We start from the raw sequence: 1,061,865 nt of genomic DNA on the forward strand, positions 1-1,061,865 counted from the left end.
AGGGATCCGCTTCTTAAGTACCTGCTCCCAGATAACCCATCCCAAGAAACTGTACTCACGACCACAGATGGTTCAAAATGCACTCTAATTCTCTTGCCCTTTCAAGGCTTTTCTTTCTCATGAGTTTGTGCTCTGACATTTCTACCAAGATGCAGTGGTTGGAGATGCTGGCCCTTTAACGGGGGAGCAGGGCAGCGGCTGGGAATCTTAAAGCTGGGGCGGCGAGCCTGCCTGGCCCAGGCTGCCATGGCCACGCTGAGCAGAAAGGACAGCCGCGGTGCTGGGGTGGGTGCTGGCACCCAGGAGGCTGGGAACCCCTCCCTGTGCGCAGACTGAGGCTGGCGGTGACTGTGGGAGCGCTTCTCCTCCAGCTCCTAGCCCTGCCTCTCCTTTCTGCCCCTCTGCAGGACGGCTCCCTGGAGCTGAGGTCGGAGGGGGGTGGAGGGGGTTAGGGCCGTCTGAGAGCCTGGGATTCTGCTCCTTGGAGATCCGGATGGAAGCTTTTCTGACAGCTTTGCTGGGGGGAGACCTTGGTTGTCTCGATGCTAGACCACCCTTTACTAAGGACAGGGGTCTCTGGGTCTCTTCCCTGTCCCAGGTTTACCTTCCAGAGGCTAACAGTGCTCTCTCGCCAGAGGAAACAGCCACAGAGCAAGTCTGCCAGCCCGAAAAGATAAAATGCCTCCAAGGTAATATCACCAAATGGTCTGTGGTATCTGGTAACAAATCCCAGGAGTGCAGCGGCTTGGGGATGTGGTTCAGTGGATAGACATGGGTTTGAGTCGAAGCTGCTGTGAGTAATCCCCAAGCCCTTTTACCTGCTGCTTATCATGAGGGTGACTGAGATCACGCTTATGGGGTCTATTTTCCTCACCTTCAGAGAAAAATGACCAACACCAGCCTGGTACTGTTGTTGTGAGCAATACGCGAACATATGCATGTACAGTCTCCGGCACATGAGGGTTAAATTGCCATGAGTCAGGGCAGCTGGAACTTGGTTGATTAAAGCGGCACAGAAAGGGCTGTCGGGGATGAGCAGGTGGAGAAGCCTGCGGTGGTACTAACGAGGCCATGCAAGAGGGGCTGAGGAAGGTGAAGGCGACTGGCACCTGCCGGGTTCTATTTGCTCCAGTCAGGGGTGGCTGGGGGCGGCCTGGGGTAGTGAGGCTGAGCTGAACTCATACAGCAAGAGGCAATGTTTGAAGATGGTGCTGGAGACGGCTCGTGACCAGAAGTGCTACGAGAAGCGACCTCCCCCGGCCAGGCGCTTCGCAGCTGAGCCTGTTTCACCTCTTCCACAGGCTGCCGCTTAAACCAAGGCTCAGGCAAGCCCCGTGGCCCCTTGGCTCTGGAGGAAGAGCTGGTGTCTGCCTCTCAACTGGAGGAAGAGGACCTGGGTCCAGCTTCAGCGCCAGACGTGGAGGAGGAGGGAGCGGAGGAGGAGGAGGGGGAGCCCGATCTGGGGGACCCAGCTGTCCAGAGCGCGGTCCACGACAGCCAGGTGCGCGGCAGGAGGGTGTGGGGCTGTCCCGAGCGGTCTGCGGCTCACAGGCTGCTGCGCAGCATCTCTCCTCTCTCCACCCCTCTCTAGGTGGGTGAGCACTCTCTACTTCAGGCTTGAGCCCCAGTAGACTCTCACCTCCCTTCCCCCCTTCCGTCTGTCTCCGCTTAGCTTCTCATGCTGCCCTCACCTTGAACGCGGGCCCAGCAGGGCTGCGTCACCCACCCAGGGATGCTGGCTCTGCTCCTGAAATGAGTCACTTTCATTCCAGCTGATGAAATGAGTCGTCTTTGACCTTGGACCCCTGTGTCTTTGCAGTCCCTTGGATTCCGTCAGCATGTGGGGAGGCACAAGGGGTTCCCATGCAGAAATGAAGTTACTCAGACCCTGCTTCAGCTTAACTCCTCAGATGCCAGCTGGCTTCCTTTAGGCAGAAGGAGAGGGGGTCCTGACCCTACTGACTTTGAAATTGAGGGAGGGCCGGGCTGCCTGTATCCTGGGTGTTGGAAATTGTTGGTCCTGCTGCTCACCTCCCCCATTAACACTGGTAGATGTTATCACAGGGACTCATTCCTGCCTGAGTTTTCCTCCCTCCCATTCCAGAAAGGTCTTCTCAGCTCCCCTGGAATCACAGACCCTGGTGTTCTGGGGGTGCCCCCTGCCTCCTTGCACTTCCTGTGGCAGGTGAGTGTCTCCAGTCTCCATGATGCGAGAAAAAGACAGGGTGCTGAGCAGCAGTGTTTGCAGGGTCCCCTTTCTTAACGTTACACTCTGCTCTCGACCTTGCTCTGGGGATGCAGCAAAGTGAGGCAAGGGTATGGACGGGGGGACGCCTGTTGCTCAGAGAAGCTTGGTAGAGGACAGAGTGGGTCCCGGGACAGCTGGCCTTCCTAGAAAAAAGACAAGCAATTCCAGCTTACAGAACATAAATAGCACTGAGCCTCATGCTAGAAAGAGCACATGACCTGGAGTGGAGGGGCTGCCAGAAACCCAGAAGGGAGGAGAGAAGGGAACTGTAGGCTGAGGAGGGCTTCGGAGGAGTCTGAGAAGGGCTGAAGACAAGGTCTGATGACACTCGGGGGGAAAAGAAGAGGAGTTGACCCACGCATGGAGGAAAAAGCGCAGGCTTCCACACTGTCAGGGGCCAAGAGTTACTCCCGAGGGGGTGACAGACCTGCTGGAGACAAGGAGGGGGCCCACAGTCCGGTGTCCTCACGACTGGCTTGCGAGGCCCCAGTGTGGCAGATGTTGGGTGAGGTTCTTCAAGGCAAAGACGGGTGAGACCCTAGGGCAGAAAGGCAGTCAGCAGCAAAGGCAGGATCTGTTGATGGAGACGTGCTTCTCTCAGACCCTGAAATTCCTCTCGCAGACCCCGGACCACCTGGCTCCCCTTCCGTTCCGGCCCTCCCTTCCCAGCGCCGGCTCTGCAGCCCGCCACTTTGGACCTCAACTCCCCGCACCAGACCCGTCGCTTCTCTGCAGCCCGCCCACCTCGTGGCCCCTGAGGCTCAGGTGCTAGACCAGGGCGCCCCTCCCCTGGGGTGCAGCCAGGCTGGGCTACCTCCAGAAGACGGGAGGTAATAGCTGAGGAGGCATGGCTGCCCTTCTACCAGCTGCCGCAGAGAAGCACTTAGAGAAACTCGCTAAGGGACGTGTGAGAGGACATGCAGTCCCTTCCCTCACAGATGAGGAGAGGCAAGCCCAGCGCTGTCTGGAGTCAGCTGGCCCAGGAGAGCTGAGCCTAGGACTCAGAAGTCCTGGTAGCCAGGCCAAGTGGTTTCCATTGTGTCAGGGTTTCCTGCAGCCCCATCTCAGGGACATACATCTTGGAGGGGGTGTGAACTCTGCTGAGCTAGGATAGTGACGCTTCATGTGGCTGACGTTGGGGAGGGTCCTGAGCAGGTCAGCTCCCATAGCTGTCTGGTTGAGGTTCCCAGAGGTGAAAAGGAAGGGGGAGGGTGCTAAGAGCTTGCTCCCACCCAGCCCACGTTTCTTTCTAAGTCTCCGCAGTCATCTGACCCAGCTCCACCCTCAGCACCAGCGGATCTTGAAGCAGCAGCAACAGCAGGGTCGACCACGAAGGTAAAGCCTAGAGGAGAAGCAGGATTGAGTGGAGCCCCCTGCAGGCTGGGTTTTCCCTTGCTGCAAGGCACCTGCCCCAAAGCCCCCCCACTCTCCCCCTGATACCCAGCTCCAGGCTCACTATTCCTTGGGGAGTTCTCTGGGGATGGGGGTAGGCGGGTGGGGTTTAGGTAGGAGGGGAGGTGTAGGTCTAAAGAGCCCTCCTCCTGGCTTGAAGTCCCCCAGCCAAGAAGTGGCCTCAGCAGCCAGACTCCTATGCTGACCTCATGACACAGAAAGAGAAGGACTGGGTGGTAAAAGTGCAGATGGTTCAGCTGCAGAGTGAGAAGCCGCGCCTCGATGACTATTACTACCAGGTGAGTCCCAGGGCCTCTGACCTTGGAGTCAAACAGCCTGACTCCATCGCCCTGAGAGCCTTCCTTCAGCTCACAGCCGCCACATCCCTTCTCGTGGGAGGGACGACTGTGAAAGATGGGGCCATGTTTCTATACTTGACATCCAAACTCCTTCCCTTTCTCCTAAATTTCAGCTGCAGGGGATTATTTGTGGTTCCCTAAGCACTCTGAGATTTTTGTCTCCATCCTTTGACAAGAATTTCTCCTACTCAGTTTGAAAATGACATTCTCATCTTTTGTACACATTGGTTTCTCTTAGAAATGACTTGTTATAAACATTCGTCTACTTACCTTTTACCTTTTTTAAGATCTAAAACACAAGGAATTTTATAGGTAATGGGATTCAATTTCTTGAACAAATGTGGCGGGTTTTTTGACTCCTTTCTGTCTTCTTCCTGTCTACCCTTTGTCCATGAATTCTGGGTTGTCTGGGCTTCCCTTTGGCTCAGACGGTAAAGAATCTGCCTGCAGTGCAGGAGACCCGGGTTTGATACCTGGGTTGGGAAGATCCCGTGGAGAAGTAAATGGCTACCCACTCCAGTATTCTTGCCTGGAGAATTTTATGGACAGAGGAGCCTGGTGGGCTACAGTCCGTGGGGTCACAAAAAGTCGGACATGACTGAGCAAGTAGCACTTTCACTTTCTGGATTGTCTAAATTTTATTTCACTTTCTCTTCAACCGCCTGAGCCCACTAGCAAGGTTCCCACCTTTCTCTCCTTCCTATTGACATTAGATTCTTTCTTTCTTCCCACCACGCTTCAAAACCTCTCTACCTTCCGCCAGAATCAGTTGAATGTGAGCATCTTACACTCTTGACTTTTAGACATTGCTTCTCAGTGAAGGAGCTTTTTCAAACCTTTGTTTAACTCAGTCAGCGGCTTTATTTTAGCTCTGGATTTCACAGTCTTAAGATAGTAGAGCTGCTGTGCCAGCCCACACAAGAGTAGATCTGGCTGAGAGGCCAGTTGACAGCAGTGTCCTCTCTGTCCTTCAGTGGAGAGAGGTGGTCTGTCATGCCATCAGAGAACGCTGATTTGGGACAGAACAGGTAGGACCATCAAATTAAAATGGGGAGGGGGAGGATGGGGTGACCGCGTATAACTTAGAATAAGGAGTGAAGGAAGCCTGCAGACCCTGGGGCACATTTACTTCTGGGCTCTCTGCTTTGCTTCTCTACCTTTCCATCCTAGCTCTTCAAGTCCTTAGGATAGGGGCCCCAGATCAGGTGGCATGGGGCTTAGGGTGCTGAAGATGTTTTATTGTGGCTCTAGAAGAGCCTTACATCCCAGGAGCACTTCTGGAATGAATGCCGTAGACAAGGGTGTACTAAGAGGTCGCACTGGAGAACCCTAACTCTTACGTTTAACCGACGAGTCTGCTGCTGCTGCTGCTAAGTCGCTTCAGTCGTGTTCGACTCTGTGTGACCCCATAGATGGCAGCCCACCAGGCTCCCCCGTCCCTGGGATCCTCCAGGCAAGAACACTGGAGTGGGTTGCCATTTCCTTCTCCAATGCATGAAAGTGAAAAGTGTAAGTGAAGTCGCTCAGTCGTGTCCGACTATTAGCGACCCCATGGACTGCAGCCCACCAGGCTCCTCCGTCCATGGGATTCTCCAGGCAAGAGCACTGGAGTGGGGTGCCACTGCCTTCTCCGAAACAACGACTATACATTTGACTAATCCATGAACTCTCAGGAATATTATCAGAAACTAGAGAAGAAGCAGGCAGATGAAGAGCTGCTTGGGCGAAGAAGCAGGTTTGAGTCTCTCAAGCTGGTCACACCTTACATTCAGAAGGCGGAGGCTTATGAATCAGGTAGGCCCGGGGCTGACCTGCTGGGTTGGGGTGGACATCTGGCTGGACCCAGGTGGAAAGCAGAGGGGCATGCGCCTGTCTGACTCCTTCCGCACAGTGGTTCGAATTGAGGGTTCCCTGGGCCAGGTAGCTGTATCGACGTGTTTTACCCCTCGCCGAGCTATTGATGCTGTGCCCCACGGAACTCAAGAGCAGGTAGGAGTTTATCTTCCTGCAGCCTTTTTCTCTCCCTGTGTTTTGGAGAAAGGTCGTGAGCACTGTCATGCTTGAGTTCAGATTGTGAGCTAAGAGAAAGAGAAGTGATCAGGCTTTGCGATTTAGTCTTTCCAGCTCACGTCCTGGCCTGCCTAGGCAAGGGCTGCTGCTGTTGACAGCCAGGGGCTCTTTCTCTAGGAGACAGCAGCTGCAAGCAGTCAGAGGCTGTGGGTGCTGTACCGGATTGAGAAGGTGAGACCTCAGCCTTAGCAGTGAGTTCCTTGCCTCCCCTAAGAACAGGATATGCTCACACTGGCCCCTTCTCCCTCTCCCCCCCCCCCACCCTCACACTCCCAGATGTTCCTTCAGTTGCTGGAGATAGAGGATGGCCAGCAGGAGGCCCAGCCCCACGACTCAGAGCAGCGGAGCAGCCAGGTTGAGAAGCTTTTCCAGGCCTTAAAGGCCCAGGGGCAGAATAATTTGGAGTGAGTGTGGGACGGTCACACCCCATCCCAGGAGGAGACAGTGGCTTAGCTTCGGCCCCTCCCTTCTCACCCTGGCCCTCTGCTCTAGCCGAGCCCTGTGTTTGCCTGTGTCCCTGCAGGGCGGCGGATGACGGCTTCCTGCAGGCGCTGTCCGTGGGGAAGGGGAAAGCCCTGGTGGCCCGGCTCCTCCCCTTCCTGCCCCGAGATCGAGCTGTCAGCTTGCTGCTGGCCATCACCCGCCACCTGCCCTTCCTGGTCAAGAGGGATGTGGCCGATCAGGTAGTGTGGCATGGAGTGGAGGAGAGGATGGTTTTGTGGATGGGTTAGCAATGCTTATCCCTTCTCCTCCTTCCACTCCTCACCCTCAGAGGAGCCAGAGAAGGTTTCAGGTGGTGAGGGGGACTGACTCTGCCCCCCTCAGGGGAAGGGGTCATAGAGACCGCCACAGGAGCAGCTGATGGTCTTTGATCTTCAGGCACAGTGAAGGAAGGAAAACCCGCGGGCACGTGGTTACACAGGTGTGTGTATGCTCTGGCAGTTAGAGAAGATGGGCACCCCGATAGTGCCAAGCCCCAAGCTCCTTCGCTTAGGTAAGGCAGGCAGGACAAGTGGGTGTCGAAGGGCCGCTGCTAGGGATGAAGACACTCGAGTGGAGATAGGCCTGGTAGGTCTGAGCTGACCAGAAGGGGCTAGAAGCAGGTTGGCAAGAAAAAGACTGGAGGTGAAGTTGTCAAGGAGTCAGAGAGGCCCTTACTGATCTTCCTGCAGGCCCTGCAAATGTTATTTCAACCTCTAAGCAAATGTATCAGGCACTTGACCTTCTGGGAACTCCTCCAAGGACTTCAGGGACTCATGCGGCCACCACCTGGCTCCTCTGAGCGGCCAGTCACTGTGGCGCTTCAGAATCAGGTAACACATGTGGGAGGCTCTGGCCTCTCCACGGGAGGCTCCAGGTGCCAGCTGGCATGGACCCAGGGTGGGGTTGCTTTTTTAACAAGCTCCAGATGATGATGGTGCCTCTAGGTCAGAAGTCACCAAACATTTTTGATAGTGAATCCTTTTACTACAAAGAATATTCGGAACTACACCACCTGTGTGTTTACCAGTCATATAAATGGAACCCTATACTCATATCAGGTGCATAATAAACACGAGGAGAGATCTATACGTGAAGGAGCTCGCACCTTCTAACATTCTGGTGCCTTATCCTGCGAATCCCTTCGGAAGACCTTTACCTCATGCAGTGCCTCTTAAAATGGGCTCCACATCCTACCCGCGTCAGATTCCTGGGTCCTTTCCCAACCTACAGTCTCTGACTCCTCAGGGTAGAGACCACAACTGTGTATTTCATCATCAGCTCCCCAGAGGAATCTTTTGGACAATTCAGAGCAGTGATTTCCTTGGAAAGAGCTCAGAGTTTCTTGGCCAGCCAGGGTAAACTTGATGGGTCTATAGGTGTTGGACTCCATCTGTACCTGTGAACTTGCCCTTTTAGTTGGGAAACGACAGAGCCAGGCAAGCACTGGATGCCTCTGGTAAACTCATTTTCACCCTGGACACTTTGACAATTTATCACTTGCAGTTTGGCATATCTTTGCTCTATGCACTGCTAAGTCATGGGGAGCAGCTGGTGTCTCTGAATTCTTCCCTCAAGGAGCCCAGCAGTGACCATTCAGCTTGGTAAGATCATAAAAACCTTGTAAATACTATTGCAGTACCACTGGGATGTGTGCTAAGTTGCTTCAGTCGTGTCCAACTCTTTGTGACCCTGTGGACTGTATCCTGCCAGACTCCTCTATCCATGAGATTCTCTAGGCGAGACTGCTGGAGTGGGTTGTTGTGCCCTCCTCCAGGGGATCATCCCAACCCAGGGATCGAACCTGCATCTCCTGCATTGGAAGGCAGGTTCTTTACTGCTAGAGCCACCTGGGAATCCCCTGGGATATGTAGGCTAAACCAGAGTAGCTGCTTCCTGAGTGGTTTAATCAAGCACCAGGGAGGAGGGTGGACAGAGAAGAGGCAACTAGCAGAGTTGTAGCTGTTTTGCCTTTTTTTTTTTCTATAGTGCCTAGAGTGCTGTCCCTCATGGGAGGCAATATATAGTGAAGTCGCTCAGTCGTGTTCGACTCTTTGTGACCCCGTGGACTGTAGCCCACCAGGCTCCTCCGTCCATGGGATTTTCCAGGCAAGAATAGAAACAAGCCTTAGAGTATAACAGACCTAGGTGTGAATTCTGCTTCTGTCACTTACCATCAGCATAGCACTGGGGCACATCGTTTCACTTTCTTTAGCCCGCTCCTCCTCTATAAACTGGGGATCGAAGGGTGACAGTACTAGCCAGTTAGAGACCTGAAGGTTAGGCAAGGCAGAAGACGCGTGAAGCACTAAGCATTGCCTGGCACACACCAGACAGGCAAACGTCCTATTTAATTGCTGTTAGGTGCAGAGGGTGGTAAGTGGTGGTAGAAGATAACAAGAAACCTGGGCCCTGAGTCTCTTTCCCGCATAAACACTAAGATGCCGATGTGTTTCTTCTCTGCCCTCCAGGACAGACATGGTGGTTCTCACTGCCTGGGAGATTGCTCAGATGCCTGCAGCCTCTCTGGCAGAACCCCTGGCCGTCCCCAGCAACCTTCTTCCCCTGTTCTGTCACCACGTGGACAGACGATTGGTACAGAAGCTGGAGGCTGGGATGGAGTATGTGACCATGGAAATAAGATCATAGCCCCGGGTTGAAGCCCAACTAGGCTCTATCACTTCTCTACTATGTTTAAACCAAGAGTATGGAGGATAATTTGCTTTTTGAAGTATTTCTAGATGTGGGTACTTACTGAGTAACCAGTCTGCTCCAAGTTAGGGTTGTATGGCCTGTTTCTTCAGCCAAAATTTCCATTTTTTCCCTAGGAACTTTGATTATTTATCACACCAAGATATTTGAGAGTAAGAATTAGTTTGAGAAGATGAACTATTCATTCAAAAAGCATTTGAGGGACAACTCAAATGTAAACAAGAGGTAAACGCACAAAGAACGTGTGGCTCATCTTTGCTCAGAACTTTGCATCTGCTGGACAGAGATACTAACCACATCATACAATGCTTTAAAGGGAAGTTGTTTGGAGTTGATCCCTCTTTTTGTAGGTTTGCTTTGATCTACTGATCAGGTTGTTCCAGAATGCCTATATATGGGGAAAGTTTAGTGATCAGACACTAGCTGTGTATAGGTTTTTGCCCACAAGGATCCAGAGAGTCTGAAGACAATTGTACACCTTGATATATTGGCAAACCTTGGAAACCTTTTCTCATGCTTCAAAAAACTGAACTATGTGCCTAAAAAGGCAGAGCAAAACGAGGTCTAATTAAAAACATACCAGAATGTAGTGCTGCAACTTGTTTGTAAGTCAAGAGATATAATCAAAGTCACTTTCTTTTGTGTGAAGCTTCCCAAGTGTCCTTAATGTAAGGGACAAGTCCTTGTTGTGTTGAACAATAGATTGACTTTGAAAACTGTTCTAGTGTTGCCATTTTTTATAAGTAGCCCTAGCTGAGCTAAGAGGGTTGGATATAAATATCTCCCTTGAGATGTAAAATGTTTGGTCTACTTTGACAAACAGGGTCATTTGCTCACCAACAAACACTAGAGCCCCTTTTTTGAACCAGGCATCATTTTAGGTGGTTGAGAAACAGCAATGACCAAAGAAAAGTCCTTGCTCTTCTGAAGCTCACATTCTGGCTGGACAGGGGCTGACAGAAGGTGCCAAGCAGTAATAAACACTATGGGGGAGACGCAACTGGAGGCTGAGTGACTGGAGTGAAATGGAAACTGTCAATCAGAGGCGGGGGTTAGGCTGGAATCAAAGACGAGTATTCCAGGCAGAGGCAACAGTGAGCACAAAGCCCCTAAAGTGAGGAATTTGGTTGGCTTCGCTGGTGGCTCAGAGGTTAAAGCGTCTGCCTTCAATGCAGGAGACCCGGGTTCAATCCCTGGGTGGGGAAGATCCCCTGGAGAAGGAAATGGCAATCTACTCCAGCATTCTTGCCTGGAGAATCCCATGGACGGAGAAGCCTAGTAGGTTACTGTCCACGGGGTCGCAAAGAGTTGGACACGACTGAGCGACTTCGCCTTCACCTTCACCTTGCAGAAAAGAAAGAAGGCAAATGTGGTGAAGTGTACAGATAAGGGGTGGGGGCGGTGAGGTATGAGAGCAGTAGGCAGGGTATACATCTGTGACCCTTTTTTACAAAATCTGGATTCTCCACTGTGCTAGGAAGTCAGAATTTTGAACAGGGAAGTGACTTTGATTTTGTCACTTTTGTTTTGAGACGATCGTTCTTGACTGCTGATTGCTAGGGGAGCAGGATAGAAAGCAGAGGGGAAAAAGGTTCAGAAGTTTTGTCCCCCCCCCGCCAAAGTTGGAGCAAGAATTAAAGAGCTGTGGGGACAGAAAGAGAAGAGGTTTGAAAGGTTTTGGAAATAAGAGTTGACAGACATTGCTGATGGGCCGCATAAGGGCAGCGGTGAAGAATCCAGGATACCTCTCTGGCGGAGTGGATGGGGGTGCCCTAGAATAATGCGGGGAAAGCAGGAAAGCGCATGTGGGGAGCAATCATCCATATTTCAGACATTCAATGAGTCCTGTTAGAAATCCAAGTAGATGTATCAAGTAGGTAAAGAGCAGTCCGGAGTTGAAGGAAAAGGTCAGGGATAAAGACACCAAAGTGGGAGCTATCATCACACAGAGGTATTACAAGTTAGGAGAAGGGGAAAGATGGTATAGGAAGAAAAGCCAGCCTAGGGGACTGAGGAGGTGTTATCTGTGGGAAAGGACAGGGAGAAAACCAGGGGGATACCAAAGCTGGATAAGAAAGTATTTCAAGGGGGGAGTGTGGAATGAAGAGAGAGAGAAGTAATGGTTGGTTTTGGCATTTCTGCTCGTTGACCTTAAGGGACAGTTGAGGTGGAGATGTTGGCCTGAATAGAAAGGTTGAGGGAAGGAGAGAGGGGTTGACTACAGAAAGAGTCATTTTGGAATCTTCTGGAAGGGAAGCAGAGAAATTTTGACAGTAGGTAGAACTCAGTGTAGGTTAAAAGACTATTTTTAAAGTGATATATATATATATATCTATAAAATAATGAAAGCACACATGTTATCATGAAAGCACTCCTATAAAGGTGTGGGGGAAGGGTAGCCACGGTGGAGAGAAAGCGTTTACAAATTCCTACAACAGGATGAGGATGGGAATCAAAGCACAAACAGGAGTCAGCCTTCGATAGTTGTGTGACCCCACAGACTGTGGAGGAGAAGGTGTTAAGAAAGGCACTGGTACCCTTAAGGAGACTTTTCCAAAATGCCTACTCCCCACCTCTTCTTGCCCCCGCTGCTGTGATCTTGCGTCACATAGTTCTTAAAGGAAAGAGAAGTAGGAAACAGGAGCTCTGCCACTTCCACCCTCTCCCCAGCCTATTATTAATATGATGGTATTATTTGACATCAGCATCAACTCAGCTCTACTACGATGGATTGGTCCAGTCACACTAGCCCAACCCAGGGCCTGTAAGCAGAAGCAGCAGCCCAATAAGCAGTGGAGAAGGAAATGGCAAACCACTTCAGTATTCCTGACTTGAGAACCCCACAAACAGTATGAAAAGGCAAAAAGATAGGACACTTAAAGATGAATTCCCCAGGTTGGTAGGTGCCCAATATGCTACTGGAGATCAGTGGAGAAATAACTCCAGAAAAAAATGAGGCGGAGCCAAAGAAAAACAACACCCAGTTGCGGATGTAACTAGAGATGGAAGTAAAGTCCAATGCTGTAAAGAGAAATATTGCGTTGGAACCTGGAATGTTAGGTCCATGAATCAAGACAAATTGGAAGTGGTCAAACAGGAGATGGCAAGAGTGAACCTCGACATTCTAGGAATCAGCAAACTAAAATGGACTGGAATGGGTGAATTTAACTCAAATGACCATTATATCTACTACTATGGGCAGGAATCACTTAGAAGAAATGGAGTAGCCATCATAGTCAACAAACGAGTCTGAAATGCAGTATTTGGATGCAATCTCAAAAATGACAGAATGTTTGTTTCAGAGGCAAACCATTCACTGTCACAGTAATCCAAGTCTATGCCCTGACCAGTAACGCTGAAGAAGCTGAAGTTGAATGGCTCTATGAAGACATACAAAACCTTCTAGAACCAACATCCAAAAAAGATGTCATTTTCATTATAGGGGACTGGAATGCAAAAGTAGGGAGTCAAGAAATACCTGGAGTAACAGGCAAATTTGGCCTTGGAGTACAGAAGGAAGTAGGGCAAAGGCTAATAGTTCTGCCAAGATAATTCACTGGTCATAGCAAACACCCTCTTCCAACAACACAAGAGAAGACTCTACACATGGACATCACCAGATGGTCAACACCAAAATCAGACTGATTATATTCTTTGCAGCCAAAAATGGAGACGCTCTATACAGTTAGCAAAAACAAGACCAAGAGCTGACTGTGGCTCAGATCATGGGCTCGTTATTGCCAAATTCAGATTGAAATTGAAAAAAGTAGGGAAAACCACTAGACCATTCAGGTATAACCTAAATCAAATCCCTTATGATTATACAGTGGAAGTGACAAATAGATTCAAGGGATTAGATCTGATAGAGTGTCTGATGAACTACAGAGGGAGGTTCATGACATTGTACAGGAGGCAGCGATCAAGACCATCCCCAAAGAAAAGAAAAGCAAAAAGGCAAAATGGTTGTCTGAGGAGGTCTTACAAATAGCTGTGGAAAGAAGAGAGGTGAAAGGCAAAGGAGAAAAGGAAAGATATACCCATTTGAATGCAGCATTCCAAAGAAGAGCAAGGAGAGCTAAGAAAGCCTTCCTCAGAGAGCAATGCAAAGAAAAAGAGGAAAACAATAAAATGGGAAAGTCTAGAGATCTCTTTAAGAAAATCAGAAATACCAAAGGAACATTTCATGCAAAGATGGGCACAATAAAGGACAAAAATGGCATGGACCTAACAGAAGCAGAAGATATTAAGAAGAGGTGGCAAGAATACACAGAAGAACTATACAAAAACAGATCTTCATGACCCATCACCCATGGCGTGATCACCAACCTAGAGCCAGACATCCTAGAATCCAAAGGCAAGTGAGCCTTAGGAAGCATCTCTACAAACAAAGCTAGTGGAGGCGATGGAATTCCAGTTGAGCTATTTCAAATCCTAAAAGATAATGTTGTGAAAGCACTGCACTCAATATGGCAGCAAATTTGGAAAACTCAGCAGTGGCCACAGGACTGGAAAAGGTCAGTTTTCATTTCAATCCCAAAGAAAGGCAATGCCAAAGAATGCTCAAACTACCGCACAATTGCACTCATCTCACACGCTAGTAAAGGAATGTTCAAAATTCTCCAAGCCAGGCTTCAACAGTACCTGACCCGTAAACATCCAGATGTTCAAGCTGGTTTTAGAAAAGGCAGAGGAACCAGAGATCAAATTGCCAACATCCGTTGGATCACAGAAAAAGCAAGAGAGTTCCAGAAAAACATCTATTTGTGCTTTATCGACTATGCCAAAGCCTTTGACTGTGTGCATCAAAATAAACTATGGAGAATTCTGAAAGAGAGGGAAATACCAGACCACCTGACCTGCCTCTTGAGAAACTTGCATGGAGGTCAGGAAGCAAGTTAGAACTGGACATGGAACAACAGACTGGTTCCAAATCAGGAAAGGGGTACATGAAGGATGTATATTGTTACCCTGCTTATTTAACTTATATGTAGAGTACATCATGAGAAAAGCTAGGCTGGATGAAGCACAAGCTGGAATCAAGATTGCTGGGAGAAATCTCAATAACCTCAGACATGCAGATGACACCACCCTTACGGCAGAAAGTGAAGAACTAAAGAGCCTCTTGATGAAAGTGAAAGAGGAGAGTGAAAAAGTTGGCTTGAAACTCAACTTTCAGAAAACTAAGATGGCACTTGGCCCCATCACTTCATGGCAAACAGATGGGGAAATGGTGGAAACAGTGACAGACTTTATTTTGGGAGGCTCCAAAATTACTGCAGATGGTGAGCGCAGCCATAAAACACTCTTGCTTCTTGGAAGAAAAGTTATGACTAACCTAGAGAGCATATTATAAAGCATAGACATTACCTTGCTGAGAAAGGTCCAACTAGTCAAAGCTATGTTTTACCCAGCAGTCATGTATGGATGTGAGAGTTGGACTATAAAGAAAGCTGAGCAACGAAGAATTGATGCTTTTGAACTGTGGTGTTGGAGAAGACAATCTTGAGAGTCCCTTGGACTGCAAGGAGATCCAACCAGTCCAGCCTAAAGGAGATCAGTCCTGAATATTCATTGGAAGGACTGAAGCTGAAGCGGAAACTCCAATACTTCGGCCACCTGATGCAAAGAGCTGACTCATTTGAAAAGACCCTGATGCTGGGAAAGATTGAGGGCAGGAGAAGGGGACGACAGAGGATGAGATGGTTGGATGGCATCACTGACTCGATGGACACGATTTTGGGTAAATTCCGGGAGTTGGAGATGGACAGCGAGGCCTTTCGTGCTGCAGTTCATGCGGTCGCAGAGTCGGACACGACTGAGCGACTGAACTGAGCTGAAGAGGTGGATAGAGAGGCAGGGGCTGGCAGCAGGGGTGAGAGAGCAGAGGGTGACGGGACATTGGAAACAGTTGCCACGTCCGTCTTCGGCCGCTAACTAAAACCCCTAACTTTCTCGCCCCGAAACGAAGACTTGGTATCGCCGGCGTGGGCGGCGCCGGGGGTCACGAGGCGGGTCGGCGCACCGCGCAGGCGCACGACGCGGCGGGAGGCGGGGTCACGAGGCGGGGAGCGGGTCGGCGCACCGCGCAGGCGCACGACGCGGCCGGGATCGAGAGGCGGAGAGCGGGCTGGGCGCAGTGCGCAGGCGCAGGACGCGGCACGCGGGCCGGAAGGGGCGGCGGGCTAGGATGGCTGCGGAGGAGCGGGTGCTGCCCGTCTTGTTGGTGCCGGTCTCCGCCGAGGCCGCAGGGCGGCTGGGGCCCCGGGCGCAGCTGCACGGAGAGCAGGCGGCCCTGGGCAGTCTGACGGCCTCAGGCAGCCTCCGCGTGCTCTCCTTGGCGCCGGGCGGCCGAGGCGGGGGCGACTGCCTCCTGGAAGGCTGTTTTCGGCAGTAAGAGCTGCGGCCGGGCCGGGCGGTGAGGGAGCGCGCCTCTGCTGGCCTGGGGGCGGCGGGAGCGGAGTGACGGCGGAGTGACGGCGGGGCGCCCGCCCAGGGCGGGCCCGGCCCCCCTCAGAGCCGCATGGTGGTCGAGTTCCCCTCTTCCGTTCCCGCTGGGTGGAGACCGCACGCGGGGAGCTGTAGGAGTCCCTGTTTGGGCGCTGAGCTTTTTATTCGTTCGACATAGTTTGATTTCTCGTCACCGTGCTGTACCCCCACGCCCATTTCTTCAGTTAAATCTGTTGAAGAAGCCAGCCGGGGGGCATCGTCTCATTTCCATTGTCCTGTTATTCTAATGCGCGATACAGATAGCTGTTTCCTTCACTTTGGGGCTTCCTCTCCCCGCTCTCTTTTGAAGGATAGAGCCTGCATTTTCTACTCATTAATGTATTTCCTAAGAAATGCTTATGCGCGCTGCACGTTACCTAGGAGTAGTGCCTAAAAGGTGTAGTAAGACAGTTCTTAATACACGTGAGGCTTTTTGGTCGGTAAGACAGAAAAGAAACAATTTCAATCATCTGTAACTCTTACATTTTATATCGTTAAGTTTGAGAGTGCCATCCGAGGCTTTGGACTCTTTAATAAAACGTTTTAGAAATGTTTCTTTACGACTTTAGTAGCCACAGAGTCTTGGAATCTCCAGGTCTTACAACAGTGCCTCACAGTAGAGGTTCGTTTGGTATCTTTATTCCTGGTCTCTAGCTTCTAGGAGAAGGCAATGGCACCCCACTCCAGTACTCTTGCCTGGAAAATCCCATGGATGGAGGAGCCTGGAAGGCTGCAGTCCATGGGGTCGCTGAGGGTCAGACACGACTGAGCGACTTCACTTTCACTTTTCACTTTCATGCATTGGAGAAGGGAATGGCAACCCACTTCAGTGTTCTTGCCTGGAGAATCCCAGGGACGGTGGAGCCTGGTGGGCTGCCGTCTATGGGGCCGCACAGAGTCGGACACGACTGAAGCGACTTAGCAGCAGCAGCAGCAGCTTCCTAGGAAAAGGATTCTCTCTCCTCCTCAAGTTAGTTGATTCAACATTGTTAAGTATCCGTGAACACAGTCCTGTAAAGAGAGGAATGAGTCAGAGATCCCAACAGAAGATAAGGAGAACTGACCTGAAGTAACGGGGTGGGGGGGCGGCTTATGGAAGCTGTTGCGTGAAACTAGTGGGAGGCAGAGCATGGAGGACAACGTTTTAGCTTTTTTTCTAACAATTTAATTTTAATTCGAATAATTCATCGGGTAAAAATAAGGACAGATTTATAGGGTTCAGAATTTGCTTCCTGCTTTTCTACCAATGGCGCTTCCCTGATAGCTCAGTTTGTAAAGAAGCTGCCTGCAGTGCCGGAGAGTCGGACACGACTGAGCGACTTTCTTTTTTCTGCCAATATCGCATGTTGGTAGACTACCGATATACACGGTTTTTGCATATATTGTTGAATCATTGTGCATTCTGTATTCTGTTCACTGAAAAGTCTGTCTTTGCACGTGGCAGTATGGTCCCGTGTGCTAATGATGTTACTTGTTTCACAGTATTTTGCTTTTAAATATATTTTAATTAGACATTTTCAGATTTCAGTGTAAACAGTCATGTATTGGCTGTTTATGAAACATTCTAGGTATAAAGACAAAAGTACAAAATGTCAGTATTTTTTCTCTGACATAACTTATTACTTTGGAAAAAAGCTTTTTTTAAAAAAAAGAAACTCAGCATGGTAGCTTCATCTGCATTGTTTTCGAAATCTGGGCTCTTATTTTTAAATGTAACTATTTAATTTGAAGCTTGCATTAATAGTCTCTTTCCATCCTTGTTAGCCATGTTGGTATGTATACTGCGGTATATATTTTGTAACTGCACCGTCCCATATGGTAGCCATTAGCCACATGTGACTTAAAATTGAAAATTTAGTTCCTCGGTTGCACTCACTGAGCATGTTTCAAGTGCTGAGTAGCCATGTGGCAGTTGGCTACTGTATTGGACCTTGCAGATTCTTAGAACACTTCGGTCTCATGGAGAGTTCTGTTGGACAGAGCTCTTCTGTGATATGCCTCTTTAAAGTCTTCAAAGTCTATAAATGCAATAATCACTTTTTAAAAATGTGATTGAAAGCGTCTATGTTAGCAGAACATATTTTTTGTTTATTGTGAAGACCATCTTCTATAAATAATAGACATTTGGTTATTGAAACTTATCCTTGATCATGACAGTTACTTTAAGCATATCATCAGTCCTCAGGATGAAATGGAATAAGAGCAGTCACCATTTCTTGCTCTTTGCCCCCTCTTCACCACCCATTCCTGTATTCTTGTGTTGCCCTGAAGGATGTTGACGGGAAAGAAGTGAGGAAGGGGAAGGAGAAAGGGAAAAGGGGCTGAAATCTAGAGCAGTTTACATCCCCTTAGGTTGTATATAGAATGAATGTGATTAGGTGAACCAAGAAGTTCTCTACTCTTTCCGCCATTTTACCCTCACCGTTGTGGGTAAGTATTATTGTGGATGTAGAATATAATAATAGTCTAAACTTTTTCCTTAGGTTTGTATGGGAGGATTCTCATCACAGTGGGACACCAAACAACAAGCCCAGACTGGTTGCTCTTACTGAAAATTATGAACTGCTCATCTATGAATTTAATTTGGAAGATGGAAGATGTGATGCAACCGTTTTGTATAGCTATAGTGAGAAGACATTGCAGAAGCTTGTTGAAGATCAAAATATCAGTAAGTATTTGCAGGTAGTCTTTCAGCATGTTTGAATCTGCATAACTATGTAATTGTATGTATTTCAGGAACAGTTCTTATAGAGGTAAAATCAGGGAGGGGTATTTGCCCTGTCTAGTATAGTAGGCACTAGCTACATGAGGCTGTTAAGCTGTTAATGTGGTTAATATGAATTAATATGTCCTTTAAATGTCAAGTACATTCCAGATTTGAAAACTTGGTACTAAAAAAGTAAAATAGCTCATTAATAGTTTTGTATTAGTTACATGTTGATGTACTGAAGATGAGGTAAATAATGTAATGAAATTAGTTTTACCTGTTTCTTTTTTCAGTGCAGTTACTGGAAAATTTTAAATTATTTTTGTGGCTGACGTTATATTTCTCTTGGTTAATCTGCTGATCTAGGCTGGTCACAGAGCTGTTTGCTACATCCTATCTGGAGGGCTTCAGGGAGCAGAAATCAAAGCACTCAGGCATTTATTTTTAAGGCAGTAGCGTTCTTGCCACCCTGCTTATGTTTCTTCCTTTTAAACAAAGAGTCTGTGATGGTTCTTATGGGGCCTCGTGGGTAGGAACCTTTTTTAATCATCCTGTGGGTTTTTAAATCACACTCTGGCCGGAGACAGAAGGCACAGAGAGAGTGTAGGTCATCTTCGCTCATTCCCTCACCTACCTTCCAGCGACCACTTGCTCAGCTGAGTTTGATCAGTAATTGTCTAGAGTTGGACTAAGATAAATGCCGATTCTTTCTTGTTTCATCTGTTTGTGTTACGGCAACAGCACCAAATGTACCAGTTGTAACATTGTGACCAGTGAGTTTGATGTGATATCCTTTTGTTTTATAGGTTTTTCCTTGTTACCTTTGAGGATTCTGTCGTTTCACAACAACACATCATTCTTGTTCATCAACAAATGTGTTGTCCTGCATGTTATGTTTCCTGAAAGAGATGCTGAAATTAGGGTACTCAGCTGTTACACGTTGCCCTTACCTGCGCAGGCAGTGGACGGGATTATTGACACGCAGCTTTGCAGAGGAATTCTCTTTGTTTTGAGTAGTTTAGGCTGGATCTGTATCCTTTTTGGTAAAGATGTTGATGTCGGGGGGAGGAGAATACCTAGGAAAATGAGCCTTTTTAGGCTCATAGGTTTAGGGACTGGGCTATAGGTGGAATGGTTAATTTTTCAGTAAAACTTTCAGAGAAAAAACTGTTCATGAACTTTAGATACTCAACTGCATTGCTCTATATTCCATTCATATATTTTTCAGTTTATAAATATACATTTTTTCATAGTCATAATCATCCAGCTTATCTATATTTTTAAATTGGGTATATTCTGTATTACCCATTTATTTAAAATATTATTTATTAAATATCTGTTTTGTGCTTGTTCCAGGAGGGATTTAGATGACTGCTTATAATGTAATACACACATTTTTGTGTATGAGTATAATCTTATCTCTTTTACTGCCTCTAATGCTTCTGTCATATTAGGAAATCATATTGTTTGCATAACTGTTTTTTTACGTTTGTTTTTGGAAACTGTCACAGATTTGTTTTGTCCTTAGATTCATAGGTCACCAGCAGAATTATATTGAAGATTATTTGAAGAACAACCCTTACAGTAGTGTTTTGGGGACTTTTATTTCATTTTCTTTTCTATTTTACATATATCATTTGTGTGCATGCTTGCTCAGTCATGTCCAACTCTTTGTGACCCTGTGGACTGTAGCCTGCTAGGTTCCTCTGTCCATGGGATTCTCCAGGCAAGAATACTGGAGTGGGTTGCCATTTCCTCCTCCAGGGGATCTTCCTAACCCAGGCATCAAACACATGTCTCCTGCGTTGCAGGCTGATTCTTTACCACTGACCCACCATGGCGGTGACCAAATAGTAGTATTTTATATATATCACAGTCTGTATTAACATTTCTTTTGTAAAAATACAGGTTATTGTATTATAAAAAATGTTACAGAATATTGGATTAACTTCGTTTTTGTTGCCAGGTTACAGAACTGCGCTGTCCGACATGGTAGGCAGTAGGCATATGTGGCTGTTGAACGCTTGAAACTGGCTAGTGTGACTGAGAAACTGAATTCTTAGTTGTATTTAATTACTTGAACGTCTGATACTTGATTCATTTATTGGAGAACTTTAAAGTATGTTTGGAACGACTTGGCTGTTCCAAGTTCTTAAATATAAATTTTTTCAGTCTAAATACAGACCAAATAATTGCAATGAAAATTGTCCCAATTGAGATGTGCTATAAGTATAAAATAACTCAATTTGAACAATTTTGAAGAAATACGTAAAATGTATCAATGTTTATATTAATTACATGTAGAGATAATATTTTGGATATCCTGGGTTAAATAATGTATTAAAATTAGGGTCACTGGTTTCTTTGTACTTTTTCAGTAAGGCCGCTAGAAAATGTACCGTGGCAAACGCGCCTCGTGCTGTTTCTCTTGAACAGCGCCGTGGGAGAGCACTAGTGGAAAGTGTTCGTGATGTCTTGGCGGCTGGCACAGAGTGGAGGCTGAGTGGGCGTTGTTGAAGAGACTGTCGCGTAGTCGCCTGGTCAGCACGATGGGCTCTTTAATGTCCATTCTCCTTCTGTCGTTATAGCTACAAGGTTGGAACGATGAGGTCTATAACTCTGTCCTGTCCTGTGTTTTAAGTGTTTGGGCATACTTAAGACTGACATTGTCTTTAACTCTTAGCTCAAAGACATTTTTGACATTGTGGGTGGCAGACAAGTAGCTCAGGTGGATTTAGCACTCCCTCAGGAAGATGTGTGTAATGAGCAGCAACAGGAGCCAGCCAAGAGCTCTTCGTTTACTTCACTGAAAGTGTCTCAGGACCTGGATGTTGTCGTGGTGGTGGGCTTCCCCAACACTGCAGTTGCTGTTAACTTGACTTTGTACTTCAGGTATGTAGATTACTTCCTTCTCTAATTTGAGGTAAATAATTAGAGCCATAAAGAGGTTAAGAAATGTACTTGTTAGCCTTTTTTTCCCTTTCTTTTAACCGGTTTTTTTCCTCTATCTAGTTGATAACATTCTAGGTACTACATAGTGAGCTTGTTACTATATAAAAATATGTACAGATGACCACTGGCTATTTTTTACTTCTGGATGCATATCCAAGTTTTCATTTTGATTTATATTCACATTATAGACAGCTTATGTCATCATATGTAAAAAGTAACCAATCACAATTTTAAAAACTCTTAGCTATTGTACGTAATCTCCTCACTTCTTTCCAATGCCAGAGTAGAAGAAAAGTGGGATTGACCCTGTTAGGGCTGCATCTTATGTGGCTTGTGGTCCTGGCCGCCTGTGGGGTCCATCTTTTTCCACCTTAGGGTTTCCTAGGGTGTTCCCTGTGGAGGGCCCACACCTGCAGCTTCCTGAATATATTAGTGAAAATTGAGTACTTCTGTGTGTAGCTTTTTGATTTAGAAATTCTAGTTGCTTCTGGTCTTAGGTTGGAAAGGAACCTGTTTGTATCTGACTATGCATACCCATGTACACAGCACCTATTTATTACAACTTGCAAGTAGGCTAATCAACATTTATGACTTTCAGAATTAAGGGACATTTCAAGCCATTAGGATTTTGGGTCATAGCTTAATATGAATGAAACAAACATACCCTTGAGTCATTGGAAATGTACTTCGATGAGTTAATTTCATCCTCACATATCAGCCAGAACTTCTTACTACTGTGATTTTTTTTCACTTGTTTTTAATGGCTTTTTAACATATTTTTTAGGATTTTTAAGCCAGGATGATTATCACATTTTCAGGTTGTATGCTTGTCTATCAGTAGGCCATTTTCACCGACTGAAATACATCTTGTATATGTAGAGTTACCTCCTAATCAGTTTCTTTGGAATACAGTTTAACAGGTGAAGAGGAAGGAAACCCACTTACCTCCCCTGGTCCTTGAGTGCAGGGTTCTGTTCCTCTGGATGTTTTGGCAGTACCCCAAGAGAACCCTGAGGGGCACCAGGCGCATTCCTTGGGGCAGATTCCTTTGAACTCAGCCACTGTAACATCAGCCGGTGAAGAACTTCTGCTCCCTTCCCTATAGCCAGTTTGGGGATCTGTCTTGTCTATCTAAATGAACAATCTATCTCTACTTGTTAACTATCTACGTGAGTGCTCTTTAATTAGTATAACTTCTCGAGGAACTTGACTCTGTATTTTGTAAGTGTACTATGGAATCTCAAAGTATTGTTTCCATTCGGGCCTCCCACTCTAGTTCTTCCCGACCAAATGGAGCATCAGCCTCCCCTTTTCATTTTGTCAGGTCCTGTTCCTGCGCTGAGATCCACCTCTCCGATGAAGTCATTCCTTACTGAAATCCCTTCCACTTGTAAATTTCTGCTCATCTTATAAGTTTTCTTCTCTTTGAACTTTGGCACTTTTTGCTTTGAACTACAGTGTAACACTCAGTCGTATAGTCTTTCACTACTTCTCTAAGTTTTTGTGTTTCCTATAGAGTTTGTAAGCTCGTGTAAGCTCCACGTGATTTGTTTGTTCAATTTGCCGTCAGTAACTTCTTCCTCCAGCTGACCTTAGCTGCGCATTCTCACAGTCATACCCTGGGCTTTGTCAGTATGTGAAACTGTTCCTCCCCTAAACCACTTTTCCACGCATCCCGCTCTGACCGCAACTTGCCAAACTACATCTTGCTTACTCAGGTACCCCCACTTCTCTCATCTGACTTCACTGGAATCTGCATACGCTGACCTCACGAGTGACGGCTGCATCTCCTCTGTCTTCACGTCCCCCTTTTTATAGTGTAGAGTCTGTGACCTGGCATTGGAGTCACTGTTTTGAATGCGCCCTCAACTCTTGATGCTGCTGTGTGATAGCACTTGGTCTAACACGTTCTTTAATCCTGTCTTATTCCCTGCATCCACACAACTGAGCACTTGTGAGGACACCACAGATAAAATCGATGCCACTGAAGCTCACAACTCAGGCCTTACGTGGTCTCTCATGTTGCCTGGCAACTTTACGGTGATTTTCTCCATGAGCCCGTTTTTTTTTTTGCAGCAGTATCTTAAACATCCGTTTTTCTCAAACCTTTATTCATCTCTTTACCCCCAACTGTTCTTGGATGACTTTGCCTCCTACTTTGTAAAGGAAGTAGACCCCATCTTACGGGGTCTCCTTCAGTTTCTCACGTGAAATGTCTCACTTTCTTGCACTTGTCTTCTCCATGTTCTGTCCTGTTACAGGGAAGGGGTTTCCTGCTCCCATGCAGGCCCATCTCTCTGAGTGTGCTCTGAATCCCATTCCTTCCCTCCTCCTCAGGGACCATTTTCTATTTCCTGTCTTTTCTAGATCTCCAGCCTCTTAAGTATTAGATCCATGTCCATCTAATCACCAGGTCCTAGTCATTCTAGCTCTTCAGGGCTTCTTGAATCTTTTCCACTTTTCTTAACTTCTTTGTCCTCACTTACCTGAACTAGCTTACCAGCCTTGTAATTGGTCTCACTGTATCTGTTCTTCCCCCCTCAAACTCACCCTCTATGGAGTAGCCAGAATGATGCTGTTCAAATGCGTATCTTTTCAGAGTGCAGGCAGGTATGAACATGTGGGGACAGAGTATATATATGTATCTTTTGTTGCGGGGGAACTGCTTTCTCCACAGATCATATTTCTTCACTGTCAGCCTGCCTTCTCTAACATCATCTCCTTGGCAAATGCAAGTCACGCTGTTACCTTCAACTTGTTGGAATGGTCAGTAATCTAACTGAGTGCTCAGGGGGTTGTGCACACCCCAGTCTCCCAGAGCCACTCCTCTGAGTCTGCTCATGTGGCTTCTCCGCTTAAAGCCCTTGTCCAGCTTCTTTCCTCCTTCCCCAAGATGAAAGCTAACAGTCCTTCAGTTCAGTTCGGTTCAGTTCCTCAGTCGTGTCCGACTCTCTGTGACCCCATGAATCGCAGCACGCCAGGCCTCCCTGTCCATCACCAGCTCCCGGAGTTCACTCAGACTCACGTCCATCAAGTCGGTGATGCCATCCAGCCATCTCATCCTCGGTCGTCCCCTTCTCCTGCCCCCAATCCCTCCCAGCATTAGAGTCTTTCCCAGTGAGTCAACTCTTTGCATGAGGTGGCCAAAGTACTAAGTTTCAGCTTTAGCATCATTCCTTCCAAAGAATCCTTAGTAGCCCGTAAAGCCTGACCTCATTTGTCTCTTGCAAAGCTCTTCAGCCTCATCTTACACACATTCTGCATCTACACCTGCATTCACTTTGCTTTCTAGCTTTTACGTATTTCCCTGGTCTCAGCCCATGTCTCACTTTGTGGTGGTGGGTGATTAAACCCCTGTAGTTACGTCATCTTTACCTGGTTCAAACCCAGCTGCACTGTTTCTCTGAGCCTTAGTTTCTATAGCTACAGAACTGGCATATATTTACCTCATAGGGTTGTTGAAAAATTCAAATACATTAGTTCAGGTGAAAGTTATTAGCTTCACATCTACAGTGTAGTAGATAATGCATGCTCTTGTCTCTTCATAAAACTTCCCTTAAGGGTAAATTTTTGAATTCCTGTAATTGACATATAATGTTACATTGTCAGCTCCGTATGCATGGCCTGGCTCCCTCAGTGTACCCCCAGCACTGGGGTGAGGCGCCCAGGCCAGGGGAGCCGTCTGTACTGCCTCTGCTCTGCGACGCCTCCACCCTCTTTTCATGTTTAACAGGAGAGGCAATAACATGGATCTGGGTTTGACCATCATTTTTTACCATGATTATTGTTTTCGAAACATAGGCAATACCCAGGACATCTGTTATGTGAAAAAACTCTACAGGACATCCCTATTGAAGGTCCCGAGGGGATAGATGAAGATGATCCTGTTAATTCTGACTACAACATGAAACTGACCAAGTTTTCCTTCCGAATTGATAGGTACAGAAACCTCCTTTTTAGATTTACTTTATTATTCTCATTTGTGTGTGTGTGTGAGGCTGACACCGTACCTTCTCACTTCAGTCTTCACAGAGTAGACACTCGTGTTTCCCTAAGTGCGTCTTTGCTTGCTTCAGTGCCTCACTCACTGCCTTTCACTGTCACAGATGTGAGTTCTGTCCTATCTCCCAGGTCTTGGAAAGCCCAGCTGTCGTCATTGAATGAAACAATACAGAGTTCCAAGCTGGGAGGGTCCTGCTGTGCTCCGTGGTTCCAGGACATTTCGCATCTGGAGTCCCCTGAATCTGGTGACCGCAGTACCAGTGTGTCAGACTGGGCCTTTGCTCCACAGGATGTGATGTGTAGCCCGTGTAATTCTCCACAGAAAGGCCCTGCGAGGACCAGTGACCCAGGACGAGTGTGGAAAAGGATGCGCCTCAGGGAACGGGAGGAGCCCCTTGATCTCACCTGCGTGTCTGTGACAGGCTTCACTGCACTGTTCACTTGGGCAGGGGAAGGCACAGGCTGGACCATTGTCCTGTGGGACTTGGAGACCCAGAGCACGCAGTGTTTTTTGCTGGGCAAAAAGTGTATTCCTGTAGACAGTGGTGGAGTCCAGCAGCTGTGCCTCGTCTTGACAGGTGAGGACGTCTTACCCCAGGTTGGAGCCCGTGCTGAGGGCTGCCCCAATGCCAGTTTCACTTCTTCCTGAGTGGTGGTGGTGCCTGCTCGCACCTCTTAAGCCTAGGCTTTGATGGAGAAAATTCAGTGTTACTCTTAGTCCTGTTGTCCCTGTGTTTGATTTTTAGTTAAGATTAATTCTGCTCAGCTAAATGCTTAGCATACTAAGTCAGAGAGTCTAAGAAAGGTTGGTTTTTAACCTAGCAAGTCTTTCACAGGACTTCAGTCTGTGTAGGCAGAGGTTGCAAGCTGGGTGCTCATGGACCATGTTTGAACTCAGATTTATTTTGGTTGGCCTGTACTACCTAAAATTTAAACAGTTTTTGAAAGTTCAGTTGTGCAGTTGTGTCCGACTCTTTGTGACCCCATGGACTGTAGCCTACCAGGCTCCTCTGTCCACGTGATTTTCCAAGCAAGAGTACTGGAGTGGGTTGCCATTTCCTTTTCCAGAGGATCTTCCCAACCCAAGAATCGAACATGAATATTCCACATTGTAGGCAGACGTTTTACCATCTGAGCCACCAGGAAAGTCCAGACTTTAAAAAAAGATTTTATTTATAAGCATGTAAAATTAGAGGATTTCACACAGTCTGGCATTTTAGTTGTTACTGAAAAAAGATTTGACCCACTGGCCTTCATCCCTCCTCCAGTTTATGGATGGAAGCCAAATTTCAGTGGCCTTAGATGGGCCAGTTCCTTTCAGGTTGTTTATTTTGCTTTGTTTTTGTTTTTTAATTTTTTTTTTTAGGTTACATTTTCTTGTACTTCTCTCCCTACCTGCTTGGCTCCCGTAGGTATTTGGGTATGGCGTGTCAGATGTATGTTGACTGAGCATTTATCCCATAATTTCCTGTAAAGCTACTGAGTGTTCTGATTGAACTGTGTGTTTCTTCTTTAGTATCTCAATTTTGGTAATCATGTATTTCTGTGTATCAGAGCATGCTATTAATTGCTTTATTTTGGTAAAGGTTCCAGGTATTGATTGTGCAAGATACAATTTTTTACATTATACAAAATACAATTATACAGGATACGATTAAGACAGTATTGATTGTGCAAGATTGTACAAAGTAGAGCGGTTTAGTGCTCTTTCTTAGGATGCATTGTTCTTATGAGAATTTGTCTCGTGTTTACTGTTTTGAAAGTTTAAATTATTCTTTGAAAAATTATGATGAATTTATTAATTGAGGTCATTAGTTGCCAGTACCCAGTAAACATTAGTAATTACAGTGCTGAAGTATTGAGTAGTTAGAAATTAATTCCTGTCATAACACGGAAACCTAAGTCCTAACAATTTATTAAAGCTGACTTTTTGTCTTGTAGAAAATGGACTCTCTCTGATTTTGTTTGGTTTGACTCAAGAGGAATTTTTAAATAGGCTGATGATCCACGGAAGTGCCAGCACTGTGGACTCTCTTTGCCATCTCAATGGTTGGGGGCGGTGTTCCATCCCCATACACGCGCTCGAGGTAACAGAATTGAGTGTCTGTAGTATGATGGTGTTCGATTATTTTCTGTTGTTTACTCTTATGTGGCCAAAGAGTTGGGAGATACATGCAACCTAGCAACAAAAGATATGTAGCCTTTACCCATCCATTTGCTCAGTTTTGGCTTTGAAGATAACATAATGAACACTATTTAAGAAATAAATCTGACTGTGGCTCAGATCATGAATGCCTTATTGCCAAATTCAGACTTAAATAGAAGAAAGTAGGGAAAACCATTAGACCATTCAGGTAAGACCTAAATCAAACCCCTTACAGTTATATAGTGGAAGTGACAAATAGATTCAAGGGAGTAGATTTGAAGACGGAGTGCCTGATGAACTGTGGACAGAGGTTCATGATGTTGTACAGGAGGCAGGGATCAAGACCATCCTCAAAAAAAAGAAATGCAAAAGAGCAAAATGGCTGTCTGGGGAGGCCTTACAAATAGCTGTGAAAAGAAGAGAAGTGAAAAGCAAAGGAGAAAAGGAAAGATATACCCATCTGAATGCAGAGTTCCAAAGAAGAGCAAGAAGAGATAAGAAAGCCTTCCTTAGCGGTCAGTGCAAAGAAAAAGAGGAAAACAACAGAATGGGAAAGACTAGAGATCTCTTCAAGAAAATTAGAAATACCAAAGGACCATTTCATGCAAAGATGGGCTCGATAAAGGACAGAAATGGTATGGACCTAACAGAAGCAGAAGATTTTAAGAAGAGGTGGCAAGAATACACAGAAGAACTGTACAAAAAAATCTTCACTACCTAGATAATCAAGATGGTGTGATCACTCACCTAGAGCCAGACATCCTGGAATGTGAAGTCAAGTGGGCCTTAGAAAGCGTCTCTACAAACAAAGCTAGTGGAGGTAATGGAATTCCAGTTCAGCTGTTTCAAATCCCGGTAGATGATGCTGTGAAAGTGCTTCAGTCAATATACCAGCAAATTTGGAAAACTCAGTAATGGCCATAGGACTGGAAAAGGTCAGTTTTCATTCCAGTCCCAAAGAAAGGCAATGCCAAAGAATGCTCAAACTACTGCACAACTGCACTCATCTCACATGCTAGTAAAGTAATGCTCAAAATTTTCCAAGCGAGGCTTCAGCAATATGTGAACTGTCAACTTTGAGATGTTCAAGCTGGTTTTAGAAAAGGCAGAGGAACCAGAGATCAAATTGCCAACATCCACTGGATCATCGAAAAAGCAAGAGAGTTCCAGAAAAACATCCATTTCTGCTTTATTGACTATGCCAAAGCCTTTGACTGTGTGGATCACAATAAACTGTGGAAAATTCTGAAAGAGATGGGAATACCAGACCACCTTCCTCCTGAGAAACCTGTATGCAGGTCAGGAAGCAACAGTTAGAATTGGACATGGAACAATAGACTGGTTCCAGATAGAGAATGGAGTATGTCAAGGCTGTATATTGTCATCCTGCTTATTTAATTTATATGCAGAGTACATCATGAGAAACGCTGGGCTGGAAGAAGCACAAGCTGGAATCAAGATTGCTGGGAGAAATATCAATAACCTCAGATAGGCAGATGACACCACCCTTATGGCAGAAAGTGAAGAAGAACTAAAGAGCCTCTTGATGAAAGTGAAAGAGAGTGAAAATGTTGGCTTAAAACTCACCATTAAGAAAACAAAGATCATGGCATCTGGTCCCATCACTTCATGGGAAACAGTGTCAGACTTTATTTTGGGGGGCTCCAAAATCACTGCAGACAGTGACTGCAACCATGAAATTAAAAGACACTTGCTCCTTGGAGGGAAAGGTATGACCAACCTAGATAGCATATTGAAAAGCAGAGACATTACTTTGCCAACAAAGGTCCGTCTAGTCAAGGCTATGGTTTTTCCAGTAGTTATGTATGGATGTGAGAGTTGGACTGTGAGGAAAGCTGGGAGCCAAAGAATTGATGCTTTTGAACTGTGGTGTTGGAGAAGACTCTTGAGAGTCCCTTGGACTGCAAGAATATCCAACCAGTCCATCCTAAAGGAGCTCAGTCCTGAATATTCATTGGAAGGACTGAAGCTGAAGCGGAAACTCCAATACTTTGGCCACCTGATGCAAAGAACTGACTCATTTGAAAAGACCCTGATGCTGGGAAAAATTGAAGGCGGGAGGAGAAGGTGACGACTGAGGATGAGATGGCTGGATGGCATCACCGACTCAATGGACATGAGTTTGAGTGAACTCCGGGAGTTGGTGATGGACAGGAAGGCCTGGTGTGCTACAGTCCATGGGGTCGCAAAGAGTGGGACATGACTGATCAACTGAATTGAACTGAACTAAAGAAAGAAAAAGTTACAAAAGATGGAGGCAACGATAAGCTAATGAGAATAAATGAAGTGGAAACAAGCCATGGGAAGCTCAAGCAGGAGTGAGCACTCATCCTGCTCTATCTTCCCCACCACTCTTATCGTACCGTTGTAGTGACATCCCTGAATTTATACAGCGGTGCTTAGTTCCCCTACTCCAGTATTCTTGTCTGAGAAAGCCTATGGACAGAGGAGCCTGGTGGGCTACAGTCCATGAAGTTGCAAGGGTCGGACACGACTTTAGGGAGTAAGCAGCAACAATGTAGTTCACCAACACTCTCTGTGCATCCTCTGGATTGTGCTAAAATAACCACAGGTGACCAGTTGGGTAGTTTGTATTCATTTCATTTTACAGATGAAAAACTCAATATGATTGAGTGGTCCCTAGCGGCACTAATAAGGCAGGAGCCAGGATCAAACTCGGGGCACTTTCTACTATACCACATGGAAAGGTTGAAAACTAGAACTTAATAAAGTTACATACCAGACTCGTCTTTTAGTGGCAGCTTTATTGAGATATAATTCACATACCGTAACACTCACCCATCTGTGGGTGGGAGTGTCATTCACTTACGAGTGGTTTCTAGTGTGTTCAGACTTACACAACATCCTCTCTGCTAGTGTTTTCACTGTCTCAATTTTTTCACCCCGGTAGCAGTCACTCCTGACTCTTCATGCACCCTCGTATCCACATGCTGATCTGCTCTGTCTGTGGCCTTCTGTGGCGGCTTCTCTCACTTGGCGTGTGTGCAGAGTCCGTCCACGTGGCGTGTGTCGGGACTTCACTGTCTGTCTGAGCAGCTTTGCGCTCTGTGGGTTTAGCGCCTATTTTCAGTCCATCAGCAGCAGTGGACACTCCGCTGGCTCTCCCTTGCTTGCTGTGAAGAATTCTCCTGTGGACGCGGTGTACCAGGGTTTGTTATCACCGTAGTTTTTCGTGTCTCCTGGGTATACACCTGGCAGTAGAGTTAGCAAGCTATTTAACTTTTTGAAGAACCACCAAGCTGGTTTCCACAGTGGCTGCACTGTTGAACATCCCCAGAGCGAGATAAAGGAGCTCCAGGAGCTCCCAGTCCACTGCTCTGTCCAGTTTTGCTGTATCAGAACCATCCTAATGACGGTGAAGTCAGCATGAAGCGGTGTCTCACTGTGGTTTACACTTGCATCTCCCTAACGACTAATGTGTTGAACGTGTTTTCATGTGCTACTTGGCCGTTTGTACTATATATCTCTTTGGAGAAATGTCTACTTAAATCCTTTGTTCATTCTGTAATTGAGTGATTTGTCTTTATTGTTTTTTCTAAGGGTTCTTTACATAGTCTAGATACTAGACCCTTATGAGATGTATGATCTACAGATATTTTATCCTATTCTGTGGGTTTTACTTCCAGCGTTTTTGATGGTGTCCTTTGAAACACGAGTTTTTAATTTTGATGACGTCAGTTTACCTGTTTTAGGGAGTTTTACTTTTCAGTTACTTGTGCTTTCGGTGTCATACCTTAAGTAACCAGTGCCTGTTCTGTGAGGTCATGGAAATTTACTCTTATAAAGTTATGAGTTTTATTGTGTTAGTTTTTGCATCTGATTCTTCGATGCATTTTGATTAATTTTTATATGTGGTAAGTGGAAAGGACCCAACCTCATTCTTTTGCATATAGATTTTCAGTTACCAGTACCATTTATTGAAAGACTTACCTTTTATGTACTACAAAATAATTATTATAGAGAATTTAAGAATGGGAAAAAAAGAAAATTAGTCTCTTATGAATCTGTTATCCCAAAGTAGTCATGTTTACTGTTGGGATATTTCCTATAGTTATTTTTTCTAAATGTTAATGTTAATAATCAGGTGCTAGCTCATTTTCTTATCTATAGATAAAAACTATTATTTTTTCCATTTTACAGTTGAGGGAACATAGAGGTTAGGAACCCTAATTCAGACGTACTTGGACAGTAACTGGTAGTGGCAGGGTTTGGACCCAAGCAGTGTGACTGCAGAGCGTCTCCCCTCACACAGTGTGTCCATGTGGTCAGTTTGATTAGGTGGTGCTACAGCACTGTTTTGGCCTTAGTCTCCCACAGCACACAAATGAGTGAGTTTGCTGAGACTCAGGTATAGCCTAGTGAACATGTAGTTTTCATAACTGTTCCTGTGAAAGCTGGAGGCGCATTTTCCACTTGTCACAGGGTTCTTCACTTTGATCAGAAGTAGTTAGAATTCTCATACTTTGCTCAGTTCGTCTTAATCTCTTTGAGTCTTTGGGTAATTCAGCTCACTATTTCTCTTCTCAGGTAGGTCTAATCTGGTATTCAGTATGTCCGCTGAGTATCTAGTTTCAACTTTTATTTATTATTTCTAGAATTACTATTTGGTCATTATTTTTAAATGTGTTATTTTGAAACTTCAAATTTATAGAAAAATTGTAAGAGTTATAAAATGAAAATCCATTTACCTCTTTTCCATGGGCAGTCCACTCTAGTATCCTTGCCTGGAGAATCCTGTGGCCGAGGGGCCTGCCAGGCTATGCAGTCCATGGGGTCACCCAGAGTCGGGACAGTGAGCGACTGGCACACAAGTTTGCTGCGGTTGTTCTGACTATATGTTACTTACTTTTGCTGAGCTATTTGAAAGTTGCAAGCTTCATAAGTGTTTGCAGCCGTATTCTCACTTAAGCATACACAGTCTTAGTTTTTCCTTTCAGTGTGTAGTGCGAAGTCAGGGGCTGTTTCCTGTCTCCCTCAGGGAAGTCCCTTTCTTCTTTTCTTTTCCTCTGCACATAACTTTCACCAGTACTTCCCACCCAGCCTGCCTGGCCTCGCACCCAGAACTCAGCCCTTGGATTCTCAGTGTGGTCCCCAGACCAGCAGCATCACATCTTCTGGAGATTTATTAGAGATGCAGATTTTCAGACTCCACCCCAGACTTAGGAAATCAGAATCTCTGGGGACTGGACTCGGCGGCCCGCGTTTGAACAGGCTCTCCAGGTGCTTCTCTGGTGAGGTGCTTTAGCCTTGGCGTGGCAAGCTTCTCTCCAGGGCCAGAGACCCCAGGCAGGTTTCTGTTATAACTACTCAGATGTGCCATTGTAGCCATTGACAGTATGTAAGTGGATGGATGTGGCTGTGTTCCTATAAAACGAAGACAGGCAGGAATTGAATTTGGTTGGTTCGTCCTGTTTTTCAACCCCTTCTTCAGGCCATCAGAAATTTGTTTTTACTTCTGAGGATTTTTCTCACTCTATTTTCAGTTCAGCTGAGCATTTAAAGATACAGACACACACACGCATGCACACACACCATCACTGACCCTTGAGCAGCACGGATTTGAGCTGCACAGGCCCACCTATACCAGGACTTTTTCAGGAGTGAGTACTACAGTACTACACAATCCAAGGCAGGTTGAATACATGGGTGTGAAACCTCTTACTCGGGGAGATGGCTGTAGAGTTAGACATGGGTTTTCCACTGTGTAGGAGGGTCAGCATCCCTAACCCCCGAGTTGTTCAAGGGTCACCTGTATATATAATTTTAAATCTATGATTTTTAAGTGTTCTTGATAGAACAGTTTCCTCATATTCCTAGTTAGAAACAAAAGTCTGCTTTTTCAGTTTAACTTTGTATTAATCTGCCATAATATTTTAATTCAGATAGATTGTAACTTAACTGTGAGGGTGATCCCCAGGTACCTCGCTTGAATGGTTTTAGAACCACAAAGTGGCTGGGAAGACACCCTGGCGGCGGGGTGGGCGGTTTGCTCCAGCACTCTTTTCTGGAGAGCCCCATGGGTTCTCCTGGTAGGCTGTAGCCCATTGGGTTGCAGAGAGTTGGGCACAACTGAAGCGGCTTAGCATTGAGCATGCACAGAGCTAGAAGTGCTTTCTTTCCTAACCTCCTGTTTCTGCTGAAGCAGAGCCTGTTGCTTCGAAAAGTTGAAGAGACTTGCCCTAGATCACACAGTCGTTCTCAGAATCTGCACTAGAACTCAGGTACTCCTGCAAGATAGAGATAGCCTGGCATCTCTGTGTTAGCACATTAAATTATGAAGTTTTAAAAAACAATTTGTATCCCAATTTTTTTTTCCTATTGTAATTTTTTCCTGATCTCCTCCCATTTCAGGCAGGTATAGAAAATCGTCAGCTGGACACAGTAGATTTCTTTTTAAAGAGCAAGGAAAATCTTTTGACTCCATCCGCAAAATCTTCTGTGCCTGATCAGTTTGATCACTTCGCATCCCATTTATATTTAAAACGTAAGTGGAATGAAGGCTTCTACATTTGTATTTATCATTTTTCCTTTTTAATCACTTTCAATTTTTTGTTATGTTTTCTGATGACTTCTTTACTAGCCAAGACTCAGTCATAATGTTTTGTCTACTTTCTGGACCCTTGAGAGAATTGTAAGAATCTGTAAATGCTCTCATTGTACTTTGAATATTAATTATTCATATGCTGTACTGTGCTTTGTATTTTTAGTATGCAAGGAAGAGATGATCCTTGAAACTTCCTTGAAATTTAAGAGCATTTTATTCAAGAGAAAATAAAATTCATCTGTGAAATTGCCCATTCTTGCAGCTGTCTGAGGTATACAGTGACAGTGCAGCTGGCTTAGTTTTCATCCTGACTTTCCTTTTTGCTGCATCACCAATTCTTCTTTTTAAGACTTGGGCTTTCATTTTTAATAAACAGGAGCTCTGCTTTTATTGTTCAGCCAGAAAGTCATTGCAAATCCTCTCTTTGGAGGGATAGGGTAAAAAAATGTATTTTCCCATGTACATAAAGTTTTATAATTTGCTTTCTGTTTTTTCACTTGATAATGTATTACAGACATCTTTCTTGATAACAATAGGTATACCTATTTATGGTGGCACAGAATTTCATTATTTGGGCTGTGCCATAGTTTCCCCAACCAAACTGTTACACATTTAGGTTGATTCTAGTTTTTGCTGTTGTTGGCAATGTGCTATACATGCTGTGTTTGTATAATTTCACATATGTACAATTACTGGGATTGATTGCTACCAGTTTATACTCTTCTTAGTGGAGAAAAGAGCAGCCTACCTTTTCAGTCCGTGTGATGTTGGTTCTCACTTGCAGTGTGAACTGACATTCTCCTGTTTCGAGTGCAGAGCTTGCCCTCCTCCCTCTTGAACTGCTAACGTTTTTATGCGCCACTTTTTTTTTTTAAGTCTGCTTAAATTTACAGAGAAAAGCCTGGTTTGTGGTGTTGAGGGAACTGCAGGAGCAGCTGTGTGGTCATTTCTCCCTTCTGCTGCTCGGTGGTCAGTGCTTACTCCTCCCTCCACTCACGCCTGCACTGCTCTGCCCTAAAAGGTGGGGATGAATCTGGAAATAAGAAGCATAGGGTTAGCTTTTCCTGCTCTCTTGGTAAAAGCCACGTTTCCCATCATTCTCACACAGACGCAGTTCTAGAGGTGGGGCCGATGCTGGAATGAGCAGGCAGCATTTTATTTCCAGCTGGCAAACAGAAGATTCAGGGGCCTCCATCCTTGCCTTCACCTGTATGTTTAAGAGAATGATTTTGGAATCAGCAGATTTACATTCAAATTTGTTCTGTGCCACTCATGCTCAGATTAGCTTGGACAGGTTCCTTATCCTCTTGAAACCTCAGTTTCAAAAAAAAAAAAAAGAAACCTCAGTTTCTTCATCTGTGGAAAGAGGGATATAACACCTACCTCTCTGATCATTAAATGGAATAAGTGAGATAGCATTTATAAAACACCAAGTACAGTATTTAAAATAGAGTAGGTGGTCAGCAAAATCCAAGTTACTAGTAATACCAGTAAATAACGACTAGTGATAAGTAGAGTCCCTGAAGTTTGCAGGTAATAAGACTTCATGAAAGTTTTGTGAGCTTTTTGAGAGTAAGACATTGGTCTTTGTCTTATGTTTTAAGGTATTGGAGCATAGAGTTGTCGGATAGGTTACTTTTATTGGGAGTGTCCTGATGGTCTTCATAGTACTTTCTTTGGTTTTTCCTCAGATGTGGAAGAGCTGACACCAGCATTGGATTTACTTTGCTCAGCAATTAGAGAAAATGATTCTGAAACCCAAAGCAAACACTTTTCAGAACAGTTACTTAACCTTACACTGTCTTTTCTTAACAAACAAATAAAGGAGCTTTTTATTCACATTGAAGGTAAGAAAAGCAGGAAATAAAGGGACAATTACCCTGCCCTCATGTCAGGACAGATATATAAGTGATCCTGTTGCACGAGAGGGCGTAAGCCAGCGGAGTGCCGTTTGCTAAGTTCAGTGTGTGATTGAGTGAGTGAGCTGGCTTCTAATCCTGGAAATTTGGGCAGGAAGAACTAATCATTGTGAAAACGGTGAAGGGGGTTATATTAAAACATGGGGATACTTGTAAATAGGAAAAAAGATCAGTTTTTTTGTTTGATCTGAGAACACTGAATTTGAATTTTGCCATTGTATAAACTTCATTATGGTTATATAGCTCATGGTGAATTATTTCTCTCTCTCTGCTCACATACACACACACACACACACACACACACACTCTGTCTCTCTCTCTGTTTGAAATTGGTACATTGGTGTTTTCCATAGAGCTAGATGAACACCTACAGAAAGGAGTGGACATTTTGACCAGCTACATTGATGAACTTCGAACCTTCATGATAAAGTTTCCCTGGAAGCTAACAGATGCTATAGATGAGCATGACGTAGATGAAAACGTCCCCAAAGTAAAGGAGAGCAGCATATGGGAGAGACTCAGCGTTGAGGTAAATATGAGTAACGATCACTTCTTTTATTTTTGAGATTCAGAGAATCTGAGAAAACCATAGAAATAGAATTTAAAGTCTGTATACTTGTGGTTTGTCCATATTGTAACATGTGATAGTATTGATTTTCCTTTTTTTTTTTTTGGCCACACTTGTAGCATGCAGGATCTTAGTTCCCCACCCCAGGATCAGTCCCGCCCCCTCACCACTCCCCACAGTAAAAGCTCAGAGTCTTGACCTCTGAACCGCCAGGGAAATCCCTAGAATCTGTACATTTGCGATTCAGAGTCTTTGGAAAGGCTTTTACCTTTTATAGATTTGGGGATCTCTGAGTACAACTTCAAATATATGTCTACAAGTTTGATGCATTCAATTCAGAATACAGATAGGCAGCTTCTCCATGTCAAATCTGCCCATTTGGATCCAGTGAGAAATACCCAACCCCAAACCCACCGTGAACTGGCGCTCCTCCAGCGTCTGGGACACGGCGCTTCGGACTCGTCCATTCTGCCTGACTTTGGAGTGAATCACATTGCTGCTGGTGATTCGATCTTAAGAAAGCTATGACATTATATAGTTGGAAGTATATTCAGTTCAATTCCTATCTCAGATTCTAGTTAAGATATTTTGCCAGTTAGGTTTTCTATACTCATCAACTTGGCTTTCTTTTTATAGTAGAAGTTTAGACAACCAACTGTGATGCCCTCTTTTTGACTAGGGACTAGAAGGATGCTTCTAATCTCTTGGAGGATGTTGGCATTGAAAAGACCAAGGCCAGAGTAGCCTAACCCCGATGTCCTCACTGATGGGGCTTGAAAGCACTGCGGTTGAGATGCTGCCAGGCTCGCAGGGCTGCCCCTCTCAGGGAAGAAGGGCGGGGAGGCGCCTGGTGTGACTGCGCTTGCTGTCTCTCAGTCATTCTCTAACCAAAAATTACTTGATTTTCCTTCCACTCTCTTAGGGTTCTCTCTTCTAGTCTCCTTCACTGGTTTCATTTCCTGTTTTTCCCATTTTTAATGTGTTCCAAGGTTTCATCTATGGCCCTCTGCTCTTTTTACTCATTGATTTTTAATTTGGGGGGAGGTTACAGTCCACTTCGATGAAAGTTGTGGAATCTGTCTGCAGAAACATGCATGCCAGTATGTGCGTGTCCTTTCTAAAATATGTGTATCTTCCAAATATATCTGTATGATTTTATCATCCTAGCTTTTAAGACCCTTCAGTGGCTCTGCATAACTTTCAGGATAAAACCTGTGTCACACACACCATGCCGTTGTGATGGAGATTCTGCTTTTCTTTCAGGTCGCTTTTGCTACTCTCTTCAGCTTTTTCTCTAGTTACATTAAGTGCTTTGGAGTTCTCTGAAGGCTTGATACTGTTCCTGGCCCTTATGCCTCTGCATATTAAATATTCTCTGTTTTCGGAAGTTATGTTCTTTTCTCATTAAACATCACACTTACCTGTCTTTAAAGCTTTTACTTCATCGGTCAGCTCTACGAGGAACCCTTTTCTTTTTTACTCACTTCTCTTCTTTAGATGCTCCTCTTCTGAACCCTCCTCTCTGGACCCTGGGAACACCTGTACCATCGCCCTAGCCGTGCAGCGCTGTAGTCTGTGCTCTATTTGCATTTCTTCCATGAGTCTGAAAGCTCCTGGAGGGCAGAGTCTGTATTTTGGTCAATTCATATCCCCTTCCAAGCCCCGCATCTAGTAGTAGATTTTCAGCAAAAGTCTCTTATTGAGGTACTCAGAAAACATATAAGTCCCTTGTTGATAAACATATTAAGGTAAGGAAAAGGAACTCAAAAGGCAGATGTTTTTCTTCCTTTTCCTAGGAAGTTATTGCCAATGCCATTTTAAGCAACAAAATACCAGAGGCACAAACTTTCTTCAGGATTAACAGTCATTCTGCTCAAAGACTTGAGGAGTTGATTAGAATAGGCCTCGATTTGGTCTTTGACAATTTGAAAAAGAACAACATAGAGGAAGCCTCTGAGCTTTTGAAGAATATGGTAAGTGGCACAATTTGTTTGTCTGATCATAAAGTTGCTAATGAAAGAAGTTCTCTTATGTGTTTAATACAGTTTCTGGCTGTTAGGAAAACTGGTTTGTATTTGTAGTCATGTCACAAAACTAAAAAGTGTGTGTAGCTTTTACTGGGAAATCATGACAGTGGTACTGGGAAACCTTCTTTAGTGCTCAGAACTGTCTTGAAGAGATTCTCGGTTAGAATTTCCATCATTTGTTCTCTATTAGATTTGGTACTTTGGTGAGAAGGGGAAACGGTGTTTCTCATAAAAGGTTTCACACGTTTCGGAGCGTGCAGAGGACATCGCTATTTGCTGGGGGACATTCTTCATGTTCTCTCTTACGTCGCCATCGGAGCTTTCAGGCGGTGTACACCTCTGCTTTGTGCTCCATGGTTTTACTTCATTTGAGAAAGGGATGTCCTGGAGATGGGGCTCCTGGACTGCGATGTGGTCCTCATCTGCGTGACTGAGGTCTTGCCCGTGGTAATTTTCTGGACGTTCAGAGGGTGAGGCTGTCAGATTTGCTGTGCGCATTGACGGCTGTCTTCAAGTGAACCATAGTAGCAGAGACCTGCAGTTTTGGTCCTGTGGTAGCCTGGCCTTGCCTTAAATTGTTCCGTGTGCTGCCTTTGCCATTCTGGCAAATCAAATCACCTTAAGGATTTGGAGATGGTCTGTAAATATTATGATAAATGTAGAAAATGCACGTGTACAAGAGCAGGAGAGCTGTGGCATTCTAACAAGGCACATTTCTGCAATAGAGTACCTCTGTATTGACCGTATGTTTAGGTTCAGATAGCTCTGTTACAAAATGTAAGTTTTCTTGATTTTCTGTGTTTACTTCAGGGCTTTAATGTAAAAGACCAGTTGCTCAAGATATGCTTCCATACAACTGATAAAAGTATACGGGACTTTCTGGTAGGTAAAGGTGAGACTAAGTAGTTTACGTTTTCTAGTAAATGTTGGTGAAACTTCAAATTATTTTAACATTCAGCTAATACCTAGTAAAATAAAAGTATGACAACTCCTTGTCTTTATTTAAATGAACATTTTGCCTTTATGTTAAAGGAAGATTTGTGTGAATACATACATTGCCTCAGAAATTCAAAATATAATTCTTAAGTGGCATTTAATCTCATGGAATTTGTTTTGCAAATGTTCTTGATTCTTTGTGATTTTTTTCTTTAATTGCTTTTTGTTCAAGGTTGAAATTTGTAACGAAAAAAATTATTTTTCTGAAAAAGAGAAAAGGACTGTAGAGTTTGTGCATCAAGTTGAGAAGTTTTATTCAGGACATTTACAAGAAAATATACAGATCCGGTCTTTACCCAGGTAGTCTCACTCGCCCCGTTTTTATAACATAGGAAGAATAGATAAGGCTTAGTTTTTAATTGTTATCTTAGACTTCTTATGTGGAATTGACCTCATATGAAAATTAAACTTGTATCATCGAGAAGGGCCTGAGGAATCCCCTGTCATATCAGTGTGTACATATCAGATATATTTTAAGATAATAAATACAAAATTAAGAGTATTGAATTATGTGTTCCCCAAAAGAGTAGAACTTCTTGAGCAGAGAAAAAGGAATGATGCCTTTCCCTCCAAAATTTAAAAATTTCCTATCACGCTTTTAGGTATTGGATAAAGGAACAAGATTTTTCCAAGCACAAGTCTGTTTTGGACTCGTTCCTGAAATATGATCATAAAGATAACAAGCAGGATCATAGAATTGTGTTAAATTGGGCTCAGTGGTGGAATCAGCCAACACAAGAATCCATCCTTCTCCCCCGGATAAATCCAGAAGGCAAGTATGAAAGAGCCTAAAAGAAGGAATGAAGATTAAGTTAGGCATTGGTATTTTAATATTTTGGTGTGTCTTCATTTTCGAATTCGTTTTGGGTAAAAATACTCAGTTGCATTAAAATGCAAGTCTTTATATGGAGAGCTTTTTCTTGTCTTGAGGTTTCTGTAAGGGATTTATAATGTGATTGTGAAAGAGAAAAACCATCTGGTTCAGTGAATATGAAATTTCAAGGCTAAGAATTCTCTTCCTAGCTTCCATGACGTTCTTTGTCTTTCAAAATAGTCTTTGGTTTCTCTTTGTGTAAACTGAGAAGCTGTATCATACCAGGGCTCTGGGGAATAACTTAACAATGGTAAACAGTGGTAGTTCATAGGGTGTCAAATTCACCTTTATTATTACAGCTGAAGTTTCTGTTTATACTAAGGAAAAGAAAAGGGAAAAAGAAGGCTGACAAGATAAATGAAACACACAGGTAATTCCCAAGTTCCATTTAACCACTGTAGTCACGGTAGGCAACATTTAGCTCTTGCTCCTGCTGACCATCAATTAGAAAACAGACAGCATGAAAGAGGGAACTAGGAAAGGAAGCAGAGGGCCTGAGCAGCTCTTCTTTTATGTTAAATGTTTCCCCAGATCGTCATGGTTACTCAATTAGTGTTGGATTCTATGTCAGTAATCATCATCCATTGCTATTTTAAAATGAATTTGGTTCTTGTTTAGGATATAACTCATATTCTCCTAAAGCCCTCTGGAGATACCTCACAGCACGCCATGATTGGCCCAGCATTATCCTGTGGATTGGAGAATTTCAGACCCAGAGCAGTTATGCTTCACTTGAGCAGAATAAATGGCCGCCTCTGACTGTGGATATTGTTGATCAGAATACTTGTTGCAACAACTACATGAGAAATGAAATTTTAGATAAGCTGGCCAGGTATTGGAACTGTTGTTGATGTTTAGTTGCTAAATCGTAGCCAGCTCTTTGTGACCGCACGGACTGTAGCCCATCAGGCTCCTCTGTCCGTGGGACTTCCCAGGCAAGAATACTGGAGTGGGTTGCCATTTCCTTCTCCAGGGGATCTTCCTGACCCAGGGATCGAACTCACATCCCCTGCACTGGCGTGCAGATTCGTAACCACTAGACCACTAGGGAGCTCTCCAGGTAGTTTTTAAAACTTAAGTGTAAAATCATAATGCTTTTAGAAGATAGGGAAGACTGTCTTCATGACCGTGGGATTAGGGGGTGCTTTCTAAGAGGCTTGGCGTGGGACAAAGGGAGATGACACTCCCTGAGACCAGGGGAGCTGGCTGGTAGGACGTGTGTCCTTCAGTGGACAGCGCTGGCCGGCCTGCTGCCACACAGCACAGAGCACGCCGAGGCATCCCCATCCTCCGTTTTCCTTGATTCTTGTCTCCTGGGGGGATCTTCATAGGTCAAGACAAAGCGAAGCAGAAGCCTGAGGGCACAAGACTCTTGTAGACCATCCCACTTAGGTGAGTGAGCCTCTAGGGACACACAGCAGGAGAGTAGAGCTTGGATCTGGCGGGGAAAGATACCAGCACACAGATAGTTCACAAAAGAGGAACCATACGTGACCAATAAACATTTGAGAAGATGCTCCTCCTTATTTATAGTCACAGAAAGGGGAATTTATTTTACAAAAAATCTAGGAACAATGACTGTCAAAGGTAGAATAGAAAAACCAGATGTGGGATAATCATACAGCGGAACAGTGGAAACTACCCAAGTGCACCTGTGACAGTGGAAGCAAGCTACAGCTGTAGGTGTCGGCCTGGCCAAGCCGCACAGTGTTACGTGGGAGGAAGAAGCGACAGTGTGTCCAGGATGTTCCATTCATAGACGTCAAGTTTGAATAGCCAGAGCCAAATATTATTAATACTTCAGGCTACACACATGGGTAGTCAGACTATGTTGGTGAATGAAAGTAGGGAAGCAGTTACCATGGTAACCAGGGTTGGGCAGGAAAGCTCATGTAAGAGGGGAGGAGTGCCCAAGGACTCGCAGGGACGATGCCCAGTAATCGAGGTGGTGGCTGTGTGGTGTTTCTCTAAGCTCCACGTAATGCCTTCTGTGTGTGCTCCTTTAATGGTATGTGTGGACTTTGGTGTCTCAGATGGTAAAGAATCTGCCTGAACGCGAGAGATCCAGGTTCGATCCCTGGGTCAGGAAGATCCCCTGGAGAAGGGAATGACTACCCATTCCAGTATTCTTGCCTGTAGAATTCCATGGACAGAGGAGCCTGGCAGGCTACAGTCCATGGGGTCGCAAAGAGTCAGACACGACTGAGCAACTAAAACTTTGTCTTTCATGATGTATTAACAGTAAACTTATAAAGATATTTAAATGCAAATTTCTGTTCTTTAATAGTTGGTCTGTTTAAGTTACTCTTTATTGTGCTTTAATCTCTTAATGGTTTTGTTTGGATATTTTGGTGAATTCCTCAGTGTGTAAAGCATCTAGCTTCAAAAGCCACAGTGGGTTGTACAGTTCCAATCAAAAACAAACAAATAATTTTGGTTTGTAATTTAGATTAAGTAGTAATTTAAGAAGTAATTTAGTTTCGGGTTTTGAAGTGTTTAAGGTATTGGAGACTGTCATCACTGCCTTAAAATGCTACAGTGCTGCAGAAGCCTTCATTGGAGACCAGCAAAAGACACGTTTCAGAGCATGTCTATGGGCAAGAGTGGCAGTCTTGGTTCGTAAATGCTCGTTTTTAACTAGTTGAGGTTACTTAACAATGGAGATGGTTAGGTCTGCTCTGAATCTAGCAGCTTCTAAACTTGCCGTGTTTTATTTAAACCTTCCCAATAGGAATGGAATTTTTCTTACATCTGAGTTAGAAGATTTTGAACTCTTCCTTGTCAGACTGAACCATGTTGGGGGTGTGATGCAGGACGCCCTCGCTGTTCAAAACTATAGGTCCAAAGAAGGATGGGATTTCCACTCTCGCTTCATTCTCTATTGTTTGGAACACAGTCTTCAGCATCTTCTTTATGTCTATCTTGACCATTACAAGTGAGTACTGAGAACGAAGCCTTCGTGTTCCCTCTTTCCGTATCACATCTGAATATGACTTTTAGGGAAATATTACGCATTCATCTGAGCAATACTGATCTTTTTGAAGTAGTTCCCCCCACTGTAACATTTGGTGACGTCTTTTAGTTTAATACTCCATTCAACTAAATGCTTATCATGTGTTTTTAAATGTTAATTATGTAACATCAATATTAACCTTTTAAATAATTAGATATATTAATTTATTAATATTTATTATTAATATTTAATGCTTTAAAAGTTTAAAGGAGGGAAGATTCTAAAGGTTAACTTGGACTTTCATACCAAACAAATGCTGCAGACTTTGACTTCATAGCCACTGCGAGGTATCTTAGACATGCTCTAAAGTTTATATTTAGGTAGTCAGACATCAGTATGTATACTTACTTAAGATCAGCCGGCGCAGTCGTGTCTGTGGCCAGTGTTGCTTGCTGTTGGGTCAGCAATGACGATGACAGCGATAGTGAGCACTTGCAGTGTGTCTGGCACTGTTCTTAGTGCTTTATGTGCACTAGCTCACTTGACCTTCAGAAACTCCTGTGAGGTGGTTATTCACACCTCCATTTCATAGATGAGGGACCTGAGGCTTTGAGAGGGACCTAGTGCCTTGTTTAAGGTGCACAGCTAGTAAATGCTAAAGTTAGATTTAGTTATATTTGATTCCAGAACCTGCATTCATCTGCGAATGAGAATATTTTTATTTATTTTGTGTAGAATAGGCTAGGAATTCAAGCAAAGGATGTATTTCTTGTTCATATCATTGAGGCCTACTTGAACACAGAAATATTTTCCCAAAAACTACTGGCAAGTGAGGGTTTAAAAGCCACATTGTCAGAGGCCCTGTTACGACCGTTAACTGCTTAGTCCCCTCTCCTCTTAGTTATATGAAAGTTTTCAGTCATCTCTTCAGCTTGAGAAAGAGCTTAAAGCATACAGGTGTTCTGGTAATCTTATACAGCGTTGGTAAAATTTCATCATGGTAGGAAACTTTAAGTGATATTATCTCTGTCTCTCAAATTGTCTCTATTCCCAGATCATATGTAAGGCATATGAAAACCATACTGTAAGACTGGGAGTGTATGGAGTTCTGTTTACTTTTTAAGTGCCGAGTTCGTTTATTGGTTTTTTTTTAATGCTAGATATCACCTGAGCAAACATGGTTGTAATTATCTGTCTTACTGTTTATGTTAATCAGATATTTTGTGTGTTTGTTTTATATACAGACTTAGTCCTTCAAATTGTCCTTTTTTGGGAAAAAAAGAATTACATGAGGCTCACCCTTGGTTTGAATTTTTAGTTCAGTGTCGACAAGTTTCCAGTAATTTAACAGGTATGGGTGTCCAGTGTTAAAACAGAAATTGCTTTAGATAAATAACCAGTCTTTTGAATGGAATTTAAATTGTAAACTCTTTAAATAAGTCATATAACTGTAGACAAATATTTGACCATAATCTAGACTCAAGCTTTATCTAAGAAGCAGGTGATCTATGGTATCTAATTCCTGTTTTAGTTTGCATTTTTATTGCTAATAAATTATATATATTTGTGTGTCAGGCATTTATATTTTCTGCTTTGTAAAAGAGTTATTCTGTCCATTTATCTGTTAGAGTCAGTATCTTGGGCTTCTGTATGAGCTCTTTGTTGAGACATTAACTGTTAGGCTGTTGCCTTTTGCTTATTTCTCCCCTTGTTCATTACTACCTTTCAGTTTTCCTTGTTTCCGTTCCCTGAATGGAAGTTCTTATTGTTATGTAGACATCTATTTTTCTTTCCCTTTGTAATCTGATTTCCTATTGCTTTTACATTTAGAAAGTCCTTACTGTGGGTAGAGCTAAAAATTCATTTTCTTTCTTAGAATTAAATAATTCTTATGTGTGTCTGAGTCACTGAGTCATGTCCTACTCTTTGCATCCCCATGGACTGTGGCCCTCCAGGCTCCTCTGTTTATGGAATTCTCCAGGCAAGAATACTGGCGTGGGTTACCATTTCCTTTTCCAAAGGATCGTCCTAATTCCGGGATTGAATCCGGGTCTCACACGTTGCAGGCGGATTCTCTAGCATATGAGCCGCCCATGGGAAGCCCATGTGATTCTTAGCTTAGTGTTTCTCTCTCAAGGAGAAAAATGCGCTTTCTTATTTTTCAGATCCCAGATTGATCTTCCAGGCTAGCCTTGCAAATGCTCAGATACTGATTCCCAGCAACCAGGCCAGTGTCAGCAGTATGCTGTTGGAAGGACATACCCTCCTGGCCCTTGCTACCACAGTGTATGCCCCTGGGGGCGTCAGCCAGGTATGGACAGCACTTTCACATGTTATGGCACCTAGGACTGATGATGAATTTAGCAGAAATACCTGTGGATCTTCTAGGTCTCAGTTGATTTAAAATGTGACCACGTACCAGCATTTCATTAAAGAGTATGAAACAATAGTGAATTTTTAAGCTTTATGTCATATCCTCTTAAGTTGAAAGGAGACCGATCCAGTCAGCCCTCCATATCCGGGGGTTCTGCATCCACAGGTATGGAGGGGGCGACTGTACTACAGCATTTTATTTGAAGGACTTGAGGTCCTCAGATCTTGGTTATCTGTAAGGGTCTTGAAACCTATCCCCTGTGGATACAAGGGGCAACTGAATGTTGTGTAGAGATTTTTTTTTCCCCCTTTATTTGCTCTCTGATAGCCCAGGTTTGTTTTTAGGATGGACTCAAGATCTAATTGCTCCTTGGAGTAAGTATACTTTGAATCTGTGGCTTGGGAATTATTCTCTATTATTTGACCTCTTTGAGAGCTAAAAAGGAAATCATAATTTTTAGCTACCCTTAAAAACTTTTATGAGGAAACCAGTGAAAATTTGCCCATCTCTGCTTTTTTGAAAGTGTAGCATGGCTGGTTAGAGGGAACTTAAGAATGCTGCTGAACATCTAATCTGTGAGTTCCTTACTGACGCTAGCTTAATTTAATTCCACCTGTTTGAGACGATGCATATATATGATGTATATCTTAACTTCATGGTTACTTACGCCTCTGTTTGTAATCAACCTGTTAGAAATTACTCATAGAATAACTTGAGACCTGAGAGAAAGAACCTAAGAGTCATCTAGTCTAGTAGGTGTTTTTCTTTTAAAATATTTACAATTTAATATCCAACTAAATATTTAATGTTTTAAAATTTTGAATATTGTTGTAACAGAGCCTGTTTGCAAATAGATTTTCCTTATGCAGTTTGAAAGCCACTGGCCTAGCTGAACCTTCTAATTTTGTAGTTGAAGAAACTGAAGCCTGCCTGACCCACAGTGTCCAGCCCAGGGCCACACAGCTAGTTTGTCTTAAGTCAGAGCTAGAGCTGATAGCCTGTTACTCCTTGCATCTTATGAAAAGAGGACTTAAATTTGGAAAAGAGAAAAAACATGATTCTGTTATCACATTATCTGTCTTTTTATTTAGGTTGTTCAGAATGGAGAAACTGAGAACTCTCTGAAGAAAGTAGATCCCCAGCTACTGAAGATGGCATTGACTCCTTACCCAAAGCTTAAAGCTGCTCTGTTCCCACAGTACACCACCCCTAGTATCCTGCCTCCCGACATCACACTCTACCACCTCATTCAGGTATAGCACTGAGACATAGCAGCTAGGGTTCAGCCAGAGTGGAAGAGAGACCATTCTGGGTCTTCCAGGTAAGGTGATGTGTGCGTGCTCAGTCATTTTCGACTGTGACCCCCATGAACTATAACCCACCAGGCTCCTTTGTCCATGGGATTCTCCAGGCAAGAACACTGGAGTGGATTGCCATTCCCTTCTCCAGAGGGTCTTCCCAACCCAGGGATCAAACCTGTGTCTCCTGCATTGGCAGGCAGGTTCTTGACTACTGTAACACCTGGGAAGCCGGAGTCTTCCATGTGTAGGCCATTTAATGTAGAAAATTACTTACACAGAACGATAGCAAAAGGGAGAAGCCAAGTGTGTCATGATGAGACAACCTCAAAATTGATAAAGATGGATGTCATCAACACCCCTAAGGCTGCCGGAAAGTGGTGTTACTGAGCCCACCATGGGAGCCTCTCTGAGAGACACACTCAGAGCCAGGCTGCCTGCTGGGGGCTTGGAAGAGAATGTAGGGCTGGAACCTTGTGCTCCAGAAAACATGGAAGGGGAAAGCATCTCAGTCCCTCCCCTCTTCCCACCTTCACTCTCTCGTGGCCAAATGTGTCTGGCAGCCAAAGCACGGGTGAGCTTGGGAAACGCCGCTGTCCGGTTCAGGGCAGAGCATGGGAAGGGTGGACGTGGGTGGGAGGGTAGACAGGGTCGGCCAGCGTCCTGGTCTGCTCACGGAGAGCTGCTCATGCCACCACTGGTAAACGTCTCTCTCCCCTCAATGAATAGGGCTGTTCGTTTAAGTCACCGTTTTCAGGACAAAGACTTCTTCAAGACCGTGAGAGAGCTACAAACTGTACCCAGAAAAATTGCATATAATTTTGCTTATATTTCAAAGGAATTCACAGGTTCCCTGAAACCTATTGAGGGATCCTCAATTAAGAACACTGTCTTGACAGAAAAGGACAAAATTCTGAAAAGCAGTTATCCTTCAATTTAAAATTTAATCTTTTAAAAAAAAGAACACTTTCTTTTGATCATTTCTCACTTTAGAAGGCTTTTGCTTTTTTTCCTGAGTACAGATATTCTCATAGTGTCTTCAGTTAAACGTAAACCCTATAATCCTATAAAAATATAAAACCTCTTACTCTAATGTGAAAATTTTACAGACCTGTGCTACTAAAAATGTGGTGGTCCCCAGGCATGTGTGAGTCTGCAGACTACTTGTTGCTGATATGTGTCAGCGGGGTGTTTTGGTTTGTTTTTAATGTAGCAAAACTTTCTTGAAGGAAGCAGTCAGCTAGATTTAAATTTATCACAGGCATCTTATCTCATTGAAGAAATGAGATAAATGGGTTACATAGATATAAGTGGATTACATAAAAGCATAAAAAATACATGTTTTACTACGTAAAGTGGGTCCCATCAGCCTAAAACAGAAGTGGTTTCCGGTTGTTGTTTGTTCTGTTTTCAGGTTGAAGCAGTTTGTTAGTCCTGTTGTTGTAGGGAAAGTGTCCCCTCTTCACTAGACCCCAAGATTCTCCCTTCCTCTAAAGTCAGAGTGGCTTTGGAATTCCCCGGTGCTCCAGTGGTTAGGACTTGGCACTTTCACTGCCGTGGCCCAGGTTTAATCCCTCGTTGAGAGCCTTAGAATAAATGAATGAATGAATTGAAGCGTACTCCCATAAGTAATCTCACACACACACACACACACACACACACGCACGCAAATAGAATTAGAGCTGCTCTTTTCCCCGCCATCCAAATCTGGGCCTGATAGCTCTGCTGTCTCCTGCATCGTCCTCTGTCCCCGTCCCGCAGGCTGCTCGCCGTCTGCTCAGCCTTCGGCCCCGCCTTTCAGGCAGCCGGTGCTCCCTGCTCACGGGTCCCCTCTGGCTGGCCTGGCCGTAGTCTGTTTGTCTTTGGTGGTGGTATTGCTGCTTTGGCCATCGCATCGCTTTAGCCCGTGGCCTAGCTGTCTCTTTCCTGACCTGCTGCAGCGCACCTTGTTGTATTTATGGTAGCATTTTCTAGCCGCTTGGTCCTCTTTCCTCTGATTCCAAAGCATTTATAAAGCCCATTTTTATGTTGTAATTGTTGCTGGTTCTAGCAAAAGACAGTAAACTTTGGAGACAAAGTTTGAAATGAAGAGAGTCTTTAAAAGAAACATAGCCAGTTCTGTTTTTATTAAAGTAGAAAAGTGTCTCATACCCTCTTTTTTGTTTGTAGCTGTTTTCAAAGAATTTATATCTAGAAAGATGGGAAGTTTTTAATTGCCGTGGAAAGGGAAGCAGACTGAAAGAGAGAGAGAAGCTCTTTCATGTGATTTAGTTTACTTTAGAATCAGTTAACTTTAACTCTGATTTGACCTCTCCCCTTTTTCAGTTATTGTTGCCCTTTGATCCCAGCAGATTGTTTGGCTGGCAGTCTGCCAACACATTGGCTATAGGAGGTAAGTCATTATGTATTCTTCTTGCTTTAGAAGCGTTTCAGCAGTGTTGACAGTAGAGGATCATTTATGTAAAGCCAATCTAGCTTTCTCATACTTTCTATCTTAAAAATAGAAACTTAAAAAAACTGGTGTGCCTTTTTGTAATTGAAGTATAGCTGATTTGCAACATCATGTTAGTTTCAGGTGTACAGCACTATGATTCAGCTACATCCTCTTTTTCAGACTCTTCTCCCTTATAGGCCATCACAGAATATTCAGTGTGGCGCCCTGTGCTGTGCAGTAGGTCATTGCTGGTTCTCGGTGTTACTTGTAGTAGTGTGTATATGTTAATCCAGCCCGATTCACCCCTCCCTGCCCGCCTCCCTGTTGGTGACTGTAAGTGTGCTTTCTGTGTCTGTCAGTCTCTTTCTGTTTTGTAAATAAGTTCATTTGTATCATTTTTTTAGATTCCACATCTAAGCGATATGCTGTTTGTCTTTGTCTGGCTATATCACTTAGTGTGATAGCCTCTAGGTCCACCCATGTTGCCGCTGCAGATGGCATCATTTCATTATTTTCATGGCTGAGGAGGATTCCGTTGTACGTATATATGTGTGTGTGCATATATGCATATATATATCTCACATCTTCCATTATGTGTGTGCATATGTATATATACACACACATATTTTCTGCTGTGTGAGAGTGTGTATGTGTGTGTGTGTGTATCACGTCGTCGTTATCCGGCCACTTGTTGATGGACATGAAGGGTGCCTCCCTGTTGTAAATAGTGCTGCTGCAGTGGGCGTCAGGGTGCGTGGTCGTCCTGAGTGAGTTCTCTCCAGATACATGCCCAGGAGTAGGGTTACTGGATCTTGTGGTGACTCTGTTTTTAGTTTTCTTAAGTAACCTCCATGCCGTTCTGCATAGTGGCTGTTCAGTTTACATTCTCACCAGCTGTGTAGGCGGGTTCCTTTTTCTCCACACTCTCTCTAGCATTTACTATTTGATGATGGCCTTTCTGACCAGAGTGCCTTGATACCTCATTGTAGTTTTAATGGGAAACATTTTATAGAAAACTGAATTGAAAACATACTTTGAGTTAAAAGTCATGAGGTCACTAGTGCTGTACTTGCTGGAAAATGTAATATAGACTTTCTGCTTACATTTCTCCCTTTCCAGAAATCCTTGTTCACTTGCAATATAGTATTAATATTATAAAGGTTAAAAGCGTAGGTATTTTTAACATCAGACAGGTCTTGGCTCTACCATGTAATAGCTGTATGACCTGGGGCAACTGATTTAACCTCTCGTCAGTTTTCCATGAAATAAGGTAAGTGACAGTGCCTTCCTCACACGTCACGAGACGCGTTTAAAAAGCTCTTAGATGGTAAGCACCAGGTGTGCACACACTACCATCCTCTCTAGACCGTAAACGTTTCCCTCATTTTTTGTGTGCCATCCCTAAACTCTGCTTTTTCTGTTTCTTTTTCACTTACTCATTGTGAGTTAGCTTTTAATATCACATTACCTGTGGTGCCTCTGCCTGTGTTACTGTAAAGTAGGGTTCACATCCGTACTTTTCACATAATACCTACCCTATAAATAGTTACTGATGTACCTGAAATGCATTTTCTAGCATGTCAGGTTTATGAGTTCTAATTTCGGTGTACTGGATTTACCTGGTGCCCAGCACAGCGCTGGGCCTGAGGGGGACATTCAGCTGGTGTTCGCTCAGTGCAGGATGAGGTAGTGTTACTGCATTTTCAAGTGAAAATGTTCATTCTGATCTCAGTGAGGTTCCTGGAGAGTAGGCAGAATCCCCTGTGCGGGTTCCGGTGGCTCCAGCTCCGCCGGTTAGCCGGAGTCCTGACGTCCTGGCGCGTGTGGAGCACTCGACCAGGTGCGCTAGGGGAGCTGGGAGGGAGCTGAAGGCCTGTTCCCTGCCTTGTTTCTAGAAGTTTCAAACATTTTTGAAGAAATAAAGCACAAATTAAGTGAAATAATTCTAATGAAGGTGTAATACCGATGGTTTAAATTGGAGGGCTGTATCTAACTAGAATGCGTGCTTCTCTTTTCATACGGTTTCACCGCGGAAAGTGACCGTAAGGCGGCTGCATGGTAATTTGGCTCTTGCAGCAGGTCAGAGAAAACTTTCCCTTATACAAAACCTCCATACTGGCCCCCCAAACCACTAAAAAAATCAGGGTCTTATTTGAATAAAAACCCAAGTTTGGGGACTTCCCTTGTGGTTCAGTGGTTAAGACTCCACACTTGCGCTGCAAGAGGCACGGGTTCAATCCCTAGTCAGGGAACTAAGATCCCACATGCTGTGCTGTGTGACCAAAAAAAAAAAAGACTCAGATTTGTTCATTTGGCTTTATGTGCACTCTGTAAAGAATGAATGAATGAATGAATGAATGGTTCTACATGCAATTTTAAGTTATCAAAATCAATCTGCTCTTACAAAGAATACAGATAAGACGTGACAGTTTTTTAATCTCGAGGGAGGTGTAATTTTAAGGAATAGCTTTGTGAGATGATGGGCTCCTCTAAAGTCTTCAAATCTTTTTTTAATTAAGAGCCTAGTCAGAATGTAAAAATTTCTTTGGAATTGCATGGGAGGATACAGTTTTACTTCAGCTTTGAACTATGAAAATAAGAGCAGATGCACTGTTTTCCAGAAATGGTTCCTTAACAGTTCAAGATATTTTATCTCCTTTTTAAAATAGGTCTTTAGTGGTTAAGAAGCAATTAAAGATTAGGGCTTGATAGGAACAATTATTTCATATGAACTTTCCACATCCACATATCTTTTGACTTCATATTTCTCTAAAAAGAGAAAAAATGTTTTTTCTGCTTTTTCCATGGGCGCAGGGGAACTTTGAAACACTCTCTGCTGGTCTTAGAAAGATGGTATAATGTAGATAATAAGGTGCTCATGAATACAACAACCGAAACAAAAGTAGCTATAATAAAAGATTATTAGGGTATTAATGTGGAGAGAAGAATATTCTTCTCAGTATTGGAAAAGGTACAATGCATTGGTCTTGGTGAATAGAGGATTCGTATAGATAGGATACGAAGGCGTTCACTGTGTAATGAGCTGTGTGAATGAATTAAAAAGCTCTGTTTGCCGATCATTAACAGATTTTGTAGTTAAAGGGTTATTGCCAGTGTGAACTTAAAGAATCATCAAATACAGAATTGTAGCACCTAAAATAAGAAGTTCAATAGGTTTACAACATAATTTATAGGTTTTTATGTGGCTTCTGAGGTACACATTTTTGTGTAAAATGAGGGCTACTGCTCCACATTAAAATAAAATTATTACATTTTGGTGGTTCAAAGTGATACACAGTGGTACAAAATGATGATAGCGACCAGTTTTCTTTCACCGTTGCCAACTGAAGTTTTCCACATGCCGATCTGAAGTGAATCATGGTGCGGTGCGGAGGATTGACGTTGCTTCACTTTCCCCCAGATGCAGCGAGTCAGCTCCCGCATTTCTCGAGCCCTGACCTGGCTGGTAAATATGCTTTAGTAGAGCGTCTGAATTACGCTTATTATTTACGTCATGGGCGGCCGTCATTTGCGTTTGGTACTTTCCTGGTTCAGGAATTAACCAAGAGCAAGACCCCCAAGCAGCTGTGAGTATTTAAAACATAATAGATACTCTTAAAAGCATATTTGTGTATTTTTGTACATGCGTTTATAAAAACCTACTGGAAATATACCACAGTTGGTCGTTTTATTTTTCATTTGTACTTTTCTGTATACCCTAGGATTCTCGCACTTAGTCTTACTTTGTGAATAGGAAAAAGATTAAAATATATTTTTAAATATCATAAATATATCCTAGAATCATGTCTCTAAAAATTGAACCAGGAGCTTGCCTAATGTTAGCAGTTTCAAAGAGGGAATTCTATAAGATGTCAATTCTGCATTTAAGATCTTGGTCTTTTATAATTCATTTTTGTAAAGAACAGAATTGGGAGGAGTATTTTATATAATCAGCAGCGAAATACAGATTTAGTATGTTGGTTTATTTTATAGGTAACTAATGCATCTTTATGGTAAAATATTCAAGTAAATCAGCAGGGTGAAAAATGAAAAAGTTTTGTCTCTCAGCTTCAATTCTATTGTACATAGTAAAAATAAGCATGGTTACTTTCTTGTGTATCTTTCCTCTGAATTTTTCTGTTCATATAAAAGAACATATGTGAGTCCTTTAAAATGCATGAGCTTTATGATGTCACACTTTAGGTGCCATTAATTTTCTTGGTAGTTTGTGTACATACTTCTAATTAATAAGATCACAGGTTGACAGTCTTTCATAAATTCTATTCCATGTTCCCCTGAATGAAGTTGGAAGCAAAATTACTTGGACTATGAACAGGTGTTTTAGGAAAAGGTGAAATATAAAGGGTTAGGGAGCTATGGAGCCAGAAGACAGCTGAAAGCGCCCAAGAACCTGAATGGATGGAACAAGGCGTGGGAAAGAGCGGGGGCGGGGCGGGGGGGGAGGCACGCAGTCACCGGTACGTCGGGCATCACTGATGCAGTGGCATCTGCTTTTCCTGGTGAGAAAAAAGTTTCACGTGCTGATGTGATTTTTGATTCCTTTCTTTCTCAGGATCCAGCAAGTAGGCAGTGAAGCCTATGGTTTAGGGCTCTCCTGCTTCCACATATCTTCAATAGGAGCCGCCTGTGTATGCTTCTTAGAATTGCTTGGTCTCGACAGCCTCAAGCTCAGAGTTGATATGAAAGTGGCCAATATAATTTTGAACTGCAAGTGTGGAAGTGAAGATGCTCAGTGCAACTCTATCAGAGAGTCTCTAGGTAGAGCACCTTCATGTCGTTCGTTCTGTTTAAAGGACAAGGGACAAATAGGTCTAAAGCATTGAATTGTGAGTGGTTGGGGAACAGTTACCTTCTGTTTCATCCTTTTTCTGCAGAACGTTTGTACTTTATCTCATTTCTTTGGGCCTTTAATGGGTTTCTGAAATGTCTCTGGGCCACACTTTGCTGGTAGAAGTGCCCAGTCCCTGGAATCCCCTGGCAGCCCAGTGGTTGGGGCTGGATTTCCCTGCAGTGGCTCAGGGCTGATCCCTGTGTGAGGAGCTAAGACCCTGCACACCATGCCTTGTGGCCAAGAAAGAGGCAGTGCCCAGTTCCTGGCCGTGCTTTTCTCTTGACCGTGTCGTGCTGTTTAAATTTCTTACAGCTGAAAAGCTGTCTAGACTTGCTGTGGGTGAGAGGGCAGCCACCGAAGAGCTGCTTGTTCTCTTAGAAGAAGGCATGTGGACCGGCATTCAGCGGCAGGAAGCACAGAGGTGTGTGAGCTGCAGCCCCCGCCTCTCTCCCAGGAGACTTGGCCGTTCCAGTCTGCATTTGCCTAGTGTTTCTTCTCTCAGATGCTTTTGCCAGTCCCCCTAGACCTTATCTTCTTCCTCATGTAGCATATTTTAATGCCTCTTGCCATCAGTGAAAGGAGAAGGAAGGTGATGATTCCTTCTTTAGAGAGGGTTCCCGAGAGCTGGAGGGGAGCTTTGCCTTTCCCAGGGCCCTGCTGGTCTGAGACGTCTCCACTGTTAACATGTCAGAATCGGGTGCAGGATGGGTCTCACAAAATTTGACTCCAAGTGATGTCCTTGATTTTTTTTTTTTCTTGCTAATATATATCAACTGATAATGGAAGGTGAGGTGACCATCTTTCCACAAAAACCCCTCTCTTTACACATTGATGTCATGTTTCCTCTCTGCTGTCCACTGGAGCTGACCCTGCCACCCCAGCCCTGAGGGTGCACCCTCCTCCTGTCCCTCCTGTCACTGACCGTGTGCTCAGCAGGTACCCTCCCCTTAGCGAGGAAGTCCAGGTGCCTGTCAGGCCTCCCTCTGACACTCTGAAGGGAGTCATGCAAGGGAATTAGGCACTCAGGTTCTCGAGGGACTGTTTTCTCAGTTCTCCTGAAGACGCTACATTACATAGCTGGTTTGACAGACACTTGGTTGGTACTGGCGTGGGGGCTGGGGGAGGGGAGGAATTTTGCCAGTATGCTGAGAAAGCTGTTGTGCATTATGGATGAAAGTTCTTTTTTCAAAGCCTTCTAGTAAATATTTGGTGTTTGTTGAAAGGCATTTTAGAGAATATACTGTAGTTAAATTTATGTTTTGCTAAGTTTCCAGTTTAAAGCTGTGTTTTAACAAGTTCCTTCCCTCTTACCCCCATATCCACTCCCAATTACAAGGTTATCCAGTGGATCCAGCAGCCAGTGGGCATTAGTGGCACAGTTCTGCAGGCTCCACAATATGAAACCAAGCACATCTTACCTTAGAGAATGTGCCAGAGCAAATGATTGGCTACAGTTTATTATTCACAGCCAGCTCCATAGTCACCACCCAGAGGAGGTAAGCCACCAGTTGTTCCTGGTTATTAAAGAAGAGGAAATGGGAGCACTTCTCAGAAGACAGTGTTCTTTCTGTTGTATGTCATAAGCTTTCGTTTGCTATGGTGGCTATTTTTACTGAGATTTCTGTGGGTTGGCTTCAGACAAAGGACTAGTCATCACTGCTAAAGAGCTGAAGAAGAGTTTGTGTGACTCTAGATTGAGTCTGGAAACTCACTCAGACATAACAAATGACTTTAAAATTGTGTGGTCACTTCTGATATACAACGGTCACTTCCGACAGTTCGGGGTGAGAACGAGCAAGTCTGCCTCTTTGTCCGACGTTTTTAGCTGCAGCTGAAATTGGAGTTTGGTTGTCTTGTTTGATCATCATCTAATATGCTTTTTAGGTGAAATGTCTTCTCCAGCATTTCAGCCCTGTTCTTCAGGACCACTTAAGACTGGCTTTTGAGAACTTGCCCTCAGTGTCCAACTCCAGAATGGACAGTGACCAAGTCTGCAGCACGTCCTCCCAGGAACTCCAGAGACACAAAGAAGAGACGACGAATTTCTTTCAGCTTCTGCTTCAGTGTTCAGAGGTGCCAGGCTCCTGGTGCTGGCTGCTGAGAGAAGCGGTGAGACAGAAGGCCCCAGTCCTTAGTGTCCTGGCCTCGTGTCTCCAGGTGAGACTCTCCAAAAGCCTAAAGTAAGGACTCAGAGGGCTGGAGAAAACGCTGAAAGGAGACAGAGAAGGCTGGCGTCAGGGAGGCTGCGAGGCAAGGGCAGTGAGGCGCCAGCGTGGGCTCGCAGGTCACTGACACCTGTGCTCTCCCGCTTAGGCCCCGGGCCATCTCGTGCGCCTCCCTGTGGCTTAATGTTCAGTAACTTAAGCGGTCAGAGCCTTGGCTCCGGGCTGGCAGTCACAGAGAAGGGTGCCTTGGTGGGCCGACCTCGTCGGTGTCTTGAGCAGGACGGGGGATGCTCGGAACGGTCCCTTGGTCGGCAGGTCCGTGGAGGACAGGCTTGTTTTCTTACACGTAGTGCTTCCCTGACCCCCACGTAGAGCCCCTCAGGCTTTTGGCCTTCTGGTCTACTTTTGCTCTGCAGGGCAGCTTATAATAGTCCCTTGGTTGTTCATTAGAGTTTGTTTCGTGTCGGAAGGCTTTTCAAGTCATCTTAACCAATGTAGTGAGGTGACTTGCTCTCAGCCGGGAACACCCATCTGTGGTTGTAGCGTTGCTGGAAGCTTCCTCAGTCAGGCAGTCCGTGCCTAGTCGTTCTTGCTCTGAAGAGTTTTCTCCGCGGGCAGGATGCCAGTGCTGTCTCTTGCCTCTGTGTCTGGATCATCGCCTCTGTCGAGCCCCGCGTTGCCGCTGAAGCAGGGGGACCCCTTCAGGACTCAGTGGAGGGCCACGTCTGGGGCCTGGAGGACCTCTCCGTCATCTGGAGGACATTGCTGACAAGGCAGAAGATCAGGACTCTGATCAGAGGCTTCCAGCTTTTCTTTAAGGTGATGTTAGTTCATTCCTTTCCTCAGTTTAAAGGCCTTACTCCAGAATATCCACCATTGGCTTTTTCAATTAGTTCTGTCCCTGGGGTTTTCTTTTTTTTTTTTTTCAAGCCAAAAATAGATAATGATACTAGAACTATCACTTGTTTAGCAAAGTGCTTTCTATGTATGATTTTAGTTGATTCTTACAATAATCCTGTGTAAAGTAGTTTTTATAAGGATGTTATGAAGTGATATTATCCTCATTTTAAAGAGTGATATACCAAGGCTCACAGAGCTTAAGAAACATGCCCAGGGTCTCAAAATGCTTCAGTAAATTGTTTACTTATGGTTCAGATCCATACTCTCTAATTCAAAAACTCCTATCCTCCGAACAGAACGCTCCCATCGAAGTGATGGAAGTGTGTTGGCTGATGCCACAGACAGGCGGTAGTTAGCAGGTCAGTGGAGGGCCACGGGGTCTTGGCGGCACCAGCGGAGCATCCGCTGCTCGTGTGTGGTGGACCAGGCACAGGACAGGCAGAAAACGGGCTGCTGAGTAGGTGTGCCTGGCCTGAGGTCTTTTTTCCAGAAGGAAATATAAATTTAATTTCTGTTCTTTTTAACATAGATGATGTCACTTTACTATGAAGCTTTATTAACAGTTTTGTTTTACTATAACCTCTCTTGTATTGGCATTATTCATTGAGAAAACAGTATTAAATTTCAGGATTTTGTAACTTCATTTAAACTCTTCCTCAAAGGATTCCCCACTCCTCTTGATGATGGAGATATATGAACTCTGTATGTTCTTCAAGAATTATAAGGAGGCTGAAGCTAAACTTGTGGAGTTCCAGCAGAGCCTTGAAACTGTAAGTTGGAATTACAGTAATCTTTCTCACTGACCTGAAATTGACTGCAGTGGCCTCTTGTCTGCTCAGAGTCAGGATATGACAACAGTGGAACAGCTGTTAACGTGGCCTGATTCATACTGGACCCTTCGTACCGCTCCAGAGATGGAGAGGCAGGACAGGAGTCGCAGTGACCTTGCTTCTAGCACATCCGTTGCCGTGGATGACAGGGAGGGTTCATCCAGTGTGCTAATGACCTCTGATCAGGATCCTGACGCTGTAGCCAACCTCAGTGGAAAAGGAATTAATGGTGTCTGCTGTGGATGCTACAGAGGAGTGTTGTGGTTACATGGGACGTGTTTTGCCAATCCAAAACCAACTTTGAGCGTGAAGGGGATTTAATACTGCTTTTGTTCACTATGACAGAAAATAATGGCTTTTTCCATCAATACTCGTGGTTTCTGTCCAAATGGTGCTGAACCTTACGTTAATTTCAGGCTTTACCTATTCCGGTGCTTGTTTCAGGCCTGTTCAGCATGTGGAACTGAATAACCCTATGGAAAACAGAGGAACTTAGAAAAAGGAAAAGAAATTCGCCTTACTCCTGCTTGGAGTTTCAGCACTTTCGCCCTCTATCCTAAAAGAGCTCTATGATAAATGAGACAAAACCATATACTGATTTTATCCAACAAATATATCACAATGGAATCTTAGTGTAAGATTTTTCCTCCCAATCACATTCATCTTAACTATAGTGAAACTTTCTTAAAGTTTTATTATTTGAAAGTATTGAATCAGTTATTCAAATACCCCTGAGGCTCCTAAATTATGGGAAATAGAGGCATTCATTTCCTTGGCCTGTCACTGTCCATGACTGGAGCCACACCAGGTCATTCTTTTTTTTTCCTAATTAACTGTGAGAAAACGCATCTAGCATCTTCCATTCTAACTGATTTCAAGTGTGCACTTCAGTGGCACTGACCACATTCACATCATTGTACAGCCATCACAGCCATCCATCCCTGTAGCTTTTTTCACCTTGTAAAACAAATTTTATAGCCATTAAGCAATAATTCCTCAGTCTCCCCTACCACTGGCCCCTGCCAGTCGTTCTGCTTGCTGTTGTCCCGATTTTGACTGAGTCCCTCGTGGCAGTGGAGTCACGCAGTCCTTTCCTTCTTGTGACTTGCTTATTTCACTAAACGTAACATCCTCTGATATCCTCAAGATTCGTCTGTGCTATAGCGTGTGTCAGAATGTCCGTCCTTTTCAGTGCTAAATAATACTCCGTTGTGTTTACATACCAATCTGTTCATCTATCAGCAGACTTTGGGAGCGTCTGTGTTTTAGCTATTGCAAACGATGCTGCCATGACTGTGCTGTACAGATGTCGCGAGACTTTGCTTTCAGTTTGTTTGGGTTTCTACCTAGACGTGTGCTTGCTGGATGATAATAGTGATTCTGTTTCTGATGTTTTGAGAAACTGCCCTGCTATTTCCAATGGCATCCGTACCGCTGCCACCTCAGCACACAGGCTTCCAGCTTTCCACATCCTCTTCAACACTTGTTGGTTTCTGTTTTTTTGATAGTCGTCCTCCTAAGTGGTGTGAGAATGGTATCTCATTGTATTTCTGACTTGCATTTACCTAACGATTAGTGATGCTGAACATCTTTTCATGTGCTTATTGGGCACTTATATGTTTTCTTGGAAGAAACATCTGTTCAAGTCCTGTGCCCACTTTTTTATTCAGTTGTGTTTTGGTTGTTGAGTTTTAGGAATTCTCTACATATTCTGATACTAATCCCGTATCACACATAATGACATGCAGATATGCTCTCCCTTTCTGTGGGCAGCCTTTCTACTCTGTTGACAGTGTCTGTTGATGCACAAAGTTGCTTAAATTTTCTTGAAGTTCAGTTTGCATGTTTTGTGGGGTTCTTTGCTACCTGTGCATATGGTATCTTAGCCAAGAAGTTATTGCCAAATCCAGTGTTGTGAAGCTCTTATGTTTTCTTCTAAGAGTTATAATTTTTTAGCTGTTACATATTTAGGTCCTTGGTCTGTTTTGAGTTAATTTTTGTGTATGTTGGTAGGTAAGGGTCCAACTTCATTGTTTCGCTTGTGGATATCCAGCTTTCCCAACGCCTTTTGTTGAAAAGACTGTTCTTTCCTCATTAAATGGTCTTGGCACCCTTGGCAAATATAACTGGACCGTGTGTGTGAGGGCTTCTTTCTGGACTTTGCATTTTGAATCATTGGCCTGTATGTCTTGTCTTTGGCTATTTCGGTTAGTGTAGTAGTCTTGTAGTACGTTTTGAAATCGAGAAGAGTGCTCTCGTTGTTTTAAAGTTTTTTTTCATGATTGTTTGGGCTATTCAGGGTCCCCTGAGATTATATATAATTTTAGAATTTTCTGTTAAAAAAAATGTCATGGGGATCTTGATAGGAATTACATTGAATTTGTAGATTTGGGGATAGTAATGATATTTTAACTATAGTAGGCCTTCAGTTTATGACCATAGAATGTATTTCCATTTATTTATGTCTTTAAGTACTTTCAGTGGTGTTTTGTAGTTTTCATTGTACAGATCTCTTACCTCATTGTTTAATTCCTGAGTACTTTTATTCTTTGTTTCTGGCTGTGGCATGTGGCATGTGGGGTCTTAGTTCTCTGACAAGGGATTGGACCCACACACTCTACGGTGGAAATCCTAACCACTGGACCAGAAGGGAAGCCCTACTTTTGATGCTATTGGAAATGGAAGCATTTTATAATATCCTTTTCAGACTGCTCATTATTTGTATATAGAAATGCAGTTGATTTTTTGGTGTTGACTTTGTATCCTGCGACTTTGCTCATTTACTATTAAGTTTTATGGTAGTATCTTTAGGATTTTCAATGGAAGATCATACCTGCAAACAGAGATAGTTTTGTTTCTTCTTGTGTGCCTTTTATTTCCTTTTCTTGCCTAAACACTCTGGCTAGGCTTATCGAAATGTGTTGAATCAGTTCAGTTCAGTCGCTCAACCGTGTCTGACTCTTTGCAACCCCATGAATCGCAGCACGCCAGGCCTCCCTGTCCATCACCATCTCCCGGAGTTCACTCAGACTCACGTCCATCAAGTCCGTGATGCCATCCAGCCATCTCATCCTCTATCGTCCCCTTCTCCTCCTGCCCCCAATCCCTCCCAGCATCAGAGTCTTCTCCAATGAGTCAACTCTTTGCAGCAGGTGGCCAAAGGACTGGAGCTTCAGCTTTAGCATCAGTCCTTCCAAGGAAATCACAGGGCTGATCTCCTTCAGAATGGACTGGTTGGATATCCTTGCAGTCCAAGAGACTCTCAAGAGTCTTCTCCAATACCACAGTTCAAAAGCATCAATTCTTTGGCACTCAGCTTTCTTCACAGTCCAACTCTTACATCCATACATGATCATTGGAAAAACCATAGCCTTGACTAGACAGACCTTAGTCGGCAAAGTAATGTCTCTGCTTTTGAATATGCTATCTAGGTTGGTCATAACTTTTCTTCCAAGGAGTAAGCTTCTCAATTTCATGGCTGTGTTGAACAGAAGGGGTGAAAGCAGGCATCCTTGGCTTGTTCCTGATCTTAGAGGAATGCTCTCAGTCTTGCACCACTGAGTATGATGTTTGTTTTGGGTTTTTCACATGAGGTTTTTTTTTTTTTTAAGTTGTATTTATGTGTTTCTGGTTGTGCTAGGTCTTCGGTGCTGCATGTGAGCTTTCTCTAGTTGCGGACAGCAGGGGCTGCTGTCTAGCTGTGGTGTGTGGCTTCTCCTTGCAGGGGACAGGCTCTGGGGCGCACGGGCTTAGTTGCTCTGTGGTGTGTGGGATCTTCCTGGACCAGGGATGGGACCTGTGTCTCTTGCTTTGGCGAGCAGATTCTCAGCCAGTGGGCCACCGGGGAAGCCTCGCGGGAGGCCCTTATTATGTGGAGGGAGTTCCCTTCTGTGCCTAGTTGGCTGAGAGCTTTCTTACCATGCAGTGCTGTTTTATGTTTGTCAGATGCCTTTTCTGCATCAGTTGAGATGATCATGTGCTTTTTTTTCCTTCATTCTGTTTGAAAACTGTGATGTGTACCTTGAATTTTGTACGTTGAACCATTCTTGCACTCCAGAAATAAATTTCATTTGGCTGTGGTATGCAATCCTTTTAATATGCTGCTGAATTCATTTTGCCAGGCTTGTATTAAAGATTTTTGCATCGTTGTTTATAAGGGAGATGGGTCTGTAGTTTTCTTTTAGTGTCTTTATGTCTTTGGTATCAAGTTTATGCAGGTTTCATAGAATAAGTTGAGAAGTGTTTTCTCGGAAAGTTTGAGGAGGATTGGTATCAATTCTTCTTTAAATGTTTGGTAGAATTCACCAGTAAAGCCATCAGGTCCATGACTTTGCTTTGTTAGAAATTGGTTTTGGTTGGGAGTTTTGACTACTTCTTAAATCTTACTAGGAGATTTGGTCAGATTGTCTAATTCTTTGTGATCTAGTCCTGGAAGGTTTTGTGTTTCTAGGAACTTGTCCATTTCATCTCGGTTCTCCAGGTTTTGCTGTGCACTTGTACATGGCACGCTTATAATTCTTTCTGTAGAACAGGCACTAATGTCCCCACTTTCTTTGGTAATTCGAGTCTTCTATCTTTAAAAGTTGCTTAATTTCCATAATTTTGTGAGTGTTCCAGTTTTCCTTCTGTTACTGACTTATACATCATCCCACTGTTGTCAGAGAAGATACTTCATATGATATCTGTCTTTTGAAACCTATTGGGACTTCATTACAGGTTAACATATGTTGTCTCCTGAAAAGTGTGCCATGTGGACTTGAGAAGAATGTGTTCTTGCTGTTGTTCGGTGGAGCACTCTGTGTGCTTCTGTTAGATCTAGTTGGTCTTACGTGAAGTCCTCTGTGTCCTTACTTGTCTGCTGCCAGCTTGTTCTGTTCATTATTGTAAGCAGAGGACAGGCACGCCTTGGAGATACTGCAGGCTGAGTTCCAGACGGCCGCGGTAAAGTGAGTGTAGCACAGCACGTCACGCGGCACTTCTACCTTCTTGTGCGTGTGAAGGTCACGCCTACACTGTGGTGTAGTTTGTTAGTGTGCAGTGGTGTTATGTCTCTCTGCTGGGAAGGTCCCCTGGAGAAGGGAATGGGAGTTAACCCACTCCACTATTCTTGCCTGGAGAATTCCATGGACAGAGGAGCCTGGTGGGCTATAGTCCATGGGGTCACAAAGAGTTGGACATGGCAGAGTGACTAACACTTTCACTACAGTTTCATATATCTTCACAGACCTTAATTTTAAAAGTTTATTGCCAAAATATTCTAACCATTATCTGAGCTTTCAGTGAGTAATAATCCTTTTGTAATAGTAATATCAAAGATTACAGATCACTATAACAAATATTATAATAATTAAAAAGTTTGAAATAGTGTGATAATTACCGAAATGTTACTGGATTAAAAAGTAAGCTAGTGCTTTTGGAAAAATGACGCTGGTAGACTTGCTCAGCTTAGAGTTGCCCTAACCCTTCAGTTTGTAAGACGTGCAGTATCTGCAGAGCCCTGTGAGGCACAGCGCAGGGACAGGAGCGCGCCAGTGCCGGAGCCTCCCCGTAACTGCGGAGCGCTCTGCTCCTCCCTGTGGGTCCGTTAGCCTCTGCTCCGCGCGTTGCGATGGTCTGTCGCTGGGTGTGTGCGTGTTTACAGCTGTGGCGTTTTCCTGCTGTGCGGGTGCCTAGCAGTGTGCGTGGCCCTCTTTTGGTTCTTTGGCCTTTCTAACCACAGTCTGTTTTGCCTGATCTCAGTACAGCCGCCTCTGCTTCCTCTCGGTGGTTTCCTGTTTGCACAGAATACCCTTTTCCATCTTTTCACTTTCAGCCTGTGTCTTTGGACCTCAAATTAGGCTCTTGTAGACAATAGACCGTTTCTGTCCGTTATCGAGCTCATCTTGAAGAGATCTCTAGTCTTTCCCATTCTGTTGTTTTCCTCTTTCTCTTTGCATTGATCCCTGAGGAAGGCTTTCTTATCTCTTCTTGCTATTCTTTGAACTCTGCATTCAGGTGCTTATATCTTTCCTTTGCTCCTTTGCTTTTTGCCTCTCTTCTTTTCACAGCTATTTGTAAGGCCTCCTCAGACAGCCATTTTGCTTTTTTGCTTTTCTTTTCCATGGGGATGGTCTTGTCTCCTGTACAATGTCACAAACCTCCATCCATAGTTCATCAGGCACTCTGTCTATCGAATCTAGTCCCTTAAAACTATTTCTCCCTTCCACTGTATAATCATAAGGGATTTGATTGAGGTCATACCTGAATGGTCTAGCGGTTTTCCCTCCTTTCTTCAATTTGAGTCTGAATTTGGCAATAAGGAGTTCATGATCTGAGCCACAGTTAGCTCCCGGTCTTGTTTTTGCTGACTGTATAGAGCTTCTCCATCTTTGGCTGCAAAAAATATAATCAGTCTGATTTCGGTGCTGACCATCTGGTGATGTCCATGTGTAGAGTCTTCTCTAGTGTTGTTGGAAGAGGGTGTTTACTATGACCAGTGTGTTCTCTTGGGAAAAGTCTATTAGTCTTTGCCCTGCTTCATTCCGTATTCCAAGGCCAAGTTTGCCTGGTACTCCAGATGTTTCTTGACTTCCTACTTTTGCATTCCAGTCCCCTATAATGAAAAGGACATCTTTTGGGGGTGTTCATTCCAAAAGGTCTTGTAGGTTTTCATAGAACCATTCAACTTTTTAGCTTCTTCAAGATTACTGGTTGGGGCATAGGCTTGGATTACCGTGATATTGAATGGTTTGCCTTGGAAACGAACAGAGATCATTCTGTCATTTTTGAGATTGCATCCAAGTACTGCATATTGGACTCTTTTGTTGACCATGATGGCTACTCCATTTCTTCTAAGGGATTCCTGCCCACAGTAGTAGAATAATGGTCATCTGAGTTAAATTCACCCATTCCGGCCCATTTTAGTTCACTGATTCCTAGAATGTCAACATTCATTCTTGCCATCTCCTGTTTGACCACTTCCAATTTGCCTTGATTCATGGACCTGACATTCCAGGTTTCTATGCAGTATTGCTCTTTACAGCATTGAAACTGGACGTGGAACAACAGACTGGCTCCAGATAGGGAAAGGAGCACGTCAGGGCTGTATGTTGTCACCCTGCTTATTTAACTTACATGCAGAGTCCATCATGAGAAACTCTGGGCTGGAAGAAGCACAGGCTGAAATCAAGATTCTTGGGAGAAATATCAATCACCTCAGAGATGCAGATGACACCACCCTTATGGCAGAAAGTGAAGAGGAGCTAAAAAGCCTCTTGATGAAAGTGAAAGAGGAGATGAAAAAGTTGGCCTAAAGCTCAACATTCAGAAAATGAAGATCATGGCATCTGGTCCCATCACTTCATGGGAAATAGATGGAGAAACAGTGGAAACAGTGTCAGATGTTATGTTTTTGGGCTCCAAAATCACTGCAGATGGTGACTGCAGCCATGGAGTTAAAAGATGCTTACTCCTTGGAAGAAAAGTTATGACCAACCTAGATAATATATTCAACAGCGGAGACATTACTTTGCCAACTAAGGTCTGGCTAGTCAAGGCTTTGGTTTTTCCAGTGGTCATGTATGGATGTGAGAGTTGGACTGTGAAGAAAGCTGAGCGCCAAAGAATTGATGCTTTTGAACTGTGGTATTGGAGAAGACTCTTGAGAGTCCCTTGGACTGCAAGGAGAATCCAACCAGCCCATCCTAAAGGAGATCAGCCCTGGATGTTCATTGGAAGGACTGATGGTGAAGCTGAAACTCCAGTACTTGGCCACCTGCTGCAAAGAGTTGACTCATTGGAAAAGACCCTGAAGCTGGGAGGGATTAGGGGCAGGAGGAGAAGGGGACGACCGAGGATGGGATGGCTGGATGGCATCACCAACTCGATGCACATGAGTTTGGGTGAACTCCGAGAGTTGGTGATGGACAGGGAGGCCTGGCGTGCTGCAATTCACGACTCTTTGGGGTCGCAAAGCGTCGGACACGACTGAGCAACTGAAGTGAACTGAATGAGACAACATCAGTTGGATCGCATGTTCTTACCATTCTGCCCCTCTCTGTCTTTGGTGGGCGAGTCTGGTCTGTTAACGTTTGCAGTGATTGCTGATGGCGAGGGGCTCCTGTTGTGCTGCTCGTTTGCCGTGTGCCTCACAGCTTCTGTGTCCCTGGTCTCTGGCATCCGTGTCCTTTTTTGTGTTTAGTTGATTTCTTTGTGTAGTAAAATGTTTAAATTTCTTTCTCATTTCAGTTTGTCTATTCTATAACTGTTTTCTTAGTTGTTAACCATGGGGGTTACACTTAACGTCCCAAAGTTACAACACTGTAACTTGAATTTTATAGAGGTTTAACTTCAGCAGCAGACAGACTGCCACGTCACAGCACTGGCCCCACTCCTGTTGGTTGTTGGTGTCACAAAACTATGTGCCTGGAAACATAAACTATTTGTTTTCAAAGCATCAGTCTCTTAAAGTATAAAGAAAACAAGATTTCGAATTACAGGTCAGAGTTACAGTAACACTAGCTTAAACTAATAACTGTTCTTTTTTCTTAAATGTATTGGTCTTTCAAACTATATAGAAAACAAAAAGCTATTGCTGCAATAATACTGGCTTTATAATTGGCCGTGTATTTACTTTTACTGAGCTCTTTTATTTCTCCACATGGCTTTGAGGTAGTATCTAGTGTCCTTTCATTTTACCTTGCAGGACTCCCTTGAACACCTTCTGCAGTGCAGGCCTAGTAGTCCCAGATTTCCCAGCTTTTCTTTATCTGAGAATATCCTAATTTCTCCGTCACTTCTGAAGGGGAGTTTTGCCAGATACCATACTCTTTTCTCTTTTTTTATCTAAATAAGACATGTAATGTATTTTTAAAATTGATTTATTAATTTATTGTTGTGTTGGTTTCTGCCATACATCTACATCAATCAGCCATAGGTTCAGTTCCCCAACCAGGGATTGAACCCATGTCCCCTGCAGTGGAAATATAAAATCTTAACCACTGCACTGTCCCTTTAATGTCCTAATCTTTAATGTCTGGCTCCCAAGGGAAAAAGCAAAAAAGAAGATGGGGTTGAAAAGAGCACCAGCCTTTTAAATCCCCTGGAAGTCACTTCAGTTGAAGGGAGTAGAGCTTGCAACAATCAGTTCAGTTCAGTCGCTCAGTCGTGTCTGACTCTCTGCGACCCCACGTACCGCAGCACGCCAGGCCTCCCTGTCCATCACCAACTCCCGGAGTCCACCCAAACCCATGTCCATTGAGTCGGTGATGCCATCCAACCATCTCATCCTCTGTCGTCCCCTTCTCCTCCTGCCCTCAATCTTTCCCAGCATCAGGGGCTTTTCAAATGAGTCAGCTCTTCACATCAGTGGCCAAAGTATTGGAGTTTCAGCTTCAGCGTCAGTCCTTCCAATGAAGACCCAGGACTGATTTCCTTTAGGATGGACTGGTTGGATCTCCTTGCAGTCCAAGGGGCTCTCAAGAGTCTTCTCCAACACTACAGCTCAAAAGCATCAATTCTTCGGCGCTGAGCTTTCTTTATTCTCCAACTCTCACATCCACACACGACCACTGGAAAAACCATAGCCTCGACTAGATGGACCTTTGCTGCCAAAGTCATGTTTCTGCTTTTCAACATGCTGGCTATAGGTTGGTCATAACTTTCCTTCCAAGGAGCAAGCGTCTTTTAATTTCATGGCTGCAGTCACCATCAGCAGTGATTTTGGAGCCCAAAAAAATAAAGTCTGACAGTTTCCACTGTTTCTCCATCTATTTCCCATGAAGTGATGGGACCAGATGCCATGATCTTCGTTTTCTGAATGTTGAGCTTTAAGCCAACTCTTTAACTCTCCTCTTGCACTTTCATCAAGAAGCTCTTTAGTTCCTCTTCACTTTCTGCCATAAGGGTGGTGTCATCTGCATATCTGAGGTGACTGATATTTCTCTCGGCAATCTTAATTCTAGCTTGTGCTTCTTCTAGCCCAGCGTTTCTCATGATGTCCTCTGCATAGAAGTTAAATAAGCAGGGTGACAATATACAGCCCTGACGCGCTCCTTTTCCTGTTTGGAACCAGTCTGCCTGCAACAATAGGGGAGGTGAAATATCTGTCATCGTCTGCCTGCCTCTCTATTTGCGCTGTGGTCAGAAGCAGCAAACAGCTCCGATCTTTGAAAGACCCAAGGTTCTTTATGCCACCCCTGCTGTCTCCTCGACACAAGGTGCATGTAAACTGCTCCAGGAATATGTGCAAGCTGCCTTCCAGGTGGCTAGGAGTGAGAAATAGGTAGCTGCCACTGTGCTAAGGACTGAAATGGACCAAAATTATCCGCAGTTCATGTTGCAAGTTTTCCTCTGGAAGTTGTAAGGCTTTGGCAGACCCCAGAGTTCCAAGAGTTCCATGTTGCACCGATTCTGCCAGGTAATTGTCGTCTAGGTGACGAGACAGAATTCTGGTGTTTTAAATCTGCTGTTCTACACACACACATGTACGATTTTTTAAAAAGGAATTTATTTTTTAGAGCAGTTTTGGTTCACAACAGAATTGAAAGGAATGTGCAGAGATTTCCCATGTACCTCCTGCTCCCACACATGCGTGGCCTTCCCTGTTACCTGTACCACTCGCCAGAATGACTTGTTAGCAGGGATAAACCTACGCTGACACACCGTGGTCAGCCCAGTCCATAGTTTGCCTGGGTCACTCTCTGTGCACCTTCTTTGGGCATGTGTTTGGACGAATGTATCGTGACTTAAGTCCATGATCGCAGTGCTGCGCAGCGTGTTCTCACGCCCCAGAAGTCTTCCGTGCTCCCTGCTCATCCCTCCCTACCCCAGTCCCTGAGAGCCACTGTCACGTCTGCTGTCTGCTTGGTTTTGCCTTTTCCACAATATGGTAAATTGTAACCATACAGAATGTAGACTTTGTAGATTGCCTTCTTTCGCTTAGTAACATACATTTAAGTTTCTTTTATGTCTTTTCATGGCTTGATGGATCATTTCTTTTTCGTGTAGAATAATACCACGTGGTGTGGATATACCAGTCCATTCGCCCACTGCAGGACTTCTTGGTTGCTTCCAAGGGTTAGCAGTTACAGCCAGAACAGCTGCTCTAAACACGCATGGGCAGGTTTTCATGTGGACGTGGGTGTTCAACTCGTTTGGGGTCACTAAGGGATGCTCGGTCACGTGGTGAGCACGTGTCTAGCTTTGGGAGAGGCCGCCAAACTGCCTTCCACAGCGGCTGTGCTGTGTTGCGTTCCCACCAGCAGTGGAAGCTCCTGAGGCTCCACGTCCTCACTAACCTCTGGTGTTGGCAGAGCTCCAGACCTTGGCCTTGCTCACAGCTGTGTTGTGGTCTCTCACCGTCGTCTCATTTTGCATTTCCCTGATGACACAGGGTATGGGTCTTTTCCTCATATGCTTATTAGCCATTTGTGTGTGTTTTGGGTCAGGTGTCTATTCAGGTCTTTAGCCTATTTGTTTTAAATAGCGTTGCTTATTTTCTGTTTAGTTTTAAGAGTTCTTTGTGTATTTTGGGTAACAGCACCTTAAAATCAAACGGGTGTGTTGCAGATGTTTTTTCCAGGCTGTGGCTTTTCATCTGATTCTCTTGACACTGTCTTTTGTAGGGCAGAGGTTTGTAATTTTATTGAAATCCAGCTTATCAGTTATTCCTTTCATGGATCATTTCTTCGATATTTTATCCTAAAAAGCGTCACCACACGCAAGGCCAGCTAAGTCTCCTCCCTTGTGAACCCCTAGGGGTTTCCTAGTTTTGCGTTTCACCCTTCGGCCCTCGAGGGTATGCTCTCCCTCTTGCCTGTCTGCTCCTGCCTCGGCCCCTACAAGGCGGAGTGCACCTGCTCCGTCTCTGCCTCAGCGCTTTCCTTCCATACGGTTCTCCCTTTAACCAGTTCCATCGCCTGTCTGCTGTAGACCGTCTTCTTAGAGCAGTAGAGGTAGGGGATCAAGGAAATAACAACTAAGAAGTAATACTCTGATTCAGGCCTAGTGCAGCTGCTGCTTGGGGTCATCTTCCTGTTAACGTTTGTAGCATCTGATTGAAATGACAAAAATTCAGGCTTACTAATTGAGATTCTTCTGTAATGATAGTGTAAACTATAAGCACACCCGTACAACCAGCTCAGAAATGTTAAGCAAGTCTCTTTAAGAGGTCTTCACATGTGAATTTCAAATCTTCTGGACTCCAAGGCAAGCTTAGACCCTCTCTGAAGAAGCTGCCAAGTGAAGCATGTCTGGTTAATTTCACAGTCACTTCCAGGGCTGTAAGTTTGGCGGTCACTGTCTGGGGGGTGTTTGCATTGCTTCACTCCGTTCAATCTCTAGGTCTCTCTCCCTTTTTTACCTTTTACACACACAGCTCTCTACACCAGAATTCCCCACAAAGAGACAAACTACAAAGCTGGCGAAGAGGGCTTTTATTTGCTATACCAGTTACTGCTGTCTGAAAAGGACCTGAAGGAAGCATCCGTCCTCCTTTGTGATGGGAGATGTCTTGGATGGGACCTTGGCTTTTGTAGACATTCTCAAGTTTCGGAGATTTTTTTGATGTGCTGTTCCTGTGAAACCACTTTCCCTACCCCTCTCTTCTTTTTGATAGCTTGAGACAGCAGCCACAAGGGTCCCCGCTGCCATCCCTGCGCCGTGGCTGAAGGAGCACGTGTGTTTCCTTTTGAAGCTTATGCTGCAGCAGTGTGGCACCCAGTATGAGCTGGGGAGGCTTTTACAGCTGTTTGTTGGAATAGAGCATCTCTTCTCTGATGGTAAGACAGTCCTTACATCTAAGTTGCTGCTAGGGAGTTAGCATACTTAATCTTGAACATAGTTTAGGAGAGCATTCAGGAAATTAAGACGCATGTGACCTGAAAGATTATAGGCCAGAGCGCGGTGTGAGGAGGAGGTGACAGGAGACCTCGACCGAGGGCGGAGCGCGCGGCGCAGCGGGGGGTGGGGCGGCCCGGCGCGGCCGTGCGCCGATGCTGAGCGAGCAGCCGGCTCTCCCCGGCTGACGCCGGCTCTCCCCTGTCACTGCTCTTTCTCTGACAAGTGGCCTTAACGTGTCACCGTTTCTCAAGGTCACAAACTTGTTTCAGGAATGCCTAATTCATTTTGAAGGTTTTAAGAGACAAATTGTGCTGATTTTTTGCAGATTCCTCTCGACACTGGCAGTCTCTAAGCTTATTGCTGATTGGATGAAACTAGTATTCCCTTATTTTCTTTCCTCCTTTTTTTGAGAATTTCAAGTTTTTGTTGAGTGGTACTGTTACTCTTTTACACTAGATTCTAGTATTTTTCACTCCCAGGGTTATGTTATCACATTTAAACTCACAGATGTTCAACTGGAAGCTCACATTTGCACAGAACAGTGCTAGAATACCTGGGCTTCATGCCAGTCTTGTAGGCTGTGCAGGCTTGAAGGAAAGAGGGGGTGTTCCCAACATGTATTATACAGGAGCTACTTGTCAATCACTGTGTAGGCCAAGCCGTAGATCCTTTTAGTATATTGTCAGCGGTGTATAGTAACTTTTAAGCTTTTCAGAAATGAATTTCCTGTTTTCTTGCCAAAGTACCATATCTTAAAAGATTACAAAGATTGTCTATGTTGTTAACCATTACCATAATGACTTACTCACCGAATTACATTGTTTTTGTATAATATTTTTATGTGTATACCATGTGTGTGCTTAAGAGGAGAGAAACATGGTTTTTTTTTAACTTAAATTATACGTTGTGCCAGCATAGAAAGCCAGCACACCAGTACTGGTGGTTATTACACAAGGTGTCTCCGTCCCTGGAATTAGCTGCCTCCCAGCGCAGCCCGGCCGGTGGCAGGGGAGCAGGCCCTGTGCAGTGGTTTGCGTGCCCCTCCTTTATCACAGGGCAGACGGGGGCTCTGTGTTACTCTGTCTGAGAGTAGGCACGGACCAAACCACGTAAATGATTGGCAGAGAATTCCTAGGGTTATTCAGGACAAGAATTTCTAGGGCAGATAAATAGCGCATCATTTCACTTACACGTGGCATCTAAAGAGTGAATGGACAAGCAGAACGGGACAGAAGCAGACACACAGGCACCGGGAGCAGAGAGGCAGTTGCCGGAGGGAGGAGGGTGAGGGGCAGGCAGAGTAAGAAGAGGGTCGAGAGGCACGCACCCAGCTACTGAGGAAATGAGCCACAGGAGGCCCTGGACAGCCTGGGGAGTGTGTCGGTAAACGTGGGAAAACTGTGTCTGGTGGCAGATAGTTACTGGATGTGTCGTGGTAATTGTTTGGTAGTGTTCAGAAATGTCAGGGGCTTCCCTGGTGATTCACTGGTAAAGAATCCGCCTGCCAGTGCAGGAGACATGGGTTCGATCCCTGATCCCGGAAGGTCCCACGTGCTGCAGAGCAGCTAAGCCCGTGCGCCACGACTGCTGAGCCTGTGCTCCAGAGCCCGCGTGCCACAGCTTCTGAAGCCCACACACCCCAAAGCATCTGCTCATGTCAGAGAGAAGCCACCTCGGGAAGCCTGCACCCCGCAACCAAGAGAAGGCCCTGCTTGCCACAACGAGAGAAGAGAGCCCACGTGGCCACAGAGACACGGCACAGCCAGAGATAACTAAGCAGAAGAATGTAAACAATCAAGGTTAAAAAATGCCGAACCACTGTGTCGTACACTGAAACTGATGTAAAATTGCACGTCAGTTATCGCTCGATTAAGATTTCCTGGGGCCATCAGGGAGTGCTCAGCTGGGTCTCCTTGGGCTGTGATAGACAGATGTCTGGGAGAGCACGTGGGGCTCCGTTCCGGATGCCGGGGAACCACGTTAGAGTTCTGGCTGTTGTTTAGCTGTCCTGCAGGTTATGTATGTTGATCCACATGATGCTTGGCATAAATGAATGAGTGAACAATCATAAAAAGAAACTTAAGGTAGAAAAGTCTGGAAAAAGATGGAACTGACCTGAAAGGCCAAAGCTTCCCAAAGCTGTTGCATGGGAGGCCAGCAGCTTCCGCCTGGTGTGTAAAGCCAGATGTATAGATGGGGCCCATGTGCTAATCTTTAACAGTGCTTGCTATATAGGAGCTGCCTTGGGCTTCCTCTGCCAGCCAAGCAGAGTAGAGAAATGGGTGGTTGTTTTCCCTTTAAGCACATTGTTAGGTTAAATATACACATTCTTCCCTCATATTTAGTTGCTCTTGAAATGGCCGTATCAGTATTTTGCTTCTGTTTTTTAATGTTTCATTTTGTTTTAATGCTTAACTCTGCTTCTGTTCGGCACAGGCCCAGATGTGAAGAAGCTGTGTGTCCTCCATCAGATTCTGAAGGATACACCCACAGCCATTAACCGTGCGCTCATTACTAGCTACAGCCTTGAGAGTTTCCAGCGTGAATGTAGGTCAGTTTTGGAAAAACTGGAGACAGACGGACACTTTGCTTTGGCCAGGAGGGTAGCAGAACTAGCTGGGCTGCCTGTGGACGACTTGGTGATTGAAGAGGTATCATAGGTCTTTAAGTTAATTAAAAACTGAGCTTTTTGAATCAGCATTGTTTGGAGAATTCATGGAGATATGTGACTTATCAGAGATGATACTTTTTCACTTTTGACACACAGATTACTTTCAGAAATGGATGAGCCTGCAATGCCCATTTTTGAGGAATATTTGCTTTAATATAAAGTTAGCTTACAGGACATGCTTCAACTGTATTGAATAGAATTAAATATAGCGTGGCTTCCTCTTGAACTTCATTCCGTTAGATAAATTTAGAATTGTTTTTCATATTTTACCTTTACAGATAAAACTTCCAGGATCCTCTGTAGCCAAGTCCCATGTTCTCTAGTTTGATGTGGATTCTTACAAGTAGGGAGCAGTAACATTTATGATACTTCTCTATCTAGGAAAAGCTAAGACTTGCTTTGCTCATTTTCACAGATGACACAGGAAATGCAGACCTTAAAGCGCATTGACCAGTGGTCCCTGAAACAAGCACGAATTGACTTCTGGAAAAAATGTCATGAGAATTTTAAGAAAAATTCCATTTCTAGCAGAGCAGCAGCTTCTTTTTTCTCAGCCCAGGCCCTGTGGGCAGGTGAGTGCCCCGCTTCAGGGGGCCCCAGCAGCGCCGAGGAGCGCCACCTGCTGCTCACGCTGGCGGGGCACTGGCTCGCCCGGGAGGACCCAGTGCCTCTGGAGGACCTGGAGGGCCTGGAGAAGCAGGTCTGGCTCTGCCGTGTCGCCCAGCACACCCTCACGGGCAGCCAGGAGGAAGGAGGGCCCAGGGCGCCTCAGCAGGCCTCAGCTGGAGGTGACCTTTCCCTTGATGGCTTAGCCAGTGAGTTTTCGTTCTCTAACTTGGCTGTTCTGAACACATCAAAATACTTAGAACTCACTGGCCTTCCATCCAGAGACATTTGCGACAGTGAACTGAACTGGAAGGAGCAGGCGTCCCTAAACTATTTGATCGGGCGCCTGCTGGATGACGGCTGTGTGCACGAAGCAAGCCGAGCGTGCCGGTATTTCCGTTTCTATCACCAAGACGTTGCCTTGGTGCTGCACTGCAGGGCGCTCGCTTCAGGGGAGGCTAGTGAGGATGACCTGCACCCGGAGATCCTCGCGCTCTTGGGGAGTGCTGAGCTTCCTGAGGAAGAAGAGGGTAAGTGAAGGTCCTGCTGCCGCCTCCTGGGAGGCGCTCTCTCCAGGTAGAAAGAGACTTGACACACCAGTTACACTAAGTTAAGGGTAATCCATAAACTAGATAATTAACTACTCAGTGAGGTAGAAACACCTGTATTTTTAACTAGCTGTGTAGCAAGATTAGAGGGAATTCTGTCTGATTTACAGTTAATTCACTGGAATTTACTCTGTGTAAATAATCATGTTTCCAGTTGTACATGATCATATTTAGAATTATGGTTGATTTTTTACATTAAGCTTAAATTCTGTGATCTTGCTAAACTCACTTACCCTAAGAGTTTTCTTGTAGATTCCTTGGGATTTTCTATGAAGATAGTCATATCTGCAAGTAGAGGTGGTTCTGTTTCCTTCTCTCCAGTCTCTTTCCCTCATTAATTATTCTTCATTTATTGTACTGACAACAGCTTCCATCCTTGCCTTGTTACTGGTCTTAGGGAGGAGGCATTTAGCCTTCATCATTAAGTATTAGGTTAGGATTTTTGAAGATCCCTTTGTCATGTTGAGGAAGTTCTATTCCTAATTTGCTGATAGTTTTTATCATGAATCATTGTTGAATTTTGTCTCTTTTTTCTTCATCCATTGATAAGATTGTACTTTCCTCTTCTCTAGACTAGTAGTACAGTGCGTGTATGTGTGAGAAGTTGCTTGAGTCGTATCCGACTCTTTGCAACCCGAGGGACTACAGCTCACCAAGCTCTTCTGTCCGTGGGGATTCTTCAGGCAAGAATACTGGAGTGAGTTGCCATGTCCTCCTCCAGGGGATCTTCCTGACCCAGGGATTGACACCATGTCTCACACCTCCTGCATTGGCAGGCAGATTCTTTATCACTGGCACCACCTGGGAAGCCCCAGTAATGCAGTAGATTACATTAATTGATTTTTTTAAACACTGAACCAGCTTTTTGTATTCCTAGGAAAAACCTCACTTGGTTATAGTACATCATTCTTTTTGATATACTACTGGAATCAACTTACCTTGTTGAGAACGTTCGCATTTTTGTGCATGAAGAACACTGATCTGTACTCTTATACTCTTTGGTTTTTGTATCAGAGTAATGCCAGTTTCATGAGTTGGAAAGTTTCCCTCCTCTTCTGTTTTCTGGAAAATTTTGTATGGAATTGGTGTTATTTCTTCTTCAAATGTTCAATAGAATGTAGCAGTAAAACCATCTAAACCTGGAGATTTTTTGCTTTGGAAGATTTTAAACTGTAATTTATTTCATAGTTATGTGACTAATCAGGTTATTATTATTATTATTTTTAATCTTGGGTGGGTTTTGGTAGTTTGTGTGTTTTGAGGAAACCTTTTCTTGCCTTTGGGTTATTTTAACAGTTTTTAGTCTTCCATTTTAATTTGGGATTTTGACTACATAGCTTTGCATCTTTTTTTTTTTTTAATTGGTTGCTTTAAGGGTTGCATTAAACACATGTAACTTTTCACAGTCTACTTAAAATCATGTTTTCTCACCTCAACTGAAGGTTAGAAACCTTGTGGGTCATGTCCCTTCTCTCCCTTTATGTCCAAGTTGCCTCATTATGTAACTCCTACATACATTCAAAATTTCATCAAACAGTGCTAAATTTTTTGTTTTCAACTGAAAAATATGTTTTAACAAACTTGAGAGTTTATTATCAGTATATTTACTCAGATATTTAGTCCTTTTTTTTTTTTCCTTCTTCTTAATTTTTTGGCCATACTGCATGGCATATGGGAGCTTAGTTTCCTGACCAGGGATTGAACTCGTGCCCTTCTGCATTGGAAGCGCAGAGCCTTAACTGCTGGGCTGCCGGGGAGGTTCCGATATTCGGTTTCTGTTGCTCCGCCTCCATTTCTGATGCTCTGAGCTTCCTTCCCGTCCCTTTCTCCATCTGTGTGAAGGGCTCCGTAGTGATTCTTTAGAGTCATCTGTTAGAAGCAGATATTTACAGTTCTTGTTGCTCCTCCTTCATTTCTGATGCTCTGAGCTTCCTTCCGTCCCTTTCTCCATCTGTGTGATCGTTAGAAGCAGAGTGCTCCAGTTTTTCACTTCCTCAGTGTGTTGTTCGTCTGGGAATGGCTGTCTTACTCCTTCCATTCCTGAAGGCTGATTTTTTGCTGGGTATAGAACGTTTATTCTTTTCTTTCCACACTTAAAAATGTTCCGCCACTTGCTTTTTGACCCGCATGATATTTGATGAATAATCTGCAGTCTTTTGAATTGTTGTTCCCCTATCGTCACATTTTTCTCTTGTTGCTCTCAAGATTTTTTTTTTTCTGTCTTTTCAGCAGTTTGATTTTTGGCCAGGGGGTGGTGTGGGTTATGCTGTTTGAGCTTCTTAAGCATGTAGGTTTATCAAATTTAGGTAGTTTTCAGACATCGGGGTTTTTTTTGTTTTTTTTGTTTTTTAATTTTTTTCAGCACCATACTCATATTGCTCTCCTCCTGGGACTCCAGTGACATGAATCTTAGAATGTTATTGTCTCAAGTCCCTGAGGCTTTGTTCAGCTTTTTCAATTTTTCTTTCTCTATTCGTCTGTCTTCATTTTCACTGACTCTGGAATTTCTATTCTGTTAGCTTTTATTTCTGTGATTTTTAAGTTTCAGTTCTGAAATTTCCTTTTTATTCCTCATCCCTTTTATTTCTTTTCTAAGACTGTGTTTTTCTGTTTAAGTCGTGAGCGCTCGTAACTGCTCGTTGGGGCGTTTGGAGCAGCGGTTTTGAAGTCTCTTCCAGGAAATTTCAACAGTCATGTCATTTTAGTGCTGAGTTTCAGCATTTCTTTTCTTGCATGAGTTGAGCTTGTCCTGTATCTTTGTATGCTGAATACTTTTGCGTTGTATCTTGGATATTTTGAGTGGTATGTCATGAGATGTTGGATCTTGTTTAAATCCTGTGAAGAATGTTGATATATTTAGAGCAGCCAGTTGAGCTGGCTGCGTTCAGACTACAAGTGCCCACCACTTTGTGTGGGCTGTGGTTCTGACAGCCATTCTCCGTTTCTTTGTGCTGCTGTGCAGACCATCCTGTGTGTGCCAGCCTGTGCCCAGTCTGCAGCCTGAGTAGCGATCTGTCTGTTGACTCACTCCTCTGAGTCTTCGATTGTTGGTCAGGACCAGATCCATAACGCAGAGCCCAGGAATGGATGAGCCCTAATGTTTATGAACAGCTTTATTGTGTTGCTTTCCTAAATCCCTCTCCGGGGCACTTCCTGGTTGCCTGAGGCTTCCCGTTTCAGTCTTTCAGTCTTCCGGCCAAAGCTGGAGCTGCCAGTTGCCCTGTTCTATCATACGATCTCCTGATGGAGTGCGTCTTGGGCCAGCCAACGAGATGATGCAGAGAGAGCAGGGGTCCCTCTGCCTGCTCAGGACCGGAGCGCCTCTGGTCTGAAAAGAAGGTCCCTCTCTGAACTTTGGCTCTTGCCAGCTGCTGCTGCAGCCTGCCCACCACAGTTAAGGTTGCTTAAGAGCAGAGACGAGAGATAATGGGCGCTCCTGGGAGTTCCCGTTCCACTCCGTGAGCCTGTCCTCAAGGACGTCTCCTGAACTGCTCCTTTTCTCTCTGAGCTGCAGTGATGGGTTCTGGGTTTCAGGCAGCACTGCATTCAGTCTGGAGGGTACTAGCAGGGAGACAGTGGAAGTACAGGTTATCTCCAACCCACCTGCTCCTGTTTACTTTCCAGAGTCTTCATAGAGGGCTCCGTGCCCTGGATCTAGGCTTTATGTGGAGTTCAGTGGGAGAGACCTAGAAATGGAAACCCAGATGAAGGGTTTTAAGCAGAAGAATAACATGGTCTGAGTTGCTTTTTATTTTTTTGTGTTTAAAGTATATTTTTTAAACAGTAGTATCTTAAATACAGAAGGATTATATTCTTAATGTAACAAATCACACAATACAGACGTGCGTGAAGTAGAAAAGTAAAAGTTATCCACCCGTTCAGCACCACCCCCACCGACCTCCCCAGGATAACCTCTCGTACTTGCGCGGCGTACGTCGTCCTCTGTGTGTGGGCTTGCACGCGCGCGTGGACATGCATGCTGTCAGTGCAGAGAGATGAGCCTCGTTGTTCTAGTGGCTGCAGAGTACTGTATGAATGTATATGATTTTTTAACGATGATTCACTGATACACACTTAAAATTTTTTAGTTTTGTTTTTGCTATTAGGAACAGTGTCATGTAAATATCCTTTCCTATTTTTTCCCCTAATAGGAAACCCTTTATTAAATTGAAGTTTTATTGTAGGCTGAGCTTTTTTAAATTATTTTTATTTTAAAGAGAAACCAGGAATGGCTTTTACTTTCACTGTGCCTTTAAGATTTCTATCCAGCGGCACCTTGATTTTTTTGATCGGTATTTTATAATGCAGAGGGCACCAGGTTTGCGAGGCTGAACTGGGGGAGCAGGGAGACTGGCAGCAGGGGACAGGGACAGCCTCTTAGATGCATGGGGTGCAGGCTGGACGCCAGGCAGTGACCACAGAGATGTTCCAAGATGCAGTCAGGCAGACCTGTGATGACTTGATAGAAGGGGAAACTGGAAGGGAGTGTGTGTGGGGGAGAGTCTGGCGGGCGTCTTTGATGGTCTCTAGTATGTGTGTGATAAGGCACTGGCAACCCACTCCAGTACTCTTGCCTGGAAAACCCCATGGACGGAGGAGCCTGGTGGGCTGCAGTCCATGGGGTCGCTAAGTTGGACATGACTGAGCGACTTCACGTTCACTTTTCACTTTGCTGCATTGGAGAAGGAAATGGCAACCCACTCCAGGGTTCTTGCCTGGGGAATCCCAGGGACGGGGGAGCCTGGTGGGCTGCCGTCTGTGGGGTCGCACAGAGTCGGACTCGACTGAAGCAACTCAGCAGCAGCAACAGCAGTATGTGTGTTAGGTGGCTTTGAGTCTTTTTTAGCCTCTGAGACCTTCAGAGTATCCTGGGCTGGGATTTCCTGGAAGAGGGCAGTGACAGAAGGGTAAGTGGGGTGTGAGCCCTGTTAGAAGTGGTCCCAGACCCGAGGGAGTCCAAAGGGTGCAGTGAAGGAAGCTGTGAGCAGAGAGGCAGGGTCGTGGGGGCCAAGGAGAGGCCTTGAAAGCCCCCCCACAGACCTCTGTTTGCTTCCAGCTTCCAGTCTGGACAGTCGGTCGTTTGTGATGCTGCCCCCCGCGGATGAAGTGGTGACGAACCTGGAAACTCTGACAAGCAAGTGCCTCCACGGGAAGCACTGCTGCCGGCAGGTGCTCTGTCTCTACGAGCTCGCCAAGGTGCGCGCCAGCGGGGCCTCCACGGGGAGCTGCCTCGGGGGGCCGGGGGGCAGTTGGGACGTTGCCCGGTCAGCTCGTCAGTGATGACCCCGACCTGGAGGGAGCGCTCTTGTCGGTGTGTTGGCCCCTGTAAATCCACCCCCTGAACCATAGAGGGGAGCTCGCCGTGTGGGACAGGGCCCCAAATTTCAAGTTTTTAAAATGAACTTGAGTGTAAAGACGGGAGCCAAAGCAGCCAGCAGCTGTGTCGGCTTTGTGCTGATTGAGGGAGAAAAAGATTCTACCCTCAATGCGGTGGAAGAGCGCGAGAAAGCTAGCCGAGGGTGAAGCCCTGCCTTGGACAGAGCGCAGAGGCGGCTTTGGAAATTCAGATTGCCTGCTGCCATGGGAACAGTAAAGAAGGGCTCCGCCTTTTATTTAGGTTTCATGACACTTGAAAAGCTCAGTGTTCAGTCAGAGAGGGTAAGTCACCTGATGATTTCTGAAGACAAACCTTCTCTTGCTTGGATTCAGCTCATTGGCAAAGTGATAGAAGGGACTCAAAAACCAGGTTTCCTTCTTGCAAGCTTCCTGCTTAGGGTGAGGGATCTTGAAGCTCAGAAAACCACGGCCTCTGTCCCTGTCAGATTCCGGGAAGGGTGGTGGTCTGCTGGCTTCCACTGGCCCCTCGTGATGGCGTGGGTTGCCTCCCTCTCAGGAGCTGGGCTGTTCCTACGCAGACGTCGCTGCCCAGGATGGTGAGGCCGTGCTCCGGGCCATCTTGGCCTCTCAGCAGCCTAATCGATGCAAGCGAGCTCAAGCCTTCATCAGCACCCAGGGCCTCAGGCCAGACACAGTGGCTGCACTTGTGGCTGAAGAGGTGACCCGGGAGCTGCTGACACCGTCGGAGGGAACAGGTGCCCTGCTCCCAGGCCTCCCCGGCCTTCCAGACCACTGTCCAGCTGCGCCAGCAAGGGTTCGACTTTCGTTCATGTGCATCCTGTGTGCTGTCCTGGCAAGGTGCCAGGTTGCACTTGGAAGAGAACACACTGCACTTATTTCCTCCTTTAAAAATATCGATTTACTTGCTTATCTTTGGCCGTGTTGGGTCTGCATTGCTGCATGCGGGCTGCTCGTAGCTGCAGAGCGCGCGGTCTGCTCTAGAAGCGCGGGCTTCTCTTCGTGGTGGCTTTTCTCCTGTTGCGGAGCTTGGGCTTCGGTACCGCTGCACGTGGGCTCCGTAGTTGGAGCTCGTGACTCGGCAGCCGTGGCGCGTACACAGGCTTAGCTGCCCCGTGGCGCGTGGGGTCTCCCAGGACCAGGGCTCAGACCGGCGTCCGCTGCCGTGCGAGGTGGCTTCTTAACCACTGGACACCAGGGGCCCCTGCATTCCTTTGCCCACTGTTGCTTCTTGTTCACCGCTTTAGGGTCGTATTTGGAGTGACGGTGCTTTTCTCTGAGCTGATGAGCCCCTGCTGTCCTGTGCGAGGGCACCTCGCCCGCAGCGCTGGAGGATGGCCGCCCGGGCAGCTCCCTCGGCGTGGCCTCCTGGGCCCAGGCCTGCGCAGTGGCCTCCTGCCCTGGGGCTCCTGTCTTCCTCTGACCTCTCTCACGGTAAAACTAGCGCCTTTCTCCACGTCTTTCTATACAGGACACAGGCAGGTGTTTAGCCCAGCAGAGGAAAGCCAGGTATTTCTTCAGCTGACCGCTTTGTGTCAAGACCCCACCTTGGTGGGCATGAAGTTGTTGGAGAAGATTTCCTCTGTTCCCCACGGGGAGCTATCTTGCAGTAAGTTGCTGGCCATCTTCTCACATGGTTGGGCCCGAGCAGGTCACTGGGAAGCCTTCTGTTGGACCCTTGTTGCCTGTCTGGATCCCTCCTCCTCCACAATTGTTAATAAGTTCTCAGTACAAAGCCATGAGTCCACTGAAGAAAAGCTAGAAAATATGTGTGGAAATGCAGCCCAAAATTTAAAATCACACCAAAAAGTAACCTTTCCCCATTTTGTATATTTAGCTTATTTCATTCTTACATTACCCTGCAAAATGGCTATTATTGTCCCCATTTTAGAAGAAGGAAACTGAAACTTCAGAGAAGTTGATTAATTTATAACTTATTATGTGACATAGCTGGCATCTGAACACTGTGGTTTCAAAGCCCATTTCCGTGCTGTTGGGCTCCTTCAGTAGTGTGTGCCCCTCTCATCTTTTTCTGTGCAAGTCCATAGATGCTCATTTTTTTTAATGGCATTATACTGTGGCTACTACTTATAATTATAAATATGCTATCATTAATATCTTTCCATGACACTGACTATTCTACATAATTTTTTTAACAGTTACACAGTATTTCTCTTACATGTAATTTTAAAAGGTATACCCTGTTACAGGACCTGCAGATTGCTTATAGTAGCTTCTGCAGCTTTAAACACTGACAGACGTGCTCACAGGCAGTCTGTGTGCACATCCATGATTACTTCTATAAGAAAAATTCCTGATTCAGGAGTATGCCCGTTTTTAAAGCTTTCAGTTCAGTCGCTCAGTCATGTCCAGCTCTTTGCGACCCCATGAACTGCAGCATGCCAGGCCTCCCTACCCGTCACCAACTCCCGGAGTTTACTGAAACTCATGTCCATCAAGTCAGTGACGCCATCCAACCATCTCATCCTGTCGTCCCCTTCTCCCCCAATCCCTCCCAGCATCAGGGTCTTTTCTAGTGAGTCAACTCTTTGTATCAGGTGGCCAAAGTATTGGAGTTTCAACTTCAGCATCAGTCCTTCCAGTGAACACCCAGGACTGATCTCCTTTAGGATGGACTGGTTGGATCTCCTTACAGTCCAAGGGACTCTCAAGAGTCTTCTCCAACAACACAGTTCAAAAGCATCATTTCTTCAAATGGCACCCCACTCCAGTACGCTTGCCTGGAAAATCCCACAGACGGAGGAGTCTCGTGGGCTGCAGTCCATGGGGTCACTAAGAGTCGGGCACGACTGAGCGACTTCACTTTCACTTTTCACTTTCATGCACTGGAGAAGGAAATGGCAACCCACTCCAGTGCTCTTGCCTGGAGAATCCCAGGGACAGAGCAGCCTGGTGGGCTGCCGTCTCTGGGGTCGCACAGAGTCAGACACGACTGAAGCGACTTAGCAGCAGCACCTTTCTTTATAATCCAACACTCACACCCATACACAACTACTGGAAAAACCATCGCTTTGACTAGACAGACCTTTGTTGGCAAAGTAATGTCTATACATAAAATATAAAATATATGTATTGCCAGATTTACTTCAGAGAAGAAAAATTCACTTCTCCCTCTTAAGCAGTGTGTGAGAGTATCATTTCCTGGGATGCATTGAAAGGGAAAGTGTTAGTCAGTCAGTCATGTTCGACAGTTGACGAGCACATGGACTGTAGCCCTCCGGGCTCCTCTGTCCACATGATTCTCCAGGCAGGAACACTGGAGTGGGTTGCCACTCCTCCTCCAGGGGATCTTCCCAACCCAAGGATGGAACCTGGGTCTCCTGTATCTTAGGCAGATTCTTTATGTTTGAGCCACCAGGGCACGTTATACTCTGCAAATCTGATAGATGCAAAAAAAAGGCATCTTACTGATGTTTAGTGAACAAGTGAGATTTTAAGAGGTTGAACAGTTTTATTTTTAAAATAACCTTCTGGGAATTCCCTGGCGGACCAGTGAATTTGCTTTCACTGCCATAGGCCCAGGTTCAGTCAGGGAACTAAGATCCTGCAAGCCGTACGGACAGCCAGAAGACAGGGACAGATTCTGCAGCTCCTGCCAGTCCAGTTCAGGAATGTCTGCCGAGCACTGACTGTGTGCCAGTTACTCTAGAAGCCAGGACTGTGGCGGACAAGTCAGACAGCAGCCCTGGAGCTCACAGACGAGGGGTGTCTCACACAGTAAGAGGACCAGTGGCATCAGGAAGGGTTTGGAGAGGAACTGTGCGAACCAGGGCCTGAAGGACTCGGAGTGAGAGGGTCTGGGGAGGCCCCGTGCACTCAGCACAGTGTGGGCCAAGGCTGGGCCCCTCTTCTGGCTTCCAGCACCACGGATAACTCTTCTCTTTCCCTTTCGATTGTGTCCATGGTGACTGTGTGTAGTAGCTTTAAGTTTGCGTCATCAAATCTTAATCGGAAAAGTCCATAGAAGGACCAAGCATCAGAATGCACCTGATTAGGCCCTGACGCCCCGCCGAGCTGCAGAGAGTGCCCTCGGGCTCGGGGTGGCAGGCACTGCACCAGTCTGCGTGCAGGGAGTCTCCATCTGTGGAAAGCTGGGAGCCTCTGTTCTCACTGATGTAGCCTTTCAGAAGTGCTGTCACTATGTGGGGACTGTCTGAGGAGAGTTAACCCTGTGCTATCACTGAGAGAAAACTGACTCCGTCAGGGGGCTGTCCTAGAGCTGGTGCGGCCAGGGATCTCAGGGCCTGGTGAGAGAGCCTTCTCCAGAAGGCCCCGGCACCCTCCGGCCAGACGCAGACTGAGACACCGGGCAGCCGGAGTGGACAGGCCTGTCTTAACGCGTGCCCACCCCACCCAGCCACAGAGCTGCTGATTCTGGCTCATCAGTGCTTCACGCTGACCTGCCACATGGAGGGCATCATGCGCGTCCTGCAGGCCGCCCGGCTGCTCACCGACAACCACTTGGCCCCCAGTGAGGAGTACGGGCTGGTGGTAAGTCACCCCTGACCTTTGTGCCCATCCTGAGATCACCTTTGACAGACAGGTGGGCTGGAGGCCGTCTCAGAGCTGATGTCTCAGGGAATCTGCCCGTCTCGATACCGCTACCTACTTGGTAGCTGGCTGGGCAGCTCAACCTTCTGCTCCAGATTTCTATCAGAATCCAAGAGAGCGCCAAAGGAACAGAAATCAGAGAGGATCCCTGCCGTGCTCCAGGCTGTCGCACCCATTCACCCCACTTTTCCAGAGGGCTAAGACAGCAGTCGTTTTCCCCGCAAAACAAGGCTCAGACCCGCCTCTTATATGTGAATTGAAAGGAGCTGGCAACTCAGGCTTCCCGTACTTCCGCAAATTCTGTAGGCTTGAAGTTGACCCAAGTAGCTGAGCAAGCAGTTGGGTGCTGTAATTAGGAGTGTGGGGACAGAAGGGTGCCTGCCCAGGAGGATGACCCTTCAGCACGCGATGGTCATGTTTAGACAGCAGAGGAGGGGACAGCCAGCGCCTAGCATGTATGAATTCTCCAGAGAAGGCCCCTGTTGGGTACGTGGGGCCGGGACGAGGGGAGGCAGGCGGGAGGAAAGGAGGGGAGCCTGGCAGCCTGGCCATTAACCCTGCTCCCCGCTGGAGCCGGGTATGTGAACGCGCCTAGCCGAGCTGAGGAGGAGGGGGGTCTGGCTCGGAGAACGCCAAGCAGTGCTGACGCAAGCTGCCTTCTCTCCCTGCAGGTGCGTCTCCTCACTGGCATCGGCAGGTACAGTGAGATGACGTACATGCTCGACCTGCTGCACGAGAGGCACTGCTTTGAGATGCTCATGAGGAAGAAGCTGGACCCTGTAGGTGCACAGTGTTTCGGAGCTGCTGCTCTCCTGACCCTTGGGAGTCTCGGGCTTTCTCAGGAGTAATCCCAACCAGGGTGGACTTGCGGGATATGGAAGATGAGAACCAAGGACCTCCCTCAGACATACTCCAAAACCAGTGGCTTGAGGTTCCAGAGCTCCAGCCAGGTCACAGATGTGCTGATAGACGCAGTGATGAAGAGCAAGGCTCCTCACTTCCTGTCCCAAGGCCTGCTTTGGCAGGGGCAAAAGCCCTCCCCGGATTGACCTGCCTGGGCCCTTAGAGTGGAGAGTTTTCACGGGACCATGAAAAAGTGTTCCTAAGAGCTGCTCAGACGTGGGTGCCGAGCTCTGGGCCTAGAAAGCTGTGGAGCTGCTTACAGTGACCAGGAAGGAGGCTGGGAAGCAAAGGCCTGGCTCGCCAGGCCTTGGGCCTCTGGTTCTTGTCTGTCCTTAGACAAGCTGTCTGACACCAGGCTGCATCTGAGAGTCTGTTTCCAAGTCTTTCATGGGCTGAGTATTGTTTCCACCCATTTCACCTCCCTGTGGGGCTTCCCGGGGAGTGCAGTGGCTTAGGACACTGCTTCCGATACAGGGGGCGCAGGTGTGATCCCTGATTAGGGAACGAAGATCCCGCATGCTGTGTAGCAGGGCCACAGAAATTAATGAAAACCTAGGTGCACTTTGTTATCTGAGAACTTGGGCCAGCCAAGCAGGATTGAGAGACATATTTTTCTATATGTTGTGCGGGTAGGAAGTAGCCTGCTTTTCTGAGTTAACAAGCAGCATTCAGAGAAGCAGAAAGGTCTGCTCAGTGGTGTCAGGGCAGACTAGTCCAGTCACAAGGAAAGGAGCAAGGGGTGCCTTTCAGGGCTTGTAGAATTGTTCTGGAGGCGTTTTTGTTTCTGCATTGAAGCATTCTTTTAATAACTTTGTTTCCAATTACGAAAGTAATGCATTTTAAGACATTTGCTTACTTCAGCATATATACTAAGAACCGGAGTCGTACAGAGATGAGCATGACCCCTGCACAAGGGTGACACAGAAATTTGTGAGCATTCCGTATTAAAACAACCACTTGGGAAACAGAGCACGGAAAAAGCCTTGTTGTGTCTAGCTGCTGTAGTCACTGCTAACAGTGTGGTGCCGGCCCTTGGTTTCCACATGCACCCACAAGCATGTACACATGCATGTTTACGTGTGTGTGTACATGTTTACATTTTTTACTAAACTTGTGTCATGCTGAGCAGATAGGGAATAGCCTGCGTTTCTCAGTGTTCAAGTCAACATTGGTTCTAGTGGCTACATTAGCCTTTTGTTGGCCATCTGGATTATTTCTAATTGTTTGCTATCAAGTATCCTTGTTATATCCATCTTTGCCCTTTCCTCTGCTTGCTTCTTGAGGGACAGAACTTAGAGTGGAGTTGTGAAGGCTCATGCACGTGTACACGTTGTTAAGGCTGTTCCTCCGACAGGTCTTGGGGTTCACACTCCGGCCAGCAGGGAGGATGTGCCGTTCGCCTGTATTCAGGGTAGCAGGAACATGCCTTCACTTGGGCCTCTTTTCCTTTTCCGTGGGAGTTTTTGAGGAACTTGCAGAAGCGAAGGACTAGGTCAGCCCTGCCTGCTCTGCAGTGCCTGGCCGAGGCCTCGGTAACCCGGTTTCTCTGGGCAGAGCGGCACCCTGAAGACGGCCCTGCTGGACTACATCAAGCGCTGCCGCCCCGGCGACAGCGAGAAGCACAACATGACCGCGCTGTGCTTCAGCATGCGCCGGGAGATCGGCGAGAACCACGAGGCAGCTGCCTGCATCCAGCTGAAGCTGATCGAGTCTCAGCCCTGGGGTAAGCAGCGGTCGCAGCGGCACCCCCGGGGCAGTGCTGCTGGCCAGGGAAGGGTCTCAGGGCTAAGGACGGCAAGAGACCAGGAGACTGACACCCACCTCAGCTTCTTGACGTTCATCCGGTGGGTCCCAGCGGGGCGGAAAGGAGGCGGAAGGGGGGTCGGAAGGCATTTAGCCCTCTTGTAGCCCGTGCGTCCAGAGGTGTCCTCTGTCAGGAACCACTGTATGCTGCGGCTGTGGGCGCCTGCCAGGACGCTTGAGAGGAGCGGACCAGACAGGGCAGGGGCTCCCACTCTGGCGTGTGCGGAGGGAGGGAGTGCGCGAGGCTCACTTCACCTGAGCGAGACACGGCTGCCTCCCTGTGGGCGCGAGCTGGGCTGAGTCTCTAGCCCACGCTGCTGCCCTGGGCGAGAGCAGCCCGCTCTGGGAGCCACACAGGCACGTCCGCTCCACGCCCTGCAGAGGACCACGTCAAGGATGGGCGGCGACTGAAGCAGCTGCTGCTGAAGGCCCTGACTCTGATGCTGGACGCGGCGGAGAGTTACGCCAAGGTAACCGGGAGCCTTGGTCAGACTGGCCTTGGGGCTTGGTTTTGCAGGAGGAGTGACTTTGTTCCGCTGCTGGAGGGGTCACAGGGGAGACGTCACCAAGTCTATCCGTGCCGACCTCCGCCCTTGCCCCTCAGGACTCCTGCGTGCGCCAGGCCCTGCGCTGTCAGCGGCTCACCAAGTTGATAACGCTGCAGATTCACTTTCTGAACACCGGCCAGAACACAATGCTCATCAACCTGAGTCGCCACAGGCTGATGGACTGTATCACGGCCCTGCCTCGGTTCTACCAGGTGAGCGCAAAGACCCAGCAGGACCGCCGGCCTCGCCTCTCCTGGTGTCCGTCACAGGGCCCAGAGGCTGTGCGGCTTCCCTGGGGGTCTCAGGCCGGCCAGCCCTGCCTTTGCAGCCTGACCCGCCCAGCCGCCTCTGCACAGTGGAGCTTCTCGCCAGCACGTCGTCTGGGCAGAGGCTGGAGACCAGCGAGGCCGCATGCCGTCCCCTTTCTCCGCACTGTTAAGCCTTTGCACTTCAACAGTTGAGGTTCAGGGGAACATCCCTGCTCGTGGTCCCGTGAGCACCTCTGAGCCCGTTTCCAGAATGTGTGCGCTTTCGGGATAGCATAAAAAGCCAGGGCTTCGGGGAGGCCGGTTCCAGCCCTTTAACAAGGAGGGATAGTTATCAGGGAATCAGCCCTTTCACTGAACAGAGCTGAGTGAGAGAAATATTCTTCATCAGCAGTTCTCTTCACTCATTTGTGAAGATCAGAATGGGGTGTCAGGGGAAGGGTAACGTCAAACTTCTCACCAGCCCTGACAGCCAGGCTTGAACGTCATCGGCAGCGGCCACACTCGCTGAGCGCGCAGTGTCGAGCTGCTTTCTAGAATCGTTTGCCTCTAACCGTGTCCTCCTTCCCTTCCTCCCCTCCACCCTTTTCAGGCTTCCATTGTGGCAGAGGCCTATGACTTTATTCCTGACTGGGCTGAAATTCTGTATCAACAAGTGATTCTTAAAGGAGACTTTAATTACTTGGAAGAATTCAAGCAGCAAAGGTTATTAAGACCCAGTATATTTGAAGAGATTTCAATAAAGTAAGTACTAAAATGCCTCTGCTTTGGTGTCAGGCATGGGCTTTAAGAATTTTATAGCTAAGTATAAGTCCACCATGTCTAACCCCTTGGCTTTAGATGGCAAAGAGATGTCAAGAATATCCAGAGGGATAAGATCTTTTACCAGACTGATGCAGAGGCATGAGAACAGCTGGCTTATGATGCTCTGTACCCAAAATGGGAGGAGAGCTACTCAGCTGGCCCGAGGTGCCAAAAACGCTAAACATCAAAAAATCCCTTTGGAGCAGGAAATTAAGGCCGGCGTTAAGATACTCATTTTTAATGAAATTTCATTGTTATCAAGCACTGATAGCGAGGGCTATACTGGTACCCTAATACTAGTCTGATTTCCTAGACTCAAGCACGTTCTTTTCTCTAGGTAATGCTAAGTATCAGAGCTTATAGCCCTCGCTTACAGTATTTTAAACCTGTACATTCTTGCTTCTCTGTTTAGATGTAAACATCATCAGCCTACAGAATTTGTTCTGAAAAACCTGAGGAAGTTCCTCACATGCTGTGAAGACGTCTACCTGTATTACAAGCTGGCGTACGAACACAAGCTTTATGATGTTGTCAATGTGCTTCTGAAGGACCCTCAGACCGGCTGCTGTCTGAAGGACATGCTAGCAGGTTAGAGGGACTCAGGTGACACACGAGGGTGGTTACTGCCAGGGATTCTTAAGTGCCTGTTTCTTGTACTGAAACGAGGTACTTACAGTTTGTGGTCAGCCTGGAGAGAAACACACTGGGGATCTTTGATGTCTGACTGTAAAACACCAGGACTGGCCATACCAGTCCTTTGTGAATAGTGGGCAAGAGAATGAGAAATCTTCACAAGGGAGTTCCTTTTTGAAAATGCTCATGCATCTATTTCATTTTCTATACGTATCATATCTGTGTGTTGGTATTAAGGAAAGAAGTTGCATCTTCCTCAGGATCGTTTCACTTTAGGGGCTGATACAGTATTTAGGAAAGAATAGCTGTGCCTGCAGATTCCAGTTTCAAAGGAATTTAATATTGTTTACACAGTTGAGGAACAGATGATACATTTCCATTTGTTAGAAACTGATCTCTATAATAAAATAGATTTGAAATTCAGTGTATGTCATTGTTACTGCTAAGGAAATCTTAGCCCTTGGCTGCCTTAAAGGAAGCAACCTTTATTGGCTGTAATTATTGCTGAAGAGTCACTGCATTCTGTAAATTCCTCGAGTCATTGGATGGTCCTGTCTCCACTTGGTGGTCTACAGAGCTCTGATTGAAGCTTCTACTCCTATGTAAGAGAAATTTAAAATACTTGCTCTGTCCCTATTTTTGATTCCATGGCAGTTTCCAACAAAGACTCTAACCACAGACTTGGTTAAGTTGATACCAGAATAATAGAGACGATCACCCAGTCTCTGCGTGCAGCCATCACCTGAGTTATGAGCTCAGTTACTCCAAATAAATACTTCTAGGTATTTAATTAGGCCTTAGTATCTAAGCAACCAAATAATTTCTCCAAATAAATACAGAAGCCTGCAGCTCTATACCTTTGTGGCTCTAGAGTGACACTACTAAGGACTTTGCAAATCATTTTTCTCCTAAAACTACGTCTGCTCATCAAGCACTTATAAAGCTTTGTAAGCACATAGAGAACTCAAGTCCCAAGAGCTTTGTTCTATACTCTCCAAAAATATCTCTTGGGAGGTAACACAAAATTTAAGTCCTCACAATAGTGACTTTATTAAATTAGTTGCTTTATAAAACATTGCAGATGTCATAATTGTTAACATAACAATTTACCAAACTGTAGTTAACCAGTGCAGCTTGCTGAGCATGTTTTATAAAGGAAATGCCAAAACCCTGTTAAAAGTTGTTCCACTGCAGCCTTGGAGAACAAAGGAAGATTTGTTTCTCAGACACTTACATCAGGCAAATAAAACAGGTGAGGAGTTCCCTGCCCCCCCCCCCATCTGAAGCTCTCCGTCAGTAGAACAGTCTGATAAATGGCAACTAGACAGTCTGTGCAGTCAAGAGATTCCACAACTTGTAATGCAGCGATGGAGAGGTTTACCTTCTTCAGCTTCAAAGTTGGAGGGTTCTGGTCATTTACTTATCAAACTAGTGCTTTGCAGCCGCCGTGTCTTCACTCTGAGATTAGCAGTCTTCGTCACAATGTATTTTTAATATCCTCACGCTCAATTTTAAGACAAAGCAATTTTAATACTAGGTGGACACCACATGCCCTTGCAGCAGACCGCTTTTCTTGACAAGTTATGAAGTAGTTCAAGGAGGTATGGTTAAGGCTGTATTACTGAATGGTGCTGGTAAATACGACACAATTTTTTTTGTCATGTTGCAACCTTTGTTTCCAATTTAGTGACTGCTGCTATGGAATCAGATAGCAACAATGACAACATTATTAGGTTTGTTTTTTAAAACTATGATTTAGTAGCAACAGAGGTTCCCAATTTTAACCCCTTGGCAACAAGATCCAAGTTCCCTCATTTGCACATTAGCACCTAAGTGTCAAGGGATTAAATAACCAGCACAAAAGATACTGCACTTCTGATTGTAGCATTTGGCAGAACTGAAAGGAAAGGAAGTTGTGCTACATGTTGAAGGGATTGTGGGCAACAGAAAGAAGACACCAGGAGAAGATAAAACGTCACATGAAGTCTTCGTAGTCTTGTGCGTATCCGCCGTCGTAACCGCCATAATCTGCCAGGTCATCTTTCATGGTGGCCTTTAATCCCCCTCCAGGAACCACACCTTTCTTCTTCTTTTTGGCTTTGCTTTGCTGAAGATAAAAGAGTTAAGTCGTAAGACTCTCTCTACTGTGGGATCTTTATTTGGTACAGCAGCCCTCAGAGTCAAAAAAAAGCTCTGGTTCCAGAAAAACCGAGTTCTCTGAGATTCCAGAACTCAGCCAGGGTAATTTCTATTGCTCATTTAGAAAAACATGAATATATCTAGAAACAAAGGATGACCACGGCACTCACGTTCCTGTTCTCTTCCAATATAAATGGCATCGGTGAACTCTTGACTTCTCCTAACGAGCCTTAGTGTCTGTAGCACACATTTCCCACCCAACTCGCTCTCTTACCTTTTCTTGCTTCTGTTTTTCACTGCAGAGCACAGTCAATGAATTGGTAATCTTTTTCAAGTCATCAATTTCCACTAAAAAAATAATAATTTTTAAGAATTTTAGAGAATAAGTAAAAAAGCAAAATACACATTCTTCACAGTGACATGAGAAATCTAATTTGTCCATCATTAACTTCAGCAACTTTGAAAAGGCTGTTACTTTCTCCTAACATGATAGAGAATCTTAAGTCTATGGCTAGGCTCACAAACCAGAACTGTTTAAAATGGCAAACCCAGCAACAAAACTTTATCATGATCTATAATCGCCAAGACACCACCGTTTAACCAGACACTAGAAACATCTACAGCTCACAGTGCTCCCTGCCGTTCTCCCGTATCCAGTCTAAACACACAGAATAACCATGCCTTATGGAAATTACACCCCCTTGGTTTTCAGAGGGGAGTATCTGAATCAATATGGAAGGCCAATGCTTAAACCCACAGACAACTCCCCAACCCCTGAGGTCTCCATTTTCTAGCTCGAGAATGAAAATGAAAATAGATCTCAGAAGTCTATGTGCCTGGCTTAACCAGGAAGTAAACTTGGCCAACGCATCCTTCCACCCCGTTAAAATATAAAGCTGGAAACAGACATGCGTTTTTAGCTACCAAAAAAAGTGTTCAATTTTGGTTAGCACCTCTGAAACAGAAAAAATGGTGTGTACAAAATAAAATGACAACTATGGGCATGTCACCGACCACGTTTAGAACCTTCCACTCAGTAATCGTTTCCCAAAGAAAATCCACTTTAAAATTACTGTGACGAATTTCGTTCTCAGTCTTAAAAACAGCAAATACTAGCAAACCTAGTCCCTTCCACCTTGGTGCTGTACCACCGCTGGGTGTCAACTCCCACACCCCCCTGCCCCTGAAGTACACAACTCTTCTGGAAGCGTGAAACGAAATCCATGGACCCGGAGAATGCATGGCAGCTCTTGCAGCTGGCTTCCTCATTTATAAAGTGAAAAGACACTCGTCTGTGGTCTCAGTTGTAAATTCTGTATGATTTTCCCCAAAAGTTACTTCCTTAGCTCCCTTCAATATAAAATAAGAAGCTAGTCTTTTATTAGCTGTTGTGCCAACAAGCACAGATGGCTCTGTGGGAAGCCACTGTAAAAACACTCGGAAAGCATCCTCAAAAGACCACTCGCTGTGTATTTGCAGAACATCATTCCTAAGCTACCTGCTAAAAAGCAAATCTTCAGTGTATTATAACATCCCCTACTTAAATCCATCCACAGGGGTCAGAGATGAGAATTACTTACATGAAATACAAACGTCTCGAACTAAGGCTTCCAAAAAATTGGCGTAATATAGTGACTTTTCATATTGTGTGATTTTATCTTTGAGTAACTTTCCAAACTCTGTGAAGTCGTCTCTTGAGGATGGGTTCATAGCATCTATTCCACAGACTGTATTATTAACGCCTGTAGGAGAAAGGGGACACACACACTGTCAGAAAGACTTTTTTTAATTTAGAAGTATTTAAATCCAGTATTTCAGTGTCATATCTAAATAACCCTATTATTTCATGCTAAAACAGGTTCTCAACCTGAGTCGACTGAACTCTTCGGACAGAATTCAAGTGGTCTGTACATAATTACTGTATCACAGGCTATTTCACTATTTTGATACCTATTCCAAAATAATAGGTTTCCTTTGTAAGTGAAATCCTCTGTATTTTATGCATTTAGAAACAGTATGTTAAGAAGGGGGCCACAGGCTTCACCTGGCCCAAAGGAGCCCCTGGCACAAAAGGGAAGCTCTAAAAGCAATTGTCCAGCAACAGCCTACAGCAAAGATGGAAGAGAAAGGGAAAAAAGCAGACAAAGGTGGTTCCTGTCAAAGTATGCAACTAACTACAGAAGCTAAGTAGGAGTAAACCCCGTGTTAAATCCCAACAGAAACATCAGTCTAGCTTAAGAGGGTTCCAGGCTATGAGACACGCTGCTTCTGCATGTGTGCCCAGTCGCATCCAACCCTTGCAGCCTCACGGACACAGGGTGTTCCAAGACGACTGGAGTGGGCTGACGTCCCCTGCCCCGGGGGTCTTCCCCACCCAGGGATCAAACCTGCGGCCCTTGCGTCCACGGCACTGGCAGGCCAGTTCTTTTAACCCTAGCGTCACCTATTCCTTAATGACCAGGTAATCACTTGTTAACACCAATCCAGTATTTTAGTATTAGAAACACAACATTAAAATCCTATTAAGCAAATGATACATGTTTTTGCTTTTAATCTATAACTGGTGTCCCATCTTAGAATTTATTACCACATAAACCCTTCTCTTTAACACACACAGGGGTGGCTTTTACCATCCTATGATGACAGGATAACAGGCATGTGCCCTCTGTAATGAGATGAGAGTGGTGGAGACATGTCGAGCACCTGCCAGTATGCAGGAGCAGCCACAGCAACTCAGGCTGCTGAAGACGCACTGAGGAGTCAGCTCACACGGGCCTCCCCGCTGGCGCAGAGGTTAAAGCGTCTGCCTGGAATGCGGGGGACCCAGGTTCGATCCCTGGGTCGGGAAGATCCCCTGGAGAAGGAAATGGCAACCCACTCCAGTACTCTTGCCTGGAGAATCCCATGGAGGGAGAAGCCTGGTAGGCTACTAGTCCATGGGGTCGCAAAGAGTCGGACACAACTGAGCGACTTCACTTTTCAACTTTCCAGTGAAGAGGAGAGAGGTCACTACAGCCAGCCTGCTCGGTCCATTTTAAAGAAGGGACGGGGAGAGAGATCAAGTAACTAGATCCTTCTAGGGTTCATGTCAAGGTTATCTGTCTCAGCAGGATATTCTACTCTGAAAAAGTATCAATTAGCAGAGCAAGTAAATAAAATGAAACTTTTAACTATTTCTCTGACTTTGAATCTTTATCCTCCGTGCCATGTAACTTCCCCGGGGAACTCTCTAAACTTACTGTTGACAGAATCCTGAACATACCTTTTATCTTCTACACTAACGACAGCTGCAGGCATGGGACTCAGGAATGGAAGTCCTCTGAGGGTAGGGCCCAGTGAGAGCCAAGAAGGGGCACAGCCTCAGCCTCACCAAGGCCAGCACGCTCTTGCGTAAACCCTACCAGACTTAAGACAGTGACATGCCTACAGGCAAACGCTTGAATCTCACAAAGTTACAGACTTCACACTTCACCCAAATTTCATCCAGCTGATACATATTCTTAAATCAGCAGTATACTTTATTTGGGTTCAATAACTTACTTTAATCATCTTTTATACAATACTCAAATTAATTTTTCAAAAATCTGAGCATGTGTCTCACTCTACGTCAAGTAACGAATCCTCAAATACAAACGAGAGAGATTAGGAACTGCTTTCTAATAAAACCCAAATCATTATGCTTCTTCAGAAAAGATGTTTGCTGAATGTTCACACTAGTAAAGCCTCCACCGTATTCACTCCAACTCCAACGCGACACTGTTACCGCACCCCCACTTACCAAAAGTTTCTTTTGCTAATTCAAGGTCAGACTCTTCCTGTAATTTCTTAAGCCTCAGTTTATCTGCTAATTGTTCTTCTGGAGTTAGCACTTTAGGTTCTTCAGGTTCTTCTAACTAAAATGAAGTTTGAAAACAGCTGGTTATAACGAACGCAGTACACGTCTGTACTGTATAATTTTTTTTTCTAGACACATAATAGCAAACATTCATAGTGTTTACTGTATTTCTACAGTAAATTCTTTTAGATATCAATGTTATAGGAAAAAAACCTGAGTCACAAATTAAGCAGCCTGCCCATGGTAACAGAAGGTTAACATAGGTAGTAATGTCACAGAGTTGAGATTTGACGACTCGGTTTATTTCATGGTGATTTTTTTTAAATTAAGGAATTGAGACTGCAGGCAAGTTGAAAATAGCTTTCTTATACTCTGGCTAAAACTGTATACTGAAAATCTGTTTTAGAGTTAACTCTGGTAATATTCATCAAGTCTTTAAAGTATTACTATCTGCTTCAATAAAATAACTCCATTTTGAAGGATTCCTCCTAAGAAACCACAGATGCATACAAATGTCTAACCAAAGGGGGTCAGACGGGGTTTTATTCATAATATCAAGCGAATGTGGAGATGATCTAAACGTTCCACAACAGAATGGTTCAAGTATATGGCACATCCATAACAGATACTATGCAGACATACAAAAAAACTTTTTTCAAAGAATTAGAAGAACATTTCCCCCTTATTGATCTTTTTATTCCACTTCTTTGAGAGGACAATTAATAGTCTAATTTATATCCTTTCTATATGCCATAAGTTTCTATAACAAGTATGTTACTAAGAGGAAATACCTTTGACAATATTTATCAAAGTGGGAAAAAGGTGAAGGGAATTTGTGCCATTCACAAATATCCAAGCCTGCGCAGTTTGGAGATTTTAATTCAGAAGGCCACTTCTGAAACAGGTCACATTTTATTTCTCATGGAGAAGATGTTCTAGAAAAAGGCAACTGTCTCAACTGTATTGATGGAACTGAACACCCTTATTTCCTGCATCAAAACTGAGTCTGTTCTAACTCAACACTTCACCTGAGATAAAACCAACGCACTGAGTGTAAGGGTTCTTTACTTTGGAGACTAATCAGGACACAAGTATAATGCTGAATTTCAAAGACCAACTTCTTTGAGCTATAAGAATCCATTCCTTGTTCTGAACATATAGCAGGTAAGTATTTTTAGATACACAAATACAAGATTACGAAGAAGGATCTAAAATGATCCTGACGGGGGGGAAACAGACATTCTCACATATTGTTGGCCATGATAATCTGCTACTAAAAAGGAATCGCAGGAGCTGATTCCAGGCCTAAGAGAGTTTACCAGAGGAGTCTATTGTACCAGAGAACAAGGAACCTTTCACAGACTAGCGGGGCTCTGTGAGACAGAGGAAGACAGGGACAACTTAGAGGGACCCCACTGCCCAACACTGGGGCAATTTAAGCAGGAAAAAAATAATCACTATATCTAAATGAATTCATAAAGACCTCTAAGTCCATAAATTTACTCAAAAAGAAAAAACTGAAACCTACAAAATCCTTCATTTTTCACCACTTAAAGTTACCACACCCCCTCCTTACTCTGAAAATTAGTAATCATACGAATTAAGCTTTTATGGTTTCTAGTACAAACCATATCCAAAGTAACCAAATAGTAAAAAAGGGGGGAAAAGCCAGCCAATAAGAAACTGGAAGTCATAGAATGAAATACCACCATTCTGCCACACCTGCAGAAATACTCAGGCAATGATCACTGACCCTAAAACTAACCCTAAAACTGGATTACCAGAAAAAGAAATCTGTCATTTTACAAGAGAAGGACCAAGCTGTCATCAGCGTAACTCAGTCATCAATTTCAGCATCACTAGTAATAGTACAGACATCATATGACTTCTGATGTGATTGATACAACATGAAGCATACAGCATTATATGTGAAGTATTCCAACCAAAAGTGTTCACTCTAATTCCAATTAGACTTCCAGACACCACTGCCAAGTTACAGGAAACTCAACTACAAGGAAGCAGTAAGACAAACCTAGAGGCTGGGTGCTCTACCGACGCTGCCCTGCTCTCTTCAGCAAGTCTGTCGTTTGAGAGAGAAAGACAGATCCTAGGAGATTTAGAGTACATTAACGACCAAATAAATGCAAGGTGCTTGCCTGAACAAATCATATGCAAGGCTATTTTGGGACAAATAAAGAAATGCACACAACCTGAATATAGATGGTGTTTAAAAAGGGAACATAATTATATGAGAAATCACGTTGCCTTTTCAGAAATGCATACTGAAGTATTTAAAGGAAAAATGCATAGTTTGTTATTTATTGGATTATATTTTAGCAAAAAAAAAACCAAATGAAGCAAGCTGGCAAAATATTAACAACTGGTAAATTTAGATGATTTGTATATGACCCATTATGCTATTTTCTTGAAATTTCTCTTAACAAAAAGTCAAGGGAATTCCCTGGTGGTCCAGTGGTTAGGCACTTTCACTGTGGAGTTGTTTCACCAGGTTAAAAATAAAATAAGAAAGCTTGCTATGATCTATGGTAAGATTTCCATGATTATTAAATAAAGCCAGGGTGAAAACAATAAAAAATGGGTGGAATATGACCATATAGTTGTATACAAATATATAAAGTCACCTTGGAGACATCATAATACACCAATATTTCAGTAAATACTTAAGTAAATATTTAAATAAATACAGTATTTAATATACCAGTGTGTAAGTAAATACACCATATTTACTTACAGGATAAAGGGAAAGAAACAGAACAAATCTTTGAAGAGCTGGGAGCCCCTCTTTAATACCATTTTGATTTCTGAATCATGTCAACGTGTTTTTTATTCAAAAAGTGACTGAACACAAAATTCCTGATCCTGCTCCAAATGATCAAAAACAACATTTATATAGTACATGGCAGAGAAATGGATGCTTTTATATTTACTCAAAATGTACACTGAAGAAAAAAAAAAAAGACTCATCACAGCTAGAGAGAACTGCAAGACACTGATAAAAATCCCTGACTATGGTCGCAAGACAATCCTGAGCGCTTCCAGATGTCTGTGAAAATCTAAAAGGCATTCTAACACATAAAGCTTCTGGGTCTGGTTTTTGCAAAAACCACAAATTCAGTTTGTCTGGGATCCCCTGACCTGACAATATCCATTCACAGCCTTCACAAAGCCCTTTGCACGATCAGGGAGCATTTGCGGCTGCTAAGGCACTGCACCACTACCGACGTGAGGACTGCGTGTTACGGAGAATAAATAGGACTTACTCTCTTTTTAATTTCCTCTTGCCTTTTCTTCTGCTGCCGTTCTTTCTCTTTTATTTTCTCTGCTATTTTTTTCTTCTCTGAAATTTTTACTTCTGAAAGTAAAGAAATGTTTTAATCATGGTTAATCTTAAATACTTTCTAGTTTATGAATGAGACAGACATGATGCTTATACACGTCATGAGATCGACCCTCTCCCAGCTCCACTTTAGATGGCGATACGCTGGCAAGTAAGAACAGAAAAGTTCCGGGACTTCTTTGCTCCTCTCTAATCTAACCCCCAAGATCCAAACACTTCCTTTCATATTTCCCCACAGTCCTTTAGGCAGGACTTAAGACCATTCAACTCTGATGCCTCATCCTCTAACCTGATTACATTTTAAAGAGAGAGAGAGAAGAGATGTAGGGAGAAGAGAACGAAACAGAAGGATGCTTGGTTTCTAAAAATAACCAACATTTCCAATTTTGCAGCATTTTGTTAGTTGTCTTAACATAAGCATCAGAGTAAGATCTAAACCCCAAAACAGGAAGCCCATGGATCACCTGGTTTTACTTCTGCTGCTTCTTTTTTTTCATCATCATCATCATCCCAGTTTTCCTAAACAAGAGAAAACTCCGTTAATGCTTCTTACACGCTTACCTTTCCATGTGACTTTATTATTCTGACACCACGGAAACAAGTTTGCTGGGTTATTTTTTTTTCATCTTTTTTGGTGTTAAATTTATAATTTTGGGAGAACTGATATAATGTTGAACTGCCCTAGCCAAGAAAAAGGGCTATCTTTTCACGTGTTCAAGCCTACCTCTGTATCTTTCGAAGAATTTTTAAAGTTTCTCTTCAAAGATTTTGCATGCTTCTCATTAGGTCTATCCCTAAGTTTTTCGTCTTCCCTGTTGCCACTGAAATATTTTTTTTCCCATTTTATGTCCTCTGACTGGTGGTTTTATCATTTATACAAAAGCTATAGGGTTTTCTATGCTAACTTGATATCCTGCTACCATATAAACGTAAATACATATACGTTGTGCTCAGCCACGTCCGACTCTTTGTGACCCCACGGACTGCAGCCCACCAGGCTCCTCTGTCCATGGAATTTTCCATCAAGAATACTGGAGCGGTTGCCATTTCCTACTCCAGGAGATTTTCCCGACCCAGGGATCAAACTCACGTCTCCTGTGTCTCCTGCATCAGCAGGCAGACAGACGCAACACAGTGCCCGACTCTGAAGCCCAGGCACCTTACCCACTGCGTGTATCACTTCAGTTAGCTCCACCACTGAGTCTCTGTGGGCTTCCAGGTACACTACCGTATCATCTGCAAATGAGACAGCTTTATGCCTCCCTCGCCAATCCGTGCAGCTCCACAGTTCTCTCTCCTATCTAACCACGCTGGCAAAGCCCCTACACAGTGTGGAGGGCAGCGGCAGGCGGCGGGGCCAAGCCCTTGCTCTCTGAACGGGGACGCCTGCAGTGCTCCCTGCGAGGCGCTGTGTGGCCCCCACATTCATGGAGCGCAGTTCAGGCTTTCTTCCGCTGCCCTGAATTCCAAGTCAATTAGAAAGCCTTTTCTCAAAGCAAGGAATTTCCTTCTAGAAGATGTAGGCTTCCATTGTTTCTTCATTTACATCTCTGATCCTTTGGAATTTTTTCTTTTCTATGATGGATCTAAGTACGGATCTAATTGTATCTTTTCCCAAATAGTTACCCAGTTGTCAAAGCACCAGCTATTGAAAAGTCCACCTTTCTAATACTCTATAATAACTATAAATGGAGTATTATCTTTAAAAACTGTGAACCACTATGTTGGTTCCAAATTGGGAAAGGAGGACATCAAGGCTGTATACTGTCACTCTGTTTATTTAACTTATATGCAGTGTACATCACGAGAAATGCCGGACTTGATGAAGCACAAGCTGGAATCAAGACTGCCGGGAGAAATATCAATCACCTCAGATATGCAGATGACACCACCCTTATGGCAGAAAGCGAAGAGAAAGAGCCTCTTGATGAAAGTCAAAGAGGAGAGTGAAAAAGCTGGCTTTAAACTCAACATTCAAAAAACTAAGACCATGGCATCCAGTCCCATCACTTCATGGAAAACAGATGAGGAAACAGTGGAAACAGTGTCATACTTTATTTTCTTGGGCTCCAAAATCACTGCAGACGGTGACTGCAGCCATGAAATTAAAAGACGCTTGCCCCTTGGAAGAAAAGCTATGACCAACTTAGACAGCATATTAAAAAGCAGAAAGATTATTTTCCCAACAAAGGTCTGTCTAGTCAAAGCTATGGTTTTTCCAGTAGTCATGTATGGATGTGAGAGTTGGACCATGAAGAAAGCTGACCACCGAAGAATTGATGCTTTTGAACTGTGGTGTTGGAGGAGACTCTTGAGAGTCCCTTGGACTGCAAGGAGATCCAACCAGTTAATCTTAAAGGAAATCAGTCCTAAATATTCACTGGAAGGATTGAATCTGAAGCTCCTCCAATACTTTGGCCACCTGATGCAAAGAACTGACTCCTTGGAAAAGACCCTGATGCTAGGAAAGACTGACGGCGGGAGGAGAAGGGGACGACAGAGGATGGGATGGTTAGATGGTACCACCGACTAGATGGACCTGAGTTTGAGTAAGCTTCAGGAGTTGGTGATGGACAAGGAATCCTGGCGTGCTGCAGTCCATGGGGTGGTAAAGAGTTGGACGGGACAGAAGTGACTGATACCATACACCTGAAACCTGTAACACTGCAAGTCAACTATGCTTCAGTTTCTTAAAAAGCCCATCCTCGCCCTGGGAGTTTCCACATACTAAGCTTCCTAGGCATCTCTGCTTCCTAGTCTACCCGCTGGCTTGTTGTCTCTTCACGTACCAGTGCGTACTGCTTTAATCAGAGGCTTTACAGTACGTTTCTAATATAAGCTGGGGCTAATCCCCCCTTCTCAGGTTTTTTAGTGTTTTCCTGGCCATTCTTGCACACTGTTTCTCCATATGAACTTTTATATCAACTTGTCTAACTCCACAAAAAAGCTTCTCCATTCACAATTAAAACACAAGACCACCAAGCCAAAACTAACGGTCTCTCCTAAATAATTCACAGTAGCTTTAAACGAAAAACTGAGCTGTGTTTACACTTACCTTCCCAAATGTAGAAGCATCCAACATTCTGGCTAATGGTTCTAATTATTTCAAGCAACATTCCATACAACATAACCCTGGCTAATGAATCAAATCTGTATAAAAATTTAAGCCCAATTTTTAAAAATTAAACTTAAAAAAAAGAAAAAAAAGAGTTCAGCTCGGTACAACAGAAGAGTCAAGAGCTGACCCACAGCCACGCGGAACCAGCTCCCTAACTCGGGCAGGGCGCCTTCAGGTGGCTCTTTTCTAGGCCTAGCACAGGCCCTGAGCGAAACATAAACAGTCATCAAGCCACGTTTAAAGGGGCCGCAGAACTTACAAGGGTTAAGTCTAACAGAGAAAGACACAGCCCTGTGTTTAAATAGGGCTTTCACCTACAGGGAACCTGACCACTGTCTCAACCACCACCCGGCACTCAAGGACGCGCCGTCTGAAGCTGAGCCAGAGGATGACGGACAAGGCAGGAGGCCCTGGCACGGCCGGAGGGGCAGGGCTGACTAACACGCCACAGCCGCGGCAGCAAGCGTCTGGCTTTGTAACGCAGGAGGCCGTAAATCTGAATCAGGCTCGGTGTCTGCAAACTAACCAAGCCTTGACTCTTAATAAAAATCTAAATCCAAAGAAATAAAAAATCTTGCTCACGGCTGCCATGGAGTGGGAAGAACTCGGAATAGAAGCATTTTTATAATCTCTTTACCTTTCCAATTTAACCCATAGTTCACAGTTAACAAACACAATGAAAGCAAACCAGCCAGTCACTGCGTGAACATCTGAGAGTTGGAAATTGGACGGCAAACGTTCCTATCACCCTGCCGGTTTGCTTAAGTGCTTGCGTCAATACAGCACTGTCCAAAAGGAAGCAGAGAGCTAAAACTAAAAGTTGACTACTACTGTAAGTTTTTGGTCATTTTAATCTTCACAGCACATAAGAAAGCTGGGTGTGTGAGTGGTATGCCACTTAGAAGTTTCTTAGATAAAAGAACTATCTGCTTGCTTCTTGGGGATGCTTATAGCTCCCCACTAATTCCAGTGACGGTGACAATGGTGGCAGCAACAGATCGCATCGACTAAGTGCTTACTTTGCACTAAGCGCCACGCAAAGGACTTTATGTTTATTTATTTTTTTTAATTCTTTGGCCATGCTGCACAGTTTGTGGAATTTTAGTTCCCTGACCAGGGACTGAACCTGGGCCCGTGGCAGTGAGTCCTGCCAGGAAAGCCCCCAAAGAACTTTGCATATGGCCACACAGTTAACCCTTGCAAAAGTCCTGCAAGTAAGGTAGTGTTATCCCCACTCACAGAAGGACACCAAGGCCCAGAGATAACTATCACACAGTCTGAATGGGAAAATAATGAAGGAACCTGTTTTGAACAGGACAAAATTTCTTTAAAGTGTCATATTAAACATCATTTCTTACCTGAATCCTGAAGTATACATGTCTGGCAACTAGGTCCCTCCACATCAAAATCTGTTCTTTCAATTAGTCCTGGAATGGAGTCCCCTGGAATTGCAGGGAATCCCATATCAAAGAGAAGGGTTAGGGCACATACTAAGACATGCCCAGCTACAACTATGCCAGATACTAAGACACGCCCAGCTACAACTAGGCCAGATACTCATCTCAAATTGCCTGAGGTGGATTTCTACTAATTTTAACAAATGAGTCTAGCAGCCTCTGGGAGCAGGAGCTCAAGAGGAGCGAGGCATAGCTGAAAATGAGCAGCCCCATCCCAGTAACTCCCACACAGGGAAACAGCACAACACGGTAGGGTTTTTGCTCAGTGCTGGTGTTCCTCAGTTCCCTGCACCAGTAAAACCTCAGCCCCGGGTCACCACTGGTCCAGGGTCGCATCCACCCTGACTCTGCATCCGGCCTCTCCCCGCCCCTGGCTTCCCTTTCGAAGAATGACCTCATTCCAGACGGCGACACGCCGTCCCCTCAGTCCAAGTGTGAGGAGGCCACCTAGACTTTCAGCACAGAAAGGACTGCAGTAGCAGAAACAGTGGTTCCTATCTCTAAGTCCTGGAAACAAGTACGACATGCGCTCCTCAGTTCATGAACAGACCATGAAAGGCACCCTTCGCCCCACAGTGCTGGAAAACAGTCTGCTCCTTTTTTATAGAAGTTACTCCTATACTGAGGATAAGCTCCTCAAGAAGGCAGCACAGTGACGTCAGAAAAAACAGACTGGTCACATTTCCCGAACAAATGTAATCCCCAAAGCAGAAGGCCACGTAGCTTTCCCCATGAACTTACGACAGTTTTTGCATCCTTAGTTATAAAACTAAATGCATAAAAGCAGAATGTTTAAAACTGCCCGATTTTCCATAAACATCAAGACTTTGTAAATGCTGACAATAAATTCAGATAAAATACAAGAAGGGTTCCAAGAGAAACAGCTAAAATTAATGGTTGTTTTTGGTTCAAGAGTTACCTATTAATATCCAATTAAATTTTTAACCAATTATCACTGGTAGTCAATAAATCTTCCAACTACAATATCCAAAAGTATTTATCTCCAGAAGTATTTTCAAGTGTTTAAAGTATTAATATCTCCAGTATTAACCAGGCTCTTCTAAAATGGCCAGCTTTCTCAGAAGAGCAGCTGCTTATAACCTACCTGCTCATCTAAACTTACATTCTACAGATAAACATCCAGGATCACCGGAGCCATTTCTCTTAAAAAGATGGGTGTTTTTCAAGTTTAAAACCTGCGTCCCAACTAAATACAACTAAGAACTGAAAACATAACAGGAAAAATTTAAACCCTGGCTCCTTTCTATTTCTAATAACGCAGCCAGTAGGCGGACAGCCTGTCATTTTATAATGTATACCTACAGAATGTCACGTGCAATGAGAGAACACGCTAAGGGCTGAAAATGCTTTCCAACTCAAGCAAGATATATTTATAGCCCATCCAACAGAAGTGGCTTCACATGAGCAGAAGACTCTCCTGCCCCACAGCAGAAGCCCGGGAACTAACATACGCACCCCTGCTTTTCTTCTTAAGCACAATCGTTTGCTTTAGAGAAAGCATAATCTCTTGAAGCAAGAGAGTCTTTGCTGGGTGTTCTGTGAGCTGTGCCAGTTCTGTGCTGAGAACCCTCAGAACTCTGCAGTGAGCTCCCGCCACGGCTGGGCCTGGCAGCAAAGGGTAGCTTTTAAAATGAGCGCCAATGTTCTTCTGTCACCTCAGTACTCTGCTTGTCTCTGGAAGCCAGGGTATCTGTCTCAATAAATTCTACTTCACTTAATTCATTAAGTTTTTAACACACTACTATGGCTCAGCACTCTGCTGAATTCCATCTCAATACTGACCTGTCTCATATTTGGAAGTGTCATCAATCAATTCTACTTCAAATTCCTGGCTAAGCTAGGTTAAGAACAAGACACTCAACACTAAACAAACAGCCTATTTATTTTCGATGGTCCAGGACAGCAAATATATTAGGTAAATATTTTTCAGCAACAAACGCACTTCCCAACTAAAAACTTACTAGTTTATAAAAAATTGTCAGGGTATTAAAATGATACAACTGATATTTTCTTCAAAATAATCTGGCTGGGTGAGGAGAGCAGTAAGACAGAATATAGAAAATAGAAGGTTGGTCATGGGTTTATTAAGCTTTTCTTTCCACTTCTGTGTATGTTTGGAATTCTTCACGAGACACGCACATGCACACACATACATACACCTTCCAGATATCCATTCCTAGCAAAATGCCCGCCTTCTGAAACTTCCCAACAATCTCCCATGTCTTTGAAATGTAATCCTCTACTTCAGAGTGCTGTTTCCAATGCTTCAAAAATGTCCTTACTCTGGTATATTTAAACTATTAACTGGGATACGATCCTAACAGACAGCTGAATGGGCACAATAAGGCACGCAGTTTTCAACTCATCCAGTTCTCTAGGGTCTTTTAAAGACATTTTGTAATAACATTATGGAAGCAAATGTGTGAGACACTTAATTACAGCCAGAAGTTTTCTCAAAACAAACTATACCCTTTGAATAAATCTAGCTTCTGTCTGTTTTAGTGAAATGATGGGAGTCTAGTAAAATGGAGTAAAAGTTGTATTGTTCCTGCTTGCAGTGGGTAGGTACTCACAGCAAGCAGAAAAAATGATCAACACAGCCTCCACATCATTCCAGAAATGGGGAAGGGGTCCAGAGAGATATATGCCAAGCAAACAATTTCTCCCACTGTCTCCGCACTGATATCAGGATAGGGTAGAGAGGGGAAATAAAGCTACGGTGAGAGGCAAGTACGCTCCCTGGGTCTCACCTTTTAAACTGGTGAGAAGCACAGCCTCCCCACCTCCCCCCGCCACCAGTGAATATGAACAATCCTAATTTCACCTAAATCCACCCCTGCCACTATCAGACAGCTATTTGAAAAGTCAAGGGCAGCAAAATGCTATGTCTGCTGAAAGACATTAACCTGTTGGAGCAAGTTACTGTAACAAAAGACCTTAGTTTTCCTCTCATTTCTCAGGACCTTACAAAGGACATTAAGCCTATACTCTTAAAGGCTAAACACTAGGTGCTGACAGACTGAAGAACTTACTGTTTCTTCCTACCTTACTTTCGAAGGACTTTTCAAAAATTGACATACTGTATTCTTTAAGGACCGTGACTATTTAAACTCATGAAAACTAAACCTTGTTAGCAACTGCTACAAAAGGGTTAGCATTAGAATATTAGAATGCAGAAATTTGGTATTAATGTATTCCTTACTTTTTGAAAGTTCACTTTATGACACTTCACTTTTTTTTAACAACGTACCTTAGTACCTGTATTCGCTAAGTGAAATCCAAAGACAATTTACAATTTTATGACAAGTGAAAATAGCATCTGTTTTTGCACTGAGCTATTACAGTGGCAGTGAGCACCCTAAGCAGCAAGAGTGGCACCATCAAGGCCAAGTTCATTCTCCACCAAGCTCCTCAGAATCTAAGCACCAAGCTGCCACAGCTTTGAACTGTGTCTGTGAGCATCTGGGCATGTGTTAGCAAGATGTGTCCTAAAGTAACTGCTTCTTTCAGCTTAGGAAAAGTTTGACAGGAATGCTCTCGTTTCAGAAAGCAGGGAAAACCTGCTCATTACCATTCAAGGTGACAAATTTCAACTCTAGATTCTGAGCAAGCAAAAACTTGCCTGACAACCGTGGTCATTCCATTCAAAACAAAAAACACACAGTAAACACCCATTGTGGAGAGAACTTACTCCTACTGAGCTAAAGAGAGCACAAAATGTGGCACAAAAATGACCCCAGATACACGATCTAAACAGCCCAAGCATATTTTCCATTAGCCAGAAAAATTAAGACTACATCTAGAAGCAAGAGAGAATTCACATTTACCCAGTGCCTACCAAGTGTCAGACAACTCTGCCTAATGCCTCATATATTATCTCCTTTAAAGTGCAAAATAATGCCTGAGACAGCTTCTGTAATGCTAAGGTTGGGAAATGGGGGAGGGGGGTGATTGAAAAACTGGTTTATGTTCACAAACAGAAATTGTCAAGGCAACAATATGGATCCAGGTCTGTCTGACCCTAAACTGCTAGGAACCAAACTGCTCCACGGACACCTGATCTTGGAAATCTCTGAGGAACTCAGCAGAAACAGAGCTACATCTCAACATGGAAATAAAATGGGCAAGTTCAGCTTTCTGCTACTCAAAGATCAACTTCAAAGTTTAAGTAAAAGAAATAGGCTATTTGTATAAAATAAATTCTGCACTGGAGAGACAAAATAGCCTTTATGTAACATTTGCCTTTAAGTAGGATTTATAACTCCTAAACCTCCAAAATTAGTTCAAGTGGTCAGAATTCTATTTATCAGGATAGACACCATTTAGATACAGTAATTTCAGTCAGGCTTCTCCATATCAGTCTAGACTACTTCATTCAAACTTCATTTTCTGGTAATTCCTGATTCTCTAGTCGCTTCTTCTCACTTATTCCCAATTTTCCTAACAGATGTCTTAACTGTTGGATCTACTATGCATAGAAGTGAAAGGACAAATCTGAACTAAAGGCTCAAAACACAGAATCTGCCACAGTGTAGGGAGGGAACTAATATTGTGCAATGAGGGTGATAACACAATCCATTCCCACGCCTACACAACACGTAAATGAAACAAAAATGTAAATATCTCCACAACAGTGTTGCTTATTAATTAACCCCAAGGTTTGAAAGGGTCACATCATCCCTGAACCTCAGGCTGTTCAAGGACTGGACATCCACCTCATCAGACCAAAGTAAATCTAAACAAAAGCAGTATGGACACAGAGTTCCTAACGATTATCTAGCTTAATTTTTTTTTTTAACTCGAGCAGAAAGATTTGTAGGGTTTGTTATCATGAGCTGGGGGTAGAAGTCAGAAGAATAAACAACTCACTAAATGAATCAAAACCACAGAAAACCATTTTCCAACTCATATTAAATTTTATCTTCATGGAAATAAAGATTTTGAGAACTTCATTAATAAGAATCCTAACATTCTGCACTTGAGAGATTTGTAGCTACTAGAAAAACAAAAACGCAGCAGTCATAATGTCATCTGAAGCCACACGATGAGTCCCCAGGAGGCGTCAAAAGCAAACGAAATATACAAAGCATAGGAAAAACAAAACAAATACCGGGCTCCCGCGCCTTCTCCAACCATGAAATCAGTATTTCCTCAAGGGTTCCCGTGTAGATGAATAACCCACTCTATCAGCGCTCCATTTTCCAAGTCGCTGTGTAGACTAGCCAGGTTTCTGACCACTAAGGTAGCTCTCTCAGGCCTCAGTTCATCCTTCTACCACACGTAGGGAGAGGGGGGTCTAAAAATTATTTCACTTGTGTGTGAGGAAGAAAGGTGGCTGAAACTACACCGCAATATTTCACACATTTAAAAGCTCTAACAAACTCCACCAGCGGGCCTTTGGGGCTGCAGACGAGCTACCAGCCCGAGGGACGCCTGAGCTCCAAAAGGCAAGAGGGTTAGGAAACGCCCCATCTGGGATGAGCCAGGGGCCCCACCTCGCCCTCCCTTTAGGGCTGCAGACGAGCTCCCAGCACGAGGGACGCGTTACGAGACGCCCCATCTGGGAAGAGCCAGGGGCCGCGCTCTCGCCTCCCGGTCTCAGCCCCGCGCAGTGCGCACGTGCGCCGGCCCAGCCGCGGCTGTCACCGCCTGTCGCCGGCTGGCGGCGGGTCCGGGCAGGCGCGGACCCTCTAAGAGGGGCTGGGGCCCGCCACTCGCCCGGCAGGCTCGGCAGACCACGCAGCCCGCCTCCGGCCCTGTGGCCGGCGGACCGGGGGAGCAGGGCACCGCCGGGCCCTGCGCTCGCGTCCCCACACGGCCCGCAGGCCCGGGCGGCGCCCCGGGCCCCGCGTCCGACCTCCCGCCCCGAGGCGGGCACCCCGGCCCACCCGGCGCGGACCCACCTTGACGTCCTCGTCCTCGTCCTCGCCCTCCCAGCGGTCCCCGCCGGCAGCGCCGCCGCCCCCCACCTTCCGCACCGGGTCTTCCACTGCGAACGTGTCCGCGTCTGCGGGAAGAGAGTCGCGTTAATGACAGCCTGGGGCCCGCGCCGGCCGGCCCGACCCCCGAGCTTCCCCTCACCCCAGGAGTCGGAGTCCCCAGCCGCCGCCGCCGCCATATCGAGCCGGGCGTGAGCGTGTGTGCGGGAAGACGGGGGAGTTAGCGCGGCGGAGGTGAGTCACCGGATCCGCGCTCGTCGCCCGCGCGGGGGACGCTGGGACCGCGGCGGACTCCACGCCGAGGCCCCGCCCACTGAGCGGCCGGAAGGGGCGTGGGAGCGGCCGGAAGGGGCGTGGGGAGCGACGGGCGCCCGGGGTCTTCCGCGCTCCGCTCGGTGCCTAAGGGGCCCGGCGGGCCAGTGCGGCAAGGCGGGTGGCGGGAGGGTCGGCCCGCCTCGCGCGCCCCGGGAGGGAACAGGCAGTGCGGGGACCGTGGCGGCACCCTGCCTGGCGCTTGGCTGTCGCCTGCCCTCTCCCTTCCTCCCGGGCCACCCTGCGCCCGACGCAAGCGGCGCGGCGCGCCTCTGCTCGCGTGGACCCCGCCCCCGGGCGCGGGTGACAGCGGCCGAGAGTCAGCACGCCGCGCCCGGCTGTGGGCGGCGGAGTGGCCTCCACGTCCCCGGGGCGCGCGGTCGCTCGCTGGGCGAGATGGGCCTCTGGAACCTGAAGGGCGCAGGGCGCCGGGAGAAGCGAGCGGAGAGCACCGAGTTCCTGGCAGCCTCCCAGCCGAACAGCTCAGATTTAGCTCCCGGCACGTTTGCCGGCAGTGCGTCACGAAGGGATCGAAGGGAACCCCGGGGCCCGAGGACCTTCCCTTCTGTGAGCCCCCTGAACCCAGTACACGATTCATTCTTTCGCGGAATGATTTCGGAACTCAGCTAAACTTATTTGCTCTAGCCTTACCCTCAAGAAGCGCTCAATCAAGCAGCAAAAACAGACGTAAACAGGTTTCGACACAGCGCAATGACTGCAACGAAAAGAAGCGCTGTGAGGTTAAATGCAAAAGGTTAGCGTTAACCGCGGAGGGGAACCGCGGAGGGGAGCGGCAGGGTATTTGAAAGGTTTCCAGAAGGTGAGCGCCGCACTAAGGAGTTTTCAAGACCAAGTGAAATTTGCTCCAGTGCGTTTCAGGTAGAAAGTACACAGGTGGTCCCTGATATGCCTGGCAACTGGAGATAAGCTGAACAGGTAAACTGATTATTATAAAGAGCTTAAAATGGGCTATCAGGGAAGCACAGTAATGCTGAAGAAGCTGAAGTTGAATGGTTCTATGCAGATGACACCACCCTTATGGCAGAAAGGGAAGAGGAACTAAAAAGCCTCTGATGAAAGTGAAAGAGGAGAGTGAAAAAGTTGGCTTAAAGCTCAACATTCAGAAAACGAAGATCATAGCATCTGGTCCCATCACTTCATGGCAAATAGATGGGGAAACAGTGTCAGACTTTATTTTGGGGGGCTTTAAAATCACTGCAGATGGTGATTACAGCCATGAAATTAAAAGACGCTTACTTCTTGGAAGGAAAGTTATGACCAACCTAGACAGCACATTAAAAAGCAGAGACATTACTTTGCCAACAAAGGTCCATCTAGTCAAGGCTATGGTTTTTCCAGTAGTCATGTATGGATGTGAGAGTTGGACTGAAGAAAGCTGAGCGCCAAAGAATTGATGCTTTTGAACTGTGGTGTTGGAGAAGACTCTTGAGAGTCCCTTGGACTGCAAGGAGATCCAACCAGTCCAGTCTAAAGGAGATCAGTCCTGGGTGTTCTGTGGAAGGACTGATGCTAAAGCTGAAACTCCAGTCCTTTGGCCACCTCACCTGAAGAATTGACTCATTGAAAAAGACTCTGATGCTGGGAGGGATTGGGGGCAGGAGGAGAAGGGGATGACAGAGGATGAGATGGCTGGATGGCATCACCAACTCGATGGACATGAGTTTGGGTGAATTGTGGGAGTTGGTGATGGACGGGGAGGCCTGGCATGCTGCAATTCATGGGGTCCCAAAGAGGCAGACACGACTGAGCGACTGAACTGAACTGAACTGATGAAGACCTACAAGACCTAGAACTTAACACCCCAAAAAGATGTGCTTTTCATTCTAGGGAACTGGAATGCAAAAGTAGGAAGTCAAGAAACACCTGAAATAACAGGCAAATTTGACCTTGGAGTACAGGAGGAAGCAGGGCAAAGGCTAACAGTTTTCCCAAGAGAATGCACTGGTTGTAGCAAACACCCTCTTCCAACGACACAAGAGAAGACTATACACGGACATCACCAGATGGTCAACACCGAAATCAGATTGATTATGTTCTTTGGAGCCAAAGATGGGGAAGCTCTATACAGTCAGCAAAAACAAGACCAGGAGCTGACTGTGGCTCAGATCATGAACTCCTTATTGCCAAATTCAGACTTAAATTGAAGAAAACAGGGAAAACCACTAGACCGTTCAGGATTATACAGTGGAAGTGAGAAATAGATTTAAGGGACTAAATCTGATACACAGAGTGCCTGATGAACTATGGGCAGAGGTTCATGACATTGTAGAGGAGACAGGGATCAAGACCATCTCCAAGAAAAAGATGCAAAAAAGCAAAATGGCCCTCTGAGGCCTTACAAATAGCTATGAAAAGAAGAGAAGCAAAAAGCAAAGGAGAAAAGAAAGATATGCCCATTTGAATTCAGAGTTCCAAAGAATAGCAAGGAGAGATAAGAAAGCCTTCCTCAGTGATCAATGCAAAGACATAGAGGAAAACAACAGAATGGGAAAGACTAGAGATCTCTTCAAGAAAATTAGAGATACCAAGGGAACATTTCATGCAAAGATGGGCTCAATAAAGGACAGAAATGGTATGGACCTGACAGAAGCAGAAGATATTAAGAAGAGGTGGCAAGAATACACAGAAGAACTGTACAAAAAAGATGTTCATGACCAAGATAATCACGATGGTGTGATCACTCACCTAAAGCCAGACATCCTGGAACGTGAAGTCAAGTGAGCCTTAGGAAGCATCACTACGAACAAAGCTAGAGGAGGTGATGGAATTCCAGTTGAGCTGTTTCAAATCCTGAAAGATGATGCTGTGAAAGTGCTGCACTCAATATGCCAGCAAAGTTGGAAAACCCAGCAGTGGCCACAGGACTGGAAAAGGTCAGTTTTCATTCCAATCCCAAAGAAAGGCAATGCCAAAGAATGCTCAAAGTACTACACAATTGCACTCATCTCACATGCTAGTAAAGTAATGCTCAAAATTCTCCAAGCCAGGCCTCAACAGTATGTGAACCATGAACTTCCAGATGTTCAAGCTGCTTTTAGAAAAGGCAGAGGAACCAGAGATCAAATTGCCAACATCTGCCATATCATCGAAAAAGCGAGAGTCCCATGAAACATCTATTTCTGCTTTATTGACTTATGCCAAAGCCTTTGTATGGATCAACACAAACTGGAAAATTCTGAAAGAGATGGGAATACCAGACCACCTGACCTGCCTCCTGAGAAATCTGTATGCAGGTCAGGAAGCAACAGTTAGAACTGGACATGGAACAACAGACTGGTTCCAGATAGGAAAAGGAGTACATCAAGACTATATATTTAACTTAATATATTTAAATATAAATATATTAAATAAATAACTTATTAATTAAATAAGTTAACTTATATGCAGAGTACATCATGAGAAACGCTGGGCCGGATGAAGCACAAGCTGGAATCAAGATTGCTGAGAGAAATAGCAGTAACATCAGATATACAGATGATACCTCCCTTATGGCAGAAAACGAAGAAGAACTAAAGAGCCTCTTGATGAAAGTGAAAGAGGAGTGAAAAAGTTGACTTAAAGCTCAGCATTCAGAAAAGTAAGATCATGGCATCCAGTCCCATCACTTCATGGCAAATACATGGGGAAACAGTGGAAACAGCAGCAGTGATTTTTTTTGGCTCCAAAATCATTGCGGGTGGTGACTGCAGCCATTGAATTAAAAGACGCTTACTCCTTGGAAGAAAAGTTATGACCAACCTAGACAGCATATTAAAAAGCACGTGCGTTACTTTGCCAACAAAGGCCCATCGAGTCAAGGCTATGGTTTTTCCAGTAGTCATGCATGAATGTGAGAGTTGGGACCATAAAGAAAACTGAAGGCTGAAGAATTGATGCTTTTGAACTGTGGTGTTGGAGGAGACTCCTGAGAGTCCTTTGGACAGCAAGGAGATCCAACCAGTTCATCCTAAAGGAAGTCAGTCCTGAATATTCATTGAAGGACTGAAGCTCAAGCTCCTCCAATACTTTGACCACCTAATGGAAAGAACTGACTCATTGAAAAATACCTTGATGCTGGGAAAGATTGAAAGCGGGAGGAGAAGGGGACGACAGATGAGATGGTTGGATGGCATCACCGACTCAATGGACGTGAGTTTGAGTAAACTCTGAGAGTTAGTGATGGACAGGGAGGCCTGGCGTGCTGCTGTCCATGGGTTTGCAAAGAGACACCACTGAGTGACTGAACTGAAGATGGGCTAAGCTGCACTCTGCCCTTTTGGCCTTTGGGGTCCACTGCAGGATTTTCAGAGGCATGCAGTTTCAGATATTTTTTGTTTTGTTTTTGCTGTTTCCTCATTTGTTTTGAATATGTCACACCTCCTTGGTACAACATTCAAGTTGTCTAAAGGTATATACAATCATCAGCCATTCTGTTTTCTTCTGGTGGCAACCATTGTTCCCCATTTCCTGTGCATCTTTTAACAGTCTTCCAAAAAATATTCTACAGTCCACTTACTCAAAGTTTGTTCTTGATCAGCAACACCTGAGAGCTCTCTGACCTGGTCCCAGATGACTATGTTAAAGTGTGAGAGGCAGTGCTATGCAGCCTTCCATTTATAAAGATGGATTGGAAGGAGGCAAGACAGAAGGCAAAGACTAGCATGTAAGGTCCCTAAGACACAATCTTTCATTCACAGTTTTATCTCCAGCATTTTGCACAGTATCTAACATAATAAGTAAGTATTTTATGAATTGAGAATACAACCCTATAGTAAGACAATGGCAACTGAGAGGGAGGAACCAATCTGAAAGGTAGTTAACTGTCAGAATCAACAGGATTCAGTGGCTGTGATGATTAATTTTATGTGTCACTTTGACTAGGTACTCAGTTTTTGGTCAAAGACTAGTCTAATTATTGCTGTGAATGTATTTTTTGTTTGTAATTACCTTTCATCAGAATGAGATGGTTGGATGGCATCACTGACTCGCTGGACATGAGTTTGAGCAGGCTCCAGGGGTTGGTGCTGGACAGGGAAGCCTGGGGTGCTGCCGTCCATGGGGTTGCAAATAATTGGACACGACTGGCAAACTGGGCTTAGTGAACCTTTAAATCAACAAACTTTGAGTAAAACGGGCTACCCTCCATAAGGTGGATGGGTTTTATCCAATCAACTGAAGGCACTGAGGAAACACTGAGGAAAAAGGGATTCTGCCTGCAGACGGCATTTGGACTCTTGCAGCATCAGCTCTTCTGGGGTTTCCAGCCTGTGGACCTTCTGTGCAGAACTGAGACTTGCCAGCTCCCACAGTTACATGAGCTAATTTCTCTCCGATTTTTTTTTTTTTTGCCACACCCCACAATTTGCACAATCTTAATTCCCCCGACCAGGGATTGATCTGAGCCCTCAGCAGTGAAAGCTGGGTGTGCTAACCACTGCACCGCCAGGAATTCCCTGTGAGCCAGTTTCTTAAAACTTCTCTCCATAGAGACACGTCCTGTTGGTTCTGTTTCTCTGAATGAGCCCGATTAACACAGTAACAGACTGGATATGGAGGAGGAGGGGACGGAATCAGTAGAGGATGATGCCTTTGGAAACTGGAGGAGTGGACGTGACACCCACCTAGAGGTGCTCAAGTCAAAAGCCTGGGAGCTATCCTTGCATTCCTCCTGCCACGCACCTCTTAAACCCAGCCCGTCACCAAGGTCTGCGATTTGCTTCTGCTATTAATCTTGAGCCCATTTGGCCACCCCTGCGTCTCTTGCTACCACTGTAGCCCGAGCGTTCTCCACGCGCTTCTCCTGCAGTCTGCCTCCAGTGGGCTTTCTGCCTTCTGCTCTTCCCTCTCCACAGCCACTCACTGTATACCAGGCGGTTTATTTTAGAAGTCAAACATCACACCCCTTCCTCCTCATTGAAACCCCTTTAGTGGCTTGGTGTTTGCTTGGGGTTTAAATTCACCTCCTTATGAAGGCCCACAAGGCTCTGCATAGTCTGACTCCTGCCTCCCACCAAGCCCCCTAGGCCATTCTCTCTCACTAACATCATTGCTACTGGCCCTCTGAGGCTACTAAGCCTTTTCCTGTTTTTGGACTTTGTACTTGCTGTATTCTGCCTACAGTGCTTTTCCCACACCTTTATCCAGTTGGCTTTCCCTCCTGCTTCGAAGCTGCGTTACCTTTGCAGAAGGTTCTTCCCTGGCCTCTCTCCAGCAGGGGCCTCCCCAGTTCCTTATCTCGTCCCTCTGCTTTTGCCATAGCAGTTCTCACAGTTTCTAATGATTTTGTTTTCCTGTTTAATATCTGTTTGGAGCACAGGGATCTGGTCTGTGTTCTTTGCTACTGTGTTCACAGTGCCTGGCATGTAGTCAGTGCTCCATAAATGTTTCTGAAAATGCCTGAATGGTGGTTCTCAACATTAAGGAATGAGGATAAGTTTGGGCCACACAGATCTTGACAATCCTTTGAGGCATCCGAGTAGAAATGTGTAGCATACATTTGGAACTGGAACAGTCTGAACCTGTTTTAAGGAGAGAGAAATACTCAGCCATCACCCGGCTGTTTCAGATTATCTCAGCGGAGATGTCAAACACGGGAGCAGAGAAGGCATACTGGATGTCCAGCCTAGTTGAGCTGTCAAACGATTCCATCCACAAGCACCATCTTTCTGGCCGCACAGATTGTAGGGTATTAGTTCCCTGATGAGAAATTGAACTTGAGACCCCTCCAGTGGAAGCTCAGAGTCCTAACCAGGGGACCACTGGGGAATTCCCAGTCTACCACTATCATTTGAATGTAATCACAGAAGACCCCTGGGCCTCCCTGGCGGCTCAACAGTTAAGAATCTGCCTGAGATGCAGGAGACAAGGGTTCGATCCCTGGGGCAAGCAGATCCCCTGGAGGAGGAAATGGCAGCCTACTCCAGTATTCTTGCCTGGAGAATCCCGTGGACAGAGACGCCTGGCGGGCTAGCCCATGGGGTCACAGAAGAGACACGACCGAGCACGGCTGCTGCAGAAGGCCCCAGGCAGGAGCTGCCAGGTGAGCCGTCAGCCCACAGACCTGAGAGAGATCTTAAGCTTCTTAAGTCTTGAAGTAAATATACTGCCGGGAGCCACCGTGGGAGATCCCACCCATGACAAGGTCATGTGCAAGAGAACTGTTAGGCAAGGCTTCAGGACTCGAGGGGCTCCCGAGGCTTTCTCGAGCATCTGCCCCCAAACCAGAATCTGTCTGTTTTACTATTTCATGACTTGCACCAACTCCTCTGAGATTAACAGGGGGCTATCCCCGACCGCCTTTCTCTGGAGAAAGTTAACTTAGAGCTCCAGTTTACAGTCTCCTGCATATAAAAGGAGTGTCTCAGCTCAAACCCCCTCTGTTAGCATTCTAGCTTGCTTGGAAGGTTTCCCCAGACTTTTACAACTACGCATGTGATTGTTTACAGCCCCCCAACTGTGAGAGGCATGGAAAGCCTAAAACATAGAGCCTTTCAAAGAGTTAAAAGCTATTAGAGTAGTGCTGGGGTAGGATTTCATTATTGGGCCAATGCTTGTTGCTAAGTTCCCCTATCTCTTATCCACTCTGCACCTGGGAGTGCATTAGTTAACATAGTTGGAATGTAAGAAAAACAAGTGTAGCCTTGAAATTAACCACATCAGACTTTTGAGCTAATAGGTTTTCTTGTAACTCACTGCACCTTTGCTCCGTGAGAAATGTAACAATACTTCCTGAGGAAATGTAAAAAGAAAAAAACATTTCAAGGGAAAATAAGTTTTCTGGTTGAGCAGCCTTTATCAAAAGAGGGTCATAAAATGTCCACAGGCCTCCGAGGCCAGAAGATAATGTACACAACATTGTCTGTGGGCAAGGTTTGCAGAAAAAATCCTGGTTTCGATAAAGACAAAGCAGACGTAATGTTTGGGCTGACTCTGTATGACTTCGCATCTTTCATTTCCCTCTGTGTACAAGTAAAGGCATAAAAGACCCTTTTGAAAATAAAAACAATGGGCCTCGCTCACCGAAGAAGCTTGGCCACCCTGTGTTTTTCTTTTTTCTTTCTCTCTCTCTTACTCTCTTTTTCAGGCTGATCTCTTGGAGCATAGAGGCTCCCTGCGTTATCTGCCCGCGTTTCTAAGACCTGAACGGGAAGACATTCTGCGTCTTCACTCCCTCTGGAGACCGGGAGGGCACCTGTTGCCTCCGTGAACAGGGCAAACTCGTCTCGGAGTTTTATTGGCTTTCTAGGTAAACCAAGGAATATCAGCCTCTTTCTCTCCTCTATGTTATCTACAATATTCTTTCCTTATCCCTCTCTAAATCACCTGCCAATGCCGCTTTTCGTTCAGACTCCCCTGGATCCTGTGGGGGCTGGACCCCGGCAATACACTTTCCTAGAACTTTAGAATTTGGAACTCAAGACTCTCAGGCCTGGGAGCTGGTGGGAGATGACAAGAGCCTGAAGGAAAGCCCTCCTGCTGAAGCGACGGTTTCCCAAGCCACCTTACTCCCTCGCCTTCCCTTGAGGTCGTTGTCCAGCTCTTCCCTAAACGCCAGGAGGTATTCCAGTATCTTTCCAGTCAATTCCATTATTGCCCTCAGCTAACATTTTCAACAAACGCGTCCTAGTCGTCTCACCTACAGGTGAAAACTCCTGAGAAGCTAGGGTCTGCCGTACTCACGTCTGCCTGGCACATAGTGGGCACTAAACTGGAATGACAGCGTGAATAAATTTCTAGGCATTTTTCTCAGAAATCCACCCATCAGGCCATTGTATTTCTTCAGGAAAGGGAGCCTCAAAAGACAGCTAATAGAGCTGGGTCCCAAAGAAAGCTGCTTTTGTATTATCTTACTAGTCGGCCCACACACTGTAGCATGACCTGAACTAGGAAACAGAAAATAACTGGCTAAAAAGGTGGCAGATTCAATCAAACACACCAAGGTGAAGACTCCGGAAAGCAACACCATTTCTGAAGTGGTAATGTAGTCATCTGTATTAATTTGTTTGAAGATGTTCTAAGACAATGCCTCTTCAATGTTAATAGAAATAAGGTGAGATATAGGGGATAGGAGACCAAAAAAACAAGATTTTCACAGTCTCCAGAAAGAAGGCTAAAGTGTCCTGCAGACTTCTGGCAGATCCCCAGTAGAGATGAAGGTGAGCGCGTACGGTCGCCTTGGCGTTAGCCGTTAGGATTCTCGTTAGTTCTCCCCTTACCAAGCAGCCATCTGATTGTGGTTTAGTTTCATAAGAAGGGAAATGAATGAAAGTGAGCCTAGAAATTTGTGCTCCAAGTTAAAACCATTCATAGGGTCTTCCTGGTAGTCCCAGTGGTTAAGACTCGCTTCTAATGCAGGAGGCTTGGGCTCAATCCCTGGTCAGGGAACTAAGACAACACATGCTGTGTGCCCCACCTTAAGAAAACCTATAAAATACCAACACCACTGATTTGAGGTAGAAACTAATGACTTTCTCCATTTTACCCTTTCCCTGAAGAGCCTTCCCATAACACGAAATCAATGACAGCAGGTCTCCTTTCAACTCCTACACATCTCTTCTGTACTCTTTATAGTGATATAAAACCAGAGTGCCTTTCTATCTGTCATTAACCTGGACAAGCCACACTCCCCCTAGAGCTGTACCAACCTCCAGGCTCAGGCTACCCATTCATGGTGCTAGCACCCAACACATCTTAACCATCTGTTATCACAGGGAAAGGAAACTGGTTGCAGAGAGAATCAGGTCCACACCTGTATTTCTAACTGGCCCCCCGTTCAACCTAGTCCCTATTCGATCGCCAGTGATCTTTCTAGAACAAGCCTGATGCACTCCCTTGCTTAATTTACCCCCACCCAACCAAGCTGGGCTCAACAGTCCATAGACGCTGCACAGATGCTTCAGGCAATCGGAGCCTGACTGCAGACTGTGCTGTTAGCGTCCCCAAGTGTCCTTTCCGTCCCTTTTCTCAACGTCAGTCTCCACTGCCGGGCAGTCACAGCTCGAGAGCAGCGCCAGGCTTGCTTTCTTCTGCCATCCAGAGCCTGGCATAGTGAAGCAGTGTTTTTACATCACTTTAACCGTCACTGGGAAGTCTCGTCAAAGGCACCTTCAAGGGTTGTCATACATCAAATATATTAAAGCTCATTATATGAGCTACTAAAAGCCCTAGTTCATTTGGTTCATAAGAGAATGCCAACTTTGCGTCATTTATATGAGCCTGCTACCCCAATCACTTACCAGATTTCCCAAACCACTTAATAACCACCCTTTAATTTCCACAGCGTCCATCTCTTCTTCCCACTCAGCGTTCCCTCACCAAGCGCATCCGTGACACTCACGGTGGCCTCCCCGGCAGCACCGCTCCCTCTCTTTCCGGACTGCTTCCTGCTCAGCCACCCCACGCCCACAGACTTTTTATTTTTATCGGGGTGTAGCTAACAGTGTTGTTGAGGTTCAGGTGAGCGGCAAAGGGACTAAGCCACATACATACACGTGTCCAACCTGCTCTGTTCCTTGGAGGCCACCCACCCGAAGGGGAAGCAACATGAAGCCTGTGTACTTGTAAACAAGCACTATACAAATGCAAGTTGTGAGATATTATAGTTTCCAGTGGCTGATAAAATATCACCAAAGAAAAGTGCTTCCATAAAAGTTTTATTTATCCCCACAACAACCCTGTGAGGTAGGGTGATCAGGGCATTTGAAGATGAGAAAACTAATTCTACATTACTTGTTCACGGCTATACTGCATAGTAAATATGTAGAAATTAAATCGAGTATTTTAAATGTCCATGATTTATAGTGATTCATGTGGAAAAAGGCAGAGAGAATATTAACTCCCCCCTACCTTAATGCCAAAAGGACACTGCCTTGAAAAATCCCATTTCAAAAGATGAAAGTAGTATTTCATTGCTTATTTCTACAAAGATTTATAAAATAAAAAAATAGTGAAATATTTTACAGTTAATATATATAATGGTCTCATTCAGGGATATGTCCTTCAGCTGTGTATATGATCAACTATTTCAAGCGCTAGAAACACAAACGCTTAAAGTATGAAAGACAATGATAATGAGCAGTAGCCTCAATCTTCTTTATTCCTCCATGTATCCTGAATAAGTTCTGTGAAATCTGGTAAACTCCACCACAAAGAAATATCTGGTAAACTTTATTTTGTTGCCTACTCTCAAACCACTGTCACATTAAGCAGTGATTGCCCAAATCTATTAGAATCATTTGGAGAGCTTTTAAAAAACACGGAAATCTCAGGCCCCACTCTAGACTCAAAGACAATTTTGCAGAGGCTAAGGCCTCAGGAATCTGTATTTTGAAAGCTCCAGAGAGTAACACAAATGAACAATCAGGTTTGGGAACCACTGATGTATTTTAAAATACTAGTATCAAAACCATAAAGTAAGTATAAACCTCTTGCTCTCAACTCCCCTTTTAAAAAATTTCTCAAAATGCATTATAACCCTGGAATTCTGCCTCTGGGCAAGTAATTTTAATTCAAGATACAGAGAAACATTTTATAAAAATGTATCCTAGTGAGTTGAGACGTGGATTCCAATTAAAATTTACGTAGCATTTACATATAAGATACTGAGTTTTGTGGTTCTTATTCTGAAATTTCAAATTCTATTTTATACAGGTTCCTAGTAGGCTTTTAACTCAGGGGAAGACATGAAAAGGAATGACATAATCAAGCACATAAGCACTGAAAAAAATATTATCCTCAAAAACAGCTTCATGAGAGGAATAAGAAAGTGGATGAATGACAACCTAAGACCTTTTGGCCCATACACTTTTGTTCCCAGTCCACTCTTCCCCTATAAGGGGAAATAAAATAAACATTCTTTCCTAGTTGCTTGGCATAGTTATTCGGTGGGTGACTATTAACACTAAGTTATTTAGATACACAAGATTAAAAGAGATAACAAATAAATACCCAGGAAGACAAAGAGAATTCAGGTCAGAAAACCTTAACTAGCTAATGATGTAGTATATAACACCATCATGTTAGTACAATTAAATGAAGGCGTCAGTGTCCTTTACATTTCAGCTTTATGTGATTGACAGAAGACGTGGAAAAGATCTGGTCCTTATGAAGAAGTCTGTGCTTGCTGTAAAGATTTGTAGGAATAATGAAATGCGTTCTTCATTGATGAGATGAAGTCTCTGTTTTTCAGGGAAGTTGACTGAACAAAACAATGAAAAACAGACTTCTTTAGATGGTTAAATGAAAGGAATATCTAATTGAAAAAGTCATTGGCCAAAGATAACCTTTTTTTTAAAAAAAAAAGATTCTATGTTTAACCATCCCCCCCAAAACCCCCCAAACAAACAAACCAGGAAAACCAGAGAAATATTAAAAAAACAATATACACATCCATTTTCACTGACAGTTCCAAGAAAATAGCCATTTATAGAAGTTACAATGCTTTCAACAAATCCCCCTCCAAATTCTGGGACATAAGGTAAAGCCATTGGGTAAATAAATACGCATACTAGCGGATATAAAACGATTTATGCTTTTAAATTGTCAACTTTAAGACCCAAGGAGAAATACGCCGCTATAAATCTGATCAGGGCTACATATATTACATGGCGTTAAAAAACACAACTGATTAAAACATCCTAACGACAATACAAATATTTAAAAGAATGTCTTTGAAAGTCAGACATTTACCACTGGAAATATCACAATTATAATATGCACTTCAGAGCTGTGATGTGTATACAGGTCACCTTTTCTGTGTTATATCAGGTATCCATCTCTCCTGCATTTACTGTGGTCAGTTTCTAAGAGTTCACGTTTCCTGTGTGAACTGAAGGGGCTGGGCACATCAATTCATAAAGACCCCCATTTAACTAAATGGAAATGTGCAAGACGACATCTACCAACAGATAAAGGAAAGAAGGGCTAATAAAACATATTAAGGAGGAAGGAAGCTGGATAACGGTCTCTGACTTATTCTAGATTTTGTATTAATAACAAATTCAAAATGACTCAAATCAAGTAATGAAAAAAATACATTAAACTGATATCAAGAAGTTTTCTCAGGCCATAGAAGATTCTCCCTTAGCTTATTTCTTTACTGAATCTTGGTAGGCTTGATTCATTTGTCAGCTGACTTAAAGGAACTCTCCAGCAGGGGATCAAAAGCAGCTTTACAAATAAAAGGTGGTTAAAGGAGCTTTTAAAGTGCCTATCGGCACAATGGTTTATACAGGTGCTTACCTTTCCCTACTAGTTCTGGGAAAGCCCACAGAGTCTATATATGTACTTAACTGGTAAAGCTTTCAGCAATTATAATGTAAGCTGAAAGTTTAGCCCGTAAATAGGTTTTGCTGTTTGAACATAAAAAGGGAGCAAGGAGAAATGTAACCAGGTTCACAATTTTGAGCAAGAGCATATGTGAAGGTAACATATGTACATTTTATTTCAAGAAAGACAGGAGACAAGCAGCAGAGAGATGCCCAGATGCCCTAAGATAGATACATCCCAAAGATTCTCATCAAAATGAGTCTGTATTGTTTTTTCCTGCAAGCAAAATACCTTTCTTTAAATTAAAAACAAACAAAAAAAACCCCAATATTCTGAATTGCAAATGTTTTTTTTTTTTGCAGAAAATCTGCCATGATTATTTTTTTTTAATGAATAAGGATTTTCCACAAAACAGGCTTGCTCTACATGCTAGATTTTTAAACAGTTCAGTGACACAATATGCTAGCTACATACACAACAGATAATATAGTAAGAAAACACTCAACCTGATGAAAAGTTAAAATCTTCATTAATACACTGAAAATTGACATAACTCATGCCTTTAAAATCAAAAATACAAAAATTAAATGTTTTCCTAAAAAGATTTCCTTATTTTAAGGATTCATTTGAAAATGAAGCTGCATGTCATTTGTACAATAAGTTGTACAAGTAAACAGGTAATATACATAAAAAATTAAGTGACATACTCCTCAATTATCAGTTGTCCACCTTTAATTTCCAATACTGTACTTTCTTAACAAGCATACAAAATATCAAACTTCTCTTTAGAAAAAGTGCCGCTCTTTGACATCCTTACACAAAAACAGTCTGAGCCTGTGGCATGCTACTGCAGTTGAGAGGCAAAGCATCCTAACTTTTACAAATTCTACCTCCATAAAAAGCCTCCCGAGAGAGATTACACGCCACTATAAAAATATCGACCTCTTGTGGTAGCTGCATCAGAGAACCAAGGCTTGAAGACTATTTTCATGCCGCACAGAAAGCCGCTAGGAGAGCATCCTGACTGACTGGCGGCTTGGGGGTCTACTGTGCCACGGGGTTATGCATAGCTACTGCACGGTACCAAGACTGTTACACAGAGTCTGAATTGATTGTAACCGAGAGCATAACAGAGGTACTACCAGCCCATGCAAAGGAACTAAAAATACTGAATCACTGTGCTGAACACTTCATTCCTGGAGAAAACCAAAGGCATCAGCAACCAAATCAAGCCCAACAGGTGACCCAATCCATCCTCCTCAAAGACTGGTGAGCACAGTGAGGTCTGAGGTATACCTTTATCCATCAGGTCTGTGTGCCACTGCGAGATAGTACCACTTGGAACACACGCCATCACAATGGTCTACATCTTTTGAATATTAAGTCATTCATATATTCTTATCTACCCAGTCTCTTGATTTTTGAAAAGATTTCACCTACAGTAGAATATTACAGAAACAAAATATAAATGCATGTTCTCTTTAAATGAAACTTACATGGACTAAAAGTAGAGGATATTTTTTAAACAAATATACAATATGCAGGCAGACAAAGCAGGAAAACGGCCATTCAAATGTATAATAAAAAACTAAAAATCTACTATTTCCAGAAAACTATGAAGCGCCTCAACTAAAAGGAATGCATAATGAAATTCTAATCTATTAATAATACAGGTCAAAAATGTAAAAAGGTTATAAACCTTAACAGGAAAAATAAAACAACTTTTACTGGCCATTCCTGTTGAAATGAGAATTTTAAAGTAACAGAAAAGTGGCTACAAACCCACTTAGAGCACCAAACAGAGAGAAAATAAAAGTCCATTTTCATCTCTGTTATTATCATAAAATCCTGTGTGACTACAGGTCAAACTGCTGGTGGCAGAAACAGAATTCTTTATAAACTGCAGATGTCCTGTACATAAAAAGATTCCACTGGAGTCGCACTAGTTCTAAAGACGCTTCTGTTTTCGCCTACCTACTGTGTGTATTCAATCTGAGAGAAAGCCTCTTTCTGTAACCCTTGATTATTACTGGGCACCAAGATAAGAAAAGCAAGACGGGTACAAAAATGCAAAATTTCAACAGTAATGGCAATGCTTTTGTCTTAGTCCAAAAGGGTCCTGCTTCCTCTCCCCTCCAGCGGTCTGACAAGTCTCTGCACTTAATCGGGGGGCAGCAAGTCATGCAAGCGAAACCGATCTCTGATGTGTGGTCGGACGTCTTCATTCTGTTGGGGACAGACATTTTAAAAGCCACGTAACTTAAAAGCCACGAGCCTCACAGCATCATGAACATTATTACTTTGCAGGGAAACGATGGCTATTTATTGTATAATTTACGTTATTATTTTTGCCAAATACAAAGACACTACATAGAAGTAAACTTAAATTTATATTAAAAAGAAAAGCCTGTCATTAATGTATCAATTTTGTACGAACAGTGATGCAGTAAGAGATCAAACCAAGACAGGTATAGCATTAAGCCACTGAAGTCTACTTTACACAGTAGTTTTCAATTTAGTCCATGGGTATAGCAGGAAAGAGTCCCAGAATAAAATTTCAGTACCATAAGCATTAAGACCTGAACTACAAAACCGATTTCACACAACTAGTTAGTGACTTGCCATAGGAAGTGTGGTGAAATAAAACAATGCATAAAATCTTAAATACTGATAAACATAATATAATTTATAAGGTAGAATATTTTTCAACTTCTGCCCGAATCTCTCACCGAGTTTACTTAAAACATCAGTACAGATAAAACAACTGAAAAGATTGATTTCCATAGAGGTAAAGCAACAGAAACCTAACAAGAAGGTAAATGGGGAGATACACTCACCAGCTCCACTAGCTTCTCCAGAAATGGAATCAATTTTAGTAGCTCATTGTCATTTTTATCCATGAACCAGCTTTCTATAGGGATCCCATTAGATAGCTAGAACGATAAACCAGGAATTAACTCTCCTTCTCATTTACAGTTCGCCTAAGCTGGAAAAGCTATAGAAAGGAATAACAGATTTTGGTATATATTAATCTATTAAGTTCCTTTAAAAAAGGAATGCCATCAGAGTTTATGCCTGTCACATTCTTTGACATCTTAATAGTGCCAGACACAGATGTTAAGGAATAAACTGAACCCTAACTGGTTTCTCAGAGTAATTCTTAGTGTATATAAAGTGACGGTGGAGTCGCTCAGTCGTGTCCGACTCTTCGTGATCCCATGGACTGTAGACCACCAAGCTCCTCTGTCCATGGGATTCTCCAGGCAAGAGTGCTAGAGTGGGTTGCCATTTCCTTCTCCAGGGGATCTTCCCAACCCAGGAATCGAACCCGAGTCTCCCACAATGCAGGCAGACGCTTTACCGTCTGAGCCACCAGGGAAGCCCCCGTCTAGTGTATATAAAACTTAACAAGAAATATTCATTGAAATAAGCTTTGTGTTAACATAACTAACAACATTACTCTTTAGAGAATATCAGTCAGTGCGAGGCATTCTGAATAAAGGAACACTGCCATCTTAGACAGCGAGAAAGCATGTATGCATTCATTGGCTTACTCCCGACAGATTTTACTCCCTAACAAGATGCCCTGAAACAGTAGGAACACAACAAATTGGCTCAATGGTGTTTCGCTGAAATCTAAAATCTACAAACCATATTTGTTTTATAGTAAACATTCTCTAGGATAATATATCTTTTAATATTTACACAGAACACTGTGTTTAAGATGGAGGGTAACTGAAATTATTTTATTTACAAACCAATTCTTAAAAACATTTAAAATGCAAGGAAATGAGAAGCAGTGGCCTACACTGACCATGTCTCAGTGCCATGTGCCGCCCTTCCCCCTGGTATGCATCCTCTCCCGTGTTCTATTGTGGGCTCTCTGGAACACAGAAGCTGAGGGCAAGTCTTGTTCCATCTACACTCAACCCCTTCCCACATCCCAGTTCTGCACTGATTTATTCTGGTGGAAATCTCAGTCGTATTGCATGAACATACTCAATGTAAAATCTATCTTGCAAAGATGGCCCATCTCTGTCTACCTACGTATGTGTCTGTCTGTCTATCTGTGCCGTGCTGCACGGCCTGTGAGAGCCTAGCTCCCTGACCAGGGGTGGAATCCAGGCCCTCAGCAGTGAAAGTGCTGAGTCCTCAACACTCGACTGCCACCAAACTCAACTAGAGTTGAATTTAGATGTCTAAGAAACATTGACAAAGGGTATAAATATGTTGACAAAATAGTCTAAGATTTCAAAATGTCAAATTAAACAGACTAGAAGAACACAGTGTAATTCTCCAGTTTGTTTACAATTACAATTACTGATTTAACAACTGATAAGAAGGCTACTGGGGCTCCCCTAGTTGCCCAGTGGGAAAGAATCTGCCTGCAATGTAGGAGACCTGGGTTCAATCCCTAGGCTGGGAACATCCCCTGGAGGAGGAAATGGCAGCCCACTCCATTATCCTTGCCTGGAAAACTCCATGGACAGAGGAGCCTGGTGGGCTACAGGCAACAGGGCTGCAAGACAGACACGACTCCGCAACTAAACGACAACAAGAAGAAGGAGGAGGATGCTGCCGAGCGGCATGTCCCTTACAGTCGCTTCTGGCGGGAGCCAGCACGAGGAGGCCCGCCCGGGGCAGAGGTCATGAGGGTAAGGGGTCTGACGGGCAAAGGCCAGTCCGGCCGTAAGGGAGCCTCGCTGAATCTGCCCCAAAACCAGAGTCTGCCTGCCTTACTGCACTGTGCTTTTCGCTTACGCTTCTGACATTAACAGGAGCTGTCCCCCCACCACCTTTCTCTGGAAAAAGTTAATTTAGAGCTTTTAGATAATAAGTCTCCCGGGCATAATATGAGTGTTTCAATCCAAAAACCCCTCTGATGGCTTTCTAGCCTGCCTACAGGACTCTTACAGCTGCGCATGTGAGTGTTTGCGGCCTCCCTACCGCGAGAGGCACAGGAAGCTCAAAACATCCTAGGAATGTAGGGGCTTCCGAGGGGTCAAAATCATTAGAACAGGACTGATTAAGGGTTTCATTTGTTGAGCCAATACTTGCTGCCAAGTTTTCATATCTTTTATTTGTTGATATAGTTGGTATATATAAAAAAAAACAAGTAGCAACACAGATGTTTGAGTTAAGTACCTTCTTTGTTAGAACCCACTGCACCTTTGTTCTACAGGGATGTAACTTTAGTGCTTTGAGGGTGATGCAGATTAAAGAAAAACACTTCAGGGGAAATGAGATTAACATTCATCAAGGAAGAGAGCCATAGAGTGTTAACAGGCCTCTTGGCCGGAAGATACTGTCAATCACCTGAGGCCTTTTGTGTCCGGAAAGCCCTGCAGAAGGAAAGCCCGGTGTCGACAAGGGTCAGGACTGCTGCCCCTGCATGACTCCATTATGCAAAACTTCAGGTATGTAAGCACCTTTTAAAAATAAAGTTATGGGGTTTTGCTCAAGCTTGGCCTCCCCCGTGTCGACTCTCTCTCTTTTTCTCCCTCTCCCTCCCTCTCTTTTTCAGGCTGATCCCTTGGAACCGGAGGCTCTCCGTGTCTACTTATTTGCCCGGGCTTCTAAGACCCATGTGAGAGGGAGCCCAAGGCGGGGCACCCTCCGCTATTCAAGCGGGCGCCTGTGGCCCAATGCAGACGGTGCAAGTTTCTTGTCTTGAAACTTTATTAGCTTTCCCTGTAAACCAAGGAATATCAGCCTCTTTTCTCCACTAATTTTCCTACTACACTGTTCTTTCCTAATCTCTCTTTATATTTCTAAATAAATAAGTTTTTCCTCGCCAACTCCGTCCCCACTTTGAATTCCCTGGATCCACCGGGGCTGGACCCCGGCACCCTTCTTAGGGTTTTACTATTTCAAGTTTACATGTATGTTGTACTTCATTTAAAAGAATAATTTCCACAAGGAATATACTAATTTGGCACTTCTAATTCTAAGATGACATTAAACAAGGAAATTCCACCAGTGAAAACCCTGCTGTCCCATCATACTGTTCGGCAGCGTTCGTCTGAGCTTGTTTAGCAGCCTTCTTCCTACCTGATATGCAAAGGCTTGCGGTGAGTTGTCAATTATTATAGTTTTTGAAAGATCTCTTCCAAGGATATTTAAGTCCTTTATATAGTTTCCTTGTACACAAACACAATGTTCACGGAAAAGCCGGTGCCTAAACATAAAAGTAAAAACAAATTAACTAAAAGATAATGTATCTGTAAAAAGCACAAGACATACTGAGACATATATACAGTACACATACCACAGGCTTTCCAGTTTAAGCCTTATCATTTTCTCTCACAAAGGAAATTCAATTACAAGTGTGGGCCTAGGCTTCGGGCTACAGTCTTATAAAAATTCTTAGCAATTATTGAAACCTTACAACCAAATATTACCATGTCTTAAAGAACTTTGGTTTATCCCAAAATGTTATATTTAAATGACAAAGAGGGATGAAAAACTCTGTAAATTGTTTTTGTAATTTATTTACCCAGGAGAGCTCAGTTCAGATGCAGCATCTGGTTGTCATCGAGGTCCTGCTTTTTAACCAATTTTCCAGATGGTTGACTGAGGCACAAGGAGGTCAAGTGACTTGCCCAAGGTCACACAGTAAGTCAGCGGTTAGCCCCACAATGGGACCCAGGGTCCTCCTGGCTCCCAGTCCTTTGCTCTAACCAGAAGGCCACACAGCCTCCCTATCCCTGCACATGCCAGAATAGAAAATGTAAGAAGGAATGCTTCCGTGTTGGCATTAAAAAAAAAAGTTTTTAGTTTCTCTTATAGATTTTGAGGAAAGGTGCAGAGGCCAAAACATTCCATCATTTCAACTTTTCCCAAACACCCGTGCTTTAACTGTGTGTGTGATCATTTGAAAAAACAAGGATTGAATGAAAGGATGAATTCAGATTTAAGTGTTACAAAATTGATCTTTCACCAGTGAAAACTGAAAAACATGACATCATCTTAAAAGGAAAGCTATTAAGGTTTGTAATATTTACATACATGTAGTATTTACATAATCTCTATGTAGCGCTCAGAATGTATCAGCTTCTGAGCATTGCTGATGGCTGGTGCAGACACTGCCTGCATACACTGATAGTTTGGTAGTTTGGCTTCCTTGTGTCTTAATCCCACTATACAACTTTTAAGGAGCTAGGACTTACACATTCATAATATTTTTAATTCTCCAATTCTAAGAAAGGGGCATTTTCTACCAACAAAATCTGTCATAGGTCTAAGAACAACCAGTAACTGGTATTTTAATCAGTGCCAATGGTCATGGAAAAGGGGAAGAATCTTAAAACTAGACAAACCGTAACAGTATAAACAGTTTTTTCCAATGATCATCTACGTCTGAAAGGGTTAAGACAGTCCTACTTTGAAAATATAAGGCTAGACAAAAGAACTTAGGTTCTGGTTGGACCTAAATAAGATCCTACATTTTATCTGTATAAACATCCAGATACAAGGAAATTGGAGGCAGGTACAGTGGGTACCTGCAAGTCACACTGATAACTTCTTCTATAGCAGCAACTCACCAGACACAGGGGACAGCTAGCTGAGTATGTGTATGGAGACTAATGATTACTTTAATTCAATTATAAACTCCTTCCAGTTAGCAGGGATCTGAGCGTTGCTGCTGCTAAGTCGCTTCAGTCGTGTCCGACTCTGTGCGACCCCATAGACGGCAGCCCACCAGGCTCCGGCGTCCCTGGGATTTTCCAGGCAAGAACACTGGAGTGGGTTGCCATTTCCTTCTCCAATGCGTGAAAGTGAAAAGTGTAAGTGAAGTCACTCAGTCGTGTCCGACTCTTAGCGACCCCACGGACTGCAGCCTACCAGGCTCCTCCATCCATGGGATTCTCCAGGCAAGAGTACTGGAGTGGGATGCCACTGCCTTCTCCAATCTGAGGGTTAGTAGTATGTATTTTCAATTTTAAAAAGAAGCTACTTTTGCTAGTCATCGAATGAGCATTCAGACTCGTGGGACTTTCTGGACTGACCTTGACACCAACACAGGTGACGCCCTACAGTGCTCTTGGTGCAGGCAACGCACAGTTCAAGAAGCTTTTCTTGTTTAAAGTTTTTCAAAATACAACTTGATGAAACACAGTTAAACTCCCAAAGGCGCAGGCTTTATAAAACTAGTTTAAAAGAGGGCTTCTAACTTGTAGCATTACAACTGCATGGCTATGATCTGTCCCCTAGCAAAATGAAAGCTCCAAAAGGGAAGGGCGTGTGCTGCTCACCACTGTTCCCCGGAACACTGGAGGTGCTAAACAGAAATCTTCAGAATGAGTGAAGTCATCAGAGCAAGATCACTTGTATGCTTTTTTATCAGGTAAAATGAGCATAAATTATAATATGCTTTTCATTTGTGTGTCTGAAGCTTGTTTATATGGAAGATAAAATGGAAACTGACTAAATGACAAATTTTGGTCCTTTAAATTTTTTTTTTTTTTAGAAAGAGGGAAAAATCTCCTAAATGTGGACATTAGGAAAAGCCTTTCACTATAGTTGAAACCACTCAATAATAAAGGTACTATTAACAGTAGAAATTAAGTTTAGGATTTTCCACTAGGAGAATATGTGAGGAAATATTCAAGAAGATGAGCACCCAGCTCCCCAAGCCTTCAGGAGCCTTTTCCTGCACCTCTCAACTCTTGATCAAAACTCATAGATCAGCTCCTATACTTCAGGGGATGCAGCGAGACTGCTGAGTCTTGGTGTCTCACTTCAGTCGACAGAAGTAATTAAACTAATTTTCAAACTGTCTTAAATTACTGAAAACACCCCCATCTAACCAGTGATACACTGCATCTGCCGGCTTAGGACACACACACAAGGAACTGAGTCCACATCAGAATAACCTGAGCGACTAAACCAACTGCAATTTCCAATTAAACTCATGTAACATTTTCTTTCCATGGAAGATAAATTTGCTCTTGAAAAAAAGCCAAGTTTAATTTGATCTTTTTTGTTAAAATTAACTTTCATTTCTATGTCATTAAAAAGATGACGTAACATGCATTATCTCAGAGGCATTAAGTGAGAACATCACGCACAGTGAGAAACTCCACACACCCCCAGTCCCCCCAGCCCCGAAGTGAGGGTACAGATGTGCAAGTGAATAGACACATTTGATCTTTGCATCCATTAAAGAACGTCTGTCTGGAGTTTAATTAGGAACTCTTAAAGAGTTTGGGGGGGTAAAAAACTAAAAATCACTTATTTTCACCATTTAACACAACAAATCTCTATAAATGCAGCCAACTAAAAATGGCCATCAAAATTAAATAGAATCATGATAATCTCATAGTTCAGTGTGACAGACATTCCCACTATTTCTTAATTGAATTTACCTGACCAGTTGCTTTTTAGGGTCTAGTATGTTCAGTAACTTGTCTGCATACACCTTCTTAGAAGCAGTAAAAAGAATGATCTACAAATTCAGGGGAAAAGAAGTAGTCATTACACATGATCTAAATATGGGCACTGCATTGAATAAAATAAAAATGCTTAAATAATTAACTTAAGTTTGTTCACCTCATACATCTGAGACATTCGTTCCAGGAACTCCCTGAAGAATGGTCTTAATCTCACGTAAACCTGAAAAAAACACGAAGATAATCTTCAGCAAATAAAAATACAAAACAGAAACAACTTATTTATAAGATATGTTCTAACTTCGAATATAATTTAAAAGTTCCTATGAATAAAAAAGTTTACTAAGTACCACTTGACCAAATATATTTCACATACCAAAAATCACTTAAAACAATCTTTTGGTAGGGTAATAATAATTGCTGGTGATCATTTCACTTTTTAATAGTTAAATAGCAGCATATAATAGACCTTTGTGAATGCAATTTTAATGAACAGGTAAACTAAGAATGGCAGGTTGCCCTCTGAGATTCTGATCCACCAATCAGCTCCATCTTCCAGCCAGGTAGCATCCATCCAATCATTAGGCAGGCTGCGTGTCCACCTCTAGCTGACCTGTCTCAATGACCTTCCTCAATGATCACTCAGAATTTCTTCTCACTTGCTTAAGAATACCTTTATTTTCAATTTCTATTAACGTAAATAATGTTTAAGAAGGAGATGTCTGGATTGGTGGGTTTAACTAACAAGAATTTTTCAGAAATCAAGCTTGTTCTACACTTACTGATTCAGATGTGGTATCTAAATTAGCACTGCTGGGCTACTTGAGATTGAAAACATAATAATCAAACACACCAGTTATCAAAACCAACTGACAATATCAGGACAGACTACAGTAAGCAAAGAACTGACTCTAAATACATTACTCTCTTACTTCTGTCTGTCTTTCTGCCTATATTTAACGGAGCTCTTGTAATATTTTCAAGAAGCACAGAAATAGAAGTCATGAGCAACCACTAAAAACTGATTTACAAAAGACTTTAACGCCTTGAAATTATATTTATTTTGTGACAAAAAATTTTTGAGAAGTTTTTACTTCACTCAAAGGTGATTATTAAAGTCAAAAAGCATGAAAAGCAAATACTTAGAGAACATCTGTGCACCAGATTCACTTGATTCAGATTTTTTTTTAAAGTTGTGGTGGCAACAAATTCAAAATTTAGGCTTCATCATATTTGTGTCATCAGTACACATATAAACAAAAATGACCTTTGATAAAAAGCTAGTTCCGTGAATGTCTCAGAGCAGAACAGGGAAATCGGGCAAAGGATTTTAGAAGAAAGGGACTATGTACTAACAATCTTCGTCATTTCTAAAGCCCAAACAGTGTAAGAGAAAGCCAAATACATAGTAAGTATATGATAAAGATCTGTCAAATAAATTGAGTTTAATAATAAACAGATTTAGGCAAATAAGCCTGCCTTAAGCAATATAAACAAAATTGAGAAGGAAAGGCAAGACCACATACTACAGGACAGCTACACACCAGAAGGACAGCCACTGAACTTCCTTAAGAATCGATCACTGTGGAAGACAAATCTCAAACAACTACTGATATGGTAATAACATCACCCTATTCCCACGTACAGGCTAGAATAATAAGTCAAAGTGTGTGTTAGTCACTCAGTAGTGTCTGACCCTTGCGACCCCACGGACGGTAGCCCACCAGCCTCCTCTGTCCGTGGGATTCTGCAGGCAAGAACACTGGAGTGGGCTGCCATTCCCTTCTCCAGGGGACCTTCCCGACCCCAGGACTGAACTCACGTCTACGGCACTGCAGGCAGACTCTTTATAGTCTGAGTTACCAGGGGAGCCCAGCATAACCGAGATTTACTCATTTCTAATCCTGTTATAAGGCAGCTGATCTCAGCAGCTTTGACTAATCAAAAATGAAGTAAGTCACACACTCCCAGCACTAGCAAATAACAAAATCACTAGTATCCAATCCTTGTCCTTTAGGATGAGATACAAAATTTTTAACCACATTTGCGCTTCTAATTAATTTTAACATTTGCATCCTAAAATATTTGGTATAGTTTGGTAGTTTTCAACACACCTTATTTGATAGTCCAAGTAACTGACAGATTTAGATATATTACTACCTTAACTGACAAAATCAATTTATATTCATTATGGAACACTTCAAAATATATTTGTAATGGTTAAGGAAAAAACTATCAATTCAGTCAATACTTTTTTTCAGTCAACCTTATCTCATGGAAGATGATAAGCCATGAACCATCACAGCCCTCTGTCTGCTGCTAAGAAGCAGTTAAATGCATTTAACGACCAAAAATACTTCATTTCTGCATGTGTATAAATGCTTCCATTTGCTTTCAATATCCCTATCACTTGCTCAAACTGTAAATTAAAATAAGCAGGGCCTCTACAATTTGGGGTTTGTCTCCTCTGAAACCTAGAATACTCCCACTGTAGAGGAACACTTCTATTTAAACAACACTATCTAAGCATAATCAGTGGAACACTGTACAGAGGGGACACTTCCCACTTCTCGCACTTCTGGATCAGGTAAAAACTGTGACTTCATTATGATTCTACGACTTTGATTACACTTAAAAATGTAACACACATCTTAAAATCTGACATTACTGTCATAATGCGGCCATTTACTGGGGATGAAAGGCAGCGCTGACATGGGAGAACAGAGCACCAGAGTGTTTTCCTACCAGGAGAACAGAAACTGTTCACTGCAAATGTTCCTACTCTCAGAGCAGGTTCACGATTTGAAACACAGGAAGGTGTTTCAGGATTAAAAGACATAAGCAGAAACTGAGGCGGTTAGGGGAAAAAAGGGTTGAAAGGTACACAGCAACAGCGAGCAGGGATGGGACTGGGACCACGTGAGGGTCTGTCATTTGCTGTAAAGGCAAAATCTCAGAAAGAAAAATAGAAATAGAGTCACAAGGCCAGCAGGATCTAAGTCATCTGGATGGATATACTGAAGCAGAAATATATAGAAGTCAAGAAGCACTAAGCACTGTCCAGCAGGAAATAAGAACAGCTGTAAGGGATGCGCGATACAACGAGACTACCACCGCCTCCTGGGTTAGGCCAGACAGCCAGCCAGGCACATACACACAGACACGCCTCTGCACGCTCCAAAAGTGACCCCACAGATGCCCTTTTCTTCTCCTAACCGTCTCACAACAAAGATTCCCATCCCGCGTTCCTCACTCCCTATTTTCTACATCCTTCCACTACTTAGAATTTAAAAAACCATCCTCCTTTACACCTGCAACTCTTCAGAATCACTTAGTCACCGAATGTAAGACTAGGCCGTAAGTCTCATTTCAGGGTGGTGTATATGTGCTCCTTTAACTACACAGCAATTATTCTAGGTACAGAACAAATAGTGTTAATCACTAAACCAAATATATTTTGAAAAAGTCGAAGTCTTAATGCATAATGCTATAATAATGAGCAATTATTATGTAAAACACCATATACAAACACACGTCTTAAATAAGACTGCCTACTACCCAAAGATGTTCCTGCTGTGAAATGTTTATCATGTAGAACTTCTGTACATCCCATCCTCGGGACTCGATTTACTTTGGAACTGGAGCTTCGTGCCTCTTAACTCCCCTCACTTGTTTCATTATGTGTTCACGCTGTAAACTTTCAAAACAAAATCTACTAGAATAATATCTGTAAAAACAGTGATAGCTAATCTTGTGTAATATATTGTGAACTAATTTTACCAAAACTTAGATGATATGTGACAGTCAGCCTGTACTTTCTTTAGTACTAAGACAAGAGAATGTTCTGTAACTGTGCATATAAGATGCTGCTGCTGCTGAGTCGCTTCAGTCGTGTCCGACTCTGTGCGACCCCATAGACGGCAGCCCACCAGGCTCCCCCGTCCCTGAGATTCTCCAGGCAAGAACACTGGAGTGGGTTGCCATTTCCTTCTCCAGTGCATGAAAGTGAAAAGTGAAAGTGAAGTCGCTCAGTCGTGTCCGACTCCTAGCGACCCCATGGACTGCAGCCCACCAGGCTGCTCCTTCCATGGGATTTTCCAGGCAGGAGTACTGGAGTGGGGTGCCACTGCCTTCTCCTAAGATGATGCTAATAGGTTATAAATGGTTAACAGAACTAGACTTAATAAAAAGTCATTAAAATAGCTATCCAGTTATAAATTGACAATATTTTGTGGACGTCTATCTAAATTCAAATTCATGTCTAGGTATGCAATGTCAGTCATATACACTGATTTCTGTAACTAAACCATTATCTCAGTTACCTAGGTGACCTTATGAGCATGACCAAGAAAGCGAGGGGACACCCAACAATCTCAATTTGCGGCAAAACTAGGAAAAATTCTTACATGCAGATCTTTTTAGGAAAAATACTTCTAGTTTTAAGCACAGATAATATGACCCTAACATATTTTGGAAAAAAAGTCTCTCTTAATATGTTTTCATGAAATCCTTTGAACCTATTGCTACACTGTTGCAAGAAGAAAAAGAAGGGATCACATTTGGTGGCTCTCGCCCACTGCAGAGCGTGGCACCTTTACATTGAAAGATGATTGGTGGGGACTACCTATTTAATCATCACCCACTGAAGAGTGCGGCACCTTTACATTAAAAGATGATTGGTGGGTGCTACTTATTTAATCAGCAGTAAGAATTTAAAACAACAGAAAACCAAGAACACTGAAGAAGGTAAAGAGTATCAACACACATACACCAGCATATACCACAGAGACAGAAGAGGCTCTGACAATGTTTTTAAACCTTCTGTACACCTCAGTTTCTTCATCTATAAAATGGGTATAATAACAGTACCTACATAAGGTTACTGTAGTAAATAAGTTAATACATATAAAGCACCTAGAACACTGCCAGCACATCAAGACCTTCAACAGTAATTATTACTATCCACGTGATTATTTAAAAGTAATCAGCCATAAGGAGAATACCTGGAAAGAGCAGGATTTTATGGGGGTAGGACTGGGCAACCACACTCAAACAGAAAGCTCTATCTTTACTTGAAGAAGAGGTTAAGTAAGTCAACGGATTACCTAATTATTTAACTTGGTTAACACTGTCTTTGCATCAATACCAGATCATAGAGACAAAACCCAAATCTTTTCCATAGAAAGAGGGTTGCTCAGATACAGCCTGTGGAGGCCTCGACTTCATAACCCATGGGCGATTTTACAAGTCATCTTTTGCTTCACACAGTTTCAATAAAAGGCAGATTGCTGCTGGGGATAGTATCTGTAGGTGGATCAGTCTGAGAACGAATAGGTAAATACTGAACCATCATAACCAATACAAATGAAACTCTCAAAACTAAAACCTCCTGTAAAACCTTACACTGTATTAAATAGAAATAAATTTGAAAAGATATTTTCTTATGTAGTCCAAACAGGATAAAATGTTTCATGTATTCACACAGAAGGTATATTAAAAATTAGCAATGAAGCATATTTTTCAAGTCATGGCCATTTATATATATATATACACACACACAATTTTTCAATTTGAGTATGTATGTACACATATTTGTGTATGTGTGTGTATATATATATATAAGGTTTAATGTGTTTCTTAAAATCAAGTTTACTGACTTTAAAAGCAAAAAAAAAAAAAAAAAAAAACACAAAAGCCCACAAAGCCTTCAAAACCAAATTCTAAATTCTTAAAACTCCAATTTAATATGTTTAATAGTCAACTGTCACCTCTCCTAAAGTTGCGAAATATTTTCAGCTACTGAACAAGAATTTTCTGTATATTTTTAAATGAACTACTTCTAATTTTAAGATACATTTATAAGGAATACAAAAGCATGATGAAAAAATTAGTACCAATGACTGACCGTATTTACTAATAAGGATGGTAAAATTATTTTAAATGCTGACTTATAACTCATTACCAAAAATATTATTCCATATCAGATATAAAATATTACTTTCATCCTCCACACTATGCCCATGGCCCCAGGTGTTTTAAGGAACAAGTATACACACTACTCTTAGATAATAAAATTATACTTTATGAATGTCCAAACAAAATGCCTCCTGTTTAGTATCAATTTAAGTCAGAGCGTCAGTGGGGGAAAAGCTTGATTAAGTATCTACTAACAGAACTCTTCATTCAAACAATTGCTTTTTTTCATCAAGCAAAAATGCTGACTTTTCTAGGAAAGACTGCAGAAAAGAGACAGGTGCTGCCGACCTTCTACTTCTATTTTTCTGTAGTATAAAATATTTGAAATCCTTACAAAAATTATCCTAGGCTGTAAGCCTCCCAGAAAACAAACTATAATAACGAGGAAGAGGCTGAGCTTTGCTAAACATGGGGCTTCCCACCCACCTTTCCCCCCACTCTTCCCATTAAAGCAACCTCTACTATTAAAACAAAGCATACTTTAGCAAGTCGCTCCCTACAGGATCCTAACTCTCCTTGAGTGCTTACCACAATCTGATTTCTGGACAGCTGACCCAAAGTTTGTTGATTTTACTGATCTTCAGAAAGCCACTGACTGGCTAAAGTCTTACTGGTGAACAGAGTCAAGAATCAGATGCCCTGCCATACTTTACAGAGTGAGGAGTTGGACAACACAGTTGCGCTTGGTGGCACTGTGGTGAGACATATGAGGCATCTTCTTTTTGTCTTCAATTAGCCACGTTTGGGCTGGGTAGCTCTATTACATCTTCAAAAAACTGAGCTCCAGTTCTTGATGGAGACAGAGGAAGGTCATTGAGGAGGTGGTTCAGCTCAAGAGCTAAGTGAAAAATCTGTCTTTTGATTCAGTCCTGCTTGAGGATAGAAGTCATCTTCTGGATGGAAGAGGGAGTGAGATGACCTAGAGTCTTGAATTGGTGGATCTGCAGGAACAGAAACTAAATACAGTGGAGACCTCTTAACTGAGTAACACCACGAGATGGATTTCCTGACAATGTGTCAATATAAGCTAAGTATAAAAATGAAAACATGTGCATTGGAACTGATCATGCTCTTGTTTTTCCAGATTATCAAATGCATTTGTACCATTCTACGAATAAACATGTTTTCCAGTATCTAACTGTAAACCAATTCATGGAAAAACTACCAATTACGGGAAAAGAAAAAAAACATTCAAACAAAAAGTCTATCGACTTTGCCTTAGTGAATGCCACACCCCCACTTTAAACACTCAGCTACTCTTTCACAAACTATGATCTGTCTGACCTATGCAGTGTCAGTGGTGACATACATCAAAGTTTTCATTTGAGCTGGATCTTTTAGGTTTATCCTCTAGAGAAATGGAAATTCAAATACACTCACGGTACTAAATTGAGGCTTGAATAATCTATCTCTTCATTATTCTAAGTCTTGCATTAACTAAGCTGATCCCTACTTATCAATCAAAAGAAGTAAGCAATCTTTAAACATGGAGTAGTGACCACCTTAAAATTTCCCTCAAACTTTCATCTGCAAAAATCTTAGAAAGTCCATAATCAGGGTATAGTGGATCTAATTCTGAATCTCTCTATATATTAACAAGAATTTTGATCAACATTTGATTACTTACTTCCATTTAGAATTTGAATATGTAAATTTACTGCATATACTCTCGTAATTACTAGACCAAGGGTCAGCAAACTATGGCCTTTGAGCCAAATCCAGATCATCACTTATTTCTGTTAAGTGAAGCTTTACTGGGACGCAGTCAGGCTTGTTCATTCTGTGCTCCTATGACTACTTTCATGCTACAATGGCAGAAAAAGTGGCTGTAACACAGACTGCGACCCTAAAATAATGACAATTGGCCCTTTACAGGAAAAAGTTTGCCAACTCCTGATACAGATAATTATTAAAACATACAGAAGACAAGTTACGTTTTAAATGGTTCTGAAAGAGAACAGCAAGCAGAATTAAAATTAGAGATAGTTCTATCTCAACAAACTTACCATAAAAAGAAAGCAAAAGTAACACAAGTCCCAAGAGGACACTTTACCTGGCTTTGATTCAGATGAAGAATTCTGATCCTATCTTAACATTACCACTTCATTTTAAAGCGTATATGTGAAAATGTTACAGCGCTGACATTTCCAAGAGTATACAGGAAAATGCCATGAAACTGTTCCCGTAAAAATGGTTAATTTTATGTTGTGAATTTAAATCTCAACCAATTGTTCTTTAAGAGTACATACAGTCTTTTACAGATATCTACCTTTAAGTGGGCCACATCACACTGCAGTTGTTAAACACATAAGTCACATCTTACCTAAAAATGTGGCTCCTCCAAACTCTCTTAGGTCATCCCAGACCCTTGTGTCTACTTCTTCTTTGCCAGTAGATGGAGACAACACCACTGAAAGTTTAAAAGACATCATTCCCTGTTTAAAGGGAGCTTGCCGGTCTGAAAACTGGGGGAACCCTAACCCAAGATTTCTGCAAAGTTATTTTTAAAAAGTAGACAGAATGGCTATGCCAACACCAGAAATCTAGCATTAGCCACGGACATCCTCAACAGCTTACTGAGAGGGAACTAAATTCTGCACACCACGTAGTAGCTAAGTCAGATTAAAATGCAGTCATCTCTGTAACTTAGATTCACACTTCCTGCCCATTTTTCCTGACTTGGCCAGGCCATTTAGTCTTCTGTTTTGGAAAGCGGAGCCCGGATATGTCAGGAGGAGCTCTTTGGGCTCCACAGATGTAGACGCAGTGCCTGTGGGGGTCATTTCTAGGCACCATCTGCGCTGCCAAGAGCCTTATTCAAATGAGACAGCTATGCGGACCCACATGAGACAGGAAGGACTTTACACAGAAGAGAACTGAAGAAGAAATGGTGAGAGCAGTAAGAAAAAATTCACCTTTATGGTCAGACTGAAAAGAAATCCTCATGAAAGGAAAGTCAAACTTATCCACTCTCCAAGTTTCTTATTTCACTACTAAAAATTATGGAAACAGACAAACCAACTGTAGGAAATAAATTTTAAACCTGGAAAGCTTAAGAAATCACATTAAAGTAATTCTTTGTATTTTTCAGTAATAGCTTTCTTTTCCAAACTCAAAGCTTGAAAGCCATTGTTTTTAAGGCCAATTTTGAACATAAAAACAAGGTTATCAAGCTAAAAAGAGAGAACATATTGCTACACTATTTATATTTGCCACAAGATTCCTGTCTTTGAAGTACACTGAACAAGAACAACCTATTTGGCAGAAAATGGCTTAAAAGAAAGATTTACCTTAAATAACATCCAGTTATTAAAAGTCTTAAAATTCCTTATTTTTATGTATATTTTGTTCATCCTCTGATCATATATCAGAACTAAAATCAATTTACATAAAGGGGAAATAAATACAGCATCCAGGTTTTACCATACCCACAATTCCTTTCTAGGTTACACTAGAACTGACGATAACTGCTTCAATAAATCCTCTTATGACTAATTACAAGATCAGGTAGGTAAAGTAGATCCTGAATCACAAACTAACTCTAAAATCTTATGATTCCTAAGATCTAATAACTGTCACATGCCGAGAACTCTACGCCAATATCCTGCCTATTAAGAGCGCATAAGCAATCGTGAGCACCTCTCACTGTGCCTCGTAAACGGTGCTGTGACTTAACTCAGTCAGCCCTTGGGTGGGCTTTATCTGACAAGCAACAAGGTTCTGGACCCTCTGCCAGCCTTTCAAGAACTGGGACACAAGGCAATGCTGCTAACAATGCCCAGGGCAGAAAGGCGCTTTGTAGTTCTCAAAATGTATTCACACATATTAATTCAAATTTTATGATAGGAAAATCTCAAACAAAGTAAGAACTATGGTCAACAGATAATTCGCAGTGATATCTGTAACTGATATTTGTATTTTGCACTGTTCCCTGTCCATCAACACAAATGAGGGAGACACGCACTAACTTTTTACAGGAAAAGCAGAGTGCCTAGAGGAACTAGGAGAGCCCTGGGATTCCGAAGAAACGCCCGACTCACTGACCAGGAGAGCCCTGGGATTCCGAAGAAACGCCCGACTCACTGACCAGGAGAGCCCTGGGATTCCGAAGAAACGCCCGACTCACTGACTAGGAGAGCCCTGGAATTCCGAAGAAACCCCCGACTCGCTGACTAGGAGAGCCCTGGGATTCCGAAGAAACGCCCGACTCACTAACTAGGAGAGCTCTGGGATTCCGAAGAAACCCCCGACTCACTGCACTGCAGCCCACAGACACGTCCCTACGGAAGGCCGCGATAGCGACCCACATGGGGGCTTTCTTCGCACGAGCCGTGCTTTGGAAAGCAACGATGCTGCCGGCTGTTGCCCTGGCCAAGCTCCCGGGGACCTAAGATGCCAGTGTTCTGCCTCCACCTGCTGGCAAACAGGTCAGGGACTTAGTACAGATCAGTGGGTAGGAAAAGTCCACGTTTTTCTGGTGACAATGTTTAAATGTAGTCCTTTAGCATGATGCTACCTTGTGTTACTAAATCATTGAAATAGAGATGAAATCCATTGGGAATAAACACCTTAAACTTTAGCCCCGCCCCCCCAAAAAAATACATATATACACACACACATATATATTTACAAAGGATTTCTTGGTTCAGAATATCTAATAGGCCAAAATTCAAGTTAAAAAGGCTTAATTACCTGATAAATGACATCTTGGAAAAGGACTGGAAAAGTAAGTGCTGCGTCTTCCAGCTCATTTAAACTACAGTGTACTAGTGTTTCATCCTTAAAATAAAAAGCACATATTGAACGAACTAAGATACTGAGATATTTCAAATGATAATTATATGTATCCATGATCACCAAAAACGTTTACTGAAGCACCCTTCAGCACATGAGTTTCATAACACCTTCCTGCGTATGCAAGGCACAGCAGTCAGGGGCAGAGCTTTCTAAGTCACTGGTTCTCCGGTGGCGGCCACTAGGACTGCGTGCGCCGTCGGCATTATCCGGGCACTGCCAGTGAGAAATGAGAGCTCGCCAGCTCTTCTGGTAACTCAAATTCAGCAGGGAGCAGAGCACGGAGCTCAGCAGTCTGTGCTCCAGAAAGTCTTTCAGGGTCAGGCGATCGGGCGAGTCTGAGGGTCACTGCTCTCAGTCCTGCAGCTGCCCACTTCTGTTAACCATATATATACTTTCTTCTTCTTAGTTTTACAACTCAGCAATAGAAGTTTAGCATTTAATTATTTAAAAATATATGTCTTTTACTCATATATAGCTCCTTATCTGTAAACTAAATTAGCAGTGAATCAAGACGCATCTCTGATTACCAAACCCTCTTTTCTCACTGTGAGGAAAGGAACGTGAGGATCGTTCATCTAAGGTATGTGCAAGTATCTGCATTTCTCAAATCCTGGAGGAAAAACAAGAAGCCTTCCATTTGCAGAACCGACAACACTTTTATGCTCAAAATGAATTAAAATGAAATACAAATGCTCACACCTTATGATTCCACATGTTACTAGCTGCAGTATTTCTTTGAACCTAAAGGTAAACTCGGTGGAGGCAAAGAGCAAAAAATACTCTAGACATGCCCCATTTTCTTTTAATAGCATATCAGAGTACACAAATTAAGATATTTTCTTAGTACCTTTTAAATCTTAGTATCTTTTTAAAAGGTATTCTCTTTCCTTTAATTGGATCGTAACTAATTCTGCTACTCATCTTCATCTATAACCTACCTAAATTTCAATCATTCTTCTTTATATGCGTCTGTAAAATTACTCATTTATGCTCACTAATTCTTATCTTCCCTTCTCTTTTTACCCTTCATATTGGTTTAAAAATTTTACGGCCAAGCTTGCTATCATGATATCAACTACTAACATAAAAATCTAGCGAAATCTTTTTCAGTTTCTCCACTAACTTGCATATCAAATCTTACTTACTCATAATCAGTTTCAATATTTTTCTTTCTTTTTTCCTACTTAATCCTCTAATACACATTAAATGCTTAGGACTTCTGGATACATAGCTTCTATCTCTTTGGCCAGGCAAAGGCTAAGGTGCTAAACTCTCAGAACTGTCCCTGCTAGTTAAGATTTAAAAGAATAATTTTTCCTAAGATAAGAAACAAATTAATGAGAACTAAACTACATTTCCAATTATAGGTTAGTAGTAACAAAGACTAAAGAGTAAAATGTTTTCCAACATTACATAATGAATTATATTTTTGCTAATATCAAGAAATTGCCGGCAGATATAAATAATGGTGACTATATATTAAATTTGGTTAGGAAAAGGTAAGAGATATTCAGTTTTCAAAGCTCTCTTGGCACCCTAAAATATAAATTTAAAATCACACCAAGAAAGCATATTAAAGGTCTTATTAGTCAACATTAAGTCATGCTTTTGAGAGTCTATTAATAAAGTTATTGGTATGAGATAATATACAAAACAAAAACAAAAACAGGAAAAGGAGTATGGTCTTGCATAAGGTTAACTCATCAAGACCCAGGTCCTCAGGGGACATGACTGTGGATTCCCTAGACTGAATTCTAGGCATGAAATTATAATTAACTGGGAGATTAAGAAACAGAACAGAAGGTATAGGAGTGTTGGAAAAATAATTGAATTTAAATAGCAAAGTAGCAACGGGGTGGGGAGAGAGAAAAAGAAGCTTAATTTATTTTCAAAAGGTACTGGATACCAATGCAATGGGAAGCCCTGGCATTAGATGGTGCTTAAAATAAAAACATTTCAGAACACCTAAGACATGTTATTACAGTAAATGTATGTGTAAGGCAATTCACTCTCTCGTATTCTTTTAGGTATTTGGGGCTAATATTTTTTAAAAAGAATATAACTCCTTCATTTTTCCTAACTCTAGAAAAAACAGACTTACCAAGTCTAAAACTAGGGAGAATTCTGGTGTGCTTCTCGTCTTCAACGGAAGAGCGGGTTTCCTATTCAGTTGCTCTTCTGTCAGTGGCGGAACATGTTTGATGAAATAATAGCTATAAATCAAAGTTTAAGAAAATTTCAACATTTCTATTTTTTGTAAATATAAAACATCTTACTAAACTCAGCCCATCTTTAAGTTTTTAATTAAATAATACATATTTAACCTAGTAAACCAAACTTATAAAACATGTAAGTAAAACTGAAAATTAGTATTTCAGTAACTCAGTAGAAGTATTAATACCTACAGGTAAGATGTTCCTTGCACTATACCATTCAGCCACCCCTGTACACATGTACTTTCTTTCTATCCCAAGAGGGCAAGGGAAAAATAAAAACTCACGGGTCAAATACTTCCCAGTCTTCTTCATAGGTGGCCTCTGCGTGGGCGGATGAATATCCACTATCTGGTGTTACTGGTGCTATTTAATAAAGGGGAAAACAAAATGTTGCTTTTACTCAATGCTTCCATGAAGTATACATATTTACTGCTTTTATTAAGATTGTCCTGAAGCCCTGTGCATTTCTGGTTAAAGACAAGACAGAAATAATTTATAAACAGTATTTAAAAGTAACTTTATTAACACAGAGATCTAACTCTGGATCCAAAGGAAAAAGCTACCATTACAGACAAAGCGGCAAGCTGTACCATGGCTAACAACATTTAAATCCCGGACAACTAAGAGAGGATTTACTGCTCATTATTAGGAAACTACACTCCACAAAACTTCCATTTCTAACTGAATGATGTTTGTATATATAAGAAAACTTCCATGGTGCTCTTATAGCGGTAATACTTCACAAAGCACACTGCGCGTACAGGCAGTCAGTATACACACTGGGGCTTCCCTGGTGGTGCAGGGGTCAGGAATCTGCTTTTCAATGCAGGAAATGCAGGGTCAATCCCTGGTCGGGGACTAACATCTCGCAACCATTAAGCCTGGGTACCGCAACTAAGAACGGACACAACCAAAAATTAAACACTAATATGTGTATGTGTGTGCTGAAAAAAGACTCGAAGGCAGTTTCAACTTAAGATCCATGGACAGTCTCTAAAGAGGCCCACAAACCCCTAAAGACACACAGGACCTCAAGGTTGCCTACGACCTCGAAAGTTAAGAAACGATGCTCTACATAGAAACCAGTGCTTTAGGTGACCCATTATTTCACTTCTCACTCACAGGTAATTTAAAAATAATCAAGAAAAAATTCCATAAAATTCAATCAATTGAGAGAGCTTCAGAGATTATGTTGAGAATTTTCTAATATTTGTAACTTAAATTCAATGAGAGGACAAAGATACCCCACAAACTAAACAGGTAACGTCTCAGAGATGAAAGTTTAAGGTGGGCTAGAGACTGAGTGTGTGTTTCCCCACAATTCCTGCACTGAAATCTAACCCTCAGAGCGATGGTGTCTGGAGACGGAGTCTTTGGGAAGTCATCAGGGCATGAGAGTGGAGCCCTCATCAGTGAGACCAATGGCCTTGAAAAGGGACACCCCAGAGAGCGCACACAGCTTCTGGAAGACGAGGGCACAGCAAGAGACGGCTGTCCACGAACCAGAAAGCAGGTCTCCACCGGGCACTGAGCCTGCTGGGCTCTGGGGCTTAGATTTCCTAAACTCTTGAACTACATTTGTTGCTTATATGTCACCTAGTCCAATGGGAGTCTGTCATTACAACAGCCTGAAAGAACTAACGGGCCGCAGCAGAGACTGCTGTGAGCTGTCCATAGGAAAGGGCTGGTGGTGGTCCAGTCACTTAGCTGTGTGCGACTCTTGCAACCCCAGACTGTATGTAGCCTGCCAGGCTCTCTGTCCATGGGATTCTCCAGGCAAGAACACTGGAGAGGTTGGCGTTTCCTTCTCCAGGGGATCTTCCCGACCTAGGACTCAACCTGGGTCTCTTGCATCTCAGGCAGAGTCTTAACCCACTGAGCTACGAGGGAAGCCCAGGAATGGAATACTGGTGGATAACAGCCTTTCAGGACAAAAAACTTACCTTTTCTTTACTTTTTATTTTACTATTTTCACATATTAACACCTTCTCAGAGTCAATACAGTGTGTATGCTCAATAAATGCCAACAGATGTAAGGCAGAATTTTGTTCATGTCCAACAACTTTATGCCAGTTAACGGTTCATAAGCACAAGGGGACAAAAAGAAAAACACGTCTACCACTTTACTGCTTCAAGTTCTTATTACCCACAGAAAAAGGGGGACAGGAAGTGTTCACAGCATTTGAACACCTCATGCTAGAGCATCTTTCACATTTCATCTCAGTCTCCAAAGCTCCAAATTATTATTGCCATTTTAAAGCTAAGAAAACCACCTCAGAGAGCTCAGGTTATGTAAAGTCACACAGCTACGTAAATGGTGCAGCCAGCCTCCTTCCTCCTTGTTCTCTTTGGCAACCTTCCTGAAGCTGAGGAAAAGCAACACTTCTGTCCCTCATTCTCATCTCTTAACATCAGCAGAACTCTCACTCGTTTTCCTCCCCTGATCCTCCCAGAGGAACTGCAATGTGCCACCTCCACATTTCGCTCATTTATTTGTAACAGCACTCATCACACTGTGTAGTAATTTTTGTGTATACCTGGCTCATCTATTAAATCATATACTCTTCAGGGTCAATGAGCATATCTTATTCATCTTTATAAACAGTGTCCGTCACAAAAAGGTGTTCAATTATGCAAGTGTTCAGTTCAGTTCAGTCGCTCAGTCGTGTCCGACTCTTTGCGACCCCATGAATCGCAGCATGCCAGGCCTCCCTGTCCATCACAAACTCCCGGAGTTCACTCAGACTCACGTCCATCGAGTCCGTGATGCCATCCAGCCATCTCATCCTCGGTCGTCCCCTTCTCCTCCTGCCCCCAATCCCTCCCAGCATCAGAGTCTTTTCCAATGAGTCAACTCTTCCCATGAGGTGGCCAAAGGACAGGAGCTTCAGCTTTAGCATCATTCCTTCTAAAGAAATCCCAGGGCTGATCTCCTTCAGAATGGACGGGTTGGATCTCCTTGCAGTCCAAGGGACTCTCAAGAGTCTTCTCCAACACTACAGTTCAAACGCATCAATTCTTTGGTGCTCAGCTTTCTTCACAGTCCAACTCTCACATCCATACATGACCACAGGAAAAACCATAGCCTTGACTAGACGGACCTTATTCGGCAAAGTAATGTCTCTGCTTTTGAATATACTATCTAGGTTGGTCATAACTTTTCTTCCAAGGAGTAAGCGTCTTTTAATTTCATGGCTGCAGTCACCATCTGCAGTGATTTTGGAGCCCAAAAAAATAAAGTCTGACACTGTTTCCATTGTTTCCCCATCTATTTGCCATGAAGTGATGGGACCGGATGCCATGATCTTCGTTTTCTGAATGTTGAGCTTTAAGCCAACTTTTTCACTCTCCTCTTTCACTTTCATCAAGAGGCTTTTTAGTTCTTCTTCGCTTTCTGCCGTAAGGGTGGTGTCATCTGCATATCTGAGGTGATTGATATTTCTCCTGGCAATCTTGATTCCAGCTTGTGTTTCTTCCAGCCCAGCGTTTCTCATGATGTACTCTGCACAGAAGTTAAATAAGCAGGGTGACAATATACAGCCTTGACGTACTCCTTTTCTTATTTGGAACCAGTCTGTGGTTCCATGTCCAGTTCTAACTGTTGCTTCCTGATCTGCATACAGATTTCTCAAGAGGCAGGTCAGGTGGTCTGGTATTCCCATCTCTGGAAGAATTTTCCACAGTTTACTGTGATCCACACAGTCAAAGGCTTTGGCATAGTCAATAAAGCAGAAATAGATGTTTTTCTGGAACTCTCTTGCTTTTTCTGTGATCCAGCGGATGTTGGCAATTTGATCTCTGGTTCCTCTGCCTTTTCTAAAACCAGCTTGAACATCTGGGAATTCACAGTTCACGGTTCATTGCTGAAGCCTGGCTTGGAGAATTTTGAGCATTATTTTACCAGCGTGTGAGATGAGTGCAATTGTGCGGTAGTTTGAGCATTCTTTGGCATTGCCTTTCTTTGGGATTGGAATGAAAACTGACCTTTTCCAGTCCTGTGGCCACTGCTGAGTTTTCCAAACTTGCTGGCATGTTGAGTGCAGCACTTTCAAGTGTTAGAGGAACAGATAATGAATGAGAAATGGAGTAAATCTCACTTTTCCCCACTAGCGACTAAAGTTTTAGAAATCCCCTCTCTGTCGCCATAGTTGTCAGAAAAAATAAGTACAAAGGTTAATAAAGAACCACAAAAACAGAAAAACATCAAACAAAAATTCAAGAGCCTTGGCTTCAGTCCGTATCTCTCAAGGCTGTAACACGGGGGAAGCAATCAGCATTATTAAAGACAGGTCAACAGTAAGCTCATCTACAAGTCTTATCCACCCAGGAATAAATTATGTGCATAATTCATGCTGACTTGCTCGTTAAACTCAGTATTACTCTTAAGTTAGGTAATAAATGCTGACCTTACATGTTTCTATATTTCTAACTGGCTCAGGGACCTACCAGTTATGGTAGGCCTTTCAAAGGATCCAGATGAGGCTGAGAAGTCTGTATACAGAGAGACCCGAGAACAGGAGTTTCTTCTGTGAGGATGTCATCCGCACATGAAACAAACCTGAAGGTATGAGATTACCTCTACACAGGGACTTCAGATCTTAAGAATGTAAAACTCACACATTTATAATAAATATGCTCATAAATGTAAGCATATTATTTTGTTAGCTGTGTTAAATTTAGATTGGTACAAATAATTAAACTGTTAAGTGTCTAAAATGGTAAAATAACCTTTAAAAAATTCAATTTCAAAATGACTAGATTTGGGAGGAAACACTTTATTTCCAATTTTATTAATTTCAAGGAAGACAGATTTATGCATTTAATCTGCGTATTTAAGAAAAAATATGAAGTACTGCATTTTTACAAACTTGATGAAAACGTGTAAGAAAAAAAATATTTTTCACCTGTAAGGGGTGGTATATCACGATTAACTGTTTCCTCTGCTTCTTCTAAACCATTATTTATGGACGGCCTCACTTGGACGGCCTGATGCGAGTAAGCTGCTCCATTAGCTGATGTAGTGGTGCTGGTAGTGATCTCATCCACCTGCTCCATATCAAGCTGCTTTACTATCTCCTCGGCTTCCACAGCCTGTCCTGGGGAATCGGATCCTGATGTTCCTGAAATTATGATTCAGTGTACATTAATCATCACTTAACAGCTCGCAGTGGGAGAGGAAAGACAGACACAACTTTAAAGCAAGTAATGAATAAGCTATAGAGACATGATGCAGACTAGAGTGAGCACAGACACCACCCCCGAAGGCACCAGGCCTGCTAGGAGGTGAGAAGTCAGCTAATCCAACCACTGGAAACAATCATATAACATAACAGCACACGCTGATCATCACTGCGATGACCATAGTTCAGTTCAGCTCAGTTCAGTTGCTCAGTCGTGTCCGACTCTTTGTGACCCCATGGATCACACCACGCCAGGCCTCCCTGTCCATCACCAACTCCCAGAGTTTACCCAAACTCATGTCCATCGAGTCGGTGATGCCATCCAGCCATCTCATCCTCTGCTGTCCCCTTCTCCTCCTGCCCTCAATCTTTCTCAGCATCAGAGTCTTTTCCAATGAGTCAGCTCTTCACATCAGGTGGCCAAAGTATTGGAGTTTCAGCTTCAACATCAGTCCTTCCAATGAACACCCAGGACTGATTTCCTTTAGGATGGACTGGTTGGATTTCCTCGCAGTCCAAGGGACTCTCAAGAGTCTTCTCCAACAACACAGTGCAAAGGCATCAATTCTTCAGCACACAGCTTTATGGTCCAACTCTCACATCCATACATGACTACTGGAAAAACCATAGCCTTGACTAGATGGATCTTTATCAGCAAAGTAATGTCTCTGCTTTTTAATATGCTATCTAAGGTTAGTCACAGCTTTTCTTCAAAGGAGCAAGCGACTTTTAATTTCATGGCTGCACTCACCATCTGCAGTGACTTTGCAGCCCGCCAAAATAAAGTCTCTCACTGTTCCATTGTTTCCCCATCTATTTGCCATGAAGTGATGGGACCAGATGCCATGATCTTAGTTTTTTGAATGTTGAGTTTTAAGCTAGATGATTGTGTAATCAGCTGATGATCACAGGACAATATATAAATTATCAGATCAACATGTTGTACAACTTGAAATTTTCACAATGTTATATGTCAGATATATTTAATAAAAATAAAAATTCATCAATATTTAGAAAAACTTCCTGGAACAGAAACAAATCCAAGGACACCATTATTCAGTGAGTCTTCACTAGACATTTCAAACAATAAGGAATAAAGACTATTATAAGCTAGAGTGATATTTGTGAACAGTTTTTCTTAAGAGTAGCTTAAGCTATTTCAAATAGCTTAGAAATACCCATTTATAGTTAAATGAATCAATTCAGAACTTTAAAAAATTTTTTATTGAGATATAATTAACTGATTTAATACTTTATATAATGAAATATGATTACCAACTGAGCATTAGCTAAAACCTCTATCCTGCCACATAATTATTTCTTTTCTGTGGTGAGAACATTCAAGATCTAGTCTCTCAGCAACTTTGAAGTATCAATATATACTGCTGACTTCTGAACAACATAGGGGCTGCAGGCAGTGAGCCCTCCGCACCCACAGTTCCAAACCTTCAGATCCAACCAACCAGACTGTGTCCTACTGTAGTGTCTATAATGAAAAGTCCTTGTAGAAGGGGCCCGATACAGTTCAAACCCATGTTGTTCAAGGTCAAGTGTAATCCAGCACTGCTGGCCAGAGAGCTTCTTCTCATTAGTGAGTGTTGTTTATGGAGTGCCTACCACGTGCTGGGCAACATACATACACACACACTTTTCCACTAGCCTCAAACAGCTTCTGATGTTTTTAAACTAGAGATAGTTCTCTAAAAATGAGTCAGCTGTTCCCGTAAGCATAAGAACCTTTTTATTCCAAGATACGGGAACAATTTTCTCAACAAGATTCCACCTCGTTAACAAAGAAGTCAATTTCCTCGTTACATTCAACCATCACCAAGATGAACCTGCTGCCCAATCTTTCTCCCACTATGGACTGACCCCAACTCTCCATTTCTTTCTGGAATCCTCCAAATATCATTTTCAACAACAAAATCAACCTCCAATAACTCTCAACTTTCTCACAGACTATCCCTTCTCCCTCCACTGCCTTAATTTTAACCTCTTTCAAAAAAATGTCTCTCTTCCTATTACCCTTCCCTGAAAGCTGTTTATTGTCTCATTCTTGTTACTCAATCAGAATTCATGCACCTCCATTGCTGCTGCCAGATCACTGGTTTTCCCCTAATGTGTAAAAATGTTTGCTCCTCTGAGGTTGACGTCACCAGACTACACAATTCTTCTCTTATCCCCCATGCTGTCACCTACCACCTACAGCCAGCATCCTCTTAATCACAGAGCAATTTAACACCTAGCTACAAGTTTACTGCTCTATTAAATGCCTATAGAGCTGTTCCTATAGGAGATGTCAGTGACTCATCCAATAACCAGCCGCCAAGGCCTGGCCCTCTTCAGCCCTATCTACACTCATCATGCTCTTTAGTAGTCATTACCATGGGCACAGCCTGGACACTGTCATTGAGAAACCATTCCCCTCTGAAACCTAAAATTCAAATAATTTATCTCCTACAACGACTGCCTAATCTTCTAACTAGCGTCTCTCTCACATATTTCTATTACATGTGATCTTCATGTCTGATAAAAGCCAGTCTCCTTTATCCACACACCTCTCTCACATCCCACCCGCCTCATCTAGTTAGACTTTACGGTGCATCATTTAAACCACTCTCACGCCAGCATCCTCAGTGTCCTTGCTTCCTTGTCTTTCCACTGTCATTCACCATAGAAATCCTTCTTGAATCAATCTATTGGATTTCTCAGGCACTAGACCCAGCCTGGAATAGGCAACAATACAACTATAAATAAACTTTAAAAAGAAATGTCTAGGGTATACTGGGTTAAAGTTAAAGGTAGGGTTTTTGGGGGGGTGGGTTTTTTTCTTTTGGCTGCACCGTGAGGTATGTGGAATTTTAGTTTCCCAACCAGAGATCAAACCCATGTCCTCTGCTTTGGAAGTGTGGAATCATACCACTGGACTGCCAGGGAAGTCCCTAAATGCAGGTTTTTTGTTTTATTTCTAGTCTAAGACTTCACAGTCCTTTAATGTGCTAATACATTTTTCTGCCCATACAGTATCTTGACTTTATAGTGTACCATTGTGCCTTTTAAAAACTGCTTTATCATCCAGAAACATAATTCAAATTAGAATTTAAATAATCAGGCAACAAGTATTTAATGGCTATTTCCCATGAGCCGAATAATACATCAAACAACATAGTAGAGGCGAAAATAAAGACATTTGACCTCTTACCCTCAAATAATTTCAGTAGGAAATTAGATACTAATCATCAGCAAAGACAGGACATCAGAAAATACTAGAAAAATATGTTGAGAAGGCCATTTTTTTGCAAAGGCATTATACAATGGAAATCTTAAATTCATTTGAATTAGGGTAGTTTTACTGAGGATTCTCAGAGGTGGGGAAAAAACCAAGCAAATGATAATAAAAATAAATTGTATTACAAAAAATAACCTGGTCTCAACTCACTTAAAATATTCAACAAATTCTACTTTACTGATCTCTAGAATATAGAAAATGCTTCTCAATTCTCTCCTGTACATACTCTAAAGATGCAAAAATCATTCTAACACATAAAAAATAATACTTTCCCTCCAGCCCTAAGTTTATCATCTAGCTTTTCAGACAGTTAAAGCAGAGTTCATTAACTTACACAAAATTAAACATAACCTACATTTATTTCAGTCACTACAAAAAAAAGTATGTTTTAGAAATTGTATATTTTTAATGAAGCTGAAAACAAACATAAGATGCTAACAAAAATATGCCAAAAAAACCAGACCTTTTAAAAAACCAGGAAAACGATTTTTAAACCCAAATTATGGTTAGTGATTTATATTTACCATTTTTATTTGCTGGTGAAAAAAAGTTGAAGACAGGAGAAAATATGGTCCCCAACAATGTAGTCCTTGGAGGACTGCCAGAGGAAGGGCTATCTTCTAGTTTTCCATTCTGTTTCACATGTTGATTTGTCATTTCATAACTACCAGCTTCTAAGAAAGAAACAAAAGAAAAAGGTTGCAATCTAGAAAACATAATTTTCACAAATGTGTTCTAAACCATTCATTAAGAAACTTTTTCCCTCAAAACAATGAAAATTGATTAACATTAATTTTAAAAATCTTATTGTTTAAAGAAATCTTGAGGTAAGTCACTTGCAAATCAAATGATCTTTATAATAAATTTATTTATAATGCTTTGTAAATGCTAAATTTACTGAGTTTTTACAAAGCAGATTTATATCTGGAATTATATAGTCTGGAAGCCTTAAATTCAACATTGTTTAAAAGAAAATGAAACAAACTCTTTGTAAGTAAAGCAAGCAAGTTACAATATGAAAAACATAAATGTAAAGATTCTGCCTTGGTTTATTTACATTTTGAGATGCTGTCTACTTCACAAAATTTACCCTCTATTTCTATGTCTAACAAATAACAGCTAAAAAATAGAGGCAACCAGTCTTACTGAAGACTATATATACAGGAAAAGACTACATGTATAGCAGCGTCAGACGTCACTTATGGATGCTGCGGCACCACTTCAGAGGGCTCACGGAGAATAACCAGGTGTTTCCCCAAGTTTCTTATAAATAAAATATTTAATAGGTTTTGGGAAAACATAGTTAGAAACGTTTAAATAAATCATCCTCAACCGTCCACAACTTTACCCCATTTCTTTCCTTCTTTCTTTGCTAGAGGTCTGCTAACTTGTCTATCCCTTTCCTCCCTGATGGTCAATTCTAGAGATAAGTCACTGCATTGAGAGGAAAGAAGTTGAGGAAAAAAAATCATATAAAAAAAAGAGGAAAGAGATTGAGGAATGATTATTACTGTTGTGCTTAAAATCGCATCTGTTAAAAGGCAGCACTCCATGCTCTGAAGTGCTGTTCAAGCTTTCTCTGCTTATCCATCTTGTTCTACTCCTTTTTGGTGTTGGTACTGACCCAGAAGAGGGTTTATTAACAGCAACACTACTGGCTTCGGGCTGGATAATTCTTTGTGCACCGCATGACGTTTACCAGTATCCTGACCTTTACCTGCTAGATGCGAGCAGCAACCTCTCCACAGGCTGCGGCAAGACACTGAAAAATACCCACTGGCAGACAGACACCCCTACGTGAGAAACACTGACCCGAGAGCTCCAAGCCGCCTCTGAGCTTTGAAATTTCATAATCCAGAAACAAATTCTTTATACACATTTCAAAAACTTTATTACATTATTCATAATATATTACATATAATAATATATATTACTCATATATATTATCATTCATAATAAAAATTATTACTGCTTTAAGAAATTTCATACATATTTTCTTGCCAAACAGTATAAAGCTGGTTGCTCTGCCTTTAACTGTCACTTTAACTCATCAAAGTATATGTACATTAGGGAGGTAAATTTCAATTTACTTCATGGTATTCATACTTAATACAAAGATTATAAAAAGGCAGAAACTGCTCAAAGTAGATTTTTTTAAAACAGAGGAAAAAACATGTCAAGTGACCTCTGCTTACACCTAATAAAGCGCCAGGTAAACATCAACAAACCTCCATTTACTTGACTTTTCCGTCTTACTCGAGACAGCTGTTTGTTGGGCTTTTCTCCTGCTCTTGGTGTTGATGTGATCAGGTTGTTATCTATATCGCGTTCAATTCTACTCCGTTTTGAAGGATTTTCTCTCTCTTCCTTAAGATATAAGAAGAAAAAGCATGCATTGAACAGAGTCATTCTGCTGAATAGGTTGCATTCTTTTCGCCTTACATTTTTTTTGCCGCTCTGTGCGACTTAGCTCCCCAGTCAGGGGCTGCACCTAGGCCACAGTGATGCAGGCACCAAGTCCTAACCACTAGGCCACCAGGGAATTCTCCACGTTACACACTTTTAAAATGATAAAATATGTTCACTACATTATTTACAATAGCCAATGTTATCTGTTATCAACTGATGGACACTCAGGTTGTGTCCATATCTTGGCTATTATAAATAACGCAGTGAATACAGACGCATGAACACAAACAGTGGAATATTATTCAGCCATAAAAAAGGAACTCCTGTCACTGGTGACAGCAATGGATGAGCCTAAAGGGCATTTCATTAAGTGAAAAAGACAGAGAGAGACTTATACCATATGATCTCACTTACATGCAGAATTAAAAACAACAACAACAAAAAACCCCACCAAGCTCACAGAGGACAGACTGGTGGCTGCCGGAGGCAGGGAGGTGGGGTGAACGAAACGGCTGGTGAGCATTATCGAAAGGCACACAGGGCCACACGACACCGCAGGTCCCGGGGGCACGGCGCGCAGCGCAGCGGCCACGCATACAGTGCCGCACTGCGTGGGTGAGAGTGCCCGTAAGAGTGAACCTTAAAAGGTTTGACACAAGAAAAATCAACAACCAAGAATGGTGGCAGATATTAATTCAACTTACTGTGATGACCGTGTTGCAATGTATACAATACTGAGTCAGGCTATATGCCTGAAACTAATATATGTCGCTTCTCTCAGGTTTTTAAGAAGATAAAATATGTTGTTAATTGCTTTATTCTCTTTTTTTCGTATCAAGGAGAAACAAACAGAAATATCTAACAATAGAAGAAAACACAGAATAAACTCTGGCAAGAGTCATGAAAGCATCCACTGACGTCATCACACGACACAAACACCTCACAGCCACTCAAAAGAGCAGGGGCCGTTTCCTTGAGTGAGCCCGACTGGAATCTGCTGGCATATCACGTATTACCAAAAATGACATAAAAATAACAGGGCCTGTCCACCGCCATCCATCTATGCCAACCTCAATCCTCAAAAGGTCCCAATCAACACTAAGGAGTCTATTCTCTAACGAAGTTCTCTATTAGTTTCCTTACGTAGGGGGCAAATCCACATCGCCAGTTGACACTATTTTGCAATACACAGCTATGATAGTTTGCCTTAAAGATTTTCTGACTTTTACACGTCAGAATGTGAAAGCAATACATGATACTCAGTAGAAACTGTGCTTTGAAGTCTGTTTCTTCCCCAGGCCAGCAATGTGCAGGCACTCCACTCTCACGTGATGCCAGGCTACAGCCAGACACTTGATCACGATCACTCGCAACCATTCTGTATCCATACAGCCATTTTCACTTCCAGTACAGTATTCAATATGTTAAATAAGATATGCAACACTTAAAAAGTGTTCCAAGCATGTTAAAGGTAGGCTAGGATAAGCTATGATGTCAGGTAGGGTAAGTGTATTAAGTGCATTTTCAACTTACAACATTTTCAATTTACAATGGGTTTATCAGGACATAACCCTACCATAAATTAAGGAAGATCTGCATTACTGACTAAAATAGTATACTCCATGCAAGAACCTGGGTTTTTCCATCCGTACCCCCATTTTTTGTCATTAGTACAATTCTTCCAGCCATCTCCTACATGAGCAATTTTCTTACACTTCGGTAATACTGGCCTATAAGTTCTTGCTGTTTCAATACGTGAAATCTTCTGATAAGGATTAGATTTTTCCACAGCAAATAATAATATACTATTGTGCATTTTCTAAAAGTTGAATATTATTTTACTGTCTCTGAAACAAACTTTGGTATTGCAAATAGCCAAAATTATAATTCCACAATTCCCTATCTGGATCAAAATGAAAAAAAGGTAAAACGGCAAATATCACTCAATACAGAACTCTACTTTTCCCACCAGTTTCTCTAATTTTACGTAGGCTCCCCAAGACAAGCTCCTTAGCACAAAATAACGTGTCAGTGATGCACAGTGTGATTCCGCTGCTGCTTACTATTCCCCTGCGCTTAAAAATGACGACCAGGAAGCCTCAAATCCGAAACACTGGATCTTCATCACAAGAAAACTATAGGGGCTCTTTTCATAAAGTCCTCAAGAACAGAAATAATGCTGCAAAGCCTTATTCCACTCACTACTCTAAGCTCCAGCGTTTTCCCGAAGAAGTCTCTTAGTACATCTGCTAAATGTAAATACATACATGCATTCCTGGAAAATTCTCACTCTGCAACCCTAAAAATAACAAGGGTTACAGGGAAAAATGGGTCCACGAGGGTAGAGAAGGGTACATGGGAGGCAGATGAGCCAAAGCTGCTGTAAATCTGTAGCCACAGCACCAAGAAAACCAATGATGGGGACTTCCGGAAATGACCTGGACACCCCAGGTAAGCAGCTAAGAGCAGCTAAAATGCTACCTCAGAGTTTAGTAAAAGGGATTTAAAACAAGTAGAAACAAAGTTTTATGGGAGCCGACAAGTGGAGCTTTAAGGCAGGAAGACTGCAAAAATGGACACGAAAGGAAATGCAAACTGCCCGATGAGAAGAAGAGTCCATGACAGACCAGGGGGTTCCCTCTTCAGGAGGGAGTCCCTGATACAGGTCACTACTTTTATTTTATTTTATTTTTTTTCTTTTTGAGAGTGCTTTATTCAAAAAGATCTAAGTCAGGTGCTTTAAAACATATCAAAATGTTACAGAAATTCACAGTTCCCTACTGAGGACTTGTCAAGTTACATTAAGATATCTAAACACATCAGTTTATAAATTCAGAACCAAACATTGAACCAGGTCATGTACCATTGCTTGAAAAGCAAGTTATGATTAAGAGAAAAGATACTTCACAAAGCTAAATCAAATGGGGAAACCCTTAAGAAACACTAGTAGTTATACACCAGAAACCAGCAGCTTGGAAAACAGGTCTGCGATCTGCTGGGGAGGCTCCACGGGTAAACCGAGTTTCTCCCTTTACAGCTGGTCCATGTCTAGCGCTCGGCTGTAACACAGCGGGAGCTGTAACCTCCCACGACAGGGTTGCTGCTGCTGCTGCTGACTCGCTTCAGTTGTGTCCGACTCTGTGCGACCCCAGAGACGGCAGCCCACTAGGCTCCCCCGTCCCTGGGATTCTCCTGGCAAGAACACTGGAGTGGGTTGCCATTTCCTTCTCCAAGGTCACTACTGTTAAATAAAAACTGTGTGTAGCATAAAATTCTACCACCATTATTAAGGAATCCCTTGTCCAGTTTGGAAAAAATCATATATAAACCAAAACCCACTCATGTTATATTGAAACTATTTCCCTATTTATCAATATATATCAAGATCAACGTGTAAGAGCTAACAGGCATCCTTGGCAGCTCATTGGTAAAAATCCACCTGCAAAGAAGGAGATGAGAGTTTGATCTCTGGGTCAGGAAGATCCCCTGGAGAAGGAAACGGCAACTCACTCCAGTATTCTTGCCTGGGAAATCCCATGGACAGAGGAGCCTGGTGGGCTACAGTCCATGGGGTCGCAAAAGAGCTGGACACGACTGAGCGACTCAACCGCACATGAGCTGACTGTCAGTGTGGAGGCGCCACACACCCAGCAGAGACACTGCACTGTGGCCAGCGGAGGATATATGCAGATACGTTAGCTTACCTCTCTAAAGAGAAACAGAAAACTAGTAAGGCCAGGGATAGACTTCTGCAGTCACAGACAATAATATTCTATTCTTCAGAATAATGCATTTAAATGTCTGATGAAGCTCCAATTCTGAAATCTGTCCTCAAATCCTCATCTTTCTTAAACACTCATGTATATAATTTGGGGACATTTTTGGATATAGGATGAGTTTTAGAAGAGGAACTAGGAAAAATAACATTTCTACATTACTGTACAGGTTATTTAAAATTTTTTTAATAACCCTACAATGTCTTCTCTGGAATCTGCATTTTTCAAAGTTGCCTCTAAGTAAGACACGCTTTTAAGGGTAAAGTCTTGGGAAGGTAGCATTCTAAATCTCTGAATCCCAAAGGAAATACAGAGAACTACAGAAGCAACAAAAACCCAACAGCACATTTATAACGAAACCAGGAAACAAGGTTTCTCCCCCAAACTCCAAGCCGATGAGGACAAACCAGCAGCCGTAATACCGAAGGAATCATCTTTATCAGTGTTGAAGAAAGCAGAGCAATGCAAGACAGAATGGGACCCATCTGAGGCCAGGAGAAGCCAACCCCAAGCTGCTAAGAAGGTAGGTACTCAAAGGAGAGCATGGCAGGCCAATCTGATGGCAGCAGATGAAACAGGGCAGAGGGGCTGCTGCTCAATCCAGTAGCAAAGGGACCCACGGTGGAAATGGTAGCAGTGCGGCTCCCAGGAGCTCTTGGCGCTGACCAGCTACAGCTCCCTTACAGAACAGGGCTGCGTGGGGGGAGCTGCTAGGAATGGAGTCGAAGTTTCCCTGCAGAAAAAGGCACAACAGAAAAGCAAAGGAAAGTTCCAGATGAACAATGAATAGGGACAAAGAAGGCTTCCTAGGTGGCTCAGTGGTAAAGAATCCACCGGCCAAGCAAGAGACTAAGGCTCAATCCCTGGGACGGGAATATCCCCTGGGACAGGAATATCCCCTGGAAAAGGAAATGGAATACCCACTCCAGAATTCTTGCCTGGAGAATTCCATGGACAGAGGAGCCTGGCGCGCTACAGTCCATGGGGTGGCAAAAGAGTCAGACACAACTTATCAACTAAACAAAAATAAAGAGGGATAAACATATAGCAAAAATCAAAAAGCAATCACTGTATTTTTAACACTATTCAAAAACATCAAAATTGATTAGAAAAGATACTCTGAACCATACATTCTAAAAATTTAGAAAAACTCATGTAAGAATGAGAGAAAAGAAAGCACAGATCTCAAATTCCACACAAAATCACTGTAATAAAATGTTGCTTAGTAGCTAAGTCTGTCCCTCTCTTGCAACTCCGTGGACTGTAGCCGCCAGGCTCCTCTGTCCATGCGATGTCCCAGGGAAGAAGACTGGAGTGGGCTCCCATTTCCCTCTCCAGGGACCTTCCCAACCCAGGGATCCAACCTGTGTCTCCTGCATTTGCAGGCAGACTCTTTACCACTGAGCCACCCGGGAAGCCCATAGTGAAACACAGGAGAAGTGAAAGAAAGCGGCTCAGGAAAACAGGTGTGCGAGAGCCCTCCCTGGCTGTCCAGGGGCTAAGACTGCAGGGTTCCACTGCACGGGGTGGGAGTCGATCGCTGGTCAAGAAGCTAAGAGTCCTGTGGTGAAACCCCCCAAAATGCATTAAGAGAACAGACTGAAATTATACCTTTATTTCAAAACTGACAAAAGACATTAAGAAAGTGATATGGCACACACATCAGAGTTAGAAAAGCTCATGAATGAGGAGACAGAACAAAACAGAAATAAAAGAGGAAAACATTCCAGAAATGAAGACTAGGACAGACATGAAAGTTAGTAAATAGGACAGACTGTGTGCCTGGATGAGATTTAGAAGGTCAGACTGGGGGGAGGGGAGTTTAAGACATCAAAATGTAACAGATACTAAGGAAGATCCCACAGACAGAAAGCAGCAGTCCCTGGGCAGGAAACCAAGGCCAAGACCGCGGTGAAAGAACGAGCATCGCAGAGCTCTCCGCACACGCACACCCGAGGGGCCACTCCAGGAGCGCACGCGCCCTGCTTTGTTCTGTGTTTTGGTCTGTGCGACTCAGCTTCACAGTCTTCAAGGCCCACACCAGGGACTGAATCCAGGGCTTCCGACAGGGAGAGCTCACAGTTGTAACCTAACCACTGGCCTGCCAGGGGGCTCTGAGAGTGCACTGTTGGACCACAGCCGCCCACCCAGAAAAACGACAAGACAGACCCTAAACGTGCCAGAATTTAAAGAAAAAAAATTCTTTGGAGAACAAGGAAAAATGTTTGTTTAAAAAGAGAAAATTAGACTATCATCAAACTTTGAAAGCAGTGCATTTAATGCCGGAAGAAAAGGGAATAACACTTTTAAAAATCAAGAGAAACTGTGAGACAAGGATATCATATGCAGTAAAAGTGGTTTTAAAGCACAGAACTCAGAATATTGTTTCTGTGTCTGCTTCATGTGGCATCTGCCAAAAAACGACTACAGACAGCAGCCAGAGGACTGCGGAAAGCACTGAACACACCGAGCACACACAGGCTCCGTGCAAGACGAGCAAGGGTGAGAGGCTGCGAGCGACGGCTACCAGCTCAGGACAGACACACCACAGCGAAGACTGGTAAGAGATATACAGATTTCAAAAACTGCTCACTTTAAAGACATTCTGAGAAAAGCTGACAGAATTCATTTTTAGCTGGTAAGAAATAACAAATGACATTATCTAGGCATAAAAGAACAGAGAAGGCAATGGCACCCCACTCCAGTGCTCTTGCCTGTAAAATCCCACGGATGGAGGAGCCTGGTGGGCTGCAGTCCATGGGATCGCTAAGAGTCGGGCACGACTGAGCGACTTCACTTTCACTTTTCACTTTCATGCACTGGAGAAGGAAATGGCAACCCACTCCAGTGTTCTTGCCTGGAGAATCCCAGGACGGTGGAGCCTGGTGGGCTGCTGTCTATGGGGTCGCACAGAGTTGGACATGACTGACGCGACTTAGCAGCAGCAGGCATAAAAGAAATAATACCAGATGAGATTCTAAATCTGCAATAAGGAATGGATACCACTAAGGCAAACATGAGTAAATTCAAAAGATCTCTGTGTTCAACAGTTCTAATATGTCCTTTCTAGCTGTCTTCAACACTGGTACCTGCTACAACCTCTGCAGCCTCACTATACTCCAGTAAAGCGCTCTGAAGTCTCAGAGTTTCTTCTCTCTCTACATACATATGGAAACACAATAAAGGCGCTCTCACTGTTCTGCTTTGCAATGTTATTGAATTGGGTCTTTAAAACTGACTCTAAAGTTATTTCAGAATTTAGTAATTCTTTAAAAAAATTATAATTTATAATCAAGAACAGATTATTGGATTGAAAAAGGGAGCTGGGTGATCTGTGACTCCAGCCCGCTGCTCCTAGCGATGAGGCTGACATGGAATGCTATAGCTCATGAAAGGGAGAAATGCACTCCAAGGAAACTAGATGCAACTGTAAATTACAGGTGAAAATAAGAGAAAGTTAGCGTCCCTTTGGCTACAACACTGTCTTATGCAACAGAACATGTTCAAAGAGAATTACAGTGCCAATTCAGCTGTCCTGTCATTTGAGAACAATCATTCAGTTTTTAAAAAGGAAACAATACTTTAGATGTACACGAGATCTTTAAAAGCCAAAATAGTTACAGCCTTTCAAGCTTAAATTACAAAACCCAATGAGGTGTCTCAGAAAATAAGTTTGTTATATTGCTTTGGTTGAAACAAGGTATATACTTATGAGAGACTTACAAACTCTTACACAGAGTGCTGAAAACCTACTCAATGAAAGTCAGTAAAAGAAACAAGCAGAGGCTTTCCTGGTGGCCCAGTGACTAAGAGTCCACCTGCCAACGCAGGAAACTGGCTCGATACTGATCCGGGAAGATCCCAGGTGCCGTGGAGCAACTAAGCTCCTCTGCCGCAACGACTGAGCGCTAGAGCCTGTACCGTGCAAGAGAAGCCGCCGCCATGAGAGGCCCAAGGGCGGCAACAGAGCCCGGCCCTCCCGCCACAGCCGGAGGACGCCTGCGCGCAGCGACGGCAGACACAGACAGGCCACCAGGCAAGAAAACAGAAAACAGCAGACGCTTCCACTTTCTAGTGATGAAGCGCATCACCGGAAGCCTTAACGGTAAAAACAGAAGATGAGTTGGCACCGGTGTGTGACTTGCACTCATCTGATACTACTGCTGCTGCTGCTAAGTCGCTTCAGTCGTGTGCGACTCTTAGCGACCCCATGGACTGCAGCCTACCAGGCTCGTCCGTCCATGGGATTTTCCAGGCAAGAGTACTGGAGTGGGGTGCCACTGCCTTCTCCGTATCTGACACTAGCATCAACTAATCGTCAAAGGTCTTCTCCACCATGAATGCAAGGTAACAAACACATGTGAATTAATTTTTTGCATCTCAGTTTATCCTGGAATAACTTGTGTCAATGTCTGTGATGACTATGCAAAATAAAAAAAAGGCTTATGACTGCCACCTTAGCACAAATCAAAACGTGGGCACCCAAGGTTATTGCATTTTTCATAGCCATGCACTCGCACGGGGAAAAAAAGTCAGCTATACTTGAGACCGTCCCTGACGAAGCCATGAAACTAATTATATCTCAGCCCTTAAATAGGTGCTAAATTCTATGTGACAAGATGGGAAGCACACACACAGCGCTTCTGCGGCAGACTGTGCTTCCACAACTGTCTTGAGGAAAAGCATCTGACTGACTGTTGAGTTGTAAGCTGAATTAGATCACTTTTTTGGTCGCTTCTTGGCCTTTTGGCTAAGATCAAGTGTAGATCACTTTTTCTGATAGAAAACTATCTTTACTTGAAGTAGATTATTTTCTGAAAAATGAACAAAGCAACTCAACAAAAACTAATACACTTTTTGTTGCCAACAATAAAATTTGAGCATTCAGATAAAAACTGGGATTTTAGGAACCTTGGACAAGGCATTGTTAATCTCAAGAGGTTCCCAATATTGTTCTATTGAGATCAGTGGGGTTGTTCAGAAATGTGATTTCTAAACATTAAATAAATAATGAGATATGTCAATGTGGACACATATGTGGAAGACTTACATGATAAAGTGAACCATTATTTTCCCAACCAAAAAAACAGTGCCTGATGTTACAAAATCGTATGTAGGTAAAAAGATTCATTCCAAGTGCAGGACAGACCAATAAAAAGATCACTGTAGAGCTTTCAAAGTCAATATTGGAACAAGAACTTAAGATATCACACCACTTGTCAAGTTTTGGTATAAAAGCTGCAATTATCTAAAAAGTATACTAAAAGACTCTTCCGCTTTCTAAATACCTGTGTAATTTCCGTTTTGTGTATCAAAGACAACCACAAGCTACGTTCTGTGAAGCAACCGTTCAAGAGGTCTATAAAGCTTCCTTGCTGGTCTGGCGGTTTAAGAAACCTGCCTTGCAACGTGAGGGGCACGGGTTCGACCCCTGGTTGCAAAGCACCACAGCTGCCGAGCCCGAGCCCTCGAGCCCACAGGCGGCAGCTTCTGAAGCCCTCGAGCCCAGAGCCAATGCTCCTCAGCACGAGAGGCCACTGCAGTGGGAGGCCCACACCCAACTAGAGGGCAGCCCCTTGTCGCAGCCAGAGAGCCCTGCACAGCGACCAAGAGCCAGCACAGCCGGAAATAAACGTGGAGAGAGAGAGAATATCAGAAGAAAAAGAGGGCCATAGAACCGTGCATATTGTCCTGTTTCCCACTAACTCCCTCTTTGTCTTTAGAAAATAGTTAAAATATTAATTGTACCAACATGTAATGGGTTTAGAATTAAAATTTTGATATTTTCAAAATTCCTGTTAGTATCTGAGATACAGATAGATATCACCCCCATAAACAAAAAGTTCTTTAGGGTTTCCAATAATTTATAAGATTGTAAAGGATCCTAAGTTCAAAAAGTTTAAGAACCACTTGCTCAAGAGGTTCACAAGACAAAATGTAAAAAATCACTCCCAACAAATGGGGAGAAAATTTGAGCTGGAAGGGAGAGCTGACAAGTGGCAGTCAAAGGGTACAGAGTTTCTTTAGGAAAGGATATAAATGGTTTAAAATTAACTGTGGTAACGACTGCATAACTCTGTGCATATTCTAAAGGCTACTGAACCTATGTCTTAAATGGGTGAGTTTTAGGCCATGTGAATCACATCTCAATAATGTTACATTATATGTATCTATCATATAATCCAACAATATCAATCTTAGTTATTCACCCAGGTTTAACTTAAACAAATGTCCACACATGGATTCAAAACATAAATATTCATAGCAACTTCATGCACAATAGCCAAAACCCAGAAACAACTCAAGTGGATAACAAATCACGGTATGTGGTGTGTGAGTGCCAAGCCACTTCAGCCGTGCTCGACTCTGCGACCCCATGGACGGCAGCCGGCCAGGGCCCTCTGTCCGCTGTCTTCTCTAGGCAAGAACACTGGAGCGGGTTGCCATGCCCTCCTCCAGGGGATCTTCCCGACCCAGGGACTGAACTTGCGTCTCTTATGTCTCCTGCATTAGCAGGCAGGTTCTTTACCACTAGCACCACCTGGGAAGTCCTGTGATATGTGGTATACTCACACAATGGAATACTGTTTGGGGCACAGGAGAGAGAGGGGATAAATTACAGATACATGCAGTAACACAAATGAATCCAAAAACTTTATGCTGAATGAAGGAAGCAAGACATGTTATATGCATAGGTAACTTTAAAGAAGATTCATACAATCTATAATAACAGAAGGTCAACGGTTGTCTAGGATGATGCTGTGAGATGGTCTGCAATACTCCAAGGATACTTTTTGGTCATGGGTGTATAATTCTGTTAAAATTCATGAAAACATATAATTTAAATCAGTGTGTCTTACTGTGTTTCATTATACCCCATAAAATTAATTGTTAAAAAGTCAACATAGGAGATAAAGTGGAATTCTAAAGATAACTAGCTCATCAAAAAGAAGGCAAGATAAAACAGAGTAAAAAATAACAATGGGATAAATACAGAATAAATTACGAGATGGGAAACTTTAAACTGAACCATATTAATAACGACATTAAATGTAAAAAACAAGCCAATTTAAATACAGATACATACGGTGGGGAAAGGTGTATCAGGCAAATGGTAAGAAAGAAAGCTGTGTGGTTATCAGTATCAGGCTGAGTAAATCTCAAGGCAAATAGTACTACCAGAGATGAGAGACATTTCACAGTAGTAATAACTTATACCCAACAATCACAAACGTGTATGCCCCTAACAAGAGGGCTTCAAAACATACGCAGCAAAAACTGACAGAACTGACAGGAGACGAGTTCATAATTAAGAGATGGAGATTTAAAAGAAGACATAGAGTATTTGAATATTATCAAACTGTCTGATTAACTGATATTTACAGAACTGTACTGATCAATTCCAGAATGTACATATTTTTTTCAAACACATGGGACATTTACCAAAACAGTCCATATGTTAAAAAATATCAAAGGACACCAAAGAAGTGAAGTCACACAGTATATGTTCTTGGGTCACAATAATATTAAATTAGAAATAAGCAATTAAAAGATATCTAATAAATGCCCAAATATCTGATCTGGCAATTAAATAACATATTTCTAAATAATCCATAGACCAAAAGGTAATAAAAATACAGTCAGAATGTATGGGAAAGGAGTACTTTGAAACGCATAGCTTTAAATATGTGAATTAGAAAAAAACTGAAGTGTAGTATTACTGATCTAAGCAAGGGGCTGGGAAACTACAGTACAAACGCCAAGTCTAACACACTGTCTCCGTATGACCAGCAAACCACAAGCAGTTTCTCTACTTCAATACGGTGGTGGGGGAGGCGGGGATGAAACGAATGACACCATTTTATGACGATGACATGAAAATCAAGTGCCAACAGCCAAAGCCGTGCTCATTCCTTTATGCATCGTCTGCAGTGGGAGAGTCGAGTAGTAAAGACTTGCATGTCACTTATCTGAAATATTGACAGAAACAGTCCACTAATTCCTAATCTAAGTTCTCGCTTGTATAAGCTGGAAACGTAAGCGGGAACCAAACATCAAGTAGAAGAAAATATTAAAAAGAACAAGTAGAAATCAAATAGACAGTGGAAAGAAAAGAGAAAATGTACAAAGACAGATGTTGGTTCTTTGAAAAAGTAATAAAACTGAAGAAGCTCCAGCTGCAAAGGGATCAAAACAAAAATAAATTGTTCACATCAGGAGGGAAAAGAAGAACATCATTATAGACCCGACAGAGTTTATTAGTTAGTAGAGAAACACTGCCAAGACTTTACATCTAATAACTGACAACTTCAATGAATAGACAAATTCCTTGAAAAATACGTGACCAAAATTCAAACCGAAAGAGAAAAGCTCAAATTTATAGTAAAAAGCTATCACACAAAGAAATCCAAGTCACATTCCAAAAATCCCTCTCCAGAATTCACCACTGAATTCTACTAATAATTTAAGGCTGAGATAATACTTTGTCACTACAAGCTCTTTCAGGAACAGAGAAGCAGAGGGACAGTTCTTGCGTCAAGATGCCGGCGTAACTCTGACGCCGGCGTAACGAAATCTGACGCCGGCGTAAATCTGACGCCAGCGTAACTCTGATCCCAAAATCTCAAAAGTATCACAAATCCAAACTATAGACCAAACCTTCATGAGCAAGACACAGAAAATCTCTAAGAACAACACCACCACCACACAGCAGCAAATCGTATCCAGCCATACAAGTTTAATTTTCAGCTAAAAAAATTTATGTTCTACTCCACATTAAAAGAGGAATATCTGAAGAACATCTCATTAGATGCAGCAAAGTCTTTGACAAAATCCAATATAATAAAACCTTACAGCAAACCAGGAATAGAAGGGAACTTTCTCAAACTGCCAGAAGATAACTATGGCAGACATTTAGCTACCATCATACCTAATGTAAACAAACTCTGTTCCCCTAAGACCAGTAACAAGACAAATGTTTGCTTTTACTACTTCAACTCAATGTCCTAGAGGCCCTCACCAATGCAATGATGAAGAAAAAGAAATAAAAGGTCTAGAAATCAGAAAAGGAAGCCGTATCTGGTATATGATATGATTATATGTGTATAGAACCCTATGAAATCTTAAAGACTGGAATGATTAAGTAAACCTAGGGATTTCACATAGCACCCCAGTCAGCACAGAAAAATTAATTATATTTATATATATTAGCAACAAACAAAGTAAAAACTTTAAATGTATCATATCATTTAATGCAGCACCATAAAACATCAAATACCTAAGAACGGAACTAATTAGTATGTATAATACCTTCAGATTAGCGCAAAAAAATTAAAAACACTTATATTAACACAGAGATATATCATGATCATGAACTGGCAGGCTCAATACAGTTAAGATGTACAGTCTCACCAAATGATATATACATGTGATATAGTATTATAATCCCAGTAGGTTTTCTTTGGAGAAAGACAAGCTAATTCTAAAACTGACATATGAGAATAAGGGATCTAAAACAGTATTTAAAATGTATCTTTTATCTCAGTGTCTTAAATACAGCGGTGTTGTCTTTTTCAGAATTTGGATAGGGGCTGGCAGCTAGTGTTTATTGAGTATCAGGTACTTTATAACCTTCATTTGGTATTTTATAGATTAAAAAGTTAAAAAACTTAGGCTCAGTGAATTTAGATAACTTACAATGTTAATTATAACAATAGTGGTTATAATAAATAGCTTGTCCAAGATAAAAAAAACTAAAAGCAAGTGTCACAGTCAGTGAACAGTCGCTGTGCACTCCTGTGTGCCCTGTCATTCTTGGCGCTTTCAGAAAACACCTCCTTATAAATGCTCACGCTTTCAAACCACATGGTGCTGCTACTACCATCTCTACATCACAGGTGAGGACACTGAGGCACAGGAGAGGTAAGCAGCTTGGCCAGGGCTATACAGCTGTCAGCAGCAACCCTGGAGCTGAAACTGATGCGCCTGGTCTCTAGAGCCTGCACCCTTGCCTACTAGGCACGACTGCCTCTCCAACGAGGGACAGGCTGGGATCTAATCCAGGTACAATTCGACTCTGTCTCAAAGCGGTCAGATGGTATCTTCATAGCATCACCTACCTTATGTCAGGACTGAAAATTTTCTTGATGAAAGAAAGAAAGGAGTCTTTTTATGCTACTGGCTTGGTCATTTATTTATATTCTATCATCAGCTCAAAGTTGAAGCTTACTCTGTCTGGGGAAAGCCTGCACCCTCGTATTCTTTCATGACTCATCATCCTCTGTCTTCAGTGGCAGAGTACTTCTCTTACTTCCACGAGGGTCCTTTCTAAATCCAAGTTAGTTAGAAAATTTCTTATGTAGCCACTGGCTTCCTTGGTTCCTTTGCCTTCTCTTCTTGGGACCTTTTAAAATTAATGGTGAAACTGGACGTCATGGCCTGGCCTTGCCTTCCCTTCTGAGCGTCCCCCTCCCAGGCGCCTGACGTCGTCTCGCGCCTGGGTCACGACTCTGGCTTTTTGAAGCTCGGTCTCTGCGTATCAGCCAGGCTTTCTGCTCTTCTTTACTGTTCTGATTTCTAGACATGGAACAACACACTAATTCCAAATAGGAAAAGGAGTACATCAAGGCTGTATATTGTCACCCTGCTTATTTAACTTATATGCAAAGTACATCATGAGAAACACTGGGCTGGAGGAAGCACAAGCTGGAATCAAGATTGCTGGGAGAAATATCAATAACCTCAGATATGCAGATGACACCACCCTTATGGTAGAAAGTGAAGAGGAACTAAAAAGCCTCTTGATGAAAGTGAAAGAGGAGAGTGAAAAAGTTGGCTTAAAGCTCAACATTCAGAAAACGAAGATCATGGCAACCAGGCCCAGCACTTCATGGCAAACAGATGGGGAAACAGTGGAAACACTGGCTGATTTTATTTCTGGGGGCTCCAAAATCACTGCAGATGGTGACTGCAGCCATGAAATTAAAAGACGCTTACTCCTTAGAAGGAAAGTTATGACCAACCTAGATAGCATATTCAAAAGCAGAGACATTACTTTGCCAACAAAGGTCCGTCTAGCCAAGGCTATAGTTTTTCCAGTGGTCATGTATGGATGTGAGAGTTGGACTATAAAGAAAGCTGAGCACCAAAGAATTGATGGTTTTGAACTATGATGCTGGAGAAGACTCTTGAGAGTCCCCTGGACTGCAAAGGAGATCCAACCGGTCCATTCTGAAGATCAGTCCTGGGTGTTCATTGGAAGGCAGGAGGAGAAGGGGACGACAGAGGATGAGATGGTTGGATGGCATCACCGACTCAATGGACATGAGTTTGGGTAAATTCCGGAAGTTGGTGATGGACAGGGAGGCCTGGCGTGCTGCAGTCCGTGGGGTCATGAAGAGTCAGACACGACTGAGCAACTGAACTGAACTGAACTTCTAGCTTGGACGACTGCCAGTATTCTTGCCAGTTTAGTATCACTGATCCATTTTTATTAACATTTTGCTAATAAGTTTTAATCTGTATTCTAGCCCTAACTTGATATAAAAGTCATTAGAATACTTGATAATTTAATAAACATATATTGTTCATTTAAGAGGTGTTATTAGTTCACTATTAACATAAATACCCAGTAAAGCATATTAAGAAGAATAATGCATTATTAAGAAGATGGTTTAATAACAATTTAGATAAGAAAGAATTAATAATTAGAAGCCAGTATAAATTTCCCAGGTGGCTCACTGGTAGAAAATCTGCCGGCCAATGTGAGATGCAGGTTCGACCCCTGGGTCGGGATGATCCAGGGAGAAGGAAACGGCAGCTACTCCAGTACTCTTGCCCAGGAAATCCCACTCCAGTACTCTTGCCCAGGAAATCCCACTCCAGTACTCTTGCCCAGGAAATCCCACTCCAGTACTCTTGCCCAGGAAATCCTACTCCAGTATTCTTGCCCAGGAAATCCCATGGGCAGAGGAGTCTGGTGGGCTATAGTCCATGGGGTTGCAAAGAGCCAACACAACTTAGCAAATAAACAACACAACAGCAAAACCTCATTAGCAGTTAAATGACAAAATAATCTTTTAATTTACTTCTAACAAAAGGATAGTAGATGGGAAAAGAAACAGTATACTCTGATTTCAGTAAGGCATTCAAATACTAATTTATCACAAAAATCTTACTGAATATAATAATAAAAGCTGGGATGAATTAAATGAATTTGTAGTTGTGGTGAAAACCTTGCTCAAAAAAATTAATTAATGAATAAGAAATTAGCTTGCAAACAGGTTTTCATTGGCCCCATCCACTAACGGATAGGCATTCATAACAAAATTTTAGTTTTTGGCTTAAAAAAAGTAAGTGACAACCCTGAGTGTTTTCACTGACATGGGAAAAATCTGCCGACCAACAAAGAAAAGCGAACACTACTAAATGGACAGGAAGCAAGCGAGCGTGAGTGGGCAGAAGCCAGAAGACACAGGAAAAACCAACAAGCCTGCTTCCATTTCTGGTTGTTACCTTTCAGGAACAAGGTAACCAAGAAGCAGCTGACCAAGATGCTAACCTGTTATCACATACTGCCACATAATGAAGACGAGCACTATTTAGCCAGGACAGCGATCGAGCACTTGGACTTGCACAAGGGGAAAAAGAACACGTGGGGAAGGAGAGGCAGGCGCACTGTCTTCAGGGTGAAGAAGGGCTTCCCAGTAGTTAGGGTTGCTCAGGAACCAACTCGACACAGTGATGTTCTCATCAGAGGACTAAGGACAACCCAACGGGAATTTAAAGACTCAGGCATTCTTGTTTCTGGAAGGAATTTCATCTTTTTTACACAATACTACTAGAATACTTATAGGTCTATGTAAATTAACTCAAAGAAACTTTAAAAATTATACTTAAAATTAGCAAAGGAAATCTATCATTATGAAACAATAACATTTTACTTTTCTACATACCAAAGTGACAAGTTTACACTATAAGAAACTATCCATAGATAATAATCCGAAGTAAGAACACAACTGCAGTCAACAGTGATAATAAAACCAACACGCAATGGATAATGACACTATTATTTACAGAGCGCACTGAAGCTTCTCACACTGCTTCTCCACCTGTCTGCCATCTGATCTGAAGACAACTCTGAGGCAGACAAGGCAGTTAGCATTAGGCCCATTTTACTGTCTTCTTGGGGCTAAGAGGGGAAAACGGCTTTTCCCAGAATTCAAGCTGGTCCGGAGTATGAAGCATGAACCCAGAGCTCATGCCCCCTGTTAGTGCCCTTTCTCTCTTTTTTTCGCCACACGGCCAATGGGGTCTTAGTTCCCTCACCAGAAACTGAACCCAGGCCCATGGCAGGGGAAGTGCCAAGTCTCAACCATGGACCTCCAGGGAACTCCCCATTCTTTCTTTAGTAACTCTGTTCTCCCTTCAATGAATAAAACATTTTCATTGTACAAGGGTTAGAATTCAGACAGATAAATCATCTTCCTAATTACATAATGTATCAATACTAACAAGAAACTTTAACTTATGTTTGAAATGAATTAAAAAAAAAAGAAATAACTCAAATGACTAAGAAATATTTCTTTTACTTCCCTTAATACTAAGCTGAAAAAACAGAAGGCTAACTGAATCAGTTAAGTAGAATACTGTTTTCTTGACCAACCATTAAATATTTTACACGTAACTACTCAACACTAAAATGCAGACACACTCCGTTAAACGGGGCTCTAGCAATATTAGACCTCTCATCTTCATAAGCTTAAAGCACACAATCTGAGTGCCCTTCTTAGAGGTATACTTAGCAGGTGCAGCCATTACTTTGGGTGTGCTTCCTTTAATAAACTTTTTAATTGAAGACAGCAGGCCGGTCTCACTCTTCGGCGGCTTCTCCCCTCCTGAAGGCAGGCTGTCGTCAACTTCCGAATGTTTCCTCTTGGCTCTGGCAGTGCGTTGCGTTTGGATTTGATTTGATTGCTGAGAAGCTTTCCGTGTTCTCAGCCTCATCTTTTATGGGTGTCACATGTAAAACTATAAAAGAAAAATAATACAGGTTATTAAAATTAAGCCTAGCGTACCCAAAGGTGCCCAGTTTACCTAGGTTTGTGGAATCTTAGTTTCCCTGATGGGGATCAAAAGCAGGCCCTCAGCAGTGACAGTGCAGAGTCCTAACCTCTAGACCACCAGCGAATTCCCAAGAAACTAACTTTTTAATTGAAAGGCATAGTGCTTTGAATTTTATTACATTCTTCCAAATAACCTTCCCACAACTTCTGAAATATTATACCCTGTGATCTAACAGACTGTGCACGTTCCTTTCAGAATGCTACATCGCCTCCAACCTTGTTGACATTACCGTTCATTTAATCACTCATTCAGCAAGTATTTATTGGCTAAGCAAGTGCCTGGTAAAACAAGAGAGAGAAGGTTTTTACCCTCTGGAGATCACAGTGTAGTGGAAAAAACCCTCAAGTCATTGAATGAATTAGTTCCAAGAACACAATTCTAATAATCAACACGTACACAAGTGTGACGAGACCGAGTCAATCATTTTACAGGATTTGATCTCACCATATGTAACGACCCTTTAGAAACCAAACTCATCTGGCTCAAGCTGCCGGAGTAGAGGGATGGTGCTCATCTTCTGCAAGAGCACCAAAACTCCAACTAGCCGCTGAGCCACCAAGGGCAGGAGGGCGCTGGAGCCCACAGAAAAAGACGGCCCGCACCCAAAGGCAAAGACGCCGCCTCAGCGAGACAGTGGGAGGGGCACAGCCGCAGTGAGATCAAGCCCCACGCCCACCGGCTGGTGGCCCACAAACCAGAGCATGACGCCAGAGAAGCTCCCCCACTGTCGCACAGGTCGGGAACCCCACGCCAGGCTCCCCAGCCTGGGGGTCCGACAGAGGGACTGGGAATCCCTAGGGAATCTGGCCTTGCAGGCCAGCGGGATTTGTTTACAGGACTTCCACAGACTAGGGGAAACAGAAACTGCAGTCTTAAGAGGGCACAAACACTCTCGCGCACACCAAGACCCAGAGAAAAGGAGCAGTGAGCCCACAGGAGACTGAGCAGAGACACCAACTGGCGTTGGAGAGCCTCCTGTGGGGGTGGGGGTCGGCAGGGGCTCAGCACAGAGAGGGGGTCCTGGTGGCTGCAGGTGGGGCAGGCCCCCTCAGCGTAAACCCTCTTGGAAGTCTCTCTTAGAAGTCGCCATTGACCCTACCCCAGAGCCTGTAGAACCCAGGGCCAAACGACTACCAGGGAGGGAGTGAAACCTCACCCATCAGCAGATAACTGGGTTAAAGTTTTACTGAGCAAGGCCCTGCCCACCAGGGCAAGACCCAGTTTTTCCCACTACCAGTTCCTACCTCTGCACCTCCTCCATCAGAAGAAGTAAGAACCACAGTCCTACAGTGGCTCAAACAGAAACCACATTATCGAAAATTAATTAAGAAGAAAAAGCAGAAAGTTATGTCCCAGATGAAGGGACAAGATAAAACCCCAGAAAAACAACTAAATGAAGTAGAGATACACAACTTTCCAGAAAAAGAATTCAGAATCATCATAGTGAAGATGATCCAGGATCCTGGGAAAACCAAAGACCTGCGAGAACTAAAGAGCCGAGGCGCACAGTGCACTAAAGAGACAGATGACCAAGGCAGAACAGACAGATGACCTGCAGGACGGGACAGCGGACGCCACTGTCACGAAACGTAACACAGAAAAGAATGGAGAGAAAGGGACACAGCCTAACAGACCTCTAGAACAACGTGGAACACAACACCATTCACGTTACAGGGGTCCCAGAAGGAGAGGACAGAGAGAGAGGACCTGAGAAAACACCTGCAGGGACAATGACTAAAAACTTCCAAGTTCAGGAAGCACAGAGAGTCCCAGGCAGGATAGACCCAAGAAGAGACACACCAAGACGCACAGCAAGCAAACTGACACAAGTTAAAGACAGATAAAATATTAAAAGTAACAATGGGAAAATGACAAGTAACATACAAGGGAACTCCCATCAGGCTATCAGCCGACTTCTCAACAGAAGCTCTACAAGCCGGAAGGGAATGGCGTGATGCGTGTAAAGCGACCAAAGGGAAGAACCCACAGCCAAAAACGCTCTGCCTAGCAAGACTCCGATTTGATGCAGAGAAGTCAAAAGCTTTCCAGTCGAGCAAAAGCTAAGGGAATTCAAATTCAGCACCACCAAACCACCTTTACAGCAAATGCTAAAGGAACTTCTCTAGACAGGAAACGAGAAGGAAAAGGCCTACCTACAGAAAATGAACCCAAAACAATTAAGAAAATGGTAACAGGATCAAATGAACCAACCAAAAGACAGAGGCTGGCCGGGCAGGTGGAAACACGTGCGTGCATGCTCTTCCACTTGCCGCGCCACTCTGCTTGACACCCCCCGCTGTCTGTGATCGTCCTATGCTGTTAGCCATGTTCCCATTACGGCTTGCAGCTGCACTTCCTTCTTTTTTGTCAGGCTGTTGGCTGTGAAAACTGACAAGTGCCCTTCCCGACTGCGACCAGGCAGCCCTTGCTCAGGTGTGGCCACTGCATCGCGACTGGCCAACAGGACTGCAGAGCTCTGGGCCACACAGACCACTCAGGACGCGGTAGGGACGCCTGCAGCCACTTCTAAAATCCAGACGCACATCAGAATTAGCTTGACATTTTCTGAAAAACACAAATGTCCAAGTATCGATTTTTTTCTCCAGAGCTCCAGACATGTTTCTAACGAGCAGTCATGTTTGAAAGCAGCTGGACTACATGACGGTCTTCTGTCCAGCTTGCTTCCCTTTCCCTATCTCATGTTCAGTGCTCCCGTTTCACTGAAGTTCACGTTTTCCAATTTTTCCATCTTTTTTTTTATGTTCTTTCTCAACCTTTATCAAGCGTAGTAGAAAAGCTTTGTACAGATAGATATAAATAATATCTACAACATATGTATTTTAGAAACTTACAAATTTTTGCCTAACTAAAACCTTTATGACGTTTTCGCTCCACTTGTTTGACTTAGTATGAACAGAATGCTAAATTTCTAATTTAGAAAACAGACATGCATCAAGCAACAGAGGTTTATTGTGCAGCACAGGGACTACAGTCAGTACCTAGTGAAGCAAAGTGAGAGCCGCTCAGTCGTGTCCGACTCTTTGCGACCCAATGGACTATACAGTCCATGGAATTCTCCAGGCCAGGATACTGGAGTGGGTAGCCGTTCCCTTCTCCATGGGATCTTCCCAACCCAGAGATTGAACCCAGGTCTCCTGCATTGCAGGCAGATTCTTTACCAGCTGATCCACAAGGGAAGCCCAAGGAGTGGGTAGCCTATCCCTTCTCCAGCAGATCTTCCTGACCCAGGAACTGAACTGGGGTCTCCTGCACTGCAGGCAGATTCTTTACCAACTGAGCCACCAGGAAGCCAACCTTTCAAAATCTCAGGTTATCTCTATTTGCACTTGCATTTCCTAGCCCCTTTCAGTGGTTTTCAGATGGCTACCACTGTTTCAGCATCAAACCCAAACGGAAAACATCCAGACACAGCATTATCCAACAGAACTTTCTGCAACGATGGAAATACTCTGTGTCTGCACTGTCCCATACGCAGCCACCAGACCCGGGTGAAAACCAAGCACTTAACCTGTAATTAGCCTGACTGAGGAACTGAATTTTTAATTTCACTTAATTTTTAAAATTTATTTAATTTTAAATAGCCACCTGTGCTTAGTGGCTATCATATTAGAGACTGCATGTCTAGAGGACAAATCTTAGAATCACCTATAATGGAAAATAATTTCAAAATAATATATATGTATATGTATAACTGAATCACCTAGCTGTGTACCTGAAACTCTAAATCTACTGCGCCTCAGAAAAATATATAAAGGAAAAAGTTCTCATCAGAAAGAAAATAGGAAGGCATCAATCTGAACTCTCTCATTCTCCTGATGAGAAAATTAATGACTGGCAAAGTTGTCCCAAGACTCAGTAGTTGAGAATATTCCCTGAATTAGAATCTGTTAAAGAGACAACTGAGAACAGAATGAAAACTACTAAGAATTAAGAGATGTTACTTCTAATCCTACTTCAATCATCACTAAACTATAGCCCCTTAACTATTTTTTCCCCTGTATAATGAATACATTCATCTTGATGCTCAAAATGAAAATGGACTTAGAAAAGGCTGTAAAGTGCAGAGGACATGCAACTACCCACGGCAGTGAGTGCAGTCCCAGAGAGGTCCGACCCGTTAGGCACGCTGAACTCCTGAAGGTGCAGAAATTCTTGGCAAAGAGTAAGGTCTTACAGACAAATTAGGAAGCTGAAAAAGTGATGTCTTTAATAACCCAACACAATGTCCACAGAAAAAGTTAGGATGCCTCCCTTTTTTAAAATACAGAAAGTGCACACAGGCACACACACAAAATCTATTTCAACCAAGAGCCCAAACGCAAAGGCTTCACCGGAAGAGTACTACACTGTCTTTCCGGATGGCCATTTGCTTTTCATCACCTAACGGTGCTCAGTTTCTGAGCTGTCATCCGCAAATAAAATAAATGTTGCCTTTTTCCCTGAAGAGTCGATGTGAACTTCTAAAGGGATTTACTCAAGGCATGTATTACTTAAAAACTCTATTCACAGTGTACAAACTTTGTTTTAATTTCTTTGTTCTTCAGCACATCACTCCCTAGAAAAGGAAAATTCCCATATAGCAAATGCATAGGGGAATTTTTCACAAAGAAAGTTGTTTGTATTTAAATTTTTTAAATATTTTCAAAAACATCTACAAATGAACCTATCTTAAGTCGAGAATCGTTCAATGAAAATGAAACTCAGACGTCACTGCCGGCCACCATGCTCTCTTGGTTCCGTACCCTCTCTGGCACCGTATAGCAAAGGCAGCCTAAGCCGACGTGGAAATGAACGGACACAGCTGTGTACAAAGCAAACGAACCAGTGTTTAGAAGCAGCCAGTCAGTCCACGGGCAGCAGTCTGCAGACAGTCGCTAAGCGACTTTATAACAGAATTAGACTATCCTAAATTTTTCAGTAACAATGCTTCATGCCAGATGAAAACTGGAATAATATATTTAACATAAAATAATCAAGGGAAAAACATACAAACCAAAGGTTTTATATCCAACAAAAATAACTCGCAAAAATAACGGCTCTGGACAAACTATTACTGAAATGTAAGAATTCGGTGGGTACTGTGCTCAGGGAATCTCTCCTGAAAACTTAAATGAGCACTTCAGAAAACCAAATTGACTGCAGGTATTCCTTTAGAACCAATGGTGACTGTCACACATGAAGCACACAGCTACGGACAGCCATGCAGCATGTGATAGCCATATCCTCTGACGACGGAAATGCGGATTCACTCAGCCATTTAAGGGCGAGGTAGAGACTTCCCGGTGGTCAGGACTCCACACTTCCACTGCCAGGAGCACCGATGCGATGCCCCTGGTAGGGAAACTAGGCTCCCACATGCCACCCGGCACGGCCACGAAAGAAAGGAAGTAGGGAAGAGTGGGGAGAGCACTGCCAAAAAAAAAAAATTATATACTATTTCGGTAACCATACATATTATCTTAAAACCTTCCAGTACTGGTACTGCTCCTGAGACTGCTGTAAGATTAGTTGGTTGATATTTCGGTTTCTAAGCCCACGTCTGTCATCTACCAAGCTCCTGAGAGGCAAGGCACGGCATGGAGCAAAGCAACAGGGACGCAGGACGGAGACCAGGACGCAGCCCCTCAGAGCCTGACCACGGCCAGCGAGGATGCGAACAGACCCTGCCCTCAAAAACCAGCAGTGCCCCTGGACAAACGACAAAGACCACCTCATCAGTTCAGCTCAGTCGCTCAGTCGGGTCTGACCCTCTGCGACCACGTGGACCACAGCACGCCAGGCCTCCCTGTCCATCACCAACTCCCACAGTTCACTCAAACTCATGTCCATCGAGTCGGTGATGCCATCCAACCATCTCATCCTCTGTCATCCTCTTTTCCTCCTGCCTTCAATCTTTCCCAGCATCAGGGTCTTTTCCAATGAGTCAACTCTTCCCATGAGGTGGCCAAAGTATTGGAGTTTTAGCTTCAATATTCAATTCCAATGAACACCCAGGACTCATCTCCTTCAGAATGGACGGGCTGGATCTCCTTGCAGTCCAAGGGACTCTCAAGAGTCTTCTCGAACACCACAGTTCAAAAGCATCAATTCTTTGGTGCTCAGCTTTCTTCACAGTCCAACTCTCACATCCATACATGACCACAGGAAAAACCATAGCCTTGACTAGACAGAACTTTGTTGGCAAAGTAATGTCTCTGCTTTTGAATATGCTGTCCAGGGTGGTCATAATTTTCCTTCCAAGGAGTAACCGTCTTTTAATTTCATGGCTGCAGTCACCATCTGCAGTGATTATGGAGCCCAAAAAAATAAAGTCTGACACTGTTTCCACTGTCTCCCCATCTATTTCCCATGAAGTGATGGAACCAGATGCCATGATCTTCATTTTCTGAATGTTGAGCTTTAAGCCAACTTTTTCACTCTCCTCTTTCACTTTCATCAAGAGGCTCTTTAGGTCTTCTCACTTTCTGCCATAAGGGTGGTGTCATCTGCATATCTGAGGTGACTGATTTTTCTCCCGGCAATCTTGATTCCAGCTTGTGCTTCTTCCAGTCCAGCGTTTCTCATGATGAATTCTGCATAGAAGTTAAATAAGCAGGGTGACAATATACAGCCTTGACGTACTCCTTTTCCTATTTGGAACCAGTCTGTTGTTCCATGTCCAGTTCTAACTGTTGCTTCCTGATCTGCATACAGATTTCTCAAGAGGCAGGTCAGGTGGTCTGGTATTCCCATCTCTTTCCGAATTTTCCAGTTTATTGTGATCCACACAGTCAAAGGCTTTGGCATAGTCAAGAAAGCAGAAATAGATGTTTTTCTGGAACTCTCTTGCTTTTTCCATGATCCAGCAGATGTTGGCAATTTGATCTCTGGTTCCTCTGCCTTTTCTAAACCCAGCTTGAACATCACGAAGGTCACGGTTCACGTATTGCTGAAGCCTGGCTTGGAGAATTTTGAGCGTCACTTTACTAGCGTGTGAGATGAGTGCAATTGTGCGGTAGTTTGAGCATCCTTTGGCACTGCCTTTCTTAGGGATGGGAATGAAAACTGACCTTTTCCAGTCCTGTGGCCACTGCCGAGTTTTCCAAATTTGCTGGCATATAGAGTGCAGCACTTTCACAGCATCATCTACCAGGATTTGAAACAGTTCAACTGGAATTCCATCACCTCCACTAGCTTTGTTCGTAGTGATGCTTCCTAAGGCTCATTTGACTTCACATTCCAGGATGTCTGGCTCTAGGTGAGTGATCACACCATTGTGATTATCTTGGTCGTGAACATCTTTTTTGTACAGTTCTTCTGTGTATTCTTGCCACCTCTTCTTAATATCTTCTGCCTCCGTTAGGTCCATACCATTTCTGTCCTTTATCGAGCCCATTTTTGCATGAAATGTTCCCTTGGTATCTCTAACTTGCTTGAGGAGATCTCTAGTCTTTCCCATTCTGTTGTTTTCCTCTATTTCTTTGCATTGATCGCTGAGGAAGGCTTTCTTATCTCTCCTTGCTATTCTTTAGAACTCTGCATTCAAATGAGCACATCCTTCCTTTTCTCTTTTGCTTTTCGCTTCTCTTCTTTTCACAGCTATTTGTAAGGCCTCCTCAGAGAGCCATTTGGGTTTTGCATTTCTTTGCCCTTGATCCCTGTCTCCTGTACAATGTCACAAACCTCCGTCCATAGTTCATCAGACACTCTATCAGATCTAGTCCCTTAAATCCATTTCTCACTTCCACTGTATAATCATAAAGGATCTGATCCAGGTCATACCTGAATGGTCTAGTGGTTTTCCCTACTTTTCTTCAATTAAAGTCTGAATTTGGCAATAGGGAGTTCATGATCTGAGCCACAGTCAGCTCCCGGTCTTGTTTTTGCTGACTGTATAGAGCTTCTCCATCTTTGGCTTCAAAGAATATAATCAGTCTGATTTCGGTGTTGACCATCTGGTGATGTCCACGTGTAGAGTCTTCTCTTGTGTTGTTGGAAGAGGGTGTTTGCTATGAGAAATGCATTTTCTTGGCAAAACTCTATTAGCCTCTGCCCTGCTTCATTCCGCATTCCAAGGCCAAATTTGCCTGTTACTCCAGGTGTTTCTTGATTTCCTACCTTTGCATTCCAGTCCCCTATAATGAAACAGACATCTTTTTTTGGGTGTTAGTTCTAGAAGGTCTTGTAGGTCTTCATAAAACCGTTCAACTTCAGCTTCTTCATCATTACTGTCAGGGCATAGACTTGGATTATCGTGATATTGAATGGTTTGCCTTGGTAACGAACAGAGATCATTCTGTCGTTTTTGAGATTGTATCCAAGTACTGTATTTCGGACTCTTCTGTCGATTATGATGGCTACTCCATGTCTTCTAAGGGATTCTTTCATACAGTAGTAGACCTGGGGAGTTCATCTTTCACTGTGCTTTCTTTTCGCCTTTTCACACTGTTCATATCATATCACACTGTTCATATCGTATCAGCACTACGGAAATCAACCAAAGGCAAACAACAATCTGAGCACGCTTAAAAAAACGTTCAGCTGTTAGCAAAAACACTGAAGCATCTGCAAACAAACAAAACATTGAGAGCCTGTGTCATTCTTGTTTGGGGCTGCTCCGTTGTACACCCATCTGCAAGCACCCAGGTCTGGCAGGCTGAGATGGCTGGCAGCTCTGAGGCTACCATAAAAACAGGCTCACACGACCGAGAGCAGCTGGACAATGACCACATTCTGGGGCATCGCCAGTGTAAGTGACAATCCTGGTCTACGTGACCATTTCTGTGGCAGAACTAGGAGGGCCGAGACTTCCCCATCCTTGAGCTCTGGGGCTGTTGGGACAACATTCCTGGCGGAGGCAGCACACACGCACAGCAGCAACTACAGAGGCACAAGCTCCCACACTCTCCTGGCCGACTCTGCAGCGGTATCTAAGAACACAGGAGACTCAAAGTGAACCAGTGGGAAATAGGAGCTGGGAAAGACCTGCAAAAGGCCTGCACTTTGAATGTGCGCCCCACACGAATCCACAGGTAAGAAACAGCAGCGCTGCTGCGCAAGATGTCTAGGCGTGGCGCTCGTTCAGTCATTAGCCGACCACAAGGCCATGCAGACACCAGGGTGTGCCCCAAAAGCGCCAAAATTAAAACAAAATTAAAGAAAGAAAACGCAACAAATAACACAACAACAAACTAAGCAAGTCGTCGGCAGCTGTATCCTGAAGGAAGGCACCGTCCGCAGATTTCGCCTATGCGAGTTCCAAAACAACCAACCCTCAGGGAAAAAATTCTGAATCCAGAGTGGCTACATGTTATCTAAGGGACTGGTTTTCAACAAAAAATTATGAGACATGCAACGAAACAGGAAAAATATGGCCCAAACTTGGGGGGGAGGGGAGGGGGAAGCTGTGAGTATGTATCATACGCCAGGCTCACAACAATCCAAGGAGACGAATGGATTGCTCTTTAGTGTATGAAAGACAAAATTCACCCTTGGTCCCTTACTAGTTCAAAATAGCCTCCATTTCAACTGGACATATTTTTTATCTAAAACATACGTTGTTAGAAGTCTTTAAAAGCACAAGAACACGAAAAGAACTCACCTAATTCCTCAGTCCAGAGATGACTGAGATCTGGCTATGCATTACTGGTTGTTTAAAGCATATAAATACTTTAATCGATAGTTAAGAGTTATACTACAGTTATGACCTGACCTGTTTCTTCCCCTTTTATACTCTTGCTCAGTAGCTCAGCAGTGTACAACTCTTTGCAACCCCATGGATTGCAGCCCACCAGGCTCCTCTGTCCATGGAATTTTCCAGACAAGAATACTGGAGTGGGTTGCCATTTCCTCCTCCATTTTATTCTGTTAACTCCCTATTAATATTCTCTGAAAAATCTGAAAACATAATTTTTAATGGCCACATAATATTCCAACATTCAGATAAATGTTCTACAATTTATATGGCCACCGACCTGTCAGAAAATTAAACTGTTCATAATTATGCACTAATATCACTTCGAATGTAATAACCTTATATACAAATTTCAGTCCAAATATCTGATTCTTAATTTCTTAGAAGGGAATTCACTAGGTCAAAAATTGCTAACATTTGGCAGTGCCTCTAGAAATGCTAGACTTCCCTGGTGGCGCAGATGGTGAAGCATCTGCCTACAATTCGGGAGACCCGGGTTTGATCCCTGGGTCGGGAAGATGCCCTGGAGAAGGGAATGGCAACCCACTCCACTACTCTTGCCTGGAAAATATAACAAAGTATTTTTTGGAAAGATGGTTTCAACCAGCAGGATACAAATAATCTGATTAAATAAACATCAGAATTTATTTTTAATTTTCAAAATTTTGGCTAATTCAAAGTAAAAATTATTTTAAATTATAATCATAACTAACAAAACTAAACATTTTAATTCTGTTCATAGGTTACTAACAGTTCACATTTTTTAAAATGCCTATGGAGGCCCTTTTCTCTTTTTTTCCTTGAGAATCTGAAATACTAGGGTTGAAAAGAACTTTGGTTCAACTGTCCCAACCAGAGCAGAAACCTCTAAGGTCGCACTCCTGTCTAAAGGTGATCTAGAATCTGCTAGAATGCTGAGAGAGACAGAGTTTACTGCATAATAATGCAAATATTAAGAAATATTAAATGAACTCTAAACAAAAAATCGTTTTTAAACTGAGCAAATCCTGCAAATATGTACTGTCACTCCCCTCATTTAATAAATGTCTAAGAATTTGACTCTAGCAACTTGGTTAGCCATAATTTTCCCTGTTTTAAACGCAAAGTTTAAAAATTATATAATCTTTTTTAGTTTGCCAATTAAGGCCTAATTTTGAGGAGTTTAGATATTTGCAATATTTTCCCCCAACTCCCCAAAATAACAGAACTGTATTTAATACTTTAAAATAAAGGTTTAAATGTCAATGCTTATCTGAACACAGAAACATAATCCAACCAAATATTACACACAACCAAAGCACTATGTAAAAACTTCTGTGTTGGTTTTCTGGTAGGTTGACTTCGGAAGACCCAACCGTCAACTTTCCAAACATAAAGTAACTGCTTCAGCTACAGAAAAGGTTAAGGTGATATATAATGAATAGCTGTCCTTTAAAAAGTAGTACTCATTATTTCCATTTCACTTTTTTCATTATTTCCATTTTATGACAGAAAGAAAATAAGATGGAGACAATGGCAAAAGTGTGTTACTCTCCAGATAATTTCAATAAAAATAACCAGCAATGTAAAAATAGTCTACCATTAACAAAAATTTTAATTAATTAAAAAATTATCAGATTTTTCAATTTTCTATATCCTGTTTTGTTTTTTACTTCTGCTCTTTTTCTCATAGCTACTCACAATGGGTGATTTTACTGCAAACAAAGGGTTAAGCAGGTGAAGAGAAAGAGGGGTTCTGGGCAAAGCCAAGGGAAACTACAGACGGGGTGCTGACCACAAGATAGTTTTGGGGGAATCAGCGTTTAGGTTAAAAAAAAAGTAAACTAGGGCCAGTTAAGAAGTTAGTCCCTTTCTTTTGTGCCAGTTTAGCCAGTTGGAACCCTTTCCTTTGGTTCAAACCAAAGAGAAGGCAAGGGAGTTATCCCGAGCATCTCGAGGGCAAAGAAGTCGTGCAGTTAACGAACCACAGCTTCCAACAAAGAGAGCTCCTCTGACTAGTAACTGGAGTTTCACCTAAAGATTCATTTTTATGCATTAATAGGGTTCTGCCTACGGAAAGGAAAAAGCTGGGGGAAATGCCACTACCAGTAAGACAAAAACTACAGAATTAAACTTTTCTTGAAGACAGAGAGAGCTGAGGACGCAGGCCAACGAAACAAAGATACAAGACGAGACAGGCCCTTTCTAGGAGACGGGAGGTAAGCACTGGCTTACCTGTGGCAGAGCAAGCAGAGAGACAGTGGTGCCATGAACGCAGGTAAACAGAATTCATCTCGACTGGTAACACAGACTACTGAACGCGAAGTGTAGGCTAGCACTCCCGGGAGCAGCAGGCACACGGGAGCCCACACCTGCCGACAGGCCCTCCGCCACAGACCACCGCCGGCGCTCACCGCGTGGGCACGCGAGGCTGGAGAGAGCGGAGGCCCGGAGCGGCCGGGGCGCCCCACCGGGCCCTCCTTCTCTAAGAACAAACACTGGAGGGCAGGGGCAGTGCCCCGGAGCGCCAGTCCAGCCATCCCCAGGATGGGGCAGAGCGCAAGCAAAGCCCTCTACTGACGCCTCTGCCCGACTGCGGGGCCAGGCCCTGGGGCCCGGATCTCAGACCCCCTAAGGCAGGTTCTTCCACACAAGATGTGTGAAGATGCAAGGCCTAGACTGGCACCCCGCGGCAACAGCGCTGAACGCCCCCGGCTCTGACGCCGGACGTGCAGAGCTTATCCAGGACTGAGACTGGACGAGGACAACGGACTCCCGGACCCCAGCACATGGGAGGCGCCGACTGCACTGACCTCTGGGGAAGGGCAGGGCCACCTCGATTCCAGACAGCCACAGGCACGCAGGGAAAGCCGGACTCTGGGAGTCAACCGGGAAAGCTGAGGAGCACTTTCTCATACCTCCACTTCCAGCCTAAGCACAAAGTAACACTAGAGCACTCTGAAGCCCACCGTGCACTTGAGGCATCCTATGAAACAACAAAGCCAAAACTGAGCCTAATGAGACCCCCTAGACGATGCCACAGGATACGCCATTTGTCAGGTATAAACACTAGTCAGTCTTTACTGTCCTATTTATAATATTCAGAATTCATTAAAATACTGTAAAACACACACTCAAAAAAAAGAAAATACCACCCACTGTCAAAAAGCAACAGAAAATCAATGAAGTTAAAAACAGAAAACTCAGTAAAACCAAAAGTTGGTTTGTTTTTTTAAAAATCAATTGATAAACCTATAGCAAGAATGGGGGAAAAAAGAGAGAACACATAAATTATCAATACTGAGAATAGTTTAGTGAACACTAGTATTCATCTTGCAGCTGTTAACAGAAAAATAATATACTACAACCTTATGCCCACACATTGAACAATTTAGACGAAACGCTCAAACCTCTTAAAAAAAAAAAAAAAGAAAAAGTACCACCAAAGCTCACAGGTAACCTGATCAGCCCATATTTTAAAAAACTGAAATTGCAGAGAAAGTCTCAAACCTAAAAAATTCCAGACCCCGACGGCTCTGACAGGCTGGGACCCAGGACCCTTTCGCTGTAGCACTCCAAAGCTTGCATCTGGACAAACCTCTCTTCCAGCAACAAAATTACAAAGAAACTGTATGGGACTAAAAATAACTGTCTGCATGAGCAGTTGGGGCAAATTCTGGACAAAAGATACAAAGAGACCAAAAAACCCCCAACAGCCACTTTTGAAGAGCCTGGAACAAGAGCAGGGAGTTGGGCAAAGGCAAGGCACTAAACATGCCCTCTGCGCCGAACACCACCTGACGAAGGGGTGGGCAGACCGCCTAGCCACCTCTCTGGCCCTGGACACACCCCTGCACTCACCCCATACAAGGAACAAGTCCGCTTCCCCACAGCGCGCAAGCGGACAGGGGAACCTGTTTCTTGGTCTCACCCTCATCCCTTGCAGCAGGGCCCCAGTAAAGCCTTGTCTGAGTTTCTTATTTGGCCTCTGGCCAATTTCTATCAGTTGGGGAAGGTTAAGAATTCTGGTTGACTTCAAGTTCACTCAAGAATTTTACCAAAAAATTAAAAACAAACAAACAAAAACCCAAACAAACCAATTCCCCCACACTAACCCCGGCAAAACCCAAATCTAAACAAAACTGGTCCAGAGAAGAGAAGGGAACACTTTCCAACTTATTTTAAGAGGCCAACATTTCCTCATCAAAACCAAAGACCATACATATTAATTGGGCCAAGTACTGCCAGAAATTACCTACATAGTATCTGCAATAATCTAACTTCATTACCTACACTTAAAAAAGTTTACACATACATATATAGCCTGATTTTGGTAATTCTACCATTTACATTACAAATTAACCATCCTCTTAAGCTCTTTAGAGTTCCGTTACTAGGTAAGCTCTCTATTATAAGCAATAATGAAATAATACAAGTAAAGACTGGAAGATAAGCTGCTGTTTGGGGTAAGCCGTGCCCAGCTCTGCATGGACTGCAGCACACCAGGCTTCCCTGTCCTTCATCACATCCCGGAGCTTGCTCAAACTCGTGTCCGCTGTGTCGACGATGCCACGCAACCATCTCATCCTCTGTCGTCCCCTTCTCCTCCTGCCCTCGGCCTTTCTCAGCATCAGGGTCTTTTCTAACGAGCCAGCTCTTAGCATCAGCTGGCCAAAGTATTGCAGTTTCAGCATCAGTACTTTCAACGAATATTCCAGGTTGAGTTCCTTTAGGATTGACTGGTTGATCTCCTTGCTGTCCAGGGGACTCTCAAAAGTCTTCTCCAGCATCACAATTCGAAAGCAACAATTCTTCGGCGCTCAGCTTTCTTTATGGTCCAACTCTCAAATCTGTATATGACTACTGGGAAAACCATAGCTTTGACTATACGGACCTTTTTTGGCAAAGTGATATGCTGTCTAGGTTTGTCATAGCTTTCCTTCCAAAGAGCACGTGTCTTTTAATTTCATGGCTGCAGTCACCATCCACAGTGATTCCGGAGCCCAAGAAAATAAAGTCTGTCACTGCTTCCATTTTTTCTCCATCTATTTGCCATGAAGTGATGGGACTAGATACCATGATCTTATTTTTTTGTATGCTGAGTTTCAAGCCAGCTTTTTCACTCTCCTCTTTCAGCCTCATCAAGAGGCTCTTTAGTTCTATTTCACTTTCTGCCATTAGAGTGGTATCATCTGCATATGTGAGGTTTAAGATATTTCTCCCAGTAATCTTGATTCCAGCTTGTGTTTCATCCAGCCCGGAATTTTGTATGATGTACTCTGTATATAAGTTAAATAAACAGGGTGACAATATACAGTCTTGTCATACTCCTTTCCCAACTTTGAACTTGTCTGTTGTTCTATGTCTGATTCTAGGTGTTACTTCTTGACCTGCATATAGGTTTCTCAGAAGACAGACAAGGTGGTCTGGTATTCCCATCTCTTTTAAGAATATTTCACAGTCTGTTGTGATCCACGCAGTCAAAAGTTTTAGCATAGTCAATGAAGCAGAAGTAGATGTTTTTCTAGAATTCTCTTGCTTTCTCTATGACCCAACAAATGTTGGCAATTTGATTTCTGGTTCCTCTGCCTTTTCTAAATCCAGCTTGTACATCTGGAAGTTCTTGGTTCACATAGTGCTGAAGCCTAGCTTGAAGGATTTTGAGCACTACCTCGCTAGTATGTGAAATGAATGCAATTCTACAATAATTTGAACATTCTTTAGCACTGCCTTTCTTTGGGATTGAAACGAAAACTTGACCTTTTCCAATCCCGTGGCCACTGCTGAGTTTCCCAAATCTGCTTGCATGCTGAATGAAGCACTTTAACAGCGTTATCTCGTAGGGTTTTTAGACGAGCAGGTCAGGGAAATACACCGCCACTGGAACAGACACAATCTAAGCAGATTCTGTCACAGAACAAGCACAGCAAGGGGTGGAGCAGCATTCCAAGCTTAAGAATTCATGGCACTAGAAGGAAAAGTATAGAGTAGAAAACATTTCCACTTTTTCAACATTTGAACCAGATCTCATTTCAGGAATAAAAAAGCTGATTGTTCAACAATCAACCGAGGCAATTAAGTCTGCTTTCCAAGTCTCTGCAGTCTTTGGGGGTGGGGGTGGGGGCGCTTCCAAATTGCATCATTAATTCTTTGTCTTCTAGCTTCTCTATCATCTTTAAAATTTCAGACTCTCATCTAAGAGCTTTCGCAAAACTTCCACTCTGTACCTCCAATTCAACTTACCCAAAGCTGAACTCACCTTTCCCATCTCACCCCTATTCCTTCTGTATTTTTGCTACTCTCTTCTTTCTGCTTTTTTCTGCCGCACTGTGTGACATGTGGGATCAAACCCACACCCCCTGCATTGGGAACACGGTCTTTACCACTGGACCGCCAGGGAAGGCCCCCTACTCTGTTCTTGATTACAAGTCACCGGCCTGACCATCAAGCCAGAAGTCACCCTAACGCCTCATCATTCATCCCTCCCTTGTTCCCTACAGTCAGTCACCAAATCCTGACGATTCTACCTCTAAAACGGTTCTGTCTGTCCGCTGTAAATCCATCTTCTGCACTCCACAAACCTGCCTGTTCCTGCCACCACCTCCCTTCCAAACAGAAACGGAACCCTAGCAAAACATGCAGAGCCCTCCGAGATGGGCCTCTCCGAGCCTCTCCGCCGCTGCCCGCTGCCTCCCCCTTTCCAGTCCAGCAAGAGCAGCTTCCTGCCCACGCTGCGACGCCCCGCTTCTCCTTCTCTCCTTGCTTCACCTTCCTTCCTTTCCACTGATTCTTATCCTCGTCACTTACAGCTCAGCCCAAGGATCACACACCCAGCAAGTAACCACCCCCACAGGCCCATGCCTGGATAAACCTGCGACTCTCTCTCCACAGCTCTTAAAAAATCGTATTAAAATAATCTGTTTATACATCTTTAACTGCACTAGATTGTAAGAGTGCTGAAGGCAGAGATCTTATAACTCCAACAAGCTGGCAAACGTAATAGCGCAATCTTTGCTGAACTGAATCGTCATTTTTTTTCATTTCCCTCAAAGAGGCTACAGAATGGAGAAAAAACTGTATCACCAAAACACAAAATCCTCACTGCACTAATCAATTCTTGCTCACAAAAAGAGGTCTACAAATAAAACTAAAAATATTCCTTCCTCATAAGATTTCCTTCCTCTTCACAAAATCCCTGACCCCAAGCAATACTGGATGCCAACAATTATGGTTGCAATTAGTCTTGTGTGAACAAGATTACAATAATGATATGAACATAATCTCAGTTGATAATTTGCTACAGAGGTCTTAACTACACAAATTTCTATCAACAACAAAATAGTATATTGTAGTCGAAGGATTCTTAACAAATTATCTAATGCTAACCTAATGTGCATTCTTTCAAACAAATTTTTGCTGAATAAAAGAAAAGGGAAACAAAAGTGGGCCAAAAGATATAAAAAGAAAACTATTTCAGTGACCACAAATCAAATCTTAAAGGCAACAGTGTGGGTTTCCCCATAAAATATACGTATATGTAAGCTATAAACTGGCTATATAAAGAAACTATAATTGCAAAGTTCTGGAGTAGGCTCCTGAGTGAGTCACTAGAGGAATAGCCCCTGGACTGGGAGGCATCAGTCCTGAATCTACCACGTTAGCTGTAACACCGATTAGACACTGATTAAGACCTGCATTCTAGCAATCATTTCATTTCCTCAACAGCAAAAGAGGTTATTGGACATCATAGCTATGCATTTTACTACATGTAAATTTTACCTTAAAAAAGATCTGTCAAAACAGGAGATGAGTCATTAATTAATCTGAACTGTTTTTATTCTACTATCACATACAACTCATCTAGAAGCACCCTAATTAAGACAAACATTTACTACATGTTAGAAGTCTTCAGATGGTTCACCATAGGGAAGCAAAGACTAGATGACCCCTTTGGTACCCTCTAGTTCTAAATTTCTGTAAGTTTGTTAATTTACGCTCTATTACACACAGCAGCACTACTCAGCTTACACCTGAGAAAGAAAATGCTAAAAAAAAAAAAAAAAAATCACTGCCTTAGTTACACCCCATGACAAAAATATCAGTGTCCGTTTTCACTGTCTCTTCCAGTTGTATCATCTGAAATTAACAGGTTCAGATACTACGACTGTCCACTTTTACTCTCCACTACCTTCCCAAGCCCTTCATTAAAAGATTTTACAGAAGGAAGAGATTTCTTGGTCTCTCCCACTTATCATCCAACAAAAGTCAAAAGTTAACCAGACCAGGAAGATTAAGCAGAGGAGTATTCTATGAGTCATCAACTTCAGGACAGGGAGACTCTTTTCACTGAGCCATTCCCAACAAAGTGTGTGATGAAGTAGTCTTTTTAGGTTATTATTACTCGATATGTAATTTTCTCTGTTTTAAAACATTATAGATTTCTTCAAAAACTACTAAATATAAACATAATAAAAAGCAGAAAAACATGGGGAAATGTACAAAACATAAAGGAGCTGCTGAGTCAGGTTGATGAAATTAAGACTCTTTTAAGTTCTCAATGAACAACCAAAATTTTTAAAAAATGCTTTCTCTAAAACCATGATCAATTTTTCTACAGAAACAAAACATATGGGTTGTCAGATTATTGGTGAGTAAATGCTCCATGAAAATGTAAGCTGATTTTTTTAACATTTATCTATTTGGGGCGGTGTCGGGTGCTCACCGTGGCACACGGGATGTTCTGCCGCTGGATGCAGGCTTCGTTACTGGCGGCGAGTGGGGTCTCAGTTGCCCGACCAGGGATGGAGCCCGAGCCCCTCCGCACTGGAAGGCAGATGCTTAACCACTGGACACCAGGGAAGTTCCCGCCCTGATTTTTTAAAGATGGCATTATTCAGTTTGTTGATCACTAAGGCACAGCCACTAACATATGTGTTTTAAAATACGACTGGGGCTTCCCTGGTGGTACAGTGGATAAGAAGTTGCCTGCCAATGCAGGGGACACAGGTTCGGTCCCTGGTCCGGGAAGGTTTGACATGCCACAGACCAACTAAGCCCACGGGCCACAACTAGGGGACCCATGTGTCGCAGCCACTAAACCCCGGGTGTCCAGAGCCGTGCTCTGCAGCTAGAGACGCCGTCACAGTGAGAAGCCCAGGCACCTCAGCAGCAACTGCAGGGGCCGCAGCACAACCACCAAGACCCAGCACAGCCAAGAAGGCCCAGCGTAACTGAAATAAGTGCCTTTTTACAAACCTGGGGAAAGAGGACCGGCGATGAAAAGGGAAAATGAGTTTTTAAAAAACACTATCTCAGGACCCCAACTTAAAACTTCGTATAGACTCCGCAGAAATACCATTAGGGCAAAAATCAGTATTTGTTATGTACAGAATGAGATAGCATGTACTTCTGCTGAGGACAGACTTGTATTTCTTTCACCTAAGCTTTAAAGGAACAGCAATTTGAAGACTGTTGTAATTTTAACTACCTGCAACATAACTTACACATGTTGTAAAAAGAGCATTCTATTACACAGCATGAAAAGAATCCATACTAATAAAACTTTGCAACAAGATGTGCTATTCTAGAAGAAATGTAAAATTATGAATTCCTAAGAACTGAGTACTACAATACTCATGAGAAAAGCACATGGGAAATCTGTCACTCCAGTCTATTATTTTTCATCATATTTCTATCCTTTCTATAGAATATACATATATTCCAACATATATAATGTTTTAAATTTACTAGAGTTACCTGTATACATGCAAGTTACAATGCACTTACTGGATACATTAACAAAGAAAATTTTGAAGAATAAAAAAGCAAAGACAATTGTGGCAAAATTTTCCTAAAAGTACTCTTTAGGTAGTTCTCACCAAAATTGTGCAAGGGGAGGGATACAACTATTTATACTTTTTAAATAAAAACTTCTATTTAAAGAAAGTTAAATTTATATTCAACTTACTCTCAGGTCAGTAGAAATATGAAACTCTCAGACCACATTAATTTGATAGTAAAAAAAGAATCAATGAGATGTTAGCAAAAATGAAGATTAGTTTTTAACTAAAAATCTTTGAGTACCTGAAATAATTTCCTACTACTCATATTACTACCTACCAAAGAAAAACTAATCCTCATGATTGAGATAAACTGAAGACAAAGTTAAAACTTCCCTGGTGGCTCAGTAAGGAATCCACCTGCCAATGCAGGAGACCTAGGTTCAATTCCTGGTCTGGGAAGACCCTACATGCTGTGGGACAGCTAAGCCCATGGGCCCCAACTACTGAGCCCGTCACCCAAGGGCCCAGGCTCCAGACGAGAGAAGCCCCCACGATGAGAAGCCCATGGACCACAGCTGGAGAGGAGCGCCCGCTCACCCCAGCTAGAAAAAGCCTGCATCTTGCAACAAGGGCAGCACAGTCACAGATAATATACATAATTTTAAAGTTTGAACAAGAGTGAATTTTTATCAAAATTACCAAAGATGAGGTATGATCATAATTCTCTAAGAGAAATATCCTCGTTTGCTACTACTAAAAAGCAGGATAAAACAAAACGAGAAAGACTGAAGGCAGAAGGAGAAGAGGGTGGCAGAGGATGAGATGGTTAGATAGCATCACTGACTCAATGAACGTGAACTTGAGCAAACTCCAGGAGATAGTAAAGGACGAGTGAACACGCCGCGCTGTAATCCACGGACGGGGTCGCCAGAGCGGGACTCGGCTTGGCAACTGAACAACAACAACAAATATCACAAATGAGGGGGAGAAGCATGACAGTTTGCAGTGTGATTATAGTTTTCAAACAATTTTATCAGTACATCAGAAAACTAAAGGATTGTATTTTATAATCACCTTACTTAACAAAATACACTAAAGCAGGTGCTTGTAAGGTCAGTAAGAAGTTAATCATTTTCAATTCAACAGGATAATCATACATATTTGGGGAACATCAGGAAGAAAGCAATTATTACTGAAACACATAATCATAGTTTTCCTCAACTGAAAAGATACTTACTGGTCCTGTGTATTTTTAACAAATATTACACTCTTTTAACAAAATACAGTAACTGGTCAACAGGAGAAACTTAAAATATCATGTTATGATACTAACAGATTCTTAATCTCCCTTTCTTATTTATTTTTAGCAATGGCTCTGCTTTTTTAGTTTTCAATTCCTCCATATAGAAGTATTTAGTCCAAGAAAATCTTCTTCCTAAGCTATATATAAGCCACTATTACTAAATATAATCCCGATTATTTCTGAACTATTCAAACGCCTTCTACTAGCACACTTTTCTGTTGCTTCACTCAAAGTAATAAACACACTTCCTTGTTCTGCAGTTATTATGCTATTCTGAAAACCTGACTGCTAGAACCTCAAGTCAAAGCACAGCTGATGATTCACGTTTTATCTAGATAAACTTCCTTTTCTATAACTTCTCGAAATGAATACAGGAGAGCCTACAATTACCATAAACCATGGGGTCACTAATAGAGTTAAATGGCCTACTGTGACCTTATTTTACAGCTATATTAAAGACTTCTTAATGTAAATATTTCACAACACTGATTTTTTTCCAATAGTATTTTAGTGTTCCCCTCCATTCTTTTCTAAAAATACCGTAATAAACGGGGGACCTGCAGATGAGGTAAATAGAAGGGCCAGCCGAATCTATGATCCATGCTTGTCCTCAAGGTCTCACAGTTCTTCCTGGGACCACTCTTAGTCTCACTCATTACTGTCAGATTCATAAGATTTTCAAAAGACCCCAAGAAGCCCGTGTTCCTCACTATAACCGTACTCCCACCACGCCCTTCTTCCTTAGTGTTCTGACACACCACACCTTTCCTGACCACAGCTCACTTCTATGTTCCATTGCCTCTGAATCCTCGACTGTTGGTGCTATCAGCAAATTTCTTTGATAAACTAATCTGCGCTAATACTGTCAATAAAAGGCAATAGTTTATAAAGCATCTCTTCCAGAGAATTTGTAATTTTAAACAAAACACTGTAGAAAGAATTCCGTAACACAAAGGAGAGACACAGAGTTTGGCATTGGCTATTCTCAAGTTAAAGCACGCAGTCACCCACGGAGTCTAGCTTTGCAAGTAAAAATTAACGTGGGCATAACTCAGTAGTGAATGTATGTCTGGCATGGATATACGTGTCATAGCAAACGTAAACTGGAGACTAAAAGTTGTATGGATTCATCTTAAGTCCCACCTCTGTTAAATCTTCTCATCTTCAAAGAAGAGCAAACGACCCCTGTAGTCAATCCAGCTAAAACGGTCAGGTAAGCACCCAAAAGAATTACTTAGAGCATATCACATACGAGGTCTTCTCAGCACACCTGGTATTTATGACTAAAGTGTCTTTTCTAGTTTATGCATTCGCAACAATTTGGTAAATCACAAGTTTAGTTAGATACGGTTTATTCCCAATTCTGACAAACCACTTTGTTCTTTATCACATTAATCCAAAACTCTATGAATGAGGTAATCTTATACCAGTTCATTCGATCTGCAATTAATCCTACAGTTACAAGCCTAGAGTCTAGAACATCCTTTCTGAACAACAGGTCGAAGGTTTTTTTAAAAACCGGCATTGGATGGATTCTGCTGTATAATAATCTCATGAAGAATCCTCTTGACCTAAAATCTCAAACATGGGATCAGCTAGATGAATTGAGGAAAGATAAAACACCCCTAATTCTGAATTTCTTAACCACGAAAAAAAGAATAGCATTACTAGCTCAGATGGAATGTCCAAGAGACACTATATAGAGTGCTATGAACATTACATTATAAACAAATATTATAAACCGATTCTGTTTGTTTTTTCTATGCAATCCTATTTAGAATTTCTGTACAGTTACAAGTTCACAAAGGTTAAGGACTACACCACTTAAGAACTTTCACAGCCTTTCAACCTATACTGAAAAGATTATTAAAAGAACTGAATGAATGAAGAGCTAGAACAATTTGGAAGAGTTCTTGAAGACAAAGCCTACATACAATGCACACTCACCTATCTGTAAAACGAATTTTATTTAAAACATTAATGCTTTATAAACTACAAAAAAGGTCACTTAAGGGACCAGATAAAATCTACACTAGACCAATACTTTATTTTATATCCTTTTAAGTCACGTATCTGGCCCGACTGTTTAAACAAACCGACTAAACAAGTATCCAATTGCCCTAACCTCCACTTCCCACCCCCTGTTCTTTTTGCTTTGAAGATAAGTATGAAGTTCAACTCAACCCTAAAAGACTGCTTCACCTACGAGCTACATTTTACCTTGACTTTCTTTATGACCTTGGGGAGAAACCTACCAAATGACAATTATGACACTGTTTGTGTGTTCCTGCTTATTAACGAAATTCTAATATGCAAACAACAGTGAAATCTTTTAAACTGAACCTAGAGAGCCGAAAGCCTCTGAGTTACAAATATCAAATGATGTGTAATGTAAAGCACATTTTTAAAACTTAATTTGACTAGTTAAAAAAATTTACAAAGGCCCCAAATTAAACAAGATTGAAAAACAATTCTGAGAAACACCAACAGCCTCTTATTATTTCTCTTTATGGACAACTGATTTGCAATGTGGAAAATAACAAAAAGGAATAAAAGTAGCTTTAACTAGCCATTTCCTTGCTTTGTAAGCATAACAGCTGGACAACAAACAAAAACTTGGCAAAGAACGGGAAGAGGGTATATAAGGAAACCTACAACCTGAAAACTACGAAGATAACCTATCTTTGAAGTCACTGATTGTATACATCTGTTGGGCAGTAATCTTGGTATTGTCTTATTAGCACTGGAAAGGTAAATCCCTGCCTTGGAGGAACAGCTACTAAGTACATCTCAAGATCTTGGTGCAGTTTACGAGCAGTATCTTGGTAGTTTCCCTAAGGTTCTCTAAAGTGCTTAACATCCTTCACACATCCAGCCACCACGAGAGTGAGAAGTAAATAAACACGACTGACTTATGCAACTATTCATCACGGAATTCCAGTCAAGAATGCAAAAGTAAGTATCTACACAGGCATTTACTACCCAAAGAAAGCGGAGAGAGCTACGTACAGGAAGGTTCACCCTTAACTCTGCTACGTACAGGAAGATTCACCCTCAACTGACCACTACAGAAACCAGAGGCCTTCACTCTGATTTTAAAAAGTAACAATGTCAACTCCACATTTTAACAGCAGACAAACAGTGCTTCGTGAAATCTCTTCTTCCAGGTCTTCACAAGGTGAATCTAAAAACTGAGAGCAACGCCCCCTCCAAAAGCACCCTACCGTAAAGAATGAAACAACGAGAACAGCAGACGGGGCCAGGTTCGGTAGGCAGATCCAAGCCGATACCGGGCGGGACCACGGGTCTGGGGACCAGAGACGTGAGATCGGGGTGTGTGTGCGGGGGGAGCAAAGTGAAACCCAAGCCCAGAAGCCACAACACAGGCCGCAGCCTGAGCGCTGAAGCGGGCGGGAAGTGAGCTCCGCTCCGCTCCCGGGGGAGAGCGCAGAGGCGAGCGGCTCCACACGGCGGGCGGACGCGCGCCCACGGGGCATGCCTCCCCAGGCGCCGGAGCCGCCGGCGAGCCCGGGCGCGAAGGGGAGGAGAGCCGGGCAGACGGCCGCGAGGAGGCGGCGGGCGGCGGCAGGCGCGGCGGCGGCGTCCGGGCGAGGGGGGTTACCTGACTGTGACGGCAGAGAAGTGTCCCCGGGCTCCGGCGCCGGCCCCGGCTGCGCAGCGCGTGGTGTCTTTCCCGCTTCGCCCGCAGCAGCAACAGAACCAGCTCCTTCAGCCAGTCGCCATTTCCCGCCTACCGACCTGCGGCACCGCACGGACGGGGACCCGGATGGAACGCGGCCGCCCCGCGCAGGCGCCCTGCCCGCCCGCTCCCCCTCCCGCCGCGACCCCGCGCGGAGGGAGGGAAGGAAGGCGGGCGGCTCCGGCGGCACAGAGACACAGCAGCAGCCGGGGGAGAAAAGAAACACGCCGCGAGACAACGTTCCTTCCGTAAAGCGCGCCGGAGTTCCTGCGGCCGGAAGAAACCCGGGAGCCCGAGCTCCTGACGAAAACAGGCGGCAGGGCCTCGGGGCCGGGTGCAGCCGCAAGGACGAAATCCGCCGGGCCCGCCGGAGCGCGGGATGTTTGAGCGTGAGGGGCCTCCGTAGCGGCGGTCGCAGGGGGAGTAGGGAGCGGAGAGGCGGGCACCCGAGGACGGTTTCCCCCCGCGGCTAACGGAACCGCCTCCGCGCGGCGAGGGGGCGCGCTCGGCCCGGGGGCGGGGCTCGCGCGGCGCCCCCTGGCGGCTGAGGCGCAGGCCCCGCCCGGCGCGCGCGGAGGCGGGGCGCGGACCGCGGCGGCGCCGCGTCCGGCCGCTCCCGGAAGGTGCTCCTTTCCCGCGCGCCGCCTCGAGGGCGCAGCCGGCGCTCGGCGGTCACGTGAGCCCTCGCCTCGCGCGGCGGGCCGTCCTGCTGAAAGGGCTCCTGCTACGGCGGGCCCGGTCAGGGCGCCGACGGACTCGCGGCTGAGCACGGACCCGTGCGGGGGTCCGGTCCCAGTGGGGAGGCGGCACACCAAGCGTGCGGACGGGAGGAGCGTGGTCTGCGCGGAAAGCTGCGGGCCGCTCTCGTTATTCCGTCAAGAAGCGTCCCGTAAACGCTTCATTTGTTAGGACCGTACCAGCCGCCAGGCATGCGACAGCGAAGCAGGCAGGCACTTCGAGAGTTCACCGTCTGTTGAAGAAGCCCGCCAAGGAAACCGAATTGAGACGCGTTGTGAAAAAATGACGGGCGTCCTAAGAGCACCGGGGAGACACGGGGCAGGAGGTCTGGAAAGGCTTCAAGACGACGTCTGAGTGACACGTGAAGAGACGATGTGACGAAGGAAGAATACCTAAGGAAAGGAAACGAGATGGGAAAGTCCAAAGAGGCGGGCGCCTGGAGCTTTGGGGGAGGTGGTTCTGTGCCACAGGGATACGGGAGTTGCCGGAAGATGGTGAAGAGAGTGAGGTGAGAGGCAGGCAGAGAACCTTGTGAATCTGGTTGGTGCTGTTTCAAAGTGTGGAGCAGGTGGGTTGTCTCCTGAAAGCCTTATATTCTATAGATCGTGTCTGTCAGAACTCAGGGTTCATTTGGATCCTAACTCTTCCCGGTACCAGAATGCCCTGAATGCGACGTTTATTGAGAGCGGTGCTATACAGCGTGCAGAACTGGTAATACTTCACAATGTAAGAGTCCTGAGAAACGAACTGAAAATCAGCAAATAGTTGTTGATTATCTAGTGTGTACATGGAAAGCGATAGAATATAAGCAGTTACCCCAATTGGTTAATAAAATATCTATTACACCAAGGTAAAATTGGAAATATTTCTGAAACAATTTCAAGGAGTAATTATTTCAAATCTTCGCTCTTAAAACGTAAATATTGATACAATATGCTATTTACAAAGCCTTGTGTATGCATTTTGATTCTCCCAACAGAGATAGGCAGGTGATATTAGTCCCTCCACTCTTTAGTTGCAAACACTGAAATTCTTTTTAAAGCAAGGAAGAGAAAGGGAAAAACAGACACCAGTCCTCCTCATCGTTACACCGCATCCTGCTGTGTTCTACGGCAGTGTTTCTGCTGTTTAGATGTCAAGGTTAGAAAGGTGGATGGTAGTAAACCTAAATACTTTTGAAGTTTATTCAACAATAAGTTTTATAATTTATTTGTTAACATTAACATTTCAACATCATTTACATACAGTGCTCTCTTTCTACTAGCCCTTTTTCTGGAATATCTAAAGATCAAATGAGATTTATGGTGTTTTCCTTTCTTAAGTGGTATTTGTCAATGTCATTAAGCTTCAGTACCAATACTGTTGAAGATTTTAGAATAAAAGTTTAAAATTTTGCACTTTTAAAAAATGTGAAGTATATTTAGATGCAAAGCCTTAGCCACAGGGGAAAAAATGGAGAAAGCCAGTGGCATGTATACTGTTTAAACTCTTCACAACTATGTTATATGAAAAGATGAATAAACTGCCATGTTCACTAAGTAATCTAATACAAGTATCTTGAATCTTCAGAGCCAGTAGATCCCTTATTCCAGAGTATATGGAATATATATTTACCTTTTAAAAATGTATTTATTTGTTGGGTTGGATTGCATCTTAGTTGCAGCACATGGAATCTTTGTTGCGTCACGCAGGATCTTTCGTTGCTGCGCCAGACTCTCTAGCCTGTGTTGTGGCACGCAGGCTCAGTAGTTGAGGCGCTTGGGCTTAGTTGATCGACGTGCGTGCAGGATCTTTGTTCCTTGACCAGGAATTGAACCCATGTCCCCTGCATAGGTAAGCGGATTCTTAACAGACAAGGTTAAGACTTCCTTGGACCACCAAGGAAGTCTTGAATTATACATTTTAAGCCCCCTTAAGTGTGAGTGTATAACAGTAAATTTTATGATTTCTACTACAAGGAGCTAAAAACTTACGTCCACACAAATACCTGCTCACAAATGTTTATAGTAGCTTTATTCATAATTGCCAAACTTGGGGCAACCAAGATGTCCTTCAATAGGTAAATGTATTAAAAAAAAACTGTGGTACATTCATAAAATGGAATCAAGCCATGAAAAGATGTATGCTTAGTCACTCAGTCTTGTCTGACTCTTTGTGATACCATGCGCTGTAGCCCACTAGGCTCCTCTGGCCATGAGGATTCTCCAGGCTGGAATAATGGAGTGGTTTGCCATGCCCTCCTCCAAGGGATCTTCCCAACCCAGCGATCAAACCCAGGTCTACTGCATTGTAGGTGAATTCTTACCATCTGAGCCACCAGGGAATCCCTGAAAAGGTATCAGTTTAGTTCAGTCACTCAGTCGTGTCCGACTCTCTGTGACCCCATGAACCGCAGCACGCCAGGCCCCCCTGTCCATCACCAACTCCCACAGTTCACTCAAACTCATGTCCAGTGAGTCGGTGATGCCATCCAACCATCTCATCCTCTGTTGTCCCCTTCTCCTCCTGCCCCCAATCTTTCCCAGCATCACGGTCTTTTCAAATGAGTCAGCCCTTCACATCAGGTGGCCAAAGTATTGGAGTTTCAGCTTCAGCATGTGTCCTTCCAATGAACACCCAGGACTGATCTCCATTAGGATGGACTGGTTGGATCTCCTTGCAGTCCAAGGGACTCTCAAGAGTCTTCTCCAAAACCACAGTTCAGAAGCATCAATCCTTCAGCGCTCAGCTTTCTTTATGGTCCAACTCTCACATCCATACATGACCACTGGAAAAACCATAGCCTTGACTAGACGGAACTTTGTTGGCAAAGTAATGTCTCTGCTTTTCAATGTGCTGTTTAGGTTGGTCATAACTTTCCTTCCAAGGAGTAAGCATCTTTTAATTTCATGGCTGCAGTCACCATCTGCAGTGATTTTGGAGCCCAAAAAAATAGTCTGACACTGTTTCCCCATCTATTTGCCATGAAGTGATGGGACCAGATGCCATGATCTTTGTTTTCTGAATGTTGAGCTTTAAGCCAACTTTTTCACTCTCCTCTTTCACTTTCATCAAGAGGCTTTTTACTTCCTCTTCACTTTCTGCCATAAGGGTGGTGTCATCTGCATATCTGAGGTGATTGATATTTCTCCTGGCAATCTTGATTCCAGCTTGTGCTTCTTCCAGTCCAGCGTTTCTCATGATGAATTCTGCATAGAAGTTAAATAAGCGGGGTGACAATATACAGCCTTGACGTACTCCTTTTCCTACTTGGAACCAGTCTGTTGTTCCATGTCCAGTTCTAACTGTTGCTTCCTGATCTGCATACAGATTTCTCAAGAGGCAGGTCAGGTGGTCTGGTATTCCCATCTCTTTCAGAATTTTCCACAGTTTATTGTGATCCACACAGTCAAAGGCTTTGGCATAGTCAATAAAGCAGAAATAGATGTTTTTCTGGAACTTTCTTGCTTTTTTGATGATCCAGTGGATGTACCTGAGAAGGTTTGGGGGAATCTTAATGCATATTACTAAGTTAAACCAATCTGAAAAGGCTATATACTGTATGATTCCAATTATATGACATTATGGAAAACTCAAAACTTTGGAGACAGTAAAAAAAGATATGTGATTTCCAGGAGTTTCGGGGTAAGGGAGGAGGAATAAGTGCAACATAGGGATTTTTAGAGCTGTGGATTTATTCTATATGAGACTACAGTTGTGATTACATATCATTATGTGAAAGTGAAGTCGCTCAGTCGTGTCCGACTCTTTGTGACCCCATGGGCTGTAGCCCACCAGGCTCCTCCGTCCATGGGATTTTCCAGGCAAGAGTACTGGAGTGGGTTGCCATTTCCTTCTCCAGGGGATCTTCCCGACCCCGGGATCGAACCCGGATCTCCCCAGATCTCCCACATTGTAGGCAGATGCTTTACCCTCTGAGCCACTAGGGAAGTCCACATATCATTATACGTTTGTTCAAACTCAGAATGTACAACACAAAGTGCGAATCCTAACATAAACTAAGGACTTTAGTTAAGAATTATGTGTCAGTGTTGGTTTATCAATTGAAACAGTTCTACACTGGTGCAGGATGTTGATGGTGAGGAAAACTCTGTGTGTGTGTGTTTCTGTGTATGTGTGTAGGAATAGGGTATATTGGGTCTCTGCTATGTTCTATTCAACTTTGCTATCGACCTGAAAGTTCCCTAAAAAGTAAAGTCTATTGTAAGTATGCTTGGGCATGAATACATAGATATACTCATTCAACTATAAGTTCTATTAACTCTAAATACCAATCAAATATTTCCAGTGACAATTTAGTGTCCAAATTGAGATGTACTGTATGTATAAAATATACATAGATTTCAGATTTAGTACAAAAGAATATAAAACATCTCAACATTCTCTATTGATTACATGTTGAAATGGTAATATTTTTGACATATTGGTTAAATACCAGAATTTCACATTTGTTTTTTTTTTTTTGACAGCTCCATGCAGCTTGTGGGATCTTAGTTTCCTTACCAGGGATTGAACCGGGCCTTTCGCAGTGAAGGCATGGAGTCCTAACCACTGCCAGGGAACTCCCTCACCTATGTTTTCGAGGAGGCTACTGGGAAATGCTTGAGTTACATAGGGAGCTTGCATTATGTTTCTATCAAGTAGTGCCGCACAGGATATTCACATGGCTTGTTCTGACACCACATCTTCAGAAAGGCCCTCCCTGGTTATCCTATTTGAAATAGCACTCTTCCATCATCATTTATTTATTCAGATCTAGTTTTTCTCATAGCATTTATCCCCGAGTATAGAAAATAATTATTGCTCCCTCTGCCATGCAGGTCCCATGAAGGCGGCAACTGCCGCTGTTGTATCCCTAGTACTCAAAACAGTTCTCTGCTCCGGAAGGAACTGAAAGAATGATCTGTGCTCTTTCATGATGGATTCTTTAGGCTTATGTGTTAGGGAGTGGGGTGGACAGCACCTTGAGGACTTAATAAATATTTGAAGAATGAATTCCAAATTCACATTTCAGGGTCCCAGCATTTCAGCCCTCCTTTTCCAAATACAGAAAACTACATTTGTGTGTCTTCAAGTTCATTCTGCTGCCTCCTCCAGTCTGCTGTTTAACCCGTCCAGTGGATTTTTCATTTCAGTCACTGCACTTTGCAGTTCTGGGATTCTCATTAGGCAATCACTTTACATTACCGTGTTGGTTTCCACCCACGTGAATCAGCCGCAGGTCCAGTGCGTCGTGTTGCCTCCTCCTTGACCTCCCTCCCAGCTCCCAGCCCATCCCAGCCTTCTAGCTGGTCACGGAGTACCGGAGTGAACGCCCTGTGTCATAGAGCAGATTCCCACTGGCTCGCTAATATTACTTTCGGTGATGTGTATGTTTCCATGGTATTCACTGCGTTCATCCCACCGTCCCCTTCTTGCCGTGTCCACAGTCTGGTCTCTATGTCTGCCGTCTCCAACGCTGCCCTGCACGTGGGCTCACCAGTACCATCTTTCTAGATTCCACAGATAGGCGTTAATAAACAGTAGTTTTTCCCTGGCTTCACTCTAATAGGCTCCATCATTAGGTTTCTGTAACTTTTGTTTCTGTGCTAAGATTCTCTGTTCACTCATAGTTTCATTTAATCTCTGAACATGCATTATCAAATAACAGTAAAAGAGGCCATCTTAATTTTTCTAACGATGGATCACAATTTCGTCTTTGTATATCCAGTAATTTTTTAAATTGAATACTGAGTACTGTGTACCTCTTGTAGCGATTCTGAATTCTGTGGTCTCCTGAAGCTTGGTGATTCTTGCTCGAGCCAGCACCAGTTGCTGGATGGTCATCTTAAGCTCGTGTAGGCTTGGCTTTAAGCTTCATTAGCTCAGATCTGTGGAAAGCAGGGCGTTCCATAAGCTCTAACTTGGCAGGACGCAAATCCCCACACTGTGACTCCCCTGCAGTCGTGTCAGAGCACGCTAGGGCCGTCTACAGTAGGGCTCACTCCGGGGCAGGTCTTCACACTCCTGAAGTGCAGTCTTTCTGGTGTTTTAGCTGGATACACTGCTCTTAAGGAGAGTTCCTCCTTCGGAGGCCCAGACACCCAGCGCCCCTCAGCACTGTTTGCTGCCAGCACTGCTTGGCCTGGGTATCTCTGTTCCGTGCTCATCTCTGTCGCAACTGTGTTCGGTTAAGTGGTCCGGTGGTCTTGCAGTGGTTGTATACCGTCCTCAGGCATGGACTTCTGGGGACCCCTGTATGGATTTCTGAGGCCACCTCTCTAAATAGCTTCCTTCTCGGACGCCCCAGCCCACAGATTCCAGCGTCTCAGCTGCTCCCCACGTGATCTCCATCTCGGCTTGCACTCCAGCCTCTTTACACCTCAGGGAGCAGGGTGACTGTGGGGCTCAACTGCTCGAGTTTCTCCTCTGAGAAGTTTCAGTTTTGGGCTACCTGCAAACAGTTGCTTCATGTATCAACATCTTGTCCAATTCTCTAGTTGCTACTAATCCAGGAGGGCTAGTAAGTTACTAAATCACAGCCAGAAGCTGAACGCGGCCTTCCCTCAGTTTCTGATGTGGATCTAAGGAAGGAGGAGCAGCAGCGTCTCGAAGAGCCGCCGACCTGCCGGGAGCCTTGGTCGGAGCTCTGGGGTGGGGAGCTGGCCTGAGAGAAGCACGAGCAAGTGGAGAGCAGCGAGGGCGGGGAAGCAGGGCCGCCAGCGTTCAGTCCCCGCTCAGGCGTCCTCAAGCCCAGGAGGAACTTACCCTGTCTGCATTTGCTTACCTGGACCACGAGATTTCCCCCTTCCCGCCCCGTCATTTTTTCTGGGATAGTTGGTTTTAATTTTCACCTAGAACACTTAGTGAGGGGTATCTTTTAAAAGGAATTAGATGTAGTCCAGTTAGAATTGAATGTTAACATCCCACATGTGATGTTGACTCAATAACCTAAACTTTGAAAATGAATTCATGTCACATTGCCTTTTTGGAGCCGTATGGTAAAATATGTGAAAGAAGTTTCCAAGGTCAGTCATTAAGGAAAGTGACTGTCTGCCTCATACATATGTTTGTTTTTTTAAATTCTCTACCCTCATATTCTCGCAAATTTTATGAGTTCAGTTCAGTCGCTGAGGCGCGTCCGACTCTTTGCGACCCCGTGAACCGCAGCACGCCAGGCCTCCCTGTCCATCACCAGCTCCCGGAGTTCACTCAGGCTCACGTCCATTGCGTCAGTGATGCCACCCAGCCCTCTCATCCTCCGTCGTCCCCTTCTCTAATGAGAAGTCAAAAAGAGCATGGAATCTTAAGACTTTTAAATAAAGGGCTATGTTTGAGAAGTGACTTTACAGTCATATTCATATTTTCTCTGGAACCTTTTTTTTTCATGTATATTTTATATCTGCATTTTCTCTTTATTGGGTCAGTAGCAAATAACCCCGGAGAAGGCAGTGGCACCCACTCCAGCGCTCTTGCCTGGAAAATCCCATGGATGGACTGAGCGACTTCACTTTCACTTTTGACTTTCATGCATTGGAGAAGGAAATGGCAGCCCACTCCAGTGTTCTTGCCTGGAGAATCCCAGGGACGGGGGAGCCTGGTGGGCTGCCGTCGATGGGGTCGCACAGAGTCGGACACGACTGAAGCGACTCAGCAGCAGCAGCAGCAGCAGCAGCTAACCTGAACTTATGCGGTTCTCCCTGTCTTACCCCTTCCATCCTGCTTTTAGCCTCGTTTCTATTATCCTTGCTCATGAGACTCTAGCCTCACAACTGCACTGTTTCAGTTATATGAAAATCTGATTATCTGGAACTTTATAGACCTTGGAACCTTGGAACTTTTTCTTTATGTTGGAATAAATGTGTTGTATATGAATAAGAATCAGAAAAATAGGAAAACAAGTTTAATTTTTAATTTATTAGAACCCAGTAAGTGATGATTTTAAAAGCAGAGTTTCCATCAAATTAACACTGAATTCAGGGCAAAAATACATTTAAAAAACATAAACTGTAAGGCAGAAGTAAAACAGTATAAAACCAGGGTGTCTAACACAGACTGTAGAATGTGAGGACTTGAAGAGATTCACATAGCATTTCATAGCACTAGAATGTTGCTCCAGTCAGAAGTGTTACCAGTTGATCCAAGGTTTCTCAGTTTATAAAACGTCTAGACTGCTAATTGAAGAAATTCTGCTGTGTAAGTAATAGCTACTATAGAACCAAGTGATTGTTTTTATGACAAAGGAACTAAGGCAGGAAATTCATGGTTTTCATTTGTAAATATTTCACAGTATTTAAATATAAAGTGTCACTGGGGATATGTTTTAGGTTCATCTTCCCACCCTAACTTCCAGAAGGGAGACATCACTTCCCTTTAACTCCATTTTAAAAAATGCTGTAAACTATCACTATAGGCCTGACTCTACTCACAGCAAAAGCATGAATTACTTACTTGGATAGGGTAGAAAAAACAATTTTAGTAAATCACTACATCTTTTCTTGGTTGCTAAGTAATTTTAAACAGAGATCTAAGAATTTTTACACCTCCAATAAGTGAACCATCTTTTTTTTAAACCTCTGTAAGTTTGAATTTTGACTAGAACCTGAGTTATAGGGGGGTAAAAGAAAAGCATCTCATGTTCATGTGCAATTAACAGTAGCCCTTCTGAAAAAATAGAGTTAACAAGTTTAAACTTCTCATGATCCAAACCTTTTATTTAGGGGGTGGGGGATAAGATTTAAGAGTGCCTTCAATCAGAAAATAAGGATTAGCTAGCTTACATATTCTACTGAAGGGTGTCAAAAAAGACAAATGCATTTAAAATAATTTTTAAGTCTAGCAAATACGAGGTTTATGGGCTCTTAACTAACATATTAAGTAGATAGAAAGATTCTCCATCTTCATTACAAACTTTTAAGCTATTTTAATAAAATGGCTATAGACCTCACTGTATTTCTGTTTGTCTGTGCATTAATAAAAACCTGTTAAAACTGCTGATTTAATACTTCTGAAAAAGTCTAGTCAAATAAGGTCACTAAAACTACCAGAGAAGCTTTGAAATACCGACTGAAAATTCATTTCAAGGATGATTTAGCCTCTTTCAGAATCTGGCATATAAATCATTAATATCTTCACCAACTTTAACTCTGAAAATATAAAAATTTTAGCCAGTAACAGTTATAGTTAAACAGTATTGATATTATGTGAAAAAATAAAAATAGATCCTCAATCATGCGTTTCACAATTTCATGAAGTAAGGTAAGTATAACTCATCAATACTGTTACATCTTGGCAGGTTTTCTCCGCTCACATCAGGCCTCAGCTGAAAGCTTATCTACCAAACACACCAGCACTCACGTGGGACAGGAACAGGAGGGAGTTCTGCCCGTTGCTGCCCAGTGTTTGCTTCAGGTGCCCCTCTCTCTTATGAAACTATTCTGGGTCTAACTCCTTGAACAGCATGAGAAGAGAGTGGATAGAACAGAACACCCGCTGGGCTAACAAGAGTATGTTCGTGCATAAAACGTTTCTCAGCTGAATAATTGTTCTCACTGTGGCTCTGCTATGCGCAACATATGAACGGGACAACCGCTTTTCCTGTCTGTCTACTTGTGGGAAGATTAGGCTCAATCAAATGTAAAATATACATTAGTTTGCTTTAAATGCAAAGATTAAAGTTTCCCTTACTTTGTTTTTGGCTCAACTGTAACATAAGTCCAGAAGTCTCTGCTTTAATAATACAATATGAAAAGTTCACATATGTACATGGGTACATTCTTTCATTAAAGTGTTTCCTTAAATCTATCTCAATGTATCTTTACAACTGATACAACTGATCTTTACAACAAAAGTCAAAATCGACGAAGTAGAAATGGTTCCATTTTACAGCACTTTAGGTTATCTGAAGTCTTCCTTCACGGCTTAAAGGGCATCGTTGAAACGCTTCCCATAGTCTGCAGGGCCCATTTGAAGCTCTCGCTCTTCATCATCTATAAGGAAAATAATCAGAGATCAAGAATATTAATTTTTAAATCACTTGCAAAAATCCAATCAAATAGTGTATTTTTTTTTCCCTTCAGCCCACATGAGTTTCTATCCCTTATCTTACACCTGCTGTAGATGCTGCTCTGTTTCTTAAGATGCTCCGTTAATGAGTGAAAAGTCTGTGACTGTTTTAGAAGATCACTTAATGTTAACAAATCTTTTGATGATAGAGAAGAAAAAAGCAAAGGAAGGGAAGACAGGAAGGGGAAGAGGAGGGGAGGGGAGAGAGAGAGAGAGGAAGAGAGGAAGGTGCGAGAGGAGACGAGGGCAGCGGAGCCGGACGGCCAGCAAAGCCGTCGGGTCCCAGGGGCGCTGAGGAGCTGGTCCCCTCACGCGCACGCTTGCTTTCTACGTACACGGAAGTCAGTCCTTCAACGCTTTGATGGCAATTGTTCTTTATACATTTTCATGCCTTTAAAAAACAAACATTTTTTCTAATAGTACAATTAATCCATAACCATCATGTAAAAATTAGAAAATAAAAGGAAACTAAAAGTTACTCATAGCCCCCATATTTTAGTGAATTTCTTTGCTCCTCTCCAAATAGCTTACCAGCAACTGCCAAAATGGAGTATATTAACTAAAAAAAACACTTTTCTTGACCCCCCAAAAAAGAGAAAAAAGTGTTATAAAATATAACTAGACACTAACATCCTCAAAGTCACTTTTAGTAGCTATACTAAACGACTTCCTATAGCGCTTCAGAATCTGACTTATTTGGCTTCTGACAGGTTTCTCTGGGTCCCGGGCTATCACCTGTCACTTCACTACTCCCGGCGTAACTACCGAGAACAATCTTCCTTCTAGCTTCATAGTTATTTCTATCTTCAGGTTTTGAAATAAGACTGCTCACAGTATTAAAGTTAGTATTTTAATTAGAGCTTAAGAGGCTCTATATTTTTTAGTACATGGTTTTTAATGACATCTTTTGGCTCCTTCACAGCCTTAAAAATAACTTTCATTACCTTTTGGTTCAGTTACAATGACCCAATAGATTAGTCTTTGACAGACTGAAAGTATTCCTATCATCACTGGGAAATAAAATTTAAAGAAGGTTAGATGTCGGACTCCAAATTCATGTTCACTGTAGCCGTCTCCACTCTTCCTTGTGGCGGACGGGCTCTCTCCTCTCCGCTTCTCCAGGGTGGTCTGCGGCGACGCTCTGCTCAGGAAAGACGCCCTGTGCTGTGGGTGCTGTGTACGTAATGTGCCAAGCAGTGTGCCAAGCAGTGACTGCTCAGTCTCGTCCGACTCTGTGACCCCGTGGACCGCAGACCCCAGGCTCCTCTGTCCGTGGGGTTCTCCAGGCAAGAGTACTGGATGGGTTGCCATCCCTTTCTCCCCAGGTAGTGCATGTACTATGTATTAACCTTCCACAATGACATGTTCTTACTTCTTCTTTACAGTTAGTCGTTAGCAATGCCAAACAACCTTCTCTCACCCTTCAATAACTTTCCTGTTAGATTGACAGAAATTCTCTTTTAGAATTGCAGGTGACCATTCTTCATACTCTAGCAAATTGATCTCATACTTTAAATACTGTAATTCAATAGGAATGATAACCCCAAATCTGTTATTTGCAAAGGCTGAAATTATATCCATAATCACATTTGTATTTTAAAAATATACTAATCATTCTCTTATTAAAGAACTCTTTGTACCCTAAGAAATTATCTTGGTTTTGAAAGAGAAATGATCACAGGTACCTCTGTGGAAAGCTCTCCTTAAGACCCATGTTATGGGAACCCACTGCACGGCTATGAGCACATCTTTCGGGACTTTAGCCACTAGACGAAAACAGTCACCACAGAGCAGTGGGGAAGGCTACTATATAAAGGAGAGCTTCTAGAAAAGTAGCCGGGAATTGTGAAAAGGAAAAATGAGATTGCCTTTGAGACTTGAAAATAAATAATTGTAAAGAGAAAACAAGAGCAAAGTTATGGGAACAGAAAACTGAATTCTAGTCCTGGCTGAGGCACTTAACAAACTTGACCTTATTCCTAAGCCTCTTTAGACTCCTAATTACCTTCTTGGTAGAATAGGGATAACAACTATTTTTCCTACTTCAAAGTATATTCATGCATAGGAAGGCAGTCTTTACTTCTGAAAGTCCTCTGTAAACTTAAGGAGGGATCTGTTGGTTTCACTCATTTATGCTTCACAGCACATTCTAACATGGTGTCTCCACACTGCTGCTCATCGTCTCAGGACTTCCGCCTGCCCTTCTCACACCGAGCCAGCATCTACAGGGACTCGCGCTCACTCCCAGTGGAGCTGCTCTAACCAGAATTCACGTTCTACCAACAACTTCTTTGCATTTATCTATAAATACAACGAAATTACCTAACCAAATCTGATGTAGGAGAACAGCCACTAAATATAATTATATGGACTAATATTTTATTTCATTTTACAAAGCAGCAAATCTGTAAATAACTCAGCAACATAAAATGACTATTAAATATAAAGATACTTATGATTTATCAAATAATTTCTAAACTCGCTCTTGAGTCAAGAAAGGACCACCTCCAAAAGGCAAGCTCTACCAACCAAGAATGCCTTGGGGAAATAAGCAGCGAGGCTCCATTAAAATGTACAGGTGAATACACAGGCTAAAATGCGACTGTCCTGTAAAGCATGCAAACCAGGGGAAAAAATTCTGTAATTGTTTTATTTTTTTTAATTATTTTATTCAACAAACACTTATGTAGTGCTTACAGTGTGAAAGACCCTATTCTAAGTGCTGAATAAATATTTTAATCATGTAATCCACATAACAGTTGCTGAGTTAGGTAACTATATTTATCCCTGTTCTACAGTTGAGGATTCTGGGGCACAGAGGTATAGGTGATTCACACGGTCACAGAGCTAGTAAGTGGTGGAGCTGCGATTCAGAAGCAGTCTGGCTCCAGAATCCAGGGATTTGGGCCCTATGGATTCTGCTCAGTGGTGTGCACTCCGTATCTATTCCACAATATGGAGCTTCTATAGGGTTAGAGAAAAGAGGAAAGGGAATCTGTAACATCCATGTCCTCACTGTAATGAAAATGACGTAGAGCATCCATCCAGCAGGTGCGCAGTGTTTCCGGATTTCATCGCTTAGTTAACTTTTTCATTGTTGTTTCATTGGGAAAAAATGTTTCTAGCAATGTAAATTAAAAAAATTTCTCTCAGTCAGGATGCTTCAGGAAACCAGGAATTAAAAATCAAACCGGGACTGTAAATACAGGAAAAACAGGCTTCCCTTAATTCTGCAGGAAACACTGCCGGCAGTACTGACCCAAAGTACCAACATGCAGCGACAGACATCAGAGAGAGATCTGGGCTGCTTCAGCTCCCTGTTGGCAGTGAAAGTGAAACTCGCTCAGTCTCGTCCGACTCTGCGACCCCCATGGGCTATACAGTCTATAGAATTCTCCAGGCCAGAATGCTGGAGTGGGTAGCCGTTCCCTTCTCCAGGGCATCTTCCCAACCCAGGGATCGAACCCAGGTCTCCTGCATTGCAGGTGGATTCTTTACCAGTTGGGCCACAAGGGAAGCCCAAGAATATTGGGGTGGGTAGCCGTTCCCTTCTCCAGGGCATCTTCCCAACCCAGGGATCAAACCCAGGTCTCCTGCATTACGGGAGGATTCTTTACCAGCTGAGCTAGAGACGCTGTCAAAGCCTGCATTTCATAATTCAGAATTTCAGAGACCAAAGTCAGTGTCCTTAGCTAGAACCTCTGAAGCTAGAACCTCACTCCCACAGGTAGAATCTCTAATACAAGGGACCCAACAACAGCTTGAGAAAAAACAAAACAAACAAAAAACCTGCTCCTAATCCTATGGTGAGTAGAGCGGGCCCCTAATGGGAGAACCGTTCAAGTGCTTCTAAAGCGCAAGCTTCAATTTTTGACATCTCTGCCTGCAGAGTTTCGGTGGTGGCATAAAGTTCCTACTTTCTTTCCAGGGTTTGGGGAAAGATGTTGTTTTAGGCATGCTGAAATAGGAAACACATTTGTCCCTAACACTTGTATATAGTGATTCCACCGTGAATGTGACCACAACATTTTAGAACTGAGAAGGGCCATCTGTTTATTTCAGTTCAACACGCTCACATGCGGACGAAGAAACGGTGGCCGAGTACAGAAGACCCGAAGAGCCACACGCAGCCTGGCTCCCGGCTCCGCGGCCAGTCGCGTTTCCCGTCTACTGCCTGCTTTGGCTTCGCGTGCAACCTGACCCGGGAACCCAACTATTACTTCCACATGGAATCTGCGGATGAATTCTTTTAACTACTGTAATAGTAATCACTGGAAGTACATGTTGTTGATAAGCCAGAGAAGAACCATAATTTTCCCTCCCACGTTTTAGACAGCTAATACTATATCTAGAGAATCTCTGAAACCTATTTAAAGTTATCCGGGTTTCCGGAATATTCCTGTGCAGTCAGCTCACACACACTCCTCCCTCCGCGTTTGCTGGAGCGCTGCTCTGGCATCTTTCCGCCCCTGTGGTGGAGGAGCCCCGGGGAAGCTGCCCTACCCTGCTGCCGCTCTCATCTAGTGAGCCTCAAAACGGGATAAAAAAAGTCAGATGGCAACGCCCTGCTCAGGTAAGACCCACGTGCAGATGAGGAAGCCCCTGGCACTCACCCACCCCCGCCCTCCTGAACTGCGGGCATCCCCGCAGGTCGTGCCCCGTGCGCGCCAGAATCAGGGGCCTTATCTGCCGGTGGAAGGAAAGGCAGGGCTGGCGGAGGGCCGGGGCCCAAGGGGGCAGCGGCCGTGAGGACCAGGGGCGGGAGGGAGGGGAGCGGGCAGGCGCCGGAGACCAAGGCGGCCGCACGGAAGGCAGAAAGGCAGCGAGCGAGGGCCCGCGGCCAGCACCAGGAAGGGCCGTGGGCGCGAAGGCAGCGGACAGGAGAAGCGAGCTCGGGGGTCGCTGAAATAAACGGCGCTAATAAAAACGGCAGAACGGCCCAAGGGGATGGCAGGAGAGCAGAGTGCTTAAAGCTAACCAAGCGAGGCTGTAGGACCGGAAGCTAGTGGGCGGTTGGCCAGTCACAGTCACAGGGGTAAAAGCTCAGGGGGACAGGCGCAAACTGACCAGTTAGCAGCGTTTACCAAGGGTCCTATGGGTGCTAAGGGCTATTGGGGGGGTGTGAAAATGAAGGCAGAAAATGACGCGAACAAACTAGACGGAGAAATAAATGGAAATTCCTGCCTTCCAAGAGCTTACAGGCTAATTGGCGATATGATATGCATGCATGAGAAAACCTTAAGACATCGTTACAATAATTGCAAATAGATATAATCCAAACAGATTACAAAAGCAACGAGAAAGAAACGGTAAGATTTATGAAAAACGGATGATACTAGAAAAATGGATGAGTACAATTTTCTCAATGATACCAAAAAGTGTTTGAGAAGGTCTCATTGATATATCCTTATATAACTATAAATCTCTACTCCCAACAACCATTCTTCTAACACTAGACTGTACTATCAAAGTAATGCCTAGGTGGAAGTCCGCGTCACTAGTTCCCCTTTTTCTATTAAATATGTAACATTCTAGGACAACTCTATTTTCTTGAGTTTTACAGAGATAATTCTTCTCAGGAACCGAAATAAAATTTAATTACTTTTAAAAGAGTTAAGAAAGAAATCAAGACAGGTTACATTGAAAAATACTTCATGCAATGTATTATAAAATTGAATACATCACACATTAACTTCATAATCAATTTTTATAAAGAGAAAAAGCTCCAGAAATACTACTAAATGATAAGCAGGCAGAAAACAGGCCTAAGAACTCGCAATAAGCAGCACACTCGGACATGCATGCATGGGCAGGGTGCGTGCACACGGGCGGACTCTGGACTTGCACTAAGTTAAAATCAGAAGGGACACGGTTAACAGGGGAATGTGTTGAATCTGTGTATTAAACATAAAACAGACAAGTCTTCACAAACTGGTAAGGATAAACTTTAAACCTCTCAGAAAAATTTTAAAAACAGACTTCCTCTGCTGAATCATTAGTGAAATAATCTTATCTTCAGTGTGGAAGAGACCATTCCCTTTGTGGCTGTCTGGTCAAAATCTGTACCTAGAATGATGAAATGTTTTCAGATGACAAAATTGGAAAAGAATTATCTTCTGGGAGTATTTGCCTTAGGCAAAGTCTGGAGCCAGTTTAAACAATTTAGTGCTAAAATTTCTGAAGTGTTTGAGTTTCAAATTAACTAAAGTCACTAAAACATGTAACATAATAACTAAAAATGAAAACAATTAAAATGATCCATTTAAAGATCTGTAAATACCACTACCACAAAATGGTTTTCAAAACAGAATTGAAAAACTGCACAGAATACCTCTCTGTATGAAGATCGTACTGCTAATACGTGGGGAAAATTCTACACAAATTCAACCAAAAAATTTAGGAGGTGGGTTTCACGGTCACGGCATGGAGGCCAGGCCCACGCTCACCTTGGACGTCTTCCTCTCCACCATCACCATCTTCTTCCTCATTGTAAGCCAGCTCAGCCTGCTTGTCTGCCTCATACTCACCTACGTTACCATCATCCCCATTATAATCCGCCAGTTTAGAGCCATGCTGCGGATCAACAGGGGATTCATTCTCATCAAAGAATCGGCCTGTGAAGTAGGCAGAGGGTTAAATCAAGAGTGAAGGGAGAAGAAAAGAAGGGGCCTATACTGGAGGTAGGTCAGAAAGCAGACAAGTGAACCCTGGCAACTTTCAGGACACGGTTATAAAAAAGATACATTTTCTGAAGGTTATCTAAGATAAAAGGAAATAAGAGTGAAGACCGAAAATAATTTTAAGAATTGCCCCTGTGTATTCACTTCGGTACTTGCTACTTAAGGTCTGAATGTTTTCTTAAAGAAAAGGGCACAATTTTCAAAACTGTTTTCCTAATAACCAACAACTTCTCTGATAAAAGTATTTGTCTAACTTAATAGTTTAGGAGAAGAACCAAAAATTTTATGAGTAGACATAATACGTATATGAAACCTGTAGTCATTTACTGTTTTATACAATATTACTTTCCAGGAATAATTTTGATAACTTTTCTTATCAGAATAAATGAGTACCATGTAGGCTTGTAGAAACCATGCAGTTTCTTTTCGGAAAATAAGACAAACTAACATACTGGTGAGCTATCTTAAGTTTCTTCAGCAATAGTGATTCACCATAGCCATGCATTTCCAAGGAGGTACGGCAAAGAGTAAATTGTTAGAATCCCTAGTAGTGTGTGTTTTGAAAAACATCCCAAGTAATTCTGATCTATTCTTTCTCATTTCCCAAACCAGACTTCTGAAAGTCAACGACAGGGAGGCTTAAGAAAGTTGACCTACACAAGGCTATTATCTTGCACACATTCATAGCAACTAGAATCAAGAAGAGCAATAGATATAACATGTACTGTAAAAAGCTATTCAGTAAATGGACATCAAAAATAAAAATGTTACGCAAACTAAGATCTGACTCCCAAACACAAGTTAAACTCTGTTTGACATTAAATTTAAGTAGCATAAAAGTAAATTTTATTCCAATCCCTAAAATATGGATATCATTAACTTACTGATGATTTAAGACTTTTAGAAATTATAAAAACTCTGTGATAGGTTTACAATTTGGGGAATTATATTTTAAAAATTCACACTGCAATGAGACAAACTTCCTCTGCTTGTTAAGTAAGGTTAAGTTCAAAGAGAAAGAATTATGGAGGTATTGGTCAATTGCACAGATGGCTCACCAGGTCATCAGGCCAATATATTTTTAATTGCTGAATAGAGAGTCAATCAGAAAATATCCAAAATACTTAAACAGCTTCTATAACTCAATATCAAAAACACAAACAACCTGATTAAAAAATGGACTGAATAAACACTTTTCCAAAGACATACTGATGGCCAACAGGCACATGAAGAGATGCTCAACAATGCTAATTAGGGAAATGCAAATCAAAACCACAATGAGGTATCATCTCACACTGATCAGAATGGGTATCATAAAAAAGCCTATAAATAATAAAGGCTGGAAAGGGTGTGGTGGAAAAGGGATCCTGGTACACTGCTGATGGGAATGTAAATTGGTGCAGCCGCTATGGAAGTTCCATAAACAACTAAACACAGAACTACCGCATGACCCAGCCATTTCACTCCTGGGCGTGTATCTGAGGAGCATGCAGACACCGAGCCAAGAAGGTGGATGGACCCCCCTGTTCACAGCAGCATTGCTCACAGTAGCCATGCTGTGGGAGCACCCTAATGTCCGTCAGAGGACAGACGGATAAAGAGGATGCGGTGTGTGTGCCTATGAGACATACACTAACTATAAAAAAGAAGGGGCTGTTGCCATTTGCGACAACATGGATGGATCTGGAGGACATTATGCTTCGTGAAGTCAGACAAAGATACATACTCTATGTGATCACTTGTACGTGGAATCTAAAAATCAAAACAAACTAAAGAATATCAGAAAACAGAAAGAGACTCACAGATACAGAGAACAAGTCAGTGCTCACCAGAGGGGAGAGAGGCGGGAAGCACGAGATAGGGGAGCAGGAAGTGCAAACGGTCACGTATAAAGTACGTGAGCCACGAGGACGCACTGCCCAACACGGGAACACAGCCAACACTGTATAGCAATTTTAAGTGGAGTAGAAACTATAAAAATGTTGAGCCACCATGTTGTACATGCGAAAATAATATAATACTGTAACAGCTATACAGCAAATAAAAAATAGTCAAGCAGTTTTTCTTTTAACTAAAAATAGCTAAAGAACAAATCATATTCACATAGGGGTTTTGAGCGGAGCCGTTTACAAGAGGAAACTGAAGTAGAGGGGCTAACAAGAAAGCACAGAGAGTCATCTTAAATCTGTTCCAGAATAGAGCTGGGCATATACAATAAACATGTAAGCTGATAAAAAGAGAGGGAGAGAAAACAAACGGACACACAGGAGTTAAGAAGGAAAAGAGAGCAGCATGAGAAAAGACGCTCTTTGTGAGAAAGACAACCTGCCTTCTGATGGCAGCGATGCAGAAAAGGACAATCTGGTGGCTATGATTCTCTCTCTAATGATAAAGCAAAAGATGCCAACATAAGAAGGGAAAAAGGGATTTACAGAAAACTACCTTTTGTTTTTCTTAATATGTAATATTATGGACAAAATGCCTGGAGCAGCTAAATCATCTTTATGCAATGTGAAATTGCTGTTTTAAATACATAAACATTTTAACCTGGTGGTTACCAAGTGAGTTTCTCAAGGTACACAGTTTCCTCCAAGAAAATAGTTTCATTTTTAATCAGAATTATGAAATAGAGACCAAAAATTAGTCTAATAATGTTACTGCAAGATACAATTAATTTAACTAATATTATCAAACATGGCATATTAATCAAAGAATTGGTCAACCTGTTCCTATTATATTCCAACAGAACAATTTACAAAGTTTCTTCTCTTTTTATTTTAAAGGTGTCTGATGTTCTGACTAGCTTGAATTCAGTCATAAAATGTTCATGCTACAACTACAGTAACACTCAAGAGATAATAAGAAAATCAATAACAAGAATGTATGACCACAATAGCAATTCATGTTGTCATATATGCAGTACGATAAACAACAAGAAAGGAAAAAAAAACAGAGTTAACAACATAAGCTCGCTACTTGCCAGTCAAGTAGGGGACATCAAGCTTCACAGTGAATGAGTATGACTATATACATAAAAGGTATAATGCCGAGCAATGTAAAAATTATGTATTTTTATATATATAAATGTATGTTGCTGCTGCTGCTGCTGCTGCTAAGTCGCGTCAGTCGTGTCCGACTCTGTGCGACCCCACAGACGGCAGCCCACCAGGCTCCCCCGTCCCTGGGATTCTCCAGGCAAGAGCCCTGGAGTGGCCTGCCACTGCCTTCTCCATATAAATGTATAAATTTGTATAAATGTATAAATTATATAATTATCGGGCAACATACTTACAGAAAGTTATACAAGGAGAAATCAGTGTGCGTTACGAGCTGGAAAGGAAGGTTTCAACCACAGGGGCATCGGGTTTCTGCAGTACAATGGCCGTCATGCTCACCTCGAAAGAGGCGAATGCATCACACTCTGACAGCGAAAGACGGGAGCATTCAAATAAGGAAGAATGAGACAGAGTGTTCAGGAGACAGTAGAGAGACTAGTTTGACTGGATTTAAATTATAAAGTAGAAGAAGTTTGGATGAGCAAATTGGGAATAATTATGGAATACCTTTAAAGTCAGAGATTTTAAGAGGCTTCCTATACCTATCTCAGGGTACATTCCAAAGAAAGTCTTGTCTTCAGGACTGGTTCTTGCCTTGATTCGGGGAGACAACTTCTGAGCCCTTGAGCCATGCTATAGCAGTTTGATTGGACAAATTTATCCTAACAAAGTGATTTATGGTGAATGTTTGTTTTTGCTAGGTGGAAATGTTTTTTAAAAATAACTTAACAATAATCTTAAAACGTTTCTTTTTAAAATTTTCATTTTATATGTTTACTGCTGACATATAGAAATGCAATTAACTTTTAACCTCACATCTAATAACTTTGCTAAATATATTTATTTAATAATTTATATACTGTTTTTGATTTTTCTACATATAAAATCATCTTAATATTGGTTTATCAGTTTTACTTCTTCCTTTCTCATCTCTACACTGTTTATTTTCCTTTCTAGTACTTTGTTTTGCTGAGTAGGACCTACTGTGAAAAGCTGGACAGAAGTGATGATAGTGGTTATCCTAGTCTTCTGGATTTCAGAGGAAAGTTTCTGATAATTCACCATTAAGTATGATGTTTGTGACAGGATCTTGGCAGATACTCTATCAGATTAAGGAAATTACCTTCTAATCCTAGTTTGCTTACAGCTTGCTGTTTTTAATAAATACAGGCTGAATTCCGTTAATTCTTTGGCCACTGATGTGAAGAGCTGACTCATTTGAAAAGACCCTGATGCTGGGAAAGATTGAAGGCAGGAGGAGAAGGGGACGACAGAGGATGAGATGGCTGGATGGCATCACCGACTCGATCGACATGAGTCTGAGTGAACTCTGGGAGTTGGTGATGGACAGGGAGGCCTGGCGTGCTACAGTCCATGGGGTCGCAAAGAGTCAGACACGACTGACTGAGCGACTGAACTGAACCGAACTGAATTTCCTCAAATGTTTTCTTTGCATGAATTGAGATAATCATTTGATTTTTCTCATGTCTTTGATGAATGTGGTGAATTATAGTACATAGACTGCTTTTCAAATATTAAATATCCTTGCATTTTGAAAATAAATTCAACATGGGCATTATGTACATAACTTTTATCTATCTCTGGACTTGATTTACTAACATTTTTTCAAGATTTTTTATATCTCTGCTAATAAGAGGGACTGTCCTATAACTTTCTTTTTTCATAGCATCCTTAGTATTGCTAATCAACATATGCTGCTGCTGCTAAGTCGCTTCAGTCGTGTCTGACTCTTCACGACCCCATGGACTGCAGCCCACCCGGCTCCGCCGTCCCTGGGATTCTCCAGGCAGGGTGTTGGAGTGGGAGCCACACATGCCAGCTTCACAGAATGAGCTGGGAAGTGTGTGTGCCTTTGGTTGGATTTCTTCCTTAAATGGAAGAATTCACCAGCAAAACCATTTGGGCATGAAAATTTCATTAAGGGAAAGTTTTAAATTACAGATTCAATATTTCAGAGGGATATGAGACCATTCAGACTTTCCTCATCTTCTTAAGCCAGTGTGTATACAGGTGTTCGTCTAGGCTATCATCCATTTCTCTAAATTTTCAAGCAGTGTTTCAAATATTAATTCATAATCACTAAATGTCCTCTAACATCATTGTCTGCGGGATCTAGGTTAATACATTCTCTCTCACCCCTCATGCTGTTAATCCATCTCTTCCTGTCTCGATCTGTGCCAGGGGTCTTATTTTCACTAGTCTCTTCGTTTTGTGATTTAATTATCAATTTCACATAGTGATCCTGAATTTAGTAATCTAGTTAAACTCTGTTACTTAAAGCAGCATCTCTTTTGGGATGTGGTGAGACTTTTGATTACCTATTCAACTTATTTAATGTTATTGGTTTTTGTTCAGGCTCTTAAATCTTAAGTTAATATTTGTAATCAATTTTCCAGGAAACTACTAATTTGATCTAAGTTTTCAAATTTATTGTCAAAGTGTTAGAATATTGCCTGTCTTCTAAATAGAAGGAAATGCACTAGGGGCATGTGCAAATTCTCTTCTCTCCTAACTATTCCGTGTCTTCCACTGCGCTCGTGACTGCTCTTGTCTTTATTGTTCTCTTCCTTCTGCGGTCTTCAGGTTGCTCAAGGGTCAACCACAGTGTGAGCAGGGAGCGCCTGACTCGATCAAGAGAGTAGGGATATGAAGAAGGGCTTATCAGACAGATGCCAGCAGAGCACAGCTGTCAGGTATGATTAGGAGTCTGCCGGAAAGAGAACAAGACACGGAACTAGTGGAGAATTTTCCCGAAACTTCAAAAGTACTGAGGAGGTAGTGAAACTGATACAGTGGAAAACAGTGACCCTAAGGGTAGGGACCTGAGCAACAGTCCCGGCTGTTCTGCGATTTGCCTCAAGCACATTAAACGCTGGACCTGGTTTTACTTGCCTACAAAATGAGGGAACCACGTAACAGTGGAGTCTCACACCTTAATGTGAAGATAAGTGGGTCCAGGGTCGGGTCTGAGGTCTTTTTAACAGTCACAGCCGATGTGGACAGTTAGTCTAGACTAACTGGGATTATATTACCTCTAATGGTCTGTTGAGAGTCCCTTGGACTGCAAGGAGATCCAGCCAGTCCATCCTAAAGGAGATCAGTCCTGGGTGTTCATTGGAAGGACCAATACTAAAGCTGAAACTCCAATACTTTGGCCACCTCATGCGAAGAGTTGACTCATTGGAAAAGAGTCTGATGCTGGGAGGGATTGGAGGCAGGAGGAGAAGGGGACGACAGAGGATGAGATGGCTGGATGGCATCACGGACTCGACAGACATGAGTCTGAGTGAACTCCGGGAGTTGGTGATGGACAGGGAGGCTTGGTGTGCTGCAATTCATGGGGTCGCAAAGAGTGGGACACGACTGAGCGACTGAAATGAACTGAATGGTCTGTTAGGAAACCGTTCACCAAAACCACCCACCGTGGCCAGGCATGGTAATAACAGCTGGTACGAGCAGTCTCACCAGCAGAAGGCCCAATAACCAAAGACTAACCGGAAGATTTGGGGAGCGGCCAAGAGAAGGGAGGTGACACCTGTTTGTAATATGTCCTGCCAACCTTCCAGAAACCCTCCTGCTAGAAACCAGCTTGACTGAGAGATGCACGCACCATGAGGAGAGGCCCTGAACAGGCCAAATATGGGCATGGGCAAGGTCACTGGCCAGACATAACCAGAGAGCTAACAGTACCACCTAAACCCCGAGACTATGGCCCGCGAGGCAGAGCACTTCTGGGTCCCCTGACCCTGCTGCTCTCGGCTTGAGCTCCCCTTTCCAATAAAGGCTTTTGCTCTGTCAGTACCTGCATCTTCTCAGACCGTTTGTTTCCGAGTGCTAGACACAAGCTCAGGCTTCCCAGGTGGCGCCAGTGGTAAAGAACCTCCCTGCCAAAGCCGGAGACATTAGAGACGCGGGTTTGATCCCTGGGTGGGGAAGCTCCCCTGGAGGAGGCGTGGCAACCCACTCCAGTGTTCTTGCCTGGACAGAAGAGCCTGGGGGGCGGGCCACAAAGAGTCAAGATACGACTGAAGCGACTTAGCCCAGCACAGCTTATTCCAAAGAGATTAAATAATCCACTGGTGGTTAAAAAAAAAGTGAAAATTTAGTAGTGTATATATGGCCAAATAAGATAGATGATTTTCTATAAAAGAAATGAAGAGTCTCATAAGTCAAGATGGATATGCTTGAATATACACAAATAAAAACCTACTGTGTTAAATTCAGCTAAGTTGTAGGATACAAGATCAACAAACAAAAACCAGTCCTAACTGGAGAAGCGTGGAGGAAAGGGAACACTTATGCACTGCTGGGAAGTAAGCCAGTGCTACCACGATGGCTTTAGATGGAAAACGTGATGCAGGTCCCTCAAAAACGTAAAGAAAGAATGTCCTATGACCCAGCAGTTCCATTCTGGGCACTTATCTGAAGAAAACGAGCAGACTAACTTGAAAAGACGCGTGCGCCGCCACGCGACACCAGCACTGTTCACAACAGCCAAGATACGGGGGCAACCTAAGTGTCCACGGGTGAGCGGATGGGCAAGCAGCGTGCGGGCCGTGTGTGTGATGGAACGCTATTTAGCCGTAGAAAGACTGAAGTCTTGTCATCTGCAGCTACATGACTGGACCGTGATGCATTATGCCAAGTGAAACAGCAAGTGCCATATAATCTCTTCTGTGTAGAATCTAAAAAAAAAGAGTGAAACAAACAAACAAAAATAAAACTCGTAATACCAAGGATAGATGGATAGGCGGCAGAGGCTGGGCTGGGGACGTGGGAGAAACGGGCAAAGGCAGGACAAAAGCAAAAGAAAAAATGTATTTGATGTAAAATACTCATACGATTTTTGAATCATATTCAAAATACTGACTTAAGTATGTTTATATATGCTAATATATAGGACATGGGTATATTTTATAGTATATTTAAAAACAATGATTCATACCTATGATTCTCAAAGAGTGAAAATAGAATACATTCTAATCTTTGAAATGAACCCAAATATTAGCATATTCTTAGAAATTTGCATTAAAAATTTTAGAACGAAAAGCCAAGGGAAAAAAAAAATCAGTCATATTTCTGTGCATTAGCAATAAACAATCTGAAAAGAAAATTAGGAGAACAACCTGATTAACAGTAACATAAAAAAGAACACAATGCTTAGGAATAAACTTAACCAAGGAGGCATAAGATTTGTCACTGAAAACTACAAAGATTGCTGAAAAAAATTAAGATGCCCTAAAATAATGGAGAGACATCCCATCTTCATGGATTAATAGACCTAATATTGTTCAGATGACAATCCTCCCCAAAGCAATCTACAGAGTTGATAAATTTCTATTAAAATCCTAACTGTCTCTTTAGTAGAAATAAACAAGCAGATCCTAAAATTCAGATGGAATTGTCAGAGAGTCCAAAAGTCAGAATAATCTTACAATGAAGGGCAAAGTTGGAAAACTCACACTTCCCAATTTCAAAGCTTACTACAAAGTGACAGCAATCAGAACAGTGTGCTGCTGGCATCTGCTACTAGTGGAACAGAACTCAAAGCCCAGAAAAACCCATACACGTGCCATCAACTGGTTTTTGACAAGAATGCCAAGACTGCTCAATGGAGAAAGAAGGTCTCTTCAACAAATAGTGCTGGGACAACTGAACACCCGTATACAGAGTATAACTGGATCCTTACCTCACACCATATATAAATATTAACTTAAAACACATCCAAAAACCTACATATGAAAGCTAAAACTATTATTGTGGTGACCATTTTTCAATGTATACAAATGTCGAATCATTATGTTGTACACCTGAAACTAACAGAATATTGAAGGTCAATTATACCTCAAATTAAAAAAAAAAAGACCAAAAACTATTAAGTCCTTAGAGGAGAACATGACCTTTGATTTGGCCAAGATTTCTTAGACATGACACGAAAAGCATGAACCACAGAAGAGAAACAGGTGGACTGGACTTCATCAAGATTAAACCTTGTGCGTTGTCGGGCTATCAGAGTGTGAGAGACAAACACTAGAATGGACAAAAACATTTGCAAATCATATGTCTGATAAGGATCTAGTATCCAGAAGATAGAAATAATGCTTAAAACTCAACAGCAAAGAAAGCAGCCCAATTTTAAAATAGGCAAAGGACTTGAATAGACATTTCTCCAAAGAGGATACAGAAATGGCCAACAAATACATGTAAAGATGATCACTGTCGCCAGTCATGAGGGAAATGCAAATGAAAGTCGCAATGAGGTACCACGTCACACATGCTAGGACGGCAACGGCGAAAACAGCAATGATGGAAAAAATTAAGTGCTGACAAGGATGTCGAGAAACTGGACCTCTCACGCATTGCTGACGGAACTGTGAAACGGTGCAGCTGCCGTGGAAAATAGTTTTCCTTATAAAGCTAAACACAGAATTACTGATAACCCAGCGATTCTACACCTACGTACATAACAACACTTTAAGAAATGGAAAACGAGTGTTCAACAAAAACTTGTCAATAAATGTTCAGAGCAACACTAGCCACAAGAGCCGAAAAGCGGGAACAATCCCGATGCCCGTCTATGGGTGAGCGGATAAACCAACTGTATTCATGGGACTGGATGATATCCAGCCGGAAGAGGAATAAAGGGCCACAGGGCTGAACCTTGAAAACGTTATGCCAAGAAAAAGAAGCCAGACAGAAAAGGCCACATACTGCGTGACTCCATTTACATGAAATACCCAGAACGGGTGAATCCACAGTCAGAAATAAGGTCAGTCGTTGCCAAGGACTGTGGGTGTCAGCAAACACGGGGTGACTGCCTAATGGGCACAGGGTGCCCTTCTGAATCAATGCGCACTTTCTGGAACTAGAAAGCAGTCGTGATGACTGCACACCTTTACGAATGTGCTGAACACCACTGAACTGTGCACTCTGGTGAATTTTATATGTATTTTACCACAAATTCAAATCTCTAGTGACACTGTGGAACTGTCCTAGAGAACAATCTGACAGTTTGTAACAGGAGCTATAAAGTTAGTCAAGTACTTTGCAAATTCAGTCAGGAGATTATACTTAAAAAAGAACACTCAAAGTAGAAGCAGGAAATAATTTGAAATAAAAGATAATCATAGTCATGACTGCTAACGTAAGACACTGTGAAATAATTTAAACAATCCATTAAAGAGCAGAGCTAGGTGAACTATTCTTATTGCCTAAATACAATGGAATATATGTATATATCTTTATGTGTGTGTGCGTATATATATTTTAATGACAACTACATAACCATTTGATAAGTTAAAACTCATGTAAGAAATAATGTCAAAGTCAACCACAAAACTGCTCACACTGATTTCAACTCTCTCTGTACTCTCTGTACTCTCTGAAAAGAGTTCAGAATAAGATTTTAAAACTCTTTTAAAAAGAGATTGTAGGGAATTCCCTGGCAGTCCAGAGCTTAGGGCTCCGTGCGCCCACCTTGCAGGGGCACGGGCACGGGCGTGGGCTTGGTCCCTGGCCGGCGAGCTAGGAACCTGCACACCACAGGACATGGCCAGGAAAAAACCTGCAGAAAGCAGTGGTTTTCCAGTCACAGCTACCCAAAGACTGGCTGGGAGCTAAAAGAGTGATAACAATTTTTACAGAATAAACTATAAATAGAAGAACATCTTGAGTGATCAAATGAAGACATTTTCTCTTAGGAAGATTCTGGCCTTACCATAAACCTCTCCCTGTTGAGCTAAAAAGTTTTGAAGCCAATCCTCCAACAAGATTTGGAGGAAATATTTTCTCACTGTATTTAAAATGTTAGCCATATCCTTGTACACAAAAACATTTTTTACATAATATTTCAGTCAAGATACATGGATAGGCTTTAAAACATCAAGGAAGGAAAGTCAATTAAACGTAAGTAAACTATATGTTCATATAGATGCAGAAATGTGAATAACTGTCATAAGAGCAATTTTAAAATGTGACACGGTGCAGTTCTCTCCATACGAACAACCTGTGTACGAGTCAACGCCTAAATACTGCTCTGGAGAGCTGCTGCCGTGAAGCCATCCTTAAAGGTAAACAGAGCAAACTGGAGCTCTCAGACAGCCTGTCTATTCAGAAGCTGAAGGGAGGAAGGTTTAAATAGCAGAGGCAGTGAAAAGGACAGTTTAAGAGAGCTGGCCTGTTCCTAATTCTGTCAGCTACCAAAAATTTTTCTTCTACAACTTGAAAATCTACCAATTAGAGAATTATGCAAATAAACAGGTATTTTCCACTTATCATAATCAATATCTCTGAAACAGTTGAGCAGTCAAACCTTATTACCCAGTACTATGACTCTGCTCCATTTTTTTTTCGTTCTCTCCTAAAACCTAAATGAAGCAAATCGCAGCGGGAAGAAATGGAAAAGCAAACAGCGTTGCGCCTTCCACCACACAGCCTCCACTGCTCCCAGAACCCAGTTTCCAAGACTCGAGCTTCCCTCTCTTCTAATCGAAGTTCCATTCACTAGCTTAACAGAATATTATCTTTCCTCACTGCTCAAAAAATGTTTCCTTCATAAGAACTGATAGCATTTTAAAAAATCAACTCACCTAAATTTTTTTTTAATACTGGAGAACAAAAGAAGCCTTTGAATGTGTTCTTTAGAATATGTAAAACCTCCTTTTCTTTAAAATTTCACCACCATCATGCTTTCTCTTTCTATGTGTAGAACTGTACTATGCATTCGTTAGAGATTATCATAATGAAGATACAAGCTGAGCCTTGCAAATCAATACACTTGCAGAAATCCTTTCAGCAGAATACGTATCAACCGCTTCTTACTTTGCCTCAGTTCATGGAAATCGCCAGCTCCATCCTTGGCAGCCTGTTCTAGAGCTCCTGCTTGAATCCTGGGCTCACTCCCCAGGTTAGGGCCTGGAATTAAACGCTGAAGAGGACTGGAAGGGTTCTGCTTTGAAGTTCTAGAGTTTCCATTGTGGTTTATATGAGAATCTAAGGCAAAAATAATCAAATTAAGGTCATATTTTGCAGAAAAATTTCATGAGACCTACTTGGGAAAAGTAAGACACACTGTTATCTGATACTGGGTTAGCAGGTAGGGTTTTTTTTTAAGCTTTATTTTATTTCTTTAATCAAAGCTTATAACCAATGTGATTTTAGTTGTGTGATATTTACTGACCATTCCCAGGGAGGTATATTTATTACTGATTATAAACTTACTCGCCAACAGTATATATGATTTTCCAGTCACTCACTCTCTGAGACCTCATGGACTAATGTAAAGCCAGTGATATCTGCATTTTCCCTCCAAATTCTAAACTGCTGTCAGAAATCGCCCAAATCCATAAGGCTTTCAGAATTTCTATTCTCAAAGCCATTTTCATCTATACAGTGACACAGCTCCTGATTCTTGTTAGTATCTCCTGGATATATCTTTTCTTTCCTTCACTTCTCTTTTTAACTCATCAAAGAATTGATTTAGATCTGTATTACAATGAATTTTATTCATCTCAATTCTCACTTTAGGGGAACATTCCTGTCAAACTGAGTAGGTATTCAGTAGAAAACAGACAGAAAAGTTTAGAGTAGGGAGCTGAATACAGATGGATCTCGTAACCTTGAGGAGGCCTCTGGGAGATGCACTTGAGCACATTCTGAGGAAGGTAAGTGCATACACACCAGCAACACTGAAAGGGAAGGCAGTCCCGAGTGGCAGCACAAGTCGCTCTTCTGCTCTTAACAGTCCCTTAGACAAAGCTAACTTTGTAAAGATTTCTCCCTGAGCTTTTATCAGTCATCTGACAGTACATACTGTTAACTAGAAGCATGAATGGCACTTCACTGCGCTCCTGAATGACAGGTTTCATTCCCTATGTAACAGTACATAGCCAGTACATTGATTTTCAAATGGACTTTTAAGAATAAGACTTCATACCTGGAACCATATTTGGGGAGAGAGGTTGTCCAGTTGGAAGATGGGAGATTACTTGATGACGTTCATATTGAGGGAAGGAAACAGGGGGTTTCTTTAAAGCTAAAAGAAAAAAAAAAAGATCCATATTATTCCCAGTGATATTAGGGTTTATAAAACCAACCACCATGAATCTATTTACACTACATTAATCCTATGACGCTTATTCTAATTTTGTAGTCCTTAAGAGTTGGTATATTAACAATTTATGGTTACTAATTGAAATATTGTACCATCCATAACAGATTTCGGTGATCAATAAATCTGACCAGAATACAAGACAGGAATTCTGTCTTGTTGACCGCTACATTCTCAATACCTAGAATAGTGCCTGGCATGTAACAGGAGCTCAATTAAAATTTGATGAATGAATAAATAAATGAATCTCTTCAGATACACTGAAAACTTGTTGGGATTCTCTTCTCCCATAAGAAATGAAGGCAACAGGCAAACAGGTTAATTATCGCTCACTGCACCACAACCTTGGGCAGCTTAATGTGACAGAAAGGCAGAGAACAAGATGAAAACTCCAGAGAAGGGAAACAGATAAAGAGGGGAGAACTGAAAGTCATCCGTGGACTCCCAGACGTTCAAGCTGGATGTGGAAAAGGCAGAGGAACCAGAGATCAAATTGCCAACATCTGCTGGATCACTGAGAAAGCAAAAGAGCTCCAAAAACCCATCAACGTCTGCTTTATCAATTACACCAAAGCCTTTGACTGTGTGGCTCAAAACAAAGTGTGGAAAATTCTGAAAGAGATGGGAACACCAGACCACCGGACCTGCCTCCTGAGAAACCTGTATGCAGTTCAAGAAGCAACAGTTAGAACTGGACATGGAAAAACAGACTGGTTCCAAATCGACAAAGGAGTACGTCAAGGCTGTATATTGTCACCCTGCTTATTTAGCTTATATGCTGAGTACATCTTGTGAGATGCTGGGCTGGATGAAGCACAAGGTGGAATCAAGATTGCTGGGAGAAATATCAATAACCTCAGATATGCAGATAAGACCACCCTTATAGCAGAAAGTGAAGAAATAAAGAGCCTCTTGATGAAAGTGAAAGAGAGTGAAAAAGTTGGCTTAAAACTCAACATTAAGAAAACTAAGATCATGGCATCTGATCCCATCACTTCATGGAAAATAGATGGGGAAACAGTGGAAATGGTGAAAGACTTTATTTTCTTGGGCTCCAAAATCACTGCAGATGGTGACTGCAACCATGAAATAAAAAAACGGTTGTTCCTTGGAAGAAAAGTTATGACCAACCTAGACAACATATTCTTATGGCAGAAAGTGAAGAGGAGCTAAAAAGCCTCTTGATGAAAGTGAAAGAGGAGAGTGAAAAAGTTGGCTTAAAGCTCAACATTCAGAAAATGAAGATCATGGCATCCAGTCCCATCACTTCATGGCAAATAGATGGGGAAACAGTGGAAACAGTGTCAGACTTTATTTTGGGGGGCTCCAAAATCACTGCAGATGGTGACTGCAGCCATGAAATTAAAAGATGCTTACTCCTTGGAAGAAAAGTTATGACCAACCTAGATAGTATGTTCAAAAGCAGAGACATTACTTTGCCGACTAAGGTCCCTCTAGTCAAGGCTATGGTTTTTCCTGTGGTCATGTATGGATGTGAGAGTTGGACTGTGAAGAAGGCTGAGCGCCGAAGAATTGATGCTTTTGAACTGTGGTGTTGGAGAAGACTCTTGAGTCCCTTGGACTGCAAGGAGATCCAACCACTCCATTCTGAAGGAGATCAGCCCTGGGATTTCTTTGGAAGGAATGATGCTAAAGCCGAAACTCCAGTACTTTGGGCACCTCATGCGAAGAGTTGACTCATTGGAAAAGACTCTGATGCTGGGAGGGATTGGGGACAGGAGGAGAAGGGGACGACCGAGGATGAGATGGCTGGATGGCATCACGGACTCGATGGACGTGAGTCTGAGTGAACTCCGGGAGATGGTGGTGGACAGGGAGGCCTGGCGTGCTGCGATTCATGGGGTCGCAGACTCGGATACAACTGAGCGACTGAACTGAACTGAACTGACTGAGACAACATATTCAAAAGCAGAGACATTACTTTGCCAACAAAGGTCTGTCTAGTTAAAGCTGTGGTTTTTCCAGTGGTCATGTATGGATGTGAGACTTGGACCATAAAGAAGGCTGAGTGCCAAAGAATTGATGCTTTTGAACTGTGGTGTTGGACAAGACTCTTGAGAGTCCCTTGGACTGCAAGGAGATTCAACCAGTCAATCCTAAAGGAAATCAGTCCTGAATATTTATTGGAGGGACTGATGTTGAAGCAGAAACTCCAATACTTTGGCCATCTGATGTGAAGAACTGACTCACTGGAAAAGACACTGATGCTGGGAAAGACTGAATGTGGGAAGGGAAGGGGATGACAGAGGATGAGATGGTTGGATGGCATCACTGACTCAATGGACATGAGTTTGGGTAAACTCCAGGAGCTGGTGATGGTCAGGGAGGCCTGGCGTGCTGCAGTCCATGGGGTCGCAGAGGGTCGGACTCGACTGAGAGACTGAACTGAACTGCTCTGTAAGATACAGTCAGTGGCCCATTTTATTCTTCTAAAACTTTGGTGTGGCAGATACGATGCTTCATGACCCTATTTCATTATATTTTTCCTAGGCATAGCGGAAGATCAGCCTTCCTTATGGATATGGGCCATGAAACTGGGTTCCAGCTATGAGAATGTAAGGGAGACTGAATGTGCCACTTTAAGTGTGCCAATAAAATCTCCTGTGCAAATCAACTACAATCTCTCTTCTCTTCTGCCACGAATTTGGAGGCTACCTATGAAGATGGTGGCATCAAATAATGTAAGAAGACATAGCTTGGAGGAGAGCTGCAAAGAGAGTAATCCAACCCGCATCCAACTGCAAAGTGAACATCTACATAAACAAAACTTTATCGCTTTAAGCAACTGCAATTTGGACATTATTTGTTAATACACCACCGCCTTGTCAATCCCATCTAGTATATTTGGGTTATTTTAATAATCCTCAAAGTTTGTTTCAGTGACTATTTCATCATTTTTTTCATTATTTATTATGTATTTATTATTAAATAGATTTCTAAATTTAAGGGCCCAAGAAGCTTAAAATTCACCCTAATATAGCAACCCATTCAAAGTTACAGAAAGTTGAGGTTTTCTATATCCCACTGGGCGCTTATTTCCTTGTACCTATTCCAAGCTGCAATGCTCAACACCCACATCCGTACAGAAGGCAACTGAATAGCAACAATCAGCCAACATCTTTAAAGAGCAGTACTTTGGAGGCCTAACAACACAATCTTGATTTGCTAACTGACTCTGAGGACACTAAGCATCTAGTAGAAATATTGGAAAGAGGAGTTAGTCACAAATTTGTTGATCACTGTTGGACCCTAGCTGGCCTCAGTACTATATAAACCAAAAGACAAGAGAGGGTACTTTCGAGATTAAACAAGAAGTGATCATACATGTTACATGTTCTTAGTTTATTTAATAATCCCTCCTGCTCAAGAACAAGCTGACTATTTAGAGGAGAAGCTATGCAAATTTAGATAAGTAGAAAAAGCTGGATTAAAAAGAGCCTTTATATATGGATTTGATACCTGGTTGGGCAACTATGCGGCCCAGCCTTTATACAACATCCGGAAGAGTTTAGAACCGACAGACAGGCGTATCTGCTGCTATGTCGGTTCACTTGCACACCACAGCAATAACGTGATCACAGCAATAAAGCGAGTCACAGGCATTTTTTTGGTTTCCTAGGACGTATAAAAGCTATGTTCACATAATACAGTAGTCTATTAAGTGGACAGTTGTGTTATGTCTAAAAAATCAATGTACACACCTTAATTTTAAAACGCTTCATTGCTAAAGAACACTATCCGTTACCTGAGCCTTTAGCAAGTTGTAATCTTTTTGCAGGTGCAGGGTTTGAAATGTTGCAAGAGGTACCAAAAAGCAACACAGAGACACGAAGTGAGCAAAGGCTGTTGGGAAAATGGCACCCACAGACTTGCTTGACGCAGGGTCGCCACAAACATTCAATTTGTAAAAAACACAATCTTGAAGTGCAATAAAGCTAAGCACAATAAAACATGGTATGTCTGTACTAGAAACCACACAGTCATCCCTCAGCATCCGTGGGGGACTAGTTCAGGACACCCCCACCCCATGCTCAAGTCCCTTGGTTCTCTTTATCCACGGTCCTGTATTGGAGGGTTCACACAACCAGAGTGTACACAGTACACAATCCAGGGCAGGGTGGCTCCACTGATGAGGAGTCTGAGGACACAGCTGTGGTAACACGGAGCCTCGTAAGTGTGACACAAATACCACATTTCCATAAAAGTTCAGAAAAGCAGAGAAGCAGGAAGAAATGTAAAATGAGCTGCCACTTAAAGATAAGCATTGCTACCCTTTCAAGATTATCTGCTTTTTCTGTTCATTACACAATATACCTTAAAATTATGATACGATCATATATCCTATTTTATAATTGGGTTTGTTTACTATTTTATACATATTTTTCTGTGCCATCTCAATTTCTTCTATAACATTCCTAAATGGTATCATAGTACTGAATCAAAACTTCCGACTTCATAGCTTTGATTTGAAGATCTGGGTAAAGGACTGCCACAGTGCGTCACAGTGCGGTCTGTGTCAGCTAAGCTAATTGGTGGGCAGAGCTTTTACGACTGAGGAGAGAGTAACGCGTGTTCTGTGAATACGCTGGGTTCCACGCTCTTGCTCTGACTTCTTGTTTACTCTCCTAGAAAAGCTCCTTCAAAAAAAACTCCAGTCTTGCTTGTTTTTTAGGGGAAGGGTGATTTATTTACACCCAAGGCAAGATAGAGGCTTTCCCAGGAGCCAGAACTAATAGCTACAGTTAGTGGTACAAAAAAAAAGTGAAGATATAAACAATCACTAGTGGACCTGGACACTTAAACTAAGACCGCTAATCTTGCTCTGCAATTTTGTACAGAGCTCTTCAGACGCTTTCCTGCACATGTACAAGCATCTGATTTATGCACAAAAATGAGATTCTACTGTACTTGCTCCCTCGTAACCTGCCTTTTTTCATGAAAACAAAAAAAAATCATAGATATATTGGGAATTCCCTGGCAGCCCAGTAGCCAGGACTCCACGCTTTCACTGCCGAGGGCCCAGGTTCAATCCCTGGTTGGGGAACTAAGATCCCACAAGCTACACAGTATGGCCGAAAACAATCATAGTTATACTTCAGTTCAGATCCGTTCAGTCGCTCAGCCGTGTCTGACTCTTGGCGACCCCATGAATCACAGCATGCCAGGCCTCCCTGTCCATCACCAACTCCCGGAGTTCACTCAGACTCACGTCCATTGAGTCCGTGATGCCATCCAGCCATCTCATCCTCTCTCGTCCCCTTCTCCTCCAGCTCCCAATCCCTCCCAGCATCAGGGTCTTTTCCAATGAGTCAACTCTTCACATGAGGTGGCCAAAGTACTGGAGTTTCAGCTTTAGCATCATTCCTCCCAAAGAAATCCCAGGGCTGATCTTCAGAATGGAGTGGCTGGATCTCCTTGCAGTCCAATGGACTCTCAAGAGTCTTCTCCAACACCACAGTTCAAAAGCATCAATTCTTCAGTGCTCAGCTTTCTTCACAGTCCAACTCTCACATCCATACATGACCACAGGAAAAACCATAGCCTTGACTAGACAGACCTTAGTTGGCGAAGTAATGTCTCTCTTTTGGATATGCTATCTAGGTTGGTCACAACTTTTCTTCCAAGGAGTAAGGGTCTTAATTTCATGGCTACAGTCACCATCTGCAGTGATTTTGGAGCCCAGAAAAATAAAGTCTGACACTGTTTCCACTGTTTCCCCATCTATTTCCCATGAAGTGATGGGACCGGATGCCATAGTTACACTTATATGTTAATAAAAACTAGTCAACGTCATTTCTTTTAGGACTATATACCAAATTTTATGGATAGAACACATTTAATGACCTAATAAGCTTCTCTGTAATATTTATATGGTTTTAAATTTATCATGATAAGTAATTTTATGGTGAGCATTCTTGTAACCAGAGAGAGTAAATTCTTAGCTTCCCTGGTGGCTCAGAGGATAAAGCGTCTGCCTGCAATACAGGAGATCCAGGTTCAATCCCTGGATTGGGAAGATCCCCTGGAGAAGGAAATGGCAACTCACTCCAGTATTCTTGCCTGGAAAATCCCATGGATGGAGAAGCCTGGTAGGCTATGGTCCACAAGGTCACAAAGAGTCAGACACGACTGAGTGAATTCACTTTCATTAAGCACTAGGTCAACGACTATGTGTACTTCTTAAAAAAATTAAGAAAAACTAAATAAACATGAGCTTGAAATAAATGTGAGCTAAAGTAAGGGGGAAAAATCAGACACTGAAAGACGCAAAGAATTACATACAATATTAAAGTTACGTTGTATATTACGATCCTTGGAGAAGGGAATGGCTACCCACTCCAGTATTCTGGCCTGGAGAATTCCATGGACTGTATGGTATGGGGTTGCAGAGTTGGACAGGATTGAGCAACTTTTACTTCACTTCATATATTACGGTATATTTTACCCAGGACCTCTCCACTGGGGACCACTAAGAGCCAGGGGAAAATACAGACGGCAACAGAGAACTGCTGCTACCAGGTAAAATCATTACTAACCACTCTGCTAAAATATACATCACTGACAAGACCATTATTATGGAAAATTACTAAAGATAAACAGAAAGCAAAGAGGAACCAAAGAGCCTCTTGATGAAAGTGAAAGAGGAGCGTGGAAAAAGTTGGTTTAACACTCAACATTCAAACAACTAAGATCATGGCATCCGCTCCCATCACTTCGTGGCAGAGAGATGGGGAAACATGGAAATGGTGGCAAACTATTTTTCGGCTGCAAAGTCACTGCAGACGGTGACAGCAGCCTCCATGAAACTACAGACGCTCGCTCGCTGGAAGGAAAGCGAAGACCGACCTACACAGCAAATCCAAAAGCATCACTTTGCCCACAAAGGTCCGTCTAGTCAAGGCTATGGTTTTTCCAGTGGTCATGTGTGGATGTGAGCGTTGGACTGTGAAGAAAGCTGAGCACCAAAGAATTGATGCTTTTGAACTGTGGTGTTGGAGGAGACTCTTGAGAGTCCCTTGGACTGCAAGGAGATCCAACCAGTCCATCCTAAAGGAAATCAGTCCTGAATATTTATTGGAGGGACTGATGCTGAGGCTGAAGCTCTAATACTCTGACCACCTGATTTGAAGAGCTGACTCACTGGTAAAGACCGTGATGCTGGCAAAGACTGAAGGTGGGAGGAGAAGGGGATGACAGAGGGTGAGATGGCTGGATGGCACCACCTATTCAATGGAGATGAGTTTAAGCAAACTCCAGGAGATGAAGGGAGGGGAGCCTGGCGTGCTGCAGTCCATGGGGTCGCAAAGGGTCAGACACAACCGAGCGACTGAACAACACAAGAATGGTAAACTCGTGTAGCCGTGAAGACAGGATATGGAGCCCGGAGCAGACGCTTCTGTCCTGCCACTATGATGCTGGGTTTTGTAGTTTTTTAACAAAGGAGAGCTACTGATTTGGAAATTCAATCATTCAGCAGGAGTTATTTATTAAGTACCTACTATATGCTAGGGCGTCCTGGTGGCTCAGGGGTAAAGAATCCCCTACCAAGGCAGGAGATGCAGGTTCAATCCCTGGGTCAGGAAGATCCCCTGGAGAAGGAAATGGCAGCCCACTCCAGGAATCTTGCCTGGGAAATGCCATGGACAGAGGACCCTGGCGGGCTACAGTCCATGGGGTTGCAGAAGAGCTGGAATGACTTAGCGGTGGACAACAGACCAAGTTATAAAACGACAGATGGATTAATAAGTATCTATAGCATACAGTGCAAATGTCAGAGGGAAAATGTCATGCATGAAGGAAAATAGGGACATGTGATTAAGGGGCACGTAATGATGACCCTATATGCAAGGCAGCAAAAGACACACAGAGGCCAAGAACAGGCTCTCGGACTCTGTGGGAGAAGGCAAGGGTGGGATGATTTGAGAGAAAGCACTGGAACATGTATGCTACCACATGTGAAACCGATGGCCAGTGCAAGTTCGACGCCGGAAGCAGGACGCGCAAAGCTGGTGCTCGGGACAACCCGGAGAGACCGGTGGGGAAGGGGCGGGGAGGGGGCTCAGGATGGAGGGACACGTGCCCCTGCGGGCGAGTCACATCAATGTGTGGCCAAAACCACCACAATGCTGTAGAGTAATTAGCCTCCAATTAAAATAAATAAATAAAATGTTTAAAAAAGAGTAGTGGATGTTCTATTTTAGATGGCTTGGTCAGGGGAGGCCTTTCTGAAGGCCTCTTTGGGCAGAGGTGGGAGGGAAACGTGAAGACTGTCTCAAGCAGAGACCAGCAAGTGCTCAGGTCCTGAGACAGAAGCACGTGCAGCGGCTCTGAGGAGACGCCGGGCCAGCCCCGAGAGGAGAGCGCAGCGGCGCAGGCAGAGAGGGCAGCAGGGCCCGCGTGGAGCCGAGGGACAGGGAGCAAGCGCCAGAGAGGGCCGCAGGGGCCGAGGGCTGGGATGCAGCTGGCAGCTTCAGAGGGAGCAGCAGCAGCCCCCGCCCTCCGACGCTGAGCGTGGGCTGGGCTGTGGTCGCATGTTGCTCTCAGAGCCACGCGAGGAGCTGGTGCCTTTCACAGGCGAGGGACGGAAGCTCAGACAGCAGAGAGAAACATCTCCTACTCGACTTGAAAACTCACAGCAGCCCTTTCTGGAGAGCTGGCTGATGAGCTTACCAAGTAAGTGAAGTCGCTCAGGCGCGTCTGACTCTCTGTGACCCCGTGGACTGGAGCCCACCAGGCTTCTCTGTCCATGGGGTTCTCCAGGCAAGAATCCTGGAGTGGGTTGCCATTTCCTTCTCCAGGCATCGTCCCGACCCAGGGATTGAACCCAGGTCTCCCGCGTTACGGGCAGACACGTTCACCTCTAAGCCACCAGGGAAGCCCAAATAGGAATAGGAAAAAAAAGATTAACAGGAAGTTTAGGGTTAATCCTCCTCACCTCCTCTGCTAGCTCTCAGCTGCAGCCTCTACTCGGAGAATCAACAAGAAATCGGTCTTGCCTTTCACTCTCATTTCCTTATTTCAATGGCAGAGCAACAATCTTTAGAAGGGTCACACTCCTGGTCTCCTGACTGACTGGGCTTCACAGGCCAGTGCCTGTGACTGCGCACAAGGCATGGCACGAGGAGGCAGTCGTGCTCAGCTCCGGCCACACGACAGCTCCACAGCTACCACCCTGACACGCGCGTCCCAGCCGGCTCAGGGGTAAAGAGCCTGCCTGCCAGTGTGGAAGACACGAGCTGGGTCCCTGGGCGGGGAAGGTCCCCTGGAGAAGGAAATGGCCGCCCACTCCAGGATTCTTGCCTGGGAAATCCCACGGACAGAGGAGCCTGGTGGGCTACAGTCCATGGGGTCGTGAAAGAGTCGGACACGACTTGGCAACTTATACCACAGCCCGGATATGCTGAATGCAGGGATGGTCCCCAGGAAGCTGTGTCTATCAATAGCTCCAAAGGCGCTTCTGTTGCACAACTAAGGGAATAAAAGGCAGGACAGAAGGTGTGGGCTCTGGAGCTGGACCAGGGCTCAAGTCACGGCTCTGCGATTTACTCACTAAAAGACTCAAGGGCCTAGTTTCCTAAAGCCCGAGGTTTCAGCTGAAAAAGAGGAAGAATGCTATTTGCCCCACATGATTAAAGTGAAGGATAAGTCAGAATATTTGCTAGTAGATTATGACAGATGCCTGGAAAATAGTAGGCGTTCAACATATACTAAGTATTTAGAGTTGTCAGAGTTAAGCTTTATCATTAAAACGAAAAAAGAATCCGAGATTCAGGTTGAAGGAAACAAAAACATTTAAATGTAAAACTACCAGCCCTAACCAAATTATTGAGCCTCTTGATTACATAGTTTGCTCACACTTAGGAATCCTGATGAATGTTTACTTATAGTATGTTTTTAGAACTTCATGAAACTCTGATCAATAATTACGCATTAAAATAGTAATTCTGAAGCATGAACATTAAATACAAACCAATGATGTAACATCCTTATTTTGTTCTGTGTACATGAACAGATATAACATGCCTGTAACTGCTCAAACATTGGCCAGTGTCTAGTCAAGGCTATGGTTCTTCCTGTGGTCATGCATGGATGTGAGAGTTGGACTGTGAAGAAGGCTGAGCGCCGAAGAATTGATGCTTTTGAACTGTGGTGTTGCAGAAGACTATGAGAGTCCCTTGGACTGCAAGGAGATCTAACTAGTCCATTCTGAAGATCAACCCTGGGATTTCCCTGGAAGGAATGATGCTAAAGCTGAAACTCCAGTCCTTTGGCCACCTCATGCGAAGAGTTGACTCATCGGAAAAGACTCTGATGCTGGGAGGGATTGAGGGCAAGAGGAGAAGGGGACGAGAGAGGATGAGATGGCTGGATGGCATCACTGACACGATGGACATGAGTCTGAGTGAACTCCGGGAGATAGTGATGGACAGGGAGGCTGGGCGTGCTGCGATTCATGGGGTCGCAAAGAGTCGGACATGACTGAGCGACTGAACTGAACTGAACTGAGGCCATCTCAGCCCTCTAAGAAATATATGTACATGTCTACAGAGACTAATAAAATGATGTTCTCATATGGCGCTATAGACCTGGTCTATGAACTGAAATTCTTTCACACTGAAAAATCCACTTATACAACTTGAAAAAGTAATATGAATTTCAATCTCAAAAACGACAAAATGATCTCTCCTCATTTCCAAGGCAAACCATTAAATATCACGATAATCCAAGTCTATGCCCCGACCAGTAACGCTGAAGAAGCTGAAGTTGAACAGCTCTGTGAAGACCTACAAGACCTTCTAGAACTAACACCCAAAAAAGATGTCTGTTTCATTACACGGGACTGGAATGCAAAAGTAGGAAGTCAAGAAACACCTGGAGTAACAGGCAAATTTTGCCTTGGAATGCAGAATGAAGCAGGGCAAAGGCTAATAGAGTTCTGCCAAGAAAATGCATTGCTCATAGCAAACACCCTCTTCCAACAACACAAGAGAAGACTCTACACATGGACATCACCAGATGGTCAACACCGAAATCAGACTGATTATATTCTTTGCAGCCAAAGATAGAGAAGCCCTCTATGGTCAGCAAAAACAAGACCAGGAGCTGACTGTGGCTCAGATCGTGAACTCCTTATCACCAAATTCAGACTTAAATTGAAGAAAGTAGGGAAAACTACTAGACCATTCAGGTATGACCTAAATCAAATCCCTTATGACTATACAGTGGAGGTGAGAAATAGATTTAAGGGACTAGATCCGATAGACAGAGTGCTTGATGAACTGGGGATGGAGGTTCATGACATTGTACAGGAGACAGGAATCAAGATCATCCCCAAGAAAAATAAATGCAGAAAAGCAAAATGACTGTCTGAGGAGGCCTTACAAATAGCTGTGAAAAGAAGTGAAGCAAAAAGCAAAGGAGAAAAAGAAAGATATACCCATATGAATGCCAAGTTCTAAAGAAGAGCAAGAAGAGATAAGAAAGCCTTCCTCAGTAATCAATGCAAAGAAATAGAGGAAAACAACAAAATGGGAAAGACTAGAGATCTCTTCAAGAAAATTAGAGATACCAAGGGAACATTTCATGCAAAGATGGGCTCGATAAAGGACAGAAATGGTATGGACCTAAAAGAAGCAGAAGATATTAAGAAGAGGTGGCAAGAATACACAGAAGAACTGTACAAAAAAGATCTTCACAACCCAGATAATCACGATGGTGTGATCACTCATCTAAAGCCAGACATCCTGGAGTGTGAAGTCAAGTGGGCCTTAGAAAGCATCACTACGAACAAAGCTAGTGGAGGTGATGGAATTCCAGCTGAGCTCTTTCAAATCCTGGAAGATGATGCTGTGAAAGTGCTGCACTCAATATGCTAGCATATTTGGAAAACTTGGCAGTGGCCATAGGACTGGAAAAGGTCAGTTTTCATTCCAATCCCAAAGAAAGGCAATGCCAAAGAATGCTCAAACTACTGCACAATTGCACTCATCTCACACGCTAGTAAAGTGATGCTCAAAATTCTCCAAGCCAGGCTTCAGCAATACGTGAACCGTGAACTTCCTGATGTTCAAGCTGGTTTTAGAAAAGGCAGAGGAACCAGAGATCAAATTGCCAACATCTGCTGGATCATGGAAAAAGCAAGAGAGTTCCAGAAAAACATCTATTTCTGCTTTATTGACTATGCCAAAGCCTTTGACTATGTGGATCACAATAAACTGTGGAAAATTCGGAAAGAGACAGGAATACCAGACCACCTGACCTGCCTCTTGAGAAATCTGTATGCAGGTCAGGAAGCACCAGTTAGAACTGGACATGGAACCACAGACTGGTTCCAAATAGGAAACGGAGTACGTCAAGGCTGTATATTGTCACCGTGCCTGTTTAACTTATATGCAGAGTACATCATGAGAAACGCTGGGCTGGAAAGAGCACAAGCTGGAATCAAGATTGCCGGGAGAAATATCAATCACCTCAGATATGCAGATGACATCACACCACCCTTATGGCAGAAAGTGAAGAAGAACTAAACAGCCTCTTGATGAAAGTGAAAGGAGAGAGTGAAAAAGTTGGCTTAAAGCTCAACATTCAGAAAACGAAGATCATGGCATCTGGTCCCATCACTTCATGGGAAATAGAGAGATGGGGAAACAGTGGAAACAGTGGCTGACTTTATTTTTGGGGGCTCCAAAATCACTGCAGATGGTGATTGCAGCCATGAAATTAAAAGACGCTTACTCCTTGGAAGAAAAGTTACGACCAACCTAGACAGCATATTCAAAAGCAGAGACATTACTTTGCCAACAAAGTTCCATCTAGTCAAGGCTATGGTTTTTCCAGTGGTCATGTATGGATGTGAGAGTTGGACTATAAAGACAGCTGAGTGCAGAAGAATTGATGCTTTTGAACTGTGGTGTTGGAGAAGACTCTTGGGAGTCCCTTGAACTGCGAGGAGATTCAACCAGTCCATGCTAAAGGAGATCAGTCCTGGGTGTTCATTGGAAGGACTGATGTTGAAGCTGAAACTCCAATACTGTGGCCACCTGATGTGAAGTGCTGACTCGCTGGACAAACCTTGATGCTGGGAAAGATTGAGGGCAGGAGGAGAAGGGGACAACAGAGGATGAGATGGTTGGATGGCATCACTGACTCAATGGACGTGGGTTTGGGTGGACTCCGGGAGTTGGTGATAGACAGGGAGGCCTGGTGTGCTGCAGTTCATGGGGTCTCAAAGAGTCGGACACGACTGAGCGACTGAACTGAACTGAATATTAATTTCTGCTGCTACCCATGACATAATAACTAGTATGGGCCTTACCCTCTCTCACATCCTGAACAATTCTTAATATAGTCAAAAGAGATAAGCCTGCTGTTTTCAGGTACTGGACAACCAGCAGTATAAAACCAACCCTTGAAAGAAGGGATATCCATGAGGTGAACAGTCTCAGTAAGTAGAGGAGGCAGACTGGGTTGCTGTGTGGCTGGAGTTTGAAGGGCAAAACACTACAGAGAAAGGAGCGGTGTGCAGTGAGACGGGGACCAAAATCGGCGGGACGCTCCCCTTGGGTCTCTGACCAAGGCCTGGGCTGTGACTACACAGTGTGAGACTCTATCGGACCCAACACACAGCGCCTGCTGCAGGGTTGGGAGCTGAACAAAACTAACAGAGGTCACGGAGTGCTTGGAGTCCCCGGACCTCTGAGCCATCACAGTGCAGGGCCTTCACTGAGCATCCTTCACATTCAAACGAGATGCTACAAGTCCTACTTTAAAAGTGGGGATCACAGCTCAGAGTGAAAAGCCATGTCCTCAAATAACAAGATCAACACTGACCTGCCCTTTTTCTCCTCTCAAATATCACTGTAATGATCGCTCTTTTTTTTAATGCTCTCTTTAATATTCTAAAAATATTTATTTTTTAAGTAGGTATTTCATAAAATTACCTTATGAAATTTTGAAACCAACATTCAAAAGGTTTTCAAAAGCTTATGTAATGGAAAGACGCTTTTCTATCGCTGCCCTCAGTCTTTTTCCGCAGAAACAAAGCCAATGACCAGTTTCGATCAGCACTAACGAATAGGGTTTTCTGCAGTGATGGAAATGCCCCATACCCGCGCTGATACAACAGCCAGGAGCCACGGCGACTGTTAACTACTGGACGCGAAGCCAGCATGACCGAAGGCGTGAGAGACCCAGGAAGTGAAAGCGCAGTTCACTCAGTAAAGTAAGTGAAGTCACTCAGGCGTGTCCGACTCTTTGCGACCCCACACGCTGTAGCCCATCAGGCTTCTACTGTCCATCGGATTCTCCAGGCAAGATTCCTGGAGTTGGTTGCCATTTCTGCCATCTCTTCCGGCAGCTCTTCCCGACCCAGGGATCGAACCCGGGGCTCCCGCATTGCAGGCAGACACTTTCACCTCTGCGCCACCAGGGAAGCCCGTTACTCAGTTTACTGAATTTAAACAGCTACCTGTGATCAGCGGCTAGTGTGTTGGGCAGTGCAGATCTAGAGAATCCCCCGAGCGCAGTCTTCCAGGTTGGCTACACAATACAGTCGCTTATGAAGCGTTTAAACATTCAGAGCCCTAGCTGCATCTCACATCAAATACGCAATAAACATCTCTGAGTGGGACTCAGATATTGGTCTTTTTTTTTTTTTTACCTCACCATGATTCCAGTATATGGCCAAGGTAGAAGCCTTCTGTTCTAGAAAATAACTTATCTTATAAATAGAGTAGCTCTACCTAACATTAGAAAACCAAAAGGAGTTACTTTTCTTTATAAATTATTAAATTAGAAAAGAACTTCCAATTGCTTAGGTACCTAAAAAATCTTTGTATCTTTAAGGAGTTTTCCCCCAAAGTAAATCATTAGAGGCAAGTTTTACTGAGTTTGGGTAAATTTCCAAGTAAGAAATAAGGTTTTCCTCTCTGTTAATATGCATAACATGGAAAAATATTTGCACTGCGTACTGTTCAGGAACTCTTAAGAGTCAGTACGGAAAACACCAACAATCCAATAGAAAAATGGGCAAAAATGATCACCAGGCAAATCACAGAAGGCAACAAAAATGGCCAATACAAATATGAAGAGATGTTTAATGAAATTAATACCAAGGCAAATTTAAGGTATCATTTCAGATTGGCAAAGAGTTTAAAGTATAGCAAACCCAAATATCAGCGAGGATGTGGATAAACAAAACTGTCACATATCACTGGCAGAAATGTGAGCTGGTGTAAGAATGGTAAAGGTGAGGATACCCTGTGACGCGAGTATTTTCTTCTAGGGTCACATCCCCGTGCTGAGCTTTGCAGCCACTGTGCTGGGACCTGTTTACAGATTAACAGACTGCTGAGCTGTTGATCTCAACACTCAGTGACTGGGTAGGGCTCAGGACAGCCAGACCCCCAGGCCTGACCTCTAGACGACAACAGCCTCACCTTTTTATATCCATGTACTAATCAAGCTCTAGAAGCATCCCAGCTCTCATGTGCACAAGGAAACACGCATCCAGGAATGCCCACTGTACTATCTGTTTTAAACAACAAAAAACTGGAAGTGGCCTGTTCATTACACATGAATAGATGAATTATGGTGTATTTATATAGTGAAAGAATTATAACTGTTAAAAAGTCATAGGTATAATACAGGCAAGTCTCAAAAGCAAAATACTGAGGCGAAGAAACAAGCTGCAGAATAAGACACAGTAAGACATCGTTTGCTTCTTTATTACCTCTTGGCTGCACCACGTGGCACGTGGGACCTCAGTTCCCGGACCGGGGGTCGGACCCACGCCCCTGCACTGGGAACATGGGGCCCCGACCGTGGGGTCGTGGGGCCACCGGGCGAGCCCCAGTCATCGCTTAGTTAAGTTCAAGAAGCTGACAAAACAGCACTGTGTAGCTTTACAGATGTTTACAAAGGCCTTAAAGCCTAAAACAAATGTATGAGATTGATATACACCAGTCTCAGCAAGAACTGATGCTTTTGAACTGTGGTGTTGGAGAAGACTCTTGAGAGTCCCTTGGACTGCAAGGAGATCCAACCAGTCCATCCTAAAGGAGATCAGCCCTGGGATTTCTTTGGAGGGAATGATACTAAAGCTGAAACTCCAGTACTTTGGCCACCTCATGTGAAGAGTTGACTCATTGGAAAAGACCCTGATGCTGGGAGGGATTGGGGGCAGGAGGAGAAGGGGACGACCGAGGATGAGATGGCTGGATGGCATCACTGGCTCGATGGACATGAGTCTGAGTGAACTCCAGGAGATGGTGATGGACAGGGAGGCCTGGCATGCTGCGATTCATGGGGTCGCAAAGAGTCGGATGCGCCTGAGCGACTGAACTGAACTGACTGAATCTCAGCATAGTGTATCTTCTATGTATACAGTGTGTCTGGAGAATAGATGTCTGGGAAATAGATATCATAGCGTATCTGGGAAGAAGAGGCAGGATTGGCATCTGGAGGGGACAAAGGGAGGCTTCAATTTATCGGTTATGTCTTTTTCCTTTAACAATAATACCAATAACAGAAATATCTGAAACAAATGTGGCAAGCTGTTACATTATTTTTTTGTTTTTTTTAATTTTTAGACGGCAGTGGATACTTGACTATTCATTATATTACTCTCTATGTTTTTCTATATATTTGGAATGTTTCTAAATCTAAGCTGCAAGACTCCTGTAGAATCTTGTGACTAGCTCCAAACCGACATTAAAAACAAACCAAGCCCATTAAGACCTGGCTCCCTGCCTCTGGAAGCTGAAGCCTCAAGGACCGCACCGACCGCAGGCGCGGGCCGTGCGCCGCGTGGCGGGCCCGGAGCCGCGTCTCAGGCTCAGCAGTGCCCTGCTGTGGTCTCCAGCGCCGTCCTGCATCGTCAACAACACGGCCGTCAGCACGTGGGGCGGCTTAATTCACAAGCATGTGCTCTCTTCTCTGCTTCCTCTGTGGGATTGTTGCTCTGCAGTCACTAGGGAGCCCACATACACACTGGAACTTGTGCTGGTGTATAGAACTATTACATAGATGACTTCAGGGAGAAGAGACAATACTCCATAACAGGAGTGACAGGGAGGTGAGAGCACGCTCCTAATGACATAAGCGGTCGCGGCAGCAGCGGTGGTGGCTGGGGCTGACGGTGCGCAGCGCAGGCCACACACCCGGCGCTGCTCTGGGCGGCTGCTGTTTATTCGCTCAGTCCCATCTGACTCTCCGCAGCCCCCTGGACTGCAGCCGCCAGGCTCCTCTGTCTACGGGATTTCCCAGGCAAAAATACTGGAGTGGACTGCTGTTTCCTTATCCAGGGGATCTTCCCAATCAAGGGACTGAACCTGTGTCTCCTGCCTGGCAGGGGGATTCTTTACCACCAAGCCTCTTGGAGCTTTACATTCAAACCTCACATCCACCCTATGAGGTTGAAACTTACAATCCCATCTCATTGATAAGGATAAGGGCAAATAAATGGTCACATGCCTGTGAAAAGGCAGCGCCAAGGGTCCGAATCCAGCAGTTTGACTCTAGAGACCACTACCCCGCCACTAAGGATATTCTGGAAATTCAACCGCACACATTTATTGGGACCCTGGATGTGCAAGGCATGAGCATACTGCGCACTCAAGGCACGAAGACACAGCACGGCTTTGCTCTGTGTTCGCTCTGACGGACTGTACAGCTCAGAGTTTCTTTTCACCAGTGACTATATTAAAATAGTCTTTACACTCAAAATTCTTCTGTAAAAGCACCAACAGTCCAGAGATTCAAAATTAATCCAGAAGACTTCTGGTTCCTGGGTCTGCATATAAGGAGCTTTTTGCCACTGTATCCTAACAACAAGGAAACAGCTAAAACAGGCTGAAAAATCAACAGCTCTTCTAGGTCCATAAGAGGAAGACACAGAGCAGATTGGTACCATCCTATAAGAGAGACAGACAAATGCAGGGAGTCTCGGCTTACAGGAGAGGCTAATGGACAGAAGCTGCCACAGAAGCCAGGGCGGGGAGCCCTGAGCTGCACCTGGTTAGTTGCCAGAGGCTCAGTGCGGACAGCGCAGAGTTAAAACAGAGGCTCAGTGCGGACAGCTCAGAGTTAAACTCTAGGGGGCCCAGTCACAGAGGGGGCTCCCACAAAGTCAGGGAATTTACTCCAGGAGCTCAAGTAGATTCCCAGGTAAATACTGGAGAAAGCCCCCTGAGGGTTGGGGGAGGGCAAAAGGACACAAAGCTTTCTTTCCCTAGTAAGGTCTACCCTTTGCAGAAACCAGGTAAACAGCGCCTAGCTTGCTAGGGCATTATCAGAGTCTAAGTGGCCTATGGAAGGAAAACACCCAACTCTAGCTCCCTCAAGCCACCCTGTCCCACCTAAGAGGGGAAGGAAAAAACTGAGAAGCACTTGTGAAGTTCAGACTCCAGAGGCACAGGCTCACTGAAAGGCTGAGAGCCAACCGCAGAGCCAGGGAGTGCGTGCCCTCCCCACAGCTCACCACCAGGGAACAGCAGGGGCGCTGCCCCGGTGTGCGCGCCACACCGAGGCATCGAGGAAACCCACAAGGCACACTGAGAGGCACGGACTGCCCTGAAAAGAGAGCGAGCTTCCGAACAGACTCGGCAGGAATGAGGGGCTATCGCCCGGGAACGCAAAAGAACCGCAGCTACGATGCTAAGAACTCTGTCGGATCAAGTAGACAGCACGCAGGAATAGACGGGCAATCGAAGTACAGAGACAGAAACCCTAGAAAGAATAAAAAAGAAATACTAGAGATGGAAAACACTGTAACAGAGGTGAAGAATGCCTCTGACGGGATTAGTAGTAGGCTGGACAAAACTGAGGAAAGGAGCTCTGAGTTAAAGGGTTTATCGACAGCATCCTCAAAAACAGAAAAGCAAAGAGGACAAAGACTAGGAAAAAACAGAACCAAGTACCTAAGACAACCGTAAAAAGGGTAACGTATGTGTAACAAGAATACCAGAAGAAGAGAGAAAAGACCAGAAGAAATATCTGACGTATAATGACAGAATTTCTGCCAAATTAACGTCAAACAAAAAACTACAGATCCAGGAAGCTCAGAGAACACAGAGCAAGATCAATGCCCAAACAAACAAAAAGACTGCTTCACAGCATATCATTTTCAAATTCAGAAAATCAAAGCTAAAGGAAGACTAGTCCACTGGCGCACTGTTGGTGCGAACATAATGTGGCGGTTTCTCAGACACTAAAACCAGAGCCACCGCACGGCCCCGCGCCCACCCCAGGGTGAGCACGCACGCAGCAGCACCACCGTGCGGAAAGATGCGTGCACCCTAGTGTTCTCAGCGGCGTCATTTACAAGTGCCAGGGTATGGGGGCAACCTAAGGGTCCAAAAGCAGCTGAACAGACAAAGATGTGGTGCATGCACACACACGCACACACGCACACGCGCACATGCACACACGCGCACACACACACACACACACACAGAGGAATACTACTCAGCCGTGGAAAAGAGTGAACTTTTGTCATTTGCAGCAACGTGTACGGACTTGGAGGGCATTTTGCTGAATGAAGTGAGGCAGACAGGAAGGTAACGCTGGCGATGTCACTCACATGTGGAGCATAAAAACTACAGCAAGCTAGTGACTGGGACAAAAAGGAAGCAGAGGGGCAGACTCCCGATGAAGAGAGCACCCTAGCGGTCGCCCGTGGGGAGAGCGCAGAAAGGGGGGCATGTAGGGTAGGCGGGAAAAGACCGCTATTTTATGGGACTATATGAAATCATGTGTGTGAAACTTTTGAAAATTGTAAAGCACTATAGAATTTAAAGAACCTTCCATTTAATTTTTAAAAAGTAAGCACAATATCTTTATAATCAACCTAAACCTCAGTGAGTCTAGGACTAGGGTAAGTACGGCAAAAATTCAGAAGAATACACGGTCCTTGCCTTCAATATTTCTTTAACATCGAAGCCAGTGGTTCTAAAACATTAGCAAAGACCAAAATCACCTGGAGAGCTTGTTAAAACGCAGTCCGTTTGGCTATATTCCAAGAATTTCTTACGCTGTCCGTCTGGAACGGGACCTAAGAATATGTGTTTCTGTTAAATAAGTCCCTGGGTAAGGCTGACACTGCTGGTTCAAGAAGCATACTTTAAGAATCACTGGATTACTTCATGGCCTTACAAAAAAACACATGATCATCCTTACTCCTTATTTATGAACTCATGTTCTTGCTCTTGCCCTGAACTTTACTTTGAGGGAATACACTGAACTGGCAACTCAAAAGAATATGGATATGAAAGAATTTGAGAAGATAGGAAAACTATACATGGAAAGGACTAATTGTTTTTGCCTTAAGAGTCAAACATATCTGAACTTTTTCTTGATGACTCAGAGTTATTGCTGATGACAGTTATGCTGTGTTCAAGCTACTTATGTTTACTAAAAGTATAAGTGGTTTATTTCTTTCAGGCTAAATGTTCCTAGATTGCAGCATTGTTGATATTCATTCATTCACTTGGACCTCAGACACTCAGCAATTTCAGCCACAAACAATGAGCTATAACTACAGAAATAATCACGGAGATTGAAAAGGAATGAAAACAGCTAAGAAGAACCAAAGATATGCTTTACTTCCTATTTTTCAGAATAAACTGGAGTCAGCATGGAAGGGTATCTACGATAGCTAAGAGACAAACACAGAAATGGTAAGAAAAACAGGGAGGCATGAAAAAAGCTGCATGGGATTAGGACAGCAGCAGTGATACGGACCGAACAGAGAGAAAGACGCAGACGCGTTAATGAAGACACGTACGCTGAGCAGAAGTGGCCCTAAGAGGGGGGAGAAAGGGAATAAGCTGCTTAAACTGTAGGGTGATTAACTGAAACGACATGCCAAGTCCTAAAAGCCTACATAAGGGTATTATTCTGCCATATCAAAGCATACCGACACCACCACAATCTAGGAACATTCAGCCTGGAAGAAGAAACCACATATACTTAAGCAGCCTGAACATATAGCGGAACTGTCATGAGCAATAACGCTTGAGTCATCAAGAAAAAGTTCAAATATGTTTGACTCTTCAGGCAAAAACAAGTATTTATACACTTCAGCAAAATTTTCCATAAAATTATATCTAAAGCAATTATATTCTGGGAATTAATCCCTGGTGGCTCAGAGGTTAAAGCGTCTGCCTCCAGTGCGGGAGACCTGGGTTCGATCCCTGGGTCAGGAAGATCCCCTGGAGAAGGAAATGGCAACCCACTCCAGTATTCTTGCCTGGAGAATCCCATGGATGGAGGGGCCTGGTAGGCTACAGTCCACGGGGTCGCAAAGAGTCGGACACGACTGAGCGACTTCACCTCACCTCACCTCACCTAGTTAACTGAAAATAGTGGTCCCCAAGATATATATGACTTTTCTCAGGTGTTACTCAAAAAAAAAACAGTCACATGAAAAATAAGATGATTGCTTCAGTTAAAATCTAGTAACTCTTACCAACAGGAACATCTTCAGCTTTTGCAAGGTCATTCTCTTCTATTCCAGGCATGCCTGCATCACCACCTCGTTTGATTTGTTCTGCTCAAGTAACAAAAACATAATTCTGTATTTTTCCTTACATACATTGAAGGAATGTAACAATCAGTTTGTAAAGCAATGGGCTACATCGAATGAGTATCTATAAATCTTGCTTTGGACACAGGTATAACTCTATAGACTTATTATTTTTTTCTTCTCTGTTAAAGGATCCACATTTGAAACAGATACCTACACATAACGGAAGTAAAATCAAACAATATTCTTTACGACCGAAAACGTTCACTTCAAAGTGAGAAGAAGTCAGTTCAGTCTTAACATAAGACAGTAGCAGCACCTTTCCCGTGTGGAGTGTGGCGGCTCGAGGGCTCTCCGCTCTTGCCTGCACCGTCCTCAGCAGCTTCCGGAACGCTTTTAGGCACTGCATGATTGTCCGAATCCAGTTCATTCCCACCTTTTGATTCAAACTTGTGGGCCTCTTGCTGTAAGAGTAAGATTTGCCAACAGTTAAGTATTTTTCAGCTCAAAATGTTAAACTATTGACACAACTAAACATTATTGTGTTAACTAAACATTCTGAAACAATTCATTTTTTTGGAAATACATACCATGGGTCCAAATTCCAAATACTTAATATTCTGAAACAGTTCATTCTATTAACTAAATGTTAATATTTAGTTAATATTAACTAAATATTCTGAAATAGTTCTTTTTTTGACTAAATATTCTGAAATAAACTAAATATCCTGAAATACATACCATGGGTCCAAATTCCAAACACTTAAGAGATATGGGACGTAATATTATTTTTTTGTTCAGTTTTTATACCTAATATGAAGTCAAAGAATAAGTATTTTTTTTAAAGTCTCTAATTACAACAAATGGCCTAAAATGTCAGGCAGAGATAACACCCTTTGGCTATGCTGAGGGAGTGACTGTCAGAAGACAGTCTTGCTGAGCGCTGGCTGCAGAGGCCTGGGGGGAGCATGGGTTCTGGACGGCATGTTTTAACCAAGCAGGAGAGCAGACAGCAGGAGGCTGGCACCCAGGGACCCCCTCAAGTGGGATCGATGGCTATCGACACTCAGGTTCTTCCCCGGGCAGAAACAGCAAGGTGGAAAACAGGCGAACTCTTCCCAGGTGCTCCGCCACTCAAGCACAGGAAGGATGGCAGAACAGTACGCAAGCCAGTGCTCCCTGTAACCTCCCTCACCTGACCATGCCGCCTCCGGGGAACCTTGAATCTTCAGGTTATGATTGCTGCTGCTGCTAAGTCGCTTCAGTCGTGTCCGACTCTGTGCGACCCCACAGATGGCAATCCACCAGGCTCCCCTGTCCCTAGGATTCTACAGGCAAAAACACTGGAGTGGGTTGCCATTTCCTTCTCCAGTGCAGGAAAGTGAAAAGGGAAAGTGAAGTCGACTGCTCAGTCGTGTCCGACTCTTAGCGACCCCATGGACTGCAGCCCACCAGGCTCCTCCGTCCATGGGATTGTCCAGGCAAGAGTACTGGAGTGGAGTGCAGGTTGTGATTAAGCCTGATCCAATCCTGTGGGGCCTAGTTTTCTCTTAACTGGTTGAGCTGTCTCACAGAAAACTGGGAGAGGGACGGATCAAGTACACATGCTTGGGTTGCCATAGTAATATTTAACGCATAATAATATCAACATTAAATGCTTTGCCAACTCTAAAGCACTATGCAGTGTAACCACTGGAAATGTTATAAAAAACAACGGTGCTACGAAATCCACAGGAACTCCAGAAACACAGGAGCCAAGCGGCGAGAACTTGTCACAATGAAGAACGGGCACTTTGACCACCAAGTGTAGGTATTCCGGTGGACCAGGCAATACTCCTGCCATGTCTCACAGTTTGCAACTTGTTTTCAAGCCTGTCCTCTAGTAGAGATAGTGAACAGTTTTAAGGAAAGCAAAATAAAACTGAGGCTTAAAGAAGTTATATAGTTTGTTCAAGATTACAAAGATGGAGACGTGTGGAAAGGGATTCAAACCATCTTTCTTACTCCCACAGGATTTGGGAACTTGATAAGCAATAGCCAATTTTCAGAGCTTAACTGCTGGTGCATGACATGATAAACTGAAATTTCTGAACATATCAGTATAAAGACCAAAGGTGAGAAAATCCATGAGGTACACAACCTAAGCCGTCCTGCATCTCTGTGCATTTTCGCTGTAATGCCACATTATAAGGCAACTTCCATAGTACGTACTCCACAGCTTTATGATATGGATAAAACAAACAAACGAAACTTAAAAGTCAACAAACTACTGGTCCAAAATACTTCTCCATTTAAAACACTTAGCAAAGATATTGTCCTTTGATTCACTATTAACACAACAGTTTTCTGCGAATGGACAATAATAAATACAATTAATAAAACAGGATGGCTTTCTAAGTGTAATATTGTTGATTTGGTAAGGGGGCACCTAGTTCCTTCTTAAATATAGTTTTTACTCTGAAATAATTCAAATTTATAGAAAAGTAATTACCAATCACTCAATTTCCCTTAGTGTCAACATCACATTAGCAAGATACATTTGCAAACCTAAGAAAACAGCATTAGCACATGATTAACTCAACTCCAGCCTTCATTTAGACTTCACTGCTTTTTCCATTAAGGCCTTCTTCTGCCCCAGGACCCAATCCGGGACGCCACGCTGCGTGCACGAATCCACTCACTCGCATTTCACTGCGCCACAGCTCAGCACCAGGCCTTCTTAAGTCTCCTCTGCGCTCAGCTGTGCCCGACTCTTTGCGACCCCAGGGACTGTCCCCTGTAGGCTCCTCTGTCCAGGGGATTTCCCAAGCAAGTACGCTGGAGTCGACTGCCATTTCCTTCTCCAGGGGATCTTCCCAACCCAGGGACAGAGCCTGTGTCTTCCAGGTGTCCTGTGCTGGCAGGAGGGTTCTTCACCACTGAGCCACCTGGGAACCCAAGTCTCCACTGGTCTGTAACAACTAACCTTCCTTTGTGATAGCAGGAAAGCAGTACACAAATGAGTGTGGCTGTGTTCTAATAAACTGTATTTCTAGACACTGAGATTCGAGTCTCTTACAGCTTTCCCATGTCGTAAAACATTCTTTTGATTTTTTAACCATTTTTAAAATGCAATAACCACTTTTTTTGGCTGATGGGCAGTATGGGGGAAAAAGGCAGGAGGTTGCAGTTAGTTTGCTGACCCTTCCTCAGAGTAATTTCTAAGACAGGCATGTACTTGGTTAAGGAAAAAAATCCCTGAACACACCTTATGCTTGTTTCTTATAGCTTATAATGGATTTGTACCTGTGAAAAACAACTCAGATTTCACAGAATTAAGTCATGGTAGCTGAAGAATACAAACTGAGGATGAGGAGCAGAACGAGGCGCTGGTGTGTCATCCTAGAAAGACGTTCTCTTAAGAGAACTTAAGGTTAAGCACCTCTATTTCTCTCCACCTTGTTCCATTTAGGGCAGGATAAGGGCAAAGAACGGGACAGGATATTAGTTAATTAACAATATAAAAATAGGCTAAAATAGAAGAGCAGAAAGAGAGAACCACACTTGCCAGGAGAAAGGAAAAAGCTGACATACTGCTTCTTGGGAGCAGAGAACGAACTTCTCCCATCACTTATACACTGGGCTCGTGACGCCGCGGTTCCAACAGCAAGCCTCTGGTCCTCGTCCTTTTGTGTTCTAAGCTGCTGCTGCTGCTGCTGCTGCTGCTGAGTCGCTTCAGTCGTGTCCAACTCTGTGCGACCCCATAGACGGCAGCCCACCAGGCTCCCCCACCCCTGGGATTCTCTAGGCAAGAATACTGGAGCAGGTTGCCATTTCCTTCTCCAATGCATGAAAATGAAAAGTCAAAGTGAAGTCGCTCAGTCGCGTCCGACTCTTAGCAACCCCATGGACTGCAGCCCACCAGGCTCCTCCGTCCATGGGATTTTCCAGGCAAGAGTGCGGGAGTGGGGTGCCATTGCCTTCTCCATTTCTGTTCTATGAAGTGAAGTGAAGTGAAGTTGCTCAGTCATGTCCAACTCTTTGCAACCTCATAGACTGTAGCGTACCAGGCTCCTCTGTCCATGGGATTTTCCAGGCAACAGTACTGGAGTGGATTGTCATTTCCTTCTCCAGGGGATCTTCCCAACCCAGGGCTCAAACCCGGGTCTCCCGCACTGTAGACAGATGCTCTACCGGCTGGGCCACCAGTTCTGCAGGGTTGCTCAGAGACCTCGCCCAGGTTTCCCTGTTAAGATCTTACAGGAAAAGCGAACAAACTCTCGGCCAAACCACTGCTATGCCCCTCTGCGCATGCAGGGTCCCGGCATTGTCTACTGGCTGCCCCCGGGCCTCAGCCCCACTAAGGCAGCTCACTCATGCCTGCCATCTCCCTGCAACCTACCCCACGTCTCTGCAAGGAAGGCTGCAGACAGACAGCAGCTGTTTCACTTTATGGTTAAAAAAAAGATGCCCTCAATATCATGTTGCAAAATGGTGAAAAAACAGAGCATGGAAACCTGGTTTCCTGAGCTTCTAGTCCTTTAGATGTGAGACCACCAAAGACCAAGGAAAACACTGTTCACTCTTCAACCTCTCTTTACGCTACATCACAAGCCTTTATGCAGACGATAGCTGGGCAGACTAGACTGCGGGCCGTGAAAGGCGAGTGTCGTCAAGACTTGTAAATTTAAAATTCCTTCTGTTTCTAGCAAGACTTCCATAATATTTACCTACTGGAACTGTATGACTTAACAAAAGAATTTGCTATCCCCAAAATATGAAAATAGTGGCTAGCATTTCATTTCTGTATTTCAAGAAAGGAATCAGAAACAACAAAGATTGGTAAGTAAAAGTTTCTCAATTTTTTTTTCCTATTTCTCAAAAGCATAAAATACAAAGTAACTGATTTTTCAGTAACATGATTATCCACTTACAAACTGAGAAATAAACAGCAAAAATTACTTTTAAAAGTCTGGTAAAAGTTATTTAGCTCAAAGTTAGTTTTAAGAGCTGAGGTTTTATTTTTGCAAATGTTTAATTTACTCAGTACTAAAGCCACTGAAGTCATTTTTAGAATTACATAGGCTAAAATACTTAAAAATATGTTTTATGACAAAAATACAAATTTTAACTTCTAAATTATAAGATTTATAACAAGAATATATTTTAAGTATTTTTAAAATTTACCTTTTGTTCCTGCAAAAACTGGGCTGCTAACTTTTTAATATTTTCTTCATGCTGAGCTCTTAACTCCTTGATCTGTTGTCCACACTGAAAACTAAATTAGAAAGTCATTCTTTTAGACTATAATATCTTGGGTAGATTCTCAAAGATGTTTAGAAGTTGAAAACATACATCTGTATGGATAAAGCATTCAGTCAGCAGGAGAGTGGATAGAAGAGGGCAGAGAGCAGACGTGAAGACAGCTCACAGTCAAAATTCTTAAAATACCTGAGTCCTTAATAGAAGATGAAAATATTGATAAAGCTAATTAAAAAAAAATTAGAAAGATGAATTTTTAAAAAGAAATTTTAAGCAGTTGCAGCAGATGAGTCATCAAATAGTATTGAGTTATCCAAAAAGTTCGTTTGCGTTTTTCTGTAAGATGTTATGAAAAACTCGAACTAACTTCTTGGCCAACCCAATACTTTCAACACAATAATAAAAGCCTAAACCATAAAAAGAGCAAGAACAGAAAAAACTAATAAAAAAGACAGAATGCAACCAGCAAGACAAAATGTAAAGGCACAAACAGATAAAATTATGAATTTCAACTGGACAAGCAGGCAAAGAACACAGAAAGATCATTCATGTAAAAAGAAACAACAGATACATAGAAAAATGTTACCTTCCACCATTTAAAATGCAAATTAAGCTTCCTGTATGTATATATAGTACTTTCCTTATTCCTATACTAGTGAAATTAAGTTAGAATTATAAAAGTCAATGTTGGTGGGGCTACAGGGAAACATTTACAGTATAAATTAGTATAGTCATTTTACAAAGCAATCTTTCATATATGTGATAAGACCAATAAAACATTCTATCTCAGAAGTTCTGTATTAGAATATAATCAGTGAAATAAGAAGAAAAAAAAATCCTTTTTGCACAAAGATTTTTCCAGTTGATAATCGTAACAGTGAGAAAAGGAAAACTCCTACAGCGGTCCAGCAATTGGGAAAGAGTAAAAAAGCTCTAGCATACTAATATACTGGACTAATTTATTACCTCTAAGTATGTCAACCTTTAATCCTAAAGATACATGGAAAATTCCTGAACACCATTAGATTAAAACCACGTATGTAGTAGACGCATACTGATAGCTGGCAAGAGTAAGATGTCAGAAATGGACAAACAGTTTAAAATACGGTGAATCAATCTAATTTTTGGTATGCAGACCTAAAAAATACCTTTTACTGTAAAACAGATTTCTTACATGATTTTCTGTCTTACAATGTCTACAATGTCTTACAATGTCTACAAGGGTAGATTCAACATGACTTGTATGAGATATTTTCATGTTCTTCAAGCTATCAAAATAAAAGAAAACAGATTTCACAGACACATACAAAGACAACAGAAAAGGAATTTATTATTGTTTTTTTAGAAAAGGAATTTAAAAGACTTAGTAAAATGAAAGAAGAGAAGAAAAACAGACTCTAGAAAGGAAATGAATTGCCTGAATGTTGGACAAATATTCAAGATTCATAGGTACTTACTGCAGGCAGAATCTTACCTCTCATACTCTAACCTCTTCACAAGGTAAGTATTGTTCTTCCTGTAGTCTTGAAGTTGGTCTTCCTGTCGAAGAAACTCCTGACGAAGCTCAGCGAGTTGCTCTATCCACAGAACGCAAACAAAACAAAGCGCAGGAATGAAGTCTCCTCGCTCTACCACTTCCCGTTAAGAAGGGGTGGGGCTCCTAAACCACATACAGGCCCAATTTATGCACTCATCCTCTCGAGAAGCTAAATTACGTGACTAGTACCATATTTAATTGCCTTTCGTACACATGTATAGACAATAAAATTTATTTTTAAAACAAGACAGCCTCAGTGGCTTTCACATCAATCAGAAATATTTAAAAATTATACATCTTTACCCATTATATAGACCATATGCTAAGCTGTGGAAGCAGACCATGAAGAGCTGCCTCTCTTTCTAACCCTAACTGCTTTAGAAAGTAGGGGGGAAATCATATTTTTTAGATGTGTTGGCTATGGATGCAGAATTCATTTTAAAATCACATTTGATTCCCAACTTAGGGACCAATCTCTTTAGATCTGACTTCCAGTTCTGCTACTGAATTACATCCACATACACCAAGATTCCATTTACAAAGCTTATAATCTCTGGACCAGAGCTAAATGTTTTAGTTGTAATGAATAATATGACATTTCAAACTGGATAGTAAATTAAAAGCTGAGCCAGATGCTCGTTTGTGAACATTTAATCTATAACCACTGGCCTCACGTTTTCTAGAGTTGCTCCATCGAATCCTACAAAAAAAAAATCCAGCCAAGGAAGAGAAAATCTGCCAACAGCCTTATCAGTTAAGCAAAAGCAGTAATTAAGAGAGTCTTGATTTTCATAAATGGGAACAGAGGTCTATTCTATATAAGCAACATCTACTTATTAAGACTAAAATATAATTTCTAACTATAATATGCCAATATTATAACATCTGCTTTTCAAAGAAGGCTTAACAAATTAGTCTTATTACTTTAAAGGCGCCCAGAAATCCTTGTAAGTTTTTAAAAAGCAGATATAAACATAAACTTTTAATATAAATATATCCATGTAAAAAATAAGAATAAAATTACATCAAAATGCTATCAGTGATTAAGCTTAGTGGTGGGATTCTGAGCGCATTTTTTTTCTCTACAACTTTTATTGTGGAATCATAACTACAGTAACAATAACAAATAAAAATGTTCAAGTCACATGAATGCTTGATGAGGTATATAAAGTTTAACAATATGCATGTAATAGCTATTGTATAGGATTAATAATCAAATATGAAATGTAAATGATTTACATAAAATGCTTGTAGTTGATAATTATGCTTGCCTATTCAAGCCACATTTTTTATTATTTTAAAACTTTAATTAAGGTATAACACTATGTGAGTTCACGGCATACATGCTGATTTGATTCACCAACACGCTGTAAAATGACTACCCCATCACATCAGCCAACACCTCCACCGTCTCACATAACTACCATTTTTTGTGTGTGGTGAGAACATTTGGGACCTACTCTTTCAGCAACTTCCAAGTATATAATACAGCGTTGTTACAGCACAATATTGTTAACTGTAATCATCACAGATCACCAAACCTTACTCGTCTTGTAACCAACAGTTTGTACCCTTCAGCCAACACCTCATGTTCCCCACACATCTCCCAAACCCTGGAACCACCATTCTACTCCCTGTCTCTGTGAGTTTAGCCCAAGTCACATTTTAAATTTCTCCACCTGCTCTATTAACTCTACAATATGCAAACATGGTTGATCTCTGTAGTTTCCAGTCACGTCCCCTACCTCAGATAAAAGTAACAAATGAGGCCAGGTATCCATGAAACACATACTCAGCTTGTCACCTGCTCCCTAGTCCCACCTACTAAGAAGCAGAGGGCAAGAGGGAGCAGAACCCTCAGCTACGGATGTTGATTCTAAAGAACAATGAGATCCTGGCAGAAGGCAGTGACAAAAAGTTTCGTAGCTTATAGACAGAGTTAACGAGCAAAGATTCCAGAACTGAAAAGTTACTTCAATTAAAAAAAAAAAGTCAAACCAGAAGGGTAATGGATCTCAACTGCTGATCTACAAGACCCCTTCAGGCTTCTTTTCCCTATACAATAAACTCACTAAACAGCTAAGTTTACCTTCAGAATGAACGTGAGGCATGTATGATTTCTAGATTTGAAATTGCTTCTCTGCTTCCCCAAAATGCTTCTCACTAACAGTATTTGAAATATCTTTATCAGGAAATAAAGTCTTCCATTTTTAAATGGAGATAAAAGGCTTAAAATTCAATTGACAAAAAAAAAAAAAACCAGTATTAATTTCAGTGCATGTAAAGTACCAGGTTCTAAGGGTATGGTTTTTCCAGTGGTCATGTACAGATGTGAGAGCTGGACCATAAAGAAAGCTGAGCGCCAAAGAACTGATGCTTTTAAACTGTGGTGTTGGAGAAGACTCTTGAGAGTCCCTTGGACTGCAAGGAGATCCAACCAGTCCATCCTAAAGGAGATCAGTCCTGGGTGTTCATTGGTAGGACTGATGTGGAAGCTGAAACTCCAATACTTTGGCCACCTGATGCAGAGAGCTGACTCATTTGAAAAGACCCTGATGCTGGGAAACACTGAGGGCAAGAGGAGAAGGGGAAGACAGGATGAGATGGTTGGATGGCATCACCGACTCAGTGGACATGGGTTTGGGTGGACTCTAGGAGCTGGTGATGGACGGGGAGGCCTGGTGTGCTGCAGTTCATGGGATTGCAAAGAGTCGGACACGACTGAGCGACTGAACTGAACTGAACTGAACCCGTCTGAATACAGGGAAAGGAATATAAAGCATGGAGCTGATGGTGCTTTGAATAGTTTAAAATAAAGACTTGAAAGGGGTAACAGTAGAGCTGCCTGGGGGTCTAGTGGTTAGGGTTCTACAGTCTCACTGCTGTGGCCCAGGTTCAGTCCCTGGTCAGGAAACTGATATCACACAAGCCACATGGCAAGGCCAAGGAAGAGCGGGGGTGGGGTGGGGTATAAATAGACCAAAAAGCAAAAGTAAAGATGGAAGTTTTCTGTATCAGTTTTACTTCCAGCTGAGTGCCATGTGTTTTATTTTGAACCCAAAGATACTCTGTCTGGTAGGCTGCTCAAGGTCAGCACAGCAGAATGCTCCGCGTAACTTAAAGAGCGTCAGACCCAAGGCTGACTGTCCAGACGAGCAATAACAGCAACAGCAGCGCGTGCTATAGAGGGCATGGCCATAGTCCCTCAACTTAACTTCAAAAGATTAGGGATATGGTTGAGAAAGGGGTTGCCTAGGATGAGCTTTTAAAGCCAAAAAAAAAACACAACTTACTTTCCAAACATTTTTATTTCAAATTTTCTTTCAGTGATAGGCATAAAAAAGGGTAAGTTATTCTAAATAAATCAATGTACACTAGGATGTTAATTTACTTTCTCAGGCACTAAAAACAACTCCAATCTTTTTATTTCCAAGAAAATATTAATTATCATAAGGGTTTTTTTTAAAAAGAATCTGATGTGTATTAACTCCAATATAACTGACATTAATGGCAATGAAAACAGGCAAATATGGATTATACTGTCAACTTGTCAAGAAGTTAGTTTCAGTAGAAATAGTTCCTAAGGTGCAAAAGTCACATGAATGAAACTCAATCTCACGAGTCCAAAAGTTGCACAGTTATGAGCTCAAATCAAATCTTTTTTCTTCGCTAAAGTCTATCACCTAAATTTCAAAACATCTCAAGACTTACTTCAACTCTGGACACACACAGTGCGGTAAAGATTTTTACTCAGTAACACGGGCTGTCATTTTCTCCGACATATACAAGGAAAGCCCTAGTCCATCACTATTTAGTGAGAAATCGCTCTGATGACAAGCAGAATCATTTGCACAAAGTGCGAGCTGCCAGCAGCACTGGTGGGGTGCCGCCTTCTGCGCCATCCTGCACACGCCTGTGAGCCAAACAGGGGCGAGCGCGGCACAGATGCCACAGAGACAGCCGTGGCCGCCGGGCGAGCTCCTAACAGAAGACCCAAGCGGCTCAAATCCGAGACCGTGCGCCGGGAGTGGCCCCGCGTCTGGGCTGTGAGCCACTGAGGCTGCCCCTAGCGGTTCTGCCTGGTGAGGGCCAAAGCTTGCATGAATTAGCCAGCGCAGGCTGGCTTCCTCAAGGGAGTGTTAACAACACATTACCTAATCCTACAGAGGTTCAAAACGGTTATAAAGAAAAATTTATGAAATCAGAGAGCAAGTACTACCCACATGGATAAATTCAGAGAAACTGCATGCAAAGTTTTAAAATACATAGTGTTGTAATCAGAGGGTGTGAAGGAAAAGAGGGATAGTCCTTAGACCCCAAGCTCCAAAGGCCAGGGATAGCATGAAGTAACGCGAGCAGGGTATAGAGCTTGTTCTAACTATTATTTTTCATAAAAGCTTTAGACATCTCCTATCACCGCACCAACCCCAATATTCACTGGAAGGACTGACGCTGAAGCGCCAATACTTTGGCCACCTGATGTGAAGAGCGGCCTCAGTGGGAAAAGACCCTGATGCTGGGAAAGACTGAAGGCAAGAGGAGAAGAGGGCGGCGGATGGTTAGACAGCATCACCAACTCAACGGACACGGCTTGAGCAAAGCTCCGGGAGGCGGTGGAGGGCAGAGGAGCCCGGCGTGCCGCAGCCCATCGGGTCCTGAGGAGCCACACTCGGCTTAGCGACTGGAGGGCAACAGCCACTTCATCGGAATGAAGCAGACACACTGCTCATCTGTCCAGTCCCCCTCCAGGCTCCCTGATTTCCGTTCCAGGCTTCCTTGGTCCCAGGGAATCTAAACTACTGAGCTTGGGGACCTGCCCAAAGCACTCCCAGAACCGAGTGGACTATTTCAGCAGGCTGGACACAGTACAGAGGGATCGCTCCTAACCCTTTCCCTCGCAAGCTGACAGTCTCCGAAGCGACACCGCAATTTTCTTTAAAGATTCTTTTACCATTTCATTGTATGAAATCTCTCCACAGCACAAGAATAAAATGCAGACCTCAAATTTTAACTTGTACTTATTATATATAAAACAACATTAAAAATTTTTTATTATCTCTTAAGACAAAAGGAAACGTTTTGCCATCAGAGGAGCTTTGTTCAAAACTCTATTTCATTTAGCTGTCTGAGTTGAGGATTTCTTAATTCTTCAGGATTTTAAACATTTAGTGAACTGTAATTTGTAAGTAAGTTTCTTACCCTTTAAATGATGTATGTCTGCCATCTGATATGATATGTTGTTCTGCAGTTTAACCTGAAAAAAAATTGTCTTAATTTTACTAAAGAATAGGTAGTTTTGCTCATATTTACCTTTTCCCCCTCATATTCACTTTGAGCTTGATAATAAGTACAAAAGAAAAATATTTAAGTTACGTATGCCACATTTTCCAAAGAGAATTGTAAGTTCTGATTTTGTAATATTCATTTTAAATTTGCATAAGAATATTCATTTAACTTAATATATAGTGCAACACTGTTTGAAAGTTTGAGGTGAATATTGCTTTTTTGAAAAAAAAAAATCAGATTTTTTTCCAAAATCTTACCAGAAGATTTTCAACTCTATATCAAGAAAAGAATTAATGCCAAGTCGGAAGTACTTATTGTTCATCAAGCTCCCCCAAGAGGACAGATATTATACAGGGCTCTCTGCTGCAGTCGCTGTCCTCTAGAAGCCAGCACACAGGAGGGCCAGGAACTGAAAGCACACCCAGACACGGCTCAGACTAAGCCTTACCTCTTAATTCAAGAATTAAGACAAGGCATGTCCCAGACAGGATATCAAGCAACGAACTACAGTGACTCAGTTCTTGTTTAAACAGGTTTCAGCTAACTGTAAGTCCAACTACAGTATCACTACAAACAGTTCTCTTGTCAATCTTAACAGTGACATTATTTTGAAAGGCATAGATTGATTTACGTTGATCAAATGCAGTACGATGAGTGGCAAATGATTATGCTACATACCACTTAAATCTCTAAAGAAAAAAAATTTTTAATTTTTCATCTTGAAATAATTTTAGGGTCATAGGAAATTGCAAAGATAGTACAGAGAAGTCCCATATACCCTTCACACAATTTCCCCCAGTGGGTACATCACAACTTCAAAACCAGGAAACTGACACTGACCCAACAGGTACAGCTCTACGCTGTCTTATCATACGTATAGATTCGTGGAAACACCACCAGACTCAAGATACAGAACTCTGCTGTCATCACAAATATCTCCCTCATGCTATCCTTTACACTCAAACCTATCCTGCTTCCCCACTATTCCTGATCCCAGGTAACCACCAGTTTGTTCCCCATCTCTGTAATTTTATCACTTCAAGAATGTTGTATAAATATAATCAAGTGGTATGTGACCTTCTGAGGCTCTTTTCAATCTGCAGAATGTGCCTGGGCTTCCTGCCTGCCAGTGCAGGAGACAGAGGAGACGGGGTGGATCCCTGGGCAGGGAAGACCCCTGGAGGAGGAAACGGCAGCCCGCTCCAGTGTTCTTGCCTGGAGGACCCCATGGAAAACCCCATGGACAGAGAAGCCTGGTGGGCTACAGTCTATGGGGTTGCAGAGTCAGACACAACTGAAGCAACTTGGCACACATCAATATTTCACTTCTCTCTATTGCTGAATAATATTCCACGCTTAGTCGCTCAGTCATGTCCGACTCTTCGCAACCCCACAGACTATACAGTCCATGGAAGTCTCCAGCCAGAATACTGGGTTCCCGGGGATCTTCCCAACCCAGGGATCAGACCCACTTCTCCTGCGGCCCCTACACTGCAGGTGGATTCTTTACTGCTGAGCCACCTGGGAGGTCCAAGTATTTACCAGCTGGCCCTTTATAGAAAAAGTTTGCCAACCCCTAGTCCGAACTGACGGGATGAGGACAAGAGACAAATATATGTGGGAGAGATCAAAGGGGAACAACGGATAGTCTGACTGACTGATTAGACTGAGGAGTGAAGAGGGAACCTTTGGGTCACGTCTCAGTTTCTAGACGGAGGGGACTAAGGGGAGTGAGACTGCAGCCCTCCACCTCAGGGAAACACGGGGGGAGCAGGCCTGCAATGGGAGGGAGCCGTGGGGAGACGGCGTTGCTTCAGGTCTGAATCCAGTGAACCTGAGGCACTCGTGACACAGCCAAGAGGAGATCTTTCATAGGGAGCTGGGTCTGGGAGCGTGGAGTTGACCGAAGAGCCACGACCAACCTGGACCGCATATTAAAAAGCAGAGACATCACTCTGTCAACAAAGGTCCGTCTAGTCAAGGCTATGGTTTTTCCTGTGGTCATGTATGGATGTGAGAGTTGGACTGTGAAGAAGGCTGAGTGCTGAAGAATTGATGCTTTTGACCTGTGGTGTTGGAGAAGACTCTTGAGAGTCCCTTGGGCTGCAAGGAGATCCAACCAGTCCATCCTAAAGGAAATCAGTCCTGAATATTCACTGGAAGGACTGATGCTGAAGCTGAAGCTCCAATACTTTGGCCACCTGATGCGAAGAGCTGACTCATTTGAAAAGACCCTGATGCTGGGAAAGATTGAAGGCAGGAGGAGAAGGGGACAACAGAGGATGAGATGGCTGGATGGCATCACCGACTCGATGGACCCGAGTTTGAGTGAACTCCGGGAGTTGGTGATGGACAGGGAGGCCTGGCGTGCTGCAGTCCTTGGGGTCACAGAGATGGACACAGCTGAGTGACTGAACTGAAATGATTTGAGAGTTACTAGCAATTCACTTTTGCTTTTCACTTTCATGCACTGGGGAAGGAAATGGCAACCCACTCCAGTGTTCTTGCCTGGAGAATCCCAGGGACGGGGGAGCCTGGTGGGCTGCCATCCATGGGGTCGCACAGAGTCGGACATGACTGAAGTGACTTAGCAGCAGCAGCAGCAGCATACAAATAGGAGAAGGCAATGGCACCCCACTCCAGTACTCTTGCCTGGAAAATCCCATGGATGGAGGAGCCTGGTGGACTGCAGCCCATGGGGTCGCTAAGAGTCAGACACGACTGAGCAACTTCACTTTCACTTTTCACTTTCATGCATTGGAGAAGGAAATGGCAACCCACTCCAGTGCTCTTGCCTGGAGAATCCCAGGGACGGGGGAGCCTGGTGGGCTGCTGCCTATGGGGTCGCACAGAGTTGGACACGACTGAAGTGACTTAGCAGCAGCAGCAGACAAATGGCAATGGAAACCATGGGAATGAGCTCACTGATGAAAAGCTGCAAGAGACAGCAGGAAAAGCTGACACCAACAGCTGTGTGGTCTGCGATCGAAGGGCTGCTCCCTAACAACTTCTAGTTAGTCTCTGTCTATTTTCTTCCCACTTCTTTTCCAGTAGCCCCCCTCCAATCTGTGATTTTGCTTTCTGTGGTTCCAGTTACCAGCAGTCAACTGTGGCCTGAAAATTGAGGAAAGAAACAATTCTCAAGCTTTAAACTACGTGCTGTTACGAGTAACGTGGTGGAATCCGGGCTGACACGGTCTGTTGCGCCTGGGATCCCTAACCATCATCATCGCCTGCTGCTAACAGCCGACTCACAGCACCACGGCTCGACGAGCCGAGATCACCCAGAGCAAGCGCTCCTCCTCCTGACCTATCGCCAGAAGGCCAAGAGCAGCCTAACGCTGCGCCATTTCCTCACCGCACATCATCACAAGGTGAGTCAGGTGAGAGACATTCTGGGAGGGAGAGAACACATTCATGTAACTCTGATTTCAGGATATTGTTGTAACTGTCCTATTTTATTATTGTTGCTGCTAATTTCTTACTGGCCTAATTTAGAAATTAAACTTTATCATAGGTATGTATGTGTGTACAGCGAAGTTGCTCAGTCGTGTCCGAATCTAGGGGTTTAGGCTACCTGTGGTTTCAGGTATACACGGGCAGTTCTAGGGATACCTTCCCTGTGGATACGCGGGTTACTGTATTTCCATGATGCAGTTTCCTTTTGCATTCTTTACCCCTCCAAAGACCACAGCTATCCCTCATTTTGTTTACAACAAGTTTTCATTTCTTTGGTTTTTTTAATTCATTTTTATGATGCTATTCCGGCTTCTCTGTATTCTCTTTTAAATTGTACTCTTGAAACAGCTAGAGAGATGCTATTTTTGAATACCAGCCTATGAGGGACCTCAGCTTCCTGGACTGTCTCTTTCATATTCTAAAACTCTTAAAAAAATTTTTAATGGAGAAGAGGAAATTCACTCTATAGACTATGAAAGTACTAAAGGATATTATGAGCAGTGCTGCTTTATTCTTATCAGTTTAATTTTCTCGTCAACCTTTTTAATTGAGGATGGAGACGCTGATCCCAACGGCTCATGTATACAGTCCTCTTATTTCAAAAGCTGCTCTGGAACAATTAAAGAGAAAACCACAGCCTGTCTAAATAAAAGCCTTTCTTAATTCAAACAGAATGAACTTATTTCCCACCTCATTCTCTGGCCGGGTAAAGATTTTCCAGTTAGCTTCTCAGACCCCCTCTACGGCACATCTCATGTTCTCCACTGTCCCTCTCGGTCTCTGCAGCAGGATTCCCACGAACGTCTTATCCTCAGCGTTTAGTGCTAGCAGCAGGCACCAGTTCCCAGCTGATCTCACTTTCTGTCCCCGCCAGCTCCACAGCGCTGCTCACCTCGCCTTCCACGTGCCTCTGAGCAGAGCTGCCAAAGGTCCACTCAGAGGCCTCCGGTAGATCATTAGACCCAGAAGCTCTCTCCCTTCTACAGCACTTTTATTTTGTTGTTTAGTTTCAGAGTCTAGATGTCTGCTACTAAATTATCTGTTCGTGTTTTTGACACTGCACTACCACGGGCATCTGATACCTCTTCTCTCCACATACACAACGCAATCCCCCAAATCCTTATGTAGCTCCTGAAACAGTTTGACAAAAAATTCTCCTAACTTTCAGTCTTACCCTTTTTAAGGCAATCTGAATGTGTTCCTTACCTACTATGCACTCACTCCTTTGTTTTTGCAAAATCCGAGTATGCAACCTTGCATTTCTGCCATCCTGGGTCTGCGTAAAGCCTTCTCCCGCTTGGTTTCTGATTTCTAATGTTTCCCTCAGCGTCTTCAACCTGTTTTTCTTTACTGTTCTGCTTTTCATCAATCATTTCTGCGTACAGATAGGTCTCTTCAGTCCTTTAACTTCTTTGGTCTTTAACCCTCTGGGAGCCTTCCCTTCTTTTAATGCTTCCACCACCTCCTCACCTTCAACAGGAAACTGATTATTTCTCCTCATAGTTTTAATTTCCTTGTGTTCCAACAGGAATTTGTTTATCTTTGAAATGACTCTATCAAAACCTCTCAGCTGTTGAGAAATTAATTTGAGTTCTCACCACTGCATGATTGGAAAAAAGGTATTTCCCTTTGCCATATATTCTGTTGACCTGGTGACGCTATAAAATACAGATGGTCCTCTGCACCCACCATTTTATATAAAGAATTTGAGCATCCATCTCTGCACAGGGGCTTCTGGAACCAATCCCTTCGGTACTGTGGGATGACTTTTCTTTCTAAATATATTTTAGACCAGTAACAGTGTCTAAACCTTAAGAAGTATTATTTAATTCTTATTTTATAAATGGATTTTCACTGTCTGGCTTCTTGGGTTCTTTTTGGTTACTTTCAGATTTTTCCCACAACATCGTTATTTACAATATGAAAGAAAGACACCAAATAATCATTTTCTTTTTTAAATTTCTTTGGGGATGAGAGGCAGGTGTGTGTAGACAGACACACGCACACACATGCATTCACAAACGTCTAACTTACACCTGTGGCCAGAGAGGCTCCAACCCAGACTTGACAGCCCCTCCAGACTCCCACAGTGCTCAGAATGCCGGGCAGGCTTCAGGCTCTGCTGGGGAAAGCCTCACATTCCGTCTTTTAAAAACCAAAGCATTCCCTCAGATCACAGGCAGTCCGGTCCCTAACCAGCGTCACTTTGTCTCTTTCTGCCCCCAAGGTTTATCAGAAACGCGCATCCACGAGAACAGAAGCTGTTCCGCGGGGCATCCCCTGCCCATGTCGGGCGCGCGGCCCGACCCCGGTGAACAGCGGCAGTGTCCGCTGGAAGCCTCCTTAGACTTCAGTGTTCCGTTTCTCTGTGCTATTTGCTTTCCTACCCTGAGCTGGACTTCATCCCCACTTGTATAATTCTAATTATCCTTCAGTACTTCTGAACGCCCTCGTTTATTTCCCTTTGTTATCAGCTTCACTGCCTTGGTTAGGCTTCGCGGCACCTCTCTCCTCCTGTAGAACTGGTGTGTCTGGCATCTGGAGTGCACTTACAAATCGGTCGTTTCTCCATGCTCCCTTTGGCCTTTTCCATGTTAATCTCTCAAAATGTGTTTAGGATTCTTCCTAAGACTTTTTTCCCCTTCTTCTTCTGAGGCATGTGTTCTTTATCTCTTTTTCCAGTAAGAATTATCTTCTCCTATTTTCTTATAGCATTTCTTGCTCACCCCAGCTACTCCATCCATTTCCCTCTAATCTTTCTTCCTCTAATCCCTAAAGCTTAATCTTTATATCTCTACCATCTCCTGCTGAAGCTCTCTTAATGCCTCCCCACCCCACACGGCCACTCTGGATGAATTCTGGCAGCTGTTAACAGCTCACCTGCTCTGCTTTTCTTTTCATTCTGGGGCCTTGAAAATGGCTCAGCTGTGCCTGCTTCACTCTCATTATGACCTGTTCTCAGGCAAATCAGCTCAACTATATGACCACTGATCCCAAAGGCTACAGACAAGCGGCTTTTTAGAGATGTCATTTCTGGCTCCTTTTCCTTCACACTGGAACCATTTTTCCTGATTATATCTCATACTCAGATGATTTCTAGAAACAATTCTATCTTCAGTATTATAACTGCCAAACCTGACTGATGCTCACAATCTCCTGGGGAGCTTTAAGAAATACATACCCTTGCCTCCCCTCCCCTACTCCACTCCCCCCTCCCCACCTCCGGTCTGACTCAGCAGCCTGGGGATGGGCCCCAGAGTCTTTTTTTTTTTTTTTTAAAGCTAAAGTGATTCTGATAAATAACCATATTCAGCAGTTACTCATCTACTGTATGTCTTTGACTGGCACCTATAGGAACTGGATCAAAATGGACAATTAATAATAATAAGTACTAAACACTTATTCTGTGCCAGGCCTTGTGCCAAGCTAAATGCAACAATACAAGTATTACTGCGGTTAGTCCTCTGAGGTGGGTTCTGCACGTCACAGATGCATCACACGACTACAGAAGGTTCTGAGCATTCTTCCTCGTGGTCCCAAACCAAAGCCTGTGCTCGTGACCAGCACACCTGCACCAGATCGACAGTTAGTAGGGACCTATAACCTTTCAATTTCTTATTCCTCATACACTGCACACATATAATCCAGTCAACATTCCAAACACACCTGCAACTTTTATTGATACTTGATCTGTTAAAGAATGAATCTCTCATGAAGCAAGTTTTAGTTTAAGCTATACTCAGTTACATTTTTGAAGAGAATAAGATAAGCAAGGTCTTTGGTCTTGGTTGGCTATAATGAATCATTACAAAGGTTTTTATTTACTCATTCATTTTTTGATAAGTCATTGATAAACCATTTACTGAGCATCCACTATGTGCTAGGCCTGAGGATATGAAGGATTTGGTTTTGGTCACAAAGAATCATTGAAGTTTGTTTATTCATTCGTTCTGTCAGGCAGTCTTAAGGAAAGCATTAACTGAATACCTAATAAGTGAACGACACTGTAGAAGGCCTAGAAATTTAGCAATATACAAGAAACAGGAGAGAGGTCTGGATAAAGGATAAACATTTTGGAGTCATCAGCATAACTGAAGTTTTCTGCACAGACATGAGTACTTCAGAAAAGGACAGAGTAAGAGAAGAGGATCTCAAATATAAAACTATGACCTTTAATACTTAACAGGAGAGAAGCCAGCAAAGGAGACTAAGAGCCGAGGCGAGGAAAACAGGACCGCCCGCGCCACGCAGGGCAAGAGCGCAGCGCTGGGCGAAGACGCCGAGATGTTAGGAGCAGGAGGAGAAAAGTGCAGATGTGAGCAGAGACGATCTTCTGTTCAAGAAGCGTGACTGGGGAGGGGAGGAAAGACTCAAGTGTGTTTTAAGTGCCGAGGAACAAGAACAGATAAAGGGGTTGAGCGTGACAGGGAGACTGGACCAGTAACAGAAAAGGGTCTTCGACAAATGTAGAGGAGACTGGATCCCTGGAGCAGGCGGAGAGGCTGGTCCTCTTTTATTCTAACAGGAGGAAAGGCATGTGGGTGGAGATGGAGGTGCGCCTGCAGATTTGTTAGTGCCGTAGCTCCTGTTCAGTTCTTGGTCGAGCAGGAAACAAGATTATCTGTTGAGGTCAAGGAGAAGAGCAATTTAAAGAGACTCAGGGTCTGAGGAGGGCAGAAGTTGGAAAGCTGTTGGAATGAGTGGGTTGACTAGAGATACATAATTTGTAAGGTGCTGCTGAAAACCCACCTGAGGCAGCTGATTAAATTTCTGTAAGTACCAGTCTGGTTATAAGAATTTCTCCAGCTGCGCTTGAAATAGACATGTAAAAGAAAAATGGCAAGACACTAAAACAGTAGACCATGGAATCTCAGCTGCATAGAGGGGAAAGGAAAGAGTAAACAAGCATCCTGGAAAGGGAGGGAAAAGGATCAGCACTCTGGGTGAAACTGAAAAACAAGGATCGTTTGTTTGGCAGTTCTAATCTTTTTTTTTAATATATTCTCCCAAGAATACACACGTTTGAAGTTTCTAAACTTTCGAGGATTTGAAATCTTAGGTCAGGTTCATGCTAGAATGAAATAATGGTCAGGCTGTCTGTGCTCACTGCTGCTGCTGCTGCTGCTGGGGCGCTTCGTAGTGAAGGGCAAGGTTTCTAACTCTCACCCCAGGTACTCTGTAGGACTGCTCCTCCCCGATTCTTTCGAAACTGGGTTAGGAGGGGGACAACGAGGGCGTTCCTGGAGGCTCAGACAGTAAAGAACCTGCCACAAGGCAGAGATCCGGGTTTGATCCCTGGGTCGGGAAGATCCTCTGAAGAAGTGGATGTCAACCCACTCCAGTATTCTCGACTGGAGAAGTCCGCGGACAGAGGAGCCTGGCGGGCTGCAGTCCACGGGTCGCAAAGAGTCGGGCACAACTGAGCCTGCAAGCATAATGAAATGTGAGGAAACGACAGGAATCGCTTCCAGGCATAAGTAATCACAGGCAGCACAATTCACCACCCATTTTTACCAAAGCCACCACGTTTCAGACGGCGGGCTGCTCGACACCGGGCAATGCCTCCAATCGACCCACAAAGGGCACGCTGAATATCAATTTTAAGCCACATCAGAGGGTGCCAAGGGCTTCCCAGGGAGCGCCAGCGGTAAAGAACCCACCTGTGAAAGCAGGAGGCATAAGGGACACTAGTCCATCCCTGGTCGGGAAGATCCCCTGGAGAAGGGCATGGCAACCCACTCCAGTGTTCTTTCTGGAGAATCCCACGGACAGAGGAGCCTGGCAGCTGCCATCCATGGTCGGACACGACTGAGCACCAGAGGGTGCAGATGAAGGACTAAGAGAGGGAAGGAGAGGATGAGAGGTGGGCAAGGAATACAAGGCCGATCCGGAAGGGAAAGCAAGGCAGCCCACACTGGAAAGCAGGAGAGCTAAAGTCTCCTTCTTAACGTCGAGCCCATCAGGCATTTCCATTTGCACATTTCACTAATCCCTGAAACTTGAATATAAAAAAAAAAGTGAGAGGTTTCTCCACAAGTTAGCGCCCTTCCTCAACCTTCCCATTCCTTTCAGGGGCTTCTTCGTCCTTTGGCTTTCCTGCCTCTTATCTCTTCTCATCCTGCTCACCAGTCCATCAGTGCCTGCACCTATATGACACAAGCTGGCACCAAGTGTGGGGGTTCCCTGATGGTCCCCTGGTTAAGATTCACTGCTTTCACTGCCATGGGCCCATGTTCGATCCCTGGTCGGGGAACTAAGACTCCATAAGCTGTGTGGCATGGCCAAACATAATAAATTAAATAAATAAAAATTATCAGCAAGTCCTGCCAGTTCTTCTGCACTGTCCCTCAGATCTGACCCTTAACTTACTCTATGCTCACACCAACCACCTACAGGGACCGTTTTCACGCAGCTGTCCTAGAACGTAAGCTCAACATTATTACCGCATACATAAAGGAAGATATCTCATCTATCGTTTGTCTCTTCCCAATTTTATTTCCTAACAGTAGCGAGAAACATCTTTGGAAAAACTGTATTTTCCACTAAGTCTTTCCACTAGTCAGGGCCCAACAGCAGAACACTTTCACCCCTAGTGCGCAGAATATAAGCCTCTGACACTGAAGACCCAGCGCCTTCCACAAAGTGGGCACCACTCTCTCTATCCAGCTATCAGAAATGGTCTCTTTGACATGGTCAAGTTAGTCCTAACCATCTATAATGACTCGATTCCTCTTTCCTATGTCCGTTCATATCAGCAGATGGTAGTAATGGGGGTCAGGAGAACTGTCTGGGCTCTGGATATATGGATTGTGAAGCTAAGCGAACAGAATTTGCTGATGAGCTGGAAGTAGGGATGAGAAAGAAGGAGTCAAGAACAACTCCAAAGTTTGCGGCCTGATAAAGGGAGGGGTCACCACCAACTTCTTCAGGAATGGCTGTGAGTAGACGTTCTAGGATTGGGGAAATACCAGGGGTTTGGCTTTGGACAGGTTAAGTCCAAAACCCCAGTTGCCGTTCAAGAGAAAATGAGTAGGGAGTTCAAGATGATATCAAGGGATATCTAGAGATATCAAGCCTAGAATTCAGGAGAACAGTTTGCGGTCATTTAGTTGCTAAGTAGTGTTCAACAGCTTGCAACCCCACAGACTGCAGCATACCAGGCTTCCCTGTCCCTCACGAGTTCCTGGAGTTTGCTCAAACTCATGACTCATTTGCTGATGTCATTCAACCATCTCATTCTCTATTGCCCCCTTCTCTTCCTGCCTGCAATTGTTCCCAGCATCAGGGTCTTTTCAAATCAATCAGCTCATTGTACCAGGGGGCCAAACTACTGGAGCTTCAGCATTAGTCCTTCCAATGAATATTCAGGACTGATTTCCTTTAGGATGGACTGGTTGGATCTCCTCAGAGTTCAAGGGACTTTCAAGAGTCTTCTCCAGCACCACAGTTCGAAAGCATCAATTCTTCGGCGCTCAGCCTTCTTTGAATAGAGAGTATATAGGTAGTATTCAAGTAAGAGTCAGTAGGAGCTCTCCAGGAGACTGACTATAGATAAGGAAGGCGTCCCAGGACTAAGTCTTGGGGCATTTCCCTTGAGGAGAAAAAGGAAAAAAAAAAAAGAGAGAGAGAGAAGGAATGGATAAAATGCAGAAGAAAAGCTTGATTTCCTAAAAGCCTAATTCAAGGAAGAGGAGGAGGGAGTGGCCAACTTATCAAATGCTGTTTATAGGTAAGTAAGGTGATGTCTCAAAATGACAGAATGATCTCTGTTCGTCTCCAAGGCAAACCATTCAATATCACAGTAATCCAAGTCCATGCCCCAACCAGTAACGCTAAAGAAGCTGAAGTTGAATGGTTCTATGAAGACCTATAAGACCTTCTGGAACTAACACCCAAAAGAGATGTCCTTTTCATTATACGGGTCTGGAATGCAAAAGTAGGAAGTCAAGAAACACCTGGAGTAACAGGCAAATTTGGCCTTGGAATGTGGAATGAAGCAGGGCAAAGACTAATAGACTTTTGCCAAGAAAATGCACCGGTCATAGCAAAAACCCTCTTCCAACAACACAAGAGATGACTCTACACATGGACATCACCAGATGGTCAACACCGAAATCAGACTGATTATATTCTTTGCAGCCAAAGATGGAGAAGCTCTACACAGTCAGCAAAAACAAGACCAGGAGCTGACTGTGGCTCAGATCATGAACTCCTTATTACCAAATTCAGACTCAAACTGAAGAAAATAGGGAAAACCACTAGACCATTCAGGTATGACCTCAATCAAATCCCTTATGATTATACAACAGAAGTGAGAAATAGATTTAAGGGCCTAGATCTGATAGATAGAGTGCCTGATGAACTATGGAATGAGGTTCATGACATTGTACAGGAGACAGGGATCAAGATCATCCCCATGGAAAAGAAATGCAAAAAAGCAAAACGGCTGTCTGGGGAGGGCTTACAAATAGCTGTGAAAAGAAGAGAGGCAAAAAGCAAAGGAGAAAAGGAAAGATATAAGCATCTGAATGCAGAGTTCCAAAGAATAGCAAGGAGAGATAAGAAAGCCTTCCTCAGCAATCAATGCAAAGAAAAAGAGGAAAACAACAGAATGGGAAAGACTAGAGATCTCTTCAAGAAAATTAGAGATACCAAGGGAACATTTCATGCAAAGATGGGCTCGATAAAGGACAGAAATGGTCTGGACCTAACAGAAGCAGAAGATATTAAGAAGAGGTGGCAAGAATACACAGAAGAACTGTACAAAAAAGATCTTCACGACCCAGATAATCACGATGGTGTGATCACTCATCTAAAGCCAGACATCCTGGAATGTGAAGTCAAGTGGGCCTTAGAAAGCATCACTACGAACAAAGCTAGTGGAGGTGATGGAATTCTAGTTGAGCTCTTTCAAATCCTGGAAGATGATGCTGTGAAAGGGCTGCACTCAATATGCCAGCAAATTTGGAAAACTCGGCAGTGGCCACAGGACTGGAAAAGGTCAGTTTTCATTCCAATCCCAAAGAAAGGCAATGTCAAAGAATGCTCAAACTACCGCACAATTGCACTCATCTCACATGCTAGTGAAGTAATGCTCAAAATTCTCCAAGCCAGGCTTCAGCAATACGTGAACCGTGGACTCCCTGATGTTCAAGGTGGATTTAGAAAAGGCAGAGGAACCAGAGATCAAATTGCCAACATCCGCTGGATCATGGAAAAAGCAAGAGAGTTCCAGAAAAACATCTATTTCTGCTTTACTGACTATGCCAAAGCCTTTGATTGTGTGGATCACAATAAACTGTGGAAAATTCGGAAAGAGATGGGAATACCAGACCACCTGACCTGCCTCTTGAGAAATCTGTATGCAGATCAGGAAGCAACAGTTAGACCTGGACATGGAACAACAGACTGGTTCCAAGTAGGAAAAGGAGTACGTCAAGGCTGTATATTGTCACCCCGCTTATTTAACTTCTATGCAGAATTCATCATGAGAAACGGTGGGCTGGAAGAAGCACAAGCTGGAATCAAGACTGCCAGGAGAAATATCAATCACCTCAGATATGCAGATGACACCACCCTTATGGCAGAAAGTGAAGAGGAACTAAAAAGCCTCTTGATGAAAGTGAAAGGGGAGAGTGAAAAAGTTGGCTTAAAGCTCAACATTCAGAAAATGAAGATCATGGCATCCGGTCCCATCACTTCATAGAAAATAGATGGGGAAACAGTGGAGACAGTGTCAGACTTTATTTTTTGGGGCTCGAAAATCACTGCAGATGGTAATTGCAGCCATGAAATTAAAAGACGCTTACTCCTTGGAAGAAAAGTTATGACCAACCTAGACAGCATATTCAAAAGCAGAGACATTACTTTGCCAACTAAGGTCCGTCTAGTTAAGGCTATGGTTTTTCCAGTGGTCATGTATGGATGTGAGAGTTGGGCTGTGAAGAAGGCTCAGCACCAAAGAATTGATGCTTTTGAACTGTGGTGTTGGAGAAGACTCTTGAGAGTCCCTTGGACTGCAAGGAGATCCAACCCGTCCATTCTGAAAGAGATCAGCCCTGGGTGTTCTTTGGAGGGAATGATGCTAAAGCTGAAACTCCCGTACTCTGGCCACCTCATGGGAAGAGTTAACTCACTGGAGATACTCTGATGCTGGGAGGGATTGGAGGCAGGAGGAGAAGGGGACGACCGAGGATGAGATGGCTGGATGGCATCACGGACTTGATGGACGTGAGTCTGAGTGAACTCCGGGAGATGGTGATGGACAGGGAGGCCTGGCGTGCTGCAGTTCATGGCGTCACAAAGAGTTGGACATGACTGAGCGACTGAACTGAACTGAAGGTGATGAGTATGAATTAACAAGTGGAGTAAACAGCACTGAAATCGTTGGAACCTTGAAAAGGACACTGGTGTGATGGCAGAGGCAAAAACCTGATAAGAAAGGATTTAAGGGGAATATATCTAGGCTGTCTCCAGCATAGGCTACCATAGGAATTCACTTTCAACAGTAATCCTTCTACTTAGCAGGAGGCCAATAGGGCTTTAGCTCACTCTCTGTGAAAGTTATCTCAGTTACACTCATTATTTTCAAGTAAAAAAAATTGATCACAGTTAGTCCTTGGTCCTCTGGCATGGATTTTTCCAGAAATAACTGTCTTAGAAAGCTCACTTCAGTTCTTAGCACCTAGAGTGAGTACATCCTCAGTTTTCTAAGGTTTCAATTTAATAGAATTTTGTTCTATTAATGAAGGGAATTTTCTCTACTGCAATTAAATGTGATTTAATTTTATGCCACTACAAGAGGTTTTATATTAAAATTTCTTCTCATATTAAAAAAAGCTCATTTTCAGCTACAGGCTGGGAAGAAGGGAAACGGAATGTTGTGGAGTAGGCTCAGCGTCTCAGGTCTATGCGATGAGAACGCTCTAGGGATCTGCTGCACAACGTGCAGCTGAGAGTGAGAGTCGCTCAGTCGTGTCCAACTCTTCGCAGCCCCAAGGACTGTGACCTGCCAGGGCTCTGTCCACGGGATTTCCCAGGCAAGAGTGTTGGGCAGCCACTCCTTTCTCCAGGGGACCTTCCCAACCCAGGGACTGGACCCACATCTCGTGCATTGCCGGGGGATTCTTTACCATCTGAGCCACCAGCTAACATGACTATTCAAAATGATTAAGATGTAAGTTTAATTAAATATGATTAAAAATGATTAAGATGTAAATTTTACATTATGTGGGGTTTTCAAATCACAAGTAAAAAAATTATTTTACAGACATCACATCCTGCTGGCAAATAAATCTATAATAATAAATAACTGGAGGCACGGCAGATAGCCTAACAATATTTGAGTAAAACATGTTTTGTTTGTGGGAGGGGCACCATTTAAGGAAGTAAAATGTTAAGAAACGTTCTCACTAAGCTGTAGTTTCCTGTTTTCCCTCCAGTTAAGGTAGGAGATCCCGTGCAGCATTAGCGCAGCACGAGCTACAGGAAGGCGCCATTTGTAAGCCGATTACGCACAAGCACAAAGCTGCCGTGCAGAACTCGGTACAAGGGTTTCTATTCATATTCTTTAGTCATATAGTCTGTCAAGGTTTTCCCAGTCTTTTTACTTGGTTCTCTAGTAACTCTCTCTCATCCCTTGATTTTAGCTGCTCTTCTCTGGATCTTTCTTAAAACTTAAAGTAACAGCAGCAAGAACAGAGAATAATAGATCTGAAAGGCTGATCGATTTTATATTTATCATGAAACTGTAAGGCAGATAGGGCTTGCACTTCCCATTTTATAAGGAAAGCTAAACTTTTTAAAAGGGATTTTCCTCTGATCTCATACCAAATGTTAAATCTAAAACCTAGGTCTTCTGATTTCTAATGCAGTATTTTTTCCACTATACCACAGTTACTTTCTCAGGTGAAGGGTAATAAACAGCAGAGAATAAGACATTAGTTTTGCAACTGGTCATATTTAATCTTTTTAATGAATGATCTAGAAAACGTTCACAGAGCAAAAGAATGAAGTTGGACCCTTACCCTGCACGATACAGGAAGATTAATTCAAATGGATCAAAAACCTAAATTTAAGAGCTAAAGCTATAAACCTCTTAGGAGAAAACATAGGGGAAAAGCTTTATGACCTTTGATTTGGTAACAATTTTTTAAATATGACTCAAAAAGCACAGGCAACAAAAGAAATAAATAAAATTACACTTTATTAAAGTTTAAAACTGCAATGGCAACCACTCCAGTGTTCTTGCCTGGAGAACCCCAGGGATGGGGGAGCCTCGTGGGCTGCTGTCTATGGGGTCGCACAGAGTCGGACGCGACTGAAGCGACTCAGCAGCAGCAGCAGCAGCAGCCCTTCACTGTCGGGACTCTCTGCAGCACAGAGCACCTTCCATTCCCGGCTCCACACCTAAACCCATTACCCCTCCCCAGCCATCAATACTAACGAAAATGCCCTGGAGGCTGGTAAGCACAGAATTAAGCAATGTGCTTAGTTGAAGACACCATTATCCTCCAACTGTACTACTGAAAAAAAAAATTTTTAATAAAAACCTATATTTATTTTTCCTATATCTACTTTTTCGCCTCTCTAATCACTTCTCTATTCTGCAGCCAGAGGTTTTAAGCTCAATCTACCAAAGTAACACCTCTATTTAAAGTCCTCCCATGTTTCCAGTCGGAGAAGGCAATGGCACCCCACTCCAGTACTCTTGCCTGGAAAATCCCACGGACAGAGGAGCCTGGTGGGCTGCAGTCCATGGGGTTGCTAAGAGTCGGGCACGACTGAGCGACTTCACTTTCACTTTTCACTTTCATGCACTGGAGAAGGAAATGGCAACCCACTCAGTGTTCTTGCCTGGAGAATCCCAGGGACAGGGAGCCTGGTGGGCTGCCATCTATGGGGTCACACAGAGTCGGACACGACTGAAGCGACTCAGCAGCAGCAGCAGCAAGTTTCCAATTGTAGGAGAATGGCATTTAGTCTGTTGCCACTAAATGTCATGTCAGCTGTGGGGTTTTGAGAGAGACCTCTGATGAATATGAGGAAGTTTCCTTCTATTGCTATTTTGCTGAGTTTTTACCATGAATGCGTGTTCAACTTTGCTAAATACTCTCTCTGCAAGGATATTCAATCTCACGACTTCTATTTAACATTGTACTGGAGGTCCTAGCCAGCACAGTATGGGGAAGAAAAATAAAAAACAACCAACTGGAAAGGGGGGGAAACTGTCTTTATTTGCAGATGACATGACCTTGTCCAGAAATTTTAAAGAATCTAACTGAAAAACTACTACTACTGAGTCCTCACGGCTTTTTGTCAAATCCTTCAGAATTCCTTAGACGCCGTCAGTGCTAGAACTAAGTCCTACAGCAGGGAAGCAACCAATATACAAAAATTAACAGCACCATTTATACACCTGAAAAGAAGACGCGGAAATGGGACAAGCACAATTCCATTTGTTATAGCATCAAATACATGAAATACTTGGGGATAAATGTGATAAACTATGTGCGTCTTGAACACTTGAAAAGTGTAAAATGTGCTGCAAGAATACAGAGAAGATCAAAAGCACAGAGACACTCCGAGCTCGTGGACTGTGACAATCAACACGGCGAAGGTTCCGTTTACTCCAAATCGATTCGCAGAGACTGATTATGGGTTGGTGTATTCCCCAAAAGGTTATGTTTAAGTCCTAACAGCCGCCGCCCCCCGTGCTGTGACTGTGACCTTACCTGGAAATCGTGTCCCTGCAGATGTAATCACGTTAAGATCAAGTCATACTGAATTAGGGTAGGCCTTACTCCAATATAGGCTTCCCAGGCGGTGCTAATGATAAAGACTGCCTGCTAATGCGGGAGACATAAGAAACGAGGGTTCATTTCCTGGGTCATGAAGACCCCCCAGAGGAGGGCACGGCAGCCCACTCCAGTGCTCCTGCCTGGAGAATCCCATGGACGGAGGAGCCTGGCGGCCACAGTCCATGGGGTCGCAGAGTCGGACACAACCAACCAAAGTGGCCCAGCACGGAGCACACACAGTGCGACCCTCGATTAGAGCAGCGTGACTAGTCCTTGTGAGAAAATAAAGCAGAGTCAGGGAAGAGGCCTCCAGTGACGAGACGGAGACGCGGGCATGCCGGAGACGGCCGTGGGAGACGGCGACAGAGACTGCAGCCGCGCCGCCCGAGGCCGGAGAGCGCCTGAGGCCGCCGGGGCCAGACGGCTCTCCCCAGAGGCTCCGGCGGAGGCGCGGTCCCGCCAGAGCCTGGGTTCCGGCGCCTGCTCTCCGGAACCACGAGACCAGCAAGCTCCGTTGCTCTGAGCCATCCAGGGTGTGGCCCTTCCTTACAGCAGCCCTAAGAAGCCAATGCACACGGCGGACACGCGGACGTTACTTGATTTGTTGGCAAGATAACTGTTTTTATATCTTAATAGATAATTTCGCTCTCTCTCTATAATTTTATATAATTTGAAACTACATAGATATAGGTACACAATGTGTGGCAATGCAGTTTAGTGGAAAGGATTGATGGAATCAAGCAGATCTGAGTTTAGGATTCTGCCATTTTCTCACCTAAGCCTGTTTCTTCAACCATAAAATGAGAAGAATTCATGGAAACACATAAAAGCCTGTCCACTACAGACTGGCATCTCATAATGTTAGTTCCTTTATTTCCTGTACTGGAAGCATTAACCTTGAAGGGTTTTTTTTCTTTTGCTGTGCCACGTGGCTTGTGGGGTCTTAGCTCCCCATGCAGGGACGGAACCCGTGTTCTCTTCAGCAGAAGCGTGGAGACCTAACAACAGGGATGTCTCTGATCTTACATTAAAACCCTAACATTTTAATTGACAAAAATATATTGATCACACAATGTACTCTGTACTACAGAGATCTTAGACACATGTCCCCGCATTTCTTTCATCTTCCTTTCTTATTTCCTTATTTCTCTGCTTCTTCTTGCTCCCACGATAAGGGTCAGAGTAATCTCAGGAGGGTCCATGAAGATCATAAAACTGATTTTTGAAAAATGTTGGTTACAATCTAAACAGAGAAAAACCTAAAAGAACATTCAAGGAGATTCCTTCCACCCACTCTGAGAGGAAAGAAACAATTCATATAATGTGGTGATGCGTATATGTCCTCTGATACAACAGGAGATACTTGAACTGTAACTTGATTAAGCAAGGAACGATGTTTGTGAATGAAGACCAAAGGTTTCCGCATTTTGGCTTCCTCGTAAGAGAACTGATGTTCCGTTTGACTGAAGTCTGTGTTCCTCTTGGCACAGGCAAGGCACGCAGTAATTTTAGTTTCTCACGATGCTTTACATTTCTCTTAACGTGTTTCCCTTTTGCTGTTCAACCTCAGTGATTTCCACTACTCTGCCTTCCCACTCACAGATCCGTTCCTTTGTATCATCTAATCTACTGCTGATTCCCTCTAGTGTGTTTTTCATTTCAGTTATTGTATTCTTCATCTGGTTCTTTTTTTACATTTTCTCACTCTTTGTTAAAAACTTCTAACTTCTCACTCTCCTCATTCAATCTTCTCCCGAGTTCTCTGAACGTCTTTACACTCATTACTTTGAACCCTCTACTGGGCAGGTGGCCCATCTCCACTTCACTGAACTCTTTCGGGGTTTTATCTTGCTCCTTCATTTGGAAGACACTCGTCTGTTGCCTCATTTTGCCTAATTTACTGTTTTTATTACTAAGTATCTGGTAGGTTGGTTTCATTTCCCAACCTTGGAAAAGCGGGCTTCTGGAGATTTCCTCTGCATCCCAGCAGGACACTGCCCTCTGGTCATCAGAGCCACGTGCTCGAGGGGAGCCCCCTGTCCGGGCCACGCGGGTCGTGGTGGTGGTCTACTGGGGGCCGTCTGACAGGTGCAGCTGGCCCCAGTTCCATTGGTTGCCAGGCCGTTCCTTGTGTGGAGGCTGCTGGCCCCTGTTTGGTGAGGCTGAGGGCCCTGGGACCCGAGGGCTGGTGCTGGCCTACTGCTGGGTGGGGCTGGACACCGGGGTAGCTAGTTAAGGGGCTGAAGGTGGTGCTGGCCTGCTGGGAGGTGAATCTGGGTCCCAAGAGGTCCCCGGGGCTGCTGATAACCTGCTGGTAGGCTGAGCAGGGTTCCCGGGGTCTCTGACTGTAGGGCCTGGGGGTCTTAGGGCTGGTGGTGGCCTGATGCTCAGCAGGGATGGGGCCCCGGGACTGGTACTGGCCTGATGGTAGGTGGGCTGGGTCCTGGTACAGGGGGCTGCACTGATACAATTCTCTATCTGATACATCTATTCTAAATATGTCTTCCAACCCATGACTTGCTTTTTCTTTCTTTTTTTTAAATACTGCCTTTTGAAAAACAAAGCTTTTAATTTCGATAGTCAAATTTATCTATTTTTCTCTTTATGGTTCATGCTTTTTATGCCCTCAAAAACCCACACAAATCCAAAGTCACAAATATTTTCTCCTGTGTTGTCGTCTAGAAGATTTATGGCTTTACCTTTTACGTTTAGGTCCATGATCCAAGTTAATTTTATTTGTTTATGTTCTGAAGTAGCACAAGTTACGTAACACCACCACCCACCCCACCACCATAAAGATATCCAGTTGCTTTAATATCTTTTGTTGAAAAAGACTTCCCTTTCCTCATTAAACTGCCTTGGCACTTTTGCCAAAAACTAATCAACCATATATCTGTGGGTCCATCTGTGTACTCTGCCCCATCCCAGTGATTTATATGCCCATTCTTTCCAATAACTCTGCAGTCTTGATCACTGTATCTATACAGTATTACATTACCATATAACAAGCCTTGAAATCAGGGAGTATAAGCTCTCCTACTTTGTTCTTGGAAAAATTGTTTTGACTATTCTAGGTTATTTGTATTTCCATACATTCCGGTATCAGCTTGTCAGTTTCTACAAAAATAATAAAATAACCTTCAAAAGGCTGCCAGAGTTTTTAGTGAATCTAATATTAGTTTCCTAGAGCCACTGTCGCAAAGCGCCAGCATTCCTGCCTGGGGACCCGGAGGTCAGAGGAGCCTGGGGGCTGCAGCCCTATAGTCCACAGTCCTGAACACCAACAAAACAAGCCACAAGGCCAGTGACTGAACAACCAGAAATACCCTCCCAGCTCTGCAGCGTGCAAGTCCGACACTGAGCTATCTGCAGGGCCGTGCTCTCTATCTGAAGGCCCTAAAGGAGGGCTCTCCTCGGCCCTCTCCTTAGCTTCTCGTTCTCGTGGCTGCTGACGATCCTTGGCATTCCTTGGCTTATAAACGCATCACTCCAGTCACGGCATCCATCTCCATGTGGCCTTCTTTCCTGTGTCTCTCTATGTATCCAAATTTCCTCTTCTTATAAGGACATAAGAAGCTGAATTAGAGTCCACTCTAATCCTATAACCCGTAACACTTTGTATCAGCACTAATGACTATCAAGAACTCATTGGAAAAAATTTTAAATATGGTTCTTCCTCAAGTAACTTAAAAATTTTGTTGAGAAGACAAAGTTAACATTTAGGAAGCTATCAGTGAAAAATGAAAAAATAATTTAGAGTGCTTCAAACAATAAATGTTAACTGTGCATAAAAAAAGCACACGCCAGGTCAGAAGTCAGAGGGCTTCAGGGTCGATGTACCAAAAGGCTGGTGGAACAGAGAAGAGGCAAGAGGCTAAGCGTCAGATAACAGGGACAGAAGCAGGAACTGACCTGACACAGAAGGGCAGGCGAGGAGACGAAGGTCAGCAAAGCAGCGCCTCTGGAGCAGCCCGGCCAGGAGACAGCAGGACGGAGTCCACGGAGGCCTCCGTGAAGGCCGGACAGCAGAGTTCTGATTCGACACGTGAGCGACACAGGTGCCCCGGAAGCCAGGCGGGAGGCAGAGCTGGTGTGCTCAGCGGGCAGGGCACACTGAGAGAAGCAGAGCTGGGGAGGAGGCGAGTGAGGGGCTCCGGCTTCCTGCCCAATCAGTCCTCTACTCTGCAACCAGGGTGAGGTTTGAGAAAATTCAGTTTGACCAGGAAACTCCTCTGCATGTTGAAGCACTGAGTCTGAGATGCTCAAGGAATCAAAGATGATACCAAAATGTCTGACCCCAGTCTCAATAATGGCTGCAGGAGCATTACAGGGACCAGGAAGGCAGGAAAGGGATACAGCCTGGAAAGGAGGCAAGAGCTCTGTATGGATTATGAATAAGTTGAGGTGGCAATTAAATGACAGCTAGAATTTGGCCAGGTTATGACGGGGAGGGCAAAGGCAGGAATATGCACGTGCAGTGTTAGAAAACCTGCACAAGGCTGCTCTCCACACTGCAGAGGCGGGCGTCAGTGCGGGAGGGGACGGCACCCCGCTCCAGTATCGTCTGGGAAACGCTACGGCGGAGGAGCCTGGTGGACCACGGTCCCTGGGGCCAGAGTCAGACACTCTGTGACTAAATAACAAAAAAAGGGCAGGTGCTGGGGAGTCAGCGGAGCCAGGCCTAAGAGGAGTCAACCAGGCCCGCTTAGAAAAGGACCAGGAAAGCTGGCAAGGGTGGAGTCAGGCAGCCGGGGCGAAGGGCAAGGCAGGCCAGCTAAGCTGGGACCGGACCTTAAACACCACAGACGGAACCCATCCTGGAAAGAAGGCCGGCCAGAGATTAGGAAGCAGTTGTGGAATAACAGCTTAATAGCTGACACATCATTTACTAGACAGTTCTTTTTTTTTTTTAACACTATGGTATGTTCAAAGCATATAAATGAATTTATCCATTGCAACTTCACAAGAATGAGAGAGATGACTATTACTGTCCTCAGTTTACAGATGCGGAACGGAGGCGCAGAGAAGTTAAGCGGCTTGCCCAAGGCTCCACTTGCATTAAATGGCAGAGCCAGGACTTGAGATCATGGTGAGTGCAAGTCGCTCAGCCGTGTCCGACTCTTTGCGACCCCAGGGACTGGACAGTCCGTGGAATTCTCCAGGCCAGAATACTGGAGTGGGCAGCCTTTCCCTTCTCCAGGGGATCTCCCCCACCCAGGAATCAAACCGGGGTCTCTGGGCATTGCAGGCGGATTCTTTACCAGCTGAGCCGTCAGGGAAGCTCTGAGATCATGGTGGTGAACGCTTACTCCGTGCCGTGGTTTTACATATTTGCATTTGGTATGTATATGAGCACTGTGTACATACACACACTATGAGGCTGTTTTGGGGGGAAAAAAAGCAATATGTTTCCCACCCCCCTTTCTGGCACACGATCTGTTCTCTGTTCAAGCAAACACACGCACCGCCCCAAGGAGGATTACGGTCGGTAAAGGGAAAAGAGGGCAGTCATTTTTGGCTTCAAACCTCAAAACTGATTCTTTTTTTTAATCCATTTGTAACAAAAAAACAGTTTAGGGAAAGACTTTATTCAAACAGCTCTAATTTATCAAGCACTTGCCTGGGCCCACCATAACTGGTACAAGATACAGGCAGGAAGAGTGCAAGTTAGGACAGGAGAAACAACCCCACCCAGGAAACGGGAGAGAGGGTCTTCCCCACAGGAGGAGGAAAGAAAGGGCAGCGAGTGTGTCAGATTCCCTCTTGGCACGGGCTGACTGTGTTCCTGCAAACCCACACACTGACGTCTCAACACCCAGTACCTCAGAATGTGACCTATTTGGAAACAAGGTCTTTAAAGAGGTAAGTAAGTTAAAAGGTGGAGAAGGCGATGGCACCCCACTCCAGCACTCTTGCCTGGGAAATCCCACGGACGGAGGAGCCTGGTGGGCTGCCGGCCATGGGGTCGCTGAGAGTAGGACACAACTGAGCGACCTCACTTTGACTTCTCACTTTCCTGCATTGGAGAAGGAAATGGCACCCCACTCCAGTGTTCTTGCCTGGAGAATCCCAGGGACGGGGGAGCGTGGAGGGCTGCCGTCTATGGGGCCGCACAGAGTCGGACACGACTGACGCGACTCAGCAGCAGCAGCAGGTTAGAATGAGGGCACTGGGGTGGCACCCTAGTCCAACACGACGGGCGCCTTATAAGAGGAGGAGGAGCCCAGAGATGCAGGCGCACAGGAGGGGAGCACGTGGCGAGAGGGGAGGGGAGCACGCGGCGAGAGGGGAGGGGGAGGCCCGCCGCCAGCAAGCAGAGGCCAGCCTGCCGCACGCCCGCCTCGGACTCCGCACTCCAGGCCCGGCGGGACACGGGCTCCCGCTGTGTTTAGCCAGCCAGTCTGTGGGGTTTGTATGGCAGCTGTAGACAGCTAACACCCCCCTCTAGACTGAAACCCGCTGGGGAGAGAGGTCTAGAAAAAAAAAAAAAAAAACAAGGTAAATATGGGGGGAATCCCAGAGAAGTGGAGCTTGTTTCTCACTTCCAAGGACAATTTCAGGCTCCCTTAAAGAATTTCTGTGTTCTTACGCTTGTTGGAGGGAAGGGGCAGTGAGGGAGTTTGGGAAGGACACGCACACACTGCTATATCTGAAGCGGAGAACCAGCAAGGACCCGCTGCAGAGCCCAGGGGACTCTGCTCAGCGCTCTGTGACGGCCTGGACGGGAGGGAGGCTGGAGGAAGAACAGACACACGCACCCGCATGGCTGAGTCCCTTTACCGTTCACCCGAAACATTACAACACTGTTAATCGGCTATACCCCAGGGCAAAATCAGAAGTTCAAAGTGTAGGAAAAAAAGAGGATTTCTCTGTTCTAACAGCCCAGGTAACACACTGAAACTGGGAGGACAGAATAATGAATTGGAAGACATCCAATGTCACCGTCCTGATATCTGTGGAGCAGGGATTTCAGGATTTCCAAAGGTAGTCTGACAGCAGCAATGAGTATACCTCACACCTAGACTTTGGTCTCTAACACCATTTTCCAATCAAAGGAGCTAGGGCTCTGTGGAGAAGGATTCTAGGACTGGGGCAGGAAGTACACAAGAAAGTCAGAGCATGTTGTAGTGACAGAAACGAAGGAAGGGGTTTGTGACAATGATGGGGTATTATGCCCCGAGGTAAAGGAAAGAGCTCCCGATGGCCAAAGCCGAAACGATGTGAGCAACTGCATAAGCAGAGTAGCAGGGGTTATAAAGTATAAAATGGATGTCCCTGAGCTCATCCTGACATAAGTAACTGAGCAATAAGTAAGGGAGAAAAGACTACGGTCATGCAGAAAAACTGCAAGTAATTTACATAGACTCTCTGCCCTTAAGAAGACAGAACAGCTCCCAAGTCATGAAGCACTGGCTGTACATGGCGACCTCCTTTCAAAAGGGTGCAGCACGGAGAAGGAAGGAAAAACTGCTTTCTTTCCCTTTACGGCAACTTTGCAGTGAAGAGGCCTGACACACACTGCCTCAAGCCAGGCGATCCAGGTCAGCACTGAGTGGGACGTCACATCCAGGTCAGCACTGAGTGGGACGTCACATCCAGGTCAGCACTGAGTGGGACGCCACATCCAGGTCAGCACTGAGTGGGACGCCACATCCAGGTCAGCACTGAGTGGGACGCCACATCCAGGTCAGCACTGAGTGGGACGCCACATCCAGGTCAGCACTGAGTGGGACGCCACATCCAGGTCAGCACTGAGTGGGACGCCACATCCAGGTCAGCACTGAGTGGGACGCCACATCCAGGTCAGCACTGAGTGGGACGCCACATCCAGGTCAGCACTGAGTGGGACGCCACATCCAGGTCAGCACTGAGTGGGACGCCACATCCAGGTCAGCACTGAGTGGGACGCCACATCCAGGTCAGCACTGAGTGGGACGCCACATCCAGGTCAGCACTGAGTGGGACGCCACATCCAGGTCAGCACTGAGTGGGACGCCACATCCAGGTCAGCACTGAGTGGGACGCCACATCCAGGTCAGCACTGAGTGGGACGCCACATCCAGGTCAGCACTGAGTGGGACGCCACATCCAGGTCAGCACTGAGTGGGACGCCACATCCAGGTCAGCACTGAGTGGGACGCCACATCCAGGTCAGCACTGAGTGGGACGCCACATCCAGGTCAGCACTGAGTGGGACGCCACATCCAGGTCAGCACTGAGTGGGACGCCACATCCAGGTCAGCACTGAGTGGGACGCCACATCCAGGTCAGCACTGAGTGGGACGCCACTTTGAGAGACGCTCTGATATGATAACAAAGGCGCTTTCCCCGGCAGTCTTCCTCCCCCAAACCATGACCTGAGTCTAATCCTGAGAAAAGCATCAAACAAATGCCAACAGAGTGTCATTCTACAAAACACCTGACCAGTAATCCTCAAAACCGCCAAGACCAGGGCTTCCCTGGGAGCTCAGTGGGAAGGCCGCCGCCTGCCAATGCAGGAGACAGAGGTCTGCTCCCTGACCCGGGAAGATCCCACGCGCTAAGCCTGAGCTCTGGAGCCTGGGAGCCACACCCGCTGCGCCCACGCGCTGCGCCCACTGGGGCCACACCCGCTGAGCCCAGGCTCCACAGTAAGAGAAGCCGCTGCAAGGAGAAGCCCGCGCGCTGCAGCCGGAGAGACGCCATGCAGCAGCGGAGACCCAGCACAGCCGGAAACAATCGGTGAAAGTCACGGAAAAAAGCAACACTGTCGAGGTCATCAAAAGCAAAGTCTGAAAAAACGGTCACGACTACAAGAAGCCCACAGGGACGTGACAGCTAGCTGCAACGTGGAGCCTTAGACGCGACCCTGGAGCAGAGGAAGGGCATTGGGGAAGAACTGAGAAAACAGACTGTGGGCTTCAGTCATTATTAATGCACCAATTGTGGGTGTTCACTCGGTTGTGTCCAACTCTTTCCCGCCCCACGGACTGCAGCACACCGGGCTCCCCTGTCCTTCACCATCTCCTAGAGTTTACGCAAACTCATGTCCATTGAACAGGTGATGCCATCCAACCATCTCATCCTCTGTCGTCCCCTTCTCCTCCCGCCTGCAATATTTCCCAGCATCAGAGTCTTTTCCAGTGAGTCAGCTCTTCAAATCAGGTGGTCAAAGTATTAGAGCTTCAGCCTCAGCATCAGTCCTTCCAATTCAGGACTGATTTCCTTTAGGATTGACTGATTTGATCTCCTTGCTGTCCAAGGGACTCTGAAGAGTCTTCTCTAGCACCACAGTTCAAAAGCATCAATTCTTCAGCGGTCAGCCTTCTTTATGGTCCAACTCTCACATCCATACATGACTACTGAAAAAACCATAGCTTTGACTAGATGGACCTTTGTCAGCAAAGTGATGCCTCTGCTTTTTAATATGCTGTCTAGGTTTCTCATAGCTTTTCTTCCAAGGAGCAAGCGTCTTTTAATTTCATGGCTGCAGTCTCTGTCTGCAGTGATTTTGGAGCCCAAGAAAATAAAGTCTGTCACTGTTTCCATTGTTTCCCCATCTATTTCCCATGAAGTGATGGGACCTGATACCATGATTTTTTAATGCATCAGTAGGGGTTGATTAGTTATGACAAATGTGCTATTTAATAACAGGAAAAACTAGGTGTGGGGCATGAAGAAACTGTCTGTACTATCTTTGCAATAATCCCATAGATCTTAAATGTTCTAAAATAACTTTTTTTTAAAAAAAAGGGTAACTTGAACAATCAATAACCTCAGATACGTAGATGACACCACCCTTATGGCAGAAAGCAAAGAAGAACTAAAGAGCTTCTTGATGAAAGTGAAAGAGGAGAGTGAAGAAAATGGCTTAAAGCCCATCACTTCATGGCAAATAGATGGGGAAATAATGGAAACAGTGAGAGACTTTATTTTTGGGGGCTCCAAAATCACTGCAGATAGTGACTGCAGCCATCAAATTAAAAGACGCTTGCTCCTTGGAAGAAAAGCTGTGAGAAACCTAAACAGCATATTAAAAAGCAGAGACATTACTTTCCCAACAAAGGTCCATCTAGTCAAAGCTATGGTTTTTCCAGTGGTCATGTATGGATGTGAGAGTTGGACTATAAAGAAAGCTGAGCGCCGAAGAATTGATGCTTTTGAACTGTGGAGTTGGAGAAGATTCTTGAGAGTCCCTTGGACTGCAAGGGGATCCAACCAGTCCATCCTAAAGGAGATCAATCCTGAATATTCATTGGAAGGACTGATGTTGAAGCTGAAACTCCAATACCTTGGCCACCTGATTTGAAGAACCAACTCATTTGGAAAAGACCTTGATGCTGGGAAAGATTGAAGGCAGGAGGAGAAGGGGATGACAGAGGCTGAGATGGTTGGATGGCATCACCAGCTGGATGGACATGAGTTTGAGTAAGCTCCAGGAGTTGGTGATGGACAGGGAGGCCTGGCGTGCTGCAGTGCATGGGGTCGTAGGGAGTCGAACACGACTGAGCGACTGAACTGAACTGAACTTGAAAAAGGGCTGCCTTACCAAACTCCCTACACACATATCAATACCTAAGGCAGCTATCTTATCAGGGCAAAGGGAGTTTGGCTGGGAACATCCAAGGAGTGGGCAAGGGTATACAGGGAGGCGATGCCACCTAAGGACCCCGATCTCCAAAAGACTGTGAAGCAAGTACCGACTGAGTCAGGCCTCCAAACACCACTACTGATCTTAAGACAAAGTCCCTTGAGGAACCTCAAACCACATGCAGATTTGAGGCCACTGCCCACACCGCCCTGGGGATACAGAAGAGTCTACCTACATCTCAGACGCGGCTGTGACGATGAGAATGTTAACAGTCAGGACGCCTTAGTTAGGCCGTAACTAAGGGACTCTCGCGAGACTGGCTTTCACAATAGGGATCCTAACCTTGCCTACCTTTGGCTGTGCTGGGCCTGCAGTGCCGCCCTGGCTCTTCTCTAGTTGCGGCGGCGGGGGCTACTTGCCCGCGGCAGCCCGCGGGCTTCTCCCTGTGCCGGCCTCTCCTGCTGCAGAGCGCAGGCGCTGGGTGCGCCCAGAGGTCTCGGCAGCCGCAGCCCGTGGTCTCGGGAGCTGCCCCTCCTGAGCTCCAGAAGACAGGCTCAGTGGTCGTGGCTGCACGGGCTTAGTTTCTCCAAAGTATGTGGGGTGTTCCCGGGTCATGGACTGAACCCCCTGTCTCCTGCATTGGCAGGCACACTGTCTACCCCTGAGGCACCAGGGAGGCAGGGAAGCCCCAGGAATGTTTCTTTATTTCACATAACAACTGCCAATATACTATTGTAACACTCCATTCTGCCAACTTCAGGGCCTCAGCCATTCCTTAGCTAACTTTTCTGGCGCTCTAGCTACCCTGATTCCAGGTATCATGTAGTGGAGCAATGACATCTGGCAGAAGAGACCGACCGCTTCTTCAAGCGTGACTCTCTGAAGAGTACTGCTCAGGTACTTTGTAGAATGTCCCTGAATGTGAGTTCGTCCGATGCTTTCTAATAATTAGACTGGAGATTTTTGATTTGGGGGAAGAGTATCACTGCGGTGCAAGACTCTTAAGGAGCAAAGAAGCTTCCCCTCAAAATTCACTAGCCAGCCCCTTCCTAAACTAAGCACTGGGAATAATGAAATTACCATAATCAGTTCGGACCAATCAGGACACAATCCTGAGTCATCAGGAAGGATATATACCAAACCAAGGGGCACAAATGACCACTGAAAAACGTGAAAGGCAGAGAGAGCCTTTACTTTAAAGAGACTACACTAACATGAATAAACATTAAAACAAGTCTAGTTTAAAAAGGAAGACACTTTTAATTGCCAGTTTACTTGTTTCTCCAACATTATCACCATCCAGAAGGATTTTAGATCATTTACACATGATAAATCTCTCTTCTCAGCTCTCGAGGGAGTAGCAGGAATGAAGGAAACACCTCTAAAAGACAGATCCCATCTACAGCTCATCTAGATCCCTAGGGCAACATTTCTCAAACCAGTGTGCTTTGCTACCTTCTTCTGTACCACGGAAACAAGCAGGCCATAAAAATGGTAATCTGTGATCAAATTAACTGATAGAGACTAAGGCAAACAAAATCAAACAGGCTTCTTTACTAACACATCTCTCAGAGCCTTTCAGTTCAGTTCAGTTCAGTCGCTCAGTCGTGTCCGACTCTTTGCGACCCCATGAATCGCAGCACGCCAGGCCTCCCTGTCCATCACCATCTCCCGGAGTCAGAGCCTTTATATGCTAGCAAGATTATAAATTTGAAGAGGAGGATATACTACTTACACTGTTTAACATTTTCCTCCAAAAAAGAAGGTTTTCGTTTTTTGTCCTGACCATCTATGAGCAATTTCTAGAACAGTATTCTGTTTAACACCACCTTGAGAAATACTGCTGTAAGGGGAAAACAAAGACTCAAGAATACAGTTTTTTATTATTAGACAGTTGTGGTGGGGGGAGGAATCAGCAAAAAATAAGTATGCTGAAGAAGGTAGGAAGCAAATTCAGAGAATTCAGTGATAAAGAAGCGAGAAAGCAGATAGTTCCCAAAATGTTAGAGACAGTCGTTATTGAGAAATTAAACAGAATGAGAATAAAAATGCTTTTCGATTTGACCAGGAAGACTGCCATTTGTAACCTTTAAGAAAATGGCTTCAGAAAAGAGGAGGCAAGAAGGACGGTATACAGAGTGAAAAAATATTAGGACGGGGATGGAAAAAGAAACGCATGAAGCATCTACAGACCGTCAGTAACGAGAGTTTGGCAGCGAAAGTAAAAACAAAGACATTGGTTGATTGGGAGAACGGAGTCTATGGAAGAATACAAAAATTTTAGAACAGCTAACACCTACGTATGGTTGAAGATGAAAGTGAAAACCTACGGAAAGAAACTGATAATCACAGTCCAGTACACGGAAGAAATGGAATCCAGAGTATAAATCACTAGAAAAGACTTATCTTTCTTTCCAGATTGTAGAGAATTTGAATAGTAATGCCTAACCATTCAAGTCTGAAGATCTCCTTTTAATACTCCAAAATTTCATGGATATCTGTTTATTCCACCCCAGAGAACTTTTCAGTCTAGAGAGTGCGGTATGTAGTGTAAGTTTCCTGATCTCTTGCTCCTCTCAGAAGCTATGCTATGGTGAAGGGCAGGCTACTGAAAAGCACTTAGCTCAATGCTTTTGTGCCTCAACCCTCATGAAATAAGAAGCAAAGCAGTGGTTGGTGACAATAAGGAAACTGGGAGCTCAGGAGATTTTAACTTATAACGATTAACGATAAATAATTGACATACAAAATAAAAACTTATAACAGGAACACACGCCGACACACAAATCACTGTGGAGATGACCAAAAGAGGCTCCAGAAAGAAAGGGATCTATTACACGCATCCCATCCAGAAGTTTCCACAGGTCTGGTATATCAACAAAAATTGCGTAGGTCATAAGTCAATAATATAGTTCCCAATATGCTGGTGAGAACAAAGACCACTCAGCATCGGTCTAGTTACAGTCTAGCTTTAAACTTTCACTATTTAAACTTAGTATGACTTTCCAACACGAACCCTAAAAGTTAAGCATACAAAACTGTATTTTTATTTCCTTTCAAGATCAATTAGGACAATGACACGAGATGCTGTTGCTTAGAATGTTATTTTTAGAGTCTATCTTTTGGGTTACTTTCACTAACAATTCAAGCTGAGTACATAATTTTGGATTGTCTATGTCCAAGTCACAAATGCGGCTCATATATGGCTCCACAGCCCACCTATAAAAATATTTTGATCACAAAAAAAGGCAGTAATTCTGATGCTTTAACTCCTTAATACTTAGCCCTACAGAGATTTAAGAGAAGTTAGACTGCTTAAAAAATATATGGTGATCGCCATAAGTAGATGGGTTAGAGGAGGCCACATTCTTTAAATAAAGAAATTAATAATGATCAGTGAGCATGGAATAAGGGATAGGGCAACAACACTCACACCAAATCCGGCAGTCTCCAGCCCTGTGTATGTAGACGTAAGGCGGCCGGCCACATGGACCGGCCAGATCACCACCACTGCCAGCTCAGCAGCCCGGCTCGGGGAAAAGGCGGCATCCACGGAGAGGCCACCCTTGAGAACCAAACACAGTTTCGTCTGGCAGGGACCGGAAAACGTGGCCGTGGCGAACCAGTTACAGTCTGACAGAAACAGGGCTGCCAGCGGCAAGGGGAGCCTCCAAGGCCGCGACTCCGGAAGGCAGAGGCAGCCACGGCCGCGCAAACACCCCCGCCACGGAGCTGAAGGAAACTATGGGGGCTGGCGGAGGCGGCTTCGTGCTTACCTTGTCATCCTCGCATCTCTTCCCCAGGCCCTCCCGGGCCTGCAGCCGGCTGCTAAGGCGGCCGTAATCGGCCTCCTTCTGGTCAATCTGTCTCTTGTGCGAGTCCACCAAGAGCAGGAGGTCCGAATTGCGCTTCTCCAGGCGCCCGCGGGCCACCTCGGTGCGCTGGACCCGGCCCTGCAGCTCCGCCACCTCCTCCTGCAGCAGGACGTGGCGTGAGGAGATGCTCCAGTAATTGAAGGCGAGCACCGCGATCACCACCAGCAGGACCGCCAGAACCAGGGACGGCAGGCGGCCGGCCCGCCGGTTGGCCCCGAAGCCCACCATGGGGCCGAAGCAGGCCGCGCCCGAGAGCCTCGGCGCCGACACCTGCGGGCAGAAGCTCAGGCCGCGGCGGAGGAGCTGCCCGGGGGACGCGGCCCCAGGGCCGGCCGACGCGCCCGCCCGCGAGCCGGAGAAGGGGGCGGGGCCGCCAGCCGCAGGCCCCTCCCCGCCCCCCCCCTCAAAGGCGGCCGCGGCGCGTTCCCTCGGCTTTCCTCCAGACCCTGCACCGGCGGGGCGGAACCCGGAGACCCCGGCGCCCGCACCGCAGGCCGGACGCCTCAGGGTTAGGGGGCGGGGAAAGAAGCCGGAAGGGGTGGGCTTAATGCTGGCCCCGCCCACCGGCTGGTCCGGGTCTCCAAGGGAGCCATTTCCTAGTTTCCGTCGACGCCTCCTCTTCTCGCGAGAAACTGGGCGTCTCTCGCTGCTCGCAGTCTTGTCTCGCGAGGGTCATCTCGGTGGACTGGCGTGGTCGTTTGGGTTGTCTGGGTGAGCTTTTGGACGTGAACCGGAATCCCCTCGGCTTCTACCTGGTCGGTACCCTTGACCCACGGTCGAGGCCCTCCGAGTTTTTGCTTTTGAGGACGTCTGAGGCTGCGACCGCTGTGTAGGGAAAACTGAGGGGACCTGCGGGCAGAAGGGGCGACAAGAAGGATCTTGCACTTGCTTCAGTAGATTTTCTCGCTCGTGCCGACGTTGTGAAGAGAAAACAACCACAAAAAGAAAACGACCATGAAATAGCAGTGTCCCCAATCTTACGGAGATAAGAAGAGCTAGAACTAAGCTTCATGACTGAAAGGGGTGGTGCCAGCCTGGTTTCCAAGGTTACTGCTTTCACACTGAGGGAAAGAACTTCAGAAAGGGTGAGCTTTTAGAAACTGTTCGTCAAGTCGCTGCTACTTTTGCCTCGAGCTAGGCTTCCAAGTAAAAAGTCCAGAAGCTGCTGGCAATGAATAATAACTCTCGCTGTTACTGATAGCAAGCACATTCTAGGAGAGAAATTATAGCTCTCTCACAGATTGTTTCTGCATGCTTTGTTGTCGTTTAGTCGCCAATTCATGTCCCATTCTTTGGGACCCCATGGACTGTAGCCCTCCAGGCTCCTCTGTCCATGGAATTTTCCAGGCAAGAATATTGGGAGTGGGTTGCCATCTCGTTCTGCAGGGAACCTTCCTGACCCAGGGATTGAACCAGTATCCCCTGCGTTGGCAGACAGACGCTTTACCATTTGAGTCACAAGGGAAACCCTTTTCTGTGTTATCCTCTCAGCAGCACAGTTTTAGGGATGAGGAATCGAAACCACAAAGATGTCCCAGAAACTTTCTCCAAGTACCGTGCCTTGAGCCAGAATTAGGCTTGAATTCGGATCATTGGTGTCTAATATCACTGCTCTTTCCTTTATAATAGGCTTCCAGGCTACTGTTGCTGTATGTTCAGCATTAATTAAAGTGATGCAGAACAAGCCCCTACTTTTTGTTTTTTCCTGCATATTTATGCATGAAAGTTTTAAGTTATTGGCTCTAACCTGCTTAAGGAAAAGGTGGTGCTGATTTATTTTTTTCAGACCTCAGGATGCTTCCCTGGTGACTCAGAGGTTAAAGAATTTGCCTCTAATGCGGGAGACCTGGGTTCGATCCCTGGGTTGGGAAGATCCCCTGGGGAAGGAAATGGCAACCCACTCCAGTATTCTTGCCTGAAGAATCCCATGGACAGAGAAGCCTGGTGGGCTACAGTCCATGGGGTCGCAGAGAGTCAGACACAACTGAGCGACTTATCTTTCACTTTCAGGATCAAGAACATACATGAGCATGCTGCTAAGTCGCTTCAGTCGTGTCCGACTCTGTGCAACCCCATAGACGGCAGCCCGCCAGGCTCCTCCGTTCCTGGGATTCTCCAGGCAAGAACACTGGAGTGGGTTGCATTTCCTTCTCCAGTGCATGAAAGTGAAAAGTGAAAGCGAAGTCGCTCAGTCGTGTCCGACTCTTAGTGACCCCATGGACTGTGGCCTACCAGGCTCCTCCATCCATGGGATTTTCCAGGCAAGAGTACTGGAGTGCGGTGCCATTGCCTTTTCCGATACATGAGCATTAAACCGCCCATAGCAAAAACTTTGGTATTTTCATTGAGATCAGAGTGGTATGATTCTGAGACAGGAAGACTTATCATAGAATTATTCTGTGCTTTCTATCCATTTAAAAAATAAAGTTACCTGCCTAATAGTTCTAGAGTAGACTGGAAAAACTTTTGAACCATCAGAGAGTGATGATTTCTCTCCCAGTTCAGTTCAGTCGCTCAGTCGTGTCCGACTCTTTGTGACCCCGTGAATCGCAGCACACCAGGTCTCCCTGTCCATCACCATCTCCCGGAGTTCACTCAGACTCACGTCCATCGAGTCCGTGATGCCATCCAGCCATCTCATCCTCGGTCGTCCCCTTCTCCTCCTGCCCCCAATCCCTCCCAGCATCAGAGTCTTTTCCAATGAGGCAACTCTTCGCATGAGGTGGCCAAAGGACTGGAGCTTCAGCTTTAGCATCATTCCTTCCAAAGAACACCCAGGGTTGATCTCCTTCAGAATGGACTGTGTGGATCTCCCTGCAGTCCAAGGGACCCTCAAGAGTCTTCTCCAACACCACAGTTCAAAAGCATCAATTCTTCGGCGCTTAGCCTTCTTCACAGTCTAACTCTCACATCCATACATGACCGCAGGAAAAACCATAGCCTTGACTAGACGGACCTTAGTCGGCAAAGTAATGTCTCTGCTTTTGAATATACTATCTAGGTTGGTCATAACTTTTCTTCCAAGGAGTAAGCGTCTTTTAATTTCATGGCTGCAATCACCACCTGCAGTGATTTTGGAGCCCCCCAAAATAAAGTCTGACTGTCTCCACTGTTTCCCCATCTGTTTGCCATGAAGTGATGGGACCGGATGACATGATCCTCGTTTTCTGAATGTTGAGCTTTAAGCCAACTTTTTCACTCTCCTCTTTCACTTTCATCAAGAGGCTTTTTAGCTCCTCTTCACTTTCTGCCATAAGGGTGGTGTCATCTGCATATCTGAGGTGATTGATATTTCTCCTGGCAATCTTGATTCCAGCTTGTGTTTCTTCCAGTCCAGCATTTCTCATGATGTCCTCTGCATAGAAGTTAAATAAGCAGAGTAACAATATACAGCCTTGACGTACTCCTTTTCCTATTTGGAACCAGTCTGTGGTTCCATGTCCAGGTCAAACTGGTACTTCCTGACCTGCATACAGATTTCTCAAGAGGCAGGTCAGGTGCTCTGGTATTCCCATCTCTTTCCGAATTTTCCACAGTTTATTGTGATCCACACAGTCAAAGGCTTTGGCATAGTCAGTAAAGCAGAAATAGATGTTTTTCTGGAACTCTCTTGCTTTTTCCATGATCCAGAGGATGTTGGCAATTTGATCTCTGGTTCCTCTGTCTTTTCTAAGACCAGCTTGAACATCAGGGAGTTCACGGTTCACGTATTGCTGAAGCCTGGCTTGGAGAATTTTGAGCATTACTTTACTAGCATGTGAGATGAGTGCAATTGTGTGGTAGTTTGAGCATTCTTTGGCATTGCCTTTCTTTGGGATTGGAATGAAAACGGACCTTTTCCAGTCCTGTGGCCACTGCTGAGTTTTCCAAATTTGCTGGCATATTGAGTGCAGCACTTTCACAGCATCACCTTTCAGGATTTGAAGCAGCTCAACTGGAATTCTATCACCTCCACTAGCTTTGTTCGTAGTGATGCTTTCTAAGGCCCACTTGACTTCACATTCCAAGATGTCTGGCTCTAGATTAGTGATCACATCATCATGATTATCTGGGTCGTGAAGATCTTTTTTGTACAGTTCTTCCGTATATTCTTGCCACTCTCCCAGAGATACAAAAACTAAAAACACCAAAATTATTAATATTTATTTCACATCAAGCTTGAGTCCTTTGCTCTGGTTTCATAAGATCCAAGAAAGGATAACCTCAAAGGACAACCATTCTTTGGCAAAAAAAGAAAGCAAGACAAAAATGGGAAATCCGAGCATTCTGTGAGGAGCGTTGGGCCTGAGACGGGTCTGTTTATTCAGTCCCGGTTCTTTCTCACTACTTGAGACTCACCCGGGAGAAATATGAGTGGGCAAGTGGCATCAACATTGGGACCTACAGATCAAGATTCCTCCCAGCTGGATGAACCTGTGGTTCAGCCCAGTGTTGAGCAACCTGAACAAGAGGAACCACCAGCTGAGATTCAGGATATCACACCTAGAAAGGAGGAGCTCCATGGAGGGGATCCAGTGAATCGTGATGAAGAGGAGAAGGATGCCTCTGAAGATTCTGGCCTGGAAGCTGGTCTCCAAGAATTGTCTGTGGCAAAGACTGGGGGTGAAGGTGGAGATGGTCCTGATGTCAGGGAGGAGTTTGCATCAAATATGGAGCCTGTTGAAATGCCAGAAGCAGGTGAAGGGCAACCATTTGCTTGAAAGAAGATAAACTGAAACCATCTATGCTGTTTTTCTCTTGTGTATTTGACTGTTAAAGTTCTGTCAATAAAGTTTAGTTTTCTACTGGCAAAAAAAAAAAAAAAGGGAAATCCTTGATTATAATGGATTCACCTATCCTTTCCTCAATTGCGTATTGGCCTTGCTTTGCTTAGCCTAGCAATTGAAAATTAATATGTAAAGTGATGTTAACTGCTTAAGATGTTACTCTTTCTTTATAGAAAGTGTTTTCATTTTTATATGAGATTCTGGCATGTAAAAGAATGTTACTACTTTCACTTTCACATATATTTTTTCATCAGGTGCTTAACTCTTTTCTAAATGTGGAAGTAACTTGCCCAGAGTCTTACATCTCCTAAGTGGCAGGGCTGAACCTGGAAAACCAATCCTCTTTCCACCCATCCCCCAGGGAAAAAAACTTTTCTTTAATAATCTGCTTTGATGGTTACCTCTTCAAGCTCTTCTCCCTATTAAAGAGCCCAAACCAGATGTCATCAAGACAGTGTATAAGTGTTGTATTGAGTGCTTTCCAGGTGGCTCAGTGATAGAAATCCTTGTACACTGCAGGAGATCAAGGTTGGATCCCTGGGTCAGGCAGATGCCCTGAAGAAGAAAATGGTAACCGAGTCCGATATTCTTGCCTGGAGAATTACATGGACAGAGGAGCCTGGCAGGCTACAGTCTATGGGGTTGCAAACAAATACATGTGACAAAGTGGCTCTTGCTACGGGAATCGCTTGGCTCCCAGGAGGAAGGAAGGCTGTTTCATGTTCCCTCTTTTGCCTTGTCTCACGGCCAAGCCATTCATCTTCAAAAGCAGGAGCTTCCCTGAAACTAGAGCTCTCAGGTCAGTCGTTACGTTTCTCCAAATAAGCTCATGAAGTTAGTCCTGTAAAGGCTTCTGTGTACTTTTGGGATCCTCTAGGTAGTCTTGGCCACAACTGGGACTGTTTGAAATTCTACCGAGACTGAGGCAACCCCTCCTAGAAGGGTGCCCTGATTTGCAGCCTTTTGGGAGCCCCAGATACAGGGGCACAGTAAGAGGACAGGAGGCAGCTGAAGTTTTCACACCCAAATCTGCACCCTTCGGACACAAGTCTGGCACGTCTTGCAGAGCACCACATGCGGCACTTCTGCCCATTTCTCTCGCTTTCTACAAAACTGGTCTAGTTGTAAAACAGTGTCATAATTAAGGCCCTTCAACCGGCCAGTGTCCCCCATCTTTCAAAGGATACTGTGGCCATTCAGTGTCACAGAAGAAGATCAGGCGTGTCTTTTTAGATTCTGGGGATCAGAATTGTCCCAGTTTTTTAAAATACATTTTAAAGGAGTGGTTCTAGAACTGTTAGCTCCCGTCTGTGAGAGAAAGAAAAGTGGCACCCACAGCCATGGCTTCTGTCCACCGCAGCGTCCCTCCCTGCTCTAGATGGGGATCTAGACAGACTCTCCTCCGAAGCTTTCCTTCCCTGGTCGGACTTAGTCTGTCCCTTACCAACGCGGGTGCCGTACGCGTCCCTCCCGGTTCTACCACCGAGGCGGGGTGGCGATGCACCAGGGTAGACCTGGTAGCATCCCAGGCTGATTTCTAGCTCCTTAGCACAGAGACCTTTGTTCGATTTGTCCTTTTCTCTGATGCCGCCCAGGGCGGAGCAGAGGAGCTTTCCTGTGCCAAGCCAGGGCTTCCAGGGGAAGCGCCCATCTTACGTGTGCCTGCGCACACTCCTGAGCACAGGCCTGACTGCAGGAGCAGTGGTGAGTCATAAAGGGGTCAGCTGCAACCAAGGTGTCCCTTCTGAGCGTCACCACGCCAGTATAAGCCATCGCAAAAGAGACGGTGAGGGGCTGGCCAGTGAGGAAGAAAGCGGTTCTGTCCTGAAGTTACTAGGGCCAGTCCTCGCAGTTCACTCCCACAGATTCCGCAGAAAGAACATCTGAGGAGCGGGGACAACAGCCACTGCGGAGCCGCCTCTGGTCCACGGGGCCGGTGCTGCAAAGGGAGAAGCCTGCTGTGCTTCCCGGCAAGCGGCGACCCGAGCGCCTCTCTCTGAGCTAGAGCTCCATCTAGCTTCCGGCTCCTAGCAAGGCTCTGTACTTCCTGACTGCCAATCCGAGTTTGGGACCTAAGTAGCAGTACAGCAACAGCACAGACCACAGGTCCCTTGGAAGCCTCTGATGTGACAGTTTAGGTTAGCAGTTCTGAGTCTTTCAGGAAAAGAAAACAAGAAAAAGTATAAGGAAGCAAAAACAAGCGTATAAACAGGGTAATCATAAGGTTTCTCTCCTAGGGTCACGTGCAAGTTAAATGAGTTAATGCATCCGTGCTTAGAACAGGCACTTAGCACATGTTCAATAAATGCAGCCACTACTGTGCTCACTTTGGCAACACACAGACTAGAACTGGAGCAATGCAGAGATTAGCCTGGCCTCTGTGCAAGAATGACATGGAAATTCGTGAACCATTCCGTACTTTTTTGTAGAGACATGGATGGACCTAGAGAGAGACTGAAGTAAGAAACAGGAAAACAAATACCATACATGAATGCATCTATGAGGAAGCTAGAAAAATGGTATAGATGATCTTATTTGCAAAGCAGAAGTAGAGACACAGACATAGAGAACAAATGGATGGATCTCACAAGGGAAAGGAGGGGTGGGAGCAATCAGGAGACCGGGATTGGCATACGTACATTATTCACAGTAGAGCACAGGGAGCTCTACTTGATACTCTGGTGACTTAAAAGCAAGGGAAGTCAAAAAAGGGGATGTATGTATGTGTATAGCTAGTTAACTGCTGTACAGTAGAAACTAACAGCCTTGCAGAGCAATTATAACCGAAGAGCAATTGATAAGAACGATGTCGCCGCTGCTGTTGCTATTGCTGTAGCGGTAGTTTTCAGTTTGTGGCGGAAATGGATCTATTTGTTCACTGATGTTTGTCTATATTTTGAATAAATAATTTCTGCATAATCTCGCCACTTTTTTTAAAAAGTCTGAGGTGCTATGGTGATGAATAAAATAGAAACTTACTTAGGGACAGGATGGGACACGTGCACCCACGGCCGATTCATGTGAGTGCATGGCAGAAACCACCACAATATTGCAAAGTAATTAGCCTCCAATTAGAATTTTCTAAAAACTTATGAAAATTACTAGTGATTTATAACCTTTTCCACTATATATTTTCTTAATCGGTGAACACTAAACATACAGTTACTGTCACATGAGTATAAACTATCTGTACAGTTTCTGACATCATGAAAGATGTTCTTAGAGTTAAAATATTGGTAAACTTAAACCTAAAGGGCAGTGGTTTTAGTAAGACTGCAACCCAGCATCTCCAGCCTTTCCAGCCCCCTTTCTTCCCTATACCCGATGCCCTAGCTCCAAGGACGCCCTTTTTCTCAGGCTCTGTTATGTTTCTGGCCCTTTGTTTGACTATTTCCTACCGGAATGCTTCCCCAACTTACTTGCTTTTTCATTACCATTTATTGACAAACTTCTCCATTATTAATAATAGTAATACAAATCTCTCAGACACCCATATGATCATAATTACATTATTACTATAATTGTTGATTGAGAAAATACTCACTTGAAAATTTTATTATGAAGTGAGTAATCTAAATGAAAATAATTTTTTATTGAAGTATAGTTGATTCATAACATTGTGTTAGTTTAAGGTATTTCAAATCCTGAAAGATGATGCTGTGAAAGTGCTGCACTCAATATACCAGCAAGTTTGGAAAACTCAGCAGTGGCCAAAGGACGGGAAAAGGTCAGCTTTCATTCCAATCCCAAAGAAAAGCAATGCCAAAGAATGCTCAAACTACCGCACAATTGCACTCATCTCACACGCTAGTAAACTAATGCTTAAAATTCTCCAAGCCAGGCTTCAGCAATACGTGAACTGTGAACTTCCAGATGTTCAAGCTGGTTTCAGAAAAGACAGAGGAACCAGAGATCAAATTGTCAGCATCCTCTGGATCATGGAAAAAGCAAGAGAGTTCCAGAAAAACATCTATTTCTGCTTTATTGACTATGCCAAAGCCTTTGACTGGGTAGATCACAATAAACTGTGGAAAATTCGGAAAGAGATGGGAATACCAGACCACCCGAGCTGCCTCTTGAGAAACCTGTATGCAGATCAGGAAGCAACAGTTAGACCTGGACATGGAACAACAGACTGGTTCCAAGTAGGAAAAGGAGTACGTCAACACTGTATATTGTCACCCTGCTTATTTAACATATGCAGAGTACATCATGAGAAACGCTGGACTGGAAGAAACACAAGCTGGAATCAAGATTGCCAGGAGAAATATCAATCACCTCAGATATGCAGATGACACCACCCTTATGGCAGAAAGTGAAGAGCAACTAAAAAGCCTCTTGATGAAAGTGAAAGAGGAGAGTGAAAAAGTTGGCTTAAAGCTCAGCATTCAGAAAACTAAGATCATGGCATCCGGTCCCATCACTTCATGGGAAATAGATGGGGAAACAGTGGAGACTGTGTCAGACTTTAGTTTTGGGGGCTGCAAAATCACTGCAGATGGTAACTGCAGCCATGAAATTAAAAGATGCTTACTCCTTGGAAGGAAAGTTATGACCAACCTAGACAGCATATTGAAAAGCAGAGACATTACTTTGCCAACAAAGGTCCATCTAGTTAAGGCTATGGTTTTTCCAGTGGTCATGTATGGATGTGAGAGTTGGACTATGAAGAAAGCTGAGCACCGAAGAATTGATGCGTTTGAACTGTGGTGTTGGAGAAGACTCTTGAGAGTCCCTTGGACTGCAAGGAGATCCAACCAGTCCATCCTAAAGTAGACCAGTCCTGGGTGTTCTTTGGAAGGACTGATGCTGAGGCTGAAACCCCAGTCCTTTGGCCACCTCATGCGAAGAGCTCACTCACTGGAAAAGACCCTGATGCTGGGAGGGATTGGGGGCAGGAGGAGAAGGGGACGACAGAGGATGAGATGGGTGGATGGCATCACTGACTCGATGGACGTGAGTTTGAGTGAACTCCGGGAGTTGGTGATGGACAGGGAGGCCTGGTGTGCTGCGATTCATGGGGTCACAAAGAGTCGGACACGACTGAGCAACTGAACTGAACTGAAGGTATACAGCAACGTGATTCAGTTATATGTATTTTTCAGATTATGTTATAGGTTATTACAAGATATTGAATGTAATTCCCTGTGTTATACAGTAAATCCTTGTTGCTTATCTATTTGATGTATAGAAGTTTGTATCAATTAATCCCATGCTCCTAATTTGTTTCTCCTTCCCTCTCCCTTTGGTAACCATAGTTTGCTTTCTGTGTCTATGAGTCTGTTTGTTTTGTATATAGATTCATTTGTATTATTTTTTAGACTCCATGTATAAATGATATCACATAGCATTTGTCTGACTTACTTCACTATAATATTCCCTAGCTCCATCCATGTCTCTGCAAATGGCAATATTTCATTTTTTATGCTGAGTAATATTCCATTGTATATATGCACATATATTCATACCAGGGGCTTCCCAGGTGGCGCTAATAGTAAAGAACTCACTTGCCAATGCAGGAGACATAAGAGACACGGGTTTGATCCCCAGGTTTGGAAGATCCCCTGGAAGAGGGCATGGCAACGCACTCCAGTATTTTCGCCTGGAGAATGTCATGGACAGAGGAGCCTGGCGGGCTCCAGTCCATGGGGTTACAAAGAATCAGACATGACTTACCTAGTGCCTGGAACAGCGGCCAGGGTGCGCAGTGTCCACTTGTCCCCCGCTCGCTTTGGCCCCACAGCAGCAGAGGGCCACCATGGGCCTGGCATGTGTGCTAAGTCATTTCTGACTCTTTGCAACCCCATGGACCATAGCCCTCTAGGCTCCTCTGTCCATGGGATTCTCCAGGAAAGAATACTGGAGTGGGTCACCATGCTTTCCTCCAGGGAATCCTGACCCAGGGATCGAACCCACGCCTCCTGTGTCTCCTGCAATGGCAGGCGGGTTCTTTACCACTAGCGCCATGTGGGAGGCCCGGCAGAACTTGTCGAAGCCCGGAGCAAGGGACCTGGGAGGAAGTACCACACTAGCTGGCTGGATCCTTGGGTTTGCTGAGAAAAGGCGAGAATGCAGTCTATTCCTTTCTGTAGAGCCTTTATAGTTCCACTTTTAGTTGAAGCATAGCACACACGGGAAAATGCACCTACGTGTACAGCTTAATGAACTTTCATAAGATGAACAGACCCGTGGGACCAGCATCCTGGTCAAGACACAGAGTATTACCAGCATCCCAGAACCTCCCCTGCCGTGCCCTTCCAGTCATCCCCTCCACGGCCCCCAGGAGAGTCACCAGTCCCGTGGCTTCTAAACCCACAGACTGCTCTTGCCTGTTCTTCATGCGTGCTCACCATGTGGATCATACAGTCTGTGTCTTTTAAGGCTGCGTGCCTTTGCTCACCAGCAGCGGGCTCATTCTCACTGAGATGTGGCACACTGCTTGTTCAGTCGCTCAGGCGTGTCCGACCCTCTGCGACCCCATGGACTGCAGCACGCCCGGCCTCCCTGTCCATCACCAACTCCCGGGGTTCACTCAAACTCGTGTCCATCAAGTCGGTGATGCCATCCAACCATCTCATCCTCTGTCGTCCCCTTCTCCTCCTGCCTCCAATCCCTCCCAGCATCAGGGTCTTTTCCAATGAGTCAGCTCTTCGCATGAGGTGGCCAAAGGACTGGGGTTTCAGCCTCAGCATCAGTCCTTCCAAAGAACACCCAGGGCTGGTCTACTTTAGGATGGACTGGTTGGATCTCCTTGCAGTCCAAGGGACTCTCAAGAGTCTTCTCCAACACACAGTTCAAAAGCATCAATTCTTCTGCACTCAGCTTTCTTCATAGTCCAACTCTCACATCCATACATGACCACAGGAAAAACCATAGCCTTAACTAGACGGACCTTTGTTGGAAAAGTAACGTCTCTGCTTTTGAATATGCTATCTAGGTTGGTCATAACTTTTCTTCCAAGGAGTAACCGTCTTTTAATTTCATGGCTGCAGTCACCATCTGCAGTGATTTTGGAGCCCCCCAAAATAAAGTCTGACACTGTTTCCCCTGTTTCCCCATCTATTTCCCATGAAGTGATGGGACCAGATGCCATGATCTTAGTTTTCTGAATGTTGAGCTTTAAGCCAGCTTTTTCACTCCCCTCACCTCATTGCTTTTATCTCACACTATTGCTGACGGACGTCGGAATCCTTTCCAGCATAGGGTTTTTGCAGATGGCGCCATGGAGAACACTGCAGTGTGTGCGTGTTGGGCGTACACGTCCTGGTGCTGTTCGGCGCACACCTACAATTGTAGGAAATATACTTGCTCAGCTTCAGGAGATGCTGCCAAGCAGCGGAGATCTGACCAGGGTCAACAGAAATGGATGAGGCCAGGCCAAGACATTCAGGCAAAGCTTTATGGGGGTTCCCGTGGTTGCAGGAGGGAGTGAAGACAAGTAACAGGTCCCTTTGCTTGCTCCCTGAGGCCGAGTGAGCTGGTTCCTCGTATGGGGTGAGGTGGGGGTGTGTCCAGGGATCAGCAGGACGGTGGCTTCCTTGTTTTGCCCACCTCTTTATGGTGTTGAATGCAGGGGGCATGTGAAGTACCCTGCTTTTGCTCCCGACACAAAGTTTTTGCTCCCAGCTCTTCAGAAGTGGCAGTTGGGTTTTTCATCTTTTTTAAATTTTTTGCCCAGAATTTGTCCCCGCTGCTCATGCACGCAGTGGTGTTTAGCCCCGTGTAGTTTCCCTGCATCTGGGTGCTTGAGGAGACGTCCGTCCAGGCGCAAGCAGCGCAGCACTCCAGCACAGGGCCCCGGGTCCCAGCCTGTCTCGGTTTTACTGATTGACATTCCCCCCAGGGGCGTGTGAGTTCCTGGTTGCTCCGTATCCTCTTCGACACTTAGTATTGCCTGCCTTTTTCATTCCAGCCTTTCCAGTGGCATCAAATGGTGACTTTAATTTGCATTGTCGTGATGAGTAATGCAAATGAGTGCCTTTTTTTTTTTTTTCCTTTTTTTGCCCATTTGGGTATCCTTTCTGGGAAACAGACGGTTCACATTTTTTGTCTGGGCAGGTTCTTAACTGAGCAGGCTCGTGAAGCCTTGACTCCCTCCAAAAAGACAGTTTTAGAGGAAGATCGCCCCGCCATGCCTACCACGTGCAGGCCACATTCTCCTCTGGGGACAGCCAGCCCATCTCTGGAATGGGAAGTCCTTTGGTTCTGGAGGCAAACAAACGGTTTAAATCCCACTCCTGCCTCTGACCAGTGCCATGACCCTGGGCTTGGTTTTGCCATGGATTAGATGGCAGTAATCATACCTCAAGGAGATATTACCTCAAGTAATCTCCTCAAGGAGAACTCCCTGAGTCCTTTCCTATATGTAAATTACCCAACACACAGGGCTTCAGAAAGTAGGGGTTGGAGTTAGACTCATTCAGCAAATCTTGTGAGGACATTTAAAATTATTGTACAGGGATTTCCCTGGGGGTCCAGTGGGTCCAATGTAGGGGGTACAGGTCCAATCCCCACTCAGAGAATTAAAATCCCACATGCCACATGGCATGGCCAATAAAATAAAATAGGGAACAGAAGCGGCCTCCCTGGGGCTCAGGAGGTAAAGAACCGCCTGCAATGCGGGAGACCTGGGTTAGATCCCTGGGTTGGGAAGATCCTCTGAAAAAGAGAACGGCTGTCCACTCTGGCATTCTTGCCTGGAGAAGCCCATGGACAGAGGAGCCTGGCGGGCTACAGCCCATGAGGTCGCACAGAGTCGGACACGACTGAGCGACTAACACGATTTCAAGGCACAGAAGAAATACTTAATGATATTAAAAGAAGTTTGGGATGTATCACTAAAGGAACATTACTAGGTAAGAAAATAGTAGTCTCAGCATATTCTCCTTTTTAAAGACAATAAGAGAAAGAACTGGAAGGAAACACATCATGTTCATCACAGTTATCTCCACTGACAAGATTGTGGGTGATTTTCTTTTCTATGCTTTCCTTAATATGCTAAAAATTATGCAATAAACAAGTATCAATCTGGAACTGGAGGAAAAGCAAACAAGAAAAGTTATGTTTCCCAAAAAAGGCTATTTCCTTTAAAAAGATCACCCCAAAGAAAACCATAATTGTACTCTTGGAGAAATCATCACGGTGACAAACCTCCTAAATGCCCGGCTTGCTCTGTCACCATGTGGACGTTTCTTCTTGCAGCAGAATTCATCAGTTAATATTTTCTGAATGCTTATTATATGCCAGACTCTCTGTGTTAAGAAATTTATGTGTGGACTCATCTGTACTTCATACAAGAAGCGAGTAAGGCTCAGAGAGAGGGAGGGACTCTCCCAGGGTCACACAACTGGTGTGTGGAGGGGTCATGCCTCAGACAGGTGACCCCTGAGTCCCTCTCAGGTCACCGCTGGGCTGTGCGCACGCTCCCTCCCCCTGCCCCCCGCCCCGCCACACGGGTCCACCACCACCTCGGGCACCTTCCTCCTTGGGGATGGAGTCGTGAGGCAGATGCGGGCCTCTGCAGGGAGAGTCTGGGACTGGCTCCCACTCTGACTGCCTGGAACTCATTACTCCAAAGCCTGCAGTGGCTGCCAGTGCCACAGACTTTCCAAAGGGGGACAAGGACACCCCCTACTGCCGAAAGCCCAAGGAAGCTGGCTGCGTGGCTCAAGCGAGCCCAGCGTACTCCAAAAGTAATTTAGAGTGAGTGGAAGGGAATTCAGCCAGCCTGGAGCCTCCCAGCCCCTAGCCACCCCTTTCTGACCTCTGAAGCCTGTTTCCAGAGCAAACTGGATGACTACCATAAATCACGAGGTAAATAAATGCACACAAAGCTCCTCTGTTTCCTTTTCAATTAAGCGAATTTCTAAGGGCTGGTGTTTTGGTTTTGTTCACCTCAACTGCCGGTCATAGCGAGTCCCTGCGCCGTCGCCGTCAGTAACGGCACGTGCACGGCGCCCTTTTGGGGGGGCTGTGGACACGTGAGGCAGGGGCGCTCGGGTCTGCCCTCTCGGGCTCCATCTAAGGTCATAACAGCCTTTTCTTTGCAGAGAGGAACGAAATGAGTCCTCTGGGTCCTTTTACCCAAAGAGCAATGTTTTCCTTTTATTTGAATTTAATAACAAGAGAGACAAAAAAGGAAAAAGCAAAAGCCTTCAAACATTCCTAATTTGATTTAAACCCTTGGGAGATATAGTCCCAAGCTGGAGAGCTCTCGCTGGCCCACAGAAACAGCTACTTTCCTCGTGGGGGATCTGCCACACGTGGCGGCTAACGTGGGCCCAGCACCTCACCTCCAGCAGCTCCATGGACAAGGTTCTGTGGTTACTTTCTAGCAGGGGAGGCTTAGAGAGGTCAGACGGTCTGCCCCCAGAAGTGGCCAGTAACGAGCAGCGCTGTTCCCCCGGCCCCCCTCCCCCAGGCTCCAGTGGGTGGAGGTCAACCAGGTGAAGCTGCTGTTTGCTGGCCCATCATGTCAGAGGAGGGCTGGGGTCCACTGTTGCATGCTGACTCTAAAGCAAGCTTCCAGTGCTCACACCTGAACCCCTCTACCGTGGCGTGGGTCTGGGCCATGTGACTTGCGTTGCTAGTGGGATGTCAGGAGTGTGAAGCAAGCAGAGGCTGGACATGTGCTTGTGCGTTAGGGTTTGTTCTCCTGGAGTGTTTCCCACGGAGGCCTGAGCTGCTCTGAAAGAATTCTGGCCTCCACTGCTGGAGAGGCTTCCTAGAGAGAGGGATGCAAGGCTGGCCCCAGCCATGTCAGTGGACGGTCCAGACGTGTGCGGGAGATACCAGCTTGGTGGGCTAGCCCAGGAGACACCACGTGCAGCCGAGGAACCACGCCGCTGAGCCCAGCCTCAGTGTAGATTATGGGAATGACGGTTGAAACCACCAAGTTTGGGGGTGCTTTCATAGGCAACAATAGATTCTGTTGGCCCACAAACAGCAACAGAGGACAGATAGGTCCAGAAACAATGAACATTGTCCCCCTTTAGTATTTTAATCTGTATTGCTCACGGTTCCACCATAACCAGAAACATCTTTCTTATTGTGAAATTTTGCTGGGACTTAGGTTGGAGAAAACATCTGTTTTCCAGCTGGTGCTGAAACTTTTGGAGCCTCAAGTGTCACTCCTGGCATATAGTGTAGGGAAGACCAGTCCACGTGGGGAGACGCGGTCTCAATCAAAACTGAACTAAAATGCAGCATAATCTGGGGAAACTTCTCCCACGAGGGAAACCCTTATCATCAGAGGCCATGGGGGTTCTTTCTCCCCGTGGATCTGTGGGCCCCGAGCAGAGCTGCGTGGTACGAGACTTCGCACCTGAGTCTGGTCCAAGGCATCAGCTCCTTCTAGAAAGTCAAGCAGTGACCAAGGAGAATCTCCTTCTGCTCTGACTTTCTGTCTCCCGGTTAGAAGCTGGGAATCTTGAGAGTTCCTGGGAACGGACATGGCTGGCATTTCCAGGGAATTCTTTTTTAACACCCAGCACCACTAACCCTACTCACGATGGACATATTTCTGACGTTTGGTTTCTTCTGTAGAACCAAACTCCCTACAGCAGAGGTTTCAGGTGGCCGGCGAAGGCCACTGTGCGGTCCCTGAATGGGCCACCGAGGACCCGAGGCAAGGACACAGAGGAACAGGGGAGAGACCCCCGCTGCCTGGAAGGGGCAGGGCCAGCATCAGGACCACCGCGCAGCCGGCCCAGGGCTGCTCCTGGCGCTGCTCTGGGATGGCAGCTGTCTGCAGCCAGCTCCCCCCTACGCTATCCCCTCATGTCTCAGTTTCTAAAGAGAGACTCCTGACACTTCAGGAGCTTCGCTCGTGCCCTTGGCCTGGCCTGGAACGTCCTCCCTGCCTCCCTCCGAAGGCCCTTCTGTTCCTCAGAACGGGTTCGGAATCTCCTGCCTCCACGAAGCATCCGCAGGCTCTCACTGCCTGCTGCTGGGCTGCCTTGCCGCCAAAGCGTTCTGCAAGCCGCCGGTTTCGGCCGGATGTTCTACTTGCCTCTGAATCCTGCTTTTCTCTCCCAGGGAGACCGCCGAGCTCCGAGGGGGCAAGACTACACTTTAGGACTCTTCCACCGGCCCGAAGTGCTTATCACAGCCCAAGCACACAGCACACACCAAACGCACTTGTGAGAAACTGGAATCAACAGGCCGGACTTTCTGTCTACACGTGACTTCCCTTACGTAGATCTGGGTCCTAGAAAGCAGAGATTCTGTGTTTTCTTCTTTATAGCCCCTTCTCACCACTGCTATAGACATACTGTCTTACACAGGTTTTTTGGTGAACGAATACATACTGTAAATTTAAAAATAGTCTCAAAGCTCCAGGAAATTACGCTCCAAAAGTAATTCTACAAATTGACTTCTTATACCCTGGAAAGAGGTGTCAATGTGTCAGCAAAATTTAGGGCTAGATAGCTACACTGTGTTGGCCTCCAAGGCACAGCCCATGTCTTCCTCATATAATTAGACCATATGCCTAGCATAGCATCTGGCACAAAAGTGAGAGTTGATAGGTGTTTGTTGAATGACTGATGCAGAATGGATGGAAGTAGAATTCAAGAGCAGTGTCCGTAGTGAAGTTTCTGTATAAGCTTGATTTCCCACAATTCTTTTCATCTATAGAGAAGAACCCAATGGAATTCCAAATCACCAGAGTTGTTTTCAACTCTAACCTCCCAGATAGAAGATCATGTAAACCCCATTGCCATTTTCATGAAGAATTTGAGATTTTATAAAATCTCTAACAAAATATAAAAAATACTGCCTTGGAAGGTGGTGGTGTTCAGTTGCTCAGTAGTGTCCGACTCTTTGCGAGTCGGACTCAGCATACCAGGCCTTCCTGTCCATCACCAACTCCCAGAGTTTACTCAAACTCATGTTCATTGAGTCGGTGATGCCATCCAACCATCTCATCCTCTGTCGTCCCCTTCTCCTCCTGCCTTCAGGGTCCAGCATCAGGGTCTTTTCAAATGAGTTGGCTCTTTGCATTATGTGGCCAAAGTATTGGAGCTTCAGCTTCAGCACCAGTCCTTCCAAAGACTATTCAGGGTTGATTTCCTTTAGAATTGACTGGTTGGATCTCCTTGCAGTCCAAGGGACTCTCAAGAGTCTCCAGCACCACAGTTCGAAAGCATCAGTTCTTCAGTGCTCACCCTTCTTTATGGTCCAGCTCTCACATCCGTCCATGACTAGTGGGAAAACCGTAGCCTTGACTAGACAGACCTTTGTCGGCAAAGTGATGTAGAGACGTATTTAAGCTTACAGCAGGTACTTTAACAGCTGTAGGAACAGCATGCTGTGAGCACACAGAGGAGAGAACAGTCAGCCCCTGTGGGCTGGGGTGGGGTGCTGGGAGGGTCAGGTGAGGCTGGTCTCCACACCCTGGTTGAAGACACAGGAGCTTAACGTGGCTGCTTTGGCAGGTCAAGCCCGTGTTTGCCTGCTGGACTGAGACAGCCCGCCTGGACCTGGCAGGCCTGACTTCTTAGCCAAACAGCCAATGTACCAGCTAAGGCCCTGACGTCTATGGTTCCCTGAGGTCCCTGTTGGGGGGCGGGGGGCGGTTAGCACCTCGGCCAGGCACTTAGCAAAGTGTCCTCTTATAAGAGAAACATTCAGCAATCACGTGGGAACAGTGGCCGGATCCCTGCGATAACCGACGTCACTTCACATCTGGAGAGCGAATGGCGTTGACCCAAACCCAGTGGAATGAGGCATCCCACAAGAGTCGGTCAGCCCTCACCCCCGTTATTGGTCTATAAGGCAGCAGGTGCAAGCTCAATATTGTGAGCTGTAGCCAGGAGACCCAAACCTGAGGGTCACTGCCTGTCCTTTTTTATGTATTGTTTTAACATAGATTCCAGTGGATCTGGGTAATTCCTATAACAACGTTACTTTCCTAGCCTGGGGACAGATGAGTGCAGAGAATTAGAAATCCTGCCCTGTGCAATGCATGCTGGGAGCGTGCCGAGCACTCAAATGCCACGGGCCAAGCACGCTGGCGGGCCAAGCACGCTGGGAGGGAGAGAAGGCCAGGAACCACACCCTGCAGGTGCATTCCTTCAGAGGCAGGGGCCAAACAGAGCTCAAAGTACATGCCCATTGACTGCTGCCAAAGAGATGCCCTCAGTATACCATCCAGAGACCGTCCAGCCATAAAATAAACGACAGCAGCAGCGGTCGCACAGAGGAGACCGCCGTGGGCCAGGCTCTGTGCCAGGCCACCTACCCTCATTGGCTTGTGACCGTTGGTGCCGCTTCACAGAGAAGACAATCCCACTACAAACAAGGAAACGGGCTCAGAGCGATCAAAGGAGTCACCTGAAGTCCCAGAAATAGGAAGTGGAGGCACACGGATCCAAAGCAAGCCTAACTTCGTGCCTGTCTGATCGATATCTGCTTCCCTGACCTACGCATCTGCGTGCCCACCTCCCACCCATCCACGCATCTACCTGCTCATCGTCTGTCCCGTGGTGGTAATAGGGGTCACATCCTCAGAGGCTCAGGAACGGCAACAACCTTCTCCCTCTTCCCCACAAGGTGACTCTGGGGTCAGAGTTCAAACATGTTTCTTTGTGGACTTATCCCTGAACTCAGGCCTCTCAGGACCTGCAGTGAACTCACTGCTGAGTGGTCCGGGTGCTCTGCTGCCTAGCAAGGTCTTACCCTAGAAATGAGGTAGGATGGGACCCAACCAGTGAGCCGTGGCCAGACTCCAAGAAGCCACCTTTCTGTGACTTTCTGTGAGAGCTCTCTTTTCTCTTTAATGAATAACAAACCATCAAATCCACAAATATCATTCCCCAGCATGGAATATATGGGGCGGGGGGATGGACAATCAATTCCTAGCAGAATCTGACATACTCAAAGCCCCAGGACACATATGTCTCATCCATGCCTATCACAGATGATTGAAATTCTACCGTTAGAGAGTCATTCCTCTGCTTTACCTTCTGCAAATATAACCTTCAGATGTGTTTAAAGAGTGGGTGGGATAATAATGGCATATGGCAGCACTGTCTGTAATAAAACACTTTTGAAACAAGAGAGGATGATTAAATACATGGAGGACTGGTTAAACAGAGGAATAGCTAAACAAATCTGCAACAATTAAAAGAATGAGCCTCCTGATGTTGAAGCTGAAACTCCAATACTTTGGCCACCTGATGCGGAGAGCTGATTCATGTGAAAAGACCCTGATGTTGGGAAAGATTGAGGGCAGGAGTAGAAGGGGACAACAGAGGATGAGACGGTTGGATGGCATCACCGACTCAATGGACATGAGTGTGAGTGAACTCCGGAGCTGGTGATGGACAGGGAGGTCTGGCGTACTGCAGTTCATGGGGTCGCAAAGAGCCGGACACGACTGAGCGACTGAACTGAACTGAACTCTATACACAATGAAACAATCTCCCAAAGCTGTAAAATGAACGAGGCAAGGTGAAGAATTCCATGTTGGATAACACCCATACAATAGGTCAGTTCAAATCCATGAAGACCAGCTCGGGAAGGATGGAGGCCTTTGGTATCAGCGGTGGCTGCAGAGAGGAAAATCGGGTGCCTGGGGGCCTGAGAGGGATCAGTGGCTGCCACACACATTTTTGTGAATGGCGCCCTCTGGAGTTGTGCCATGAGGCGGTCCTGGTGGAATAAGGGCTCTGCAACCTTGACTAGCACAGCACGTATTATGTAATAGAAAATGAAATTTAAATTTAAACATATGTTAGGAAGGTAGAATGAGGTCATTATGATAAAATACGTTGTTCCTTATACTTCTGAGGATTTGGGTCATTTATTTTTTTCATTCATTCAGGAAATACTGATTTAGTCCCAACCAGTGGGGTATGCTGAGTACACAGAGGTGAGTAAAGGAGATCTGACGCCTATGTGGAAGGCACGTATGCCTGGGGGGTGCATATCATCAGCTGTCACTCACTGAGCGCCTGCTGGGAGCCCAGGGCCCAAGCAACAGGACTGTGGTGCAGAGCACAGTTTCGGGGCCGCCCGTCTGGATGCGAAGCCTGCCTCGACTCTTAACGGGGGATCATTAACCCTTCGTGCCTGTTTTCTCATCTGTAAACAGGGACTAATAACAGTTTGTTCCTCACTGAGCTGTGGTAAGGATGAAATTAGCTGACACTTGTGAGGTTCTTAGAACAGTTCCTGGCTGGGCTCACCGTGCGGGCTGGTGTGTGTTTCTTACTCCCCGCCCAGCCCAGCATGCTTCAGATACAGCGGGAATGAGACAGCCCCAGCCCACGCGCACAGAGGGTTTACCATCCCTGGAGGCAGACAGCAAACACATAATTACCATTGTGTCTATCTCCCAGGGAGAGACAGAAAAATAAATAGGCAACCATCACCCCTCGTGCTGAGCACTCCTGGGCCAGAGGACAGCAGGTGGAGGAGGAAAGACGCTGAGCCTAAAGGCAGAGTCGGGTCTCAGGAGCAGCAGGTGGGGAGAAGGGTGCTCCAGGCCAGCTGAGCGAAGGCAGGCAGGCCCGCGGAGGGAACGAGCTTCCGGGTCAGAGTGGGCGACGCAAGGGAGGGTGAGCTGGGGGCAGGGAGCGCAAGCAGAGGCCGGCTCGGGAAGGGACCTGGGTTCATCCCCAGAGCAACGGGAACCCACAGAGGCGTTCAGCAACTCGGGAAGACTTGCCCTTTACGAAGACGGCGCTGACCGCAGGCAGCACATGGCCTGCAGGGCGGGCAAAGTTGGAAGCAGGCAGACGAGAGAGGCCGCCAGGTCAGAGAGGAGCGTCTAGAAAGTCTCCCTCCCAGAAGAGAACCTGCAGGGGAGAGACTGCCTAACCCTCCGCGGGCCTGCCGGCCAGCCCGTGCTCCGTGGAGGCCGCTGCTGTGAAGAGGGGAGGGGCCGCACGCACAGGAGAGGCTTTCCGTGTCCCTTCAGCTCTGCCAGGACAGGCCCCTGGGTCTGCGTCTCTCCTTGCTGGATCTCCAGTGCCAGCAGCAGAGCCTGGCACGCTGTCAGGCAGGAGACAAGCCACGCGGCTCAGCAGCCAGACACGCGAGCACTTCAAGGAGCGATTTGCCGCCACGAAGTTCAAGGAGGGTAAATCCTTCCCGGGCGGTCCGGTCGTCAAGAATCTGCCTTCCGATGCAGGGGACGCCGGTTCGATCCCGGGTCAGGGAACTAAGATCCCACAGGCTGCAGTTACTGAGCCTGCGCTCGGGACCCGGTGCACCGCAGCTGGAGAAGGCTCTCGCTGAAACTAGAGGCCTGCTTGCCATAGCAGAGTCCCAGCACAGCCAAAGAGAAGACAGGGAGGATGCGTCCAAAAGGCACCCGTCAGAGTTTGTAACTACCACCCCAACGATGTTGTCACAGCTCTGTCAGCCAGCAAGCTCAGGGAGCATCACGTACATACAGGCTGTACTTAGGGCCTGACCTTGAGCGGCACAAACACAGTAGAAGACAGCCCATTTCCTTGATGTTCTCAGGCTAGTCAGGAAGATCTCGTTATTCACAACATAGGCAGTTCACAGTATTACAAACTACATTTCTGGTTTCGGGAGCTCTCCCCTGGATCACTTCCCTAGAGTCTTATATCTTGATAATGAAAGCATGGGATAAATAGGTTTACAGGCCTTGTCTTCACTCATTAATTCTTGAGGTGGGAGTTGCTCAGTGTTTGCCAAGAGAGTTGCTTAAATACAACTGCAAGTTTGCAAAATAGATGTTGCCATAAGGAAGAAGGCATCCTAGCTGTATAAATATTTCATAAAAATTTTTCATTACAGTAGCAAAGACAAAAGATTGGAGAAATGCTGGCAGTCAAAATTAGTATTGTCTAATAGGTCAGAGGATGAGATGGCTGGATGGCATCACTGACTCGATGGACGTGAGTCTGAGTGAACTCCGGGAGTTGGTGATGGACGGGGAGGCCTGGCGTGCTGCGATTCATGGGGTCGCAAAGAGTCGGACACGACTGAGCGACTGAACTGAACTGAACTGAACTGAATAGGTCAGATACGAGTACACCCAATATGCAAAGGACTGTTAATAACAACAAGTATTGATACTTTGAGCCAAAGTAGCGGTCCCGTTTACTTCTTCCTCCTAAACGATTCTGTGCCAAAGGCATCAGGTGGAGCAGAGAGGTGGGCATTCACGGTGGGGCTGGAGGGCAGGCCATGGAGGCCCAAAGCGGGGTTGGAGCCCCAGGGACACGGAGGGCGTGTGCTGCCACCCACTGACCAGGGTGAGGGGCAGACTCCTCAGAGGGCTGAGGAACGGCCGCCTGGCACGTGGCATCAGAGGGTAAGGAGCGTCTCTGCGTGTGTGTACACAGGCTGGTGTATCCTCCTTAGCTTTGCCTGGGAGCAGCGACATCTCAATAGGAATGAGCACACCTGCTGTCCAGACCTTCCATTTCCATTAAAATGTGCGACTTCCCTTGTGGCTCAGTAGCTAAGAGTCTGCCTGCCAATCCTGGGGACACGGGCTCGAGCCCCCGTCTGGGAAGCTTCCGCACACCCGCTGAAGCCCACATACCCTACAGCCCGCAGCTCTCAGGTACTGCAGCCCGTGTGCCCAGAGCCTGTGCTCCGCAACCAGAGGAGCTCTGCAGCGGGGAGCAGAGAGCTCTCTAGGAGGCCTGCTCTTCGCAGCGACGGAGAGGCCGCTCGGCGCAGCGAGGACCGGCACAGCCAGCATGAGCAGAGCCAGCTGCGCGCAGGCCAGAACGGGGCCCCCTGAAGGAGGCCGCCACCATCTCCAGCACCTCCACCTTCTCAGTCCAGTTCAGTTCAGTCACTCAGTCGTGTCCGACTCTTTGCGGCCCCATGGACTGCAGCACACCAGGCCTCCCTGCCCATCACCAACTCCTGGAGTTTACACAAACTCATGCCCATTGAGTCAGTGATGCCATCCAGCCATCTCATCCTCTGTCGTCCCCTTCTTCTCCCACCTTCAATCTTTCCCAGCATCAGGGTCTTTTCAAATGAGTCAGCTCTTTGCATCAGGTGGCCAAAGAATTGGAGTTTCAGCTTCAGCATCAGTCCTTCCAATGAACACCCAGGATTGATCTCCTTTAGGATGGACTGGTTGGATCTCCTTGCAGTCCAAGGGACTCTCAAGAGTCTTCTCCAGCACCACAGTTCAAAAGCATCAATTCTTCGGGGCTCAGCCTTCTTCAGGCCAACTCTCACATCTGTACGTGACCACTGGAGAAACCATAGCCTTGACTAGATGGACCTTTGTTGGAGAAGTGATATCTCTGCTTTTTAATATGTTATCTAGATTTATCATAGCTTTTCTTCCAAGAAGCTAGCGTCTTTTAATTTCATGACTCCAGTCACCACCGGCAGTGATTCTGCAGCCCTAGAATATAAAATCTGCTATTGTTTCCACTTTTTCCCCATTGTCAATTTCTATTGACTGAGAAAGGCCAAGAACTCTGGTTGGTAACATAGAGGTGGGGGTACGGGGGAATGGGGAATTAGTGCTTAATGGGGACGGATTTTAAGACAGGGATGCAGAAAAAGACCTGGAGGGGGATGGTGGGCATGGCTGTGCAACGTGTGTGTATGCTCACTGTTACTGAACTGCACACTTAAAACTGGTTAAGATGGTAAGTTTTGTGTTATACATATATTTTACCACAATAAAAATTTTAAATTAAAAAGGAAACCAATTGTTAAGTTACATTCACTTTAAATGTTTAGTTTCAAACTGTTGGTGGGAAAAGTGATGCCAGCATTTATGCGTGTCTTGAAGTAAAAGTCAAACAGTCTCTAACTCAGGCTTCCTGTTCCAGCACCATAGAAAGAGTCTGATCTCAGAAAGGAAGGTTTCCGTGTTTGTTTCACATGGCCAGACATCAAGTTTATGACTCTGTGAAAATTTGGGAAAACTCTTTCTGCCAAACCTGACTGTGAATGTCCATTCTTAGAGAGTTTTAGAAGATTTGAGAGCCTTGTTCTTCAAAGCAAATCTGCTTGTAGTTACTAAGCCAAATAAAGCAATCCAACCCAGTGGCAGAACTCCAAGGTATGACAGTGCTGTGGGTGAGAAAAGCAAGCCCGTCTGTTTCATAGTTTGCTTGGCCTGAAAAACTAGAGCACGCATGTTTGCCTGTTTAGTTCAGAGATTCTGCAGTGCGCAGTCACACCAAATTCCTTAGCCACGAAACACGTCACAGGGGACCCAGAGGCAGTTACATGCGTGATGTTACGAACAGCAAGTGTGGACCCACATGATTTCACAGATGAGTCCTAGGGATAAACCAGGAAGTTGCTTTAATATCTGGCTACACTTTCACCGCACAGCTCCACCAGTGGCATGACCTACAAGCCTACTTCAAGGTCACCACTCGCTAGCTGGAGGAGCAGAAGGCTCCGTGCACGCCCAGCTCTGGGGGAAGGACTGGCCGAGTGATAATGACCTGATGCTCTGCCTCCATCCACAGAAGGCATGCTGAGCTAAACAGCCAAGCTGTTCGATTCACTGGGGCTCAGCCTCTTCACGTCAAGCCCCAGATATGCCAGGACAGACACTGCTTTAGAGCCTTCCGCTGCTGCAATTCTCTCCTTGTTCTGTCTGGCCGCCCCGCATGGCACGTGGGATCTTAGTTCCCTGAGCAGGGATCGAGCCTGTGCTCCCTGCTCCGCGAGCACAGAGTCCCAGTCGCTGGACGGCCAGGAAGTCCCCCAGTGCGACGACCGTCATAATCTGTAGCTACCTAGGCAGCAATTCGTGAGTTGATAGTGGTATGACTATCAAGTTTTCTAAATTCCTTTGTTAAGAGTATGTGTGTGTTTCTTTGAAAGAAAAATTAATTGAATGACTCGTCTCAGAAGTACACTTTGGTCCAGAACTATCCTCACGCTGCCCTGCAGGATGTATGCCATCTGACAGTGTAAATGCATGGAAACAAACGTAAAAGAGCCCTGCGGCAAAAGTAAACACGACGGGACAAATATAACGTGTGTCCTTTAAACTTCATCCTCTTATGCCAGCTCCAATATAAGACAGTTCGGTTTAAAGGGCATGTGTACATATGGGTTATATTTCAAAAGATGCATAACTGATCTAAATCCAAACAAAAACAAGCTGTATTCCAAAAGGATCGTTTACATGAATCTGCAGGCAGCGATGGGCTTCCCGCGTGCTCAGCGGTGAAGAAGCGCCGGCAGCGCAGGAGCCGCAGGAGACTGGGGTCAGATCCTTGGGTTGGGAAGGTCCCCTGGAGGAGGGGATGGCAACCTTCTCCAGTATTCTCGCCTGGAGAACCCCATGGACAGAGGAATCTGTGGGCTACAGTCCACGGGAGTGCAAAGAGTTGGACACGACTGAAGCAACCTGGTAAGTACTTCACAGACAGCGATGCCGAGGTGGTCAGAGGACGCTACGGGATGGCTCAACCAGATGCTTCAAAGGGCGTTTCAGCACATCCAGAGACAGCTGAGCCTGGGCAGCGTCTGAACTGCCCGGGGGAGGGTTCACGGGCTGAAGGCACGACCTGTGACGTCAGTACTCCCTCCCCGCTTTGCTTTCTGGTTGAGATCCTCTGAGATTTCATTTTCTGAGTACTCCTGGCCACCAAATGTCTGGGATTCAATCCCAGTTGTAAAAGCTCTTTATTACCATTGCATAAAACCAGGCACTGTTCCCCGCCCCATCAGTGGGCACGGGAACCTTGGCAGTGTTACTTTAGAGGTCACTATTCGCCCAGAGTATAGTTTAGAAGCCATGATTGGCTCCAGGAGTTGGTGATGGACAGGGAAGCCTGGTATGCCGCAGTCCACGGGGTCCCAAAGAGTCCCACACAACTGAGGGACTGGACTGAACTGACCAATTGGCCCAGAGTGCATCCCAGGTGGCAGAGTTGGTAAAGAATCTGCCTGCCGATGCAGGATGCATGGGTTCGATCCCTGTGGCCGGAAGATCCCCTGGAGCAGGAAATGGCAACCCACTCCAGTATGCTTGCCCAGAGAATCCCATGGACAGAGGACCCTGGTGGGCTACAATCCATGGGTTTGCAAAGAGTCGGACACAACTGAGCACCTGAGCGCGCACAGCTGGCCCAGATAAAAGCCAGGGCTCCATTAGAAGTCTCGGGCAGACTCAGAGGGAGGCCCCTGGGCGCCCTTGGAGGGCGGTGTGCAGTCAATCATGGGGAGATGCTGGAAGCCTCCCGGGGCCACCCTAACGCAGCGTCTGCCCTTGGCCACAAGGGTGGCGGGCGGAACCGCTCCTTCAGGTTCCTGCTCCGAGCTGCCGCCGGAACACAGAGAGGCCGTCGGCGGTGTTTCCACGGGAACGCTGTGGCGTGTGCTTGTCTATTTCTGTGAAACCTGTCACCATGGCACCTACTCGATCTGAAAAACACGGGCTAAAACCAGAACATACAGGAAAGCCGGGAGTCACCTCCCTGCAGTCCCCTTCTCCCGCAGCTGCTCAGCGGACCTTTCGCTTCCCAGTTTCCACGCTGGACGTGGCCTTTAAAAGATAGAAGGCTTGCTGTCCATCTGCGTTGTCTTGGGGGTAATGTGTCCCGAGGTCCCAGGAAGTTTGCTCTCTACTTGCTGCAGATGTGAAATCCCTGGGGAGGAGGGAGCCCAGCCAGGAAACCAGTCGTCTGGGGCTTGTTCAGGTCTTGGGGGAGGGGGGAGGTGCCGCCAGTTCACACGGGGGAGCCAGAAAAGGACTGTGGTCACTCCCGCAACAGGGGTCAGGCATTCTCCTGGCATTCTCTTGGGGAGGGACCCACAAGGCCTCAGAGCTCCGCGGAAGGTCACCCCTCGTCGAAGTCGCTGCAGCCGCGTCCAGCTCTTCACCACCCGGTGGACTGGGGCCCGCCAGGCTCCTCTGTCCGTGGGATTCTCCAGGCGAGAACACTGGCGTGTGCTGCTGGGCCCTCCTCCAGGCGATCTCCCCCGCCCGGGGCTGGAACCCGCGTCTGTGACGCCTCCTGCCTCGGCCGGCCAGCGCTTCAGCACTAGCGCCACCCGAGAAGCCCCTTCTCAGCCGAGCGTCTATTCCAGTCTCTGGATTCAGACAGAACCTGGGTTTAGATTCCAACTCAGTCACGTGCCAGGTGAGATCCACGGCGCCCTCCCAGAGGTCGCTGTCCCTGCCTGTAGAAAGGGCCCGGGGGCAAGCGGTGCCCTCGGCGCTCAGGCGGGCTCTGGCTTGACCCATCGCGGAACGCTGACGGCAGAGCAGAGCCCTCCCAGCTGCCGGAGGGCGGGGTGCGACAGGGCCCCGTTCCGCAGCCGCCCAGCCTCCTGACACCGCGGTGGCCGCGGGCACGGCCGGTGTAGCTGAGAACAGGCTCCTGCTCCCAGACAGGCTCCCCACGCGGAGAGGCCGTCACCCTGGGGACTGCTGACCCAGGACAGCGGACTTCTCCGGAGCTGGGGAAATTCCAGCGAGGTGCCCTGTTTGTACGGCTGGGGCCCTCCAGGCTGCCCACTGCCACCCCCAGCGGAGCGACTCAGGTCCGGCCTCCGCTTCCCTCCCGCCCCGCCTGCCACTGGGGCGCAGCCTCCTGTCCCCGGGGATTCGGGGGGCACTGAAGGAGAAAGGGCCTCCTACCCAGAGTCACACACAGGGCTCCCTGCTCGTCTAATCTGCACACTGAACGTGTTCAGGAGGAGTCACTACTGGTTAATGAGAAAAGGGTTAGCCTTTATCACGGAAGGAAGGGCCCACTCCCTGAACTTGCTGGTGTGCGCGGCAGTTAGACCCCGGCCCAGGCAGGCCGGCCCCACAGGCTGGCACAGCCCCCCGCAGGCCCCGGCAGCCCCCTGGGGCCGCTTCGCCCCAAAGGCTCCAGTCCTCGCGGCTCCCCAGGGACAGCTGTCCCCCCGACAGGCCTGGGGCCTCGCTCTCAGCCACAGCTTCCTCCATCCAAAAGCAGTTTCCCAGCTTTGTGGCGTCTCCCCGACAAACTCCATGTGTCACGAGCTCCCAGTGGGGAGCCGTGTGCTTCCGAGGAACCGGTCCCTCCTCAAAGGTGGAGGGAACAGTGACCTAAGCTAAGCCAGTCTCATAATCCCGTCTTCTGTGTTCATGTGACCCAGCTTGGTCCAATCAGAACGGCTCCTGGGCACTTCCTGAGGAAGAGAAGGTCCTGTCCTGGAAGCTGCGCCTCCAGCCGCCTGACTGTCAGAAGCAAAGCCGGCCTGAGCGCACAGCCTCAGTCGTGCCCGACTCTGCGGCCTCATGACTGTAGCCCATCAGGCTCGCCAGAAGACTGGAGTGGGTAGCCATGCCCTCCTCCAGGGGATCGTCCCAACCAGGGACTGAACCCACGCCTCCCTTTACCATCTGAGCCACTAGGGAAGCCCACAGAGACAGCCTACAGATGGCCAACTTTTATTTGTCAGCCGCACCTTAACCAGGGTGAAGAGGGAAAGCAGGTCAAGTATTGCACATTTGAAACAAGTGGGGTGGGAAGCAGCCTGCAGGTGAAACTTCCACAGAGAGAAAGCTGCAGAAAGCACAGCCAGGAGCTCTGTTGCCCTGACGGGAGCCTCCCCAGTCGGCCCTGCCTCCGGGTGACTTTGTTTTTCGAGTCAATCCATTTCATTTGTGTTTAAACCAGTTTCAGTTGGATTTCCTATAACATGAGGATTAAAAAACAAATTCCTGGAACATTACTTCCTCTCTACTAGTTTCAGACCCTTCACTTCATTCAGAGCCAATTCCAAAGTTAGGTCTTGATGGAAGTTCGCCTAATTCTATTTCATCCTTTATCTCCAGCCCGTGTGCACTGTTTATGAAGTGGTGATCATATATATGCCCCTAACTATAAACTCCTTTGAGACTGGTAGTGTCTCCACTTTTCCAAAGAGGAAGCTGAGGTCCAGAAAGGTGTGAAATCATTTTCTCTGAGGCAACACATTCAGTAGTGGATAATAAGATCAGGACCAGGAATGATATCAACTCTGTATGGTCTATAAACTACTAGTACGTTCTGGGTTCTTTTTCTAAACAGTCAATTCTTCAGTACCCCAGCTGGGTTATAAATTTCTGAAGTCCAAGGCTATTTTTCCTTCTCTTGTAGTCACTTGCAACGTGTTTGTTACCAAACGGTCAGGGAGCCTCCTGCAGCCTGGAACACACTTGGCTCAGGGGCCTGACAATACCCGGAGGTCTGCTGAGTACTTAAAAAAGCACGGGGCACTGAGCTAAGGGCGTGACGTATGTAATCTCATTTTTTTAAACGGGTCATTGTATTTACGTTATTCTTGGACCCATAGGCAAGTGGCCTTTGGCCAAGGCCTGTGAGTGGAGCCTGTTAGGATTGGAATAGAGTCTCTATTCCGAGGGACAGACACAGAGGGCAGGGTCCCTGGCAGGGGCAGAGGCGAGGCAGGAAGGCCAAGGACTCTGGCGTCGACTCCTGGTTCTACTTCTTGTGATCTGAGTAGTGTTAGGCAAGTTACTTTGTGTCTTGGGCTTCTGTTTTGTCACTTGTCAAATGAAGATATAGCCCCGACACCTCTCTGCGTTGTTGGAAGATTGAATCGCATCAAATGCCCAGCACGATGGTTGGCACAGTTTTGCTTTTTCCCTATTATGTTGCTTCTCGCTCAGCACTTTCAGCCACCTGCCCCAGCCCATCCCCACCCCAGCTCTGAGGACGGTGGCCAACCCCACCCAGGAGCCAAAGAGATAAAGAAATTCAAGAGAACGCTGGCCTCCAGGGGTGTGGGGGGGAAGTTTCCATCCCATTCTTTGCCAAACACAGATCTGCTGCTAGAAAGCGAGAGCACGCCCAGGAATGGCTGTAGCCCAGGCTGCTTGGTTCCATTGCGAATTCACTGTGGTTAGATTGCAGCGAAGGCATTTCCCTTCTGTCTCTGCCTAGTGAGCCACGGGAGAAGGCAATGGCACCCCACTCCAGTGTTCTTGCCTGGAGAATCCCAGGGACGGGGGAGCCTGGTGGGCTGCAGTCCATGGGGTCGCTCGGAGTCGGACACGACTGAAGCGACTCAGCAGCAGCAGCAGCAGCCGTGAGCCGCAAGCAGTTCCAGAGCTGCCTCAGTATTTGCTGGGGGGCTCGGCACACATTTTCAGTGAAGACATGCGATCGCCCTTCAGAGCAGCCAGGCTCCCCTCGGATTGGAGCGTCGTCACGTAGCCAGTGTCTGCTCGCTCGGGCTGCTTCTCAGCAGCGGTGACTCACACCTCTCCAGGTGAGCTTGAGGGAGCAGTGCTTCCCTCAAGGGAAGAGATTCCTTTCCATTTTATCCCCTTCTCATCTCCTCTTTTACCCAAAGAATAGGGGTGGGCCTGCGTCTCTATTCACCCGAGAATGCCACTTCCCATGTTGAGCAGTTAGGTCCTCCCCTGGAAGCAGATCAGTTCCTGCTTCTGGGAAGCAGTGCTCTCAAAGTGCAGATGTTGGGACACCGACCGGTGTCAGCAGCCTGGAGTGCACGCGAACGTCTAGCTCCATAGTTTTCCTCTGAATCAGGCTCCCTGTGAAGGACGGAGAACCTTTGCTTTTTTCAGTCACTAGGTCGTGTCTGACGCTTTGTGACTGCGTGGACTGCAGCACACCAGGCCTCCCTGCCCATCACCAGCTCCTGGAGTTCACTCAAACTCAGGGCCATCGAGTCGGTGATGCCATCCAGCCATCGCATGCTCTGTTGCTGCCTTCTCCTCCCGCCTTCAATCTTTCCCAGCATCAGGGTCTTTTCCAGTGAGTTGGTTCCTTGGATCAGGTGGCCAAAGTATTGGAGCTTTAGTGTCAACCAGCTCTTCCAAAGAATATTCAGGGTTGCTTTTGTTTAAGATTAACTGGTTTAATCTCCTTGCTACCCAAAGGATGCTCAAGAGTCTTCCCCAGCACCCCAGTTCAAAAGCAGTTCTTCGGAGCTCAGCCTTCCTTACGGTGACTACTGTGAGCCCTAGGTAGCAGTTAAGAGCATGGGTTTCAGCCTCAGATACATGGACTAGCTCTGAGCTGCAGCTCTACCGCCTGCTGACTGTGCGCCTGGGCAGAGTGGTCAGCCTCGCTGGGCCTCAGTTTCATCACCTGTACAAAGGGAATGCGTGATAGTCAAAAGACATGGAGCTCATGTGGTTGTTATAAGGGTGAGATGAAATAACATATTTAGCAATAATTGGCATATAGGATAGGAAATATTCACTATGTGATAACTCTTCAAAAATTCTTAGGACCCTGTGAAACATGATAAACTTACATCACAACCAGTGTTAGGGTCTCTGCTTGTGCTTTCTATTGGTGCAAGTTTTGAAAGGTCTACAGATCAGCAACCAGACCTGACGGTGTTCACTGTGAGCTGTGAGATTGCCACCAGGACTCTCCTCTGAGCCTCGGCAACGGGACAGCCAGGAGGGGGCAGCAAAGGAGAGCCAGAGGTGGACTCCGTAGCCCTTAGAATCACGGTGTCTGCGTCAGGGGCGTTTACCCGGCATGTCCAGGCTGGTACTAACTTCAACAGAGACTAAGTCCGGAAGATGCAGTCCAGCAATACTGATCACGTGCTGAGTGAGGGTATGTTAGCCCCGTGGGTGGTGGTTGTCTATCTGACTCCTGGTTTTCATAGACTGTTTACTTTAGGCAGTCACACAAGCATGCCTTTATTGTAGAAAACAACAAAACTTAATTGCAATGTAGATATTAGGAGATAGTATAAACCAAGGTTGGCAAATATTTTGGTATAGCCTGTGAGTTAAGAATGGTTTTCGTATTTTTCAATTCAGTTCAGTCGCTCAATCGTGTCCAACTCTTTGCGACCCCATGGACGGCAGCACGCCAGGCCTCCCTGTCCATCACCAACTCCGGAGTTTACTCAAACTCATGTCCTTTGAGTCAGTGATGCCACCCAGCCATCTCATCCTCTGTCACCCCCTTCTCCTCTTGCCTTCAATCTTTCCCAACATCTCCCAACGTCTACATTTTTAAACGTTGTTAAAAAGAAGGAGGGGGGAGGGGAAAGAATCACAAAGTGCTAGCTAATTTTATGCATCAACTTGGCGCAGTCACACAGTACCGAGACAGTGGGCTAGACATTATTTCCGGGTGTGCCTGTGAGGGCGTTTCCAGGTGAGATTAGTGAACTGCACACTGAGTGAAGCAGGCTGCCGTCCCCAGTGTGAAAGAGCATCGCGCAGTCCACTGACGGCCTGAACAGGGCGGACAGGCAGAGGCAGGCAGGCTCTGCTCTCTGCCCAGCCGCCTGAGCTGGGGCTGTGCTCTTCTCCTGGCCTCTGGCAAGGACCTGCCCATCAGCGTTCCTGGTTCTCAAGCCTGCAGACTTGGGCTGGGACCACCCCACGGGCTTTCCTGGGCCTCCAGCTCACTGACAGCAAATCGGTACTGCCCCGCCTCCACCGTCCCACGAGTCAGCTCCACGTGTCTGTGCGTGTGTATCCCCTGGAGAAGGAAATGGCAGCCCACTCCAGTGTTCTTGCCTGGAGAATCCCATGGACAGAGAAGCCTGGCGGGCTACAGTCCACGGGGTCGCAAGAGTCGGACACGACTGAGCGACTGAACCACCACATATACACACATGTGTGTAGATTTCCTGTTGGTTTTGTTTCTCTGGAGAATCGTGACTAATACAGAGACGCACATGTTGCCCAAAGCCTACAGTATTTACTATCATCCTGTACATAAAAGTTTGCTGAGCTCTCATCAAGCCTGCTCAGGAGCTGGCTACTCAGCACATGGTCTGAATATAATTCAAAATCATGGTCCATCAAAATGCAAATCCTCATATGCTGCTGACGTGTTCCCAAGCTGACAAAAGTCACCAATTACTATACTTACTTAGACAGGAAACAAAGTCTATCAGGGTCAAAGAAACCCTCAGGACAAAACAGGATAGGGAAGTGCCAGGCCAATCTAACTCGTGAACAAAGACGCCGAACCCCAGGCAGAATGCGAGCAGGCTAAGTCCAGTGGTGCACCCAAATCGCCGCGCCGCATGTCACGACCAAGCTGGGGCGACGCCAGGAGCGCACGGTTGGCTTAGGGTTAGAAGAGTGGTTAATAGAATTCATCATATTACCAGATTGAAGCCAAAACATGCAACACCTCAATAACATTAGAAAAAAAAAGTATTTATCGTCCATTAAAAATTTAAAGAACTCAGTTACTCTAAACTAGAGCTTGATAAAGAGCATCTGGCAAGAAAAGGCAGGCAGGACGGAACCTTGCATCACACTTAACGGTGAAGCGTCGAAAGCACTCCCTTTAAGAGCTGAGACAAGACTCGAGAGGTCCCATTAACACCACATTATATCAGCCTGTGTAGCAAAACAAGGAAAAGAAAGCCAATGAAAATGTGTAAGGATTAGACAGGAAGGGAAAAACGTGCAGCTCTTGTGATTGTCAGCGTGGAAAAACCCAACGTTATTTGGAAATAAATTATTAAAATTAGAGAATTCAAGAAATGTTCTAGGTATTAATACAAAAACCACTGTGAAAAGTAAATTGTATTTCTATTCACCAGTAACTGCTAAAAACATAATTTTAAAAGATAACCCCTATAATAGCATGCTGTGTGCTGTGTCTAGTGGCTCAGTCGTGTCCAACTCCGTGTGACCCCTGGACTGTAGCCCGCCAGGCTCCTCTGTCCCTGGGGATTCTCCAGGCAGGAACACTGCAGTGGGTTGCCACGCCCTCCACCAGGGGATCTTCCTGATGAATTTGTGTCTCCTGAATCTCAGGCAGATTCTTCCTGGCCCAGGGATTGAACCCAGGTCTCCTGCATTGCAGACAGATTCTTTACCGTCTGAGCCACCAGGGAAGCCCAAGAATACTGGCGTGAATAGCCCATCTCTTCTCCAGGGGAACTTTCTGACTCAGGAATCAAACTGGGGTCCCCTGGATTGTAGGCAGATTCTTTACCCGCTGAGCTACCAGGGACGCCCATATTTGCATGAACAAATATCAGATATCCAGGAGTAACCCAACAAAACATGTGAAAGCCTTTTCTAGAGAAAAACTTTGCTGCAAGTTTTTAAAAAAAGACAAACAAATGTTCATGACAGGAAGATTGATCCTGTGAATACATCATTTCTCTCCAAACTGAAGTATATATTTTAGGCAATTCCAATCAGACTCCTAACAAGATTTTTTAAAAGGAACTCAACAAGCTGATTATTTGAAAGAGCAAAGATCCGAGAAACGCCAAGTCACATTTAAAGAAAAACAACAGACGCGCACGCGTGTGTGGGGTTTGGGGGGTGGGGCAGGGGACATTTCCTTTCCCAGATATCAAAACATATTCTATTACCATAGTAACTAAGATTGGACAAACTCCCCAAACCCAACAACAACAAAAACCAACAAGCACAATTAGATAATGGGCAAATGACTTGAATGGACACTTCCCTGAAGAAGATGCACAAATGGTTGGTAAGTACGTGAAAAGATGCTCAATATCACTGGTCATTACAGCAGTGCAAATAAAACCACAGTGAGACAAGACTTCATGCCTAGTAGGACGGCTATTATTTTTTTGAAAAGGAAAAAGAAACACCAGATATATAACAAGCATTGACAAAGACATGGAGAAACTGAACCTATGTTCCTTGGTGGTGGGAACGTAAAATGGTGTAACTTCTGTGAAAATAGTATAATAGTTTCTAAAAATTAGACACTGAACTACTGAATATGCACCCCAAAAGAGTGAAAAGCAGAAACTCAAACAGATATTGGTGGATCCACGCTTACAGCAGCTTTATTCACAGAAGGTGGAAGCAAACCAAATGTCTATCAATTGATGTTGTTCTGTCCCTAAGCGGTGTCGACTCTGTGCAACCCCTTCGTCTGCAGCACGCCAGGCCCCCCTGTCCTTCACCATCTCCCACAGCTCACTCAAACTCATGTCCATCGAGTCAGTGATGCCATCCAACCATCCCATCCTCTGTCATCCCCTTCTCCTCCTGCCTTCAATCTTTCCCAGCATCAGGGTCTTTTTCTATGAGTCAGCTCTTCTCATCAGGTGGCCAAAGTATTGGAGCTTCAGCTTCAGCACCAGTCCTTCCAAAGAATATTCAGGGTTGACTTATTTTAAGATTGACTGACTTGATATTGCAAGGGACTCCCAAGAGTCTTCTCCAGCACCACAATTTGAAAGCATCACTTCTTCCGTGCTTAGCCTTCTTTATGAGCCAACTCTCACATCCATACATGACTACTGAAAAACTATAGCTTTGACTATATGGACCTTAGTTGGCAAAGTGATATCTCTACTTTTTAATATGCTGTCTAGGGTTGTCATAGCTTTTCTTCCAAGGAGTAAGTATCTTTTAATTTTGTGACTGCAGTCACCATCCGCAATGATTTTGGAGCCCAAGAAGATAAAATCTGTCACTGTTCCCACTTTTTCTCCATCTGTGTGCCAGGAGGTGATGGGACTGGATGCCATGATCTTAGTTTTTTGAATACTGAGTTTTAAGCCAGCCTTTTCACTCTCCTCTTTCACCTTCATCAAAAGGCTGTTTAGTTGCTCTTCGCTTTCTGAATAAGAAATATGTGGTGCACAATGGTGCTTCCCCAGCGGCTCAGCAGGTAAAGAATCTGCCTGCGATGTAAGAGACTCAGGAGACATGAGTTTGGTCCCTGGGTCGGGAAGATCCCTTGGCAGAGGAAAATGGCAACCCACTCCAAAATCCTTCCCTGAAAAATCCCATGGACAGAAGAGTCTGGTGGACTCCAGTCCAAAAGATCACAGAGTTGGAGACGACTTAGCAACTGCTCATGCATATAATGTAACATTACTGAGCTTTAAAAAGAAATTCTGACAGGTGTTGCATCATAAATGAACCTTGAAGATATTATGCTAAGGCAATAGAAAGTGAAAGCGAAAGTGACGTCGCTCAGTCGTGTCCGACTCTTTGCGAGCACATGGACTATAGCCTACTAGGCTCCTCCATCCACGGGATTTTCCAGGCAAGAGTACTGGAGTGGGGTGCCGTTTCCTTCTCCAGGAGATCTTCCCAATCCAGGGATTTAACCCAGATCTCCCACATTGTAGGCAGACGCTTTACCGTCTGAGCCACCAGGGGCGTTAAGTGCAATAAGCCAGACACAAAAGGACAAATACAATGCGATGCCACTTAAATGAAGTACCTGGACCAGTCCCATCTGTAGGGGCAGAAGTAGAATGCTGGGGGGGTTCCCCTGATGGCCAGGTGGCTACGAATCTGTGCTCCCAATGAAGAGGGCCCAGGTTGAACCCCTGGGTCAGGGAACTAGATGCCACACACCACAGCTGCAGATTCTGCATGCTGCAACTGGGAGGACCCACACGCCGTAGCTAAAAGATAGGCCCGCATGTCGCAACCAAGACCCGACGCAGCCAAATACATGATGAATGCTTTAAAAATTCTTCAGTAGAACGGTGGTTAGCAGGGCCTAGACGGAGGGAAGAATGAGGTGCTATTATTTAAAAGGACAAGGTTTCAATTTGGGATGCTGAAAAAGTTCCGGGAATGGATGGTGGCGAGGGTTATGCAACACTGTGAACGTACTCACTGCCACTGAGGTGAGCTCTTAAGCACAGTTAAGATGCTGAATTGTATGCGCTGTGTCTTCAGCCGCAATAGAGCAGATTGAGTGACAGGACAGCAGGAATGAGCAGGCTTATCCGTAGGACAGCACAGACGGTGTGTGTGTGTGTGTGTGTGTGTGAGTGTGTGTGTGCATGTGTGGGAGTGTGCATGTGTGTGAGTGTGTGCGTGTGTGCGCACGCGCGTGCGTGCGTGTGTATGTTGTGTGTGTGCGTGTGTGTGTCTGTGTGAGTGTGAGAGTGTGTGTGAGTGTGTCTGTGTGTCTGTGTGTGTGTGCATGTGTGAGTGTGTGTGTGCGTGCGTGTGAGTGTGAGTGTGTGTGTGTGTGGCTGTGTGACTGTGTGTGTGTGTGAGTGTGTGTGTGCGTGCGTGTGTGTGTGTACACACGTGCGCTCAGTCATGTCTGACTCTCTGTAACCGCATGGACTGCAGCCCGCCAGGCTCCCCCGTCCCTGGGATTCTCCAGGCGAGAACACTGGAGGGGGCTGCCATGTCCTTCTCCAGGGGGTCTTCCTAACGAACCTATGTCTCCGGTGTCTCCTGAACTGCAGGTGAATCTTCACCCATGAGCCATGGGAGAAGCCCTCAGATTAGCAGGACTCAAATGTGATCTGAACAGTTCAGTTCAGTTCAGTTGCTCAGTCGTGTCCGACTCTTTGCGACCCCATGAATCGCAGCACGCCAGGCCTCCCTGTCCATCACCAACTCCTGGAGATCACTCAGACTCACGTCCATCGAGTCCGTGATGCCATCCAGCCATCTCATCCTCTGTCATCCCCTTCTCCTCCTGCCCCCAGTCCCTCCCAGCATCAGAGTCTTTTCCAATGAGGCAACTCTTCGCATGAAGTGGCCAAAGTACTGGAGCTTCAGCTTTAGCATCATTCCTTCCAAAGAAATCCCAGGGCTGATCTCCTTCAGAATGGACTGGTTGGATCTCCTTGTAGTCCAAGGGACTCTCAAGAGTCTTCTCCAACACCACAGTTCAAAAGCATCGATTCTTCGGTGCTCAGCCTTCTTCACAGTCCAACTCTCACATCCATACATGACCACAGGAAAAACCATAGTCTTGACTAGACGGACCTTAGACGGCAAAGTAATGTCTCTGCTTTTGAATATGCTATCTAGGTTGGTCATAACTTTTCTTCCAAGGAGTAAGCGTCTTTTAATTTCATGGCTGCAGTCACCATCTGCAGTGATTTTGGAGCCCCTCAAAATAAAGTCTGACACTGTTTCTACTGTTTCCCCATCTGTTTGCCATGAAGTGATGGGACCGGATAACATGATCCTCGTTTTCTGAATGTTGAGCTTTAAGCCAACTTTTTCGCTCTCCTTTTTCACTTTCATCAAGAGGCTTTTTAGTTCCTCTTCACTTTCTGCCATAAGGGTGGTGTCATCTGCATATCTGAGGTGATTGATATTTCTCCTGGCAATCTTGATTCCAGCTTGTGTTTCTTCCAGTCCAGTGTTTCTCATGATGAATTCTGCATAGAAGTTAAATAAGCAGGGTGACAATATACAGCCTTGACACGCTCCTTTTCCTATTTGGAACCAGTCTGTTGTTCCATGTCCAGTTCTAACTGTCGCTTCCTGACCTGCATACAGGTTTCTCAGGAGGCAGGTGGTCTGTACACTGGTCACCATTTCTGGATTCCTTGTCATGGGCCCATGATCAGCACAGAAGTGGACAGCAAGTGTTTAGAAACTTTTGTAACAATTCTACAAAGTGAGTTTATGCCTATTGAATCTAATAATAAATGAGGCCTTTGTTTTGTGCGTATTTTCAATTTTATCTTTTATTGATGCTCTTGAACTGTGGTGTTGGAGAAGACTCTTGAGGGTCCCTTGGACTGCAGGGAGATCCAACCAGTCCATTCTGAAGGAGATCAGCCCTGGGTGTTCATTGGAAGGACTGATGCTAAAGCTGAGGCTCCAGTACTTTGGCCACCTCATGAGAAGAGTTGCCTCATTGGAAAAGACTCTGATGCTGGGAGGGACTGGGGGCAGGAGGAGAAGGGGATGACCGAGGATGAGGTGGCTGGATGGCATCACGGACTCGATGGACGTGAGTCTGAGTGAACTCCGGGAGATGGTGATGGACAGGGAGGCCTGACATGCTCCGATTCATGGGGTCGCAAAGAGTCGGACACGACTGAGCGACTGAACTGAACTGAACTGAATTAATTTTTATTATATCTACAAGAACATTGATCTGCAATGGATTAGAGGAAACACGAGTTCAGCTCAGCGGGGAAACGCTCGGATCAGAGCTCGCAGTCTGACAGAGGCGCTGCCGGTGAGTGAGGGGAGAGATGAAGGTGGAGGCCAACCATCCTACAACAGCCCTAGGAATCCAATCCAGGCAGATTAGACGCTTAGACATGAAAACCTAAATGCTACATATAAAGAATAAAATGCGAAAATTTTTAGAACACATGAAGAATTATCTTTATGACCTCAAGTTGAGAAAATTTTCTTTGACAAGGTACATTTGACATGAAAATTAAGAACTTCTATTGAAAAGTCACCATAAATGCAAAGACAATCCCAAACTGCAGTAAATCTCTGAACATATGGAGCTCCGTTACGAGACTTCCCTGGCGGAGCAGTGGGTAAGAATCCCACAGCCAGTGCCGGGCAAGCGGGTGTGATCCCTGGTTTGGGAAGATCACACCTGCCGAGGAGCGACTACGCCTGTGGGCCACACCGATGGAGCCCGAGAGATGTGGCTTTTGAAGCCTGCTCGCCGAGAGCCCGTTCTCCGCAGTGAGAGAAGCTCCCGCGACGAGCAGCCTGCGCGCCGCAACTGGAGGAAGCCTGGGTGCACCAACGAAGACCCAGCACGGATGAAAATAAATCAACTTTTTGAAAAAGCAGATGATCCTTATAAAAAAAAAAAAACTAATACAGGGTTAGAATCCAGACTATATAAGTAGTTCTTATGAATCAACAGAAAAATACCAACAGCTCATTAGAAAATAGAGGGAAAGACCTAAACAGGCATTTCATAGTGGAGGTAAAAAACCAGGTCTGTAAACAAGAGAAGATTCTTCAATAGTTATCAAGTAAATGCAGTCGTAACTGTGATGAGACACAGACCATCCCTATTGGAATGACAAGAATTAAAGCTGACAAGAACGAGACCAACCGGACGCTATCATCGACTGCTCGTGGGAATGTAGATGGTGATGGTGACTTTGGGAAGATAACGGGCAGAGCGGAAGGTGGGAGCACGTTTGAACAGGGTCCCACTCAGGCGTGCACTCTGAGGAGTGGAATGAATGCGCGCGGCGTGGGCTGATGATAGCGGCAGCGACGAGGGAACTGCAGCTGCTCACATCAACAGAGGTGAATCTCAAAAGCATGACGTCGAATAGAAGAAGGCACAGAATAGATGTTATATTCTTAAATACAGCATTAAAAATAGGTGTCTGTATTCTGCCAAATCAAACACTACACTGCTTAGAGATTTCAGCGTGTTTGTGTGCATGCATGTGCGCGTGTGTGTGTGTTTGCAGAGAAACTCTAAAGAAAAGCTCGTGATGATGAACACAGAACTCTAGTCTCCCGCTGACTGAAGGACACGTGACCGGGGAGGAGCGTTCAGAGGTTTCTAAGGAACCGACACCCGTTCTACGTCTTACCCTCTGTGGTGGGATACAGGTGTTTCTTTTTCTGTTCTTAAGCCGACCATACGGTTTATGTGTATGTGTGATACATTGCACAATTTCTAAAAAATCAAAAGAAAGGATAAAAAGCTTCTCCGTGATGGCTGAGAACGGGTCAAAATGAGAACGGGTCAAAATGAGAACGGGGCTGAATCCCCTGAGGCTGAAGGCAAAGGTGAGGCAGGCTGCGAGGTCCTGACTAACAGGGAAATGCCGATCAGGAGCCCATGCAGAGACCTGCCCCTCCACACTGATTTGTGTCTCCCCAGAACTTTCTGCCTTTCAGAATCTACCTTTCCCCCATCTCGGAGGGGCTGGCCTCCCTGCGGCATCACCAGCCACGTCAACTGTGGGCCTCAGGCACACACAATTAACTGTGACTCAGGCCAGCTAATTGGAGTGTTTCTAGTTGTCTGGCCTCAGCAGCTAATTACAGGGATTAGCAGAGGTCGAAAGCCAGCCCCAGTCAGAGCCATTCCTGCCCTTCGGCTGGAACAACCAGGAGAGAAGTGGTTCTACTACATGTGAATGGATGCACGGTCCGCCCAGGCCCCGTGAAAATCAGCTTGAAAATAGAGCCGCGCTGAGAGCAAAGCAGAAAGGAGGACTGTGCGTAGTCGCTCAGTCGTGTCCGACTCTTTGCGACCCCCTGGGCTGTAGCCCACCAGGCTCCTCAGTCCGTGGGATTCTCCAGACAAGAACACTGGAGTGGGTTGCCATTCCCTTCTCCAGGGGATCTTCCAGTCCCAGCAATCGAAGCCAGGTCTCCTGCCTCGCAGGCAGATTCTCCACCATCTGAGATACCAGGCAAGCCCAAAAGGAGGGCTAGAGGATCACAGAGGACAGAGAGAGGGGATGAGGGAGAGAGACAAGTCCGCCCTGAGTGTCTGCATCTAGCCGTTCCCGATTCCCATTAAGGAGAGAGTTGCACATCCAAGCACAATCTAACGGGTCCTGAGCAGCACAGACTTCTGTACCAGGAGCAGGGTTTTGGAAATTGGCTGTATTGGGGTGGAGAGCGGGGCAGTGTTAGCCACCCCTCTGACCAGGACATCAGCTGCATCTGTAAAGTGAAGCAAAGTCGGTAAACTCTCTCCAGTTGAATCTGGTGAGGTTGGAAATTTAGAGGACCTGTTTTCTTTCCTTTCCTAAAGTCAGGTTACTGGAGTGTGTTGGCAATTTCTCCAACCTATAGTGAGGTTCTATAAGAAAAGATACAGCCGGACCTTTCTGAAAGTGGGGAAAGGGAAAACCAAAGCCTCTTTCTGCTTGGGGCCAGAAATTCAACTGAGCTGAGGGTCAGAAAATAACTTTTTTTAGGATTGCAACAGTCGGGTTCCTGCCCTAGGCTGATGCTGGTGCAAGCACAGGCTGGAGAAGGGAAACAGAGGGGCTGGGAGCGGAGCCTGGGGGCTTCTCCCTCCAGCTGCCCTGCAGGCACTCCCTGCCCACAGGAAGCACCTTTTGCCCCGGCGGCCCAGCCTGAGGGCACGGGGACTCCCTAGCCCAGCCCAGCGTGTCCAGGGCAGAGGCCAAGCGGACGAAGTCGGAAGGAGAGCTGGGCAAGGCAGGGCACAGAGGCGACTGTCAGCAGACGGACGTGGTGAGGTCAGGCTCCCCGTTCCAGAGCGCGGCCCGTCTGGGCTCTAGCTCTGGGTGCAGCTCGCGAAATCATCAGGACACTAACTTCCCAGCAATTGTCTAAGAGCTCAGAGAGCCAAACTGCCAGAGACATCTCAGTCTTGCAACCACGGCACGAGACTGCTCAACCACTGGAGCCAGACCCAGACTTCTGGACTGACGTCCTCAGACAGTGAGTGGCCTGCTAGAGTATACAGTTTCCAGAAAGGACGTTCTCTCTGATGCACCAAGGAGGGCCGTGGATGCAGGAGAGTCTCCCAGCGACAGAGCCCCAGGCGGCCCTGGTGGACGGAGGAGCTCGTGCGTTTCAGGAGATCTGCTGCGGCTCCCGGCCGGCGCTCTTCCGCAGGACACTGGGGGCTGCCTGCAGGGTGCCGGGTCCCCTTCCCCTCTTTACTAAAAGCAGGTGGTTTTTATTCCAGGTATGTTACTTTCCTCCGCTATTAAATGCCGAGGGTGTTTAAAAGGATCATTTAGCTGTCAGTCAACAGACTATGAAGAGCAGTACTCAGACCTGATCCAGAAGATGGTATATCCGCTGGCTTGCCTTTTATGTGAGCAACCTACTCCCTGATGGGGACGGGGTGGGGTGCACTTCTGAAACTGTTCGTATGGGAAAAGGGTGTGATGGATGCTGGCCAGTCAAGGAGCAGAGCCGAGCGGACATCTATCACTCCTGCCCTGTAGAGGCTGTTTATGCCTCTGTGTGTGTGTGCCTAGTCGCTCAGTCACGCCCGACTCTGTGCAGCCCCGTGGACGGTAGCCCGCCAGGCTCCTCTGTCCATGGAATCCTCCAGGCAAGACTGCTGGAGTGGGTTGCACGCCCTCCTCCAGGGAAGTATGCCTCGACTCCTCTCCAAAGATTTGTTCACGTCCTAACAACCAGTACTTGCGAATGTGATCCTATTTGGAAAAAGGATCTTTACAGATGTAGTTAAGCAAAGGATCTCAAGATGAGATCATTATGGATTAATCCACTGGGTCCTGAATCCAATGACAGGTATGCTTCTAAGAGGAGACGAAAGAACAGGAGAATCACAGAAGGGATGGTCGTGCGGAGATGGACGCAGGGATTGGAGCGATGCGGCAGGAAGCCAAGCGCGGCCTGGGGCCAAAGACGCTGGAGGCTCCGCGGCGGCTCAGCAGGAAAGAGCCCTCCTGCCAGGGCAGGAGATGCCAGTCTGCCCCTGGGTCAGGAGGTCCCCCAGAGGAGGGCATGGCAACCCACTTCAGCATTCTTTCCTGGGAAATGCCATGGACAGAGGAGCCTGGGGTGGGGGGGGCCGCGGGTTGTACAGTCCATGGGTCACAAAGAGTCAGACACGACCTAGCCAGTAAAGACGGAGAAGGAAATGGCAACCCGCTCCAGTACTCTCGCCTGGAAAACCCCATGGGTGGGGGAGCCTGGTGGGCCGCAGTCCATGGGGTCGCGAAGAGTCGGACACAACTGAGCGACTTCACTTTCCCTTTTCACTTCCATGCACTGGAGAAAGAAATGGCAACCCACTCCAGTGCTCTTGCCTGGAGAATCCCAGGGACGGGGGAGCCTGGTGGGCTGCTGCTATGGGGTTGCAGAGTCGGACACGACTGCAGCGACTCAGCAGCAGCAGCAACGAGTAACGAACACCAACAAAGGAGCTGGAAGAGGCGAGGCGGAGTCACGCCCTCCGGCTTCAGAAGGAGTGTGGCGCTGCCGATGCCTCGATTTAGAACTTCTGCCCTTCAGGACTGTGAGAGGGTGCGTTTCTGCTGTTTTTAGCCGCCCCTTTGGTGGTGAAGTGTGGCAACAGCTGGACGAGGCCGACACAAGCCCAGAGGCTCGAGGCTGCCTCTGATCAGTGGTGCTGTCAACCACCACCTCACACCCAGGCGGCCAACCAAGATGCCCCAGCGCCACGATCGGAGCGTTTGGTTTGAGATGGTCTCTACAATGGACTGAATGTTTCTGTGTCCCCAAAATTGATATATTGAAATCCTAACCCTAATGTGATGCTGTTAGAAGGCAGGGCCTCGGGGAGGGGATTTGGGCGTGAGAGTGGAGCCCTCATGAATCAGTCAGCGCCCTGATAAGACCCTAGAGAACTCTCCTTCCCCTTCTGTCATGTGAGGACGTAGCGATAAGACAGCCATTTACAAACTGGGAGCTGGGCTTTCATCAGACACCAAGTCTGCTGGCGCCTCGATCGGGGACTTCCCCGTCTCCAGAACTGTGAGGAGTAAATGTTCACTGCTTAAGCCACCTCGTCTGCGCTATTTTTGCTTTAGTGGATCCGACAGACTGAGACAGTCCCAGGAGAGAGCTGGCTCGTGCAAGAGCCAGCCCAGAAGGAGGCAGACTCAGGGATGCAAGGGAGAGCCGGGCCCCAGGGATGTCCGCTCCGGACCCACGAAGAGCCGTGTTTAAACACAGGTCTCCCTCTAGGCCTCCGCGTCAGCACATCCATCTCTTCTGCAGAAGTCAGTCTGAGTCCGAGTTGTCACTTGCGAACCTCCCAGGTCCCGACGCGCACACTGTCAGGTATCGGGTCCCAGCAGACACTCTCAGCCAGGGCGAAGCCCAGGCTCGGAGGAGAACCAGAGATGCCGGAGGTGATGGGGTGAGGCTTCTCAGGGTCTGGGCCACTGGACCTGCCTCGGTCCACCGAGCTGGACAGACAGCCAGTTGCCTTATTGGACATGACTCAGCACTGCAGAGTGTATTGGGAAGCAAGCGCATTTCAAGGACAGTAAGTAACATTGCGTCGTATTAGTAACAAACAAGGCCATCTTCTGCAAAACGTGAAGCTTGCTTCTGCTTGACCACAGCATCAGAGTGAGTTGCAGCCAGCCCTGCTGGGACACAGCGGGTTCCCTGGCCGACCTCCCTCGCCTTCCGGCCACACTTTGGCCAGCCTCAGGATGCTCCTGGCTGACAAAAGCCAGGCTGTTGGTGGAAACTCAAATCTGCCTCAAATCAATACACAGCTACCCACACCGGGACCCCAGTTCCAACCTTGGGCCTTGAGTCCCGCTGTATGTGAACCCTGAGTCAAATGCAATCCCATGCGAGTGCGGGACCCGAGCCCAGAGGAAGCAGCTGTGAGAAGGGCCCGTGGCGCGTCCCTCTGCTCGACCCCCGGGAGCGTGTCAGTCAGGGCTGCTGTCTGTCCTGGGTCAGCTGGCTGTGCCGTTCCCGAACGTCTGATTATTAAAGGCAAACGATGCCTCTATTTAAAAATCAGACACACTCAGGAGAGTTGTTACAAGGCACCTCCACTTAATGTGTTGGGCTTTATGAGTAAGAGTTAAAGGTTTCTGAAAACATGGTGGGTTGGGACTTCCCTGACAGTCCAGCGGCTGGGAAGCTGCCTCCAGGGCAGGGGCGTGGGTCTGATCCCTGGCTGGGGAAGTGAGCCCCCGTGCCGCAGGGTAACAAGTCACAGAGGCTGAGTCCGGGGGCCTCACCGGGAGAGAAGCCCGCCCACAGAAGACCCAGAGAGCCGCAACTACGGCAGGACGCAGCCATAAACGGTTTCATTAATTTTTTAAAAAGATGGGTTTCTCTGGCCATTTATAGAGCACCTTCTGTGTGCTGGCAACACGCTTAAGCCTCGCAACTGCCAGTGTGGAGAGAGGTTCGCGACAACTCTGATGACAGGGCCAGGCAGTTATGGTCTGGAGGTGCCGCACGAGCTGCTCTGACAGCTGGGAGTTAGCCCCAGGCGGGAGGGCGGAGGGGGCACCGAAGCAACTCCCTGTCCGAGCGTTTGGGGGGCACTGAGGAGCGGGAGGGGGCCCTGAGCAGACAGCCCTGGCGGGACGGCCCAGGGAGCCTGCTCGGAACCTCCGCCCTAAACCCCTGGATGAAGCTCGCGCTCTCCAGCCATCGCAGCACCCTTCCCGACCCGCTTCTTGTCTGCCCTGCCAGCTTCTCTCCACGTTCACTCCCCGGGTGCCCGCCACTCAGGCTGCGGCTGCCACGCCTCGGACACACCTCTGCTCCCAGAAAGAGGGGGTCAGAGCACGGAGCAGAAGCGCCGTCTGGACCTGGAGTGTGGCTCTCTCTAGTGACTTCAGTCTGGGCAGTGATCCTGAGAACAGAAGGCAGGCTGCAGCGGGCGGTGGAGGGCTGGCCAACCAGCCAGGCAGCGCAGGTGATTCTTTCAGGAAGGTTCGCCACGACGGGCTAGAGAAAGGGAAACTGCAGAGAGGTTAGAAGTCTGGGATCAAGAACGGGGTATTTTTCAGGCTGGAGAGACTGAACATGCACCGGTGAGAAGCCTTGGTGGAGAAGAGGCTGGGGGTGGGAGAGAAACGGCTGGAGGCTCCAGGGGTGCAAGGGGAGGAGGCCGTGGGCTGGGGCACAGCCCTCACTTGGCGCTGGGGGAGGAGAGGACGAGCAGGAGATGCGTTGGAGCAGGAGGACTTCGAGAGAGTTTCCTGGGGCCTTAATTCTGCTCAGTCTTATCAACGGACAAGACGGGTTCTCCGACAATGGCAGTGAGTGAAATGGAAGCTCAGAAGGGCTGGGGGGCCGCCCTGGTGCCTCAGTGGTGAAGAGCCTGCCTACCAGCGCTGGAGCCTCGGGATCGATCCCCAGGCCGGGAGGCACCCACGTGCTCGGAGCTGCCGAGCCCACCCCGGGTCATGACTACTGAGTCTGTGCTGTGCGGCCGGGAGCCACGCCCGCTGAGGCCTGAGCGCCCCAGAGCCCGTGCTCCACAGTCAGAGAAGCCGCTGGAACGAGAGGCCCTCAGCCACAAGTGATCGCCCTTGCCGAAGCTGGAGAAAAGCCGAGCAGCAACAAAGACCCAGAGCAACAGCAACGAATAAATAAATACGTTTAGAAGACTATTCTAAAGACGAAGAAGCATTGATGGGGGGCTTCCCTGGTCCAGCGGCTAAGACTCAAAGCTCCCAGTGCAGGGGGCCTGGGTTTGATCCCTGGCCGGGGAACTGGAGCCTGCATGCTGCAACGGAGCTACCCCACGGCAACATCCAGAGAGCCCAAGGGCCCCAGGCACCGCGGCCAGCACCGGCCAGGCACCAGCCAGACAGGTAAACAGCAAGCAAATCCTAAAAAGGAGAAGGGTTAATGAAAGAGGGACAGTCAGGAGGAGATGCCAGCGGCCACGGACAGGGAAGGACCTAGGGATATCTGGAAGGGGTTCCTTGAGGCCCAGGGAGGGAATAGCCCAGAAGATCATGGTCGGGCAGTTTCACCAGCAGCAGTCGGCACCCCAGTCAGCACCCCGGGAAGCAGCTCGGCAGAAACGTCCTGGGAGTGGGGTCCGGCCGGGCGGAAGGACGAGTGGACAAGAGTGGTCAGAGAGCGATGCAGGCTAGAGACAGACGCCAACCGCCAAAGTCAAGCGGGCTGACCCCCGAGGCAGCGGCAGTCGTCCGTCCAGGCCTTCAGCAGAGGGAGCGCGGTCTCCTCCGTGCAGACCAGACACTCTCCAACAAGAAAGGGCCGGGGGCAAACAGCGTATCGATGGAGAAGCAGATTTTTAGACTCAGACAGATGTGGGTCTTTACTATTTCTCTCTCTGAGCTCAACACTTTTGTCTGTGAAGGATGAAATCCTTTATATTAATCCTTTGCAGAGATTGGAAGGATTAAACACAATGATTAGTGAAAGTGGCTCAGCTGTGTCCAACTCTTCATGACTCCACGGACTACACAGTCCATGGAATTCTCCAGGCCAGAATACTGGAGTGAGTAGCCTTTCCCTTCTCCAGGGGATCTTCCCAACCCAGGGATTGAACCCTGGTCTTCCACGTTGCAGGCAGATTCTTTACCAGCTTAGCCACCGGGGACACCCTGAATAATTCTTAGGCTGTAAACTCCAATAGCTGCCTTACTGTTTACTGTTCCAACTTCTGCTTCTCGTAGGTGCCCGGCACATAGTAGGCCCTCAACAAATACAAATTTCCTTCTTCATCTCTTAGGCAAAACTCATCATTGCACCTCCTCCGGCCCTGGAGTAAGCTCCCCTGAGACAACTGGCCTTCCCTTCCTTGACCCGTCCAATCTCAGTTGCTCGCAGTAACGAGAACGGGATGTTGACCCACACTTCCTTTCATCAGGCCTCGTTGTTCCCTAACTTTGACGTCAGGGAAGCGTACATCGTGACGGTTGAACTCTAGGATCACTTAGGACCATGGCTGCCCACCCATCCACCCGACAAGAGACCTGGCTCCTTTGTTCAGCTCTGTGGGCTCACAGATGATTCCTGATGTGGTGGGAAAATGGTTCATCCGTCGACGCATGAAAAGATGGACTCCTGGGGAACGGAAGGCTTACAGGCACCCTTCCTTACCAGCCACCAGAGACTCGAGATCCAAGGGATAGTGACTCTCTAGGGAAAAGGGAGTATGGAACTTACTTAGCATATTGAGGAAGATTTCAAAAACTCCAGAAAAAACATTTAAAACAGAGCCCAGTGCCACTCTCGCTGGGAGATTTGGGCAGCGAAGGAACAGGCTGTTGCCCAATTCAGGGGTCAGTCGGTCTGACCAGCCTGCTGGACAGCAACTCACTGTCAACAGAGGTGTTTATCTGGAATATGGAGCCAAGAGCCACCCCTGAATTTTGCTCAAGAAGAAACTCAAGAGTAAAGCAGGCATCCAGTAGATAAGATACAGGGCACCGATAGGCTGAGAAATGGGCAGAGAAGACGCCAATGACTTCAAATTCAGAGCATGCATCTCTGGCAACACGGCACAGAGGTGGTGAGCTGCTCCCAAGGTCCACTCTCCCTTTCTTCCTTTTAATAAGAGAGTAAGCTTTAGTTGAGCATATTTAGTTGGCCCAGAACTCACCTGCAACTTCCAGGGCCAAGTTCTGGACAATGGGAGGACATGAACCTCTGAGTAACGGCCTTTAGAAGGGGGTTGGGAGTTTCCTGGTGGTCCAGTGGATGGGACTCCCCAACTTCACGGCTGTGGGCGCAGGTTCAACCCCTGGTCAGGGAACTAGGATCCCGCATGCCGGCAGCATGGCCAGAATAAATAAGTCAATTAAATAAATAACCAAAGTAATTATTAAAAAAGAGAAGGGGGCTGTTGGCTGTCCACCACCTTTCCTCCTCTTTCTCTAGGCGGGAGCAGGAGGGGGACGTGAAGCTGAGCCAGCTTTGGGGGTGCAGGAGAGGGCTTCGTGGGGGATAGGGAACAACGCGATGGAAGCCTGGGCTCCTGAATGACCCTGCGGAGCAGAGCTGTTCACCTGTTCTGGACTGACTAGCCTCCTCTAAGCTATGAGGTGAAGGAGAAATACATTTCTATCCTTTAAGGGGTCTTTTTGTTACAACTTAGCCTGTACTCCAAATAATATGGAGCATTTCCCAAAGGAACAGATAGCGATCATTCTGTACTGATAGTAATACTTACTGGGGGCTTCCCTGATGGCTTAGCAGGTAAAGAATCTGCCTGCAATATAGGAGCCTCAGGAGACGCAGGTTCGATCCCTGGGCCAGGAAGATCCCCTGGAGAAGGGAATACAGCCCACTTCGGTATTCTTGCCTGGCGAATCCCATGGAGATAGGAGCCTGGCGGGCTGCAGTCCTCGGAGTCGCAAAGACCGAGCAGCGGGCACACACGCTTACTGAAAGCTCACTGTGCGCCAGGCACTGGTCTAAGTACTTCCCATGTGTTATCACAGTTAGTCCACACGACGCTCCCTGGATGAGAGCTATTATCATCTTACAGGAAAGAAAGCGCAGGTAGGCTGAGCACTGTGTCCAGAGCCTTGTGGCTGCTGAGCGGCTGGAACAGCAGTCGGACACGCGCTCTGGATGGAGGCCAGAGCCTCGCAGCCATGCTTCTCATGAGTCCACACGGAGGGCTCAGCTTAGGGCTCCAGAGAACTGTGCCCACATTTCTTCAAAATCACCGCAGGACCAAGGGAAGTCATTAGCTTCTTGGCTAGCTGATTTCTCCAAGGGAGTGCAGGAAGGAGACCCCAGCTACCTGACCTCACGCAGCTGCTGGGAAAATAAAATGAATTCACATGGGTTCAAGAAACGCTGTGCAAGCTATAAACTGTGGGATAAAGGAAATATCGCCTTAAGGCAGGCTGGGAAACCCTTAAAACCAAAATAAGAAAATGCACTGAAAAAAAATTTTTTAATGCAAATACCATCTAGCAATTTGGCAGATTGCCTGGAAAGGCTGCAAACTCTGTTCAGGAGAAAGGTACATTTGGCTTTGTGCAGCTGTCATCCTCAGATGAAAGAGGGGGAGATTAGCTGAAGTTAAGAGAAAGCTGGCATACCCGTGTGCCTGGCATGTGCGTGCATGAACAGACACACACACACACACAGACACGCACACACACTCACAGGCTCTCGACAGAAGAGAACCACCATTATCAAGGGCAGGAGCAGCCGCGATCTGCGCTGTCTATGGGGAGCGGGCGCGGAAGCTGGGGCGTGGGGTGGGGAAGGCAGAATGCTGGCAGCGTGAGCGGGGAACTGCGGGGAACTGCGGTGAACAGGCAGCTCCGGCTTCCGCAGCCCAGCTGCAGCGGAGCTGGCGTCTCAGAACGCTCAGGGTCACGTGTGACATTCTTCCATTTTCTAAAGATGCTCAGGTTTACAAATAAAACACGCCATGGGCCAGCCACTGATGTCCCGGGACCAAGCCCTGCGGCGGGAAGTCGCATCTGACAGGTTGAGATGTTTCACTCTGTACAAGCCTCAGTCTGCCCTTTAGCCAACCCCCCGCCCGGGGCCCCTGCCTCTTCCTTCTGCCCCAGTTCGCCCCACCCTCGGGGAGCCCGCCTCCCCTCTGCTCTCTGCTCTTGGAGCGTGCCCTCCCTTCCTTTCCCTTGTACCCGGTTATCTTGAAAATAGCTTCCCTCCTCTGCCTGCCAATCAACGCCAGCGTTCTTTCTGCCAACATTATCTCAACCTGCGACCTGCCCCCAGCACGTGACCGCTTTGGCCCGCCACCTAGGGTGGGCTGCACAGGTGGTGCTACGGGGGCTCTCCGCAGGCACAGGCTCTGTCCCTGGCGCTCGGGCCCAACACGTGCTCGTGGCCCCGTGGGGACCCCGCCAAGGGCGCGGCCGGGATGGGGCTCCGGCTCCAGCCGAGCAGAGGGGCAGCTGGCTCCCGCCCGTCTGCTTGCTCTCCCAAAGGGCCCTGCCCGCGCCCCGCGGGCGCCCAGGAAGCCTGCCGCTGACTGCCCCGTCTGCCGCACCCCCTGCCACCCCCGGCCCCGCCCTGGGACCGTGACCGTTAACTTCGCGCCTCATCACCAGCCTGTGGCCCGAAGGCCAGCAGTGACCCCGACAGGCTTCAGTCTGTGCTCTCACGGGACCGGGGGTCCTCCTGGCCCTGACCTGACTGGGGGGACGGGGGCCCCCAGGTCCGTCAGGCATCAGGAGCCACCTGCCGGGGGCGGCGGAGCCCAGCTTTCCAGAGAAGAACAGATTGGGGTCCCCCCGGAGGACTTTCAGGGAATTCTGCGCCCTGCTGATCGGCTTTGCTCGGGGCAGGCCCTGCAGACCCTCGGCTCCCGGTGGTGGCGGTGGGCGTGCGGACGTCGCCTGGGGCTGCGCAGTGTCCCGCGCCCCCCGACCTCCTGTTTGCTTGGCGCGGCTGGACGAGGGCTACCAACAGATCTTCTCTTTGTTTCCACTCACTTGCAAACTGTATGCTTCCCTCAGAAAAGGCACAAAGGCCCCCTTTCTTCGGCTTGCCCGTGCCACGGGCTGTTCTGCAGGGCTGGGGTCGGAAGCCCAGGCCAGCCCCAGCACAGACCACCAATGAGCAGCCTCTGCTCGGGGCTGGGCGCCCCCGGTGGCCCCCCAGGCGGGCAGCCAGCCCCGGGTCTTAAAGTCTCAGAGCCCGCAGTTGCTGGGTGGGTGCTGCAGGCTTGGGTCCAGTTTCCCTGGAGGAGTTAGCCTGCCCTCCCTGGAAACAGGGACACACAGTGGAGCTCCAGGGAGCTTTGACAAATTCTGATGCTCCAGAAATCCTTGTTTCTTTACTTGAAATATAATTGATATTACCACATTGTGTTAGTTTCAGGCATACTGCAGAGTGATTCAGTTACATATGTATATATTTTTAGATTATTTTCCAGTACAGTTATTACAAGATATCGACTACAGCTTCCTGTGCGCACGGTGAACCCTTGCTGCTCGCCTCTTCCGCGCATGGCAGCTTGTGTCCGTTAGCCCCATGCTCCTCGCTCTCCGTCTCCTTCCCTCCCCTTTGGTAACCGTCTGTGAGTCTGTCTCTGTTCTGTATGTAGATTCTTTTGTGTTACTTTCATGGATTCCACACGCAAGTGGTGTCATAGTATTTGTCTTCCTCACTCACTTCGTGGTCGTATTTACTTCACTGTCTGACTTACTTTGCCCAGTCTGATAATCTCTAGGCCCACCCACATTGCTAAAAACGGCAATATTTCAGTCCTTCTGCGGCTGAGCGACATTCCACTGTATGTATGTGCCCCATCTTCTTAAGCCAGTCGCCTGCTGATGGCCCCAGAGATTCTGATGTAATTCATCTGGGAGTGCAAGATGGGCACCAAGGATTTTCAGAACCGCCCAGGAGAATCTAACATGCGGCTGGCTTGGGGAATCACCATCCGTGCTTCTGAGATGTCAGTGAGAATCACCCGGGGACCCTGTGAAAATGCAGGCTCTGATCCAGAAGTCTGGGCTGGGGCTTGACATTTCTATCAAGCTCCCAGGAGATGCGGTTGCTTCTGGTCCATGGACCTCATGGATTAGCCTGGACCACATGGAATAGCCTAGACCACACGGAATAGCCTGGACTTCATGGAATAGCCTGGACCTCATGGAATAGCCTGGACCTCACAGAATGGCCTGGACCTCGTAGAATAGCCTGGACCGTGGAATGGCCTGGACCACGGAATGGCCTGGACCATGCGGAATGGCCTGGACCGCACGGAATGGCCTGGACCTCGAGGAACGGCCTAGACCTCGAGGAACGGCCTGGACCGAGTGGAATGGCCTACACCTCACGGAACGGCCTGGACCATGCGGAATGGCCTGGACCTCATGGAATAGCCTGGACCTCACGGAATGGCCTGGACCTTGTGGAATAGCCTGGACTGTGGAATGGCCTGGACCACGGAATGGCCTAGACCTCGAGGAACGGCCTGGACCGAGTGGAATGGCCTAGACCTCGCGGAACGGCCTGGACCATGCGGAATGGCCTGGACCGCGCGGAATAGCCTGGACCTCACGGAATGGCCTGGACCATGCGGAATGGCCTGGACCGCGCGGAATAGCCTGGGTGGCGGTTGGGTCTGCATCCTGCCACCCCTGCTTGGAGGCCTTGGTGAGTTTCTCTCCAGGCCTGTCTCGCTGTCACTCACCTTGGTCAGCCGCTGTGAGGACTGATGAGAGCAGAAGCCTGAAGCCAGAGCCGCACTCAGAAAGTGTGCTGCAGACGGCGGCTCCTGTGGTTTTCCAGTAGAGGCCTTCTGCAAGGGAAGGACAGGATCTCTTTCTTCCGATCTGCCTGTTTCCTACTTCAAAGCCATCAGGACTTCTCTTTTGCCCCAGGATGAAGCCCAAACACCATACAAGGACCCTCCCCAAATGGCCCTGGCCCACACCTGTGGCTTCACTTTTCCTGCCTTTCAGGAGTCTCAGCATCCCCACCTCCAACCACAGGTCACCCAGCTAAGCCCACTGCAGCGCTTCTCTTCCGGGTGCAGGCCTGGCCCCTCTGCCGCCCTCCCCTTGGCACAGGTGTGACTTCCTCCACAGACTTTCCCGAGTACAGGTGGAGGGCCCCCTCTGTGTCCCCCAGACCACCATGCTTTTCCTCACCAAACCCTCAACCCTTGGGTGCTGTCAGGAGGAAGAAGTTTTTTAAATATCTTTTTTTTTGAAGCAGACCATTTTTAAAGACTTTATTGAATCTGTTACAATACCGTTTCTGTTTTCTGTTCTGTTTTTTGGCCATGAGGCATGTGGGATCCTAGTTCCTGGATCAGGAATCAAGCCCACATCTCCTGTACTGGAAGCTGAAGGCTTAACCACTGGGCCCCAGAGAAGTCCCAGTGGTGATTTAGGTACTTGTCTCTCGCCTCTAGGGGCTGAAAGTTCAGGGAGGGCTGAGCCCACTGCTGTGTTCAATAATGTTGAGATGAGTATGAATGAGTGAATGAGCTTAAAGGAAAAGTCTCTTTTACTACAGAGTCGGAAGCCCTGCGTCATGCAGCCCCATCCATCCAGGGTGCGGTCTCCCACCAGCTCTGCAAAGGTCCATCCGTGACCAAGAGCTATCCACGCTTTCCCCCTGCCAGCCCCTAGCTTACCTACCCCAGCCCTGGTCCAGGCTACCCTGTTTGATATCCTAGTTCCAGAGAAAAAAATAAAGGAAATCAAAGGTGTTGTTCAATGGGTCATAAGTCACAGAGGAGGTCCCGTCTACAATGTTAAAGGTTATTAGACAAAAGTCACTGGAAACAACCTGTGTCCAACAACAGACGAACGGGCACAGAACAAGCTGCATCAACGTCAGTAGAATCCTATTCTGCCATAAAAAGAAATGACATTCTGACACGGGCCAGTGTGGACGAAGCTTGAGCGCACTGTGCTGTGAGAAATAAGCCAATTGCAAAAGGACAGCTCTTGTCTGATTCTGCTTGCATGAGACACCTCGAATCAGTGAATTCATAGAGACGGCAGGATAGCAGACACCAGGGGCTGGGGCCGAGAAGAACGGGAGACACCGTCCAGTGGATACGGAGCTTCTATTCAGGATGAAGAGAACATCTAGGGGACGTCCCCGATGGTCCGGTAGTTAAGGCTTTGCTTTCGAAGCAGAGGGTGCAGGTTTGATCCCTGGCTGGGGAGCCAAGATCCCACATGCCTCATGGTGAAAAATCCAAAAATAAAGCAAGCAATATTGAAACAAATTCAATACAGACTTTAAAAATGGTCCCCAACAACAAAACAGAAAACATTCTGGGGACTTTCTTGGTGGTCCAGTGGCTAAGACTCTGAATTTCCAATGTAGGACGCCTGGGTTTAATTCCCAGTCAGGAAACCAGATTCCATATGCTACAACTAACACCCTGCACAAATAAAATAAACACTTAACCAAAACAAAAATGTTCTGGAAAGGGATAGTGGTGAAGAAGTGACAAAGTTCCATAGTAGTTTTCCCCGTGGTCGTGTGTGGATGTGAGAGCTGGACCATAAAGAAAGCTGAGCGCCAAAGAACTGATGCTTTTGAGCTGTGGTGTTGGAGAAGACTCTTGAGAGTCCCTTGGACTGCAAGGAGATCCAACCAGTCCATCCTAAAGGAAATCAGTCCTGGAAGGACTGATGCTGAAGCTGAAGCTTCAGTACTTTGGCCACCTGATGCAAAGAACAGACTCCTTGGAAAAGACTCTGATGCTGGGAAAGACTGAAGGCAGGAGGAGAAGGGGATGACAGAGGATGAGATGGTTGGATGGCATCGTGACTCTGTGGACATGAGTTTGAGCAAGCTTTGGGAGTTGGTGATGGACAGGGAGGCCTGCCATGCTGAAGTCCATCGAGTCACAAAGAGTCAGACACAACTTAGCAGCTGAACAACAGCAAAGGGGTGACGGTTGATCAACGTTATGAATAAGCTTAATGCCGATGCATTTCACCCTGAAAAACGGCTAACTTGGTACATTTTAGACCATGTCTTTTTTATCATAGGCACACACACAAACTACTGGAGACTTTATCTGTGGCAACACCCTAACCTACACCCCAAAGGGGATGATGTTCATAAAGAAGCAGAGATTCAGGGCCAGAAACACATCCTGGCCTTTTCATTTTCCTGGAGGCTTAAGGCTGACATACAGAGCTCCAGAAGGTTAAACTGTGTGGATGACCAGAGGGGCAAGGAATGCCAGATATTTGCAGCTGGTTTTCAGTGGGTGAGATCCAAGGCAAAACTGCTAAAGGAGAGAAATATTACAGTATTCAGAGCATGCTTTGGAAAAGAAGCAATTGCTTGTGTCAAAAGAATTTAGAAGTATAATCAGCTATTGTTTGCAATTGCTTAGCTAAAATGAGGCCTTCTCAAAAAAAAATTTTTTTTTTAACCTAGGTAACTATTGTATGCCAGGTAATTGTAGCTATTTAAAAGTTAATGGCAAAAAAAAAAGTTAAGTAAAGGGAAGGCAACTGAAGGGATTCAGTGGGTGATCAAAATTGGAATTTAAGATGCTTTTCCTAAAGAGACACCTCAACCTGAATGAGATGTGAAGCTTCCAGAAATGACTGCCTCTGAGAGAGGCAAGGCTGAGGGATTAGGCCTCTGGTTGGAATCAAGATTTCAGCAAATCACTGAAGAGAGATCAAAGCCATTTTCTGTTTTCGTTCCATCTAGCTGGAGTCTCCAGGCCCTGCCTGGAAGGAGAAATTAGCAGCCAGCCTCCTCAGCATCGGGAGCTTCCTTGGTGGCTCAGCTGGTAAAGAATCTGCCCACAATGTTAGAGACCTAGGTTCGATCCCTGGGTTGGGAAGATTCCCTGGAGAAGGGACTGGGTTCCCACTCCAGTATTCTGCCCTGGAGAACTCCTTGGACTATATAGTCCATGGGGTCACAAAGAGTCCTACATGACCGAGCAATTTTCACTTTCATCCTTAGCATCATTTTGCTTGTTTTCACACCAGCACAAGAAAGTTTAAGTCAGGGCAGGAAAAATGCAGGGGTTTGTGTGCTGGGTGCATAAAGGTAGCAGGGAAGGACCTGGATTCTGGCTTCCTGTTCAGACGGGGTGTCCATCCAGCCCTCCGCCTTTTCAGGGGTCACACACCTTCCCCTTTCTGCAAAGTGCGCTTGCACCGCTGACCTTCTCCAGCCTGCTCCCGTCTCGCCAAAGGAAAGGAGGGAGGCAAGGTCACTGAGCAGTACAACCGGACCCGAGCCCTGGGGGTGAAGCCCCCAGAGCGCGGCAGCCGCATGAAGGCAGCCAGGCCTTAGACCCCCCGAGGGTCCCGGAGGCACCGAGCGACAGCCTTCATCCTCTCCCTCATCTTCAGACCTCAGATCAAGCTTCGTTTGCTCCAGACGTCACCCTGACCCCCCAGGCCAAGCCAGCACCCCGTTATAAATTCTCAAAGCTGCCAAGCTTTCCCTGCAAAGCACATGTTACTTGAGGGAAGTCTAAATCCACGAGATTATTTGACTGTCTGACTCTGCCACTAGACATCAGGCTGCGTGAGAGCAGCAGATATGCCCGTCTGCCTGCTGCCGTGTGGCCCGTGCCTAACAGAGTGACTGGCACGTCGAATAGCAGGTGCTCAGGAAATTCTTGAATGAATGAATCGAGGGAACTAGAGGTGATGCGAAGGGACTTCTGAAATAGTTCACTGAGGTCCTGAGAATCAAACCTGCTCCAGTGTTTATTCCACAGTATCCCACAGGTATGTTAATAATAGAAACCATTTCCAACCATACTGGTCATTATAGTAACCATTTACTGAGCTCCTACTGTATGCCATGTACATGGCTTCTGTAATTCAGGGGGCTGTCTCATTTGACGCAGACAGCTGTGCCTGAAGTAGACGCTACTGTCATTCCCATACCAAGGAGGAAAGTGAAGCTCTGAGGGGTGGGCTAAGGGTCTTGCCTGTGGCCATACAGACAGCAAGTGCCAGAGCAGGGATAAAACTGCATTTCATCCTTATGGAAACTCCAGGGGGAACTGAGGCTCAGAGAAGGAAGTGACCCGCAGGAAGTGACACAGCCAGGAAGCCGCAGAGTCGGGCTCCAAATCCGGCTCTGATTCCAAAAGGCCGCTCTCTTCAAGGCTTAATGACAATTTGACTTTTGGAAAGTGATTGAATGAAGTTCAGGTGACTGAGCCAGCAGGGTGTGAATCAAAATGAGAGATCCGATTCCCGAACAGGAGCTAGAACTTCCCGCTGAGGGGGCGGGCGCCCCCACGCCAGCTCGGTGTCCCCCGCACCTCCCCGCTGCCTCTGTCTCGGGAAGTGACCTGTCCTGCAGCCACCACCCCAGGCTGAGCATCTAGGGCCGGAGCCTAGGCAGCGAACCTGCACTTTCCGCGCTGGCCTCGCGGCCTGCTCCCCGTCTCCCTCGGCTCGCCTCCAGCTCCTCTCCGTCTGCCTGGCTCTTTCACAGCAGGTGGTTCAGATGATAAAGCGTCTGCCTGCAGTGCGGGAGACCTGGGTCTGATCCCTGGGTCAGGAAGATCCCCTGAAGGAGGAAATGGCAACCCACTCGAGTATTCTCGCCTGGAGAATCCCATGGACAGAGGAACCTGGCAGGCTACAGTCCGTGGGGTCACAGAGTCGGACACGACTGAGGACTAAGCGGCTAACGCTCTCACTTCCATCACCATCTGATGTTCCATTCAGTTTATTTCTCTCCAGTTATTGCGCTAGAATCTAAGCTTCATAAGAGCAGGGCCTGATGTCTGTTTGTCCGTGGCCAAGTTCCAGAGCCTGGTGCGTGGCACAGACTTGACTCACATTGGTACAATTGAATCACTCCAGTCTAACTCTCTTGTACATCCTCACTATATAAAGCAAGTAAATGAAGTTTTCTATTTAGGATGAAACAATCATATACATTCAAATTTATATAATTACTGAGAAAGGCAGTCAGAGGAAATATTTGTTTGGCTTGAACATAAAAATTTGAAAACTGGTATTATTGATACTTGTGGGCATCAGATGGCACCTTGCAGTATCTTTATTTCACTTTATATTTGCATTTTCTGTGATTCTACAAACTCAAGAGAATCTAGATTCATTAAGATAAGCCGTTGGTATCTGTAACTATTTAAAAAAGACACCCAGCCATTAAATGAGTGAATTATATGTTCAATAAGCTGTTAAACAAACTGAAACAAAATAGTTCTTCTTGCAAGTCTTATTTAGATAAATGGAGCTTTCCTTTGTTAAAAGAAATGGAAGGAGATGCTTCATCACAGCCTGGACAAAAAAAATCTATCAACCTGAATGAAAGCTTTACATATTGATATTACCATTTTAAAATTTTAATTATAATTTAAAATACACTTCAGAATAGAAACTTGAATATTGAAACATTACACTGTACACTTGAAACTAATATAATCTTATATGCCAGTTATATCTAAATTTTTAAGAAAGGAATCCTTTCTTGCACCATAAATCCCCAGTCTTGGTATGGTGCCTGTCGCACAGTTCATCCTCAGACTGTGGTCTTTTGTTTGTTTGCTTTGCTTAAAAGTTAAAAAAAAATGCAATTTTTATGACTTAGAGTCATAAGTAAAAATAGTAATAGCTATCATGAATTAAACTCTCTGTTGTGCATGTATTTGGATTTCCTCATTTAGCTATTACAACTCTGAGCAAGAAAGTGCTATTTTTATCAGCCCCATTTGACTGAAGAAGAAACTGAGGCTGCCAAAGAATAGAAAAGAAATTGTTACTGTGGACCCTAGTTGGAAGGCTGAGAGCTGGCACTCCCGTTAGACAAGACTCCAGAGTCAGCTTGGCCATGATCTGAGCTGCTGGGTGAAGAAAGGCCAGGACTGAGTCAGAAAGTGAGGCTGGGGCGTTAGTGGCCCACAGCACAGGGGCAAAGCAAGAGCGAAAGGAGTCTGGGAGCCCAGAGGACCCCGTGTGATCGGCCCGCAAGACAGCCTCTCACACGCGGCATCACGGGAGCCCTTGGCGACTTTGACAAGAAGAGGCCTCGAGCAGGTTTCTCAAGTGCTGCACACGGACGCCGTGGCTACACAGTTCTGTGTTGCAGGGGGCTGCCCCAGGCCCCGCAGAATATTCTGGAGCAGCCTCGGCCCCCATCTGCTAGACGCCCCCTCCCCTGGGTAGTGACGACCAAAAAGGTTTCCAAACGTGCTCCTGGCTGGGAACTCCTGCTCTGAGAGTGGTGGGGGCAGAAGGCGTTGAAGTAATTAGAGGAGATAATGGGAGGGGAGGGGGGTGATAGCTAGAGTGGGGTGGGGGCTGCAGGTGGTGCGCAGGGCCAGGGAGACGCTTGCTGCTTTAAAACTCATATCTATATATATGGGATACAGCTGTATCTATAACGTACGCGTTCGTGAACGCTAAGTCACTTCAGTCATGTCTGACTCTGTGACCCTATGGACCATAGCCCACCAGTCTCCTCTGTCCACAGAATTCTCTAGGCAGGAATCCTGGAGTGCACTGCCATGCCCTCCTCCAGGGATCTTCCCGACCCAGGGATCGAACTCACACCTCCTAAGTCTCCCACACTGGCAGGTGGATTCCTTACCACCTGGGAAGTCCCATATTAATGTTTGTATAAATATACATTCATATGCAAACACACACATACATACATATATAAGGAAGTTAAACTCATTATGTATGCATGCGTGTGTATATATATTTCTGTATATACATATGCATATATAGATATATATAGGTTGATGGCATGGATCCAGGAGAGTGAAAATCTCCTCGTAGATGAAGGAGAGAGACAGAGAGAAACAGTAGATGTGATTTTCTGGGACAAACATAAAAGGAATAGGATCCAGATCACAAGCTGCAGGGTTTGCCTTGGAAAGGAGTAGAGATGCTCCAGCGTTCGGAGCAGACAGAGGCCTGCTGCCCAAGCAGCCGTAGGAAGGTGTGTGGATCTGGGGGGGCAGAGGATGAGGGGAGCAGCTCAAGGGAGGCGGGGAGCGTGCTGGGCGCGGTGTGAGCCCTTCTGCAGTCTGAGGCCAGGAATCTGAGATGAAGCCAGGCCGCATGGTGTCAGGATTTTCTGCAGAAGTCGTCTGTTGGGGACAGCATGGAGCAGCGGGCGCACAAACGGGGTGGCTCTTCCTCCACGGCAGGGACGGCTGGGGGTGTCTGTGCACCTTCAGACCAAGAGCTTGGGCGCAGAGAAGTGGTCTATTCTGGCTTGATTCAAGAGTGCGTCAAGGGGCCAACTTTACGATTCGCGTGGCGTTTGGAGCCTCCCTAAGGTCTTAGGGCGTTATTGCCTTGCCAGAGGGTGGGTGGTTTTCAACATCCTGGTGGAAATGTTGTATCATTGTGACATGTGATATGAACATCAGAAACATTGACTTTCGGGGGATCCCAGGGTGACAGCTGACCAAGCTACTGCCAAGAGGCAGCCTAACATTTAACGAGGTTCTCAAATGTGAGTGTGCGTCGGAAACTCTGCGAGGGCTTTGAACTAGACGGCTGGGGACTTCCCTGGTGGCCCAGTGGTCAGGACTCCCCATTCCCTGTGCAGGGGACCCGGGTTCGATCCCTGGTCAGGGAACCAGTTCCCACAAGCTGCAGTTGAGGATCCTGTGTCCCGCAGCTAAGACCAGGGCAGCCAAATAAACAGTTAAACGAGATTTTAAAAACCCACAGATTACTGGGCCCACCTCCAGAGCTTCTGATTCCCTAGGCCCAGGGAGCTTGCATTTCTGAGCTGCCAGCCGATGCGGAGACTGCTGGTGTCAGCACCACACTTTGTGCCCGCTGGGCTTCCCCGTGGCTCAGCGGTAAAGAAGCCACCTGCCAATGCAGGAGACTCAGATGTGGGCTCAAACCCTGGGGGAAGATTCCCCTGGAGAAGGAGGTGGCGACCCACTCGTGTTCTTGCCTGGAGCATCCCAAGGACGCAGGAGCCTACGGTCCCTAGGGCCGCAGAGTCGGACAGGACTGAGCGCACGCACACACTAGTGGAAGAAGACAGGCGTTGGTGTTAAACCTTTGCGTTAAATCCTGGCCCCATCCCGCTGTGGAAGCCTGGGCAGGTTACGCCGCTGCTCACGTGTGAAGTGGGAACTGTGCTGCACACACTGAGAGCTTGTTTTGAAAACAGGAGAGAAATCACGTCAAGTCCAAGGCTCCAAGGAGGCCCTCGGGAAAGGCAAGTGGCAGCTACTTTTTTATCAGCCTTCTGACACACCTCCACAACACATCAGACACCCAAGACAAGCAGAGACTGGGCCTCAGGAGTCGGAGAAGGTGACTGAATCGGTAATCTCTCCACCCTCTCTTCCTCCTCTTCTGAAAATCCAGGCACCAAAATAACCCCAAACACCCACCAATGACTCCCAGGGATGACATTTCCAAGTGGAGGAGATGACTGATCACTTTCACATTCTGTAATATTTTAAGTACATTATCTTTAAAATCTAGGTCAAGTGGGGAATGAACTCGGGCTGATATAATGCTAGAGCTGAGAAGAGACTTCCAGACCGTCTCCTTTCCAGGCAAAGGTGAGGAACCCGAGTCCCTTCAGAGAGGAGTGCAAGCCGCGGCTGCGCCCGAGGCCGGTGGGCTGCGCGGCGCCCTGGGCTCGTCTCTGTGGCCTGAGCCCCCGGGAGAAGAGGGCAGAAGGCAGCAGTAAGACCCCGGCTCACACAGCCCGAACGCCGGGAGAGTCTTACACTTATCAGGGAAGAATGTGTGTTAAAGTAAATCTCGAAATACTGAGCCACACCCCATCGCCCCCTCCTCAGTTCATTTTTCTCTTCCGGGGTGAGAAGGCAGATCAGGCCCTTTGCCGTAATGCCCTGCTGGGGGCTGTGCTCACCTTTGCCGCTGTGTGCGGGCTCTCTAGACGTGGTTCTCTGCAGCATGTGGGCTCTTAGTTCCCCAACCAGGGATCGAACCCGTGTCCCCTGCATTGGAAGGTGGATTCTTAGCCACTGGACCACCAGGGATGCCCCCTACTCCCCATTTTCTTTCATTCTCCTCATTACACCCCACATGCAGAAGGCACTTGTTTGGGGCCCACGATAGAACAGACGACTTTTACTTTTATTAAACTTAAAAAGATGAATAAGCCAAAAACCTGTTTGCATTAAATTTTGTCTTATTCCGTTTTCTCTGATCCCAAACAGCCAGTATTTTCAGAAACCTGTTATTTACCAACATTCTTGAATTGCTGCTGTGGTTACAGAGATGGCTCTCTGCTGTCCATCAGCGAGCTCATACTGAGCACACCGAGTGCCCGGGGCCACCGGGCCACATGGGCCGTTCGATGACCACAAGCTGGGTGCTCTCCCTGCCCTGGAGAATGTCCAAGCTGCCTTCTAAGTAATTACGTTTTTTCAGCAAGAGGACAGGCATAGTAAGACAGGCTGGAGCTGGCTCGTTCAAGCTTACAGGAACTGACTGATCGGTTTTCAGGGATTTTGTGTGCCAGTGGCTAAACACCGCCATTATTAAAAGTAAATTATATATATATATGTCCCACTATTTCTGTATCCATTCGTCTGTCGGTGGACGTCTAGGTTGCTTCCGTGTCCTAGCTATTGTAAAGCGTGCTGCAGTGAACACTGGGAGGGGGGATTCCGGAGCAAGGGGCGTCTGTATACCTGAGGCTGATTGTGTTGATGTGCGGCAGAGGCTGACACACTACGGTAGAGCAACTGTCCTCTGGTAATTGTATTTTGTTCTATACATCTAAATATTGTACAGCTATAATCTTCAAAAAATAAAATTACATATGCTTACAATCAAATTACATCAAGGACAAAGGTGGTACATAGTCAAACTTCATCCCTTCCTCATCGTTTTATGATGAAGACATCTACAGGTGTGAGGCTGTTTCTTTTTTAGGTTAACACATGAGACCAGAAATTGTGAGTTAATCTCGGATTGTTTCACGGGCAGCATGCTCTGTGCCAGTCCAGAAATGTATCCAATTTTCGGAGGATGAGCTCAGTAAAATAGTCACTTGACCATTGCTGCTGCTGCTGCTGCTGCTAAGTCGAATCAGTGGTGTCCGACTCTGTGCAACCCCCATAGACGGAAGCCCACCAGGCTCCTCTGTCCCTGGGATTCTCCAGGCCTTTCCCTTCCCAGTGGGCCAGCTGGTTTCCCAGAAGGAGCAAGGAGGCAAAGTCTACCCGGTAAGCGGAGCTGTCATCAGAGCCGGCCCCAGGCTGAAGCTGTGAGCTGTGATCCTGTGGCTGAAGAATTCAGAGACAGCCAGAGGGAGTGCCCACCCCAACAGAGCCCTCAGGGTGGAGACCCAGAGCTTTCCGAGGGCAGAGAGGATTCCCAGGGGGGCTGTGCTCAGTCCCCAGGCACTTCTGAGAAAGCCCCACTGCGGGAGCACAGCCTGGACGCTGACCGGCGGTCCCAGGGCGCGAGGGGCTCGCGCTTCAGGTTCCAACAGTGCGCTGCTGCACTGCTTCCGCGGGCCCCTCGGGCCGTTTAGCTGGAAGGCGTGGTGAAGACCGCACCGCCTCCCGGTGTGCTCGCCTCCCGCCTATCACCAAGCGGTAACGGATTGGATTTGTAGGTGCGTAGAGAGAACACAGGCCTCCCAGGCCGCACTGCTGGTAAAGAACCCGCCTGTCAGGTTCGATCCGGGACCAGGAAGGCGCCCTGGAGGAGGAAAAGGCAGCCCACTCCAGTGTTCTTGCCTGGAGAATCCCTTGGACAGAGGAGCCTGGCGGCTACAGTCTACAGGGGCACAAAGAGTTGGACACGACTGAGGCAACTTAGCACGCACCAGCATATAGAGCATCTGAATCCCCATCCTGTCTCCGAGTTACGACATTCTCTCCGGATGGCACAGGTGAGGCTCCTGTGGGGCGGGCCTGAGTGGAGCAGAAGGACAGCCGTGCCTGTGGACACAGTGGCTCGGGTCAGGGTCTCAGGGCAGCAGGACTTTAGTTTGGGAGGCAGAACCGGATCCTGCCTCCGTGGGCCACTGGGACCCGAGGTTTGGGCTGCAGAGGCAGTGACTGTTCTAGGTTGTGAAGATAAGAGGGCGTGGGGCTTGCCTGGTGGTCCACTGGCTAAGAGTCTGCACCCCACCTCAGGGGGCCCAGGTTCGACCCCTGGTCAGGGAACTGGATCCTGCATAACACACTGAAGACCCAGTCCAGACAAATGAAAAATGAATAGGCAAATATTAAGAAAAAAAGAGAAGAGGGTATGTCTGGGGGAAACACGGCCCAGATGAGAGGCTGGGGAGGGCAGTGTGAATAAATGGGGTGGGGGTCCCACTGATGAGATCCAGAAAGGAAAGGGCCCAGCATGTGAGGAAATATCGGGGCGCGTTTGTCCCCCCCCACCCCGCCCTGGTCCCTTCAGCCCTCAGTTTCTGCCATCTCCACACCTGCCCCTCCCACTCTACGAATAACTGCCAGGCTTTGTTCTTTGCCTTTATTCCCCAGCTGCTGCCATATTTCTGAACTGAATAAAGCCTCTCTTTTGAAATCGACAAAAGAAATTGATTGAACCTTGTGTATTTTTGATGAAAGGCTTGATTTCATTAGGAAAAGAAAGATACTCCCTGGAGAAAGAAAGAGCGTGGAGTTTGTCTAACAGTCCATTATCTTCATGCAGAGAGAGGGGCTGCGAGCCCACTCTTGCCTTGTCCCAGGGATGGGAGGCTAGGCGTGCTCAGCCCACATGACCTTGAGAAGCAGCCCACCTCCTCCTCTCCCTGCAGGAAACAGCATTTCCCACCTGGGGATGGGACTTGAGTTTTGAGTCAAGGGGGGGAGGGGAGGGGGAGGGAAGGGGAGGGGGGAGGGGGAGAGGGGAGGGGGAGGGGGAGGGGGAGAGGGGAGGGGAGGGGGGAGGGGAGAGGGGAGGGGGGAGGGGGAAAGGGGACGGGGAGGGGAGGGGAGGAGGGAGGGGAGGGGGAGGGGAGGGGGAGGGGATGGGGAGGGGGAGAGGGGAGGGGGAGGGGAGGGGGAGAGGGGAGGGGGAGGGGAGGGGGAGGGGGGAAGGTGACTTGAGTTTTGTGAGACGAGAGGTGACCAGCGATGGAGGCTCAGAGTGAGTGGGTCTCATTCACTGCAACTTGTGGTGGGTGCTTTCACAAAGTTACACATCCTTGATATCACGCCCGGATGACAGCCCAGTCCCCTGAGATCACGGCTTGAGCTCTCACGACCAGCCTGAAGAAATTCCAAAGCACTCTCAACTGTGTCTGCAAGCTTCCAAACGGCTCTTTCCAAATGGTCACCCCCGTGTCTGGGATCCTGGTCATGGGCTGTTGTTGCTATTTTTTTAAATTGTAGTGAAGGTGGCTCAGCAGTAAAGAATCCACCTGCCCGTGCAGGAGACGTGGGTTCAATCCCTGGGCTGGGAAGATCCCCTGGAGAAGGAAATGGCAGCCCACTCCAGTGTTCATCATGGGAAGTTCCATGGACAGAGGATCCTGGCTACAGTCCCTAGGGTTGCAAAGAGTCAGAAATGACTCAGTGGCTAAACAACAACATACTCATAACATGAACTTTGCCTTCTGAAAGTTTGTAACTTCAGTGCCATTAAGCATACGCACAGCGTTGCACGGCCACCAGCATTGTCCAGTTCCAGAACTCGTCATCACTCCAGATGAAAACGTGGATATTAAGAAGCACTCCACGTACCCACTGCTAAATATAAAACAAGTAAACACCAAGGACCTCATGTCTAGCGTAGGCAACTCTACCCAACGACTTGAAATAACCTATCCTGGAAAAGAATCTGAGAAAGAGTAGATATGTGTGTATAACCAAATCACTTTGCTGTGCACTTGAAACTAACCCAGCATTATAAATCAACTATACTCCAACCAAAAAGCACTTCCGTCCCCTCCTTGTAGCACCCGGCCAACACTGATCCGCGTCCTGTCTCTGGAGACGCGCCTCCCCTGGCTATTCCGTGTGAGCGGGAGTGCGCGCTGCGGCCTTCGGGCCTGGCTTATTTTGCTCAGCCTGCTACTGCAAGGCCCCTCCTGTTGCAGCATGCCCTTCCTTTTTATGGCTGAGTAATCTTCCATTGCACAGAGAGAGCACATTTTGTTTATGGGCAGTTGCTGCTTTAAATTTCATCTACCCAAATGCAAAGCTTGGCCTCTTTCCGCATTTCCAAACAACCCCACTCACAGTCTCCTAGAGGGACTGATGCTGGTTCACAGCATTCGGTGAAGGTTAAATCACGCACAGTAGATAAAGTGACCAAAGGCGCCCAGCAATTAGTGCTCGATCGCATGTTATTAACACTGTCGTCATCCCAGCAATTAGTGCTCGATCGCATGGTATTAACACTGTCGTCATCCCAGCAATTAGTGCTCGATCGCATGGTATTAACACTGTCGTCATCCCAGCAATTAGTGCTCGATCGCATGGTATTAACACTGTCGTCATCCCAGCAATTAGTGCTCGATCGCATGTTATTAACACTGTCGTCATCCCAGCAACTAGTGCTCGATCGCATGTTATTAACACTGTCATCCCAGCAACTAGTGCTCGATCGCATGTTATTAACACTATCGTCATCCCAGCAACTAGTGCTCGATCGCATGTTATTAACACTATCGTCATCCCAGCAACTAGTGCTCGATCGCATGTTATTAACACTATCGTCATCCCAGCAACTAGTGCTCGATCGCATGTTATTAACACTATCGTCATCCCAGCAACTAGTGCTCGATCACATGTTATTAACACTATCGTCATCCCAGCAATTAGTGCTCAATCGCATGTTATTAATACTATCATCATGACAATACCAACTCCTCTAACCTCTTGCCTGTTGTATCCAGCCATTTGTTTTACAAAATACCTTAAAGGCAATCAGGGCTTCACAGCAGCACAGAGAAGATGCCTGGGTTAGGTACTTGCAAGGACTGTGTAGAACGCATACCCCAGAGGTTCCCAGCCTGGGTGCCAGGAAGCCGTGGGGTCTCTGCCATAGAGTCACAGCCAGGAGCTCCTGCACTGTATCTGCCGCAAGCATTCCCCAGCACCCAGTGGCCACTCACTCTCCCGAACATGTAGGCATGGCTGATTCTCAAATGTGTGCAGTTGTTGGAATGAACAAAAGGTTCAGTTCAGTTCAGTTCAGTCTTCAGTCGTGTCTGACTCTTTGCGACCCCATGGACCGCAGCACACCAGACCTCCCTGTCCATCACCAGATCCTGAAGTTTACTCAAACTCATGTCCATTGAGTCGGTGATGCCACCCAACCATCTCATCCTCTGTCATCCCCTTTTCCTCCCGTCTTCAATCTTTCCCAGAATAAGAGTCTTTCCAAATGAGTCAGCTCTTCACATCAGGTGGCCAAACTATTGGAGTTCCAGCCTCAGCGTCAGTCTTTCCAATGGATATTCAGGACTGATTTCCTTTAGGATGGACTGGTTGGATCTCTTTCCAGTCCAGGGGATTCTCAAGAGTCTTCTCCAACACCACAGTTCAAGAGCATCAATTCTTTGGTGCTCAGCTTTCTTTATAGTCCAACTCTCACATCTATAGTTGACTACTGGAAAAACCATAGCTTTGACTAGACAGACATTTGTTGGAAAAGTAATGTCTCTGCTTTTTAATATGCTGTCTAGGTTGGTCATAACTTTTCTTCCAAGGAGCAAGCGTCTTTTAATTTCATGGCTCCAGTCACCATCTGGGATATGAACGCACAGAGGCAGTTTCTGTCACTGAGAAACTCCTGGATCTGGGAGGCTTAGACCTGTGGGCAGTGTAATCGTAAAGAGTGTGTCCACACCAGGCTTCCCTGGTGGTCCAGTGGCTGAGCCTGCTTTGCAGTGTAGGGGACACTGGTTCGATCCCTGGTCCTGGAAGATCCCACATGCAGTGGAGCCACTAAGCCCGTGTGCCAGAACTCCTGAGCCTGGGCACTGCAGCAAGAGGAGCCGTCGGGAGACGAGCCCACACTGCGGCTGGAGTAGCTCCCGCTGGCCACAGCCAGGGCAAGCCCTCGGGCAGCAACAAGACCCCACTGCAGCCAAAACTGGCTAAATAATTAAAATTATCTTTAAAACGTGTCCACATGAAATTGATCGTTAAGTTAGTCATATGGATAATAAATGAAATCCAGGCGGACAGAAGTCCTCAGGAAGGCTTCAAGGAAGAGTCTGCCTTGAAGGACAGCAAGTCAGGCATGGGGCAGGGGACTCCAGGCAGGCAGAGGCAGGAATGAATGAGGAGAGCAGGATGATGGCCACCAACCTGCCTGGCAGCCAGGGCGCAGGTCTCCCGCATTGCAGGTGGGCTCTCTACCAGCTGAGCCACAAGGGAAGCCTCGGGAGACGTGGAGGTCGGTCAGAGGACAGTGCGCCGGAGTCGCAAGGGTGCCTGATGGGGCCGAAGCCACTCAGGCTTCCGAGCAGAAGAGGGTTGGATGAAAGCTGTGTCCCAGGAAACTCAGCCTGGCTGAGGCCAGAGAGCCTGGAGCCCGGGGACGCGAGGGCATTTATTCCACACTGCAGTCACTACGGGGACCCCACCAAGGACGGAGCAGAGGCCTCAGCTGAGAGTGGTCTCTCACGGCAGAAGCTGGGGTCTTTATCTTCTGCCCTGGAAGTGCAAATCTGAATGGTCCAGGTAGGCTGTGGACCTTTGCCAAGTTGCCAGAGCTTTTTGCATGACTTCCAGGTTCAGGAAAAGGCCTCTGCCCTCTGGAAATGGGCAAGTGGACTGGAAATTTACCAAGCCGGTTTAACAGACATCTTCCCACGCTCCATGCTGCCTAAAGCAAAAGCCCTTTGCGCGGTAAAGTCCGCACTGGCCCCACCTTCCTCCCAGGCTTGCTGAGGGTTAGGGTAGAAGACTAAGATGCTGGCTCGCTTAGCGAAGCCAGAGTCACTGGTGTAATTACGCAGAGGACGCAGCCGCCGGGCTCACCTGGACCAGGCCCTGACAGCTCACCCTCCGTGGCTCTGGAGGACGGGTGCACACCCCCAGCGCACACACTTCCTGGGATTCTGGTGAGGACAGCCTGGCTCCATGAGGAGGGCATGGGCGCCTCCCGGGATCTCGTCCCCGAGGCTGACCTGGGCGATTCCCCAGTGACAGCAGACGTGGTCTCGGGGCTGAGTCACACATCCCAGCTCCCGCGGACTCTCTGCAGTCGACAGGCCTCCCAGTGGCCCCCTGTCTCCTAATTAGGACGGACCTCCCCTAGAGCCCAGGCAGGAGCCGCCGCCCGGCCTTCCGGACCTCCTCGCCACCCTCGGCTCGGACGAGAAGTCAGAGCTGATGGTCCAAGGAACTGGGAGGCGAGGTATCAGAACGGCGAGGCAGGTGGTGGCCCAGGAGACGCAGCGTCTGAAACAGAGGGCCGAGGCTTGGGGAGGACAGCGTGGTCTCTGCCGGCTCCTGCCCCTCAGCATCTGCGGTCACGGGAACTGGGGGCCAGAGGGAGTGAGTGGTCTTTCCCGGGACCCACGGCTCGGGCAGAACCAGTCTAGGGCCCGATCTGTGAGGTCCCCTACCCCCACAAGCGATTTCAGAAGGCGCTGGACGTAGAGCTTCCCTCTCCAAGCTGAGTGAGCGCGGTGCGCAGCAGGGAGGGAGGAAGAGCCTCTGGGGGCCCCCATCTCCACGGCCCCCCTGCACCCCCACGGGGACTCCCAGCTTCACACAGAGTCCCCGGGTTACACCTGTCATCCCCCTCAGTTCCCACGATAGGGTGTCATTCACCGGGGGAGGGCAGTCCTGGAAATGAGGGGTTCGGAGGGTGGGGGTCCCAGAGTGCTCGAGGCCTTGGATGAGGAGCCCCCTGCCTGGGTGTGTGCTCACATGCGCCCGTCTGCATCCACGGGGCTGGGCTCTGGGGGCCGAGGTCCACTGTGACCACGGTGACCCTGTGGAGCGGGCCTGCCCCCCATCCCTGGCGGCCCTCCCCTGCACGCTGGAGGCGCGGTCTGCCTTGGAGGGGCCCTGCCCCAAATGCCCACGTGCCCCGAGGCGCTGCCTGCCGGCCGCTGAGGGGGCACAAGCCCCTGGGGCTCCAGCTCCCCTGGTTTTCTCTGGAACTGCAGAGTCACCGCGGCTCCCAGGGACCCGCAAGGCGCTGGGGTTGTGGGCTTGTTGTGGAAGGAGACGCCCCCGAAGGGAAGAAATGTCCCTAAAAGCAGTGGGCTGGGGCTCAGAAGGAGACCAGACTGTCATTTTATGAAGCGCCTGTCCACCCAACGGGGTTGCAAAGAGTCGGACACGACTGAGCGACTGAACTGAACCAAACCCCACCCAAGTCAGTTGGAACACAACGCCCAGACTGTGTTTCTGCACTTTCCGGGATCTTTCGCTGTGAATTCCTCGTGGGCAGGGCCCCTGCTTTCTGCTTTGCTGGAGCCCTGGGCCTGGGGGCAGCACTCGGCACACACGCACAGCTCTCGGTCGTTGCTAGCAGCTCCCGGCAGGGCCTGGCCTCCCTGGCCTCCTGCTCGCCGTCTCCTCCCAGGCCCCTCGTTTGCCCAGCTCCTCCTCGTCCTTGGAAGCCACTCGGCGGTCCCCTCTACCCAGGTCGCCCCCTTGGACCACCGGGCTGGGTCAGAGGCTCCGCCCGAGCTGGCAGGAGGCGCGGGCCTCACTGTGGGTACAGGTCCCCCCACACTGGGCAGAGGCCGTCTGCAGGCCAGCACAGATCAATAAACACTTTCTGAATGGATGAAGATGATTTTGTAAGCAACGTTCCAGGCACAGATCAGATGAATGAGACACCAACCAAGTCCCTTGAACTTCTTTGTGGTGAAAAGGACCCGTGAAAAGGACTCAGGTAACAAGACCGGCTTGGATTGACACTGTCGCAAATTGCTGGAGCCCCTCAGCGCCTCTGACTTTCAAAGATGGGCTCCCAGGAACTGCAGCCTCCTCTTGGTACGGCCCTGCGCTGGACTGGACCCTGGGACCAATCCTGCCCCTGGTCACTGGTCACGGGGAACTGAAGGAGGCCTAGGGTCATGACTTGTTTAAAAAATGTTTCCTGAGGGGGACTTCCCTGGTGACCCAGTGGTTGAAAACCCGCTTTGCAATGCTGGGGACATGGGTTCAGGGATCTAAGCTCTCACAGGCCACGGAGAACGCAGCCCAGGCGCTGCAGCCCCCGAGCCTGCACTGCGCCGCTGGGGCGTCCACAGGGCGCACGGAAGACCCCGCGCGCGGCAGCTGACGCCCAGCGCGGCCCAGTAGAGGCTGCAAGATGTTCACCGCGTTTCACAGGCTGAATGTCCGCGCCCTACCTCACCCCCGGATTCACAAGCTGGAGACGGTGCCGCGGGGAAATGACCAGGAGCGTGGGCCCCTGGTCTGACGGGATGAGCGTGCTCGCAAGAAGAGCGCTTGCCGCCTCTCTCCAGCATGAGGGACGCAGCAGACAGCGGCCGCCGCCAGCCAGGACGGGAGCCCCCGCCCAGTCCCAGGCCTGCCGGCCCGCTGGCCTCAGACATCGAGCTTCCGAACGGCGAGAAAAGAAGCGCCCGGGTGTTTGGGCCGCACCGCATGGCAGGGAGCTCTCAGCTCCGCAGCGGAGGACGCAGCCGGTGCCGTGCACCGGAAGGAAGCGCGGGCTCGGAGCCACCCCCGGGCCCGCCAGGGGAGCCCCAGAGGAGAAGCCTCTACCGTCTAAGCCAACTAGCGCGGCGCCCCGCTGCGGCGGCCTGGCGGGCTGGACTCGGAGCGCCCTGCCCTCCTGCGCCCCGCAGTCTGATGGGAGTCTGAGCCCGAGCGAAGGAACGGCCCGTCAGGGCTGCCGACACGCTCCACGCGGCTCCAGGGGTGGGCAGTTCGCTCTGCGGAAGAGGAGGAAGGTGGGCCGGCGCCGCGGGAGCGGCCTTTGGCCGGCCCGTGGAGAGGGCTGGGAGGTCGGGACGGCGCGTCCACGCGCGAGACACAGAGGAGGGCGAGCCGTGGCCCGTCTGGGAGGAAGAGCAGCTCACGCCTCTCTCGACTTTCAAAGGCCGCGCCCTCACCTCCTCGATACACAGAATCTCGGGCCCTCCCTGCATAGTCCTTGATAGGAAAAATGGAGTTTTTTGAGTACGGAACAGAGCGAAGCTGGTGGGAAAACCATTGCTTTGCTTTCAGTCTGCGCTTGCCCACTCTCACCCCCAATTCCAAGGCAACTCCAGGGGCGCCCCTTCTCTTCCACCCCACGGGCAATCAGCCCGGGGATTTGCAGGGAGGGGAATGAGGGTGGGTTATAAACGGGGGAGCGGCAGGGTGCGGCGCGGGAGGGACCCCTGGCCGCAGCCAGCCGCGGGGATCCGGCCGTTGTCTCAGGAGCCGAACGCTGGGGCCGCGGCGAGGGAGGGCGGAGGGGCAGCGGTGGTTACAGCCGGGGACGAAGGGAGGGCGAGGGCGGCGGGCTCGGCCCTGAGGGCTGAGGGGCGCAGGGCTCGGTGCTCGGCCAGCACGTGTCTCCAGCTCCCTGCGGACGTGGGTGGCAGACCACGGGCCTGCGGGCGGTGAAGGCGTGAACGTGCTCGGGGTGGCCCATGAAGGAGGCCCTCTCCCCTGTCCTGCTCCTCACACGGAGGTTTGGTCGAAAGCGGGGACGGGACGTGCAAGGCCTGCAGATTTTTCCAAATAAGCACAACCCGTCCCTCTAACCGACCCACTGAAGGCCTGTGCTGGGGACAGAGAAGCCTATACCGAACACGAGCTTCCCTCAGAGATAAAAAACAGGAGAAAAGCGCTAGGAGAAGCGATTCCACACTAGCAGCCGAGGCTGCCCTTGGACGGCTGGAAACGCGCTCATTTCCCCCTCTCCTTATTACTCTCTGTACTCGCCAGCGCTCTTCAGAGAACTCGCTTTACTTTGAAGACCAAAACCAAAAGCCCCAGAGGCTGAAAAGCCCAGAACTTCAGTGTGGCCCGGTTCTCGCTTGTTTGGGACTGTCACACCCTCCGGGGTGTAGGTGGCCTCCTTTCCTAACAACTGCTACTCAGATCCTAGCTGCTGAGGTCAATCTGGTGTTTTCAAAGAGAGCATCTGTGTCTTGGCAGAAAGGCACACTGACCAGTTTAGGGAAAGAAAGGATGAAAAGGATTGTCGGAGAAAAGGACTCGGAGGAAGAGACCCCCGGGGCTGGTGCGGGGGCTGGTGGGAGACAGGGCAAGCTGTTTCATTCTCCCCACTGGGGCCTCACCATAAAAAGCTAGGCTCTAAAACACTTGTTTTCATGTTCAGGATAAAAGCAGACAACCAAGTCCCTTGACAGTACATGTAGGTCAGCATTATGAAATTCAGTTTTCAAAAGGAACTGAATTTAATTGCTCATTAGCATATCCTTAAAGTAGCTTTTATTGACATTGATATTACCTTTAAAATTAATTAAAATAGCTCAGTGTTTCAAGGCTCGTCAATGTTTACTGTAACCAGAAAGGCACTAGAAACAGGCTCTGTTTGGCAGGATGTTATGAAAAAGAGGTTTATTTCACTCTGCCATCTGTAATTTCCCAGCTCCGGGGGGGGGGGGTCACCCTGGCCCTGTGGCCCAGCGCGTGACTTCCTCCCTGCCTGCAGCCTTGCTGGCTCCAGGCTTCTGCAAAGCTTCAGGCTACTCTGCTGCTCCCCTGCTTTTCCCTCAGCGCTGCCTTTCCCTGGAGTGCCTCCTCCATCCCTTGCCTCCTCATCTTTCAATCCTAACCCACGTGTCGCCCTCCCTACCCCTCCCCGTGCAGGGGAGTGCATCAGGTTCTAACCCTAAAAAGGCTGACTGCCAAAGAACTGATGCTTTCAAACTGTGTGCTGCAGAAAACTCTTGAGAGTCCCTTGGACAGCAGGGAGATCAAACCACTCCATCCTAAAGGGAATCAACCCTGAATATTCATTGGAAGGACTGATGCCGAAGCTCCAATACTTTGGCACTGGAAGAGCTGATTCATTGGAAAAGCCTCTGATGCTGGGAAAGATTGAAGGCAGGAGGAGAAGGGGACAACAGAGGATGAGATGGTTGGGTGGCATCATTGACTCGATGGACATGAGTTTGAGTAAACTCCGGGAGTTGCTGATGGACAGGGAGGCCTGGCATGCCTCCCTGCATCCATGGGTCGCAAAGAGTCAGACACGACTGAGCGACTAAGCACGGCACAGCAGTCACTTTTATTTTCTATCCAACTGGCCTGCCAGTATTCCTTGGACATTTTCTGGTCGCTCCTGACAGGTCTTATGAAAAGTAGAACAAGCAGGAATCCGGAAGGTCTGGGTCCAAATGTGGATCCCTTCACTTTACAGTCTTGTGCTTTTGGGCAACTGATTTAATCTCTCTGGCTCAATTTCCCTAGCTGGATGTAAACTGGTTTTCAAGTCTCAACACGCTACGGGCAGAGACGGAGTCACCAGTTTCCCTAGTGTTCGTCCCTACCTTCTCATACAGGGCCCTTGTTGTTGTTGCTGTTCAATCACTAAGTTGTGTCTGACTCTCTGCGACCCCATGGACTGCAGCACGCCAGGCCTCCCTGTCCATCACCAACTCCCGGAGTCCACCCAAACTCGTGTCCATTGAGTCGGTGATGCCATCCAGCCATCTCATCGTCTACCGTCCCCTTCTCCTCCTGCCTTCAATCTTTCCCAGCATCAGGGTCTTTTCCAGTCAGTTGGCTTTTTGCATCAGGTGGCCAAAGTATTTCCTATCAAAACTTCCCTCAGCAGCTTCTGGGGTCATGCTGCCCCCCCCCGCCCCCATCCCCCGCCCGTCCCCTGCCATCTCGCCTCTCGCTAATGTCCTGGGTCCAGATCCCACCTGTGATCAGAGCAGTTTGGTCAGTCGTCTGGATGACTTGGGAGGAAGATTGTGTTGTCCCGTCCACAGTTCAGTGTTAGCAAAGCGCCAAAGCCGTCCACGTCTGGCCCCATACGGAAGAGTGTTTCTGGTAAAACGAGTCCTCTCGCCTCCACCCTGTAGAGTTCAGGGAGGACATCACTGGGGGCTGAGCCAGAAAACGCCTCAAGGCTCTAGCCAGGAGACCAGCGCCAGAACTGCTCAGCTTCTCGGATGACCCTGACATTCTTCTCAGGGAAATCTCTCTGTGCCTGGCTGGGCTGCTGCTTCTCCTGGGATCTGCACTCCCGGAGGCTCTTTAGCTGGCCCTGAAACCAGTCCTCTGTTGAGACGATCCAGCCCATTAACTCTGATTTGCGCTAAGACTGTCTCCCTGCCCTGGCCCCACACAAGTCCCAGGGTCAAGAATAAAAGCAGTGACTCAACTCAACTTTTGTTTGCATTAAAGGACATCTTAAACTCTAGCTCACAGAACCCGGCTTCCACTGACACATACAGCTGAGTTCCTCCCGGATCTCTTTGCATGGTGACCTGGTTCTTCTCACGCGAAATGACAGTCATGAACGGGGACAACATCCCCACACGTAGCCTTCTTGGAAAACACGCACCAGTGGCTTCTGGGATTTTCCCAAGTGCGGGTGTGCGAGGGTTAGGCAGTGTCTGTGGCATCCACTTCCCCTCGAAGGTGGCAGCTGTGTCTGCCGCTGTGAACAGCTGGCCCTGCTCAGCTGTGCTGCAAGGTTGTCATGCTCGCATCTGGCTCTGCCCCGGGAGAAGGGGGTTCGCCCGCGGTCCAGGTTAGTACCACCACGTCTGCGCCGTTACCATCCCCCAGTGCGGATCACTCTGCAAATACACTCATAGCTGCTGCACAACCCTACGCCATAAAACGTGATTTATTTAACCATTCTATTGTTAAGCAAATACGTCATTTTCAAAGGGTTTGCTCTTATAAAAATTGCTTCCATCGTATTTGCACAGGAACCTTTGAACCATTCAGTGTGAAATGTACACAGGAATCAGGAAACAGTGACGAAGCCGACCCTGCCTGGGGAGGAGGCCGTAACCCCTCACCCGAAAGAAACTCAGAGGTCCCTGCTCTTCTGGCGGCTCAGTTGAATTAGAACTCGGTGTAAGCTTAACGCCACAGCTCTCCATCAGCTTCCCAATTAATTTATTCAGAAAGACTCAAGAAGCGATTTCATCCATAAAGAAAAGCACACAAGACAAGCTCCTCGAAGGTAAAAGCACAACAGAGTTATGAAAGGACCAACAAAACATTTGGAAGATAAAAAAATTACAGCACTCTGTCTGAAAGTAGAACCAAAAAGCAAATAAATTTTTTAAAAGTAGAAAATAAGATGTAGAAAATAGAGAAGTTTTAACATCCAATTAATAGTAGACAGAGAAAGAGGGAGGAAGACGTATCAGTGGAGAGGACAGTGTCAGAGAAATCCCACGCGAGTTGTGCAGCACTGAGGGTCACACAGTTCCAGACAGTGCGTCCACTGAGGGGTAAACGCAGAGTTTGAAAAAAAGACCCACCCAATCACATAATCTGACTTTAAATACCGAAGAAAAAGAGAACAATTTTAAAAATTTGCAATTAAAAAAAGTAATTGATAGAGCAGTGAAAATAAGAATGAAAATAAGACAGACTTCTCATTGGCAGCACTGAGTGTTGGAAGGTAAGAGTGTGGGGGGTTCCCTGGCGGCCCATGGTATGACTCCACGCTTCCACTGTCGAGCGTCTGGGTTCAAACCCTGGCTGGGGAACTAGGGTCCCATAAGCCACACAGCTGAGGGCAAAAAGAACGAAAGAGGCAAGAGTGTGGTGCCTTCAGTAATCTGGAAGAAAATGATTTTCTACCCACAGTGTTGTCCCGGCCAAACTGACATCCCAGTGGGAGCGCAGAATGAAGATCTTTTGGGACAAACAGGGCCCAGAAAATTGACCCCTCACGCCTCATTTCTTAGGAAGGTACAGGAAAATGAGCTGCAGGAAAAGAAAGGCATCGTCTAAGAAATGGGAGAACGTGGGTCTTGGAAAGCCTGGAAACCCATGCAGGCAGCCTTGGAGGGAAGTCCCCTCTCACCAGCCGCGCCGTCTGCTGCAGGATGACGTCCAGCCTCAGAGGGGAGGGCTTAAAAGCTCAACAGAATACCTGCTTAGATGCAATCGCTGGGGGGAAAATGAGCCATGGCAAAGAAAACTGTAACGAGGTGAAAGAGAGGCAAATAGGAAATTCAGGGGAAGAAACTGCATCATAAAAGCAAGGGCAAGCTTCATAAACATTCTGCTTCTTCAGAGAACAATATGTACTGAGTTGCAATGTAAATGCTATTAAGTGGTTTTCATTTTTTTTACGATTGGTTTGTGGGAGAGTCGGTTGTAATTAAGAGTAGAATGTATCTGTTCTTATCCTTAAAACTGTAAATGGCAGAAGTTGGGAGGTAGATGTGGAAGTGAAGTGTAGAGATGCTGTGACCTTCATCTTAGAAAGTGAGCAGTCAGGAGACACAGCCCTCGTTAATGGGGCAGGAAATAGAGGCCTAACACTGTAACACAGGTAACCTGCAGAAAAACAAAGGAGTCACATAATGGTATAAAGAGAAGGGGCGTCCTGGTGAAAATGATCTGCTGCTGCTGCTGCTAAGTCGCTTCAGTCGTGTCCGACTCTGAGTGACCCCGTAGACGGCAGCCCACCAGGCTCCCCCGTCCCTGGGGTTCTCCAGGCAAGAACACTGGAGTGGGTTGCCATTTCCTTCCTCAGTGCATGAAAGTGAAAAGTGAGAGTGAAGTCGCTCAGTTGTGTCCGACTCTTTGCGACCCCATGGACTGCAACCTACCAGGCTCCTCCGTCCATGCGATTTTTCAAGCAAGAGTACTGGAGTGGGGTGCCATTGCCTTCTCCGGAAAATGACCTAAATCTGTATTTACCATAAGAAAAAAAAAAATGAAACCAGTCATAGTGACACAAGCGCATTGTTTTCAGCTATAGAGCTAACCCCAGAAGAATTCTCTAAAAGAGCTGAGATGATTGTCTCAGGGATGGAACTAGGGGAAAAAGACTGGGCGGGGCGGGGTGCTTTCCAGTTCCTGTCTACCTGGCCTCCCGCCACGGTGCTTTCCTACCCTCCACCCTGTGTGTTCCTGAGCCTCCCCCTTCACCTCCAGCTTCCTGACTCAGACTTGTCTATTTATCCATGTAAAACCAAAGTTTTGTTTGTTGTTTTCAAGTCAACTGGGGCAAAAGGCATAATCTGATCCAATGCCTCCACAAACATCTAATCCAAAACTGGAGTCTTCGGCCATCGTACAAAATGGTCCGTTTCTCACAGCTCATGGGGGGCTCCCAGAGGTCCTCTGGGCTCTGCAGGTGCAAAGAAAGGCCCTGCATCAGCGTGAGCACGGCACGGGGACGGGGAGGGGGGGGTGGGGGGGTGGCTGAGGGAGGGGACTCTGGCTCTGTATGTCTGGCCTGGAGAGAGACACGCACTGCTTTTCTTGGTTTTGCTTTCTCTTTTTAACAGGAAGTATAGCTGCTCTGGGCTCCCCGGGCGGCTCAGCGGCAGGGAATCCCTCTGCCGATGCAGGACATGCAGGTTCGATCCCTGCGTCGGGAAGATCCTCTGGAGGAGGAAATGGTAACCCGCTCCGGTATTCTTGTGCGGAAAATTCCATGGACAGAGGAGCCTGGCGGGCTACAGTCCACGGGGTCACAAAGAGTCAAGTTTGACTGAGCGTGCACACAGACACACGCAGAGCTCCCTTGCGATGTTGTGTTGGTTTCGGCTGTACAGCGAACTGCATCAGCTGCAAGTATGTACATATACATCCCTTTCCCCTTGGACCTCTCCCCCACCCCGCACCCCCGACTCCATCCACCCAGGCCCCCGCTGAGCACCAGCTGAGCTCCCGGCAGGTTCCGAGCGATGTTCTGCACGAGGCACTGCACACCGGTTTCTCTCTCACTGGGTAACAGAGGACCACAGACCTGCGGCAGTTACGCTCTCACGGCTCTGCTGGGCAGCACCTGCAGACCACACGTGTTAGCGCCTCACAAGGCTGGAATCAAGCAGGGCTTCTGCTCGGGCGCTCTTGGCCCTGCAGGCCAAGCTGGGCTTCTGCCCAGGTGCTCCGGCAAAACACCTACTCCAGAGTTCATTCACGCCATGGGCGGAGCTCGGGTCCTTGCAGCCCTAGGGCCAAGGGCCTGCTTTTCCTGGTCGTGGTTGGCGAGGGTTGCTATCAGCTCTGAGAGGCTGGCTCAAGGCAGGGCCTTTTCAGGTGCCCCCTCCATCTTAAAGCCAGCGTCAGGGTATCTATTGGCATTGAAGCCTTTCCATGCTTTGAATCTTGTCTCTTCTGCTACCAGTTAGAGAACACTCCCAGCATTTCCGTGCTCACACCACTAGGTTAGGCCCACCCTGCTCATCTCCCAGAGTTAAAGTCGACTGCTTCATAACTGTGATCACACCTGTGAACCCTCTCTTGCCGTGTAACATACCCTAACCACAGGGGTCACAGCCGAGGACGAAGGCCACGGGGCGGCTCTACTGTTCCACCACACTACTCGGGAGTGACTGCTGCTTTTATACGTCACGTGTTTTCTGATAAAAATAATGCAAAAGTACAAAGAGGAAGTTTTTTTTTTTTAAAAAAAAACATGCCCCAAATCTCACTTCCTAGAAACAGCCATCAGCATTTGGAACATATTATGTCAACAGGTCTGTGTGCTCAGAAATGGAGGAGCAAGAACAGGCAGCGGCGGGGTTTTATCCTGCAAATTACTTTTAAGTAAGATGATGAAAATTAATTTTCTAAAAAAATACCCTGAAATAAAATTGAAGGAATTGCTGAGCTTCGGCTAAATGTTTCTGTACCACAAACATTCTTGCCGTATCCCCGTGAAAGATGATAAGAAACATTAATATAAGAATCACCAAGAAGTTGGAATCATGCTTGCTTGAAAGGCTCCAATTCACGCATTCCATTTTTCAGAGTGACTATTTCCTTGCCACTACAGATGAGCGAACTTGCATACTTCCAAGTTCTCCCACTGCCTTTTGTCCCAACACCCACATTTTTGTTAGGTACATAGTTATTTTTACTCTGTAGAGTTTGGAAAATTTACATTTTTCTCTTAACCTTCAACCCCATAGCTGTTGAAACAACTCCACATTTGAAACCATTCAAAACTCATCTTCAGCAGTTTTTCTCTATCCTCAGTTCTCGATTTGCTTTGATTGATTTTTCAGTTAACTGGGTTTGAGTATAAAGAACTTTGAAGAATGTGCAAAGCCCGAGTTTTTAATGTGCAAGAATGACTGCCAATAGCCTTTATACTTAAAGGATGACTTGGCAGAATAGAAAATTCGCCAGCCACATCCTTACGCTCTTGGCTTTTGCAGGCTTGCTGTTATTCCACAGGTGTTCCTTCTGGCGCGTGCGGCCGCTGATCACCCGGTGACACAGCGTGCGGTGTCTACGCGCTGACTCAGTTATTTCTTCCAGTTAAACTTCTCCTCTTGCTCCATTTACCCTGAGTGCTTCTCCAGGCACGCCAGCTATTCACAGACGGGGTCTCCTGTTCCCTTTCTGTGACTATCTCGGTTCTGAACAATGTGAAGCATTTCTCTGTCCCTTCTTCAGACCGTTCTACTGTGTTTCACTTGTTCATTTTATTTTCGGTTGATTCCACGCTTTTCTTTCTTGAGTTCTGCCACTTGGCTTTATCCTCTTTTGTTGCTATAGAATTCCTTATTTGTACCTCAGAACCTCCTCTTTGAGACTTCTAAAAAATTCTGTAATTTCTCCAGTGAGATGGAGAATTACTTGCTAAAGAAGAGCACGGGACAGTAAAGAATCTGCCTGCAATGTGGGAAACGCAGGTTCAATCCCTGTGTTGGGAAGATCCCCGGAGAAGGAAATGGTTACCCACTCCGGTATTCTTGCCTGGGAAATTCTGTGGACAGAGCAGCCTGGTGGCTGCAGTCCATGGGGTCACGAAGGGCGGGACACGACCGAGCGACCAGCGCTTCTCAAGAGCACGGGAAGAGGAAGAAGGCGGCCGTAGAGACGTCGGTAGCTTTACTTGGTGTGACTCCAAGTCTGTTCGTCTCCTATCCATAAAGAATGTCTCTTGGGTTCTCAGGTTTGGGTGCTGAAGAGTTTCCTGAGACCCTCAGCAGGGCCCTCTTCATCCAGACTCTCGGCAACGAGCTAGCAATTCCCCCTCCACTGGCTTCACCTTCTGGCCCCCAGGAGATTTCTTTGGCTTGGAGGCCAGGTCACATATAATAGAAATAAGTAAGTGTCACCCTGTTCTTCCTTAATGTCGACCTTCTATGCTATCATCCTGTTTTTGCTTCTGTAAGAACACTACCTGTTTATTCTGGGGCCCCTGGATCTTGTTGAAAGAAAAGAAAGGAAGGGAAGTCGCTCAGTCATGTCCAACTCTTTGCGACCCCATGGACTATAGCCTACCAGGCTCCTCTGTCCACTGGATCTTGTTACTCAAATCTAAGTTGCAGTCATTTGGGTACCATTTCTCAATTTTCGCCTCATCTTCATATCACCTCTGTTACAATAAACAATCTTTTTTGAACCAATTCCCAATTCTCACTTATTTAAAATGGAAGCATGTCATCACCATGAATGAAAAGCCAGTATCACTGGCTGTAAATAGGGAGTAACTATTTCAGGGCAGTGAAAACACAGCACAGACAGCAAGTTCTAGCCAGATACCCTTGTCTGAGGTCTGTGTTTTTCTAGTCAGAAAGAGAGATTAGTAAAATGAGAAATAAGTTAAAGGCCATTGGCATCAAATCAAGACTGTCTTCTTGATGTAATCACAAATGAAACCTAGCTCCAAATGGACTGCCTTTCATTACACTATTTGATGTAATTAAATGACTCTCCATGTATCACCTAGACTTACCTCCTGTTCCCCCGGGAACAGAAGATCCCCCCGGCCTTTGGGAAATCCCACTCCAATTCAAGGATCAATGATTTGGTCCCTTGGGAGTATGACACCAACACCTAAGAAAATGTGTTTCCGGCTCAAGGCTGGAGGCAGTGTACGTTGGCTCTCCACATTTCAGCAATTTCAGTGCAGAATTTTAGTGTTTGGCAGGCACACTTCACGGTTTGTGGTTTGAGGTTTTGAGAGTTTCTTTGCTTCATTAAAAGTGGGGCTTTTTCTGTGTTTTTGCTTTGCTTTGCTGTTCGTTGCTTCCGGATTTGGGGGTGTGTGTATGAGCAGGAAGGGAGTGAAATGTCTTGGCTAACTTTAACTGGATCTGTTTGTGACGTGCATGCCTCTACGGCCTCTCCCAGCTGTGCGCGGGTTGGCACAGGCCCACACAGTTGGATCTCAGACTCGATCCTCAGATTCAGTCAAGGCCTCCGTAGTGGCCTCATTCGGAGGGCTCGCACCCCATCACAGGGTTTCCTTCCTAGCTGTGAACTCCAGGTGTGTGTGGCTTCCCAACCTCCTCGCTGAGAACAGCGGCAACATATCCATTCCAGCGGTGGATGGCTGACTTCTGAGAGTATGAATGTCAGACTGCCTGACTCTGTCGGCCTCTGCGCCTACAGAGAGCCCCTTAAATGTCCTGAGTCTATGTCACACAGGGAGGTTCTGACAGAGCCAAAGACAGAATCGAGATGATGACAACGTCACTTTTTGTTTTTGTAAAGAGGTTCTTCCCAGGTGGTGCAGTGGTTAAGAATCCACCTGCCCACGCAGGAGGTCCAAGAGACGTGGGTTTGATTACTGGGTTGGGAAGATCCCCTGGAGAAGGAAATTGCAACCCTCTCTAGTGTTCTTGCCTGGAAGCGTCCACGGACAGCGGAACCTGGCGGGGTACAGCCCGTGGGGTCATAAAGGGCGTGAGGTGGTGAGATTGGAGAGTCCCAGTTCTTACAAAGTCAAAGATGAAGCAGCTCACACTGCGTGAAAATGGGCTCGCTGAGTCTTGAGGCCTTACACAAGCCAGGCTCTCCGCCGCCGCTGCGCTCAGTCCTCCCGAGCCCCGTCTAAGGGTAAGAGGCCCACACGGCAGGATGCCACGGACGCAGGCCCACAAGACAACAGGCTGAGCGGGGAGCCCCATTCCAGCACCGAGTACCAGCAAGCCTGGTGGAAGGCCATTCCTAGGGGGAACAATCCTATTTCCAAGCTTACGCCTCTGTCACTCTTCCCAGCCTTGGCAGAGACTTGACTTTCTCCCGGATGCCCTGTCCTTCCCAGCCCTGTCATGCACGGACCTGCTTTCCCTACCTGTCCATCTCTCAGGGCAGGAGGGAGGGCTGCACCCAGAGCCCTGTCCACCATCTGACTCCTCCTCAACATGCTTCCTCCTGTGACCCCAACCATCCGCCCACTGTGTGTACGCTTAGTCGCTCAGCTGTGTGACTCTGCGACCCTATGGATTGTAGCCCGCCAGGCTCCTCTGTCTGTGGGATTCTCCAGGCAAGAACACTGGAGCGGGCTGCCACATCCCCCCCCAGGGCATCCTCCCCACCCTGGGATCGAACCCGACTCTCCTGTGCCTCCTGCATCAGCCGCCTGTGAACCCTCTCGCGTCGCTGCCTCATCAGGGGAGCCCCGCCCACCCACTTCATTCGGCGTTTTCAACCCCTGATTTCCACCTTTCCTTCCTACTCTATCTGGCATCATCGCTACCTCTGAAAAGTTGCCATTGTTTCCAAACTTCGACTTGTTCTTACTTACCATCCTCTGCCCTAATGGCTGCACGTTAGAGTTGCACATTGCAAAATTGGTTCTACATTATAATCAATTGGGAGCTTATAAAAGAATAATAGTAAAGTCCAGGCTTCAGAGCAACTAACGCACACTTCCCAGGGATGGAAATGCATATATATATATTTTAAGTATGCCAGCTGACTCCAGTGTGCAGCCAAGCCTGGGAAGGGCTGTCTCGCTCGGCCCCGTCAGCTCCGGCTGCTGGTCTCCAGCCCGGGCTCCCAGGTGAGCAGTTCAGGGCTGGCTGCACTGCCCTCTCAACCAGGTTGTCGCCCAGCTGCCCGTCTCCAAACCCTGCCTGAGCCGCCTGGGCTAGTCAGCGATCACCCAAGCTGTCCCACGGCATCTATTTTCTACAGTGACTGTTCCAAACTGTTTCCACTATCCTTAAATCCCAAATCCATCTCATCCCATCTCCCCGGCCCCTCAGCACAGGGCTGGACTGTCTGAATTGTCTGTCGGAAATTTTTGCTACATGTGTGCACGATTGTATAGTTTTTAGCTATTTACAGGCGGGATCAGCTCACAGAGCCTATTCCTGCTTTACTGAGATTATATCCACAATTAGCGAGCCTTTTTATACCTACTCTTTATTTTTAAAAATTTATTTATTTTTAATTGAAAGATAACTGCTTTATGGAATTTTGCTGTCTTCTGCCAAACGTCAACATGAATCGGCCACAGTGTGCCTACTCTTTAGAGGCATGCTTCCTGCTCTCTCTCTCATTCACTTAACAAACATTCACTGAAAGCCTCTGTTGGGCTCAGCCAATGTGAGATGCCAGGGATGCTGAGATGAGAGGACCGAGATGCCCTCAGGTCCACAAGCTGGTCCAGGCCTGCCTCTAGCCCCACTCCCCTCTGCCTGCCACCGTGAAAGACGTGTCACCTCCTCCCATCAAAGGCGACCCTCGCAGACAGCTCAGGCTCCAAACCCCGTCCACTCTCAGAGAGATTTTCTTCATTGGTTCTCCAACCTCTCCTCCGTCCGAGGCCAGTGGCGGCCGGGAGGAGATACCCCACGTCCGTGGTCAGGGGCGGCCGGCAGAAGCCACCTCATGCCCGAGGCCAGGGGCAGTGACCCTGAGGAGCCACCCCGAGCCCGAGGCCAGAGCCGGCGGCCGGGAGGAGCCACCCGAGGAGCGGTGGCTGCGCAGCCACGGGAGGGCCCAGGGGAGCCATCCCACGTTGAAGGTCAGGAAGGGCGGCAGTGAGGAGATACCCCTCACCCAAGGTAAGGAGCGGCGGCTGTGCTTGGCTGGAGCAGCCGTGAAGAGATACCCCACGCCAAGGTAAGAGAAACCCAAGTAAGATGGTAGGTGTCGCAAGAGGGCAGACACACTGAAACCATACTCACAGAAAACTAGTCAATCTAATCACAGTAGGACCACAGCCTTGTCTAACTCAGTGAAACCAAGCCATGCCTGCGGGGCAACCCAAGACGGGTGGGTCATGGTGGAGAGGTCTGACAGAATGTGGTCCTCTGGAGAAGGGAATGGCAAGCCTCTTCAGTATTCTTGCCTTGAGAACCCCGAAAAGGCAAAATGATAGGATACCAAAAAAGGAACTCCCCAGGTCATTAGGTGCCCAATACGCTACTGGAGATCAGTGGGGAACTAACTCCAGAAACAATGAAGGGATGGAGCCAAAGCAAAAACAATACCCAGTTGTGGGTGTGACTGGTGATTGCAATATTGCATAGGAACCTGGAATGTCAGGTCCATGAATCAAGGCAAATTGGAAGTGGTCAAACAAGAGATGGCAAGGGTGAATGTCGACATTCACGAACTAAATCAGCGAACTAAAATGGACTGGAATGGGTGAATTTAACTCAGATGACCATTATATCTACTACTGCGGGCAGGAATCCCTCAGAAGAAATGGAGTAGCCATCATGGTCAATAAAAGAGTCTGAAATGCAGTATTTGGATGCAATCTCAAAAACAACAGAATGATTTCTGTTCGTCTCCAAGGCAAACCATTCAATATCACAGTAATCCAAGTCCATGCCCCAACCAGTAACACTGAAGAAGCTGAAGTTGAACAGTTTTATGAAGACTTACAAGACCTTTTAGAACTAACACCCAAAAAAGATGTCCTTTTCATTATAGGGGTCTGGAATGCAAAAGTAGGAAGTCAAGAAACACCTGGAGTAACAGGCAAATTTGGCCTTGGAATGTGGAATGAAGCAGGGCAAAGGCTAATAGAGTTTTGCCAAGAAAATGCACTGGTCATAGCAAACATCCTCTTCCAACAACACAAGAGAAGACTCTACACATGGACATCACCAGATGGTCGACACCAAAATCAGATTGATTATATTCTCTGCAGCCAAAATGGAGAAGCTCTATATAGTCAACAAAAACAAGACCAGGAGCTGACTGTGGCTCAGATCATGAACTCCTTATTATCTAATTCAGACTTAAATTGAAGAAAACAGGGAAAACCGCTAGACCATTCAGGTATGACCTAAATCAAATCCCTTATGATTATACAGTGGAAGTGAGAAATAGATTTAAGGGCCTAGATCTGATAGACAGAGTGCCTGATGAACTACAGAATGAGGTTCGTGACACTGTACAGGAGACAGGGATCAAGACCATCCCCATGGAAAAGAAATGCAAAAAAGCAAAATGGCTGTCTGGGGAGGCCTTACAAATAGCTGTGAAAAGAAGAGAAGCAAAAAGCAAAGGAGAAAAGGAAAAATATAAGCATCTGAATGCAGAGTTCCAGAGAATAGCAAGAAGAGATAAGAAAGCCTTCTTCAGTGGTCAATGCAAAGAAATAGAGAAAAACAACAGAATGGGAAAGACTAGAGATCTCTTCAAGAAAATTAGAGATACCAAGGGAACATTTCATGCAAAGATGGGCTCGATAAAGGACAGAAATGGTCTGGACCTAACAGAAGCAGAAGATATTAAGAAGAGTGGCAAGAATACACGGAAGAACTGTACAAAAAAGAGCTTCACGACCCAGATAATCATGATGATGTGATCACTAATCTAGAGCCAGACATCCTGGAATGTGAAGTCAAGTGGGCCTTAGAAAGCATCACTATGAACAAAGCTAGTGGAGGTGATGGAATTCCAGTTGAGCTGCTTCAAATCCTGAGAGATGATGCTGTGAAAGGGCTGCATTCAATATGCCAGCAAATTTGGAAAACTCAGCAGTGGCCACAGGACTGGAAAAGGTCAGTTTTCATTCCAATTCCAAAGAAAGGCAATGCCAAAGAATGCTCAAACTACCACACAATTGCACTCATCTCACATGCTAGTAAAGTAATGCTCAAAATTCTCCAAGCCAGGCTTCAGCAATATGTGAACTGTGGACTCCCTAATGTTCAAGCTGGTTTTAGAAAAGGCAGAGGAACCAGAGATCAAATTGCTAACATCTGCTGGATCATGGAAAAAGCAAGAGAGTTCCAGAAAAACATCTATTTCTGCTTTATTGACTATGCCAAAGCCTTTGTGTGGATCACAATAAACTGTGGAAAATTCTGAAAGAGATGGGAATACCAGACCACTTGACCTGCCCTTTGAGAAATCTGTATGCAGGTCAGGAAGCAGCAGTTAGAACTGGACATTGAACAACAGACTGGTTCCAAATAGGAAAAGGAGGAGTCCGTCAAGGCTGTATATTGTCACCCTGCTTATTTAACTTCTATGCAGAGTACATCATGAGAAACGCTGGACTGGAAGAAACACAAGCTGGAATCAAGATTGCCGGGAGAAATATCAATCACCTCAGATATGCAGATGACACCACCCTTATGGCAGAAAGTGAAGAGGAACTAAAAAGCCTCTTGATGAAAGTGAAAGAGGAGAGTGAAAAAGTTGGCTTAAAGCTCAACATTCAGAAAACGAAGATCATGGCATCCGGTCCCATCACTTCATGGGAAATAGATGGGGAAACAGTAGAAACAGTGGCTGACTTTATTTTTTTGGGCTGCAAAATCACTGCAGATGGTGACTGCAGCCATGAAACTAAAAGACGCTTACTTCTTGGAAGAAAAGTTATGAGCAACCTAGATAGTATATTCAAAAGCAGAGACATTACTTTGCTGACTAAGGTCCGTCTAGTCAAGGCTATGGTTTTTCCAGTGGTCATGTATGGATGTGAGAGTTGGACTGTGAAGAAGGCTGAGCGCCGAAGAATTGATGCTTTTGAACTGTGGTGTTGGAGAAGACTCTTGAGAGTCCCTTGGACTGCAAGGAGATCCAGCCTGTCCATACTAAAGGAGATCAGCCCTGGGATTTCTTTGGAAGGAATGATGCTAAAGCTGAAACTCCAATACTTTGGCCACTTCATGCGAAGAGTTGACTCATTGGAAAAGACTCTGATGCTGGGAGGGATTGGGGGCAGGAGAAGGGGACGACCGAGGATGAGATGGCTGGATGGCATCACCGACTCGATGGACGTGAGTCGGAGTGAACTCCGGGAGTTTGTGATGGACAGGGAGGCCTGGCGTGCTGCGATTCATGGGATCGCAAAGAGTCGGACACGACTGAGCGACTGAACTAAACTGAACTGAACTGATCCTCTCCTCCATGAACATCACACCACCATGCAAACATGTTCCAGCACTTTTCATCTTAAAATACAACTGAATAGAAAATTAACAATAGAAATATCATAGTCATAATTGCTGTAAGCAATGTCTACCAAAAGATGCTAAAATCAGTGGGCAGAGGTTTAAAGAGAAACTGGGTATTTGCATAGTCTAAAAGGGTCTCACTCGCCTTCCCAATATTTATTAATTACAACGGGAAAAGAACGACTTCAGAGGAATCTGGCAAACACCACCCTTAACCCCGTGTTCAAGGGTGGCACCACAAGCAATAATAAGATGAAGTTCTTGTACCCCTGATTGCGCTTCCTTGGTGGCTCAGATGGTAAAGAATCTGTCAGCAATGCAGGAAACTCAAGTCCAATCCCTGGGTACCCCTGATATGATGAATTGACACAGCATGTTCCATCTTGGTGGGACTCTTGCCAAAAATGTGCAACAGCAATTCAACTATAAAGAAAACATCAGATAAATCCAAACGGAAGGTCATACTGCAAAAGTAAGTAACCAGTAGTTTTCAAAACAGTCAAGGTCATGAAAGGCAAGAAAAGACTAAAGAGTCCCATGGACAGCAAGGAGATCCAGCCAGTCCATCCTAAAGGAAATCAGTCCTGAATGTTCATTGGAAGGACCAATTCTGAAGCTGAAACTCCAATACTTTGGCCACTTGATGCGAAGAACTGACTCACTGGAAAAGACCCTGATGCTGGGAAAGACTGAAGGTGGGAGGAAAAGTGGATGACAGAGGATGAGATGGCTGGATGGCATCACTGACTTAATGGACATGAGCTTGAGTAAACTCCGGGAGTTGGTGGTGGACAGGGAGGCTTGGCGTGCTATTGTCCATGGGGTCGCAGAGAGCCGGACACGGCTGAGCGACTGAACTGAACTGACCAGAGTGGAGACTAATGGGTCAGGGTTAGTGTAGGAAAGTGGACTGGCTTCTGGCCCACTGACATTTAAATCTCACACAATCTCCCTATATCATGGCAGTCCCTTCTTATTTTAATCCCTTTTCAATCATTAACAAACATGGAAACCATTTTTATGAAAGAAGTGAAATCTGTAGTGTCTATAGTGTATTCAGCAATATTGTACCAATGTTGATTTCTCAGTTTTGATGACTGGATTATAGTATGCAACATATTAACCTCAGGAAAACCTAGGCGGAGGATATGTGGAAACTTTGTAATATATTTACTTTTTTGCAAAGAAGTGACAGTGAAAGTCGCTCAGTAGTGTCCGACTCTTTGTGACCCCATGGACTATACAGTCCGTGGAATTCTCCAGGCCAGAACACTGGAGTGCTGTTCCATTCTCCAGGGGACCTTCCACCCCAGGGATTGAGCCCAGGTGTCCTGCACTGCAGGCCCCCGAGAATAACTGGCGTGGGCAGCCTATCCCTTCTCCAGTGGATCTTCCTGACAAGTGATCTGCAATGATCTGCAATGATCTGAAACTAAAAAGTAAAAAAAACACAGATGAACTCCCTGGGTGCCTCCAGCTAGGGCCTTCCTTCCTTATTCCCTTCAGAAGCAGATTCCTGGAGAAACACGTTCGTCCGCAGTTTCTGCTCCTTTTCCTCCCACCTGCTTTACCAAAACTGCATAGGAAATTGTCACCAGTGGCACTCAAGGGGCACATTTATGAAATCTTCCCCAGATTTTGTCTTATGTGACCGCTCAGGGCATGGAACCCACGTGACCACTTCCTCCTTCTTGAAACACCTTGGCTTCCAAGATAGAAAACTTTCCGGATTTTTCTTCTGCACTTCCGACTCGCCCTTTTCAACGTCATTGTTGAAATTCCTAGACTTCAGTCCTGGGCTCCTCTTCTCTTCCCTTCACATTCTCTCCCCCTTAATCTTATTGATGCCTCTGGCCTCAAATACCATCTATAGGCCAGTGATTCCTAAATTCCTACCTCTGCCCTAGACCTCTCTGCAGAGATCCAGACTCATACAGACACATAGCTACATACTACAGGCACTGAATGTCTCAAAATTAAACTTTTTTAAAATTAGAATTCTTTCTTTTTTAAATTGTGGTAAAATGCACCTGACATAAAATTTACATTCTAACTACTTTAGGCGTACAGTTCAGTTGCATTAAGTTCGTCCACACTGTCGTGTGACCATCCCTACCACCCGTCTCCAGAACTCTTTTCATCTTACAAGACTGAAGCTCTGTACCCATCCAACAGTAACGTCCTACTCCTCTCACACCTGCCTGTAACCCCTAGTCCACTTCCTGTCTCAGTACTTCAGATAAGCACAGTCATACAGAATTTGTTCTTTTGTGGCTGGCTTACTTCACTTAGCATAATATCTTCAGGGTTCATACATGTTGTAGCGTGTGTCAGAATTTCCTTATTTTTCATTCAGTTCAGTTCAGTTCAGTCACTCAGCCGTGTCTGACTCCTTGTGATCCCATGAATCCCAGCACGCCAGGCCTCCCTGTCCATCACCAACTCCCGGAGTTCACTCAGACTCATGTCTATCGAATCGGTGATGCCATCCAGCCATCTCATCCTGGGTCGTCCCCTTCTCCTCCTGCCCCCAATCCCTCCCAGCATCAGAGTCTTTTCCAATGAGTCAACTCTTTGCATGAGGTGGCCAAAGTACTGGAGTTTCAGCTTTAGCATCAGTCCTTCCAATGAACACCCAGGACTGATCTTAACTAATTTTTCTTTGCAGTATGGTTGCTTTCTAAATTAAACTCAGTATCCCTCTGTGCTGTGCCCTTCCTTCAGTTCACCCCTTCATTACACAGTGCCACCTTTCTCTCCCATCCACGCAGTTGCACCTGCTAGAAACTTTGGTGTCATTTCAGACATCCCTTCTACCCTCGTCAATGAAATCAACCCTCCATGAAGTCTAAGATATGCATCTGGACGCCTTCCCCTTCTTTTCCCTATCTATAGCACCGGCTGTCACCTTGCACCCTGACTACTGTGATAACTTCCTAACTGGTCTCCCTGTATCCCTCCTGCTCCCTCCAGCCCACTCTCCAAATACGAACCGCACAGTTCCTTGTGGAAATACTTCGTCAACTCCATCATTCCCCCTTTTGACTTCACATAGGAAAAACTCCCAAACTATTAATAGGCTTGCCACGGACTTAACCACCAAGTCTCTTTCTGCCTCCCTCACCCCATCTCCTGCTCACCCTGTTAAGGGAGCCCCATCTGCGTTCTCTCAAGCTCTAGAACACAAATGCTCCTTGCAAGTCTCAGAGCTTGCATTTGCATCTTCCTTCGAATCCTCTCCCCGCAGCGATTCCCTTCTGCAATCGTCAGGGTAGGCTGGCTTCTGCTTTGGTAGCAAACAACCCCATCATCTCAATAGGTGGTGCCTGAAAAGATTTCCTCATTGCTCACATCTCAGTCTGATGGAGGTCAGGACGGCTCTTCTTCACATGGAGACGCGGGTTCGGGGCTGGTCTAAACTGTGGAATGCCCACAATTCAGATGCTGTGTAAAGAGAACAGAGCGTGGATGACTATAGATGGGGCCAGGCCTGGAATGGCACATCACACCTGCCCACACCCCACTGGCAGGATCATAGGCACATGACCCCAGCCTAGCTGCAAAGGGAAAAATGCATTTTTCCTGTGTGTCCAGGAAGAGGAAATGAGATTGGTGAGCATCAGGCCAGGCTCTGCCACATCCTGGTTAAAATCTACTCATCTTTAAAGAATCAGTTTAAAAGATACTTCCTTATACAGGCCTCCAAGCTCCAAGCTCCTCTAACTTAAATAGGTCCCCCCAGTGTACCCTATTGTGGCACGCTACAGTTTTCCTTTATAGCATGATTGAGTTGGGAAGTTTACACCCCTCTATGTGGGTATTCCGTGCTCCTTTCCATTCTGAGACTCTCTGCTCCATAAGAGCAGAGACTGCATCTGCCTGGCTCCCCTTGCGTCTCTAGCCTCCATCACAGAACTTGGTTTGTAATTGGCATAAAAGTTGCTGAGTGAACAAATGAACACTTGCACACAGTCATTTCCTGGCTCCAAAGAGCATACTACTTGTGGAAGAGAAAGACGAGTAAGTAGACAGTCCCGGTTTAGTGGGAGGAGTGTTCCATGCAGGTGAGCCCAGGAGCTGAGGGAGCCACCCGAACGAGCCCCTGTGGCGTCTTGGCTTCTTCCGGTGGCACTTTAAGCCAGGAGTCTGCAAACTATGGCCTGCAGGCAAATCTGATTTCCTATTTTTTTTTTAATGGCCCAAGAGCCAAGAATTATTTTTATATTTTTGGATGTTTGAAAAGAATTAAAAGAATATATAATCATGTGAAAATTGTGTTAGATTTAATTAGTGTCCATAAAGTTTTATTGGAACACAGTCACATCCACTAGTGTGCTTGTTTATGCTGCTTTCACACTGAAAGAGCAGAGATGAACAGCTGTGAAAGAGACTGCGCCAGCAAAGCCCAACATAACCACCTACCACCTGGCTCTTCATAGAAAAAGTTTGCTGGCCTCCCCCTAACCCAATCCTGCTTGGTTTAAACGTCCACTTTTATGTGAACCCTATCTAGGTGTCCATCTTTAATTCCCTCCTTTTCCCATTCTCACGCCCACGGCCGGAAATCCTGGTAAGCTCTAACCTTGCCGCAGTATTCTTGCTGTGCCACATTTCTCCTCCTCCCTCAGGCTGTCTTCTCACTACGACCGAAGCTAACATCCAAGAGAAGAGCTCTGACATCACAGGTAGTCTTTGGGGCTCCTCATCCTGTCCTAAACAAAATGTGCACTGCCTAGTATTGTAGTCAAGATTCTCCCTTATTGTGCCAAGGCTTATCTTTTCAACTATGTTCCTAACATCATATCTCCACCCAGCATTAGCAATCATAACTCACCCTTGTCTTCTCTACTTCCAAGCCTAGCTCACAGTTACTATCTCTGTATGAAATATCTGCAGCTGGTGCTTCTATTTCATCCATCCTTTAAGTCGGTTATCTCAAGTGCCTCAGTGCCCTAAAACCCTTCCTCAGTTCCTCTACTGAGAACAATTATTGGCATCTGTGCAATTCTCTAGGGTTGTATAACTGTTTTATTTCAAATCCTGCTTTAAAGTTTCCTGTGTATACACAAAGATTGTTTCTCATGTTCTACTGAAAGCTGCTAAGGGACAGGATTTATATTCTATCTTATTAATTTACGTAGTCATTTGGTGCCTGAAAAGAAAAAGTATTAGTTGCTCAGTCGTGTTGGGGACTCTGTGCAACCCCACGGCTGTGGCCCGCCAGATTCCTCTGTCCACGGCATTCCCATGCAGGAATACTGGAGTGGGTTGCCATGCTCTTCTCCCAGGGGATCCTGCTGACCCAGGGAATGAACCCAGGTCTCTTGCATAGCAGACAGATTCTTTACCGTCTGAACCAGTACAAAATGAAAATGTTTATCCACTGCAAAAGTCCTCAAGGAGAGCTGGGATTGTGAATTTTTGAAATGTCTAAGAACTACCTGTACTCAAGCACGAACTCCACTTTACTTTGTTCAGAACTTACTAGGACGAGCAACATCCTTTAGAGACACACCGTGGCCCAGCGGGCGCAAACCTTGGAATGCTTGAGGCCTTGAGGTTCGAACACCTGCAAACACGTGCGAGAGAAGCGCTTTCTTCCAGGCTCCTCCTCTGTCCATGGTGATTGGCGGACCAAACTGTCCAATCAGCCCTCCCCGCCTCTTTCAGCAACAGCCAATCACAGGCCCCGAGCGCCTCCAGACTACTAGTCTGTTTACTAACAGATCGGGGCTGGGGGATAAGGGGCGTGGCCGTCCTGGGAATGTCGGGGACGGGAAGGCTCCGACTGCGCGTGCGCAGCAGCGCGGGTGGGCGGAGCAAAAGCCGGCCTCACCAATCGGATCGCACGCGCTCCTCCCTCGCCTGCCGCCCGCGAGCAACAACAGTTCCAGCCGCGGGGCGGGGCCGCTCGCCTCGCGTCAGACGGCGCTGCCCAACGGGGCCCGGCGCTGGCGGCGGCGCGCGCCCCGCGCCCAATCGGCGACGGCGACTCGCAAGGCCGCCGACCCTGCTGGCTGTGGGCGGGGCGGCTCCGGGGGAGGCGGGGAGCGGGGCGGAGTGGCTGCGCGGTGCTAGCGGCGCCCGCCGAGGGGAGGCGGCGGGAGCGGGAAAGCGGCCGCGCCCCGGCTCCGGGGGCCGCGGCGGGAGCTGAGGCGCCGGGCGTCCCGGCGCAGCCCGCGCGCTCGGGCGAGGGGAAGATGGAGGAGAAGGGCGGCAGCGGCGGGGACGCCGGCGGAGAGCAGCTCCGCGTCGTCAAGCACGAGCTGCGGACGGGTGAGCGGCCCGCCCCCTGCCGGCCGGGCCCGGCGCGGGGCGGCGCGGGGCGGGGCGGGGGGCCCGGGCGGGGGTCCGGGGGGCCCGGGGCTTCCGGGCAGGCGCGGCGCGCCGGCCTGGGCCCGCGGCGCTGACTGGCCCGGGAGTGCTCGCGCCCCGTCCCGCCCGGGGACGCACCTGCCCCTCGCGCGTCTGGGAGGCGCGCCTTTCTCGCTGCCGGGGGAGCGACGCTTCGCTCGGAGCGCGGCTCCCCCGCTCTCGCCTCCCTGGAGGGGCGCCTGAGGTGCCGGCGTCCTGGGCACGGGGAAGGGGCGGCTGTGCCCCGGCCGCGTGCAGTCCAGCCGCAGCGCTGCAGGCACTGAGGGCTTTACGAGCCAGCACAGTGAAGTACCCAACTTGGCCTGGAATCTCTGTCAAAGGTCTCTTGAGGAGGCTCAGTAAATTCAAAGCTCCGGGTAAAACCGGCTGATTAGCCCCCTTACGGCGCTCACGCGCTGATTTTGGGGTCTCTCCAGTCGACTCAGGCTTTATACTTACTTTATTCCTTGTGGGTCTGGGTTGTTCCTTACGGGAAACGCTTCTTCCGACTAATCGGTGTAGATTGGGTTTATATTTGTGGAGTCCAGCCCCCTGTTAGAGATCCTTTTTCATTTCTGAACAGATAATACATTTTAACGCGTTGTTCATTATTTACTATTAAATATTTCTGTGAGTGTTGAGAATTTCGATTCAGCTTCTTTGGCATCTTGGGATACTCTTTTATTGTGTGGGGACAGAGCTTACGTAGCAGGTTTCAGGTGTGTGCCTAGCACACCTTGGTATAGTTCTGAACAGATTGCAAAGTTATATCTGTCGCTTGTTCTTTTAGTTTTTGTGATTGCTGGTTAGCATTCCATTGAGCGCCAGTGTGGTGACTTAAGAGGGATGTCAAATGCATGCTTACTTATTTCAACATTAACATTGGCTTAAAACAATTTTTTTTTTTGTCAATATGAGTTTGTTATGTATCTTGAGCCAGTTACTCCATAATTTTTTGGAGTTCCTAATGTAACTTGTGTGGGCTTGTGTGGTTTTCCTGTCTCGGTTTAATAGACAACTGATGTTTTCACAGGGCTATTCAATACTTTATTCCATAAGCTTTTTACTTTATTCTTTTCTATTAACGTCTGATTTGTGCCAGGCTCAGTGTCAGGCGCTTTCTGGTGTGGAGATTTTGAATTTCTTTTTCTTTTCTTGCGTAACGATTCACTGATTCATACATGTAGCCTCGTGCTGTGCAGCAGAAGCTGCTTGCGGCCCTGTGTCCTCCTGGCCGTGTGGCCACGGTGCGATAAGCAGCTTTTTGCTGACTGGCCAAGGAGCAACCTGCTTGATTAGTAGTCGACCAACTGCTCGGTTTCTGGGTTTTGCAAACAATGCTAGTTTTGTAGAAAACAATGAGTACTGCTTTATTTTCCCTCCTCTACTAACTCTGAATCATCAGCTTCAAGCTTGCATTTTTAGAGGTTTTTCTGATAGCTGGTGAAATTGTACTGAATTCATTAGGACTGTTAACTGTCAAAGGAACAGAACAGTCACTTTGATTTATTGCTGAACATTGAAACAACTGACCAGATACAGTGGTCAAAAACACTTAAAATGCAGCTGGAGAGGTTCAGTCATCCTCAGGCAGCCGGGCTCCTGTCAGCACACGTGGCGGTAAGAGGCGCTGCAGTAACTCGATCTGACGTGGTCCCTGGCTTCTCAAGATGTGGACAAGCATGTAGTCATCCCAGGTCGGCAGCCGGTGACTCCTCGGCTGTGCTCGACACTGCGCTGTCTGCTGTAGGATGAACAGAAAGGCCACACACGTTACATGGGAAGGTACGGAAGGGGTCCCAGTGGTGTGGGCCGAGCAGCACAGCAGGCCTGGGTGTGGAAGTGAGGCCGGCCCTCTGGGACCCCGTGGCTACCACCAGGCTCCTCTGTCCATGGGATTGTCCAGGCGAGAATACTGAGAGCGGGTTGCCATTTCCTCCTCCAGGGGGTCTTTGTGATCCAGGGATCAAGCTCAAGTCTCTGGCGACTCCTGAACTGCAGGCAGATTCTGGACTTTGTTCTAAAGCCGAGCTCTGCCCATTACTAGCTGTGTAGACTTGGGGAGGTCGCTTCACTCTTTCAGACTCACTCATCTCACCTGCAGAATAGAAAACTGAAGGAGACTCTGTTGGAAAAGTGCTAAGCAGTTTGCTTGGCACATAATGGGCTCTCAGGAGCTGTTGGTTCGTGTAGGTCCGAAGATCACCCAATAACAGCGTCTTTCCTTGGAGCGTGCGGGTTGCTCAAGTTCAGGGTCCTCATTCGGCGCCCGCCCTGTGCTGTGCTGCTCGGCTGTCATCTCTTTCCGTGTATGTCTTGCCTTCTGAAGCCGAGTGTAAACCCCCGCGATCCCCACTGCTTGGCAGTCTGTGTGTGTCTCTTCAACGACGTTTAACACACAGAGCTGTAATAGTTAACTTGTCTGTGCTGGACTGTAAGGTGCTACCATGTCCTTTATCCATTTTCAGCCCCTGGCATATAGTAAGTACTCAAATGTTGGGTGAATTCACTGAATGCATGAAAATCCAGGACAAAATCTGTTTATTGTAGTCCCAGTATCTTGTAGATGTTAGGTGGTTGGTTAATGGATGCCAGCAACAATGAAAGCTAAAAATGAAGAGAAAGGGATTGATTAGATCAGTTAAATGCACATTTCCTGACACTCTGTTTTCTAGGCTAAATGGTACTAATGACACACAAAAATGAGAAGGGATCTTGGCCTCTGCTGGTCGGGGAGGAGGCGGGTAAACCAGTAGTTAGCGTATATTGTCACACTGTAAGAGAAGGGTGCACAGAGCATAAAGATAGCAAAGACGAAGGTTAGGGCTTTTAGGTTTCAAATAATCAAATCTAACTGTCGGACAACAGCAGCAAAACAGGGATTATTATTGGAAGGATATTGGGTTATCTCATTTGTTCCGTATTTCGTTACCGCTCATGTACTGAGTTCCACGTTGTATACTGGGGTTACAGGACACGTGTGGTCTCCCCCTGAAACGACAGGGTTGCGTCAGACATCGCTGGAGGCAGGGACTGGTGCGTCTCTGTTGTCTCCATCCTGAGTCTTCGCTTGTCTCTGTAACGGCCCCCTTCACTGCTGCTCGCCTTTTTCCACGTGGGCAGGAGCTCAGCTGTTGACGGACTCTAAGCTTTAGGTCTTACAGCTCTGGGTACTGGATCAGGTTCAGGCGTGCACATCTTGGGGAAGGACTTTAGTAGCCTGGCTTTGGTCAGCTCAGGCCAGGGAGTGGCGTCCTGTCCCGCTAGCATGAGAGCTACCCCGGGGAACACACGGACGGGGGTGAGACTAAACTCCTACAAGAGGACGGACTGGTGGGTACACTTTTCCGTAGATGTCCGCCATTAGGAGAGAGAGCCTCACGCTGAGGAGAAGGTCAGGAAAGGGGTATTAGTTATCTCTTGCTGTGCAATAAATGATCCCCAAACTTAGTGACTTAAAGCACCGTGGTTCCTGCGGCTCAGGAATTCGGGAGCTGCTTAGCCTGGTGTTGTTGACTCAGGGTCTCTCACGGGGTTGTAGTCAAGGTTTTGGCCAGGACCGCGTTGACTTGTCTGGGGCAGGAGATGCCCTTTCAAGGCAGCTCACTCGCATGTTGTGGGCAGGACGCTTCAGGTCCTCAGTCTGTGGCCCTCTCCTCGTGGCTGCCTGCGTGTCCTGCTGGCGTGACAGCTGGCTCCCCTGGGACAGGAAGAGCGGTGTGGACGGTGCAGTGCTTCCCTGTTGTTGTTAAACAGCTTTTTTTGAGATACAATTTACATACTATGAAGTCTACTTGTTTTTAGCATACAATTCAATCATTTTAAGTATATTTATAGTTATACAACCACCACAATCTAATTTTAGAACTTTCCATCACTCTAAAGAGAAACTTCTTACCCTTTTTTCGGTCACTCCACATTCTCACTGCGCATTCCTCAGTCCTGGGCATCTGCTAAGTCTGCTTTTTGTCCGTGTATTTGCCCAGGAACATGTTACATTCCGGAACTTCATAAACTGTGATCTTTTTCATTTTAAATGTGTTCTTGCTTACGTCTGCCTGTGTGGGTCTCGGCAGCTGCTGCCTCTCTCTAGTCGCAGAGAGCATGGCTTCTGGTCATAGAGCTCCGGTTCTGGGAACGCGGGCTCAGAGGCTGCGGCTCCCAGGCTCTAAAGGACAAGCTCAGGGGTTGTGGCAGATGGGTTTGTTGCCTCGTGGCTACAGGACCTTCCTGGACCAGGGATCGAGCCGTGTCCTCTGCGCTGGCAGGCAGAGTCTTTGCCACTGGGTCGCCAGGGAAGCCCGGTGTGTGATCTTTCATGACTGGTTTCTTTCACTAAACGTGATGTTTTCCAGATCCATCAGTTTCTAGTGTGTGTCAGCACTTCATTTTGTAAATTGACAGATAATGTTCCATTGTATGGATATACCCTGTATGTTTGTCCATTCATCAGTCGACATTTGGGTTGTTCCAACCTTTTGGCCATTGTGAATGCTGCTGCTGTGTGCATTTGTGTGCAGGGTTTTGTGTGGACCCGAGTGTTCTTTTTTCTCGGGTAGATGTTAAGAGTACACTTACTGGATCACGTGGTGAGTCTGTGTCAGCCTTTCAGGTTTTCAGTGTGGCAGCACTGCTGTCTAGTCCTGCCAGCAGGGTGCACAGGTGTTCTTGCCTGGAGAGTCCCAGGCCCGGGGGCGCCGCACCTGTGGGGTCGCGCAGAGTCGGACACGACTGAAGCGGCTCAGCAGCAACACTGCTGTCTAGCCCGCCAGCAGGGTGCACAGGTTCCGGTTTCTCCATGTCCTTGCCGTCACTTGTTTTTCTTTTTGCTTATAGCCATTCTCGTGAGTATGAAGCGGTGTCTCCCTGTAGTTTTGATTTGTGTTTCCTAATGACCAATGACGTTAGGCATCGTTTCATGTGCTCATGAGTGCTCTGTATATGTTTGGAGAGATGTCTGTCCAGATCCTTTGCCCATTTTTAAATTGGTTAATTTATTATTGAGATATGAATTCTCTATGTTTTGTAGACATAGATCCCTTATTAGTATAGTTTGAAATATTTTCTCCCAGTTTATAGGAGAAAATTGTCTTTTTTTTTGGTGATAACCTTAGAAGAAGTGCAGTCTCTTAATTTTGGTGAAATCAACTTTTTCACTTTGTTTCTTGAGCTTTTGGTGTTGTATCTAAAAACTCTTTGACTAATTTAAGGTTACAAAGGGTCTTTATGATTTTAGCTATTACGTTTAGATTTTTGCTCTATTTGTTGAAAGGCTGTTCTTTCCCATTTTATTTTCTCGGCACCCTTGTCAAAAATTAATCAACTGTCAATGTATGGATTTCGTTTTGGACTCTCCATTCAGATCAGATGATTGTTTGTATCTTCTTAAGCCATCACCACACTGTCTTGACGACTATAACTGTTTGGTAAGTTTTGAAATTGAAAATGGTCAGTTTTCCAACCTTGTTCTTTTTCAGAATTATTTCGGCTATTTTGGGTCCCTTGAGTTTCCATATGAATTTTAGAACTAGCTTGTGAGTTTCCATAAAGAAGCCAACAGTAATTCTGGTAGGGATTGCCTGGAACCTGTAGATCAGTTTTGGGAGTATTGCTGCTTTAGCCAGAGAAGGCAATGGCACCCCACTCCAGTACTCTGGCTTGGAAAATCCCATGGATGGAGGAGCCTGGTGGGCTGCGGTCCATGGGGTCGCTAAGAGTCGGACACGACTGAGTGACTTCACTTTCACTTTTCACTTTCATGCGTTGGAGAAGGAAATGGCAACCCACTCCAGTGTTCTTGCCTGGAGAATCCCAGGGACGGGGGAGCCTGGTGGGCTGCCATCTATGGGGTCGCACAGAGTCGGACATGACTGCAGAGACTTAGCTGCAGCAGCAGCCACCTTAGCATATTAAATCTTGTGATCCATGAACATGAAATGTTTTTCCATTCATTTACATCTTCTTTCATTGTTTTTTTTTAACAACATTTTGTAGTTTTCAGAATGTATATTTACACTTTTGTTAAATTCATTCCCACATACTTTATTTTTTTTGGTGCTACTTTGAAAATTATTTCCTTAGTTTAAGTTTTGGATTGTTCACTGAAAACATATACAGCTTATTTTTATTAGTCTTGTATCCTGCAGCCCTGCTAAACTAGAATATTAGCTTTGGTCTTTCAGCGTTAAGTGTGAAGTTAGCTGTGGTATTTTCATAGATGCTTTTTGTCAGATTGAGGAAATTTTCTTCTCTTCCTGGTTTGGGTGTGTGTTTCCTCTTTCCCAAGGTAGCTTTAAAACAAATTTCTTTTTTAATGAATTTTTATTGGAGTGTAGTTGCTTTACAGTGTTGTGTGTTTGGGTATTTTTAATCATGAAAAGGCATCTTTTTTTGCATTTATGGAGATAATCATGTGTTTTTATTTTGTTTTATTGATGAGGTGTATTATATTAATTTTGGGGTGTTAAGCCAACCTTGTATTCCTGGGATAAATCCCACTTGGGTAATGTGTATACTTCTTTTTATGTACCACACTGGATTCAGTTTGCTAGTGTTTTGTAGAGGGTTTTTGTGTCTATATTCACAAGAGGTATTTGTCTCTGTGTGTGTGTGAGAGGGAGAGAGAGCGGACAGTGTCTCTTTGGTTTCCCCAAAATGTGTTTGATTGATTTCTTCCACCCATTAAAGATTTTAGCCATTTGGTTGCTGCCATTCTTGCTTAGAGCCTCTGAGTAAAGGCGAAGAGAGGTCGAGTAAAGGTGTTCTGTGGAATTTCTGTGGCAACCTTGGTATAGACAAAAGTCAGGAGTGGTGATTTACTTTAAAAGATAATTCTGTTTTGCCAGAGGACCCATGATTGAATCCCATTGAAAAATAATTATCTGATGCTCTTTAAATATGATTCCATTTATAATGATTTAATTTATACTTAGCTTTTTAGGAACATAATGCTTATCTACAGCAAGATGCTTTGGCTGACTGTCTTGGTTATCTGTGAGAACAGTGCGGCTCTCCTTTCTGTATCACGCGTGTGTAGACATATACTGTGTCTGTGTGTCCATACGTTTTTTATAGTGCTTCCCCCACTTTGTTTTTTAGCTTCCTCACCTTAAAATGGGCAGGCATAACTTGTGCTCTATCTTTAGCTTTATAGGGATTCATTGGGAAGGTCAAAAGCATAAATAGGATATTGATAGTACCTGATTCCCTGGAGCTTAGACCTTAAAAGAAAATCTGTTCTTAAGTTTCTATCACAAGTTTTAGAGATTAAGAAAATGATCTATTTGGGCAAAGGAAGTGGAATCTCAGCCCTTAAGTCTGGGGGGATTCCAGTGTATTTTGTATTTGCGGTCCATAGTCAGGGAAAACCTTCTTAGGTGGCAAGTCAGCTGTTGTGTAAGACCTGCCATTAATCTCTACACTGCAAAGCAGAAAAGAATCCTGAAACCTCAGATTCCTGGAGACACAAGTGATCTGGTGGGCAGGATTGAATTCCTCCCCTGAAAAAGAAGCTGATGCTTGGTGAAAATTCCTCCGGGGACATCTGGCATAGTAACATCATGTGTTGACTGAAGCGTCACAATTAAACACGCTTTTGAGAGATGTCAACCCCAAGCTGCAGTGGGAGGGAGGCGTTGGCGCAGCTTTCTCCTTGGAGCTCCTGGACCGATTTCCAGGCCTCGGGGTGCCTCAGGGGTGGGAGCGCCCCTGCCGTGCTCCTGTTCCAGGGAAGGTGATTGAGTCTGAAGGAGAAGCCTGCCCTCGCTGTGTTTGTCTGCCGCAGCGCCCCTCCGGGTTCAGCTGCAGCTGTTCTCCCAGAAGTCACGGACGTTCTCTGGGCTTTGCACTACCCAGAGTTGTGAGTGAGCTGGCGCGCTCACTTTTTTTAATACTCAGTAGGCGTCCTGCCCTGTGGCAGCTGGAGTTACGCAGGTAAAGTTCCCAGATTTTAGCCCAGGACTCGGAACTGCGACTTTTAAATTTCACACTCAGGTTTTGGTGTGGGTGTGTCTCTTTTTATATAATTAGTGTGTTCCTGACAAAAAATTGTGTAAATAATATTTTTATGTATCAAATTCTTTGGAAGATAGGTGAACTTAGTATTTAAAATAATTCTGTGATTAACTCTGGAAGTTAAAGAAAAAACTTTTGAGTTTTCCACTTGTGGCTTTACTGTACCTATGTAAATTTGGTCTTACAATGTTATTTTTCTGACACCATCCCTACAATGTGTAAATTGCCAGTATCTGCAGACAAGTAAATTGATGGGGTCTTGTGTGGTAGACTGAATTAATACACCTCCTCCCCTAACCTGTAAATATGTTTCCTCACACGGCAGACCTTGCATACTTAAGGGTGGGGAGTTATGACATGGGCGCAGTGTAAGCAGAGGTCCTTGCAGGAGGGAAGTAGGTGGACCCCAGAGGACGTGTTAGGAGAGGGGAAACAGACGGCGAGAAGGAGGTGCGACAGTGGCAGCAGGAGTTGGGGCGACGCCCCTGCTGGAGAGGGGCCCAGGAGCAGCGGCGCGGACGGCGGAGGACCGCCAGGCCCCTGGCCTGCCCAAGAGGAGGGCAGCGCTCTGTCACTTGGCTGCTCTGTGGAACCAGCTTGAGACTTCTGGGCTCTAGAACTGTAATAAGCCACATTTATGTTGTTCATAAACCATGAAGTTTATGTAATCTTTCACAGCAGCAATAGGAAACCAACACATCTTGCTTAAGACTGGACGAGCCAGGAGATGATTGTGCCCCAGGCTTGGGCAACTGCATAGGGTACCAGTGGGAGGCAGTCAGTCATTTAAACAACCAACCATTCAGTAGAAATTGGTAACAAATGTCTACTTCTTAGAAGAAATAGGATGGTGTCCCCTCTAGGGAATCCCCAAGAAGATGTTCCTTTCTGATCTTAGTACCCAGCCTGGCTGAGCGGCTGTGGCCAGCGGTTCTGGTTTGCATAGGAGTGCTGTGAAGTGGACCCCCCGGGGCAGGCCTCTTATCAAGTTGGTGGCTAGGAAGCTCCACGTCTCAGGGCCACATCACATACAGCTGTGACCTAGTGTGCATCTTCAGGCCTTTTCCTGGCGTCATCTTCTGCCCTCAATCTTTATTCCTTCCTTACACTTTAGTTAATTTCGATAACTGTCCTAAGTCTTTTGTAGACCAGAGCAGGAATTAGGTAAATATTTCATTAAATCAGTGCATTTATATACAAAGCATGAATAATATGGACAACATGGAAAGACGTGTGACTTTCTATCTAGGATTTTGTTTCTTAAATCTTTGTTGTGGTGTTCGTGCCATTTTAATCTTTCTCCTAAGAAGGAAAAAGTAGGTCTCTGATCAATTAATGGCATTTTAGAGTTTTTAAAAAGTATGTATTGAGAAATCAGTAAAATTGAGGCGTACTTTAAAAAACAAATCTTACTGGCAAAATGATGGAGGTTGTACACAGGGCTCTCTTTTCTATGTTAGTGGAATATCCCCTCAGTCATGGGAAAATTCAGGCCACTGAGGCAGTCTGTCCTCTAACCACATCAATACTGGATTGGAATGACATGTTTTTCCTACAGAAAAAAACTATTTGAAACATGTAATAAGGAAATGTTGTAATTCTTGCCTAAATGAACGATGTTGCAGTGAAAGGGTGTGAACCCTGAATCTCAGCAGTAGATTTGCGTTCGCCCTTTCCACGTGAATGTGCCCGTTTTTCCTTTATACCAGTGTCCTTTGTTTGTAAAGAAACATCATAACTGGCTAGAGTAGGACAGATCTAACGGTACACACAAATCAAACACGTAACCCTGATGTGATTTCGTCGTGTATAAATCGGGCAAAACAGCCACAGTTTTATTCATCCATTAAGGACTTGTTGATTCTTGTGTGTCTGGCACCGTAACAGGTGCTGGATTTTTGCAGGGAACAAATTAGGCACGGCTCCTCCCCTTGTCGAACACGTCTAAGAGAAAGACCTTCCCTTGTAACCGTACAGTTGACCGTAGGGTTGCAGTTGTGATAAGCCGTGAGGTCGTGCCGACGCCGGGAGAGGTGAGGGTGGCCGGCCTCCGGAGGAGGGGGGCGTGTCCGGCCGGCCCTGCTGCCGCGGGGCGCCGCGCGGCGGGCGGGCAGCGAGGCGCTCCTGCCAGAGGCGGCGGCAGCTGGTCCCGGCGCAGGGGGGCCTGCAGCCCGGGGACCGGCGGAAGGCCTTTGTGGCCCGAGCTCGCGCCCGAGCGGGAGGGCTGCAGGGACGCTCGGAGAAGGCGGCCGAGCTGGTGCGTGGGCGCTGTGGGTGGTTCAGGCGTCACCCTGAGTGCAGGGTGCAGCTGCTGAAGGATTTTTCGGAGAGTAGTTTTGCACTGTTAAAAAAATGGCTTCCTCATGTGAGGAACATGGTAGGAAAGTGTCTGAGGGGAGACCGCTTCGGAGGCTTTTGCGGAAGTTAGGTGCAAATACAAGTTGGGATTGGGTAATGATTAGAAATTAAGAATTGTGAAAGTACTTGAGATATATTTAGCAGAATATAACAGCGGAACTTGGTGTGGTAGTGATATGAGATTTTCAGGCTGGAACAAACATGTTTGAAGGTACGGTTTGTTCGGATGGTATATTAATTTTCAGTTGCTGCATGACAAATCACCACAAACTTAGTGGCTTGTAACAGCACTTGTTCATTAGCTTACAGTTCGGTAGGCCCGCGGCTGACGTCAAGATGGTGGGCCGATGGGACTTCCTGGTGATGCAGGGGGCTCAGGTCCAGTCCCTGGTTCAGGGGCTGAGATCCCACAGGCCTCGCTGCCCAAAATACCAAAGCAGAACAGAAGCAATAGTGTAACGGATTCAGTAACGACTTCAAAAATGGTCCACATCAGAAATCGTAAAAGAAGAAGATGGTAGCCAGCCGGAGTTCTTGTCTGGAGGCTCTGGGAGGAAATGTGCTTGGAAGCTCGTTGCCGTGGCCAGCAGACTTTCCTGACATCTGCAGTCTGCGGCCGCAGCGTCCTCAGTGGCGCCAGTGGGGCCTCTGTCGGCCGCAGAGGCCGCCTGCACCCACTCACCCGGCCCCCCGCCTTCAGGCCTCGGAGCTGGCGACAGGCTTCCCCGGCTCTGGCGCGCTGACGTCCAGGTCTTCTGTCATCGCTAGGCTTTGTGTAATTAGGTCAGACCTGCCTGAACCATCTTCCCATCGTGAGATCAGCTGATTTGGGACCTTAAGTGCATGAGCAGCGAAATCCCTGTCTCCCAAGAATGGCGTCTCCTCGTGCTCAGGCGCTCAGTGGAGGGGCCGCACAGAGGCTACGGAGGCCACCTGACGGAGGGACGCCGCATTGGGATTCTTCCTTAGAGCTCACAGAAGGTGAGCCAGGGGTGATGCCCGTGGGGTGGGCAGAAAGGATAGAACCCAGATGTTTACAGATCAAAGCTTGAGATGCCTCTGAGATACTCTAGTAGACACGCGTGGTGATAGCAGTTGTGGGTAATGAAAGCTTGCTGTGTGCTGCCGACCTGGTACTTTTATCAACTCATTTAGTCCACGCAGTAACCTTATGAAGTCAGTACCTTTTTTATTATTCCCATTTTACAGATGGGAAACTGAGTCTTAGAGAGCTCATCGACTTGCTCAGAGTTACCCAGGAAGTAAATGGGAAAATTAGTTTTGGAACCTGAGTGGTCTGGCCCCCCCCCCCGCCCCCCACCCCTCGCTCACCTAAACTGTTGTGCTTTCATTCATCAGTGGGATGTGGGCCTGGAGCTCAGTGAAGGTGTCTGGGCTGCAGGTGAAAATTCTAGCGTCATTGGCCTGTAGATGGCTTTGGAAACCCAGTTGTGGATGAGATCATCTCAGGAAAGCTTGTAGAATGGAGAGAAGAGAGGGGACTCAGAGCTGAGCCTTGAAGAACTCTAGAATTTAGACGATGTGTAGGAAAGGAGTAGCTAGGAAGGAATGCAAAGGAGGAACGGCCGGGAGCGGGTCGGGGTGGGAGAGACCTCGGCGAGCTCTGATGCTGGGGAAGGCAAGGAGAGAAGGTGCTTCGAGGGGCCTGTCAGAGCCGACTGATGACCTTATCGAGAGCAGTTTCAGTGGAGGTTTGAGGGGGAGGCCAGATTGCAATGGACTGAGGAGTGGAAGGAAGTGAATGCTTGGAAAAGTTATTTTTCTGCATGTACAACACTGCTTTGTTCATTGATTTAACTTGCATTTGGCAGTGCTGGCCGGGCTCTAGAGCATGGGCTCAGCAGCTGTGAGGCACAGGCTCCATTTCTCCGCCACACATGGGCTCTGCCCAGGCCGGGGGCACACCTGTGTCCCCTGCATTGGCACGCGGATTCTTATCCGCTGTGCCGCCAGGGAAGTCTGCAAGTGGAAATGGAAGAGAGTCTTGGCTCCAGAGGGGATTAGAGAGAGAGACTTAGCCAGAGGAGAATGTGGGGTTCCGCTAGGGCAGGGGCAGCTTTTTTTTTGTTATTTTAAGAGAAGTGATGCTAGAATACGTTTAGTGTGAATCCATTATAGGGAGAGGGAGGGAGAAAGAGAAAGAGAGCTATTGAAAATGCACAAAAAGAGGGGATAACTGAAGGCGTGATAAGAGAAGGCCCATTACTTCTCTTTTTTTTTTTGATAACAATTTCTTTCTTTTTTGGCGATGCTGGGTCTCAGTTGCAGCACACAGAGCCTTCGGTTTCCATATGTGGGCTCTAGTTCCCTGACCAGGGATCGACCCTGTGCCCCCTGCTCTGGGAGCACAGAGTCTTAGCCACGGAGCCACCAGGGAAGCGCCCTCGTCGCTTCTGTTATGATGAGAAGCGGGAACGGATCAGATTCTTTTGTAGATTTGGTGGCAGGAAGATATGGGAGTTTACAGGCCGTGCTTTTTTCCCCCCCTTCTCTATGAGTTGTGAAGAAGGGCAGTTCTTTATTCAAGAGGAGAAAAATAGTTTTATTATTTTAAAAATTGTTCTTCTGGTCTTTAAAAATTCTTAGATATGGAGGAACACGCAAAAGGTAGACAGAACTCACACTCTTCAGACGAAAGTTTATAGGAGAGCTTTGTGGAAGGGCACACAGAGAGGCTTTGGAGCAGCCACTGACACGCTCCTGCGCTCTCCACAGAGGTCATTCCCTGGACGTGGTTTCTGGGTCATGCCAAAATTCTTCGTAAGCTTAATGTTCTTTTTCTTATTTCTGAAGTGTTATATTTAGTTCCGTTCTTCTGAGTTAAATCTGTTTGGTACGTGTATTGGGGGGAAAGGCTGCTTGTTACTTCTTTACAAGCCTTTGTTTTCGTATTGACTCAGTTTTCACATTGGCTCCGTCACGTGATTCCAGGATCAGCTGGATAAGTAAACACTGCTGTTTTAGACACTGAGCGCACAGTGAGTCTTAAGGGTAAGTGACCCCGGCAATAAGAGGAAAGTGGGCAGCGCTGTTTTAAAGTACACAGATATTAAATATAACTTGGTTCTGCCTCCAGCAGAATGTCGTCCAGAGGGATGGTTTGAGGCCCAACCACAAATCTAAACAGCTTCAGAACAGCTTACCACCTGGCACTTAAAAGGAACCGAGTGTGCTGGCTGTTCAGCTTAGCCGCCCGCTCTCACGTCGTCCCCAGGATCAGACTACTCGACTCTGCAGACGAAGGCTCAGCATGTTTAGGTTTCAGAGTTTTGGATGCGCTGGGCGCCCCCAGAATTAGAGTTCACCTTGTAAACTGCTGTATAAATAATTTATTTCCCCTTGACAAAAAGGAAAAAAAAAGAACCGAAATAGCAGAGAACGAGTTTTTTCTCACTGCATACAATTGTCACCTTTTGACTGAAGCTAAATTAGTCCAAGAAGCTTATGTGTTTGCAGCGTTGAGTAAGAAAAGGCAAGGCTTTACAGGAAAAGTTCTTTTACAACTTCGTTGGTCTGGTCGCAGTAAAATAGATGCTAAATCTGTGCTTCTCAGTTGGTGGATCAAGAACAGACCCAGGCGCATTAAATAAGCGTGACTGAGTCATGTGGCGCTCTCACACCTCTGTGTGAGATATTCCATTTCCGCAGAGAACTTGCCCCATTTTCTCCACTTTCCCTGGTCCTCAGGCTCCTCTTCCCACATAGCTGAATCGTCTTATCAGGGGGAAAAAAATTCCTCTGTGGCCCTCTAGTTTTTTCTGTCTTTCCCTTTCCCACCAGAGGTTGAAGGAGCAGTTTATACCAGCTGTTGCTGTGGCTTCATCTCCTGTTTAGTCTTTGATGCCCCCCAGAGCGTGTTCTCTGGAGTGACTCATGTCCCCCTGTTCTCATCTGGGAAGAGCCTCCATTTAATCCTCCTCGGCCCCATTAGGGCCGGCGGCGCGCGAGTGTGGGCTTGGTGTGGCCTTGCTCTCCCCGGGCCGCCCGTCCCTGACCGCCTTGCCGCCCTCTCCCCTTGGCCTCCTCTGCTTGCCCTTTAAATGTTGGTAATCTGCCGTCAGCCCTCTTTCCTCTTAACTCTGCATGGTCTTTCCGGGAAATCAAGTATCACGCCTTGAACTACCATCCGAGTCTCTCTCTTCCGCTTGGATCTCTTTCTGGGGTTCCTTACCAGTTACTCTCAACTACCTGCCGAGCAGGAGGCAGCTGGGTAGCCCTCGGGGCCCACTCATGCTCAGCTTGAAGGCTGCCTCTTCCTCCAGCTAGCCGTGGGCTCAGTCGCCTGGCAGCGGTGAGTGTGTTCGTGTTCCTGAGGTGGTGAGCGTGTCTGTGTCCCCATGGTGGTAAGCGTGTCCGTGTCCCCGTGGTGGTGAGCGTGTCCATGTCCCCGTGGTGGTGAGCGTGTCAGGACAGTCGGCTTGCCTTGTCCTGCCCCTTCCCAGTCTCAGCCTCTTGGGTCCGTTTTTTCTCCTTCCGATGTCGTGGCCTGTTTACACGTCCTTTGCGGATGCTCTCCTTTCGGGAGGTGCTTAGGGTCCGACACCCCCTCCAGTGCTCTTGCCTGGAGAATCCCAGGGACGGGGGAGCCTGGTGGGCTGCCGTTTATGGGGTGGCACAGAGTCGGACACGACTGAAGCGACTTAGCAGCAGCAGCAGGGTCAGACAAGCGCACCTGTTGTGTTGGGGTGTGTGTGTCTGTGTGTCTAGCCAGCCATCCATCTACCTACCTGTTCATCCGTCCATCCGCCCACCCAGTCCCCGAATGGTAAAGGTAAGTGCTCAGCTCAGCTCTAGTCGGTGGTGGAGCTGGAGTTCTGAGTCCATCTGAAGCCAGAGCAGGTCTCTTCTCCCTTGATGTACCGCCTTTCCCCTCTGAAGATGCCGTCAGCTCGTCTCAGGGGGCTTGTCCGGCCTTGTCCTCCGGGAGCTGGCCCCCCTGCCAGCTCGCAGAGGTCGTTGAGAGACCCCCGTCTACGGTGTGCTGGGAGCGCGCCCGGCCCTTAGAGAGACCCCCGTCTGCAGGGTGCCGGGCGCGCGCCCGGCCCTTAGAGAGACCCCCGTCTGCAGGGTGCCGGGCGCGCGCCCGGCCCTTAGAGAGACCCCCGTCTGCAGGGTGCCGGGCGCGCGCCCGGCCCTTAGAGAGACCCCCGTCTGCAGGGTGCCGGGCGCGCGCCCGGCCCTTAGAGAGACCCCCGTCTGCAGGGTGCCGGGCGCGCGCCCGGCCCTTAGAGAGACCCCCGTCTGCAGGGTGCCGGGCGCGCGCCCGGCCCTTAGAGAGACCCCCGTCTGCAGGGTGCCGGGCGCGCGCCCGGCCCTTAGAGAGACCCCCGTCTGCAGGGTGCCGGGCGCGCGCCCGGCCCTTAGAGAGACCCCCGTCTGCAGGGTGCCGGGCGCGCGCCCGGCCCTTAGAGAGACCCCCGTCTGCCGGGTGCCGGGCGCGCGCCCCCCTGCAGTGAGCCCCCCTTCCCCTGTCCCTCAGTCTGGGGGCGCTCCCCTCATGGTCTTTTACGGAAAGTGTTTCCTTTTTGCTGTTTGTCTGAGTTCGGTCGCCTCTTGGTGCCTTGGGTCCTTTTTTGGTTGTCTGTTTGCTCATCTCTGGTCTTAGTTTTGTGTTTCTGCTTCTGGACTTTGTTTTTTCCCCTCGTCTCTCGAGCACTTGTGTGAAGGTTTTAATTAGGTTTGGAGTGTTGTGTCGCTGTTTTCTTCAGCTTTTGGCTTTCCTTTTGGAGGGGGACGGGTTCGTCAGTGGCAGTGCTTTTATTAGCAGTTTCTGATTTTGTTTTAAACAGTAGTTTTCTGTGTCCGTGGCCTGCTTTCTGTGTTTGTGCGTATCCATTCACCCCTTCTTGGAGAATTCCGCAGTGCCGTCCTCCGCGCTTGTTGGGAGGTGCTGGGGCGGGGAGGGCCTGTTCTCTGCTGGGACGCTCGCCTTCCCTCCTCTCGGCCCTTGCCCTTGGCTGCCAGTTTCCTAGGCACCTCCCCTTCCCCAGCTGGTCTGCCTCAGGAGCTGTGCGTGCCTGGTTTTGGTCGGATCCACTGGCTCTCGAGCCTCTTTCCGAGCCGGCCCTTTCAAGTACCGAGTCCTGACTGTGTGCAGTACTCCAGCCTTATCCTTGGGCCTTTCTGGGCACGATTCTGCTCTGTCTACCCTCTGCCCTTTCTCAGCGGCTCTCAAGTGTCCCTCCCTACCTCTGAACCTGCAGAGTCTCTGTGGGGTGGGTCTGGTTTTCAGCCGCAGGCCACTGGAAGCTTGTAGAATTCTGCCTCCTGGTACTGCTCCAGGCGTGGGTCATGTATGGTTTCCCTGCGTCTTTGCTGATTTTATGGTGTTGTGTATTCTGTCTGTTTCCTATTGTGGACCTGGTTTAAAGTCTTTGTTGACTTCGTTACAGTGTTGCTTCCCTTTTGTGTCTTGGCGTTTTGGCTGCCAGACCTGTGGGCTCCTAGCTCCACAGCCAAGGATCGAACCAGCACCGCTTGCGCTGGAAGGCCTAGTCTTAGCCGCTGCACTGCGCAGGAAGGCCCTATTTTGTCTTTTTTGTTCATTTACTTTTGAGGGTGAATGAGGAAATTTGAAATCTGGGGCCTTCATTGTCCCCTAAACCCAGAAGTTCCTCCGTTCTTTAGGCTCAGCTCAGGCTCCACCGCCGTCTCTTCTCTAAAGCTCCCGGTCCGCGTGCTCGGCACTCGCTGCTTCCTTGCGGTCCTGACCTTTTGCCTCTCTCTGATTGCATGTGCTTTACTGCACTGGAATGAGATGCTTGTCTCCCCTCCCCCGTCAAATTGTGAATGTCTCTTCACGGCAAATTTTGTGTTTCTTTTTTGCGATCCATAGTGGCACCCACTAACTGGATTGATTTACTTAGAATTTCGAAGCACAGTCAGTGGATGAAAGTCAGCTCTATCCACTGTGAATAATGTGACTATTTTTGGATCATAGTGACCTTCAGTTTTAAAAGAAGAAAAAAACTATGAGTAATGATCAGGTTTATGTTATGATCAGTTCAGTCGCTCAGTCGTGTCCGACTCTTTGTGACCCCATGGACTACAACTCGCCAGGCCTCCCTGTCCATCACCAGCTTCCAGAGGTTGCTCACACTCACGTGCATCGAGTCAGTGATGGCATCCTACCTTCTCGTCCTCTGTCGTCATAACTCTAAAGCTGAAGATAATAAGATTACCGCCTTTTCCCACAGAGCTTAGAATGTTAATTGATTGACTTTTGCAAATAGAAATATCTTTAATAAATACCTTTTTTAATATTGCTGAATAGTTAAAATTCTAGAATCTGAAATGATTCATGGTTTCTTTTTTTTTTTGAAAGAATATCTGTGAAAAGATTCTGCAAAATTACTGGGTTTAAAATTTTTTTAATTTATGAAACTATGATAGTACATTTATAGGAGGCTTGGAAAATACAGAACAAGATTCCATATAGTTCAACTATATATTACAATTATTTCTTTAAGTTTGTAAGTTAAGATTTTTAGTTGGAGTTTCAATATCAAACTCTGAAAAATTAGTAGAATGAATATACAGAGAAGTAGAAGAATACAGTTGACCCCAAGTTACAGTTTTTAATGGATCATTTTAAGGTTCAAGTGACTTTCTACCTTTTTGCTATACAAGATGTGTTTAGGTGCCATGTGGCTGAACTTCCACATACCAGTGGAAAAGACAAAATTGGATTCTTACGTGCACAGTGCTCAGTTACCTGATTGAGTTTGGAAACAGGAGTGCCAAAATTCATCTTCTGCTCAGTTTTTGCTAGTTTTTAGCACCGTATAAAGATCTTGCTTTTGCTTAAAAAGATTTGTTTATTTTTAATTGAGGGATAATTTCTCTGTGCTTTTTTTGAATTGGCTTTGAAATAAAGAATTTGACACTATGGGTGTACATCCTTAAGAAAACTAGCTATGTGAAAATGAAGACCCTTTACCTAATAGTTAAGTATTTTATTGATACAAATTTGTTCTTTTTTCTTGCCCAGCTGTAAACATTTTTATGATGAGGGCTGTTTCTTCTCAGACCAAGAGATCCACTTAACCCATTTGTTCTACATTTGGTATTATGATTATTAGATACAAAAATCAAGTAAGATTTTGAAGATTAAAAAAGAGATCTATAGGACTGCATTGTAGGAATTCCAAACAACCCGTCTCATTCAGAATTCCCTATAGAGAGGTGTTGTTGTAAACAGGCATCAGTCAGCATAGGACTGCATCAGTTCACTCATGTACAGGTCAGAAGGGAAATTTGCCTCTCTAGATGAGTTTGTTCAGAAAATGGATTTGTTATTTTTTATATTCTGAAACTAAAAAGGAAAAAAGACAGAGGGAACATAATGGATAGTCATCTGATACTTGTGTGCCATAAGGAATAGTATTCTTTCCAGTGTTTTTCTAATCGCAAGATCATTTTCTTCAGTTCTTCTAATGGTGTGGTAATTCTTGAATTGTGCTAGTCTGTATTTTGACTGTGTATTTGCTCTTTTCAAAAGGAACGGTATACAAGCCACATGGCACTCGAGCTACGGAGGAATTTCTTTGGAAGCACTCTGGTTGCAGGTGGACGTTACAAGAAGACATTTGACCCTACTTTTCTCAGCAGTGTTCCCTGTAAGCCATTCCGAAGGTTGTGAGCACAGATGCGGAGGACAGACCAGTGGTTCCCAGTGAAGAGAGGGACGGGGAGGGGCAGGAGACGGGCATCAGCTTAAGAGGTACAAACTGCTGTGTGTAAAATAAATGAGCTGCGGGGACGTATTGTGCAGCACAGGAAACTATTGACAGTGTTTAATAATAAGTGTATGTGGAGTATAATCTAGAAAATTTTAGAATCACTGTGTTGTGCACTCTAAATCAATTATGCCTTAATTTAAAAACGTAAATAAATAAGTATCCATCTTATTAAAACCTTTTTAAAGATTCGTGAGCGGACCACTTCGATCCTGAGGCTGGTCCTGAGGCTTCTGTGCTCTGACTCAGCTGCGGTCGCTGGGTGGCGTGAGTTTGGTGGGTGCTCTTCCTGTGCGCTCTGCTAAACCGCCAGCGACCCTGTGTGTGCCGCAGCCTGAGAGGAGACCAGGGTCCGGGGCTTCGCGCCGCTTCACCCGGCTTGCAAGTGGCAAAACCGGGTGTGAACCTAGATGTTTGCACTCCAGCAGCTGCCCTGCCTACACCTTTGTTTCTTTGTGACTGATTTTTCATGCGGCCTGAGCAGAACGTGCCTTGATGTACTCGTTTCTTTATTTCCCGTTGCGGGGGTGGAGGGACGAGGGTGATGACGGTGAGGGTTGCTTTCAGGAACTGTCCGATTCTGTAGTTGTTAGAGAGGCCAGCTTTAAAAGACGGGTCTTTCTGGTGTGTGTGCAGAGCAGACCCCCGTGAACCTGCCCGCTGGGGCTGTCTGATCTCACTGTTTTGTGATGTTGGGCTCGTACCTGCTTTTCTTTTTCTACTGCGTGTATTGTCTGTTTGCTTGCCGGCTTAGCTGTGCCAGGTCTTAGCTGAGGCGCGAGGGATCTATGTCCTCCTCCGGGCGTGAAGGGTCTTCAGTGCCACGTGCGGGGCTTCCGCCTGGCCGCACACACTCTGGCACGCGGCGTGTTGGCGCTCCTGCCCCACCGGGACCGCACTCCGGCTCCCGACCCCGGGAGCGTGGGGCTCAGCCCCTCGACCACTAGGAAGCCCCCATGTCCGTCTTTTTCTAGAAGTTGTTACTAGTTCAGTTGAAACCTTATGTAACCATTATCCTGAATGCAGTTTTTGTCATCCCAGTTGTGGTTTTATACTTTTACAACATAAGCATATGTGCGTAAGTCACAGCACGTGATGATACTTTGCGTGTCTTTATCTTTACGTGTGTGTGTGCGCTCTGTCTCTGTCGTGATCCCACTTTACGATCCCACGGGCCATAGCCCACCAGGCTCCTCTGTCCATGGGATTTTCCCAGCAAGAATACTGGAGTGGGCTGCCATTTCCTCCTCCAGGGATCTCTTTACGTAAATACGACATCATGTAATATACATGTCCTTAGTAAACACATGCAGGCCTGTTACGTGTCTCCTTCACTGCTGCATGAAAAGTGTGCGCTGTTTGCTTGGCCGTCTGTAACTCCTGTCAGTTTAGCTTTGTTACTCCTCGGTGTTCCCTTGTATGACTGTATCATAGTTTCCTATCATTGTCCTGTGAATGGATGCTCAGGGCTTTATTTTCCGTCGTGCAGGGGTGCTGTGTGTGGCATGTTCACACACCCACTCCCGCGTGTGCAGGAGTCTCTCTATAGTGTATACCTAGGGTTAGAGTCGCCGCTCTGTGGGTGTGCACAGCTTTCATTTCACTCAGTGTTGCCAAACTGCTCTCCAGACCGACTGCTGGCTCACATTCCCACCAGCAGGCACGAGAGCTCACCTCGCAGGTTGCCTCTCGGCTTCACATCTGTAAGCTGATCTGATGGGGTGAGGCCGTCTCTTTTTGCAGTGTCATTTCCCTGAACACTGATAGGCCTGATAGGGCTCTTGAAAAATGTAAATAAAAATGAGGCAAAACAAAAACAGGGAAGATTTGTCGACCATTTGGGTTCCCTCTTTTGTGAAACTACCCTGTCATTTGCCCCTCACTTACTTTTTTTTCAATTCGGTTGCTTTTCTTTGTTTGAAAGGAGCCCATTCCTGTGATTACACGCCCTGTGTCCCTAACTTCTTAGACAGTATTTTGGATATAATTTAGCCCTTTTAAAAATGCCTGTGAACAACATTACTGTGCTGTCTAGATGGCAGTGCGGAAGGTGTGTGAGACTGCTGGTGATCGGTCCTCAGTGGCTGGACTGCTGTGCCTTTTAGAATTGTTGTTTACTTCCGAAAGTACTTCCCTGTTCTCCTCGCTTCTTCTCTTCCCTCGTCTCCCTCTCGGTGCTCCCGGCGCCTCTTGCGGCTTCTCTGCTGTCTGGTTTTAGATAAAATGATCTGGGTGAGGCTCCCAGAATTGTGTGTCTCATGGGGAGTGGATGTGCTGTGACGAGCTGCTTTCCTCAGATCTGGGGAGCCCCCGAGGTTAATCCCAGTTGTATGTGGACTTGGACTTGGACTTGGACCCTGGGTGAGCGCATTTGCTGAACAGTGACTTCTGGGTTAGTGTGAGCATGGCTCCATCCCAGCAGAAATGATGAGCGTTTGAGACTGGCAGGTATTACTGTAAATCCACGTGAAAATTATCTTTTAAAATTCTAGATTACAACTTTTCAAGAGTAAAATTTTTTTTCTCTTTTGGGTTTCTCAGTGTTGCTAGAACATGAAATCTTTCAGACATTTATGTGTTTGATCGGGCCTCCGCTGTGCTTAACATTGCTTGTTAACTTTTTAATGTTCCCACTGGCTAATCTGAAACATTCTTTTATCCCCCTGTTGCTTTGGCATTAAAATTCTGTGAGGACAGAGATTCTGTCTGTTCTTCACAACTGTATCTGGTCACTTAGAGTATCTGGAACGTGATAGATGCTCGGATATTTGAGGGAATGCACAGTGGAGTGAATTCCAGTGTCCTTACTTTTTTAGTAACAGCCCAGTTAGTTGCCTTAAAAAGATTAATAAGACTATTTTATATTTGTTTCAGTTACTTTCTTTCTGCCTCAAATTATCTACCTGTTTTTCTGTCTTGTCTGTTTTTTTTGTACTGTGTTAAAGGGTGACTCTGATCCAGAGTGTACCCCATGTGGTGAAAACAATTATTTAAACTGTGGAATAGACTAGAAAATTAAAAAGTGTATGTAAAGTGTCAGGAATAATGCTGCAACAGTCATCTGAGAATCTCTGTCTTTCTATCACAGATATTGGGTTGGCCAAAAAGTCTGTTTGGGTTTTCATAAGATGTTGCAGAAAAACCTGAAGAAACGTTTTGGCCAACTCAATGCAGTATCTTCCCCAAGGTCACAAGCCTGGTAGCTTATGTGGTTGAGGTTAGAAAATAGGTCTTTTTAGCTCAGGAGCACTTGCTTTACTTGAAAACTCTCTGTACTGTCCCCCCATGTTTGCTTGTAGCTTCTCTCTTTAGCTTGAAGTAGCTGATGTACACTGTTGTGTTAGATTCGGGTGGACAGCATAGTGCTTCAGTGATTTCTACAGTTTGTGTTCCTATACGGGTGACTGACTCCGAGATGCTAGGACATCATTCCCTGTGCTCTGTCCTTCTGAGTCTAAGGCATTTCAGTCGTGCCGGACTCTGTGCGGCCCCGTGGACCGCAGCCCAGCAGGCTCCCCCGCCGCCGGGGCTCTCCAGGCAGGAGCCCTGAGCGGGGGCCGCTGCCCCGGCCTTGCTGCCCGTCTGCTTCACACACAGTAGTTGTGTCTGTCACTGTCGGTGGCGTTTAGTCAGTCACTAAGCACGTCTGACTCTTCGAGACCTCCTGGACTGTAGCCCACAGCTCCTCTGACCACGGGGTGTCCAGGCAAGGATTCTGGAGGGGTTGCCATGTCCTTCCCCAGGGCGCCTTCCTGACCCAGGGCTCAAGTCTGGGTCTCCCTCATTGGCAGGCGGATTTTTTGCTGCTGAGCCACCAGGGAAGCCTGTATCAGTTAATCCCATACCCTTAATTTGTCCCTCCTTCCTTCCCTCGCTCCTTCGGTGGCGACGAGTTCGTTTTCCGCATCTGCAGAGTGTGTTTCTGTTTTGTGTGGTAGTGTTTTAATGTGGAAGGGACATTTTTGTGAAAACTCGCTCAGTTTTGCAGGGCCCGTGGCAGCCAGCGGAAGCCGTCCTGTGTGTTTCGGCTGGACGTAATCTCTCCTTCCTCTGACGGCCCCACATTTTGACGGCAGTGCGTTTTACTGGGTGTTTTGGTTCTTCTTTGGCAAAGTTTACTCTGTTAGATAGTAAGCTTTGGGGGAGCTGTTGTCTCCGTCTTGGTTTCCTAGTGCCTATCATAATTAGCATGAGAAGACTGGTTCCCAAGTCCTCTTATAATAACTGGTGAGAGAAGACTCAGCGTCAGTGGTTTCAGAAAAGAAGGTGGAGGAGACAGCATGTAGCGAGAGCTCCCTGCGCCCCGGGGCGTCCAGGCTCCTGCTGGCTGCTCGGCAGGCCTCAGCCTGTGACCTCTGGCCTCACTGCTGACAGCTGACATCGACTGTCCAGACTCAGACAGGAATGTGGGGCAAGAGGGAAGGACGTTCTGTCTGCGAGGTGTTTGCTTCCTGTGTAGGATTTGAAATCCTCCTCAGGAGACATTGTTTTATGTTTCATCCTTCTGCAAGGGCAGCTGTGAAACTGGATATGTATTCTCAGCCTCTCAAGGCAAGGGAAATGGTGATTGAGAACGGCGGTGAGTGACCTGTATGTAGCATCTGCCATAAAGAGGACTTGATCAACACTCTATTTATTTAAAAAACTTTATCAAAAGTGATCCACGCATGTGCTTAGAGAGCACTGTGAAGCACGGTCCGCGGCCTGGCCCTCGCCTGCCGCTCCATCTCTGCTTTCTGCTTTCTTCTGTTATAGCATGGTCCGCCAAAATGACACTGCACAGCTCTTCAGTCAGCAGTTTTAGAACTCCTTTATTTATTTGTTCATCTGTTTAACAGGCTTCCCTGGTGGCTCAGGTGGTAAAGAATCTGCCTGCAGTGAAGGAGACCCGCATTCTGTCCCTGGGTCAGGAAGATCCCCTGGATAAGGAAATGACAGCCCCCTCCAGTATTCTTACCTAAAGAATCCCGTGGACAGAGGAGCCTGGTGGGCTAGTCCGTAGGTTAGCAAAGAGTCAGACCCGGCTAAGCGATGTACACTTTCCCTCCCACTTAATGAAGTCACAGTTCTGGCTGAACCCATATGCAGTCTTTAGTTGCTGTCTAAACAGTCATAGCTGAGCCAAGAATTTGTTTCCTTCTCTGTGTAATTTTTTTCCCCAGAGTTAACTTACCCAGTCTTTGCATTCAGTTACTTTTCTTTGAGTCCCTAAGTGCCCCACCTGTTTTAGCAGCTCTGTGAATCCCTTTTCTGTGTGAGTTTCTGTGGATGAGACAACCCTTCTTCCTGGAGCCCTTCCTGCTGGGCCCTCTGTCCTCAGCCGTGTGGACTAGTGACTCTGAGCTGCTGTGTGATTGTCGCTGTGGGACTTCCCTTCACCGGCATCTCGAGAATGATGTGCTTAGTCCTGTTTTCCCCCCAGATCTTGTGGCTTCACCTTAAAGATTTTTTTGATCTTCAGACGTCTTGATTGTGTTCTCGTATGTGTGACAACGTTACTAGTTTACCTTACGGTTTGGGAGCATCTTTTTATTTCGGAAGGCCAGGATGTAGGCGCGTTTTCCCTGCCGTGCGTTTGGGATCCGCAGGTGGTTTCTTCCCAGTGGCTCACGACGGCAGCGAGTGCACTGTGCCCTTACTGTCTGTGTCACTGTTGCTTACTTGCTGAGTCGTGTCTGACTCTTTCGAGACTCCATGGACTGTAGCCTGCCAGGCTCCTCTGACCATGGAATTCTCCTGGCAGGAATACTGGAGTGGGCTGCCCCTTCCTTCTCCAGGGAATGCTTGTGACCCTGCATTGCGGGTGGATTCTTTACCGCCGAGCCACCCCAGGGAAGCCCTGTGTGGCATCACCCTGAGTGGTACACGTTCATTGTCTTGTTTGGTCTGTACGATATTTCGTTTGGACCAAACACTGCGTTTCCTAAGGATTCTGAATTTTTTACCTCTCTTCATCCCCAGAGCAGATCCTGTAGGGCCAGTACTGTTAATGTCCTCACTTTACAGACGGCGGTACAGGGGTACAGAGAGGGAAGTTAGGCAGCTTGTCTGAGAATGCACAGCTGGAGATGGTGCCCGAACCCTAACCTACACAGTGAAGTTCTAGGTCACTGCTGTTCTAGATAGCTCTACGCAGTGCCTACGTGTAATTAGAACTGGTTAGATATTTGTAGAATAAACATTTTAAAGTATACTCTGGGTTTTCATTTTTTTAATTAAAATGTATTTTAAAAGATATACTTTCTTGCTTAGCTGTTGACTACTTCTTTTCTTTGTGAAATTTTAATATTTTTTATTTTCCCATTTTTTCAGAGTCAATTTCAATATAATAAAGGAGGACAGCTTCATGAAGTGGAAACCTACTTTTTAAAAGCTAGTATGTTTTCACCCACATTTTAATGGTTATAGAAAATGGAAGGCAATAATAAAGCAAATAATGGGAAGGCAAAATTGAATTTTTAATGTCATTTCCCATGAGGAACATATGGGTGTCCAATTTTTTATTCTTGTAATATTCCTTTAAAAGGTCCTCTTACAGGCATACAACAAAGAACAAGTAAGTCTTTTCTATGGTTAATCTTTCACTATGGATGTCCTTGAATTTTTTAAAAATTGTCAGTACACTTGTCAGTGTACTGTTGTTCAGATACTGTAGCTACTTTAAAACTTGCCTTTTTATCTTCCAGGTGTATAAGCCAAGTTAGAGAACTATGGCAAGTACAAATTAAATAAATGCCCTGCTCTGTATTCACCACCCCATCAGCTGTGCTGATGTTTTCGTGCTAAGTAAGAAGGTAAATTAACAACATCTAAATATATATTTGGACTTCCCTGATGGCTCAGCCTTGTAAAAAGTCCACCTGCAGTGCGGGAGACCTGACTCACAGGAACACCTGAGTCTGTAAACCAAGCCCAAGTGCGCACATACTTGTTGCTCCTTTTATTAAAATCCAGGCTTTCCTGGTGGCTTAGACGGTAATCTGCCTGCAGTGTGTGAGACCAGATTTGATCCCTGGGTCAGGAAGACCCACTGGAAAAGGGAATGGCTACCCACCCCAGTATTTTTGCCTGAAGAATTCCATGGACAGAGGAGCGTGATGGGCTACAGTCCATGGGGTCGCAAAGAGTCAAACATGATTGACTGACTTAATACTTTCACTTACTAAAATCTGGGGAGATTCTGTTCATAAAGATATTAATGGACACAGTCATCTTCCATAATTTAAAGTCGGCAATAACTTGCTTTGGCCACAGCTAAATTTGTTTGATGAGAGCTCTAATTAAGGCATTTTCAGTTCAGTTTAGTTCAGTCGCTCAGTCATGTCTGACTCTTTGTGACCCCGTGGACTGCAGCACGCCGGGCCTCCCTGTCCATCACCAACAGACGCACGTCCATTGAGTCCGTGATGCCATCCAGCCATCTCATCCTCTGTCGTCCCCTTCTCCTCCTGCCCCCAATCCCTCCCAGCATCAGAGTCTTTTCCAGTGAGTCAACTCTTCGCATCAGGTGGCCAAAGGTGGCCAAAGGACTGGAGTTTCAGCTTTAGCATCATTCCTTCCAAAGAACACCCAGGGCTGATCTCCTTCAGAATGGACTGGTTGGATCTCCTTGCAGTCCAGGGGACTCTCAAGAGTCTTCTCCAACACCACGGCTCAAAAGCATCAATTCTTCGGTGCTCAGCTTTCTTCACAGTCCAACTCTCACATCCAGTTGCTGTCATTTAGCCAACTAAAATATTGCATATATTTGACAGGTCTTATTTGGATTTACTACATGTCGTTTGAATTTCTTAGAATGTGATTTCTTTGATTTTAATATTGAGTCAGTCTAGTTTTCACATGCTAAGAAGCACATTTGCTTATTGCAGTTAGCAGAAATATTTAGAAATATTTTAGGTTTAAGATGAAGCTTCTGTTATACAGATTTCTGGTTCTCCTCTGGCACAAGGTAGGTCCATTTGTGCTTGGGTAGAATCATTTGACTAGTTTTGGCCAACAAAATTGATCAGCGGTTCTGTGTAAGGCATTTAACTTGTGCATTTAACTGCCAGTGTGACGCCCTTCTAACACCTTACCCCATTGCTTCCTCAGCTCTTGGTGCTTTAGGCAGCGGCTTCTCTGTGATGCTGGGCACCGTGGTGAAGAAGACGTGGAACAGAACCCTGGGCGACCACAGTGGCCATGCGGGATGAGAGAGAGACTCTTGCTTTCAGCCACTAGGGTGATACGTTGCTGTGATAAAACTTAGATGATTGAGTGATGAAATTTACTTTAGGGAAAGTCTTATATGAGACCTCTGAAAATTTTAAGACTGTGAAGCAGCAAATAATCCATCACTTTTTAAGATGGAAAGGGTAGTGGCATTTAACTTTCCATTGCCGGTCAGGTGGAGCTGGGGTTGAAGGGTTTTAAACTTAGGTAACATCCTCTGAGAGACTTGCAGACCAAGCTGGAAACTGTTTGCCTTGAGGATTTTTTGTTGTTATTTTTGGAAACTCCAGAAATGATACTTTAACAGTGAACAAGAATAGATATTCTCTGTCTGGTAGTGACAGTTGCCTGATTCCAAATCTCCATATACCACGGCCACCCCCCCCAACCCCTGCCAACCCCCACATCAGTAAGAAGCTCAAATAAAACCACCTGTGACTGCACCTCCAACTTTGCTGGGAGATGGAGAAGCCGTCATCTTCAGGTTACGGCACAGTCGGGTGGGAAAAGGCAGCGAGTCCCCGTGGAGGTCCTGTTGCCGCAGTCCCGTGGGGGATGGAGTGGGGGAAGGCCGTCTTGAGAGGCTCTTGAAAGAGAAAGACAGCGGCACAGAAAGCAGGCAAAACACAGGCGAAAGGTAACCTCAGAAAGAGAAGGCGTCAGCAGCACGCTCAGAAATGCTGCTCCCCACCCGGACTTGGTAGGCCCTGGCTCTGGCTTAGGAGAAGGGCTTGAAAGTGAGCAGGATCAGAAGGGCAGTGGTGAAGAAGCTTTGCTTCTAGAGGAGAGTAAATGCGGAAAGGTTAGTCGCCTGGGGAATGTGGCCGGTGAAGAGAAAAGAAGCGGAGAAAGTTACAGGCCTCGCAGAAGCAGAAGTCGCCCGCAGTCCCTCCCCGTCGTCTGTGAAGCAAGGTGGCCCTCCCTAAACTGATGGAGAAAGCCCGTGCCTCAAATACACAGGAGCAGGAAAGAGGAATACAGAGCTTCTATGAAAATAAAGCAAAACGCAAATTACATGTTCCAGGTGGTGCAGAGTCTCCCTGCCTCCACATTATGCAGAAGAGAACCTGGAAAGAGCACTCCCAGCTGAGGCACTGTCTTTAGAAAAGCACCAGGGGCCGTCCCTGCTGGTCCAGCGGCTAACATTCCTGCTTCCACTGCAGGGGGCTAGCTTCAGCCCTCGATTGGGGGAACTAAGATCCCACATGCCCCACAGCACAGCCAAAAAAAAAAAAAAGCCTTGGTAATGTTGAAAAAATACCTTGAATCAAATATTCAAAAATTAAGAAAGAAATGGACCAGAAAACAGAAGGAAGCGCAGTGAGAGTTGATTGAACTCAAGGGGGAAAATGAAGAAAAAGACAGACTCATGTCAGAAATGAAGACTAAATAACCAAGTCCTGAAGGGAGAATAGATCAAAATGAAAATCTAACAAGTATTAAAGAAAAGCAAGGAAGCAACGTTTTCAAGTTAGATACAGCAAGAAAAAGAGGCCTGAGAGAGAGTAGTTGAAGTGAAAGACAAAGTTGTAACGTGTACAGCTGGCGTTCTTACAGATAAAACTAACTCATCTAAGAAATGCAATTCCAAAAATAAAAGAAGACTTGAGTCTACACATGGAAATGACCGCTGGGTACTGGGAAAAGCTAATCAGCTCTGAGACATATCTCTTACACTTTAAAGATGCATGCTCAGAGCTTCAGCCCAAAAGATGAACTAAATCGTACAATGGTAGGAATATTAGCTGAGGTCAGACTTCTCAAAAGTGGCATGAAGGCAACACTGGAGCAGTTTTTTTTTACTTTTAAAGGAGCTTAAGGAAAGAAGGTGTGAATCAAGAATTACATTCAGCTTTAAGATTAAAACTATAAAGAAGTTTTGAGTTTTTAAGAACTCAGAAAGTACCTTACATAGGGAGTCTTCCTGAGGAATGTGCTGGACAGTGAGTTCATCTAAAGAGGTGGAAAAAGCTCTTGACTAATGAGCACTCACTGTTCAGTTACAGAGCTGAGACTGAGTCAAAGAGGGGAGCCACAGATAGGACGGCTCGAGAGCCTTGAACCCTATTGTCTGTGTAACTGCTTGTAATCTCTGCTGCACAAGCAGGCTTAGGCCGTAAGCGTGTATACGCGCGTGCTCCCAGTTTTGGATTCCGTTTCAGCTTTACCTGAGGTCACAGGAGAAATGCAGTTCTTTGAGCTGTAGCAGAACTCAGAACCCCTCACACCGTGGACACGTTCACCAGTGAGCTGTAGCACATGGAAGCGGAGCTCAGAACCCCTCACACCATGGAAGTGTTTGCCAATCCCAACCTTTACTTCCGGTCGTAAAAGGTGCTAGGAAATTGGTCTAGGACCTGATTCCTTAAATCCTTAGCCTCTTTTCTGCTTCAGCCGCCACCAGGATCCTGTAGTTGCTGACATCCTGATATTTACTGGAGGACACAGGGAGCTGAGTTCACAGGTTGTTTGAGGACAGGTGGCTTAGTGACGGCATGGCAGTCATCTGGGGACATGGGCATTACAGATGCGCTTCACATTCCGTCTGTCCAACACTGTGACATTTGGGCTTCATCCTTCAGAGTTAGATCGTTACTCTTGTACTTCCTGTAAATTGACTGTATGCTTTTTGGTTGATTTGTGGTGACTTAAACTAGCTTTTGAACTGTGGTGTTCGAGAAGACTCATGAGAGTCCCTTGGACTGCAAGGAGATCCAACCAGTCCATCCTGAAGGAAATCAGTCCTGGGTGTTCTTTGGAAGGACTGATGCCAAAGCTGAAACTCGCCGTACTTTGGCCACTTAATGCGAAGAACAGAGGTCACAGAAGTCTTTACTTGAGGTCACAGTAAAAATACAGTTCTTTGAGCTGTAGCTGCTGCTGCTGCTGCTGCTGCTAAGTCACATCAGTCGTGTCCGACTCTGTGCAACCCCATAGACGGCAGCCCACCAGGCTCCCCCGTCCCTGGGATTCTCCAGGCAAGAATACTGGAGTGGGGTGCCATTTCCTTCTCCAATGCATGAAAGTGAAAAGTCAAAGTGAAGTCGCTCAGTCATGTCCGACTCTTAGCGACCTCATGGACTGCAGCCTACCAGGTTCCTCCATCCATGGGATTTTCCAGGCAAGAGTACTGGAGTGTGGTGCCGTTGCTCAGAACCCCTCACACCATGGACACGTTCACCAGTGAGCTGTAGCACCGAGGAGCAGAACTCAGAACCCCTCACACCATGGACACGTTCACCAATGAGCTGTAGCACACGGAAGCGGAGCTCAGAACCCCTCACACCATGGAAATGTTTGCCAATCCCAGCCTTTACTTCCGGTCGTAAAAGACCCTGATGCTGGGAAAGATTGAAGGCAGGAGGAGAAGGGGACAACAGAGGATAAAATGGCTGGATGGCATCACTGACTCAGTGGACATGAGTTTGAGCAAGCTTCGGGACTTGGTGATGGACAGGGAGGCCTGGCGTGCTTCGGTTCATGGGGTCGCACAGAGTCGGACACGACTGAGCCACTGAACTGACTGACTGAAGCTAGTAAATAAGAAATAAGCTCAAATAATTTCACGTACAAATAATTCTTGCAGGCAGAGATTGTAAGGAATGGTCATACACCAGTTGAATGAAGAATCCCTGACAATATTTTGAAACACATGTCACAAATGTGTAAAACATGTCGTTGTACAGTATAAGTTCTTACACAGTGCAAGTATTTGCATAGCAGATTTAAGTATGTGTGTGTATATCTATCTGTATAAAATGACATGAGCATTTATTTCCTGGTTCTGCCCATGGGAGAGCCTAGAAGGCAAGATTGGCCAGTAGCAGTGAGCACAGCTGACACCCAGTCTTGGTTTCTGATGCCGTTTGCACTAAAAGGAGTCAAGGCTTCTTCAGAGAAAGCGAGGAAGTGCTTGGAAAGGAAGGAAGGAAAAGGAAGGAGTTGAGTCTGAAGGGTAGAGAAGCCAGCTTGCAGCTGTTTCCACTGACCAAATACGGGTCAGCAGGCAAGGATGAATTTTAAGTCATTGAAAAACCAGTAATCCATGAAGAGTCTGGTGATAGATAGGACGAAGGGAGGATTCTTCTCAGTCTGGTGCTGACTGATAAGTGTGGAAGGAGTGGAAGGGTGAAAAATTATTATTTTGTAATGATGATAGTATGCAGGTCAGGAAGCAACATGAGAACTGGACATGGAACAACAGACTGGTTCCAGATAGGAAAAGGAGTGCGTCAAGGCTGTATATTGTCACCCTGCTTATTTAACTTCTATGCAAAGTACATCATGAGAAATGCTGGGCTGGAAGAAGCACAAGCTGGAATCAAGATTGCCGGGAGAAATATCAATAACCTCAGGTATGCAGATGACACCACCCTTATGGCAGAAAGTGAAGAAGAACTAAAAAGCCTCTTGATGAAAGTGAAAGAGGAGAGTGAAAAAGTTGGCTTAAAGCTCAACATTCAGAAAACGAAGATCATGGCACCCGGTTCCATCATTTCATGGCAAATAGATGGGGAAACAGTGGAAACAGTGTCAGACTTTATTTTTTTGGGCTCCAAAATCACTGCAGATGGTGACTGCAGCCATGAAATTAAAAGACGCTTGCTCATTGGAAGAAAAGCTAAGACCAACCTAGACAGCATATTAAAAAGCAGAAACATTACTTTGCCAACAAAGGTCCGTCTAGTCAAGGCCTTGGTTTTTCCAGTGGTCATGTATGGATGTGAGAGTTGGCCTGAAGAAGGCTGAGCCCCGAAGAATTGATGCTTTTGAACTGTGGTGCTGGAGAAGACTCTTGAGAGTCCCTTGGACTGCAAGGAGATCCAACCAGTCCATTCTAAAGGAGATCAGTCCTGGGTGTTCATCGGAGGGACTGATGTTGAAGCAGAAACCCCAGTACTTTGGCCACCTGATGCAAAGAGCTGACTCACTTGAAAAGACCCTGATGCTGGGAAAGATTGAGGGCAGCAGGAGAAGGGGATGATAGAGCATGAGATGGATGGCATCACCGACTTGATGGACGTGTGTTTGAGTGAACTCCGGGAGTTGGTGATGGACAGGAAGGCCTGGTGTGCTGCCGTCATGGGGTCTCAAAGAGCAGACATGACTGAGCAGCTGAGCTGAGCTGAACCGAGGGCACCTTAATGGCCCCAACTGTTGCCTGCATGATGGAGAAGCTGGACAGCTCTTTGACTAAGTGAGCAGACAGACGTCGCCAGTGAGCAACCGGCCGACCTCGCACGCTTCTGGTCGTGGTGCCTGAGAAGCACACGCGATCTGAGTAGGGTTCTGGCCATCACACAGAACTTGAATCACGAGGAAATGTCAGTCAGACAGAAAGTTCTATTTAAACAAGCACCTCTGTTCTTCAAAAAATGTCAGTTATAAAAGACAAAGGTTGAGGACATCTTCAAGATTAAATGAGATTAAACAGATAAATACAACATGTGATTGTATACTGGACTTTGTATGCAAGAAATAAATGCCGTTAAAGGATGTGTTAGGGTTCTCCAAAAAACAGAGCCAACGGAATATGTATACACAGAGAAAGAGATTCTTCATAAGTAATTGGCTCATGTGACGTGGAGGCCAATCCGGAGTCTGCAGCCTAGGCCAGCAGGCTTGAAATCCAGAAGAGGCTCTGTTCCCATCAGAGAATTCTCTCTTCCTTACGGGAGGCTGGTCTTTTTTGTTCTGTTTGGGCTTTCAGTTGATTGAATAAGACCCATCCACGTTATGGAGGGCAGTCTGCTTTACTCAAAACCCATGGATTTAAATGTTAATCAAAAACATCATCATAGAGACACCCAGAATAACATCTAAATGGCCAAATATCTGGACATCAGTATGCATCTCCTTAAACCATACTTAAACCCCAGATAAAAACAATAGCAAGGTCATACTTGCAGCTACTACTTTCCACTGTCCTGTGTACAATGCAAAACACATTCAGCCTTTCCTCAGAAGAGGAATCGAAGTCCCCGCGTGGTGGTTATTCTGCTCCTTGTCATCCTGTAACCTAAATACTGTGAAATAAATTTAATACATCACGTTACACAAAGGGGTTAAGAGAGGGAAGAGAATAAAGATGCTTGTTTTATACACACGCTCTTCCCCACAAACATACTATTAATAAGGTAAGAAAACAAGGAAGAAACAGCGCGTTACTAATCACAGAGCAGAGCGAGGCTGGCGAGCACAGCCTTCGCGTGTGCAGTGGTCGCGTGGCCTCATCGCCGCTGCCGCCATTAGTGTCCCAGGAAGGCGCCGCAGCGCTCCGTGGCTGGCTGCATGGCCCGGAGCCGTCGGTAGAGAGGCCTGAGCCTCGCCTTCTCTGTCTGCCGGTCTTAGGGGGCTCCCCGCGGGCCAGCGCTGCAGGCTGAGAGAGGGCGGTGGAGCAGGAGGGGCTCGGGCGTGCGAGCCACCTCTGCACAGAGCGTAGCGGTGCCTTCAGCACCTGCTCAGTCCCAGGCGCACGCTTGTCACTTTCTTCTGATGATGGAGTGCTGCTGTGCGCTCGTACCTTTATGGAGAGCAAGCTGCTTTACCCAGAGTTCACCGATTTAAATAGTAATCTTATCCCACAGCACCATCACAGAAAGACTTGGAATAGTGTTTGACTTAATATCTGGGCACTCTGTGGTCCAGGCAAGTTGACGCGTAAAATTAGCCATCACAAAGGACATCAAACGGTTGACACATCAGAACAGGGACCACGCGTCCATGCTCAGTCACCCAGTCGTGTCTGACTCTATGACCCCATGGACTGACTGCAGCCCGACAGGCGCCCCTGTTCGCGGGATTCTCCAGGCAAGGATACTGGGATGGGGAGCCATTTCCTGCTCCAGGGCATCTTCCCGACCCAGGGGTTGAGCCCGCGTCTCCGGCATTAGCAGGTGTCCCTCAGCCCTGAGCCATCTGGAAGCCCAAAGGGACCGTAGCTCATTTCATCAAATAGTATCAAGCTTTCTGAATTTGGTAGCTGTACTGAGGTCACTTAACAGGACTCTTAGGGAAAGCATTCTGAACTACTAGGGTTTCCCTGGGTGCTCAGGCAGTGGAGAGTCTGCCTGCAGTGCGGGAGACCTGGATTTTATCCTTGGGTTTGGAAGAGCCCTTGGAGGAGGGCATGGCAACCCGCTCCAGTGTTCTTGCTTGGAGAATCCGGTGGACAGCGGAGCCTGGTGGGCCACAGCCCATGGGGTCACAAAGAGCTGGACATGAGTGAGTGACTAACACTTACACTTTTCATTCTGAACTACTCAAACGTAGGGTGCACGCTGTGTGCAGACGACTCTGAAGTAGATCATACAAGAATAAGGGGTGTGTGTGTGTGTGTGTGTGTGTGTGTGTGAATGTGAATGTATGGGTGAGACAGGAGACAGATGTGGCAGAATGTTAAAGATGAGTGATTATGAATATGGGAGTTGGCTGTTTCTGCAGCTTTGGATTTTGAAGCCACTTTAAAGTAAAAAGAAAAATGTAAATGATAGGGTACGTTATTAAGAGGCCAGACAGTCTGTACCTTTTTCATGGCAACACAATTATGCTCAGACCCTTGTCATAACTGCTCAACTTGGCGTCAGGAAAATGGGATACACACCTCATCCTTGAGACAAAAAGAGGGGGTACGGGGCGCACCTGCTCTCGAGATTTGGTGTCTGTGAGTCCCTCTAGAGCTGCCCGGGACCTTTCTTCCAAATCACAGATGTGGGGTCGGAGCGTGGCTGCTTTGAAGAAAACAGTGAAAGCTGAAATGGAGGGAGGCTGGGCCAAGGCAGGATGACTTTAGCTTCTTTGATCTCCAGCGTTCGTGGCATTAAATTATATAGTTCACCATGAATTAAAATCAGCGTTTTTAGAAGGTGGGATTGTGCTTGAAAAACGAGTTGGCGGCAACCCTGTGAAAGTCTATAGCTGCGAGCAGATTCCTGCCGTCTGATGCGTGGCTCTCCGCTGCCGCAATTTGAGTGCTGATGAAAACGAGATTGGTACTCTCAGCAGCATGTAGTCTGGAAAACAGAAAAAGGAAAGGGTGTTGATAAAGTCCTTTCTCACAACAGAGTTAAATGCAGGGGTGACAGTAGACTTCGCCAAAGATGGAGAAGCTCTAACCGTCAGCAGAAACAAGACCCGGAGCCGACTGTGGCTCAGATCACGAGCTCCTTATCGCCAAGTTCAGACTGAAATTGAAGACAGTAGGGGAAACCACTAGATCATTCAGGTAGAACCCGAATCAAATCCCTTATGATTATACAGTGGAAGTGAGAAATAGATTCAGGGGATTAGGTCTGATAGACAGAGTGCCTGAATAACTATGGACGGAGGTTCGTGACATTGTACAGGAGGCAGGGATCAAGACCATCCCCAAGAAAAAGAAATGCAAAAAGGGAAAATGGCTGTCTGGGGAGGCCTTACAAATAGCTGAGAAAAGAAGAGAAGCTAAAGGCAAAGGAGAAAAGGAAAGATATACCCATTTGAATGCGGAGTTTCAGAGAATAGCAAGGAGAGATAAAAAAGCCTTCCTCAGTGATCAGTACAGAGAAATAGAGGAAAACAACAGAATGGGAAACACTAGAGATCTCTTCAAGAAAATTAGAGATACCAAGGGAACATTTCATGCAAAGATGGGCTCGATAAAGGACAGAAATGGTCTGGACCTAACAGAAGCAGAAGATATTAAGAAGAGGTGGCAAGAATACACAGGAGAACTGTACAAAAAAGATCTTCATGACCCAGATAATCATGATGGTGTGATCACTCACCTAGAGCCAGACATCCTGGAATGTGAAGTCAGGTGGGCCTTAGGAAGGATCACTACGAACAAAGCTAGTGGAGGTGATGGAATTCCTGTTGAGCTGTTTCAAATCCTGAAAGATGATGCTGTGAAAGTGCTGCACTCTATATGCCAGCAAATTTTGAAAACTCAGCAGTGGCCACAGGACTGGAAAAGGTCAGTTTTCATTCCAATTCCAAAGAAAGGCAATGCCAAAGAATGTTCAAACTACCGCACAATTGCACTCATCTCACACGCTAGTAAAGTAATGCTCAAAATTCTCCAAGCCAGGCTTCAGCAATAGGTGAACTGTGAACTTCCAGATGTTCAAGCTGGTTTTAGAAAAGGCAGAGGAACCAGAGATCAAATTGCCAACATCTGTTGGATCATCAGAAAAGCAAGAGAATTCCAGAAAAACATCAATTTCTGCTTTATTGACTATGCCAAAGCCTTTGACTGTGTGGATCACAATAAACTCTGGAAAATTCTTGAAGTGATGGGAACACCAGACCACCTGACCTGCCTTCTGAGAAACCTGTATGCAGGTCAGGAAGCAGCAGTTAGAACTGGACATGGAACAACAGACTGGTTCCAAATAGGAAAAGGAGTACGTCAAGGCTGTATATTGTCACCCTACTTATTTAACTTCTATGCAGAGTACATCATGAGAAATGCTGGGCTGGAAGAAGCACAAGCTGAAATCAAGATTGCTGGGAGAAATATCAATAATTTCAGATATGCAGATGATACCACCCTTAATGGCAGAAAGTGAAGAAGAACTAAAGAGCTTCTTGATGAAAGTGAAAGAGGAGAGTGAAAAAGTTGGCTTAAAGCTCAACATTCAGAAAACGAAGATCATGGCATCTGGTCCCATCACTTCATGGCAAATAGGTGGGGTAACAGTGGCAGACTTTATTTGGTTCCAAATATTTGGTTCCAGCTTATTGGTTCCAAAATCACTGCAGATGGTGACTGTAGCCATGAAATTAAAAGACGCTTACTCGTTGGAAGGAAAATTATGACCAACCTAGACAGCATATTAAAAAGCAGAGATGTTACTTTGTCAACAAAGGTCCGTCTAGTCAAGGCCATGGTTTTTCCAGTGGTCATGTATGGATGTGAGAGTTGGACTATAAAGAAAGCTGAGTGCCGAAGAATTGATGCTTTTGAACTGTGGTGCTGGAGAAGACTCTTGAGAGTCCCTTGGACTGCAAGGAGATCCAACCAGTCCATCCTGAAGGAAATCAGTCCTGGGTGTTCTTTGGAAGGACTGATACTAAAGCTGAAACTCCAGTACTTTGGCCACCTGATGCAAGGAGCTGACTCATTTGAAAGACCCTGATGCTGGGAAAGATTGAAGGTGGGAGGAGAAGGGGACGACCGAGGATGAGATGGCTGGATGGCATCGCCGACTCAGTGGACGTGGGTTTGGGTGGACTCCGGGAGCTGGCGATGGACAGGGAGGCCTGGCGTGCTGCGGTGCTTGGGGTCTGCAGGTCCCCCGGCGGGCCGTGTTCTCCGCCTTCGGGCAGGCTGTGCGCCGCGCTCCGTGCCCGGCCCCCGCGGACGCTGAGCGGCCGGCGCTCCGTCGCGCGCCTCTGCCTGCCCCTTACTGCTCTGCTGTTGCCGGCACCCTGGGCTCCGCCTGCCCGAGTGGCCGCCCTGGACCCCGTGCCCCTTGATTTCAGAGTGGGCGTGCTCGCCGGGGCGTCATGCAGGATTGGCTCCAAGGAAGCCTTCAGAGTGTTTCTTCAGTTAGCAGACTGGGAGGTCCCCTGGAGGAGGGCATGGCAACCCGCTCCAGTGTTCTTGCCTGAAGAATCCCAGGGACAGAACAGCCTGGCACGGGGTCACAAAGAGCCGGACACGACTGAAGCGACTTAGGCCGCACGCTCTCTCAGAGACCGGCGCCTACAGGACAGCCTGTGAATAAGCAGGAGGAGCCAGGCCTTATGGCCGCAGCGGGCACCGGCGCCCCTGGCATGGCAGCGAGTGCCCTGAGGTCACCTTCCGCTCGGGCCCCCCAGGGCTGTGAGTCCGGGTGTTACCCGGCACTGAGGGGCTCAGAGTGGAGGAAGCTGCTTGGTAAGAAACAAGGGACCAGATCTGCTGCTTTTGTTCCTGATGAGGAAGGAGGGAGAAAAGGAGGGAAGTGAGAGAGCTGATGTGAGACCAGGGGATGGGTGAGGTGACGGCCTCCCGAGGGGTGGAGCGAGGGATCGAGGGTGTTCCCGGTTCCAGTTCCCTGCCTGGTGCTGCCGTGCTTGCTGCCCTCTGGCTTCCCCGAAGTCTTCGCTCAAGTCTCTTGCGCTAAGGAAGGCTTTTTCTGTGTGTTTGGGTTTTGCTTTTGTCTTTCATTCCCTGATGGCTCAGACGGTAAAGTGTCTGCCCACCATGCGGGAGACCTGGCTTCAATCCCTGGGTCAGGAAGATCTGGAGAAGGAAATGGCAACCTACTCCCATATTCTTGCCTGGAGAATCCCATGGATGGAGGAGCCTGGTGGGCTACAGTCCACGGGGTCGCAAAGAGTCGGACACGACTGAGCCACTTCACTTTCACCTTTGTCTTTCATCAAGTGCAGAGAAGGACCCAAACCTTGCTTGGTTGGTTGCAGTACAGAACCGCAGTGACCCTCAGTGGCTTGGTGGGAGCTGAGGGTGTCTGCTGAGGACCTCACGGAGCCCTGGGCTGGGGGGTGTCTGACTGGCACAGGTTGAGGGTCTGCAGGACTCGAGCCTGTCAGTCTAGATTCTCAGGAGCTGACAGGCCTCTGCTGGTAACGGGGATCCGCCCTATCAGCAAAAGAGCAGAATTGAACACAAAGTGTGGCTAGCTAGGGTTAGGGTGTGGGATTTCAGCCGTCCCGTCCCTGAGCCTTTCTCTGTCACAGCTCCTAACAAAAGAAAAGTTTTAAAAAGAGGAAGGTGCCCACAATGTTGTGGTGTGATCTTGCTCACACCGGCACTTGGAAATTGGAGGTTAATGTTGATGTCTTTACTACTGAAGGTGCTGGAAAGGGGAAGCTGAAACTAATTATTGAGGAATAGGGAATTTGGGCCAGGTCTGAAATTCTTTTCTTTACCCAAAACAGGAACTTTTTCATTAACTTGTTAGTTTTTGTTTCCCCATTTTTTTTTTAATTGATGAGTTAATGTCTCAAGGAAAAAAAAATCAGTTAAGTATCTGAAAATTGGCAAAATTTATGTTGACCGTGCTTAAGTTGTAGAAGTTGATGTTATTCTGTAAATCACAGATTTATAATAAGTTACAGCTTCATTATTTGTTTCATCTGCAATAGACTGGACGTCTCTCTGCTTCCTTTTGGATTCACAACTCAACCTCAACTAAGTGTTGCTTTTTGTAATGGTTCTCCTTTTCTTCTGAAATGAGAAAAAGTCAGAAAACCACTGACAGGGGTCTGCTGCTGAGTCTTGTACGTATGGCTGTTAATTAAGTGTTCCTTGCTGGTGGCAGGTAGGGTTCAGGGTGGATCGTCACCGCTGCTCTGTCTTCTCTTCATTCTTCGATTTCGTGCATCTCGTTGTAGTCTCCATCACAGAAGACTGATGCAAACCCCGGTGCCATTTCACCCGCTTACAGTGGGCGACACAAATCACCAAGTGCGTGACATACCTCTGTGTCCTTCATTAGTGCGTTTTTGTTTTGCGGTAAAGGTATCAAGTGAAGATTGGTTTGCTTGCGGGAGCATGGAATTAGGAGAAAAGGGGAATGGTTGTGTGTTCTGATAGCTGGACGGAACAGCGCGAGAGCGCAGCACAGCCACCTGAGGATAGGGGTGTCCCTCCTGGGAGCCGGGGTCCCAAGCGGTCGGCGAGGCTGCTCGCGGGGGTGTGCTGCGGCCCCGCCCGGCCTGGCCCCGGCCTCGGTGCTCTTTCTGCCCAGCCCCCCGTGCGCTCGGCCTTTGCTGTCCTCCTTTCACGCTGTAGCTCTTCCGACTGCCGTGTGCTGGCTTCAGCTGTGCCAACTGTTGTGCCGCCCCAGGGACTGCAGCTTGCCAGGCGCTGCCCGTGGCATCTTCCCAGCAAGCACACTGGGCCGGGCTGCCGACCCGGGGACTGAGCCTGCCTCTCTCACCTCTCCTGCGTTGCAGGTGGACTCTTGCCTCTGAGCCAGGGGAAGAAGCCTGCGGATCCTCTCCTCTGCTGTAGGCCTCACTCCGCTGTCCGCTGTGCGTTTTAGCTGATTTCCGAGGCGTTTGACGCGTTTCGGGCACTGCTTCTCTGGCGGAGGCCGTTTGCGCCCGTTAGAAAGGCTGCGCAGAACCCTTTTTCCAGCCGCAGCGCCTTGACGTGCCCTTGTCTTCACCTCTGCCCTTCAGTCCTTCTCTCTGGCCCTTTCTGACCAGCATCCCGTTGTTTATCACTTTCTGAGGGATCTGCTCCCTAAAACACCCCCCAGCCTTTCTCGTGTTCCCTTTGTCCATGGGCTTTCTCATTCATCTGCCTTCCAAGCTGGAAAAAAGTTTCATGGGATTCTTTCCCATTTCCTCAGTTCCTTCCCTTTAATCTCCAGTTCTTGAATAAAACTACCTGTATCCATTACTTTTCAGAATATTATTTTGTTTCTCCACCCCCACCTTTGTACTTTGACCTCCCTGTGTAGTTTGGAGGCTCGATTTATTTAATTTACTCATACAACTTTCATTGATTCATACAGCGGCAACTCAGGATCACAGGGAAGAGATTCGTTGGGCTGGGTATTTGGGATGTGGGAGGTGCCGAGAAGCGTGGAACTTTCTAGAACTCTCAGGGAAGATGCCGTCCCAGCCTCTGTGTGTGTGCTTCAACCCAGAAGCTCTCTGACCCCCAGGCCCTGTCGTTTAGGGGTCTTCGGGGATGTTTCTTCACAGGCGTGCTGGATTGAATAATGGCCGCTGGTGATTAACTCACTGTCCAGCCCCTCTTTCCGCCCCTGGGGTGGGAAGGCGGAGGGTGGGTCCAGAGTCCCTGGTGTCTGGCACCGCCCCCTCCCTCAGTAACTGACAAGACTCTTATCACTCTCAGGAGCTTCCTAAGCTTTTAGGACTAAGACCAGATATATATATTTATCAGTGTGTCACAGAGTGACTGCCCTGGTGGTCAGTTTCCAGCTGACATTTGTCTTCCCTTGGATTCTACACATTATTCGTTTTCTAGCCCTTTCTCTCCTTGCGTCCTAACTCTTGGTCGTCATCAAGACTTCCCTCTTTTTGTGATCTCCTGAAGGGTTTTCTTCTTAAACCTTTAGCCCTTGTCCCCTTCTAAAAACCTTGGGCGTTGTAGGGGAGGAAAGAAAAATGCTTTTTTCTTTAGTCTTCTGAATTCTCAACTTGTATTCCTGTAACAGAAGACAGTTAACAACAGAGAAGCATACAAATTGATTTCATGTAAGTTTTATGTTACTTGGTGGCCTTCACGAGGAAATAAAGACTTAGAGAAATGGTTAAACCTGAGCTTTTTAATGTTAGGTTTAATGAAAAATGGAACCTCATGGGAAAAGGGTGTGGGTCGTGAACTGGGGGAAGCTTGGCAGATCTGTTTGTTCCAATTCCTCTGCGTGTCCCTGGCTCGAAAGGGAAGGATGCTCCTTTCCTCTGGGTGTGCGGGGAGGGCGCCTTGGCACAGGAGGGGCTGTGGCTGACTTCAGGGGAAGGTCAGAGAGTCCTTGCTTGCGCTGTTTCTCAGATCCTTTCAGCTTAAAATACTCACTCTACCAAGGTACTGTGCTTTGGGGCAGCATGTCCTGAACCCCATCCACGTGCGGTCTATGCGGAGCTGCACTTCCTTGCCGAGAGCTCCCCGCATGATAGCCCTTGGGATGGCGTGCCGCCACTTCAGAATCAGTGCTGAAGCCCCAAGCCTCCCCTCCAGCTTTCCCTTCCAGCTTCCCCTTTCAGCAAGACGCTGTCAGCAGCTGCCATTCGCCACGGTTTCCTGTGCTCCAGATGTGGGGTCGCTGGGGGGAGATGGGGTGGCTCAGTCAGCTCATCTCAAAGTGGGGGTCCTGTCCTGTGTACACACGCACGCACGCACGCACGCACACACACACACACAGATGGCGTGGCTCAGTCAGCTCATCCGAAAGTGGGGGTCCTGTCCTGTGTACACACACACGCACGCACGCACGCACACACACACACACAGATGGCGTGGCTCAGTCAGCTCATCCGAAAGTGGGGGTCCTGTCCTGTGTACACACACACGCACGCACGCACGCACACACACACACACACACACAGATGGCGCGGCTCAGTCAGCTCATCCGAAAGTGGGGGTCCTGTCCTGTGTACACGCACGCACGCACGCACACATGCACAAACACAGATGGCGCGGCTCAGTCAGCTCATCCGAAAGTGGGGGTCCTGTCCTGGTTGCTTCTGTAGTTTCAGCTTCCAAGTCAGGTGTTCAGCAGATGCTTCCTGCAGTATTTCAGTGATTCTACACACACACACACACACACACACACACTCACACTCACACTCACACACACACACAGACACAGCATACTTGTGCTTGACTGTGCCGGGTCTCCCTTGCTGCGGCTTCTCTCTAGTTTCGGCGTGTGAGCGTCTCGCTGCTCTGGTCTGTCCGGTTGTGCTCCACGAGCACAGGGGCCCGGGGGCTTCGGGAGCTGTGGCTCCCGGGCTGGGCTGCTCTGCGGCAGGGGCGATCCCAGACCGGGAGTTGAACCCGCATCTCCTGCGCTGGCAGGCGGGTGCTTGGCCGCTGAGCCGCCAGGGAAGCCCTGTCTCGGTGAGTCTTGGGTTCGCTGTTCCCCTTCCTTTCAGGTTCTGTCCGTGCTTGGACTAGGTCCTCTCAGCACTCATCTAGTCTGTCGCAGCGGCCTCCCAGCTTTTCGGACTCGTTCCCCTTGCTGTATCCACACGGCAGCATGCTGCTGCTGGGGTAATTCTCCTGAAGCCATACTCCAGTCTCGTCAGGAGCTGCTGTTACTTACGGATTCAGTAGTTTTGATTCAGTTGAAACTAGTCTGGCATTCTAGGTTTGGAGTCAGCACGTTTCTTGTACCTATTTTATGCCATGCTTTTACTGGGTTTCCCGCATGTTTCTTGTAGCTAATATTCTCTGGTGGGAAAATACTTACTCCTACTTATGCTTTCGTTCCATCCCTTCTTCTGGTCCGGAATCTCCCAGCCATTCTCTCGTCTTGGCTAGTTTAAATCCTGTACTTGTTGGCTACAGACCTAACACTTGGTTCAGGTATTAGGAGGCACTTGGTAAATGTTTCTTAAATGAGTGAATCAGTTCAGTTCAGTCGCTCAGTCGTGTCCAACTCTTTGTGACCCCATGAATTGCAGCACACCAGGCCTCCCCGTCTATCACCAACTCCCAGAGTTCGCTCAGACTCACTTCCATCAAGTCAGTGATGCCATCTAGCCGTCTCATCCTCGAGGACGAGTAGTGCTCAATAAGGCTGTCTGGTAGCCTCACATGATGCTGATATTCCCTTTAATGTCCACAGACTCCGTAGTCTGTTCTATTAAACTCCATTTTCAGAGCTTATTGCAAATTTAATAAGTAACTAATTCACTGAATAAAATCTAGTATATGAGTGCCTTAGTCATATACCAAGAAACCTACTTGAAATGGCTTCAGAAGCATTATCCTCTTTATTTCTACTTTAATTGTAAAAGTGCTGTTAAATTAAGCCGTTCATGTTAGCATAAGTGAATCATTGGATCTAATAAAATGATTTCAGCACATCCTCTGTGCAATTACATGTGTGCAGCTTAGCAGAAACTATGGCAACAGAATAAAATGTGGTGTTACTGATTCTTTCCCTCCGTGAGAGTGGGATGTTCCAAGTTAAATATCTCACAATCTAAAAAATATATATATATAGACTATGTGCTTTACAAATTACATTTGATAATAGAATTGCCTAGAAAGTTAAGAAGCATTTATCAATCGTTTGTTTGTGGCTAAAATCCTAGAAAAACATGCCAAAGGTTAACGATAGTCATCTTTGAGTGGTGGGGCTGTGAAGATTTTCAGGGTCTCTTTAGAAAGCCTGTTTAAACTATTTGTCCTCTTAAATTTTGAACATGGATTGTTTTATAGTAAAAAACAAAAATGCTCTTTGAATTTGGGAGAAAAGACAATGATCTTTTTAGTCTAAATTTATTATTTTAAAAGTTTTGTCAGTCATGTTTTCCCACCGTGCACACATCTACATTAATATTATAGGAGAAGCTGGAGGGATCCACTTACAGCGTAAAGAATCAAGTATTTTATAGTCATTGTATAATACAAGATTTTTCCTTTAAGAAGTGTTCATCAGACTTTTCTAAAGAGAGTTTTTGTATTAAGTGAAATTTATTAGAGTTGCAGCAAATATATTTTTGACAGATCCATTGACTTCTTGTAAAGGGTTTAGTTAAGTTCAGTCTTAAAAGTGACTTCCTAACCAGTAAGAGTACAGCATAGGATGGCGACACTGGTCAAGAAGGGAAGGGCTCTCCCTATAAATCGCTAGGCCGTCTTCGCTGTGTCCTGCAGGGCCTTTCGTTGTGGCGCAGATCCCTTGGCTGTGGCACAGGCAGGTGGGCTCTTCGTCCCCCGCCGGGACTGAGCCTGTGTCCCCTGCATTCATAAGGCAGATTCTTAGCCCCTGAGCCTCCAGGGAAGTCCCAGGAAGGGAAGGATATTCAGTGGGAGAGTTCCTAATATTTTAATAAGAAAAAAAATTAGTTAAAATTGCTTTGTGAAGCATTAAAATTATTCACACCTGTCCTTTCTAAATGATTGATATTGTATTAATGTAAAAAATCTTCCAATTCTTTTGATGAGCGGAGACTACCTAAACTAATTAATAAAAGAGATAGGCCTAAAGTAGGCCTTGAAAGTTTAGGGATGTTTATTGTTTTAGTTGACTTTTGCTAATATTTAATAACTCATATGATGTGGGCATCAAAATGGACTGCAAGGAGATCAAACCAGTCAATCCTAAAGGAAACCAGTCCTGAATATTCATTGGAAGGATTGATGCTGAAGCTGAAACTCCAATACTTTCGGCCACCTGCTGAGAAGAACTGACTCCTTGGAAAAGATCCTGATGCTGGGAAAGATTGAAGGCAGGAGGAGAAGGGGACGACAGAGGATGAGATGTTTGGATGGCATCACTGACTCGATGGACATGAGTTTGAGCAGGCTCCGGGAGTTGGTGATGGACAGGGAGGCCTAGCGTGCTGCGGTTCATGGGGTCACAGAGTCAGACACGACTGAGAGACTGAACTGAGCTGAATGAGCAATGATACGATCATACTGTGTACCAACTAAGTAGCTCTAGATGACATTTTTAAAGTTTGTTGATATTGTTTGTTATTTTAGGTATTTGTGAAGAGTTTCCATAGGCATTGTTTCTGTGGGAGTTCATTCTTTTATATAGGATTCAGGAGCTGAGGATGAGATTTTGGTGCAATTAAGCTGTTATAGCTGGAAATCCAGAAGTGCCCAAAGTCTGCGCAGTCATATTACTCTTATTCCTCAAGAGTCATGAGGGAACTGTCTGCAAGGAACAGTAGCTGGTGGGACTCTGCACCGCATTGTCTGTAAAAGCTGAGCAAGCTGCCGATAGGCCAGTGCAGAGCTCTTAAAGCGGCATCGGCGCATGTAGTTTACCTAAGTGAGAACTCCTACGTCCCTCCCAAACCTGTCTAATCATAATCTTGGGACCAGCATGTTGAGCTGTGTGAGCCTGCAGGTTAGAAAGAACACACAATGAGTGAACACTAGGTCCCAAGGGAACCTCCACATCCACTTATTAACCATTATATACAGTGAAAGGAGGCATGCAAGAGAATGGCCTTCTCAAGAGGTCAGGCCAGGCCAGAAGTTTGAGCCAAAAAAGAAAAAGAACAGGCCGTGGGTGGAGACTGTTCTCAACACAGAGACTCCGCTTGCTACTGACTGTCCCCAGTCAGAGTTTTAGACTCTTCAGCAATGAGTAACTTCTTTTTATCTTTGGGAAGAGCTAGACAGAGAGTCGGGCAGAAGCATGCCTGGCGCAGGTGGAGGAGCTCCCGCAGCCGCAGGAAGAGCCGTCTCCTTCCGTACGTGAGGACAGGCAGCGGACACTTCTGTCTCTCAGGCACAGGTCTGCTTCTGGTCGCGTCTGGTCCCAGACATCCAGGCGGCTGCAGATCACCTGACATGTCACTGTGGACTTTGCTGAGGCAGGTAGAGGACTCTGAAGCACAGGCTCCTTTAAGGGGCTGCTGTGCAGTGTGCCTCTAGGATGAAGTAAAACGCGTAAATAGTTAAGTCTTGTTCTAATGACGTTAGTAGCATTGCTGGGAAGGTTGAGCTCTTGCTCTTAGGTTGACAGTTTAATTAAGAGAGATGTAGTTTATTTTTAGACTTTCATGCTCAAAGACTTCTGATTACAATGAAAAATAATGCCGGAGAAATGAGAACCATTTAAACTCTTAGACTCAATGCTTGGATATCTGTTTGTCATTGCTTGGGTTCTTATAGCATCGTATTTTTGTTTGCTTTTATGTGTTTTGTCATTAACACAATGAAAAAAATCTTTTTAATTAACAGTATTCCCCAACGCCTAAACGTGATAGAGTCCCCTGCAGATTTGCTTCCATGTGTGTGTCTAGCAGATATGATGTAAAAGAAAGAATCATAAGGATATTAAGTTCATGATCCCTGAGATGGGCCTACATTGTATCACCTTTAAGATTTTATTTGCTCTTTGAAGTTTATTTCCAGGGGTAGTAGTTGAAGTGAAAAGCAGAAACTGCTATTTTATTTGAATGTTGACTTAGGAAGACCATTACTTCTTGTAATATCAAAATAAGACCACCTTCTAGAGAATTACTTTGTAGAAAGTAACTGTGAACACTGGACTTAATAGAAGAAAGCAATGTTTAAGGCCCTTGAGAGTGGACAGAAGCAGGCCCTCAGGGAGAGCGCACGGCGGGAGGAGGCGGGGAAGGCCGCATCGCCGTTTCACTAAGTTTAGCTTCAGGGTGAGCACAGGTCATGTTCTTTGGACTCTGATGAAGAAACAATGGTTTCTGGTCAGAGAAACTGGGAAACCAAGGTCAGAGAACCTTGGCCACTGATGATAGTGGAGGAATCCCTAAAAGAAAGAGGAGCCTCAGAGGAGGGAGAGTCCTCAAATTTTGTGTGCGAAAATTTGTGCATTTACTTCTGAACCATGCATGAAAACGACAGTCTCAGAACAGCTTGACTTAAAAAACAAATCTGAAGTGGCCTAGAGCTGCCTTCTAAGAAACTGATTTGTAATTCAAGTCAGTCCAGGCAAAACCAAGATATTTGCTGGCTAAAACAAAAGAAACTCTTGCTGGGGAGAAATAACAATCTTAGAGTTTTCACTAGTTAGCATTTAAGGGTTAATGTTGAGAGTACAATAAAAAATTATCCTACATAGGAGGATCAAGGAAATGGAACATCTCCCAGGAGGAAATAAAAACAACTGAATTCCAGCCTGAGATGCACGAGATACTGGCAGTAGCAGACAAGAATTTTAAAACGTCTCTTAAAATATCCTCAGTGAAATAAAGCAGCATGTTCTCTGCGAGTGAAAAAATAAAAAATCTTATCTGATAAACAGAAACAATGAAAAAGAACCACATGGAATTTCTAGAAATGATAAATACAATGTCTGAAATGTAAAAATCTGTCGGATGGGTTTAGCAGTTGAATAGAAATGTTGGAAGGAAATGTAAGTGGGCTCGAAGGTAGAACAGTGGGGATTAACGTGAAGTGCAGAGAAAACACTAGGAGAAAATGAATAGAGTCTCAGGGACCTCTCAGTGTCAAACAATCAAACGTGCGTGCGGTTGGAGTCTTAAGAAAGTGAGGAGAGAGGGAATGGGATAAAACAAACATTTGAAAAATTAAGGCCAAAGCTTCTCAAATTGGATGAAAACCAGAAACTCAGAGATCTAAGAGACTTGGTAAGTGCCAGGCCAGATGACCCCAAAGAAGGCCGTAGCCTGTCTGGAAGCAACCTGAATGTCCATCAGCGGGAGAGTGGACAAAGAGGGTCCACCGTATTTACAGTGGGGTGTTGCTCAGTCATGAGAAAGAGTGGAATAAAGCCACTTGCAGCAACGTGATGGACCTAGAGGTGTTTTCAGGCAGAGAAGTACAAATATTATATCACTTGTATGTGAAATCTAAGACAAGGGTACAAATAAAGTTATTTATACAACAGAAACAGTTATAGGTGTAGAAAGAAATCTTATGGTTACTAGGGGCAAGAGGGGGAGGGATAAATGGGGAGATCGGGATTGGCATACACAGACCACTGTATGTAAAATGGATAACTGATAAGGACCTGTCGGTTAGCACAGGGAACTCTGCTCAGTGCTCTGTAATGACCGATACGGGAAAAGAATCTTAGAAAAGGGCTCGGCTCAGTTCAGTCGCTCAGTCAGGTCCGACTCTGTGTGACCCCATGGACTGCAGCGCGCCAGGCTTTCCTGTCCATCACCAACTCCCGGAGCTTTGTCAAACTCATGTCCATCACGTCAGTGACGCCATCCAACCTTCTCATCCTCTGTCGTCCCCTTCTCCTCCCACCTTCAGTCTTTCCCAGCATCAGGGTCTTTTCCAATGAGTCAGTTCTTCGCATCAGGTGGACAAAGTATTGGAGCTTCAGCATCAGTCCTTCTAATGAGTATTCAGGACTAATTTCCTGGAGGATGGACTGGTTGGATCTCCTTGCTGTCCACAGGACTTAAGAGTCTTCTCCAACACCACAGTTCAAAAGCATCAATTCTTCGGCTGTCAGCTTTTTTTACAGTCCAGCTCTCACATTCATACATGACTACTGGAAAAACCATAGCTTTGACTAGAAGATGGACCTTTGTTGGCAAAGTAATGTCTCTGCTTTTTAATATGCTGTCTAGGTTGGTCTTAGCTTTTCTTCCAAGAAGCAAGCATCTTTTAATTTCATGGCTGCAGTCACCATCTGCAGGGATTTTGGAGCACAAAAAAATAAAGTCTCTCACTGTTTCCATTGTTTCCCCATCTGCTTGCTAACAAGTGATGGGGCCGGATGCCATGATCTTAGTTTTTATGTTGTGATTTAAGCCAACTTTTTCACTCTCTTCTTTCACTTTCATGAAGAGCCTCTTTAGTTCTTCTTCACTTTCTGCCATAAGGGTGGCGTCATCTGCATATCTGAGGTTATTGCTATTTCTTCCAGCAGTCTTGATTCCAGCTTGTGCTTCTTCCAGCCCAGTGTTTCTCATGATGTACTCTGCCTATAAGTTAAATAAGCCGGGTGACAATATACAGCCTTGACGTACTCCTTTCCCAATTTGGAAGCAGTCCATTGTTCCATGTCCACTTCTATCTGTTGTTTCTTGACCTGCATACAGATTTCTCAGGAGGTAGAAAAGAGTAGATACATGTATTTGTGTATCTGATTCACTGTTGGGTACAGCAGAAAGTAGCACAGCATTGCGAATCAGCTGTACGCCAATAAAAATTAAAGTAACGAGAAGAAAAGGACACAGCATGGCAGCACTGTTGAAAGCCAGAGGTAAGCACTGTCGAGAGCAGCGAGGGAAAAATCGCACGTTTCAGGCAGAGGAGCGATGACCCATGTGACGACTCACTTTTACTCTATAAACCAGGAGAGTGGAAGGACTGTTTAAAGTGCTGGAAGCAAAGGGAAAAGAGCCTGCCATGCAGAGTTCTCTATCAGAGGGAAATACCCGCCAGGATGAGGGTGATTCTGATGGTGAGGGCACCACCTTGTGAGCACACTGAAAGTCACTGGATTATATTCTTGAAAAGGGTGAATTTATGACATGTTAATTATGTCTCAATAAAAATTTAAACCAAGGTAAAAGAATGTCTTTTTCAGATAAAGTAAAACTCAGAAAATTCATCACTGGCCCTACAAGAAATGGCAAAGGATGTTCTTCAAGGCTGAAGAAAAGTGGTACCAGATAGAATTTTGAATCCTTGAAAAAGAAACGTCATCAGAAACTATAAGTATCTGGAGAAGTGCAGAAGTCTCTCGTTATTCTTTATTTCTTTACAAATTATATAAGCAAAACTCAGAACATTGTGAAGTTTATAACACGCGTGGAAGATATTATAGATCCATATAATGTGTAGTGGCTATAGCAGGAAGGATGCTGTATTTCATGTGAAGTGGCACTGTTTCCAGTTGTCAGAGAAGTGTGAATAGTCGGAGGGGTGCATATTGTACTCCTCAGAGCAGCGACTGCACAAATAGTGCAGAGAAGGGAAGGTGAGATGTGAGTGTGGAAATGGAAATGAAATTCTAAAAAAATTCAAATAATTTTTCAAAAGTCAGGAAAACACAAAAATGGAACCGTACAACAGAAGTGACAAGTTAAAAATTAATAATAAAGTGATAGAACCAAACCCAACCATATCAATAATTATATTAGATTGCTAATAGATTAAACTATTAACCCAGTAGTTTAGCTGAAAATAAGTGTTATAGATTAAACACTCTAGTTAAAATCCTAGCAGGCTTTTTGGGGTAGAAATTGAAACCCTAATTCTAAAATTTATAAGAGAACACAGGACGATCTTGAAAATTGCCTGATTCAAGTCTCATGGTAACTGAGGCAACGAGCCTCTAGCATAAGACTGCACATAGAGTGCTGGAGCAGAATAGGGTCCTGAAATAAATCCACACTTAAACGGCAAATTGATTTTTGACAAATGTACCAACATAAATCAATAGTAACAAAAAAAAAAGGTGTTTTTTTTTTTTAATGGTACCAGAACAACTAGATATCTATATGAGAAAAAAATGAATCTTGAACTTTACCTCACATTAACAAGAAAATTAACTCAAATTGGATCATAGACCTAAATGTAAGAGCTAGAACTATTAAATTTCCAGAAGAACATTTTAAAGAACATCTTTGTGACACTGAGTAGGCAGAGATGTTTTAGAATCCAGGAAGCATAGACTATAAAAGAAAAAATTTACAACTTCAAAAATTTTAAAATTCACTCTTCAAAAGACACAGTTAAATAAAAAGCCAAACTATAGAATGGAGAATACCTTTGCAAAACATGTGTCTGTCAAAGCAGTTTTATTTAAAATATGTAAAGAACTCTTACAACTCAACAGTTAGACAAATAGTGCTACAAAAAATGGGCAAAAGATGTGGACAATTCACAAACACAAAAATATAAATGACCAGTATATTCATGAAGAGATATTCAACATGTCATGAAGAAAATGCAATTTAAAAGTATGTTGAGAGTGTGGAAAATTTGAAAAAAATCAGTGTTAACAGCAACAACAAAAACCCTCCTGATACTAACAAGCAGTTACAGTTTTATTACAGTTTTAGGACACAGGATTAATATACAAAAGTCATCTGCTTTCTACCAGCAATAAACACGTCGGATTTGAAATTTAAAACAATACCATTTAAATTTGCACACACACCCCCCCAAAATGAAATACTTAGGTATAAATCTAACAAAGCATGTATGAGATCTGTGTGAGGAAAACGGCACAGCTCTGTTGAAGGTACCGAAGAAGAGCTGGACAGATGGAGAGATGGTCTGTGCTCATGGATAGTAAGACTCAGTATTGGTGAGATGTCAGGTCTTCCCGACTTGGTCTACAGATTCAGCGCAGTTGCTATCAAAATGCAAATACACATTATTTTGTGTGGATCAACAAGCTGACTCTAAAGCTTCCGTGGTCAGGCACAAGGCCCAGAATGGCCAGCACGGTGTTAAAGGAGAAGGACGGTCGAGAGACTGGCACCACACTGCTCTCAGACTCACGGTCAGGCTTACAGTCAGCAAGACAGCGTGTCACTGAGGATGGAGTCGGCAGATAGAGCAGGGGAGCAGGCTGGAGAGCCCAGAAGTGGACCTAGACCGATAGAGTCAGGGGTCTGCGACAGCGGGGCAAAGCCAGCACGGTGGAGCAGTCATGGTCCTGGCAGCAGGTGGTGCTGGAGCAGCCGGCCACCCCCATGGGAGAGCCGGATCTGGTGAGCTAGCTTGCATCCTCCACGAAAGTTAGCTCTCAGTGTGTCACAGACCTCAGAGTAAAACACGAAACTTTCCAGTCCTAGAAGATAGCAGAGAGACAGCCTAGATGGCCTCGGGTGTGGTGATGGCTTTTAAGGTGCGACCCCAAAGGCATGATCCGTGAGAGCAAGAATTGACAAGCTAGACGTTATTGAAATTGTTAAAATTCAAAAATTCTGCTTTGCAAAAGTCAGTGTCAGGAGATTGAGAAGACAAGTCACACACTGGAAGAAAATAAATAGAAAAGATATCTGATAAGTGACTTTTCTGAAATATACAGAAGCTTCTCACAACTCAATAAGAAAATAACCTGATTTTTAACAGTGGGCCAGTAACCTTGACAGACATTGCACTGATGAAAATACACCCGTGGCAAATAAGCGTATGAAAAGTTATGTGTCATCAAGGAAATGCCGGTTAAAACAACAGTGAGATGGCCATTGGACAAGTAGAATGACCAAACCTCAGAGCACCAAGGAAACCAAATGTTAGTGAAGACGTGGAGAAACAGGGACTCTCATCTGCTGTTGGCGTGCATGCAGAGTTGCTGCAGCAACTTGGGAAGACTGTCTGGGCGTTACCTTTGATACGAAACACGCGTCTTCCCCGTGGGGCGTGCCGTCTCCTGCCGAGGGCGGTGTTTCTCGGGTGACCGTGGCGTTGCTGATGGAGCTGCTTGCTCTCTAGCTTCACGTCGGCTCGTTGTAGCAGACGGAAGCACCTACGCTTGTTGTAGGGTGTATTCACCTGTGTCAGCCTCGTGGTCTGAAGCGTTGGCTGTAAAACAGATTCTTCACTAAACCGAGTCTTTTGTCACTAAAGTGTTCTGAAGTGAGTACCTTGGTGTTCAAAAGAAACACTCATTAAAGCAGCTTTTCATCTTCTGCGATCTACTCTTTAAACCTTTCAGCCCCTGTGGTTACTGACTGCATGTGCCAGGCCTCTGGAAATGAAGTGTGTTACACTGAACCACCTTGATGGGGGTCCCTGTCCATACATCAGAGTGAGAGTGTTAGTCACTCAGTCGTGTCTGACTTTTCGTGACCCCGTGGGGTGTAGTCTGCCAGGCTCCTCTGCCCACGGGATTCTCCAGGCGAGAATATTGGGGTGGGTTGCCATTCTCTTCTCCAGGGGATCTTCCCGACCCAGGGATTGAATCCAGGTCTCCTGCATTGCAGGCAGATTCTTTACCATCCGAACCACTGGGGTTGTCCGTACATAGGGCTTGTTTTTCAGAGAACAGTGTTTAGGGTAGCAGAATGATAAGCCTGTCCAGGCATGTCGTAAAGCCCTTGTAAAAGTAACGCGAGCGAGTATTGTGAACGGAAATGTGATGCTCAAGTCACAGTCTGCTTTAAAGTTGTAACAAATTCAGATGAATTAAAAAAAAAGAAAGCTTGAAGGTAAGCTTAAGTGTGACCCAGCAGTTGTGCTCTTAGGTATTTACCCGAAGGAGCTGAAGTCTGATGTCTACACAGAAGCCTGCACAGAGGATGTTCGGGACAGAACCTACTCTGAATGATGCTACGCACTGCAGTGGCGGGTGCATTTGTCCAAAGCCTCGGAACGAAGATACACCAAGAGTGAGCCCCAGTGTAAGCTGTGAACGTTGGGTAAAAACTCTATTGCAGTCACATCTGCTTGGGCCCCAGTGGAGGTTAAGACAGGGCAGAGTAAAGCGTTTTGATGGGCTTGCTCTCTGGCCGTTACAGGGAATCCTTGACCTGGGTGAGCTCCACTGGGCCACGGGGACTCTCTCTAAAGCAGATGCTCCCTCTAAGCTTGTTCACTGGAATCTGAGCATTCTCAGTTAAGGACAGGCCAGGAAAGATAAATTCCAGAGAAACTTAAGGTGGATAAAGTGTGTTGTTATAAGCCTAGGGCTAAATGCTTTTCAAGCCCAGCATTGTTGAGTTTTTCTAGATCCTGGGGTTTGAAGTGTGAGGGAGGGAAGACCTTCTCCCAAGTTCCACCTTAGCTCACCAGGCACACAAAGAGTAAATAAACTTGTCAGCAACTAAGGCCAGGAGAGGAGATTCTGAAGAGAATTCTGAAAAGAAGAAAGCAGAGCTGACTGACCTCACCTCGTGGGGAACCTGGACCCCAGCGACCACTCAGGCACAGAGGCGTCCTGCTGCCCACTCATCGTGAGCTCTGCCAGTTCCCTTTCCCCCAGGACTGGAGACTGGGGAAGCCTTGAGCCCTCTTTGCAGGCAAAGTTTAATCTGTGTCAGGAACCAAAGAATAGAGATAGTGGATTATGAGTGAAAACAGGCCTCATAGGCCATCTGAGCTGCGTTGTGAGAGACGAGGGCTTCCTGGATGGCACGCTTTGTAGTCAGTTCAGTTCAGTCACTCAGTCGTGTCCGACTCTTTGTGACCCCATGAATCGCAGCACGCCAGGCCTCCCTGTCCATCACCATCCCCCGGAGTTCACTCAGACTCACGTCCATCGAGTCCATGATGCCATCCAGCCATCTCATCCTCTATCGTCCCCTTCTCCTCCTGCCCTCAATCCCTCCCAGCATCAGAGTCTTTTCCAATGAATCAACTCTTCACATGAGGTGGCCAAAGTACTGGAGCTTCAGCTTCAGCATCATTCCTTCCAAAGAAATCCCAGGGCTGATCTCCTTCAGAATGGACTGGTTGGATCTCCTTGCAGTCAAGTGACTTTCAAGAGTCTTTTCCAACACCACAGTTCAAAACCATCAATTCTTAAGCACTCAGCCTTCTTCACAGTCCAACTCTCACATCCATACATGACCACAGGAAAAACCATAGCCTTGACCAGACGGACCTTAGTCGGCAAAGTAATGTCTCTGCTTTTGAATATGCTATCTAGGTTGGTCATAACTTTTCTTCCAAGGAGTAAGCGTCTTTTAATTTCATGGCGGCAGTCACCATCTGCAGTGATTTTGGAGCCCAAAAAATAAAGTCTGACGCTGTTTCCACTGTTTCCCCATCTATTTCCCATGAAGTGATGGGACCGGATGCCATGATCTTTGTTTTCTGAATGTTGAGCTTTAAGCCAACTTTTTCACTCTCCTCTTTCACTTTCATCAAGAGGCTTTTTAGCTCCTCTTCACTTTCTGCCATAAGGGTGGTGTCATCTGCATATCTGAGGTTATTGATATTTGTCCCAGCAATCTTGATTCCACCTTGTGCTTCTTCCAGCCCAGTGTTTCTCATGATGGACTCTGCATATAAGAACCAAGTGTAATTAATCTATGACCTCTTGCTGATTTCCTATGAGAAAAATTCTGTGGTTAGTGAAAAAAAGGCTGAAGTGACTGTGTATCAGAAGAGTTCCTTATCTCCCTTAGTCCAGCTGCAAATACAGATATGGGAGAAATAGTATATGTTTTGCAGGAAGGGGGACCCCTTCCAGGGCCCGAAACTGGGCTCCTGTCTAACACTCGAAAATGAGTTGTCTGAGGAGACACATGTGCTGACCGTGCAAGGAATTCTATTGGGAGAGGGGCACCCGGGTGGAGGGCAGAGGGTGAGGGGCCCCGGGAGGACCGCTCTGCCACATGGCTTGCAGGTTTTATGGTGATGGGGTTAGTTTCAGGGTGGTCTTCAGCCAGTCATTCTGACTCAGAGTCCTTCCTGGTGGTGCACACCTTGTTCAGCCGAGATGGAGGCCAGGGAGAAGGATTCTGGGAGGTGGTCGGACATGTGGTGTCTCCTTTTCACCTTTGCCGAACTCTCCCGGTTGGTGGTGGCTTAATAGCTCTGTGTTCCTTACCAGGACCTCCTGTTGTAAAACAACTCATGCAGACGGTTACTTTGGTGCCTGTCCGGGTGGGCGGTTCCGGTCGGTGTGCTTCCCCTAACATATGGACAGTGCTTTCGGAAAGCTGGGCCGTCACACATCTTGTAAATAAAAGATGATGCCTAATAGAATCGGGAGTAGTAACTTCTAATATGTGACTCGTTAATGTCTTCAACTTCAGAATTTTTTAATAAAATAACAGAACTTAGCATTCAGTTACAGCAATAAATAACAGAAGTTTTATTGTTCATTTAGAGCCAGCTCATTATTGCAGAAGTGATGGTTTCCTGTGAGCTTGCTTTTTCTATAGTCTGTGTGACATACTGCAGGAGGGTATGCTGTTTTATTGTATTGATGTTAAGATACTACCTTGGGTTTTCATGTTAGACTCATGCTGAAGCCAGTGTCAACTTGAGGCATGGACCACGTACACTGGTTTGTTCTCACTATGAAAGTATGCGTTAATAGTCAAACTCTTAGGAACCGAAAATGGGATGGTGGTTTCTGGAAGTTTGGAAGAGAGGGCGAAGAGTCATTGTTCAATGAAATTTGTTTTGCACAGTGAAAAAATTGTAGAGCTCTGTTGTGAACCATGTGCCTAGAGTTAACAGAATAGTACTGTGTTATATGCTTGAAACGGAGAAGGCAATGGCACCCCACTCCAGTACTCTTGCCTGGAAAATCCCATGGATGGAAGAGCCTGGTGGGCTGCAGTCCATGGGGTCACTAAGAGTCGGACACGACTGAGCGACTTCACTTTCACTTTCACGGACCTGAATTGTCGGAGAAGGAAATGGCAACCCACTCCAGTGTTCTTGCCTGGAGAATCCCAGGGACGGGGGAGCCTGGTGGGCTGCCGTCTATGGGGTCACACAGAGTCAGACACGACTGAAGTGACTTAGCAGTAGAATATGCTTAAAAATGGTTAACATGGTAAATTTTGTTCTGTGGTTAATTGTGACCACAATTTAAAATATTTTTTTAAGTTAATGCATTTAGTTAAACTTTGGAAAGATGCTGAAATTGCTTTTCCCTCTGAAACTTTAAATTCTAGTTAAAAGTTCTTAGTCTAATTTTTTTAAAAAATTATGGTACCAAAAGTGAAAGTGAAAGTTGTTCAGTCATGTCCCCAACTCTTTGTGACCCCATGGACTGTAGTCCATGGATTCTCCAGGCCAGAATACTGGAGTGGGAGCCTTCCCCTTCTCCAGGGAGATCTTCCCAACCCAGGGATTGAACCCAGGTCTCCTGCATTGCAGGCGAATTCTTTATCAGCTGAGCCACCAGGGAAGTCCAGTAGTCCAAAGCATAAATTTATTTACAAACACTAATAGTCTTAGTTGAACACAGCAAATACTGTGTGAATTAAGCTCACAGAATCATCACAAGGCCCTATTTTTACCATTTGCCGTTTTATTATGAACATTTTCAAATATAATGCAGAGAATTTGAAAGAATTGTATGTTGAATGCCCGTTCACTCACTATCGAGATTCTGCAGTTAGCATCGGTCGTACCTTCTTTCTCACACATGTGCGTGCTCAGTCAGTCCCTGTGGACTGTACCCCACGAGGCTCCTTGGTCCATGGGACTCCCCAGGCGAGAACACTGGAGTGGGTTGCCGTGCCCTCCACCAGGGGGTCTTCCTGACCCAGGAATCAAACCCGCAGCTCCTGCATTGCAGGTGATTCTCTGTCATTGAGCCACTGGTAAGCCCTTCTTTATCACGTGTCTGTCCATACCTGTGTTCTCCCGTCAATCCATCTCTTTGAAACACGTTTGAACATAAACTGCAGGCACCAGTGTGCTTTGAGGGCAGCATTTTTATTCCCCATTTCACACTAGAGGGATCTGAAGCACAGAAAAGTCAAGCAGTCTGTTGAGGATGACAGAGCTTTTAAGCAGTAGAACTAGGGTTTGAACTAAGCCGTTCTTAATCATGTCTTTCTGATCTGCTGGCTCACACAGTATGGATCGGCATTACCATAAAGAGTCGCTTGTGGTCCAGTGAATTTGACAGATGTAAGTGTCTCAGTCTTGAAGCTCCAGATGTGTATTTTCACGGTGTAGTGTCTATGAGGTTCGGCATTAAAGAAACTTGTGAAACTTTAAGCTGACTGTTTCCAGATTCATTTCAGCCTGAGCACTCTTCCCCACCTTCCCCCAACATCACACTTCTTAACTTCTCGTAGAGTGGGGCCAGAATTCCGTGGGGTACACTGGAAGATACTCATTGTAAGGTATCCTCATTTCGTTTATTCCAGAATGTGTTTTTGAAGAGGTTTTGGTTTTCGGCATAGCTCTAGAATTTTGGACTGGCGGAGGTCTTGGGCTTCACTGAGATCAGCGCTTGCGCGTCAGGGCCGAGGGAGCTGGGGCCCAGCGTGGTCAGGCGCTGGTGCGGGCTGCTCGTGCACTTGGGGCAGAAGTGGGCGTGGAGCACAGTCTGCGGCCTTGGAGGGGCTCTTACAGACAGTAAATGTTTGTTGAATAAATGAATGCATCTTCTGAATCTGTCCAGTTTTCTTTCTGTGTATCTGTCTACATATTAGAATTTGTGTTCATTTTCAGTTTATTTGGTTAGTAGAAAGTCATATAGCACTTTATGGTTGACCTTCGATACAAATGATATATAGTAACAAAATTCTAAAAAAAAGTTGTAATATATGAGGTACAGAAAATTACATGAGCATAGCTGTGCTGTTTAACAAATAGTGATCAAGTGAACCCTTATTTAACGTTCCAAGAAATGAAACACTGCGGTCCATGAGAGGCCCCAGGGACTGTCTCCTGTTACTCATCCCCTTAATTGTTTATTTTTTCTGTTTCTTTTTTTAGCTAATTTAACAGGACATGCAGAGAAGGTGGGGATTGAGAATTTTGAGCTCCTGAAGGTCTTAGGAACTGGAGGTAAGTCTTTAAGTTAATTCTTTCTTTTAAGAGAAAAAAAAAAGCACTTGATACCCCTATGACAAAGGATTGGCATCTCCAATACAGAAATCATTAAAATTTTAAAACAATAAGGAATCCGTTAGGAGAACTGTCAGAGAATGTGAACAGAGCATTTCTAGAAGAAATACATGGTATAGATGACCTTATTTGCAAAACAGAAATAGAGATGTTCTCAGATGTAGAGAACAAATGTATGGACGCCGAAGGGGGAAAGACGGCGTGGTGAGATGCGTTGGGATTGACAAGTGTACACCGTTGGTACTGTGCGTAGAACGGGTGACTCCTACACAGCAGCCTGCTGTGTAGCTGAGGGAACCTGCACAGTGCTCTGTGGTGACCGAGAGGGGAAGGGGCTCCAGAGAAGAGGGGATGTGTGTACACACATGCCTGATTCACTTTACAATAGAAACTAAACTGAAAAAGAGAAGAAATATAAAAGGCATAATTTAAAAGAATTGGTAAGGATCAAGAAAAAAAATCTCTCTTACCCTGCTTTTGGGAGTGTAGATGAATTCAATTTTTACATGAGACATAATGTTTTATAAAACCACTAACATTTATGGAGAGTTTGTTACCTGCCAAGTTCTCTGTGAGTATGGTTTATACTGATTGCTTCATTCAGTCCCCACTCAACTTTATTCATAGCCCATGGTCATCACTTTTAAAAGTGAAAAACTCAAGACTCTTCAGAAACCTAACAATATGAATTTGCTTAAATGACCATGTAACTGTATGTTCTGTTATCTGTACAATAGGATTGAAGTGATCTGCATTTACTAAAGTTTTGAAAGCTCTCCATAATATAGTAAATTCGAAAAAAGCCTGCAAAAGAGAGTGTACAGTATACCATTTCCGTAACATAAAAACTGTGTGACTAAATATCTACATGTGAATGTATAGGAAAGTTTCTGATCCGTGCATCAGGATAAGAGTGTGGCTCTCCCTGGGTGGGAGATGGCTCTTGGTTTTCTGATTTCTGCTTCCTTCTGCCTTCAGGATGTTTACTATCACTGTCCTTGCTTATCTGAAGTCAGGGCCTCGTGGGCATGTGACTTGTGCAGGTGCAGAGATCCCCACACTAGAAGAGCCTCATGTTTGATTTCATGCTCTACCCCTCTGAAATTCTAAATAACTTGTGAACAAGGCGCCCCACATTTTCATTTTGCAGTGAACCTGCTCATTGCATGGCATGTAAATTCGTCTAATCAGAGTCCCAGAAGGAGCAAATAGAGGGGGCAAAGGTAAATATCCAGAGAGGTGACAGCTGAGCGTTCTCCAGGATTGATCAAATATGTGAATTTGTAAATTTAGGAAACAGAAAATCTCAGACAAGTGTTCCTGTGAAGGGATTCTTACACAGATACATGAGAGGAACTGATGAGCACCGGAGACAGAGAGACCCCCTAAGAGCTGCCAGGGAGAGACTGCCTTTTGGAGAAACAGCGAATAGATGAGCAAAGGACTTCCCAGCAGCGACCACGCGAATACCACAGCCGTGTGGAAGAATGTCCAAACAGTCCCCAGAGTAATAACTGTCAGTTCAGAACTGGGTTCCCCCCCAAAGCTGTTTTATGGAAGGAAGGGCAAAATAGACATTTTCAGACTTAAGAAAGCTGAGTGTGTTTTCTCTTGATCCAATGCATCCTCGCTAAAAGATACAATTTTAGGGAGAAGGAAAGTGATCTCAGGAGAGATTCTGAGATGCAAAAACTGTTGGTGAATCAAGATCTAAACAGTGTTGACTGTGTAAAACCGTGGTCGGAATGTCTGGATTTGTGGGGTTAACAACCGGAAAACTGAAATGTTGGACAGAGATGGCACATAATTTGGGAAGCGTTAGGAATTTAGTGGTCTGAGGTAGTGTTTCTCCAATGTTTACATGCACATGAGTCTTGAAATGTGTAAAACACCAAATTGATTGAAAAAAGAATAGAAAGCCTGAATAGTCCTTTAATCCCTAAAGAAACTGGTCAGTGAGTAAAAATCTTCCTGCTGGGAAAACACTTGGCACAGTTTTTATATTTGTTTGTTCACTTCTGTGTGGCTGCTCTGGGTCTTCACTGCCCTCTGCAGTTAGGCAGCAGGCGGGCCCCTCTCTGGCTGCAGGCCGTTGGCCTCCTGTTGCCGAGTGCAGGCTCTGGTGCTGAAGCTCAGTGGTGGAGTGCACAGGCCAGGTTGCTCTGTGGCGCATGGGACTCTTCCCAGACCAGGAGTGGACCCCCGTCCCCAGCACCGGCTGGCAGACCCTTAGCCACTGGACCATCAGGGAGTCACTTGGTGGTTTCCAGAGTGAGTTCTGCCAAGCACTCAAGGCACAGATAATGCTGACCTTTCACAAACTCAGAGAACAGAAACAATGGAATTATTTCTTCCAGCTTGTTGTATAAGGCTAGCATTACCTTGATTCCAAAAACACATGAGTATGAGGGAGAAAAATTATAGGCCAGATTTTAAAACAAACTTTGGATGGATTTTCTATCAACATATTTAGCGCTTTGTCTCATTATTTACCTCGGTTTTTTGGAGCAGCTTGACCGTAGACAGGTCTCTAAGATAATTCTGCAAAGGTGAGACAAGAGTTTAGGGCAGGGCTTTGCCTGTGCTTCTGAATGACGCTTCTTCCTGTTCCTGGGCTGTGTCACCCACGCTCCTGCTCTTCCTTTTCGTCAGCTGACCGAATCCTGCTCTTGGGAGATGGAATCACTGCAAGGTGTCATTGTAGGTATTTCTGTATTTAAAATCACAGTTTTGATGACTAAATGGAGTAGGTGGAAACTTTTATTATGATTATAATAAAATCTCAATTTTTATTCAAAAATTTTACCACTGATCTTTCAGTTTCATTACCTTTTTAAGATAATTTTCCCCCAGAACTACTTAGGATAATAGAAAAGCCTCATCAGATGCTTTTAATGTGTCCTGTCAAGGCTTTCTTTGGCACTGGAACCGAGAACTCTTCTGATGATTTAATTTTGTGTACTTTGAACCAGAAAAAATTCTGTTCCTTCAGTATCTTGAAGACTTCGTGGAATATTGGAAAATGAAATATTTACTTTTTGATAGCATATTTAAATACATGTGATATTTATGGGGAAAAAAAAAAACCCTTTTACTCAGAGTATTGATTTCTGTTTTCAGCTATCTTATTTCTTTTAATCTGTTGCTAATCTGCTAGTGGCTTTCCTAAGCTAGAAACTTGCAAATAATACTTGACCCTTCTCTATTTTGACTTTTTTATTTCTTATTTCTCACAAAAACCCTGTGGTTTTTCTTCCAACATGACCCTTGGATTTGCCCTTTGTGTTCTCAGTGCCCTGACTTGTATCACCTTATACATGGATTGTTGGTGAGGTTTGTTTTTTTTAAACTGGACTTTCTGCAAGTTCTCTCTCCCATTTCATGCATTTCATACGTATCCTGTTGTAATAATATGCGGCCTCATTGGAATTCAGCATTATTGTGCTATTCTTCTGCTTCAGAACTTTTAGTGCCTTTTTTCTAGTTAATTCTTCACATCCAGATTCTTGCTTAGCTCTGCTTTCCCCTGTCTTTTTCTCCAGTTACCTCAATATTCCACCTGCTCACAGTCTGGTTGGTTTTCACTCCCCTACGGTTATGTGTCTTTTCTGTTCCCTGAGGCCCCGCGTTATCTCCTTCCCCACCTTCAAACTTTTTCTCTTTCCCACCCGTGCAGATCCTGCGCAGTTGCTTCCTTCTCTGAACTGCGGCCCTGGAAGTCCTTGGTAGGGAGCAGGGCCCTGAGCGGCTCTCTGCGCTTCGTTCACAGCGGTAGGGAACAGGGCCCTGAGCGGCTCTCTGCACTTCGTTCACAGCGGTAGGGAACAGGGCCCTGAGCGGCTCTCTGCACTTCGTTCACAGCGGTAGGGATCAGGGCCCTGAGTGGGATTTTCGGCATTTTCGTTCACAGCGGCTATTTTTCTTCTGGATTGTGGACTCTGAAGGTCTTCGTTGTCTGTGTCTCCAACCCTGTTGCCCTGCTCCCTCCCCACGGCCGGTAACTGTGGAGCTTAGCAATAGGCTAGTAATTCTGCAGTTCATGTGTGTGTTTCTAGGGTCCTCTGGAGATTGACACTTCCAGATGCAGGAAGTATCTTTGTTTCATGATGAAATTTTGGACTGTTTGTGGGAGTAGTGATGCAGTTTTTCTTTTTACCTTTTCTGTTGCCTTCCTTTTGACCATTGTGCTTCACCCAAGTATAGAAAAAAATCTGTAAATGGACTCAGATGACCATTACATCTACTAATGCGGGCAGGAATACCCCAGAAGAAATGGAGTAGCCATCATGGTCAACAAAAGAGTCCGAAATGCAGTACTTGGATGCAATCTCAAAAACAACAGAATGATCTCTGTTCGTCTCCAAGGCAAACCATTCAATATCACAGTAATCCAAGTCTATGCCCCAACCAGTAACGCTGAAGAAGCTGAAGTTGAACGGTTCTATGAAGACCTACAAGACCTTTTAGAACTAACACCCAAAAAAGATGTCCTTTTCATTATAGGGGTCTGGAATGCAAAAGTAGGAAGTCAAGAAACACCTGGAGTAACAGGCAAATTTGGCCTTGGAATACAGAATGAAGCAGGGCAAAGGCTAATAGAGTTTTGCCAAGAAAATGCACTGGTCATAGCAAACACCCTCTTCCAACAACACAAGAGAAGACTCTACACTTGGACATCACCAGATGGTCAACACTGAAATCAGATTGATTATATTCTTTGCAGCCAAAATGGAGAAGCTCTATATAGTCAACAAAAACAAGACCAGGAGCTGACTGTGGCTCAGATCATGAACTCCTTATTGCCAAATTCAGACTTAAATTGAAGAAAGGAGGGAAAACCGCTAGACCATTGAGGTATGAGCTAAATCAAATCCCTTATGATTATAGAGTGGAAGTGAGAAATTGATTTAAGGGCCTAGATCTGATAGACAGAGTGCCTGATGAACTATGGAATGATGTTCATGACATTGTATAGGAGACAGGGATCAAGACCATCCCCATGGAAAAGAAATGCAAAAAAGCAAAATGGCTGTCTGAGGAGGCCTTACAAACAGCTGTGAAAAGAAGAGAAGTGAAAAGCAAAGGAGAAAAGGAAAAATAAAAGCATCTGAATGTAGAATTCCAAAGAAAAGCAAGGAGAGATAAGAAAGCCTTCTTCAGCAATCAGTGCAAAGAAATAGAGGAAAAGAACAGAATGGGAAAGACTAGAGATCTCTTCAAGAAAATTAGAGACACCAAGAGAACATTTCTTGCAGAGATAGGCTTGATAAAGGACAGAAATGATATGGACCTAACGGAAGCAGAAGATATTAAGAAGAGGTGGCAAGAATACACGGAAGAACTGTACAAAAAAGATCTTCACGACCCAGGTAATCATGATGATATGATCACTAGAGCCAGACATCCTGGAATGTGAAATCAAGTGGGCCTTAGAAGGCATCACTACGAACAAAGCTAGTGGAGGTGATGGAATTCCAGTTGAGCTGTTTCAAATCCTGGTAGATGATGCTGTGAAAGTGCTGCACTCAATATGCCAGCAAGTTTGGAAAACTCAGCAGTGGCCACAGGACTGGAAAAGGTCAGTTTTCATTCTAATTCCAAAGGCAATGCCAAAGCATGCTCAAACTACCACACAATTGCACTGCTCTCACATGCTAGTGAAGTAATGCTTAAAATTCTCCAAGCCAGACTTTAGCAATACGTGAACCGTGAACTCCCTGATGTTCCAGCTGGTTTTAGAAAAGGCAGAGGAACCAGAGATCAAATTGCCAACATCCACTGCGTCATGGAAAAAGCAAGAGAGTTCCAGAATAACATCTATTTCTGCTTTATTGACTATGCCAAAGCCTTTGACTGTGTGGATCACAATAAACTGTGGAAAATTCTGAAAGAGATGGGAATACCAGACCACCTGACCTGCCTCTTGAGAAACCTGTATGCAGATCAGGAAGCAACAGTTAGAACTGGACATGGAACAACAGACTGGTTCCAAATAGGAAAAGGAGTACGTCAAGGCTGTATATTGTCACCCTGCTTATTTAACTTCTATGCAGAGTACGTCATGAGAAATGCTGGACTGGAAGAAGCACAAGCTGGAATCAAGATTGCCGGGAGAAATATCAGTCACCTCAGATATGCAGATGACACCACCCTTATGGCAGAAAATGAAGAGGAACTAAAAAGCCTCTTGATGAAAGTGAAAGAGGAAAGTGAAAAAGTTGGCTTAAAGCTCAACATTCAGAAAACAAAGACCATGGCATCTGGTCCCATCACTTCATGGGAAATAGATGGGGAAACAGTGGAAACAGTGTCAGACTTTATGTTTTTGGGCTGCAAAATCACTGCAGATGGTGACTGCAGCCATGAAATTAAAAGACGATTACTCCTTGGAAGAAAAGTTATGACCAACCTAGAGCGTATATTCAAAAGCAGAGACATTACCCTGCCGACTAAGGTCCGTCTAGTCAAGGCTATGGTTTTTCCTGTGGTCATGTATGGATGTGAGAGTTGGACTGTGAAGAAGGCTGAGCGCTAAAGAATTGATGCGTTTGAACTGTGGTGTTGGAGAAGACTCTTGAGAGTCCCTTGGACTGCAAGGAGATCCAACCAGTCCATTCTAAAGGAGATCAGCCCTGGGATTTCTTTGGAAGGAATGATGCTGAAGCTGAAACTCCAGTACTTTGGCCACCTCATGTGAAGAGTTAACTCATTGGAAAAGACTCTGATACTGGGAGGGATTGGGGGCAGGAGGAGAAGGGGATGACCGAGGATGAGATGGCTGGATGGCATCATGGACTCGATGGACATGAGTCTCAGTCAACTCTGGGAGCTGGTGATGGACAGGGAGGCCTGGCGTGCTGCGATTCATGGGGTCGCAGAGAGTCGGACACAACTGTGCGACTGAACTGAACTGAACTGAACTGTGCATTGTTAGCCGTTCTGGTGTTTAATGAAGTGGAGCATGTATTCTTTTTGAATTTTCCTTATTCATCATGGTTGATCTGTATTTCAGAGATTTTTTTGTCATTATGGCAAAAAAAGGGTAAATTTTGTCATGGAACTATAAGGGGTTCATTTGAGTTGATTTCTAATTGTGGTGCTTTCATAGTTGTGAGGTACTTGGCCATCAACGATGACTTGGAAGACTCAGGTTTGAATCTTGACCTCACCGTTGCCTACTTGTGTTCCTTGGGTAAATTACCTGAACTCTGTGAGCGTAAGTCCCTATTGGCCAAAGTTAATGGTACCTATCCCACGATGTTGTTACAGCATCAATGAGATAATCGATATGAATCGCCAATTGCTAGATAACTGCCAGTTATTATTTATTCAACGGGATTCTACTGTAAAGCTGTACCCTAAATTAGAAATGCAATTATTTAGGACTTCTTCGTAAGGACAGATTATTAGTTCTTTCTTGTAGTCACTTTGTTAGCATATCTGGGAGTAATTCCAACTAAAGTTATATTTCTAATACTAAAAATCTAACAACAAACATTTCATAAGTGTTATTGGTAGCTGACATCCTGTCAGCATTTCTAAGGGTTGATTTGTGTACTGTGTGTGCGCGTGCTTAGTTGCTTAGTCATGTCCGACTCTTTGAGCCCCATGAACTGTAGCCCACCAGGCTCCTCTGTTCATAGAATTTTCCAGCAAGAATGCTGAAGTAGAGTGCCATTTCTTACTCCAGGGAATCTTCTCAACCCAGGGGTTGAACCCACGTTTCTTGTGTCTCCTTAAAAATAACATGCCAAATGAAGACTGTGTTTCTTTGTTTTCTTCTTTAGCTTTTCAAGCGTCCTAGGTTTTGAACAGCCTTCTGTGTGTTAGGCTAACAGTCTTACGCTGAAATATGCATGCGTGTTCAGTTGCTCAGTCGTGTCTGACTCCTGGCGACCCCATCAACTGTGGCCAACTGGGCTCCTCTGCCCAGGGAGTTTTCCAGGCAAGAATACTGGAGCGGTTGGCACTTCATACTCCACGGGATCTTCCTGACCCAGGGATCGAACCTGAGTCTCTTTCATCTCCTGGATTGGCAGGCAGATTCTTTGCACTGCACTACCTGGGAAGCCCCCAGATATGCATAAAATGAGTAATGAAACATCTAGATTGCCTGATACCTAGTACATGCTAGATAAACTATATATGCATCTGAAAGGGAAAGAAGCCTAGAGTTTAAAAGAGCTCGTATAGTGTATTATCAGGGTCTCAGGTCATTAGCTTGATACATAAGTGATCGTCATCTCTTAACAAATACTTCATCGTGAAACCAAAATATGTCCAGCGGTAAATAGGGACATGTAGCCACCAAAAGATCTTAAGTTTCAGGCTGTGCCTTCCTGGTCTTTCTCTGAGTACAGCCAGTCTTCTTTCCTAAGTGTAAGTGTGGTCACGTCCCTTTCATATTCACAGCCGTTCACGTCATTCCCATTGCTCTGGGGGCTCATTCATTCACATGCATTTGTTGAGAGGCAGGTGCTGTGTTGGGTGCGGGGAAAAGAGTGGTGAGCATGTTTGAAACTGGAGTGTGACTGCTCTATAATGTCGGCAGTTTCTGCTGTACAGCAGAGGAAATCAGCCGTGTGTATACACATATCCCCTCCCTCTTGAGCCTCCCCAGTGAGCACTTTTTAAAAAAGATATATTACGCACAGACTTGCAAGTTGAAAAATGTGATCTTCATTTAATGTTTGTTTCTGGGTTTTAATCTTCAAATGAGTGCTGATTGAGTATAGAGATTCAAAATGCCTTGCCTCCAGTAATATCTAATGAGCAGCACCCATGTCTGTCTTCCTCAGTCCCTGGTGCCCTCCTAAGAAGGTTGCTTTTTTCTTTTACTCTTTCTTTTCTGGAGGTGACGGGCGGGGTGGCCATGTAATCAGCATGTCCTACAGGCTGTCCTGAGGGAGCCGCCCAGTGGAGGGACGGCCGTGCGCTCCTGGCAGCCGTCAGTGCCGTCCTCGGATGTTCATGCTGCTGGTTCTTTGCTCTTTGGTGTCAGACTCTGGGCTTGCCAGGTGGCTCGGTGGTAAAGGATCTGCCTCCCAGTGCAGACGTGGCGATCCCTGGGTAGGGAAGATCCCCTGGAGAGGGAAATGGCAACCGAGTCCAGTGCTCTTCCCTGGGAAATCCCATGGACAGAGGAGCCTGGCGGGCTACAGTCTATGGTGTTGCAAAAGAGTCCGACACGACTTCGCAACTAAAACAACAAACAAAACCCAGACTCCATGAAAGTCATCCCTAACAGGACAGCCTTGTAAAATATATAGACATTTATATTTTTTTACTGCAGACTTTTCAGAAACACTTCTCATTTATTACATAAGACGACCTTTCTTTTTCTTCTGGATAATCTGCCACTGGATGGTGCTAGGAATTGCACCAGGCGGCTTGAAGACACAGCTACTTTTTGGCCTTATGATGCAAGGGAAAAACGCTTGATTGAGTCATGTACAGACTGTTTCAAAAATGATGACTTAGTCATTGTGTAGGGAACAAGTATAAGAAGGGTTGGGAAGTGCTTGCAAACGAGACTCTCAACCAGGCTGAACATTCTTGCAAACGAGATGTTCTGCCCAGTCAGTGTAGGGAACTAGGTATAAGGAAGGTTGAGAAGTGCTTGCAAATGAGACTCTCAACCAGGCTGAACATTCTTGCAAACGAGATGTTCAGCTAAGAATCCTCTGTTTGTTCCCGTGGGAAAAGAACATTTCTTGCACGCAAGGATGTTTCTCTGATTCCTCAAAAGGAACAGACCCAGGGATAAGACGGATTCTAAGTTGATAAGGAAGTTCCCCAAAACAAAGTCTTAGCTGCAGTAAATAAGTTAAGGTAAAGGTCATCGCGCCCCGCGCCTGCGCGCTGTAGAGTCGCTGAATTATGGTGTTTGGCAACTTGCCCTGTAGATTGTTGTGCAGAAGATATAGAGTAAAGCAGCTGTAAGAAGCAAGGGGTAAAATACACAGATTCAAACCCCTCTGCAGTGTTGGTGTTCATTCCGTCGCCAGCATCATCGTTTGTCGTTTAATTCCCTTTAGGTGTTTGGAAAGTATTATATCAAAATAGTGCTTCTAAAAGCCTGTATTCGTTAAATTGTCAAAACCGTCATCTTAAAACGTTCATAGTTTTGCACCTGTGTGTGCCCACTGTTCTTTACGTTTCAGTGTGAGCCTGCAGTGCTGAAGGAAGTCTTAGGGGTTCAATATTTGTGGTGTTTAATTCTAGAATCAAAAGATAACTCCACTTAAGGGTGTTGGTTGACATCACCTCCCTAGTGTAGATACAGTCTAACTCCTCGCTGATGCTGTCCTAGGGCACATTTGCTGGAATGGAGTGTGCTTGACTTCCGCAGGAATGCTCAGAGAAGAGTGAGGGTGGCAGGGCAGAGGAGGAGCCTCAGCAGCATGTGGCCGAGGCTCGGGTCTGGGTTCAGCCTGAACCTGGGAAGTTTTGGCGCAAGAGAGAGGAGGCAAGCGTTTTAAACCCAAACAGCTCATCTGTTGTGATTTCCTGTATTTTCCTTTTAGTGGGTCCTTTGGTAATCACCTTCCACGGGTGATCAGTTCTAGTCTAGTCTCTCCGTGGAATGTGGCTTCCTTTGCAGCTTTTTCTCCTTTCCTGATGGGTCTTTGGTTTTCCAGCCATTTGGGACCAGGGATACGAAATGCCATGTGGTTTACACGGGTCATCCGTGGGAGACAGTCGGGAGATGGCCATGCCGCGTGCTCACTGCAGTTGTTAGGGGACTGGTGCCCGTGGTGTTGAGTGCTTTCTCTGAAATTAAAAAGTGCTGATCTGGCAGGTGCCATGCACTCAGTCGTTAATTATTCAAGCTGACCCAGTGTGCATAAGTGGGACCCACAGTAGTCATTCCTGAAACTATTTTTTATCATCAACTTTCTCACACATTAAATCTCTTTTTTAAAGAAGCTGACACCATCCATGAGAAAATGCATTGGTTTTGTGGTCTCGATTTCAGCTGAGCAACTGTGTTTGACCATTTAAAGTAATCCACTAAATGAGTCACATTTGACCCTGGTTAGTTTAAAAAATTAATTGGATTATATGTAGAATGCTGATGCTTTTATTGTCTTCCAGGTCGTTGGTGGTGTATATCTTCTAGAGAGGATATACAGGTTTATACCTAAAACAAATAGCCTGTCTCAGTCTCTTGCATAAAAAACTACTGCCTATGGTTTCATGTGCTTTTACTGTGTCTCATGTTTGCTTTTAGCGTCTGTCTATGTATGAGGCGTGGTTTGGGTTCATAGCTCTTTGTATGTTAGAGGAATCTATCTCCTGTTTGCCTTTAGCGTCTGTCTATGTATGAGGCATGTTTTGGGTTCATAGCACTTTGTATGTTAGAAGAATCTGTCTCCTGTTTGCCTTTAGTATCTGCTTATGTATGAAGTGTGTTTTGCGTTCATAGCTCTTTGTATGTTAGAGGAATCTATCTCATGTTTGCCTAGCGTCTGTCTATGTATGAGGCATGTTTTGGGTTCATAGCGTGTTCTGGGCTCACAGCTCTTTGTTTGTTAGAAGAATCTATTTTAATCTGTCTATCTTCATTAATCTTAGGTGTTTTGTTTTTATTTTAAAAATCCTGGCAATAGTGACTAACTTTAAAAATGACTGAATTAAATGGCTCAAATTCTCTGTTTCTATTTTAAAATTATGTTGAAATACTAAGTTTTATAGTTGCAATATTAAGTTTTATATAGTTACGTATTTTTTAAGATTTGGAATTTAGTGTGCAAATAAGGTATCTGTTCTATAAAGGAATTTAGGAATCAGTGCTTCTGTTTGATAAATATGTAAAATCAAGTGCATTTTATTTTAAATGTATCTTAAAATGTACCAATTTTCAAATAGAGATTTAAGGGCATTTTCAAAGATACAATAAAAAAATAAGGAACTTTAAAAGAAAGATGAAAATAGAGCAAAAGTCAGATAACAGGAAAGTGAAATAGATGGTGTAGAAATCTGGGCTGAGACAGTCATTGTAATTGCGTCTTAAGTTTAACCCTGAGGTTACTAAGAGATGGATAGAAAGGGAAGATTCTTTGGCCTACATAATTTGCCTTTTTTTTTTTTTTAAAGGAAAAGCATATAAGTTCGTCTAGAGCTGTAGCTTTCAAGGTTTTTGGACCATTATGCATAGGGCAAAATAGGTGTATTTTTGTGTGGCAGTTCAGTATGTGTGTTTATGTATGTATGTAGAAACAGAAACAGCGTGTACAGACACACAGGCCTTTCCCACTAACATTTGTGTAGTGCTTGTTACCTGCCAGGCCTTCCTTTGAATCTTACTTTAATTTCTTACGTCCCCAGACCATATGGTGTAAGAACTGTTCCTGTCCCTAATGACGAAATTGAGGCACAGCTGTGTTGCCTGTTGTGCCCAGGGATACACAGTCTGTGCTTCCCTGAGGGCTCAGACTGTAAAGAGTCTGCCTGCAGTGCAAGAGACCTGGGTTCACTCCCCGGATTGGGAAGGTCCCCTGGAGAAGGGCATGACTACCCACTCTAGTATTCTTTCCTGGAATATTCCATGGACAGAGGAGCCTGGCGGGCTATAGACCATGGGGTTGCAAAGAGTCAGACATGACTTAGCGAATAAACTTTCACTTTCTTTCACACAGTTACTGAACAGCATATCTAGGAATCAAAGCTGGGCAGTCAGGCATCAGAGCCTTATGTTCTTAACCATTGTTCTGCGCTGCCCTCCTTTCCCTCTCGTGTGCTTAGACTTGTTTACATTCACGTGTACCCACCCATGTATGCGTAACACAGTAACCTCAGATGCGCAGATGACACCACCCTTATGGCAGAAAGTGAAGAAGAACTAAAGAGCCTCCTGATGAAAGTGAAAGAGGAGAGTGAAAAAGTTGGCTTAAAGCTCAACCTTCAGAAAACAAAGATCATGGCATCTGGTCCCATCACTTCATGGCAAATAGATGGGGAAACAATGGAAACAGTGTCAGACTTTATTTTCTTGGGGCTCCAAAATCACTGCAGATGGTGACTGCAGCCTTAAAATTAAGACATTTACTCCTTGAAAGAAAAGCTATGACCAACCTAGACAGCATATTAAAAAGCAGAGACATTACTTTACTGACAAAGGTCCATCTATTCAGAGCTTTGGTTTTTCCAGTAGTCATGTATGGATGTGAGAGTTGGACTATAACGAAAGCTGAGCACTGAAGAATTGATGCTTTTGAACTGTGGTGTTGGAGGAGACTCTTGAGAGTCCCTGGACTGCAAAGAGATCAAACCGGTCAATCCTAAAAGAAATCAGTCCTGAATATTTATTGGAGGGACTGATGCTGAGGCTGAAGCGCTAATACTTTGGCCACCTGATGCGAAAAACTGACTCACTGGAAAAGACCCTGATGCTGGGAAAGATCGAAGGCAGGAGGAAAAGGGGACGACAGAGGATGAGATGGTTGGATGGCATCACTGGCTGGATGGACCTGAGTTTGAGTAAACTCCAGGAGTTGGTGATGGACAGGGAGGCCTGGCGTGCTGCAGTCCATGGGGTCGCAAAGAGTCAGACACAACTGAGCGACTGAAATGAACTGATACCTCCACATGTTCATGAAATACTTTTTAGTATATTCAGTTCTTTTTTGAGTACTTTTGTTCCAAAATGCCCATTGAACCCAATAAATTGGTATCGTTACCCACTAACAAGTCATAGCCCACAGTTGAAAAAAAGCTGGTCTAGAGAGACTGGAGTGGGGAAGGCAGGTGGATTGGCTGCCAGTGTCTGGGAGAGGCAGAAATCTTTTCTCCAGCTAAATCATACATGAGGAAGGGATGTGGCCAGGCACTGTAACCAGTTCTTATGTAGTTGAGGCAGGTTTACAAAGCAGTGGCCAGAGAGAGAGGACACCATGTTAAGATACTTTCCTTTCCACAGTGTTGGCAGCTAAGTTTCCTGAGCTAGTGTCCCTAGGAAATGTTGTCAGGCGTCATACATAATCCCACGTTAAAAGGGTTGGGGATTTCCCTGGTGGCTCAGACGGTAAAGAAAGTGAAAGTGAAGTGAAAGTCGCTCAGTTGTGTCCAGCTCTTTGCAGCCCCATGGACTATGCAGTCCATGGGATTCTCCAGGCCAGAACACTGGAGTGGGTAGCCTTTCCCTTCTCCAGGGGATCTTCCCCACCCAGGGATTGAACCCAGGTCTCCCGCATCACAGGCGGATTCTTTACCAGCTGAGCCACAGACGGTAAAGAATCTGCCTGCAATTGAGGAGACCCACTTTCTATCCCTGAGTCGGGAAGATCCCCTAGAGGAGGGCATGGCAACCCACTCCAGTATTCTTGCCTGGAGAATCCCATGGAGTCGCCGGGCAGGCTACAGTCTGCAGGGTTGCAAAGAGTCAGATTTGACTGAGTGAGTAACACTGCTTTCTTTCCTAAAAGCGATTTCTGCATGAAAGCCCACTGTTCCCGCTCAAGGGGAAAGGGTCGGCGCGCTCGCTCTGCAGTGGATTGGCATTGTTAGTTTCTCTTCCTAAGGACTTCCTCCACCTTGAAGTCAGGCTTGTCAGCGGAGAAGGGTATTTGGCTGTATGCTACAGAGGTCTTGCTTTGTTTGCTCTCTATTTTTGTTTTTCACGCATTCAACTTTGAGTTTCCCCAGTGTACCAGCTCCAGAGTTCGCTAAGATACAGAGTGAGTGAGACCAGGAGTGAGTGAGACCAGGCGTGGCCTGTGGGTGTGTGGGGTTTGCGGCCCAGCGAAAGCTGCGCAGTGAGGCAGCCACACAGCTGAGTGAGAGCTCGTTTCTGACCGTTTCTGTGACAGTGCTAGCAGAGTGTGGGATTGGAGGAGCTGTGCTGGTCTGGGGAGTCGGGAGAGGCTGTCACGTCTGAAGGAGTGAGTAGATGGTGGTGAGAAGTGGAGCGAGGGGGCGGAGGCGTGTGGAGCGAGGGGGAGGAGGCGCGTAGTTTAGGCTGCAGCAAGGACTCTCACTATCTGAGGAGTCGTGGGAAGCCAAGTGTTTTGAGCCAGAAGGGTCATTTTTTTAGCAGCGATTTAGATGACAACACAAAAGGCATGTTTACTAGATGAGGATGCGTGCAGACTGAGAGGAGGAGTCAGCATGGTTGCTGGTGAAGTCACCGTCAGCAAGACTCCAGTGTTCTGGAAGGGGGAGGGGGTGAACTCCAGCGACACTGACTGTGATCGCCGAGTTGGTGGGATCTCTCTGCGATTACATCACTGGTACTTGGCGGTTAATCAGAAAAAGCTTGTTCAAGTGGAAAATCGTTTTAAAAGGATATATAAATATGTAGTTTGAACATACTACTTTTCACTTCAAACATATAAATACATATTCATTTTGCGTGCAGGCACAAGAATCTTTGAAAATAAGTTCTTCAACAATGGTTTGCATAAACCACACTTCTAACGCATCATCTACAATCACGTTTCCAGTTCTTTAAAGTGAAGTGAGAACCAGATACATTTGAAGTAATCTGGGTAAAATTTTTCCCTTAGCCTTCTACAGCTGCTTCACCCACGCCTACGTTTTTGACGGTCTTGGTGTTTGTTTTTCTCCCCCAGGTGTCTTGCTTTTTGTAGCTCTTTGAAAGCTCGTAACCTCAGTTTTCTCTTTCCTTTCACATTTACATTTCCTTGGCTTATGCATACGTAACTAAATTATGTAAGAGCAACATACACGGCAGGCACACGCCAGCCAGGCAGTGCGCGCCAGCGGCTCGCGGGAGGCAGAGCAGCACAGGCGGCAGCAGCGCACGCAGGGCTGGCCGGGGCGTCGGGCTGCAGGGCTGTCTCTCGGGTGGAGAGGCGAGTGCCCCTAGTGTCGGGAGCGTGCAGGTGGGAGTCCCCAGGAGCGCTTCTGCAGTATTTATACATTTTACAGCAATAGTTCCAGTACAGAAGTTACAAGATTGGAATAAACCCCAAGTGTGGCATGACTGGAAAGCCAGAGTGTACCATGTATAGGGTTTAAAGCAGCATTAATAAAAGTTTGAGTGGCAGAAAACGGTGCTCTCACAGAGTGTCAGCATTTGGATCCCAGGGGGAACAGTGTTCTGGGTGAGCAGGGGACTGAAGGAGTTAATCCAGGGGCCGTCTAGTTCTTAACCGTTTTCTCCAGAACAGTGCATGTAAACGTAGACAGATTCTCCTTGCATTTAATCATACGGCTTTGTAAGCTGATCGCATCTGCAGTCGGACCGTAAAAATGTTTTTTTTTTTTTTTTAACAAATTGATCACATTTTAATGCCAATACTTCCTGAAAAATTTTAATGAATTCAGATGTTACAAATAAAGTGAAGAGATCTGTTTAATTGTGCTCAAGATAAATCTCAGCAAGAACGCTGCTTTTGTCTAGCTTGAAAAAGTTGTTGAAGCTGCACAGCAGCTTCCGCTGTGACAGCACGCAGGGCACCTTGCCTGAAACCATCGGCCTGCTTTAACTTCTCTGTGTCACGACTCAGGCCAAAAGCCTGGTTCGTCATGACCACTGCGGCCGATGGGGTCAGAGTCTCACCTGTGGAACAGCAGGCTGAAACCTGGGCCGAGGAGCTAGACGTTTCCCCTTGATGCTGCGCTTAGCTCAGCTTACATGACTTCCTTCATCATCGAGCCGTGGAGACCACTGTCAACAAGGTTTGCAACACTGCACTGTCTGTGTCTGGTAGAATAGGATGCTGAATCCATATTTCAGTTTGAGCAGAAATGACCTTCATAATGTATCTGTAGTTTGCCCCCAACCTATGGAACTCCTCCTCCAGCTTGGAAGAAGCTTATGTGGTTGTCTGGATGCAGGCTTCTCCTTGGAAACAGCCACCATACCCTGTCGGTGTGGGAGCACACAGCAATGTCTGTCGAACCTTAAAATGAAAGGTGCACCTCGTTCATGTGGTCAGGCGTCTGTCAAGCACAGGCAGGAATTAATTCTGACTATGCAGCGTGAGACTGAACCCAGGGCCCCAGCAGTGAAGTCGCAAAGCCCTAACCGCTGGCCCACTAGGAGCCCCGCTCCTCGCTGCCCTTCGGTTCTGAATGCAGTCAGTTGGTGTAGTCACTCAGTCACTAGACTCCTTGCAGGCCCTGTGGACGGTGGCCCGCCAGGCTCCTCTGTCCTGGGATTCTCCAGGCAGGAGTGCTGGAGTGGGCAGCCATTCTTCTCCAGGGGATCTTCCCAGCCCAGGGATGGAACCCAGCTCTCCCACGTACCTACTGAGCCACCAGGGAAGGCCTTTTGGAGTTTGCCTTCCCTCAGTCGCTCAGATGGTAAAGCGTCTGCTTACAATGCGGGAGACCCGGGTTCAATCCCTGGGTGGGGAAGATCCCTGGAGAAGGAAATGGCAACCCCCTCCAGTAGTCTCGTCTGGAAAATCCCATGGACTGAGGAGCCTGATAGGCTACAGTCCATGGGGTCGTGAAGAGTCGGACACGACTGAGCGACTTCACTTCACTTCCCTCAGTCTAATGAGCAGAGCTTCAGCGTCTCACCAAGCGCTGCTAGACTTGATCTCTGGAAAACCTCTGAACTCCGTGTCTTCTTGTGCTGACGTTGTTGACAGAGTATCTTGGAAAGGCCCTTTCTCCGGAGAAACTGGTAAGATCAGACCGCTGCACAGGCCTCTGTGAAGCTTGCTGGCAGTGCACCTGAAGCCATTTCATGCTGGTGCAGAGACTAGTTATGCTGAAGCCTGAAGCTTTGTCTCTCGGCCCAAGCTGCAGATCCCAGCTGCGCTGCCAAGCATCTGTTGTAGGGCTCCATCTGAGCACAAGTACTATTGCTGACCTTTTTTGGCCAGAAGAGTTTTCGCCATTGGTTGCTTTTTATATTTTCCAAAAGATGCTTTCAGAATAGGCTCTACCACCATCAGCACACAGCGAGCGAAAGCCAGGAGTTGGCTTCACTGCAGGGCAGTTATTCATCTCACTGGAAACTAAAAGGAAGTGAGACTACCACCAAGTTCAGTTGCAGTGGCCCCTCTTAAAACACTGGAAGACACGTAGGCGGTTCTGGACTGGATGGCACTCTTCCGCGGGAGGACCCCTTCCTCCCTTGCTCGGCACTAACCTGCAGACCCGCTCAGTCCGGGCAGGTGGCTTCCTCAGGGTCCCTCCAGCAGTGGAGGTTTTCTTCCTCCTTTGCAAAGTGATCAGCAGCCTTATGGCAGCTTCAGAAAGCAGGGCGGTTTGGAGGCAACTCTGTTTTTCTTAAGCAGCCTACTCAAAAATAAGATCTTCTTTGGCTGAAATACTTGTTGTTTGAAACGTTGTAAGGCACTTCTTGAATTTTATTGCTGTAAGCATCTATTGGCACGTACCGTGTGATAGAAGTACCATAGCTTCAGTTAATCGTGGCAGTTATAAAAGTAAAAACTGAAGACTTGTGAGCATCAGCATACTTTTTTCCCCTGACAGTTTCCTGATAGATTAAAAATAATGCTGATGGCAGGCTATGTCTCACTTATTGGAAACCTTCTGGTCACCGTCACATGGCAGGAGGGTGACTGTCTGTTATTTGGCCACGCAGTGTGTGACATGGCATTAAGGGCGATTGTATGTTATTTGCCCACCTACATTAGCGTCCGATGCTGTCTCACTTTTATTTGAAGTGAAATATGACATTGTTTAAAGGAACAAAAAAAAAATCAAAGAAAAATTGTTTGCACATTCGCAGTGCACCTCAAGGGAGCCTCCTAGTGGCACAAACTCTTCACCTCACTTACTTTTAGATGGCTTAGCGAGCAAGGACGTTTTGCTTAGATGAGATGGTGTGACTGTATTTTTAAATATTTAAAAGATTATTTTCTAGAAGATGACTAATATTCTGTTTTGTAAGTCCAGAAGGTATACGGACTGACTGATGAATAGTGTAGAAAGACCCGGTTCCACTCAAGGTAAGGCACGTCTTTGAATATTGAGATCCCCCATCCACAAGATGGCCTACTTTACAAAGCTTCCTCCGCTTGGAGGCGTTGGTGCTGTGTCTTTGCCATCAGGAAAACAGCTGACCTGTATCGTGACTTCTGTCTAGTGTCTGGTTCCTCATTTCTTTGTCTGTGAGCTCATTCACTTTAGGGAGGTGCTGGAGCGCTGCTGGGAGTCGGGTCTTAGGAGTCACGCCAGAGGGGCGGCTGTGACCTTGAGCCAGGGGCCCAGTTCTCCGTGCTCCATTTCCTCACCTGTAAAGTGGGGGTCACCCCCACCCCCTCGTGGGGGTGCTGTAGGAGTCTCAGGGTTTGTCTTTGAAGACCAGACCCTCTAAAGTGGGGGTCACCCCTCACCCCCTCTCGGGGTGCTGTGGGAGCCTCAGGGTTTGTCTCTGAGGAGCAGGCCCTCAGCAGGCCGGCGCTCACACCCTGCGTCTGTCTGCCGTGTGGGCGGCACCTGGGCTGCAGGACGTGCGTGAGCACTGGGAAGGGCTCCATGGCCATCTTCCTGTGATGCTGTGGAAAGAGTTTCCTTGTTGGAGAAGACAGACGGGCAGCCGTTTCTCAGGACCATGAGAGTCTGGAGACAGGAATCTCAGGACAGACATTTCGGGCGGCGCCTTGTGTGTGTGGGGAACACGGAGACCTGGTCCTTGTGGAGGGCTTGACTTCCTTCCATAAGTTTCTGTAGCTTATTCCATGGAAGGTGTAGTAAGGACTCCTTGTTAGAATATTCTCCAGCTTGATTTCACTGCTTCTGAATAGATTGTTAGGTTCTAACAATCCTTTGACTTTTTTTTTTTTTTTGGTTCACCTCTGCCTTACTAAACTCTTAATTTGTAATCATTTTATTTTCGATACAAGACACAACCCATTTGTTAACTTTTTCTACAGTCCAGAGTATGTTCAGTATGTTTACGTATAGAATCCACACCATCCAATTTCTAGTACTCATGAAGAATGTCTCTTTCTAAAAAGAAATCACTGCGGCTAATTGTGTAGTCCTTGGAGTCACACGGCTTCCATTTGAATCAGTTCTGCCACTTTTTACCCAAGTACTCTGGCCACTTCCTTTCGGTGATTCCATCTTGCACTCCCATGTGGGGTTACTGACAGTGCCAGCCTCACTGGCTGCTGAGCAGCGAGCGAGTGGCTGTGTGGAGTGTGTTTATCACAGAGCCTGCATCGCCTGGTCCTCGCTGACCGTTCTCCCTCGCTTCTCAGGGACGTTACCACCATTCTCTGTCCATTGGGTATCACGAGTCAGCACTCACTGACTTCCTCACGTCCTGAACCGAGCAGCGTCTATGGCGTAAGAGCCCATCCCTTGCTGCTGCTGCTCAGTGCTCAGTCGTGTCCAGCTCTTTGTGACCCATGGGCTGCAGCACGCCAGGCCTCCCTGTCCTTCATCTCCCAGAGCTTGCTCAGACTCATGTCCATTGAGTTGGTGATGCCATCCAACTATCTCATTCCCTGTCGTCCCCTTCTCCTGCATCAGGAGTCTTTCCCAGCATCAGGGTCTTTTTCAATGAATTGACTCTAAGCATCAAGTGGCTAAAGCATTGGAGCCTCAGCTTCAGCATCAGTCCTTCCAATGAATATTTAGGCCCTTCCCTTAAAACTGCCTTATTTGTGGGTAGGTTAGAACAGGATTACATGCTAAACACTATTGAGGTGTGGACAGAGTCTGAGGAAGCACGGATCTGGATCAGAACTCAGACCAGCTCCAGAATGGTCTTAATGAAAGCCCTTCAGAAGTGGGACTGGGCTCAACCATCCCAGGAGGTGTTTGCATTTTGAGAAGGGAAGAGACTTTATACCCTGTAGGGGTGAACTGGGGACCTACTCCTTCCCTTTATCAGTTTTTTTGTCTGCCTTCCTCCTCCTCCTTCCTCCCGCCTCTTCCTGGCCTTTCCCTGCTTCTCTAGGTGAATAAGCACAGATGTCTGCTCTGGGCACAGTATCCAGTTTGGCCGCAATGCCTCCACATAGAGCGGAGTAGCCCTGCACACAGGATTTTCCCAGCTGAGCCCAAACTTAGGGAACACGTGGCAAGGTTCACCTACTAACTTTTCAACTGCCGACCAGAGCTGTCAAGGGGATTCTGTTGGTATTGCTTGCTATTTAGAGTCTTTCAATGGCACCCCACTCCAGTACTCTTGCCTGGGAAATCCCATGGATGGAGGAGTCTGGTGGGCTGCAGTCCATGGGGTCGCACAAAAGTCACACATGACTGAGCGACTTCACTTTCACTTTTCACTTTCATGCGTTGGAGAAGGAAATGGCAACCCACTCCAGTGTTCTTGCCTGGAGAATCCCAGGGACGGAGGAGCCTGGTAGGCTGCAGTCCATGAGGTCGTGAAGAGTCGGACACGACTGAGGGACTTCATTTCACTTTCACTTTCACAGGCTTCCCTGGTGGCTCAGACGGTAAAGAATCTGCCTGCAACGCAGGAGAGACACACCCAGGTTCGACCCCTGGCTCAGGAATCTGAGGGTCTCTTTTGTTTGTACCAGGTTGGACCCCTGGCTCAGGAATCTGAGGGTCTCTTTTGTTTGTACCAGGTTCGACCCCTGGCTCAGGAATCTGAGGGTCTCTTCTGTTTGTGCAGATCAGCTCATGCTGCTTTAGACTTTTTAAGGTGAGCATAGGTGATTCATGTATGTATGCGCCTTTTTTTTTTAGATTCTCATTAAGAACTATTTATATTTGCTTACAGTAGTAGCAAAATCTAGAGGTTTTATGTGACCTCTAACATGTCCTGGTTGTTCAGAATTGGACTGTGGTTAATTGGCCGTGATAACAGTAGTTACCTACAGCTAATGGCACCCCACTCCTGTACTCTTGCCTGGAAAATCCCATGGATGGAGGAGCCTGGTGGGCTGCAGTCCATGGGGTCGCTGAGAGTCGGACACGACTGAGCCACTTCCCTTTCACTTTTCAGTTTCATGCGTTGGAGAAGGAAATGGCAACCCACTCCAGTGTTCTTGCCTGGAGAGTCCCAGGGACGGGAGCCTGGTGGGCTGCCCTCTGTGGGGTCGCACAGAGTCGGACACGACTGAAGCGACTCAACAGCAGCAAGCATACTGAGGTGAGAACAGGAAAAGGGCGAAAGCCTTCCTTGTCAGCAGTGGTGAGATACCTGCATTTGCGGGTTAGACCTAGAGAGATGTCTGGCATAAACTCGAAGAAATGTGTAAAAGAACCATCAGAAACGGTCCTAAGGGTCCTTTTTCATTCAGAGAATGTTCCTTTGTGCACTGTTAACCTTCAGTCTGCACTCAGTCACCTCTCTGCCTGGGTAGCCTTTTAATAACTCTTCCGACTTTTCCTTTCCGCTCCAGCTTACGGAAAGGTGTTCCTCGTGCGTAAGGTAAGCGGCCACGACGCTGGGAAGCTGTACGCCATGAAGGTTCTGAAGAAGGCCTCCATAGTGCAGAAGGCCAAGAGCGCGGAGCACACGCGGGCGGAGCGGCAGGTGCTGGAGCACGTCCGGCAGTCGCCCTTCCTGGTGACGCTGCACTACGCCTTCCAGACGGAGAGCAAGCTCCACCTCATCCTGGGTGAGTGCCGCCCGCGGCGCCTCCCGCTCGCCAGCTCGCCCGGGCCTTGAGGGCGGCCCGCCCCGAGGGTGGCGCACTGCAGGCTGAGAAGGGTGGAGTCTCGGGACTTCCTGGTGGTCCAGTGGCTGAGCCTCTGCCTTCCAAACAGGGAGTGAGGGTTTGGCCCCTGCTCGGGGGACTGAGACCCCACGTGCCTCACGGCCAAAAAGATAAGAGCGTGAGCAACAGGAGCGACGTGGTGGCGCGCTCAGCGCAAGCTTTAAACGGGCCCACTTCAAAGCACACGGCCCTCCAAAACGAAAGGAGAGACGAGGTCTTTTGATTTCCGTTCTTCTTCCCGTGGTGGCGTTTCCTTGAACGTCCGGAATTGCTCTGGATTTGGGACCTCCGGGCCTGAAGAAATTCGTGGGCCTCTTTTTCATGCTCCTTTTTAAGCTTGAACACGGGAGTCATTTGCGTGGCTGCTTCCCTGGGCGGTAAATCCCATTCAGATGTGAGGAGCTGAGTGGGAAAGTGGGCCACAGTTCTCAGGAACACACAGGTGAGATCCCCACGAGTCAGTCAGCTCTCTGCTCACGCCCGCTCCCACCCACAGACGCTGTCTGAATCCTTTCCTTCATGGACCGCAGCCCTCCAGGCTCCTCTGTCTGTGGAACTTTCCAGGCAAGAATACTGGAGTGGGTTGCCATTCCCTTCTCCAGGAGATCTTCCCAACCAGGGGATCAAACCCTGGTCTCCTGCACTGCAGGGAACCCCTGTCGGACAGAGCTGGACTGCTGTGAGCATGTGGACCCGAAATGTCCTCTGTGCAGGTGTGAAGTCTGGCCAGGTTTCTTTTCAGGACAGTCGTGGCGTCCTCTCTTCCTGCTGGGAGTAAACGGCAGTGCTCCTAGTGTCACTCTCCTCCATCCCAGAATCTGTCTTCTGCTACGGCTGCGGTCCCACCCTGTGAGGACTCGCACTTACGCACTGCCGTACCCTGGTGCTGGCCTCCTGTGGGGACTGAGTGAGGCGGGATTTCACACGCGTGCTCTGTGAGCGTAGCTGGCTCTCTCGTCCCTTCGGTGTGCGGGCCCTCTGCTCGGTGCTGTCCTAGTTACCACTAACCCCCACAGCAGCGCTGCCTCTCGTCAGAGGTGCTGCGGTGCTGGGAGCTGCATTTCCTGCAGCCACTTACCTTGTCTAAGCTTGAGAATAAAGATCGGAACTCAGATCTGAACCGTGTCGTCTGTCCAGCAGTGCCCCTTGTTTTCTCCGATTACTAGTGGTACAAACAGACTTTTCAAATGCTCTCATTTTGAAAATTATACTTTTACTAATGCTGCCTATAATTGCATTCCTTTCTTGAGGCCCAGTTTGCAGTGCTTGGCATGCCCTAACCATCCCAAATCTTCTGTACCCGCTAGCGACAGTCTCCCTGTCCGGCCAGGGTCCCGACTCCAGCGACCATCTGCCTGGTGTCTCAGGCCTTTACTCTCCTGTGTGTATCTGTTCAGCTTTGCTGTTTACTGATTTCTAAATGCAATTCCTTCTGTATTTTTCCCAGTAGCATGTAATGGACAGGGCATCGTAATACAATGGCTTCAAGATCTTTAGCATCGGAGCCCTTCCCTCAAGTGCAAACACAAGCCTTCAGTTGGAGGGCAGACAGAAGTGAGGAGCGCTGCTTGAGTCTGAGCTTCAGGACACCGAGCCCTACCGTGTGTTTCTGGTCCTCCCCCAGTCTCAGTAGCCACGGGAAGACTCGCTGTAAATGATTCTCTTGTTCAGTGAACAAGCTTTTTCAATAAACTGGCTCATGCCAGTTAGATCAGATGCCTGAGCTCATACAACCAGCGCAAGCCCCGAGGGAGAGCCGGCCTCCTGGGCTCTGCGCCCGCTGCCCGCCCGCCGCCTCTCCTCTGTTCCCTGACCGTGCTGTGCTCCAAGTTGTCTGTTGTAAATAGTGCAGTTTTTATAAATAGCGCTTTTAACCTCAAAGTAGATGAGTGGCCTATTTTGGTTTTAATTTTTCTGTTGCTTCTTTGTTACTTTTGCTCTTTGTCAGCGGCCCACAAATAAACAGAGAGCCCCGAACGAGAATGCCCTTCTCTTCTGGCAGCTCGGGTAGAACGCAGCCGGGACCGTGGACTTGTCCCTCGTGGGCGAGGCAGGCAGTGCGTTCAGAAAGCCTGCCCTCCGCCTGCTCTCCCCTCAGACGCCTTTCCTCCCACCCTCTGTGTGCATGTTTGTAGTTGCTGTTTGGCTTTAAAGACAGAGCTTTTCAGAAGTCTCGAATGGGGCTCCACTGAACTGGCTCTGTGCTTCTGGTTCTGTTACCTGTTTCGTGCTTGCAGCGCATGCCAGGCCGGCCCTCCAGTGCGGCCGCAGCCTGCCAGGGCCGTCAGGACAAAACGTAAGACCGGGTGGCTCACTGAGCAGAAGGGTCTTCCTTCTCGCTTCTGGTGCCTGGACATCCAGCCGCACGGCGCCAGTGGGAGTTCGCTGTGCGGGCCGTGAGCGAGGGCCTGGCCCAGCCTCGCCCCGGCTCGCGGAGGCCCCTCTGACCGCCCCTGCACGTGGCTGACCCTCTGCAGCCACGCCTCGAGTGCTGCTGCTTGCGTGCAGATCTTCTCTTCTGGGGAGGACACGAGTCAGACTGGATTAGCGCTTCCCCTAGTGGCCTCATTTTAATAACTAATTACCTCCTTAAAAGGCCTGACTACCAACACAGTCACCTTCTGAGGTACTGGTGCTAAGACTTCAATATGCGAATTTGGGGGAGACCGTTTCAGCCCATAACTGTCTTTAAAGGTGTATTGATTAACTTTATCTAGGTTTTGTGTACTGTTAGAGATTAATGGCAAGAGTTCACATGTCAAGCAAGCTTTTCAGGGATCCAGCTGGCTGACCTTTGTTCTGATGAATAAACAAACATTATAGACCCTTTAAAAACTTCGTTTTCACTACAGAAGCAGATACATGCATGTAGAAGCTGTGGCAGAGCAAAAACAAGAAAACACTCTCAGGACCCAGAGTTTACTTCATGGCACCTCTCTCTGTTGTTACCTTAGTATATTCTTCCAGATCTTTTTGTGTGTCTGCACGCAGGTGTGTATACTTTTTTAAGATGAAATTGTCCTGTACAAAGGATTGGTAACCAGCTTTTTTTTCTTTTGATAGATGAATGATATCTGTTTTTCCTGGTTAGTAAATTTTCATTTCACTTAATATCTGGTGATACTCATTGTCTGTTGCCGCATAACTCTAAAATTTCATTGCTTAAACAATGACGTGTTCTCTCGTGATGCTCTGGGTTGGCTGGACTTGCTCATGTGGTAGAGCGTGGAGGGCTGGCTGGGCTTGAGGGCTGAGCTGGTGTCATTCCCGTGTCTGAAAGTTGCTGCTGCTCTGGCTGAGACCCTCTCTTCCTCTGCACATGGCTCTCATCCCGCAGAGCAGCAGGTCAGCTTCTTCCCATCGTGGCCGCCGCGGGGCAGCTTGTGCAGACAGCCAGGAGGGCGAAGGGAGGGGCTGCAAGGCGCCCTGAGGCCCTGAAGCTCACACAGCCTCACTTGCAGCACAGACCAGCCCGGGGCGAATGAGTAGGGAAGCAGACTCGGCTTCTCACCATGCCTTTTCTTTAAATAATATTTCCTTATTCCTGATGTTCAAGCTGGTTTTAGAAAAGGCAGAGGAACCAGAGATCAAATTGCCAACATCCACTGCATCATGGAAAAAGCAAGAGAGTTCCAGAAAAACATCTATTTCTGCTTCATTGACTATGCCAAAGCCTTTGACTGTGTGGATCACAATAAACTGTGGAAAATTCTGAAAGAGATGGGAATACCAGACCACCTGACCTGCCTCTGGAGAAATCTGTATGCAGATCAGGAAGCAACAGTTAGAACTGGACATGGAACAACAGACTGGTTCCAAATAGGAAAAGGAGTACGTCAAGGCTGTTTATTGTCACCCTGCTTATTTAACTTCTATTCAGAGTCTATCATGAGAAACGCTGAGCTGGAAGAAGCACAAGCTGGAATCAAGATTGTTGGGAGAAATATCAGTAACCTCAGATATGCAGATGACACTACCCCTATGGCAGAAAGTGAAGAGGAACTAAAAAGCCTCTTGATGAAAGTGAAAGAGGAGAGTGAAAAAGTTGGCTTAAAGCTCAACATTCAGAAAATGAAGATCATGGCATCCGGTCCCATCACTTAGGGAAATAGATGGGGAAACAGTGGAGACAGTGTCAGACTCTATTTTTTTGGGCTCCAAAATCACTGCAGATGGTGACTGCAGCCATGAAATTAAAAGACGCTTACTCCTTGGAAGAAAAGTTATGACCAACCTAGACAGCATATTCAAAAGCAGAGACATTACTTTGCCGACTAAGGTCCGTCTAGTCAAGGCTATGGTTTTTCCAGTGGTTGTGTATGGATGTGAGAGTTGGACTGTGAAGAAGGCTGAGTGCTGAAGAATTGATGGTTTTGAACTGTGGTGCTGGAGAAGACTCTTGAAAGTCCCTTGGACTGCAAGGAGATCCAACCAGGCAGTTCTGAAGGAGATCAGCCCTGGGTATTCTTTGGAAGGAATGATGCTGAAGCTGAAACTCCAGTACTTTGGCCACCTCATGTGAAGAGTGGACTCATTGGCAAAGACTCTGGTGCTGGAAGGGATTGGGGGCAAGAGGAGAAGGGGACGACCGAGGATGAGATGGCTGGATGGCATCACTGACTCGATGGACGTGAGTCTGAGTGAACTCCGGGAGTTTGTGATGGACAGGGAGGCCTGGCGTGCTGTGGTTCATGGGGTCGCAAAGAGTCGGACACGACTGAGCGACTGAACTGAACACACACATAGATAATTGACATACAACATTATGTATTATAATTGGCATACAGTATTACTGTAAATTAACTTCAGATGATTTGATATTTGTATGTATTGCAGAACAGTCGCCGCAGTAAGTCTGGTTAACACCCATCGCCACCCATAGTTATAGAATTATTTGTTGTTACTGTGGTGAGAACTTTGAAGGTCTACTCTTCTGGGAACTTTCAAGTATGCAGCCCAGTGCTGCTCACTGTCGCCACTGTGCCGTGCATTGCTTTCCCGTAACCGGTCTATTTTTGCCTGGAGGCTTGGCCTTTGACTGCCTTCGCCCGTCTCACCCACGCCCCCGGCTCCCACCTCTGGCAGCTGTCAGCCTGCCTTTTCTCGTTTCTTCCTTTTAGATTCCTCATGTGAGTGAGATCATATGGTACTTGTCTCTGTTTGCCTGATTTCACTTAGCGTAATGCCCTCAAGATTCATCCATGATGTCGTAGGTGGCAAGATTTCATCTTTATGGCCAGATGATATTCCATTTTATGTACGTGTAGAAATGCACGCAGGCGCGCGCACACACACAAACTACATTGTCTCTGTTTGGTCGTTCATTCGTTAGTGGGCATTTAGGGTGTGTCTCTATGTCCCGTTGTAAGCAACACTGCGATGAGCATGAGGGCGCACGTGTCTTTTCAAGGTAGTGCTTTTGTTTTCTTCAGAGGAACATTCAGAAGCGGGGTTGCAGGATCATATGGTGGCTCCATTTTTAATTTTTTTGAGGAACCTCCATACTGTTTTGCATCGTGGCTGCACCAATTTACATTCGCATGAACTGTGCACAAGGGTTCCCTTCTCTCCACATCCTCAGTCGACTTTGCTTCGTAATGTGGCGACTGCAAAGAATTTGTGGCCATCTTACCACACAAGTTTGTATTCACATTTCACTCACTGTCCCATAAAAGCCTTTGCAGCTGGTTTGTTCAAACCAGGAGCACTCTCTTGGCTGTCTGCTTGAAGACTCTCAACGTGGAGTGCTCCCTTTTTTATATCCTTGGTTTACTGATCTGAAAACAAGTAGTGACTTTAGCTTATTCCTCTGCCGAATTCCAGTATTTGAGAAATCGGAGCTCAAGTCTTGATAAGTGGACATTAGATATGTTTACTGGAACCCACCATATCACAGTGCAGAAACCGACGATCTGGTTGTTAGTGATGCTCAGACTAAATTACAGAGGTGATCATCCGATCTGTTTATGATAGAGTTATGATTTTTTTCCCTTAGAAGTGAAAGTAATCTGTGATGTTTTGATACTTTGTGGTTTTAACATTTAACACTTTGTAATTCATTGCTTAAATCAACTGTTTCATTGTGAGTTACAGAATTGTTTGTTGTTGTGATGAGAATGTTAAAGGCTTACTCTCTCAGAAACTTTCAGATGTGCAATCCAGTGTTACTAACTGCAGCCACCCTGCCGTACATGACATCCCCATGGCTGACTTGTTCTGTAATTGGAGTTTGAACCTTTTAACTAAAGGGTGATTTTCTAAACCTGTCATTTCTTCTGCGTCTGTTAGTTGGCATTCTTCTGAAAAAGTATGGCTTTGTCTCATCCACTGTAATTTTTTGTTTACCCTGAGATCCTGAGATATAGTTTCTAATGGAAAGACCAGATGCGGTCCCTTTAATTGCCAGTATTCCAAGAAAGAAGTGGAAGAGCGTTCAGATGGTGCTGTGTTTCAGGATCCCTGATAGTCAGTTGTCTTAAGCCATAACCAGAGGCGGCCTGCTCTGGACACTGCCTGGCCTTTCTTGTTTCCACTTCGCAGTGTGTCCTGGGGCTCACTCTGCATCAGTTTGTAGAGCTCTCACCCATTCTTTCTTGTTCCTGCACAGGTTTCCATTCCACTCCATAACACACCCAGTCAGTCCTCTAGGGAGGATCCTCGGGTTGTCTCCAGTCTTACCCTTTGATCCAGAGTACACAACTCGTACATGTCATTTCCCACTTGCGAAGGAAAAAAGTAGCCTTAATTCATGGGAAGAGGGTGCTCGGTCTATATTTTTGCATCTTCAGTTTCACATATACCTTTCCACCGGGGTTTTGCCATTTACACCCCCACTAGAACTGTGTTAGAGTGCCTGTTTCTCCACAAAGCATAGTCTCAAACTTCTGGATATTTATCTGTCTCATAGATAGGTGGTGTCTCAGTGTAGGGTTAATTTAAACTTTTTTAGTGGGGTTGAATATATTTTTGTATGTTTAAAAGGTCATTAGTCTTTTTCTGCAAATTGTCTGTCTGTGCCCTTTGCCCATTTGTTTTCATCTCAGTTTTCTAGGAGCTTTTAGGTTAATCATTTTAATAGTCATAGTAAATCCTTCCCTGTTTTCCACTTTTCTTTTGACTTTATGATGTTTTACCATGTAAAACTTAATTAAATTTATATGGAATAGAATTTGTTTAAAAAGATCTTTATGGCTTAGGGAGTTTAAGTCAGAGTCAGAAAGATTGCAGATTCCCGAGGCTATAAGGAATTCGCCAGCGTTTTTCCAGTGCTTGCATGGTTTTATTTTTTGCATGGAGAACATCCCAACACCGTATACTAAAAAGTCCAGGTTTACACTGACTTGAGGTGCTGCCTTTTACGAATCTTAAATTCTCGTACGTCTCCATGTCTTTCCTGACTGACTGGCCTGTTTTGTTGAGTCATAGGCCATCACCATACCGTTTCAGTTCATCCAAGCTTTGCAGCATGGTTTAGTACTCAGAAAGTCTAGGCCCCCTTGTCTTTCATTTCTATTATTTTTCAGAGTTTTTGGGGTTCCGTCATGTTTGTTTACTTCGGATGTGAACTTCTGAATCAAATTGTCTAGTTTTGGAGGGGGACTTGTTCGGGTGTTTTTAATTGCCGTTGGTCTTAAATTTTTAAAAAGTAATTTCGGGAGACCTGGTATTTGCATGATGCGGTTATTCCTGTCCAGGAGCATGCTGTGTCTCCTCCTGGGTTGAAGTCTGCTTCTCTCGTTTTCTCGTCTCCACGTCTCCCAAGTCGGCCTTAGCAGTCGGTCCGCTGTTGCTGCTGTCGGGAGGGTCCTTCTTCCCGCGGAGCCTCTGCTGTTAGTTTCCGTGCACCTGTTGCCCTCTTGGTGTCAGCTGTCTTTGTGCCCGTGCTGTCTCTCAGCCTGCGTGCCAGCGTGCCGTTGGCGAGTGTGCACTTTCTTAGGCTGGAAGTTTTGCTGAGGGAGTGGGTCGTGGAGATTCACAGGCATCCTTTCTGCTCTTCACGGTGTTTTGGGAGCACACATGGAAATCCAGGGCCAAGTCGCCATCACGCTTCTTCTGGGGTTCCTGGCTCACTGGGGATTACCAGGCTTGTTCCTTTGGATGAACGTTGCCTGCGGGCACAGGCGTCTCCACGCGCCGAGCTTACCGCCCGCGGGCACAGGCGTCTCTACGCCCGGGCTTACCGCCGTCTTGGGCGCTTGCAGCTGCCGCCCCGTCTGTCTCTGCAGGCGCCGCGCGGTCGCCCCCGGAGTGCGCTCTGCTGCGTGTGACGGCCTCCGCCCATTTGTGTCCGCCGGCTGCCCTCTAAGTTAGGGGTCAGCGGCAGTGCGCTCAGTTTGGTCTCTGGACTGTAATTTGTTGACCCCTGCAGTGAACACATCTAAGTCGCATCTGTGTTTTTCTTTAAATTCTACGTCGTGAACGTCAGGCTTTGTTTTAATTTATATCTAATGGCATCATACAGATTGGTGGATTTTTTAAAAAATATTTTTCTAGCCTCTCCAAATCTTACAACATGGAGCCCATTCCTCTTTTTATAACTTTTTCTTTATATCTCTCTGCCTGGTTACAGCAAGAAATATAAACATAGTTTCATCTGTTCTCTTTCTCTCTCTTAAAACTCATATTCATTTTAGCTGTCAGTGGGAGGGGATTCTATGTAGAAAATAATCTGGGAAAACAATTTTCCTTTGTCAGTTAGTTATAATTTTGTCAAAATAGCAGCTGATCTGCGACTATGTAACCTGCCAGATTGATCAGCCGCGTTCACAAGACACTGAAGAGGCAAATCGCGAAGGCCCTTGTAAAGGTGGCGCTGGAGCAGTCTCAGCAAGGAACGCCCCCGCCTGCCTTCCAGACAGTTCTGCCATGCGAGTCACCCTCAGCAAGAGCGCAAAGGCTTAAGACATTGAAGTTTCACTTTTGAGTATTAACTTCATCTCAGAGATTGCAGGGGTGAGGATGCTTGCTGAGACGGTGACAGTAAGAATGGTCTGTGATCCAGCTACATCGCAAGCGAGACAGACTGCAGCTGAAGGAGCTCCCTCAGTAGATACGACTGACGCATAGCACTGGGCCTCATTCAGAACTTTATAGTGATTCTGATGCCCCGGAGTGCGTTTGCAAGAGGTACCGTCAGAATGTTGAGCTAAAACCGGAAGGAAAATTGAGATGACTCCGGCATGACATTGAAAAGAAATTGCCTTCAGGTGTGTGTGATACATGGCGTGACGCCTGCTCCTGAGATTCAGGAGTGAAAGGAGCAGTCAGGCACCGTTCAGGGGAGGAAGCGCAGGGGGAGTGCAGACCGGACGCGAGGGGTCCAGGAGGAGGACGAGAAGCTGTGTGAAGGAAGAATAAGACGGAGAGCAGGACCTGGCTGGGGATGAGGAGGTCCTGAATGATGGGAGTGGCAGAATAATGGCAGTTAGCTCTTTGGAAGTCGCTACCATAAGAAATACAAACCAGAGAAGTTCTGAAGAGGGTTTGAGATGAAAAGGCTAGATGACTGGAGATGGGTCAGAATGTTACTAGATTTAAGTAGGTGTTTGGAGGCTGAGAGTGAAGCAGAGAAACTTTCTTTGGATGCAGGAGACCCAGGAGTCAGCCCTTCTTTCTGTCGGTTCACTGGCCACTTCCTCTCCTGCCGGCAGATTTCCATGCCTCTGTGTGAACTCGGCGGAGCCTTGGAAAGCGGGCCAGGTCCTTCTGTGGCTGCCCTGCGTCCTCAGTGGAGAGTGACACCCTGCGTCCTCAGTGGAGAATGATGCCCTGCGTCCCCAGTGGAGAGTGACGCCCTGCGTCCCCAGTGGAGAGTGACACCCTGCGTCCTCAGTGGAGAATGATGCCCTGCGTCCCCAGTGGAGAGTGACGCCGTCGGGTGGTGTCTGCAGTTTTCAGTGACACTCCAAGGCTCAGGGTCTCCGCTGGACCCCGGTTTCTCCATCTGTTAACAGAACATGTGTATCTCTGACAGGACTTCCCTGTCGGTCTGGGGGCCAAGAGTCTGCCTGCCCGTGCAGGGGACGGGTGCATCCCTGGTTCAGGAAGATTCCCCACGCCACAGCCACGTGGCCCTCGTGCCATATCCACTGACCCCAAGTGGTGCAACCACTGAGGCTTGAGCCTGGGGCCTGCGGGCCGCAGCAGCAGGGTCCCCCATTCACCACAGCTAAGACTCAGAGCAGCCAAAAATAAACACATTAAAATAAATACGTTAAAAAAGAACCACGGCCAGTGGAGAGGTTCGGCGTGAAGTCGGGTTAGATGCGCGGCCGGAACCATCCCCAGCTAGCTGACAGTGTGTCTTTCTTCTCAACAGAGTGAGTGTTTCCGTGTTCTTAATGCCCTAATACAGTGATGCTAATAGTGTGATCAGGAAAAGTTGTTGCAAATAGTTAGAGGTGACTTCGAACAGCTAATTGTTTTGTTTTGAAATGTAAATAATATGTACTTTAAAATCAATAATTTTGATTGAAACAGATGTTGTTTGTCCTAATGTTAATTCCATAAGATATGTTTGCCTTAGTCCCTTGGACTGCAAAGAGATCAAACCAGTCCATCCTAAAGGAAATCAGTGCTAAATATTCATTGGAAGGACTGATGCTGAAGCTGAAGCTCCAACACTTTGGCCCTTGATTCGAAGAACTGACTCATTGGAGAAGACCCTGATGCTGGTAAAGATTGAAGGCAGAAGCAGAAGGAGACAACAGAGGATGAGATGGTTCAGTGGTATCACCTACTCAATGGACATGAGTTTGAGCAAGCTCTGGCAGTTGGTGAAAAACAGGGAAGCCTGGTATGCTGCAGTCCGTGGGGTCTCAAACAGTTGGACGTGACTGAGCAACTGAACTGAACAGATATCTGACATGTTATGTTAGTTTAAAGTACCCAATCTGCTATTAGGATATAGGGCTTCCCAGGTGGTGCTAATGGTAAAGAACCCGCCTGCCAATGCAGAAGACATAAGAGACACGGGTTTAATGTCGGGAAGACCCCCTGGAGGAGGGCGTGGCCCCCCGCTCCAGGACTCTTGCCTGGAGAATCCCATGGACAGAGGAGCCTGGCGGGCTACAGTCCATGGGGTCACATAGAGTCAGATACAACTCAGCAGCCAGGCACGCATGCCCGCGGGGCAGGCCATACAGGGTCTTCAGACACCAGACCCAAAAGGACTCGGATTTAAGTTTCAGCTTCATCTCTTAATAACTGTGAGAGCTTGAGCAAGTCACTTGGTTACAAGCATGATCTACAAATTACTAATGTATCTCTTGGCCTCTTCCGCATAGCAGACTACCGCACGTTAAATGGTGTTGACGCTGGGCTGGGCCGCTGAGGTGTTTGCTGGGCCATCTCGCTTTGCTCTCCTTGCAGTATCCTTTCTCTTGGTTTGCAAACTGAAAAGTGTCCGTTTACTTTAGTGACGTAAGGTTGTTCTAAGCCCTAGACTCCGCTGCTGTGCGGTGGAAGCTGCACTGTTCGGAAGTGAGTGGAGGCTCTGTTAGGCAGGATGACAGCCATCCCAAGACGCCGAGAGTCTCTTCTTCAGAACTTGTGAGCATGTTGGGTTACATGCCAAACACATTAAGAGAAGTAAGGGTGCAGATGGAATTAAAGTTATTAGTCAGCTGACCTTAGAATAGGGAGATTATCCTGGATCGCCTGGGCGGGCCCAGTATAAGCACAGGGCCCATGAAAGTGGGGAGGAAGGGAGGAGAGAGTCAGGTGGAGTGCGCCTGCAGGAGGGTCAGAGTGATGCGGGGTGAGACGCGATTCAGCTGCCTTGCTTGCTCGGGCGATGGAGGGAAGGGGTGGCACACGGGCCACCTCTTCAGTGCTGGAAAAGGCAAGGAAGCAGACCCCCCTGAACTCCCCAGAATAAACACAGCTCTGCAAGCGCCTTGATCTAGCCCAGTGATGCCCACACCAGACTTCTAACCTACAACATAAAACAATACATGTGTCTTATTTTAGGCCCCAAGACTAGTAATTCGTTATAGCTGCAGTGGGAGGAGAACAGAGAGTGAGCAAGGAGCGAGCCAGACATGTGGACCACTCTCTAAGGAGCTTGTGCCGGGAGAGGGGAGGAAGAAGAAAGAGAAGGCGGGCGTGCGGGATTCAGGGAGGGTGCTCGTGTTTTAGAGTGGGTGAGATTTTGTGACGTTGAACTTTCACATTAGTTGTGTGATGTCTGTGTGATTTTTATGCTTCTTAAAAACACACTCCAGCTACTGTCACATAAAAGTCTTTAAAGGCGATTTATTTGCATTTGAATAAAAGCAGGCTATCTCTGCAATCTTAAACCTCGAGGCTTGCACTAAAACATCAATTATTTAAGAGAACTTCTCTTTTGCTTAATACTGACTAAAACTAATTAGACCCTGTGGTACTTTCTAGAAATACACGTTAGACATTTATAAGCTTTGAAATTACGATTACATTGAGAGAACAGATGTCAGGACACCATGTATTTGAATTTTATTTTAAAATTATTATAATTAAATATGTCATTGTTTTTTAGTTCTATAAATTGTAACTTATGTCTGTAAATAGTAGCAGTAGTTAATAGTCATTTTTAAAAAAATGCTCACTGTATGTTTGGCCCAAGTTTCAATAGCTCATTTAATCCCCATGACAGTCTTATATATGATGGAATTATTTGTATTCATATTTTATAGATACAGAGTATGAGCCATTCTACATATAAAGATCATCACTTAGCAACTACAAATGAATTGAAATATAATCATTTCCATATAGGAAGTTCCCTGTAGTTTAATCAAGGAACCAGTAGTCTGTACAAGCATCATATGAGGTATTCCATTGTATGGGCTGTAAGTGAATCTCAGTATGATTTTAAGTTGGCAAATGTTTTATAAAAGTCACCTTGATGAAATGTGCCTCGCTGCTCCAGAGAACATATCATACTTACTCACTGGTTTATTTATAATTACTGTCACGAAGACATGCTGTTGATGGTCCCCTTCTTTTCTTCTGTTACGAACAGAATGTATTTTGAGACTTATTCTGAACATTTCCAGGAGGGAAGAGATCAGAATTTAAAGAGAGATTCATCAGGAAAGGTGTTTTTACCATATGATTGTTGCTGTTTAGTTGCTAAGTCATGTCTCTCTTTTGGGACCCGATGGACTGTAAGCCCGCCAGACTCCTCTGTCCGCGGTATTTCCCAGGCAGGAATGCTGGAGTGGGTTGCCATTTCCTTCTCTAGGGGATCTTCCCAACCCAGGGATCGAATCTGAGTCTCTGGTATCTCCTGTGTTGGCAGGTGGATTCTTTGTCCTTGAGCCACCAGGGAAGCCCTGTAAAGTTACTGTCGGTTCCATTTTCCTTTTCAGGACAGTGGTCCTGTCCACTGGCCCATCTAAATGGCGGTTTTTAGCTATTACAATATGTAGCTCTTTCTTTCTTTCTACTGTTCCTGTTAATAAACTCAAGATGAAAAATCTACCCTCGTTCTCCTGTGTGGCTACAGCAGCCGGTAAGCAGAGCATCGCATGTTCATTCAGTTCACGCAACCGGTATTAATGAGTGCTTGACATTTGCTGGTGTGCGGCCCTGTGCCTGGCAGCGGGAAAATTGCCCTGGGACTCTGACCTGTCTCGTTGATACTAGGTTGCAGCGTTGGTTTCTGTCAGGATACATTGAAATTGGCTTCTGGAATGAAGAGTGAGACATCTGGTTAGAGGAGTGTGACTCTGTGTGTGGACTGTGCTCTCTGTGAAGCTTAAGTTTGCATGAGTCTACTCTTGTAGAGGCTTTGGCGGTTTTGGGTTTATTTTAATATCTTTAGGATTTTAGAATTATTCTTCCCCTACTCCAGCCTCATTCTCCCCCTCATCTTCCTCTGCTGACCCCTCCATTGTGCTCTATGAATAATCCCGTGTGCACAAGCTCCCTAAATCTTAACTAAGTGTGCCTTACTTATCTAAAATCAAGCCTCCTGTCCTTGGAGGATGGTACTTCTCCAGCAGGCCCTTTCACAGAAGACCACCCACTGCCCCGTTCTAGTCCTTAATACTCAACAAAGTGACGATGGCCAGGCACCATTTAGAAGCTAACTGGCGCCTGGATGTGCGCCTGCCTTTCCCAGTGATTAGCCATCAGGGTTAGCTGTTCTTTCCTCCAGTTTCCTTCCATCCTCTCCAGCTTTAGTAACCATGTTGATAGCCAGTTCCACACCATGCCAGAGCTCCTTCTAGCGAACATGCTAGTTTTTGTCTGTGCTGGTCTTTCGCGCACGCTTGAGTAGCGGCTCACGGGCTCAGTTGCCCCACGGCATGTGGGATCTTTCCGGACCAGGGATTGAACCAGTGTCCCTTGCGATGCAAGGTGGATTCTTAACCGCTAGAAGCCTAACCATACATTGGGCCGTATCAGTCAAACCAGCCCCTGCTAAGACCTCAGAGTCCGGTGTCTTCCTTGGCCGCAGCCCTGCATTCCTCTCTTCTCACACTCCCTGAGTCTGTTCTCCAGGTCTCACGGACTCTGCCTCTCCCTGAGTCTTCCTGCCCGTTTCCCGGCGCTGCCTTTGGGTGGTGGGTGCGTTCCTCACTGGCCTGAGATCTGCCTGGTCTGGCACACCGGCGTCGCTTGCTGAGTTAACCTTCCTCCTCGCCTGACGTGGAAGTTGCTTTTATTACTCTGCAGATTTTTTCCCAGTACCAGCTTTCTAAGCTTTCCTCGTGTGTCTCCAAAATGTGTCAGAGGGGCCTGGCATGAACTTCGTGCTGGAGTCGGGGGTCCGCTGGGGTCACGTGCCTCTCCTGTGAGTTTCCTCGCCTCTCCCGCCTCCCAGCCCTGCAGCCCCTGCCGCCACCCCCCTGTTGACGGACGCCGACAGGGATTGGGCTGCCTGCTGCAGACGCTCAGGTTTTCTTCCCCTCTCCTTTCTTCTGCACCTTAAGGACTTCTGTATCTTGGAGTATGCCTGTCAAATTGGTAGAAATTAAAAATAATGGTAATATCAAGAGTTGGTGAGGGACTTCCCTCGTGGTCCAGTGGTTAGGACGCCACGCTTCCAGTGCAGGGGACGTGGGCTCGATCCTCGGTCAGGGAACTAAGATCCTACATGCCACGCAGCCAAAAGTAATAATAAAATAGTGTTTGAATTTTCTTTTTTAAATAAGTGTCAGTTTTAACAAAAAGAGTTGACGAGAACTTTGTTTTCTGAGGCATCCATTCAGTGTTGGTGGGGAATATAAATAACCTTTCTGAGGAAAATACCTGTAACAATTGACAGCTATTATTAAAATTAAAGGGTGCGTATGTTTTGACTTAGGGTCGGAGCCTATAGCGCTCTGACATCTAATGTGCATGTGATCGGAAGCCAGGTCCTGGGCTGCGGAAGAGCAGTGACGAAGAGCACTAGCGGGGCAAGTGGCAGACTTTGATTTAGAGAGTATAGATAACAGTGTTTCTATCATTAAGTTTCTGATATTGATAATTGTCCTGTGGCTGTATGAAGGAGTGTTCTTTCCTTCTTTTTTTTTTAAGTATTTGCACACTGACGGACTTAGGAGCTTGACATCTCCAGCTTATTCTCAGTTGGTTCAGGGGCATCATGTGCACACATGAAAGCACTCAGAGAATACTAACGCAAATGCACAAAACGTCAATGATTGATGAATTTGCAAAATGGATGTATAGGGATTCCTTTTGCTGTTCTTGCAAGTATTTTTTGTAAGTTTGAAATTGTATCAAAATATTAAAAAAATAAAACCCACAGGGAAGGCATTATGGTCTAGGAAAAGCGTTATAAACCAGGCCAAGATATAATGGACAGTCTTTACCAGCCTTCCTTGACCAAGAATGCAATTCCAAGTTTCCTGCCACTCTCCCTTATGATGTAAGCCTGTGGAGCAAGATTAGAGAATAATGTTTCCAAAACAGTGTTATCCAAGTTTATAGCTTTGTTTGCTGCAAAGTTTGCTCTTTGTCTCAAGTCACTGCAGTATAACGGGAAAGGTGTATGGGTCACCTTCACTGTCCTGTGCATATTATTTCTCAGAGTTGAACAGATGGTGAGATTTGGGCTGCACACAGTTGGAGGTTCTACCCTTTGGCAAGAACCTAGAGTGTAGCTCTTTGTTGCCAAATTCAGATCCATCTGCTTTAACTGGCAAATGAGTTGAGATGGTAACTGCAGGCAGGAAGGCCGAGGACTTTTTTGGAGAAAACAGGCCTGGGTCCAGTCCTGCCACTGCTGCTGCTGAGTCGCGTCAGTCATGTCCGACTCTGTGCGACCCCAGAGACGGCAGCCCACCAGGCTCCCCCGTCCCTGGGATCCTCCAGGCAAGAACACTGGAGTGGGTTGCCATTTCCTTCTCCAATGCAGGAAAGTGAAAAGTGAAAGTGAAGTCGCGCAGTCTTGTCCGACTCTTAGCGACCCCATGGACTGCAGCCTGCCACGCTCCTCCATCCATGGGATTTTCTAGGCAGAAGTACTGGAGTGGGTTGCCTTTCCTTCTTCGGGGTCTGGTCCTACAAGATAGAAATTGACTTTCTTTTTTAAAAACTTATTTATTTATTTATTTATCTTTTATTAGTTTTTTATTTTTTTAACTTAAAAATCTTTAATTCTTACATGCGTTCCCAAACATGAACCCCCCTCCCACCTCCCTCCCCATAACATCTCTGTGGGTCATCCCCATGCACCAGCCCCAAGCATGCTGTATCCTGCGTCAGACATAGACTGGCGATTCAATTCTTACATGATAGTATACATGATAGAATGCCATTCTCCCAAATCATCCCACCCTCTCCCTCTCCCTGTGAGTCCAAAAGTCCGTTATACACATCTGTGTCTTTTTTCCTGTCTTGCATACAGGGTCGTCATTGCCATCTTTCTAAATTCCATATATATGTGTTAGTATACTGTATTGGTGTTTTTCTTTCTGGCTTACTTCACTCTGTATAATCGGCTCCAGTTTCATCCATCTCATCAGAAGTGATTCAAATGAATTCTTTTTAACAGCTGAGTAATACTCCATTGTGTATATGTACCACAGCTTTCTTATCCGTTCATCTGCTGATGGACATCTAGGTTGTTTCCATGTCCTGGCTATTATATACAGTGCTGCAATGAACATTGGGGTACATGTGTCTCTTTCAATTCTGGTTTCCTCGGTGTGTATGCCCAGCAGTGGGATTGCTGGGTCATAAGGCAGCTCTATTTGCAATTTTTTAAGGAATCTCCACACTGTTCTCCATAGTGGCTGTACTAGTTTGCATTCCCACCAACAGTGTAAGAGGGTTCCCTTTTCTCCACACCCTCTCCAGCATTTATTGCTTGCAGATTTTTGGATCGCAGCCATTCTGACTGGTGTGAAGTGGTACCTCATTGTGGTACCTCATTGTGGTTTTGATTTGCATTTCTCTGATAATGCGTGATGTTGAGCATCTTTTCATGTGTTTGTTAGCCATCCGTATGTCTTCTTTGGAGAAATGTCTATTTAGTTCTTTGGCCCATTTTTTGATTGGGTCGTTTATTTTTCTGGAATTGAGCTGCATAAGTTGCTTGTATATTTTTGCCTGACTTCAGGCTCTACTACAAAGCCACAGTCATCAAAACAGTATGGTACTGGCACAAAGACAGACATATAGATCAATGGAACAAAATAGAAAGCCCAGAGATAAATCCACACACATATGGACACCTTATCTTTGACAAAGGAGGCAAGAATATACAATGGAGTAAAGACAATCTCCTTAACAAATGGTGCTGGGAAAACTGGTCAACCACTTGTAAAAGAATGAAACTAGATCACTTTCTAACACCACACACAAAAATAAACTCAAAATGGATTAAAGATCTAAATGTAAGACCAGAAACTATAAAACTCCTAGAGGAGAACATAGGCAAAACACTCTCAGACATAAATCACAGCAGGATCCTCTATGATCCACCTCCCAGAATTCTGGAAATAAAAGCAAAAATAAACAAATGGGATCTAATTAAAATTAAAAGCTTCTGCAAAACAAAGGAAAATATAAGCAAGGTGAAAAGACAGCCTTCTGAATGGGAGAAAATAATAGCAAATGAAGCAACTGACAAAGAAATTGACTTTCTTAAGTTCTGTGTCCGGAGAAGGCAATGGCACCCCACTCCAGTACTCTTGCCTGGAGAATCCCACGGACAGAGGAGCCTGGTGGGCTGCAGTCCATGGGGTCGCTAAGAGTCGGACACGACTGCCCAACTTCCCTTTCACTTTTCACTTTCATGCACTGGAGAAGGAAATTGCAACCCACTCCAGTGTTCTTGCCTGGAGAATCCCAGGGACGGGGGAGCCTGGTGGGCTGCCGTCTCTGGGGTCGCACAGAGTCAGACACGACTGAAGCGACTTAGCAGCAGCAGCAGCAAGTTCTGTGTCAGAAGTATGTCAGTGATAATCTTAGCTTGGCACATTCTCAAAAAAAGTTGAAAGTCATTGTTTACTGTGGCCATTGAAAAGCAGTCTTACTACAGACTCCTGGGAATGTCTCCTTTTGAGTACTGTGACATTCTCATGAGCCCTCCAGAATTTAACCATGAAAAGCATGTAAAATGGAGAAATTTTATGACCAAATATATAGAATTATGGGACCCCAAACCTTTTAGATATCTGAAGGACAGAATAGGTGATTTAAGACCGTTTTTCTGACAGTAATTAGCAATACCAGTTGGGAATTCCAGGAGGGAAAAGGGCAGCTCTATGTAGCATTGTAAAAAAATTCCTGTTTTTAGATGTAGAGAATAGACTTACGGACATGGAGAGAGGGGAGGAGAGGGCGAGACGCATGGAGAGTAACATGGAAACTTACGTGACCGTGTGCAAAGCAGATAGTCAACGGGGTGTGCTGCACGGCTCAGGGAACTCAAACAGGGGCCATGCACCAACCTAGAGGGGTGGGAGGGGGATTCAAAAGGGAGGGGATACAGGTAAATTGATGGCTGAGTCACGTTGAGGGTTGACAGGAAACAGCAAAATTCTGTGAGGCAACTATCCTTCAATTAAAAAATAAATAAAATTTAAAAAATTCCTGTTTTTAGAGTTAGACTGCCTATGTTCATAATCCTTATTCTTTCACTTAAAAGATTATGCAGCTCTGGGTAATTTTTTTAACCTCTCTGAGTTTCACTGTTTTCTAGAGATTAATTCACTTTCTCTGGGAGTTATGCTAGTATTTAATAGCGCCAGCTTCATAGCATTGTTTTTGAGTATCAGATTTGTTATCGTATCTGAATAGAACAGGCACATTGAAAGTGCCCAGAATCTCTAGTTGTTACTAGGTCGTTGTCTAGCCTTAAAAGCAGTGAGCTGTGTTAAGATACAGATCTTAAAGGAAGTCAGCCGAAACTCTGTTTTACATCACTTTCGTTCTTACCTGCCGGGAACCCTTCCCCGCTCACCATGACTGGCCGGGGTTACTAAGGCACTGCTTCCACACAGACAGCAGTGGCCAGCGCTGTAGATGGAGCCAGCACCGCTCGGTCCATTTTCATCGTTTGTCCACGGAGGCAGACAGCCTCGGAGCATCAGCAGAAACCGGGCATTCTCGTGCTGCTTGCTCCCATGAAGAGGGGAAAGCTGTCGCGTTGGCTTAAACAGCAACCAGCCGTCACGCTTGCAGTTCGTTGTGGGAGAAATTGGCGGACACTTGAGAAATCTAATTTCTAGAATTCTAATGTATGTGTAATTTTTGAAAGAAAAGTTATTCACGGTAGATAAGTTGGCATGGACCAAGGCCCCCCAGGCAGAGTCGGCCTTAAACAACTCCGATAGGAGACAGGTTCCACTCAGGTGCTTTATTCCATTTGAGCTTTTCAGTACTTTTTTTTTTTTTTTTATGGAGGAATGTAATTTATGCCCAGTTGGCAAGGGGTGGGAGTGGAGGAGAGGAATGGGGGGCTCCTTGAGTTATAAAGCTGAGAAGAATCTTCCTCTCAGATGCCAGTAACAATTTGGGTTTTCATGATATCTCTGTATTCCCGCCACTGCTGACTCTCCCAGAATCTGCCTGCATTCCTGATTCCACTGTTCTAAGAGAATAAAAACTTCATAATTCAATTCAATCTAATAATAATCCTTGTAGTCTTTTCTAAAGTTTGTTTTATATGTTGTCTCACTGCCTGGCTAAGCTGTTTTTAGTCTCAAGAGCAAGCGTCAGCATTCCCCTCTCCAGAGTTGCTGGCTCTCTGGATAAACGCAGAGGTGTAAAGACATCAGAGTGCAGTTCCAGCACACTCTCAGAAGTCAGAAATCTTGCTGACAACAAAGACCCGTGCTCCATTTCACTTTTGTAAGCTCTGAACCTCATCAGTCCAATTCCAAGTACAAGAAGCTCCAGGACAGCTAATGCCAAGCAAGGCTAGAAGTCAGGGATAAGAGGTCTGAACGCTCAGAAACAGTGATGCTGGGCGTCTGCGCTGCGATGATGCGGTGCTTGTTTGCTGCTGGCGAGCTGGAGGACGCTCCTCTCAGATGTGTCCCTTGTGCCAGCAGTCCACGTTTTGGTTTGTTTTTAAATAAACTTGATTGGTGTGTTTCCATTCAGATTTAGAATGCTGTCTTAAGAGTGATGTTCTGAGAACTGTTCTGGCTGGCAACTCCCTGTAGAATCTAATAGAACAGGTGGCCCCTCCCTTCTCAGCAGGATGCACACATGCTCACAGATGCTTGAAAAACTGCGCATAATTTCAGGGCATTTACGAGGAGCCTCCTCTTGATGATCTGAAATTTACCTTTCTCTTCGGCAACCCACTCCAGTATTCTTGTCTGGAGAATGCTATCGGACAGAGGAGGCTGACAGGCTACGTACACTCCATGGGGTTACAAGAGTCTGACACGATGGGGTGGCTAAGCCACCACCTTCCTGAAAGGATTTCAGAAGGGCTCTCTTGTCCCTTTTCACAGTCTGACAACGTGTGATTCGAGATGGTGATGATGGTAAGTACCGTTTACTGAGCTTTCACTATTGGTTAGACACCTGTGTGTCCTCCTTGCTGGAAGTGAACTCTGAATTGCCGCATTCACATCTGCCCTTGCTGCAGGCTTGGCACTCAGCTGAGGGTCCGTCCCCGCCTTCCCTGTGCTCTGGGCGGGCTGGGCCCTGACCACCACTGCTGCCGCCCTTCTCCCAGGCTCCGTCACCTCTCCTTGTTTATTGCAGGTGGCCTCCCTACTTCCACTCTTACTGTTCTCAACAAAGAGCCAGTCATTGGTCTATCAAAACGGAAACCTTGTCATACCGCTGTTGTGCTCAGAATCTTCCCGAGGCTTCTTATGTCATTCAGAGTAAAAGACGAAATCCTTAAAATGACCAGAGCCTCTGTGCTGTCCAGTGCCAAGAGAAGGCCATAGAAAAAGTAAAGAGAACTGAAAAATGATAAATTGGAAAGCTAAAATGGCAGACTATAGATATGTACTTACTGTCTTTCCTTTCAGCCTCTTTGAAAAGCATAAAACTATATCTGGTTATAATTATAATGTATTATTGAGGTTGTAACATATAGTTGTACTATATATAACAATAATGTCTCAAACAGGAGGAAGAGAGAGTAGGCCTGTGTGGGAGTAATGTTTGTGTATATCACTGGAATTAAGTCGGTATGAATCTCACACTGTTTGTGATAATATATGGTAAGCCATAGAGTAACCACTAAGAAAATAACTTTCTAAAATGTTTACTTAATGAAAAAGCAGTAAGGAGGAATAAAGGAACAAAGATATAAAATATATAGAAAATAAAAAAGTAAAATAGCAGACGTGAGAAGAACAGTACAGAAAAGATCTGAATGACCCATGAGGGTGTGATTACTCACCTAGAGCCAGACATCCTGGAGTGCGAAGTCAAGTGGGCCTTAGGAAGCATCACTCCGAACACAGCTTAATGGAGGTGATGGAATTGCAGCTGAGCTGTTTTAAATCCTGAAAGATGATGCACTTAAGTGCTGCACTCAATATGCCAGCAAATCTGGGAAACTCAGCAGCGGCCACAGGGCTGGAAAAGGTCCGTTTTCATCCAATCCCAAAGAAAGGCAATGCCAAAGAGTGCTCAAACTACCACACAATTGCGCTCATCTCATAGGCTAGCAAAGTAATGCTCAAAACTCTCCAAACTAGACTTCAACAGTACATGAGCTGAGAACTTCCAGATGTTCAAGCTGGATTCAGAAAAGGCAGAGGAACCAGAGATCAAATTGCCAACATCCACTGGATCATTGGAAAAGCAAGAGAGTTCCAGAAAAACATTTATTTCTGCTTCATTGACTACTCTAATGCCTTTGACTGTGTGGATCGCAACAAATTGGAAAAATCCTTCAAGAGATGGGAAATACCAGACCACCTTACCTGCCTCCTGAGAAACCTGTATGCAGGTCAAGAAGCAATAGTTAGAACTGGATATGGAACAACAAACTGGTTCCAAATTGGGAAAGGAGTACGTCAAGGCTGTATGTTGTCACCCTGTTTTTTTAAATTACATGCAGAGTACATCATGCAAAATGCTGGGCTGGAAAAAGTAGAAGCTGAAATCATGATTGCCAGGAGAGATACCAGTAACCTCAGATATGCAGATGACACCACCCTTACAGCAGAAAGTGAAGAGGAACTAAGCCTCTTGATGACAGTGAAAGAGGAGAGTGAAAAAGCTGGCCTTAAAACTCAGCATTCCAAAAACTAAGATCATGACATCCGTTCCCATCATTTCATGGCAGATAGATGGGGAAACAGTGGCAATGGTGAGAGACTTTATTTTCTTGGGCTTCAAAATTACTGCAGATGGTGACTGCGGCCATGAAATTAAAAGAAGCTTGACCCTTGGCAGAAAAGCTATGACAAACCTAGAGAGCGTGTTAAGAAGCAGAGACATTACTTTGCCAACAAAGGTCAGTATAGTCAGAACTATGGTTCTCCCAGTGAAAGTGAAATGAAAGTCGCTCAGTCATGTCCAGCTCTTTGCTGTATAGTCCATGGACTTCTCCAGGCCAGAATACTGGGGTGGGTAGCCATTCCCTTCTCCAGGGGATCTTCCCAACCCAGGGATTGAACCCAGGTCTCCCGAATCATGGTGGGATTCTTGACCAGCTGACCCACAAGGTGACCCACAAGGGAAGGCCTCGTGGCTCATACTGGCTTTTCCAGTAGTGACGCATGGATGTGAGAGCTGGACCATAAAGAAGGCTGAGTGTCAAAGAATTGATGCGTTTGAACTGTGATATTGGAGAAGACTCTTGAGAGTCCCTTGGACTGCAAGGAGATCCAACCAGTCAGTCCTAAAGGTAATCAAGCCTGAATATTTATTGGAAGAATTGATGAAGGTGAAGCTCCAGTGCTTTGGCCTCTTGATTCGAAGAGCCAACTCATTAGAAAAGACCCTGATGGTGGCAAGATTGAAGGCAGGAGGAGAAGGGGATGACAGAGGATGAGATGGTTGGATGGCATCACCGATTCGATGGACGCGAGTTTGGGTGAACTCTGGGAGTTGGTGAAGGGCAGCGAAGCCTGACATGCTGCAGTCCACGGAGCTGCAAAGAGGCGGACACGACTGAGTGAGTGGACGACAGCAAGTCCAGCTGTGCCAGTGGCGACACTCAGTGTGAATGGGTTAGTAGGTGCAGCCAAAGACGAGAGATTGTCAGAGGAGGGGAAAGACTCAACCGCGTACTGTCTGTAGTGTATACACAGTAGGTTCAGAGGCGTGTTGCTGTTCAGTTGCTCAGTTGTGTCCAACTCTTTGCAACCCCATGGACTGTAGCCTACCAGGCTCTTCTGTCCATGGGATTTTCCAGGCGAGAGTACTGGAGTGGGCTACCATTGCCTTAAGATGGCAGTACTCCCCAAATTAATCTGTAGTTTTAGCAAACCTCTCTCAAAATCCCAGCTTATTTTCTTACGAAAATTGACAGTCATTCTAAATTATGTCTGGTAAAATCAAGGAACCTTAGAACAGCTAAAACAGTTTTGGAAAGGAAGAGTTAAATAGCAAGACTAACACTTTTAAAACTTGCTACAAAGCTACAATAATCAAGAAAGTGTGGCACTGTAATAAAGATAGACATAGAAATGAGAGAAGTGAGAGTCTAGAAATAGGTCCTCACGTGTATGGCCAGTTTTTTGGCAGGGATGCCAGTGAGGAAAGGAAAGTCTTAAACTATCGGTGCTGGGACAGCTGGATAACCGTATGCAAACATGTGCAGCACGTCCGCAGTGAGCCCTGGAAAGATACCGAATCATATTTTATTCAGGAAAATGCAAAACCATGATGACACACCACGACACACCAAACAGACCTACCCTAACCCACAGCACATCAAAGCGTAACTCAGAAAGGGCCAGAGGCGAAAAGTGAGAACTGAGCCTGTAAGTCTCTTAGAGGAAAACATAGGGGTACATTTTTTGACATTGGTTTTGGCAGTGATTTCTTAAATGTGACATCGAAAGCAAAAGCAGCTAAAGAAAAACAGATAAACTGGGGTTTCTGGGAGGGAGTGAGTAAAAATATTTTAAATTTGAATCTATAGTGATGGTTGCACCAGTCTTCATATGTGAAAAACCACTGAATCTTACACTTCAAACTGGTGGATTTCACAGTATGTGAATTATACTTCAGTCAAAATAGAAAAAACCAAAAGGGGCAAAGAAAAAAACCCTTAACAGATGTTTCACAAAGGAAGGTATAGGAAAAAAAAAAAAAAAAGGTATAGAAATATCCAGTAAGCCAGGGAAAGATACTAAATAATGTTGTCATTCAAGAAAATGCAAATTAAAACCACAGTGACACACTGCGACCCACCAAACAGACCTACTAGGGTTATAACGACCGAGGGTACTGGACGCTTACCTTACAGAGACTCCCGCTAACCTTACGTCCCTGCGGTGGATGAGGGCGTCTGTTCCATAGCGAGGGTCCAGACGTCATAGCTGCTGCTGTTTGTTGTTGCTAACCTCGCGTCCCTCGCATCCCTGCCGTGGAAGAGGGCGTCTGTTCCGTAGCGAGGGTCCAGACGTCATAGCTGCTGCTGCTGTAGCCTGTTGGCTGCCTCTCTACCTGCCTTCCCGGTGCTGAAGTCTGGACCGCCGGGTAGAGTTGGTGGTTCACCTTCTGCAGTGTGCAGCCCTGGGCCTGCAGAGGACGCATGTGTTAGGAACGCAAGTCTGCTCCCTGGGCTACTGGCCTGCTCCACAAGTAGAAAGCTGCTCAGTGCTGTTTCAGGGTTGTCCTCTTAGATCTGTAGTTAGTTCTTCTCAGTCTCCCCAGTAAATGAAAGAAAAGCACTTTTTTTGTGCTCTGAGCAACAGTAACCTGTAGTAGTTCTGATTCCCGTTTTGTTAAGAACTGGCACCGAGAGAGGCTTCCTCTGCTCAGGTCAGGACACAGCGGAGCCGTGGTCTGTGTGTTAGTCACTCGGTTGTGTCTGACTCTGTGACCTGGTTCAGGTCTCTTGACTATAAAGCCTGAGTTCTTTGGATTAGATCAGGTTGCCTCAAAGACAGGAGTACACTGGATATTTTTTTCCCCCACAACCCACTTGCCTTTGAGTTTCAGAGTGATGTTTTCAGACTCCAGTATTTATTCCAGTCTAAAGGGTTTGTGTTCAGTTAATAAAGCACTAAGCATCTGTTGAGTGCATACTTGTTGGGTCTTTTAAGATGAATACATCGATCATGACTTTAAAAGGCTCAGAATGTAGCAGAGAAAGAAAGTATGCAGATATTTTTCGTGCAGCAAGATAATTGATGTTGTGTAAGTCTTGATAAGTACAGTGGGTGCCATAGGAGGAACTAATCCCCTCTGCTTGAGAGGCGATTGAAGAGAGAAATGAGTAGGACATTCACGGATGCGTAGGAGTTCCGTCATTCGGTCAGCTAACCTATGAACACCTACTTCTGGGCCGTGACAATTTAAATAAGTAACTACTTAGAGGCAGAAAATATTCATTGTTAGTTTGCAGGAATGCTGTGTTCCTTTACACCTTTTTAATAATTAGTTTGTGTTAGGATATAATTAAGTGCAGAAATCGGAAGTATCTGGCAAAATACAGAAGTCTTAGAAGGGCAGTGCTTTTTGCTCTCTTGTGCTTTGTAAAATACGTTGCAACGCAAGTAGCTTTTAGAGCCCTTTCATTCTGTGGAATCTGCTGTTTGGAATTTAAAGTTAAATGGGCAAGATAAAAATTTGTGAGTTTGTGAAGATTTTCCTTTGGTCTTTGATCAGATTGTGGTAAACTTGACAGACAACTACCCCTGGGACGTGTGCTTTTCTCAGCCCTGTCCTTTCGGCATTTGTAGCCCACGCCTGCAGCTATTTTCCGGGTGTACGTTGTTTCTCGCACACAGATGCTGTCCAGGGTGGTGGTTACTTTCTGATCAGACCGTTAGCGCTGTGTCAGCAAATGGCGCCTTAGACCGATCATGAACTCTGCTGTGGCTTGTTACTATTCCGCTCCTTGTTTACTTTTCACTGTAGCTTTTCTGTCTCTTATTTCATTATTCCTCGTGGGATAAAAAGGGCAAATTGAAAGGGAAATGGGCATCTTTTCATTTCAGGTTTTGATTCAGCTGTGTACTCCTGCTTTTACTTTTGAGTTACACGGCACAATAAGAAGGCTACCTGCTACTTAATACACAGTTTTGGAAGGACTTTCCAGACAATTCTGAAAAACAGGGAATCTGCTTTAAAAAAGTGACTGGCCATTACGACAAAGCAGTGGCTGCGATTTCTGTTTGTCTTGCTCCGTTGATCGAACTTTAGTTGCTGTGGTTGGTGATTTGGTACTCTACAGAAAGCTAGGGTTGCATGGTGATGGCACAGGTTTCTGATATGCTGCATTGGGGAAAATTATTTAAATATATGCAGATTTCACATAATAGTTTTAATAACAGTATTCTATGCTAATTCATTTGATTGCATTTTAGGGTAGTCATTAACTTATAAAACTGTATTTATATAAATTTAGTAATATTTTCTATATGAAACTATATACTAAGAATTCTGCCAAAGTAATATGTTAAAATTAGTGCCTTATGGTTAATCCAAAGTGATTAAAAGGAAATACTTCCTTTAGTTTATGAATACAAGTCAAAGACAGAAAAACTATATTTCGTTTTTAGATTATATAAATGGTGGAGAGCTTTTTACTCATCTTTCTCAGAGAGAGCGCTTCTCAGAGCACGAGGTGCAGATCTATGCTGGAGAGATCGTGCTTGCCCTCGGACACCTCCACAAGGTAAGACGCTCCACTTCCGGGGTTTGCCTTGAAAAACCTGGCGACCGAGCTGATGGTGGGGTGAAGAGCGCTGATGTGCTGGCACGGCGTCGTCCCCGGGGAGATGGTGGAGGCGCACTCTGCAGACCGCAGGCAGGCTCAGTCTCACCCTTCCCTCTTTAAACGGCTGTCTTTCCTTTTGTAGTTCCTGGGACGCAGATCAAAAAAGCAGAACCTGAGCACTTTTTTTTTGGTTTTGTTCACGAAAAATCCTAATGCTTATTACCCAGTATCATTAGAATTTTTAAAAAATTGTCCTTAAAGTAACCTTCAAGATTAGACCACAAGTCTTAGTATGTGCTTCCTTAATTGTGGCTTACTGCGCTGCAGACTCTGCCCGTATTTCTTCAGGGCACGTTTCCCTGTTAGCGAGACAACTGAAAGAAGCACTTACCTACAGACCCAGCTATCGCACTGCCGGCTGTGGCCCGCCTTCCCGTTTGTTTTGCCCCGAGTCCTCCCATGCTCCCCTCCATCCCTCCCACTCCATGACCTTCATTGACAGAAGCTCAGTTACTAAAAACTTTAAGTGGTATTCATGTATGTATGTGAGTTTGAATTCTATAAAATCAGCTTAAACTTTAAAAAAATATTATTTCAGATACTGTTAATCTTGATCCAAGATATTTTGACTAAAAACTTTTTTTTAAGGAGGACACATTATTGTAGAAGCAAACAGTCATTATGTGGATTAGGTTTGTGTGTTGCCTAAGAAATAGAAAGTACTAGAACATTTTTTATCATGATTGTGTGAGACCACAAGGAGCATGACCTGAATCACTACATTTGGATGATATGAGTACGTCATAAAGTCACTGTTTTTCCTTGTTATATGCTCATGTTCTAAACTAGATTACAGATAAAAAGAGATGAAAGAGCTGATTATGCAGCACAGAAAAGAATGGAGAGAAATGAGGGGAAAAGATGAAGCTTTTAAAGGGGCAGGGAGATTGGGATTGCAGGATGGAAGCAGCGGATGGGAGAGGCTGTGAGGAAAGATGAGAAGATACGGGAAGGGAAGGATGGAGAGATGGTGAGTCTGGGCCAGGCAGAAGCACGACCGGGCAGGGAGGTGGGGACAGGGTCGGAACAGGAGGCCTAAGCGGAGTGAAGGGGAGGGTGACGAACAGGAAGGAAAGGGAAAGTGGCTCTGGGGCGTGCAGGGCTGCAGGGCCTTAAAGCAAGGGGGGCCTCGGGTGGGAGCTTAAGTGCTCAGCTGCAGGGTGGGAAGAGGCATCCGTGTTCCTTCTGATAGAATCCATGGTGTGGAGGTGAGCTTTATGCCTTTAGTTACTTCTGTGGGATATATACACACACACATGTTATTATATATATATGTATATATATAATACATGCATCAGATTGGGCCTAGGAATAGGCTGAAAAAGCTTTGTTTTATGCTTAGAGGAATCAGATGTAATTTTTATAACATAAAAATGATGGTGGAAATCACCATAAATAGAAGCGTAAACACAAAATGCAAAGCTCCAACAGATAAGCTAGTAAATTCAGGTTTTAATTTGTATGAAAGCTGTTAATTCTGTTTATTAAAGGGAAAATCCATCAACTTTCATTATTGTTAAAACAGGGTAATCAGAAACAGAGAGGTAGTGAATATGAGGATGCCAGATGTAAACGTGATTGATGTGAAAAGTGTGTACAGATTAGATCTTCGTTCAGTTTCTCTTACTCTTACCTTGAAAAAGAGAAATACAAGGGAATAGAGCACAAAGCCAGAAATGTTAATTTTGGTGTGCTCATTTTGAATTTCTCAGGAGGGACAAAAACGGGGAGTTTTCTTGGAACTGATGTGGTAAAGCAGGTGCTAAATGACTTATTCCTAAAATCTTTTCCAAAGAGGCTGTTTGGAAAAAAAGCCATCCCAGTTGCTGGGCGCTTGTGGGCTGCAAGCCAGATGTCCCTTCAGCAGACAGTGCGCTCACGGCCGTCACGCCTCCCAGTATGGGGGGAAGGGGTCTTGAAAGAAAATGTCTAGTGTGTTTCCTTGTATAATCTTTTCAATTTTAAGAAAGCATCAAGAGTCTTCTTTTTTCGTATACTTGGTGTTGATGAAAGCACACAGTCTTAAGTTTGCTAATGCTCAGTATAAAAAGTTTAAAAACATTCAGTCCAGGCTGACAGGACAGGAAACAGGGAGTTCATATTTGTCAAGCACTGCTTGTCTAACTTGGGCAGATTTATTTATGTCATATAATTAAGATGTTTTACAATAAAACTTCCATACAAAACAAAATGGAGGGATAGGTAGAAAAGTACAGTGTGATTATAGGTGCTCTATGGGAAAAAAAAAAAGGCCAGTGCAGGAACTGGTTAGCCAGGAAGGCCTTCGTGAAGCCGTTAAGAAAGGATGACCATGAATTGGCTAAGAAAGCCCCTGAAGATCCTCTGAAGGGAGGGTGAACTCCGTCACGGAGAGTAACCCAGGAAGGAGCAGCCGTCAAAGCAGAGCCCAGAGAAGCTAGGCCGACAGAAGGGCCCCTCCTCACGGGGAGCGTGGCTCCAGAGGCCCCAGGAGCCCAGCAGATCAGCAGGGGCGGCACCCTGAGCAGGGGAATGCCATTTTGGTTTGTCTTCAAGGTTCATAATAAAGACTTTCCTAATTTACTTGTTGGAAATTGTTATTTTAAAATGCATCTTTGTTTGTTTTTACAGTTGGGGATTATATACCGTGACATTAAGCTTGAGAATATTCTGCTTGATTCTGATGGCCACGTGATGCTGACGGATTTTGGTCTGAGTAAGGAGTTTGTGGCTGACGAAGTGAGTATCGCATTTTAATCGGAAGCTAGTAAAGCAGAGCGTAAGCAGCGGCGAGAATTAGCTGTAGAAGGAGCATTGAATGGGATGGTGCGAGGCCAATTGTGGACTTTGGTACAAGTTTGCCCAGAGGGACGTTCTGACATGAATGACTGTAAGGGTTTTAGTCTGAAACCACCATGAAAGGACCCTGTTAGAAGTGACCCTTCCGTGGACGCGTCAGAATTACAAGGCCAAGTTACACACTTAACTTTCTCCGTAAAATATGACTGGAATTTTTAAATAACGCTTTGGGCCTTTCAGGAGAATTATAGCTTAGACAATAGCCAATGAAACTCACAGAACGGGGGCTTCCTGGGTGGCCCAGGCGTGAAGACCCCTGCTTCCAGTGCAGGGGTGCAGCTCTGTCCCTGCGTGGGGAGCTGAGATGCGCGTGCCCCCAGTGTGGCCAAAACCAAAGGGCTACAGAGCAGAGCACACACAGTTTACGCTACACGTACAAAGTGGGACATGTCATTATGGCCCTTTAAGCTCATTTGACAAAAATAGCAAGGATCTACTTATTAGACCTAAGTTTTTAATAAACTTGTTGTGGTTTTTTGCTCATACAAATTAAAATGTAATAACTGATACACAGATTTTAAATATGGAGGACTCTGCATTTTCAGTATTGATTAAAACTTATTATCACAGATTTATTTACTAACATTTAAAATTGTACATTTTTAGTTGTAATTAAATAATATGTAGCAATTATAAATTAAAAGCATGTTTTATACTACTAGTCTTTCAAGAGAGCTAAGTAAACTTGAATGCAAAACTTTGTTATAATATATACACAATTACAGTAAAATTTTTGTAGTAAAGGACTTTGTTGTTGTGAAACACATCTTGGATTCTAGATTAGGTGTATCCATTTCTGATTGTTTACTTTTTAGAATATTTCCAAAACAGTCTTAGGTAAACTAGATAAGTACTAGAAGTATGAAAACAAAGGATCCCAGTTTTTTTTAATCATATCTATCTCATTCAGTCACTTGTGAATACATTTTTCTTGACCTCCTCTATTGTGCTAGGTATTGGGTAATACAGTGACAGATTAGGGGAAATGGTCTCCACCTTCACGAGCCTGAGGATATAACAATATATGAGTTATCTTTAATAGGAAAATCATAGTTATAAAGCAGATGAGATGAACTTTTGAGGAATTTACTTCAAAGTTTGGTTTTTCAAACTTTTCTTCTTTGTTTAAAAATTTAGTAGCAACTTAAAAAATGTGACAGGTGAAATACGTTCATGGCTGTTTCCTCACTAAACCTGCTGCTGCTGCTGCTAAGTCGCTTCAGTCATGTCCGACTCTGTGCGACCCCATAGACGGCAGCCACCAGGCTCCCCTACAAGGAGAAGAAAAGGAGTGAAATAGGCGTGCACGCAGAAGGGGGAGAGGATCCCCGAGATGAAAACCTGACGACCAGCGGTGCTTTCAGGGAAAGGTCCACCTCGAAAGGGGGAAATCTTGAGGAAAAAACAAACAAACCAACCAAGAACCTCAGTCAAGTCCTGGTAGGAGGCCAGAAGGGGGAGTTTCAAAGACCGAGAGGAAGGAGGAGATGTGTCTGTTTTCTTAGCAAGAACTCAGCCAGTGAAAGGCTCGTGATCCAGCCAGTGAAAAGCTATGGACACTGGGTTCGCCTGGCCCTCAAAACTGCCTTTTCCCTCAATGAACACGGGCTGTTCTACACTCTGCCTGAGGATTTTCTTGTGGCTCACAATAGGTATGGGTCCCACATTGCAGTTCTTTGTTGATTCCCAATAAACCCTCTTTTGTAGAAGAAGAAAAAAATGTGGGCGGTGGTGGGAGGGAAACAGCAAGCAGATTCTGGGAAGTGGACGGCAGAGACACTAGTCGCCGTCACCTTCCACCTCTGAAGCGTCTGAGTCCTAAGCCAGTGACAAGGAGAAGCCCCAAAGCAGGCTGATCTGCACCTCTCACCCCCAGAAAGGCTCAAGGATTAGTCCTCATCCCAGGCGTGCAGGACACAAGAGAATCTCTTGGAAGTCTATGTAAGACACAGATGCCTCCCCTGCCAGACCCCGTGTCTGCACTGCCGCGCAGGAAGTCTTGCTCTCCTGACGCTCGTGGAGAGCTGCGGAGGCTAAACAGGCAGACTGGACTTGGGGCGAGGGCCGCAGGGGAGGGCGAGGACACCGGCGGCGCCAGGAGGCAGCTGGAGGACGGACCCTCACCGTGGGACTGCCGAGGCCTCTGCTGCCCCCGCACTCAGAGACAAGAGTGGGCAGGACTCCCCTGAGAACAGCAGTCTGCAGGTGCTGGCGCCTGGGGCTCTGCCCGTGAGGTGGTCCGGCCAGACCTCCCGAGTGACACCTGAGGCTCGACCACAGCCTCGGCCACAGAAGCGTGTTTGGGGCGGTGTCGCACTTTGTCCTTCGTTTTGGTCTCCGTGTTTGTCTTCGTGTGCTCTGTCCTACCGTATTTCCAGAAACACTCTGAGAAGGGCTCTGGTGACTTCCGTAGACCACCAGAGGGTCCTGGCGTGTGAAAATGGAGGACCTGCCTCTGCCCCCACAGAGAGACCTGGTGATCACTCTTTCCTCTGTCCGTGGAACCGTTCACATATTCACTCATTCTCTCCGTCTGTTTGTCGAGAGCCTTCTACCTGCCAGTCTTCAGGCTAGGTCCTGGTGATACGACGATGAGAGAATCGCTGAGGGAACCCTGTGTTTCTGGACGTGTGCTTCTGTGTTTCTGGTCGTTTGGCAGATGGCAGAGACAGACTTTGGCCCTTTTTGTTAGAAACCAAAGCAAAAATAAATAAAAATCAAGCATGATCAGAGGTACTGGGCTTTAATACAAATGAGTCAGAGCTGCTGAGTGACTGAATCAGCTGTGTCACTTTTCACAGGGGAGGCTATGCTTTTTCCTGGACATGTCAGCAGCTACTCCTCAAGGGAATGAGGGGAATTCTTACTGGATGCCAGTGTTTGAACCTTTTGTTTAGATCCAAAAATGAAAAAATTCAATCTGGAGTGGAGAAGTGGTTCATGGATTCTCTGGTTATTCACCAAATGCAACCTAGCTGCATTTTGTGTAGCTATGTCTTAGTGTCATACGTGACCAAACCTGACGGTTCCACCTCACCTTTCCCCTCAGACGACCAGCTCACTCTTGCTCTTAGCTGAAGAGGACGATACCACTGTGCTAGGCTTTGGGTTTAATTCTCAGGGCTCAAGGAGGAAGCTTCTTTTTCTGAGTCCCCTAAACCTCAATCGAATGAGCCTACTAAAACTCGATCTGATGAGCCTGTTCTCCTGATTCTGCCTGCATCTGCTCATCAGGTTTCCCTGCCTGGCCTCTTGCACCTCGACAGTACTCCCACCCAGCGACTTCTGTTTCGGTTAGCTAGCATTCCTCTTTGGCCTCATGTGCCAGCCTGACGTGTCAGAGTGCCGTCTTCCTTGGAAGGAGCTGCTGCATGTGTTGCTCTGCGGCCTCCTTGGTTTCCAGCGTAAGCTTCGCTTTGAAGGGTTTCCTCCGTGGTCGCCGCCTTTCAGAGAGAGGTAATGCATCTTTGTCTCTGGCTGGCCCCTCTCCTTTTCTACCTTTTTCTTCTTCCACTTGGATGGTTCCTGTCACCATTTTAGCCTAGTCTCTCTTGTCTTAAATTTTTTAGAAGGGAGAGGTGAGTGAGTGGATGGACTGAGTGGGAAACAGCGAACAGTCTCAGAATCCCATATTCCCTTTCAGCTCTGGTCTTGTGTTCTCCTTTGTAAGTATTTGTACAAATGCCTGCCTGTCACTCACTCCCTAACCTACTCCAGTGAGACTCGCACGTCCCACCAGTTGACTGGGCCTGTTCTTGCCACGGCCGGTGCTGACTTCCACTCTGGGCATTGTCGAGTCCTCCGCTGACTTGACTGTCTTGGGGTGTGGAGCTGGAGGTCGCCCCTCAGCCTGGCTGCTGTGGCTCGCGCTCCCCGCCTTGCTTCCTCAGTATGCATGACCTGCGCTGGTGCGCCTCCCCGACTCTCTCCTAGATTGCATAAGCTCAGCATTTCTAAACCTGAATCACCATTCCCCCACCCAAACCCACTTCTCTTAGTTTATCACAGTTTCGTGTATTACAAATTCTGCTTTCGCTGAACCTAGGAAATGTATTTTTCTATTTAATTTTCAGGATTTTACTTTGTTTGTTTGACAAGTCTTTTTTATTTTTTTATTTATTTTGATTGGAAGACAATTGCTTTACAAAATTGTGTTGGTTTCTGCCATACATCAGCATGAGTCAGCCGTAGGAACCCTCACGTCCCTCCCTCTGGTACCTCCCTCCCACATGTTTGAAGCTTCTGTTTGTTGCTGGCTGCACCGTGTGGCGTGGGGGCTCTTAGTTCCTCGACCAGGGATTGAACTCACGCCCTCTGCAGTGGTAGCACCGAGTCTTAAACGCTGGACTGCTGGGGAAATCCTTGTGTGTTTATTAATTTACTATTCAACAAATATTTGGTGAGTACTACTGTGTGCCAGGTATTGTGCTGGACTCTAGAAGTACTGCTGCTGCTAAGTCGCTTCAGTCGTGTCCAACTCTGTGCGACCCCATAGACGGCAGCCCACCAGGCTCCTCTGTCCATGGGATTTTCTAGGCAAGAGTACTAGAAGTACAGTAGTGAACATAACAAATTTCTGCCCTCGTGAGCCTCGATTTTAGAGGTATTCATCACTACGTCATATAATTTCTAGATCGCAGCTTGCTAACTAAATTGTATAGTGGATAAAATTGGTTTATTTTAGAAGCCTTAATAATATTTCATATGATAATGAACAATTATGAATTTGGTTCTTTTACTGATATGTTTTGTCAACACAGAATTTGAAATTCTGAAAAGAAAAAAAAAGACATTTCTAAATATCTGCACACTAATCTATGCTCATCACAGGATTTTACGGAGGCAGTTCAGCAAGCCTTTCCCAGATCCCACTATGGGTCAGTCTGCAATGAACGTATGGTTTTTAACATTGAAGACAGGAAAGGAGTACGTCAAGGCTGTATATCGTCACCCTGCTTATTTAACTTATATGCAGAGTGCATCATGAGAAACGCTGGGCTGGAAGAAGCACAAGCTGGAATCAAGATTGCCAGGAAAAATATCAATAGCCTCAGATATGCAGATGACACCACCCTTATGGCAGAAAGTGAAGAGGAACTAAAAAGCCTCTTGATGAAAGTGAAAAAGTTGGCTTAAAGCTCAACATTCAGAAAACGAAGATTATGGCATCCAATCCCATCACTTCATGGGAAATAGATGGGGAAACAGTGGAAACAGTGTCAGACTTTATTTCTGGGGGCTCCAAAATCACTGCAGATGGTGACTGCAGCCATTAAATTAAAAGACGCTTACTCCTTGGAAGGAAAGTTATGACCAACCTAGATAGCATATTCAAAAGCAGAGACATTACTTTGCCAACAAAGGTCCGTCTAGTCAAGGCTATGGTTTTTCCTGTGGTCATGTATGGATGTGAGAGTTGGACTGTGAAGAAAGCTGAGCGATGAAGAATTGATGTTTTTGAACTGTGGTGTTGGAGAAGACTCTTGAGAGTCCCTTGGACTGCAAGGAGATCAACCCTGGGTGTTCTTTGGAAGGAATGATGCTAAAGCTGAAACTCCAGTACTTTGGCCACCTCATGTGAAGAGCTGACTCATTGGAAACGACTCTGATGCTGGGAGGGATTGGGGGCAGGAGGAGAAGGGGAGGACCGAGGATGAGATGGCTGGATGGCATCACGGACTCGATGGACGCGAGTCTGGGTGAGCTCTGGGAGATGGTGATGGACAGGGAGGCCTGGCGTGCTGCAATTCATTGGGCCTCAAAGAGTCGGACACGACTGCGCGACTGAGCTGAACTGAGCTCTTAAAAAGCTTTGTTGGTTTTTTGTTGTTTTTCTGTCTCGCTTTTTTCTGCTTCAGTCTCTGCCATTGTTTCCTCCTTCTGCTGACTTTTGGTTCAGTGGGTTCTTTTCCTAGTTCCTTTGGGTTAAAGTTAGGCGGATGATTTCCTTGAATCTTTCAAAAGGAAACCTATTCCTGTCTCAGTGCACTAAGATATTATCTTTTGTTTTCTTCAAATTGAAATGTTTAATTTATTAGGAATTAATTTTTATGTACTCTTGAGGTAGGGATCTTATTCTTATCTCTTTTTATATAGATAACCCAGTTGACTGAACTGTTCATCCAATAGCTAATCCCTTTCCTGCTGATTGGAAATGCCAGTTTTGTCATATGCCGGATTCCTGGGCATGCCTGTGAGTCTGTTTCTAGGCTAATTAAAATTCCATTTGTCTGCTTGCCTCTGCCTGAGTCAAAACCAAAAAATCTGAAGGACCATAGCTTTATGGTTCATCTTTAACCTGGGCAGGTGAGATCTTTCTTCTCTTTACGCTTACCCTGTGTTTCTCTGTTTCTTATTCCTAACTTCCCTCCTCCCTCACCGCTGTCTTCTCCATTCTTGGTCTTTTGTTCCTCCATGTGAGCTAAACTTATAAATTAATTTGGAGAAAACTGTGATCTTTGGATATCAAATCTTCCAATATGAATTTGCATAAATATTCATCTTTTCCCATTTATTTCATTATTTTTCTTTCAGTAATATTTTCTGATTCTGTGATAAATTTATACATGTATTAGATTTTCTATTTTAAAAAATTAGTTTATTTAGTTTATTTGGAGGCTAATTGCTTTACAATATTGTAGTGGTTTTTGCCATACATTCCATGAGTCAGCTGTGGGTGTATATGTGTTCTCCATCCTGAACACCCCTCCCCCCTCCCTCCCCATCCCACCTCCCAGGGTCATCCCAGTGCACCAGCCCCAAGCACCCTGTCTCATGCATCAAACCTGGACTGGCGATCTGTTTCACATATGATAATACACATGTTTCAACACTGCCCTCTCAAATCATCCCACCTTTGCCCTCTCCCTCAGAGTCCAAAAGTCTGTTGTTTACATTTGTGTCTATATTGCTGTCTCGCATACAGGGTCATCATTACCATCTTTCTAAATTCCATATATATGCGTTAGTATACTGTATTGGTGTTTTTCTTTCTGACTTACTCCACTCTGTATAATCGGCTCCAGTTTCATCCATCTCATCAGAACTGATCCAAATGCATTCTTTTTAATGGCTGAGTAATACTCCATTGTGTATATGTACCACAGCTTTCTTATCCATTCATCTGCTGATGGACATCTAGGTTGTTTCTATGTCCTGGCTATTATAAACAGTGCTGTGATGAACATTGGAGTACAAGTGTCTCTTTCAGTTCTGGTTTCCTCGGTGTGTATGCCCAGCAGTGGGATTGCTGGGTCAAAAGGCAGTTCTATTTCCAGTTTTTTAAGGATTCTCCTCACTGTTCTGCATAGTGGCTGTACTAGTTTGCATTCCTACCAACAGTGTAAGAGGGTTCCCTTTTCTCCATACCCTCTCTAGCATTTATTGTTTGTAGACTTTTTGATAGCAGCCATTCTGACCGGCGTGAGATGGTACGTCATTGCAGTTTTGATTTGCATTTCTCTGATAATCAGTGATGTTGAGCATCTTTTCATGTGTTTCTTAGCTATCTGTATGTTTTCTTTGGAGAAATGTCTGTTTAGTTCTTTGGCCCATTTTTTTTGACTGGGTCGTTTATTTTTCTGGAATTGAGCTGTAGGAGCTGCTTGTATATTTTTGAGATTAATTCTTTATCAGTTGCTTCGTTTGCTATTATTTTCTCCCATTCTGAAGGCTGGCTTTTCACCTTGCTTAGAGTTTCCTTCCTTGTGCAAAAGCTTTTAAGTTTAATTAGGTCCCATTTGTTTATTTTTGCTTTTATTTCCATTACTCTGGGAGGTGGGTCATAGAGGATCCTGCTGTGATTTATGTCTGAGAGTGTTTTGCCTATGTTTTCCTCCAGGAGTTTTATAGTTTCTGGTTTTACATTTAGATCTTTAATCCATTTTGAGTTTATTTTTGTGTATGGTGTTAGAAAGTGTTCTAGTTTCATTCTTTTACAAGTGGTTGACCAGTTTTCCCAGCACCACTTGTTAAGGAGATTGTCTTTTCTCCATTGTATATTCTTGCCTCCTTTGTCAAAGATGAGGTATCCATATGTGTGTGGATTTATCTCCGGGCTTTCTATTTTGTTCCATTGATCTATATTTCTGTCTTTGTGCCAGTACCATACTGTTTTGATGACTGTGGCTTTGTAGTGGAGCCTGAAGTCAGGCAGGTAGATTCCTCCAGCTCCATTCTTCTTTCTCAAGATTGCTTTGGCTATTCGAGGTTTTTTGTATTTCCATACAAATTGTGAAATTATTTGTTCTAGTTCTGTGAAAAATACCGCTGGTAGCTTGATAGGGATTGCATTGAATCTATAGATTGCTTTGGGTAGTATACTCATTTTCATTATATTGATTCTTCCAATCCATGAACATGGTATATTTCTCCATCTATTTGTGTCCTCTTTGATTTCTTTCATCAATGTTTTATAGTTTTCTATATATAGGTCTTTTGTTTTTTCAGGTAGATTTATTCCTAAGTATTTTATTCTTTTCATTGCAGTGGCAAAAGGAATTGTTTCCTCAATTTCTTTTTCTGTTTTCTCATTGTTAGTGTATAGGAATGCAAGGGATTTCTGTGTGTTAATTTTATATCCTGCAACTTTACTATATTCACTGATTAGCTCTAGTAGTTTTCTGGTGGAGTCTAGGGTTTTCTATGTAGAGGATCATGCCATCTGCCAACAGTGAGAGTTTACCTCTTCTTTTCCAATCTGGATTCCTTTTATTTCTTTTTCTGCTCTGATTGCTGTGGCCAAAACTTCCAGAACTGTGTTGAATAGTAGTGGTGAGAGTGGGCACCCTGTCTTGTTCCTACTTTAGGGGAAATGCTTTCAGTTTTTCACCATTGAGGATAATGTTTGCTGTGGGTTTATCATATATAGCTTTTATTATGTTGAGGTGTGTTCCTTCTATTCCTGTTTTCTGGAGGGTTTTTATCATAAATGGATATTGAATTTTGTCAAAGGCCTTCTCTACATCTATTGAGATAACCATATGATTTTTATCTTTCAATTTGTTAATGTGGTGTATCACATTGATTGATTTGTGGATATTGAAGAATCCTTGCATCCCTGGGATAAAGCCCACCTGGTCATGATGTATGATCTTTTTAATATGTTGTTGGATTCTGATTGCTAGAATTTTGTTGAGGATTTTTGCATCTATGTTCATCAGTGATATTGGCCTGTAGTTTTCTTTTTTTGTGACATCTTTGTCAGGTTTTGGTATTAGGGTGATGGTGGCCTCATAGAATAAGTTTGGAAGTTTACCTTCCTCTGCAATTTTCTGGAAGAGTTTGAGTAGGATAGGTGTTAGCTCTTCTTTAAATTTTTGGTAGAATCCAGCTGTGAAGCCGTCTGGTCCTGGGCTTTTGTTTGCTGGAAGGTTTATGATTATAGTTTTAATTTCCGTGCTTGTGATTGGCTTGTTAAGATTTTCTGTTTCTTCCTGGTTCAGTTTTGGAAAGTTGTACTTTTCTAAGAATTTGTCCATTTCTTCCAAGTTGTCCATTTTATTGTCAATGTCCTATAGATATCAATCAGGTCTAACTAGCCCATTGTCTCCTTTAAGGTCTGTGTTTCCTTGGTAACTTTCTGCTCAGCTGATCTGTCCATAGGTGGGAGTGGGCTGTCCACGTCGCCCGCTCTTGCTGTGTTGCTGTTAATTCCCCTCGTGCTTGTTAGCGTTTGTCTTACACACTGCAGTGCTCCTACGTTCAGTCCAGTCGTTCAGTCGTGTCCGACTCTCTGCGACCCCATGAATTGCAGCACACCAGGCCTCCCTGTCCATCACCAACTCCTGGAGTTCACCCAAACTCACGTCCGTCGAGTCAGTGATGCCATCCAGACATCTCATCCTCGGTCGTCCCCTTCTCCTCCTGCCCCCAATCCCTCCCAGCATCAGAGTCTTTTCCAATGAGTCAACTCTTCACATGAGGTGGCCAAAGTACTGGAGTTTCAGCTTCAGCATCATTCCTTCCAAAGAAATCCCAGGGCTGATCTCCTTTAGGATGGACTGGTTGGATCTCCTTGCAGTCCAAGGGACTCTCAAGAGTCTTCTCCAACACCACAGTTCAAACGCATCAATTCTTCGGCACTCAGCCTTCTTCACAGACCAACTCTCACACCCATACATGACCACAGGAAAAACCATAGCCTTGACTAGATAGACCTTTGTTGACAAAGTAATATCTCTGCTTTTCAATATGCTATCTAGGTTGGTCATAACTTTCCTTCTGAGGAGTAAGCATCTTTTAATTTCATGCCTGCAGTCACCATCTGCAGTGATTTTGGAGCCCCCCAAAATAAAGTCTGACGCTGTTTCCACTGTTTACCCATCTATCTGCCATGAAGTGACAGGACCAGATGCCATGATCTTCGTTTTCTGAATGTTGAGCTTTAAGCCAACTTTTTTTCTCTCCTCTTTCACTTTCATCAACAGGCCTTTTTAGTTCCTCTTCACTTTCTGCCATAAGGGTGGTGTCATCTGCATCACCTCTATATCTGAGGTTATTGACATTTCTCCCAGCAATCTTGATTCCAGCTTGGTGCTTCTTCCAGCCCATCGTTTCTCACGATGTACTCTGCATGGAAGTTAAATAAGCAGGGTGACAATATACAGCCTTGACGTACTCCTTTTCCTATTTGGAACCAGTCTGTTGTTCCATGTCCAGTTCTAACTGTTGCTTCCTGACCTGCATATAGGTTTCTCAAGAGGCAGGTCACGTGTGTATATATTTATAATTATTATATCTTCTTCTTGGACTATGTAGTGAACTGCTTTTTCTCTTTTCACTGCCTTTATCTTAAAATCTGTTTTATCTGATGTGAGTATTGCTGCTCCTGCTTTCTTTTGGTCCCGATTTGCATGGAATGTCTTCTTCCAGCCCTTCACCTTCAGTCTGTATGTGTCCCTTGGTTTGAGGTTGGTCTCTGGTAGATAACATGTAGAGGGGTCTTGTGTTTGTATCCATTCAGCCAGTCTTTGTCTTTTGGTTGGGGCATTCAACCCATTTACGTTTAAGGTAATTATTGATAAGTATCCCGTTGCCGCTTACTTTGTTGCTTTGAGTTTGAGTTTATACACCTTTTCTTTGTTTCCTGTCTAGAGAAGATCGTATAGTGTTTGTTGAAGAGCTGGTTTCGTGGTGCTGAATTCTCTCAGCTTTTGCTTGTCTGTAAAGCTTTTAATTTCTCCTTCATATTTGAATGAGATCCTTGCTGGGTACGATAATCTGGGTTGTAGGTTTTTCTCTTTGATCACTTTAAGTATGTCCTGCCATTCCCTTCTGGCCTGAAGAGTTTCTATTAAAGATCAACTTTCCTTACGGGAATCCCCTTGTGTGTTATTTGTTGTTTTTCCCTTGCTGCTTTTAATATTTGTACTTTGTGTTTGATCTTCGTTAATTTGATTGATATATGTCTTGGGGTGTTTCGCCTTGGGTTTATCCTGTTTGGGACTCTCTGGGTTTCTTGGACTTGAGTGGCTATTTCCTTCCCCATTTTAGGGAAATAAAACTGAATTTTGAGGAACAGCTTTAGATGTTTCTCCTAAGTTACAATAGATAGCATTTTTACTATTCATTGTGCTTTTTTCCTTGGGCCATGAATTTTTTAGAAATGGGTTCTTAAGTTTTCATGTGTATAGAATTTTTGAGTTTTCTTTTTGTAAATGATTTTTAGTTTTATTGCTTTCTGTTAGGACAAGAAAACATATATGGCTTTATTTCTGTGGTTTTTGAGATTTGCTTTGTTACCTATTATTTGCTTAATTTCTGTAAATTTGCCTCAGATACCTGTAAAGACTATGTGGTCATTCTCTCAAGTGTTAGATGTCAGGTTTTATTTGTTTTCATGAATGTCGTGCTTATCTTCCATAGCTTCACCAGTTATCTTACTGCTTGGTCAGTCAGCTATGAAAGAGATGTGTTACAGTGCCCACCGTGATTGTGAATCTGTCCATCTCCTCTTGGAGCTCTCACCATTTTCGTTTTGTGTAATTTAAGTCACTTCAGAATTTTTTGAGTAGAGTATATTAGTCTTGGATTAGTGTTATTTCCTAGTGAAATATTCCTTTTATTATTATGTAGAATGCTAAGTGTGTGCTAAGTCACTTCAGTCGTGTCCGACTCTCTGTGACCCCGTGGACTGTAGCCCGCCAGGCTCCTCTGTCCATGGGATTCTCCAGTTAAGAGTCGTGGAGTGGGCTGCCGTGCCCTCCTCCAGGGGAGCTCCCTGACCCAGGGGTCAAGCCGGCGTCTCTTCTGTCTCCAGCACTGGTAGGCGTGCTCTTCACCACCAGTGCCCCCAGGGAAGCCCATCGTTCTACAGTGACTGTGCCTAATTTTAATAATTTTTTAGCCTTAAAGCTAATTCTGCTGCTATTGATAAGGACACTCCGGCTTTCTGTTGGTCAGTATTGGTCTGATGTATCTTTTTCCATCTCTTTACTTTCCGTATCTCTTTGCTATTATGTTCCGTATGTGTCTTTTGTAAATAATATGTAACTGGATTTTGTTTTTGATCCGGAGAGTTTCTGTCTTTTAAGTGGTGACTTAAATCTGTAATTACGAGTGCTGATACAGTTCTATTTCTCTTTTCTTGCTGTGTATGTCTATCATAATTTCTCTTTACTTTTTTCCCTTCTTCCCTGTCTTCTATTTAAATGATTTAGATTTCTTCATTTCATTTTTCCAGTGGTCTAAGAGTTATATATATTTTATATCTATTCTTTGAGGGGTTATTACCCAGAAATTTTTAATTTACACAGGAGTACCTTGGAGATACCTTGGGTTCATTGCAGACCACCACAACAATGTCAGCCACGTGAGCGTTTTGGTTTCCTAGCGCACATAAAGGTTATATCTACATTTCACTGCAGTCTGGCAAGGGTGCTACAAATACCATTATGCCTAAAAAAGGTACATATCTTTATTTAAAAATACTTTATTGTTAAAAACGCGAACCGCTGCTTAAGCCCCCAGTGAACTGTAGTCTCATAGCTGGTAGAGGATCTTGCCTCAGTGTTGACGGCCGCTCACTGATCAGCGTGCTGTTTGCTGGAGTCGGGCTTCCTGTGTGTCTTAGTGAGAGAGCAGTGAAGTTTGTTGCAGCAGTTGACCTTGCATTTCACAGATGATTTCTCTGTAACATGCAGTGCTGTTCAGTAGCGTTTTACCCAGAATAAAACTACTTTCAAAACTGAAAACCTCTCAAATCCTGCAAGGAGACCCAACCAGTCCATCCTGAAGGAGATTAGTCCTGGGTGTTCATTGGAAGGACTGATGGTGAAGCTGAAACTCCAATACTTTGGTCATCTGATAGGAAGAACTGACTCATTGGAAAAGACCCTGACGCTGGGCAAGACTGAGGGCAGGAGGAGAAGGGGACGACAGAGGATAAGATGGTTGGATGGCATCACTGACTCAATGGACATGGGTTTGGGTGGACTCCAGGAGTTAAAGATGGACAGGGAGGCCTGGCGTGCCTCGGTTCATGGGGTCGCAAAGAGTCGGACATGACTGAGCGACTGAACTGAACTAACATTCTAAATCTTTTATTGTTATTTCAACAATATTCACAGATCTTCTCCAGGAGTAGATTTCAAGAAACCACCTTCTTTGCCTGTCTACTAAGAAACAACTCATCACGTGTTAAAATATAAAACTGCAGCAGTTTAGTCACGTCTTCTTCCCAACAGAAGGCTGTTCTGTCCACACTGGAAATTTCTTGGTTTTGTAGACACCTGCATTATTATGTAAGCTAGATCTTCAGGGTAACCTGCTGCAGCTTTTGTATCCACACTTGCTGCGACAGCTTCTTTCCTTAAACCTCCTGAGCCAGCCGTTGCTAGCTTCACCTTTCTTTTGCAGCTTCCTTGCCTCTCTCAGGGCGTCATAGAATTGAGGAGTTAGGGGTTGGCTGTGGATTAGACTTTGGCTTTAGAGAGTGTTGTGTGTAGCTGGTCTGATTTATCCGGACCTCTGAAACTTTCTCTATATCATCAATAAGACTATCTCGCTTTCTTATCATTTGTGTGTTCCCTGGAGCAGCACTCTTAATTTCCTTCAAGAACTTTTCCTTTGCATTCACAACTTGGCTAACTATTTCATGCAAGAGGCCTGTGTTTTGACCTTCTAGGCCTTTGACATGCCTTCTTTGCTGAGCTTAATTATTTCTAGCTTTTCATTTAAAATGAGAGCCTCAAGTCGTTTCCTTTCACTTGAACCCTTAGAGGACACTGCACAATTACTAATTGGCCTAATTTCAATATTGTTGTGTCTCAGGGAATGAGGGGTCTGAGATAAAGATGAGAGTTGGGGGAACAGCCATTTGGTGGCAGGTCGCATATAACATTTATTGATTAAGTTTGCTGTTTTATATGGGCCCAGTTCTTGGCACCCCAAAACAATTACAAGAGTAACATCAAAGATCACTGATCACAGTCTACCATAAGAAACGTAACAATAATGAAAAAGTTGGAAATACTGCAAGAATTAACAAACTGTGACCCAGAGACAGAAAGTGAGCCAATTGCTGTTGGAAAAACGAGGCCAACTGCCTGGCTTGTCTGGGGTAGCACAGGCTTCAGCCTGTAAGAAGCCCAGTGTCTCTGAGAAACGGTAAAGCAGGCACAGTGAAGGCAAGCATGCCTGTGCGCCGGCCGCATGGAGCCTGAAGCGGCCGTTGTATCTGTGTGGTCACGACCATCACCGGAGTGCTGGAACGCTGTGGCCCCAGCTGTCCAGATGGGTTCTCTGACTGTTACTCACTGGCGAAGGCAGGGGCAGCCACTCCAGTGCTCTTGCCTGGGAAATCCCAGGGACGGAGGAGCCTCATGGGCTGCAGTCCATGGGGTCGCTAAGAGTCAGACACGACTGAGCGACTTCACTTTGACTTTTCTCTTCATGCACTGGAGAAGGAAATGGCACCCCACTGCAGTGTTCTTGCCTGGAGAATCCCAGGGACGGGGGAGCCTGGTGGGCTGCCGTCTCTGGGGTCGCACAGAGTCGGACACGACTGCAGCGACTCAGCAGCAGCATTGTTGCTTGCTGCTCTAAAGTCTCTCCTGTGTCATATTTCCCCAGGCTCATCATCTCCCTGTGCTAAGAATTATCATTTGTGCAGGTATTATTTTCATTTTCTAAATTCAAACCGTGTGTAGGTTTTCCCAGTGTTTCACCCATTGTTTCTGCTCACTGTCGCTTCTTACATTCTACTCTTCTTGTGAGTTCCGTTTAGTTCTGACGCCCACCCTTAAATGTCTTTTTAACAAGGATGGCTAAATAGTGAACTCGCCTTTGTCTTGCTGCTGCTGCTAAGTTGGTTCAATCAAAATGGCTTTATTTTGCCCTGCATATTGAGTGGTAATTTAGCTGGATGGTTTCTGTTTTGGGTATCTTTTTATTGTAAAATAAAATACATACCAAAAAAACAAAAGCCTAGCTTGGTGAACTATCATTGTTACTATGAGGCTGGTGAACTATCAGTGTTCCTATGAGGCAAACCCTCGCATAACCGCCGCTCACGCACTTGCCGCCCGTGTATCTGTTCTTATTCAGTCTGCTTGGGGCTCTTGGAACATTCAGGACGATTTTCTCAAACATGTCTGTACCTACAGCTCTCTTTCATTTTGTCTACTCTGTTTCATCTATTTTTACTGTATTTTTCAACTGTGCAATCTACTGCATTAGCTTTCCACATGTTGCTAGTTTTTTCTATGCTTCTGTGTTGTTTTACAGATATTTTCCTTTCCTATGTCGTTCATCTTTCACAACATGACTGGGGTTTTCTAGATGATTATTCTAGTGTTTCGAGTAATCCTCCTGTTTTATTTACGCAGTGTAGCAGTTCATGATTTGTAGCTTTGAGACATTCCAGGGCTTTATTTGTGTGAATCCCGAGGCAGCCAAGTTGTGGGGACTCCTCTGGCTCGGTTGTGTTTTCTAGAGCATCGCCACCTAGGGCCAGATTGCGCACTTTCTTGCCCTCAATTCAGCTCAGTCGCATCTGACTCTTCGTGACCCCGTGGACTGCAGCCCACCAGGCCTCCCTGTCCATCGCCAACTCTCAGAGTTTACTCAAACTTAGGTCCATTCAGTCAGTGATGCCATCCAGTCATCTCATCCTCTGTTGTCCCCTTCTCCTCCCACCTTCAATCTTTCCCAGCATCAGGGTCTTTTCTAATGAGTCAGTTCTTTGCATCAGGTGGCCAAAGTATTGGAGTTTCAGCTTCAGCATCAGTCCTTCCAGTGAACACCCAGGACTGATCTCCTTTAGGATGGACTGGTTGCATCTCCTTGCCGTCCAAGGGACTCTCAAGAGTCTCCTCCAACACCTCAGTTCAAAAGCGTCAATTCTTCTGCACTCAGCTTTCTTTATGGTCCAACTCTCACATGACCACTGGAAAAACCATAGCCTTGACTAGATGGACCTTTGTTGGCAAAGTAATGTCTCTGTTTTTTAATATGCTGTCTAGGTTGGTCATAACTTTCCTTCCAAGGAAATTTCATGGCTGCAGTCACCATCTGCAGTGATTTTGGAGCCCAAATAAACAAAGTCTCTCACCATTTCTGTTGTTTCCCCATCTATTTCCCATAGAGTGATGGGACCAGATGCCATTATCTCAGTTTTCTTAATGCTGAGTTTTAAGCCAACTTTTTCACTCTCCTCTTTCACTTTCATCAAGAGGCTCTTTAGTTCTTCTTCGCTTTCTGCCATAAGGGTGGTGTCATCTGCATATCTGAGGTTTTTGATATTTCTCCTGGCAGTCTTGATTCCAGCTTGTGCTTCATCCAGCCTGGACTTTCACATGATGTACTCTGCATATAAGTTAAATAAGCAGGGTGACAATATACAGCCTTGACATACTCCTTTCCCTATTTGGAACCAGTCTGTTGTTCCATGTCCAGTTCTAACTGTTGCTTCCTGACCTGCATACAGATTCCTCAGGAGGCAGGTCAGGTGGTCTGGTATTCTCATCTCTTTAAGAATTTGCCACAGTTTGTTGTGGTCCACACAGTCAAAGGCTTTGGCATAGTCAATAAACCAGAAGTAGATTTTTTTTTTGGAACTCTCTTGCTTTTTTGATGATCCAGCGGATGTTGGCAATTTGATCTCTGGTTCTTCTGCATTTCTAAATCCATCTTGAACATCTGGAAGTTCTCGGTTCATGTACTGTTGAAGCCTGGCTTGGAGAATTTTGAGCATTACTTTAGTAGCGTGTGAGATGAGTGCAATTGTTCAGTAGTTTGAGCATTCTTTGGCATTGCCTTTCTTTGGGATTGAAATGAAAACTGACCTTTTCCAGTCCTGTGGCCACTGCTGAGTTTTCCAAATTTGCTGGCATATTCAGTGCAGCACTTTCACAGCATCATCTTCCAGGATTTGAAAGAGCTCAAGTGGAATTCCATCACCTCCACTAGCTTTGTTCGTAGTGATGCTTTCTAAGGCCCACTTGACTTCACATTCCAGGATGTCTGGCTCTAGGTGAGTGATCACACCATCGTGGTTATCTGGGTCATGAAGCTCTTTTTTGTACAGTTCTTCTGTGTATTCTTGCCACCTTTTCTTAATATCTTCTGCTTCTGTTAAGTCCATACCATTTCTGTCTTTTATCGAGCCCATCTTTGCATGAAATGTTCCTTGGTAGCTCTGATTGTCTTGAAGGGATCTCTAGTCTTCCCCATTCTGTTGTTTTCCTCTATTTCTTTGCACTGGTCACAGAGGAAGGCTTTCTTATCTCTCCTTGCTATTTGGAACTCGGCATTCAAATGGAAATCGCTTTCCTTTTCTCCTTTGCTTTTTGCTTCTCTTCTCTTCACAGGTATTTGTAAGGCCTTCTCAGACAACCATTTTGTCTTCTTGCATTTCTTTTTCTTGGGGATGGTCTTGATTCCTGCCTCCTGTATAATGTCATCAACCGCTGTCCATAGTTCTTCAGGCACTCTGTCTATCACATCTAATCCCTTGAATCTATTTCCCGTTCTAGCAGGAAAGAATAAATATAGGTCCCAAATCTATAAGAAGCACAAGCCTCGGGATTTCAGCAGAAGAACGCTTATTTGTTTGTTTTTAAACTTAGGGCTCAGACAGAAACAAACCTGTGCTGCTGGATGAATTTATTTTTTGCAGACTTTGCTTTCACTGAGGTTTCAGCTTCTTAAATTCCAAGGTTTACACAGGAGTGGCAGTCGCAGTCCATCTCATCTGAGCCGACAGCCTCCTCTTTTGTCCGAGCGAAAGTGCTGAAGTTCAGGCTTCTGACTGTGGAGGTCTGGAATGCTGCCCGTCCCTCTCTTTGCTGCTGCACCCACCTCCTGCGCTGCCCTTGGCCCTCGGCACCCGCTCCGTGGCTGGCACCGGGGCATCCCCTGTCTGTCTTGTGAGCAGAGACTTGGAGGATTAGCAATGCCGTGTTTCTTCTTAAAAGTATGAAATTTCTACATATACTCCTTGTGAGGAGATGTATCGAAATTCAGATGGGAAAAAAGAGCATGGGGGAATAAGATTTTCTCTGGTAACTGTATATTTAACTCACGAATTTATCTGTTATAAGCAGATAAGATCAAGATAAAACATTGGCAAATAAAAACTAGGCAGGATTTCATCTAGTGTTTACTGAGAAGCACCTGAGAATCTGACAGTTGAGTCCTTGAGAAGGAAACCAGGCCTCTGCCCAGTGTCATCTGATCCTTCTCTCAGGCACAATGAAGCCTCCTTGATCAGCTGTTACTTAAACCCCACACCGCTCCGTGATACGTGCCAGCGTGGTGCACACTGCTTGGCATTCTCACATCAGGTAAACTCTCCTGCACCGTCTGAACCCTGCAGTAACTTTCATACTGATGTTGCTTGTAAAGTAACGTGAACTTACAGGCTGATTGCCTGTCTCCTTGAGAAAAATGTTAATTTTAAGTGAATAAACAGTAATCTTAATACAGTTTAGCTATACTATCCTAGCCTTTTTATAACATAGTTCACAACATATCACCTTGAAATCTTTTTGCCCCTACCAGAAATGTTCCCCTATCACATTCCATCAGTTTAGTTTCTGGGCATAGTGATCTGAAAGGCATTCAGCATGCACTCTGGATAATAAGCACCTTCCTAGGTAGATAAAGACAAATCAAAAGTAAAATTGGGGCTTTTTTTTTTTTTAACGATAAAGATAAGTCTTAGGAAATACAGACTGACACATTAGAAGCTTGAACCTGGAGGGAGTAAGACTTCCATTTGGAACAGAGAAAGAGAAAACAGATGCAGAATTGCAAGGGCTATAAATGGCAATGTTTCAAAGGAGCAGAGAGGCTTCAGAAATGTTTTATCTTTGTTTACTGTTATTCCTCAGGGACTGGAAGTTCTCATTACTTGAGCTTAATTTTTCTATCTCTTAGAATTTATATAAAATAAATAATTATCTCAATTATTTATTAGTGTAGACACTACCTACATCCCCCACCCCCTCAAAAATAGCTAAAGTGAATTTTGAAAGAGCTCAGAAATCTAATGAAGAAGATAGAAGAAATACCTTTGAGGGTTTTTGTGGTTCTGAGGTTCCTGTATGTCAAGACCCTGGAGAACTGAGCTACATTATGGCACAGTTCTCATTGTGAACAGACATGGAAAGAAAACAGACATGAAAAGTGGCGGTGGCTCTCAGGGCTTTCCCACAGCGATCGTAAGATCCACATGCGTCACACTCATTTCACGTGAAGCGATGAATAGCTAGCATTTGCAGAAGAGTGCAGGTTCTGTGACTTCTAAGTTGTAAGCTGTAAACATTGTCGCGCACTTAAGATGCACGTGACTCCAGAGTGGCTTGTAGCTAGCATTTGCAGAAGAGTGCAGGTTTCTGTGACTTGGAAGTTGTAAGATGTAAACATTGTTGTGCACTTAAGATGCACGTGACTCCAGAGTGGCTTTTGTGACATGACTCTCGCCATCTAGTCCCTCAGCTGTGACCCACTCTTGTGACCCCGTGGCCTGTACCTCACAGGCTCTTCTGTCCATGGGATTTCCCAGGCAAGAATACTGGAGTGGGTTGCCATTTCCTTCTCCAGGGGATCTTCCCAGCCCAGGGATTGAACCCACATTGCCTGCATTGGCACTCGGGCTCTTTACCAGGGAGCCACCAGAGAAACCCATATATATATGAATGTACATGCTTTGCTGTGCGCCTGAAACACTGCAGATCGACTAACTTCAATTTAAAACGTAATTAATTAAACACTTTACTGGAATTTGCAAAACAAGAGATGAGATTAAATGATAAATACTCTGACTTAGCAATTTTTACTTGTTTTTGTCAGCTATATAACGATTTTTGCTTAATATTCCCAAAAGGGCTATTGCATGATAAATAATATATTGCCTATTTGATAGTATGTTGGTGTATAAATGTGTATTTCTATTGTATAAATATCTGCAGCCTCAGCGATACGAAGGACGCCACTCTAATGGCCAGAAGCAAAAAGGAGCTGAAGAGCCTCTTGATGAGGGTGAAAGAGGAGAGTGAGCAGGCTGACAAAACTCAGCATTCAGAACCCTAAGATCATAGCACCCGGTCCCATTACTTCATGGCAAATAGAAGGGGAAAAAGTGGGAGTGGTGATAGATTTTCCCTTCTTGGGCTCCAGAATCACTGCAGATGGTGACCGCAGTCATGAAATTAGAGGATGCTTGCTTCTTGGGAGGAAAGCTATGACCAACCGAGACAGCACAGTAAGAAGGAGAGATACCAGTTTGCTGACAAAGGTCCATCAGCCAAAGCTGTGGTTTCCCAGTAGTCACGTGCAGACGAGAGAGCTGGACCATAAAGAAGACTGAGTGCCAACGCGTTGATGTTTCTGGACTGTGGTGCTGGAGAAGGCTCTTCACAGTCCCTTGGACAGCAAGGAGATCAAGCCGGTCAATCCGAAAGGAAATCCACCCTGAATTTTCATTGGAAGAGCAGATGCTGAAGCTGAAACTCCAGTACTTTGACCAGCTGATGCAAAGAGCTGACTCATCGGAAAAGACCCTGATGCTGGGAAAGGCTGAAGGCAGGAGGAGAAGGGGGTGACAGAGGATGCGATGGATGGATGGCGTCACCAGTGCAGTGGACGTGAACTTGGGCAGACTCCAGGAGATAGTGAGGGATAGGGAGGTCTGGCGTGCTGCAGTCCGTGGAGTTGCAAAGAGTCGGACGTGCAAAGAGTCGGATGTGCCTGAGCCACTGAACAACGAAAACTATCAATAGAAACACGATGTATTTATTTTTATGAAGTTGGGGTTTTTTTAAAAAGTAATTTTGTAGTATTTGTTTTTTAATAATTCAGTGACGAGATGAATGCCTCCTAATGCATACTTTCTTCAGTCTAAGCATATCTAACAAACTGTTTCCAATTATTTATCACTTTCTATACTCAAATTTATATGAAATCAGTTTTGTTTAGCTTTAATCTTTCTAGTAGTTTGTTATGAAATTAGTATTTGGTACTGAAGTGATGAAGCAGAGAGATAATGACATTTGATGTCTGGTTTATATTAGCTGTTCAGTGAGATTCTGCCAGCTAACAAGAAAATTTTCTCCACATCTAAGTGTAACTGAATTATTTCTTTTAGTTTCTTGGGGAATAGTAATCTTTCAGTATATGTATTACATAAAAAGAAATGAGTCACAAACCATATAAAATTACACAATTATTTCTATTTATATAAAATTATTGACCTATATGTATCATAACCAAGTAGTTTCAATATATTTGTTATCACGGTCTAAATAAATTCATCACAGTCATTATCTCTGAGCTTAATTGTTCAGCCAATAAAATCGGGAATTTCTGTCACTTCTGTGTTGGAGCTTCCCAGATGACTCAGTAGTAAACAGCCCGCCTGCGATGCAGGAGGCGCAGGTTCAGTCCCTGGGTCAGGAAAATCCCCTGGAGAAGGAAACGGCAGCCCACTCCAGTACTCTTGCCTGGGAAGTCCCATGGACGGAGCACCTGGTGGGCTACAGTCCCTGGGCTCGCAAAGAGCTGGACACGACTCAGCAAGTAAACCACAGAGCCATTTCCGTGACGTTGCTGGGGTCGTGTTCTTTACATTTAAAATTGGTAAGTAGGAAGAATTTTTAACGGAACCTTGCTGGTGGTAGAAAAATGGAGTGTAAATTGGAAGACTTTCTCTAAAATAGTTTTGTAATGTATTTTAATGACACCCACCTGTAACCCAGGTAGCAACAGTTAGAACTGGACATGGAACATCAGACTGGTTCCAGATTGGGAAAGGAGTATGTCAAGGCTGTATACTGCCACCCTACTTATTTAACCTACATGCAGAGTACATCATGAGAAACGCTGGGCTGGAAGAAACACAAGCTGGAATCAAAATTGCCGGGAAAAATATCAATAACCTCATATATCATTATGGCAGAAAGTGAAGAACTAAAGAGCCTCTTGACGAAAGTGAAAGAGGAGAATGAAAAAGTTGGCTTAAAGCTCAACATTCAGAAAACAAAGATCATGGCATCCTGTCCCATTGCTTCATGGCAAATAGATGGGGAAACATTGGAAGCAGTGGCTGACTTTATTTTGGGGGGCTACAAAATCACTGCAGATGGTGACTGCAGCCATGAAATTAAAAGACGCTTGCTCCTTGGAAGAAAAGTTAGGACCAACCTAGACAGCATATTAAAAAGCAGAGACATTACTTTGCCAACAAAGGTCCATCTAGTCAAAGCTATGGTTTTTCCAGTAGTCATGTATGGATGTGAAAGTTGGACTGTAAAGAAAGCTGAGCACCGAAGAATTGATGCTTTTGAACAGAGGTGTTGGAGAAGACTCTTGAGAGTCCTTTGGACTGCAAGGAGATCCAACTAGTCCATCCTAAAGGAAATCAGTCCTGAATATTCATTGGAAGGACTGATGTTGAAGCTGAAACTCCCAGTACTTTGGCCACCTGATGCAAAGAACTGACTCATTAGAAAAGACCCTGCTGCTGGGAAAGACTGAGGGCAGGAGGAGAAGGGGACGACAGAGGATGAGATGGTTGGATGGGATCACCGACTCAATGGACATGAGTTTGAGTAAACTCCAGGAGTTGGTGATGGATAGGTAGGCCTGCGGAGAAGGCAATGGCAACCCACTCGAGTACTCTTGCCTGGAAGATCCCATGGACGGTGGGGCCTGGTGGGCTGCAGTCCATGGGGTGGTAAAGAGTCTGACACGACTGAGTGACTGAACTGAACTGAACTGCCTTTAAAATTTCAGATGTAGCCAAATGAATGTATATTATTAAAGAAGAATTATTTTTCCCCTATTTAATATATCTGCATAAAAATTCAGATATTTTTCTTCTTTATTACACTGTGATATGATGCAATTGGTCATTTTTTTTAATTACTTGATTTTTTAAAGTATATTTTCAAGTTGATATATTAAATTAGCCCTTTTCGAAGTAGTACAAAAGAGAAACAACTGCCTTTAAGAGACAACATTCTTTTAGGACATCTCTGCTCATCAGCACTGAGCCCACTGGTGGCAGTGCCAGACTGGAGCGTGATGATGAGGCCAGAAAGTGTCTTCACACCCTTTTCCGTCTTCGGGTCCCGTTTTTCCTTCTTAGCATTCGATCTCCCTTTTCCCTTAAGTGGTTTTCCAGTCTTGCTGATCTGGAAATAAAGTCATTCACACTAAAAGTTTGGTGTTAGTGGTGAAGAATCAGCCTTCCAATGTAGGAGACGTAAGAGACATGGGTTCAATCCCTGGGTCAGGAAGATCCCCTGGAGGAGGAAATGGCAAACCACTCCAGTATCCTTGCCTGGAGAATCCCATGGACAGAGGAGCCTGGCGGGCTGTAGTCCACACAGTCGCAAAGAGTCGGACGTGACAGCGTCTGAGCGTATAGCTACGTCCATACAGTGCCCCTTCTAGGGTTTTTGTCTTCTTACAGGAACAGTTGTAAAAAATAAGTGATTGGAGTATATACATGTACAGAAAAGAAGAGGGAATGAATGGCTTCATGGATGGATGGATTAGTGAATGATTGCAGGGTTTCAGGGTTTAAAAGGTTTACCCTTTGGTTCTGTACCGCTAGGGTGGCCAAAACGTTTGTTTGGATTTTTCTGTAAGAGAGTAACCCAAAAACCTGAGCGAGCTTTTTGGCCAGCCCAGCATACAGATGTGTAGACACTGGTTTGTCCCGATGAGACGAGTCTGCCAGGGAGATTCTGCCATTACTTTGCTACTGTGGTGTATCTTGACATTGCCATGTGGTGTTAACTCTTTTTGTCAGTTTTCATACCGGCTTAAAATTAAATCTCTTTTTGTTTGTTTGATTGTTTCAAGGATGAAAGAGCATATTCCTTTTGTGGAACCATTGAATACATGGCGCCAGATATTGTCAGAGGGGGAGACTCAGGACATGACAAGGTAGGTTCTGTTTTTGACACTTCTGATGTACCTCCATAAAATGTAGAAGAATCCTACTTAGACTCTTACTAGACCCACTCCCACACCAGACGTCTTCAACTGACAAGTTTAGGACTAGCAGTAAGAAGGTCTTACCAGATCCAAGCCCACAATATAGTCTTAAGATAACAAGTACATAAGGCCCTGATAAGGCCAGTGAGTGGGGCGCTGTCCCTTCGGATCTCTCTGTCAGAGGCTTTCTCTGTCCTTCTTATACTTCAGGAAACCTCTGCTAGACACACACACACAAAGAATCCTACTTAGTAACTTAGGCTCTTCTGGTGTTTCCTTTTTTTTCCCCTTTCCTTTGCATACATAAGCATATTATGATATCTAGTATTTTGGAAGAAAAAGATAATAGAAAGTTTAAGACATTCTAGATTTCCGTTTTTTTCCAAGTTTTGTTGATGAGGATAATTTTTTTGTTTTAGAGAGTAATACTCTTGTTAAGGGAAACCACAAAATCGACTGATTCTTGAAATAATATTTTTTCTGTTATTTCCATTGTGTCATGTCTTGAGCAAAGCATCAGTTGTAACCCTGATTAAAACAAAAATCACTTTGGTTTCATGTGATCTGGCCTTTTAGGACACAGCTGAGCCACAGTGCAGTACAGAGGGGTCATGGACGCCCAAACAGTTTATCCTGTTCCCGCTGGAGTCATGCAGCTCTGCATTCAGGATGGTCTAAGTTTGTTTTCCTAAGCCCTCTAAGAAAAAGCTTGGTTTTTTTTTACTCTCCTCGCCTCCCTTTGAATGTGCAGAGTGAAAAGTGTAGATGAGGCATTCTGAGTAGTTTTAAAATCTAGGTCAGATATTTTTTTCTTCCTATAATGGCAAAGCACTCCAGCATTTTGCCTGAAAAGTCTCATGGGCAGAGGAGCCTGGCAGGCTGCAGTCCAGAGGGTCACAAAGAGTTGGACACGAATAAGCACAAAGTCTTGGATTAAAGGGTACAGATTTGTTAGATTTGTTCAGTTCCTTCTTAACACTTTTGCTTTATTAGTAACATTCTGAAAATAAAGAACTCGGCCTTTTTCACTCCTCGTCTCCCCATCTTCCTCATCCCCTTTCAAAATCTCACATATACGGTGGGAATGTCTTAAGGGTGGGGAGAATCAGCAGTCACCTTGCTAATGACCAGTCGTGTATTTAAGAGCCCTTAAGGGTTCTTCAGGTTTGTGTGGTGTTGGCTTTAGTCCACGACTGGGAGTCTGGTGACGGATCTGCATAGTTTGCGAGCGCGGTTCGCAGCCAGCGTTCTGTGGATCCTGACTCAGATGGCAGTAAAACTCCTTGTCTAAAGGAGAAACAACTGAGGTTTGGTTTAGACGTTATTGTTACATGTTTCCTTTAACGTAACTCTGGGCTCACCAACTTTGCATCATCTCTCTGAAACCTTGGCCCTGAAATTTGGGAGCAGAGGGTTTAAAATTTTAGCTACAGCTAATTTCTCACTGGTGTCAGCTCATGTATTCAGCAGTTATTGAACTTGATTCGCCTAATTGTCAAAGAACTAATTTTCAATATATCAGGATTCTTTGAATTTAGTAAATATATATATAAATGGCTATATGTAAATTAAATATATAATTCGCTATGCTCTCAGTTAACTGGTTTTATAAATTGTTTTCTAAAGTAGACCACATTTTATATTATTTTCAGCCTTTTCATTCCTCCCACACACTAAAGACTGTTAGATTTACGTGATGTGTCCCATAAGAGGAACTGATTTAGGTGGTTATGTAAAAGTAACTCCTTTTGATGGGTTATTTTTCATTTTCATTCTTTGGCTTTAAAAAATTTCATATTTATCAGAACTGAATAATCAACAAAAATGCTGATTAATACTTTTTTGCTCTATTGTTGTAAGTCAGTTTTGCTTAGTTAAAATTTTAAAACTTCACTTTTAAGAAAATTTTTGAGGGAGACGAAGAGGGCAGATTGGGAGTTTGGGGTTAGCAGATGCAAACTGTCACATCTAGACTGGATAAAAGCAAAGTCCTTCTGCACAGCACGGGGAGCTGCGTTCAGTACGTGGGGTAGATCGCGATGGAAAAGGAGACTGAAGAGAGTGGGGGTGTGTGGGGGGGTGTGTGGGTGTGGGTGTGTGTGGGTGTGTGTGTGTGTGTGTAAAACTGAGTCACTATATAGCTTTATTTTGTTCATTTTTCATTTTTTATAAGATAATTAATTAATAGTCTAGAAAATGAAATGTCTTTTATTTTATAGGCAGTTGACTGGTGGAGTTTAGGTGTTCTAATGTATGAATTACTAACTGGAGCATCTCCGTTCACTGTTGATGGCGAGAAGAACTCCCAAGCTGAGATATCGAGGTAAGACCTGACAAAATAAAATAAATGTGTTGTTTTCTCAAAGGACCTGATCAAATTTCTGCAATCTGGCTGATACAAAAAATAATTTTTTTAATGGCGTAGACAAAAATGGGGTAAACAGTAAACTGCCAGTTATATTCCCATAGGATGCAGCTTTATAGCCTTCATATCTCTTCATGCTTCAGATGCTCAGTTAGACCTCACTTTTCATACTGTTGTAACTTCGTCTCCAAAGCATTTACCGTATTGTCTTAAGGAAAAAAAGAAAGTGAAGTCACTCAGTCGGGTCCAACTCTTTGCGACCCCATGGACTGTAGCCTACCAGGCTCCTCCGTCCATGGTATTCTCCAGGCAAGAGGACTGGAGTGGGTTGCCATTTCCTGCTGCAGGGGATGGAAGCCGGGTCTCCCACGTTGCAGGCAGACGCTTTACCCGCGGAGCTACCCGGGAACACAGCCTGTGTTTACTTGCTGGGTGCTTTTTCCCAGTGTATACATCATGTAAGTTCTTTGTGACCTCAACATAAAGAAACAGGAGTTATTTTTCAGATCATGGGTGTAAGCCCAGGAGAAACAGATACCCTGAGGTCACCGTCGTGTAGGCTCTCGCAGCCTTATTCTGTTCCGTTCCTGCGGAGCAGTCCCCACAGGGCAGCGCTGCGTCTTTGCTTGTGTTATCTGACGAGTGTGTGTCTCCCACTGGGCTGTGAGCTCCGAGAGCCCGGCGACCCTGGCTTTGGTCCTCACCATGGTGCGCTTGCAGGGCTCACCACGCAGAGTTCAGTGAATGTTTTCGGAATGAAGTGAGCTGATGAACAAGTGAACGAAGCATGATGAAGCAGTATACTGATTGCTCGTTATGTTTGTCCAGTTTTTACTTGAATTTTGTAACTTTGAGAACAGATTTGATGTTAACCATTGAGACTTGCACCGATTACCAAGATGGAATAATAGGGACCAGGTTTACTTCCGTTCCTGAAACAGTTTTTAAAATGGGCAAAAATATATGAAACAACAGTATTGAAGACTTTGAACATCCAGCAGTGAAGCCCAGTGAACGCTGAGAGACGGGAAATAAACGAGGGGAGCCCCTTGACTGCCGAGCTTAGGCCTCCAGAGAGGATGCAGGCTGCATTTCTGGGGGGAAGTGCCACGGGGCTGCGATGGAGACGACGACGCAGCGAGGCGGAGACGATGCCGCAGCGAGGCCGGCGAGGCTGGGGTCCGCAGAGCAGTGCTGGAGAGGAGGAGGCTGGAGAAGTCCGGAGCTCTGTGAGGGGAACCCTTCAAGGATTAGCTGGTTAAGCACTGATAAGGATGTGTAGGAGGAAATTACTCAATCTACTTACCTAAGATGTTATTTCTCTCCAAATTGATCTAACAAGAGTCAGCACAATTAGAATCCCAACAGTCTTTTTTGTTTTTCGTTGAAATTGACAACTTGGGTCTAAATGCATAGGCCTAGCAGAGCCCAATCACCTTTGAAAGAGTAGACCAAATTTGATTTTTAGACTTATAAGCTACAGCTACTAAGACACTGTCGTGTTTATATCAAGGTAGACAAGTCACTGATGAAGTAAAATAGAGTCCAGAAATAGAACCACACGAACTTAGGCAACTGACTTTTTCTTTTATGAAGTTCAGTGTCAGTTTGGTGAAGAAAAGATAGACATTAGATAAACAAAAGATCATTTGTTTTCAACAAATGATGCTGGAACCATTGGCTATTATATGGGGAAAAAATGAACTCTGCTAAATACTGTTTGCTATAGGAAAATTTTAAATGGATCACAGGCCTAAAAATCTAAAAATTATAAAAACTTCTGAAAAAAATTTTTGTGGCCTTGGGTTAGGCAAAGGCACAAAATGTGCGATCTGTAAAAGCAAACATTGATAAATTAGATTTTATCAAAATTAAGAGCTTCTGCTCTTCCAATGAAACTTTCAAGAGGCTGGAAAGACAAACCACAGACTGTGATAGGATTACACATTATGTCTGTTGATAAAGAGCTGGTATCCAGGATACATAAAGAACTCTCAAAACTCAAGGGGAAAAAACCCTCCATTTTTTTTTAAAAAAGGGCAAAAGATTTGAACAGTTCGCCAAAGAAGATACATGAGTAGCAGAAGAGCACATCATTAGTGACCAACATCATTAGAAGTGACCAACATCGTCAGTCTTCTGGGAAATGCACATCCAGCCTCAGTGAGGTAGCTCTGTATGCTCCCCGGAATGACTTAACAATAAAGCGGCTGACCGTATTAGGGCCTCCAGGGAAAGAGTACCAGCGGGACACACACACATAAATAAGGCGTTAGCTCACCCGGTTATGTCAGCCGAGAGGCCCGTTACCTCCCTCTGAAAGCTGTGAGAGCTGCAGCAAGTCTAGTCCAGTCCCGACAGTCTTCAAGCAAAAGGAGCCAGTGGTGTGAATCGCAGGAAACCAGTGTCCCAGGTTGAGCAGGCACGCCAGAAGGGCCAGACCCTCTTCTCCGCTTTTCTTTCTGTTCAGGCACCTGTGTAATTGGCTGGGCCACCATATTGGGAAGGAGATTCAAATACCAGTCTCATCCAGACATACTTTCTCAGACACACCCAGAAATAATGTTTACTCTCAACCAGTGACCCAGTCACGTGACACTTTAAGTTAACCATCACAAGCCCGTCCCCATCACCTTGACCGCCATTTCCATCTCCTTAAACTATATTTGATCTCTAAATAAAGATAATAACAAGATTGCAGTTCCACCTAACATAATACAGCTCTACTGCCAACCGGTTAACCCCTTCCCCAGAAGAGAACGTAAAGTCCTTGAGTGGTTTGGTGATGCTCGCTCTTCCCTTTGAAATCCCATGACGTAAATACTAGAGTATAAATTTAAGATACTTAGATACTGTGGTACAGAGTCAGCGGATCTCATTGTATAGATGAAGGAATAAGGCGGGGGGAAAACAAACACCTATTTATACACACACATAGTCGTAACAAAACAGGGAAGAAACACTCCTGTCAGTAATGTCACCAGTCTGTAGAGTCTGTGTATCCTGGGGTCATAGCTGGTATCTGTAACTGCCGTCTCCCACCACCCACTTTGCATTCCCTTTGCGTTCAGCAAGTTCCTCAGATTGTGGGGTGACCGCAGCCTTCATTCCCAAAGAGTCTGGGCTGTTAGTAGTCCTGGCTGCGCTGAGCGGCGGTTGTTTTCAGTGGACCGTCACAGGCATGGTGATAGCAACAGTGGCCTGATGGGCCTCCTGTATCCGGGCGTGCCCTTCCTGGCCTCCCGTGTGGAGTAGCGGTCCAGCGGCCCGTGGTAGCAAGGCCGTTCATCCCAGCCGCTGTCACGGCCCCTGCCGCCTCTGCTTCAGAGGCGTGAGGAAGCGGCTCAGTGGCCATCTTAATTTCCAGTTCAGTGGAGTCACTGTTAAATCTCTTGGAGGAAGCATCACTTCCCCTGGAGCTAAGACCTTTAGGCCAGCAGAGCATAAAGGCCTGGGAACAGAAAGCAGACATTCTGCTAGTGAGTCACTGTGGGTAAGGTAAGCGGCCCCACTCCCACGTCTGCTGCTTGATTTCTGGACCCGTGAATCCTGGCTATGAGAGAAACGGCACCATGTGCTGGATGGCGATTCTGGGGTTTTCGCCTTCTGGAGACACTTGCCACCCTAACTTGCACGGTAACTGAATCTTCAAATGCTCATTCCACCGTGATAGCAAGCCAGCTGCCTCAGAAGCCTGCGGAACATGGTTGAGACCAGTGAATTCCGTGAGCGTGGTCTGTTGCTGCACTTTTCTTTGCTGTGAAGTGAGTTCCGTGATCATAAACAGAGCTCTCCAGACACCATGGCAGTGCGCAGGGGCTGTCTGAGCCTGTGGGTCACAGTTTCGGCAGAACTATTGCCCGTAGGAGAAGTCCGTATCCATAGTGCCTGCTCTAGTCAGAGTGGAAATCTGCCTCTTTTACGGTGACAGCAATCCGGTGCGATCAGCCTTCCCCCGGAGGCTGGCTGCTGGCCCCGGGAGCTGGCCCAGGCAAGGTGCGCAGTGCTGGGCTCCAGGCAGCGGCCTGAAGCCCGATGAGCCTCGGGGAGTGGGGATCCTGCTGCTGAGTCCAGACCTCAGCTCCAGCCTCGCCTCCACGGTCCCCGTGCCTGTGAGTCCACTGGCTGACAACGGGGTTCGCTGGAGAGAGGCCAGCATATGCATTTGACTGGTAAAATCCTGAGCTGCTCAGGTCACCCTGCAGTGACCACTCACATAGTACACAAATACCTCCCATTTTTGCCCAGAGAGGTCTGTCAACAAAGCTTTCCCCCACACACCTTTGTCAAGTAGATTTCCTTGTCACCAACTTTCCATTCATATTCCTTCCTAGTCCCTGCCCAGCCAAATTGCTGGCCACAGCCCATTAATGACTGTAAAGTTTCATGTCTGCCGATTGTCCTTGCAGGCGCAGTGAATGACTAGGTGCACTGCTCAGCGTTCCGCCCACTGGGAGGGTTTGCTCTCACCTTGCACATCGTGCAGAGCTGTTTGTGGGCCAAGCCTGAGTCTTCTGCCCCTCTCAGCCACGGCAGGGTCTCCCGGTGTGGCCATCCATAGATGCAGACTGGTGGAGAGAGGACGGCAGAGCCGGGAAGGGGTCCGTGAGCATTCAGGCCGCTTCTCCACGCAGCGCGTGGCATCTTCAGTGCCTGCGCAGTCCAGCCTCGTGTTTGCTGTTTCCACTTGATGGTGGAGTATTGCTGTGCGCTCCGAACTCTACAGCTTGATGGACCAGATAAGTGGGCATCTCGGGTGGCGTGCAACTTGGGGGCCCAGAGTTAAATGTTCAGGCCAAGTAGTGGACTAAGAGCTCTTTCTCAAAAGAGGAGTGGTTATCCTCAGACGATGGCAGGGATTTGCTCCAAAATCCTTAGTGCCCTAGTTCACCACTCAGGGCTGGCAAAGGCCCCAAACAGCACCTGTCTGCCACTTGCAGCGCGCCTGGATCTGCTGAATCAGAGGACCCAAGTGAGAGAGCAGCCTCCCAGTGGCCTGGACCTGCTCTTCTTCTGGACTCCACTCGACAGCAGCTTTTCAAGTCGCTTGGTAAACTGCCCGGAGTAACACACCCAGCGATGAATATGCCGCTTCCCACATCCTGAGGCCCGCCGGGCATCGTGCCCCTTGTTTTGGTGGTGGGAGAGGCCAGCTGCACCAACACCCCCTTCACCTTGGCAAAGCTGTCTTGAGGTGCCTTGCACCGCTGGACTCCTAGAAACCCACCAGGGCGGAGGCCCCTGGATTTGAGGCAGATCCATCCCCACCCTGTGTCACACAGGGCCTCACCAGTAAGTCTCGAGACATCGCTACTTCTTGCTCACCAGGCCCAGTCAGCCTAAAGCCACCGATGCAACGGGCCAGCGTGGTTGTCTGTGAAGAAGAAAGGCAATCAAGAGCTTTGTGGACTGAATTACGACATAGGGCTGGAGAACGGATAACTCTGGAGGCAGGACGGTGAGGGTACATGGCTGGCTTTCCCAGCCAAGAGGAGCGCCTTTTGGAGGGACTGATGGACAGAGTGGAGAAAAACCAGAGCTTGTATTTATTTACTCAAGTAATGAAACCACGTCTGGTCCAGCAGCTGCACCCAGAGCTCCCGCCTGGCTAAATCTAGAACGATCCGCTGTCTTCTGCTCGGGCCAGGCGGGCAAGCTCACGGGCGCTGCGCACAGCTTCCCACCACTTTCTCATCCTTGCTGGTGGCGCGAGCCTCAGCAGCCCCGGAGGTCCCGCGCCGCTTTCTGACTCGCCGTTTCCCCTGGCGGAGGCGGTTCCGATGGCCTCCGCTTGGCCCTTACCGCAGGAGCCGCCCTCACTCGGATCGGGGCGCCGGTGCGGGCTCCTGCCAGCTGCCGAGTGTCTGTCCCAGCTACGCGTCCGACCCTGGGGCGGGAATCCCAGGACGAGGTCAGGGACGGCTGCATCCACTGTGGAGATGGACCTGCGCTAGAACTGGTCCATTCTGAAGGAGATCAGCCCTGGGATTTCTTTGGAAGGAATGATGCTAAAGCTGAAGCTCCAGTCCTTTGGCCACCTCATGCGAAGAGTTGACTCATTGGCAAAGACCCTGATGCTGGGAGGGATTGGGGGCAGGAGGAGAAGGGGACGACAGAGGATGAGATGGCTGGATGGCATCATGGACTCGATGGACATGAGTCTGGGTGAACTCCGGGAGTTGGTGATGGACAGGGAGGCCTGGCGTGCTGCGATTCATGGGGTCGCAAATAGTCGGACACGACTGAGCGACTGAACTGAACTGAACTGAAAGCCCCTCTCTGGCCGATGGGTCTCCGGGAATTCATGTCGGTTTAGGGCCAGAGGCCAGAGGCCCGGGAAGGTCCGACGTTCCCCTTTCCCCTGGGAGCGGTTACTCTGCTGAAAGGCTAGAGGTCCCTCTGGGGAGGGCTGGGAGGAAGACACACAGTCAGCTCTCAGGGTCCCTCTGCGGGGACCCACTCTCCCCTCTACTCAAGAGGCTGTGGGCGTGTAAACTGGCTCCAGTGCAGGAATTGACGGAGGGGCTGGACGGGGGAGGGTGGGAGCGGCATCAGGGACACAGGAGCCTCGGAGGTGATGGGGGCGGCCGTGCCCTGGGCGATGCGGGTGTGCTCACAGCTGTGTGTGTGTGTGTGTGTGTGTGCGCTCGCGTGTGCGTGTGTGTGAGTGATGGGGGCGGCTGTGCCCTGGGCAGTGCGGGTGGGCTCACAGCTCTGTGTGTGTGTGTGTGTGATGGGGGCGGCCGTGTCCTGGGCGGTGCGGGTGGGCTCACAGCTCTGTGTGTGTGTGTCTCTTTGTGTGTGACTGCAGTTATCAGATTGTGCACTTTACATGCTGAGTTTATTGTACCTCAATTTTACTTCAGCAAAACTGCTAAATTTTTTAGAATGTGCCTTTTATAGGATAGATTAAGAATTAAATAATTTTTCACTATTCTGGCTTATTTAATATCAGAACTAAGTGATGAGAAATATTTCTTGTTAAAATCAAATTTAAATCGTGCCTATTATTAAAATCCTCAACATGACTTTGTTTATTTTAAATGTGTTTTTGGACAGTTTGAGAATGCCTCCGAAGTATAGGAAACCTTGACCACAGTCTTGAGAATTTCGGCCCTGTGCAAGGCCATACCCGTCGTGGTCGTGAACGAAAGGGTGCAGCTAACCTGACAGCGTCTACTAGTGGCCCCTCTGACTGGCGCCCACTTTGGTTCCACGCACACAGTCAGTCTTCCCTCTTTGCTTCCACGCACACAGTCAGTCTTCCTTCACAGGTTTCGTTCCCACCACAGCTCTGCCTCTAAAGAGACAGCGTGTTGCTGGTCTCTATGGCAGGAGTGTTCTGAGCCAGATGATGTTCAAATTTAAATTGTTTTTATTGCCGTTAGATCAGTTAGTTGGCGTTCTGATTGTAGCAAGAGAAAGAGTCTGAATCAGGTTATCTAAAATCTTAAAACTAGAGTAGATTTCTCAAGAATTTAAATAGGATTCCTTCCCTTTAATCCATTAATTATTCACTTTGTCTTATTAATAATTTCATTTAAAGCTTGGTGCTAACCTGTGATCCATGGGGTTTTGGTTTTGTTCCATTACTATACCTTTACAAAGAGTGTAAGAGCTGAATTACCGTACATTACTTTTTCCTCCCAAGATAACCATTCTGACTGTCTTTCCTGGTGTAAATCTTTCATAAATAGTCTACTCTTTACAAAATATGCACCACTCAGATAAGCGTGTCGTTGCCTTGTCTCCAGATGCTTGGTTGGCCAGTGCTTTTTCTGATCGTTGAACGCCTCCATCCCTTACTTACTGCTCTCTTCCCCCATCTCTGCATGCTTCCTTCAGTTTTTATTTGAGATGCGTCAAAATAGTGTATTATCCAAATTATCTGTTTGCCTGTTGTTATCTACAGGTAGCCTAAAGTCAAAACAGATGTGTTTTTCTCGTTACCAGATTGCAAACTATGATAAGGATTTAGAATGAGGTGAGCGCTTTCTCCCTGGTATAGGAATCCCTTCACCAGTTACCCAGATGGTCATCTCTTTTCTGTCTGAGCCATCAGTGAACAGATAACACTGTTGTATAAGATATTTTCAAGGAATCCCCTTCCATTTTTTAACTTTAGCAGGTAGAATTTTTCCCTCCTTAAAAAGAAGTTGAAATTAGCTTCCTCTAACCTCTGCACGTTGGAGAAGGCAGTGGCACCCCACTCCAGTACTCTTACCTGGAGAATCCCGTGGACAGAGGAGCCTGGTGGGCTGCAGTCCATGGGGTCGCGAAGAGTCGGACACGACTGAGCGACTTCACTTTCACTTTTCACTTGCATGCATCGGAGAAGGAAATGGCAACCCACTCCAGTGTTCTTGCCTGGAGAATCCCAGGGACGGGGGAGCCTGGTGGGCTGCCGTCTCTGGGGTCGCACAGAGTCGGACACGACTGCAGCGACTCAGCAGCAGCAGCAGCCTCTGCACGTAAATCCTAGTCCTGGGCCCCGTGCACTAAAGAACAGAGTAATTCTGTAGTTTCTTCCAGACCTTGCGTTAGGCCTCGGACGCTAGTTTTATGTAGGGTGGGTCTTGTTCTCTTAACTGTTCATGTGAATCATTTCTAGCTGCTTCACCCCTCGGTACCGTTAGAGTAAAAGTTAAGCTTCCAGCGCCCAGATCTGCATGCCTGCTCTGGCTTTCCTGTGTGTCTGCTCTGCTTTCTGCTTCACACCTGCAGCATGTGCTTTTCTGACACGTGTGTTTCCCTCCGCTTTCACTGCTTCTATGTGGCGCCTCCTCATCCGGGCGTGTGTTGCTGCCCCACGGGTGCCCTCAGCCACCGTCTCCTGGCAGTTTTCCTGCCTCCCCTGCAAGAGGGAGCCCCTCGCTTGCCTGGAGCTGCGTAGGTCAGGATAGTTAGGCCTCCTCTCACCTGGGCACCAGGCCGTGGCGTTCTCTCGGCAGCTCTTCTGTCGTCTCCGGCAGTATTGTTTCTGTCTCACTCTCTCTGACTTGGACATTTACAAACTATACGCCGGGAGATGTTTATGTGGTTTTTTATTATCCGTCAGTAAAGTCTTTTATTCATGTTTCATTGTGCTGTTACAAGCATATTTTTATATAAATTCAGGTCTAAGGGTTATCAGAATCATGGTTTAAACAGGCTCTAGTTGTGTTGTTTAAGTCAGGGGATGGCAAACTATAGCCTGCAGGTCAGATCCATCCAGCTCCCTGCTTTTGTGTGGCCTGGGAGCTAAGAAAAAGTGAGAAGGTGAGCAATACTTTGTGCCATGTGAAAATGATGTGGAGTCCGAGTTTGGTGTCTATCAGGAAAGCTTTATTGCAGCACGGCTCGGGCGTCCGCTTGTGTGTCCTGTCTGGCTGCCTCTGTGCTGGAGCAGCACTGAAGAGCTGCCCCGGAAGCCCTGCAGCTTCCAGAGCTGGAAGGATGCGCTGTCTGGCCTTGTTATTACTCGGCACCCCACTCCAGTGCTCTTGCCTGGAAAATCCCGTGGACAGAGGAGCCTGTAGGCTGCAGTCCATGGGGTTGCTGAGGGTCAGACATGACTGAGTGACCTCACTTTCACTTTTCACTTTCATGCATTGGAGAAGGAAATGGCAACCCACTCCAGTGTTCTTGCCTGGAGAATCCCAGGGATGGGGGAGCCTGGTGGGCTGCCGTCTGTGGGGTCGCACAGTCGGACACGACTGAAGCAACTTAGCAGCAACAGCAACCCATTGCTCAGTAACAAATGACCTCAAAACTAGTGGCTTAAGACAGCAAACGTTTATAACCTCAGGGTTTCTGTGGATCAGGAATCTGGGCACAGCTTAGCTGAGTCCTGCACGTCGGGGTCACTCGCAGGCTGCAGTTGGAGTGTTGGCTGGGCTCTCAGTGTCTCAGGGCTCACCCGGGGAAGGGTCTGCTTCCAGGCACAGGTGGTGGTTCCCGGATTCGGCTCCTCTGGGTGGTAGGACTGTGAGCCTCAGCTCCTTGTGGTGGGGCCCCTGCAGCCCGGCAGCTTCTTCATCAAAGCAGCGGAGAGTCTGCTGGGAGGCGGGTGTTCTGTTGCCTGATGCGGAGTGCACCATCTTCCCATCTTTGCTATACATTTGTGGTTATAACAAAGCCGCCAGGTCCAGCCCTCATGAGGCTGTGGATACATGAAGAAGAGCGATTGTCGGGATCTTGGGCGTCTCTCCGCCGTGTGCCTTTCACAAAAAAGTTTGAAGATCCCTGGTTTAGGTGAAAATTTATTTGTCTTTCCAATGAGTGTTGGCGCCTGGGCAAGGGCACCAGCCAAAGAATCTCATCTTGTTTTTCTTTTTCTTTTTCTTTTTTTTTTTTTAGCATTTGTTCATTTGTTTATTTGGCTGCACCGAGTCTTGGCTGCTGTACATGGGGCCTTCAGTCTTTATCGTGGAATACGGGGCCTGTGGTTGCAGCGGGTGGGGTCTTTTTTTTCTTTTCAGTTGTGACATGTGAACCCTTAGATGCAGCATGTGCAGTCTAGTTCCCTGACCAGGGACGGAACCCGGGCCCCTGCATTGAGAGCCCCAGGGAAGTCCTGCATGTGTTATTCTTAATTATCCAGCAGACGTGGCCTCTGGAGATACAGGGTAGGAGGGTCAAGAAAGAACTCCGTAACAGGCAGAAGCAAGTGGTGGTGTGGGACGGTCCCCCCAGGGCAGCCAGCTCCGCGGCCCCGAGAAGGCGTGCTCCTGTGGAGTCGTGGGCTGAGGGCCCCCGAGGCCAGCCCCGTGCCCAGTCACCTGCGCCATGTCCTTGGGTCCTTATAGCCCTGAAAGGTAGGTCGCAGCACGTGCTGTCTACAGGCAGGTGAGAGACCGGAAGTGGCGATATGCTCCCTGAGGCTGTGTTCTTTCGTGGTGAGGCAGATGCTTATTTCAGGTGAAGGATTGGGAAGGGCTGGCCTGTAGACAGCAGTAGGATTGATTTCATTCATCTCTGGAGTGTTCAGTGAGTGATTTTTCACTCCTGAGAGGAAAAGAAATAGAAGGATATAGTTGTTGCCCTGAGAAAACTTACATGTTATTTGGGAAGATATGGAATAATTAGATGAAAGTTGATAATGGAAGACAGTGTTGACTGGGGGCCGAATGGAAGAGGAGTGCTGTGGGAATCCAGGGGGCACAGGGCCTGGGGGTTTGGGAGCATCAGGGATGCCCTGATCGAGCTGCAGGGTGGCCTGAAGCGTGGGTGAGGGGACAAGCCAGAGCCTGGAGGCCCGGTGGAGTCCTCGCCAGCCTGTGGACGGCTGTCTGCAAGCCCGTGACCTTGTAAATGAAGGTCGTTTTATTATTCCTCATCTGAAAGGAGTGTTCACTGCAGTGCGCAGCGTGCCTGAGGAGAAACAGTGATGAGAACGCCCAGAGACGAGCACGGCTGAAGCGCCTCCTGTCCACCTCCTTCGCCTGAGTGAGGCTGTGCTCGCGCTGGAAATGCGACTTCCCGTTTCGCAGTTTTTGTGTACGTTTCTGAGCATTGTCTACTGACAGGCTCTTTGTGAGCATGATCTTGCACTGGCTGTGTGTCATTCCGTTGCGTAGACGCTTTACTGGTCCGCTCCTGTTGAACAGCAATTTAGAGTGAGTGGAGTGCAGCGAAGTCTTTCTAACTCAGGCAGGCACGTAAGTGATTCTGTCATTTTGGGACCACTGGGGAACCAGAAGGTGAAAGTCAGCAATGACGTGGGGAAGACTGAGCTTATAGACAGCAAACAGATAATCAAGCTGTCTCCTGCCTTCTGCAGAACAGTTGAAAGGTTATCTGCAAGCCTGGCTCAAGTGGTAAAGAGCCAGGCTTGATCCTGGTTTGGGAAGATTCCCCTTGAGGAGGAGATGGCAGCCCACTCCAGTATTCTTGCCTGGGAAATCCCATGGACAGAGGAGGCCGGCGGGCTACAGCCCATGGGGTCGCAGAGAGTTGGACTTGACTATGCACACGCGCACTGATTGAGACTGAGGAAGAAAGCTCCTGGTTTAGTAAGTGGAGAACAGTTAGACGTCTGTTGCTGCAGTGAACGTTTGTGCAGGACTTGTTTTGGGCCAGAGCAGGGCTCTTGGCTCCACAGAATAAAGGAGGGAGCAAGACTGCTTTTTGTAGAGAGAGACACTGCTACTCCCGCTGAACTTACATGTTATTTGGAAGAGAGAACTGATAGGTAAACATGTGATAGTCTGCCAATTCTGTGAAGAAAGATGAAGGGAAAGTTAGAGTGTGGGAAAAGCAGCAGTCTTATGGATGTGGGCGGTGGGGGGATGGGGGCCATGGGGCCGATGGGGGCGGTGCGATGGGGCCGATGGGGGCGGTGGGGGCCATGGGGCCGATGGGGGCGGTGGGGGGATTGGGGCGATGGGGAGATGGGGCGATGGGCGTGAGCACAAACCACTGTCCTGCAGGCCACTGAAAACTTGTCATTGGGATAGCTCTTGGCTGTCACGGTTTAGTAGACAGAACACACGCAAGCTCCCTGGCTTTACTGCTTCCGTCACGCTTTATTACGGGAAGTTTCAGATATTTGCTGCGGTGGACACCCACATACTGCCCTGATTCTACCATGAATTCTTTCCATCCTCGCTTGCTACATAGCTGCCCGCCTCTCCCTCCATCACAGGTGTAATTTTAATCTTGATGTCCTCACTCTTTACTCCATTAATTCTTCGGCTGATTGGTTATGGATCTTTTTTACCATAGGGGCTTTTAGAAACTTAAACGTCCGTAATTGGAACAAATTTTATATTCGTTTCTATATTATAGATTTTTATGTTACTTCATTTGGTGTTTACATGTAATTTCTTGATCCACTGGAGTTTACAAGGCAAGGCCCTGGCCTTGTTCATCTCCTTCCCAGAAAGCTGGCTCCCTGGGGTGCGTGCCACGTCATGCCCGCCTTTCCTGTGTTGGCTGGTCGTTTTTTAAAAACAAGTAAGAAAGAAAAACAATGTGACTTTTTGTTTATGCCTGTTTTTCCAGTGGCATCTTCTGTTCACTCGATATGGCTGTTAATTTATTCTACCACGGTTTCATTTTCACAGTTCCATAATACATTTTCACATGTAGTTAGGCAAATTCTCACACTATTTCTCAAATTTTTCTTAGCTGTGTTATCACTTATTGTTGCAAATGAATATTAATACTATCCAGACTCTAAAATATCTGGTTGAAATTCCAAGTCCTAGGTCTCTCTTTCCTTTCCTCTTTCACCGTTCCTTTTGATGGGACCGTTGCCTGGACGGAGCGATAGCACACTGCGCCTGGAGCGTCTGACGTGCTTTGTTGGCTCAGAGCCGGTTCTGGTTTTTCCAGAGGGCTCGGGTTCATTTAGAAGCAAGAGAAAACAGCCCTGGGCTGTCGACCAGTTGGGACGCCCCAGGACCGGTGTGCCTGCACCAGTGAGGTGGGTGCAGATCGGGTCCCGGGGGTAACTCCACAGCAACCACACACCTCATGCTTCACGTCCGTCTTGACCTGAGCACTCCAGGGAAGCTGTGTTAGAGGAAGGCAAGTCCGAGGTCACCCTGCCACAGGTGGAGGGTGGAGCCTGCCGTCTCCTTCCCGGCCCGCCCCCATTTCTGGCCGTCTCCAGGCCCTCACAGCGTCCCCGCCTCGCTGAGGAGCCCGTCCCACTGCGCTTCCCGCACGAGTGGTCCTCCGCCGCCTCCAGGGAGGCCCCCGCTGTCCCCGCTCCTCACCCGGCGGGTTGCCGACCTGCTGCCCTCACTGGGGAAAGATGGCTGTGTGTTCTGCCTGTTGCCCGTCAGCTCTGCCTTCGGCAGGAGTTCCTGCAGACCTCTGCTCGTTTCCTCCCGATCTGATGCCCTTCTCACCCCGTCTAGCCTGCCCCTTCCCTGCATGTGGCCCCCGGCCCACCCATCTCAGTTGCACACCGTGCTGTTTTTGTGTCCAGACCGCTGCCCTGAAGTGTGCACACGCCTCCTGCTGCTCCCCACAGGCTGGGCATCTCGGTGGGGCCGTGCCTGTCGTCAGGGCTCACTCCCCTCTCGCCAGCCCTCTTTCCCTGTGAACCCAGCACGGTCAGCAAAACCGACCATTCCTTCCCCCAGCACCTGGCATGGAGCAGACTTCCAGTAAATGTGGGTGACTCCAGCATAAGAAGTGCTAGTGCAGAGTCAGGACCCTCAGGAGGAGTCTGCAAGGCGCTTCCTGCTGCACCTGGTTCACTCTTCAGCAGGGAATCCGGAGCCTCGTCCATCCACACGAGAAGCTTGTGGCTGCAGAAGGAAGGTGGAGACGTGGGCAGGCTGGGCTTGCCTTCCCTGAGGGACGGGGTGCCCACGCCGTATGTCCTTCGAGGGGACCCTCTCTCATGCTGCGGCCCTGATGGGCAGGGGGCCATAAGAAGAGGGGGTGCTGCTGTGCTTCTTAAATTTTTATTTGTGTGGCTGTGTCAGGTCTCGGTTGCAGCTTGCAGGCTCTCTTTGTTGCAGCCAGCAGGCCGAGTCATTGCTCCGCACTGTGTGGGATCTTACTTCCCTGACCAGAGATCAAACCTGCACCCCTGTGTTAAGAGCACCCGTAACCACTGGGCCCCAGGGAACCCCTCTGCTGCGCTCTGCGTGTTCGTGTCTCGCTGCTTCTTTCAGTGATATTTTAGGGTCCCAGGATGGAGTGTTAGATGTAGAGTGAGCTTTGAAATGAACAGCGCTGCTGGAATGCTCAGTTGGAAGTGACCGTCTCACCGTCACTCCCCGAGCTGCAGGCCGCCCGTTTCTCGGGGTTCCTTAGGTGAGGGAGGGGGCAGGGAGGAGCTCGCGTCTGTCTGGCGTCTGCCGGGGCTGCGCCAAACACCACGCGCTAGGTGCGCACTCGTGTCGGCAGTGATGCCCGTTTTAGGTAGGTCCTGCTGTCGAGAAAACTGTTGTGGAAGCTCTGGTATGAGGACACTGATGAGCTGTTCCAAGGTCACACAGCCAGTGCTTGAACCTGACCCAGACGGGCTCCAGAATTCTTGCTTGTATTGCACTGTAGCTGTCTCTTAATTATCTTTTTGTTCCAAAACAGTGTTACTATTCTGATGCACAGCAGGGGATCTTTTTCCAGCCCAAATAACTGAGAAACTGTTTATCTCCACATATACTGCGTTAAGCTTCCTAATTGCCATCAACCCCTCCCATTATATTTTTCTCATTTAACTGTTGCTTCGGCTCTTAAGAGGGACAGAGGGACACTCGGATCGGATTGGTTTCTTCTGTGACCTTAGAAGAATTTAAAATATGATCATGTTAATTTATTCAGTTGGCCGTACTGTCGGTGACGAGCAGAGCCCACTCTGTCCTGCAGCACCACGTGCCTTCCGGGGCTCCCTGGTCTGTTTCATCGTCGCCGATCATGAGGAGGATGCTCTCGTCCGTGAAGAGCCCCCAGCTCTGATGCCCCTTTTCAGACACTGAGGCCGAGCCTCCTTCAGGTGGCTCTGCTCCCCGTCTGGGGCCCCTGCCCTCCGCATCCCGCTGGCACCTTCTGTTCACTGGCACACGGGGCAGGGGAAGCAAGACGGGGTGGTTGGGGTTTCACTTGTCCTTGCAAACCTGAGTGCCAATTTTCTCTGCTCTGAAATTTATTAAAGTTGCTTCCATTGTGAAAGCTTTCATCATAGAGTCTAGTCCATAGATAGGAGAGCTAACCGAATTCCAAGCCTTTTTTATTTTCCCCCTAATTAAATATTTGAATAGTAGTTTCCCATTATGGACTTACTTTGTGGCTCAGACGGTAAAGAATCTGCCTACATTGCAGGAGACCCAGATTCAGTCCCTGAATCAGGAAGATCCCCTGGAGAACGGATTGGCTACCCACTCACATATTCTTGCCTGGAGATCCCATGGACAGAGGAGCCTGGTGGGCTACAGTCCATGGTGTCCCAAAGAGCTGGACACAGCTGAGCAACTAACACTTCCCATTAGCACTGACATACTGGAAAATAATCCAGTACTTTTTGTTTCTGCTTCTTTGTTTCAGAAATTTGATTTCATAGTATCTCAATTTAAATATTTTCATCTCCATTTTTCACATATAGTTAAATTTCAGAGTGTGTCACACCATAATTCTTTCTGCAAAGAACATGGTCACTATAACTTCACCCTCTGTTTGTTTTAACAGCAAGTTTTATCTGCCTACAGGAGAATATTAAAGAGCGAGCCTCCATATCCCCAGGAAATGAGCGCTGTGGCCAAAGACCTGATCCAGCGTCTCCTGATGAAAGATCCCAAGAAAAGACTGGGCTGGGGTCCGCGTGACGCAGATGAGATCAGAGAGCATCCCTTCTTCCAGGTGAAGCACGCTGAGCAGGTGGCTTCCATGCCCCACTGTTTCCAGGGCCCTGGGCGTTCTTGGTGAGATGCATGACCGCAGGCATTTCAGGGTCATTTTCTCTCTGCTTCCATGTGTCATCCCTGTTTAATATGACAGAGCCCTTTAAGAAGGGTTAGGATTCTACTTGTAAGGACCTCTGCAGTCTTTTTTTCTCTTTAAATGGAGTGAGAATGGGGAGGACCCTAATAACAGTTGGTTTCCTACATGTTAATTGATTAGCGTTTCTAAGTGTTGGTGTCCACCTGTGATCTGGAAACGGAGGCATCCAGACTGAGGAGACTTGCACCGAACTTTTCAGCCTCAGTTCATGAGCTGTCACTGCCACTGTGTATGCTTTTTAGACAGTCGTTTCCTCTCTCCTCTCCCAGGAGAGATCTGGGGCCAGCTTTTTAGACAGTCATTTCATCTCTTCTTTCCCAGGAGAGATCTGAGGCCATTCAAGATCGGCCTCCTTCTCAGCTGACTGTCCGTAATGTGTGAAGAATTATTCAGTAATTTTCATTGTACTTGAGACAGTGCTCTTCTTATTCTGCAAAAGCCTGATGAGCCCACTCTGCAGAGCCCCAACATGTCTGCTCACCCTAGTTTGCTCAGTGTAGTCAAAAAAAACAAACCATAGTTTTTGATAACTGGGAAAAAATAGACTGAGTTGGCTAGTTATTTCAATCTAAATAGTCAGTCTGAAATATAATGACCTTGATTTCTAAAACTCTTAGTGTATGATTTTAAATAATTTAATACTATCAAGAAACATGACCTAAATGTTTATATTTAGAGGGACCATCAGAGTTTTATTTTGCAAACTGAGCGTTCACATTATCACGAAAATAAATGAAAATATACCAAAACAAACTAAGTAAACTTTCATGCTTAATAGAGAAAAACATAGTAATTGAAAATAAGAATCTTATATGTGAGAAAAAGGACACATTTATTTCAGTTTTAGCCTTTTTAGAAAGTATTACTGTACTTCTTTCAGAGGTTCAGTAGCATAGTGAGAAATACATTTAGAATAAAATTCTCAATATGTACATTTCTTAGATTAAAAGGTTAACATTTGAACAAACTATTTCAGATATCTTGTTCAGAAATTTGGCTCAAAAATTAACAACAAACTGTGGAAAATTCTTAAAGAGATGGAAATACCAGACCACCTGACCTGCCTCCTGAGAAACCTGTATGCAGGTCAAGAGGCACAGATAGAACCAGACATAGAACAATGGACCTGTTCAAAATTTGGAAAGGAGTACGTCAAGACTGTGTATTGTCACACTTCTTGTTTAACTTCTGTGCAGAGTACATCAGGCGAAATGCTTGGCTGGGTAAAGCTCAAGCTGGAATCAAGATTGCCGGGAGAGATATCAATAACCTCAGAAATGCAGATGATACCACCTTATGACAGAAAGCAAAGAGGAACTAAAGATGAAGGTGAAAAAGGAGAGTGAAAAAACTGGCTTAAAAAATAAGATCATGGACTCTGGTCCCATCACTGCCTGGCAGATAGATGGGGAAACAATGGAAACAGTATTTTCTTGGGCTCCAAAATCACTGCAGATGGTGACTGCAGCCAGGAAATAAAAAGACGCTTGCTCCTTGGAAGAAAAGCTATGACTAACCTAGATAGCATATTAAAAAGCAGAGGTAGCGCTTTGCCAGGAAAGGTCTATCTAGTCAAAGCTATGGTTTTTCCAGTGGTCATGTATGGCTGTGAGAGCTGGACTATAAAGAAAGCTGAGTGCCAAAGAATTGATGCTTTTGAACTGTGGTGTTGGAGAAGACTTTTGGGAGTCCCTTGGACTGCAAGGAGATCCAACCAGTCCATCCTAAAGGAAATCAACTCTGAATATTCATTGGAAGGACTGATATTGAAGCTCCTATACTTTGGCCACCTGATGCGAAGAACTGACTCATTGGAAAAAACCCTGGTGCTGGGAAAGATTGCCATTTGGATGGCATCACCGACTCAATGGACCTGAATTTGAGCAAACTCCAGGAGACAGTGAAGGACAGGGAAGCCTTGTGCGCTGCAGTACCTGGGGTCGTGAAGAGTCAGACACAACTGAGCCACTGAACAACTCAAGCAAAATAGCCCAAGTCATATTTTCCGGGAATCTTTTCCTCCACAGTTCCCTGTACTTAAGAATATTTCAATATAGCTTTCATATTTGAGCAATTTTCTATTGCTTAGAGTAGTAATTTTAGGTTATTTGATTGCCTTGACTTTGTAAATGACAGGGACACTTCTGCTGCTGCTGCTGAGTCGCTTCAGTCATGTCCGACTCTGTGTGACCCCACAGACAGCCCACCAGGCTCCCCCATCCCTGGGATTCTCCAGGCAAGAACACTGGAGTGGGTTGCCATTTCCTTCTCCAGTGCATGAAAGTGAAAAGTGAAAGTGAAGTCGCTCAGTCGTGTCTGACCCTTAGCAACCCCACGGACTGCAGCCTGCCAGGCTCCTCTGTCCATGGGAGTTGCCAGGCAAGAGTACTGGAGTGGGGTGCCATTGCCTTCTCCAAGGGACACTTCAGGAAAGACCAAAATTCTACTTGCAAAGGCCCAAATGGAGTGGAGGTGGAGAGGATTGTAATAGCATTCAACTTTCTACATAATAAATGTTGTCCTGCTAAGAACAGATGTCTTTAAGTTACCCCTTTACTCGAGAAGCTCCTCTTAATCCACGTGCAGTAGCCAAGCGCAGACCATGTGCTCGTAATGGAGAGCATTGCAGCCGCAGGGAGCGGGGAGCACGAGCTGCAAGCCAAGAGGCGGCCCTTCCGCCAGCAGATGTCTCGGTGAGAGGGTCCTTCTGCTTCCCAGGCTCCAGCTTCCATCTGGATCAAATGAAGAGGATGAGCTGAATGACCTTTGAAACCCCTTCCAGCTGGGAAGTTTGAAGATCTGTAATTTAGTGATTGTGCCTCCATCGCCTCCACAAGAGGGCACAATAAAAACATTTTATGTTGACTTTACTTCCTGAATGTCATCACGAAGAGCAAGTTCCATGTTTTACTGTCCCCGAGATCAGCATGCAGCTTACAGTGGGCAGGATTTTGCTATTCTAGTTGGTCATGCCTTTTCTGTCTAATGGTGTGTAAAGTAAGGGCGTATCTTACTGTCAAGGATGACATCTTAGATTCTAGGAGAAATCCATTGATATTATATGTCTGTAATACAAATCCATTGAGACTATATATATACACTGTGGATTCAGCTCAATAAGTATTATATATTATATATGTAATACAAATCCATTGATACTATATATATATATACTGTGGGATTCAGTTCAGTATTATATATTATATATCTGTAATACAAATCCATTGAGACTATATATATATACTATATATATATATATACTGTGGGATTCAGTTCAGTATCATATATTATATATTTGTAATACAAATCCATTGATATATATATATATACTATATATATACACTGTGGGATTCAGTTCAGTAAGTATTATATATTATATATTTGTAATACAAATCCATTGATACTATATATATATACTGTATATACTGTGGGATTCAGTTCAGTAAGTATTATACATTATATATCTGTAATACAAATCCATTGATACTTTATATATACACTGTGGGATTCAGCTCAGTAAGTATTATATATTATATATTTGTAATACAAATCCATTGAGACTATATATATATATATCTACACTGTGGGATTCAGTTCAGTATTATATATTATATATCTGTAATACAAATCCAGTGATACTATATATCTCTCTATATATACTGTGGGACTCAGCTCAGCAAGTTTTATCAGAGACTGTTTTACGTGACAGAACAACAACAAAGACGAGCAGAGGGTGGGGTTTGGATCATGTAAGAGAGCAGTTTATCAGACAGTTGGTGACTGACATGGGTGGGAAGGAGGCCTGGATTATGCCCTGAGGCCGTGTTGAAGCCCCTGAATACAGTTGAATGGGAAAAGAAGGGTTACATCAGTCAGACTTACAGACAGGAACCAATGTGTGGATTAGAGTTTCTTTTCTGATCTGTCTAGATGGCCAGGAGGAAAGCTAGTTAACACTGCCTCTTGAAAATAGGGCTGTGCCTCTAGAGTTAATAGTCACATCCATTTTAAAGCCCTTTATTACAGGCTAGGTTTTGTTTTGGTTTGGTTTGGCTTAAATGCCTTTCTCCGGGCACATGACAATAACTCTTGATGTCCCCAGGGTGAACTGGGGTGTCCTGGTGCCCCCTAGTGGCCAGGACGAGACCCCCACGGCAGTGGGATGGAAAGCCGTATCACCTTCCAGTCCCGGCATCAGCTGGAGCTGTAAACTGCAGTCAAAAAGCAACTGAGCTAGTCAGCACCGTAACTGAATCAGTCAGCCTTGAGACATCCAAATGTTTTATAACGATAATATAAAAATTTCCACAAACTGATCACATGTATGAAACCACCCCCCAAAAAAAAACATGCTCCTGTTTGTAAAGAAGAAATTGTTTTTAATTGTTGGTTGGAAATATGTGCTTTACTCTCTATTGCTCCATGAAAATTACCTACCTTTGTTATTTTTCAAAAATGTATTTCAACTTTGTTGATTTCTACTTTGTACCAATTTTCTTTCTGTTTTAGAAAATAAACTGGGATGATTTAGCTGCCAAAAAAGTGCCCGCACCTTTTAAGCCAGTCATCCGAGATGAATTAGATGTGAGTAACTTTGCAGAAGAATTCACAGAAATGGACCCCACCTACTCTCCTGCAGCTCTGCCCCAGAGCTCCGAGAGGCTGTTCCAGGTAATCACGAAGGGCGCACCATGCTGCTTGGCCACAGGTGCTTTCAAAGAAAAGATTGATGTTCTCATATGAAATCTTTTTGGCCTTGAAAAACAGGACTCTGATTTCCGTAAAGTGATTAAATGCAGAGATATGGCAGATTGTTAACTGGAGCTTGTGGTTTGTGAAATAGCAGGCGTCATCTCTGTGTGTCATCTTTTAAGAGCTCTCTTTACATGTCTGATTAGTTTTGGCTGCGCTGCACAGCACGTGGGATCTTAGTTCCCACACCCCCTGCACTGGAGTCTTAACTGGACCACTGAGGAAATCTTCTGTGTGTTTATTTTTTATGTAAATAACTGTTAGACTTAACACCTGAAGTTTTATTTCTGTTCAGGCTCTTTTGTAGAAAATGCAGTACTTTACCTCTGTTCAAAGTATTCTTAATATTGTGTAAACAGTGTTGTCTGATGTTTTTATCTTCAGTGAATAATCTGAACTGTTTCCCAACTCTTGAAAAAGATTTAGAAAGGATTTTACACTCAGGAAAGCATCTTTACTCAGACTTAAGATAAAATATTCCTACTATTAAATGCACTGTAGCTTCATTTCTCTGACCCCCAGAAACACCCCAGTAAGTAAGGTTTACCTGTCTCTGGACATAGGCTTGCCCTTGGCTGGGCGCATAGCAGGTGGAAGGAATGTTTCTTGAGGGTTCTCGTTTGAACAGATTATCATCCATCATTATATAGATGGTCCCCAGTTCACAGTGGTTCAGCTGAGGATTTTTTGACTTCATGGTGGTGCAAAAGTGACCCACATTTGATACAAAGCGCACTTTGAAGTTTGCTCTTTTCTGGAATGTGGGTGCGCAGTGGGATCTGTTCTTAGTGCTGGGGGCTGTGGTGAGCCCTCGTTCCCAGGTGGCCACACGGTCCTGCAGCGACCAGCCAGTGCAGCAAGCGTCCAGTGACACGGCGCCCTGTGAGCAGCGAGCGTCCAGTGACACGGCGCCCTGTGAGCCGCGAGTGTGGCCAGTGACACGGCGCCCTGTGAGCAGCGAGTGTGGCCAGTGACACGGCACCCTGTGAGCAGCCAGCGTCCAGTGACACAGCACCCTGTGAGCAGCCAGCGTCCAGTGACATGGCGCCCTGTGAGCGGCCAGTGCAGCTGCTCCGGACACACAGCCTTGTGTTTCACACTCAGCGCAGCAGTCAGTAGCTGACATGATCAGGCAGCACTTACTGCAAAGCAGACTCTGTGTTCGACGATTTTACCCAACTGGGTTCCGTGAGTGTTCTGAGCACCGCTAAAGTAGGCCAGCCTAAGCTGTGACGTTAGGTGGGTTAGGTGTGTCAAATGCATTTTCAACTTGTTCTAATTTCAATGTATGGCGAGTTTATCAGGACAGAATCCCCGTGTGAGGCATGGAGGATCTGAGCCACTTTCGGTTCAGCACATCATTCTGCCGTTTGATTTTATTGCTTTTCAATTTCACTGGTGGCTCAGCAGGTAAAGAATCCGCCTGCAGTCCAGGAGATACAGGAGATGACACGAGGAGAGGGTTCGATCCCTGGGTCAGGAGGGTCCGCTGGAGAAGGAATGGCAGCCCACCCCAGTATTCCTGCCTGGAGAATTCCATGGACAGGGGAGCCAGTTGCTGACTTAGAAGCTGACTGGAATGAAACTTGCTGTTTTGCTAGTTTGAAAACCAGTAGCATTTCAGTCACATTTAGTTCCTTAACTATACCTTTTTTGAGAAATTGGTTGTTTAGAAGCAAATTTTTATCAGCAGTGCAAAAGAATTATAGCTATAGGGAAGTATTTTTCTGCCTTTCATTTTGAATCGGTTGAGTTCTGCCAGAAGATGGCATTATCGCCTTCTGAAAAGCATTATTCTCTTGATTTGAAATGACCTTGTGTTTTGGATTGCAAATAAAGTAAAACTAGGTTTGTCTTAACAAAAATCTGAACATTTTCCACTGGCCCTGCCCCATGGCGTGTGGGGCCTTGGTTCCTCAGCCAGTGGTGGAACCCACGGCCTTGGCCCTGAAAGCGTCGAGTCAGAGGAGAGAAATGACTGCTTCCTTTTCTTTTTAAGGGCTATTCCTTCGTCGCCCCTTCCATCCTCTTCAAGCGTAACGCGGCCGTCGTGGACCCGCTCCAGTTCCACGTGGGGGTGGACCGCCCCGGGGCGACGCACGTCGCGAGGAGCGCGATGCTGAAGGTACGGCCGCGCGGTGGTCGCCTGAGCGCTCGCGGTTTAAATGCCAGCGCTCGGCGCCGTTCTCAAGTCCCGTGAATCTGGAATAGACTTTCCATTTGACTCAAACCTAATTTTAAAAAGTGAATAAATGGAAATAGCGATATTTGCCCCAGAAAATTACCAACGTCCATTTGAAGGAGCAGGGAGCTCCTGTTTTACAGCAGTAGAAAATGGTGCGTTTAAATAAGTGATAGAGATGCTAGAAACGAGCTAATGATGGATTTTTTAAAGATTATGAATGTAGTCCAGCCCTGCTTACTGCATTTATAACGTTCTGTTACTCAGCAGTTCTATCTGTCCCTGTGTATGACTGACATTTTCTTAAGTTAAATGGTGTTGGTTTCTCCCCAGGACTCTCCATTCTACCAACACTACGACCTAGATCTGGAGGACACACCGCTGGGAGAAGGGAGCTTCTCAATCTGTCGGAAGTGCATACACAGGGAGAGCAGCCAGGCATTCGCAGTCAAAATAATCAGCAGAAGGTGCGCCCTTTTCTCATAAGCTCGTCCAGTCGGTGGATTCTCTAAGATCTTCATTGAAAAGGAAAGTAACAGCATGTTCTAAGCTTTTTAGCCAGGGTTTTAGCCGTTGAGCTCATCAGTCGATCCACTGTACTTCCAGCTCTGAGACAGTAACCCACTTTAGACAGAAATCATAGTGCGATCTGCTTTTGAGGTTATTGGGAGAAGCCTTTCCGGCGGCGGTGTTATTTAAGCAGACTTGCTTAGTGAGTTCAGCAGCTGTTGCCAGTCCTATTAGGTGTTATATTTGAAATATTTCTTCTGAAATTATTACTATTTACCAATCCACAAGTAGCTTTGAGAACTAGTTGTTTTGGTGACTGTTACCTCCATGATGGTCTATTCTTATGACCAAATTGTCAGGCACATAGGGCATCCATTTCTTCATATGATTAAGCACTTTCCTGACTCGGAAATAATCGTTTTTCTCAAGAATAATGCTTCACTTGTTCTGGTGGGTGTATGAGTCACTGCTTTCATGAAAGCCTCCTTCTGATACTTTGACACTCACATTGTGAATATGCTGTAAGTAAAAACAAAATTAGGGCTGGGGCTGTGCTCCCAACAGCTTGGTGAAGAAGAGTGTGGACACTGACCGCTTCATATTTCAGGATGGAAGCCAGCACTCAGAGAGAGGTGACAGCGCTGCGACTCTGCGAAGGACACCCCAATATCGTGAGATTGCACGAGGTTTTCCATGACCAGGTAGCCCGCTTTTTCTGTGTGCTCTGCGCCCGAATTCGCAGGCAGCGCCGCCTTTTCGCCGCTTTCTCAGTGCTTCTGGCACAGAGCCAGGGATGTGGGCCGCGGCGCAGCCGCTCGAGAGGTGAAGACCCCTCTGCACACACTCACCACTCAGCAGTCAGCGCCGCCTCCGCTTCTCTCAGTCGTGGCCGTGCAGGGCGTGGGCAAGGGCAAGCCCCGCCCCCTGCGCTCCCTGTGGTCCGGCTGCCGCCCCTCCAGCTCGTCCCTGCGGCCTCTCAGCTCAAGTTATACTCGCCTTCAGCCTGATGCTGTGAGTCTGAGAGTGGAGCTGAGCCTGAAGCCTCGTTGTTGTTGTTTTTGTTTAGTTGCTAAGTTGTGTCTGACTCTTTTGTGACCCCGTGGACTGTAGCCTCTCTGTCCATGGAATTCCCCAGGCACGAATACTGGAGTGGGTAGCCATGCTCTTCTCAGGGGATCTTCCTGACACCGGGATCAAACCCGGGTCTCCTGCATTGGCAGGCGGTTCTTGACACTGAGCCGGCGGGGAAGCCTCATTAGTGCAAGGCAAAGAGCAGACAGGAACAGGAGAGCACGGATGCGCCCCTCCCTCCTCTCATTCGAGGGGCTCACACTCCCCGCCGCTCTCCCCTCGCCAGTCCCGCTTTCCGTCAGGACCCTCACTCAGGGCTGTCACTTTGGACACGGGAGGGACGCTGCTGTGCCAGGTCCATGCCCCCTCCCCCTCTGCAAACATCACTCCAATACAGTCGTCTCTCCTCTGGGACTGGGCAGGGTGGCCCAGTTGCACGCAGGACGGCATGCCAGGCAGCAGAGCCAAAACCAGCCCTGGGTGTGGTTGGCCCCGACTTTGCCAGTGAAGAAATTGAGGTTCAGAAGGGTCAGGAGGGTTTTCCCACAGTGGGGGAAAAAAAGAATCTTGAGACTTATCCAGCCAAAGTCACATAGCAAGTCAGTGAAAATCCCGCTGGAGAGCCGGTCTCTGGTTCCGGGCTCCCTCCAGTGAGCTGCTCGGACATGCACGCCGGCGGGAAGCCGTGGCCCAGCCCTCTGCCACACGGAACTCCCCGGAGCGCCGAGGGCCCGCAGGACCCACGGCAGAGAGCCGGGTGGCGGAGGAGCAGCGTCGCCGCGATGGCTGCTGCCTGTTGCCGTGTGCCCTGCCTGGCCCAGGCACTGTAGCTCTCATTCTGAGCGCGTCGTCTTACTCAGTCCTTACTGTGACTCTGAAGTGGGAAAAGCAAAACTCACAGAAGGTAGGTAATCGGGTTTCCCCGTCTCTGAGTGGTATTTCTGGGATCTGAACTGACACAGTCCAGCTTCAAAGCAAGCGTTTGATTGCTGTGTCCCCTGCCTCAGGGGAGGCGGATGCACTGACTGGTTTTCCTGTCGCGTGAGTGAGCACCCAAAAAATGACACTGTCTGCTTGCTGCCTGGTGCTTCTAATCAGAAAAGGAAGACCTCTGAAACAAGGAGTGGGGGAACTGGTCTCCCCTGCTCCTTCGCAGCCTCCCCTCTGGAGGTGAGTCCCTGTGCCCTAGGAGTGCTTAGGAGGAGACCGGACGGCTTCCTGTTGGAGACGATTCGCACGTCCGGAGAGGGCTTTGGTGGATGACCTTGACACGCCCCTCCATGGTTGCAGCTGTGCTCTGGGCTACTCCCCCACCCCCCACCCCCCCCCCCCCCGCAAGACTTTGGATCCCTGGCCCTCAGGCCACCATCACATCCCGGGAATTACACCCCTAGTATTTATGTGACGAATTAACTTTATCATCTGCTGCTGTTATATTCAAGAGTTACTAGAATAGACACCATCGCATGGGGAACTCTCCTGGCGTGCAGTGGTTGGGACCCCACCTTCCAGTGGTTCGGTCTCTGGTTGGGGCGCTAAGATCCCACTGCTCAGAGCAGCTGGGCCCGCGTGCTGCCGCGAGAGAGGCCTCCGCACCCAGGCGGACGCCGCCGCGTGCCGTGCTCTGCACGCCAGCATAGGTGCGCGTTGCTCTCGGGCGCGGCCGCTGTTCTTGGGCTGCTGCTTCCCCGTAATGGTGACGCGGTTGCCTACCTCAGGCCACATCCAGCAGTCTGCTTTCCATCTCAAGATCCTTAATCACATCTGAGAAATCCCTTCGTCATGCAAGGTAGCGTCTTTAGGTTCTGGGGGTTAGGATGTAGATATCTTCGAAGGCTACCATAGACACGTTTTCCACCATTATCTACATTTTTATTGGTAAGGGTGCTAAAGTTCATGGGGGTAAAGTAACATCCACTGGGTCGTAAGTAAGTCGCAGAAATGGCGTCCGGATGCAGGCTCGACTCTGAAGCCTGTCTCTTGAATCACTCTAGCTACTGCCTCTCGTCTGTTGGAAGCTTGCTGGCACACACTTGTAGCATTTAGCTTTGACCTAATTTGGCTGATGTAGAAATTCAAGTTAGCAGGTCTCTAGTAGCCTGGGAGCAATTCTCTTTTTTTTAAAAAGGGTTATTCACCTTCTAGAATATGCCCATTGTGTGCAGGATAATGTATTTATAACCATCTGTTTTATGACGCAGTTTTTCCAGACTTTGCTAATTCAAAGGGAAGCTTGCTTTTTGTTTGTTGAGTGACATGGGTGTGATAAGGCATAGTATTTGAATCTGATTATTGATAACTTTTTTAAACCATTTGTGTTCATTGGAGAGCAGATATAATTCCTTTGTTTTTCAATAGCTTCTATGTTATTTTCTTTATGGGAATATATGCAAAATATAATAAGTATGTAACTTTTGATACTATTTAATTAAGATAATGCCTTTGGGATCAAAAGCAATTTTGTCTTTAAAAAGCCCATAGTGAGTTATGGGTGTTTGCTGTGGGAATTAACAAGAACCTGAAACTAATCTGTTGAGCCCTAAGAGAAGATTTAGAGTGACATCATCCAATAATGCCTTTTTTCAAAAGGTAAATTTGCCGTTAAATGTGGGTGTCAGGCCTCTGTGGGCAGCATGTTCCATCAGTAATCGTCTATATTATTTAAAGCGGCCAGTTTCACATAATTATCAGTACGAGGTCACACTTTAAAAAGAAACATATGTAAACTCGATAGAGGGTTGGAATGCAGTTCAGCTGAAAGAATTCATCAAGGAAAGGAGACGTAAGGATTTCACTGCAGTGCTTGAAACTTTCCATTACCGAAATAGAACTCTAAAAAAGACACATTATCCTTCAGCTCTTTCCTCTAAAATGCAAGGATCACCACTGATTATTTTATCAAGGGACTATTTAAATTTATCGGGTACAGTTCATAGTCAAATGTTTTATGCGTTGATCAGCCTCTCCTCTTCTTCAATAAGGCCCTCCGCGTTGCTGTTGTTTCTTTTCTAGCTTCACACATTCCTAGTGATGGAACTTCTTAACGGGGGAGAGCTGTTTGAACGCATTAAGAGAAAGAAACATTTCAGTGAGACAGAAGCCAGCTACATCATGCGGAAGCTGGTTTCAGCTGTAAGCCACATGCATGACGTCGGAGTGGTCCACAGAGATCTGAAGCCCGAGGTATAAAATAATTTGTCTCAGTCTAGCATCATTATTAAATGTCCCCTAGACACGTGTGGGCTTTTTTTTGAGGGGGGGTTGGTTTTTTATTTTCAGGGCTTTTTTTTCTAAATAGATACTTGCAAATACCATGTTTCTTGGATTTTTTTCCTTATCTATTTCAGTCTAAAATAAATCTGTCTTTTCTTTTTTTGCCAGCTGATCATCTCGAGGTTATATTTGTAAGTGTGAGAGCCTTTTATGGAAGAAATACTTTATGCAACAGTTGTGGACTAAAAATAGCAATGGAAATTTTTGTAGCAGAAAATAATATCCCTCCTATATGTATACCATTTTAGAGGGATTTTTTTTTAATGGTGTATTTTGAAAGCTTATCTTTCACTTTCATAATCAAATTGATTAGCTCATGAATAGGAACATATATAATCCTGTTTGGAATATGTAAAGCATTGTCTTGGTTTAATTAGTTATGTGATCTTTACATGTGCTTTCCTCTGCTCATGTACTGCAGTATTTATAGAACTGTAGAGCAGTGCAGAAGTAGCAGCTTTTCATATATTTTTTCCTTTCTAAAGGTTAAGAAGGTTCTAACTCTAGAATAATCCCTTTTTAGTATCAGAAATATGAAAATTCTTCCCTTTTAGAAAATCATCAAAATAATAATGCAAATTTAAAAACCCAGTACTTTATAAAAGGATAACAATGGATCATCCTTTACCATAGGCAAAATTACATACATTTACTCTCTAAAATAGAATTTCAGTTTTAATTGCTATGTGAGTGTAATGCATTTTCAAGTATATTTAACATAAAATTTAGTGTTTATTTTTGTGTTAGACTACAAAAAAAAAAATCTCTCAAAAAGCACCATTTATGCCTTTTGGTCAAGTACCTTAGGTTACTGGTAGGAAGAGGATGTTTTGAAAATGGAATTCTCTGTCTTTGGACATAACTGACTGATTCCTAAAGGAGTTAAACGTCTGTGTACTTTCTATTATTGTTATTCCCATTACTCGTGATTAATCAAAAGCGCATTGTGTTTTATGAGCTGGCAGCTCTGATAGCTGCCCCTCTGCTTTCCGCATCACAGTTCTCACTCTCCCACGCAACGCCCGCTGAAAGTATGGCGCTCCGCACATTGGAGAGTAGCTGTCTATTTTTAAATGTGAACACATACCACTTAAATGCTTTTTTTGATAGACAAGGAACAAGCATGTAATTTTTTTAATTGAAAAGATCTGTTCCATGACTGTCTAGAATTCATTTTCACATGTTTTATTCTTTGATAACTGGCCATCTGTCCCTTCATGGGTCTCAAATGATGCAACTGTCCTCTCCAACAGAATTTAAATTTGTGTTCCGAGTTTACTGGTTAAAAAAACACTCACATAGCTTTGTTCTTATCTGTTAAAAAGATTTTGATTCAAGTAGGCATTTGAAAAGAACTGTCTCGTTATGTGGGACATCCTGCTACTGTGACAGTCCTAAGCCCGCGTGTTCTGGAGACAGGGATGCGCCCTGGCACTAGCGCTCCCATTGTGGGTGGCTTTCGCTTTGACTTTTAAGTGGCTGATTATATTATTTTCAAGCTAAAAGTTTAATCCCTTTCACCCTGACAGCATTTTAAGATCTGTTTATGTCTCTTTTGATAGATATTTATGTGGTATTCATATTCTACACAGGCAAGATAATTTCTAGGTGGTGAGAATCAAATAAATTTAGAAGCTGGCTGACATTCTTTAGTAGGCTGCTTTGTATTTTTCAAGCTGATGCCCATGTTCTTGCAAGATTGAGAAATTTTATCGAATTAGTTCCTGGCACAGCTTGAGACAAGGATGTAAGTGGTTTGAGTGGTGACTTCCTGCCACTCCTGACCATGTGCGCCCAGCTCCACTTTGAGAATTGGGAGAGGAGTGAAGAGGGGAATGCCACACCTCCTCCGTTTCAAGATCTGGGAACAAGGCAGTCCTTAGGCGGTCCTGGTATAGGAGACACTGAAGTCCTTTCCAGAGACTTGCAGGCTCAGTGGGGACAGGCTGGCTGTGCTGCAGCCCAGTGCCTCCTGCCACAGGGGAGCCCAGGGCCGTCTTCCAGGCCCTCTCCAGGTTCTCCTGCCTGAACTCCAGCATGACTGCAGCCGTGGCGAGGCCTTCCATTGAATTACACTCACATTTAAATTCCATCAGAAATTCAGGGTTAAGCATTTAGTATGATAGAAAATTTAAGAAACCCTTTCAGCTAATTTTTTTTAGCTGAAAAAATTCATTCATTTTTAACTTTTGAAAGGGGGCCTAGAAGATTTTTCTTATTTATATCAGTAAAGCCTTCTATGATATATTTTCTTTCACTTTGAATAATATTAAAAGCAAATGATGTTCTAGAGCTGGGGGAATAATTTAATGATCAAAAAGGCATACTAGATTTTGTTAGGATGGCTAAAGACAGTATAATCAGCTTCATTTACCATGGGTACTAGTTTGATGTATTAATGAAAATGATGATTTGCACACCAGTACAGTTAGATTGTTTAAACAAGTGATAAATACGAGAGTAATCAGGGACTACTCCGGCAGCCCAGTGCCTAAGAGGGGGCCTCCCAGTGCAGGCGCACGGGTTCGATCCCTGTTGAGGAACTAAGATCTTGCAGGCTGCATGGTGCAGATAAAAACAAAGCAAAGAATCAGTAAAACCTTACGATTGAGAAGGCTTGGAAAATGATCCAAAATAATATTTTCTGGGTAATAGAGGGATAATCTCCATAAGCATTAAAAAATGTTCAAGTATTAACTGTTTTGGAAAAAATATTTCTGAAATGCATGGCTCCACCATACATTCTTTAATAGGTTTTACTAAATACTGTTAACTGTTTTGCTAGATATTATATAACTATTTCATTTGACTTCATTCAACAGACAAATATTTACCAAACCACCTGCTACATGAGAAAGTCATGAGTAAGATAGATGCAAGTGTTGGCCTCGTGGGATTGTGGTCTAAGAGGTTGAACTAATGGTGCAGAGCTGACAAATGTCAGAAAAGAACAGTAAACGCTAGAAGGAAACACAGTAGTGCCCACCTTCAGTTTGGTGACATCTCTAAAGTAGGGTTAGAGGCCTGAGAGCCGGGCTGGAAGGGAGGTTGGTGGGAGGCGTAGAAGACAGACACAGCAAAAGACGAAGAAGGCGCGTGACCCCATCGGGAGTGTCTCTTGCGCCCTTGTCAACTCGAGGTGGTCCCGAAAGCTGGAGCAGAGAGCAGCGGATGCTGGGGTCCCGCTCGCAGCCTCCGCGTCAGACCTCTGTGTCTGAGTCCAGTGTAAATGTTGGTAGATAACCTTGCAAAATGCCTCTCCAGGGCCCCTGACATTTTAATGAGAAACTTTGTGTCTTGCAGAATTTACTGTTCACTGATGAAAATGACAATTTGGAAATTAAAGTCATTGATTTCGGGTTTGCACGCTTGAAGCCCCCTGATAATCAGCCTCTGAAGACGCCCTGTTTCACTCTTCACTATGCTGCCCCAGAGCTCTTGAATCACAGCGGCTATGATGAGTCCTGTGACCTCTGGAGCTTGGGTGTCATTTTGGTGAGTTCGTATCAGCCACGCCGGCCAGCCCAGTCCGCTCTCTGTCCTCTGCGTCTCTCCGTTTGCTGTCTTCTTTTTTTCTGGAATATAACTGCTCTGCAGCGTCATGCTAGTTCCCGCCATACAGTGAGGTGGATCAGCTACATGTGCGCACACGTCACCCCTCCCTCTCACACCCCCATCCCACCCTCTAGGCTTTTCTCAAATTCATGAAAAAAATGGCAAATTGGTTTCTTTTCTGTACAAACGGTAAAAGGCCCGACTGAAGACTATTTCCCTTTCTTAAAGTTTATAGTGGAGAAAATGTAGGAATTTTTATTTTGGTTTATTAGTAATATTTAAGGCAACTGTGTTTTATGTGAATTACAGTTATATATATGTATTTTTAAAGAAGCAATAGTCTCCTCATAAGCTCTGCATATTGATACAATATGAAACTAGCAAACTGACTCATTAATGAAAAAATATTTAAAAGTATATTCATTCTCTGAGATTTTCAACCTAGAAAGCAATTGAGGGATATCACTTAGGATAAATTAACAAATTAATAAATAAAATTTAAAATATTTATAGTAACTTATAGTAATCATGGTAAGCATGCTTTTCACGAAATCTCCTTGGCAGCCAGGATCAGAAACAGAACATGAGCTAGGAAAATCTCAGCATGGTTTTTTTTCTCTCAAAGTAGCTTGTTTTTTTTTCTGCATACAATTTGTAATGCATAATCATAGGGAGAAGTTTTCAGACAACAGAGAAAGATACAGGGAACGAGGTGGAATCGCTGGTGGTCCCCTGGTCCAGGGATGGTGTTGCCTAAGCTCTTCCCCTCCACCCACCCCGCCCCCATATCATGTGTACTGCGTATCTTTCTGCACGGTCTCCTATGTGTTTGTATCTATATTCAGGTTTTTTAAACAGATGAGATTATGTGATACGTAGTTTGAGTCTCCAGAGTTTAACATTTCTTTACTAATGAGCAGTTAGCATTTCTTAGCCTCTCACTAATTAGAAGCTACACAAATGAAGATTTTTGATATATGTACTTGCGTTGATCTCACTATTTCCTTAGACTAGACTCCTAGGAGAAGGGTATATACGTCCTTATTTTTACATACATGCCTGTAGTTCCTTCTAGAAGCTTTCCAGATCATGTTCTCATCAGCTGTAAGTGAATACATTGGATGCTATCGATTTCAATCTAAATTAGTTCCTGTGGTTCTTAGGATTCGCATGCATTTTCCTTGACGAGCATCCAGTGTGTGCATCCTTTCATGTATTTGAACATTTTAATCTTCTCTTTTATGAATTGCTGTTTATGAGCTCTACCTGCTTTCCCATGGGAAAATCTTTCATATTGAAACTTACAGCTCTGTTAAGGATTTTAATCCTTTGTCACACATTAACATTAGAAATGTTTTTTTCTGGTTTGTCATTTTTTTGAAAACTTTGTTCACAGTTAGATGAGGTTTTAATTTTGTTTTTAGAGAGATTTAAATAAAGAAACTTTTTATTTTTATGTTTTAATGGAGAAATTAAAAAAATTTTATGTTACAACATAAAAATCAAAAAACATATCTATTAAACCCGTCTAAAAGCAAAATTCAAGTATGTTGGGCTTCCCAGGTGGCACTCGTGGTAAAGAACCCCCCTGCCAGTACAAGAGACATAAGAGACGGCGGGTTCAGTCCCCGGGTGGGAAGGTCGCCTGGAAGAGGGCAGGGCAGCCCACTCCAGTGTTCTTGCCTGGAGACTCCCAAGGACAGAGGAGCCTGGCGGGCTACCGCCCATGTGGTCACTGGGGCAGCCGCGACTGAAGGGCCTTCACGCGAGATACGTCAGCCTTTCCCTTTCTGGCTTTCTGGCTTTGATGTCAGCTTGGCAGTCCGCCCCCAGCCCAGGGTCGTGGCATGCTCTCTCAGACCTGCCGCTGGGGCTCTTCTCTCTCCAGGCCCGCGCGCTCCATCTGGGGTTTATTTTGGCGGCAGTTTGTTCGCCCCCAGTGGCAGCCACTTGTCCTTGCAGGATGGTTCTTTTATTTTTAAGCTAAAGGTTTTTATTTTAGCAGTTTTAAGTCATCATTTATAATTTGAAAATCGAATTACATATTTATGAGTATGATTTTTAAATAAGAAACAGCTAACTTCTGTAGATTTGAGTTTTGTTCAACTTAAACTGATTACAGTAGCACTCTCCTAAAAAATTCATCTAAATAAAAAAGAGCCTTTCTTTTTTAGAGATAATACAAGATTACCCCCTTGTAAAGAGCCTTTACTTAAATACAGGCCAAATGTAATTATCATGCTTTTTAAGGTTTTAAAAGGCATTCTTAGACATGCAGACAGGTATTTTAGAGCCTCCAAATGCCTTGTCTATGGAAATAACCTTGTATAATGGCATGGAGAGAAGCCAGGCTTCTCTCTAGATGTAATTGTCAACTCTTAAACAGGAGCACGAAACAACAGATTAAACGATACCACCAGTGTATAATCAGAATGTCCACACTGCGGGAATTCTACAGGACAAACAACGCAGTTACTTCAGCAAAGCTGCAAGAAAAACGAGGCTGGGGCCCCAGAGATTAAAAGACGCTTAAGAAACGATATTCGCGTTTCTTGAATTCATTGTACTTCAGTTCAAACAAATCCTAATTTTAATTCTGTTTGTTAAATTCAAACTCTGTCATACAGACGTGGTTATAAACAGTGTGTATAGCAACCCACTCCAGTATTCTTGCCTGGAAAATCCCATGCATGGAGAAGCCTGGTAGGCTACAGTCCATGGGGTCGAAAAGAGTCGGACACGACTGAGCGACTTCCCTTCACTTCATAATACAATTGGGGAAATTTGATTATTGACCGGATATTGGATGATACAAAGGCATTACTGCTAATGGTTTTTAAGTGCAATCATAGGCTGTGGTTGTGGGATTTTAAAAACCCTTGCCTTTTAGAGACACAAAGTGAAATACTGGGTTGGCCAGAAATTTCATTTGAGCTTTTCCGTTACAGCTCATGGAAAACCCTAACGAAGTTTTTGGCCACTCAGTACTTAACTTATGAAAAGCTAAGTTAGCCCCTGCGTTAAACTGTCCAGGAAAAAAAAGAATGCCTTGTAAACTTTTCCATATAAATGAGTGCTTCTCACCAGAGGATCTAGATTTGAGCTATCCCATAGTAGGCACAAAATTTATTTGGAGTTGTTTGCCTTAGAAATCTGTGCCCCTTTGACATGTTGCCTGCGATGAACACGAATATGGACGCTTTAATGTGAAGATAATTCACATCATCGTCACTGGGTAAGCAGACACTTGAGAAAGATGCATCACGTCACACACGTGGCTTTGATTACAACTCAGTATACCCCATGGGTGAGCAGTTCACTGGAAACATTCAGGACTCCGATTAAAACAGAGCTTACACGGTGATCAGTCCGCTCAGGATCACCGTGACGAAATCCCACAGACTGGGCGACTTGAACAACAGAAATGTATCTCACAGTTCTGGAGGCCGGGAGGCCCAGTGCCAGGGTGCCAGCCGGTTGGTATCTGGTGAGGGCTCTCCCCTGTGGTTGCAGACAGCCGCCTGTTCACGGCGACCTCACGTGGCCTCTCCTCGCACGAGCTCAGAGAGAGAGCGGGCAGCTCCCTGGCGTCTCTGTGAGGCCACCCTCATGGGTGAAGCCCCCGTGTCCCCATCACCTTTACCTCCACAAAGGTCCTGTCCTCAAGTCAGCCATGCTGGGGTGGTGTGACTTCTCAGTACATGAATTTTTAAGGCACACAGTAATTCAGAGCTTAACAGACAGTGTTTAGAAAATGTAGCATAGGATTATATGCTATTCCACAGGTATATATAGCATACCCATGGGATGGAATATAATAACAGTTAAAACATACTTCTCCCAAGTGTTTTATTCGAGATTTCATATTTTTTCACTTTATTCAGGATTTCTTATTTTTTCACTTTCTTCTCAAAATTTTATTTTGAAAATTTCAGACCTAGAGAAAATTTGGGAGAATAACACAGTGAACATTTAGCATGTTGCCCCATTTGCTTTTGCTTTCTCCCCAGTTCCACACACACACAGACATACACACACACACAATCTTTATGTGTATAGATACTTTCTTATCACAACCTTTGCCAACAGTTTGCAGACACAGAATTATTCTTAACAGAAGTTGATTCCTGGATAATCAACTAAATTCTAAGATCCTGGAGTTGAGAGGAGCCTGAAGTTGTCTAATTCTAACTCTTCCAGAAAAGGGGTCTTTCCATAAAGTGCCCATCACCACTCTCCTTTAAACATTTCCAAAGATGGTGAATTCATCTTTCCACCCAACAGCTTGATGAATTACTACACAGCAGAGCAAGAAAACTCTAATATAAAGGATATTTTTTTATATTTAGTCATAAATGTATGTGTTAGGAAGTGGGGTAAGATTAAGAAGGGGAGCAGATTTTCCAAAACTGTTTGGCAGTATCTGTGAACACACAGACCAGATGACCCGGCAGTTTCCGTCTCAGGGATGCAGCCGACAGGAATGTCTGCTGCACCAGAGGAGCTGTGCTCGGAGACGCACGCAGAGCAGCGGAAAGCACTCCAGCCGACTGCTCTCACTGGCCCCAGGCATCCTTGCCGGGATGTTCAGTCTTGAGTTTCAGATGAGTGTTGCCGTGGCGCTAATGTCCCCGTCAGGCCTGATGCCCCACCGGCCCACCCTAGTTCCGCGTCTTCAGGATCCCTTCTGTTCTGTGTCTCTGGCCCCTCCTGGGCTGTTTCAGCCAGGGCCTGCAGTTCCTCTGGGATATGCACTTTCCCCTGTTAATGATTAGATCAGCCCTTTTTTATTCCTATCCTGAATATAGCTATAAAAATGGTTTGAAATCTTGATATCATAATAAGCCATTTCTTTTTATATACGAGTCTGAAGTGGATTGGTTGTTTCGGTGATGGAAGTCATGTGATCGTTTAAACTTAGTGATGATAATTGTAGTCTTTGGGAAATCACGCTGATGAAGTTAGGGATGACATCACCAGAGCGGCTTTGACGGCGACTTTGGCAGACAGTCCGTTTCGCTCTTTTCTCTCGATAGTATACGATGCTATCGGGGCAAGTTCCGTTTCAGTCTCATGATAAAAGCCTGACGTGCACCAGCGCAGTGGAGATCGTGAAGAGAATTAAAAAGGGAGACTTCTCCTTCGAAGGAGGGGCCTGGAAGAGCGTATCCCAAGAGGCTAAAGACTTGATCCAAGGTAAGGATCTAATGAAAAATTTTACATGATGTGTAGCGATTGAAGTGGAGCCATACCCGTGATACATATATTTGTTTGTGAATTATTCAAGAATCCCTGTGTGTTTAAGGGTTCAGGCTCTGTTCAGCTTCAGCTTCATGTCTGGATACCCTCAGTTGGCAATCTCATCCACGTTCACAATCACACCTTCAAAGAGAACCGCTTTCTCTTTCCCCTCCTTTCCCCTAGGCACGTGCGTGCTCCTCTCTCCCACTTGTTTCCGTGGCCAAGACCCTGGACCCCCACCACCTTCCTCGCCTCCCACAGCCAGGCCCTGGGTGCTGGGGTTCAGCCTCACTGCCAGCCACCCTCTCCCCATCCCCATGGCTCTCATCTGAGGTCTGGTCACAGCTCTCTCCTAAAATCCACAACATGCTTTCAACTTACCTACTTGCCCTGGCTTTATGTGTCTGTCGTCCGTCGGCTCAGTGACCTTCCTAATACCCAAATGCACTCATGCCTTTTCTCTGTTGGCAGCTCTTCAGGGAAGGCCAGTGAGCTGTAGGTCAGACCCCCTAAGTGGAGCCTTCACGGCCTGGCTCTGCCTTCCTCTGTTTCCTGGCGCCCTCGCTCCAGCAGCTGCTGCTGCTCTGTCGTGTCCCGCTCTCCTAGACCCCGGGGACCGCAGCACACCAGGCCTCCCTGTCCATCACCATCTCCCAGAGTTTGCCCAAACCCGTGTCCATTGAGTCGGGGATGCCATCCAACCATCTCGTCCTCTGTCGTCCCCTTCTCCTCCTGCCTTCAATCTTTCCCAGCATCAGGGTCTTTTCCAGTGAGTCGGCTCTTCGCATCAGGTGGCCAGAGTACTGGAGCTTCAGCCTCAGCATCAGTCCTTCCAGTGAACACTCGGGGTTGATCTCCTTTAGGATGGACGGGTGCTGTGGGATACCTGCATTTCCCACCAGGTGGCCAGAGTGCTGGAGCTTCAGGCTCAGCGTCAGTCCTCGCAGTGAGCACCCGGGGTTGGTTTCCATTAGGCTGGACGGCGCTGTGGGGTACCTGCATTTCCCATCGCCCTTCCAGTGAATGCTCAGGGTTGGTCATCAGGCTGGACGGCGCTGTGGGGTACCTGCATTTCCCATCGCCCTTCCAGTGAATGCTCAGGGTTGGTCATCAGGCTGGACGGCGCTGTGGGGTACCTGCATTTCCCATCGCCCTTCCAGTGAATGCTCAGGGTTGGTCATCAGGCTGGACGGCGCTGTGGGATGCCTGCACTCTTCAGATGTGCTGCGTTTTTAGATTCTGCTCACCTTTACTCGTGCTCGCCCTAATCCTGGGGCTCACTGTGTCGTCGAGCCCTGCTCACCCCCAGGACCCATCTCCTGGAAGCCCCCAGGGTGCCCACCCCCCAGGGGGGAGCCCTGCCCGGAGCCTTCGGTGCACGTGTCCTCAGTCGGGGTAAGGCCTCGCGCACAGCTCCTCCCGGGGTCCATCTGCACGCTCCCTGACCAGCGGAAGATGTTTGTGCGTCCAGTAGATCTCGGCGCTCTCCGTTTGGAGGGGCCTTTCCTGGCCCCTGGTGGGAGTTCTTGCTTCAAGTGGTGGTTTTCCCCAGACTGGAAAGCCCCACGAGCCCGCAGCCTCCTGGAAACAGGCTGCTGTGGGCTTTATTGTGAGCAGCCAGCGCTCACCAGGGAATCTCAGTGTGGATGAAAGTGGAGGTAATTATCCTTGTAGGAGGTTGACGCCATATCGAAACCATCATGTCTTGTGAACATAATTGAGAATCTCTGAGGTTGATTTTAAACTATGTTTGAAATGACAGCTCATGAAATAAAAATATCTTATTTATTCCCACAGGACTTCTCACAGTCGATCCAAACAAAAGGCTTAAAATGCCTGACTTGAGATACAGTGAATGGCTTCAAGATGGCAGTCAGCTGTCCTCGAATCCTCTGATGACTCCGGACATTCTGGGCTCTTCAGGAGCTGCGGTGCACACGTGTGTGAAAGCCACCTTCCACGTGAGGCTCTGGCTCTGTGCTCCCGGGCGGTCTGAGAGGGGCTGGATGTCGTTGCTCTGTGACCTCAGAGGCTCACGCTCAGGCAGACAGGCTTTAAACGAGTGCTTTTAATTTCAGATACGCTCCCTTCATGACACACAGGGCTTCCCTGGTGGCTCAGAGGATAAAGCGTCTGCCTGCAGTGCAGGAGACCTGGGTTCGATCCCTGGGTTGGGAAGATCCCCTGGAGAAGGAAGTGGCAACCCACTCCAGTATTCTTGCCTGGAGAATCCCACGGACGGAGGAGCCTGGCGGGCTACAGTCCACAGGGTCGCAAAGCGTCGGACACGACTGAGCGACTTCACTTTCACTTTCACTTTCATGACATAAACACATTTCTAAACAGAAAGGGCATAGGGACCAGAGTCACCACAAACCCACAAAATATTTATTTGAGTTTTTCAGTCGCTAAGGAAAGCACTATGCATATTATTAGAGCTTTTTCAAATATGTTATTTTGTTGAAGGTTAGTTGATTTTACGATGTTAATTTCTGCTGTACGGCAGACTGATTCAGTTATACTTACATATAAATACATACTCTACATTTGTTTGCACATTCTTTTCTATTATGGTCTATCACAGGATATTGAATATAGTTTCCTGAGCTGTACAGTAGGAGCTTGTTGTTTATTGAATTCTGTATGTATAGTAGTTTGCGTCTGATAAACCAAGACTCCAGTCCATCCCTACCCCTCCCTCCTTCCCTCTTGGCTACCGTAAGTCTGTACTAGCACTTTTTCTCTCAAATAAGCTGAGTCACTGTCCGTGGAAACTATAAATCAGCATTAGAAATTAAGGCACGTGCAAAAGTCCGTCCCTTCAACATTCATTTTGTGCATAACTTTATTGTTCTAGAACCTAAGGGATAAGAAGTAAGCTAATTAGTATTAAGTAACTATTGTATACTTGAAAGGCTGAGGCTTCACAGTAATAAGTGTAGATTCTGGCACACCCGTGCCGAACAGATGCAAGTCCATTAAGGTGGTTGTGTGAGGAGCAGGGGAGTCGGAGAAGCACCATTGCTTCTGAGAGGGTAGCTGAGGAAGGAGACAGGACAGCGTCTTCTCTCGGCTGCAGAAGTGGGTTGGAGAAGCTAACGGACTGGGGTCTGGGGCGGCATGAGGAGGCTGACTGCAGGCGTTTGCAGATGCTCCAGACCTTCTCAGTGGCGTGTGAGGCAGGGTTGGCACCTCAGCAGTGCCTACGCCCGAATCTGAGAAAAGCAGAGACGGGCTGCTGCGAGGAGGAAGCCAGGCTGAGGTCTGTGGAGCTCATCTCTGCGTATTACTGTGTCCAGCACGTACCCAGACTGCACTGACGTGGGCGTGGAGGTCAAGGGCTCTGTGCTGGGACTTAAAGCTCAGGATGAGTGAGGTTAATGGGGGGAAGGGAGTGAGATTGCTAACATTCTCCAGGAATTTCCAGTCAGTCGGTGGTTCCTGTAATTGAGAGGGAGCTCCCCCTCTTCAAAAGATTGACTAGAATTGGGACTCCTGGACAGCCTTGCTGGCGGGTTTCAAGAGGGCCGCAGAGACCCTCCCCCGGCGACTTCTGTGCCCTCCTGGCGTCTCAGAGGCGGTGGTCGGAGGGCCATGTTCCTAGGCTTCCCTTGTGGCTCACCTCATGCTCAGTAACGAGTCCGCCCACAACCCGGGAGACCTGGATTCCACCTCTGGGTTGGGAAGATCCCCTGGAGAAGGGAAAGGCCACTCACTCCAGGATTCTGGCCTGGAGAAGTCCATGGGCCGTGTAGTCCACGGGGCCGCAAAGAGCCACACACAGTGGAGCGACCTTGGCTCTCACACTCCCAGGACGAGCTGGAGCTGCGGGTGCCAGCCTCACACTGTCTGCCGGCCGTAGCTGCGAGGGAGACTGCGGTCCTGTCGCTTTGGGGGCGGTTCCCCCATATTTTTCCATCCCTTCTTATCCAGTCTCCCGGTCGCGTCCACCTCTTTGTGACTGTGTAAACTGCACCCCCCCAGGCCTCCCTGTCCTCCACTGTCTTCCAGAGTTAGCTCAAACTCATGTCTATTGTGGAGAAGGAAATGGCAACCCACTCCAGGGTTCTTGCCTGGAGAATCCCAGGGACAGGGGAGCCTGGTGGGCTGCTGTCTATGGGGTCGCACAGAGTCGGACACGACTGATGCGACTTAGCAGCAGCAGCAGCCTGTCCACTGAGTTGGTGATGCCCTCCAGCCATCTCATCCTCTGTCGCCCCCTTCTCCTCCTGCCTTCAGTCTTTCCCAGCATCAGGGTCTTTTCCAGGGAGTCAGCCCTTCACATCAGGTGGCCAAAGCATCAGCATCAGTCCCTCCAGTGAGTGTTGAGGGTTGATTTCCTTCAGGATGGACTGGTTTGATCTTGCTGTTCTCCCCTAGGCCTTCAACAAATACAAGAGAGAGGGGTTCTGCCTTCAGAACGTGGATAAGGCCCCTCTGGCAAAGAGGCGGAGGATGAAGAAGACCAGCACCAGCACGGAGACGCGCAGCAGCTCCAGCGAGAGCTCGCGCTCCTCGTCTTCCCACTCCCACGGCAAGAGCACGCCCACGAGGGCGCTGCAGCCCGGCAACCCCGCCGAGGGCGGCGCCCCCGAGAGCCTCTTCCAGTTCTCGGACTGAGAGCCCGGGGGCCTGGGAACCGAGCCGGCTCCGCTGTGCCTTCAGCGCCCTCGGCCTGCCTGGAGGCCAGGCTGTGTCTGAGAAGCTGCATCCCGCTGATCCCGTTGGCATCTGCCCCGCAGGGAATTTTTCCAGGAAAACCCAACTGGTTATCCTCATCCAGAAGCACCGGGCAGAGAATGGGACTGTGAGCAGAGCACACAGGATGCTGTTAGTGACCTGGATGACGCCCGCATGACTGTTCCTGAGAGGGCACAGGTGTCTGTCCATCTGAGTGGGGGCCGGTGAGGTTTGAGCCGCTGACAGTAAGTCACAGGGTCGTCAGAGGTCCGCCAGCAAGAGTCCCTAGGACTGTGATGATAGCTGTTGCTTCACCTTGTGGGTATTGCGGGTTTTTAAGCGAGATGCATCCTTTGAACAGTGATTTATCAGCAAAAAAAAAGAAAAGGTCTAACTGTTTTCCAAAAGATTCTGTCAAGAATTTTATGTGTGGTGTATACTTATTTCTTGAGAGAGGATTTTAACTTATTGTTTTTGTTTTATGGTTACCTATGATGATAACCTACTGTTATTAATCTTTTTCTAAAAACTAAATAAAAGGCATACGAAGGCCCCATGCTGCGTATCAGGGGCCTCTCTGAGATGCATGCTAAGCTACGTATGGTTTTAGTTTTGCACTGCTCTTTCCTGGCAGTTTGTTTTCATGGTTACTGCAGAATATTAAGGTACATGTCTCTGTTTTAAGTAATATTGCACTTTATTAAAAAACATGAATAAAGCAAGCTGTTTTATAAGGTGCACTCTTTAGAGCATATGTACGGTATTCTTGCCCTTTTTTTTCCGCATTATCCACTTTAAATTTGCCCTCACATCCCCCTTCTGCTTAGGATGCAGCGTGGAAGGGGCTGTGTTGCATGGCGTAAGCACTGGCCACTGAGGCGCTGCTGTGAGGAACCCTAGACGGAAGCCCCATTAGACACTGTGCTCGTGGGTACACTGTGCTGTGCTGCAGTGAGGCTTTTCCTCCTGTAGTCAGATACTATGTACGTAATATTTTAGAATCATATCTATGACTTGTTTGGAAGTTTTTCTGTTTAATTTTAAAACCAGAAAGCATATTTTATAAACTTATGCAGAGCACTTGTATAGCTCAAAAGTTCTGAGTTCATAGCCGAGAGCAAGCGCTGTGTGCTGAAGACATTTCACTGAATGATCGCTGCATTTTGGAATATGGTTAATTCACTCGCTATGCAAAAGAAGAGGTGGCAGGATTTGTGTGTTGTATTTTTTTTAAGCCATCACACAAAATGTCAGGACTGAGAAAAGTGATTTTTTGCTATGTTTACAGGAATCATGTTTAAAAAGGTAATGCCCAATATGTTTATGTTATCAGTTTTGTTAACAATAACCTCTTGAGCATTAGTTTGGAATTGGGCATGGTATTTATTTATTCCTTTCTTGAGATAATAGCAGCATTAATTTCAACCAGTTATGAATACTAAAACTATTGCGCTCTATGTAATAGTAGCATATTTATTACTGAACCAATGTATATATTAATAGCACAGGCAACAAAAATGGCAAATATTAAACTATTTTCAAAATGTATTATCCTGTCCACATTTTTGTTCACAGTGATTATCGGAGATACCTTTTATACTTTTCAGTGGCCCAAATGGCTGCATAATTCTCAAGTCAATGAAAATTTTGTGCCTCTAGCTTTTGGTCCTTCTCAGTAAAGGTGGCAAATCTGAGGAGCATTATCACCGAACTCAGGCTAATTCACGGACTGTGATTCCATCAGGCACAGAGTTAAAATAACCAAGAAAATGTCCATTTATACCTATAGTAAGATCGACTATATCTAGAAATGTGTGAGTTAGCGCCATACGTTTTAAAAACTGTGCATTCTAGGAGAAAATACGAATAAAGTGTAAACTATGGAGGCTTTGTTGCAAAGGAAGGATGATCCAGAAGGGTAGTCGGCACATCCTCGTGATTGATGGCATCGGTGGTGCAGTGTGAGTTCTGGAAATTCGTGGGTTCCCCCTACGTTTATTACCTTTGCCACTTCTGCGGGACTTGACAAAATGAAACGGTAAAATGGTGGGCAGCACACGAGGAAGGAAAGAGAAAGCCGGTTTATCAGCTGCTGGGCTTTCCTTCATAACCTTGAGTGGCCTTGCGGAGCGCTCGGAGCAGGGCCCACAGGGCCTGCCCCCCCTCATGCTGCAGGCCGTCGGTGTCTGTGAATGGCGCTGTAAAATTCATGAAACTCTGATGTAGTCACATCAAAAAACCTAAAAAATACTTCATACGAAAACGTTAAATGAAAAGACTCCTCTTTGGAGAAGAATAGAAGTAGTTTTAAGACAGACGAACATGAACGTTAAATCCTCTGTGCAGTAGTTTTGGGGACAGAGCCGAATCACCGCTCCCCTTCCTCCTCCCTTGGCTACGCCGTCGGTTTTCATGGCATGATGCCTCTGGTTCCTGGGTCTGTAACTGCCCGTGGCTGAGAGGCAGGCATGAGTGGCTCCTGGGTCTGTAACTGCCCGTGGCTGAGAGGCAGGAATGAGACAGCGGGAGCAGCAGAGGAAAGACACGCTGCAAAGCTGGCCTCTAACTGTTGCGCCGGACCCGGTGCTGAGTGAGGGAAATCAGCTGCTTTAAAATTCATCAGTTCTTCCAACCCTTTATAGAATAATAAGCCACTGAACCACTGGAACAGAAAATCAAGTCTCCAGAGTTAATTTCAATATTCTGGTCTCTCTCGGAATTGCAGGTTCACTTACCCGTGAGAGACCACCTTCTATTAATTTTTTTGTACTACTGCTGATTTCTTAAATATCTGTGGTATGCTGAGAACTTAAATAACTGTGTAAATGGCTTTGTATAAGGCAAGTTATTAAAAGAAAAAACAACACTAGGGTAGCTGTGACTTTTTTTTAATAAGAGAATTCCTTTTGTATCTCAGTTTTTTTAAGTATGTTCTCAAATACTTTATACAAGTATACAGTTTGTCTACTTACTTACCTTACCCTCATTCCAAGTACCTGTTATTGTCATATATGTGAAGAACGGGGTACCAAAATGGTGAAAATGTCTACATTGTTGACCTTGTAAGTGTGTGAGACCACCTGATTACTTTGTGTGTTCTCCTAATATCAGTAATAACACGATTTGGTGATTGTGCGATCATGCTTTTAATATTAAGATCTAAGTAAATAAGTTAAATTCAGATACGCTGCTTACACCACAGCAGTATAATTATAGGTGATTTACTGTAATATAGTGAAATATCTTTAAACTGTTGAGTTTTGGACCCTCAAATATCTTACACTAGAACATCCCAATTTCTGGCCTTTAATTTATTTACACCATGCAAGAGTCAACCTTTATTTAATACCTTTATCTGGCATGAAAATGTTATGTGGCAGGCTTTAATAAAATTCAGAATTTAAATTCAAGTTATTGGCAAACTCAAAGAAAGTAAAAGTGGTCATAGAATAACAGATGCAGGGAAGTTTTTAAGTAAGGTCTATCCAAAGAAAGTAGCTGCTTCGGCGGCATAAAGGTTTTATTTGCTGTCATGTTAAGTAACTCCAAATTGTGATCTTTCTTAGAGAGAATGTTTTCCTAAAAGGTAGTTATTTAAATTTCTTTTATATGGGGGAAAAGTGTATTTTCAAGGAGGCAGCATTTTTCATCTTAAGAACATTTGCTTCATCTCATTTCTTGGCTTTGAGCTTTCAAGATGTTTCTCCTGAGCCCCTTTCTTTGTGTGTCCAGCTCCCTGTTATGTAATTAGGTGACTAATGCTTTCATTCCCCAAGGCTGTTGTCCCCTTTTTAGCTCATGAATCTGTGAATTAAGCAGGTATCTGTATTTTATATTCACCTACTATTAGACCAAAGGTAAAGTGGTTCCCCGGTCTGTCTCGGCTTCACATTAGCGCAGAACAGGCTCCCCCATTGTCAGCCAGTTCCTCTCCCTCACTCCTGCGCACGCGGCGAAAGCCGAGCTGTCTGTATCTAGAAGGAGACTTGAATTAAAAGGCAGGAATCTTGGTGTTTATTCATCAGGCATAATTTTCCTGGTGTATTTCTGCCGGAATAGGTAGGAGGACATTGTGTGCATTTCTCTACTTACTAATGCAGTACTGCGTCGGCTGTCGTAAGGAGCTGGACACTTCAGATCGGTCAAGTAGTGTTTAATGCAGCAGGTTTTCCCCAGAGCATAGGAAACTGGGATAATTCTTAGCTTTATGTGGTTTCCGTTAGTCTTTAACGTTGTATGACATTGTTAATTTATACAGTTTTATAAAATTTGTCTCTTCACTTAAAAAATTAAAATTCCATTTTCATTCTTGTTCCTTTCCGTACAAACAAGAACAGTTTTGATCGTTCAGGATTTGAAGTCCTGCTATGTAGAAAAAGAAGAATAAAACAAAAGAACAACCCTCCAAAACGTCGTGACTTAGAAAAGGAAATTTAAGTTGTATGCACAGAATGGTACAGGTTTATTTCCTGGCATTTCTGCTTGTAGCTAGTTTGGAAAATCATTGTTGCTCATGTGGTATTTGTTTTAAAATTCAGTATGGTTGAGGAACTTGGCATTCTTCACTGCGGGTTTTTTTCTGGCTTTGTAAGAGCCTGATCGTGTAACTGGGTGCTGTTGGGTTGGGATGGTGTGTGATGATAACCCTCGTTAAACACCTGCTGCCATGGAGACGTCTGACCCTTCGTGGCGGCTTACTCAGGTCCTGCAGTGCTACCCTGTCTGCTTAGATCACAGGCACTGTGAAAGTGAAAGGTGCTCAGTCGTGTCCCACTCTTTGCAACCCTATGGATATACAGTGCTTGGGGTTCTCCAGGCCAGGACACTGGAGTGGGTAGCTCTTCCCATCTCCAAGGGATCTCCCCAACCCAGGGATCGAATCTGTACTGCAGGTGGATTCTTTACCAGCTGAGCCACCAGGGAAGCCCAAGAATACGGGAGTGGGTAGCCTATCCCTTCTCCAGCGGATCTTCCCGACCCAGGGATCGAACCGGGGCCTCCTGCATTACAGGCGGATTCTTTGCCAGCTGAGATACAATGGAAGCCCCAAATATTGGTAAAAGGAAAGGGTAATGCATAATAATTCTCATACTTCTGATGGCTGAGAAGAGGAATATAGAGGTGCTATATCACATATAAAGTTACTGCTTTAGTCTTAAAATTTTGAAAAATACCATTAAAAACTTGATTGCATGAATTTTAAAAAAGAGGAAACCACATTTACTCATACATAAAGGAATTTTGTAAAAGCTGGCATTTTAATTTATAATTTGTATCAGTTCAGTTCAGTCGCTCAGTTGTGTCCGACTCTGTGACCCCATGAATTGCAGCACGCCAGGCCTCCCTGTCCATCACCAACTCCCGGAGTTCACTCAAGTTCACATCCATCGAGTCCGTGATGCCATCCAGCCATCTCATCCTCTGTCGTCCCCTTCTCCTCCTGCCCCCAATCCCTCCCAGCATCAGAGTCTTTTCCAATGAGTCAACTCTTCGCATGAGGTGGCCAAAGTACTGGAGTTTCAGCTTCAGCATCATTCCTTTCAAAGAACACCCAGGGCTGATCTCCTTTAGAATGGACTGGTTGGATCTCCTTGCAGTCCAAGGGACTCTCAAGTACCACAGTTCAAAAGCATCAATTCTTCAGCACTCAGCTTTCTTCACAGTCCAACTCTCATATCCATACATGACCACTGGAAAAACCATAGCCTTGACTAGACACACCTTTGTTGACAAAGTAATGTCTCTGCTTTTGAATATGCTTTCTAGGTTGGTCATAACCCTCCTTCCAAGGAGCAAGCGTCTTTTAATTGTATACTTCTGCCTAAAATGGTAATGGCACCCCACTCCAGTACTCTTGCCTGGAAAATCCCATGCACGGAGGAGCCTGGAAGGCTGCAGTCCATGGGGTCACTAGGAGTCGGACACGACTGAAGTGACTTCACTTTCCCTTTTCACTTTCCTGCATTGGAGAAGGAAATGGCAACCCACTCCAGTGTTCTTGCCTGGAGAGTCCCAGGGACGGGGAAGCCTGGTGGGCTGCCGTCGATGGGGTCGCACAGAGTCGGACGTGACTGAGGTGACTCAGCAGCAGCAGCAGCTTGACATGGTAGTGCATCTTTAGGTGTGCAACTGAACACTTGTTGAAAATAAGCTAAGCTGCAGTAAGCTATGTAACTATGTAAATTCTTCCACCACTTTACATAAAGATAAGACTTTTTCTCCCTAGAAAGTAAATGGAAGAAAGAGATGAACCATTTTCCCCTCAGTTCTATGTGGACACCTGAGAGTAAAAGTGTCGCCAAGCCGCAGCTCAAAGGGCGGCCGTCCGCGTCCACCGCGGCCTCTGCCGTCTTCATTCGCCGCAGCGCTGGTGCTTCTCTTGCACTGGGTTGTTTTCTGGTTTCGTGACTACGGATACACATTACTGTATCCCTGCACTGGTATTTATTTTCTTAGGCTCCAAAATCACTGCAGATGGTGACTGCAGCCGTGAAATTAAAAGACGCTTGCTCCTTGGAAGAAAAGCTATGATCAACCTAGACAGCATTTATTAATAAAGCAGAGACATTACTTTGATGACAAAGGTCCATCTAGTCAAGGCTATGGTTTTTCCAATGGTCATGTATGGATGTGAGTTGGACTTAACTGAGCACCAAAGAATTTATGCTTTTGAATGGTGGTGTTAGAGAAAACTCTTGAGAGTCCCTTGGACAGCAAGAAGATCAAACCAGTCCATCCTAAAGGAGATCAGTCCTGAATATTCATTAGAAGGACTGATGCTGAAGCTGAAGCTCCAGGATTTTGGCCACCTGATGCGAAGAACCGACTCATTGGAAAAGACCCTGATGCCGGGAAAGACTGAAGGCAGAAGGAGAAGCGGATGACAGAGGATGAGATGGTTGGATGGCGTCACTGACCCGATGGACATGAGTCTGAGCAAGCTCCGGGAGTTGGTGATGGACAGGGAGGCCTGGAGTGCTGCAGTCGATGGGGTCGCAGAGAGTTGGACACGACTGAGCTGAACTGCACTCATCTCACACGCTAGTAAAGTAATGCTCAAAATTCTCCAAGCCAGGCTTCAACAGTATGTTAATCATGAACTTCCAGATGTTCAAGCTGGATTTAGAAAAGGCAGAGGAACCAGAGATCAAATTGCCAACATCCGCTGGATTGTCAAAAAAACAAGAGAGTTCCAGAAAAATATCTACTTCTGCTTTATTGACTATGCCAAAGCCTTTGATTGTCTGGACCACAACAAACTCTGGAAAACTCTGAGAGATGATGGGAATACCAGATCACCTGACCTGCCTCTTGAGAAACCTGTATGCAGGTCAGGAAGCAACAGTTACAACAGGCATGGAACAACAGACTGGTTCCAAATAGGAAAAGGAGTCCGTCAAGGCTATATATTGTCACCCCGCTTATTTAACTTATATGCAGAGTACATCATGAGAAACGCTGGGCTGAATGAAGCACAGGCTGGAATCAAGATTGCCGGGAGAAATATCAATCACCTCAGATATGCAGATGACACCACCCTTATGGCAGAAAATGAAGAGGAACTAAAGAGCCTCTTGATGAAAGTGAAAGAGGAGAGTTAAAAATCTGGCTTAAAACTCAACATTCAGAAAATGAAGATCATGGCATCCTGTCCCATCACTTCATGGCAAATAGATGGGGAAACTGGAAATACAGACTTTATTGTGGGGGGCTCTAAAATCACTGCAGGTGTTGACTGCAGCCGTGAAATTAAAAGACACTAGCTCCTTGGAAGGAGATTTATGACCAACCTAGACAGCATATTAAAAAGCAGAGACCTTACTTTGCTAGCAAAGGTCCATCTAGTCAAAGCTATGGTTTTTCCAGTAGTCATGTTTGGATGTGAGAGTTGAACTGTAAAGAAAGATGAGCACCGAAGAACGGATGCTTTTGAACTGTGGTGTTGGAGAAGACTCTTGAGAGACTATTTCTTAATATGTTTTGACTAGCATTTATAGGTCATAATTAAGATCACAGATATAAAGCCTTGATTGGGGCAGAGAAGTAAATTTGGGGATGGAAATCGTACAGGAATAAGGAAATGATGATGCCCTGTGAGCAAGTGCGCAGCCGTACAACTCTGCGATGCGAACGTTTGGTGTGGATGTGGAGAGCGCTACTGCATAGCAGAGCTCTCGGTATTTCAGTGACCGTATGGATAAACACCTTTTAATAATTCTGTCTACTGTGTGGATAAACTCAGTAAACATGTTATGTACAGGCTTTGTAAGGTGGCTGTCTTCCTTTCAGGGGCCTGTTGATAACTTTTTGCTCTGTTTCCCTACTTCCGTCCTTCCAGACTTTTCCTCCTGCCTTTTGCTCAGACCCCTGGCATTCTGTGGCCAAAAGGATCAGTCACACTGGGGCCCTAACTCTGCATGAGCAGTGATCATGGTTTTCACATCTTTGAATGCAGTGTCCTGGAACACCCTTCAGTCTCTTTGTTAGCGGTTTGGAGATTGCCTCTTGTTAAGCGCCTGTTCAGGTTGCTTGTCCGTATTTAGCGGGTTGTCTGTCTTTTTCCTGCTGATTTGCTGGGATTCTTTACATTTTAGTGATGGTGAGGTTTTAGTGATATATTATTATAAATATCTTCTCTTTGGTTGGCTTTTCCACTTTCCAGATGGTGGCCTTTGGTGATCAGAAAGTACTAATTTTTATGAGGTCCAGTATACCAATCTTTTCTCTTATGGTTAATGATTTTTGTGTCCTGTTTAATAAAGCTTTACACCAATCTTATGAAAATATTCTTAAATTTTTTTGAAAGCTTGTTTCACCACTCACACTGGGCGCACAGTTAACCTCGTGCCGGCGTTTGCATGTGGTGTGAGGACGCAGCCAAAGTGACTTATTTCTGTGAGCGTCTTCCCTTGGCCAACACCCTGAGCAGCTCGGTGCGCTGCGGCTGGAGTTGTGAAGTCTTCGCATGTGAGAATGTAGGGCTTCTGACACCTCTGATCTTCCCGATGCTCTTGGCTGCTCTTGACCCTTTGAATTTTCAGCCACATCTTAGTAACAGTGTCTGTTTCCCTAAGGGACCATGTAGATGACCCTAGGGTCTAACTGATACTGCATTGAAAACATAGATCAATTTCAGGAGAACTTATATCTTCTCAATTTCGAGTTTAATCCATAAACACGGTATGTCCCTCTACTTACTTGCCTTCTTGAATTTGGCTCGGCAATATTTTAAGATTTACATGTACAGGTTAGATTTATTTCTAGCTTTTTTTTAAATTTCTAGATGTTGGTTTGGTGTTTGTATTTTATTATCTAATTCTTTTTGTTAGCATATAGAAATAAAATTAATTTTTGCATTGTCTTTGCATCCAGCAACCTCACTAAATGCACTTCATAATTCTGTAGATTTTTTTGTATCTTTTCATGTGCATATACCACCGTATCTATTATTTATGGAAGATGTGTTGTATATATACGTGGAGAGACACTGGGGTGGGTGGTCCTCCTCCAGGGAACCGCCCCACCCCAGGGGTCCGACCTGCGTGTGCCACGCGGGCAGGCGGGCTGCTCTCTGCCCGGCTTTGCTTCCTTTGTGAATTTTCAGTTTCTCCAGAGAAGGCAGAATGAGCAGGAGCTCACCCCCGTGTGCTTCCTTCTTTTAGGGGCCGCAGCTCCTCAGGGTCTGCCTGCACTGGTTTGGTCCTTGAGGTCCGTAAGCAGGTTCCATGCATTTTGTCGGGCTCTCACGCTCTTTTCACTGGGGAGTTAGTCCCAGTCTCAGGCTGCTCCGCTGCGGCCGAAGCAGAGGTTGGGTGACCGTCATCCGAATCACTGCTGTCGCTTCCTCGCAGCGGCTCCTGGCAGTGAGGACTCGGTCGTCACAGGCTCACCTGTGTTCATTTTTCCCTTCATGCACGAGACAGTTTTTGAGCTCCTGCTCCAGGCCAGGTACTATTTTAGAAACAGGTAATAGAAGAGTAAACTAGATAAGATTTCTGCCTCTTGTTTTAAATAAAGGCTACTTAATGGCTTCTGTGTCATGCCTGTACTAATTAAAGACTTTGCTCACATGTAGGTGAGAGAAAGATAGACTAAGATCTTTTGGATGACAGCACCTTCCCATTTTATAGGAATGTTTTTAGCCCTTTAAAAAGTCCTGCTGAGACTGATTGAGCTCACAGTGCACACGCGATGCGCCACTGATGCTCCGCCCCTGCACAGGTCGGGCATCATGCGTGGTTCTCTACCTGTGAGTTCACATCGTGCAGACAAACATGTGCGGAACTCAATTTGAAACATGGTTATACGAGAGTTTGAGCTGAAGCTCCAGGAACTGACTTACGGAGAACAAATTTAACTCTGAGATTAAATCTTTCCCTGAGTGTCACCGTGCGTCTGATGAAGGACGAGCCGCCTGTCGTTCCTCACTTCAGTTTTCACACGCGGCAGAGCACTCGCTAAACGCTCCGAGAGCCTGGGAGGCGGCGTGGTGTTCTCACTCTTGCAGAACAGCCTCGGTGTCACTGAGGAGGCCTAACCTGGGCACGCAGCACCGTTAGGATATTGCGGTCAAGTGAAAAGGTCGCTCCTCTGTCCTTTGCTGTTCTTTCCCACTTCGGAGATTCTACCTAATGGATTATTTTCTATCCCAAAGCCACGTTCCAGAGACGACCCTTTGTACCTCCAACTGCAGTCCATGTTCACGGGATCAGAGGCAGTCGGAGAGCTGGAGCATCGTCACACAGAGGAGCTCTAGAAACCGAAGTGCGGTCAGGGGCAGGCCAGGCATCCTCAGCAGCTTGGCTTGGTGACCGTGGAATGACCGCCCTTTTGGAATGGTCTAAGAACCGCCAGCGAAGAGGACGAGCAGCCTGGGTCCCTTTGCTGTTCATCTGAAACGACCGCAGCACTGTTGATCCGCTGTGCGTGCCCGGTCCCTCAGGCGCATCCGACTCTGTGACCTGGGGACATAGCCCGCTAGGCCCCTCTGTCCGTGGGGTTCTCCAGGCAAGAGCCCTGCAGTGGGTGGCCAGGCCCTCCTCCAGGGGGTCTTCCCCACCCAGGGCTCGAGCCCTCGTCTCATGTCTCCCGCACTGGCAGGCGGGTTCTTTACCACTAGCGCCACCTGGGAAGCCCCAGTTCCCCAGTATAAAATAAAAAGGTTTTAAAAAAAAGTAGAAGCCAGACACAAGAAGCCACATGTTGTATAATCCCAATTATATGAAATGTTCCAATAGGCACATCCATAGACACAGAAGTAGGTCAGCGGTTCCCGGGGATGGCGGGGTGGGAAACGGGAGTGACTGCCTGTGTGTGGGCGATAAGGTCTGGGGATGGTGAGAACGCTTGGAATTAGACAGTCATAATGGCTGCGCACGGTTGTGACTATACTAAAGGCCACCGGGTTGTCCGCTTAGCACATTGTTGACTGGAGATGTGTGATGACCACAGGCATTAGTTTCTGCAAAACTCCCTCAGTCAATAATGTGTTCAAATGGTGAATTTTATGTTCTGTGAATGTTATCTTAATTTTTTCAAAATCACATACACCTAAAAACTACCAGCTGGAGAGGAAATAGTTACTTTGAAGAAGCCAGCTCTATCACCTTGCTATTCAGAGAATACCCTTCCCAGCTGTCCTTATCTCAGCAGCAACTCGATTTGAAACACAGTCGATACTGGGTGGAAAGCCTCTTGGAACAGAACTTAAGTTCTTGGGTTCAAAGTGAATGTGTTTCTTGCGGCAAACCTCAAAAACCCAGCCTAACAGAGGGCACCTCCTTCGGACCGTGTTTTCCCAGCGTTGGGTGGTGGTGGATGGATACCGACGCGCCCTATGTTTTACCAGCAATTACATACAGCTTCTCGTTACCGTACTTTTATCTGCTCTGAGGGTCAGTCCCTCACTTTTGGCCTCGTCATAAGGGGGCCACCAGCCCCGTGTTTTACATACATTTTCCTTTGGTGAATGCTTTTCTCAAATATCTAATCCTACTTACATTAGCTTTCTCTCAGAAGCAGATTCACCTGTGCAGCAAAGTATTTTCTTGAATCATAAAGTCATTTGGAGCAGTCGTTTTTTTCTCAAACACAATTCCACTGAAGCGCCAGAAACTCATGCTACTCAAGACTGCCTTTTTACTGAGAGTACAGTTGGCCCTTGAGTAGCACTGGTTTGAACTGCGCGGGTCCACTTATATGTGGGTTTTTCCAATAGTAAACCCTCAGGGCTTCCCTTGTGGCTCAGCTGGTAAAGCATCTGCCTGCAGTGCAGGAGACCTGGGTTCAGTCTCTGGGTTGGGAAGATCCCCTGGAGAAGGGAACGGCTACCCACTCCAGTATCCTGGCCTGGAGAATTCCATGGACTGCATAGTCCATGGGGTCACAGAGTCAGACACGGCTGAGCGGCTTTCACTCTCACACGTTACGGTACTGTGCTGTCCTGGTTGCCTAAATCAGGATACGAAAGGTCTTCCTCTAGAGGAGGGCCGGCCAGCAGTTACACGCAGGCTTTTGTCTGCATGGAGCGTTGGCACCCTTAAACGCCCTGTGCAAAGGTCTACTGTGGTCAGAGGTTATGCTGTCTCAACTCGACTGTATGCATTTCAAATATATGTAACCTTAATTATTTATACTCATAAAATGCAAAGATTTTATCAACATGAGAGTGAACCTTTTTATTCACCAATTGAGATAGCACAAGAAACTTTTCTTTTGTCCGAGCAAAGATATGAACTATTTTGAAGAAAATTAATTCAACTTTAAAAGTGTCAAAATGCTTTTATAGCAAATGCAAATAAAGGTGTTTCAAACCGCAAATTGTTCTACATAAAATCTTCATGGGAAGAATATATATTGCAGCACAATAAAGTCGTACTTTTTATAAACTTTGGTGAATGTTTTGAAAGTATTTTTAAATGGTACATTAAAATTTTTTTCTTGAAGTATTTTTAATGTATTAGAATAAAGCACACCTATAATGTAGTACGTATAGTATAACTATTTTATCATTAACTGCATATATGTTTTAAAAGTGGGCTGGGAAGATAAAAATTATTTGTAATAAGTACACTTATTTTACTGAGTAATTCTGTCTTTTAGATATTTGAGTAAAGTCTACTGGCAAGGTAGTCCGGATTTTTTTTAATTTTTGCTGCCCTTGCTTTTGGGACTCTTATTGGCTTTCTAATGTCAGAAAAACCCTACTCCCCTAACAATTCAGGAAAGGTTTTCTCATGGTGAACACATACAGTGGAAAGCTCGAGTCTTCCAAAACTCTAATTGGTGTTTAAATTGACTCGTTTGAGCATATGTATGTTGCTGCTGCTGCTGCTGCTGCTAAGTCGCTTCAGTCGTGTCCAACTCCGTGCGACCCCGTAGACAGCAGCCCACCAGGCTCGCGTCCCTGGGACTCTCCAGGCAAGAACACTGGAGGGGGTTGCCATTTCCTTCTCCAGCGCATGCAAGTGAAGGCGCTCAGTCGTGTCCGACTCTTCACGACCCCGTGGACTGCAGCCCACCAGGCTCCTCCGTCCATGGGATTTTCCAGACGAGTGCTGGAGTGGGGTGCCATTGCCTTCTCCGATGTGCACGTTATGAAAGCTAGAAAGGAACCTGTTTGTGACTCTTCTTAACGTATAATCGTTCAGTCCAGTCCAGTCCAGCTGCTCGTTCGTGTCCGGCTCTGCGACCCCATGAACTGCAGAATCTCCCTTATGTGGGCTCTTTAAGTTAGTTTCTGCAGTGGTTTTATGTTGATTTTTCAAACATTAGCAGATCATGGCGGCTGTAGTAACGGGTTTTGTTTTAAATCTGGTAGCATATTTAGGGATCATTAAACTATAAATTACAATGTCAACTCTTCATACTTACATTATAATTACTTAAAATTAGTCTGCATTAATAGTCTAAATAAATAGTTTGGAGGGAAAAAATACTATTGTCTAGTTACTTAACAATTCACTTGTCGCTGGTTACTGAATAGTTCAGTGAAATATATTTGGGGCTTGTAACACCTAATTAGTAAGACTCGTTCCTTAAACGGAGTGCTTTGCTGGGATCCTAGCCTATACCTAAGTACTCTGATACCAGTGATCAAAGCAACCATCAAATATGAGGTATCTGTGCAGCGTTTGTTTCTTAGTAAATGAAAGAGAAGGCTATACATATAGTTAAAACTACTAATACCAGCTTGGTTTCCTAAGAACTGATATAGGGACTTCATGGTGGTCCAGTGGTTAAAAGTCTGCCTAGCGATGCCGAGGACACGGCTTTGATCCCTGGTCAGGGAACTAAGATCCCACGTGGGGCGATTAAGCCCGTGTCCTGCAAATAAACAGCCTGCACGCCACAACCAAGACCCGATGCAGCCAAGTAAAGAGACGAAAGTAGACATTAAAAAAAGAGCTAAGCAGAGCTGTAGCCGGTGGCGACATTCTAGATCTGGGGTTATTTGAACTCAGCTTTAAAGACGGCTAGAGTTTGGATTTAATACAACGACTTCAGAGTCCTAAACTTTGGTGTTTAAAACACCCAGAGATAGGTATTTATTTTTTGAAGATTAGGTAAAGAATACATTTTATTTACTTGGTTGATTTTTATCTAGACTTTATAAATGTGGTTTTTTTTGTTTGTTTTTTTGTGTCTTTTTTTAGCTATTTCATTGGTGCATTCATGGGGAATTTTAGTTTGGTTAGTCAACTCTTTCCACTGAGTTTTGGGTATTTGAATTTTTAAAAAAAAATTTTTGGTTGGTTGGTTGGTTGGTTCGGGGGTTTCTTGTGGGTGAGGGGATAACCTAAGGAGTTTCTGCAGCAGAAATATCGTGAAACTATACATGTCCCTTATAAAGTTGTGGCGTTTAGAGGAGTTTCTCAAAGCCTATGTTGGGAGGTAGGCAAATTGAGCAGCATCATAGTGAATTCTTTTTTCCACAGTGAATTCATCTCATGTATAGAAAGACAAGCATATTCGGCAGTTTTTGCTAATATTCTGGGGTTCTTTTCATTGTCACTCTTTTGCAAACTTAATAATGTTCCTTTCTGATAAGAGGCTGGCTGGAATTTATTTGTATTTGAAGAATATTTTTAATGTGGAGAATATAAAAGCTGCACATATGCCTCTCGTACGGCGACTCTAAATCATCATTGCTCCATCACCAACCATACTACCAGCTTGCAAATACATAGTTTTTCATTAAACTTAGCACTTTACATTGAGCATTTTAAAATCTTATTTGGGCAGATTTCATATGATGGGAGTAATACATAAACATTTTTTCCTTTTAAGGTATTTAGACATTGGAAATTAATGGTTTGCTCATGAGCCATAGATTTAAGGAACCATTGTAGATGAAATTTCCATACTTTTTTTGTAGATGAATTGCTTAGGTATAATACTATATTTCTATATTCTAGGACTCTTACCAAATAATAATTATTTCTTAATATTGACCAACATGTTATTAAATTAGCTCTTTTTGTTCCAAAGAGCTCTGAGGTGATTAGGAACACTGTGCTGAAGTTGGATGCAAAGTTGACTATTTTTCACTGAGCCTCTTGGGAGAACCAAAGTCTCAGGAAGCCGTGAGTAATGACGCATAAAGCCCATGTGTCGCTTGGTCAGGGCCCCGGCTTTGTTTCCTAGTGTTCGGTTTTTAATAAATACGCTTATCAGCATCTTAAGCACGTTTGTCCTTTAAAGGAAGCAGGGTTACCAGAAAAGAGCTCAGTTTCTCTTTTTCTTTCTCTCTTTCCTGAACTGTTGGCTTTAACCGAAGAGTGAAATGTATTACATTTGACTCTCCATGAGTATTGCTGATGAGTTTGCAAAAAACAGGTGGGAAGGCAATTAAGTACTGTATTTCCAGATGGCCAGACCCTCAGCCCCTGTGTGCCTCCTCCTCCTCCTCCTGTGAAATGAGGAAGACTATACTTTCCTCCCCTGCCTCAGCAGCCCAGTGAAAGGTCAGTCAAAGTAGAGGAAAACTCTCTAAGGTGCGTTGATCCCAAAGATGGACAGAATATGGGCGTAGCTGTTATTTAATAATGACTTTGTTGCGCAGCAATTTAGTCGTGTCTTTGCTTGATTCTGTATAGTGAATATCAGCATTTGAAGTGGAAATTGATAATAGGGAGTTTTTTAATTACATAGATTTTTAATACTTAAGGTCATCAAATAGTATTGGGGGGAAATTTTGAGTGTATACCATAGATCTAAGTGTGGGTTTAGAACGTAAGACTACACCCAGCTAATTTGTAGACTGCCTTGCTATTTGAGTTGGCTTGGTTATTTCAGAGGCCTGCACAGTTGGTCAGGTCAAAGCATCATCATGGCAGTATTTTTAGCATGTCCCAGAACCTCAGAATCTAGGAACCTTGGCGCTCATCCGGGGCAGTTTCCTGCTGGAAGCCGCTTCTTCCTGGTGACCTCGCCGCTGCGTGCTGGCGCAGCCTCTTCCTGAAAATGGTTTGGGGCAGGAGGGCTCTGCTGACTCCTCGCTGCTTCGATGTGCCCCTTTCGTCCAAGACTTTCCTAAAACTTTGGGACTAGTCACGTGTTACAGTTCAGTGCGAGCATTCACAGTTTCGTATTGAACACCGTCCTTATTTAAAGGGCCTGGGTTGGCATCATTTTCTGGGTTTTGTTTCATCTCTGTTTTCTCCGTGGTTTTCCCCATTGTTTTCGACCTGGTTTCATCGTTGACTGGGTGGTTTTCGCCATTTTCTTAATAATTTGACCATATATCCTTCCCCTTTTATTTGTATCTTCTTCCACTTGGCGTTTATGGTGAGCAAGGAGGGAAGGGATGTCTGGCTTACCCCTGACTTCTGTCCTTGGCTTCCTGTGGCCGTTGAGTTGATAAGCACCTCTTATTTTAAAAGGTCCTTCAAAACTAGAAGCCGTGCCTTTCAGGGCAGTGCCTGGGAAGCAGCGTCAGGCACTCTGGGGAAGGGGAGCTGAGCGGACCTCAGAGTAGACTGTGCCAGCGCCCTGCAGCCGGGGCTCCTCCAGAGCGCGCTTCCAAAGACAGGAGAGGCGTGGCGCCCCGGGGTGGCGCCAGCTGCCAGGTAGGGCAGCCTGAGACGGTGTGTCCATCTTGCCTCAGCAGGTCAGGTTTAGGACATACCTAGTTCTGGTATTTAAACCCTCCCGTTTGCGCGTCTTTGGGGAATGGCCGCACCTTGGCTTTGCTCTCTGGACCAAATGTGCGTCCGTAAGTAAATCGCTTCAGTCCTGTCTTTTCATTTGGTTTCGCTTCTCTGCTCCTCTCTCTCCTTTCACACTCCCCTCCTCTCCCCCGCGGGACCCCTCTGCTTTGTCCCCACTTTCTGAAGGAAGCTGTGCTTGCCCTTTCTGGCCTCCAGGTCACCACCTCACCAGCCTCGGGCTCCAGACCCTCTACAGAGCTTATCAGTGGGTGGCCGCCAAGTTAACTCTTTTAGACACTTTTAAACAACTTTTGCCGTCCAGTCACATCAGCTATGCAGCAGTCTAAGGTGGCCCTTCAGGCAGAAGAATCGCCAGCCAGAGGGTGCGCTTCTAAAATAAAAGACCTGTAGTTAATTACCTCCTTCAAAAAAACTTCTCTTTTCCGACATATGGGGGCATGTTCATCCCTGGTCAGAACTTTGTTTGCAATTTCAAAATGGTTGCTTCTGAAGGTGTCTTGCAACCTTTTGTTGCTGGCTCTGTCCGCTGCCTGATAAGCAGTGGCTGAGTCACCCTCCCCTGAACGCAGAGGAGGGGCTGCTGCGCTCAGACCCCAGGCAGCACGCAGCCTCTCCAGCTGGAGCCAGCGACTCATTCATCATCAGAGGGGAGCTGCTCTGTTCGCAGATGCCTGCTTGTATTTCCTTTGCTGGGTCCTTGCCGCGGTCTGCTTGCCCTGATGAGGCTATTTACCTGCATCTCTCTTTCTCTCTCTCTCTCTCTCTCACCTTTATCCCAATTTTCCAATGTTAAAAATTCCTATTTTACGCTGCTGCTGCTGCTAAGTCATTTCAGTCCTGTCCGACTCTGCACAACCCCATAGACGGCAGCCCACCAGGCTCCCCCATCCCTGGGATTCTCCAGGCAAGAGTACCGGAGTGGGGTGCCGTTGCCTTCTCCGCTATTTTCTGCTAGAAAGAAGCAAAAAGTCCTTTTACGTGAAATCTGTAAATAAATAGGGTTTGCTTTGGGACTAGATAATTTCTTCTTTGGGTTGTAAACCTCAATTTGGATGGCAATTAGAATGGGTTTTTAACTTCTTTGAAAAAGCCCTTCCAGGGCAAACCTTTGACAGAGTTACTTAAGTGGCACGCAATTACAATTTTATTTGCATGATTTTTTTCCCTAAGACTCTAGAAGAACTTAAGACATTCTGACGAGGCAAGAAATAAAATTCTCCTCACATCGAGGATCGGTGTCTCTCTCATTTCTGCCTTTCTGCCGTTTTTCGTTGGCTTTATTAGTATTATTCTAGGGTTAGTCCTCCCCAAAGGGAGTGGCTGGAGGTCTCCCACGCTAAGTATGTAGAAGCTTTTCTATAGCTGTTTCCCTGAATCCCATATAATACTTCATGGTAGGACTTTTTAGATTAATTCTCGCTGGGCTAGAATCTTCAAGTATTAATTTATAATGAGCTTGGCCTCTTCTAGGATTAGAAGATCTGAGCATTAGTTTCTTTTGTTGCTATAAATATTCATAGTCATTTGAATGTTATTTGAATGCTTTATAACAGTGATAACTGGTATTGCTATTGATTAAAGGTAAAATATAAGGAGTTAAGAATTTATATACTAAGACCTATTGACTGAGAATTCTCAGAATCCCATACTGCTTGCTTAAGAGGGATGTGCTTTTTTTAACCCCCTGGTCTCTCACTTCGTCTCCCCTTTGTTCAGGCAGGTCTGAATGAGTTGTCGCTGGAAGACACACAGGAATCAAAATTGAGCACAGCGTGGAAATATGGCATCGTCTTGCCTTGGGAGTTCAGCCTCAAAGTGTTTATATGTGGGTTTTGTTTTTAACAAAGCAGTAAGGGCTTACTTTCTGTCAATTTGTGTGTGTGTAAAGATGTATTTGTTCAACTTTAAGAAAAAAGTAAGCCTGTGAGTGTGTGAACAGCGGATTCCGGTTTTGGGTGTGCGGGGTGGCTGGGGCAGACCGCGTGGTTCATACAGTGTGCTGGTTTGAGAACGGGCTGTTAAAGCAGCCCCGCAGTGGCTGGCGGTAGTTCTCGTCGCAGGGGAGCGACTCGGGTGGGCTTGCTGGGCCCAGAGCATCTGCGGGTGAGGCGCTGCGGGTGTTCCGTGAGTGGCAGTCGCTGTCCCGGGCTCGGGGAGAAGGCCGGTCTCTGCGCAGGGTCCAGGCAGGATGGGCCCCCGCCGTGGTGCTAAGCGAGTGCGCGGGAAGGGCGCTCCCCGGGGAGCCCCACAGCGCGAGGGGCTGCCCCAGCTGGGCAGCGCGGAAGCCGCGCTGGGCCCGGGGTTCCAGGGCAGCTTCTGAGCGTGGGCCGTTCCGTCCTCGTCCTGCTGCTCACCCTGCGGTAGGACAGTGGTCACGCCCAGGCTCAGGATGGGGCTTCCCTGGTGGCTCAGACGGTAAAGAATCCACCTCTAACGCCGGAGACCTGGGTTTGATCCCTGGTTTTGGAAGATCCCCTGGAGAGGGGAACAGCTACCCACCCAGTATTCTGAGCAGGAGAATCCCATGAACAGAGGAGCCTGGTGGGCTATAGTCCCTGGGGTCACAGAGAGTCAGACACGACTGAATGACTTTCACTTTCAGAATATGGTGCCTTATGCGGCAAAAGGAAGCTTCCTGGTCTTGAAATGGAGAGCAACCTGGATGATCCAGGTGGGCCTGATGTCACCACAAGGGTCCCCATGGGAGAGGCAGGAGGGCAGAGAGCAGAGGAGCCCTATCCTGCTGGCTCTGAAGAGAAGGGGCCCACAGGCCTAAGGGCACGGGTGGTCCCAGGACAAGGAAAGGGATGCTCCCCAAGAAGAACCAGCCCTGATGACACGGACTTAGACCAGCGAGGTCGACTTTGGACTTCAGGACCCCCGCTTAGCAGGATGAGACCCCCCTAGAACGTGGCAGCCAAGAGCACAGGGGCCCCTCTCTCCCGGCTCCAGAGGCTGTTTTCCCAGGAGACGCAGGGAGGCAGCCTTTCTCCACCCGCGCCAGCTCCCTGTTGCCGAGGCCGCGTTGTGGGCACGTGCCGATGTGAGCTGGGGCTTGGCCCCCCTTGAGCCCCTGCTTGTGCGGGGGTGGCTCCGCTGCAGTCCTGGGGCACGAGAACTTCAGGCCTGGTCTTGCCGGATGCCTGCAGCCGAGTTCCCTGCAGCCGAGTTCCCTGCTGCAGAGGCTCGGAGGCCTGCGCCCCGCACCCCCTACCCCACTGAGCCCCAGAGCCGGACCTCACTCTGAAGGAGGCCCGCCGTGGTCCCCAACCCCGGGCAGAACTAGGTTCGCGCTCGCCTGGGACCAGGGGGTTTAGGGATGTAAGGGCTGAGAGAAGAGGGCGCAGGGCTTCTTTTTGAGGTGGTGAAAGTGTTCTGTGATTGCCTGTGGTGACAGTTGTCCATACCTGTGCTTTCACTGAAAGCCTGAGTTGTATGCCTTCAGCGGGTGAACTGTGTGATCTGTGAATTGTATCTCAATAAATCTGTTTTAAAAAGAACCAACGGAAATTAACCTTGTGTTTCTTTGAGCCGCCGTGTCCGTGACGGCTGTCGCGGCAGCAGCTGGAGTGGCTCCTCGGGCCACGCGGTCTCGCGGTGGCCTCCCTGCTGTCTCCATGCTGAGTGCAAGCTCTCCCAGCGTCGGCCTCCTGGCTCCTGGGTGCTGCACAGCCTCTTGGAGGGGCGTCTTTTTCCTTAGCTTGGGTGAGACAAGCTTCCTTTACACCGAATGAACAGAGCACACAGGACAAAGCCGGGCAGCACCCCCAGAGATGCCCAAGCTCTTCCCCTTCCCACCAGCCTCCTGGAAGGGCTCAGCCTGGGACAAGGCCTGGAGGCTTTTCTCAGGACATTCCGCTCTTGAACTCAGCCAGCTAAAACCAAAATTTACAAGTGAAATCAAGGTGTCCTCAGCTTAAAAGCCTGGGTTCTTTTTAGGCCCAAGAGTAAAGCTTCATTTGTTTACAGTTGATTTTTTGATTCCCTGCAGCTGGGCTGTGTCCAGTATAGTATTTGTTTGTAATTTGCATCAAGTTGAAAACTGCAGGAACTTTTTCCTAAGGTTTTGTTTTAAACTGGGTGCAGAAAAAATTAAAAAAGAGCTGTAGAGAAGGAAGGTTCTTATCAGTGTTCCCGACTCGGGGCCCCGCTCTTTCCGTACCTTAATCCTTTTTTATTTCTTGGAGATAAACCGCAGCCCACCCTCCTGCTCTGAGCCCAGTTCTCCATTCCTATCTCCTGCTCCTTCATCTGGGCACTGACCCCCTCACCAAATGGAAGCAGCTTCCTTTCATCACAAAGAATCACTAGCGAGCAGAGAGTGGTGAAAGCTTCCACTGCCGGAGGGGCATTAAAAATAGCTTTATATTATACGAGATAATATAAACAGGATTCCGTGTTTCAGGAAGATCCCCTGGACAAGGAAATGGCAACCCACTCCAGTATTCTTGCTGGGAAAATTTCATAGACAGAGGAGCCTGGCAGTTATAGTCCAAGGGGGTGCAAAGAGCCAGACACGGCTGAGCACACGCACACACACGTGAACAGGATCGCGCGGTGAGGGCTGGTCTCAGCACACTTCCCTCGTTGACCAGTTCTCCCAAAACTAGATTGCGCTACACATGCTGTGTGTGTGTCTGTGTCTCTGTGTGCGTGTGTAAGTGTGTACATGTGTGTATTTGTGTGAGTGCATGTGTGTGTGCGTTGTGTGCACGTGTGTGTCTGTATGTGTGTGTGTGCATGTGTGTATCTGTGTGTGCGTGTGTGCGCGCGCGTGTGTGTGTGCATGTGTGTATCTGTGCATGTGTGTCTGCATGTGTGCGTGCATGCATGCGTGTGTGTGCGTTGTATGTGCGCATGTGTGTGTGCATTGTGTGCGTGCACGCATGTGTGTATGTGAGCATGTCTCTGTGCATGCGTGTGTATCTGTGTGTGTGCGTGTCTGTATGTGTGCGTGCGTGCATGTGTGTCTGCGTGCATATGTGTGTGTCTGTAAGCGTGTGTACATGCGTGTGTGCATTTTGTGCACACGTGTGTCTGTATGGGCACGTGCATGTGTGTGCGCACGTGTGTGCGCACATGTGTGTCTGTGTGTGTCTATGTGTTTCCTTGGTCAGCTCTGCTTTGTGTTCTCAATCTGAGGAAGACAAGGTTCTGAAATCTCAGAGCCAGCCCCGGGGTTAATAACTAACCTAGGCATGTGATTGGCTGTTTATAAGACAAAGAAGAAGTAATCCCCAGGTGAGTGATGCCAAAGGCTGGGGACTAAGCTGCCAGGAAGCGCTGCGGGGCAAAGGGGAGCCCTGAGGCCACCTGACGACCCAGACAGCGGCTCAGGCTGGCTGCCGTCCTCTTCTGCGCGATCACTTCCCAGAAGGTTTGACTGCAGACGATCCTGAGCCAAAGCAGGGGCCAAGTCAGGTTTATTATTATCTCACGTAGTGTTCTTGCCTGGAGAATCCCGGGGACGGGGGAGCCTGGCGGGCTGCCGTCTCTGGGGTCGCACAGAGTCGGATGCGACTCAGCAGCAGCAGCAGCAGCAGCATGTTTGCAAGATAATAATGTATGTCAGGCACCCATGGGCTTCCCAGGTGGACTTTGCCTGATGTTACAGGAGACGCAAGAGGTGTAGGTTCGATCCCTGGGTCAGGAAGATCCCCTGAAGGAGGAAATGGCAACCCACTCCAGTATTCTTGCCTGGAGAATCCCATGGACAGACAAAGAGTTGGAAATGACTTATCAACTGAGCTCACAGCACAAAAGCATCCATGGATGTTTCTAGTAAGCGTGTTTATTCCGTCAGACTTTCATCTCACGGGTGATACAGCAAAAGCAGCAGCCGCTTCTCCCAGGTTGTACCTTGTGGTGCTTGGAGGCTGCAGCTCGCTGCAGCTCGGCTGCTGCGGAACCCACAGGAAACCCCTCTGAGGGCCTCCCCTGGGCCCCTCTGCTGAACGGCGTGGTCTGACCACAAGTGGCTAAAAGGCAAGCAAATAAATGGACGGGCCAGCCTGGCAGGAAAACAGCCTGTGGTGGGCGGTCTGGAGACGATCTGTGCCCCCAAATCCCACCCTCTCAGCATGTTTGCTGTGGCCCCTCAGCCCTGCCCGTGTTCCGAGCGCTGCAAGGCCGACACTGTCCAGGCCTCAGCTTCCTCTCCTGCAAATGAGTGTGACGCTAAGATTATCCTTTCATCACAGAAGACTGGGGACAGTTCTTTATGCTGTAAAGTCTATACACAATATCTGATGCAGTTGGGGTGCTCAAAAATTATGGCAGTTCTTAGCAGACGGTGACCACTGAAGGAGAGGCTGGGCCGACAGTGTGCCACGCTCTTGAGGAGGAGTCTAAAGAGGGAAGAGCCAGCGTGACCTGAAGTCCGGGCAGGGTGGCGCTGGCGGAGGTCTGGGCAAAGCGGAAGCTTGTGGGCCTGGGCGATATGCCGCCAATAGTTATAATTAGGGTGAAAAGGGGGCTCAGCGGGCTGAAGCCAGGATTCCAAGGCCACACAGGCCTCCCCGTTGATCTTGCAACCGGGGCCCCGCTTTGGATGCAGAAAGATGCAATGATCAGATCGTGATTGTTAGCGACCTCCTAGGCCCAGAGCAGCTCTGCGGTGTCTTACCAGATCCAGCACAGAAGCTGTGCTTCACTGTGACCCAACAGACTGGTGTTGATCTCAGCTAGGGAGCAAGTGGCAAAGCTCTGCTTTAGCGTTTGGGGCTCTTTAAGCAGGAGGCTGCAGGGGTGTTTCTGAAGTTTTCTTTCTGGAGTTTAGTGGCAGCACACAGGCGCTCACTGTGGCATTCCCAGTGCCTTTTTGCATGTCAGAAATATTCCTTAGTGACTTTTTAAAGAACGGCATAGACCTAGTCCCACCAGCAGAGTACAGTCCGTTCTTACTTAAAGACATATCTGCACTGCAGTTGCTGGCATCTTGCTTTGCTTCTTTGCTTTCAGTTTGTACTGGAGCATGCTTGGTTTACAAGGCCGTGTTAGTTTCTGCTGTACAACAAAATGAACCAGCTACACATACGTCTACGAACACAGGTGAACACACACGTGCACAAACTCTGGTGTTTCCACAAATACACACGCGTCTACCTATTTCCCTGCTGCTGCTGAGTCGCTTCAGTCGCGTCCGACTCTGTGCGACCCCATAGACGGCAGCCCACCAGGCTCCCCCGTCCCTGGGATTCTCCAGGCAAGAACACTGGAGTGGGTTGCCATTTCCTTCTCCAATGCAGGAAAGTGAAAAGTGAAAGTGAAGTCGCTCAGTCGTGTCCAACTCTTAGCAACCCCATGGACTGTAGCCCACCAGGTTCCTCTGTCCAAGGATTTTCCAGGCAGAAATACTGGAGTAGGGTGCCATTTCCTTCTCCAAGGGATCTTCCCGACTCAGGGATTGAACCCGGGCCCCCTGCATTACAGGCAGATTCTTTACTGTCTAAGCCACTAGGGAAAGCCAGATACGCATAAATCCACTATCTTTCAGATTCTTTTCCCATATAGGTCATTACAGAGTATTGAGTTCCCTGTGAAAGTTGCTCAGTCGTGCCCGACCCTTTGCAACCCCATGGACCATACAGTCTATGGAATTCTCCAGGCCAGAATACTGGAGCGGGGAGCCATTCCCTTCTCCAGAGGATCTTCCCAACCCAGGGATTGAACCCAGGCCTCCCGCATTCCAGGCGGATTCTTTACCAGCTGAGCCACAGGGAAGCCCCTGTGCTATACAGTAGGTCCTTATTAGTTATTATACGTTTATAGCGGTGTGCGTGGGTGTACTGCAGTGTGCATGGGTATACAGCGGTGTGCGTGGGTATACCGCAGTGTGCGTGGGTGTACCTCGGCGTGCGTGGGTATACCTCGGCGTGCGTGGGTATACCTCGGCGTGCGTGGGTATACCTCGGCGTGCATGGGTATACGACAGTATGCATCGGTATATATAGGTATATAGCGGTATGGGTGGGTATACCGCGGTGTGCGTGGGTGTACCGTGGTGTGCATGGATATACCATGGTGTGCATGGGTGTACCACGGTATGGAAGGGTAGACCGCGGTGTGCGTGGGTATACAGCAGTATGCATCAGTATATATAGGTATATAGCAGTATGGGTGGGTATATTGCGGTGTGCGTGGGTATACCGTGGTATGGAAGGGTATACCACAGTATGGGTGGGTATACCGCAGTGTGCGTGGGTATACAGCAGTATGGGTGCGTGTACCGCAGTGTGTGTGGGTATACCGCGGTGTCCATGGGTATACTGCGGTATGCATGGGTATATAGCGGTATGCGTGGGTATACAGCGGCATGCATGGGTATACAGTGGCGTGCGTGGGTATACAGAGGTATGGGTGGGTATACAGTGGTATGTGTGGGTATACAGTGGTATGAATGGGTATACCATGGTATGCGTGGGTATACAGCGGCGTGCGTGGGTATACAGCGGCATGCGTGGGTATACAGCAGCGTGCGTGGGTATACAGCGGCGTGTGTGGGTATACAGCGGCGTGCGTGGGTATACCGCAGTATGGGTGGGTATACCGCGGCATGCATGGGTATACAGTGGCATGCGTGGGTATGTAGCGGTATGCATGGGTATACAGCGGTATGAGTGGGTATACCGCGGTACGCGTGGGTATACAGCGGCATGCGTGGGTATACAGCGGCGTGCGTGGGTATACAGCGGTATGCGTGGGTATACCGCGGCATGCGTGGGTATACAGTGGCGTGCGTGGGTATACCGCAGTATGCATGGGTATACAGTGGCATGCGTGGGTATGCAGTGGTATGTGTGTGTATACAGCGGCATGCATGGGTATACAGCAGCATGCGTGGGTATATATAGGCATACAGTGGTGTGCGTGGCTATACTAGGTATATAGTGGTATGCATATGTCAGTCCCATCTCCCGGTTTATCTCTCCCGTGAGTCCAATCCGGATGTCATAGCCAGGCAGAAAGGGACAGAGCTGCCGTGAGAAGAGCCCTAGGACAGCAGACAGGCTTGCCCGTGCTTCCTTAGAACTAGATTCAAAATGTTCCCTGAACAACTGGTAAGGCAGACAGACAGTCTGCCCTGAGCATGACGGAGGTGAGTGGAGGCCCCCAGGATGGCGTTGTTACCCCAGACCCCAACGGGGAGTGAGCAGCGGGCACTGAGTTCGTTGAGGAGCTGTGTGCCCTCACGCGGGCCAGCAGGCCTCTGGGGGTTGGGGGCTTGCAGCCGTGACCTGCAGCCTGAGTGCGTCCCCAGGCCCCTCTGAGCAGGGAGTCCCACCGTGGGGGCGGCCCTGCTAACGTGCGGGGAGGAGGGGAGAGCAGATCTTTGTGAAGCGCCTCCTTCGTCCTGAGGGAAAGCGGCAAGGAGTAAGGCTATCAAGCTGGCTTTGTCTTCTGAAGCTCCCTTTTACTTCCCGCACCTTCGCCCCACCCCACCCCCGGTTGGGTGACCGTCTATGGTGGTGCAGAGTGACCGTCAAGACGCTGCATCCAACAGTGAGGGCCTTATTCTGAGAAGAGATTGGAAAAGGCCCATAGACACCAGATATTAGTTTCCATCCTTGAGAAAGAGAGGGATGCAAGCAGCAGCAAGGTCGCGCTGGCTCTTCAGTCCACTGACGCTCACACCCACGGGCCTTTGCCTTCCCAGCTTGAAAGAACATGACTCACTGCCTCAGAGGTCTCATCCCTTCTCCCAGCCATCCCTGCTCCCTACTTCCGGAGCAGTGATTACGTAGCTGCTGTAATTAGGAGCACTTTCAGGCTCCCTGAGAAGTCCTCTTCCAGGAGACCCAGCTTCACAGGAGCAAGCTGATCCGCTCAACGTGGGCCATGTGTGAGCTAACAAGTTTTCCTACTTTCTCTGTGAAATCAAGGCCACTGCTTGAACTTATAAACGCAGTCTGCCTCTTACATGTGAAATAGCTAAAACTCAGACTACTGTCAGGAACATGAGAGGATAATCGGCAAACTCCTGAGTCATCCTGCAGTTTTACGGCTTTCGTTTCAAAGGCGCTTAGAAAAAAACGAACACACACGTCAAGCAAAGGAACAATACCCTGTTCCTGATGACGGTCCTTCGATAAATGAATGTTTCCTGAGGTTTGAAGCTGGGGTCTGAGCTTCTCTGTGATGTCATGGAGGCAGACAGCCCCTCCATGTGAAACCTACCAGACGACAGGGGAGGCTCCGAGTCACAGTGCAGCTGAGTTTCTGGACACTGTGCAGCTGGCTGCTGAGCAGAAGGGGGTGTCTGGACCCTCCTACTCTGAGGTACTTTGGGGTCAGGAAATATTTACAAGGAAACTGAGGCTCAGAAAGATTAATTGACTTACCGCGGTCTGGTAGAAAGGCGCTCAGAGCCAGCACCACCCTGGACATCATGCTGTTGATGATGATGTTCGGGGTTTTGTTTAGAAATTTTCTTAAGAGACAGAAAAAGACAGACCTCATTCTCAGCCTTGTATACAGACATCCCAAAGGAATACGCCACAGAGAGGAGCATGGGTGACTTAGAGCTCAGCTTCTGGACGAGGGGTGGCCCGGCGCTGATTCTGTCTGTTAACAGGTCCCTGCGGCGCATCCTCTGGCCCCGTGCAGCTGGACCATGCTTGTCAGGAGGAGGCTCTGCAGCTTTCCTGCGTTGGGACAGGCAGACAGAAGCCTGGATGAAAGTGGTAATTCTGCCTCCCGGCCAGCCCAGAAACAGCCCTGTGTGCTCTGGGGTCCTGGGTCTCCGGCCACAGAAGGCCAGATGAGGACGCCTCCAGGAGCCCAGGAAGCTTGGGACGCAGAGCAGGCTTCAACGCTCCCCTGCTTGTAAGGGAATGAGGGAGCCTGAGCTGCAGTCTCTGCGCAAGGAGCACCGACATGCTTGCGGAGGGGGCAGCCGGGCCTACAGGTTCTCCGGGCGGTGTCGGCTCCTGGGTGAGGGCCTGGGCTCCAGCTGGGCTCGTAGTCAGCTGCGCGTAAGCAGTGGAATGAGAACACCCCCTCACACGGCACACGGAAACGAGCAGAGCGGTTTAAAGGCCAGATGGAGACATGGCACCAAATAACTCCTAGAAGAGAGAGAGCATAGGTGGAAAACATGACGGGACATAAATTCTGGCCATATTTTCTTAGGTCAGTCTCCCAAAGCAAAGATAAAACAAATGGGACTCAATCAAACTTGCAAGCTTTTGCACAGCAAAGGAAACCATTGGGGAAAAAATAGAAAACTGAAAAAAGGCAACCAACAGAATGTGAGAAAATACTTGCAAATGATGTGACTGACAAGGACTTAATCTCCAAGCAGCTCATACAATGCTACAAAAAAATAAAAAATTTTAAAATGGGCAGACTTTAATAGCCATTTCTTGAAAGAGGATATATAGATGACCAGAAGACACAGAAGATGCTCAACATCACTAATTATTAGAGAAATGCAATCAAAAATACAACGAGGTACCGCCTCACACCAGTCAGAATGGCCATCATTAAAAAGTCTACAGATAACAAGTGCTGGAGAAGCTGTGGAGGAAGCGAACCCCTCCTGCACTGTTGGTGGGAACGAAGTTGGCGCACCCACTACGTGAAACAGCACGGAGGCGCCTCGGAAAACGCGCAGCAGAATTTCCGTCTGGTCTAGCACCCCACTGCTGGGCATGTATCAGGACAAAGTTCTAACCCAAGAAGGCCCACGCACCCCTATGCTCCTCAGAGCACTATCCTCAGCAGCTTGGAAGAGTCTAATGGAAATGACCTACATGTTTGTTGACGGATGAATGGATGAAAGAGATGTGTCACACATGTGAAACTCAGCCAGAAAAAGGAATAAAACAACGCCGTGTGCAGCCACATGGATGGAGCTCGAGGTTATCGACCTAAGTGAAGCGAGTCAGAGAGAAATGCTGCGTGGCGTCACTTACACGCAGAATCTAAGCCACAGCAGGAAAGAACCTGTTTATGGGGCAGAGTCGGCGCCACTGTGAGGAGACTGCTGGTTGCCAAGGTGAGGGGCACGGGGGAGGGTCGGGCTGGTTGGTTGGGATGAAGCTGGTGTATCCTGCGTGGATGGGTGAACAGCAGGGTCCTCCTGTACAGCACGGGAAACTATGTTCAATATCCTGTGATAAACCGTAATCGAAAAGAACATGAGGAGGAACATACTTCTGTCTAACTGAACCACTTTTCCATATAGTAGTAAGTAACACAACAGTGTAATTCAACCACGTATCCATCAGAAATAAATTTAAAAAGAATAATCACAATAAAAAAGCCGCATGTGTGTACAATGGAATATTACTCAGCGTGAAGGAGAATAAAATATCATTTACAACAGATGAACCCGTAGAATGCCATGCTGAGTGAAATAAATCGGACACAGAGAAATACTACATGATACCCATGATACCCCTTACACTTGGCACCCCACTGCAGCACTCTCGCCTAGAAAATTCCATGGATGGAGGAGCCCGGAGGGCTACAGGCCATGGGGTCAGAAAGAGTCGGACACGACTGAGCGACTTCACACGTGGAATCTAAAAAATAATACAAAGGAATCTATATGCAAAACAGAAAGAGACTTGCAAAGACAGAAAACAAAATTATGGTTGTCGAAGGGAAAGGGAGGTGGGGAGACAAATTAGGAGTATGGGATTAACAGATACAAGCTACCACACCTCAAACAGATAAGCAGCCAGGATTTACTGCACACCGCAGGGAATTACATCTAGTGTCTTGTAATAACCCACAATGGAATACAATCTGCAAAGAAAAAAAACCCCTGAATCATTATGCTGTACCCCTGAAACGAACGTGATCGAAAGAAAGAAGGAAAAGAAATGAAGGAAAGCCATCCTCAGGTAAACGACACGTCGGGTGAAGGGCTTAACTTTGGGGCTCTTGGGGCTTGAAGCAGGAGCGCCCTGAGGCTCCCAAGAAGCTGCCCTTGCAGACCTCGGAAAGCCTGACCGCCCCTCCTGACCCACCCTCTGCTTCCACGAAGGAACAGCCCAGCGTTCTTGAGCGAAAAGCTCAGAAAGCAGCACAGGAAAGCAGCCAGACTCGCAGGAAGCCCTCCAGGCCGTGGCTGTGATCCCCGCTGACGCTGTGCGGGGCTCTGACCTGCTCGCGACCCTTGCCTCCGCCGCGGAGACCCGCCTGAAGGCCCACGCGCGGCCCCCTTCCTGCTCCGGGGCCTTTCCTCCACCTGGGCACCGCCCTCCAGCGCCGCCAGGACCCGCCCTCCTGTGGGCAGCTTCATCCCTCCGTCCTGATCTTCGTCAGAAGCCGCAGAGCCCAGCCCTGGCTTATTTAGGCAGAAATGGAATTAATATCTGGTGGCTCGCCATCTCGGGGGGGTGCAGACCAGGCTGGGAAGCGGGGCCCTAGCAGCAGAGGCTGGCAGTCCTCCCCAGGACCCTTCTGGCAAGGGGGCGGCGTGGCTGCGCCGCTGGCTGTGGGCGCCCGGGGACCTGCCCCCCACCGCTGCCGGGGCAACCTGGCCGAGTCAGGACGCCCCCTGAGCTCCGCGGGGCGTCCGCCGGCAGAGCTGAGTTACCCGCTTCACTGCAGTCACAGGCGAGTCTGGCACCATGAGCGCCTGGCCATCTTCAGCCTCGCCAGCGGGAGGACGGTTCCTCCTCACGGTGGGGGGTGGTCCCCAATACAGGAACGCACAGAAAGGTCCAGGAGGCCCCAAGGCAGGCAGGCAGAGTAGCAGTTCCGCCCCCAGGAGCAAGGGCAGCTGGTCATTCTCTCCTCTGCTCCCTGCCTTCTCCGACCAGCACCATCTCTGAGTTTGATAACAGTCACTCAGGCAAAGTACTGATGAGAACTGTTTTCTTATGATGAGAACTTTTAAGATTTACTCTCCTAGCCACTTGCAAATACACGAACAATATTAACCGCAGTCACCGTATCATACATTACATCCCATGGCTTACTTATCTTATAACTGGAAATTTATCTCAAACCCCTTCCCTGGGTCACCCAATCCCCAGCCCTGCAACCACCCATCTGTTTACGAGCTTTGTTTTGTTTTAGAGTCCACGCGGTAGTGAGATCATCATATGGTATTTATCTTTCTGTGTCTGACATTTCATTTAGCATAACGCCCTCAAGGCATATCCACGTTGTTGCAAATGGCAAAATTTCATAATTTTTTATGGCTGAGTAATATATATATTATATAACACACATATATCTTGCATTTTAGAATTTTCGTTTTCCACTTGTCTGTGTGCGGACACTTAAGCTGTTTCCATGTCTTGGTTATTATTGAAAATAAAGCTGCAGTGAACATGCGGTGCATATATCCTTTGTAATTAGTGTTTCCATTTTCTTCAGATAAATGCCCAGGAGTGGGGTTACTGGAGCGTATCATGGTGAAATGGTATCATCTTTCTTACAAAAGAAATCTGGGTTGGGCGAGGACCACGGCAGCATCTGTCACGCTCCTTCAGTGACAGGAGCATTCAGACCATCCATTGCCTCCACAGTTCGTCAGAAAATAAAGTAACTTCCTAGAATAGACAGTGCTCTCAGCGCCTTTTTACTGATCACAGACTATTCTGGGCAGTAGTTTGAAAATGAAACTGATTTATTAAAAGCTTACAAGAGGAGGAAGAAAGGCCTGAGGTTGGCTGCCTTGCTGCGGGAGAGCCCTGGGCTGTGACCCAAGGTCGTGAGAGTGAGTCTCCTGCAGCAGTGGCCCGCAAGCTCAGGGCTCACATAACCCTGGGCAGGTCACTGAGGCTGCTTCCCTGCCTGTAAAACAAGGTGGAATCCCTCAAGAGCACTTGGTGGCAAATCTGAGGAATCCACATGCGTTAGCCGGGAGGATTTCATAGCAAAACAGAGCCACACTCTGTTATCAGAGAATTCAAGCTGGGGACTCTCCCGCTCCCTGAGGGCTGGAAGGCAGCAAGGCCCCAGGCGCGCTGTGCACGTGACCCTCTCTTTAGCTCACAGAGCCCCTGAGCCGGAGTTACGTCTGAGAGGGAGGCCGGGGCGGGGAGTGCAGGGCGGGAGGGCCTCGGGGATGTTCCCTCCCCGCCTCCCATCCCGGGACCTGTGTCTGCCTCACTCCTTCTGCTGCAGGCCGGCTTCCTCTGCTCCCCAGGCCGTGGGGCAGGACAAGGCTGCCCTGGGTACCAAGCTCCCCCTCAGCATGTGGTCACGCACAGAAGCCATCTCAGCCAGTTCTAGGACAAGACTGTTACCGGCGCATCTCCGGTCCCGTCACTCAGAGCTGAAGGCACTGGAGCTGCGAGGAGCCCAGCAGTTTCAGGGTGAGAGCAGGGGAGGCGTTCCAGAATTATCTCCCCCAGAAGGACCGGACCACGGCCTGCCTAGCCCTAACGTCCTGAGACCGTGCGAGTGAGTGGATTGTAGAGCGGCTCTCCAGATTGTTCTGAGACCATCTCGAGGGTCATGATGAGCTGACTAAAGTCAGTTCTCAGGGAGGGAACATCTATACACCTAATTCATGTTGATGCATAGCAGAAATCAAACCGGTATTGTAAAGCAATTATCCTTCAATTAAAAATAGATAATTTTTTAAAAATTAGGTAAAGAGTTTTAAAAAAAGAAATCATAGTAGTGAATCAGTTCTCAGACTTGAGGGTGCATCATAACCGCTGGGAGGACTTGTTAAAACACGGATGTCGTCGTTAAGTTGCTCAGTCACGTCCAACCCGTTCGACCCTGTGGACTGTAGCCCACCAGGCTCTGCCCATGGGATCCTCCAGACAAGAGCACTGGAATTCCCTTCTCCAGGGCATCTTCCCGACCCAGGGACTGAACCTATGTGTCCTGCATCGCAGGCGGATTCTTTACCACTGAGCCACCTGGGAAGCCGCAAAACACAGATGACCAGACCCCAACTCAGAGTTTCTGATTCAGTGGGTCTGGAGGGCACAGTCTGAGAATCTGCACTTGTAACAAGCTCTGAAGATACTTTCAATGTCTGGTTCCCAAAGTGGGGTCCACACTGCTGGCCCCGCCTGTTTCTTCAACCTGCAGGTTCCAGAGTCAGAAGGGCCCCGGGGTGGGGCGCGTGTGTGCACGGCCGTTTGAGAAATGTCTTTGTTCCCGACCTTGAGTCTCACCATGGGGAAATAAAAGGTGACCAGCTGAAACTGTCAGTCACGCAGTCGTGTCTGACTCTTTTGTGATCCGATGGACTGTAGCGCCCCAGGCTCCTCTATCCATGGGGTTCTCCAGGCAAGAGTGCTGGAGTGGGTTGGTCTTTTCTTCTCCAGGGAATCTTCCCCAGAAATTGAACCCAGGTCTCCTGCATTGCAGGCAGATGTTTTATCAACTGAGCTACAAGGGAAGCCCCAAGAATAATCCTGGAGGGGGTTGCCATTCTCTTCTCCAGGGGATCTTCCCCACCCAGGGATCGAACCCAGGTCTCCTGCATTGCAGGCAGATTCTTTACTGTCTGAGCCACGAGGGAAGCCCAAGGATGTATGCTCAGTGTTATTAAACGGTTAAAGTGGTTAATTAATCATTGTATTTGGATTAAAGCAAAACAAACTTGCCACTTTCACTAAAGCAAAGGCGGTTAACCTCAGGATGGTAAATCCAGCCTTTGGGGTGGGTGAAAACTCTTCTTTTCTGGGCATTTTCATTTCTCCCTTCTGGTTGAGGCGGACTGAGCGCGAGGTTCACTAGGAACTAAAGGCTGGACGAGGGTTGCGGGCCGGGGTTAGATTGCCTCCAGCCGCCCAGCCCCGAGGTCCGCCCAGCCCGGGGGCCGCCAATGAGGAGCCGAGGGGCTGCGTGACGTCACCGGGAGGCCCTCTCATTGGCTGCCGCTGCGGCGCGGGCGCACCCTCATTAGCGCTCGGGGGCTGAGCGGCTTGAGCCCTCACCCCGGCCCGCGGCTCCTCTGCCTGCAGCGGCGCTCCCCGAAGGGAAGTCCTGCTTTCTGACAAAGCGCTGCTTTTCGGCGCTGACCTTTGACTGCTGCGCTACTGCTGTTCAGCTGGTGTCTTCAGCCTTTCCTGGATACCTGACCGGTCACTCATTGCCCGTTTACTTTAATCATGTCTTTTAACGAGTTTTGTCTTGCTTCCCGGCGGATGAATTTCTCAAGCCGGAATTTACTGTGGCGTGCTCGTGATCATCTGTCCCACACTGAACCTGGGAATTAACAAGCTGGTGCCCAGAGAGGGGATATGAGAAGGTCACACAGCCGCTTAGTTGCAGAGACGCAAGTCAGATTCAGGCTCTTACCTCCAACTGCAGGCTTGCAACCCCCCACCCGGCCCCCACAGCCACCTCTGCCGCCGCAGAGCGCGGAGCAGCGACGCAGTCCAGGAACCTCACCTACGGGGGATCCACATACCAATAAGGGATGACCCGGGTTTCCTCACGTTGCAGCAACTGCTTAAGTCTTCCTTTGATAGGATGGACTCATGGATGGCAGAGCAGGGCGCTCGTGTTGCAAATGAAGAAATTGATGGGGATTTGATCATAAGCCAGTTGGTGGTGCATAGAGGCATGAGCCCCAAACTCTGCAAGGAATGGCAAGCCCACGAGCCCCCAGGGAAGGGCCGGTGTCGTGAGCGTCCCTTCGGTACTGGAAGCAACTGATGTGGGAGCAAGGAGACAGTGCAGAGTGTGTGTCTGCTTCTCGGCTGCCCAGCGGTTCAGAGAGCGCGAGCGGGCAGTCCTGTCCTGTCCGGCTCTTTGTGACCCCACGGACTATGGTCCACCGGGCTCCTCTGTCCATGGGATTCTCAGGGCAGGAATGCTGCAGTGGGCTGCCACTTTCTGCTCCAGGGGATCTTCCCGACTCAGGGATGGAACCTTCATCTCCTGCCCGTGTCTCCTGCAGTGGTGGGTGGATTCTTAACCACTTGAGCCACCTGGGACGACAGCCAGCAGTTCAGATGAGCCCGCGTCCCCAGCCTCTCTGACCAACAGGCGCTTTGCTACAGGGAAAGGGGACCAAGCCGTGGACGTTTTTCCTCTGACATTGAGGGTGTTCCAGAGCTTGATGTGTCTGAATGCCATGACCCTCTCTTGAGTCAAGGATCTTTGGAAACTCGGGGCCACTCTGTTAGCTGGGGAGACTTGGCAAAGCGGGCTGGACCTGAAACCCTTTTTCAAGACTTGCTCCCTCCATGACTCCGTGAAACCTGACCCCCAGCCCCCCACTCCCCCAGGGTGGGTCAGAGGCTCTCCCAGCCCCCGGTGCTCATCTGAGTCCAGCTGTGCCGCTACCATTCACTTCTTTGTCCCTTTTCTCAGCTGATTATGAGCTCCTGAGGGATGGCGCCGGACGTCGTATTACAGTTCTGTGTCCTCAGGGTCTAACACTGTCTGATACATGGCAGGCGCTCAATAAACGTTGAACTGAACTGTGGAAACCTCGCATGCTAGTGGCCTTGTGCAGGAGACGACCGCTTGCAATTCCCAACAGAAATGGATTTTGTGTCTGTGAGACTCATTCGCACAGAATGAGAATTCTCATTCTTTTTTATTAGTAAGGCGTCTGAAATGAAAACTTCACAACTGTTTGCTAATACAACTCCATAAAAACAACCAAGATCCCTTGTGCTTAACCAAATTCCTGATCACCCTTTAAAACTCCAAAAGTGTGAACCAAGTGCATTATTCAGATCAAACCACTCCATGTGTTTCCTTCTCTTCCCGGTCGGCTAGGAAGCTCAAAAATCATCCTAGTCACACTCTTAAGAACAGCCTCCTCCCTGGTGATGGGACGGTGTTCTCCCCTCTATCTGTGAAGTTTCTGCTCTTGCTTTGCTGTCCATTTAGACACACAGGTGGGTATTTTACCGTAAGCAGACTCTGCCTTTCCGGAAGAAGTTAGGACGGGTGATGCACAGGGTAACAGGAGAGTCCCCAGAACTCTGTGGGAAAAACACTCAGGAAGATAAGCAGTTTCCATCATACAGACTAAACCGAAAACCAGCTTGATCTATATGGTGCCCAAAGCCTCGGCAAGGTCATCATGAATGGAAATGAACGGTTGCAGAGCAGGCCCGGCCTTATCCAGGGCAGGCCTGTGTGTCTCTGTGACACGTGGTGGTCTCAGCCCTGGAGGTGGCTCAGGAATGGGACGAGAAGACGCGGAGCTTTTCCAGGGTTTGGACAGTGACCTTCTTGAGGCTTTCCTCTTTCTCTTCCAAGTCCATTCTCACCAAGCAACCACTTCCACTTTACAAGCATCGTGGCCCTGGGACTGGGTCCCTGGGTAAGGGACGCTGGGGGATGGTTTCCATTCTAAACGGAAGTTGGCATGAAGTGTAAGCAAGGGCCTCTGTGGGCTTAATGAGTAGGAGTAAGTGGGAGGCGCCTTAGAGCACCTGCTCTTTCTGGACTTGCAAAGCTGAAGGCCAGGCGGGTGTGTGGTCGGCACCCTTGCCCCACGCTGTGCTGGGTCCCTCCTCCAGCAGCCGGCCAGCCTCTTTCAGCTGGCTGCTCCTCTCAGACGGCCACACGGTTCACAGGAAACACCGGCTCCCATGCCTGCAGCTGAGCTGCTCAGCGAGGAGCCCGCCGGCTTGTTCCTGCAGTGAGACTACGGCTCCGGGCGGCAGCAGGCAGCCCTTGGGGAGAGAGTCGGAGGTCCCCGGGTACTGTGAGGCGGTGGGGGAGAGGCGAAGAACCATTTTGGGTCACCCTCAGAAGCCCTGCTCCAAACAGCGGCCATGATGCAGCTTTTTTAAACAGCAGCCTCGTTCATAAAAGCAAACCTGAGCCCTGGAAGTATGACTAACCCAGAGGATGGGTAATACTCCACGCCACGGAGCATCACACACTACAGAGAAGCAAGGAGCCACAGCGGTGCTCGCCAAGGACAGAGCCAGGCGCGCAGTGAGCAACAAAGCAAGTCGCAGGACACGACACCGCTTCAGAAAGCGTGAAACTGCGCACTCACGCCCCAGGGGCGGCAGGAAGCTACTTCAGAGACAAAATAAGGGTGTGATAAACACGACAGTCTGAAGAAGGAAATGGCAACCCACCCCAGTATTCTTGCCTGGAGAATCCCGTGGACAGAGGAGTCTGGCGGGCTACAGTCCATGGGATTGCAAGAGTCGGACCTAGCGACTGAAGCACCAACACAAAAGTCAGCCAAAATAAGGGTGTAATGAGCACAAAAAGCAACCAAAATAAGGCTGTAATAAAAGCGAAAGTCGGGCTCGTGGTTAACTCTAAGATGGTCAGGTGGATCCCTGGGGTCCACTTTATTATTTTATTATACAGGCGCCTCTTGATTACCTGTGTCTTTGCGGGAGTCAAAAACCTCACAATTAAAGGCGTTCAGAGGCTGAGCACGGCCCTGCGGCGTGGTTTCCCGTCGGTCACAAACGTTGCCAGAGTGCCCGTCTGCAGGGCCAGCAGGTCGTGGCTCCCGCCCCGGGCTCAGGCAGGTCAAAGGTCAGCAGGGATTGTCCTGGAGGTCCCCTGAGCCCCCTCTCATTTCCGGGTTTCGCTCTCCCCCTAACCCTGCCCCCACGCTTCAGCGAGCTGCCTGCCTCCAGCCCCACCGCCTTGCTTTTCCGCACTCAGCCCCTCCACACAGATTTGCTGAGCACCCACCCTGTGCTGGGGCTGCGGCAGCGAACAAGACCACACGAAGGTCCCTGCCCTCCTGGAGCTGACGTTCTCGGGCCAGGCCTGAAACTCTCACTCTCACTCGAGTCCCCGGAGGCCCCACACTCCCCAGCCTGCCCTCTCTCTCCAGCCCTCCCCTCTCTGCTCACTTCTTACCCTATTCTAGTCGTAGGGGTGTGTGGGGGTTTAATTGAAAGGTAGTTTATTTGCCCTATTCTCGTTCTCAAAGCCACTGCCAGGCCTTGAGGCTGGATTCAACCTACGGGCTGGGATATTTTTCACTTCCTTGTCTAACCTGTAGTATCAATGCCTGGCTAAAACGATGTTGGCTTAATTACTATTATGAGCACAAGAGACTTCCTACTCCTGAGGTTACCTGAGTGCTGCCTGCAGGTAAACTCACCTGGAAAACTGTTTTTGGATATTCTCCTTCTCTGACCACCTGTGTGTCTCACCAGGTGAGCCCAGACAATGAAGGTGAAAGGCGCTCAGTCATGCCCGACTCTTTGTGCCCCATGGACTGTACAGTCCATGGGATTCTCCAGGCCAGAATACTGGAGTGGGTGGCCTTTCCCTTCTCCAGGAGATCTTTCCAACCCAGGGATTGAACCCAGGTCTCCTGCATTGCAGGTGGACTCTTTACCAGCTGAGCCACCAGGGAAGCCCCCGTTCATTGTTAACTTCATTCGAAAGCTCCTCCCCTGTGCCAGAGCCGATGCTGGGTGCAAAGGGAACAGAGACACGGAATGACAGGCCACACATACTGCGCTCTTGCTGACTCGGTGGACATGAGTCTGAGCTCCGGAGTTGGTGATGGACAGGGGGCCTGGGGTGCTGCCGTCCACGGGTCGCAAAGAGTCGGACACGACAGAGCGACTGAAGCGAACTTACGTTCGGTCAGCCCCCTTCTAAGGCTTCACGTGTGCTTCCTCTTTAAGTCTCCGTTAGCTCTGTGAAGCAGGCAGCGCAGCTGGGGAACTGCCAGCACGGAAGGCACGGAGTGAGCGAATGCTCCCCGGCAGCACACACTGAGTCAGGGGTCAAGCTCCACGCTGCCTTCACGAAGACACAGGCCTCGTCTTGGAACTTACCAGCTGGTCGGAGGGCACACAGGGGTGATGCGGAGAACCGACCGACCACCGGGGCAACCGGGGCGGGTCCACACTGGTCGTGATGTGAGAGCGTGGCTGTCAGAAGCCCCGTCACAGCACCGGTCATGGGTTGAGCAACCCTGACCCTTGGCCTGGGTCTCAGACAACGTGCAGGAGTTCCCCTCCTGGACAGAGGAGCTGGGACGTCCTGTGCCTCCAGGGAAGCAAAGCTCCAGCTTGGCTCCGGAGAGAAGGTGGGGGCCGGGGGCGATGTGGCGGGGAAGACCACCTGGGGGGTGCCTGCGGCTTCCTCCTGGTGGGACTAAAGCATCAGGGCCCCAGAGGGACCCCTGCTGAAACCCGGACATTCCAGCTCCCCTTCCGTGTGCTGCCCACGGCGACTGCAGCACCTCAGAGGTCCTTGGAGGTACCTGAGTTTCAGCTGGTCACATCAGAAGGCATTTCCTGATCTTCCTTCCTCATATCGGAGAAGGCAATGGCAACCCACTCCAGTACTCTTGCCTGGAGAATCCCAGGGACAGAGGACCTGGTGGGCTGCCGTCTGTGGGGTTGCATAGAGTCGGACATGACTGATGCGACTTAGCCAAGAGCAGCAGCAGCTTCCTCACATCTTTTTTTAAAAAAAATACTTGTTTTTGGCCGAGGTGGGTCTCAGTTGTGGTACTCAGGATCTTTGCTGCTGCACGCGGCCCTTCTAACTGCAGCCTGTGGGCCTCACGGCCCCGAGATGACGTGGAATCTTAGTGCCCTGACCGGGGATTGAACCCACAGCTCCTGCGCTGAAAAGTGGTTGCTTAACCACTAGACCACCACCTGGGGAGACCCTGTTCCTCACCTCTTCATGGCTGAGTTTCAGCTTCATCACTGGTTACCTGGGCTCGGTATCTTTTTTCCCCGAAGAACAGCCCCATGGCTGCTGAGGGGTGAGAGGAACCTGCAGGTGAGCTAGAGGGAGGCTCCCCGAGGAGAGGTGAGGTCAGCCGCTGCTCCTCATAGCTGGCATTCCAGACGTCAGCTCCACCCTCAGACCCAGCACCCAGAATGTAACCCTCTCGGCGCCCCGTTCACCAGCCTGGCCCACGCAGCACCGTCTCCTGCCCAGACTACTGTGTCCTCAGTCCTGTGGCCACAGGGATGCCCCTAAGATGCAGGTCGTGTTGTGACTGCTGCTGCTGCTGCTGCTTCAGTCGTGTCTGACTCTGCGACCCCACAGACGGCAGTCCACCAGGCTCCTCCCTCCGTGGGGTTCTCCAGGCAAGAGTACTGGAGTGGGTCGCCATTTCCTTCTCCAATGCGTGCATGCATGCTAAGTCACTTCAGTCGTTTCTGACTCTGTGTGACCCCATGGACAGCAGCCCACCAGGCTCCTCTGTCCACGGGATTCTCTAGGCGAGAACACTGGAGTGGGTTGCCACTCTTTCGTTAAAAGTCCTGCACGGAGGCCCCATTTAACCAGAGGAAAAGCCAAAGTCTCCATAGTGGTCCGGAGGCCCAACGTGAGCTACGACTCCAACTCCTATCTCTGAGTTCTCCAAACCCCAACCCATTAAGCAAGCCCCAGACCTCTCTGCTCAGACACTTCTCCCCAAGATACTCTTATCACCTGCTTCAGACCTTGGCCCAATGCCACTTCATCAAAGCCACCATCCCGTTTAAAATCACAACACCCGCCGCCTGCTCAGGTCTTTATTCTCATTGGACTCTGCTCTGTTTCTTCACTACTTTGCCAACAAAGGTCCGTCTAGTCAAGGCTATGGTTTTTCCAGTGGTCATGCATGGATGTGAGAGCTGGACTGTAAAGAAAGCTGAGCGCCGAAGAATTGATGGTTTTGAACTGTGTGTTGGAGGAGACTCTTGAGAGTCCTTTGGACTGCAAGGAGATCCAACCAGTCCATCCTAAAGGAAATCAGTCCTGGGTGTTCATTGGAGGGACTGATGTTGAAGCTGAAACTACCGCACTTTGGCCACCTGATGAGAACCGACTCACTGAAAAAGACCCAGATGCTGGGAAAGATTGGTGGCAGGAGGAGAAGGGGACGACAGAGGATGAGATGGCTGGATGGCATCACTGACTCAATGGACATCAGTTTGAGTAAACTGTGGGAGTTGATGATGGACAGGGAGGCCTGGCATGCTGCAGTCTGTGAGGTCGGAAAGAGTCAGATACGCCTGAGAGACTGAACGACTGTTTCTTCAACTAACCACTTTTATCTTCTAACTTCCCACTTTATTTTGCTTATTTAGCCCCCTGCCGGAATGTAACCAAGGAAGGTGTTCTGTTCGCTTTCTTAAGCGATCACTCCACAGTCATCGGATAGCTGAAGGAAGGCACATTTGGACACCTGCCCTCAGCTCAACTGCGGGAGACGGTGGACAGCGTGCTGCAGGCCATGGGGTCGCAAAGAGTCGGACGGGGCTGAGCGACTGCACAACCACCACCTCAGCTCTGAGCCTGCAGGGTCGGGACGAGGAAACCCCACTGGTGATCCTGCTCGGAGGACAAGGGACCGGGCGTCTGGGCTGGCGGTCCTTGCCGGGCTCAGTCCAGCTCGACAGCAGAGTTTTATGGGGCCCCGGGCAGCTGCGGGGCCTGGACGCGTCTCCACCCGCCTGGGACCAGGTGCCGGGAGGCCTCCGGGCGCAGAAGGGGCCTGCTCGGGGGCAGGAGCGCCGCCAGGCCCGGAGAGCCGGCCCCCCAAACCTGAGAGCCAGGGCACGCTCGGGCAGGCTCCCCCTCGCGCCCGCGCCCCAGTCCCGCCCGCTCCGTGACCTTCGCCAGGGTCACCGCGCCCGCGGGTGTGCAGGACCGCCGCCCTCGCTGCCTCCGCAGGCCCTGCGCCGCCCTCCCGGGTCTCGGGCCCCGCCCGGCCCCGCCCGGCCCCGCGGTCGCCCCGATCCGGGCCGCAGCCCCCCGGCCTCCCGCAGCCCGGCCCGGCGGCGGCTCCGGCCCTGGCCGGCAGGGGCGCTCCTCGCGCCGGCCGCCGCCTCCGCCCCCCGAGCGGCGCGCCCGCCGCGCCGGAGCCGAGCCGCGCGGAGCCGGGCGGGGAGGGAGGCGGCGACCGGCGGCGGCCAGGCCGCGATGGCGACCAGGAAGGCGGGCTCGCGGCTGGAGACGGAGATCGAGCGCTGCCGCTCCGAGAGCCAGTGGGAGCGGATCCCCGAGCTGGCGAGGCAGCTGTCGGCCAAGCTCATCGCCCACGGTAGGCGCCGCGGCCTCCGTCCGGCGCCGGCCGGTCCCCCGCCGCTCGCGGGGCGCGGCGCCCGGGGGCGCGCGCGGGGCCGGGGCCTCCGGGGCCGGGGTGGGGGGCGCGATCGGCGGGGGACCCGCGGCCGAGCGCTTGCGGGGGGCGGGGGGCGCCGGGGCCCCGGCGCAGGGCGGGCTCCCGGCCGAGTCGGGGTGCGGGTCACACCGGGTTCCCGGGGTCGGGGGCCGGCCTGGGCTTCAGAGAAGTCGGGTGTGACGGGCGGGGGCGCGTCCTCGGGACTTGGCGGCGGATGTGGGGGGGTCCAGGCTGCGCGGGTGGTGTGCTCCGAGTCACGACGGCTTTAGGGGAGTCCGGCGAGTGAGCGGGGCTGAACCGAGACCCCTGGGACACAGGCTTTGTAAACATATGGCATGGAAGGGCTCCAGGTGGAAGCCCAGAGTTGGGGTGTGTGTGGGGTGGCGGAAGGCAGGTTGAGACGTGTGTCCTGGGGTCCCGACGGAGGAGAAGCTGAGGGTATAGGGAGGTCAGGTTCGGAAACATGGGGAAAGAGTAAGAGGCGTCAAGAGGGAGAGTGTTGAGCAGAGAGGTGGGAACGTGGTCGAGGAATGTTGCGAAATGGGGAAATTGGGAAATGGGGGTGGGTATGTGAGGGGCTCAGGGCCCAGAGGAAGAGTGGGTGGGACAGAGCCCCGAAGTAGTAGCAGCCTGGGGCCCGGAGTTAGCCTAGGACCCCTGTTGACTCAACTGGTTCTTGTACCTGATGGAATGAAAATTGCACCCAGAACCCCATTTCCCAAGGCACAGCCCCACGTGGCCTTATTTGTTTTGGAAGCAAGTATCCTTAATATTTGCTTGTCTTTTCGTGCCCGTCAAAACCGCAGGCACCAATGGACTGGCAAGAGGGCAGAGGTTTTGTCCCATTTCATCTCTGGCTTCCTGAGGCTGGGCAAGCACATGCTAGCCAGACGGATGAATGAATGACGCTGTTCTCAGAAAGGGCATCCCCTGTTTTCAGCCGTCTTACCCAAACTGCCCAGAAGTGGAGAGATGGCACGTGTCCTCCTCAAGGATGGTGTGTGTGGGCCTTTTATGGTGTTAGTGCCTCAAAATGAGAGCGGGTTTTGCACGCTCTCAGCTATGGTACCGGCTTCCGACAGGTGTTTCCTGGGCAGGTGCCGGTGCCGTGATCATGCCCGGGGCACGGTGGAAGCACAGAGCCACCTGGGCTCAGCATGGTGGGGAATGTTGACTCTTCTCAACTGAATCAGCATTTGAGGCAAAGGTGTTCGGTTCCCTGGGCCCCAGTGGCAGCCTGACCTTGCCGTGCCTGCAAGGGTCACCGCCCATGGACTGCGGCACGCCAGGCTTCCCTGTCCGTCACTGTCCCCTGGAGTCTGCTCAAATTCATGTCACTGAGTCAGTGATGCTCTCTAACCATCTCAGCCTCCGCTGCCTCTTCCCCCTTTGCCCTCATTTTCCCAGCATCAGGGTCTCTGCCCTGTGCCTGCAGCATTTTCTTGTGTCTTCGGATTTAGACAGTCCTGGGTCTCCTTTCCAGCTGTGTGGGCACATAATACTGTCAGGGCAGGTCGATCTTAGGATTAAATGGGTTCATTTTGGAGGCCTCTGATTTTTTCCTTCAGAATCCACCTGTTTCCTGCTTTATTTACTCATTCAACCAATATTTGCATGCCCACCTGTGCCAAGTGTCGATAATGGCGAACAGCTCCTACCCTCATGCGCGGCCTCCTCTGGGGAGACAGATGTAACCAAATACAGTAAACCTGGCAGCTTCAGACAGTGAGCAGTGATTTGAGGGAAACAGTCATGTGAGAACGGTGGGTGGGGCCGTGGGTGACTCCGCCTAGGGTGGTCTTTGGAATGAGAGGTGGATGGACTCCGGGCGCTTGGGCCTCTCTCGCCCTCATGGCTCCAGGCTCGGTTCCTTTTCCGAGGCCTGGCCCCCGTGGTCTCAGGTTCAGCCCCTGGTGGGGCTTGGGGTCGGTGCTGGGGAGCCGGTTGTACAGCACACGGTAGGCCTTGGGTGTGTGTGCACGTTTGGTTTGGGGCAACTCGAGAGAGATTTCTGCCTCCAGGAACTGCATGGCAGACAGCAGTCTTTGATGGCAGAAGGTCTCACAGACGAGAAAAGGTCAAAGACATTGCTCAGGAAGGTTAAAAAAATAAAGCAAAGATGAAGGATGAGGCCAAGCAGGACTCTTGAGGCTCTCCTTTGGGTCCAGAGCAGTGTCTAAAGGAGTGCCTTTCCCCTTGGCTGCAGCGGGACCTCCTCCTGGTGCACTGGACCTCACATTTGGGACAGATTTGGCAAAATCCGTAAACTAACACACTTGCTGTTTGGAATAAGGACAGGGAGTGAGTGTCCTGTCTGTCATACCGAGGCAGTTGCCTTGACGGCAACCACAGGCAGAAACGGGCACCGTCGTCAGAGCCCACCGGACCCGAGCCTGAGTCCTGGGCCTGGCACTTTCTAACTCTGTGACCTTGGCCAAATTAGTAATCACTCTGAGCATCCATTTTTTCATCTTGGATTAAAAGACTTATTGTAGGGGTTGGTGTGAGATTCAAAGGAGCCTAAAGGCTCCCAGGACGAGCCCCAGAGCCTTAGTAGGTGGGCCCTTCACTCATTCCCGGATTCATTCATTCCACACCGAGTGCTTGCCACGTGCTTGTCGATGGCCCTGAGGATACACCAGTGACCAAATCAGACAAAAACGGGAAACGTCCCTGCCCCTGTGTGACACCCGCCTTCTAAGGGGGAAGGGGTGCCGTATATGATAAATAAAATCACTAAGTGAAACGTGCGGGCTGTCAGACAGCGTGAAGTGGCATCAGAAGAACAGAGCTCGGAAGGGAACACGTGCTTTGCGACGGGGTGGGGGCCCGGGCTGCTGGCTTCAGCGGGGCGGCTGGGGAGGGCGGCGGCCTGAGATAAGCGCTCCGCCGGCGCAGTGCGGCCCAGGGAGGGGACCTCAAGGGCCGAGGTGGCGGGGCCTCAGAGGTCACGGCTCGCGCTCCGGGCTTCCTCTGAGCGACGTGGGAACCACAGGAGGCTCTGAGCAGAAGCGTCGGGGTCCTCGGTGCCGCCCGGGCCGCAGGCCGTCCGCTCCGCGCGGCTGCGCGGGGCAGGGCTGCCCGCCCGGGAGGGCGGCGACGGCGGCCGCTCTCAGAGCCGCTCCGGCGCCTCCTGTGAGATAAACTGGTTTCACGGTTTTGCCGAGATGGATACGGAAGAAAAGGGCCAGGCCGGGCTGGAAACAGAGCCCCGCAGTCCCTCCCGCCTCACACCGCACGCCCGTCCTGATCACTCCATCGCGAGGAACCAGCTGGGCGCCGGGCCCGCGGGGCTGCTGAGGGCGCGAGGCCGCGCGAGCCTGGAGCCGGCGCAGACCCCCGGGCCGGCGGGGCCGGCGGGCGGGCGGGGGCAGCGTGGGGGCCAGCGCCGGGGCCGGGCCGGGGCCGGGCCGGGTGGACTCGGAGCGGTGCGCATCGGCCCCTTCTCGGCCCACACCCCGCCCGGCTCCGAGGCCCCCGCGGCTGCCGGCTCCTCCCGGCGGCCCCTCCACGCCTCCCGTGAGCCAGGGCCGTGATCCGGCCTCCCCCTTCATTCGGACTCTGCCTGCGCTGCGTGGCCGCGCTCTCCTCCTCCGTGAGACTGGGTTGATAACGCCCGCTCCGGCCGGTGGCTGTGAGGATGGAGTGGGTTGCGGTACCTGCAGAACCGGGGTTCGCCCTCCCCTGACCCTGGGCGAGGCCGGCCAGTCCTGGCTCTGCCCTGCTGGGGAGGAAGCGCGGAGACCCCGAGACACAGGCCTGAGCGGCGCCTAGTCGGACGGCTGCGTGGCCAGCAACAGGGCCGTCACTGGAGCCCCCCGACCCCCCAGACGGCGCGGGCCTCCCCGCCCCCCAGGACACTCAGCCGCTCAGACAGCTCGGCCCCTGGGAACAGTTGGGCCCTAATGAGGGTGTCTTCTGGAAGGAACCACCGCCCTTCTGCTTAGGGGTGATCTTGAGATCCCCTTAGTGATGGACGGGGAGCGAGCTGATGCTTGAAATAGAGTATCTGGGGAGAGGGGGCGAAGTCTGGCCACCAAGTATAGACCATCGGGTGCAGTGAGGGTCTTGCCTGGGCCAACAGCAGATGTTCCTGTGCTTCCCAGGGGCCCCGGGCGGCACTATGGCTTCCTGTTCCGGAGGCGGGCTGGGCTTGCTCAGGCCCCCGGAGTGTTCCCAGAGAGGGTGAGGCGTTGGTGGATGGGAAGTGGGGCTCCCCGCCGGCCCGAGGAGCTTCTTCGGAAACCAGGCCAAGGTGCAGCTGAGAGCCTGCGGCGGGGTGAGGAGGTGGGCCTGGCCTTTAGGAGAATCCCGGGGTGCCCCCGACTCCCCGAAGTCCACCCCCCAGACCCAGGGGAAGAGGACTGTGGAGTCCCCTCCTGGCCCTCCCCGTCCGGGCGCATCCCGCTTTCAGATGGTCTGTCCTCTGAAGCACGTGCCTTTGTGGAAGCCCACCTGTTCTGATTCTGGGGCCCGGAGGACGCAGTCGTCCGGTGGTGGCACGCCGCCCGGGCTCGTGGTTGCTGTGGTCGGGGCAGGAGGCCTTGTGGCTCCCCCCTCGACCCCTGCCCGCGACGTCAGGGCGGGGCCTCAGGCTGGGGCGGTCAGGAGGGCGGGGTCCCGCGGCCGCCCTCGGGGCCTGTCCTGTCCTCCCTGCCGGGCCTGGCGCCCCCTCCCTCGGCTGACTTGGCTCCTGGACCGCGCCCTCCCCGAGCTGCTCCTCTCTCCCCGGAGCTCGTGGCATTCGGCTCTGGGCCTCTCTGCAGGTCGGAAGCCTTCCTGTCCGTCCAGATCGTGCGTGTCCCCCCAGCCGTCCTTCCCTCTCAGAAAGGGCCGTTGGCCTCTGAGAAGACAAGCGCAGAGTGAGACCGCACACGTCAGTATTCACACTGTCCTGTCGCGGAAGCACCCTGGTGGCCCGCCGGGCAGGCCACACTCGCTGGAGCAGTTATACTTTCCCTGTAAGTTTCCCTTGAAGGAAGGGCTGAGGTGCTTAAAAAACAAAGCAAACGAACAAACACGCTTGAAACCCACTGATCTGGTCCGGCCTCCCCCTGTCATAGATGAAGGGACAGACCTGGGGAGAGGAGTCTTCCTGAGCCACCCGCCAGGCGTGGCAGAATCGAGCAGCCGCCGGGCTCAGAGGTCTGGACCCGGGTCAGAGTGAAACTCCACCCCGGGAAGCTCATGTAGACGGTGGGGCCACACATCCAAGGCCCCTCTCCTGCAGCACATGGGCCAGGGGCGCTCAGGCTGCGGACATTTGCCGAATGCGTTCTACATACTGTCACCTACGTGACAGTCCTAGTGGGGTCAGGTGGGGTCAGGGAACAGTACTTCGTGGGAAACAATCAGGATTTCTGCTTCAAAACATATCAACTGCCATTGCCAAAAGGATAAAGTCACTCTAAAGAGCCTCGTGTGGGTTCAGTTTAACTGCCCAATAAGTTAACAGCGAAAATGAGCTTTGGGTGTGTAGAGCGGCCTGGAGTTTGGAAATTACCGACACGGAGTTGTAATTTGTAATCTGTAATGACAGTGCTGGACTGGGAGGGTGGCTGGAAGGCCCGAGAACAAAACGGAACAAACGAGCCCAGGAGCGCCCGGCAGTGTTTCTCGGGGCCGCCGCCGCCCTCCCGAGCGTCTCCCGCCTCCCGGCTCAGGGCCCGGGCCCTCCCCACGGCGTGCGCCCCATCTGGCTCCCGGCGGTGCTTCCAGAGCGCAGAGCGCGCGGCCCGCTGGAGCGGCCGTCAGCCCCGTGGCCGGCATTCGCTGTGCTCAGTTGAACAGACTTTCACACGGGGAGGCTCCTGCTTAATCAGAACTGGTCCTTCAGGACGAACGGCTGAGGGCTTCCCAAAGGGCCAAGGACAAGTGACGACCCTGAGTCCGGGAGAGCTGTCCTGCGGGGACTGGCGTCGGGGAGTCGGGCCGGCCAGAGGCCCCCTGGCTGGCGGTCCAGTGCTTGCCACCACCACCGTTTCCTCCTTCCTGATCGAGCCCTTCTGGGCGCGTTGTGTTTTCAGGAGCTGGGCCTTGGCCCCTGGGGGTTCAGTCTGTCGCTTGTTACTGTTTTTTGACAAGCACGCTCCAGCCCGTGAGATATCAGAGGCCTTTACGGTCAACGAGCTTCTAGGAGGGATGTCTTCACGCTGCGGGGTGACACACGTGCTCCAGCGGGAAGAAGAACGTTACCGCGTCCTGTCTTGCACGTTGTTGCCGAACGCCGTGGCCGTCTTGTGCAGGGAGCTCCCCGCCCAGGAGGGAGGCCCACAGAGGGCAGGACGCGGAGGCGAGGCACGACCCCGGTCACATTGCTGAGCCCCTGGCGCTCACCCGACGCCGGCCCTCCCCTGGGCTTTCTGCGCGCTTCCTGCCGAAGCCCTGTTGACACGGCGTTTGGTCACCACTTGCAGCCTGGCCCCCCTTTCTCTCATCCAGAGTGCCCGCCACCTCTGCCCAGGAGCGGCCCAGGAAGGGCCTTCGGGCGGGTGGGCTCGGCAGGCCGTGGAGGCATCCAGACCTCTGCCTGTGTGAAAGCCAGTTCTTCCATCTGAGTGGCCAGAAAGAGGGAAAGGCTCTTCTTTTTAATTTTGAATTTTTATACAATTTACAAAGGTTATTTTCCATTTACAGTTATAAGAAAATACTGGCTACATTCCTTGTGTTGCAGAATGCATCCGTGAATCTCTCTTTGAGCCAGTGCTTTGCCCACTTCCCAGCCCGGCGATCACCAGTTTGTTCTCTTTACCTGCAGGGTCTCGGTGGCTCCGTTGTACCCAGCTCTGCAGTCCCATGGACTGTGGCTCACCAGGCTCCCCTGTCCGTGGGATTTCCCAGGAAAGATGCCGGAGTGCGTTGCCATCCCCTTATTTGTCTTTCTGTCTGACTTATTTCACGGGGAGGAGGAAACGGCCACCCACCGCACTATCTTTCCGGGGAAATCCCACGGACAGGGGAGCCTGGCGGGCTGCAGCCCACGGGGTAGCAGAGCCGCACGCGGCTGAGTGACTGAACCAACCTGCCCTCCACCTCCATCCGTGTTGCCGCAGAGGGGAAGGGGTCTCTATCAGAACCACCCCCTGCAGCCAGCAAGACGGAGATGAGCGGAGTCCGGCAGGCGGGTGAGCCGCGTGCCCCGTAGGCTGCAGAGGGCAGCCGCTCCCCAGGGACCCTGACAGCGGGGCTGTCACCCGCCCACCACCAGTCCTGTTGCCATTTGTGTAGCGCAGAGCACGGTGGGGAGGCCGGAACCGGGCGGAACTGAGGCTGTTTGGCCCTTTTCCGGGCCTGCCTTGCTTGCAGTCAGAGTCCGCAGGTCTTTGCCCTCCAAGTGACCTTGTGCACATGACTTGAGCCACCGAAGCCTTCGTTTTCCTGACCCCTTGAGTGTTGAAACAGTGCCGGTAAGGAGGGAGAGTGAACAGGCGTGTCTTGAGCTTCTGCTGTATGCTGGATTCTGAGCGTGAACTTTTACACAGATCCCAGTTGATGGTCACAATCGAGGGGAGTGCGACTGGGGTTGTGATTCCCATCCAGGGCACAAGTGGACCAAGGCGTGATGTTCACGAAAGGATTCTCGCCCACCTGTGACTCTCGTTCCATTGTTCGACACTAGTGTTTTTCTGAACTTTTCAGATCAGAGAATCACCAAGCTGGCGTGTTAGAACGCAGATTGCAAGGCCCCTAGACACGCCTGGTGACTCTGCCACAGCTCGTCTGGGGAGGGGCCAGGCTTCCCTCTTTGCAAGCCTGCGGTGACGTCCATGGTGCTTGCCCGTGGATACGCTCGGGGGAGCCCTGAGTTAAGGGAGCTGGGACGCTGTGGATCCCAGACCCCTCCTGTGGGTGGGGACTCTCTTGGTCCGAGATGCGGGCTGGAAACCTGCCTTTCAAGTGGAGCCTCCGGTGGTCTGCATCGTCAGGCCTGGAAGGCCCTGCCCTCAGCTGCGACTCTCAGTGTTTACAGAGCGCCTCCCCTGGGCCGGCTGCCCCAGAAGAGGCTGAACAAGCCGGTCACTGGCTCAGGGCACTTCCAGCTCGGGCAGCCACTCAGCCTCCGGGCGGCCAAGTCACCGGCTGACTCGCACCTCAGCGTCCCGAGCTGGGCCCCAGCTCCTGCTGTGGGAGGTCTTGGCAGGGCGGGGTTCGGGGAGCAAGGCTGTTAAGCAGCACCCTGGGGACTGCAGCCCTGGGCTTCCTGAGCCCACGGGATCATCTGAGGTGGGGCCAGGTGTCACCTGGGCTGGGCAGAACCAGACAGCGTCACAGGGGCTCCTGGGAGCAGCCGGGGTCCCAGGGGCTGCGCAGTGGCTACGGCTGGTGGAGCAAGCCTGTAGGGCGGGGCCTCATCCCGGTCAGCCTGAGACGCTCCCGGCTTTAGCAGCGGGCGTCCTGTGTCCCAGGAGTCCTGGGCAGTGGGCCGGTGGGGCACCACGTGAGGCGGATGCAGGTATTTTAGCAAAGAGGAGAGGAGCCTTGAGCAGGAGAAAGCTCCGCCTGGTTTAGACCTGGGTTCAGTCCCGGGCTGACGCTGCTCCTCTGGCCTCGGGGGAGTCACTGAGCTGCTCTGAGCCTGACTCTCTATCTCGACAGTCGCTTTCAGGAGCAGATAAGACAGTGAAGTTTCCATTATCAGCACCCTCTGGAGCTGCCTGGCTGAATCACGAGGTTTGGGTGTGGGGGGAGCGTGGAAGGTTCCGGATACTCAGGCCTTTTCAGGGCATGGTGGGAGCGGGCTGGATAGCAGTAACAGCAAGGTGCTTGGCGGGCTGGGGGAGGGGTGCTGTTGCCCTGAATCGTGGCTGAGGCGTGAAGCTGACAGCCACCTGGACTTGCTGGGCCTCGGCCCAGCTCTGATGGGCCCCTCAGGCCTCCTCTTCCAGCCGAGCCTGGCCGCCCCAGGGGGCACGGCCTTTGGATCTTCAGTTCCTTGCTGTGCCCCAAGCACCAGCCACATGGCTGGCCCACAGCAGGTACCCAACAAATTTTTTGTTTTTAACTTTTTATTTTGTATTGGGATATAGCCACCAGGGCTTCCCAATGGCTGAGACAGTAAAGAACCCACCTGCAATGCAGGAGACCTTGGTTTGATCCCTGGGTTCTCTGGGTTGGGAAGATCCCCCGGAGGAGGGAAAGGCTACGCGCTTCAGTATTGTCTGGAGAATTCCATGGACAGAGGAGCCTGGCGGGCTATAGTCCAGGGGGTCGCAAAGACAGGACTGAGTGGCTGAACGCACACGCATAAGCAGTGCGTTAACAGCGTCCTGATAGCTTCAGGTCAGCTGCGGAGGTTCTCAGCTATGCAGGTACATGTATCCATTCTCCCCCAGACTCCCCTCCCTGAACTAATTACTAAGTGAACAACTTGGCCTCCGCTCTGGAGGAGTTAACTTGGATGTGTTTACTCACCAAGCACCTACTGAGCACCGCCTGGGTCCCAGCCCCTGTCCTGAGGGCCCAGAACACAGTGATCGCAGAGTCTAGTACACAGAGGCTGGGCAGACGGGGTCAGGCCCGGGCACAGGGCGGTGGCGGCCCGGGGAAGGGAGCATCCCTGCGCACAGCCGCCTCTCAGCTTCCTGGGACCGCGCTGGGCTTGCCAGGGGCCGATGGGAGGCTGTGGGGACGGGGGGCTCCTCCCCCTCTCTGGGGAAGCTGAATATCAGATGCCTGCCAGAAGGCCCGTCCCAGCGAGGGTCTCCAGGCGCCTGTCTGCCCCTGACCCCCCTCCTCATCACACCCGGGCCGGCTCAGTGCCCAGCCTCACGCTGGGCCCCCTCGAGGGGCTGCCATCCCTCACCCGTGAGGTCAGATCAATCTGTCTCTCCAGGTGGTCAGCTGGTGGCACTGCTGAGGGGAAGCGGTGCCAAGTGCAGGACCCGCGGGGAACGCCACAGCCCCTTCCTGGCCGCCAGGCGCCGGGCCCGGGGGGTCGGCTCCCCACGGGGCCCTGGGCGCTGGAGAGGCAGCCTCCCCGGCCCTTTGCAGACACCCCAGCACACGCCGGTTGTGCCCCGTCACCTTCTTCCAGGAATCTCACCTGGGGAGAGCTCCCCAGGCCCCTCACGCCTCGCTCGCTTCTGACACCTTCCTGGGAGGCCCTGGTGGTCTTTGCACACCCCTGGACAGGCGGTGGTGCCCCCTCCCCGCGCACGCTGCTCCTTGAAGGCGGGGCCCGGATGGGTACTTGGGTCTGCGGGAGGAGCTTGTGGACTCCGTGAGGGTGCGTGGCCAGCGCGGCATGTGGGGCTGGCTTCCTGCGAGCGCGCCCAAGCCTCCTGCACTGCTCTGATAACACCCCTTTCCCCGCTGGACTCATTTCCTGCCTGGCTGAGCTCTGGGGACAGGCCAGGCCGGCTGCCTTGCCTCTCCTTAGATGGGGTTTCTCTAGGGGAAGGGGTGTGTGTGTGTGTGTGTGTGTGTATCTAGCATGCTCGTCATTCTGCCAGCGCCGTGGAGGGTGGTCTCTATGCTCAGCCTGACTCTCCCAGCGCCGTGGAGGGTGGTCTCCATGCCCAGCCTGCGCTCCGGCCTCGTGTTGTGCACACAGGAGGCTTTGGCACGAAGCCTGCACTCGGATGCCTGAGGCTTTCCCAGACACCATTTCCGGCAGCCTCCTCCGCACCTTGTCTTTGCCTCATGGGCCTTGGATGATGTCCGGAGGAGTTCCCCAAGGCCGGGCCCTGAGCCGGCCGCGGTTTAAGCGGAGGAGGTGCAGAGCAGGGGCCGGGGGCCGCGGGAGGTCTCGTCTCCACCAGCGTCATGGCCTGACTGACCAGGCACCCGGGGGTGGAGGTCAGGGCGCAGATGATACGGTACCAGGACCTCAGTGTCTGACAAAGATTTAAGCCTTCGCTTTGGGTGACGGGGCAGCCAGTGCAGGGCTTGAGGTGAGGGATGAAGATCTGACTAAATGTTGAAGAAACAGACCACGGCGTCCGGTCCCATCACTGCAGGCAAATAGAAGGGGGAAGGTGGAAACAGTGTCAGACTTCCTCTTCCCGGGCTCCAGAATCACTGCAGACGGTGACTGCAGCCCTGAAGTCAGCGGACGCTTGCTTCTCGGCAGGAAAGCGATGACACACCTAGAGGTGTGCTGAAAGCAGAGACGTTTCTCTGCCGACAAAGGGCCACATCGTCAGGGCTGCGGTCTTCCCAGTGGTCACGTTCGGTTGTGAGAACTGGACCGTAAAGAAGGCAGAGCACCAGAGAACGGATGCCTTCGAACTGTGGTGCTGGAGAAGACTCCTGAAAGCCCCGTGGACAGCAAGGAGATCAAACCAGGCCATCTTAAGGGAGACCAACCCCTAATATTCACTGGGAGGACTGATGCTGAAGCTGAAGCTCCAGCATTTTGGTCACATGATGTGAACAGACGGCTCATTGGAAAAGTCTCTGATGCTGGGAAAGATGGAGGGCAGAAGGAGAAGAGGGCGTCAGAGGGCGAGATGGCTGGACGGCATCACCGATGCGATGAGCGTGAACTTGGGCAAACTCCGGGAGACGGTGAGGGACAGGGAGGCCTGGCGTGCTGCCGTCTGGGGGGTCGCAGAGTGTTGGACACGACGGGGCGACTGAAAGGCAGGAAGAACGTGACATGATCCGTCTTGGATTTGAAACAGATCAGGGCATCCGATCCGTGTTTTCCAGTTGAGGTGTGTGCCCTTCTCTTCCCCACCTCGCTGGTTCGGCCCTGCCCCACCTTCCCATGGGTCTGGCCGAGAAACGCCCTGGCCTTGCTGACCACGAGGCTTGGTGGCCGGAGGCCTCAGAGGCACTGCCTTTTCCTCCAGCAGCAGCTGTGCCGCCCCTCCCAGCACGTCCCCCAGGCGTGCTCTGCTCTGCTTGGGCCCTGAGCGGCCCCCGAAGGCCCCACACTCCCGCTCCTCGCTCCTGCCGTTCAGTTGCCGAGTCACGTCTGACTCCCAGCAACCCCGTGGCCTGCAGCCCGCCACGCTGCTCTGTCCCTCGCTCCTGGCCTGGCCTCATTCTGGTTGAGGAAACAGAATTGAGTGGGGGACCCGCTGGTCTCCTCCCTGCAAGGAGACCCACTTCCCCTCCCCAGCGTCGCGGACCCTGTTCCTTCCAGGGCCTGCAGCCCCCTGGCCTCTGCCCCGAGCCCTCCCGCCCCTGCCCCCCAGACCAGCTTCTGCAGGCCTCTCCCCACGCCCTGGGCCCGTCTTCTCTCTGTCTGCTCCCCTGGACCGTGCCCTTTGGGATGCACCTGTCCGGACTCCCTGTCAGAGCCGCCCTCTCATCGCTGTCTGATCGCGGCCCTTCCTCACCGGCTCTGCCCTCCCTGGCTCCCCGAGCTGTCTCGTGTCCGGGTCGCCTTCCAGGGTTGCCTCCACGGGGCCGAATGTGGTGGCTATGTTGATGCTCTTGTCTTCCTGAATTCCGGCCGCTCTGAGCCACCCAACCAGGCCCTCTTCCCGCGACTTCTCTTGGTGTCTTTCCTGCTCCTTCCTCCTCAGCCTTCCCCAGCTTGGACCCTCATCCCCCTTCCTTCATCCACTGACTTGGTTTCTCTACTTGGGTATCAGATGCCCTTTAGCCTGGTTAACACAGAGCTTGTGGGAAGTTCTTCCTTAGTAAGTGCACGGTGGTGCCACGGTCCGCACTATCATGCCATCTAAACTCCAGAAAGGGCCTCAAATCCTGTCCTTTCCTTCCCTCAACCCGCGCGTTAGCCTCCTGTTGCTCCTGCAACGAGCTGTCAGGTGTCCCGATGTCAGTCCATGCACGCTTGTTCTTTCGGGGTTCCGGAGGCCAGGAGCAGGGGATGGGTCCCCTCGGGCCAGAAGCCAGTGTCGCTGGGGCCGCGTGCCTTCTGGGAGCCCCGGGAGGAGCTGTGTCCCGCCGTCGCCGGCCTCCGCGCGCTGCCCGTGCTCTTGGCTCGGGGCCCCGCCTCCGCCTCTGAAACCGGCGGTTCAGTGTCCTGCAGCCTCTCCGTCTCTGCGCCAGTCAGCATGTCTCCCCTCTGACTCTGACCCGCCTGCCTCTCTCTCCCAAGGGCCCGCCCAGGTGATCCAGGATAATCCTCCTATCTCAGGATCCTTAACTTAATCACATGTGCAAAGTCCCTCTGCCATGCACGCTGACAGTCCACAGGCTCCAGAAGTTAGGGCGCTCTGGCTTCACTGGGGCGGGGGCTGCCGTCCTCTCTGCTGAACATCCAGTCCTTTCCCTTAGCTGGTCTGGCTTCCTTTACCTCCAAGTTACACCAGGCTCCGAGAGGATGCTGTCCTGTCAGCTGTCTGCATGGCGGGCTTCCTGTCGCTCACGCCAGGTGTCCACTTCCCCAGGGCTCCTGCTCTGACCTGGTTTCGGGTGGCCATGCCTGCGCTCCCCGTGGCGCCGCCCTGCCCTCTCTCCGGGAGCCTCTCACCACCTTCGGGCCTTTCTCTGCTTTGTCTCATCTCTGTGCAGCCGCAGAAGCTCTCCAGGGCAGAGGCGTCTCCTGTCTTGAGGCCTGCCCTGTGCGCCTAGCGCCGGCTGGTGTAAGCTCAGCGCACACACCGGATCCTGTCTTAAACACCTTCAGCTCCGGGAGCTGGGGGGCTTCTCCCAGGGGACCCTGAATGGTGCTCAGACACCGCCCGGGGCTCTGGCGGAGAGGGAGGCAGGCCCAGCCGTCAGGCACCCTCTGGGGAGTCAGGCCCCGGAAGGACACTGGAGTGTGAGTGAGAGGGGCTGGCGGCCCGGGAGAGGGGGACCGCCTCTCACAGCTGCAGACTCAAGACACCTGTGGTGCTTCTCAGCTGGAGCACGAGATCGGGGAAGCCCTCCATGGGGGACAGGACCCGGCACTCTTGACTCAGAGTTCAGTGTAACATGGCCGTGTGTTTTCATTTGAAATGACCGAGTCATGCTTTGTGCGGATGACAGATATAACTGGTCCTTAAAATCCAATCGTTCAGAGGGGACACAGTGCAAGCGGCTGCTTCCCTGCATGTCCCCTTCCTCTCACTCCCTGCCCCCGACACGGCACGGTTGTGTCCTTCGGGGTCCCCGTCAGAAGTGCTCCGTGCACCTTGCGTGTACTAGAGGGTCTGCCGTCCGTCTCTGGCTCTCACAGACAGTAGTGACACAGGGTACTCCGTATTTTGTCTGTCTTTGAGCTGTTGTCTATTACCAGTGGAACGCTCAGTGTCTTAAAACAACCTCTTTCATTATTTTTCATGACTCTGGGCTTGCCAAAGCTTGCTCCTGCCTCAGCGGCCGGGGGCCAGCTGAGGGATGCTGTTGCCTGTGGCCTTGCAGCCTCCTGGGTCCAGACCAGCCGAGCACATTCTCCCGGTGGCTGCGCCGCAGCAGTGGAGGTGGAGGGGGTGAGCTCCTTTCAGGCTCCTCTGCATCGCATCGGCTGCTGTCTTATTGGTTGGAGCGAGTCGCGTGGCCGGCCTCGAAGCATGCAGATTCAGGCGGCATGAGGAAGGGCCCGGGGCAGTCTGTGCGATCAGGCTACCGGAGCGGTATTTGCATCTGTCCCCTTTGATTACTGGACGCCGCCTGTCCCACGGCCCGGGGCCACCGCCACTCATTGAACAGGACCCCTGTCACCTCCGCCCGTTGCCATGAAGGCCGTCTGCAGTGAGCGTTCTTACGTGGACCTCTTTGTGCTCACGAGTGCGTGCACCCACGGGAGTTTCCAAAGCTGGAGTTTCTGGGTCGGGTGGTGGGGAACGCACGTTGTTCTGCAGGTGGTGTAGCTGTTGCTGAATTGCTCTTTGCAGACACTCACATCAGTGTCTACTCCTTCCAGCACCGTGTAATGGTCTCTGTTTCCCTGTTACCAGGCTTTGGGAGGCAGGAGGATCCCAGATGCTGCGAGCGTTAAGGTCCCTGTGGTTTTCAGGAGGCCACTGAGCGGGGCTGGAGTTCACCGAGGTCACGTGCAGATGAGAGGTGGGAACTTGGCCGTCTTTGCCGAGTTGCAAAGGGGACAAACCAGTTTCTCCTTCGGTAGGGCTTTGCCTTTCCTCTTGGACCTCAGTCACAGCGGGAGTAGTTTGAATAGATCTAATGCCTTTCTATTGACAGAGAAACCGAGCGGTTGAGATTTTTTGCACTGATATCAAGTGCTCCTTGGAGCAGAGTTGGAAGCTGATGTCTTTTCTTTCCCATCGGATCAAGTCTCTGGGTGCAGCTGTTCGCCTCGCAGGGGGAAGCTACGAGGATGCGGAAGGGGCTTCCGTGGCTCCCGGGGGCTGAGGCCGCCTGGGCGTGGGCTGGTCAGAACCAGAACCTCCCAGGGGCCAATGCCCCAGGCTCTTCCGGTGAGGGCCCTGCGGAATGGTCTCCGTTTACGTCACTGGGGAGCTGGTTTCTGCTGCCTCAAAGCCCTCAGGCCACCCGCAGGAAACGTGAAAGGACTTGTGGCCCCCGTTCCGCCTCCCCTTGGCCATCCGAGACTCCCCGGGGAAGCAGGAGAGGACCCGGGAACTCCTGTCCCCGCGGCCAGGGCTGGGAGGAAGCCGGCCGGCGCCCGAAGCCGACGCCCCTCAGTTTGCTCCGGGAGACCCGGCAGGCCCGGCCCGGCTTTGCGGCCCTGCTCCAGGACAGGCAGACTCAGGGCCCTCGGACATCGCTGCTCCTCTTGGGCCGACTCTCCGCCAGAGCCGGAGGTGGACCCGGGGTGATGTGGACGCCAGCGCTCTACCGGCGTTCGCGGGGTGGCTCTGCCGGTGACAGATGCTGCTCAGTGTCTGCGACGCGGCTGGACTGTGGGCCTCCCGAGCGCAGACACTGTGTCTGTAGCCCGGGTGGGTCCAGGGTAACCGTGCTGGGAAACAGTAAGTCCTAAATAAGCGGGAAGAAACTAGGGCTAGTAACAGACACTTGGTCAGCACCTGCTCGGCACGATACACGCCGCACACTGTCTCTCTAGCCCTCGCAGTTGCCAAAGGAGAGGAAACTAAGGCTCAGAGAGGCGAGTCGCCTGCCCAGCGCTGCACAGCTGTGAGGGGAGGGGCAGGGCTTCAGGCCCAGGGCCGGCCGAGGCCGAGGCTGTTTGCCGTGCTCCTGGGCTCCCCACCCGGGAGCACACCTGGGGAGCACGCCCCGGAGAGCACACTCTGGGGAGCACGCCCCCCGGGGAGCACGCCCCAGCCCACTCTGCAGTTCCTCTGCCCCGCCCAGCGCCCGGGGTATGAGCAGCAGGTGGGGGAGGAGAGGGAAGTCTTTCAGGATCAGGATGCTGGGTCGTGACTGGGAGGCTCTCCAGGCAGCCGTGGGGAGCACCTTGCTTGCTGTCCAGTCTCCGGGATCACTTTCCTCTGTTGCCTGATGTCCAATGTCTTGAAAACTACTTTTTGTTTAGTGTAAACTATCTTGATTTTGTGGATTTTTCAGATGGAAGGGTAAATTTTGTCCATCTTGTCTGGAAGGGAAAGTCTGTTTTTAATATTTTGATCCTCCTTTATTCTGTATTTAATTCTTTAATCCAGTGGAAATTAATTTTCCTGTGTGTCCCAAGGTACCTTTCTCCCTTGTGCGTCATCGCCCTGGCACGTAGCGGGACACACGGTTGGGCCCTGACTGCTGGGTCAGGCCGTCTGTTTCTTTCGCCGATAGTGGGTTCTGATTGGGAAGCCGTGGGTCCTTGGCCAGCACCCAGGAGCCTCCTCCATCACTGGGACTGAGCCTTGCAGCCTCTGGCCTCGTAATTTCTGCATAATATCTCCAGCATGAGCTGGTTGATGTTTGTAAGATTTCTGCCTTCCTCATGGGGAGAGTGAGGGGCAAGGAAGTCACCTTTTTGAAAAGGAAGCCAAGAAAACTTAAATTTGCCCAGGAGATTAATTATAACCTGGAAATTAAAAAAATTTCAAAATGATTTTGTAGCCACTGTGCTTTCAAATTGAATTTCTCTCTTTGTCCAGAACGTGCAGCTCCTTCCAGAACTGAGGAACTGACTCTCGCCTGCCCGGCAGGAGACCCCTCCCCGCCACCCACCCACTCTCCCCTCCCTTCACGGTTCAGGTCTTGGAGTTTCCCCGAGCAGCTGGGCCGTGTTTCACCTTTGCATATTCTGTTCCTTCTGCCCAGAACGCCTTTCCACACATTTTCCTCCTTGCAAATAAATGCCCGTAACACGCTTGGTGAAGGCTTTGTCTCCTCCTCCACCCAGCCAGGGCTACACACATCTTTGTTGGAACCCACTCCTCCATCCATGGGATTCTCCAGGCAAGAATACTGGAGTGGGTTGCCAGGCCCTTCTCTGGGGGATCTTCCTGACCCAGGGGTTGAACCCTCATCTCTTAACGTCTCCTGCATTGGCAGGCGGGTTCTTTACCACTAGCGCCACCTGGGGAGCCTGAGATAAGGGATGCGGTCTTGTAACTCTAAGGACAGCCTCTTCTCTCAGTTAAACCCCTGCTGGGGCCCCTCCCCACTGCTCTGGAGCGCAGGGCTCTCTTCACGTCTTGCATCCAGACTCTGGGGACTCGCCCCAGGGTGAGGAGATCAGTGAACACCAAGGACGCAGACCCCACCCAGCACTGGGGACTAGTTTTTACCCCGTCTTCACCTGTGCAGCTCTTTGTTTACAGAAACATTTTTGCAAGCCTAGGAAGTAAAAGGGACTTCCCCAGTGGTTCAGCAGGTAAAGAATCTGCCTGCAGTGGGATTCCATCCCTGGGTCGGGAAGATCCCCCGGAGGAGGAGAGGGCAACCCACTCCAGTATTCTTGCCTGAAAAATCCCACGGACAGATTACAGCCTGGTGGGCTAGAGTCGAGAGAGGTGCAGAGTCCGACACGGCTGAGCAACTAAGCGCAAGCCCAGGGAGGTCAAGACCCACGAGACAGGAGCGGTGAAGAGCCAAGGGTTCTACCAGAGCCCTCAGCTGGCTTCTGTGAAGTTCTGTTTAGAAAGCAGTCATCTTGGGGACGGACGTGGCCAAGTTTTCTCAGATAATGGCTCTCAGCGGAAAGCCTGTTCTGTGTTTGGGAGATCTAGCTGGGATACAAGTCTGGCCGCTGTAACAAAGGTCAGAGTGATGGGGGCAGAACAAGGCGAAAGCTAATGTTTCTCTCTCGTGTCCCAGCTGGTCGCGAGCAGCGTCCAGGGCCCGGTGGCCGCTCGTGGGTGTCGGAGACCGAGGCTCCCTGCGCCTTGCTGTCACCACCCGCAGAAGCTGGCTCCGCCCTTCGGCACAGCTGGTGGGGGCGCTGCGGGCCTGGAGGCCAGCTCGTCCCCTCGGCCCGGCCGTGATGCGCCCGGCCGTGATGCTCGTGCGTCTGGCAGCCGTCGCTGCCCACGCGGCAGCGGGGAAACCGCGTGCACCGGTGAGCCCCGGGCACTCTGATCTACAGGAAGGAGGGGAGGCCGCGTGTTGGGGGGGGCGGGTGCCTGGCAGACGCTGCCAAAGGCAGGGACAGGCCGACCTGCGGGTCGCTCCAGTCGCCTCTGCCGTTGCCGAGTCACCTCGCCGCTTACTGCCGGTTCTTCCTCCAGGCCTCTCCGTGCGGCCCAGGAGAGGCCGGGCAGCGGGCGAGGCTCGGGCGCGGCCTTGGAGGAGGTCAGCGGCGACGAGGCGCCGCCAGCGCGTTCTCAGCACCCCGAGCTCCCGAGGCGGCCGTGGGGAGAACGTGCCGGGGCCGCGTCCCAGGCTGGAGGGTTTGGACGTCACCCGCGGTGGCGGGGCCGGGCAGCGGGCAGCGGGAGGCGCTGAGTTCTGAGCCCAGCTGGTCTCCTCACTCACCACCCGGGTCTCTGGGCACTTGGCTCAAGGCAAAGGCAGCTGGCCTGCGCGCCTTGCTTAGGCAGGCTGTCCCCTCGCCTGGCCTGTCCGCCCCAGCTCGTCCGCCAGCCCGGGCTGCTCCTCCTCCGAGGCCCGGCCGAGCGCGGTGGCCTGGCCCTCCTGGCCCGCTGCTCCTGAGCGCTCAGCGGCTCCGTCCTGCAGCCCTGCTGCGGTCGTAGGGTGGCCCCCGTCTCATCCATGGGGGAAGTGGATGCTTCGAGAAGTGAGCTGACGTGCCCGGCCCCGCACCTAGGAAGAGGCGCAGGTGCTCTCCCGCCCGGGGATTCCACTCTGCGTGCTGTTTCCAGAGGCCGGGCGGAGGGCAGCGGCAGGGGGTGAGCCTGGTGATGCGGAGCAGGGTGGAGCGGTGCAGCGAGAGGGTCCTCGACTTGTGTGTCAGAGCTTTTCTTAGCATTACCATCCCGCCCCCAGGCCCGAAGTCACAGGGTGACACACAGATTTAAGTCTAGGGCTGTGGGTCCCATTTTACATTTTGATTTCTTAGAAACAAAGTAAACAAATCCAATGCACACTGAATGGTTTTACCTCTCAGAAATAACTGCTCTCAATACCCTGACATATATATTTTTTCTATAGTTTATAGAAGAGTTCATTTTTTCTAAAAGTAATAGGAAATGATTCTGCTCAGGAGAAAGAATTCAAACTGTAAAGATGAGAGCTTAAAAATTATTCCAAATATTATCATTCAGAGATTCTTATCATTTACTCCAGTGATAATCACTCTAGGCATCTCTCTAGGGACATAGGCCGATTTTAAGGGGGCAGACATCCTTTTATGAGCAGTGCTCACCACTCCTGCTCAGGACAGTAGCCGCTAACCACATGGAGCTGCTTGACTTCTTGAATCACGGCAGGTGTGAATCGTGTGCTACAAGAACAAAGAACAGGCGGATTTAGAAAAATTAACATGGAAAACGATGTAAAAATATCTCAGCTTAAAAATACTGATTACTTGTTAAACTGATAATATTTGAGATAGATTGAGTCAAACAAAATATATTATTAAAACTAACTTCACTCGTTTCTTTTTTCTCTTGACTTCCCTGGTGGCTCAGACGGTAAAGTGTCTGTCTACAATGCGGGAGACCTGGGGTCAATCCCTGGGTTGGGAAGATTTCCTGGAGAAGGAAATGGCAACCCACTCCAGTATTCTTGCCTGGAAAATCCCATGGCTGGAGGACCCTGTTAGGCTACAGTCCACGGGGTCGCAAAGAATCGGACACGACTGAGCAACCTCACTTCCCTACGAATTTCAGTGTAATGTGCAGCTTGCGTGTGTTTCTGTCAGATAGCATGGCTCTGTTTAGAAAATAAACTAGTAATAAGCGTTCAAACTGCACCGAAATGCAGTACTTGGATGCAACAATCTCGAAAAGGACAGAATGATCTCTATTCCTTTCCAAGGCAAACCATTCAATATCACAGTAATCTAAGTCTATGCCGCAACCAGTAACGCTGAAGAAGCTGAAGTTGAACGGTTCTATGAAGACCTACAAGACCTTTTAGAACTAACACCCCCAAAAGATGTCCTTTTCATTATAGGGGACTGGAATGCAAAAGTAGGAAGTCAAGAAACACCTGGGGTAACAGGCAAATTTGGCCTTGGAATACGGAATGAAGCAGGGCAAAGGCTAATAGAGTTTTGCCAAGAGAACGCACTGGCAAACACCCTCTTCCAACAACACAAGAGAAGACTTTACACATGGACATCACCAGATGGTCAACACCGAAATCAGACTGATTATATTATTTGCAGCCAAAGATGGAGAAGCTCTATAGAGTCAGCAAAAACAAGACCAGGAACTGACTGTGGCTCAGATCATGAACTCAATTTAAGTCTGAATTATTGCCAAATTCAGACTTAAATTGAAGAAAGTAGGGAAAACCACTAGACCATTCAGGTATGACCTAAATCAAATCCCTTATGATTATACAGTGGAAGTGAGAAATAGATTTAAGGGACTAGATCTGATAGATAGAGTGCCTGATGAACTATGGATGGAGGTTCATGCCATTGTCCAGGAGACAGGGATCAAGACCATCCTCATGGAAAAGAAATTTAAAAAAGCAAAATGGCGTTCTGGGGAAGCCTTACAAATAGCTGTGTAAAGAAGAGAAGCGAAAAGCAAAAGGAAAGATATAAGCATCTGAATGCAGAGTTCCAAAGAATAGCAATAAGAGATAAGAAAGCCTTCCTCAGCGATCAATGCAAAGAGAAAGAGGAAAACAACAGAGTGGGGAAGACTAGAGATGTCTTCAAGAAAATTAGAGGTACCAAGGGAACATTTCATGCAAAGATGGGCAAAGTAAAGGAACAGAAATGGCACGGACCTAACAGAAGCAGAAGATATTAAGAAGAGGTGGCAAGAATACACAGAAGAACTGTACCAAAAAAGATCTTCATGACCCAGATAATCACGATGGTGTGATCACTCATCTAGAGCCAGACTTCCTGGAATGTGAAGTCAAGTGGGCCTTAGAAAGCATCACTACAAACAAAGCTAGTGGAGGTGATGAAATTCTAGTTGAGGTATTGCAAATCCTGAAAGATGATGCTGTGAAAGTGCTGCACTCAATATGCCAGCAAATTTGGAAAACTCAGCAGTGTCCACAGGACTGGAAAAAGTCAGTTTTCATTCTAATCCCAAAGAAAGGCAATGCCAAAGAATGCTCAAACTACCGCACAATTGCACTCATCTCACATGCTAGTAAAGTAATGCTCAAAATTCTCCAAGCCAGGCTTCAGCAATACGTGAACCATGAACTTCCAGATGTTTAAGCTGGTTTTAGAAAAAGCAGGTGCACCAGAGATCAAATTGCCAACATCCGCTGAATCATGGAAAAGGGAAGAGAGTTCCAGAAAAACATCTATTTCTGCTTTATTGACTATGCCAAAGCCTTTGACTGTGTGGATCACAAGAAACTGTGGAAAATTCTGAGAGAGATGGGAATACCAGACCACCTAACCTGCCTCTTGAGAAATCTGTATGCAGGTCAGGAAGCAACAGTTAGAACTGGACATGGAACAACAGACTGGTTCCAAATAGGAAAAGGTGTACATCAAGGCTGTATATCGTCACTCTGCTTATTTAACTTCTCTGCAGAGTACATCATGAGAAACACTAGGCTGGAAGAAGCACAAGCTGGAATCAAGATTGCCGGGAGAAATATCAGTCACCTCAGACATGCAGATGACACCACCCTTAGGGCAGAAAGTGAAGAGGAGCTAAAAAGTCTCTTGATGAAAGTGAAAGAGTTGAGTGAAAAAGTTGGCTTAAAGCTCAACATTCAGAAAACGAAGATCATGGCATCCGGTCCCATCACTTCATGGCAGATAGATGGGGAAACAGTGGAAACAGTGTCAGACTTTATTTTTGGGGGCTCCAAAATCACTGCAGATGGTGACTGCAGCCATGAAATTAAAAGACGCTTACTCCTTGGAAGGAAAGTTATGACCAACCTAGATAGTATATTCAAAAGCAGAGACATTACTTTGCCAACAAAGGTCCGTCTAGTCAAGGCTATGGTTTTTCCAGTGGTCATGTATGGATGTGAGAGTTGGACTGTGAAGAAAGCTGAGCGCTAAAGAATTGATGCTTTTGAACTGTGGGGTTGGAGAAGATTCTTGAGAGTCCCTTGGACTGCAAGGAGATCCAACCAGTCCATCCTAAAGGAAATCAATCCTGCGTGTTCTTTGGAAGGACTGATGCTAAAGCTGAAACTCCAGTACTTTGGCCACCTCATGTGAAGAGTTGACTCATTGGAAAAGACTCTGATGCTGGGAGGGATTGGGGGCAGGAGGAGAAGGGGACGACAGAGGATGAGATGGCTGGATGGCATCACTGACTCGATGGACATGAGTTTGAGTGAACTCCGGGAGTTGGTGATGGACAGGGAGGTGTGGTGTGCTGCAATTCATGGAGTGGCAAAGAGTCGGACACGACTGAGCGACTGAACTGACTGACTGACTGAAGCGTTCATGGAAAGAACAGACTGAATCTGAAGGGATTGTAGCGCTCCATATAAATGCTTCACCTCGTGACATCAGTTCCTAAAAAAGTGAAGTTGCTCCATTGTGTCCGACTCTTTGCGACCCCATGGACTCTAGCCTACCAGGCTTCTCCATCCATGGGATTTTCCAGGCAAGAATATCGAGTGGGTTGCCATTTCCTTCTCCAGGGGATCTTCCTGACCCAGGGATCGAACCCAGGTCTCCTTCATTGCAGGCAGATGCTTTACCCTCTGAGCTACGAGGGAGGCCCCTAAAGAGTCCAATAAAGCTTTAAAAAGTTTGATGTTGGGACTTCCCTGGCAGTCCAGCGGTTAAGACTCCACGTGTCCACTGCAGGAGCTGCCAGGTCGAACCCTGGTCAGGGAATTAAGTTCCTGTTTGCTGAGTGGTCCAGCCAAAAAGAGGGGAAGAAAAATTAAATAAAAGAGATCCTTGATACCATAAAAAAAAAAGTTATTTTTTTTCTTTAACATATATTGAGTTTTGAAAAATGAGGGCCCCTGAAGTTCCTCCCAGTTTCTGAGATACAGTGTTTGCATCGTATTAGCTTATAGTAGCCACGTTCTGTCCTGTGATTCTCCCACGCTGTCAGTATTTCTGCATGTGGAGGCTCTGATGCTCACCCTCAGGCCTCTGCCTGCCTGCCCCTCACCGCCGAGTCCGGGTTCTTTCTCAGGAAGCTCACACTTCGCCGAGGAAGCGCCGTCGCTCCGTGCCTGGCTGCTCCGTGGCCCGGGCCCCGCGTGCACGGCCCCGCAGTCCTGGCGTTGTCACAGCCCCGGGGCCCCTGTTCAACAGCCTACTCAGCCCTGTTTGGTGTTGCTTGGCTCCTCCCAGGCCCTCGGTCTCGTCTCTAGAATCAGCTCCCCAGTGCAAGACAGAGGCGCTGCTGAGAACTAGCGATTCAGCAGCTTTGGGTCACTGACCAGAGGACTTGGAAAGGCTCTCGTTACAGCTCGTAGACCCAATTCTCCAATCTCAGGGGGCCCTCTGTGATATATATGTATATACATTTTGGTTAATTTTTGTTGTTGCTCAGTTGCTAAGTGGTGTCCAACTCTTTGCCACCCCATGGACTGTAACTACCAGGCTGCCCTGTCCTTCACTGTCTCCCAGGGTATGCTCAGATTCATGCCCATTGAATCGATGATGCCATCCAACCATCTCATCCTTTGCTGCCCTCTTCTTTTACCTTCAGTCTTCCCCAGCATCAGGGTCTTTTCCAATGAGTCAACTCTTCGCATCAAGTGGTCAAAGTATTGGAGCTTCAGCTTCAGCATCAGTCCTTCCAATGAATATACAGGACTGATTTCCTTTAGGATGGACTGGTTGGATCTCCTGGCAGTCCAAGGGACCCTCAAGAGTCTTTTCCAACACCACAGTTCAACAGCATCAATTCTTTGGTGCTCAGCTTTCTTTATGGTCCAACTCTCACATCCACACATGACTACTGGAAAAACCATAGCCTTGACTAGACAGACCTTTGTCAGCAAAGTAATGTCTCTGCTTTTTAATATGCTGTCTAGGTTTGTCATAGCTTTCCTTCTAAGGAGCAAGTGTCTTAATTTCATGGCTGCAGTCATCATCTGCAGTGATTTTGGAGCCCAAAAAAGTAAAGTCTCTTACTCCTTCCACCTTTTCCCCATCTATTTGCCATGAAGTGATGGAACTGGATGCCATGATCTTTGTTTTCTGAATGTTGAGTTTTAAGCCAACTTTTCCACTCTCCTCTTTCACTTTCATCAAGAGGCTTTTGAGTTCCTCTTCACTTTCTTCCATAAGGGTGGTGTCATCTGCATATCTGAGGTTACTGATATGTCTCCCGGCAATCTTGATTTGAGCTTGTGGTTCATCCAGCTCAGCATTTCTCATGATGTACTCTGCATATAAGTTAAATAAGCATGGTGACAAAATACAGCCTCGATGTACTCCTTTCCAATTTGGAACTTGCTCCATGTCTGGTTTTTACTGATGTTTCTTGACCCACATACAGGTTTCTCAGAAGACAGGTCAGGTGGTCTGGTATTCCCATTTCTTTAAGAATTTTCCACAGTGTGTTCTGATCCACACAGTCAAAGGCTTTAGCATAGTTAATGAAGCAGAAGTAAATGTTTTTCTGGAATTCCTTTGCTTTCTCTGTGACCCAACAAATGTTGGCAGTTTGATCTCTGATTCCTCTGCCTTTTCTAAATCCAGCTTCTACATCTGGAAGTTCTCAGTTCACATATTGCTAAAGCTTGGCTTGAAGGATTTTGAGCATGATCTTGCTAGCGTGTGAGATGAGTGCAATTGTGTGGTAGTTTGAGAATTCTTTGGCATTGCCTTTCTTTGGGATTTGAATTAAAACTGACCTTTTCCAGTTCTGTGGCCATTGCTGAGTTTTCCAAATTTGTTGACATATTGAGTTGCAGCACTTTAATAGCATCATCTTTTAGGGTTTTAGATAACTCAGCTGAAATTCCATTGCCTCCACTAACTTTGTTAGTTGTGATGCTTCCTGAGGCCCACTTGGCTTTCACTCCAGGACGTCTGGTTCTAGGTGAGTGGCCACACCACTGTGGTTAGCAGGGTCATTAAGACCATTACTGTACAGTTCTGCGTATTCTTGCCCCTTCTTTTCTTCTCAATTTCTCCTGCTTGTATTAGGTCCTTACCATTCCTGTCCTTTATTGAGCCCATCCTTGAATGAAATGTTCCCTTGGTATCTCTAATTTTCTTGAAGACGTCTCTCAGTTCAGTTCAGTTCAGTCACTCAGTCGAGTCCAACTCTTTGCGACCCCATGAATCGCAGTACACCAGGCCTCCCTGTCCATCACCAACTCCCAGAGTTCACTCAGACTCGCGTCCGTCGAGTCCGTGATGCCATCCAGCCATCTCATCCTCTGTCCTCCCCTTCTCCTCCTGCCCCCAATCCCTCCCAGCATCAGAGTATCTCCAGTGAATCTCTAGTCTTTCCCATTCTGCTGCTTTCCTCTGTTTCTTTGCATTGCTCACCTGAGAAGGCTCTCTGACCTTTCCTTGTCATTCTCTGCATTCGGTGGGCGTATCTCTCCTTTTTCCTTTGCCTCTCGCTCCTCTTTTGTTAGCTATTTTTAAGGCCTCCTCAGACAACCACTTTGCCTTCTTGCATTTCTTTTCCTGGAATTGTTTTGGTCTCTTCCTCTTGTACAAGGTTATGAACCTCTGTCCATAGTTCTTCAGGCACTCTGTTTACCAGACCTAATCCCTTGAATCTATTCATCACCTCCACAAATCATAAGGGATTCGATTTAGGTCATACCTGAATGGCCTAATGGTCTTCCTACTTTCTTCAATTGAAGCCTGAATTTTGCAGTAAGGAGCTCATGATCTGAGCCACAGTCGGCCCCTGGTCTTGTTTTCGCTGACGGTACAGAGCTTCTCTATCTTTAGCTGCAAGGAATATAATCAGTCTGATTTCAGTGTTGACCATCTGGTGATGTCCATGTGTAGAGTCATCTTTTGTGCGTTGGAAACAGGTGTTTGCTGTGACCAGTGAGCTCTCTCGACAAAACTCTGCTAGCCTTCACCTTGCTTCATTCTGCACTCTTAAGTCCAAACCTGCCTGGCGCTGCAGGAATCTCTTGACTTCCTACTTTGCATTCCGGTTCCCTGTGATGTAAAGACCGTCTTTTCCTGGTGTTGGTTCTAGAAGGTTTCGTAGGTCTTCATAGAACTGGTCAACTCAGCTTCTTTGGGTAGTGGTTGGGCCTTAGACTTGGATTACTGGGATGTTGAATGATGTGCCTTGGAAACAAACCAAGGTCATCCTGTCGTTTCTGAGATTGCACCCAAGTACTGCATTTCAGACTAAAACGGCTACTGCATTTCTTCCAAGGGACTCTTGCCCATGGAAGTAGATATAATGGTCACCTGAATTAAATTCGCCCACTCCTGTGCATTGTAGTTCACCTTTTCCTAAGATGTCCACGTTCGCTCTTGTTGTCTCCTGCTTCACCATGTCCGATTTGCCTGGATTCACGGACCTAACATCCAGGTTCCTACGCAATACTGTTCTCTACAACACTGGACTTTAGCTTCACCGCCAGACATGTGCACAACTGGGCATCGTTTCTGCTGTGGCCGAGCCACTTCATCCTTTCTGGGACTTTTCTCCACTCTTCCCCAGGAGCATAGTGGACACCTTCTGACCTGGGGCTCATCTTCCGGGTGTCATGTCTTTTTGCTTTTTCATACTGCTCATGAGGTTGTTGAGGCAGGAACGCTGGAGTGGTTTGCCATTCCCTCCTCCACGGACCGCACTGTGTCAGAAGTCTCCATGATGAGCTGTCCCTGTTGGGCAGCCCTGTATGGTGTGGCTCATAGCTTCATGAGTTCCACAGGCCCCTCTGCCACAACGAGGCTGTGATCCGTGAAAGAGAACTCCTGTCATGAGCTTGAGCTTGAGGCATATTTTCCTAGGTCTTTAAAAACTGCATTTATATTTTAATACAAGTATGTTCTGTTCCATCACAGAAAGAAATAGACCGTTTTCAGGCTGGGGTATGAATTGTTCTGGGTGTTCTCAGAACAATCTGGATGTGTGGATTCCAAAAGCTGCTCTCAGAGTGAGGTTTTTATTCTAATTAACAAGCCAACAGCAACATTAACAAAGTTAGAAGCGTAAGTAATACACTCTTGGAGGAGAGCCTTCCTATAAGCATTCCCAGACAGCATGTCTGCAGAGTTCTGACTTTTAGGCAGAAACAGACTGCCTATGTTCAGGTCATTTCCATACAAACTTGTTTGAAAGGTCTTGCGTACACAAGACATCCTACCAGTTCATGTCCACATATAAGGCTATAGACCACAAAAGAGCTAGAAGATTTCACTGCATCGTCTTTGGAAGATACAGAGTATTGCGTCTTATGTGTCTTGGTAAGATCGTACTGAATAAATCATAAGACAACTTTGTGTTTCCTACTGATCTTGAGCTCTCTCCATGTTAACGTGTATCAGTCGTTTGGCTGGATGGCATCACCGACTCGATGGACATGAGTCTGAGCAAACTCCGGGAGGTGGTGATGGACAGGGAGGCCTGGGGCGCTGCAGTCGGTGGGGTCAGAGTCAGACAAGACTGAGCGACAGAGCAACATCAGCAAATCTTTCTAGAGCAGGAAATACGGGACGAGGAGTGAGTGCTTGAGCTGCCCTCCTCTGGAAGCTTCTTTACTAATTAAGAGGACTCACTGTGAGATGGTCCCCGAGGCTCCCCGCACGCAGGCCACCCTCGCCCCGTTCACCCTCTGCCTCTGTTCTTCGTAGATGACATGGCGGAGCTCCTCCTCGGGGAGGCCAAGCTGGAGCAGTACCTGAAGGAGCACCCCCTGCGGCAGGGCGCCAGCCCCCGAGGCCCCCGGCCCCAGCTGACGGAGGTCCGCAAGCATCTGACCGCCGCCCTGGACCGAGGCAACCTCAAGGTACCGGGGCCTGCGGGCGGGGCCGGGGCGGCGGGGGGCGGGGCCGGGGCGGCGGGGGGCGGGGCCGGGGCGGGTCCTGGGAGCCGCTCCACCCACGTGCTTCCGGGCTCGGGAGGGCACTCGACGCGGGGCCTCCAGACCAGCAGCTTCTCTCCCAGGAGGGCCTCTGAGGCCACGTTCTCCTGAGAAGTGGCACTGCCGTCCCCAGGGGTCTGGCATGAAGATGTCAGGTGTGGCCCGGGGCTCAGCCTGGCTTTATCCCACCGACAGCGGAGGAGCCAGTCCCGCGGTCCCTTAGCCAGCGATCCTCGCCCGCCCGAGGTCTGCAGCCGAGCGTCCCGGGCGGCCGGGCCGAGCTGTGGGGGCCTGGCAGGCGCCCCCTCTGCCCGCCGAGGGCCCTAGCGCTTGAGGGGCTGCCCTGCGTTCATCCGCCCGTTTCTGGGTCTCATCTGCGTCCCCTCTCGCGAGGCTCTCCTGCTGGAAGCTTTTCATCTCGCCTCACCCCCGGCCCCCTTCCCAGCCCAGCCTGCAGTGCTGTGAGTTTTTGCACCTCTGACTTCTTTCCTTCTTCCTTCCTCCCTTCCTGCACTTCTCTTCAGACTTAGGGACTCTTGTCTCCACGTTGGTCGTTCTTCACGAAGCTGGTTCTCGGGACTCTGGTGGGTCTCGTTAGAGGGGACGGTGCAGGCACTCAGGTGTCCTTCCAGGAGTGCGAGTGCGCCTGCGGCTGCGCGGGGTGGGGGCCCCTGACTAGGTTCTGTCCCACTTCCAATCCCCCTCATTTCGTCTGGAAAACCTTTTGTTTCACCGGGTCCTCTTCATCCCTCACAATCCAGTGTGGTAGCAAGAATATTGAATTTCAACTTAGATTTCCGAGTTTGCTTTCCAGCGTGGCGTCATAAGCTATGTGATCTTGGGAAGCTGCTTAACCTCTGAGCTTCACATTTCTCTCCTGTAAGCCCACTTAGCTCAAGTCGTTTTGAGTCTCAGGTGTACAGATTCTTTCCCAGTCGGATAGCTCTAGATACGCAGCAGTGTTTGCTACTTTCCTGGTTCTGCCCATACAGTGTTTCTCCCGTTGCCAAAAGTGGGGCTTCCCCAGTGGTTAAGCGGTAAAGAATCTGCCTGCCATCCTGGAGACACTGAAAACGCAGGTTTGATCTCTGGGTCAGGAAGATTCCCCTGGAGCAGGAAATGGCAGCCCACTGCAGTATTCTAGGTGGGAAAATCCCAGGGACAGAGGAAGCCGTGCGGGGGAAAATCCCATGGGCTGCAGTCCAAGGGTCGCAGAGAGCCCGACACGACCGAGCGTGAGCACCAGAGCCTTGTAAAGTGCTCCAGAGTCGCCTGGCTACTGCGTGGGCAGACCGCCCCACTCCCACTGGCCCATGTGAAATTTCCTCTCTGCTTGACCTCAAGGTCCAGGGTCTCCTGCCTGGGAGCTGGGGAAAGCCCTATACAGACACATTCTTGTTCAGTCGCTCAGTCATGTCCGACTCTGCGACCCCGTGGACTGCAGCACGCCAGGCCTCCCTGTCCTTCCCTGTCTCCCAGAGTTTGCCCACGTTCACGTCCACTGAATCAGTGATGCCATCCAGCGACCTCATAGGTGCCCACGAAACACAGGTGCGCCGAGGCTGGAGAGACCAGAGCAGGGGCCGTGTTGGGGCAAAAAGTCTGAACGAGCTGCCGGGGCCCTGGCCTCTGACTCAAGCTGAGAAAGCTGCGCTCATCCGGGCTGGGCGGTGGGCCCAAGGCTGGGGCTGCTCCCGGGTCCCCTGGCTGGGGCCTGGGCCTAGCTGTCTCCTCCTTTGCACTCGCCCAGCAAGCCTCTACAGGCTGCGCCTCCATCCCTGAGAATTTCCCTCAAGCTCCTTCATGTTGGACATCTGGCTTTCACATTTGTTAACATTTTTTAAATTGAAAGCATTTTTTCTTGCGATAGAATATAAATAACATAAAATTTATCATTATAACCATTTCTTAGCATATAGTTCGCTGGCTTCATTTTTATTTTGTTAAACATTTTTTTTTTGATGTGGGCCACTTTTAAAGTCTTTATTGAATTTGTTACAATATTGTTTCTGTTTCATGTTTTGGTTTTTTGGCCAGGTATGTGGGGTCTTAGCTTGCTGACCAGGGATCAAACCTGTGCCCCCTGCTCTGGAGGGCAGAGTCTTAAGCACTGGACCGCCAGGAATGTCCCAAGTCAGTGGTTTGGAAAGTGAAAGTGAAGTCGCTCAGTCATGTCCGACTCTTTTCGACCCCGTGGACTGTAGCCTACCAGGCTCCTCTATCTATGGGCTTCTCCAGGCAAGAATACTGGAGCAGGTTGCCATTTCCTTCTCCAGGGAATCTTCCCGACCCAGGGATCGAACCCAGAGTTCGAACCCGGGTCTCCCGCATTGGAGGCAGACGCTTTAACCTCTGAGCCACCAGGGAAGCCAGTGGTTTTAAGTGTGTTCATATCCTCATCACCACCACCCGTCCTCAGAACCTTTCCGTCACCCCGCGCTGAAGCTCTGGACCCGGCAGACAGTAATTCCCCTCCCCTTCCCACTTCAGTTTGCTTTCCAGCCTGCGGTTCTCAGTTCCAGGGAGAGAGAGGGGGCACGGCAGAACCCTGTCCACCGTAGCCAGGCTGCCCTGTCCCCCCTCCTGCTGGAGAACCCCGCAGTGGATGCTTTCTCATAGCTCTTTTTCTGTTTTCTCAAGTCTGCTTTGATTTCTTTCTGTTTCCAAATATAATTCTGATGCGTGCATTGGTGTCACTTGCTTGGGCCACTCTTAAAACCCCTTTGCTCCCTTCAGTCTGTCTGTCTGCCCTGTGTCCTTTCCAGCGCGGCCCCTGTGCCCTTTCAAGGACTGCCTGGAAGTTGACCACGCTCTGGCCAGTGACCTGTGTATCGCCCACCCCATCTCAGCCGTAGATTACGGGATAGTGGCGCTTCGTGGTGTGTGTCCGTCAGCTGAAAACTTCAGCCTTGTATGGCTGGGGTTCCAAGGAGGATGCCTAGGAGAGGGTGCTACATAGACGGCTGGGTCACCTCTCCTCTCCCCAGGGATAAGTGGGCCTGGGGAAGGGCCCAGGATGAGGCTGGCACACGTGTGGGCGGGGAAGCCAGCCTCTCCGATGGGGAGGAGGACGAGCCCATCAGAGGACAGCTCGAACGTGCACCCTCTGGAGGGACTGGTCAGTCCCCATAAGCAGCTGGAATAGCTCAGCTAGAAAAGCTTGTCCCTGGAAAGAAAGTCTGGTTCTTACACGAGTTTAGAAAGCCTCCCTCCTCGGGTTATTTGGGCTACAGTCAGTGGCACAGCCCCAGTGCTGTGCGCTCGACCCACCAGGATGTCCATGGAGCCGCCTTTGTTGAGACAGGTGCTTCTGTGTTTTGTTCATAACACCCTCCTTCCATCCTTGGCCCAGCCTGAGGCCTGAGGGGAGCTTGTTTTACAGCAGCTTTATTGAAACATAATTCACATGCCATAGAATCCTTGTTCAGATTTGATGGAGAAATCAGAAGCTTTAGAGACAAGCAAAAGTTAAAAGAATTCAGCACCACCAAGCCAGCTTTACAACAAATGCTACAGAAACTTCTCTAAGCAGGAGACACCAGAGAAAGAAAAGACCTACATAAACCCCCCAAAATTAAGAAAATGGTAATAGGATCATACATATCAATAATTACCTTAAATGTAAATGGATTAAATGCACGAACCAAAAGACAGAGACTAGCTGGGCAGATGAAAACCTGGGCATGTGTGCACTTCCCCTTAGCACATCACTCTGCTTAACACCCCAAACTGTATGTAATTATTTTATATTGTTAGGTTAATCATGTTTGCATTCTGGCTTGCAATTGTAATGATCCTTTTATTTTTTGCCTGGGTATTGATTGTGAAAACTGATAAACATCTTCTACTATTGCAAAAAAGATAAAGTGTGCAATTTAATGGTTTTCAGTAGAGTCACTAAAAAGAATCTGCCTGCAATGCAGGAGACCCTTGTTTGATTCCTGGTCGGGAAGATCCGCTGGAGAAGGGGTAGGCTGCCCACGCCAGTATTCGTGGGCTTCCCTGGTGGCTCACCCGGTAAAGAATCTGCTCGCAATGCGGGAGACCTGGGTTCAATTCCTGGGTCAGGAAGATCCGCTGGAGAAGGGGTAGGCTACCCACTCCAGTATTCTGGCCTGGAGAATTCCATGGACTGTGTAGGCCATGGAGTCGCAAAGAGTGGGACACGACTGAGTGACTTTCAGTTCACTTTCACAGTAGAGTCACAGAGCTGTGCAAATATTGCCTCAATTCTGGAACATTCTCGTCGGGCCAGAAATGAGCCTGTAACCCCGCCGGCAGGCGCCGCCTCTGCCCCTACCCTCCCAGCCCCGGGCGGCACTTGTCTGTTTCAGCCTCGGTAGACCGGACCGCCCCGGCCAGTACCCGCAGCGTGTGCTTGGCGCCATGCTTCTGAGGCCGGCCCGTGTGGCGGCAGGGGTCAGCACTCCGTTCCTGGTGATGGCGGAGTGATGTTCCGGGGGGGCGGAGAGCCCACCTTTTGCCGCCGCCCCGCAGTCGCAGTCGCTGGGCCCCGTGGACGGCGCGGCCGGGGAACTCCCAGGGCCGTCCGGGCGTGGGGAGCGCAGGCCCGCGGGGAGTGTGGGCGCGCATCTGAGGACAGTGTTTCTCTTCTCTCCTCTCCCCTCCAGTCAGAATTCCTGCAGGAGTCCAGTCTGGTCCTGGCCAAGCTGCACTACGTGGAAGGGGACTACGACGGCGCACTCGGCCTCTACGCCCGGGCGGGCCTGGAGGACTGGCCGCTGGCGGGCGCGCCCCCCTACCGGCTGCGCATGGCCGCCGAGGCCTACGCCACCCAAGGTGAGGCCGCGCGCGCTCCTGCGGGCCGAGCCCCGGCTCTGCTGCCCGGGCCTCGGAGCCTTCCTGGGCGTCATCCCCGGCCGCTCCTGGCGAGGCAGCTGGGGGGTTGCCCCACTGCAGGCTGTGGGCCTTTCTAGGCCCAGCGACGTGGTGTTTCCCCAGAACTGCAGCTCCTCAGTTGGCTTTGCAGGAGAACTGTATTTCAGTCAAGTTTCCCGATAGTTTATCTTCAACTTAAGCAGGGGCCATTCTTGGTGGCTCAGCTGGTAAAGAATCCTCCTGCAATGCAGGAGACCTGGGTTCCATCCTTGGGTTGGGAAGATCCTCTGGAGAAGGGAAAGGCTGCCCACTCCAGTCTTCTGGCCTGGAGAATTCCATGGACTGAGTGGTTCTTGGGGTCGCAAAGAGTCGGACACGACTGAGCGGCTTTCAATTCACAGCATATAAACAGGGTTTCCCCACTAGCTCAGTAGTAAAGAATCCACCTGCCAAGAGGGAGACCCGGATTCGATCCCTGATTGGGAAGATCCCCTGGAGGAGGGCATGGCAACCCACTCCAGTGTTCTGGCCTGGAGAATCCCATGGACAGAGGAGCCTGGCGGGCTACAGTCCGTGGGGTCGCAGAGAGACAGGATGGAAGTGACAGCATGCACGCACACAGTATATATACGGGCATCCTTACTGGATGGCCAGTTGACACATGGCTGATTTTTATTGGCTGACCGCATTTTTATTTTAAGACCACCTCGGCATCCCAGGTGACCCGCCTGCCAATGCAGGAGACGTAAGAGACACAGGTTTGATCCCTGGGTCAGGAAGATCCCCTGGAGGAGGGCACGGCAACCCACTCCAGTGTGTGTGCCTGGAGAATCCCATGAACAGAGGAGCCTGGGGGGCTACGGTCCATGGGGTCACAAAGAGTCGGACACGACTGAGTGACTCTGCATGCTGGGTTAATTAAGCCTTGGCGTTCACCTGGGGGCCTAGCAGCTCAGGGCATAGAAGAGGGTAGGGCTGCTCTGTTGGCCGCAGAGGACTATAATCGGATCTGAGGGAGCTCAGTCCCGTGGGGAGGAAAAGGACAAGAAGGCAGGACGCGCACGCTATTTGACCTTTCTAAGTTGTCATTTCCTCATCTGTGAAATGGGTATAATCACAACCACTTCATAGCGTTCTGAGGACAAAGTCACATAATATATGTAAAGCATTTACTAAATGATGTATTGAAATGTTAGCCCCAAACAAAACAGCAACAGCAAACGAGAAAAGCCAGGCCTGGGTAACAGCTTTGCAAAGGAAAGATGGCTGTGGGCCAGCGGGTTCAGGAAGGCTTCCTGGAGGAAGAGGCGCACTTAGTGGCGCTCTGAAGGCCTCGGTAAGAAGGAGACCCTCTGAAGCTGCCCCTCCCCTTCCTGCCAACCGTGGCCACACAGAGGCCTGGGTCCCAGGCGGCCGCCCCCTCTGGACCAGCAGTGAGCTGGCCACTCGTGTGCAGCTGCGGTCCGCCTCGGTTGCCCGGTGCAGTGCTGACCCAACCGCAGCGTGCCCGCTTGAGAGCTCTGTGGCCGGGCGGCATATGCACCCCGTTCCCCGGGAATCTTGCTCCAGGAAGTTTAGATTCCTCTAGTTAATCTCTGCGTTCTCGTGGGCCATCACTCCAACAGAGTGCTGGGGCTGACAGGCCTGCGAGGCCGTCTCAGTGGTTCCGAGGGTCTGCGCCACACAGCCGCCCTCCTCTGCCTGCTGCTAGCCCAGCACCTCACATGCCCTGGGCTGTGGGAGGTGTGTGTGTGTGTGTGTGTGTGTGGTGTGGTGTGTGTGTGTGTGTGTGTGTGTGTGTGTCTGTGTGTGTGTGTGTGTGTGTCTGTGTGTGTGTGTGTGTGTGTGTCTGTGTGTGTGTGTGTGTGTGTGTGTGTGTGTGTGTGTGTGAGTGAGATCTGGGGCCAGGGTCAGGACTCTGCAGCAAGAGCAGGGCGTCACCTGGTGGTTCCTAGTCGCCTGGCTGGCCTGGGGCCTGCAGGCTTGTACCCGGGGGCTGGTTTGCTGGTTTGCCCGCTAGGGCAGCGGGGCTCTGAGGGTGCTTTAGCGCCGAAAGCTCGGGTCCGGAATTGGGCTCTGCCTCAGCCTGGTGGGGCGGACTGTGCTGCCCGCCAAGCAGGCAAGGAGGGCCGCAGGTCGAGACTGGCCCTGGGTGGTGTGTGACAGCGGCGGCCCCAGCACGACTCCGGGGACACGCCGGCCAGCTCACGGGAAGAGGGAGGCGCTGTCCCTCCTTCACCAGAGTGAGCCCGGGCGGGCGTCCCGGGCAGGGGCCCCTCGGGTGGGCGGGCACCGGCTCACGCCCCTCCCTCTGCCGCCTGCAGGCTGCTGCCCGCGTGGACTGAGCTGCACACTTTCACAGGTCACCTGCCCTCTTCCAGGGGCCCCTGAGGTCTGACTCGACCCGGGGTCTCAGCCAGAGCTGGGAATGTCCCCGAACGTCCACATCTGCTGGGGCAGCTGTGGCTGGGACCGGTTTCCCTTGACTGGGTAACGTTAGCCTTGGCTCGTGGGGAGTCTGAAACCCACATTGTGCAGTTACAAGCACCTCCTCTGAGAGGTGAGTTAATCCTCCACACCCCTAATTCACAGACGAAGGAAACGCAATGGGGTTAGGTCACTAGGAATGACGTTGGTGCCTACTGTGTGCCAGGTGCTGTGACTCTTGTTTGGGCGTCTCAGCCAAGCCTCACCACCACCTGTGGGATGGACACGACTCTTTCCATTTCACAGATGAGCACACTGAGGCCCAGGGAGGTTGGATACGCTGCCTGGGGTCCTACAGCCGGGACTCAGCCTCGGCCCCTGCTCCTCTCCTGTGTCGGGAGCGAGGCAGACTGCGGGGTGCTCAGCTCCTGAGTCCATGTTCTCAGCCACCCTGTTCCACTGGCGTGTGGGTGGGAGTCTGCTCGGGCTAGTAAGGTTTCTGCAGGCAGAAAGCGTGCAGGTCCCTGGAGAACCCCTGGTTTGCACCCGCACCCCTCCTCCTGGTGCCCCCCTGGGGTACCCCCTCAGTGCTCACCCTGCCCCAGGCTCCTGCCTACAAGCCCCAGCCTGCAGGCTTACCCTTCCCGTCTTCCCCGAGGCCCCCCAGTGCTCACCCATTCAGAGTCCACCACGTTGACAGTATCGTAGCACCGGAGGTTAGAGTCCCCTGAACACCATGTTGGAACCAGCTGTACTGTTTTCAGGCCCTCCCACCAGTCTGTGAATTCCACTCGAGGAAGAAATGTTTTGCTCGAGTGCCATCCTCAGAACCTAGCACGGTGTCTGGCGCATAGTGCTGTTGAACGTGAAAGTGTTATTTGCTCAGTCATGTCCAGCTCTTTGCAACCCATGGACTCCTGGTAGCAAAGACCACCCACCAGGCTCCTCTGTCCATGGGATTCTCCAGGCAAGAATGGTGGAGTGAATAGTCATTCCCTTCTCCAGAGAATCTTCCCCAACCAGGGATCGAACTCGCATCTCCTGCATTGCAGGCAGATTCTTTACCCACTGAGATGCTCAGTTATTGATTGAAACTGATGGACGTTCCTTTGCTCAGATCTCTACTTGGCAGGATGCCCATCATGTCATGTAGGCGGTTCTGGGCCTCTGCTCCCAGCTGTGACGGTCAGAGGCATCTCCTTTGCCCAGTGCTGACACAGTGAGCACATCTCGCTCGTTCAGACTCGGCCGCTGCCTGTTAAGAGGAGTGACCGAGCCTGCCGCGGGCCCTTCCCCCAAGGTTGTCCAGTTCACTTCATTCCCGTTGTCAGGGAGCCTCCACGTGGACCTCAGCTCCCCTCCAGCCCCCAGCTCCTTCCTCCTGTCCCTTATACCTCAGAAGACAAGCGGAGGATGAGAATAGGAGGCATGCAGGAAGTCTTCCGCTTCCGGTAGAAGTGGGTGAATCAAGTGTAGAGGTCCTTGCTCTGAGTGCAGATTGAGGTACCACGTGAAATCTCCCAAGTGGGGGGCTTGGGAACGGTGAACGCGTGGCCACCGTCTGTTTTGGGACTTAGATCTGCGGGACATCGGCTACTTTCTGCAGCTAGGATGGCGGGGGCGGTAAGTGGCCTGTCTCCCGAGATGGCCTCTGCCCACAGCCGAGGCTCGTGCCCTGCTGCAGGAGGGAGCGCAGGTTGCCCTGGCCCCAGTGAGCGCGGGCCGCGCCAGCCCTGCGGGGGAGCGCCGGCTCGAGGCTGGCGGGCGGATGCCCCACCGTGCTCCTCTAGGGCGCGGCTTCGTCACTGACGGCCCCAGGGGGCGGCGGCCCTGCACGGGGAAAGGCGAGAGCTCTGGGTGAGAAGGAGTGAGCCCGTCAGTCGCCGGTGAGGAGCTCCCACAGAGCCACGGCCAGCAGGCGCTGGGGAGGAGGGAGAGACCGGGGACACGCGAGCCCCTCGTTGGGTGTGCCCCCCAGAGCTCCGTCTCTGACCGAGGCAGGACCTGCAGGAGGGCGCAGACAGAGGAGCCTGTGCCGAGTGAACAGAGAGGGCACGCGGGACCCGAGGCTGGGCACTGGCGCCCCCGCGGCGGGAGACCGGGAGCCTGGAGGCAGCCACCCGGGGTCAACCTCTTTTCAGATTGCGGAGGACTGACGCCCAGATACAAACGGGGCCTTCGCAGCCGTCTCTCATACACACGTCTTGCTTTCCAGTGGAGGAGACGGTGCCAGAGAGGGCAAGGGGCTCCCTCGGCCAGCGACTCGCAGGCAGGGCCAAGAAGGGGAGCTAGCTCTCGCTAGGAGGCTCGTCGGGCTGTGTGAGGGCTGTGGCCCGGTGGTGGTGGCGTTGAGTCGCTCAGTCGCGTCCGACTCTGACTCTTCGTGACCCCGTGGACTGTCCATGGGATTCTCCAGCCGGAACACTGGAGTGGGTTGCCGTTTCCTTCTCCAGGGGACCTTCCCGACCCAGGGATCGAACCTGGGTCTCCTGCATGGGCAGGCGGATTCTTGACCGCCGAGCCACCAGTGCCCAGCTGGGGAAGGCGGCGGTCACCGTGCTGGGAGCTACGTGGGGCCCCCTCTGCTCTCTTCGCGCCTCCTTTGTTCGTGGCTTGGAATTGCCCCTCTGACAGAGTTTGGGGTTTTGGAGGCAGACTTCTAGGTTTGACCTCTAGCTTTCTCACTTGCTAGCTTTAGGGTCTTGTGCAAATTTCACCTCACTGGGGCCCCTTTTTTCATCTATAAAATGGAGGTGATAATGGTTTCTGCATTACAAGGTGGCTGTAGGAAATGAGTGAACACCTGTGAAGCAGTTAGCACGTGCCTGGCAGATCAACAGAGATTAGCTGGTTTTGTTCTTATGTATCCACTTAGTTTAAACCCAAATGGACAGATCTCTTCGGCAGCCTCCGGGAACATCCAGCTGTGGGAAGCGGGGAGAGGCGCTGCAGGGTGCCTGCTTTGTGTGGCTGAGGGTCTGGCTCCGGATGTGGGAGAGCAAGCGAGAGGCCTGGAGCAGTGCTCAGGGAGGAGAGTCTGCTGATGGCGTCTGAGGGCGCGGGTGCCAGGGGCCTGGGACGCCGGGACCAGACGCCTCACGGGACTGCTTGCTGGGGGGCTAAGTCAGAGTTCACGCTCCACAGCACCAGTCTCGCCCAGGGCTGACCCGGAAGGTTAGAGGTCTTTAGAGCTGTACCCACGTTCATGGTTTTATCACAAAGGGCCATTCACTTGGGGATGGATCGATCGTTGGATTCAACCAGCCTTCCTTTAAGAGCCAAGAACAATTCAGTGCGTTCCCAGAGAGCTGTCTTCAGAAGGGACGTGCTGAACACACTGGCTGATAAGACACAGCAGAGGAGGAGAAACTGTCTCCTCTGGGCCCCAGGGAGGAGGGCGTGTCCCTCCCCACCAGACCTCCCCTCCTGCGCGGAGGCCTCGCCTTCTGGAGTCTGCAGACCTTGTGGGCCTCTCGCTCTGCAGAAGTGCAGGTGACGAGCACAGCTTTGTGGAGGTGGTGACAGAATTATAGCCCCCCCCCCCCCCGAAAAGATCCTGATGCTGCGAAAGACTGAACGCGAAAGGAGAAGCAGGTGGCAGAGGATGAGATGGTTGGATGGCAATACCGACTCAGTGGACAGGAATCTGAGCAAACTCCGGGAGATGATGAAGGACAGGGGAGCCTGGCGTTCCCTAGTCCATGGGGTCGCAAAGAGTCAGACACAACTTAGTGACTGAACAGCAACACCCCCTTGGGAATGTTACCCCTTCCTCACGTGAGACTGGCCCACTGTGCCTGAGCATCCCGTCCTGGGGTGCAGCGTCAAGATGGAAAAAGATGCTTGCCTGTCAGGGGCAGCGCCCAGGGCCATGAACACAAACCTTTAAACATGGAAAGTCACTTAGTCATGTCTGACTCCTTGCAACCCCACGGACTGTAGCCCACCAGGCTCCTCTGTCCATGGGATTCTCCAGGCAGGAATACTGGAGTGGATTGCATGCCCTCTCCAGGGGATCTTCCCCACCCAGGGACTGAATCCGGGTCTCCTGCGCTGCAGGCGGATTCCTTACTGCCTGAGCCCTCAGGGAAGAGCAGTGGGACAGCTGATGGGACAGGCGGTGCGGAGGGGCTGGCCTGGAGGCCGGGGGTCTGTGTCACCCCCTCTGTCTGCCCAGCCGGCCGCTCAGCAGACTCGGTGAGCGAGCGTGCTTTGCTCACAGAGTGCCGACCCGAGTCGGCAACTATAACATCCCAGAAGTCAGAGCCCGGTGGCAGACACGTGCAGAGGGTAAACCTGGGCTTCAGACTCCTGTGAAGTTCTGCCGGGAGCCACAGGGCAGGGCCTCCCAGCTGCAGGGTAGAAGACCCACCTCAGTCTGACTGTGGCGGCAGCGGGCCTCAGGGCTGGAAGCCAGGGCTGCCCTCCCTCCACCGCCCAGCGTGTCCCCCCCCCCCCCCCCCCCGCAGTTTCCCTTCCCAGGCGCCAGACTCTGCTCCCCTTGGGCAAAGTCTCGGAAGTCTCAGCCAGGTCCTCACTGGGTCCCGCTGGCCCCGCCTGGGTCACGCTTGCACCCTCGACGCTGTTTCAGTGGCCAGTGGCATGCCCTGGAGCCGGCTCAGGACCCTCAGGAAGGCCGTGATGAAGAGGGTGGGCCCTGCAGGGCACTGGTAGGGGGCTGTCCCCAGGCGGCTCAGCAGCGGCCCCTCTGAGGATGAGCCTCTTTCTCATCAAAGAGCCGGACACCTTATGGCGTTGTCTCTTGGAGGCGATCCCTACAGGGGAAGAGGGGAAGCGACAGCTGGGGGGGGAGCCAGGTGTCACGGGCTCCCCTGGGGGCTCAGACGGTAGATAATCCGTGTGCAATGTGGGAGACCTGGGTTCCATCCCTGGGTTGGGAAGACCCAGGCATGGCATGGCAATCCCCTCTGGTATTCTTGCCTGGAGAGTCCCACGGACAGAGGAGCCTGGTGGGCCACAGTCCACGGCGTCGCACAGAGTCAGATGCGATTCAGTGACTTAATACTTTGCAGGCGACTGCTCTGTGACAGTCACTGTGGCTGGAGGTGGCCTTGGGACCAGACCACACCGGCAGCCTGCAGGGATGGTGGAGGGCTCAGAGGGAAGAAGGACTGGACTGTGCTGGGTTCCGGGTTAGAGCCAGAGCCGGGCGGTGGGAACTGCATGGAGCCCGTTATTCCCGTATCTCGGGACCTTTCTCACAGCTGCAGCCATCTCAGACTCCTGCGGCCCTGAGAGGTGGGGTTTCTGTTGGATTAGCACTTACTGAGCCCTCCCAGAGCCTGCGGTGTTCTCACCTGAGACTCCCATGTCAGAGGAGCCTGGTGGGCTACAGTCCATGGGGTCATGAAGAGTGGGACGCGACTGACTCACACCTTCACTCTCCCAGGAGCCAGGCACGCCGTCTGCAGGCCTCCCGCTTGAGGGCGCTGCATCTTGAGAACAGTCCTGTGCTGAAGGGGGTGCCCTTCTCTGCAGAGAAGGCTGGGAGCTCGCATTTCAAAGTGACTGCTGAGTCGCTTCAGTCGCATCCGACTCTGTGCGACCCCATGGACGGCAGCCCCCCAGGCTCCCCCGTCCCTGGGATTCCCCGGGCGAGAACGCTGGAGCGGTGAGGTGGGATTCGAATCCAGGCCCAGGGACTCTGGAGCCCAGCCTGTTTCTGCTGGATGAGGGAGGCCACTGAGGGGACTCTGGTGTCAGACACCTGCTCACCCTTGATGCTGCTCTGCAGCTCCTCAGCAATTTCATCAGAGCCTCGCTTTTCTCACCTGCACAATGGAAGCAGCGGCACCTGACACGGACCCTGAGAAGGGTGAGTGAGACACGACGAGGAAGAGCTCTGCCGCGTGCAGGCCTGAGCCAGCAGAAGGCCTGCCCCCAGGGGTCCCGCAATGGGCTCTGCCCCCCGCTCGGCCCGGCCTGTCACGGGGCGGCGCTCCCCGCTTGGGGCTGGCCTTCTGCCTCTCCCCCGGCTTTCGCTTTGTTACTCCTCCTGGCGCCGACAAGGCACGTGCGCATCGTATGAACGCAAGAAATACAGACCAGTCAGAAGAGCCTTGAAATAACCATCGCCCTGTCCCCCAAGAGCCGCCTTTGCTGACGTTTTGTGTGTCCTTCCAGATCGTCTCCACACACACCCCGTGTGGCCTTTTGCCTTTTATAGAATGAGGTCCTATCATGTGCTGCTTTGGGACCTGCTGCCACTCTGGGACAGCAGGTGCATTTCTGCAGCGTCTCAGCAGCGGTACCGCATTTCATTCTATGGATGAGCTATAATATATTTAACTGAAAAGGTCTCTATTTTTGGCCATGTGGGCTGTTTTCAGCTTTTCCTGGCCGCATGTGAGGCTGTGACCAACGCCCTCTCAGCCTGGTTGCTGCGCTCATTCTTAACGGTTTCCCTGGGAGAGGTTTCTAGAAGTGGGGTTTCTGGGTCAGGAGAGGAGTTATTTCCAGACTGTCCTGCAGAACAGCCGTACCCGTGTGCTTTCTACCTGCACTGTGTGGGACTAGCTACCTTTCATTCCGACCTTTGATCTGAAAATGAACATTTATTCTTCAGTTGTATGTCAGGTATAGGCTATTGGGAAAATTTAGAAAACTATAAAGCAGAAAATAAAACCAGTCATCTTACTGCTGCTTGAGTTAGTTAATAATGATGTATTTTTAAAAGATATATAGACAGATATTTATATCTATCTTTAAATAAGTCTGATTTATGTGCCGTGCTGTGCTAAGTCACTCAGTCGTGTCTGACTCTGCGACCCCATGGACTGTATCCTGCCAGGCCCCTCTGTCCATGGGCTTCTCCAGGCAAGGATACTGGAGTGGGGTGCCCCCTTCCAGGAAATCTTCCCGACCCAGGGATTGAAGCCACCTCTCTTAGGTCTCCTGCGTTGAGAGGCAGGTTCTTTACCGCTAATGCAACCTAGGAAGCCCATGAAATATATACTTATATTCTGTGCACAGTTAGGATTGTGCTATATATACTATTTCCTGCTTTTTCCACTGTATGTATATATGTGTGTGCATGACAGTTATTTTCCCGTGTCATTAAGTATTTTTGAAACCAGGTTTTAAAGGTTGCACGGTGGATGTGTGCCTTTGCATATTTTTGAGCCAGCTGCCTGTGGAGCATCTGTGTTGCTTCAGATTTCCATATCACGGATATGCTCTACAGCTTTCTAGAAAAATAACTTTATTGAGATATAATTTACATCCCATAAAGTACAACCTTTTATAGTGTGCACTTCAGTGGTTCAGAGTTGTGTAACAATCACCACGGTCAATTTGAGAGCATTTCCACCAGCCCAGAAGAAACCAGTGTCAGTAACAGTCACTTCCATCATCTGATTAGTCACCGCCCCCCCCCAGGCCTGTGGCTGTGCTTCCTCGCTCAGCCCTGTCCCACTCTCTGTGGCCCCATGGACTGTAGCCCACCAGGCTTCTCTGCCCACGGGATTCTCCAGGCGAGAAAACTGCATTGGGTTGCCATGCCCTTCTCCATGGGATCTTCCTGACCCAGAATCGAACCAGGGTCTCCAGCTCTGCAGGCAGATTCTTTACCAGCTGAGCCGCCAGGGAAGCCCCCAGCCCCACCCCGCCCCGCAGGCATAGTCAGTCACTAAGCTGCTTTTTCTCTATAGATTTGCCTATTCTAGACGCTTTAGATAAACAGAATGGTGTGACGTTTTGTGTCTGGCTTCCTTCACTTGGCGTGTGCCCAGGGTTCTCACGTGTCACATACAGCATGTCTCGTTGCTTTTTGTGGCTGAATAAGACTCCGTTGTATAAATAGGCCACATTCATATCTGTTAATCCACGCAGAGCTGATGGACGTGAGGCTGCTCCTACTTTCTAGCTGTCATCAGTAACGCTGCTGTGGACATTTCTGCACCAAATTTGGGGTAGATACATGTGTTCATTGCTCTTAGGTGTTACTTAGGAGTGAAATTACTGGATCATGTGATAACTCTGTGTTTAACTTTTTTGAGGAACTCAAACTATTTTCCAAAGAGAGCTGTATTACTCTGAAAGGTGCTAGTTTCTCCACGTCCTGGTCAGCACTTTATCTGCTCTTTTGATTACAGTTGTGCTGGTGTGTAGGGGAGTGGTATCTCATTGTGGTTTTCGTTTCCCTAACAACTAATGATGTTGAATGGTTTTCTTGTTCTTATTGGTCATTTGTATATCTTTTTTGGAAAAGTCTCTTTTTAGGTCCTGTGTCCGTCTTAAAAGCGGGCAATCTGTTTTATTACTGAGCTATAACAGCTCTTATACAGTCTACACACAAGTCTCTGCACATCAGTACGGTTTTAAGGTGTTTTCTCCCATTCTGTAGGTTATCTGTTTACCTTCTTGACGGTGCCCTTTGAAACGTAAAAGTTAAGTTTTTATTCATTTTAGTTTCTCTGTTTTTTTCTTTTGTGCTTTTGGTGTTGTATCTAAGAAGCTGTTGACTAATCACTGTCACAAATTTTTTTTTTTAATTTAAAAAGAGTTTTATAGTTTTAACTCTTACATCTAGGTCTGTGTGCTTCTTTGAGTTGATTTTTGTATATAGTGTGAGGTGGGACCTGACTTCATTCTTTTCTCTCTGGTTATTCTAGCACCATGTTGAGACTGTTTTTTTCCCATTGAATTGTTTTGATGTCTTTGTTGAATTAATTGCATATAAATGTCAAGGTTTATTTCTGGATTCCCATCCCATCGCATTGCTCTGTATGTCTGCATTTATGCCAGTACTACCCTGTCTTTATTACGTAGCTCTGTAGTAAGTTTTAAGATTGGGAAGTATGAGTCCTCCAACTTTGTTATTCTTCCCAAGATTGTTGTGGCTTTTCTGGGTCCCTTATATTTCCATATAAATTTTAGACTCAAATAGTCAATTACTGTGGGGAAAAAAGCTTGCTGGGAATTTGATAAAGATCATGTTGAATTTGATAAGGATTATGTTGAGTCTGTAGATCGATTTGAGGAATATTGCCATCTTAACAATAGTAGGTCTTCCAATCCATGAACATGGAATGTCGTCTCTAATTTCTTTCAAAAATGTTTTTTAGTTTTGGGCGTACAAGCCTTATTCCTTTTTTAATATTTATTCCCAAGTCTCGTTCTTTTGGATGCTATCATAAGTGGCATTGTTTCCTCTGTTTTAAGTTTCAGAATGGCCATTGCTAGTGTGCAGAACACACAGCCGGCTCTTGTGTATCGGTCTTTTAGTCTATAACCTGCTGTACTCATTTATTAGCTCATAATTCTTATGGCTTCTTTAGGCTTTTCCATAAATATGTCATCTGTAAATAGGGTATTTTTACTGCTTGCTTTCCACTCTGAATGCCTTTTATTTATTTCTTTTTGCCAAACTGCATTAGCTGGAACCTCTAGTACAGTGTTGAATACAAGTAACCAGAGCAGATTTTTGACATAGGGTGAAAGCTTTCAGTCTTCACAAGTAAGTACCGTGTTAGCTGTGGGTTTTTCATAAATGGTCTTTATCAGGTTGAGGAACTATTTCCAGTTCGTGGAGTGTCTTTATTGTAAAGGGGTGTTGGATTTTGTCAGATGCTTTTTCTACTGAAATGACTGTGTCACCTCTTGTGCCTTATTCTTCTATTGTGCTCTGTGCTCACTCAGTCGTGTCCGACTGATCTACAACCCACCAGACTCCTCTGTCCACGGGACTTTTCAGGCAAGAATACTGGAGTGGGTTGCCATTTTTCTCCTCCAGGGGATCTTCTGGACCCAGAGATCGAACGTGTGTCTCCTGCATTGCAGGCCGATCTTTACTGATGAACCATCAGGGCAGCCATTCTTCTGTCAGGCTGGATTATACTGATTGATTTTTGTATGTTAAAGCCAACCGCGGATCCTAGAATAAGTCCCACTGGGTCATAATATGTAACCCTTTTTATATGTTGCTGGATTTGGTGTACTAACATCTTGTGGAGGATTTTTAATCTGTATTCATGATGGTGCAGTCTTCTTGGGATGTCTGTCTGGTTTGGGTGTGAAGATAATGCTGGTGCCACAGAGTGAGCTGGGGAGTGTTACCTCCTCTCCTACTCTTTGGGAGAGTTTGTGAAGCACTGGTGTTGATTCTACTTGAAACATTTGGTAGAATTCCCCAGCAAGCCGCCTGAGCCCAGGCTTTTCTTCGTAGGATGTTTTTTGATTACTGATTCAATCTCTTGATACTCTATTGCGTAATAGGCTTTAATAGCCTTTCCTTGGTCTTCACTTGCTTCTTCATGGCATCTTTTCACTGGAGCCCTTAGCTTCTGATCACGGCAAACAATCCTGGTCAGAAAAGGATGCTCTTCAGCCAGTTATCATTCTCAGGGTGGATGCCTGTGGAACAGTCTCTGTTTTCTTCTACAATAATATCTTGAGTAACCTGGATGGACTTAGATGTCGTCATACTGAGTGAAGTAAGTCAGACAGAGAAGGAGGGATATTGTATGACATCCCTTATATGGATAATATAGAAGGATATCATACAAATGAACTTATTTACAAAAGAGAAACAGACTCACAGACTTAGAGAACAAACTTGTGGTTTCTGGGGGAGACTGGGGGGTGGGCTAGTTAGGGAGTTGGGGATGGACGTGTGCACACTGCTGTATCTAAGTGGACAACCAACAAGGTCCTGCTGCAGAGCGCAGGGGACTCTGCTCAGTGTCACATGGCAGCCTGGGCAGGAGAGGAGTCTGAGGAGAATGGACATGTGTCTGTATGGCTGAGTCCCTCTGCTTGCCACCTGAGACTACCACAGCACTGTTAATCAGCTAAACTCCGCCATAAAATGTTATAGGAGAAGAATCATAACACCGTGAGTAGCTGCTCACCCATGTTACAAAGTGAACTCAGTACATGTGGCAGCCGTGGGAAGCAGGACTACCTATATTTGCAATTGATTAGCAAAGTCACCCTGGTGGATGGGTCCTAGTTTTTCCTGCTAGGAGGCTGTCAGCCACTGCCAGGTTGTGAGCAGGAGGAATGACTTAATTAAGTTCATGAGCAAGAAAGATTTTTCTGGCACATAGTGGAAAACAGATTAGAAGGAATTAAAGATTATGAGGAAGGAGAATGGTTGGAGAGGTGAGCTGGCTTTGGGTTCTGCATCTCAGGGGGCTTGACTTCTGGAGGCTGTTTCCAGATGCCTGGACTCCGCCAGCAGAAAACACTGGCAGGAAATTAGAAGGCAAGAGGAAGGAGGAGCCGCGTCAGGCAGCACCTTTGACAGCAACCGTCTCTCTTCAGTTGTTTCCACTGCAGCCAGCCAGACTCTTCCTCTGTGGTTCCTCCTGGGTCCCACCCAGCAGCCCAGCTTCTCCACGCCATAACTCCACCTCCTCCCGTGATTCTTTTCCACCCTGGGATGTCTGTGCCTTTCTGTTGAAGAATTTGGGGATGCCATGCCATCCCGTCTGGCTTCTCATCCGTTTCATCACTTAGGCAGACAGTTCCATACATTAAATCTCCTTTATTTGAAAGAACTAGAGTTGACTCCTTTGTCCTAGCTGACAGTGCAAAAACCTGAATTGCAGTAGGCCATGGAGATGGTATGTATGCTGGGTGGTTGAGGAAGGAATCGAGGGGACTGTGAGATTTTTGGCTTAGCTCTCTGGGCAGGTAATGCTGCTCTTCAACCAGGTGAGGATCACAGAGGAGCCACCAGTCTTCCTAGGAGGGTGGGGTGAAGATACGGGGGTGCAGGTGAGCACCGTGCTGCCTCTGTGACCACAAGGGGGTGCTGTGCAGGGACCCATCCTCATTCTGGGGCTGCCGCTCTCAGCAGGAGGGGCTCCAGGCTTCTGGTTTGTTGGTCAGGGTCTGGGGACAGACTGTGTACATCTGGTTACAACCCAGGGGTGGCTGAATCTCCTTCAGGGGGCCACCAAGTGAGGCAGGCAGGCGGTCCAGCATGTAACAGGGGAGCTGAACCTACAGGCAGAGTGCCTGCCAGGGCTTGGCTCACAGAGGGAGAAGGGACGCAGGTGACAGACAGCTTTCCCCTGGGTCTGACCTAAAGCACGTGAGCATTTGTACATCTGTGGCAGATTTAATCCTTAAGCAGGTCGAAGTTAAAACGTGATGAAGGCTGTACGCAGTCTGAGGTTGAATGCGCCACAGAGAAACCCATGTGGCGGGCATCGGGAGTGGACAGCACTCCCCACCTCCCGCCTTATTCCCTTTCCTTCCTGTTGAAGCTCCAGCTCTGCATGACCTCTGCTGACCGGGCCGAGTCTAGGCCGGGCGTGCGTTTTCCCGCTCTGTCCCAGCCACACTCTGCTCCCCTCCCTGCCGGCTGCCCGCCCGCCTGCCTCACCTCTGCCGGGCTCATTCCCACCTCCGCTTGGCTTCCGCCTCAGGCCTGGAGTCTCCCTCGCTGACAACCTCTCCAGCGCCGTCATCCACTCGAGCCCTCTCCTTCCTCTGATTCCACCTCTGTTTCTAGCGAGCGCCATCCAGCTTGGCATTCTGTTTCTGTTTAATTATTGCACATCTGTCACGTGCCTCTCTCAGACTATGACTGCATGACTAATGAACTCACTCAACCAGCAAATATGCGAGTGCCTGCTCTGGGGTGGGCTCTGGGCCGGGCCAGGTCTAGGCTGCTGGCTGCAGATCCCAGCAGGTGAACCAGGGTACGTGCTTGCCACGCAGGAGTGCGTGTGCTGGGATGGTTCTCCACACATTTCCCCTGGCATCCAGGACCACGCCATCTATCTCCTATAGATAAACGCCACCTGTGGTAGCCGCTCAGTCGTGCCTGACTCTTCGTGACCCCGCGGACTGTAGCCCGCCAGGCTCCTCTGTCCATGGGATTCTCCAGGCAAGAATACTGGAGTGGGCTGCCATTTCCTTCTTCCAGGGGATCCTCCCAGGAATCAAACCCAGGTCTCCCTCATTGTGGGCAGACGCTTTACCCTCTGAGCCACCAGGGAAGCCCAGACGCCACCTACGTAACAACAACTTCTTAAGCAGAAGTGCGATGTTTTTAGTGTGTCCTGAAATGCTCTCCATTTTAAAAGAAAATAGATTTTGGTCTGGGCCTGCTATAAGACAAATAATCTCGTCTCTAACTCCTCTTCTGCCCATGCTCACCTTCAGGTGGAATCATCTCAGTTTATAATCTGTCTTTCAGTTTGTTGGGCTCTGAAGACCCCATCTCCCAGAGCTCATGTTTTTTGGAACCCAGGGACTCTTTGGGCCTCCTTAATGCAGTCTTCTCCCCTGCTGCTACTGCTGCTGCTAAGTTGCTTCAGTCGTGTCCGACTCTGTGACCCCACAGACGGCAGCCCATTGGGCTCCACCGTCCCTGGGATTCTCCAGGCAAGAACACTGGGGTGGGTTGCCATTTCCTTCTCCAATGCATGAAAGTGAAAAGTGAAAGTGAAGTCACTCAGTCAAGTCCGACTCTTAGCGACCCCATGGACTGTAGCCCACCAGGCTCCTCCGTCCATGGGAGTTTCCAGGCAAGAGCACTGGAGTGGGGTGCCACTGCCTTCTCCGCTTCTCCCCTGCAGTGCATGCCAGTTGCTGTATTTTTCATTCTTGGGATTTGGGTCCTTATTTCTAGGATCCCCTTGATGCTAGCCAGGTTCTAAAAGATCACGTGGTCCAGGCTTCCATTTAGGATTTTAAAACCCGGACTCCTGACTCCTAGAAGAGCGCTCATGCCGCCACAGCCCATCCCTTGGCTTCCATTATTTCCAGGCCGTGTCTAGTGTTCATTTTCTTCCCCCAAATGTTCCTGATGCTTTGGGAATAAAAAAAGCATCCATATTTGGAAAGCTCAGAGCTCTCTGGGGGCGGGAGCAGAGCACAGACTGTACTGCGGAGAGGAGGGTGTCAGAGCTGGCTCTGCCGGCTCCCCGCCCCATCCCCCTGGGACGAGCGCAGCAGAGGAAGCTGCGCTGGACACTGGCTGGGCCCCCCTGCCGAGTTCCTTGACCCATGAGCCAGAGACCTGTGTCTGCCCTGCAGGGCACGGTGCAACCTTGCAAGACAGGGAGAGGAGCTCGGGTTTGCTCAGCTCCTACTATGAGCCAGGTTCTGGAGTAACAGTAGTCAGGTATTAGTAATTACAGCACGTTTAGGGGCCTCCCAGGCGGCTTCAGTGGTAAAGAATGCAGGGGCTGTGGGTTCGATCCCTGGGTGAGGAAGATCCCTGGAGGAGGAAATGGCAACCCACTCCAGGATTCTTGCCTGGAGAATCCCACGGACAGAGGAGCCTGGTGGGCTACAGTCCGTGAGGTCGCAGAGAGTCAGAGATGACTGAGCCCGCACGCACAGCATTCTTAAAAACCCCCCGACAGCCTCCACGCCCCTGCCCCCAAAGCCCTTACCCCTGACGCGGTGCCGCCCCAGTCAGAGGACTACAAGGCGCACCCTCTGCTTCAGCCCGGTGCTTCCCCCGCTTGCCGTCAGGCGCTTGCCTTGGGGACCGGCCGGTACATCGTTTGTGCAGGCCGCCCGGGAGCAGAGACGCCGCCCCCCAGGCCTGGTCGGACGTTGCAGGGCGTCCTGGAGAACAGCGGGGCCGACGCTCGGGCTTCTGACCGAACAGCAGCTTTCCTGGGTGCCGTGGCCACGTGAGGGCCCCGGCACTCGACGCCAGGCTCGGCAGCGGGCGCCTGAGGCGCCGTCGCGGCGCGAGGCGGGCCCCTCACCCGGCGCCGGCCGGTCCCCCCCGCCGCCGCCAGGGGGCGCGGAGCCGCGTGCGCCGGGTCGCGCGCATGCGCCGGCCCCTCGCGCCGGAGCGCCGGGCCGTCCTCCCGCCGCCGCCAGGGGGCGCGGGGCCGCTCCCGCCGAGGCCCGCGCATGCGCGCAGCCGCCGGGGCGCCGCCGCCGCGCGGGGAGTTCTGGGTCCTGCGCGCGCCCGCCCGCCGCGTCTCCTATCTTGGGGTCGGCGGGCTTCCTGCGGGCTCCGGGGCGGCTCCTGGGGATCGTGCCTCGTGTGGGCGATTCCCCGGGGTCTCGGCCGTCCTTGCCGGTCTCGGGGTCCGTCCTCCGCCGCCCTCTGCGGTCCCGCGTTCACAGGGAGCCCCGCAGGGAGCTCGGGACGTTAAACGGGTGCAGGCACGCCTGGGAAAGAGCGCGGAGTTGCGGGAGTGCGTTCTGGGCGGGGAGGGTTAGCAGGAGGGGCAGACCCCAGCTCTTCACGACTGGAAGCCCCTGGTGATAAGGACAAGCACGGAGGATTGTCTTAGCCTTTCCCCGTAGGTGACCCGCGTCGGCAGGTGGCAGAACCCGATCCCCATCTGCAGGGGTGGGGGGTGCGCTGGTGACTGGGGCCTTCTAGGCGTCCTGCCCCCAGAGCCCGGCCTGTCCCACTGGAGGGAGGCCCTTCCTGCCTGGCAGGAGCGTTCTGCACCTGTGAGGCCGGTCCCCGCGCCTGTGAACTCGCCCTGGAGGCAAGCTCACAGCCAGTGCTGTGTGACCTGGGGCAGATAATACACCCTCTGAGCCCGTGCCGCCTCCCAATGCAGGAGACAGGAGACTCAGGTTGGTTCCCTGGGTTGGGAAGATCCTCTGGAAGAAGGCATGGCAACCAGCTCCAGTATTCTTGCCTGGAGAATCCCATGGACAGAGGAGCCTGGAGGGCTACAGCCCTTGGGGTCGCAAAGAGTCAACGCGACTGAACACACACACACTCTGAGCCTGCAGAGTAAGGAGAGAGAAGATAGGGGTGGAGAGAAGATAGGGGTTCAGTTTTTCCCCTTCAGAAGCTGCTGCTGATTTTTTTTGAAGTCTTGAGATCTCTTCAGGGGCAGTGAAAAAACAGTTCAGTAGAAAACTACCCAAGAGAGGAGGGAAGTGGCGGCAACGTGGGGGCCTGGGGGTCCTTGCGGAATGGTTTGTCCATGTGCAAGCTCCAGAACATGTGGGAGCGCTGGTGTGAGAACGGGGGAGCCGTGAGGCCGTGTCCTGCTGCGGACCTGCCCTGTGAGCTGTCGGGAGCTGTTTATCCCGCTGTGCTCCCTCAGGCCTCCTCCCACCTAGAATTAATGATTCTGCGAGTCCTGGGAGGCTGGATGCCACACATATCAGGTTGCAAGTCAAAGCTTCCTGTTTATATTTAGATGGTGTAAGAAGAGTAAGAGCCCTTTTATTGCTGCTGACCCATATTCCTATTCCATGTTGGTTGTGTTGACTGACTCCTCATTGGTTCTTATCTGGGGAACAAACAGACTTAAAGAGCCCAGAAAAAGTTTGGGGCTTAGTTGAAGGTTCGCTGAGGTACTGGTACTTAATTCTTCTGATACCATGTCTAGCTCAGTCACTGTACTTTTTACCTTGTGGTGGAAATGTCTCTCTTCTCCATCCTAGTGATGGGGCTTCTCAAGGGAGAGGACTGGGTCTGGCTCTATGAAGCCCAGCTGTGGTGCCTTCAGAGAACCTGTGGGATGGAGAAAGGGAAGGCTCAGCAGTTCACTGGCCACTCGGGTTCCTTGCTGTCGTTAGGGCTACACTTTGTGCCGTAGGGATCCCCCGAGGAGGACGAGTCCACTCTTAGGAAGGAAACTGGAACCAAGACCAAAGGTTTACGATGCATCATGTATGAACAGTGGAGGAGGAGATGGCAAGCCACTCCAGTGGTCTTGCCTGGGAAATCCCATGGGCAGAGGAGCCTGGCGGGCGACAGTCCACGGGGCTGCAGAGGGTCGGGCGTGTCTGAGCAGCTGAGCACGTCCACACGTGCGTTAGCAAGACCGAGGGTCGGTTAGCTGTGCTTGATTCCACGTGCTGGGGATGCAGTTGGCGGCTTTGTCTTCTCGTTGCTTTTCTGTATTTACAGACACTCCTCAGAAGGTTGAGGAGGATTGCTGTTCTCCCCAGGAAAGGTTCTTAGTTGATAATAATTACTGTTTACCAATAGTAGCCCAGGCTGGACTAACCTCATCATAGTCAATTAGAGCACATGCTTTCATTTTCATCTGCTTGTTGAGGAAACAGAGGCCCCAAGATATTGAGGAAGTTGCTCAAAGTCAGAGAGCTAGAAAATGGAGAAGCAAGGGTTTGAATTATGTCCAGTTATGTATTTTCATGTGTTTTTCATGTTTGTGTATTTTCACTTATTATTTACCCAGCGTGTGGGTTGCAGGTCATGGTTGGTATTGTTGGCACAAAGATTAGAAATGTTACAAGGAAACATAGGATTGCCCCTTGACCTACCAGTTCTATTGAAGGTGTATATCCAGGAGACATGAAAACATGTGTCCATACAATAGCCAGTGCATGGATATTCATAAGATCCAAAGAGTGTGAAGAACCCAAGTGTCAGTCAGCTGATGAATGGGTAAATAAAATGTGTTATCTCCACACAGTGGAGTATTAGTCAGCCATAAAGACTGAAGCATTTGGAGCTAGATAGAAGCGGAAGTTGTACAGTATCATGAATGTAATAAATGTCGCTAAATTCTTCACTTTAAAATGGCTCATTTCTTGTCATGTGAATTTCCCCTCTGTTTGAAAAAAAGGAATGAAGTACTGATGCGTGCTACAGTGGTGGCCCTGATGATCAAGAACCCATCTGCCTGTGCAGGAGACAGAGGCACGAGCTCAGTCCCTGGGTGGGGAAGATCCCAGGGAGGGGGGCACGGCAGTCCACTCCAGTATTCTTGCCTGGGAAATCCTGTGGACAGAGGAGCCCGGGGGGCTACAGCCTGCGGGGTGCAAAGACCCAGCCCTGAGTGAGCGGCTGAGCGCGCGTGCTGCAGCGTGCTGTGCCGTGCTCAGCCGCTAAATTGTGTCTGGCTCTTTGTGGCCCCGCGGGCTGCACTGTGTGGCAACCGTGCAGGAAACCTCTACTCCTGGAGCCTGTCTTGCCTTGTGCTGAGCTGAACAGCCTGTGGGAACCCAGTTGCTCTACAGGTGAGAATGCACGGCCAGCAACCTGGGGCCAGGGCTTGCTTTGAGAACCTCGAATCTCTTTTCCTGAGTTACTTCTCGACCTTGGAAATTGAGATCCCTTCAAATTGTCCTGCTGCCTCTGAAGTCCTTGCCACAGAGACGTGCCACTGTAGTGAGGTTTCCCCGGAACTCCCCTGTGGGTCAGGTTGCAGCAAGGCCCCGGGGTGTACCTGGCTCCCCCCTGGCTTCAGGTGCGGTTACGATACCCGAGGGAGCGGAGCCTAACGCCGTTGTACACAGGGCCCGTAGTTATATTTTCTAGCCTTTTATTGTGTTGCTTCACTTCACAAATTAATTCCCTGCTCATGTTAATCAATTGGAAAAAAAAAAAAAAAAGCTTGTTTTGGCTGTTAGTCCTGCAGAGTCATCGCCTCAAGATGGTGTTCTAGTAACTCCGCCCTCGTGGCACAGATGGGGCCTGGGAGGCCCAGCGATCCAGGGACTCGCCTCGTTGTCCAGTTGCCGAGTCACGTCCGACTCTTTGTGAGCCCATGGACTGCAGCACGCCAGGCTTCCCTGGCCCTCACCGTCTCCCGGAGTTTGCCCAAGTTCATGTCCATTGCACTGGTGATGCTATCCAGCCATCTCATCCTCTCGCTCTCTTCTCCCTCTCGGTGAGAGGGACTCAGCTCCTTGTAGGAGAGGAGACCCTGCCCTGTGCTTCAGTTTCTATGCCTTTGCAACTTGAAACTCATTTTTAATGTCACCGCTCTTATCGGACACTGAATATGCTGTCAGCAGCTCAATGAGACAGGATGTTATGAACAGAGGTTTGTAGTCAGATAGACCAGGGGCTGGAACTTGGCTTTATCGTTTACTCAGTGTGGGACTCTAGGTTCAACCTTATCTGTAAAGTGTTACTAACGCCTTCCATGCAGGAGTGGCCTGGAGGACTAAGTGGTATGTGTCAAGCCCAGGCAAACTGGTGGATGCTGAGTAAGGCCTTGATAATGAACCTGTGTTATTGTGGGAACTCTGCAGTCTTGCATGCCCAGATCAGGCTCGTAGCTAAGGGATCTCAAATTCAGACAGTCCTGAAAGAATTAACCCCTCAGTGATCAGAGGTGTTTTTTTTTTTTTTTTGCAATGAGATGTGTAGCTGTCCACGTCCTCAGCCAAACTTTCAGGGGTGTACAGCACTTGAGGAGAAAAATTGGAGCTCCTTTTCAGAGGTGATGAAACCTTGTGTGGAAGGAAACAAAGGACAGAGCCCAGTTTGCCATATGATGCTGTTAAAGTGCTGCACTCAGTATGCCAGCAAATTTGGGAAACTGAGCAGTGGTCACTGGCCTGGAAAAGACCAATTTTCATTCAAATCCCAAAGGAGTGCAGTGCTAAAGAATGTTCAGACTACTGCACAATTGCACTCATTTCACATTGCTAGCAAGGTAATGCTCAAAATCATTCAAAGTAGGGTTCAAAAGTACATGAACCAAAAACTTCCAGATACACTAGCTGGATTTAGACGAGGTGGAGGAACCAGAGATCAAATTGCCAACATTAGATCATAGAAAAAGCAAGAGAATTCCTGAAAAATACCTACTTATACTTCACTGATTACTCTAAAGCCTTTGACTGTGGATCACAACAAAATGGAAAATTCTTAAAGAGGTGGGAATCCCAGACCACCTTACCTGCCTCCTGAGAAATCTGTATGCAGGTCAAGAAGCAACAGTTAGAACTAGACATGGAACAACAGACTGGTTCTAAATTGGAAAAGGAGTACATCAAGGCTGTATATTGTCACCCTGCTTATTTAACTGATATGCTGAGTACATCGTGTGAAATGCTAGGCTGCATGAAGCTCAAGCTGGAATCAGTATTGCTGGGAAAAATATCAATAAGCTCAGATACACAGATGACACTACCCTTATGGCATAAAGTGAAAAGGAACCAAAGAACCTCTTGGAGAAGGTAAAAGAGGAGAGTGAAAAAGCTGGCTGAAAGTGGAACATTCAGACAACTAAGATCATGGCATTTGGTTCCATCACTTCATGGCAAATAGATGGGGAAACAATGGAAACAGTGACAGACTTTATTTTCTTGGGCTCCAGAAATCACTTCAGATGGCAACTGCAGGCATGAAATTAAAAGATGCTTTCTCCTTGGAAGAAAAGCTATGACACACCTAGACAGTGTATTAAAAAGCAGAGACATCACTTTGCTGACAAAGGTCTGTATAGTCCAAGCTCTGGGTTTTCTAGTAGTCATGTACAGATGTGAGAGTTGGACCATAGAGAAGGTTGAGTCCTCAAGAAGCGATGATTTTGAACTGTGGTGCTGGAGAAGACTCCTGAGAGTCCCTTGGACAGTCCATCCTAAAGGAAATTGATCCTGAATATTCACTGGAAGGCCTGATGCTGAAGCTGCAATACTTTGGCCACCTGATCCGAAGAGCCGACTCATTGGAAAAGACCCTGGTACTGGGAAGGATGAAGGCAGGAGGAGAAGGGGAGGACAGAGGATGAGATGGCTGGATGGCATCACTGACTCAATGGATGTGAGTCTGAGTGAACTCGGGAGTTGGGGATGGACAGGGGGCCCTGGCGTGCTGTGATTCATGGGGTCGCAAAGAGTCGGACACAAGTGAGAACTGAACAGCAACAAAGACACACCTGAATAGAGCAATTTGGAGGCTGAACACGTGTGTGCTTCGGCGCGTCCAGGGCCGGCTGCCCCTCACTGCCTGGCGCCCCCTCCCGACCGTGAGGCCCACTCTCCCTGACGTTCGCACAACACCTGTGCTTCCCGCAGCCCGTCTGCCTCAGATGCTTTGAACGTCACCTGGGGCAGGATGCACTTGGCCCAGCTCAGGGGCTCCATTGTAACCTCAGTTCTGGCCCCTGTGCAGATCTTAGACAAGCCAGGGAGCTCGTGTTTCTTTCCCCACAAGATTGGGAGGAGGATGGTACCCAATGCACAGGCTAATTCATGTTCAAGAGCTTCAAAGCAGTCAGGTGTGACCTAGATGAATTTATTGTCACCAGTTTAATCAAAATGTGTTACCCTTTATGCAAAGGAACTTTCAGAAGTGAGCCCCTCTGTGGGAGTCCCCGTGGGGAAGGGAGATAAATTTTGGGTCCAGTGGCTACTCAGTATTCTGTTTTTTTCCAAGCCTAAGGACTTATTTATTTATTTTTGTCTTTTAATTAATTAATCACTTGGCCATGCTGAGTCTTCGTTGCTGCTCGCAGGTGTTCCCTAGTTGCGGAGCGCGGGCCCTGGGGTGCGCGGGTTTCAGTAGGTGCAGCTCCCAGGCTCTAGAGTGTAGGCCAATAGTCACAGCGCACGGGCTTCCTTGCCCTGGGGCGTGTAGGATCTCCCTGGACTAGCGATCAAACCCGTGTGCCCCACGTTGGCAGGTGGACTCTTAACTACTGGACCACCAGGGAGCTCCTGCTTAGCATTCTTTAAATCACAGCACATAGTCAGCCACTTTTTCCACCCATGCTTCAAAGCTGGCCCTGATGCTTGGCCGTGGAGCGCTTAACTTCCACTCTGTGGTACCCAGCCTTGCTTTTGGAGATGCAGGTCTCATTGAGCTGCTCATTAAGCTATCGTACCAGCTGGTTTTCAAGTCTGCTTTTCACTTTTTTGACGTGCATTTCTTGAAAAAAGAAAGTAACTAAAAACATTATTGGTGATAGCTTTCCAAATTGACAAGGCATCGTCTGACATGTTAATGAGGGCCAGTTTGGACCACGACCTCAGAACTCTGCTTTATCTGATCCTAGACACTTGAAAAGTTACAGTCTAGTCCTGAGGTCCTGTAAGCAGCTTTTGACAGAAAGCTGCATGTTCTGGAACTGAGCTGTGTAGCCATGAATTCACTGTGGTAGATCAGGACTCTGCTGTTGCTCTGAGATGCATGTGGTGGCGCATGGGAGGAACATTGCAGCATTTGGGAGAAGGAACCGAGCAATATTTGCCATGAGTGGCCTCCCACCTGAGAATGGGCTCCTTGCCAAAGGCCCATGTGTCAGCCAAGGCCTTGGGTGTTCGTGGTGGTGGTGGTGGTATAGTCACTAAGTCATGTCTGGCTCTTGCGACCCCGTGGACCGTAGCCCGCCAGCTCCTCTGCCATGGGATTCTCCAGGCAGGAACACTGGAGTGGGTGGCCAGGTGTTCCTGTCGCTCCCTAATTAGAACAGGAATCCACAGACCAGGACAAGTCTCTCCTCACAGTGGAGGATGAAGTCGTCTGTCTGCTCTGAATAGCCTTACCGACCATACGTGGCTGTGGGACTGCAGCCCTGGGAGGTGGACTTTGCATATTCCAGAATGTTCGGGACAGGTGGGAGTCAAACTGTGCTGACCTAGCTCGGTCTTTTCTTCGGCTCCCTGGGTGTGGCAGGTCCCCGAGGGCCTGGGCCGTCTTCACGAACCCCAGTGGTCAGTGTCCGCCTGCAGCGCTGCGGAGTGCGGACGACTAGACCCGTTTCTTCTCCTGGTCCCCTGACATGGTGTAGGCCTCCCTCGTGGCTCAGACGGCAAAGCGTCTGCCTGCAATGCGGGAGTCCCAGGTTCGATCCCTGGGTCGGGAAGATCCCCTGGAGAAGGAAATGGCACCCCACTCCAGTATTCTTGCCTCCATACCCATGGACGGAGGAGCCTGGTGGGCTACAGTCGCAAAGAGTTGGACACGACTGAGCGACTTCACTCATTCACTTTGACATAGGATGGAGTTTGTTTCCTTTACAGTAAATCCCTGATATCGACTTGCACGTTATTTGGTTGCTCCTCATGGAAGCAGAAGGCAGATTATGAAACAGTTTATCTCTCAGTGTTGTTTTCTGGAGGTTTTAATTTGGCACAAACAACTACTTAAAGCACAGTTAGGAAGCTCCGATCAAGTGCTTGCTTTTGAGTATTGGAGCTGTTCTACCAAATAGTGAATTTGTTCAGCTTATCTTGTATTCTCCTTTGGAGAACATTTAAAGAGGTTGAAACAGAGAGAGGATGCTTAGTGAATTTCTTTTATTTTGCAACCACATAAACAACTTCGGCTCTGAATGAAAAGGGAGTGAATACCGAGCACTTAGGACTGGAGAGACATTAAAACAGGTATTATGTATATTCTTCAAGTTCAAAAAGTTTAGTAGAGACCTGGGCATTAAAAATGGAACTAAATCTCATTTCTAAAGATGAAACCTACAATGTCTAAGATGAAAAATACACTGGGTGTGGCTAATGGCAGATTAGACATTGATAAAAAGATCAGTGACCTTGAAGACATTGCAGTAGACACCATCTAAAAAAGTAGAAACTTTTTATAAAGTGGAAAGAAGATCAGTGAGTTGTAGGATAATTTCAGGTGACCTGAAGGTGTGGGACTGGAGACCCCTAAGCGGGGGAGGCTTCCCCGGGGGCTCAGTGGTAAAGAGCCCGCCTGTGGTGCAGGAGCTGCAGGAGACTCAGGTCCGGTCCCCGGGTCGGGAAGACCCCCTGGAGAAGGGAGTGGCAACCCACTGCAGTACCCGCACCCGGAGAATCGCCATGGACAGAGGTGTCTTGCAGGTTACAGTCCATGGGGCCACAAAGAGTCAGACACGAGTGACTTAGTTCAGCAAGCAAGAAAGGGGGAGGGTCACAAAAAACTCTGAAGAAATAATGGCTGAACGCTTTTCAAATTTTATGAGAACTATAAATCTTCAGATCCAGAAAGCTCAGTGAGGCCCAAGCACAATAAACATGGAGAAAACGGAACCAAAGCCCTTCATAATCCGGATTGCAGTGATAAAGGGGAAAAATCCTGATCAGTGATAAAGGGGAAATCTTAAAAATAGCCGGAAAAAGACACATTACCTGCAGGTGAATAAACGTAAGGGAGACAGGAGGTTTATTGTCAAAAACCCGCAAGTGGGAACCACAGGGAGCATCGCTAGTCGTGGGGCAGGGGCGGGGCAAACTCACGTGAGTGCGGATGAAAGTGTCCTCACACACGAAGGCTGAATAAGGCTTTTCCAGGCGGTCCATGGCTGAAAAGCCTCATCATCGGGGGAACAGCACTGTACGAAGTGGCAAAGGAGTCTGTTCAGGGGAAGGAAAGTCTGACTCTGCACAAAGGAACAAAGAGCAGTGGAAATCGTAGCTGTATCAGTGACTGTATCTGCTTTTTCCGCATCATTAGAAGATAATTGACCATTTCAATAGGAATGGTGATCATGTGGACTGGGATTTATAGTCCATGTAGAAACGTGATGTATAAGAAAATCAGGACAAAAAAGAATGAGAGTTAGCAAAGCTGTTCTGCGCGTGGAAGAGCTGTAATATTGTTTGGAATGGACGGGGACGAATCAAACCTTAAGGCAACCACTGGCAGTTATGCTTGGAGACGCTCATACCCTGTTCCAGTAAGTGATCGAGCAAGTTGATGATCAGTAAGCGTACAGAGACCTTGCTGTTCGGTCGCTAAGTCATGTCGACCCTTTGTGGCCCTGTGGGCTGCAGCTCGCCGGCCTTCCCTGTGCTTCACTTTCTCCCAGAGTTTTCCAGGCTCACGTCCTGGGTCAACACAGTAAACCAGTTACCCAGTTGACGTCTGTGTGTCACCCCAGCCAACAGCAGGGCGCACATTCTTGGCAAGGTTCTTGTCAAGACTGATCATATTCTGGGCAAGAAACGACCTTCAGCACAATTAGAAGAGTTCGAATGTGTTCTCTGACCTCTGTCAGGGATCCCCAAGACCACCTTCAGGTCAGGGATTCACCCGAGGCACAGGATGAGTTCTGTCATGCGTGTGGTCACAGTTTACACGACAAAAGCTACAGGTGAAGATTACTGAAGGCAAAAGGCACATAGGCAGAGTCCAGAGGAGACCAGGCTCCAAATTTAAGTCGTCTAATCACAGTGGGATGATATGGTTGGCACTCCGTTCTCCTGGCAGTGATACAGGGCAGGACTAATGGTGTACTGCCGGCCGGCAAAGGTTGCTCAGGCTACTATATCCAGATTTCATACTGGAGGTCAGTTATGTAGGCAGAGAGTGCCCATGGAACTTAATTATTTGGTCTCTAGTCTCTTCAGAGGTCAAAGTGGTATGGTGTGGCCTAAGACCCATGCTGTAAATCACATTATCTCCCAGTCAAAGGCCCGTCCTTTCTCTGGAACCTGCGGAGCATCTCGAGCTTGTTCAGCTCTTTATCTCACAGGCCATCTGTTGTTCAGTCTCTGAGTCGTGTCTGACTCTTTGCAACTCAGGGACTGCTGCACTCAAGGTCCCTGTCCTTCACCGTCTCCCAGAGTGTGCTCACACTCGTGTCCATTGAGTCAGTGATGCCATCCAACCATCTCATCCTCTCTCGCTCCCTTCTCCTCCTGCCCTCAGTCTTTCCCAGCATCAGGGTCTTTTCCAATGAGTCAGCTCTTCGCATCAGATGGCCAAAGTACTAGAGCTTCAGCTTCAGCATCAGTCCTTCCAAAGAATATTCAGGGTTGATTTCCTTTAGGATTGACTGGTTTGATGTCCTTGCTATCCAAGGGACACAGACCATAATGGAATTAATTTAAAAATCAATACCAGAAAGATCTTTGGACAATCCCTGAATGTTTAGAAACTAAATAACACATTTTTAAAGAAGAAATCATTAGAAAGTATTGTGAACTGAAAGAAAAGAAAACCACAATGTATCAAAGTTTGTAGGAAACTGCTAAAATAGTACTTAGTGAGAAATTTATTACACAAAATGCCTATACTAGGAAAGGAAAAAGGTCTCCAATTTACACCTTGGTTTATACTTTAAGAGGCTGGAAGGGGAAGAGTAAATCAAGTTCAAGGTAGAGCAGAAGGAAGAAAATAATAAAGATCAGAAGTCAGTGAAGTAGAAGATAGAACAATAACAGAGAAAAATCAGCGAAACAAAAATCAATGGAATTAAAAGATCTCTGTTGAGAATTTCAACAAAACCATTCGAGGACTGTTCAGGATAGAAACAGAGGACACAAACTGCCAGTATCAGGAATGAGAGAGATGTCGGCGCCGGAGATGCTACAGACACTGAAAGGATCAGGAGCATCATACACAACACGGATCCAATACATTCGCCAACTCAGGAGAAATGGACAGACTGCTTAAAAGATAACTACCAAGGCTCGCCTAGGAACAAGGAGATTACCTGAACAATCCTATATCAAAGAAACGGAATTTATTGTTAAAAAGCTCCCCCCAAAGAAAACTCCAGGTCCAGATGGCTTTACTGATAAGTTCTACCAAACATCTAAGAACAAAGTAATTCCAAATGAACTCTTTCAGGAAATTGAAGAGAAGAGAATACTTCTGAAGTCATTTTATTAGGTAAGGACTTACCCTAATACCAGAAACAGGATAGATGTTACAAGGAAACTATAGACAAATATTCCTCATGAACCTAGATGAAAAAATTTCCAAACAAGAAATTTATCACATCAACTCTAACAATATAAAGAAAGAATAATGTATCACCATCAATGGGATTTATTTCAGGAATGGAAGTTTGGTTTAGCATTTGAAAATCAGTGGATGTAATTCACCAGGTTGAAAAACTAAAAGAGAAAAAGCCATATGATGGTTTCAATAGACACAGAAAAAGGATTCAAGGAATCTCAACATCCATTTTTGATGTAAACTCTTAGCAAAATTTTGTGTAGAAGGGATCTTCCTCAACTTGGTAAAGGGTGTCTATGAAAAACTTCCACATCAAACTTAGTGTGAAAGGACTAAATACTTTCTCCCTAAGATCAGGAATAAGATGAGGATGTCCGTTCTCACCCCTTCTTTCCAACATTGTAATGGAGGTCCTCGACGGTGCAATCAGGCAGTAAATAGCAGGAGAAGGCATCCCGACTGGAAAGAAGGAAGGAAAACTGTATTTACCAACAACGAGATTGATTGTGTAGAACTAATAAATGAATTTAGCAAGGTTATAGAACGCAAGACCAGTATTAAGAAATCTGTTATATTTCTAAATGTTAGCCACTAGCAAAAGGAATTAATACCACTTATAACAGCCTAATAAATATGGGTACTTAAGGGAAGGTCTGAGAAGAGACTTGCAAGGCACGCACACTGCAAGCTGCAAAGCGTCTCAGAGATGTGAGCCCTGCGTAAACGGGAGGCATGCTCTGTGCACAGGCTGGGAAGCTCAGTACTGTTTAGATCTCGGTTCTCCCCAAATCCACCTGCAAATTCAACATGAATCAGTCAAGATCCCAGCCACACTTTTTTTTTGGTTTGTTTGTTTTTAATGAAATTGACCAGCAAATTTTATGTGGAAATGCAAAGGGCTAAGAAAAGCTAAAACAGTAGAACAAAACTGGAGCGCTGACACTACTTTCAAGATTTATCCAGGTGTGGTAATTTCAAGAGAGGGTGATATTAGCACAAGTCTAACCAAATAGATCTCTGCAGCAGAATGGAGGGTCCAGAAACAGACTCACGTTTATGCCCACCTGATTGTTTGCAAAAGTGTAAAGGCAGTTCCGTGACTGTGGTTTCAGCGGCTGCCCTCTGATGCCTCTCTCAACACCTACTGTCTTACTTGGGTTTCTCTTGTGTTTGACGTGGGGTATCTCTTCACGCGGCTCCAGGAAAGCGCAGCCGCTGCTCCTTACCTTGGACGAGGGGTATCTCCTCACCACCGCCCCTCCTGACCTTGAACGTGGAGTAGCTCCTCTCGGCCCTCCTGCGCCCGTGCAGTCACCGCTCCTTGGACGTGGGGTAGCTCCTCTCGGCCGCCGTCCCTGACCTCGGGCGGGGCGTAGCTCCTCTTGGCCGCTTCGGCGTGGTCCGTCACAGCCTATCTACTACTCCCATTACCATCAGAAGCATGGCCAGGAGGAGCTACTCCCCGCCCAAGGCCAGGGGCCGAGAGGAGCTACCCCGGCCCAAGGCCAGGGGCGGCGGCCGAGAGGAGCTACCCCACGTCCAAGGAGCGGCGGCTGCGCGGGCGCAGGAGGGCCGAGAGGAGCTACTCCGCATTCAAGGTCACGAGGGGCGGTGGTGAGGAGATACCCCTCGTCCAAGGTAAGGAGCCGCGGCTGCGCTTTGCTGGAGCAGCCGTGAAGAGATACCCCAGGTCCAACGTAAGAGAAACCCAAGTAAGACGGTAGGTGTTGCAAGAGGGCATCAGAGGGCAGACACCCTGAAACCAAATCACAGACTAGTCAATCTAATCACATGGACCACAGCCTCGTCTAACTCAGTGAAACTAAGCCATGCCCTGTGGGGCCATCCAAGATGGGCGGGTCATGGTGGAGAGGCCTGACAGAATGTGGTCCACTGGAGAAGGGAATGGCAAGCCTCTTCAGTATTCCTGCCTTGAGAACCCCATGAACAGTATGAAAAGGCAAAATGATAGGATACTGAAAGAGGAACTCCCCAGGTCATTAGGTGCCCAATACGCTACTGGAGATCAGTGGAGAAATAACTCCAGAAAGAATGAAGGGATGGAGCCAAAGCAAAAACAATACCTAGCTGTGGATGTGACTGGTGACAGAAACAAGGTCCAGTGCTGTAAAGAGCAATATTGCATAGGAACCTGGAATGTCAGGTCCATGAATCAAGGCAAATTGGAAGTGGTCAGACAGGAGATGGCAAGAGTGAACATCGACATTCTAGGAATCAGCAAACTAAAATGGACTGGAATGGGTGAATTTAACTCAGATGACCACTATATCTACTACTGTTGGGCAGGAATCCCTTAGAAGAAATGGAGTAGCCATCATGGTCAACAAAAGAGTCCAAAATGCAGTACTTGGATGCAATCTCAAAAATGACAGAATGATCTCTGTTTGTTTCCAAGGCAAACCATTCACTATCACAGTAATCCAAGTCTATGCCCCAACCAGTAACGCTGAAGAAGCTGAAGTTGAACGGTTCTATGAAGACCTACAAGACCTTTTAGAACTAACACCCCCAAAAGATGTCCTTTTCATTATAGGGGACTGGAATGCAAAAGTAGGAAGTCAAGAAACACCTGGGGTAACTGGCAAATTTGGCCTTGGAATATGGAATGAAGCAGGGCAAAGACTAATAGAGTTTTGCCAAGAGAATGCACTGGTCATAGCAAACATCCTCTTCCAACAACACAAGAGAAGACTCTACACATGGACATCACCAGATGGTCAACACCAAAATCAGATTGATTATATTCTTTGCAGCCAACCATGGAGAAGCTCTATACAGTCAACAAAAACAAGACCAGGAGCTGACTGTGGCTCAGATCATGAACTCCTCAATTTATTGCCAAATTCAGACTTAAACTGAAGAAAGCAGGGAAAACCACTAGACCATTCAGGTATGACCTAAATCAAATCCCTTATGATTATACAGTGGAAGGGAGAAATAGATTTAAGGGCCTAGATCTGATAGATAGAGTGCCTGATGAACTATGGATGAAAGTTTGTGACATTGTCCAGGAGACAGGGATCAAGACCATCCCCATGGAAAAGAAATGCAAAAAAGCAAAATGGCTGTCTGGGGAGGCCTTACAAACAGCTGTGAAAAGAAGACAAGTGAAAAGCAAAGGAGAAAAAGAAAGATATAAGCATCTGAATGCAGAGTTCCAGAGAATAGCAAGAGAGATAAGAAAGCCTTCCTCAGCTATCAATGCAAAGAAATAGAGGAAAAGAACAGAATGGGAAAGACTACAGATCTCTTCAAGAAAATTAGAGGTACCAAGGGAACATTCCATGCAAAGATGGGCTCGATAAAGGACAGAAATGGTATGGACCTAACAGACGCAGAAGATATTAAGAAGAGGTGGCAAGAATACACAGAAGAACTGTACAAAAAAGATCTTCACCACCAAGATAATTTCCATTGTGTGATCACTCATCTAGAGCCAGACTTCCTGGAATGTAAAGTGGACCTTAGAAAGCATCACTACGAACAAAGCTAGTGAAGGTGATGGAATTCCACTTGAGCTCTTTCAAATCCTGAAAGATGATGCTGTGAAAGTGCTGCACTCAATATGCCAGCAAATTTGGAAAACTCAGCAGTGGCCACAGGACTGGAAAAGGTCAGTTTTCATTCCAATCCCAAAGAAAGGCAATGCCAAAGAATGCTCCAACTACCGCACAATTGCACTCATCTCACACGCTAGTAAAGTAATGCTCAAAATTCTCCAAGCCAGGCTTCAGCAATACGTGAACCGTGAACTCCCTGATGTTCAAGCTGGTTTTAGAAAAGGCAGAGGAACCAGAGATCACATTGCCAACATCCACTGCATCATGGAAAAAGCAAGAGAGTTCCAGAAAAACATCTATTTCTGCTTTATTGACTATGCCAAAGCCTTTGACTGTGTGGATCACAATAAACTGTGGAAAATTCTGAAGGAGATGGAATACCAGACCACCTGACCTGCCTCTTGTATGCAGGTCAAGAAGCAACAGTTAGAACTGGACACAGAACAACAGACTGGTTCCAAAGAGGAAAAGGAGTACATCAAGGCTGTATATTGTCACCCTGCTTATTTAACTTATATGCAGAGTCCATCATGAGAAACACTGGGCTGAAGCACAAGCTGGAATCAAGATTGCCGGGAGAAATATCAGTCACCTCAGATATGCAGATGACACCACCCTTAGGGCAGAAAGTGAAGAGGAACTAAAATGCCTCTTGATGAAAATAAAAGAGGAGAGTGAAAAAGTTGGCTTAAAGCTGAACATTCAGAAAATGAAGATCATAGCATCTGGTCCCATCACTTCATGGGAAATAGATGGGGAAACAGTGGAAACAGTGTACTTTTTTGGGCTCCAAAATCACTGCAGATGGTGACTGCAGGCATGAAATTAAAAGACGCCTACTCCTTGGAAGGAAAGTTATGACCAACCTAGATAGCATATTCAAAAACAGAAACATTACTTTGCCAACAAAGGTCTGTCTAGTCAAGGCTATGGTTTTTCCAGTGGTCATGTATGGATGTGAGAGTTGGACTGTGAAAAAAGCTGAGTGCCGAAGAATTGATGCTTTTGAACTGTGATGTTGGAGAAGACTCTTGAAAGTCCCTTGGACTGCAAGGAGATCCAACCAGTCCATTGTAAAAGAGATCAGTCCTGGGTATTCTTTGGAAGGACTGATGGTAAAGCTGAAACTTCAATACTTTGGCCACCTCATGTGAAGAGTTGACTCATTGGAAAAGACTCTGATGCTGGGAGGGAATGGGAGCAGGAGGAGAAGGGGACGACAGAGGATGAGATGGCTGGATGGCATCACCGACTCGATGGACATGAGTTTGGCTGAACTCCGGCAGTTGATGATGGACAGGGAGGCCTAGCGTGCTGCAGTTCATGGGGTCGCAAAGAGTCGGACATGACTGAGTGACTAAACTGAACTGAACTGAACTGAACTGAAAGGCATTTCAGTGGAGAAAGGAGAAGCTTCAGTAAATTGTACCACAACATCCAGATACCTATTGGCAGAGAAGTAAACTTTGATCCATACCTTGCAAGATGTACAAAAAATAATTTAAGATAATTTACAGTCCTCAATGTAAAACCTAAAAATGTAACAATTCTAGAAGAACTTATAGAAGAAGCCTTTGTAACCTTTTAAGGATATGAAACCAAAAGTACAAGCTATGAAAGAAAATACTGATAAATTTGACTCCATCAAAATTTAAAATTTCTCATCTTCAAAAGACGTGTTAAAGGCGATTGGTACTGATACATATATACCTCCATGTATAAAAGAGATGGCTAGTGGGAACCTGCAGTATCACGCACGGAGCTCAGCTTGGTGCTCTGTGGTGACTTAAATGCGTGAGATGGAGGGTGGGGGGCAGATGGAGACCTAGGAGGGAAGGAGCATCGGGGTACATATGGAGTATCCGTATGGAACATAGCCGATTCATCGTGTACAGCAGAAACGAGCACAACACTGGAAAGCAACGATACCCTAATTTTTTTAAAAAAGGAAGTGGCACGAATCACAGTCTGAGAGAAAATATTTGCAAATCACATGTCTGATAGACAGAGAACTCTCAATGATAAGAAAACCAACAACCCAAGAAAAACAGGTAAAAGATTTTAACAGACATTTCGCTGAAGAAGACGCACATGAAGAGTCAGTCTCACTAGTTTTTGGAAATGCAAATCAAAACCACACTGAGACACCACTTCACACCTACTGAGATGGCTGTGATAAAACAGACAATAATAAGTGTTGACAAGAATGTGGAGAAACTGGAACCCTCATGGATTGCTGGTGGAAATGTAAAATGGTATAGCCACTTTAGAAGACATGTTTCTTAAACAGTTAAATGTAAATTTTGTTTGTGACCTAACACTTCTGCTTCTAGGTATCTACCCAAGAGAATTAAAAATACATGTTTACACAAAAATTATACATGCATTTTCATGAGAGCGTTATTCATTATGGACAAAGAGGGATACCTCCCCAATGCCCACTACTGGCGAATGGAGAGAGAAAATGCAGTATATCATCAGCAGTGAAAAGAAATCGATACTGTCGTAACTTGGATGAACACTGAAAACATACTAACTGAACACAAAAGATGAGATATTTAATTTTTATGAACTTTACTTAAAATGAGTGAATTTTTTGCCATGTAATTATTGCCTCAATAGAGCTATTCCTTAAAAATGATACGCTGTACATTGGTAATCCAGACAGCATAAGATTGCTGAAATAATAGACAAAAAATTCAATAAAGGACTTCACTGGTGGTTAGGGGGTTCAGAATCTGCCTTGCAAGGCAGGGGATGCAGGTTCAATTCCCAAATCCCTGGTTTAGGGGAACCAGGGTCCCACATGCTGTGGAGAAACTAAGCTGGTGAGCCACAACCAGGAAGCCTGTGAGCCACAGCCGGAGAGCCTGTGAGCTACAGCTGGAGAGCCTGTGAGCTACAGCCGGAGAGACTGTGAGCTACAGCCGCAGAGCTTATGAGTCACAACCAGGGAGCCTGTGAGCCACAGCCGGAGAGCCTATGAGCCACAGCTGCAGAGCCTGTGAGCTACAGCCGGAGAGCCGGTGAGCTACAGCCGGAGAGCCTGTGAGCTACAGCCGGAGAGCCGGTGAGCTACAGCCAGGGAGCCCGTGAGCTGCGACGAAGATGCCACATGATGCAACAAAGGCCTCGTCAGCCTCAGCTACGAGGTCCAATGTAGCCAAATAAATAAACATTTAAAAAAATTAATGAAACAGAGTAGAGAGCCCAGAGAAAGACCCACTCAACTGTCATCAACTGATTTTTGGCAAAGGAACAAAGGCAGTTCAATGAGGGAAAGGTAGTCTCTTCAGCGAATGGTGCTGAAAAAAAATGGACATCCACATGCTAAATATATGTGTATATATGGACAAAATCCTTGTACCTTTCAGAAACATTAACTCACAGTGGATTGTAAACCTAAATCTGAATTCCAGACTAAATAAAACTTCCGGAAGATAACATAGGGGAAAATCTAGGTGACCTTGGATTTCGTAGTGGCATTTTAGAGACTACACCGAAAACACAATCCATGAAAAAAAAATTGACAGGTTGAACTTTAAGGAAAGTAGCAACTTTTGTTCTGTGAAAGACACTGTTTAGAGAATGAAGTCACAGACAGAAAATATTTGCAAAATAGATATCTGATAAAGGACTTATATTCAAAATATGTAAAGAACTCAGAAGTCAACAACAAGAAAACAAACGACTCAGTCTTTCTGACAAAATGACAACAGATCTGACCAGACATTTCACCAGAGAAGGTTTACAGGCGGCAAATGAGCATTGAAAATCGACCTCACGTGTCCATAGGAAGCTGCCAATTAAAACAGCAGTGGGACGCCACTGTGCATGTCAGGGGCCAACATGCAAACGCGGACAACAGCAAATGCTGGCAAGGAAGCTGAGCAATAGGAGCTCTCATTCGTTGCTGGTAGGAATGCGAAATAGCACAGCCACTTTGGAGGACAACTAGTTTAGTAGTTTCTTACGAAGCTAAAAGTAATATTGGTTCTTACAAAGCTATCTGTAAATGAAATAGATTTACTCAGATATTTCTCACCAGCGTGTTCTCACCATACAATCCACCAGCTCCTCTTCCTGGTATTTACCCAATGGAGTTGAGCACCCAAAATCCTGCACGTGAATGTTTATAGCAGCTTTCCCATAGTTCCCCAAACTCGTAAGCAACCATGATGCCTTGAAACAGATTAATGAATAAATGGAGTATTACTTAACAATAAAAGGAAATTAGCCATCTGCCTACAAAAAGACATGGGGGATCTTAACAGCATATTTCCAGGTGAACGAAGCCAGTCTGAAAAGTCTACATACTGTATGATTGCAATTATATGATATTCTGGACAAAGCCAAACTGTAGAGACAGTGAAAAGATGAGTGGTTGCCAGGGCTCAGGGAGGCCTAGAGGACTAGAGCCCGTTTTCAGGGCCCTGAATTGGTTTGATGGTATCAGTATGATACTGTGATTGGAAACATGATGCTCTGTTTGCTAAAACTCATAGACCTGCACAACGCAAAGAGTGAACCCTAATGTAAACGATGGACTTCGGTTAATAAAAAATAAATAAAACAACAGAAATCAGGATGAAACATTGTGCAGTTTTTAATATGCCAATTCCACCTCAGTAAATCTTTGTAAGCCTGTAGCAAAATCTTTGGCCGGTCCACACCTTCTGCGACCAAGTTGTCACCCCTAAGCTCCCAGGCAGGATGGAAGTGTCGGCTCCCTTCGGATGGAGGTGCTTTCTCTCCTTCCCGTGGAGCACCGCGTCTCCCGTCACCTTCGACAGCCAGGGGACTGCGGTCGTTTGTTAAGGGCAGTTGGGAGGGCGCTGTTCTCACAGTGATGCGCAGGGGCTCTGGGTCACTCGCTGCCCTTGGGCTCATCTGGTCCCCTCTCTGCAGTGGTCCCTACTCTGAAAGTCAGCAGCTCCCTTAGTAGGTAGGAGGAGGAGCTTTGGAGGCTGAAGACCCGGGTTCTGACCTCTGTTGTTCTGTGAACTGCCTGTCAGGTTTGGGGCAAGTCTCCTACTGTCCCTCGATGGTTCTCAGCTTCTTCATCTATGAAATGAGAGCGCTTGCCAGGAAGCCTCTCCGGCCCCTTCCGGTTGCGGGTCCCGGCTTGGTCAGTGTGGACACCTCTCTCACACTCCTGCAGGGAGGGGCACGTGTGCACAGTGTGTGTCTCCCCGTACCCCAGGGTGCTCGGCGCAGCGCAAACCCTCCCCGCGGGGCTCCCCCTCTGCCTCCACTTGCAGGCGGAGACCCGGAGCCTGACGGGCCCAGGCTGGTTGCCCAGGACAGCGGCTGAGTTTGGTGCTGGGTTCAGGCAACAGCTGCTCCTCTCGGCATTGTCATCTTCCAGCCTTTCATGCTTTCCTAACCCATCGCAGGCCTGAACTCTCTCTTGGCAAGGAGTATCTCCTCTATCTCCAAAGAAGGGCCCACACTGCAAGGTTCTGGGTGTTTTCTTGGCCTGGAACTGAGAGCTGGTCTGGAGTGTTGTTACTGCAGAAACCTAGGCCAAGAGTTGGCAGATTCTCCTGGTGACTGACTCCTGGCTCCTGAGTGCATTTAGAAATGCTTTATATTCAATCGCTTAGGCGTACATTGTAGAAGATACGAGGTGTTCTTTCCCTTGCTTTGTGCTGTTCGCCTAGCTGTTTGCTTGTTGCTTTGTAGCTCGGTCGTGACCCCGTGGACTGTAGCCCGCCAGGCTCTCCCGTCCACTGGGACGTCCCAGGCAAGAACACTGGAGTGGGTCACCATGCTCTCCTCTAGGGGATCTTCCCAACCCAGGGGTCGAACCCATGTCTCCGGCTTGGCGGGTGGATTCTTTACTGCTGAGCCGCCTCAGAAGCCCTAGCCTCGCTGTACTTACTTACACAATTCTTTAAGGATCTTGGGGCATGGTTGCATGAGAAGCTCTGTTAGGTCTGAATGGGATCCTGGTGAAGTACCTGATCAAATTCTCAACCTGGATGTCAGCGTGAAATGGTGCCTTCTGTATACTGAGGGGCCTCTTTGATCCATAGCCTCTGGATTTTCTTTCTGCTGTTCTGTTTTGATGTTCCATTTTGTCCTTAGAGAGGACGGAGAATCTGCTTCACCCATAGTATCTGGCTCTCTGCTGCTGCTGCTGCTGCTAAGTCGCTTCAGTCGTGTCCGCCTCTGTGCGACCCCCTAGAGTATACTAAAAAATTTAGTCCCATAAAAAACAACTCACCCAGTTTTCGTCTGTTGATTTCTTTTAGGACTCTGTTTAGAGAAGTTGCCTATTTCTTCTTCTACCAGTAGTCTCCGCGTGGACCGGGAACAGGACATCATCACCTGCTATGAGAAGGCGGGGGACATTGCCCTCCTGTACCTCCAGGAGATAGAAAGGGTGAGTGAGGATCATGTGTTCGTTCAGTTGGTGATATTTTAAAATTTCAAACCACATCATACAGAACTGTGCCCAACCTCTGGAAGCCTTCAACTTGTCTGTCTCTGTCTGCAAAGCTTTGCTTATGTTCTTAAACACTAAGGAGAATACGCTGGTGAATGTGGCTCCTTGTGAAAATAGACAGGTCAGTGTTTGGGAAGCATTTTAACATCCTCTCAACAGAAATGACAGTATACATCTATTTATGCCCTCAGTGCCCTGAAGCTGGCTGATCATCCCTGTTCTCTTAGGCAAAACAGGTTGAGCTGTGTTTATACGTACACGGACTATGTTCATGGACTGTGTACCAACACAGAGTACATTTGGGGTTTGGGAGGCTCAGTGGTCATGCCAGAGGTCTGTGGGGACTCTCCACCAACCTGGGAGCAGGTGGTGGATCCCCGGGTCATCTGGGATGGGTCACTTCCAACAGTCAGTGGTTCACTGATGAGGTGGAGAATGAAACCAACAGCTGATCAGAAGGCCACGTGAGCAGAGAACACATAAGCAGAGAACACGTGAGCAAGGGGCCGTGTGAGCAAGGGGCCCTGAGCAGAGAATGCGTGAGCAAGGGGCTGTGTGAGCAGAGAACGTGTGAGCAAGGGGCCCTGAGCAGAGAACACGTGAGCAGGGGGCCGCGTGAGCAGAAAACACGTGAGCAAGGGGCCGCGTGAGCAGAGAACTGTGAGCAGAGAACATGTGAGCAAGGGGCCCTGAGCAGAGAATGTGTGAGCAAGGTGCCTCGTGAGCAGAGAACAGGTGAGCAGGGGGCCGCATGGGCAGGGGGCCACGTGAGCAGGGGGCCGCATGAGCAGAGAACATGTGAGCAAGGGGCCCTGAGCAGAGAACACGTGAGCAGGGGGCCGCGTGAGCAGAGAACACGTGAGCAAGGGGCCTCCTGAGCAGAGAACGTGTGAGAAAGGGGCCCTGAGCAGAGAACATGTGAGAAAGGGGCCGCGTGAGCAGGGAACGTGTGAGCAAGGGGCCCTGAGCAGAGAACACGTGAGCAGGGGGCCGCGTGAGCAGAGAACATGTGAGCAAGGGGCCCTGAGCAGAGAACACGTGAGCAGGGGGCCGCATGAGCAGAGAACACGTGAGCAAGGGGCCTCCTGAGCAGAGAACGTGTGAGAAAGGGGCCCTGAGCAGAGAACATGTGAGAAAGGGGCTGCGTGAGCAAGGGGCCGCGTGAGCAGGGAACGTGTGAGCAAGGGGCCCTGAGCGCGCACCCTCAGGCCGAGGAAGCTGAAGGCTGGCTGAGGCTGGCGAGGTGTGGGCAGCTTCTGTTCAGAAGGATCCCTGTCTTTTAGCTCTGCCCTTTGTGGTTACTCCTTCACTTCTCAGCCTCGACTTCCCATCTGGAAAAGGAGCAAGATAATGGGTGTCCACTGCACGGAGTTCCTGTGGGGACTGTAAAAGGCCGTGTCAATAAAGACACTTAACCCAGATGCAGGGACGTATCCCATTCCTGCAAAAATGACACATTTTACCAAGAGCAGCGGTTGCTAGCCATGTCTGGCCCTCCCAGCATTTCCTGGTATTCTTACCATGGCTTGATCCTGATATATCCCCCTTCAGACTCAGAAGTGTTTCCTGTGAGATTGTTTGAAGTGACTAGAAATTCTGTGAGACTCTGGGTTTGGTCAGAGTCTTGTTTCCCATCCATTTATGGGCTCTCTGTCTGCTTAAGGGTTAGAATGTTAGTCGCTCAGTCGTGTCCGACTCTTTCTGACCCCATGGACTGTGGCCCGCCAGGCTCCTCTGTCCATGGAATTCTTTGCGCAAGAGTATTGGAGTGAGTTGCCATTTCCTTCTCCAGGGGATCCTCTCGACCCAGGGATCAAGCCAGGTCTCCTGCATTGCTGGCAGGTCCTTAACCGTCTGAGCCCCCAGGGATCAGAATAGAGAAGGACTACCAAGGTCTTGATAGCTTTTGTTCTTTTGTGAATGTACAGACTGGAAGCAATTTCCTTTCTGTAATGTGTTGATGTGTGTGGTGAGGATCAGAATTACCTTTCAGGGTCAGGCACGGTGAGAGCTTCAGAGAAGCGGGGGCGAGGGCCGAGGGAGAGGTGTCTGGCCTGGCTCACACCAGGATGGAGTATGAACTGTAGCTCATGATTCCAGGAATTCAGGAGGGTATTTGGCTGTCTTGCCAAGATGTTGTTGTGTCAGAAGTCTGCTGTGAGAAAGGGATTAGTTGTTCAGAATTTATGATACAATCTTTAGAGAAATGATCATGCAGCTTGCTTCTAACATCCACACGATTTTCACCGTCTGCCTCCCTGATAGCCAGTTCCTGGCAGCAGAGATGTTGGCTTGCCCCAGCCAAGCGGTTCTCATGGACCTGCACAGTCCTTGACGCTCGTGGACCCTTATTTTGTACTTTGCTCCTGTTGTCAAGGTACGGCCACCTCCTCCCGGCTTGGAGAAAGGAGGTTCATCCGTGTGTCTTTAGTGACTTGGGGACTGGCAGATCTGGGTGTACTGCCTCCTGCATTCATTTGCAGCCACCTATTCACCACCGGGTTCTTTAGCCCGACCATCAAGGAGGTTTATATAATCCTTGCTGTTGTTCAGTCATTAAGTTTTGTCTGACTCTTCGCAACCAATGGACTGCAGCACGCCAGGCTTCCCTGTTCTTCACCATCTCCCAGAGCTTGCTCAAACTCATGCCTGTAGAGTTGGTGATGCCATCCAACCATCTCATCCTCTATCGTCCCCTTCTCCTCCCGCCTTCAGTCTTGCTCAGCGTCAGGGTCTTTTCCAGTGAGTCAGTTTTTGCATCAGGTAGCCAAAGTATTGGAGCTTCAGCTTCAGCATTAGTCCTTCCAAGGAATATTCAGGACTGATTTCCTTTAGGGTGGACTGGTTGGATCTCGTTGCAGTCCAAGAGACTCTCAAGAGTCTTCTCTAGCACCACTGTTCAAAGCATCGATTCTTCGGCGCTCAGCCTTCTTCATGGTCCGACTCTCACATCCATACATGACCCCTGGAGAAGCCATAGCTTTGACTGGACAAACTTTTGTTGGCAAAGTAATGTCTCTGCTTTTTATTATGCTAAGTTGGTCATAGCTTTTCTTCCAAGGAGCAAGTGTCTTCATTTCATGGCTGCAGTCACCATCTGCAGTGATTTTGGAGCCCAAAAAATAAAGTCTGTCACTGTTTCCACTGTTTTCCCATCTATGTGCCATGAACTGATAGGACAGGATGCCATGATATTCAGTTTTTGAATTTTGAGTTTTAAGCCAACTTTTTCACTCTCCTCTTTCACTTTCATCAAGAGGCTCTTTAGTTCCTCTTCCATATAATTGTAGGATTTAAAATAAATATTTTTCACGATTTTGAGAAAAGAGTGATCACAGGATGTTAGACTGTGAGAAGAAGATGGAGGCCCAGAAACGGAGAGCCCAAGGACACACAGGAAGTTGGGGCCAAAGCTTAGATCAGAACTCAGCCCTTCTGACACCTAGTTCGTCATCGCCTCATTATCCCAGCCTGCTGCCCATAAACGTGGATGCTATGGTTCTTACACCCTTATATATAGAAAGTGCTCAGTAAGTATTTGACCAAGTAAGCCATGCTCTTAAGAGCGTGGGGGAAGCGGCATCACTTGGTTCAGGGTTCAGTTTCAGGGTATGTTGGTGACGTCCCCATTTCTGACTGATTTTCCAGGATGAGTTTTCTTCCATCAGATGCCACTTTGGGCCACCCCAGACCCAGGAAGCTGCAATATTAGCAATGAGAGAGGCTGAATGAATCAGACATCTGTTTTGACTGTGGTAGGTGCTCAGAAAGTATCTGTGATTAATGAGAAATCTGGAGGAAAGATGACCTTCCTTAAGTGGCCACTGGGGCTTGGGGAATGTTCAAGAGCTTTTTTGAGGCAAGACAATGGGTGCTCTGCAGAAGCTGCCCATTTGACCTTTTTTTAAACTTAAACAACTTTTAAGAATTAGGCTAAATTGGGAATAAATGTTAGGAAGAAAAATCTGAAAGAAGTGAAAGACTGGGGCCAGCTTAGGTAAACAGTGCTTTACTTCTCTGGGTGGGCGACCCTTTCAGGCAGGAAACCCCACATGCCCCGTTCCCGTGCTAGTTGTGCTGGGCAAGGGCAGTCTTGCAGTGGCTTCCGCCTCATTTCCCAGCCATTCCATAGCGAAGCAACTTCTGTGTGCCAGAACCTCTGGGCATTTTATTTATTAGTGTTGGCTCTTAATATCACTCACTAGCAAGGATAAGCCTGGAGGAGAACGTTTGAGGACAAATTGGAATGTTGTGGAAAATGGTTCTTCATAATCTAGAGCCACCGATTTGTGGTTCTGACACAGCCTCATTCCGAGTTTTTCTGAAAGCGGGTGCGTTCAGTGATGTTAGCCTTGTCTGCTTCCTGAAGGGCAGAGGCTCTTTGCGCAGGGCTGGCCCCCTCCCCGCTGGTGGCTGACTTGTGCTGTGACGAGCAGCAGGGCGCAGGGCACTGACCGGCCCGGCCTGGAACCCTGGCCTGGCCACCCTGGAGCTGCGGGGTCCCGGGGAAGCTACTCAGCCTCCCTGTGCTGCCCTCGAATCCTCAGCTGTCAAAGTAGCGGTAAGAATCGCTCTGCGGCTGCCGTGCGCGGGAGCCGGGTCAGCTCCGTGCGGCCCGGGGCTGGTTGCTTGCTTCTTTAGTCACTAAGTCGTGTCTGGCTCTTCTGCGACCTTGTGGACTGTAGCCTGCCAGGCTCCTCTGTCCATGGGATTTCCCAGGCAAGGACACTGGAGGGGCTGTATCCTTTTGTCCTCTAGGGGATCTTCCCGACTCAGGGATAGAACGTCTGTCTCCTGTGTTGGCAGGTGGATTCTTTACCCCTGAGCCACCAGGGAAGCCCAGTCAATGTCTGTTTTGTTGGCTTTATCTATTCCTGTCCCCTGGCAGCGGAGTCTTTCCCAACCCTCGAAGATTTCAGATATTTACGTAGAAATATAGAGTATTTTTAAAATGCTGTTTTATGTAAAATGTTCAATAATTTCAGTTCAGTTCAGTTCAGTTCAGTTCAGTCGCTCAGTTGTGTCCGACTCTTTGCGACCCCATGAATCGCAGCACGCCAGGCTTTCCAGTCCATCACCATCTCCCGGAGTTCACTCAGACTCACGTCCATCGAGTCCGTGATGCCATCCAGCCATCTCATCCTCTGTCGTCCCCTTCTCCTTCTGCCCCCAATCCCTCCCAGCATCAGAGTCTTTTCCAATGAGTCGGCTCTTCGCATGAGGTGGCCAAAGTACTGGAGTTTCAGCTTTAGCATCATTCCTTCCAAAGAAATCCCAGGGCTGATCTCCTTCAGAATGGACTGGTTGGATCTCCTTGCAGTCCAAGGGACTCTCAAGACTCTTCTCCAACACCACAGTTCAAAAGCATCAATTCTTCAGCGCTCAGCCTTCTTCACAGTCCAACTCTCACATCCATACATGACCACTGGAAAAACCATAGCCTTGACTAGACGGACCTTAGTCGGCAAAGTAATGTCTCTGCTTTTGAATATGCTATCTAGGTTGGCCATAACTTCTCTTCCAAGGAGTAAGCGTCTTTTAATTTCATGGCTGCAATCACCATCTGCAGTGATTTTGGAGCCCCCCCAAAATAAAGTCTGACACTGTTTCCACTGTTTCCCCACCTATTTGCCATGAAGTGATGGGACCGGATGCCATGGTCTTCGTTTTCTGAATGTTGAGCTTTAAGCCAACTTTTTCACTCTCCTCTCTCACTTTCATCAAGAGGCTCTTTAGCTCCTCTTCACTTTCTGCCATAAGGGTGGTGTCATCTGCATATCTGAGGTTATTGATATTTCTCCCGGAAATCTTGATTCCAGCTTGTGCTTCTTCCAGCCCAGTGTTACTCATGATGTACTCTGCATAGAAGTTAAATAAGCAGGGTGACAATATACAGCCTTGACATACTCCTTTTCCTATTTGGAGCCAGTCTGTTGTTCTGTGTCCAGTTCTAACTGTTGCTTCTTGACCTGCATACAGATTTCTCAAGAGGCAGGTCAGGTGGTCTGGTATTCCCATCTCTCTCAGAATTTTCCACAGTTTATTGTGATCCACACAGTCAAAGGCTTTGGCATAGTCAAGAAAGCAGAAATAGATGTTTTTCTGGAACTCTCTTGCTTTTTCCATGATCCAGCAGATGTTGGCAATTTGATCTCTGGTGCCCCTGCCTTTTCTAAAACCAGCTTGAACATCAGGGATTTCACAGTTCACATATTGCTGCAGCCCGGCTTGGAGAATTTTGAGCATCACTTTACTAGCATGTGAGATGAGTGCAATTGTGCGGTAGTTTGAGCATTCTTCAGCATTGCCTTTGGGATTGGAATGAAAACTGACCTTTTCCAGTCCTGTGGCCACTGCTGAGTTTTCCAAACTTGCTGGCATATTGAGTGCAGCACTTTCACAGCATCATCTTTCAGGATTTGAAAGAGCTCAACTGGAATTCCATCACCTCCACTAGCTTTGTTCGTAGTGATGCTTTCTAAGGCCCACTTGACTTCACATTCTAGGATGTCTGGCTCTAGGTGAGTGATCACACCATCATGATCATCTGAGTTGTGAAGATCTTTTTTGTACAGTTCTTCTGTGTATTCTTGCCACCTGTTCTTAATATCTTCTGCTTCTGTTAGGTCCATACCATTTATCTCCTTTATCGAGCCCATCTTTGCATGAAATGTTCCCTGGTGTCTCTGATTTTCTTGAAGAGATCTCTAGTCTTTTCCATTCTGTTCTTTTCCTCTATTTCTTTGCATTGATCACTGAGGAAGGCTTTCTTATCTCTACTTGCTATTCTTTGGAACTCTGCATTCAGATGCTTATATCTTTCCTTTTCTCCTTTGCCTTTCGTTTCTGTTCTTTTCATAGCTATTTGTAAGGCCTCCCCAGACAGCCATTTTGCTTTTTTGCATTTCTTTTCCACGGGGCTGGTCTTGATCCCTGTCTCCTGTACAGTGTCAGGAACCTCATTCCATAGTTCATCAGGCACTCTATCTATCAGATCTAGGCCCTTAAATCTATTTCTCACTTGCACTGTATAATCATAAGGGATTTGATTTAGGTCATACCTGAATGGTCTAGCGGTTTTCCTACTTTCTTCAATTTGAGTCTGAATTTGGTAATAAGGAGTTCATACCTATTGAGTAATTTTTTCAGAAGCTGGTTTTGTGTTTTTGTCTGGAAGCTAATGTACAGCATCTTGCCTGGAGTCCCCATCCTAGCTGGGTTCTGAATCTCTGTTCACCTGGCCCTTTGACCTTAGCCCAGTCGTTTATATCTGTGAGCTTCAGCTTTCCACCCTCACGGCAGGGTTAATACCGCCTGCCCTGTCTGGGGGGAAAGCCAGCGGGCCTCCAGTGCCTTCCACCAGTGTGACAGGGCTCTGCTTGTTCCAAGCGTGGAGGCGGGGCCGCAGGAGCCGGGCGGGCCTGAGAATCACGCACGGAGTGTTTGTTCAGAGTTGTCCCTGCCACATCACGGAGACATCTGCTAATAATCTTCTCTGACAGTTTGTTCTCCAAAGGGGAATACAAGATCCCTTCAGAATTATGCATAGAGAATAACTGAATCAAATGAATCGAATTAGAATCGTTGGAAATGACATGGAGTAGCCTTGATTAGTCTACCTTCAGATGGCGGCATCAGGCCAACAGTAAATAAACTTACCTGCCTCTCGGGGTGCCGTGACAGGAACAAAGATGACTTCACCCTCGCCCACCGTTAATAACACGAGCCCTGCTTTGGGCCGTCTGTCCTCGGCCTGAATCGGCCGGCCGGGGCTGGCTTCCTTGAGCAGGAGCTGTGCCCGGGTGGAACCTGCCCTGCTGACGCTTCATTCCTTTGCACCCCGTTTTGGAAAAGCAGTTCAGGCTGTTACGGGGCACCCACAGATCCCGTCATGGGCCGTTCCAGCCCTGGAGTGTGGGGAAGCAGCAGCTGGCGCGTGGCCGTCGCCCTCTGCCCCTCGGGGTCGCGGCCTGGCCACGCGGCCCGCCCCGGGTGGGCCAGGCTCCCTGCAGGAGGGCGCCGTGACAGGCGGGGGCGGCGGGTTCGCCGCTGGACTGGACGAAGGCCGCCGCGTGCCTGGAAGCGAAGCGGCGGTCCCGGGAGGAGGCCTCGGTGGCGCGGCCGGGAAGGCAGGGGTGGCGCGCGCCGCCGGGCTGCGCCGCGGGCCTTGCAGCTCCAGGCGGCCTCTCCCTCTCCCGCCGGCTCCCTGCAGCCTGAGCAGGCTTCACGGAGCGCGTGTAAGCAAAGCACTTCCGCAAGGAAGCGCCAGGGGACCGCGGGACGCTCTTCTGACGCGGAGCCTGGCGCCTCCCCGGCGGGGAAAGGCGGCTGAGGCGCGCCTAAGCCTAGACGCCGGAAAAGAGCGGAGCTGATTGTGCCTCTCTGTAGGCGCTTGTCAGTCGGCCTCATAATTTTATAGCGTTAAAGCGTTCTGGGTCTGTCTTCTTCTAGCAACATTATGTACAGACTTCAAAGAGGGTGCTCCCTAGCCATCCAGTGGTGAAGACTTCGCCTTCCAAGGAAGGGGGCGCAGGTTTGATCCGGGGTTGGGGGGCGAAGGTCCCCCCTGCCTGGTGGCCAAAACCCAAAACATAACACAGGTGCAACATTGCACCAAATTCGGTAAAGACTTCAGAAACGGTCTGCATCAAAAAAGTCTTCTCCAAAACCAAACGAAAAACTTTATTTTCATGCCTATGTAATATGTTACTAAGGGGATGGCCTCTGTGATGTAATTCACTTAGAGCCGGGGATAGCCTGTTTTATAAGCTGTCTTCATAGTCATAACCTGTGAGGTCGCCTTCCTTCAGGCCGCGTTTCCTTCCCTCTCCATTGTTTCCTAAGGGCCGGTTCCCGGAAGTGCGGCCATCGCTAGCATTCTGGTCACTGCACAGGGCGCGCAGGTGCTTTCTGCGAGTCGCACTGACCTCTCCCACCTTTGGCAGTGCAGAAGGGGAGTGGCTGCTCTGCAGTCTCGACAGGGTCACATTTGTTTCAAAGTTCCTTTGCCAATGTGCTGGGTAAAAACTGTACCTTGCAGTTTTGCTCTGCATTTCCTATTAGTCAGGTTAAAAGTCTTTCCATCTACTTGCTCACAGCCCTCTTTTCTTTATTAATTTAAATCGCAGCGTTATTCAGGCACCATTCACACACCACAGAATTTGTCCATTTAAAGCGTTCCATTCAGCAGTTCCCGGTCGTCGCCGAGTTGTGTGATCATCACCAGTATTCAATTCCAGAACATTCTCGTCACCCTCAAAGAAACCCTGCACCCGTTCGCTGCCACTCTCCGCAGTCTCCACAGACTCGCAGTCCTGGCCTTCCCCATGAATCACATCTTGTGGCGTAGGGTCTGTTTTGACTGGCTTCTCTGGCTTAGCACCGTGTTCCATCCAGGTTGCGGCACACATCGCTACTTCATTTCTTTTAAGCCAAACACTGTGCCGCTGTAGGGTTATGCTCCGCTGCGTTTATCCATTCATCATGTCATCATTTAGCGTTTGGATGGTTTCTACTTTGGGCTGTTATAATAATGCTGCTATAACTATTTGCATATAACACTTTGTGTGGACAAATGTTTTCATATTTCTTGAGTATATTCCTGGGAGTAGAATTGCTAGGTCATGTGATAACTGTATGTTTAACCTTGTTATATTTCTTTTTTTGTCTCTTTATACTTTCTGTCTGATTTTTGGATTTAGTGTTATTCTTATAATTTGAATAAAGCTTTCACATCATAAGTATGTTAACCCTTTATCAAGTTTGCTCTGAATAATTTCCCAATCAGTAATTTTCCATTTTTAAATTGTTCATAAATTTTAAATCTGTATATACTAGTTGAATCTGATTATCTTTGTATTACATTATTTCATAGTTTTAAAGCTGAAATATTGGGATAAACCTTCTCTAGCCTTTAAAAAGTTTTCAGCCATTTTCCATATTTTTTAAAAAGAACTTTCAATTTCCAAAATCTTCTTGGAGAGATTTATTTTTGTGTGTAACATTAGATATGACTCCAAATTAATGTTTTCCTCAAATTTCAGAGCCACTTTAAGAAGATGTTATCTTTCCATTTTCATATTTTCTGTTATGTGTTTTAAGGCATTAGTAAAATTTTAGACACAATAGTCATTTCTGGCTTTCCTGTTTTGTTCTGCTAATTTTATACTGAACCAGCATGACACTATTTACTAAGTACTTCTTTATGGTATGTTTTAACATCTGAAAGGATTCAGTTCAGTTCAGTTCAGTCATGTCCTACTCTTCGGGACCTCATTAATTGCAGCACTCCAGGCCTCCCTGTCCATCACCAACTCCGGGAATTCACTCAGACTCATGTCCATCGAGTCCGTGATGCCATCCAGCCATCTCATCCTCTGTCATCCCCTTTTCCTCCTGCCCCCAATCCCTCCCAGCATCAGAGTCTTTTCCAGTGAGTCAGCTCTTTGCACGAGGTGGCCAAAGTACTGGAGTTTCAGCTTTAGCATCATTCTTTCCAAAGAAATCCCAGGGCTGATCTTTAGGATGGACTGGTTGGATCTCCTTGCAGTCCAAGGGACTCTCAAGAGTCTTCTCCAACACCACACTTCAAAAGCATCAATTCTTGGTGCTCAGCTTTCTTCACAGTCCAACTCTCCCATCCATACATCCATACAGGAAAAACCATAGCCTTGACTAGACAGACCTTTGTTGACAAATGTCTCTGCTTTTTAATATACTGTCTAGGTTGGTCTTAACTTTCCTTCCAAGGAGTGTCTTCTACTTATTTTTTAGGATATCCTTTGTCCTTTTCTGTTGATACTTCTAAATGTATTTTAGAATAATTTGTTCTGGAAAAATTCTGCTGGGACTTGGTTGAATTTTTATTAACTTTATGCATTGGTTTGGAGAATTACTTTCAGTCTTCACTCATCTGTGACCATGGTACCTCCTTCCATTTTGCAAGACCTTTTGTTTTACAGATTTCAGTAGATTTATTATACTCCCAGGTCTTTTCTATTTGTATTGCTTTGTGTATAGGGTCATTTTTTTCTTTCTTTTTTAACATATAACAAGACTTTGATTTTTTTTCAGTTCAATTACAAAAGTATTTAATAAGTGCCTCCTTTGTCCTGCACACTGTTCTTGACCCAAGGGGCTGGAGAATGAATTAACCATAGAGTGTGTCCTTAGGAAACAGCGTTTTCTGAGGACACTGGTCCATAAACAGTGTGTGGGCTGCTTCGTGGGGAACCCTCAGAGAATTCTGCAAGCCCAGAGCAGGGCCTCAGACCAGCGTGGAAGTTCAGAGACGGCTCCTGGAAGAGATGACCCCTGAGCCGAACCTGAAGGCTGGCAAGCATGGCCATACAGGACGATTAGCCACAATGCTGGACTCCTCTGTAAAAACAGAGTGGGTTCTTCCCATTTTTCTAAGAATATGAACACAGGGCCGAGGAAAGGCTGTTGTTCTTAGTCTTTCTTCCATTCTGGATTTTCCACCTTGCCTCTCTTTCATGCGCTGTCTCCAGACTTTCCTAAAACTGTGGTCATGTAAAGGCGGTGGACAGTATCCTCATTTTGTCCCTGCTTGAAGGCAATACTTTGTTAGATCTCCAATAAGGGTTATAATGTCTGTGTGTTCGTTAAGCTTTCCATTTGCAGTTTACAATGTAAGAATGTATTATTACCCCCATTATTCAGATGAAAACACTGAACACCTGAAAGATCAAAGGATTTGTCCTAAGTCCACGTGTGGTGAGGACTGTCAGAACCAGACCTCGGACCTGGGCCTTTTGACCTAAAATCGTTGGCCCTGGCCGCTTGCTTTCACGCTTCCTCAGGCATTGGGTGTGTGCTTCTGCCAAAGCAGGCTGTACTTGCTAAGGATACCTGTTGGCAGTCCTCTCGCAGGCAAGTGTTTATCCACAGAACAAGTGGTGGCTTCGATACTGCCAGGCAACGCTCCTGCCCAGACCCATGTGTTAGAGGCTCTCTGTGAGGAAGGGATTAAGTCCGAGATGCTGAGACTTCAGGGCAAAGTCAGAGCTGACCTATTCCCTCTCTGTCTTCCCCCTTGCGTTTCTCTCAGCCTGCCTCATCCTGGCAGTTCTGACCCCTTGTCTTTTGGACTTTGTTCTGCAAGCAAACAGAGCTTAATAGAACAAAGGTGGGGAGCTGGACTGCAGAGTCGGGTGGGCCTGAGTTTCAACACCAGCGCTGGCACTTGTTAGCGAAGTGATTTGGGCAACTTGCTCGGTGGAGCAAAGTCTTAGTTTCCTCTTCAGTAAAAAAGAAGTAATAGTGTGCGTTGCAGCGGGTTTTTGTGGGGGAATTAATGAGGCAGCCTGTGTGCCTACAGAGTGCCTCATGCATAATAGGTTATTTTCTTATTACATTTTCCCCTGCATTTCTTATTGTCCCTGCAAATTTTCTCATTCATTTATTTACTGTGTATTTTATTCATTTACTACATTTACTATGTGTAGTGAATGCTTACTCTGCACCAGACGCTGAGGTACACTCTGAACTTGTTAGTAAACGGGGTGGATGTGGCCCCTGACCTCACAGAAGTTGCAGCTCCAGAGCGAGAAGCCGATAATGAAGGAAAAACACATTGATAAATGCAACCGAGGAATAGAACGGGATGTTGTGAGAGGGAGTGACAGAGACGGATCTGCTTTACGGCAGCGGTCTGGGCAGGCCCTTCTGAGAAGTGATCACCGAGCGGAGATGAGAAGGCGCCCGAGAGTCACACGAGCCAGGTTGTTATGAAAATTATCCAGGGTGTGTTATAAAAATTATCCAGGGTGTGTTTTAAAAATTATCCAGGGTGTGTTATGGAAATTATGCAGGGTGTGTTATAAAAACTATGCAGCTGCTTGTGGAGGGTGGAGAGGAGGTTAAGGAGCTAGAGAGGGTGTGGAGGCTGTTTAGGAGGCTATTAGAAAGCTAATAGGAAGTGATGGAGGCTGTAGTTGTAGAAATGCATGTGTGCGCACATTTGAGAAATAATTAGGAGGGGATAGTAATAGATCAGGTGTGAGGGAGTGCCAGGGCGTCAGGGCTCAGCCCGCGGAGTCTGATTTGGACGGTGGACTGGACAACAGCGCGGTCAGCCCCTCGGTATCTGTGGGCATTGCCTCCAGGGCCTGCTGTGGATTCCAGCATCCGCTGATGGCCAAGCCCCGTATATAAGATGGACCAGTGCAGTCGTCCCCCAGAGTCTATAGGCGTGGAACCCGTGGGGAGAGCAGGGCCAACTCTATACAAAGGGGGTGATGATAGAGGCTTCAGTTTGTGCTGAACCTGGGCGCCAGGAAAGTAATCATGCTGATACGGTGTCTGGTGGTGGAAGTGAGGTGGCTCCTCCCCCAGGAGGGCATTCTAGGGGCTAGGAGAGAGATGCTGGAAAGGGGTCCTTGTGGAGAGCCCCATTCCTGAGGTTCTGGTGGACGGACCCTTCCTAACTAGGCCAGGAGAACCAAGACTTGCCGCGTCCCAGCACAGTCGCAGGACAAGCGCGGCGCCAGGCGGTGCGCAGCAGCACAGCGCTGCCGGGGAGGGGGCGTGAGTGTGGGAGAAGCCCGCTCCGAGCACAAGCAGGCAGAGCCTGCTCAGCACTGAGGGTGGGACAGAAGCACTGCGGGAGCCCCCGGCACCCCGGCCCCAAGGGGGCCCGAGGTGGCGCCCCTGTGCTGCAGGAGCTGGGGCCTGTGGCGCGTGCGAAGCAACTGTAGAAACAAGGAGACCCAACTCCAGCCCACCTGCTGAGTAGGCTGACTCGATCCCCCCACACTCAGGGCCTGATGAAAGAAAAGGAGCGCCCGTTTTCAAGTGTGAATATTATCTGAAGTGAAGTGAAGTCACTCAGTCGTGTCCGACTCTTTGCGACCCCATGGACAGTAACCTACCAGGCTCCGTGGTCCATGGGATTTTCCAGGCAAGAATACTGGAGTGGGTTGCCATTCCCTTCTCCAGGGGATTTTCCCAACCCAGGGATCGAACCCGGGTCTTCTGCATTGCAGACGGACGCTTTACCGTCTGAGCCACCAGGGAAGCCCAGCCTCACTTTATTTCTCTGTACACGATTATCCACATTAAATGAAAATTATAAAATACATATAGACATACACACCACCAGGAATAAAACAAACCACTGTGAAGAGGAATAAATAGAACCCAAGCCAGAAACGACCCAGGTACTCTCAGACAGGAGCTTTAAAATACCCTCGAGTTATATGCTAGAGTATTGTGGGAAAGATATGTAACACGCAGGAACAGATGGACGTTTCAGGAAGGAGAGGGAAACTATGAAAAAATGTAACTGAAATGCTAGGAATAACAAAGCGTGACGTAGGAGACAAAGAGCTTCTCTGACAGCTTATCAGACGACTGGACACGGCCGAGGACGCGGCCAAGGACACGGCCGAGGAAGACTTTCATGTGAAGACAGGTTGCTAGAGATCATTCAGATGAAACACAGAAGGAAAAGGAAGGGTGGGGAGAGATGAGCGAGCACCCAGGAGCTGTGGGAACATCACGCGTGTCTGCTGCCCCAAGAGGAGAAGAGAGAAGCTGGGAGAGAAAAGACGTCTGGAGAGAAAATGCTTTAGAAGTTTTCAGGATTACTGAAGTGCAGCAAAGAATCTCAGACCCAAGCGTCTCAGAGAGCCCCAAGCAGCATAAATACAAACACACACTTAGACACATCATAGTCAAACTGTTGTAAATCAAGGACAAAAGCCTTGAAGGCAACCAGAGAAAGAGAAACTTTAAATTCAGAAGAATAAAGATAAGCGATATAAGACATTCTCAGAAGATAATATGCAAATTAGAAGACACTGGAAAGACAAGATACTTTTTTGGAACCAACAAAAAATTGGCAGGATGCCTCGCCAGCACACCTGTGAGACAAGAAATGTGGGAGAGATTCTTCAAGCAAGGAGACATACAGACCCTTGCAGCGGAATGAGGAGCTCCGTAAACCATCACACTGAGGGTGGATAGAATGCCTTTAAAAGACAACTGACTGCCTAAGCTAAAATATTAATGAGGTTTTGTGGGATTTATAGCACAGAGGTAAAACTCGCAGCCATGATAGCAACAAGGACGGGGAGGAGACAGAAGTCCCTCCAGGCCAGAACACTGGAGGGGTGGCCGTTCCCTTCTCCAGGGGATCTTCCCAACCCAGGGATCGCACCCAGGTCTCCCGCCTTGCAGGCGGATTCTCTACCAGCTGAGCCACCAGGGAAGCCCAAAGTGTTTGTACTATATGTGAGTTGGTGTAATATGATTTAGATAAAGGCTGTGAAAAGCTATATTGTAAAACCTAGGGCAGCCACTAAAAAATAAGGAAAAAAAAGACATAATTAACCAGCTGATAGTGGGAATGAAATGGAATCATCAATCCAAAAAGAAAAAAAAGAAAAGAAAAAAAGAACCTAGGAGACAATACAGAGCAATTAGCAAGATGATTCCAGTCACATCAATGGTTATATTAAATGTAAATTGTCTAAGCACTCCAATTAAAAGGCAGATTTTCAGACTGGACAAAAAAGTAAGACCTAACTATATGCTATCTGCAAGAAACTATTTAAATGTTAATACATAGGTAGACAAGAAGTAAAATGACACGCTCTGCCAACAATAATCGAAGCAAAACTGGACTGGCTGTATTGTATCATGAGGTAGGGTTAGGAGCAAGAACCATTACAGCAGACAAAAGGAGTTACGGATGAAAGGAGTCAGCTCATCCATAACACATTATAATCGTAAAAGTATGCATACCCAATAATAGAACTTCACGGTATATATGAAACAAAATGTATAGAAGAATTTATAACATTAAATTCTTACAGTAGAAAGGAGAAAAATTTTAAATCAATGATCTAAGTTTCTGGCTCAAGAAACTAGAAAAATAATAGTCAAAACCAAAATAAGCAGAAGGAAGGGAATAGTAAAGATTAAAACAGGAATTAGTGAACTGGAAAGCAGATAAACAGTAAACTAGTAAAGCCACAAATGGATTCTTAGTAAAGATCAATAAAATTTATGTAAACCATTAATAATATGAACCAGAAAAGAGAGAGCATACAAATTATCAATACCCAGATAAAAAAAGAGGCACTATAGGTCTATAGATATTAAAAGGATGTAAGGGAAAATTATGACCAACTTTAACACCAATAAACTTGATCATTTATAGAAAATAGACAAATTCTCTGAGAGACACAAAGTACCAAAACTCACTCAGGAAGGAATAGATGGCCCACTCCCCGTAGGTTAGCTGGGTCCAGGCTGCAGAACCGTGGAAAGCTCAAAGAGCGCTAGTGGACAAGAGCCAGCCTTCCCCTTGCCCTGCAAAGCTGACTAGGGGCTTTGAGGGTGGAGCAGGGAGGCTGAATTATGAATGAAAGAAATTGAATTTATCATTAAAAACCTTCCCATAAAGAAAACTACAGGTCAAGTTGTCTTCCACGGTGAATTCAATGAAGAGAGATTGAATTTAAGGGAGAAATGACGCCAGTATTATAAAAGCTTTCAAACAATAGGATAGGGGTAGAACACTCCCTGACTAGATTTATGAGAGCCCTACTTGCTTCTCAGGTGGTTCAGCGGCAAAGAATCCCCTGCAATGTAGGGCATGCAGGTTCCATCCCTGGGTGGGAGGACTCCCTGGAGGAGGAAATAGCAACCCCTCCAGTATTCTTCCCTGGGAAATCCCATGGACAGAGGATCCTGATGGGCCGCAATCCATGGGGTCATAAAGAATCAGACAAGACTGAGTTGACTAAACAACAACAAGTCTCTTATGAATAGATGCCAATGTCCTCAGCAAAATAGCAAACTGAATCTAGCAGCATTTAGAAAAAATAATATACCACAAGAAAGATTCATTTCAGAAATGCAGGGTTGACTTAACATATGGGAGTCAGTTATGTAATACAACGTCTCGATAGAATAAAGGAAAAAACTGCACGGTAATGATAATCTCAGTACAGCAGACGCAGGGAAAGCATTTGGCAAAATCCAACACGTTGCATGATTAAAAACTCAGCAAACCAAGAATAGAAGCTGTTATCTTCAGTCTGATAGCAGGCACCCATGAAACACCTAACCATATATATAATGGGGAAAGAGTGGATGCTCTCCTCCCAACATCAGGAGGAAGACAAGGATATCTACTCTTACTGCTTCTGTTGACTAGAGGTTCCAGCCAGTGCAATTAGATGGAAAAAGAAATGAAAGGCATCCAGATTGAAAAGGGAGAAGTGAAGATGTCTTTATTTGCAGATAACATGTTCTTATTTATAGAAAACCTGAAGAATTCACACACAGAGAACTATAACTAACAAATGATCTCAACAAGTTTATAGGATAGAGTCAGTATACAAAAATCATTTTTATTTGTATCCACTAACAAAGTGAAATTAAAATTATAATTCCAGTTATAATAGCATCCAAAAAGATTGAAATAATAAGAAGTTCAAACATTATACTCTGAAAACTATAAATTACTGTTGAAAGAAATGAAAAAAAAAACACCTAAATAAATGGAAAGGCAGCCTATGTCCATGGAACAGAAGACTCAATTTGTTACGATGCCAGCGCTCTCCAAATTCATCTGCAAATTCAACTGAATCCCCATCAAAATCTCAGTTGCCTTTTTTGTTTTTGCAGGAATTGATAAGCTGATTCATAAATTAATATGGAAATGGAAGGGACCGAAAGAGCCAGAACACTCTTGAAAAAGAACAAAGTTGAGGGACTCACACTTCCCTGTCTCTAAACTTTCTACAAAGCTACAGTAGCTGAGACAGTGCATACAATTAGTATTCCTGAAAAATAACGTGGAAAAAAAACAATAAAAAAATACAATTATATGATCAAAGAGAAATTCTTGAACTCAAAGAAGTAAGACTTTATCGAGCACTTGGTATATTCTGTGCCAAGTGTTCTATCCGTTTATTACTCCGTTTAGTCCATAGGACTACACTGAGTGAAAAATTCTGTTCCATCTCCATTTTTCCAACGAGAAAAGTGGAGCTTAGAGAGCCTGTGACTTGTCCATAGTGGCGGAGCAGGGCTTCGAGCTCAGAATGGCAGCCCGACTCCCGTGCCTTACTGGACCCTGCACATCTGAATTTGTAGACAGAGAGTTCATGCTCTGTTCCAAGAGCAATGGACACAGAACGCTGGCTGGCACGGCAGCTTCTGGGAGAGTTTCTAGGCTTCAGGGAGAAAAGGACTCTCTTTGCAGATCGGCTACAGGGAGGACAGCAAGGCTGCCTTCCAAGCTGTCCACAGCGACCTTCAGAGTTGGCGGTGGGGGTGTCGTCTGCCATATTCTGAGGGAGAGAAAGTGTGAAATCCAAGAACGTTGTAGTCAGGTTTAGAGAGACAGAGACGAGAGGGAGACGTTCTTGAACGTGGACGAGTGTAGGACTCGTGGCTCCCTTTGGGGCAGTATTCCCCCAAGCAGGAACTGGTTTGAAGTGGAGGGTTAAAGAGGCGATGGATGCGTTTTGTTGACTGACTGATCGAGGCATCGCTGAGGTTCAGTACTGTATAAATTTTAGGTGTGCAGTGTAGCGATTCGCAGTTCTTAAAGGTGGTACTCTGTTATAGTTGCTGTAGTCCCATTTATAGTATTTAGAATTATAGTCTCTGCATGTTATAAAATGTGGCCATATTCCCTGTGTTGTACTATATATCCTTGAGGCTTATTTACTTTATACACACTGGTTTGTACCTCTTAATCCCTACCTGTGTCTGACCCCTAGGATGCATTTTAATATAGAACTGATGAAAACCAGTTATGGGGTTGGACATAGTTGTTAGGAATTTTGACAATATAAAATAGTACTGTAACAAAAGAGGAGGCCGAGGAGAAGGCGCTGGAGAGGGTAGTGTGGCTATGCCAGCTTCCTTATTGCTGCCGTGGGTCAACAGATCCCGTGCGGAGCTGAAATATGTGGATAATAAAAGAATGAGCCGTGCACCTGAGGCGAAGAGCCGACTCGTTGGAAAAGACCCCGAGGCTGGGAAAGGTTGATGGCCAAAGAGGGGGCAGCAGAAGATGAGACGATTGGATGGTGTCACTGACTCCGTGGATGTGAATCTGAGCAGACTCCTGGAGACAGTGGCAGAGAGAGGAGCCTGGCAGCTGCAGGCCACGGGGTCCCAAAGAGTTGGACATGACTTACCAACTGAACAGCAACAACAGCGAAATGGGGCTTCCCTGGTGGGCCAGCGGCTGAGACTCCGTGCTCTCGACGCAGGGGGCCTGGGCGCCAGCCCTGGGGGCCTAGATCCCACACGCCACAGCTAAGTGTTCCACATGCCGCGACGAAGATCAGAGACTCTGGGCGCCGCATCGAGGACCCAGCACAACCAAAGGAATGAACATTAAAAAAAAGAGAAGGGACCCTCTGTCTCTCTGTCTCTCTGTCTCCCTGTCTCCCTGTCTCTCTGCTCTGTCTCTCTTCCCTGCCTCTTGCTCTATCTCTCCGTCTCTGTCTCTCTGTCTCTGTCTGTCTGTCTACACATGTAACACACACATGCACGTACACATTACACACGTGTACATATGATAAATATCAGGTGTATTTTTAATTTTAGAGAAACTGTGAACTTTGTGTTAGAAAACACATTTTTCTGAAATTGAGTGCTTGCTTTGGTTGCCCTTTTGTTTCACCTGTTAAATTTCATTAAAATTAAATGTAATGGTTTAAATTTAAAACCAGCACATACCACAGTCTCAGTGTTTGTGAAATGATTTTTATCTTTCTCTCCTCTTGGTACTTGTGTAGGCAGACGTATGGGTTATTGTTCAGCCAGCGTCCACTGGTTATTGCTATGTGATAGAACTTGGTCCTGCTTTTCCTTTTTTTTGTATGGTACTTCTTCTTTTTTTTTTTTTTTGCTTTAAAATAATCATGGAGCTTTTAAAAATTGAAAACTATTCTCAAAAACAAATGAAAGGTAATTTTTTTAAAAGTTTCAACGTTGGACTTCCACGTGGAAATGTCAAGGAAGTACTTAGACATGAGTCTGGGAAAGGTCTGGACTAGAGACGATCAGGTGGGCAGGTGGCAGCGTGGAGGTGGTTTCTGAGGAGCAGATGAGGCCATCTGGGAGACTAGGGGAGGGGACGGGGGCTCAGAGGGGCGCCCTGCGTCTCCGACTCGCTTAGAGGGCGGCTGGGGGAGGAGCCGAAGCCGGGCGAACATGACGGTGCCCAGAGGAAGGAGGAACGCCCACCTCTTAGCACTTGCAGAGCCAAGCGCTAAGTCAGGAAGGAGCCAGGCACTTCTGATAAGATGCTGGGATGTAGTTCAAATGCGAGGGCTGCCCACTTGGATGTCATTCGACAACATACTGTTCATTGTATGTATCTTATAGGTCTCCCCCACCCACCCCCGCAACCCCAGGGCTCACAAGGTACAGACCCAGCAGTTGCCTTAATTCCCCTGCGAGGATCATTTCAAGACCTCGAGGATATCGAGGATATCGGGGGTTTGGCTAACAGCTGGGATTTTGGAGAGCTGCTGACGTGCAGTCGATGTTGGCAGCATGTTTGGAGAGCATCTGTGTGGTTTCTAAATGGGCCACAAGTAGCTTCAGGTTGATAAATGCTTTATTTGACTCGTGAGTTTAAAGAGAGTAACCCTTGTAACGGTCGATGTGTGTTTACACTTCATTATGTCCCACTCCACTCGCAAATCTTTCCCTTGAGTAGGTGGCAGTCTTTCTGGCAGGGCTAAACATGCCAACCTTTAAAACCTCGCTATCGTTGACAGGCAAGCAGGTGGGAGAGAGGGGGCCGAGGCCGTTTTCCTTAAGCTCTCTGTCCTTGAGAGCAGGCGAGCGCCGCCGCAGCCCTGGGGCCTGGCGGAGTCGCTGCCTGGCTAGTCCGCGCGCCAGTCACAGGCCCCTCCGGCTCTTTCTGCAGCTCACCAGCCTGCAGGGCCGAAGCCGCGGGCTGCGTCCGTGACCTCAGCCCTTGGTGGGGACGGCCGTTTCCGCCCGTTGCTGGACCTGCTTCTTTGCCGCCGAGCCTCTCTGTCAGCATCTCGGCCTGGCAGAGCCGAACCTCCGAGGCTCCGGCTGGCACCGTGTGCCCGTCACCGCCCATCCGCGCGCTGGAGGAACGCGCGCCGGGGCCGGCAGTCGCCCCTGCTGCACAGAAGCCCTCTGCGCTTTTCTCCTCCCCACCCAGCGCCGAGCACTGATCATTCAAGTCCAGCTGCGCGTTTGCAGATAGGGTGTGAAGGAAGTAGGCTTGCGTGTGGATCTGATTCGTTTTCCGGTTTTCTCCCCTTCCAGGTAATACTTTCTAATATTCAGAACAGAAGTCCTAAGCCTGGCCCTGCTCCCCACGATCAAGAACTAGGTTTTTTCCTAGAAACGGGACTGCAGAGAGCCCATGTCCTCTATTTCAAAAATGGGTAAGCCGTCTTCTCTTTTTAAATCAAGTTCCTACAGAAGGAGAGCAGAAAGCCTCATCATGCTGTGTTCAGTTTCGCTATTATCCTAAAGCAGTTTGAAATACACACCACAGCTGGAATTTCTTGAAGAAAGAGTGAGTGCAGGCTCTTTCGTCTCTCCTCCACCTGGCTCGTGACCTTCCCGGGAGATTCGAAGGAGGGAGAGGGCCGTGTGAACACGAGTCTCAGTCCGGAGCCCTGGGGCCAGGGGAGGGGGGCCCAGCCGCATGCCCTGCTGCCCCCGTGGGGACGGTGCCGCCCTCCTGCCCCGTGGGACGGTCCTGCCAGGCCTCCCTGCTTTGCTGCGGGACACGTTAGTGAGTGGGCAGCCCTGGCCCACAGGATCGCCTCCCTTTGAATGGCCGGTCCCTTTAGAGAACTGGACTGCCAGGTCTCAGACGGTGTTTACGAAAGCGCATGTGGCTGGAATGGGTGCGGTTCCTCCCTGAGCTGCCTCTGAAAGGGGCTTTCAGAGGCTTAAGCGGGGTGCATTTGACGTTTGCTGTCCTTCCCGTGTTGCCCTTACAAGAAACGCGATGATGCTGTTCAGACCTCCTCAGCTGCCCCTTGTTTTGACCTTGTGCTTCAGGATAGGTGTCCGTGGGGACCGACAGTAGGTGTCTGACCCCCCGTAGCTCCGCCGAGGCCGCGCGCGGGGGGCGCCTCTCTCTAGGAACAATCCCGCAGAGCTCTGAGCGGGATAATGGAACTGTGGAGCTGCCCGCTCTTCTTGGGGCATAGCTTACGGGAGCCGGATTTCATCTCTGCTTGGGGGCCCAGAGCCTTGTGCTTCCATTTCCCTTTCCTTGGAGAGTGAGTGCTTATTTCCAGATCCTGTTAAACTGTTTGTGGAGAAGGCCCGCTTTGCTCCAAAGGTTTGGATTGTCAGGGCCCACAAAACGCTGCAGTAAACGCCTCAAGGTTTGGAATGGCTTGGCGGCTTTGGCTTAGAGATGCTTTCGAGCTTGATCTCATCTGTCTCTGATTGAGATCGTCTGAGTGATGGTGCTTGGCCCCCAGGCTGAGTTTTGAGTTCGTTTCCTTGCTGTCATAGAGGGAGAAGGGACGGAACATGGGAATATTTTCCTAGCGATCTTCTTTCTTCCTTTTCACAATAAATCGTGGTCATCACAGAGGATACTCCAACCTGGCTTTCCCTCCCTGTAACTGAGAGTGCGCGTGATTGATGGACAAGCCCAGAGGCTGGAATGAATTTCCTTGGGACTTTCAGAAACCCCCAACCAGCAGCTTCTGTTGGAAATGCTTTGTGTGAGACTGATGAGTGTGGGCCCGCCAGCTTATTTCCCGTTTGAAGCCTGCTCATCGAGCAGGAAGAAGCAAGGCCGTTGGGCTCAGACCTCTTGTCCTGAACCTCTGGATGCCCCCAGCACCCAACAGAAAAGTAATGATGAGAAGTTTCCCGAAGGTGACGGATCACGTGCTGAAACTGCTCCCTGGCTCAAGTCTCGTTTCATCTCAGCCCAGTGCGAGGAGAAGCCCATTGGCATAGTCAGAGTTAGGGGACTGCTCCATTTCGAAGCCCCTTTCCCTCTTCGCGTGTCCTCTTGCTTGTCTCACTGGGCTTTAAAGAGCAGCGATGCCCTGAGCCAGCGGCTGGGGAGAGCTCCTCAAGGCAGAGGCTGGGAGCAGTGACAAGAGCTGACTCGAGTGGGTGGAGGCGGAGGCCAGTTTTGAGACCACAAGGTACAGGGGAAGGAGAGAGACCAGCAGGAGGTCCTGGACGTGCCCAGTGCCATCGGCTGCGTACGTGGTGGGTCACCCAGAGCCCGAGGGCCACACCTGGGGGGCATCTGACAGTGGCGCCCCCCCCCCCCGTGTCTGCAGGGCACGTGGGGCCAGATGGACGGGCTCCGGGGCCTTCCCGTCCTGCGATGTGTTTGCTGCCCCGCTGTCTCACTCCTTTTTGTGTTTCTACATTTGAAAAATATGTATCTGGGAGGATATAATGGACAGAAATTGACTGATTTTCAGGGATAGGAAGACGCATCATAGTGAGTTTAGCAATAAGAGACACACAATTGATAAAGCGTATCTTTTACTTATAAATATGCTTAAATATATTCAGCTATTTCACTCCAAGCCGGTGATCTCGGGGCTCTCTCAGAAAGACCCCGGCCCTGGGGCCGGTCCCCGGGCCCCGCCTGCTGCCTTGCGTCTCTCCTCTGCACCGCGCGCTCGCCCGGTCGCTGACCCTCGCGGCGGCGTCTTGTCCACGTCCACCCATGCCCTGCAGTGCTGCCTGGGTTTCACACGCTTGGCTTCTGCGCTTGTGACCTCAGTCCTCTTGGCTCTGCCCTGCTGCAGGGGAGGTGCTGTGTGCTGGGCTTCGGTCTGACCCTCAGACTGTGGCTTCATCCACCGTCCAGCCTGGCTCGTGAAGAAGCGCTTGACCCAGGATGAGGCATGGCTGGGGTGGTTCCCAGCCTGCACTGTGGTGGTTTCTCATCACACTTGCATACATCATGTGAAATGCTGGGCCGAATGAATCACAAGCTGAAATTAAGACTGCTGCGAGAAATATCAATAACCTCAGGTACACAGATGACACCACCCTAAGGGCAGAAAGCAAAGAGGAACTAAAGAGCCGCTTGCTGAGGGTGAAGAAGGAGACGGAAAAAGCTGGCTTAAAACTCAACATTCAAAAACTAAGATTCTGGTCCCATCACTTCATGGGAAAAAGAAGGGGAAGAAGTGGAAACAGTGACAGATTTTATTTTCTTGGGCTCCAAAATCACTGTGGACAGTGACTGCAGCCATGAAATTAAAAGACATTTGCTCATTAGAAGGAAAGCTATGACAAACCTAGACAGCATATTAAAAAGCAGAGACATCACTTTGCCAACAAAGGTCCTTCTAGTCAGGCTATGGTTTTTCCAGTAGTCATGTATGGATGTAAGAGTTGGACTGTAAAGAAAGCTGAGTGTCAAAGAATTGATGCTTTTGAACTGTGGTGTTGGAGACAACTCTTGAGAGTCCCTTGGACTTCATGGAGATCAAACCAGTCCATCCTAAAGGAAATCAGTCCTGAATATTCATTGGAAGGACTGATGCTGAAGCTGAAACTCCAATACTTTGGCCACCTGGTGTGAAGAACTGACTCATTAGAAGAGACCCTGATGCTGGGAAAGATGGAAGGCAGGAGGAGAAGGGGACGACGGAGGATGAGATGGTTGGGTGGCATCACTGACTCAATGGGCATGAGTTTGAGCAGACTCCGGAGGAAGGTCAGGGCAGCCTGGTGAGCTGCAAAGAGGGGTTGCAAAGAGTCGGAGTCGACTGAGCAACGGAAGGCCATCATCACACGCCTCGCCTGCCAGACCCTCTCCGGCTGCTTCTCCCGCCCCTCCTCTCCCCCTCCTTCCCTTCCCTTTCCTTCCTCAGCCCTCCCCTCCTCACTCCCCTTTCTCTCTGGCCCCCTTGGAGGGAGGCAGCACCTGCTCTCATGCGGCCCATGTATCCTGGGCATGGTCTGACTTGGCACACACCCGTCTGGATCTCACCTCCGTTTTTCTTGTCCCTCTGGGTGGCAGCAGCAGGCCTGTTAAGGCTAAAAAACATCCTGCTGAGGGTTTGCTGCTGAGGGCAGGAAGAGAAGGGGACGACAGAGGATGAGATGGCTGGATGGCATCACCGACTCAAAGGACATGAGTGTGAGCAAGCTCCGGGAGTTGGTGATGGACAGGGAGTCCTGGCATGCTGCAGTCCATGTAGTCGCAAAGAGTCAGACAGGACTGAGCGACTGAACTGAACTGACGCTTTGCAGAGGTGAAGTCAGAGCACGCTGGTCCCGGAGGGCCAGGGCCGCTGCTCTGAAATCCTCAGCTTGCCCTGCCCGCGGCAGGCCTTCGGATGGGGGCCGAGTGGGTGCTGGAGCCAGAGGACCTGGTGAGGAGCCGGCCCTCCTCCCAGCTGGGTGTCCGTTTCTTTCTTTGTGTGTGTGTGTGTGTGCACACGTGTGTGTGCTAAGTCTCTTCAGTCGTGTCTGGCTCTGTGTGACCCCGTGGACTGTAGCCCGCCAGGCTCCTCTGTCCACGGGATTCTCTAGGCAAGAACACTGGGGTGGGTTATCATGCCCTCCTCCAGGGGATCTTCCCGACCCAGGGGTCGAACCCGCGGCTCTTATGTCTCCTGCATCGGCAGGCAGGCTCTTTGCCACTAGTGCCCCGGGAAGCCCTTCTTTATTGGCCAAAACCCCTGAGAGGTGCGGTGAGGTGCAACCGAGAGAACGCGCGTGGAGCACGTGGTACAGCGTCAGGCGGGCGGGCAGCGGTGAATTGTAATTTCTGCTGACGATGATGCCCGGCTGGCTCTCCAGCTGGAAGCGGGACCACAGGCCGGTCAGACTCCAGTTCCCGAGGCAGGCATCGTCCACTTGATTTCAGAGCCTCACGCAGCAGCGTCCTCAAGGAAGGGCGTTTATATGTGACCGCTGGTGTGCGTGGTCTCTGCCCGAGAGGCATTGCGGTTAGCCTGGATAACCCGTAATTACCGAGGGCCGCAGCTGTGTCTCAGAGAAGGGAAGAGGGGCTGAGCATTCCTGGCAGCACAGCCAGGGCAGAGGAGCGGCCTGGGGCTCCCGCAGCTTTCTAGGAGACAAGTGTCACCCTAGCCCCGCAGCGTGAGTCCTCGCGCCAGAATTGCCAGAGCAGCTTGAGTCGGGATGCTGTTTATTTGCTCCACGTTGATTTAGGAATATTCAACCATATCTTGGCCTTCCCAGGAGACTCAGTGGTAAGCAACTTGTCTGCCAATGCAGGAGACGCAGGTTCGATCCCTGGGTCGGGAAGATCCCCTGGAGGAGGGCACGGCAACCCACTGCAGTGTCCTTGCCTGGAGAATCCCAGGGACAGAGGAGGGTCACAGGTCATGGGGTCGCAGAGTCGGACACGACGGAGCGACTGAGCAGCAACAAACTCTGCCTCATGAACAGGGGGGCCGAGGGGACTTCTAGCAGCTTTGCCCCTTGTCTGCATGTCAGGCGTGCTGGGCAAGCCAAGTGGACTGTATGTGGCGTGTGTTTTCCCCGGTTCTGAATTGGTTTTAATTCAGGGAAAGTGAAAGTGAAAGTGGCTCAGTCATGTCTGACTCTTTGCGACCCCACGGACTGCAGCCCACCAGGCCCCTCTGTCCATGGAATTTTCCAGGCAAGAACACTAGAGTGGGTTGCCGTGCCCTTCTCTAGGGGACCTTCCCCACCCAGGGATTGAACCCGGGTCTCCCGCACTGTAGGTGGACAGACGCTTTCCCTTCACTGTCTGAGCCGCCAGGTCAGCACAGGGATGGTGAGGGCGGGGATGAATTAACGCGGGAAGACACACGAGCGCCCGAGCTGGGAGACGCGCCCAAGCTGGGAGACGCGCCCGCTGGGTTGAGCGTCCGAGCTGGGAGATGGCGCCCACTGGGTTGTACTCTCTCCTGGGTCGCATCAGGAGTTCTGTGTGGGAGGCCCTGACTTGGAGAGCATCGGAGGGCAGGCAGCATGGTCAGACTCCGGGCTTCCCTGAGGAGCTTGCAGCCAGCCCAGGCAATACAGGGGGGATTGTGGGGTCACAGTCAGTCACCAGGATGTTTTTGTTGTTCAGTTGGTAGGTCGTGTCCAATGCTTTGCAACCCCATGGACTGCAGTGCGCCAGACTCCTCTCTCCTCCACTGTCTCCCGGAGTTTGCTCAGATTCATGTCCATTGAGTCAGCGATCGTATTAATCATCTCATCCTGTTGCCCCCTTCTCCTTTCGCCTTCAGTCTTTCCCAGCATGAGGTTCTTTTCCAGTGAGTCAGCTCTTCCCATCAGGTGGCCAGAGTATTGGAGCATCAGCCCCAGCATCAGTCCTTCCAGTGAACATTCAGGACTGGTCTCCTCTAGGATGGACTGGCTCGATCTCTTGCAGCCCAGGGACTCTGTGTGTTGGTTATGACTCTGCGGCACCACTATGTGCTGGTTTTAGCTAGACCACTAGTTACCACTACACGTCGACTTGTAGAAGTTTCTGAACTTCCCCAGTTGTCTTGTTGACCTTTGCAACCGTTCAGCCCTGCTCTGTGTAGTTTGGAATCAGCAGGCAGGAAGAAGGGCCGTGAGGCTGGCCGTGTCCCGTGGGTGCTGAGCTTCCTGGGTTTATGGCCTCAGAGAAGCAGGAGCTTCATACAGGCTCCTGCAGCCAGGGAGGTGGCGTTTGCTGGATGCGCTGGTCTCTCCAGGCTCCAGAGCAGAGCGACTTGGCCCTGTCCTTTGCCTTCTTGCCTTCAGAACATCTTCCTTCTGGCGATGATAGAAGTGGTGGCTTTTTCAACTGCACACTCATTTTTACATTAAGAGTCGAAGAGAAAATTCAGACACTTTTCCAGTAAGCATTTATTTAATATATATCAACTTTTTGTACGTGACATTTCTCAAGAGATTCAGAGACTAAAAGGAAATGAGCCTGCACTCTGGGAGACAATAGGAGAAAAGAAACGGGAGGATGTCACACGTCACTTTAAAGGTGATGGCAGGGAGAAAACGGCAGGGGGCTTCCCTGGGCTCGCAGTTAAGAAGCCTCCTTGCAAGGCAGGGGACACAGGTTCCATCCCTGGTGGGGGAAGCAGGAGCCCACGTGCGGCAGAGCAGCTAAGCCCGTGTGCCACCGCTCAGGGTCCATGCACCGCAGGAGAAGGTCCCATGAGCAGCCAAGACCCGACACATCTAAATAAGTTCAATGCTTCTTTAAAAAAGGAGCGAACCCTGGAAGAACACCTAATCACTTTAACTGAGCTGGAGTTCGCAGGCCCATTCATTCGTTTAATGAGGATTGCGCGTAGCCCTACCAGGAACTGGGCCCGCTCTTAGCACTGGGGCGTTAATGGTGAAAAAGGGTGACAAAGTCCCTGGCCTCCTAGAACTCTGTTTCTGAGAATTAAATAAAGCAAGCAGTTTCAGAAGAGTCAGTGCATGTTGTGACGGGGGAAGGCCAGCTTGCCACAGAAGCAGACAGGAAGCTGCATGTTGAGACGGCTGCAGATTTGGGAAGGGGGGTGCAGCTTTGGAGAAGCGGGCTTGAGGTGACGTAGGTGCAGGCTGGGGAGAGTCGGGGGTACTTTCCAGCTAGCTGGTAGGAGCATGGGGTTAGGACTGTGGGAAACCAGGGGGCTCAGTGGCAAAGGGCCTACGTGTCAGTGCAGGAGACGCAGGATCCTCAGGTTTGATCCCTGAGTCGGGAAGATCCTCTGGAGAAGGAAACGGCAACCCAGTCCAGTATTCTTGTCTGGAGCATCCCATGGACGGAAGAGCCTGGTGGGCTACAGTCCATGGGGTCGCAAAATGCCATACAGAACTGAAGCGGCTTAGCACAGATACACACCGCATTGCATGGATTCTGCAGGGTATGAGGAAGCCACTCAGGTTGGGGCGGAGGCGTGTGTAGAAACACACAGGTTTTTCTATAAACCTCCCAGCACAGGACCTGGCGTGCAGGACGTGCAGTCCGTCAGCTACACAGCTCTGCTGTGGGCCGGGCCGGTGCGTGGCCCTGAGCTGGTGAACAGAAGACACGTAGCCCAGGTTCTCAGGGAGGATGCGGCCTAGTGAGGGGGACGATAAGCGAGTAAAGCCGTGCTTAAAATCACAAATCATAGTGAGTGCTAGAAGATGAGAGTGCAGCAAATAACGGCGCGTGCTGCGTGAGGTGGCCGGGGAGGCCTCCTGAGGAGGCGGCGGGAGACCGAGGCTTGGGAGGCGAGCAGGCCGGCAGCAGGAGAAAGAGGGCTGAGCAGCGGGCGCCGCGCGAGGTCTTGCCCCAGGGAAGAGCTTGCCGTGCTGAGCCGTCTGAAGGGCCGCGTGGGGCGGAAGCGGAGGGGCAAGGGGGAGGCCCAGACTCCGCCGGCCTGGCTGGCCCTGAGGGAGGCGGTCTGCTGCGGTGGCGGCCGCTGGGGGAGCAGAGGCCGTCCAGGGAGGCAGCCCCGCGTCAGCGGAGCGAAAGCGAGGGGACCGTGGGGCGAGGCGCAGGTGGCCCCCGGCGGCGTGTGCGGCATTTAAAGCCCGGGACTGGCCGGGGCCAGGGAGGGCCAGCGTGAGGAGAGAGGCCAGGGAGCCCAGGGCCGGCCGGAGCCCCGGGAGCCGCGCTGGGGGCAGGGGCCCACGGAGCCACGGCGGGACCGGCAGGCGTCCCCGCGAGACCCCGAGCGGCACCGGCGCGACTGCTGCTGCCGTGTCCGCGAGGGCGCCGGGCTGAGACTGCGCGCGGCGCCGGGCCGGGCCGGGACACGCTGCACGGTCAGAGCGGACGAGGCGCCCTGAGACTCCGCGCGCGGCGCCGGGCCGGGCCGGGACACGCTGCACGGTCAGAGCGGACGAGGCGCCCTGAGACTCCGCGCGCGGCGCCGGGCCGGGCCGGGACACGCTGCACGGTCAGAGCGGACGAGGCGCCCTGAGACTCCGCGCGCGGCGCCGGGCCGGGCCGGGACACGCTGCACGGTCAGAGCGGGCGAGGCGCCCTGAGACTCCGCGCGCGGCGCCGGGCCGGGCCGGGACACGCTGCACGGTCAGAGCGGACGAGGCGCCCTGAGACTCCGCGCGCGGCGCTGGGCCGGGCCGGGGCTTCCGCTGCACGGTCAGAGCGGACGAGGCGCCGGGCCGGGCCGGGGCTTCCGCTGCACGGTCAGAGCGGACGAGGCGCCGGGCCGGGCCGGGACACGCTGCACGGTCAGAGCGGCAGCTCGCCGGCGGGGAGAGGCGCGGACGCAAGGGTGCCTTCAGAGGCGGGGCGCTTGCAGTGTTATCCCCTTCCCATTTCCTTTTCCAAGCTGGCTTCTTGCTGGAGGGTGGGTGGTGGAAAGATGGCGGAAGGCTAAAAATGAGGCTAAGGGCAGGGAATTCATTCTCCAGGTGTGGAGAAGGGTGGGGTATCCGGAAGAGCCCAGACTAGGGTGGTTCATTTGGCCGGAATCCAGTGCCAAAAGAATCATGCCCCCACGCCAGTCAGATGTGGTTCATTTTACTTGCTTTTTGGCCATAGGCTACACTGTGATCTCAGCAAGAACCATGTGTGCGTTTGACTGAGAGGAAGATGGGGTGATGGAGAGAGTGGGGGGCCGTGTAGGTGGCTGCTTCCTTTACTCACAACCACTTCGGGCGAAGTTTTTGGACCAGTGTGAGTCCCACAGCCTGGCCGCCATGCCCACCCCGGTGATGCCTCTTGTCCTGCAGGCAGTCTTGAGTCTGGAAGATTTTGGGTCAACCCAGTCACCTGTGCTAAGCACTTCACACAAGTCATTTCAGTAACAAGAAAACTTCTCATCGTAGTTGAGCTGATGCTCGCTTATGGAATCTGAAAATCCCAGAATCCAAATGGGCTGTTGCTGTTGCTGCTGTTGCTCTGTCCCCAGTCGTGACTCTTTGCGACCCCCCGGACGGCAGCACGCCAGGCCTCCCTGTCCCTCACCGTCTCCCGGAGTTTGCCCAAGTTCACGCTCATCGCATCGGTGATGCCGTCCAGCCATCTCGTCCTCTGACGCCCTCTTCTCCTTCTGCCCTCCATCTTTCCCAGCATCAGAGACTTTTCCAATGAGCCGTCTGTTCACATCATGTGACCAAAATGCTGGAGCTTCAGCTTCAGCATCAGTCCTCCCAGTGAATATTCGGGGTAGGTCTCCCTTAAGATGGCCTGGTTTGATCTCCTTGCTGTCCACGGGGCTTTCAGGAGTCTTCTCCAGCACCACAGTTCGAAGGCATCCGTTCTCTGGTGCTCTGCCTTCTTTACGGTCCAGTTCTCACAACCGAATGTGACCACTGGGAAGACCGCAGCCCTGACGATCTGGCCCTTTGTCGGCAGAGAAACGTCTCTGCTTTCAGCACACCTCTAGGTGTGTCATCGCTTTCCTGCCGAGAAGCAAGCGTCCGCTGACTTCAGGGCTGCAGTCACCGTCTGCAGTGATTCTGGAGCCCGGGAAGAGGAAGTCTGTCACTGTTTCCTTTGTTTCCCCATCTATTTGCCATAAAGTGATGGGACCGGATGCCATGATCTTAGTTTTCTGAATGCTGTGTTTTAAGCCAACTTTTTCACTCTCCTTTTCCACTTTCATCAAGAGGCTCTTTAGTTCTTCTTTGCTTTCTGCCATAAGGGTGGTGTCATCGGCATATCTGAGGTTATTGATATTTCTCCCGGCAATCTTGATTCCAGCTTGTGCTTCATCCAGCCCAGCCTTTCTCATGATATACTCTGCATATAATTTAAACAAGCAGAGTGACAATATACAATCTTGACATACTCCTTTCCTGATTTGGAACCAGTCTGTTGTTCCATGTCCAGTTCTAACTGTAGCTTCTTGATCTGCATACAGATTTCTCAGGAGGCTGGTAAGGTGGTCTGGTACTCCCATCTCTTTCAGAATTTTCCACGGTTTATTGTGATCCACACAGTCAAAGGCTTTGGCATAGTCAATAAAGCAGAAGTAGATGTTTTTCTGGAACTCTCTTGCTTTTTTGATGATCCAATGGATGTTGGCAATCTGATTTCTGGTTCTTCTACCTTTTCTAAATCCAGCTTGAACATCTGGAAGTTCACGGTTCAGGTACTGTTGAAGGCTGGCTTGGAGAATTTTGATCATTACTTTCCTAGCATGTGAGATGAGTGCAATTGTGCAGTAGTTTGAGCATTCTTTTGCATTGCCTTTCTTTGGGATTGGAATGAAAATTGGCCTTTTCCAGTCCTGTGGCCACTGCTGAGTTTCGAAGTCTGCTGGCATATTGAGTGTAGCACTTTCACAACATCATCTTTTAGGATTTGAAATATCTCCACTGGAATTACATCACCTCCACTAGCTTTGTTCATAGTGATGCTCCCTGAGGCCCACTTGACTTCACAGTCCAGGATGTCTGGCTCTGGGTGAGTGGTTACACAATTGTGATTATCTGGGTCACGAAAATCTTTTTTGTATAGTTCTTCTGTGTATTCTTGCCACCTCTTCTTAATATCTTCTGCTTCAGTTAGGTCCATACCATTTCTGTCCTTTATCGAGCCCATCTTTGCATGAAATGTTCCCTTGGTATCTCTGATTTTCTTGAAGAGATCTCTAGTCTTTCCCATTCTATTGTTTTCCTCTATTTCTTTGCATTGATCGCTGAAGAAGGCTTTCTTATCTCTTCTTGCTATTCTTTGGAACTCTGCATTCAAATGGGTATATCTTTCCTTTTCTCCTTTGCCTTTCGCTTCTCTTCTTTTCTCAGCTATTTGTAAGGCCTCCTCAGACAGCCATTTTGCCTTTTTGCATTTCTTTTTCTTGGGGATGGTCTTGATCACTGCCTCCTGCACAATGTCACAAACCTCCATCCATAGTTCATCAGCACTCTGTCTATCAGATCTAATCCCTTGAATCTATTTCTTACTTCCACTGTATACTCGTAAGGGATTTGATTTAGGTCATAGCTGAATGGTCTAGTGGTTTTCCCTACTTTCTTCAATTTAAGTTGAATTTGGCAATAAGGAGTTCATGATCTGAGCCACAGTCAGCTCCCGGTCTTGTTTTTGCTGACTGTATAGAGCTTCTCCATTTTGGCTGCAAAGAATATAATCAGTCTGATTTCAGTGTTGACCATCTGGTGATGTCCATGTGTAGAGTCTTCTCTTGTGTTGTTGAAGAGGGTGCTTGCTATGACCAGTGCATTCTCTTGGCAAAACTCTATTGGCCTTTGCCCTGCTTCATTTTATACTCCAAGGCCAGATTTGCCTGTAACTCCAGGTGTTTCTTGACTTCCTACTTTTGCATTCCAGTCCCCTGTAATGAAAAGGACATCTTTTTTGGGTGTTAGTTCTAGAAGGTCTTGTAGGTCTTCATAGAACTGTCCAACTTCACCTTCTTCAGGGTTATGGTTGGAGCATGGATTTGGATTACTGTGATATTGAATGGTTTGCCTTGGAAACGAACAGAGATCATTCTGTCGTTTTTGAGATTGCATCCAAGTACTGCATTTTGGACGAAAGAGTCTGAAATGAGTTAGAGCACATTAAAAATTCCCTTGTGACTCAGCTGGTAAAGAATCTTCCTGCAATGTGGGAGACCTAGGTTTGATCCCTGGGCTGGGAAGATCCCCTGGAGAAGGGAAAGGCCACCCACTCCAGTATAGTTCATGGGGTCGCAAAGAGCCAGACATGACTGAGCGACTTTCGCTTTCACATTAAAAGAAAAAATCAGGGTCCTTTAGAGACCAGAACTCTGAGACCCAGAGAAATCATGTTGGATGACCATTCAATAAATGTTTATCTAGAACCTCGCTAGGTTATCTACTAGCACCAAACACTGTTCTAAGTGAACAAGTCGGACCCAGTCACTGCCGTGATGGGGTTTGCATTTTGGTTGGGGAAGCAGTAGACAGGCAGTGTGGAGCTGTGTTCAGAGCAGTCTGCCTGCAGAAATGAGTCATCTGTGTGCGACACGCCACAGGACTCTGGGTTCACCGTGACAAGGAGCCCGAGACCTGTGGCCGCCCCATGAGCGCCCTGCACGTGAGCCCTGCGCCTCTGCATGCTGCAGGGCGGGCCCGGCTGCAGAGCTGCGTGTTGGAAGCAGAGCTGCAGTCGTTAGCGAGTAACTTGCCGCCTAGAACTGTTCAGTCCCGGAGGGTGGGCCCTGAGTGTTCTTACAGACGTAAATGCTCTGAACCTCTCTTTCCAAAGGAAAAGCAAAGATCCCAATTATATGCCATTCTTGAAGAGACCAAACTATGGAGACAGTAAAAAGATCAGCGGTTGCCAGGAGTCTGGGGGAGAGGGGCGATGAATGCACAGGATATGTAAGTTTTCTGGAGCAGTGAGAGTACTTCGTGTGCCGTTGTCGTGAAGGATTGTTGTTGTTGCGTCCCTAACTCTTGTCTGACTCTTTTCAACCTTATGGACTGTGGCCCGGCAGGATTTCCCAGGCAAGAATGCCGGTGTGGGCTGCCATTTCCTCTTCCTCCCGGGGATCTTCCCGACCCAGGGGTCAAACCGGCATCTCCTGCATTGCAGGCGGACTCTTGACCGCCGAGCCACCAGGGAGCCCGCGGTAACAGATCAGTGTCATTAGACTTTTGTCCAAACCCTCGGAATGTGCAGCGCTCTTCCCTTCCTTACCGTGAACCTTACGGTGAACCGTGGACTTTGGTGATGAACATGCGTCAGTGAAGGTCATCCTTGGTGTAAAAAAAAAGACCGCTTTGGTGAGTGATGTTGCTGACGCCTGTGTATTTGGGGTGAGGGGGCATATGGGAAATTTCTGTGCTTTCCTGTCAATGTGGTTATAAACCTGAAAGTGTTAAAAACGAGGGGGAAGGATTAAACAAGGCAGGGTGACTGACCCAGGGCCACCTAGCCAGCTGGTGGCCGTGCTGCTAACGCGCCTCTCGAAGCCCAGCCCGGTTCCCTCACCGCTGGAACCAACTGCCCAGTTAGTGCGCCCTTCTTGAAGATGGAGAGCTGGGCAGCAAAGAATACATTACACTCAGGAAATAAGGGCTTTTAAAGTCAGTCTGCTGCTACTGCTAAGTCGCGTCAGTCGTGTCCGACTCTGTGCGACCCCGCAGACGGCAGCCCACCAGGTTCCCCCGTGCCTGGGATTCTCCGGGCAAGAACACTGGAGTGGGTTGCCATTTCCTTCTCCAATGCAGGAAAGTGAAGAGTGAAAGGGAAGTCGCTCAGTCGTGTCCTAGGGGTCATTATTTACGTAAGAAGCGCCAGCCAAGGCGTCTGTCCTTCGTTTCAGTGTAGACTGGGTCTGGCTCATCCCTTAATGCCGTCAAGACTTTAATGCTAAAACAAAGGAATCTTTGTCAGTTTTCCTTATGATACTCCAGGACCGCTTTCCATGGGGACGGGTAGTTGGTTGCTTTCCATGCGCTTCACAAGTGCTGCGTGCTCTGAGTGTTAGAGGCGTGTGTCACCGAAGCGCTACCAGCGTCCAGGACGGTGGGTGCCTCCGTGTTGGGCGGTCCTTGGCTTCAGGCGGGGAGATGGGGAGGGGAGGGGAGGGGAGGGGGCTGCTGAGCTAACTGGCAGTTGACGGCAGCTCTCAAGGCCCCTCCCCGCCTGGTTCTCCCAGCTGCAGGCTGCCCCCGTCAGCCACCATTCAGAGCTAGAATTCCCTGAAGATGAGCAGCTGCAGGAAGTTACCCCAGTTCTTCACCCTGAGCTTATCTAAGATTTTGTCTAGTGATTTTCTGTTTTAATGGGGGGAAGGGGGAGAGTCTTTTGTTTATTCATTCACTTATTTATTCATCCATCAAACATTTATGTGCCAGGAGCTAGGGTAGAGACAGCACAAGATCCCAGTGGATTTTCTAGTCCAACAGGAAAATAAATAACTACAAGTGGGCTTAAGTCTTAGCAAGGGAGAAGGCAATACTATGTTTTTTAAATTTAGCCTTTCACTTTGCAGGTTCCCCCAAAGGAGATGGTTATGTGACAGTGGTGTCTCAAAATCAAAATTAACTTAAAAAAAAAATACATTTCCCAGTAACTCTTGATACGACCGGAGATTGACTCTGGAATTTTCTGATACAGACGGCAGCGTTAGCCGGCGGACTCTCGGGTCGTCCTCTGGACGGGGTGCCGTCCTCTGGACGGGGTGTCGTCAGTGAACAGACGCAGCAGGAACATGCGGTGGGGAGTGAGGAGCGCTGCCCACCTCTGCTTAGTTTCGGATGGCTTGTTATAACACTCACTCGTTCTGCCAGGGTTTACTCAGCTCCGACTCCTGCCGGACATTCTCCAGGTGCTGGGGGTGACATGGTGAGCAGCCAGATATGCTTCTTGCTCTCAGAAAGAAACCGGGTCCTTATATTCCTGGTGTATGACGATACCCCAAGATGGTGCTCAGGAGGCAAGGAACCCATTCCTGGGAGACTCCATCTGCAAAGGAGGTTGACCTGGGCCTGGTGGGCAGGCAGGGGAGGTTTCCCCAGCAAGTGTCTGAGCAGAGCCTGAAGATGAATCAGTGGACAGGAGCTAACTCGCAAAGGCAAAGTGAGGTGGGAAGTGTTGTTTAGACCTGAAAGGATCCTAACTGGCACCAGAGGCATGTGGTTCAACCAGCCCATTCTTCTGCTCCGCCTCATTTTTCTCAGCATTGGGCTTCCCTGGTGGCCCAGATGGTGAAGAATCCACCTGCAATGCGGGAGACCCAGGTTCAGTCTCTGGGTCCGGAAGTCCTCTGGAGAAGGGAATGGCTTCCTGCTCCAGTATTCTTGCCTGGAGAATCCCATGGACACAGGAGCCTGGCGTGCTGTAGTTGGTGGGGTCGCAAAGACTCGGATGCGACTGAGTGACTGAGCACACAGCATTTAACCAGCATCAAGTATACGGTGAACAGAGCTTACAGGGATCTTCTCAGGTTGTTTAGCGTTCCAACCCACAAGACTCACTCGCCACACTGGGCATCTGTCTGTTGAGATGGCCCTGAATAGAATCAAAGGTTGCCAGCAGGGCAGGGGCAGGGGCTTCTCTCCTGCGTGCCCTGTGGGCTGGACTGTCCATCCGGCCTCCCGGGAGCTTCGCCCTCCCCCGTTGTGGAGTGACAGCTCCCGCTCTGGAGAAGGAACCTCGCATCGAGTAGGCGTGGGCTGTGTCTTGGTTTAATGTCTCCCTGGGGAGATACTCAGTTGTAAGTCATCACAGTCAAGGAAGCCCAAAGCTGTCTTGTCCCCATCAGATATTTATAGCTCTTTCCAGTCCAGACGCAAGCTATCAATCAGGGGTCATTTTTATCATAAGCAATGTTGCCTCCTAACATAACTGACATTCTGTGGGTGTCTTTAGTTAGGTTTCCAGAGAAACAGAACTAGAAAGTTAACTTAAGGCCAGGTTCTCAAGCCGGAGGGGAGAGGGATTGGTTCACCCTCGCCTGCTTTATGTATTTTTTCCTGAGCTGTTTGTTGTCTGCCTCCCGTCACGGGCGTACAAGTTCCAGGAATTTTTGTCTGTTTGGTTTGGGGAGGGGTCTGTATCTGTCTACGGTTGTGTGTGAAGGAGAGAGCGAGTGAGTGAACCTCTCATGTTCAGGGATGGCTGTGGCTCATAGACGCCTGACAGTTGTGTGTTTTCTTTAAAAGGAGTTAACACAGCACACGTGTACTGAGCGCTAAGGGCTGAGCTGGGTTCTGGTCCTGGGGTGCAGGGTGGGCGCGGCCGCCTGGACGGGGCTCACGGAGCTACTGCTCCTGCCACAGCTTCTTGGTGGGAGGGCGGAGCTGTGCTCTGGCCTTCCAGATCTTCCTGGACGTTGCAAGGTGATGTCTTTCCGTTGAAAGAGGGTGGAGGGGGCCAGGGACCATGTCGCCTCGTCCTCACTCAGAAGTAACATGTTTTCCGGGCTCATCTCAGGGGCTTCTGCTGTCCGCCTTATCTCTGAGTAAGGCTGTTTCCAATGATGCCAGCTGCATTATAAGATGCTCCCCAAGCAGGGGCTTCCCTGGTGGCTCAGCGGTGGAGAATCCTCCTGCCATCGCAGGGGACACCAGCTCGATCTCTGGGTGGAGAAGATCCCCTGGAGAAGGGCATGGCAACCCCCTCCAGTATCCTTGCCTGGGAAGTCCCATGGACAGAGGAGCCTGGCGGGCTGCCGTCCATGGGGTTGCCAAGAGTCGGACACGACTTAGTGCCTGAACAACGACCCCCAGGCAGGTCTGGCGGACTGTTTCATCTCTGGGTGGCAGCGTGGTGCTGGCCAGCCTCCTTCCTTCAGCCCAGACGTCTGGATTCAGGGTTCCCCCAGCAGGAGCGTGTTATCCTCTTCCACAGCTTACTGTTGAGAACCTATGCTCCGAGCCTCCCGGACCTGCATGTTTTTTTTGTCTGTAGCTCTTTTGAGTTGACGTCTCATGGAGTGAAGTTGGACACAGGAGCCTTCGGGCCTCTGTCAGTGCGGGCCTTGCAGGCAGCGGCTCGTGTGTGCTGGGAAAGAGGAATTCATGTCCCGTCTGGTCAAGGAGGAAGCCAGATCTCACCCTCTGTGCGCCTGTCAGACTGCGGGGAGCTTTCTTGGTAATTCGGTGACGTCCAGATGTGCCTGCTGGGGAGGCGGGGTGGGTGGCCAGCAGCTTCCCGGCCCAGCTCCCAGCCGGGCCGTGCTCATCCACCTGCTCCCCCGCTGCCCAGCTGTGTCCTGTGAGGGCAGGGCGTGCGGTTGAGGCCCCAGCTCTTTTCAAGAGATACTTCCTACCTGTCTCTAAGTCACCACTTTTCTCTCTCTTCTTTTTTTTTTTTTGCAGAGGTATTTCTAGTCAACTCTTACAGAGAGATTGAGCTAAAGCCCAGAAAATGACTGAGATATCTTTGGAGCACTTATGACTGTTCTTAGGAAATGCTAGAAGGTTCTCTTGAAAAGGAGAGCGGCCATACATTTTCTTACAAAGACCTGCCTGTATATTTGTGGAGCAATGTCTGCCACTGATCCGCACATCAGTAAACACAGCTACAGCATAACTGTGTGTTCTCACAGCAAAGTCCTGCATGAAACTGAGAGGCTCGCAACAGGTAGTGAATCGCTTCTTGCAGCTGACGCTTGGTTTTGCGCCCTCCTCTCTGGGTGTGTGGTTTCTTTTCGCTCCCAGGAGACTCTGGGGGCAGCCCTCCAGGCCTGGCGCAGACACGCCGCGCCTTTGCTTCTGGGCTCGTCTCTTTGCTGGCAGGCGCGTGGTTGAAGGGCGTGGGAGCTGCTTCTTCTTTGAATCTCCCTGGCAAATTAGCATCAGAAGCAGCAATCTTTGCATGTTGGAAACAAGCAGTTAAAATACCAGGAAGAATCTGAGACTGTATTTCTTCTGAAGAAATACCCAGAAAAACTCATTAGCCAGGCTTGGTAAAACCTCTGAATTACAGAATTTTTTTTTTTTAAAGATGCAATTATATTGCTTTCAAGTACATTTTGAGCTAGAGTTTCTTTTTTTCTAAGAGACGCTATTGCCTGCTCAGTTCCATGGACACTTATTGAGAGCCTGCTGGCTGCCAGCCTCTAGGATAAGCTCTGGGATTTGAGATGAATAACGAATGTTCTCTGAGCTCATGGGGAGGACAAAGATGCCAACAAGGAATTATGGCACCTGTGACGGCTCGGCGGTGACGAGACGGGCTGGGGGTCCGGGAGCGGGCCGGGGGTACTGGCCTGGGTGTGTTCACTGCGCTTCTCAGAGCTGACTTGAGCTCGGTCTTTGGGGGACGGTGCGATTTCCCCGTCTTTTCCTGTCTTCAGGAGGCCTGCGGGGAAGGCGGGTGGGGATGGTGGCCGTGACCCCCAGGCAGGACGACTCCCTTGTGCTCCGGGCAGGCAGCGTTGTCTAGGGGTTAGTGAGCACTGACTCTGGGGCCAGCAACCTGGGTGTGAACCCTCTCTCACAGAAGGCTGTGTGACCTTGACCTCTCTGAGGTTTGTTTCCCTCATTTGTAAACTGAGGGTAGCAACGGTGCCTGCTTCATGCTGTGCGGCAGATTAAGAGCCTTAGGAAGCAGTGTTTGGACAGTGTCTGGCACACGGCAAGCATGATAAATTAGGGTTTGTCAGCTCCCTGGGGCTCAGACAGTAAAGAATCCGCCTGCAGTGCGGGAGACGAGGGTTCGATCCCTGGGTCAAGGAGATACCCTGGAGAAGGAAATGGCAACCCACTCCAGTGTTCTGGCCTGGAAGATAGAGGAGTCTGGTGGGCTACAGTCAATGGGTTCACAAAGTCAGATATGACTCAGCGACTAAACCACACTTTCACTTTAGAAGAGAAGATTCGAATGAGCAGCTGAGAAATCTGGGAAGATAACAGCTGTGGCAGCAGGGTTCGGGGGTCTTCTCATATCCTTACATTAAAAAAATAGTAACCAGATAGCAAAACCAAAACCCCATGAACAACATTTAGAACAGAGCTAGATGACAGAATGTATAATAAACCTCAAAGTATGCACAAGCTAACAGGGACAGACTTCAGCAGCTCAAGACAAGCATGTTATTTGCATTTGTGTGGGAGAAAGCAGAAGGCAGCAAGGGGGTATTCTAGGGCCTGCGGACAGGAGACCCAGAAATAGCCAGCAAGACTACTGGAAAGCTTGTCTGGCCGATTTGGGATCTGCAGCTGAAAATGAAAGAGTTTTGCCAAGTGAGAGCTGAGGGGCTGGAGCGGTCCGGCCCCTCCGGAGACTTGGAACCACCCCACTAGGGCTCTTTGCTGGGACTGGGCCCCACGACGAGGACGATGCTGAGAGCAAAATGACAAAAGGACGGCGCGTCTCTGTTTAGCTTGTAAGAAGCTGCCAAGCTGTCTTCCTTAGCGACTGTGCCGTCTAACTGTGCCGCCCCTGGCAGCAATGTAAGAGTCCCAGCTTCTTTCCGTTCTCTTCAACCCTTAGTATTGTCAGCTTTAAAATTAAAGCCAGTCTAGTGGGTTTGGAGAGGAAATGGTAACTCACTCCAATATTCTTGCCCAGAGAATCCCATGGACAGAAGAGCCTGGGCTGCAAAGAGCTGGGCGCGACCGAATGACTAGGACACACACAGTGGGTTTGTCGTGGTGTCTCACCGTGGTTTTAATTTTCATTTCCCCAGCAGTGAATGATGTTTGGCAGTTTTGCGTGTGGCTGTTAGCTATTCCCGCATCTTCTTTGGTGAAACATCTATTCAGAGCTTTTGCCCTGTTTTCACTTGGATTGTCGTCTTCTTGTCGTGTTGTAAGAGTTCCTTACGTATTTCTGGATACAAAACCTTTGTCAGATACATAATTTGCAAGTATGTTCTGCCAGTCTCTGGCTGGTATCCATTTTTTTCAATCATGTCAGTTGAAGAGGGAAAGGTAATTTTGATGAAGTCCGGCTTAACTAGTGTTTCTTTTTTAGACCATCCCTGGTGTCATATCTAAGAAATTTTGGCCCAATCCAAGACTATAAAGATTTTCTCCTGTGTTTCATTCCAGCAGGCTTATAGTTTTAGCTCTCACAGGTGGGTCTCTAATCTGTTTTGAGTTAATGTTTGAGTGTCTTGTGAAGTGAGAGTGTAAGTTATTATTATTATTATTATTTTTTGCACCTAGATATCCAGTTGTCTAGGCACCATTTGTTGAAAAATCAACTCTTTTCCCATTAAACTGTCCTGACACTTTAGTAAACATTACTTAACTGAGCGTAAATATGAAGGTTTATTTCTGGAATCTGTATTTTGTGTCACTGTGTATCTGTTTTTAAGTCGATAGCACACCGTCCTGAATATGCAGCTTTGCTGTGAATTTTGAAATTAGATAGTGTAAGTCCTCTTTGTTCTTTTTCAAAATTTTGTCTGTCTCAGTCTTGATATTTCCATGTGAATTTTAGAATCCTGTCAATTTCTACCAAAAAAAGAGTGCCTCCCAGGATTTTAGTAAGGGTGGCAGTCAATCTCTAGGTCGATTTAAGGAGAATGATCACATTAACAACAGGCTTCCCTGGTGGCTCAGCGTTAAAGAATCCCCCAGCAATGCAGGAGTTTCAGGGTTGATCCCTGAGTCGGGAAGGTCCCCTGGAGAAGGAAATGGCAGCCCACTCCAGTACTCTTGCCTAGGAAATCCCAGGGACAGAGGATCCTGGTGGGCTACAGTCCATGGGGCCACAAAAGAGCAGGACATGGCTTAGCATCAACAGTAGTGAGTCTTCCCATCCACTGTCTCTTAGTTGGATTCTCTTTAATTTCTCTCTTTATAGTTTTTATTGCATAGGGTTAAAATTTTTTTTAAATTTGTTCCTGTTTTATTCATTTTATGCTATTGTGAATGAAATTGTTTTCTTAATTTCATTTTCAGGTTATTCTTTGCTCTCATATATATACTATTGATTTTTATAAATAGATGCTCTATCTTGCAACCTTGCTAAACTTGTTAACTAGTTCTTATAATTTTTAACAGATTAATGACTTAGGATTTTTCCATATGGGATTGTGTCATCTGTGAATAAACACGGCTTTCCTTCCCCTTTTCAAGCTATATGTCTCCTGTGTTTACAATCACCTACTGCACAGTCCTGAGCCTTCAGTACAGCGTTGGATGGACGTGGTGCGATCAGACCTCTTTATCATGCTCCTGCTGGACCTTAGGGAGAAAGTGCTCAGCCTTTCACCATAAAGTGAGGTTTCCCATAGATGTCTCTGCCTCCAGTGGCATTTCTTCACTGCAAGTCTGTCTTATCTGATGTTAATATAGCCGCTCCAGCCATCTTGGGGTTGGTTTCCGTAGTGTATCTTTTTCATCCTTTGCTTTCAATTTTGTGTCTTTGGATTAAAGCCCACCTCGTGCATATCTCCTGTAGACAGCTGGCGTTTACTTTTTTATCCAGTGTTTGGAAATTTGCCTTTTGATTGGGATGTTTAGCTCCCTCACATGTAATGATTAAATTTACTTCTGCCATTTTGCTCTTTTGTTTCTATATGTTTCATACCTTTTTTGAATTCTTTATTCCTCCCTATCACCCTTTTCTGTATTAAACAAATACCTTTCAGTATTACATTTTAATTTTTCTGTTGATTTTTTAACCTGTATTTTTTGAAAACTTTTATGCTGATTTCTCTATGAATTATAAAACATATCTTAAATGATCAATTATTTATTTCAGTAAAATATAAAGTTTGGCTCTACTACAGCTTCATTCTTTATTCTAATGTAGCTTCTTTCTTTTGCTACTAATGTCTGTATATATGATAAACAACAGTGCAAAATGATAATTTCTCATACAATCCTATTTTTAATAGAAATTTAAAGACAAGATTTGAAAGTATATTTGTACAGTATTTCATATTTACTCAAATATTTACATTTCTAGCACTCTTACTAGCTCATTGCTGTGGTTTCACATTGCCATCTGTGGCCATTTCCCGGGAGCCTGAAGGACTTCCTATAAACTTCTGTATTGCGCGTGTCTGCTAGCTGTGAATTCCCCCCCCTTTTTGTTTACCTGGGAATGTCTTTATTTGGCCATCATTCTTGAATGACAGTCTTACACTAGAGAGAACTCTTGCTGATAATTTTTTTTTCTTTCATCATTTTGAGTATGCTGCTGCGTCGCTTCAGTCGTGTCCGACTCTGTGCGACCCCACAGACGGCAGCCCACCAGGCTCCCCCGTCCCTGGGATTCTCCAGGCAAGAACACTGGAGTGGGTTGCCATTTCCTTCTCCAATGCAAGAAAGTGAAAAATGAAAGTGAAATCGTTCAGTCGTGTCCAACCCTCAGCGACCCCATGCACTGCAGCCTTCCAGGCTCCTCCGTCCGTGGGATTTTCCAGGCAAGAGCACTGGAGTGGGGTGCCATATAATGCAACGTATACTCTAAGGGTCAGTCACTCAGTCATGGCTGACTCTTGGCAGCCCCATAGACTATAGCCCACCAGGCTCCTCTGCCCATGGAATTTTCCAGGTAAGAGCACTGGAGTGGGGTGCCATATAATGCAACGTATACTCTAAGGGTCAGTCACTCAGTCATGACTGACTCTTGGCAGCCCCATAGACTATAGCCCACCAGGCTCCTTAGCCCATGGAATTTTCCAGGCAAGAATACTGGAGTGGGTTGCCATTTCCAGCTCCAGAAGATCTTCTCAACCCAGGGGTTGAAGCCGGGTATCTTGCATTTCCTGCACTGCCAGGCAGATAGCTTCCACTATGTTTGATGAGAAGTCGCTACTAATCTTAACTGTTTCCCTCTATGTGATTAATTATTTTCAGTTGTTACTTACAAGATTTTTTTTCTTTGTTTTTCAGTAGCTTTATCGTTACATGTCTCTTTTTCTTCAGCCTTCTTTTCCCTCTGTTCTTTGATTTATCTTTAAGTTCAATTATTTCTCTGCTATCTCAAAGCTGCTCTTGAGTCCATTTGGGAAACTTTTCATTTTAGTTATACTTTTTAACTCTAAAATCCCCCTTGGTTAATTTTTATAGTTTCCCTTTCCCGAATGAGATTCCCTATCTGCTGACTCATCGTTTCCTTTAATCTTTCTGAATCCAGCAGGGAGGCTAATCCAGAGTGAGTTTGTATTGACTCCAGTTCAGCTCAGTTCAGTCGCTCAGTCGTGTCCGACTCTTTGTGACCCTGTGGACTGCAGCACGCCAGGCCTCCCTGTCCATCACCAACTCCCGGAGTTTACTCACACTCACGTCCATTGAGTCGGTGATGCCATCCAGCCATCTCATCCTCTGTCGTCCCCTTTTGCTCCCGCCTGCAATCTTTCCCAGCATCAGGGTCTTTTCCATTCAGTCTGTATTTCACATCAGGTGGCCAAAGTATTGGAGTTTCAGCTTCAGCATCAGTCCTTCCAATGAATATTCAGGACTGATTTCCTTCAGGATTGACCGGTTTGATCTCCTTGCAGTCCAGGGACTCTCAGGAGTCTTCTCCAACACCACAGTTCAAAAGCATCAATTCTTCAGTGCTCAGCTTTCTTTATAGTCCAACTCTCACACCCATACATGACTACTGGAAAAACCATTGCTTTGACTAGACGGACCTTTGTCGGCAACGTAATGTCTCTGCTTTTTAATATGCTGTCTAGGTTGGTCATAGCTTTTCTTCCAGGGAGCAAGCGTCTTTTAATTTCATGGCTGCAGTCACCATCTGCAGTGATTTTGGAGCCCCCAGAAATAAAGTTTCTCACTGTTTCCACTGTTTCCCCATCTATGCCATGAAATGATGGGTCCAGATGCCATGATCTTTGTTTTCCGAATGTTGAGTTTTAAGCCAACTTTTTCACTCTCCTCTTTGACTTTCATCAAGAGGCTTTGTAGTTCTTTGCTTTCTGCCATCAGGGTGGTGTCATCCGCATATCTGAGGCTATTGATATTTCTCCCGGCAGTCCTGATTCCAGCTTGTGCTTCATCCAGGCTGGCTTATATGCATGATATGCATATAAGTTAGATAAGCAGGGTGACAGTATACAGCCTTGACGTACTCCTTTCCCAATTTGGAACCAGTCCACTGTTCCACATCCAGTTCTAACTGTTGTTTCCTGACCTGCATACATATTTCTCAGGAGGCTGGTAAGGTGGTCTGGTATTCCCAACTCTGGAAGAATTTTCCATGGTTTGTTGTGATGCACACAGTCAAAGGCTTTAGCATAGTCAGTGAACCAGAAGTAGATGCTTTTCTGGAATTCTCTTGCTTTCTTGATGATCCAAGAGATGGTGGCAATTTGATCTCTGGCTCCTCTGCCTTTTCTAAATCCAGTTTGAACATCCGGACATTCTCGGTTCACATACTGTTGAAGCCTGGAATGGAGAATTTTGAGCATTACTTTGATAGCATGTGAGATGAGTGCAGTTGTGTGGTAGTTTGAACATTCTTTCTTTGGGATTGGAATGAAAACTGACGTTTTCCAGTCCTGTGGCCACTGCTGAGTTTTTCAAATCTGCTGGCATATTGAGTGCAGCACTTTCACAGCATCATCTTGTAGTATTTGAAGTAGCTCAGCTGGAACTCCATCACCTCCACTAGCTTTGTTCATAGTGATGCTTCCTAAGTCCCACTTGACTTCACATTCCAGGATGTCTGGCTCTAGGTGAGTGTTACACCATTGTGATTATCTGGGTCGTGAAGATCTTTTTTGTACAGTTCTTCTGTGTATTCTTGCCACCTCTTCTTAATATCTTCTGCTTCTGTTAGGTCCAGACCGTTTCTGTCCTTTATTGTCCCCATCTTTGCATGAAATGTTCCCTCGGTACCTCTGATTTTCTTGAGGGTCTCTTTAGTCTTTCCCATTCTGTTGTTTTCCTGCATTTCTTTGCACTGACCTCTGAGGAAGGCTTTTCTCTCCTTGCTCTTCTTCAGAGGTCTGCATTCAGTGCTTGACTCGCCTTTTTTTCTAAACATAGGTCCTGCTTCCATGTTTCTTCGTCTCATGATGGATACAGTCCAACCATAAACTGATAAGTGAAAGGAGAGTGCTAACAGCATATACAGAGAAGAAGGGCTTTGCTTTAGCTTCTCTGTAATCATAATCATGGCGGTATGATTAGTTGATATCGTGAAATATTTTGTGCAATGTAAAATAGGGCAGATTAATGCTTGTGGAATATTCTAATTCTGTTTTCCCCTATGTCCTTCGGAATCAGGAGTCTTGGTATGAGAGAAAGACAGAATACATTTAAGATAGAAAAAATCAAGAAAAAACTCGAGTCCTGAATTTGCTGTACAGCAAAGTGAGTCACGGATACACATTCAGAATACACGTATAAGTGAGACCATGCAGTGTCTGTCTTTCTCCTTCTGACCTACTTCACCTAGTACACGGACCTTCGGTCGCATCCGTGTTGCTGCGCTTGGCATTATTACATTACTTTTATGGCTGAGTGGTGCTCCATTTTATATATGTACTGCTTTTTCTGGGGAGGAGGATAATCACTTTACAATATTGCGTTGGCTTCTGCCTTACATCATCACGAATCAGCCACAGGTGTGCCTGTGGCCCCTCCCTCCTAACCCTCGCTCCCCACCCCACCCCTCTAGGCGGCTGCAGAGTGCTGGGTCGAGCTCCCTGTGTCTCTCAGAAGTCCCCGCTGGCTCTGTGTTTGACATGTGGCCAGGTGTATGTTTCCATACTGTTCTCTCAATTGGCCCCCGTCCCCCTCCCCACGGAGTCCGCGAGCCTGTTGTCTGTGTCCATCTCCATGGCTGCCCTGCAGATCGGCCCATCAGTGCCCGCTTTCTAGAGTCCGTGTGCATGCGCTAATATTCAGTGTCTGTCTGTCTCTTTCCGACGTACTCCATTCTGACACTTCATTCTTCATTCATGTCGAGTAGGCTCTAGCTTCATCCACCTCATTAGGACTTACTTGGCTTAAATGCATTCTTTCTGATAGCTGAGTAATATTCCACTGTATATATGTACCACGATTTCCGTATCCATCCGTCTGCTGATGGACACCCAGGCTGCTTCCGTGTCCTGCCTGTTGTAATCAGTGCTGCGGTGAGCCCTGGGGCACATGCGTCTTTCAGTTATCGTTTTCTCAGGGTGTGTGCCCAGTGGGTGCCACGATTTCCGTATCCATCCGTCTGCTGATGGACACCCAGGCTGCCTCCGTGTCCTGCCTGTTGTAATCAGCGCTGCGGTGAGCCCTGGGGCACACGTATCTGTGTGAATTGCTGGCTTGCCCGGGTGCAGACCCAGGAACAGGACTGCGGGGTCGTGTGATAATTCTGGTTTTAGCTCCTGAGGAACCTCCGCCCTGGTCTCCACAGTGGCTGCACCAGCTTACGTTCCCACCAGCCGTGTGGGAGCGCTCCCTTCTCTGCACACCCTCTCCAGCGTGGGATAGTTGTAGTGTGATCCTGGGCTTCCCTGGTGGCTCAGCTGGTAAAGAGTCTGTGTAATATACATAAAGCGTATTAATATATAAGTAAGGTATATAGATAATAATATATAAAGTGTAATCCTAAATTTGAATGACTGAACTGGAAATGTCAATATGAAATCATTGGGTGTCTGTGTGTGCATGTGTGTAAATACACACACACGTTTGTGTGTGAGAGAGCGAGCGAGAGAGGCTGAGAGGAGGAGGGACAGTCCTTGAAGTAAGTCCTTCAGAGGGACAGGAGAGGGGAGGAGGCCTGACTCAGTGCCTGGCCCAGGAGCAGTGACCATCCCTGGCGCCTAGGGTGTGATCTTGAAGTATCATTTTCCGATAAGAAACCTCATTCATTTCTGGGGTGGGAGATAAATAAGACAAGCTTGTAGAATCTCTGCATATCAGTCAGCAAGAGAACTATCAAAGATTTCTCGGGCCATGTTTTCTAACATAGGGTTCCGGCTGTACATGGGGCAAGTTGAATTTCAGGAAGGATAAGAATTGTAGCAGTCTCATCAGATGTGTTTAAACTCATGAGTTCTAATTCAGTATCCAACAAAGTAGACAAAAAGAAAGAATCAGACGTTTTTCCTACCTTTACTATGTGAAATGGAAAACCGACTGTTAGATGAAAGGAAATACCTCCCTATAAAATTACTCCAGCTAGTAAGTGAAAACGTAGTGAGAGAATTAGAATGTCACCATTTGTAACTCCAGTGAATTAACATATCTAACCGTCAAGTGTCAAGGGCTGCTAACATCAAACAAAGAGCCACAGCCAGACCCGACGTGCCTCCTGCCAGAGGAACACGCCACCAGCAAAGTCTTGCAAAGGGATGAAACCTGAACGGGGTAAGGCTTGAAACCCAACTCCGAGAAGCAAGAAATACAGGGAAAGGAGGACTGTGGATACCTGCATGGCTGTCTGGTTTTCCAGCCAATGGGAAACTCCATGCATCAAACAGCTCATATTCTTTAACTGGTAAATTGTAATGGAAAGAAAGAGATAGAAGGGGAATCTGTAGATTAAGAGAGATTTTAAAGACTCATCAAGAAAGAAAACTAGGCAAGACTAAACTCTAGTGCAAGGATACATGCTTGAGTGATTAAGCTGTAAGGAAATGGAGTGAAGCAATGAGTGGGAAAGTCAAGCGCACATTTACTTTGGATGGAAAGTGAAAGTTGTCAGTTGTGTCCAACTCTTTGAGACCCCATGGACTGTAGTCCATGGAATTCTCCAGGCTAGAATACTGGACTGGGTAGCCTTTCCCTTCTCCAGGGGATCTTCCCAACCCAAGGACCAGACCCAGGTCTCCCGCATTGTGGGTGGATTGTTTACCAGGTGAGCCACAAGGGAAGCCCAATACTTCCCTTGGATGGAGGGACAGGCTTGTTAATTGGGATGGGTTGAATGACAAGAGTCCATTCTTAAAAAAAAAAAAAAAAAACAAGCTTGGGTGATAATTACAAGGGTTTCTTCCTTGTAATAATTCCCTAAGCGATATGTTTGTTTTATCTGGCTTTCTGTGTCTATATTTTATATGTGTGCATGCGTGCGAGTCATGTCCCACGATTTGCGACCCCATGGAGTATAGCCAGCCAGTCTCCTCTGCCCTTGCCGGGCATGAAAACTGGAGTGGGTTGCCTGCTTCCCTGGAGTTTCCTATTCCTGGGGATCTTCCCCACCCAGTGATCGAACTCGCATCTCTCTTATCTCTCGCATTGGCAGGTGGATTCTTTACCACTGCACCCCCTGGGAAGCCCATATTTTATACAACAGGAGTTAAAAAGTTGGGGCGGGGGTCAATAAAAGATGGGAGAGAAGGAAGCCAACCGGGGGGTGGGGGAGAAGGGTCCCTGCGGCGGGGATCGGGTCTTGGCTCCCCTGCCGGCCCAGCACTGTCGGGCGGGCCTCCCCACTCGCTCTCTGGGGCTCAGTCGCTGCCTGTGTCAGCTGAGGGTAAGAGGTGCTGCCTGCTCGCTAAGTTGGTGGGAGAACCATCCGGAGCCGTGAGCGGAGGGCGGCGCGGCACCGGCTCGCGTCCCCTCGGAGCGATGGCGGCGGAGGTTCGCGAGCAGGGGGGCTGCGCTGGGATGCTCCAGAAGCGCTCTGCGGGGCGCGGGCCGCGAGCCTTACTCCGGACCCGCGCTCTGTCCCGAGGCAGCCCAGAGTCTCAGGGCGGCTTTCCTGGTGAGCGGGACTCGTTTGTAACGATCTCGTTGAGACCCATGCGATATGTCTGCTCTTCTGAATGGCTCGGAGGGGCTTGAGAATAGCTCAGTCCAGTGAGCAAATTCCGTGTGCTCCCCACAGGCACCGAGCGCCCGGCGCGCGTGCCTAACACCGGGCTTTTCCGGCAGGCGCTGCAGGGGACGGCTGAGCGCCCACCCGCGTGCCCGGCTGGGATGCTCCGCAGGAAGGGCCACATCCGTGAGGCCTGCGACGAGAGCAGAGCTGCAGGATGGAAGCTTGTGGACAGGCTCGGTTCTGTGAGAACCTCAGTGTCTGAGTCCACCCGGCCCGCTTCGGGGTTCCGAGGGCTGGCCAACGCGGCGGAAACGCGCTGCGAGTCGCCGGCCGGCGCGGGGACTGACCGACTCACAGCCACCGACTCAGGCCCGCGCTCGGAGCCGGGGGTCCGGCCGCCGCCCGCCTCCCCGTTTCTCTCCTGCCCTGCGTGCCCCCGCCTCTGGGACCCGGGAGTTAGGCGCAGTTTCCAGGCTGCCTGCAGGCTCCTGTCTGATAGGGACCGTCAGCTTTTCTGGGCACCGGAGTCAGACTGCGCCCGGGTTCAAATACCAGCTCTCCTGGATGCAGGCTGCGTAATAACTGCGGGCGCGTCTCATAACATCTCCGGGCCTTCGTTTCCTCCTGGGTAAAACTACAGAACATGCCAAATACTTGTCCGCTGAGAAAAAAGTTTGACCAGTATGTAATGGGCTGGGTCCCAGGTGGCTCAGTGGTGAAGGACCCGCCTGCGAGTGCAGGAGAGGTGAGAGACGCGGGTTCGATCCCTGGGTCGGGAAGATCCCCTGGAGGAGGAGATGCGACCCACTCGAGTCTTCCTGCCTGGAGGACCCCATGGACAGGAGCGCCTGGCGGGCTGCAGTCCACGGGGTCACAGAGCAGGGCACCACTGAGCGGCCTCACTTCACGTGCTGCCCCCTGTCCCAGCCCCCCTCCCCTCCCGGGGCTCTGCCTGGTATGAACGGCTCGCCCCCTCCCAGGGGTCTGCCCCCTGTCCCAGCCCCCCTCCGCTCCCGGGGGTCTGCCGGTGTGAACGCCCCCTCCCCTCCCGGGGGTCTGCCTGGTGTGAATGGCCCCCTCCCCTCCCGGGGGTCTGCCTGGTGTGAATGGCCCCCTCCCCTCCCGGGGGTCTGCCCGGCCCCGCAGGCTGAGCACCGCCCTCAGACCCGCAGCCCCCTCCCCGCTCGGCTCGCCCCTCCCCCTCCCCCACCCCGCTGCTGCCTGCTCGGCCCCTAGAGGCATCTGGACCCGTGACTCCTGGAGATTTAAAGCCCTTCTCGTCACTTGTCATCTTTTGAAGTGTCGTCCCGAGAGGCTGTTTTGGAAATGCGTTTCTCCTGTCTCCAGTGTTAGAATAACGGGAGTGGACGCTGCCCCCTGCCCTCCTCGCAGCCCAGGCGACTGGATGGTCAGGATGGACCAACTGCGTGACTGCGGCTTAGAATCCACGAATGTTTGAAGTCATTGTTTAGCAGACCAGCCCTACCTCCTAAATGGTCTTCCGTCTACTTTATTATCAGATCACCCGGGTGCGTCTCAGGGTTTCGTAATGAAGCGCGGCCCTTCTTGGAGCCCGGCTTGCGTCTCTCCTTTTCTTGGGCTCCGTGCGCGTGTCTTCCCGCCCGGTCTGGTCTGGGACGGACACGGCCCGCCACGGAAGCGAGTGACGTCGGTGCCGAACCGCCCTCTTGTCAGCTTGGTGTCAGCTTCTCCCGGCACGTTGTGGCTCAGCGCCTGACCCGGGATTCTACCACTGAACTGCCTCCAGCGGCTCAGCCGCCCAGGCGCGCAGCCTCGCGTCTCAGCTGGCCCCTGCTGATTGATTCAGCTGTTGCTCTTGTTCTTTCAGTTGCCGAGTCGTATCCAACTCCTTTGCAACCCCATGGACTGTAGCCTCCCAGGTTCCTCTATCATGGGATTTCCCAGGCAAGAATACTGGGGTGGGTTGCTGTTTCCTTCTCCAGGAACTCTTCACGACCCAGGGATTGAACTTGCCTCTCCTACACTGGCAGGCAAATTCTCTATCATCCGGGAGACCCTGACTGATTCAGAGCAGCCTGTAAACGCTAGCTGTATTAACTGAGCTGGAGCAAGAAGGACTCTGCTCCCTACTCCCTCGGTTCCTTTGCATCCTCTGTGTTGTGCGGATCTTGGGCCCTCGCCCCATGGCCTTCGGCGGGGACTCTGCTGCTCCCCATGGACACCAGCACCCCTAGTCACCGTTCTTTGCTGCTAGAGGGACCAAAAGGCCCCAGGAGAGAGCTTCTTCCCACCTGACATCAGTTGTTGTCTCATCATTGTGAGCACGGTTCAGTTCAGTTCAGTCGCTCAGTCGTGTCCGACTCTTTGAGACCTCATGGAGCGCAGCACGCCAGGCCTCCCTGTCCATCCCCAACTCCCGGAGCTTACTCAAACTCATGTCCATCGAGTCGGTGATGCCATCCAACCATCTGATCCTCTGTCGTCCCCTTCTCCTCCCGCCTTCGATCTTTCCCAGCATCAGTCTTTTCCAATGAGTCAGTTCTTTGCATCAGGTGGCCAAAGTATGGGAGTTTCAGCTTCAGCGTCAGTCTTTCCAACTAATATTCAGGACCGATCTCCTTTAGGATGGACTGGTTGGATCTCCTTGCAGTCCAAGGGACTCTCAAGAATCTTCTCCAACACCACAGTTCAAAAGCATCAATTCTTCGGCGCTCGGCTTTCTTCACAGTCCAACGCTCACATCCATACAGGACTACTGGAAAAATCATTGCTTTGACTAGATGGACCTTTGTTGGCAAATAATGTCTCTGCTTTTCAATATCCTGTCTAGGTTGGTCTTAGCTTTTCTTAGGCTTTCAGTAAATAGCACAGTGAATGAATCCATCATACTGGGAGTATCTTCCCCCCCCCCCACAGGATTAAATGACTTCAAAGAAGTAAAACAGACTTGTGTGTCTATATATCAACTAGAAGGTAGATTCCAGAATTCCAGAACTGTTTTGAGCAATGGCACAGGTTTGAGGATAATAGTAATGGTAATCGTGAATGCTTAAAAAGCCCTCACTCCCTGTATTGGCTCATTCAGTCCCTACAGCCGGGCTATGAGGCGAGTGCATCTGTTCTCCCCATTGTACAGATGAGGAAACCAAGGCCCAGCTCTTGCCCACAGTCGATAACCAGTCAAGTGGCCGAGCTTGTGTCTGAGCCCAGACGGTCTGGCTCCAGATTATGTATTCTATGCTGTTTGAGAATGTAGATGAGACCTGATTTTCAAGTCGATACTTTGAAGAGCAAGCCTCATATGCTAGGTGAGTGTTGGTTTGTTTGTTAAAACTGCCATGAGATTGAGTCCAGCTCTGCATTAGGTACCAAGAGGCCTCTTGGGTCAAACTGAGCCTCATTAAGTTCCAGGTTCAGGGACTTCCCTGGTCGTCCAGTGGTTAAGAATCTGCCCACCAGTGCAGGGGATGTGGGTTCGATCCCTGGTCTGAGAAGATCCCACCTGCCTCAGAGCAGCTAAGCCCGTGAGCCACAATGCTGGTGCTCTGGAGACCGTGTTCTGCAGGAAGAGAAGCCTCTGCAATCAGAAGGCTGGACACCACAGCTAGAGAGCAGCCACCACTCACCGCCACTAGAGACGCCTGAGCAGCAGTAGCGAGGCCGGCGCAGCCCAAATAAGCAAACAAAAACTGAAAGCAGAAAGGCCCGGGCTCGGGGGAAGCACGCTCGTCGGCTGGCCCAGCGCCACATCCCCGCAGCCTCTTCTCGTGCCTAGTGGACACTTGGTGTTGTTTTCTGAATGAGGATGGACGTCCTTTGACTCATTTCCCAAAGTTAAAAGGAAGGGGGATGGGAGGGGGCAGGCCTCTCTGTATGTCCCATGTTTCCCCAGAGCCTGGGAGTCCGGGTGAGGGACAAGCCAGTAGGAGAGCATGTTGTCCTTCCATCCAGGCCCTGCGGCAGTTTATCCGGCTGTCTAGACAGCGTGTTAGAAAGCAGAGGCAGCACTTTGCTGACAAAGGCCTATCTTGTCAAAGCTATGATTTTGCCAGTGGTCACGTATGGTTATGAGAGTTGGACTGTGAAGAAAGCTGAGCGCTGAAGAACTGATGCTTTTGAACTGTGGTGTTGGAGAAGACTCTTGAGAGTCCCTTGGACTGCAAGGAGATCTAACCAGTCCATCCCAAAGGAGATCAGTCCTTAATATTCATTGGAAGGACTGATGCTGAAGCTGAAACTCCAATACTTTGGCCACCTGATGCTGGGAGGGATTGGCGACAGGAGGAGAAGGGGACGACAGAGGATGAGATGGTTGGGTGGCATCACCGACTCAGCGGACATGGGTTTGAGCAAACTCCGGGAGTTGGTGATGGACAGGGAAGCCCGGCATGCCGCGGTCCATGGGGTCGCAGAGTCAGAGAAGCCTGGCGACTTGAGGACGGCACACATAGGCAGGGCGTCCGGCTGTCACCCGCCGTGGGCTGGGTCCCCAGGCCTTGCGCACCCGTCCTGCCGGGACCAGCACCTGCTCCCTGCGGCGTGGCCGCCTGGTTGGCTCCGCGTTTGTCACGAGGAAGCCCTCGTTGCTAAGCCTCGTACAACCCTCCTTGGGTTTGCAGAGAGACTTCTGAGGCTTCGCCCGCCTGCGATGTCCCGGTGCGCGGCTCTCACGCCCTTTGTCGCCGTACCCAGGTGGCAGCCGGCTCGCCCCGGGATCAGAGAGCGTCCTCTGCTAACGAGGCCAAGGTTGTGGGTTTGGTCCCTGACCCCCGACTGCAGCGAGCCATCTGTCCTCACGGGCCCAGGTCACTGGATCTGAGGCAAAGAGCGCGCAGAGAGAGAAGCTGGGATCTGTTCTGGGAAAAACAGCTCCCTGAAAGCCGGCCAGACGCGGCCTCCTGGAGTGTGAAGGCTGTCTTCTTCTTCTCCCTCTTTCCAGATCGGGAGATCTGGTTTCGCTTCCAGACGTTTCCCTGTAGACGATACTGGTGTCATATAAATGAAGGGGAAGCATTTCCAAACCTGAGAACAAAGAGAGATTGGCCTGGAGGTGCACTGAGTTTTGCGTTTGCCGGTCAGTCGTGTCTGACTTTTTGCGACCGCATGGACTGTAGCCCGCCAGACTCCTCTCTCTGTGGGATTCTCCAGGCAAGAATACTGGAGTGGGTTGCCATGCCCTCCTCCAGGGGAGCTTTCCTACCCAGGGATCACACCCAGGTCTGCCGCGTTGCAGGCAGACTCTACCATCTGAGCCACCAGGGGATCCCGGGTCATCTCTGTTTCTCTAGACTTCTAAGTGACGGCAGTGTCCAGACACGGTGCGGCGCGTCTGCTAGTGTGCAGTCACGAATGTGAAGTGAGCATCGTCTGTTTCTTTCTCCGGGGGGTGCACAGCTTACTAGAGGCCACTGGGTACCTGGTCAGCGCGTGAGGCCGCTGGGACAAGGAGAGGTGGGTGCGCTGCGGGCCTGTGCCCTTACGGTGGCGCAGATACAGATACAAGTGAAAATCGGCGTGTTGAATGTTGTCCGTGCTCAAAACACCTGCACCCTTCAGACAGCACCGGGAGGCGGTGCCCTCTTCCCGGGAGCGCGGGAAAGGCCTCTGAGCGGGTCTTGGAGGATGACCCAGGACTCTTCAGGCAGAGAGCGGGGCATGCGGAACGGTGCCTGGGCAGCACAGTTTCTCTGAAAGTTTTTTTTTAAACCTCACACTCCTCGTTCTGCACACAGCCCTCTCGAGGCTGCCAGGCGGGGCACGCCGGGCGCCTTGCCTGCATGTCACTGCTCCTCCGACATCCTGCTGCAGACCCGGTACGAGGCGGATTCTGTTTAAAGTAACACTTGCTGAGCTGCCTGCTGATCCGTGTGCAGTGAGAAGGGAGGGGGCAAGAAACGGAGAAAACGCATGCCCTCGGGGTCTTGGTTCACTCAGCTCCTGGCAGTTGTGAATTTCACTCGTTCGATAGGTAGTTGTTGAGCACTCTCTGCAAGCTGGCTCTGCTTGAGGGACAAAGACCTGGGTCCTCAAGGCGCCTACGTTCTCGTTGGGGATGTGAGGACACGCGTGGCTCCTGGTGCTTCTCTTGTTCACCATGTGTCCTCAAGGATGAGCCGGGAACCCACGGTGTGATGAGGTTTGGCTCTTCACAACCCCGTGGGCTGCAGCACGCCAGGCCTCCCTGTCCCTCACCGTCTCCCAGTTTGCCCAAGTATGTTCTGTTCTTAGTCGTTCAGTCGTGTCCAACTCTGCAACCCCATGGACTGTAGCCCGCCAGGCCCCTCTGTCCATGGGATTCTCCAGGGAAGAATACTGGAGTGGGGTGCCATGCCCTCCTCCAGGGGATCTTCCTAACCCAAGGATCAAACCCAGGTCTCCTGCATTGTAGGCGGATTCTTTACCATCTGAGCTGCTGGGGAGGCCCTGCCCAAGTTTGGTGTTCAGTAATTATGAAATAACCTATCACTTAGGTTCAGAACACCAGTTGGTAAGAAGAAACATGGAAAAAGCCAAACAATTTCTTAGCTTTAAGAGATCTACTGTGTTGACTTGTTCTAAAATTTATCTTTAAGGTTCTCAACCACAGATAAGGAGAAAAAATATTGAACCTAAGCTAACAAGTAACTTTTCCCTTATGAGCTAGGAATTTGACATCTCGTATGAAAAGTATTTTATTCACAGCAGAACTATGAGTTTGCATGACAATGACAGTTGATGTTGAATTTAAGTACACTGGGCTTAAACTGGGTGACCTGGGCCAAACTCTGAGGCTAGAAGACAATTTGGAAGGACAGACTGGAAGAGGAGGGATTTTATTTTCCCCCTGGCTCCGAGGAAGTGTGTGTGAAAATGTAGATGAATGTGAAATAGTAGATGGAGCTTGCTGTTGAAGTCGCTGCCCATCACGAGGTGAAATGATTCTCTTGTCTCCGAGTTGCTCAGAGACTTGGTTTTCCGTTTGGAGTTTGCTTCTGGAGCTCTGGGTGCCTTCCAGTTTGTCTCCCCCTTGGTTTGACAGTTTAGAGACAGGTGACAGGATTAAAGAACTGAGTGTGCGGTTCGGAGTCACAGCGGGACAGGACATGAACAGACGCTGCTGCTCATTTGTACGTGAGAACGTAGATTTCAGAGGCCAGCGGTCAGAAATGCTGATTTCAGGGCCCAGGAGGTCAAGAAGGGACCGGTGCTGGCCAGTCAGTGCCCCCCTGGCGTCCTCAGGGGTCGTGCTCCTGCCCGGACCTCAGGGCGCTGAGATCTGGGAGGAGGAGGAGGAGGGGCTGGGGGCGCGGGCGTGGGGGAGGGTGCGGGGATGGGGGAGGGGCGGGGTGGGGGAGGGGCGGGGGAGGGTCCGGGGGTGGGGGAGGGGAGGGTGCGGGGGAGGGTGCGGGGGTGGGGGAGGGCGGGGGTGGGGGAGGGGGAAGCCGGTAGAAGAGGAGGGAGGAGAGAAGGAAAATGGAAGCAGGTCAAGGCTGGAGGGGAGCGCAGCCCCGGGACGGCCGGTGCGCCTTCCCCCGCCTGGGTTTGCCCCAGCTCGGCTGAGGACGCACCCGAGCGCTCCCTGCAGCTGGGGCCCGCGCCAAAGCAGGGCTGGGGCCCCCGGCGGCGTGGGCGGGTTTCGCCCTCCGGTCAGCCAGCTGGTGCTCCAGGGACTCGCAGGCCCTTTCTCCTTGGTGAGGGCTGAGCTGCTGGGAACCGGCCCCCGCGGAGGCAAGCTCCCCCAGCTCAAGAAGCGAGGTGCAGGAGGTGAACCCCGAGTTCTGACCGCTCGCCAGTGCCCGCTGCCCGAATGCTGGCGAGAGCGTTTTTTTTGAGACTCGTTTCCCATAATGAATTCTGACATCATTGCACTCTCTCAGTCAGGGGTGTTGAAACGGAATAAATGACCTCATGTCAAGGGTCTGTGGAAACCCTCAGACCCGGGGGAGTCCGTGGCTCTCTTTCTCTTCGTGTTGGAGTGGAGTTTCTAAGCAGCAGTTCGTTCTAGCTGTTTCACGGTGTCAACACTGTAAGAATAAGCTAGTAGAGACATGAAAGCAGCCCTGTGGGTTTTATTCATTTCCCTCAAACTGGGGGTATTTCATAGCCTCTAGAATGTAATTTTTGCAAGTTAATCTTTTTCTGTTTCTTTCTATCATGATTATCTTAAAAAAATTTTTTTTTCTGCCGTCATGGCAACCGTGGAAGTGATTGCTTGAATAGAATTATGTGACTATAGAAACATGAATGGTATAAGAACTGCTGATGGTTGGATGTCTCTGTATTTAGGACACTTTGTTCCTTTTCTGACGTTCAAGCTGTGCGACCTGCCCCCTCCAGCCCCCTCCTGCGGCCGCCAGCCCCGCGCTGGTCCCCGCCCTGCGGTCACTGCGGACTCTCTGTTGATGAACACAATTCTCCCCGGCTTCGGGAAGCGCTAGACTCTGCAGCCGAAGCTCTTCCCAGAAAAAAGCTGGAAGCAGTTTGAGAAAGCGCCGATTTGCTCAGAGGCAGGGCAGTGCTCGGGGCGCCCTCCGGCGTGGCTGCGGTGCGGCCGGCCGGGTGGCCGCCGTCCCCGCTCACGGGGACTTCCTGCCGCGGCCGCCGGGGGGCGCCGGCCGTGCGCGGGAGGACCGCCTGGCCCCCGCACGGCGGCTCTGCGCCCGCGGCCCTCAGCTCGGGCGGCGAGCCTCGCCCTGGGCACCAGGCTGCTTCTCCCGCGACAGCGGGTTCTCCTTCCAGTTTTTGAACCAGTTGCTACGAGTAGCTCATTCGCTGGGATCACTGGAAGCGTCAGATTTGTATCATGTACATATTAATTTGCATATTAATAATGGAAAGCAGACCTTCCTCCCCCCCTCAGTATTTTATTTTAAACGTTTTATTTTGGGTTAACAATGTCGTGATGGTTTCCGGCGGGCCGCGGAGGGACCCAGCCGCACGTGTGCGCGAATCCGTCCCCCCAGCGCCCCTCCCGCCCAGGCTGCACGGGGGGCAGTCCGGCGCGCAGCAGGCCTTGCTGGTGACCCGTTTGCGCGTCCTTCCCAGGCGCCCAGCCATGCCTCCCCCCACCCTTCCCCGCGACCAGAAGTTGGTTCTCTAAGAAGGCAGCCTGTCTTGAGTCCCTGCTGCTTTGTCCCCCCTGCGAGCATCGTCCTTGGTCTGAGAGCTGCGGTTCCTCTGTCAGCCAGGTGAGAGCTTTGGCGGAAAGCTCCCAGCTGGCCCTCCCGCTGCTGTGCGACTGAGCGAGCCGCTTCTCTCGTGTCACGGTGGACTAGGCCATGTCGGGATCATTTCTAGCTAGAAAATTCCGTGCCTCTGTGATTGGACAGGTGTCTCCCTCTGCGAGGAGGGCCCGGGAGACGCTCTGAAGGGCCAGCTCCCAGCTGGTGTCTTCCCGCTGAGTTAGGCGTTTGCATTGAACGCTGCCTGCTGTCCCCACTGCCCAAACCGCCGTGTAAGGCTGGGCCTCCGATTGCGCTGTCTCAGCGCCACCTTTACTCACGCCGCTTAAAACGCCATGATTTGCTCGCATGTGTACGTGCTGTGTGCGCTGTCAGGTCACACTCTGGCGACCCTGTGGACCGTAGCCGCCAGGCTCCTCTGTCCTGGGGTTTCCCAGGCGAGAACACTGGAGTGCGTTGATCCTTCCCTCTCCAGGGGATCTTCCCCACCCAGGGATCTAACCGCCTCTCCTGCATAGCAGGTGGACTCCTTGCTCCTGAGCCCCTGGGGAAGCCTCTTTTCGTGCATACTAGGAGTTTACTCTGGGATTCTGGGCTAAAATGACACTGCTCTGTCCCGCCCATCCCGTTCTCAGCTGTAGCTGTCCTTCCCCTGCCATGTTACTTAAGAGAACGGAGCTTCAGTCCAAAGCGAATATACTCTATTGCCTGTGAACACAGATCCCATAAAAGCAAATGAAGGGGAAAGCAGCAGAGATTGCATGTCCCAGGGCCTATTACCTAATTTTTATTCATGTCTCCTTTAGCGCTGCCTGGAGTCCTGAGCACAAGCTGCTCTTTTTATGCTGCCGTAAAGCCTCTGATCCGATATCATCTGATATGTGTGGGTGAGAGGACTATGGGAGTGTTTATGTCCCGGCGCCAATAAACCATTATCTTCAAGTTCTGGGGCTGTTCTTGTGAATGAGAGCCCTGGGACGTTGCGTCGATATAAGACACGAATTAATAGCCCCGTGAGTGCAGAGCACATGGAGCCCATGTATCATCTGCTTTCATCCCTTTGTTCGACTTAAAGTGTCATCGAAGAAGAGAGCCGAAACCTGGCCTCTGCCGCGCCGGCACCGGCTGACCTGCTCGGTGGCTTTTTGGAAAGATGAGATGTGTTCTAATGAGCAGGTTATAAATACCACCGGGTTATGCCATAGCAGGTGGCAGCGCTTGATGTAAAGAGACCTGTGGGGAAGTGATCCCAGCTGGCCGGGCTGGGCACAGCCTCAGAGAGGGGGACAGACACGTGGGGTCTGGGCGTGTGGGTCAGGGTGAAGCCAGGTGTGATCTGCCCCTTCTCAAAACAAGCTACCCACACGGTGAGGTGTGTGGCCGCGTGTGAGATGCGCTGACCTCAGCGCAGGGGCGCCCGCCCGCTTGGGAGGGGCTGTGAGCCTCTGCCTGCCTGCTGGGGTTGGGGATAGGCTGGGGGTGGGGCAGGCGGCTTGACACAGAGCACTTGCCTGATGGAGCCCCTCGGTTTTCATGCCTCTACCCTTGGTCTCGCCCACAAAGGAGGCAGGTCACAAAAACCTTTCCCCACCTTGCACACATTCCTATACCTTTATGCCACCCATTCTGGGATGAAAAGATTTCAGCACCACTTAACGGAGCAGGCTGAGCTGCTGGGGGGTGGAAGATAGACTTGTGAAAGATATCTTGCCTTTTTTTTTTTTTTTTTTGCCTCAGATCTGGCTTTCCAACATTTCTTTGCTTGAGAAACTCTGACTGTGGAAGCACCAAAGCCCATCAATCTTAGGTCAGATTTTTCAGACTTGAGCAAAGACGGACAGACACGTGCCAAGCGATGGTTTGCTTGCTGTCTGGCCGACAGCTTTTATGTAGACAAAATGCAGTGGAATGTGTGTATAAAATATTTAACATTAATAGGCGCCGGATGGGAGCCCTGTCAAATTCTGTGTGCCCACAGGAGCCTGACAAGAGGAGTCGGGAGATTCAGAGAGCTCCTCAGAGCGGTTGAGACGAGAACAACCCAAAACCTGCGGATGGTAAGTGTGACCGCGACTTGGTTCAGGCCCAAAGGCGCTGCAGACACCTTCTCTCTCTTTCGTATTATGAATTATATATGATGTATCATCACACATTAGGTAATACAGGCGTTATACATCTTCAGTTCTATCAGTGAAGCATATCGATACACATCGTTCATTCACCAGTTTAAAGTCATTGGAGTTTAGTAGTCACAAAATCGTCCAGCCATCATTCATGCTTCAATTCAGAACCTTCTCATCACTCCACAAAAACCTCCATGCCTGTTACTGGTCAGTCCCATTCTACTCTTCCTCCAGCTGGGGGTGGCCACTAACTTACCTCCTATTTCTGTGGATTTGCCCGTTCTGGACATTTCATATAAGCGGATTTGTGTGGTACATGGTCTTTTTGTGACTGGCTTTACTTAGCACACGTTTTCAAGGCCCATCTGTCCTGTGCCGTGAGTCTTCTTCCTCTCCGCGGCGGATGACATTCCAGCGCAGGACAGAGCACGTCTTGTTTATTCAGCCACCAGTCCCTAGGACGTTGGATTGTTTCTGCTTGCCAGTTCTTATGAATAATGCTGCTGTGAACATCCTCATGCAAGTTCTTGTGTGGAAATTTGTGTTCGTTTTTCTTGGGTACATACCTGGGATTGGAGTTGCTAGAGCCCATGGTAACTCTACATTTGACCCCTGGAGGAATCGCCAAGCTGTTTTCCAGATCGATCGCGCCATTTTACCTTCCCACCAGAAGTGAGGCGCATTCCAGTTTCCCATGTGCTCGACAGCACGTGTCTGTTGTTTCTTTTCAGCTCTAGCCATCCTAGTGAGTGTGGCTCATGGAGGTTCCGATTTGCGTTTCCCTGATGGCGAATGATGGACGTCTTTTCAGTCCCTTCTCGGTCGCGCTCTGTTAGACCGTAAGGCGGGCACCCTGCGTGGCGGTTAGCACTAGGCCCTCCCGATGCCCGTGTGGCTGTATGCTGAAGGGTCATACCGCACCCGGGATGGGGCAAAGCACGTTCGATCCTAGGAGCACCTAGCTGTCCAAATATATTGACCATAAGACCCAGACACAGGAAAGCTGGTTAGACACACTGGCTGGTCAGCAGCTTGACTCGCCTGTGGGCTTGCTTTCTCTCTCCTCCCTTTAAGCCTTTCACTCTCCTGCCGGGGGGCTTAGTCACTGCTCCGCAGGGCGCCCTTCAGAGCCAGAGCCCCAAGCGCTCGGGCGCGGTCTCCGTCCTGTCATCCGTACTGTGGTCTGCCTGTTACCACGCGTCCGTTGCCATGCCCACAGCACATGGCATGTGGGATCTTAAACTCCCTGACCGGAGCCTGAACCCAGAGACTGAGCCTGGGGTCTCAACACAGGAACCAGGGGAGCCCCCGGCAGTCCTGCAGATGCTGGGAGTGCTCAGCTGGCTGAGGCTAAGCCACTCCCGCCACGGGAAATGAGGCTGCATCCTCGTTTGGGCGTCTCCAGATCACGAGGATGTGGACGTGCAACTCGCGGTCCAGGCGGCTCAGCCACAGGCTCCCCTAGCATTACAGCGCCAAGCCGCCTCGGTCGTGTCTGACTCTCGGGGACCCCGCTGACCGTGGCCCGGCAGGCCCTTCTGTCCTTGGGATGCTCCAGGCAAGAACACTGGAGTGGGTTGCCATCGCCTCCTCCAGGGGGTCTTCCCAGCCCAGGGGCTGAACCCGTGTCTCTTAAGTCTCCTGCGCTGGCAGGCAGGCTCTTTAACACTAGCACCACCTGGAAGGCCCAGAATTATAGGAGGTAGAACAAGATGGGTGACTTCACACACACACACACACACACACACACACACACACACACACATACACACGCCACCACCACCACTAAGAACTCACTTGGTCTTTGGTATTTATTTATGTGTTGATATGATTTATGCGTGCCCTCAGAAGTTCAAAGAAAATATTTTTTGATCAACAGAGTTCTTTAAGGGGAAAAAAAAAACCCTGCAAAAAGATGGATAAAAATTATTGCCACATGTCTTTTCTCTCAAATTGACCTCCTCCCCATATTCCATAAAACTTCCCAACGTCAGCATGAGCAGCTTAAAAGATCTGAAAGCATAGCGAGAGTACTGGCAAGTGTTCTTGTAATTGTTTTAAAAGTTTGCTTAGACGATCTTTCAAAATTCTTAAATATACACTCTCAAAAAATACATATTTCATTAAGGAAATGAATGGTTCTTCCTCATTAAAAAGGCACGTGTACATGGACTGCACCGTGGGAATCTGCCTGTTGCTCACGCCAACGTTATTTTTCAGAGTTAGAGAATATTTTCTATTATTGTGTAAGATTTATGATTTTCAATCAATGTGTTTTAACTTATAAAAATCCTGTGAGGTAGGAGTCTGGCCAGAAAATATGTTAGGAAGGAAGAGTGGTTTCTTTTTTTTTTTTTCCTGAGAAACCCAGTGAAGAAACTTCTAAAGGAAGCCGTGAGGACTAAAGCTGACCCTGGACGCTCCCAGCTCTTAACTGGTCAGTGTTAACGCGGGCTTCGCCGGTAGCTCACACGGTAAAGTGGTCCATCTACAATGCGGGAGACCTGAGTTTGATCACTAAATTGGAAAGAGCTCCTGGAGAAGCAATGGCAGCCCACTCCAGTGTCCTTGCTTGGGGAAGCCCATGGACAGAGGAGCCTGGCGGGCTACAGTTCATGGGGTTGCAGAGAGTTGGACACAGCTGAGTGACTGACATGTTCACCTTCAACACGAGGGGAGTCACTTCACACTCAATGTCACATTTGAGTTGCAGGCACACCTTTGGTCTTGGTTGGTGGTCCACGAGTGACCTAAACTAAACTGTTTCTAATTCCTTGAGTGCTCAATCAGCGGCGTGCATCTGATACATCTGAGGCCTTTGAGCAAATGCTCAGCCCTGTGCCTAACCTCGGGAATGCCAGCCTGTGGCCAGACTCAAGAACCTGTATTGTCCACCTTCCACAAGTGATTCTTTGCCCAGCCCAGCTGAGAAACACTTCCTGGGACATCTTCACTGGCATCCTCTGGTTTCCACTGGATGTGAGGAAGCTTCTTTAGCTATTGCCACTCATGAGACAGGGTTTCTCGTGTGTGTGTGTGTGTGAGAGAGAGACTTTATGTTTTTTTTTTTAACTTTTTATTTTATGTTGGAGTATAGCCAGTTAGCAATGTTGTGATAGTTGCAGATGGACCATGGAGGGACTCAGCCTTCCATAGACATAGACCCATTCTTCCCCAGACCTCCCTCCCATCCAGGCTGCCATGTGACATTGAGCAGAGTTCCCTGAGCTCTACAGGAGGGCCTTGCTGGTTATCCATTTAGACACAACGGTGTGTAAATGTCCATCCCAAACTCCCTAACTGTCTCTTCCCCCCACTGTTACCCACTGGCAATCTTACGTTCCTTCTTTAAGTTTAGAGTTGGTTTCTGTCTTGTAAATAAGCTCATCTGTATAATTTCTTTTTAGATTCTACACATAAAGGATGTCATACGATTTTTCTTCTTCTCTAAGACAGTGTTTCTTAATTGCTGTAAGATTCCTTTTTGATTAGCTGATAATTGCAAATTTATTACATTCTTATGAGACGGAAATGACAACCCACTCCAGTATCCTTGCCTGGAAAATCTCATGCGCGGAGGAGCCTGGTGAACTGCAGTCCCCGTCGCAAAGAGTCAGGCACGACGAGCGACTGACACTATGAGATGGAAAACCTTGTAAACTCTGGTGTGAAACTATAGCAGAGAAGGATTTAAAAGTACATTTACAGCAACCCCATTCCTAGGTAAATCCTCCAAATAATTGAAAGCAGGTTTTCAAACCAAAACTTGTGTACCAGTGTTCACAGCAGCAGTCCTTACGGTGGCCAGAAGATGGAAACAATTTAAGTGTCTACCGCTGATGACTGAATGAACGGAATACAATGCAATATCATTCCGCTGCAAAGAGGAGTGAAGGGCTGGTTCGTGCTGCTCCGTGGACAAACCCTGAAAAGACCCTGCTGAGGGACAGGAGTCAGACACAGGAAGACCACCGGTTGTGTGGTTCCTTTTATATGAAATGTCCAAACTAGGCCACCCACAGCCACAGGAAGCGGAGTCGTGGTTCCCAGGGTGTGGGAGGAGGGAGCGTGGAGAGTGCTTCTTAAAGGGTATGGGGTTTCCTTTTAGGGTAAAGAATGTTCCGGATCCAGATAGTGACCAAGGTTGTACAATGCTGTGTCTGTGCTAAGCGCCACTGGATTGTACTCTTTAAAATGGTGAATTTTACATGACGTGAGGTTTAAAAACACATGCAAAAAAAACCAGTGCATTTAATGACCAAATTTATACAAAGAAGTTCAAGTTCTTCTTCCAGACCAGCTTTCTTCCTTTCTCTCCTTTCATTTGAAATATATTTGGTAGTTATCAACAATTTGTAGGCATTTAAACTACAAGCTAGATATGCCCTGAGTATAAAACATAAAAGGTATCATAGACATTGGTGATCTTGCTGATAATTTCTCCTGTTCAGTCTCCTCTGAACTTCATTTGTGCTTTCAGTGAATATAACCAACATCCTTCCTAACAGGTGCGTGATGAGCTGATGCCTTTAATATATGCAGTCACATCAAAACCTCATCAAAAAGCTCTCTCTGGAAGGTTAATGCCTTGAGGGAAAACGAGGTCTGACGTGAGCTGTCCAGCAGCGGACAAGCAGGCTGTCCTGGGGACAGAGACTTTCACCTCAGAATCCCTCTGTGGCAGATACTGCCGCAATGTGAAGTTCCTGTTCATTTCTCCCCTTTCACATTTGTTTTCCCCTCAGCTAGAGCCAGTGGAGGTTATTCTTGCCAGTCGACGCTTCCAGAAGTCATTAGTTTATATGACTGCGGTGAGATCAAAACGAGGCCGTAACGGGAGGTTTAAGAAAATGGCCCAGGAACTGTTTAGGTCCTGAAAATCGTGTTCTTATGAGATCTTTACAGATGGCTCAGCTGGGGATGATTGGAGTGCATCTAATTTCACATTTTTATAGACATTTGAAGCCAGTGGGTCTTACTTGGGAATAATGAAGAAAATTTGCCTTTACCCAGAGGTTATCAGGAACCACTGAGCTAGTGATTGGGTTGCATTTCGGTTTCCTTGTGGTGTTTTAAGAGATTTCCCATAGATGAAAGCCTAGCAAAGTTCTCTTCCGGAACATACTGATTTAAAAAGTGTTGTTCTCAGGGAAGATCAGTATCCTTTGCCTGCCTCTTCCGGAGAACGCTAAGACCTTGTGGGAAGCCCGCTGGGCGGCGCCGTCTTCCCCTGCCTCTGGCCGAGTGTGAGGCCGCCGGGATCACCCTGCAACGCACTCCTTCTAGTTTCAGAGGGATTTTTTTTTTTTTTTAATTTCTCTTCTTTGCCACTGGGAGATGATGAGGACATCAGTCAGCACAGCTCTTCTTTCCTCTTTGCCACTGGGAGATGATGAGGACATCAGTTAGCACAGTTCTTCTTAGCAGCTGCCTTCTCTCCTGCCCGCAGCACATCGTCCGCGGCGCTATTCGGGCTTCCCAGGTGGCGCTGGCGGTGGAGAACCCGCCAATGCAGGAGACGTAAGAGACGCGAGTTCGATCCCTGGGTCAGGAAGATCCCCTGGAGGAGGGCACGGCAGCCCGCTCCAGCATTCTTGCCTGGAGAATCCCATGGACAGAGGAGCCTGGCGGGCCACAGTCCGGAGGGTCGCAAGGAGCCGGACAGGACTGAGTGACGTAGCAGGCTCACACCCACGGCGCTGTTCCAGGCAGCAGAGCTATAGCGTTAGGAAAACACGCCAACCTGCGTCTAATCTAGGACAAGACTCAGATATTTCCGAGTTTTCATAGTGAGAAAAGAGATGTCTACCTGGCTTTGAAAAAATGTATTTCTTGACAGTATCCATAGCTCCCACTTTGCCCTCTCTGCACCTGGCCAGTGGGAGCAGGTCAGGGTCTCAGGTGCTGAGGGCCAGGGCGGGGACACATAGGGCTTGTCCTTGGCACGCCTAAGAAGGAAGACGTTCTAAAAATCTGCAGCAGACATCCTCTTATCATCAACAAAGAGATGTTTTTCAGGGATTACATCATCTCGGTTGAGTTCTGGCTTTCTGCCAACTTCAGGCTTCAGCAGGCATCAGTTGGGCAGTGATGAAAATATTTGCAGTTCACCTATTATTTAGTTAATATAAGAGCTTTTGGAAAAGAGCTTAACTAAAAATTTCAGGTCCAAAACATGTTTAGTGTTCCAGAGTATAACAGAAGCAGGGCAGCATTTGCAGGGCATGAGGTTATCTGTTTTTTAAGTGTTTGAAATATCTTAGTGTATCATATTTTATTTTTGCTGTCATCAACTGGAGAATTTTCATCATAGTAGAAATTGTTAATGAGTCTTGGAATAGTGATGACAAAGATGGCTGAGAAGTATTTGCTGAACGAGCGAGAGAATGAGTGAACGGCGCAGCGAGCGGCACGGCGCAGACTCACGACTGTCCCTTTGCTCCTTCGTGTCCCCAGACGATAGCCAGGCAGCTGGCGGAGATCTTGTTGCGGGGTATGTGTGAGCAGAGCTACTGGAACCCTCTGGAGGATCCGCCATGCCAGTCGCCCCTGGACGATCCTCTCCGGAAAGGAGCAAACACGAAAACCTACACCCTCACCCGGAAAGCCCGCGTCTACTCAGGAGAGAAGTAAGGGAACCGCTGTCTCGCTTGGAGGTTAGGGGATGGGAGGGAGACTTTGGGCCTCCCGGGTGGTGCTCGTGGTTAAGAACCTGCCTGCCAGTGCAGGAGACATAAGAGGCCCCCGTTCGATCCCTGGGTCAGGAAGGACCCCTGGAGGAGGGCACGGCAGCCCACTCCAGTGTTCTTGCCTGGAGAATCCCATGGACACAGGAGCTTGATGCTACAGTCCACGGGTCACGAAGGGTCGGACACGACTGAAGCACCTTAGCGCGCGCGCGCGTGCGCGCACACACACACACACACACACAAGGGTCGGACATGACTGAAGCACCTTAGCGCGCGCGCGTGTGCGCGCACACACACACACACACACACGCGCGCACACACACACACACACACACACACACACACACACACACACAAGGACATATAGAAGTTCAAGCGTAGGTTTTTTCTCCCCTGAAAGAGAACCAGACGAGCAAGTCTAATTTACCAGTTTAATAAAGATACCTCTTTATTTTTCATAACTTCAGCAAAATCCATGCACTAGTGGGGACCTTTCAAGTAGGAAAATGCTCTCATTCTCATCTAAAATAGCTTGGTTGCTATTCTCAGCCTTCACTGTTGGTTTTGGGATTTTCATTCAGATTATTACAAGAACTTCAGCATCATACAAAGTTATTAGTAAGCCAGAATTTACTTTTTTTTCTTTTCCTCAGCAATTCCTTGATCCTTTGTTTAAAAATTTGTTTTAAACCGATTTAGCTGTAAGAAGAAGGAGAATTAACTAATTAACAAATGATTAATAATTTACAAGTGATTGAAAGGTGATGTCTCTGTAGAGTGTTCACTGTTTCCAGTTTTGAAGTTGGGACTGGATCACCTTTGAGGATGACGGGGTAAGGGTCCAGGCCGGGCTCCATCTGGGCTTTCCCCCTCGGGAAGGAGTAGGCAGGAGACAGGGAGAGGCCCCGAGGCGGCAGGAAGACAGGACCAGGCTTGACTCATTCCCGACTCCTCCCCTCGGAGCCTTCCTTCCCGCCTTTGTTCCTACAAGACCGAGGCTCGGTGGCTTTTCAGAACCTCGCCGTGAGGGAAAGAGGACACCTTTAGTCACTGCGCAGCGGGAGAATGGCTGAGAGCCCGCAGGCTGCTGCCTCTGAGGCCCCGGGGAGCGGACAGCCGCGGGGACTGGAGGGTTGTCGCGGCTGAGGCTTCTGAGCACCGCCCTGCAGCTTCGGGGGACAGCGCTTCTCAGGGTAACTGCCTCTCGGTCAGTCAGCTCAGTCACTCAGTCGTGTCCGACTCTGCGACCCCATGGACTGCAGCACGCTAGGCCTCCCTGTCCATCACCAACTCCCAGAATTCACTCAAACCCACGTCCATTGAGTCGGTGATGCCATCCAGCCATCTCATCCTCTGTCGTCCCCTTCTCCTCCTGCCTTCAATCTTTCCCAGCATCAGAGTCTTTTCAAGTGAGTCAGTTCTTCCCATCAGGTGGCCAAGTATTGGAGCTTCAGCTTCAGCATCAGTTCTTCCAATGAACACCCAGGACTGATCTCCTTTAGGATGGACTGGCTAGATCTCCTTGCAGTCCAAGGGACTCTCAAGACTTCTCCAACACCACAGTTCAAAAGCATCAATTCTTCAGCACTCAGCTTTCTTCACAGTCCAATTCTCACATCCATACATGACCACTGGAAAAACCATAGCCTTGACTAGATGGACCTTTGTTGGGAAAGTAATGTCTCTGCTTTTTGTCTACGTTTGTCATGGAGAAGGTGATGGCACCCCACTCCAGTACTCTTGCCTGGAAAATCCCATGGACGGAGGAACCTGGGGGGCTGCAGTCCATGGGGTTGCTAAGAGTTGGACATGACTGAGCGATTTCACTTTCACTTTTCACTTTTCATGTACTGGAGAAGGAAATGGCAACCCACTCCAGTGTTCTTGCCTGGAGAATCCCAGGGACGGGGGTGCCTGGTGGGCAGCCGTCTATGGGGTTGCACAGAGTCGGACATGACTGAAGTGACTCAGCAGCACCAGCAGGTTGGTCATTGCTTTCCTTCTAAGGAGTAAGCGTCTTTTAATTTCATGGCTGCAGTCACCATCTGCAGTGATTTTGGAGCCCCCCAAAAAAGTCTCTGACTGCTTCCACCTTTTCCCCATCGATTTGCCATGAAGTGATGGGACCGGATGCCATGATCTTCATTTTCTGAATGTTGAGCTTGAAGCCAACTTTTTCACTCTTCACTTTCACTTTCATCAAGAGGCTCTTTAGTTCCTCTTCACTTTCTGCCATTAAGGGTGGCATCATCTGCATATCTGAGGTTACTGAGATTTCTCCCGGCAGTCTTGATTCCAGCTTGTGCTTCTTCCAGCCCAGCGTTTCTCATGATGTACTCTGCATAGAAGTTAAATAAGCAGGGTGACAATATACAGCCTTGACGCACTCCTTTTCCTATTTGGAACCAGTCTGTTGTTCCATGTCCAGTTCTAACTGTTGCTTCCTGACCTGCATATAGGTTTCTCAAGAGGCAGGTCAGGTGGTCTGGTATTCCATCTCCTTCAGAATTTTCCACAGTTTCTTGTGATCCACACAGTCAAAGGCTTTGGCATAGTCAATAATGCAGAAATAGATGTTTTTCTGGAACTCTCTTACTTTTTCCGTGATCCAGCGGATGTTGGCAATTTGATCTCTGGTTCCTCTGCCTTTTCTAAAACCAGCTTGAACATCTGGAAGTTCACGGTTCACGTATTGTTGAAGCCTGGCTTGGAGAATTTTGAGCATTACTTTACTAGCATGTGAGATGAGTGCAATTGTGCGGTAGTTTGAGCATTCTTTGGCATTGGCTTTCTTTGGGATTGGAATGAAAACTGACTTTTTCCAGTCCTGTGGCCACTGGCCACTGCCTCTCAGTCTTCTTAAACTGACCCTGGCCTTTCTCTCTCTCGTGATCTTGTTCAATTTGCATTTCTTGTATGGATTCAGACTAGTGAGCAATTTCTTAACTTTCTCCTGCGTTCCTTACTCCTTATCTGGATTCATAGAACATCTGTTCTAACAGTTCTCAAACTCTCACTTGTTAAATGCTGACCCCTTATTATGAGCTATTTAGCAGCAGGACTGAGATTCTTTTTTAGGTAATGTTTTTAAGCCTTAAAAATAGACTCTAGATTTTTCCTCTGCTTTAGATGCTTCATAAGCCCAGTATATTGAAGACTCCAGCTCGTGCTTCCCCCCCCAGTCAAGTTTGCCATGTGGATGAAGCTCTGTGTCTGTCTGGGTGCTATTCCAGTGTGGCCTCACCCCTTGAAGGAAGCAAAGCTCAGAGTGCCGGCCGTGTCTCTCTTCTTTCCGGAACCACCCGGTCTTTGCCATACATCAGCTTCCCCATCTGTACAGAGTTACGAAGGCAAAACATCGATCGAGTTAAATGGAGTTATTCGTTAAAGGGGAGATTCCTATACCGTGAATGGTTATTGAGGCACAAATTTCATTTCACACAAATACACATGGTCATTTTTATTAATGTTTTGTTGCTATCTAGTTCACACGCTGTACAATTCGCTCATTTAAAGTGTACAGTGCAGTTTAATATGGCTTTTAACAGAGTCACATTGCTCGTCGCTGTGGTCAAATTTAGAACATTTTTATTGCCCCCCAAATAAACCCCCCAAAGCTCCCTTGGGGTTTTCCATATACGAGATCATGTCGTCCGCAAATACCGTTTTACTTCTTCCTAACATAGACGCCTTTTGCTTCATTTTCTTTCTTCCATGGTATTCCTTCTCGTTTATTTGCTGCTAATAAGCACCCCTTAGCCTGCTTTCCCCCCAAACCCTTATATTTTCACGTGAATTTTAGGATCATTTGGTCTATTTCTGCAAAAAACAAAAAAGGGCAACTAGGATCATGATAGGAAATGAATCTAACTTGTAGATAAATTTGAGGAGTGTTGCCATCTTAACAGGGCTTCCCAGGTGGTGCTAGTGGTAAAGAACCCGCCTGCCAGTACAGGAGGCTTAAGAGACGTGGGTTCGATCCTGGGGTTGGGAAAGTCCCCTGGAGGAGGGCATGGCAACCCACTCCAGTATTCTTGCCTGGAGAATCCATGGATAGAAGAGCCTGGCCGGCTACAGTCCATGGGGTCACAAAGAGTCGGAGACGACTGACGTGATTTAGCACTTATGCACACCATCCTGGCAATATTAAGTCTTCGTGACCAGGAAATGTCTTTCCATTTCTCTTTAATTTTTTGGACGACAATTTGAAGCTTTCAAGGCACGCTGTCTGCGCTTCTTCTGTAAACTTGTCTGAGGGTGTTTCGGTTTGTTGCTGTTCTTTTCAATCCTGCCATAAATGGGGTTGCTACTATTACTTTTATTTGGGGGTTGTTTGTTGCAAGTATATAGAAATAAAATCGATTGTCTGTATTGATAGGGTATGCTGAAGTCCCGCTGAACTGGTTTATTAGTTCGAATAGTTTTTTAGATCCCTTGGGATTTTCTATATGCAAGATCATGTCATCCGCAAATACACTTTTACTTCTTCCTAACATGGACGCGTTTGCTTCATTTTCTTTCTTCCATTGTGTTTCTCTTCGTAAGGAGCACTTGAGGTGGCTTAGATAAGGAAATGCACATTAGATTAGATAATTAGCACAAAGTAAAGAAGGAGGCTAGAAGCCACTGTTTTGTGCCAGGAAGTAGATGATGATTTTTTGAACACTAGGCGTGCCATGCTGCTGCCGCTGCTAAGTCGCTTCAGTTGTGTCCGACTCTGTGCGACCCCATGGAGTGCCATACATCGTGCCAAACTCCTCTGCAGGCCTCAGAGGAGAAAGCAATTACCCTGGCGTCCTAAATACAGGTCGGAACCTCCTGGCAACCAACGCAGAGGCTTTTGGTAAGGATGAGGATGCTGTGTCTGAAGGACAGCGATGGGGACATTGAAGGGTCCTGATAACTACTTGATGGCCGAACCAAAGGGATAAATGGTCAGCTCTTCCATCACCTTCCTCCAGATCTAAGGCCGCAGTTTCCCAGCTCCACAGCCTGAGGCCTGGGGGCCCCAGGACCTCCCCTTGAGGACAACATCACAAAAGGAGAGCCCAGAAGTTTTCACTGTCCACCCTGCGCTCCACAGGGAAGAGGGAAAGAACAGCCAGAAATAGGTCTAGAGGATTCGTAATTGGCGGGGGTAAACTGCAGTGTGCAGCCTTGCAGGTGCATCTCTGAAAACTGTCCTTCCCCTCCTCTGCTCCCCGCTTCTTCCTGCGGGTCCTCGGAGCTTTGCAGCGCCCCTGGGGACCCATCTTGCCTGCCTTGGAAAGGGTAGAGGGTACAGGAAGGGTGGAGGAAGTAGAATTAGAATCAGTTAACGTGCTACTTGTTAGCAGCTCTGGTTAAAATAACACAGCCTCACATCCAGGCAGCCTAGACGGCGCAGATGGAATCTGGGGCTTATTTTGGACTCGGTTTGCTGGTGTTAAGTCACAGTTAGCATGGGCTCTCTCTCTTTTCAGTTAGTCTGGACAATGCAGAACTGGCTAGCTATGGGGCAAAAAAAGAAAAAAAGCTTAATGTTACTTTTTTTTTGTGAGGCCCCAGTTGCATGTGAACATGAACCAGAATGTCAGGAGCTGATGGCTGGATGCACACACTCGCACACCACACACACTCACTCACACGAGCATTCTGGATTCAAAGCCTGTAGGCTCTATTTCTGAATTTAAGGGGAAAGAAGTGTTCTCTCTTGTAAAAACCCAAGGCACCTAAAGCTACCTCTCAAATGAGGTCACTGCAGATTCTAGAATCTCACTCCTTGCTCACAGGCACCCCCCCCTTTTTAAATTTTTTTAAATTGCAGGATAATTGGTTTACAGAATTCTGCGGTGTTCTGTCAGACCTCAACAAGAATCAGCCACAGGCACACCCACGTCCCCTCCCTCCCGGACCCCCTCCCGTCTCCTCCACCCCAGCCTGCGGCCTGAGCTCCCCGAGTCGCACAGCACGCTCCCATTCTATCTGTGTCACACACGGCCCTGTACGTTTCCGCGTTACTCTCTCCATTCATCTCCCCTTCTCCCATGTCCGCAGGTCTGTTCTCTATGCCTGTTTCTCCCTTGCTGCCCTGAAGCCCACAGGCCCTTTTTAAAAATCTTAGTCCTGAAAGAGCAACAGGCACCGTCCCACAGGTGGTCTCCTCACGTCCAGGGAGTCCGAGTCGTAAAGTCTCAGTCACTGTGCTTCCCTAACTCCTCGTGGTCTTTGACGCAGCACAGAACTTGCCGGCACTTAAAAGAGAACAAGTGTTTAGAATCATTTGGAAAACATTTTTTGACCGTTTGAGGGTGGCAGGGGGCCTCACCCCTTCTCTTAAGTTAAATGTCGCAGCACCTGGGAAGGTGTGAATTTAGTCTTTCTTTAGTCATCTCTGAAAATCCAGGAGTTTGTTTGTTTTTAACCAAGGTAACGTCTCTTTTTGGCCCTGCTGCACAGCATGCAGGGTCTTAGTTCCCCAGCCAGGGACTGAGCCTGTGCCCCCGCAGCCTTGACCAATGGCCAGCGGGCGAGTCCCTAACCATTCTTCCTGCACTCTGCTAGCATTCCACAAAACAAGAGTCAAGTGTGGCCCAACTTGTGATGCAGCTCACAGTTCCACTCAAGGGTTCTAGAGGTTGAGAATGGAGAAAATTGCAGGAAGTCTTTTAAAATACTCAAATCAGAAAAAAAATATGATATAGAGAATGGAGGTCAGAGTTATGTTTGGTTTTTATTGTTCTATAATCCTGAGCAACATTGAGCCTGAAAGCCTTTCCTTTTAATCCAAGATGTCGAGTCTAGCCAAATTCCATAAAATTGATTAATAAGACAGTTCTTGTATGTTACCCCAAAATACAGCATATGTGTTTCTGTAAGATAGCTCACTTAGCTCATGAAACTCTTACAGTATCCTAGGAATTATTCAAACTCTAAAATTGCTTCCAATCTCCTACTTCATTGAAATGACAATATACAATATGCCAGCTAGCAAGTAAGATATAAGAAGAGTACCGTGTACTGAAATGTCTGCAGTTGATAACTCATAATGGGTTTAGGAGAGAGTCTGTGTTATTGAGACAATGTCAGTTTGTACTTATCAAAATTTCTGCCCCTGTAATAGTCACAAATGTTACTTGGGCTTTTAACTTGGTCTCTACAGCTTTACCCTGTTACCTGCTATTTAAATGCATAGCTAAAATGTGTAAGTTCCATAGATTACCACAGAAGTAAACACATTGATTCAAGTGTCCGTCATCCAGCATTTCTCATGGGTTCTATACTGTGTAAGAATCTAGGAGCTGTTAGCATTCAGTCCTGCTCTTGGTTACATATTGTGTGTTACTTTGAAATTGCCGTATATCAAAGTGAGTTTTCTTTATACAGCATTTTTTGTCCTCAAGAAAATACTGAAGAAGCCCTGTTGTTACTGCTGATTAGTGAGTCAATGGTGAGTAGAAGGTGTCTTTGCATTTTTCTTTCCCCTATTCCTTTAGTCCCTGTTTTGATACGGTGACCCCATCAGGACAGTGACTCTTTCTTTGCAGAAACAAGAAGAGCACTTTCTGAAGGGGATACCTGGTGGGAAAAATAACTACAGTGGTTTAAAGGGAGGTGTTTCTAATTCTTGGGCTGGCTAGAAATGGCCCTGGGTTGGCCTGAAGCATAAAGCTCCTCTTTCCCTTAGCAATTAGCAGGCATCTGAGTTCATTCATTTATCCACAGAGTACTGCTTGAACAAGAACACAGTTGCATATGGGTAACTACAGCTAAAATGACCATCAAGGGAACCTTAAATGGGGGGTTGGGGAGAAGCCCTCAAGGGTCAGCCTTTATGAGCCTTCTTCATTTGCCTTGGGAGGGAGAATTGGGGGGTGAAACACTGGCTGTATTGAACCTCTGGTTTCCATAGCAGCAGCCTGATGACCCTGCCTTGTGTTCCGGCCCAGGTCCTCTCTCCAACCCCCTACCTGTTCCCCAGGCATTGCAGAGTCCCAGGCCAGGGGAGCCCACTCTGTTACCCGGCTCTGCTGTTGGGAGGGAGTTTTTGCCAGACCATCAGATTCCTCTGAGATGTTTTCTTAGTGTTTGGCCAGAAGATCGAATTTAGGTCTAGAATTTCATCATTCATCATTTACTGGGTTTCTTCTTAGCACGTCGCCAGGTGTGACGGCCCAGCTTGAAGCATGCCAGAGTAATATGGGTCATAGTAGTTAGCACTTAACTACTTAAGTAGTTGGCACTTAAATGACGTGTGCTGAGCACCTGAGCAGAACAGCAAGCCCGGGGCTTGGAAGGTCCTGTGCCCACCTACTCATTTAGACGAGGGACTGGAGGCGCCCTTCAGTGGCCTCCTGCTCCTTCCAGCAGACATTCTGTCTCCTTCCATAACTCCCAACCTGCTGGGCAGGCAGGAGGGAAACAAGGAGAAAAACAAGGTGTGACTAAAGCAAAAGAAGTGCCCCTGTACTCCAAGCTTACAGTTTAAGCGGAAGCATGAAATATCCTCCGGGGAAGAAGACTTAGAAACGGGTGCTGAGTGAAGAAGGGGCAGAAGAGGCTGGGGTTGGGCAGGGAGGGTAGCTTTCTTGCCTTAATTTAAAGCTTTGGTTTTCTTTTTCTGTGAAATGGCCCTGAGATGTTTACAACAGGGAGACTGCTTGAGTTACCGCATCTTTTTATTTGGAAGCCCTTTGACGTCATTGGCCCCACTTCCTCTGAAGGATACAGGTCGCCTCCATGGCTCATCTTTCCCTGACTGTCAGCTGGTGACTGCGGATGGTGTCATTTACATGCTCTCCTCCGCCTTGGCACAGGCCGCGCCCGTGGGCTCCTGTAACTGGCATTCAGACGAGCGGGTCGCGCTGCGCTCGGTCGTCAGTCCCGTGGCAGGTGGATGGGGCGGGGGGAGCGCCACTGCATTCCCCCCTCTTCATGGGGCTCTGCACAACCTGCCATTTAGCTTCCTTTGGGCAATCTCGGTTAGTGGCAGTGGAACAGTCTGAGAGCATAGTGACCGTGCACTTCCGCCCTCTTGGACAGTGCTGATTGAAAATACTGTGTTCTGTTGTCAGGCTGTGCGCGCTGCAGTTTGGAATTTGGGGAAGCTGGCGACGTCTCTAGAAGGCATGCCCTCAGAGTAGACATCTAACTCTCCTGCTTCCTCACTGCAGCGACAGACTCTATAATAATACTCAAATTTCGGATCCCCTGGAGGCAGTCAAATTCGACTCTGTCGTATTTAATTTCCAGAAAATCTCTTCAGAGGGTGATGAAATCCAAACGATGACAGTAAATAACCAGGACGGCTATGTTTTCCCTGTAGATCCTTCCATGGGTACGTAGGTAGAAGTCTAAATTGAGTTGCCTTTGGAAGCCTTTTTTCATGTCCCTTGATTTTTTTTTTCTTCCAGTTTTTAGACAGAAAATAGATGTGCTCAATTTCAGAACCAAAATGAGAATTGCTGTGTTGTGTATGTGTGTGTGTGTCTGAGAAAATTGTATTCTCCTCTGGTCCTGATTTTAACTTAGAAACATAAATTTGTCAATGGTCCCTCCGCCTACAAGAACTCATTTGGAGTTGAACTGTGTTCTTACCTCAAATCAAATTAGTTTCTCCAGGAGAAGGGAGTTATCAGAACTGTATTTTAGCACAATTACCACTGAGACAGCATTCTGGGATATTGATTATTTGTGGACCTGCTTGAGATTCTGTACTGTACCTTTTTAATCAAAAGGCACTGATAGACTTTCTCTTTAAAAAGAAAAAAGGAACGCATTTGGCATAACCTGAAAACCTTTCTTAAATAATGTTTTGTTGTGTTCCCTTCTCTCTCAGGTTGGTCTCAGTATGGAACATTTGGAGCAAATAAATCAAATGAGACCACTGATAGCAGGCCCTATTTCCCTCACAGCTTCTTTTGTTCGCTCCAAAGGCATTCCTAACCAGACAAACTTACAATGAAATTTTCAAAAGCAGGCTTGTCTCCATAAGAGATGACTCACTTTGTAGGAAGTGGCCTGTCTCACATATTTCTTATTTGTCTTTGACATTTAAGGGGAAGGAGTTCTAAAATGAGTAAGTGCTGACAGGAGGCTACAGGTCAGTGCCTTGGACTCACACAGAAGAAAGTGTCCGTCTCATCAGCGATCGAGAAGGTGTGTGCACGGCCTTTCCCAGTGTCAGGCTGGAAGGTAGACGTTGGGCTGCCGGAACCAGTGACCCTGGTCCCTCGAGAGCCAGTTTCACAGGGAAAATGGAAGGGCCCTTTCTGTGTTCCTAGGGGTGGATAGGTCTGGAGCCTTCTGTTAATTAGAAGGGGAAAGAAGACAGGCCAAGTCTAACTTCATTGGTGCCGAACTCCGTTAGGGAGAAAAGGAAAATGAGCTACGTCTAGAGTCTCGAGTACACGTGATGTGTTTGGAGGAATCGGCGGAGTGATTGCAAAAGTAATGAAAACAAGTTGCCATGGAGAGCAGTTGATTTCTAGATGAATCAGACGAACAAGCTCGAATGCGCCTGCGGTGTTCCTGTGCTGAGCAGTGGGGGTGTGAAACAGACAAGCCTCCCTGTTCTCCTGAGCCCTCTGCACTAACATCTTTTAAAACCAAAGTCTGTTTGCGTCTTACTTTTTCTTCTACATCTGTTCTGTGCTCCCCTGAACAAAGTTGAATGAGTCTTTGTAGTCTTTTCCAGTGAAGCTATCACACAGAGATTTGAATGTTGCTTGGGTGAGAGATGAAAAGGACGATACATCTCTGTAGGACTGATGTGCCCTGATAACAGCGTTTGGCAATAGGAAGTGTGGGGCTGGGGATTTTCTCCTGCTTTTTCATGTAGAGGACAAGCAGGATCCATAATTGAGACACAGCAGGGCTTCATCTGATGGACGATTCTGCTGCCCTCAAGCACAGCTGTGTCTGCTGCGTGGCTGGCTGTGAGCCTGAGCCCAGGAGAAACCACTGTGCTTGGCATCCGCTCCTGAAGCTTCCTCCAGACGCCTCGCAATGCGGGCAAGTGCCCTCCAGGCCTTCTGAGTCCTGCGGTGCTCTGGGGATCTTGAGTAAACGACCCCTTACTCACTCGTGCCCTTGTCCCCAGGCCCTCGGCAAGCTCTTAGGGGCAGCAGGCCCTGAATGGCTTCCCTGCACAAAGCGATAGCTGTGTGCACGGCCAGCTCACCATCTGCTTCTCTCTTCCGTGTTGTTTTCAGGCCAACCGTGACGCTGTGCTGAGCAGGATACCTGAGCACAAGAGCGACCGTCTCATCAGTTTACAGAGTGCATCTGTGGTCTATGATTTACTGACCATTGCTCTTGGAAGAAGAGGCCAGTATGAGATGCTGTCAGAGGTACAGCCCTTGAGTCTGGTTGACTTCCAGGCAGTGGGTGGTGCTGGTGGTGTGAGTGCTGGAGGAGCTGGGCGACCTGGTCTTCACACACACACACACACCCCGCCCCCCTCACTGGCAGCCATGTACACTCGGGCCCCTCATCTAACTTTGGTTTCCTTTTCTGCAAAATGCGGATCAGGCTGCACAATGTGACAGTGGGATTCACCAGTGCTCACTTCCTACCGGTGGTCCGTAAACCCACTGGGGGTGAGTTTGTCTGTAAGAGAAAGCAAGCGTTTCTCAGGCAGTTTCTTTTTCAGTGTGATTTCCATGCTGATCCCCATTCTCCCATCTGTGATATTAATTTCCTTGTAAAGCTGGTTTTATTTTATGTCAAGTATTGTGGCATAACTACTGGCGCACTGGCGACTTCCGCCCCAGGGTGCGCTGAGTGAGCCGGGACTTCCGGGACAGCGTGCGTCGAGTGAGCCGGGTCTTCCGGCACGGGGTGGGCTGAGTGAGCCGGGACTTCCGGCCCAGGGTGCGTCGAGTGATCCGGGACTTCCGGGACCGCGTGCGTCCAGTGAGCCGGCACTTCCGCCCCAGGGTGCGCTGAGTGAGCCGGGACTTCCGGGACAGCGTGCGTCGAGTGATCCGGGACTTGCGGGACCGCGTGCGTCGAGTGAGCCGGGTCTTCCGGCACGGGGTGGGCTGAGTGAGCCGGGACTTCCGGCCCAGGGTGCGTCAAGTGATCCGGGACTTCCGGGACCGCGTGCGTCCAGTGAGCCGGCACTTCCGGCACGGGGTGCGCTGAGTGAGCCGGAAGAGGCTTAAGGGAGAGTGGGCGGTGCCTTTGTGTGTAGTCTTTCGCTCATTCTGAGGAGACCCCAGTTGCTTACAGGTGTTGCCGCCTCATTCCCTCCGCTGCTGAGAGGCGTTCAGGCTGGAAGCTGGACTGTTTTACAGTTTCGGAGAAGCTGGTTAGTCGGAGGCCATGCTTATGCGTTATTGAGGGACTGCCCAGGACACCAAATCTACCCCCGAGAGGCTAACTTAGTCACAGGATCATTTTATCTCTTCCCCAGAGGAGTAAAAAGAACAGGAGGAAAGAAAAACCACTCCTTTTGTTCAAATGAACCTTTCCACGTTTTATCTTGTTTCTTCTGAATTTATGCGCGTTGCCCCAGCCCCTGGGCACGCGGACGGGGAATGAAATACTGTAACAGATTGGCTGACGTCGCTCGGGCGCCCGGCTCACCCTGCAGCCCGCCGCTGCCCCGCCGCTTTAGGCAGGAGCCTCGGGGAACAGACGAGCCTGCGTGGCTCCCATCTTTTTTTAGCCTTCGGTTTGGTGACTATACAGGGCGACGGTTACTCAGGCTTCAGGGAAAAAAAAAGCCCCTCACAAACGGGCTCCGATGAAGCGCTGAGTCCGGGTGCTCCTGTCCCGAGGTGCACACCGGGCGCGTCCCAGGCTGGGGGTGGGCCCGGCTTCTTCATCACCCCGGGGGCTTCGCCTGCCAGGGACCCTCTCCTCCTGGCCGGCTGAGTTCCTGTCCACCGCCTCCACCAGGGAGAGAGCCACGCAGCTCACAGCCGAGTTCTTCTAAGGGGCACTCCCCTCCCCGCCCCGACAACCGCTGAAAGCCTCTCGGCGTCCAAGGCTGCGCGGGGCTTGCACGACCGCTCTCCTCCCGTCGTGGGGCCGCAGAACCGGCCCCCGGCTTGAAACTCGCCTGTGTCCGAAACAGGTGTGAGGAGGCCGGGGTGGCGGACGAGCTGGATGGCCCCTGCCCGCGGGCGGACCCTCGTGCCACGAATGGCTCTGGGGGACGGCTGTCACCTAGCGGCATTCCTCTGTGAGCCGGCGGCTCCCTGGCATGCGCTTCGGCCTGGCGCGGAATCCTGGGACCGCGTTTCCAGCCAGATAGCTTTCACCTTGACGCCACGCCTCGCTTCGTCCCGTGGTCGTGCCCTGACGCCCAAGTCGCTGGGTAGTCTGGTTGGTTGGCAGAGCCTTGGTTCAGAATTCACTGCACTGGTCACACGGACCCTGTGGAGACGGGGCGGGGTTGCCTTGAAGGGGCTGGAGCAGAACAGTGGGAGCCTTTGGAGCCTTTTGAGTTTTGTGCCGTGTCAGTGTTTTACCCATAAGTCAGTGGGTCAAATATATAAAATGGAGGACATTCATTTTTAAAATCCCATATATATGCAGGCCCCGATTCTGTGCTGGGGGCTGTGATTAGGGCTGGGGGTGCAGTATTGATCAAGGTGGGGTCCCTGCGGGTGAGTGACCCCTAGTCCAGAAGAAGAGACTGCCAAAGCAGCAGGCAGTCACCATCTGGGGTGCCTGATGTTGGGACAGTCTCCGTGCAGGTTCTGCATACAGTCACGAAGGACTTGAATCCTTGGCCTTAGTTTTTCTTGCTATTTCTGCTTGGGCTTGCAGATGGAGCTTTCCCCAGCAAACATTTGGTATCTGCGTTGTCTCAGATCTAAGTAGGGCTGTCGTGGGAGGAAGGCGAAAATGCAGAGCATCTCGCAGGCCAGGCCTGTCTTTGGAGAGCTCTCCTGGGGACAGGGGCTCGGTCCACCCTTGGTTGAGCATGGACACCCCCACTGCCCTTTGCTCCAGGTCCTACTTAAACTGTCCTGCTTCCCTCATTTGCTGCTGTTTCCTTTCTTTTTTCCTTCTTCTCATTTGCCCTTCCGTTTTCTGAGGACTTTAGGTTAAAAGGCTAAGTGAACTTTTTTTAATCGAGGTAAATTTATAAAACATATACTTAACCATTTTAGAAGTTTCAATACAGTGGCATTTAATACTTTCCTGCTATTGGGCAATCATCACCTCTAATTTCAAAACACTTTCATCACCCTGAAAGGAAACCCCATCCCCATAAGTATTTGTTCGTCATTTCTCCTTCCTGCCAAGCCCTGTCAGCTGCTAATCTGATTTTTGACTCTGTGAATTTAGCTATTTTGAATATAAGTCCCCAACATACAAAGGAGTTCCGTTCCGAGAGCATGTTCGTAAGTCTAGATATCAACTAACACAGTTAGCTATATAGTACTGTACTGTAATGGGTTTATAATACCTTTCACACAAATAATACATAAAAAAAGTAGCAAAACATTTTAAATTTTACAGTACAGTACCTTGAAAACACTAGTACGTACAACCACTGGCATACGGAGGCTGGCCATCGAGTGAACAGGCAGGAAGAGTTACTGACGAGGAGGGAGAGGAGGCGGGAGATGGTGGGGTTGAAGGGTCATCAGCGGCAGGAGATGGAGGGCAGGCTGCGGCTTCACTCACACTTGGCACTGACAGGACACACATTTGCGTCTGTGAAAGTGTGTCACTTGAAGGGTCATATGTGGGTGACTTACTGTATTTCGTATGAATAGAATTGTCCAGTATATGATCTTCTGAGCTTATTATACTTCCACTTACCCATTGGCAGTGACTGTATGTAACTTCATCGTTTTATATAGCTGTATAGTATTCCATTGTTTGAGTGTACTAAAATTTATGTAACCAGTTCTGGTTTATAGTCATTTAGGATATTTCTAAATTTTGCCTTTAATAATGTTACAGAATAGTTTCATTATAATTTTGAACCTATGCTTTAATGAATAAATACATGTACATCTTTGTAAGTTTCAAGGAATGGAATAATATTATAGATGTTTTATTGTGAATATTCCCAGTCATTCTTCTCTCCTCCATTGACACCACCCCCCCCAGCCCAGCCACCTCAACGCCCAAACCTAAGTCAGCAACCTCATGTGTCCTGGATCAGCAACCTCATGTGTCAGGCCCTGAAATCGGAGAGCTTGGGCTTGAGTTCCTGATTTGCCACTTACTAGTTATACAATTCCAGCAAGTCATTAACCTCTTATGCCTCAATCTTGCCTTCTGTAAAACAGGGATAATACTCACACCCATCTCATATCATTCTGAGGCTTGTTTGCTAATCCGTGCAAAGGGCTCAGAACAGAGCCCAGCGCGTAGATTGCATTAAACCGCAGCTGCATGCTGCCGGGCTGTCCCTGCCACTCTGCACAGGACTTGCCCGGCACCAGGCAAGCAGCTAAGTATACAGGAGTGACCTGACCTTTCCGGAAACTTCCAGTCGTCAGGAACAAGCACGTGGAGAGGCAGCCAGTTAGAGAAGGCCGGATAGTGAAGGCCTGTTGACTGCAGGTGAGAGCTCTAGGCCAGGTGCGGCGGAGCTGGCCAGCTGGTCACCAGGGAGGATCGCAGCAGCCAGTGTGTGAATTGGCTCCGCAAGGCCTGAGAGGAGTCAAAACATCTAAGAGCAGAGGGACAGCCTCACCATCAAGGTCAGAGAGGCGGGAGGGCGGGGAGGAGGAGAGGACACCGCGTGGAAAGTGTGGAGGCAGGTTGCCAGGCCCTGATACGCAGGGGTCACCTTTGTGCCGGCTGGACCTTTGATGAACAGAGGAGTCACCACCACCAGGCTGCTGTGAGAGAGGCAGTCTTGCCTCCTGCTCGCCCCCTCCTCTCGCCCTCCTCCCTTTTCTTGTCCCCAAGCAACAGCAGCACTCCTGCGTCAGGACCCGCTGACCCAGGTCCTCCTGCCAGCAGGAAGAGGCCGGCGTGACTGCCTCGGCTCCCAGCCTGTCTCCTCCTCGCCCCTCCTGTCACTGACAGCTTTGCATGGGTTCTAAGTGCTGTGCAGACTCTGCCCTTCAAGAGCTGTGCTTGGGGACCTCCGGGGCGGTCCAGTGGTTAAGATTCCATGCTTCTAACGCAGGGGGCACGGATTCAGTACTTGGTTGCGGAAGTAAGATCCCACATTCCCGCTGAGCAGGATGGCCAAAATAAAAATAAATATCTAAAAATTAAAAAACAGAAGAACTCTGCTTACTTGGGGAGCAGAGCCACGTTCCTCTCTGTCTCTTGTTTGAGACAGAAGTCTCTTCTCACATCTCGAGAAGGGCCACCTCTGTGTGTGCCCACACGATGCCCTCCTTTCTCTCGGGCGCTATTCAGCCAGCCCCTGGGTGAGGCGCACGGTATACAGAGGGAATTCAAACCAAAGGGGCGTCCCACCCTCATCCCGACAGGTCTAAATACTAGCAATGGTCGCCGTCCCTGCAGTGCTAGGCGTCTGTGTGTTCTTAAAGACTCACATGGGGACTGCCCTGGTGGTCCGGGGGCTAATACTCTGTGCTCCCAACGCAGGAGACCCGGGCTCGACCCCCGGTCAGGGAGCTAGGTGCTGCATGCCACAGCTAAGACTCAGCGCAACCAAATAAATAAATTAAAAAGCAAAAGACTCATGTGAGCCCTGCTGAAAGGCTTGTGTAGGAAGGAACACTTCTTTTCTCCCCGTTCAGTTTGAACAGTAGCACTAGTTGGCATGACAACCTGTGCTATTAAAAGTAAAGCAACAAGCTCCGCTTTCCTTGCTTTTGAGAATGAACCCAAGCTGCTAAGGAGGCTTGTTTCTTGACTATTAATGGCTCCATTTTAACGGAACGTTATGGGGTCTTTTGTGAAGGGTGTATGTATCCCCTCTCCACAGACATGGCAGCTTTAAAGACAGAAATGGTATTTTTTATCTTTCCCACTGAACTCGTGTTCATTTGTTTATGGTAAATCTCAGCAACTCTTGTAGTTCTGTGGGTAGAAATGTCTGGCTAGTACCAAAGGGACATTTACACATCCCTGCCCCCCAAACACTTATTTAATCAGGGAGCCTCGTGAAAAACACTTGAAGGTCTAACTAAACCTGCTTGACTGGCCGACTGTTTGTTAGTTTACATTAGCGTTTGGTCTGTCATGCACCCCACTCTGCAGAAACCCAGCCTTGACCTGCGTGCCAGGGTCTCCGGAAGGCGTTAGGGCGGCCTGACGGCCTGGGAGCCACTTCTGAGACAGAAGGGCAGGTGGTTTGGTTTACGTGCTCACCTGTCCTCCTGTCTGAGAAGTGGCTCCCAGAAGTGGCTCTTCAGTCATGTCCTACTTTGTGACCCCGTGGACTGGAGCCTGCCAGGCTCCTCTGTCCATGGGATTTTCCCGCCAAGAATACTGGAATGGGTTGCCATTTCCTTCTCTAGGGGGTCTCCCTAACCCAGGGATCAAAGCCTTGTCTCCCGTGCCTCCTGCACTGCAGGCATACTCTTTACTGCTGAGCCACCAGGGAAGCCTTGGTTTATTACAGGCACCCAGTAACAACTTGCTGAATCACCCAGTCCTTCAAAACCAGTGGACATTCTCATCCTGCTTTTCTTTGGTTTGGGGGTAACCTGTCCCTGGATGTGCAATGAGTGTAGCTTCCAGAGGTTGGCCCAAAGGTTAAAGGTCATCTACGTGGGAACTGGGTCACAGAGGAAGAGGTGGGCCCCACTTGGGGCTGAGCACTGACTGGTAGGATCCCAGCTCTGGTCCAGCTTTGGGGGTCAGCCTCCAGAGGGATCAGCTCCGCCATTGTTATCGACAGTCCTGCCGCAAAGAATCTCAGCCACTGCGTGGCCACTGGTACCTACAACCCCACCAACATGAATATGTTTTTGAATTAAGCTTCATTGTTCTTACGGCCCTCAAGGGAAAAATGTTTTGCCTTAATGCCATATTAACCTTTTAAACATGTATAATTCAGCGGCATTAACTAGATTCACAGCGCTGAGTAGCTATCATGTCTGTTTCCAAACTTGATCGTCATCCCAAATAGAAACTCGTTATCTGCCAAGCAATGCTCCCCATTCCCACAGCTTCCATAACCTGGTGCCTCTCAGCTAATTTCTGTGTCTGTGACTCTTGCCTGTTCTGGGTGCATTATATACATGGAGTCATGCAATACTGATGTTTTGTTTCTGGCTGATTTCGGGTAGTCTAGTGTTTTCAAGGTTCAATGTCATAAAGATAAATCTGATCGCATAGCTCAAAGCTTCACTCCTCTTCACAGCTGAGCAGTGTTCCACTGTGTGTGGGCCACACTTTGTTCATTCTTCTGCTGATGGGCACGTGGACTGTTCCCACATTTTAGCTATTGTGAATGACGCTGCTGTGGACACTGGTAGACACGTGTCTGAGTTCCTGTTTTCTTCTATCAAGAGCGAAATTGCCAGGTCATATGGTAATTCTCTCTTAACTTTCTGAAGAACTTCCAAACTGTTTTTTACAGCAGCGGCACCATTGTTGCATTCCATACAGAAAGGCACAAGGATTCGAATTCCTCACCAACACTTGCATTTTTTTTTTGTTTTTTGGTTCATTTTATTATAGCCATTCTGGTAACGGAAACGGCACCTCGCTGTGTGTCTGCCTCCTGACGACTGCCGTTGAACATCTTTTCATGTGCATACTCGTCATTTGTGTATTTTGTCTGGACGGTCGTCTGTTCAGGACGTTTGCCTGTGTTTAAGTTGGGTTGTTTGTCTTTTTGTTGTTGAGTTATAGGAGTTCTTTATTTAGTATAGGTGAAAGTCTTAGCAGATGTATGATTTGCAAACATATTTTCCCATTCAGCAGGTTGTTGTCCTCTTTCTTGAAAATGTCCTCTGATGCACACAAGTTTCCAATTCCAGTGAAGCCTCGTGTACTGATTCTCACACACGTTTCCGACTCCAGTGAAGCCTCATGTACTGATTTTCACACACGTTTCCGATCCCAGTGAAGCCTCGTGTACTGATTTTCACACACGTTTCCGACTCCAGTGAAGCCTCGTGTACTGATTCTCACACACGTTTCCGACTCCAGTGAAGCCTCGTGTACTGATTCTCACACACGTTTCCGATCCCAGTGAAGCCTGTGTACTGATTCTCACACACGTTTCCGACTCCAGTGAAGCCTCGTGTACTGATTCTTTCCTTGTGTTGCTCTTGCTGCAGCGTCCTATCTAAGAACCCATTGCCAAATCCAAGGTCACGAAGATTATTACCTATATTTTCCTATAAGAATTTTATGGTTTCTTTTTTATTTTTTAAGAAACTGTTTCTTGTTGACCCATTTTGAGCTAATTTTTGTATATGGTGTCAGGTGGGGCTCCGACTTCATTCTTTTACATGTGGGAATTCAGTTTTCCTGGCAACATTGTCTTAGAGGCCATTCTTTCCCCCATTGGTTGAATTTGGTGCCCTTGTCAACAGTCCATTAGGCAGCAGATGTGTGGGTTTATCTCCAGGCTTCCGTTCTGCCCTGTTGGTCTGCGTGCTTATTCTTAGGACAATCCACACTGTTTTCGTTGCCGTGCCTTTATGATAAGCTTTAACATTGGGAAGCTGTGTTTTCCAGCGCTGCTCTTTTTCAAGATTGCTTTGACTCTTCATTGTTTCTGTTATGGCATCAACTCTGGATTCTTGGTATTTCACTGCGCTTCTCACAATGCCTCCTTCTTTCTCTGTGCCAGCCCCCGCCCGCCCCTCCCCCTGCCCCCGCCACACACACACACCTTGCAGGCCATCTGAGAGAATGGATCCTGACGCTGGGGCTATATTCAGGCATTCATCGAGCACCTATTTTGTATAAGACACACCCCTGGGGAGAGCCTGGGGCTCCCTTCCTCCCCTCCCTAGCTCTTGCACATGTTCGGGGGCACTCTGAAGTCCCTGGTGGTCGGAGCCGGGGAGCTAGAAAGACCAGAAGGTGAGTGCAGCTGAGGAGGGAGGAGGCTGAGGAATGAAATGCCCATTTCTTGAGTAAGTGGCTCATGTATAAGAACAGCAGAGAGCTACTCAGTGAAAGAATGGCTGGAGCAGTATTTGCACAGAGCCCTGAGGACCCTTCACTCATTGTGCAAACTCTGTGTCTTTTTTCATTCAGGAAGTATTTACTGAGAAGCTATCACCAGACATTATTCTGGATTTTGATGATATAGAGTAAACAAACAACCCCCCCACAAAATCACTGTTCTCATAAAAATAACAAAAGTAGAAAAAAAGCACCTGTAGGGGAAAGAGTGTTTCTCCAGTCATGACAAGCTGACTGGCAGCAGACGATGGAAAACGGGAAACACTGAGAGCGCATCCCGCAGTCAGTCTAGAGCTGTGCCCAGCAGAACCAGCCTCCCCAATGCGCCCAAGCAGGCGGACTGCCTGATGAAAACAGGCGGCCTCTCCCCGTGCCACTGCTGCGGGTCGGTTGCTGAGTCGTGTCCGACTCTTCTCGACCCCATGGACTGTATCCTGCCAGGCTCCTCGGTCCATGGGATCTTTCAGGCGTGAAAACGGGTGTGGGTTGTTGTTTCCTTCTCCAGGGGAGTCTTCCCAGATCAGGGATCGAACCCACGTCTCCCACATTGGCAGGCGGCTTCTTTACCACTGAGCCACCTGGGACGCCCGCCTCTCCCATTAAGAGCGTCTAAATAAAAATACTTGAACTCCAGTGTCGCCGCCGTGCAGACTCGACCCAGTTGCTTCGTATGGCTGGAGGGAGAGCGTGCCGGAGGGTGGCGTCCGGTGTTCATGCTCTATAGTAAAGCCTGTGACCTTTGAAAAACAACCCACTCTCTACTCCTCCCACTGTGGCCAGGGGCAGCGGTGGCCTCCAATTTAAGCATTTGCCAAAGCAAGAGAGCTAGAAACGCCTCTGCCGTGTCACTGTTACAGGGCAAAAAGAGAGACGGGAAGCGGGGGCATGGATGTGGGGTTGGCTCAGTTTTATTTCCAACTTAAGGGGAGAAAACTTGAGCAAGCCTTGACGGATGTTGTCTATATTTTCTCAAAGCTGGGTGGGAGGACTTTTATTTGTAGCTGAGAGTCCCATCAGCCTGCCTTTGTAGAAGCTTTTCTTGGCCCCAGAGTCTTTGTAGAGTTGATCTCTTGAACTGTACTTTAATTTGTATTTTTATCAATATAGTTAGTTGATTTGGAAATATGTAGCTGAGAGTCCCAGCAGCCTGCCTTTGTAGAAGCTTTTCTTGGCCCCAGACTCTTTGCAGAGTTGATCTCTTGAACTGTGCTTTGATTTCTACTTTTATCAATACAGTTAGTTGATTTGGAAATAAGGGCTTGGAGCTGAGCGGCATGAGACCTGGGTTCCGATTTCAGGTGTGCCACCGTGTGACCCTGGGCAGGTTCTGTCTCTTCTCTGAGGCTTAGTTTCCACATCCTTAGTAAAGTATGAGCAGGAAGAGGTCATGTCAAAGGTCAGCACGTTCTCTGATTATGTCAATCCATGGATTTAAGGTAATGGTCTAAGAAATATAAATTGCTTAGTTTTTTATCGCTAATGTTAAAAAAAATGAAATATCATATACCATGTTCAATTATTAAAAACTGTCACACAGCTGCCAGGAGTCACAATAATTACTTGACTCCTTAAGTAACTATGATGAAGCAAAGAAAACCTTCCTACTTGGTTGGCTGAGGAATGTACGTTACGAGAGCTTCTAGGATATGCCCGTCACGTCCGCAAAGGTGAGTAAGGAAGTTCACTGCGCTGATTGTTCTGTTTTAATAGGGATGGATTTCGGACTTCAGCTCCAGGCTAAATTTGAGGGGTATCTGATTATTTTATCCATCCCCCCTCCCCCATGGGTTTTTGGAGGCTGAAGCTCACCCTCAAATTCCAAAAATAGACGTTGGCTTTTCCTTGCTCGTGGTATCATACAGCTGTCACTGCCATGCACCCGGTTCATGTCATGGGGCTGGGAAGGCAGTCGCTAAACCCTTTTCTTGTGCCAGAAGAACTTCTCATTCCTGGAGCCCCCTCAGAGATGGCTGATCGAGGAAGAGCCAAAATAGGGCACGGGAAAGGATGAGCTCTTGCTACCGAAAGGAAATCACAATTTTGGAAGTGACATTTTGACTACCACTCAAATGATTAGGATGCCAGCTAGAGTCTAATAACTGTTCTCCCAAATATTCTTGGTATTAAATGAATGTTATCTGGGATTTAGAGAGGTGGCAGCAGGATGTTGACAGTGAACGGGCCTCTCTTTCCTGGTAGAAATAATAACTGTCGCCAAGCCCGCCTTCTTTTCTCATGAGGGAGACAGTTTGGAGGTGGCGCCGCTGTTGCGTGTGGGTGACTCAGGGATACGTGGACCCTGGGCCTGCTCCACCGTCTCTCCGCTGGGCGCTGGAAGAGGAGAAAGGCCAGCATCCAGCTCTCATCTCCCCTTTCTCGCCTGGGGGCTCCCTCCCACGCTCCTCTGCCCTCCGCTGGCACCCCGATCCCGGGGCTCCCCACAGCAGACCTGGTCCTGTAGCAGCATCTGCTTCTCTGATGAAAGCAACACCAACAGCAACATGCTGATTGAATTTACTCTGCGCCAGCCACTCTTCTAAGCATTTTAAAAATTTTATTTATTTATTAATATTTATTTATGGGTCGAGCTGTGTGGCATGTGGGATCTTAGTTCCCTGTCCAGGGATCGAACCTGAGCCCCCTGAATTGGAAGCACAGTCTTAACCGCTGGACTGGCAGGAAGTCCGTCTTCCGAGCATTTTCACGCGTTCCTTCCTTGAACCCCACAGTGAGGCTCTGGCTGATAAGGGGGGAGTTGGCATGGAGTCAGCACGTCCTGTGCCTCTTCTCCAGCCACCGGCCTGCCTAGGCCTTGGTGACCGAGGCTGCCTCTTACGTGCACCCACTCCCATCTGGCTTCGCCCCCAAAAGCCTACATCTTCTTAAAAGTCCATTTTCATCCACTTAGACTGGAGCCATTACTGAAATGTGAATTCTTTTACTTTGTAGCACATAGTCTCTTCCCACAGAGAAGGCGATGGCAGCCCACTCCACTTCTCTTGCCTGGAAAATCCCATGGACGGAGGAGCCTGGTGGGCTGCAGTCCATGGGGTCTCGAAGAGTCGGACACGACTGAACGACTTCACTTTCACTTTTCACTTTCATGCATTGGAGAAGGAAATGGCAACCCACTCCAGTGTTCTTGCCTGGAGAATCCCAGGGACAGCAGAGCCTGGTGGGCTGCTCTCTCTGGGGTCGCACTGAGTCGGACACGACTGAAGTGACTTAGCAGTCTCTTCCCAATCTCCCTACTTTATTAAAACTGGAAATTTAAAATTTATGGACAAGATGTTATGCTATGATCTGCATCAGAATAATATGTTGGGGAGAAATGCGTTAGGGATATGCATGAAACAAGATTCAGAATTGAGAGGTTTCCCTGGTGGTCTGGTGGCTAAGCCTGCACTCCCAAGACAGGAGCCCAGGTCCAGTCCCTGGTCAGGGAACTAGACCCCACATGTCGTAACTAAGACACGTGCAGCCAAATAAATAAGTATTTTTTAAAAAAGATTGAGAATTGAGTTGATAGTTGAAATAAGGTGACAGGTACTTGGGGTTTTATTTTGTTATTTCCCCATCTTTGTCTTAGTTTGAGAATTTTCAATAATAAAAATTTTTAAGAAGGAAGAAACTGGAAATTTGTACTCTTATCACATCCAGATATGACTAGAACGCGTAAAAGGTGCAGTTAAACAGAATCAAGGTGAGCAAACACCTGGTCTAAGGAGCAGAGGCTGTGGGCGGCAAACGCCCCAGTGACACCCCAAGCCCCCCTTGCACTTAGACGCCTTCCCTGGAAGAGGGTTTCCTTTGTGATGCTGACCTGCGAGGCTTCCCTGGTGGCTCAGCGGTACAGAACTCCACCTGCGATGCAGGAGACGCTGGTTCAGTCCCTGGGTCAGGAAGATGCCCTGGAGGAGGGCCTGGCCACCCACTCTAGGATCCTTGCCTGGAGAATCCCACGGCCAGAGGGGCCTGGTGGGCTACTGTCCACGGGCTACTGTCCACGGGGTCGCAAAGAGTTGGACGCGTCTGAGGTGACTGAGCGTGCACACACGCCTGCTGACCTGAGCCACTTAGAGACTTATGTAACCTCAGCATTCACAGGCACGTAGAGGAGGACACGCTCTGTGGCTTAGCGGGATGCTTGGCATCAGGACCTCAGGAACAGCTGGAGCTGTCTGGGCACTTTTCCGAGCCAGCTCTCAGAAAGGCTGCCAAGAGCCCTCAGGAGGACAGCCATCCGCTGTGAGGCCAGAGCTGGGATATTTCGGAATCAGCGCAAAGGGTTAATTTGTAATTGTTGGCTTGCATTTCCTGTCTGTCTTTATAACACCCCTACAGCTTATACTGGAATGTGTGTTGTTACAGTAACGAGGAAGGGGTCCAAGCTGGGGGAGGCCTGTGAAAGGTCTGCATGTAGAGGAAACCACGGCCTGTCTTTATCAAACTGTGCGCCTTTGAGATGGCACAGCGGTGCTAGTGGACACCGTGAGATCTGTGGTTTCTTGAAAATCCTGCAAGCTGAAAAGACCCGAGTCCTCAGAGGACACGGAAACAAGGGCATATTGCTGAATCTCAGGAATAGTTCAGGGAACATGTGGTATTTTCAGGAGCCTTTTATTTAGCCAAACTTTGCTTTATGCGGTGAGAGGGGCCTAGCCGTTCAAGCGGCTTGTCCGTAGGGAGCTCTCAGAGGCAGGGGGAGCTGTGGCCCCAGCTCCGCAGCGGACTGCTGGGCGTAGAGCCTGCTCTCCCGGCGCTCTGAGCCCTGGCGCAGTCCTGGCTGCAGCTCCGCTCCGCTGCGTCCTCGATAAGTGGAACGGTACCTGTGTGGACGTCGCCACTGACTCGAGGGACGTGAGTCTGAGCAAACTCCAGCAGACATTGCTGCAGTCCATGAGGTCGCAAGGAGCCAGGCACGAGTCACTGACTGAACAGCCATCTGTTGGACCTCGTCGGGTCACCTGACCAGGATGAGGCAGTTCTCGTAAAGCAATCAGAACAGCGCCTGGCTGCAGTGTTAGCCAAGAGCTTGTGGCCTCAGCCGTCTGGGCTGCAGTAACAGAGTACCGCAGGCTGGGTTGCGTGTACACAAAAAGCTTTTAGTTCTCGTAGTTCTGGAGTCTGGGAAGTCCAAGATCATGACTAGCAAATTTGCTGTCTAGTAAAGGCTCACGTCCGGGTTGCAGACTGCCCACCGTGTCTGAAGGAGCAAGGGATCTCTCTGTGGCTCCACCCTCCCGACCAGGGTCCCCTAATATCACATGGGGGGTTAGGTTTCAACATATGAATTTTAGGGGAACACAAACATTCACTCCACACCACTTACTGGAAGCGTTAGTCACTCAGTCATGTCTGACTCTTTGCGACCCCATGGACTGTAGCCCACCAGGCTCCTCCGTCCATGGGATTCTCCAGGGAAGAATACTGGAGTGGGTTGCCGTTCCCTTCTCCAGGGGATCTTCCCGACCCAGGGATCGAACCTGCATCTCCTGCATTAGCAGGCGAATTCTTTGCCACTGCTCCACCTGGGGAGCTGGAGTATCTGCTTTATTATTCCCTTAATAAGTGATATGGGTGTCCCTGGTGGCTCAGCGGTAGAGAATCTACCTGCCAGTGTGGGAGACAGGGATTCTGTCCCTGGGTCGGGAAGCTCCCCTGGAGGAGGGCATGGCAACCCACTCCAGTGTTCCTGCCTGGAGAATCCCATGAAGAGAGGAGCCTGGCAGGCTACAGTCCATAGCGTCAGAAACAGTTGGACACGACTGAGCGCACTCAGCACAAACGTACATTCTCGTTTGGTTCTGTAAAGTTGTATGTTATTTTCAAGGTCCTCAGTCTGAATCCTTTCCTCAAATGAGGAAACATTTTATAAAGTAAATACTTATTTCTGATACAATGTATTGTAAGTTTGAATTTTCATATATTAAATTTGGATAAAATGATAGGCATCATGTTTCATTTTCTTTCTTAATTTAAGAGTATTCATTAAAAAAAAAAAAAGAAGCTAATCTACTAGCCTGGATCTGAGCACTGTCACTTTCTGTGTATTAGCTAATTTAATCCTCCTGGTAATTTCTCACTGCTTGCTGCTGTATTCCCCGTTTGGTAATGGGGAATCTGGGTTAGGGGTTGATTGGCTTTGCCCAAATTCACAAGGAGCCTGGCAGGCTGCAGTCCATGGGGTCCTGAGGGTCGGACACGACTGAGCAACTTCACTTTCACTTTTCACTTTCATGCATTGGAGAAGGAAATGGCAACCCACTCCAGTGTTCTTTCCTGGAGAATCCCAGGGACGGCGGAGCCTGGTGGGCTGCGTCTATGGGGTCACACAGAGTCGGACACGACTGAAGCGACTCAGCAGCAGTGATCTGTGGTGAAGCCTAGATTCTTTGTTTCTGGCTGCTGTCCAGGTGATTCTCCTATTCTGGAAGGTTCGCAGGCAGAAGCGGTACAAGTGCTTGTTGGGGGCTGGGAGGTAGGGCTTGTTATAAGTGGAGCCTGGGTACACCTTCATGGCCTTCAGTTCAGTTCAGTTGCTCAGTCGTGTCCCACTCTTTGCGACCCCATGGACTGCAGCATGCCAGGCCTCCCTGTCCATCACCAGCTCCTGAAGCTTGCTCAAACTCATGTCCATCCAGTCAGTGATGCCATCCAGCCATCTCAGCCTCTGTTGTCCCCTTCTCCTCCTGCCTTCAATCTTTCCCAGCATCAGAGTCTTTTCCAATGATGTAGCCAAAATACTGGAGTTTCAGCTTCAGCATCAGTCCTTCCAGTGAATATTCAGGACTGATCTTCTTTACGATGGACTGGTTGGGTCTCCTTGCAGTCCAAGGGACTCTCAAGAATCTTCTCCAACACCACAGTTCAAAAGCATCAATTCTTCGGCGCTCAGCTTTCTTTATGGTCCAATTCTCACATCCATACATGACCACTGGAAAAATCATAGCCTTGACTAGATGGAACTTTGTTGGCAAAGTGATGTCTCTGCTTTTTAATATGCTGTCTAGGTTCGTCATAGCTTTTCTTCCAAGGAGCAAGCGTCTTTTAATTTCATAGCTGCAGTCACCATCTGCAGTGATCTTGGAACCCATGACAAGGTTGTAGCTAACAGAGCCCAGCTCGTTCTTTCAAGCAGGAAAGGCATCTACCAGTGCAAACCCATTTAGCACCCAGAATCCATAGAAGGCTCAAGATCAGGAGTGAACAGAGATTAAGGAGGCTCCTGCCCCAGTTTGGGAGGATACAGTTAAGTCTGGAGGGCTTCCACCAGCCTGGCTGCTACTGTGGCCCCAGGCCCAGCCACAGAAACCAGCTTCCAGCAGCCCGCTCCCCTGCCCTGACCTCTGGAGAGAGCTCTGTGGCGGGAGCACCTGATTGGCCGTACTCAGGTCACATGAAACACTCCAATCTCTTTCCTTCTTCATTCGTCCTTGGGCTTGGCTGCCTGGAAGGGAGAGTCTGTGCCCCTTTTATCCAGGGTGTCCTTCCCCCAGTTTCCCTGCCTGAAAGCAAAAAGAAGAGTTTTGAGGTGATTGATTGGCAGCCTCTCCTTTGAGGACCTCAACTAGGTGCTTCCCGAGCTCCCTGGTGGCCCTGAGACTCTGTCTTTATGAGGGCTGCTATTTCCCTGGTGCACCTGGGATGGAGCTCTGTACCAGTTAAGCTTCCGTGAACGTTTCTCACTGAGGATGATGAGTGCGTTAGCCTCTATCACAGAAGAAAACTTGGATGCACGCTTATTTATAGCATCTGGCTTTTTGGTTCAGAACAGACTGTTTCAGCTATGAGCTCCTTTTGTTTATCAGGGAGACAGTTGATATTTATCATTCCCCTTAGCAAAGGAGAAGAAAAGCGCTCAAACACTTGACTGTGTCTGTCTACACATTTGAGCATCAGTGGTTGTGTTGCAGTGAGCTAGTTGAGCGGAGCTGTTGGAACACACCTCCTCTCTGATCATCGTCTACCTCCTCCGCACACACCGACTCCTTTGCCTCTTTCCGTCAGTGTGATCATCATTCTCATCCCGCATCCCCCTTCCCTAAATCAGTTTCCAGATTCTGTTGACTTTTCACTTTTTCTCCGTAACCCCTGGCCTCCCCGCGTTTCCCCAGCTGTACCACCCCACACCTGGGCCGAGTCTGCCCCCAGCGCCCCATCCTGCCTGCTCGACCTTCTCAGCGAGCTGCCTTCCTCTCGTTTCCCCTCCTGCACTTCCTAAAGGCGCAGTCGTGCCTGCCTGTCGCTCGGCCACATAGTGGAGCAGGTAAGAGGGCTCTGGGTCTCTGCCGTCCGGTGTCTGTGTTAGTGAGAGGCGAATCTAGAAGTAGCTGACAAGCTGATAGTGCCTTAACCGAGTGCAGGTTAATTTCCTCCCCACGGCCGGAGGTCTGCAGTGCCCTGCGGCCCCGGGCTGGCCCGTCTCTGCTCAGGCATCCCGGAGAGGCACGTCTGCAGCGCCCCGCGGCCCCGGGCCGGCCCGGCTCTCTGCTCAGGCATCCCGGAGAGGCACGTCTGCAGCGCCCCGCGGCCCCGGGCCGGCCCGGCTCTCTGCTCAGGCATCCCAGGGAGGCCCGTCTGTCTCCAGGGCTCTCGCTTCCTGGCCGCCCACCTCCAGCGTGGAGTCTGTGTCCGGGGCCAAGGGCAGAATGTGTGCCCGCTGAGCGCTCCTCCCTTGAACTCCTGCCGACATCCTGGTGCGGGATGGAGTCGCGTGGCCAGCCCTGAGGTCTGCGTGGTGTGTCTCCAGCGAGGGGCCGTGTCCACCTCACATCCTGTATCGGCGTCATCATTTGCCGTTGTGTTAGTCGCTCGGTCGTGTCTGACTCTTGTGACCCCATGGACTGCAGCCCGCCAGGCTCCTCTGTCCACGGGATTCCCCAGACGAGAATACAGGGGTGGGTTGCCACTCCCTTCTCCGGGAGATCCTCCTGACCCAGGATCAAACCCAGGTCTCCTGCATGGTAAGTGGATTCTTTACCGCTGAGCCCCTGGGGCTTCCCTGATAGAGTCCGGTGGACAGAGGAGCCTGGTGGGCTGCAGTCCGTGGGTCACGGAGAGTCGGACGCTGAGCACGCCCCTCCTCGCCTCCGCTCCTCCTGAGCAAAGCCTGCCTTCTCCTGCCCCCGAGCCGCGAGGGGCTTCACTGCAGAGGAGCGGCCACCGCCTCCGAGGGCGCACTCTGCTCCCTCAGGGTGCCACTGCCCTGTTCATTCTGGAAGCTCCTAGCCCTGTTCCTTTCCGTTCCTCCCAGCAGCTGGCTCGTTCCATCTTTAGGAAGGAAACGGGCTGAGCTGCGTCTCCGGGTCCAAGGGCCGCGCCTCTGCACCCTGCAGAACCTGTCCCCTGGCGGGAAGGCCTCGGCCCAGGGTCCGTTGCTCTGGGGGCCTGGGCCTCTGGCTTATCCCGTTTCTTCTCTGCCCACCTGTTCCTCTCAGGTTGCCTCTGCACTCTCCCTTAATTCTAGAGTGCCTTTCTCTCTGTCTCTTTCTCTGCCCCTCTCTCTGATGAACACACACACACAGGCCTTCTGTGCCATGTGTTTGCTCCTCGGTATGCAGGCCAGACACTCTGGGGTCCTCTCCCTCCCGTCTCACTTGGCCCCGCTCCTTCCCTGAGTGGCCCTTCCTTGCTGATGCTGACTGCAGCCACATCCCTCAGCTCTGCACTTGGCTCTGAAGGCCCCGGCCCCCGTGTCCACCTAGGGCTGGCCTTCCCCACCCTGGGGTGCACCCCTCCCCACCCGCAGTCTCCCTGAAGTTCTGGGGTGGCCGAGCCACTCTGTGCAGAAACGAGAGGCTCCTCATCGTCTGGGTGGCCTGGATTTGTAGCTCTGCCCCTGGAGAGACGGGAGCCAGGATCTCCGCCCTGGGTACTTTCTCAGAGTGCAGCTGGGCTGGGCTGAGGCGGGTGGGCGCCCAGAGGCGGGGGAGCGAGGCTGGGTGGGGAGGGAGGGGCAGTCAGAGGAGGCGAGGCCGGAGGGGCGCTCAGCGCCGCAGCCCCAGCCACGCCTGCCCCCAGCCCCGGAGCCCTCGGCGGGTCACACTGGGCCGTCTGCCCCCCGGCACGCTGAGGGCTCCGGGGCTGCCACACTGGGCCGTCTGCCCCCCGGCACGCTGAGGGCTCCGGGGCTGCCGGAGAAGAGTGCACTCCTGCCTCCGTGTCTGTGTGTCCGCCCTCGTCCGGGAGCGGCGGTGGTGTAGTCGCTCAGTCGTATCCGACTTGTGACCCCATGGACTGTAGCCCACCAGGCAAGAATACTGGAATGGGTTGCCATTTCCTTCTTCAGGGCGTCTTTCCGACCCAGGGATCGAACCCAGGTCTCCCGCACTGCAGGCGGATTCTTTACTGACTGAGCTACCGGGACGCCCGGAAGTACCAGTTCCAAATCCCAGCTGTGTGTTTTCCCTTCTCATCCGTGAAAGCCCGGCTCAAGTGCATTCTTCCAGGACGCCGTTCCTGTTCCCCAAGACCGCCTTCCCAGGGCTCTCCGTTTCCTCCTCTCGGGAGCCTTGTCGGTCGGGACCTTGCGTTTGAGCGGTTTACTGTGACTTCCTCTTTCCCTGTACCACGTGAGAGGCTCTTTGGGATCAAGGGTCGTGTTGTGCAGATAGATGAGTGTCATATGCGTTATCCGAAATGGAAATAACCACACTCAAAAAGCTACATACTGCCTGACTTCATTTCTATGACATTTCTTGCAAAGGAAAACTCATAAGGACAAATGTAGGTTCCAGTCTTGAAGTGGCGGGGGTTGGGGGGTCGGAGGCAGTGTCGGAACAGTTTCTCTGCAAAAGAACACAGGAGAATTTGGGGGGATGGCAGATTGGACTGCACTTCATTTAGTCTGTATTGGTGGTTACATTGTTATATACATTTGTCCAAACTCTCAGAACTATACACTAAGATGCGTAAAATGGACTGTAAATAAAATATGCTGAGACTGAACCAGAAAAGGCTGTGTTAGCCAGCTGCAGACCGTCCCGGCCTGTGGCACAGCGTGTGGCTGGGGGCCCGCGGGGGTGCTCACTGTGGGAGGGTGTGCTCAGCGCTCCAGGAGGCAGGTCTGGCGGGACCCACGCTCACCCCTGTCCAGCCGGGACGCTGGCAGCTCACCCCGCCCGTCTGCCTTCTTCTCTCCCAACCAGTGCTTGGAGAGAGCCATGAAGTTTGCCTTCGAGGAGTTCCACCTGTGGTACCAGTTTGCTCTGTCGCTCATGGCTGCGGGAAAAGTGAGTCTCCCCGCGGCATGCAGTCCCCGCACCCACGGGTGACTCGACTTTCATGGGATGCGGTGGGGCCCGGTAGACGTCTGCACCAGTTCTCTGAAACGCTCCTGTGGTCGTTAAGAAATGAATGGTCACGTTTAATTATTTGGGGGCCAACATGGAGACGTCACGGAGAAGAAAAATTTTGAAATTCTGGCATTTTTTCTAGTTGTTGTAACTTTATGAAGATATGGCTTAAACTAAGGTCGGTTCTTCACACCGACGCCTTTCACTCCTCTAAGCGTGTCAGCTGTTCCTGGAGGGGCACGTCTGTTAATTATCGTTAGCAAGACATGGCTGTGTTAGCTTGTGTGTGGTTAGGCTGTGTGTGGTTGAAAGGGAGGACTGTGGAGAGGGGCCTGGCGCTGCCCTCTCGGCCGCATGCCCCCCGGCGGGTCCCTCAGTATCCACCCCATAGACACGTGGTCCCAGCTTCATAGACTTGTCATCAGGCAGTGAGATGACACCCACAAGGTGCTAAAGTAGTCCTGGCCCGAACACTCTCGATAAAAGACAGTGGCCACTGTTTTTCTTGTTAGTTTGGGCCCTTTAGTAAATAGTCAAGTCTGAGACACAAGATTTTTTTTCGGGCAAGTGGAGACAGAGATTTTGTACGGTACACTTTAAATCGGGCGTCCCCGGTGGCTCAGATGGTCAAGAATCTGCCTGCAGTGCAGGAGACCTGGGTTTGATCCCTGGGTTGGGAAGATCTCTTGGAGAAGGGAATAGCAACCCACTCCGGTATTCTTGCCTGGAGAATCCCATGGACCGAGGAGCCTGGTGGGCTGCGATCCATGGGGTCGCAAAAAGTCAGACACGACTGAGTGACTAACACACAGACACACACACGTTTTAAGTTGGGCAGTTAATTTTCTATAATGCCACAAACCTCCGCTGTCTTCTTTCCCTTACTTTTACAGCGACTGCGCAGGTAGGGAATGAAGGGAGGGCACCGATGCCAGGGAAGCATTTTCACTTGCTTTGACCACAGTTTACTCCCCAGTCCCCCAGAAGTTCCACCCCTGGTTACCACCATCCCCAGACCCCTGCTCGGTTGGGCCCAAGTTGGAAAACCTCATTTAGAGGGTGTCCTCACCAGAAACCCCTCTGGGAAGACTTCAGGTGTTGGTTCTGCTCAGAAACGCTGAGTCTCACAGAGACGCTCTCCTTTCGCCAAGTCCGCGCGCGCCGTGAAGGTGCTGAAGGAGTGTATCCGCCTGAGGCCGGACGACGCCGCCATCCCGCTGCTGGCCGCCAAGCTGTGTGTGGGCTCGCTGCACTGGGTGAGTGCCCGCGCGCCCTGACCATCTGGGTGGAGAGGGGACCGCAGGAATCACTGGCCGCACACAAGCAAGGCCGCTCGAGCCCCGGGCTCCTGGCCTGGGCCTCTGGCCTTCTCGGGCCTTAGCTCCCGCCCCAGGGACTTCAGGAATCAGTAAAACTCCAGGTGCTTGTTTTCCGTGGGAATGCGCTTCAGAGGTAGAAATGGTGAGATAGAACCGGAACGCTGCTCAGGTGCATCCTGTACGCAAGTCGTGCAGGACCCGAAAGGGCTGGTCCCTCAGCAGCTCCCTCTTAGCCTGAGCTCTTCTGTAAAGCCAAGAGGCACCCTCCGCTTTAGCGCGTGTGTAAACCCAGCCCCCTCATCCCTCTCCTTGCACAGAGGCTTTCCTCTCGAACGTTCTTGTTCGGGTTAGAATTCGGGAAGAGCCTGACCTGCAGCAATCATTGCTGTTCGTGTCTGACTCTTTGTGACGCCACCAACGGCAGCAAACCAGGCCTCCCTGCCCTTCCCTGTCCCCCAGAGTTTGCTCAAATTCGTGTCCATTGATTCGGTGTGCTTCCTCAAAAATATACCCTTTGAGTAGACGCTAGACAACTCAGGCTGTTGCTGAGATGGTGTATGGATGACCATCACACGTAGTGGAGTCTTAACATTCTCCTCTAACTTCATGTTGAGGTTCGTGATAAGAAGTTGCCCAAACAGGCCAGAGGCTCCTGGCTGAGGTTTTTAGTATGGTCCTTGTTGCTTGTTTTTTCCATTTATTCTCACCAGCGGAGGGGGAATTGGAGGTGGGGGGAGGCGGGAAATGTGGAAGAAAAGAGGCATCTTGAAAGAGCAGGTTCTCACCCGAATCACAGCTGTGAAGGCGTTGTGTGGCCCATGCAGGTTTCAGCAGCTTGGCGTGGCAAGCGAGGGGGCAAGCAGGCAGATTCTGCACGGGGGCCAGGGCCGGGGACCAAACCTTTGCTCTTTGGGCGTGCCAGCTTCCAGCCGTGGCACTGTTCAACTCCATGACGCCTTAAATAAACCTCTTTTTTTCAAGATGAGAATAGCAAGTCATTTCTGTGTTTTTAAAATATTTTTATTATTAAAATTTCAAAATACCACAGAAGGAAAGCGTGTAATCAGCTGTCATCCATGTACTGTCCCCCAGCTTCAGCAGCATCAATACTTACCATGCTCCGAAGGAACAAGCCTTGCTGCTTTTGTCTCTGATGAGGTGCGCAGAAGGTCGCCTTACTGTGGGTGTGGTTTGCGGCTGCACTGCTTTCCCATTGGAAGCTGCTGGGGTGACAGCCATGCCTTGTGTAGTGTATGGGGTTGGCCAAAAAGTTCATTTGGGTTTCTGGCCTGTGCGTACAAAGCCTGAACGAACTTTCTGGCCAACTCAATAAAATAAATAGGTGGAGTTTTGAAATTTTTTAACAGCTTATAGGAGAGAAAATCCAAGCCTAAAGGACTCTTTGTATCATGCTGAAAAGGAACGACTGAAGCACAAAACATTTCAAGACCTTTGTTCTTTGCAAATCACACGTACAGACGTGCGTAACTTCTGAGTCCAGCACAGCCCAGCCACAGAGCCCCCTGGAGAAGAGCAGAGACGGAATAGCCCCACAGAGTGTGAAAGGGGCCTTGGGAAAGAGGCAGAAAGGCAACACGGGGTAGTTTAAAGGAAAAAGGCCAAGTGGGGGTCCTGAGGCCTGTTCGAGAGGCTCAAATTAAGAGAACACAGTCTCCAGAGTGGCCCTGGAAGGCTTTGGACTTATTTTAACAGTGACTCATCAGAAATCGTCTTTGGCAGCAGATGCTTTGGGGAACTCTCATTAGAAATTCTGCAGGTTGTTGTTGTTTTTAACTGATCTGGTTTTTCAGTTGGAAGAAGCCGAGAAGTTTGCCAAAACAGTGGTTGATGCAGGAGAGAAAACGTCAGAGTTCAAGGCTAAAGGCTACCTGGCCCTGGGGCTGACCTACAGTCTGCAGGCCACTGACGGTGAGTGGGGCCACCCACGGGGGCTGGCGGCACTGCCGCTGCCCCGAGTCTCCGGAAGGCGCAGGGTGGGTCCCCCGGTCCTGGGGGCCCTGCCCCCGGCGTCCTCTTTGCTCAGACAGGGCAGAGACGGGGAGTGGGTGACGATGGCCCTGGGCCTGGGCGCCCAGGTCCCTCTTCACGGGGGCGTGTGCTGGCAGATGTGGGGGGTCTGCCCAGAGCTGTGCTATGAGAGACGATGCAACCCCTCTGGCCTGCAGCCAGCTGTGCCCCAGCCCCAGCCGAGCCCACCCTGTGTGAAGGGATGTTGGTCTTAGGCCCAAGAATGCAGGAGTGTTCGGGGCTCACCTCCCCCAGAAAGCCCACCTTGGTTTCTCAGGGCCCGCCCCCTCCATTTGCACATCTTAGCTCACAGGCACGTGCGTGTGTATCCAGGGGCTCACAGTCCATGCAGTGACCCTACACTCTGGACGTATTTACTGTTTCAGTAGATGTGTTCTTGGCTAAAAAACAATCTTAAGTATGTTTTATGCACTTAATGAGGTTTTCAGTTCAATGTTTGCAGAAAGGGTCAATTGCTAAATTGTTTTTATGAGCTCTATTATTTCTTGAATGTTTTGCTGTGAAATATAACACAGATACCAAAAAAAAATCTAAAAAATGATTATCTAACTCAGTAAATTATTATAAGGGAAAATTTCTTACAGTCACCACCCTGCTCAGGAGATAGAACTTTGCCGGCCACCTGGGAGCCCTTCAAGTGTCCCCAGAAATCACAGCCCCCTTAAGAGAAAACACTACCCTCGCATCACTTCCTTTTTCTTCCTTTGTAATATTGCTAGAGTTTATTTCACATGTTACCCCAAATATTTCTTTCCTCTGCTCTAAAATATCAAAGGGGCTTCCCTGGTGGCTCAGAGGTTAAAGTGTCTGCCTCCAATGCAGGAGACCTGGGTTCGATCCCTAAAGATCCTGGAGAAATTTTGCATATCCATTGATTCTCAGTAATAGATTTTTTGCCAATTTTTCATATACGCTTGATATACTGGCAATACCCAAAACATCTTTTAACTGTAGCAGACTTTCAGCGAAGTGAAATTTAGTACCTTGTATTTACCCACGTAAAGTCTTTGGTCTGTGCCCCTGCTGGGCCCTGGCTGAGTCGCATGGCCCTGTTGGGTTCATCTGTGTCCATGGTCCCCCTGGGTCACCCCTCTGCTTCCCTCTGGCTCACTTACTCTTGTTCTGAGTTAGCCATGGGTTTCAGCTACACCCAGTTCTGGCAGCCCTCCGCCATCCTCAGAGCGATGTCAGGATGGGCTCTGCCTTGCTGGATTCGTTAGATAAGGGCCATCTCCAGAGGCAACCATAAGCAGGATTTTTTCTGTTGTTGCAGTAAGGAGTATCTTTTTAGCTTCTACCAGATTCTGAGGTGCCCTTTCTCATGTCTTGTACACAGGGGCAGGGTTGAGCTGATTTACAGTCTTGCTGTTGAGCTTGCCCGGTCTGTCTCTGGGGTTCACAACAAGATATCAGAGGTCCTGGGCATTGCCCACCTGAATTAAGCTGGTCTCTCTTGGCCTTAGGCTGGTGTCCTTGGTTCTTGGTGCCAGAAGGCTCTCTGAAGACTGTCTAATCCACCCACTGGTGCTTGAATCTCTCCTAGTCCATTTTGGCAGAGTCTTGCTTCACCTGGGGATTACATGCCTGCCCTTGAGAATGTTTTCCTCTCTGGAATTCCCAGCTGGTCTTTTGAAGATGGGCCCCTTTTCCTGGGGGTACCAAGATTGCCCAGCCACCGCCCATTCTCCCCTTGGCATGGTTGCAGAGTTATGCCCAAGCGTAAGGACCTCAGCTGACCTGGCCTTTGTCTGCCATCCTCTATAGCACCAGGGCACACTGGGCATGTAGGCACCCAGAATCTGTGGCTCTTAATCAGTCAAATGTGTGGTTTTGTAATGTTTCGTATTTGTTCTATGTCACTGACTAACTGAACCCTTTCCTTAGCTTCTCTGCGAGGGGTGCAGGAGGTCCTTCAGAGAAAGGCGCTTCTTGCATTTCAGAGGTGAGTGGGAGTTCCTCTCTTCACTCGGCTGTACACAATGACACCAGAGTGTGGTGAGTATAAAAAGAAGAGATATTTATAAGGATTATGTAAACAGTGTTCCACCCCTGGGAGTCTTTCCTCTTGAGCACCGAACATACAGCATGAAACGTGCTGCGTCACTTGCTGCCGTGCAGATCCGCATTCTTCATCTGTTTATTCATCTGGGCACATTTTCATTCCTAATCAAGTTGTTTCAGCTCCAAGAGAGGTACTTTTTATGTCCACGGAGATGATTCCTTTTATTAAAGACATTTTTCATCATCTAGAAAAAGGATCATTCTTTGCTTGCTTTTTTCTTTTTTAACATGTCAAGCTGCAGATTTTTATATTAGGAAATGAAAAAGGCCAGATATTAGGACAGTCTCTGAAATACTACCTAAGACAGTCAGGCCAGCAGGCCCAGGGCTCTCTATCCCTGCCGTGTTCCATAACACCTTACGGTCAGCCCCATCGCTGTGCCTTTCACGAAATTAGAGAAGGCCCTATGTTAGACAATGCTTGTGTGTCCCAGGGCCCTTTCACACCCTTTACTTGAGCTTTGGCCGACATCAGTAAGTAGACAAGACAAGGTGTGTGTTCACTGCAGGTAAGGGTCTGAGACGCAGGGATGAAGAGCCAGAGGCCTGTGGCTATGGAAGTCGGGAAGGTCAAGGTCTCTGATGCTGACCAGCTTCTCTGGTACCCACTACACCACTGCTGCTGCGGCTAAGTCGTGTCTGACTCCTCTTTGCAACCCGGCAGACTGCAGCCTGCCAGGCTCCTCTGCCCATGGGATTCTCCAGGCGAGAGTGCTGGAGTGGGCTGCATGCCCTCCTCCAGGTCATCGTCCCAACCCAGGAACTAAACCCAGGTCTCTTACATCTCCTGCACTGGCAGGCGGGTTCTTCACCACCAGTGCCACCTGGGAAGCCCCCTGCACCACGGTGCCCTGATCTGATTCTTCCTGGAGGTGTGATGAATCGCTGAGAGCATAGCACTGTGACGTCCAATGTAGAATTGGTATTGATCCTGTCTCCTTAAATATCTGTGTTACCCTGATTTCTTGCTGTTATATTAGAAGCTCAGTTACCTACCCTGAAGTTTCGGGAGGATCTCTGAGTTCAGTTCAGTCGCTCAGTCATCTCCGACTGTTTGCGACCCCATGAATCACAGCATGCGAGGCCTCCCTGTCCATCACCAACTTCCGGAGTTCACTCAAACCCATGTCCATTGAGTCAGTGATGCCATCCAGCCATCTCATACTCTGTCGTTCCTGTCTCCTCCTGCGCCCAATCCCTCCCAGCATCAGGGTCTTTTCCAATGAGTCAACTCTTCCCATGAGGTGGCCAAAGTACTGGAGTTTCAGCTTTAGTATCAGTCCTTCCAATGAACACCCAGGACTGATCTCCTTTAGGATGGACTGGTTGGATCTCCTTGCAGTCCAAGGGACTCTCAAGAGTCTTCTCCAACAACACAGTTCAAAAGCATCAATTCTTCGGGGCTCAGCCTTCTTCAGGCCAACTCTCACATCCATACATGACCACTGGGAAAACCATAGCCTTGACTAGACGGACCTTTGTTGGCAAAGTAATGTCTCTGCTTTTTAATATGCTGTCTAGGCTGGTCATAATTTTCCTTCCAAGGAGTAAGTGTCTTTTAATTTCATGGCTGCAGTCACCATCTGCAGTGATTTTGGAGCTCCCAAAAATAAAGTCAGCCACTGTTTCCACTGTTTCCCCATCTATTTCCCATGAAGTGATGGAACCAGCCAACTTTTTCACTCTCCCCTTTCACTATCATCAAGAGACTTTTTAGTTCCTCTTCACTTTCTGCCATAAGGGTGGTGTCATCTGCATATCTGAGGTGACTGATATTTCTCCCGGCAATCTTGATTCCAGCTTGTGCTTCTTCCAGCCCAGCATTTCTCATGATGTACTCTGCATAGAAGTTAAATAAGCAGGGTGACACTATAGAGCCTTGACGTACTCCTTTTCCTATTTGGAACCAGTCTGTTGTTCCATGTCCAGTTCTAACTGTTGCTTCCTGACCTGCGTATAGGTTTCTCAAGAGGCAGGTCAGGTGCTCTGGTATTCCCATCTCTGGAAGAATTTTCCACAGTTGATTGTGATCCACACAGTCAAAGGCTTTGGCATAGTCAATAAAGCAGAAATAGGTGTTTTTCTGGAACTCTCTTGCTTTTTGAATGATCCAGCAATGTTGGCAATTTGATCTCTGGTTCCTCTGCCTTTTCTAAAACCAGCTTGAAGTTCACGGTTCACGTATTGCTGAAGCCTGGCTTGGAGAATTTTGAGCATTGCTTCACCAGAGCGTGAGCTGAGTGCAGCTCTGTGGTAGTCTGAGCGCTCTCTGGTCCCTGATAATTGTTGATGGATCTCTGTCCCTAGAACCTGGGTTTCCTGCAGAACCGTCACCGTGGACATGCTCCTTTTTTCATGAAATCATTACCGCTGGGTTTCAGTTAGTCTGAGATGCTTTCATCTCTTTCCTTTCCCTTCCCTAGCAGGCTCACCATAGCTCCTTCACACTGCCAGTCCCAGACTGGTTAACGACAGAAAGTACCAACTGACAGCTGCAAACAGACCTCCTGTCTCGGCGCGAAGTTTCTGTTGATGCTCTTCAGCACCGAGTGTGGAAAGCATTTCCATTTCAAATGATCTGGAGTTTTAAATTTTCCAGTTCTACTTTGTAAAACCCACACATGGACGCCTAAGAAAGTGGTCATTACATCTGTTTCACTTTTCTTAAAGCAGCTCGTCTACTGGCTCTCTAAAAACAGCCATGGTGGTCTCTGCCTTGAGCCGCGCAGCTCGTGACTTCGTGTTAGGTAACAGCTGCTCCCTTGGCCTGAATTTCTTTTTGTCCCTCTTTTTGTTAGTTTCTAGTTCAAAGGGATTTTTAAAATATTTGTTCATATGGGAATAAAGAGGAATAAAATCCTACTAACCCATGTGATTATATTGGGGAAGGCTAACCTAAATTTTTATTTATGTGTATTTAAGTATATTTTTCAAAGGAATCAAAATATTTTGTTTCAAGTACACATTAACTAGGACGCTCCTAGTCTGTGACCGTGCGTGTCACGAAAAGCTATAAGGGAACGATTTTAAGAGCATGAGAAGGACTTGTGTCACTTCTTATATGTAAATGGATATTTAAAAATCGTCTGGGTGAGAATTTTTTTTGCCGTATATTGTAAGCCTTCCCACGGTTCTGCTAATGCAACTGCTCGGGAATTTTCGGTTAAAAAGAAAATGATGCAGCTCAGAAAGTGGTGAGGCTGCAGAGCTGCCGTGAAAAACACCTCAGTTATGACAGGGTCAGAGTTCAGAAAGGGTTCTCCCTCTTGGATTCAGAAAGGTGATTTTTGAAGACATCCCAGTTACGTGATCGCACCATGATATTGAACTCTTCAGCTGTTCATATGCTTACAAGTTCAGCCTAAGAGGCTGAACCCACTCATTTGTCCTGTACAGAAGTGTAGTGAAGAAAACCAGTGTTGTTTGCAGAGCTCTCTAAGAAGATGAATGGATCTGAGTGGCAGCTTCTAGGGGCTCTCACTGGGGCTAGGGCCTGGCATCACAGTAGGTACTGCATATGTGGACGGATGGATGGATGGCTGGATGGCTGAGTGAATGGCTGGCTGGCTGAGTGGCTGGATGAACGGATGACTGAATGAATGGATGGATGAGTGAGTGAATGGACGGATGGATGGATGGATGGATGGCTGAGTGAATGGCTGGCTGGCTGAGTGGCTGGATGAACGGATGACTGAATGAATGGATGGATGAGTGAGTGAATGGACGGATGGATGGATAGCTGGATGGCTGAGTGAATGGCTGGCTGGCTGAGTAGCTGGAGGGATGAATGAATGACTGGACGGATGGATGGATAGATGGGTGGGTGGATGAATAGATGGTGGCCCCAGTGGGCCAATAGTTTAACAGCTGTTTCTGTTAAAGCGTGGAATTAATTAATACAGAGGCGCTTTGACAAGGGAAGCACTTTGTGAGCTTCCCCGTGATGACACTTTTAGGAATTTGAATTTCTCTTAGCAGCTTCACCAGATACTCACCACGTGGGAATGGGGTTTAGAGGGCTGCTCTCTACTCACGTACACGGTCCAGCAGGCTTGCAGTTTTCAAGATCACCAACGCCCTTCCTCTCGCCTGCACGGCTTGGTGATTTCTGTCGAGCAGGTTTCCTGTGGGCGTACAGACACGGTGTCACGGGACGCCTCGCTGCCGAAGTCGTCCTGCGCAGCTGAAGAGAGGCTTTTAGAGTCTACCTGAGATGAACACCATGAGCTTTCCTAGTTTTCTTGGGCAACTCCGTGTTTCTTCTTTTCTTTCATAGGCTGAAGTGACCAGATTATCTCTTTAACCAAGTTATGGAAATAAGCTGTTTTAAAATGTGTGTGTTTAAGTTTTAACTCATCAGAAACTTGGCGACTGTATACTCATCGTCAGCCGCACTGGCAGTTCTTCAGATGTCCTAATGCACCCCAGTGGTGCCAAGGTTTCTAGCACGTCTCTTTCTTGGTGCTGTGGGTTAACAGTTAATAATGGTTTGCAGATGCTAAGTAGGAAGGGCCCTTGGCCAGAGCCATTCTTATCCACACCCTGAGTTCGCCAGACCACTGCCAGCTTTCTGCTTGGTTGGTGTTGGGTAGAGGCAACCATGATTTAATTTAACTTCATTTGTAAAAAGTCTAAACTGTGCTGAGAAAATTTTAGCTCTGTGGAATTCTTTTTGAGGGTTGTAGGAAGCTGGTTTTATTAATTGTGAAAGAAGATGAGATAAAATAAATAATGCTAACTAATTCAAAGTCTCTTCATAATTCATTTTGTATTCATTTTCCCTGAATAATTGGGAGAGACAGAAACCATGACATTCCAATCTTACTTTTTATGAACACCAAAGAAAAAAAATTCTTTGATGTACAAATTCATGGAAAACCAATGCCTGTCAAGTAATGAAAACTGGGGCATTCTGAGTAGCCCTCCGCTAGAAATGCAGCATCTCCAAGGGCAACAAAGGCAAGTCTTCAGCCTCAGCTTCTTAGACTAAAGTGAGAGAAGTCCTCCAGCTGTGTTTTGAGGCAAGCTTATTTCCCAGGGATGGGAGTTTCGCTCTTAAGATTGTAAAAGGAACAGAGGGTCCCCCCTCACCCCCTCGTTCCCCCGAGTCCCACACGTGAGCTACGACGTTTGCCCAGAGCAGCTCAGTTCAGTCGCTCAGTCGCGTCCGACTCTGCAACCCCATGGACTGCAGCGCGCCAGGCCTCCCCGTCCATCCCCAACTCCCGGAGCCTGCTCAGACTCAGGTCCATCGAGCCGGTGATGCCTCCAGCCACCTCATCCTCTGTCGTCCCCTTCTCCTGCTGCCTTCAGTCTTTCCCAGCATCAGGGTCTTTGCCCAGATAGTGCCCCGGGTTGTTGAAGTTCGCATATTTTCTGGGTTGCAAACATTCAGAAGACTTTTTCGCCTTTTTCCCCACAGCAGACAGACAGCCCTGTTAAAAAGGCCTTATTACTATAGAAATCCATCCTCGGCGTGTTTGCCACAGTTGACTCTATGGTGACTTGGCATTCTTTTTCATCTTGAATTTGCTGTAGAAGATCCTCCCTTAATCACAGAATGTTGACAGGACAGTCTGAGGTTTTGTTCACTGTCCGGCCCTCCCCGTTTGTGATTAGTCTGCTCTACAGTGCCTTTTAAAGAAAGTAAAAGTTTGCTTTTCTCTTCCCACTGCACTGTTAGACACAGAATTATGTCTCATCTATAGCCACATTTTGAGTTGTTTATAAAATACAGTAGACTTCCACGTAAAAGCAAGAATGACATGCTTGCCATCAAGTAAGAGGCCAGTATAGCCTCTTCCTATTGGCTCCAAAAGCCAGTTGATAGACAGTCTAGTGTCTGGGCATGGAGTCTTACATGTCACAGTTACGTGTCTTTAGAAAACTACGTGGGACTTAGTGGAACCTTCAAAAGAGTGAATGAGTATCCTCCATTTCTCCCTGCAGTTCATCAAAAAACCAAAACCTCATTTTACAAGCAAAGCCAGGCCTTTGATTTTCATATAGTTTCTCTGAAGTCCAGAAATTTGGATGAAGTAGCATCAAGGCCAAGCCAAAACTTAACCACAGCAGCCGTCGGCCTGCCAGGAGTGCTCACGCCTCCCAGGGTGACACGTGGCCTCGCCTGCCCAGCCTGAGGGAGGCGCCCGCTGAGGGCGTCAGACAGCGTCCTGCGGATTCTCCACCTCAGGCTCCTTCTCGAAGCCAGGCTCATCGGCTGCCATTGCCGATGCAAGATGAAGCCCAGAAACGCGTCATCCCACGTGCAGGGCCAAGAGGGGACGTGCATTCCATCAGCTAGTGGACAGAGGAGAAGAGTTTACATGAAACAAAAACTTTAAGTTGTAGTTAGACTTTATTGTACTAAGGGTATTCATATTTAAAAATACTGTAAAACCTTTAGCAACATGTATGACTGGTTTAAAAGTTAAAGCTGATTAGAAAGTAATAATTCCAAAATAAGGAAAGAAAGCAGAAAGAAACCGGGATCCGGGAGGAAAAATAGAAAGCACCCCAAAAAGGAAATACTTAAAACCAAATATATGAATCAGTACAATAATTATAAGTGACTGTCTTATAGAGCTAGACAAAGACAGCAACACTGGGTTCATAAGCAATTTAATCTGTTTGCAAGAGAGGTCACTGAATTATAAGAATATAGAAAATGTGAAAGTAAAGTGTCAAAAGATGGGCCATGCAAACTCGGACCAGGAGCAACCTGCAGTCTCTGTCAGTGTCGCACCAAATGGGGTCTTAGTGAGAAGAACTTACTGAAGACGGACTACGATGATGTCTTGTATAAAAAGAAAACGTTGAGCCCATAAGGGCTATCAAATACTTTCATTTGTGTGCAACATAGAGCTTGTTAATATGGGGCCTCGGTATAAGTAAAAGCACCGATGGGAGCCCCTGATGCCCTAACCGCTGCCCACGCTCTTGCAGGGCCCACAGCCTGTCGCCCACGGACCACCAGGCCGCCTTCTACCTGGCCCTGCAGCTCGCCATCTCCAGACAGGTCAGTCCCGCCGGCCCCGCGCCCAGAGGCCCGGTGCCCGCTCCGCCTCAGCGCGGTCTGGGGTGGGGAGCGTCTGCGTTCGGCCCCCTGGGGCTGCCCTGAAGCCTCTCCCCAGGGACGCTGAGTTCTCGGCACAGGCCCCGGGTTTCATCCGCTGGAGCGGCAGCTGTGCAGACACAAGGCAGGCCGGGCCCTGCTTTTGGAGGTCACACATGCAATCTGGAGGGCTCCCCGGGTCGGGTGGGGACGGGTCAGCACTTGGTGACCCCAGGGGTCGCCAGGGAGCCCCCCGCCGCTCGCTCACAGAGCCTGGGGCTGAGCTGCGCGGCAGGGACTCCGTCACCGGAGGGGCCCGGGCATCGGCCGGCCGGAGGATGCTGGCGGTGTACGCAGAGCAGACCCGTCCCTGTCAAACACGGAGGAGGGTGAACAGCAACGCACAGCGGCTCCCCGAAACGAGCCCCCGCGGTGCCCGCCTGGCCGCAGGGCCGCGCTCCGCCGGTCTCCACCTTCCCGGCGGCAGCCCCGTGCCCGCCGGCCCACCAGGTGGGAGACGCTGGTGGCGACCCCAGCACATTCCCGAGCGCCGGCCCGAGGGTGACTCAGGGTCAGCTCCCCGAACACGCGCTTCCCCCGGCAGGCCGGGCTGTGCCCACGCATCTGACCTCCTGGAGCCTGGCGAAGGGCGCTAGGCGGCTCCCGCTGGGGGCCGGGGGCCGCGGGAACCAAGAGACCCGGTCCGTGTGCAGGTCCTGCTGCCTGGCCTCGCACGGCTCGCCGCTGGCCTGACCACGCGCTGCTGCAGCGAGAGCTGTCGGGGGTGACCCACCTCCCGCCTCCCTCGGCACCGGGACCTCTTCCCGCCTCCTCCCTGAAGCCCCTTCACCGGGCTCCCTACTCCGCTCCTCCCTGCTGTCCTGCGCTCCTGCTCGCTGTCTTTCTCTCTAGACTTCAGGTTCCCCGAGGGCAGGAACCCCCGACAGTCACCATCACTGCTTTGCCCTGGCAGCTGGCACGCTCCCTGGCACGTGGTAGGCACTCACTAATGCTGGGTGAATGAAGGAACCAACCTGGAATTCCTTCAGGTCAGCCTGGCCTCTGAGAGCACCACTTTGGATCCTGTATCCGTTTTTTCTTGATTGGATTGGACCTCCCTGAAAACAGACATCGCGAGTGTACCTGCCTTTTTGAGTCTCTCCAGATACCAAGCTGAGTGCTGTCCGCGCAGTAGGCTGTCCCTGGGGAGGGGAGGAGTTGCTGTAGCTCTGTGGGTGCCACATGGGCCTCCGGAGGCCCCCAGCAGGACGCTGTGCCATGTGCCTGCCCCCCCCCCAGGCAGGGAGGGCGACGGGGAGGGGCCCTCGTCCTTAGTGAAAGTGAAATGAAAGTGGAAGCCGCTCAGTCGGGTCCGACTCTTCGAGACCCCATGGACTATATAGTCCCTAGAATTCTCCAGGTTGGAATACTGGAGTGGGTAACCTTTCCCTTCTCCAGGGGATCTTCCCAACCCAGGGATCGAACCCAGGTCTCCTGCATTGCAGATGGATTCTTTACCAGCTGAGCCACCAGGGAAGCCCCAGAATACTGGAGAGGGTAGCCTTTCCCTTCTCTAGCAGATCTTCCCGACTCAGGAATCGAACCCAGGTCTCCTGCATTGCAGGCAGATTCTTTACCAGCTGAGCCACAGGGAAGCCCCCCTTGTCCTCAGAGCCTTTGCTGTCTGACCCGGAGGAGGTTGCGGAGGAGGAAGTGGACGCAGAGCCGCTCTGGTCTCCGCACGAGGCTGGGGGACCCGCCCAAGGCACGTCTCCTCTCTGGACTGCAGACCCTCCCCTCGCCCCCATGAGACGATAGGTCCCCACTGTGATAGCTGGGATTCTAGGGCTCAGAAGCAGAACACCCCTCTAAACCAGCATTTTTAACTTATATTCATCAGAAATGGAACTTCAGAGAGGAAGACAAATAGACGCGGGGACAGACAGAGGTCACGGCTCCCTGCTAAGGCGCGCGGTCACGGGGGCTGGGAGGAAGCAGGAGAGCAGAGGGGTCCAGCCCGGGCCGGGGTTGGAGCGAGCTGGGCCGCGTGCTAAGGAGGCCCGTCGTGAGCCTGCCCCGAAATCCGGCTCCAGGCCCCGCTCTCCACTGCCGCTGCATGCTGTCGTGCCCAGCTCTCTGACCCTGTGGACTGCAGCCCGCCAGGCTCCTCCGTCCATGGGATTCTCCAGGCAAGAACATTGGAGTGGGTCACCATTTCCTCCTCCAGGGGATCTTCCCATCCCAGGGATCAAACCCAGGTCTCCTGCTTGGCAGGTGAATACTGTTAAACCTGTATGGAAACTCTGGTGTTCACATATCTGTTACGTATGCATTTTATCAACGCTTGTATTGGGTGATTCTGAAGAAAGTCTTGAACAGCTGCAGACTTTAAAGGTTAGAGTGGCATCGGGTCCTGCTCACACTTGGATACACCCGCTTGGTGCGTGGCCTCGCAGTCTGCTTCTTGGGTGGTGTTATTTTGGCTTGTAGTTTGGAAAGGTGTGGGTGCTTTGTTTGTTTGCGTATCTCCTTGAGATCCAGGACAAAGGAGCTTGAAAAGAGTCCCAGGTGTGTGATCATTTGGAAAGCTCCGTTTAAAGTTTTGAAACTTACTAAGTCCTTTCATTTCAGCACTACTTGGGAAAAAATGGGAACTGTTCAGCTAAGGCAGTTTAAAAACTTTTGGCAATTTGTTATGTCTCCATTTAGAGTGAAATTATCTTGGGCATAATCAAAAGTAAAGCAGTTGTGTGGGAAAAGAGAGAGATTGTTTATTTAGGGAGAAATGGAAGGTTTGGGACTGGCAGTCATGCTGAGGAAGTCTGCGTCACTTCATCAGTCATTCTGTCGCTTGAAGGGGCCTCTGTCTTCGTGTTTGTGGTTAATATCCTGGGGCGGCCATAAGTACGGCTTAAAATCTGAATGTCACACGTGGGGAAACAACTCCCAACGTTTACAGAGAATCAGAGGCGCCCCCAGGGGCTCAGACGGCACAGAGTCGGCCCTCCGTGTGTGAGACCTGGCTTCGATCCCTGGGTTGGGAAGATCCCCTGGAGGAGGGCATGGCAACCAGTTCCAGTCTTCCTGCCTGGAGAATCTGACGGACGGAGGAGCCTGGCGGCTACAGTCCACGGGGCCACAAAGAGTCGGACACGACTGAGCGACTAATACTTTGACTTTCAGATACTGAAATGGCGGCTGGGTGTGTGCGTGTGTCTGAAAATTCTTCTGGGTTTTATTTTAAACCAGATCCCAGAGGCTCTGGGATACGTCCGCCAAGCTCTTCAACTTCAAGGCGACGACGCCAACTCCCTGCACCTCCTCGCCCTCCTGCTCTCAGCGCAGAAGCATTACCACGATGCCCTGAACATCATCGACATGGCCCTGAGCGAGTATCCAGAAAATTTCATGTAAGTGATCCCGGACTTACTTACTTTTCCTTACACAGAAGGTGTGAAATTTATCTCTTCAATCTATCCAAGTCCTTCATGAACATCCTGGTGGTAAATAGTACAAAGTCCTCTTTACTCTTATTTTTTATGATATTTAGAAACAGTCTCTCAAGTCAACCTGAGGTGAAATACTTTATCCCTTTTTTTCCAGTGTGTACCCTTGAGGTATACAAGATGATTTGAAATTCATTATGGATGAACTGTTTCATTTTAACAGTTATGCATTTTTAAATGAACATTAGAAAAAACACAGCTGCATATCAAAGTGTGATTTCACAGAAACGATCGCTCAGAGGGAGACTAAAAATTTTTTAATGAGTTGTTTTAAGGTGAATTTAAAGGAAAATATTAATATATGTGGATATGGCAAAAGCGACGTTGCATAAACGCCGATGACTAAAATTTGGGAATCATTGCTTTAGAGCTTGTTTATCCTACATTGCCAAGGACTTGCACGAATTCCAGGTGATTGCTATATTGTAGGCGGCTTTGATCAGGATACCTGACCCCTTTGTGTCTTCGTTGTCTTCTCTTGGAAACGGAATTCCTTAAATCAATCAACGATATTTGTATGTAAGCTAAGAAATGTCATTACACACTGCCGTGTGCTGGAATTGCCTGTGTATCTTCACCTCTTCCCTCTGAATCCCTGAGTCCAGGGCAGTGATTAGGCTTTGCTGGAAAGGACATTGTCTCTGGGGTTGCTCGGTTCCCGTTTTATCCTCGGTGGAGTAGCTTAGTAACCGGTACACAGTGGTCAGAAACAGTGAGCAGTCCTGCAGGCTGGCAGGTTCAATTCTCTAACACAGGGTCAGCAGTGGGTGGGGGCGGCCCGGGGCAGGGGAAGAAAGGTGGGCTGGCTCTCTCTGCTCTCAGAAACGCCGCAGATTGTAAGTGGCTCAGCCTTGGCTTCATCTCTCTGCCTCCTCCCCTCACTGTGGTTTTAATCAGTGCGTTTCAGCAACTCCCCTTGGAAAATTGGCTCACACATTTCCATTACAAACATTTCTTTGTCTTCAAGTGGAAAGGGCATTTCTCTTCTTCCCATCGAGAAAAGTCTCGTTATAATCCAGGACACCTCTGACTGGAGGTTTCTTCTGCAGGCTCAGCTATTTATGCGGAGTGAATTAAAGGGCTTTGCCTCCGAGTTTGACTTCTTGCAGGTCCCAAGCTTGCTTTTCTGCTCTCTGAGGACATGTCTGGATTTTATCCAAGGCTGGTTAGCCCATGGAACCATAAAGTGGTTGAAACACTTTAAAAAAAACACGGGGCCCATCAGTAAAGTTTAGCCTGATGCAACTGAACTCCGTTTCTCTCATCAATATGTATAAAGTGGTCGCTCCTGCCTCCCACCCTCAGCACCTTTGTTAGAAGTCAAACTCCAGCCTGTGGCTCTCGCGTAGACAGCCTGGGGTGTCATCCAAGAGAACAGCAGGCTTATTAAACTAATGGCCGCGCCACACTGCAAGCAGCAAACAGTGGTGGCTAATATGGTAATGCCTCCAAGTGACAGCAGCTGACAGCCTTTTCAAGTAGTGGAAGGAACAGCAGTAGAGAGATTTGAGGAATGCGAGCCTGTTATTTTAATGTTAAGCTGTAAGCTCAGAAAAGCAGAGCATATGGCAGCAGGGCTCAGAGCCCTGATGACTTGTTTGCTTTTTAAATATTTGTGTTTCTTCCTTTGTGATGGGGAACTTCTTCCCAAGAATACTTTATTAAAAGTCGGGGGCCAGATGTAGTCAGTAGGTCCCATGGTTTCTTCCCATCCTGGGTAAAACATTTCAACACCAACCTAAACAAGATTCCCTGGGCACCTGTCCCAGCTGCCCTGTAGCATCATCTGTTTGTGACCAGCTCGTCTCCCGCAGAGCTGCAGACTCTGGGAAGCCTGGGATGGCCTCCTGTGCCTCATGTCTGACAGCTGTGACCTACCCCAGCCTGGGGGTGTAGTGGGTGTTTCCTCAGCCCCTGCTAGGGGGAGATGAGAACAGGAAGACCTGCTGTTAGGGTCAGGCCTCTCCGGCTGTTGAACCAAGAACTGATTGAACTAGCATCTTAGCCTGATGCAGAGGATTACAGAGCTTTTTGGTTCCCGCTGGGGCTTCCCTGGCGGCTCAGGTGGTAAAGAATCTGCCTGCGATGCAGGAGACCTGGGTTCGATCCCTGAGTGGGGGAGATCCCCTGGGGAGGGGAATGACTACCCACTCCAGTACTCTTGCCTGGAGAATCCCACGGACAGAGGAGCCTGGTAAGGTACGATCGGACACGGCTGTGCAGCTAACACTGTGACTTTAACACTTGGTCCCCGTTAAGCCAAGGAACTTGAGCTCCTTCTCCAAGATACGTAACTGTGAGTTCTTAATAGAATCGGTTTATTCTGTGCTATCGCTGGCTGCGCCGGGTCTTCGCCGCTGCCCGCGGCTTTCCCCAGTTGCCGCGGCTGCGCTGTGCTGCGGAACGTGGGCTTCCCGTCGCAGGGGCTTCTCACCGCGGAGCCCGGGCTCCAGGGCACGGGGGCTTAGTAGCGGCAGCGCGTGGGCTTAGCAGCTGCGGGCTCACAGCTCTGGAGCGCGGGCTCAGCAGCGTAGCGCTCGGGCTTAGCTGCTCTGTGGCAAGCGGGCTCTTCCCGCACCAGGGCTTGAACCTGTGTCTCCTGCATTGGCAGGCGGATTGTTTACCTCCAAGCCACCAGGAAAGCCTGACCACCAGCTTTTATCATCTCATGGTGGCAGTCAGGATGGTTAGGCAACCCTGGAGGCACCAGCTGTCCCTCCAGCGGCAGTCCTCTGTCCTGGCCAGGGCGGTGAAGGCATTGGGCTCCAAGATCACTGCAGATGGTGACTGCAGCCATGAAATTAAAAGACGCTTACTCCTTGGAAAAAAAGTTATGACCAACCTAGAAAGCATATTCAAAAGCAGAGACATTACTTTGGCGACTAAGGTCCGTCTAGTCAAGGCTATGGTTTTTCCAGTGGTCATGTATGGATGTGAGAGTTGGACTGTGAAGAAGGCTGAGGGCTGAAGAATTGATGCTTTTGAACTGTGGTGTTGGAGAAGAGTCTTGAGAGTCCCTTGGACTGCAAGGAGATCCAACCAGTCCTTTCTGAAGGAGATCAGCCCTGGGATTTCTTTGGAAGGAATGATGCTAAAGCTGAAACTCCAGTCCTTTGGCCACCTCATGTGAAGAGTTGACTCATGGGAAAAGACTCTGATGCTGGGAGGGATTGGGGGCAGGAGGAGAAGGGGACGACCGAGGATGAGATGGCTGGATGGCATCACGGACTCGATGGACGTGAGTCTGAGTGAACTCCGGGAGTTGGTGATGGACAGGGAGGCCTGGCGTGCTGCGATTCATGGGGTCACAAAGAGTCGGACACAACTGAGCGACTGAACTGAACTGATGTTTCAATAATTGAAAGGCATTCCTATAAATATTATTACAACGAACACAGCAGCTTCACATGTGATATTTTGGATCCTTTAACATGATTAAATATTGAGTAGAAGCAAAAGACTACTTATTAAATCTATTTAAAATAAAAATGCAAGTAACCTATGTATAAGTGCTTCTATGTTTAAGAAAAAACCCTTAATGTTGCTGTGAGTTTCCTGGACGCTCTTACTTTCCCACCCCGACCTCTCCCTACACAGGTTAACTGCTCTCCTGAACTCTGTGTTGAGCAGTCTTTTGTGTTTCTATACCACAGATGTTGGCATTCCTAAATGATAAAAATTTCTGGGTTTGTGTGTTTTAAAAAATTTTAATGGAATTGTACTCAATAATAATACATTTTATTCTTTTTTTCATTGCTTAGCTTTGTGTTTCTGAGGTCATCCCTCTTGGATACAGCAGCAGTATGTCCATTTGTACGAATGGTACTTTCTCGTATAAATACACCCGCATTTCTGTTTCTCGTGTGCCATAAGTGGGTACGTGGGCTGTCTGCAGTGTCTGACTGTCATGGGCATGGTGCTGCAGATATCCTGGCACAGTTCTGATGCCTGCGTGCAAGCCTTTCGTCAGGTGGACTCCTAGGAGCGGAACTGTTGGACCGTAGGGTGCGTGCATCTTCAGTCTCACCGAACAGTCCCAGACCGTTTTCCAAAGTGGTTGTGTGCGTTCTCTTCTCCACCAGTGGTGCCCAAGAGCCCACGTGGCTCCCAACACCGGCACTCAGACTGGCAGCGCTGGTTAGAGGCACCCCATGGCGAGCTTAAGTGGCGTGGTGTCCATTATCGGTGAGGTTGTTTGCTGGTCATTCAGCTCCTCTCTTTCGTAAAGCGCATGTAGAAGCCCTCTTTCCTACCTGGGCTGTCTCCTTCATAATAATCTGTCAGACTTCTTTATGGATAGTTCAAAAGGCTTTTGTTGGCTTCCTGTGTGGTGGAAGTCCCCCAGTTCGTGTCCTGCCTTTGCTTTCTCTTACGGGATCTTTTGAGGAACAGGAGTTCTTGAAGTATAATTGAATCAGTTGAATCAGTCCTATCCAGGGATAGTAGTTCTGTGTCTGGCTTAAGAAGCCTTTCTTGTTATCTTCTAAAGCCCTCTCGGGTTATCTTTCATCCCTGAAGCTAGAGTCCCTATGGAACTGACTGCTTTGTGTATGGAGGATGATAAGGATCCAGGGTCATTTTCCCATGGGGATACCCAAGTGTCCAGCATCATGTATTGAAAAGACTCCTTTCCCGTTTCTCCCCAGGACCGCTCTGGTCTTAAATCAAACATGGGTCCGTGGGAGGAGCTGACTGCGAGCTCCCCACTCGTCCCCACCATTCAGGGCGCCCGTCTCTGCTGCGGCTGCTCCATCGTCATTCTCGCAACGTTATCCATGAGGTCGGTCCACCCCGTAACTCGCTTCTTGGGGGTGTCCCAGCTGTCCTCAGGCCTTTGAGCCTTCATATAAACTTTCATATTTGCTTTTCAAGTTCCACCAAAAAAAACCTGTTGAGATTTTGACTGGAATTATTGGACTGGCAAAAAAGTTTATTCAGTTTTTTTGTAACTCCTTACAGCATAACACAAACGATTTTGTGGCCAACCCAATACATTTCATCTAATAACTTGGTTGGGGGAAAGTTAGATGTCTCTAATTATTTAGACCTTTAAAAATATTTTTTAAATGAAGCTTTATAATTTTCTTTATAAACATGTTTCCAGTGTTTACTAGATTTATTCCTAGTTGCCTGAAAAATATTCCATGCTTTTCCACTTAAACCTTTATTTAAAAGGTTAAGAAAATTTCTTTCTTCCAAGAAGGCTTGCTAAGAGTTTGTTTCTTTAATCATAAACTGATATTAAATTTTATCAAGTGCTTTTTCTGTATTTATTAATATGATTATTATATAATTTTACTCTTTTAATCTGTGAATGTTATATTAATTGATATTTTTAAACATTAAATTAACTTTGCATTCTTGGAATAAGCCCAACTTGATTGTAGTCTATTAGCTCTTTCATAGATTCAGTTTATTCATTTTCTAAAGAACATTTATGTTCATGTATGAAATAGATTATTTTTCTTTCTCGTTACATCCTTGTCAGGTTTTGGCATCGAGATTAAGCTAGCCTCATAATGAGTTGCAGTAGTTCTTTTGTGTGTCTTTCGGAATCTTTGTGTAAGATTAAAATTACTTGTAAAACCATCTGGGACCGATCTTTTGTCCATGGAAGCACTTCTGATACTGTTTCTTAAATGATTAAAGGCTTTTGAGGTTTTCCTACTTTATTAATCTATGTCTAATACACTGTATGTGTTTTAAGAATGTGTCCATTTACTCTAAGCCCTAAGCTTTGTTGGCAGAGTTATTTATTTGTTGCCGTTCAGTTTCTCTGCCATGTCCGACTCTTTGCGACCCCGTGGACTGCAGCACAGCGGGCTTCCCTGTCCTTCACCATCTCCTGGAGCCTGCTCAAACTCATGTCCCAGTGATGCCATCCACCCATCTCATCCTCTGTCGTCCCCTTCTCCTCCTGCCTTCAGTTTTTCCCAGCATCAGAGTCTTTCTAGTGAGTCAGTTCTTCGCATCAGCTGACTAAAGTTTGGGAGTTTCAGCTTCAGCCTCAGTCTTTCCAGTGAACACTCAGGACTGATCTCCTTTAGGATGGACTGGCTGGATCTCCTTGCAGTCTAAGGGACTCTCAAGAGTCTTCTCCAGCACCTCAGTTCAAAGTCCAGCTCTCACCTCCATATATTCATACTGGAAAAACCATAGCTTTGGCTATGCAGACCTTTCTCGACAAGGTAACGTCTCTGCTTTTTAATATGCTAAGTTTGTCACAGTTTTTCTCCCAAGGAGTAAGCGTCTTTTAATTTCATGGCTGCAGTCACTGTCTGCAGTGATTTTGGAGCCCAAGAAAAGAAAGTCTGTCGCTGTTTCCACTGTTTCCCCATCTATCTACCATGAAGTGATGGGACTGGATGCCATGACCTTAGTTTTTTGAATGTTGAGCTTTAAGCCAGCTTGCTCACTCTCCTCTTTCACCTTCATGTAGAGGCTCTTCACTTCCTCTTCACTTTCTGCCATGAGGGTGCTGTCATCTGCACATCTGAGGTGACTGATATTTCTCCCGGCAACCTTGATTCCAGCTTGTGCTTCATCCAGCCCAGCATTTTGTAGGATGTAGTCTGCATATAAGTTAAATAAACAGGGTGACAGTATACAGCCTTGACGTACTCCTTGACCAATTTGGAACCGGTCTGTTGTTCTATGTCTGGTTCTAACTGTTGCTTCCTGACCTGCATACACATTTCTCAGGAGGCAGGCCTGGTGGTCTGGTATTCCCATCTCTGGAAGAATTTTCCACAGTTTGTTGTGATCCACACAGTCAAAGACTTTAGCATAGTCAATAAAGCAGAAATAGATGTTTTTCTGGAACTCTCTTGCTTTTTCGATGATCCAGTGGATGTTGGCAATTTGATCTCTGGTTCCTCTGCCTTTTCTAACACCAGCTCGAACATCTGGGAATTCTCGGTTCACGTACTGTTGAAGCCTGGCTTGGAGAATTTCGAGCATTGCTTTGTTAGTTTGTGAGATGAGTGCAGTTGTACAGTAGTTTGAACATTCTTACATGACTGAAAGAATTATTTATAATGTTTTAACACTATTTACTGTCATATAGCATTTGTGGTTAAGTCTTTTTAATACTGTTTGATATTTTTTTTTCCCTTGAACAATCGTGCCAGGAACCTGTTTGAAACATTGATCTTTTCAAAGAACCAGTGTTTTTTTTTTAAATCATCTCAGGTGTATATTTGCTTTCTCTTTTATGAATTTCTGTCCTTGTTTCTGTTATTTCTTTTCTCCTATTTTCTTACAATCTGTTCTGCTTTGTTTTAGCTGGTTTTCTCTCTTAACTTTTCAGTTGGATGTTTAGCTCACATAGAAAGGTGTTTCCCTTTCTTATTTTCTGTTGACCTTTTTGGCCATGCTGTTGTAGGACCCCAGTTCCCTGGCCAGGGATTGAACCCAAGCCCTTGACAGTGAGAGTGCAGAATTCTACCCTCTGGTCTGCCAGGAAATCCCCCTTTCTTATTTTCTGACATAAGCATTTAAGATAAAATATTTCACCAAGTACTAATTTAGCTACAAACCACAAGTTTTGATATGTGAAATTTTTGTTACTGTTTAGTTCTAAATATTTTAAAATTTCCATTATTCTTTTTTGACACATTAATTATTTTAGAACTGTGTTTTATGATTATCAGATACTTGGATTTTTTAAAACTTATCTTTCATCAATGGTCTTTTAACTTCATTGAATTGTGTTCAGAGACTGCAATCTATATAAATTTGAAACTTGTTAAGACTTATATTATGGCCCAGCATATAGTCACTTCTGATAAATACTTCACATGTGCTTGAAAAGACTGTTTCCTGCCTTTGGGGATAAATCTTACTTTTATCTATAAGGTCGAGGTGTCACCTGTGTTTTCAGATCTTATTTATTCTTGTCAGTGCTGTTTTGCCTACGTCATCTATCGACTATTGAGCAGAGGGATGTTCACACTGACTCTGCTGGTAGATTGTACTATTTCACCACATAGTTATAGCAATTTTCGTTTTATATATTTTAAAGCTGTTTTCTTAGGTGTGTTTAAATTTAGAATTGCTATGTGCGTTAGTGGTTCAGTTGTGACCCCCTGGACTGTAGCCTGCCAGGCCCCTCTGTCCATGGAATTCTCCAGGCCAGAATACTGGAGCGGGTAGCCATTCCCTTCTCCAGGGGATCTTCCACACCCAAGGACTGAACCCAGGTCCCCTGCATTGGAGGCAGGTTCTTTACCATCTGCACCACCAGGGAAGCCACAGAATTGCTATGTCTTCCTTGTAAACCCTACCTTTCATCAATATGTAACAAACTGCATAATTAGCTTCATCATACACCCACTTACCAATGTCCATATATACATATACACACATACGGTCTGTGTGTGTGTACTTGGAATATCTTTCCATCCTTACTATGAGCTTCTCACGCTGTGGACACACTCAGTGCTCACTATATGCTGCTGTTCCTTCTAGCTCAGGCTGACTGTATCTGGAGCGTCTAGTTCACTCCCATCTACTGGGAAGAGTGACATGCTTGTATCAATGTCTCCCCTTCATCTGTGTTTTCTGTTTGCCCTGCTCTTTTCTCATATCTAATCCTCTCCTACCTTCTTGCAGATCAGTTATGGTTCTGTTACCTATCTTTCCTTTACTAATTTGGAAAAGAAGCATTCTGTTTTGATTGTTGCTGTTTAGTGATCAGCCCGGAAATGTTAGTGAGGGTCTGTTGCTGGCAAAACTTTCTCAGTCTGTGTCCAAAATCGTGTCCGGCCTTTCTCTCAAAAGAGATTTTCACGCCGGACCCACGAGTCCAGGCTCCTGCCTCCTCGCCGCTGAGGGCCTGCTCCTTGGGCCGGTGCTGCGCAGCCCGCCTCGGTGCATTCCACGCAGCCGCCGGCGTGACTGAGGCGCTGGGGCGTCTGCGGCCACCGCCGTCGTGGGGCGTGTGGCTAAGGAGCGAATCCTGCTCAGGGCTCCCCAGCTGTGAGTTGGTCTCGTTGTGTTTGCTGTTGGTAGGAGATTCTCAGGCATGGCTCCTTCTGGCATTTCTTCTCCTACGGCTGCGGTTTTATTTAGTTTTCTTGGATCTTGTTAGGGTTTTGCTTTCCTGTTAGCCAGGTGAGTTCCGCCTTTTGTCTCAAGTGTTTGTTCCTTTCACGTTTAATATGATCAGCGACGGGTGAATGTGTGGCTGCTGCTTCTGTGTGCGTCTTGTCTTTCTTGTCTCTCTAATACTGCCTTTTTCTTCTGTTGAAAACTTGTTTTCTTAAAGCCTTTAACTATTAAATGCCTAAACTAAAGGATGGAAACTTAGCATTTGCTGATTATATACTAAAAGTCTCTTAACACACTGTATGTTTTTCCTGAAATAAAATTTAACAAAATACACTTGTTTATATTCTGTTCATGGATTCTGATAGGTTCACTGTCTCTTGTACTTGGTATAAGAGCCTCTGTTTTTCTTTCAAAATACAGCTTGGCAAAAATTTCCTAATTGATTAATATATTTTACTTAGTAATTCTCCTTATTGGTCCAAGAATATAGAAGTTGATGCTGGCTGATGTTGGAAACACTTCTCTCTTCTGAAGACAGCGTGACCAGGGTGTGGTCAGGCCCTCGCAAACTTTGTGCTTCTGCCTGGGATTATTCATTTTTAGATAGAATATCACAGTAAGAGCTGACAGTCTGGTACTTTTGTCTTTGGAAAATATATCTCAGAGTATCGTGCCAATGGTGGATTTGAGAACTCTAGTGTAACTGAGTTTTATTCTAATTCAGCCCAGCCTTCCAAAGGCATCTAACTATACCCAGCCACGCCAGGGTATAGCTTCTTGCCCTAAGACAAGTTGTGATTATACAGCTTTCCTAATTACAGATTTTCAGTTGATCTGAACTTTACCATTTCCTACTTAAATAGAGCTTATGAAGGCACTTATTCTCGGGCTCTCAGAGAGGCCATCAGTCAGCCGCACACAGAAGCCATCAGATGTCACCACAAAGCACAGAAAGCGGCCCTTGAAACCTCTCAAAGGTAAAAGAACAAGAGGGGCCCTTGTGGTGGTTTCCGATCCATGACTGTGCCGTGTCAGATGCCGAGATAATCCTCGAGTTACCAGCTCGAAAGACAAGCTCTCTTCATGGGCTTTCACTCGCATAAGTATGGACGCGGATTTTGCCAGATAATCACGTTTCTTTTTACACCAGTAGGAACTGACTGCATGGAAACGTATATAACTCCCATTCACTCACCCGTTTGTCCACTGATTCAGCAGTAACGATCTCCAGCCACGTTCTACTTTGTATACGTGCACGTGCGCCCAGTTGCTCAGCTGTATCTCTTCGCCAGGCCCCTCCGCCCATGGAATTCTCCAGGCAAGAACACTGGGGTGGGCTGCCGTTGCCTCCAGGGGACCTTCCCAGGCATCAGACCTGCGTCACTTATGTCCCCTGCGCTGGCCGGCAGGTTCTAGCACCACCTGGGAAGCCCGTTTTGTATACAGGCAACTCCTAGGAGCACTTCACACACTTCACACTACTTTAATCCTCATGAGAACACCAGAGGCTGGTAGTATTATCATCCTCATTTTGCAGATAAGGACACTAAGGCACAGAGGGGTTAAGCGGCTTGTCTGAGATGATGCGTCTCCTCGGTGTCGGGGTCAGGCTTTGGGCCCAGGCAGCCTGGCCTCAGCCTCTGTGTTCTGCGCCTTGGAAGCTCTGCGCTCCCCTCACATTCCAGTTGCCGTGTGAGGGGCTGGAGAGGCTGCCCCGGACAACAGAGACGCCCCATGTTCTCTTCAAGCCAGCAGTCGCTGTGAGCAGGGGCTCGTCCTGTCTCCTCCGTTCTTCTCTTCAAGAAGCCAGAAAACGAGGTGGAGAGCACCCTTTTCTTGAGTGGAGTATATGTCTGGTTTAAAACAAGTCATTACTTGGCGAGTGAGACTATGCCTTTTTCTCACTCTGTCTCACTCAACACACACTCTCAGAGAAACTCAGTTTTAAGTTGAAATATCATATTGAGTAATGTTTCAATGTAGGGATTACTGAGAGGCCAGGTGTTATGGGCTATTTTTATGTCTGAGCTGAGTGATGAGGTAATGAACATGCCCATTAAATCTGTATTTGATAGAAAGTTGGAACGCAAGGAAAGAGGCTGTTCATCCTGTTAAACTGGAGAAATGACCCATGGAAGGATGTCTGGGAGGGAGGAGCTCACAGTAACTGACTGGCGATGCCCCTTCCTCGGATACAAGTTCGGGCAATCTTTGGGCGAAGGGTAGTGAGTGACTGCCTAAAAGATACCACAGATCAAAGTGGAGTGGGTTCAGCGGTGCAGTAGCTTGCTTAAAATCAGACTTCCATAACGACAACAACAAAAACTCAAATGAAAAAACAAAAAAAATGAACAAAGGGTTTGAATAGACCTTTCTCCAAAGCTTCCCTGGTGGCTCAGAGGTTAAAGCGTCTGCCTGGAATGCAGGAGACCAGGGTTTGATCCCTGGATCGGGAAGATCCCCTGGAAAAGGAAATGGCAACCCACTCCAGGACTCTTGCCTGGAGAATCCCATGGAGGGAGGAGCCTGGTAGGCTACAGTCCATGGGGTCGCAAAGAGTCAGACACGACTGAGTGACTTCACTTTACTTTCGCTTTCTCCAAAGCAGATATTCAAGTGGCCAATGAGCCCATGGAAATAGTCTTAGCATCGCTAATCATTACGGGAAGCAAATCAAAGCCACAATGAGATACCATTAGGATGGCTATTATTAAAAAAAAGCACAAAACCAGCAGATAGTAACAAGTGTTGGAGAGGGCGTGGAGAAGCCAGAACTTTGTGCTCTGCTGGTGGGAATGTGAAATGGTGCAGCTGCTGTGGAAAATAGTGTGTCAGTTCCCCAAAATAATAAAAATAGATTATTGTGTGGTCCAGCAATTCCACTTCTGGGTAAATACTCAAAAGAATTGAAAGAAGGAACAGAGGCTGTATACTCGTGTTCATAACAGCAGTATTCAAAAGACCCAAAAGGCAGATGCCACGCAAGCGTCCATGGATGAGTGGATAGATGAGCAAAATGTGACCTATATACATGGAATATGATTCAGGTTTTTAAAAGGAAGGAAAATCTAAAAAAAAAAAAGGAAATCTGAAATATGCTACGAAATATGCCGCAACGTGGATGAAACTCGAGGATGTTTTGCTGATAGAATGAGCCGGTTACAAAAGGACAAGCCCTGCATGGCTACTCTTATATGGGAGGCTTGGGCTGTGAAGAAGGCTGAGCGCCAAAGAGCTGATGCCTTTGAACTGTGGTGCTGTAGAGACTCTTGAGAGTCCCTTGGACAGCAAGGAGACCCAACCAGTCCATCTTAAAGGAAATCAGTCCTGAATATTCACTGGAAGGACTGATGCTGAAGCTGAAGCTCCAATACTTTGGCCACCTGATGTGAAGAGCTGACTCATTTCAAAAGACCCTGATGCTGGGAAAGATTGAGGGCAGGAGGAGAAGGGGATGACAGAGGATGAGATGGTTGGATGGCATCACCGGCTCGATGGACATGAGTTTGGGCAAACTCTGGGAGCTGGTGATGGTCAGGGAGGCCTGGCGTGCTGCAGTCCGTGGGGTCGCAAAGAGCCGGACAGGATTCGGCAGCTGAGCAACAGCAGCGGCAGTTAAGGATGGGGGGCCTGCTTCCTGCCAATCTGTGCCCGCGGAGCCGAGGCCCAGGGGCCGTCCCCCGGCCCCTCCCACAGCACAGCATGAGCTCGGGGGCCACCGTGGTGCACGAGCGCTTGGGAACACGGACCACCGCCGCGGCCGCCCGTGCTGCTCGGGAGCCGCAGCCCCAGGCCTCCCTGGGCACCTGGGAAGCAGCAGAGACAAACCAGACCTCCCGATGTGCTGAGAGAAAGTGAGGGCAAAGCGCCCGGGGTCACAGGAGCAGTGCTGTGCAAGGACCCTGGCCCCGCGTGGGCTCTGAGCCCGCTCCGCCTCTGCCCGCTCCACCAGCCCGCATCCAGGCATCCGACGCCTCCCCGTCTGGCTCCCACTCGGACTCTGTATCGCAGACCTTCACGGCTTCCTGAGAGTCTGTGTCTTGGGGGGCCGAGCCCCCTTCCCTCTGGGTCTGGGTCCCTGTCCTTTCAGCGTCTGCCTTTATCCCTGCAGGGGCCCGGTGTGTCCTTCCTTCTTGGGTCCCCATCCTCAGACGTGGGGACACGGGGAGGCCTCGGCCGTGGCAGCTGAGTCAGAAGTAAAGATGAAGGGACTCCTCTGGCGGCCCCGGGGCTCCGACTCTGTGCGTCCACCGCCGAAATGCAGGTTCACTCCCTGCTCAGGGAGCTGGGACCCCGCGAGCCCCCGGCGAGGGGCCAATCGGCTCTCGGTTCACCCCGCCCGTGTTAGAGACACTCAGTGGTGGTCCTGGTTGAGAGAGAACAAAGTCTCTCTTTTTAGAGCTAGGGTAGTTTCCTGGGAAAGGGTGCTTTCTAGTTTTCCCTGCTTGTGTCTTTCCGTAGCAGAGGGACCCACTCGCTCCCCAGCTCCGGGGCGGCTTCTGGGCCTCTTGCTTCTCTGCACCCCGTCTGCCCCAGTTCTACCCAGTCAGACGGTGCCTGGGAGGCTGTCCTGACTGCTGCTCTGAGTGTGGCACTGAAGGGCACGGCTCCCATCGCCAGCACGTCACTCGCAGGCCCGGAGCCGCTCTCCCAGGCCTCGGCGGCCTGGTGCACACGTGTTCTCGCTCAGCCCTCCCGGGCACTTCCAGCTGAGGTTCCAGGACCCTAATCAGAGTTGAGGTTGGTAGCTAAAGTGGGAGCAAAAAATGAGCCAAACTGGGGTTTCTCAGGGTGATTTATTGCCGCTAAATATGTCCGTTGTTTGTTTGTTCTAAAAATATCTCTAGGAGGATGGGGGAGTGTCCAGATTGTTGACACTTCGGCTGAAAGGCCCAGCAGAGTGTAACTGATACGGGGCCCAGTGGGAGGCCCTGCCCGTCCGGAGAGGAGGCCAGCGGCCGGCCTCGGCCTGCGCTGGGGGTGGGCGCGCCTGTAAAGCCAGGTGTCTCCCCGCGGGCTGGCTTTGGCCAAACAGAAGTGGCGCCCGTGCTCCCGGAGCCAGCAGCTCGGGGAGCCCTGGCCGGGGAGACAAGGAGGCCGGCGGGGGGGCCCCCACACCTGCCAGCACCCTGTGCGGGGTCTCCTTCCCTGGCCGCGGGCCCTGAGTGTGGTCGCATTTCCAGAACTTCCTCAGTGGTAGAGGCTCCCAGAGAAGTTGGCGAATGAGCCCCCTGGGCCAGCCGCTCTTCGTTTCCAGCCACGCTCTTCAACCCTCCTTTGGTGGTTCTGTTAGCCAGCCGAGCAGGCGTCAGCCTGCGCTCTTGGGTTTGTGATGGACACCAGGCACTCAGTCTCCGACCAGCTTGCAGACCAGGGCTGTGCGTCCGGTAGCCATGGGCAGACTTCTGTCAGCAGAGTCCCTGTAAGTGAATGAATGTCTTGATTTGGTTAGCTTTGGAGGGGGCAGGCATGGCTCTGAAGAGGCCTTGAAGCCAGCTCCTGTTTTCTTGCCTGGTTCAGGAAGACGGTTGAGTTCTCCAGCCTTGAGGCAGACGCCCCGGGCAGTGGCGACGGTCCAGGGCTCTGCACTCAGGCGCCCTTTCTGTGGCTGACAGCGTGAGTGGTGCCCTGGCTCGGAACACTGGTCCCCACTGGCCACGCTCAGCGAGGACCTTGCTGTTCTTAGGCGCTCAGTCGTGTCCGACTCTTTACAACCCCATGGATTGTAGCCCACCAGGCTCCTCTATCTGTGGGATTTTCCAGGCAAGAATACTGGAGTGGGTTGCCATTTCCTATAGCACAGCCACCAGGAAGTCACCCAGAGAATCTCTCTAAAAGGAAAGGAAGGTTCAAGACCACAGGTGGGGGGGGTGTCCTTCATTTATGACCTTAATGTAAGTGGTTGATCAAAATGGCCACCGAATTTAAGAATAAAATACCTTCAAAATTCTTACTGGAATGAAATAAACACAGAACTGCCTAAGTGTAGGGACTATGGGAAGTGTTTTCCTGGAGGTCTTAAAAAAAAAATCAGACCACTGAAAGTAAAAATGGAGAGTTATGAAGTAGAGTGTGCTTTTTGAACTTAAATTTGCACACAAATCACCTAGGAATCTTGTTACATGAAGATTCTAATCCATCAGGTCTCGTTCTAATGCATTAGAACAAGATTCTAACCCGTCTTGTTACATGTGACTGCTCTGTCCACGGGATTCTCCAGGTACCAACACTGAAGATCCTTCTCCACAGGGTCTTCCCAATCCAGGGAGCAAGCCTGGGTCTTCTGGCTTGCAGGCAGGTTCTTACTGTCTGAGCCACCAGGGGAACCCGCACTGGGCCTGGCGTGGGTGGGCTTCCTGCACTTCTCCCAGGTTCCCAGGGCACGCAGAAGGCACCGCCCTGACCACATTCTTGAGTAGCAAGCGTTCACTGCAGGACCCTCAAGGTCTTTCCCAGGTTTGGGTTAATTGGAAAAAGCTACCTATCTATCTATATATTTTCCTTTTTCTAATGAGTCGATGAACAGCTGTCAGCACGGCAGTTAGGTGAGCCAGATGATGAAGGAAGCTGAGCAGACAGACCATTCGTTCAGATGATGGTTGTTGATCCATCTCCATGAGTGATTTGTTCCCCAAGCAGTGTTATGGGAGCCGTCATGTGACTGGTGCCAAACCCTCCTCCTTCCACCTGTCCTCAGAGGGTCCTCGGGGGTCCGGGAGCGCCAGCCCTGGGCCTGCACAGCTGTACGCCCACCACTGCGGGCACGCCTGGGTGTGGCTGAGCCCATGGAGATGCGTCAGGCCAGGTGGCCCGGTGACCAGTCCCGGCCCCGCTCCCTCTGGCGACGGTGACTCAGCCCGGATCAGAGACCACGTTTTGCAGAGAACACCCTGTTCCGGGATCAGCCTGCTGAATCCAGCGGGAGAGCCAGGGCTCCGAGACCAGCGGGCCGTCAGAAACGCGGGCGAGGAGGAGTCAAGATGGATTTCCTTCACCAAAGCCAGCCTGGAACCTGAGGGCTGCCGCTCACCCCGGTGTTGGAGGGCTGGTCGGCGGTGTCTGATGACGGCCGGTCGGTGACCGGCGAGGGGCCTGCTCAGCGCTCTCGACTCCGTCCCGGCATCGGGTTTCCGCCGCCTCTGCCTCACCACGTGCTCCGGGCGCCCCGCTCGGCCCCTCTCCCCTTCTGCTGCTGCCCAGCCACCTTCCCCACCTCACACTGCGTCTCAGCGCACCTGCCTGCTCCCGCCCCCTGTGCGGTCTCTTCCGCCCGCTGACGCTCCCCGCAGGTGTTTTGCAGCCGGTCCACGCCAGCCCTCGGCTCAGGCCCCCGGAAGAGAGATGGGGGCGGTGTTCGAGGTCCCCGTGGCCACTGCCCCGCTTGGGCAAACACCACAGGCATTTTCTGCACAGCTGTTTTGTATCCTGGCTGACATTCAGCCGCTAAACAAAGAGAGGTCCCTGGCAGGCATAGCCCAAGCGCTGCAAACAGATCAGCAGAAAATACCAGACATTCCGGCTTCCCGAGGTGTTCTTTCTGAGTCAGCGGCCTTGACGACAGTGTTTACGGATCTGATTAGTGAGGGTTTGTTTATTAACATGTGTGCTTCCTCCTTGATGCAATTAATGCATGCATTTTCTATGCTGTCAAGTAAGATTGGAGGGAGTTTATTACTATAGCATTTCTCTAAACTTTCCTAATTTATTGTCATTGACAGTTCTTCATCAGAAAGCTTGGTGAGGCATACTAGATTTCAGAATTTAGCAATATCTCCTCTTTGGTCGTGTTCTCAGGTCCCAGCCTTATATCCCAGACTCCAGACCCCATTCTTTGAGCACACGGGGACGATCCTGCCTTGGCTTGAGATGGTCCCTCTGCCTGCCTGGAAGCCCTCTCCCCAGAGCCCGTCCCTCCCGAACTAGAAAAGCCCCTCTCGGTTGTCCTCCATGGACCCTGTCTCCTTCCTTTTGCGCTGCCAGATAACCTCGTCCGTATGTCTATGGGTTTATCACATATCCTGTGTCTAGACCGCTAGACTGTGAGCTTTTGGTGAGGGGAGGAATACCATGTCTTACTCCTCTTTGTGGCCTCGAGGGCCTATTAGGCACTTTTTAAATGACTAACAAAAAGATGAACAGATCCATGATCAGGCACGCTCACAACTGTGTAGCTCGCCGTTCAGTCGCTCAGTCGTGTCCAGCTCTTTGTGACCCCATGGACTGCAGCACGCCAGGCTTCTCTGTCTTTCCTGTCTCCTGGAGTTTACTCTAACTCATGTCCACTAAGTCTATGCTGCCATCCAACCATCTCATCCTCTGTCGCCGCCCCCCCACCCCGCCTTAGTCGTTCCCAGCATCAGGGTCTTTTCCAGTGAGTCACTCCTTCACGTCAGGTGGCCAAAGTATTGGAGCTTCAGCTTCAGCATCAGTCCTTCCAGTGAATATTCAGGACTGATTTCCTTTAGGATGAACTGGTTGGATCTCCTTGCAGTCCAAGGGACTCTCAAGAGTCTTCCCCAACAGCACAGTTCAAAAGCATCAGTCATTTGGTGCTCAGCCATCTTTATGGTGAACTCTCACATCCGTACATGACTCCTGGAGAAGCCATAGCCTTGACTATATGGACCTTTGTCAGCAAAGTGATGGCTTTTTAATACGCTGCCTATGTTTATAAGTAAACAGATGAAAAGAAATATGCAAATGAGATGAGGAAGAAGCTAGTTGCTGCGTGGGGAGGGGCAGATCAGAAATGTCAGACAGGGGGACTTGCACGGGTCATTGGGAGGGTCCCTGGGAAGGAGACCTCCAGGCGGGCAGAGAACACAGGCAGAGAGGTAGGGGGGCCTGTGAGGGGTCATGCCTGGGTCGCATGGGGGTGGGGCCCAGGGTAAAGCTAAACCAGAGGGATGTGCTCGAGGTAGGGTGTCCAGGGAGTGAGGAAATCTTCCTCGGGGTGAAACTGGAGATTAAACCAGGCCCTGGTGCATTGCCCAAAGTGCCTGATGAGAACTCGCGACGCCACAGACCCCAGAGCTTCACCAGGGGCCCACATCTTCTCTCTCAGCGCTACACTAAGCCAGGCAGTTATTTTGAGAGTTACTCTGGGATTCTCAAAAAAATTCCAAAAATAGGGTAAAATATTATTTCTATTAGTTCTAATGAAAAGTAAAACCCTGATTAACTGTGTCCGTCAAGTGTCTAGAGTTTTATATGCACCTGACTTTTGAGGGAAGAAGCAAGTCACAAAAAGCAAATTAATCATTTTATTCAGAATCACGCATCCTAGGAACAATACCTCAGCAGCCCCAACTCCTCTTTCCCTGCAGCCCTGCCCAAATTTCAGGGCCTCCTGAGTTGGGAAGATCCCCTGGAGAAGGAAATGGCAACCCGCTCCAAAATCCCTGCCTAGAGAATCCCACCCATGGAGGAGCCTGGAGAGGGGGTCACAGAGAGTCGGACACACGCGCACACAATCTGTGCCTAAGCCAGAAACCTTACCTCATCTTTGTGGCAAGTCTTTATTTCACTGATTGGACTATATATTCTCTGAGGGCAAGGAACTGTATTTTATGCCTCTTTCTCTTCCACACAGCATCTAACGGAGATCTTTGCAGATTTTGTCTCCATATGCGTGCTCAGCCCTGTCTGATTCTTTGTGAGCCTATGGAAGGTAGCCCGGCAGGCTCCTCTGTCCAGGAGATTCTCCAGGCAAAAATACAGGAGTAGGTTGCCATTTCCTGCTCCCAGGGAGCTTCCTGACCCAGGGATCAAACCCATGCCTTCTGTGTCTCCTGCATTGTAGGTGGATTCGTTATCACTTGCACATTTTAGGGTTTTAAATATTTAACAGTGGATTAGAAAATGCTACATATCTTCATTAGTGTCAGTAGTGTGTTTAGAATATTTTAAGTCTTTCTCTTGTTTCTTGTCCTGCGCTTTGGAGTCAAGTGGGTTTGGGCGTACATTTCTGTTCTGCCAGGATCCAGCTGTGTGAACTCGGGCAGAAGACTTAGATTTCGGCCTAACTTGAAGAGATGTTGTAAGAATCACGGATTACATGTTTACAGCGTCTGGCAGCCACTGTGGTTACTGTTATTATTTCACTTGTCTTGGAAGCAGAAGCTTCCTGGCTTATAGCTCATTATTCCACAACGGAGAGCTCTTGTATTTTCTGGAATTGCATTTCCATTTGGGAGTTTTAGCTTCTGTTTACTTAAGGCTGGCTTCAGTGGTTGGGGGGCAAGGAGGTTTGACCTGAATCTTGAAAGCTAAGTAGAGAAGGCTTTAAAAGCAGAAACGGATGGAAAAGTAGTTCCAGACAGAAGGAACAGCCTGCGCTCAGACTCAGGGGCGTGAGGAGGGTGACCTACCCTGACTAGGATGGGGGTGCTCCTGGCGGGCGGAGCACATGGGCAGGAGCCAGGCCCTCAGGGGCACTGCCCTAGCTGCCAGATTTGGGCTCCAGGAACATCATCAGATGGGCATTGTAGGGAAGTTCTAGTCTTCATTAACTTCCTGTAAGGATTCGAGGAGTCTCTGAACAAAGAGTTTTAAAATTAGATTAATGGACTTTGAGCCAGCTACAGGGAACAGGAAGAGGCCATTCTCCCAGCACCTGACGTCTGACTGCACTTAGAGAAACACCTCACTTGGCCATGGTTGGACCGGGGGTGGGTGTAGCCGTCCACCGGCTGCCGCCTCCGTCGCATCGACAGCTCGGCGCGCTGAGACAGCCGTGGGTGGTGGGTCTCGGGATTTCTGCCTCAGGGTCTCCTCCATCGGTGGGATCTGCGGCCTCTTGGGACATCGACCGCGGCCCGTGAACGCCAGTCTCTGTGTGTATCTTCGAGTCTGTCCTAGTGGGACGTGCCCCCAGCCAGGCGTTTGCAACCGTCCTGAGATGCGCGAGTAGGGCTCGGCGGGAAGGGTGCCAGGCGTCCCGGGGTCTCTTACGGCTTTGTTCTCCGCCTCACCAGCCAGGCCCAGGGCCGGGCTCTGAGGCCAGCCCTCTGCCCGCACTTCTGCCTGCCTTCAAGGGCGGGCCAGATTCAGGGGTCCCGGAGGTCTGCCATCATGCAGGACACGCCTGATGGTGGGCGAGTGGCTCTGCCCCCCCAGCCCTGTCCCCGGCCTCCCTGGCCCCCAGCCCCCCTGGCCCCCAGTCCCCTGTCCCCAGACCCCTGTCCCCCAGCCCCCTTGTCCCCCAGCACCCCCGTCCCCAGCCCCTCTGTCCCCAGCCCTGGCCCCAGCCCCTCTGTCCCCAGCCCTGTCCTCCAGCCCCCATGTCCCTGGCCCTGTCCCCCAGCCCCCTGTCCCCAGCCCCCCTGTCCCCCAGCCCCCTGTCCCCAGCCCCCCTGTCCCCCAGCCCCCCTGTCCCCCAGCCCCCCTGTCCCCTAGCCCCTCTGTCCCCAGCCCTGGAACCCAGCCCTGTCCCCGGCCCTGTCCCCAGCCCTGGCCCCGGCCCCACTGCCGCCCCCGCCTCTCCATCGCGCTGCTCCCCTCCGCGCCTCGTCCGGTGCCTTCCCCATCACTCGGGCTCAGCAGTTGTACTATTGGTCTTCCCGTCGGGTTTTCTGAAATCCAGCCCACACCTTTTCAACTCCATGTCCTGAGTCAAGTGTTTGAAAGCTGTTATTTCATGTTAATTAGAAGTTCTTTTTCCGCCAGGAAGCCTTGCACAGAACTGCTCTCCCAAGCTGCAGCCTAGAGACAGGCTCTGGCGTCCTGTCCAGTTACAGGAGCCGTGATAACTGCTCTCAGAGCCGAGCTCCCTGCTGGGTGGAGACCTCCCCTCCAACCTCCTGGCCCCTGTGGGCAGGCCCGCTTCGAGCCTGGCTCAGTCAGAGGACCCGGGGGCCTCCGAGAACCCACCGTGGTCCTGGCAGGGTGGCCCATTGGCCCGACTGGCTTGGTGCCCAACCATCACCCGTGAGGTCTCTGGCGTCCAAGCAGGTCTCCACCACAGCTGACAGGTGACTGCTCAGCAGCCCTGCTTCCTCTGTAACACGCCTCCCAGGTGACCTATGTTTGCTGGAAGACTCTGCTGGAAACGTGGTAAAGATTCTATCCCTGGGTCAGGAAGATCCCCTGGAGGAAGGAATGGCAACCACTCCAGTCTTCTTGCCTGGAGAACCCCATGGACGAAGGAGCCTGGTGGGCCACAGTCCACGGGGTTGCAGAGAGTCAGACACGACTGAGTGACTCACATTTCCACTTTCACTTTTAACACTTTCTGGTGAAAAAGTACTCCCACTACCTTCTAGACTCATGAAGACACTCATGAGTCAACATCTGCCTCCTTAAAAACCCCTGAAGACAGCCTGAGTAGCTGCCGTTCCCTGCAAGCAGTCCTGGAAAGGCCTCCAGGAACATCACTCCTTGAGGTGTTTTTGAGCCGAAGCCAAGCCCTACCTCCGTCTGGCCTCACTCTCTCTGCCTGCCGCTGGTAGGCTAGGCCCTGCTGCCCTCATTTCTTGGCCTGTGGTTCTTTCCCCCACCCCGGCTTCTGCAGCCCCAGGCTTGAGGGGACCACAGCCCTGACCCTGGGGGGCCGCCAGCACCTGCTCGGGCATCCGGACTCCACTGGGAGGGAGAGGATGGTGCCAAGCCATCCCGAGCTCGGGTGGCGCCTCTCAGGACCAGCTTATTCCAGCTCATAGGGGAAAAGAGACTGCCCACCTCAGAAGTGCCTGCCTTCAAATGAGTGGTCTCTAGTGAGGAATTCTCCTATAGGTCTAACTTCAATCACTAGAAACAGTTTTCTTTGTTGTCTGTGGTTTAGAGAGAAAATGCTGATTTGAAGCTTGTTGACCTTACAGTGCTAAGCACTGTGGAAGGAAGGCCAGAGAGAGATACTGGGATTTTCTTGTTGAAGGGAGATGAACACCACCGACTGAGAAGGGTCCTTACAAAGGCGAACTGTAAAGGGCCGAGTGGGGGCACACAGAAGACTTCAACAAGCAGGAGCTCCTCCCTGTCTTCGTCTTCCTTTTATTAACAACAAACACCACCTCACAAGGACTTCCCAGGTGGCGCTGGTGGCAGAGAACCCAGCTGCCACTGCAGGAGACGCAAGAGATGCGGGTTCGATCCCTGGGTCAGGAAGATCCCCTGGAGGAGGAGATGGCAACACACTGCAGGACTCTGGCCTGGAGAATCCCATGGACCGAGGAGCCTGGTGGGCTACAGTCCACGGGGTCGCAAAGAGTCGGACGCAACTGAAGTGACTTTGCATGCCTGTGGCGCACACGGAGCAAAGATGAAGCTGTGATTAAGTGGGATCCGTGGGAGACTTGTGTGATGAGATGGGGTTTTGGTGAATTTAGGAGGAATCAAGGAGAGACGTGGATTAGCAGAGGTTAAGATTGAGAACATGGCGTGTACTCTCAGAGTTATGATAAAAACACAGACTCTGGAGAATTACATGGGGCCTCCCAGGTGGCTCAGCGGTGAAAGAATCCGCCAGCAGTGCAGGAGACATGAGTTCAATCCCTGGGTTGGAAAGATCTCTTGGAGGAGGAAATGGCAACCCACTCAAGTATTCTTGCCTGAAAAACCCCATGGAGAGAGGAGCCTGGCAGGCTGCAGTGCATCAGCAGACGTGACTGAGCTCACACACATGCTCTCTGCAGTGAATTAGGCTGGTAGGAGCAAAGAGCCCAGTGGAAAACACGGCGCCAAATGGGCTGGTGACACACAGCGGCCTGCGGGCAGAGTCTGCAAGGCCTCGATAAGGAATCTTGACTTATCGTTACAGGCGGTCAGGAGCCACTGTAGTTTCTTGAGCTGGGCGTGGGAGTGATGTTTAGATGCGATTTCTTTATGTACGATCTCTTAGAGCCGGGAAAGTGAGAGGATAGCACAGCCATCGGGACGGAAGCTGGGCTCAGTATGGGGCTTCACAAGGACAACAGCAATGAGCCTGGGAACCAAGGGAGCTGATGCCAGAGGGAGTGAGCAGACTGCGTGCAGAGGGGCTCTGAGAGGTCGGGAAAGGGAGGAGGGGCCACGCTGAGTGCCCTGGCGGCCTGGACGGGCCATGGGCAGGGCCAAGAAGGGGGAGAGGCAGTCAGTGACAGTGGTGACTTGGTGAAGTCCTTGCCCCGTCAGAGCAGGGCTGGAGCAGATCCAGAGGGGAAGGCCTTACCCAGGCCCCGCTTTTCATGAGCCCTGGGTGCAAGCTGTCATCTCCTTCATGCAATGACGATCACTGCGTAACGTCACTGATATTTATATCAACCGAGTCACATCGCGTGGAGTTTTGTAAATAAATCAAAATTCACTTTTGATGGATTTTTTAGGTTTTGCAGATAAGGTGGTTGTGCTCTAAAAAGCGCCCTGTTCCTAAAATCTCTGTGTCCTGAGTGAAATCAGCCGCTCGGATGCTTTTCACCTGACTACCCATGGCGGCACTGTGCTGACGTCGCCGTGGGGGCGAGACTCGGGCAAAGCCGGATCCTGCCCCGCGAGCTCTGGAGTCCCCGGCTGCCGCGCTTCCCTCGGGTCCAGCCTTCGGACGCCCCCTCCTGTACGGTGGCCAGAGTCCCTTCCGGTTCCTTAGGGAAAACCCGAACGGACGCTGTGCGCCCCCGCAGGGTTCCCAGAGCTCCCGGCCGCCCGAGCCGTCCTGCCGGGCTCCGGCCTGAGCTGTGTCCTCCCCTCTGTCTCCCCACGCAGACTGCTGTTTTCCAAAGTGAAGCTGGAGTCCCTCTCCCGGGGCCCGGACGAGGCGCTCCTCACGTGCAAGCACATGTTACAGATCTGGAAATCCTGCTACAACCTGACCAACCCCAGGTAAGAGGCCAGGCCCGCGGCGTGCGGGCATCGCGCGGCGTGCGGGCATCGCGCGGCGTGCGGGCATCGCGCGGCGTGCGGGCATCGCGCGGCGTGCGGGCATCGCGCGGCGTGCGGGCATCGCGCGGCGTGCGGGCATCGCGCGGCGTGCGGGCATCGCGCGGCGTGCGGGCATCGCGCGGCGCCCGGCATCTGGCGGGACGGGCTCTCCAGCCCCGTGCACCCCCGGCCGCGCGGTGGAGCCTCACGTCCGTCTTTAAGGGCACGTTAAAGCGTTTGATGAATCCACCAAGTTACGGGTTTCTTACGCTTTTGCCGCCACGGTGGCCTGCTAGGCTCAATTCCGATCGGTCTCCTGATTTCGCTCAACCAGCCATTTACATAATCCCTTTGAAGAGTCTTAACCATCTTGCCAGCGATTTGTGGATAGACTAGTCAGTTATATATTCCAGGTGGTGTTCTCACAGTAATACTTAAAAGACCTGAGTGGATAACAGGCCGCATCCTACCAGGGAGAGTAGAAATTGCTATTGAGGTGATAAAGTGTAATTTTCAAGCAGCTAAATTCATGACTCAAATATACAGGAAGCATGTATCAAAGGTTTTATTTATCTCATTAACTAATGAAGGAAGCAATAAACTGTTAAGACCGATTCAAAGAAGAATTTGAAAACTAGATATGCTGAAATGAATTTGCAAATATAAAAACAATAATATCCTATAAAACAATGAAATATATTGTTTGGGGTTACCTTCTCTAAAGACACTGATTGTGTCTCAACCAGACAAAATTGGTAGGTTTTCCGCCGGGCAACTCTGCCCCCCAGAGCTGTGAAACGGCCTGGCCAGTCTCAGTCAGTCAAGGCCCCACGCTGCACAGGCAGATTCTGTGGGGAAGTCCTCTCCCGGTGTGTCCCCGAAAAGCATCATATTCACGTCTTGGGCAGTTGTTCCCAGCAAATGTCTAGATTACAAAGTGTGCCCAGACCTGTGACGGAAGTGATTTAGCAAAAGGGGACCTGGTGATTCAGGTGAATTCAGACAGCCACTCACACACTCAGAATATGTTCAGGTTCGCAGCAGGACGTATGGATAGCCTGCCTGCTACTCTGAAGAGTCAGGAGTCTGAAATGTGTAAGTCACGGATGTGTTCGGGGTCCGGCCCAGCCCCCGGGAGGCCGGCAGGGGGAGGGTGTGTGGGCTCAGGCGGGGCTTCCACAAGGACAGTGATGAGACCGGGGCCAGGCAACATCAGGAGAGTCTGGGGCGACTCCAAGGGAGCGAAAAAGGGAGCCAGGGCTAAGCTTCGTGCTCTGAAGGGCTGGGCGGAGCGCACAGCCGCTGGTGTGACAGGAACAGGGAAGAGCTGGTCGGTAACTGGGGAGCATTAGTCAGGTCGAGACCCTGCAGAGCAGGGCTGAGAAGGTGAAGGAGAGGCCTTGGCCCAGGCCGTCTCTCATGAGCCCCCGGCTCAGGCGGGGAGGCCACCCCAGCCGTCTCCCCTCGGTGGGAAGACCCCCGGAGACGGGCCTCCTCCTTCTGTGGCTGTGTTCTGGAGCTAAACATCATCCTGATGTTTGGAGAAGGCTGCCTTCTCAGTCTGTAGGCAGCAGTGGGAAACGCCCGCATTTCTGTCCCCAGAGCCCCCCTCCCTGTCTCCCAGTCTCCCTGCAGCAGCAGGATTCGGGCCGTGGGGAGGGTCTTTGCCACGAGCCGGGCCGGAGGCGGCACTGTAGAGCTGGCTGCTTCCCGCTGGAGCTCATGCCTTTGTCTGTGGCCCCCGAGAAATGAGGAAAGAAATCCACCAGCTCCCATGTTGCCAATTTCCCCTCTGTTCTCCACACCTCTCCCACCTCCCCACATTTCCTCCCACGTAGCAACCAAGAATATTGAATGTGAGGAGAAAAAAAAAATAGCAGAATCGGAAAGCTCTTTAAAAATACTCCACCAAATGCCTGGGCTGTGTGCATGCTTCCTCCGTCTCCCGGAGGATCTTCTGGCGGCGCAGCGTGGAGCCTGGCTGCGGGGCAGGGAGGATGGGGCGGGGTGGGGGGTGGGGTGGGGTGCCTGGGGGGAGGGGTGCTTCGGGGGAGGGGTGCCTGGGGGGAGGGGTGCCTCGGGGGAGGGGCGGCAGGTCTTCCTGTTGCTCTTCTAACTGTATTTTCTCTGGGATAGAAATAAAGCGCTTCTCCTGTGGCCCTCCCCGCTGCGCAGCTTTAGCCGCCCTCCCCGCGCCGTCGGAGGACGCAGCCCTGGCACAAAGGGGGCACAGTACGCGGCTGGGCGGGGGAGGGCTTGGGAGGGCAGCGCCCCGCGGTCCCCAGATCAGGGCAGCTCTGGGCCCGGCAGCCCCAGTCGGGTCACACAGGGTTCTAGAAAAGGCCAGAGGCGCATAAGCAGGTGGGTGAGAGGCAGCCCTGCCTGGGAAGCAGGAGGCCGGCTTCCGGCTGCAGGAGGCCGGCTTCCGGCTGCAGGAGGCCGGCTTCCGGCTGCAGGAGGCCGGCTTCCGGCTGCAGGAGGGCCTCGCTGACTTGGGGCTCAGGCGCCCCTTGGGCCTAGGATGCCTCGTGGGGAGGTCTCTTCTCGCCCTCAGGGTCTCCCCCCTGCTCCCACCCCTACAAACCCCCCTGGGGGCTGGCACGGGCCTCCAGAGCAGGGAACACAAGGGCACCGAGGACGACCCTGGGGCATCGCTGGGCCAGACTGCGGCCGGACCTCGCTGAGTGTTCCCTGCAACCTGCCCCTCCTGTTAACTTTGGCTTGAGGGAGAGCCACACCCCCAGCTCAGGCCACATCTCCCGTGAGCGCAGGGTGCAGGGCGTTCTCCTCGGCGTGCGCGTGGCAGAGTGCCGGTCACTGCAGAAACCTGGGCGGACTTCCTGAGGCCTGCAAGGTTGCGCTTGCCTTTGGGACAGAAACCCGCCTCATGGTCTGCCTCCTCTCTCGGGGAAGCGCACAGCTCCGGCTGTTCTCGCAAGTGTTGACCTGGCCACTCAAGACCGAGTGACTTCGGCCAGAGCCTCACTAGACGGTCCAGCAGCCTCCCGGCGTGGAAGCACTTCCCCGTCTCTCTGCTGCCGGGCCAGGCTGTTTATACGTTCTTCTCAAGCCATGTCTCAGCCTTGCCAGACGGCTGCTGTTCATTCCACTTCATAAAATAAAAGTGAAGCTGCGTGAGGTTACAGATTTTGCCCTAGTTTTCTCAGCTAAACAACTGGTACATTTTTGATTCAGACCCCGGTCTGCTGAACATCCAGGCCCTCCCCACCGCCTATGCCCCTCTCTCAGTCGACAGCCAGCTTCTTTGCCTGTGGTTTCTTATTATTAACCACTCTTCTCCCTCTTGTCGCCACCACTTGGACCATCCATCATGTAGTCACATGATTGGAAGAAAACTTTTTCTTCCTAAGTCCCATTTCAATCACATTAATGCATAGCACGTAAGTGTTGAAAGGAAAAAAGGACAAGTTCTTTGCTGTAACCTCAGCTGGGAACGGGAAACCTCATTTCATGCTAACCAGCTCAGTCATGTCCAACTCCTTGCGACACCGTGGCCTGCAGCACGCCAGGCCCCCCTGTCCGTCACCGCAGCCCGGAGTTCACTCAAACTCATGTCCATTGAGTCAGTGATGCCATCCAGCCATCTCATCCTCTGTCATCCCCTTCTCCTCCCACCTTCAATCTTTCCCAGCATCAGGTTTTTTTCAAATTTGTCAGTTCTTCTCATCAGGTGGCCAAATGATTGGAGTTTCACCTTCAGCATCAGTCCTTTCAATGAATATTCAGGACTGATTTCTTTAGGATGGACTGATTGGATCTCCTTGCTGTCCGAGGGACTCTCAAGAGTCTTCTCCAACACCACAGTTCAAAAGTATCAATTCTTTGGCACTCAGCTTTCTTTATAGTCCAGCTCTCACATCCATACATGACTACTGGAAAAACCATTGCTTTGACTAGATGGACCTTAGTTAGAAAACTAGTGTCTCTGCTTTTTAATATGCTGCCTAGGTTTCTCATAGCCTTTCTTCCAAGGAGCAAGTGTCTTATAATTTCATGGCTGCAGTCACCATCTGCAGTGATTTTGGAGCTCCTAAAATAAAGTCTGTCACTGTTTCCATTGTTTCCCCATCTATTTGCCATGAAGTGATGGGACCAGATGCCATCATCTTAGTTTTCTGAATGTTGAGTTTTAAGCCAACTTTTTCAGTCTCCACTTTCACTTTCATCGAGAGGCTTTTTAGTTCTTCTTTGCTTTCTGCCATAAGTGTGGTGTCATGTCCATATCTGAGGTTATTGCTATTTCTCCCAGCAATCTTGATTCTGCTTGTGCTTCATCTAGCCCAGCATGTCTCATGATGTACTCTGCATATAAGTTAAATAAGCTCGGTGACAATATACAGCCTTGACGTACTCCTTTTCCTATTTGGAACCAGTCTGTTGTTCCATATCTGGTTCTAACCATTGCTTCTTGACCTGCATACAGATTTCTCAGGAAGCAGGTAAGATGGTCTGGTATTCCCATCTCTTTCAGAATTTTACACAGTTTATTGTGATCCACACAGTCAAAGGCTTTGGCATAATCAATAAAGAAGATGTTTCTCTGGAACTCTCATTGAAAAACAATGATCCAACCGATGTTGGCAATTTGATCTCTGGTTCCTCTGCCTTTTGTAAAACCAGCTTGAACAACGGAAAGTTCACGGGTCACGTATTGCTGAAGCCTGGCTTGGAGAATTTTGAACATTACTTTACTAGCGTGTGAGATGAGTGCAATTGTGCAGTAGTTAGAACATTCCTTGGCATTTCTTTTCTTTGGGATTGGAATGAAAACTGACCTTTTCCAGTCCTGTGGCCACTGCTGAGTTTTCCAAGCCTATTGAGTACAGCACTTTCACAGCATCATCTTTCAGGATTTGAAATAGCTCAACTGGAATTCCTTCACCTCCACTAGCTTTGTTCGTAGTGATGCTTCCTAAGGCCCACTTGACTCTGCACTCCGGGATGTCTGGCTCTAGGAGGGATCACATCATCGCGGTTATCTGGGTCGTGAAGATCTTTTTTGTGTAGTTCTTCTGTGTGTCCTCGCCGCCTCTTCTTAATGCTGGTAGTCCCCCGTATTTCGGAGGAGCTTTTCTTTTTGCACAGTGCACTCTCATGCCTTTTCAGAGCAGCCCCAGAAAATGGGCAGCTGTTGCGTTCTGTCAGACCCTTTTTACTGATGAGAAAGCTGAGTTCGGAAGTGAAGGGAACTTGCCTTGTTTGTGTGATCCTGCCTGAAGACGCCTGGGAAATGCTCCAGTTTCCGCTCCAAGGCCCCCTGTTACATCCAGTATTCATCATGTACCTGGCACTGCCTCAGAGCCAGGAAGCGACAAAGCGGTGATGAACTCTAGTATCCGACTCCCAGCCCCCCACCAGCTTTCTTCTTGCAGTTAGAGAAGTTTCCGGTTTCCAGAACAGCTCAACCATCAGGAGAGTTTACTCTGGACTTTCAGTCCTGACTTAGGGGCGCAGGAGCTCCCGGACACGTCCATCTCCACGTGTAGGCCCCTACAGCTCATGGGCAGTGGATTTGAGGCTCCTTCCGGTTTTCTTTCCCTAAACCTTCTACTGACACCGTTGCCGGGAATGGTTTTCCCTTCCTTTCTGCCAGCCTCCTTGGGAGGGGGTCCTGGCACCTAAGGGCAAGCCAGAGAGGAGCCGAGGTGGCGGGGCCATCGGGGGAGGTGGTCCGCAGAGGAGCCCAAGCACACGTGTCCCAGAGAGAGGAGGGCTCGAGGAGGGACAGGCCAGAGCGTGAGCGCTAAGCCGCCTCGAGGGCCGGCCAGGCCTCCCCGGCCCCTTCTCCCTCCTCCTGTGGGTCACGGTGAAGGCAGAGTCTGCAGCATGTGAGCCAAGAACTGGACCTGCTTAAAGCGTCCAGCGGGATTCTTAGTCACTGAGTCAGGGTGGAGACAAAAGCGTCTCCGTCTCCGTTCAGACTAGTTACTCTTGCCTATATACGGTGGAGATGAAGGAATACAACCGGACGTAGTTTCTCAGCTGGTGGGAGAGAAGCAGGTCAACAGCTTACTGAGTGATCTTTGTGAGTCAAGATTTTGTCTTAGTTGGGCTTTCTAACACCTGGGGTTGGAGGTCCTTAACTCGGCTTCCTCACAACTGCCGTCATGTGACATTTGCAGGCACGGTACTTATAAGGACCCCTGAGGTGTGTGCCCAGGAGTTGTCACTCTTCTGAATGCTGTGTCTGCATGACCTCAGGTCAGCCTGACTTGTGTGTACGTCGGAAGACGATCTTCCTCATCTCACAGGGAAGTCCCTGAAGCACACAGGAAGTGGCCTTGCTCAGAGTGACCTACCATTAGGGACAGATGTAGGAAGGAGCCCAGGCTCCTGGGCCGGCTGGGTTCCAGGATGCAACACAGCACGCAGCAGCCCGCCCTGTGCTCTGAAACTTGGTGCAGTGGGAAGCCTGGGACAGACAGTTCCCATCCTCTTACCAAGGTTCAGTTCACTGGAAACCTAGGCACACCCTTCCTTTGCAATTCCGGCACCTCACTGTGTCCTGGAATCCCCAAGGTGATGAAAACTATCACTAAATTTTGAGATCATATCTTCCCAAAACTCCTAGGTGGGGACCTATAGCAACATTCAGATGATTAACTCTTTGCCAAATTTTTATAGTATTTTTGTAATATTTATATTAAAAATACATGCCTGAACAGAACAATGCCAGAAACATTCAGTTGGTGATGTGATTAATGCCTGTTTGCACAGACTTTCATGCTGTCTTCTGCTCAGAGACATTTATTGTTTCTCAGACATGGAAATAACTAATAGAATAGTTTCCAAAAAACATGTATCCACTGATGTCATAAGTATAGGCTGACAGTCTGTACTGAAGCAAGTTTCCTTCTGTTTCCTGTGGATTTCTCTGACTACCTCACTGGACATGGAAATTATAGCCTGCAAACCATATTAAGTTTCATAGCAAATCTTGTTGGTACCACTTTTAGCAACAGCTGCAGAGAGGAAGGAAATCGTGTCCCTTTATTGTCAAAGTTGAATTTCTTGACAACAACAACTAAAAAAACATCCATAGAGCCCCCAGATTAAAAAAAAAAAAAAAAAGGATTGAAAGAAAAGCATTAGACTCAAACCTCAAGAGACAAATATGCATCTTTGATAGAGTATCGTGATGGAGGAAAAAGGCGGCGGTTTTCATTGTTTTTGCTTGCAGGCTTCTGCAGTTAGAGGGGGAGCAGTGTGAGCTAAGGGCTGTGAGTGAGTGGCCTGTGCGGTCTCCCCGTGACTCACCTGAGGGGTGGCCAGTCCCGTTTTGCAGGAGCAGCCTGTGAGGCTTGGTGCGGGACGCTGGTTGGGGGGCCAGCTGGGAGGCTGCTGGCAGGACCCGCGGTGCCCTCCCTGAGGCTGCCTCCTGCTCAGGAGCGCTGGCTGGGAGCTCTCTGCCAGCCCCCTGTCCCGTGTGCAGCCTCACACAGCTTCTCCCTTGTTCATTAGTCAGAGGCCTCGACCGCATTATTGATGATAAAGGCTTGTTCTCAGGACCCAAATGAGGCCGTGGCTGTGATAGCCTTTGAAAAGTAGGGCCCAGTGGTTCTTGAATTTGGCTCCGCGTTGGAACCAAGGGGGAGCTTTGAACGCCAGCACTTCTGTTGCGTCGGGCAGGACCCGGGCCTCAGCGGTTTATCCAGATGCCCCGGGTGGTCTTTCTGGGCTGCCACCGGCTGGAAGCATAGGTACTGAGTGTGGGTTCCGGAAGGCAACGGGAGGATGGCGCACTCATGGGCCCGGCGAGCCTGGCGCCCAGCGCGGGTGCCCAGCAGTGAGCCCCCATTGGCGGGGGCTCCACGTTTCATTTCCCACACTAGCTCAGGCCCGCAGGCGCGGCTTGAGCCGCGCTGGGGATACGGATGCCGAAAGGAAGCCAGCCCAGGGAAAGCTGGATGCGTAGTGACAGGTGACGAGGGGCCGAAGAACGTCAGAAACGCAATTCGGGCGTGGGGATCAGGTGCTTCTCGTTCCTTCCCCCGCCCACCTTCCAATGACTGACCTTTGCAGCTGTGTTTTGCAGTGATTCTGGACGTGGGAGCAGCCTCTTAGATAGAACCATCGCTGACAGACGACAGCTTAATACAATTACTTTGCCAGACTTCAGCGATCCCGAGACAGGTGAGACTGAACGGGCGGCGGGGCTGAAACGGTGTTAACTGGAGCGGGGTGGGGCCCAGCCCCGAGCCCCGTGGGGTGAAGACCCCCGGGCCCAGGGTGGGAAGGCACCCCCAGGGAAACTGGCTCATCTGCCGCCTGATGGGCCTTTTCCCCAGGGTCTTTTTCAACCCTGTGTTCACGGTGGGGGCCGTCCTATTCCTTGCCAACACAATTCTTTGAAATCTTTCTGTTTTTCCCCTTGCTCTTGGAGCCAAAAATTCGAAACTAAAATTAGACTCTTCCCATCCCCTGCAGGCGTCCCTCGGCTTTTGTGTTTCTTTGTCTCTCTGTAGATTTCAGACTTGCTGAAATCAAGGTTTCGGTGTCCCATCCGTGGCACCCACGAACACACACCCACCCCGCAAAGGACCCCTGTGAGGGGCAGTGGGTTCCGAGCCTCCGAGTCTACTGACCCCGAGAGGAGGCCTGCCGCACTTCCTGCCTCTCCGCAGATACTAGCACGTCAGTTCACATCTGTGTTTCTACAGTGGCCTAAGTATAGGCCAGGTAGAGACACCGCTGTCATCTCCAGAAGTGCAGACAAGTAATTTTTGATAGGAATACCGACATCTCAGGGGGCCATCTGGAGGACTCAACGGACCCCTGGACTATTGAGATGTGCCCAGCTGTGAGCCTGAGGCAGACCCCGGGTGTCGTGGGGAGCGGGTTTGCTGCCTCCCCGCCACCCGCCTGGTCCTCTGTGTGGCTCAGTCCACCTCCGGGCGCCCCCAGCGGCCCCGGGTCCTGACCCAGTCCCTCCGAAGAGCCGGAGAGCAGCCCTGAGCCCAGCGCGGGGGCCCACCCTGGAGAGCCTCTCCCCGGGGACGGGAGCCGGGCGCAGTCCTCGCCTGAGCTATTTTCCCAGCTGCCCGCCTTGCCGGGCTAGGCCCTCTTTCCCAGACCTCAGGTCGGCGCAGGAAGCCCGACCACAGGGCCCTGGGGCTCCCCGGTCAGGAGAGCGCTGAGCAGCGCGGGTTTACCAGCCGCCGCTCCAGGTGCAGGCTGGGAGGGCCACAGGGGCTCGGCCCTGCAGCGGCCTGGGCCCCGGGCTGAGGGCCAGCCACTGGCGGGCTTAGGTGTGAACCAGGCCGACCCTGAGCTGGGCTCTGCTCACGGTCCAGTCCCACTGGAGGGACATGCATGACCCCTCACTGCAGAAAAGGGAAGGTCGGGCTCTTAGCCCCCACAAGGCGAGGCTCTGACCTCCGGGGAGAGAAGACAGGGAGGTGAGGCTCACCCGCCCGGGGCCTCCTCCCCGCCCAGGACCCTGTGAGCACCCTGGTATGAAGTCAGAGCCCCTGTCCTTCCAGCTGGTCGGGGTCTTCATTTGCCCCGAGGTCCCCAAACTTTCGTCTACATCACAGTGCAAACAGGTAGGAGAAAATGAGCGAGGCCCTTGGGGTTCATTCTCCCCGTTGCCCCAGGAGCGTCCCCCCCGCCCCAGGCCCTCAGGAGGCTCCCTCCGCAGAGGAAGCCTCAGGTGCCACAGCGTCCCGGTGAGGTGCGTCTCGTGCCCAGCGGGGGTGGCCGCCCTTGTCCGCAGTGGGCACCGCTGTCCCTGAATCCTGAGCCGGGGTGGGGTCCACACTGCTGGGGCGCAGGCTCCCAGGTGCTGGCCAGTGGCCGTGTTGCTGTGGTGTTGTGGTTGTACTGGCCACAGGAGCCCCTCCAAGGCGCTTCTCACCCACCCTGCCCGGGAGCCCCAAATCATTGGTTTTACCACCACCAGTACTTACCAGGAGGCTAGGGAGCCGGAAGAATGGAAGGCCATGTTAGCAGACCTTATCAGCGCCAGACTGGTCGTAAATGATGGCAGATCATTCTGAGACCGTCCTTTAGATCCGAGACTTAAAAAAACCCAACAGACTCTCCTGTAAATGGAAAAGGTGCCTCTGTCTTGATGAATAAAGGGCAGTTTTGTTCAGCTGAGCCCGTGGGCAGTTCCAGGAGGACAGCAGTGCCTATTGGCGCATCTGTGTGGACCCCTGTCTCCCGAACGACCCACGGATTTAGCTTAAGCTCTGATTCCGAAGGTTCCGTAGGGATGCGCTGCTTCCTCCCTGCCCTTCTCCCTCGCCTTTTCCTGAAGATAACCGGTTTTATCAGCTTTTGGTTTTCCCTTCCATGCAAGTAAGCTTAGATCTTATTTCCCACATCCCTTGACTTGAAAACAGCCGACTGTGTCTGGGCTGCTCGGCCCCCGTGGGGCCCCTTCACGCGCCCCCCAGCCCCCCTGCCTTCGTCAGCGGAGAGTGTCCTGGGGCTTTATTTCAGCTCCACAGTCAGTGGATTTTCTAAATGCCCTGAAGGACCCAAGCCTCTGCCAGGAGCACAGCGGGTGAAGACGCGTGCCCGGCCTGGAGGCGACCTCCGCGGTCACAACGCCGCCCACCCGTCACCGCGGCGCAGGAGACCCCTTCTCGAAGCCACAGCCCCCCTTGGATTGTCCTTTTTGTTTTCTAGAGCTAAAATTTTATTTCCCTTTTATTTATTTATTTTTAAATTTTCTATTGTGGAAAAGCTTCAAATACACCAAAATAGAGATACTAGTGCCATGAGTCCCCGTGTACCTGCCACTAGCCCCCAACAGTCCCTATTGTTTTTTCCCTTATCTCTGCTGTCCAACACTTAGTTTCTGTAAGGTATTCTGAGGCAGATCTCAGATATCATATTTTGCCTGTTAAAGTTTCAATGTATGTGTCAAACAGATAAGAGTTCTTTAAAAGTCTAGCCAAGGTACCCTCATCACACATCTGGGGCATGGTGAAGTGCAGGCTCGGCGGTGTTCGTTTTGAAACGTGGGTAACTGGCCGGGACGCCTGTCTCCACCCCTGCAATTGCCCAGATGCGGATCTGAGCCGTCACAGGAGGGGAGCCCGAGTCTAGAAGCCTCGGGCCAGCCACGCCCACTGTAGCCAGAGGGTGGACGTCGGTTAGGCGGGTGTGGCAGAGTGAGAACAGCCCGTAAAGAATCTGCGTTCCCTCCTAATACCGCCTCTCGGTCCCCTTCTCTCCCCACCCCCACCTCTACCGTCCAGTAGGTCCTAGCCGTCAAAAGAGACTCCAATGGAAGGACAGTCTTTCAGCTCTGGAACTATGAGTCATTGTTTTTTCTTTGGAATAAGTTAGTTCCTTAAATAGAGGATGAAAAAAAAATTTTTTTTTTCTTCCTTTTGCCTTCAAAACAGGATGTGGAGTAAGGGGATTTATCTTTAGTCATTGGTGGATATTGCCAGACACCTATCCGAAGTAAAATGATTCTTCCACCTTGAAAGTTTGCCCCACTTTGTCCAGGAAAGTTTTCAGCTGTCGCCGCGGTGGTCCTCCCTCCTGTGCTGTGTCCCTCCAGCTGAAGACAGGAGGTGACAGCCAGCCCAGCCCCCACACCCAACTGTGGCCCAGCCCCCGCACCGACACTCCATTGCTGCCATGCTGGGACCCGGCCCCCCTCAACAGCTGCACCTAGGCAAACCTTAGTTTTCAAGTAAATTTTATATAAGTGCTTCTCATAAAAAAACAAATCAAGGAAAAGTCAAGTTCTAATCCTTTCCAATTGAAAAGCAAAGAGTTTCTTTCCCTCTAGAATGTTGCGGATACTGTAGGTTAAAGACGTATTATTTTCAATGGACCATACTGCTGAATCTGTGCCCAGGTAAATCTGAGTTATTTTTATTCCATGGTGTTGTTGCAGAACAGATAATAACCAGTGGAAAAACAGCAAATTTGTTTTCTTCGAAAAGCACTTGTATTCTGTTGTCAAGTAGAGGAATGATTGTGTATTACATGACCTCATTTTCTTTGCAGCTTATGTGAGTATATTAAAAGCTAGTTTATTTTTTCTTTGTGTTTCTAAAGTTTTTTTGCCTTTTTCCTTTTTTTTCTCTTTCACTCTTAGTGTCAGACTCCTCCTCCTCTTCTCTTCCAAGAACCGAGTCTCCTCTCCACCTGTTTCTGTCTCCTCATCTTCCTTCTCACCCCAAAACCGAAACCTTCGTGTGGCCCCCGGCTGCACGCTCAGTCAGTGACCCGGGGCCCCGCCAGGAACCCTCTCTGTGGAAACATGGTTTATGTTTGGTTTTTTTTCCTTTCTTAGACCTGCTTCATTTGCCTGATGTTTTATTTTCTGATAATCTTCCTAACTGATAAGCTGGGTAGCAAACTCCATCAAATCCAACTGACAGGAAATCTTGCTAGTCTGAAAACCCAGATGCTGCCTGGGGCAGGAGACAGTGTTGCTGAGCTCCGCCCTCCCCTCCGAAAAGCAGAGGAAACCTGTCTTGAGCAGAATCAATAGAAGATTTTCTAGAACATTGCGTCTGGCTCTTGAGCGCTCCTGTGATTTCCTGGAGTTGATATCAGTGCATAAAGATCCTATTTTCTTAAAAACGACAAATTAGAACATTCCTAATTCTTTCCAGTTTTCGATTTAGAAATGAATTCAACAAGTAAGTCATAATCAAGGTCGTATTGTAAAGATATCGGTCATCTGCCTTTTAAATACGTGATTCTCAGAGCTTATGCTGTGTTACAGTCAGGCAGAGAGCTTTGAAGACTGCAGGTTCCCTGGGTCCGACCCCCAGAGTTTACGATTCAGGAGGCCTGAGCTGGGGCTCAAGAGTGTGCACGTGTGTGAAAGACCTTCTCATGACTCCAGTGCCAGTGGTTGTAAGACTATAAATTGCTTTCCATTTGCAGGGAAAGAAAATGTAGGGCTTGTGGCATGAATCTAGGCAGGGAAATTGAACAGTGTTTTAGTATAATCTTGCTTTTAAATAATAGGAACATTTGAAAGTCTGTTTTGGGTCCTGTCAATTAAAAAAAAAAGATCCCTGTATTAAAATGAGACACTGGTTGACAAAGTCCTTAAATGGCCCCTAAATGTGGGCCTCACCAGGAGATCCACCCTTGCTCTTCCACTCATTCATTTAATGCTCACTTTACCTGCAACACAGCCAGAAAGTTTAATCTCTATATCCCTGATTTATAAGGGCTCATCTTTGGTCCGAACGCTCAGTTATATGCTGAACAGAAGCTCAGCATATAAAGTACTCTCCCTAATGTGCTCATATCTCTGATGGCGACCTGCTGTGTTAGACTCACTCACGCGTGCACACACACACACACAGAAAGGAGACTATCGTCTAAAATAAATCATTTAAACCGAGAAACACTCTGACCTTGCTTATCTGCGTAGTAGCTGTTCTGAACTCAGCCTCGATGACAATCCCACTTTTACAAAATGGAAGCTGAAGACAGTGTTTTTAAACGGCTTACGCTGTTTTTAATCTACTTCTTGAAATGGACATTTTCCCTTAATACAATGACTAGGAGCAGTTGCCAACTTTGGTTTTTTTTCTGTTTTGGTTTTTCCAGAAAAGTTGTTTTTTACATTTTTTGCCCAGCTTGAGGCTGGGGTTCTTAAAACGGAATCTTACTGAGCCAGGTGGCTCAGCTGTAGAGAATTCACCTGCCAGTGCAAGAGATGTGGGTTTGATCCCTGGGTGGCGACGATCCCCTGGAGGAGGAAATGGCAGCCCCCTCCAGTACTGTCAGCAGGAAAAGCCCATGGACAGACAAGTCTGGCAGGCTGCAGTCCACAGGGTCGCAGAGTCAGACAGACTGAGCAGCTGAACAATAACAAGAAAAACTATTCCAGAATGAGGTTAGATATTCCCACCACCCCTCCCCTTCTCATTTGCATAACAAAGCCACCTACCTCCACACCCACCGGTATTTACCTCCTTGCATCCCAAGAAGCCCTGTGTCCCTTTAAACCTCTGAGGACTGAGGTCCACCTTTCTGGTGGGACACCTGATATCAGATTAATTAGCAAATGGGCAGGGCAGCGCACACCCCCTGGGCTTTCTGCTGAGCATATTATGCACCAGGCAGCGCTCAGCTGTTTATTCTTCACAAAGCTCTGAGTCACCTTCCGTCCTCAGGGAGCCCCTCGCCGGTCACCAGGTGTTGCCTCCCAGCCACAAACAGCATTTGGCTAGCGAAGGGAAACATGCCGCACGTGCACGTGCCTAGTAAAGGCAGAATTCCTTGATTAAAATTACAGTAAATTTGAATCCCAGCTCTTTCCCCTAGAACAGATAGCCTAGACCTAAAGCTTCATGAATCCCACCCCACCCCCAATCCTTTGACTTCACAGGATTGATCACTAGCCCAACCCTACAACTGTTGGAATCATGGAGAGGCTTAATGTGTGGAAAGAGCTGAACATTGCTTGTTTGATTATTTTTCCCTTCCCTTTGGAATTTCCTGCCCTGGAAACAAACCAGTCCCTGCATTGGTCAGCTTTCACACGCTGAGGGAGCATTTAAACACGGAGGGGAATGCCCAGTTGGCCTTCCTTTGCTTTAAAAAAAATCATTGTTAGTGGAAAAACATATGTCACTCTTGAATTGAAATCTGATCCCAGACAACCAGACTTACAGTTGGAAGGTTATGAGAATTCCATTTGCTTTCTTAGCCTTAATTTTGAGTTTTCAAATGTTTGTTTCTTGGTTTTAATTTTTGGTTTGATTTGTTGTTCCAAGGCAACTCTCCAGAAGTATACTTTCATGGTTTTCCCTCCCTTTTTTCAGTTAGTAAGTAGTTCACCGATCTATTAACTTTCCCAGGGTCTCCAGAATCACGCTACCCTCCACCGCGCAGTGTGTGTTGTGGCTGTTGATTCCTGGGAGTGTTCGGATGGCCTGGACCCTAAGCTGCCACCCGCTTGCTCACTCCTCGCGGGGCCCAGCTCGCGCGAGATTCTAACGCTCCCGCCTGCAGCTTGGGTTTAAATACGGAGGAGGCAGCGCTTGTCTGGGAAGGACTACAGGCGGAGGCATTGCAGGAAAAATGGCCAAGGGAAGGCGTGCGGTGGGGGTGTCAGCAGCCCCGCGGCGACTGATCCAAAGCATGAGACATCTAGGCTTCCCAGCGAGGGTCATCTGTAGATTTGGGGTAGAGGGAACTAGTTGAATCTCAAAATTCCTTTCTGGTTCAACTCTTTTTGCTACATAGAAAAAGTGGTTCCCTTTCCATACGGTAAAATGAGGCTTGACGTATTCATACAGAGGTCTTAACCCTTTTGATAAAAACAGCCCGCAGTCTCTGGAAGGCCAGGGGAACCTGGGTTCAGCGGGCAGTTCTGCAGAGGGGCCCATGCAACCCATTTAACCTTCCTGGCCTTGGACTCCTCACCTGTGAGGCGCTAAATTTGCTTGCTGTTCTGCTCACACACCCGGGCTCCCCAGGTACCGCTAGTCGTAATGCAGGAGAACCAAGAGACGCCGATTTGCTCTCTGGGTCAGGAAGATGCCCTGGAGAGGAAATGGCGGACCACTCCAGTATTCCTGCCTGGACAGAGGAGCCTGCCGGGCTACAGTCCGTGGGGTCGCAGAGTCGGACACAGCTGAAGCAACTTGAGCACGCTGTTCACAGACGCCTGTGTGGCTTTACCAGGAGCTGGTCCTGACTTTAAGCCTCTACCAGCCCCTGTGGCTCCCAGAGGGCAGTGACCGGCCAGGCGGGGAGAGCTGGCCTGGAAGGTAGCCGCCTGGCCGCCCCCAGGTGCCCGCACTCCTGAGCTGAGGCCCCCGGGCGCCCCGTGCACCCACCCCAGCGGTCGTCATTCTGGAGGGAGAGCTGGGTGGGCGTTCTCTCCGAGAATGTGCCGGCTCGTGTCCCCGGCTTCATTTCATTTCACCGATTCTGGGGAAAGGGCTGCTCTCTTTAGGAGCCCAGAGAAGAGAATGATTCTAAGTAAAACAGACACCGCTCAGGTGAAGCAAAGTGAGAGACAAGGCCGAGCTGGTGAGCATCTTATTATTGACGTTGCGTTTTCTGACATTTAAAAACATCCGTCAGGATCAGGAAGTGACCAGTCAGTGAGGTGGTGACTGACTTTACCTTCTGCCTCTGCCTAACAGAAAAAAGTCACTTTGTAATCTCTATATGAAAAGGTCCCTCTAATGATGGCCCCACTGCCTTTGAGGGGTGGCAGTTGAAGTGTAAACGTTCTTGCTTTTTTAATTAAAGTTAATTCTCTTTAAAAAATAGTTTGGGCTTCCCTGGGGGCTCAGATGGAAAAGAATCTACGTGCAACGTGGGGGTCTCAGGTTCCATCCCTGGGTTAGAAAGATCACCTGGAGGAGGGCACGTCAACCCACCCCAGGGTTCCTGTTTGGAGAATCCCACGACAGAGGCTACAGTCCACGGGGTCATAAAGGGTCGGACACGACTGAGCGACAAACACTGGACGCTGCCACAGTTCACTTAGTTCTAGGATGTCTTTCTCTAGACGAGGTTGAATGGCAGTTCAGGAGGTGGACACGTCAGTAATGCGGGCCTCGGGCTGACGCCGGGCGTGTGTGTCCGGGAGTGAGACCGCAGCCCAAGCCGGGAGCCTTCTCCCTGGCCGCGTCTGCGAGCCGCTTTCCCCAGGGGCGGGCGCTTCGGTGCAGAGTGGGGGGCTCAGGACTGTGCAGCGGCGGGGTTGGGGCAGGTGGGGAGCCTCCCCGTGTAGTCCTCCCGAAGGTACTGCCTCCCGCCCGCAGCCGGCCCCCCGCATGCCTGCTGAGCGCCCCGCCAACACCCCTGGCGCACGCTGGCCGCCGCGCATGCCCCCTGCCTCCCGGGTCCTTCCCGACGCTTTCCCTGGAAAGGACCCCCCCTTGCAGGAGGAAAGCACGTCCCATCAGGGCTGAGCTGTGCTTGGTACTCTGCAAGTCACTGGGAGTCGTGGCTCGTCTTGGGACTGGGGGGTTGGCTTGTCCGGATGTACTTGGCTGTCTTAGTCTCCTTTTCACACAGGGAGCAAGCAAAGTAGCTAGAGAACAGCCCCCAAAGTTACTGATCCGCAGGGCCCACAGGCAGCAGGCCTCGCGGCGGGCGGGAGGCGGATGAAACCGCAGTGGCCCCTAAGGCCGCCAACTCGAGGGGAGGGGGCAGCCCTCCAGGGGCCAGAATGCCGGAGGGAGACCCTTGACAGCCCCGTGTGAGGAGCCCACCCCCCAAGTCAGAGGCAGGACCGTCTCCAGCGGAGATGCGGATTGTCCCGACCCGGGCTTGAGGGGTGGGCGTGGAGGGAAAATGGCCCGTGTGTTTTAAGGATTCCGAGAACACGCGGGGCCCTGTCCCTCCTCCCCTTCCCCACCGGCTGCTCAGGCCCGCGCCCCCGAGGCTCTCAGAGCGCAGGGACCGGTGCGAGGAGGTCGCCGACCACCCCTCATCAGCGCTCAAGCCTCGTCTTGAGAAACAGGCATCCTTCTCCTGTTAGGGATGGAGGGTTTCCAGCCCAGCTGTCTGGCGGAACGTTTAGTCGTTGAGGTCACCGTTCAGTGCGCGGGGCCTCTGCGAAGCGAAGCTGCTTCTCTTTTTAACTTCGTTGTTGGGGAAGGGGCCACAGCTTCGAAGAGCCGGAGGCTGAGTGAGCTCTGCCAACAGGTGCCCTGAGTCAGCCCAGGGCCGAGGGGAGACAGAGAGCTCCGGGCAGTGGGTGATTCCTGCGCACACGGGCTCTTCCCAGAGCAGCGCCGGGCGGGTGCCTGCGAGGCTGCCCGGCGCAGACGGGACGGGGCCCCGAGGCGAGAGGAGGGACTCGGTGCAGCCGCGCGCCCCGCGTTCGCGCGCGGGGGCTTCCGAGCTAGCGCGCCAGGGCTGGAGGCGGAGGGCAGCCTGGACCCCGCGCGGACTCTTGGACCTGGGCCCGCTCGTGGCTCTTCGGGAGAGGGGTTTTTGTTCTTTTTCGCACGTCAGTAGCACAGTTGATCGTGGGCTGTGATGCACCAAGTCAGCAGGGTTGCATCTGAGACCTGTTCCCCGTCTACGCGCTGTGAGGATGGGAGGGGAGAGGGAAGGTGGGCATCGTTCACACCACAGCGGCTTAGGTTCTGCCACCAGAAGAGTCGAGAGGGCCGCTGGAGTGTAAAAACACGCCACGCAGTCAGTGACCCTGCTTGTGCAAATACAGGTGACCGAACACGACCCGGCCGGAGTTCACTGCCTTTTGCTTAACAGTGCTACGGGCTCTGAGATTCCTTTGCCTGATGAACTTCAAGTGTTGAACTAGGTCCTGTTGGAGGTCTGTGTGAAGCTGACCCCAGGTGTAGTGAGCTGAGGAGAGGATTTGGAAAGACGTCAGCTGCAGGCAGTGTGAGCTGGCTGGACCCGCTGTCCTGCTTCTGGCAGAATTTCTCTGTGGGCTTCAGGAAATGATAGGTATGGGGGTAGGAATCCTCTGGGGGTGCGGAGCTTGCATTCTGCTTCCTGAGGCCAGGGGCCCTGGCTCCTGGCCCCGCGGCCTGGGCTCTCTATCAGCAGCCCCCTTCCACACCCCACGCAGATGGTGGTCCTAAGCGGGGACTCAGATAAAGACCCTGGAGTTGGGGATCAGAACAGTTCTTCAAGCGGCGCTTTGCAGACGTATCAGAGGTCCAAAGCAGCATTTTCTCTTGGGCATCGAGGTGGGAGGAAGTTCAGCTCCAGGACATCATGTTCCCCATGGACACAGAGCCTAGGCCAGGTTTCAGGGCCCGCTCTCACCTGCCCACGTCAGCTGTCGGTTCAGTTGGTTTCACGGTGGCTTTTCAGAGTCCCTGCACCCTGTGACTGAGGGACTTGGTGGCTGCTCGGCCCTGAGGGTTCCGACAGGGATAAGCGCTTCTCGAATTAATGTGATAAATAGGAGATGCTCAGCGGCCAGACACGTCCCCTGACTCACCTGTCAAACCTCCAGAGTCTTGGATTTCAAATTAGAAATATGCCTTCTGTTCCCCTCTGATTCCTTTCTCAAGCCTCAGTTTGTCCATTTCCCTTGGAGGGATAATCCTCTTAACCCCCACGCACGCTGTAAGAATACATTTGCTTTCATGAGAAAGAAAAGGGTTGCTTTAAAAATAGGTTGGTCAGGACTAGCGTTTCTAGCTTACCTACATAAATCAAAATCTATCTTGACACTTACCATTTCAGTCCTATGCAACAGTAAGATGCAGGCTGTTTTGATTATTTTTTGTAAAATCAGATTTATGCATTCTAATTCATAGTGACGCTTAGCCCTTTCTTCCTCCAAATTCTAACCCAGTGAAAGCGTTTGACATATTTGCACTATTGCTAGGAAGAGTGAAAGTGAAAGTTCAAGTTGCTCAGTCGTATCCAACTCTTCGCGACCCCATGGACTATAGAGTCCATAGAAGTCTCCAGGCCAGAATACTGGAGTGGGTCGCCATTCCCTTCTCCAGGGGATATTCCCAACCCAGGGACTGAATCCAGGTCTCCTGCATTGCAGGTGGATTCTTTACCAGCTGAGCCACAAGGGAAGCCCTGTAGACATTAGCTATTAAGTATTTTTATCATTATTGTAAATCACCTGCTGTTGTTAATAAATATTGAATGCTCAAATACCCACCCCTCCTTCAGAACCTGAAGGGTGTCTGCCCCGTGAGACGTGTGTGAAAAGGGACCATCTAGGAAGGAGACAGTTGTTTCTGATGAACCTCAGTCACCCTCCCTTTGTAAGGGGGTTAGTTACCCTGGAGCTGGGAAGCCCCTAGGTAAGAGCAGTGTTAATTCGGGAGTGCACCACGGTCAGTCTTAGTGCCAGTGGTTGGGAGGAGCCCTTTGAGACGGGGAAGGTTCTGGCCCCTGGGCCATTAGGGAAGGAGGGTAGGGCACCCAGACGTGGTTCCCTCGAAGGGGGCCACTCTCTTGCAGGTTTCATACCGTGACAAGTCTTCACTCATTCGTTCGTTCGTTCCACGAGCATTTACCAAGCACATTTCAGGGGCCTGGCATTCCTAGCCCCTAAAATACCTAGCGGGCTTCCCTGGTGGCTCAGCTGGTGCAGACTCCACCTGCAGTGCGGGAGACCCGAGTTCGACCCCTGGGTTGGGAAGATGCCCTGCAGAAGGGATAAAGCTGCCCGCTCCAGTGTCCTGGCCTCGAGAATCCCGCGGGCTGAGGAGCCCATGGGGCCACAAAGAGTCGGACACGACTGAGTGACTTTCACTTCACTTTCGAAATACCTAAATGGAGGACATGACTCCTGTCTTCCAGAACCACCCAGTCTCATAAGAGAGACAGTTACGTTAACTTTAACGTAGAACAGTGTGGTCTGTACAGGGATCACCATGGCCACAGGAGGATATGGGGCACTGAGGTCCCGAGGTCTAACGTTTTGCCCGAGGCTGGTAGGGAGGAGGAACCAAAGGCTCACGGCGGCCTTCCTGGAGGAGGCGGTATCGGAGCTGGGTTTAGAGCCTAGATTTGCAGGTAGCCTAGTGTCTGAGTCACCTGCTGGCTATGTGCATTTGGGTAACTTACTCACTAAATCTCAATTTTGTCGTCTAAACAATGTAGGTGACAGTGTTACCTGCCTCAGAGAATTGTTTAAAAATTAAATGAAGCAATATACATAGAGTGCACACCAGAGTGCCTGGAACAGGCCTCTAAGACTGACAATCAAAAATGACAATCGAAACTAGTTCACTAAAACCGATAATCACCACTGCTGGCATCATCGTTTGCCGGACCTTCTTCACAGTGAAACGTTCGTATGTGAAGAATTAATGAATTTAGTTGTGTACGCGAGTGAGTGAAGTCGCTCAGTTGTGTCTGACTCTTTGCGACTGTAGCAAAGACTGTAGCCCGCCAGGCTCCTCCGTCCATGGGATTCTCCAGGAAAGAATACTGGAGTGAGTTGCCATTTCCTTCTCCAGGGGATCTTCTTCCTGACCCAGGGATGAAACCTGGGTCATTCAGGCAGACGATTCACCACCTGAACCACCAGGGAAGCCCCAGTGTGTGCAGATATTACGAAGAGAAGGAACTTTGACATTATTTCTGAGAAGTTCGTTTGTGAATCAAACAGATCATCTGAAAAGCAAAATTAGCCCCTTGTCTAAAAGTCACAAGTCCTCGTAGCCACGGAGTCCGAGAATTTAGTAGGGGATGTGTAGAATTTTTCTAGAGCAGTGGTTTATTTTTTTTTTAATGAAACATTTTAAGCATTTCTCAGTTTTGATTTCATTTTTGATTTCAGTATCAATGGATATAACCCACGCAAACAAGATCTCTTGAGAGGGCTTGCAATAACTTTGCAGAGGGACTTCCCTGGCGATCCAGAGGCTAAGACTTCACACTCCTGATACAGAGGCCCCAGGTTCGATCCCCAGTCAGGGAAATAGATCCCATATGCCTTGGCTGAGACCAGGTGCAGCCAAATTAATTAATTAATTAGAGAAAATGACTTCGCAGAGTCCAAAGAGATTCTGAGATAAGAAGGCTCTGAGAACCTCTGTCTTAAAGAACAAGAGCTTCCTGGTCCCCTTTCCCCAGGTCGCTGGGCTGCAGGGAGGCAGGACCGCTCAAGCTGGCTGAGCTGTGGGGACGAAGCCCACAGGCTTTTCTTGACCCACGGTCTTCTAATAACACCCTCTTCCCGTCTCCCCAGGTCGGGGCCTCAGTCTTAGCTGTGCGTTGGTGTTGCCTGGGCTATTAACGAATAGATGGCTGCCCCACCCCCCCTCCAGCGTCAGTGATGCTGTAGCTATGGCATCGTGGTCGTGTTTTTAATCCATAAGTGATTCTCATGTGAAGCCAAGGTTGAGAACCCCTGTTGGAGGTAGTCAGTGAGAGGTAAGCCAGCTTAGTAACAGCGTCAGGATGTAGCAACAGCAGTTTCATTTATTTAACTAATCGTTGCTATTAAAAATCTCAGAGAAGCTACGTCCATCCTTGTTATCAAAGTTAAAATGCTGATTTTCCATAAAGAGGTTGAAGACAGAACAAGACCCCCAAAACCAACAGCAGTTTCATCATCTTGCTGCTTAGGGTTTTTTTTAAGTAGTCTGACACACTTGGTCTCTGCACAGTCAGTTCTTAGCTGAGCTCCATCAGCTCTCCTGCGTTACCTTTGAACTTGGCCTCATGGGCCTCCTCACAGGGCAGCGCTGACTCTGGAGGCCTCCCTGGTCCTTCTCCAGAGCCGCCCTCTTACGTGACCCTGTGGGTGCTGTCTGTGTGGGGACTGCCCACAGAAGCTGAATTCTGGGGTCCCCAGCCCCTCCCACCGCAGGATTTGAGTATGCTGAGAAAAATCCACATTCCTTCATGTTGGGACTGTCAAAACACAATATGGATGGCCAGTTTATCACTGCAAATACTCTTAAAAATGAATAAATTATGGTGCATTTGAAAGCCCCAGCAGAAATTATTTTTATGCTCACAGTCTCCTCTTACCCAGAGTAGACCCAACTTGGTTTATTTGAGTAGTCAGCGTGTATCTCTCTATAATCACCATTTTCAACCTCGTGATAAGTTGATAGCACCGACAGGGCTGGAATGTTTATCCCGGTATTACGCTTGAGGACGAGCTATAAATTAAGAGTGTTGCCGGCGAATATAAATGTCACGAGTTTTAATCTGAAATAACTGAGACTCCTGTTCTCGGTTCTGAAACCATTCCTCCAAGAGGGGATGTGGGAAAGAGGTGGGGAGAGACCCCCGTTTCGGAAGGTGGCCCCTGTCTGGCAGGAGTTCCCCAGGTCAGCATGGGAAGAACGTGTGGTTTGACTCATTTGATGTCTGAGTAGCAGCCCTTTGGCCAGATCCCTCAGGCTAGTGAACCTGTCCGGACGGCGGCCTGCCCCAGCCCCTCAGAAGGGCAGCTTTTACAGAAGAGTAAGGCAGGCGCAGCCTCTGCTGCGGCCTGACCTCCAGCAGGCTGGTGTTAGCCTCGGCGGTGGCCGTCTGCTTCCACAGCGGGCAGAAGTGCTTCTGTAGCTTTCAAGTCGCACCCTAGACTATGGCCCCAGATCCTTCAGAGGCCAGGGAACAAAGTGGGCGGTTGCTGGGTGTGTCTTGAGAGCAAAACCCTCCAGGCGGAATCCTCCGCAGCAGACCAGGGTGGTCCCTCCCCTGTCCCCCGGGGAGTCTCCAGGTCCAGGCCCCGGGAGGGTGGTCTGGCGCCTGCCTAGGTCACCCTTCAAGCGCGCCGGGTTCAGCAGCGCGTCTCTGCCGGCGTCCCGCTTCTTAGCCCACTCGAGGCTCCTGGAGAGTCGCTCTGCAGTCTAAGCTCTGCGGTGACTCAGAGGGCAGCAAAAGCAAGGACAGGAACTAAGACCAAGGACAGAAACTAGGATGCCAGGCCCCAGCGGTCGCATGGGGTGTGACCCTCGAAACTCAGACACCCCCGGGGGAGGGACGTGCGTGCGTCTTGGTCTCGTGTCTGTGTGGGGGCTGCGGGGCGTGTGGGGTTGGCTGGTTCGGTCTGTCCTTTCGCCTCTGATGCCGTCTTCTTGAACCCCCACCCAAACCCCGCAGGCTCCATCCACGCCACATCAGTCGCGGCCTCCAGAGTGGAGCAGGCGCTGTCAGAAGTGGCCTCGTCCCTGCAGAGCAGCGCCCCCAAGCAGGGCCCCTTGCACCCCTGGATGACGCTGGCGCAGATCTGGCTGCACGCAGGTACCGCTCTGCCCCCTGCCTCACCCCGCCTGCCGCTGCGCCGAGGGGGGCGTGCGCCCGGGGCGGCAGCGTTCACGCGGGAGCAGGGCCACTGCTCCCCAGACCGCCTCTGCAGGGTGCCCGGAGGTCCGGCGGTCCTGCTTCAGCTCTGAGCCTCCGTTTCCTCCTCCGCGCCGCGGGGTTCACCGCCCCCTCTCCTGCGGTGATGAGCTCAGCGCCCCGCGCACTCTAGCAGTGACATCCCAGAGACCCTGGGAGAGGGGTCGGGGGTCCGGGTGACAAAGACGTCTTCATCTAGGCCGGGGAAGGGGCTGCACCCTTGTGTCCAGGCTCCCCTCTCTGACGGCACTCCTGGTGAGCCTCAGAGAGCAAGGCAGGTACCCATGGCTGCGGGACGGGACGCTAGCCCAGAAAGCAGGTGTGACCTCCCCATTTTCTCACGGCTGCTTCTGCATAGCTAGGAAGTCCCCCCAGTAAATCCAGCACCCCGGCATTTTCACCGTGAGAGGCCCCTGTAGGGAGCCAGTGGTGGCGGCTGACGTGCTTGCAGGCGTGCGGCTCCGTGTGAATAATCACTTGCGTCCTCATGTTTTAGCCCTGGACCTGCCAGGCCTTCCCAGGCTTGGCTCCCGGGTGCCCGGTGAAAGCCCCGATCTGGCTGGGGAAAGCGCTTCTTACCCACCCCTGCCCATCTGGTCCGCTTGTGCCAGGGCTAATTGTAGGATATTCCACCTTGTTTTCTACCTTTGCGTAAGAAGACACAGGTGGGTTTATTTACCTGGCTTGGGCATGTCCCAGAGCCAAGCTCAGCCAGCGCCTTCTGCGAGCGGTAACAATGCCCGTAAATTAACAAATTATATTCTTCTAAGCAGAAGCACAGACGTGGGCTGACTCACGGCCCTGCTCATTGTTCCCCTGCGCAGACGCTTGCCAGCGTTCGGCCTCGCGGGGGGTCTAGACAGGCTGATGCTGAGGACCCGGGAGCAGCTGTGAAGCCTCCCTTGCAGCTTGCTTGCAGAAGAGCCCGGTCCCCAGTCTAGGACGTAATGACTGTCCTCTTCCGTCACCCTCATGAGCACTGATGGCGAAAAACAGAACGAGAAGGGGTTCTCTTTAGTGTCCAGGTCAGGTGAGGCTGCCTGAACCTGCGGGCTAGTGGAGGGGCAGGCTGTCCTTTAAAACGGGCCTGAAGTCGGGTTACTGTTGTTGTCTTTAATGGGCGTTTATTTGGCTGCGCAGGTGTCAGCTGCGGTGGCAGGACCTTCGGTCGCTTTGTGCAAACTCTCAGCTGTGGCACACGGGGTCCAGTTTCCTGACCAGGGATCCAACCCGAGCCCCCTGTGCTGGGAGCATGGAGTCTTAGCCACTGGCCTGCCGGGGAATCCCTGAAGTTGAGTTTTTGAAGGGCCAAAGTCTGAAAAGCCAGAGGGCTGCTGGGGACCCTTCCAGGCTGGAGCCAGCTCCCCTGACCCCTCAGGCCCTGCCATTCTTGCTTGTGTCTCAGAAATGCTGATGACCTGGATGAGGGTCAGTGAGTTCAGGACACCTTCGCCCGCCCGATGTGTGGTAAGGCCACACTTTGCTCCTCTTGGCATGACCTGCCATGACTCTTGGGAAGAAACTGTATCTGCTTCTTAGAGCATTGATGAACTTGGCAGCTAAGATTCCATTTGGAGTTGCCCTAGAAGTTTTACTAATCACGTGACATCCATTTCTCATTGCCATAGCCTATAAGAAAGAATAAAGCTCTCATTGCTATTAATAGGTATGGCTTTTAACATTCTGGGAGTTGGTGGAATTGAATTCTGGAAAGCAAATGTCGTACCTGCCATATAAACTCCGAGCAGAACATAAATCACACATATATAGCATGAATAGTGGCATAAATTAGAATCTTATAGGATTGATGCCCTATTGACTCTTCCAAAGCACTGACTTTGTTTGAGTCAAGATTAGAATTGTGTCATATATTCAACCTAGTCTTTGAAGAGGTAAATTCAGAAAGAATTCATACAACAACCTTCCACTGAAATGTAAGGTTTTACCATATGTGGTTTGAGCTTGACTGCTCTGGGAGGCAAAATAAAAGTGACCCACATTTTTTGAGAACGTATGGAAACCAGGGAACATCTCTGTCCATCATCAGCTCCAGCAATACCGCCAGCTTCTGTAAACGTCACAGGTTTCAGAGGAAGCTAGATCAAGGCCCAGGACCCCAGGCTGGTCTTTCTGTGGCCTGTGGGCCTCTTGTCTCCTGTGGTCTGCGTGTAGCGGGAGCTGGTGAGGCGGGGCCCAATGGAGGCGGCCCCGGGTTTGAGAGTGGCAGGTGAGGCCACTCTGAGGTGACCCAGACGTGCAGCCTGTCATACAAGCAGGTCCCGTGCCACGGGGTGTGTGTCTGAAAGGCAGAGAGGTCGTGAGCGGGAGCCCCGAGCCTCTGCTGCTCTGAGGGGCCAGCCGCCAGCCCTGCAGGGAGCCCAGCCCAGGAGAGCAGGGGTGCTCGGCCCCAGGGCAACCGCCGCCCTGGCACTTCTGACCCAGAGCCCCCAGCTCCTCCCGGGACACCCGGCGGCCGACCCACGTGGGTTGTCCATGTTCGGCCACTTGGTTTGTCTGAACCTATGCAAAAGAATGCTCAAACTACTGCACAATTGCACTCATCTCACACACTAGTAAAGTAATGCTCAAAATTCTCCAAGCCAGGCTTCAGCAATACGTGAACTGTGAACTTCCTGATGTTCAAGCTGGTTTTAGAAAAGGCAGAGGAACCAGAGATCAAATTGCCAACATCCGCTGGATCATGGAAAAAGCAAGAGAGTTCCAGAAAAACATATATTTCTGCTTTATTAACTATGCCAAAGCCTTTGACTGTGTGGATCACAATAAACTGTGGAAAATTCTTCAAGAGATGGGAATACCAGACCACCTGACCTGCCTCTTGAGAAATCTGTATGCAGGTCAGGAAGCAACAGTTAAAACTGGACATGGAACAACAGACTGGTTCCAAATAGAAAAGGGTGTATGTCAAGGCTGTATATTGTCACCCTGCTTATTTAACTTCTATGCAGAGTACATCATGAGAAACGCTGGACTGGAAGAAACACAAGCTGGAATCAAGATTACCAGGAGAAATATCAATAACCTCAGATATGCAGATGACACCACCCTTATGGCAGAAAGTGAAGAGGAACTAAAAAGCCTCTTGATGAAAGTGAAAGAGGAGAGCTAAAAAGTTGGCTTAAAGCTCAACATTCAGAAAACGAAGATCATGGCATCTGGTCCCATCACTTCATGGCAAATAGATGGGAAAACAGTGGAAACAGTGTCAGACTTTATTTTTTTGGGCTCCAAAATCACTGCAGATGGTGATTGCAGCCATGAAATTAAAAGACGCTTAGTCCTTGGAAGAAAAGTTACGACCAACCTCGATAGCATATTCAAAAGCAGAGACATTACTTGGCCAACTAAGGTCCGTCTAGTCAAGGCTATGGTTTTTCCTGTGGTCATATATGGATGTGAGAGTTGGACTGTGAAGAAGGCTGAGCGCCAAAGAATTGATGCTTTTGAACTGTGGTGTTGGAGAAGACTCTTGAGAGTCCCTTGGAAACCAGTCCATTTCTGAAGGAGATCAGCCCTGAGATTTCTTTGGAAGGAATGATGCTAAAGCTGGAACTCCAGTACTTTGGCCACCTCATGCGAAGGGTTGACTTATTGGAAAAGACTCTGATGCTGGGAGGGATTGAGGGCAGGAGGAGAAGGGGATGACAGAGGATGAGATGGCTGGATGGCATCACCAACTCTATGGACGTGAGTCTGAGTGAACTCCGGGAGATGGTGATGGACAGGGAGGCCTGGCGTGCTGCGATTCATGGGGTCGCAAAGAGTCGGACATGACTGAGTGACTGAACTGAACTGAATGTGACAATTTCATTTAAATTATGTTTGAAAAAATAATCCAAGTTCATGGTACACCATTTAAAGGGCACAAAAGACACAGAATGGAGGCGTTCCCCATGCTGAGCACCAGTCACCCCCTCCACGGCCGCCAGTGAGCAGCTGCACACCCGCCAGAGGGGTGACTCTCGTGGAGACCGCTACCTGTCACATCAGAGACCGAACCCATTGTGTGAACTGACCAGCGTTTAACCAGTGATCCGCTGACTCACGTTTAGATTATTTCTAGTATTCTTCTGTTACAGACAGTGCATCAGTAATAGCCTTCTGTACATCATTCTGCGTAAGTTCAGTTCAGTTGCTCAGTCGTGTCCAACTCTGTGACCCCATGAACCGCAGCACTCCAGGCCTCATGTCCATCACCAACTCCCGGAGTCCACCCAAACCCATGTCCATTGAGTCGGCGGTGCCGTCCAACCATCTCATCCTCTGTTGTCCCCTTCTCCTCCTGCCCTCAATCTTTCCCAGCATCAGGGTCTTTTCCATTGAGTCAGTTCTCCGCATCAGGTGGCTAAAGTACTGGAGCTTCAGCTTCGGCATCAGTCCTTCTGTGTAAGGCTAATCCCTGAAGGTGGAGTTGATAGATCGAAAGTTACTCCTCAGTCCTGGAAAGTCTGTCACGTTGCCTTCCGCAGCTGTGCCAGTTCGCATTCCGGCCAGCAAGGTGTCAGGACTGCCCTGTGGCTCAGCGGTAGAGTCCGCCCCTGGGTCGGAGAGATGCTCTGGAGAAGGAAATGGCAACCCACTCCAGTGTCCTTGCCTAGAAAATTGCATGGACAGAGGAGCCCGGCAGGCTACAGTCCCTCGGTTGGATACAACTTAGCGACTCAACAGCAACAAGATGCAAAAGGCCATTTCCTCCCATCTTTATATATAAATAAATATATGTATATATTTCCTCCCATCTTTATATATAAATAAATATATGTATATTTCCTCCCATCTTTATAGCACAGCGAGTTGTCCGACTTCCAGGTGGTGGCCAGTCTGACAGGGGAAAGTGGGGCTTCATTGTCTGCTCGTGGGTCCTGCCGTTTACCTCCTTAGATGCTGAGCATCTCTTTCTGATTTGTGAGCGTTGGCTGCGTGCCAGAGAAAGTTGCCTTGCGTCATATGCGCTATCTTTTCTCTCATTTAGTTTGTGTTTTAGGGTTTTGTTGTTGTGATTTTTTTGCCGATTTTTTTTTTTTTTTACATTTATAAATCTTTTCTTTATAGCATCTGGGCATCACACGATGTTTCAAAAGCAACTGCCCATTTTTACAGTCTCTTTTCCTAAAAGTTCCAAGTATCTTCCAGTGCTGTTTGTAATATATACACCATTTTATAAAGAAGGTCAGAAGGGGTGTTTTCCTCTGTTGTACAGAAGGGAAACCCAGGCCAGAGAGGAGCCAGCTCCTCTGGAGTCTCACTGAGACAGGAGTCAGGAGGGCTGAGTTAAAGCACGTGAGGGTAGTTGCACCTCAAGACGTATCTCTCTGGGAGTCATAGACCTGTTTCTTTAGAAGCACACGCACGTGGTCACCAGCCGTTGGAAATTCATACATTCACAGTCACAGGCTGAAACAGGGTCTTTCTCAAACCAAGCAGCTTCTTGGTGCCCACCCTTCAGTATCCTCTTTGGGGATGGCAGCTAAAAATGACTGCGGTAGGTGGATAATTTCTGCTTGTTACTTACTAATAATTATAGCTTTCGCTTTGGCACCTCTCACCGTCAAAACCAGCGGCTATTCTTAGATGTGCAAGATAAGATTTTTGGATTTCTGCTGGGAGTGTGGAGCTGTGACCCTCACAAGTTCCTTGGCCCCGGCTGGCCTGTCCCTTCCGCCCTGCCCCCTGCCTGCTTCCTCCCGGCTGCCCGGAGGTGCTTTGGTGGGGTCGCAGGGTGAGCCAGTGGCCTGGGCACCAGGCCGGGATGGAGACAACTCACAGACAGGTGGCGTGAGGGTCCCTGCACAGGGCGTGCCTGCGGGAGGGAGCCTCAGTGCCCAGGGGTCAGGCTGCCCTCATGCCAGTCTCCATGGGTCAGCCCCGCCGGCCCTGCCCCTACCCTGCCCTGGAGGTGGGTTGGGGGAAGGTTGGATTCCCGGTGTGCAGCCTGCAGCTGGCTGCCGTTTGCCAAGCACCGTCCACCGGATCTTCTCTCAGGAGTGCATGCGTCTCATCTTGTCTGCTCCTTGCAGTAGCCATTTAAAATGCTCAGCCGTCTCCAACTCAGCAATCGCATGGACTGTAGCCCACCAGTCCCCTCAGTCCATGGGATTCTCCAGGCAAGAGTACTGGAGCGGGTTGCCATTTCCTGCTCCAGGGATCTTCCCGACCCAGGAACTGAACCCGGGGCTCCTGCGCCTCCTGTATTGCCGGGGGACTCCTTACCGATGAGCCGCCGGGGAAGCGCAGCCGTATGAGGTATACCTGCCTTCAGTCACCCCGCTTTACCCAGGAAACAGCAAGACAGGCCTCCCGTCACCCCGCTAGGGTCGCACGGCTGACACGGGGAGAAACCGGAATCCAGACCCAGGGCGGCCCCCAGCCGGGAGCCCGCCGGAGGCGTCTGAGCTCCAGGCTCTGGAGCGGCCTCGGCGGCCGGCGAGTCTCCCTTCGTGGAGTTTGCGCTTCAGCCGCGCTGGGCTCCCGTGCCGAGGGCCCCGGGGCGGCGGGGCAGGCTCGGGAGACCGAGAAGGGAGGTGGCGCCGGGCGTGGAAGGACCGGAGGGGGCGTCATCAGACCAGGCCCGTGGAGGGCGGGGGCGCGCGTGGGGGCCCACGCGGGAGGGCGGCCCGTGGTCAGACCAGGCCCGTGGAGCGCGGGGGCGCGCGGAGGCCGGGAGCGCTGTTCCTGGACCGCGCGGGCTCCAGGCCGCGGAGGGGGCGCCCGAGCCGGCCCCCGGGTGAGGCTGATGAGCATACGCAGAGGAGCCGCTGCTGGACGAGGCGCGCGCGTGAAGGATCCCGCGTGTGGCGGTGATTCTGCTTCCCGCCACTGGCGGCCTGGGTGGGGGAACAGGTGGATGGATGTTCAACCCTCGCTCGAGGTTTGGGCAGGAAACAGGAAGTCGTGGGTGGCGTTTTAAAGCCAGGGAAGGTGAGGGGAAGGCCTGGGCGGGAACGCTGATGGAGGAAGGGACAGCCAGGACCCAGACCTGAAGGGGCGTCCCTGGGGGTCCAGTTCTAAGACTCCACGCCCCGGATGCAGGGGCCCCGGTTCCATCCCTGGTCGGGGAACTGGACCCCACAGGCCACACCCGAGAGCTCCTGGGCTGCGCCTGGAGGGCCCTCACCCCACCACTGGGGCCCAGTGCAGCGCCCCCAAACACGGGGGAGGAGAGGGACGCCAAGTCAGTGGCAAGGGAGTGGCCAGCAAGGTGGGGGAAAGCGAGGGGGGTGCTGTCCCTGCAGCGGGGGAACCCAGGGGCTCGGGTCCCGGGCTGGACTCACGGAGACCCCGGCCCCGCCGCCGTCTGCCGGGACCTGCTTCCCCAGGCCTGCTGCTCTCCCTGCAAAGTGACACCGTCGGGACAGTCGCGGTGACACACGAGCGTGCTCAGCAGGCGGCGATCACTCAGGAGCTTATAAGATAACGATTTCTAAATCAGCCTTGTATTTTTAATGTGTTTTTAAAGGTTATACTCCATGTATAAAATAAAATATGATAAGTAAGGTGTGCTGAATACTATATTGGGCTTCCCAGGTAGTGCTGGTGGTAAAGGACCTGCCCACAATGCAAGGGTGATGAGACCTGGTTTGATCCCTGGTCAGGAAGGTCCCTTGGAGGAGGGCAGGGCAACCCACTCCTGCATTCTTGCCTGAAAAATCCCGTGGACAGCGGAGCCTGGCGGGCTACGGTCCAGGAGGTCTCTAAGAGTCGGACACGACTGAGTATGCACACACTGTACATGTATGTATATTAGGCTCCTAATATATAACGCACCCACTACGCCTGTGTGTATTAGAATAGTATATATATTAATTATAACATTATAGTATGTGCATATATTAATTGTATATCACATTATAATACACTCCATAGTGTTAGCAAATGTTCCCCGCAGCCCCGTGTTGTACGATACATCCTCGTAGGTTCTTTCGTCCCTAATAGTCCGTGTGTCTCAGTCCCCTGCCCCTTCCCTCTCCACTCTGTGAATAAGCAGTGAGTTTTCAGTGGACATAGGAGCTGGGAGGTGCTGAGGGTGGATAAGGAGGAGACAGGAGCCTGTGTTGGGTTTGGGATCCGGGAGTTGGTGACGCAGATAGGCATGTCAGTGGAGCGATGGGGAGGGGGCCGCCCTGGTGGGGGTGGGGGGCACAGTCCTTGCAGGGAGACGCCTGAGGGGCCAAGAGGGGACAGCAGGGGTCAAGGACAGAGGTTAGGGGCTGGGAGCTCCTCGGGTGGCGAGTCAGGGTCAGCCGAGGGTCGGGGCTCAGGAAGCAGCAGGGACAGGAAAACAGCGGGGCCAGGGACAAAGTGTCACAAACGCGGTGAAACACAGTGCCCGAGTCTCGCCATCGCCGATGCAAAGGGGTCGCCCTTGACAGTGGACACAGCCGTTTGCAAACTCGGAAGCAGATGCCAAATGTGCAGCAGGACCCCGACAGGGCCTCCACAAGGGCAGGACATGGGCTGCACTCCTCGCAGGGACGGCAGGCCCGGCGTGGGGTCCTAGAGGGGCGCAGGGCCGGGACCCACCCATGAGAGCAGAGCCCCTGCCTCCTTCCCCTTCCGGAGCCCCCCAAAGCAGAAGCAATGAAGGGCCGTTCCCGTGGGAGCGGATAAGGGTGGCGGCCTCCCCAGGCCTGCTGACTCGGCCAGGAGGCAGGAAGCTCGTCGGTTCGCAGGACCTCTGTCCTCTTAGCCCTCATGGAATTTCCACATGAAAGAGCCGATTCACAAAGGCAGGGGAGCCTGCGTGCTGCCCAGGAAGCCAGCACCAGCTTGCTCAGCTTGTTTTCCAGGCACCAGGCTCCTCTCCCTGGAGAAGCAGGGCTTGGGGTGAGGGAGTGGTTTGCAGGGTCAGGGAGCCCACAGGGTCCAGGGGAAGCTCGTCCCCACTCGCCTTTTCCTTCCCCCGCCCCTGCCAGCGGCCCGGCTGAAGGGGGTCTGAGGGCATCTGCACCAGGAGCGCCCGTGGGCAGCCGGAGCCCCGGGGAGCAGGCGCCTCGGCGAGGGGAGCGTCTCTGTCTCCAGGGGACACGCAGCCCCATGCCAGGCGCACGGCTGGCCGGCGGGGTCCAGGCTGCTCAGCGACTGACCCCCCCCACCCCCCAGTCGCCCGGGACCTCTGCGCAGTCCCAAGCCTGAGACACAGCGCGGGGCCCGGTTCTCAGCCTCGCAGCTGACGCCGAGCAGGAGCCCGACTAGTATCCGAAACTAGACACAGGAACGGGGACACCGGGCACCCGGGAGCCTGTGGGTGCGTCCCGGGCCAGGTCCCCCGGTCAGGAGCCCCCCTCACCATTCAAGGGGGGAGACTCCCCAGGCCTGCATCTGCTAATGAGCTCAGAAGGCCCTTGTCTCTCTCCTTCCCCTGAATTTAGCCCTGGTGAAGGGGTCCTGCCTGTGGGGTCAGGGAAGGCTGCGGGCTGAGGGGTGCCCGGGGCGAGAGACCTTGGGGAAGGGGTGACCCCCGCAGGGCTTTGCCGGGGAGGCTGCTCTGGTGGCGACTGCGCGGACACACGGAGGGGCTGCAGGAGACAGGAGCGGGGTGGAGGCCGCGCCCCTGGGAGACGCCGCCAGAGGTGTGTGAGAAGGAGTCGCCGTCTCCTAGCCCTTTCCCACTGCGTTCTTCCGTCGTTCCTATCCTCGGGTGCATCCGGTTCTACACGACGTATCAGTATGTGTGGAGCTTGGAGATGTGGGCACAGAAACAGCTTTCTCTGCCAGGGCAGAGGGCAGTGGTCAGGGCAGGACGGGTGAGGAAGGGAAGGGGCGGCCCTGAGCTGGGAGGTGGCGTCGGTGGGCCCAGAGCGGGGGTCGGACCGCCGGGCGTCTGCACGGGCCCTGCGTGCAGACGAGGGAGCCTTGGGGCTGCTGGAGGAGGGCTCCGGCCGCTGCTGTTTGGAAAGTGGCAGCCTGGGGTCTCAGCGGGCTGTGCCGGTCTCAGGTAATAGTCCCCGCGGGCGGGTGGGCCTGGGGTGGGTGTCCTCTGGGGGGGGCAGTCTTCCGGGGGCGGGAGTCCTCCGGGGGCGGGAGTCCTCCGGGGGAGGGTGTCCTCTGGGGGCGGGTGTCCTCCTGGGGCGGGAGTCCTCTGGGGGCAGGTGTCCTCCAGGGTTGGGTGTCCTCTGGGGGTGGGTGTCCTCTGGGGGCGGGAGTCTTCTGGGGGAGGTGTCCTCCGGGGGCGGGAGTCCTCCTGGGGCAGGTGTCCTCCAGGGGTGGGTGTCCTCTGGGGCGGGAGTCCTCCTGGGGTGGGTGTCCTCCAGGGGCGGGTGTCCTCTGGGGGCGGGAGTCTTCTCGGGGAGGTGTCCTCCAGGGGCAGGAGTCCTCCGGGGGTGGGAGTCCTCTGGGGGCAGGAGTCCTCCTGGGGTGGGTGTCCTCCAGGGGTGGGTGTCCTCCTGGGGCGGGAGTCCTCCTGGGGGAAGTGTCCTCTGGGGGAGGGAGTCTTCTGGGGGAGGTGTCCTCCAGGGGTGGGTGTCCTCTGGGGGTGGGTGTCCTCTGGAGGCAGGAGTCTTCTCGGGGAGGTGTCCTCCTGGGGTGGGTATCCTCCGGGGGCGGGAGTCCTCCTGGGGTGGGTGTCCTCCGAGGGTGGGAGTCTTCTCGGGGAGGTGTCCTCCTGGGGTGGATGTCCTCCGGGGGTGGGTGTCCTCTGGGGGCAGTGAGCCTGGCAGGCCTCAGGCCCCTCTTGGTGCTGACAGGTGTCTCCTTGGAGGCCCTGTGGCCGTGACTCTCGTGCCCCTATTGGGGGCAGGAGGACTGTCACCCGGCTGTTCCCACTTGGGCTGGGGTGGGCTCGGGCCCCTGCCAGGCTCTCTCGGGGGAGGTCAGCGTCCCAGCCGGAGCCCCGGCCGTCTGCAGGGCGTCTGGTGGGGCGGTGACCCGGATGCATCCGCCTGCGCTCTCGTTCTCACAGCGGAAGTCTACATCGGCATCGGGAAGCCGGCGGAGGCCATGGCCTGCACGCAGGAAGCCGCCAACCTCTTCCCCATGTCCCACAACGTCCTCTACATGCGCGGCCAGGTGGCGGAGCTCCGCGGGAACGTGGACGAGGCCCGGCGGTGGTACGAGGAGGCCTTGTCCATCAGCCCCACCCACGTGAAGAGCATGCAGCGGCTGGTGAGTGCAGAGGTGCCCCTCCGGGCAGCGGGTGCGCCGTCCCTGTGGTGGTCTGCGCAGGGGGAGCTCCTGGGGGCGGGCAGCACACGGCCTGCCTGGGCGCCTGGGCTGACTGAGGGCGGAGTGTGGGTCAGAGGCCTCGGGCCAGCCAGCCAAGCCTCCCTGTGGCTCCGGGCTTAATGAACACGTTCTTGTGGCCCTGGGCGCCGTCACTGTCGTCTTGGTCTCCGCACTGTGGGGAGCAGCCCCCTTGGGGGTGCCCACACCCTGGGGAGCCTGCAGGGCAAGACTCAGAGCAATTTACATTTTCGGGGGCCCCTTGGAGCCAAGAGCTCAGCCTGTCCCTGAGGCCACTGGGTGGCAGGGACATCCAGTCAGAGGAGGGGGACAGCCTCCCCACACTGCGAGGACCCAGGGAAGTCACCCCAGCCTCCCGTTAAATGAAAACATTCGGCTTGCACCCAGAGAGGCCGTGAGGTTCTGTCCAGGGCTAAGAGGAGACAGTGTTGTAACTAATAAGTGAAATGTACTCCAGATGGTCCCAAACCCTCCATTCCCTCGGCATTGCCCACAGTAACATCGCAAAACGCAGACAGAACTGAGCGGCATCTACTGGTTTTCAACGGAAGGCTGGGGCACCCACTGTTAGGGACCATGCGACTTGTGTGCTTCTGAGTCAGCTCTGGGTTCCAGTTCAGCCCCATCTGTGGTCCTGGGGCACCGTGGGCTGGTCACGCACCCCCAGGAGGCTCGGTGATTCTGTGCCTTGACCCGCTCCTTACCCAGCTCACTCGTGAGAACTCCATGAAATGATCCATATGACGAGCCTAGGAGAGCCCCGACACCCAGGAGGTGCTCATTCAGCAGAAAACCGAAGACAGCCATTTTCAGTTTTAAAAGTAAATCAGACCTTATAGCAATTCCAGCTGTTGAGTTTTTTCAGCTTCCCTGTATGAGCTTTTCACAGCTCAATACAGCTTTATAAATAATCGTATGTATTATACAAACATTCTTTTATTTGATTAGAAGCATTACATGGCTTTTTATCTTTGTCTCACTATTTTAAAAGGAATTTGTAAAGAGCTTCTGAGGTCTCTCTGCCTTTGCTGAAGTATCACAGAAGAGGTATAATCAAGGCCATGTACCCAGCTTTTTTATTAAAAAGAGGCAGCGTGTTTCTACCCCAGGGCCTATAAATTATTCAGAGAAGTATTTCTTGTTCATCCCCAAGGGGAACACATGAGACAAAAGATCGAATAGGCAAATCGCACCAGGAAGGTTTTCGGTTTCACCTTTGGAGCTTGTCAAGACACCTGAGCTCCCTGACAAATGCCAGGCGCTTTCCCTTCTGAAAGGAGCGGCCGCGGGCCCAGGCTAGGAGAGCTGGTGAGCAAGGGCCGGGTGATGGCGGAGCCTTGCCTGTTGGATCCAGAGCCACAGCTGAGCCTTCTCTGGCCCTCAGACATTAGCTCCCTCAGGGGTCTCACCAGTAGAAAACTGTAAGAATAATAATAATAAACCCCTAAGACGTCTCAATGGGCTTCCCTGCTGGCTCAGAGGTAAAGAATCCACCCGGCAATGCAGGGGACATGAGTTCCGTCCCTGGGCCGGGAAGATCCTCTGGAGGAGGGCACGGCAGCCCACTCCGGGATTCTTGCCTGGAGAATCCCATGGACAGGGGTGCCTGGTGGGCTGCAGTCCACGGGGTCGCAGAGAGTCAGACCCGACCGGGCGAGTAAGCACTGGCCGATTGGGCCTAAAAAGATCAGGAAGAAGTGAAGACGAGGGGGCAGCAGGGAGACGAGGCCGTCTTTCCACCAGGTCACACCCCAGGGAAGAGGCAGGGCTCTAGACTTACGTGGCAGAGGAGGCGGAAGCAGACGTGAGTGTCAGCACCCACCTGACTCTTGGGGAGCAGGCCGTGCGGTGATGAGGGGACCAGGGAGGCCTACCTGGCCGGCCAGGCCAGGGGTCAGCGGTCAAGACTAGATGGAGTTTCAAGAACCTGAGCAGCAAAGAGGACCGCCCACCCCCCCCCCCCAAAGATCAAGGCAAGGGGTTCCAAAGGAAGGAGCTGCCTACAGGCCATGGAAAAGCCCAGAGGGCCGGAAGCGTGTCTGCGCCAGCCCTGATGCTCAGAGAGGGGGAAGGAGCAGGGGGGCTGTTGGAGGGAGCCGTCTGAGAGAAGGAAGCCGTGTTCTGCGTTACAGGTAGCAACCAGGGGTGGATGCTAAACGTGGAGAGTGGTTCCCGGCCGGGGGCGTGAGCTTGTTCCCCGAGGAAGGGATATTTGTTCCCTTTGAGAGCAGGCTAGTGGTAATGTGTGCCAGCCCCCTCCACCAGCCCAGCTCACAGGAAAGGCATGAGTGCAGAGAAATGCAAGCACAGTGATATTGTTGAAAAAGCATTAATGACTTGGAGGCAGATGGTTTTCATTAAAGCATTAAAGTTAACATAAGGTCGGACTTGACAACAGAAACATACGTGAAACTCCAACAAAAATTGACAGTTTTCTAATAGTTTCAGCCTTCAGAGATGCGTCTAAATTCACATACAGCGAGAAGAAAGCAGAGAAATCGTGTTTAATATTAATAATGAGTTAGCACAAGAGGAGAGCTGAGAGTGGGCAGATAGTAAGGGAGCAGCGAGCGGGCGGGGTGGGAATTACACAGTCATGCTGTTGTCAAGGGAGGGATTCATAGAGTGATCAGACGTTTTTTCCAGAAAAATCTAAAGGCATATTTTCATATCATTTTTGCATAAGTGTATAAATTTACATATATTTGCATGCTATGGTTAAAAAGCCTTTCACTCCCAAGACCCAAGATGAATTAATGAAACATGGAGCAACCTTTCCATACCAGTAACGCTGTGATCGGGAGTTGGGGGCAGAAGGGGGAACTGAGGGCAGAGGAACAGCCTCTGGGTGGCACCACCCAGGCCAAGGGCGGGCCGGGCTCAGAACCAGAGCCACGGTGACCAGAGCAGGGCCAGGCTCCGCAAGCAGCGCCATGAGCCTGCCCTCCAATCATGTCAGCCTGGGCTCTCGAGCAGAATGTGAGATGAGGGGGAGAGAGAGGAACAGAGCCTCTAACAGAGAGGTGAGTGTGGAAGGGGGCCAGGAGGGCTGCATGCAGGAGCTGATGTAAGACCAGAGGAGAGATGTTGCTGAGAAATAGACTTATCCTGGAGCACATTACCAATGCGCTCAGCTGGTCAAAAAAGGTGTGAAATCAGAAGCAGATGGTGGGGCTCGCCCAGGGTGTGCTGAGGGCGGCAGGGCAGCGTGTGGGCGACGTGCCCGTGCAGCTTTATGGAGGACACGAGCTGGAGAGGGACTGGGCCCAGGGGCCCCTGCCCGCCCCCCCCCCCCCCCCGCAAGGAAGAGGATGGATGTGTGCCCCGAGGGCGGGGCCTCCAACTGAGGCAGACAAAGATTTGAGAGCCGATGCTGAGCAGGAGAAAATAGAATGAAAGTTCTCAGGGCCATGCCCTTGCACGTCGAAGGTCTCCAACAAGGCTGGACGCCTGTCCAGGGACAGAGGCCAGCTGTCCTTCAAAGGAGGGTAGCTGGGAGAGCAGAGAGCTGGTAAATTTCTCCCGCTCTGCTGTGGGAACTCGTGAGAAAGGCCCCGTGGTGGAGCTCCCAGAGAAAAGGAAGGACAATGGGGAAAAGCGACCACTGGGGGCCAGGGGTCGGGCGACCCACCGCGGGCACAGGGTGAAGGCCCGCCTGCCTGCCTTGGCTGGACAGCCCCTTGATGGTGGGTGGCAGGGCAGAAAGGACCCATCAGTGAGGCGGGGAGGGATTCCTGCTCAGTGGAAGGACAGTTTGGGGATCACCATAATAAAGGGCCAGTCAAATAACAGAACAAGCTTTTTGTCTGGGCATCAAGTGTCCAGAAGTGCTGGTTGACCTCTGTGGCTGGACTGAGGCGTGAGCTCCAGGCTAAGGTTCCAGGACGAGCTGTCCCTGAGGGTTTCCTCCATGATCTTACATTTTCTTCTTTCTTCTTTTAAAAGTCTTTATTGAATTTGTTAACAGTATTGCTTCTGCTTTATGTTTTTGGGGGGGGGGTTGGCGCCCCCAAGCTGGAATCAAACCCACATCCCCTACACTGGAAGGCCAAGTCCAACCACTGGACGTCCAGGGAAGTCCCCTGTCTTAGGCTTTCTGAAACATCGGAAGTCTGCAGTGACATCAAGCGTGAGAACTTTAGACGTGGGTCACAGTTCTGTTTCAGGTGCACGTGAGTCGCAGAGGCTGGCAGAGAACGGCCATGCTGTCGGAAAAGTGGATTTTATTACGAAATACCCAGGGGCACGCCCTGCTGGCGGTGGGTGTGGAAGGAGGACCTGAAATGCGAGGTTCTGCATGGTTACTACAGCTTAAGTTGTTTTCACGGCTCTAAGGTTTGAGCCAGAAGCATCAAAACAAGGCTCACAACATCGCCCTGAAGTCGGAGCTTTCTTTTAACTGTCTAGAAGCTTACAGGCTTGATTACTGAGGGAAAATGTTTCATCCCATTATGCATGACAAGCCAGAAGGATGGCAGGGAGGGTTTGAATCCAGGGAAGGTGGTGAGCTCCAGCTTGCTTGAGGCAGGCAGCTTGTGCTGCTAAATTATGAAACTCTGGTGTTTCTATTCCTCTCGCTCTTTTAAAGTGTTCATCTGTTTCATGAGATTTGGGGGAAATTGCTTGTGTCTCATATTTCATTATTTAGAAGCATGTTTTCCAATGGATAGCCCTGTTGGAGGAAAGAGGCAGCAGGAAGCTGGTGAATTTTTCAGGGTGATTCCAGAGATGGCCCTGCTGGCTCAGATGGTAAAGAATCTGCCTGCAATGCGGGAGAACTAGGTTGGATGCCTGGGTGGGGAAGGTCCCCTGGAGAAGGGAATGACAACCCCCTCCAGGGTTCTTGCCTGGAGAATCCCATGGAGAGAGAAGCCTGGCGGGCTATAGTCCAAGGGGTCAAAAAGTCAGACATGACTGAGCGATTAACACTTTCACCAGAGATGGCAGCTGAGTCTGCGGATCTAATTTATCCATCAGATTAGCAAGGGGGACCCGGGGCCCAGGGCACAGACGGACAGGGCAGGGCTACGCATCTGTGCCTTGGAGAAACCCGTCTTAGAGAAGGGAACTCTGATCCTGTTACTCTAGACGAGACCCAGGGACAGTTAAGGTAATGGAGCAGAACGGAGATGTCCCTCCCCTTGCGAACGCTCGTCCTTAGAAACCGATCTCTTTCACCCAGAGTATCAGTTTCTCTCCTCACACGGGAGGCATGATTGGGAGCGAGCAAAACGACCGCAGTCGAGTGAGAAGCCGCCTCATCTATTCATTGTATTTCATTTACTTTCAGGATGTTAAAACTGCTTTCAAACATGAGGAGGATGATTGTTTGCATTAAAGAAAGACTAAGGAAACATTTAGAGGGCCACCCTTTCTGCGCGCCTGCGTGCTGTTCACGGCCATCTTTGAAAAGCGTACAGGCCTTCGTTTCTCTGCTGTCGTTCTTGGCCATTTACCTGGGGCTCAGACTAACAGAGAGGAGGGTGCAGGGTTCCTACCAGCTGCTGGTTCTCCAGCCAGCTCGGCTGCCACCCTTTCATGGTACACACGGCCTCTTAGCAACTCTGACAGCTTCAGGCCCTTCTGAGAACTGGGAATCCTTGGCATGAACATAACCTTCACCTCTGAAAAGAAATTTAAAACCTCATCCTCCACGTCTGATGTTTATTCTTGCAAGGTGTGGTGAAATCGAGAATCTCTTTTTTACTGATGGGAAAGACACTGCGCTTGGTGACCTGCCCCAGGTCACATTTCAAGTTAGCAGCAGAGCCAGGACCGGAAGGTCAAGTCTGTTCAGGGTCTAGAGCTTAAACAGGACAGCACAGCAGCCAAGAGCATGGCGCCGGGGCCAGCCCACCCGGGTCCCTGCTTTATCACTTCCCGGCTGTGTGGCCAAGTCCCTTCGTCTTCCTGGGCCTCCATTTTCTCGGCTGTGGAATGGGGATAATAACAGTGGCCGCCTGGTGGTATGGTTTTGCAGGTTGAGTCCCACAGGCTCTCTAAGCACTAGCTCAGGTCCACTCGCCCGTGGTGGAGGCCCCTCTGTTTCTATTTGAGAGTTCTTTTCCGGAGGAGCTGACCTCTGAAGTGGCTTTCCCCCTGAACCGAATTTCAGCAACTAGGGGAGTTGAAGTAAGAACGTATCATGGCACATGCTTGGCCAGAAGCGTGGTGCTTTCCCTTTCGAATATTACTTTCTGACTGTGGCTTTCGAGCCTGTCGCCCTGGTCATCGCGGCTGAAAGGGGTCAGGAAACAGCGGAGGCCTCCGCTGGCGTGACCTGTCTCAGGCAGAGACAGAAGGCGTCACCTCTGCCCGAGCTCGGGCTGGCCACGCCGGGCCAGACCGGACTGCTGTGGACGATGGCCCGTGGCCAGGCTATGCTGGGGCCTCGGCCTAGGGCAGAGGTGCACGGGCAGGAGGGACAGAGCCTCTCACGGAGCAGACTCGGGGGTCACTGCCCAGGGGAGCCTTTCTTGGCCCCCCGCCCACCCACCCTGGTGGGAGGTGTCGGCCCTGAACCGCCCTCCCTGGAAGCACTGGTTGAACCGACGCGGAGCTGTCTGCTCCCTGGGGGCGGCATCCCGCCTGGCAGCGCAGTGGCTGCGTAGACTGGGGGGTGGCCGCCGGCTTGGGGGTGGGAGGGGCGAGAGGTGACCGTGCCCTTCACAGCTGTCACCAATCCCCTGTCGTGAGTGAAGGCCCGGCCCAAACCCTGGGGCCGCTGCCGTGACTAGACTCAGCAGAGCCCGTGGGAACAGGCTAGTCTCGCCGGTCAGCTTCGCCGGCTCCCTGTCCCTCGTCCTCGGCAGGTCCCGTCGGCCACAAGGGCAGGAAGTGACGTAGCGGGCGCCGTGGCGGCCTGGGCGGGGCTGAGTCACGGACTTCCGGCGGCGGGTCTCAGGAGGATGAGCCGGGCTCCCGGGCGGGGCTCCGGGTGTGCAGGCCTGGCGGGGGCCCTCAGGCCTGCCCCGGGGGCGGAATGCGGGAGAAGGCTGCCGGCAGCCCTCCGCTCCAGGGCTGGGATGGCGCAGGACAGCCCCCCTCACGCTCAGACCCTGTCCTGTCGTCTCCAGACACTCCTCCATGCCAGACCTTGAACCCGTCTGGGGGCGTGGTGGCTGGGACCACAGCCAGCCAGGGCTCAGGACTGGAGTCGCGTGGCCTCGGTCCCCAGGAGCAGCGTCGCGGTGAGAGGCCCGGCCCAGGGCAGGCGTCTGCCGGGGCTTCGGGGGGTCTCAGTCCAGGCAGGCGCGGACCCGCGACCTCGCCCACAGGGGGCCTAGTTCCCCACCAGAGATCAGAACGGCAGCTCACAAGAGTCCACCGTCCTTGGTCGGAGCCCTGTGCGCTCTCCCTGTTCCCGGCCAAGCTCCGTGCCAGGCCCCAAGGCCCAACCCAGACACGGGTGCTGGGAGGCTCAGGTGGTCCCCGGGGTGGCGGCGGGGGACGAGGAGGCAGCTGGCTGGCACGGCGGCACCAAGGGGCTGTGCTGATTCAGGCAGCGCCCCTCCCGCCGCGGAGCCTCTTCAGGGCCGCTTCTCATCCACCTTCTTCCCTCGAGACAGGGGCCTCCTGGGGAATGCCCCCTGGAGACAGCCCAGCCCAGCAAGGGGCAGCCTCCCGCGCGCCCCGCAAGTGTCACTAAGCATCGTTTCCTGTCTGAAAACAGCGGACACCCAGACCTCACCACCCCGGGCCGGGTGAATTCTCCTGTGGGTCACCCCTCCGTCCTCTCTCCCCAAGGACACTTTCTGGTCCCTTGATGGTGACTCAGCCCCTCCTAGTGGCTCCCCCCATAGACCATGGGGCTGGTGTCCCGTCGGGCCGAGACCACCTCTGCTCTTGGTCCCAGACTCGGGGAGATTCTTCTTTCACCCCCGACCCCCACCCCAAACCCAGTTGGAAGCAGCTTCCTTATTTCCACAGCACCACGGTATCTTCCTCGCTCTCACAGTTGGCTCAGAGGGCGGCTCCTCTGGGGAAGGGAAGGGGAGTTCACGTTGCCCTAACTGGGTTTGCAGAGTGCCTGCTTTGGGGCTTCCCGGGCGGTGCAGGTGGTAAAGAGCCTGCCTGCCAGTGCCGGAGCCGCAAGAGACGCGGGTTCAATCCCTGGGTGGGGAAGATCCCCTGGAGGAGGAAGTGGGCACCCACTGCGGTTTTCCTGCCTGGAGAATCCCATGGACAGAGGAGCCTGGCGGGCTGCAGTCCAGGGGGTCGCAGAGTCAGACACGACTGAGCGCCCCAGCACACACCCGTCTCTGGGTGGGAGGCGACGGCAGTGGCAGAAACGGAGAGCGGGTCTGCTGAAGCGGGTCGGGGGGCATCCAGCGGAGGGCGCGTGTGAGTGGGTGGGGAGGGTACTGGAAATGACCTAGGGGAAGAAGCAGGAATTGAATGGTGTTTATGGCGCCAGCTGCATCTTCACTTCCTTTGGAGCTGTGTCCTTTAGCTGACAGCATTTTCAGCTGGGCATTAGTGTCCTCAGTGGAGCGAAAGGCGTGTTCCCTGGGACTCTGGAACTTCTGCTGGACGCCTGCACGACCCCTGTGTGGCTTGTGGCCTTGTTCTCGCCGCCCACCCACCCCCAGGCATCCTCCCAGCCCCAACGGCCTCATTCAGTGCAGACGTCGTCTCTGCAGACGTTTTCTGGTTGATTATTGGGTCCTTCCTCCCACTGCAGCATTTTCTGGGTGCTGGCCAGGGCTCCGTGGCTTCAGGCCACCCCTGATTTCACTGAGGACTGAAGTCACAGACCCAGAAGCAGCGCAGACCCGGCGCAGGCTCTGAAATGCAAGCCATGCCACCAGGCGTTCCTTTGCAGCAACTTAAGGGAACAAAGATAGGGAGTTCTGCGTTTCTATTTTCTGTGCTGTGCCCTTGTTGTTCAGGCGCTCCGTCGTGTCCGACTCTCTGCGACCCCATGAATCGCAGCACGCCAGGCCTCCCTATCCGTCACCAACTCCCGGAGTTTACCCAGACCCATGTCCATCGAGTCGGTGATGCCATCCAGCCACCTCATCCTCGGTCGTCCCCTTCTCCTCCTGCCCCCAATCCCTCCCAGCATCAGAGTCTTTTATTTCTGTTTTCTGTTTTGTATTCTTAGATGACTCATTATAGGCAGTGTGGTTCAGTGTCTCATTACTAATGATGATCTAAAACTGTTTAAAATCTGACGTACCCTACCCAAACCACTCATTCTTAGCAATTCTGCTCCAGTCTTCCGGGACGGCTTGGCATCTCGCTTCCACCACCTTCCCGCCTCGCTGCGGTCTTGCTCCCTAGCTGGGATTAGGAACTTGGTCCGGACTCGTCTCATTTACCAGGGTCGTCCTGTGCTCGAGGCGCGGCCCCTAGTGCCCTCCTGGCTTCAGGCCTCCCCGGATCTCAGCCCTGCTGCTTCCTTGGCTTCCTGAGCATCTTCCCCCACAGGGGCCGCCTCTGAACTCAGCCGGAGGGCGTGGCGAGGCAGCCCCCGTCTCCTCCCGGGGGCATTTGGGGCCACCTGGGCTGGCAGCCCCAGCCTGTCTGACGCTTAAATTGCCCCCATCTTCCGCTGCTGGTCTCAGAGATGCCCCCTCACTAGTGTTTCTGGACTTTCTCTCTGGGCCGTGTCTTCCCTCGTGTGGTCTGAACCTTCTGACGGTCTGAGCTTCAAACCCTTTAGCCCAAAGGCCTAGGGGGGACCTCCCGCCAGAAGTTCCCGCAGGGTCTGCTTCTGGTTTTTCCTCACCAGTACGAAGGATGAGGGGCCAGAGTGGACGGGTGGCAGAAAGCCTTTGGACCTGGAGCTCCCCAGAGAGTGGAGGGCACTCTGGGGTTTAGAGCGCCCGTGGGATCCCCCCATCTGAGCAGCTCCTTTTACAGAGGGGGACGCGGGGGCAGCCGGGGGTGCAGCGCTGAGTGGCAGCTCCCACCCCCAGGAATCCTGACTCCATCACTTCTGAAGATTTCACGCCCATGGCACTAGTGATAAAGGACCCACCTGCCAGTGCAGGAGACACAAGAGATGTGGGCTTAATCCCTGGTTGGGAAGATCCCCTGGAGGAGGGCATGGCAACCCACTCCAGTATTCTTGCCTGGAGAATCCCAGGGACAGAGGAGCGGGGCGGGCTACAGTCCATGGGGTCACAAAGAGCACGACTGAGCAACTGAGCCCTTTCCTTATCTGTTAAATGGGATCCTAGCACTTGCCTTCCTGAACTGCAGTGGGCGTGAAATGGATCAGCTTTCTAACCTCCTGCACGGTGACCCCTCCTGCACGGTGACCCTCGCCCCAGAGAACTCAGCCCCTTGTTCTGGTGGGAGGAGAGGAGTTTCTCACCACCTTCTAGGGGTTGAAGGGCGTGACCCTGTCTTCGTGTCAAGCAGCATCTGCTGTAGCTGTCTCTTTCCTCTTTTGCTCCCACCTGGGTGAAGCCTCCGTCCCTTCTCCTGCCTCTCACCTCGCCCAGGGACGTCTCCCTGCTCACAGCTGCCCGAGCCCTGGAAATGCCTAGATCCACGCGCTTCAGCTCTGGCTTGGGAGTCTGGGCATGTGCAGGAATGTCTCTGGGTCCATCTTTGGCATCCCTTCTGTTGCCAAGGGGGTCGGGGGTAAGGGATTTTTAGTCCAGGCTTTTGTCTGCCACCCGTCCACTCTGGTGGACACCGATATCCTTGATGTCAGTGAAGAAAAACCAGAGGCAGGACCTGGGGGAAACTTCTAGCAGGATGTCCTCCCTAGGTCCTTGGGCTCATCGCTTAGAAGGAAGGGATGCCACACGCACCAGTGATGAAAGGCCAAGGATCGCCGGGTTTCCAGCCCTCGCGCTCTGGGAAGGTGGAGACTGGGAGCCTGCTCGGGGGCTGGGGCCCGCAGACCCTGCTCGTAGAGGCCTGCTGGCCAGGGAGCCACGCAGGCGCACAGGGCTGAGTGCTGGGTGAGGAGGCTGCCAGGGGCCCCCCGAGGCTTCGGCGGCCAGCTGGGGAGAGACGGGACCCGAGTCTGAGGGCGCCGCCCACCCAGCTAGCCGTCAGGTGTGGGCCTCGGGCTTCAGGAAGCTCCGGGAGCTTTTCTGCTCCACGGCCCCTCTGGCTCGGTTCCCGGGACCCCAGCCCTGCTGCCCACGCCCCGGGTTGCTTGTCCCGGTCGCTCCTGCCGGCTGCTGGCAGTCACGAGGCCCCCTCTCGTCCCGTCTGCACCCTCCCTCTCGTTCCTCAGCGGCTCGGGGTTTACAGAACACCTGTCCCTTAGGCACACCTCTGCAGGTACGGTTTCCTCCCACGCCTTTCAGAATGTCCCCGAGTCATCCGGAAGGCCTGTGCAGCGCCTGCGCCGTGTCAGCGCTGCCTCTAACTGCACCTAGACCCCCGCCGTCTGACAGTGGACGTGGCCTTGGCTCTAGGGAGAAACGCGCTCCGTCCCTTCTCCGTGTCTCCTGGAGACCTGAGTCTCTTGCAGGTGTCAGCCTCCCCGGGGAGGGCAGGGACCCCAGCTGATGATCAGAGGGCCTGTTTCTGCAAGGAAGCTTGGACACACAGCCACTGAGCCTGGGGTCCCGCCTTGCCAGGAGGTCTGTCTTGAAGAGACCCTTGATTGAAATGCCAACTGACGTCCTTTCAGACGAAGTAGAAACTGCCTGCCCGGCCCTGCGGGGAAGCCTGTGGGTACCAGGCTGTGTCCTTCCTCATAAACAGAAGCATGAAGCAGGCCTGTGGTGGAAAGCAGCCCTCCCCTTAGGGACCAGAGTCCCCACAGGTTCCCTCTGATCCCCCATGTTGGGGCCACGGGCATCCGGACAGACGCAGGAGGCTGGAACCAAAGTGCAGCAAGCCGTCCCCGCGGGGATCTCTCAGAACAAACCAGAAGCAAAGCCTGCTTCTTCCTGGAACAAACATGCGTTTTTCCAGGCCTGTCAAAACCAGGCAGGTCAGTAGGTTATAACTGGCTCTCTAATTAGAGCTCCCACACGCTGTTAGATGTCTCTACCTGCCGCCGGGTGTCTCACCCGGAGGGGACGGATCAGCCTCTGCCTCTGGGACGGTTGACGCTGCAAACCCCGTTCCTCCTGCTGACTCTGCCCCCGCCCCCAGCGCCCACCACGGCTACAGCAGGGGGCAGCCCAGCTCACAGGGACTGCCGGCGTTAGGGGGCCAGGCTCAGGAGGCCGGCTGCCCAGGGAGCCTTTGGAGGCTGAAGGGGAGGAGACAGAGGCCCGGGGGCGTTCCAAGGGCATTTCACTGATACCCTCACCTTGCCCGGGGCTTCCCCGGGGGCTCAGCAGTGAAGAACCCACCTGCAGCAGGAGGCACAAGTTCGATCCCCAGGTCAGGAAGATCCCCTGGAGGAGGGCATGGCAACCACTCCAGTGTTCTTGCCTGGAGAGTCCCATGAACAGAGGAGCCTGGGGGGCTATGGTCCATGGGGTCACAAAGAGTCGGACACGACTGAGTGACTTAACGCAAGCTTTGTGGAGTCACATCGCCTGACGAGGGGAAAAAGACAGGCCCCTTCTCCCCTTCCGCCCTCAGCCCTGGAGACAGCAGCATCCTGGGCTAACCCCCCCCAGCCCTGCAGAGACATCCCGTGAACTCGGCCCCGAAGGGGTGTTCACACCGCGGAAGGTGGTGAACGCTGTGAACGGGGCGTTTTCCTTCTGGAGGCCAGTCTGCTGCACACCGTGGCCTGGGGTCAGATGGCTTAGCATGGAGGGAGGCAGGGGACGGGAGCAGGGGGCATCCGCGAGGCAGAGCTCCAAGGGGTGGGCGGGCGTGCTCGTGGAGTGACGCGGTGGGGTCACCTGGCCCCTCTGCGTGGAGACGGCCCGCAGGGGAGGCTCGGGGGGACACACAGCACCATCACAGCTTGGAGATGGGAGCCGAGGTGGTGGGCAGCGCTCGCGTTCTAGCTCTGCCATCCACTGGCCACTCCCGCGACCCTGGACGGCAGTGTGGCCTCTGTCCTGCAGACATGAGTCCCATTCTCATGAGGCCGCCAGGGGCGCTCCCGCCTGGTGGCTGTTAGGATTCTGCCCCTTCCTTTGGCTCCAGGAAGCGGCTACGAGAACCGTCTAAAGTGCGCAGGCCCCCGGGGCCCGGCAAGGTGGATGTTGGGTGTCCCGGGGCCCTGCCTTCTGGGAGACGGGGAGGGCTCCCTTCTCAGCAAAGCCCCCCAGACAGCGAGCAGGGGTCCCCGAGTGGCTGCAGGGGCTGAGAGCAGACCCCCGCTCTTTGGCAGTGCAGCTGGGGGTAGATGCCCCTGCCTGTGAGTGGCCACCCCCGGGACCAGTGCCTTCCCTGAGTCCACGCGCGCGTCCTGTGGCCTGACCACAGGCGCCGTTTGCAGCGGCTGCCCCTGACCCCTCTGACTCCCTCCCTCCATCCAGGTGACCCGTCCAGCCTCAGGGTCCACCGGGGAGCTCCCCACAGGGGCTCGTGGCCTGCAGACTTCACGGCGCTGGCATCGAAGTCCATGGAAGGGCAGCTGCCAGCACCGCAGTCCAGCCCCGAAGGCCACGTCCCTGCCCTTCCCACGGGAACGGGGAGCGTTGAGGAAGTGACGCTGGCTCTTCTCTGGGGCGGTCAGCGTGAGGGCTCGGCCATGTGGGGCGTGGAGGCCAGGCCGTCCGTCCCACGGGCTCTGCAGCCCCGAGGAGCCGAGCCAGCCCCGAGGGCAGGGCAGGGTCCCGCGTCCCAGCAAACGGGCGGCGGGACATTCAGCCCACCCCCGGACCCCCACCCGCCTTCCTGCCCGGACTCTGTGCTGACTCCTCCTGTTATTTGCGGAAAGAGAATTTTCCAGGCTTTATCAATTCCTGTTCTCCCTTCGTCAGAAAGCGTCTTATCACTCCTGTTCCTGTGGAAAAGTGGAAAAATAGTTCATGCCCAGCGCTTGGCGGGGATGCGGCAGCCACTGGCCAAGATGACCGCGTCCCCGGCAGGTAGGGGATCGCCGCCCTCGGGGGGGCCTCAGCTGGTGGCCCCGCGGGACTGCCCGGAAATCCCCGGGCCCTGTGGGTCCATTGTGAGACTCCGACAGAGCCTGCAGGGCCTGGCCTGGAGGTCCCACATGCCCCCCCGCGCCCTCCTTGCCCTGCCGCTCCCAGACATGTGTGCAGGGTGCCCGCCCTCCTCGGGGAGCGGGTGACACCCACGCCCAGCGTCCACCCAGCACCAGCGTGTCCTGACTGCCTTTCGGACGAGCAGCGTTTACCGAGCGCCCACTGGGTCCCAAGGCACACAGGTCCCAGGGGACTGAGACGGGCGTCCCCAGGGTCTCCCAGACTCAGAGAGAGACCCCCTCTCTCTCCCACCCACGCTGGGCCTCGCGGTGGAAAGGGCCACGCCTCCAGGGCCGCTCTCCCGTTTGTGTCCATCTTACTGCTGGAGGGCCCCCCACCCATGAGGGCCTCCCCCTAGGAGGACCCCCGCCAGGCAGCCCTTCCCAGCCCCCTTCCTGGCCCTCCGTGGGCACTCTGCCCTGCTGAAGGCAGGAGAGAGGCTGCCTTGCCGTGTTTTCTGCTTGTTTCTCCAATTAAAGTTTAAGCCCTGAAAGAACAGATATGCACCAGGTATGTAGCTCAGTTCAGTCAGAACAGTCGCTCAGTCGTGTCCGACTCTTTGCAACGCCACGGACTGCAGCACGCCAAGCCTCCCTGTCCATCACCAACTCACGGAGCTAACCCAAACTCATGTCCATCCAGTCGGTGATGCCATCCAGCCATCTCATCCTCTGTCGTCCCCTTCTCCTCCTGCCTTCAATCTTTCCCAGCATCAGAGTCTTTTCAAATGAGTCAGTTCTTCCCATCAGGTGGTCAAAGTATTGGCGTTTCAGCTTCAGCATCAGTCCTTCCAATGAACACCCAGGACTGATCTCCTTTAGGATGGACTGGTTGGATCTCCTTGCAGTCCAAGGGACTCTCAAGAGTCTTCTCCAACACCACAGTTCAAAAGCATCAGTTCTTTGGTGCTCAGCTTTCTTTATAGTCCAACTCTCACATCCATACATGACCACTGGAAAAACCATAGCCTTGACTAGACGGACCTTTGTTGTCAAAGTAATGTCTCTGCTTTTTAATATGTTATCTAGGTTGGTCATAACTTTCCTTCCAAGGAGCAAGCGTCTTTGAATTTCATGGCTGCAGTCACCATCTGCAGTGATTTTGGAGCCCAACAAGAGAAAGTCTGTCACTGTTTCCATTGTTTCCCCGTCTATTTGCCATGAAGTTTTGGGACCGGGTGCCATGATCTTCGTTTTCTGAATGTTGAGCTTTAGGCCAGCTTTCTCACTCTCCTCCTTCATTCTTCGCTGGTATGTAGCTGATGCTCCAAAAACTACTTGTTGGGTGGAAAATGTGACCAAAGCCTCGAATTTCCATCTGCAGAGCACCTCCTCCACCCCTTCATTTGCTAGGTCCGGAAAGAGGCTAGCGAGAAGGTTCTGCCTAAGCTGGACAGTTGGTGGTGGACGGCAGAGCTGGCCTGAGAGGACCTGCTCTCCACCACTGTGATGCTTCCCGGCCCAGGGGAGGCCGGGGCTCCTCGCTGGAAATGACAGGACAGGCTTTTGCTTTCATTGTGTTGGTGATAAATGTTCAGACCCAAGTGTAGTGATGCTTCAAAGGTGTGACCCCCCACCCCGCTGAGGACAAGTTGGGATGGGGGTCTGACGGGGGTTGTCAGGGCTGTTGGGAAGGGGTCCTGGCCCGGGACCACAGGCTGGGGCTGGGGTCTCTGGGGCCCCGCGCCTCGGCTTCTCCAGGAAGCCTGTGAGCTCAGCCGCGCAGTGTGTCTTAGTCACCATGCCAACGCTCGCGACCCCATGGGCTGCAGCCCGCCAGGCGCCTCCGTCCGTGGGATTCTCCAGGGCAGCGTACTGGAGCGGGCTGCCATGTCCTCCTCCAGGGGCTCTTCCTGACCCAGGGATCGAACCCGGGTCTCCTGCACTGCAGGCCAGTTCTTTACCAGCTGAGCCACCAGGGCGGCCCCAGCAATGTGGTGTTCCCGTGTGAACGTCTTCCTGACCACAGAGAACCCCCACTCCGATGGCTGGGACTCTGGGGCCAGGTCTCCCCCGCCATCCCCAGCCCCCCCAGCTGCTGGGGGGAGCCAGCTGGCTTCCTGGGCTGCTGTGTCCCCCGGGGGTCCTGGGGCCTCGGGGGGAGGCCGGGCCTGGGGTGGACCCGGGTGGGGGGGGCACCATCTTCCCAAACACACACGGGCGCGCCTCCCTCGGGGGTGATTAGCACCGACTTTCCACCGCGGGCGCCTCGTGGGGAGCGCTGACTTCCCGGCCGCCCTGAGCTGTTGCTCCTTCTGACTTGTTGTTGGAGAAGGCAGATAAAAATAAAGAAATAAGCCAACCTGGGAGACGTTTAAATAAGTCAGCAGGAGTCTCTTGGCCATTAGAGTGGAAAAGTGAGAGCGTGGGGAGCTGGCGGGGGCGCTGAGGTCCTGCCGGGTGCCATGGTGCTCTCCTGAGGGCTGGTGGAGACTCGAGGTCCTTCTGGCTGGCAACAACAGGGCACACGATTGCAATGGCAGATCGAGGGCAGCGAGTCTGGAGATGGGCCAGGAGGTTAGTGAGAGCTTTCTTGGCCTCAGAGTGAGGAAAACACCCAGCATCCCCATGTCTTCTGGGGACCCCAGGACCACCCCTACCGCCCGCCTTCGCCCCCGCCAGCCCCCCACCGCAGCCTGAGCAGCACAGTCTGCCCCGAGCTGCCTTCTCGAGGATGTCCCTTGATAGCGCGTGGGGCCGGCCAGATCTGACATTGAATTAGGTCGGTGCCCCATGCTGAGCTTTGGCAATGTTGATGTTGGTGTTTCTGAGTGTGAGCTCATTGAATTTATGAGTCCTGTCTCAGGCTGCAGCTGATGGTGAAATCGCCTGCCCACACCCAGGATTTCCCATCACCTGGCCAGCCCAGCCTCTGGGGAGCCCGCCAGCCTCTGGGGGTCCTGCCACCCTCTGGGGGTACCCCCCCGGCTTCTGAGGGTCCCACCATCCTCTGGGGGTCCCGCCACCCTCTGGGGGGTCCCACCTGGCTTCTGAGGGTCCCACCAGCCTCTGGGGGTCCCGTCACCCTCTGGGGGTCCCGCCCAGCTGGCTTCTGAGGGTCCCACCATCCTCTGGGGGTCCCGCCCAGCTTCTGAGGGTCCCACCAGCCTCTGGGGGTCCCGCCACCCTCTGAGGGTCCTGCCACCCTCTGGGGGTCCCACCTGGCTTCTGGGGGTCCTGCCACCCTCTGGGGGTCCCGCCCGGCTTCTGAGGGTCCCACCAGCCTCTGGGGGTCCCACCCGGCTTCTGAGGGTCCCACCATCCTCTGGGGGTCCCGCCACCCTCTGGGGGTCCCGCCCGGCTTCTGAGGGTCCCGCCATCCTCTGGGGGTCCCTCCCGGGCTCTGAGGGTCCCGCCGGCTGCAGTGTGGGACACCCAGACCTCGGGAGGCAGATAGTAATTCAAGCCCCGGGACTTGGGGGTGGAGGCAGCCCTGGGGGTGAAGAGACGCAGCCGCCTCTACGCTGGTTCTCAGGGAGGAAGCCGCCGCCTCCGCATCTTCCTAGCGGAAGTCAGAGAGGCGCTCAGACCTCCCGACGGAGAGGTGGCGTCACGTCTCCTTCGCTCTGGAAACTTCGCACCACGAAGGGCGCGTCCACAGGGCTCGGGACAGCCGGGTTGCAGCGGGGGCTGGCGAGGCTGGCGAGGGCTGCGGGCACCGGTGCGGCGCTTCTGCCGGCAAAGCTTACGGGTGGGAGGGTTGCGGGGAGGCCGCCCGGTGGGGCCAGGCTTACGTCGCAGGGAAGGGAGCTGGGCCCCCCGCCCCCGCCGCACCTCCCTCCTCCGCCTCCCTTATCCGTCTCTCCATCCGTCCCGCAGACGCTCACCGAGGCCCTCGGGGTGCTGGGCCGCGCCGGGTGCCGCACAGGCAGAGGCGAATCGGAGGCTCCCTGATCTGACCGGGCGCCGGCCGGGAGGGCGCAGGGGCGGACAGTCGGCCGCGGGCGCCGACAATCGGCCGCGGGCGCTCGGGAGCCCCTGCCCCGCGGTCGCTCAGAATCACGGCGTTGACCACGGGACGGTTCAGCGAAGGCGTCCGTCACTGAGCCCTCGCAGGCCTCATGCAGGCCTCGCTGCCCTCCCGTGTCTCGGTCCTTGTCCCCATGTTTCAGGCAGAGCCCCTGGGACCCGAGCAAGCTGCCCCTAGTCCGTGGTGGAGCTGAGCTCGCGGGGAGCCGGGGGCCCGTGCTCCGACGTGCCTTCGCCCTCTCGCTCCACAGGCTCCACTGCCCCTGGTGGGTCCCCCCAGCTCAGGAGCCCCCAGCAGCGGTGCCGCAGGGCGGGTGTCCCGATCAGGGACCCAGTGCACCCCCAAGCGAAGCGCTGGCTTGGCACTTGGGCAGAGCCCCGCGGTGATGTCTAAAGTCTCCAAGAGGCAGGACTTCTTCCCTGGGGGCCTGTCGTTAGAACTGCGCTTGCTTCCAACGCAGGGGGCACCGTTGCGATCCCTGGTCGGGGGACAAAGATCCCACAGGCCTCGAGGTGCAGCCAAAAAAAAGGAAAAATAAGTACATTTTTTTAATTAAAAAAAAAAATCTCCAAGGGGCTTTTGTCCTGGGCGTGGACAGAGACGCTCTCCAGAGCCAGGGCCCCTGCACGGCGCCCCGGCAAGCAGCCAGGGGCGCCAGGGGCTCCATCCCTGGGCAGCAGTCTCCACACGCACATAAAAGCCGTGAGTGAGGAAGACACTGATTGTCCTCAAACCTGCCAAGTGCCTTTTGTCTCCTTTGAAAGAACAGGTTTAATTTAATCCCTCACTTCCAGTGTGGTGCCTCACCAAGGTCTTCTTTGTACAAAACACCTGATTATAATAATTGCAAGCTTAGTAAGCTGTGTTCATTTGCGTCTGAAGAGAGGGACTGAGAGTCGCCTCCTCCGGGGCTCCTGTCTACTCGGGAGGCCGGCCCCAGTGGGCCCTCATCTCCGGTGGCCCCGGAATCGGCAGGGCTGGCAGAGGCCCAGGCCGTTTGCACGCCTTCCCTCAGATGAGTGCGGGCCTAGCGGTGGGGCTGCAGCAACCACGTCTCAGCTCCGCCACTTTACCCCAGCAGAGGCGTCTCGGGCAGGAGCCGGCCTTGTGGCCCCGACGTGCAGACAGTAGAGGTGAAGTGCAGTCTTGCTGGTGGCTGAGGCAGAGCCCAGTGCCAGGCACACAGCTCAGTCACGCTGGGGTTGTCACCGTGCCCCCAGCTTTGAGGGCGGGATGGCTTCTTGCCCACATCTGTGTCCCCAGTGCGTGGCTGGGGTTTGCGCACTCAGTGAGTTTGTGTGGGAGCAGGGGGGAGGGCTTGCTTGTTAAGGTAATGAAATACGTCAGTCATCAAACTCTCTGTCTCCTGCTGGGCTGAGGGCTGGAGGCGGGACCTAAATGCCACTGCGTCAGTCAGTCAGTTCAGTCGCTCAGTCGTGTCTCTCTGCGACCCCATGGACCACAGCACGCCAGGCCTCCCTGTCCATCACCAACTCCCGGAGTTCACTCAAACTCATGTCCATTGAGTCCGTGATGCCATCCAACCATCTCATCCTCCGTCGTCCCCTTCTCCTCCTGCCTTCAATCTTTCCCAGCATCAGGGTGTTTTCAGATGAGTCAGTTCTTTGCATTAGGTGGCCAAAGTATTGGAAGTTTCAGCTTTAGCATCAGTCCTTCCAGTGAACACCCAAGACTGATTTCCTTTATTATTGACTGGTTGGATCTCCTTGCAGTCCAAGGGACTCAAGAGTCTTCCCCAGCACCACAGTTCAAAAGCATCAGTTCTTCGGTGCTCAGCTTGCTTTATGGTCCAACTCTCACATGCATACATGACTACTGGAGAAGCTATAGCTTTGACTAGACGGACCTTTGTTAGCAAAGTAATGTGTCTGCTTTTTTAATATGCCACTGGGTAGAGCTGCCTAAGGGCTTCCCAGGGAGCGCCAGTGGTAAAGAACCCGCCTGCCGGCGCAGAAGCCACGAGAGATGTGGGTTCGATCCCTGGGTCAGAAAGATCCCCTGGAGGAGGGCCTGGCAAGCCACTGCAGCATCCTTGGCTGGAGAATCCCAGGACAAAGGGCCTGGCAAGCCACTGCAGCATCCTTGCCTGGAGAATACCATGGACAAAGGAGCCTGGCAGGCTACAGTCCATGGGGTTGCAAAGAGTCAGACAGGACTGAAGTGACTTAGTGCGCACGCACACACACACGCACGCACAGTGCTGCCTAAGGGGATGGTGTGGCCTGGACTTTGGGATTGTCAAGGCTTCAGGCAGATGGACTAGAGCTCCAGCAAGAGGGCCGGATGGGACTGACCAAGGTTGGGGAGGTGGAGATGGGGTGGGCGCTGCGTCCTGCAGAAATACCTGGGCTGATGGATCAGCCTGGATGAGCCAAGAGGCCTGTTCTGGGAGAAAGCGGAGCCTGGCTGGGGGTGAGCACAGCAGAGTGCCAGCCTCAGAGGTGAGGCCTTGATCTTCGGAGGAGAGAGGAAGCGGGACCTGAAGAATGAAGGGGGCATCAGGGAACGGGCATATGGAAGCCCCTCACAATGCAGAGGGGCTCCGGAGGCACACCGGTCCCGACGGCCAGACGTGTCCAGGTGCCAGCCCACCTCTGGCCAGCCTGCCAGCAACGCTGGCTCCTGGCACTGACTCAGCCCCCGGCCGGAGCTTGCTCTGGTTGCCCTCACTCTGCCTGATTTCTGAGCCACCCTTGGCTCACTGGGGGACTGGGGAGAGGCCGATGTTTCATTCTCTTGCCAAGCATGAGCTGGCAGCCCCTGGCAAGTCTGTGATGCCTCCCCACGCTGCCCCAGCTTTCGGAATTAATTCCACTAAACAGATTGCTCAGGAAGCTTCAAGGTCATCTGGAAATGGGAGCCTGTTCTTACATTAGAAATATAAGTCCAGGGATGGGCTGGAAATTCCCAAGCCGGTAAGAAGCCTAGAGAATCACAAGGCCCTTAGCTGGCCAGCCCTGAGGACAGCAGGTCAGATTAGCCCACGGCTGGTTCCTGCAGGCATTTTGGGAGGGGTGCCCTTGCCCCTGCCCTGTGCCCCTGGAGCCCCCAAGGTCCAGCAGCTGCCACTTTCGAAACAAAATTCTCGGCTAGGGGGCTGGTGTCCTTGCCCGCACTCCAGCAGGGTGGGGTCAGAGCGCTGCTGCTGGGAGCAGTCACCTCCAGGCCCCGCTGGACCAAGGTCCCGGTGCTCCTGAGTCTCAGCTCGCAGATCTGCTTTCTGACTAACAGGACCCCCAGGCCTTCAGCATCTGCAGCCACCCTGAGCCTCAAGATGACCGCCAGCCTGTGGCCCCCAGAGAGAGGCAAGCAGCCCCCCGGTCATTGAGCGAATACGCAGGGTGCTCCCGAACAGCATAGAGACAGGAGAAAGGCTGTGCCCTGGAGGGGAGTCACCCATCACAGCTGCAGGAAGGAGGGGCTGGGAGGGACCCACTGGAGGGACCCTGAGCACAGGGCACCCTTCTGCTCAGATGGAGCTGGGCTGGTGCCCGGGGGCCGGTCTCTAAAGTGCCAGCGGCGGCGGCAAGCGCAGAAAGGCTGAGGTGGGAGGACGGGAGCGGGCCTCAGGCCGGCCGCCCAGCCCCACCCTCCTGGGCCCTGTGACCTCGGGCGAGACCCTGGGCCTTTCTGAGCCTGTCTGCTCAGGCATGTACGACCTCTGCGACCCCACGGCCGTAGCCCACCAGGCTCCTCAGTCGGGATTCTCCGGGCAAGAATACTGGAATTGGTAGCCTTTCCCTTCTCCGGGGGTCTTTTCAACCCAGGGCTCAAACCCAGGTCTCCCGCATTGTAGGCGGACTCTTTACTGTCTTGAGTCCCCAGGGAGGCCCCTGTGACTTCATTAGATATGATGATGTTACTAAGAAACCAAACACACGCTATTCTCCTTGCAGTTTTCCCCTCCGAGAGGGGGCCTGACCCTGGGCTTGCCATCCTCTGCCCGGGGAGGACAGCCTCCCCCCGCCCGAGCCCTCCTGCTCCTCCTCCTCACTCAGGAACCTGCCCCGCCAGGACCGAGGCATTCTCGTTGCTGAGGCTGTGGGTGTCCCAGCCATCACCTTCTGACCACAGGCTCCCGGGTCAGCCTCATTGCCCCGAGTCAGGTGCTCAGAGGGGCCGACGGCTCTGGGCGGTCAGGGTGCTCTCTGGTCCTGAGAACTACCCAGGCCACAGCCCTCGGGGCCTGGCCGCTGCCTGCCGAGGGCGCCCCTACCCACTCCAGGAGCTCATCTCAGAGGCGGGAGCCCCCTGGAGTGTGGGCTCAGGGTGCTGGCGGCTGTAGCTCGGCCGCAGCCAACCCTCGGGCAGCACAGCCCGGCTCTGCCCTTGGCCCCTGCTGAGGTGCAGCCTTGAGGAAACCGGGGCGGCCTCAGCCCCGCCACACGCGGGGCTTGGAGAAAACGTGCAGGCCTGAGGTCTGCAGGCCCGGAGGCCAGGTCGCGTTCTGGGCAGGAAGACGAGGCTTTGTAAAGGTGTCAGCTTCTCCCTGTTCTGAGAGCGATCGCGCACAGCCAGGGGGGCTCACAGTGACCCTGAGGCTCGTCCGAAGTAGCGCAGGCCAGGATGGCCGGTAACACCCGGAAAGCGGACAGCAGCGAGGAGGGCTCCGCACCCCCACCCGCGCCCCATTCAGCCCCGAGACGCAATGAGGCCTCCCCGATGGCCTGGTGCCAACGCGAAGGTCGGGGCTGTTGTTCAGTCGCTTGAGACTTGGAAGCCTGGGGGTCTCCCCGCGAGGGAATCCTTGAGTAAATGAGAGTCTGTCAGGTGAAATACACACACACCAGTTGTGGAGACCCACAACCTGGAAACACAATTAGGATGGGATATCTGGGGACCAACACGCACGCTCTGATTAAAACTGAAGTGACAGCCGTGGGGGGCGCCGAGCCCGGAGGGGACAGTGAGACCGGGGTGCGGCCAGGGTGGGGGCTGTGGGCAACCGACCTTTCTGTTCTGTTTGTTGTGACTTTTCTTGAGGTTAAGAAAAGTAAAAGGCGGCAAACGCCCCTCTGTCCGGCGGGTGTCGGCCGTGACCCATGCGTCAGCAGACAGGCCGTGGCCGTTCCGCGTGGTGCATTCTGGGTGGACCTTTTGAAATGACATTTTTTGTTGCCGTTCACAAATGGCGGAATGCCGGTGACTTCGTACGGTGCATGGTTTGAGTGATCCTTCTGGCTCCCACCCTGAGCGCAGGAAGAACTTGAACTTCCACTGTGCCCGGCCCGGTGGAGACACCTGCCTGCCTCCGAGGAACATGCCGAAGCTCAGGGACAGCTCGGAGTCCCGAGCGTCGTCTCTCTGACTGTCTGTCTGTCTGTCTGCCTCTGCAGGCCCTGATCCTCCACCAGCTGGGCCGCTACAGTCTGGCCGAGAAGATCCTGCGGGACGCGGTGCAGGTGAACTCCACGGCCCACGAGGTCTGGAACGGCCTGGGCGAGGTCCTGCAGGCTCAGGGCAACGACGCGGCGGCCACCGAGTGCTTCCTGACGGCCCTGGAGCTGGAGGCCAGCAGCCCCGCGGTGCCCTTCACCGTCATCCCCCGCGCGCTCTGAGCCGCCCCGCCCTGCCCTTCCCGTCACCCCCCGCGCCGTGCCCTTCCCGTCATGCCCCGCGCACTCTGAGCGGCCCGGCCTCCCCGCCGCTCGGGCACACGGCCGCCTGCTGCGCGAGGCCCCGGAAGCGTGTGCGACCGACCGCCGTGGACTCAGCCAGGCGACCCCCAGTCACCGCCCTCCACGTGCATTTCTGTTGCCGCTCCCGCCAGCTCAATGATAGTTCTCAAACCTACTGACGTGGTTCAAATAGATTACGTGCCATATTTTGTTAGTTGACATCCGAGTTTTAAGTAACATGATTATGGAATTAATCCGCAAATGTAGAAGAATGTATTCAAAGTTAAAATTCAGTGGCAGAGCAGATTATTTTTATCAGAGCTGTAAAGAAAACTATTCTCTCCCCCCCATCACCACTCCTGCTCTATCCTTGGCCCGGAAACCAAATGTGAATTCTCTGTTTCCCACCTCAGTAACTAGTCCAAGCCAGGACACCAGCTGACAATTTCTTGGTTTTGTTGTCAATAATTGTACCATGTGATAAATTACTGTCCTCACTTAGAACAAAGCCTGAGTCCAAGAATATTTATATTTTGCCAATATATGCCTGTTACAAGAGAAGGAAATATGAGTTATTTAAGTTTAACTTTTTTATGTGAATTCAGAGTTTATTTATCGATGGAAATATGTACAAAGAAGCTTCAAATGGAATATTTACCGACATTCCTTAAACATTACAGACACTTGGCTAAATGGAAAGATGATGTTAATAATAAAATGATTTTTAAATGGACCCACAGCTTGTGTTTTTTCATGAAAACCCGCAGACCACAGAGAGCCTAAGACTCAGTTCATAGAATAGGGAGCTTTTGGTGTCTGGGGGCTGCCCTGGACGGGTCAGCCCTTGGAATGAGGAGGTCTGGCCCTCATGTTAGTGGGGCAGTTCTCCTTTCCTGTGTTGCCTGAAATTGGAGCTTGTGGCTCAGGCCTGGCCAGTCACCATCTAGCTGTTCCCTTCAGCAGACGGTCAGGAGTGAGCATGTGGCCTGAAGTGGTCCAGTTAGGAAGGGAGCTGCAAGGAAAGGCTGTCCCTCTCCCACTGGACTTGAACCTGAGTCGTGAGGCTGTAACAACAGCAGCCCTCTTGCCACCATGAGGAGAGGGCGTATGAGGGGGTTGGAGCAGAACGTGAAGCTGAAGGCTCCACCCAACAGATTGGACAGTAAAGAGTAGACATCGAGAACCGGAGAGAAGTTGAGAAGGCCTCCCTAATCCCCCAGAGCTGATTGGCTGAGCATCAGTGTGGTGGCCCCACATTGCCAGGAGCACCCTGAAGCCTTGAGAGCCCCTGCCTAAGCTGGGCATGACCTCCCTGACTCCCTGAGCAGGCTGGTGAGGGTGCAGCTGATGTCTGGGGAGAGACTGCAGGCAAAAGCTCCCTGTGGGCAGGGCAGGTAGGCATCCCAATCTCAGCACTGCCACAGCAGGCAGCCTCCCATGGGTGGTCATGGAACTTGCAGTGTGAGGCACTGGGTAGCCCTGGCTAGAGGGTGAGCACCCAGCCTGAGATCCTGTGCAGAACTGTGGTGGCAGACCCCCCCCCCCAACTCAGGACTGAGAAGGCAGGAGACCAGGCCCACCACCCGAGGATAACGGTCCACTTTCCATACCAGCCACTCTCTCCCAGGCCAGCTCCGTGCCAGGACTTAACCTTGGAAAATCCTGTGCACACCAGACCGTGCTGATGGCTCCTGTCTGCCTGTCCGGCATCGTCCCCTCCAGAGCATCCCTCCTCTCAGGAGAGCCCAGTCTCCATCCACATGGCTCCAGGGTGAACTCGAAGGTCCAGTCTTTTCATCCAGAACCACAGAGCCTTATAATTTAGTGATGGTAAGATGGGCTCAATAAAGGACAGAAATGGTATGGACCTGACAGAAGCAGAAGATATTAAGAAGAGGTGGCAAGAATACACAGAAGAACTGTACAAACAAGATCTTCACGACCCAGATAATCACGATGGTGTGATCACTCACCTAGAGCCAGACATCCTGGAATATGAAGTCAAGTGGGCCTTAGAAAGCATCACTACAAACAAAGCTAGTGGAGGTGATGGAATTCCAGTTGAGCTATTTCAAGTCCTAAAAGATGATGCTGTGAAAGTGCTGCACTCAATATGCCAGCAAATTTGGAAAACTCAGCAGTGGCCACAGGACTGGAAAAGGTCAGTTTTCATTCCAATTGCAAAGAAAGGCAATGCCAAAGAATGCTCAAACTACTGCACGATTGCAATCATCTCACACGCTAGTAAAGTAATGCTCAAAATTCTCCAAGCTAGGCTTCAGCAGTATGTGAACTGTGAACTTCCAGATGTTCAAGCTGGTTTTAGAAAAGGCAGAGGAACCAGAGATCAAATTGCCAACATCTGCTGGATCATCAAAAAAGCAAGAGAGTTCCAGAAAAACATCTATTTCTGCTTTATTGACTATGCCAAAGCCTTTGACTGTGTGGATCACAATAAACTGTGGAAAATTCTGAAAGAGATGGGAATACCAGACCACCTGACCTGCCTCTGGAGAAACCTGTATGTAGGTCAGGAAGCAGCAGTTAGAACTGGACATGGAACAACAGACTGGTTTCAAATAGGAAAAGGAGTACGTCAGGGCTGTATATTGTCACCGTGTTTATTTAACTTATATGCAGAGCACATCATGAGAAACACTGGGCTGGAAGAAGCACAAACTGGAATCAAGATTGCTGGGAAGAATATCAATCACCTCAGATATGCAGATGACACCACCCTTATGGCAGAAAGTGAAGAGGAACTAAAAAGCCTCTTGAAGAAAGTGAAAGAGGAGAATGAAAAAGTTGGCTTAAAGCTCAACATTCAGAAAACGAAGATCATGGCATCCGGTCCCATCACTTCATAGGAAATAGATGAGGAAACTGTGGAAACAGTGAGAGACTTTATTTTTTTGGGCTCCAAAATCACTGCAGATGGTGATTCCAGCCATGAAATTTAAAGTTATGACCAACCTAGACAGCATATTAAAAAGCAGAGACATTACCTTACGGACAAAGGTCCATCTAGTCAAGGCTATGGTTTTTCCAGTGGTCACGTATGGATGTGAGAGTTGTACTATAAGGAAAGCTGAGCACTGAAGAATTGATGCTTTTGAACTGTGGTGTTGGAGAAGACTCTTGAGAGTCCCTTGGACTGCAAGGAGATCCAACCAGCCCATCCTAAAGGAGATCAGTCCTGGGTGTTCTTTGGAAGGACTGATGCTGAAGCTGAAACTCCAGTACTTTGGCCACCTGATCTGAAGAGCTGACTCATTTCAAAAGACTCTGATGCTGGGAAAGATTGAAGGCAGGAGGAGAAGGGGATGACAGAGGATGAGATGGCTGGATGGCATCACTGACCCAATGGACATAGGTTTGGGTGAACTCCGGGAGTTGGTGATGGACAGGGAGGCCTGGCGTGCTGTGGTTCATGGGGTCAAAAAGAGTTGGACACGACTGAGTGACTGAAATGGACTGAACTGAACTGAACTGAACTGGGTTTGGATGCTTGGTCCAAGCTTGGCCAATGGAAGGCCCCTCTAGGACTTGTGTTACAGAAATGTTAGGAAAAAGCTTCTTTTTCTGTTGGGTTTGACATCCTGTTGAGATGCCAGCTTGGGCCTGCTGGTAGCGATTTGGTGGCAACGGATGGCCTGCCTGGAATTGATGCCAGCTCGGAGCCGATGGTGGGGCAGTAGAGAGACTCCAGGTCATCACTGAGAACTAAAGCCCCAGAGCTTTCCATCCTGGGGACCAGTAGGCTCTCTGTTTCACTTAGAGCCAGCAGTGTAGGTTTCCATCACTTGTGCTTGAATGGGGCCTGAGAAGCACGGGGAATTATCGCCAGACTCGTCACTCCCCACGTGGGAACTCCTAAGTGCCTCTCCTTGTCCTTAACCCCACCCGCCCCCTCTGCTTTCTACCGTTCAGGAAATCCTGTCATTTCTCCGCAAATCCCATCTGAGGCGTCTCCACCTCTCCCAGCGCCATGACCCAGCCCCCACGCGCTGCGGTGTTTCCCTGCTTCTACTTCAAGCCCTGTGATTCGCTCGCTCACAGCCCTGAACGTGAAAGCCTCTCAGCCGCATCCAGCTCTCTGGAACCCCATGGACTCTACAGTCCATGGAATTCTCCAGGCCAGAGCACTGGAGTGGCAGCGTTTCCCTTCTCCAAGATCTTCCCAAGCCAGGATGGAACCCAGGTCTCCTGCGTTGCAGGCGGATTCTTCACCAGCTGAGCCCCCAGGGAGGCCCTCCGACAGCCCCGAGGATCCCCTATTCTTTCTTCAGTCTGTCTGCAGCAGGTCTGAGTGGCGGCACGGCGGCTCTTGCGGCATGTGGGGTCTTTTTAGCTGCGGCATTCAGGCTAAAATGCGGCATGCGGGACCTAGTTCCCTGACTGAGTGAGTGAAGGATGAGCCAAGCCACACCTGAGTCACGCGCCCCCCACCCCGAATGACATGGGGAGAGTCGGGCAAGGTGGACCCCACACTGAAGCCAGGGCGGGACCTCCTAGCGCCAGAGGAGACTGGAGACTCAGAGGCCAACTGAAGACCCAGTTTTCAGGAGGAAAGGGTGGCTGGTTGGCTGTGTTCGTGCCCATAGTTCCAGTAGGGCACATCTAGGAAGTGACCCTTGGGTTTGCCCCACAGACATCAGCAATGATCTGGGCAATGATCATCAGCAATGATCATCAGCAATGATCAAGAGTTATACTGTGGGTTGCCGTGTGTGTGTGTGTGTGTGTGCGCTCCCAGCTATGGATTGACTTGAGTGTGTGTGGTCCCAGCTATGTCTGACTTTTTGCGACCCCGTGGACTGTAATCCACCAGGCTCCTCTGTCCATGGGTTTCTCCAGGCGAGAACACTGGAGTGGGTCGCCATTTCCTCCTCCGGGGATCTTCCCGACCTGGGGATCAAACCCACATCTCTGGCATCTCCTGCATCGGCAGGCGGGTCCTTTCCCACTGAGCCCCCTGGGAAGCCCCCGATTGAATTGTGGCCCTCCCAAATGCATTTGTTGAAGCCCTAACCCCCAGTGTGTGTATTTGGAGATGGCTCCTCCAAGGAAGTAATTAAGGTTAAATCAGGTCAGAAGGAAGGGCCCCTGACCCAGTAGGGTTAGTTGCCCCATAAGGAGAGACACAGAGAGCTCACACACGGCCGAGGCCGCCGGCAGGGAGCCAGCAGGAGGCCTCTCGCCAGACCTGTCGCCGAAGCTGCCCGTCTCCTGACGGTTGTCCGGCCTTCAGAGCTGCGAGAAAGAGCAATTCTGCTGTTACAGCCACCCAGGCTGTGGTTAGGTTTGTTGTGGCCGCCCTGGCTGAGGCGAGCTGTTTGGGCAGAGAGTGGGGAAGGCCAGGTTGGCGGGGCGTCAAGAGTGGAGGGAGGCCTGCAGCTCATTGCAGAGCGAGGGGGCCGCGGGCCGCGGCCGTTCCTGAGAAGGCACCCACCGCGTGTCGGCAGAGAGGCCTGCTGACCAGGCTGGAGCCAGGGCCGTCGGGGCTGCGGTTCCTACAGTCCCGGCACCGGGCCCTGAGGCCAGGGCTCAGCATCCCCCTTGAGCTGGAGGGGACAGGGCAGGGGGGCTGACGGGGGGCAGAGTGAGGGGCGGGGAGGCCTTCCTTCAAGGGGAGGACCTCGGGGCTGGCTCACTCTCAGGACGCAGAGGGCATGGGCTCAGGGCCACCCAGTGGGAGGGGAGACCTCCGCCCCCGGCCCTTCCCTGCCTGCAGGGGAGACTCGGGGCTGTGTGAGCCCCCGACTCCTCCGCACGGTCCCCCAAGCTCCTCAGGGGTCATGCGGTCATCCCAGGGTGGCCCGTCCCTTTGCCCCCACGAGGTCCTGTCCCGCTCTCTGGAGATCAGCCCTCACGCTGTCGGCTCCGGGCACCTGGGGCAGACTCTCACCCCCTCTGCAGCCTGGCCAGGCCCCACAGCCCGCCCCAGCTCCCCCGGCCCAGCGGACACCAGCTGAGGGGGCGGCAGGACGGCCCCGTCCCTGCCTCCCCCCATCCGCGCCTCCCCCTCATCCCTGTCTCCCCTCCCACCAGGAAACCCCTCTCTGCACAGCCCCCCGTCCTACCCTGCCCGACGCCTCCCTGCCCCCCCCCCGCCCCAGCAGGGGGCACTGGCCGCACTGGGAATGGGCACCGGCCGCTCAGCCCTCACCCACTCCTCTCTGGAAGCGCCCAACGCCCTGGGCCACAGTTCCTGAACCCGTGAGGTCCTGTCTGGGTTCAGACGACCTGCTGGGTCGGGGGACCCCAGTCTCCTGCCAAGTGGACAGACAGACGGCCGCTCCCCCGAGATGGATGCTCAGCACGGCCACCGTCCCCGCTGCCAGCCTTCCCCCCGCTTGCGGTCAGCTCATTCCTGCCGCCCCCCACCCTGCCACGGCCGGATGGGACCGGGAAGGGCCGGCCGCCAGCATCTGGGGCAGGCGGGGGTGCCTCGGGGGTCTCTGGGGCCACACCCCGGGGACCCGTCCCAGCTCTGTGCCTGCCTGGGGTGACCCGAGTCACCAGCCCTCTGAGCCCAGGGCCCCCGCTCAGCCTGCCCTTCCAGCTGGGGAGTGGGTCAGCAGGCAACCGTGGGGGACCCGGGGGCCAGGCCGCCAGAGGCTCGGGCCAGCATGCAGCCAGCTGCAGGGAGGGCTGCACAGCTGATGGGACACCGTGCACCCATCTGCTGGCACCAGGAGCCCCAGCCGGCCGCCCCTGCCTCCTCTGTCTCCAGCTGGTCAGGACAATAGGGCTTCCTGGTGACCCCAGGGCGGCGGGTCTCACAGGTCTGGCTGGAGTGCCAGCCCCACCCTTCACATCACCCCGGGGGAAGGGTCTGCAGGGCCTGTCTCACGTGGGGTGCCACTCGGCCTCCCAGGCCGTGAGCTGTACCGTAACCCCGAGGAAGCACGCTGCCTGGGCAAGGGGGCCCAGGCTGAGGGATGGGGGCTCCGTCCCCGCCTCCCCACAGGACTGTCCCCAGCCAGAGGAAGGCTCACGGCCTCCCCTCTCCGCCCGAGGAGGCTGGCGGCTTGGGCTGGGCCCCCTGCCCACAGGGCCGCCCCAGAGCCGCCGCTGATGCCCCGCCTTTGCCGCCCAGATCCTGTGTCTGTGGCAGCCCGAGGCAGGCCCGTGTCCATGGCCTCGGGCTCTGGGGTTGGAATCTGGCCCTGGACGCCCACTCCCCAAAGAACCTTGCGGGGAGGGGTCCCTACTTCTGAGTCTCAGTTTTCTCATCGTCAAATGGGCAGGACAAGGCCACTGCAAAGATTTCGGGTGTGTGCAGAAGCAGCCCTGCCCCGTCGTCAGTGCCATTTAACACGCCTGTCGGCTCCAGTGGGTTTCTCTTCCCTCCCCAGGCCGCACCCCAAGGCCGCGGCCGGAAGGAGGGCATTCCAGACGGAGCTTCACCCCAGCCCTGCTGACCCAGCGGCTCCAGGAGGGTGCAGCTGCCGGGCAAGGAGAGCCCCGCCCAGACTCCCCAGGTCCCTGGGCGCCCTGCCTGCTGCGGAGCTGAGTCCCAGGGGTGACGTCCTTCATTAGACACCGAATTTCGGGTACTTCCTGTGGGCCTGGGATTTCACAGCCTAGGTGGGACTTAGGGAGGCAGACAGCAGCGGGGTGCATAACTTAACTAATTATTGGGTAGGTGGTGCTGCTGGGAGCAAGTTCTAAGCAACGGGTGGGTGGTTGTTTTGTCGGTGGCCAGGGGGCCCCTCTGCGAGGCGGTGACACTGAGCGACAAGGAGCATTCCGTCAGCAAGCGGGTCCAATGCGGGCGCCCAGTCTTCACGGGCTGGCCCTGTTCCCCGGCATCACCTGTGAGAGTCCACTAGAGCGGACGCAGCAGGATTCCGACAGCAGGATTCAGCTTCCCCCTCCCCTAGTCAGACCAGGGATCAGAAACCTCAGAGGCATCTGGACACAGAACTAGACGGCGGTTTGGTCCTAGGTATGCAAGGCTGGGGGCTACTGGGCACATGAGAGGCACCTGTACAATTCTGCTAGCCTATCCACCCAGATGGTGGATTGGTCCACACTTTAACACCACCCATTTCACCAAAAAAAAGCATTTCTCAAATCCACCCTCATTTTATAAATTAGAAAACTGAGACTCGAGGTAGTAAAGGGACTCTCGAAAGAGCAAAACCTGTATTCCATCCAGGATCCAACTCCACGACCCATCCATGACCTCCCTGAGGGAACCAGAGCAGAACCATTAACATGCCTGATGCCCTTGATATGCATGAATAAACGGCCCTCCCGGTTTATACTCACCTCGAAGGCTGTGATCGTGTCTGCCCACTGTGGGCCCTGAGCACTTGGAGGGTTGTGTGGAGCCAGCCTCCCTGCTGTATGGCCAGTTTGGGGGCATTCCAGACTCCCAGCAGGGTGGAGGGGGGCTTGTTGGGCAGGCACCTGGGTGGCACACGTGTCCTGATGACTCTTCTCTGCTCACAGAGAAACCGCATCCCAAGCAGGTCTGTACCCTTCAATCCTCACATGCCCAACTCGTGTACCAACAGATGCCTGCTCTGGACCAGGGAGGGCACCCTTCTAGACCTCTGCCCTGGCCACCTCTGTGATAAGTGAGTCACCTCTCTCTACGGGCCTCACCTGCCTCATCTGTTAAATGGGTGAGAAAAGCTTTGAATGACCATCCTTTGTAACCCTAATCGTTGCTGAGTTTAGGGGTAACTGGTGCCTCTCCCAGAGGGACCGTGGTGGAGCTGAGGGTTAAAGGAGTATCAGCGTGAGGGCCTGGCACAGAAGGCGCTCAAATCTAAGTGAGGCTTAGGGAGCTTAAGTGCTGGCTGGACCCAGCAGCTCCTTTCCAAAGAGCAGAGTCTGGAAAGAGGAAAACAGCAACAGTGGGAGAAAGCTGGCAGACAGCGCCCTGACCTGGCAATCAGGTCATCACCAGTGCCGGTCACGCGGACAGCCTGCACCTCGATACCAAGGGAAGAGACGGCTCTTGGTCCCCAAACCCACCACCCCGATCATGAGAAAACATCAGAGAAACCCAATTTGAAGCCCTTTCTACAAAATACTTAACAATACTTCTCAAATCTGTCAAAAGCATGGAAAACAAGGAAAGTCAGAGAAAGTGACCCAAACCAGAGAAGCGTATGGAAACAGGAGGCTATGATGTGGTGTCGGTTCCGACCAGTGTAATGGACCCGTGAGCTCTGAATAAAATTAGACAGTAATTAATGGCAATATAGCAATGCTGGTTCCTCAGTTGTGACAAATCCCAGGTGATATAAGGGGTTAGTATTAGAGGAAACTGGGTGAGCAGTATATGAGTATGTTATCTTTGCAACTTTTTACTAAATCTAAAACTATCCCCAAATTAAACACTTATTTAAGGAAGAAGTGCAAATCTGGGCCAACAAGTGCATGGAAAGATGTTCAAGATCCTTAGTCATGAGGGAAGTGCAAATCAAAATCACCACGAGATACCACTTCACACCCGCTAGCGCGTCTGGAATCCAGAAGACAGAGGAGAGCAAGTGGTGGCTCCAAAGCGAAGAAACTGGAGCCCTTGGGTATTGCTGGTGGGAATGTAAAACCGTGCCGCCACCTTGGAAAACAGTTTGGCAGTTTCTTTTAAAGTTAAACATAGAAATTCCTCTCTTGTGTATTTACCATAAAGGAAATATCTGTCCACACAAAGACTTGTCCATGAATCTCCAGAGCTGCTTTATTCATAATAGCCCCAAACTGGAGACAGCTCAAGTATGCATCAACACGTGAATGGAGAAACAAACCGCAGTCCATTCACGGAATGAGATCGTCGGGTAATAAAAAGGAACGGGCTATTGATACACAGGACAACGTGCGTGTATTGCAATGGAACGATGATGAAGCCAGTCATAAAAAGAGAGCCCACTATGAGATTCCATTTACAGAAACTACTGCAAAATGCAAGCAAGTCAGCTACAGAAAGCAGACACGTGGTTTCGGGGGCAGGAGGGAATGGGGGGCGGGGGCGGGGGTGGGGGGGGTGGGGGCGGGGGGGGTGGGCTTGCAGAGAGGCGCAGGGCCTAAGGGCTGATGGCTGTGCTCACTGTCTGAACTGTGGTGCTGGCCCCATTGGTTTAAACGAAGGTGGTATCAAGTTGAAGTATTTAATTACGTGCAGCCTACTGTGCGTCAATTATACTCCCAATAAAGCTGTTTTTTTTTTTAACTTATGTGGGAGTATAGCTGATTAATAATGCTGTGATAGTTTCAGGTGAACAGGTGAACAGAGAAAGGACTCAGCCACACATATACATGTATCCTTTCTCGCCCAAGCTCCCCTCCCGTCCAGGCTGGCCCATAACATTGAGCAGAATTCCGTGTTACACATCAGGTCCTTGCTGGTCATCCACTTTAAACACAGCGGTGTGTCCATGTCCCTCCCAGACTCCCATCCTTCCCCTCTGGCCGCCATAAGCTTGTTCTGTAAGTCTGTGCGTCTGCTTTTGTTTTTGTAAATAAGTCCATTTGTATCATTTTAAGAGTTTGAAAAAAAATTGAGTCACAGATGTAAGAAACAAATTTACAGTTACCAGTGGGGAAAGCGGCATAGGGGGAGGAGAAGGGATAAATCTGGAGGTTGGAAGTGAGTTGGACACACTGCTTGCTGTTTAGTCACTAAATCATGTCCAGCTGTATTGTGACCCCAGGGACTGTCGCCCCCAGGCTCCTCTGTCCATGGGATTCTCCAGGCCAGAATGCTGAAGTGGGCTGCCATTCCTTCTCCAGGGGACCTTCCCGACCCGGGGATCGAACCCAGGTCTCCTGCATCTTAGGCAGATTCTTGCTGAGCCACCAGGGAAGCCCCATATGCACATCATTGTATATAAAACAGAGGGCGGAGAAGCGCAGCGCGGGGAACCCCGCTCCGTGCCTGTAACGGCCTACATGGGAGAAAACCTGAAGAATAGATGCGCACGTATATGCACGACTGGGTCACTGCTGCCCCGGAAACTAACACAGCATGGTAAATCAACTATATTCCAACAAACGATTTTTAAAGGAATAGAAAAAAAAAAGTTAAGCTTTTTTTCTTTTAAATAAAGACTGAGGATGAGGACAAGGGCCAATGGCCTCAGTCTCCTCACTTGTAACAAGGAGTGATCGTGGCCCCCGGCCCCCTGAAAACCCAGGACGAGGAGGGACGGAGGGGAGCCCCGCCCTGGCCCGAGGCCCAGGGCTCGGCGCTGCAGGCTCCGCGCTGCAGGGACCCTCCCAGTGGAGGGGGCATCCGCTCGCTCCCTCTCCACTCTCTTCCCGAAGAAGAAAATGCATGATGCCGCATGTACTCTGGGAATTTTTCAACACAATTGTCTAAAAATAGCCCGGGCCGCTGCAGCCTGATTCCTTTTTAGGAATGGTTTCAGGAGCCCAGCCCGTCCCTGCTGCCGGCTCCGGAGGCGGCTGCTCGGTGGGCGGGTCCGGGGGCGGGGCTGCAGGCGGGGCCCGGGGACCCTTCCCTTGCTCAGGCCAGGCCCACCTCCTCTCCCGCCCGGGGCTCGGGACACACAGGCTGGCCTGCAGCCCCGGTGCACCCCAGCCCCTGCTGCAGTGACGGCTTCCCCGTGACTCAGTTGCCCCGTCCAGGAAGTGCAGGGCTCTGCTACGTGCCCCACTCGCGCCGAGGCCGGGCTGTGCCCGCTGGTCCGGGGGTGTGAAAACCGCCCTTGGAAACGGTGCACGCCTGCCCTTCCCTGCAGTGGAGTGGACAGGGCAGGCTTGAGAAAGCTGCGCCCCAGCCAAGGGCCCACCCAGGCCACGCCCCAAGCCCTGGGCCCCCCATTCCCCGGCGGCGCGGGCCTGTGCTCCCCGCGGGCGTGAGGGTCACGGACGCGATGTGTGACGACCCCAGGCCAGGCCGCGCTCCGCGGTGAGCAACCGTCACAGCAAAGCGCTGAGGCTGCCGCTCGCATCGCGCCTGTCAGGGGCTGAGCTGTAGCCCCCGGGGATGAGACGGCGGGATGGCACCGTGAACACGAGCAAACCCCGGAGAGAGTGGGGGACAGGGAGGCCTGCTGGGCTGTGGTCCCCGGAGCCACAGAGAGCTCGACGCCTTAGCGACCGCACAACCACCCCCAAATTCCCGTGCTGAGGGCCCGCCCCGGGACCTGAGTGTGATCGCGTTTAGAGACGGGGCCTTGAACGTGCGGGTGGACACACCCAAGCTCACAGGGAGACAAGAAAGGAGGTGAGGACAGACACCAACAGGGGGAGGACCGCCGAGAATCCGGGGAGGACCGCCGAGGATCTGGAGGAGGACCCCTGAGGACCCGGGGGAGGACAGGGGAGGACCGCTGAGGACCCGGGGAGGACCGCTGAGGACCCGGGGAGGACCGCTGAGGATCCGGGGGAGAACCGAGGACCGGGGGAGGACCGAGGACCGGGGGAGGACCAATGAGGACCGAGGGAGGATCGCTGGGGACCCGGGGAGGACCGCTGGGGACCCGGGGAGGACCGCCGAGGACCGGGGGAGGACCGCCGGGGAACCGGGGAGGACCGCTGAGGATCTGGGGAAGACCAATGAGGACCCGTGGGAGGACCGCTGAGGACCTGGGGAGGAGGCAGACGTCTGCAAGCCCCGGGACCAGCCCTGCCACGCCCTGCTCTTGGACGTCCAGCCTCTGGACCTCTGAGAAAATGGCGGTCTGCTGTCTAAGCCCCATGTCAGGTACTTCGCCGTGGCAGCCCGGGCGGTCTGGTGGGTGCCCTGTTACAGGTGAAAAGTCCAAGGCTTCGGAGGAGATAAGAAATGTCCCCTGGGTCACGAGGCTGGTGAGCGGCTGGGGTGGGAAGCCTGACCCACCCTCTGTCCCCGGCTCTTCCCACCGAGCTGGGTGGGGAAGGAGCCTGGCCTCCGATGAGGCTGCAGGTCAGGGGCTGCCCAGGCGCCCCTCCTGGTGATGGGGGCACAGCAGGAGGAACCCAGGGGACTCGGGACCCTCAGCTTCCGGTGCTCAGCTGAGCGGGTGGGGTCCAGCCCAGCACCCAGTGCCCTTTCCCCGACCACCTCCCCCAGACCCTCAGCCCCACGGGCCAAGGCTCTGCCCTGCACAGGCGCTTCATCGGCCTGGGGCCTCCACACAGAGGCCCCGAACCTGCCCCAGAAGCAGGGATGGCCAGTGACCTGGAGCTCCGCTCAAGAGGACCAGGCACGTGGTCCATCAGGACAGAGGGAAATGTGTGATCGGGGCAGAGGGCTCAGGGGCAGAGCCTGGGCTCGGAGCCGGGAGGCCGGGGGAAGCGCCTTCTCCCTGCGCCCAGCTTCCTCATCTACACAGGGAGCCGCATCCCAGAGACTGGACGGTTCCCGAGGCGCCTCCCTCCCGGCCCTCGCCTCCCCTCCCGGCCCTCGCCTCCCCTCCCCTCTCCTTTCCCCGCAGCATCGAGCCTACGGGCCCAGAGAGACACACACCAGGGCACACACACCCCATTACACACTCCTGCTTGCACACCCAGGCATGCACACGCACACACATCGGCTAACAGCACTTAAGCATGAAGGAGGCTGGGCTGTGAGTCCCAGCACCCAGCTCCCCGCCTCCGCTCAGCCATCAGGCCTGCCTCCCTGGGGGCTGCTGTTGCCCTGGCAACCCACCCAGGCTCAGCTCCCCTGTCCCCGGTGGAGGAGTGGGTCTCTCTTAGAGGCCTGGTCCCGTCTGGTGTCACACAGAGGTTGGGAGAGCAGGGGGCCGTGTGGGGCCCGGAGGCGGCTTCGAGAAGGGGCAGTGTCAGGCTGGGGGGCCCGCCTTGACTCCCCTCTGGGGACGTGGTGTTCCTGTGGGGCGCAGGTGATGGGGGCAGGCTCTCAGCAGAAGCTCCAGAGGCCGAGGACGGCTGTGGCTGGGGGACAGAGGAAGCCACAAGAGCCGGGCGTCTCTCGGTCACCCCCAGCTGATTGCAGTGCCTGGAGGAAGCCGTCCAGCCACCGGCTGCCTCGTTCAGCCTATAGGGTCTCCTGCCGCTGCCCAGCTGGGTCTCCCTGACAGACCCCTGCACTCTGCTCGGCTACTCCCTGAAGGGTCCTGACCTCCTCCTCACAGCCCCCGGCCTGTCCCTCCTCCTGAGCAGACAAACTGCATGTTCTGGGATCGCGCCTCCCATAACCACAGCAGACCCTGAAACTGCACTCGGGCTTATTCACAGGATTAGCAGTGGTCACTCGGTCGTATCCAACTCTTGTGACCCCACGGACTGCAGCCCACCAGGCTCCTCTGTTCATGGGATTCTGCAGGCAAGAATACTGGGCTGGGTTGCCGTCTTCTTCTCCAGGGGAATCTTCTGGCCCCAGGAGCTGAACCCAGGTCTCCTGCACGGCAGGTGGACTCTGCACCGTCGGAGCCACTGGGGCGCCCTGGCCGCTGCTTCAGCCTCCAGCCCTTCCGTCTCCCCCGTGGCGTCTCCACCAGCGCCCTGCTGCTGCGTCTGCTCAGTGTACCGGGTCTCGATTCCGTGCCACGGCCACTGGGCACCCGTGACGCGCCAGGCGCCCTGCAGAGAGAGCGCGCACCTTCCCACCGGCATGCTGGGGGAGCAGCGAAGGGCGGCCTGCGTCAGAGGCCGTGGACAGTGGGGTCAGATGCCCCAGGTCTGAGTCCCACCGTGTACCAGACCCACGTGTGACCCTGGGTCTGTCCCTTGCCATCCCAACTCACTCATCTGTAAATGGGAGGGTAATAGGGGGGCCTAAGCTGCCAGTTTGTTGTAAAAAGCAACTGGGATCACGTGCTGAAGACCCAGAGCACTGGGTCCTGTCAGCTACGAATGGGCACCCGCCGAGAGCACGGCCAGCAACTGAACAGCAAGGCGTTTGCCATCTGCCCTGTGGAGACTGCACCCTTCAACACCCGCTGAGGGGTCCAGGCTGCAGGGAGGCGCTCTGCTCCCGGGGAATCCGGTGGAGCAGGTCTTTAGACAGCTTGATGTTTGCAGGAACAGAGTTCGTGATCCTCATCCTCGCACCTCCTTGTTTCTAGAGAAGCACTAAATCCCTTCCCGGTGACATCAGCTCCCCGTGACTGGCAGCAAGCCTTCTGTAAAATGAGTCCGCGATTGCACTGGACTCCCCTTCGCCTGCATCTTAGATCTTGACCTTCCCCCTCTGTCTCTGTGGAGCTCTCTCTCAGAGCATCTGAGGTGCTGTCTCCCGGACTACAGTCCTCTTTTTGCCCCAAATATCAGTTAACTCGCGACTCACACTGCGTGCATCTTTTCAGTCAGCACCCGCACGTGCAGCTGCTTAGTTTCCAGGACTTCCTCTGAAGGGAGGTCCAGTGATGAAGACTGTGCTTCCGCCCCCGAGGGCACTGGTTCGATCCCCATGTAGGGAACTAAGATGCCGAAAACAGCCAAAGTGGAAAAAAAAAAAAAAAGCACCAACTACTTGGTTTGGGCAGGTTGCAGGGAGGAACATGCCCCTGTCCTGGCAGAGAGCCCACTCCAGGCCTCAGCTTCTGCAGCAAGGGGCTGACACGGCGAGCCGGGAGCGCCACCTCCGAGGGCCGCTGCCTTGAATCTGCGCTGCCTCCCGTAGCCTGGGGGGCTGCAGGGGGCATGGGAACAGCCAAGGCTGCCCCAGCTACTCTGTGGCACCGGGCGGGTCACCACTCCCAGGCCTCAGGGGGTCATCTGTCCTGCAAAGGGCGCAGGTTGGTGTCCCCCCCAAACACACGCGCAAGCCATGGAGTCGTGGGGCCCTAGGGAGGCCCTCCTCACCGGAGCTGCTCCACGCCAGGGGCCAGGTGGCATCCCCAGGGGCTGGCCCTCAGCTCGAGTCAGGGATGAAGCTGGGCTCCCAGCTAGATGGCATCCCCCGCCTCTGCCCACTCCCACCCACCGATGCCCACCCCAAGAAGCTCCCCTGAGCTCCTGGGGAGGCCAGAGCCTTGGCGTGTGGCGGTGTTTAGCTCTGTCCCATCAGAAGGGCAATTTTCCCCTCTCCTTGGCTGTGCCTTCTTTTAGTGACTTTTTGGCTTGGGGCCTAAGTTGGATCAAAGACTCCCTGGGGGGAGGACAGCAAGACAGCGTTCTTGTTGTGAGAAAATTGTGCAAGGGAGGCCTGCAGCTGGGGGGCCGGAGGGGCTGGGTGGGCCCAGGAAGCGGGACTGCCCTGAGCTCCAGGTTAGGGGGACTCTCCCACCAGAGATGCAGAAAGGGAGGTGAGGACCAGGAGCGCAGGGAGGAGGCGGGTCCCATCAGCTGAGAGTGGGAGGGCTTCCTCTTCCTTTTGCAGTGCCTGGGCGACCTCTGGGCCAGAGCCTGAGGTCCTAGGGGACCCTGACTTCAGGACAGACTGAAGGATCCGCTAGGACAAGAGGGGGTGAGGGCAGGCAAGGAGCCCGGGACGTCTCTCTGAGCTGCTGCCGCCCTTCGCCTGCCTGCTCTCATACAGGGTCCCCACCCCACCCCTGGGCTGGCGCGGCCGGAAGAGCCTGGGGAGCCCCCCTCATCTGGGGGTTTGGCATCAAATGAGAAGGAAGCAGGTGCAGCCAAGCCAGCCACAAAGGCGCGGGGCCAGGGGTGGGGGGGCAGGAAACCCGCCTGCCAGTGGTGGCCTGGACCAGCCCGGGCAGCGCGGCGGCAGGACAAACGGGGAGGTGGTGCGTCCCCTGGGCTGTGACCGTGGCTGCTGCGGACGCTGCTTTGGAGAAGGGAGAGGCAGGCCCCGGCGCCCCGGGAGCTGGAGGCAGTTAGTGCACAGGGCAGGCCTGCCGGAGCCCGGGAGTCTGGGCGAGCCCATGCAACTGGCCTGCGTGCACACGCTCCTCCACACACACATCGCTGCACACACCCCTGCACACACACCCTGCACACACACCCTGCACACACATCCCTGCACACACATCCTACACACAAACACCCTGCACACACACCCTGCACACACACCCTACACACACACCCTGCACACACACCCCGCACACACACCCTGCACACACACCCCACACACACACCCTGCACACACACCCCACACACACATCCCTGCACACACATCCTACACACACACACCCTGCACACACACCCCACACACACACCCTACACACACATCCCTGCACACACACCCTACACACACACACCCTGCACACACACCCCACACACACACCCTGCACACACACCCTGCACACACACCCTACACACACACCCCTGCACACACACTCCTGCACACACACCGTACACATACACCCCTGCACACACACCCCTGCACGTACACCCTACACACACACCCTGCACACACTCCCATACACACACCTTATACACACACACCACATGTGTGTGTGCAGAGTGTAGCCTTCCAATGCCCCCAGCGCTATGTGAGGCCACGTAGACAAGCAGAAAATTTGGTTCAAGTCCAGCCTCCCCACGTCTCAGCTTGTGACTCGGCCACATCGCTTAGTGTCTAGGAGCCTTGCTTTCCCCTCTGCCAGGCAGAGCCGGAACTCCGGCCCTACCACTGGGTCTTGTTGGCACCTGGCACATGAACTTCCAGCTCAGTGAGCTGCCACCATCCTCTGAGTTTAGTTAAGGAAGGACTGTTCCCCAGGGCTGTGCCGAGTCACAAGACTTGGACTTGAATCACATTTCAACTCTGGAGGTCACGTGTGCGCATATACTTCACACATCCATCATCCATCCCCACACACCCACGTGGGTAAGCGACCGAGTGCAAGCACACTGCAGGCACACACATGCCAGGTGATTACGACCACCATGCCGGGCAGGTCACACACGCTCACGCTGAGCAACACACACCTCCCTGCCGCCTTGGTGTGTTTGGCTGCAAGGGCCAGAACCCAGCTAAGCCACAAGTACAGTAAGTCCTTGTTTAACAAGAATCCTGGGTGTAGGGGGCTTCAGGGTGACTTGGCAGTCTGGTGAGGTCATCAAGAACCTAGGTTCTTTCCATATCTTTGTGCGCCATCCTCGGTGTTAGCCTGATGCCACCCAGTTGCAGGATGCCTGCTGCACCTCTGGCCATCACGCCTACATCCCAGCATGAAAAGGAGAAGCAATGGCCTGAGAGAACTCTCCTTTCATATCTGTCCCTTTTATGAAGAAGCAAAAGTTCTCCCGAATGTCTCCCTAACTTCCTCCCCGAAGACATCCCCTGATATTTCATTGCCTGGGACTGAATCAGTGGCCACCTAGAGCTTGCAAGGAAGCTCAGGAAAGAAAGAATCTGGAGAAAGGGCACAGCACCATCAGGGAGGCAGGATTTGTCCCACAGCCCTGGGTACGCTGCTGATTCGAACAAAACCAGGATTCGGACGCTTAGGAAGAGGAGGAGGAGGTCAGTGCAAATGTCTGGCGCTTGTACCCACACGGCCATGAGCGCCATCCTCCAGGGCAATGTGAAGACAGAGGCACAGGAGGCCCAGGAGGCCCAGGGGTTTGCACTCCCCGCGGAGGAGAGGAAGGGACCCCAAATCCCGAGCAGCTGTGCCCCAAAGACAGGGAGCCCAGTCAGAAGCACCTCTGCTGCAGACAGCCAGCTTGCTAGGAGCAGGAGGGGCCTCTTCCCTGCTCGTGCTCATCCTGGACACCAGTCTTGGTCACAACATTGTGTCCCCCAAACCCAGACACCTGGATCTGCCTGCTCAGCCCTTGTTTCTTCCTACCATGACATTGTTCTTGCCATGTCTGGCTCTTTCGATCCCATGGACTGCAGCACGCCAGGCCTCCCTGTCCATCACCAACTCCTGGAGTTTATTCAAACTCATGTCCACTGAGTCGGTGATGCCATCCAACCATCTTGTCCTCTGTCATCCCCTTCTCCTCCGCTTTCAGTCTTTCCCAGCATCAGGGTCTTTTCCAATGAAAAATGATGCTCTTTGCATCAGGTGGCCAAAGTGTTGGAGCTTCAGCATCAGCCCTTCCACTGAGTATTCAGGGTTGGTTTCCTTTAGGGTCAGGAAGCATTTAACAGGAGGCTTCCTGTGTGCTGCTTTGGGTCTGTCAGGAAGTCTCTGTTCCTTATTAATTCCTGAATACTCAGGAATTAAGAGGAGAGGCAAGCCTCTCCCGGGCTTGCCTTCATTAGTTTTTCTATACGGTGATAAGTACCCTCTTCCTTCTTGTGAACCATTCGGTAAAAGTGATTGTTTACAACCCTCTCTCTCTTTAATATGGATCGCCTATGTTTTCTAAGTCTGGAATTTTAATCTTTATCTTTGCTGAGAATAAGTACAGTATATATGCCCACAGCATGTTGATTAAAACACCTTTGCTCCATCAAAGCTCTGGTCCCCATGTCTGTCTTTCTCTCTCTCTCTCCCTCTCTCTCTCTCTCTCTCTCTCTCTCCCTCTCTCTCTCCCTCTCTCTATCTCTCTCTCTCTCTCCCTCTCTATCTCTCTCTCTCTCCCTCTCTCTATCTCTCTCTCTCTCCCTCTCTCTCTCTCTCCCTCTCCCTCTCTCTCTCTCTCTCTCCCTCTCTCTCTCAGGCTATTTCTTTGGAGTGCAGAGGCCCTCTGAGTTCAGTTTCCTGCCCGGGCTTCTAAGACCGTCTCGAGAAGGCGCTCTGCGCCTTCACCCCATCGAGAGGGCGCCTGAGGCCTCCGTGAACAGAGCAAGCCCCGTGCAGGGGCTTTGTTGGCTTTGTGCCTAAACCAAGGATCATCAGCCTCTTTCTCTCTCCTTTACTTTCTTATCTGTAGACTCTGGACCCCCAGGTTCCGGTCCATTAAAGGACCTCAACAAGGGCGGACTCACCATGGCACCCCTGCTGACATTCCCGCAGGGTCCCACTCACCACCAAATACCTGCCTGCCTGTGGGCAGTGGCGTCACAGGGCCGCCTGGGGACCCTTCACTCTGAAAAGCTAGGAAGCCATTTAGAAGCTCAGATACTTTAGTGTGGTCCCTGCTCCATGGGCCCCAGGGACCAGGAGTGCTGAGAAGCCCTGAGGCAGCAGCAAATGAAGGTCCTTATTGCAGATGGCTGGCTGGCAGGCACCTTCTGAAAGGAAGTCCACAGCCTGCCCTGCAGCTAATAGAGCCCGAGGACAGGGAGCCCGGCAGCGGGGCTTGGTCATCAGTTCCAGGGTCTCCTCTCCGGGGTCTGGTGACCGTCCTTCTCCTGGAGCCGTGGCTCTGCTCTGACTTTATCTGAAAACCTCCTCCTCAGGGTTTTGCTGACACCCATGAGCCCCGTGAGCTCTTGTCCAGGACTTGGGGTCTGCAAAGGGTCCTTCCGAAGGGACAATTCGCGTCGCCATGTGGGTCCCTGAACCCGCAGATGCTCTGCCAGCTCCAGCCAGGCAGCTGTCGCGAATTTCCTTCCTTCGATGCCCTGCATGCCCTGCTGGCCGCCCGCCTGGAATGGCTTCTCGCTCGATGTTTGGCTGTGCTTGTCCTAAGCATGGGCAGAGGGAAGTGACCATCCCTTCCGGATCGTAGTCTGAGGAGGTCGAACCTCTCACCCCTGGTGCTCCCTGCCCCAGCACGCTGGCCTCATGAGCCCCCACGCCCACCGCACCTGGGGTCCCGCAGCCCGCGGCGCCCCTGCCCAGGGCCCCTCCTGGCCATCCCCGCCTGCAGGTCGAGAGGCGCGGCACCGACAGCATGCCTCCTGGTGGGCCGTCCTGAGAATGTAACTCGTAGATAACTCAGATGTTAAGGATGGGGCGTGGCATCCGGTGTCCCTGCCCTCTGAGCGAGCAGGTGCCGGGAAGATGCGAGTGAAGGATGCCGGCGAAGGATGCCCCCAAAAGATGCGCGTGAAGGATGCGAGTGGAGGATGGGCGCGAAGGATATGAGCAAAAGATGCGTGTGCAGACCCAAGGAGAGGGAGTCACTTGTGTCTCGGGAGGCCAGCTTCCTGGTGTGCAGGTGGGGTTGCGGGGGGGAGTGTCTGAAAAGGTAATTGAAGCTTGTTTCTCTCCAAGGATTTCTTTTCATCATGGTGACTTGGAGACCAGAGCTGGGGGAGGTGGGAGGGCGCAGTGGGCTTTCAGCATCCTGGGCTGGGCAGGCATGGGCACTGCCCAGGGACAGGGCTGGGGGTGGGGTTCCTGGGGGGTGGGGCCTGCCTGCCCATCTTTCTGTTGCTCCTGCCCCCCACTCCGCAGTGGGGAGGGGAGAGGTCTGCGGGAGACAGGGCTGGGGTCAAGCACTGCTGAGTCCCTTCTGAGCACCCAGCCTGAGCTGGGGCTCTGAGACCCTGCCTGGGAGGAGCACTCAGTCCTGGAGAGGGCAGATGGACACAGAGGTCACTGTGGGGTCCCAGTTCCCATTTGGGGGTGACTGTGCCACCCAGGGGCCATGGGTGACGTCTGGAGACATTTGGGGCTGTAGCTGAGATGGTTGAGTCTGCCTGCAGTGCAGGAGGCCCAGCAATCCCTGGGTCGGGAAGATCCCCTGGAGAAGGAAATGGCAACGCACTCCAGTATTCCTGCCTGGAGAATCCTGTGGACAGAGGAGCCTGGAGGGCTACAGCCCATGAGATCACAAAGAGTCAGACACGTCTGAGCGACAAACACTTCGCTTGCATTGATAACCAGCAGGGGCGCATCGGCATCTGATAGGTAGCGGGCAAGGATGCTGCTAAACACCCTACAGGGCACGGGACAGGGCCCACCAAGAATTTCTGAGTGCCAAGGGGGGCAAGCGCCTCTCTGCACAACCAGGGGCGTGGCCCGAGCTGAGAAGAAGCGCGAGTCTCCTGTGAGTGTGTGACGCCTCTGGCCCGAGCCCCGTGGTTACCAGTCACGCTGTGTGGTGGCCTTCATCGGCCTCCGGGGTGGGAGAGCCATCTGACCACGGCGGACCCAGACCCTTCCGAGCTCTCAGCGCGGGTCACGGGCGGCCCGGGCCCTGCGGGGCTGGGAGAGACTGGGTTGGGGCCGGGGCTGCTGGTGTGTGAGCCCCAGCCTCTTGAGGCCGGTCCCGCCTTTCCCAGGCACCCCGGCCGGGGCGGTGAGGCCTGCATGTGGGCGGCCAGGAAGGGGCAGGGCCGCCCCAGCCTTCCAAGTGAGGGCCGCCTCCCTCACTGGGCCTGCTCCCCGCAATCCGACCTCAGCCTCGCCACCCGGCTGCCCACTCCACGCCGCGCCTCGCAGCCCCAGACTCCTGCAGGCCCCGACCGTGCAGGGCCCCTCCTGCCCCCACCCCGGGTCCCCCCTGTCTTCCCAACACCCCACCACCCAGACAGACGGCTTCTCTCCCCGACCTGAGCCTCCACGCCCTGCTCCGCTTACAAACGCTGAGAGCAAGGCTTTCATTACTCCATTCAACACGTTGCATTTGAACTGTAAACAACAGAAAAGGTTTGAGTAAGCTTTAAAAAGAAAAAAAAAAAAACTTCTTACATGTTTGTTTGTGTGCCTGCAAGTGCTCAGCAGGGCCCGGATCTTGAGGCCCCATGGATGGCAGCCCGCCAGGCTCCTCTGTCCACAGGATTCTCCAGGCAAGAATACTAGAGTGGGTTGCCATTTCTTCTTCCAGGGGATCTTCCCAACCTAAGGATCCAACCCACGTCTCCTGCGTCTCCTGCTTTGACAGATGGATTCTTTACCACTGCACCACCTGGGAAGCCCATGTTTGCTTGCATTTTAGTTTAAATAATACAGAAAAATTTAAAGAAGAAAGTAAAAGGTACCTGAAGAGAAAGCCACTGCTGGCATTCTGGTGAATATCCTCACACACAATACAAAACCTATACATTCGTGTTTCCAATCTATTTCATATAAATGGGATCTCTTTGTATTTGCAGTCACATGACTTCCTTTTCCATCCTCTAGCATGACAGGGAGAACTTTCCATATCAGGACAAACATCTCTGCCCTCTGTGATCGAGGCTGGGCGGGATTGTAGGAACATCTCTGCCCTCTGTGATGGAGGCTGGGCGGGATTGTAGGAACATCTCTGCCCTCTGTGATCGAGGCTGGGCGGGATTGTAGGAACATCTCTGCCCTCTGTGATGGAGGCTGGGCGGGATTGTAGGAACATCTCTGCCCTCTGTGATCGAGGCTGGGTGGGATTGTAGGAACATCTCTGCCCTCTGTGATCGAGGCTGGGCGGGATTGTAGGAACATCTCTGCCCTCTGGGATCGAGGCTGGGCGGGATTGTAGGAACATCTCTGCCCTCTGTGATCGAGGCTGGGCGGGATTGTACAGACATCTCTGCCCTCTGTGATCGAGGCTGGGCGGGATTGTAGGAACATCGCTGCCTTCTGGGATTGAGGCAGGCCGGCCTGGTCCAGGCATCTCTGCCAGGCGGGATCGAGGCAGGCTGGCCTGGTCCAGGCATCTCTGCCCGCTACGATCCCCGGGGCCGACCTGGTCCAAACATCTCTGCCCACTGTGATCGAGGCGGGCCGGCCTGGTCCAGACATCTCTGCCCTCTGGGATCGAGGCTGGGCGGGATGGCCCAGACATCTCTGCTCTCTGGGATCGAGGCGGGGCGGGATTGTAGGAACATCTCTGCCCTCTAGGATTGAGGCGGGCCGGCCTGGTCCAGGCATCTCTGCCTGCTGGGATCGAGGTGGGCCGGCATGGTCCAGGCATCTCTGTCAGGAGGGATCGAGGCAGGCCGGCCTGGTCCAGACATCTCTGCCCGCTACGATCCCCCGGGCCGGCCTGGTCCAGACATCTTTTCCCGCTGCGATCCCGGCGGGCCGGCATGGTCCAGGCATCTCTGCCAGGCGGGATCGAGGCAGGCCGGCCTGGTCCAGGCATCTCTGCCCGCTGGGAACCAGGCGGGCCAGCCTGGTCCAGGCATCTCTGCCAGGCGGGATCGAGGCAGGCCGGCCTGGTCCAGACATCTCTGCCCGCTGCGATCCCGGCGGGCCGGCCTGGTCCAGACATCTCTGCCCGCTGCGATCGAGGCGGGCCGGCCTGGTCCAGACATCTCTGCCCGCTGCGATCCCGGTGGGCCGGCCTCGTCCAGACATCTCTGCCCGCAGCCTGGTCTGGTCCAGACATCTCTGCCCCCTGCGATCCCGGCGGGCCGGCCTGGTCCAGACATCTCTGCCCGCTGCGATCGAGGCGGGCCGGCCTGGTCCAGACATCTTTTCCCGCTGCGATCCCGGCGGGCCGGCATGGTCCAGACATCTCTGCCCGCTGCGATCCCAGCGGGCCGGCCTTGTCAAGACATCTCTGCCTGCTGCGATCGAGGTGGGCTTGCATGATCCAGACATCTCTGCCCGCTGCGATCAAAGTGGGCCGGCCTGGTCCAGACATCTCTGCCTGCTGCGATCCTGGCGGGCCAGCCTGGTCCAGACATCTCTGCCCGCTGCGATCGAGGCGGGCCAGAGCAGTCCAGACATCTCTGCCAGCTGCGATCGAGGCGGGCCGGCCTGGTCAAGACATCTCTGCCCGCTGCGATCGAGGCGGGCCGGCCTGGTCCAGACTTTTCTGCCCACTGCGATCCCGGCGGGCCGGCCTGGTCCAGACATCTCTGCCCGCTGCGATCCTGGCGGGCCAGCCTGGTCCAGACATCTCTGCCCGCTGCGATCGAGGCAGGCCGGTCTGGTCCAGACTTTTCTGCCCACTGCGATCCCGGCAGGCCGGCCTGGTCCAGACATATCTGCCCGCTGCGATCCCGCCGGGCAGGCCTTGTCCAGACATCTCTGCCCGTTGCGATCCCGGCGGGCCGGCCTGGTCCAGACATCTCTGCCCACTGCCATCCCGGAGAGCCGGCCTGGTCCAGACATCTCTGCCCACTGTGATCCCGGCGGGCCAGCCTGGTCCAGACATCTCTGCCCACTGCCATCGAGGGGGGCAGGCCTGGTCCAGACATCTCTGCCCACGGCCTGGTCTTGTCCAGACATCTCTGCCCACTGCGATCCCGGCGGGCCGGCCTCGTCCAGACATCTATGCCTACTGCGATCGAGGCGGGCCGGCCTGGTCCAGACATCTCTGCCCGCTGCGATCCCGGCGGGCCTACCTGGTCCAGGCATTTCTGCTCGATGCAATTGAGGCGGGCTGGCCTGGTCCAGACATCTCTGCCCGAGGCCATCCCGGCGGGCCGGCCTGGTCCCGACATCTCTGCCCGCTGCGATCCTGGCGGGCCGGCCTGGTCCAGACATCTCTGCCCACTGCGATCGAGGCAGGCAGGCCTGGTCCAGACATCTCTGCCCGCTGCGATCAAGGTGGGGCCGCATATTCCAGAATCTCTGCCCGCTGAGATCCCTGCAGGCCGGCCTGGTCCAATCATCTGCGTCCTCTGCTATCCCGGCGTGCCGGCCTCGTCCAGAAATCTGTGCCTACTGCGATCGAGGCGGGCCAGCCTGGTCCAGACATCTCTGCCCGCTGCAATCCCGGCGGGCCCACCTGGTCCAGACATCTCTGCCCGCTGCAATGAGGTGGGCCGGCCTGCTTCAGTCATCTCTGCCCGCTGTGATCGAGGCCGAACGGCCAGGTCCAGACATCTCTGCCTTCTGCGATTGAGGCGGGCTTCCATGGTCCAGACATCTCTGTCCGTTGCGATCCCAGCGGGCTGGCCTGGGCCAGACATCTCTGCCCGTTGTTATCGAGGCCGGCCGGCCTCGTCCAGACATCTCTGCCTTCTGCGATTGAGGCGGGCTTGCATGGTCCAGACATCTCTGCCCATTGCGATCCCAGCGGGCCGGCCTGGTCCAGACATCTCTGCCCGCTGCGATCGAGGCGGGCCCGCCTGGTCCAGACATCTCTTCCAGCTGCGATCCCGGTGGGCCGGCATTGTCCAGACATCTCTGCCCGCTGAAATCTCGGCGGGCCGTCCTGGTCCACACATCTTGCCCGCTGTGATCGAGGCAGACCGGCCTGGTCCAGACATCTCTGCCCACTGCCATCGAGGCGGGCCGGCCTGGTCCAGACATCTCTGCCCGAGGCCATCCCGGCGGGCCAGCCTGGTCCCGACATCTCTGCCCACTGCGATCGAGGCAGGCAGGCCTGGTCCAGACATCTCTGCCCGCTGTGATCCCGCCGGGCAGGCCTTGTCCAGACATCTCTGCCCGTTGCGATCCCTGCGGGCTGGCGTGGTCCAGACATCTCTGCCCGCTGCGATCCCGGTGGGCCGGCATGGTCCAGACATCTCTGCCCGCTGTGATCGAGGCGGGCCGGATTGGTCCAGACATCTCTTCCCGCTGCTAGCCCGGCGGGCCGACCTGGTCCCGACATCTCTGCCCGCTGCGATCCTGGCGGGCCGGCCTGGTCCAGACATCTCTGCCCTCTGCGATCCCGGCGGGCCGGCCTGGTCCAGACATCTCGGCCTGCTGCGAGCCCGGCGGGCCGGCCTGGTCTAGACATCTCTGCCCTCTGCGATCGAGGCGGGCCGGCCTGGTCCAGACATCTCTGCCCGCGGCCTGGTCTGGTCCAGACATCTCTGCCCACTGCGATCGAGGCAGGCAGGCCTGGTCCAGACATCTCTGCCCGCTGCGATCCTGGCGGGCCGGCCTGGTCCAGACATCTCTGCCCTCTGCGATCCCGGTGGGCCAGCCTGGTCCAGACATCTCTGCCCGCTGGGATCCCGGCGGGCCGGCCTGGTCCAGACATCTCGGCCTGCTGCAAGCCCGGCGGGCCAGCCTGGTCTAGACATCTCTGCCCTCTGCGATCGAGGCGGGCCGGCCTGGTCCAGACATCTCTGCCCGCGGCCTGGTCTGGTCCAGACATCTCTGCCCACTGCGATCCCAGCAGGCCGGCCTCGTCCAGACATCTATGCCTACTGCGATCGATGCGGGCCGGCCTGGTCAATACATCTCTGCCCGCGGCCTGGTCTGGTCCAGACATCTCTGCCCGTTGCAATCCCGGCGGGCCGGCCTGGTCCAGACATCTCTGCCCAATGCTATCCCGGCCGGCCTGCCTTGTCCAGACATCTCTGCCCGATGCATCGAGGCGGGCCGGCATGTTCCAGACATCTCTGCCCGCTGCAATCGAGGCGGGCCGGTATGGTCCAGACATCTCTGCCCGCTGCGATCCCAGCAGCCCGGCCTGTTCCAGACATCTCTGCCTGCGCGATCGAGGTGGGCCGGCATGGTCCAGCACCTCTGCCCGCCGCGATCCCAGTGGGCCGGCATGGTCCAGACACCCCTGCCCGCTGGGATCGAGGCTGGGCCGGATGGTACAAACACCCCTGACCTCTGGGATCGAGGCTGGGCGGGATTCCATTGCATAGATGGATTACAGTCTAACTATTCTGTTTCCTGTTAGGCCATTAGGATTTTTTCCAGTTTTTTGTTCTTTCAAACAATGCTCTGATGCATATCCTTTTATATAGCTCTTTGCCCACTTGCCTGATTGTTTCCTTAGATCTGGGAAGTAAAGTGAAAGCGTTGTTCACTCAGTCTTCTGCGACCCCATGAACTGTGTAGCCTGCCAGGCACCTCTCTCCATGGAATTCTCCAGGCAAGAATACTGGAGAGGGTCACCATTCCCTTCTCCAGGTAATCTTTCCCACCCAGGGATTGAATCTGAGTTGCTTACATTGCAAGCAGATTCTTTGCCATCTGAACCAACAGGAAAGGTCAGGAACTGGTGGGCAATTTAAAACTGGGATTTAAAACTGTGTTTCCAAATTGTCCTTTACAAAGACTGTACCAACTTACTTTTTAAATAATAATAATAAGTAGCTACCATGGGCATCCGGTCCCATCACTTCACAGCAAATAGATGGGGAAACAATGGAAACAGTGGCTGACTTTATTTTCTTGGGTTCCAAAATCACTGCAGATGGTGACTACAGTCATGAAATGAAAAGACATTTGCTCCTTGTAATAAAAGCTATGACCAACCTAGATAGCATATTAAAAAGCCGAAACGTTACTTTGCCGACAAAGGTCTGTCTAGTCAAAGCCTTGATTTTTCCAGTAGTCACGTATGGACGTGAGAGTTGGACAATAAAGAAGGCTGATGCTTTTGAACTGTGGTGTTGGAGAAGACTCTTGAGAGTCCCTTGGACTGCAAGGAGATCCAACCAGTCCATCCTAAAGGAGATCAGTCCTGAATATTCATTGGAAGGACTGATGTTGAAGCTGAAACTCCAAGACTTTGGCCACCTGATGTGAAGAACTGACTTATTGGGAAAGATCCTGATGCTGGCAAAGATTGAAGGCAGGAGGAGAAGGGGATGACAGGATGAGATGGTTGGATGGCATCACTGATTCTATGGACATGAGTTTGAGTAAACTCCAGGAGTTGGTGATGGACAGGGAGACCTGCTGTGCTGCAGTCCACGAGGTTGCAGAGAGTCGGACACAACTGAGTGACTGAAGAACACCACCATGAATTAAGCACTTTTCCTCTGCCTGGCACTGCTCTAAGCATTTTATACCTGATAATTCATTTAATCCTCCCACCAAAACTGTGAGGTGGTAACTTTCATGCCCACTTTACAGTCAAGGAAAGTGAAGAACAGGTCGGTTTATGTTGGTGGCCAAGAGTTAGAAGGTGACAGAGTATTAGTTTGCAGGGGCTCCTCAGTTCAGTTCAGTTCAGTCGCTCAGTCGTGTCCGACTCTTTGCGACCCCATGAATCGCAGCACGCCAGGCCCCCCTCTCCATCACCAACTCCCAGAGTTCACTCAGACTCAAGTCCATCGAGTGAGTCTGAAAGTGAAAGTGAGGTGAAGTCGCTCGGTCGTGTCCAACTCTTTGCGTCCCCGTGGACTGTAGCCTACCAGGCTTCTCCGTCCATGGGCTTCTCCAGGTAAGAGTACTGGAGTGGGTTACCATTTCCTTCTCCAGTGAGTCAGTCTGCGTCCCCACATTTCTGACAACACTAGGAGAAATATTTCTTCTCTTTTGATAATCTACTGGGAGGAAAAGAAGAAAACGTCACTGTTGCTTTATTTTTATTTTTGTTACAGGGAGTGTGGTTCCCCTGCTCCCAAGTGCTGGTCAGCCACTCTTTTATGAGGTGTTTTACGAATTACTTTCTCATGTCTCCTCATTTTTCAGCCGAGGCATTCCTCAGTGTCCTGGTTGGCAGGAGCGCGTCACGCCCTGCAGGAATCCACCGCTTGTCATTATCTGCCTCACCCCGTTTAGACAGCAAGGAGAGGGGCTTACCCAGGGCCTGGGATACAGCTGGTTTCTGTGAGAGGGGCTCCTCGTGTCAAAAAGGGGGCCTGGGAGCGCGGAGCCCCCAAGACTCGACGGGGGTACGACTCGTCTCGTTTGAGGCCCGGGAGGCCTCGAGGCCGATGGGGTGCAGCCCCTTGTCGACACCAGGTACTGGAGCCGGAGTCACTGCAGCTCGGCCCCGCCCCCGGCCCGCCCCCGCCCCCGCCCCCGCCCCGCCCCGCCCCCGCCCCGCCCCGCCCCCGCCCCCGCCCCCGGCCCCGCCCCCGCCCCGCCCCCGCCCCCGCCCCGCCTCAGCACCCCGGGCCCCGCCCCGCCCCGCCCCGCCCCCGCCTCGTCCCGCCCCGCCTCGCCCCGCCCCCTCCCATCGGCCCCCCCTCGGGCCCTCCCCGCCCCGCCCCGCCCCACCCTGCCCCACCCCGCCCCACCCCGCCCCACCCTGCCCCACCCTGCCTCGGCACCCCGGGCCCCGCCCCGTCCCGCCTCGTCCCGCCTCGTCCCGCCCCGCCCCTCGGCCCCCCCCCCCCGGGCCCCTCACCCCCCCACCCCGCCCCCGGTCCCGGCCCCACGCCTGACCGCAGAGCTTCCTCCCCGCGGTGGACGCCCCGGGCCCGCACGCTGCAGGTCCCCTGCCTGCCGGCCCTCCCTGCGCTCGCGGTGGGCACTGAGCCGGGGAGGCGCGGGGCCGCGGGCACACAGAGGCCCTTTGTGCCGGTTGCCAGGGCCCGGCTGGGTTTACTCAGCCTCGGTAAACAGGAGGTGCCCGGAGGCCCGCTCTGCTGTGACAACTCCAGGGGCGCGTTCTTTCCTTCCTGAGGCGGCTTGGGGGTTTCCCACCACGAGGGGCTTCCCCGGGGCTGGGCAGGCAGGGCTGCAGGACGTTAGAGCGGGGGACCTGCTGGTCCCTCGAGGGTTTGACGGACACGCTGAAGCCCAGGGGGATGGCAGGGGGTCCTGGCCCAGGGACGAGACGGGCCCAGCACCGGGTCCTGTCCCCCGCAGGAGCGGACGTGGGGGCGTCCACCTGCCCCCCACACGCTGGTCATCGCACTTGCGCAGCCTCAAAGCCGCGCCACCACCCCCCATGGGTGGGCGCCGGGAGAGCTGACCTCACCTCCGTCATTTCAAAGGTTCCCCGTGTTTGACCAAACCAAGATGCGTCAGGATGGGGCGTCAAGAATCACGGCGTGAGATAACGCTCCCACCGTATGAACTGTCACGGTTAACACCCCATCCCACCTCGCCCCCGCGGCAACTCTACAGCGGTCCTTACGGGCTAGTCAGAGGACTGATTCTGCACAGACCACACGGAGGGACCACGGGAGGTGCGTCCAGGGAGGCCCCATGAGAAGAGCTCGCTTTTGCTCCGCAGATGTCTCAGCCGTGCCCAAGGCCGTTTCCTCCTTCGGGGAGAAAGTCAGAGGGTGACCTGGGGGGCCTCCCAGGACAGGCCCATGAGGTGGCCAGCGCTAGGTTCCCCTCTCCCTGCCCGAGGCCCCTGCTGGTCCTCCCCTCGCAGGGGGCCCGGCATGTCTAGGGTAGGCGCTCTGAGGCTGGAGGCTGGTTTGGAGGATGACCACCCCTCCCAGGTGGGTGCCTGACGGCTTTCTGCCGGCTTGGCCTCCTCCGGCCCAGAGCCTGTCTTCGCACACGAGGGCCCCATGTACCTTGGCAGGTCGCTTGCGCAGGGAGCCCTTCGGGTAACTGAGTGGATTTCCTGAAGGTGGGGGCAGGCTGTGCCGGGGAAGCCATCTGACATCAGGGTCGCCCCCTCTCCCCCGGCAAACTACCCGCGGCTCAGGCTCCACAGCTGCTGTGCGCCTGGCCTCATGCTGTTCAGTGCACACCCTGGGGCTCCCTCGAGCAGCCAGCCCCAGGGTTGAGGTTCGTTCCCCGCCCTGCTCTGACCTCCTTCCAGCCCAGGGGCTTATTCCAGCAGGATCGCGTTGGCAAGTGCTTCCAAGCCAGCCTTGGCAGATGGTGGATGGGAAGGAGAGAGTGGAGCCAGGCCCCCAGCCCTGCACTCCCACCGAGCAGGCCATTATTGTCCCCTTTTACAGATGAAGAAACTGAGGCCCACACAGCACCTGGAGGAGCTTATGAGACAAGACTGTGTCCAGAGACAGATCCTGAGCCATGCTATGCCCTGTTCTCAGCTGCTTCCTCCCAGAAGGAAGCAGAGAACCCTGGTCTAACATCCGTCAGCCACGTGACCTCCAAAAAGCTACTCAACCTCTCTGAGTTTCAGTTAATGAACAGTATCCATCTCCTTGGAAGAAAAGTTATGACCAACCTAGATACCATATTGAAAAGCAGAGACATTACTTTGCCAACAAAGGTCCATCTAGTCAAGGCTACGGTTTTTCCTGTGGTCATGTATGGATGTGAGAGTTGGACTATAAAGAAAGCTGAGCACTGAAGAATTGATGCTTTTGAACTGTGGTGTTGGAGAAGACTCTTGAGAGTCCCTTGGACTTCAAGGAGATCAAACCAGTCCATCCTACAGGAGATCAGCCCTGGGTGTTCATTGGAAAGACTGATGTTGAAGCTGAAACTCCAGTACTTTGGCCACCTGATGCGAAGAGCTGACTCCTTGGAAAAGACCCTGATGCTGGGAAAGATTGAAGGCGGGAGGAGAAGGGAATGACAGAGGATGAGACGGTTGGATGACATCACCGACTCGATGGACATGAGTTTGAGTAAACTCCAGGAGCTGGTGATGGACAGGGAGGCCTGGCGTGCCGTGGTCCATGGGGTCGCAAAGAGTCAGACATGATTTGGAGATTGAATAACAGCATCTTTTAGCGTCAATGTAGTAAGTCAATTCATATTTTTCAAACACCAGGAATAGTGCCTGGCACATCATAGTTATTGCTTAAACTAAATACAACATTTATCAAACATTACGTTTATCCAATAAAACAATACATTGTAATGGGATCACGAGAATGACAAAGATCACAGGATGAAACTGACTTGGGGAAAGCAGAGCAGCTCAGGCCTGTGGGTGCTAGAGAGTTCTTCAACTGAGGTGCCTCCAGTGACCCTGGATTCTGGGAAAGGAAATCCATCACCCTCCAAGTCAGCATGGCCTACAGCAGGCTGGGTTGGGCTGGTCCTGGGCCCCTGTCTGGGAATTCTCCGAAGGTCAGATGGGCTGAGACGATGCTCCTTGCCCTCGCCTGCCTCTGCCTGCTGACTCACCCCAAGGTGCTCCTTGGGAGCCTCTGCCCTGTGTTCCCAGGCCCAGCTAGAAATCACATATCTGCACGTTCATTCCTCTGGATCAGGGTGGTTCTCTGTGTATGGCCCAGCGCTGGGCACGGGGTCCCTGACAGGGGACGCGGTGGAGGTCCCACCCCCCCTGGCGCCCACATGTAAAGGGTGAGCCTGTCTGTGCACCCGCCATCGTCACGGACTATAGGTCGGGGTGAGGGCGCCAGTGAGCCTGGAAAGAAGGGGGGACCAGCTTCACAGGGTCATGACCCACTCAGTGCGGGGTCCTGGCTCAGCCCGAGTGAGGCAGGCAGCCCCGACGCCTCACAACTGCAACTCTTGCACCCCTTTCAGGAAAGACAAAACTTGGGCTCAAAGACAGAAAGGAGCTCGCCCAGGCTCAGACTGCTGGTGGGGACAGAGGCGTGTCCCCAGGCGCTCTGAGGGTCACATTGCTCCAGCAGCCCAGACTCGAGCTGTGTGTCCCTGACACCAAGGCCAGTTCCCAACCCCCTGCTCTCTGGGGCCTTTTCCTCTTTGTTTGGGGTAAACAAGAAGGGAGAGGGGTCTGCCAGGACAGGGAGGAGAGCCAGTTCTGACTCACGCGCCCGAGAAGGGAGCTGGCGTGCGGCTCCCTGGACCGTGAGGACTTTGGGGGGTGGGGGGCGGGTACACTCCAGTAGTGTAAACGATAGTGTCCAACAGCAAAGGGCAAGTGGTCATTTCACAAGGAGAACGGGCTCGGGGCCGGAGTGTGAGGTCAGGTGGAAGCAGGCAGTCAGAGCCGGGAAACGGAGGAGCCGGGGCCGGGGCCGCCTGCGCTGTGCTGGGCTGCGTGCCCCTGGCAGGCCACCCGGCAGGCACGACGGCTGCAACTGCTCACAGCCCCCACTCGCAGGCACTGCTGAGGCACACCACACGCGTCGTCTCCCTGAGCTGCCCCACTGCCCCCGAAGGGCCGCTGTCTCCACTCCTCCAGAGGCCAGAGACGGTCAGTGACCCGGCCAAGGTCACAGAGCCAGGGCGGGTCTGGTTCCCTCTGCAGCTGTGTTTCAGCCCCCGCCCTGCCCGACTCCCAGAACCTTCACCATCTCTCCTGGAGAAGCCACGTGCAGGGAGCCGCCCCGACCTGGGCCAAGGGCACTGCAAGGGGAAAGTGGAATCCCGCGCCCGCGCGGGATAGCCCGGACTTTCAGGAAAACGCCAGGCTGGGGCTCCTGGGGGTCACCACGCTGGGGCCGTGGTGCTGACCACATCCGGGGGGCGAGGTCAGGTGACGCCTGCCTGGAACGGGGCTCTCAGTCTTCTCGGGAAGAGCACCCACGAAAGCCGGGGCCTGGGGTGGCGTGAGAGGGAAGGAGGGAGGCGTGTCTCCTCTCCTGGGCTCACGTGTGTGGCTCCGGGGCCTGACGGGGTCCTGGCATGGGTGAGGCTTCCGGGCTCACGTGAAGGCCGCTGGGAGTTAAAGCTGAGCCGGGCTTCACCCTCCTGCTGCCGCTGGGAGAGGTGCCCGCCAGAGCCCAGGGCGGTGGACTTTCCCGAGCCCACCCGCACTGAGGACGCGGACAAGGGCCCCGCGGCCGGCAGGCAGGGGCGTACATCCAGCCGAGTCCCCATGCCCCCAGGCCTGGAGCGAGCCCCCTGGGGGAAGGAGGCCCTGCAGACTCCACGGGAGGGGCGGCCCCCACCCCGGGGGGACTCAGAGAGCGAGGTGGGGGCCGCAGGAGCGGAGGGCGCCCTCCGGACGGCCGCTCTCCAGGAAGGGGTCAGTGTCAGTGGGAAAGCTGGGGTTACAAGCAACACGCCAACTTGCTGCTGTTCATTTTTAAAAATATTTATTAATTTCATTTCGGCAGGCTTTTCCCTAGTTGCGGTGAGCAAGGGCCTCTCTGGAGTTGGGGTGCGTGGCTTCTCACTGCGGGGGTGTCTCTCGTTGGGGAGCCTGGGCTCCAGGGCAGGGGGCTGCAGTAGCTGCGGCCCCCAGGCTCAGTTGCCCCACTCATGGGGAGCCCCAGACCGGGGATCGAACCCGTGTCCCCTGCACTGCAAGGCGGATCCTTAACCCCTGCACCACCGGGCAAGCCCGTGTTCAATGTTTTTAAATAGCAAATCGCCCCCACCACTGAGTGGCTTAAAACCACAAAGCACAACAGTCTCCATGCACCCCCAACATTCACAGCAGCACTATTTACCATAGCCAGGACTCGGAAGCAGTGCCAATGTCCATCTGCAGATGACAGGTAAAGAGGTTGTATAGACGGCTATGTATAATCTATATACGGATAGATAGCTATTGCATTCCATGCATATCTGTGTCTGTAGCAGAAGAGTGCTCAGTCATAGGAGATGAAACCCTGCCATTTGCAGCAACGTGAAAGGGCCTAGAGATGATCACCCTGAGTGGAATATGCCAGACAAAGACAAGCACCACCTGATACCACTTACATGTAGAATGCAATTCGAAAATGATGCAGAGGCTTCCCTGGCCGTCCACGGTTAAGACTCTGATTCCAGTGCAGGAGACATGGGTTCACTTCCTGGTCAGGGAACTAAGATCCCACCTGCTTCACAGAGTTCACAGTCTGGGGGAAAAAAAAGGAAGAAGACACAAAATAAGAAGAAAAAAGATACAAATTAACTTCTTTACAAAACAGAGGCAGACACAGAGAACAAACCTATGGTTGCCGTAGGGGGAGGGGAGAAGGGATACTTTAGGAATTCAGGGTTAGCAGACACATGGCTGTGCGTAAAGCAGATAAACAGGGCCTACCGTATAGCGCAGGAGACTGCAGTCAATGTCTTATCATAACCTATCGTGGAAAAGAGTCTGGAAAAGAGTGTATCTCTGCATACATGTGCATACACACACGCATATTTATAACCGAATCATGTCAGTGTGCACCCAGAACCAGCACAGTCTGGCAAATCAATTACAGTTCATTTTTTTGAAAACCACATTTTGCTCCTGTGTCCTCCATTTCTGGGGGTTGGCTGGCTCTCACTGAGCCTCCGAGGCGGCTCCAGTGTCTGGACTGGCGTCCTTTTGAAGACTCCCGCACACCCGTGTCTGGAGGTCAAGGCCGGTTGTCAGCCAGGTCTCAGTGGGGCAGTTGGCCGAAGCAGCTGGAGGCCTTTACGTGGCCCAGGCTTCCTGAGAGCATGGTGTCTGGGTTCCAGGGGCGAACATCCCAGCAGAAACAGAAGGAGCTTGTCACCTGTTCAGACCCAGCCTCAGAAGTCACGTAGCATCATCCTCACGTTGTCACAGGCCTTCCAGACTTGAAGGGGATTGAGCACAGACCACGCTGCTCAAAGAGACCAATGATGGGGAGCTCACCCCCTCACTGTTTATGGGTGTCTCCGGTTACTGATGTCTTGCCATGAATGAAAATATACCTCCTGTGACTCCATCCCCCAGGGGGCGTGAGTGGTAAAGAACCCGTCTAACCAGTGCAGGTAGACCCAACAGGTGTTTCAATCCCTGGGTCGGGAAGATCCCCTGGAGGAGGAAATGGCAACCCACTCCAGTATTCTTACCTGGAGAATCCCATGGACAGAGGAGCCTGGCAGGCTACACTCCATGAGGAAGCAAAGAGTCAGACATGACTGAAGCGACTTAGCATCAAGTTCAGTTCCGTCGCTCAGTCGTGTCCGACTCTCCGCGACCCCATGGGCCACAGCACGCCAAGCCTCCCTGTCCATCACCGTCTCCCGGAGTCCACCAAAACTTATGTCCATTGAGTTGGGGATGCCATCCAGCCATCTCATCCTCTGTCATCCCCTTCTCCTCCCGCCTTCAATCTTTCCCAGCATCAGGGTCTTTTCCAATGAGTCACCTCTTCGCATCAGGTGGCCAAAGTATTGGAGCTTCAGCTTCAACATCAGTCCTTCCAATGAACAGCCAGAACTGATCTCCTTTAGGATGGACTGATTGGATCTCCTTGAAGTCCAAGGGACTCTCAAGAGTCTCCTCCAACTCCACAGTTCAAAAGCATCAATTCTTTGGCAGTCAGCTTTCTTTATAGTTCAACTCTCACATTCGTACATGACCCCTGGAAAAACCAAAGCCTTGACTAGACAGATCTTTAGCATATATGTAACTCCCTGACCCAGTACAGCCTGCCTCTGGGACCACTGAGTCCTTCCTCCTTCCCGTGATGCTTTAAAGAGGTGGATGTCTAACTTTCCAAGGCTTCTCCACACAGAAATCCAACCAGTTCTTTCCCTCATCTTCCTGAATGTTCGCCATTCTGGCCATTTATATCTGTCCTTTTTCTACAGAGAGACTGGCAAAATACAACCTAAGGGCCAGATCAGGCCCTCAGCCTGTTTTTGTAAATAAAGTTTTATTGGAACACAGCCATGCTCATCTGGCTACTATCCTCTATGGCTGCTTTGTGCAGAGTTGCATGACTGCCCCGGCGACCATCAGACCCAGAAAGTTTAAGACACTTGCTCTCTGGCCCTTTATAGAGAAAGTTTTCTGACCTGATCCTGAATGTGTGTGCCTTAAGTTTCTCTCCAGACGAGATGCTGAAAATGACTACAAGGGGTGAGAGTGGAGGCAAGGAGTCTGGACCCTTCAAGACGCGAAGAAATAAGACCCCCAAGGACAGCATTCCGACAATCTGGCTATGTATTTCTACAACTGAAATATTAACTTGCACAAGGACATTTTAATTAGGCCCGGTATATCTACTTCTCTGCAGCCGTTCCCAGGACTTGTCTCTGGCTGAGTAAACACAGAGCTCTCCGTGGTTTCGTGAGCGGTCAGTGTGACAGTGCCTCGCGCCTTACCTGGAGTCTCCTGCTCTGCCTCTAAGGACCTCAGTGGTCAGGAGCAGAGCAGGGTGGTATGTGTCCTGGGGTGCAATTAAAACCCACAGATTCTTAACTCTGAAAAATAACCACATTGAAAACCGCAGCGGGCTCGAGGCCCGCGAAGAGGAAGTCTGGGGCTGGCCGCAGGGGTGGGGTAACCACGCTGGCACCAAGGAAAGCGGGCCGGCCCACCCTGAGGTCGCGTCTGCCTCCCTAGGAAACTTGGACCCTCCCTCAGCTTTCCAGAGCAGACTTTTCTCAGTCACTATGGTCATGAAGCACGAAAAGAAAGGCCTGAATTGTTTTCCAGGGAGAAAAGGAGAAAAAGAAAATAAAATGTTGCCTTGTAAAAATGCATGCTTGTCCCCAGGCTACCTAAAAGAAAGCAAGCAGGCAGGGGAACTTGACTTAGACAGAGAGGCTGAGACAGTGAAGGCCCTCCCCACGCCTTGAGCTGCCTTCCAGAACCCGTGCCTGGTGACTGAGCTGTGTGACCTCTCTGGGTCCCCTTGCCGCGGGTCTGGGTCTAAGACGATGCAGTAGAAGCCCCAAGGCCGCCCTCTGGGGCTGCTACCGGTCTCCATGAGCAGGAGAGGAGGAGCTGCAGAGGCAGCTCCCGAGGGGGGCTGTGCGGGAGGAGACGGAGAGGGGGGCAGCGGCCTCCCAGGCGCGGCTCTGCGGGCTCACTGCGGCCTCACGGGATGCCGGCCAACAGGCAGTGTGTGGGCACCGCGGGAATCCAGGCGCCTTCTGGAAGCCTCATTAAAAAGCCCACGGTGAAGAGCTGAGAAAGAGGGACGAGCACCATGGAGGGGAGAAAGCTGGAGACACAGGGCTCAGCCTTGGTCCTGCCCACAAGGCCAGGCCCCTCCACGCACGCCTGTCTGGGGGTCCCCGGGGGGCCCCCTGCCCTCCTGCTCGCCTCCCCCAGGATTCCCAGGTGCTGAGCCTGCTCTCCAGCGCTGCCCAGACCTCCTCTGTGCCTCGGCCCTGGCAGGGCACCCAGAAGCGGGCCCTGGATCAATCCCTGGATCGACCCCCTTTCTTCCGCTCAGAGTCCCTCCGGGTGTGGAAAGGTGGCTGCCCCGCTCCGACCTCCGCAGCCTCAGGCCTGGGTGAGGTCATTTCCTTTTCACAACTGCTCCATGAAAAAAACCTCTCTCCAGGTTGGTGACCAGCGAGGCACAGCCCAGAGCGAGACTCCCGGGAGAAGAGGTGAGCAACTCGGGGAGCAGTGTGCCGTCCGCAGGGGCTCCGAGGGGCTGAGGCCAAGGCTGAGGTCTCAGGGTCCCGGCTGCCACCCAGGCAGGCTGCTGCACCCTCAGGGCTGTTTGCTCTGACATGCCCTTAATCTACGGAACTAGCCGGTCTACAGAATTCTAGTTTTTCTGGATAAGCACCAGTGGATGGTGACTTTATTGTCTAAGGTCAAAGTGTGCAGTATAAACACACCACTCAGGCAGCTGAGACCAGCTACAGGGATGCCACGGGAGCCCCAGCCCGGCTTGCTAGGAAGTCAACCAGCTTCAGTGGCACAAAACCTCACCTCTGTCCGCGGATCACGTCTTTCTCACTCAGCCTTTCCGTTCTTCCCCTGCCTCCCCTTCCGTCCCGTTCTTCCCTCCATCTTCTCAGCCTTTCATTCACCCAACCATCCACTCACTCCTTCCAGCCAACGATTCTGAGTCATTCTTCTTTCCTTTCTCTCACCTCTCCTTCTTTTCATCCAAACTTCAGTCTTTCTAGCCCCCCGTCTGCCCAGCCTTCATCCTCACCTCCTTCCAGTCACTTTCTGCCCTTCCTTCCACCCTCGCTGCTTAAGGTCTCCATCCATCCCTCTTTGCTCTTCCCTTCCCTCCTTCCGTCCGTCGTCCAATCATTCTTTCTTCCCTCCTTCCCTTTGTCTTCCCATCCTTGCTGTCTGTCAGCACAGTCGTTATTTACATATTTATGGACGCCTACTTGAGCTGGGCGCTGCTTATACTTAAACGTGCGCATGGGTGTTCATGTTCAGTCTAAGTAAACCATAAGCCTGTTAAAGAAATCCCTCATAGGGGAGAGAAACTTCCACATCTTAAGGTACAATGTGAGAAATGTAATACAGTATTCACAGTAACGTGTGCAAGTTTGAGGAGGAATTGTACAACTCTGGGCAGTCAGGACGGGTTTCTGTGTACGTGCTTCAGGAATGTGAGGGGTGGATGTCTCTCCTGCAGACAGGGGAGGCCTTTACACATTCCGGGAGGAAAGAATGGGATGTGCAAAGGCACAGAGGCATAGAGGAGCATAGCGGTTCCTGAAACAAGCAGAATGCCACACAGGCAGAGCAGAGGCGAGCAGAAGGCCAGCTTCGGGACCTCCCTGGTGGTCCAGTGGCTCAGGCTGTGCCCCCCCAGTGAAGGGGGCCCAGGTTCGATCCCTGGTCAGGAAGCTAGACCCTGTGTGCTGCAGCTAAGACCTGGCACAGCCAAATAGATAAACATTTACAAAGAAGAAGTCCAGCTTCCAAGGGCCGTGCAGGGCCTGCGGAGGGATCTGGGCTCTCTCCCAAGGACATCGAGGAGTCCTGGAGGGAAAGGACCCGCTTGGCTTTGGCAGGAAGGGCGGAATTGTGTGCGTGATGGGGGCTGGGGGCATGGACCAGGGTGGGGAAGCTGGGAGGTCACTGTGCGGTCAGGAGGGGACAGGGAGTGGTCCAGCCGAGTGACGGAGTTCAGTGGGTGGAGCTAGGTGTGAAGGCGTGCAGAGAGCGGTGATGACAGAGAAGAGGGAGGGGTCCCGGAGGGGCTCTCACTGGTGGGCAGGGACGAGCAGACCCAGGGGGGTGGGCAGGCAGTGAACGGGCTCAGGGACATGGAGCCTGAGGCCTGGAAGCGGCCTGACTGCACAGTGGGCCTTGGGATGCACAGCAAACAGTGCACCAGGGCCTCTGGCTTCCAGGGCTGTGTTCTGGGGTGGGGGCCCCTAGGACAGTCTGCAGGTCTGAGAGCCGAGGGAGTCTGCCCAGGGGGACGGCCAGCTGGGGGCCGGGGGAGCAGAGCCCAGGCTCGGGCGGTGGGCAGGAGGGTGGGATGGAGCTGAGCGGGCAGCTCGTGGGGCCGGGGAGTGGGGGTCCCCGTGGCCCTAATGGGGCAGCCAGGTGTCCATGGCAGACTTTCCTCTGCCCCTCAGGGGGCCCCGGGTTTCTGCTCCCTCCTCCTGCTGGAAATGCACAGCCCGCCCCCCAGCGCTGCCTGTCTCCTCTGCTCCCTGCTCCAGCCTCCAGTTCCCACCACAGCTTCACTCAGGCCAGTAGCTGCCTCTCTCCTGAGCCAGACCCGGGGCTGCATTTGCCCTGACCAGCTGTGGCGTAGCTATGGTTTCCCAGTGGTCATGTGTGGATGCGAGAGCTGGACCATAAAGAGGGCTGAGCACCGAAGAACTGATGCTTTTCAACTGTGGTGCTGGAGGAGACTTTTGAGAGTCCCTTGGACTGCAAGGAGATCCAACCAGTCCATCCTAAAGGAGATCAGTCCTGAATATTCATTGGAAGGACTGATGCTGAGGCTGAAACTCCAATACTTTGGCCACCTTATGCGGAGAGCTGACTCATAGGAAAAGACCCTGATGCTGGGAAAGATTGAGGGCAAGAGGAGAAGGGGACGACAGAGGATGAGATGGTTGGATGGCATCACCGACTCAAAGGACATGAACTTGCACAAACTCCAGGAGACAGTGAAGGACAGGGAGGCCTGGCGTGCTGCAGCCCAAGGGGTCACAAAGAGTTGGACCCAACTGAGCAACTGAACAGCAACAGCAACCTGAAGGGCCTGAGAAGTGTCCGCTGGCCTCTCAGAGTTACCGTCATCCCCGTGTCTGTGAAATGGGGCGCCTGAGCACGTGGGCTGGAGCAGGCTGTGTGAACCGGGGCAGACCAGGGCTGGCTGGCCTGGACACAGGCTGAGGTCGGTACAGAGCCAAGCTCCACCCACGACGACGGGTGCTGGCCTTTCCTGAGCACGCACCACGTCTAGACTCTCTCTAGGCGTTATCCCCTCCGTTGTCAGCAAGTCTGCGAAGGAAGGCCTGCTAGCTCTCTCCTCGTCTTCAGAGGCCTTGAAGCACAGAGGGCTTGAGGGAGCTGCTTCGGGTCCCACGGTGAGAACGGGGCCAGGGTTGGACACCTGGCTGTGGTCTGTGGGCATTCTTCTCCACTGTGCTATGTTCTCTAAAGAGGCTCTGTGCCAGGCACGCCCGCCAAGGGGCAGGACCACACTCACCAGGGGGAGGGTATGTGGCGGAGCTGGGCACGCTCAGTGTGGAGAAGAGACGGCCCGGGGACGGGGACCCCCTCCCCCCATCTTCATCCTGTTAACCCCACGCAGCGAAAGCACCCTGGGACCTGCAAGCCACGGTGGGAGATGCGTGAGGAGACAGGCCGGCTCCGAGGGGGCCGCTCGGGCTGCGGAGTCCGGCTCACGCTTCAAACGCCTCCTGCACATCTCCGCTGCGATGCCCGATGACCGTCTCGAAAAGAACAAGGCTGGGGGCTCCCTGGTGGCCGGGAGGTTCAGAACTTGTCTTCTCATGCAGGGGATGCGAGTTCAGTCTCCGGCTGGGGGACTGAGACCCCCCCTTGCCTTAGGACAAGGAAGCCCGCACGCAGCAAGGAGAGCCGTGCGCTGCGCAGGGACCCGGGAGACTCTAACAGACAGATATCAGTCAGTCACTCTGAACAGCACTCGAGACGCGCACGAGACCCCGTTCTGCCTCCCTGCCGCTCCTCCGGGGGCGTCCTCCTCGTCTCGGCGGATGGAAGCTCCATCCTCCCAGTGGCTCAGGTTGAAGAGTCGTTCTTGAGTCTTCTCTCTTCCATCCCTGTTTCATCCTCCAGCAAATGCTGCTGGTTCTACCGTCAGAATCTGTTCAGAACCTGACTTGTTTTCTCATTGCCCTGGCTGCTGGCCTGGTGGAGCCTCCCCACGGTCTGGTCCCCCTTTTTAGATTCTTTTCCCATTTAGCTCATTACCGAGTCGTGAGCAGGTTTCCTGTGCTACACAGCAGGCCTTTGTTGGTTATCTACTTTTTAATTCTACTTAATTTTATCTTTTAAATTTTTTACTGGAGTATTGACAGGGTGGTGCTAGTGGTAAAGAATCCACCCGGCAGAGCAGGCGGCGTGAGAGGCACAGTCTCAGTCCCCGGGTCGGGAAGACCCCCTGGCGCAGGAAATGGCAACCCGCCATTCTTGCCTGGAGAAGCCCATGGCCAGAGGAGCCTGTCGGGCTACAGTCCACGGGGCCACAGAGTCGCGCACAACCGAGCGACTTAGCACGCACACACTGGAGCGCAGTTGCTTTACAACATTGTGCTAACTTCCAGCATACAGCAAAGTGAACAGGTCACACACATACACGTGTGCCCTCTTTTCTGGCTTTCCTTCCTGTTCAGGCCCTCTTAACCTGCCAAGCTTCTTCCTCTATTTCCCAGCACGCACCACTTTGAGTAAACCTTATTTTGTTATCCGATTATTCACTCTCTGTATCATCCACTAGAATATAGGCTCCGAGGGTCAGGGAGGGCATCGGCTCTACGTCTTCTGCTCACTGGTGCCTCCTCAGTGTCTGGAACAGGGACTGAGCCAGCAGAGGTGCTCAGTTAATACGATGCTGGAGAGATGGGGCTGCAGGTAAGTCGGGAGCCGGGAGCCCAGGGTGCCCCTAGCAGCTGCTCAGGGAGCAGGGCCCCCAACACTGTCTTGGGGTCCCGGCAGACTCAGCCAGCTTCTCTCTCCACCTTTACCCTCCCCCTCCACCCCGACTCTCATGCAGGGTGGGTTACACTCTGGAGGGGCACTGGTTCTTAAACGTGCCCACGGAGGGTTCAGGCATGCTAAAAATCACAGATACAGAGAATAGACTGGTGGGTACTGGTGGAGAGGGAAAGGGAGGAAGGGATAAGACAGGGGTAGAGGATTGAGAGTTACAAACTACAATGTGTAAAAGAAAAAAGCTACAAGGATATATTGTACAGCTCAGGGAATACGACCACCACTTTATGATAGGTTCAAGCGGAATCTAATCTACAAGACATCGAATCACTCTTGTACTGTTTACCTGAAACTAACATAAGATTTAAATCAGCTAAACTTCAATCACAAATAACAAACAAATAACAGATGATCTTAGAATTCCAGAAAGAAAAAAAGGAACTTCCTAAGTTATACCAAAAAATTCAGTTCACTTGGGTATGCTTTTTCTTTTTTTTTTTTACTGGGGAGGGAGTGTCCTTTTCCCCATGACATTTATGACCTTCTGGCGTACTATTTAATTTATTTCTTTACTATGTTATGTTTCTAAATTTATTCTTCATTATTTGGGAGATTCTCAAAGGGATTTCTGATTCTGTAACAGTTTGAGAACCACTTGTCTCAATCACCCTGCCGTTTTCCTTGTGGCCAGCAGGGTTCCCGGACTCTCAGGCCTGGGAATTGCCCACCAGGCTCGGGTCTGGTGACCGCGGCCGTCATGCGGTTGGAGAGGAGACAGCTGGACTTTGGTCAGTCCTCAGGCTCTCCTCCCTCTGCTTCTAGCCTGGTGGTCCCCAGGCCACACGGATCTGCCTGTCTCCTCGGGCCTTGGCCTGAGTCATACCCCTGCAAATCAGCAAGTTCAAAACGGTTCACAGTCCCTGTGGTGCTCTCCGTGGTCCTGAACCACCTGGCCGGTCTCTGCTCAGAATGAGGTCGTTTCTCTGGGAAGGGGAATCGTGTGGCCCCCAGAGAACCCCTCCCCCTCCGGGTGACACTTATCTTTCCTAGAACTCAAGCTACTGGCTTTGCTTATGTTAAACCTTCTTATCTTTGAGATCGTGGCTGAGTTGTCACCTCCTCTGGGAAGGCTGCTTGGGTTCTGCAGAAATGAAAGCGGTCTCCTCTGTATCCTGTACCTCCCACATTCCAGTGCGTGAAGACCACTTTTGACCTCAATAAGCTTCTTGTCTGTCTCCCACACCGCTGTGTCCCCGACGTGTAAGTGATGACAATAAATTTTGGTTGAACAAATGAGCAAATCAGTTAATGAGACGAATGAGTGGTGGATGGTCTGGGGAAGTGATGTCCTTGTGGTTGGTTCCTGTCCTTTGAGTTCTCTGGGACTATTATGCCAGGCTGTCTGTGATAGGAATGTGGAAGAGAAACAAGAGGTTAATATGGTCCTTCTCCTGTGGAATATGTGACCTGGTGAAGGAATGAACAGGGGCCACGTTTTATAGATGGAAAGACTGAGGCTTAGAGAAGTCATGTCATTCTTCTGTAATCGCTCAGCTCGAGAACAAGAGGTGGAGTCTGAGCCTCTATCTCGTGGCTCTGGACCTCACACCCGCCCCCTGCCTGTGCCATCACCTAGATTGCAGTTCACAGCCCTGGGTGATGAGGACGCTGGGCAATATCTACCTCTGAGGGAATTTTCCAACTTCTAGTTTCTATTGAAAATCAGAACTTACGGGTTTCACCTCTAGTTTGGGGGTAATAGCTTCCAGGCCACTAAGATGGCTCAAGCAAAGCCCTTTGCTTCTAATGAGTGTCTTTGTCATCCACGTCATATTATCAGAAACAGGATGAGAGACCCCTTCTTTCCAAGAGCTGGATTCTCAGCAGACCACAGGAGTCGTCTACATTCCCCAAATGCCTGGACCCTCAGGGCTCCCAAGAGGTGGGGTGGGCCTGACATGGTGCATCCTGGCCTCAATCTGGACAGTAACCACAGCTCCCAAGACAGTCCCCGTCCTTCTCACCGGTGGATTTGTGGGACTTGGGAGAAATCTCATCATCATCAGCCTGGGGACCTTCACTTGCATGCGCCCTGAGCTCATGAAATGAAAGTGTCAACTTTCATTTCTTGAAACGTACCCACCATTCAACCACACGAGTCCCACGTCTCTGCCTCTGGGGCAGGCAAACCTGGGATATCCAGGGCTGGGAAGATTTTTTTAATGGGTTATGTGAGCAAGTTGCTCAATAAAGGCTTTTTGCTCAAGGGACAAAACTTTTATATTTTTGACCGTGCTGGGTCTTCATTACTGAGCACCGGCTTTCGTTAGCTGCGGTGGGCGGGGCTACTCTCCAGCCGGGCTGCACTGGTTCCGCACGTTCTCACCTGCGGCTTGTCTTGTGGGCCGGCCCGAGGCTGCAGTCACGGAACACGGGGCTCGAGAGGCAGGCTCCGCAGTTGCAGTGCAGGGGCTTCGCTGCCCCGAGACACGCGGAATCTTCCTGGACCAGGGCGGGCGGATTCTTCACCACTGGACCATCAGGGAGGCCCGAGACAAAGTTTTGAAAACACGGATCCACGGAAGAAAATCACACTAAAGAAACGAAGTAGATGAGAAGTGAAAGAAGCCGGGACCTCCTGACTCTTGAAGGAGACAGTGACTCCTGGGAACCAAGGCTCGGTCTGGGGGAGGAAAGGGCTGGAGGCGGGGCTGAGCCGGGGCCTCGGCCCTGCCAGGGGAGGCCAGGGGAGGCTTGCTAAAGGATGGCATTGCAATCTTCTCACTCTGGCTGAAAGTCAGGACTGTTGGGAGGAGAACAAAAATGGCCCCCAGCAAACTCCACTGAGACCTGTGCCGGGGCGGGGTCAGTGGCGCTCTCCTCAGGGTCCCCGAGATTTCGTGTGTCTCCCTGGTCTCAGCAACCACGCAGGTCCCCAGAGCTGGCCGCCCTGCCGTGGACTTGGTCCTGCCTGTGACGTCCCCAGCACCCTGCCAGCAGGACTCACAGCTGCACCCCAGGGAGCGGGTCCAGGGCAGTCGGGAGGCCTCTCTGGCTCAGCGTCCCACCTGCAAAGGGACAGACTGGATGCCCCCTGAGGGCCATCGGTGCCGGTCGTGCAGGGGCTCCCGGCCTGGATTCTGGGGGCTGTGTCTCCGTGGAGACAGGAGGCCCTGCGGCAGCCGGAGCCGGCCGCCCACGCACAGGCAGGCATGGGGCGGGGCGCTGCGGGCCCGTTGCCAAGCGCAGAGAACCCTCCACTGGGTCCAGGGTTCCGTCACCATGGCAACTGCTGGGGGTGGAAGCAGAACTCCTCAGAATTCTGAAGAACATATGGGGGAGGGAAGAACAAGAGAGGGAGCCCCAAGCGGGAGCCCCAAGCAGGCCCCCCGGGGGGGTGGCTGCCGCACCCAGTGGCTCCCCTTCCTCTGCCCCCTTCATTCCCGTCTTCTCCTGAGCTTTCTCTCCTTGTTTTTTCTCCTCTCTCTAGGTCCTCCGCAACCTTCCCTGAACCTTGGCTCCTAAGAGCAGAAGGCGATGTTTACTGGCCACCTAGTATGCACCCGGCACTGTCCCAGGTGCTTTATGCATCTGAGCTCATTTAACCCTCTCACTGCTGTGTGGTAGGTACTATCATCATCCCCATTTCACAGATGGGCAAGAAGAGGCCCAGGGAGGTTGGGTGACTTGCCTGGTAACTGGCAGACCCAGGAGTTTGGTTGGATCCCGTGACTACACCCTCAGCCTCTGCTGTATCTGGACAGTCTCCATTGTCTGAGAAACTCCAGGAGCTGCTAACGAAATGAGGGTGCGGGGAGGTCTGAAGACCCAGTCTCCACTTCCCTCCCCACTGCTTGGACCCCACACTGGCCTTCCCGCGTGAGGCCAGGGCGGAGGGCAGTGCCAGCTGCCCATCTGTGCGAGGCACCTCCGTTGGCTGAGTTTCCTGGCCTTGGCTGCCCAGTGCTCACCCCCACGGGGCCGGAGAAGCCTCCTGGCCTAGGGCTGGACTCAGGATGCCCAGGAGGCCGGAGACGTGGGTGCCACTGCCAGCGCCCTCTCCTATCTCCTGTGGGCCCTGAGAACCTGACCCAGGGTGTCTGCTATCCCATCATAGTCCTGCAAGAGACCGACTCAGGGTCCCAGGGGGTCCACTGCGCCCCGCTCACCCCGTCTAGTGATGTCGGGTGGCGGGGGGAGGTCGTGTATAAAGTCACTGTAAAAGCAGCAGAGATGGCAGCTCCGCCAGGCCGCCACTGGGCCTCATCCCTGGCAAACTCCCTGGAGAGACGCAAAAAGACCGGGACAGACTGGAGGCCAGGAAGCAGCCGCTTCAGCTCTGGCCGTCCAGATGGGCAGCTCCTCTACAGGTCGGCTCCTGGCTTTCCCCTGGCTTCCGCGTCCGTGAGCTCAAACTCCTCCACTCACTACCTGGGCTGGGACGTTTGTCTCCAGCTCCCTCTAAGGATCTTAGGTCTTACTCCAACTCTCAGGACCAAATTTCCAAGAAGGAGCTCCAACCAGGACCTCTTTATTGCCAGGGCTTTGATTGGACGGACTCCCCCTCTACACATCCCACTGGCTGTTGGCTGGGCCACTGATTGGCTGCTCTGAGTCCAGTGCTTTCCCCTGATCCAATCAGCTGTAACCAGGGAGGCGGGGTTCCATGATTGCTGCTGACATAATGGATATATTTCTTCACTGGTGAAGCCATTTGGAACTGGAGAGTCTCTTACCTGAGCAGGCATCTCACTAACTTGCATTTGGGTCTCATGCCTTTGGTGATGAGTCACTTGCTTCTCTGCTTCTGTGCAGTCAGGTGAGTTGGAGTTTCTCTTACTAGTAACCAAAACCCTGTGGCTGGTGCCTCTGGTTTATTCCAAGAGTGAATGAGTAAGACCTGGACAAGGGCAGTCGTGACCTTACAGAACTGAAGTGACGGGATCCAGAATGCTGCGTCAAGAAACCCGGAGGCCCCGCTTCTGTTAGCAAGCCTCCTTCCAGTGTCAGCCAAAACTGACCAAGGAGGCTTGCATTTCCATCTGCGGGCACCAAAGTGCCTATACTCTGAAAGACCAGTGGAATGAGCTCATCCATTCTGGTTACGGTGGGAGCTCTGAATGCCCAGCCTGGGCCAGTTCTCCCACTTGAGGAACCAGCTTCTCTCCCCCAGGGGGGCAGGGGAGCGTGTCTGCAGCCAGAGGCCCCCCCGGCGCCCATCGGGCTCACCACAAGTCTCCCATCAAGCTGGTCCTACAAACGTCCCCCCGTCTCCCCAGCTCCTGATGCCGATGGTGAGAGGGACTGTGATGCCTGTCCCGTGTACTGTTCATGCCTCTCTCTGTGGGCAGGGTGTGCCAGCTCCGCACTGAGTACTGGGAAGGAAGGGGGCACAGGGGTGCCATGGGAGGCAGAGCACCTTTTACTCCAGAGTAAGACTGGGCATTAAAGAGCACCCCGCCCAATTCCCCTCCCCCCCAGCTTCTGCGTGCACACCTCTGAAGACACAGAATCATCTTTGCTAATTTATGGAGTCTTCCTTGACATGAAGGCAAATAAGCCTCTTCATGGCTTCCGCCCATCATAGTTTCCCTTCGAGGATCCCTGGGTGGCACGCGTAACTCTCCACACTGAATCCCGCCTGTTTGTTTCACCGGATCACCTATGCCCCAGCCTCCAGGACCCTGACAGCTCCAGTCATTTCTGTTGCCTCTTTCTAAGTAGGGAATGCAAGCAGCAGCCCACAGACCAGACCCGGCCCACTCCTTGTTTTGTGAATGAAGTTTTATTCAGACATAGCCACACTTACTCAATCATTGTCGGTGGCTGCTTTTGACTTGCAAAGGCCAAGGTGAATAGTTAACACTGACACCGTACGACCTACCGAGCCTAAAACGTTTACTCTCCGACCCTTTACAGAAAGACTGTTCTGATTTCCTTTCTGAAGCATCAGTGGTCCCTTAAACGGAACAAAAACCCCAGGTATGGCCTGACCTTCAGGATGGACACTTCCCAAGGTGTCCCCTCCCGGGATCCTGGGTGTGCGCTTGGTGCAGGCTCAGAATCTGCGTGTCTCAGCAGCCATGACATGACGTTGGCTCCATGAGAGCCTGCGGTCAGCAGGAGTGTCCAGGGCACTCTTGCACGGCCTGTTGCTAAGGCCTGTTGCCAAAACAAGGGCCCTGACCCGCGTTCATCTTGGTGCATTTTTCTTTGCTGCCTTCGTCCCAGCTTTTTGCCTAACAGAGACTGTTTTGAACCATAAGTCCCACATCCATCTATGAACCAGCCCTCCCAGCTTTGCTGTAGACTGTCCCTGGCTTACAACAATTTTTTGACTTCATGATGGTGCAAAAGCAGTGTGTGTTCAGTGGAAATCACGCTTCAGATTCTGAGCTTTGCTCTTCTCCTGTCTGTGGGATGCGGTACAGTCCTCTCATGATGCTGGGCAGAGAGCCGCAGCTCCTCGCCAGCCAGCAGTCTTGAGAGCGCACACCCATACACTCGCAGCCGTTCTGGACCCGGACCACTGTTCCGCTTTTCACTTTCAGTACAGCCTGCAATATATGACACGAGATGTTCAATACTTATTTATAAAACAGCCTTTGTTTCCGGTAACTTTGCCCAGCTGTAGGCTAATGCAAGGTCTCTAGGTAAACCCATGAACACAGAGGGCTGTAACCCCGCTGTGAGTTGAGGAAGACCTATATTTATTCAGCTTCCTTTCTATGTCTTCATCCAGGTCGTCGATTCTAAGAGCATGGCGCTGGAGACCGCCTTTCCCAGCTGTCACTGACCTACTTATCAGTGGTCCTTAGACATCGTTAATCAGCCAGTCTCCACCGCAAACTGCAAGCTCCCCTTTACCATGTCATCAGGAAGGGTGTTCGGGTCATTTTGTCAAATCGTTGACGGGGTTTCTATTGTCAAACACCACCACCTGCCTTTTAGGAAACAGACTTGTGGAACCGCAGACGAGACTTGGAAATCCGCTAACTGGTCCTCTTTCTCTCGCAGATGGTGAACCCAAGGCCCGGAGCAGTGAGGAGTCCAAGGTGGCAGAGTGGACTGGCGGCAGAGCCTGACACCCTGGTGATTCAGACTGCGTGTGAGTAGCTAACTGCTGTAACAAACGGGCCCAGAATGTGACACACCGCCGCAGCAGAAGTCACCTCTGTCCACACTCATCCTGGTGAGCACGCAGGGTGGCGGGTCAGCTGGCGGCCTGACCGTCCGTCAGAGGCCCAGGCGCCTTCCGTTTGTGGCTCGGCTGCCCCGCGGGGCCTGCCGTCGATCACCGCCGGCTGACAGGAGACGGCTCCGGCCCGTCGGGGGAGCCCTGCTTTGCTGAATCCCAGTGACCTTCTTCTCTGGCTTCACTGCTCCGCTCACCCCGCCCTGAAGCCGTCCCTCCCGACACAGGCTTGAGTCACACGCTCAGCCCCTCGTCCCATCCAGAAAGTTTCGGTTCCGGACTCAGGGCTGGCCAGGAGGGCCGGGCTGCAGTCCAGTCCGCCGAGCAGGGAGGCTGGACTAACTGAGCAGCTGGGGTGAGCCCACCGATGACCCGCTAGCAGGGGCGTGGGCTTCCCCCATCCTGCGGCAGGAGAGGACGGCAAGCGGCAGCCGGCAGTTCACAGCTGGAGTCTGCCCACAGCATCACACCCCTCCTCCCTGCGTGTGTGTGCCTGGCGGTCCCCTCCCCGAGGAGGCGCCGTCAGGCTGAGAGGTCGGCCAGCCTGGCACTCTGAGCGGTCGCCTTGTTGTCAGCACTGGGGCGGCTGGGTAACTGGGAGCTTGGAATCCCCAGCCCAGATCCTTCCTACTCCATGTCCACCAAGCCCTTTCCCTCGAAGTAGCTTTCTGGATATCTGCTTTTGTGAAGCCTGGGATCTTACTCCTAGTAAGAATGGGGGACCCCTTCCAGGGCCTGAGAGCGGGCTCTTGTCTCACACTCAGAAGCGACCGGTCCAGGGAGACACGGGCACACAAGGGAAGAGACTTTACTGGGAGGGGCGCCAGGGTGGGGGACAGCAGGTGAGGGGGCCCAGGAGGACCGCCCTGCCGTGGGGCTCCCAGTCTCGGGTTTGATGCTGATGAGGTGAGTTTCCAGGCTGTCTCTGGCCAGTTGTCCTGACTCGGGACCCTTCCTGGCGGTGCGCACATTGCTCAGTCAAGATGGACCCCCGTGGAAGGACTCTGGGGCGTGGGCAGGACACGTGGGCGGTGTCTCCTGCCTCTTCGGCCTTCCCCGATCTCCTCTTGCTGCTGGTGGCTTGTTGGTTCTGTGTTCCTTCCCAGCACCTCCTGCTGCGTGGTAACTCACGCGAGTGGTTGCCATTGTCCCTGGTGAGGGCCGCCGTCTCTGAGCCGTGCCCTTTCCTGAGGCTTCGAAGGTCTTTAGAGTCACGCACTCCTCACTTCTGCCCCTACCAGCAGCACAGGCAAACCCTCCGTGACCCAGTCTCCTTATCTGCAAAGGAGAACTAACAGTGAGCAGTTAGCAGGGATGCATTGCGTGGATTGAGCAGGGCTGATCGTATGGGTTAAATGAAGGGTGTAAGCGAGCCCGGCACAGGGCGTCAGGAGTACCCATCTCCTCTGTGCATTCCGCTCTGTTACCATGCTTTGTTCAGTCGCTCAGTCGTGTCCAACCCTCTGTGACCCCATGAACCACAGCACGCCAGGCTTCCCGGTCCATCACCAACTCCCAGAGTTTACGCAAACTCATGTCCACTGAGTCAGTGATGCCATCCAGCCATCTCATCCTCTGTCGTCCCCTTCTCCTCCTGCCCTCAGTCTTTCCCAGCATCAGGATCTTTTCAAATGAGTCAGTTCTTCGCATGAGGTGGCCAAAGTATTGGAGTTTCAGCTTCAGCATCAGTCCTTCTAATAATATTCGGGGTTGATTTCCTTTAGGATGGACTGGTGGGATCTCCTTGCTTTCCAAGAGACTCTCAAGAGTCTCCTCCAACATCACAGTTCAAAAGCATCAATTCGTCTGCACTCAGCCTTCTTTATGGTCCAACTCTCACATCCATACATGACTATTGGAAAAACCATAGCCTTGACTAGACAGACCTTTGTTGGCAAAATAATGTCTCTGCTTTTAAATACACTGTCTAGGTTTGTCATAGCTTTTCTTCCAAGGAGCAAGCATTGTTTAATTTCATGGCTGCAGTCAACATCTGCAGTGATTTTGGAGCCCAAGAAAAGAAAGTCTGTCACTGTTTCCACTGTTTCCCCATCTATTTCCCATGAAGTGATGGGACCGGATGCCATGATCTTCGTTTTCTGAATGTTGAGCTTTAAGCCAACTTTTTCACTCTCCTCTTTCACTTTCATCAAGAGGCTTTTTAGTTCCTCTTCACTTTCTGCCACAAGGGTGGTGTCATCTGCATATCTGAGGTTATTGATATTTCTCCCAGCAATCTTGATTCCAGCTTGTGCTTCCTCCAGCCCAGCGTTTCTCATGATGTACTCTGCATAGAAGCTGAATAAGCAGGGGACACCCCGTCACCTGGATTCCCGTGGTTCCCGCTTCTTCTCTGCCTGACCTGCTGCCGCTCACATCTCAAGCCTCTGTCTTCTCTGACCAGCCCACTCCCCAGTCACCTCTGCTGCGGTCCTCACTGATGGGGACAAGATATTTCTGTAACTGGGATAAGACGCAGGGCTCCATGTGAGTCAGTCTTTGCATAAAGTTGCACTCAAAGATAGTCAAGCAACCAAAATTACTTTTTAAAGACATTTCAGTCCTTGATTCTTGAAAAAGAATCAAATTCATAATCCATGGCAGATTCTCAGAAGCTCCTTTGCAGCTCCCAAGTTCCCGTCCACCCTGAGCAGCTCTCGGAAGCCCACCCTAGCCCCACCCCTACCGGTTTCCTCTCATTCTCTGCCCTCTGGCTCTTCATTACCGACATTGCGGGGTGGGGGAAGGGAACATGAACACTCACAGAGTAATACACAGCTTGTCTTCCTCGTATTTGGGTTTCCAGTGAGTATCTCCTTCATCTAAATTACAAGCTCCAGGACAACGGAACTATTGAGTTGGGAGAATGACTTTTAATTTCATGTCATCTCAAACAAACAAAAATTTTGCAAGAATAGTAAAAGGTCCCCCATATATTCTTCTTCCTTTTCTTGGGGTTTCCTTACTTTAGGATTTTACTCTGGCTGGAAGGCTCCCCCATATAATCCTGACCCAAATCCATCAATTGCTTACTTTTTGCCCCATTTGCTTCCTCTCTCTTCCTCCTTGTATATATTACCATATATAGCATATTATATATTACACATTATATATGTATTTACATATATGACAAAAATAATATTTTTTCTGAAATCATTTCAGAAAATGATAAGTCAGAGATTTCAAGTCCCTTTATCCCTAAACACTTCGGTGTGAATTTCCTAAGAAAAAGGACATTCTCTTACATAACCACCGTACAGTTACAAAAATCAGGAAATTAAACATACCAACAATATACGATTGTCTATTCTACAATCCATATTAGAATTTCATCAATTGTCTCAATAATGTTCTTTATACTTCTTCTATTTTCCCAGCCTAAGCCCCAACCCAAGGTCTAAAATTGCTTTCAGTTGTCATATTTCTTTAGGAGGAAATATTTTGTTTTGGGGCTTTTTTCCTGAATCCCTGCCCCTACCTAGCAGTGAACTTAATAGAAACTCCGCAATCACTGAACTGAGTTTGGAACAAAGAGTTTAATAGTAATAATTGTAGCTTCTCACGCCCTGTGGCAAAACTGTTGGTCGTGTACCCAAGTCATTGCCCTATTCCTCCAGGCGGATGGATGTCACGGTGGTTGGATGGAAAGATGGGCACACAGGTGGGTAGATGGATGGATGGCGGCCAGGATGGGGGTAGAGGGGCAGATACAGACTAGTTGGATAGGCGGACAGGTGGATGGATGGGTGACAGATGAGCACAGATGGAATAAGGCATTAGGGCAGCTGAACGGAGGTGGAGGGATGAGTGTTAAACGGGGGGAACAGGCGGCTGAATGTTGCTGGGCACCCGATATTCACAGCAATGTGCTGGGTGAAGCACTTGGGTGGAGTCAGAAGTCCTGGCTCAGGCTCCTGCTTGCCTTCTCCCAGCAGGTTCTTGAAGAGCTCCTTCTCCGCACGAGGCCTCGGCAGCCTTCTCTGAAATCGAGGTTGCTGTCTAGTTGGCCTTTCTGATCCCTTCCCGTTTGGACCAAGTCTTGTCTCAGAAAATAGGATGTGACGCTCCCAAGGCCATGATGGGGCCCAGAGCTGGATCTGGTCAGCCTGGCTCTGAAGGGGGTGCCTTTCGCTGGTCCTGCTCCGCTGCCGCTGCGGGAACCCCAGAGGAACCGCCGGAAGGCAGTGGGGCCCCTGTCCCCGCCGCCCCCCTTCCGCCGGCCTCAGCGGCAGGAAGCCCCTGGCCCTCGCGCCCGCAGCCCCGTCGCAGGGAGAGCCGCGGCCTCTCCTCCAGCCCTGCCTGCTGGCCCCTCCCGGCATCGCTCCCGCTGCCCGCGGCCTCTGTCGCAGCCGCAGCCCCGCACCTGCAGGCCTTCCCGCCCCCTCCGAGCCCGCAGGAGCTGGGGGCCTGGCTCCTCTCCTGCACGGGTGAGGGGGCATTAGCACTGCCCGCGGGGGCAGGAGGGCCCCGCTCACGGCACAGGGGCCCGCGGTCCCCAGGCGCTTTCGGCCGAGGCCGCCTGCCTCCTGGCCCAGCGGGCGTGAAGAAGGCAGCAAACAGAGGCAGCGCAATAAAGGAGGAAAAGAAAGCGTTTCAGAAAGACGTTGGTACGGAGTGTTGTAGAAAGCCCTTTCAAAATAATGAACATGAAAAAAAATCAGAACTCATTTGGACTACCATATTTCTAGTACTGTTTTAATTTTGTATGACTTCTGGTGGTGGCGGGCTTCCCTGGTGGCTCAGCTGGTAAAGAATCCGCCCACAGTGTGGGAGACCTGGGTTCAATCCCTGGGTTGGGAAGATCCCCTGGAGAAGGGAAAGGCCACCCACTCCAGTGTTCTGGCCTGGAGAATCCCAGGGACTGTACAGTCCATCAGGTCTCAAGGAGTCAGACACGACTGAGCGACTTGCGCTTCCACTTTGGGGTGGCAGCGGTCCCCAGAATCTGTTGGTAAGGTAATGGCCTCCCTATGGGGAGCGTGGAGCCCTGAGATGCTGGAGTTGAGCTGACCGAGGCGGGGGAACCGAGGCCTGGACCCGCGATTCTGCGCTTGCTGACTGGACGCCGCGTGGGATCCAGAGAAGCCGTGCGTCTGCCCCAGCCTCAGGCCCTGTCCCTTCCCAGGCCCACCTCCCTCAGACTGCCTCCCTCCTCCCAGACACACTCTCCGAGCTGGAGGGGTGAGGGGCTGAGTCTGGGCCAGGGTAGGGGCAGCGGGTCCCAGACGGCACAGCCAGCTCCACGCAGAGCCGGGGCTTGGAGCTCGCTGCGGGGGACGCAGGGCCGTGCTGCCCACGCCGTCGGCACCAGTGCAGACCCAAGGGCTTCACTGGGAGCTGTCCCATCAGTGACTGGAGCTGTGGCTGGGCCGACGGTCTGCTTTGAGACTTAAAGCTGGCCGAGACGGTGAGTGTGTTGTTTCCACAGCCTTTTGCAGACATCAGCCAGCCTTCCGTTGCTTTCAGAACACGGATCTGGTGCACCTTCATACGGCACACGCGGTCCTTGTTCAGTCCGCTAACCTTGCTGAGCCCCAGCTGTGGTTCCGGTGACTGGAGACGGTGTGTAAGCAAGGAATTCACAGTCCGGTGTGTGACGGGGCAGGGTCCCGGGAGCACGGGCGCTGCCCCAGGGGGTGAGGACAGGCTCGGGGAGCGGGCGCCGCGCGGGTCACAGGCGCGGGCAGAGGGGAAGGGGGAGGAGGGTCTGCCCACCGAGAAGCCTGGACACGACAGTGGGCCAGACGTGGCAGGAGCTCGCTGTGTGTTCACCAGAGTCTGAAGCCACGTCTCTGATTAGCGGGTGACTATTCCAGCGCTTCCCTGGTGGCTCAGAGGGTAACAAGTCTGCCTGCAATGCAGGAGACCCGGGTTCCATCCCTGGGTCAGAAAGATCCTGGGAGAAGGGAATGGCAGCCCACTCCAGGATTCTTGCCTGGACAGTTCTATGGACAGAGGAACCTGGCGGGCTACAGTCCACAAGGTCTCGATGAGCCAGAAATGACTGAGGAATCCAGCAAGCAAGCAAGCTCTTCCATGTGGCAACGGAGGGGCCCAGCCTCCTGCATCGCAGCTTCACCATCTTTGCCTTGCTTGTCTACATCAAACTAGCAAAAGAGAAAAAGCATGGACAAGTGCCTGTGGGAAGTTTTTTATGGGCCTCACCTGGAAGTGTCACACATCATTTTGATCACACTCCATCGGCTAGCACACAGGCGCATGGCCACCTGTGACTACAAGGAAGGATGCAAATGTTTTTAAAGATATACTCAGGAAGAAAGAGTGGGTTTGGTAAACAGCTATAGCAGACACATGCTAATTGTACTGTCTCTTTAATGTGTTACATCAGCAATACTGTGAAGTAAGGGATTAACACTACTTCCGTTTTACAGATGAGAAAGTTGAGGCTTGGAAAGACTCCACAGTTGGCCCAAAGTCACAAGACTAGTAAGTGGCTGAGCTGTGGCTCAATACCGGGTTGGTCTGTGTGAGTCTGAGTTCTGCTCACTTACCCAATACCATCAGGCCTCATCGATTTCCAGGACTTGCCCAATACCATCAGGCTTCACAGATGCCCAGGACTGACCCAGCACCACCAGGCCTCATTGGTTCCCAGGAAAGAGAAAGAACAGGAAGCAAACATGAGGGTGACTCAAGAAAAGTTTAGAAACCAAAGGAAGATGACAGAAAGGAGGCAAAGGGGAGGGGCGTTTTGAAGGTGCTGACGCCGGCCAGAGTGGAGCAAGCTGAGCGTGAAGTTCTTGAGAATCTCAGCGGTTCCCGCTGTTACTCATGCCCAGGCCACGGTCACCCGAGAAGCGCTCAGAACAGGCCCCGTGAATCTCATCTAGGAACGCAAATAGCAAAGTCTTACATAGAACTCTAGCAAGCAAACCATGGCAAACAAAAACCAACAGCATCAGTCAGTTCAGTTCAGTCCAGTCGCTCAGTCGTGTCCGACTCTTTGCGACCCCATGAATCACAGCACGCCAGGCCTCCCTGTCCATCACCATCTCCCGGAGTTCACTCAGACTCACGTCCATCGAGTCCGTGATGCCATCCAGGCATCTCATCCTCTGTCGTCCCCTTCTCCTCCTGCCCCCAATCCCTCCCAGCATCAGAGTCTTTTCCAATGAGTCAACTCTTCACATGAGGTGGCCAAAGTACTGGAGTTTCAGCTTCAGCATCATTCCTTCCAAAGAACACCCAGGGCTGATCTCCTTCAGAATGGACTGGTTGGATCTCCTTGCAGTCCAAGGGACTCTCAAGAGTCTTCTCCAACACCACAGTTCAAAAGCATCAATTCTTCGGCGCTTAGCCTTCTTCACAGTCCAACTCTCACATCCATACATGACCACAGGAAAAACCATAGCCTTGACTAGACGGACCTTAGTCGGCAAAGTAATGTCTCTGCTTTTGAATATGCTATCTAGATTGGTCATAACTTTTCTTCCAAGGAGTAAGCGTCTTTTAATTTCATGGCTGCAGTCACCATCTGCAGTGATTTGGGAGCCCAAAAAATAAAGTCTGACAGTTTCCACTGTTTCCCCATCTATTTCCCATGAAGTGATGGGACCAGATGCCATGATCTTCATTTTCTGAATGTTGAGCTTTAAGCCAACTTTTTCACTCTCCTCTTTCACTTTCATCAAGAGGCTTTTTAGTTCCTCTTCACTTTCTGCCATAAGGGTGGTGTCATCTGCATATCTGAGGTTATTGATATTTCTCCCAGCAATCGTGATTCCAGTTTGTGCTTCTTCCAGCCCAGCGTTTCTCATGATATACTCTGCATAGAAGTTAAATAAGCAGGGTGACAATATACAGCCTTGACGCACTCCTCCTTTTCCTATTTGGAACCAGTCTGTTGTTCCATGTCCAGTTCTAACTGTCGCTTCCTGACCTGCATATAGGTTTCTCAAGAGGCAGGTCAGGTGGTCTGGTATTCCCATCTCTTTCAGAATTTTCCACAGTTTATTGTGATCCACACAGTCAAAGGCTTTGGCATAGTCAATAAAGCAGAAATAGATGTTTTTCTGGAGCTCTCTTGCTTTTTTGATGATCCAGCGGATGTTGGCAATTTGATCTCTGGTTCCTCTGCCTTTTCTAAAACCAGCTTGAACATCTGGAAGTTCATTTTAACATTTTAACATAGCACATTGTAACTAACATGCATTGGAGGTACTCCCCAATAAAATTAGATAAGAGAAATGAAATAGAGGATTAGAATAAGAAAGGAGAAGTAAAAATTATCTCTATTTGCAGATGATGCAACCATATGTATTTGGAAAAGGCCAGTGGTCATGTATGGATTTGAGAGTTGGACTGGAAAGAAAGCTGAGCCTGAAGAATTGATGCTTTTGAACTGTGGTGTTGGAGAAGACTCTTGAGAGTCCCTTGGATTGCAAGGAGATCCAACCAGTCCATCCTAAAGGAAATCAGTCCTGGATGTTCATTGGAAGGACTGATGCTGAAGCTGAAACTCCAGTACTTTGGCCACCTCATGAGAAGAGTTGACTCATTGGAAAAGTCTCTGATGCTGGGAGGGATTAGGGGCAGGAGGAGAAGAGGACGACAGATGATGAGATGGCTGGATGGCATCACCGACTTGATGCACATGAGTTTGGGTGAATTTTGGGAGTTGGTGATGGACAGGGGGGGTTGCAAGGAGTCGAACACAACTGAGCGACTGAACTGAACTAAAAGAATATGGAAAAAATGCCCCGAATATTGAGAATTTAGTAAAAGAGTGAGATAAAATTAACATGCAGAAACCAAAAGTCTTCCTAAATATAAAAAATAAGTTAAAATAACAGCAGAGCAGACTACATTTATAATACCAAAACTTAAAAAAATGTTTAGACATAAATTTAACATGGAATGTGTAAAACCTACAGGAAGAAAAAAAGAAGTTCCTGAAATGCAAATATGTACACTTGAGCAAACTGATGTATATACCATGTTCTTGAGTAGAAAAATTTAAGGTTGTAAAAATGTCAATTCTCCATAAGTTAATTTGCAAATTTAATGAGACCTTCCACTCCCAAAATACCATCTTTTTTTCCCCTGGAGCATCAGAGATTGATTATAAAGTTTATAAGAGAAAAAGCTGGTAAGAGTAGCCAGGAAAAAAACTTCAAGAATAAGAGCAATAAGGGATCCTCACATTATAAGAGATCAAACATATTTTAAAGCTTCTGTAATTACAGCAGTGCAGTATTGGTGCGAAAATTGATGAAAATCCAAAAATAGATCCGGGTGCATGTGCAAACTTGATATGCGATAAAGGTAGCATTTCCAGTTAATGGAGGCGAAGAAGAGCATTTTAATAAGTTGTGCTGAGACAGCTGGATAGCCACACAGAAACAGGTAAAATCAGATTCAGTCTTCACATTGCATGCCAGGATAAATTCCATATGAACTAGGAATCTAATTGTAAAAGCTAAAACAATAATGCTCTAAAGAAAGCATGTGTGAATTCCTTTATAACCTGGGGTTGGAAAAACATTTTCTTAACTATGACTAAACATGCGAAGCAATGAGGGGGGAAAATAGTAAAATTACTATAAAAAAGTTTAAATTTTTCCATAGAGAAAAATAAGCACAGTGAAAAAAATGCTAAAAAACTGGGAAAACAGTTCCAAACTTACCTCGCAAAGAGCACCCCCAACAGCAACTCAGCAGAAAATGGATAAAAAATTTGAATGGACAGTTCCCAGAATAAAAAGCATACAGCCCCTAAACTTATGAAAATAGAAAATGGAAATTGACACTGAATCAAGGTGCCAGTACTTCTTACCTATCATAGCGGCAGACCTCAAAAACTTCACAGCATGTACGGTTGGAGAAGCCATAAGGAAATAGTCACTCTCAGACAATCAGTTCAGTTCAGTCAATACTGAGAGAGAATCAAAAAATATGCAATCCCTATCAAGAATTTGGCAATATCTAGCAAAATTATACAGGCATTTACCTTACCTTTTGTATATAGGCCTTTACCTTTTGACCCAGTAAACTCACTTCTAGGAATCTACCCCAAAGTACACCAAAAGAAATACAAAATGGTATGGGCCAATGGTCTTTATTGACGCATAAAAACACACATATTTATCAATAAATAATTGGTTGAATAGCCTATGTACAATGTAATCCATACAATGGATTATCATCAGTTCAGTTCAGTTCAGTCGCTCAGTCGTGTCCAACTCTTTGCGACCCCATGGACTGTAGCACGCCAGGCCTCCCTGTCCATCACCAACTCCTAGAGTTCACTCAGACTCATGCCCACTGAGTCGGTGATGCCATCCAGCCATCTCATCTGTTGCCCCCTTCCTCCTCCTGCCCGTAATCTTTCCCAGCATCAGGGTCTTTTCCAATGAGTCAGTTCCTTGCATCAGGTGGCCAAAGTGTTGGAGTTTCAGCTTCAGCATCAGTCCTTCCAATGAATATTTGGGAGTGATTTCCTTTAGGAAGAACTGGTTGGATCTCCTTGCAGTCCAAGGGACTCTCAAGAGTCTTTTCCAACACCTCAGTCCAAAAGCCCCAATGGATTACTATGCAGCTCCATAAAATAGTGTGGACAGGGACGGGCCTGGTAGTCCAGTGGTTAACTATCCGCCTTCCAGCGCCTTCCAACGCAGTGGACTTGCTTTCAGCCCCGAGGCTACTGAGCCTGTGGGCTCTGGAGCCCGCTCGCCATGACTAGAGAGCCCGCACATTAAGGAAGATCCCGTGCGCTGCAGCGAAGCCCCAACACAGCAAAGGAATGAAGAAGGAAAGAAGACGACCTCCGCGCGACGTTACGGCGCAGGCTCCAAGACACATTGTTCAGGGAGGCTGCCAAACAGGATGCGCAGCTTGCCCTTTTTGTGTATAGAACACGGAGAAACACACACACGCACACACGTGCGTGTGTTTTATTTATATTTTTTAAAACAAACAATTGAAGGAATCCCCAAAACTAATAGAAAGACGGTAGAAGTAGAAAGTAGACTTATCTGAATGTACCTTGTTTTACAGCTTTGACTTGGGATCAAGTAAATAAAAATGAAAAAAAGATCAAAGACTCTCAAAACGTCTTCAAAATAGCACAGGTCACCCTGAAAGATTGCTATAGCACTGTTTAAAGACCTGGCTTTAACCCAGTTCCACCATCAGCTCTCTGTGTGGCCTTCAGCCACGCCAAGGCTCAGGTGCTTCTGCTTCTAACCCTCTCCGCTCCGTTTGCTTATCTGGGAGACACACATCCAGCTGGCCCACTGATTCCGGTGCTCACCACTCCTGTTGCTTTGTAAATGTTGACCTGACAAGTCACAGGTTGGTGGGGGGGTGCTGTTAGCAAAAGTCGCAAGCCCTTCAGAACATTTGCTCACTCCATCAATTAAAATTAGAATTTCTACCATGTGCAATGCTAAACACCAGTCACCCATTTTGAACTTAATGCTACATAAACAAGGGTTCTTGAGAACTGTTGGTGTCCCTGAGCATGTATTGATTTAATCAAATAACTCTCTGTGGCTATTTTTAAATGTTTATTTGGTTAGCCAAGGATTTGATCCGTGTAAAATTGGGTGAATCTTATGTAAGAATGCTGGTAAACCATGGAAGAAATGGCAATTAATTTAAAGGAGCAAGAAACAGACTGTACTGGAAGTCTGTAGCCGGAGTGCTAAAGCTGACTGGTCTGAGCGCAGAAAGACAATATTAGAATTCTCATCCAGATCTTCACATACAAACTGGGAAGGAAATGAAGTTTTGCTAAAGTTGAATTGACTGCAAACTGACCTCTCTGGGTCAGGCAACCACATCATGGAAAGATTAAGGCAGGCTCTTCCCCTGAGTATTTCAAGGCATGGGTTTCACTTTTGCTCACGTGGCTGAGTTTGCAAACTGCTTTTCATTGAATTAGTTCTCATGAAGTGGACAGATGGCTTTAATAGACTCCCAAGAATCCACAGGCCGGAGCTCCTTGGTGGCCAGGCATTAAGAATCCATCTGCCAATCCAGGGGACACAGAGTTTGATCCCTGGCCGGGAAGATTCCACAAGCCTCAAGGCAAGTACGCGCGGGTGCTGCAGCTTCCGAGCCCGCCGGCAGCAGCTACTGGCACCTGTGCGCCCTGGGGCCCACGCTCTGCGACAGGACAACGTGAAGTGAAACAGTGGAAGCGAAAGCCGCCCGGTCGAGTCCGACTCTCTGTGACCCCATGGACTGCAGCACGCCAGGCCTCCTTGTCCTTTACCCGCTCCCGGAGTTTTCTCAAACTCCTGTCCATCAAGTTAGTGATGCCATCCAACCATCTCATCCTCTGTCATCCCCTTCTCCTCAGCCTTCAAATCTTTTCCAGCATCAGGGTCTTTTCCAATGAGTTGGCTGTTTGCATCCGGTGGCCAAAGGATTGGACTTTCAGCTTTCAGTCTATGTGGGATGATAATCCTTGGGCTGTCTTCCCCCATGGGGTACACATGACGTCATCGACGCAGGCTCCAGGGGTGACAGAGGTGAGAAAGGTCAGATGCTGCTGGAGCTCCCAGCCTGATGGTGGAGGCAATGATACCAACATGAGGCCCACGAGACAGATGCTTGGACCAAGGAAAGTCTGGCTGGGGTCAGCTTTTTTTTTTCCAATCATCCTCCTCCTGACCCTGCGTCCCCACCTGGAGCTCAGGGTCTTATCTCCCACAGCAATTAGGTTCCTGGAAGGAGACCTGTGACCTCAGCCACTGAGCTCACCCACCTGAGGGGAGGCGGGGCTGTCAGTGGCCAGGAGCCAGGGACCCAGGGGGCAGGGCCCCCAGCCCACCCTCCCGGCCTCCCTGCCTCATGGCCTGAGGCTCTGCTGTTCTCCCAGCAGTGGGGGCTGGAAGTCAGTCTGTTTTCCAGGTGCCCCGATGGCTGGGTACCCTGCTCCATCCATCAAGATAATAACTAAGCAATTAGTAAATCACAGAATGGAATCGATTTTGTAAAGAGCGAGCAGTTGGATGGCTCGGGGGCTGGGACGAGGAAACTTGGGCTGGGGGGGGCAGGGCAGGCGGGTGTGCGGGAAGACGGGCCAGGCGCTGTGCCTGCGTCCCACCCAGAGCCCTGTGCGCGGCGGTCCGGGGACCCTCCTCCCAGCCCGGCGTGGGCGCCAGCTGGGACCAGGTATGGGGGGGCTGCCAGCGAGCGCAGATTTGCACACAGGGCGAGGGCTCTGTCGGGGCGGCCGGGGCAGTGGCGTCCCCGCGTTCCCAGCACCCGCGCCTGACCTCGATCAGAGGCAGGGCCCATCGAATACCTGCTGAAATGAGCCAAGAAATAGAAATGTGTTGGCTCGGAAACCAGAGAGGCGATCTGCGAGGGGTGAGTCGCTCAGACCTGGAGCCAGAGAGCCTGCCTTCTGTCATTTCCTACTGCGTGACCTTGGGTGTGTCCTTGAATCTCTCCCGCCTCTGTTGCCTCATTTGTCAAGAGGACGAGGGGGTTAAGTGAATTACAAGTCTCCGGCAGTGCCGGGCACCTGACAAGCACGAGCTGTTGCGACTCCCAGGACCGCAGACCCTGGGGATGCGGCATGTCAGGGCAGCACTTCCACCACCACGCACGGCCCCTGTGCATCCTGCCTGACCGCTCCCAGGGACCCTGTCTCCCTGACCTCGTCTCCTGCCCTCCCGGTCCCCCTCCTCTCTGACCTGCAGGCCTCCAGGCCTCCTCCCGCCTCAGGGGCGTCGGCTGCCAAGCCGGTGATGGGAGAGGCATCCAAGTCTTCCCTTCTCAAACCGCGGTCTGTGGGCCTGCAGCACCGCCATCCCCGGGGAGCTTGTAAGAAATGCAGACCCTCCGACCCCACCGCGGCCCGCCGGATCCGAGCTGGCGCGTCAGCGTGATCTGTGCGCGCGTGAGAGCCTGGGCGGTCCTCACCCCGGCCCGCTGGATCCGAGCTGGCGCGTCAGCGTGACCCCGGGCATCCGTGCGCGCGTGAGAGCCTGGGGCGGTCCTCACCCCGGCCACGTGTCAGAATCTCTGGGAGCATCACTGAGAGTCGCTGGGGCTGATGCTTCAGTGTGTGCGCTCAGTCGCGCCCCCCTTTCTGCGACCCCACGGACTGCAGCCCACCAGGCCCCTCTGTCCATGGGATTCTCCAGGCAAGAACGCGGGGGTGGGCTGCCATTTCCTCCTCCAGGGGGTCTTCCCGACTCAGGGATGGAGCCCAAGTCTCTCGCCTCTCCTGCGCTGGCAGATTGATTCTTCACCACTAAGGCCACCTGGGAAGCCGGGGTGATGCTTGGCCCTTAGTAGCTTTTACGAGGCTCCCAGAGCCAAGAGCCAGTGACTAGACAAGCGCCCTCCCTCCATTCAACCAGGGTCCGATCTGGCCAGGGAGGAGCGGGTGGTGGAGCACAGGCTCCCTCCTCCCGACTGGGCAACGTGGCAAAGGAAGAGCGCGCCCTGTTCCGGGCCCCCTGGAGATGGTCGTGGACGAGACGCTGTCCTGACCCTGAGCTGCTCCTGGTCTGCGGAGGGAGACACTCAAGGGAAGAACAGACAGCAAGGCCAGGTGGGAAGGGCTGCGGTCTTGATGCAAACTTGGGAAGCAGAGAAGAGAGAATGGAGGACTCAGCTCGGGGAGCCTGGAGGGGACATAAGGGGTGGGCGGTCTCTGAGCCTTGTCCTGAAGATCTGGGAATTTGGCAAATGCAAGAAGGAAGAACATTCCAGAAAGAAGGAACAGCACTCTGAAGGCATGAATTCACAGTCAGGCTTCGTGGTGAGTGGGGCCTGGTGAGAAGCTCAAGGGCGTGGTGCCTGGTGTTTGAAGCACATCGCCTGGCAGGAGGCGAGGATGGAGGTGCCCTCACCAGGTGGACGTAACTGCTGCGAGGGCGTCTGCACTTCATCCCGCGTGCAACAGGCCGGCGCTGCAGGGAGGGACAGAGACAGAGCCATGCCTGGCTTTCAGGTCACTGGCGGCGAGCGGAGAGTGGGCTGGGGGACACGCTGGGGGAAGGGGGCACATGAGACCCGGAGGGAGCGCCGGGGTGGGGAGGAGGAGCCCGGGGCAGGCGATGGAGCAGAGGCGGAGTCAGGAGGGCCGCGTGGGGCTGGCCCGGCGTCTAGAGCCGGGAGCTCAGGGTGCGTCCAGTCGCCGGCCCCGCTCTGTGCCTGAGAGCAGGGAGCTCAGGGTGCCTCCGTTCACCTGCCCAGCTCCATACCTGAGAGTCTGTTGCTGTTTAGTTGCTAAGTCGTGTCCAACGCTTTGCGACCCCGCGGACTATAGCCCTCTAGGCTCTTCTGCCCATGGGACTTCCCAGGCCAGAATGCTGGAGTGGGTAGCCGTTCCCTTCTCCAGGGCATCTTCCCAACCCAGGGATCAAGCCCCGGTCTCCTGCACTGCGGGCGGATTTGCCATGGCTGAGCCGTGGGGGACGCCCTGGGCCTTAGGCTCCTTGTCATCGATGGGACCAACAGCGGTTCCTCCCCCAGTCGCGATGTGAGGGCTGAACACGCAGCGTGGGTGGAGCTCACAGAAAGCTGCTCGGGGCGTTGTAAGTGCTCAGCCAGTGTTGGTTTGTGTCACTGCGGTCCAGACACCAGACTCTCAGGCCGCGCCTTCCCAGTCTCAGTGGTGCCGGGAGCACTGGGACGCTGGGACTGTGTCTCCCTGCTCCCTGGATCTTGAGATGAGCCCGGCTGACAGTTCTGGCCAGCAGACTGTGGGGTGCGTGGCATTTGCCGCGTCCCAACCTCTCTCAGAAAGCCTCCTGGGATGCCGCCCCTCTCCTCCTCCTGCGGAGGGATGTCCAGGCTCAGAGTCGCCTGGTGTGGGGCGGGGGTCAAAATGGTAAAGACCGAAGGCCATCGCCTCCCTCCTCCCTGATGCTAACTTGGATCCATTCCTCTGCCACCTGGCTGGCGTCGTGGAAGAATCAACTGTCCCACAGAAGTCCACCATCCAATCCAGAAAGTAAAGCACGTCCGAAGAACAAGGCTGGAGTCCCCTCTCTGATTTTAACTGCGTGGCCTTGAGCGAGATGCTTGACCCTCCGGAGCCTTGATTGAGAAAATGGGGATAAACTCATTTACAGGGCTGCCAACAAAAAGGGTGTGTGTAACTGTTCTTTGTAAATTTATATCACAGTGATTGATTTTCTTTAAGATATGGTCATCTGGTATGCCTCATTAAACGGTGGATCTAAGAAATAATTAAACATTTGGATGGCCAGAATGATCATTTTGGACGTTGACCGTTGCCCTCAATATGAATGGAGAGTTCCCCCTGGGCTTTAGAGACGGGGGTGGGGAAGCTGCCTGCTGCTTCTTTGAGAAGCCCTATTTGCTGTCTAGGACTTGCTATTGCTCATGTTAAGGCTATAGTGAAAGATGAAAACATACATGAATACATATAAATATAGAACACCGTATATATATATGTATAATTTTTAAACTTTGGGTCTGTGAGATCAACATTCAGCCATGGTTGAGAAGACCCAACCTTAGCAAGCTTGCAGGGTCACCTGGGAAGTCCTGGCCCTGCCTTGCCCCTGGGTTCCTGGTACTCGTGTGTGTGTGTCTGTGTGTGTTAGTCAGTCGTGTCTGACTCTCTGTGACCCCATGGACTGTAGCCCACCAGGCTCCTCTGTCCTGGAATCCTCCAGGCAAGAACACTGGAGGGGGTAGCTACTCCCTTCTCCAGGGCATCTTCCCAACCTAGGGATCGAACCTGAGTCTCCTGCATTGCAGGCAGACTCTTTACCGTCTGAGCCACCAGGGACGCCCTCGTGGTGCTCTTGCTGCTGCTGCTAAGTCACTTCAGTCGTGTCCGACTCTGTGTGACCCCATAGACGGCAGCCCACCAGGCTCCCCCGTCCCTGGGACTCTCCAGGCAAGAACACTGGAGTGGGGTTGCCATTGCCTTCTCCTGGTGCTCTTACACTCCTGCAAAACCCAGCTCAAGGTTGACCCTGAGCCCAGCCGCCCGCACACCCCCGGGTTCCTTCTGCATTCTCCCCGCAGGGCGCTCCGCACACCATCGAGCACATTCCCTCACCCCCAGGTGCTTGCAGGGAGGAGCTGGGGCACCAGCAGCCCTCACCCTGGACCTCACACAGTGCTTGGCACCTAGTGGGCACTCGGGAAATTCTGCTAAATGAGTGACCCATAGATCCAGTCATTTTGAATAATGATGAGAACTGTATCACCTCCCACTGAAAAATTGTTTCTCTTTATTTTTGAGTCATACTTAGAGTCTGAACGATTCCCTTCGTTTCAATGACATTAGCTAATTAGTGCCACGCTTAAGTGTTTTCTTGGTTATTTTCCACTGAAGATATCATCGGTTTCCATAAATAATTTAGGTGCACACTGTATCCCATTTAGAAGACAGTGAGCACCTCCAGATACTCCTGAAGAGGCTGGAGCTAGAAAGAGAAGGCAGCCACCCTGAAGACTTCTTAACAAGACAAGTGCTGGACAGGACGGACAGCTCCATGCCGGGCTGTCCTTTCCAAAGACGGCTGCGATAGAGCCTCCGTCTCGTGCGTCTTTCTGCAACGGGACCCTGACTCTCCTCCCAGCAAGAGGGGCACACGTCTGCTCCCCACCGAATCCAGATGGACTCGTGATATCTTGACTGACCGGGAAGCCAGCAGTGCAGAGCCAGGCTGCCTCACTTCCTGGGGCCACCTGCTCCCTCACTCACCCCACACCCACAAATGCTCCTTCTAGCCTCAAATTCAAGAATATTTCCGAATCTGCCTCTCACAGGCTTCTGTAATCTGACTCATCTGGCCTCTTTGGTCTTATTTCAAATGGCATCTTCCAGGCCCTCTTTTAACCTACACACACACATTAAGAAGAACATTCTTTCTTCAAAGGAGGCATATAGATGGCCAATAAGCATATAGAAAGATGCTCAGCGCCACTAATTAGGGAAACGCAAATAAAAACTGTGATGAGATAGCACTTCACACACAACAGAATACTGCTCAGCCTTAAAAGAATGAGATGTTGCCATTTGAGACACAGGGATGGATCAAGAGGGCATCGTGCTAAGTGAAATAAGTCAGAGAAAGACAAATACTGGATGATTGGATTATACGTGGACTCTAAAAAGCAAACCAAATGGACAAAAATAGAACAGAAGCAGTCACAGTCACAGACACAGAGAACAAACAGGGAGGAGGCCGGGATAATGGAGAAACAGGTAGGGGAGATTGGCGGTGCAGCCTTCCGGTCACGAAATAAATGGGTCGCGGGGAGGAAATGTACAGCGTGAGGGATATAAGCAACAGTTACGTAGCATCTTATACGGGGACAAGTAGTGACTAGGCTTGTGAGTGTGATTATTCTGAAATGTGCAGAAATACGAAATCACCACATTGCGCACTAGGAGCTGACTCAGTGTTGTAGGTCAATTACACTTCAGAAACAAATTCAGCAACTCACAGAAAAAGCAATCAGATTTGAGTCTACCAGAGGCGGCGGGGGGCGGGGACGGGGGTGGCGTTGGGGAAGGGGAAATCGGATGAAGGTCGTCAGAGGTACGAACATCCAGTTAGAAGCTGAGTAAGCGCTGGGGATGTGACGCGCACGACAGGCTTAACACTGCTATGTGTTACAAATGAAAGCAATTAAGAAGCTGGGTCTTCAGAGCTCGCACCGGCTCAGTCCCGTCCAGTTGCTCAGCCGTGCCTGACTCTGCGACGCCATGGGCTCCACCACGCCAAGCCTCCCTGTCCATCACCGCCTCCCAGAGATCACTCAGACTCATGTCCACTGAGTCGGTGATGCCATCCAACCACCTCATCCTCTGTCGTCCCCTTCTCCTCCCACCTGCAGTCTTTCCCAGCATCAGGGTCTTTTCCAATGAGTCAGTTCTTCTCATCACTTGGCCAAAGTATTGGAGTTTCAGCTTCAACATCAGTCCTTCTAATGAACACCCAGGACTGGTCTCCTTTAGGATGGACTGGTTGGATCTCCTTGCAGTCCAAGGGACTCTCAAGAGTCTTCTCCAACACCACAGTTCAAAAGCATCAATTCTTCGGCACTCAGCCTTCTTCACAGTCCAACTCTCACATCCATACATGACCACGGGAAAAACCATAGCTTGCATCATGAGGAAATAAATTTTTCTATTTATTTCTACTGTGAGATGGTGAATATTCACTAAACATGACAATAATTTCATGATGTATGTCAGTGAGATCATTATGCTGTACACATTAAAAACATACAGTACCAAATATCTGTAACACCTCAACACACGGTACTCAGTGTGTGTTACACCTCAACACACAGCACTGAGTGCCTGCTACACCTCAATAAATGGGGGAGAAAACAGGAAAGAGGCTTTGGGAGGATGTGGAGAGATTGGGCTGTTGGGCCCTGTTGCTGGGACAGGGAAAACTGTATGGCGGTTCCTCAAGAAATTACAATAAAAAGAATTACCGTGTAATGCAAGAATTCTACTTCAGGATATATATTCCCAAAATTTAAAAACAGAATCTCAGAGAAACATTTGCACATCCACGTTCATGACAACATTACCCACAATGGCTGAAATGCGGGAGAAACCTAAGTGTCCATCGACTGATGAAGAGACAAGCAGAAGGCGGTCTACACGTATAACGGAATACTATCCAGCCAAACGAAGGCAAGGAGCTCTGACATACGCACAGCCTAGAGGAGCTAGAGGACACTGCGCTAAGTGAGATAAGCTTGTCGGAAAAGGCAGACATTAGACGATTCCGCTTATATGAGGTGCTCAGAGTAGCCAACATCGCCGCGACGGAGGGTGAGGACATGCATGCCAGGGGCGGGGGAGGGGAACCAGGAGTACTGCTTTGTGGGAACAGAGTTTCAGTTTTGCAAGACGAAAAGAGTTATGGAGATGGATGGTAATGCTTGCATAACTTTATAAATGTATTCAATACAACCGAACTGAACACTGAAAAGTGGCTAAGATGGTACATGTTATGTGGTAACATTACCACAATTTTTTTAATGGAAAAAAAACAAAAACAAAAAAAGAAAGAACATTCCCTTTAAGTCACATTGGTCTGCAGTTCTCACGGTCCTTAACTCACTGTGTGCCACCCGCCCTCTTCCTGCTACTGAAGCAGGGCCCAGGGCCTGAAGGCCTTCTCCGGTCGTTTCAGCTGTGCTCAAGCATTATCCATTCTATCTGATAGGTTTAGGCAAGGCTTGTACTCATCTGAGTTTCAGCTGCAGAGCCACTGATGTGAGCTTCCCCAGTGGCTCAGGGTAAAGAATATGCCTGCCAATGCAGGAGACTCAAGAGACGTGGGTTCGACCCCTAGGTGGGGAAGATCCCCTGGAGCAGGGTACAGCCACCTACTCCAGTATTCTTGCCTGGAACATCCCCTGGACAGAGGAGCCTGGGGGGCTACAGTCCCCGGGGTCACAGAGGGTGAGACACTACTGAAGTGGCTGAGCAGTGTCCATTGACCGAGGTCCAAACATTAAGCTGTCTCCATGCTGGCTGGTAACTATGCTTCCCCAGGCTCTGCCACCCCCGCGCCCCAGGCCCCCCGTCTGCTGCTCTGTCCCTGGGGCCACGGTCTGCTCTGCTCTGATTGGTGAGTGCCTGTGCCTTTCTGGTGGTTATATATTTTGAATATCACCTTTGGAATTAGGTTCAGCTGCGTACAACAGAAAAAAGGCAGTGGCGGGGGCACTTAAACAAGATGGTTTACTTCTCTACACAGAAAACTAAAGAGGTAGGCAATCCAGGGACCTTCTGGTGGCTCCACAGCCATCAGATACCCAGACTCCTCGCATGTCCTATTGTCCTCAGTACACATTATCTATCTGCAAGATCAGTTCACACTCCAAAGAGGATGCCAGAGCTCCAACCATCACATCAACACTCCATAGCAGCATAAGCAAAACAAACGGGGCAAGGGACTCTCCTCCCAGCTGAGTGAGATCCTTCGAAGCAGCCTTTCTAGCAGTCCCACATACCACTGTGCTTTCCCTTCTTTGGCCAGAACCTAGTCACATGGCCATGTCTAGCAGCAAGGAAGGCTGGGAGATGTAGTCTTAGCTTTTTCATTAACGTAAAAGAGGAGAATGAACGGTGAGGGGCACTTAGCAGTTTCTTAGTACAAGACTTCCTTGTGAAACCAGTCCCCTAGGATGTATCACACGTCACCAAAACCACCCAGCTTATCTTCACTGTTAAACATTCAAGGTTTTATGTAAAAATAATAATAGTGGTAGTTATCATTTACTGAGCCTTACAATGTGCCAGACGCTAGGTGACCGACCTGCCTTATTTTATTTAACCCTGGTAAGATCCCTATATGCAGGTATTAACTATCATCACCCCCAATTTGCAAGTAAGGAAAAGGAGGCTCAAATGGAGGTTCAGTATTGCTTGCCTGGGGCCACAAAGCTAGTAAAGGTGGACTTGGGACCTGATTAATCAGCTTTGCTGTGACGAGAAGCCGTGCCACCTTAAAGCACCCAGCACAGAGGTGCTCAAAGAGAAGACAATATTGAAAACAAATAAAACCTTGTTGGTTGCTTGAGTAATTAATTCAGCATAAAGATGAGAACAGGGACTAGACAAAGGACTTAGTGGCGTGACCTGGGCTTCTCCAGATAAGGAACCACAAGTCTGAGAGACAGGTGGGAGATGAAGGCTGTGGCTTCAGGAGCCGGAAGGTCTGCAAGACCGTGAGGCAGAGCGGGGGCTGACGCTGCCCCCTCTCTGAGGTCTGGCCAACGGTCCTCAGGGAGAGGTTAGGCTCCAGGAGTGACCCAGTGTGGCTTCTTTCAAAAGCAGGAAGAGTTCTCATTTTATCCTCCGTCTCCTGCTTGTGTGGATTCCTTTAATTCTTTATTGTTACTTATTAAGCAGTTAAACATCCATGATGGCATCTTCTGCAGCATACCCAGCCAAGTCACTAAGCACCTGCCGCCAGTCATCTGTAAGTTATAACATTGTTACTATTATTATTAGTTCAACAGAAGTAATCCATGCAGGCAACAGAGGCCCCTGTGAGCTGTTTCAACTTTTTTTCATAACAGTCCCATAGATTTTAGTACCAGCCTGGGATACTTCTTTCCTCTTGGAAAAGCAGGGCTGGAGTTTTCCTTTGGCTCTAAAAAAGTGTTTATTATGAAAAATTTCAAACGTATACCAAAGGATTAGTTCACATCATATGAAATTGCCATTGTGAAGGTCCAAGATGGTTAAATAAATAGCAACAATATCATATGACTTACATTGATATTGCTTCCCAGGTGGCTCAGTAGGAAAGAATCCACCCGCCAGTGCAGGAGAGGCGAGAGTCTCGGGTTCCATCCCTGGGTCGGGAAGATCCCTTGGAGGAGGAAATGGCAACCCACTCCAGTATTGTTACCTAGGAAACCCCATGGACAGAGGAGCCTGGTGGGCTCCAGTCCATGGGACTACAAAGAGTGGGACATGACTGAGCGTGCATCCATAAATTAATATTATAATAGAATGATCCCCTAGACCCATCACCAATCAATCAGCTCGAGGCCAATCTTGTTTCATCCAAACCTCCACACACCCGTCTCCACCATGGATTATTTTAAAGCACATTCCAGACCTCTCATTATTTTACCCACAAATACTTCAGTATGTAGTTCTGAACAATCAGGACTCTTTTTAAGTGTAATCCCTAGACCATTCTGACGTTCCCTAAAACTAAATTCACTCGTTGAGATTAGTAGATATCCAGTCAGTGTTCAGACTTCCTCAGTTGTCTCATGACTGTCTTTTGTTCGGTGGGAGGGTGTTTATTTGCTTATTTGTGGTTGCTGTTTTGGCCACACCACCCAGTGTGTGGGATGCTCGCTTTAGCAGCCAGGGATCGAACCCACACCCCCAACGCTGGAAGCGCAGACGATTAATCACCGGACCACGAGTGTCTTAGCTTTCCCTGCCGCTGTTGTTTCTTAGTTTATTAGTAAGAATCAGAGTCCAAATCAGGTGCCTGTGTTATCATGGGTCGGTATTTCTCTTGAGCTTCTGCTGAGTTCGTCTATAAGTTCCCCATCTGTTTCACTTGAGGTCATTTTTATTTTCCTTTTGTTCTTTTTCTTTACAATCTCTTGTTGATGAAATCTATAGCGTTTTTCCTTTAGACAGGATCTGGCTGCAGTCCCTGTAACTCAGAATTACTTCTAGAGGCTTGATCAGATTCAGGCTTGAGTTTTTTAAGTTTTTTGGCAGGAGTACTTCAGAGATGGTGCTGTGGTCTTCCATCAGAAGGAAAATAAAAATAATTTCCAGCTGTCATCATTTTATGATGTTAGCTGTCATTGACAACCACTGCCTAGATTCACTGTTTTCTAAATGGCTGTAAATCGAACTTGGTGACAGATAGATGGCAATATTCAGCTAAAGGACTTCTCTTGTTCTCCCTGCCCCCGCCCCGCCCCCCCCCCCCCCCCCGCCCCCTGCCACCCTGGCTGTGTTGCTTGAGAGGCCTCATCCAGGCTAGGATGGGGCTGGATACTACACTTCCCAGCCATCTCTCTCCTCTTCCCCTCAACCTGCCCCTCAAGCCCGTGGGGGACCACACATTAGTGGAAGGCTGGGGAAAGAGAATAACCGTGAGTTGGGCCTCGCCCTGCGGATGCCAGCCTTGGAGGTTGCTAGGATACGTGGCTCCCAGAGCCCCCGCACAGCGGCGCCCTTCTGGAGCAGCTCACAGGAACTGGATGGGCTGGCGTGCAGTGAGGGGGGTGCGCAGTGAAAGGCAGCGCCCAATGGGCAGGCCTGCCAAGGGAGAGCAGGCCCTCCATGAAGCTGGGGCCGGTTCCCCCAGAAGGGTCTCTGCGTGGAGATGGATTCTGACACCTCTGGTGAAGGCAACTCTGAATTTCAAAAGTCCCCAGGCCTCCCTTCTCCTGATACTTGCATCTCTTCTGCAACATGCCTCTCTATATACAGTTCAGAAGGTATAACCTGAATAAATGAATGCATGTAGGGATGATTGTCAGCCCTCTCCCAGCCCCCGTCTGGCTGGCAAGCTTCTGATCTACTTCAAGATTCAGCCAAGGGCTGCATCCTTATCCTCAAAGCACCCTTCCCTTCAGGCTCCCAGGCAGATTCAGACACCCCCTCCCTGTGCTCACACTTACCCACAACATCAGAATTATCTGTTAACGTGTCCCCACTGGGCCTCACTCTCCTCTGGACCCCAGTACTTGGCAAGGTGCCCCACACAGGCCAGTTTCGATGCATGAGTGAACGTGCTCTGTTGCATGCCTCTGGCAACAGGGAGCTCACTACCACAAATCACCTCATTCTAGGCAGCTTCAAAGCTTTTCCTTATGCACAGCTGAAATACGTCTACCAGAAACCTCCTCCTAGGACCCTTGGCGAGCACGCCAGTGCCACCGCGAGCGAGCCAGCCGCCTTCCCACAAGACCATCCATCGGAGTTGGATTGCTCTTCATTGAGGCAGTGAGGAAATGGGCAGACATTCGTGTTCAAAGTCACCAAGCTTGACTCCACAGAAGCTTCCCCATGGCTAGGGTTGCTGGTCCCATTAACCATTCAGACACTTGCGCCCCAGTCTTGCACCCCAAAAACTGCATCTTGACTCAAAACCACTGGGCACAGGCCCAGATGCCAGCAAGCTCAGGCGGAGGGCACCGGTGGGGCCCTGCAGGCCTCCTGGGCATGAGGGCATCCATCCCGGCCCTTTCCTGGCATGGGTGAGCAGGTGTCAGGCCCAGGCAGTAGGCCCCGTGTTCTCGGGATCACACAGGAGAGACTGTGTAGAGTTCAGACAAGAGCCAAGACTGGTGGGGAGAGAGAGGAGGGCGGCGGGCAGAGAGGAGGCAGCGACCCACCGCCACCAGGCGCCACAGGTGGTCTGCCATGAGCCAGCCTCCTGGGGTGTATGCGCCCCCATCCCTGGGGTGGCAGAAGAGCTGAAATGCTTCCTGACGTCTCAGGACCCAACTCCTCAAATCTCAGCAATGGCTTTTCTGGGTCTACCCTGGGGTTCACTGACAGCAGTTCAGAGAATAGCCCTGCTCTGACAAGCCGGCCGGGGGCAGGCTCCTGCTGAAGACTGCCAGGGATGAGAGCTGGCCCTTCATTCCCACAGCTTCGAGATTGAGGGCTCTGGAGCCAGAGCTTCCCAGGAGGTGCAGGGGTGAAGAATCTGTCTGCCAGTGCATGAGACACAAGAAGGTTCCATTCCTGGGTGGGTAGGATCCCCCAGAGGAGGAAATGGCAATGCACTCCAGTATTCCTGCCTGGAGAATCCCATGGACAGAGAGGCCTGGCGGGTACATACAGTCCATGGGGTTGCAAGAGTCGGGCACCACTGAGCCACTGGGTGCATAGGCACGCTTTGGAGCCAGCCTGCCTGGGTGCGAAGCCTGGCTTTCCCGCTCACCAGTCTCATGACCTTGGGCAATCATTGTCCTCACCCAGCCTCGACGTCAATGGGGAGTTAACTTTTATAAAATGAATTAAGTGATATACAAGGCTCAGGACAACGTCTACCAGTTAGAAAAAGAGTCCGTTAGCGCTGACCATTATTAAACATGTCCACGTCCTGCCAGGCTCTGGGGATAAAAGCGGGAGCGGCCGGGACAAGACCCTTGTCTCCGCAGGGCTCCTGGCCGGGCGAGGGCACGGTCAGGAGGGAGTCGGTGAGGAACCCGGGCAGACCCCGGGCCTGGGGGTCCTCTAGGAGGCGGGCAGTGGGGAGGACGGGAGAAACTCGCCCCTCTTCCGCAGGAGGAAGTTGATGCCTGGCGACAGCCTGGACCCCCGGCGGGCCCGTCCGCAAGCCCAGTGACAGCTCTCTGCGCGCCCGGGTCGCAGCGAGGCCCGCCGTCCCCCAAGGCCGCGCTCCCGACCAATGAGGGCCCACGGCGATGATGTAATGCGTGGTGGCCCGCGCGCTCATTGGCTTCCCTCCCTGCCACTCCAGAACCGGGATTGGGGGTGCTTTCGGCCGCAGAGGAAGAGGTCCGGGGCCTGGGGTTCGGGTAGGGCTGGGCGCGCGCTGAGGGAGCCGAGGCCCGAGCCCCTGCCCAGGCCCCTCCCTGGACGGCCCCGGGGGCAGGCTCCCAGCACCCGCTCCATCGCCCCAGGGGCAGCGCGAGCCTCCGAGGGCCTCCTGAGGGGTTAGAGGGTCGGGCACCGGCCTGCGGGACAGCCCGGCCCGGGGAGGGGCTGAGCTGAGAGCGCGGGGCCTGGCTTAGCGGACTTCTGCACGAGGCCCCGACACCTGCTCCAGACGCGCGATGAATTGCAGGTCTGAGTCCGAAATGTGAGGCCGGCCGCCAGGAGCTTTCCAGGGCCTGAGAAATAATCACTGTACTTCTTAAAAAGTAGCTCAAGTGACCCGAGGGAGAGGGACCGAGGAGGCTGGAGGTGGAAACCCGAGCAGAGGAAAGGGTGAGACCCGCATGCTAGGAGAACCCGGGTCCCCTGCTTGCTGCCCTCTGCCCCGGAAAGCCCAAGCATGTGCCCTGCTCCCAGGGCCTCGTCCTCCCCCAGCCCTGTGAGGGCATCCCCGTCGCGGTGCCCCCTTTACAGGGGGGAAGCTCAGGGACGGAGAGGTGACTGGGGAAGGCCAGGACCCGACTCGGGACGGCCTGGGGCCGCTGCTGCTGCTCGCTGGCCCCCACCAGAGACCCCCGTGGGCTGGGCAAGCCCCAGGAGTGCGGGCAGCCTGCTGAGGAGCAAGCTGGGGGCGGGGGGTGGCCTGGGAGACTGTGCTGCAAAAAGCCACTTCCAGCTGAAGCCAGAGTCAGGAACGGGGTTGTTTCCTCACCCTCCTCACAAACAGGGACCTTGGACTACCCATCCCCCACCCAGCTGCACTCTCTGGGGCAGAGGCAGTTGTTTTTCAGATGCTCAGTTGTGTCCCACTCTTTGCGACCCCATGGACTGCAGCACGCCAGACCTCCCTGTCCATCACCAGCTCTTGGAACTTGCTCAAACTCATGTCCCTTGAGTCGGTGATGCCATCCAACCGTCTCATCCTCTGTCATCCCCTTCTCCTCCCACCTTCAATGCTTCCCAGCATCAAGGTCTTTTCCAATGAGTCGGCTCTTCGCATCAGGTGGTCCAAGTATTGGAGCTCCAGCTTCAGCATCAGTCCTTGCAATGAACGTGCCTGCCAAGTCACTTCAGCCCTGTCCCACTCTGTGCGACCCCTGGACTGCAGCCTGCCAGGCTCCTCTGTCCATGGGATCCTTCAGGCAGGAACAATGGAGCAGGTTGCCGCGACGTCCTCCAAGGGATCTTCCCGACCCAGGGCTCGAATGCACAGCTCCTGCACTTCGTGCGCTGCAGGTGGGTTCTTGACAGCTGAGCCATCGGGAAGGCCCTTCCAATGAGTATTCAGGGTGATTTCCTTTAGGAATTCCCTTCTAGTCCCCCCCAGAACTCTGGCCTTTGCCCTCTGGCCTGGGTCTGAACTAGGCTGTTTTCCCACCTACTTCCTACCTGCTCTTTGCCAGAGGTTCACTTTGGTGCAGGTGACCCAGGGCTGTGTCTCTCACAGAGAGCGTGTCAGAGGGCCTGAGACAGGGGCTCCAGTCCCGGTCTGGCCTTGGCCTCTTCTCAGCGATGGACTCAGCCATGGTCTTGGATCCTCCCTGGGCCTCACTCAGGGTCCTGGGGCGTCTTACCCACTCCACAGGGGCAGAGAACTCCTGGCGCAGCAGCACGGCCCCTTCCACAGGTGGCCTCCTTCCCTTCTCAGATTCAGATCTTCAGGGGGCGACACCCAGAAACTTCAGGCCGGGGATCTGGACCGGATCTCAGAGCTCCCCCAGACTCCTCACCCCCACCTCCTCTGGGCAAGTGGAGACCCTGAGCCGTCCCGAGGCTGTGCCAGGACCCGGGCTGGGTGGCACCACACTCGGGGTCTCTGCAGGCCCCAGGGCTCCTTCCCCACTCCCCAGCCTCCCCCACCCCCGCCCCATCACTGTGCCCTGGCGGTGAACTTAGCTGGACTTGGTTGAGCCTAGCTGACTCTTCAGTAAAAAGTCAGGACGGGGGCAGGACAGGCTGGAACAGAGAAGGATGGGGTGCGGAGTGGGGAAGGGGAAGGAGGGGCCTCTCCCTCCGGAACGGCCGTGTTCTCCCTGTGGGGCAGGCTGGGCTCCCACCCCAGGCCTCCTGGGCGGCCCTGAGACAGAGGCAGGGGTGGTGGGAAAGAACAGGCCCAGGAGGAGGGGGGGGGTGATGGGTGACGAAGGCATGGGGAGGGTGCGCAGGGCACGGAGGGACACAGGTGCTCGACAGCCGTCTGCCCGGCGGAGAAGCCAGGGTGCCCTGCGTGGGTTAGACCAGATGACTTGCAGGGTGCGTTTCAGTTCCAGCAGCAGCAAACGAGGGGCCCGTGGAAGACGCTCTGAGCGTCCTTGTCCTGGTACCTCCCCACTGCACCGTCAGCCTCCTGTAAACCCTCCTCCCATGTAGCAACTAGAGCACAGATGTGACCAGCCCCATCGGCACTGGACGCCCAGAGGCATCTTTGTTCACCCAGTGGTAAGAGAATACCACAGACTGGGTGGCTGAGCAGACAGATGTTTATTTTTCATAGTTCTGGAAGCTGGAAGTCTGAGATCAGGGGCCAGCATGGTGGGTTCTGGCAAGGGCCCTGCTCTGGGTTGCAGACAGCCATTTTCTCACGTAGTTCTGTGTGACAGTGAGGCAGAGAGAGCTCTGAGGGCCTCTTTATAAGGCACTAATCCTATCCACGAGGGCTCCACCCTCGCCACCTCATCACCTCCCAGAGACTCCCACCTCTTAACACCATCACTTTGGAGGTTAGGGTTCCAATGCATGAATCTGAGGGAGACATAAGCTTTCAGTCCACAACAGAGGGCATGAGTGAGGTGCTGAAGTCACCAGTGGGCAGGGTCCACCCAGAAGGTGGAAGTAGCCTTTTGATAGGTGTTTCAAGGCCTGGCCACAGGCAAATAGGACAAAAATGGGCTGACATCAAATAGGCTGGCCTGTTTGTCTGCAGACCTGGCAGGCATTCAGCTGGTCAGCTCATCAGATAGTGGTCCGGCTGGTGCCCAGTGAGCCAGACAGTCAGATACTCACTTGAGCCATCAGTCAGCAGCTGGCCAGGTCAGCTGCTCTGGAGGTTTCGAAGCCCCTGGCTGGAGGATACTTTGGGGATGCTTTAGGTCTTCCCTTTGAACCAGAAATTCTGAGCTGCTCACCACCCCCAGACACCCCACACGCCCCACCTCCAAGCCTTGTCTTCCCGGACCCCATCCTGAGTGTGTGCCAGCTTTCTCTTTCACAGTCATGCCGTGTGATGAACCACAGCACTTGCGCCTAGGCGTGTGTGTCTCCTCGGCCTCGGAGTCTGGGAGCCGGGTGGGGGAGAGGCAGCTGTTTCGTCTTGACTGGCTCACTCATGAGTCAGCTGCCGGGGCTTCAGCTGGGACAGTTGGGTGACCAGCCTCTGCTTTACACGGCGTCCCCTCCTCCGGGAGGCTAGCCCAGGCCACTCGCGCAGAGGAGGCTGGCGTCCACCAGAGCTGGAGGCCACGTGTGAGTCCTCACGTGGCTTGGGCTGGGGACTGGCGCCCTGCTGCTGCGTCCGTCAGTAAAGCATCAAGGGCGCCCGGACCAGAGGCTGGGAGAAGCTGCAAGTCTCCTGGCAAAGCGAGTGGGTGCAGGGGGGCCAGGCCCTGGGCTGTCGGCATCGGCAGCAAGCGCCGTCCCTGCCCCCGCCCTGCCTGTTTCCCGTTCCTCAAGACCCTTCTCAGCCTGGAGCCTGGTTCTTTGACGCTTTCCCCAAAGTTCCCCTGTGCAGTCGCGGCAGGCTACGCTAAGCTCCTTTCTGCCCTCCTGCTGTATCTTGGGTTCCTGTCCTAAAGCCCCCAAGGTGGTCCCCAAGGCTGCGGGTTGACCTCCCTGCAGCCTCTGCTGCTAGCGTGAGCCCCCGAGGCCCTGAGCCACATCAGGGTCCCTCCCACCCTCAGAGCCGAGGGGGACAGCCGGTGGGGCCGCAGGCGGGAGGCTGGCCTGGGGAAGCCCGCCCCCAGTCCTGAGCAGTACCCTGTGTGAGACACCCTAACCCTTCCGATTGGCAGCTATCTGTCCTTGGACAAAGCAGCTCACCTCTGAGGCCCTGGCACCCCCGCCCTGGGGCAGCTGGCAGAGAGGGGGGCGGACAGAGGAGGGCACCTCGGGGCCTGCAGCCAACGTGACAACACAGCAGCTCCTAGTCTCCTTGCTTCGGTCGTCACAGACCCAGGCTCCGGGCTTTTCCCTGCACGATGCAGACCCGCGCGATGATTTCCAGGCAGGCCGCGCCCTCTCCACGCTGTTCTCCTGCGGGCTCCCCCTGCTCGGTGCCCTCAGGCAAGCGTTTGTCCACATGTGGGCACACAGCCTAGCCCACGGGGACCACGTGTGCCTGCTCTGCCACCCGTCTGCCGCGCCGCCCGCTGCCCTGGCCACGCGTCCTGAGTCCTTCCTGTTCTCCCCACCCTCTTGCTTGTCCCCCACTGGTGTTTCTGCAGAAAGGCCCAGCCGGGCCATCAGGGCCTTCCCCGGAGGATGCTTCCAGAACTCAGAGGTGACAGGAGGCCTCCGAGGGCGGCCTCGGGTGGCACCCGCTGTGTGCCCGCTGTGCCCGCCACGGAGTCCGTCCCCTGGAGCCTCGCCAGCACCAGGCACCTGGGCAGGGCTGCCGAGTGGCGTCGTGACTGGGAAGGGAGGGTCCGAGGCTGCGGCCCACCCCCTCCCTGGGCTCCTGTTCTCACCCCTATTTCTCCCATTTCTGAGGCAGCTCTGCGTCCCCATCCCTCCCCCCAGGATGTGTGAGTTGAGTTTATCTGCTCAGTCATGTCCGAATGTTTGCGACGCCACGGACTGCAGCCCTCCAGGCTCCTCTGTCCATGGGACTCCCCAGGCAAGAATGCTGGAGTGGGGGCCACTGCCTTCTCCAGGGGATCCTCCCGACCCAGGGGTTGAACCCGGGTCTCCCGTGTCTTCCGCATCACGAGCAGACTCTTCACCTGCTGAGCCATTCTCAAGCTGAAATTCCTACCAAATTCACCACCGTGGGCGGGGGGCTCAGGCTGAAGAGTGCAATTGTTGGATCTGGGTGGTCTGGGTTCAAAGCCTGCCGCTGTCTCTTTCCAGCTGGGGCACCTTGAGCAATTAAAGCAAAAGCGTTTATCAACTAATCGACGTGTGTGAAGGGCTTCGAGCCAGGCCTGGGGACCTGGAGCTGCAGCTGTTACCGCAGCTCTGAGACTCGGAGACGCAGATGCAGTGAGAAGAGGAACTGGTGGCTCACGTTTCAGGCGCACACAGGCCTGCACCCTGGCTTCATCACTCTCTAGTCGTGTGACTTTTGGTCACTCAAACGCTGTGAACCTCAGTTTCCTTATAGGTAAGATGGGGAGGAAAACAACCATCCTGTTAGTTGTTGGGAGGATTCAGAGATGATACGTGGATGTGCCCAGCCCAGAGCCAGGAACAGCCAGTAAGGCTTTGATGGGTACTTGTTAGGTTACAGGAGGTTAAGTGGAAGTCCCTTATCCAACACATTCAAGTCAGGATTTGAATGCAGGCCTGCCTGACTCAAAGCCAGTCCCTAGCCATCACCCCGTACCCTGGGTGGTTCACAGGGACAGGGAGGGGCCCTTGGGCCTCACTGATGGTATCTAGGAATGGCTGTCACCCACCTGACTGCCAGGGGTTACAAAGGAACCTGAGTCCTAAATGCGTGGTTAGGCTCTGGCTGGTACTCCAAACTACGCTCCCAGAAGGCATGGTGGCCTCCAGCGCTATAGCCGTGACCTCTGCGTCTACATAGCTCCCCAGGCCAGGTCCCATCTGAGTGCTGTACTTCAGCGACCCATCACTTAACCCTCCCAGGAGGACGAGGGGAGAGGTGCCACCGTTACCAGCACGCCCGTTTCACAGATGAGGAAACTGGAATAAAGAGAGGGGAGCGGGGGGGTCCCTGGTGGTCCAGTTTCACCCCTGCTGTGGCCCTGCGCTCAACTGTGGTCAGGAGACTAGGGTCCCACAAGTTGCACAGTGCAGTAAAAACAGAGAGAAAGGAGTCTAAAGGCTACGTGGTACCCTGGATTAGACAGCAAAACAGAAAAGGGACCATGGTGGAAAAGCTAGAGACGCCCGAGTTAGATCAGCAGTTCTGCTGACAGTAGCTGCCAGCCGTGCTTCCTTCCTTGGGGGCAGCACAGCAATGAAAGATGTCACCAGCGGGGCAGCCGCGTGAAGGGCATGTGGGAGCTCTCTTTGCAAGGTTTTGTAAATCTAAAATTCTCTTGAAATAAAAGGTTTGAGAATAACCAATTGGCAGGGAAGCAGGGAGACCCAGACATGAGGACCAGCCCTGTGGACAGCGGGTGGGGAGCGGCAGGGAGGGAGGGCCAGACGGGGAGAGCAGCGTGGAATCATGCGCACTAGCGTGCGTGGCACAGACGGCCGGTGGGGGTTTGCTGTGTGAACCGGGGCTCTGTGTCGCCTCGAGCGGCTGGGATGGGGCGGGAGGTGGGAGGGAGGGTCAAGAGAGGGGCACGTGTCCACCTGTGGCTGACTTCTGTTGATGCGTGGCAGAAACCAACACGATATTGTAAAAGCAATTATCCTTCCATTAAAAATAAATTTAAAAATTGTTTAAGTTTAAAAATAAAGGAAGTTCAGTGACGCGCCTGGGGTCACACGGCTTCTAGGTGGCAGCGGGGAGATGTAGGTCCCAGACTGCCGGCCACGGAGGCCGTGCGTGGGGCCCTGCAGGCTTCCAGCCGAGGCCATATCGCCAGCCCTGCCCAGCACACGTGCCCACGGTCACTGTGTCAGAGCGGGCAAGCCTGCGTTTGGGGCCCTGGCAGAAGGTTCCTTTTCATCTCTTTTAACAGGCGGGGAGCTCTGGTGTCAATATAACTCTCTCTAAAGATTGGGTGGCTCCCTTGTCTTAGACCCCACTCTACTCCATGGGCCAGGAGCCTCAGCAGTAGAGCAGATTCTGACTCCATCTTTCTGATGCTGCTTGCAGACTGGGCAGTTTATTCTGTGAGCGCGTCTCTTTTTTGTAGTGCCTTATCAAACGCAGACGTAAAAGCCAACTGATGCTTTCAATAATCTGCTGAGATATCCCTTTGCCCGAGCCCAAGAGTTCATTTGATACACGCTTTGTTCCTTAAGTTTCTACAGATAACTTTTCCCAAATGATTCAGCATTACATAATGTGAATTGCTGTTCTTCTAGCCTGCAAGAGCAGTTTCCTCACCGTTTTCTTCAGCCTTCTCTCACAGTTTCCTCTGTCCCGCCATCCAGGCCCCAAAACCAAGGCCATGCGTGTTTTACGTCCACGTACCTGTTTATGTATCAGTCATTTATTGCTATAAAATGAAATATTCCAAATCTCAATGGCTTAAAATAACAATCATGAATATTAAATATTTCAAACTTTATCTATGTTTGGTAGCCCTGGGTCTCCCTTGCTGCGTGCAGGCTTTCTCTACTTGTGGCTTCACGGGCTTCTCATCGTGGTGGTATCTCTGCAGAGCATAGCCTCTGGGGCGAGGGGGTGTGAGTAGCTGCAACACGCAGGCTCAGTAGCTGTGGCAAACGGGCTTAGTTGGCCCGAGACATGGGGAATCTTCTGGGACCAGGGGTCAACCCTGTGTCCCCTGCATTGGCAGGTGGATTCTTAACCGCTGGACTATCAGGGAAGTCCATGCATGATTTTTTTACATGTCTGTGAGTCACGGGAGGCTGGCGGACCCAGGCTGAACTTGACCGGCCCCGCTGGTGTCAGCCAGGCTACCTTGAGTCTGTGGCTGGTTGACCTGGGCTGGACTCAGTCGGGGACGGCTCCGCTCTGAGTTTCTTTCATCCTCCCGCTGAGACCAGTGGGCTCACCTGGGTACGCCCATCCGAAGGTGGCGGCAGTAGCCTGGGAAGGCAAGACCAAGCCTGCAAGCCCTTATCAGGTGCCTGGACCCGTATCTGCCGTCGTCCCCTTGGCCGAAGCATGTGGTGGAGCCCAGAGTGAAGAAGAAGGGAAGAGCCTCCCACTCTCAAGGAGGAGGGCATGGCACCGTCACGGAGAAGACTTGGACGGGGCAGGGGCGAGGCCTGGGCACGAGCGCCGTCCACCCCTGTGGCCAAGGGCATGCGCTCCCTCACTGCCCGTCCTCTGCGTCTGCTTTAAGCCTTCCCTATAGTTCCTTCCCCTGTTCCACACGGTCGTATCATCCTTTCTCAGATGAGAGCTGAAGATCAGACGAGAGACGTGAAGTCCCTGCCTCAGGATCCCGTCGCCAACAGGCACAGAGCTCGCGTTTGAAGGCAGGCCTGTCTGGGCCCCCACATGCAGTGAAAAGGAATCCATTTCTGCCCTGGTTATACCCAGAGGGCTCTTAACCTGTAGAACCTAATTCTGGCTAACAAGCTGGAGAAAAAAGCGGTTTACTGGAAGGAAGTTGCACGGCCCACGGTGGTGGAAGAAAAGCAGAGGGACAAAGGTGGGTTCAGAGGGTCTGTCAGAAAGGAGCTTGTGAGGCATCCCTGTGCCGATTGAAAGGCTGAAGGCGGGAGGAGAAGGGGACGACAGAGGACGAGCCGGCTGGATGGCATCGCCGACTCCATGGACGTGGGCCTGGGTGAACTCTGGGAGACGGTGATGGACAGGGAGCCTGGCGTGCTGCCGTCCAGGGGGTCGCAGGGAGTCAGACGTGACTGACGAGGACTGAACCGGCTGTGATGACGACTCAGTTGTCTTCGTCACTCAGCCTGGGAGTCAGGGCGCCGAGAACCTGATTGGCCCGGCTTGTGCACGCCTGAGGGTGGGCGTGGGGGCCGACAGCCAGCCCCTGCCTTCCGCCTGCCCCATGAATGGGGTGGGGGCTTCTGAACGGAAACACGGGGTGACACGTCCCGGGAGTGAGCAGGGCGGGTGGCCTGGCTGCAGGGAGCGGCTGCGTGGACTGGGGAGCGGGCCTGCTGACGGGTTGTCCTTGAGCAGTGCAGGCAGGCGTCCGCCCTCCCTCGCCTGCGTTCCCTCTGCCGCACCGGGGTGGTGGGTGAACCTCTCTGGGTGCTCGCGAGGGGCGGTGAGCGCTGACTGGTGGCGTGGCTGTGTCTGGGGCTGGGCGGGCGAGCCGAGGGTAAACCCTCCAGGAGACGCCCCGGGCCCCGCAGTCCTGACGGCAGAGGCAGCCGAGGCCCCAGACGGGCCGTGACCTCCCGGCCTGGAGAAGCGCTCGGAGACGCTGGCAGCCTGCCCCCCGGGGCCCGTTTCTCGGAGGAGGAGCGCCGAGAACCCAGAGACGGCAGGGGCTGAGCCGTCACCCTCAGGGGGACAAGCTCGTGTGCGCGATTCTCCGTTTCCAGTTTGCTGGGGACTCCGAGCCCACATGAGCAGAGCGTGGGCTTCCCGAGCTGGTGCCAGACGCGAGGTCAGGGGAGGCTTGGGGCACCGGGCACTGCCCTTGCCCGCTAGAGGGCTCCTGGGAACCTCAGTCCCCCGTCGCTTGCTGTGACCTGGGGTAAGTGCTCCAAGCCTGCTCGCTCATCTGCCCAGGAGAGGTGGTCACGGGGGCTCCCAGCCCTGTTCCGACCCCTGGTGCTGCCATTCAGAGCGCTCCCAGGCCCCCCCCTCGACTCACCGGGCTTGTTTGTTTCGCCAATGGCCTGGTGATTCCTTTTTTAAAAAAAGTTAAAGAAAGAAATTTTTTAATATAAATTTTAAAAAAATTAATTTTTATTGGAGTATAGTTGCTTCACGGATTTTCTTGGTGGCTCAGATGATAAAGAATCGGCCTCCAATGCGGGGGACCTTGGTTGGATCCCTGGGTTGGGAAGATTCTCTGGAGCAGGACATGGCAACCCACTCCAGTATTCTTGCCTGGAGAATACCGTGGACAGAGGCAGCTGGAAAATCCCGTGGACAGAGGAGCCAGGCGGGCTACAGTCCACGGGGCTGCAAAGAGTCTGACAGGACTGGGTGGCCGGGCGCGCACACGCCTAACTGCTTCACAATGCCGTCAGCTTCTCTTCTACGGCAAAGTGAGCCAGCGGGGTGTGTACATCCATCCCCTCTCCTTAGGCCTCCCTCCCCATCCAGACGCCCGCAGGGCCCTGAGCAGCGTCCCTTGTGCTGCCTAGCGGGCTATTATCCATTTTATACATCATGTCAGTCCCAACCTCCCAGCTCCTCCCCCCTTGACCTGGGGACCCCCAAATACCACCCCCTGTGGCTTATCTTTGCCCTCCACTCAAGCAGGCACTAAGTCAAGCCAAGGCAAGCCTTGGCTTCCCCGCTCTGTCTGGGTCAACCCCGCTTAATGACAGTGCAGCGCGACTGCACAGAGAAGGGCTGGGAGGCCTGGTTTCCGTCCTCCAAGCCTCTGGCGTTTCTGGCCGTGAAGAGAGGCCGGCCTGTGCTGGGGCGCCCTGGGGCGGTCGGAGGAGGCGACCCCCCCACCCCCACATCTGGCGCTAGCAGGACGAGCGAGGCCGAAGGGGTCGGGCTCAGAGGGAGATCCAGGCACAGAGGGCCCCAGGGACCCCCGGCTGGCCACTGCTCCCCCAGACCACAGGCGGGACGGCCCCGGCCTGGCTTCTCCCGGGCTCTCGAGAGCTCCAGGAAGGGAGTCGGTTGGCCTGACAGGCTCGTCTTTTACAAAGCCGCGTGTTTGTCATGAGGTTTGTGCCCTTGCCCTGTGTGAGCACAGACGTCGCAGTAAGCCGGCGGAGCAGCCCATCAGCCATTCTGAGGGCAGACAGGGAGGGACCCTGGAGGTCACCTAGCCCCATCCCCTCACTTTGTTAGGCTCTAGAAGACAACCAAGTCAGACACCAAGGTGCAGGGCCTGGCTCTGCCACTTGGTTGCCACAGACATTGACCTCACGATAGCTCAGTTTCCCCATCTGTTAAAAGGGAACGTTCCCTTTCATGACAGAGCAACAAGGCCAGTAGAAAACGTGTAGGCCCCGTGCAAGCCTCAAATGAATTATTGAAGAGTCATTCTTTTGCTTGTGGCTGCGCTGGTCTTCGCAGCTGTGGCGGGCTTTCTCTAGCAGCGGCGAGCGGGGCCGGCTCTTTGCTGCGGTCCAGGGGCTTCTCCTCGCAGGGCTCAGGCCCTGGGTGCTGGGGCGTCAGCTGCTGGCTCTGGAGCGCGGTCTCAGGCGCCGTAGCACGCGGGCTTAGTTGCTCCGAGGCGTGTGGGATCTTCCTGGACCAGGGATTGAACCGGGGTCCGCTGCTCTGGCAGGCGGCTTCTTTAACCACTGGACCACCAGGGAGGCCCCATTTCAAGTGAGTGAACATATGAAGGCGCTAGGCAGAGTGCTCACGCCCTGCCCAAGGCTGGGGGCTCCTGGGGAGACTTCTGCGCCTTGCTGGAAGGGGCCCCGGGACTCCGTCACAAGGACCCTGGCGGCCGCGCCCCAGGCCACGGGCTGTGCGAGGCCCCTCTCTGAGCACGTCCCGCTCTGTGACCCTTAAGCGGCCCCACCCTGGCCTCGCCCCGGCCTCGCCCCTGAGTCCACAGCCGGGTGTGTTCAGGTATTGCCCCTCCCTGCTCACCGTCTCCCCGCTCCAGCCAAGATCCCTCCTCCTTCCCCAGAGTCGCAGCTCAGCTGCTCCGGTCTTCTGAAAACCTGGAACCTCGCTGCAGGCCAGGACATAACCAACTCGCCAGGAGCCCCCTTAAGACACTGCGAGGAAACATTTTATGCCAGTGTTGGAGACTGTCTGGGGGCATTTCTCGAGACTCCAAGGTCCCTGCATGAGCCCGAGGGGCCACGCTAAGGCGGGGGCTGCATGAAAGAGCAACGGCCCAGGCGGCAGCTGGAGGGGGTCCCGGGGGCGCCCGACAGCTGTGAGCGCCCCGCTCTTACCTTACGTTTGTGTTGGCCTCAGCAGCAAGAGCCTATGAGGGGGGACGCGAGGCTTTCTTGAGGAAAAAATTCAGAAAAAAATTGACGTTTTCATTAACTTCATTTGCTCACTGCCACCCACAGGTATTTAGCGTTGGGCTTTGTTTGTTTTGGTATCGCCACACGGGCATGTGGGGTCTAAGTTCCCCAAGCAGGGATCAAACCTAGGTCGCCTGCACTGCAAGTGCAGTCTTAACCTCTGGACTGTCAGGGAAGTCCCACTGAGGGTGTTACTTTGACATCTTATCCTAACTCATACAGTCAGAAGCGGAAGAGATGAAGACAAATATGATATCACTTATATGTGGAGTCTTCGAAAATGATACAGATCAACTTACTTAAAAACCAGAAACAGATTCACAGACGTAGAGACAAACTTTTGGTGAGCAAAGGCACATGGGGCGGAGGAGGGAGAAATTACGAGTTTGGGATCAACACACCACTAAGAGGAGAGTGAAAAAGTTGGCTTAAAACTCAACATTCAGAAAACAAAGATCATGGCATCCGGTCCCATCACTTCATGGGAAATAGATGGGGAAACAGTGGAAACAGTGTCAGACTTTATTTTGGGGGGCTCCAAAATCACTGCAGATGGTGACTGCCGCCATGAAATTAAAAGACGCTTACTCCTTGGAAGAAAAGTTATGACCAACCTAGATAGCATATTCAAAACAGAGACATTACTTTGCCGACTAAGGTCCGTCTAGTCAAGGCTATGGTTTTTCCAGTGGTCATGTATGGATGTGAGAGTTGGACTGTGAAGAAGGCTGAGTGCTTAAGAATTGATGCTTTTGAACTGTGGTGTTGGAGAAGACTCTTGAGAGTCCCTTGGACTGCAAGGAGATCCAACCAGTCCTTTCTGAAGGAGATCAGCCCTGGGATTTCTTTGGAAGGAATGATGCTAAAGCTGAAGCTCTGGTACTTTGGCCACCTCATGTGAAGAGTTGACTCATTGGAAAAGACTCTGATGCTGGGAGGGATTGAGGGCAGGAGGAGAAGGGGACGACAGAGGATGAGATGGCTGGATGGCATCACGGACTCGATGGACGTGAGTCTGAGTGAACTCCGGGAGATGGTGATGGACAGGGAGGCCTGGCGTGCTGCGATTCATGGGGTCGCAGAGAGTCGGACACGACTGAGCGACTGAACTGAACTGAACTGAACTGATATATAAACAGATGCAACAAGGACCTACCGTGTAGCCCAGAGAACTATATCCTGTGATAACTTATGACCAAGAAGGAGCTGGAAAAGGATTGTGTGTGTGTGTGTGCTATATGCTCATAACTGAGCCACTCTGCTAGACACCTGAAATGAACCCAACCCTGTAAACCAACTCTACTTCAACAGGAAAAAAACGGTGTAACAGGAAAAGTTTTAAAGGATCGACCTATATTCAGGAAAAAATGAGAAGACACGTGTTGTTGCTGGCTGTTTGGCATCAGCCCCTCCTAGGAGCACCCCACTTCCCTAGGTGCACCCTACTTCCCTAGGAGCACCCCACTTCCCTAGGTGCATCCCCATTTCCCTAGGGATACCCCATTTCCCTAGGAGCACCCCACTTCCCTGGGACCACCCCACTGCCCTGGGACCACCCCACTTCCTTTGGGGGAACCCCCTCTCCCCCACTGTTTACACTCTCGATGGGAGAACGGCCCCAGCGTGCGATCCCACCGCAGGAGCTTGGGGGACACACGGCTCCTCCAGGCTCGGTTCAGCAGCAGGGCACGTCTCCTGTCCCAGGTCACTCCTCCGCCTGTTGTTAGAAAGGGACGCTAGCAACCGCGGCAGGTTGATCTGCGGGCAGTAACCAGGCAGTGAGGTCGTGCCCAGCTTCGCCAGGACTATTATGTGACCTTTAAAGTGTCATTTCACTTCTCTGAGGCTCCATTTTTTTCATCTGGAAGAATGGGCAAATGTCGCATTCATGATTTTCAGCAAAAGAAGCTGACACAACTAACGTGCACTGTATGAGTCCTTTGTACACGATTCAAAAACAGGCAAGGCTAAGCTTCATTACTGAGAGATGCATACACAGTGGACACGCTGAGACAAAGAGGAAAAGCAGCGATCTCCGGAGCTGCGCGTGCGCATAGGCTGCGGGAAGGGCCGTGCGCAGGAGACCCCTCAGGGCTGCTGGCGCCATTCTGTCTTGATCGGGATTGTTCATTACACAGACATTTGCTTTAGAAGTTACTATGATTAGAATTGCTCCTGGGATTCCCTGGTGGCCCAGTGGTAAAGAATCTGCCTGCCAGTGCAGGAGACAGGGGTTCGATCCCTGGTCCGGGAAGATTCCACTGCCAGGGAACAACTAAGCCTGAGTGCCGCAACTGCTGAAGGCTGTGTGCCCCAGAGCCTGAGCTCCCCAACAAGAGGAGCCCCCGCGGCGAGAGGCCCCCGCGGCGAGAGGCCCCCGCGCCACAGCTAGAAGAGCTCACAGGGAAAGCTCGCCCAGCAGCAAAGAGCCAGCACAGCCAAAACAAAATCATACGCAGATACATAAAAGAATTGCTCGCGGCACCTTCCAGCTGCTTCTGTCCTCTTTGGTGTGTCTGCTGGATGCCCATGGGAAAGAAGAGACTGACTCTGTCTTTAAAGCTGTTAGCTGCACTTTGCACACATGAGGGCCGTGAATGATCCTGACCCCCCTCTCTGGTCCGTAGCCCAGAATGTCCAAGCTGCGTCCTGCTCTGCCGCCCGGGGCCTGTTTCACAGCGGAGTCAACTGAAGCGCAGAGAGGCGAAGGCATGGTCTCATCCCCACCCCGCCACCCCCCTCCCGCCCCGCTTCCTTTTACCCTCAAAGGCCTCCAGCCTGAGACCTACTCTCCTCTGCAACCTGAGGCTCCCTTTCTGCCTTGAGCTGCTGGAGTGCCGTGTGTGAATCCAGCCGCCTCAGAATTAAGAGCGAACAGAGTATTTCCTCTCCTTCAGAGTCTGTTCCAACACCCTCCCTCTCAGGCTGAAAAAAAAAAAAAAAACCAATCCGGTTGCAATTTCCTTCCACCCACAACTCCCCCATCACATGCACTCAGCCTTGGGAGTAGTAGAGGACTTTATTATTTTTTAAAGAACCCATGCACACCATCCTGAGCTCGCATAAACCCTTCTGAGCATCCTTCTGCAAACCACTCCAGGAGAATAAAAGCTGGGCTGAGGAGAGCACCGGGCCCACTGCAGGTGTACCTAAGATCCCAGCTCAGGCACCACGAGCTCGCAAGAGGCCCCAACTCCCCATCACCTCAACAGATGTGGCCCTCATTTCCGTCGGAATAAACTGCCTCCAGCTTGGAGCACTGAGAACTTTACAAGCAGTCCTGCTCCCAAGGCCGGCAGTTTGCCAGAAATTAGCAGTGACTAAGACACACCAGCTCCCTTTGTTCTAGGTGGTGGGGACCAGCTTGTCCCACACCTTCATTTGCAGCGTTGGTTGGAGAGCTGTGGACGCAGCCGTGCTGAGGCCCCAGGCCCAGGGTGGGGGGCTTTCCTTCTCCATGTCCCCCTCCCCTTGAACAGGCTAAAAAGGGGGGCACTGCTGACTCCCCACGAGATCTGTCCATCTTCCTCGTCTCTCCCCCATTTCCTATTCTCTCATCTTCCAGAACAAGAAAGAAACAGAGTGGGCGGACTGAAGGCCGTTTCTACTGCTTTGTCAAACACTGGAAGCTTTTCCAAAGGCTGGTGAGATCCTCCAACACCCTGACCTTTAAGAGCTGGAGGGAAAGGCCCCCCCCGACTTTGTGGATTTGTAACCTGTCCTGGCCAGGCCTAGCGCAGGCTTGAGGCCACAGCAGCAAGGCCGCCCTCTCAGTGAAATGAGCTGCACTTGGCGCAAGTCCACGCCAGGGCCCTGCTCTGTGCTTTGCAGGCTGGGAAACTTCATGCATGTCATTTCACCACCCTATGCCTCAGCTTTTGCATCTGTAGAATGGGTATGACAAGGCGGAATAGGATGTCCCACAGGGCTTACGGAGAGGCAGTGCCAGCTGCCTAATTTGCAGGACCCAGGGCAAAATCAAAACGCAGGGTCCTGTGTGGAGCCAGGGACCCTGCCTTGGTGGCCTGTCCTAGGAACTTGCCCAAGACCTGGGACATGAACATTCTCTTGCTCCCCACTTTCCCACAGCTGCTTTGCAAAGGATATTGAGTCTACTTCCTACCTTTGAAAAAAAAAAAAGCAGGGACTTCCAAGGTGGTCTGGTGTTAAGATCCCACCTGCCACGGAGCAGCTAAGCCCGTGTGCTGCAATGACCCTCACGCCCTGGAGGCCGTGCTTCTAAGAGAAGCTGCTGAAACGAGAAGCCCGCACACCCCCACTAGAGAGTGACCCCACTCATCGCAACTGGAGGAGGCCTGTGCACAGCCACGGGGCCCAGCACCGCTGCTCACTAAATACATTTCTTAAAATCATTTTTCAAAAAAGCGGGTCTCTTAAGACGGCAACAGCAGAGCATTAAACCAAGCCTGGGGCCCCGGGGGCCTGCCCAAGAAGCTGGCCCTGGGCGAGATGTCCATTCATTCATTCAGCAGACAGTGGGGATCCTGTGCCAAGTACAAGTCATATGAGCTAACAACTGCCGAGGCTCAACAGATCTGGTACACAGGGGGTACTCAGTAAACAGCACCTTCGATTTCATGTGAGCCTCTTGGTACAATGCAGCAGGTAGCGTCATCTCCACTCACACATAAGAAAACGAGACAGGCCCTTCCCTACCCGGCCGACAGCCAGATGCCCAGGGACGCTGTGAGTACCTACCTGATGACCGTAGGTCATAGGTATGAAAAGAGACATCCACAGGGCCCCAGAAAAGCTCTTGGGTACCAGCTCGACTGTCGCTGTCTTTAAAGACACAAAGGCAACCTACATTGCAAGCCAGACTTGGCTACAAAGCTGACTTTTGCGTTTGGAAAGTGAAACGTCTGCGTTGAGAATGTGAATGCGGTCATTTCATCAATAAAGCAAGTGCATTTCCTCTAATTCAAAACGCAGCAGCGACACACCCCTGGTGGTCCGGTGGCTAAGACCCGGGCACTCTCAGTGCAGAGAGCCTAGGTTCAACCCCTGGTCAGGAAACCAGGTCACAGGTGCCGCAGCTAAGTGATCTCACGCCATAATTAAAGATCCTACGGGCCACCAGGAAGATCGAAGATCCTGCCTGCTGCAACCAAGACCCAGCGCAGCAAAATAAATGAATGTTCGGCAGATGTAGCAGAGAGCACGCGGAGATGCCGAGGCCTGAGTGAGATGAGCCATCTGTTATGAGCCGGCTCATAACACTTGCGCTAATGCTCACACGCTCAGTCCTGTCCAACTCTTTGCGACTTCATGGACTGCAGCACGCCAGGCTTCCCTGTCCTTCCCCATCTCCCAGAGTTTGCCCAGACTCATGTCCATTGAGTCGGCATACTCTTTGTGACCCCACGGACTGAGCACACCAGGCTTCCCTGTCCTTCCCCATCTCCCAGAGTTTGCCCAGACTCATGTCCATTGAGTTGGCGTGAGTTGGATGGCATTTAGTTGGATGGTGATACCATCCAACCATCTCATCCTCTGTCGTCCCCTTCTCCTCCTGCCTTCAATCTTTCCTAGCATGAGGGTCTTTTCCAATAAGTCAGTTCTTTGCATCAGGTGGCCAAAGTATTGGAGGTTCAGCTTCATCATTAGTCCTTCCAGTGAATATTCAGGACTGATCTCCTTCAGGATGAACTGGCTGGATCTCCTTGCTGTCCAGGGGACTCTCGAGGGTCTTCTCCAGCACCACAGTTTGAAGGCATCAGCTCTTTGGCCCTCAGACTTTTTCATTGTCCAGCTGTCGCATCTGTGCATGACCACTGGAAAAACCATTGCTCTGACTATACGGACCTTTGTCGGCAAAATAAGGCCTCTGTTTCTCCATGGGAGTTTCCAGGCAAGGATACTGGAGTGGGTTGCCGTTTCCTTCTCCAGGGGACCTTCCCCACCCAGGGATGGAACCCGGGTCTCCTGCACTGCAGGCAGGCTCTTTACCGTCTGACCCACCAGGGAAGCCCAGTGGGAGCTCAGTGTGTGTTAGTTCAGTCTGAAACTGAGCTGGTCACTAAAGTGGCCCAAGACCAGTGTTTTGGTTCTCAGAGCCAGGATCTGTCAGATGTTAGGCTGTTTTCCCTTCAATCAGGCCTCTCTCCTTCCCAGACCAGGCTGCCGTGTACAGGAGTGTAGGTTGTGCACTGCACAAGAGAGCCGGTGCTCCTCAGAGCTGTGCAGCATGCATGAGGTGAGGCGGGCCTGCTGCCCGCAGCCCAGATGCCCAGGATGGACAGCCGCGGGCCAGAGCCTCCGCCCTCCCCTGCCCAGCAGCCTCAGCTCCCTCAGTACACTCTTCCCCTGACCCTTCAAAGCTGGCAGCGGAGGGAGGGTCTCCACGTGGGGAGAGTGCCCGGCGCCTGTGGCTCCGGCGGTGGAGGGCCTCTACCGTGCAGACCCTGCCGCTTGCCCTTGTTTCTTTGTTTCGCGTAGTGCGGGTGATTGCTGAGGCGACCACCTCAGTGACGGCGCTCCCGGAGAAACACAGCGCCAGCCCCAGACCTGACCAAGCGCCCCTCTGCTCTCCCCCGCGAGGCTCCTCTGTGTCAGAGATCTTGCTGATTCCCGTTCCTGACCATTTGGGCCACTTGTTTTTTCTCTTCCCACGCTTGGAATTCTCACTCTTAGCTTTAAATTCGCCAATAAAGAGTGAGCCCACGGAAGACTTGACCTCAATAAAAGCAAAAGCCCAGGCCCTCCCTCTCCCGCCACAAGCCTCACTGTGTTGTGTAATGTCCAGGTCCTGCAAGTAATAAACCTTCTTCTTTTCCAAGGTTTCCTGACGGGTATTGGTGCAGGATGGCTTAGAATCACAATAAAAAGCACAAGGACCAATCCAACCCCAGCATTGCTTACTGATAGGCTGAGCTGGGGACAAACAGCCTCCTGACCCTCCTAAGGGTGTTCTCGTAACATGCTGCCACCAGGCAGGCCTTCCCTGGCGGCTCAGCAGTAAAGACTCTGCCTGCCAGTGCACGAGACAGAGACGTGAGTTCGATCCCTGGGTCAGGAAGATCCCCTGGAGAAGGAAATGGCAACCCACTCCAGGATTTGCCTGGAAAATCCCATGGACAGAGGAGCCTGGGGGGTACAGTCCACGGGGTCACAAAGAGTCAGTCACAACTGACGAAACGACGGCGGCCACCCCGAAGTGCTGGGCGGGGGTGCTGCCCGCCACAGCCGCCCCTCATCGGTGCCCGTAACCCGCTTTGCCACCGAAGATCAGCTTGAAGCCCTGAGTCAAGACTCCCGCAGAAGCGCTGGGAGGACGCCCGGGATGAGCAGCTGCCCGCAGCCGGCTGCCTGCCTGGCCTCTGGCCTCAGCGCTCTGCCTTGGGAGGGATCCGCCACCAACCGCTCCCGTCCGCTGCCGCGGAGCCTTCTCACACAGGAGCGATGCCTCCAGCAGCAAGGCAGCTCTCCCGCTTGTTGGCGCTCCCTCGCGTCGACCCTGGGACCCAGAGGAGGAACGCAGTCCCAGTTCTAAGCAGCCTGCATCCTGCGTCCTGACTCTGTGACCCCATGGACTTAGCCCACCAGGCTCCTCTGTCCATGGGGTTCTCCAGGCAAGGACACTGGAGTGGGCTGCCGTGCCCTCTTCCAGGGGATCTTCCTGATCCAGGGATGGAACCCGCGTCTCTTAGTCTCCGGCACTGGCAGGCGGGTTCCTTACCACTGGTGCTACCTGGGAGGCTCCAGGCAGCCTGCATCCTGCCCTCTTACTCTCCCCGCCATCATTTTCTGGAAGCTTCCATCTCCACAGGCCTCACACTCAGAGCACCGAGGTTTAGGGTCAAGAGACCTGGATTCAAGTCTTGGCTCTGCTCTGAACTACCTGTATGACTTCCGGAAGTCACTTCACTCGCATCTCTGGCCCTCAGTTTCCCCGTCTGTAAAATGGGGACAATATTGGTGTCCCTCCCAGAGCTGCAGGAGGGGTTATGAATGCTGAGGGGAAATTGCTTTCTGTGTTTCTAGTAATGCCTGTCCAGCGTGGGCATTTCAGTTCTCTCTAGAACCAGATGGTGTCCCAGAGCAGCCTGTCCAGGCGCAGAAGGCAGCCGTTGATTGGCAGCGGCTTGTGAAAGCTTCCTGTGGAGAAAGCAGCCGCGAACAGCTCCTGTCCTGCTCCGGTGGAGAAGGGAGACGCGAGTCACAGGCCCTGCCCTGAGGGCCTCCTCCCACGCGGTCACTGGTCTGTGGGGCCTGGGGTGCGGTTAGCAAGGGCACAGCTGCTGTGTCTTCAGAACAGCCAGCTCTGCCCCTGGTGATATGAAAGGAGGGGCAGGCTTCCCTGCTGGCTTGGGGGTGAAGAACCCACTTGCCAGGGCAGGAGACGCGGGTTCGATCCCTGGGCCGGGAGGATCCCACACGCTGTGGAGCAGCTAAGGCCGCGAGCTGTAATCACTGTTTGTGCTCGAGAGCCCAGGAGCAGCGGCCACTGAAGCCCCCGCACCCTCCAAGGAGACCCCTGAGCCCCTCGGCTAGAGCGGACCCCGGCTGCAGCAGCTAGAGAAGGGGCCTCCCAGCAAGCAGACCCAGCACGCCTAGAAATAAATAAAGTATTTAAAAGCAAAGAAAAGGAGGGAAGGACAGCAGAGAGATGGAAGGTGGAGACAGTGACCCAGAGAGGGAGACAGAACTGTCCGTGGAGAGAGACTGGGGCATCCAGACACGGAGACACGGGAACCTAGTGGCTGGGGACGCCAGGAGGATGGAGGAGCGGGCGGGCCGTGTCTAGGAAACGAGCGCTGCCAAGGAAAGCAAAAGTCAGGCCTGACTGCAGGCCTGATGCCTTCCGCCTCAGTGTCCCAGGCAAGGTTGCCAGGGAGGCTTCTGACCAGTAGTCTGCGAGGGGCTGAGGTGCTCTCACATCAGCGCAGCCCCTCAGTCTCGGGGTTGCCCCTCAGACAGGGCTGCCCTCGCTCCCCTGCCCTCCCTGTGGTTTCTGGAGTGGCACCTAGGGTGCCGGGTGCAGCAGGCAGGTCACCCCAGCTCCAGCCTGGAGTGCCAGCCCTCCTGACCAGCGGAAGCCTGTGAGGGCTGCGTCCCCCCCGGGAACCCCTCTTCCTCTGAGCTCGCCGGGCCGGGCCCTTCCAGCTGTCATAGAGCCCGAGGTCCCCTCCTCCTCTGTCTGACCTCACTGTCCACATCATAGAGCTCGGGGTACCCTCCTTCTCCTCTGACCTCACCATCCTCATCGTAAAGCCTGAGGTCCCCTCCTCCTCCGTCTGACCCCTCCGTCCACATCATAAAGCCCGGGGTCCCTCCTCCTCCTTTGGCCCCTCCATCCAGTCTGGGCTCCAGATGGCCCTCCCTGCCGGGGCAGCAGGGCCGTGGGGACGCACAGGCTCAGAGGCCCCAGGCTGGGCTGAATCGAGCTCTGCCTTCTCCCGTGCCCTCACCTCATCTCTACTTGTTTGTTTGTTTGCCAAGCGGCACAGGGGAGAGCTCAGTCCCCGACCAGGGATCGAACCCGCACCCCCAAAGCGGAAGCCCAGAACCCTAACCGCTGGACTGCCAGGGAAGGCCCTGCAGCCTTATTTCTTTCCCAACATGAGCCTCAGTCTCCTCGTCTCTCAAAGAGGACGCCCGTGCGTGCTCAGCCACGGCGCCCGGGGCCGGCGCCGGCAGCCAAGAGCCCAGGACCTGTGTTCGTCCGGGTCCACCTCTTCCTCACGGGTCACCTCCCTCTTCTTGGCTCTGTTTCCCCGAACATGAAGCGAAAAGATTGGGGCGACTGGCTTTGCCATGTTTTTGATGGCAAGTTGCAGTGAGCATCTCCGTCCAACAGACACTAGATGCTTATGTAACTGAAACGAAACTGGCATGAATCGGACTGTGCTACGAGCTTGCAGGCTGACTTCATGGAGTCTGAAGAGCACCGGCAAGGACCCCCAGAAGCTTAGATGTCCCGCCTAAGGGAAGAGGGGAGCCCACTGGGCAGGGCGTCGCCCCTTGCATCACCCAGCCCCCGCCTCCCGCAGAACAATTCAGCCCTTCTCTGTCTCATTCACTGGGCTTCTCCGTAAGGTTTAGTTAGGAAAAGGGGCTCTCTGGTCAGACATGTGGAAAGATAAGTCTAAAACTGACTGGACTGGCAGAGATTGGGTGATTTCGGAGCTTTTATGCTCTATGATTCTGTGATTTGAATTGAACTGAGCAAAGCAAAGTAACTGTGAAAACCAAATAAAAGCTTCTGGGAAAAGATAGAATTAGTGCCTCTGAAGAGAAGGATTTTATTTTAATACATGATTGTTTGCACATTAAGTAAAATGATTACTTGCATCGAGCGCCTTCTATGTCCCAGTAGCGTTCACGTTACTCGGCATGGCCCTCACCAGAAACTTGTGAGGAAGGCCTTCATGTGCCCATTTTATAGATTAGGAAACTGAGGTTCAGAGACGTTCGGAGCTCGCCTGAGTTGACAGAGCCACAAAGAGCGTCTCTCCTACGAGGAGAGACTCCTGAACAAGAGAAGGCGGCACGGGAGGCCTCGAAGGGTTCAGTTTCCTCCTTGTCGAATGGAGGGCTGACGGAGAGAAGCGCGTGTGGCTCCTCATAGTCGCTCAGTAAAGGGGAGCTAATGTCGGGCTCACGATCCCTCCATTTGAAAAGCTACAGCCCACCACACACACGCGCGCGCACCCCACACGCACCCCCCACACACGCTGTTGCTAAAATCCCACTCTATGGCCAGTTTCCAGCAGAAAGGGCCACAGTCAACAAAGTCTCTCATCAAACAAACGTGAGCCTGCCTGGACTGCTTCTAACACAGTTTCCAAGGAGCGTCCTCACCTCTCCCCTATACTCCCCTCCACCCTTGCACATGACGAGGAAGACACTCTCCTTCCAAAGCAGGGGTCTGAGGCTCCCTACAGCGCTGACATGGAAACCCCCAGTGAGATCGCCCAACCGCATGCCCCAGCCCATTTTACGGAGGAGCACACTGAGGCCCGAAGCGGGCAAAGGGTGGACCGAAGGCCATACCACACGCCGGAGGCGGAGCTGGACCCAGAAGCTTCCTCCTGAGCCTGTACAGCTCCAAACGCAGGGCTCTCCTGAGCCGGCGGGGCTCACGTTCACCTTCATGCCATACGGTGCCAGGCTGTAACCTCGCCACCCCCAGCTTCCTAACAGCCTGCAGCTCAGCTCTGCCAGCAGAGGAGGGAAGGATTTCCTGCCCAAACTTCCAGTCTGCCTTTTGCCGCCTCAGCACAGCATCCAAGCTCAGACAATAGCAGTGACCAGTCGCACAGGTCGGTGTGCCCGCGTGTTTGCCGGCAAGCATCCTTCTTTGCCGGACAGTGAGCTCCAGAGGACAGGAGCTGGGTCTTTCCAGTCATGATTTGGGGCAGGTCCCTTACACTCTCAAAGGCTTAATCTCCCCATTTTCTCCATAGAAAGGTGGGAAATTTCAATAAGATGATGTACAGAGCTGAGCATGATTCCTGGACTCTGGTAAATGTTTAATATATGTTCATTTTTGGACTTCCGTGGGGGTCCAGTGGTTAAGAATCCACCTACCAACGCAAGGGACATGGGTTCGATCCCTGGCCAGGGAAGATTCCACAAACGGGGGGCAGCTAAGCCCGTGGGCCAGAACTACTAAGCCTGAACATGAGTGCGTGAATCACAACCGCTGATACAGTACTCCACGCCTGCTGAAGCTGCACGCCCGGGCCCGAGCTCCCCAAGAGAAGGCAGCACCGTGAGAAGCCCATTCATCACAGCCAGAGGGCGGCCCCCACACAGCAACAAAGACCATCATAGCCAACAGTGAACAAGGAAACAATCTTTACCATTATTATTATTATTATTTTACTAATGCTTGTTTTCTGAACCCCATCACCTAACAAATCACAGTGCCTGGCAAAAGCATAGATGCTCAGTAAACTCGCAGGAAATAAACACACCAGGAAGGGTATTGTTTATTAATCACCTGCTATCTACAGAATTTCTGCTAAATACATCACTCAGCAATGTCCTTGAAGTGCTGTGTCTAACAAAGCTTTTCAAAACTCTGAGCATTACAGCTGCCATCATTTATTCTCTAAGGGTCTGCAGATCAACAGGGGCATTCCATTCCGGGTTCCAGGATTAAAGGGCGGCAGCGGTCAGGAGACACTTCTCTTCTGATGATGGCAGACGTGCACCAGGACGGGTGGAAACACGCGCAGCCTCCGACCGCCCAGGCTGCAAACTGGCACATGGCCACCTCCAGCCGCTTGCCGGCGGGCAAAGCCAGTCCCGTGCTCAGCCGCGGATTTAGCAGAACCAGGATGTTGGGAGTGCGGCCAGGTGCGGGTGTGTGATGCCAGCAGAGACAAGTGAAGGATCGCGACCAGCGATGCCGCCTGCCATGGTGCTGACCTTCACGTGGACCTTGAACTTGCAGGTGCCCAAGCGCAGGTCTCTCTGCCGCTATCTTCCTCCGGTCCCTCCCCAGGAGTCACTGGAAGGATGCCCCCCCACCAGAATCTTGGGGAGAAGGAAAACCCAAGACGAACGTGAAATGGATGCTGGAGCGTTTTGCAAGTAGAACATGTAAAGCGTAAATAAACAGACAGTAATTCCTTGCGATTTGCCCTCTGCAGTTAGGGATGTTCGTACAAACCCTTCCTAGCAGAGTGTTCAATTTCAAGAAGCTGAAAATCAAGATGACAAAGCGTTGTTTACGAGCAAATTCCAGGGTCTGGAAGTAAGAAGGAAGTACGGCTCAAGTCCACGGATTATTTTTCCCTTCAGGATCGAGCCTCCGTTGGAACCTAACAGCACCCCTTGTTTCAGGGGGCCCCCCTTTTTCTCCTCCAGGCCACTGGACCGGGACTGATGGGAGCGGGGAGAGTTCAGAGGGCGGGGACCCAAGTGTGCTGACTGATGATGCTCTTAAACAAGGCGCTGTCTCTTGAGCTCCAGGTGCTCCCGTGGCCTGTCGCTGGGGGACACCCGCCACCCTTGGACCTGGCTCCTCGGGCCTTCCTGGGGACACTGGGCGGTGCCGGAAAGGGGCAGAGGAAGCAGAGCTGCCAGAGCTGGGGATGGGCAGCGGAGCCTGTGTTTGCTCCCTCGCAGCGGCCAAGACTGTTTACCTCCAAGTCTGTGTTTTTCACGGAAGCAGAGACCAGCAGAGGAAAAACGCCCTTGTGAAAACACTTCCATGAATTTATTTTGTTCATCTGGAGGGACACGACCCCTCAGCAAGGCCTCTGGGATTTGACGTGGTCAGGATGAGGCTGGCCAGACTCTGGCTGCTGAGAATCCACCTCCACCTGGTACCCGGTCTGCTGGGTCCATGATAGGAGAACAAGGGGCCCCCTGGGCTCTGCAGGGGGCACTCATCCCCACGGGGCCCCTCAGTAAACTTCAGGTCTGTCTTTCACCTGAGGAATGAACGAGGGAATCAGGAGTCCTGGGTCTGTGGGGCCAGGTCTGCGAGTGCAGGAACCTGTGACCTTGGACAAGTCACTGAACAGCGCTGGGTCTCCTGGTTCTGCTCTCAAAGTGGGTCAAAAGCTCCTGCCTCACAGGGCTGCTGTGGGACCAAATGTGGAAATGAGCACGAGATAATGCACCTTCTTGACTGCCTGAACAGGGCAGGGCTAGGGCCTGGGGACGGGTGTCTGTGCGTGGACACAGTTCCCTCGCTGGAACAGGAAGAGGTTCCAAGAAGCTTCTGAACCAAGCCCAGGGGATGAGGCTTAGAGCTCATGGACCACCTGGGAAGCCAGGTGTGTTTCATCCGGGCCAGACGAGAGACCTGGGCAATCAGGGGAGCACACAGAGGAGGCGTCCAAGGATGTCCTCCCGAAAGAGGGAGAAGGGCCTTGGGAGATATGGAGTACTTAGCACTTAGTACTAATCTAATATACTCTGCTTATCTAACTACTACTGGGTGTACTGAGTACTTAGTGTGCTGAGTACTGAGTGGTACTGAGTACTACTAAGTGCTGAGTACTTAGCTCTTAGATAGACAGGACAGGCTCTCCTGGGACGGGACAGTGTTGTAAGCGACACCCTGGAGGGTGGGTTGCCCACAGCGTGTTTGGAAAAGGCCAGCTGGGTGAGTGTGCCGAGTGGAGGAATTGTGCGGAGCAGTTAGGGGGGGCTGCAGGTAAAAGGGGAAAGGAGCCCTGGCAATGAGCCTGAATGCCAGGCCCAGGGGCTGAGGTCTGCACTGAGCAGAAAGCTTTCTCAGGAGCAGATGATGGGAAACCAAGACAGCTAGCTTGAGCACAGTAGAGACTGTCTCAGCTCAAACAACGGAGACCTTTGGGGGCTGGGAAACAGGCTTCAGGCAAAGCTTTATCCAGGACCATGCTGTCTCAGCACTGCTCCTGAGCGGTGGCTCCTCTTTCTAGGGGGATCTGCCCTGGGGTTGAGGTAGCCCCCAGCACACTTATCCAGGTTCACGTCCTGAGAGGAAGGAGGGCATCTCCTCAGAACTCCAGGCCAGCATCCAAGGACGTGTCACTTGCCTTTAACATGTCCCTGTGGCCAGGCCAGCCTCCCACCTGGAACCGAGTTGCACGTGTGCTAAGTCACTTCATTCACGTCTGACTCTCTGTGACCCCATGGACTGTATTCTGCGAGGCTCCTCTGTCCATGGGCTTCTCCAGGCAAGAATACTGGAGTGGGTTGCCATGTCCTTCTCCAGGGGATCTTCCCGACCCAGGGATCAATCCCCAGCCTCTTACATCTCCCACACTGGCAGACAGGTTCTTTACCACTAGCGCCACGTGGGAAGCCGGAACTCGGGGTGAGATTGGTCCTACTCAGATCACATGCCTGAGCCTCCAGGATGGGCCAGCCAGGGAAGTGTTCCTAGGAGGAGGGGGCACAGCCTGTCCTGCAGACTCATCTTGCCTGCAGGGAAGCGCTACACCGAGGGACCCGCCGGGGCATGTCCCTGGGACTAGGCTGAGTCTCTGGGAGGCCTGGCCCCACAGGAGTGAGCCTGGCGTTTCAGCAGTGGCCTCCACATAACAGGAAACTGGTTCAGTGCCCACGCACCCACACCAGGCCCAGGAATGCTGGAGATGCGTTGCACTGGGTCCTCAGCTCTTGGGCCTGCAGACGGCAGGGGTATGGGACAGGCTGAGGCTGGGGCGGCGGCCAGGGATGCCCAGTGCCCAGTGCCCAGTGCCCAGTGCCCAGCTCGCTCATCGGCCCCCTCTCCCACCTGCACATCTTCTCTCCCCTTTAATCCAGCAAAAAGCTTTTATCTTGTTTTCCTCTGCAGTAGAACCCGAGGATTTAGGTCTTTTGCATTTCAAATGTTTATTGGTGCTTTAATTTAAACCCCCAGAACTAATTCTGGGAGCCCCATCTCCATGTGGGCCCCTGGGGTAACTGAATCCTTTTTCTCATTGCCCCCCCAACCCCTGCCCATCTCATCAGACTAATGTGGTCCAGTGGGGTTTGGGAGTGTGTGGTTTTAAGAGTGGGGGAGAAAGAGGGTTTTTGATATTGAACTGTGGTTTTAGTCTTTTAAATTTGGGGTGGTTTCCATGGTAACTGGTAAGTTAGCTTCTTTGTTCTCTCCAGTTTTTTAGAGAAGCTGAGACAGCTCTGGGTAGCTTCTCAAGCGGGTTTGGATCTAAGCCTCTGAGTCCCTTGGGAGTGGCGGGGGGTGGGCTACAGCCCCACGGGTTGGGAGTGGCACCCGCTGGGGCGCCATCACCGCTTAGGAGGGAAGCCAGTCAGGATGAGCCCCATGTGGACCCGACTGCCCTCCCCACATCTCCCAGAGGTGCCAGACTGGCCGATCAAGGCCCAGGGGCTCCGTGCGCCTGCTGGCAGCCCAGGCCAGCTCCCCACGGGGGTGGGCTCGCGTGCGAAAGGGAGAGGAGCCCTCCCGGCGCCCATCCGCAGGCTCAGCATCCCCACCGCCTGCACTTGGGAAGAGCCGCCTGGGCTCGTCCTCCTGGGAGCCACCGGCGTCATCCTGACCGTCTATGGGCTCAGGGCCTCCTCTCTCAGCCTCGGCCTCCGCAGAGCAGGCGGTGGCTTCGCCCAGAAGTCCTGCTGTCCCCTGGGGTCTGCTCTGGGGTGAGCCCAGCGCCCCAGTGACTGTCGGGCCCGCTTTAGCCTCCCCTCGGCGTCCAGCGCCATGCTCGTCGACTGTTCCTGACCTACCGGGTCCACACCTGGCTCCTGGCAGGAGGCAGAGGGAACCCACCAATAGCCGACCAGGGCTGTTTACAGGCTGTGGACTGGGAGAAGGGGGCCAGCGTGGGGAACGGGAGCATCCCCGGCTGGACACTGCCCCGGCCGCCACTCCCACCAGCCATGGGCAGGAACGCCCTCAGAGGGACCCTGGGCTGCAGAGGAGGGCTGCCCACCTGGGCCGGGACCCTCACACTCACACACACACTTAGTCACACACACGTGCACACAGTCATGTGCACATAGTCACTCATACACACACTCATGTGCACACACTCACAATGTTCCATGGCCCCAAACACCCAAGCGTCCTCTCCTGCCCCGGCCCGGCCCTGGCGCCCTGGCGCAGCGAGCCTCCGACGGGAGGGCTGCCCCGGCCCGGCCGCACTGAAGGGAAGAGCGTGCACCAGCTGGCGGGGGGAGCGAGGGTCCTCTCCGCTGCTCTGTCTCGGCGGCCGCCCTGCCTGTGTGTGCAAAGCTGTGCGCAGGTTTGCACCTGGATGCTCGCATGGGTCTGTTTCACAAAGAGCCTGCCCCTCACCTTTCCATAGCAACTTGACAGAAGGTATCCCCTCACGTCATTTCAGAGGAAGGAATCTGAAGTTTGGAAGCAGGAGAATCAAGTTCCCAGCCCAGCTCGACCCAGGAGCCCAGGAGGGGAAAGTGGTTCAGAGCAGCAGCAACCTGCCTCGACCAGCAGAAGGAGGAGGCAGGAGGCAGACGCAAGCAGGCTGCTCGCACGAGGCCCAGAGACTCACTCTCCACGTGAGTCTGGGAAGCAGCTGCAGCAGCTGCCCGCCTGCTGAGCTGCTCGGCCTGCCGAGGGCTCCTCGCATCCACAGAGCCTTCTGACACACCGGCATGGCCGGCTCCACTCGGCAGGGGGTCCCGGGAACCCAGGCAGCAGAGTCAGGACTCAGAGCTGTGTGTCCTGAGGCCAACATCCGGGCTCTCAGCACTGCCCCCAAAACAGCGGGCAGGGCACAGGGCCCCTGGGCACATCTGTACATCCTTTTCACTTGTGATGGCAGCATCGCCCCCTAGGGCCCTTTTCTTTGATCCATGCGTCACTGGAGATCAAGGGGGAGGCAAAAGATGGGAACCACCCAGTTGCCCATCAGCAGATGAACGAACAACAAACTAGGGCCTCTGTAAACAGTGGCATATTGCTTAGCCATAAAAGGGAACAAGTTTCCCCCACGACCTCTCTTATTAGTGGTTTCTGTCTCCACTGAAGTTGAAAAATGTGTTGCAAAGATTACATGAGTGACTCTGTGTCAAGGGCTTAAACCAATACTTGGCACAGACTAAGTACTATTTAAGTGTTGGTTAAAATAATATAGTTGATATTGCATGAAGGGCAAGGAAGGGATCACGAGCGCCTTCACATCTCTAGTTCAGACGATGACTAGACATAAATGCCCCTGAAGGGGAAGCTTTCACCCTCCACGGGCAGTGTTCCCATCCTCCGAGCCCTCCTCTCACACCTGAGGCTTCTGTGGAAACTGCCCTGACTTTAGAGCAGCCCAGCTTCCTAGTGGTTGGGAACTGGTCCAGAGGGGAGAAGCTGATTGAAGCCACGCCAACCACCATCTAGGGCAGACAGGATAGTGGCCCCCAACGAGGCCCGCATCCAGTTCCTGGAACTTGTGGAAATGCTCCGCTACATGGAAAGAGGGACTGCAGATGTGGTGAAGAAGAACATCCTGGATTGTCCAGATGGACCAAAACGAATCACGAAGGTCTTATAAGAGGAAGGTAGGAAAGTCACAGTCAGAGGAGATGTGATATCAGAAGCAGGGCCGTAGAGAGAGATTTGCAGACGCTGCTCTTAAAGAGGAAGGGGCCATGAGCCGAGGAATACAGGCGACCTCTGGAAGCTGGGAGAGGCAAGGAAGCGGATTCCCTCCTGAGGCTTCCAGAAGAAACCAGTCCTGCGGACACCGTGATTTTAGCCTCGTGCAAGTAACTTCAAACCAGGACACGGGAGCAACCTAAAGGTCCATCGACATCGGAATGGATAAAGCAGCTGTGGTGCATACATACAGTGGAGTGCTGCTCAGCCATAAAAAGGAACAAGACTGGGCCATTTGCAGAGCTGTGGATGAACCTAGAGGGTGTCGTGCGAAGTGAAGTCAGTCAGAAAGAGAAAAACAAATACCATATACTAATGCACACATGTGAAACCTGGAAGATCATGTAGGTGGTCTTATTTGCACAGCAGAAAGGGAGACGCAGACAGAGAGTACATGTATGGATGCTGAGGGGAGGGGGTGGGAGGACTTGGGAGGCTTGGGCTGACAAATACGCACTACTGATGCTCTGCATAAAATGGACAGCTAATGAGGACGTTCTGAATGGCGCAGGGGCCTCTGCTTAATGCTCTGCCGTGACCTAAACGGGGAGGAAATTAAAAGAAAGACGAGCTGTATCTGCATGTAGAAAGGATTCATTTTGCCAAAGAGTAAAAAATAACACAATATTGTAAAGCAACTGTACTCCAATAAATATTACTTTTTTAAAAAAAGTGAGTTCAGACTTCTGACTTCCAGGACCGTAAGATAATGTGCTGTTTTAAGCTGCAGAGCCTGTACTTGTTACGGTAGCAACAGGAAACTAATACACAGCCCGTTGCCCAGAGTCTCCCACCCGGCACAGCTGGAGAGTTCAAGAGGAGGCAAACTGCAGCGGAATACCCCCCAGAATGTGGGGAGGTGGGCCGATACAGATGGTCTCCACCCTGCTGCTACTGCAGACTCAGGAGGGGCGGCAGCCACAGTTCCTAGGGCAGGGGAAGCCGGGCTGCGAGGAAGGCTGGAAGGACAGGCAGTGTGCGAGGCGAGAGAGCCGGAGGCCGCACGCAGCCGCGGGCTCCCAGCCCCAGAAGAGCCCGAGTCCTGGGGCACCTGCCCTTCCTCCAGCTCCGCTGTTCAGCCTTTACTTCCCTTGGTACGACTCTGCCGCCTTCCATGTGAAATAGTCTCTGGATCATCGGATCACAACCAATATGTCCACGGATGCAGCTTCTTCACTACACTGTAGGGCTGAGTTGAAAATTTGGGTCGGCTTATTTTTGCATCTAGGTGTATAGACCGGCCTGTCATTTTCCTTCCTGTCTTGAATTCTTATCTGGCGTGGATAATCTGTTCTAACATAATCTCTCTTTTTTTATTCCCTGGAAGGATCTGTTCTATTTTTGGTGGTGGCTTTGTTATCTGTTACTTCAAAACAAATGAACCCAAATATTAGTGACTTAACTACCGGTTTATCGCCTGATTTTGCGGGTGAGGAATTCAGGCAGAGTTCAGATGGGTGATTCTTCTGCTCCATCTGAGGTCAACTGAGGTTGCTCAGCTGCTTCATTCGTGTCTGACTCTTCGCAAGCCTATGGACTGTAGCCCGCCAGGCTCCTCTGTCCACGGGATTCTCCAGGCAAGAAGGCTGGAGTGGGCTGCCATGCCGTCTTCCAGGGGTTCTTCCCGACAGAGGTTACTCAGTTTGCTGAATAGCTGGCAAGTGGCCTGGCCTGGAGGCTGCAGGCCTCAACCTATTGGGCACCCTGGTGACAACCGCAGATAAAAAGATTAGGCCCAACGGACCATCCAGTGAATCGTCTACATGTGGCCTCTCCAGCATGGAGCTCCCAGGGCTTCCAGAATGTCCCGTGGGCAGAACTAGAAACACGCATGGGACCAGAAACCAGCAACCCCTCCCCGTGTATCCCATCGCTCGAAGTGGCCACCGTGCCCTGGGGGCACTGCCGCTGCTCCAAAGGCTAAGACCCCATGCTCCCGGCACAGGCGCTCGGGTTCCACCCCTGCTCAGGGGACTAAACCCCACGTGCCCCAACCATGACCCAACACAACCAAACAAATATTAATGAAAAAAAAAGTCACCGTGTTCTCTTAGATTCAAGGGGACGAGACCAAGGCCTCATCACTCACTGGAGGGGTAGGGCACGGTCTGACAGTGCCCAGCACACGCAGAGATGTTTTAACTTCTGATTACATCCCTTCAAAGGCCCGTTTGTTTTACACTTTCTGCTGCTTGAGTCGGTTCTCCAGGAAATTCTCCCTTTTATCTAAGTTTTCGTTATTTATTGGCATCCAAGTAATGTGAAATGTCTAATGGCTGGACGCAGTCAATATTCTACACACACACACACATACCACGAAACTGTTCCTCGTGTGGTTCAGACACACTATCGTCTGCCGGATTCCGTCGTAGCTACGAGCACTGTGTCACAAGCCCTCTGGTGATGGCTTTGCATCCTCGCTGCCTGCATCCCGCTCGTGTACTCGAGCTGACACGTGTTGCTCATCAGCACATTCATAACTTGTATCTAATAACGTTTCTAGGAACAGCCTGCAGAGGATTCCCAAAAGGTGGAGGCAGAAAAGCGAAGTGAACGTCGCTCAGTCGTGTCCGACTCTTTGTGACCTCACGGACGGTACAGTCCCTGGAATTCTCCAGGCGAGAATACTGGGCTGGGTAGCCTTTCCCTTCTCCAGGGGATCTTCTCAACCCAGGGATCGAACCCAGGTCTCCCACACTGCAGGCAGATTCTGCACCAGCTGAGCCACCAGGGAAGCCCAAGAGTACTGGGGTGGGTAGCCTACCGCTTCTCCAGCGGATCTTCCCGAACCTTCCACTATTTCGAAGTTAAATCTGGGCTCTAGACCCGAGAACAACCAGCCAGAAGGCGGCACTCTCCCTTTTCCTCTCCTGAGCAGGCTCTCCCACTAGGAAACAGCAAAGAAGTAGGTTCTGAATTCCTCCCTGGTCACAGGTGGCAGCCTGAATGGGAAGCCCAGGCTGTGGTTTGCAAGGCTGCGTGAAAGAATTTGCCCTGTTTGAACAGCTGCACCCACAGCCTGAGCTCCCCTCTGGGACCCTTCAGAAAGGATGAGCTCACTAGCTTTGAGCCAACCACTGGAGCATCACCCACTTCTGGGGTCTGGGGAGCGTCTCTGACCCTGAGTTGGAATCAGGCCGTGGGAGCCCAGGGATGCTGCGTGACGCCTGCCAGCTGAAGACGAAGATGGAGGCGGAGAAGAGAGGAGGGGAGGCGTGACCAGGTGGCTCCCCACGTTTTGGCGGGGCCCACCCGGGGAGACGGGCTCCTGGCTGGGGGCAGGGAGCATTTCTCAAGGACTAGCCAGAGCTGGGGAGGGCCCCAGGGGGCCCAGAAGAGAGGGAGCAGCAAGACGGGGTGGAGCGGACGGGAGGCTAACGGTAAAGAGAGCGCCTAACCAGGGACCTCTCCTGTCGTGGTCCAGGGCCTTTAACAAGAACGGGGTCTCTGCTGCAGACCCGGGCTCTGTAGCAGCCTGGAGGGGTGGGGGGGAGGGAGACGGGCAGGGGTGCCCAGGAGGGGGCATCTGTGTACTGCGGCTGACTCACGTTGCTATTCAGCAGAAACAACACAATCCTGTAGAGCAACTATCCTTCGATTAAAAAATAAATTTAACATTAAAAAATAATTATCTGAAAAAAATAAAAAGAACGGGCTCTCCATCACTGTCCCGCCAACAGGTCCTCAAGGGTGCCGCAGCTCTTCCCGTGGGGGTGCCCTCGGGCCTGGCCTGGCTGAGGGGCCAATAGAGCTGCCGGACTCTGGGGAACAGGCACCCGGGGACGAGAGGCTGGCGACTACCATGAGGGCATCCGGAGCGGTGAGGAGCAGAGGGTTAGGTCTGTGTGCTTTAGACAAAGGAAGGAAGTGACAATCCCCAAGAACCAACGTGAGCTGGATCAACCAGAGTAAGCAGAAAGACTGCCCTCATTTTCTTCTGTGGCATCAGAATTCACCCTGTGTGGAAGGAGAACAGCGTGTTTTTAAACACCATCCACTGGAGGAGGAAATGGCAGTCCACTCCGGTGTTCCTGCCTGGAGGATCCCATGGACAGAGGAGCCGGGCAGGCGGCAGTCCACGGGGTCGCAGAGCAGGGCACCACCGAGCCACTGAGCGTGCACACGCGTGCTCGCCTGGATGCCCGTGGATGCGCAGCCTCTCACGCACCTTTACAACCGCCTGGAAGACACTGAGGCAGACTCAGTACTTGGCAAAATTCATACCACACGGGAAGACAGGATTTGAATGCAGGTGTCTGTTTAAATGTGGAACCTGGGTGAATTTCACAGCATCCTGTTTATTCCTCTCAGACTGGTTTCCCAAAAAAAGGCAAATATGAAGACCGAAGACTTCAGGAGGGTGTGTGAAGATGTGGGCGACCAAGGGCTGCCTTGTGGAGCAGGGTCACAGGTCCAGGGCCGGCTCCGTCAGGCTTAAGGAGGTCGACGGGCAGAGGCTACACGGATGCGAGGTTCAACCTTCCAACAGCGTCCTCATGCTTACAGCTGCTCAAAACATAATGTGCCCAATGGCCTTTACTGGGAGATGAAGTAAATGATGCTACCTTGATAGAGCCAGCTCCTTAAAAAATTATATCCAAGAATTTAAGTATATGGAGAAATGTTCAGTATAAAAAGTGAAAGAGAATTTTTTAAATGTGAATATATTATTCTATTTATATAATATCCGGAACAGGCAAATCCATCAACACAGAAAGTAGATTAGTGACTCCCAGGACTGGGAAGGGGGGTGGGGAGGGACTGCTAACAGGCTCAGGGATTCTTTCGGGCGATGAAAACTAAAATCAGCGTTGACGGTTATACGACGCTGTGAGTGTGTTAACAGCTACTGAGCTGTGTGCTTTGCAAGTATGAATGTTGTGTGACATGAATTGTATCTCGAAAAAAGAATAAGGGAAATAAAAAGTGTTAACTATCTTTTACAGGGTAGTGGGGTCAGTTGTTATCACAAATCTTATACAATAAACAGCATTTTTATTAGAATCAGAAAAATGGTGGTTTAGTTGCTCACTGGTGTCTGGCTCTTGTGAACCCATGGACTGTAGCCCGCCAGGCTCCTCTGTCCATGGGATTCTCCAGACAAGAATGCTGGAGTGGGTTGCCGTGCCCTCCTCCAGGGGACCTTCCCAAGCCAGGGATCGAACTAGCATCTCCTGCACCTGCTGAGTTACCAGTGAAATATCACAGACCTTATGCAATAAACAGCATTTTTATTAGAATCAGAAAAATGCTTTTATAAAGATGGGCCTGCCTTTTGAGGTTAGTAAGTTTCTTGTCATGGAAAAGTCTGAGAATCACCAGATATGGGTACTTGCATTGGAAATGCAATGTATGTGCTGGTCCCTTTAAGAAGATATTACCATTTTATAATCTGTCTTCACTTATTTCTATTTGTTTATAATGATTACACTGTATGAACTAGTCCTTTAACTAAAATGCTATCATTTTATAATTATTTTCTCACTTGTTTTCTGCTTTTCAAAAGTAATCCATTATCTCAAATATTGACTCTGCTATCAGTCTGTGTGGGGAAAAAATCAACTACAAAACATAATAACAAAAAAAGAAAATCCCACCTTGAAGGGTATATTAAGACTCAGAAAGGGAAAGAAAAAGTTTAAAAACAAACTATACATGCTTATACGCAGCCAGGATAAAAAGGTTATCACGTTATGACAGAACGTTTATGAGATCACCTTACTAGAGGAGGAAACTCTGGGGTTTCCCTTGTATCTTTGTAAAGGTGACAACAAAACTAAGAAGTGTGGCCTTTGCTGGGACTCCCCTGGCGGTCCAGGGCTCAAGGCTCCACACTCCAAATGCAGGGACGAGGGTTCAACCCTTGGTTGGGGAACTAAGATCCCACAGGCCTCAAGGCACAGTCAAAAAACGAAAGTCAATACACCCTCGCTTCCGAGGCTGCTGACACACAGGCAGAACATCAGTGATCCTCATGCGGGAGACTGCCACCGTTTTCTCTAACCCAGGCTCGGCGATGGTCAGTGGGGCCCCAGCTCCCGGGCTGCGCCAGCCCTCCCGCGGGTTCCGGCGAGCGGCTCCTCCCGCCCCGGCACAGGGCTGAGGCGGTGGGAGAGAAGCGGGACAAGCTATAAAAAACTTGGAGTTTTATTTCCTTCTAAGGCATCCTGAGTCACTGGACGCAGCAGCCCACAGGGCCCGGGGAAGTTCACTCAGATTGGAAGTGTGTGTGTGTGTGTGTGTGTGTGTGTGTGTGTGTGTGTTGGTGTGTGTGTGTGTGTGTGTGTGTGTGTGTTGTTCTTCCTGAACCAAGACGGCTGAAAAACCAGATGACGTTGTCACTGGGACTGAATCTCCCTCAGGCAGTGAATGGCGGCTTCCTACTTTTGTCGCGCCAGGAGGAGGCAAGTGGCTTCGTGATCAGTTTCCTTGACCCACGTTCCAATATTACATCCCACAGTCTTAACAACAAAACTTACCCTCTGCTCCACGGGGTCGCAAAGTCGGACATGACTGAGCGACTGAACAGAACCCTCTGCTCCACCCCCAACACTAAGCTGCTGAGACCTTTAAAGCCCCATTTATCATCTCCAAGTGTGCGACACGCCTATGCTCCTTTGCCTCCCACCCTTTAGGCTGCAATTTCTGATTCAATACCAAGCGATGCCAAGCTGGGTTGGTCAGAACCCTAGAAAGCCACAGGTAGAAGGTGCCTGGGCTTCCCTGGTGGCTCAGGGGCAAAGAATCCGCCTGCAGTGCAGGAGACACGTTAGATCCCTGCGTCGGGAAGGTCCCCTGGAGCAGGAAATGGCCACCTGCTTGTCTTCTTGCCTGGAGAATCCCATGGACAGAGGGGCCTGGTGGGCTGCAGTCAGGCATGACTGAGCGACTCAAGGTCCAATAATCTTTTTGAACTGAGGCGTAGAGAGGGAAAGAACCCGTCCGTGGGCTGCGGGCCGGGCCTGAGGTCTCAGCAGACAGCTCGGTCCCCCTGCAGACAGGGGTTGGTGGTGCAGAGGCGGGGGCTCCCAGCGGGTCTCGGGCCCTTAACCTGCGACCATTCCCGCCTTCTCAGCTCTCTCCCGCTTTGTTAAGGAGGCGAGGCAGCCTGCGGAAGGCCCTTCTGCAAACACAGGGGGCAGCCAGATGCTGCTCCTGCTTGAGGACGCAGTCTCAAGACGGGGTTGGGGGCCACGCTGTTAGGGCAATACTGGTTAGGGCCAGGTTTCCACTCCAAAGTTCTCAGTGGGAACTGCACCCCGCCCCCGGCCCCCACCGTTCCTCAGCTGTCCTGCTCGGGACTTGGGCAGAAGCCGCTGCTTATGCAACTGTAAATTCCCAGCTAATATTTAAACCCCCATCTAATTTCTAAAGTGTACTTCACACAATTTCTAAAGAGACTTGAATTAACCTTGAGGTTAAAGAGGAATGAATCTTTTCACGGTGTGAATTTTCCACACAAAGCAAACACAGATACAGTAAAATGCCAGGATACTGTGTCAGCTATTAACCCCTGAACTGCGTTTTTTTAGATGTCTGGCCGCTCCGGGCTTCATTTCATTGCAGCATATGGGGTCTAGTTCTCTGGCCAGGGTTTGAACCCGGCTCCCTGCCCTGGGAAGGGAGGGCCTTAGCCACTGCACCACCAGGCTAAGTCCCCAGACCTGAACTTTAAAACCAGGCTAAGGCCAGAGTGGGACGTCTCTGAGGCGGCTCTGGCCCCTCCGCCACCGTACTGGCGCGCAGGTACAGCTTGTTCACTGAGCAAACGGAACGGACGGCAGCGGGGGCTAAAAACCTCCAGAGTTCGCAGTTAGAGATGAAAGGCTGCAGAAATGTTTATTGAATACAGTGCCAGGTTTATAAATAAAACTTATTTACAATTTCCATAGAGTTGGTCCCCCATCAGAGAGGTGGTTAAATCTCCAAACAGTTTATCTCAAGATTTACAGCAACGTTCAAGTGCATCTCCTTCACAAATCGCCACGGTGAAGGGTGACTTCCGTAACAAGAGGACCCCCACCATCTTGGCTACAAACGTGTTTAATGAACATTATAATAAATCTGGAGAAAGAACACACACTCCACCCACGCCACTACCTTCTTCCTCCGAGGGATACAGACTGCAAAGAGCTTCTGTCTCCTGCAGAACAGCTTCAAGGGGTCGGTAAGAGCTAAGAGTAACTGCCAGCAGAAGGATATAGTAAGACACATTCGTGGAAATCCAGTCACTGCCAAAAGGATAGGTGTATTTAGGACATACAGTAATTACTTCAAATGCTGAAAACGGCCGAATGAACCAGGAGCAGCCTTGACCAAATCCACACTCTTTGTTCAGGAGGAAGTTCCCGGGACTGCCGAGGGGCCGCTAGTCACACCGCTTCTCCGACGGCCCGAGCAGAGGCAGGCCGACTGGACGGCCCCGCGTCACGACGTGGTCAAGAGTACAGTCAGACATGCGCTTATAAAGAGGGTATAAAAATATGTACAGCAGCTAGTTTTCAGTGTGTTTGAAAGTTGCCAAGTCACCAATTTAAAGTGTGCAAAAATTTGTCAAAAAATCAGGAAAAAAAAAAAAAGCCTTCCTTGGCAACAGTGCATCAGAAACCCATCTGAAATATCAAGACACGTTTGCTCGACACCTACCCCGAACAGATGGAGGACGAAGCTGAGCGTGCGCGCCAAGGGCTCCGCAGTTTTTTATGGCAAGTTTCAGGCTCAAGCGGATGCCAGTCACTCACTCTGTGTATATGTATAAATATGTGTATATGTATTTATAGAGCAGTTAGAAGTGGGGCCAGAGTTTACAGGAAGGTTCTGGCCAAGTTTCAGTCGCGCCCCCTCACCCAGCTTATGTCCTCACAAGCCCCCGTGGACTGCGGACACCTAGCCCTAGGGGGCTGGTTGTCCCCAAGGCCAGAAAGGCCCCAGTGGACTAGGCTTCCCCTTGAGGCCAAACTGGAACTCAGCACCCCTTGGGGGTACGTTTCCAGCTCCCAAACAGGATCCTGGCCAGCCACTTATGAACCTGGCTTCATGGGTAGTCTTTTAGGAAAGGCTACGAGACCAACACAGAGTCCACCCCATGGCGAGAGGGCCAGCACAGAAGGCAAAGTTCCTGAAAAACAAGCCAAATCGTCCTTTACCCTTTTTAAAGCTACCAAGAGATCATCGGCCACAGGCCTGAGAATGGGTCAACAGTCTTGCTACTTGACCTCCTGGCAAGAAATATCCAGGTTATCCAATTCCTTGAACCAGAAACCCCATTCCTATCTCACCGGGAGAAAACCTCCACGGTACTGATGTTCCTTCCAGATTCAGGGAGTTACAGAAGCCAAGCCTCGCCCATGACGCCAACCTCTCTTCTACCAACCACCCAGCCCAGAGAGCAGCAGCCAAGCGGAGGGGCGGGCTCCTCTCCGTGGCTCGGACCCACCCCTCTGGCGGGGAAAATGAGGGAGCTGCAAAATGCCAGAGAGGCAGGGAGCAGACGAGAGGCACAGGGTCTCCAGAAACCAACCCTGAAGGCACCCGACGGGCTGCAGAGCGCGTCCCACCGCCTCACTGGCAGCCTGCTGCTGTTCCTGGGCAAAGTTAGACCTCCCACACAGGAACACTCAAAACCCAATCTCCTAATAAGATGCCACCAGTCAGCACCCTGAAAAATGCACTCTCAGCCTTCAGAAAGAGCTCTGCACTGACTCCAATTCCTTTTCAGGGGGCGTTTAGGCACACCAATCGCACCGTCAAGGTCAGTACCAGCATCTCCTTAGCCTCAGTTACAGTTCTGTAAAGAAATACAAAATTCCCTCTGGGCTGGAGTTTTACTTTCAAGTTGGAGGTTAGAATTGGTTCTACTGGGGGCAGGGACAGGGAGGAGCGAAGTCAAGTAAGTACAATCATAAATGAAAAATTGTGCATCAAAAGGTGACTGGTAGTGTCCTTTAGGCATGAAGAGACTGGCTTAGAAAAGTGACCACCGCTTCTACTACGCACAGCAAGGGTTCAATCACAGACGCACTGAATCATCTCTTGCACAGTTGGTCTCAAAGTTACATACAACAGGCAACCAGCAGCACAATTAATAAGAACCCCTAAACACATGCTTGAGAAAGTGGGTTTTGTTTTTTCCTTCATTTAAGAGCTCTACTGCCTGAACAGCCAGTAAGTTACCATGATCCACTCCCCTCCCCCCAGTGAAAGTACAAGTGGCCCTACATGTCCATAACAAGACGAAGCCATCAGTATCCGCTTGGTTTGGGGAAAGGTCTCGCGCTCAGTGGTTGGTGCTGGGATGCGTGTCTGTGTGGGTGGGGGGTACCCAATACTGGGCTGAGGGCATTTTTAAAGGTACACTGGCCTCCCCTCCGACTGGCTCGTCCCCATTTAGGTCTGAGCTTTACAAAGCATTTAACACCACTTTAAGTTAATGGTCTTTTTATTGGAAAAAAAAAAAAAAAGACTAGCATTTACAACTTGGAATGGACGTAAATTGTAAATTTCTTGAACAGCAATGTTGATGGTTGTGCTGAAGTCCACAGCCACAGCCTACTCTGCCGGCTCCAAGTCATGGTTCGGAAGGTTTTAAAAACAGAGAGTCCAAAGATGCTCCCTTGATAAAAGTTTCTTTTTAAAAATTTGTATGAATGGTGATAGCCTGACACCCATTCCACTCAGCACAACGCGGACAACGCTGCAGACACAGACAGGCACGCCGCCAGCGTGCGTCACGGTCGCCGGGGGGCGTTAGAGAGGCCGGCCCTGCAGCAGGGGAGCTCCGCCTGGACAGCTGCCCACACGGCATCCTGAGGCGAGCCAATCTTAAATGCCTCTTCTCAGTAAACCAGCTACAACAGTTTATGCTAACAATTTGAACTAGAACCCCTCTGAGTAGGTTTTGAATTTTTTTCACTTTTTCATTTTTAATACAAACGCCTGACTGTGCTCAATTGTCAAGCCGCATGCATGAAAAACTGGCCAGCCCAAACAGTGTTACCAATCACGAGCAGATGGACCTGCCAGGAGTCCACGAAGTGCTCCCTTATTGTTAAGGTAGGACAAGTATTTATATCGGAAAACTGATGTGCAGCTTGGTCTTTAGGGGACAGGACCACCAACCGGTACATGCAGATTGTGTGTGTGTGGACAGAAGGTACTTTTGACATTCAGTTTTGCTATATAGAAACAGAATGAGTAAATGAACTTTTTTTTTTTTTTTTTTGCAAGAGGTAAGTAAAAGATTCAATTTGATTCTTCTAGAGGGGGGGAAAAGGAGTTGAAAGTAGGTCTTCATTTTGCAGTCATCATCTGTACGAATTCTGAAAAGACAAATAATCATAACTTCCGGTTATCTTCAAAAGCAGCTTTAATGAAGGTAACATCTCTACTCTGCATAAGGGAGAAAACCCCTCGCTGCAGTAGTCAACTTGCTCACGGATCCTGAAGGGAGGACCGTCACCAAGCAGGCTAAGGGAACGCGGCGCCTTACCTTCGTAGTTGACTTGTCCGTCTCCATCGATGTCAGCTTCTCTGATCATCTCGTCGACTTCCTCATCTGTCAGTTTCTCTCCCAGGTTTGTCATGACGTGGCGGAGCTCTGCGGCGCTGATGTAACCGTTGCCATCCTGCGAACACGCCACGGTGGTCACCGGCAGGGACTCGGCGCCGTGGGCAGGCAGGGCTCTGACCGAGCCACTGTCCGTGTGTACCTGCCAACTCTCTAGCCCCCCCTCCACCACTGCACACATGCAGACAGCCAGTCCAGAAACCGCAGGGGCTTCTTAAAAGGCAGAGGAAACTGCAACAGCCAAACACCTGGCTCACAATTCCTCTGCTGTTTACTACGCTTACGGTCATGTGGTAAGGTTACTGCAGTTAAGTCCGGAATATTTGAAAGTGAGATTACAGAGGCTCAGGCAGGCAGGTAAAGTGTTTTAACTAGAAAAGCATGTGAAAGCTTTTAGAAATGGCCACAAAGTCGTATTTCACTACAGGCAGCAAAGCAGACACAGGGTTACCTTATCAAAGACTCGGAATGCCTCGCGGATCTCTTCTTCACTGTCAGTGTCTTTCATTTTTCTAGCCATCATAGTCAAAAATTCTGGGAAGTCAATGGTGCCATTACCTCAAATCAAAAAACAAAGCTTGTGTGAAATAAGTGCTCCAGTTATCGCTACTCAATAGATAACTTTAATATCATTTTATAGAACAGTACACATTTGGTAAGACAAACTGGTGAACTGCTTTATCAGGTTGTATTATCTTCGGTCTCAACTATTCAAAAACTTCACAGGGCAATTTCACGTGATTCCTGTAATTCAAACTAGCCATCAACGCCCAGGAGCGCATTTAATGACGCAAAGGATGCGGCACACAGCTCCTCGGCCCCTGGAAGGCTGGCACAGCTCAACAGGAAAAAGAGCCCACGGCAGCGCTGGCTGCATCTTTCCACTCCCGAGGGAGGCACCCGAGATTGCCTTCCCCCAAGTCAGGGAGAGCCCTCAGCTCGAACTCTGCCTACACCGGTAATGCTGGAAAAGGCCCATCACTGAGCCACCAAGGGTTTCAAGGAAGAAAGCAAGCAGGGAAAGACGTGAGTGGAGGAAAGGTGGCTCTCATGACAGGAGCCTCGAGTGCTGGAAAGCCTTCTCCAGGAGGTGCCTCTCAGACCCTTTATGGGAAGTCACCAGCGGTTTTCTCCCAACTCAGTATCTTTATTTCCTACTAAGGGCATGGCTCGGAAGTATTTTCTCAGCTCAGATCATTAACAACCAGGGAACTGTGAGCAGAATCTGTTCTGTGACCAGTGTTCCAAACTCCTCCTTTGAAACCAAGTGAGATGAATACACCAGAGTCAAGCCACCAGATCAACAGTGTAACCTGAACTAAACAGAAATAAAAATTAAATTAGAAGGAAAAAAAGCCTTATGGGATGTCACTCTTTTTCACCAGTACCTTTAAAACAAAGTAGTAATTCACAGATTCCCTCAAAGCGTTTTGGCCTCCAAAAATTTAAAGCATTACTGACGTTCATGGCAGACAGAAACCAGTAGTCTGAAATGACCTCTTATGGCCCTACAGCAATGTCTTCAGCATCAACATATTCACTCATGGCAAATGTTAGATTCTACAGCTTGAGACAACTTCCCCGCCTTGTTCCACACAATCGGAGGGCCTAATACATTGTGCCAGTCCCCAGACAGCTTCCTGGGCTAGACTATAAGAGAGCCACACTATGTTCCCAGATGGTTGATCCCCTTAGCAATCAAATGAGACAGAACTATGAATAAACCTCTTTCCCCAAATTATTAACGATGAAAACAGTCTTTAGAAGTAGCTCAAATGGGCTTAAACCACTGTTAAAGAGGTGACCCCAAACCCCTGCTTCTAAATATATGTGACCAGCAGTATAATTCTGTTTTATCACATTATACCATACTTTATATTTTAAATGGCTAGTATCAAGCTGATCAAGAAAGTCTAGATCCAAACTGTTAATTCCTATTTCATCTTTTCAAAATTTACTAATGTTCTACAATGTTATGTTTATAGATTTGATTAATTTACTTAAATGTATTATATAAATCACTTACTAATTTAATATTATTTCCAAAGCACATGGCTTTTCTCTGAGGGGAGAGGGGAGTGATTAAAAACTACTTACTGATAGAAGCAAGCAGTGAAAAGGTCTCCTGTCCACTGTTCTGGAGTCCAGAGAACAAGCGCCCGACCCACACGCTCCTTCTGGCTCCGCACCCTCCTAGCGGGTCCCTTCGGTCGTCACGCACCCCACCTCCGAGCCTCACGTGACCCCTGGCATTCTCGTCAATAAACACACTGACAGCTCCCACTGCACTCACTTCTATGCAGTGACATCTAAGGTTCTTCCCCCACTTCACTCGGGGTTTGTCTCCTGAGACGACCAAGCTTTCTTAAAAGGTCTATGGCTATATATTTTTACTTTCCCCATAGTACTCAGTGCAGACTCATGGGCCAGCTGATACAAGACTGAGCTACAGGTCATGGCAAGCAGAAAAGAACAATACTGTGATCTGATCCAGAAAACGTTCTGGAGAGCGAGGAGGGCTAGAGGCAGGCCCGTGATGTCAACGGCCTAAGGAGACCACAGAAAGGCGCTCTGCACACCTGCCTTGCTCCCGATGCCTGAAAGGCAATCTGGTGACAGGTCCAAGCTTGACTCACACACACTGGCCCTCGTCCACAGCCCCCAAGCCCTTACCATCGGCGTCCACCTCGTTAATCATGTCCTGCAATTCGGCTTCTGTCGGGTTCTGGCCCAACGACCTCATGACGGTTCCGAGTTCCTTGGTTGTGATGGTGCCGTCACCATCTTTGTCAAATAGGGAGAAAGCTTCCTTGAATTCTGAAAACACAAGTTTACCTTTTAGAATGAATGTCTTCACCCAACCCAGTCACAGCACGCCCGACCCCTGAACTTGCCAAAGCAAGCCAAGTTGTGCAAGTTAACAGAAACCGCCTGCTCTTTATCTGCTGAAACAAAGCCCACAGCAGTCACGCTGGACGGACCTTCACACAGAGCAGAGCAAATGTCACCACAGGCAACCAGTTCCATAAAACCACAAAATCCCCACGCTTTCAAAGGCTAAGTTTCAACAGTTTAGTGCCAGGTCCAATCTGACAAGGGAAGACTGTCCCTTCCTGTGCGATCCCTACAGCCGTTAAGAACTCCGTGTTTCACAGCAACAGGAGAGGTGGTTACCAGAAATGGGCAATCCCTGGTAACCAGAGAGTTCTCTCTCCACGGCATTCAGAGTACTCCAAAGGCAGTCCTGGTTTCCTGAAGAGAAACCATCTCAGAAAACCCCTCCAGGGACTCCCCTGGCCGTCAGTGGTGAAGACTCTGCACTCCCGACTCGGGGGGCGCAGGTTCAATCCCTGATTGGGGAACTGAGATCTGGCATGCCACATGCCAAGGCCAGAAAGCCAGAGAAGTCCTCCAGGGAATACTGAACGCCAAAATCCACACTAACTTCATTCCCTTCGCGATGATTACGGTGGTCCTCACTATCCTCCTCACCCACTCCCATTTAGAATAGCAGGCACAAGCTTTCATGGTGCATTACAAAGGGGCGTAAGAATTCTAAACTACATTTTTGAGTAGCCGGCTCCATGCACTCTCATTCCATACAAAGCCCAGCACCCCGTGAAGCACTCTAGAGTGTAGCAAGGGGGTATCCTTAGTTCCACCTTACATTATCTCCACAAGACTGACCAGGAGTAACATTTAACCTAAATACTTCTCCTTGTTGTTTGCGTTTAAATAAAAGCCTTAGAAAACTGCTCAGACTAAGGGGAGAGGGAGGAGTCACCAGCACTGAGGCTACCTAGTTCTGGTCTACCGAGACTCCCTGTAGTCACCCACTTACCAGCAATCTGCTCTTCGGTCAGCTGATCAGCCTGCACAGAAAAAGAAAAGGTTATAATTCAACCCACGGGAGTCTGGAGTCAGGATAGCTTTTCCAATTAAGTCTTTTAATAGTGATCTTTCTCAGCTGTGAAAATTTCAACCGTGTCATTTAAGAGAAACAATTAGAATGCAGGGAACTCTTTATGCTGTTTTAAAAACAAAGGATGACACGTTAGACAAGGTCTCACTTCTGGTTTTCTTCTCTGGGCCTACCGGCTCTCTGCTCTGCGGAGGGTCCAACTAGGAGTCAGTTCATCATCTGAGAAATGGCGCCTCTAGTGGCCACAGGCCCACTGCAGCAGCCGCAGGGCCCGGCTCTGGGAAGAAGAGCGCCACCTACTGCACGGACGCCGCGCTCTCCGCGGCCACCCACGGAGGGACCCAACCTGCCGCGGCCGGCCCTGCAGCCAGGACCGGGGCCAGGTCAGGCCTTCAGTGCACCTTGCGCACCGCTGCGGGCACTCCAAATCTCCAAACTGTCGTTACATAATAGCACTGGCTTGGATTAACAGGCTTTTATATCTATTTTACGAGATACAGTTAAGTGGAAAAAAATACACAGCAATGGGTTATCCTACCAACTTCATTTCCATGCTTTCCAATCACTAAAATTAGGCAGTTCTTTGTTAAAAGCCTATCATTTAGAACAACTAAATGTCCTTGGTCAAATTATCCTATGATTCAAAAGCCGGGGTGGGGGGAATAATGGAACAGTCCTACAACTGAGCTGTTACAAAACTGCAAAACTGAAGGACACAGAATCTACGTTAATTATGAGGCGGTGCCCTCCTTTTCTGAGAGGAACTATGAACTCTGCTAGAGAACATTTACTCTACCCTTTTAAGGGTGATCCAAGAGCTACCCCTAATAAACGCTTCACTAGAGGCGGTGATGCCGCGAAGCTAACTCTCCTTGCATCACTTGCTCTCTGCAACGCTGGTCCTGGGCCTCCAGCCATGGGGATTTGGGATCTCAAGGACAAATAGTATGTATTTTTATTTTAATGAAGGGTGGCTAACGAAACCAGTTCCAAAACAAGTCCTAGTAGAAAGCTAATGGCAGTTTATTCGCACTCGCAAATGAAAACTTTCACAGGAAGAGTGATGTTCCAACATATTGACTTAGGGGGGAAACATTTTTTTCAAATTAGAACTGTGCCTCCCCTCCTCCCTACCCCAGACACAGCACGCCGGTCTTCTTCATAGCGAAGGAAGGAAACACGAGGATTTATGTAATGCCAGGGCTACGTCTCTGCCTCCTACAACAGGAAGCGCTGCCGGCCACACCTCGCAAGAAAAGCTGTCACCTCGCCGGGGAAGTGTCCTCTGAGAGTGTACATCGAGGCTGTCGGCCCGCCTCGACACTGAGGGACACGCTCACCGCCACACCGCGTCGGCCTCGGGGCAGAGGTGCGCGGGCCCCTCCGAGAGCAGCCACCCCGCCCCGCCGAGCCAGAGAGGCGGGGGGTGATGTCAGCCCTGCCGGCCGGGGGATGGCACACCCGGAGAGGCGCACGGGCGCATCTGGCAGCCGGAGAGCCGCAAAGGAGGCGGAGACGGGGAGGGTATCTCCCCTCGGACGGAAGGGAGCGCGGGGCCGCAGAAAGTGCCGGGCGAGGTGGCCCCGGGAGCAGGGTGCGGGGCGCCTCTCCTTCCAGGCCAGGGAGACCCCCCACACCCGCCGCGGGCGGGGCCCGAGCGCGCCCCGCGCCTCCCATCCGCTTCTGCCCTGCGCGCCGCCACCTCCCCCGGAGCACAAACTTCGCGTCTCCACTGGAGACCGCGGCGCGCGCCAGCGCTCCTCCCCGCCCCCCGCCCCAGTTAGCACGGCCGAGCGCCTCCCGCGGGGGGGGCCCGCCCGGTGCCCCGCTCGCCTCTACCGCCGCGCGGGGCGGGTCTGCAGGGGCGCCGGACGCCGCGACGCGGACCCCGGGACGCCGCAGGGCCCCGCCCGGGCAGGCCGGCCGGCCGGCCCGCCGCTTCCGCCCCCGCTGCCCCCCGCCCCGCGCCTTCCTGCCCCCACCACCCCCTCCCCGGCTCCTTCCTTCCCGACCCACGCCCGCGCCGCGCCCCCCGGGAGGGAGGCGGGAGGAGCGCCCCGAGGGGACGGCGGCGGCCCCGCGCCCCGGCCGCGGCGACGTGCGCCACCGGCTCGCTCCGGCCCATTCATTCTCCGCCGCTCGCGAGCCGGGGTCTGGCCGCGGCCCCGCCCGGGCCCCCGCCCTTAGGGCGGCACGGGGGCGGACGTCTGAGCGGGTGGGTGCGGGGGCCCCGGCGTGGCCAGAACCCCCGCTCGGGGCCGGGCGCGGCCAACCCCGGCCCCACGACGGGCCGAAACGTAAATGGGGCTGCCCAGCCGAGAAAACCGGGATGCAAACCCAGAGCGCGTCCCGAGCCGCAGCGGCTGCGCACCACCCGGAAGCCAGGAAAAGCCACCCAGCGAGGGAAAAACGGGAAGAGACAGGATCGGGAGAGCGCGGGCAGGCGGCCGCGGCGCCGGCACTCGCCGCGCCCCACCTACCATGGTGCGAGCGAGGCAGGGAGGCCGAGAGAGCGAGGGTGGCCGCGCCGGGGCCGGGACCGCAGGGCGCCTCCGCTACAGCTGCTGCTGGGGCCCCGTGTGCGCTGAGCGCTGCGCCGTCGCCGACCGCCGCCGCCGCCAACTGCGCTAACGGCTCCGCGCCTGCAAGGCTCCCAACACCACCGCCGCGCCGCGAGCCTGCGCCCCGCGTTATATATACGGCGCCGCGTATCCCTCCGCCGCCGCGCTGCCGCCTCGCCGTGCGCCGCGCCGCGAGGGCCGGGCCTCGCTGCCTGGCCCCGCCTCCCGCCCCGCCCCCAGCCCTGGCCCCGCCCCGGCGCGCCCGGCCTCCCGCCGACCCTTCGCGCGCGTGGCCGCCGGCGGTGCTGGGACCCCCGCGGAGAAGCGTGGAGGGGCGCGGGGCGCGTGCCCCGAAGAGTGCCCGCAGCTGCCAGCCCCGACCAGGGCGGAGACAGAGCGGATGCGTAGCCGACGGGGGGCGGCCCCGGCTTCAGAAGGCCCCCACCCCGCAGGAGGGACCCCTCTGCCCCTTCCTACCCCCGCCACCCGCCCCTCGCATCTCGCGCCCCGGGGCAGCGGGCTGGCCCTGGCCTCGCGGTCCGCCGCTGGGGAGCCGTGGGCAGTTCTGGGGTGGGGGCGGCCGCACCTTTGGCGACCGAGGACAGGGATCTGGAGGGAGCAAGTGTCCTCGCGCAAGAAACTGCTTAGACGTTTGCTTTTCAAGTAATGTCGGAGACAAATGAATATATATGCTCGATCGCTAAATCCGTGTCATGCTTATATGCTTAGCCAGTCTTGCCTTAATGCTTTTACGTTTCCACTGAATGTTTTTTGGTATGCTTGAATAATCTCCCGCTCCTACTGTACTTTTTTTCCCCTATGGAAAACACTGCTCATCCTGACCCTAGTCTTACTGAAATCAGTGTACCCGTGCATCTTCTGTAGACTGTCAAACCCTATACTTTTTTTTTTTTAACGTTTGTTACCTGGTCCTAAGAGATCAGATCTTTATTCGTAGATCCACAGAAACAAAGAAGGAAAAAAAAGATACGTAGAATCCCCTAGATTAGAGTTGGAACACAGAGTTTAATTGACTCTACTATAGAGCTCGACCATTTTTTAAATGCACAATCTTAATTATATTTCCTTTCAAGTAGTATTTTAATCTAAAATTTACTCATATTGTCAATTTTCTGTATAGCAGAAAAAGGACCATATCAGTTATAAATGTAAAGCCCAAAACTTCGTAAAAATCTTGACAAAATGCTGCAGTTTCTTTTCTTGCCAAGGCAGAGCACAGAATCTGATCTTCTGTTTACAGGGCCTGGGCAACAGTTGCAAGTTATTATTTGCATACTCTTTCAGAGAATGTGGCAAAGTGTGTGATTGACAAGCTCTGCTAGAAAGGGCTTCGCTTGGTTATGCTTGTTTCTGGCTTTGACACAGTCTGCAGAAAAGATGTTTTAAAACAATGGAAAATGTTTGGGCACATTGTAGGTGCCCAGGACTTGTGTGATAGCCTCAGACAAACATCTGTGGAACTGTTTTTACTGATATGCCTTCTGGAATGCGGTAGGAAAGGGGGAACCAGCTGTGCAATTTAAAGGGAGGCTGCCACAGCGAGCCAGGGAATGGTGCTGCCTTCCCTCTGAAGATGAGAAAGACATCATCTACTGAACGCGATTATCACCATCATTCTGTCTTCCTGGGCGAAAACTTGAATGGGAATAAACTGGATGTTAATAGGAGAGTTGGAAATGGGGGAAAGGGACTCATACAAAGTCAGTTAAAAGAATATTCAGTAATACAGTGAGCTACAGTCTAAATGGCCAAATATGCTAAGGGAATTGGTATTCTTTTGCCAGGCTTTTCATACAGTAGTTAAATACATTTTAAAACTTGGTAGACATTGTATAAGAAGGAGGAAAAATGGCCTCGAGATGGAATGTGTTTAATTCTTAAAGGTCTATTAGGGTCTGATAGTCTTCTGTTGCTTATAATTAGGCTGCTAGAATCCATGGCTTTGAAAACCAGGCATTTTCTAAAATAATGCTTCTTCTTCCATCATTTAACCTCTTTCACCCAAATAAAACACTTTGAAACTTTTTCATGACTTTATTTGCTAAAGACTGTATTTCAAAGTCATCTTACTTATTATAGTAAAATTCATTATTGTGATTCTTTACACTTTACTAGCTAGGGTTCTCTTTTGATAATTCTTCATCAAAGTACAGCTTTCAAGTCTATCGGATTTGTAATGAGGTCATGCTTTACTCAGTTTTATGGCAGCTTGACACACTGAAATAGAAGAAGGTCAAGTGACTTACCCAAGATCTTGCCATGGATCAGGGATGGAGCTTAGAATAGAGTGTGAGCCCCCGTTCAGGGACTCTAAGACTAGATTCTATACTAATGAAATTAACATCTGAAAATTGAAAATGTACCATGTGAAGATTTATGTATTTCCTGAAGCAGGTTCTTCTGACCACCTGGATGATCACTGGGTTTTCATTAAAGATTTAAGTGAATAAACTTTCTAATTTATGAAAAGATCAGGAATCAAGAAATCCCTTGGATTGCAAGAAGATCCAACCAGTCCATCCTAAAGGAAATCAGTCCTGAATATTCACCGGAAGGACTGATGTTGAAGCTGAAACTCCAACACTTTGGCCACCTGATGCAAAGAGCTGACTCATCTGAAAAGACCCTGATGCAAGGAAAGACTGAGGGCAGGAGGAGAAGGGGAAGACAGAGGATGAGATGGTTGGATGGCATCACCGACTCAATGGACATGAGTTTGGGTAAACTCTGGGAGTTGGTGATGGACAGGGAGGCCTGGCATGCTGCAGTCCACAGAGTCGCAAAGAGTTGGACATGGCTGAGCAACTGAACTGAACTGAAGCCACATTATTGTGAAGTCACTGGCAGGCAGACTCTTGACCATTAAGCCACCTTGGCTACAGTCCCTGGGGTCTCAAAGAGCTGGCACGACTGAGCACAGCAGTGCATTGTGAAGTCATGATTTACTGAGAGTTAAGACTACGGAACATTTCATGATATTGAGGGAAAACGGCTATGATTGTTTAAATAAGTGAAAAGTGAAAGCGTTACTTGCTCAGTCATGTCACTTCTTTGTGACTCCACAGACTGTAGCCTGCCAAGCTCCTCTGTCCACAGAACTCTCCAGGCAAGAATACTGGAGTGGATTGCCATTCCCTTCTCCAGGGGATCTTCCCGGCCCAGGGACTGGACCTGGGTCTCCTGAATTACAGGCAAATTCTTTACCATCTGAGCCACTGGGGAATAAAGTAATGTTAAATTGAAGAAAAATAGAAAGAATGCAACCCTATGTCAGGAATCTCAAATTTTAATATCACTTCTGTCACTAACCTGATCACCCATTTGAGTGTAACAGAAAAAATACAAATGTAATTATTGTACATATTCAGGGGTAAGTCAGGTTTGGATTTAATCTAGAAATTCCTTCCAACTGTAAGCCCTGTGCCTGAGATTCTAATATATATGATTATAAAATATACATGTATAATATGCATTATCATATATGTCATATGTGTGTGTACACACAAACGTATTGAAGGTGAAGAGGGCAAATGAAGAAATTGAAATAGCTTAACGATTAACATTTGATGGGACTTCCGTGGCAGCCCAGCAGCTGAGACTCCAGGCTTTCAATGCAGGGGATGTGGGTTTGATCCCTGGTTGGGAGATAAGATCTCATGCCCTGTGACACAGCCGAAAATTTAAAAAATAATAACATTTGCTGAGCATTTGGCCACCTGATGCAAGTAACTGACTCATTGGAAAAGACCCTGATGCTGGGAAAGATTGAGGGCAGGAGGAGAAGGGGATGACAGAGGATGAGATGGTTGGATGGCATCACCGACTCAATGAACATGGGTTTGAGTAGACTTCGGGAGTTGGTGATGGACAGGGAGGCCCGGCGTGCTGCGGTCCATGGGGTTGCAAAGAGTCGGACACGACTGAACTGAACTGAGCTGGACTGAGCGCTGGCTGTGGCCAGGCCCTGTGCTAACTATCATTTCATCCCCCTGCCATGCTGTGAGGCCAGCACCATTATCCTTATATAGAAACCGAGGCACTGAGAGGCTCAGCTGCTGCTGCTGGTAAGTCACTTCAGTCATGTCCGACTCTGGGATTTGCCTAATTTAAGTGTTGAAACGAAAAAATCTATTTCAGAGGACCAAGCACATAAGCATTACACTATATTTCTTGTAAATTAATAGAATTTATTTTTAATTTTGTTTTGGAAGGAACACAGCAAGACTAAAAAAAATTTTTTTTTAAGAAATACTTCTTACCCGAGGATTTAAAATTAAAAGAAAATCATAGGGATGTAGTAATAGCTGTACCTACCACACCAGGAGCAGAGTGTATAAGAAAAAGCAAAACATTCACTTTATGGTGCTTCCTGGCCAGAGGACATTTCTCGTTTTGCAAACGAGGTCTAAAGAGGTGAGGAGACTTGCTCACCATCAAACATTTGGCTGATGACTCTATGCTGTCACTGAAAGAGACAACCGAGAACTCTCTCATCCCTGTCCTATTCCATGATGCGTCTCTCGGAATCGGTATTTTATTTTTATAAATGCATTTATTACTTACGGCAGTGCTGGGTCTTTGTTACTGCTCCGCTTTCCTGGAGCTGCAGCGGGTGGGGGCCTCTCTCCAGCTGTGAGGCCCAGGCTTCTCACTGGGGTGGCTTCTCTTGCTGGGGATTGTGGGCTTTAGGGCGTTCGGACTTGAGCAGCCGTGACACCTGGGCTCAGCAGTGGTGGCTCCTGGGCTCCAGAGCACAGGCTCAGCAGCCGTGGGGCGCGGGCTTAGATCCTCGTGGCACATGGGACCTTCCCAGGTCAGCGACTGAACCCCTGTCTCCTGCACTGGCAGCCAGATTCTTTACCACTGAGCCACCAGGGAAGCTGAGGAGTTGGTATTTTAAACTAAATAGAGACAGATGGATGGATGGATAGGCAGGTAGGTAGACAGACAGATCCTGTAGCCTTCATGGACCTTACATTGTTCTGAGAAAATGACTCTGTGTGTGTGTGGGGGGGGGGGGGGGGCGGGGCAGTGGGATGGCGGGAGAGAGGTGATGCTTGGCTGGATGGTTTTCACAAAGTCACACGTCTAAATTCATTCACTGTAACCGTAGGCTGCTGTGTCTTCACAGATGGATTATCTAGTTAGAGAATTTTCTTTTAGAAATTTGCAGTCCAAAACTGGAGCCCCTCTCCTGAGCTATCTCACAGGAAAGAAATCTTGTCTTCGCCCTCTCTGCCATCCACAGCTGCCTCTTTCTCTGTCCCATGGTCCAATATAATTTGATGATGATCCACCATTTGGGGTTTTCTTCCTCACTAATCATCTCCAATAGCCAGAACAGGCTCCTGCTGTTTATGTGTGGATTTACATTTCGTTAAATGTTATACAGGATTATTATATAAGCTTTACTATCTCTATCAATAACAAAATACCTCACTATTTTTCCACTTAAAAATTTTGCTATTACAATATCTATTTTTGCTATTATCTTTTATAAATGACTCTCAGGTAAAAACACAGGGAAGATTCTAACATTACATTTAAATTTGAAATGTGTTACCATCATAAGGAAATAAGTGAGTTTTAAGCCATGACTTATCACCATGAGAAAAGCATAATTAATTTTAGTGTACGTCTAATTTGCAAGCATGCATGCTTACTCACTCAGTTGTGTCCGACTCTTTGCAACCCCAACGATTGAGGCCCATCAGGCTCCTCTGTCCTCCATGAGATTTTTTTCAGGCAAGAATACTGGAGTGGGTTGCCATTCGCTTCTCCAGGCGATCTTCCTGACCCAGGGATCGAACCTGTGTCTCCTGCTTATAGGCGGATTCTTCACCTGCTGAGCCTTCAGGGAAGCCCTATGTCTATTTAGTGTCCCAGAATCTTAAAGGAATCATAACCAGACCACTGCACACCCTATATGTGTTTCCGCTTGCAGCAGCCCTCAGCATATTAATGATCTAAAGAGAAACAGCACCATTCCCCTGGGATGTGCGCCCCATTCGCGTTTGTTCTAAATCGCTTTGCACAGCAGAGGACGAGTCCTGCCCGACACTCGCAGCGCTTCTGCTTGTTTCACTAGTGGCTGTGGTGATGGATCTGCACTGTTCCCTCCACCTGGTCCACCCTTGAGACCAAGGCCATGAGTATGCGACACAGCCAGCTGAGGTCAGGGACAGAGAACAGAGCGAAGCAACCGACAGGCAGTGAGATGGGCCCCGACTCGGGCCTCACTAGCTCTGCTTTGCATGCACGCCCAGCCGCTTCCATCGTGTCCGACTCTGTGCGATCCCATGGGCTGTGGCCCACCACCTGTGGCTCCTCTGCCCATGGGATTCTCCAGGCAGGAACACTGGAGTGGGCTGCTATTTCCTCCTCCAGGGGACCTGTGCTTTAATGGACTGGGATCTCAAGTCACAGGCAGCCAATAGTTCTACAGACTCAGGGACCAAGTATTCAAATTCCCAAATGCCCAGTGGGAGAAGATCATCGTTTTTTGCCTTAGTTGTTTACACTAAATTCAAACTGTTTTCTTTTTTTAATTGCTCTGACCTACCAAGCAAAGTATTCTTTAAGCCATATTAATTTTGGAAATTTCCTGAGTCACCATTCTCCCCATTAATCCAAAAATCAAGTGCCAAAAGTTACTTCAATCAACATCTGAACAGTAAGCAACAACGTCTCATTTCTACCATATGTGCTAGAATTGGGGACACACTAGAGAGCAGGTTTAAGACGTTCAGGCGACAATAGGCATTTAGCAGTTTACAGATGATTTAACAACTAGGTCGGGGGAGGCCACAGTGGTAAGCTGGCATGGTTGGTTTTGGGGTGACTCAGTTTGCTTGAAGGGCAGAGCCAGTGGTCAGCACAAATTGGTACTTTCATTGAGGTCTTGATATGCAGAAAACTGGACCATAATGATAAATCAGAGAAACTGATGCTGATGGTGGATTATACCAAAGAATGGGCCTCACCAATGCCAACAGAACTAAGATACACTCTGGTGACTGTGCGGTTTGGTTTTGACTCATAACAAATAACTCTGTCCTGCCTCTGGGGCTGTGCTGTCCACTAGTCACGAGTGACGTGTGGCTATCAAAATCAAAATGAATTGCACTTTAAGTTTAGTTCCTTTGATTCACTAGCTACCATCAAGTACTCAGTAGGCCCACGTGGCTAGCGGGGGTTACCTAGCGGTTACCTAGTTAAACAGTGGAACATTTCCATCATCACAGAAGTCTTATTGGGGTGCACCAAGCTAGACTGAGAACCCCACTCTAGAACTTTGGAAAAGAAAAAAGGAAGGAACATCCATGTTTACCGGGATCAATAATCCTGCTGCTGCTGCTGCCGAGTCGCTTCAGTCGTGTCCGACTCTGTGCGACCTCACAGACGGCAGCCCACCAGGCTCCCCCGTCCCTGGGATTCTCCAGGCAAGAGTACTGGAGTGGGTTGCCATTTCCTTCTCCAGTGCAAGGAAGTGAAAAGTGAAGTGAAGTCACTCAGTCGTGTCTGACTCTTAGCAACCCCATGGACTGTATGTAGCCCACCAGGCTCCTCCATCCATGGGGTTTTCCAGGCAAGAGAACTGGAGTGGGGTGCCATTGCCTTCTCCGCAAGAATCCTGAGGGACTCCCAATTTTTAGTCTCGCATGTGTTATTCTTTGTTCATCCCTGACGACTTTGTTCCCTTCTGATCCATCCAGCACACAGTCACCAACGTAGTTTCATCCTGTCTCTTCTCTGCTCAGAACTTTTCAGAGGCTCCCCAGTGCCTGCAGGAGATAAAATGTAAAGTCCTTGTGTCCAGCATTCAAAGCCATTCAACACACTGTTAATCTACTTTTTCAGCATTACTTTTGTTATGCTGCAAACATGGATTTTCTGCTTCAGACAGATTGGTTTACTTTCTGACCCCTGAATACACACTGCGTCCTCCCAACTCTCTGCCTTTTCCATGCCACTCCCAGTGTCCAGATACCTGTCCAGATCCGTGTGCGTGCGTGTGCGTGCGTGTGTGTGCGTGTGCATTTGTGTGTGTGTGCACGTGCACATGCTCAGTCGTGTCTGACTCTTAGCGACCCCATGGATTGCAGCCCAGCAGCCTCCTCAGTCCATGGGATTTTCCAAGCAAGAATACTGGAATAGGTTGCCATTTCCTTCTCCACAGGATCTTCCCAACCCAGGGATCATAGCCCTTGTCTCCTGAGCCTCCTTCAATGGCAGGCAGATTCTTTACCACTGAGCCACCTGGGAAGGTGAAAGCTGCTCAGTCACGTCCAACTCTTTATGACCCCATGGACTGTCCATGGAATTCTCGAGGCCAGAATACTGGAGTGGGTAGCGTATTCCCTTCTCCAGGGGATCTTCCCAACCCAGGGATCGAACCGAGGTCTCCCGCACTGCAGGTGGACTCTACCAGCTGAGCCACCGGGGAGGCCCCCTGGGAAGCCCTGCCCATTTCACTGCCACCTGTCTAAATCCTCCCAGCCCTTCATGTCCTGTTTAAAGCACATATCTTTCACATCTTCCCAGTGATCATAGCTCTGAGTAGTACTTCCCTGGTGATCCAGTGGTTAAGACTTCACCTTCCAGGGCAGGGGGTGCAGGTTCAGTCCCTGGTGGTGGCTTAGACCGTAAAGAATCTGCCTGCAGTGTGGGAGACCTGGGTTCTATCCCTGGGTCAGGAAGATCCCCTGGAGAAAGGAATGGCAACCCACTCCAGTCTTCTGGCCCAGAGAATCCCATGGACAGAGGAGCCTGCCGGGCTACAGTCCACAGCGTCACAGAGTCGGACACGACTGAGCAACTAACACTATAATTCAAAATAATTGTTCCTGTCTCCTGAATTCCTATACCTTTTGCCCATTTCTACTTGATATTATCTTTTCATATACTCCATCTCCTCATACTAGCAGAAGCTACCATCTTATGCTCTGAACTCAGCTCAGTCTCTGGTAATAAATATCAATAGACTATCTAATTGATTAGTGCTAAGCTCAGTTCACTACTGGGCTAGAGAGGATATGAGACATGAATTTTCCAAAACAGAGAGAAAAGGAAAAGGAAGTCCTCTGCTTTAACCTCGTCACCAGAGCTACCGCCGGAAGCAAGACTCCCTAGAGTACTGTGGGTCATACTTCCTCAGGAATAGGCTGGACTTTTCCTGCCTTGATTCTGACCCGTACCCTTCTACAGCCCGGAACAAGCACATACCTGGGCTGAGCCTTCCTTTCTTTGGCAGTTCTTTCCCCACTTTCATGAGACTGGATCCTTTCCCAGCTTCCTGTGTGGAGAAAATTTGGCCAAAGGCAGGTTGTTGAACAGAAAAACTGGGCCTATCTCTATTCAAGTCCAGCGAAGATGCTTTTGAGTTTTATTCATTCTAAGTAGAGAATCTGAGTCATTGGCTAATGAACCAACTCTAGGCACCACCGCAGGATGACTGGATCGTTTTGGCCACTGGGAAGATTTGCCTTCAGGAGAGTTTTCAAGCTATACCGGGAGTACTGGTGGGCACCTTTCTTCTCACATTCTCCCCTATAAACCAAAGCAAGGGACAGAAATGTTGTCTCATCTCAGTGAAAAGTTTTGTTATTTTTATTGTTCTGACAAAGAAAACAGTTATTTCCCAAGAAAAGGATAACATTGTGCAATACTGTCTGCCAGGTTAAATGTCTATTTCCTTAGCCAGTTAACCACACAGACTCGGCCATGGGCTTGTGTGAGGGTTACACAGGAGAAAAGAATGTCAAATTAGTTCGTAAACAATAAAGACCTAAACAAATACACACTGTGTCTGTTCACAATATTTTACAGCATCGATCAGCTAAATACGGCAAAGGTCAGCTGGAAGGCAATTCAGAACCAGCCAGGGAACCAAGCAGTTTCAGGGAACCCAACAGTCCAGCAGTAGGAGGATCCAAGGCTTCCCATTTTTCAGCGCCCCCAATGGGCTGGTACCCAGGGCAACAAGCCCTCGCAGTCTCATTTCCTCCACCACAGCCCTGGAATGCTGCTGAGTCATCACCCGCTTCAAGAGCAGCCAAAGAAACTGGTGACTCAGAGAGCTGATTTACAGTTTCACGTTTCGCTGCCTACCCTCCTCTGACACACAGAGTTTCCTTGTCGCACCTGCCTCACACAGAGCTGGACCCTCTCACACAGAGCTGACCCTCTCACACAGGGCTGAACCCTCTCACACAGAGCTGACCCCAGGTGCTAAGTCACTCAGCCGCGCCCCGCTCTCTGTGAGCCCACGAACTGTGAATTCTCCACCCGTGGAGTTCTCCTCCACCTGTGGGATTCTCCAGGCAAGAAGACTGGGGTGGGCAGCCATTCCCTTCTCCAGCGGATCTTCTTGACCCAGGGGTCAAACCCAGGTCTCCCGCATTGCGGGCAGATTCTTCACTGTCTGAGTCACCAGAAAATGACCTTAAAACTGAGCAGCAGCAAAGTGTAGAATCCATGCTTTCAATGGTCTACTGACATAGTGATTCTGACAGAGGCATTTCTGACTTTCAAGTCCAGAGATAGGTCAAAAACTGGTCAAAGCCAGTCAGGACTTTGTACCTGTGGGAACTTTGTATTTTGAGGTACTTTGAGGTTTCAACCTGTTTTGTGTGGTGATACCACAGGCCCTCACAAAGCCATTTTCTACTTTCTAAATCTCTGTTGCTTGTAACATTTGCAAGGTGGTCAGCTAGGTTGGAGGGTTAGGCATTGCTGAAGTCATGGAACAAGTTTCTGTTTCTGTGAAAAAGAACCATACCCTGAACAAGTTCAGTTACACCTGTTTTAATCAACTAAACAAAAGAACCAAGTTTTTAGGAACCAGCTTATAAGTTGCATAGTGAAAAATGAAGATATAACCATGATTATTCTTTACTAGCACTCTGAATATCCTGAAAAACACTTCAGGTTATGAAAGTATTATAATTATATAACTACCTTTGCTTTCATTTGTTTATTACTCATCTCAAAAAAAAGAGCTTTGCACAACACTGCAAATCAACTATACTTCAATTTAAAAATGATTAGCTTCTCTGAGCTCTTTTAGGAATAAAAAAGGGGACCTCTGCTAGCCTGAAGAAGCTGTAAGTAAATATGATAAAGCTTGACAAGAGGAAAGCGTCAGCAACATAAATGAAGCTCAAAGATCCTAAACAAGCTGTATAGATAAGGCCTAGCACAGAGAACGGCTCAGGACAGCCAACCCCTAAATGGAATCACAAAGTCCAAAGAAAAGTCATCTTGAGATTCTCCATCACTTGGAGGCCTTGCAGATGATAACATTTCTCTGCTTCCCTTAAAATGATTAATCCTGATTAAAATGTTTTCAAAGGTCAAAGAAAAGCTCAGTCTAGTAGGATCCTAACAGCTGCTCTGTCCTGAACTTGTACTTCTTGGAACTTAGTTTTCTTATCTGAAAATTGGAAAAGGGGACCCAGATGGACTTTGGTTCCTCCCAGATTTAGAATTTTATGATTCTAAATATTTTGCTTGTGAAACTTGTGAGGAACTTGTGTAGAATTGCCTTCTAACTAGGAGACCCCTGGAGATGTGGCTACAAATAGAGCTAAGGTCACAGGGGACTTGACTCAAGAGTTACATCTTCTTATAAATGGTAAAAATTAACACTATTGTAGAGTTCTTACTCTGTGGAATTATAGTTAAAATACTTAGAACAGACTAGGCCCTGTCTGCTCCTCCAACTGATCAATCCTGGACATTCCAAAAATTGCCAAAAACAGTCAAAAGCTGGGCAGATGACATTATCTCTTTACAAAGAAGAGAAAAGCAACAATAAAAGGGGAAAGTAAGAAATTTTGAATGAGTCAGATTTTAAAAAAATCATTTTCTTCTACATCTGTATTCTTCAAAGGACATAATAGACTATACAAAGGAAAGCTTGGAAATAAACTCTGTTATTTCAAAAGATAATGTCCCATAATGATGATATTTTCTCAATTTAAAAGCAAGTGGAGACAATTCAAATAGAAAAAAAAATGGTGTTGAAAGAAGAAACTACACTTTCTATACAGTAGACTCTCAGTAAGTATTGGTTGATTGGCTTCCTTGGAACTCAAAAGAACCTTTCATATCCAGGGTTTCTTTCTACCTCTGTCTTAATTATTTCTCATCTATGCCTTCAATAAACCTTAATGAGCTTATGGAAATGAACTTCACCAAACGCTGAGAATATGAAAACAAATGTGATAGGTCCTGTCCTTGAGGAGCTCACAATTTAGCTAGCTAGTTTTCTGACCACCAAAAAGTAGTGGGTTTAATATGTACTAGGACTTAAGTACGGAGAAGGCAACGGCACCCCACTTCAGTACTCTTGCCTGGAGAATCCCATGGACGGGGGAGCCTGGTGGGCTGCAGTCCATGGGGTCGCTGAGAGTCGGACAGGACTGAGCGACTTCACTTTCCCTTTTCACTTTCATGCATTGGAGAAGGAAATGGCAACCCACTCCAGTGTTCTTGCCTGGAGAATCCCAGGGACGGGGGAGCCTGGTGGGCTGCCGTCTATGGGGTCGCACAGAGTCGGACGCGACTGAAGCGACTTAGCAGCAGCAGCAGGACTTAAGTAAGCTCAGAGGAATTTTTTGTGGCACACTGATTCACACGAAGATAAGCCTGGGATACACTTTACGGTAAACCTAACTTCTTGGTAAACGGGGACTCTCCCTCCAGTGTGGAAATAAATGTAAAAGGGACTTTCTGAGTCATCTCACAGTACAGCAAAAGCTCCATAAGATGGGGTGTTGCTACAGCACTAGCTTGGGAGACAAGACAACCTGGATTCTAGTCTGTGCTCTGCTCCTCAAGTGCGGGGCGACTGCAGGAAGGTGGACTGACCTCTCTGGATCTCAGACTGCTCACTGCACAGAGCGGGATGAGAGGTCCCTGGACAGACTCTGCACTAGGCAGACTGGTACTAGATGGTTGGATGGCATCACCGACTGGATGGACGTGAGTCTGAGCAAGCTCCGATGATGGACAGGGAGGCCTGGCCTGCTGCAGTCCATGGGGTCGCAAAGAGTTGGCCACGACTGAGCGACTGACATTACTGATGGCCCATCTGACAGGCTATCTCGCCAAGCCTCATCTAGGAGAGTCTTTCCTCGGGACGCAAGGCACTGCCCCTTGGTATACCCCGGAGCTAACCGTCGGTTCCGTCCCCAGGCCCCCAGGCCGGCCCCTGGGGCGTCCACCTCCGGCCCGGCCCCCTCGGGAAACCCGCGCCCGCGGGACGAGGTAAAAAATAAAAAAACACGTGAGGGAAACGAAAACGGGTCTCTCTGAAACAAAGGTGCCCGCGAGTGCGCTCGCAGGCGGCTGGGCCTCCGCCTGTAAACAGGGAGGGTCGCCTTCGGAGGCCGAGCGGGTCAGGCTTTCGAGGTAAGGGGATGTTTCTCCTCATCTCTCCGGCGGCACCTGACAGAACGTGTCGGACGAGCCGTCAGGAGCGCGACCTCACCGAGCCAGGAGGCAGGGCGAGGACGGCTCGAGACTGGCCCTCGGAGGGCCAAGAGCAAGGCAGAGGACAGCCCGCTCCTCAGAACTACTCGCCTCCCGCCGCTCCGGGAGCGAGAGGCGCGCCGAGCCTCGCGCCGACGCCGTTTAAGCGCGCGCGCGCGCGCGCGGGGCGGGGCGGGGCGGGGCGGGGCGGGGCGGGGGCACTATATCTCCCGGCGGAGGAGCACACGGACCGCGACTCACAGCCGCCAAAACGCGCTGCCCTGGAGCCGGTTGCTTAGATGGCGCTGCCGAGGCTGCTTTCCTCGCTCGATCAGAGAAGGGCGCTCTGATTGGCCAGCGCGACCCTGCAGTGGTTGGCCGGAAAGAGTCGAGCCGCCTGATTGGCCGCGCCGCACCTGCAATGCGTCAAGCCGCGGTGGGCGTGGAGGGCTTCCGCGTGAACGGCTGTGGGCCGAGGGGCCGCCGGCCGCCCCGGGAGGGAGCGGCTCCGCTTGTGGCCGCCATCTTTAGTAGGGGCGGCGCGGGCGCCCCGGCCTCGTCGGGGTTTCTCACGGCGCCCTCGGTAGAGAAAGGCTCTGCGACAGAAGTTGGGGGTGGGGAGGAGGTTCTCTTCCCTTTTTCCGTTGCGGTGGGCCGCCTCGTGTGTGCTCAGGTCTCAGGAGGCGGCGGGGGCAGAACTGGAGGGCGGGCGGGTCCCCTGGGTGAGGCGGGCCTGCTAGGAGGCCGAGGCCGCTGCCCTCAGGCCGCTGGGTGTGCGCTGCGTCCGCGGGCGCCGGGAGGGCGCTTTGACTCCATTGCTAGGCGCGACAGGGAGACTCGCCCCCTGGGCATCTTGCTTGCGCTGGAAGGCAGTTCTGGAAACCTCTCCCGAATACGTCATGGTTCTTGCTCACGCCGAGCGCGGTCCCCGCCTGCAGGGAATGCGTTTTATTTATTTTTTATTTTTTAGAGCTGTAAATCCTAACAGCCGTCTTGGAAACTATTTACCACCTCCAGAGACCGTGGCCTGCGGCAGCGAAACGGAGCTTGCCTGACAGACACGCTGCGAGACGTTGACTGAAAATTATTTTGATCGTACCAGTTTGGTTGTCTTTTTAGGCAACTCTTACGTTTGTGTGTGCATCCGGCTTTCGTTCGTCTCTGATACCCACCCCTGCAAAAAAGAAAAAGCCCGCTTAAAAAAAATTTTTTTTTACTGTGGTCGTGGTTCAGGACCCCCTTCGGTGGATATGGGTGAAGAGAAAGAGCTATGTTCCCTGGGTGAAACGGGAAAAGGTCACGGTCGTCTGCTTTAGTGGGAGTGATGTCTTGGTTGGGCTTTATTTGAGTCGCGTAGGTACAAACTCAATGCTGCCTGGCTATCCAAAGGTGAATTCTGGAGTTGCCTCATGGTGTGGGCGTTGCCATGGCTGCAGGGAGAGGGCGTTGGTGAATTGCAGGGCCTATAAACCTGGCAAGGCCGGGCTGCTCCCTTGTGTGAAGTCCTAGTAGTAATTGACTACCCAGGTTAGTGTATCCAGGCTTTCACCTTTCCCATCCCTTTCCAAGATACTGGACTGATCATTACAGGCACACGTGGGTCTGTATTGACTCCAGTATTGACCAAGGCAGGCGCAGTCTCTGCCTTACAAGATTTTCTAATTAGAGACTGCAGGTGGGAGGATGGGTTTGATACCATTTGCCATACAATTTGATTTGTAAGTTATTGTTTCTCTTACCTAATCATACTGATTTTGAACCCTTCAGTTCAGTCGCTCAGTCGTGGCCGACTCTTTGCGACCCCATGAATCGCAGCACGCCAGGCCTCCTTGTCCATCACCGTCTCCCGGAGTGCACTCAAACTGACGTCCATCGAGTGGAACACTTAATCATTGGCTTTTACGCGTTTTCCCATAGGCCTCACTTTACCTTCTGCCGAAAGCTGACACTGCATTTTACTGTGTATTAGTATAATCCTAGAGTTCATGGACACTGCAGAAGAAAGACGACTGCAGTTCTGCACAATCTCCATGTAGCAAGAACCCCTCGTGCCGCTGTGGAACACACAGTGAGTCTGTGTTCTTCAGCAGCTGCAGTGCCGGGAGTCAGCCACTTTGCTTGCACTGTGAGATAGAGCAAAGGAGGAGATCTTCCAGAACCTTGGTTTCTTCTGTAGTGTGAAGAGAACCAAGTCTGTCTCACAGTCCTTGTGAGCATTGCATAAGCCAGAAATGTGCCAGGACTTGGTAAACTGTAGAACTATTGACGATAATATTCATTTGCTAAAGCACTGAGTGCCCATAATTGTCTGACCTTGTGATAGGAATATTTTCCTTCAATATTTTCTGCTTTGTGGGAAGAACAGATGGACAAACGCAGATCTAAAATAAGCCTTAAACGGCCTGGTGTTTTTCTTAATTGAAGCATAGTATTAATATAGCCTTGTTGGCATGCAGTGCCAGATTTGAGGGCCCTTAGGGTGTCTAGCTAGCTCATCAGTTTGCCTTGGTCTTTCCTGGTTTTAGCATCAAAGGCACATGTCCTAGAAAGCCCCATGTCCTAGAAAGCCCCTCTGTCCCAGGCAAACCAGGACACCTGGTCACCCTTGGATTGTTTTCATTGCCACAGAATGGGAGGATGAACAGAATAGGAAATGAAGAGTCCAACTGTGTACAGGCAGTTAGATTCCCCTGCAGCTGGAGCTGCTGGGCTCAAGCACAGGGATGTCCTTGTGCTGAGATGAGTGTGGGGTGGGGCCTGAAACGTTGCATGTCCCAGTCAGACATGGTTTTATCCATTTTTAGTGCTCTTCCTTCTCTGTCCCCACACAGAATTGACCTTTCATATTTTTGAAGTTTCTTATTCAATGTTAATCTTTATCTCTGATAATGAAAGTCGCTCAGTTGTGTCTGACTCTTTTCGACCCCATGGACTATATATACAGTCCATGGAATTCTCCAGGCAAGAATCCTGGAGTGGATAGCCTTTCCCTTCTCCAGGGGATCTTCCCAACCCAGGAATTGAACCGGGTCTCCTGCATTGCAGGCGGATTCTTTATCAATTGAGCTATGAGGGAAGCCCAGTCTCTGGTAAAGGCTTTCCCAAATGGTTCATCACTTGAGTGCAGAGGCTCTTGTTCATGCTGTGGACACCTTTGCCAATCTTAATGCTGCTGCGCTTCACTTAGAGGCACGTGAAGACAGATGTTCTGCTTTCCACCCAGGTTCATGGACCTGGGGGCTTCCCTGGTGGCTCAGAGGGTAAAGCGTCTGCCTGCAATGTGGGAGACCCGGGTTCAATCCCTGGGTTGGGAAGATCCCCTGCAGAAGGAAATGGCAACCCACTCCAGTACTCTTGCCTGGAAAATTCCATGGACTGAGGAGCCTGGTAGACTACAGTCCATGGGGTCACAAAGAGTCGGACACGACTGAGCGACTTCACTTTCACTTTCACGGACCTGAATTGTCGGAGAAGGAAATGGCAACCCACTCCAGTGTTCTTGCCTGGAGAATCCCAGGGACGGGGGAGCCTGGTGGGCTGCCGTCTATGGGGTCTACAGAGTCGGACACGACTGCAGCGACTCCGCAGCAGCAGCGGGCCAGGTTCAGAAGCCTGCTCCCTCTCCCTCACCCCGCTGCAGTTCTCTTTCCCGTCTGTCCTCTTTTATTCTCTTTCACCTTTACGTTCTTGCCATTGTGTGTCACCAATGTAGTTCGAGACCATTTTCTAACTATTGCAAAAGTTGCTCTTTCACCCCTGGTTCCGTCTTTCACCCAGTTGATAGGGTAGTGTTTCTAAAGCATGCATACGGCTATATGGTTTTTGTCCTCAACTGCCCATGGCTTTCTTTGGCCTCCAGGATTAAGGCCGGTTTCCTTAGCAATTCCTTCAGGGTCTTACAATCTGACCTTTCAGTCCTAATAACCTGCTGCTCTTTGCATCTCCTAAATTTCGGCCATACGAACTGTTCTTCAGTGTTTCCCCCCTCCGTCTTTTATTCAGGTTGCTCTCTGGGCCTCGATTTCTGGTTTCCATCATCTCTGCCTAACAGAGTTCTGATACCCTTAAAGATATAATTTCTCCCTCCGCTGGACCCCCTCAGTGCTTTATTTTACCCTCTCTGTTCTCACTGTCTGCCGTGAGTATTTGATCACTCGTTCCATAAGTGCTTTACAAGCTCTTTTGTGAGTGTGGCCCTGCAGTGTGGCCTCTCAAGGCCCTGAAGATATAAAACAAAATGGATTTGAACCTTGGTTTTTAAAGGACTTACATTGTAGGTTGGGAGGTAATGTGACCCTAAGTAACACTTCTGTTCAAGGTGAAGGGAAACAAGTGTCGCATCCAGAGGGAGCGCTCACTCTGCTAGAGCTTTGTGGAGAAGGAGGCATCCGAGCTCGCCTGGTGGGTCAGCAACTGCTATGGATGTACGCTGGGAAGGCGTTCCATACAGAGCGATTATGAGGAACGAAGCAGCCAGGCTGAAAAGAGCAGGGGCTGTTGAGGAAGGAGAAGTTGTCTGTTAGTAAGGGGCCTCATGGGAGACAGGCTGGAGGCAGGTTGGTTAAGGCTAGATGGAGAATGGCCACACATTGCAGGCCAGAAGGTAAGGCTCTCCTGTGCACACGGAATCCGTTGCAGAGTTTTGACAAGAGACTGACCAAGTCAGAGGTGGGTTAATAATTATGTGGCAGCAAAGTGGGAGGTGGATTTTACAGAGAGACGCTGTAGACAGAAGGATGAAAACACTGAGAACATCCTTACTCGCAGTATCTCACTCACAGCGCATGAGAACCTTGCTCATTCCTTTTCACAGAGAAAGGAATTGAGGTTAGAGAGGGTGAATAACTTGCCTGGCTTCACCCATGGTGACAGAGCTGGGAGTTGAGCTCATTCACTGTATACAGGAGTTGGCCCTCGCATTAGCCTTAAAGCGTTAGCAGTGAGATTAGAGAAAGTCCAGGAAATGATACTTGTTCACTTACAGTACTTTACGTACCTTGAGGTGAAGAATAAAAAAGCAACAGATGTTAGGATGGTCGGGCTGAATTCTGCAGCGTTGGTTTCAGCATGTATCTCCAACGTGCTTTTCTATGTGAAAGAGAGAAGATCAGTAAGCAAAATGTGTTGCTCAGGTTTAAAAAAACCGCTCGATACCCGGATGGGGAAAGGGCAGAGATGCTAGCTGGCCTGGCCTTCCTGCCAAACTGAGACACCGCGGGGAGGGAGAGTGCCGGCAGCGTGGCTTGGGGATGCGCCACGTTAAGCTTCCAGACTGTGGATCGGGTGTGTTTCCTGAACGTGAACTGGAATTCTTCAAGGGACTTGCCTGCGGGAGGAAGACTTTGGGCTAGTACCCACTTAAAGATATTTAACGGATTTGGAGCACTGGAGGGGTGATCTTCCTACGCTCCGGTCATGTCAGCACCCCTCACCTCCACCACTGAAGGTGCTCAGTCGTGTCCGACTCTCTGCAGCCGCAGCCCACCAGGCTCCTCTGTCCACGTGGGCTTTTTCAGGCAAGAAGACGAGTGGGTTGCCATTTCTTCCTCCCCACCATGATGCCCCTCCCCCCCCAAAGAAAACCTTGGTAGCATTAAGGAGGAAGAGCTTCAAGAACAATTGCCCCTCAAGAATCACTGGGTTATTTGGTGTCCCCCTTGGTGCTGTCTTCCCTATCACCAAAGATGGTAAAAAGAGGAGCAGGGAGGGGGTCGTTTCGTTTATTCCAGCCCCTTCTATTCCACCTGTCCCTACCCTTTGTGCTTCTGGTTTTGTCAACAATCCTTCAAACCTAGGAAAGGCTTTTCCTCTTCAGTAATTCTAGTAATTTTAGGGGCTTTCCTGGTGACTCAGTGGTAAAAAATCCTCCTTCGAGGAGGCGAGGGTTCGATGCCTGAGAGGACCCCACATACCTCGGGGCAGCTAAGCCCGTGCAGACTAAGCCTGGGAGCCACAACCGCTGAGCCCACGCACCCTAGACCCTGTGCCCTGCAAGAAAGGAAGCCACCGTAATGAGAAGCCCGCACACTGCAGCCAGAGGGTAGCCCCTGCTGGCCACGTAGAGGAAGCCCGGGAAGCTATGAAGACCCAGCACGGCCAAAAATAAATTCATAAAATTTAAAAAATTTCTGGTGTACATTTTACAATACCCTGGCTGCCTTATCCCCTTTGCTAATATTCCTGCCTAATTTGTGTGTTTGTATCATTCTGATTCTAAGTTCATTGAAAACTGAAAGTACCTTTTAAAAAACTACCTGCACCATTGTCCTGCGTGTAGTAGTCACTCAACCTTGATTCGTCATCTTGTTTTTGCTGATTTTTCTAGTCAATATATCTCTGATGATAGCATTGAAAATTCAGTGAAACTCTAGAAAAAGGTTATTCATTCAAAATTCATTCAACTCTTCATTAAATTCACTCTATATGTCAGATCCCCCTGAGTGTGAATGCTGATTGCTCTCTCCTGCGGTCACGGTTATTAATGGTTTTTGGGTCATCAACACCTTTGAGAGTCTAATAAAAGCCATAGAAACCTCCCAGTAAAACGTATAAAATAATTCTGCAACTCCTGCCAGAGTCTAGACTTGCAGACTGGAAGTCTGAAAACCCTGCTCAGTGTGATAAGTTTCGACTTTACCACTGGATGGCAACGTGTGATGTATGTGTGTAGGCATCTGTGTGTAGTTTAGTTGGCTAAATGTGTAAGTAGCACTAAGGGAACTATTTTCAATACTTGAATTGTTGCTTTTTAATCATAAAACTTTAAAGCAAAAGACTGCTATCTTTTGCTACTGAAATATGGGAGGCAAAATACATGATAGCATCATTTTTTTCATTAAGGTAAAAGAAGTTCTGACTTGTCACTGGTACAAGCATTTTTCAAATTATAATATGCCATATTGGTAAACCTTGTCTTTGGAGTTTTTAAGGTCTGGTCTCTCTCTTGTTTTAAATTTTGTGTAACCCGAAATATATATAATAAAATCAGGTACATAAATGACATATTTCACAGAGCATTTTTGCATGAGATTTAGTACAATTGATGTTTTGATCAATGTTTGTTTATTCTCTCCAAAAAATATCTCCACTGAGGAGAATGAGTAGTGACTGCAGGAGACATTTGCAGAACAGCTCGGTGTCACCAGTGGGTTTTTTTTAATTCCCTTGTGCTGCTCTTCCTAATTAGCATCAGGTTTGCTAAATTTTGTTACAGAAAGACCGATAAAGAGAAAGTCTGTCATCTGGAACCTGAAATTTACAAATTTGTGTAAAACTCGCGTGTGTAAATGGTGCGAGGGAATACAAGCTGTCACTTGAGAAATTCTTCTCTGTGTGGACTATTAATGGAGGTACAACTGGATACCAAGCCAAGTTTACAAACGTCTACAACTCTGCTTCTACCTGAAAACCTGGTGCAGTGATTATTATTTCAGCAAGACAAGGATGTTGAGATTTCCCAAAAGGATGCAATTTCAAGTGGCCTTTAGGAATCCAGTATGACAGATTTCTTTACTGCTGGATGAAGTCTATTGTAAATGGTAACAGGATCTAATTACAACGTAAAGAATCTTCTACCCATCAAAAGGGTCTGTAGCGGGTGCGAACACCACCAGTGTCATCAGTGAATGTTACTGAGGTTTTTCCATGGGCAAAGCATTCTGAAAGCACTGAACTTGCAAAGAATTACACACAACTCTGCCCTGCTTCTCACAGCTAAACTGTAACCCACATGCAGGTGGGGGCCATGGTTTCCTTTCTTTATTTAGTTAATTTATGTTTGCTGACACCCTCAATACTTACAACAGTCTGCCATATAATAGTTGCTAAATAAATAAAGGTTGACCATCTGAATCAACAACTATTAAAATAGTTGGAGAGAAAAAAAAGAAAAATTCTGCTTTGTAATGTAACTTTTAAAAGGGAAAATGCTACATATGTTCTTTTAAAACATGTTTATTATGTGATATTTGATAAATGTAAAATAATATATAGTAAATGTAAACTTTTAAGCATATTAAAATAAGCCCCAGTGAATGCACTGCCTACTCAGATAACTAGAAAGTCACCAATAGCATCCTCCTGCCTCCCCCTCAGCCCAAACTGCAGTCTCAATTCAGGGGCATTTTACCTTTAAGATGTATGAATCATAAATAAGAATTTACAGAAGACAAAATCTATGTAATTCTTCACTAAGAATTACACATTTGGAAGTTGAAAAATACATTTGTTAATAATCGTATGGAAAATCATTTATTACCAGACTCTCTGAATTCCTTAACACGTAGTAAGCGGGGTCGTTTATGTGTGCTGAATCCTGGGGATGTCAGAACAGGCTCCCTGTGCACTCAGGGAAGGCACATGTTAGAGTCCTTTTTTTTTTTTTCGTCTTGCTTTTCCTTCCCTCTTTTGGTGTAAAATAATTTTTGAAATGTCATTTTTTTGGGGAAATTGCTTTTCTGTTTGTTGTGTATGTTTTCTATTTCATAGTCTCAAAATCGTCTTTAATTATTTGGGGTGTGTTTTTACATAACATCTTAGTGAAACTTCCTGTGAATGGTCTGTGGAGGGATTTTAAGTTATAACACTGGCTATTGGTAAAGACCTGCTAAAGCCGAACATAGAAATAAAGATGCAAGCCACAAACAGTGACATTATAGCTATATTCATGTTATCAGATGAGGACTCCTCTACAAATGTTTGCCAGGAGCATCTTTGTCTACAGCACATAGAATATGTATGGTGTCTAGTATCATAAACTCAAAACTCCAGAGAAATCCAGCATTGTCAGTGAATAGGCTTTCTTTCCAGGACAATTTTCCCCTTCCCATTAATCTTTCTACTTCTGGTTTCCACTGTAGCTCTACATGTAACCATCAAAAAAAGTTGTCTTTCTGATTTCTTTTAATTTTTTATTCTGACATAATTTCAGACTTACAGGAAAGTCCCACGAGTAGGGCAAAGAATCCTCATTTACCCTTTATTTCCCGAATGTTAACATTTGCCACATTGGCACGTTCGTATATGTTCTCTTGTGCTCACTCTTTCTTGCGGCAGACATGGTAACTTGGTCCCTGAACACTTCAGTGTGTAATTCTGAAACTAAGGTCATTCTATCACATAACTACAGTGCAATGATCGAAATCAGAAAGAGGACGTAATAATAATGCAACATTCGGTCTACTGTCTTCTCCCAGCACCTGCAGGCTGTCCCGGTGCGGGTGGGCACAGAAAAGTGAAGTCCCGGGTCAGCGCTGTGCTCGGGTGCCGTGTCTCTATTCTCCTGTAACTGGAAGCCCCTCTTCTCCCAGCACCTGCAGGCTGTCCCGGTGCGGGTGGGCACAGAAAAGTGAAGTCCCGGGTCAGCGCTGTGTTCGGGTGCCGTGTCTCTATTCTCCTGTAACTGGAAGCCCCTCCTCAGTCTGTTTTTCATGAAATTGATTAATTTACAGATTTCCAGCCAATCAATATGCGGAGAATTTTTAAGGAAATAAGTATATTTATAGTAGCTATCACTGTCAGGATACCTAGAAAAAAGTTTCGGCGCTAATTGTTTTATATTACAGTCATTAAAAGGGCTTCCCTGGTGGCTCAGACGGTAAAGAATCTGCCTGCAACGCGGGAGACCTGGGTTCAATTCCTGGGTGGGGAAGATCCCCTGGAGAAGGGCATGGCGACCCACTCCAGTACTCTGGCCTGGACAATCCCGTGGACAGAGGGGCCTACAGTCCATGGGGCTGCAAAGAGTGGGACACGACTGAGCGACTTTCACTTCACATTCATTGAAAAATTATGAACTATGACTTCCCTGCTGGTCCAGGGGTTAGGGATCTGCCCTGCAATGCGGACGACGTGGGCTTGATCTCTGGTCGAGGAACTAAGACCCCACAGGCCTCAGAGCAACCGAGCCCACATCCTGCCGCTGCTGCACCTGCGCCGCAACAAAAGAGGCCGCACGAGGCGAGGAGGATGCCTCGGGCGCCGCCGAGACCCCGCGCAGCCAAAGAGACGAACGATTCAAGAAAACTGCCAGAGATGGGGGAGCAAGAGGTGAGAAAGAGCGATTCAGATTCTCTCTCTGCTGACCTTGGGCAAAGCACTGAAGTCCAGGTGCTGGTTTCCTTGTACGGAGAAAGTAAGTAAGGAAGTAAGTAAAGTCACTCAGTCGTGTCCGACTCCTTGTGACCCCATGGACTGCAGCCCACCAGGCTCCTCAGTCCATGGGATTCTCCAGGCAAGAATACTGGAGTGGGGTGCCATTTCCTTCTCCAGGGGATCTTCCCGACCCAGGGATCGAACCCGGGTCTCCCTCATTGCAGGCAGACGCTTTACCCTCTGAGCCACCAGGGAAGCCCAAAAGAGAAGACTTAAGTAGGCGGTGGTGAGATTCCTTCTGGCTCTAGTGTTCTGTGATCCATTATGAAGTAATAGGATGCGTCCGCTTGTTGACAGTTCCCTTGCTTCTTAATTTACAAATTTAATCTGATGGATACCCTTAATACTAGCCGCACACTGCTGATGATACGCAATATGTATTTCCAGGCAACCGGAACTCATACATTTCTGAGACTAGCACAATGAAATCTAGGCCTGCCACCTTATGGATCCTAAACGGTGCTACCAAAAGCCAGGGTAATTAGTGTCAGATGATTTTCGAACTGATCAAGAGAATACCTACTTATGTATATGCAGCTTACTTCCAAAGGAGCTTAAACAGTATTTTGAAATTTATGTTCTTTGATAATTCTTAATTTAGCTGTCTAGGAAAGAATCCAAGTAAATCTAAGAACATCCTGCCTCCGGTTTTTTTGACTTCTCAATCTATTTTATATTGTATTCGCTGTTTTTGGCTGTGCTGGGTCTTCACTCTTGCGGCAGCAGGGTCTGCTCTCCATCGCCGCGAGCAGGCTTCTCACTGCGGTCAGTGGCTTCTCTCACTGAGGAGCACAGGCTCCAGGTGCTTGGGCTCAGTAGCTGCGGGGCACGGGAGGCTCCAGGTGCTTGGGCTCAGTAGCTGCGGGGCACGGGAGGCTCCAGGTGCTTGGGCTCAGTACTGGCAGTGCACAGGCTCCAGGTGCTTGGGCTCAGTAGCTGAGGAGCACAGGCTCCAGGTGCTTGGGCTCAGTAGCTGAGGTGCACAGGTTTAGTTGCTCCGTGGCAATGTGGATTCTTCCCAGATCAGGGATCGAACCCATGTCCCCCACATTGGCAAGCAGATTCTTGCCAATTTTAATTGTTTATTGATCCCAATAATTATTTTCTAGGCAGCATTTAATATCATTTCCAAAGTTTAATTTTCCTAAATAGCTATACCTTTGCTTTCGAAATTGTTTGGAACAAAAGAATGGCTCTTTGCACTGGTTGTGGGCAAGTGCTGGCATGCATATTTCACGAAAGCTGTGATCAGCTACTCATCCATGGTCGTAAAGTGTTACAGGCTTCCTGTTTCCTTTTTGTATAGCTATGAATTATGAGAGCTGGTGGTTTCCCTCTGCCACGAGGGTGAGTGTTGGTGGGATCCACTCCTTCCGTCTCCTCCTAGTATTCATCTTCTATCATGTACAGGATCCGAAACACAGAACTTTTGTCCACAGTGAACATGGGAGAGTCAGTAGGGAACAATTTCCAATTCTTTCAAAGCTGTAGCTTTAAAATATTGCAAATAAAACGACCAAGGGAAAGAGACTCTGCTTCCTAAGAAAATTATAGAATTTATCTCTAATTGAATTTTGTTTTGTCCCAAACAGACCCAAATAAAACTGTTATGCCCCCCCTTCCCACTAATATAATTTGAGACACTGGAATGATCTAAAGATTGCTTTTGAAGACCATTCTGAAATTTTACGTGGGGCAAGAGTGGTAATTCTCTTGTTTAAGGTTGCTGCTTTCATGAAGCTGTTTAAACCATGCTCTATTTGCCACTGGTTTTCAATGTATTTTCGATATCCTTCAGTATTTGTGGAGCTTCTAATCCCTTTCGAGTTGAAACGTGATTATTATGGTGCGGTAGACGGCGGTGTTTGGACGTGGCTGACAGTGTACTTGCTGCTGCTGCTGCTGCTGCTAAGTCGCTTCAGTCGTGTCCGACTCTGTGTGACCCCATAGACCGTGGCCCACCAGGCTCCCCCGTCCCTGGGATTCTCTTGCTTTAACTGCTTGTCATCGGTATGGAGCCTTAAAACCCGACTGCACAGCAGCAGCCGCTCTCAGTCACACAGACAGTGGGGGAGAGCCAGCCAAACCGCTGTGGCTTCTCGGAGCCCCTTTTTTGCTGAATAGAGATGTTGGCTGTGATTGGCTTCTTCTTGCTGCCTCTTGGAAGGTAAATGCTTTTGCTAGGCATCTCATATTTAATTATCAGATCCCCTTTCTTTAGAATTTTCTGTCTTATTTTGACCAAGTCCTATCAGTGAATTTCAGGAAATAGTGTAGTGTTATTTTCACATTGAACCAAATCGGAAGCCTGTGACCTCTGTTTCTCTGTGTATTTTGGTTATGTATTTTAAGATTTTTATGGATATTTAAAATGTTTTAAAATTCTGATCAGAGTTAAAAGTTTTCTTTTTAGTTCACTTAAAACATATTTGAGAAAGCTTTTGGTTTTTACTTCCAGATGCTCGTTCATGTTCCAGAATTTCAGAATCATCTATATTTGCTTTTACTCTTAAAATATACTGTCATTATAAAACTAAATGACTATACCTTGTGCCAACAATATATTTTATAGAAATGGGATTGTTCATACAAATGAGTCACTGTAGGAAAGACAGCTCACAAATAAGTGTTCTGTGAAGTAAAAGTTTCACTGAAAAAGGGGAAGATTGAAATAACTCTAATGCTTGAACCTGGTTTTGGGGAGAGAACGCAACTGTGTCATTCACATGTTGAAACTTAAGTGTGTAGCTATCTATAACATTTCAAAGTTTAGCTTAATTTTACTCTTGCCACAGGAATATTCCAGAGGCCATGAGTCCAAGATAAAATCATTGCCAATTTTGTGCCTTTTGCTTAAAGATGCAATTAAGTGATTCTTTAGGGGATTCCAGCTGGAAGAATGAGCTACCAGGCAAATTTAAACGGAGCCACCTGGTTTTACAGGGCTTCCCTGGTGGGCCAGAGGGTAAAGAATCCGCCTGCAGTGCGGGAGACCCAAGTTGATCCCTGGGTTGGGAAGATCCCCTGGATAAGGGCACAGCTACCCAATCTAGTATTCTGGCCCATGGACAGAGGAGCCTAGTGGGCTACGTCCATGGGGTCCCAAGGAGTCAGATGCGATTAAGCAACTAACACTTTCAGCTGGTTTTATAGAGCTCCCTGGGCTTCCCAGGTGGGGCAGGCTAAAGAATCTGCCTGCCAGTGCAGGAGATGCCACAGATATGGGTTGGATCCTTGGCTTGAGAAGATTTCCTGGAGGAGGAAGCGGCAACCCACTCCAGTATTCTTGCCTGGAAAATTTTAAGGACAGAGGAGCCTGACGGCTACAGTCCACTGAGTCACAAACAGCTGGACTCGACTAAACATACACACACAAGAAATAAGATGTATATATATTTTGAAAATCTTGAGTATAATTGCTTAATAAGGGAATAATTTGGCTATAAAAGAAGTAAACTAGATCATTGCTCCTGTGAAAACTCAAGCATAAGTGGAGGTCACTGCGGGACATTTTGTAGAATGTGTTTTTTCACTGGATATGCTTGGAGATCCCTTCTAACTCTGAAAGTCTAAGATTTTAGTAAATCAGTTTACTAAAATGATTAATACGGTTAAATGATTAACCATAACAATTTCAGAGAGTATGAATGGGAGGCATTTGGGGGATATTTAGCCATTATTCTGGAACTATATCCTGAATTGGGGCAGTGAAGAAAAATCTTTTTCCCTTTCTGTCGCCATTAAAGTCACGTCGACAGTAGAGAAAAAGAAGCTGAACTCCTGCAGCTCTACAAATGCTTTAGGAAAGAAATCACTCATTTCAACATTCTCTGCTACTTCTGCTGACCTTCAGCAAGTCCTTTTTAATAAAACATAAGGACCATTTCCTGTCATTCTTGGGTTCTGAAGTTTGACCTCCCAAAAAAGACGACTGGCCTTTATCAACTGCATTTGTATGGTGCCTGTACCTTGTGGGATCTGGACGTGGATCAATGATGAAGATTTTTCCATTTTAATTTCAGCAGAAGTACCTTGTGCTCAGGACTGAAGGGCTTGATTCTTCCCTTCTGGGAGGGTACCAGCTACATGTCCTCTCACCTTCCTCCAGCATCGTTTCAGTTCAGTTCAGTTCATTTCAGTTGCTCAGTCGTGTCCAACTCTTTGCGACCCCATGGACTGCAGCACACTAGACTTCCCTGTCCATCACCAACTCCCGTAGTTCACTCAAACTCATGTCCATCAAGTCGGTGATGCCATCCAGCCATCTCATCCTCTGTCGTCTCCTTCTCCTCAGCCTTCAATCTTTCCCAGCATCAGGGTCTTTTCAAATCCGTCAGTTCTTTGCATCAGATGGCCAAAGTATTGAAGTTTCAGCTTCAGCAGTGAATATTCAGGACTGATTTCCTTTAGGGTGGACTAGTTAGATCTCCTTGCAGTTCAAGGGACTCTCAAGAGGCTTCTCCAACACCACAGTTCAAAAGCATCATTTCTTTGGCACCCAGATTTCTTTATAGTCCAACTCTCACATCCATACACGACTACTGGAAAAACCATAGCTTTGACTAGACAGACCTTTGTTGGCAAAGTAATGTCTCTGCTTTTTAATATGCTATCTAGGTTGGTCATAACTTTTCATCCAAGGAGCAAGCGTGACTGCAGATGCAGTCACCATCTGCAGTCATTTTGAAGCCCAGAAAGATAAAGTCAGCCACTATTTCCATTGCTTCCCCATCTGTTTGCCATGAAGTGATGGGACCAGATGCCATGATCTTAGTTTTCTGAATGTTGAGTTTTAAGCCAACTTTTTCACTCTCCTCTTTCACTTTCATGAAGAGGCTCTTTAGTTCTTCTTCACTTTCTGCCATAAGGGTGGTGTCATCTGCATATCTGAGGTTACTGATATTTCTCCCAGCAGACTTGATTCCAGCTTGTGCTTCATCCAGCCCAGCGTTTCTCATGATGTACTCTGCATAGAAGTTAAATAAGCAGGGTGACAATATACAGCCTTGACGCACTCCTTTCCCTATTTGGAATCAGTCTGTTCTTCTATGTCTAGTTTTAACTGTTGCTTCCTGACCTGCATACAGCTTTCTCAGGAGGCAGATAAAGTGGTCTGGTATTCCCATCTCTTTCAGAATTTTCCACAGTTTATTGTGGTCCACACAGTCAAAGGCTTTGGCATAGTCAAATAAAGCAAAAGTAGATGTTTTTCTGGAACTCTCTTGTTTTTTCCATGATCCAGCAGATGTTGGCAATTTGATCTCTGCTTCCTCTGCCTTTTCTAAATCCAGCATGAACATTTGGAAGTTCATGGTTCACGTATTGCTGAAGCCTGGCTTGGAGAATTTTGAGCATTACTTTGCTAGCATGTGAGATGACTGCAATTGTGCGGTAGTTTGAACATTCTTTTGCATTGCCTTTCTTTGGAATTGGAATGAAAACGGACCTTTTCCAGCCCTGTGGCCACTGCTGAGTTTTCCAAATTTGCTGGCATATTGAGTGCAGCACTTTCTCAGCATCATCTTTCAGGATTTGAAACAATTTCACTGGAATTCCATCACCTCCACTAGCTTTGTTCATAGTGATGCTTTCTAAGGCCCACTTGACTTCACATTCCAGGATGTCTGGCTCTAGGTGAGTGATCACACCATCGTGATTATCTGGGTCATGTAGATCTTTTTTGTACAGTTCTTCTGTGTATTCTTGCCACCTCTTCTTAATATCTTCTGCTTCTGTTAGGTCCATATCATTTGTGTCCTTTATCGAGCCCATCTTTGCATGAAATGTTCCCTTGGTATCTCTAATTTTCTTGAAGAGATCTCTAGTCTTTCCCATTCTGTTGTTTTCCTCTATTTCTTTGCATTGATCACTGAGGAAGGCTTTCTTATCTCTCCTTGCTATTCTTTGGAACTCTGCATTCAGATGCTTATATCTTTCCTTTTCTCCTTTGGTTTTCGCCTCTCTTCACAGCTATTTGTAAGGCCTCCCCAGACAGCCATTTGGCTTTTTTGCATTTCTTTTCCATGAGGATGGTCTTGATCCCTGTCTCCTGTGCAATGTCACGAACCTCATTCCATAGTTCATCAGGCACACTTATCTATCAGATCTAGGCCCTTAAATCTATTTCTCACTTCCACTGTATAATCATAAGGGATTTGATTTAGGTCATACCTGAATGGTCTAGCAGTTTTCCCTACTTTCTTCAATTTAAGTCTGAATTTGGCAGTAAATTGAGGAGTTCATGATCTGAGCCACAGTCAGCTCCCAGTCTTGTTTTTGTTGACTGTATAGAGCTTCTCCATCTTTGGCTGCAAAGAATATAATCAATCTGATTTTGGTGTTGACCATCTGGTGATGTCCATGTGTAAAGTCTTCTTTTGTGTTGTTGGAAGAGGGTGTTTGCTATGACCAGTGTGTTCTCTTGGCAAAACTCTATTAGTCTTTGCCCTGCTTCATTCCACATTGCACGGCCAAATTTGCCTGTCACCCCAGGTGTTTCTTTTGCATTCCAGTCCCCTATAATGAAAAGGACATCTTTTTTGAGTGTTAGTTCTAAAAGGTCTTGTAGGTCTTCATAGAACCATTCAACTTCAGCTTCTTCAGCATTGCTGGTTGGGGCATAGACTTGGATTACTGTGACATTGAATGGTCTGCCTTGGAAATGAACAGAGATCATTCTGTCGTTTTTGAGACTGTGTCCAAGTACTGCATTTCAGACTCTTTTGTTGACCATGATGGCTACTCCATTTCTTCTAAGGGATTCTTGCCCACACTAGTAGATATAATGGTCATCTGAGTTAAATTCACCCATTCCAGTCCATTTTAGTTTGCTGATTCCTAGAATGTTGACATTCACTCTTGCCATCTCCTGTTTGAGCACTTCCAATTTGCCTTGATTCATGGACCTGACATTCCAGGTTCCTAGGCAATATTGCTCTTTACAGCATTGGACCTTGCTTCTATAACCAGTCACATCCACAGCTGGGTATTGTTTTTGCTTTGGCTCCATCCCTTCATTCTTTCTAGAGTTATTTCTCCACTGATCTCCAGTAGCATATTGGGCACCTACTGACCTGGGGAGTTCCTCCTTCAGTATCCTATCATTTTGCCTTTTCATACTGTTCATGGGGTTCTCAAGGCAGGAATACGGAAGTGGTATACAGTCCATGGTCTGCCTTGGAAATGAACAGAGATCATTCTGTCGTTTTTGAGATTGTGTCCAAGTACTGCATTTCGGACTCTTTTGTTGACCATGATGGCTACTCCATTTCTTCTGAGGGATTCCTGCCCGCAGTAGTAGATATAATGGTCATCTGAGTTAAATTCACCCATTCCAGTCCATTTTAGTTCGCTGATTCCTAAAATGTTGACGTTCACCCTTGCCATCTCTTGTTTGACCACTTCCAATTTGCCTTGATTCATGGACCTGACATTCCAGGTTCCTATGCAATATTGCTCTTTATAGCATTGGATCTTACTTCTATCACCAATCACATCTACAGCTGGGTATTGTTTTTGCTTTGGCGTCATCCCTTCATTCTTTCTGGAGTTATTTCTCCACTGATCTCCAGTAGCATATTGGGCACCTAATGACCTGGGGAGTTCCTCTTTTGGTATCCTATCATTTTGCCTTTTCCTACTGTTCATGGGGTTCTCAAGGCAAGAATACTGAAGTGGCTTGCCATTCCCTTCTCCAGTGGGCCACATTCTGTCAGGCCTCTCCACCATGACCCGCCCATCTTGGGTTGCCCCACAGGGATGGCTTGGTTTCATTGAGTTAGACAAGGCTATGGTCCTAGTGTGATTAGACTGACTAGTTTTCTGTGAGTATGGTTTCAGTTACCTGGAGTAACAGGCAAATTTGGCCTTGGAATGTGGAATGAAGCAGGGCAAAGACTAATAGAGTTTTGCCAAGAAAATGCACTGATCATGGCAAACACCCTCTTCCAACAACACAAGAAAAGACTCTACACATGGACATCACCAGACGGTCAACACCGAAATCAGATTGATTATATTCTTTGCAGCCAAAGATGGAGAAGCTCTACACAGTCAGCAAAAACAAGATGAGGAGCTGACTGTGGCTCAGATCATGAACTCCTTATTGCCAAATTCAGACTTAATTGAAGAAAGTAGGGAAAACCGCTGGACCATTCAGGTATGACCTAAATCAAATCCCTTATGATTATACAGTGGAAGTGAGAAATAGATTTAAGGGCCTAGATCTGATAGATAGAGTGCCTGATGAACTATGGAATGAGGTTCGTGACATTGCACAGGAGACAGGGATCAAGACCATCCTCATGGAAAAGAAATGCAAAAAAGCCAAATGGCTGTCTGGGGAGGCCTTACAAACAGCTGTGAAAAGAAGAGAAGTGAAAAGCAAAGGAGAAAAGGAAAGATATAAGCATCTGAATGCAGACTTGCAAAGAATAGCAAGAAGAGATAAGAAAGCCTTCTTCAGCAATCAATGCAAAGAAATAGAGGAAAACAACAGAATGGGAAAGACTAGAGATCTCTTCAAGAAAATTAGAGATACCAAGAGAACAGTTCATGCAAAGATGGGCTCGATAAAGGACACAAATGATATGGACCTAACAGAAGCAGAAGATATTAAGAAGAAGTGGCAAGAATACATGGAAGAACTGTACAAAAAAGATCTTCACGACCCAGATAATCACGATGATGTGATCACTAATCTAGAGCCAGACATCTTGGAATGTGAAGTCAAGTGGGCCTTAGAAAGCATCACTATGAACAAAGCTAGTGGAGGTGATGGAATTCCAGTGGAGCTGTTTCAAATCCTGAAAGATGATGCTGAGAAAGTGCTGCACTCAATATGCCAGCAAATTTGGAAAACTCAGCAGTGGCCACAGGGCTGGCAAAGGTCCGTTTTCATTCCAATTCCAAAGAAAGGCAATGCAAAAGAATGCTCAAACTACCACACAATTGCACTCATCTCACATGCTAGTAAAGTAATGCTCAAAATTCTCCAAGCCAGGCTTCAGCAATACGTGAACCGTGAACTCCCTGATGTTCAAGCTGGTTTTAGAAAAGGCAGAGGAACCAGAGATCAAATTGCCAACATCCGCTGGATCATGGAAAAAGCAAGAGAGTTCCAGAAAAACATCTACTTTTGCTTTATTTGACTATGCCAAAGCCTTTGACTGTGTGGATCACAATAAACTGTGGAAAACTCTGAGAGAGTTGGGAATACCAGACCACCTAACCTGCCTCTTGAGAAAGCTATATGCAGGTCAGGAAGCAACAGTTAGAAGTGGACATGGAACAACAGACTGGTTCCAAACAGGAAAAGGAGTACATCAAGGCTGTATATTGTCACCCTGCTTATTTAACTTATATGCAGAGTACATCATGAGAAATGCTGGACTGGAAGAAACACAAGCTGGAATCAAGATTGCGGGAGAAATATCAGTAACCTCGGATATGCAGATGACACCACCCTTATGGCAGAAAGTGAAGAAGAACTAAAGAGCCTCTTGATGAAAGTGAAAGAGGAGAGTGAAAAAGTTGGCTTAAAACTCAACATTCAGAAAACCAAAATCATGGCATCTGGTCCCATCACTTCATGGAAAATAGATGGGGAAACAGTAGAAACAGTGTCAGGCTTTATTTTTTTGGGCTCCAAAATCACTGCAGATGGTGACTGCAGCCATGAAATTAAAAGACGCTTGCTCCTTGGAAGAAAAGTTATGACCAACCTAGATAGTATATTCAAAAGCAAAGACATTACCGACTAAGGTCCGTCTAGTCGAGGCTATGGTTTTTCCTGTGTTCATGTATGGACATGAGACTTGGACTGTGAAGAAGGCTGAGCGCCAAAGAATTGATGCTTTTGAACTGTGGTGTTGGAGAAGACTCTTGAGAGTCCCTTGGACTGCAAGGAGATCCAACCAGTCCATTCTGAAGCAGATCAGCCCTGGGATTTCTTTGGAAGGAATGATGCTTAAGCTGAAACTCCAGTACTTTGGCCACTTCATGCGAAGAGTTGACTCATTGGAAAAGACTCTGATGCTGGGAGAGATTGGGGGCAGGAGGAGAAGGGGATGACCCAGGATGAGATGGCTGGATGGCATCACGGACTCGATGGACGTGAGTCTGAGTGAACTCTGGATGATGGTGATGGACAGGGAGGCCTGGCGTGCTGAGATTCATGGGGTCGCAAAGAGTCGGACACGGCTGAGCGACTGAAGTGAACTGATACAGTCCATGAAATTCTCCAGGCCAGAATACTGCAGTGGGTGTCTGTACCCTTGTCCAAGGGATCTTTCCAACCCAGGGACTGAACCCAGGTCTCCTGCCTTGCAAGCAGATTCTTTACCAGCTGAGCCATAAGGAAGCCCCAGCATCATCTAGGTGAATAGAAATAGTTCCCTGGCTGCCAGTGTGTGCCAGGTGTCAGTGAGGCGTATGTTAGAATTCTCTGCGAGGGGCGCTTCAGTTGTGTCTGACTTTTTGCGACTTTATGGACCACAGCCTGCCAGGCTCCTCTGTCCTGGGATTCTCCAGGAGAGAGCACTGCAGTGTGCTGCCATGCCACCCTCTAGGTGATCTTCCCAACCCAGGGATCAATCCCCAGTCTCTTATGTCTCCTGCGCTGGCAGGCAGGTTTTCACCACTTCCACCTGGGAAGCCCCTTGTTGACGCTTGGTAAGTGGTAATCTTGAGGTTTATTTCTGACCAAGGGTAAGCTGACTCTTAACAAAACTGTGACATAAGAAAGGTTATGTTTTACACCATTCACCCTGGCTCCCATCATCAAGTCACAGCTTCCGTCTTCAGACACTCAGAGTCGAGATTTAGCGTTTCTCCACACCCTCTTCTCCAGCTTACTTTCTGGGAAGGGTGTTATTAATATGCTAATGAAAATTTAGGTTAATGTCTCATCTCTCTCGGGGAAATGTGCATGTCAACCTTTTCTTCTAAGAACAGACAGCATCAGCTGACAGCAGAGGTATCTGGGTGGCGCTTCTGGAAATTACTTCCTGTTCAGCCATCTCCCTGATCGTCTGTGAACGCCTCAGTCTCTAGTTCCAGCTCCAGCATGCGCTTTGCTTTGTTTCTCTGGTTCATTTACTCAGCAAATATTTATATGTGTGATGTGCTAGGCACGGCTCAGGGTGCACCACAAGAAGGCAAAGAAAGGCTCAGCTCCTACTGCAGTGGGCTTTCTCGTCTAATGAGAGGTTCTGTCAAATAATTGTATAAATAAATGTCAAGTTAAAACTGTAGGAAGTGCTAGGAAGGGGAGAACAGAGTGCCTGTACATATAATAAGGGCTGCAGCCAGGAGACCGAGGACGTATTCCCCGGGAAAGTCTGAGTGAACCGAGCGGGAGTTAATGAGGCAAAAGAGTCGATAGGATATACTGTTTTCCCAGGATTGCATTAGAAATCTGTGGTGACCCAAGGACAAAAGAGCAGAGAAAGCCAAGGAGGGCCTTGGAAGCTCAGGAAAAACCAGACCCTTACCGCCTTTGCCTCCCCGGTGTTGTATCTATTAAGGGAACATCACCCGTCGCCCCTCCTACCCCACAGGGAGAAGGTATTTGCCCTACTCTCCCCCGACCCAGCATACCTGCCTCATGCAGTCAGCAAATGACCCGCAAGACCCCGCCCCGCTCCGTGTACCCCGGCCGTAGAAGTGCGCTGAGGACCCCTTTCAGCGTCGGTTCTCCCCTGAGCTGGCCCGCTGTTCTAGCAGCGTCTCGCCCTCTAACAAACTTTATTTCCCTCTCATTCTGTCTCGTGTCTGGAAATTCTTTTCCCACCCACGCCCGGACCATGACAAGTACCAAACCTGGGTTGTTTAAAACTCCAGACACGTATCATTTCGCGCCGCTGGCGGCTGGAAGCCTGAGATCCCGGGGTCGGCAGGGCCGTGCGCTCTCTGACAGTACTGGGGCAGAGCCTTCCCTGTCTCCGCCAGCTCCCGGTGCGCGGGCAGCCGCAGGCGTGCTTTGCCTTGTGGGCGCAGAGCTCTAGGCGCGCGGCCGTCTTCCCTTGTCACGTCTTCATGCAGCCGTCCCTCTGGCCTTGTCTGTCTCTGCCCAGATGGCCCCTCTGGAATAAGCACACCAGTCCTATGGGGTCAGGGCCCACCCTAACGACCTCACTTTAAATGTGATCACCTCTGTAGTAGCTTCCCTGGTGGTTCAGAGGGTGAAGCGTCTGCCTGCAATGCAGGAGACCCGGGTTCGATCCCTGGGTCGGGAAGATCCCCTGGAGGAGGAAATGGCAACTCACTCCGGTGTTCTTGGCTGGAGAATCCCATGGACAGAGGAGCCTGGTGGGCTACAGTCAATGGGGTTGCAAAGAGTCGGACACAACTGAATGACGTCACTTTCAGTTTCACCTCTGTAAAGACCCTGTGTTCAAACCAGGTCACATTCTGAGGACCCGAGGGTTGGAGCCTCATCGCATCTCTTTCAGGGGCCACAGTTCAACCCATAGCGAGCCCTGGGGCAGAGCGACAGAAGAATGCTGTAGGCAGGGGACTCATGCAAAAAGAAGCATGGCCTCCGAGTTTCAGAGAGCAAGGGGACGTGTGGTCTGAGAGGAGGCTGGAATGGACGTGAAGAGTGGTGGTTAGGCCTGCATCGGGGGCTTTGGTCATAGTGTGAAAGCAGTGTGACTTCACTGGAGAATTTCAGTGGGAATAAGACACGATCAGATCTGCGCTTTGAGAAAACCGCCCTGGCTGCAGTGTGCAGAGCGCGTTGTGACCCCAAGAAGAGACGCAGGTGCACCAGTCAGGAAGCTTCGCAGGGCAGCCGGTGAGAGAAGGAGGCGTGAAGGGGGAAGTGGTCGCAGAAAGGAAAATCCGTGAGCCTCGATGATCAATCCAATGGACGATGGAGGAGGCAATGGTCAAGGATGATTCAGTCCTGGACTTCGGACTCATTTGCCTAACTGCACTAATGAAGCAGGTTAGGGGCAAAATTGTGAGATCAGTTTGGGTATGTTAGGCCCGGGGTGCCCCTCTTGGAATCGTCAGCATTTATAGGTTTGGGGCTGAGAGGGAAGGTCCCAGCTGAAGATGAAAATCCGAATCACTGGCATGTACCTGATAACTGAAGGTGTGTACCCTGGTTGAGAGAGCCAACACGGGGACGAGAAGAGGGCTGAGGGCAATGATGGGAGAGAGCCCACAGAGGAAATTAAGGCAGAGCAGCCAGAGAGGAGTGGGGAAGATGATGGCACCCCACTCCAGTACTCTTGCCTGGAAAATCCCATGGATGGAGGAACCTTGTAGGCTGCTGTCCATGGGGTCGCGAAGAGCCGGACATGACTGAGCGACTTCAATTCACTTTCCACTTTCATGCATTGGAGAAGGAAATGGCACCCCACTCCAGTGTTCTTGCCTGGAGAATCCCAGGGACGGGGGAGCCTGGTGGGCTGCCGTCTATGGGGTCGCAAAGAGTTGGACACGACTGAAGTGACTTAGCAGCAGCAGCCGCAGCAGCAGCCAGAGAGGGGAGGGGAAAACCAGGGAGGTGTGGCTTCAGAGAAGCCAGGGGAAGAGGGAGGGAGGGGTCAAAGATGTCCCGTGGAGGCAGCGAGGCAGAAGTGATCGGTGACCTTCTGGAAAGGTGGTCTGGGGCGGTGAGATGGGAGGGAGCCAGGCTGGAGGGGTCTGAGGAGTGGGAGGAAGGGGATGAAGGCCGTCTGCAGTAACACTGCCGCCCTTTGGGCCTTTCCCGGTGGTCCGGTGGTTGAGAGTCCAGCTTCCAATGCAGGGGGCACAGCTTTGATGCTTGAGGGGGAACTGCAGTCCCGCGTGCCAGCGGGGCAGCTCGGCCCAGGGGCCACAACTAGAGAGCCCCGCACGCTGCCGCTGCTTGTGTCTGGAGCCCAGCCCTCCGTGGAGAAGCAGAGCAGGTTTCCATACAAGTATCCACGCAAATCATTTTGCCTCCTTTCACCCCTGGCCAAGGGGAGGGTGGCAATGGGAAATAAAATGACGTCTTCTAGTACAGACCTATAAAGGGTGGCGGCGGCGGCGGCGGTGGTCACCCACGGCTGGGACGCCCCGCTCCCGCTCCCCGTGTGTTTCCCTCATCGACAGAAGTCAGCCTCTGAGGAGCAGGTCCCTCGAAGTGCTCTCCTTCTGGCCTCTGATGGAGGAGCGCCCACGTCTTCCCTCCCGGGGGCTTCCCCATGCCGCTCTCTCTCAGAGGGCCCTAGGAACTGGGCTGATGCTGCAGGCCAGGGGAGGTGTTTCCTGCTCCAGTTTGATAGACTCTAATCTGGCACCTGCTATAAATATAGGAAGACCCAAAGGCCAAGTCTTTAGCCAGTCAGTTTGCTAACATGCACCCCAGTGGCAAAAGTGGAAGTCGCTCAGTCGTGTCCAACTCTGCGGCAACGTGGACTGTAGCCCGCCAGGCTGCTCTGTCCATGGGATTCTCCAGGCAAGAGTACTGGAGTGAACAGCCTTTCGCTTCTCCAGGGGATCTTCCTGACCCAGGGGTCAAACCCAGGTCTCCCACATTGCAGGCGGATTCTTTACCATCTTAGCCAGCGGGGAAGCTAATCATTTCCACTTTGAAAAATAAAGCTGTGATTTTCAGTCACTTCAAGGTACGTCTTTTGTATTTTTATTCTGAGGCAGTAAAAAAAGAAGTTTTATATATATATATATATATTTTTTTTTTTTCATGCCATGGTCTAATTATGCCCAACCCAGAACAAAATCCAGCTAGTCCTCTCCACGAGGGTGATGATTCTTTTTGTTGTCTTCACCGTGGGTGGCCCCTTCTATCTTTTGAAATTCTGAGTTGACTTGGTCCTTAACATAAGCGGTCTTGGGGCTCCTCCGTGTCCTGGTCTCCTGTGCTCCACCCTGCATTTCATGGATTAGGCTTCACGTCATGGGCGTGAACCTGTGGACCAGCCTTCGGCCTCACCTGCTGATAAAAGCTGAACCTGCACTGGGAGGCAGGTCAGGAACATGCTGGTTCACACTGGGGTAAATGGGCTGAAGGTTTCTGCAAAAGTCTTCCTGTCTTATACTTTTACTTTTCTCTTTTGAAAATATTGCATAAGCATTTCATGTATTTCTTTTTACTATAAAAGATTTTTAAAAATATTAAGTATTTAAAGCAAGATGTAAGAAAAATGTTTCTGCCGGTGTCTCTCTTCCCAGCACTCCCCTTATCAACTCCATTTGTGATTTCCTTAGTGGGATTTCCATCTTTTCAAAATTGTTTCTGGGTTCAAACACCTAGATGTTCTAAAGGTGTATTGTATATCACATACATAAGTCTGCATATATCTATTTTACATACCTTTATATATGCATATGGCCACCTGGGAAGGTAACTCAGTGATGAAGAATCTGCCCGCCAGTGCAGGAGACGCCAGAGACACGGGCTTGCTCCCGGGGTCAGGAAGACGCCCTGGAGGAGGAAATGGCAACCAGTTCCAGTATCCTTGCCTGGGGAGTCCCATGGACAGTGGAGCCTGTTGGGCTACAGTCTACGGGGTCACAAAGAGTCAGACTTGACTTAACGACTGAGCAGGAATGCATATATGTGTATATATACATACGTGTATATATTTATCATATTATATTTTATATATAATATATAAATGTGTATATATGTATATTACATATATATATACATTTATGATGGTTCTTTTTACATGAGCAAGATCAAGTCATACATATCATTCTATGACTTGGTTTTTATTAAGCTGTTTTTGCAGACTTCTCTCCCTCCCTCTCTGCAAAGTGTTCCGTAATATACATGTATCATTCTGTAACCAGCTTCCTATTGATATTTTTGCTGTAATTGATAATACCGCAGTGGTCAGAGTTTCTCTTACTTTTTGTCCATTCGCGCAAGTATTTCTTTCAGTTAGATTCAAAGACGTGGTATCCTGGGCACATGCGTCTGAATTTTCGGAAGACGTGCACAGCACACTTTCTCCTCCCCTTGTCCCCTCACCTGGTGCTGGCCTGGATCGCCACATCCTGGCTGGACGAACCCTCCCAGCCTCTCGAGGGAGAAGCCAGGGTGGGGATGGGCAGCATGGTCCCCACTGCTGGAGCGGTTCCTTCAGGCAGAGAGCAGAGAAAGTTTGGAACCGGCAGAAGCAAAAGACCAGGAAGAGCTGCCAACACAGGTACAGTCTTGGTTTGCTTCTGTGTGAATTAACTTCTTCTAAGGCTTTACCCAATGGTATAAGTTGAGATAACTGGCTAAACTGTATTTAGGGGAAAACAAAAAAAGTTTGATTTCTATTCTACACCATACATTGTGTGCAATTTCAGATAAATTAAAAAAAAATTAGTAGTTATCTGTTTGGGGAGGAATTATGACTGATTTTCAGTTTATTATTCTTGATTATCTCTAGCTTCTGAATATCTCATGCTTTGTTAAAGTTATGTTTTAAGGAATCGGATATCTTCCATGTACTATTTCTAACTCATCCACCTCTCTTTATCTCTACATTATTAGAACACTGCCATCTCTTGGAGAATCTCCTATTTGAGGGTCATTTTCTGGAAATCTTGGGTAAGTAGAAGTGATAAGTCTTGCCTTAAAAATGTGAAAGAATAGACCTAGACAAAAGAAAACCTTTGTAATAAAATTGTATTACGATTTATGACATGAGACAGATTGTATAACGTTTAAATGGATCCTAGAAATACAAACATGCCCCTAGAAATACACTGTGAGTATATTTCTTGCTCATTATTTATTATGTGTAGGTAAATACTGTTGTTGATGTTCAGGAATGTAAGAACTATTAACACTACTATTTTAACTCCCCCAAATATTTATGGATTATATTGTGGATTAAGAAAAACCATATCACTTTCATTTGTTGGCCCTTCTTGAACTGAGAATTAGTTCACTCAGGCAATTTACTTTTAATTTACTTGGCTTTACTCAAAATTATTTTTCTGCAAATTAAAACGGAGCTCTCCTTGCAGAAGGATATTCCTCAGACGCCCTGAACACAATGATTCGCTCCGGCTCTTGTTCTCATCTTTGATCATGGCTGCAGGACATGGTTTCCAGTGAAGATGGTTTTGCTTATCAAGTCCTCAAAGAAAAAGTGCCATTTCTGTGCAGATGCATAGTCAGATTTAATTAGTTTATTATTTGGGGTTTGATGAAAGACTTTCATGGATATTTGAGATATCTAAGTGGAAGAGGATTGCTGGATAGCCATGTACTCCACTCTATACACTTTCTGTGGTGCTGACCGGGAGCCAGACCCCGTGCGACGCCCCACCCCACCCAGTCCTCTGTCCCTTCATGCCCACTGGGTGCTGAGTGTGATGTCAGACCCTGAGGACCAGTCCTGAGAGGAGATCTGTGCTGAGAGGGGACCTGTCCTGAGGGGACCAAACCTGAGAGGGGACCAGTCCTGAGAGGACCAGTCCTGAGAGGGGGCCCGTCCTGAGAGGGGACCAGTCCTGAGGGGACCTTTCCTGAGGGGACCAAACCTGAGAGGGGACCAGTCCTGAGGGTACCTGTCCTGAGAGGGGACCCGTCCTGAGGGGACCAGTTCTGAGGGGACCTTTCCTCAGAGGGGACCCGTCCTGAGGGGACCTGTCCTGAGAGGGGACCAGTCCTGAGAGGGGACCCGTCCTGAGGGGACCTTTCCTGAGGGGACCAGTCCTGAGGGGACCTGTCCTGAGAGGGGACCTGTCCTGAGAGGACCCAGTCCTGAGGGGACCAGTCCTGAGAGGGGACCCGTCCTGAGAGGACCAGTCCTGAGAGGGGACTAGTCCTGAGAGGGGACCTGTCCTGAGAGGGGACCTTTCCTGAGAGGGGACCTGTCCTGAGAGGGGACCAGTCCTGAGGGGACCTTTCCTGAGAGGGGACCCGTCCTGAGGGGACCTGTCCTGAGGTGACCCGTTCTGAGGGGACCCGTCCTGAGAGGGGACCAGTCCTGAGGGGACCTGTCCTGAGAGGGGACCAGTCCTGAGAGGGGACCCGTCCTGAGAGGGGACCAGTCCTGAGGGGACCCGTCCTGAGGGGACCCGTCCTGAGGGGACCAGTCCTGAGAGGGGACCCGTCCTGAGAGGGGACCCGTCCTGAGAGGGGACCCGTCCTGAGAGGGGACCAGTCCTGAGGGGACCTGTCCTGAGAGGGGACCTGTCCTGAGGGGGGACCAGTCCTGAGGGGACCCGTCCTGAGGGGACCCGTCCTGAGAGGGGACCTTTCCTGAGAGGGGACCCGTCCTGAGGGGACCTGTCCTGAGAGGGGACCCGTCCTGAGGGGACCCGTCCTGAGGGGACCCGTCCTGAGGGGTTGCGGGGCCCCCAGTGCCCAGATGCAGACGAGCACTGACAGGGACCCTGAGAGAAGTCCGCGGGGACAGCGGTCGGGGAGTCGGCTCCAAAAGGCTGAGGGGTTGAGAGGAGCCTTCTGAGTTCCACAGAGTGAGAACAGGGTTGCGGTGAAGGCGAGGTCATCACCCTGAGGGCGACGCCAGAGAAGGAGAAGCCGGAGCTGGGTGGGGGGCCACAGATGGAGGAAGGGCGGGGACAGCGCAGTGTGTGCTGAAGGGCAGACACGCCATCCTGGCCCCTGCCTGCGGGCTGTCCGGAAAACAGAAAAAGCCCACATCCCCCGGGGCCAGGGGCTTCGACTCCGCACTCCCTAGGAGCCCAGGTTCAATCCCTGATCAGGGAGCTAGCTTCCACAGGCTGCAATTCAAGATCGCGCAGGCCTCGACTGAGACCCAGTGCGGCCAAATAAATCAATGACTATTAAAAAATAAATAGAGGGCTTTACTAGTGGCTCAGTGGTGAAGAGTCCGCCCTCCCACGCGGGAGACACGGGCTTGATCCCCGGTCTGAGGAGATCCCTAGGGCCGCGGAGCACCGAGGCCTGCGTGCTGCAACGACCGAGCCCAGGACCGCAGCGACCGAGCCTTTCGCCGCCGCTGCTGAAGCCTGTGCGCCCCGGCGCCTGCGCTCTGCAACCGGAGAGGGCCCCGCAAAGGGAAGCCTGCAAAGCGCCGCTGGAGTGTGCCTCCCACCCTGCCCCCTGCTCGCTGCAACTAGAGAAAAGCCCGAGCGGCAGTGAAGACCCAGCACAGCCAAAACCGAAAAATGAATATAATTTTAAAATAAATAAAAATTAAAAATATATTTAAAATAATATAATAAATAAATTCCAAGGTTTTGTGACTTGGGAGCCTTCCTTAACTTTTCCCGTGTGTGTGTTTAATAATTTTATTTACAGGAATAGTTAAGGAAGAGGAAAAGGAGTTCAGGAAGACCCCCAAGTCACAAAGCCTTGGAATTTCCCTGGGAGGGTGGGTATAGGTAATGGCCCAGGACGTGGGGACAGGCTTGGTAAAAATGAACGCTTTGAGGTTTGTGAGAACCTGGCTGAGTGTACAACAGTTTGAGGGCAGTGGAGAGGCTGGGCCAGAGAAGATTTGAGAGGCGTCTCTGCCTAAGAGCTTCACTTACGTAAGAGTTAGGAAAGAGCCTAATGCCTCAGACTCTCGGACTCTCATGCTAATCGCTGGGCTGACAGAGCCACCCTCTCATCTCCGCTGTTTCGAGTTGCTTATCCCGTAAAGGAGCACTGCCAGGTAGGTAATCACGGCCCTGTAACTTTGAGTCCTGTCATCCGGGCAGTTCGAAAGCATAGTGTCCTAGACACTAACCCTGGAGAAGATTTAGTGAGTGAGACAGAGGCGTTTCATGCTCACCTAATGTCTACCCTCCTCTCCTTTCTTCTCAGCTCTTGGCAGTGGATGGAGTCACGCGACAGGTTCTGGCTGACAGACGGTGAGTCGATGTGCCCGGAGTCACCCTGACGGGCTTCACCTGCGCGTCAACATCAAGAGGCTTCATCTCCACGGTGGAGCCACCAGAGCGAAACACCCTGCGTCCCTGAGCCCTGGTGGAAATGAGACACCCTGGGGGACACTCAGAGCTAGAAGTAAACCTTTCAAGGTGGACTCACTGACCGTCTAGTTTGTGTCTGTTTCTGCACCATGGTCTGGCCAGTCCTGACCAGTACAGCCGGACTTCTGCCTGCCAGAAACCAGTTTTACAAACATACATTATTCATGATCCTGGGGCAGTGGCCTGCTGACCACACTGTGACGAGTGACCACACTGACCTATTGTGATAGCATAAGTCACATGGGTGCCTTAGACTCCACCTCAACACCCAGAATGTTAGATCTTCCATAAAGGAGGTTTGGCTAGCAAAGGGTGCACCCTTTGAAATGTCAATAATGTATGTCATTGAAGAAAGCATGATTCATTGGAGTGATTAATGTATTGGTCACAGTTTGTTGAGCATTTACTATGTGCCAGACAAAGAGATAGGATTGTACACAGGCAGAAAGTGGTATGGTAGGATTCGAGCCCAGTCCTGTCTGATTCCAAACATTTGCTTTGACTCTCATGCTCATAATTTGCAAACTCTACCCCCCTAATGATTTAGAGCTAGGGTCCTGTGATTGAGGGTGACTTTAGTGCCACTTTGTGGATTGAGGCTCAGACGGTAAAGAATCTGCCTGCAATGCAGGAGACCTGAGTTCGATCTCTGGGTTGGGAAGATCCCCTAGAGGAGGGCATGGCAAGCCCTTCCAGCATTCTTTCTTGGAGAATCCCATGGACAGAGGAGCCTGGTGGGCTGCAGTCCATAGGATCACAAAGAGTCGGGCACAACCCAGCGGCTTGACTTTCTTCAGTGTCCTCATCAGAATGACTGGCAAAGGTTGTGGTAACACTCAGTGTTGTGTGACATTAAATAATAAGCACTTTCTTAAACCTTCTTTATGATTTTCAGCTAAGCATTTTCCAGGCTTTGAAGACAGTTATCTAGCATCCTTTCAACTTCCCTAGAGGTAAATAAAGTTTTTTGATTCCTGAGAGCTGCAAAGAAAGTTTGCTGTGGGGTTACAATTCCTTCTGTGAGGATCCCAGACTCTAATGAACTTGTGTATCAATAAACCAAACTGACAGCAAAAAATCCCTGGATCCCTAACAGGTCTCTATGCATTGATCATATGTCAAAAAGTCCCACAAATAGTCTCCACAGAGAAAGACAAATAAGAAACGATTTCACTTATACATGGAATCTGAACAAACCAAACCCAGAGAAGGAGAGCAGAGCAGTATCTGCCAGGAACTGGGGTGTTGTGGGGGCCAAGATGCCGATCAAAGCGTGCAGCCTCCCAGTCGTGAATATGAATGAGTTCCAGGACTGCTCTGCAGCATGGAGGCTATGGCGTAGTGCACAGCACTGTATTTCTAGGCTTCCCTGACGGCTCAGCTGGTAAAGAATCTGCCTACGATCCAGAAGACCTGGGTTCCACCCCTGGATTGGGAAGGTCCCCTAGAGAAGGGAATGGCAACCCACGCCAGTATGCTTGCCCAGAGAATTCCATGGACAGATGATGAGGTCACAAAGAGTTGGACATGACTGAGTGACTCACACACACATTGTATATTTGAAAGTTACTAAGAGGTAAGATCATGGCATCCGGTCCCATCACTTCATGGGATATAGATGGGGAAACAGTGGAAACAGTGTCAGACTTTATTTTTGGGGGGCTCCAAAATCACTGCAGATGGTGATTGCAGCCATGAAATTAAAAGATGCTTACTCCTTAGAAGGAAAGTTATGACCAACCTAGATAGGATATTGAAAAGCAGAGACATTACTTGGCCAGCAAAGGTCCATCTAGTCAAGGCTATGGTTTTTCCAGTAGTCATGTATGGATGTGAGAGTTGGACTGTGAAGAAAGCTGAGTGCCAAAGAATTGATGCTTTTGAACTGTGGTGTTGGAGAAGACTCTTGAGAGTCTCTTGGACTGCAAGGAGATCCAACCAGTCCATTCTAAAGGAAATCAGTCCTGGGTATTCTTTGGAAGGACTGATGCTAAAACTGAAACTCCAGTACTTTGGCCACCTCATGCCAAGAGTTGACTCATTGGAAAAGACTCTGATGCTGGGAGGGATTGGGGGCAGGAGGAGAAGGGGATGACAGATGATTAGATGGCTGGATAGCATTACTGACTCGATGGACGTGAGTCTGAGTGAACTCCAGGAGTTGGTGATGGACAGGGAGGCCTGGTGTGTTGCAATTCATGGGGTCGCAAAGAGTCGGACACGACTGAGTGACTGAACTAAACTGAACTGACTGAAGAGGGTAGGTCTTAAATGTCCTTACCATAAACACGCACACACAAATGGTAATTATGTGAGATGATTAACCTTACTGTGGCAAGTATTTCGCAATATAAATGTGTATCGGTAGTCTTGCCTGGAAAATCCCATGGACAGAGGACCCTGGTAGGCTACAGTCCATGGGGTTGCAAAGAGTCGGACACAACTGAGCAACTTCACTTCACTTCACATTATCATACTATACTATACACCTTAAACTTATACATGTTATATGTCAATTATCTTTTTTATTGATTTCATTTATTTTGGCTGGGTTGGGTCTTTGTTGCTGCGAGTGGGCTTTCTCTAGTTGTGGTGAGCGGGGGCTCCTCTCTAGAGGGGGCTTCTCATTGCAGGGGCTTCTTGCTGTAGAAGCGTGGGCTCTATGGTGCCCAGGCTCAGTAGCTGTGGCACCCGGGCTCAGCTGCCCTGTGGCCAGTGGGATCTTCCCAGTCCAGGGATTGAACCTGTGTCCTCTGCTTCGGCAGATATATTGTTAACCGCTGGACCACCAGGGAAGCCCAATTACCTTTTAACAAAGCTGGAAAAGGCCTCCAGGTGCACAGTCCATATAGTTCATTCTCTCTCGATTCTCAGCAACTCCGTGTTCTCATCTACTTAGAAGTAGAACTGTCTCTCCTTGTGATACGAGGCTGAAGTCTTCTCCCAAGCCACATAGTTTTGCGTTTTGCTCCTTCTCCTGGGCAGGTGCCAGGACAACCTGATTCGTGGATGCACGGAGAACAGCCACAGCCACTCAGAACCAGAGCTCGGCTAGTCAGTGGACGGCAAAGCAGGAAGGGGGTTTGTTTAAGTCACAACAAAAACAGCAGCAAAAAATACCTTGAACGTCTTCTCAGTAAAAAAAACTGTTGTCCCATCAGACCACGGATGTGCTTTTTAAACTCGGTTAAATGTCAGATCAGCTGATAGGGTCCAATGTTGCCAAGCATTCTAAGGGAATTTTCTTATCAATAGAGAACCTTGTTGCAAAATCATTGTCTACAGTTGTTGGTGCCCTTGTTAGAAACTTTGACTAAAAGGCCCTCTGGGTTTATTTTTCCCTTAACTTCCCTTCAGAAGCGGGTAGCATGGAGGGAGGAGTTACCATGGGATACCACGCCAGGGAAAATTATTTACCCTGCTATTGCTACAGAGCTTGGCTAGGTTGATGTAATCTAATGCCGACTCCCAGAGAAATTAAACATTAGAACAGTGATTTAGTGCTGGCTGATTTTATTTTCCAGGTCTCCAAAATCACTGCAGACGGTGACTGCAGCCATGAAATTAAAAGATGCTTGTTCCTCAGAAGGAAAGCTATGGCAACCTAGACAGCGTATTAAAATGCAGAGAACACTTTGTTGATAGAGACCCATATAGTCAAACTTGTGGTTTTCCCAATAGCCATGTACGAATGTGAAAATTGGACCATGAAGAGGGCTGAGCGCTGAAGAACTGATGCTTTCAAATTGTGCTGGAGAAGACCCTTGAGAGTCCCTTGGACTGCAAGGAGATCAAACCAGTCAATCCTAAAGTAGATCAGTCATGAATATTCATCGGAAGGCCTGATGCAAGGCTGACACACCGATTCTTTGGCCACCTGATGCAAAGAGCCAACGCACTGGAAAAGACCCTGATGCAGGGAAAGACTGAAGGCAGGAAGAGAAGGGGACGACAGAGGCTGAGATGGCTGGATGGCATCATTGACTTGATGGACACAAACGAGTTTGAGCAAACTCCAGGAGATGGTGAAGGACAGGAAAGCCTGGTGTGCTGTGGTCCATGGGATCAAAAAGAGTTGGATACAACTTAGCGACGGAACAAGAACATGAAACATCAGGGCTTCTCAGGCAGCACTAAGGTTAAAGAATCTACCTGCCAGTGCAGGAGACGAAAGGGACGTGGGTTTGATCCCTGGGTCGGGAATATGCCCTGGAGAAGGCAATGGCCACCCACTCCAGTACTCTTGCCTGGAAAATCCCATGGCCAGAGGAGCCTGGCAGGCTACAGTCCACGGGGTCGCGAAGAGTCGGACACGACTGAGCGACTAAACAGAACAAACAGGAAATATCTCCAAGAATGATTTTCCCAAGTTCCATTTTCAAACAAACGGTCCTGGAAGAAAATTACTCCTGCTGCTCCAAAGGGTCCCATCCAGGAGCCCACATCTTGCCTGCCATGAGAAGCCACAGAGGCAGGAATTTATCCCGGGTGGAAAGTTCACTGAACATGCTGTGCTGACAATTTGAAAATTACTTGTTCCAAAAGCCCTTCAGAAACCAGTAATTCTATTAGCTTGGCTTCTGGAACGGTTTCCTACCTGCAGTAAAACGTAATTACAACTGTCAGCCAGCAAATAATTGCTCCAGTGTCTAAATGAATGGCGCATCTTCTCTGGAAGGGATAACTGTTCCTCAGTGAGTCAGCTCAGCCCGTGTTGCTGATGACCTGGACCATCTGCCTGAACCAATGAGGAGAGAGGAAAGGGCCGAGGGAGCTCTAATTGGTGGAGACAAGGCAGGACAGGGACTCTCCGAAGCCTATGAGCGGCCAGGCGTTTGTGAGCCCAAAGCCCTTCATGAAGACACGGCACCCGAGGCAGCTTTCAGGTCAAGGACTTGCTCACTGACAGGGAAACCGAGTCCCATAAAACTGAGCTCCCTTACGGAGTTTATGATTAACCCCTCCATTCCAAACCTCAGTCCCTTTCCTGTCCCCTCTGACCTCAGTCCTTTGCCAACTGAACACTTCATCAGAGTCAGATGACGAAGACTGCTGTGGTCGCTAATACTAACACAGTAAAATTGCCGTTATACACACAGATCATTGCGGACAGAAAGACTTGGATGAGCTCACAGATGCCTGAGCCGCGGGTCATCGGGACAGAGATTCGCAAACAGAGGCATCCTGACTCCCGAAGCGACAGCTAGGAACTGCCACAGAAATGTCACAAGAAGGTGCTTAACTCCAGGTTCTTTGTTCTTCCCCTTGAAAACAGTCCTAACTCAGAGTCCATGACAGAGTGGATCTGAGAGTGATTTCCTACTCCCTTGCTGGGTGGTGGTTTAGTCGCTCAGTAGTGTCCGACTGTTTGTGACCCCCTGGACGGTAGCCCACCAGACTCCTCTGTCCATGGGGTTTCCCAGACAAGAATACTGGAGTGGGTTGATATTTCCTTATCCAGGGGATCTTCCTGACCCAGGGATCAAACCTGGAACTCCTACCTTGCAGGCGGGTTCTTTACTGACCGAGCCACCAGAAACCCTTGCTGCAAATAAATGCTGATGTTGCTGCAAACACCTGCTGTCGGAGTCTGGCTTTCTGTACTGTGGGCCTTGCTCTGGAATAGCATCAAAAACTGCTGTCGCTCTGGCCTCCTCCTCCCGTCCTTTGCCGGCGCTCACTGCATTTTCAAGGGAGTCTAGTAGACCGGAGTCCCTGTGCCCATACCTGGGTGATGATGGTGAGGGCCATCCAAGACCGTTTCCAGAGGAAAGGAATGGGCAGGAGGTGGCTTTGTGGAAGGAAAACTTCCAGTCGTTTGGAACCGGGCTTTTCTGATCGTCCTCAAAGGTCCATGTGCTCAGGAGTCCTGAGGCACCGCACTTTCTCTTCCTGAGCAGCCGGCTCCCCCACGTCACTGTCGGCTGGCCGCCCGGGGATTTGGCACTCGTCCTCTGGACTGGGGGCAGATCAGGGTGCAGGCCCGGCTCTTGGATCTTCCAGGCGTCTGTTTTGACACATGTGCGATGAGAAGAGCTGTGATGGCCGAGGGCTCCTCCTTGGAATTTCTCCAGATTTGGGGCAGAGTTGGGCGGTGTGGTCCGAACACTGATGGGCTGCTGTGGGAAGCCAGCTTTGGGGCTGAGGGTGTTTCAAGGACTACTGTGACTTCCCGATGGTCCAGAGGGTAAGGGTCCGTGCCCCCAATGCTGGGGGTCCAGGTTCCCCCTCTCATCAAGGAGCTAGACCTCGCCTGTCACAACTAAGAGCTCGCATGCCACAACTGAAAGGTCCCACTTGCCTGAAGTAAGACCTGCCGCAGCCAAATACATAAATATCTGTTGACAAATAAATAAATAAAAATAAAGAGCTCAAACTTCCCTGGTGGTACAGTGGGTGAGACTCTGCCTGCCAAAGCCAAGGATGTGAGTTCGATCCCTGGTCTGGGAAGATCCCACCCGCCACAGAGCACCTGGGCCTGTGAGTCACAGCCACTGACCCTGCGCTCTAGAGCCGGGAACCCCACCTCCTGAGCCCCGGAGCCGCGACTTCTGAAGCCTGTGCCCCTGGAGCCGGCGCTCCGCAGCAAGAGGAGACGCGCAGCGAGAAGCCCGGGAACCGCAACGAGGGAAAGCCTGCGCACAGCAACCGAGACCCAGAGCCGCCAAGTCAGTAATAAATACGTTTAAAAGAATTAATGAAAGTCCGGGGCTCCAAAGGGCACAGAGAAGCCCTGGGGAGGGGCGGGGAATTCCGAAGCTGCCGTCGAGCTGGTGGGGACCCGGGGAGAAGCCAGGCTCGCGCAGCTCTGTGCCTGAGGCTGGGACCCCGCTCCGCTGCAGCCGGCCAGACTCGCCCAGCCCCGACTCTCCCCGCTGTCCTCTGCAGAGGTGGACGCTGTGTCGCCAGGGCCTTTAGGAGGCTCGGGCCTGCCTCTGCGCCGCCGGCTTCCCACCTGCTCTGCCGTCGCAGTAACTCCTAGCTGGGCCGCTTCCAGCTGCCCGCCTCAGTAGCAGCGTGGCCCCTCCGCTGTGCACCACGGCCGGTTTTTTGCTCTCTCTGCAGCCCTAGTTTAATATTAACACTGACTCATAACGTTAAACACCTAACCTAACTGCGGACACAGTTTCTCCTTAGAGACCAACAGTAATGGTTTAGAATGTGTTGCTAGGAAGACGTGAATTCTTTCCTGAATAATTATGCCTGGGGTGAGTTGCATAGGTTACAGTAATTAAGGAAATGCCTGCGTTACTAATTATTAACGCAAAGTGTACTTTCCCTCTCTCTACTGTAGATTGACTTTGTCGTCATATCCCTGAAAAATGTCAATAGAAAGGTGTATATTTAATAGGCACCTATTAAGGATGTCATTTGACTTTTTGTTCGCCGCTTTAAACCACTTTCAACGCCAGCGCTTTTCTAAATTACAATTTTTGAGGCAAAGACTAGGGACATAACACCTATTTTTTGCCAAGTACTTTGTTCACAATATTTTGCAGGCAAATTGTAACCTTGTGAAGCTCCCATCCCCCCATGAGATGTTTGTGTAGCATCCCACATTTGCTCTGTAGGTGTTCAAGTGGGCTCTGCAGAGCCCTGGGTCCGGCACCTAAGTGCTGTAGACAGTCAGCATAAACACTTGACTATTTTCGCTTTTGTTTACCTTGGAGAGCTCTTTCATTCTCAAGGTTGAAACCTTGGAGAGCCCATCCTTTTCCAACGGTTTCAGCTCCATGCAGACGCTCCACATCCCCACTCAGGTCTCGTCGTCTGAAACTGAACTCCACCTCCCAGCTGCTCTTGGTCTGGGGTGTTGTGTCTTTGGCTGGTCCCTGACCTGTGGGGTAGGGATGGGTGTGGGGAGAGACAGGGGATGAGTTCTAGGTAGGGAGGCAGCTAATTAGCAAAAGGGGTGTGGTGGAACCACTGAGTGGCTCCTGTGGGCTGGGGGATGGGAGAGAATTAAGGACGGTGACCCTCGTGTTCCCCTGATGGTCAACTGAGTGGCGTTATGAGCAGAACAGACCAGAAGGACAGTGAGGTCAGAGGTCAGCCCAGAGGCTGCCTGACTACTGGAAGTATAACTTAATGAGAATATCGATTAAAATGACGGGCCATTTCCACCCTTATGGATCAGAGGGTCGTGGACCCTTTGAGAATATAACAAAAATCATGGGTATTCCCAGAAAAATATTTACACATGTACCAAGTGTGATGTGTGATCTTGGAGGGCTGGTTCATGGATTCCAGTAAGTGATGTGGGATCCCCAAAGAATACAGGAATGTTTGCAGTGAAATTGGTCAGAGTCGGTAGGGAGACTCTGGGAAAGAAGGGAACACACTTTCAGACAACGGGGCAGGTGAGTGAGGTGTGCTCGGGACCCTGGACCCCTGTCTGGGGCTGTAAGGAAAGGCCGGGCGGCCTGGCTGGAGGCGAAGACCTGAGTCATTTGATTCGACTGCAGAGAGTTTACCTTTTAAGAATGAACGGGTTCCCTGAATTAACAATAAGCAGAAGGCAATTGAGTATTTCCCAATATAAATGCTAGAGGCAATATTTACACAGATGATCCTCCTAGAGGAGTTTGCAATCACTGTGATAAAAGCCACACACAAAGAAATAGGCACTAGGTGAATCCTAAGTAAGCGCGTTCATTCATATTCACTATGAAGCTTAAAAATTAAATGTAAGATGGAGGCTAAAGATCAGGATAAAAGCTGACCATCTAGAATCACAGTTACTAAGACAAGCTCAAGGTGAGCAGGTGCATCAAGGCTCTCAGACTGTCAACGCTGCTTTCACAGCGGCTGCAAGGGGAGGGGCGGCAGGTCAGCGCGGCAGGCCTCTGCCGTCGCCCCCAGCTGCTGGGGCAGCAGCATCTTCTGGCCCCGTCTCCTGCAGTGCAGGTGGGGGCATCTGATCTCTTGGGAGCAGACGTGTAGCAGTCAGCTGCTCTCCCGGCAGAGATAATGGGAAATGATGTGGTTAGTTCCCCAAATATCAGGGCTGCTGTCTACTCTGCATCACAGCTCTGACATTTGCTTGGGGGATTCACTTCTAACTGGGGCCAAAGTGACCCACCTGTCTCGGAGACTAAGGGCGGGACGTATCCCTGAATCTTCCCTCGGTCACCCTCCTAGGCTGTTGCCACCTTCTCGCAGGGTCTGGGGGACACCAGGCAGGCTGTGCAGGGCCCTGAGTGGGTCTAGGCTGCGGCTGGCCACAGTATGTCCACAAGCCACCCGAGCTGGAGGTGAAAGAGTTATGACTTTCTAGGAACCTTTAACCTCCGTTCACTGCAGCCTACGCTGGGTCTCTTCATCCAGGCTCTTCAGATAACCCGAAAGCAGAGCCTTTAAAATGAATTTCCAGGGCACTTCTGGGCAGGGATTTACTCGCCAAGATGCTCGCGCCCCTTTCCAGAGGCTGCGTCGCTTTTAGGACCACTTTGGCGGTTGTGGCACAGAAAGCCTAATAGCTCTTCTCCTCCTCAGAGCTTGCACCACCTGGGTCCTGGGGCTTATTTGTTCTCACAGCACTTGTCTCTGGCCGGAGAACACCAAATGACAAGAGGGGTGACTCACGCCAGGGACTCCGGGGTCTGGTCCTGTTCGTGGTGAGCCCTCTTATCGGATGAACTGTCACTGTAAACCTTCATCTGAAAAGACCCTGATGCTGGGAAAGATTGAGGGCGGGAGGAGAAAGGGACGACTGAGGATGAGATGGTTGGAGAGCATCGCCAACTCGATGGACATGAGTTGGAGCAAGTTCTGGGAGTTGGAGATGAGCAGGGAGACCTGGCGTGCTGCAGTCCATGGGGTCGCAAAGAACTGGACACGACTGAGCGACTGAACTGAACTGAACTGAATGTTTGGAGTGACGACTCTGAGATACATACCATCCCGCTTTACTGAGGAAGGGATCAGGCAAGAAATCCACCCGGTCTTAGAAATGTTATTCACAAGAGTTGAAGTCGGGCTTCCCTGGCGGTCCATCGAGTAAGAGCCTGCCTTGTGATGTGCAGTCCGCTGGTCCGCTCTCTCGGCCGGGAAGGCCCTGCATGTGGGGGCGCGACTAAGCCTGTGAGCCACGACACGTGACCCTGCGCTTCGGACCTGCAACCGCGGCCGCTGGTGGCCTCGTCCCCGAGAGCCTGCACTCTGCAAAAAGAGAAGCTCCTGCCACGAGAAGCCCGGTAACCAGAGGCGCCCCTGCGCTCCCCAACGAGAGCACACCCCTGTCAGCAACCAAGACCCAGAGCAGCCAAAAGACACATTTATAATAGATATACATTTAACAAAGAATTGATATAAAATAAGATTTCCTCCTTGACTCTCAAAAGCAAAATTTCCTGAACTGCCTTGCTCTTCTCAGCTGGAGGAAGCAGGGCCCGCGTGGTGCGGACCTATCCCGGGTAAGGAGCTCCCAGAGGGGCTTCTGCAGGCCTCATCAAGGAGGAGGTGGAAGACAGTGTGGCGGTCAGAGAGGCCACCCTGAGCACCCGCTGCAAGGGTCTGCTCAGTCGCTCAGTCGTGTCCGACTCTCTGTGAACCCCTGGACTGCAGCCCGCCAGGAGCCCCCATCCATGGTATTCTCCAGGCAAGAACACTGGAGTAGGTTGCCCTGCCCTCCTCCAGGGGATCTTCCCCACCCAGGGATGGAACCTGGGTCAGGAAAGGACTGGGTCAAAGAAACGAGGGGTTGCGAGACTTTCCTGGCAGCCCAGGGGCTACGGTGTCACACCCCCAGTGCAGGAGGCGTGGGTTCGATCCTGAATGCCGCAGAGCACAGCCTGAAGACCAGCGGCAGGTGCTCGGGCGGGAGGCGGTCAGGCCGGGTGGATGCGCAGATGCCAGACAGGGACTGGGGACCAGCCCTGTTCCCAGGGGGCAATGGCTTTGCAGGGGCACCTGTTCCAATTGGAGGTGACCGAAGGACCGAGGGGAGATTCACCAGCTAAAAGATGCCAGAACAGAATGAGGAAAATTCTAGAAAACAGAGGTTATGTTTTTGAGACAGGAATAAAATTCTTAAAACTAGAGCTTGAAGTTTCTTGTGTGAGAGTTGGATCTTTGCATCAGGTGGCCAGAGTATTGAAGCTTGAGCTTCAGCATCAGTCCTTCCAATGAATATTCAGGACTGATTTCCTTTAGGATGGATTGGTTGGATCTCCTTGCAGTCCAAGGGACTCTCAAGAGTCTCCTCCAACACCACAGTTCAAAAGCATCAATTCTTTGGCGCTTAACTTTATAGTCCAACTCTCACATCCATACATGACTACTGGAAAATCCATAGCTTTGACTAGATGGACCTTTGTTGGCAAAGTAATGTCTCTGCTTTTTATATGCTGTCTAGGTTGGTCATAGCTTTCCTTCCAGGAATAAGCATCTTTTTATTTCATGGCTGCAATCACCATCTGCAGTGATTTTAGAGACCAAGAAAATGAAATCTCTCATTGTTTCCATAGTTTTCCCATCTATTTGCCATGAGGTGATGGGGCCAGATGCCATTATCTTCGTTTTCTGAATGTTGAGTTTGAAGCC

At 49.0% G+C, this 1,061,865-nt stretch overlaps 8 protein-coding genes and 2 non-coding genes across 13 annotated transcripts; 6 read left to right on the forward strand and 4 right to left on the reverse strand.

Annotated features, from left to right (window-relative positions):
- Positions 1-771: 771 nt before the first annotated feature.
- Positions 772-9,198, forward strand: PATL2 (PAT1 homolog 2). The gene is made up of 14 exons (XM_068965594.1): positions 772-793; positions 1,302-1,501; positions 2,105-2,185; positions 2,871-3,013; positions 3,512-3,583; positions 3,801-3,939; positions 5,673-5,793; positions 5,891-5,988; positions 6,187-6,240; positions 6,346-6,473; positions 6,593-6,752; positions 7,242-7,382; positions 8,056-8,153; positions 9,021-9,198. Exons 1-14 carry the CDS (start codon positions 772-774, stop codon positions 9,196-9,198), a joined length of 1,635 nt encoding a protein of 544 aa, XP_068821695.1.
- Positions 9,199-15,448: 6,250 nt separating this feature from the next.
- Positions 15,449-90,292, forward strand: SPG11 (SPG11 vesicle trafficking associated, spatacsin). Its single transcript, XM_068965609.1, has 40 exons — positions 15,449-15,651; positions 18,231-18,415; positions 19,261-19,485; positions 21,145-21,346; positions 25,208-25,345; positions 25,538-25,986; positions 27,350-27,495; positions 33,948-34,080; positions 35,832-35,987; positions 36,413-36,588; positions 38,424-38,600; positions 39,465-39,536; positions 39,823-39,950; positions 40,253-40,422; positions 41,143-41,356; positions 43,256-43,459; positions 44,722-44,828; positions 45,643-45,788; positions 46,943-47,104; positions 49,475-49,541; positions 53,005-53,170; positions 54,157-54,362; positions 54,748-54,856; positions 55,772-55,931; positions 56,320-56,592; positions 57,219-57,419; positions 58,163-58,270; positions 70,926-71,088; positions 73,586-73,800; positions 74,236-74,956; positions 80,091-80,230; positions 80,928-81,126; positions 81,861-81,998; positions 84,768-84,901; positions 85,633-85,740; positions 87,419-87,587; positions 88,049-88,137; positions 88,272-88,427; positions 89,074-89,225; positions 89,698-90,292. Exons 1-40 carry the CDS (start codon positions 15,449-15,451, stop codon positions 89,876-89,878), a joined length of 7,248 nt encoding a protein of 2,415 aa, XP_068821710.1. The 3' UTR covers positions 89,879-90,292.
- Positions 86,713-86,814, forward strand: LOC138074720 (U6 spliceosomal RNA). Its single transcript, XR_011144533.1, has one exon. It is a non-coding gene; the product is annotated as a U6 spliceosomal RNA (small nuclear RNA).
- Positions 90,255-110,050, reverse strand: EIF3J (eukaryotic translation initiation factor 3 subunit J). The gene is made up of 8 exons (XM_068965897.1): positions 109,928-110,050; positions 109,750-109,853; positions 99,715-99,769; positions 99,174-99,265; positions 95,836-95,950; positions 93,638-93,799; positions 92,332-92,405; positions 90,255-92,025 (listed from the first exon to the last, which is right to left on the reverse strand). The coding sequence occupies exons 1-8, from the start codon at positions 109,962-109,964 to the stop codon at positions 91,894-91,896; spliced, it is 771 nt and encodes a 256-aa protein (XP_068821998.1). The 5' UTR covers positions 109,965-110,050; the 3' UTR covers positions 90,255-91,893.
- A 10,716-nt stretch (positions 110,051-120,766) lies between these two features.
- Positions 120,767-198,975, reverse strand: CTDSPL2 (CTD small phosphatase like 2). 2 transcript variants are annotated; one of them, XR_011144406.1, is made up of 14 exons: positions 198,903-198,975; positions 174,217-174,426; positions 156,442-156,580; positions 154,738-154,887; positions 150,649-150,864; positions 146,029-146,107; positions 145,630-145,741; positions 143,424-143,510; positions 132,916-132,978; positions 132,732-132,811; positions 129,415-129,541; positions 126,201-126,296; positions 124,660-125,589; positions 120,767-122,293 (listed from the first exon to the last, which is right to left on the reverse strand). XR_011144406.1 is itself a non-coding variant. In XM_068963797.1 (13 exons), exons 2-13 carry the CDS (start codon positions 174,400-174,402, stop codon positions 125,524-125,526), a joined length of 1,401 nt encoding a protein of 466 aa, XP_068819898.1. In that variant the 5' UTR covers positions 174,403-174,426; positions 198,903-198,975; the 3' UTR covers positions 120,767-125,523. The 2 variants fall into 2 exon arrangements, 1 of the variants encoding a protein (XP_068819898.1); XM_068963797.1 differs by having other exon boundaries at positions 120,767-125,589.
- Positions 198,976-207,637: 8,662 nt separating this feature from the next.
- On the reverse strand, positions 207,638-295,227 carry GOLM2 (golgi membrane protein 2). Of its 2 annotated transcripts, XM_068963985.1 has the most exons (10): positions 294,840-295,227; positions 263,149-263,203; positions 257,887-257,989; positions 256,338-256,428; positions 251,491-251,635; positions 251,115-251,195; positions 229,454-229,552; positions 228,340-228,510; positions 216,209-216,376; positions 207,638-209,686 (listed from the first exon to the last, which is right to left on the reverse strand). In XM_068963985.1, exons 1-10 carry the CDS (start codon positions 295,164-295,166, stop codon positions 209,619-209,621), a joined length of 1,308 nt encoding a protein of 435 aa, XP_068820086.1. In that variant the 5' UTR covers positions 295,167-295,227; the 3' UTR covers positions 207,638-209,618. The 2 variants fall into 2 exon arrangements, with proteins under 2 accessions (XP_068820086.1, XP_068820087.1); XM_068963986.1 differs by lacking the exon at positions 216,209-216,376.
- Positions 295,228-302,023: 6,796 nt separating this feature from the next.
- On the forward strand, positions 302,024-302,127 carry LOC138074707 (U6 spliceosomal RNA). Its single transcript, XR_011144525.1, has one exon. It is a non-coding gene; the product is annotated as a U6 spliceosomal RNA (small nuclear RNA).
- Positions 302,128-390,568: 88,441 nt separating this feature from the next.
- On the forward strand, positions 390,569-572,400 carry RPS6KA5 (ribosomal protein S6 kinase A5). The gene is made up of 17 exons (XM_068966566.1): positions 390,569-390,644; positions 449,505-449,576; positions 471,911-472,129; positions 499,336-499,451; positions 502,164-502,271; positions 526,704-526,787; positions 529,058-529,161; positions 545,352-545,502; positions 550,153-550,314; positions 552,395-552,520; positions 552,911-553,044; positions 553,695-553,788; positions 557,171-557,341; positions 560,735-560,926; positions 566,023-566,182; positions 568,025-568,188; positions 570,608-572,400. Exons 1-17 carry the CDS (start codon positions 390,569-390,571, stop codon positions 570,845-570,847), a joined length of 2,373 nt encoding a protein of 790 aa, XP_068822667.1. The 3' UTR covers positions 570,848-572,400.
- Positions 572,401-612,841: 40,441 nt separating this feature from the next.
- TTC7B (tetratricopeptide repeat domain 7B) lies at positions 612,842-883,390 on the forward strand. 2 transcript variants are annotated; one of them, XM_068964694.1, is made up of 22 exons: positions 612,842-612,973; positions 641,118-641,272; positions 645,979-646,147; positions 684,760-684,890; positions 706,263-706,384; positions 746,083-746,161; positions 752,684-752,856; positions 760,282-760,345; positions 764,109-764,246; positions 784,101-784,184; positions 785,399-785,503; positions 787,378-787,495; positions 789,500-789,557; positions 796,622-796,694; positions 799,980-800,140; positions 823,964-824,080; positions 832,176-832,273; positions 836,208-836,381; positions 838,858-838,908; positions 847,628-847,768; positions 858,786-858,988; positions 882,435-883,390. In XM_068964694.1, the coding sequence occupies exons 1-22, from the start codon at positions 612,853-612,855 to the stop codon at positions 882,654-882,656; spliced, it is 2,757 nt and encodes a 918-aa protein (XP_068820795.1). In that variant the 5' UTR covers positions 612,842-612,852; the 3' UTR covers positions 882,657-883,390. The 2 variants fall into 2 exon arrangements, with proteins under 2 accessions (XP_068820795.1, XP_068820796.1); XM_068964695.1 differs by lacking the exons at positions 836,208-836,381; positions 838,858-838,908.
- Positions 883,391-996,552: 113,162 nt separating this feature from the next.
- On the reverse strand, positions 996,553-1,006,844 carry CALM1 (calmodulin 1). Its single transcript, XM_068965756.1, has 6 exons — positions 1,006,681-1,006,844; positions 1,004,120-1,004,150; positions 1,002,952-1,003,095; positions 1,000,730-1,000,836; positions 1,000,201-1,000,336; positions 996,553-1,000,030 (listed from the first exon to the last, which is right to left on the reverse strand). The coding sequence occupies exons 1-6, from the start codon at positions 1,006,681-1,006,683 to the stop codon at positions 1,000,002-1,000,004; spliced, it is 450 nt and encodes a 149-aa protein (XP_068821857.1). The 5' UTR covers positions 1,006,684-1,006,844; the 3' UTR covers positions 996,553-1,000,001.
- Positions 1,006,845-1,061,865: the final 55,021 nt, after the last annotated feature.

Source organism: Capricornis sumatraensis, chromosome 2, assembly GCF_032405125.1.
Source record: "Capricornis sumatraensis isolate serow.1 chromosome 2, serow.2, whole genome shotgun sequence".
Lineage (NCBI taxonomy): Eukaryota > Metazoa > Chordata > Mammalia > Artiodactyla > Bovidae > Capricornis > Capricornis sumatraensis.

Excerpts from the sequence above, each read along its gene's own strand:
- PATL2 (XM_068965594.1), top strand. The coding sequence starts at position 772 with ATGGGTTTGAGTCGAAGCTGCT. Across the intron at positions 794-1,301 it reads GGGTTTGAGTCGAAGCTGCT|GCTGCCGCTTAAACCAAGGC; the intron begins GTGAGTAATCCC and ends CCTCTTCCACAG. Across the intron at positions 6,474-6,592 it reads CAGGGGCAGAATAATTTGGA|GGCGGCGGATGACGGCTTCC; the intron begins GTGAGTGTGGGA and ends GTGTCCCTGCAG.
- SPG11 (XM_068965609.1), top strand. The coding sequence starts at position 15,449 with ATGGCTGCGGAGGAGCGGGTGCTGCCCGTCTTGTTGGTGCCGGTCTCC. Across the intron at positions 71,089-73,585 it reads AGAGCATCTCTTCTCTGATG|GCCCAGATGTGAAGAAGCTG; the intron begins GTAAGACAGTCC and ends TGTTCGGCACAG. Across the intron at positions 81,999-84,767 it reads CCACGGGGAGCTATCTTGCA|CCACAGAGCTGCTGATTCTG; the intron begins GTAAGTTGCTGG and ends CACCCCACCCAG.
- EIF3J (XM_068965897.1), bottom strand. The coding sequence starts at position 109,964 with ATGGCGGCGGCGGCGGCTGGGGACTCCGACTCCTGGG. Across the intron at positions 99,770-109,749 it reads ACGAGGACGAGGACGTCAAG|GAAAACTGGGATGATGATGA; the intron begins GTGGGTCCGCGC and ends TCTCTTGTTTAG. Across the intron at positions 95,951-99,173 it reads AAGAGGAAATTAAAAAGAGA|TTAGAAGAACCTGAAGAACC; the intron begins GTAAGTCCTATT and ends ACTTCATTTTAG.
- CTDSPL2 (XM_068963797.1), bottom strand. The coding sequence starts at position 174,402 with ATGAGGCTGAGAACACGGAAAGCTTCTCAGCAATCAAATCAAATCCAA. Across the intron at positions 143,511-145,629 it reads TCTCCCTAGTTTTAGACTTG|GATGAAACACTAGTACACTG; the intron begins GTAAGTCTGTTT and ends TTTTATTTTAAG. Across the intron at positions 126,297-129,414 it reads CGCAAGCCTTTGCATATCAG|CTATCTAATGGGATCCCTAT; the intron begins GTAGGAAGAAGG and ends TTATCGTTCTAG.
- GOLM2 (XM_068963985.1), bottom strand. The coding sequence starts at position 295,166 with ATGGTGGGCTTCGGGGCCAACCGGCGGGCCGGCCGCCTGCCGTCCCTG. Across the intron at positions 256,429-257,886 it reads AAGAGGTTAGAGTATGAGAG|TTTTCAGTGTGGACAACAGA; the intron begins GTAAGATTCTGC and ends TTTCTAATTTAG. Across the intron at positions 251,636-256,337 it reads AGTTTTTGCAGGAACAAAAG|CAAGAGGCCCACAAGTTTGA; the intron begins GTAAATTTTAAA and ends TTACTCTTACAG.
- RPS6KA5 (XM_068966566.1), top strand. The coding sequence starts at position 390,569 with ATGGAGGAGAAGGGCGGCAGCGGCGGGGACGCCGGCGGAGAGCAGCTC. Across the intron at positions 499,452-502,163 it reads CCCTCGGACACCTCCACAAG|TTGGGGATTATATACCGTGA; the intron begins GTAAGACGCTCC and ends TTGTTTTTACAG. Across the intron at positions 553,789-557,170 it reads ACGAGGTTTTCCATGACCAG|CTTCACACATTCCTAGTGAT; the intron begins GTAGCCCGCTTT and ends TTTCTTTTCTAG.
- TTC7B (XM_068964694.1), top strand. The coding sequence starts at position 612,853 with ATGGCGACCAGGAAGGCGGGCTCGCGGCTGGAGACGGAGATCGAGCGC. Across the intron at positions 746,162-752,683 it reads CAACCCAAAACCTGCGGATG|ACGATAGCCAGGCAGCTGGC; the intron begins GTAAGTGTGACC and ends TCGTGTCCCCAG. Across the intron at positions 760,346-764,108 it reads TGCTGATTAGTGAGTCAATG|GCCAACCGTGACGCTGTGCT; the intron begins GTGAGTAGAAGG and ends TGTTGTTTTCAG.
- CALM1 (XM_068965756.1), bottom strand. Across the intron at positions 1,000,837-1,002,951 it reads TAACGAGGTGGACGCCGATG|GTAATGGCACCATTGACTTC; the intron begins GTAAGGGCTTGG and ends TTTTGATTTGAG. Across the intron at positions 1,000,337-1,000,729 it reads CATTCCGAGTCTTTGATAAG|GATGGCAACGGTTACATCAG; the intron begins GTAACCCTGTGT and ends GCGTGTTCGCAG.